Raw genomic sequence first — 1,144,012 nt, forward strand, 5'->3', positions numbered from 1 at the left:
ACTGTGACCACCCTGTAACTTGATGGCTGCACCTGCCAGAGGTGAGAGGTTGAATTCTGGCCCCAACCCCAGGACTTACTCATTCCCATCCTACTTCCTGATTTGCTCTTTCTGCGTTCCCACAGTATCTTGTCTTGTTGGAGGATTTAGAGTAAAGCTCTTTGATCAGAACTATAGCTCAGGTACAAATATGTCCAAAGTGTTTTACCTTAGCCTGAAATCAAATGGTCTGTGGTCCTCAAGATGTAAAACAAAAGGATAACGGATCAGGTTCAGGAGAAAAAAAGATAATCATTATCATTTTCTATGAATGCCAGCATTACTATCTATTTTTATTTAAGAATGACTTTAGAAAGCATTTCCACTGAAATATTTCCACTCCCATTTGAAGAGCAACTCTAAGGACAACACATATGGTAAGGGACCAGACATGCACCATAGGGTAGATAACCACAAGCCTCAGTACCATCTGCAGGCTTGGGAGTCCGTTCCTTGGGACCTTCACAGAGGTGTCGGGATCCACACAGTGCGCTGGCCCTCCTTATATACATGTCCTTTGTTCATTGCTGACCACAGTGCATAGATTTCTGCTAGAAATTCTGAATTTTGTTCTCACACTGTGTTATGTTGATGATAGTGTATGAACTTTGCAGCCGTTATGTCTGTAGCTTGTTGATTAGTGTATGTGTGGACCACAGGCTAACCCCATCATGCATTCATAAGTTTGGAGATACCTTCTCTGAAGACCACTTAAACATCATCTGCTTTTGTAACTGACTTCCTTAAAATCCAATATATTCTGAAGGATATGATCAATAAGCAGATGGCCCAAGCCCATACACATGCCAAGAAATGAGGCGTCTAATTAACAGTTAGACAAGGGTGTGAGGCGATTGCAGAAGGAAAATAGAGACCCTGCCTGGGCTGGGAAACCCCTGGATAGGGGAATCAGGGCTGCTGGTGTGACATGGTGTTGAGCAGTGGCTATCGGAAGAAAGAACGCAGCTAAACCCTTCAGGCATACTCATTAGGACTTTACAAATTTCCCAATTATCTTTTGACCTGGTCTGGAGCAGGCATCTTTCCAGTGCCTTGAGAAAAGAACCAACAGGGAAAGAAAAAAAGAATACAAAATCGTTTGGTGTTAATAGGAACCTGGTAGAAATGAGAAGTGATGCATTCTTGGCAGCAAGCGATGGCTACAGGAAGGACAAGCGTCTATCATGGCGGCAAAGGAAGTTTTCCCTTCTTTGCAAAGTGGTGGGTGCTCCCAACAAAGGCCAGGAAGAGACAGTTTGTGGGAGGCCAATACATTTCACAGTGAGTCCCTAAGGAACTTCAGCAAATCTGCAAACTCCATGGGCGACATCAAGGGACTCAAGTACCAAGAATCTTCCTGTATATTCATCTTTTGGCCCAAATAGATACCGAGATGGGTTCTCGCCTCTGCACCTAGGAAAGCCACCAAAGAACATTTCTTGCATCTGAGAAGAGGACTGGCGTCCATGTGACAGCTTTCCTTGCCATGCAGGAAATATCATATGAACCTACAACCAGTCTGGTCCTCCTGAGTTGATTGTTTTGTGTTATAGTTTCAGTGTGTCTAGACTTGCAGGCTGTAAAATAGAAGACAGTGCCTTGAGTTTGATGCAAGCTGGGATGACTGTGTTAATGTTTTTTGAAGTCAATGTGACTGAAAAGGTTAAGACTGTAGCTTGGTGGAGGTGATACATCTCTCAAAGCCACTGGAAGCCTGGACAACAAACACATTAAACAAAGCACACCACACACACACACACACACACACACACACACACACGCACACACACACACACAGCAGGCAGGACAACTCCTTTATTTTTTGATTTGTTTTTCTTTCTTCCCTGAAGAGAAGAAAACCAGCATTCTTTATTTCTTTCCTGAGAGGAAAAAGACAGTTGGAAAAAAAGGCTTAGGAATGTTCTTATCAAAATTTGCTCTAATCATCAACTATTGGGCATAACATGATAGCCACTGTGTTTGTTAATTTTATATCAACTCACTAGATTGGGTAACTTAGTAACTTCTCATGTACTACAGGCTAATATGAAGGTATTTTTAGATATAACTATATTTTAAATAAGTAGACTTTGACTGAAGTAGATGGCAGTCACTGTCAGTGTTCCTCAGTCAACAGAAGGCTGAAAGAGCACAAGCATTAATGTATACAAAGCAGTAGCCCTCATATATACCAGTAACAAACATTTTGAGAAAGAAATCAGGAAAATAATCCTATTGGCAATTGTCTAAAAAAAATACCTTAGACTGGTGGTTATCAGCCTTCCTAATGCTGCAACCCTTTTATACAGTTCTCCATATGGTAACCTCAGTTATGAAGGCGTGAGAAAGATGACCCATGCAAGAGAAGGTCACCAGAGTTCTTGCCATTGGAGGAAAAAATCAAAGGTAGCCAGTAGGGCTGGAGTGAGGTGGGTAAGCAGGGCACACATTCAGGATGTAGCAGTTGCCCGGTCTGCATGAGGGAGGTGCTCTGAAGGAAGATGGTTAGCAGGAAAATCCCAAGGAGGGAGGGTCTATGTGGGGGCAGTTTCCACTGTGAGATAGGAATGGTTACCTCCTCAGATGGCAGGTATAAGGCTTGTGAGAAGAGACATCATCTCTAATACACATCCTCCAACTCACTCTTTTTTTTTCCCACCCATGGCTCACACTACCATATGCCCCAAAAGATCCAGTTTGAAAATCACCAGGATAGTTCAAATGTGGAGATGTGTTGGGAAGGTGAGAGAATGCAAGATAACTCATCCTAAGCAATGCCATTTTGGTTCTTCAGTGTTCTCCTTTCCAGCCCTAATAGCCTCCATGCCATGGAATCTTGGCAAGTCACTCATTAGGACACTTCCCAGCCATACCCAACAATGAAACCCAGGCAGGAATGTTTGGCTTAGAAACCACAGGTATGCAAGGCTTTTTAATAGTCACTTTCTTTCTAATGTACCCTTATCGTATTCACCATCTTGGGATATAACCAGAGAGCCACTGATCGAGGGTATTGGTCTGGAAACACCACTAGGAATATGAATGTCATCAGACAGCTTTTCTGTCCCATCCTATCCCCACTGAGCCCCTTTGAGTTGCCATATGGTCAGTGTCTGTGTGGTCTGTTCTCTCTCAGGGTTTCTGCTTAAAGTATTGCACCCCTCAAGAGTTCCCATGTCCTTGGACCTGACAGCTTCTTTAATTAAAGGCAGTGGGTGGTAGATGACAGATTTGTCACTGTGAGTGGTTCACTGAGGATCAGGGGACATGGGTGGCCCTAGTTTCCCATCTGTTATCACCCAACCTGCACCTGCATATCCCATTGAGTAAAACCTAAAAGAGGTAGTACCTATTTTTACTGACCTGTCCTCTGTCTGCTCCAGGTAAGACACATGCTTCAGCCATAGGAGGCATGTGCTGACTTAACGTAGGGGTGCCACAGCTTTGAAGGCATCACTTCTGTTCTATCTTTGCTTCACTACTGATGTGGAATTTCCCTCTGTATGCTGTGAATATCATTGGTTAATAAAGGAACTACTTTGGGCCTATAGCAGAACTATAGGGGAACAGAGCTAAGCAGGGAAAACTAAACTGAATGCTGGGAGAAAGGAGGCAGGGTCAGAGAGAAGCCATGGAGCCCTGATGGAGACAGGCACATAAACTTTAGCCAGTAAGCCATAGCCACATGGCGTTATACAGATTCACAAAAATGGGTTAAATTAATGTGTAAGAGTTAGCCAATAAGAAGCTAGAGCTAATGAGCTAGGTAGTTATTTAATTAATACAATTTCTTTGCGATTATTTTGGTTTCTTGGCGTCTCCTACATCACACTACAGAATGAGTGGTGCCGCTGTTTCTCCCAAGTGTTAATTCCAGACTTTCCAGGAAGGGCCCAGTGTTTAGTGGGAGTGAAGCTCTATTACTCAATGTAATGAGCCAAAATAAATCATTTATTTCCTTCTTTCAGCACTAATGCCTACCCATGCTCTGGCCACGATTGGCTTCTCTGCCTCACGATGGTTTGGGAAGGCATGTGATGCTCACCCAGCCTTGTCAGCACAACCTTAAAAGGAACATTCTGGCTTTGGGAATTTCCCCTAAATGATTACCAGGGACAGAGTTTTTGCCAACCTAGTGTGGACTGAATATTCCATATAGGGTTGGCAAAATCCCAGTTACAGAGAGCCCATCCCATACATGTGCAAGGGAAGTATTTTAAAATGACAACCAAGCCATAGTAAATTCTTTTACTGTTGAAATAAGGAGCGGCGGGCCGCGTCCCCGGCACCTGGCCGCCCCCATGGCTAGCTTTACCCGAAATAATTACACAGAAACTGTATTCTTTTAAACACCGCTTGGCCCATTTCTATCTAGCCTCTTCTAGGCTAGCTCTCGCACCTGGACTAGCCCATTTCTAATAATCTGCTGTCGCCCACGAGCTGGCTTACCAGGAATGATCTTAACCTGAGTCTGTCTGGAGTGTGAGAATCATGGCGACTCCTGACTCAGCTTCTTTCTCCCAGCCTTCTGTTCTGTTTACTCCACCCACCTAAGGGTGGGCCTATCAAATGGGCCTAGCAGTTTCTTTATTGCTTAACCAATAAAATCAACAGATTGATATATGACACTCCCACATCATTTTACAAGTCCAATATTTATTTTGCTTTTATATACAAAACTCAAATTTCAAATGAACATATAACCAAATAAAAATCCCCCCTGGCTGAACAAGCTTGAATTGCCTATTATCTAAGAGGCACAGGTAACCATAGAAGCAATAGATGGTCATAGAATGCCACCTCTTTTATGTAGAAAAAACGTGACATTTGGCTATTTGAAGAATGTTAAATGGAGAAAGGGATATCATAAAAGCAACCCAGGAGTCAGAGAATTTTTCCATACTCAACCTCTTACAATAATCTAAATATTAAATCTGAAATTGACAGTGACAACTCAGGGCTCTGCCCATGCTAGGATCCATCAGTGCTTCCAAATCATTCTGTTTCTAATTTTTCCTGAGGACATATACCATTGACATGTGGGAAAAACACAGTTACATTGTGGTACTCCCAAACTGGATTCAGAGTGAGATTTTTGGTTTTTTTTCACCTTTCTATTATTTCCATATGTAATTATGGTAGCAGGGAATCTACTACCATTTTGAATCTAGCATTGCAATTGTGTATTAGAGCCAACCCACAATGTCCCTGTCGATTCATAGCAAAATGCCCACAGCAAGGATAAGCCATAAAGTTCATAACCTCTCAAATGCAAGCCTTTTAACTAAGTTGAGTCTAACACTTTCATTCTGTTTTCTAAACTCAGTTATTCAAAGGATTTTTTAAGATTTCAAAGTATTTTTTTTTTCTCCTCATGTCCCTGACATAATCCGCCTACTGGTTTGCTTTCCACCGATTAATATCTGGAACTGACTCCTTTACCTGGGACCTGTACACATAACTTTCTTGGAAGCAGGCAACTTCATTAGAGTACTTTCATTAGAGTACTCAGAGACAGAAATCAAATTGTTCTTATTTATGCACAGCTCATGCACATTTTTAAAAATAACATGAGAAAAAGAATATGCTTTTAAAATTCAGAATCTGTGTGGTTTTGAAGCTGCTATCATTTTAGCATGAGCTCAGTGCTGACATTATCAGATCAAACATAAATGATTTCTCCCAAGGGAAGCATTTCTATTGGAAATGGGGGGAAAAGTGAACTAGACTATAACACCTGTACTATGACTGTGGGTCTCTTTGGGAGGAGTAGTCATAACATACAAGAGTGCAGATGAATACATCTTAGCTTACACAGAAAGAACACATGAATGTTTGTGATATAGCTGCTACTGATGCAGTTTCTAATATTAACAACACTGCTATTATATACATATATTTTCTTGTGTTTCTGTGATTCAAACACAGGGCAAGTGATTTTTCACTGACCTATATCCCCAGCCCCAAATTTTCTATAATAAATCACAGTAATCCACAGCAATACTGCTTGGATAGACCATCTCCACAAATGGACACAAATCAATTTAGAAAATCCCTACCAAGGTGAAATTCAGTTTATAGCAATTACAGATTGCTTTTTGAATGATGAAGGAAAGTACGAGACAACAGTTTTCATCCTGTGATTTCCTTTGTCTTGGTTGTCGGCTAAACATCCAGGAGGTCATCTCCGCTCTCGTCACTCTCCACGGTCAGCTGTCTGGTCCACCACTTCTTAACCTCGGAGCCACAGGAAGCTGTGTCTGGCATAGGGTTCATCTTGCACACCACAGACTTCATGGCTGTCCTTCCTCCAAACCGTAGGTTAACCGAAGACACTGAATGGCTTATTGGTTTGGGAGCTGTGGAATTAAAGGAGTCCCGTTATCCACTAGTTGCTGTTTCAGCATGCCTTAACCATTCCTGGAAAAACCTTGATACTGTGCGTTTGGTTCCCAGTACCTGCCTCCAGATGTGAATACGGAACCTTTCCCGTGTTTGATTCTTTCCAATAAACTCATGCTCATAGTCAGCTAATAAGAACTCTCGGGAAAACACGCTGCTGACCCTTTTTACTTTAAAGAAGGTAGAGACCGCAAACACCCCGAACTGGTGTAAAATAGAAGTGTTAGAGTGTGTTCATTAGGGAAACAAAGAAAAGAGTGATAGTGTGGTATTTCAAAAGGAGAGATGGCATGGGGAACAGGTGTGGAAAGTGGAAGTGGCTTTGGCTTTCCGTTGCCTTGGCCTTGTGTCCCCTGAGTAATATGCAGATATGAAGTCACTGGCACTTACATGTCTCTGAACCTAATCTGTGTCCATTGTAAATGAAGAGAAGGCAAATGTGCTCTCTGTACTGCTGGGAGACTGAAGATGGGGCATTGAGATGACAGAGTGCACAGTGTGGTGCTTGGTGCCTCCTTAAAATGCCCTTCCCTTTTGTCTTTCCCCTTCCGACTTTGTATGCCTCTAGTAGCTTGTCTCAGGGTTATCTTCATTTTCCACATTGAGGCTACACAGACAAGCACTACTGTTGATAATTTTACCATATTCCTCTGTCATCTGCTCAAGTGAATACCAAGGAGGACATTCTCCCCAGGTCATCTCTCATGTCTGCTCTGTAGTGTCGGACTAGCTGTGTGGACCACGCTCTTATCACTGTGTCCAGACTACTGAAATGTTCTGTACCCTGTCACCTGCCTCCAGGTCACTGTCAGTCCCTGCCAGAGGCAAGTGAACTCTTGGCTGTGTTGCCACTTTAGTCTTTCTAAAGCATAGGTTGCAAGTGTCATCTCTTGCTCAGAATTCTTTAATGTCTCTCTTCTAACTGCCTATAGTATGGAAATGAAACTGTCCCATCTGTCCTTTAGAGATTTTCACATTGTGGCCCCTGCACCTACTCAATCTCGCTTCTTGTCACTCCTAGCTGTGCTTAAACAAGACAGAAGTTATGACCTCTCTGATCCCTCATCAGGACCTTCCTTACTGGTGGCTTTAAGAACCACGGCACACTTCCAGCTTCAGAATGTAAACTGTATTGCCATCTGCTTTGTGAACAGACATGTGGCAGAGGTTTTCAGGGTCACCCATTCTCACTTGGGTGGGGTCGAAGCTGAGCATGGTGAAAGGAGAGAATGAAGCCCTATTTCACTATAGGCCTCGATCTTGATAGGGAGGAGACTGGGGTATGTGCAGAATCGCTCCTCTCCTGTTCCCATGTGTCCCTTCATGAGAGCTCCTGCCTTCCTGGTACCACATATTTCTTCAGGAGAAAACTCTTACTACATCAGCAATGTATGGGAAATAACAGAACTATGAGGATTGAATGACCCAGTAATGCCCTGTGAGTGGTGACTGGCACACAACAGCCTATGCCACCTGGAGGCTTGTCATCATGACCACTGTCGTTGAGATAAAGACGCTCACGTCAGGGTGAGTGATCAGCTCAGACACACAGCATGTGTTGGGATAGAGTGGGACCTGGGCCTTTTCTGAGAACTCCATGACATTTTCTGAAGTTCATATCTACCCATTCCTTCTGTTTGGGTCTGAAATGTCCCCAGAGGCCCTGGATGTTGGAGGCTTGGCCCCAGTTTGTGGTATTGGGCAGTGGTAGAATTTTTAAAAGGTGGTACCTAGTAAGTTTTGGGTCACTGGGGTCATGCCCTTGAAGAAGAAAGTAGGACGTCAGTCTTTTCCTCTTTCTCTTTGTCCTGGTTGTGATAAGGTGAGCAACTTCCTCATTATACATTCCCACTATGCTTTGCAGCATTATTATAGGCCAAATAGCAACAGTCAACTGACCGTGGGCTGAAACCTCCAACAAAGTGAGTCAATAAACTTCTCTTCTTTATAAGTGGATTTTCTCCCATGTATGTTATGGTAACAGAAGGCAGACTAATTTGCATATTAAATAAAATCTTAGACCCGAAATTTAAAGAAAGAGCAAATGCTTCTTAAATACCTGAAATGGGTAGAGATGAGTGATGTACCTACCTGAGGGCAGACGCCATTGTCCAAACTTCCTCTGGGGTTTCCCAGGATCTGCTGCATCCTGTCGACTGCCTCCTCTGTCCGATAGAGTAGGGCTCAGGAGTTGCTGCTGACTGCTTGTCTGCATGGAGAAGAGTTAGTCAGTTGTGGGTCTTTCTCTTAAAAAAACACATAATTTGTCACAAATATCTGTAGCACCTTTGGGTGCGCGCGCGCGCGCGCGCGCGCACACACACACACACACACACACACACAAATAAAGTAAATCTTTAAAAAGAAGATGACAATGGTTCAAAAAGACCAAGGTGCCTGGTGAGCCAGGGATGGAGGCAAAGTGCCAAGGAGTCCTTAGCATCAGGAGTCCTCAGTTTGGGCTTCCCTAGGGCTATCAAGTTGACAGTGAAGATAATTATCACATGTAGTCTTCAATAGTCTCTGACAGGTTTCAAAATAACTAAAAAAGTCACAAGGTTGCAAACACACAGAAATGGTCGACAGTTGAGGAGCCAGACGTGGGGATTATCCTGATTTCATCACTGTATGCTACAAACGTGATAATTACCATTCTATTCCCCAAAGGTGCTACAGATATTTGTGACATTTTCGTTTGAAATGTTTGTGGCCAGGATCAACTCCCACAGAGCATCCTTGGATCTTACTTCAGGTTGTGTATTCTGGTCCTGGCTGTTGGCGTTAGTGTCCTCACTTGGCTGGGTGGTCTCGATGCTGGGAGGGTTCAGGAAGCGGCTCAGCTCCTGCTGCTGGCTCTCCCTCAGGCTGTGGATGATGCTACATGACTGTTGCTGTTTCTGTAGGAAGATGCTGCGCTTGCATAAGGAGGAAAGGTGCCCCGCTTCTTTGTCCCATCCCTACCAAGCCACTTTCTTCTTCCCTTTCTGAAGACCTGTGGGTTTGCTGGCCTCTTAGGAAATTCCAAATAGGAATCTTGGATCAGTTTTGAGGCTGGTAGACTGACCTACAAGACTTGGAGGTTGGAGGCATCTCCCACCTATTCCATTTGTGTAACTGGACTTGCTATGCTCTTCCATGCTAGTTTATATGTTATTTAAAATTCCTAATGTGGTTGTTTTAGTTTCCCTTGTGATTTAATTTTATCCTCATTTAACCAATTTTAGCCCCCTCCCCTCACTTTCCTGAAAGTTGTAAGCACCAGAGGGTCTTTAGTAGATGAGGAGGAAACTCTTACTCCTGTCTTAGTTCTGGACTTTGTAGGGCAGCCTGGTAGGGCCAGTCCAGCATCAGCCTCTTCTTCCTGTCCAAGGCTTCCCTCACAAGGTCTGAGCAGGACAGTTGTAATCCATGGAACCAGAAGAGCTATGACAGCCTTGTTGTGATTGGGTAGCAGTGGGCAGCTGGCCTTGCTCTAGGAAAATGTACTTGAGAGCTTATTTTCCTTGGGGAATGTTTTCCTCTAACAGAAATGTATGTTTCTGTAGTGAATATTATTCCAAAGGGCAGGATCAAACAAATCTTACATAACGTTAATTGTGTTGCAGGAAGTGTTTACTGATTGGTTTGCCTTTCTTCTCTGTATGTGAAGCATAAGTCAAAAGTGCCCATAAATTGCCCAACGGAAGCCCTCACTGGAAATACAGTATATGCTAATGGAGTATATATTCATTAATATGTGAGAGCCTCACACAAACTTACGGTTCAGGAGGCAGCAGGCACATCATTAAAATTCCACGAGAGGTGGTCTTTCGAGACTGAACAACGTGATAAACCATATGTTGGAACTTTTTGCAGCAATTTAAAAGTAGTTTTGTAAATTCCATCTCAGTAGATATTTTTGGAATTTCATGCGGTTGAGTTTAATAAATGGAGATCATAAATATTTGAATACCAATAAATTGCTTTTTAAACCTTCGTGTTATACAGGTTTGATTCGATTGAAACGTTTGGTGGAGCCTGCTGAGGGGAATGAGGCAGAAACTAGGGTAGCCTTAAAGCTGTTGCAGCATCAGACACTGAGTGGATGAAGATGATGCGTTGTAAGGGGTATCAGGCTAGACCCTGAAGGGTTGTGTTGCTGAAAGATAGTGCTGAGGACTTCCTTCTCTTTCGCTCCACTTTCTCTGAATGTGAGTGTGTATCATGGTGTTAATTGTCAACTGGACGGAATCCAGAATCACTTGAGAGATGGGTCTCTGGGCATGTTTGCGGGGGATTATCTTGATTACTGGTATGGGAAGACTTATCATAATTGTGAGTGGGACCATTCTATGAGCAACGAGTCCTGGACTTTATAAAATGTGGAAGGTGGCACACTGGCATCTATCCGCTTGTGGTTCACTCACAGCCCTGATGCGTTTCAAGCACTTCTTCAGCCACATGCGAATGGTCTGCTTAGCCACCTCCTCCTCAATGGTGTACTCCAGCTGCTCCCTGGCCAGCAGTTCCTCCAGCTGCAGGCTCTTCCTGATGTCCACAGAACGGTAGGAGAGCATGCTAGAAGACAGGAACAGCAGCAGCACTGGTCAGATTCACCTGGTGTTTAGAGCCTCAGGTGTTCAAAATGCAGCTCATCAGTGTAGCATTTGATGCCACTCACAGCTGGGCTGGTTATGTCACCTCTGTGTCTCCCTTGTCTTATGTGAATGCTGAGGATAGTCTTGGCACCTACATTTGAATAAGTTACCTGGCAAGCTAATGTCTGTAAGAAACTTAGAAGATGAATGTATCTGAGCGCCAATGCTGCAGAAGACCCATGTTAGATGACTCCGACAGCTCTAGCTGTCAAGTACATACTCTGGAATGCCTTTTGCAGAAAGATTGTTCCATCCACTCCTTCCTCATGATTCGCTGTACTTGTGATGGTTAATATCCTTGCCTGTGAGTTATGCATACCCCACTCCACTTCCCCTCTATTTTATTTATCTTTCTGCAACTTTCTTATTAATTCACAAGATGCAAAGCTATAGTTGAATAAACACTCTCATTTAGTCCTCGGCTCAACATGTCTATGCAGTGGTAAGTAAAACTATCATTTTTGTGCAGAGGGGAGTCAGATAATTTCTAGCAGGGACTGACCAAAGGGGAATACAGACCTATCTGGTAGAACTGTACACTTGTGTAGCTTCAGCACCCTGAAATCTCATACAACCTCGGTTGTGAACCTGAGGCCACCTTCGGAGCTCCAGTCACAGCCTTCAGGAGCACTGGGTCATTGATCTTCTCTTCTTTGCTAAATGTCCCCCTGTTATGTAGAAAATCCTGCATTGTGTTTCATAAAATGCTTCTAAGTCCTTGAGATTCATCAGAAATTTCATTATTGCTTAACTTCTGTGGAGAACGGAGGGCCAACATCACCACCGTTAACTTTCCTTGGGTTCCTTGTGATCAGATGCATCACGATGCTCCAGAGAGGTCAAATGTTAATTACTGATAACAACAGTAGGTCTGGGTGCTTCATGGACAACCTAAGAACACTGTGCCACCACTAGGAAAGATCAGCATTCTGAGAGGCATGCCATTCCTCCTCATACATAATTGTGCCCCATATTTTTCTGTGCTCCTTAGCTTATTCATGGATGAATGATAGAAAAAGGCAAAATTGTTAACTTTAGGGAGCTTTCCCCAGGCCTTTTCCTTGCTAGTCTGACCTTTTTTCTTCTTCTTTTAGTTGCAAGTTTTATCTACCTGAATGACCCCCACATTTGTGACAATACCCAACATTTAACATGCCAGGTATAATATGAGTAAAATAGCTACAGTCAGTCAAATGTTCTAACCAGTTTCTGTGTCACAGATACCTCTGGCAGGAAAGATTGTGAAGGGTTTCTTACAATGATGTTTCACAGGCTATTTTATAAAAGAAATCAGCTATATTAAAAGAGACCTTTCAATTAGTTTTCTTGATATGGGTCATAAGTTCTATATTGGCTCATTAAGTAATATGAAGTTTAGGTCAAATGACACTGTAATTTGAAAGGACTTGTGGAGCATAAATGATATTTTAAGATTTCTATCAAGAGCTTCAAGTTGTGACCTTATATGTAGAGTTCATTGCAAACCTACTTAAGATGTGGCCAGACTAGAGTATCTGGGGATTTAATCCAAGACAACTGTTATCTTCACAAAAGGAATAACAGAGACACACACAGACACACACACTCACACACACACACACTGTGGGACAATGGTCTGTACCATGTCACTTGTATTTTAAATAAATGCTGATTGGTCAGTAGCCAGACAGAAAGTATAGGCAGGGCCACCAGGCAGGAAGTAGAGGCCGGGCAATGAGAATTCTGGGAAGGGGGAAGTTTCAGCCTGCAGTTGTCACCCAGAGAGAGAGGAAGCCAGACACAGAGCAAGCAAGATGTGGCTGCCTCACCAAAAAAGGTACCAAGTCACATGGCTAACACAGACAAGAATTATAGGCTAATATAAGTTATAAGAGTTGATAAGAAGCCTGAGCTACTAGGTCAATCAGTTTATAACTAACATAAACCTCTGTGTGATTTCTTTGGGACTTAAGGAACTGGGCAGGACAGAAACCTCAGCCAACACACACACACACACACACACACACACACACACACACACTGAGAATGGCTTGTGTGAAGGTGAAGGCAGAGATCACAGTATAGATCACACTGCTAGCTAAATATTGCAAGAAGCCATTCGAAGATCTAACAGAAGGTTGGAACCGAGTCTTCCTCATAACCTCACAAAGAGCCAACTCTGCCCATGACTTCAGGTTTCCTGCTTCTGGAACCATAAGCAATAAGCTTCTGCTGTGGGAACTTGAGCACAGAGGCTCTAGCAAGATACACAGATGCTCCTAAGAGAGACTGAAAGAGCTGAGTTTGAACCTTTATCCTATCTGGTGCAGAAATTGTGAAAATGTAGTGTTTTAACCAACAGAGCAATTACCTGAAAGAGCAGGTGGGGCAGATTCTTAGCAGACTCACTTGAGTGAAAAGATATGGATTTCAGCTCCGTCTTTGTCAAGGAACCAAGTGACCCTGAGAAAGTCACTTAATTCTTGCAGGACCACACCCTCATCCCCCAAAAAAGAGACAGAACCACTCCCTCCATGTCTTCTTTCTCTTTCCTCCTGGGAGGGCAGGCCACAGCTTCCTATCCTTGTGCGAGGCATTGATCAGACATGATCATAACGAGGCAATGAGAAAGACTACTTCATTCCTAGAAAGTGTGCCCTTGCTTATCACCATGGCATCATGGCAACTCATGTTTCAAATATCCTTGGTAACTGAATTCATGGGCCTTCGTGTGTTACAGCTTTCATTTCTGGCCCCAGCAAATTCTGTGACACTGGTCTTTAGAACCAGCTTCATACCTCAAGACATCATGGAAGGTGACATCACCACCATTGTGTAGCCTCTCCATCTCATAACACATGTGCTTAAACAGGAGCTTGTCTTTGTCAAGGTCCACTTCCAGCCTCCCACGTAGCAGCCGTAACAGGAACTTCACGCGGAAGGTGGGAATTACACCCTGGGTGAGACAGCACAAGGGCCAGCAAAGACAGTCATCAGGAGGCTCTAGGAATTCACTGGGAGGGGATCTCTTTTTACAGGGAAACCTAGACAATAAAATGAATCTATGAGCCAAGACTGGTGGCTCAGGCTTATAATCCAAATATCAAGTAGGCGGAGGCAGGGGGATTACCAGCATAAATAGCCCCAGACAGGAAGAAAGTCACAGGCTTCTTTGAAAGCTGCGCAGAATGATGTGTGATAGGCATATAATGTGAAGTACTGATCAGTAGCCTTCTGCTCCTCTGGTCTAATGGCTTTCCTGACTTCTGAGCCAGGTAGGGTGAGGAACGCCCATGCAGCTTTCCCTAGAGCCGGCCCTTAGTTCTTATTCTCAGCAGTCTATTCACCTCTGCACACACAACCTTGATGAATATCTTTCAAAGAGTAGGCAATACATCCATATACAACCCTCCTCACTTGATTTGGGTCTCAGGGACTTATTAACATTTGTTATTCTGTTTACATTGAAAGGCTTCTTTGTAGTTCTTCACAATGATTAGAACAGCTTACAGATAAGACAATGAGGCTTCAGCTTTGCTCTCATCTGGGGTAAACCTGGACACTGGGACTCTAAAAGTTATCACTCTATCCCATATAACAGAGTCTAATCCACCAACTCGGACTATATCTTTGGATGAGCCTGGTGACCTAAGGCTTCTTCCTAGTCATTAGGATGTCAGTGTGAATGGGGGTGTGATATTCCTACACATATCAAATGAGAACAAGTTCCTATGGGTAATGGTTACAGAGAAAATACAGATCTCCATGAGACAAAAGAACCAGACCAAGAATCCCTGTCCTCCACAGTTCACAAGTTCACTGGAGCCCTGCTGGGGGACAGGGAGGACCAGTGTAGGCAGAAAGTAAAATGGGGTGAAGAAGCCAGATCCTGCCTTGCATATTCTGGGTCATGACCACACCTTGTCTTCCTGACCCTTTCTTCTGTCAACTATGCTAGTTCCTTGCCTTTTTACTCTCATCTCTTCCTGAACTATGTTTCGGTCTTCCCAGGATGGGTCTTTCCATGTTGAAATAAGGGCGGCGGGGCTGCGTCCCCAGCACCCCGGCTGCCTGGCTAGCTTATGCCCAAAATAACAACACACAAACTGTATTCATTTAATCACTGCTTGGCCCATTTCTATCTAGCCTCTTCTAGGCTAATTCTCACATATTAATTTAGCCCATTTCTAATCATCTGTGTAGCGCCCCTATGTGTGCTTACCGGGAAGATTCTAGCCTATGTCCATCCTGGGTTGGAGCTTCATCGCGTGCGTCTGTCTGCCGGGGAGCTGGGAGCATGGCGTCTCTCTGAGGCGTCTGCTCCCGAGAGGAGAGCTGTGGAGTCTGAGCTCACTTCCTCTTCCTCCCAGCGTTCTGTTCTGTTTACTCCTCCCACCTATCTTCTAACCAATGAGGGCCAAGCAGTTTCTTTTTATTTAACCAATGACCTTCCTCCATCATTTCCATGATTGAACTTTCCTCATTTCTTGATGTGAGCTCAACCATCACCTCTTCACTCAAACCTTCATGACCTTCTCAGCTAAATCCACGTTCTGCCTTCTTTAATGTAGTCTTAACTTCTAGAACTCCATATGAGTCGAATATCTCCTATAAAAGTGTTAGGGCCAGAAGTGTTTCACATTTTGGGTTTTATAGACTTTGGAATATTTGCATTTATAGAATGAATGATTTGGGGATAAGATCCAAGTCTAAGCATAAAATTCATTCATGTATTTTTTTGTTTTTAATCTTTCAAAACAAGTTCTTGGGTATCCCAGGCTGACCTTTAACTTAAGGCTGTCAGACTCCTGATTCTCCTGCTTCTGCCTCCCACGTACTAGGGCTATAGCTGCAGGTGTGATTCATCTATGCTTCACATATGCCTTATACACATATCCTGGAAGTGACTTTATAAAATATTATTAGTGTGCCTGGGTTTTGACTGTGAGGTGTCACGTGAACTCAGGTGTGAATTCTTTGATTTGTGGTGTTGTGTTAGTAGTAAAAGGAATTTCAGGTCTAAATTTTGGACTAGGGATATTAACCTGTGCCACATGTATCATTTCACTTTGATGGATTGTCCCCCCTTTAGGACATAAGCCCTGTGGGCACAGGAACTGCACAGGAACCTTAGCATTTGGGAATTGCTTTACCTCAGTGCCCAGACATGGGCTTGACTTCGAGAAGGTAAAGTAAGTGAGCCACACCCACAGTTCCTACCTCTCTCTTATCATCCACCATGTTCCATATGATTTGAAAATGGCGAAGATCATTGTAACTTAAAAGCTGATCCTCTTCAGTGGAATAAAATAAGGAGAAATTCTCCACAATTATGGCTAAGAAAAAAGATTTCAGATGTTAGACAAGTATACTAATGTGTCACTTTTTAGAAAGAGTAAAGCATCTATAATTAATAATAGATGTTATCACTCACATTATAAAGCCAATTTTTCAAAATGATTTCAGTAGTTTTCAGGTTGTCACGTCTCTCACTTGGGCTAAGCTATTTTTTCAGTACTTGCCTTTCCAAAACATGAGGATCGTGGGCTCAAAAGCACTCTGTGTAGACATGTATGCCAGTTGGCTCCTACTCTTACTTGAGAGTTCCAGGGCATTTTAAAGGGTCATATTGTGTCTGGGTGGCCCCACAGCTGGGTGGACAAAATATATCTTTTGAAACAAAAATATGTGATATTTTGAGGCTATGAAAGTAGCCCTCCCTGATTTGTGTTCAGCCCAACCCATGGGAAAAGCTCTTTGGTAATTAATGAGCATACTAAATAGGACAACTCTCGAATCTGCAATCAACTGCCATTTCTATGCTTTTCAAAGGTCTTTTCAGCTCCTGGGTTGAGAGGCAACAATTTATAATTAGTGCCATGAAACACCCGCCCCAAGCAATCCAGGATAATGACTCGAAAATTGTACATAATTATCGAAGCACCTGAGTTTGAAGAGATGGAAACATAATTGCACGACCATCTCTTACCTACAAGCAGATTGAGCATGATGTAGGCGATGATGACATAGAAGGAGCAGAAGTACATCAGTGCCCCCGCGTAATTGCCACAGTCTGTGGCCCAGTATGTCAATTCGTCTGGAGTGCAAAACGGAGGCTGAACCTGTGGGGCAGCGGAGGACACGGAGGGGAGAGTAAGAGCATGGAAGGGCACAGATTTCTTCTGATTGTAGTGCTCAATGGACCTAGTCTCGACAGTATGGGATGTCGTTAATGGAAGGCCATCATGAAAAAGCCACACATGTTGGACACACACACCATCTGCAGCACGAGTATTTCATCTGTGCTATGCTTTTAGTCTTGTAGATGCCTTTGGAAGTAAAATGCACATGGACAGGTTTCCCATGAGAAGCAGCCTTCCCATCCTCACGAGTAGTCACTAGGACCAAACTTTAGAAAGCCAAATAAAGAGGAACTTCATTTATTTTCTGATTTAAACAATGGATTAATCTGTACATAAGTATAATACACATACCAAATTCACATTAAAGTTGTGTGAGGCCTAATTACCTATCGTGAGGCACCAAAATGAGATGCTATAGAAATTATGAAGTTTAATAATTAAGAGCCATGTATTCTGTTGGACCCACAAACCCTTCTGTGATACTGTCCTGGCTTCTCTTAACCAGAACAACTGGTTCTTTCCTCTGTATTCCCACATACTCTTTTGGGACTCCTATTTAGGATTTATTTAATTCTGCCTTGTGTTGTACCTGATTTGATAAATTTGGCTTCTATTTTTTCATGCTTAAAATTTTCTGTGCCCCACTATGTGCTATATTTGCACTAAGCATTAGGGATAGATTAATAACAAAGGCACATCCCTGTTCTCTGAATGCTGACTACAGTTTAAGATCTCATTTACCAGCACAAGGGTCATTAGCTCCATGTAGTAATTTAAATTTAATTTGTATTAATTAACAAGCAAAAGTAAATGTTTTTCAGATATAACTGGTCACACCATACATGGCTAGCAGTTTCCTGTCTGGACAGCACAGGCTCCTTTACTGAATGTCTATAGGACATCACTGGTGTCTGTGAGGTGATGGGGAGGGGAAAGAAAGAAGTTTAACTCTACAATTCTCTAGAGCTATTATGCATGTCCAAACAAAAAATACAGATTACTGTAAGAATGGATAACCCATGGTTTAAAGTGTGGGCAAACATGCCTGAAGACACAAATGTTAACAGCATGGTTAGAGGATCATACAGACTTATTGGACAGAAAGCAGGATACCGAAGGGAAGAGTGGCTCAGACTACATAATGTATTCGCCTTGAGGAACCTTTGGACCTGCAGAAGGCCTATGGTCCAGGACAAAACAGAGACTTGGTTAATGTCTGATGTATGTGTTAAATAAATCTTCTTGTTATGATTGCTGAGCTATGAAGGATAGGAACAAAGGAACAGTGCTCATTATTAAATATTATTAAAATAGCTTAAGTTATTTTAAGTGAATATTTGGGATATTTTGCTCTTTATATTCATATCTTATAATGTTAAAAAGTCAAAGTTAGGAACTAGGTGGTCAAATTATTCTTTTTTTATTAAATACAAGGCCTTTGTGCTAACAAGGATACCATTACCATGTACATGTGACTTTATGTTGAGGCACTGAAAATGGTGAGGGGGTATTTACCATACAATCGTGCATAATCTTGTTCCAGTCTTCCCCTGTGACGATTCGGAACAATACAGTAATGGCTTTGCCAGCTGAAGAAAAATTGGCATGCCTAATTTAATAAAACAGAATGGAGATTGCATGAGTTGTCATCGTCATGAAGCAATATGGGTAGTCACCACCAAACAGCTTGGTTGCCAGGTTATGGTTATCAAAGCTTAAAGCCTCTTGCTAGCAGTGTGGCTTCTTGACAAACCAGCTCTCACAAAATCACCAGTTTACTGGCTTTCATTTTGATCAACTGAGTGAGCTTTGGCTACAAAGAAGTGATTCCTTCCTTTGCTTGGTCATCGAAGAAAACTCAGACTTCACCAAACAAATCACCTGCCAGCAAGGCATTTGCACGTGTTTTGTTATTTTAGAACTTTTAAAATGACAACAGCGGATGCTTCCATAATGTGGAAGATGAGCTTCTGAAAATGCTTTTCTTATAACAGAGTGTTTTTGTAGGTTCTAACTTTCTACAAAACTGCTTTATTCCCAACAAAATGATATAGAATTTCAGAGAAGTACATGGAAATTAGGAATGGTTATTCCCAACAACGGGTAGAATTATAAAATCCTTTTTTTTTGCTTTGTTTTGCATTTTCTAAGGATTCTAAAATAAACATGCTTATCTTTGTCAATTTGAAAATGTAATTAAAATATGTATGCTTTATTTTATTTTCCAACAGATTAATACCCCTTTTCACCAATGCTATGAAAAGGTTTGCTTGGTAAATGAATAGGAAGACAAATACATGCTGACCTGTTAATGTTCTCTCCGTATTTCACGGTACCAAACAGAACAACCCCAGCAAAGGCATAGCACAGCAGCAAGAGGAACATCCCTACGATGATAAAGAAGCTCTTGTACATGCTGACAACCACAGTCAGAAGGAGCATCTTTAACGTCACCTGTGGGTGAGAAAGGGCGCAGTCAGGGCAGATGGAGAAAGGAGGAGAGCAGGAGGGAGAGACAGTTCTAGCTGTGGGGAGGAGCCAGCTGGTGAATAATCTATACGCAGGTTGGCTGTGTAGCAATTCCTAAGTACATCGTTTGAATGTTGTTTCCTGTTAGATATTAAATCTAAATATTATTCAAAAACCATCTGGCATTGAGAGATCTTATTTATACTTCAAACAGTTCAGTCACTCAAGAGAAATTAATTGAATTAACAACACAAGATTCTTAGTCTTCCACTTCCTCTTCTTTTTCTACCCAGGCATCCATAAGGTCAATACATTTTTGACCTATAGCTAATATTTTTTTCAGTCAATTTAAAAAAAAATTAAAATAAATGTTTTTATTTTATACCAACCCCAGTTCCCTCTCCCTTCCCTCCTCCAACTCTCCCCTTCCCCCTACTCTACTCCCCATCCTCAGAGAGGGTGAAGCCTCCCATGGGGAGTCAACAATGTCTGTCACATCACTTGAGGCAGAACCAAGCCCCCCCTTCCATGTATCAAGGCTGAGCAAGGTATCCCTCTATAGGGAATGGGCTCCAAAAAATTTGTCACCCACAGACGTTCTAAAAAACTAAATGTAATAACGATTTAATGTCAAGTAACCACCAATGATTAAATCTAGCAATTACATGGATATATGGAATCGATATGTGAAATAATGCTAGTGACAAAAGAAGTAGTATCCCTTTACAAAAGAGAACACAGGTAGTATGTGGTGTGCATAAATACTAACAAGGAATCTAGAACAATGGAAACATTATCATCAACTATAAATTTTCTGCAATAAAGTTAATTTAAAAAACAATAAGTTAAGGCACATTAAGAATGATATTGACTTTTGGTTTCAGAGTTAACATGTTTTTTCTTCATATTTTACTCAGCAAATAGGATAAACAAAAATAACAACTGGAAATATAGTCTACGATAACTAACCTACTGATTTAATGTGATATTTAATATCATTAATCTTGACTTATGAAGTTTAGTTCTTTGTTGACCATAACAACCAGGTCAGTTGGCACCAGTGATTCAATGCTTATGCAACCTTTGAAAGGATTCTGCATGACAGACTTACATGCTTTCCACAGATGGAGAAAAATCGAAAGACGATCACACAGGCTCCCATCATGTAGGTGTATGCATTCTGGAATTTAAACAGAAGACAGGCTTTTTTTTTTACAGTTTGCACAAAAGATCTTGTTATAGTTCCATTTTTATTTTGCTTTCTGTGAAATCTAGTAAATAATTAGTTTAATAAAATGTGAAAATTCCTATAAGAAATTTATCTAAAATAAAGGTGCCGAAAAGGTCACTGCAAAAACTCATGAATAAGTATTAGATTTAAAATCAAATCTGAGATCAAACTTCGGGTTTTGTTTTGCTCAACTGAATTCTGCATTTTGAAACTCATTTCACGTAAAGCAGTGACCAGTCCTTTGGAGGACAGGGCAGGAAATGTAGGGGGTAGCCATGTAATGAGAGGAAGTTGAATGAGACAGGAAATAAAGGAATAATAAAGAGTGGTCAGATGTTGAAAAGAAGGCTTGAGGGGATTGGAGATGTAGCTTAGTTGGTAGAAGTCTTGCCTAACACATGCAAGGCCCTGGGCTCAATATCCTGTGCTACGTAAACCCAGAGTAGTAGTGATGTCTATAATCCCAACACTTGGGAAGCAGGAGCAGAAAGGTCAAATTTTTAACGTCACCCTTGACTACATATTGACTTCAAGACCAGCCTAGGCTACATGGGACCTTATTCCAACAACATCAACACTTGAAGACAGCTTTTCCTGAGATCAGTCCCCTGTTTATAAATAGATCCATTTTAGAAAAAGTACCCCTACCCCTCAGCTCAAGAGGACTGCATCAGCTTGTTCTTCAAGTGTATGCTGAGGGCCAGAGATCACTCTGTGCTTTATGATTCACAACGTTTCTTCTGAGAAACAAAGATGCCACTGGCCACAGCATAACAACAGTGACATTCAGCTGATGCCAAAGCATGAGCATTCTCCAGGAGCTGCCTTGCCAAATGACAACAGTCCCAGATGGGTCCCTGGAAGGGGGTCCACTGAGCTCCTTGGTGAGGCAAATGGACAGGAATGTGGGCACGGAGCATCGTTGGATGGAATACAGGGACTGTGCCTTCCTTCACAGCAGTCCGCTGCAAAATACCGCAAAGAATGATGGTTTTTCTCAGGGGAAGAACTAAAGCAGTCAAGCAGAATAGGGAAGCTTTTTTGGTGGCTCAGAATTTCCTCTGTGGGCGATATTTGAGATTAGGAAGCCTACCATATTCTTTCATTTAGACTGAGTAGCATTTAGTCAAAAGTTTGTCTAGATAAAGTAAACACAATCATAACATGCTTTTTCTGCCTCTTCTCTCCACATTAGTTCAGGATTTATTATAAACACCCTAAGTCCTTACATTAGAAGTCATGATAACCACAGCCCCTGGGCTAAAGACTGGATGATTTTCACATGGACCCCAAAGTCCTGAAAAGACTTAAATTTCCATTTGTTCAAACCTCGTGCTGTATTATATGCTCTGGCTCCTTCTACTTCAGCCACAACACCTCCCCTTTGTCCAATCCCTGCACCCTTTGATCCTAGCCAAGGGCATCTGAAATGTTCTATAGATGGAGTCTAGTCCTTTGGGGGAATGCCTTCCATGTCCTCTTTGATATAGACATTTCCCACTCCTCACTGTTGTCATGGGAACATGGGATTTCCTTCATCTTTCCGAGAATACCCATTTTTTTTCTGGTTTGTGAGCACATGATGAAGGTCTCTCTAGCTCTCTAGGCTATGAAGTTTATGAGAGCAGTGAATATCTTAGTTTTGTTCATTTATTTCTTCTTAATCATCCTATACTACTCTTCTCATCATTATATCCAAAGCCATTTATTATTTGAGAAGGTGTATATAAGTATCTGAGAACCTAAACAACTTCTAATGTCGAAGGCAGCCACTGGTTTAAGAAGGCCACTCAATATATTTATGAATATAGCAGATCCAAACTAGAGCAAGATCTTTCTGATAAGCAAGCGGACTCCATGAGTACTGATACTTTCTGTCAGTCCTCTAATATTAAAGAGGGTGGGAGAATGTGGGACTCTGATAACATCACCCACTGGGCCTGCAGAAGACTAATGAAAAGGTAGTACTTATAATTTATGCCTTATAGGCTGCTATAATGTTTAGAGCAGTGGTTCTTAATGTGTGGGTCCCAACCCCTTTGACAAACCTCTCTCCAAAAAAAAATTTAAACTATAACTCATAAAAGTGGCAAAATTGCTGTTATGAAGTAGCAACAAGAATAATGTTATGGTTGGTAGTCACAGCACGAGAAACTGTATTAAAGGGTCTTGGCATTAGGAACGTTGAAAACCACTGTCTTAGAGCGTACAGTGTGAGCCACCATCACATCAGTGACCATATTTTATTTTCATTGGACAACACCACTGTAGACCAGCCAAGTTTTCCCATGGCTGTAGATTTGAGGGGCTGGACCTCAGACATGGATATTGATGGGTTCAAAAAATCGGTATGAGATATTGGGAGAGAAGAGTGCCTTGAGTACATAGAGTTACATTATAAGTCTTGCTTGTATTGGGGTGGCACAGGTGCTTCTCTGTCTCAGGGTGCAAGGTCTGAGTCTTCAGATTCTAGCCCTTTAGATCTGCACACCATAGGTCTTTGAAGACCCAGGATTTGCCTATGTCGGAAGTGTAGGTGTGTGCACGTATACATATACATATTTGTGTGTGTGTGTGTGTGTGTGTGTGTGTGTGTGTGTGTGTGTGTGTATGCAATTTGTAAGCATGTCCCGGGGCTTTTATAAGCAAACCTCAGATTTAGAAATTTGATCTAATGCCCAAGAAGAGACTGGAAACAGCCCTGAAGTAGGAAAAACCAAATTATCAGCTAAAATAAAGTTCAAAGATGTGCCTACCAGCAGAGCAAAGTGAAGCACCACCCACACGACACCAAGAGATGTCACCAAGAGATCATATCTGTTTCTTCTGCTCTGCCAGAACCCAGCTGGTGACATTGCAATGATCTTCATGGTAACCTAGAGAAAGCAAGAAAGAAGGACACCAGGCTAGTTCTTAGACATGTTTAAATCAATTAGTTAGACATGTCATAATGTCATATATAATTAAGGACATAGTTAATAAGAGAGTTAGTCACAAAGATACATTTTGTAAAAAGCCAAGCAGACTACTTATCCATTCTCTATATTTGTTCCCTGGATTAATGACTAAGTGCTCATTCAGGCTATTTTTCTACCTTGAGTGAAAAACTGTATTTTGGGAAACATCAGCCAGTTTACAGAAAATGATAATTCACTTGCCTTTCAAAGAAGATTGACTGGAAAATAGATGTGACAGAGAGAAAACACTTTAGATAATAGTGGCCCCACTTGCATGTTTACATCTGTGCTGTAATCTGAATCCCTGATTAACAGTGGCTCGAGTCCTGTGCTCCAAACATGCAAACCCTGTTAGTAGGCAGGCCAATGCTCAGACACAGCAATCAGCAGGAATGTTTCAGCAGTTAGACAAATTGGAAATATAAAGTGAAATTTGTTGAAGTTAAGCAGCACAGCCAGAAAGGAGATAGATGCCCATGAAATCCACCCCTTAAAGGTTTCAAAAACGAGAACACGGAGCTGGAAGTAGACGCCATCACGGTGGGGTACTGTTTTCCTTTTCGTTGTTCTTAGCTTCCCCCAGAGCAGCAGGCTCATCACTGTACCTCTAAGACAAAGATGAAGGTGAAGACAACTGACATTGTTGCCAAAGGAACGGTCACAGGATCCTCGACGTCCCACTGCAACAGAGCACAAGTCACTGTAGCACCCACCAGGCAGACTTTTTCCTCTCTGCTCCCCATCTTAGCACACACAACAATTTTACATTTACTAAAGATCAGAGGATGCAGATATCACACCCGAGGTGTGAAACCCACTCCAAATATCTCAGAGTGAAGCAGTACCTTGACTGATAGCAACACAGACTGGGCCAGAACCAGCAACGCGATTGTCCTCTTAAAAAAGGGATGCTGGGTTATGTCATACATTTTAGCTCTAAAGCCATCGTTATCTGAAAAAGAAAAGCGTAGGTGAGGGCACTTTAGACACAGGCCGGATTTCCTTCCTTGTCTTTCATATTCTTTAATGTTCATCTTCAAACCCATTACAGCCTTCCCCTCCAGTTCTATCTATTGTGAGTGCTTTGCAGGAATGGCTGGCACTTGATATTAAAACGACAGCGCACAGTAACATCCATATTGGAAGGAGAAACGCATCATTCGATTTCTGTCGGCTTAATACATTTCCCTCATATTTCTAAAAGGCAAGCACAAATGTATTTTATTTAAAAATTCAGTTTTTTTTTATTAAGGCTTATTCAGAGAGCACTGAAGCTCAGCCTTTAGGTGGCTGATTTTAATAGCCTTATGGAGAGATCAGCAGTTTGGAGTCTGTTTCTGTATTAACTTATGCACAACCCCCTAGTGGCCTCACGATTATTATTTTAATTTAAATCCGAAGCTCTTAGGGAATCAGGAACACTAGTGCCCAACATGAATAAAATCAGAGCATCTTTGATACCGGGCCGAGGTGGGAGATGAAGAGGTTGTGCGATCTTCAGTCTGCTCTTGAGATCTTCCCATCTTCTCTGATCTACTGTCAGCAAAGCCGTCCCCTTGGAAACAAAGGAGACAGTGCAGGGAAAGGAAAGGACCAATATGGAGGAGACCTGACAGAAAGACAGTCTGCAAGAACCATGGCGGTTGGAGAAATTTGGTCAGAACTAGTAACCCACACTGAGGGGCATTCCTGATAGGGATGGGCGCATGCCAAGGACATTCAGCAGCCTCAAGCGTGTGTCATTGAAAACCTGTAACATTTGGGCTTGAGGAAGTTTCAAGAATGTTTTCTTTACAATTACATTCCCCAGGAAGGATAATAACAAACTGGGGCTGGCTTGGTTTCATAGTAGCCAATCACAGGTCGTCTGCAGTGCTGCTGCTGGACAAGACCATTTATCCTTTACACATTTTCTTAAACACTCCAATATGTGCAATTGTAAGACTATTTTTAGGAATATAAGAAGCCATAGAATTTTCCTTTTTCAGAAATGAATGCTATGATAATTTGCTAGATGGGATCAGATATCCTGTGTTATAAAGTGGAGTACTTGATAAAAATGCACATAAATTATATTGCATTGTATTATTCTACATTAGATTTTATTATACTGCATTATGGAGACATAAGTATAATTTAAGAAACTAGGACTGGGGGGAATGTCAACCCTTTCTCCATTTCCTTCTGAAGAGATAATGACTGTCCTTCCAGGGAATCTACCTTGGTTTTCAGAAATGTGAGCTTTCTGACTGTAGAAATAAACAAGAATAAATTTGTTTAGAATTTTTAAGTTGGTATAAATTGTATCCATTCTGTTTTGCTTTGTCTTTAAAACAAGTCTTATTATTACATTTATTATTTATTTCTTTGTGTGTGCACGTGCATGCACGAGTGTGCACGCAAACACACATGTATGCCACAGCACATTTAGAGGTCAGAAACATTGCAAACATCTGTTGTCTCTTTCCATCATGTGGATTGAAATTGGATCATCACTTGTTGGGAGGTGCGTTCACTAGAGTCATCTCACTTGCCCATGCTTTTTAAAAAAATATTTATTTATTTTAATTTATGTGTTTTGTCTGTATGCTGCATTTACATAACTCATGTGTGTGCATTTCCCATGAGGTGCAGAAGGTTTGAATTCCCTGAATCTGGAGTTTTACACACACACACACACACACACACACACACACACACACACACACCTTTCCAACCAACAAATCAAGTGTGTGACATCTGGTAAAATGGCTGCTGACTTCAGCCTCCCTCTTGGCATCTGTTTGGACTGACACACCACGCTCCCAAACAAGCTGTCACTTTCTGACTCTTTTAGGGCATAACTATGGTGTTGGAGGCAAACAATCCTCAGCAATTCACAGCTGTTTCAAGACTGACAGTTAATTATACAGCTTCTTCCTGATATTGAGCACTGTAGGCTGGATCACTTATTGCGGCTGGCTTGGGAGCAACCCTGAAGCCCAGGCCTCTTGTACCCAGGCCCCTGCACGGGGACCTGTGTACCATCCTGGACTGGAAGTGCCTCATCTCTCTAGCAACGGGCTGATTAGCTTCTTCTTATATTCTAGAATTCCCAGTGTCTGCTCCACCACATGTCTCAAAGGCATCTAAAAAGACACATCTTTCTCGTTCTGCCTGATATTAAACTGAACACACTGAAGGGTTAGAGTGTCTCATTTCTGAGCGTGTCAGGAAGTAAAAGAGAGGGGCTGGGTGGCATGATTGCACTGCTCTAGGAGCCATGATTCTGAGAGTTGGAGTAGTATTGGGGTCCAAAGGGGGATTTTTAAGTTGTAGTCTTTGAAAAGCTGAAATGAAGTGACATGCTCATTAGGCACACATCAAAGGTGGCAGTTGGCTGAGTCCGTGGTACCACACACGTTGAGCCTGGGGACAGTGAATGATAGAGTCTCACATGTAGCTACACAAACCAAAGAGCTCTGGCACGCAGGCATGGGAATCAGCCATCACTGAGCTCAACTGAACAGCAGGGCCTTCACAGGCAAATGCAGCTTGCTTTGCAGTTTGGAGATTTTTATCCCAGACCCTGCCGTTGTAGGAAATAGTCCGAATCTGGGACCAAGTGTTCATCCCATACGGTGGTGGCTTTCTCAGCCACACAGGGCAGCGTTCTGAGATCTGGCAGGAGCCTTTTCTGTCCAGTGAGCGCTCAAAGCTTGTATGCATTTCAATGGGATTCCTCTCGCAGGAAAACATAGCCAAGGGACACTCATAGAATGTTTTCCCTTAAACCTGTGCTCCTTAGGAAACCATTGCTGTCTTCCTATCAATGGTCCTATATCCATCATGACAGCTGTTAAGACTGAGAGTACTTCCTGAGTTCAGGAAGTATGTAAAGTTTATATAGATTTTTAAAAAAATCTTCTTTTTAGTCTGTGACTTGACCTGTACATTTTATATGGCTTCTACCTACCTTATCAAAACTCTGAGTTTTCTCACTGAGTCATGAAGAAACACACAATTTGCATCTTTGTAAGGGCAGTATGGACTGCTCTCAGAGCATCACTTCAAGGAATCACATTTTAGTAACCCACTGACTGCACCCTTCCCATCTGAGCAGGAGATGGGCTTCTCAACTGTGGGCGATTACTGTCACCATAGGGTAAATTTATTAAGAGAATGATTCTCCAGCGGTGATGTGGTTTGTAAAAGAGTTATACAGGTTAGTTACATGAGTTACATTTCAATTTAATGTGGCTCCGTGCTGTGTATGAAAAAAAAATTAGCTTAAAGCAAGAACAAAAATTAAGTCTGTGCTATTAACCCGAGAAGGCTTACCTTGTTTTCATTGAAGTTAGCAATAACTACACCAACAAAAAGTGTCAGTCCAATCATGCAACCCAGGAATACGAAAACGTGAATATAGATTCCGTGGATCTGTGTAAATTAAAGAGTTTTAAAAATTATATTAGAGAGTTTTGATATGGTAATGGTGCTATACATTTCAATTCAGTAATTTTTAATGATTTTATTGAGCTATACATTTTTTTTCTGCTCCCTCCCTTTCTCTCCCCTCCCATTCTACCCTCTCCCATGGTCCCCATGCTCCCAATTTACTCAGGCGATCTTGTCTTTTTTTTACTTTCCATGTAGATTAGATCCATGTATATCTCTCTTAGGGTCCTCATTTTTGTCTAGGTTGTTTGTGAATTTTAGGCTGGTTTTCTTTGCTTTATGTCGAATGAGTAATATGATATTTGTCTTTCTGGGTCTCGGTTACCTCACTCAATATGATGTTTTCTAGATCCATTCATTTGCCCACAAATTTCAAGATGCCATTATTTTTTTTCTGCTGTGTAGTACTCCATTGTGTATCAGAGCCAATGAGAACCACTCTGGATGTACTTAGAGAATTACATGGTCTTGCTTACCGGTCCCACACGATGAATAATGACATCCCTCACTTCTACCCAGCCTTTCAAGGACAGAACTTCAAACAATGCCAGCATGGCATTTCCCACATTGTCAAAGTTAAAATTCCGAGGATTCGCCCTGCAATTAAGAAAGAGGGACGCAAGATGAAGGTCCAGTGCACACCCAGAGGGCCGGTACCTGAGTGAAGAGTCTTTAACCTGGGGGAAGTTGGGCTTAGCAGCATTCCTTTGCTAAATTATGGCAATGTGTTTGTATGCTCTCAATATCAATCACTGATTCATGATTCCTTAAACAATTAGCCCATCATTCTTTATTTTCTTTGTGGGGAAGGGATGCCCAAATCTATGTTTTCTAATAATTTATACATTTTGCTTCTCAATTGTGAGACTGTTCCTTTTTATTACCTTGTGGGTCTTAGTTAACATATTCTCATTGTTACTAGAATACATTTTCAGAGTTTTCATTATATTTTCTTTATGAGAGGTAATTTTAAATAGTTAAAAGAACGAACCAAATTTAATAAATTTAATAAATTAAAAGATTTTAATGATTGCTACACATTTTGAGGTTGATGGATAATATAGCGCTGGGATGTTGAATGTTGTCATCCCACTGCCTCCTTCTGTATTATGTTTTCATCAGTCTTTCATATGCTACCTCATCTATCAAAATCTACCTTTCATGAAGTCAGCACTCTAGAGAGGCATTTAGTTCAATATTTTCAACCATCTTTTATGCATTCTTAACCATAGGAACAATTATGAGATGTGTCTTTACAATACATGGGGATCTAATGAGAAAGCCCAAGACTGCAGCTGACTTGGTCCTTAGAGCTTGAGACTGATTGTCAGACACATTCAGTATCAACGTAGAAGCATCACTGAGATATTCATATTTTAAAATTCTGATTTCTGTTTTTGTATGAAAGCACAAATATACCATCTTGGATTTTTGCAACTATCTTTCCCTGGGGAGGGTATCAATTGCATTTCCCATCTCTTAGAGTACACAGTGCTGGTAAAGACTACGCACACCCAAGGTTTGCTTGCATAAGATCTGAAAAAAAAATAAAATCAAGGGCGCCAACCCTCAGATCTCATGTCAGTCTTCCTTACTCATCTGTTTTCTTAATGTGAAAAGTGCTTTTGCAGCTAAATCTGCAGCAACTTAAACTGCTTTCATGTCCCACATATTTTAGAAGTTAAAAAATGCTAAAAAAATATTTTTAGGATAAATCAAGAAAAACAAGGCACACAGTTGAAAAAATATAACACATTTTGGAAAATAAAACTTTTCCAGTTTAATCATATGAGGTATTTGTTTATGCTGTGCTATCAAAATTGCCAAGTTTGAAATTTGACCTGTAACTCCAGAGGGCTTCAGTAAGTCCCAAACATAAACCATTATCGTCATTTCATATACTGCCATCATTTGAATTGTAAGGATGTTTAAAACATTTTTTATGGTTGATTTTTTTTAAAAAAATTGCAGTCTTGCCTATCCAAGTCATAAAACTAAGACTGGTTCTGAACTCGGAATTTGGTCATTCTTTTGCATCCTGAAGAACATGATCCAGGGCCCCTGAGATCATGGTAAAGCAAATGGATCCTTCTCTGAGGAAGATGGGAACCATGGAAAACGTGACCTAGCCTGCCTCTGGTCTTTCCCCCTTCTCTACTCACCTGTCCTTAGTCTTTCTTCCCCCTCCCTACCAACCTACTCTTGACTCCTTCCTATCTCCTATACACCTGTCCCCACCCCCCTCTGCATCCTTCTCCTTGCCAGTCCCTTTTTTCCCTACTCACCTGCCCTGATCCCCTCCCTTTCCTCACGTTTTTCCCACCATCTGTCCTTTAGAAACCCAGTGCGCTTTCTCCTGTGACCCTTTGGTCTGGAATGAGGCCTTTGAGCCAGGGTCTCTCCTGTGTGTCATTCTCTGCACTTGCTCCATTTGTAGGAAACAGACATGGATAATGCAGAAAACAAAAGAACCTCGACGTTGCGACCTCTTCTCTGTACTGATCACATCTCAAACTCTTGTGGCTTAGATTATTTGATCCTGAGACCCCATAAGACCTGATGTCCTTTTACTGAGAAGTATTTAGCATAGCTTAAAGTTACCTGAATAGTAAACTTTTGATAAGCTAGGGGATAGGTTAGGGGCTTGTCGATGCATTATATTAAATTATTTGTAATTTGTTTTCTATTTTCCACTTCAAGTTTTTGAGGGACAAAATCCACAACTTACAGCTGAGTAAATGCCAAGCATTCCTAGTGTAAGCACTGAGCAAGTACAATTAGTATAAAAGCAGAATACTTTGGATTTTTACCACCTGTGCATGCTACTTCCTATATTCTAGATCCATTTTTAAAATAAAGTACATGATATTCATGACATAATGTATGCTTAATCCTTTTTGCTAAGATAATTTTTACTGTCATCAATTCTGGGTGATTCAGAGGAAAATGAATGTATTTATCGGAAGAAAGTCTGTGGAGTTAGTCTTTTTCCTGAATTAGACAGTGAATATTTATATCTTAATTTCAATTATCAAAATGTTTCTCCAGACATACTCCCAGATATGTTATTTTCTTAATTACAATTTAGCTAGCATTAAATCAAAAATTTCAGTTTTTAACTCTGATTACATTAAAGAAAGAAAGTGTAAAAAGCATCAAAACTACTGCTGGCATTTGCTAGACTGGAGATTTTTGTTTCACAGTGACCCCATACTACAATCCAGGTCAACCGGGCAAAGACCCATGTAATGATGTCCAAGTGACACCCTTATATTTGCTTGTGATTGAAAAATGTTGTTAAACTTGCCCCTTCCCACAGGTAATAATGAAATATTATATTTAAACTAAAGTTGATTTTTAAAGCCACATATAGCAGGATTTATGGACAAGTTTAATGTTGAATAGCACAACCTGGGACAGGTTTGTGTGTCTCTACACATTGCCTTCCAGTGAGTTCTGGCTCCTGTCCTAACATCTTCAGAGGCTGCAAAGCTTTTGACCATGTTGTCATAGGTTAGATCCTTTTCATGGAAATGTGGTTTTCATATATGAAGCATTCACTTAGATGTCACACCTTAGCCACCTATCACCCCAAGGTCAATATGGGAACACTAGGTGTTTTAAATATCTCTGCTATAATATCTGTGTTCTAGAACCTTGTGAAATCTGTGCATTCCCAGGAACAAGGAAATCCAACATACAGCGTTTCCCTACAACTTTTTTTCTGCCTGTGACTATCCTTGGTGTTTCCCTGTGTGTATCTCCACACAGTGTGGCACACTTTCCTCTTGAGACTGTTAGCAACAAGCTAGCTTTTTCTTTTCCTCTCCTCTCCTCTCCTCTCCTCTCCTCTCCTCTCCTCTCCTCTCCTCTCCTCTCCTCCCCTCCCCTCCCCTCCCCCCCTCTCTCTGTCTCTCTCTCTCTCTCTCTCTCTCTCTCTCTCTCTTTTGGTTCTTCAACACAGGGTTTCTCTGTAGCTTTGGAGCCTATCCAGGAACTAGCTCTTGTAGACCAGACTGGCCTCGAACTCACAAAGATCCACCTGCCTCTGCCTCCCAAGTGCTGGGATTAAAGGCGTGCACCACCACTGCCCAGCCACCAAGTCAGATTTTCAATGGTGGTTATCAACTGATCAACTGGATATTTTTGTATTTCAAATTTCCTACTAATCCTCTGCATTTTGAAACAAGAATGCTCAGTTGCACCATTCCAACTATGAGTCTCAGCTCCTGCACCTAGAAACACACCAGGGCTTCCTCCGGTGGAGCCTTCCTCTCCCCTGCACAGAGCCCTTTGAAATACAGTTCCATCCAGGTGGCTCTAAGAAAGGACCATATCATCCATCAGGTAGATGAGATGGTCGGTTTTGGCAGGTGGAAAGGCAGCCTTGCCTTGAAGCCTCTCGCTGCTCTGCCAAGCTCTAATACCTAGGGTCAATTTATAAGACTTTATTTAACTTGGGTGGGGAGCACCTTGGCTTCCTCCATAGTAAGAAGTGAGGACACCATAGTACTATCCCCTAGACTCACTTATTCTCAGGATGCTCTACTTGTGTTGGATAATGGAGGGTGATAAGGTCTTTGTAAATTCTGGGGAGTCGCTGTCTTTAGAATTAAGATCAGCTTAGAGGCTTTAGCCCAAATTCCAAAACAGCAGGGGGAAAAAAATCCCATTTGATGTCTTGATATAAATAAGTCATTTATGGTATAATGAATATTCATCTCATCAAAATAAACCTTTTGTACCTCTTCAAATTTTTATTTTAATGTAAATTAGACAAGTTTCCTAAGTGAGTTTTGGTATAAGGCTTCCCCATGAATAAAATACCTCTTCTCCATGCTCAATCCTACACCCTAAATTAAGAGTCGTTGGATAAAAAAAAAAAAAGAAAAACCAATAGCAATCATATTGAATTGCTAATAAAAGAGAATTTTATATTAAAGAAGTAAGTGCCAAAACAAGATAAAAATGAGTCAGGGCTATGACTGGGTGAAATGTTAAATCCTTTGGAAAGTTTTGATGAGTAGAAAAGAAAGTCAGTTATGACAAAAACAGGGTATCTGTGGTTCACCCTTAATCTTAAAGAAAATTTAAAAGGTAATTAAAAGATCAAGGGAAGTTGATAGAACATCAAGTTTATCAATGAAACAGAATAATTCTATTCATAATCATTAATAACACAGACAAGAGAGAAGGTAATGAGCAGGTCCCACCTGTGGGGAAAATACTCTGAAAATTTATTTTCCCCCAAAAATGGATTTTAAGGAAAGAATTGGGTCTAATAAACTACACTATCAGTTATTCTTCCCTAGTGTTTCAGCGATGGAGACCCGTCAGTGTACATGGGTTTTGTAAATGAAGTAGCTTTAAAATTTAGAGTTCTCGGTAATTGTTATAAGGACATCAGGCACTCTTAAAGATATATGCTCAAAATGAGTTCAGCTTTAATGTGATTGGAAATATTGGTTTTAAAGCCTCATTAGTTTTAAAAGCTAATCCAGATGTGTGCTTTAATTCATTAGAAAATATCAGTGTTCTTTCATTAGTTTCCGAAAGAAACACGGGATACAATGTGCCACTTGGTTTTTACTGGTCTTTAAAAAGAAAAAAAATGTTATAACCCAATATTTTTCCATATATTATTTAAAATAATTCAGTATTTTAAATATAATTATTTGAGTCTCATGCCAAATTATCCCGATTTAAATCCCAAATTATATAATAAGTATAGTATTGCTAAGAATATATTTCTGATGAGCTTACCAAACACGTGGCACCCAAAATCCAGGCTTTTTCTCTCCAGGTCTTAATTTCAAGTTTAAATTCTTGGACACACTTACATTTATTCTGAAGATGCCATTGCAGTCTTCCTAAGGTAGGAGAAAGAAAGGAAGTAGGGGAATGTGGTCACAAATGAACTCCGAGAGAAGAAGGTCACACCGTTTTTTATCTTTTCATTTTTTTAAGCTAAAAATATACTGAAGTTATTTTTCTCATAATCTTATCTATTCATCTGCATCATTATTTTTAAGGATGGTATTGTAGTATGTTAGAGTTCCCACAATGCATTTGGCCCTGCTGCCCTTTCCAGTGTTGACTTTCCGAGCCCACCTTTCATCCCACAGGGCATCCTGGTATCCTAGCTAGAAGCACAGCATGTGGGGGCCAGGATGCCTGCAGGCGAATCACAGGTTTCCTACTTATTACATGCGTGACCTTCTGTTGCATGGCAGCGTCTTCCAAATGGAAACATTCCCTTGAGGAGGGAGAAGGAGTCCTATGAGACTCAGGAGATAAACAATGGAAGAACAGAAACTTGTAATGCTCTCCTACGCCCATCCCCTGCAGGAATAACTGTAGTGGAAAGAGACTGGCTATCTGAGCTGCAGGGTGAAGATTTAGCTGAGGAATTTCTCGGACTGTTGAACTGCCTGAAAGCTATGCAGAAAGTTCCAGGGTTGCAATTTTGTTGAGTATGTGCTAACCTGGGCTTTGTGGTGATGTAGTTGCTTTTGATTCATCCCTGCTTCTTATAAATAACCCTTCACCCATTCTCCTGTTAGTGATCGTGATAAAAACTACATGGCTCACCAAGTTGACACTAGTGCAATCATTACTTTGGTCTGTCATGAGTGTGTGTATATGTGTGTGTGCTATGTGTGTGTGACACTACCACTCCCACAAATTATTTAATCACTCTGTACTTGATTTCTTTATTCATACTATATAGGTAACAAAAACAATTCAGGGAATGGTACTTTGTACTTTGTAAGTGCCTCTTTTCCTCTTCCAGACCTTTCAGGCTCCTTGTTTCTCCTCAAGGAACTTTCCATCTCATCATCACTGTGCCAATCAGGACCTTGTGAATCTCCAACTTAAATTTCGGGACTTACTTTTTAGTCTCATCAACATGGAAGGGAAAGGAAGTTTAAGAGTGACTACCTGAGACTGGTGTGTGTTGGGGCCATTTGGAGTCCTGGCCTCCAGCTGTTCTTCCCTGCTAGAGATCTTTACTTTCCTTCTGATTTGAGTTACTGAAAGCTGTGTCAAAGTTGTTTACCAGCTCTGCTTCACGAGCACGTGTTGCCTTGGCCTTGAGGATCAGAGGATAAAGTTTTCACCTGTTGGCCCACCTGACTGTTGGGTATATAAGCCTCCATGGTGCTATTGAATAAGGGGCTTCTTACCAGTGACTAGAGGTCCGTGTCTCTGTCTCTCTGTCTGTGTGTCTTTGTGTGTTTCAATCTCCAGCCCCTTTCCTGAAGCTTGCGTACTGTATGGTAGCGCATTGAGCGCAGACAGGCGTTTGTGTGCTGTAGGTGTGGGCACTTTCACATAAGGAAGCCAGTTTAGTCTCCCTAATAGATACCTCTGTGTGAGTATCTATCATAGTGCTCTAGAGGAAGAAACAGATTGGGAAGGAAGAACTGACTAGACAAAGTCATTGCATCTGAGGGTCCTGATCACAAGCCTCATACTTCTGTTTTGACCTGTTCAATAACCCCTGGGTAGGCTTGGGATCTTTCTTCATTCCTCTTGGTCTGCTTGGGAGGGCCTTTCTTCTTGGCTTAGATCCTCCCTGCTTCCCAAGCCTTGCTAGTGTGGTTGTTTTCAGTGGGAAGCAGAGTTTCCCACACTGAAATAGGATGGCACATGACTTCCATTACTCATAGGCTCTATGACTGTTGGCCTTATGTTACAGTCACTTGAACATGAGACATATGTTCTGATCAGTCAGAAAGTGAAGTAATAAGGGCGGCGGTGGGACACCCCGGCCGCCTGCCCAGCTAGCTTATGCCCCGAAATAATTACACGGACTCTGTATTCTTTTAATCACTGCTTGGCCCATTCTCTTCTAGGCTAATTCTCACATATTAATTTAACCCATTTCTAATCATCTGTGTATGGCACCCCAAGGTGCGCTTACCGGGGAGATTCTAGTCTAGTCCATCCTGGGTCGGAGCTTCATCCCGGGAGCGGGGCATGGCATCTCTCTCTCAGGCGTCTGCTCCCGAGAGAGCTGTGGAGTCTCTGACCTCACTTCCTCTTCCTCCCAGTGTTCTGTCCTGTTTTCTCCTCCCACCTATCCTCTAACCAATAAAATGGGCCAGGGCAGTTCCTTTATTAGCCAATGACCTTCCTCCATCATTTCCCCTTTTTCGGTTTAAACAAAAAAAAAAGGCTTTAACTTTAACATAGCAAAATTACATATAACAAAACAGTTATCAAGTAAAAGTTACAGTAATCTTTATCATAACTAAGGAAAACTATAACTATAACTAACTATTCTTAACTCCATCAAAGACTCCAGAAAGATACAATACTACCTAAGCAAACAAGAAAAAAGCAACTTTTAAAACTCTAGAAATGACAGAGACATCTTGCTGCCTTGTCTGAAGACCTGAGTTCTTTCCCTGGAATTCACTGTGCAAGGAGAGAATTGACTTCTAAAGAGTATCCTCTGATCTCCATACCAAGCCATGGCATATGTACACCAGTTCTCTCTCTCTCTCTCTCTCTCTCTCTCTCTCTCTCTCTCTCCCTCTCTCCCCCTCCTTCTTTCTGTTCTTCCTTTCACACATGTACACACCAATACAATTACAAAAGAAAAACTAATTAATACAAAGTTTTTAAAAACATGAACTGAAATTCTGAGATTGAATTGATGAACTAATGTTCCTTTTGCCCACAGTGTGTTCTTGGCTTTGATCACCATCTTAAGGGTTCTATTGCTGTGAAGAGACACCATGACTATAGCAACTCTAATAAGGTCACATTTCCTAATAGTGTCACATGAGCCTATGAGGATCATTCCTATTCAAAACCACCACATTTCACTCCCTGGCTGCCATAAGCTTGTAGTCACAACATTATACAGAAATGCATTCAGTCCAACTGTTCTATACTCTATCTCCTGTAGACCTCACTGTTTCCAGCAAGATGACAAAAGCGTCTTCTCTGTGTTGTTCGTCTACAGAGTGCTTTCCATTTCCCCCATGAGTCAGCGGTCCTGGCTTGGGCTGGGTATGAGTACAGACTAGAACATCATGGTGCTCCGAGGCCATCATTAATACAGTGACTCACCCAGGATTCCCACAAAGCTTCAACTTGAAATGTTGTTATTATCCTTTTGGATTTTGTTCAGCATGAGTTTAAAATAACTCTTGATCCTTACATAAGCTCGTGGATAAAAACATCAGCTCTTTATTAATTCTTTCATTTGCTGATATGGTACATCATGACCTTTGTACCTGTACCATGTTCCTTATAAGGTTAATGGAAGTTGTAGAATGTCTCTCTCCCTCTATCATGTCTGAAATCCTCTTATATTAGTGTATTTATAGTATTTTGCCTGGACAAGAGTCATGTTATGCTTGATATTAACCAGAGAACTTAGAGTTTTTATCATGCTGAATCCATATTGGCCATATTTGCTAAAAATGTATAATGTCAAATTTAGTTCCTCTTTCTGCGGGAATACAGGTTATAGCAATATGGGCCCAAAGCTCTTTCTGACAGAGCTGGTATCCTGCTCTTCTCTGCCACATCAGATAAGACCCGGTGAAGGTTAGATTCACCAGATAGAAGGAACTCAAATACCTCTTTGGAGAAGAGCTGTGTAGCTTATCCAAAATGCAATAAAAATATGCCATTATATAATATTACCAGGATAGGAGGTTATTACAGCTAATTTCCAGTTATTGACACTGACTGAAGAAAGAGGGAACAATATTGCTGTGAGGTTATGAAAGATGGAATTTTTGTTGGGGACCTTGTAAGTTGTCATAAAGGGGACACATCTATGCAGTTAAAAGTGAATATGTATACAGTGATTTTTCTCATGGATAAGATGTCCAGAAAGGAAAAAATAATACAAAAAAATAAAAGTTCTCTCTCTCTCTCTCTCTCTCTCTCTCTCTCTCTCTCTCTCTCTCTGTATTTTGAGTGGGGTGAGGGAATGTCATTTGTAGGTGAGTTTTACATGACCAGAGAGGAGGATCAAGTTAAAGAGAAGTTTCAGAGACTCTTAATTGTAAAATCCTGGGAGGCCAGGTTCATTGTCAGAAGTGGAGTGGTGATTGGTGCTGGGATAGGAAGGAGGAGGAGCCTCTGAGTATTTAGAATCTCACAGACCTTCTACCAGGAAGAGACATACTACATGCTTACAACAAAAAGAAACTTGTGGGAAAAGAATTTTTAGAGTTTGTGAGGGGGTTCCTGGTAGCCACTGGTATACACATATTAAAAGGAATGGCAAAACTACTTTGGTTTTAACTTCAAGAAAGTAGAGAAGTCTTACCCTCCGGATAATGTTGGGATCATTGCACTTGGCTAGCTTTCCAGCAAAGAGCTGGACCCCAAAGCTTGCAAAAACAAGCATCAGCGTCAACAACAGAATTGATACCTGAAAGAAATTGATGAAAAAGTAAATCTCTTTGTGAAAGTTAAGTATTAGGTTTTAACAGTGATTTTTTTAAAAGGATTTTTTTAGAGCATATTGTGTGAAATCCATATTTGTTGTCATCGATACCTTCTGACTTCACCACCATGGGCCATTCATTTACCTTCTTAAAATGAGAAAAAGAGACACTAACAGTAGGTTTTAAATTTTTAAAATTAAATAATGTCTCTCATGCAAGAGAATGAAACAAGGCATTTTATATGATTTTTAAATGAATACTTTTTAATTTAAATGAACAAAAAGAAATGTTAAAAAATTCTGTTGTTATCCATTTTCCCCAAATGGAGTCATTTTCTTACTAGTTGAGCATAGATTAAAGAGATAGTGGCTTTGCCTTCTTGAGAGCAAGGGTTCTTGTGCTGGGGAGCACTCTGTGCACCCTGACTCAATCTATTAGTTGTCTTGGGCTCCCTCTGCTGGCTGCTGGTTTTGTTTCAGCAGAAAAATAAATAGGTAAAAGGTGACTTCTGTGTTCACCACAGAACTGTAGTGGATGGAAAATCTAAACAGATGTCTAAAGTCATCCAAAGCCATACAAAGTGCTCCTCATGAGAAAGACACAGTGAGATTTCCTTTCAAACCTCATCAGTGGTTCAGAGACTCATATACGTGAACCGCTGGGTAGGGTGACAGTGTTTTTTTCCTTCTCAAGAATCCATGTGAAAAGCCACAGTGTTACAGCCTTGTAGAAAAAAAAAAAAACCCTGGGTCTTTTAAACAAACACACCTTTAAAAATATGAGCAACTATGCACTTCTTGTACCATCAGAGCATAGTTATCAAATACTTTCATACCAGCTAAAGCTGCAGCTGAGCTAACACTACTTTTTCTAGAAAACAAGCCTCTGTCCATCACTCCCTGTTCCTCATACACAAGCAGAACTCATCCATAATAAAAGAATTTTGTGTGATCATTCTTCTGGAGGACGGAAACAGACTGAGCAATGAACCTTTTATTTTGTTTTATCTCCAGCCTTGTTCTTAGAAGACACTAATATAATGTTTACTCATCATGTTCCCCCTCAGATCATATTTATAAGTGTTACATGCTATTTATTAAGGCTGCTCAAAGGAAGGTGTGTCTATACACTGTGTTTTTTAGATGTTGTTTTGTTAACAGTTCTAGGATGGAGGGGCACAGTCTGTTTTCCATGTCCAGTGGGACACACAGAAACCAAATGCACCGATTCTCAATTGCATTCACGAAGTAGATGGGCTTGCATTTTGTTATCCTTAATAAAAAGAAATCCCAGGGTAGAAACTGAAGTCAAATGAAGAATGAAAGAGTGGATCCTAGCTGTGGTTTGCCATGCATTGTGCCCACAAGTGTTTCTTAAAATAAGTCAGCTTCAGTGGGTGGAGTTTCTGAAAGAGTTTCCTTGTCTCCTTTCTAATCCTCTAACAGTGAACAGAACTATATGTACTAGCCCTTGTTATCCGTGTCTCCCTTTATCCCCTAGTCAATGAAATGATAGGACAAGATTGTAGTGAACAAGAAGCAGAGAAGCAGACGGGAGTCTCACATACCAGAAAAATCTCCTTGAAGCCACTGAAAAGTTCTCGGACAACTTTTCTCATCTGGGGCACCAGTTTGAATATCCGCAGAGGTCTTAGGCACCGAAGGACCATCAGGAGTTGGGCTCCTGACTCAGCAGGCACATTTTGGGGCATCCAACAAAGAAATATCAGGCTCACCTAGAAGGAAAATCTCTGGAATTTATACTGTCTCTTTGGCTGTGCACATTTCCTTCCATTCAGTGGGGACATCATGAGTTTCATGGGGGACAGACACTCATAGCTGTGCACAGCATCTGCTCACAGTAAACAATGAGTTTATCCTATGCCTGCAGAGGTCTCCAAAGAAAGGCCTCTAGTGTATGGGGTAGTGGGGGTACCCACTCTGTGTATTCCCCCCACATCCCACCTTGTGTTTTATCTTACTGCTTTCTTAATTTTGTCCCACTCAGGTACCATTATGGGATTCTTTTCATCAAGGACATTGATTATTATCAATATGAAACCTCCACTCAAGGGAATTCTCCTTTTTCTTGCACTGAAAATAAGAAATTTCCAAGTCTATTCCTATAATTTCCCAATTTAATTGAACAGAACACTTGAATGGCTACCAGTGATAGTTAGAATTGTAAAGGATTTGATAACAAGAGGTTCAATAATTACTAACATGATTTATTTGACAAAAATATTTTTGCATTAAAACAGTCATAAGAATTATGGGATGCAAACTGGTTTGATGCTTTAGAGTTTATTAATGCAGTCTCATCCACACATAAAACTGTAACTGATATATATATCTGTAGATATTGTGATACTTTTAATATAGATTTTTTGTTTAGATTTCATGTTCATACCCTTTATTTACATACAATAGGTCATTATAACATATAATAGTTCACTATAATTTATTAAAGAATTTATGACAACTAGACCTCAGACATCTCACTCTTGTACTAAGGGATGCAAAAGACTATTACATTGTGATATTTAGAAAAGAAAAAAAACTTACTTACAAGATAGATAAATATGTCCATGACACCACCAAAGTCCCTGATGACAGCAGTAGGGGTGAAAAACAAGCCATCTGCCATAATCTTCAGATTAAGCTCAATGCTCATGAATATCACAAACACATACTCAGCAATCTGAAATGGGCAAACGGCACTTTGGTTGTAACAAAAACAGCAAAAACAGGGCAGTAATTTTCTACTGAGCTGGGAGCTAAGGTTTCTGCATAGTACCTGTAAAGTGGGTGCATGCATGACTCTCCGGAAGGGGGATTCAAACATCATGGAAATGCAAGAGCAGATGGTCACGGTGATCATGACCCAGTCCAGGTAAGTGACCAGTCCGAGCAAATCACTGCCGAAGAACAAACATAACTGAGAAATGCAAATGCTCTGCCTGTGTTTGCAAGGGCCAGGGACCATGGCTTTGGTAACTCTATCATGACCGGTGTTTGTAAAAACAAGTCTCCCATGGTATATGCCATCTATATATTGTTTGTGTCTGGTGTGTGTTTGTGCTACATGCTTATGTGTTCATTTACATATGTGAAGGTCTGAGGTAGATGCTGGATTCTTTTCCATCTTATATTCTTGAACCTGGGTCTCTCACTGAACCTTTATCTGCCCTCCAATTCTAGGATTATATACACAGGGGACCATATCTAGGTTTTTATAAGGGTGCTGGGGTTTAAACTCAGGCCTTCATGTTTGCATTACCCACTGACTGAGCCAACTCCCCAACCTAAAATTTTGTATTTTTATGAAGCAGAAAATAGCACATGTGAAGCTCAGATGTGCAGGGAAAAGAGAGCTTGTCATGCTTACTAAAGCTGGTGGTACTTTGTGTTTTTCACAGCTCCCGTGACAGGGTCTGTTTTCGATCTGTAAGAGAGAACAGCATATAAAATTCTTCAACACAACAAGCATGTTAGTAATCACAAGCATCTCTCCATCTGAACTTCTTTTTATAACTTCTATAAAATGACTATTGTGAGCTATGTTAACTGCACACCACTGTGGAAGGCAGAGACCACTGGATAAAAGAAAAATCAAAAGAATTCTCAATATCTTGGTTTTGGATTTGAGACTCCATTCAAGGATTTCTGGCATGACTTATCACAAAGCTAAACTTCAGCATTTGTTTAGAAATTGAAGATGCATGTGTTGCTAGTTTGAGGATATTCTTCATAACCATTTAGGTAGACACTCCATCGGTTAAAGAGAGTTCTTCACTCCCCACTCCGCTGTGGTCCTGTGGAAGAATTAATATGGTATCTCACTGGAAATGCATTCCTAAGGCTTAGTTTTGGGGACCCTGTGAGCAGTTGTCAGTGAGGCCCCGGTAGTCTTTTTATGTGCATTTCCAATTACAACAAGGTCTTCATCAGTCCACTCAGCTGTGTTGCTGACAAAAGGAGAATTACACCCTACTAAATGAAGTGGAGAATCAGTAATTAGATGTTAACATGTAGGCAGCCAACAGGGTAATTCGAGATGAAGACCTCACTTGAGCACCGATCAACTTCCACTGTCTTTTTTCACTTGGCCAAATCTCAGGGGTCCTTTAAAATTATGATTTCATACTTTAAATAGTTCAGATTTTTCTAGAACAGAAGAGGGACAATTGAATAGTGATCAGAAGAGAGTCACAGACTAGCTGGCATCCTTGAGTAAAACCATCAACCTCCAAAGACCTAAATGTCTTCTTTGGTTGGTGGGGAAGTCTATTAGTTACTTCCTTATTCTGTGACAAAATGCCTGACCAAAGCAACTTAAGACATAAAGGGTTCATTCTGGTTCACAGCTCCAAGGTATAGTCCATCATGGGGGGACAGTCATAGTAGCAAAAGCTTGGGGGCAACTGGTCACATTGTACCTGCAAGAAGCAGAGAATGATAAATGCAAACACTCTGCTTCCTTCTCCCTTTTCATTCTGATTGAGACTTAAGCCTATAGAATGAGCCAGCTCACAGTTAGACTGGATCTTCCTACTTTAACACACCAAAATAGAAACCCTCTTAGACATGCCCAAGGTTTGCACCCATGGTGACGCTGGATCCCAGCTGACCAACAATAATCAATCATTGCAGGAGTGCAAATACGGTGACACAGTATCCTGTGATACTGGGCCAGTTTGTGTCAGTTTTACAGAGATGCTTTACTTATACAGAGAGGTGGTGTAAGCAAGGGGGATTGTTCTGTGGTGTGATTATGAAGAACTGGAGGTTCACTTTAGAGATGTCAATAGTGTGTGTCCTTCTGAGTCCTGTGGACTAAGGGCTCACTCCAGGCCTCTTTCCTGCAGTGCAGAGACTATTTTGGGGTACATGTCTTCACATGGGCTTCCTCTTTGTGGGTTCATGTCTAAACTCCCTTTTCTTAGAAGGAGGTGAGATACTGGATCGGTACCATCTTGAGGATTTCATTTTAATTTAGCTATGTCTTCAAAGTTCCCATCCCCAAACATTGGCACATTATGAGATAATAGTGGTTAAAACATATAGATTTTTTTTGAAGAAACAGATTCAACAAGTAATGATATTATATGATATAAATTATTAACAAAGAATATCTGAGTACTTTAATGAGGGCACAGGGAAAGACTAGAAAGTTCTCCACTTCCCTCCAGGTCTCTCATGTGTGTAGGTATGTGTTATGGTGGGGGGATGCATTTGTGTTTATGTGGTGAAAGCCAGAGTTCAGCAGCCATTCTTCAGGCCTATTCTACCTTGTAGTTTGATATAGAACCTTTCACTGGGGCCTGAGGCTCACCGGTTAAGACTTCTAGCCAGTGAGCCCCAGGGAGCTGCCTGTCTCCACCCCTAGTGCTGGTGTTACAAGTGCTATGCCATCACGCCTAGCTTCTTACATGATTCTGGGGATCAAATGCAGGTTTACAGGCTCACCTGCGAGTACTTTGTCCACCAAGCTATCTTCCCAGTTCCATGTCAGGACTCTTAATATCTGTGATATGTACTTAAAATAACACTAGACAAAAATTCCTTTTATCCATTGGTTGGCTATGATAGTTGGTTTAGGTCTCCCCTGAGTTAGACAAACAGAGATGCTTACCCATTTCTTCCACACTGGTGGGGTTGAGACAATGGCTAGTAAGTTTTCTTCCCAATAACAACTGGTAATGCAAACACTAGATAAAACTCTTTGTTCTGCATACACAACTGCAAACAATGTGCTAATGCACTGGGTTATTAAATACTTTATCAATGGGAGCATCCTATAAATGTTACCTGCTTGAAACCTTTGTTTTCCACCTGTTCGGGAGCTCAGCAAAGAGGAGCAAGATGATTAATTAGCCCACAGTTTCTTTTGTGACCCCACTAGGCCTACCCAGTCCTTTTTTTTTTTTTCTTTTTTCTTTTGCTTCCTGTGACAAACTCCCTGCTGTTCACAGGACTCAGGTCAAATACCTGGTCCAAGCGCAGTAAGTGGCCCATACTTACGCATTGAAGCGTGCTCGGACCACCACGCGGCAGAAGTTTCTGAATCTGTGCTCCCGCCCCACGATGAAGAGCGGTTTGTCGAAGTACGGGTGGTTCTCTCGAAGTTCCTCTTCTTGCACTTTCCTTCAAGCGAACATTTGTGGGATCAGAAGAAGGACAAAGGAAAGAACCACTCCCAAATGAGAGCCTTGGGACACAGCCACGTGGTACCTTTTCATCTCTGCTTGTTCCTTCTTCTCCTGGATCATCTTGATCTCGCTGTCTTCTCTTTGCGCATTTCTGTATCGCACTGTATTTGAGTGCTAGAAGTAAAAGGTGTATGAGGGGTATGTACAGTGGAAGACTTTCAAAGGCTTAAAAGACCGTTTTTAAAATTAAAAGCAACGTTTCTATTTCTAAGTGCATTACTATATGGAGACCATAACATATACGATAGTTTATACTTCTCTCTATATACATATGTATAACGCTATATGCATATTTTTAATGGCCATGAGCATCTTCACAACTAAATTTCCCCTTTAAAATACAAAATGCTTAGCATATACATATTGAAATTGTATGGTGTGCTAGGCCCTATCATACTGCTGAGGTTATAGCAAAGGATTAAAAAATTAAATAAGAATAAATAAGTCTGAGGATATATAGTGTTGTACTTAGAAAAAAAGCTGAGGTTGTAGCTCAGTTGTTGGAGCTTTTTCTTAACGTTCACAAAGCCCTGGGTTCCATCCCCAGAAGTGCATAATTTGGGCATAGTTGTAAAACTGTACAGGGAATCAAAAGTTCAAGGTAATCGTCTGTGACATAGCGAGGTTTAGATCAACCTGGGCTACAACACACATCTCCAAAGCCATGTTCTTACGTGACGCTTAGGTAGACTGTCTATTTCTACTAGACCATTTCAACAAAAGAACCAAAAGAATTGCTCATTATTAGCTCCTGGTATTAATGGTCTCAATCTCCACAGCAGACATGGAATAACAGACTAGATTATATATATACAACCCACAGGATCCATTCAGTGTTAAGTATATGCATATGCTTCTAGGGATGACCACTTAGCGTAAATAATTCGGGGGATCATCTCTGCAGAAAACAGACTCCCCGTCTCTCGGCAGTCATTAATTGCATGTAGTTTCTTCATCTATGGGTAAGGCCTTGTGAGAGTTCCCCCATCCACACTGGCATGTGAGTTGGTATTGTGTTCAGCTCTTGTTTATGCCCGCTCATTGGTGAGATTCCATGGGTGCAGTTTCATATCCCGGCCCTCTGTCTCTTACAACCTTTCTGCTCTTCCTTCTGCACTTTAGCTGTAGGAGCTGTAGGGGGGCTGCAGTTGGGGCCAGGAACTCACAGCCAGTTGTTCTCTGCATTTGATCTTATTCTTTTTAACTGAGACATTTGTTCTGCATGGGATGTCTGTATTTTTTCGGGTAATGATTTATTTTTGGTTCTTAGCCATGTAACTTGCTATCTGAATTTCCTGATTGCATCTGGTTAGAAAACTTCTTAACACGATATAAAAACTTATGCATGAGAAATGTCTAATCAATCATTTAAATACACATTCATAATCAAGTTTCCAAAATCTAAAACAGCTTAGAACTCACGTCTTGAGTTAAAGTTTCAAGAGATTTGCCCCTGCTGATCCTCTGGCTGTTGGATCCATGTCTTAGTGACCTAGAACAACCACAGTCATCTTGTCAGAACATCTCAAGACCAATTCTTAACTTGTAATCAATAATCATGAGTAAAGGATTAAGTTTCCTGATGTATCAGAAATGACTCTTTCTTTGTTAAACATAAGCTTGTGGTCTACCCACTGGTCTTTGATCCCATCTAACAAGTTTTTAGATTTCTGTTCTTTCTGATCTTGAAAGTGAGACTTTGGCTATCACCAAGGAAAGAATCTTTGAAGTAAAGATTTTTAAATCTTTGAATCAGATAGGGAATTTCTTTATTGTTACCACCAGCAGCTAGAACCAGGTCCTCACCATGCCTGCCTCCCAACCAGGGTAGAGGCCTGAGCTTTGTACTGAGCTACACTTGTAAAGTCTTTCCTGGATGTCTCTGGAGTTCATCTTCCTGGAGTATTTACCTGCGCTCCTGGCGGATGTGATGCTGCACACTAAGGATTGACCTCTCCTTTGCTGGCTGCCCCTCAAATGATCCGCTCAGCATGCGCTGTCGAGTGCAAGCTCTTGCAAAAGAAAGAAATCCTAGATAAATGCATGGTTTGTACACTCAGGATGAATAATACATTACTGCTCCTGTCTCTTATTAATTTTAAGTAAACACCAATGTTAAGGCAAAATACAGCCAATAACACATAGAGGAAAATGACCTTTAGGCTTTGGGTCAGAAATACAAAGTAGAAATTCCACAGCCAAGAGAAGCTAAAAGATAAACAGAAAACAGCCCTTCTTCCTTGTCTTCTTCTTTCAAATTACCAGCACAAAATGATGACAAGCTTTTCTATAGGTATTATGTCAGCATCAGGGTTAGCCATGATATTTATTTCAATCTTAAACATGGAGGTCTCTGTAAGCCCTCAGGGAAGGTTTTTTCCCAGCTGAACCCCTGGAATTGTACAGTCATACATCTTCAAAAAAATGTTTGAATCCACTTAGTGCTGCCCATATGTGCAATGGGTATAGAATCATCTATTGGAGCAATGTGTAGTATTTTTGTTTTCATTTTGTTTTTTTGGTTCACATCTCTGAATTTACTTACTTATTACTACCCTTCTCCCAGGAGTCATCAATTGCCAAGAGCATCTCAGGTAGGGGTAGGGCTTCATGAAGCCCTTCCCCATCTACGCTGGGATTATGGTCAGCTAACTATTACGTAGGTCTTGTACATGAATTCCCCAGCTGCTGTGAGTTTATATGTTTAATGGTCCTGTTATATTCTGAAATTAATTTTTTTCCTGAAGATGTCCACTATTTCTGGCTCTTACATTGATGGAGGAAGGTCATTGGTTAAATAAAAAGAAACTGCTTGGCCCTCATTGGTTAGAAGATAGGTGGGAGGAGTAAACAGAACAGAACGCTGGGAGGAAGAGGAAGTGAGCTCAGACTCCACAGCTCTCCTTTTGGGAGCAGACGCCTCAGAAGAGACGCCATGCTCCCAGCTCCCAGGCAGATGAATCTCTGACCCAGGATGGACATAGGCTAGAATCTTCCCGGTAAGCGCACCTAGGGGCACTACACAGATGATTAGAAATGGGCTAAATTAATATGTGAGAATTAGCCTAGAAGAGGCTAGATAGAAATGGGCCAAGCAGTGATTAAATGAATACAGTTTTTGTGTTGTTATTTCGGGCATAAGCTAGCCAGGCAGCCGGGGTGCTGGGGACGCAGCCCTGCCACTCCTATTTCAACATTACATTCTTCTACCTCCTCTTTTGCATCGTGTCCTGAACCTTTGGGGGAAATTGAAATTGATAGGGCTGGCAAGATGGTTAAGGGATTAAAGCAATTGCTATGTAAATTTGAGGATGGGAATTCAGACCATTAGAACCCACATAAATGCCAGCTAAAGGGATCTTAGAAGGTAGAGACATGGGATGTCCTACATGCATGTACACACATATGCACATACACCTGTACACACTTATTCATCCATATACTCACAAATCTCACTGCAGTATACACAACCACACACATACAACAAGAATGCTTTTGATAGAGAGGAAGATAATCATAGCATAAATCCAATGAATATAAATGTATTACCAGAGAAAAGACCCAAAGATTTCTGCTGTTACTTTAGTAAGGAACAAGGATCACTCTGAGGAAATACCCAACTAACAGTTTACCACACAAGAGCATCTGTTGAGTGGTAGACGGAAACTGTACTCATTTCTAGAGCTACGATGATACCTAGAAGATGTGTTTCTAGGTTCAGCTCAGTTAACAAAAGTCAAGCAAAGTATCTAGGGTGGGTTTTTGGAAAATAGACTGAAAATCATAAAGTCATTTTGATAATGTCTGTTTGGAGTAAGTGCTACTCTCCTTTAGGTGTCTAGACCTCCAGCAATTTGTGTTCACTCCCATGATTTAACTCTCAGGCACTGTCATGTAGCTTTTACTATAAAAGAGCAATACTCAGCCCTTTTACTATAAAAGCACAATACTCAGCCCTTAAGCCATTGAGACCTAAGGGCCTTAAATGCAAAACACATCCAACCTAATTGGAATGTGTCTGTTTGAATGTGAGGGCCCTTCCTATAATGAAGACAGAAGAAAGTAATAGTCTCAGGCTTAGGATTTGTAAGCACTGTGGGGTTGTGTGTCCAACAACCCCAGCTGAAAATGGTTGACATTCCTGCTAGGAAGTGTGTTAACATACTTGCTGCTGTGCCTCTTGACTCCAGGCCCTGGTAGCCTCTGTTAAGCACTCTGTGCCCTCCCTGACTGAGTAGAGCAGCCAAGGTTCATGGTGTCCCTTCACTATGACTCCCTTTTCTCTCTTCCCCCAAGAATATGGCTGAAGGACTGAGGAAAAAGTTAGACCCCCTACTTCTTTTTTGTCTTTTGACAAATTTCTTTCTCTTTAGGTCTAAAAATTTCAGAAAATTATAGCAGAGGAGACTGGAGTTTCATTTCACATGGGAATTATGGTCTCTGGATGATTCATGCACTGAACAGGGGTGTTGGTTTTGAGTTCTGTATTGAAATCAGAAAACCTTTGCTCAAATGGGTTAGAGTAGCCAAACATTTGCTTTCATTTCCTTTCCCAAATTTGCTCCTATGTTCACAGCAGCATTTATAAGCAACAATTAAATGCCCAGTAACTATGAGTTTCTTATTAATAAGCAGCTAACTAACAAGCAGGAAGTCAAGAGATACTTTGGAGCCCAACACAGGCCCTGCTGGCTTCTGGTTCTTCAGGGGCAAGTCTTCATCTGAGTCTTCCTGCACCCTGAGCAGAATTTCCTGCTCACCTTCCTGACTTTAAGGCTCCCACATAATCTGAGCACAGTGAAACCAGGGTCATAGAACCCTCCCCTCCCCATGTTGAGAGGTCACCTTCAGCACTTCTTCACTTCTGTGTCTGTGTATTGTTGCTGCTAACTTTCTCTATGGTTGGTTTCCCCAACTGCGTCCCCTCCACACCTGTGCAAAATTAAAATTAATGCCTTCCCATCATCACTCTTTCCTTAAGTCTATTGTTTGACTAAATTCTCTGACATCACTTTCCTTTCATGGCGCATGCCTATAACAATTGAATTAAGAAACTAGGTAAAAGCCAGTCTTTCTAAGCTGAAAATCAAGTGCTAATATTCTTTTAGCAAACTGTAAAATATTTATCTGGGTAAAGGCACTGGTTGGAGCAGATTATGGAAAGTATGTTTGAAAGTTTCTTAAGGAATATCCTCCCACCCAAGTATAATGGAGGATTCTATTAAAACTAAAAAGTGAAACTCTATTCAAAGCGTCTTCAAGGCATGTTCTTTGTGGCTTATAAAATCTATTTATCTTTCAGCATTGTCTCTTAGGAAACAGGTAAGGATATAGATGAAACATTTTTTTTTTGTAGATACGTTCATTCTTCTAAAAGCATGTGGAAACCCTTACTTCTGCTGTACAATTAGAACAGAAACCAAGCTAATAAATGGAGGAAGACCCTCAGATAGGAGGCAATGATTCTGGAACAAGAGGGGGAGTAGGAACACAGGGGTGGAAAGAAAACCTGAAGAACAGTACTTTGTTTCTGAGACCACTTGAATAAAGAAACAGGCTGAAAACATGTCATGTTAGCATGTTCCTTTATACATTAAATAGATTCAGGCTTAAGCTGTGCCATGTTTATTGGTCGAATAAAATGTCTTGCTATTTTGGAAAGCAGTAATAATGGGGGCAAAGGTGTTTCTATCGATTGGATGTGGATGTTGGTCTACTCTCCTTCCATCTTTTTATTTAGTCTAAGTACCTGGCCCATGGTGAGTATCACCCCCATTCAGGATTGATCTTCCCACTTTTGTGAATGCTCTCTAAAATTATAAACCTGCCCTTAAAGATAGAACCAAAAATTTGTTTTCTAGGTGATTCTAAGTGTCATCAAGTTGACAATCAATCAATATAAACTATCACTCAATGGCTCTGGAAGAATCTCAATTTATCCCACATCTTGTGAGGCTCTGACTCCAATTGGTAATCATGCAAAATATGGAGGAAGAGAATGTTTCATCAATCCAAGGACATTCAGTGTTGTCAGAGGCCCAAGGCTAGGGAATCAACTATATGCTATGCCCAGATTTTTCACCAAAAAATAAGACATAGAATAAGGTGTTCAAATTTTCAAGTTTGGAATCATTTGTTATTAGTAAACCGGTACCTAACACAGTTGTTTCCATTGCCTTAAACCCTTTAACTTCCTATTATTCATCACAAAAAGATTAACACAGAACCTCAGGGCGGCTTCTAAAGTCTTGTTGACCTCCTCCTAATCTTATTATTTCTGATCTCTTCTTTTACCAGAAGGGATTCCATTCTTTCATGGCATTTCTCTTTGGTGACTCAGCTCTACACGTAGAGCAGACAGACTCTCAAAGTTCCAAGAAAGCAAGCAAGGTTGTATTTAAGGTTGGGTATTATTTTTCAGCCCATGAACAAAGAAAGCCCTCTACCAGTACCTGATTAATGAACCTTGAAATGCTGCAAAATCAAATATTTTAATTTGTCTGACCCATTTAAACTTGCAAAGAATGAAAGCCACAAGTAAAATAGAATGCCTTGGTTGGCACTTTTTGATGGTGTTATAATCTTAACTTTATTTCAAGGTGGAATACTGCATCACCCAAGATGAATAGGCTACATACCTAGAGTAGATAAGACGTGGAGACAGTAATAAGAAAAAGGATACCTCAGACGTTTCTTCTCATAAGTAGAAAAATTGTTTTTATCAGTGTTGTCTATGCACACTCGTGAAGGAGCATAAAATCAGATACGGAGTTGACACTAAGAACTGAACTCATTTCAATCTGTTAACCTAAGAGCAGACCCATCGCTGGGGACTGGATATCCATGTATCTCATCTTACAGGAATCTGTTGGCAAAAGAAGGACTCAGGAATGCAGGACATTGATCCCCCAACCTGACAAATGAATGTGCACATATTTCTAGGTGAGGGATCAATGTTCTTAAATGGCAAGCTATAATTTGCCAGTATAAATATTCAGTAATCTTTGTGTGTGTGTGTGTGTGTGTGTGTGTGTGTGTGTGTGTGTGTGTGTGTTGGCCACATTGAAGGATACAAGAATAGTCTTGGGAAGAAAATATCAATTTACTTGCTGCTCAGAGAAAAAACAGAGCTGATCGTATCAGGAAAGCACTTTAGTCTTCAGGCACAGTCTCTGCTTTGAGGAAACACTACACAGAGTCTCTGTATCTTCTCTGTATCTTTTCCTAATGAAGAGTCTGAGGAGGCTGTGCAAGTTTCTGTGTAAACTGGTGGAAAACTGTGTAAACAAGGGCTCTTTTAGGAAGTCTATCTAGTGGCTTAATATTAAAAACAACAACAACAAGAAAAAGCCTAAGTCTGCCTGCCTGGTTTCTGGAAGTGAGAGGTACAAGGGTCTGTCTAGTGAAAAATAATGAAGTCTTTTGTCTTGTGTGAGCGAGGAGACCCTCCATTATGCAGGCATATGTAATCTCTTTATTCCTGTTCCCTGGAGGAGAATTACAGAGAGGCATTTTCCTTTTCCCAGTTGGGGTTAATGTTATGCCCTCTCTACCTTTGAAAGTAAAACAAGATGAGGACCCCTGATGATGACTCAAATGTGGGAATATTCCTCAGCAAACACACATTCCCAGTTGCAAAAATATTACCCCTGGTTTCTTGCCAAGCCTTTGAAAAAAACATATGAAAGATTGATTCTTTTCCCCCCACCTCCCTGCATTGCCTTTGTGGTGTGGAATTTCAATTGCCCCTTATATGACAGCCACATATATAATCTTTTTTTAGGAGCTGGGAGCAGAGAATTGTGTCTTAAGAAATTGTCTCTATTTTTCTTGACATTACTCCATCAAAAATATTTTTAAATTGGCCCAAAGATGATGGGTATAAGAGCGATCTTTGGAGTTTTATTAGCCTTTAAACACCACTACTTGTTTATAGACACAGTAGCAGGGGGTCCTCTGTTCCTTTCTTTGTTTTCATGTCTTCTTTCTTAATGTTCCAGAACAAGGGTGTGGGAAAATCCCGCACATTCTGTAATGAAAGAGAGGCCTAGGAGTCTTCAAATTATTTTTACTCATTATAGAAGAGTTAGATTACATGACACCATCTGTAGTAAATGTAATTACCATCCAAAGGAATCTCAGTGTGACTTTGCAGAGCATTGAAGTTGAGGGTTTTTACTAAGATTCTGAGCTCCACAAAGTAACGTGCTTTAAAGTATTATCAGATGTTGGTTAATGTGATGTAACTACATCATAGACAATGGGTAAGCGGTTCTCTAATGGCAGTTATGTAAAATCACAAGTGGGTAGGAGTCAAGAGAAGATAGAATGGGTATTTCCTGCAACTGGCTCCTACCTGACAACATTGGGGTGACAGCGTGATCATCCAAGGTGGAGGCAACAGCAGATGGTAATGGGTGAGCCCCTGGTGATGGGCTCTTGCTGAGATGAGGTAAAGTTGCCTTTTTAATGGGGTGAGTACCCCACTCTTTAATTCAGCCCCATCCTGAGTGGAAGGATATAATTTTTAAGCAGAGCAGCAGGTTAGGTCTTCCCATTTCTGCCCTATTCATAGAAATGTACTTGCACATAGATAAATAAATGCATGGACAACCAATATCTCATTGTAGATTGAAAAGAAACCTGCAATGTCTTTATCCTACAAATGTGCCATAAATAAAAAGGAAAATCAATTAATGGGAAATCCATGTGTTTGAAGTGGACCTATTGAAGTACAACAAATAACATATAAATGCCAAACTATTCAATGGGGTACAAATTTTGAAACCAGCTACTATCTCAAAAGCATATATATTATAATGTAATGATGTAACTGTGTGTGTGTGTGTGTGTGTGTGTGCGTGTGTGCTACTTGCATGGAAGTGTGCGACTTCCTCTATCACTATTGCTTTATTGCTTTGAGACAAGGTCTCTCACTAAACCAGTAGATGCTCATTTGGGCTAAACTATTTGGCCAGTGAGTTCTTGGGATATATCTTTCTCTACCCCTTCAATACTTGGGTATAAACATGCACAATGATGCCTAGATAGCTATATAGGTGCTGAGGATTTGAACTTGTGTCTTTAGACTTTCAAGCAAGCACTCTTACTCACTGAGCCAACCCCTGAAGATGTTATATAATCTGTACAGTCCAACTTTCCCATAGACATGAATTTTAATTTTCTATATTAGTACTTTGTACTCCAGAGGCAAAACAATTAGAGCAAGATCCTATTAAAATAACTCTCATATCCAAACTCTACCTTTCTCAGGATGTTGTATGACTAGAATCATCCAATGTGAATCATTTAATCTTTCAGACTAACTACTTATGAGTAGTATGCAATTAAATTTCCTCCAGGTCTTGGTAAGGGCTTTTCTTTTTTTAGTAGCGAATAGTATTCCAGTCGCTGGGACATGCCACAGTTTATTTTATCTAAAAATTTCTTTTCCTTATTTATTGTTATTATCACGTGTGTGTGTGTGTGTGTGTGTGTGTGTGTGTGTGTGCGCAGTGTTTGTGTGCCAGCACCATAGTGCATGTGTGCAGGCCAGAGGACAGACTTCAGGAGCTGGGACTCACAACTCATGCAGGTTTGCACAGGCAGAGATTTCCCCACTGAGCCAAGTGTGAGAATTATCAATAAAGCTACCCTAAATGTCTGTTTACTACAGATATTTACATCATTATGTGTCCCTGTGGGTCTATAAGGAAAGTAAAACTACCAGTAGCAAGATCTAATCACCATGACCTTAACCCACAGCACCCTGCCAACTCTTGGGTTTAGCATTGTTCCAGACATGGACTCCCCCGCCCCCCCAAATAGTTACACATCAGACACTAACTCAAAAGAAAAATGCAGTGTTTTGGTTGCTGCAGGTAAGATACCACCCAATAAAGTATCTCTACAATACATTCTTTTAATTCGACTTGTGGTAACCTCCCTTTCCATGAGGAGGAAATGTTCCTGGAGGCCTAGGAGACCTTTTTACATGCTCAGCGGTCATGTGAGCACAGTCCCATATTTAACTGCTTTTGTGCCTTAAGCCTCTGTGCCTCCTTTGTATCGTGCATGACCTTTATGGTTTGGGGCTAAGAATAAATAGAATAAGCACAGTGATGCTGAGATCATCAGTCTGATAGCCAGCTGAGATGTAGTTGAAGTGACTGACGAGCAGGTGGCATTTATAGCATGGCTATACCAGCAAAAGGAACAGTCATGCTCCAGGCTGGATGGAACAGGACAGCAACAACAACAGGTGGTTAAAAATTTAAAACTTTGAAAATTGCTTATTTCTGGAGTTTTCTACTTTATTTTTGACTGTAGTGACTGATATTTTTCAAATGAAGATTATGTGGCTATGGAAGGGAAAAACTGTATTTACATTTTATCACTTTGAAATCTTTGCTATTTTTGTTTTACACAAATATTCATCGATACTTCATATTTTATCCTTTTACTTTATAGTTTCTGAATAAACTTAATTTGCATCTATGTCTTCAGTTTCTTTATCTATAAATAGTATCTTGTAATTAGTTTTCAAGACTAGGGTCAAGAAATGCTAAGGCAAAACCAGAAGTAAGCAGTCTTAATAGGACCATGAAGATAAGTATTTATGTCATTAATTTCCAATACTCCTTTCTTAAAACTTTGGCTTATTCTTGCTAAATGTTGGTTATAAAATGATTATTGTTGTCTCAGGAGAGAGAACCAAACTGAGTGCCTCAAGGATTTCCATCACTTTCCTCTCTTTTCCAGGGTCATTTGAGGTGTCTCTCTCCTTCAGCTGGAGCTCACTGAAGAGGAGAGTGAAGCCACAGAGGGTAGGGTTGGGTAGATGGGATAATTGGGATGAAGCCACACACTTGGTTCCTCTCTGTAGTGCTATGTACACTGCCTTGCTAGACACGCTGGGAGCTGCAGAGAGAAAAGCATGACCTCATCCAAGTTTGCTGAATGGGAGGGCTAAGCAACAAGATGGTGCTTTGAAAAGCAGAAGTTGCTGAGTGGAGAAAAGTAAAAGGACTACAATGCCTGACATGTAGGAGATGCCACAGAAATCCTCAATGGATGGGTAACTATAGGGCACGCTCAGGAAAAATAATCTATCTCTGTCATAGGGGGCTGAAAACTAGGATCAATAACCAGCATCCACATGGTGGCTCACAACCTGTTTCAGGGGCTCCTAAACCCTCTTCTGGCCTCCATAGGCACCACACACATACATGATACACAAACTTACATGCAGAAAAAACTACCCATACACATAAAACACTTAAAAATGTAAATAATTCCCTTAAATCAGGGGAAAAAAGGCAGTGCTACCTATTATCCTCTGCACCGTTCATCCTAGCTCTAATTAAAGAGACTAGAGTATTCTTTAGACTTTCAATAGTAATTATAAGCGCATAGTGCCATTAATCAAATATCAGGATACAAATATTAAGGCTGATCATTTGCCAAGGCTGTAAAGATACTATTTGGCTAATGAGGCACTCATGGGAAAATCACAAAAGGACAGACCTTTCAACGTTTAATTACTTTTTGTGTGTGCTGTTTCTCTATTTGTCGGTGCTTGTGAAAATGGGAGTGCAATTTAGCTTGATTTGGTGGCTTTGAATTAGAGCAAGCCTCTGCAAAGGTAGCAGTGCTTTAAAAAAAAGTGTTCATTTTTTTTCCTCCGATGCTGACTGAGAAAAGGTCACCGGAAGGAAGTGATCTTCAGTGGAACTGAATGGTAGCATCTAAGTCAGAGCAGCTGAGGGTCAAGTGTGAGCAGCAACGTCAATTGAGGTGGAGGGTTGCTCCTTCCCTCTCCCAACCCTCTCTAGGTACATCTGGAGGAAACAGTGTGGGTGCTATTTGGCTTCCTGACTTGGAGCCATGCAGATGTGATACACATTCTTTTCATCAAAATGGCCATAAATACATTTCCATTAACAAAAACGTCAATTAAATTTATAAAAATATTCAGTAAAGTGACATGAGTTAAAGATGAATTTGGGTAAAAATAGGTGACTTCAGTGAAGAGTGGTGTCCTTGGCTTCTAGGGCTCTTAGATGTTTTCTCTAGTGCATGGAATTTTCTCTTAATAGCAATGGATATGGCACACTGGTGTGCTGTTTGGTAAAAGATGGCTATGTTGAAATGTCGGTCTAATGGGAACTGTGGTCACAGTAGCCCTTTGATTCCCAGGGCTGCAAATCCAGACCCTCCACCAAGAAGACTTAAGATGTCTACAAAGGGGAGGCTGCTGTACTTAGTCAAAATCCTCATTCTTAGCTCTGGTTCTTTCCTTCAACTCATTTATATGCACTATAGTCTGCAAATTCAGACTCTGTGGTCATGAAAATACAACACAACATAGCCTCTGGGACACATTAAAAGCAGTCCTATAAGGGAGATTTACAGTTCTAAGTGCCTACATTAAACATTTAGAAAGAGCACAAATAAATGACTTAATGATGCCACTCAAAAATTTGGAAAAATAAGAGCAAGCCAAATCCAAATCCCATAGATGGCAATAAATAATAAAAATTGGAGAAAAAACTAAGAAATAGAAACAAAGAAAATGATACAAAAAATCAGGAGTCTAAATGCTGGTTCTTTCAGAAGATAAACAAGATTGATAGACCCTTCCCAATGAACCAAGAGAAAGAGAGAGGACACCAATTAATAAAGTCAGAAATAAACAGGAAAACATCACAACAGATAGCCAAGAAATTCAGACTATCATAAGGGAGTAATTTAAAAACCTGTTCTCCATTAAGGTAGAAAACCTAAAAGAAATGGGCAGGTTTCATCCAAACAACCCACGTCAAACCAACAATCTAAATGGATATAATTAAGGAAGAGTTTGAAACAGTAATAAAAAGTCTTCCAACTAAAAGAGGATCAGCTCAGATAGATTCATAGCAGAATTCTACCATAATTTTATTTATTTATTTATTTTTATTTATTTTTTTTATTGAGAAAAAAATTTTCCGCCTCCTCCCAGCCTCCCACTCCTCCCCCTCCCCCCACTCCTCACCCTGTCTCCCCACTCCTCACCCCATCCCCCCACTCCTCTCCCCCTCCCCCCACTCCTTTCCCCCTCCCTCTCAAGTCTGAAGAGCAGTCAGGGTTCCCTGCCCTGTGGAAAGTCCAAAGTCCTCCCCCCTCCGTCCTGGTCTAGGAAGGTGAACATCCAAACTGGCTAGGCTTCCACAAAGCCAGAACATGAAGTAGGATCAAAACCCAGTGCCATTGTCCTTGGCTTCTCAGCAGCCCTCATTGTCCGCCATATTCAGAGAGTCCGGTTTTATCCCCTGCTTTTTCAGTCACAGTCCAGCTGGCCTTGGTGAGCTCCCAATAGATCAGCCCCACTGTCTCCGTCGTCTACCATAATTTTAAAGACTATCTACAGTCCACCTCTCTCAAATTATTAAAAGAAAAGAAACACAATGCCACTATCAAACTCCTTTTAGGAAGCCATTATGACTGTAATACCCAAATTAGGTAAAAATACTACAAAAATGAATTCTGGACAATATCCCTAGTGAACATAGATTCAAAATCAACAAAATACTTTCAAACTGAGTAAAGACATACATCGAAAAGATTATCTACCATGACCAAGTTGGATTTATCACAAGGGGGCAGGGTTGATTCTACATACACAAGTCAATAAATGTTGTAAATCACAAAAAAATGGACCTTAAGATAGAAGTCACATGATCATCTCAATAGATGCAGAAAAAGCTTTTGAGAAAAATTTACTGGTCTGTGATCAGAATACTTCAAGACACTAGCTAAGTTCTTGGTCACTATGTATATAGCCATCCCAACCCCCCTCCTTTCTTTCTTGGTTTGCATGAGTGTATGCATGTGCGGAGTGGTGTATGTACATGAATACACTTGCACATATGGGTTTATGTGCATGTGGAGGGCAGAGATTGATGTCTGGTATCTTCCAGTCATTCTCCACTATACCTTTTGAGACATGGTCTCTTTTTGAACCTAGAGTTTTCTGACTGCGCTTGGCAGGCTAGCCAGTAAATTCCAGAGATCAGCCTGTTTACGTAGTACTTGGATTACAGATGCATGCTGCCAAGGCTGCTTCTTATAAGGGATCTGATTTTAAGAGCCAGAGAATGGCCAAGACTGGAGCCAGATAGCGTCTTCAGGGCATGATGGGACCTATGCTGTCATGTACTAAGAGAAGCAAAGACAATTTTATCAAAAAAAGATAAATCCTTTTTGTAAAGATCAAATTTACAAATATTAAAATCCTATTTCCAAATTGTAGCCATTTATTTTCTGTAATTCACAAGGTAATATATAGCCAAGATCCTTTAATTCTGTGCTTTTCTGGAATGTTGTTAAATCCCCAAATTATACAACAGCTGGGTAAGTTTGAGGATAGTCCATATTTCCTGACAGTTTAAAGATTTTTTTTTCATATCATGTATCTTTTCAAATAAAAGCCCAAAACTTCTACATATTTTTTTTCAAAAAAAGATGTTAAATTCTCCCTTGCAGCATTGTCTGGATATGCGAATTTTATGAAAACATAGTCTATTTCATCCATCTAATTCATTCAATTTTGTGACAGTGTGTTCTCTTTAAGTCACTTTTCATTGTTAAACTGATCATCTCTCAGAAAAAGTGTGACTTTTTTTCAACTTAAATGACATGTTCACATAGATCTTATGACATGATGTTATGCAAGGCCTAACTTGCAGATGATTTCCTGGGAGGTCTTGAAAATGTTGTCACCTAGATAAATATTAGAGTACTGGCCCACAGGACTCTGGGAAAAGCCATGTCCTTTTGTTTGGCTGCCTCAAGACTGACTACCAGATCGATGTACACCATGATTCCAGATGGGTGAGTTCTTCCCAGCCTCATGAAGTGGGAGAGGAAAAGAGAACGGATGAAAGAGGAAGGCAGTGGATCTGTGAGTACACACTTGTTACTTTTCTCATTGCTGTGACACAGCTTTTGAGGATGAGAGGGTGTGTTTTGGCTCACATTTAGAGGTCATAGTCCATCATTACAGATAAGTCATGGTGACCAAACCTTGATGCACCTGGTCATAGTGCATGTGCAGCCAGTAAGCAGAGAGAGCTAAAGGATGGTGTTCAGCTAGGTTCCTCCTTTTATATAGTTCAGGTCTAGTTCACAGAAGTGTGCTGCTCATACATAAGGTGGGGATTCTTATCTCAGTTTTTCCAATGTCGGCACTTCCTCATGGACATGCCCTGAGGTTTGTCTCCTAGGTGATTCTAGATCCTATCAAGTTGACAACCAGCATTAACCCTTACAGAGGGTGCCTATAACTCCTTCCCCTTTTAAGCTCCAAAGTATCGAGATATACTTAGAATAGAGTCATTCACTAGGAACTCTGGTTATGATTTAATTACTGGTTACCAAGGGCAGTCATTCACTGGGAACCTTGGTCTTGGCTTTCTGGTTGGTACCTAGGGCACAAAGCCGTTAATTGGACACAGTTGGCTTACTGTGTAGCTCCAGTAAAGAAATCAAATTGAGTATCTGTGCACAGGCATGTTCACTCTGTAGTCCAAGCACAGCAATTTGCTGAAGGGCGGTTGTAACAGAGAAAAAGCAGTAGGAATGTTCTAAGTTAGACTCAGCATGGGATGTTTTCCCTGAGTCGTTCCTCATTTTAAGGATGTTTCTCTTTTTAGTAAGTGTGCTAGCATTTCTGTAGACCCCTCCCCTGAACTTGCTGGTGTAATTACAGTTTGACCAAGTTTCTTGGAGATTATGAGCTATCCAGACAAGTCTCAAGGCATAGTCCACGGGGGACACTGAGATGAACGGCCACCTAGTTAGAGCAGGGCCACATTGAGGCTCAAGTCTCTTTCCATGAGACCTTTCATGTTTGTCTAATCATATTGAGAATACTCAAACCCCACAATATTTATTTTTCAACTCAAAAAGCTACTGTAATACATGCATGACTGTGCTCGAATGTCATCCACAGAGAAGGAGAACACCATGGAATGTGTCTTCATGAGATAGGACTTTTTCACAAACATTCCTAGCAAGGGACTGGGTAGAGGCATTTGATTTCTTCCACTTACCATGAATTTGCAGACTACATTGCATTATGAAGGGACCTATTAGCTTTGTTAGCTATACCATTTTTATCATTTACACATAAGCATAATATACACAACTATCTTGACGTCTCTGATGCTTATGCACTTTTGAATCCTATGACTCTCTGTTATAATGTTTCATAAATAATATGATATTGTGGCCATTCAAAGGTGGCTGTATGGGATTGGAGAGATGGCTGATCAGTTAAGAGCCCTTGTTGTTCTATCAAGGACTCAGGTTCAGTTTCCAGGACCCACATGTCCCAGGAGATCTGATGTCCCCTTCTGGCCTCCACGGGCACTGCATGCATATGCTGCTTACATATTTCCAGCCTGGCTTTCAAATACTAACAGATCCTTAGTAACAGATGAAGAAATCATAATTATTTTTTAGACTTACACTTTTACCAGGTTTCCTTCAGATTATTTTCGATACCACAAAACATGTAGGTGGTTAAGAATAATGATAATTTCTTTTCACCTTTTTTTGGTAAATGAGTCTAGATATAGTTTATTTAAACACATTAAATAACAAACATGACATATTATGATAATAAAACACTACTTTTTCTAGACAAACATTAGTTATGTCTTTGGTATTATCTGTAAGCATGAAGGTGCACAATCCTACAATTGAGCAGACAGTAAATATTACTGTCCAGAAAATGAATTCATCGAGAAAAAGTTCTGTGTGTTCTTAATGTAATCCCACTTACATTAAAGTAGGCCTCCAAGTTATTGGTATTACCTTAAGATTTTTGTGACCGCAGTCTCCTTTTCCAGAAGGTTCCTCGCCCTGATGCTGAAAACTGACTTGCGGAGCTGAAAGTATAAGAAGCACTTTAGTTCTGGGATACAAAGGAATGATACATTCACAGCCCACGAAACGCTGGGTCTCTGTCCCCTTTGACCTTTACGTCACATGCTACATTTCTCTTACTGTCTCTTCTTCCCATCTTTGATCTTCTTTCTAGCTCTACCTCCTCACACACACATGTCCAGGCCGCACATATGACAAACTGGCATTTGTTTTCTGAGTCACTTGATATAATGATTCTAATAGCACTCTTTCCCGGTGTTATTTTTTAAAATCTATGCAAAGATTTTAACTGTGAGACTGCATGTCACAGCTATGGAGTGGTGTAGGGTGTGTACATTGCTGGCAATGACACTGTCTGTTATCTGAATAATTAAGCTCCAGGTTGTAAAGAATTTGGTGTTGCAGTTAACACTTGGAACTTGTATTAGTGAAATGTTTTCCAATCCACACTGTACTACTGCAGGTTCCTGGCCTGTGATCTAATGCCGATCTGAATGTGAGTTCATGAGGTATTTTATCTTCAGGGACAGGGAAGGATGACAGGGAAGAGAGGTCAAAGTTCCCCTCTAAGCCATGATGATAAAGTCATCCCGAAGAGAAGGATTAAGAAAAACACCGTGGAGGGCAAACCCAGATCTATGCTGCTCATGGGTTGTACGTTCAATTAGCGAACCACATTACAGATGACTAAGTGATCCAAAGCAGTAGTGGGAGGAAGGAAGAGATGGAGAGAAAACGGGGCATACACCATCCAAGCTAGAGTCCCAAAAACAATGTGGGGCATGTTTAGTAGTCATGGGTGCCAACGATGGGAGAGTGAGCCACTGTCTGCCACCAATAAACTATCTTTTCTAACCACTTGGCACAAAGCTGCCAGAGCTCCTTCCATTCCTCCAGCCAATAGCCTTTAAGATACCAGCCCACTGGGGCGTGGTCTCTTAAACTTTAAAAAGCAGCGGGAATGGGTGCTCTCCCTCTTGCTTCTGGCTCCTGTTCCAGCTGCTAGACTCTCTGTTTACTTTTTGCGACAAGAGGAGTGTTGTTTGGGATGGTGATCTGTAAGTTTTTTCCCTCAAATAAATAACTCTTTTTATTATCCATAATTTTTAGCTGGTGTGGGATTGTTTTGCTGCACAATATCAGTAACCACTGAGAACAAAAGAGAGATAGGAGCCAGGCTCTTGAATTCTGCAACTAAATAGTTCAGTGAGTCAGGCCAGGCAGGACACAGGAGCTCCCATTTACAAACCAGTCTACAAAAAAAGCACTACAATGTGAACAAAGATGTCTAAATGGCCAGGCCCGGGGAAGACAAAGTCACAAACCCACCTTTTCCTGTGTGTGCACGTGTGTGTGTGTGTGTGTGTGTGTGTGTGTGTGTGTGTGTGTGCGTGCATGTGCGTGTGTGTGTGCATGCATGTGGAGGCCAGGGGTCAATATCTATCAAATAAATGTCTTCCTTATCTCTATTCACCTTGGGTTTTTGACTCACTGAACCTGGAACTCAGTGCTTGGCTAGAGTGGCTGACCAATGAGCCCCAGGGATTCTCCTATTTCCATACCTTAGCACTGGGTTCATAGATCCTTCCAGCCACACCCAGCTTCTTGTGTGGGCGATAAGGATCTGAACTCAGGTTTGCAAGCTGGTATAGTGAGCCCTTTCCCCACCTAGCCATCTACCTCTCCAGCTCCCACAAACTGGTCCTTGCTATTACTAACGACCACTTGGGTAATATCAGGATGTACAATGTAGTTCTCACGTTGTGTAGCAGGTCTGAAATGAAGTACAGGGTCACTGAACACACTGACCTTTCCACCCACATCCATGAAAGTTTTATCTTTTTGTAATTAAAGAAAACCCGAATTGTTTTTAAATTGACTAAAACTCCCGGGAAAATTAATCACATGTTGATAGAGATTAGAGCGGCTGTCATTTATTTAGAAGGTACATTTTCACCTAAAAGGGCATTGACTTTCCTACATCATTCACCCCCTAATGAGGTGATACTGGGACAAGTTTACAATCTCTTTGAGCTTTTAGCACAAGTCAAAGGAGCACTGCTCAGGAGTCACAGCTGAAGGTCCTACCAGAGGAGGGCTTCTGCTCTGAGGACTAGAACACACAGTGAGGAGGCAGAAGTCAGGCCCAGGACACAGCAGGGCCAGCGGCGGTGCACTGTGTGCAAGGAGGGCAAACAGGGTAATGCTCAAAGCCATCAGTATGCCTTAACTGTCTTTGGTGTAAGGCAGCAGCTGAAATTCAATCACTTGTCAACTGCTCTACAATAGAGCAGCTGATATCAAACACACGTTCTGCGTATTTGGGATTCTCTCTAGTACAATAAACTTGAATCATTAAAGCAAATGCAGTGATCATGTGTTCAAGGTTGTTCTTGAGAATGGTATTGCAATTGGCAGCGGAAGTAGCAGTACGTTTTCTGTTTTAATACAAACCCTATGTATTAAGCTTGACTGCGTTCTGAAAGATGTATATTTGATAAGTTATATATCTTTCTATATATATAGCTAAGCTGTTATTTTCATAGTAGATAAAGGTCTGTAGCTACCAGTCATTCTTTGGTCCTTGGCGGTGGTAGTAAAACTTTATCTCTTTCCTTTAGCACAGACATTCTTTGGTTGTTTTAGTCACAAAGAACTCAGAGCTACACTGCTCTGCCCTCTTCTGGTTTCAAAAGATACTGCCATTCACCTGAAATAAGCACGGCACAGAGCCATTTCAAAATATTTAATTTCAGACCAAAAATTGCAAATCGTAGCGGTGAAAAAAGTCAGTAGCAGCTCATACTGAATCTAAGAGCATCCAATATACAGCAAATAAGAAGAAAGGGAGGGGACCCATTTAGACAGAGCTAGCACTGGAAACAAAGATTAGTTGAAAAGATTTTGATATTTTGCAGTTTTATTTTCAAACCTAATGCATTCATATTACCAAATGGCAATTCCTTGACCAAATTAGTGACCAAAAACAAATACACTAAATTTCCATTTAAGCATTAAAGTAAAACATATAATTATTTAAATAGCATCTTAAACTTTTGATTTCAAAGTCCACATTTTGAGGCAGGTAGAATTCTTGTAACTTGTATGAGATCTTAGCCCCCAGTAACACACACGCATGCACACACACACACACACACACACACACACACACACACATTTGCACATACACAGTGACTGTTATTTCCTAAATTGTGCACTCTAGCACAGAACTCAAAAGCCATGAAATTCAACTCAAGTTCTGCACAGTTGCTGTAATTTGGATCAAAACAACACAGCAATGGATAGGTGGCTCTTACTTATTTTTAGAATGGTTTTTTTTTCTTTCTTTTTTTTTTTTTTTTAGTCAAAGAATGGTGGCAGTCTTCCTGTAGATTCTGGTAGCAGGGTCTCCTGCCTTCTCTTTTCCCTGTGAACCAACCAGTGGTTGATTCACAGGTCTCAACAGTTATGGTTTTGGTTTGATCTCTCTGGTAGGGCCACCTATGATGTCATGCTCTGTCACCAGAAAACACATACTCCCTGTGTCTTTTTAGGATATCAGTAACATTAATGTTCATTATATAGACTCATTTCACTTGTGAATTTGTCATTTCCTTGCATCTCATCAAAATGATTCCTTAGTTTTTATCTACCAGTACAGTCCACAGGGAAACATTAAAGGGAAGTTTGTGATTCTTTATATTTTCATATCAGTTTTTAATAGTTAATAGATTTTATATAATATTTAACAGTGACTAATTGTTTAAAGCATCACTATGAATTCAAAGTTAAGACACATTTGATGGATTTTAGTCCTTTACAATTGCTATTTTTTAATATTGTTATCTATTCCTTGATTATTTAATACATTACATTTTGATCACACTCTTTCCCCTCCTCAATCTCCTTACAAATTCCTTCTCTTCCTCCCGACCCACCCAACTGTATGCTCTTTTCCTCTTCATAGGTCGACTGATCGACCAGTGGCCTGTTGGCCCATCAGTTCTTTTGACATGATGCGAGCACTGTTGGCACAGTTCCTTTGCTCTCAGGATGACAAGATAACTATGTGTGCTTCCTATTCAAAGTCAACAATACTTTCTTCTAGAGGCCTTGACACACTTATTGAGAAATGGTTTGGGGGGCACATAATCTAAATTTTAGCATTGTTAATCGCTACCAAGATGGTCACTATTCTGGGACTTCACCTGAATGGACGCTGATAGTTTCAATTTAGATTCAGGAAATTTCACTTACTTTTTCCATATGACATCTACTCTTGATTTCAAGACTTGATATTCCACACAAGGAATGACTTGTTTGACTGTCTCCTTATTATTTACTAGTTTTATTTTACAGTTCATAGCCAAGATGACTAGCAGAGATTGGAAGAGTGCTGCCTTCGCTCTTCTTCCCGCCCCATAACACCATGGGCTGTGATGCACTTCTTCTTTAGCTCTACCTTCTCATTGTCCCCGCTCTTTCTGCACGACTACCTCCCCTGTCACTTGATACTTCATTAGTGTCTGAGTGACTTTTGCAGGCAATATGTCTGTCAGAGGTGCGGTTTTCAGAAGTTTCTTTGGGAGGGCGCATGTGAACACTTCCACAAAGCACTTTGAGTGTACAATGACATCTTGATAACAGTTTTTCTGACTCTTTAATCAAGAAATTCAGTCTTCCTGAATGTAAAAAAAAAGCCCGTCTTTCACAGTCTTTCCTGTGTGGTACTCTAGTTTCTTTGCATCTAAAGGGTTGTTTCTGAAATGTCTGATGATGAGTTGATGTTCATTAATTTAAAAGTCACGTGCTGCTTGGGGAGACAATACAAAAACACTTTTAAAGTCTAAAGTCTTATAACATATGTGGTGTGGGTTGTATTTCTGGTTCTTCTTGAGCAATGTTTCCAGAGACATGAAGTGTGCTTTCCATATTTGTTTCAAATGTTCTATTTTAGAATATTTGTCGCTTGTTCTAGTATCTTGCTGTGGTATTCTCCACTAGAAATACCTAGAATACTAATGCAGTCCTTATTTTTATTTCTTTTTGATTTTTAAGGTTTCCCGGTGGCTGAGGAGATGGCTCAGCAGGTAAACTGCTTGCTATGCAAGCATGAAGACCAACACCTACATAAAAGCCAGGTGAGTGTGACACAGGGCATCTCCCGCAACACTCCAGAGGCAGAGACAGGCATCTCAGAGCAAGCTCCCTGCCTGCACTGGACAAATCAGTAAGCTCTAAGTTTGGGAAACTCTGCCTCAAAAATATAAGGTGGAGCATATTCAAGCAAGACACCCAGCATCAATCTCTGGTCTCCACACACATATGCACATCCATGTATATGCACTTGTACACACCTCACATATATGTACACAAGAAAAATTTAAGAAGTTTTCTTTTTATTATGATTTTGGGCACAATTTAGAATATCTAATTCTTTTATATTATTGATTTTACTTATGATTCTTTCCCGAGTTCAGTACTTCACTTCCAATTTTTTAATGCTTTCTTATGCTGATAATTTATCTATATGTGGTTTTTAGATATTTGAACTCATTTGCAACAGAGTGCTCCAGGTATAAGTATTTGTAGATATGGCTTTATGGCATGCTTTTTGCTCATTGTTTTAATCACTTACAACAGCATCTTTGATCTTGATGATTAACTCTTGTTCATTTGTATGCAGAACTGGGGTCACCAGACGGTGTTTCTTAACTGCAGAGCTTCCATTTCTCCTGCTGTTGATTCAGTGCAGTGATCAAACGTGGGCCCTTTCATCCCAGGATTGCCTGGCTCTGTATCCCACCCTTCATCTGCCATTCTTGTCTCCCTCCAAGTTTACTTGGATCTGCTGTTTTCTTCATCATTCTTGTCCTACATTTCTTCCTTTTCACTCAGTTCCTGTGGATTGTCTCAAAGAGCACTGGAAGGTACTCCCTTTTCCATAAACACTGATGATCTGTGGATGACCTTGGTTTTGGTTCTAAGGATGTCAATAACGTGGGAGTCATGGGGCTGTTGGTTTGTCTCCACCCACTTTCATTCATTTCTGTCTTGAAACAAGGTCTCCTTATCCCAGATTGGCCTCCAACTAGCTGCGGATGTCTTTGGAAGCCTGCTGTTCTCCTTGAGTGCTGGGATTACAGGCATGCACCACCACCTCTGGTTTTCCCTACCTTTAGTTGAGGTCTATGGATTGCTTAATTTTATTTTTTAAATGTTGTGTTAGGATATACTGCTTGAAAGTATTATTTTTATTTTCTGTACATGTGTGTTTGTCTGTACTACATGTGTAAGAGCCTGTGAAGGCCAGAAATGAATTCCAGTCCTGGAGCTGGAGTTACACCTGGTTAAGAGGCACCAGTCTTTCTGGGAACCAAACTGAGGTCCTCCAGAAAAGCAGCAAGTTCTCTTAGGTGCTAAGCTCCCTCTCTGTCTAGATAATCTACTTTGTTCCTGTGATATCTCACAGAAACTCAGATACTAAGAAGACACTATTTTAATCCTTCAGGAAGATTTCCTACTTTCTTCATGTTGAATTATGATGTACATTTATCACTCTTACTATTCTTTAACTTAGTATTTATTGCTTCCTTCATACTCATTTGGTTAATATCACTTGAATTTTATTATTACTCTTTGATACCTTTGTGTTTTCCTGATGATATATTTTCAAAGTAAATTCTGGAGTTGAATGTTTAGAAGGTCAATTTAAGTGTTTATTCCTCTACTATATATGCAACCCAAGCTATAGTTTTCTTTCTTAAAATACTGCTAGTAAAAAACTGCCCCAATAATAGCAACTATTAAATTCCTAAATTATAAATAAGGGAGAGTTGAAGCTGATACTTTCATAATAAGTATCAAGACAGATTGAGCAAGAAAAGAAAGCACAGTCATAAGATACAAAAAATATAACTGGGACTTATTATAAGCCTCATAGAGTTAAAAATAGTTTTATGCTCATAATCTTAATGGAAATTTTCCTTCAACTAAAATGTTAAAAGATCCTTTAGCTGTCTACCAGAAGCTTGCTATATATTATGTCAATTACTTTCCATTTATAGATTCTATTTCCATTATTGTAACAAAAAATTGTGTAAAGTGAATTTTCAACATCAAAATACATGTTTTCTTCTCTTTTTGAAATTGATATTTTTTGCTACTGTTTTTTTCATACAATATATTTTGATCATATTCTTTTTTCTACTCCAGTTCCTCCCAGATCTTCCTCACCTACCTACCCATACTACTTATGTTCTTTCTCTCTCAAGAACTCCCAAAACTTTAAAACAGAATTGCTGTGGGCCATACCAGAGGACCAGCGACTTGCAATTTAAGTTCCAGGTGTCAGCCCAGCAGAAGGGAATCCTCTGATGGGCTAATCTTGTTTAGGCAAAGCCAAAGAACTGCAGACCCTGGAATGTATTTGCTTCTGCTGCACCTTTGCATGTTTGCTGCAGCTCTCTTTCTCTGGTATCTAGCATGGTGTGAATGGACATGGGGAGATCTCCACTGCCTGTAATATAGTGTGTTTATCTCTTGAAAACATCTCATTCTACTGGATATTTTTACCTGTGGATTGTCAAAAACATGACCTCTTCCTAAACTCTACTGTTTAATAATAATGACAGTTTATACAGAGTTTTGATGAATAAAAATAAATACATGGATATGTTTCATAGTTTATGAGTCTCACCCAAGGAACTGTATGGATTATAGTTCAAGTTAATGACTAATAAGTGAGTCCCAATAGCTCACCTAATTTAAATTCTTTTAACCTTCATGTTGGGAGATGTGTTCACAAGTCTTGGAGTGCATCACAGGTGAAGCAAAGCTTTGAAAATAACAAAGTTAGACTAAGGTGTTTTTGTTAAGTAACTTGGAGGTGAAAAACCCAAGAAGACAGTCTAAAGTTTTAAAAAGGCACATAGTTAAATGCAGAGCTCTTTAAGGCCATGGAACAAGAACAAAGCAGCCCAGTTATTATTACTGGCTGATGTATTCTCCTTGTTAGGCTTGGTTGATGACCAAAGATGATGATTAATTCCTTATGTCCATTTCTGTCCTCAATCTCCTGATGTAAAAAAAACTATTAATGAATGGATATGTAACCTAAAGATTTAAAGTAGAACTGTCTGATTTCTTTTGATATATAAAAGTTTAGGTTTGTGATTTCTTTAAGAGTCCTCATAAGATTACCTTTCAAGATAAGTAATAAAGTCATTGACCCTTTTTTTGTAACTGCAAAATGCAGCCTGCCAGTAAAAGACCTGACAAAACACCTTTCTTGCCACATGAATAATCTATAACAAGTTGCTTGGGCATGAATATATGTGGGTTCTTGGCATAATTTGTTCATCACCTGTGATACATAGTGTTTAATCGTGAGGGAGATGAGAAATATGTTTTTACCTATAACCATTCACTTAAAAAATTGGGATGCAGCTCTTTTGACTCTTGGACTGCTTGAAAGATTCTGTTGAGGTATAAAAGTTATAAAATATGAGAGAAAAGAGAGAGAATGAAGAAGAATAAGAACAGAGAAGGAAACCATAAAGAGGGTTTTGTGAGTGCCTTTTTCCCTAACCCTCCTCTGAAAGAAAAGCTTAACTTTGCTGACTCCCTGGGTTCCTGTCAAGGCCATGTGCTGTTGAAGGTTGACCCTCCTGACACCCGCACAAAATCAAATAAATAAATAAATAAATAAATAAATAAATAAAATGAAGGCACAAAGAAACAAACAATAAGACAACAAATACTAACCCACACAGGCATGCACACGTGCACACATACACACACACACACACACACGTACACACACACACACACACACACACACACGCACACAAACACGTCTTTTGTTGGTCCACTTCTCTGTGCCTTGGGACCCTGGAGTGGGTACACCCAGTGATACACGGTTGAAGAAAACTTACTTTCTCTTTGCCTTCACAGTCAGTTCCATGCAACTCTTTGGTTAAGGGTGGGGCTTCATGTTCACTTAACCTTGTCTGATTTGAACTTATGCAGATCTAGTGAGTGTCTTACTGGATTTTAAATTTCATTATACTTTGGTTAAATCATGTCTTCTATAGGATATTTATTTGACATGTATTTACAATTTATGAGAAACCAAATATTTAAGTTGTATAAATCATCTTCCTTTTCTTGAATAAGAGTGTTATTCTCCCTTAATAGAAAATGAAGTGCGTATTCTCAACTTGATATACCATGGTTAGTTGATATCCATGAGATGCCCACCTATATCTAAAGAGAAACAGTGGAGGTATGGATGGGGTGGGGGGCATAGAGAAGAGGTGGGGGGACTAAGAAGAGGGGAAAGAGGGGGAACTTTGGTTGGAATATAAAAACAAAACAACAAAACACAGCAAAAATAATGTTCTCTAGTCATTAAAGGAAGAATTATATCAATGCCTATTATATGTACATTTCAAAAATCTCTATATCATTATCGACTTTTTTGTGCCTCAATCTGTCCTGAGCTATTATATGTATATGTTAAGCTTTATTTGCAAATTAATCCTCATGGGTAAGAATTCATATTTTCTTTTTAAATGAGAAATCTAAGAATAATAAAAGTTAAGATGTTTGCTGTCAGGAGCAATGCACAGTTTACAATTGTTATTAGAACTCTGGGTGGAACATTTTTGTAAACATCCCTAGAAAAGAAAATGAGCTTCTAAATGAAGCTAAAAAACAAAACCAAAATTGTCTGCTTACTTTTTGTGATAGATGAAGTTAGCACACCTATGACAAATTTTTACTTGTCCCAAATCTTACTGTAAAAATATAAGAGCCAATGTTTGTGCTTTTCTACGTGTGTGTCACTCGTGATCAGAATAAGAACCCAGAAATATTAAAAAGGATTTTTTTTCTAACTAAAAAACGACTTTCTAACTCATTAGAACCACTTATAGCTTACATTTACTGACCCCTTGAAATCAGAGGTCCATCCTGGCTTTCATTAATCAGAGGATTAATTCAAGTAATTGAGTCACTTGGGAACAGATACTGATATTAGGGAATGTTAGATTCTCATGTAGCAATAAAGAGGCCCAGTGATCACTTCCCTCTTGCGACCAACTGATTGCAGAATGAAGGGACTGATATTGAAGAGGGAAACATCACAAATACTAACTTTGTTGTGAAATATTATTTTAAGACATGTTACATTTGTTTATGCTGTAGAATATTTGCTTAATGATGCAAAGATGTGTTGTATTCTTTTATGTTGCATTTGTTTAACTCTGTAAGGCTGTGTTACTTTGCCTGACTAAAACACCTATTACAGAGCGAGGAGGGAGGAGCAAGAAAAAGAAAAGAGGAGGGTACCAGAAGCCAGTAACCAAGTAAGAAGGAAATAAAGATATATAGAATAATGAAAAATAAAAATCTCAGAGACAAAATGTAGTTAAAAAGAAATGGGGGAATTTAAATTAGGAAAGTTTGCTACAAACAAGCCAAGCTAAGGCTGGGCATTCATAAGTAAGAATAAGCCCCCATGTATTTATTTGGGAATTGGGTGGCTGGTCCCTAAAGAGTAAAACAAAACAAACAAAAAAAGCAAAAAAATCCAAAAAAAAAAAACCCAGCTATACTTTGTGACTAAGATTTATTTTCTTCCTATCTTTTTTCTTGAAACGTTAATAAATTTGTTTCTAATATGGAGAGTTTGGATGGACTTATTTTCCTTTCATTTTGAAGGTATTAACAGAGCAGTAAGAAATGAGAAAGTGGGCACATGAACATCTGACCATGAAACAAAACCATGGTCCGATGAATAGGGCTTGATGAGCATCATTTCTGCAGGGAAGGCATGGTGCAATTATTGTAATGAGGCACTCTATTGAATGGCTCCCACATAACACATAGCAATTGGAAATAAGCAATTACTTAAAATTACATAGGTGGAAGGTGGTGCCTCATTTGACTAGATTTGAATTCATCATGCACCCTTGAGCTGCAAATTAATACAGAAATGAGTGTGACAGATCATGTGTACAGCATGAGGTTCGCTAAAGTAAACTTTTTATGGAGTTGACATTATGCTTGGAAGAAAGAATTCTGAAAGGTGACTGATGTAGGTGGCAGGAAGACTAAAATAGTCATGTCACAATGCATATAAAGGTGAATTCCATTATGTCACATTATGAAGCTTTGAAATCTGTCTTAGAATGTGGAAGGGAACTTTAGGTGATGGATCAGGAGGATCCTGCATGGGATTGTGCTAGGTCCTCTGCATATATGTTACGGCTGTGTAGCTTGTGGGTGGGTCTCCTAACACTGTGTGTGTATGCATGTGGGTGTGTATGCATGTGTGTGTGTGTGTGTGTTTGTGTGTGTGTTTGACTTTCACATGATCTTGAGGCCATTTTCCTCCTACTGGATTGCCTAGTCTAGCCTTGATATGAGGGTTTGTGCCTAGTCTTATTGTAGGTTCCTATGCCATGTTGGGTTGATATCCTTGGGAGGCCTGCTCATATTTAAAGGGAAATGAAGGAGTGGGTCTCTGGGAAAGGGGAGGTAGGAGGGGCCTGGAGGAGTGGAAAGAAGGGAAACTGTGGTTGGGATGTAATGTATGAGAGAAGAATAAATAAATAGAGATTTGATATTTGTTGTTTCCATATTATAATTCTGAAACCTTTAGAAACACCACGCATAAAAATTAAAATATCTAAGGGGGGGTTTACTCCATACTGGGACTCTAGGAGTCCCATGTAAGTTGATTCCTACTTTGTGTGAAACTTCATTTTCTGCAAGTTTCACATAAGCTGTAAAAGATGAAGATGGTAGACTCTACATCTGTGTACATTCAGTGTGCATAGCTGCTGTCTGAAATTCTGAAATGCATTTTAAGAATCAATTAACATTACACTAAAATATTTTTATCTCTAAGCCTATTTTGGTTTTTGTTTTTCTTATGTAATTATTTCTATCAAATAACTGTAAATGAGGTAGCTGTTATGAAGGACTGTTTATTTGGAAGTGGGTCATATTACTAGACATGTGCATCACTTACAAAGCTGGGAACCAAATGACTGGAAAGTTAATTGATTTGAATTTTATGACAGTGCTTTCATCACTCAAGCAATGGCTGGGGCTCACCACAGATTTGGCAAAATCAACACTAAGCACCCTAGCTACAGCTACATAACAGGGACTTGCAATGCAGAGCATGAGACACCTTGATCCACTGAAAACAAGTAAAAATGTTTGAAGCATGGTGCTAACTGGTAAACCACAAATATATGCTGGGGGCTGGAGAGATGGCATATCAGTTAACACACTGGCTTCTCTTCCAGAAGTCCCCGGTTCAATCTCCTGTACCCTCATGGTAGCTCATAACCACCTGTAATTCTAGTCCCAGAGGACCCAATTTCCCCTCTGACCTTCATGAGCACTACATGAATGTGGACCACAGGCATGTATGCAGGTAAAACAACCATATACAAAAATAAAAGCAAAGCAAGAAACAAATAAATGCTAAGAAGTTTTGAACCACAGATGTAAAGACAAATGTTTCTACATTATATCTCATGTAAACAGATGGAGAGACGGATGTGAGTTTGATTCTAGCCATCAGTTTGTTTGGGAATTTAAATCCAGAGTCTAAACATCGCTGGGATCCTAGATTTCAATCATGCATTGGAACTTCACATGCAAATAACAAGAATGTGACCATGAGCAACACCGGTGACACAGGAAGTGTACTCTAACAATTACTGAAAGATAAGATCTGTAAGTGGAGCTCTACTCCAAAGAGAAAAAATACATCGATGTCAGCACACTACATATTTTAGCAGAAGCCTTAGTTCCTTGATGCCTATTTTAGAGATGAGAATGTCTAAAGCCTGCACTAGCTACCAAAGACTTTCTTTGAGAATTTCACACATGACAATGCAGTTTGATCACCCAAACACAGTCACCTCTTACTTTGTGGCCAATAACTTACAAGTTGAATAAAAATGAAAAAAATTGCTGGTCGGTGGTGATGCATGCCTTTAATCCCAGCACTCTCCCACCTATAATTCAGTGGCATGAGATCCACCAGGCAAATATGAGATGAAGAGAAACACACTGTCATCTGCGATGGTCTTTGTTTAACAGACAGGATGGGTTTCAATCAGCTGCAGAGGCTGGGGACTGACTACTACTTCAAAATCTTGCAGCTGCTCCAAGCTAAACAACATGGATGGCAGCTGGGGTGCAACGTCTCTGCTAAGTTAAAAGGAAGCCACACCCAGAGAAGGCTGTGAAGAAAATGAGCGGTGGCGTTTTCAGTGCTCTTGCTCTAAACTAATTAGCAGAGGTGGATGGGCTTGGGTCACCCAGCCTCACCTCTGCCAACCTCTCCCCCACCCGCCCCACCCCTGCCAGGCATTTTCTTAGTCCTTTCCTCTCTAAGTGATAGTATTCTATCTAGGAATTCTGAGAAATTTATATTTCCTTTTAAGGAAGAGGTTTATTTGCAGTTCTCTCTCTCTCTCTCTCTCTCTCTCTCTCTCTCTCTCTCTGGGACATTGTTCCTAATGATTAAAAACCATGTCCTGGTTTTGCCACACTGGGCTCTTTGGGGACATCAGATTTTTGTACTTTCTTCTGGAGGCAGGTGGCCACAACCACAGCAGTCGGTGTGTAGAGAAGGCCAGTCCACCTCTGGTTTATAGCTAAGTTTGGAAATATAATGAGACGAATCTAATACACCAAGACAATGCCTATCTGCTTTCCAGTATGCAAAATGAGGCTTCAGACTCCACGTGTCTTTCCTTTGTCCACTTGGCTCTTTACCTGTTTATGGTGGTGACTGGGAAGTACAGATACCACAAACTTTCAATTCAAACAAACAAAGAACGAACTAAAAGATGTTAAAAGTCCATACAGATGCTATGATTTTTCAGTACATAAGCAAAAGCTCTGAATGATATTATATGAAGTCAAGGCCAAACTGGGATGGGGGGCAGAAAACATTAATGCATGGGACAAACGTAGAGACAATAAATGAGAGGCAAAAATGCAGTCCTGAAATGGATATTTCATCCTTGGACAAGTCATAGATTAAAATATCCCTGTGCAAGTGTCTTGTTTTACAAACAGTCCCCTCCCCAGTTTGGGCAATTCTGGTGAGAAAAGACAGAGAAAGTGCACACTGGTTAAGTTTCTGAATCCCAAGAATGCAGATAACATCTCAAGCCTTCTCCAGAGATAATGAAATTCACCCAGCCTGACACAAACCTAATTATTTTCTGACAAAAATAAATGAAAAAGAAGATATTGGCAGCAGAGATTTTCTACAATCCTGGGTTCTGTAAGAACGAGGAATGAGATCTGCAGATGATGAAGAGAAAGTAGACAGTGAAAATTCTTTAAAAAAGAAGAGACACACTGCGAAGGCAATAGTCACTGTCATGACCTAGACTAGGACAAGATGACTAAGCCAGAGGACACAATGCGCTCAGCTCTGGGGGGATGAACAGGATAGCGTGAGCACGAGACAGTGCTGGACAAGATGACTAAGCCAGAGGACACAATGCGCTCAGCTCTGGGGGGATGAACAGGAGAGCGTGAGCACGAGACAGTGCTGGCATTCCTTTTTAAAAAATATAATGGAAGTGTGTATTGCATCACAAACAATATATATATGTATATGCATATATACACTAATATCAGTTCACTATTTGCAAATAAAACCATTTTCTTCTTAAATCTTTTGAGACGTAGGAATCCAGAACCTTAAAAAGTTGTCCTATGTTTTTCTCCAAACATGTTTTAGAGAACATGTTTTGGCAACGGAGACAGTGGTTCTTACTTTTTGATCAATGTACTTGTTGTCTTCGGCTGTGGGCCGCTTGGGGTTATCACATGATGAGGAGGAGGTGGAAGGGAGGATTCTGAAGAGACAGCAGCTGTCTTGTTGCTGGCGGTCAATGAACTGCTTCATGAAGCTTTCCCTTCGCAAATGAAGTACACACATCAGGCATTATCCAGGAAATGGAGCCAGAGGCGGCATTTCACAGAGACCATAAAGCAGCTCGGATCACAAAAAACAAGATGTGTCATACCAAGGAGGTGGTTAGATTTAATCATCAAATATTTAACTTACTGAAAGCTTCCTGAATCCTTGCAAACTCCTGCTTAAAAGCATAATGTCCCCGAAATATCTTAAAAGCAAGGGTATCCAGTAATTGATGGTGTGCTTTGAATCCTAGTATGGTAATGAGATACTTTATCTTTCCCCGAAGACTTGAAAGAATTAATTCATCTTTCCAAACTTCTATTCATTATAAAGTCCTTGAGAGATAATTTTACATTGAAAGACTCAAAAGGAAAAGACTTCAATCTGATCTCCAAAACATGGTGAAAAAATTAAATGACATCAATGCAAGTAAGCAAAGTCAATTAACTTTCAAAAGATTAGAAATACCAATATGCTGTGTACTACATAGAGACAGTTTGGTCACCAATGGGCTGCATGCAAATGGTGGTCCTGTAAGATGGTGTTGTAACACCCAGTGGTGTGATAACCGCGTCTTCTGATGTTGACAGGATGGTGAAAAATCTGAAGAACCATTGCTCAGAACGTATATTAGCCATCAAGTGGCTGGATGGTCCTTTTCTATTTGAATTGAAAGTGTTTGGCACTGTAGCTCATTTCATACTTTCATAACCCTTCACCAAGATATCTAAAGATAAATAAATAGAAAAGTTTGTATGATTCCAATTATATGGGAGCTTTCAGAACTATCTATCCATCAGAAGAATAGCCTTTAGTTATTAAAATCGGGGACCTCAAAGCACCGTCTGTATGCATTTGTTTAGTAGGAAGGTGAAGCTGGTACAGACTGAATCAGTATAGGTATAAATTCTATGCTTCTTTTAACCTGTAGGGGGCAGATTACACTGTGACCAGACTGCCATACAGGAAGCCCGCTGCCACACTGACACGCCTCAGAATTGAGTGCCAAATGAAGACAAAGTGCTTGGACCTCAGTGAACCCTCTGAGCAGCGACCATGCTGTCTATACCTGGGGTGTGTGATCCCTTAGGAACCCCTAGAGGGAGGCAGGGACATAAGTTTGTGGCTCACCTGCCTCTCCTCTTAAGAGATTGCTCACAGGACTCAGGACTCCTATGACAAAGGCAGGGAGGAGAGCAGGAGACAACAGATCAAACACAACCGCAAACCCACCCGCATGCCAGTCTCTAAGAAGGGCTGAGGCAGATTTACGACAATGAGCTGTGTAGAGGGCGATCAAAAGAAACAATTCGATACCTGATCTTAGGAACTGTAAAATCTGAAGGAAGTTTTGAGATTTTCACCATTTGAGGTCTGTTTGGGAATTTTTCAAAGATTCTCAAGCGCAAAGGGAGTTTTTCTTTCGTGTCTGCATTTGCTTCGCTTTGTTTTAACTAGAAAGGGGAGAGGGAGGAGAGAGAGAAGAGAAAATCACACTGAAACGAACAGTTCAGCCTTCAGAAAATAACGTGTAATTGCATATACAGCCGGTAGATGGAAGCAAAGGCCCATCAACACATTACACAATAGCCTGTGGCCCCCTGCGCATTGTTCTAAGTGTCAGGGAAAGAATAAAAGTTAACAGCAAATTAAACCAGTTTTTTTTTTTTAAAAAAAAAATTCCAGAAGAAGGTTTTGTTATTGTGCTCCCAATGATAAATCTCCTTTCATCCCATACATTATCTTTTGCTTTTTACTTATGATTAAACATTCAGATTTATTTTATACACAGACATGGTAGAAGTAGCAGGGACTTGCAAGTGAGCTAAAGTTTACACGGAGCCAAATGTAGAACTACAAATAAATCTGGACGGAATAGAAAGGTCAGGGGTCCTCATTTCTAGTTTTCTCATCTTTCACTGTATATGATTATTTCATTTTGTAAAATATGCATGAATTACCTTAGCTATGCAGACACCTACTTGATTGGTGAGTAGCTTTTGATCTTAGGTGGCAATCATATTCAGGGAGGGAGCTACTACTGTTTGCTGTCCCTCAGTATGGCAGAGGACACAGATGTAATATGATGGTTTTTGATGATGATGATGAAGATGGTAAAGCCACAAAACAAAAAGCACAGGCATCTCCATGTCATGAGAGCAATCAGAAAAAAGATGACTCTGTACATGAATGAAGGCTTATGAAAAAGTAGCTGGTTTCTAAGTGATCACTGGTAAACAACTTGTGAAATATTTGCCAGTGGTCATTTAGATCAGCAGACAAAGAAAAAGCTGCTGGTTTATTAAGGCAGACCAGACAGCAAGGCAGCCAGTGATAGCATGCCAAAGGCTGACAAGGCCGATGGCACAGGGAGGTGCTTGCTTGATTACGTTCACTGACTCATTTGTTTAGATTCTTGTGCTGTCACTTCCAGAACCGACCCCATGAGCCTGTGAAAAATACTGGGGCTATGAAAATAAAGGGTGTCTGCTCTTTCCCTCACCCAGCCCATATCACAACCCAAAGAGTTAAATCAACAGTTATCCATAAAAGATAATGGTCACCATGGGAGAGATATGACCAGAGTGCTTGGGAACACAAGGCAAGCGTGAAGAGAGAAATAAGAAAAATTAGTCAAGGTGTTATTTCCCCAGCTCTGATAGACATTTTCGGCAGCAGGAGGATCTAACATGCAGGCATGGCATTGTATATTATATTAGGATGAGACATGAGGGCAAAGGTTAGGCTGGTCAGAACTTCTCACCAAAATGAAAATTCTGAGATCTCCCTAAGACCCTCTCCATCTGTCCACCCCTTCTGTCCTCACCAGAATCTCTGTGACTGGGCTTTTACAAACCCTGCCATGGCTTTTTACTCCCAAGTTAGTCCCTCATCTATTTCTCCATTCCATGGTTATAGAAATCTCAGTTTTTGTCTTAAAACCTTCCCATTTTTACTCCTATACTTTTTAAAACAAAAATGATCAAAACTTTCTATTTGGACTCAAAATCCTATTTCCCTCCTTTATCTCTAGAATGCACAGCGCCTCATTCCTGCCAGGCCTCTGCTAGGCCCCTCTCTCCCTCTTTCATTTTTGAACTTCATGAACTTGTTTTCAGGATTTTAATTCCTCATGTAGTTCTTCAGAGAATCTTTCTCCGACCACCGTAGTCTTCCCCTTAGGAGTTCATAACAGGTAGGGCTGGGCCACACATTGATGTTGTTCACACTGGTCAAAACAGTGAGAAATCTTCAGTTTCTTCTGGTTCAATCTAAAACACATTGTTAGCAGTTTCCTAGGCTGCTGTAGCAGTTATCAAAAAGACTTGTATATCCATGAATCGGAAGTTAACCAACCCCTCCAATTAATTAATTTCCCAACCAAGGCTTCCCCTGAGCCCTGCTTCCTCTGAGGGCTCCAGGGAAAGCTCATCCTTACTACTTCCTAACTTACTACTTCCTATGAGTCTCTGTATGCTTGTGGCTCATTCCTCTACCTCAGTTTCCAGTGCCACACGTCTTCTTCCTAGGGCTTGTCCCTGAATCTGCCTCCTTTTTCCCTAATAAGTAATGTAAACATTATATTCAGGTGCTCACTCCCATCCAGAATGATTAACTGTTTACTTCTGCAAAGGTTCAATTTCCAAGTGAAATCTCATTTTGAAGCTCAGTAGGTTTTGGGAGGCATTTAAACCCATCATACAGGTCATCATTTCAAACTGTTTCTTCTTGCACGCCTTTAATCCCAGCACTCGGGAGGCAGAGGCAGGCGGATCTCTGTGAGTTCAAGGCCAGCCTGGTCTACAGAGCTAGTTCCAAGACAGGCTCCAAAGCCACAGAGAAACCCTGTCTCGAAAAAACAACAACAAAAAAAAACCCCAAAAAACAAAAAAACAAACTGTTTCTTCTCACATAAGCCATGGTCACTCTTTCCCCAAGAGTATGAGACCTAGAAGGCTGGGAAGCTAGTGGAGTTTCTTTCCTCACATTCAGTGGTTAACATGAAGTTGGCTAAGAGAACGGTCACTGAATAAATGGCACTGAGTGAGTGACAGAGAGAAACCATCATAGATAATTCAGAAACAAACATACAAAACATCCTGGAAGGCCAGACAGAGATGCAGATGGTATCTATTTGTTAATTGGGCAGCTTAACTGTTCTGGTGTAGTGTGTCGGAACTCTGTATTTGCAGAATGGAATAAAGTTAGTCTCTTGTGGCATTTAACTGGTTGTGATGTTTGCCACTGACAAGCTGATGAATGTCTAGACCATGTTTAGACTCACACATTTTTTGTCAGTGGCATGATGGGAAAATGTCAAATTATAGCTATTCATGCCCTAGGACACAGTGATCAATACAGTAGGCTTATAATATTAAAAAAAAATCTTGCTTCCCTGTTTTGAAAATGGATCTTGTGGAATTCTAATTTGCATTAGGGATATTAATATTCCCAAGAGCCTTTAAGTTCCTTAGGGGCTAGATTTCACTTTTAAATTTCCATTCATAGCATCCCCCTGAGAGTGAAAATAGAATATGGTTGGAAACAAATTAAAGCTCAACAGGAATTGGTCACTGAGCTACAAAACTACAAAGAGCAACGGCAAAGCTCTGGTGAATGACTCAGAACATTCTCTCTGGTCTTGCAAATCTTCCTCTCAGGAGACAAGCACAAGGGGATTGGGTGCTTGCACAGGTGCCATGAATTTTGCCTCCTATGATCAGGAACAGCCCCTTTCCAGAAGTCCCCCGAGCTCCTTCTTTTCCTATACACCTCCATGGTTAGGTTCAGGCAGGAGTGTGTGTACCACAGCTATGCCCTCATGTCTGTGACAATGATATTTGTGAGTCCTGGCTGTAAACCACCCAAATGCCCAGTAATAGAACAGAAAAACAAACCTTGATCTATTTAAACATTTGAAATGCGTAAGATACAGCCTCATATAAAAGGTAGTTAAATTTTATAGTGCAATATTGAGGGCAGGAAACCAGACAAGGATATATTGGAAGACAAGGTCAACAAATAGACATAATTCTACATTGCTAATTTTCAGTGAGGTCTATGTTCTAGGGGTAAGAGAAATACAAGGGCCAGATAGGTGTAAGATAGGTGGTTTCCAGGGTACAGCTGTCTTGATCTGTTCAGTTTGCATGCATTATTCTTGCAAAACAACAGCAAATGCCCTTCTTTTATGTTTATTTCAGTTCAGTGAAAAGCTTAAAAATGAACAGATGATACATTTGAACAAAATCACACAACTCCTATTTCATTGTTATCACAACTTGACCATTCTGCCTTTCCCAAGCCAGAAGCTAGACCTAGACAGGAGCACAAGGAACAAGATGGGAAGTGGAGCCAAGCTGGGGTTGGAGTGTGCTGGGGGCAGGGGAGACCAAGGTCACCAGACCTGATAACAGTATTTCATGGTACTCTGAATCCTCTTACAAAGTCGGTTAACATTCGGGCAGATGATATTCTGCCTCTTATCCTAACCTCTCATTCTCTTTCTTCCACACACATTTTCTAAAAGCAAGTATACTTTGATACATATAAAAGACTAATATCAATAGAAAGACTAGATATGAATTTAAGATTGACAAACTATCTCTGCTCCAATGCAAGTTTTCTAAAATAAAGCAATTATGATTGTAAATGTCCAATAAAAATTTTAAGATCTGTCTTGAGGGGAAGACACAGGGCAGAGATGCTGAGGCTTTCCTCTTTCTGTTGAAGAACCTAATGTAAATAATGGCACACCTGAGGGAGCTGACAGTGGCTTCAGCTGAGCAAGACGTCTGTCTGCAGCCCACAGACTGGATCCATGATTGTTTTGCAACAGGCTCGCACGGCAAATTAAAAAAAAAATGCATTTGCAAAAGAGGAATTACAACCAGAGAAAGAAACAAATTTCAAACCGTGAGCTTTAAAAAAATATATATATATCAATCCACAGCTCAGCATCTGTTAAGCTGAGATATCATTGCACTAGTTGGTGGCTGAGATTCTCTGCTTTCCCAGTCCTCTCAAGAGAGTCTGGGAATAATTGTGCTGCGTGGCACATACCCTGTTCTGCCTCATTGCTTCCGTCTTCCCTGTTTCAGCCTGTGTTTTCTTCTGCTAAGGGATTCAAATACTATTCAACTGCATCTCCTTTCAGAATGCTGCGACAGATAGATGAACTGGATGAGTGCATTAATGTTCATCGTAATTTTTTGGTGCGTTTTCTAAAATAAAATAATTTAGAAAAAAAGCCCGGACCTGTAAAATATTCTCATTTTCAAATCAAATCCTCGCTCGATGAGGGGGGTTGCACCGAGATGTGTGAGTTAGGACAACTAAAGAGTAACCATTAGCTGTACAGAATATGAAAAATGATCACACGGTGTTTACACAGGAATGAAAAGGGGTCTCTCCTTTTAGTTATGTGATTAAATTACGGCTGTATTCTCTATGCATCTTCACCTGGTAGTGGTGTCTGGCTTTTCTACATCGACATCTGACAGCAATTCAGAATACAGAATCTTTATGAACTACACATCATCATTTCTCAAGGGGGCTTCTCTAATTTGTTTACACAAATTTCACATCCCAAACAAAATGGCTTCTGGATTAAAACTGATGGCTCAGGTGGGGTAAAGAGCAAACATGTTGGCTTTTAATAATAGGTGTTATCATAAATACTTGATTTAAAATGTGAGGACCACCTTGCTTTCCCTGTTCTGTGAAGTAAGGAGTACCCAGAGGGAGGAGCTTTCATTTTTACACAGGCAATGGGCAATGTATTCATACACACACAGCAGCAATACTATACATGTCACAAATGTTTACTTAAAATATTTTCTACTAATTTCCTTCATTTTACAAAATCTTTAACAAATTCAATACTCCCAAGGTCAAACTGGGTTTTTTATTACCTTGGTGCTTGAGTTGAAGGGCTCATTTCTTAGTTGGTCTATAACTACATTTCTGTATGGTAGCTGTTACCTAAGAATGTTCACAATAATTTTATAATACAGACTAATTAATTGTATGTGATAAATATAAATTAGTATTGATCTTTTTTATTTATGTGTGTGGGTGTGTGCACATATCTATGTGGTTACCCTCAGGAAACAGAAGGTGGCATCAGATTCCTTAGAGTTGGATTTACATGCGATTATGAACCAAGAAAGTGCTGGGAGCTGACTTGGGTCTCTCCTGCAGAGTAGCAAGTGCTCCGAACTGCTGAGCCACCTCTGCAGCTCATATATATGAAAGCTGAAATCCCAAAATGCTCACAGTACTTTCATAATGCAAACTAATTAATTGAATGTGATCGTTTGCTTTTCTATCTCCCCAGAGGTTCTGATCGGTTGCCTATGAATCCATAAGGCATGCCTGGCAAGAAAGTGGGGAGGAGAGCTGTATGTTGAGAGGGGCGGGGTCATCAGGGACTGAAGTGTGGTTCTGAACTTGCTGATTTAAGATCTCAGAAGAGCACTTAGGGAGGACAGTGGCGTTGATAGCACCTTATGACATCTCTGGAATGTTTACTTTCATGCTCTTCACACTGAACGTCAGATCTTACAAGCTTTAAATGTCCTTCAGAAGGCTGCTTTGAACAATTACATATTTCCAGCAGCTTTTACTGGTTGGTAAGAGAGAAAAGGAACTTTAAAGGAATAGACTGCTTTGTTAAATGGATGGAATAAATTGTTCTTAGATTATCATTCACTAAAAACCCATTAATGCAACTAGTTATCTGTTAGAGAATTGCTGATAAGTCAAGATTGCTTTTGTATGTTTTCTCTTACAAATCTCCACACCTCCATTTCACATTAGGTTTCTCTCTTGTGATAGTCAACCGAGACACAGTTGTTTCCACTTAGGAACTAACTGAGCTGTAGAAACATGCTTGCTATGATAAAAACGCAGTTTTCCTCTATTTCAGATGAAATTACATTAGATTTTCATGTAATATAGATACTTAGTTCATATTACTAGAGGAATATTCCAGTAAGAGGGGAGAGCCAAGGTAAAGTATTTACCTGTATCACACACACACACACACACACACACACACACACACACACACAATATGTAAAGGTGTCCAATTGCTATCTCATTTTTAATATAAAATATATAATATAGTTTTTGTCAACTCGATACAAATCCAGACGTGCTTACACACCTTGGAAGAAGGAATCTTAACTCAAGAGTTGCCTTTGTACGATTGGCCTGTAGGCATGTCTGTGGGGGACATTTTCAAAATGCTAATTGGTATAGGAGGCCACGCCAAGCCCACTGTGCAGAGTTATAGGCTTAGGTTATAAGAAAATCAGCTGAGCAGCCAGAAAAAGTAAGCCAGTAAGCAGCATTCCTCTCTGTTTTTTGCTTTAGCTTCCTGCCTTGACTTTCCTCAATGGTTGACTGTAGCCTATAAAATGTAGCCTTTCCACTCCAAGTTGGTTTAGGTCATGGGCTTACTGAAGCCGCAGCAACAGGAGAGACATAAACTAGGTCACATAGGCAACAGCATCTCTTAGTGGGTGGTAGAAGAAGAGGATGTAGAATTGAGCACCAGCTCAGATTTTTAAACTCTCAGGCACTTTAGATAGCAGTGCTCTCAAATGAAAAATGAGGATCATCATTCTTTTACATAAACACCAGACATAAAATCGAGATAGCATATTGCTTGTAATATGAATCACTCAGGGGAAATGCATTATACAAACCAAAGCTATCACTGTGCCAAAGTAGTTGTGGACTTTACAAGAAGGTGATTTCATCCAGAAGGGGGCTGTACAAAAGGAGACTTCACCTTCCATCCTCCCTTCGGAGAAGAGGAGGAGAGAAGGGGTGGGTTGAGGAGAACTTGAGGGAATGGGATAGTCGAGATGGAGGAAGGACAGAGATGAGATCAAGGAAAGAGATATCTTGATTAAAGGAGCCATTATAGAGTTAGCAGAAATTTGGCTCTAGAGAAATTCCCAGGAATCCACAAGGATGACTCTGCCTAAGACCCTAAGCAATACAGGAGAGGGGGCCCAATCTTGACTTGCCCTGTAGTCAGACTGATGATTATCTTAAATGTCACCATAGAACCTTTGTCCAACAACAGATGGAAACAGAAGCAGAGACCCATATCGGAGCACTGGATTGAGCTCCCAAGGTTCAGTTGAAGAGTGGAAGGAATGAGAATATGAGCAAAGAGGTCAAGACCATGATGGGTTCATCCATTGAGACAGTCTACCTGAGCTAATGGGAACTCACCAACTCCAGCTGGACTGGGAAGGAACAAGCATAGGACCAAACTAGTCCCTCTGAATGTGGCTGGGGCAGACTGAGGGGCCACTGGCACTGGCACTGAGATTTATCTCTACTACATGTACTGGCTTTTTGGGAACCTATTCTCTTTGGATGTATACCTTGCTCAGCCTAGATATAGTAGGGAGGGCCTTGGACTTTCCAAAAAACAATGTGCCTTACCCTCTTTTAGGTTTAGAGGGGGTGGGGTGGGAGGATGTGTGGAGGGAATGGGAGGAGGGGAGGAAGTGGGAATTTGGATTAGTATTTTTTTAAGTCTAATAAATTATAAAAAATGACTTCATAGTGCTTCCCATCTCTATCTTGTTCTATGTCTCTGTCCCGTTTCTTTCTCCTTGCTGATGTGAATGTTTCTTTTTCAAGATTCCTAATAGTAAACATGAAATTAAGGATGGAAATTTAAAAAAAAAGCCCTTTTCCTGATCCAGTCTCCATTACCGTTCTCCTAACCGTTCCAAACTGACTTCTTTGAGAAGATGCCCACATGCCATCTGCTTTGCTCTGCACTCTGGTCTCACCCTAACTCTCAGGAGGGTTCCTCCAGGCTTTTTCTTGTTGTTAACTTCAGGGTTCATGTGATTATTCAGCAGCTACTCCCAAATGAAGCTCCCTAGACATCCCCACTGGCTACTGTCTTAGTTTCGTTCTTTTAAATCCCTCCTTCAGGACCTCCCATATCAAAAGAAACAACACTGTGCTTCTCTGGTCCGTAAATAATTCTGGGACTGACATTTAGACGTAGAAGTGCCAGTCATCTGAGCATGACCTCAAGTATCCCCCAGTGCTGTGCCTGTTGTGCCCCAGCCTTGTTAACTGTATCTCCCGTTCAGTTCTTTCCATGTCATAGGATGCCACTTGCTTACAGCAGTTGTTCCTTCCTTAGTGTTCGTCTCAAATCTCCTTCCTAAACCATCTCCTACAGGAATATTTCTCCGAGAAGCAATTGGCGGCTAGGCAGTAAACCTGTGGGCTGGAAATCGCCCTCAGCACTTAGCATGCTAAAATTATTTAATCCTTACACTAGCTCCCAGGAGTAGGATTCACAGTTGGTGCCATTGTCATATGCTGTGGGTGAGGGCACAGGTCCAAGGGGATCAAATCCGTTCTGCTGAGCCACCCACAAACCTGATTTCCGAACACGATCTTTTCCAAACTATTTTACTCTCAAAACCATGTTTCCATATAATAGACTGCTGTTTCTTCAATTCCATGCCTTCCAGTCCCTTTATTTACAAACCCCCTTTCTATTTTACTAACAAAAATCAATCATTTCTGACATGTATTCAAGCTTGTGAAGTGTATCTGAATCAGATACATCTTTCTCAGTGATTTTAACGTACATTCTGCTGTCCTGGGCTTTGCACTGTACCTTTCTAATAATGCATGCCTTCCTCCTGTTGAGATAGCAACTTTTAAGTGAATGAAGAACGATTTGTAGCCCATGGCTTCACTTCAGCCTGTCCATGCTGAAGACGAGAACACAATGGTGATGAGGTGAGCAGAGAATGGGACACCAGTGATGACCATTAGCAGGCTGAAGTGGCCCTTGTGCTATTTCTCATCACTCTGCTATTCTTCCCTGGACTTCCTTATAAAGGGAAATCAGTCAAACTGACCTGTGCCTCCAATCCCTCTAAAATGTCAGAGGAAAAATGACAAATCATTGAGTTTTCCTTCAGAAACAAGATCATCTAAAGCATTGACTCGCAATAAAGTATGTGTTCCCACTGTTTAAGACTAAAATGCATGAAAATAAACTAAACAGGACCTATGTACAATATAAAGCTTCTATACTATAATATAAGCTTTATATACTATTATTGAACAAGGTAACATTATTTAGACTTTGACATGTCGTATTATTTACTATAGAAAATTCTTGCCCTATTTTTGAAAATCCATTATATTTTTTGAAATTATTCTTAAACCTATTTAACAATAGCAAAAAGCACAAAGAATTTATGTATGCCCTTGATCCATCTTCTTCTTAAACAAGCATCTTATGTAACCATGGAACACTTCCTAAAGTCAGATGTTAGCCTTAGTTGTGTACCCTTAATTACAATGAAGGAATTATTTGGAATTACCATGCTTTTGCACAAAGGCCTCTTTCTTGTTCTAGAATTCCATCCAATGCATAGCCCTCTTTTCTATGGCCATGCCTTCTGTTCTCCTCACTGCTATATCAATGACTCTAAATTTCCCTCTTTTATTGATGTTGATGTCTTTGAAGATCACCAATTGGGTAGTTTTCTGTTACCTCTTAATTTCAGGATGTCCGATGTTTTCTCATGACAATGCTGATGTTTAGAAAGTCTTTGGTAGAATACTATGGAAATGGTTTACTTTTTTCACCATACTTGGAAGACTATGAAACCAACATGCCTCACTACAAATGGTATAAACTGCTATCACCTGGGTAAACTGACATCAGCCAGGTTCCTTCACTGTACGGTTACATTAGCTAAGTACCAGTTACTAACTCCAGCTGTCACTTGGGATAGAAACATTTAGATTTGTGTCTTTGAAGGTAGGGACAGCAAAGAATTTGTAGACACTTATGAAGATTGCTGTGAATATTTAAAAGTGTGTCTGAGTGATGTTTCATTTAGGCCATGCAAATATGGCTTCTCCTTAGAGATTTGCATCCATCCCCTGAGGAGGTCTTGCCCGTAGCAACAGCTGGAGCGTCCTCCTGGGGACTTTCTGTTTCTTATTTGGTTATTTCTGTTTCTCCATACTTCTGATAAAGAAGAAGGCCATCTCTTCAATTTATTTATTTAGTTATAAACTTGAAGCTTTTTCATTCTTTCAGGGTTTTTGAAACTGGATCTAACTATGAGCATGAACTCTGGTCAATCCTCAGGGGATAAATCAGTATTAGTCTCTTTATTTTAATCTCAAAGCATTCAGCCTTCTGGCACTGGAGAGGTGGGGTCCTTCAGCGGTATTCTCTCTACTCTTCAAACATATTTTCTTACCCACATTCATATTCTCTCTCTCTCTCTCTCTCTCTCTCTCTCTCTCTCTCTCTCTCTCTTTCTCTCTCTCACCAGAAAATGCTGAGACCAGACCTTAGCATTAGGTTTCCTCCTTTGTTACTAGTATACACATTTTCCTCTCATTCAAGGAGAATGTAGTGGCATTTCAATTGCATTTTAATAAATAAAGACTTCCTGAAGATCTGAGAGTAAAACAGTTCCACTGGTCAGTCTTACAGACCAGGTTATGGTAAAACACCTTTAATCCCAGTAGCCACAATGACATGCACCTTTAATCCCAGTAGCCACACTAGTTCCCATAGAAATTGGGTGGTGCATGCCTTAATCCCAGTGGTACATACGTTTAATCCCAGTCTAGAAAGAAATATAATACGGGGGGAGTCAGCTCTCAGACACAGTGTCATATTGAGATTCCTAGGGACAGGATCACCATTTCGGACTGAGGTCAAGGTAAGAGCCAGTGACTGACTGTTTTGCTTTTCAGATCTTCAAGTTGAACCCCAATTTCTCTCTCTCTGAGTTTTTATTAATCGTGCTTCAGAGAAATATGTTTCAAGACCTTCAGTCAGTTTTGAAAGCACAGATAGTAAGCAACGCCTAATATACTGTGTTCTCCTACACACACACACACACACACACACACACACACACACACACTTATGCAAAGTTTAATTTAGAAATTAGGTACAATAAGAGATAAATTATAGAAACTAATAATGAAATAGAACAATTATAATAATTCACTGTAATAAAATTGTATAAATGGTGTCACTCAAAATATCTTACTACATTTTACCTTTTCAGTTAAACACTTTACAGATTATCTTGGGTGTCAGAATTGACAACATCATTACTTGTGCTTTGGGCCATGATTAAATATGTAAGGATTATTTGAACATAGGCTCTGCAGTTCTCAACAGTCTATATGGCTTATATGAAGACTGTATTGGCTGGTGAATGGTTGATGAGTGGATAATGCGTACAGACTGAGCACACTGGAGTAGTGGTGATCCACATCTGCAGTACAGTAGGGGCCGGATAGAGTGGGATGGCCAGAGACTTCACCACATTACTTAGAGTATCCAGCAATGTAGAGCTTATGAGTAGTTGATTTTGGAATTTTTCATTTAATATTTTTGGTCTAGAGTTGACTTTGAGTAACTCAAATTAAGGAAAGAGAAACTACTGGAAAAAAGGATCACTGTATTACTGCTATTAACTTTTCTTTTTCTCAGGAGAACTATGGCATGCATGTGTGTAATGATAATAACCATGCACACGTGTCTATATTTAGTTTTGGTTATGTTTACATAATATGTACATGTATCTTGTAGAACTACAGAACACTATACATATATACATGCATCTATCTATTTATATATCTATGAATATCTATCTACATCTATCATCAATCAATCAATCTATCTATCTATCTATCTACCTATCTAATCTATCATTTGTCTATCATCTATCTATTTATCTATCTATCTATATATCTATCTATCATCTATCTATATCTATCTATATGCATCTATCATCTATCTATCAATCTATCAATCAATCTACTTATGTATCTAGCTACCTATCTAATCTATCATCTATCTATTTATCTATCATCTATCTTTTATCTACCAATCATTGTGTAGCTATAATCTACCTATCTTTCTATCACCTATTTATCATCATATTTCTGTTGTTCTATCACTTATAATCTCTCTTAAAACAAACTTAGCTCATACTGTTGTTATACTCCAGTCCAGTCTCACACTCGCTTTTTAAACTTTCCTCTTTGCTTTTTGTAACTTCTTTTTCTGTCTCTCTTGATCTTCAGAAAGTTAACCTGATTTGCTTCATCTTAGCATTCCTATAAGATTGTATCAGATCAGTCATAAACAAGGCACATTAAATTTGACTGGGCCGGGGCCTAGCAGTGCTCTTTCCCTTTAAGTAATTCCTTTTCAGGCATCAAACACATATTTCCAAATAACATTCCTCAGAGTGCCTGCTGTCCATGGCAGAGTTGTTAAAAAGTTTTGCATCGTTTGATAAAAGGGTTTATTAGATTCACTCTGAAAATTTACATTAATCAACATATTTTATGCAAAACAGAATGAAAATAGGATTAACACTGAACAAAACAATATGCATATTTCTCATTTCTGAGAAACACTATAAGACATTCTTTTCTTTTATTAATATCAAAATACACAATATTCATGCATGAGAACATTAGGGATCAGTTTGCCCTACTATTCTTAATAATGCCAAGTTAACCTAGACTCTGAGGAAAGAGCAACAAGAAATCATCAGTTCTCTCCTATAGAAAAGCTCAATGATGGTAAAGAGGAAATTAAAGACTGGTCATTATTGGCAGATAGATCGTTGTAGCTTCTGGCTCAGCTTTTGTTGTCATAAATTAGCCACCCTTTGTCTCAGATCTAAAAACTTTTTCTCGCACATCCCACTCAGGTACAAGCATGATTCATAGCGTTGAACTGAGGAAGGGAAATGCCTTCTCTTTCATGGTTCCTATCTCCTGCCAAATAGAGGCCAGGATGGAGGGGCGAGAGGAAGAAATCCTATCAGGAAGCTACACACATGTCCCAGTAGTCCTCCTGGTTTGGTCTGAGTCTAGTCCTATTCGAAGAGTATGGACCTTGCTGACAGAGTAACATAGTTTCCTTTCCTTCTTTCTCTACCCTCAACTCTGTGATGGAAAGTATCATTGCAGTGTTCTACAGCCAGAGACTTCCTGCTTTACTCAGGCTCCCCACATCCACTTAGCATTTCTCATGGTAGCCACTGAGAACTCTGAACCACCCAAGGTACAAGAGAACTAGAAGAGCTGGTGCTCCTAGGACTAGTCTCAGAATATTTCTTCTTAATTCCTTGAGCAGTTGCAAAGCCTCTGGATGGGCTCTGATCTTTAGTTTTATCCAGGCTACATACGTCAGGATTACCATGCCTCCATCCCTACTGTTCTCTAGAGCAAGAGTCAATGTCTTTGACCAGCAAATGTATTTGCTCTAATCCAGTGACTACCGCAGGAAGTCCTACTGGCATTCCAACTCAGCAAGCTTCCCTATAACCTGCCTTTTATCTTCACAGGAATCTATAAAGTGATTTTTTTCTCTAAGCTCTTCTGCTGCTTGCCTGAGCTAAGAAACATCTCTCCACATGTACAATGCACTCCCAATCCTGGTCTATACACCATCCCTCCTGGTAGCCACTTCTATTAACTAGGATGGTCATCCAGGCATGTGGAGCGAATGAGAGCCTGTTGGTTATTTCAGCAAGGTCATGTTTGTGCCCTTCAGGTGTAGGTCACTCAAGAGAGCAAGGCACTCAATTCTCAGCTTTTCTGTCATAGCAGAGTAAGATAAAAATGACCCAATCAATAATACGCTGAGCCACATGAGTATTCAAGTAGTCATGAAATCCATTTCCGGAACTTTTAGAGAAAAAATCACAGAAGGTGGTGAATTTTGAGAGCAAATTATGTAAATGGGAAGGAATGGGTGCCTTTGCTGAATTTCATGTTCACTTTCACCCACACTCAGATGGAAAGCAAGCTGCCTCACAGCATCTATTAATACAACCAAGGCTTCCATTAAGGAGAAAATTAAAGATTGGCAAACTCATGCTGTTTTGAGAAACTGTTGCTCACACAGAACTCAGTAGCTCTTACGCCAGAGCCTGGCATGCAAGACAAGGGCATCTATGGTCCAGTCTTTCATCCCAAACTGCCTGTCAGACCCTTCCTCATGATGATGACCCTCATGTTGTCTGCACCGGGTAATGAGGTTTGAGAGAGTGGGGAGGTGCCCGCTAATGAACAGGGGAGACATTAAAGGTACTCGTTTTTCAGAATTTTTATGCAGTATAAATAACAGCAAAAGAGAACAGACGTTGGGCATAAAGGATAAACCTGGGACAGTGAGTGCAGCTAAATCCAGCCCCAGGAATTCCAGATTCTACCTCCTTCCCAGATGACAATATCAGATCTGCAAAGACCTCATGAGAGTCTGGATATAAATTCCTATGGGACCAGAAGGATTGCCTCTATGCTAGTCAAGAAGGAGAAAACAATCACACCAGATAATACAGTGTCATCAAAATGAAAATGTCACATTACATCTATAGATATGGGCTGAGAAAATTAGGGATACTCAGATAGTAAAGTTCATGTGAGTATTTCAAAATCTTAGCAACTTCAGAGTGCGAAATGCTCCTGACTTCATGCATTTTTACAAGGAATATTCAGCCCGTATTCAAATTAGACTCCAGAGTGGTAAAGCTATTTGCATATTCTTGTTCCCATTGAGCCTGATGCAGCATTTTGTTTATAGCAAGGACTCAAATATTTGATGAATAAATGAACAATCAGAAGCTAGGAAGGCTTTGGGAAAAATGGAAATATATTTGAACTATTTAGAGGAAAGAAGCAGATGGCCTGAGTGAAGTTCGAGTCCACAGAGGCAGTCACATCCTCGCCAATGCGCAGGCTTGGTTAGTACTTGGGGCTGTCCAGGATAAAACCCATCCTAATGCCTCAGATCAAGTAACGGGGCCATGGATGTGTGTGCTTATGATCAAACACCGTTCAGACACTTCATAGGGCTAAAAAGCAATTCTCATGCTTTTGTCCTCAAAACCAGGGCAATTTATTTTCCTATTGCCTATGACAGGAGCTGGAAAACAAAAGAATGCTGTTAGATTTCAGTTTATTGTTGCCCTTGCTGTGTTCAGTGGTTCAAGGCAGCAAGCTCTTAAATATTTTCTACTTTGATTAAAGGGAGGACAAAGGAAAAATGTCTTTGGGGCTCTGCTGGACAGAGTTGAAGAATAATGTCCCCCAGTTTGGGCACATCTTTCTTCACACTTCACTCCTTACAAAACAAGCAAACACCAAAATAAGCATAATAAATAAAACAAAACATTGAGATAATCTTGATTTGACAATCTTTCACAATAGTATGAAAATCTGTATTAAATGTCATTTTGTGGGATGGGGAAATGGTTCAGTGAGAAAACTGCCTTCTACATAAGCAAGGAGGTCTGAGTTTAGACATTCAGAATCCATGGAAAAAGCCAGGGGTGGTAGCACACGCCTGTAACCCCAGGAGTGGGGGGCACATACATGGAGATTGGGTGATCTCCAAAGTCTATAGTCCTGCCAGCCTATTCAAATTGAAAAGAGCCAAATTCAGTGAGAGACTCTGTCTGAAAAACTAAAGATAGAAAGTGACTGAGGAAAGGCCCAGCATCAATCTTGGGCCTCCACAGGCACATGCACATGCAAACACCTACTTTAACAAGTAAAGCACACACATACACACACACACACATACACATACAAGCACACACACACAGACACACACACACACGCACACACACAGATACACACACACGCACACAGACATACACACATAGACACACACACAGACATACACACACAGAGACACACACGCGCGTACACACACCCACACACACATGCGTATACACATACGTATACACACATACACAGACACAGACACACACACCATTTGGAACCAGCACAGTTGAAGACTGACATGAGCATCACTCTGCTATTATAAACCTGAAAACAGAGTCTACAGAATTAGGTGTAGTGCTCATTGTCAAGAGACATTCCTAACCAAGAACAGAGGTCCAGTAACATCAGGGCATGAAACACAGATGAGAATTACAAAACAGTATCGTGTGAAGGTGATCTTGTTTCATCAAAAACCATCTCAAATGAATTTTTGGGACAATATATAGGAATCTTCTTCTATGAAAGTCTCACATTGATAAATTTTAAGGAATTGATTCAAGGCAAAGAAATGGCTCTAACTTCTCACAACAATCTTGGCTGGTCTAGGCTTCTTTTGTTTCAGCATTCAGCAATGGATCTTCCCAGTTTCAGAAAGTGTCATCTTGAAGTTGGAGAAGGAAGCATTGAAAATGTTCGTTTCTCAGGGCTGAAGGTCAAAAGTTCCCAAACCTGTGTGGCTTAGTGTTGCAGATATTGACTCTATTCTAGTTTAAAGCTGAGAATTTGAGGTCAAGATGTCCCTAGGGTAAGCTTTTTCTGGATGTTCTGGGGAAGGCCTATCTTGTGAGTTTCTTTTTTTCTTTTCTTTTTTCTTTTTGATTGCACACTTATTTACAAAAGTAGTTACATACTTCAAGATTCTACATTGTGCTTCATATTTCTATGAAATTGTTGGATGCTAAATAGGACTGTTCACATGAGGAGACACTGTGCTCAGAGAATAACTGGACCTTCCATTTCATATTGTGTCTCAAAACAAGTTGAAGTGTTAAATTTCTTTTGGATACCAATAACCATTACAAATGTATCTGGCATTTAAACTGCAATGAGTGTTGAAAATTAAAACAATACAATAATAAATATTTCTATAAATCATGGATTTAGCATGGTAATAATTTAACAAAAGTGAAAATATTTGACAGGCAAATACTGCATAAAATCAAAATTTGCATGTGATTATTTTGGGATATATTTTCTATCCATATGCACACATATATAATCTTCCTGAATAGTTAAAAATTTCATTAGTACAAGCTACTGACTTGGTCAATACTTGTGCCCTATGGATGCTTGACTCCCAAATCTGTCTCCCTCATCACTGGAGTTAGCTCCATATGTCTGTGTCCCTTCCTTTCCTACAGGGACTCCAGTCCAGCTAAGAATACTCATCATACCTTAATTATATCTACAAAGATGCTATTTCCAGCTAACTTGCATCATAGGCACTTGGGTAGGATTAGAATACATTCTAATACAATATATTCTGTAGAGCTTTCTGAGGGCCATGACTGATTACCTATCAGGACACAATTCTTTCTTTTGTGTCTTCTGCTTTGATCTGACATCTTGAATACACACAAAATATCTTTTTTAAATACAGACTATATTTCCCCTTCATTCCTTCCTTCATGCCTTTATTCTTTCCTTTGTTCCTTCCTTGCTTCCTTCCCTCCTTTTTTCTTCCCTCCTTTTTTCTTCCCTTTCTTTATGTAGGGTATCGTATTTCCTGAGAGCTGTAATTACAGGTTTGTGCTTTTGTGCACAGTTTTAACCTCTATATTTCCAATCATCTTGATTTTGATGGTTGACACTTCCAAATTCCAAGTTTCTGCTGTTACTTCTTGGCTTGAATTTTGGTCTAAATAGTTCACAGCCTTATCGATTTCTATCAGCCAATCTTATTGCTGTTCATGAGTTAGTATAGAAAAATGTCTGACACTGGTGTTGCTAATTTAGAAATATCAGATTAGATGTAATATATAAGATTATCATTGGAGATTATGCAAAGTTCTGGGCTATGAACTTTATACGTAAATTGTCAAAGAAGAGTCTCTTTAATCAAAAGACTGAGAGTGGTCTCAAGTGGAGTTTGGTAACATTAATAGCTGTGAGCAAAACGTGGTGCTTCCCAACTCTCAGCTATTAGTGGTTTCTAGGTTCTTTAGAGTATTGATCCTCTACCTCCTGGGCAGCCGTGTGCTTCCTACAACAGCAGGAATCTTAGCTACTGATCCCTCCTCCAGCTGTGCATGTTTCCAGTGTGTTGTACAAATAGCATTCTCGGTGCATATTCCAGGGAGGAAAGGTGGGGTGCACTGTAGTAGAGATGCTAAAACAGTTCACGTAAGTAGGTGACCTGTTCAGAAATGTAGAGTGTGAGGAAGATGAGATGAGGGAGCTGGCAATTCTGATTCACATCCTCAGTGTCCTTCAAGCCTCCTTTGCTGTCATCCAACCATACCATCCAAGTCCTAAACCCTCTCCTACTGCCATCACTAATCACTCACCACTATTGCTATGATGGTTGCCCATTTTAAATAAAAACACAAATTGTGATAAACATATTTAAAAGAATTTATATTTTACTGGCTTTAAGCCTAACATGAATTCAATAGATTCACACTGCTGTGCCACAGGCTTCTAAAACTTTCTCATTTTTCAGAGTTGAAGTCCCACCCCCATTGAACAACAGCCCCTTTATCCATCTCCAATTTCTGGCAAACAACTTTATATTGTGTGTCTATGGACTTGACTGCATGGGTGTTCACTTGACTCATCTAAGTGGAATGGTACAGTGTGTGACTTTTTATGACAGGTTGCTTCATGTATTGTGATGACATCAGGATATGTGTCAGAACCCCCACTCTTTTGTGGCTGCTCTCCCTCGTGCCTTCTTCCTCCAACCTCTTTTGTTACTTCCTCTACCTTCAGATCCTGTCATACTCCATGCCTGTGATGAATGTCCCCGATTTTACTAGCCACGACTCCTTTCTGCTGCCCAAACCCCTCATTCATCATCACTCCTGACTCCACTTTGTTTACTTGTCAACTTTTCTACCATCTCACGAGCTATTTAAAGGTAAAGACAGCTTCCTGGTGACCGTGCACATATGTGTGTGTATGAGAATGTGTGTGTGTGTGTGTGTGTGTGTGTGTATACGTGTGTGTATCCCTGTTGCTAACAGATTGAAGAGTTAATCTCTGCTCAACAACATCTTAATTATACAACCCTCCTCCACACCAACCCTCAACAGTGATGACCGGATCATGAGTTTGATTATTATCTGGCTTTCTGTCTATCCATTTGCAGGATGAGAATATGCTGATATCCAACTTTTCTGCACATCTTATCTATCCTACTGTCTAGATATGTTTCTCACCACTAATGAAAGAACTGGTCCTCCGAGACGGCAGAAGATACTGACTTAGAGCCATATAGTCTGTGTTGTCCCAACTCTGGTACTTAGGAAATAACATGAACTGGGAAAAAAGTTTACTTCTCTGAATGTACTTTTGACATTCAAGATGAAATCTGGTAGGTTAGTATGAAATGACCTGCACCAGGAATTTTCAGTAGGCAACACTTATTTTTGTTCCGGCAACACCACTTATTTTAAAGTCAAATTATCTTGAATTCACTCATGAAAGATTGCTAAAATAGTGAGTATGGGAAGACCTTAATGCAACCCCTAAGATGCAACCAGTGATTAGTTGAATTATGTCCAAAGTAACTTTCTAGGACCCTGAATTTTGAATGTGTGGAGGCAACAGAGATATGAATGAAAAGTTTCAAGGTATAAGAACTTAGAATTCCAATAGGATGTGTGTGCAGGGGGAGTCAGAGGAGAGAGAGAGAGAGAGAGAGAGAGAGAGAGAGAGAGAGAGAGAGGAGTAAACTATTAATTCATAGATTACAGAAGCAAAGAAATTCCATAGTCTTCCCTCTGCAAGCTGGAGATACAAAGAATCAGTATAGCTCCCCCACAGCTGATGGTGTAGGCTCCAGCCCTGTTATAAATTGGTTGTTTACCTCAAGTCATCCCATAAGGAGTAAATTTAGCTTTTACCACCTTTTTCTTCTGTTGAGTATTCAGAAGACTTAATGATGCTGCCCATTTGAGAGAATATCTGCTTTCTTAGCCTATGAATAAAATGCTAAGCCTTATCAGAAACACTTCTACAGATCCACTCAGAACACTGCTTACAAACTATGTAGTCATTCATGCCTTAATCCAGGTAACAAGCCACAAAAACTAACCATTTTGCAAGATAAGGATAAAGAAAAGTACTAATTGTTTGAAATTCCCTGAGAAGAGTGAGAAGCTACATGTCCACTTGCCTTTGTGCTACAGACTCTGTCAAACGCGTGAATCAGGATTTTATGAAATAGACTATGGAGCTGAAGAGTATTTTTTAAAATTTCATAGCTGTGAATTTAATCTAAGCAGACTATCTACTTCTGTTTCCCAAGATTCTTTCCCTGAGGCTTCTCTAGATTTTTTTCCTCATAGTTTAATGAATTTTATATTACTTAAAAGAACACCCTTTATATTGCTCTTGCTCTGACTTTGTGCAAAATCATTAAAGCTGTAGGGTTTCTTTGTAATTTTCAAAGTTTCCACTCCACCTCACACCCCTTTATCTTTCTTATTACTACACCACTGAGCTTCAAGGTCGCCTTCTCCTTACTGAATGCCAGAGAGCAATTTGACCAAGGTCTTTTTTTTTTTTATGTTTCTATGTCATCTGACTTGTTCTTTCTCTCCCCCCCCCCCACAGACACACACACACAAATACATCCACACACATACATACACACATACACATAAATACATACATACACACACATAGATATACACATAATGCATACACAGAAATACATACAAACATACATAAATACACACACATACACGCACAAATACATACTTGTCTTTTCCACAAATCACCATAATCACATTTAAACAACTTCATCTTAAAATTTCATGTAGAAAATTATTATACATACAATAAAATATATAATTATAAAGAAAGCAATTATAATTGTGATTAATTATCAGAAATACCACATATGAAATTTAAAAGCCTTATGAACAGATTCATCGAATGTCTTACATTTGATGTTTATAGGGCTTCAACTTAAATCAATATAGTTTAAATATTTAGAGTATAGGCTTTTGGTCCAAATTGCAATGGTTTCCGTCTTAGCTTTAACATTTGTTGATTGTTCAACCTTTAGTTCATTGTGTCTCTTTCCCTTGTCTGTTAGGTGGATTTAATAATATCTGCACTGAGGGGCTATTTTGTGCAGTAAGTGAAGTTATTTGGCATTTGACAGTGAGTAAACAGTCAACAACTATTACCAAGAATCCATTAGCAAGAATGGATTCTTACATTAGCAAGAATCCATAGGCTGGTTATAAACAGTAAAAATATTAAAACAAAAGTGTGAGCTGAGCAAAAAAATTAGAATGTGCAATGCTTTCTGTAACTCAAAATATTAGAAGAGAAAACTTTTCACATATCTTTTCTATTCCACACTCTATCTGGGGCTAGCAGTAAAAATAGATGGTAAGAGCCAGATCTCTGTATAGAGAAGTCTAGTAAATACTTTATGGGATAATTTTATTGGCTAGTCCAAAACATCTGTTAGAGACTGGAAATTGTCAGATACCTCCCTTCTGTGATTATAAACATGTGTATGTAAGTGCATGCTTGCATATGCATAATTATGGTGTAGTATTTTCTGCAAATTATGCAACCTCGAAGGTTAAGATCACCCAAAAAGGGAAAATAATGAATATTTTAAAATGATACAATTTTCAAAATACTCACTTATATATTATTTTATAATTTCAAGTGTGTGTGTGAACCTTTGTGAGTTAATGTGCACCACACATTTACAGGAGTATGCAAGGGAGAGAAAATTGGGTTGAATCCCTTGGACCTGAAGTTGCAGGTGTTTGTGAGCTGGTATGTGGAACTTGGGACCTCTGTAAAAACAGCAACCTCTCTAGTCCCATCCAAAAGATATGGTTTTCCAAACTAGTGAAAGCATAAAAATATTCTTGTGTAAAAAGGAAAAAAGAGAACCAGTCACATTTTAATTTAGAATGATATTTTTTGCTCCAGTGGATTTCAAATATGAAGTTGAAGGGATTTGGGGTATGAAATTAATAGATGGATTAATTAAATATGTAGTTTCAGTCCAGTCATGAATAAATAATAGCCTAAAAGGACTATTGAAAATGGGATCACTACTTTATTTTTCCTGACATTTTCAGAGCTGAAAATGTCTTTAAATCTTCAAAGAAAAGACTCCAAATTGGACGTAACTACAATGGAATAATCAATCTGATATATAGAATTTCTAAAAACAAAAATTTTAAAAAGTGAGGAAAGTGAGATAGCAAGCAGTTGTGTGTGCACACGCATGTGCATGCATGAGAACATATGCGTGCGTACGTGTTGAGTATATGTGAACATGTGGACGCATTCACATGAAAGCTTAGATGTTTTCCTTCTTTGTTATCTACCTTATTTTTAATGTAAGGTCTGTAACTAAACCAAAGTTCACTAAACTGTCTGGACTGACTGGCCAGTCAGAACAGTTACCTTTTCCCTGCCAGTGCTGGAATTAAAGATGCACACCACACACAGCCCTCTGTATGAGTGCCTGGGATCTGACTGACCCCATTGCTCACACTTGCATGAGAAGTAGTTTACTAACTGAGCCCTCTTCCAAGTCTCATGATTTTTTTTTTGATTATTGGTTTTCCATTATTGGTTATATAAAATAAATGAAAAGAAAGCCCAAAGCGACTATTGAATATACAAATGTTTAAAAGAAAACTAAATAGATTGAACATATATGTACAAATTTAAACACTCAAAACACAATCACTGTAAAAATTTATTTAAGTTTGCATTCATGGGATCCAAAAACTTGCTATGTGTAATATTTTTACTGCCTTCTAGCAGAAAGAATATTTTGCAAATGTAGGCTGAAATTACTTGGTATTTTACGTATTCAGTGGTGGCTTAATACCACACTAAATCTTGTAGTAGGATCAGTTAGAGAAAATTGAATGCTTTTCATTTTTGTGTATTCAAAGTATATACAATATATTCAAGATGTATGAATGATAAATATGACAAACATAAAAATCCACATATATGCCAGATTTGGAAAGCAGCACATTTTTATTGGTCTTGTCAAATTATACAGTTGATCAGTTTTGATGCTGAGCTCACACATTGTATATTTTTCTACAAGGGAGTCAAGTCAAACATTTCACACCACCAGCAGAGAATAACATCCCAACCCTCACCTGAAGAGTCCTTTTCCTAAGCCACAAAGTAGAAAAAGCAAAAAGAAATGACCTTGACCACAGAATCTTTTGCCTGTATAGTTCAGGACACTATGGAGCTTAAAGCATTCCTGAGTATGCTCAGAGCAGGGGTCTTGATATCACACATGCTTTTCAGCCCCTATGGATACCCTTGGTGAAATCAGTGGCTTTGAAGATGAGAATAATGCAATGTAAAGTTTAAAGGGATCATTAAAATTAAAAAAATACAAACTTAATAGGTTATGTTGTTTTATCTTTTTCAGAATAGGCAAGTTTTGAAAAATCTGAATAAGTGAGACCCTTCACATAATTCTAAAGACTTACTTTAGAGTATTGGGTACTCTTGCGATGTGGGAAGTCCTTCTGCATATGTGTTGCTTTTATTGACTAATGAATAAAGCTGATTTGGCCAGTAGCTTAGCAAAATAGAGCTAGGCAGGCAAACTAAACTGAATGCTGGGAGAAAGAAGGAGTCAGGGAGAAGCCATTTAGCTCCACCAGACACAGACGCCGGACAGAACTTTACCTGGTAAGCCACAGCCATGTGGTGATACACAGATTAATAGAAATGGGTTAATTTAAGACATAAGAGTAAGCCAAAAATACACTTAAGCTATTATACAAACAGTATTGCAAATAATAAAGTTTCTGTGTGATTATTTTGGGAGTCTGGGCAGCCCGGAAACAAACAAGTGGCCTCTTACTACAGTCTTGTTAACATTTTAACCATCATACAATGTGTAAGTGTGTCCAAGAAAATCTCCTAATGTCTCCCATCCTCTTTTTTCTCAATAAAGCCAAACACTTCAGCCAATTGCAGACACTGTTCCACACAAGAGAACTATGGAGCTAGTCAGCTGATTCAACTTGTCACCTGTCTGCCATAGATAATATCATCTTTACAAACACCCATGTCCATTTTTTGATACTATTTTCCCTACCCTGATAGAGCCTGATTTCAAGAATAACAAGACACATATTTGATCATTTATCTTGTTTAATTTTGAACAATCACTTTGGACATCCAGACTAGATACTCTTCTAGTGTCTGTAAGTCTGACAGTTCCTTTTTAATACTTTTTATGACAAAGACCAAGAGCATTGCATAATACTTGTGCAATATGGCATTATGGCCCTGGGGGATTTGATTTCAAAACATCCTTCAATTAATAGAAAAATTATCTCAAAATCCAGTTATTAAACTATGAGCATCTTACTTTTATTCAAAGTAATATGAAACTAGCCTTAAGATATAGGTAGAGTAATAGGAAAACATACTCTGATATTAGATAAAACAACACATCATTTTATTAACTCAGACTGCCTCAAAATTTTCAATTAATTCTTTGCTTTGAAAATCCAAACATCAACATTACTTTAAGCGCCCTTACTTTTTAATATCACTTACTTGTTTGAGCTTCTTTAGATCTTCATCAAGTTCTAAGTTGTCCAAAATAACAGCAACAAACAAACTCAGGAGGATCTACAAAATGGTTAAATAACAATGAAAACACCCACAGGCTATAAGTATCAAAACTTTGTATATATAGAATATGTACCTAAAAGATATTTGATAAAGGATTCATCAGTTGAAAATTATGAATATGCATTGTGAATCATTGCATAGACACTTTAAAATGTTTGTCACAAACACAGGACAGGAAATACAAAAGTCATATAGATAACAAAAATATCAACTCACTTCAGGAAAGAAATATAATAAGGAAGTTATGATTGTTTTAATTTAATAACATTATCTCAGAAACTAACCTAAGAAAGAATAAATGATTAAAAGCTTAATATGCAAAGGTGCTAACTGGATAGTTATAATGATAAAATACTGGAAATGACCTCTAAACTTTTATAAGTAGCTAATACGAGTATAGAGAACTCAATGACCAAATTCATACTGATGTTAAGGGTTTTCATGGTGGCAAGTAGTCCCCAAGGTGTCCCATAGTGTTGCTGTTAACTGCAAATGATGTGTGTTGTAGTCTCACACATTGATATGGAACCAGAAGGTTACAGGAAAGAGGCAATAAAAGGCAATGCCAGTTTTTATCCTACTCTCTCTGGGATCAGTGGCTCAGGCAGTGCCAAGATGTGAAGGAAGCGCCATGAAAAATCCCTTCTTCTGATGAACTGAGACTTCTTGCCAGCAGAAAACAATGAACCTTCCAACACTCTTGTGAGAGACCTGTCTTGGAGGCAGATACTCAAGTCTTCTAAGTGACCACAGTCCCAGACATCTTGATGGTAACCTAAGAAGACACTGTAACAGACCCAAGCAAACCTTTTCCAGTTCCCAACTGAGAGAAACTATTCAAGACAATAAAGATTTCTTTGTTAGTGAGTTCCTAGCCTGTGGATAATTTGTGATAAAGTGTTGGCTAACAACCCATGAATTTTTCTGGTACCAAAAAAAATATGCTTCCAGTACAATAATAGGTGTATTTATGGTAAAAGTCCAGCAATGTAGAAAAAAAATTTAAATAGAAAATGTTCAGAGTAGGTAATTTAGCCTGACAATAATATCTGTCTTTCTGTGGTGATGATAAATTTCCCCCTTTTTATGTTTTGAGATAATTTAAAATATATTAATTTCTATTTCTTTTTGTGCTTAGGACTCATAAAGTTTCCCTGTTCCTTTCCATTGTTGTCTTTACTCCTGATTTACATCCTTCTTTTTCAATTTCCCTCTGAAGAAGGCATTGCCATTTTTCAGTATTAAATGCTTGAATCAAATGGCAAGGAAGTTGAGGCAACTGAACTCTGAGTTACTGTACCAGAGAGATTATTATGCATAATTTAGTGACTCACTCTGTAATGAATGGAAAGCAAAAAGCAAGGTCAGGGAGAAAGGCTGTGGTAGGAAATGATTGGCTTGGGACTAGTGCCACCATGCTTCCTTACTGTAGCCTCATCTTTGAGGACCCTAGCAGAACTCAAAGACACTTCAGAGTGGTCTAGATCAGAGGCTTTCACTGATGTCACCATGCCTAGTCAGGCTCATGTGAGAGTCAGTGTTGTTCTAAATTGGTCATCCCACAGTTCAATCTCAGTCTGGATCTTTCCCCATGATCTTGGTTTGTGTAGGGATAAGTCCCGCCCCTTAGGGGGCGTGTTCACCTCGGGCTAATGTTTACCTATAAATCTGGCGAGTGTGCTCACAGAGCTCGCTTCTGCTTTCCTGGTCTGGGGGGGGGGGGGGGGGACGACGACGGTGGTTCTGTAAGTCTATTTCGCCATTAAAGCTGTATATATTTTTACAATCTGTCTGCATTCGTTTACGCCGTTATGGGTTTGAAAAGTCATGTCTCAAGGAATCAACATTTCCCTGTATCCTCATCTCAAGTTCGGAGGTATCCCTTGAAGTCTCCCAATAGTAAGAGATGCTAAACAGTTATGGAGGTAGGTACTTAAACATATCCTGACTCAGCTGGGTTTCCTGTCTCTCCAGGAAACCTGTAAGCACACATCCAAAAAGGATTTTAAAAAGTCCTTGATGGTGGTGGTGTATTCCTCTCATTTTCTTAAACGATTCCTTTAGAAAACACATTCTTTTTTTTTTAAAAAAGGCATAATTCGTTATTGATTCTTTAGAAATTTTTAATTGATTTTAATTGAACTTTACATTTTTCTCTGCTCCTTTCCCTGCCTCTCCTCTCCCCTTCAACCCTCTCCCAAGGTCCCCATGCTCCCAATTTATTCAGGAGATCTTGTCTTTTTCTACTTCCCATGTAGATTAAATCTATGCATGTCTCTCTTAGGGTCCTCATTGTTGTCTAGGTTCTCTGGGATTGTGATTTGTGGACTGATTTTCTTTGCTTTGTGTTTAAAAACCAATCCCAAGCACTGCCTAGTCCCTCCACATCCTCCCCTGACCCCTGAGGTATCTGGTATTTCCCCGCTAATAAATTAAAAGCAGCCAAACCAAACAAAAGCCCACCTCGATTCTCCATCCCTTCCTTCCTTCGTTCCTTCCTTTTGAAAGAACACTCCTTTATTCTTTGAGAATGCCTACTAGTTAGCTCCATTGACTGGGAGGTGGCATTCTGCCACTTGCAATTCTTTGTCTGGTGACTAGAGATTTTCATAAATCGGCTTCTGAGAACATTCTTTTTTATTGTTTTTATTGCACTATACATTTTTCTTCACTCCTCTCCCTTCCTCTCACTCCCATTCTACCTCTCCTATGACCCCTACACTCCCAATTTATTCAGGAGATACTGTCTTTTTTCTCTTCCTGTTTAGATCCCTATATGTCTCTCTTAGGGTCCTCTTTGTTGTCTAGGTTCTCTAGGGTCGTGGATTGTAGGCTGGTTTTACTTTGTTTTATTTTAAAAAGCCACTTGTGAATGAATACATATTATATTTGTCTTCCTGGGTCTGGATTACCTTCACTCAATATGGTTTTTCCTTGATCTATCCATTTGCCTACAAATTTCAAGATGTCATTATTTTTTTACTGCTGAGTAGTACTCCATTGTGTAAATGTACCACATTTTCTTTATCCATTCTTCAGTTGAGGGTCATCTAGGTTGTTACCAGGTTCTGGCTATTACAAATAATGCTGCTTTGAACATAGTTGAGCACATGTCCTTGTGGTGTGAATGAGCTTCCTTTGGGCATATACCCCAAAGTGGTATTGCTGGGTCTTTTGAGGTAGAGTTCTTGGATGAGAACACCTCTTCTTTCATCCTAGTGGCATCAGGAGTTTTCATGCAGTATACCCTTTTTGTCCAATCAGCCCCACCCGAAAAATGCAGTGAGTCATTGGTCAGGTAAAATTTAGAAGAATGGCATTTACTGAATAGCACTGTTGAATCTTCTTGAAACTCACTGGAAGATGCATGTGTTTTGGTATAGAGGGTGACATTTTTTTTTCTGCCTTTGCTGTCTGCTAGATCATCTGACATTTCCACTATGGCTTTGGCTCAATGCTTTTTCAAGAATAAAACTGTTTTAGTTTTTCTCTCTACCACCTTTATGGAGAGGAAGACAGCATAGCAGATTTCACTTTTAATTATTTCTCTAGCAGTAGCCAGATGGAGGGCTATCGAAGGACAGTGAGGTTACTCTATTAGATCAGATTTTGACAAACAGTTCAGAGGATTCCAGGAATGTATCAGCCACAGTCGAATTGGGACTCAGGTGCAATCTTGCTCTCACAGTGGAGTTTACAATTGAATTCAGCAGGCATAGAGAGAACCTACATAGGCAAGAGCACGGTGGTTCAGGTGAGACCTGGGTTCAGAAACAAGTGCAATCCCTTACTTATTCATGGGCAATCACTAGCCTATGGAGGTTACTGTGCCATTATTTGTAAGATCTTATGGCTATAATAATAATAAACAATTATTATTAGTGTTATTATTTATTAATGCAGCTCCTATTTCCCTTTATTTAACTTTCTACCAACAAATTAGATGAACGATAAAAACTAGAAATACATAGAAAGGCTGAAATAAACTCTTTGTTTTTCTATGAGCAAACTTAATGAGATAATAGTCTTTTCATTTCTGTTGTTGGCTAAAAATGTATTGTTCTACTGAAGCAGCTCAATTCTTGGGTTTTGTTATGTTAGAATATATGCTTCCTTTCTTCAAGAGTGGTCTAAGGTCAAACATAGGTGAATCACTTGGCGTCTGGTCCATTATGAGCTAGATAAGGCATTCTTCATGGGGAGTATTGGTGATGTTTTTTGTTTGTTTGTTTGTTTTTGCAGAAATGAGGAATCTGGGCTTTTGACCTGCCAATGTGGCCACCATCTCAGCTCTGGAAGCTTCTGTTGAGTTTTGATTTCCAGTAATATCTTCCGTGTAATTTCCTAGAGCTGCTGAGGCAAAATGCATATCCTTGGTGCCTTACACTTGGGCATTTATTCAGTTATCGTTCTAGAGGCCAGAGGTCTAAAGGCTACTAGCTGTCAGCAGGACGGTAAGATGTCCAGTGCCTCTAAGAAAGATCCTTCCTTGTCTCTTGCAGCTTCTGAAGTCCTGAGAAGTCACTGGCTTTTCTTAGAGCATAGTATCAATCTTCAATTCCATCTCATCATATCCTCTCTTTCTCCCCAAGTGTTATCTTCTTCAGTTTCCCATAAAAATATTTTTTTTAGTGGATTTGGGATCCATCCAGCTAACTTGGGATGATTTTATTCAACATTACTAACTTAGTTATATGTACAAAGATTCCTTATCTAAAAAATTGAGAGCATTTGTTTACATTTCTTTTTTTTTAAGGAAAATATAATTCATATACTTCAAACCAGCTCATCAGAGCATGAAAAGACAGTAAAAATTGTAGGTTGGCAGAAAGTGATCACAGGTCATACTGACTCTCAACAATCAGGAAAGTTTAGAAGTTCTGCCATTCTTGGGGTACCAAGGTGGACTTGTTCTTTGGGAGTGTCTCAGAACTTGTCTTTATCTAGTACTCCTAGGATTGTAACACTGCCCAGCTGCTGATGGCCTATGTGTGACTTCTAACAATCTTCCCCCTCAAGTTCAGGCAAAATGTGCAGCCAGGTCTTGGCTATCTAAACATACTGATGTCAACCCTGTTACTGCCTTTGGTCGGGCATACCACTTTCCAAGGAAGCACTCCTCTCCTTTCCTCTGTCCCAGATAAAATCCTTTTTACCCTACAGTAATTTAGGATGAAGTCTGTAACTGGAACAGAAGTGGGTGTGTGGCTGCACAAGGTTGAATCTGAAGGCGGACACCAGAGACTGGTGGTTATTTGCATATCATAAATTTAGTGCTGTACCAGCTGAACATGTTGGTCTCTGAAAGTCTATTGGGATGGATGGGTCAAGGGCACCTTAGGTAGTGTTGTGAGGCAATGATGAGAGCCCCGAGGATGTAGTCAAAGGCACTCATGAGATACCAAGGTGACTTTGACAGAAAAAGAAATGTAACAAAGTCATTCGTGGAGGCTGGAGAGCATGTGGCTTATTCTGGAGGAGTTGAGTGGGTTAGTCCAGCCAGAGCTCACATTTCTAAGTGTACTGAGCAGGAATGATTAGAATCTGGGATGGAGCTGGCAGTCCCATAAGTGCCATAGACTGAGGTCAGGGAAAGCAGAAGGAAGTTATTACCACCATGAAATGATGATCATAGTTTCTTCTGTATTGGGATTTTTCTTTCAAAAGTTTGGGGTTTGTTGTTAGTTGTTTTTGTGTTTAGTGAATCAAGTGCAGTTACTTCAGACTGGAAGTATGAGTTGCCAAAAGGAGATTAGATACAGAATGCTCTCTTGTTTGAAAAATACATTTTATTTCATATGTTCTTAAAATACATTATATTTCATATGTTCTTCTTAGAGGTAAAGCTTACCCTCAGAACAGAAGAGCTGGGAGAGATGGGGGTTATGTACTGTCTCTTCACAGACCCAAGGCTGAATATAGTTTAGATGAAAGGAGGCAAGACTCACCTTACAAAAACTTTGGGTTTCCCAGGGAAATAAATGACAGTCAAGATGTTGCCGGGCGGTGGTGGCGCACGCCTGTAATCCCAGCACTCGGGAGGCAGAGGCAGGCGGATCTCTGTGAGTTCGAGACCAGCCTGGTCTACAGAGCTAGTTCCAGGACAGGCTCCAAAACCACAGAGAAACCTTGTCTCGAAAAAACCAAAAAAAAAAAAAAAAAAAAAAAAAAAAAAAAAAAGATTTGGCAGTAGGAAGCCCCAAATATATAGGATTGAGAACAGTGTTAGGGAAGATTGTTAGCAACAAAATCAAGACTAGTAAAAGAGGGAGTCAAGATTTGCTTTATGTTAGCATGAAGATTAGTTTCGTTCTTCAGAGATCTTGGAACATTTAGGTGTGGTGAGTTCAGTTAGCATAACTTAACTCTGGTGGCAAAGGAAAAAAACAGTGGAGAGCAGATAGGAAGTCGAGTATCATGTGAAGTCTAGGCTTTCCCTAAAGCTCAGTTTCATTTTGGCATGGACTTTTGTCCCCAGTAGAGGGGCCTGTGATAAGATGATTACTTATCACTCAGGATGAGAGATGAAGGAAGTCTGGACTGAGAACAGTCTCTTGGAACAGAGATGAAAAGTCCAGGAAACCAAGGTGAGTCCGCAGCTGATTGTAAGGAAGTGAGAATTACTTTGTGGATCTTTTCTCAGACTCTAATAAGGTGACAATAACCACTGGGAGGAAGAAATTGAAGTGAGGAGAGGTTGGCAGCTTGCTTTCCCATCATGTCTAATTTACCTTGCCAACAACACATCATCTTCCTCTAAGCCCAGGGTGAAATTGGAAGGAGGGAACAGTCTGGCCTGGGTGTCAGCCACTTACTAACACAAAGAATTGGAAGTGATAGGAACACCTGACTTGCCCTAATTCTGAAAGAAAAAGCATTGCTAGGTTTGGGGGCATTTCTGTTTGTTTTATCTTTACAGAAAGCTGAGGTAACGCTCGTTAACCAGGACCCATCACATCCACATCTCTGCTGACTTGCAGTCAATGTCCACTTGCTAAACAGGATACACATATTGTGTCAAAATGTTTCCCACAGACGTTAGATGTAGCATATAGGACCTTATTAAACTGCTTGTTAATAAAGCAAGAATTTTTATGGGGACTCAGTACCTTCATTCACTAGATCTTCTTCTTGTATGTAAAACACTTTAAATGTTTCCAGGTCTAAATTATCCAATCAATCAGCGTTGCTTTGTTACTTACATTCACAAAGTACTTCAGTTTAGAACACGGCTTATAATTTTAGGTCACTTAAAATATAATGCTGTAATAGCAGGATACAGAGGTTCATTATGCAATATCTTTTTTTCTCTTTGCTAAAATATATATTCAAAAGAATGTTGATAGTTTACCTGGTGCCTTAAAATCAAGGAACTCACATGATACAAGTTTTCATTGATGTTGCTTGCATGTCTAAACATGTCTACAGTGTTTGACTATATATAGTGTGCACTCTGTTGTAGAACACTTGACTGGCTTAACATATACACATACACACCTTTATTTTATATCTCCTACAAGCAGTGTGAATTAGAATTTTTATGAAAAAAAACCAGAGGATAGCATAATAGTTTAAATATCTAGGTTTTTGTTTTTTTAAAAAGATTTCTTTATTTTATGTGTCTGCAACCTAGGTTGCTTTGCAGTGCCTGAGGACACAAGAGAAGGCCATTGGATCTTCTGGAGCTGGAGTTATAGACATTTGTGAGCTATTGTGTGGATTCTATAAACACTACCTGGGTCCTCTGCTAGAGCAGTTAGTGCTCTTAACCACTGGGCCATCATTTCTCTAGTCTTGCATATCCAATTCTTTAGCTCCTTATATTAAAATGCCAATTCCCAAGGTAATTTTTGTAGTGACGATAGCTTTAGTGTGGGGAACGGTGCATATCAGGTCTCAAAGTCTGGAACCCTGACTGCTCTTTGGACTGGAGAGGGATGGGGAGAGGAGTGGGGGGAGGGGGAGAAGGGAGGGAGGAGGGAGAGAAGGGTGGGAGGAGGGGGAGGGAAATGGGAGGCTGGGAGGAGGTGGAAACTTGTTTTTTTTTTCTCCTTTTCTCAATAAAAAAAAAAATGGAAAAAAAAAGAATAGAAAAAAAAAAGTCTGGGAAGACTCCATGAATATTAAGGAAGTGGAGCCCAGGAGTTAGGCTGCTGATAGGCACACAGATAGGGAAGGGAGAGGGACCACAGCTAGATAAAGATGGCAAGCTTCTGGCTCCTTTCTCACCCTCCTGATATGAGACAAGGAAAGCCCTGACAGGTGTTTTCTCCTGCCAGCAGCTCCCCTTCCCCCAAGTTCAAGGTATGTTTACCAAAGATGTGGGTCTATCAGCATCTCTGTTTTACTTTAAACTGACCAATCCTCAATTAGAGAAAGGAGACCCCTATTCTAATACCTCCTAATGGCCTTAAAATCCCAGCTCTTCACCAGAGGCCAGAACTCCAACTTCTCTGCTTTGTAAAGGGTCTTTCTTTGTGTTTGCCCTGGTGTGTGTGTGTGTGTGTGTGTGTGTGTGTGTGTGTGTGTGTGTTCTTACCCTAGTTAATGCCTTATTTCACTGGCTAATTGTATCTGGTCTCTATGGGATATTCCCTGTTGAGAACTGTTTGGCTTGAGATTTTTCCTGCCTTTTAATTATTTGACTGCAAAACCAACCCGATGAAGACCGCTAGATAGTAGCAGAAGGGCACAACAACATACTGGTGGAATTTTGAGCTTCCTGTTCAGTAGATATTAAAGTAATTTTTTTTTTTTTAGGGTTAGTACAGCTTCTGCCCAAGTGTCTCCCAGATGTCTGACCACTCTCCTATCCCTTTGGATTGTTTTTCTCTGCCTTTTCCTTCTACTTCTTAGAGTCCAGATTTGCTCAGGGCTAGACATTTTCTGTGAAATTTATACATTTATTTTATAAATTTATATACTTGTTAAATTTTATTCTTTCATGGCAGATAAACTTATTTTTCTTCCATTCACTCACACTAAATTTCAGGCAAATGCAAATAAATGATGAGGGTAGCGTTGTTAATAAACAGCATTCCCTCCATGCTCTGTAGAGTGGCCTTGTTAATGAACAGTATTCCCTCCGTGGCTCTGTTTATCACTACAGTATTTATGCATCAGACTCACTTTTGAGGTACAATGATACAAATACCTAAATTTAAGACTTCATTTTAAAAGAGGTCATACACGTCACTGAGGATGATTGACTGGGTGAGATTCTGTCACGGTGGCAACATACCTCATTTTGCTTTAATTCTACATGCTATGGCCCACTCTAAACACATTTTCTTTTCTCTTTTAATTTTTCATTCTGTTTCTTTTTACTGCTTCCATATATAAAGGTGGCCTTTTGGCTGAAGTGTCACCATGAGTCTTGATGCTGTTACTCATCGTTATCTGTATGTAACAAAGCACAGCAGGAAATTGACACACACCTCACACTTCTGTTTGCCTCCTCCTTTAAGCATTTATAACCACGCTATCCTGAGCTTTCTTGCCATTTGTAGAATAAAACAATTTCACTTTTTATATGGGTCAAAAAACAGTCAGATTTAATCAGAGCAGTGTAAAATGGGATATGTTCAATATAGACTCACTTTTAAATCATTTAATTTACACTTTCAAATGCACATCTCTGTGAGCAAAACATGACTATTCACAGCAAGCTGCTGCCACTGAGGTGAAATCAAGAGATCGCTGTGTTAATTTCGGCACTTCAAAGGTAACGAAAAGACCATCCACAATGAAGGCTTAATTATGTTTTCTCTTCTTTCAGTATTCACATCACAGGGCTTTCTTTTGAGACAATAATAAAGGAGGAAGAAAAAAAACCTTCAAAGGGGCAGGAAAAGAAAGTCTTTTCAACTGTTTAAAAGTTCCATAGTCCCTACCCCCAAATCACCAGCAAAAGTGGGTGACAAGATAAAGTCAACAAGCACATGACAAACTGAAATCACTTAGGACAGAAATACTGAACACGTACCTGGCAGGAAAAAGCATTTAAAGGAACAATAGATAATAGTGATGAATATGTTTCTTTCTGTACACTGGAGCTTGACTGTCATGGTGAGCAGACAAATTGGTGCCCCCAGGAGCATACAACATCCTGGCCTGGTGCTATTCCAGAACTCGCTGCAGCCAAATTTTGCTTTTCTTCTGTCTCTTAGAAAGCTGGGGCAGGAACCCTCCAGGTTGGTAGCACCACTAATCACATTAACTAAGGGACTAATTACTCATTAGAGTTTGCACATTTCTGTCAACTTTTCTCCCAAATTGAGTTAGTTGCTTTTTTGTAATACTTACTAGAGGAAAAAATAATTTACCAAAAGTTCTCATTTTGGCATAAACTCAAGTTCACAGGCAGATCTGTGAGTTTAGCTTATAATACTGTTCTCTATTCTACAGGCCCATGCACATGTCGATATATTTATCTCAAAACTATCTCTGAAAATAATTAATGAATTAATAGCTATCACCAGATTTTTGCATGGTCACATTAAACCTCAAATGAGGTTGATGTGGAAGAACCAGGAAGCACAGCTGACCCTGTGGGCACTGATCATACAGGAAGGAGCTGGGTATCATGTCATTAAACTAGTCCTTGAATGACCAGTCTTCAATATTTGTTGATGTGTCTGTGTTGACTATTGATAATTCCTGAGTAGTTAGGAGACCTAACTAGTTTTGGTTAAGATCTTTACCACTTTGAATCTTTCACATATAGTTGTATGTAGAGATTCAGTAAAACCATGCTAAGTGAGTCAGGACTAACCTAATAATAACCTAACACTTGAGTGAGTGCCATGCTAAGAGTACTCAGATAATGAAAAACAGAGGCTGATCATGTCTTAAGCAAAGTCTTTGTAAGATGCAGGAAGCAGCTGGACTAATTAGAATATAGGGCTAATATATAAATGATACTTTTGTTTATAATTTAGTGGCAGAGAATGTTTTCTTTCACTAAGCTAATTACCTCATTAAAGCAGTATTTATAAAATTGAAAGCCTAATTATTTAATCTTTTGCCATATATTTAATAACTAGAGAAAATCAAGTAAATATGTTAATGCATTAAAATTCTCACATAAATCTTGTAAGTAAATGTGACTTGAATTTTATTTAGCCATTTCATTTAACATTTACTACCTATACATTTTAAGTCAGAATGAGTTAAAGATCTAAGGAAGAAAAGTAAAAATTTAAATCATGAGAATATACAGGCAGGTATGATCTCAGGAAGAGAATGTTTTAAGCATGAATAAAATAATAATATTGACTATTTTTCAGAAATGATTGCTTTAGCATCAAAAGGAATCATAGACAAATTGGAATAGCAAAATACCATCGAAGAAGACAGACTTGCAACAAATGTACTAGCTATGCTAAGAGATTAAAATCCAAACATGTGTCACTCCTATGAATGAAGTTGGAAAAGACAACCTAGCCCTTAAAACACCTGTAAAACAAATACTGGGTAAGTCACTGAGAAGAAGGCCAATGTGCACATAGGAATTTCCCCCTCAATACTCACACCAATATTAAAATGCAAAGTGAGGTAAAACAATGTACCAGTCACTCACAAAAGTATCAAAACATTAAAAAGGCATACACTATCAAGTGTAAAAGAGTGTGAAGGAGCATAGGAATTCTGAATTATGACACTCTGGAGAGCAAATGATTGTGGTCTTCTTTCAGGACAGGGTCCTACCACTTTTCTCATTCAGTAAATGCTTCAGGCTTTGGGGGCCATATGATGACATAAAGGGTCTTATGTGAGTACCTAGTCACACAACCATGTAAGGATACAGACACCATTGCGACTCACAGGCTCAAAGATGGGTGGTGAACCAGATTTGGTGTTTGACTCAAAAGATTCCTGTTTTAGTGGTATGGGGACAATATCCAAACTTGGGCATAGATCCTAGACAAAGTCTCATGTGAACATGCATAGTGTGTTGATGTATTGTGGCATTGAAGCCTCCTCCTTGGAAAACAGTACAACCATCGTTGGGGAAGAAAACTAATAAGCTATGAACTAGCATCCGCCATACATTTTAATGACCTAGGAATTAGTTTCATGTATGTTAAGAAAAATAGAAAATTAGCAATAAATGTAATTGCAGAATACATATTGAGCTTGATACATTTATTCTGAGAGTCATTTATCTTAATGGCATGTCAGGAGAGGACCACATGACCACATATAGCTTCCTTTCAGTATAGTGATGGCTAACAACACACGTGGAACAGGACCTTACAAACTAAAATATATTAATATCAATCTTTTAACTTTAAAATACCAAACATATTTAATATGATAACTTTGAATTATAATCAGTATATATGTATATGTTCTATAGATGCATATACGTGGCAAATCTCTGCATTTCATTGATTTGAAGACATTTATTTTCAACCACTATAAAATAGGAATGAGCCTTGCCATTGGTCAAAGAATCTCCAATAATGCAAAGATAGCTAACATACACAAAACTTTGGGAACTACTTCCGTTAGGCATTATTATTCTTACTTTTAGGTTTGACCCAGAAAAGCCATGAAGGAAGTTAAGTTCCATTTCTAATGACCAGGAAAACTAATCTAGATTTCGGAACTCTAACTTCATGCTCTTGTCTGCACCATATTTACCAAACTGCTTTTTGCTGACACAAAGACTTTTCAATTCTTGATTGCTTTACAGACTTCAAAAAATTGTTAATAAAATAACAAATGATTTCAATGCTTAGTTTTTAACTTAAAATTTAATAACTTATAATGAGAAATAGTAATTTGTGTTTTAGACACACATAAATCAGCAAAAGAAAGGATGGAACTTAATGTAGATTTTAATCTGTGATTTGCATAAGCAATAATAATTAATGCCATTTTGGGGACCCATACAAGTTTTAGGTTGCCCAAAAAGGCTAATTGGAAGTTTTAACACTGTCATTCATTCTATAAGTGATCCCTGTAGAATTTCAGTTAAAATTTTCTTTCCAGGTGATATACCAGGACAGATAGAATTTCTTCTGCTTTTTATCCTTTGTGACTCTGAGTTGCTCAAATGTATGTCTGAGTGTAATAATCTGTAATGAGGATAGCGAACAATTATATTATCTAGCAGCAAAAATAATTAGATTGATTATCAGAAGTCAACTAGACTAATATTCACATGAATTGTTGATGTCCATTAAATCTCTCCTATATTTAACCTATGGTCAATAGTCTTCAAGCTACTCCAATGCCAGAGTGATCTAACAACATGGTAGATGACTACTAAACATTAGTAAAATGCAGTAGTAACTGAATGAGTGAACACGTGACCAAACACAGACTTGAACATGCTGGTAGGCAGTGAGCAAAAGTCCTGGAAACAAGGTACACATTCCAGCACAGCCATACACCAGCTCTGGAAGCCAGGTCCCATCCCCACTCTCCAGTGTCCTTAGCCCTCATGGTTTGTTATAAATTCAATTCCATGTAAGCAATGTCCAGGCTATTTCTATATAATTCTACCATTTGAACCTCTGACTTTACACTACTTAACCAAGTATCTCTGTTGTAGTGGGCATATGTTAATTTTGAAAGCCTTTGTCTATTATAGAGGCCACTTTTAAGTCATCACACATAACTTCTCAAGTACTTAATAATTCCTAAGTATTTATAATTGGAGGACATTAGAGGTGGCAAGCAGTTTGTGTTGTTTGAGTGAGACTTTTCTCAAGGCCAAACTCAATTTTGACATGCTCAATGGTAAATTTTACCTTCACTATCTAAGCAATAAGCAAGCAATGAAACTTTAGCTTTTAAGACCATCTAGAGATGGGATTAGTTGGAATACCATTATACTTAAAGTGGTATTAGGCAAATTCCAAAACTTCTCTGAACCTCAATTTCATCATCAACTATGTTATAAGATTTTCCTATCCGATTGTCCTAAATATCAAAGCTAATTATCATAAAGCATTTTGCTACACAGTAAATAGTGGCAGTGAATTTTATTTCATTCATTCCTGAAAAAGTATAACATATGTTATTATGCTATTAGAGAACAAGATTAAATGGGAATAGATGCACATTTGGTAGTAAGAAGGCATGGGAATTACTTCTTTAGTATAGTAGAGGCAGTATAGGTCTCTTTTTCTATGTTTAGTTCAAAGTGAAAATAATCTTTTGTGATTGAAGAGAATGATCTAGATGGTGACAGAAACAAACTTTCCTGAACTTTGGCATTCTATTTTCTTGTGCTTTCAGAGTAGTTTCGGCTATGCATTTTCTTTTCTCTCCCGTGCATCACTGCTCTGCACACAGTACAGAAACACCACAGATTTTTAATTAGCTAACTGTACCCTGAGATTCAAGTGTAATCACAGCTGCGAAGAGGATGTGTTGAAATTGAAGAGGACATTACTACATGATAAAAATTACAACAATAGCGTAGTTCGAGTTTGATCTATAGATGTGACTATGTGTGAATGTGGAGGGAAGCTAAACTGATGTGTGACTATGGGATTTCCATTTGCTCTGCTTTATATTCCGCCACGCAAGCACATGTACCTGATGGAAACCAGGGGCTTCTCATTAACCAACCTGAAATATAATCCTCAAGAAGTTCTTTCACTTATAGCATTTAGAATGGAAGGAATCTCATCCAACGGGATATCTGGCAGTTTTCTATGGACTCTTACTTTGAAATTGATAATACATCAAATATCTGGTGACCTTCATCCCATAAATTGCTTCAAGATATAACTTAAAAGAAATGATAAACTCACCAGAGTTGCAAAGAGATGGTAGAGTATGAAATAGATGGCCACCACTGGTGCCCACATATGTCCTACTGCATTCAGAGTCTGATCCATCACGTCCACCCATCCTTCCTGGGTCAGGATCTGGAACATGGACATAAATGCCTATGCACGAAAAAGAAATGGAGCATTACACATTCCACCGACTCAATGTAATTTACACCTGGATACAATTAAAATTATCCCATGAGAGACGAGAGAGATGTCTCAGTGGTTAAGAGCACTGGCTGTTCTTGCAGAGGACCAGATTTAATTATCTGCACCCACGTGGCAGCTCACAACTGTCTCTAACTCCAGTACTGGTGGATTCATTGTCCTCTTTTGACCCCTGGGGGCACTGCACACATGTGGCACACAGACAAAACCAAAATAAGACAATAATACCCCTCCCAAAAGAGCAAAACCAAAACTAAAATGGAAAGTAAAATTAAATTATCTTGTGATAATCAGCTGAAGACTTTGTTGTTGGCATTATTTATTCTCTTCTAATAAATCAAGGGAAAGTAATTCATGCAACATGGGAAAAAGCTGAGAACAAAGGATTAATTGTTACATCAAACTCTTCAGCTTCAGAAACTAATTATTTTGAATTAAAAATTGCTTTTAAGGGTAAATTCTTTTGAGACATGAAAGTTTCTCTATCATTGCCTACACATGATTTGTTTTTTCCCCTTTCAGAAAGTTATTTTAACACCTCCAGCAGATTTTTATTTGGGTTTCCTGATGCTGCTAGTAGAACTGTATTAATTTAAAAATGAATTACATTGTCTTAAGCACACAGGAGAATAATAAAGTTTATTTTGTTTACAAGGTGTCCAGCTACCAAATGAGTTCAGCTACCATATTAGAAACATGTAATGATATGGACAGGCTGAGGAATTTAACAAAGACACATTTTTTTTTTCATGATACTTTTAAAGAATTTAAGGCACAGAGTCATGATTGCAGAAGAAGCCAAGACTAAAACACCAGGACATTCCAAGAAAGCCAGTCATGCTGAAAGACTGGGCTCTTCCTGCACCAAGCTTTGGCTGTTCAGTTTGGAAACATCGTTCTAGTTAAACATGAGAATATGTGTCCTGTATGCATCAGTGGCCACTAAATGCTTCTTAGTGAGGCTTTTGATCACGCCGGGAAAAGGTTTACTCTTTACAACTGTTTTATAGTCTTCAGAGGAAGAAACCATAAACAGAGTATTAAGGTTCCAAGAACTGAAGTCCAGGATAAGGAACAGCCTGAAATCAAGATACAAATCTATGATTGACAGGACCCCAGATTTAAAGGGACTCTAAAAGTAATTCAGTCTGGCTCTACTAACCTATGTGAATACTTTGTTATGCTAATAGAAATTGTGGCCAGGTATTGAATCTCCTGCATTTAGGAATGTCTGGGATCTGCCACTTTTAGGCCTAAGCACAGCTATTTCCTCTTAGACTATTTCCTTCCTGAGGTCAAAAGAACTTTTTCCAAAGTGTGACTTTCAATGTTCAGGAGACACTGGGTCCACATAAATAAGAAACCATTAATTCTTAAATAATTTTTTCAGAAAAATTATACTTATTTATTGTAGTTATGTATAGGGTGAATGTGTTATGGCATGCGTCTGGGGGCCAGAGGATAACGTGGGGAGCCAGTCTGTCCTTCCACCATGTGGGTCACAGGGATCAAACTCAGGTCTTCAGGCTTGCCTTCCATATGAAATGAATCTTGAAGTGGTTGATTGTTTTCCCACACATCCTGTCCATTTGTGGAGTACTTCTCTTGAATTAGTGTGGCCTAAATTCTTTCATCTTGCAGAAGTTTTTTTTTTTTTTGTTATTGTTGTTGATGAAAATGTGAATTAGGTTGCATTTGATAATTGAGTCCTAGCATTATCAGCAGCACCGTGACATTCTCCTTGCTGGGCTGCACAAGAAAAGGCAACCCTTAGCTTCAACTCACTCCTTGTTTAACTGTACTGTTATTTCCTTAAAATCATCATATATTGCATTATGTCAAACACCATGAACATTGTATTGCCTTAAATAAATACAGAATTGTTTTACCAAAAACAACACTCTATCATTTAACTTAATAAAAATGTCAGCCTTATCACTGAGGGCAATTATTTTTCTCCATTTCGTCTTCTTTTTTGCTAATGAATATGTACATACAAGCAGTACATATTCCAAAGATGATTCACATGAAACTATCAGATTGCTGTATTTTCCCCACAACATTACCACCAGTGAGAAAACACATACATCTCAGATCTAACAGCAAAAGGTGTCACATGAAAGCGGCATGAATTACATTTATTAGCTTTCTTTCTTCCAAACTAAAAAAAATGCTTGCAATTAAGCCTAACAGATACCATTCCTGGAATTTCCAGACCAAAAGTTTAGGTCTACTTTTCAAGTGTCCTCATCGCAAACCAACCTATACGTTTACTGCAATAACTTTTGAAACCGCTAGCTTTTATATGTGCAGTATTACTCAGGAACATCGAACTGTGGGATTGTGACCCTCCTCTCTGAGACAATGAGTGCAGGAGACTGAGGTTATCTGCTATTCTTTTCAGTGTCTTAAATAAAAAAAAAAAAACACCCAAACTTTAAAACCTTGATTTCTGCAGAGCTCAGCTGGAAGTGCCTATATTATATCCGAGAGCAAGACTTTTAGTTAAGTGGGATTTGTATGTACATTGTTGCTGATAAGCTGAGGAAAATGGTAGAATCACTAAAAGCTTCTCCTATAGCCTGAAATTAATTTGTGTTTCATGTGAAGGGTCCTTTAGTTTTGTTGAGTTTATACCCAGATGTTCCAATTCAATAACAGTCTGAGACTGAAAGTCAGATCTGCTCACTGACACTTTGCGGTTAAGGCCCATGCACCTGGAGGAACCTGAAACTTACGTGTTCCAACAAAGATCATTAGAGGCTCATGGGACTGAGATGAGTAAGACAATGTGTCAACTTCTAAAAACATTTAGAAGCAAAAGGAAAGAAAATGAACACGACCAAGCAGCGAATGAAAACATGGTGCCTGGAGAAATTTGACAAAAGGCTGTGAAGGCAGCACCATGGAAGAACACCTGCCTAATCTGCATGAAAAATACAACATTTTTTTTTTGAAAATGTAACTTGAAGATTTTTTTTTTTTGGTTTTTCGAGACAGAGTTTCTCTGTGGTTTTGGAGCCTGTCCTGGAACTAGCTCTTGTAGACCAGGCTGGTCTCGAACTCACAGAGATCCGCCTGCCTCTGCCTCCCGAGTGCTGGGATTAAAGGCGTGCGCCACCACCGGCCGGCTAACTTGAAGATTTCTATATGCCACAACTTGACATTCCTTTCTTTGTTCACTACAACATTAGGTATCTGTTCACTCAGGGCTTCACGCAATTGTTTGTAGTCTATTATATAGAACGTATCAAATCTGAAACAGCTTTTGGACAAGTTTAAATCTTAAATTTATTAAGAAATTTTGTCTTTGGATTTTAGTAAGCTGGTAAACGATAGATCATTTTTAATATATTGACTAGGAAGATGCCGTTCATTCACCACTGAGCAGGTGATGTTCTCAGATTCCATTTCCCCCTTCGGAGCTCTGGTATCATTTCAACTGTAATCTTTGGTGCAGTAACAAAAGATCAATGTTCAAGGTTAAATTGAGCTCCTTTCTTTACCATAGTTAATCTGAATTTGGCTCAACTTATTCATATCACTTAACAGTCATGTTTTGGTGCTGTTTATAGTGAAATTATTCATATGCCTCAAAGGGAAAAGAAATACATTCTTCTACCTAAAATGACTGCCAGATTCTCACACAATTTACCCTCTACTTGGAATAGATCCCATTTCTACTATGCCGTAGCTGTTCTTTTTAGAACCTCCAATTACCTGGAAGCCGTCTGAGTCCTGCTCGTACAGATTTGTTTTCTGGAGCTGTCTCACTGCCTGTTCTAATTTGGGATAATTGCTTTTGAGACCTGTTCCGTAGTTGGTATGACTTGCATTTCAAGTCTCTTGTTTTGGTCTCTTATTCTCTCCAATGTAACATCAGAAGAGGCTGCCAGCATCTCACCCGTGGACTTAAAGGCCTGCTTCTGTGTGTCAGCTGCACCTCTTCTCTCTGCTCTCCCAGTACGAGGAAAAGGCTCGCATGATGAAGACGTTTATCTGAAGCTGTGGGTAATGATGCTGAGAGACTATAGAAACTTCTTCAGTCCAGGTGCATCTAGGGAATCATTACTGCAACCAGAGTCGACCAGTCCTAGATGTGTCTTCAAGTTCTCTGACTTATCTTCAGTCGTCATTCTTGGTCCATGAGTCTAGTTGAGGGCTCAGGGGAAAAGGTCACCCCCGCATCTCCTCTCCTCCCTTTGTCCTGAGACTCCTATTTCCTTATAACTTCTGTTTCATTTTTCAAACTCTCATGTGCAGCATTTTTGCTTATTTTGATAGAAAATTAGATTATGAGAAAGCATTCATTTTTGAAAGTTGAAAGTTTTATCTTTATTTCCAGCACTTGGGAGGCAGAGGCAGCTGGATCTCTGTGAGTTTGAGGCTAGCCTGGTATACAAGAGTTAATTCCAGGGCAGGAACCAAAAGCTACAGAGAAACCCTGTCTCAAAAATAAAAATAAAAAAAGCTATCTGTCTGTCTGTCTGTCTGTCTGTCTATCTTCCTGCTCTAAATAAAGGACTTCTACAATTCGGGAGTTCTTGTCTTTTTGTAGGATTCTATATAACATCCGTTTGGAGTCTCCTCAGATTGAGGGATTTGAGATGAGTATATATTTTAGGATTTTCTTTTCCTACCTTTTCTTCTTATCCTTTTCCAAAAGACAAGTCTAGGAGATGAGATGAGCCTAGATGTCTTTCCCATTCTCTCTCAGTACCCTTAACTACTATCCTTTTTCCATGTTGACTGTTACTCAAATAAAATGTTACAAATTTGTAGACCTTCCTGCGTGTAATTTCTGGTGCTACATTATAAATTAATTGTTAATCGGTTTGCTGACTTTCTGATGCTTTAGACAGGCACTATCTGTGATTTTTCTTTCTTTTGTTTTACCTCTTTATTCCATACACATAGTGGAAATCTCAAATTAAGCAAGACTATACAGGCCAATTCTTGTAAACTTCAGATGCGCACATGCTGCTAGGTGAACTGAGAATGAGCAGTTCCCTGGAGACTAGTCCAATTTGTATACCAAGTGAACTGGAAAGGTGGAGCTGGCAGCTCTACCCCTTCATGGACAAACTAAATCAACCAAAAAAGTCTTGAATGAATTTCAAATGGAAATGACAGAGAAAAATCACATTGAATCTGGAGGCAGGAGAAGAAACACTATTTTTCCAAGCAGGTATGGAGGTCAACAGAAGGAGTTTGCATAGACACTCAGAGAAGTGATGATGTCCCAAGCAAGCAAAATTTCTGAATAAGCAGAGGTCAAGAAAATATATCAGATAAGAGATTGCACTTAACTGGATCTCATCTGATAGAAAATAAGTATTTTAATGGTATAGCTTTACGATTTTTATCAGACGTTTTATTCCTTGAGTATGTGGGGACAAAACAAGGACAAGAGCCTGAGAGCAGAGGGTAAGTAGTAGTTGCTTTCCAAAGAAACGGAACGAGAGAAAACAAAAGCAAAGAATGAGGTCCAGGAGCTACAAACGAGGCCAAAGCAGCATTGTCCAGGGCCACAAAGTCCATGCCATTCCTTCTCAGGCTCTTACTTGGTTCTCTTATTTCCTCATCTGTAATGCAATGGGGATCCCATCTGAACCTCAGCTCTCTTTCTTGCTCATTAGTACTCTCTTGTTCAACTTCTCCATACTAATGTCCCAAAAGATCATCTTTAACAGACTTCTCCCACACTGGTATTTTCAGTCTCCCCTTTAGATTCAACTTCATAGCTCCACTTGGATTCCTAGCAGGAATCTCAAGCCTTTGATATCTCAAATTGTGTTCATGGCTGCCCTTCCTACACTCCTGTCTCAGAAAGCAGCACTCCATTTGTCAGGTCATTCACACCTTCGACCTTCAGGAGACCTTTCTTCCTTTTCATCTCCTCATACTCCACATCTACTCTGATTGGCTGTTTTCCAAAATATGCTTTAGTTTTTGGTCTCAGCATGAACTTATCCTCAGTGTTCCTTGACACTTCTATTACAGTAGCTAATATTAGTTTTCCCAGTGGATCCTACATTTTATTACTAGATTTTCTGTTTATTAACTGAGATTAGAAGACTTAGGTAAAAATAAGACCACCAAAGAGGGATGAGAGGGAAATAAGCAGGAAGTTTCATTTCTTGTTCCTAATAACACTTGAACATTGAAGATGATGAGGCTGGGTAATGTCTGTTAGCCTTGATTCCATTTGAGTACTCCTGGCTCTTTCCACTGTGGTATTGTTGGTGTGTGTGTGTGTGTGTGTGTGTGAGAGAGAGAGAGAGAGAGAGAGAGAGAGAGAGAGAGAGAGAGAGATAAATGGTGCTGGATCATCAAAGATCAACTTCTAACCCAAAGTAATGTTACATTCTTAGAAATGAGGCAAGCATAGTATCTAATGTGAAATAGCCTAAAAAAATCTACTAAAATGGCAAAGCAACTATTAACCTCTTTAAAATGTAATGAATGATATTTGAACTTTGATGACCTGAGGCATATTTCGGGAATTTAGTATAGGTGGCTATCAACTTGAGTTAAATAAACTTGATAAACATTTTTTTTAAAAAAGTAGTGTGGGACAATACCTCAGATTGTGGTTAATTTGTACCAGGTAGGAAAAACCCACCTTGTAAAGCCTTTCATTAGGTATTTCTTCAGTTTACAACATTTATTTATAACATTACAAAATCATTATAATCATCTAGCACAATGATATTCTTAGTTAAGCAAAAGGAAAACACAAACTTACTTCCTACTCATCCTGACTGCATCATTCTCCAGCCATCATTTTGTTTCCTATTTCTGAAGATTTGTTTACTCTGGACATCGTCTCTAAACACAATAACATCCCACAAATGCAGTGTCCATCTACAGTGGTACACATTAGTTCCCCATTTTCTCTTTAATTTTTGCCCAATAAAATCTCAAGTATATATCACAGTTTAAATATTTATCAATTTTGAATATTTGGGGTGCTTCCACTCTTGGAGGCTATCATGAATACTGATGCCACCATGAGCATTTACGTGTACGTGGATTTTCATAAATTATCTTTTACTGATTTTTATTTCTTATATTTAAGTACATGTACATAAACATACTTTTTTTGTTCTTAAAATATGCACATTAGAAATTTAAAATATAGAAAGGAATATAACTCACATTATCCTTGGGCAGCTTAAAATTTACAATAGACTTTGTACCAATTTTCTTTATTCTTAGCCAGTTCCAGGAACTCTCTCTCTTTATGAGAGATTTGCTTTCAAAATGAAATCTACTTGACAACTTCTATAGTAGGGCAACCATTTACTGAGAGCTTCCCCGCTGTGTCTTACTACCAGACAGCCCTAAAATAGACTTGCTTTGACGGGATTCTCTGAGTGCTCAAGTGACATCTCCTTTGGGTATAATTGCCTTAATTATTCACCTACTCAATTTCCTTGCTTCTTTCTTTCTTCACAAATGGTGGTAATTTACAGAAGAGTTTATCTTCTGGGAAACCCAAAGAGTTTATGAACCTTTAATATTTTGCTAACAGCTGGTATATTTTGTTATTTATGATCTTTTGTTTCAAACTCACTGGATTATCCTAAACTAACAATATTTAAAACGACATTACAGGAAAGTTGGGATTATCTGATATTGTGATTAATTTTCAAAAAATTATGTTGCTTGGTAAAATTGTGAGTGAAAAAAAAACCAAAGGATTGATGGAGATAAGAGGTTAGGAAAACTCATTAAAATGGTAGTTAGCATATTTAAAATCTCACAGCCAATAAAGGCTAAAAGAGTAGCCTCTAAATGGCAGAACTGATTTGTGCAATATGTTTATAAATACTATGGATTTGAAATCTGAATTGAAACTGAAGTATTAAATTCTTGGCTTAACTTTTTCTCTATTTCAATTCACTCCCCTGTTTTAGGCAGAATTTTGTGATCTATCTATTTAATCATGTTCTCCTTCTCCAAATCCCATCTTTCTTGTTTTCCTTTTCCCTTCAAGTTTTCAGGGAAAATGTCATTTCTAAGATGAACCTAACCCTGTCTTGCTGTCCTTGGACACCCAGGGCATAATGGAGTAAATCATGCTATAGAAAACCAGGCTCTCATCAGCCTCACTCACAAGGTACATCCTTCCAAGAAAGAACAGAGGAAGGACTGAAGTCAAAAGACAGGGTAGGCTGAGAGTGGAGACCACAATGCCTTGGGAGTGTGTTGGAAAAAAAGACTGAAAGCCGTAGGCCAGTTTTGGCATTTATGAGCAGGGAAGGAGAGTCAGTTGCCAATTGCCTAGTGTCTGCAGATAAAATCCTCAGCATCTGGAGGCCAGCTTCACCAAATATGCAATCATATTGTCATTCTGTTATGATTGCTTCGAAATAAAAAAGAAAGCATTTATGAATATTTTATGAACATTAAAGTACAATCTGGATAATGTTTTATATATTAACTTAGAAACCTGTCTCAATGATATTGTTCCCCAGGGGGAAACCTGTCAGTTTCCTTGGATTAATAGCACTATTCCTATATATTATTATGATTTAAATTTTTTATATTCATAAAATTTGGTTATACTTATATAATGCTCAAAAATGATCCTGGATAAACTATCGCTTTGAGGAAATGATACTTCTAGATGCATGGTTTTGAAAGTTTGACATTATGTTTGATGGCGGCATTTTATTTCATCTTGTCTTTTAACTACAAATGCCTACTCTTTTGTGACCTGTTAAAGTGATATGCTATTCATCTGGAAAATTTAATTTTGTATTATACATATTTCGGTCTACTTTTGGACTGGATCTTACCTATGAAGGTTACGGAGAGAGGTTACAGTGAACAAGCATTTCTGAGCTGACAGATACTACAAACAGACATTTGGTGCAGTTGTTTCCGCTGAGGATTATTTTACTGAGAAAATAGTGTAAGTCACAGACTTGGCAGGTAGACAGAGGCAAGCAATGCAGTAAAGTAGGAGCTTTGTTTTGGGCTTTCTATTGTTACTTCAACTTGAGTTTTGTAACCCTGTTCCAAAGGGTTTGTTTTGAGTGACTCTCTTACGAACAGTGTCTCAGAGCTATGCATTGTTTCTTTGTACATGAAATCTTTTGCAATTAGAGGTTTGTTAAATTCCATTGCCATTTATATGGACAGAAGTGAAATATTTAAAATAATAATATCTCCTTAAAACAATTGCTCTGCATTTTATCCCTAAAATTAGAAATAAAGTTAGATTTAGAAATAAAGTTGAGGCAAGTGGTTTCAATTAATCCTGTCACTGCCTTTAATGTTGGCAAGAAGGAAGGACTAAATAGTTCTTTGCTTTTTTCCCCTCCAAATGAACCCTTGTTATTTACCTTGTATTTATAAGTTTCTATATATACTCATTGCTAAGAATTCCGTTTAGGGAATAAAGGAGAGAGCAGAGGCAAAAATGCTTACTGGTCAGATTATAGATGACTAAGGAGAAGTTTGATTGTAGACCCACATAATTGGCTCAAAATGTCAAAATGAGCTGGAACATAATTAGAAGCAAAACATACATTAGAATGTCAGGCCTCTCCCAGCAGCAAATTGCTTCAAGTAGAATCTACACTTAAATATAATTTCAAGAGTAAGAGAAAAAAAGGTCAGCTCATTTCAAAAATAATAAATAAATAAATAATAAGCTGCATTTATTTCCCAGCTATCAAAACATGTGTAGGTGTAACCACTGGCATCTTCTCTCAGCCATGCATGCGCTGACTTTACATGACATTATACACAAGGTCATTGGTTCCTATAATTTCCTAGGATTTCTTTATCAGCAAGAGTCAATGATATGCATGAAAAGAGACTTTGAGCCAGGAATAGCATCCGTGGGATGCAGTCCCACAGGTAGAGAGTGGCATTGCTGTGTATTTTGCTCCTGTATGTCCTTTTAGACATTGTAAGATCTAAAACTGCTGATTTCTTTCCATCATCAAGTTTATGGAAACAAATAATATTCATGCCTATTCTGAGTATTATTTAAACTTTTTTTAAAAAAAGAAACCTGCGTGTGTGTGTGCGTGTGTGTGTGCACGCATGTGCGTGTGTGTGTGTGTGTATGCATGTGCGTGTGTGTGTGTGTGTGTGTGTGTAGTAATAGGGGCGGCGGGGCTGCGTCCCAGCACCCCGGCTGTCTGCCCGGCTAGCTTATGCCCGAAATAACAACACACAAACTGTATTCATTTAATCACTGCTTGGCCCTTTAGCCCTAGCCCTTACTGGCTAATTCTGTTATCCCGATCAACCCATCTCTAATAATCTGTGAGCACCGGTCTTACCAGGAAGATTCTAGCCTAGTCCATCCTGGGTCGGAGCTTCATCCTGGGAGCGGGGCATGGCGTCTCTCTCTCAGGCATCTGCTCCCGAGAGAGCTGTGGAGTCTCTGCGCTCACTTCCTCTTCCTCCCAGCGTCCTGTTCTGTTTACTCCTCCCACCTATCCTCTAACCAATAAAATGGGCCAGGGCAGTGCCTTTATTAGCCAATGACCTTCCTCCATCATGCGTGTGCGTGTGTATGCAGGGTAGAGGATAGTACTTGAACATGAGGATTGCAAAAGTCAGATTTCTTCTTCTACTTAGTGGGATCCCAGAATCTAACTTGTGGGACAGCAAGTGCATTTTTACCCACCGAGCACTGTGCCAGCCTTCAAACATTTTTTTAAAATCGCCTTTGTCTTGGACACTATGGAGGATATATGTGAAATTCCTTATGTCTCAAGTAACTAATGGTATATACCTATCTTCAGTATATTTTGCTAACATAATTATACTTATTAATGGTTTTTCTCATAAAATATATGTCACCAATTTTTATAGAGACCTAAAATGGCAAAACATTTTAATAAAAATATTTTAGTAATTTGACACTTAAATGATAAATTCCCTGCATTAAAAACACTCATTTGAAGGAACAATATTAAGATGAGCTGAATGAAATTCTATTTTTGCCCTAGCAATCTCTCTGTTAGAGCATGGTATTTTTAGTTGAAAGGTGTACTTCCCATCGATTATGCTAAAATCATTTGAAAAGCAGCCATCTAGCTGACAGAACAAACAGCTGTGAAAATGAGACCTGGAGATTTATGCAAATGGGGGAGCTCTGAATTAATTTTCTTCATGGAACTGACTGTCAAGTTTCTTGGAGTATTTATGCTCTATCTCTTAATTAGTAATTTTGCTAATGTCAGTCACATTAAATTTTCATAATGTAAACGATGCGTTTCATTGGCAAATATGTTCTAAGAGATTACAAATGAAAGCAGAGACTCTACATCCGATGCAGTTAAATTGATGAACACTGAGACAGTATATATCTTATTAATAAACACACTAAAATTACATAAGAAGTCTTCTTTGAATAAGAAACACGGTGACTCCATAAGAAATTTTATTGTTCTTTTATATGTGCAGGGAATAAGATTTTGTTTCTGTTTAGCTTTAAACAGAAAGCAGCTTTGATCAAGGGAATGCTAGCATTTCTACATACTAAAGTCTACTGCATTTTAGAGGTGGGGTTCTCTTGTCTGTGTTAGTTCTATCACCATGAACTAGGGACTGTTATTTGAGCTGCTCATTGGTTCTTTTCCAGCAAGAGTGTGCTTAATTTTGTTGCGTATTTCATGTGAAGTTTGGTAAAGTCACCCCAGGCCTGCATTGCTTATGTATTTGTTGATCAGTTGAAAAACACTGATTTCCTATTTGTTTAGGTTAGTACTTTATTGGCACAATTTATTTATACCATTTATGATTTTCCTCAATTATTCTGTAAAAATATACTTTTGATAATCGTAAAGGTGCTGCCTTAAAATTTATTCATTTCCACATAGATGGACATCAAAAGTTTCTTCAACTTTTTAAAGGGGTTAACAATATAAGAAGGAACGTTTACATGTGTGGTGCTTGCGCCTGCCTGTGCACATGTGTGCGCGCATGAGTGCACTGGGCTGAACGTGCACATGTGTAAGTGTAGTTCCTTCACTGCTTCTTTCTTTCTTTCTTTCTTTCTTTCTTTCTTTCTTTATCTATTTTGAGACAGGCTCTCTTTCTGAGCCTTGAGCTCAGTGATTGGCGAGAATGGTCATCATAGCCTTGTCTGGGCTTCGTCAATGTTGGGCTTATTGACATGCATCATTTTGCTTGGCTTTTTATGTGGTTTCTGAGAAACTGAATTCAGGTTCTCTTCTCTGTGAGATAAATAATTCATTTACTGAGCCACTTTCTAGACCCAACAGAAAAAAACAGTTTTTGAGGAGAAACCTTTGTATATATTTCTAGCTATATTCTTATTTTATTATCATAATGGTACACAAATAATTGTATACAATAATTATATACAAAATATGACTTTTCATGCATGAATGTAGCATAATTTAAGCATATTTCACCCTATCTGGTTATTTTGGTAATAATAAATGTCTAGAAATAATAAGTGTCTATTTCAAGGAATAAAAAAGTTTTTTTTTTTGACATTTAGTGAGTAATGTCTCCCAGAGAAGTCACATACATGTGTAATATCAGAGCCTACGGTCTGCTGTCAGCTGTGTGGATCACTACTCACTAAAAACAAACAAACCTTCTCCTCTTGGCATTTCCTTCCCTACACAGATATTAAATTTAAAGCCTATTATCATAGTTTCCTTTCTTTTGGAGAAGATCAATGGTGGTTATTTTGACTTGCTTTAAAATTCAAATTAATTTTTTCGTAAGTTTTAAATTGTTTTAAATCTAGACAATCTTTGGTCATCTGAAATTTAGCTTCATATATTTTTTAATCTCTGTATTCACATATTTTAGGTATTTTTGTTCTAATTTATTAGGAAGATATTCTGGTAGACAGTATAAGGGGCTCTTGCAGCTTCAATATGGGATATTCAATAAAGGTAATCTAACTTGTCTTTGAACCATTCATTCTGATACCCTCTGTCAATTTTGTAGTTATGGGTATTAAATCCATGGTCTGGAATATTTAAGTGGACAAATATCTACTACTGAGCCATGTCCCAGCTCTCTTTTTACTTTTTCTTACAGACAGGGCCTTACTAAGATGCTGAGACTTTCCTTGAACCCACTCTGCATTCAGCAGCCCAGACACATCTGAGCTGAGAGCCTTCTGGCTCAGGCACTTGTATGATTGTAATGGGCCTACTGCCCCTCCATGTGTGTGTTTGTGTATGTATGTGTGTTATGTATGAAAATGTGCAGGTCGATTTGTTGCAAAGAGCAGAGGAGGATTGGGTGTCCTTTCCTATTATCCTGTGTCTTGTTCCCTTGAGGTGAGACCTCTCATTGAAACTGAATCTTGTTGCTTTTTAGCCAGGCTGGTGGCTCAGTTCTTTTTCCTGAGGCTGACTACCAAGTTCCAGCTATCAAAGTATTGAAGTCCAGCAATTAAAATCCCCCTTTTGGCTGCCCTAATTAACATGACCAATCAAAATTAAACACCTCATCCTAGCATGGAGCTTCCCTTTTACCTTTATAAACTGCCATTTGCCTAAGGGTCAAGTCTGTCTCCTCTCTCTCCAGGCTACATATTTGTCCTGGAAATTCTTCTCCTTCATCCTCTACTTCCTGTCTTTGTCTCTAATTCCCTGTTCTTAGTCCCTCTTGGGCAAATAAATTCCCTTTGTGATGAGAAGTTGCTCTTGGGGTGTCTTGTGCCAAATATCGATCCCTTTACTTTATTGCCAAATTTCTAGAGCTTTCTTACAGAAACTATCAAATTCATTTGTATCAAATACACTTCTTTTAGCTTGAGGTAAGATTGGAGACTTTGCCTATTGAATTTTTTCAGTGATTCTGAGTTGATGGGATGTAGAAAACTAAAACAACAACAAAACATTGAAAATAAAACAAAAACAAAACAAATATTAACAAAAAATAAAACCCAAGCAATCACACTATAGGCCTGGGTTTGAACTGGATGTTTTTTTCTATAGCTAAGCCCCTACACATTTTTCTTCATTTTGTGTTGTGTTAATGGAAAATATAGAATGTGTCCTGTAAGCCTTGATTTTCCTAGGGGTTTCCTACCCACATAAACATACGTGATCAGCCGCAGGGATACTCAACCACATACACACATGCATACATAATCTATTTCATTGTGATTTCTGGAAATTTTGGCTTTATTGTTTATTGACACAAAAATTATAGAGATACTCATATGCAGGTGTAGGAAGCTTAGCATTTTGTCTCATTGTGGATTTGGGTATTCGATATAAGAAGTGCATAGGAGGAAGTGGATTGATCTATATATCTATCAGTCATTAGAAGGTCCTCTCTTTAGATCTATAGGTTAAATTGGCAATGACATACTCTTTCAGATTCTGGCAATGAGGAGTTGGCCACTGGTCTCATTTTTCTGATATCTGTCACCTATTTTTCTATCTAGCTTAATATCTATCTATCTATCTATCTATCTATCATCTATCTATCTAACAATTTTCTGTCTATCATCTATGTATGTATGTATCATCATTATCTATCTTTCTATCATCTATGTATATATGTATCTATCATATCTATATCATGTATATATCTATCATCTATCTGCCTATCATTTATCTATCTATATTCTATCTATAATTTATCTATCTTATATATCTATCATCTATCATGTATCTCTATCTTTTATCTATCTCTGTGTTTTCTTTTAATCTTCAAAAAACCAATTAAGATGAATATTTTACACTGTAATTTGGGACTACTTTTAAAGCTTTAAACATTTTATATAACTGAAAACTGAGTAGCCACTGCCTAGTCATATTTCCAGAGGGACCTTTATGTGCTAGTTAGGTCATCTTACTATTACTTAGAATTTAGTGTGTGGTGCTAAGAATGTTCTCCATGTTATTTAGGAGTGGCACTGCTGGCTACCATCTGGAGATGTTATTTGTCATTATCTTCTCTCTCCAGTCCCCTCAATCATGTATTATCATTTTGTTTTATTTTATGGGTAACTGTAGACAACCATGAGAGTTGGCAAAGAGCACAAATTTTTCTGCATGCAAGACTCAACAATGTATTTAATAACAGACTCACCTTTGTATCATGCAAAATATGCTTAAAGAAGTCACCCAAACTTAATAAGATATTAGCATTCTTAGGAATGCCTCACATTTGTTTTTAAAGTTTGTTAAATAAGAAGACTGTTATTGACTAATGTGATTGTGGGATGCTGGGAAAGAACAGCTGGGGAGCCTAAAATAAAATTTACCAAACTAAAGTGAAATGAAAAATTAGGGTATGAGTATGAATATGTCATCAAGGGAAGTAATAATTCCTTCAGTGTTCACCCAAATGACCATCAGTGACAATACGCAACAGCCAGAGATGACCAACTCCGTGTGAGTCAGGAAGCATTAAAGCCATTGCTAAAAGTATGTTCACAGGATATTATCATTGTGGAGTTAGTGATGAATCATCACAAAAATAAATCCAATAGGAGCCAAGCAGCACCAACAAAAATGTCTAAAGTTATATTGGAAGGGAAATAAAGTATTTTTAAAGGATTTGGGGGTGGGCAAGAGAGACAATTGTGTTAAGTTTGTCATTTCATTGCTTTAAATTTTGAGCCAAATTGCCGCATTCTGTTGTAGAGTCACGACCAGGCGTGAGTAACAATATGGTCTAGAGTTTCAGATGGGGCTTACTTTATGGGTTTGTGGAGCATTTGACACAATAATGGCCTCACAGAAAGAATAAAATAAAATTACCTCTAAAAGTGCCTGTGATTTTTCAGCTGGTCATAAACTTTTGTCTTTGATCAATAAAAATGAATTATAGACAATGAATACACCAGAGAAATAATATGACCAACAGTGTGGTCTTTGGTGACTTTCTGTAGCCCAGACTTTTCATGGACTGGTTCCAGATGACAACTCAGCTCTTCTCACATGTTCCTTCCATGCCTTCAAGTTTCAGCTTCATTTCAGGCCCATCCAAAATCTTGCGAACACCCCCATTGAAATGTTATTTACCTCAGAAGCCTTACAGACCTACTTTTCTTGAAAGCACTCTCTTCTTACTATTAAAATAAGATTAAATTTGGAGGCATGGAAATCATGAAAATAATGTATTCCTAAAATTTTTAAATGCCAACCAGGATATGTTCAATATTACTTACAAATAAGTATATGTATTGTATGATAGTGCACATTTTAGTCTAGTTGTTTTCTACTAAGGGATAAGCTATTATAATTCTTCCTTAAAGCCTTGATTATATTAAACAGGAGGAGCTAATGAATGTGTCCATGCCTGCACTCTTACCTCTATTACATAAAGAAAAGTAATAAAATTATGAAAGATAACAAACAGACATACGACTTAAACTTCATTACCAAGCAGTTGTGAAAAGTATTTTATGGAAAAAAAGGACCTTCAGTGATTTAGAAGCAAGAGAGTGGGAACATGAGGACTTGAAACTCAAAGAGAAAACAGCAATAAAAAAAAAATGTGAGCCCAAGTATTGAGAAAATCAGGTTGTGACCATAAGGATCCATCTTTCTTTCAGAAAAATAATTGATGGAGTAGCTTTAATCCTATCTAAAGTTTATTAGTCAACTTTTGTTTCTGATCACAAGAATAAAAAAGAGGGTTAAAAAAAATCCCAGGACTCAATTGCTACTACACCCTCCAAGAAGAGTAAATGCACTTGGAAGGGGAAATGGAGGAAGACTGAAGGAGTTAAAAGGGAGAAAAGTGGGTATGTGCACATGGTCTAAGTACATTGTATACATGGATAAAATTACTGAAGCAAACATTTTAAAATCCCAGGAAATTTTGGCTAGGATTTGATATTCTGTCTAAAGGCTTATTTACAATTCTAAGAAAATAATGAAACGTTCAAGGACCCAAAAGTAAGAAGAGTTGGTTGGATTCCCCAACCTGAGTAATTCATGATGTCTGTACTGTTGTTTGAGTTTTATATCAAGGGATATAAGGGATACGCGGTAGGCCCTAGAGAGCTGAAATGGTCGAGTGAAGCTGCTTTGTGTGTGCTGGGTTCCTCTCTTGGTGTAGACTGTCGGACAAAGAGCAGGAAGAGAAGATAAGGAAGCAGCTTGTGTGCCTTAGTGGACAAGGACAGCCTGTGTGCCTCCCTGGACAAGGACAGCCGGTGCATGTCTCACAGGCACTGCACCATGGACAGAACAGTGTTAGCACTGTAGAAAACTGAAGTAAGACAAAATGAAGAGCTTAGTGTTCACAGTAAGATGAAGCATCAACAGATGTAACTTGTTTTGGTCAAAGCTAGTGTTGTGGGGTTTGGAGTTCAGAGTTAGCTCACCTGCTATTGACAGATTAACCACTACATCTACTTTGAAACTCAAGTCATTCAGTATCTACCAGGGTTGAAGGTACATTTTTTTCTAAGACCAAACAATTCTATTTCTAGATTAAAAAAAAAAAAACCAACAACTTATGTTGTGTGTGAACAGATTGATGTGTGAGTGTGCTTGGAGCAGCACCAGTTAGATTCACAAAGTTTAGAAACAAGTATCCAGCACCAATAGCATCAATTTTCTACTAAGGGGACAAATGGGTCAGTTAGCAGCTTCACACAGCATCCACTGATCGACTCCTGGTGTCTAGAATCTGAAGGGCAGGACAGGCATCAGTCTTTGTTCATGGTCAGAGACTGAAATCATGGTGTTACCTGGGCTTTGCTCACACCTGGAGTTCAACCTCATTTGTGTTGTTATCAAAATCTAATTCTTTAACTGAGAGGAGAGTGATCAGAAAGAGGCACCTAAGGACAACATATCTACCCCGATTTATCTAAGGACATCATATCTACCTCAATTTGTGCGTATTAAACTCTGAACAGTTACTGACATATTTTGATTTAACATTTAGTTGTAGCGGTACTGGGGATTGAGCCTACAGACTAACACTTGAGCTATATAACTCAGTCTCTGTTGTTTATGTTGTTTTTTTCACTATTGAGTGTGTGAGCTGGGCAAGCATCTACACTGAGCTCAATCCTCAGCTTTATTTTAGCTTTTGTCACAAGACAAGATCTTATTAAATTGCTTAGGTTGGCCTTAAACTCACCCTTTAGCTGAGGCAAGCCTTGAATTTGGGACCCTCCTGGCTCAGCTCCTAAGTAGCTGCCATTATTGACTTGAGCCAACAGTCTTGAACTTCTTTTAGTATTGCTCATATTTTTTGAATTTTTGATATATTTCACAACAAAATTAAAAACATAATAAAAAGCAAAAGAGTAAATTAAAAATCACTAAATTTATCAGCAGTATTAATTGATCCAATATTGCTGAAAGTAAAATTAACCTTGAATTTATTAGAAATGTACTCTTATTCTCTCAGTAAATATGGCAAATAGAATAAAAAAAGAACACATTATTTCTTCAAAATGTTCAGTAATTCTTTCAAGACAAATAAAAGGATGATTAATCACTTTAATGGTTGAAAGGAAACATGGACATTAATTTGTAATTAAGATTTTATAGCATCTATTGTTTTTATAGTAAAATAACTCTCTTGGGCATGATTTTATAACTGAAAACTTAATAGAGCAAGTAATTAGTATTTAGACTTTGCAAATTAAGAAAGTCTCTACCAAACAACTAATATTAATATTTAAGTACTTCCTGTTTTGGAGTGTGGTATATTACTTATGAATAAAACTATTTACACTTGTATGACTACAAAAGAAATGAGGCCTGTTGTAGTGCTAGTGGGCAGCTAAAATGGGTAAAGATTAAAGCCATGTAGTAAATGTTTAGTGTATCCATTTTAGTAACATCTAGGCAGTTGCTTTATGTAGTAAGCAAAGGGGGAACTGAGCAAAACCTTAGAACAATGATGCTTATCAACCCTTCTCAAAAAACTGATGGAAAGCATGACTCATTTCTGACGTGTCAAGCGCATGGTTTCGTTTCCCTGGAAGGTGTTCTTTCTGTAGATCTCTGGTGCTCCATCTAGGGATCACTGTCATGACCTCTTCCTGGGTTTGCTGGACTGCCTCTTTCTGCATGGTGAGTGCTGTCTGCAACTCCAAAGTCTTCCATAGTTTATTTCTTGCGTCCTTCTATGGCCCTATGATAGTTGCTGGTAGCCACTTTCTAACATGACCAGGACTTACACATCATCTGGCATCCGAATGCACACACACGGGCAACTGTGCCATCATACACATGTGCACACACCCAATACACAAACGCTTGAACATACAGTTGCCCATTTCACCAAAAGAAAAGGTATTGTGTGATGTGCTTGTAATTACAGCACTTGAGATCAGGAAGATGAGAGAGTGGCTCCCTGGGGCTGACTGACCTAGCCAATTTAATGAGTTCTAGGTCTGTGAAAAAGTAAGTTGGGCTGGGCGGTGGTGGCGCACGCCTTTAATCCCAGCACTCGGGAGGCAGAGGCAGGCAGATCTCTGTGAGTTCGAGACCAGCCTGGTCTACAAGAGCTGGTTCCAGGACAGGCTCCAAAACCACAGAGAAACCCTGTCTCGAAAAACCAAAAAAAAACCAAAAAAAAAAAAAAAAAAGTAAGTTGGATCATCTCTGAGGAATGATTCTCAAACTTGTCATCTCATCTCCACACTACGGCTTACATATGTGCACTGCACCTGTATGAACACACACCTGCATGCACGTAGACATGAGGGGGAGAGGGAGGGAGGAAGGGAGAGAGACAACTTCTGTGTGTTTTTAACCATCTTTCCTGATGTTTTATCATCAACCAATAGCCATGCTTTGTCTGAATGAGAATGATCATGACTTCCTCCTGTAGTTGTAGTGCTTTGAATGCTTCTTGTAAAATTTATTTGTGTTTTCATGGACTTAACTTTTGACCATGCTCATGTGCCTCTCTTGGTATTACAGTTCATGATGTCTGCATTGCCATTAGCTCTGTGACTGAGAAGGAGCAGAGAAAGTCACCTGCTTTCCTTGGGGTAGTGGAGTGATCAGGACGTGTGAACATGTATTGCTACTTTATGTCTTGAAAATAGAGCTAAGCTGAAGGGGCAGGTCAGGGAAAGGTTTAGAAAGCAGCCTAGTCTTTAATACAGTCACAACAGCACCAGCAATCAAACACACCACATAAGGTGTATTAGGACCTCTTAAAAGAGTGTCTAAGCCCAAGTGTATTGTTTTTGCGTATTTTTCAATATGTGTAATGGAGAAAAAAACAGCACTTTTACTCATATTTTGGTTATGAAAAAAACCTTAGGGAATAATTTTCCCAGCACCACACAGCTAAAAATACAGTGCACTAGAGGTAAAATTGAAACATGCGGCAGAAAGGCAAGTTCCTGAATTATCATGGGGGTACACAGCCCAACTCATATACCCTGATCCCAAACACTGCTGGAAATCCCCAATGCATGTTCTTCAAAACAGTTAATTTATTGGCAAAATATGGTCTGACATGAGACTTATGTAATGTCTTTACTTGTTTGTCTAAGTGTGCTTTAGAAATACTAATGCACTGGTTACAAGGTGCCCCTTCAGATGACCAGTATGGTGACATTTCCCTTCTAACAGCTGGAACTTCTGCGCTCAAAATATGTCTCATTAAAAAAGCTTTTGGGTAAAGGATATAAATATTGAGGAAACTGTAAAAGATGAATGTATGAAATTAAAATAAGGTGGTTTGTAAAGGACAGAGCTATCTTTTGTTCTTTTTTTTCCTATGTAGAATTCCTTGTGCCAAGAAAAGCAGCTGACACAATGGCCTTCAACAGTGTTCCAAATTAGATTAGAGGGACATATAATATCCCTCTACCAAGATAGTATCAGTTCCAGCGGTATGGAGTGGAAGACAGACATGCACTCATGAAGAGCTAAAGGAAGAGAAGGGGGGTTTTCCTTGTTTACATTTCTCAATCACATGAAGCAGAGCTGACCCATCTGTGGAGAAACCTATGTGCATTCATCAGAATGCATCACAGGCAAACTCCTATCCTTGCTGATGTTAGTATGCATCTGGGCCATTACAGTTGCATTGGTATGCATCTAGGACTTACATCGCAATCACGGATTCAGTCCCACTCTGCTGGAAAGCCATGCTCAAGGGCACAGCTGTTCTTCTTGGCTCAGGTGCCTTTGCTAGAGGTGTCTTTGCCAGGGCCCCACTAGAGTACTCTTTATTCTAGATCTGTGCAGTTCCATGCCTGGATCCTCACTCTTTCTGACAACCATCTCCTGGCTTTTGAAAGACAAGACCTTTTGTGTCATGACTTCTCAGAAGAAAAGGATCCATACACCGTGTACGGCCTCACATACTCACATGTCCTCACCTTATGTTATTCTTCAGGAGCAAGAGTTATGGGGATGAGAGCTACTTCTGACTGATGAGTGCTTCTGCCTGAACAGCACAGTGAGTGAATAGCTTGCCTGTGAGTTTCATTGGTTCCTTGTCTCGTTGACAACCTTGTCTCCTGGGTCTCAGTACTTGTTTCAGACCAACCTTTGTGCTCATATCCTGGATCTTGCCTTCTTCCTAACTATGATCCCATTGCTCTTGTCTTATTTATGGCCTGTTTTAAACCTCACCCTTCCATACACCCCTCATTCTGATGTCTTCTCTCACCACTGGCTATTGTGATGGCTGGGCTTTATCAACTTGACACAAACCTAGACATATCTGGGACTCTATAAAATTGGCCTGTAGGCAAGTCTTTGGATGTATTTTCTGTAATAGTGACTGAAATCGGAGGATTCTCCTCACATGTGAGCAGTGCTACCCCTGGGCTGGTGTACTATAAGAACAGATTGAGCAAGCCATGGGGAGTAAGCTAGTATGAAGCATTCTTTCATGGATTTTGTTTTAGTTCCTGCCTTGAATCCCTTCCTTGGCATCCCTCAATGAGCTGTGAACTGGAACATGGAAGCTCTTTCTTCCCTGAGTTGCTTTTGTGTATGGTGTTTAATAAAGCAATAGAAACCCTGACCAATACAATTATCAACTACTCTTTCTCTTTCCTCTGAAAACATATATTAGACCTTTTGCACCTGTGACTACATCATCTGCTCACTTGGGATCATCTGATCCAATTATCCTTTCTGGACTTTTCCATTCTGGTCACGGGTCTCCCTCTGGGGTTAGAGAGTGTTTTGTGCCTGTGTAGCTGTGTGTTTATTTGCTGGTCCCCCCCCCTCAACTGAGAGGTTTGAAGGATCTAAAGTTTAGTTCTGTCTAATATCCTTGGTATAATTAGCATTTACTGATTTGTTATAAGTATGCAACAAATGGATGTATAAATAAAAAATATGTATCATAAAAGGATAAATTCTAACACTGATAGCTAAGTAACAAATTTTAAACAAAATTATTTAAAATCTATCTTATTAATACCTCCATTAAAAGTATAAAACTTTCTACTACCAAAGCTTAATATAAAAGAACTTGTTTTATTCTGTTTTACTCCAAGATTCTTTGTCCCACAAACATCGGTCTTATTATTTCTATTTTTGGTGAAAACAAAATGTTTTGTCTCAGTCACTGTACTGTTATGTTTATTGGTCTACATGGGTCCTCTTAGTCAGGGACTAAATCCGAAGTCCTGTTTATACAGTTATTTATTGTTACTTTTTCCTTACCCCTTGTGAATTTTAACACAAATGCAGAAGTCTAATCATCTAGTAAAGTCATCTCAAATTTGAAGTCTCTGAATTACATAGACAATCCCAAATTTGTTTTTAGATTAGACGCAGCATAAAAAGAGGAACTATAAAATAAGTTGAAAATAGGTTACATCTCACAAAAATGGATTCTTTAGTTAAAATTCCTGATACATTGCAAATCAGTCACAAATGACCATTGCTCCCATTTTCTCTTTTTGATGTTTTGTGGCATCCAAAATGTTATTTCCAAAATTTTTAAACTGATGTATGCTCTGATGGTGCTGAAAATGTATTCAAGTAACTTTACCCTGAAGAAGAGACTAATCAAAATACTAAAATTTAATGATCTCAGATTACCAAAGATATGAAAATAGTTTTGAACCATGACTAAATGAAATTCCTTTGGTGTTAATTATCATTGCTAAAATAAGAACAATGGGTTAAACTGGCCATTGAAAATGTGGAGACTCTCACCCTTGGAAACGTGGTGAATCTGTCCAGTTCTTCAACGAAGCAGAACATCTGCAGGCTAATGGCTGACATGACAATCAACAGGCTGGCAGTGAACACCACCAAGCTTCCAAGCTTCTTCCCAGGACCAAATATCTTGTATACAAAGTCTTCCAATGCAGGTGAAATCTTAATAAGCCGAACTACCCGAAGAACCTAGTCATGGAGAAAAAGGCATACATGCCAGAAAAAGAATATTAAAGAAATCCATATTAAAATATCAATTTTCATGGTACTGTGTAAAAATGTCATAATTTTCCATTTCATCTAGAGACTAAAAATAATAATAATTTAAGGTAACTAAGACATCTTCAGCATGTAGTGAGAACACAGTAAATCTCAAATCAGGAATAAAGGGAAAACATTGGCAACTGTTTGAACACACAATATGATCTTTCAAAATGGCATTGACTAGTACATAATGTTGACATGAAACTAATATTTTTCCAGTTCTTAATGCCAAAGAAAACATTTCACTCAGCATTAGTTTATTTAATATCTCCTCAATAAGCCTTCATAGGTAGGTATTACACAGGTTCAGACTCCTACTCTAACATCTGCTTCTCCTTCTTCCTTTAAATAGATTCTACTGGGTTTTAGCCAAGTGATTCCCCAGGGCAACAAACTCTACTTTCTACCCTTTGCCTCTGCACTCTGTAGCTGAGTGTTTCTAACAGTCTAGGTTCAAGCTTACCAAAAAAAAAAACAAGAGGCTTGTGCAACTATAGGCATGGTGAATCAAACATGCCCTAGATATATTTATTATATTTATTTTCTCTTTCTCTGCCCTAAAAATGGAAACAGGTGGAATGGTACCTATAATACAAACAGAAAACAGATGAAGCTCTGAGGGGAATATAATTAAGAAATATAAATTGAGGGCTTGAAATATGGCTCCGCAGTTAAGAGTATTGGCTGCTCCTGTGAAGAAATGGACTCAGTTCCCAGCACCAACATCAAATTGCTATAACCACCTATTACTCCTGTTCTAGAGTATCTGACACTGTCTCCTGGCCTCCACAGGCACCAGGCATACATGTAGCACACATACATACATGCAGTCAAAATACTCATGTAATAAAAAAATAAATCTTTTTAAAAAGTATATATTGGCATGTAATAAAAAGCTGAAATAAAAATGACAGTTTCCACTAAGCATAAGGTGTCATCATTTTTTCAAATACCTCCAAGGAATATATAAAAATGTTGCTAATTAATATGTGACAGGCCATAGATCATAGGAGGTATCCCAAGTTTAGAAACACTAAATTCATAAACTGTATTATTAGCAGAAACAAGACATCATACATAGAAGGGCAGTTCTGAATGACTCAGCATCTATAGGATGCAGGGGTTGTCTGGAAGAAATGGATATCTTATTTGGAATATTTTAAAAATGAGATCTTAATATTTTAAACATGTAAAATAGCTTGTTGGTTTTTGCTTTTCTAGTGTGCTATCTTCTTATGCTCCCTGGCTTTTCTTGGTTAAATCATCTCTGCTGTATGCTTAATCCACGAGGCTTAGGGGAGGCTCACAACTTTCATGCCACAGGACTGGCAAGAATGTTTAGTGACCTGAGCTATCCTCAGGAATTTTGTAAGAACCATAGAAGGCTCAAGCTTCTTGGAAACCATCTTTGTGTGGAATAAGTCTACTTAAGAAAAAAGTCAGTACAAAGTAAAGTAAAGAAGTAGGTAGAGTCCCCATGAAACCACACAATCATCAGTCTCTGAATTCTACCATCTATGAAGCCTTATCTACTTCTCTAGATTTTTATATAACAGGAAACACTGGTGGTGAACCTTATTGCCCCTACTGTGAGAATGGATGGTGAACCTTATTGCCCTTACTGTGAGAATGGATACACATTGTGCAGTATGTCAAATAAATTAACTGCTATTTATGTAATTCTTGACACATTCCCAGCATGCCATTCAATTTTATCATCAATTTTATCTTTTATCTCTGGAAGGCTGGGATCATATTCTTCTTAACTTGATTAATAGCTTTATTCAAGATACTTCGTTGTTTTCACTATCAGGCTTATCATCTATAATTATGTCCCTTAATGTGGACATAATTAAAATGTCCATGACAAATCCAGACAACTATATCCAAGAACAACCAATGATAGGCGTGTTCAGTGTACTAGTCAATGGTCTCTTGTTATGACTAAAGCTTCTCTGAACAAAACATTTAAAGAGAGAAAAGATTTATTTTGGCTCACATTTTGAGAGGATTTACTCTATCATGGTGATTTAATCCATCTGCATGCCTAGACTATGTGATGCTACCACCTAGCTGGCATTTTAGCTGTATCTTCTTTGGTAACATTCTCACAGACACACAGGCATATGCAGAGTGTGCCTTAACATACACTACTTGGATCTCAGTCTAATCAAGATAATGGTCAAGATTAGCTATTACATTTGATGTGCATGTTTATTCACAGAGATTTCAAGATACATTAAAAATTCTGTAACAAACTACTTCACTGATGGTTCCTAAAGATCAAGACAGAATCCTAGAAGTGATGAAGCATTTGTGTCCAAAGACAATATGGAAAAGCCAGAGCCAGCAAAGCACCTTGTCATCTTAATAGGCTCTGGTTCATAAAAGGCCAGTTGTTGGTCTGGGTTTGTAGGATACTTGTTTTTAATTTTTGCAGACTATGGTTTCATGTCCTTTTCTGCAATTCTGTGTTATAAGTTGTATTATAAAAGCGGGTCACTCACCCTTTCTGGTAGGTATGGTCTGTGTCTCAGTGGCAGAAGTCTACTGGAAGTTCCCCTGAAAGTTTCTGCCATCTTACTTGGTTTAGAAATTGCTGACTATAACTAGATATATTATAAACATATGTATGTAAGTGTGTATACCTGTAGACACTAGTTGGGAACATGTCAGTTTGAGGAGATTTTTTGAGATGGCATAGGAGTAGCGAGGCATCTGGGCATTGGCTGTGGAGGAAGTTCAGCTGGGTGCATTCTCTGCCTCTCTGAGCTAGCAGTCTTTCATCCCAGCATCTAGCTCCAGAGTTTTTATGGATAAAATCAAACGATTAAGATTTTGTTAACCACAAAGCAGTTTTGTTAAAGATTTGTATCTATTACTCTGAATTCTAAGGAATTTAAATCAATGTTTATAATTTGCTATGGTACTATATCTAATAATTAAGATGCCATTGAAATCCCCCAATGTCATATTATGATGTACATATGTATTAGGTGATTTTATGTACTTGTAATGGTAAATGATTTGCACTTTCCTGAAAATGGGCATTAGTTGTCTTACCTGGAAGTATGTGAACTGAGAGTGATAAAGATCTGGATACACATGGAGGGTGGTCCCAATAACAAGCAGGAGTTCAAACTTGTGGAGTGATGAGCTGATGTAGCCAGTAAATCCCAGGCACCATATCTTTAGAAGTGCTTCCAGGTCAAAAAGGACTGTGAAAGCCACCTAGAGGAACAAGGAGACACCAAGATTGACATTTAAGACTGTACATTCCCAATTTCCTCATATATTTATGAAAAGTGAGTTCCGGCCACTGTATATAAACTAAAAAGCCTCACAGTGACATTTTATATTTATAAAACATTTTATGTATATGTATGTATACGCATATGTGCCTATGAGTGTAGTTGCCTGGCAAAAGCCAGAAAGGGCATCAGATATGCATACATCTTGAGTTACAGGAAGCTGTGAACTCTGGATATGGGTGCTGGGAACTGAAGTCTGTTCTTCTTGTAAGTGTAGCCAGAGTTCTTAACCACTGGATTATCTTTCCAGCCCTAACATTTTTTAAAAAATATATGTTTGAAACACATCAGTTAAAAACATAAGAGACTAAAGCTGTATTAGACCATCAAAAACATCATTGATTCATCTAGATTTTGAGGTATATAACAAGTAGAGAAATTGAGAATCTATACCAAGTAAGAAATTTGCATACATAAATGATATGTTTAAATTCTAATATCAAAAATAACAATACTATAAAGTGTACAAGTACAGGTAGTATGTTTTCCCATTCTTTAACTGCTCGGAGGATGATACTTCTTATTTTATTGAAATAGGTTATAATTTGAATCACAATAGGCAATACTGTATTTACTTCTAAGTAAAGGACATGAAACTGAATATTGGGATTAGTTGTAATTTTATAATGTCTCAGCATACACTCTTAAATTGTTAGAAATTAAATCCCTTTATTTCTGTGCCATTATTGAATATAAAAAAGAATTTTATTCCACTCATATTTGGAAAATGTAGAGAAATGGAATTATAGTAATAACGTTAAGAAATGGAATACTTGTGGTGGTGGTGCACACCTTTAAACCCAGCACTCAGGAGGCAGAGGCAGGCAGATCTCTGTGAGTTTGAGGCCAGCCTGGTCTACAGGAGCTAGTTCCAGGACAGGCTCCAAAGCTACTCAGAGAAACTGTCTCAAAATAAACAGAGAAACAAACATAAAAAGAAATGGAATACGAGAAGCAATGCAGATTGTTGATTTAGATATGCATAAAGATTTTGATATTTTTGAAGGCTACCATGTCTGTAAATTCAACTTGCTTTCTAGTTTTTGCTGGACATTTCCATGCTGTGAACACTCAAAAAAGGCAAAACATTTTCATTTCTAGCTGCATTTTAAAGACTATCCTTATTCCCACAGGTAAGTTTAGTTCTCATCTCTCACCAAAGACGATTCTATGTATAGCAGACAGAGACCATTACAGAAACCTACAACTAGTCAAAATGTAGAAAAATACTAACAGAGATTCCCAGACCCAACTGCTACATCTGCAACATAACCCCACACTGAAGGTTCAAAGACCCCAAAGACTGTCAGAGCCAGAGGAACAGAAAGTCTCCTTGGAGATAGGGTCTTCTATACTTGATAGGAAAACTGCACCTATGAAATTGCAGCAATATTGGTGCTTAATATAAGACCAGAAAAAAATGCAGGTTGACATGAAAATATGGGTGGGTAAAATCTCATAGGATCTCGTGCTTAAGAACTACAGACAATTAATGACAGAGAGGGAAAGCAGGTCTTCTGCAGTGATAGATTACCCACTCTCAGTGCATATACACATATAAGCAATATTAAACAAACTAAGTTACACATACATTTGTAACAATAATAATTAACTTTGAGATAATTTTAACATCACAAGAAAATGTGAATAAGCTCTTCGGTTCACCTTTGTCAGAGGTTTCTGTTAACACACTGTGTTCTTGTCTCAGTATCTCCATGCATGCAGGCCTTGCATTCTAAATGTCGTTGTGAAAGTTGCTTTTCTCCCTCACACACACCCTATCCCTCCAGATTAGAGGAAGGAGATCCAACTCACTTTGGTCCATTTGCATAATTTCCCACGGTGTTTATTACTTATTCTACTAATATTCTCCATTTTAATTCACTGAATGAAAGCACTTGAAGGGATCATTAGGCAAACGCAACCAAACACTTCTCTCTATCATCCTACACATCACAATTGAATAAAATTTTATTTAGCCTCCAAGACTATAGGGCAGGCTGGTCTCTCTCCTTCACCATTCTGCTTTAAACTTCAGAGTGCTGGCTTTACAATCGTGTGCTACCTTGCCTGTTTTATTGAGGATTTTATACATATAAGTAGGCTTTTAAAGTTTGCATTATGGGAGAGAGCACAAAAACCAGATTCATATGTTTTAAAGTTTGGAAAGTAAAAGATCACTTCCAAAAATATTTATAATAAACCACTTGCCTCCCAGGAATGTCAAAAAGTTACTCTTGCCTCAAAACTTCGATCAGCAATAGCACAGTCAGATGTAATGCTTCTCATGCGTTAATGTGTGTATTTATATCTCAGAGTTAATTTCTTTTAAAAGTAATTATATTTTACTGTTCATAAGCTTGCCAATGTTCTATGGTGTTATTTTGTGTTTCTTATCAGTTTTGAGATTTTTTTTATATAAAAGTCATTAATCTTTGTCTGCTAAATGTACTGAATATATTTAGTTTATAGTTCACAAGTTTGCATTATAAATTTTATACTTTCATGTCCTTTTATCTTTAGACTTTTTTTTTTAAGAAGATTTACCTCTGCAGTGGTGTGGTGGCTTGAACCTGGAAAGCCAACACCAAGGAGGGAGAGGCAGGAGTAAGCTGAGACCTTATCTCAAAATAATAGATGAAGTATGTACAATGGAGCTGTTGAAAAATAGAGGTCAGCACAGTCAGAGCCATATTATGTCATCCTATTTATCTGGACCACATTCTACAGTCTTTTTCACATATTTATAAAATATATATGTGCACATATATGTGTACAAGTGCCCATGGGGTTCAGGAATGTCATCAGATACCCTGGAGCTGGAATTGCAGGTGGTTGTGACTTGATGTGGGTGCTGGGAACTGAACTCCGATCCTTTGGAGCAGCAACACGTGCTCTTATTTACTTATTTTTGTTTAAATTTCTTTTTCATTTTATGTGCCAACTCCAGCTCCCCCTCCCTCCTCTTCTCCTTTCTCTCTCCTTCCCACTTCTCATCTGCTCCTCAGAATGTATAAAGGCCTCCCTTGGGGAGTCAGCAAAGTGCTCTTAACCACTGAATACTGTAAGCAGACTTTTCTGTCCTGCCTGCCAGTTTCCAAATCACAGACATGGAGACTAAATAATTATAAATGCTTGGCTGAAAATTCAGACTTTTCACTAATTAATTCATTTCCATTCATCTATGTGCTGCTCCAAGGCTATTTTACTTCATCCATGAACTTAATATTTCTTCTTTCACATGTAGCTAGTGAACTCCTCTGACTCTGCCCTTCTTCTTCCCAGTATTGTGTTTGACTCTCCTGCCTAACCTTACCCTGTTCAGCTATTGGTCCGTCATCTTCTTTATTAAACCAATCACAGTGACATATATTCACATAGTACAAAGGACTATTCCACAGAGTACTCGCTAGATACAACTTTCACCCACTTAATACACTTTATGTGATGGTTAAATTTCAAGAGAACCAGAAAAGCTAAATATTAGGGGCTAAATATTAGGTCAAAGGCTAAGTCTTAGAGGATGAGGAATGACAGAATACTGGTAAAAGACATGAGTTAAGGTTATGAGAGAGCTATAATGCTATTTTTTTCTAATGCTGCCATGATTTTGATGTTGTTGCCTTTGATTTTTGTTGCAGATAAGATGCTTAGTTAAGGTTTTTATTGATGCAATGAAATGCCATGACTAAAAAGCAAGTTGAGGAGAAAAAGGTTTATTTGATTTACACTTCAGTATTGCTGTTCATCACCAAAGTCAGGACAGGAACTCAAAAAGGGCAGGATCCCATAGGCAGGCGCTGATGTAGAGGTCATGGATGGGGGCTGCTTACTGGATTGATTCCCATGGCTTGTTTAGCCCTCTTTTGGGGTTCCTGATTCATGAAAGAGTCTGCAAGACATTCTTCAGGACAAGCAGATAGTGACTGCCTTTGAAATTTCCTGCTTCATGGAAATGTCTGCTGGATACTATGGGCCTGTAGGCCGTAGATGGAGGCCCCAATGGTACAGAGGAACTTTGGGTGACTGTCAAGGCAGCGAGATGTCTCTGTCATTTCTAGAGTTTGAAAGTTGCTTATTTCTAGTTTGCTTAGGTAATATTGTATCTTTCTGGAGTCTTTGATGGAGTTGAAGAATAGTTAGTTATGTTTTCCTTAGTTATGATAAAGATTATTGTAATTTTTACTTGATAACTGTTTTGTTATATGTACTTTTGCTATGTTAAGTTAAAGACTTCCTTTTTCTGTTTAAACGAAAAAAGGGGAAATAATGGAGGAAGGTCATTGGCTAATAAAGAAACTGCCTTGGCCCATTTTATTGGTTAGAACATAGGTGGGTAGAGTAAACAGAACAGAATGCTGGGAGGAAGAGGAAGTGAGCTCAGACTCGACAGCTCTGCTCTCTGGAGCAGAGGCCATGCTCCCCTCTCCCGGGCAGAGGTGATTCAGCTCTGACCCAGGATGGACGTAGGCTAGAATCTTCCCGGTAAGCGCACCTTGGGGTGCTACACACATTATTAGAAATGGGCTAGTCCAGGTGTGAGAGTTAGCCGAGAAGAGGCTAGATATAATGAGCCAAGCAGTGTTTAAAAGAATACAGTGTCTGTGTAATTATTTCGGGGCATAAGCTAGCAGGCGGCCAGGGTGCTGGGGACACAGCCCCACCGCTCCTATTACAACACAGCCCACCTTCTTGTAGAACTCAGGACCAACAGCCCAGGGATGGCACCACTCATGGGCTCGCCTCTCTTCCCTTGGTCACTAAATGAGAAAATGCCTTACAGTTGGGTCTCAGCTGAGACTCCTTCCTCTGATGACTCTACTTATGTCAATTTGATACACAAAACCAGCCAGTACAACAAGTACATAAAGTATATATTTGACAGTAAAAGCATAAAACACAACGTGAAAGCCCACAGTTTCAGAATGGCTATTTTAAATGTTCCTTGAGGTGTGCTGACTTTGGGTTTGGAAAATTGAAAAGAAGAACAAAAAGAAGGAGGAAAAGAAGGGAAGGAAGGGAGAAAGAAAGGAAGGAGAAAGAAAGAAGGAAAGAAAGAAAGAGAGAGAGAAAGAAAGAAAGAAAGAAGCCGGGCGGTGGTGGCGCATGCCTTTAATCCCAGCACTCGGGAGGCAGAGGTAGGCGGATCTCTGTGAGTTCGAGACCAGTCTGGTCTACAAGAGCTAGTTCCAGGACAGGCTCCAAAACCACAGAGAAACCCTGTCTCGAAAAACCAAAAAAAAAAGAAAGAAAGAAAGAAAGAAAGAGAAGAGAGGAAGGAAGGAGGGAAGAAAGAAAGAAACAAGCAACGAAAGAAAGAAAGAAAAAAAAGAAAGAAAGAGAGAAAGAGAGAGAGAACGAGAGAGAGGTGAGGAAGCTATGGAGAACCAAACCAGTAAGCAGCGTTCCTCCATTTTATCTGCTTGTGTTTCTGCCTCTCCTCTTGCTTGAGTTCCTGCTGTTGCTTCCCTAGATTATGGACTGTAACCAGGATGAATAAGATTAAATATCCCTCCCTCCTAAAAAAGGTATATCATGTTTGCTGTCATTATAAGAGAATTTATTAATAATCTTAGTAATGTACAGCCTATATGATTTAAACCTTGTACATTATTATTTTGACTTTTTAAATTTTATTATAACACATATGACATCTAATATATACCACAAAGGCCTTCTTGTCTTCAATAAAATTACCAATATTGGATCCAGATTTTAAAAATTAAATGATGTGTGCATATGGTACATAGACATATATGCAGGAAAATACACACATAAAACAAAAATAAATAAATTATGAAAACACTTCAAAAATTAAATAAATTATTGTTAAAAAAGATAGTACTGTATTTGTCCTCAGGATAGTATAGTACATTTTGTTCAAATAATGTGTAATTGAACTCATGAGGCAAGTAAGTTGAATAGCCAGATGAATGACAAATTTTGGAAAGAAGGATGAAATTAATTGATTAGAAAATGGCACACTTAAACATAAAAAAATAGAAGCTATACCACTCTTTTAATTCAAAGATAATGCCTGAACATGTATGGGTGGCAAACTATAAATGAGTGTATTTCACTATGTTCCTATATAGATGAACCAGGCCTAGACTGTCTTTTTCAATACCTATTGAAGGTTCCTGGTCCTTGGTACTATATACAACGTCCCTTGTCAGCAGTCCATAAGAGAGCTTGGTCTGGAGCTTCACTTGAGTTGTTCTTACTTCTACAGCTTTCTGTAAGTCGTAACCCCTAAACAATAGATCTTACTGTTCATCCAATAACAATGGGAAGCTTGCCCAGCCTCTGTCTTCAATCATGAAGGTTTAGCTGTTCTACTTGTCCTTGACCCAGAATGAATTGCCATCGTATGTCTGATCAACAAGAGGTGAATCTTTTGTAGTGCTCCACAGCTTTCCTTGGACCTTCTGCTTCATCTGTGAGTGAGATGCACAAGAAGCAGAAAGGCTTTCATAAAGTGTAGACTTGCTCTATCGCATTCTAGAGAGCCTTCTTTTTCTCGAGTAAGTCCTGTGTTCCTTCAGAACCATCTGCTCTTACCATAATTGTTAGAATAAAAATAAGTTAAATGAATCAATTATTTTAGTTCCAACAAATTCTGACACCTATGTTGAAGTAAATTAATCAGAAGAAATGATCAAATTATGAAAGCATATCCTTTCTTAGCAGCAATCTTTGACATTATGGTTAAGTTTAATTTCATTTTCCTGGAACTTTAATTAGCTAAATTCCTTCTGACAATTATTTTTATATATATTTCTAAAATATTTTAATCTTATTATGAATTTTATCAGCCTTAGGAACATTATCAGTTTTAGACAGAGCAACACCTCTATAATGATAAGCTGCACTATTTAGCTATTTATTTCAAAAGTTTTCTATTGGATTATCCAGTATGCTAACAGTGCACCAGAGACGTGGGGGCTGTAAATAGTTGTCTGTGGCAATGAGGTGATTCATGAGGTTGACTGTATCATAAGCTACAAATATGAACACTGGTTGACATTTCAATCACAAACACTGTAAGAACTATGAGGTCTAAACTCAGGTGAGCCTTTGTTATGCTTTGCATCTAGAATGACCCCAAACGCTCATATTTTAAACTCTTGGTTCCAAGCATATGGCACTAGTTTTATGTTATGGAGCCATCATTAGTGGAAGCTTTGTTGGAGTAAATACGTTACTGGGACTGGGCCTTTGAAGGTTATACTGCCCCTGATTCTGACCTGTGCTCTCTGTTTTCTGGTTTATGGTTATATGGTGAACTGTTACCATAGGTTCCCCACAGAATGGACTGTTCCCAGAGTCATGTTTTCCCCATTACTAAAAACCAAAATTTTTGAGCTGGGAGCCAAAATAAATGTATTTTTTATACAGAGATTTAATTGTTGCTAATGATATGTTTATTGAGTTTTTAAATTTTTTGTTTTCTTGCATGTTTCACCAATGCTTTCTAATTTTCCCCAAGGATCTTACATATATTTTGTGAAATGTATACCTAGACATCTTTCAATATTTTTTAATAAATTATTGTCTATTAACTTTTCATTATTGTGATGTAGAAATACTATGAATTTAGTATGCTAATTCCATATCCCGCAACATTACTGTAAATTCTTATTTCTTAGAACATGCCTACAGGTTTGTTTGGAATTTTTACACTGAGAAATGCATCATTGAAAGTGTTCTGTGCTCTCTTCTCTGATTTCTCTTCCCTTTTCCTTCTCTTTGTCTTTCCTTTCCTAATTAGTACTTCTTGGGTTTTTCTTCTGATTTTGTTGTTCTAGTTTAGGTTCCAGGGAAATACTGGACAGAAGTAGTGACAGGAAATATACACAGCTTACTTCCACCTTGACGTGAATTTCCACCATTCATCCTTGTCATTTGTAGGTTTTCATAGATACCTTTATAATGGTAAGTAATAAAGTTTGCTTTCTCAGTGGTTTGCTAAGGGCTTTTCTCACAAATAGTTTTATCTCATATTCTTCATGTGCTGAACTAGCTACATAGGTTTTCTTTCATTCTTAGTGGATAATATCAGAAAAACAGATTCCCTGACACTTAAGCAATTTTAAATATCCAAGATACTTGACTTTATATTTAAAATAAAGACTACTAAGTCTTACATTATTAAAACTGATAACCTTCATGGAAACCAAGGGAATCAATAATTTCAAAACTAAGAGATAAGCTGCACTCATGGAGAGGATCTGCACTTCACCAGATAACTGAAAAACAGCCAGGTTCACATATTTGGGAGGCAAGAAAATAGAAGATGAAAAAAGCTAATTCTCTACAGTAATCAAGACTGGGCATATTAATTTATCTACAATGATTTCTTATATAAAAATGATAAAATTTAAAATGAGAATGACCACAAAGTTAGCATGAAATGAATCTGTTCATACAATCTGGCAGAACTACAAATAGGCAGAATGAGTGTTTCCAAGCACAGTTAGAAAAATTGAATATGGTTGTATTTTGTACTCTAACAGTTTCTAGCCAAGATATATGCTCTGAGAAAAAGAAACAAAGAGAAATTCCTCAAAGCCTCTCCCCAACGTGGCATGAAATCAGAGATGAGAATGTTTTCAGAGAAGCATTGTATCTTATGGCAAAAGATCAAAAGGAAAGCCACTGAAGACTACAATGCCATTATCTGTGGAACAAATAAGCATCCAGTACTGGGATCAACAGCAGTATTTTCAAAGGCCATAAAGAATGAAAGATAAAACCAAACTCTTTGTAGATATTTGATACTCTTAAAAGACATACTTTGGAGTGATGAATATACTTCTCAGTAGAATAGGCAGAAGAATAAGATGAAAGGACACACAGGGGACTTTCTTACTCTGTCTATTCATTGTTTCTGAACAAATACCCTGAAGCAAATGGAAAAAAATTACTTTTAAAGAACCAGGAAGATAATTGTGAGCACAAATATTTTTATGCAATATCGTCCATGTGATTGGTTTATAAAATGACTAATAATTAAGAATAAAGTTAAAAGTTGCAGATTTTTCAAAGACTGGACATTTCACATAACAGAAATGATAGACAAAGATGAAGAAGTATAACCTTACATAATGAATGAAGGCTGATGGCTGTATTTGACATGCCAGGTATCTACCATGGAGAAGTTCAATCCTTCCCAACTCTTACCAGTGCAAGAAAAGTTTAGTCTTAGGACCATGTTGCTTGAACAGCAACCTTTCTAAAGATATATTAATCCTCTTGAGCTATAGGAACTCTAAAAACAATCAACACATTGGCCAGATTATGACATATAACCTCTGAAAAGTCAGTTTAATAGATATTTTAGTTTCCTACTGCAGTAGAGAATGATTTTAGAGCTGTCAGAAATATGGATTGGTACATGATGTAAGTTTTGAGATACACAGCCAAAATACACCTAACAACAAATTTTCTATTTGTTTCCTTTGTTTTTTTTTTTTTCTTTTTGTTTGTTTTTTCAAGAGACAGGGTTTCTCTGCGTAGCTTTGGTGCCTGTCCTGGAACTAGTTCTTGTAGATCAGGTTGATCTTGAACTCTCGAACTCATAGAAATCCGCCTGCCTCTACTTCCAGAGTGCTGGGATTAAAGGCATGTGCCACCACTGCCTGGGTTCATTATTTTTATTTACACAATTTTAGGTATAAAATAATAGTTTAATAAAGACAATATAGCATTCAAGTGTGTATACTGGCAGGGAATTGGGAGAGATATTTTAAGCTTGACAAACAACATACACCTGGAAAGTTGAATGTCTGTTTCAAGAATACTTCCTCCAGGCCACGTTTAGGTTTTTATTCAGGAAAAGGCAGAGTGGTAAATTATGACTCCTTCTTTTCATTTGACAAACAGAGTTTCTTAAATGAGAAATTCTGTTAAAATTGCTCACCTCCTGTGATAGGACTTCATGTAGCACTTGGATTTTTAATGTGGACAGTCTTCTAATGAATATACAAATATCCAAATTACCAGAGAGCAGAAAAATAATGCCAATAATATTAATATTTGTGATTAAACATAAAATTATATTTAAAATACACATATGTAAGTATTGCCTGGATGAAAATGAAAAGTAATTTTTTAGCCAGATAATTGGTCTATACCTTCTATGTTAAAGCATAATCTGGGAAATAAAACATATTTTTCCTGTTTGTTAGGTAATTCTAAATTTAGATATATTAATCCAAAGTAATAGAGCAAGTCTACCGCTCTACAACAGAAGCTAAGCAGCTTAATTCATCCTCAAAGGAAGTTGATTTAGTCTGTGAGTTATGGGTTGAGTGGTTTATTTTGAATTTTCCAAAACAATTTATTCTATAATATGTAGAACTCTAACAAGGAAATTGCCTCTTTCAAACCTCATGACCTCTTGTGACACAGTGCAAAAGTTCAGCTTTCAACGCTCTTACATAACGCTGTTTCCTGAACACAGAGCCATTACACTCCCTGTCTTCAACTACTGCAATCATAGCTGTTTGGGGGAATTAAATGAGATAATGAATTTCTTTAAAGTACTTAGAACATAATAGGTTTTCCAAAAAGTGGGAGCTCTGAGAATTCTACTTGGAAAGCTCTGTGCTACCGTAGCTCATACAATATCCACTATATTGCTAATTTTGTAAATAGGCTTTTATACAATTCAGCTGTCTTGAGACCACATTCACTTCGGAACAAAGGTGGCTGAGTTGAGGAGCAGACAGAGAGTTGTTGGCCTACAGAGTCTAACAGACATTTTTGGCTCTTCAAGAAATTTTTGTGATTTTTGGCTTAAACTGAAAGAAAATATTTGTTTAAAAATTACATTTAGCTAGAACAATTTATCCATTCTCAAAATATATCACTATGAGTTAACACAATTTTTTTTATTTAAAAAGGTGGGCTATGAGAATTTGAAGGAAGTCCAAGCATATTCTGAGAAACTCAAACACCAAAAGTCAGTCCATCTATTGGAACAGATTTTAATTGTTTAAGTAGTTCAATGATAAGCCGATGTCTGTAGATTACTTAAGTAAATAGAATCTTATGCCTAGCTTATTTATTTCCTTTTCCTTCCAGGATTTCAAAGAGTTAGCCATTGCACTTATTTATTTAATTATCTACTTTTTTATTGAGAAACATTTGACATGTAAAAGGTGTATTTATATAGTGTATTAACTTGCTGGGCTGGATATATATATACATGCTTATGAAACCATCACCACCAGTGCCACAGACATGTCCATACCCTCCTGAATTTTCCTCCTAGCATATTCCTTGTTCTTGATGTTCATGTTAGATACTGCAATAACACTTCCTACAAAATCTATGCTCCTAAAATTTTTACATGTTCAATATCATGTGATTAGCAATGTGTACTTATGTACAGAGGATTTACCTCAAGACATGGCTCATTTTTAAACTCAAGTTTGTGTTATTGGTTTGAAAAGGACAACAATTTAGGATATATATATATAAAAGTATTTCAGGTTTTGCCTGGTTTTGCTGCCCCATCTTAGCTCTATGGTTGTTATTTTTAATGTTATCAATAAAACTATGAAAATTGACAAGGAATAATCACCTGCCTCAAGACTCTACCAGCATTTAAGAATCAATTAATGAACTCCACAATAGAAATTCTTTGAAACCTTGTTGCAATTTTTGTAGTATAATGAAAGATCAAGTCATCTCCAGGGTATGTGGCCACTTCATTTACTCCCTAGCACATGGTATAACAAGTATCTACTGTGGGAAGAATACAGAAGTGATGCCCATGCAATCTCTAATATTAGCACTCCTGCAGGAGAGATTGGTGCTCCTCGAGAGAATGGCAATATCCTATTACCATGACCATCTCTGTTTGTTCTCCAGAATGCTGGTTATCACTCCTTAAACCTCTGATGTAATTCTTTTGTGCAATGTGGAATCTTTATTTTCGCCTCTATGACATGGCCTTGTAAGCATTATGTCTCTACCCCTATTTTAAACAATTCCTTCTACTTTATCAAGTTCCATGTGCAGATAATACCTCATGCACATGTCTTTGCCTCCAGTGTTTTTCTCCCAAGTATATTACATAATTCTCCACTACACACATCCCTTTGTACAAGAGGGAGTTCATGCTGCTATGTTCTGTGGCATACAATAAGTGGATAAGAAAAAGATGCTCCATCCATTTATCCTAGAAACCTCTTGATAGAATTCCATCAGGATAAACCAACCTCTGACTCCATCTCCCCACGGTCTCCTCAACTTTCCATAGACCACTCCTGCACCTTGTCTAAGAACTCAACAACTCTCAGGCTATGGTGGTTCCTTGCACTCCTGTCGTAACCCCATTCTTATGTTTAATCCATCAATCTTGACACAACACACTAATTTTTATGCTTTATTATCAAAGTTATGGTGCAACTGGAAATCTTGAATTCCTGTTTCAGGCCATGATTACTTACTTATTCTCCCACTTCAATCAAATTTTTGTTTTGATCATATAGAGATCTTGAGTATTTTATTTTCCTTTCATTCTTCTCTATTTCATCAATTTCCATTGCCAACCAGAGCCACCTGCCTTCAGTTCATCTGCTTTGTGAGTCACCCCTATCTTCCCATCTCTTTGTGTCTCAGCTCTCCCATTCTAAAGCTGGGTCAGTTTGAACATTGCCTTTCTTCTTTCTTATGTAAGACTTGGGGCAGTTATTATCTTTCATGTGATGTTACTGTTAAGTCCATATTGTGAAAATTTGTTTGAATCTTTAACACTGCACTTGAAGTGTCTTTTATTATTATTATTAACATAATAATATTATAACATAATAATTATTATAATTAACATAATAATAATATATTTGGCTTAATCTCCCCAATTTACTTAAGCTTCCCATTTTATTGTGCCATTTACTTCAATGTCCATCCACTTCTCACTACCTGAGAGAAATAAAATTCAGTGAGGACCCACCTCTCCCATCCATATCCGTTCTTTATGTTAAAACCTTATCATAAAACATCCCTGATGTGGGATGCTCTTCTATAGGCTGCGAATATGTGTTGCTTTTATTGGTTGATGAATGAAGGTGATTTGGCCTATAGCATGACAGAATATAGTTAGGTGGGAAATCCAAACAGAGAATCAGGTGAAGAAAGGTAGGGTGACAGAGTTGCCAGTGAGCTGCCAGAGCAGCAAGATATACTAGAGAACAGGTAATGCCACAAAATCATATAGTGATACACAGATTATTGGAATTTACCAGTAAGAGCTAGCCAATGATAAGTCTGAGCCATCAGTCAAGCAATTATAATTAATATTAAGCCTCTGAATGATTATTTTTGAGCGGCCGTGGTCACTATAAGTCCATGCTTTTGTTAATGCTATAAAATGTTTACATTCATTTGATCATTTTGATTGTGTATCTATATGACTGGATATCTCTGTCTGTGTGCAAATTTGTGCAATGGCACATGTTAGTATAACCTATATTGATTTTCTCTTTTTCAACTTGCAGATTGAGGACTGAAGTCAGGTCATCAGACTTGGATGGAAGTATCTTTAGCAACTGAGCTACCTTGTCAGCCCATTTCTACTTAATATTTCTTGCTGAGTTTGCAGCAAAGCACCTTTTTGGTGTTTATGTAGATATAATTTACTCATGAGATTCTCCATTCTTTCACCACTGTTATTGTTTACCATCTGTTTTCTTGATGCCTGTAAGGGTGTAACCTAAAACTATCAGATCAATGCCATGTCACAGCTATTCCTAGGCAGTGGCATTTAGGATCAGGGGATTTTGTTACAGGAAATAGAGCTCTACAAGGAGGATGGTGTTTATAAATGACTCCATAGAAGTTTCTTAACATCTACATAGATGCTTATATTCAACTTATGCATGTGCGTGATTCTTTTTCAGAAAATTTTGTGTGTGTGTGAACTGAATTTTTATTAACCCATTCCATTTTTAATGTATTAGGGGAGTTTTGAGTACCTAAGAGAACTCAATTACAAAATAAATTGCTTTCTATATGATAATGTTATTTTAATAAACAAAATTAAAGTGTGGCTTTCTAGTTTTGTTTGTTTTTCTCATATATGGGGTTTTTGAAGTGTAGCATCATTAAATTTTTATATCTCTTTTATACAATGAATGGGTCTCTATAAATCAATCCATTGTTCCATAAATATATGGCCATTGAATTGTGAAATTTGCTTTAGACTTAAAACAGTGGTCTTTGAAGACAATTAAAAATATTCAAGAATTAGACCTCAATTTCCTTTACCAGAGTCCAGGTTGGTCCTAGGGACCCCAGATCATTGCCTAGCCCAACTATGATCCGAGAGGCTTCACCCAGCAATTGATGGAAACAGATGCAGTGAACCACAGCCAAATATTAGGTGGGCCTTGGGAAATCCTGTGGAGGAGGGGGAAGAAGCTTTATGGGAGCCAGAGGGGCCAAGAGCACCATGGGAAAATATACAAAGTAAGCTAGCTTGGCCTCATGGGATCTCACAGAGACTGAATCACCAACCAGAGAACTTGCATGGGACTCACTTGTGCCCTTTTTACTTGTGTTTCCCATATGTTGCTTCATCTTCTTGTGGGACTCCTGGCAGAGGGAGTGGGGGTTGTCACTGACTCTGTTGCCTGCTCTTAGGACTCTTCCCTCTTGATGGGTTGCCTCCTCCAGCCTCAACAGGAGAGGAGTGCCTAGTCTTGCTGCAACTTTATACCCTTTGCTTGCTGGGTACTCTTCTGAAGGGAAGGTGGAGGAAGTGGATGGGGAGAGGGACTGGGAGGAGAGGGGGGATGGAGGGGAAACTGTGATCAGGCTGGGAAAAATTAATTAGTTGATTAATTTAAAAATTAAGAATTAGGTCCAGTGAGATGCTTCATTGCTGCCCAAGTCTAATGACTTCAGGTTAATTTGATGTGGTGCATGTACAGATGTGTAATGACCAAATCAGGGCAATTAGCACATCCATCATTTTAAACATTCATCCTCTGTGCTATTTGGCATTCTCATTTCAGGTGTTAACCCCTGGGCCTCTGGTGTAGTGATTACTGTAGTGGCATTTTCAGTTTACGCACATCCTCCCCCACAATGGAGCTGACTAGTCTCTTTCTGAGTTTCTGAACCTGGGATAACTTACAGCAGTAGAAGTATGCTACCACAGTATGACAAAAGGACACAAAATGAGAGGTTGTTAGGAAAACAGAAAGATCTGGACTAAAACTCAAAGGGCAAAGAAAGGTTACCTTGGCAACTTAACTGCTGTGGAGAAGACTGCCCAGGCTCATGGTGACAGGAAATGAGCCAAACATGTGACCAGAGGAATCTCTTAAGTGGCAGATGATGGATCAGCTCAGGAGGCCCTTGACGAGGCTCCTCTGCGTATAGCGCTGCTGCACACACCTCCAGCGACTTACCTCTGCGAGGTAGAATTCATCATACTGTCTTCTGAAGTTTTCTCCCTTGTAGTAGTTGCTGGCAGCCACTATCACGTCCACAGTCACCATGCTCAGAATAAACATGTGGAAAACGGATGACCGCATCATTTTCTGAGGAGGAAAAACCGATAGGTAAATTCTTCACGAAGACACAAACCTCACCACTAACTGACACGTGAGTGGTGATATATTTTGAGGGACAACACATCTATGGGGCAGTATGGCAGTGAAAAATAGTGTTTCCAAGGCCACTGATCAATGTCTTTCTTGCTCAATAGTGGGACCAAAGGAAGCCATTTCTTTCAGTGAGTTAAAGATGTAGAGGAACATAGTTTTAGAAATCTTCAGTTAAAATTGGAAAATGCATTTAATTTCACTTTTATAAGCTTGAATCTTGGACATTAGGTTGTTTTGACCTTGAGTTGTGAATATATGGAAAAATAGTTTTCATAATGGTTATTCTGAAAAACAGGCATGTCTGTTTGGTATCAAGGAGAATAATAAAACATTTTGCTGATGGTTATAAAGTTGTAAAGAGGGAGAAACAGAAGACTTATTTTCCTTTATTGCTTATATAAATTCTGAAAATAATCTTGTAATGAATAATGACTGTCTGTTGAGCTTATATCTAGAGCTGTTCTAGAATTTTACATAGATTAACTCAATTAAAGTTGATGATAGTCCTAGGATGTTATTCTAATTTGACGAATAAGAAAACTGAGACTCCAAGAAGTTAAGTAATTTTCTCCACTGTCACATAAGAATCAAGGCTGGACTCAGGATTGGGGATTAAATCTGGTCCAAGTCCATTTTCTTTATTGGAGTGGAGCTAACTAAGCATTAAAAACAGGTATCACAGTACCTGCCACGTGTTGAATGTTTATTATGTGTCAAGCCATTTATGTACATGCTATTCATGCTGTGTCTGTTAATGCTACAGCTCTAAACAGTAGCATATGTGACATGTATTATACACAGCGTTCATAGGACTTAGGTTGTTTGTTCAAGACCACACAACAGAATGCATCAGAACCAAGCTCTACCACTAAGTCTGTTTGAAGTCTATTCTGTGATTTTACTGCATTGTGAGGAAGAGATCATCCAAGTGGAGAAAAGAGAGTGTGAAGGCTATGGACACAGAGAGCCAACCGCTCAGGACTGATGCTACCATATGGTCTTTTCCTTTATTGGTTTTTTTTTTGGTATTAGAAGGAAATTTATTAAAGACTCATAAATAGGAGAGAGTGCACGAGAGCTTTATAAAGGAAGAGAGAGAATATGAATTTGAATGAGGCATGGAGCAAAAACTATGCCATTTCATTTAGACATGGAGATCCGTCCTGTGGCAGATAAACGTATATCACAAAGTGGAGGCAGGTGGTGAGTAAGGCTTCAGAGAAAAGCTTGCATAGGCTTTGCTAACACCCCAAAGCAAAACCTTTCTGAGGCAGAACATAGAAAGCAGTCACATCTTCTCTTCTTGAGGCTTCTTTTCTTCCCCATACTATGGACACTTTGTGTCCCTGCCCTATGACCTGAATGACAAGTTCCTTAGCAGTGCAACTGAGAGAACCTACATAATTCTCAGCCTGAGATAAAGTGTACTTGAAAGATGTCCAAGGCATCATCTCACCTAGCCTTCTCTAACAGAATGGGGTGTAGCCCAGCCCAGTTGGGGGTAGCCAAATTGTCTCCACCACTTCCTGGTGTTGTACCCCTGAACAAGCCATGTAAGCCCCAGGTGCAGTCACTGCACCTCAGTTTTCTTCACAGTAAGTGGACACAATTTGCTCAAAACGTTTATTACCGGTTTTAAATAAGACAACATCTATAAGGATGTGCTAATACGCTGCCGGCCTTATATAGACTTCTAGTCCAAACAAATGCCATTTTATGATCCAGATATGTTTCTGTCAGGAATGAGAAATTAATCACACAAGGCGAATGAATTAATTATATTGGACATCTCTGAGCCCAGAACCAATGAAGATAAACCAAAGTGATAAAAAAAAAAAACCCTAATAAATCTAGAGATGTCTGAACCAAGAGAAAAGTCAATTTTCCATGAAGCTTCATGTCCTTCCTGGCAATTGAACACTTTTCTATCTTTTTCTCTTTGACCTTATTTCATCAGTAATATAAAAATCGAATTCAAAAACTGCCAATCAACCTGTTTGTATGGCCATCAAGTTACTTGCAGGAACTACTGATCTTTGTAACACAGATCAGGAAATCAGTTGTCAAATTTCTATTCTTATTAGAATTTGCATTGTTATTTCCTCTTTCTTTGCTTTGTGAGTTAAATTCCACGCCCATCACTTTCTTTCTATACCCTTTTCAACATAATGTTCTATTAAAAACATGTCACGCGATTTCTATTTTATTAGCACGACAGAAAAGCTACAAGTTTTTCTTTCTGTTTTCCTTCACTTTGGATTTAGGTCTTAAGTAAACTGTTATTACAGAAAGGTCCAAACAAAGCTTTTAGCCATGGCTGTCAAAAAACTTTGAAATTGGTTTTTTAACTGTCACAGCTTGGCTTTGGAGCTGTCATTATAATTAGGTTATTTTTTTGTCTGAATGTCTATGTATCTCTGTTGGTACAGAGTCATTAAAATAATCACTCACAATGGAGTTTGATATGCTATAAAAACCGTGGCTTGGTTGACTTGCTCCTGCGTAATAACTTTCAATCATTAAATAAGAATGAGGGTGATAAGTATGTGTAGAAACCAAATTTGAATATTCAAACTAGTGACTCTACCTTTTATATGAAAGCTAGTGGCAAAGGCCACTGGAACTAATTCAGTCAACACTTCCGTGATGTGAAATGACTGGTAGTATTGCATGTGCACATATTCTGGTGTTGCCGGAGTCCAAGTCTATCCCTTCAGGTTTCACTTTCTTATGCAAATTAGTATAGAGAAAATTGTTGAAGTAGAATAGATCTCACAAAACACTATGAAACTTGAGGCTTCCACAGTTCTATTACTTAACATAATGTAGGTTCTACCTACCATCTATTTATCGATACACACACACACACACACACACACACACACACAAACACACACTTTCCATGAACATCCACATGTACAAATTTAAGGGTATGTATATATGTGTTGTATTTTTATATCTTTATACATGTAGTATAAGAATTTTCAGACATCTGTATTCAAGCTTTATAAAGTTCCTTCATTTAAAATGACATTTTAGTTCACTTTTTGTTAAGGTAGAGGACAGAAGAGAAGGCTTGGTGTTTAAGAATGATTGTTGCTCTTCTAGATGATCCACATTCTGGTCCCCATACCCACATAAGGCATCTCACAACCTCCTGTAATTCCAGCACCAGGGATTCCAACAGTATCTTCTTATCTCAGTGGGTATTTATACATATATACATAACCAGATATACATACACAGACATAAATAAAAATAAAAGTAGAACCACCTTTTAAAATGCTTTTAAAAATTATGAGTCAACTTCTGAATAATTTTTAGTTTTACTTTGCTCCAAAATCCATTTATTTGTATAAATGACCATTGGAGTTACAAAGACATGAAGAGACTTCAATAGAATCTTTCCCAAGGCATCAAAATCTGTCAGAAACACTAGAGACTTTCTACTCAAAGGGTCTCTGGGTCAGCTTCACCCTTGAAGGTGCTTAGAAACGCAAGAACGAAGACTGCTTCCTAGCCACAAAATATTGAAATCTGTAACTTTTACAAGGTCCCCAGGTGGAATCTGGTTTTAAGTTCAAGTTTAAGAATTTGTGCAGTGGATAATACTCATTGATTAAGAGGATAAACTGGATTAAGTAGAGTCTAACACAGACTGGCTGAATATCATCGTTATAGTAGGAGCACTAGATCCCCAAATGGATGGCAGTTCCTTCCCGTCCAAGTCCATGGCAAAGAACCAGTTAGACAAAAGGGTTTGCAACATAAGGGGACTTTCTGAAGCCACAATTACAGACTCTTTAAAAATGGCAGAGGATGAGGTAGCTTCAAAGGCTAGAAAAGAAAAGCGAATAACCTTAATTTTCAAAAAACAATGGAGTGCCACTGATGTCTCATTTTTTTTTTCTCCAATGAAAATGAGTTTTGGCGTCTGATCTGCAGCACATGATGAATTTGTATTGTTTTAAGTAACTCAGTGTGTGGACATTTGTTTCAGCCACAATGGGAAACCATCGAGCACTGTCTATTATTTTGGTAGACATCATCTTAAATTATTCTTTAGGGAAATGATTGAACACACCTGTCCAGTACTAAGTAAGACTTAACTATGGTCTCCACACAGGGTGACTAATTAGTAAGATGCTGTAAATACTGTTGCTTCAAATGTAAACAACATTATAGTAACTGTATTTTTTCATATTGCACTGCGCTAGGAAATGCCAGGAGAGAATAGTACCATGGTGCAAAGGCCAAGAACAATAAATATAACTTTTATACTAGTTCAGAGCTGAGGAAGGAGCTCAACGGTCGAGTGCCTTTCTAGCTAGTATGCACCAAGCCTGTGCTCATGCAAAAACAAAAGAGACAGAAAAACATTAGCTTTGAGTCCCATTGTCTAAGGAAAAACCTTCATGAGGCTGTAATTGAAGCTACGTGGGGACAAAGGTCCTTCTGCCATTAAAATCAATATTAACAAGAAGTTGTATCATGAGAAGAGTCAGCCTGTACTAGAGCGCTTAGTCTGTGCCAAGCTTCAATGACAATGCTGATGCAATGGCACCATTTGGTCCTCAGTAGTCTTGGCATTTGGCATTGTGTCATCTCCCTTTATCAGGGAGAAACGGACTTCTCTGAAAGGATAAGTAGTGTTCCAGTCACATGAAGTTGGAAAGCATTCTCAAATGTTTTGGGAACAAAGCAGGTGTTCTTTGCCTTCTCTTGAGCAGTCAAAAAGCCCTTGACATGGCTCTAGATGCTAAAATAGATGTGAAGCAGTATCTTTGCTGAGGGTTTGTCTGGGAATAAAAGGCAGAAGCACATGAAGCTTGTGCTTAAAACCTGAAGACAGTTTGTTCTGTACAGAAGGATGTAAGATATCATAATATAATGGAATGTTAATTTTAAGACTAGTTAAGTCTGTGCCTGACTTGACCTCTCTATGACAATATTTTCTCTTCTAGCAAATAGATGCTTTATCTACATATTTTATTGAAGCATGAATATAAGCAGGCCTGTTTAATGCAGTATGTAGCCTAGGAGACATCATAAACACTGTATTGGAAAACTGGAGGACTTTAAAAATACAGGTACAATCAGTTGCTTATGGAGGAAGGTAAGAGAGATAAAACATAAGAGATTAATTAAAAGAAATAACAAATCTTGAGACAGATTATGAAGATTCGTAGATTTCCAAAATGTCTAAAGTGATCTTGTTTTTGGTTGTTTGTTTATGTGTTTATGGGGAAATACTTCTATTAATTTTTAGCTAATATTTTTCCATGAAATAGTGCCTTAGAGAGCCTTAAGATTCTGTAGATAAAACATCTAAAACAGAACATTTGTGGCCTTAGAGTATGATATTAGAATATGATATCTTGATGAATACCATAGCTCAGAAGTTGAATCTTTCATTTGCTTACAAAATATACTACCTTGGGTAAAAATAAACTTTCTGCTACTAAACATTGCATCATTTGGGTATTAAATTTTGAATGTTATTTGTATTTTAAAATGAATAATTTAGAGAACAATGCATTTATAAGGTACAATTTTCAGAAAACATATTGCATATGATCTGTGAACATATGAATAAGAACATAAAAGAAAACCTGTCTCAACAAACCAAAAAAGGAATGAGAACATAAGAATGAGCAATTTCACAAAACCTAAAATAAATCTCCCATTCACAAGTGTCGTGTCCTTATTGAGATGACGTCTGCATGCTAATACTTTTATAATTGATATAAAAATGGATCCACCCAATTCAAATATTTTTTTAGTTATCTAATAATACTGAAAACAGACCAGTGTATTCCTTTCTAGAGTGTGTCTTTCTTAATCACCTGTTCTTGGAGAGGGAGGACTGGGTCCACTAGTAACTCTCCACAAGGATATTGAGAATCTATGATACAACAAATACCTTCTCATCTGCCGTGCCTTAAAAGTTTCCTGCTCTTTTCTTTGAGAAAGAAAGATAAAAGTGAATATCTGGAAATCAAATTGCAAGAAGAAAACTCTCATAAATCCTTTTAATCTCTTGTCCAGAATCAGCCCACTGTTATGTTCTTAAATTGGTATTTAATTAACTATCAATTAATATTGGTAGTCATACTATTATTATCAGTATACTTCAGTTATCAGCTCTTGACCCTAAAATACAAGTTAGATTTTAATAAGAAGAAACTCACATGTGCTGGGATGGGAAAAGTTGCTAACCTGGGTAGAATGTTATTTTTAGATAGTAATTTTGACATTTTTTTCAATCTGTGTGGAAAAGTCTGGTGGCCTCACACTGAACCCACATGCATGTCCATGCCTTTGGCAGTATCTTCTACAGAAACCATTCAGTCATGTGATTTTCTCTGGTTAGTTTATAAAAACAGACGAGCAGTGAGAAGAGAATTGTGAAATATTGTTTACTCTCATTTTAGGGTGCCAGAACCACCACACTGACATGCTGACCTAGTTATGGATCCTAACATCCTCTTCACTCAGTCAGTCAAGCCAAGAGCATAGATGTGAACGGAAGAGTGGCTGACCATAGATATCCAAACTATTAGCTGAGATTTGGCATAGACTGGGAAGGCTTTTCAGGTAAATCATAGATTCACAAGAAAAAATTAGTATTTCCTTTATAAACCAGCATGGCATAAACCAAACAACTTAACTTGGTTGCTAACCACTAAGCTATCCCAGGCATTCTGGTTTTTCCATAGATCATTGGTCTGCTCTGCAGATTTAAAAATTATTGATCTGATTATGAATGTTGTTCCTTGGGGAAAGGGAAGAAAATTTATTGATGTCCTAAAGGTATTCAACCTCATTATCCAAGGCCAAACCACATGTACCACATGTTTAAGTCTCATTTTTTTCTATAGAGACTCATCATAATCTACAATACTAAGGCAGTCACATTAATATGATGACTTGCTCAGCACTAGGGCCCCACAAATATATTTCTAGACTCTGAGAGACTGTACTGAAGACCATACTAATCTGTATATACAGGTTTAAGTATTCCTTAAATACTTAAAATAGACCATTTCCTAAAATTTAACAAAATCATCTGTCCTGAATTGATTTTAGCTATGGTGTGTGTTGCTTGCAAAGGCTTCAATTTAAGACAGCATGGGCTTTCCTGAATACAATGCCATAATGGACATTCATGCTTTGAACCATATTACCGAACAGTGCTTAATATGCCCCTGTTTCCTCACACTTTGTGGCCACACATTTATGGATTAGTGGGAGAAAGAAGTAAACGAAGATCTGTACCAAATGCTCCCAATTAGTTTAACTATAATTTAAGGATTAAGAACTCAGTGTCCCTACATGACTTCATTATTGATATTTGGAAAAAAAATCAGGAAGGAGAATGTCAAATCTTGGCTCATAAACAATGACGTGTTGACCTCGTTAATATGCTAGCCTCAGATAATAAAGATTAGAACATTAGAATTTTCACCATATTCTCTATCATGCTAGAAAAAAAAAAGTAATGGAAGAAAGATGTCCAAACACTATTATTTTGTTCCTCTCCTCAAATTTTCCTCTAAGTCAGTTAATTTAGTTCTGATACAAGAAATGGAGCATGTCATTGTGCCTGTATGTCTGCATAAAAGTATACATGCCAATTAGCTGCATTCAGTCACTTCACAGTGTAAATGTGCGTCAAGGAAATACACTTTAAATCTATAAACTAGAATAAACAAACGAATGGATTTAGAAACAAGGACAAAGAAACTGACTTCCATTGCCTGGGGTCGGGGATTGTGGGTTGGGTACATGGCTGGGCCTGGAGGCTGAGTCCGTTGACCATGGAATGTGCAGAAACCAAATTCCTAAATTTCAGCAATGACCCTCAAGGGGTGAGTGAGGCTGTGAATGTGCTATTGACAAGGATGGTCCTTTCTTCAGGTTGCATGACCAACTCTCTGATGTTGGGACCAATTAAGTCCTGGCCTTCAGCTGGATGTTGGGATTAACTGAGTTCTGGCTTTCAGCTGCTCTTCCCTCCTAGAGCCTTCTAAGTGAAGTGACTAGAAGCTGTGCCTAGTTAGAGGATCAGAGGATGGGATTATCACCTGTTGGCCATTGACTGCAGCGTATTTAAGTCTACATGGTGTTAATAAAAGGGGGCTTTGGTATCAGTGTTAAAAGGTCTGCATGTCGGTCTGTCTCTGCGTCTGTATTCTCAACCTCCAGCCCCTTGCCTGAAGCTCATGAACTGGGTTCCAGCGCACAGAGCACAGACATGGGGACTCTGTGCGCGGCAATTGGAGGTCCCTATACTGGGAATTTGAGGAGCATGAGTCCTAGTACTTACATATTGAAGGATCCTATTATTCCTGATTGTCATATAAGGAAACTGAAACTTAAAAAGCTTTGGAAAGTTGTTCCAAAGGGCCCTTGGATACATTGTCTTAGCTAGACCTGCTTATCTTCTCACACTGGTCTAGGAAGACAGAAGATACTAGCTGGTAAGATGAACTTAATGCCTCATAGGCACCATCAGTTCTTAAAATTATCTATCAGTTGTGGGATGGTTTATTAAGAAGATAGACATTATAAGAACGATCTAGGATATCACTCAAAATACATGTACCACACTGTTCACCACCTTTCAATCTTCACCTTCAGTGGAAAATTTCTCAAAAAGCATTAAAACACTACAGTAATAATCTTGTCATAATTTGACCTATTCATGGAAAAAAATCCCTTTACCTCTTTTCCTTGCAGAAAGGGGGAACAACATGGGATGTTACCAGAGAAATTTAATGTCTCGTGTATACCTTCATTTTCCTGTCAGATATTCCTTATGATAATAGACCACTGGGTATGCATGCGTTAAAAGAGAGCACTAAGAATTTAGTGGGGCACTCCATTTCTCGCGTGTACCTTCATTTTCCTGTCAGATATTCCTTATGATAATAGACCACTGGGTATGCATGTGTTGGAAGACAGCGCCTAGAATGCAGCCACATCTATCAAATTGTCAAGGATGAAAACTGCTACCTGAGAGACAGGGGGAAGGCTTGTCATAGCCACTGCTGAGGAATGACTTTCCCATTTAATTCGATTCTATTCATCACGCATTATAGTGACCCCCCTCACACAGATGTTACAATAAAAAAGAGCACTTAAATGGCTACCTAATGGTGGGTTTGATGCTAAAAGAGTCAATTATAACTCTTCAATTTTCTGAGACCCACATTTAAGCACACATTCAAGAAACTTTCTAAACTGCTTCATCATATTGCACGAGAGACTTCTCACACTGCCTAAATAACAGCAAAGTGTAGATAAATTTTTCTTTGGGCTGCCCGCTCACAAATAACAAGGAGATTTATTATTAATTATGAAATCTTTGCCTTAGCTTAGATTGTTCCTAACTAGTTCTTATAACTTAAATTAACCCATATATTTTTAATCTACATTCTGTTGGGTGGCTCAATAACTCATTTCTGTATTGTTCATCCTGCTTCCTCTGCACTGGCTGGTTACTCTGTCTTTCTTCTTCTTAGAGATCTTTCTCTTCCTGGAAATCCCACCTAGCTCTCCTGCCTAGTTATTGGCCATTCAGTTTTTATTACACAAATCACAGCAATATATCTTCAAACAGTGTACAAGTATCCTACAGCAGGAGAATGCACAGTTTGCATCCATGCATCTATTATCCATATTTTGGATTTGTCCCCATATTTTATATTTTTATTTCTTTGTATTAACATAAAAGTGATATGACTTTTAGAAATGTATGAGATTTCTGAAAATCATTTATATTAAGTGACATGTTAGCAATCTGAAGATTGCTTATTAGTCTGAAGAAATTCATAAGTGAACAACAAATGTACGAAAATATGTTTGCATGTACTGGCCATAATCACACTGCTATATGATACTGTTAGTCTGTTGGCCCCAATCTATAGGCACCCCAAGTGCCATATTCCAGTCTCTCCTCCTAAATAGGTCCTGCACATCTTTCAGCAAAGCCTTGCTAGGCAAGTCCACATAATTCTCTCAGCCCCATATACCCTTCTCAACTCCAGGACTTAGCCTATGCCCTATATCCAGTATTTCACCTGGCCACCCTTGCTTGCCTTGACACCTACCTGTAGGCTTCAGCCAGGATATGCCCTGCCCACTCCCAGATGCCTCGTATACCACATTCATTCTCTCCACATAGCCAAGTCCTACACGTCTTTACCCTAGAATCTAGCTTGGTGAGTTCAACTGATCCTTTCCTCCATGAAAACCCCTCAACCCTCAGTTCTACCTACAAACTCCAGATTTGGATCAGGGCCCAGACGCCTCTGTCTAACTTACATCATTCTACTTAAGTAATATCCACCATTTATGACCAACCCAGACTAAAAATCCTGTGTTCCGGGACAATCTACTCTGTCTGCATCAAACACAGAATAAAACAACATGATCAAACGTCATTGCAAAAATAAAAACAATATGAAAGTTCAAGGTGTATCATACACAACTCCCAAAGCCATCCAATCCCATAAAATGTTTTCTCCCATGAGAATTACGCTGATAAATCCTGGGACATGACATGTAAAAGAACAACCGTAAATTTCTTTAAAGAATTAAAGGAATTGAAAAAAGACACGAAGAAACATCTCAATGAACTTAAGGAAAATGAATTTAAAGAGAACAAATGCTTGAGTGATGACCAAGAAGCCACAAACATAAGCCTGATGTAAATAATGAAGATAATCCGGAATTTGAAAGTGGAATTGAACAAAACAACAGAAACATCAAAAAGAACTCAAGCAGAAATAAAGATGGCACTGAATTTCAACTCAAGGGAAAGAAAACTTTAAAAGTTGAATGAATTAGGAAAAGGATAGAATATCAGGACTCCATGATAAAGTTTTAGGAGCTATAGATTTTTTTCTTCTTTCTACAATCTTTTGGTTATTTATTCATGTTTTCAGTTTAAAATATGGCTTCTTGTATTTAAGTTTGGTTTGTCGGATATAAGATTTTAGGCTGTTTATACCTTGAATTTTTTCTTCTTTAATTAAGACAAATTTTTTTCTGAGGGGTACATTAGTCTAGTTCGCCAGCTGTGGTCTTTAGGGACTTGGAATACATTATTTTAGATTGTTCTGTATTTCAAGGATTTCATTGAGAAAGCAGCCATTATTCTTATGGATTTTCCTTTATGTATGACTTGTGTCTTTAAAATAGACCATAAATCTTAAAAAATTCAGAAAAATTGAAATAACTATGTGTAACTTATTGCATCATAATACAATAAAATGAAATTGAGAGCAAAGACATCCTAGTAAGTACAAAAACTCAAGGAGATTAAAGTCCATTACTGAATGATGGATGAGTCAAAGAAGAAATTAATAAACAAATTAAGAAATAAGTAAAAAAAGTCTTCTGAAATTAAATAAAAATATAACACAAAAACCCTTGAGACACACTAAAAGGAGCCCTATGATGGACACTTATAACTCCAAATGCTTACATTAAAAAACGAACATAAATAAATGCCTTCATGATGCAACTAAAAAACTGAAAACAAGAAACAAACAAACAAAAATTCAAAACAAACAGACAAACAAAAAAGAAAAACAAGAACCAAATCAAGTAGCCCACAATAAATAATAAAATTCATACAGGATTGGTTTATTCAGAAATTAATGTGATAGAAAAAAAGAGAAAAACACAAGAGCTGGTTCTTTGAGAAGACAAACAAGATTGACAGACTCCTGACACAACCAACCAAAAGAAACAAAGAGATGAGCAAACTAACAGAATCAGAAATGATCGTGGAAACATTCTAACAGACACCAAACATTAAGACTAATTATAAGTGATTTGAGCATTTACACACTTGAAAATCCATATCCATGTTTGCTTGTCGTGTATCAAGTCCCCATCAACAATAACAAGTGTTTGCTATTGTATTTTGTTTAAATCATCTGCTTTTGCATCAATTCCCATGACTGAATTCTTGAAATCAAGGTTTCCCACATCTTGTGACCTATTCTTACATCACATTTCCTCTCAGTTCATTCGCATTTTGCAAGTTTTCTGGTGATTTTCTTCTGAAAATGTGTGTGGGAGGTCACCATGCTCAGAGTCATAGACAGCCACTGTGGGTGATGTGCAAGAACCAGAATGAAGCTATAGTGATTAGGGAAGAGAATGGAGACAGGTACATTGAGAGAAACAGAAATGAAAAATTACATAGCTCAGAAGAGAGAGGTACAGGATGCACAGTGACTTGAGATTCCAGATACCTGCAATAGGTGTGCTCTTTGACATCGTGACAAACGTTTCTCAACTGAAAACACAAATGTCCATGTAATTTCCTCAGATTATGAGGTGGTAATGGGAGATGAATATTAGAGTCAGCTTTAGAGCAAAAATAAAATAATACAGTTGGGAGGACTGGTTTACTCAGGCTCAAAGACCAGCAGTTCTCAGCACGTGGGCTGTGAGCCCCTGAGCAGAACTATCAATAAATAGACATTTGCAAGTTCATAGCAGTAGTAAAATTACAGTTATGAAGTAGCAACAAAACAGTTCTATGGTTGGGATCACCACAACATGAGGAACATTATGTTAGAGAACTTAAGAATGACCTATCAAGTCAAACAACACTGTTCTGTCTTTCCATCCTTCTGTTCGTTTTAAGATTCATGGCAATGCACATTTATTTCCATTAATATTAAACAGAAAACAGCAAGCTAAGGACATAAGACTGAATCTTTTCTCAGTATGCCTGCATGTGATTCCCATTATACTTAGTATGCCTCTGATTACAACTTTAATTTGAATCTCATATAATGGTAAATGAATTCACATAGTTTTTAATTGCAGATCAGAAGTGGCTGGGCCACTAATAACAAGATAATATCTATTATTGGATCACCATATATCATAATTCATCTGCATAATTCCACAACCTATCAATGTAAAGAAAAGGCAGGAAGACCAATAGAGTTGAACATTTGGTATAAGGTAGAGAAGACTGAGGAACATCAACTAATATTACTAAATTGTCCAGTTGCTTATAATTGGTGGGAAAGCTCACAAACAAAAACGCCAGACAAGGACACAGAAAGCTAAAAAGGAGGTGAAAATGCAATAGCAATGCTGAAATGTAGCAAATTCAGAGGAACTGACACAAAAGAGGAGAGGAAGGAGGTGAAAATGTAATACCAACTCAGAAATGTAGCAAATTTGGAAGAATTGGCACAAAAGAGGAGAGGCATTATTCTAATATTCCCAATTTTTAGGAGATTTTGAGCCAATTCTATTTATGCTTAGTTATAAGTGTAAATTTTGAAAGTATAAAATATTGGGTGGGCTATTTTTATAATATATTTTTAAATTTACACGCTACTTGCTATTATATGATCTCTACAAAATAAAATAACATTATTGTAACTTATTTTATGAGTCTCCCAAACAAGCACCAACAAGACATATAAAATTAGAGAAAGGCATAAAACACTTTATGGCAGCCTTTGCTTCTATGAAGAACAGGTTTATTTCTTAGTGTATTCTGTTAACAAGTACTTGAGTGTGCTTGTTGGTGCTATCTCGATGTGATTTATTTACTCTCTTACCATTGAGACAAAGACAAGTGCCCTTTAATGCTTTATGACAGACAAATTTAGACCTGTGGTAAACAACACTCTTAGTTCTAGTCTGGGGAGGCGGGGGGACGAAGAGCTGGGAAACGGAGGCAAAATGGAGTGTCTCTGATTAATGTTGGTTATTTAACACCAGTTTCTCCAGCAAGGGAAAACTCCACATCAGTAGGAGCCACACCAGCCATAATCTCTACAAAAACTACGCCCAAACCTGTAGTAGCTCTATATGCATTTACTAAATGAAAGAGCATGCGTGTAAGAGCAATGCAGCATTAGATGGTCTTAAAGTGCTTGGCTTCTGAAACCCCGCTCTAGTTGTCTTCGTGAGTCTCACTTCCAGGAACCAGAAATTGAACCAATTACAGCAATAACAACCACTCTGATAGGAGACATTTATTTCTATTTTCATGTCACCATGGTCTCAAACAAGCAGCGCATTGGCAGAATGTATCAAGAAAATACTTCCTGGGAGTAATATGGCTTTAGATAACTTTGGATGGATTATATGTCTCTTATTTGGTACTCTGCTAGTTTATTTTCCAAACAAGCCTGTGATTCCTTGAATATTTTTTCAATCGAATAAAACATGGAACTCTGCAAACAATGGTAACAGGAATAGTAGAAGCGGCTGTTGTATTTGCATATTAGTGATGGTATTACAATCAACATAGGTGAGAAGAAAACCAAGAGATAATATTTAATATTACCATTATTCATCTGGGAATAATGAACTTTGCTTCCATTATTTAAATGATAGAAACATGTAAATAAGCAACAAAATGAAGAGGCAATCTACAAAACAGGGAAAAATATTTGTGCACCTTATATAGGAAAGAAAAATAAAATCTTCAATATAAATTGTAAATATTCAAGACAGTTAAATATTTGAAGGGGAAAAAACTAAACAAATCTGAGTGAATGTAGAAGTTTCACAGGTAGGGACCCCAGACCCCATCTTCTGACCATTTGAGCCTTGCCATGACCTCAGGTGCCCTTGCAGTCTATCATCCCATGCTTAATTTTAAAGTTCTTTGTTAAGAAAACACCTTGATATCACCTTGCTCTGGAGATTGGACATGTAGCATAACAGATCATGTGCTAATATATTTCCTTCGCAGTTACCTATGAAGGTATTGCACAGCCCTAAATAACTCAGGCATTTTAGGAAATATTTTGACAAGAATTAACATGACAACGAAACTTTTTGTTGATTTGATAGTGTTGAAATGCTTTTGCTCATGTGCCATTATTCATCATTTATCAAATCCCCATTTGTTATTTTTTTGTCATCTTGACACAGGCTATGGTCATCTTGGAAGACCTGAGAAAATGCCTCTATCATATTGACCAAAAGAAAAGCCTTTGGGTTCATTTTCTTGATTAATAATTGTTGTGGGTGGTGCTTTCCCTTAGTAGGGTGTTGTGGAATATTATTTTAAGTAGGCAAAAATGTGTTACATTTGTTTATGCTACACTTGTTTAATGATATAAGGATGTGTGTTTAATTATGTAAAGATATGCTGCAATGGTTTCACCTTGCCTGCCTAAGGTACCTGATTGGTCTAATAAAGAGCTAAACAGCAAATAGCTAGGCAGGGGGAAGATGGTGAAACTAACAGGCAGTGAGAATAAATAGGAGGAGAAATCTTGGCTTGAAGAAAATGGAAGAGTGAGAGAAGGGAGAGAGAATGAGGGACATACCTGGGGCAAGAAGCCAGGCAGCCGCTAGCCAGCCAGACACAAGACATAGTGAAAGTAAGACGTACAGAGGAAAGAAAAGTAAAAAGTTCCAAGACAAAAGGTAGATAAAAAGAAACAGGTTAAGTTAAAAGAGCTAGCCAGAAGCAAGCCTAAGCTAGGGCAAACATTTATAACTAATAATAAGTCTCTGTGTCATGATTTAGGAGCTGGATGGTGGGCCAAAAGAAAAGCCCTGGTACAGTAGGTGATCTTGGATGGTTTAAAAAAACACACGGAATGAGACAAAGGCAGTAAGTGACATTTTTTCCATTGACTGCCTCAGCTCCTGTCTTTAAGTTCCTGCTTCAAGTTCCTGCCTTGACTTATCTCCGTAGACTGTGACATGGATATCTAAACCAAATAAATCCTTTCTGCCCAATTTGCTTTTGGTCAAGGTCTTTATCACAGCAACAGAAAACAAAGTAAAGTACCTACTACACATTTAAAAGAATACTAGTTAGGTTATAAATACAGGACAGAATAAAACATTGCCCTGACTTCTTGATAAATCTGGGCAAATCTAGAGCTTGAAGCCTATGGATTTCTTTGTATTAAATAAAAGTAAAAAATTCAGGATGGATGATTTTTTAAAACGGTATTGTGCTGTACCTGTAGGCAGGCCGGAGCACGTCCCTGGGGCTTGTTGACATCCACAGCTACCAACTGCCAGCCACCAGCAGCATCTTCGTGGAACATCTTTAAGACAAAGAGACCGATGAGTCAGAGATGTTGAGCATGGAACACTGAGAACTCTAGCTTTGTCTGCAGCTTTCTATGTGTTTAAATATTACTGAGAATCTGTCTTCTTAAAGATTTATATTTGGGTCTTGAAACATTTCAGCTATGCTCATTTTAATACTGAAAACAGGAGAATAATAATCACACTCTCATGAGCAATGGTAATAATTGCATTTAGTGAGCACTTGTTTCTGCCTTACAAAGAGTTTGCATATGTAATCTTTTATATACTCTTCTAAGCAGGAAAAATATTCTAGTGTTTTTAGGTGGCTATATTCATTATTATTGTTTAGCTCTGCAATAAAGTGTAGTTAGAATTCTAAAGCATTATGTCGCATCAGTTGAGTATATGTAAGAAGACTTTTTAAAATCTTAATAGATCTTTCTTAGTGAGTTAACTAAAAACATTCTCATGTCAAATAGTATCAGGAGTTCCCCTTCAGTGTGTGGTAGGATTTCAATGGTAGTAGGGTGAGAGGGCGCTTAACCGACTTTGTGTAATTATTTTAACTAGGTCACAATCAATTTGCTTAACAGAAATTTAGTTGGTATATTTACAAAGGTACATGTCATTTATCTTGGCTTAGAAGAGATAAATTTCAAGATGCTATTGGACAACCTGAGACCTGCTCAGTCTGGTGTCCAGGTGATTGATAATCTTATGACATAGTTCACTCCTAAGTAAGTTCTCATTTGTCAACATTATATCCAGTTGGAAGACACTTCCCACTTACACTGTTCCTCAGGAGTAGTGTGTGTGTGTGTGTGTGTGTGTGTGTGTGTGTGTGTGTTTGTGTGTGTGTGCGCGCGCGGGTGCATGTGTTTGTGTGTGTTGGTTTTAATGAGATAAAGTAGAATTAAAGTTTTCTTAAAAAAATAAAGATGTTAACCATAATAATCCACTGTTTTGTTTCTGCCCAAAGTCTGTTTTTTATACACTAAACATTTTCATTGTTACTAATACTTATGGCTTTATGTTGGTCTGACCCCCATATTGTAAACAGAAATCATTAACGGAAATCTGAGTGACACAGTACATGGATCATTACCTATGTGTCATAATCATACTTCAAACACTAACCAGAGAGATTGTAGTTCATTCGCAGCAAGGAAAGTTTCTATCATGATTTAAAATGGAAAATAAGTGCATAACCTCACAGGCCACATATCTAAATTTTAAATGAAACAATTGAGGTGCACATTTACACAAAGATTCCTTTACCAGAGATGTTATCACAAATAGTGAGCCCCAGATGTCTATTACAGAGCTCACCTTCTCTTTAGAATAAAATTTAAAAGCTATTTTTGGTTGTAGAACTAAGTACATCTTTCATGACTGGACCCATTCTAAGAATATAGACTGGCTGGAAAAACAAACCAGCTAAAGGGAACTTTAAAGACCCTGTCAGGATTCTGGGATTCTTTTTGTACGGGCAAATGTCAAAACCTATGCTGTCAGTCACCAGCATAGAACACTCTGCCAGTTCCTTCTATACTGTCTTGTCAAGGCACAAAGCACTCCTGGGGCTGATATTTCCTTTCATTGGGGCAGACTAATTTTCTATGCTAAATTATTTTTCTCCAGCAGACCAAACTCAAATGAATCAATTTAACTGTCAGCAAAAGTGTTATCTGGAGGTCACCCCCGCGTTTGAAATAAAGTAACAGAAATGCAAAAGTGTCTCATTTTCTTTGGAACCTAAATCATGCAACATTTAGATTGGTTAATAAAACTATAGATCTTTGAGACTGAAACTGGGCTAGCCGATGGAGACAAAAATCCCAAGGGGCTCAGATCTCTTGGGAGGATTCTAGGCATGACTGTGGTCATTCTTTGTTTTCCAATGACAGGGCATTTTTATAAGGCTCCAGAAAAGGGAAAAGTTACTACCCTTTCCTAGAAGCTTATTTTGACCGGGTGGTTGACTATATACTGTAAGCAGAACTTTATTGTTCTTCCTGTATTTGTTTTCTGCTGACTTGGATATAGATGTAAGAGTTGCAGCTAAAGAGGCATCGTGGTCTTCTACGTAACCATGGAAAGGGAGACTGCAAAGTGGAGCAGAGAGGTGATGGTGAGTGATGGCTCATTGGCAGCCTGGACCAGTGAGCCAGCCAGCTTTACCCAGAAAGGACACAAATCTACATCACGTATGCTGCTTATATTCAGTATTTGGCCTATACAGTAGAATATAACATAGGTGGTTTTAGTTAAAATGTACAATGGTTCCTGTGTTTTAATCATATGACTCTCGTCTTCTGATTCTATCATGAAAATGTGATCCCAAAAATGTGCATAAGATAAAAATCAACCAATATCCCAAGAGGTAACCATTGCTGACATTTTAAACTTTAAGCAGCCAAATGCTTTAAGCAGAATTTAATGGGTCATCTAGTAGGGACATGGGAAACAGTAGTGCTGAGGGTGATTTGGACTGTGAGGGCCTGGCTCAAGATGTCTCAGAGGAGGATATTAGCAGGTGGCCTAGAGATCATTCTTTTAATATTTTGGTGAAGAATGTGGCTGCTTTTTACCCTTTCCCAAAAAGTCTGCAGGAGACTAAATTAAAGAATTATGGATTAACAGCTTTACAGAGGACATTTCAAAACAACCTAGCATTGACTGTGTCACACGGCTGCTAATGGCCAGTCTTGTTCAGGTCTATAATGAAAGGGAGCAAGTTGAGCAAGGAAAATACAAAATGTACAGAGGAAAAAGGCAGCACTAAGAAGTGTGAACAGATTAGAGAAAAGCCTGTCGCTAAGTGGAATAAAGAGAGCGTGACCTCAGATCAAGCTAAACTTCCAATTTGCGAAAAAGAATTAAAGCAGAGTGAAAAGGAATAAAAGAAAAGCTTAGGGCCAGGCACAGTGGTGCACACCTTTAATCCTAGTACTCAGAAGGCAGAGGCTAGCAGATCTCTGAGTTCAAGGCCAGCCATGGTTTACAGATTAAGCCAAGATTAGACAGTGAGGGAAACCATCAAACACAGAAAGCTAGTGAAACTGTAATTGAATGAGTAGGCCATGTTCTAGCCCTAGCACGCAGCAGAACTTGGCAGTTTCAGCCATGTGATTTTGGATTTGGAGTCAAGGATATAAGGAAGGGGTTATACAAACTCCCTCTGTGACTACGGAAAGCTACTGAGTCCAGACATGAGTCAGGGTTATCACTAACGGCTCAGAGAGGCCATTGGGTGAAGCCGTGAATGTGAAGCCTAGATTGCTTTGGAGACCTCTAGATGTTGACAAGGCCAGTGTCACGGGATACCTGCCCAGGAAAGCTGCTAACAGGAAGTGGAACCAGTCCACAAGAAAGAAGTATGTTGCACTCAACAAAACTGAAAGGAGTTGGAGATCTGAAGAGCATTTGGCATCTAGAGATGGAGATGCAGATTTTGGAGTTTCCCCAGCAGGTTTTCAATATTGTTCTAGCAAGTATTTTCTAACTCTGCTCCTTTCTTCTCTTTTGGAATTGTAATGTATATCTATGCCAATGTATGTTGGAAGTTCCCAATTTTGTTTTTATAGGGTGGTTACAGTTTAGAGATTGTCACGAGTCTCTGAAGAGACTTTTGACTTTTAAACAGTGTTGAGACTGTTAAAGACTATGTGGACTTTTGAAGATGAACTATGGTACAGCTGCAAGCCTGTTGGGGCCAGGGAATGGAATTTGATGATTTGAATGAAAATAGTTCTCATAGGCCCATAGAGAAAGGCACTACTAGGAGGTATGGCCTTGTTGGAGGAAGTGTGTCACTGAGGGTTGGCTTTGAGGGTTCCGATGCTGAAGCCAGATCCAGCGTCAAACTCTCTTTCTGCTGCTTGCAGATCTAGATGTAGAGCTCTCAGGTCCTTCTCCAGCACCATGTCTGCCTTTGAGCCACTGTGCTTCTTGATGATGACATTCAACTAACCTCTGAACCTCTAAGCCATCCCAAATTAATTGTTTTGCTTTATAAGGGTTCCTGTGGTCCTAATGTCTCTCCACAGCAATAGAAACTTTAACTAAGACAACTTTCTTCTAGGAAAGATGTTCCAGTTACACTTCTTGGAACAATATACTTAGGAAGACCTTGTCAGCCAGCATTAGGTGTCATCTTCTTAAGAACAGAGAGTTTCACATGGGGATAGGACAAAGAGGACACTGGTAGTACCCTGCAATGGCTATATTATAATGTATACTATAATATGTAATGGTATGTAGTTTTTATATTATTATAGCCTTCTCTTTTATTTTAGACAGAAAGAAACGTAGTGGCATTTTATATGTATTTTAATAAATAAAGCTTCACTGAAGATCAGAGAGTAAAATAGCCCCATGTTGGGTGTCAAAGGAAGCATGATTAATAAAAACTCAGAGGAGAAATTGGGGTTCAATTTGAAGATCTGAGAAGCGAAGCAGCCTGGTGTGGGAGAACTGTCTGTATTACCTCTACCTCAGTTCAAAAATGGCGATCCTGCCTCCAGGAATCTCATAATGAGACTGAGACTGAGAACTGTTTCCTCCCATTTTATAATCCTCTCTGGGGCTGGGATTAAAGCGTGTGCCACTGGGATTAAAGGCATGCACTGCCCTGTTTCTATGGCAACTAGTGTGGCTACAGGGATTAAAGGTGCGTGTTACCACTGCCTGGTCTGTAAACAGTGGGACTGTTTTACTCTCTGATCTTCAAGAAAGCTTTATTTATTAAAATACAGATGAATACCACTACAGAGGAAGGAACTCACAATGAGTAAAAATGAAGGCTGGGCAATCTGAATGGAGTCTCATATCATCTACAGTCATACAAGATAGCAAAATTATCCATATTTGCCATTTTTTAATCTGCAATGTGGAAGCAATAATTGTACCCACTTCATAATATTGCTTTAGGAATTAAGTAAGGCAGGATTTAGTGTCACTGTGCTATGCTAAATGCCACTGTTGATACCGTGTAGCGATCATAAGTGGGAGTGACAGTATCCATCACAATGTAAGGGACACTCATGAACATGTCCCTCTCAGTACAAGCAGTTGGGAAAGCATGAAGATTTCAGCCCCATGAATTAGCTCAAGCTTGTTCCTTTAAAAATGATGGAATTTTGTGATGGGCAGCTTGATTTACAAAATAGTTAAGAATACTCTTGTCATCCCATTCATCAGGTTTTCCATTGACGTGAGGTCAGATAAATCACAATAGAAGCAATGGGAATCTTAAAAAAGTGAATGAAAATTACAAACCTAAAATGTGCACACACATGTATACACATACATACTGTGGAGAAAAATTTTATTTTGAAATTGCTCTGCTCTTTTTTAATTAAGTATTTAAAAACAGATTATTTATTAAACTCATGAGCATGGTTACCTGGCTCAAATTTATTATCAAATATGTTTAGTCCATGAATGTCAGTACATACACATGAGACTAACCCTCAGGAGGCTGAAGGAAGATCACTATATGTTCAAGTCTGCCTGGGCTATTGAGTGAGACTCTATGTCAAAATGAATTAGAAAAAAATATTCAGCAAAATAACACATTTAGGGAGTCAGTCTCACAACGCTTCATTTTCACTCTTCACTTCCTATGGTAAATGCTTCATCCACTCCCAAGGCTTCTCACTGGAAAGAGCTCACTGTTACACCAATCTGGGACAGCCCTTCTCTGAGCTGCATCCATTACTGGCCTTTTCACACATCTGAGTAATGCCTATTCATGTGAAAATTGCTGGCTTTGGGACACCAAGCATTTTTTTCCTCAAGTTGAGCATTAGGTTATATGGAGTGTTTCTTTTCTTTTGGGTGAATAAATTCCATTTTTTTTGCTCATGCGTCTTTCATTTATGTCTCTCTGCTTTTCTTGCTGAGGAGCACACATTCTTACAGAAGTTCATTTAGACAAATTCTAAGGATGCTGACAGGAAGGCAAAGAAGGAACAACTCAAAATCACCCCTTTACTTGCATCTACTCCACCTTATCTATCATGTAGCTTAGCTAGAGAATGATAATTCAGACAGCATCTGTCGGCAAGAGTGCTCAGTCACAGATGAAAGTCTCAGGAATACGGTTCTCTCCACAAAGCCTAAGGCTTATTTGCCAGATCTCCAAAAGGATGCCATTGGGCCATGGAACCTTTATAAAATTCGTGTATGCATGGGTTGTCTCCTTTGTGTCCTCTCTTGGTATACACAGAGTGCAAAAGTGGTCGGCATGGCTCTGGGCTTTGACGGATCCTTAAACTTTTTTCTAGACAAAGTGAAATCAGCTTATGCTTAGCCTAAGCAATCTAGGTGAAGAGATGGCAAGTGTCTAAAGTGAGGTGTTCAGTATGGGATGTGAAGGTCCAGATTAGGGAGAATTCCTGCATGTAAAGGTTTTCTAGCTCACATCAGCACATACTAACATCCAATTGTAGGGCCACACCCCTAAATATGGTGACATGAGAAATTTTATTGAGGATTAACAAAGGCACATTTTGTAAAAGGAATGTGAACCTTTGCCCTATACACCAGTCCCTCTCTGAGTATGTGACAACAGTTACCAACCCCAAGAACTATGCAGGAATGAGTCATTAGTCCCAGCACAGGTCAGGCAGGTCCATGATTAGGAACCTGAAAGGATCCCTTCTGGTTTCCCTTCATTTTACTGTTGCACACCATAACATGCTATGCGCAAAAGCTTAAAAATTTGTATTTCCTTAATTTGTTTCTATGTGGCTACTCAGATCATTCAAATGAAAAAATATTACTTTGATAGTTAAAAATTTTTTTATCATGGTTTCTGTTTTTCTTCTGAAATATTAGGGCCAAGTCTTAGTGGACTGCCTATGTCCAAAAGTCTACTATATCCTCATCATGTACACATGTGTGTCTGAATGCATATATACGTGTACATTTCTATGACCATGATTGTCATAGGAAATTTACATACTTAGGGATTATTGATAAACACAATATTCCCAGTCTTCTTTAATTACTTGGTGAGAAAAACACAGTGATCATAAATTTCCCACATTATAGATAAAGGCAAGAAATGACTTCATGTCCAAAAACCTTTGTGTCATATAAAAATCATCATGATTATACCACTTTGGAACCTATTTTCTCCGAATCAGACTCTTGTGATTTAGTGCCTTAAACCAATGAAATAGAAGTCCAGGCTCTGAGCTAGGTTAGATTTTACAAATGTAACCGTCATGGCAGGCGAATGTTCCGCCTCCCTTCTGTACACATAAAAGCATCTGGGACCTCTTAGAAGTGGTGACTGAGTGGTGGGTGGAGCCTGAGGCCAGTTGCTAGGCTGCCTAAGTGGTATTTTACCAAGAGGCAGCCTGCAGGAGCTTCGGTTGCTTAGCAACCAGGTCCTCAGCAGTAGCATTTTCTTAATGAAGGTTTTTCACAGTTCTCTGTGTGATTACCTCTGCTGAACATCCAGGCGCGTTCCCTCTTGAATTTCTGACGTATGCCTCCACATTAAGTGCAATTTTGTACGACTTTGTTCAAAATTTTCACATTTTGTCTTCTATTATAATTGCTAGCTGGTTTGGCGCTTTACTTTTCCAGCTGTGACTTTTATCTGTCAGAGTTACTTAATAAGCAAAATATGGTTTTAGGGACATTTTAGGTCATTTCCTGGGACGCTGCATGTAAGAGCTGCATCCACAGCTCTGTGTTCCATTTACATCTCAATGTCTGTCAAAGAAAACATGCCTGCCAAGAGGATGTCACCTAAGGGGAGACCTGAAACTGTTCCACCTCACAGTAGGCTAACGGGGACCAGATAAGGAATGAGGGCTTTCTGGGTGGATTCTTCAAAAGTGTCATAACATGGCATTGATGGCTTAGCCTGTGTAGCATATTAATTTCTTTTTGTGGAAGTTGGAATTATTTTTGTCAAATTTGAATAATACTGACATGATTTTACTTGTAACAAGACGGAACAATTCTGGTATCTGTGGCATTTAGCAACACTTGAACATAAGATTGCTGAAAGTCTCATTAGAAGGTCTTCAATATAAAATTTTCACTTTGGCTTTTCCACCAGTAGTCTATACAACCGTTTTCAAACAGATTTTTTTTCATAATTTAATCTCAAAAAATTGTTAAAAGCATTAAACTGTTTCATTAATAATTCTGGGTTTTTCTTTTTCTCTCTTTCTATTCTTTCTAGAAGATATGTGAGCTTGCCCTTTCTGTTTCTAAACAACAAAATGTGAAAACAAAAATAAATAAGTAAATGACAGGATATCAGAATGGCTCATACATAGTTGAATGCTCTGCTGCTTTTGTGATATTTCATGCTATCTCTAGATTTTTGGGAAAAGGAAACCATACTGAATACCCATGACGTCTCAAGAACCACAGTTGTGCAACGGGGATTGAGAAATCCTCTTTATAGTTTCGTCTTCCCTTATTGGTTTGTTCTCAATTAAACACATTTATGACACCAACACTTCTAATCCTCCATATAAGGACCACTGTATAGACTTGCGGTAATACTAATAAAGGCCAATAAAAATAGAAACTTTCAGTTGCTATATTTACTCAATAAGCCTTTGTGGACTTGTGGTCTTGGAATCAAATCAAAGGCCATAATAAGCATGGATGGCAATTTTAGTTTTACGTTGAAGTCACGCATGGCTCTTTAAAGATGACCTTCACCACACCACAGCAAAAGTCTGGGATGACTGTTCTGGCTTTGTACTTCTTCATTTGTATTTTTAAACCGCTCTCCCACAGTACCATGTTGTAGCATCCCATTCCAGCAGCGTTTTCCCAGGACTTCACTGCTATGGGGATGGGGTGCCTGAGGCTGAATGAATGGCGACCATCTCGCCAAAAAGATACCTGTGTGGTCGCAGTGGATGTTGTACTGCTCCGAGTTCCCCACATTTGCTGAAATTGAACTCTGATTTCTGCAAAGGTCTCAATGATGACGGCAATAAACACATTCTGAAAGGAAACACAAACCACATTTAGCAAACATTGGAGATGGAGAAACCTAGTGATCAATAAAATCAAACAAAAAAAGACACATGCTGAACATGATAAAGTAGACACACTGTGAGCACATTGTTTTCCTCGTACCTTAACAAGCCAGGCAAGGAAGAAAATCAGCGTGATGAAATAGAAGTAGGAGCGCCAGCGAGGGAAACTGTCAATTGCTCTATACATGAGGAACACCCAGCCTTCCTGAGACGAAGCCTCATAGACTGTGAATATGCTCGTGCCTGTCAAGACAGAACAGCAGATGGAATCACCACGGGCTTTTGAAACGAGAAAACATGTCTCAGACAATCAATAGTTATCCACACCCACTGTCTCCATAAATGCATCTCCCCTAAAAGAGATTTAAATTATGTGTGGCATTGTGCAGTTCTTAAGATTTGGGTAAAGTTGTGTCTGACTTCAAGGCAGGGTAATTTCAGTATCACCACCAACAGAACAGCTTTCCATTATGTCTTTAGATATTGAAGGAACTTGTCACAGTGAAAATGAAATAAACTTTGAAACCATGTAGAATAGAAGAATACCACAAAGATTGTGTGGCATGGAAGCTCAGCACTTGGGGTTTGAAAAGTACTGTGAGGGGGCTCGAAATACCCGCCCCTCCTTTAACCAGCATGAAGTAAATCTGAGAATTCGGTTGTATCTGGAGTCATTTTCGCACTGGAGAACTTAACTACTTCAGGTTCTGGGAATTAACTTGGTGGAACTCACATCAGGATTCATGATGCTTAGGTGTGGGGCTGTAAATTATCTGCTAATGCTTTGTAGTGCTAGGAACTAGCATCTCATTGAACACACTCCTGGTAATGACAATGAAATTTAAAATACATGGCTAACTATAGAACACCGTAATTTAAGAGAACCTGAGATACTGAACAGGAAAAGACATATTTTTGTCTTGACAGCACAAAGAGATGCTTTACAGAGACTAAAGCATATTGATACTAAAAGACTTATTCAAGGATTCATTATGATAGTTTGGAGAATTGAAATTAACCCAGTCTCTCTGGAACAAGTTTCTAGAACACCATTCCTTTCAGCTTAGTGACCTTTTGTGTACAGCCTCCTGCTGTTGTGAGTTTTAACTGGCAATTTCTGAATGGCCTTGACCATGATAAATGATGAGTTCTCAAGACATTTCAGGCACCACCCTCATCAATATAGAATAGAAACTTGCAGTTCAGTAATACTTTATGATAAACATAAAATCTGATATGCACGTAAAGTTGTTTATAAAATGTGATGTGTATTGTTCATAAAACTGATAGATATATATGACTTCAGTAAGTTCAATCAGCATAAAGACTTAAATTATTATAGAATAAAATCAATATTTACCAATGACCATTCAAATCATAAGAAACAACAATGCAATTATGATATTTATGTGTCTGAATGACCAAACTAAGAAGGCTTGGAAGAGTCTGGTGTGTTTGGAGGAAGAAAGGGAGCCGTGAAGAAACAAGGAAGCATTCAGAGCTGATGCATGTATTTCCATTGCACACAGGGATGTATGATAGGAAGTCACTGAAAATGCAGACATCGAGAAATAGAGGCCTGAAAGGAAAGCAGAGAGAAGGAAAATAGAGTCCTATATAGTGAATTTTCACTACAAAAAATTACTCTATATAGAATATTGTCTGCCAAATGTAACTTGCTTTATATGTTGCCTCTGTTTTTAAATGCAATATTTTAGACTTATGTTCAACATACATTTTATTAGCTTGCATATTTATGGGATATGGTACAGCATTTTAATGCATATATGTAAGTAACATAATGAAAAACTGAAGGTAACTGGCATTCAGACCAACTTTCTTTTAGCTATTTGAGACAGAAAAACTAACCATCTGAGTTCCATCCCTGGAACCAATGTGGAAAAATCTGATACACTGGTAGGCACCTGCAATACCAGAACCCTTATAGTGAGGTGGTAAGATAGAGATGGAGAACTGCCCAGAATACACGGGAATACACAGTTCAATGACAGAAACAAGACAGTGCCTGTCTCAAAACAAGGTGGAAGGAGAAAACTGGTTCCCAAACATTGTCCTTTGATCTCCACATGCATATTGTGGTATGCATAATCATCATCACACACACACACGCACATGCACACACACACCACACACGCACACGTGTTTGCAGCCACAGTTAACAGTACGCCATTGGATATAAGAAGTTGCTTCTACCGGGCTGCACAAACCTATTACTCCCCAACATCCTTTACAGGCTATATTGTTGTAGACTTCTGTGAGAGTGACTTTCCACCTTCCACATACAATTAGGAAAAAAAGGTACACAAGATTCCATTTTTACTTTGGTAAGTTATTACCATCAGAGTTTGTTTTATAAAACATGTTTAGCTAAGGGAGTCTCTGTCTCTTTATGTAGGAATAAGTGGTGATTAGGGCAAATATTATCAGCTATTAAGTACCTTTTGGAGAGAAGGAAACTGAAGGTTGCTAGTTATCAAATATCTTGAGCTGAAACAGTGATAGGACCAGAATTGAACTCACTTATCAGGTCACACACACCTAAATATTTTTTTAATGTCATGCACTATTTTTTTCTTACATGAGATTAGAGTGTAAGAAGAAATTTTTTCCCATTGTTATGTTTATTTGAACAAAGTCTATTCTTTTATGGATGATGATTCTGTAACATATCAAAGAGCTTATACAAGATGACTTTCACAGATGTACACACACACACACACACGGCTTAGGCCTTGGCAGCATGGACAAACAACGAAATACCAGAAAGAAAACAGTAATTGCCCAGCCAGTGAATGTTCTGAACACGTGCAGAACTTTTACCTGTGTAGACTTAATACAAAGGACAATTTTAATATAAACAACTTATGTCCCATTATTTCTTTCTAGTTATTGAAGGAAAGCAGAGAAGTGGCTGCAGAAATCCATTATGAACCACTATTAAAGTTTAACAGCTTCACCAGTGGTTCATTTTCTGTTAAAATTGGGATTACCCCCCCTCCAATCTCCCTGCTCAAGCCTGTCTGTACTACATCTACAGGGAAGATTCTATTTGGAATTAAGGGCAAAATAGTTTCTGCAATATGTAATCTTGAGGCTTTCTCTCCACTTTTCCTCATCCAGCAAAGTGAAAAGCTGAGGCCAGTAATAACCCACAGAGCAGTTCAAAAATGAGGTGTGTTGATAAAATAGAAGACTGGAAATATTACAAAAAGACAGCAGGATAGTGGTGACTGCTTAATGAAATGCTCCCAGCCTCGTGTAAACTTCACCAGGCCAGATGGATTTGAGGATGGCAGAGAAGGTTGATGGGTCAAAGGCAAGAAAGTGCAACACTTCTCCTTAACCTTCTGGTTTTGCAAAACGCAGGGAAAGAAAGATACTTCTAGAAAGATCTTCAAAGGGCTGACTAGGATTTAAAGAAGATACAAGGAAATGCATGGATTCATTTTCCATGGCTGGTGCTGGCCCTGGACAAAGAGGCCATGGCTGTTCACTGGGGCGTCTGTGCTCTGCTGTCTGTCTGTCCCATGTTGCTTTCCTCTGGCTTCTCATCAGTCTCCTGTTCTGCTATGCAGGGGACTCAGCCACTCTGCTCCAAGGAACATAAAGAGACAGTCGCCAGAACTCCCAAAAAGACATAAATTCTGTCAGTTCATTACTATGACCACCCTGGTCTTAAAACACATTTGTTTCTGTTCTGGGCATTAAGAAATACTGAGGAAATAACAATAAATTAAACACTGATCATATCGTCTGTGATTGTGTGTGTGTGTGTGTGTATATATATATATATATATATGTATATATGTATGTATGTGTGTACATGCGTCTATGTGTATGTACATATGTATTTGTGTTTGCACATATGTGTGTGCATATGTAGGCCAGAGGTAAAACTTGAGGACTGTTTCCCAGTACCCATCATCCTTTGTGTGTGTGTGTGTGTTTGCTTTTGCTTGTTTGTTTTTTGAAGCAGCCACTCACTGGAATCCCCTCCCCCACATTAGCGTAGGCTGCTTGGCCAGTAAGCCCAAGAGATCAGCTTGTCTCTATCTCCTGGCACTGCCACGTCTGATTTTTTGCATGAGTACTGTGGAGCAAACTCAGGTCCGTTGGTTTTGTCTTATGCACTTTATTGACCAAGCTATCTCCCCAGCCCCTAGATCACATAGATCTTAAGACATATAATAATATTTCTCAAATATTTGCTTTTCGAAACAAAAATCCCTTCTTGCTTAATGCGATTATTTCACAGATAATTTGGAAGCAAATGGAATGATCTTATAGTGGATGCATTCTTGATTTTTAAATATAATTTAAAATATGTGTGTACATACATAATCTTCAAAGTCCATGCTCCACAATAAGAGAAAATATGGGAAAACATTGATACTTAGAAAGTATTCTCTTTAGATAATGCTTCATTGTATTTTTTAGTCAATTTTCATTATGAAAGTATAATTTCTTGCTAAAACAGCCACATTTTTGTTAAATGAATAACAATTCTATGATAGTACCTGGAAATACAATGCATTCTATTGTGGAAAATAATAAAGTATGTTCCAAAAACATTCTGGTACTTCAAATCCTCCAGACACAAATTAAGTTATTACAGTAATCACCGATGGCTCACTGTCTTCAATTCCATTCATTCTTTTTTGATCACTTCTACCTGTGATTGGAGTTCATCATAAAAGAAGAGTCCAAATCTATATGTTGACAGTAAATACTTACCTTGGAACTGTCAATAGGGTGTTTCTGCATTAGGATGTAGAGCAGCATGATTTTATAGCCTGAATATGGGTATATTACCTTCTGTTTTGATTATTTTTAGGATTGTGTGCATTGCTTTATGTCTTAATATTTATATTTATATACTATTTAATCGTGTGTGTGTGTGTGTGTGTGTGTGTGTGTGTGTGTTGTATAGTAGGTTCCTCTGCATTGAAATAATCCCTCAAGGAAATTGTTGGAGGCTCTGGAGAATCAGGAGGTAAACAAAATATTACACATCTGGGAAAGCAGGATATGGAAGATTCTACAGGGCCTCTACACAACTTATAGAAGAAGTAAGCAACTTCTGGGGAAGGGAACTCTGACCATCCCTGCTGTCAAGAAGTGATTCCTCAGCCAAGTTGAACCAGTCAAGCTGCCTTCGCATTGTGTAGAGAGCTCTAAGGGTATGACTTGCCCTGTGCTCGGTGGGCTTTTGATGATGCAACTGATTTTGAGTCATCTGTGCTCCTGCAAGTCACTTTTCATTCACACTCCTGGCTCTTGTTAATAACCCCACCAAAAACCCACTGGTTCATCAAATTGGATTTTATTCTAATCATTATTTGGTCTGTCGTGGGTTCCCTTTCTAGGGTTAGTAGGTGTGTGTGTTTGTGTGTGTTGTTGTATGTTTGGGTGGTATATGTGTGCACCATTGTGCACTCAAACAAAGGCTAGATGAAGATGCCTGGTTTCTTCAGCTCTCATCACATTGCCTAACTCTTTGAGACATGTGATTATTAACCAGAATCTCACCACTTTGCCTAGGTTGGCTGGCAAAGGAACTCAGAGGATCCACCTATCTCTGCTCCTTTAACACTGGAGTCATAGGCATGCCAGACCACACCTGGCTTTTACAGGGGTGCTGAGGATTTGGACTCTGGGAATTGGGAGAGTAGAACAGGCATACTGGTTAGCCTTATAGCCAGGCAGTGGTAACTCACACATATAATCCTGGTAGCCACACTAACTACCGTAGAAAGAAATTGGGCGGTGCATGCCTTTAATCCCAGTGGTGCACACCTTTAATGCCAGAACTAGAGAGTATTATAAAATGGAAGAAAACAGCTCTCAGCAGACAGAGTCTCATTCTGAGATTCCTGGAGGCAGGATCGCTATTTTGAGGCTGAGGTTGAGGTAAGAGCCAAGGGCTGGCTGATTTGCTTTCCTGGTGTTCAGGTTGAACCCCAGTTTCTCTCTCAGAGGTTTTAATAATCATACTTCAGGCCAGGGATCTCTGAAGTCCACCTGTCTCTGCCTACTTCCAGTACTGGGGTTACAGACACACACTGCCATGTACAGCATTTACTGAGGTTCTGGGGATTTTAGGCTTGGTCAACATCTCTCAGACTTCAACATTTATTCTTCACATGAATTTACAATACATACTCAGATTAATAGGTTCCCTGGTGATGGCAAATTCTTTTGTGAGACCATTGTAAAAGAGAAGTGTGTCTGTCCCCTTTTGTTTATTTTTGTTCTTTTGAGACAGTGTCTCATACACTTCAGGCTTGCTCCAAACTCCTGATCCTCTTGCTCAAGTGCTCAGATTACAGACATGTACTACCATGCCTGGAGGGCAAGACATGTATTTTTAAGGCTGACATCTTTACTAAAGACAATAAAGCTTTCCACCCAGTTCTGAATGTATTCACTTTCAGGAAATGAGAACATTAACATAGAGTTAAGAAGACAAGAAGGGCTATCCAAAATTGCAGAAATTTATTGAACAATATATCAGCTAAAATGAGATTATTTGGAATGATGTCACCTTTTGAATTTCTTCTAATGAATAATTTATCCTAACAAGGAAAACCTTCATGAACCTTCTTGAAATCATGTTTAATTTCACTAACGTGTATCCTGCACATAATTAACTCAAGTACTTTCCCTGTGATGTAACCTATAATAGACTGATATAACCTCATAATGGTAATTATCATTAACACAACTGTTCTGCATACCCAACTACCAAGTACTATGCACTCAGCTTGAAAACTGTCACATGGCCCTCAAAATAGCAAAGCACAAGCTGAAGCAAAACAAGACACTTTTTAATTTATTATTCTTGAATGTGAAACAAACACAAAAGGTTTTAGTTCATCATGGGTACTTAAAAATATATTTAGAGGCGATAAGGATATGTATGACTCAGTAGTTAGGAGCACTCACTGCACCTCCAGAGGACATGGAATTGATTCCAAGCACCGACACGGTGGCTCATAACTGCCTGTAACTCCAGTTCTAGCGGACCAACACCCTCCTCTGGCCTTCATGGGAACTTGCACTAATGTGGTATACACATGAAGGCTCTGGAACACACACATAAACTTATGAAAGATACTAATGTTTCTCACACTTGGTTTTGTGAATGTGGCACAACTGTGTCTCACTGCTGAAATAAATAAGTCACCTGAAACCTCTCAGTCTGCAGCACTAAAACTTTGCAGTAAAATCAGAGGATATAGAAAAAAATGAATGCGTATGTTTACTTATATTTTCTTAAGTTAAAAATCTTATAGGCAATACAATTCATTGGTTGAAAAATATTTCTTTTGACTTAGAAGCTGACTAAACATCCCCATAATGAGGAGAAAATTCCTCCAGAAAGAAGTGAGATCTTTAGTGGTTTTATTCACACATGGAAAAGAACTGTTGACATGGCTGGATGCTGACATTGGCAGGGAGGTTTGGGTATTAAATTAAAACCATTCCAGTTATGTCAAAGCTGCATGCCAATGCAAATACTTCCTGCCTTCAGTGACTGGGTACTTTCCAGGTAGATGGAGAATTTCCTTGGGGTACAGAGTAATACTTCTAGGCACCCCTCTGTTTGTCTTTGAGGAGCAATCGTTTCAGATCAAAAGGGCTTCTTGGGAATTATTTTCTACTATTGGATTTAATGAACCCACACTTACCACAACTCATGTTCTGTTCCCTTCTCGAACTAACATTCTACGTGTCCGTGATTTCATATCCATATGATGTTGGATCAACCAAGCTGGCCTTGGAGGTCTCGTAGATTCTCCAGGACAATCATGATACTTGCTTGCTACCACCATAGCACTAAATCACTATTAAACCACTATTAATTAGAAGCATCTATGTTTTATCAAAGGGCAAGCAGCACAATTACCTGTAGCACGTTAGCTTTGCCACCAATTTTTGAAAGGTTTATTAGGAATCAGTTAAAAGAAACCTAGACAAAGAAGCCAGAACATGATAGCTACCATGTAAGAATTTCATTGCAACTCAAAAATTAGGACTGGATATTTGAACACCTTTGATTAAACTGAGGGTTCTAAGAAAAAATGTGTAAAGGTATGGCCATAATGCTAGGAATAGCAACAACGTAGGAATTGAAACAGGCCTCAGTAGCATCAAGGCTGAACTGTGATAAGATTGTGCTGGCTGACCCCAAGATGCTGCGCTAGAAGCTTTAGAAAGACATTTGTTGTTTCTCTCTACTAATAACTTTTACTCTGTGTACCTCAATATCTATTTGTGTTTCTTCTAGATTTTTTAGAAACAAACTATTTAGCAACACTATATATATATAGTGTATATATGTGCATTTATACAAATAATTGGTGAGATATAAAAGGAATGAAAAAGAGTGAAAACTCATTCACAGAATTTGGTTCAAGTGCCTATCATATTATATCACGGCAAATAAATTCTGAGCCAAAGAGCTCTAGACAACTGTTTCTTACCTCTTCTTCTTAGAATGAATTGTCTCTCTATGCTGTCATTAGGCATGTGAGCAAAATTTTTGTACCACACCTGAGTTAATCTGGCCAACAAAGTCACCTTCTTATCAGGTGTTTGGGCTGGGGATCCCAAACAACCGTCAGGTTTTTGCAGAATGGCTCATGAGATGACATGAACTAGTTATGACTTCTCAAGAAGACAACAGAATACCATAAAAATCACTCTTGGAAGTGCTAGTTAAGGTCAACACAGAGAGTACATGACAACTTTACTTAAAGCTTTAAATGATCTTTTATTTAATTAGTTATTCATCAGGTACATCTAATCATTATTCCTCACCAATCAGTGTAAGTTATTCACAAGTCCTGTGTATGTGTGCCTTACAAATCAGTTTTAAATCAGTTGCTTGAGTTGTAACCAGCACTGTTTAAACATACAAGAAAATTTTTGCAGTGGTTTAAAGGGTAAGAATATTAATATTAATTTCTGATATACTGACAGTGTGGTTCTAATGAGCCAGCATAACAAATTCATTGAATGAAATTAGCAAGGAGATCACTTCAGCTTTCATCTCTTTCTAAGGAAATAGAGCCAAACGATTGTGCAAACCTATTGTTTGGTCATTTCCTGCCTTCTTCATACTAATGGATATTTAGCAAATACAAATAAGTTCCTACAGTGACAGGTGCAGCTCCCAATTCTCTTAACCTTTGGTGTGTTTGCTATTGCTGTATGGACACATATCAAATACCCAGCACAAATTAGTAAGGTTTTAAGTGACACAGGAATATTCTATCTTTTCTGTGCATATCGTGGGAGAGCTCTTTCATAAGATATTTGACATATGAGGAGCAGTTTGTTTAGGGTTATCCTTGCTTGGACTACATAGCTGGAGAATTGCCTCAGTTTTTGTCTTGAGTCATTACAGAGGTTCATGAATGTATCATGGAAAACAATTAACCAACCTATACCTCAGGATAGAAAACCAATAGTTTGGGTTCCATTCAATAGTATCAACCAGCCGGGCAGTGGTGGCGCACGCCTTTAATCCCAGCACTCGGGAGGCAGAGGCAGGTGGATCTCTGTGAGTTCGAGACCAGCCTGGTCTACAAGAGCTAGTTCCAGGACAGGCTCCAAAACCACAGAGAAACCCTGTCTCGAAAAACCAAAAAAAAAAAAAAAAAAAAAAATCAATAGTATCAACCAGGACAGTACCTGGCAGTGAGTCTGAGCTCCCTAGTACTTTCTGAAGAATACCAAGAGAAGAACCATGCTATAAAATGCAGGTGTTTTCTATGCTTTGGTACTATATCAACACCACAGAAATTTGTTCTCACCAGTCTCTTATTTTAAAACGAGGGTACTGTGGCTCAATAAAGCTGAGCCATACCCTTAAGTTGGCCCAAGAGAACAATCCTGCAGCTGTGTTGCAATGATTCATGCTTGCTTCCACAGACATACCCTTCCCACTCTGCCATACATGCCTAAAACTTCTGAACTTTTCCTGGCTTGGTTTTGAGGAATTTGAACAAATTCCTGTCTGGTACATTTTGGGAAAGCAAAATTCTGCTTTTAAAAGTAGACAGACTAGGCCAATGGGAGGCAAAAGGAGGGGGGCGAATTCCTCTTTGTGCTTTTAGACCAGTTATTTACTGTTCGTGCTGAGGAAGCATTTATCTGCCCCCTACTCTTTCTGTGTTTGTCAGATTACTGAAAAGGCAGTTGAACAGATTTTAGGTATCCTCTGAATTTTAATCAACTCTTAAGATTTAAAACCTAAAAACCAGCAAGATTTTTCTTTCATCAATCTGTTAGACAAGTCAAAACCAAAACAATATAAAGTTCAAAATTAATTGTTGTTTAGTTTTTGGATAGAACTTCTGGGAATTCGGTAGCAACAACAAGAATTCTGATTATTTTATGACGTTCTGTGGTACAAGTACAGTTATTTGTGAGGTGGAGTAATAATTAAAGAAAATACTTTACAAAGGTAAAGTTGGCTGTGATTATAATAAAATGCTATTTTTGAACACATTTTAACTTACGTTGTCATGTCTTAAAAATGTAAAGCTCTGACAGACCTTTGCTTGTACATTGCCCTAAGACTTGTTTATCCCTTATTCCTTGGCATATGACTGCCCAGCGCAGGTTGGTTTTATATATTTTTTGGCATTTCCTATATAGAGGTAACCTTGAGACAAACGTCTTCCTGAAGTGAACAATTTCAGACTCATATACAGAAATGACCTTCTCTGACCCAGCAGCTGGAAAGAGCAACACCACAGAGACTTGGGAAGGATTCCAGAGAATGGCGTTCTGCCACACAAGATGAGTTTAGGGGGGTCAACTGTCGCACAAAATGAGTTTCTCGGGCTGAGTTCAGGCATCTAGACTGTCCAGGTCAGTGAATCCAGACTACTGCATAGACTCATAGACAAAGTAGGTCTCTCCAGTGTTTGATCCTCATGGAAACGTCAGTTGAGGAGGAGAAGTATACTGTTATTATTTTCAAAGATCCTATAAATACAAGGGTCTGAATGAATAGTTCTGGGAAAGACAGCAAGGCAAATACACAATGACTTTCCACAACATAGCTCCCGTTTCCACAAAAATCACTCCATTTACTTGCTGTAAGTACAGGCAAGCCTAACCACAGAAATTATATTCCACATAAACCCTTAACCCAAAGATGAATTCCCACCATAGATCTAAAATAACAATGCAATATTTACAACTTAATGTCATATAAAGACCCATTTAAGATTTCTTGCAATGTTAAAAAAAAAGAGACACTTTATACATGGGATTGATCATTGGTTTTTATGGATAACATTTTGGTTTCTTAACTAATGGCAAGATTCAAGACATGAAGTGATAAGTTATTTTTTCAATAAGAGTTATAGTTAGTCTCATTTCAAGGCTCTACAAACCTTGCCCAAAAAGTGTTATTTCTTACTGAAAAAATGTTAACATAAATAAAGTAGTGACAATAATACATCTTCAGACAAACAGGCATTCACACACACACACACACACACACACACACACACACAGCTGCTTTTACACACAAAATTCAAAAGTACCAAAATAAAACAAAGTCACGGAATCCACACATTCAGAAGGACCCTCAAGCCTGTTATTCTAGGCCAGGAGGTATGAGAGATTTTTTATTACTGGAACAGGAAGATTTTGAAAAACTACTGCAAATATTTTGAGCTCACAGCTATGCTCACAAAGATGGAGTGAGGCCTTCAGGAGTTAACCACAGCTGATCACAACATTCACTGTCCACTTCAGCTGACCACTCAGTTTAAGGAGAATTTGGCAAATTTGAACACTTTACTCTTGTAGGAAATATCCTTTTCTCAGCTGTTGCAGGCTTTGTATTTTTGACAAAGTGTCACTGACCCATTGCTGCACCAAAGTAAGTAATTTTCAAAGATTAAAATATGTGTCCCTTTCATTATTCAATGTTGAGTTTTAAAAATAAGCCTTGAAATCGTATACATATAAATAACTTTATATATACTGAGCAGATAATATTTATATATTTTGAATACATACATATATATATACGAAATGAAAAGAAATAAAGGTCATGGGTTTGAAAGAAAGGGTTTATGGGAAAGAGTGGGGGAAATGATGTAATTATATTTTAATTAAAAAATTAAAAAGTAAATGAAAAAAATCGTGATAATAATTTCAAATATAAATATGCTGCTTTAACTTAACATTTTCTCCTCATGTTCTTCAGGGAACAATCGTAACTTAAACATTCAAATCATTCAGGACAAACACTTGGGATAATTCTTCTCTTTACACACACACACACACACACACACACACACACACACACCATCATTATTTATCAGTAAATCTCTCACAAGGAGCAGGCACAGCCATTCATACTTCTTCCTCTGAGGCTTCTCCCTCACCCTTAGGTCTGAACCACCATTATTTCTCTCACAGTAGGATACTGATGGCATCTTCTACTTGGTGGCTTCAGTTATCCTCTTTGTTGTGAGTGTTCCTTGTCTGGCACACTGGTGGGTTCTGACCAGTGTTTTCCCCCTCCACTGGGAATGGCTCCTGTGCCATCCCAACTTATCTACAGGACAAGGCCAGGCCCTACTCTAACCTGCCAGGCTCTTCTTGATGGGTCGCTTGCTGCCTTTCTGACTTCACATTCTGCTTTTCCTTCCTTGTTTCATTTGTATTAGAGCGGAGTATCCAACATGCTTTCTAAATCAGAGCCTTGGAACTACATGTTTTCTTTGTTTTGCACATTCTTTCTCCAGAGACCCTCCCGGCTTGCCCCTCCACAGTCACCACACATTTAATTAAAGGAAGAATTCCTGGCTAACCTTTATTGCAAATTTTCCTGGATTTAGAATCTCCTGGGAGATGCAGAACCCATTAAGAAGTTTCCAGAGAACTACAGTACTTGAAAGCAAGGATATTTGCCTATTTGTGCCTATTTTTGACTAGTCTGAACAAATAGAGTGTGTCCATAATAAATTATTGTTGAAAAGAGAATTAAAAATTTCCTCACATAATTGATTGGCCTATAAGGACACTGACAGAAAATTAGTAAAGAAATACATTCCCACATACTGTAAATGAAATAGCCACAAACCCAACAGAAGACAAAACATTAATATATGGAGTGTGCCAAAGAAAAGTCCCATTCATCACTAGATAGTTTCGGGACTCAGAAATAATAAGCAAACATGAGAGCAAATATGAATTTTTTGGGCAAGGGCAAGACAATGTAAGAACAGGTGGCTTTTGCTAATGTGTTTTCTCTGTGACAGATGGTGTCTGCATCTACAGCTTGTGTAGTTCTATCACCTCAAATGTCCCATTCTCCTGTAAAACTCAAGCATGCTACCTTATTGCAGGATAGCACCTCTCACTGCCAGCCCTGACTACAGAAACCGGGGGACCACTGAGGTCTCTGTTCTCTCTAATCCAACAAACACAAAGGTAGCAAGCAGGATCCTGAAGGAAGGGTCATAAACACAGTTTTCATTAGGATGCTTATAAAATCACACAGATTGTTTGTATTCAAGTTTTTAACCAAGACTACACCCACTAGTCATGCAAACTTCCCATAGATGTGTAAAGGACAATGTTAGGGGATGCAGTATTACCTCATCAAAGCCCTAAGGATAGACTTTGCTAATCGGAAGACAAACCTTACAAATGAAAAGGGGAAAGGGAAATATAGCATTTTGAAGATTGAAACAATACAAAACCGTTATAATTTCTCTAATGTATTTGTTTAAATTACTTCATCACCATTAAATAAATTATAAAATTCTCAAAAACTTGCTGAAAATAAGAAATTGATTCATACAATTATTAAACTAGCAAGAAGACATTTGACTGTGAGACAGAAAAAAATGTCAAATCATAACATGATCCTGAATAAAGAGTTCAGATTCTATGCAAATTTGAAAAAAAGTGGAAATGGCCAAAGGTTTGCCTATCTTCCTTGAAAAGGCCTCAGTTCCAATCTGAATTACTCTCTTTTTGAAGATGTTTATGAAAGGCTATTGGATGGATGGATAGATGGATGGATGGATGGTTAGATAGATGAATGGAGAGACATACTATTGATAACATTTCTTTGAGAGAGGGTCTTGTAGAATTCATGTAATTTCAACAAGATCTATCATACTGTATCCTTTAGAAAACATGGGAATCTTTCCTGAGTGATAACAGATTTATATACAACAGATTTATATCCCAGTCTTAGCTGGATAGATTTATATCTGAAAAGTGAAAGGAATTTCTATTTTAATTTAAGATAAAAAATTAAAACTGTTCTAATTTGAAAGTGCATACCACTTGTAAGCATGAACTAAAACATCTAGCATTAACTTACTCTTAAAATTGATATTATTGGCAATGAATTATCAACTGTAGTTATTAACATCAATTAATAACAACGGACCTACTGGTGGTAATTTTTACATAATAGGTACAGAGACAGGGCAACATGAACAGAAAAACGAGATGTTACATCAGAAGGGAAACTGGAAGAACCTTCCCTGGTGAGTACTCAGAGTCAGGTGCCCATCCTGCTTTTCTTCTTATTTAACATGTTCCTGGTCTGTTTCAAGTCCCCAAATCTCCCATGAAATCAGTGAGGGTGGAATCAGGCTTCTGCTTTCCTTCTTCCTGTTTTCCGTGCCATGCTGTGTGTGTGAATAAACGCGTAGCTGATGTTGCCCAACACCCAAGTCACAGCTGCTCTGTTCTCTGTTACTCCCAAAAGGAACAAATGGAACTGAATAGTTGGGGGGTTGGGTGGGTCAGCGATCATGTACTGAAAGTGATTCTTTTTTTTTTTTTTTTTTTTTTTTTGGTTTTTTGAGACAGGGTTTCTCTGTGGCTTTGGAGCCTGTCCTGGAACTAGCTCTTGTAGACCAGGCTGGTCTCGAACTCACAGAGATCCGCCTGCCTCTGCCTCCCGAGTGCTGGGATTAAAGGCGTGCGCCACCATCGCCCAGCCTGAAAGTGATTCTTAAGGTGCAAATGATCTGCAAAACAGTGCTCTTCCAGTAAAAATAAAATATGTTCCTCCTCTTTGTCTCTTACAGACCAGTAAATAGTCATGTTTGCCACATTGATTGGAAAGCAGGTTAAATTCTCTATTATACTATCCCTCTTAATTCAAATGGAACTTTAATCTAATTGATCTGCATTCATTATCTTTAGGAGCCAAAAAGAGGTACTCAGACATTTTATTTAAATCTTCAAGAGAAACATTCTGTTCAGCAAAACCTTCTAGATTTATTCTCTATCCGCAGGCAATACTGACACTGGCTATTTAGCTTGACAGAAATATGGGTGATTTCTCAAAATTGCATATTTATGCCCATGTTTTCAAATAATATTTCATTTTCATATTTACCTTCCCTGACTTCTATCAGTGATGAATATATTACCTGAGGTCCAGTAAAGAAACATGTTTGTATTTTATAAACTCAAACACCAAATTTTTCTTGGATGAAACCATTAGCAATCGATCAGTTCTGTGATTTCCAGTAAAAAAAAAAAAATACTAGTTAATACTTCTGCCCTTGAAACCCTTTTTAAAATGTTTTGCATATATTGCAAGAGGGAAAATGTGTTCACACTACATTTCCCTGTTTTTTTTAATATCTTAAAAGGACAGACTGAGTGATTTTAAAATGATGCCCTCCTGTATATTTCATGAAATGGATAGGGAAAAATTGCTTCATAGTTAGATGCACACAATTAAGTTAATTTTGGATGCTAAAAATAATGTTTTATGGCATCTTGGACCTTTAAATGTCTCTTTATTTTTTAAATAAACTAAGCTAAAAGTACCTTGAATATTTAGCTTTAATTTTCATAGGCATTTGTAAATATTTTATTGACACACAACTATTCAAGGCATTTCCTCCATTTAGTCTCCCTTAGGAATTTCTCAATATCAAACAAGGTAAATTTTTTTGAGGGGATGTCAAATTGTTTTCTATTATAGACTGAAAGTGTTTCACCTAATATTTAGATTTTTTGTTGATTATGAAGTTTATTTCCATTTGTTTTATTACGCAAACATAAATATTTTAAAGGAAACATTATTTTGCTATAAATAACTGTAGTAGTAGGAGCAGCGGGCTGCGTCCCCGGCACCAGGCCGCCCCCACGGCTAGCTTTACCCGAAATAATTACACGGAAACGGTATTCTTTTAAACACCACTTGGCCCATTTCTATCTAGCCTCTTCTAGGCTAGCTCTCGCACTTGGACTAGCCCATTTCTAATAATCTGCTATAGCCCACGAGCTGGCTTACCAGGAAGATTCTATCCTACATCCATCCTGGGTCGGAGCTGAATTGCGTCTGTCTGGGAGAGCGGAGCATGGCTTCTCTGTCTGAGGCATCTTACCTCACTTCCTCTTCCTCCCAGCATTCTGTTCTGCTTACTCCACCCACCTACGTTCTAAGCTATGAGCCCAAGCAGTTTGTTTATTACTTAACCAATGAAATCAACAGATTGATATATGACACTCCCACATCAAATAACAGAGTTTGATGTGCATAACTTGCACATATGAGGATCCACGGGATGACTTGAGGAGCCTCAGACAAGCTGACTTAGTTTGGAGATGCTGTGGAATTGAGGAAATTCAGTATTTTGTCCCAGTTACTCATTTGGTATTGGTTCCATAGTCTAGTGTTAGATGTGGCCATAATTACACTGCTGTGGGACAAAGACAAAATCTTGTTCTTTGAGTCATAATCAGAAAATAAATTACCTTCTGAATTTAAAAGATGTAATAATGTAAACGACTATGCTACATTTAACTTCACTTTTTAAAAAAAAACATGAAACCTATGATTTTGAGAATGTTTACTGTTATGTTGTTGTTCTTGTTATATGTTGTTAGGATTTCTGGAATGTGTATGTTTTACTCATGCATTGAAACAAAGCATATTAAATAAACAAGACACATTTGTAAAAATTCATTTATTCCATAAAATAAGATCTGTGTATATATAACATACAAGTATTGGGAGACAAGGCTGAATTTAGGTGGTTTTGAGAATGTGAATGAGTATAAAGAATTCTGTCAAATTATTATTTTCATCCAAAATTTGATGTTTGAAATTTAGGAAAATAAACTTTGGTGTGGGAGGTCCTTCTGTCTATGTGTTGCTTTTATTGGCTAATGAATAAAGAAACTGCCTTGGCCTAGTTGATAGGGCAGAACTTAGGGAGGTGGGGAAAACTGGACTGAATTCTGGGAGAAGGAAAACAGAGAGAGAGTCACCATGGAACAGCTGCCAGAGTCAGACATGCTGAAACTTTGCCAGTAAGCCACTGTCATGTGGCGATACACAGATTCATGGAGATTGATTAAACTAAGAAGTAAGAGTTAGCCAATAAGAAGCTAAAGCTAATGGGCCAGGCAGTTATTTAAATAATACAGTTTCTGTGTGATTATTTCATGGCTGGGTGGCCAGGACCAATGAGCAGCCTCGATGCAGCAAAACCTTGCAATTTCTTCATTTTTAATCATTAATAATAACAAACAATATGTGTGAGTGGCTTGCCTGGAAGTATGTTTGAGCAAGTGTGTGCCTGGTGCTCACTGAAGACAGAAAAGGACATCAGGTCCCCAGAACTGAAGTTATAGACTGTAGTAAACTACCTTGTGAAAGTCAAACCCTTTGGAAGAGCACGTGCTCTTACAGCTGAGTGAGCTATCTCTCCAGCCCTCAGTAACATTGCTTTTATTTACAAGATCAGGCCTCATCGGATGAATATCCAGTTCATCTCATTCAAAAGTATTTCGTTTTCTCAAATGTGAAGAAAACTAAATACCTGAGTGCTGTGTTATATTTTGATTGTGTTCTGACGAATAAAGCTTGCTTGTGGTCAGAGGATGGAGCTAGCTGCTAGCTAACTCTAGAGGTTTGGAGGACTGTAGAGAAAGGGACAGGAAGTGGTAAGGCGGTGCTTAGACAGGATCTCAGCCCTTTGAGATGGAGGAACAGCAGAGGGAGGAAGTCACTGGTGGCTGCTCCCCTACTTCTCTGATCTTTCAGGTTTTTATCCAGATATATGATTTTTATTGATAAAGATCAATTAGTGGGCTAGAGAGATGGCTCAGTGGTTAAGAGCACTGGCTGCTCTTCCAGTAGTCCCAAGTTCAATTCCCAGCAACCACATGGTGATTCACAACGATGTATAATGAGATCCGGTGCCCTCTTTTGTCATGCAGGTATACATGCAGGTAGAATACTGTGTATATAATAAATAAAAATTTTAAAAAATATTAATCAGATTAACACTTCCTCTGAGTATTTGCAATGTATATGTTCCTTCTATGCACTGCTGAGCTTTATAAGGACATTTTCATATAAGCATGTAATATGTTTTGTCCGTGTTCATCTTGTTTTCCTCTATAGTCCATTCTCTCCCATCCTGTATCCCCCACGTCTTCTAGACAGCTCAGCTTCTACTATGTGGTAAAAGATGCATATGACTTTATGTGCCTGCATAAAGTCTAGGATTCACAAATGAGAGAAAACATGCAATGTTGGTCTTTCTGTATGCGCCTTAGTTAGCTTAATAGTTCTTAAAAGGGGTTTCTGTTCTCTTAGCATCTGTGGATTTGTAGACTAATGTTTGTCTTTGAAACTGATTCAAAACCAAAGACCCTAAAACCAAATTATTTGTATTTCCCCACAACAGTCACTGCCTTCTATTCTTTCTACTCATTCCAGTTCTCACTTCTGTGTGATGAGAATACTTCTCCTGATAGGTTCCAGCTTCTCCCTCCTGTTAATACAGCGTCTACTCTATGATTAAATTCTACCTTCAGGCTATCAATGTCCAACAGTAAAGCAAATCTGTGTGAATGTGATTTGAAAAACCATGTGAAATCCCAGGTTCTTGAAATTATAACCTACTAAAATTAAATGAGAAAAATTACAAGTAAAATCCACTCTGAAAAACTTATCCTTGCTAATATTTGATTTTGGTTTAGGATAGCATTCCATCCTGCATTGCTCTTTTGAAGAAAAATTTAAAATTCTGGGACATATACTATTTGAAATAATTTGTTTTTTTTGTTTGTTTGTTTGGTTTTTTTTTTTTTGGCTTTTTACTGTTTAGAAGCCTGAGGTAGCAGAAAATGCTACACAGTAGAGGGCTTGTTGCATGCTATTATTTCTAGCAATAAAAAAAGTCTGGTCCTTCATAGAAAAATGCTAGGCTGGGAATGAATAAGTACCCTATTTTTATATCTACTAGATGGCTTACTGTGTTCGAGACATCAATTACCAGGAATGGACCATTACCTGTCCATTCTGGTTCCTGGAATCTGTCTCAGGAGGATGTGTGTTATTGACAGAAGTTGGTTTCCAGAGCTCACCTCCTTTTTTTCTGTTATAGGCTCAGGATTGCTCATTATTACTTTTGTCTTTACATGGAATAAAGCTGTCAAATCTTCTTTTCTCAGTATAACTCTTCCTTTTTTATTTGATTCAAATGTTTTCTTAGTAACAATCTCTTGGCATATTTCTTCTCCACTTTGACAGTACTCTGCCAGTGTTAAAAGAAAGGGCATCTGAAAAATTCCAGTGTGTAGAGCAAGGATGCTAGTTTGTCAGTCACAGTGTAAGCTCTTGTACCATTTGACAGCATGGATCAATGGCATGGTAAAACCATATGATTATTATCGTCTTCCATACTACACCATTTTTTTGTGCATGGGCCAAATTCTTATTTAGACCATGGCTTCTTCTTGGAAATATTCCAATTTTAGGAAAAAGGAAAATAAACAAAACAGACAAGCATCTCTGGTATGCTGAAGAGAGATATGAATAAGACAAAAGTTCCTGAGAAGCAAGTGGACCAATTGTATGGACTGGCAGTTAACGCGAAATTATCAATTGATTTTACAATGCACATATATTTAAATGTTTGATCTCTTATACCATCAATAGTTACTTGAAATATATAAAAATTCCCCTCATATCCATTAGGTTAGAAATTAAAATTAGTTAATATTCAATATTGATACACTAAAAATAGAACAGATATGGTACTTAGTAAGAGGGAGTGTATGGGAATAATATAAAAACACCTCTTAAAAATAAAAATAAATGCTGGCGAGGTTGTGGGGGAAAGGGAAAACTTCTGCATTGCTGGTGGAAATGCAAGCTGGTAAAGCTCCTTTGGATGTCAGTGTGATGATTTCTCAGAAAACTAGGGAACAACCTTCCTCAAGAACCAGAAATACCACTTTTGGGTATATTGCCAAAGGATGCTCAATCATGTCATATGGACATGTGCTCAACTATGTTCATAGCAGCATTGTTTGTCATAGCCAGAACCTGGAAACAACCTAAATGCCCCTCAACCAAAGAATGGATATGGAAAATGTGGTACATTTACACAATGGAGTACTACACAGCAGAAAAAATGACAGCTTGAATTTTGTAGGGAAATAGATGGAGCTAGAAAACATTATTTTGAATGAGGTAACCCAAACCCAGAAAGACATTTGTCACAAGTACTCACTCATAGGTGGTTTTTAAACATAAAGCAAAGAAAGCCATCCCAGAAATCACAATCCCAGAGAACCTAGACAACAATAAGGACCCTGAGAGGCATACATGGATTTAATCTACCTGGGAAGTAGAAAAAGACAAGATCTCCTGAGTATATTGGGAGCATGGGGAGGATTGAAAGAGAGGGGAGAGGCAGGGAGGGGAGTAGAGAAAAATGTAGAACTCAATAAGAATCAATAAAAAATAAAAATAAATATATAAATAAAAAGATGTGCCAGGTGGAGGTGATGCACACCTTTAATCCTAATACTCAGGAGGCAAAGGCAGATGAATGTCTGTGAATTCAAGGCCAGCCTGGTTTACCAAATGAGTTCCAGTACATCCAAAGCTACACAGAGAAACCCTCTCTCAAAAAACCAAATGATTCTAAAATTCATTCTAGAAATAAAAAGCAACCATGGCTCATTATCTTTATGATAGATTTTTAGAATCTAAAGTCTTATGATTTTGTTTTATCTATGTTTAATTAACATAAAAAGTTTGCTCTTAATTATATTAATATATCAAATAACCAGGTTTCAGTTAATGGAGTAGCAGGCAGTGACATAAAAAATAAGAAATCTATAATTCTTCAAAGATTCTAAGACTTAAATATCTGATTATTACATATCTTGCTATTTGTATTAGCTATGATAAATGTCACAGTTTCAAAACTTTCTGAACAAATTATGCGTTTAGAAGCAAAATTTGTTGACATTACCAACAAATCTGTACACAGTTCCTCACATGAACAATACAACATGAATTTGATAATACAATTAAAGTATATATGAGTCTTAGACTATACCCACAGTTGTCAATATCAGCTCAATTATAAGTTAAGCCCATAACCTGAGCCTTTATAATGGAATCTTGCAGGGAAGATAATTAGCTCTTCTGATTATCCCCAAGTACAAGAGAAATAAGACTGAAATATTTTACATGCAATGTTGTTTATGTACATACGCCATTTCTTTCCTTCAATTCTGTTGGTGTGGATGTTTTGAAGGCTGAGCTAATTCATCTTATGTCTAAGTTACACAAACTAGAGTTATCTGAAATGAGGGAACCTCAGTTAAGAAAATTCCTCCGTAAGAAATGGCTGGAAGGCATTTTCTCAATTAGTGATTGATGAGGGAGGGTCCAGCCCACTGTAGGGGTACCATCCCCGGGATGGTAGTCCTGGGTTCTATAGGAAAACAGGATGAGCAAGCTAAGAGGAGCAAATCAGTAAAAAGCACTACTCCATAGCCTCTGCATAAGCTCCTGCCTTCAGGTTCTTGCCCTGCTTGTGTTCCTGTCCAGAGTTCCTTCGATGATAAACAGTGATGTGGAAGTGTAAGCTGAATAAACCCTTTCCTCCCCTAGTTGTTTTGGTCTTGGTGTTTCATCACAGCAATAGTAACCCTAACTAAGATAAGGACTTATGTGTGGTAAGGTATGATGTTTTCTATCCTGATTTCATTTCTGTTGCTATGATAAAATGCGCTGAAATAAAAAACAATTTAGGGAAGAAAGGGTTGAGTGTAGCTTATAACTCTAGGTTACAATCTCTCACCACAGGGAAATCAAAGCAGGAATTTAAAGCATTTACAGTGAAGACCAAGAGAGAATGAATGCATAATTCCAACTTCTCACTTTAGTTTCTCCTCTTTTATATAGTTAAGAATCCAAACTTAGAGAATGATGTTGTCCACTGTGGACTGAGTCTTCCCACAGCCATATACACGAGACAATTTCCCACAGATATGTCAACAGCTCAACCTTATAGAACCTTATAGATAAATGTCACTAATACTCTCTTCCAGCTGATTCTAGGTTTGATTGTAAAGTTGACAATCAAAACCTACCAGCACGCATTGCTTTCTCAAGTATCTAAGCTTGTGTTCTGCCATTTTGTCATAGACTGATGGAGTTATTGCTGAAAATCACATGTACATTGAATAAAGAGAATAACCAGTTGGAAAATTATTTTTAAAGACTTTTATTACATTGATTGATTTGTGTGTAGTGTGTGTGTGTGTGTGTGTGTGTGTGTGTGTGTGTGTGTCACGGCACATGTGTGGAGGCCAAAGAACAATTTGTGGGAGTTAGTTCTCTCCTTCCACCACGTGAGTTTTGGAAACCAAACTCAGGTCATCAGGCTTTGCAGCAAGCATTGCTGCAGGCATTGTTACATATTAAGCCATCTTGCTGGTCTGTATTCTGAGCATTCCGATTGCATGACAACTGTTAGGTAGATCAGTAAATTATAAATACAGAACTTATTATTATGCCATAAGTATTCAAATCTAATGCAAGTAAATAAAACTGATATCAATAAGCAATATTTTAATGGACTCCTCTTTGACAAAAAGGAAAAGAAGTACTACAGTAGCAATACTAGAATATTTTAAATAGCTTATCAGGTTATATAATCCTTATAGGATATATTTTGTTCTTTACCAACTTTTTATTTGGTTTTTTATTTATTTTAGCTAAAGTTTCAATTTTTAACTATATTTTTCAATAATCATTACATTTGCTATCCTTTTTCTTAAAGGATTAACTCTCTATAAACCTCAGTTACTGCCAAAATGTTTCCTCCCCACCCATTCATGGTTTTATAATAGCATAAATTTCTATGGGTGAGATCAACTATCAAAAGACATAAAACTTCCTCATGTAAGAGTACAGACTATATGGATAAATTAATAAATTTGTTGATTTCACAATGTATGTCAAACACATGTCTGAATGCTGATGAACTGTAGCTATAACAAACAGACTTGGGTATTGTGAACCCTCCTAGGGGGATTCTTTTCTTTCTTACACTCAGCACAGTGCAGGCCATGAAGTCATATATATTCTCTTTCCCACCATGCAATGAAGTAGGCTCCAAATTCACAGCTATTCATAATTCTTTGCACATGTTGCACACAGTCTGCTGCTGCCTTGACTCTCTATCCTCTCAGATTCTCAGGGGCCCAGGGTTCTCCCACACTCTGTGCAAAGACTCAGTTCTTATTTTCCCTACTAGCTGCCCCTGTCCTTCCTTCACCATCCAGCCAGTGCTCTCTAATTTCTGAATTTGTTTTTCTTCTCAGCCTTTGCAGACTAATCACAGACAGGTGCAAGCTAATTAGCCACTCTAGGTGTCTTCCTATAGGTTAAAATGAAATGTGGCTAGGACACAGGATGATGTGAACGCAGTCTCGTCTCATCCATTACTTTGCATTACTTTGACACAATTTGTGTTCCTTCTGGCACCATCTGATCTAATCGTACGAAGTTTTATAAAAGCCAGCTACACTGACACCAAAAATTAACTCATGGCCTTTCTTTTAATCCAAGCAGAAGAAAACATTTGTTCTTACCAGAACTACCTCTATGTAAACAATCTAAATAGCTAATGGAGAAGACAATACAGGAGAGAATGAGGGGTGAGAGGCAGCAGGATACAGGTATAATGAAATGTGAACGAGAGTCAATAGACAAACGCGATATAGTTTTGAGAGATCAGGGAGAAGCCTGTGTGAAGGTTGACCTTGATTGTCAGCTTGGTTGAGTTCAGAAACACCTTGGAGAGACTAATGAAGCCTATCTCTGGGTGTGTCTGCGAGGGTATTTTTGGAGGATTAACTGAGGGAAGTTCTGCCCTGACTTTGGAAAACACTATGCAATGTGCAGGAGGCCTGGGTGAAGTAAAGGAGCAGGCATAGATGATCTCTTTTTTCTTTCATGCCATCGAGAAGAAATATGCTCTCTTGTATATATTTATATTTTAAAATATATAAAGTATGACTATAAAATGCTAATTTTAAACCACTAGATGCTGCAAATACATATTATAATAGTAAAAGCATAGTATTCCCTTCCCCATCTCCACTTTGCACATGCCATTCATTATCTGCTAAAATCTCCTTCCAGCAGCTGTATGTTCTAACCCATTCAACAGGGACTCCCGACCAGCTGCAGAATAGCAGCGAGTGGCTTCCCCATCATCAGTTACATCTGCAGCATGTGTTTACCAACCTCTTCTTTTTTTATCATTTAGAATAGTACTTGAACATCTAACTTCAGTTAAATAAGTCCGTGATCTCATTTGATAATCTAGAACCCAAACTTTCTGCTTTAAAAACCCTGTGCTTGCAACCCATTTCAAACAGAGTGATAACCTTCACCTCATTCTTCCTAAGCGGTTTTCAAAACTATTGTTCTTGTGTTCAAATGTTTTGGATTCTGAGATATGATTATCCTAGTTCTTTCTTCCCATATATAAAAATCAATAATTAATTGCAGTGGTAACACTAGGCATAATGACGAATGCAGAAAAAATAACCTTTTGGTACTTTCTCTAAAAGCAATATAAATCTCAATTATATGTTTTACAAATTACTCTTGAGTTTGGTGTATTTATATAAATGCAATAGAAACATACTAAAAGCACAGACATATAATCAATTTCTATTTTCTCTCCTCTTATAAAGTTCATACCTGGTAGCATGTAGAACACCATGAAATATAGTTTAACAACATTGAAATCCAAGGATTAGTCTTTTAGTAGCAACATCAAGAAAGTTCAATTTACAGTCTATTAAGATTTGATTCAAGATAATTTGTTCTTACCATATTTTATACTCATATTTCATTTCAGGTGTACTATGAGATAAATTACCATAATAATAGGATTTCAACCACATCATACATCAGAACTGAAGCATTAGTCTTGTGTGTGAGGATTCCTTGTCCTTATTTTGTGAGATATACAGGTGTTCTGCTGTAGGAATTCCTACTGTCAGTAACGTTTAAGTTACCCGCCACCTTGGCATGGCCTCTTATACTATATATACCGATGTAAAGCATGCATCCAGCCTCTTCCTGCTGTGGGATTAGGTTGTTGTTCCCCGTTCTCTGTGATCTGTGAGTCTACCCCTAAATAAATAACCCTCTATTTTACTCAATTCTGAGCTAGTGTGGGATTTCTTTTCAGCATCCTTCTTTAGTGTTCCCAGCACAGAATACTCTTGTGATGAAAGCAATCACTGGAGCTTCTCATTAGTATTTAATATAAATGATTGATGACTTTTATGAATAGATGAGTCCATCTTATGATCAATACTCCCAGAGCCAAAGAAGGAAAAATTCATAAAATAAATAACAGTCTTAAAATTACTTGCAGAAATAGATTAAGTTTAAATACAGTGACAATTGTTGGCTTCTAGATTTTTGTGAAATAGGAAACTCTATCATTTGGTCAAATGAAATGAACGATAAATTCCATATGACTACAATGTCAGAAATCAAGTTGAGGGCATATTAAAACATAAGAATTTGGAGACATTATTTGTAAAACTGACCTTAAAAGACATACCACAATGTGTTTTTCAGTGCCACTTCTGCATTATACTGTCAGAGCGTTATAGCTGTGCCACTTAGTTAAACATCTTAATAAATTAAGACCTTCACAGATCTTTCCTGAAGTTCATAGTACACAATTATGGAGCTTCCACAGACTGATGCACACCCCTCTATAACCATGGAATCTCCCATTATTGTTTTGCACATCAAAATCAAGAAAAAAATCTTGGCTTCCAAAAGAACACAGCCCTCATTCATTACTGAAAATTATTTCAATAACAAGTATCAAAGTATAAAATTCTTGTGTAGAACCCATTTTGGCTTTAATAATTAAATACATGCACCTGGAATGGATTTATAATAAACCGAGTGATGCTAAATAAGTAGAAGATATTAATTTTGTCATGTAAGCAATAGCATATTTCATTCAGCACTTAACAAAGAAGATGAAGAGAAATAGAGATGTTAGCACTTCATGTTTGTAGATTAGCATTTCCCCTCTATGGCTTCCACAGACTGGACAAATCCATAATATTTAATTAGCTGTTTTTGTTCCCGTTACTTCTCAGCTCCTGTAGTCACAGATGTCCCATGCTGCATGTTTTGAGACTTACCTTGGTTGCTATGGTTAGCTACTATTGGAAGAAAGTCAAATCTTACTTGTTTTAGAATCAGCAACCCTAAATCTTATTCATTCAGCAAATACTTTAAATATTACAAATGAAAAATAGCCTAAAATGAGATCATTAACTCTATATAGACATATAATTAATTACAAAGAATCTATATATCACAGCCTACATAGCAAAATATATTATATGCATAGAATTAAAATTTGCATTTGTTTCTTTTATACTACTACTAATACTTAATGAAATATTACACAATTATACTTTTTATTTTATAAAATAACATTATAAAATAGAAACAGAAAATATATTTTACTAGTAAGACAGACCTATCTCATTAAATCCACTGTATCCCAGCTCTTGCCTGCTAAGTCCCAGGTCTTCCAGGTCCATGCATTTAAATCCTGGGGGGCACTGATAGCCCTCTTCCAGCTCTGGGGAGCAGTGTGTATCTGGAATAGCTAAGCTATTCCAGGTCACATTCCTGTGGACAATACATGAAAGTGTTAGAAATTTTGATAGTTGTAAGTATTTATTGGAATAATTAATTATTCAATCATTCTTTATCAACAACTGCTGTATATAGACACAAATTGAGCTTTGTCATTTGTAAGTGACATTCACAAGAAGTAAACATTCTCAAATGATAATTGATTTCCCTAGAGCATCTTAAAATAATATTACTGTATTCTTTTGTGTTTTTGTTGTTGTTGTTCTTATTTGCCAGTTTCTTTGATTTTTGTTCCAATGAGAAAAAGAAAGAAAGGGCATGGAGTTGGACAGTTGAGAAAGATGAGAGAATCTGGAAGGACTTGTAGGAGGGGAAACTGTCAACACAATACATTGTATGAAAACAATTTCAACATATAACATATATATATAATTTTTTATTAAAAAAGAAGACTGCAATAAGCCAATGCATAGAGATGTGAATTTGTATGGGAGTTTGTCATTCAGAAAGCTCCTGTACTACTAAGCAAACATTTTATTATTCCTCTACTTTCAGCTAATATTAGGTGATGAAGGGCTTTTTTGCATATTAAAAATTGGGATTCTTATAAATGATATTAGACTTTTTTGGTATGTTCATTCTTGTGCCTTTTAAAAAGAGAACCAGACAAATAAGGAGAAGAAAGTCTATGATTTTGGTAAGAGAAAAACTTAGGAGATGGTGTACTGATAGCTCTAAGAAAACTAAAGATTTTTAGATGGACAGTGACATATTTCTTCATCTTCTTATGGACAGGCTGAAAATTAATTTGTATATGGATTTGTCTATGTGATGGATTTCTACATAAATTCTAAAGTTATCACTAGAATGGGATTGAAGTTCTCATGCCAAGCCCTCAAAAATGAGTCAATGTGCCATGTGAGGTCATTTATGTTGACTGTGCAGAGGGCATAGTGTGGGCTACATCACTCTGCACACCTTCTGGACTAGGATTTTGTTGGGGATATTGCCCACTGTGTTAATGCTTCTGAGATTTCCTAAGTTCCTTAAATTTACCTTAAGCTTATTACAAAATTGAGAAAGTAATTTCTTCTTAGATAACATATTTTTCCTTTAATAAGTTTTCTGTCATCTATTTATCTATCAATCTATCATTTATATATCTATTGATCTATCTATTATCTAACATTATCTATATATCATTGTCTGTCTATCTATCTATCATCTATCTATCTATCTATCATCTATCTATGTATCTACATATCTATCTATTTATCTATCATCTATCATCTTTCTATCTACTTACCTACCTACCTATCTATTATCATCTATCATAGCATCATTTGTATGTATTTTTCTGTGTGTATGTGTGCACATGTCTGTATAAGTGTCCATGCACATACATGTGGAAGCCAGCAGTCAATGCCAGTTATCATCATCAATTATTCTCTATATCATATTTTGTGACAGGCTGTCTCACTGACTCTAGAGCTCACTGATTTGAACTGGCTATTCAGCAAGCTCCTGGGATCTCAGATCTTTGTCTCCTCAGACCTGACTTTAAAGCACTCTCTTCAATGCCTAGCTGTTTACATGAATGCTGGGGATCCAAACTTGGCTCCTCATATAAGAAGCAGATTAGTGATTGACCTATCTTCCCAACCCTCTTTAAATGCTTCCAATTATTGCTCCCTTTCTCTTATATGACATAATTCTCTAGAATCTAATGTAAATTGTAACCTCTGAACTGTTTAATACCTATGTATACATAGACGCACCCTGATGCCTGACCTAATACTCAGTTATAGTGAAAACCTTACTGTTCTCACACAGAATTCAGATACTACATGTTTATTCCTGTAGGCTTTGCTCTTACCTGAAAACTGGCTATTTTTGTCTACACTCCTTAGGGAGTAAATGGTTAAACAATCATTCCGTCTCTAATTTCATTTTAAAAATATCCTTCGGATCTCACAAAAGAAAAAGGAGGCTCTAACTGTGAAAATTACTACTTGATTGAGTCAGAAAATATGGTTTGATGCAGAAACATTACTTATTTCTTTCACATCACATTCTCATTTGTAGACAAATGATTCATCCTTCTGTGCGTCTAATCTGATGCTATTTTGGATTTGACACCTACAAAGTCAGTGCAGGATGGGAAATGGCCCACAGGGGTTTAGAGTGAGGGTTTTTTAAAGCTTTATCACAGCTCCCCATTTGCTGGTCGTGTGATAAAAAGGTTCTAAGATCTCTAAATTCAGTTTCTTCATCTGAGAGACAGGAAGGCAATTCTGATGGGAAAGGAACAGAGTAACTAGGAGCCTAGAATTTCATATTATACTTAATTAACTGTGTCTTTAAAATGATTACATAATTACAATAAAAATATAACATAAATCTCATCATATGAACATATTATAATAAAGATTGGGGCACATAATCCTAGAAGCATTTTTTTATAGACCTGAACTGAGAGACTGTATATATGACTTAGGTTGTCATTATTTGTATTCAAGAAAGGCAGGGTGAAGGTCAGAGATGAAAAATGGATGAGCTGGACCAAACCTTTGTAATTTCAGATTTAAAAATTAACAGCAATGCTAGAGAGTGCTTTGTGTCTATACAGAAAGTTTGTTGAAATATCACTTTTCAGTCATTTGGAAAAGAATCTGGGCTTGAGCAGATCTGTGTGTACATTCTGGATCAGCTCTCTGGCATGTGTAAAACTTCTCTGAGCCTCCATTTCTTCATTTGGAAGATGGCATTTCCTTCCATAATGAGGGTGAAAATATATGGGCTCAATGATATTATTCAGGATATAAAATGGGCACTGGTTTAGCTGTCAATAACCATCATTGTCAGTCATTTGATGTATGATAACTGTAGCTCACATGCCTTTTCCCTAGCTGCCCAATTTCAGGAATGGCACATCCAATTCACCTCCTTTGCAGAGCATTTGAGTTTACATATTTATAATTACACATAAGTAACATGTTGATTATTTAAGATGTATAAGAGGCTAGGTATACACTCTGCCATTTTATGTGAAGGTCTTGACCATGGAGTCATTTACCTATCTATATATATTTCTAACCAATCTATAGGGCAACCTGAAGTCAAAGTATTATAATCACCAAGTTAGGAATACATTATGTTGCATATTTATTTTCTGAATACATGAATGTGTCTTTCAACCATTATACACAATAACTACATAAATAAATTCTTTAAAGAATTTAAGTGCCTTTGTGTTTGTGTTTACTTTATTTCATTGCTATACCTACACATTGGCATGGATTTTTAGTGTTTTAAATTCCCGGATTTAATAGGGTCCATGTTTCAAAACAAGTACTGGAATCCCTCTGAGTATTTAATTGTTTTTCCAAAGGCTTTAATTATCCTCCAGGCATATGCTTTTCTTTTCGTTTCTTCCCTGGATTCTTAACAGAATATCCTATTTACAAATAACACCATGTAGAAATTTAGGATCTAAGAATTTTTTTCTGAGATTATTGCTAAAATTGTTTAAAACAGCAATGCCAAATAATACATCAGAACTTTTGAGTTCTATGTTTTTAACTCAAGCAATAATCTTAGCAGCACAGAACATTAAGCTGTGTATGTTAAAAACCAAGAATTATCATTTCACCTCAGTGGCTAGCTGACTCAACCACTTTGAGCAGTGACACTAAACTTTTTAGCCTAGGATTCCTCTCTGTAAAATGAGAAACTTTACAATTATTTTAAAAATGGTATGGCTTTAGCCCACTTCCACTTAAAAGAAGATAGGGCTATGTGGAGTCAGAGTGAAACCAGGTGCCCTGTTGTGGTTTCATTTCAATTGCTGTGATGAAACACCCCGACAAAAAGCAACTTGGGGTGTATTTGGTTAAAAACTCTAAGTTATAGTCTATCCCAAGGAGAAGTTCTGGCAAGAACTCAAAACAGCTAGTCACATCACATCTACATTAAAGAACAGAGAGACAACAAATGCATTCTTGATGCCTGCTTACCTACCTAGTTTCTTTCATTCTTTTGTATTCTAGAGCCCCTTATCTATGGAATGGTGCTGCCTAAAGTAGGATGGATTAGTCAACACTCAAGATAATCCTCCACAGACATGCCTACAGGCCAACCTCATCTAAATAAATCCTTATTGGAATTTTCTCTTCCTAGGTGACTGTCTTGATTCAACAATAAAACCTAACCACCACAGGTGTCAGAGGTATTATTTAACAACCCCAAAGCCAAATGCAGAGTTGAAGGCTTTACATGTTTACATTGCTCATTGTCTTTGGTTGGAGGAATATGCACTTGCCATAGTGAGCATATGCAGGGGAGAGACAGTCAATCCACTCCTGACGCGATGTAAAGCATATGGATGGAATTCAAATCATTAGGCTCTGTATCAAGCAGGCAAGTTCCATTAGTTATCCATTCAGCAATCTGTTCAAATTTTTCTCTTTCTGACTTTCAATGTCATCTTTCTCCAAGGATGTCAAACGACTATCACTGCTAATTATAATTTTCATGTTGACCTTCTGTCTTCACTGTAACCAATGAGCTCAGTTTTATTCTTGCCCCCTTTAGAAATTGTTCATCTTTGGTTCTTAGCAGGGCCACTTGTTGAATGTCTCCTCCTGTACCACACTGCATATGAGGGAATGAAGCATCTGGGAAGTTATTCCCCTCTTGAGGACTTTGCTGTTCATTGTGAATTATAGGATAATAAAGGAGGGGACACAGCATACAATTGCTTTCATAGCCATGGCAGTCTCGAGGAGGTTCTCAAGCCCAACTTAGAAATCCTACATATAAGAATGAGGCAGGGTATGGTGGGTAATGGAAAAACCTTGATGTGAGTTTCATGAAAGTATCAATAGGCAGTAGTCCTGGCAAGAGATGTGTGTTCTGGGGTATGGGAATTGAAAGACACTATGTGCACAGCAGAGAGAAAGGCGAATTAGAGGAGAAACTTATCAACTATTCACTGACAACTCTAGTTCTTCAGTGTTTTCTCAACTCAAGAAGCTATTTAAATATAATTTCTCGTACTAAAGCAGTTGTACCATTCCAGGTCATGTTCAATTACATATGCAGAGATTTACCAAGTGAAGAAGAGAGAAAGAAACATACTTTCCTCAAGCTGGGACAGTGGAACTGGTACACTAATAACTGATTGTAACTTCTAATTGATAAAAAAATAAAGGCCCAGAAGGTGAGAACCCACTGTTTTGCATATCAGGCTGTCACAAAATTTACTTACTAGGTTTTCAAAACATATACTTATGATGAGCTCTTACTGATAAATATTTGGTTTATGTTGATAGCACTTTGACTCCCTTAAGACCTAAAGATAGACAGGAAAATGTTAACTGCTTTAATTTAATTTTATTTTATTAGTTTATGTGCACAGGTGTTTGGCTTCATGTGTATTTGTGCACCAAGTGTGTGCCTATTGCCTTCCAAGGTCAGAAGATGTGGTATCAGATTTCCTGGAAATGGAGTTGCAGATGGGTGTGAGATGCAACATGGGTGCTAGGCGTTGAACCTGGTTCCTCTGGAAGAGCAGCCAGTGCTCTTAACAGCTGAGCTTATTTCTCCAGCCCTAATGTTAACTTCTTAGTTTCTCAAAACATTCACAGAGGCCAAACTGCATGTATTTTCAAAGCTGAAAATTCCTGAGAAGTTAAAGACACAAAGGAAATATCTAATACAATGAATTCATAAGCAACAAAGAATACTAAAGCTTAGGGGCTTTTTGTTATTTATTGTATCAGTAAGGCTTCCTTTATATTTACCTTGTGAGTTCTAAAAAAATCAAAAAAAGCAGAACATACTTATAAGTTGGTATGAAAGAACTATATACATGTGCACATCCACATGCATACATGCATACATACGCACATATACACACACTTCTGCACCAAATCCAATTGTGAATATGTATTCTGATAAATCACATCATATTTGTCTTGTTCTTAGGGGTAGGAAAAAAGGGATATTTCTGTTTTTCTGACAGCTGAGCCCTGAAAATGAAGGTGGTCTCTGTCATTTACATGGGCCTACCTAGAATAGTTATCTGACTTCCCAGTTCATTTCAGAGACTCATCTGGCTTCCTGTTCACATCTACTTAGTCTCCCCTTCAGGGGATTAATTTAAAAACTCTCTCTGAACTGGCCTGGCTCATTCTCATGGTGGAAGCTTTATAAAACTAATCCCGCCCTGGACAGCAAGGTTCTTATTTGCAGAGATAAATTATTTATTGATTGTGATGTTTGGAAACTTTTAATGGAGCTGTCTAGACTTAGTGAGACTGCAAAGCAAGATAAGTTATATGAGTAGGAAATAATAGTGACATTATCTCTTCTTAATAAATAAGCAGGTGTGTTACATTTTGTAGGAAACTGTTCTTTCCTCTTAAACTGAATGTTTGACATGAATTTTTCAAATTTTTATTCATTCTTAAATAGCCTAGTAAGTAAAGCTATGGTAAAAGTAGAGTGTTTCCTCAAGTGTTTTTACTATGATATATAAACTACAACATATTACTTAAAAATATTTATTAGTTTTCTTATACCTTGGCACAGCTGATGTCCTAAACAACTCTGCCTTTCCCCATGTTTGCTTTCTACCGCACTGTTGGCTACTGTGCTGATTTAGAAAAGGCAGGGTGTGTAATGGGAGCAAGGAGGCTGTAGCTGAGTCATGATCACATAAGAAGAAGCCATGAACAAATCAAAGCATAAGGAAAGCATCAGGATGCAGTCCCCAAGCAGACCATCAAGCTGGCAACGTACACCTGCCTTTCAGCTACAAGGCAGCCTGCACTTCGTGACCTAGCCAAACAGCCGCTCTTCTGCTTTTGCTTTGAGAACTATATGCAGGATGAGTCTCGATAAAGACACAAAGCCTGTGAAAATGAGGCTCTAGCCTTATTATTTTTTCTATTTTTCCCTTCTGTCCATTAAAGATTATCTTCTGTGCTTGCTTCAGTAGCACACGTACTAAATCTGGAATGATTCAGGAAGATTAACATGGCCTCTGCACAAGGATACCATGCAAGCTTGTGACATGAAGCCTTCCGTGTGCTACAAGAAGTCATGCTTTGTAAATGGAATTTATAAGTAATTTAATTTTGTTCTTTAGTTTACCTAAATTCTATATGGACCAGAAATATCAAACTTCCTCAAATCCAAATTCACATTTTTTTTTTCCAGCACAACTATTTAATGATAATGTATAAAATACTGCCAGGTTCTATAAGCTGCACCAAGAAAGGGCAATCCTTCCAGACTTCTTAGAATAATATAAGAAGTCATTAGTAATTTCCCTGAAACAGTAGAGATAAGGGAGAATTGCCCTAGCTATCTGCAGAGCATGGCACCTTACCTCCTCCACTAAATGGACCAACCAGCACAAATAAGCACCTAAACTCTTGGTTGAATTCTGCCCTCTCTATGAAAAGTTTTATTTATTTTACACGTACATTTACTTGCTCTATAGCTATTCTAATCACCTCACTCCTGGGAATAAGATTTCATTATTTTATATGAAGCCATGAATACATTTTTTCATTTCTCAGGGGTGATAGTAGGGTGTCAGGTAAGTGTTCATCTTTTCTACTTTACCTGCCGCTAGGTCTTTGCAGGTTCCTCTTCAGCTTGCGGCAGATGTCTGCCATCGCATTTGGCACTTTGCAGCACCTGTTTCTGCCACAGGCCATTGCCCTTTTCAACTTTCTTTAGGAAATGAGCTCTTTTGCTTAGTCAAATCTCATTACTCTTTCCGTAATTGCCTTAGATTGCAGTTCATTATCAAAGAATCTCAGCCTTGACTGGTAATGCTGCTGAGGACGTGGCTAAGGGGTCCTTCTATATGCTTTAAAGAAATGCATGCCATTTAGAAGTAAAGGTGCACGCAACTAATTACCTCACTCCTTATCCTTTTTGCCTCACAGATCAAACAAGATACATTTCATAGCTCAGTGGTGAGACCTAAGACACATAGCCTTCTGTTAGTAAGCTGCCCCGTTATCAAGAAGACAGTATGTAAAAGTTAATTAGTCTAAAGTCAGAAAAAATGTGGAAAAATAATGAATATGAAGCAAGAGAACCTCACAGCCCTTAGCAACACTTATACTTCAAGCATAACCATAGCTCTTGCTTTACTAAGATATGTTTTATTAATAAAATGAGTAAATACTGTTTCTGTATGTATACTTGTGTGTATGCATGCCCACATGTGTGGGGGCATATACGAGTGTGTGTGTGTGTGTGTGTGTGTGTGTGTGTGTGTGTGAATGTGTGTGTCTGTATATGTTGACATTGGGACTCTTCCTTGATTGTGTTCTACTTTATTCGTTGAACGGGGTCTCTAACTTGAACTAGTAGCTTTCCAGTATAGCTAGTCAGTCTATCCAGCTTTCTCTGGGAATCCCTATCTGTGTCTTCTGTGTGCAGAGATCAAAGGTATACCACCATGACTGTCTGGCATAATTGTGGGCTCTAGGGCCCAGAACTCTCGTCATATTTGTATGCAAGGGTTTTATCAATGGAGCCATCTCCCAAGATCAATATTAATGTTATTTTTAATTGACAAAGTATAGCTGTGTTTTATTTTTAGCACAATATCTCTCTCTCTCACACACACACACACACACACACACACACACACACTACATATGTAAAGCGTGAGTGAATCAAGCAAATCAAGCTATTTAATCAAGCCATCATGTTCAGTAATGTTTTTGTAGTGATCTATTTGAAATGTATTTTCCAATTATTTTGAACTATACCCTAAATTGTGACAGACTCTGTTCATGTTGCTGAGGATGAGTTTTCAAAGCTTATGCTTCCCATCTGGCTAGAATTTTGTATTCTTTATCATCAGTTCCCCCCTTCCTTCACTGTGCTAACCACCAGCCTCTGATAAGCATCATCTTCCTTGCTACTTTCATAGACCAACTTTTCTAGATTCCATACATAAATGATACTATAAAGTCCTTGTCTGTCCATGGCTTTTCTCAGTTACAATCATGCTCTGTAGTTTATGTCACTGCCAATGAAATGGATTTTTTTTTTTTGCAACTGAATCTTCTGCAAGCTTTTATGAAGTTCCCTGTGATGACTTCTATCTTCAGGATAATGGGGGTGAAATGGAGCCAGTGTTGACATTTCAAGAGGGCTTTGAGTACACATTTAGTGACAAACATTTCTCAGCACTGGGCATACTATGGAGATGGCCATGCAGACTCAATGAAGTGACTGATGGGCTTGAGTTCAGGAGACATTCATGCCTCTTCCCAATTGGTCCTGAAGTTCATATTCTAATTTAAATATCATTCAAATATGTCTTTGTGTATTTATGTTACAGTTTGGTTTTCCAGAACAATACCTAATTGACAACTGTCAAATCTGGACTGTATTTATGTATTTATAATTATGTATGCATATATGTATATGAATGTAACAAGAATTAATAAAAATAGAGGTCATGAATTTGAAAGAGAGGAAGGAGGTGTCTATTGAAGGGTTTGGAGGGGAAACGGTGTAATTATATTACAATCTCAAAAGTCAAAGGAATAATTAATAAACTAATGCTCAAGCTGCACCATCCCCATTTGCAAAAGTTCTTTCTTAGCTGTTATCTCTGTCCCTCACTCTGATAACTATTACATCTCACCCACATGATATTTTTCAGTACTTTCTTATACACCTATAGGATAATCGAGATATACCCAACAGTCTAATTTTAGAGAAAAAATAATAACTACAAATTTTCTTTCCTGTGTTTGTCTCTTCCCTCACCCACATAACTAACTCTCCTATTCCTGACTCTCTTCAATTTCCCTGCCCTACATGCTTAATAATTCATTGATGTTCTCTGCTTTAAAAATAGATTTTCTATTTTTGGCCATTTTTCTCTCTCATGTTTAGTGATTTACTTTTCTTTATTTGCTTATGTTCACTTTCTTGTCAGTTTGGGATACATTACCATTATCTGTCTAATTAAAATATTCTATCTACCATGCCTTATATAAACAATTAATGAGTATTAATTCTTTGCTAGAATCCTAGAATTATGGGTAAGGAGAAGACTAAAGGACATAATTTATCCAATTAAACCTTGGTTAAGCATTGCCTTATTGACATTGCAAAATAATGAGAAAATAAGACAGGGATGAAATAAGAAAGAAGAAAGAGAAAATTGTAGAAGAAGTATAAAGAGGGAAAAAAAGGAGGCAGAATTCTGGGTACCACTGGCAAGATATCCACATTGAAGTCAACTCCATCCATATTAAACAACTAAGTGTTGAATAAAAGCTTTATAAAGAAGAGTCATAGAGGATGAAAATGACTGAAACCCATTATGTACATGAATGAAAACGTTAAAGAATGCTAAATAAATAAATATCCAAATACTGTAATCTTTATTAGTAAAATAAAAAATAGTAAAAATAAAAAGTTTGATACTTTCCAGTGCATCATGAATAAATAAAAAGTTGTTTAAAAACTGAAAATAACAACACATAAGAAAGAAAAGTCCATTTCCCAACAACAAGCATAAGTGCAGAAGGAGCACATGGTAGGAACAGCAGGAGAGTGGCTAGCAGCATGGAGACGTGAACAGGATCGGGCATCCAGGATCCACATGAGGTGGAAGCCAGAGCCCCCAGTCTGAAAGATCAAGAGCTGGAAAGACCTCACGTGCAAAGTCGCAGTGTACCTAGAAGGAGTTAAAGTTCAGCACCAGGAGATAGTCAGTGAATCCATAGAACACCATGGAGACCATAGGAAAGATCCATCTGCAGACTTAAAATTCACATACGAAAAGGTGGCACCAGACTCAGCCTTTCTATCCGACAAACAGTGTATAGGAGTTCCAGTTCATACTGCTATGAGGAACAAAATACATTTCATGTCTACTGCTTGGTTTATTCCTCATATAAGTGTGTGTGTGTGTGTGTGTGTGTGTGTGTGTGTGTGTGTGTGTGTATAAAACAGTGGGATCCAAGCTGCCCATTAGGGTCTCTGGCCAACTGTGACAAACTCAATTATTTCCATATTCCTTCTTAATTTTAGCTCCTCTCAATGAGCTTAATCCCATCCTTACCAATCGGGCCTTACAGTTTAGTGGCTCAGGTGGGGTTGACATTTGCTTCCTTTTATTGACAGTCTATGAAAGAATTGATGCACATCTAATTTTAAATAGCTACAGGAAAATATCAATTGTTAATTAAACAAAAGCTGGCTAGACAAAAATAGATTATTTTAGATTTCAAAATCTAATTGCTATTGTGAAAGGAAACTGAAAGGTCGTTTTTTGATTCACTGCATACTCTGCTTCAAAAATTGACCCAGCAACTTCTAGAAATTTATGAATATAGAAAGGTCAGTTCATCAGAAAGACAAGGACACTTTGTGTTCATTCATTTACTCTAGTTTACAGCTAGAAAAAGAGAAAAAAACTGACAGAGATAAAAGGAAAGAAAGGAAATTCCTGTCATGTTAAGAAAACATAGTGATGTTATTTCATAGTTTGATAAAAAAAAAAAAACCATCAGGGAAAAAATAAGGAAAAATCCTGGAACATCACCAGTTAACCAGACCAAAGCATTGATAAAATTACAGGCAATAATTGAGAATTTTCTAATTCTCATGCAGTGATAATTTAGACCATATACTACTGCTCAAAATGATCCTTAATGAAACTCTTGCAGGGATTATTATCTAATCATAATAGAATAAAATTACATAGCAACATAAAGTATTGCTTTTGAAAATTCTCTCATTCAAAAACATTTCTACACAACTTTCATGACAAGAAAAATGAAAAAATTATATTAAGCAATGATTCAAATACAAAATATCAAATTTTGAAAATGTACTTAGGGGGTACTCCTAAGGAAGGGTATGTCTTTAAGACTTTGTATTTAAAAAGAGAAATTATTAAAAGTCAGTGACATGTTTCATCTGAAGAAACAAGAGAAATAAAGCTCTAGAAAACCAACTGTGGCAAGAAGCAGTAGTAAGAGAACAAAAGAACTGGGAAAGTAAATTAACAGCAGAGAACATTGAAGAAACTCTGTAGCTTCTTCCATGTGTGCAGGAAAAGATGCATAAAACTAGAAAGAGTAGCCTAAAGGAAATGAAAATATAAATCACTAACATCAGGACTGAGACATGTCTGATTTCAACAACTACTAGAAGGACAACCAGGAAGTATTTTATAAACATTAGACTAGTGTTAACAAGCTACAAAAATAAGTATGTTCTTTGGAAAACAAAATTTGGCACACCCTACAGAAAAAAAACAAATATTAACACGTTAGTTATAATTAAGTCATAATGTGAAAGTCTCCGCATCACTGCCAACACCACTACAAAAAAAATTAAGATGCAGAGAGTTCCATTTATGAATTTTATAAAGAAGAAAGCAACGTGTTTATTAATCTCATTTATTAAGTATGAGTATTCATCTTACTGTATGGGCCACACTAGTTTGGCTCTATGGGTTATAAATGAACAGACTATGGGAAGCTGGAAGGTTATGGCTTTAGAGGGGCAGCTGGCAGGAATAAATAAATATTCAAAAAATATTTCAAAATATTAATAAATCAAACAATAATAAAAGTATTTAGAAAATAAAGTAGGAAGAAATATTTCTCATTTTTCTGTAATGACAATATTTCCTAAAAACTCATGTCTCTTTTGAGCAGAGATGTAATAATGAGCCTCCATAAGTATAAACATAATTTATTTATACATACTATTTATACTCATATGTAATTACATACAAGCTTTTACATGTCAACAAAGACTTAATAAAATGATTAAATAAAAATTAATAGAATTGTGATAGTGGAGAAAATAATGTACTCATAAAGCCAAAGTTTAATTATAAAAATTACCCTTTGTGGCTATTTTGGAGGAATAAAAATGGAGAGAAAATTAGGATTTAGTTTTTATCATTTTTAAAATCAATTTTAAAGTAATTAGTTTCAAAATAAATTTCATGTTCATATAGATCATTACACCCTGTCTCAATAACAAACAAACTAATGTGAAATTCTTATGAAGTTCTATTAAGTGGTAGAAAAGAGCCCCGTTTGTCACCGCTCACACGCACAGAAGGTGTGGTGTGCACACACACGCCTATGAACCCAGGACAAACTTGTAAGTCCTTGTGACATGCATGTATACTAAATAAAGGTAAAATAGGGCTGGCAAGATGGCCCAGAGGGTACAAACACCTAGTACCAAACCAGATCATCCGACTTCCGTCCCTAGAATCCATGTTATGGGAGGACAGGACTGACTAGAACTGACACTCCAGGCTGTTCTCTAATACCTATAGGCATGCCATGGCATAGGCATAGCCCCCCACACACATGTAAATAAAAAATAACGGTAAAACCATAAGCATATTTGCTAAGAGGTTTTTGATGTTTGACCAGTGAAAATACACTGAAGTTTGTGTAAATTACTGTGTCCGTTTTAATTTTTGAAAACCCTGCATATGCTTTCAGAAGACAATCTATATACATGTCACAGAGGCATGACCTGAGCAGTTTACATAAGCTCAGACAAAACATTGAAATTGAACCAATTTTATCATTATTGATATAGCATAATCACATAAATACATAAATTCACTTAACTGTAGTTCAACTTATTTTCACTTATACAAACACATACCTTTTATGAAGAATACCCTTCAAATACAAAAATATCACAAATATTATAAAAACTGCAATTTTCTAAAACCTTAACTGTTTTGCAAATGGATTTTTATGCAGACATAAATGAGTCTCCTTTAAAGTTTAACAAAATGCTGAAAATTCAGATTCTATGATCCCAATTGAGATTTTTCTTAAATACAATTTGTGAGTCCATTGTTTGTAAACAGATCAATCCCTGCTCAAAGATATGAACAGAGGATACAAAATAAATTCCCCCCTCAGTGCGTTCTGCCCTACGTTGTGTAGCTGCAACTATTGAACATCTGTGAACTGAACTTGGAATCCCCAAGTCTGATGCCCAGACAACACCAAAGGCATGCCACTGGTCTTATATATCCAGAGGCTGGCAGTCAGCTCTGCTTTCTCCTCCTGCCGCTTTGGACCAGTGCTAGTCTTGGTAATGGTTGCTATGCACGAGATCAGACTCTACTATACCATCAGTAGTCTTGGTAATGGTTGCTATGCACGAGATCAGACTCTACCTATACCATCAGTAGTCTTGGTAATGGTTGCTATGCACGAGATCAGACTCTACCTATACCATCAGTAGTCTTGGTAATGGCTGCTATGCACGAGATCAGACTCTACTATACCATCATCAGTAGCTACGTCACTCTCACCGGTCTTATAACACATGGATGCAACAGGCAGCTTTCATTTATGTAGAAATGTTGCTGAAATCAGCCAGGAAACTGTTTTCAGGAATGGATGACTACTGATATTAATTATAAGAATAAAGTTTTCATTTTTCCTAACAATCTAATACCATGGATATCTTCCAAAGTTTTGTAAGCACACTCCCCATGTGGCTATTCTTAGGAAGGTTGTCTTTGTTTAATATTCTTTCCCAGCAGGTTATACTTTTTGATCTGGCTTGTTGTCAACTTTTGCCTCAAATTTGGACAAAAATAATGCTAACTTGGCAAAGAATAAAGAACATAAATTACCAAAAACACTGATTTTAAAGCATTTGACAATTTCACACACACACAAAATCAATTCAGAAGCATCCTTAATCCCCTAGACCTAAAGTGTGGCAGAGAAACTTACCCCGGTTTTGTGTCATTCACAACACAGTGGTAGGTAAATGTTCCAAACATTTGAACTCCTAAAATCCCATACAGAAGTAGGAAGAAAAGGAGGAAAATCGAAACACTCCAAATTTGTTCTCCTGACCGCCTGGGGAAAGAGAAAAGTTAGCTCGAATAGATTAAAAACACCCTCCAAATTTTCCATAAATGTTCCCCTTAATGTATGCATCAAGCCGTGCTTACTTTAAAATATTTGTAATTCTTGTCCTCGGCAGTTCAAATCGGAAATAAATCCTGAAAGCCCGGATCATAATGAGCGGTCGTGGGATTCTCAGCATGCCCCACGGTGACATCTGATCAACTATGTCAGCTATTTCAAATACCTACAGGTGAAGAGACGCATAGACTTAGACTTTGCCTTAGCATTGATCATTGCAGTGGAAGGTATAGGCAACACAAGAGTGTTCTTTGAGTTTCGCCTGTACCCTCACTGTATTCGACCAAAGATCACATCTCAGCATTATAACTACCTTAAGAGAAACAAACACATCAACCAATGTAAGTGCCCTAAATCTCCATGTTCTGGTTCTCCAAGCCATCGTTTTTTATCATAAAATAAAATGCCAACTTTTGAGTTATTCTCACTTATAGTGTCTTTGAATATCTAGGAAATAAAAGAATAGGGAAAGTGTTAAAATATTATTAAAGTATGGAAAATGGCCCCTTACTTTTTAATAGAAGCAAAATAATAACAAAACTCTGTTCCCCTAACAAATTGTGGAGGCCCAAAAATGTGAGCCTACTAATATCCAGACCTTGTATTTTAGGAATAGAAAAGTAGATATGTTTCTATCTCAAACAAAAGTCTAAGGATCCAACCAAGATTCCAGTTCCCTTATAGAGAAAATTTTGGATTCCACCTAGGGAGTGGTTTGCCTACAGAATGTTTTAGTCTAGGGTGTGAGTGTGACTTGTTTTGTTCTAGCAACAGAATGTTTAACGATGGATGTAAACTTTGACCTTCAACTGATTTTGTTGTATCATGTTAATGCAGTTTCTTCTTTTTTTAAAAAACTCCTAACTCTTGGGATCAGGATATTTTAAGCAATTGGAAATTAATCATGGGCAATTTCAGTATTTACTGAAACTCCCTCCCAGTACTATTCTGTTTTTCTGTTTTATTATTTTTCACATGTCTTCATAGTCTTTACAATAGTTATAAACCCCCACGCTCCTACCCTGGAAAGAGGTGTTTTTAAGGAGCCCGGTCCTCAGCATCATAAAATATAGTTAATTAAATGCAAAGGACTTGTGAGTATGAGAGGGGAAATCAGGTCACAGGAGAGGTGCACTTCTTAAAAATGAGGAACGACAGCTAATCAACAGCCGTTGCACAGGTGTTGTGCAATATCTATTTCAATATTAATAGTTTAAAACATTTTTAATGAGGATTTGGTCCAGAACTTAAAATTTCCTAATTTAACTTTTGATTTTAAAAATTAGGTATCTCACTTCAAATCTTTTATTTTTTTCATTGACAATATGTTAATAGTTGTTTCATGAGGAAAAACTACCTTTAATATTGATTTTAATTTCTTTGAAGAACTTACATTTGCAATTAACAATAATTTAAATGTTGCAATTAATTTTTTATCCATGATCATGTAAAATAGACACATAGGAAATTACATAACCACATTTGAAATGTATTCTTCAATGTATCTAAGTAAATTTTGAGTGGAAAATAATGCCCACTTTTCAAAACATCTCTTTGTGATTTAAATATATTTAGTTACCTGTAGCACAAGGGAAACCCAGAGGCAAAAGACCATGAATCCATCAAAAACACACCAGCGATCCTTCACATAGGAGCTATCACCCTGAAAATAAATTCCACATAGATTGTCAGGTAAATGAATTAATAATTTTTAATTCTGTGATGGGAATAGTCAAAGGTTAATTCAGTACAAACTATTCATAATTTTCATATAACAATGAAACAACTTCACACAGAGTATTTTTTAGCACTATAAAATGGCAATTTTTTAAAGCAAATAATTGATAAAATGGGAATTTGCAGAACTCTGAGTTCAGGACTCTAAAAGGAAAGTATTTGTTCTATCTGTAATGATATGTGGTGGCGGTGTTAGGTGGGACTGAGGAACCCGTTGTGGGGGGGGACAAACATGCCATCAGACAGAGCTTACATGGGAAGGAAGTTTATTGGGGAAGGGAGGTAAGAGAGAGAGGGGGGGGGAGAGAGAGAGAGAGAGAGAGAGAGAGAGAGAGAGAGAGAGAACAGAGAAAAAGAGAGACAGAAGATGAGAGTGGGAGTAGGCGGGGCTTGTCTCTTAAAAGGACCTTTACACCTGCATACCGACTACCTTAGTGATGTAGCAGCCATAGGACCAGCCAGGGTACTGACTAAGTGCATGCAGAGGTGACCACTCTGCCTCTGCCAGGTCCCCAAGGGGCAGGGTCAGATTTGCATTTGCCTGGATGTTTGCCTGGATGATAACACTATTAGCCTCACACACGCAACATGTAGTAACAGACGGCAACTAATCACATCAGGTCCTAGGCAGCTAAGGCCCAGAACATACAATAGGCAACATGAAGCCTTTATAACTGCTTGATCCTGTTATACATGGATGAGAATTGCTGTTAGTAGGAAAGATAGCATTGAAGGAGAAAATTTCCTGTCTTTGCAAAGAAAAGATACGGTGACATTAATTGGGAGGATGTGGTCAAAGAAAATGAAGATGTATTGCTTTCATTATTAATAGAGCTTCTATCCTGAGATTAGAATGTATATTTCAATAAAATGGGATTTGAAATGAGAATTTCTCTCTGGAATAACAAAGTGTCAAAAAAATGGAGGGCAGAGAAATCTGGGCTTTGGGCAGAAATTGTCATGCTTGTCAAGGAGGTTATGAGTTATTTAAGACCTGTCTGTCAGTTTGTAAAAAGTAAACAACTGAAGGCTGCCAATCAATTATCCAGTGTAAGAAACTATCTTAAAGTGCCTTGTAAATAATTAACGAAGAGAGACACCAACTGCATTTAGAGAGATAAAATGTTGCAATCACAAATGATAAGTACTGGCAGCTTCATAAACATGTGGCTTATAATCCTAGCATCCTAGGGCCCTTGTGTTAGTATGTCTTAGCACTGTTAATTATTTACTCCAACAGTGTTTAGTAGATGTATATTTATTTATTTATTTTTGCTTTTTGAAACAAGCTTTTTTTCTCCATAGCCCTGGCTGTCCTGGAACTCACTCTGTAGACCACTTTGTCCTCAAATTCACAGAGATTTGCTTGCCTCTGCCTCCCAAGTGCTGGGATTAAAGGATGGTCTTTAGCACCTCAAATATACATAACTTCAATTAATTGGGTATTCCTTTAGAGATTTATTCAGTAGGAGTACTTCTGGGGAGAGGCAATTAAAAACCTTCTCAGGCACAAATTAGATCCTGTTATACATGGATGAAAACCCCTCACTCCTCTTCACTAACCATAGTAGGAATTCTTGGGATATCCTGGGTCCTGCCAGAGGCCACTAGACTCCATGAATCCTTCCCAGCTGCTATTTGTTACTTCCAACTCCTCAGGCCTCTCCTAAGTACCAGCTGTTCTCTGTTCTCTCTGTTCTCTCTCTCTCTCTCTCTCTCTCTCTCTCTCTCTCTCTCTCTCTCTCTGTGTGTGTGTGTGTGTGTGTATGTGTGTATTTCTAAATACATAAACACATCCTGCTCAGTCTATGCAATGTTACTTATATGTATCTGTTGTTAGGGCTGGCCATTTAAAAGAGAGCAAGGAGGGGGTATATGGGAGGGTTTGGAGGTAGGAAAGGGAAGGGGAAATGTATTTATAGTACAACGGGGAGTGCTCCTGCTGGGCTACAGCAGTCTGGCTCGAGAATGCTAGCACCTAGAGCACCTAGCCCTAATCCATCTTTGGTTCAGCAGACACCCTTCTTTTCTCTTGTCGCCCTATGTGAATCTTGTCTGAGAGTTTCCAAAGGATACAAAGCCTATGTCAAACTTGGTTGGGGAAACCCCAGAAAAAACACAGTACAGTATCCCCTTTATTGAGAATTTGCACTTGGCACTGTTCCTTTGGAAGTTAATCAGGTTATTTTGAAAATATGGAAATCAATTGGCTAAGGTGTAAATTGGAGAACAATAAATGAAGCTCTGGACAAAGGGAAAGTGTTCAGCCCTTAGGGATGGATCCACCCTGCAGCCAAGAAAGACTAAATTCATTCTTAAGGTACCTCTGAGTTTTATTTCCAAGAACCTGGGTGAACCCAACATTCACACCACAACAGTATAATCTCAAAAAAATAAAATAAATGATAAAAATAAAAAATGAAACAGGTATTGATGACATCACTTTACATGTGTAGATAAACACAAACTTCAGCCCTAAAAATGAACAAAGCCAGCATCCTTTTGCAAGTTGTTGTGAGTGAAGAGACAGGAGAACTGAGAAGCAATGGCATACTGCTGGCAAGCGGATTAAATAGAAAGTTGTTAGCAGACAGCTATTTAATTACTGTTTTTAAAACATTCACATATTTAATTGAAGACAGCAAAGCAATTTACTTGAGAAATATGGGATTTTTCAAGACATCTCTGTGGACAGATACATTTTTATTTTGATGTTTTATCCCTAAAAAGTCTTTGTCATGCAACTATAAAAACAAGACAATGCACAAACATAAAACTACAAAACAATAAAATTTAAATTAGGGAACAAATTTACTGTGGCAGGTAACATTTTACTCACAGTGAATATTAAAACTTTCATTTTACAATCAAGAATGGAATGTCAAAATCCAACTTGCTATGATATGCATACTGAAGAAGTGTGTGGTACCAAATGATGAAGCTATGGTTTTGATTTAAGGTCACAAAATCAGCAGCTGGCATCACTCACTTAGCTCTACACTCTAATGACCAAGTGTTATGATCTGTCCTGTCAACTGGTTACCCTGTCCCCTTAAGCGCTCTCTCTCTCTCTCTCTCTCTCTCTCTCTCTCTCTCTCTCTCGAAGACATAGCTACTGCCTGTCTCCCCCTCCTTCCTCTCCCTTTCCTTTTCCCTCTATAACCCACTAAATAAACTCTATACCCCAAACTCTCTCTGCATGGTATACCTATATGTCACCTGCAGTGGTCTCCTACCCACTAGGACCCTCCGGGACCTCTGGTGGTGGGACCTGCTGCTGGTCCTCAGGGAACAGGCCCTGCTTGGGACACCCACCATTTTTTAAAGAATAATGAACGCAAAGGATCAGGAAAATGAAAAATACTTAAACTTTGGATCAGGACAATCAGATCACAGATTTAACAGAAACTTCAGTTAGCATTTAATCACAAGTTTTAATGAGCTGTGATGTTCTGACTACTTCAAGATAATATTAGCAATGCAGAATAATTAAAGTTGACACTACATGTATATCTACTCTAATTATTCCTAATTAAAAGTAGAAATATACTTATCTAGTTTTCATTTTTAATTTGTCATTTTCTTATAGATTGAAATCAGAAAAATATTTTTGAGTTTGGTAAGTAGTTAAACCAAATACAATATATGAACCTGTGTGAGTCCTGAATCCAAGAAACCAACTTAAAGGTATTTATAGCAATCAGGTGAGTATGAACATCAACTGATAGTTAACCTACCTGAGGAATTACTGTTAATTTCACCTTATACAATGATGGTGTTTTGGGAAAGCAAATGAAAACATTATCAGTAATGCATAGGGAGTTATTTCTGACATGAGTTAAATAGCTTAGACTTTCTTTAAAATGAAATATAGATTTCAATTGTTGATCTTTATGCAGGTTGTGATTCATAACAACACATTAGAAAGGCACACCACGGTTTATTGGCTGTCATGATTCTCTATTAAGAATAGAGCCACAATGCATAATAAATAAAGAGAAGCAAAGAAAATGACAGCTAATTCTATGTCAAGAATCATTTTATTAAGGCTTCCCACTCCTTGAATGGGGTCTTACATGCCTCAGAACTTCCCCCAAGACATAAGAGACAAACTGAGTCAATATGTCATTTGTCAAGCCTTCAAGTCCACACTGTACCATTCTGTCTAGATGGAACAATGTAGGCTACTCCTGGGGCAACATCTTTCCATATCTCTGAACAGGCTACTGCTACAGAACCAGGATCTTGTGTCAAAATTTGTCCCTCTTTTCTTTTTTTACTTTTATTAAAGTTTAATTTATTTTTATTTCCCAAGGGTATCAATCAGATAGATACACATATTCTTTTTTTTCCAGCTCCCAGAATCCCTTATCTCTCATTTCCTCTTTTTATCCTTTTATATCTTCAAACCACCTAGGTTTATGAAATCCAGCTAAATGTGATCATGCTCTGATTTTATCAAGTGACATTTATCTTGTGTTCAGTACATCAAAAAATATTAAAATGCCCCCTTGAGGGTCCATAGCCATGATGGTCCATGGCTTTATCTCTGTGTGGCACAATACACCCAACCCTACACTCATGGAGCACATACTTAAAGAAACTCGCTTCTTTAAAGATATCCTCAGGCTTTGTACCTTATAAAATGCAATTAAATTTATGTGGCATGTTTCTACCAGTTTTTAGAGTTATGCTCTTTAAAAATTTCAATCTCAATAATATAAAGATGTATTATATTTGGATATTCGTATAAAATATTATTGAGTTGATTAAAATATTCAATGTTCTTAATTTGTTAACTTAAATGACAAGAAAATACTCACCTTGACAATACCCCGGATGTGCATTTTTGCAATCATCTCTGCAGTATAGAGAAACATCAGTAGAGTGTCCAAGGTGAAGGTCACGTACTGAAGAGGAGGATAGTGCTCGAAGGTCATGGGTGTGTTCATGCACACGGAGATGACACTGATGATGGCACAGATGCGGAGCAAAGAGTGCACCCACTGCAACAAAGGCCAACGCTGCTTTACAACACTAAACTGGGACCAGTGGCTTGTCTTAGAAAGCATACTACTTGGAAAACACACACTTAGGTTAAAATAGACCACTAGTGCAGAGGGGAGGAAGAAGGGAACATCTACTGAGTTCACATAGCACACTCAGTATTTCACACATGTTATAGTGCCTATTTCTCTAAACAGCTTATTTTCCACATGAGCATACCACGGTTCTGAAAAGATTAATGAACATCCTGTGGTTATACATTAATAGACGCTAAACCCAAGGTTAATCTGAAGGTCATCAGACCACTCTGTGGGAAATTCTTGTTCTCTGTTCTCTATGTAATATAGCAACTTACTCTCAATGAACCTGGGTGTGACTTTTCTTTCTTTTGGCACCATGAAGCACCCAGGATTAGCAGCCATGTTCTACTTACTGTAACTTCTCTAGCATCTTAAACACTGGTCTTCTATAGTAGACCATAAATGATTTTTAAAATGGATTGATATAGAACACTCCTATACACAGGTTTTTAAAAATATATATCACATAATATCTCCCTATATAAAAGACACTTCTGGGCCCATAAGATCCCTTTTGCCTTACAAGCCTGGCGATTTGATTTCAATCCCTGGCACCTATTGTTAAAGGTTATAATAAACTTCAAAAAGCTGTCTTCTGACCTCTACTCTCCACACACACCCGCACACACACACACATGCACCCACCCCCCCCCACATTTTAAAACACTTAAAAATAATTTATAAAATTATCTTAGTATAAAAAAGATAATGAGTGAGGATATCTCTTTTTGTAAGAAAACATTTTGAACATATTTAGCCTACAATCTCTTTTAAAATTAAATTTCTATGTAATTCCAGACACACATTGATATACTGTCTAAAGATTTTAATTAACCCTAAAAATAAGCCTAAAATATAAAGATATAAAAACAAATTTGTTTATATTTAATGTACTCACATACACACTTTCATTAAAAAATTAATGCCTTGGATGAACAGGGTTAATTGTATCTACATGTTAACCTCATGGAATTAGTATTTTTACTGAATTACTCGGTGCACAATTTTTAAACATAACTTAAAAGTTATTTATTGACTAACATCTTAGATATACATATGTGTATATCTGTGTGTATGTGAGTGTGTGATTATGTTAATTTGCTAATTTTATCATGCAGCTCCAAAAACCAGCAAGCCTTAAGCTGAAAATGAATAATGTCTAACAGAACTTTGAGAAGACTCAGATACTTGTACAATGATGAGTAGAGTTTAGTATTTGCCCAACAATATTTACATAAAAACACAATGCCAGCAATTCTGTATTACAAAAGACACATATATTTCAATGTATTTTAAGGGTTGATGTACTGAAGTTTTCAAACACAAAGTTTGAAAAACCCTTCAATAAATGTCAGAATGTAAATTCAACCCTATATAGAAAATACTCCAATAAATAACCTAATTACCAAGTGATTTGAAGCGTGGGCTATTTTACAACAAATTGGCTTTGAGCTTGAAGAGTTATAATTAGTCATTAGTAATTTCAGTTAGTGACTCTGAGGTTATAACCATAATTCCATCTTTCAAAGTTTTAGACAGTTTTTTGATGAACTAGACATGAAAAGAATGTTAGTGAGTGGTTTATTTTCTAGTCAGTTTACTTCTCCAAATATGAATAGAAGACCAACTATGCCTCTAGAAATTCTGGTCTTTGGGGACATACAAATAGCATAATCAATACATAACCAATTTGTAGTAGAGTAAGCAAGATATTATACATGACATATGCAGTTGCCTCTCAATATCTATTCTGACAGCAAATGTTCAACTATGAGGGGAACTGGGAATTTTCTACCAATGGGTAAAGTTTATGTACAGCTTACATATATTCTCTGGTATATTTTAAATCATTTTAGAATGATTCATAATACTTAAAGTTATGTAAAATCGTGTTGTACTGATCTCTTTCTGAAAGAACAAAAAGGAAAAATACATACATGGTCATTACAGATGCAAGTTTTGTTCAAATATTTTCACTCTGGTCAAAAGTGGGTACAGAACAGAGGAACAAATATCTGTATGTGTGTATACATGTTCACTTATATTTATAGAGAAATCTAAAATTGGATAAGTGAAGAGAAGTTCATTCTCTCCGTTTGAGGAAGTGGCAAGTGAGGAGGATGTAAAATCTCGATGGCCCTAATGAATAAGGAGATTTTACCTTATCAAAAGAAATGAGATGGGACCCCGAAGGCCAGAGCGTATGAGTAAAAGTTATCAGTACTGATAACTCGACAGTATAGGATAGCAGAGGGTTCCAGTGGGTGATATAAAGACACGGGAAAGGGGTGGTCACTAGCCAGGAGAGAGCTTGCTCACACAGAACCGTTGATGAAATGTCAACACATTTTAATTTACAGTGGGAGTTCCAGGGATGTTTCAATAATCATAAAGCAGAAGAATGATGTCACCAGAGAGTGCAACGAAGACTGGTGAACGGGCTGTGGAAGTCTTCCAGGGGCAGGCTAGTGAAGCTCAGGAAAAAATCAGCCTGACTATTTTTGTCCTGCATAGGAGCAGAGCAAGCACTGTGAGACCCCCATGTCAGTTTGTTTCATTGTCAATTTGTTCCCCTTCAGCACTTATAACTACAAGTTTAAGAAGGAAATCACTCCTACTCTACTGTATGGAGCTGAATTCCCCAGACTTAAGAGTGAGCTTCCTGGTTCAGTCCCAACCGTTATACCCTCTAACACGCAGTGATGTATGGCATGATAGGTCTTTCCCTCATGTTCAACATGCATGAACTTGTGAGATACTAGGCACATGTTTGAATCAAAGTAAAGACTATTCAGAAATGGACCGTATTTTGCAACTTTCTGCACCTAAGTAAATTACTATTGGACATGATACAGAAAGCATGTGGGTAAGAATAGTAGCTCATCTTGGGTCAGACTGGGGGTGGAATTATCTCTACACTGTGTAATTTGAGGACAGTGTATGCAGAGCAGGAAGGAGACCAGAAGGCGGATTACAGATGTCTTTAACTGTATCTTCCTATGTGAGAAACACATAGCAACACTTCATGCTTTCAGTTTGAATCATTCCCAACTCAACCACCAGACTCCAAGACACATTCACTTTCCACTGAAGCTCAACCATAGTTCAAAGCTAAAGGTACATAAGTTTTGAATTTATTAATGAAATAACTTACTGGCTTATTAATCCAGAGTATGTCAGCGTTGTCTGACAGAGATTCATCAGGACCAAAGTCAGTAACAGGCTGGGCTTCCACCCTGGAGCTTTGCTTCCTTTTGAGCATGCTGACGTTATTTTTGGGAGGCAAGTACAAGACCAAAGTCTGGGGAAAGGAAAAGGGAAAGCTTTATTGGCCACTTAAGCTACCTCCTTTCCCATCAAAAGCATTGAGTCTTTCATGCATGAGTTATGTTCTGATAAATCATACATGTGCTCTACAGTGTTGTATATAATAAATGCACATATATAGACACAGAAAAAGAATGAGATAAAATTGATATTGATAAAATCCAATTTTCTCTTTCTAGTCCAAAAATTATCTTAAGAATTTCAAGAACTGTTGAGAGACAACTAATGTAAAATAGTTGGAACAAAATTACTTGTCTCATAGAAAACACAAATTACTAGAAATTTCTTTGCTTTATGGAGCTGCTATCATGGCCATGACAACAGAGATTTCTTCTGTCATTTTAATGCCATTTACATGCTTGTCCTGTTCCAACCATAATCCCAATATGGTTTCTCCATTTTGTCCTTCTCAGAAAGGATGAAGGCCACAGACAATAGGGAGGAAATTCCACAGTTGGAAGCTGTTTTCATTTTTTAGTCAGTGGCCATCTAAAGTCTAAAGTCAACCATGCTATTCTAAAGTCAATTCTTTAACAACTGCACTAGAAGATGAGATGCTAGATTGCCACCTGTTTCCACAATTGCATGTTACCTACAACCTATTATATATGTCACCTCCCTATGGACATCACTGCTACTTTCTAAAGTTAGCAGCCATTGAAGAAGGGCCTACTACACATCAAATGACAAGCAAGTGCAGCATGACTCAAGCATTGTCAGCACACAGTTCCCTGACCACCCTTCAGTCCAAAGTACATGCCCCGTTTGATTAACACTATACCAAGCCTTGTTTATCTGTGGTTTTTCAGACAGGGTCTCACTCTGTAGATCTGGCGTGCCTTGAACTCATGTAGATCTGGCTGATTTGAAATTGTGGCCACATGCTTCTGTGTTTTCACTTCTTTGTAAAATTGTATACAGTATAACCAGCACATTGGGTTCAACATTTTACAAATGTGGTAGACACACAGTAAGATGTGAACACATTCTAGACTTAAACAAGGAAGAAAGGTCAGATGGGATTGAGTCTTAAAAAGAAAAATATATGTGATGAGTTTTGGACAAGGATCACTTAGTGCAGTTAGTAGTGACATTTTATTTACCCTTGAAATTGACTTGCCAGGAAAAAAAAAAAAAACCTTTCTGTTTGTTTCTTAGTTGCTGCTTTTTAAGTTTTTGTTAAAGATTAAGTCTTAGTACACAGCCCTGCTTATTTAGAACTTACTATGTAAACAAGGTTGTCCTCAAAGAATCAATGATCCTGTTGCCTCTGTCTCTCAAGTACTGGAGTCATAGAGTTTACCAAAGAAATGCCTTATGGTTTTGAGTATGCAAAAGAAACTCCAGGCTTGAGATAGGGGACAACTTGACTAACGCTGTCTAAGCAAACGAGATTGGAAACAAGTTCATGATTACAAAGCCACAGTGTTGAGAGCTGGCCCTGGGTGTGCTTAGCATTCTTAGGAAAACAACTGAGGCAGATGACAAAGGACAGCACTCTTCAGGCAAGGAGACAGTAATGGGACTTGCGAGTCAGGAAAATGTAGCCATTTCAATACCAGGAAAACCCACTCACCCCCTCTCCTCCTTGGTGATCCAAGCTGCCCTTGGTGCTCGAAGAAAACTCATCAAGGACAGTGAGTAACATTTAGCTTCCCTTAGACAGAAGAGGAACAAAAATGTGTTTGTAAGGAGTGTAACTATATGCACTTGCAATTTTCACTGGGAAATAAAATAAAATACAGTTCAGAAACTTTGAGTATGATTCTCTGTATTTCAGAGTCCACTTCTGTGTGCTTTTTGCCATATGAGCTTCAATCCATCTGAGTAGCGGACTTTCCCTAACCTTCCTATTCCCAGAGAAAATCAAACTACTTTATCTTTAAACTGTGCAATGTATTTCCAAACTGTTGTTACTTTGAACACAGAATTTAATTATGGGCTTTGTTGTAGGTTTCACTAATTAATTTTATTTTACATAATTGGAGTTAGGGACTATTTGTTATAATCTGTTTGCCTGGTCTCTTGACAACCTGGGTACCCTGTCCCTTTAAGAGAAAAGCCTAGCCCACTCCCAATCCCCTCTTCCGACAAGGCAAGCAGATCTCCCACCCCCTCTCAGGCCTGCTCTCTCTCTTTCTTCCCTCTTCTGAAGAGGTAACTACTGCCTCTCTCCCCACATCCCCCCTTCATTTCCCCTTCCCCTCTTCCCTCTTCCCTTTCCCCTCCAGAACCCACTAAATAAACCCTACACCCAAACTCTCTCTGCATGGCATATCTGACTGTCTCTCACTGACTGTAGTCTCCCACCCACCAAGGGGACTTGTTGAAGCCTTGGGTGACCTGCTGCTGCCCCTCCTGGGACCACTGCCCCTCGTAATACTGGTCCCCCACCACCTGTTTATAAATAATAAGATCGGTGCTGTGAACCCGGCAGGCTATCCCTTGCAGCTGAAGACTACTAGGGATACTGTAATATTCTAACTCTTCTTCTATATGATCTCTTCCAACTTAAACTCTCTGGAATTCTACACCCAACATCAAATAGTAGGTCCCTCCTGCATATCTGGCCATGCTTCCATGAGTATGCAATTGCTCAGCAGTGGTTCCTCTATGTAAAAATAGCCCAGTGCTGGTCAGCCACTTGCCCATTGGGCTTAAAGCACCTCACTCAGGCCTCTGACTCCACATGATGATGTAGGGGTTTGGTTTGTGCCCACCCATTCTCACAGCCCATGGACTTTGAGTGACGACCCAAAGTTTAGCTTGAGCTGCGGTCCATGCTGAACTTGTAGGACACTGGAGTTCTCTCTCTGGATCTTCTCGCCTTACTCATGGAGACTGTGCCTACCCGATCTCAGATATCAAGCTACATAGTTGTCTATTATCAGCTTATATTCTGTCAGTGATTGTTAGTCGGAAATACAGCCTACTGTCCCATCATTGCTGGGCCCTGCTCCACCTCATGGGTTTAGCTCCAGTTCCTGGCTTGGCAGTGTTAACAGGCACTCTGTCCTGACATCTCCCAACCCCCCATCACATCATGTTGCCTCCCACCACAGCTGCAGAATCTGTCTCTCTTCCATCCACGGACCCCTGTTTCTACCACTGCTGTGCTGCGGGCAAAAATCCTAAACCTGAATTTTCTACCAGCCCACTTCCCAACTTTCTGTCAGTCTGTTGGGACAACTGGTAAGGCTGCTCCCTTTGGACCTAGTGCCTCTCCCGTGACTGCCCTTTCTCAGCCTCAGGTGATGGAGGAAGGTCATTGGTTAAATAAAAAGAAACTGCTTGGCCCTCATTGGTTAGAAGATAGCTGGGAGGAGTAAACAGAACAGAACGCTGGGAGGAAGAGGAAGTGAGCTCAGACTCCACAGCTCTCCACTTGGGAGCAGACACCTCAGAGAGACGCCATGCTCCCAGCTCCCAGGCAGACGCACGCGATGAAGCTCCGACCCAGGATGGACATAGGCTAGACATAGGCTAGAATCTTCCCGGTAAGCGCACCTAGGGGCACTACACAGATGATTAGAAATGGGCTAAATTAATATGTGAGAATTAGCCTAGAAGAGGCTAGATAGAAATGGGCCAAGCAGTGATTAAATGAATACAGTTTGTGTGTTGTTATTTCGGGCATAAGCTAGCCAGGCAGCCAGGGTGCTGGGGACGCAGCCCCGCCGCCCTTATTACTACATTCAGGGCCCCTTATCTATACCTGACAAACAGCCCTCAACTGCTCAGAGATCTGGGGAATATGGCATTTAAATGTTTAATTATTAAAAGACTTTTCATAACAAAAAGAGACAGGTTGGCTCCTAGCAACAGCACTCCATTTCCTCCAAAGAAGACAGAAGACAGGTGGTGCAAAGCAACATCTTCCTGCAGTTTGCTTCATCAAGTGAAAGCACTAACCACTGGGAAAAACTGCCTTTCATCGAAACTGAAGATCTCCAGACAATAGACAGAATCACTGAAATCTACAGCCTAGCTGTTCAGCTCAAGGTAGGCTTGTCTTCCTACAGATTTATTAACACACAGGATCTTCTGGAGTCTGGCAGGCCCTGCTTCTAACAACAGAAGGCAAACACAGTCCTGATGCCCTTGCCCTCAGTGAACATGGAGGACCTGAGAAGTGGCTCTAGGTAGTCAACTGAGTAAGTTCTCTGTCGTTTTTTAATCAATAACTCCTTAAGGAAAATGTATCCTTCTCAAAGATCTCTGATGTAGTTTGACAGCTGAGAGGTTTTGTCAACTTAAAAGGACAATATCTTTATAAACAAATTTCAGTATACCTTCTTTATGTGTTCTAAATAAATGATATTTTAAAATATACAAATACAAGTTATTAAAATGTGTACCTGCAAGTTATGAAGATGTGAGGATAAATGCCCACAAATAATCTGCCATCCCAATTCCCTCAACCTGCTATGCCTAACTTCCCACCTTTTTATTATAAGAAAAAGATGGAGCTGTTGTAATCTGCTGGCCTGGTCTGTCACCTGGGTACCCTGTCCCTTTAAGTCCCACCCATTCCCAACCCCCTCGTCTGCCAAAGGCAAGCAGATCTCCTGCCTCATCTCCAGCCTGCTCTCTCTTTCTGTTCTTCTTCTGAAGAGGTAACTACTGCCTCTCTCTACCCCTTTCCTCTGATTCTCCCCTACCCCTATTCCCCTTCCCTTCCCCTTCATAACCCACTAAATAAACTCTATACCCAAACTCTCTTTACGTGGCATATCTGTCTTGTCTCTCATCTGCCATGGTTTCCCACCTGCCAAGAGAGACTGCAGAGGCCTTGAGTGACCCACCACTGCCACTGCCCCTTGTGGTACCACCCCCAACCTGTTTATAAATAACACTCTTGACAGTCAATGTAAATGTATGCACAATATTCAAATGATATTTGTTCTCATATTTACTGTGGGGTTGGGGGACACATCTGGTAGCCCTAATTTGAGACATTTCTTAAATGACAGGCTTCTACTTATCTGGAGAATGTTACAAAATATTTTCGAAATCCTTTAAAAAGAAAAGAGTCGATCCATCCACAATGGTATTCAAAGAGTAGACAAAGAATTTTAGAAACCCAGCCCTTATCACTTTTCCACAGAGACAGGAGAGATTGATGGACATGTGAATTCCATTTACCTTTTATTACCAATATGCTACCTGAAGAAAAAGTGACTTTTGACTGATTTATCTGCAGAAATATACATAATTTATTTTTTAAGTATCCAGTTGGCTATATTTGATACATCAAAACAGTTAGACTATAATTGAACGACACCAGATGTCTGTCACTCTCACTGATGTTCCCTTCCACTGCTGCCGACATGTTACCAAGTCTGACAGTGCCCATTAAATGATCTGTCTAAACTCCGAAGAATCCACACATACATTAAAACTTATCGATCAGGTCCAGAATGACTGGAAGTTTAACTCCTTTAATAATATTGAGCAGTATATAAAATATTGAAGTAATAAGTTATCATGGTCTGTGCATATATAAACTCATAGAGACTACGACAGCATACACAGAGCCAACACAGGACTGTACCAGATGTAGTTCTAGAGCTGAAAGGAGAAGTAGACATATGCCTCACTAACTCAGTAGAAATCTCCAATTGATAACCATTTGTAAATAAAAGTTTATTCCTTCCCAGGGAGTCTCCTTGGGAAAGAAATTACTATTAAAGGTAGGCTGCATGCCCAGTAGTAGATGGCCAACAGAGAACAAACTCAATGGTATATTTGGAGGTTCCTTGTCTCATAATGCTGTGTCAGGGCTTTTCCTTTTAAAGAAATTTGTGTTATTATTATACCTTAGATGCCTGTTTGTTTTCTAATGAGAGACAGAAAAGGATGGATATGAATTTGGGGGGTGAGGTGGGCGAAGGTGGAGAGGAACTGGAAGGAGTAGAGGGAGGGGAAACCATGTTCATGGTATGTTATGTGAAAAAAATCTATTTTCAATAAAAGGAAAATATTCAAGCAATAAAATAGATTCATGTCATAAATGTACAGTGAATCTCAGATTAATTTAGGGAAGTTGGTCATAGCAATTTTCCTTTGCATTAGGTATGTCTTGACACCTTTGTTCATATTCAGTCAACATCACAAAGCACAGAAGACTATTATTCCCCTGATAAAGAAAGACCAGTGTGGATATTTAAGTATCCTAGGTGAGCTTTCTATTTTGATGAAAATGCTTCTGTGTATTTTTCCTTATCAGTATTATGCACCAATAAGCCAATATATCCTTTTTGTTTTCAGAAGTGTCCTTGACAAGGCAGTGCACTAGGTTTGAAAAATATGGCTTTCAAAAGCTTTTTCATACTTATTAGAAGTTGATATTTAGATAGTTCAATATTAGGAGAGGCTGCATAGTTACAAAATACTGCTTGATAAATCTTTTATTCAGAAATAGCTAATAGAAACTCAGAAACAAAACATATTCTGCTTCCTTGTTTTCATTAAATAGTCAAAGCCCAGGTAATCCGTGGAAGTAATAGGCATATACTTTTCTTATTTGATTTCTACCCTCTTGCCAAAATTAAAATGAAATCATTCAGTTTTGTTTTTAACATTGAGGTGTTTGCAACATTGTGGTTCATTTTTCCTTCTGGGAGCTGTTGGACATGGAACTTGAGATCTGTCTTCTGAATCATGGTTTAAAAGACTATCTTCCTCTGCCTGTCCGTATTGCCACACTTAATGCTTTCAGTGTCTATTGCCCGCAGCTAGTGTCCCACTACCATTATGTCATGTGCGTATGCTGTTTTTCAGATACAGGGCAACAACTTAGTTCAACTTGATAGGGCTGAAAATGGTGGAATATCTCTCTGTTTCACTCTTGCTGCTTATGCTCCAAATCCTACCACCCTAAATGCTGCAGTTCCTAACAGCATGTAGCTAGAAGGACCACACAGATTCATGTTACACCTCAATGATGCCATATTTTTTAGATATTTGCTTATTTTAATTTAATTTGTATGTATGTTTTACCTGCACGTATTGTATATTGCACTTGCATACCAGGAGCCCCTAGAAGACAGGAGACAGTGTTAGATTTTCTGGGACTAGAGATACAGATGTTTATAACCCATTTAAACCTGGGTCCTCTGGAAGAGAAGCCAGTGCTCCTAACTGCTGAGCTATCTCTCCAGCCACAGTATTGTCTTTTCTTATTTCTTTATTCTGCGTATCTGCAAAGTCTTCATTCATTTAATTACTGTCACTAATTTCCCTTTAAGTCATAGTATCTCAAATCTGAGATTCCTTCTATTTGTTTATTTATTTATTTTGTTTGTTTGTTTGTGGTGCCAGGGATCACACCCACATCCTGTCTCTCACGGGTTTGGCAAGGGCTCTCCCATTGAGCGACATACAGTTCAAGCCCCTGGATAGGCATTTTATTATGTCTTCTCCTTTATCTAAGAAAATAAAAAACCCATGATCAGATCATTATAGTAGATGTAAAATAGTTAACAGTAATTAACTCCCTTTCATGGTGAAAGCTCTAAAATTAGGTATGGAAGAAATGTACTTTACATAAAGAAGTTCCCATGTGACAAACCCACACCTAACATCATGCTGAGTGAGTAAAAGCTTAACACTTTCTCTGGAAGGAGACAAGCATGCCCACTCACCAAACCGACATTAAGCAAAGTATTGGGAGTGCTGGACAAAGAAAGAAAGAAGGGAGGAATAGACATGGTCCCTGTTTGCAGTTGATATGATGCCCTATACAGAAAACTCTAATGATGACACAAAAAGCTCATTAGAGGTCATTTATTAAATGAATTCTAAAGTTACAGGATGCAAAATAAATCAACAAGAAATTAAGTAGCTTTGCTGTATGTATACAGCAATCAGTCAAAATAATTTCTTTTCCAATAGCTACAATAAAATGCGGGATAATTTAGTCAAGAAAATTTACAACCTCTACAGTGAAACACTAAACATTGGTAAAAAAAAAAAAATTGAAGACAACAGCAATAAATAGAAAGATTGCCCATTTTCATGGATTATTCTTTTTTTTTTTTTTTTTTGGATTTTTTGAGACAGCGTTTCTCCATAGCTTCTTGGTTCCTGTCCTGGAACTAGCTCTTGTAGACCAGGCTGGCCTCGAACTCACAGAGATCTGCCTGCCTCTGCCTCCCGAGTGCTGGGATTAAAGGCGTGCGCCACCACCGCCCAGCCCTGGATTATTCTTTTTATGTTTTATTTTTATTACTCCTTTTACCTTTAAGATTATAATATAATTACATCATTTTCTTCTTCCCTTTCCTCCCTCCAAACCCACTCATATGCCATTCTTTGCTCTCTTTCAAATTCATAGCATCTTTATTAATTAATTGTTGTTATATGTGTATATGTATATACATATATATTCCTAAATATAACCTGTTCAGCCTATATCATGTTACTTGTATGTATGGTTTCAGGGCTGACAATTTGGTGTTGGCTAACCATCTGGTATATTCTGTAGATGGAAGTTTCTGTCCTTCTCTGTCTCACAGCCTTCAACCCCAAACAAAACACACAGAGGCTTACATTAATTATAAATTGGCTGACCTATTAGTTCAGACTTATTATTAACTTGCTCTTACAACTTAAATTAACTCATAATTCTTATCTATATTTAGACACATGACTTGGTACCTTACTCAGTGAGGCATTCTCATCTTGCTTCCTCTCTGTTTGGCTGGTGACTGACTCTTTTCTCTTACCAGAATTCTCCTAGTCTGGTTGCCCTGCCTATAATTCCTGCCTGGCTACTGGCCAATCAGCATTTTATTAAATCAATACAAGTGACAAATATTTACAGGGTACAAGGTATTATCCCAAAGCATTAATCTTCCCCAGAGAAAACAATTTCTCTCATTCTTAGCATTCCTTAGTTGTCTGAACTAAAAACTTGTGATAGGAACACTTTTAGGGCTCACAGAATTTTGGCTTATCTTGTTTCTCTGTTATTCCTTCATTCACTTATTCACTCTTCATTCATACTGCAAATTCTCTGTATTCACTCTGTGCCAGGAATTACAGCCTATGCTGAATGCATAGCAGAGAACAATAAAGACACTTGGAGTTTAGAGATCACCTGCTTCATTTAAATTCATATTTCATGGAGAACTATGAGTTCTGTTACCCCTGCATTTTCTTTTGTCCTTGCCCTCACATGCTCACTGTAACTGGCAAAAGGTGCCATTATTTCTCATCCTCCATTCTTTCGCAGCTACTTCAATTCTTTTATCCATCTCTTTGTCTGCTACAATCCCTTATCCTAATTACCTTATTTAACTCAAAAACATTTTCTTAAGGTTTATGTGTGATCTGTTATAACTGAAAGATTTCCTTTTTCTTCTTCTTCTTCTTTTTTTTTTTTTGAGACAGGGTTTCCCTGTAGCTTTTGGACCCTGTCCTGGAACTCACTCTGTAGACTAGACTGTCCTCTAACTCACGAAGATCTGCCTGCCTCTGCCTCCTGAGTGTTGGGATTAAAAGTGTGTGCCACCAATGCCCAGCCAAGATTTACTAATTAAAAAGAAAGGTTTAAACAAACAACAGTTTGGTAAATTCATAGTGCCTATTTTATATAAGAATGCAGTCACTGATTTTTTTTTTAAGCTTTGTTAGTTGGACCACACTTCGATTTTACAGATACACACAAATTCTGCAGTCCTCATGACTACAAGTGAAATGTTTGCCTAGCTTATTCCCACACACACCACTTAACTGTGTGCTGTTGGTGAGTTTTTCTGTAGCTCTGCTACAGTTTGAGCAGAAAATTTTAGGGAATAAATGTTTAATAACACCCCTCTAGCTGCTAACTCCAAAGCTAGCCTTAATGCTTTTGGGAGAACAGTCATCATTGCTTACAAACGCTGTTCCTTTATTCTTGCTATATAATTATATTGACAAGAAAATAAGCAAAAGCAGAGCTCCAAGCATTGGTGAATGGTATGGATTTAGCATTGGAAAAAAAAAATACTTAGTCTTCTTCTTCCCAGAATACTTGATTGCTACATGTTCCCGATGCAATAGATAGCACAGTTGATTTAAAGGCAGAGCAGCTGATTAATTAAAAGAAAGACTCTCCCACTGTGTGCTTACCCTGCCCCCCACCCTGTGCTTCTTTCACTATTCTACAGCTTACTGCTAGCTCTACCCCAAGACCCCTGGGCAGGCGAGAGAAAGCAGATTCTCAGAATGGCTCTATACTCTCAGGTGAGAGAAAACTTGTGAAGCATGCCTAGAAAATTCACCGCCTAACCCTGCTGTAGGAATTCCTACAGCCAGTAGCCTTTAAGTTACCCGCCCACTTAGGCATGACCTCTTATACTATAAATGCCAAAGTAAGCAGGGTTGCCCTCTCTTCCTGCTGTGGGATTTCATTGTTCCCTGTTGGAGCAGAGGACTGTGATCTGTGAGTATATATTGATATGTGATTTGTGTCTTTTACCTCTCCTTCTGTATGTTTGTTCTCTCTGCATCTGACTGACGACTCCCCCCTTTCTTCTTCCTAGAGTTCTCAGTCCCCAGAAGCCCACCTATACCTCCTGCTTAGCTATTGGTCATTCAACTCTTTATTAGACCAGTCACAGTGACACATCTTCACACAGTGTAAAGGAATATTCCATAATAGTTATCCAGCATCCAATTGCCCTTCTTAGGCTTCACTTTCTCTGCCCGCTTGGCTTTCCTTCCACCCTCAAGGCAATCAGAGGCTTCCTAGAGCCTCTGATCTCACATCTCTTTCTGCTCTACCAGGTGTGTCCAATGGCCAACACTCACCTATCTCTCCTAGACCAGACCATTTGCATGGCCTGCCAAGGTACAATGACTGAGTCTAGCATGCTTTCTCCAGATATCACATTTAGAGCCCTCACAACCTAGTATACAGCTTACAGCATTTCCCAAAACTCAAAAACAGTAATATAATTGTTTGTTTAGTGACTGCTTGATTACTGATTCTATTTTTTGAATAGTCAAAACGGTTTAAGGAAGGGACAAAGTTGACATGAAACCTAATTTTATTTGCCAGCCAGTATGTTTAACTATAGGTAAATAGTTTCATAACCACAAATGAACCCACATGCAAACAGAGAAACCTAAAAACACCACACACACACACACGCACATACATATACACAGCCTTAATTATAAGGTTGACCTAGTGTGTGAACCAAAGAAATGTAACTCATGTAACTACTAAATTAAAAATCAATTATTTTTCAACAAACAGTAAAATGAAGATATTTTTTTAACAAATTTGGGGCTGTAAATTCCAACCCATTATTATCTGTGAAACTGCACAGATATGTCTCATCTCCTAATATTAAATCTATTTTTTACAATTTTATTTACTTTATAGTTTTTTACCACTGGTTTATTTTTTATATCTAGTACTGTTTTTTAAAGAAAGGTCAAATTTCTTACCAAATTAATCAAACTGCCATTTTTTGTTTATGAAACCATTACCCACATATCACATGGTTTTTCATTTAAATAAATCCTAAAAATGTTCTAGTGTATTTCAATCACATTTTCCTCTAAATTTAAAAGATATGAGAAAAGCATTATTCCTTCTGATAATTTCACTTCTTGAGGTGGCAGATTTCTTCATTTTCTAGAGTGAGCTTTTTTTCTCATCAAATTCTTGACTGAGCACACTATGAGTATGTGGACTGGAAAACTAATTCTTATGACGTGAGGTATGAGGAATGCGTGTCTGTCTGCAAATGTTGTACTCAGACACTGAAATTAAATTTATTGAGAGAAACCCGATAGTCAGACCCCAAATCCACAGCCGAGCCGATGGCCACGATTCTCACCCGGCAATGCCCTCTGCTCTGATGGTCTTTGATATGGGGTGATCAGATGAATATGTGACTAAATGATTTCGTTCCTGCTTATTGTTCAAAGTTTAGGGAAAATACAAGGAAGCAGAACTTACTAGAGGAATTCCAGAATTCATCTTCGAGGGATGACTAAATAGAAGATATCAATTAGAAGTTACAAAGTGGAATTAATAGGTTTAAAAAAAAAGTAAGGCACAAGGTTTTCTAATTAAGAAAGGTGTGGAATAGAAACAATTGGGAACGAATATGATCAAAATGCATTGTTTGAAATTCTTAATTAATAAAATATAATAATAATAATAATAAGTTACTAATTTGGAGTTATTCATTAAAAAAAAAGGTTGTCTTACATAGAAGTATCTGCTAAAGAAGTGATGGGCTATCTCCAGAGTAACAGGCTCCTCTGGAAACTCCAAGAGCGTGGTAATATTTTGTTTTTGCTGTAACAAATAAATCTTGCCTTAAGATCAGAGTACAGGGGCTGGAGAGATGGCTCAGTGGTTAAGAGCATTGCCTGCTCTTCCAAAGGTCCTGAGTTCAATTCCCAGCAACCACATGGTGGCTCACAACCATCTGTAATGAGGTCTGGTGCCCTCTTCTGACCTGGGGACATACACACAGACAGAACATTGTATACATAATAAATAAATAAATAAATAAATAGATCAGAGTAGGGAGCTAAGCTACTAGATCAAATAGAGGCCAGGCAGTGGCGGCACACACCTTTAATCCCAGCAATCTGGAGGCAGAGGCAGAAGCAGAGGGATCTCTGTGAGTTCAAGGCCATCCTGGGCTACATTAGATTGATCAAACTCAAAGAGAAACAGAGCCAGGCTTGGAGGCTCACACACGTACTTGGGAGTCATGCACCTTTAATCCCAGCACTAGGGAGGTGGAGACGGGAAAAGATATGGCTGGGCAGAGAGAGGAATATAAGGTAGGAGGAGACAAAAGCACAGAGCATGCAGTCTGAGAATTTGTGGAGAGAGGACTTGCCCTTCTCTGTCTGAGGATTCAGTAAAGGTAAAAAGTTTCTATAGTGGCTGGCTGCTCTGCTTCTCTGATCTTTCAGCATTTACCTCAATATCTGACTCCAGGTTTTATTGATAAGACCAATTTGAATTTTTGCTACACAAGAGAGAATGATGACACATTAAAAATTCTGAAGGAGTCTCTGCAATATATTTGTCCAAAGTGACCTGGAGGGAAAGATTGGATTAATGCTCTCAAGGCTGCTCATATCTTTTTACATTTAGTTGTTTCTCAAGAGAAATGGTTCATAAATTCCTGTTTGATATTTTGAAGCAAAACAAGCTTGGACATTATTGATCCCTTCCTTCCTTTCTTTTTTTCCTTCTTTCCTTCCTCCCTTCTTCGCTCTCTTTCCCTCCCTCCTTCCCTCCCTCCCTTCTTTCCTTCTTCCTTTCATTTGAAAGCTGAGAATAAACTTTTGTTGAGACCTTGCTCTATGCCAGGCTACAGGGCCCTGGTCTGCCCTTATTCCTGGGGTGCATTTGCGGGGACAGTTTATGGTCAGCTAACTAAGCTTCCTGTGTGTTTCCGTGCTCTCCCTGCCCCACCTGGTGATTAGCTGCAGGGCATTGTCTCCTTTGTTAATATGGTAATTTCCCACCTGCCTGGGCGGAGATTCTTGTACAGCAGTAAGGTAGATAAAGACTCCCCCAAATCTGAATAAACTGGCTTTTGGCTGGTCTCCTTTCGAATGACCCTGGTCTCTGTGTAAATTCTTTCAATCTCCAGGCCCTTGCTTGACTCGCGTTAGGCCCGCGAACTGTACCCAGGGTGTAACACAAAATCGAGTGTTACACCAGGCAACACCCTGCTCCTGCTGTGTCTTTGAAATTGTTCTTAGTTTTATCTCTTCGCCATAGAATAAAATCCTGAGGCAAATGTGTTCAGATAGTCAAGAGTTGGAATCAAGTAGAATCCAAGTAATATTTTATACTGGAAAGAATGAAGGTTGAGGAAAGAAGAGAATAAGCAGAAGATTTGACTTCTTGTACATATTCCTCATCTCTCTGTGTGTAAGCGTGCGCGCACACATATGTGTGTAAGGATGTGTGCATCATGCATATGGAGGTCAGAGGACCACTTTCTGGAGTCAGTTCTCTCCTTTTGCCTGAGATTCTTAAGTCACGAGCTTTGTTTGACGAGCACCTCTACCCTGGTGCCACTTTGCTAGTCCAAATTCTACTTTTGAATCTTAAGAACTTTTGACTCTGTTTAGAATGGTGCTATTTAAATGTTGTTCATTTGCAATTAAATCTGTTCTTTTTAAAACTTTAAACATGGGCCTGGAGAGACAGACGTCTCTGCGGTTAAGAACACTGAGTCCCTGAGTCCTACCTCTCCCGGGTGTAAGAAATTAAATAAGAGAATGCCTACCTTCAGGTGTGCAAAGCCAGGTTCTTCGGTTCACTTAGAGAGCTTCCTTTACCCCTCTGGATCTTCTGTTCAGAATTTCACTGAGCTGGTCCTACATTTTCCTCTGACCTGGCCTCAGCTCAGTGGGAATATATGAAGCTGGATGGTTTTCTCTGAACTGAATCCGAGAGCCATATGTTCTCAGGCCACATCACAGAGGACATGAGAACATCATGTTAGCAGAACTAAGCTGTGGGTCACAGCAGAGCAACTGTCCTTTACCATCTACTTCTGTTTCCCTGGAGTTACAAGTTCCTTGTAATCACTTGTAAAGAACACTGTTGAGACATTACTGTGTGTCAGGCACTGTCCCTAGTTTCTGCTCTTCAAAGAAGTCCACCCCCCCCCCACACACACACACTTTGGTTTTTCGAGACAGGGTTTTCCTGTAGCTTTGGAGCCTGTCCTGAAACTAGCTCTTGTAGAGGAGGCTGGCCTCAAATTTACATAGATTCACCTGTCTCTGCCTTCCTTTCAAGTGCTGGGATTAAAGGCATGTGCCACTACCACCCAGCTCAAGGAGTTCTTACCTTCAATGTATTGGTCAAAATCCTGAGGCAAACTAATTTGTAGTCTAGTTTTGTATGAAAGTATTTGTTTTGATTTTGGTTCTATGGTATTTTTCTCTCCTTATCTCCTTCCTTCCCCTTTATTTCTCTCTCTCTCTCTCTCTCTCTCTCTCTCTCTCTCTTTCTCTGTCTCTGTCTCTCTTCCATCTCCCTTGCTCCTTTTCTTCTTCTTCCAAATGCAGTTTTTCTCCTGAAAGTACATGTTCTTATGTGACCTGACCTTCGCTAACTCAGATGTAGCTCTCTGGAAACAGACTGCTGTCTTCTGTTCCAACAGGATGTCAGGCCACCCAAGTTGGGTGACCACACAGAAGCAGCCAAACTCATCTAAGCTCCACCTTCAAAGAAAGACACTTCTTTATCTTTTTCCAACATACTGTTTAGAAACAGAAAATGAAACGTTAATTTTTTTTAATGAATCTACTTCCTAAAGTCCAAGGAACAGTAGCATACTATTTTCCTCTGCTTCTTAAACTATGCTAAACAGCAATGCAATCACTTTACTGAGGATTTGAGGAAGGTTTTGCTGCATTTGTAAAAGTGCAGAGGTAAAGTCAGTAGAATGCCCAGACACGAAGGGGATATCTCTATCACAGACATACCCGCAAGGCTTAGAGATCACTGTGGAAGAAGGGGTGGAGTGGGGGAGAAGATTGCCAGAGCTTCGTGTAAAGAAGATAGTTTCACTCTGATCCCCCTCAGCTTCCAGCTCTGGCAATCCTAAATTCACAGAGCCCTGGATGCCTGCACAAGATCAAGAGAGTCAACATTCTAGCTTGGGTGGGGAAGAGGTCCACAAGACCCTGCACCAACCAAGGTGCTATGGACAGCTGCTGGCTTTGGGGAAGAGAGTCAGTTTTCTTTAAGGTTGCAATCCTTGGAAAGCTGACCTTACTTCAGAAGATGACTCCTTACTGAAAAATATCTGGACAGCTCAAATTTGACTGGGTTATTTTTTTAAGGAGAGGAAATTAGGAGTAGAGAAGTGGGAGTGGATCTGGGCATTGTTAGGGGAGTAATGGGAGTGAATGTGCTCAAAATACATTGCATGAAATCCTCAAAGAATAAAAATATTTTAAATGAAAGAAATATTTTGAATGGAAAGTTTTTTTTACAGGTTATTAGATGACATTATATTTTTATTAAATATCTAATCAATAAAGCTTGCCTGAAGATCAGAAAGTAAAACAGCCACACTTATAAGCCTTATAGACCAGGTGGTGGTGGCACACACCTTTAATCCCAGTAGCCACAATAGTTTGCCATAGAAACCAGGTGGTGCATGCCTTTAATCCCAGTGGTGCAAACTTTTAATCCCAGCCCTAGAGAGGAATATCAAATGGGAAGAGATGGTTCATAGACAGTCTCATTCTGAGATTCCTCAGGCAGGATCGCCATTTTGGACTGAGGTTGGGGTAAGAGCCAATGGCTGGCTGTTTTGCTTTTCTGATCTTCAGGTTGAATCTCAATTCCTATTTCTGGGTTTTTATTACTCAATATATATATATATATATATATATATATATATATATATATATATGTACAATAGTAGGAATTTTTTAAATAAAAAGTATCAAGAAATTATTTTATAAAAAATATTTCTTATACTCAAGAAATGATGTTCAAAATTAACCATATGCGGGTTTCATAATAACAATTAAGAAGTAATTGTTGGATAATGGGTGCAACTGAAGATCATCATATTATGCAAAGTAAACTAGATCCATAGATCAATATCACATTTTTCTCATATGTGGACTCCAGATTGTTTATCAATAGATAAAACTATATATGTACGTAATATATTCATATGCATACATGTGGCATGAAAGCAAAAGATAGACAAAGAGAAGGAAGGATGCCAGATTGGGGAAGGGAGGAGTAGAAAGGGTGTGTGGAGGTGAGGATGGTCGGAGAATACAATAGACTAGAAGCTGTCCCTAGAAACTTGCCACTACACACAATAAATATATGCAGCAGAAGTATTAATGTTCCCTAAAGACTAGAATAGCAGTCTTATCTGTCCGACAATGAACTCATCCATGTCTTCACTTTCAGTTTTTATCTCCTCTTTCTCTGTGTAATTCTCACATTTCAATTCTCTTTAATTCTTAAACCTGGAGTGTTCATTCCTAATGTCCTTTTAGGGCACAGAACTCTGAGAAGATACTAAATCTCCAAGCCAGAGCTTCTCCTAGTCACTGTGATAATACGTTTAGCCTTGCATTGTATAGTGCTAAGATTATACATGCAAGCAGTCTGTCTTTACTCAGAACTTTATTGAAGGTATCAACTATGAGGGCCTTAAAGTCATTTTTCTCTTTATTTAACTGTTTTTCTGATATTTGCATACGTCAACCTCACTGTTTTTAGTAACTTTGCATGTTTTTGTTTTTCATTCTGAGACTATAGAATTGTCTTGTGGTATTTTTCTGAATTAACTCATTTTAAAGATGTCATTTTACTGTTTATTGATAATTTATGCGAGAGACTATCAATTCAATCTGAACTGTCCATTTGTACACACGTAACTAAAAGAAATCAACCACTTGGTTAGACCGCTATTGAGTTATTTTCCTTTATTTTCCTTTTCACATCTAATTCACCAGGTTATATGTAGATGTTGGCTCTTCTTTATTTATCTTTCCTGGCACATGACAGCGTATTTTGATCTGTGTATTTGGATACTTTGTAATTTAAAAGGGGGGAAATGATCTTATTTCACTGTAAAACATGGCTGTGTTCCATTTGTGCTGTTTTCATGGTCATGAAGAGCATGTGTGTATGTCTCTGTTGGCCGTATTCCAGACATGCCATCCTCTCTACAGACAAAGTCTTCCTTTCATCTCTTTCCGTTGCATAATTGGATATAATTTTCTTGATCTCCCCATAAATGAATCCTTTGGCTACAGGGTCTGGGCCTTTTGTATTTCTAATCCTCCTTTGGTACCTCCCTGGAGTCCTGCACCTGCTCTCCCTCTGGACTCCTGGTTCAGTCTCTGACAAATGAGCATATTCCTCTGGGTTTAGCTCCACTTTCCCTGGCACCTGCTGGGGAAACTGCTTTGTCCCCAGTGTTAACTAAACCATGCTAATGCTAGGAGGTCATTCTGGAATTTCTCTTTCTTAGTATTTGAGCGAGCCTCCTAGAGAGAGCTGTAAATTGCAACATATCTATGGACTCAAAACAAGATGTTTTGGTTCCTAAAACTAATAGCATTTATTTACTTTTTTTCATCTTTCAATTTTTGTAGTGTTTTTCAATTTTGGTTTTACTATAGATGTTCAATTTTATTGCTTGGTTTTCAGAAGAATTTCTTACAAGTCTTTAAATTGCATAAAAATCATGAGGTCAAGTTATTAACTTTTCTTCTTTCATTAAGAGGGAAGGTCACTTGCACATGCTTCAAAAATTTCAGGTTTACTTCTAAAGCATGGAATATAATCCGAATATATTTTTATGGGATTTGAAATGATGACTCAGCAGTTAAAAAGTGCTAACTGTTCTTGCAGTGGATCTGGGTTCAATTCCTAACATCCATAGGGTGACTCATAATCTCTTCTAACTCCAAGTTAGGGGATCTAATATCCTCTGGCCTCCACAAGCACCTGCATTTGTAGGGCACATAAATCCAGGAAGGCATGTATATATCACTACAGAGTAAATCTTTTTTTCAAGAAAGTTAAGTTTTACATTTGTGTTTAGATAAATATGCACATATTCATAATGCCCGTGTGCTTCTTCTAAGAAACATAACTGTTAATAATTTTTCAGAAAAAGCTAACGGTAGAAATCGACTAATGTATCATGATGACCTATTAGGATATTATCTGACAGTAATAAAAACAGAGGCAACAAGCCTCCAATGACAGACATGACAGTTTAGCAAGCAAGGTTATGTTTGGGGGAGGGGGGCAGTGCAATATAGTCTTACAAACTATTAAAGTAAGCAAACTATATGGAAACACTTCAAACGTTTGTAATAAATAGCCCATAGAACAAACGGCATAAAGACTGATTAGCATCACGACCACAGCTATGTAATGTTCTGAATTTAACAAGACTACTAAGAACGAGGACATTGCAATCATTTGTATCAGCTTGTTAAAAAAAAATGAGTATCTCAATTCCTCATCCTTTAGCTTCTCTATCCCCTTTGATTATTTAAAATAAGAAACCTACTACTTTCACCAACATATTGCATAAACATAAACTGAACAAATCCAGTAGATATTGACATCTAATGTGGACAGGGGAAAGTGCACGGCTTCAACTCTATGCAAAGAACTACAGGCAACTAAGGAATGTTGAGAGCAGGAGAAATAGTCTCATAGGAAAGAGCCCACCAATTGATTATCCAATACCAAATGGTAAGACCTGAAAACATACACACAAGTAACATTACACAGACTGAGTAGGTTGTAGTTAGAAATACATATGTGAGCATACATTATATGTATATATGTATATAAACAAGCGATGAAAAAAACAGGCCATGAATTTTAAAGATAGTAAGGTGGAGTATATAGGAAGAGTTGGAGGCAGGAAAAGGAAGGGAGATATGATGTAATTATAATCTCAAAAATTATAAGAAATATTTTAGAAGATAACAAATATTGAAAAAAAATTAAATGTCTGTACAGAAAAAAAAAATTCTGAAGGCACAAAGCTTCTCCAGAGAGTCTTTGACATACATAAGACAGGCATTCAATTCTAAAACACCTTTCTGTTACCCTTAGGGTACAAGGATAATTTGCAATATCTTGAAGCTCAAGAGCATAGTTCCTAGGCTCAGACTAGAATTCAGTGCCTCTCACTGTTTGATGACCTGCAAGGGCATTTTCCTGACAGATTCTTAAGGACCAGGCCCATCTCTTTTCCTCAAAGAATACTCACATCCTATCTCTGTATCTGACTTATGTATGATATTGTGGCTAAGATGTAAACTTTTCCTCACAACTCGAGATCTACATGTGACTAGTTTCCAATGCAAGCACCTAAATCTAAAATTATCTTAGCACCATTGGTGAATGATGAAATAAATACGTTCTTCCACAGGTACAGACAGTCATGTCTACAGACAGACACATACAGTTGCAGTTCATGCTGGTAAGAGGAAAAAAGAAACTGGAACACGCTGCCGTCCACAAAGAAAAAGCAAAACACTTCATAGCCATCAGCTTACTGTGAGCAATGCTGCTATTATGAGTAAATTTTCTTCTAAATGCAGGTTTCCTATTGAATTTCCTTTCAAGTCACACCAAAGCTATAACTGCTGTTACCATTTCAGAAGTCATGGTTTTGTTTTTGTAGGACTTCTAACACCATCGTTTCCAATGGCAGCATCCTGTTCAGTCAGACAGGCTACCCTTCTACTCCCCATCTCCAATGACCCTTCACACATTTTAGCTATTCGGCAAAGCCCGAGTTTTCCTCTTTTCTTCATGTTTTATCAAGGGTTGAGTCAAAATTATATCAGAGGAGAGTGAAATGTTCAACATAGATTGGCGCAGAATGGACACCACACAATTCAGAAATTTCAGAAGTTGTGGAGATTTGAGAAGCCCTGATTCTTGTTTGGGTTGTTGGACAACCTGGATGTAAAAAGTCATTCCTGCTGCTTAGAAACTGCCACAGTACCTGCTCCTCTCCCAGGTAACACAAAGTCACCCCAAAAGCTATGAAATAAGGAATCATAAGTTTAAAAACAAGAACAGAAACAGACACCTGTTATTTTTTGATCCCATGTGAGAAACCAAAAACTATAAAACAAAAGTCGCAAGAGGCCTTACTTCCGGTCCAGAAATTGAAAGCTTCCTAAGGTGGGGGGGGGGGGGGGCGGAGAGAGAGAGAGAGAGAGAGAGAGAGAGACAGAGAGAGAGAGAGAGAGAATTCACACATCCTTCACAATACAGTCTTTGGAAATTTGGGCTCAAAGTTAAAATACTTATTTTTCTATGAGAAAGAACTTAGGGTCCAGATTCAGAAGCATTATGTTGTCTCAAAAGAACTAAGTCAGAGAAATAGCCAGCCCCGGGTCAGGGATCTGGACCCACTTCCTAATTCCAGCCAGGCCCTCCAAGCTGGGCTCTTAAAGATTCAAAGACAAAATGGAGTTGCTTTAGCAAGACCAGACTTTCCTTGCTGGTGGGCCACCCCAATGATAGCTGCTCAACCAGGCCAACCGAGGACAATTTAACCAATAGCAGTGTGCAGGATCACAGAGTGGGGCAAGGCCAGGAAGGCCTCCCCAAAAGCTGATGGCGCAGAGGTACCCCTGAAACCCTCCGGGTTGGGCGATGACCCTGGTGAAGGCCAGAGGCAGACAAGGACAGCACAGTGGTGGTCTTGAGGCGCATCAGCCCCACCCCCAGGCACCTGCTTCCCCCACCTCCAGCACCTGCTGGATGCCCAGGCTGGGCAGGCCCTATCCAGAGGCCCATGGCTTCCCAAGGCCGGCCCCGGGCCAGGTTGCCCCAAGCCCGAGGGCGCATAGTTGCTCCCAGGGTCCCTTCCCTGCGCTCCCCAGGCTGAGTTGTGGGCGGCCTTTCCTATCCCCAGCCCCTTCCCAGGCCGGACCCCAGCGAAGGGCGAACCGGGCGCTCCAGGCCTTCTGATCAGGACTCTGTGCCCGCCGCGCCGCAGCCTCCGGGGCCAGCGGCGGTGACCAACCTGTAACCGCGGCGCGCGGAGCGGTCACGGTGCTGGGGCTGGGGCAGCAGCGGCGGTGGCGGCGGCGGCGGCGGGTGGCATCCTTGCGGGTCGCGCAGGTCTGGGCGGGCGGGTACGCTGCCCCTCACCTACGGCGGCTCAGTCAGCTCCTTGCTAGCCCTGCACTAGCGTCCGCGTCCGCGGCAAGGGCTCGGGACTCGGGGAGAGCTGCGGGGGTCCTGGCCTTGCGATTATTAGCTTGCCTTTTGCAGTTGGCTTTGCTGCGCGAGCTACAGAGGATGCTCAAGGCGGCGCCGCAGCTGGTTGCCAGTGCCAGGGTCCGGACTTGCAGGTGGCTTCCCTCTCTCTGCCAGAGCCAGTCTCTCAGCAACAGCTGGGCAATCTTGGGCTGCTGTGGGGGCTCCTACTTCTAGGCCTGCAAGCCCAGTGTGTCTTCTGTCGTCCTAATTTATTAAGTAGTGTCTAAAGGGTACTAACCAGGACCACATCTGAGTATGAAATTGCTAAATAATAAATACACTATTAAAGTTTTCGGTCTTTTAAATATTCTGTCATGTAGATTGAGGCTAAAGTCTGTTCATACATCTTTAACCCCAAACCCCATTTGTGGTTCCAGGGTAGCTGGAGTTTGGGGCCTCTTAGGGACCCCAGTAGAAAATGTGTAGGGTCACCTTGCATCTCAAGCACCCTGTGCTTGCCCAGCGGACACCTTTCATTGCACTCTCTTCTAAAGGTTTGCTTAAATGTTTTCGTCTTGCTAGGCAGTCAGCCATAGCAATCATGCAGGAGTTTCCGGCCTGTGATTTCACTATCACACACACAAGATAGTCGGGCTGGAGAAAGATGAAGCTTCTTCTAAAGGGAAAATTAACTGACAAACAACTGCTTATCACAAAATACTGTATCCCTAGCAACGAAAGTAAAATTACACACACATTCTAAACATTCATTTATTTTGGCCTTGTTTAATTAAATTGCCACCTTTACAAACAACCCAATCTTCACAGCCCTTTTAGACTGTGGACTTTTGGCTTGTTTTGTTTTGTTTTTGCTGTTGTTCGTTGGGGTTTTGTTTATGTTTGTTTACAGGGAAATGTTCATAATTAGTGCTTTACAATATATAGAAATGTGAGGGCCTTTTGTTCCTTAAAATTTCAGGAGATTTCAGAACCAACTATATAAAAATCTGTATTTTATGCAAAGAACTGAGACATTTTCATAATAAAAATAATTTCAATACTGGTAAAAACACAAATAGTCTAAAAGGATTGTGAAGATTGGGTTGTTTGTAAAGGTGGAAATTTAAGTAAACAAGGCCAAAAAATGCGTGTTTAGAATGTGTGTGTAATTTTACTTTCGTTGCTAGGGATACAGTATTTTGTGATAAGCAGTTGTTTGTCAGTTAATCTTCCTTTTAGAAGAAGCTTCATCTTTCTCCAGCCCGACTATCTTGTGTGTGTGATAGTGAAATCACAGGCCGGAAACTCCTGCATGATTGCTATGGCTGAGTGCCTAGCAAGAATAAAATAATTAAAAATAATTTTAATACTGGTAAATCCATAGCTAATTTACTTTAAATTTTTTACAGTTTCAACTCTTCATCTCTCTGTTTACATTTTATTTTAACCTACATACTACTTTATTGCTTGTGTTAAAATACAAAATGGCATATCACTCCTGAGTTTATTATTATAAATTGGAATTATCACAGAAAAAAAATATAATCATGAGACATTTTAAGACCAAGATTTTTATAAATATTGAATGTCATGTTTCAGCGGTGGTTTTCACCTATCCCAGCAATATTACATCACACAGGCCCTTTAGAGCCTTCCCTGTTCGTAACTGACATATCTCAACTGACAAATCTGGTTCCTGCTTGAGAGTCACTCTGAGTACCACGGGTGATTCAGAGTCTTGAAGAGTCCATGGCATTCAAGGAAAGTCCTTGTGATCTGGGAATGTGTGGAGAAGCTCAATACAGCCATTCCAGAATCTAGGGATTCACTGTATATAGGAAGAGACCCTTAAAGAAACAAAAGAGAATGCTTATATTCAAAATACCATACTGACTCTCTCTACCTGCTCGTTATTCCTCCAATTTCCTTTCAGTCAAAACAGGAAAACATGAACAAATGCTTCCTCCAGAATTGCTGTTCTATGAATTAATATAATTCACAGATTATTTTTTCTGTCTTGCGACATGTTTTTGACAAACTAACATCAATTTCCAAGGCTTGAATACCATGAGATTTTCAGTTTATTATACAATGCTGGGCTATCTGGTCAGGACACATCTGTAACCTGTAATCGGTGGATTAATAAGCATCTGGGGACACCCTGTGTCCCCTTTTCATAGCATGTCATCTCCATTTGCTTCTTCTTGCTTCAACTCCTGGGCCTGGAAAGAAAGTTAGTATGTGTGAAATATGAGTTAAATCTGTATTATAGTATGAAATGGAAGAGGAGGCCGAGTAGCTGCAGGGGTCTGCACAGTGCAGCAGAAACCATGGCAATGTGCAACTAATACTGAAATTTATGGCTTACAGGTAGTTGTCTTCATACCCCAATCAGTGCTTAGGAAACACAAGATAAGAGGAATCTGATGAAAATGGGACACTTGTTTCTTAGTACCTCGTGTGTTCTCACTGTTTATATCCATCAATTGCTATTATTCCCTTTATCTACTCATACTGAATTGCCAATAAAACAATAACCATGATAAAAGAGGGAATTTTGAATCCTCGGGAAGAATGCTGTGTGAGCCTTGGAAATATAACCACCCAATCCTACTGGAGGAGAATTCTAGTTGAGTATGTTCAATTAGGTTTGATTTATAGATACTTTATGTTTATATAATTGCTCAAGGGTCTTTTAAAGGCTCCTTTTAGAATTGATCTAAATCAGTACACAGTTATTTATGTGATATGATTTGAAGATCTACTTTCCCCTGATTATTTATCAGATGATTTTCCTATTAAAGTCTCTTGGGGTGAGAAAATAAAGGTTAAATATACCCACATAAAAATATAAAGAGGGAAGAGGCTTTTGTTTGCCAACTAACTGTCATGGTTTCTTGGATACAGAAGTTAGTCTAGGCAGAAAATATGTCTTAATGAGGAGTGGGCAGGGCTTAGGAAAGCCAACACAATGTTCAGCAGGACTCATAACAGTTGGAGCAAGGGGACAGACATATTGCTGATTTGTGTAGCTCCCGTGATTAGCAAGGTCTATCTTGGATATTTAGGGAAACAGTATGAAAAGTTTCTATTGAGGGAAATTTATGGTTGGTGGTTTTGCTTGTTGTTTTTAACCATCAACATCTTAAAATCACATGCAAAGAAAATCTTAATAGGGAATAGCTATATTAGGTTAGCCTGTGGACATATCTGTGGGAGATTGCTTTGACTGTTAATTGATGACCCACTTGGAATGAAGGTGCTTACAGTTCATGGGCCAGTCCAGGAACTGTGGAAGAATACTATCATCAGTTCTACCATTAACCTTCTATTGCAAGCAGTTTTTTCTTCTTTGCCTTTTACAATGTAAATCTTACCTGTTCAGTTGAGAACCAGTACAGTCAAGCTTGAACCCAGCTCTCCAGGCAGATTCTATACTGCAGTTATCACTCATCTATCCCTGGTAAACAGCCCTCAACTGCTCAGAGATCTGAGGAATATGATATTTAAATGCTTAATTATTGAAAGACTTTTCAAAACAAAAAGAGACAGGTTGGCTCCTAGCAGCAGCGCTCTATTTCCTCCAAAAAGCTGGGATGCTTTTCTCTCAGAGTCTCTTTCTTATTTAATGCAGACAGTCTGGTTATTCACCCCTTTTTGAACCTTTGGCTTCCTTGTAATGGTTTAAGTAAAATGGGGCTATTCCCCTAAGGGCAGCAGGCCATGAGCCACAAAATCAGCAGCAAATCCCTGGCAGGGAACCACATAGAGTGTAAGAGACCTGAGTGGGTCAGTTGGTCTCATGAGGAGCTGCAGAGGGTGAGAGACAGAGGTGGATAGGCATACCATGCAGAGTGAGGTTGGATATTTATTTAGTGGGTTATGGAGGGGAAAGAAAAATGGGGGAAGAGGGGCAGAGGGAAGAGCAGAGAGGGGAGAGGGAGAGAGAGAGAGAGAGAGAGAAGAGAGAGAGAAGAGGAGGGAGAGGAGAGGAGCCAAGGCATCATCTACCTCTTTAGAAGAAAGATAGAAAGGAAGAAGGTCTCAGGCTGGAAGCAGAGGGAAGATCCACTTGCCTAGGTGAATGGGGAAGGGAGTGGGCAGGGCTTGTCTCTTAGTGTCAGGGTACCTGGGTGATAGACCAGGCCAGTAGATTATAACAGTCCCATCTTCTTTTTATAATAAAAAGGCAGGGAGTTAGGCATAACAGGTTAAAGGAATTGGGATGGTGAAATTCTCAAGACTGCTTCCTGCTTATCTGTGGGTGTTGAAGTCTTTCTTGGGGGGCCTGAGAAAGCTGGGTGCTTGTCACATCCTGGGATAGCTGGTCACCTTATACCTATCTAGGATTTGTGGTGTGGAACTTTCCAGTGTCTTTTGGACCTGGCAAGGTGTTGGCAGAGCAGAGACAAAGTTAAGTGTAGGAAAAAAAAAATTCTTTTCAGGACCAGGAAATTGAGAGGGGTGTATTTGACCTGTTTAGGATAGATCTTTTTATTTGACTCCCTGGAATGCATAAGAATCTTTGGAGTGTGCAAAAATAAAAGTTTTAGATACATACATTGTATAAACAGCAGCATATTTATCGCAGAATGACTGTGACATGTTTTTGCACAATGAAAAGTATCTTTAAGACTATGAAAAACAGCGTGAGAGAGAAATTTTTTTTCTTTTTTTTTAAATATTTATTTATTTATTATGTATACAATATTCTGTCAGTGTCTATGCCTGCAGGCCAGAAGACCCCATTACAGATGGTTGTGAGCCACCATGTGGTTGCTGGGAATTGAACTCAGGACCCTTGGAAGAGCAGGCAATGCTCTTAACCTCTGAGCCATCTCTCCAGCCCCGTGAGAGAGAAATTTGATAACTTGCATTTGTCCTCACATCTTTATAACTTACAAGAAAACACATTAATAACTTGAATTTGTATATCTAAAACACTCTTTATACTGAGATTTGTTTGGAGATGTCATCCTTTTAAACTGATAAAACCTCTTAGGTATCAAACTGCATCAGAAATCTTTGAGAAGGATAAAATTTTCCTCGAGAAGTTATTGATTAGAAAACAACAAGGAACTTAGTTGTCTACAGAGAGAGAGCTGATTTCCTGCCCCCTCTCCAGCACTCCCACCTCTCTCTCTCTCTCTCTCTCTATCTCTATCTCTATCTCTATCTCTATCTCTGTCTGCCCTTCTTCTGGAAAGGCAAATTCTGCCTCTCTCTCTTCTCTCCCCTTCTTCTCTTCTCCCTTCTCCATTCCCTTCCCCCTCCATAACCCACTAAATAAACTCTATTCGAGCTCTCTCTGCATGGTGTATCTATCTGTCTCTCTCCCACTGAGACCTCAGGCCACCTGCCATGGGACCTGCTTAGGCCATGGGTGGCCGGCTGCTGCCTCTCCTGGGACCACCATTCTTCTTGGTACCGGCCTTGGGTCACCAGCATTATGAATGATAACAATAGTCCTGGTAGCTGGGGAAGGAGAGTCCTAAAACCAGGGAAAAGGGAAGAGTTCCCATTTTCAGTCACAGGCAGATAGGGAACAGGCCATTGATTGACAATACTTATTGGGAGTCCATTTGATCTGTGAGAGGTGGCTCCATGTTGATACCCTGAAGCTTACAAGAATTATTTGTAAGTTGATAAACAGAGGTAAAAGTTTTAAATATGCTAGCATTACCACTTTGTAATCTGTACTGAAATCCACATTGTAGAAAAGATAGTAGACTCACTCTTTTAAGTCATAGTTTTTAAAATCTTGAGAAGATGAAATTTGATTCTGTTTTAAAAGCATGAACACTCCTATATCCAGAAGACTGGGTTTATAGAGATTAGACAGATGTTTTTAGCACACTGAAAAGCACTTTTAAGTCTGTAATTAGAAGACAACCAAAGGGGACTTAATATCTTGAGCTTGTGATAATAATAGTAGAAGTGTTTTACCAAAGCTAGATTAATAGCCTATCAGAAGTTCATTGATTAACGTTAAAACTCTGAATATTTGAAGTCTTAATACAACAGTAGTAAAGCAAGGGAAGTAAATCTGAAACATTTTCCACTCTTTTTATATATCTTAAGTCATTTTCTTATCACAGCTTAAGGTTTAATGTACACAGGCCTTATATAAATTTCCATTTACACCTTAAAACACTTTCTATCTAATCATTCACCAGGAGACACAAGTAGTTGATTACTGAGAACAGCTATTATAAAGAGAGTTTCTTTAGATAAAGGAATAGTAAAAATTACATTAAAAATCTGTTCTGTGAGTTTATCTCCTTTTTGGACTCTGGAAACAAAATAAATTGTGTCTAAATGTAGCAGTAGCTCTAGGAAAATGAGGCCTGTGGTCTGATTTTTACAGATAAAGAGAACTGAGAGGGCAGCTGAAGCCTTGGGAGAAATGAACTGAGTGTTTACTGCCCTTAAAGCTACAATCAGTCAATATCTTCAGAGATCTGAGGATAAATCATAAATGGAAATATAATCTAAACAGTCTACATACCAATCAAAGTGAGAGACTCGTTACCTTAGGAGGGTTACCTTAGGCTCCAGTGGAGGCGGGAGTTTTAGGTCTTCAGCTAACATACCTGACAGCTTACCTGTAATCAGAGCAGCATCTGCCTTTGGATGTCAGACCAAGGTCTGGGATTTGTTTTTCCCTCTTCTTCTGAAGTTACAAGTTGGGATATGAAGCCCAGGGAAGGATGTTCTCTAAGTTAGGGTTTTTATTGCTGTATAAAGAAGACATCACCACAACAACTCTTACAAAGAAAACATTTAATTCAGGTAGTGGCTTACAATTTGCAAGATTCCGTCCATTATCATCGTGACGGGGAGCACAGCAGTGTTCTGGCAGACATGGAGCCGGCTACAACTGGAGCGAAAGGCAGCAGGCAGTCGACTGTCACACTGAGTGAAAAACTTGAGAAGAGACAGCAAAGCCCACCCCTGCAGTGACACCACACATACACACACACACACACACACACACACACACACACACACTTCCTCCATTAAGGTCACGGCTCCTTAGTGCCTCCCCCTTGGGAGGCCATTTTCTTTCAAATCACCAAACAGGTGCAGTCTGGGGTTGTTGGGTAGGCGTAAGGGGTGTAGTGGATGGTGGGCCATGTCTTAACTGTGATCCCTCAGTCCAGCTTGACCTCTGATAAAGCAAAAGTCTCCTTCTGAAGTTGTAGGCCAGGATATGGAGCCCAGAATTGGAAGTGAAGTCTGGGGGTGTTGGGTGGGTTGGAGTCCCTATATCCAGCCTGGCCTCTGGGGACACTAGAACCAGCCTGGCCTCTGGGGACACTAGGACCAGCCGGGCTTTTGGTTAGTCCTTTATATAGGTTTTAATTATAAGCCTATTTGCTATAAGTTTTAAGCCAAATTTGGTGACAGATTTTACATGATTTTTTTCACCACACCCAGTGAATTTACTAACCAATTTGGAGATAACAACTGTTTAAAAGATTTCTTGAAGAGAGTACAGAAAAGTAGAGATAAAAAATTGAACCTTCATCAGGCGGTGAAAGGACACAGAGACAGAGACCCACATTGGAGCACCGGACTGAAATCTCAAGGTCCAAATCAGGAGCAGATGGAGAGAGAGCACGAGCAAGGAACTCAGGACTGCAAGGGGTGCACCCACACACTGAGACAATGGGGATGTTCTATCGGGAACTCACCAAGGCCAGCTGGCCCGGGTCTGAAAAAGCATGGGATAAAACCGGACTCGCTGAACATAGCAGACAATGAGGACTACTGAGAACTCAAGAACAATGGCAATGGGTTTTTGATCCTACTGCACCGCGTACTGGCTTTGTGGGAGCCTAGGCAGTTTGGATGCTCACCTTACTAGACCTGGATGGAGGTGGGTGGTCCTTGGACTTCCCACAGGGCAGGGAACCCTGATTGCTCTTTGGGTTGACGAGGGAGGGGTACTTGATGGGGGAGGGGGAGGGAAATGGGAGGCGGTGGTGGGGAGGAGGCAGAAATCTTTAATAAATAAATAAAATAAAATAAAGAAGTTAAGCCAAAAAACAAAACAAAACAAAACAAAAAAGATTGAAGAGTGGGAATTTCTAAACCCTTAGAGATAAGAGATTTGGGATAATTTGCTTGTGCAGTTGCAGAAGTTGTTACAGTCTGAGAAAATTTGGAACTCTGAGTCTGCCATCTTTGACCTTCATGATAGACTCAGTTTTCAGGAAGATAGTAAGGTTTTAAGAAAATCTTTGAGTCCGAGAAAGGAATTGAGTCTAAGGAGAAAAGGAGGAAGGGCCACAAAATAAAAAGAACTCTGCCATAGGTAGGGTTAGGCAGCTAAGAGACAGAGAACAGAGAACAGTATAGAACAGAGAAAGGGAGTAACAAGCAGGAACTCCACCCAAGGAAGGTTTCCAATGTAGAAGCCACAAAGGCATAGAGGAGCTTTGGAACTTAGCAGGTAGCTCCTATGGGAGGCAAAGCCTAGGCAGTTTGGATGCTCACCTTACTAGACCTGGATGGAGGTGGGTGGTCCTTGGACTTCCCACAGGGCAGGGAACTTGCTCTTTTGGGCTGACGAGGGAAGGGGACTTGATTTGGGGAGGGGGAGGGAAATGGGAGGCGGTGGCGGGTAAGAGACAGAAATCTTAAATAAATAAATACACAAATAAGTAAAAAGAAAAGAAACTCACGAAGTACAGGCCCAGGAGGGCACTAGGAGAGATAGAACAGGTAACTCTGAGGGAAAATGGGACAAGGAAAAGGTCATAGGCCTGTTATGCCCATGTCACATGACCCCCAAACAAGACAACCACAGAGTCGGTATCAGACGCAGACACACTGGGATTGACTACAAGTCCAACGCACTGCTATAGTGGGTGCGGGAAAAACAGTCCCCAGGCTTCAGGGTGAGCAATTATTAAAAAGAAAACTGCAAGGCAGGGTGGCACAAGTCTTGACGTTTTAGGATTGGGTAAAAGTATACAACATTTGAGTTTGTGGGTTGGCATATAGGGGAATTTTAAAACAGTGGTTAGTTAGATACATACAAGGATGTCTGAAGCAAGCAGATGTTGTTTGGACACCCTGGTGGATCACTTTGACCAGGGCTGGCACTGTTTCTTGAGAATGTTTATGACCTTGCTGGGCTGCATTCACCACCCACTCCCGCAAGTCAGGTCCTGTCTAAAATGGAGTTTGTTCTGTTCTTTCAGAACCTGGAGTTTGTAGTCAGCTCCTAGGGGGAGGGGGGAAGTTCCAGGAAGGAGCAGAGATGAGACAAGAGGGGAAAGTGTCATGGTAACAACAATTCCAATCTGGGTTATCCCTAAGTGAACTGAGAGTCTTGTCAGAGAGAAATGTCCCAAATCACAGAGGAGAGGGATCCCTTTCCACATGATGAGGTCCCAATAGGGCTAGATGAAGCTTCTTGACATACTTGTGTGGCTTTCATGGTAAAAGTAGGCAAGGCAAGGAGCTCCAGAGTGACACCCAATAGAAGGGGAGAAACAAGTAGTTAGTTAGAGCAGATAAAGGAAACAATACCTTGAGAAGTGCAAATGTCTTCGGAAATAGAATTTTCCATGCATTGGATCTTTGAAGGGCATTGCAAGGCATCTTCCCATATGGTGGGCAGGTCAAATGACATGTAGGAATATGCCCACTTGGAGTCCCAAACAGGTGAAGAAGTGTTTGTCTATATGGTGGGAAGTCCAAAAGAGTAGAGCTGGAAGAGAGGACACTCACCAAGAGGTGAGGAGAGATGAACGGTTAGTTAAGGATGAGGGAAGAAGCAGTTGAAGAGGTGAACTCTGGAATCAAATTTGGTGGGTGGCAAAAGGCATCAGAAGCAAAGGATCCACACATACCTTAAGAGAGTCAGATTAGCAGCTTGGTTCAGGAGTTCCTTGGAGAGAGGAACCCACTTAAGCAATTCTGATTGAATTTCATTCATCACTGGATGAATGAAAAAAAGAAATAAGAAGGAAAGGAAAGGACATGGTAGAGGAGAAAGCTTAATGTACATGTGTGGGAAAGGATAGAGTATTCATGACCAGGCTGAGCCGAATCATGTGAAGAGAAAGGGAGAAGAAGGGAGACGGAAGAGAGGGGACCAGGTGCAGCAGCTAGGAGGCCAAGGGTCCAAAAATATCTGGATTATTTAGGAAAGAGCCTTCGGAGGAAGGGCAGGGCTGGAGAATTCAGGATAGAGGGCAGGATATTCAAGTCACACCCTGTAACAGGTGGGGATTGGGGGGGGGGGGGGGATGCTGGGAAAACCTAGCAGTGAGGTCGAGCTTTGTTATGTTAAATGGCTACTCAGTCTTTTGTCCCTGCTTGAGAAACTTAACATTTGGTATTTCCACTATCTGAAGACTTTGTTATCTTTTATTCCCCCTTGTATATTTTTACAAAAGGTGTCTTTTGTCTTTCTTGTACTGTTTTTTCTTCTTTTATTAGGGAATCTCTAAAAACATTCTTCACAAACTTTTTGAAGACTTAAGATGAAAATGATTTTTCTAAATAAGGCGTGTTGGGAGCCATGTTTTGGGGGGTGATTTCTGTTCTGGTTCAGCCATAGCAGGTGAGTACTTTCCAGGGTAGGAGCAGAGGATTAGAAATGTTAGGTTGGAGAGATAAACAGAGACATAGGATAGTACCAGGAGGGCAACTCAATGAATACTGAATTTCCAGTTCTCAGTTCTGAGTTCACCTGCATTTATTTTCCATAAACTTTTATGCCACGATACAAAACATCAAGCCATTATTTTCTGTGCAAAACATTTGATGTCTTGGGCAAATATACCCTCGACCAAGTATCCTGTATGCAGCCACCTCCTATTTTAAAAGAAGGAGTAGAAGTATCCTCGAATTCTCTGACCTTTGGTCAGGGTGGAGAGATCCCAACTCTATGGGCCATTTTATTGTCCAAAACACCAAATAGCCACTCCCTAGGTCAGGATCTCTTGTTTTGTAGCCACACCTTTTGTCAACAACTTTGAAAGAGCAAAAATAAACTTAAATCTCTGATCTTCAGACAAGGTGGAATAGGCTCACATTTTTGGGTCCCCACAAGGGTGCAGCGTCCAAAGTTAGTAAAAGTTTATAGTTCAAGTCAGACTAATTAATGGTTTCCATTTTGTTCTGACTTTCTGGGGAGAGTTTTGTCTAGAAGTCTTTGTCAGTGATGACTCAGAATATAAACTCTTTGTAGCATGGTCTCCTTGTTCAACTCCTGGACAGATTTCTCTATAGCTTCTGACTTCACAGATTGTTGAGTCCAATGGAAGACCATGACAGCACCTCTGCTCTCCTCTCCCAAGGTCTAAAATCACAGTTGTGGTCACTTGGGGTTGACAGATGCCTTCTATCGGTGCCTGTATCTCTCAGTTTTTTCTTGTTCTATATTTGCTTACTATCTTGTGAGCTATTTGAGACTTTTACAAAGATTTTATTCTAATTAAAACTTACTAAGTTTTGCTGGGTGGTTTTGTGTGTCAATTTAACACAAGCTAGAGTCATCAGAGGAAGGAGTCTCAGCTGAGGAATTCCCTCCTTGAGATCCAGCAGTAAGACACTTTCTCATTTAGTGATCAATGGAGAAGGACCCAGACCATGATGGGTGGTGCCATTCCTGGGCTGCTGGTCCTGGGTTCTGTAAGAAGGCGGACTGAGCAAGTCAAGGGAAACAAGCCAGTAAGCAGCTCCCCTCCATGGCTTCTGCATCAGCTCCTGCATTTGGGATCCTGCCTTGTTTGAGCTACTATGCTGACTTCCTTTAGTGACAAACAGCAATGCTGAAGTATAAGCCAAAGAAACTCTTTACTCCCCAACTTGGTTTTTGGTCATGGCATGTCATTGAAACAGTAGAAACCCCAACCAAGACATGAATCTAGTGCATATACATACATAGCTACATACATACCTACATACAGATACACATATATGTATATATAAAATGTTATATATAATACATATAAGCAATAAATAACACTAATCCTTTATATATCATATATTTGTGAATAATCAGAAGATACAACTCAAGCATATTATAGTGGTAAGGAGATGGTAATATTATCTTGATTTGAACCATACAATATGTATAGATGTATTCACATATTGAAATACTGTGTTATACTCATGGATTGTTGTAAAGAGATCTCTTGTTTCTTTCCCAGCCACCCAAACTTCTAAAATAATCATGCAGAAACCGTATTATTTGCAGTACTGTTTGGCCAATAGCTTAAGTGTATTTCTGGCTAACTCTTATATCCTAAACTAGCCCATCTCTATTAATCTGTGTATCGCCATGTGGTTATGGCTTACCAAGGAAAGTTCTGGCATCTGTCTCCATCTGGACTACATGGCATCTCCGTGACTCCGCCTTCTTTCTCCCAGCATTCAGTTTAGCTTTCTCCACCTAGTTCTGTTCTGCCCTGCTCTGCTATAGGCTCAAAGCAGTTTCTTTATTATTCAGTGGCAATCACAGCATACAGAGAGAAATCCCACATCAATGGATGTGTAAACATTTTATGGGCCAATAAAAAGGCCTTTTAAAAAAAATGCTTCAGCAGAAACAAATCAAAATCTATACCATTGTTAATACAAAGTTCTAATTGTTAATTGTTAATGTCAAATTGTTAAGTTCTAATTGTTAATGTCAAAGTTCTAATTAGAGTCACAGAACTTATGGAATAAATTTCTCTCTGTCTCTCTCTTGCCTCTGTCTCTCTCTACATATATGTACACACACACACACACACACACATATAAATTTATTGAAATGACTTACAGCCTGAGTCAAACAATGTTTAGTTGTGAATGGAATGTCCAGGAATCTAGTAGCTGTTCAGTCCCATGAGGTTGAGTGTCCCAGCTGGTCTTCTGTATGTGCTAACATCCCAAATAATCCCATTCAATGCCAATGAAGGAATGGATGTACTGATAAGGCAAGGGCAAGCAGGAGAAGAACAAACCATCCCTTCCTTCTTCTTTGTCCTTGTACAGGCTTCCAGCAGAAGGTGTGGCCCAGATTAAAGGTGTGCCTTCCAGCTTCGAGATCTGGAACAAAGGCATGCTGTCTTTTTGACTAAAGATCCAAATCTCAAGTGTGCTCTCCGTTTCTGGATTATAATTCATGGCAGATATAGTCAAGATAACTGAGAATAGCTGTTATAGCCATATTATCACCAGAAACAGCAAACCACATGTTTCCAATATCCTCAATTGATTCTTTCATTCTAAGCAATATGTGTATTGATATTCTTATGGATCTGGCCAATCAAAATATATTTAGATGTTAAAATTCCTTTTATATTAGTGACACAGAATGTGTTTAAAATCAAAATCCATGATTTGTACATCATGGAACAAAATTAAAATGTATTTACTCCTCAGTGATATTGAGATAATTAAATTTTTTAGTTAAGAATTAAGCTTTTTACAAGAAAAGAGTTGTAAATAGAATTTCATAGTCAATTGTGCTGCATTCAGTCTCCTTTTCATTCTCCTGGTAATGAAGAACTATTTGCTCTGTGTATCTTTGTATCCATCTTAGCGAGCTTATGCTTGCTAAACCCCAAATGACTGATATATTGTTAAAAGATATTAGTTTCATATTAAACTTTGGTTCCAAGAAAGAGAAAATAGACAACTAGAGAAAACAATCTTATGAAAAGCTTTCTTCACAATGATCAGCAAGTATTTATCTGGATCAGAACATGATATTAAGCATTCTCTCTTCAAGGTAAAATCCTCTGATTGGTTGATTACAAGTAATTATCAGGTATAGTGATGTACACAAATTCATCTGAAGCAAAGTGTTGTGTTCAGGGAAAACAAGTCAATTTGGAGACACTATAAAATAAGTTTTAGAATAACCTGTTCATTATGTATCACTTTTCATCTTATCTGTGTCTTAGCTGCTTCTTTGTAGACCTTAGAATTTTCATCACAGAACCTGAAATTGGCACATCTTGACTCCGTTTTTTTTTTTTTCTGATTCCCTGAAGTGTAGTCAAAGAACACCCAGTCCTAGAGAATGGGGTAAGCCTTGGCACAGTCAAGTCCTAATACTGAAGTAAACTTCTGAATCCAGTCTTAAATCTTAATAATTTGCAAGTATTTGCAGTTAAATGTTTATCAAACAATTCTTTATCCTTTAAAGTGAAGAGTTAGTGAAGGTCAAACAAGAAGGAGCCCTTTCATAGGAGACCCTGCAGGCACTGAGACTGGGGAGACACACTGGACATGATGATTGCTCTCAAGAGGTTCTAAGCTTGGTGCTATTTTCAATAGCATATCTGCTTCTTCCTCTCCATCTGCTTTTAATAAAAAGAACATTGGAGAGGTTAGTGAGATGGTTTCAAGAACAAAGCACTTGCTGCTCAAATATGAGAACTCGAGTTTAGATTCCCAAAATTCATGCAGTATCTGTGCTCAGGAAACAGACATAGAGGGTTTCTGGGAAAAGTTGGCTGGTTAGACCTAGCTCTGGGTTCAAGGGGGAAGACCTTGCTTTAATACATAAAGGCAGAAATTGATTAATGAAGATACTTTCAAAGTGAACCTTGGGACTCTGAGATACATACATATATATGTCCACATACACCTTCACATTTGTGTATAGACTCGTATACAAACACACACATAGCACATACATACACATGCAAAACTAAAAAGCATACTAGAAATAATATAACTGATAAAACGAAGATAATGATCAACAGGGTGACAAACTAAAGTTATGGTTTAGCAAATGCTGTGTGCTCTTTGTTAAGACACAAGAAAAATTAATGCTGTAAAACCTGAGGAATATTTTTATAAGTGATGACTAATCTAAATTTCAACTCTCAGTTTTGGTTTTAGAAGACAGTGAACAGCTTCACATATGTCAACTAGTTAAACCAAATATGCTTGAAGAATAAGAATTCTCTACTAATTGAGTTAGTCTCATCTAACACTTTGGGGATGCACTTAAAACAATGAATTATTGGCACATGCAACATATCTGAATCTTTCCAAGATGCTGAAAAGCCTTATCCGAAAACACTGGTACTATATTTTTAAAATAAAAAAATAGTGTTGAAAAATTTAGAATAATATTTTACTTTGGTATAGGATAAATTGACTAAGAGAGGGCATGAAAAAAATGTTTGTCAATGAAGGTACTATATTGAATACTGAAATGACTTATAATTTACTTTTTTTCAAACAATATATGAAATAGTCTATAAATATATTGAGATATAGTTGATATGCATGCGGAACTATTTGGGAAGACAGGCACAGATGTCAGCAGTTTATGTTGAGATTCGTTATAAACTTAATGATTGATGGAGGAATGAAGGAAACTTGAGGTGGATGAATATTCATTATGATAAGTAAACTGTTAACATCAGAACCAACGTGGTAGAAGACATGGGCCTCTGTGTGTTAATTAAATAATATCACATTTTTAAATGTCTAATATGTTTTGTGATAACATATATATATATATATATATATATATATATATATATATATATATAAAATGTGGTTAGGCCTTACTGCTTCCTCTCACACTCATTCAGCTCTTGCTGTGGTTACTTCTATGTCTCAACTAGTGTCTCTATTGTTACTGCCCTATGACTTACATTCTGTTACTGCAATTCACCAGAACAAATGCAATCAACACATTTAACAAAGCCATGCCTGTTCTCAAAACACAGTAACAATGTCCCATCATTCTTGGGGGTCTAGGTCTCACTTCCTTCATCCTACATGATGTGACCTCCATTACCTCTAGGACACATTCTTCTTTTGCACCCTTCTTCTGAGTCTTACCTCTTCTACATTGTCTCCTTCCTACCTTTTGAACTATCAAATATCCTTATATCCTAGGCCCTTCTCTTTTCTTCTGCAAGCATGTCCTTCTTTCAGAAAATTTTTAGGATTATTCACACTTTGATGCTCCTTGTACCATCACCTAGTAAAATCTTTCCAATGTGTTCTGTCTAAATTTACATTGCCCTGACCAAATATTTCCTATTTCCATTTGATTTTGAAATCGTTCCTAAGTCATTAAGGTAAGATTACGCTAACATTCTCCATATTTTGTTCATTTATCTGCTTATGGTCTATACAGGGTACCTGTATATCAGGGGAGAGGTTTTGTCTATTTTACTATTTCCTCTCTGGATAGCACCTGGAAAAGAACTTAAAAAATAATTAACACTTAAAATTATTTTTTGGATGAATAAAGGATGTCTGTGGTATAGGGTCATGCCCTTAGCAAAAGAGCAGTTATAAAAATGTACATGTCTGCTTTAGTAAAAGTGAATCATTATGAACATTTTTTTTTTTTTTTGCAGTGACGATAGAAGTATACCTGACGTTGAATGTTTTGCTGGACTTTGAGCCTGGCATATAAGTGCTTCTGTAAAGAGTTTAGCCTGAAAATAGTCACCCCAACAAGAATAGAAGTATTTCCCCTCACACATAAGGAAAAAGAAATAAATGGAATGAATGGCCTTATTCTACAGATTTACCCTCACTACTTCGTTTTTTTTAAGTATAAAATATACTTGAAATCAGGGGTTTCTTTCTTCTTAGTTCACTGTTGTATCCCGTCTCCAAATGGAGCCTGTTATTACTATACTCTATATTTTTAATAAATATGATTATAAATATGATGGTGCTACTGTTATTGAGCTAAATGATGGATATGGCTATGATACTGACAAAAGCATTGCTTACTCAGCAAAATCTTCTCTTGAGCAGGTCAGAAGAAATCTGTGATCTAGTTAGATATCTCATAGGTTTCTATGGTCAACCTCCAATGAACACACAGATAGAAAATTGTCATTTCCACTGATTTGGGTATCAGTGTAAAAGCTGCTGCTGATATAAGCATCCTTGAAACTTTGTGTCTCTGGGATAATGTGGAAAAAGTCCCCACAAATCACATATTGGAGCAAAAGAATATTTGATATGTATTTGGATGGAACCATGCCTAGTTTAAATTTTATGTGAAGAAAACAGCATTCTTTTTATAGAATTATGACTCAGTACTCCTCAGGGATGCTTCTGAAGATTAATAGAGTCAGGCCTTAATGTCAGCCAGCCATGAATCCATCAGTAAGGAGCCTTATGCAGAGAGAACACAGTGTACACTGTCAGACATGGGGGTATGGGTGGAGGCTGCTTCCTAGAATAAAAGAGTGTGTACTCACTAGTAGTGTACAGATGCTTCTGCCGCATCCCATCGCTGTCTACAGGTTTCTAAACCAAATGATGGGAAGTCATGTCGCCTTGTATTTTTTTCTTGGCTCACTTAGCAGTCTTATGTTCTTAAGCTCTATATGTTATGTTGATAGTTCTTACTACATGGCCTAAGACTTTTCTCTTGCTACAATTTGTACATTTTTGTTGGATATTAGGATTCGTTTATTGATTTGTAAAGCTAGATGAGATGCATGCTGTTATAGTACATGATGGCTTTGATAAGTTGAATATGATGAATATCAGAAAAAGTATCTTTTGTATTTAATGATTATAACACTTGCAGGTTCTTATAATGGAACCATTTCCAAAATTCCAAAATCTTAAGAGATCATTAATGATTTTTTTCATAAATTTTATAAATATTTTTCCAGTATTCTATTGTTAGTGATGAATCTAAGTGAAGTAAAGCTAGGCCTGGTGACATACATCTATAATCCCTGTACTGGGAAACTGAGATTGAGGCAGGAGAAATAACAAGATAGAAGTCACCCAAGGCTATGTAGCAGACCTTATCTCAAAGGTGGGGAGGGAGGTAAATGAATCCTATCAGTCTTATTCTTGTGAATTTTCTTACATTAGTCATCTTTATAAATTTATATCTGCCTTGATATAGAATTTAGTTAGGTATCAAATGAAGAATCCACTGAACTGATTTTAGATTTTTGAAATGATTTAATGTTATTTTCTCTTTTTTAAAAAAATAGTTGACAAAATGTTCAGCTTTATACTAGAATGGATTGAAATTTGAATGGAAGTTGTCATTTGGTGCTATCATTTCTTTGGTGTGATGGAAATGTCTACTCTTGGATAAAATCTTGGATAAAATCCATCCTATTTTAACTATTTTCCTTATAAAACATGCCAAATAGTTGAAAGAAAAAGTCCATCTGCCAACTTCAATTATTAACACCCTTTTCTATTTTTTGAAAATTAATTTTAGAACCATTTTATGTTGTCCAAAAATGTAGCACATGAAGATTTTGAGTGGCATTCCATTAAGCTTTGGTGTTACTGTGTGAGCAACTGACATCTTTGTGATATTTTGTCTTTTTATCCAGGAGTATGACACAGGCTTTTTCATTGATGTCTAATCTAATGGTTTGCACTAAATTTATGTGATTTTTTTTCTGAAATAGTTTTCGTGCATTTCATGCAGATGCCATTCTTAAGAATTTTAAATAGATTGAATAATATTGGTTTTATGAGCATTTCTATTATTTATGTCCAAATAAATGTTCATTATCATTATGCATAGGAAAAAATCACCTGGTTTTGCAAGATTCCCTTGTATGTAGCTGTATTTTTGAAATTTCATTGATTATATTGACATTTAATTCTTTAAATATTAATGCCTTTACAGATGTTATTATTTTGGTAAGCTTAATGTGATGCATAAAAGAACAACTCTATGTTCCTAACGAGATAGAATTCAGGTAAAAAGTATCCCACATTAGTTTTCCAGAGATCTCTATATACCTGGGAAGTGGGATGATTGGCAGAAACCATGTTACCATCTTCTTGCCTGTTATAAATTAATTCAACTGAGGAGTATCAGAAAGGGAGTTTTAATGAACTTTTCCACAGAAGAATTAGCTGTAAGATTTCAGTTCTCTAACCTAGAAAGGTTATTAGAAATGAGCTGAACTTTAGAAAAAACAGTTTACAATTTGTTTTGTGTTAGTTTCTTATGGGAAGCTAGTAAGAACGGTTTTGCTCATTTTTGTAACTCCAAAACCTAGATTAAGATTATTAAATGGCAACACCTAGCAAATATGTTTGATTGCTATTGAATATAAAAAAACTTCAGAGATACATTTATATGTGACAAAAAAGTAAATTGATGTCAAAATAAAAAACTGTACACCTTAGCAATGGACTTATCCAAATTTCTCTACTAGCAAATGCCATAATGTCTACTTTTCCATTATGCATGTTCTCTCTTGTCTTGGTCATATACGCAACTTGAGGGCTGGCCACACACTCTAGTTGGCTATTGACTAATTGGTGCGGGAGAACTGTTTATATTCTGTCAATCACGTTTTAAATAAACGCTGATTGGCCAGACAGGAAATATAGGTGGGAAAACCAGAGAGGAAGTAGAAATGATGTAATGAGAACAGGAGAATTCTGGGAAGGAGGAAGCTGATTTCTCCCACTTCTGCCCAGACCACCTAAGCAGCAGGATGTGATCTGCCCCACTGAAAAAAGGTACTGAGCCACATGGCTAACATAGATCAGAAAAATGGGTTAATCAAGATGTGAGAGTTAGCCAGTGAGAGGCTAGAGCTAATGGGCCAATCACCTTATAATTTATGGAGACCTATGTGTGATTTTCTCTGGGACTAAACAGCTGGGGGTACCGGGCAAAACAAAAACCCCCAACAACTAGCAGGCCTAGCCCTCCATGTTACAACTAATCCCATTCTCATGTTTAGTAGTTGCCTAGACAAAGGCATGGGCAGCTTTCTGCCTAACAAGAATTGTAAACTGGGATGTCACAGTTTGTATTTGACATAGGACAAAACTACAGCCAACATCATGAGGATTATAGAGCAAAAACGAAGGAAAACTCATGGCTTCAAGATGCCATTAGTGAGTTCTGAAATAACCTTAAATTTCTCATCATGGAGGGTTAGTGTGTTGTGTATTAGTATTATATGACCTGCTTTTAGGTTTCCAATTACTAACAGTGGGATGCACACTCACCATGAGTCCACTGCTGCAAATGAGTTTTAGAAGTTTATGTTAACCTAAATTAAATAAAAAGTCTGGTGCACTATATAAAATAATTTTATATGCTTTATATTCTTTTAAAATACCATGTGGCAGAAGAATATGCTGGATGGTAAGAATTTTGCATGTCCAGGGATTTAGGTGAATTACACATGGTACCTTAAGGAAGAACAGAGAGCTCAATGGGACTGGAAAGGAGAGTGAGCAAACGAGAGAAGGGAACGAGATGAAGCAGGTAAACAGGTGCATGCAGGTCATAGGAGAGCTTCTGGGTTATTGAGATGAGAAGGTTTTCAGCAGCAGGGTGAAATGACTTCTGTTTTAGTGATTACTCTGACCAAGGTGTTGGCCAGTGTGCACACATAAGGACAGAACCAAGGAAGCCTCACTTACTGCCTCTTGCAGTCCTGGCAAGAGAAAAGGTTGATGTGGATTGGAGTGACATCAATTGAAATAGTGAAGTGTGCTCAGAATTTGAATTTTATATAAAGTATCTTGCAGGATTTGATGATAGATAGGATATTGTCTGTATGAAAAAAAAGATGAAGTGTGTCATAAAAGGGGGAAATGCAAGCAGAATATTTGAAGAACTGTTCAGGCTCTTTGTGAATTCCTCAAGAAATATGTTGTGTGATGTGTGTGTGTGTGGTGTGTTTACACAGTTCTTTAACTCTAGTAATCTGAATGGTAATATGCACAACTGGTTTTGTTATACAGAGTTGGATTATAAATAGAACCAAGCATAAACTAAGGTAAAACAAACTATTGAAGAATACAAATAGCTGAGAAGAAACTTACAGAGGATATTGAACCTAAATTCACCTCAGATATTATTTCACATTAACATTGTTGTATGGGAAAATTTGGCTTCCTCATTCAGTACTGTTTCTACAATTGTTTATGAATACATATTTTATTCAGATTTTGAAGCCCTTGTACTAACCTAATCTTATAATCATATACATCTATATTGTTGTACCTTATTCTTTTTATTTAGGAAACTATTCAATCAGTATTTATTTAAGAAATGAAACAAACATCGATTAATTTACAACTTCAATGGTTTAAGATTTTAAGGTTTAAAAACTTTGTAAGAGCATTGCATCCTTTTGAGGCAATAGACATTTTTAGTGAGACAAGCAAATATTTCTATATTGGGAACTGAAAAATTTCCATTTCCAGACAAAAACTCAGTGTCAAAACACAGCTATGATAATGTCTAATTACTAAATCACCAGGAGACTAAGGATTCCAATTTTAGTGTGAAAATGAAATGGAAGACAATGTTGAATAAGAATGTCCTCGTTAGCCTTTAAAACATTCTCACATTAGAAGGTTGGCAAAAGCCTCAAGAGAACACTGGGTTGACTTCCAGAAAATATTCTGAATTAGCCAGAACTATTGTTGTCTTTCTTAAATAAAAGTATTCATAAGGTGTTAAATCTGTAAATTTTTATGATGCCCTATAACAAAGTAAAAATCACATGCATGATTTGGTTTTTGTTTGCTTTTGCAAAGCACTTGATTCAGTGAATCTTTATAACTACATTTTTGGAAACAGGTAATGGTTTTCTTATTTGATATGCCCTCATAGTTTAGCATCCTCAGAATCAGACTCAGAGATAAATATTTCTGTTCATCTTTGAAATTAATGTTAAAAGTTACATTTCCAAGAAAGACAAACACAGAAGCAGAGGAATGACAGAGGTGAAGATGATAACCAGTTCTGTAATTTCAGATGACACACAATTCTTAGAGAATATGTTCGGGATGACTTGTAGGGGATTTATTGGTATGGGAGGTCCTTCTGTCTATGTGTTACTTTTATTGGTTAATGAATAAAGAAACTGGCTTGGCCTGGTAGGGAAGAACAGAGCCAGGCAGGAAAGACTAAACTGTAAATGAAAACCGGTGTGAAGTTTTGCTAGCAATCTTTGTGGTGAGACAGTGTCTATGGCAATGTTGTCTAGCCAAACACATTTCCATACAAATGTAGAAAATTCCTCTGAACTGGCATTTTTTTGTTTTTTAGTTTATAGCACATGTATTTTATTTAGGAATGTTTGGTTTTGAAGTAGACTCTTACAGATGCATAATATTCCTATCTTTGAGTGGTGTCTAATACTGAGTAGCAATGACGCACAGCAAGCCTAACTTCTGCTCCACAGTATAACCCGTCTTTATACTGTTTCATAGCCTGATTTTGCATAGAGTGAATCTTATTGATAACTAGAGGAATAATGGAAAATATTTGGAAATAACCATGAATGGAAAGTGTCAACCATGGCAGTGTGTGGTACGCACTGTATAAAAACTCCCAGAAGAGCTACAAAGTGCAGGGAGCTGAGGGCTGCAGTTCCTGACTGAGTGTAGCTTTAGTGGATGAGGCTCCATAGTGTGGAAAACCTTGGCTCAGAGTTTAAAGAAAAATAGACATGAATGGATAACTGTTTCACTTCTGGGAACTTATAAAAGGGCTCTATATGATACCTACAGCCAGTAGACTAAATACTACTTCTACCTTTTAAGCCTCTAATATTACTCATATGTACCCTTTTTAACCACACATTGTAATCACAGGAGCTTAGCATTAGAGTGAACTAAGACTTTTTTCATCCTGCTTTTGTGAAAGTTGAGATCCAGAGAGTGAAGGAGACTTGGCAGGGTCATAGCCTATCAGGTAAATATCATGAACTAGCTGCCATCACTGGGTAAACAGTCCCCTGTCTATTCTGCCTGATCCTGGTTGACCAACTTTTATCAGTCAGCCAAGAAATAAAAATCCATTATTAGAGATAAAAATCATATTTAAGTAATAGACTCCTTTTATCTTATGAAATTAGAGAAAATGACTTCTAGATTATTTTCCCCTAAAAACTCCTTTCAGCATAGAGTAGAACTGTAAAAGTACTCACAAGAGTAAAAGAATATTTCTTGTCCCAGAGACTACTGATATTTCCAGGTGTTTTTCCCATGTGGGATGGAAAAATGCCCTCCGGTCTTGGGCTCACATCTGGAAAAGATATTAACCACACACCTTTTTTTATTCCACAGCTCTGGACCAGTACAAGGTTCTATTTTTTCTTGGAACTGCAAGCTTATTTTTATTGCTGCCTGAGAATATTTAGCCTTTCAGTATCCCTCTGTGTACAGTCCACTACTCGATAATTTGAAAGGTGCCTTCAGTTAAAATGTTATCCAAGGAGACTTAGAGTAAAATAAAAATTCTTTGATCAGTTTTGAGCTTTAAGTGATGGGAATGATTCTTTGTGTGCACATGTACAGACAGAAAGTTCAACAAGTGCTATTAAAATTTTAAACTTGATTGTGGGGTTCACAGAGAGTGAAGCAACAATCAGAGACCCTGTGTGGGTCTGAGCTAGGTCCTCTGCTTCTATGTTACAGTTGTGCGGCTTGATGTTCTTGTGGGACTCATAACAGTGGGGCTGAGCATTTCTTCGACTCTTTCTTTTGCCTCCTACAGGATTTTCTCATCCAGCCTTGATATGAGAGTTCGTGCCTAGTCTTATTGTAGCATGTTGTGTCATGTTCGATTGATATCCCTAGTAGACCTGGTCTTCCCCTCCCCCCCCCTTTTTTTTTTTTTTTGGTTTTTCAAGACAGGGTTTCTCTGTGGTTTTGGAGCCTGTCCTGGAACTAGCTCTTGTAGACCAGGCTGGTCTCGAACTCACAGAGATCCGCCTGCCTCTGCCTCCCGAGTGCTGGGATTAAAGGCGTGCGCCACCACCGCCCAGCCTCCCCTCCCCTTTTGGAAGAGAAATAGAGGAGGGATGGATCTGGGGGAGAGGGGAGGTGGTGGGAAGGACTGGGAACACTGCCACCAGTATGCAATGTATGAGATAAGAATAAGAGGTGGAAAAAGAAAAAAAGTTAGACACACACACACACACACACACACACACACAATTAAACTTGAAATGGTCTTTCTGATGTTCTGAATTTTCATACTGTTTTTTTTTAAATTATAGTTGCCTGAATTCATGTTTTGTGTGTGTGTGTGTGTGTGTGTGTGTGTGTGTGTATGTGTATGCGTGCCTTTCTTCCACTAACTATGCTTTAGTTCAAACTGATGATTTTTATAAATGTACATTAAACATATGGAACTTATTCTCTGAGCAAATCTTTTTTGCGATTCTCTAATCAAGATCCTGGGATTTCAGCAAAAGATAAGAAAGAAAACAAATCCTCAAATCTCATGAAATTTGCATTCAAATAGAGGGTGGTGGACTACATTTTTGAAGTAGATAAAGAAAAACAAATAATGATGTTAGATCTTAGGCAAGCACTTTTAAGAAACTAAATACAATAAAAGATGCTAGGCTAAGCTCATGGTTTTAACTGTGGCTAGCAAAGGCTCTTTCTACAAAGTTTTATAGGACTTGGAAGGTAAGGAGTTAAAAGAAATTCTTGAGAAAATGCAAGAGCAGGAGGAAGGAGAGGCGGAAGGTTGGAGAAAGGAGGGAAGAGAGGGAAGAAGGGGTCCAGGGAAAGGCCATAGAAAGACACAGACTCAGATTTTGAAGGGAAGTCACAGGGCAGTTCCTAGAACTGAATTAGACTGCAAGATCCCACGTTTTCAAGAATAGGCTTAATCAAAGCATGTTATATCCTGATTGGTACAGAACTGTATTGGTAATTATGGTCAGCAGCTGGAAAGTACTTTAGTCACGCCCGGGATGAGTCACTCCAGCCTGTGCAGCAGGTTCACGTGTAAATCAATGCACCTTTCACTGCACCCTGACTTGGCTGTGCTTTATTAGCATAAGAATACTCGCTGCTGTTTTTAATTGGCGGGATTGCTACACCTGGCTTTTCAGGAGAGAGGTTGACTTGGAGGGATGATCCTGAACAAATAAAACTTACAAGCAGCCAGCCTACCTCTTTCACCAGCTTTGATGTATGTGGGGTCTGGAGGCTGTGGGTTTTTTCCATCTTCACTGGGTCACCACAGATTTATCAAAAGGAGGGGTGGCCCAGAGCTACTGACTGTGATTCAGAGGGAACCTTTTCTTCAAGTCTCAGGCTGGTGTGAATATAGTCAGAGATAGAGGAGGAGGAAGAGAAAAGCAACAGACAATAAGGAAAGTCTTACTTTTGCAGGTGAGTTCATGACTAATCTTTAGTGCTTGCTGGAATGCCAAGGCTGCAATTAGTGTCATCTCAGGTCTGAGGCATTTTTTTTTTATGTGAATGGAGCATAGCTTTCTCTTTTCTCATGTTTGAGTCACTTGCTGCTGCTGACTTCATCCAGAAATCTTCTAAATGACCAAATAGATTTGTGTTTGTCACTTTAAGATTAAAAACAAGCCAGGTGGTGGTGGCACACGCCTTTAATCCCAGCACTCGGAAGGCAGAGGCAGGCGGATCTCTGTGAGTTCGAGGCCAGCCTGGTCTACAAGAGCTAGTTCCAGGATAGGCACCAAAGCTACAGAGAAACCTTGTGTCGAAACAAACAAACAAACAAACAAAAAGGATTAAAAACAAAACAAAAACCAAAACTGGGTGTGTGGGCTGTGTCTGTAATCAGGACTGTGGCCCTATGCTCAAGCACATATTGGCAGTACTTAGTGGACCCAGTTCATGGTTTTAAAATAGTTTATAAAAGTCAAATAACACACTGCTGTTAGGCTTATATTAAAGTTCTTTGTCCTGAAATAGATAGAAGGAGGGGGAATTAAAGGTGTCTGAGAAAAACAAGAGAAGACTATTCCCTTGGATGTGATGTAACATTCGCACCAGCTGAGCCAGGAGTTTGGAAGTAGCCTGCGAAGGTACTATCTGTATCTCCTTTTCTGAGAAAAATTTTACAAATGGAACTATGAGTGAAACTTTATGTCAAAACACATGCCTGGATTTCCTTGAGACCTATGTGTCGTAAGGACCCTTGACCTTTCTGTACCCGTTTTTATCTTATTCTCATGGAAACCTGCACATCTCACTATAATCTCTTGCTGAAGGAGAGTTCTTTAGATAAAAGTATACGTATCAAAACGTTTTTTTACTCAGTCTTTTAAAATTAGATTTAGACTGTATTCTTTGTGAAATATCACAAAGCCACAAAACACACCCACATACAGAAATAAGGAACACACACGTAGGACACACCCACCCACACAACGCTTATGCTCCTACCATACAGCTAAACACCTTTTTCTTTCTTAAGAAGTCAAAATCTATGGCTTAGCGGTACACTGCCATCCTTTTCTTAATAAATTTGAATTTTATTTTAACTTGACTCATGATGAAATTATTTTCTGCTGTGTAAGTCAAGATCCTATTTGTCTTAAAGAGAAATATTGCTAATTTTCTTTCTTCATTTCTTCCTCCCTTCCTTTCTCCTCTTTCCTTCTCTCTCTTTCTCTTTCTTTCTCTCTTTCTCTCTTTCTTTCTTTCTTTCTTTCTTTCTTCTTTCTCTCTATATGTGTCTTTGGTAACAGGTAATATTGGCTTCCTGAAAAGAATTTGGCACTGTTCCTTCAGTTTGTGTTTTGTAGAACAATCTGAGGAACATCAGTGTTAATTCTGTTTTCGATGTCTGGCAGAATTCTGTGCTGAAAAAAGTATTCCTTGGATTTTTTTTTTTTTTGGTTTTTAATCATTGTTTCTATTTCACTGGGGATTATGGGTATGGTATGGGATTACCTATTATATGGTAGGTCATATATATGTAGATTTTAGAACCCCTTCATGAGATCAGATCCATACCTGACACTATTAAGGTGTACAAAAATCTGATACCAGATAGATCATTGGTCCAGTGGAAAATCAAGTACTATTATTTTCTAAAGGAATATAGCAAGTTTAATTTTTAAGCCAGCAGTCTGGAGAAATTTATTAAATCCCTAAATTCTATGGTTTTGTGGTCCAAAGATTTAAGCACATAAATCAAGGACTGAGATGTTTTAAACCTCTTTGAATACAGTTCCACATATGTGAGTTTACAGATCCTCTTTATGGCTTTCTCCTCTAGCTGACTCAGGGTCTTTCTTCATGTGTAAAAATCAGGAACATAGAACATTTGTACAAAGGAAAAGGGTCAAGGAAGTGGCATTTACTACCTGAGCAGGAAAAAGAAAGCGAAAGCCAACTTGAACTTACTGTTTTATTTTGACAGAGATTTTATGGTTCTAAGACGTTTTATCAAGTCCCTTGGTCAACCACAAAAGAGCTTTTCAACATAGAGGTAATACAATTTCTGAAGTCCTGTAATGCAATGGTCCATAATTCCAAATCTTCTCAGTCACTTCGTGCATACTATACTACACAGCTGTACACTCTGAAACACTGGTTGGGTCCAATGCAAGCCTGTATTCCAGGAACTTGGGGGCAAAAACAGAGCACCACATATTTAAGGTCAGTCAGGGTCGTAAAATGTACTCAGCTAGGACAATTCAGTGAGACCCTATCTCACAACAAGAGGGCTGCAGATGTAGCCCAGTGGCAGAATTTCTGTATAGTATGCTTAAGGCTCTAGGTTCAATTATTTGTATTCTCATTATTAGGTGCAAGTAAATTTCTTGGGATATCTTTTAAATATGCTTAATGATTCCATTGATCTGGGAGTAGAGTTTGAAAATTTATATTTCTAATAATTCTCTCTCTCACACACACAATTGAATTTTACACCAAATGAGAGTGAGAAAACTATAGCCTCAAAACACCATAAATAAATATTCAAAATGTTCAAACATCAGTTCTCCATTCTATAACATGTCTTTTTCCCCTTAGGAAAAAGAAATGCAGAAGAGGAAAATAAGTAAAACATGGTTAACATTAATGCTTCATGTTTTCACTGCAATTTCCTACTCAGGCTTTGAGACAGAAGCTTATCTTCTACGTTTTTCAACTTCCCTTCATCACAGAGGTTCTATGATGTTTGCTGGAAAGCCTATCCACATGTCTCCATTGTAATGGGAAGCTATGTAATCGTAAAACTTATACTAGGAGTGCGAAGACCACTCCTGTATCCAGACACCCTTAGCCTCAGCCTTGAGTCCTATGCATTGCAAGGCTTCTCTACTCATTTTGAGAAACTAGATTTCTTGGGAATACCCCTGAAACATACTGTGTGCTTCAGTAGGTTTGATGAAGAAGCCTGAAGAGGAGCATTTCTGCGGCACACAACGCCTGTCTGCGCTCTATGCGCCACCATAGAGTTCGTGAACCGGGCAAGGGGCTGGAGATTGAAACACACAAAGACAGACAAACAGACAGACAGACAGACAGACAGAGCCACAGGTCATCCTTGAAGTCAGAATGCCCCAAGAATGACCCCTTATTGTGTCCAGGGGCCGCTTATGTAGGGATAGCCACGCCCCAGCCAAATGCAACAGAAACCACTCCCCTGCCATCAGGAACTCCTGAGGGTCTTGTGCTCAGAGCAGCTGTAGGCACTCAGATCAGGGGAAAACAAGTTGTTTACAAGAAATTCAGGATCTGAGGTTCACAGCTCCCAACACATTACAAGTAAGTTCCCAGTGGTGCTGATGCTACTGGTCTATGGACCACACTTTGTACCCAGATTCCCATTCTGTCTCTCAATCACTGAACTCACATGAACCTCTATTTCAAACAAACCCCTCTCTACATGAGGAGCAGGTATCCAGGAAACCTGCCAACCTGGAACCCAGGCCTTTCTTCCCGTGTCACACTCTGGTACCAATATCTCAAAATTCTCCCCTCAGAAAGCCTCCAGTTCCACTCCCTGTAGCGTATACCTATTCTAGGTCTGTTCTGGTGGATGTAAGGACTGACAAAAGTCAGCTCTTTGCAGACAAACATGCAAAGCTCCTCTTGGTGAAGATGCAAACAGAGGGAGAAGTAGAAAAGGGATTAAAGGGCATCTCTATTCCTTCTTGATCCAGCAGGCCGTGTTGGGAAGTGTTGCCCCCTTCTCGGCTTGTATATCCTAGACGTCAGGGGAAATTCTAGCCTGTAGGAGCCTATGCCTAACCTTAAGGCTTATGGAGCCATTCTAGGGATCATCAATATCAGGAGGAGCTATTATACATAAAGTACTCTTTATAGGATGAATGAAGACTTTCTTCCTGCATACTCCCCCAACTGATCTTACAACATGGGTAACCATATGGGAACCACTGGGGGTCCCACAGTTTTCAGCTGAAATCACACTGTAAAGTCCCTGTGAGTTTTAGTGAATTAGTTTATTTCTTTGATCTTGTCTTTTTTATTTTATTTTTAAAATAGGAATAAAATAAAATTATATCTCTAATCTCTTCAGCTCAACTCCTGCCCTCTTAGTTGTGATTGGCTCCTGTATCCAATCAGGAAGTAACTTTCCATTGCAACCCCTGGTTGTTTGGAATTGGTGGTTTTGTTTCGATTGACAGCTTCCTTGTCCTCTGCTTTCCCAGAAAGGGGTATGTCTCCTTTGCCCTTCCTATGTTTCTTCCATGTGACACAGAGACTGGTGCCTGATAGAAATGTAATTAGCAAACAATGTGTGATCATTCTCACAATCAGAATTAATATTACAGGCTGGCACCGAGTAGGTGACTAAGAAATGCCACTGGTTGTTTTATTGTTAGTGCAAACCACACCGTAAATAGATATTTTATTTTGTTTCTGCACACTGAAATCATAAAAGAGAATGGCGTGGATTTGGATCAACCTTAATTTGGACTGTCCGAGTCAAGAAAAAAATGTGACTGCGATAAGAAACGGGCTTGAATAACCGGAAGAAAAAATGCACTTTTTAGATACTTAAGGAATAAAATAACCATGGTTAAAAACAAAGGTTAATAAATATACAGAATTATGTTTGCTAGCTTTGTTTGCCTGCATCCACTCACACTGCCATTGGGTATCTTTTACAAAGTTGGTGAAAGTGATTCCCTGCTGTGTTCACCCAAAAACCTCCCCTTCATTTTCATAATTCAGGAATTATTTTAATAGTGCCTTTCCTATCAGCTACCCCAAATATTCTCTTGTTGAATATTTCTGGGGCCTGTACTTGAAGAAAGACGTAATTTCTTTCCCCCAAATCTGTGAACAGGACACTTTTTTAAAATGTCAAAATAAACCATCTGCTTGTACAACTGTTTCTAATTACTTCCCTGCCTAGACTCTCCACTGGAGGAGTTTGGCACTAGCACCCCGCCCAGAGCCGTTCCACTGCCCAAGTCCTCACAGGCAATTGAGTCTCCAGGAGGAGCCCAGAACCTGCGAGTTCGGGTGTCCCAAGTCCTTCTGCCTGGACATCTGCTGGTGACACTTCTCCCTCCCGTTGCCTCCTGTGAAAGCCCCACCTTGGGCAGGCAGAGCAGCTGGCCTGCCCTCCTGCCTGCACAGACCCTCAGCTCAGCATGCATCCCCCTGGCTTCAGGTTGTTGCTGGTCTCCTCCCTTCTCTTCGTTGGGCTGTCAGCTGCCCCTCAAAGCTTCTCACCATCTCTGAGGTAAGATCGGTTTATTTTTCCTTGAGACAGACCCGCTGTGCTGTACGTGGCAGAACTCAAGCTTGCAGATGACTGAGTTTCCTAAGCCAAGACCAGTTACAAAGTTGGACCTGGGATAAACTGTTTTCAACCTGTTCCGCCTTTTCTCTCCTTCTATCTAGCCTTGATGTTGCTTCATATCTTCTCTTTTGTTTTTTTTCTTTGGAAAAGAATACTCATTGAATAAAATACCATCTCTCTCTCTCTCTCTCTCTCTCTCTCTCTCTCTCTCTCTCTCTCTCTGCAAATACGTGTAAGGGAGGAGTTTTTTTTTTCTAACCTCAAGTCAAAGATGCACTTATGCACACCTGTGTCACCCAATAACCTGCAAGGCAGCTTTATTTCCACTTTCTAATACAGCACCTTCTATTATGCTTGACGACCCTGTCAAATCTTGTATTACATTTTGAAAGAGACAACGAGTTCCATTTCAACTTTTAAAAAGTAGAATATTTAAGGTCTGCTTCAAACACAATTTAAAAGCATTTCTTCCTATCTTATACACGATTCATACCACTTTTTCTATATATTCATCATTTGTTTCTTCTTTTTCATGAAATAATCTCCACCTAGCTATTAGATAATAACGGGGCATTTTTAAAAAGAAAAAAAAACAAAAAGCCAGCCAAATATCATACTTCAGACTAATTTGCATTTAATCAAAATGTGCATTTAAGATTAAGTGGCAATCCACCAAGGAGCTGGGGGCCATAGATTCTATCTACTTGGAAGGTGCTGTTTCGAAGAATGGTTAAAACACAGCCCTTCAGAGGCATACTTGGCCCACAGAAATATGATGCTGGAGGCTACTTCTCCACAGAATGTGTGTGTGTGGGGGGGAGTGGGCTGGGACAAGAAGGGGCGGGTCCTGTGTCTGACCATGGCCTGGCTGTGTGGCCTCTTATCTTATGCAGAAGCTTGTCCGGCGCCCCCTGCAGGCTGTCCAGGGCCGAGTCTGAGCGTAGATGTCGTGTACCTGGGCAACCCCCAGGGGGTGCCCTGTGCCATGACCGTGGCCGGTGCGAATGCGGGGTCTGCATCTGTCAAGTGACTGAACCTGGCACCTATTTCGGACCGCTGTGTGAGTGCCACGACTGGGTGTGCGAGACCTACGACGGGAAAACCTGCGCAGGTAAGGCCCAGGTGCTCTGTACCTTGGGGGGCACCTGCCTCCAGACAAGTACTGAGCTAAATTGTTGCAATCAGAAAAGACCTTGCTTCTGTGCAATTTTGGCATTATTTATTACAATATTTCTCCTCCTCTTCGGCCCTCACTTAAGTGGAAATTGTAAACATGTGTGTGTGTGTGTGTGTGTGTGTGTGTGTGTGTGTATATATATATATATATATATATATATATATATTTCATTGACTTCCTTATAAATTTCACTTGCCTCTCCTGTGGCTCCTTATCATGAACTAGATTCTTCAGAGCCTCACAAATGGGGTTACCTTGAGAGGCTCCCTGATCTCTATCAGAATGCCAATCATCATATTTGAAGATTATGATCCTCATTTTTCCCCCTATTTTCCGCAAAATCAAGGAGGCAGCATCTTTGAGCTTGAAATTACCTTTTTACTCTTAGGGTATTCTTCAGGGAGAGAGGTACATATCTAAGATCATGGTATTGAAAGGAATAAAATGACCCATATTTACTTGGACACATTTCGTTTTAGCTTCTTGGAATTCTGAGCTGCAGTGAAAATGTGCTATCTTGTAAGGGGAAAGTGAAATTTGTTTCCCTTACACACTTGAAATTATAATTCAAATTCTGATATTGGAAAGGGTCAGAACCTTTAAACTCTTTAACAGTTTCATGTAGCTGTGTCTTTTAGGGATGGCTAGGATCCTCAGTTAATCAACTGTGACCAACGCAGGAACTCTAGCAAAAGCCAGCATGATGTGTGCCAAGCAGGGTTTGGCCGATTAGTAGGAAAACAAAGCAAGTTATTTTACTCTCGAGGCTGCTAAAACTAAGATGTCCAACAATAACATCAAGAGATCAAAACCAAACTTATAACAACAGTGTTTTTCCTTAGTACCTGAGCCCAGGAGTCCATCAAGACAGCTCTAATATTTAGGTTGTGTGAGATGGAAAAAATAGTCCTAGAGGTAACTCAGAGGGGCACAAGTGCTTCTAAGTGGATTGTTTGTGAAGCCTTGTAAAGACTCTGATTCAACCCTTGCTATTTTAACTACAAGAGCTTCAAGCTTGAATTTTTAGTGGTAGCTCCTTGGAATGAAAGCAATGTTTTATCTGCCTTTTCGTTCCAAATTCAGCTATCACCCAGTCTCTCTGAATTTACTGTCTCTGGCAAGACCTTCACAATGGTATGAGTTTTGAACAAAATTTTCAGGGCTTTTAGTGTTCTTGTTTGATTAGAAAAGAAAGTGGTGAGATATATCCTTTAGGTAGTGAAACTGGCCATGCTGGCTGAGGGCCGTCCATAAGCTTTCCTGCTAGGGCCTTGGCTGGTCCCTTGCTGTGAATCTGGTTGTGCAATGCTGTGGGCTTTGGAGTCCTTTCTCCTTCCTTGGAGGGAATGGTTGTTTACTTGTGACATCTTAGTCACTGAATTTTTTCCTTCTTGATACTAAATGTGAGACCAAGCCACACGTTTTTTGTGCCTTTCTGCATCTGTTTACAGCTGAGTAGAATACTTGTGTTCATCTGTCATTCTTGCAGAAGGATGTACATTGACGGGTGGCCACTAGGATTTCCCTTTAGGGCCTTCTTTGGTATCTGCCTCTGACACTACTGTAAGCACATTTTCCAGGCCCAGAAGGAATCCTCAGAGGAAGCCCAGATCTGCCTTGCCAGCTCACCCTCCTGTGCTTCAGATTTAGCTTCTCTATCCTATTTCCAATTTCACAAATACTGTGAAAATATAGCAAGATGATGTTATTTGTCTGTTTTATGAATCCATCTGACATTTTCCTTAATAAACCCCTGTAAGTCCTTTGTGGAAATACAGTAATTGCCAGAGACTTCCTCTCCATTTTGAAGAAAATAAATCCTGCTCTTGTCACCACAAACTAGTCAGAGTATAGAATCTGTCAGAAAATTTCAGACTTCAAATCTTACTCTATCTAGCTATTTGAACTGAGACAGTTACGTAAACATCTAAGGCTTCATTCTTCATCTGAAAAATAGAAATTTTTTAAAAAATATTTTATTTTATGTATATGAAATTATTCCTGTATGTATGCATGTGTGTTACATGTGTGTCTGGTTCCTGTAGAGATCAGAGGCAGATGTCCAATCCCCTGGAACTACGGTTATGGATGGTTGTGAGTCACCATGTGGGTGCTGGGGACCAACCCAGGTCTTCTGCAAGAGGAACAGTTGCTTTCAGCTGTAGAGCCCTCCTTTGAGGGCCTCCCTGCCCCCTGCCCCATGGATATCTTAACAATAACAGCCTTATAAAATTGTAATATTTAATATGTGTAAAATATTTTGTGCGGTATCTGACATGAAGCAAGTGTTCAATATAGACTAATGTATTGATGTATATAACATTATCATGTATGGACAGATGGATGTATGGGAGGACAGGTAGAAAGATAAGTAGGTGGCCTGACCTTATGGTAACTGGGTATTTGTGGCTATGAGATGAATTTAATCTTCTTTCAATTTAATTTTATTCTTGTAGTTGGGACCTGTTACTGATTTGAGGCCCAAAAGGTCAAACAAGGATAGCAATTCTGGCCTGGCATCAAAACGTCTGCATTATGCACACTGCCCTTTTAAACTGTAGTCAGGATTCTTACACGGTGAATCATAAGAACTGTACTTATTATAATTGGAGCTGGTTGAAAATGTCCACACTACCACAAGTATGTTTCTTCCAGTGGCACCTGAATTTGTCTCTCATTTCTGTAGCATACACATCTGGGCAGTGACCGTTCCTGGGGTGTGATGGTTTATTGTGGGATAAACTAATTTTGGTAACTTGTATTTGTGGAGAACAGCAGTATGGATTTTTGTTTGTTTGTTTGTTTTTGTTTTTTGGGTTTTTGTTTTGCATGAAAGCAAACTTTAGCTTGCATTTCTAACTTATCCCCGATAAAGCCCATTTACAGCAACGATGCACCGAAAATAAGACATTGGTTTCCTAAAAAGGTTTGAGAGTTGCTCTTGAAATGTGTCACTTAAAATTAATCAGTGTTTGCCAGGCGGTTGTACCACACGCCTTTAATCCCAGCACCCAGGATGAATAGATTGGTGGATCTTTGTGAGTTTGGTGCCAATATGGTCTGCAGACAGAGTTCCAGGATGGCCAGAGCTACATAGAGATGCCCTGTCTTGAAAAAGCAAATAAGATAAAATAAAAAATAAAATAATTTGTTCAGTATTACTCTCTTGGGCACAGACAAATCCACCCCTCCTCTGACATAAACATAATAAAAATAAAGTAGGGGGCTAGAGAGGTAGTTCATGGTTAAGAGCACTTGTTGCTCTCATAAAGGAACTAAGTTCAATTTTTCCAGAACCCAGAGCAAGTGGCTCATGAGTGGGTGACCTGACATTTGACTTTTTTTGGGGGGGGGGTTAGTGTTCATAATTGGGAACAATTACTGATTTCAATTTAGGTAACACAAATCACTATGTGTTTGGTAGTCTCTCTGTGGTTGAAGAAGTTGGGAAGCTGGTGTTGCGTGGTGGTTTAGCTATAAGATAAGAGGCTACCAGAACGCAGTGTAGGGTTTAATTCCAATGGGGATTCTATTGAGCCAGGTATTAAACACTGTGGTTAAACCTTTGTTAAAAAGAGGAAACAACTGATGTAAAACTGTAAGGATAGAGAATTGCTAGTTAAAAATAAAGACATGGAATTCCAAGAACTCAGGCACCAGCATTTGGGAAGGCATAAGGCATGCACTAGGAATAGTGAATGACACTGGGCTGGCTGGGCTGGATCTTAGTGTCACAGGCAAAGCAGCAAGGGGCCTGCTAAAAAGATGCTAGAGATGAAGACTTGAAATAGAGCAGTAAACCTTACCACAGTTTGTGTCTCATAAACAGCAGCTAGGAGCTATTGCATTCTGAGATGTAGGAGCAATGGCTGTGGTTTGGTCCATGAGAAGTGTCAAGGTATACAGGGTCACCGAGTAGAACAGAGGCTCAGTGAATGAGAATTTAAATACTGCGTGCACCTGCAGTCCAGAGAATTGAGATGGTTTTAAAAACTATTTTTAAGCACTGTTCTTGTAGTTTGGTACTCTAGGACAAGTGAGATCCTGAATGAAAAAGGAGGCAGATCTGAGTGAATGGGGATGTGCTCGAACAGATGAATAAATCAGGAAAGGATCTAGATACTCAACCAGACAGTGTTTTTATGTAGAAATACCATGAAATGTAGAATTATTATTGCTTGATACAACTCTGTATTTAATTCACTAAGAATCCTCGCACTGGATGAGAATCCTGTCTGAACTATTAATTGGTTTGAATTGATAATTGTGAACCAATTAATAATTTTCTCTCAATTTAATGTCTTTGGAGGCAATAATATCCTTATGGTTATAAAGAAATTGAATCGAGCATGATATCCATATAATTTGCATGTTGATATATGTCTATTTGAGTTGCATGATTTATGCATTTATTCAGATTATTTAATATTCTTATCTACATTCGTTTTTATATACAAACACAAATATAATTAATGGAACTAAAATTGAATATCTTCAGCATATGAGATTTTCTTGCAATTATTTCTGACTTTTATACAGTTAAATAGCTACCATGGGTGTGATATGTCTTTGTAAGACTATTATACTTTCTGAATTTTCATAACCCAAGGGCTACTTGATGTGCTTTTCTGCCTCATAGTTATGATTTCTTCTAGACTAGTGAGTCATTTCTTTCCAATCCTATTTTTGTGGATTTATTCTTTGGTTTTTCCTCTCTTAGTAATTTTCTATCTTCCATTTCATCCCTTCAAGCCTTATACAGTGTTCTTTACTCACGATTTTGTCTTTGTCTAGCTCCATTTGGACTTAGCTTCCTTTTCCCCTCTCTGTGGAGTCAGTTAAAGGCGTGGAGAACCTAAAATCACTGCCTTTAATCTTCCTCTCCACTGAAGCACATCGTGGTCAGACTCTGTACATTGCTACCTTTTGTGCCGTTCCTTCATGGTCTTGTCATTACTTGTAATTTTGGATTAGAGGTCACCAGTACGAGCTTGAGTTCACTTTACATGGGTGTTTGGGGGACTGTGCTATTTTAGACTCATCTGTTTTAAGTAAATGTACTTTGTATTACCACAAGTGATATATAAAAGCTAAAGGTTTTCTCTTAGAGAAAGTACCAGTTGTTCAGATCATTTTCTTAGCGTTATCAGGTGAAGTGGATAGCACTCCGAAGTTCTACCAAGGAGACTCCAACACCTTGACTTTGCTTATTACATGCTCTTGAAAACGTAGAAGACCATATTTATAACCTCAGGGTACCTAAATCAAATAATATAAATTATGACAAGGCCTTATTTTTTGACATAATTTCCCCCAAAACAAAAAGAAAAATATATTTATACGTTCGCGAGAGGTAAATAACCAGTACCAATGTCATAGGCACAGAACCCCCCTGTCCCTCATTTGCTTGCCTTCATTTCCTGGAAGATTCTTTTTGTATCTATTTCCTCTTGAGGTTATAATAAATTTCACAAGTCTTACAGTTTTAACAACCTATGTGGATTTTCTGATAGTTCTGCAGGATAGAGGGCTGGTCTGGGTTGGCCAGGGCTGAGTTATGGACAGACTCTCCCATTATGGAGGTGCTGTAGATAATCGGCTTCCTGGTTATTTGATGTTGAGAGAATTTAGTTCCCTGTGATTTTGACTGAGATGTTTGTTTTCTGCAGCTAGTCCACTTTGAGTCTAAGGGTTCATTCTCCAGTCTTTGTGCTTACTCCGGGCAATGTCTCAGAACCATCAAAGGCACTCTAGTCCTTCATGCTGCCATTTCAGAACGTCTTCTGTTGTCAGTCTTCTCTCCTCATTATTATAAGCCAGCTCTCTGCTTTTAAGGACCATTTGTCCAAACTCACTTCAGTAACCCAAGGTGAACATTTCATCTCAAGACCCATTCCTTTAACCGAACCACTGAAGTTCCTTTCATCATGTATGATAATCTATTTATAAGTCCCAGTATCAAGGAAGTGAGTACTTTTGAGGACTTTCTGGTCTACAGTAGGGTGATGACCCTACTGTAAATTGCTGTGCATGTGAATGGCAATGGAGAAGTTCCATGTCTATCAACACCTGCTGCTACTGGGCTTAGTCCTGTTTATCACTGCTGAGCCTCTATTTCTTTTCCAGAGCAATCGTCAGGATTCAATTTCTATGACCTCTCTAGAATAGCACGAAGATTTTAATATAGGTCTGAAGAAAACTAGAGGTTTGTAGGTTTTTTTGTTTGTTTGTTCGTTTTTCAACAGAGTTTCTCTGTGTAACATCCCTAACTTTCCTAAGCTTGCTTGGTAGACCAGGCTGGCCTCAAACTCACTGAGATTCTTCTGCCTTTGCTTCTTGAATGCTAGGATTAAAGGCATGCACCACCATCACTCGGCTGAGGTTTGTGTTTTTCAGTGCAGTTGCTGCTTTCAATATTTAGTATCCTCACTTGTCATTATAACTCAGTCATAAATTTTGTTTCCTTGTCTGTGTAAAGGGGACAGTGATAGTACAAAGTGAATACAATAGCAGGCAACTTCATTCTGCTGGATATTCCTCCACTACTCTGGCTGAAGATGAGTAGGGAGAGGAGTGAGTGCATCAACAGAGGATGATCTGGAGGGAGCTGCTTTGTGCATCTCCTCTACTGCCTGAAGTATGAGTATACACTTTGAATCAAGAGAAGGACAAGGTGGCCACACATGGCAACGTGGTGCCTATAAGATAGAGGATCTAGTGTCTCAGATTCCTTTGTTCAGACCCTTTGCATCTGGGCAGCGTGTCTCAAGACTTCTTTGTCCATATGAGGAAGGAAAATCTTTGTTCTTTTCTTTTTTTGAGAGGCAGGTCTTATTTTTTTTAAAGATTTATTTATTTTTATATTATGTGTGTGGGTGTTTTGCTTGCACATAGGTCTTTATACCATATGTGCTCCTGGTGTCCATGGAAACTAGACTACCCTGGAACTGGAGTTTCAGATGGTTATGAGCCACCATGGGAACTAGGAATTGAACTGGGTCCTCTGCAAAAACAACCCCTTTGCCATATCTTTAGCCCCAGGAATACAGTTTTCTCTTGTTTATACCCCTGTTAAATTATGGCTGTATTCAAAAAGTTCAAGTTTGTTAGAAGAGAGTATAGGACAGAGGCAGTGGTGACCTTGATCTCAGGAGACCTGAAAACACATTTCCTTTGCTAGATCACTTAGTTTGTAGCCATTGTCAGCTTGGACAAATCCTGGAAGATTCAGTTTGATTATTTCTGAAATGCATTTAATTTTTATTCTGGGGAAGATTACTGAAAAAGTAGTTAAATCATAAAAGTCCTCAATTTATCTGAATACCAAAATTTTATTAAAACAATGCATATTTGTTATGAAAGGATCAGTGAAGACAGTGTGGGTGTAAGTGTTGTGTTCTAACTACAGAAAAGATAACCATGCAAATGATAAATGTGCTTTTACCTATACTATAGTGCATACACATATAGGCTTGTCATATATAATGAAAGATACTGTGTATCTGTAAATTTAAACAGATAAAGAAACAATCAACAGAGGCCATTATGTTTCATGTAGAAAATAGCTTCCAACTGAGGCTCAGACCTTTTGAAGTTCAGCATCATCCTGTCATGTCTCTAGGAGAGACTTAATGCTGAAATTTATTAGATTAACTCAATCCTAAGTATTCTTCTCATGGAGCAGAGACAACTCTGATGGTTTTGTTTGCTTGCTTGTTGTTGTTGATTTTAAGTGGATTTTTAATTTTTTCTTTTGCTTCTGAGTTTGAGATGAGCTTTATTTGGATTATTCGTTGTAGTCACCCAGACTAGTGACTTGCTCACACTAGGAGACATATGCCAGGAATCTCAGAAAAGCATGGGTCTTTTCTACTCACTTTCCGTGTAGGACCTCTGTCCACTGAATGAAGGACAAACTCTCTATGCTGTTTATTCTTAGTTTTAGCACTTCTTTCTCTTTGTCACTTGTATTCCTACCAAGAGTTCCACAATAGCCCATAATGGAGTATAACAAAAGTCTACTTATTTGGGGTTAAACTCATAGAAAGAATAGCGAAAGCTCTGCAGTCCTCTGCGTGCGCTGCGAACTGGAACCAAATCCATCAGCAAAGAGAAAGCTGCGTATGCATGCCCAAAGTGCGCTGAATAATTGCTTAACGTAATACTTTACCAGACTATCGGAGGACTTACATCATGGTGATCTTATTTTATCCTCTGGTGTGTCTTTCTTGGTACTGAGTTTTGTAATCTGGACTCCTGTAACAATTATCCACACACCTAAGTGCAAACTTCCCTACACAGAGGTGCACACAGCTTTCTGGCATGCTGGCTTTTGCATGTTCATGTCACATTTCCACTAGCATGAGTTGGCTTTACAGACCTAGTTTCCTGATCTTGGCAAGAGGGAGCTTCAGATCAGTGGAACTAGCAAAATGATAGCCATTGTCCTTTGAGAAATTTAGCTCCCAAGTTTAGTCTGAGATTCAAGGGCTCAGATCACACCTGAGAGAGTGAAGTCTAATTCTTCTGGGAGTGGGGTATCACAGGGATTTTCTGTGGTGATGTTAAGCCTCTGCACAGGTGAATTCTCAAGCTATTTTCCATTAACTCTTAAATTGATAAAGATAGAGAGCTGGAAGAAGATTACAAATCTCATTTTCTCTGGAAAAAGAGTACTTTGTCTTTTCAAGAATCACATTTCCTGGCAAATAAGAAACTGTATCTTGTAATAGAACTCACTCTTCCGTCTATTCCAAATCATCGTACTTAGGGTTTGATAGAAGAATGACGGCTTTATAAAGGGAAGAGAAGAATAAGGACATTATAAGAGTAGTGGCCTGACCTTGCTCTGCCCCAGTCTTTGCTCATTCTGTAAAAAAGTGTCACTGCTCCAAGTCCTATCATAGTAATCTTCTATGAGCAGTTTCTAGTTCAAATGCCAAAGTATTCCAAGGAGATAGTTACCCACCTAAATTTCCTGATCCATTATTTTATTGGGAAATTTCTTAGAGGAAGATAGGGTGAAAATAAAAAAGAGATTGAAGAGTCAGGGTATTACTTCACATTTCTCTTATGGCAAAGTGGTAGCTGTACATTTGTTATTAAGTTCATGGGGAAGAGCAAGCAGCCAAAATCAGAAAACCAAACACAGTAAGTGTATTTTCTAATTAATGTTCCCTCACAGCTACCATTATCTGCTGTGCAGAATAGTTACACAAAACTAGTTATTTTTCTAAGAAAAATGTCTTAGACATTGAAGTCTTTTACTCCACAAAATGAAAAGCACGAGTTAAAGACTTTTAATTTCTCAGTCAATACCAGTGGTTATATAAGCTCTAACAGCTGTTTTGACCTGAAAATAATTCATCTGTTTCAAGAAAGAAAATATTTGATTTAGTGGATAAAGTTCTCTCAGTTGCCTACTTGGATGGAATGGAGCCTTGGATTTAATGCTGAGTTAGGAACACAAAAGAACAGTGAGAATAATCAACTTAATCTCCATATGCTTTTTTGGAAATATTTTCATAGATATGAATTCAATTTTTGTAACTTTTAAGAATTAGTGGATATAATTCTCTGACAGCCAAACTGAGAAATTATATTGAAGCACAATATTAACGTGAAATCTACATATTTTGAAGAATATTTTCATAGAGTTTTGAAGAACTGAAATAGAGACATAATTTTAAAGGGGCCTCATTTTTTATTTTTAGATAATTTTTTTGTTAGAAAATCAAATGTTGATTCTTATTTCTGCCCTCTGTTAGTGAATGTAATACACACTTAAATATTGAAGAAGAAATACTTTATAGATATTAGGTTTAAAGAATTCACAGTAAGAGAAATTACAGGTACACAATTATGTGGTATATCAAGACGAATGCTTTTTTCTTAGTCATAATTGAAGTCCCACAAGAGAATTCATTTTGTATTAATTCGTATTCAAATAAGAAAATTCCTCCTGAGTCAGCAATGGGAAAAAAAATTAATCTGCAATTCTCCTTGTCTATAAAAGTAAAGTAAAGGGGTTGGGGATTTAGCTCAGTGGTAGAGCGCTTGCCTAGCAAGCGCAAGGCCCTGGGTTCGGTCCTCAGCTTCAGAAAAAAAAAAAAGAAAAGTAAAGTAAAAAATAATAATGACAAAATAAAATCTAGACAGGGTGTTCCTATGAACAGTCTTTCTTTATTTTGTCAGTGATGGATTTTTGGCTTTTATGAATGTCACAATAGAAACCCTGTATTTTCTTGCTCTTATAATACTAAAACATAATACTAACATTATTATATTAAAATATGATTAATTATTATTATTATTATATTCTTCTAATATTAAATCAAAAAGAGAACTCTAAAAATCCAGTTACACCAGTTTTAATATATGTTTGACCCTTTTGAGATGAAAGCAATGTGAGCCCAGAGATATGCAGAATGAGGGACATCCACAGAAAACTGAACTGACTCATCATGGAGGTTTGCTTTATCCCTTTGATGGATGTGATAGACTTTTGGTCTTGATGTGAAGACTCTAGGGACGTTCACTTTTCAGCCTGCCATGGATTCCTGATATTATTTTCCTGCATTTCAGGTTGTTCTGCTGACAGTTGACATAGTATTTGAAGACACAACGGCATAATACTGACCTACCATAGTGCAGAATTCGCTGAGTTGAGTAAGTTCTCCCTCCTTTAAGAAGTTGAGGGGCCCGTTTGAATGGGAGAGAGAGGTCAAGGCAGACTGCTCCAGAGAAGGCATCAGAACAGGAAATAAACAAAGGCTCTCTCTTTTCACCTCATTTGTTCCTTACTATGTGTCTTTTAGAAGTCACTTCACTTCTTTGAGCCTCCAGTGAGTTAAAATCACAAAGAATTTATTAAATGTTTAGCATAGGTTATTTAGAGAAGAACGGGAATATATTAGGTTAGGACTGAGCATTGTTGGAGGCAGAGAAACAATCTGAGTGTGGCTGCATTCTATGACTCTGAGTTCCATAGAAGAGTGGGAAGTGCTCGGTCTTCTGCAACTGTCTGCTGAAGAGGGAGATCCTGTGACCTTCAGCTCATCTTGAAAGCTCTATTTTCTTTGAGGGCTTTAACTTTTCTTCCATAAATAATTACTTCTCTTGGTGTCTTCCTGTTCTCTCTCTGTGAGTCTAGTTAATCGAGGATCCAAAAAAATTCTGGAAAAAGCATACCTGTACTAAATATTGCTGTTGTTTTCTGAACAATACAGCATAACCACTATGTATCACTTGTATTTATTGTATTGCATCATGGTATATGCAATAGAGAGAGAATATAAGTTTATCAAATGATATATATACGTTATATGCAGATGTTGTGCATAAATTTGAATATTTAGTTATTTGTGTCTACATAAGTTCCTGGAACCACTTCTGGCAGATGCCAAGGAAGACTAGATTTAATTACTGCCCAGTGCCTAAATATTATTGTAACAGAGACAACATTGTTTTATAAGTTTGGGTCCTTAATTTCCCAACAACTCATAGATGGCCCATTGGAAACACAGTAAAATTTATCTTGTAGGTGTGTGGTTATTAAAATCTAAATAGCCTGTATTCCTCATTGTGTGGAATAGACAGCTAAGGGGAAGGACATGGGAACCCTGAGCTTGTAAAACAAGAGATAAAGGATATTGTATGTCAAAACGGGGGAGAGAAGAGAAAATTCTTTTTGTTAATAGATAGTGTCATATTGAGTGTGGTGGTTTGAATGAGAATGGACTTTTATGTTCAAATATTTGGTTCCCAGTTGGTGAAACTATTTGGAAGGATTAGGAGGTGTGACACAAGTATTTCGGCTTACCTGGTGATATTAAATCTTTTCTCTGTAATTTAAATGACAAAATGTAGTATCAAGCAATAATTATTAAGTACTGTTCCATGTGTGAGACTTCAAGAGCCAGAATAGTGAAGAAATGGAAAGAAAACCGTCTGGGTTGAAAAGTTGGTTCTGTTCATTTTGAACTGTGTGATTTGAGGAACTAAATGAACTTTTTTGTCCATCTATTTTCTCTTTATGTTGTTATTGTGAATGTAAAGACCCAGGGGGAAAAATCCCTGGCATTAAGTGAGGGCTCAACAGAAGTTACTTTTACCGTCTGTTTCATAAACTCACTCTTTTATCTAACTATGTGTATACTTCTCAAGCACAGTAATATTTATGATAATATTGTACTTGAGGACTATAGTTTTATTGCTGTGAGAGTGCTGTTACAAACTACTCCTAATTCAGCGTCTTATTAAAAAGCCCACTTATTTCTCAGTTTTGAAAATACAGCACAAATATAATAAAGCCAGAGTGCAGGCTGGTTCAGATTTACACTTTGTGTTTTCCATGTTCTGCACTGCTTGCTTTCGCAAGGTCAAAGCAAGAAGAAATATGTGTGGTCTCTCAGAACTCTAACTCCAAACTCTTAACCTGCATTGTGCAACATCACATCCATGAGCAAAAGGATTCACCAGGAAAATGTGAATACCCACACTCTGCCTGGGAACATGGCCCAACTAAGCATTATGGGACCCACACTTAGAAAAAGTGATACTGGCAACCAGTAGCTACTTACAGAGGGAGAAATAGTCTTATCCAGTAAAAAGCCCACTGATAGGTTGCCCAGTCCTAACTGGTCAGCCCTAAACACATACCAGCAACATTAAATGAGCTTTGTAGGGTTTGTGTGTGTGTGTGTGTGTGTTCCTGATAATATTAATTATAGATGAGGTCATGTATTTGACATGGAGATGGGATTAGGTAAGAGAGAAGTTGGAGGAGACAGGCCGTCTTGTAAGTCAAAAGAACTGTGGTTAGATATACCCAGTCTCTCATTTATGTGCCTTCTAAATAATCCTTCTGCAAATGTTCTGAAGATCCCAAAAAGTGTAGCAGCAGATCATACCAATTACCGGCACATGACAGACACAGGTTCAATAGTTGCCTATTTCCAGATGGCATTCAGTAAATCTCATATTCTTTCTTAATATATTGTTACATTTTCACATATTTTCTACATTATAATAATATTTTATGGAGAATAATGTGTTTAGTTCCTTGCATAAGTTGTTTTAAGCTTTTTTCTGAAGGTTTTAAAAATCACTGGAATCAGTTATTGTATGAAGTATTATGATTTCTGTTTTTCAGATTTTTGAGCAAAAGTTTTTGTATTACTTAAGAAAAATGTTAAGAGCTTAAGCTGTGCTGTCATCAAGTCATTGGTTGGCAGGACAGTCCTTTTAAAAACTAGTTAGTTTCGTAGCTTTCATACACATAATGTAAATTCTGTTTTCTGTTTTTGTGAAGAGCAAAACATCCTTTGGTAATTAGCTTTTCCATATATTTTGATTGATTTTTGAACTTTAAAATATATTTTGATTGGAAGTCCATATGGATATAAACACATACACACACTCATGTTTGTCTTTGCTTATCAATTTAAGGCTCAACAGTACCAGGATCTAAACTCTACTGAATACTGGAGTAGCTCCATTTCTAGCCCTCACCTGGAGACTACCACCGTTTTAGATAGTAATACCTTGTCCAGTTGATGGCAAATGATCTCCATTAGTATGGTCTGACTGCCTCTGAGTAGCCTATTCAAAGGGTGTCAAAGGGTGTCTCTGTTCTGAGCCAGTCCCAATACTGAAAAAATGAAATGTTCTAATTGACTTGCTCTAGTTATATCACCAACATGTGTGTCCCAAGGCTGAAGGCATTTTAATATAGGTGCATTGTCAAGATGAGGACACGACCTAGGAGCAAAGTGGGGAATGTTCAGGCAGTGGGTCACACATGTAACAAGATTCTCTTATTCCAAGAGACAAGCTCAAGGCTGGATTCTTTGTTTGAAGATGCTGAGAAGACAAAATTTTGAAGATGACATAGGAGCCAATCATTTGCTAAAAGAATAAAAAAATTCACTTTCACAAAGAACATATACTTTTCATTACATGTCCCTGCCCAGAAGAAATCTTAGTTTCAGAATCTCAACTATTTTATTTTATTTATTTATTTTTTTTAATTTATTTATTTATTAAGGATTTCTGCCTCGTCCCCACAACCGCTTCCCATTTCCCTCCCCCTCCCCCGATCAAGTCCCCCCCCTCATCTGCTCGAAGAGCAATCAGGGTTCCCTGACCTGTGGGAAGCCCAAGGACTGCCCACCTCTATCCAGGTCTCGTAAGGTGAGCATTCAAACTGCCTAGGCTCCCACAAAGCCAGTACGTGCAGTAGGATCAAAAACCCACTGCAATTGTTCTTGAATTCTCAGTATTCCTCATTGTCCGCTATGTTCAGCTAGTCCGGATTTATCCCATGCTTTTTCAGACCTAGGCCAGCTGGCCTTGGTGAGATCCCAATAGAACATCCCCATTGTCTTAGTGTGTGGGTGCATCCCTCATGGTCCTGAGTTCCTTGCTCGTGCTCCGTCTCCTTCTGCTCCTGATTTGGACCTTGAGATTTCTGTCCGGTGCTCCCGTGTGGGTCTCTGTCTCTGTCTCCTTTCATCGCCTGATGAAGGTTAATATTCCTGAGGATGCCTATGTGTTTGTCTTTGGATTCACCTTATTTAGCTTCTCTAGGAACATGAATTATAGGCTCAATGTCCTTTATTTATGGCTAGAAACCAAATATGAGTGAGTACATCCCATGTTCCTCTTTTTGGGTCTGGCTTACCTCACTCAGGATAGTGTTTTCTATTTCCATCCATTTGTATGCAAAATTCAAGAAGTCCTTGTTTTTTACTGCTGAGTAATACTCTAATATGTATATATTCCATACTTTCTTCATCCATTCTTCCGTTGAAGGGCATCTAGGTTGTTTCCAGGTTCTGGCTATTACAAACAATGCTGCCATGAACATAGTTGAGCATATACTTTTGTTGTATGATAGGGCCTCTCTTGGGTATATTCCCAAGAGTGGTATTGCTGGATCCAGGGGTAGGTTGATCCCGAATTTCCTGAGAAACCGAAACACTGCTTTCCAGAGTGGTTGCACAAGTTTGCATTCCCACCAGCAATGGGTGAATGTACCCCTTTCTCATTTGTGGACTCTCTTAACATATGACTCACCCTGAGATTCTTTTTTGTGGTGTTAGTCCAGGAGGTCCCGAGGGTGAGCCTCAGGCTCCTCAGGCAGCCCAGCCTGTGTCTCTACAGCACCACTGTCTCAACTATTTTAATACTGAGAAAATACAGATTAGCAAGGAGAAAAGTCTTGATGGTCAAAATAAGGAATTAATTTGCATATTTCTTTCTGTTATTATTTTCCTTCTTTAAAGATGACATCTTTACTTTCTTATCAATATTATGTAGTTTTGAAAATCAAAGTCATTCCTCTTACATGTTGCTTTAAGTGTAATGATGCAGATGTTCTTAAGATGGCAAGTGATTATTTTACCCAGGTGGTTTCTTGAAGAAGTGGGAAATTAGAAAAACAGGTAAATGAGGAAATGAGAAGGTCCTTGTATAAACTGTCTACTTTATCATACATTCCATTTCTTCATTACCTTCTTTTCAAAAGAAAACTGAGATAAATCAGAAACTCTATGTCCTCCGTAGCCTCGTCTCGCATGGCTAGACCTTCTGAGTGGAAAGTGGATTGCAGTGCTGACGAGCCTCCCTGTGATTGTCTTCATCAATCTCTATTCTTTCCGGAAATGGCACATTTGTGTTTGTCATTACCTGCCTTTTGTTCAGTTATGTACCACTCATTATGGATATTTCTTAAAGTGCAAAAGTAAATAATCAAAGAAATTTGTAGGATTTCCTAAAAAACGTTCTAGCTAATTTGCTTCAAGTATTTTTAAGAACTTTATTTTTCTTTTTTATAGCAAAATAGATAAGTAAAAATACACACACATTAAATTTGCCATCTTCAATGTCCAAAGAAAACATGAAAGGAATCAGACAATATCTAGTGTCATAAGACACCAATCTCTTAACTTCACACATTACATGCTGTGGACTTAGTATTTATAGGAGTAGTGTTGTTGTTGTTTTTTTTAAACTAGAGAGTCATGTTTTCTTTAATTTCTAAAAAAATTCAGTCATTTTCGTTGCTAATGTTGCCAGTTGGCCCAAATTACATTTTTAGATATGAAACCAAAACATCTGCCATGAATAAAAAAAAGATGAAGGAATTAACAGCAGATTAAATCACAGAAGAACAAAATTAGTGAGTCTGAAAGCAGAACATCAAAAACAATCTAAATTTAAAAATTTCACTTAAAAAGAAATATTAAAGCAATGTTTATCTGAAGAGCAATTTATTTAATCTCATAGTCTCACAAGTGAATGGTTTAGTTCATGACAGTAGATGAAGTATCTGAATAAATAATGCTTGAAAACATTTCTAACTTGATGAAAACATCATGTTCACACACATAAATCACAATAATCTAAAAACAAAGCAAATATGAAGAAAACTCCATGGGTACACACCATAACCAAATCTCTAGAGATCAGTAATAAGGAAAAAGTCTTAACACTATCCAGAGCAAAATTGTGTTTCTCAGACAGAGGACACAGATAAGGATAACAGCAGATTTCTTTGTCAGAAGACAGTTAAAGCACATCTTTAAATACCCAAAGATACAATAAATAAAAGCAATTACCATAAACCTGGAAGATTATACTCAATGAAACAGTGGTGTCTTTCTTTTAAAATTAAGTTGAATTATTATTATTATGTCATCATCATCATTTTTATTACATCATGTGTGTGTGTTTGTGTATTTATGATGTTTGTAAAATGAAGGTAAGGATTCATGTACCATGATACCCATGTAGAGGTCAGAGGATAACTTTCAGGAATTGGTTCTTTCCTTCCATGTAATGTTCTTGAGATCAAACTCAGGTTGTCAGAGTTGCAGAACATGCATTTATTGGCACCAAGCTATCACTGCTGATCCTTGGTGAAGTATCTCTCAAAAGTAAATGTGAAGTAAAAGTTTCTTAAAGTTTCTTAGGCTTAACAAATGGCTGAAAATTTTTTAGCTGACTTGACCTTCAAGAAATGGTAGAGGTCATCCCCCTAAGAGCAGGGATATGAGAACCAGAAGATAGATTGGTTTGCAAAGGAGTAGACACAGTAACTATACGGGTACATAGAATACAAACTATCTTTTCTGTTACATATGTTTAAAAGAGAAGGTCAGAGGGAAAGAATAGAATATGACTGAAAATGTGGAGATATTGGAGAAAATTCAGGAAAGTCGGTTACTAGGGGAATAGACTGTCTGAGAGTAAAACTAGCAAATGTGCAAATATGCAAGGTAGTTATCATATTTTAAACCCAGAACTCTTAAGGCACCAAAGCTTATAAATCTATTTGGGTGTCATACTTAACATTGTAAATCACAGCAATTTGAATCATTAGTGGTAATTGTTATTCTTATAAATGTCATTTATTTATTCAGTAAGTACATGCAAGTTTAATATTTCAAGTGATATAAACATAAATCTAAACAGTACCCATTTTTGTTCGTTTGAGTTTATATAAGAAATACTGTCCTATACCTATTAAACATCAGTTATTTTTTAAAAACTTATTCTTAGTTGCATCAGTTAAATGAGAAAAACACTCTGAATATATGTGAAGGAATAACAGATACATTCCCAAGGTCTGTCATGGTTAATCTCAGTTGTCAACTTGGTTGGATCTATGATTAGCTCAGAACCCTGCCTAATACATCATTCTGAACAGTTTCTTCTTACCATCCCTTGAAAGTTGAAAGCAGTTTATTGCCTGTAGGTCCTCACCATGGTCTTGATAACCTGTGTTGTTCTCATTGCTGCATGGACTAGCTGAGTATCTGACATTTCATAAGAGACAGGTGTTCTCGTAGCTAATATGATTTTGTCTGATTGCTTTTAAGTCACATCAGGCAAGGTGCTGGAAAAAAGATATAGTTATAGGAAATGATATAAGAGATCATTGTTAACAACACATCCTTGATGGTGACACAAAATAAAATTGATTTGCCCCCATTGCCTTCACAGATAATATGAATGTATGGGTTACACTGGAGACTTACATTGATGCCATCTAGAAGAGAAAGTTCTAATTAGAGACAATGGTTGTTTTTGTTGACATGCTGGCAGTGCAAACTGAGATGCTATTGGAATTGGAATTGTATCCCCCAAATACAATTCCCTTAAAAGAAGCCTATTTGATGTGTATTAGGGTATCAGGGAAGGAGATTCTGCAGTAATGGTCTAGAGGTCTAGAATATTGTATTCTAATATTAAGTGATTGTAGGAATTGCACAGGTTTTCCTGGAATGTGGAGAAGTTTATCTGCAGATCCATATGCATCACCAAGGCCCCCAGTACTTCCCATGTACGGGTATGTTACCATATGCTGGCCTTAGGTAAGGAATTCTTACCATTTCAGGTACGGCATATGGGGTGATCATTTGATTATACCCAGTCTCATCATGTAGGTTCTAGTCTCACAGTTTCTTAAAGTCAGAAGGAAAATTAACTTCTCTAATAAGAAAGTAGTGAAGAGTTTAACTTTAACTAAGTTTGTGCTCAGTATGAAATTGATACAGAGGGTCTGCTTTCATACAGGCATACACTTGCAAAGACCAAACAAGTGTTGGTAATAAAATTCCTAGCATCATCAGGAGGTGGAGAGCAGTGGTTCTCTCTTGTGATAAGAAAACACAGAGAGAAGGTTGGGTACAGATGTTTGGGTATATTTTCTAGAGGATATTCAGTTTAAACAATGCATGGATTTCTGGCTTGATGCCAGCCTTCATCTGACATCTGGGAACATATATACAGTATCAAATGAAACTGGAGTCAAATGGGGATGTTCTTTTTGTTTCAAGAACATGCCCATTTCAGAGCATGGCCTACATTTATTTTTTTAATATTTATTTATTTGGGAGCAGGCGTGTATGTCACAGGGTCCATGTGCGTGCATACGTCAGCTTGCAGGAGTTTGTTCTCTTTACTGTGTGGGTCCTGAAAAATGATCATCACATTTCAAGGCAAGTGTTCTTACCTGCTGAGCCATATTCCTGGTCCAAACTGAAATTTTTTATTGTAATTTTAAAGGGAATATAATTTTAGTTTGATATATACATTTAGCTGGCTTCTTTCAGTGGCCCAGAGGATATGGAGATCTCAGGGTTCATGCCTTTCCTTTTATTTAAAGTAAGTGAATGCTTATTTTATCCATGCTCGTTGGGAGCAATATTGGCAATAGAAGAGTTTGGAGGTCACAGACTTTGGAAGCAGGAGGGGCTTTCCCTGACACTTAACTCTGTCTTTATGAGACATACAGGTTATAAAGCTGCTGACATTGACCAAGCCTATGTTACTTTGACTCAGCTGTAAAGCATTTTAAGTGAAAGTTCTACTTGAATGACAGTGTACCAATTAATTTTTTGTAAATGTAGTTAATCATCATAGAAATTTGTAGAAAAGGAAGTTAATTTCTGTAGTATGTGAATGTTAGGGCTGCATGCTTTTAACTAACTTCTGTTAAGCTCCATCGTCAAAGCCGCACATAGTGGAACTTTAAAAATTCTCAAACTAGAGGAAAAATCCCTAATGTCCTGCTAGGGATGAGGTCACTGAACTCAAAGGATGCTGCAATACTGATGCACACGGAAAACACAGCCTCCAGTCTGTCTGACTCATGCTGAAAAAAATAGAAATGATTGAGAAGTGGACCAAGGTCTTAGTGGGATGATTGCTAGCTTTCAGAACAAGTAAAAGGCAAAATGTTTTCACTTTAACTTTGTCTCAGAAGCTTAGTTATAGGTATGGAACCACTTAAGGAACAGCAGCCTTAGCATTCAGTTCAGCCAGCACTCTGCAACTGCTGAGTTCTGTCCTTTCAAGATTCCTGTGTGGAGCCCTCACCCCATCCAGATGGTGTTGGTAGATGAAGCTTTTGAAAGATGATTAGATGCGGATGAGATAAGGTCATGATTGTGAAGTGGAGAAAAGGAGGAGGAGATAAAGAAAGAAGAGGAGGAAGGAGAAGGGAGGAGGAACGCAGAAATGCCTCTCTTTGCCATGTAAAAAGGGCATAAAAGGTGGCCATGTGCAGGATAGGAAGCAATTCTCCCCCTTTGTTGTTGTTGGTGTTCTTCTTCTTCTTTTTTTCCAAGACAGTGTTTTTCTGTATATTTCTGGCTGTCCTGGAACTTTGGACATCAGGCTGGCCATCAAACTCAGCAAGATCCACCTGCGTCTCCCTCCCAAGAGCTGGGATTAAAGGCATGCACCACCACCTGGCCTGGTTCTTTAATCCAGAACCCAATCCACTGATTTCTCAGTCTCCAAAACCAGGAGAACGAAGTATCCTTTGTCTTAGCCACCAGAGCTATGTCATTCTTACCTAGCCGTCTATGCTGCATGTTTTATTCTTGTGTGCACTCAGTAATCTTCTTGGATGATAATAAATATTTCATATTTCACTAGGCTGATTGATCAGATGAAAAGTCCTGAATCACCTGCAACCCAAATGGACATCGTTCTTCACAGAAAAGAATTCGAATATGTATTTTTTCTCCTTTTGGAATTTTAGATGCTTCAGATAAAAACATTACATGCTCAACAGTTACCCACTCAGGAGCTGATGTTGCTATTTTTGAGAGAAGGGAAATGGAGTAAGAGAATATTCTTTTAGAATCCAGGAAGCCATTTGACTCTATGGAGCTGACACCTTGTTGCAGTTTTTAGGGCCTCTTTTTAATTTCAGTGGATACTAATTTCCTGCTCATGTTTCTTATGGTATCTAGTAATGAATTTGAAATGAGACCGATTGAGCAACATCCTGTGGTGTCCCAGAGAGGAGGATTAGCCTCTCTTCCGTGGGTCTGTGTCCTGTCCTACCTCAGTCCCTTCTACCCTTGGCCTTTCTTCCTCCACAAATCTCCAATTTTTGAATGGGTATAATGCCATTTTTCTCCTTCTGATTCTCCTAAGAATTCAATTAGATGACTCACTAGGATGCAATTCATCACCCTTGGCTGTTGTTGGGTTAACTGGTGGATATGAGAGGAAGTTAGAAGCTCCTTGCTCTTTGGACAATGCCTGGCACTTCAGTATGTTCAGTGTCTTCCTTTGTAGTTCTATTTTGAATTTTAGAAACAGAATGTTAGCTCTTTATTTCCCTTTGCCTTGTCTCCATAACAGTAGCCTTCTATTTCTTCTTTCATATAAAAGGGAAGACGCCGCAGGCTTCTGGAAGACAAACATATTTATGAAGAATTTTCTAAGGCAGCATAAGTATTTTTTAAACAAAAAAAATAATATATCACACAGATAGGTAGATGATAGATGATAGATAGATAGATAGATAGATACTTAGACATGCAAACAGACAGGTAAATGGTTGGAACAGGAGATAGAAATCACAGATTTTTGTGATATGAGATATTTCAAGTCATCGGTGGTATTTATAAGGTTCTATTCATCGGAGTTGATGTAAGAGGTGGTGAGGAACCTCTAGGAGTTCAGCAACAAGGGCAGCCAAGGGTGAAGACTTTCTTCTTTGGCAGAACAGAGTGATTTGCTTTCTACCTTTCACTTTTAGTCACAGGATGTATTTAAGAAAAATAAACTACAGAAAAGCAGAAGAAGAACCTCTGAGTTATCATCTGTGTTACTTTCTGTAGGAAATAAAGCCATCTTCATCATACACTTAAAATACATTTTATTTCATAGGGCATGATGGGCATAGGCCTTTAGTCCAAGCACCTGAAACACAGAGGCAGATGAATCTCTCTAAATTTGAGAGATTCAAAACAAAGAAACAATAGAGCCCCCAGTTTATTATTTATATATTATGTATACACATGTGTTTGTATATACATATGTGCATGCACTTATGCTATGATATATATATATATGTGGAGGCCAGATGACAACTTGCAAAATCAATTCTTCCATCAAGAATCCACATGGAATCCTGGGATTGAATTTAAACCATCAGATTTGGTAGAAGGTGCTTTTACCCACTGAGGCAACTTCTCAGCCTCATTAAATATTTCCAGTCACACTGATGTCCCAGCCTCATTTTGAGCCTTGGTCTTGTAGTCAAACCTATTTGTTTTGAGAGTGTGATTCAGGTAGCATCTGGCATTCTATGTCACAGTCTGGAGTGAGAGATCTGTGGTGAGGAAATCGTATCTGTCAATAAGTCCCTTGTCCTTGGCAAGCTCCTGAGTGATGTGCCCTGTGCCCATATCACCTGTGCTTCCTGCCAGGACACATTCCACATCTGCCATTCTTTGCCCGAAGATTTATTCCACAGACCCGATGGCAAAACGTCCTTCCCCTGGGGGACCTAAGTCTGTAAACATCAATCTCATTTTCTCTCTTTTGACACAAGTCCATTAGCTTCATCTGTCTTGAGGACAATCCAGGCTAAAAGCCTATCTTGTTTTCCTTCTTTGGAGACCTTTCAGAATTTCAAGGTTATGAGAAACTTGGCCTTGAGCAAAGTGTGTTGCCATCTGTTGCTAATTTCTAATCTCAGACCCATTTACTAGATTTTCCAGGTTCATTTATATAGACATTAAAACTAATTGCATTTCTTTGAACTTGACCCAAAAATGCATATTTAAATTTGTTCTTCCAGTTTTTCTTACATAAATATCTCTCTAGTCAGCCATTTTGGAGGAACATGCTGTTCACACGGCCTTTACTGTGATCCAACAACAGCCAGCGTGTCTTTACTAGGTGTTGTAAAATCATATCACACATCGTAAGTACAATGTGAAACATATCACACATCGTAAGTAGAGAGCATTGAAACAGGCAGCTGTTTGGAGACTCCCTTTTGTTTTATTGAAATCTAAGGAGGTGTGTTGGTTCTTAAAAAAAAAATCTCAAAATTGGCTCACATTTCAGGTGAAATTTGCTTTCAATTTCTTGATCAATCATAGCATTAAGCTTTTGATGATAATTAATTCTATAATAACATTTATAACTTTGGGTTCATAAATGGTTCTTTTAAAAGGATAATTTTTTTTCTAGTACTATAATCTCAAAAAAATTTAAAATTTAAGGATTTGAAAAGAATTAAAATATAACACTGAAATCAAAATGCATAACCACACAGAAATGCATGCATGCACATCTCTATAAAGTGAATATGTATTGAGCATATAGCATACAGTACCTTATATTCTTTCATATTAATATGCATTTCTAATATACAGCTTTGGGCTCAGATCACTCGTTGGAAATAATTTAAGAGGAGAAAAGTACTATCCATGTAGGAGATTTTAAAGACTTTAAGTAAATTTTGTGTATGTATGTATATCTGTGCATGTGAGTGCAGTTACCTATGAAGACCAGTAGAGGATGCTGGACCTCCTAGAACTGGAGTTGCATGTGGCCATAAACTGTAGTGTAGGTTCTGGGAACTGAAGTCTGATCCTTTTGAAGAACAGCAAATACTTTTAACCACTGTGCCATTTTCCCAAACACCACATAACATTTTTCAAGAGAAAAATACTAGCCGGGTGGTGGTGGCGGCGCATGCCTTTAATCCCAGCACTTGGGAAGCAGAGGCAGGCGGATCTCTGTGAGTTCGAGGCCAGCCTGGTCTACAAGAGCTAGTTCCAGGACAGGAACCAAAAGCTACAGAGAAACCCTGTCTCGAAAATTAAAAAAAAAAAAAAGAGAGAGAGAGAGAAAGAGAGAGAGAGAAATACTGTAGGCAAATTATTTGTGCAATAAAATGAATTAAAGTATAATATGTTAACTTGGAGCATAATTTATAGTTATGAAGACAACAAGCACAATGACTTAGGATATGGAAATATATATAATCAAGGTTTAAAATCATCAAACCCTGCTATATACCCACTCTATAATATAAGAATATTATGTAACAGAGGACAGTGAAAAAATCTGTGAAATGCTGTAACACTTGTGAAATTATTAGTGCTATTTTTTGTATTCATTTCCTTTTGGAAATTAATATCAGTTTCCTAATACACCGTGATGTTAGCAGTGTGATCTGTTCTGAGAGGGAGCAGAGATGCATTGGCTGATATGGGGTTGTGATTAAACAACTCAGGGTTCCTTCCCTGCTTGTCATCATGGGTATTGCTAACCAGTCAGAGAGGGTCTTCAATCTTTTTCTGCTGACCCCTCAGGCCAGTAAGTTGACCAGTAGTAGCATAAGAAGTGCTTATCATTTTCAGTTACTATGGTAAAGTTCTTTGTAGAGTGAGGAAACACCATGATCAAAAGCAACTTGGGGAATAAAGGTTTATTCCGCTTACACTTCCACATCACTATTCATCATCTACAGAGGTCAGGACAGGAATTCAAGCAAAGCAGGAGGCTGGAGGCTGGAGGCTGGAGCTGATACAGAGGCCCTGGAACTGTGCTGTTTACTGGCTCGGTCCTCATGGCTTGTTCAGCCTGCTTTCTTGTAGAGCCCAGGACCAGCAGCCCAGATATGGTACCACCCACAATAGGCTGGGCCCTCCCCATTAATCTATCAAGAAAATGTCCTATAGGCTTGCCTACAGCCCAGTCTTCTGGAGGTCTCAACTGAGGTTCCCTTCTCTCAGATGACTTTAACTTGTGATAAACTGACACAAAACTATCCAGTACACCATTCTAGAGACAGAAACATGGGCATGCTTTCTGCTGTTATCATCCTGGAGTTAATTTTATAGTGGGAACATAAAAGGTTGGGTTTGAAAGCACTAACTCCCAAAACTGTGTCCCTGCCTGGGTACTGCTTCTCCACAGTGGGATTTTTTTGTGTGTGTATTTAACAATCTTTCACAGACCCACTTTTTCTCACAAGGAAGAAATAGCAGTAGGAAGATTTTTTTTCAAACTTGATTTGTAGGTGTCTCAAACCATATATTAGCATGCAGTGCCTACATTATATGAGGGTGTACTTGGATAACAGATATGAGAGTGTGTACAGAAGTTACGTCCTGCCTGGTCCTGTAGTCATTCCGTCCCAAGGAAACACACAGAGGCTTATTTTAATTATAAACTGGCCTATTAGCTGAGGTTTATTATTAACTAGTTCTTTCAACTTAAATTAGCCCATCATTCTTATTTATGTTTAGCCATGTGGCTTGGTACCTTTTCTCAGCAAAAACTTTTCATCTTGCCTCCTCTGCATCTTTCTGGTGACTACATCTCTATCTTTCCTCTTCCCCAGAATTTTCCTAGTCTGGTCACCTCACCTATACTTCCTGCCTGGCTACTGGCCAATGAGCATTTTATTAATGAGTGACAAGTCTTTACAATGTACAACAACAGAGTTCATGTGATCTTCAAAGCTTCTCTTTATCACACCAAGTCTCTATATTGAGACACCATGATATCCTAGATGAGTTCCTTGACATACAGTATAAGGAATACAATGATTCAAGGTAATAGTAACTCACTGAGTTATTATCATGTATCTTACATTATATATTACTATTAAAATGTAACTGCTAATTTTATATCTTTATTTTATGATAACATTTTAAAAACTATTTTATTTACCTACCAGGTCTAAGTACAAAGAGATAAAAAATTTTCCCCTTAATCTTACTTCATCTCTAAAAATATGCAATCACATGCAACCTTTGCCTGTGTCTGTTGGCCCAGAAACTTCATATAGAAAGGCAATGACCCTATGAAAGTTCTCTCTAGTTGGGCAAGCTAATCAAAAAGTGAAGCCAGAAAGAAAAACTAATTACACTATATTCATATAAACTAAATGAGTCTTGTGAAGTTTCAGTAAATAAGAAACATTTCTGGGGTGGCCTGATGCTTTTCCTCTTGAGTTACAGGCTCACTGTGTCTCTAATTCCTCCTGAGTGGTCATGAAGCTGTCCTTTAGTGCAAAACATCTGTGGTGACAAAGTAGTCTCTAGAAATCGCCACGAAATTGATTTTAAGGACGAGGGGCCTTTGAAACAAATAACATCCATCTCCTTTTTTTTTTTTTTCCTGGGGACTTTAGCTGAAATGGTTTTTCCATCTGGGAAAGTACAAAATACCCTGTTTTCAGGCTCAAATACAAGTCTTCCTTCTGTGGGACTTAATACTTTGACAGTTTCTAAGGAGGTAGAGAAAGGTTTTGATGCCAGCTTCTGGTCAGCAATTGTCCAATAGTATTGGTTCTAAGGTTACAGTCTGTAATGTTTTCCAGTCCAGTCAGTCTGATGAGTGGACACTTTGGTATGTAGAAATTCAACACATCTGACACTTCAGATTTTTGTTGCATATCTTTTTCTCTTTTAATTTTGCAAAAGAAAAGGGTTCTCTATTGGGACCCTGTACAGTTTCTTTGAGAGCTCTCTCCCCTGTCAACTTCTATTTCCCTTGAAAACCTAGTGTCTGGCCCAAGTTTCCATGTGGGCTAATGGCAACACTTTTGCTTCATGCCTGATCATTGCTTTTTCCTGACAGATATGCATGAGCTTTTTATTTTTAACATCTCAAGCAGGATGCATATCTGAATCTATTATTAGATTAATCTTATACATAGTCACGTTTTAGGATAGAAATGTTGACATATTTTCCCACAGAAATGTGTATTACAATAAATTGTTTGCATATGGTTTGCATATAGGTGTGGAATAACTTCCACAGATTGATTGGCCTGCTTAGAAATTTTGGAAAGCAGTACTACTTATGTATGACATGCCTAGAAATCCATAATGGGATTACTTCAGTTTTCAAAAAAAAATCGGCTTTCAGACTGTATAACAAATGAGATAATTAGTTAATACACTGTAAAATATCACTCTGTGTTAAAAATTCAAAGGCAATTAGGTATGTACTGGTATACAAGAGTATGTTCTAGAAGTTGGCTCATTGTGCTTCTAATCCAGCCTTGTTGAACTGGTAGCAAGAACACTCATAGGTCAGGGTCTCTTTTTGGTTTCTAGTTGCTCTCCTTTAGTACCATCTTAACTCTTGTTGCCTTGTTTGAAATCTCATGTAAATTCTTCCCTGGTGTGGTGGTTTGAATGAGAAATGTCTCCTGTAGCTTTAGGCATCTGAACAGTTGATCCTTATTTGGTGGTGCTGTTTAGGGATGTGGTGCAACTTTTTTGGAGGAAGTATATTACTGGAGGTGGACTTTGGGATGTTATAGCTTTACCCCACTTTCTGTTTGCCATCTGCTTTATGCTTGTGGTTAAAGATGTGAATGCTCAGCTTCCCATTTCTGCCACCATGCCAACCAATTATTGTCATGCTTTTACCCCCACCATTTTACCCCACTCTTAATCCTCTGGAACTTTAAGCCATAATAAACTCTCTTTCTTAAGTTGCCTTTGTCATGGTGTTTTATCACAGCAACAGGAAACTAATGAATACTCTCGGATATCTGTTATAAGGAGCTTCAGACATCTGCCTTTGTCATATACTTTTTTTGAGGATGACAAATCTATCTCAGCCATGGTTACAGAATTCTTAGATTCGCACTTTTCTGTTTAACTCTATCAAGCCTGTCTCATGTCTAAATATGCATAATTAGAAGAGTATATTTGGCGTAAAATATTGCACCGGCATCTTAAATGGGTGCAATGCAGATTGTCTTACTGTAGAAAGCATTACAGACCTTTTGTTTGCTCTCAGAGAAAGGAGACTATGTGGAAGCATCCAACTATTTCTCATTATGTTAATTTTTCCTGTCTAACTTCCACAATGAAATTGTCTGGGCTCAATTTCAGAATGGATCAAAGTAACAAGGAAAGTATAGAGTTGCTGCTTTTGGCAAAGCCAAGACATTCCTCGTGTTTTCCCTGTCTGTGCTATGTGGGTCACTTAGAAATGAATAGACTTTCACACTTTACTTTCACCAGCACTCAGATAAACTCATACGAGAGCAAAGTTGATGACTCTAACTTTAAAATGGAAAAATATTCCTAAATATGAATTATTAAAATAATAATGGAGGAAAGAGAGAAAAATAAAATAAAGAGGAGCAAGATATAGGCCACAGCTTGGATACCTGTGCCTCCTTATTTGCTTCTGAGAAGGAGTGGGAGGCCTGAAGCACTTTCCCGATTTTGTGGCTTTGATTTCCTTCACTTGACACTTCATCCCTGTTCCTCTCAGGCTGATTTCTCGGCTTGGCCTCCAGCTGGCTCTAAGTCCCATCACCCTGTCACAGCTGTCACCCTGCAGTCCTATCTCCCACTGCGTCTGTAGGCTGCAGTGTTGCCCAAGTGTGGCTTAACAAAACTGTCACCCTTGTTTCTCTGTGTCCTCAGAACTGCACACCTCAGTCAGCTCCACAGATATTAAATGTCTGTGGATCCAACCAAGTCAGATAGAAAATATCTGAAATCCGGGCGGTGGTTGTACATGCCTTTAATTCCAGTACTCAGGAGGCAGAGGCAAAGGGATTTCAGTGAGATCGAGGCCAGTCTGGTCTATAAAATGAGTTTCAGGACAGCCAGGTTTGCCACACAGAAAAACTATGACTCAAAAAACCAAAACAAATAAATAAAAAGAAAAGAAAAATATATTAGAAAAAATGCTAACTTTGTTCTGGATATAAATGTACCTTTCCACTTGTCATTAGTTCCTATGAATCAAATAGAAAAACTACATATGTAACATTTACATTGGATTACTATTGTATATAATCTTGAAATGATTGAAAGTATATAGGAGGATGCTTACACATTATATACAAACACTACACCATTTCCTATGAACTTGTATCCTTGGGTCTTTGTATTCTCAGGCAGTCAGGTCTTGGAATCAATCCCCTGCATATTCAAAATATCCTTTATTTGATGCCTTATAGTTAGGATTATTTTTTTTTCTTTTTTTTTTTATTGCGAAAAGAAGAAAAAAAAACATAAACAAAAAAAAAACAAGTTTCCACCTCCTCCCAGCCTCCCATTTCCCTTCCCCTCCTCCCACCCTTCTCCCCCTCCTCCCACCCTTCTCCCCCTCCTCCCACCCTTCTCCCCCTCCTCCCACCCTTCTCCCCCTCCCCCCATTCCTCTCCCCCTCCCTCTCCAGTCCACAGAGCAGTCCGGGTTCCCTGCCCTGTGTTAAGTCCTAGGTCCTCTCCGTCCATATATCTAGGAAGGTGAACATCCAAACTGGCTAGGCTCCCACAAAGCCAGCACATTAAGTAGGATCAAAACCCCCTGCCATTGTCCTTGGTGTCTCATCAGCCCTCATTGTTCGCCATGTTCAGAGAGTCCGGTTTTATCCCATGCTTTTTCGGTCACAGTCCAGCTGGCCTTGGTGAGCTCCCCGTAGATCAGCTCCTCTGTCTCAGTGGGTGGATGCACGCCTCGTGGTCCCGAATTCTTTGCTCATGTTCTCCCTCCTTCTGCTCCTCCTTGGGACCTTGGGAGCTCAGTCCAGTGCTCCTGTGTGGGTCACTGTCTCGATCTCTATCCATCACCAGATGAAGATTCTATGATGATATGCAAGATATTCGTCAGTATTGCTCTAGGATAGGGTCATTTCAGGTTCCCAATCCTCAGCTGCCCAAGGAACTAACTGGGAACCTCATCTTGGGCACTAGGGAGCCCCTCTAGGGTCAAGTCGCTTGCCCACCCTAAAGTGGCTCCCTTAACTAAGAATTGTGGTTCCGTGCTCCCCTATCCACCTTTCCTTTATCCCAATTCTCCCGTTTCCCAGGTCCCCCTTCCTTCCCTTCTACCTTTTCTCTCCCCATCTCCCCTTACCCCCATCCCACCCCACCCCCAAGATCCCATTTTCTCCCCGGAAATTTGGTCTACTTCCCTTAGCGAAGAGGACAACTATATGTTTTTCCTTCGGTTCACCTTCTTACTTAGCTTCTTTAGGTTCACCTCTTGTAGACTCCGTGGTCCTTATTTATGGCTAGAAACCAATTATGAGTGAGTACATCCCATATTCATCTTTTTGGGTCTGGGACACCTCACTCAGGATAGTGTTTTCTATTTCCATCCATTTGCATGCAAAATTCGAGAAGTCATTGTTTTTTACCGCAGCGTAGTACTCTAGCGTGTATATATTCCATACTTTCTTCATCCATTCTTCCATTGAAGGGCATCTAGGTTGTTTCCAGGTTCTGGCTATTACAAATAATACTGCTATGAACATAGTTGAACAAATGCTTTTGTCATTTGATAGAGCATCTCTTGGGTATATTCCCAAGAGTGGTATTGCTGGGTCCAGGGGTAAGTTGATCCCGAATTTCCTGAGAAACCGAAACACTGACTTCCACAGTGGTTGCACAAGATTGCATTCCCACCAGCAATGGATGAGGGTACCCGTTCTTCCACAGCCTCTCCAGCAAAGGTTATCCTTGGTGTTTTTGAGTTTAGCCATTCTGACAGGTGTAAGATGATATCTCAAAGTTGTTTTGATTTGCATTTCCCTGATTGGTAGTTAGGATTATTTTTGATCATCGCCTATTTCAATAAGTTAGCAAAAAGTATGTTACAAAGTACTTTTTAAAATAGTATTTCTGAATAATTATGAGTGGCCTCCACTGGGTTCCTTTTTATAATACTGGAATTAATATAGTTGAAATCCTGCTGAACAATGTTGGAAATAAAAGCATCCTTTATCGGATGCAATTAAAGTCCACTATGTTAAAAATGTCATGTTGCTCTTTGTCAGGGAGGCTGATTTTGTTCTATCCTTACATTTGTGTGAATCTTTTCTTCTAAGGAACTCAGTGTTCCTTTTGGATATTAACCAAGTGCTACAAAATACTTATGAGATTATGATTCTTCTAAATTACATCAAATTTAACAATCAATTGTTAATTGAACCTCTGAATTTCTCAGAAGTAGGGATAACTTGAATTATTACCCACTGGTAAAGAATGCATCTTCCTTCCAACAGTGGGTTGGTTAATAACTACTCAATTACATTTTTCTCATTCTAATTTATATGTAAATAGGTCATGGATGCACAAAGACATTGTATTAGATTCTTTTCTCATTTTTGTGGCCAAATTACCAAAGGAAAGCAATGTAAGGAAAGAAGGTTTATTTATTTTTTGTTTGTTTGCTTGCTTATTTTGAGGAACAATCCATCACGACTGATAGCATTACAGCCAGTAATCAGTAGTATGATCACATTGCCATCGGTAGTGAAGAAGTAGATGGTGATGCTCAATTCATTTTCTCTTTTTAATTCACTCTGAGATTCTAGATCATGGACTGGCACCACCCATAGCTAAGGTGGGTCTTTACATCTCATTTAAATGCCTATGCAGTGACCTACACAAATATGCCCAGAAGTTTGTCTTCTAGGTGACTTTTAAATTCTGTCAAGTTGACAATCAAGATTAACTACTAGAAATATCATAGCAGGAATATTGTTTTAATAACGTTTTATAGGCTTCAAGCAGGTTTTTCCTATTGAGAAACCCTAACTTCACCCTAACCCTGGACCACAGGTCCCTACAGCATGCTTACAAAGAGGCAGGAAGCTGTCAGACATTTGTTCTGCCATCTTATCCCTTAGTTCTTCGTGGCTTGATGAGCACAGTCTTAGCATGCTGTACCCTTCCCTCTTCAAGAGGTTCTATTTCTAGAGAGAGCTTTTCCACTAAGGGTTCAGCTGCCTGGTGATAACATTCTCATTTTAAATATATTGGTTTCAGCGGACCAAAATGAAATTGTATAAAAAAAAAGTCTCCTTTATATTACCTAGAGGACAAACCATATTATATTATTATTTCGGGAGTCACAATGTCTCACAATAGCTCTTAAAGTTCCTCAACCATAGATGTTTCTGATTGACATATCTGCAAAGTTTCCATGTGCCAGTGAAGTCGGCTTCTTTCAAACACTGTGCATTGTGTTGTCTTGTGCTCCCGTAAACTCAAAAGAGCTACGTGGGTTAGCTTCATCTGTGGTATCCAGGGGGACGAACACAAACCATGGTGAGGACGTACTTCATTCCCGCCACAAGCTCACTGATTTATGACCAAATGGACAATGTAGGCCTAAGTGCAAATTTTTTAAACCTAGCGTTTATGACGGTTTAGAACTTTGTATAAAAATTAAAAGTACTAATAATTATTAGTGTTAAGTACATTTAGAGTTTATCCTTTGACTAAAATTTTGTGTTATTAAATCAGATACAGATTGAGGTTTGGTTTATAATAATTATTATACAAAGTCATTATTATACAAAGAGTGAAAATGTTTTACTCTTTCTTGTGTCCATTGTTCAGGGCCAAGAAATTGAAATCTGTGTGAAGCAAGCCATTCCAGAAGTCACATGTCTCTTCTCAAGTCTCACTCTAAACTTTCCCATCAAAAGAACTTGCTTTCTCATTCATTAATTCTGTTAGTTGGCATGCATTTTAGAGTGTTTAGCCTAGACCAGTCTTTTCTATTTCATCTGACACATTTATAATTAAATGTTAACTAAATAATTTTGAATCTTGTCCTTTATAAATTCATTCTCTAAGACTTCTGATTGTCAGGACCCAGACAGGCCTCATTTATGTATTTATCACACAAATAATTAAAAATATTATTATTAAGAATTTGTAATGTTTATGTCTTATGTTGGTAATTAGGAAAGACACACATGTAAACAAGTCAGTCTTTGTTTCTACAGTGTTTGTGTTTTGTGAATACATGGTGCAGTAGAAAAGTTATTAGTTAAAAATCTCAAAGGCTGTGTTTGCGTTAGTTCTGTTATGCTGGTTATATGCTATTAGTGGTTGAGATAAGAGAGAAATGATCTGGATATTTCTCTTTCCTCAGAGAAAAGAAAGCATGTAACAAGACGAATTGAATTTTTCTTCTGTCTTTTCCCATTACACCTTGAATCTACAGCTGTGCCCTCTAACTAAATCAAATGAGTGCTCCTGGGAGCTTATCTTGCGTGAAGCCAACAAAACAGCGTAACACAATAGTGGTGTGTTCAAAATGCACAAAATTTGAAGTAAGTTATATCTTTCATCAGCCAGAGGGAATTTTAGGTAATGAAAAGTGAGATGATCAATTTAAAAGCCATCTAGGTCTTTCTGTTTTGTGAAAGGTTAATATTAGTATTCAGGCAGAGGAATATGGCACACCTGAAGACATCGGGTGTTTCAGTGTCGGTTCTGTTGCTGTAATAAATACCCTGCTATAAAACAGCTGAAGGTGGAAACGGTTTACTTTAGCTCACAGTCCCAGGTTAGAGTCCATCACTGTGAGAAAGCCAAGGGAGGGATTTGAAACAACTAGTTATATCACGCCCATAGAGAAGAGCAGAGAGAAATGATACACACACGTCTGCTTAGCTTGCTTCATCCATTCTGACAGAGCTCAGAACTAAAGCTCAGGGAGTGACGCAGCCCACTTTTTGGCTGCATCTTTCTACATGAGTTAATATAATCAAGACAGTTTCTCAAATGCATGCCCACAAGTCAACATGATCTAGGCAGCTGCCCCCGTCCCCAGGCTCTCTTCTTAGGTGATACTAGTTTGTGTCAAATTGACAAATAAAACCAATCAATACATCTACTTGCACATTTTATCCAAATATCTATAAATTTATCTGAACATCGGATATGGAAAGCTTTCTTTAAAAAGAAGCTATTTGAAATCAGTGACAGCAGAGGTGCTTATCTGCATTGACCATATCAAACATCCTGGGGCACATGTTCCTGTGGAAGAAATGGTGACAGAAATAAGAACTGAGAACCTGGCTTAGGGGAACAGGGCATAGCATTCCGAATTAACAAAGGAAAACATAGCACATTCCTATCTTTAGGCTAAGAACAAGAAGTATGGCTGGGTAAGTCAGGACCTCACCCGTGGGCTAGATCTGTGCAATGTTCATCTTGGTTAGCACCATGTCTGTCTTTAAATGTGACACTGACGGGTAGCTCTGAAATGACCTCCAACATAGGCCCTGGGGAAGTCAACCCAGAATCCTAAAAATTAAATAACCACGAAAATTGAGAGCATTAGTTTCTTCGGGGGCATCTGTAGTCCCTGGAAAGAAAGAATTTCTTCCTCAGTCTCAGCAACCAAAGTTAGTAAAGTGATCAACAATAGAGCTGAGATTGTCCTCTTTAAAATGATTGAATAGCCTATGTGGGTACCAGAGAATCTAGTCAATAAAGAATGGCACATGATAAAATGGGTCTATGGTCACTGGAAGAGGGATTAGATTGAAGTATGTGACTCTGTAGATCCTCTGACTCTGGCGGTTACCTCAGGCTAATATGATTTGGTAAAGGATGGGTTACATGAAACATCTATATCAATGGTGAAATACGGGCACTTCCATTTACCTGCAAATTATTGGGGGGATTACAAAGTAGACTATGAATGAAACTGTAATTTTGCTAAGCACTATAATAATTTGTAAATCTCTATTGATTCCTATAAATATATGCCTAGGAAGTTTATCATACACATCATAATTAGGATAGATATATTTTAAAAATCCCACTTTTACGGTTGCTCTTCATACTTCCTGCTTTATACATGATTTTAGACACACAAAGTAGATGGAAAGGAGCTATGTCCTCTCACTGAGTCATAATCCAGTGGGAGGTCGGAACATAATGTGACTCTCTGCATTATGCACCTCATGTTTGCTCTGCAGATTAAATAAGGTAACTGTGTGCTGTCGCTTTACACACAGAACAGCATTACTCGATACTAAAACAAATGTTCTATGAATTTTTAGCTTTGTCAAAGTACTCATAAGAACCTACGGTGTGCTTGGTGGTGGTGCATGCTCAGGAGACAGAGGCCAGCTGGGTCTAAAGTGAGTTTCAGAACAGCCAGTGTTGCCCAGAGAAAGCCTGTCTCAAACAAACAAACAAACAAACAAACACCAAAAACCAAAACACAAACAAAACACAAAAAACTAAAAAACAAAAACAACACAAGGTGCTATTACTTTACAGTACTAATAATGCGTGCATGTGTGTATGTGTATGAGTTTGTGTTTGTATGTGTGAGTTTTATGTAAGTGTAATACATGCACACACATATTATGTTAAATGGAAGTATTAACATAAACAATGAAGTCAACAGTACTGTATGAGAATCCCATATTATCTGGAAGCCTTTTGCACTGTACCTAAAAGAAGCTGAATAATGGCAAGTGACGACTGGTTGTCTCATTTGCCTTGGTTCTTGCTCCTCTTGTCTTGTCTGTTTTATTGAGAAAATAGACCTGGAAAATTCCTCTAACATATATTATTCAGAGAAAATAACATACATATAAAGTCAAAGGAATAAAAAACCCTGCACCTCATAGCCTTTCTGCACAGATAGAGAGAGTGCTGCCTAAGTGGAAGAAGGTGAGGGCCACAGAGAGTGTTCAGTGGGTAATTTCTCCACAAAGTATTTAATGCTGAGGCATTTGGTGGTACCCATGCTCTGTTCTAAACTGTTACTCATTCTCACGTTTGCTGACTTATTTATTATAAACATTTAATGCTAAGACCTTCACAAAAGGCCACAATTAGCAGTGAGTAAATTCACACAAAGAAAATGTATTTGAATGGGGTTTCTGTACCTTGAGATGGAATCACAACAATTGTCTAAAAGGATCTTTATGCCTCCATGAAAGGCATTTCGTCTTGGCACTCATGAACAGGAAGATCCCTGTAGTAGAAGCATGCACTTAAATGACTTTTTTTTTTGCCTATTTTGTTTTTTATTCCTTAAGTACTATTGTGTATTTGATATCTGTATCTTGAAGAGTTCATGGTCTAATAGGCGATAAAAGTAGCCAAATGTGTATCTACTATAGGATGCAATGAAATATTGGGAAGAAGGATGTTGTGTTTGCCCTTGGCACTGTAAACAGGTTCTTCTAGGGAGATGAGAGGACTAACAAGAGCAACAAAATCAATAAATAAATTACCCAAGTGTTTTAATATTTGTGGGGCACTTGAAGGTGGGCAAGCATTGCTGAAACACAACGGGTGTCAAAAACTAAGAAAAGTTTAAGAATTTCCCCCTTAATAAGCTCTAGGTTTTCCTGGCTCAACCAAGGAAAGGTCAGCATTTGCACGTAATTGTTCTTATGCCTGTAAATGCTCACAAAGCAAAAACAGCATGGGTTAAATGGACACCCAAGCAGCTGGATGGGTAGTCTGGGGGAGCGGGCTTCCTATTCTGAAGGAATAATTCAACTAACAACAGAAGCAAACAAGGTCTCGCTGGGAGTGGGCATGTGGATTAGAGACCTGCGCAGGTGACTGAACAACAGCATCTGTCAGGCACAGGATGACAGAGCGGCAGTGACATGAGGAAGAGATCTGTTAGCAAGAGACTCTGCAGCCTCTGAGGTGGGATTTCCCACCCAGTGAATTTTCTTTGATGCTAGGCCTATTGCAATTTGCTCAGTGTTGAGCTAACCTGAGGACATTTGAATGCACTTCACATGTCCTAAAGTGTGACAGTCCACTACTGAGCTAAACAAGATAGCCCTGATGTGCTAAATTTTATACTTTGGTTTGTTTTTTCAGGACAAAATACCAGGAATCATAGCTTTTTACGTTTTATTTGTATGTGTGGCATTGAAGAGAAGGGAAATATTAAACAACATGGTTAAAGATAAAATGCCAATCACAATGAGCCAATTTATTCATTTTCTTCATTACAGAATGAATTTCTAGTTGTGTGAGTAGCAATAGAGTTTTAAATGTAAGTATTATTTTTCCTTCTCATGGCAACCCCCTGCCTCCCACCGCTTCAGTGTTAGGGATCAAACCCTGAACCTTGTGGAGGCCTGACAAATGTTCTATCACTGAGTTATAGCCCCAGCCTTCCCGTTGTAGTTCTGATAGTTGTGATAGACCATTCACAACAAGGTACTGAGACAAATGAAAGATTTTTAAAAATATTCAGAGTGAAATAGGAGATGCATAAATGTAGAAAAAGGGGGCTCAGGCAGTGCCAGAATGTGGCCCTGGCTGACTTCATGCCCTTCACTCGCCCTTGACCCTGATGCTACACAGAACATTTCTAAGGCAGAAGTATTTCCTGACCTTGGAGGAAATGTTTGGGAGGCATTAACTGAGATAAAATTTGCTTCATCAAAAAGTGTCTTTTTCTTGTTTCTTTTGTTTTGCTTTTGATTTCCTTTGACTCTTGTAACATACAGGATTCTTGTCTCCCGAGGCTCTGACTCTGAACTGTTTACCCAGTACAGCATGAAAAAGTGAAATGCTTCCAATTTCTAAGGACTGTGTATTCTAACAAGTCATTAGTAGAGTAGAGACAGAGGGTTTGAAGATGTAAGACTTCCTCCACAGGAAGGGCAAGTACAAGGACAGTGGCAAGGTCTTTCCACACTGCCAAGGGAGTAAAATAAGTAACAAAGATTACTGGTGAAGACGGACTATTAAAGAACATTCTCTCCCCGTGCCTCTCCACAGTAAGGTCCTTCTGTACAACACAGAATGAAAACTCAGTGTGTGTGTGAGGGGGTATGACTTCTCTTTCATCCGTTGTGAAATTAGATCTACTTAAGTTTATTCTCCACTTTTACCACAGAAATTCTGGAAGGAAAGGAAGCCAATACGTCTGTGCTCTGCTTTAACTGCATCAAGACGGACCCTGCTTAGCAGACTGGATGCCTAGAGAATTTGTGAACAGACAACTTACTTTCAAAGAAAAGATTTTAGTTTTGTGATTTTACTGAACAGATAAATTTTCCTTTCTTATTCCACCTCAAATATGACATATTTTAGGATGTATTTTACCTTTAATAATTATAAAAATAATAATCACTCATATAGATATATTTAAAAGTAGAGATATTTCTGGTAGAAAAACAGCCACAATTCATGTTTTTAAAGAATCGGCTAGTTCTTCTATTTTGCTTTTTGAGTCTTTAGTTGGATTTTTATGTAGCTACCATTAACTACAATTATTCATAATTGCTTCTAGCTGATGTTTTAAGACAGGGTAGACATACTGAATTCCAAAGTCGCTGGAACAGCTGAAAGGGTTTTCTGAATGAGCTTTTGGGACAACTTCACATTGACCTACTCTGGTCCCATGTTTTTAAAATCAGATTCCAACTACTTGGAATGTTGTTTGCAAAGGAATCTGGGACATGGCATTTGGCATCTAGAACTCTTTCCTGTGTTTAGCCTGTATTTTTATTTCCTCTTCTTAGGAAGACTCTTGGCCATAAAACTGACCTACTGACATGCTTCAAGTTAAAGTGCAGAGGTCATTTCTAGGGCTTGAGAAATGGCTGAGTGGTTAGGAGTTCTTGCTGTTCTTGCAGAGGAGTCGGCTATACTGTTCCTAACCCCCACATTAGGTGATTTACAATGTGTAACTTCCACTCAAACAATATGGTCTCTTCTGTTTACATTTCTGATAATTTTCCCAGGAAAGATATCAGGGAAGAGTTCCAAGATGAATAGATATGGGCTTCCTTCTGTCCTGAATTTGCCAGACTCCCTGTAAGAACATTGCTCTTGCTCACTGTCTTGCCTGAGGTTTGTGATTGCTCTGATCTTATCATTCCACACCAGGACTAGCATTTTCATGTTTAAATCTGTTGATTCTTCCCATGGACATTTAGAGTTCACTTTTCTTTCCTAAATACTTATCAGGTTTCTATGTAAACTTGGTTACATAGGTTTTTTTTTTAGCTTAATGGAAGAGAGAATGCACCAAGCAGGACATATCTAAGCAGGTGATTTCTTTAGAGAAAGGTTCCCATACCTTTCCTGAAGTTGGGATTTAAAACAGGTGAGACCCTTTCCTCATTTTCCTGGATTTGGAGACACGAGGTTCCATGAACCTTACAGTCAGAAGAAAGTGAGATCAGAGCTTGGCCAGGACTCCATCTTTGTCTGAACCTCCTAGTGAGAATGTAGTCAGGTGTCAACGCTGAGCAAAGCTCATAGCTGTACTGTGCCCTGTCTTCTGATTCATAAGACTGTGAGATACAAAATGAAAAGCATCTGCATTTTTTATGATTTGTTATGCTACAATAGAAAACAAAATCAAGCTGTTCACTTGAAGGCCTCAGTTGTGGGAAGAGGAATTCTTTCTCTCAGACATATTTCCCTTCTCAGCCTGACATCAATTTTTATATTCCCTTACTAATTAATATTATATTCATTTTGAAGAACCACTATATTTCCTTTACTTCTTTATTTGTAAATTTTGGAAATATTTATTATTAATACACACACACATGGTGTGGGAGGTCCTTCTGTCTGTGTGTTGCTTTTATTGGTTAATGAATAAAGAACCGCTTTGAGCCTATGGCAGGGAAGAACAGAACTAGGCACTGAAAACTAGGCTGTATGCTGGGAGAAAAAAGGGTGGAGTCAGGGATAAGTCATGGAGCTGCTGGAGATAGACGTGCTGAAACTTTGATGGTAGGCCTCAACCTAGTAGTGATACACAGATTAATGGAGATGGGTTAAATTAGTGTGTAAGAGTTAGCCAATAAGAAGCTAGAGCTAATGGACCAAGCAGTGATATAAATAATACAGTTTCTGAGTGATTATTTCAGGGCTAAGAGGCTGGGAACCAACAAGCAGCCCTTCCTCCAACACACACACATACATATATATATATAATGTGTTTTTATTAAATTTATCCCTATTCCCTCCCCTCCAGTTTCTTTCCTATACCAACAAAACTTTTCCCTTCTGAACTGTGTTCTTCTTGTTTTAAACTGTAAAATCTATCTAAAAAACCTACTGATTCCACATTGGGCTGCCTATATGTGTGTAGGACCATTTCCTGGAGGGTGGGCAGTGTCCCAGGGCTCTCATTCCTACCCAGAAGCAATTGACTGCAGATATATCTTCAGATAGGACTGGCACTTCATTTGCCTCTCCCCTGGCATTTGGGCTTGTTTGATGTTGTACAAGTCCTGTGCATTCAGTAACAGCTGCTGTGGGTTCTTGTGCGCAACTGTGTGGTCATGTCTGAAAAATACTGCTCTGCCTTCACTTCCTTGGTGATCCCTAAACTGTGGGGGAGGCGGCTGTGATATAAATGTCCCACTAAGAGTTAAATAATATGCGGTCACTTATTTTCTGCTTATCAACCAAATGATATAGATCTATACTGATTATCATATAGTGCAGAGAGAAGGTACTTTGATGAGGGTTGAGAGAATCATGATCTATGGGAATAATGATGAGAACTTAGTGGACAGTTTACTGCTTTGGCTCTCCCTTAGGATCTATGTCCTAGCCGGAAGTGGATATTTGGCCCAGTTGACGTTATCAATTATGAGTTTTGTCATGTGGATCATGCTTTACATCCATCAGAGAGTGGTTGCTTACTTCTATAATATTTATTCACAGCCGGGCGGTGGTGGCATACACCTTTAATCCCAGCACTCGGGAGGCAGAGGCAGGCGGATCTCTGTGAGTTCGAGGCCAGCCTGGTCTACAGAGCTAGTTCCAGGACAGGCTCCAAAAACCAGAGAAACCCTGTCTCGAAAAACCAAAAAAAAAAAATTATTCACTATTGTACTTTTGAATTAGGATACTGATAAAACATACTAAAGGAACATAGCAATAAGATAACTCCCAATGACATATTGCTATATATAGATTGGTGATTTACTCATCCCTCATCCAAGAAGCTTCTTCTTGAAGTAGATGAGGATTTAATACAGAAACCTACAACTGGACAACATGCAGACCGTGAGAGACCTGGGAGCACTCAGATATAAATGGGGTGTCTTCATAAAAACCTGCCTCTCATGGCTCAGGCAGCTGTGTGGTAAAGGAACCAGAAAGATTGTATGAGCCAGAGCAGATGGATGAGCCCAAAGAAATAGTATATCAAACATAAGAGGAGTGATGCACACTTGAACTCAGAGTCTGTGGCAACACACAAAAGACCTACACAAATTTAAGCCAGATGGAGTCCCAGCTTTGAGATGGTTTGTGAACATGTGATCCATCTCCTAACTAAACAAACTCAGTGGGTTGTTTTTTTTGGTGGGCTTTTCTTTCTTTCTTTCTTTCTTTCTTTCTTTCTTTCTTTCTTTCTTTCTTTTTGTTTTGACATGTTTTTTGTTTTACTGTTTTTTTTTCATTTGATTTGATTTTTTTAAAGAGATAGAGAAATGCAGAATTGAGTGGGTAGGAAGGTGGTGAGGATCTAGGAGGAGTTGGGGTGGGGAAAACATTTTAAAAATATATAAGAATTGTAAATAAAAAAAGAAAAATGCAGATGGAAGTTTGAAATAATATTCCCCTTGTTTAATATTAGTATTTACTCTTATGAATCTTACATTTCCTTATGATTCTACTTCTCATTTTCATCACCTGAGTCATTTCACAACCACACTCAAGCAGATATTACATCTTCCACTTGAATTACACACCGTGTCTGATCTGTCCTTCGTTGTGCTGTTTGCTCCTGGTTTTTGCCTGGACTATTTTATTTATTTACTTATTTATTTATTAAAAATGTCTGCCTCGTCCCATCCTCCCATTTCCCTCCTACTCCCCCCTTCCCCTCACTCTCCAGTACTAAGAGAAGTCAGGGTGCTCTGCCCTGTGGGAAGGCAAAGGCACCCCACTCCATGCCTGGACTATTTTGTATTTGCCCACTTGCTTATTTTAGTTTTTACTTTCTCTTTTATTTCCATTCAGGACCACTTTTGATCTTCCATTGTTGCATCTCTCCCATTTAACTCAGCATCCAAGCAACTGCTTTATTTCCCATTAAGAGACAATACTTAAAGAGTTTCCATGTTCTGTTTTTCAATTTTCAAATTAAAAGATGGGATTTTGTTCTCTTCCTTTTTGGGGTTCATGTTTGTTTTCTGTGAGTGGACAAATAAATGTGTAACATTGGAGGAAAATGAGACGTTTCATCACTGGATGTAGATCACATATGATTGTCTCATCCGAGATGGAGAATTGTTGTTACAGGCTGTGAGTAAGCATGAGCGCCCCTCTCAGGAAATTAACAATGCTGTGTTTTGAGCAAGAGTATTGTATGGAAAAATATAATGCTCTTGGCCAATGGACTCTCTACTTTGCTATAGAACTCAAAGCTACTAATCCATGAGGACCTTCCCTCAAGCAGATCTATGTGCCAGGGCATCGAATAGACTTCAACATCTGTGTCATCTCTCCAAAGCTTGGATTCAGAATATATTACATGAGAACACAGAGTAAAGATCGTCGAGAATTTCCTGAACTTGGGTGTGGCAATGGTTTGGTGTTCTGTCCAATTATGTGGCAGGAAATTCTTTTATATGTGTTGAAGAAATTGTTTTGTCTAAGACTTTTTTCATCAATGCTCTTGCATTCTTTTACTTAATACATATTTGCTGAATTATTATCATATCACAGATAGTGTACAGAAAGGTATGAGTGAGCACAAGGATGACAAAAAAGGTTTCCTTCACATAGCCAGAGCCCCCCAGACAGCAAAGAGAGGCTTGCTGTGACGGTGAAGCTGTTGGGTTGGGTGGGCACACAATTGTTTGGGACATAAGGTAGATGCTCAAAAATCTCAATTAGAATCTTGTGTATGGAGCATAGGAATGCGGCAAGACTCTCCAGTCATTTTTGTGCAAGCCAAACTTTGAGGATATTATTTCCTGGTTTCAGAATAATATTGTTGATAAAAAGATATTAATCATGTCTTCTAAGTTTCTTATATTTTAAAAAGAAAAATATATTTTAAAAGTAGAAACCATAATTGTTTTTATTAATCAAAATTAGCATGCAGAGTGTAATTAAAATCTCTCAGCCTTTAGAATTCTCTTGTAAGTCTAAATCTTTTAATATGGCCATTCATAATTATACTTCAAATTAATGAAGCACCATTGACCCTGTAAAATCAAGTTCTCAAACTGACCTACAGTAATGAGTTCCTAATAAGGATATATTATTCACATCTCTGGTCATTATTTTGGGCTAATAATATTCTAGGTTAGATTATGTTAGAAAATATCTTACATATACTAAATAGTTCTGTTCTTGAAGCACAATGTATTAATGAGTGATGTGGAAATGACTGATTTTTCTACCACAACTAAGGAAGATGTATAAAATTATATAGTATGCAAACATATAATATATAATACTATATATAATATTTGTCTTTTCAATGTGCATTTGATCACATGAAATTAATGGTTTAACTTGGAATTCTTTTTCATTATTAGTTACTGCGTTGTGTGGTGAGATTCAAGACTTTTCTTTTTTAAAAAAGATTTATTTATTTATTTTATGTGTATGAGTGCTCTCTCTGCATATATGCCTTTGTGCCAGAAGAGGGTATCCGACCCCACTATAGATGGTTGTGAACCACCATGTGGTTGCTGAGAATTGAACTCAGGACCTCTGGAAGAACAGCCAGTACTCTTAACTGCTGAATCACCTCTCCAGCCTGAGATTCAAAACTTTTTGGTATTTAACACATAATTCTGTGTTTTCATGTGGTAATATATAATTAGAGTCAAAATGACTTATAACTTAGTGTTCTATCATATATGTCATCATTGCTTTAGAAAAGAAAATGGTTGGTTACTTACAGGCTTAATAATTGTACTCATTGTATGTAGTGAAGATGGAAGACTTTGGATTTGAAGAAGTTCCAAATGTCAGCATCTGTTAAAGTTCTGTTAAGATTCATCTTTAAAATGTTGCTACTTAATAACCCAGTGATATAAATATCTCCCATCACAAAATCATCACTTCTGAAAGCGCACAGAAATTTCTAGGTCAGTGAGGTGTTATTTAATGAATTATATATATCTTTTTATTATAGTTTTATTTAAAAATCATTTTTAGGACCTAATTTGTTTTCTATGGTCTTTTATTTTCCTTCCATGATTTTTTGTGTTATGGGTTATTTTATGTTTTAAATTATATTTTTATTTTATTTGTGTATATTAATAATACAAATAATAGATTTTATTATGATTTTGTCATAGATGTGAGGTATGGCTATATCCATCCTCATTACCCTCTCCTGAGAGATGTTAAAAATATTCAAAAGTCATGATGGGACAGCTGGATATAATGGAGTATGCCTTTAATCCCAGTACATGGGTGTGAGGCAGAGACAGAGGTAGCAAGTCTCTGTGAGTTCCAGGCCAGCCAGGACTCCACAGGGAGATTCTGTAGATAAAATTTATAATGCGAACAAAACGACCGTATCTATTAATAAGTAAGTCTATTTCTAATTTCATAAAACTGTTAAAGTTCTGCTTTCATACCTTTGTTCTTATTTGAAACTTACCTGATTTAATATCTAAATTTCAATTATTTTGCTTTCTCTTTTTAACATCTTATTTAATACATGAATTTAAATTGTTTTGATCTTGATCTAAGTGCTGAGTAAAGTTCTTAAGAGACTGGAGAAGGAAGAAGCTGTATGGTACATGCACTGTCCTGCCCGTCTAAGAGGACATCTTCCTTTCCATCTGACTTTGCTCCCGGGTGGGTGAACAGGTTAGGAAAATCTGGCCTGTGACAACCAGCAAATTAAAATTGGCCACCAGAGGGCTCTCATAACCCTTCCATCTAAGTATCAAACTACAAGTGCAGTTATTAGAAAGTTCACCATTGAATGAGAAGAATAATAATTCATGGTAAAGATCTTATGGGGAAAGATTCTCTAAAACCACTCTGTTCTTGTGCAAAATCACTTCTAGTGAACAAACTTGAGAAACTACACTATTTTCTTAAAATAAAGTAATTAAATTGTGTGGTTGATTTTATCTTTGTTTCTGTGAGCTGTGGTAGCCTAGATACTATATTTAACAATTGCTTATTTCCTATGTTAATTATTTATGGAAGTAAAAGTGGATCTGAATCCATATTCTACAATTTGCAAACAAATGATAATAAGTAGAACTGATTGTGGTTAGAGAAATCTAGTTGTATTTATTTTTCAGTCACAAGTAAGGCATAGAGGGTATTCTTCAGTGTAATGCCAGGCGTTTTTGCAATCCCCAGTCTATTTTGGGGAAAGGTGGTATGACAGACAACTTCATGGAACAAGACTGTAAACTTTTCTTGTGTGGGCATATTGGTCACAAGAGGTGCCACAAACTAAGAGCTACACTAGAGATCAACAGCAAATATGCTTTTGTAGCTCTTCTCACTGGTTCTTGATGAGTTAGTACAGTCTCAGTTACAAGAAAAGATCTAGAAGCAGCAAAGCCCCCTCTCCTTTTTAATGGATGAAATTTTATCTGACATTGGCAACCCAGATACCTTCTGTAGTGTTTCATACATGGTGTAATTCTACCATGATGAAGAGAGTGGGCCTCATAGCAAAGAGAAATGTACATTTCTCAGAACAAACTTTGAAAACCAGATTATTTAGGAACATCTAAAATCTAGGTGAAGCTCCTCAAATGAACCATCAAATTGATCTCTGAGGTGAGCTTTAAGCTGCATTCTTTTATTACTGCAACTAAAGATGGTATTTAGTTGTTCTGCCTTTTCAAATTACCTTTCTTCTAAAATACGTTATTATTTCTGCACTTAAATGTGTATCAAGGAGAATATTAATATGGAGGCTTCTATTAACTCAACTATACACCCACACCTAGAGACTGTCTTCTTGACTATAAGGCTGAGATATTGTATTAGAGGAGAAAATAAAATAGCCTTTTCCCCTTTTATCTGTTATACTTCACTGGTCTGAAAATTGTTGATTGTACTTTTCATTAGAAAAATAAAATAGAATTAGGGCAGATTCCCATGCATCTTGTATTCATCGAAATCACTTCAAGCAATGTTTGCTTTTGGTTTTAAACTCGGTTTTCCCGATGTTTTTTCTCCTACAGGCTTCATCTACTTCAGATCCTCTTTCTAGACCAACTTTTGGTTTCTGCTGATGAGACATAGTAATTAGGACCCACTCCAGTACTTCACTTCATATTTTCCTAATTAATGGAAACGTGAATATAAAATCATACTTTGAAGTTGCTTTTTGTACTCAAATTCTGTTTGTTTATTTATAGTTATAAGAGAAAAAGCCTAGTCCACCTCTGTCTGTGATTCACTGGGGTTTTGATTTGAAAATGTTCACCAAGGAATGATTTCCATTTCTGCTCAAATGAAATAAAAAGCATTTCAATTATCAACCAAGTGCTTTTTAAAAATTTATTTTATTGAGCTATACATTTTTCTCTGCTCCCCTCCCTTTCTCTCCCTTCCTGTTTGACCTTCTCCAGTGGTCCCCACGCTCCCAATTTACTCAGGACATCTTGTCTTTTCCTACTTTTCGTGTAGATTAGATATATTTATGTCTCTTTTAGGGTCCTCATTGTTCTCTAGGTTCTCTGGGATTGTGAAATGTAGGTTGGTTTTCTTTTATGTAGGCATCATCTTTCAAAGCACATAAAGCTACCAAGTGTTTTAAAAGACGATGCCTAAGTCTAGTTCAAAACATGCACAGTGACCATAAGTGATTTAAAAAAAACAACAATTTTAACAGTGCCAGATATATATCATATCATAAGTTTCATTTTATCTTGTGCTTCCTGTAGAAGTCTTTAAAATCTAAAGATGGAGTTATAGCTTTGCAGTTAAGAGTGTATACTGTTATTGCAGAGTACTTCAGTTTGGTTTCCAGAGTCTACATGCTACTTACAATGCTTTGTAGCTCCAGATCCAGAGGATTTGATGGCTTCTTCTGGTCTCTATGCACAACACATAGTAACATAAACACATGCACATAAAAATAAAAATAAATGAAAAAGAAGTCTTCAAAATCAAAGAAGTTCCTGGAGTGGAAAAATTTCATTCAGGGAAATATTTTCTGATTTTCATAATATTTTAAAGCTGATTTACTTAGGACTAACACTCTAAAAATGCTTTGATTGTTGTTTCCAAACAATTTCATGCAAAGTGACATAAGATTCCAAGCTTTCTGGTCCAACTCTGTACCTATATATGGTATTATGCGTTCATTTTGGGTGTTTATTAGTCATATGTTTAAATATCTAAAATTTTTTTTGGTATCACAAATTCAAAGGAATTGTAAAGTCTAGTATCTCAGATTCACACACAGATTGGAGAAGGCTCTGTCTCATGTGTCTATGTTCTATGTCAGCCAACCTTGCTAAACAACACGTGGGTTCCACGGTGGGGCACTGCTCCTCCGGTCTCCACACATTTCTGCCTTTCTACTGACCTGACCTGAAGAATCTTTTTGCTAAACATTTTCTTGTTTTTCATCTTCTACACTCTTGGGAAACACGGATGTATATTTTTTGTTCTGAGATATTTAGTGTGACTTCAGTATTCAGAAACAGATCTGGTTCTTTGGCAGATACTGAAAATCAGCAGGATTGGTGTTTGCTCTTTGTTAGAAACTTTTCACATTCCCTTTGAATTTAGAAAGAACAATGGAGTCATGTCTTTTGTTTTGAATTGACTTTTCTTCAGCGTGAGGCAGTTTGACTACACATTATCACTAAAAAGTATATTAATCTAATTGTTCAGCTCTCAATTGTTTTGCTGGGCAAATATAATTTGTCTCTGCCTTCCCCAGGTGCTTTTGTCATTTGTCTAAGCAGTATGAATCACACATAAATTTGTACCCACTAGTGCCACCTCCAATATGTCACCTTAATCATATTAGTGCTATCTTTCTTGCTGTTCTGAACCTCTTCTTAATTACTGATTTGGATTCATTCATTTTAGCGAACATGTGAAGCCAATCCAAGGGAAGAAAAAGTGTGACAGTACCAATACTCAATGTTTCTTTCCGGTTTGTTTAACTTAGGACTATCAGGCTTTGTATAACTTTTCCTTACTTTACAAAGTCCAAGTCAAATAATGGTGTTCATAGTGATATTTACATATTTATTTGTGTTACATAGCACACTAGGTACAAGTACTACCTACTATCTTTTGGCTTTTAAAATTTGTTTTGTTTATCCAGTACTGAAAATTAAACCTAGAGCCTTATACAAGTTAGACGTTTTACCACCAAGCGATATCCCCAGTCCTATCTCTGGCTTTTGTAAACCAATAATCTTATAGGTGTTTTGCTATTTCATTTCCATTTTGCAAATGGGAGAAGCTGCTCAAATAACTTGCTCTAATTTATTTAGCTTGTAATCTGCAGTTACGATTTGCATGAAATGCTTAATCACTAAACCAAGCCATATAAATTGAAAGCAGTTATTAGTTCTCCATGGTTGAAACTGGTGATTGTGAATATAAACACATCCACCCCCCTCATACTCATATGTGGTATAATATCCCATTGCCTAATGGACATTAAACTGACAAAATAAAATAAGTTTTATGCACTCAAAATAAATGTTTGGGTTCATAATGGAAAAGCAGAAGAAACTTAGAAACATTTTGGAAGCAAATAACTTATCAAAACAAATTTTGATACCTGAGTTAGAGACAGAGTACTGTGTTAATATGACCATGTTCTAACCTAGGATTGCTTGCTAGAACTATGAGTGATGGGAATTGTAATGTACATGATGGAAGCCTTGGGAGCACTCAGAAGAAGACACAGTAAATAGGTAATTGAAATATTAATTTTATTATATCAATTAATTTAAACTTGACTAGCAACACACGAAGAATGATAGTTTTATTATACAGATAGAGTGCTCTCTATCTCTGAATTAAAAAATAACACAATTTTTTAAATCATACACATAGAAATTCAATTTTTGATAATATCCCTCTGGGTACATATTGAGTTTTCTTTTTCTAAATGCAAAAAGTAAATAATATCAGCTCCTTTATTTGGTTGCTTATTTTAGGACTGATGGGACATATGTGAGTAGGTACTTCTGGATATTTTTAGGATTAATGAGACAATCTATGAAAATCATCTAGCAGAGTACCTGCTTTAAGTGATGATCTGTTGATGAGGATAATGGTTATGATGATGGTGATACTGATTTAGCAAATGGGATGCAAGGGAAACTTCATTTCCACATCAGTGTTGCATGCGCCCTATCTCTGTTTACTTACTGTGTAGTAACACTTCATGGGCTGTTACTAAAGTCACATGTATGGTCTGTGAACACAAGGGATTGGTGTGTGTGTGTGTGTGTGTGTGTGTGTGTGTTTGTGAATATGATTGTTGTGGACAGAATTTAAGTATTAAGCTTATATTACTAATGACGAAATCAAAACCCAGTGAAAGAAGGATTTGCTAAAGACTGCCCAGAATTTACACCCCGAATCTCACTTTCTTTTTCTGTCTACTTCTTTTTTCTGCATAAATTCTCCATTATAATATGAAAAACCTAAATACAGTAATTTCAGCACTTTGTTGTGGCACTTCATTACAACATTTTCTTATCAAATAAGCCAATACTATGTTAGATTCAGTGCTTGACTAATATGAGAATTTCAGATTCAATAGTTGCCTTCTTCTTTTTTTTTTTTGTAACACACCTGTGAGCAGCATTTCTAACAGAGCAGCATTTGTTTTCTTTAATTGTACAGCTGGAAAAGTTCAGATCAAGTCCTAGAAGTGGGTGCAATAGTAGGTGAGTTATAGACAGACCCAGTGTTCACTGTGGATGAAAATGGAAGATATAATCTTTCTGTCAGGAAAAATACAGCTTACTCTATCAACTTTTGTCTTCCATCGTTGAGGTGATTCCAAGGAAGCAATGGTATCTAATCATGGGCTCAAAGGCTATAGTGTTCACTCCATGAAGAACAAAACAGGATGTGGGGTATCACAAGGCCACCTCACTGGAACCAAGGGATTTATGAAACAGTATCCAGAAAGAAAAACACTCACTATGTAAAAGTGCATGAGCTGCTCTAGATTGCCAAAGCAAGAAGACCAAGGCAGAGGTTTGTGAGCACAGTTAAACACATGAAGCCTGGGAACTGGAGACATGGCATATTTAAAGGACAGCTTGGATTTCCAATCAGGCACTTTGGATAGAAGATCCTGAGGAAGAAGTGGCTGTGAGTGATGAATGCACTTATAAAGGAGACAATTCACCTCCTTCAGATGGGGAGGACTGTCCTTTTCTGACTGGACATTTTCTGTCCTAAATCAACTTGACACCAGAGATAATATTTTCACAGAAATAAAGCAAAAGTGATTAAATGAAATAATAATAATACGTGATAAAATGAAATATTATGTGGTATATTTATAAATTTCAAATAGACTCTAAAGTGTAGAAGTTTGATCCAGGAAGAGTAGTATCTGGCTAGTTGGAGATATTATTGCAAAGCTGTTTCTCATTTATCTACTATTAAATTTTTCCATTCATTCATTCCACGGCATTATTCTAGAGAAAGAGGTAGAAGCAAATCAACTGTTATGAACCTTTCCTCATTATATTACGTTACTACTTTCATTACAGTCTTGCAAGCAGTCAATTAAAAAAAAAAGCCAAAAGTAATGCATGTTATAGATGGTCACAAACAAAACAGGAAGGTTACATGGCAAGGAGAACAGGTACTGTTGTGCTGATGGGAGCTGTATTTTAAACAAGGTGTACAGAAGATGCCTGCAGATGATAAGGACCTTGGTTATGCCTTCGAAAGAAACAAAACAGATAGCACTGGTGCTGGACTGGAGGGAGAAAGAAAGAACAGATGAAGTCAAATTAGCAATGTTCAGGGTTATGAAGGTAGCAGAGTTTCACTGAAGCCAACTAGAAGACCTCATGTCCTCTGGGGACAGCATTCAGATGTCTTCTTTTTGTCCCCACAGGGACAAGTAGGCGCTTCTTTCCCAGACATTATTCATCAGTGATGATCTCAAATACAATTCCCAAAATCAAATGCCGTGTTCATGGCAGTTGCCCTCCCACACTTGTTACTTTTTCGTCTAAATTATGATGTGACTTAACATAAAGTCATTTCTCTCCACTCTGGGACTTGAGTTGAAGACCGTGGGGCTGAGTTGGTTTCTGGTGAGATTTCACTCATTGGCTTGCAGATGGTACTTTCTGTACCCTCACCTGCTCACTTCTGCATGCATTGAAGAGAATTCTGATGTCTTTCTTCTCTTTTAAAGACACCAGTTCTTTCAGATTGAATTCCCAACTGTCTCTCATTTAGTCTTACTTTCCATAATAAAGCCTGTCATCATTGACAGCCATATTGGGGGTAGTCTTTCACATACAGACACTAGCGAGACTCAGTGCAGTCCATGGCAACCAAACTTGTAGCATAAAAATATCTGTATTATGCTGATAAAGATCTCACAGACTAGTTATTTTCCAGGGAGGAAACAGAATAAGTGAAAGATTGGGAATAGGAATAGGTAGAGACAGTGGAAAAGGATAGGAAAAAAGAAGAAGTGTATTTGTACTGTTTTGTCTGATTTGTTTCTATTGTCCTCACTCTGCAGATTATGATTTCTGTACTCACAACAGGAATCATGGAAGAGTTTGAGTTTAGCTGCAAGGAGCAACTAGATTCTTTTGTGAAGATATTCATTTCATCATAATTTAAGTAAACTAAACAGACACAACTGCTTTGTGAGAAGCATAAAGATTTGTAGCAGAGGGACCAATCACCTGAGTTTTAGGGAATTCTGTAAATTATGATTCCATTCAGTGGGACATAGACAAAGGTGTATTAAAGTTAGCAACATTCCATTCAGTGGGACATGGACATAGGTGTAATAGTTCCTCCTGAATGTCTGCTTATGCTAGTGTCTGCCGTGCTTTATCTATGTAGCTGTGTCATTGTGAAAGTCAGTAGCAAATCAGGGTTCTTGCACTGATGATATTCATATTTGATGAAAATTATGTAGAGTCACATTGGAGAAGTCACACCCACATTCATAGGAAGATTTATCTGTTACTGATGCGTGGTGCATAAAACAGGAGAGAAACAAAGAATGATGGGGTCTTTAGAGAGGGAAAGACAACATCTTCAAAGAAGAAAAGTCTTGCTTATATAGCTGCAGATGAAATTGTGGAGTTATCTCCCTGTGAATTTCCTTCCTTCTCATTTAGCCATTTTATCTCCTACCATTAAGGGAGGTTTTCCCTTTTGTGTAAGCTAAAAATGTGCACTCCATGGAAATGATGCTGTTCTCTGCATACTCAATCTAGCTACCTTGCTTAGAACAGGCCTGTCCTATGAAGCAAACTCATGGCTTTTCCTAGCTCCCCTTCCCTTGAAATAAGCAACTGATGCTGTACCTAAGATTTCTTGGTGAACTGATTTTACAGCAGAGAGGTTTTCAGCCATCTATCAGTTCCCCTAAGCTACCTATTTCTACGTGAGAAAGCCAGGCCTAGATGGCAAAGCAGCATTTTCATTATTTCCAAGGCTTCCTCTTCTCCTTGGCTCAACAGCCAAATCCTCTTAAAAAGAACTCAGCTTGGTGTTGGCTCGGATGATGTCCTGAAGTGTAGCTTACCACCCACAGTATTGGAAACTGAAAATGTTTTTGCTAAGTGAATGTCACATTAATGAGCTTTTAGTCTCTAGGTGACATATTGTGACTAAAATACTATGTACCTTCAGTGACAGTGAGTCTTCTACTCTGGAGTCATGTTAATCCAGCACTGCATGTGTTTCACATTAGAAAGCAGGCGACCTCTAAAATGTCAAGAGAAGACTGTTGTTCACTAGTGGATTACATGTTGGTCACATTTAAGATGGCTTAATTTTCTCTCTTGACAATACTTGGAACTTAAAATGGAGCATCAGACACTTTCGAGAAGGTTTGTAACTGTCAGAAGAAAATAACATCATGTGTTCATGCATTGCTTCATCACAATAATCCCGTTTTGAAGCAGAATCTTTGTGTCACATCCAGTGATTCAGGACCAGCTGGTAGGAAGGACGGGCTGCCCTTAGCAACTGTTGTGTAAGCCACAATGGCTCTGCTACCGGATTCACTGGCTGCTCCTCAGACCAAGTCTGTTGTGGCAAGGCGGAGCAGGAAGGCTGTGAGGGCTATGGAGGATAGCCAAATGAGTTGTTATTCCCTGGTCTGGTGTGGGCGAAAGAGAGAAGGTGGCAGAACCATTTTCACTGTTGCTAAGAGTGATTAATATATGCCTTCCTAATAAGATAAAGGGGGAAAACAGTTTTCATCTTAAAAGCAGCGCTCCTCTGCACTGAATGTTAAATGGCCTGTACTGCAGAATCTTTAAAGATGGAAACAACCGTGTTCTGCCTATGGTAAAAATTCTTCCCACTAGGTTATCCTTCAAAGTACAATGAATATCATCGATATATCTCAGTTTATATGCAATTAGCTCACATTGCCCTATTAAGACTCATTTTATAAAAGAAATAATTCGCTCCATTTGTATGTATGTGTGTGCTCATGTGTATGAAGACGTGTGTTATATGTGTGTATGTGTGAGACTTCTGGTGTCTTCTTCGATTGCTCTCCTCCTTTTTTTTTTTTTTTGTTTGTTTTTGAGACAGATTTTTCCCTTAACCCGGAGCTTATGTATTTGACTAGGTTAGTTTGCCAGTGAGTTTCAGGGTCTACCCATGTGTGTGTATTTTTGTCAACTTGAGACAAGTTAGGATTATCTGAAGGGGGAACTTAAACTGAGAAATAATGCCTCTATAAGACTGGCCTGAGGCAAGTCTGTAGAACATTTTCTTGTTCAATGCTCACTGTGGGAGTATACAGCCTATTGTCCCTGGATCGTGGACCTGGCAGTATAAGAAATGCTGGTGAATGTGAGGCAGAGGAGGAAACCAGTGAGAAGTGTTCCTCCATGATCTTTGCTTCAGTTCTAATCTGCCGATTCCTGCATTGGCTTCTATTCATGACGGACTGTGGCTGGGACAGGCAAGCCAAATACACACTTTCCTGCCCAGGCTGCTTTTGGTCATGGTGTTTTATCACAGCAATTGAAAGTGAACTAAAACATACAGATACAATATGTTTTGATCATATCCACTCCTTTTCTTCCAGCTCTCCCATACCCTCCTGAATGTAACCCCAACCTTATGCTATTAAGAGAAATGTGTTATTTAGAAGGCAAAATACCTGCAATTCATGTTATTTTACTGCTATTTCTATTTCATTTATTTGCTATTATTTATTAAAATTGTAGCTGATATGTGTACACATGACAACATTCTCATGTACGGTAATAAAATACTGAAGGTAAAAGCACTGTTGTAGGTCTTCAGTTGTATATACACTTGGTGGATAGGTACAGGTGGTCTTCAGTTGTATGCACACCTGGTGGATAGGTACAGGTGTTCTTCAGCTGTATACACACCTGGTGGATAGGTACAGGTGGTCTTCAGCTGTATACACACCTGGTGGATAGATACGGGTGTTCTTTAGCTGTATACACACCTCGTGGATAGGTACAAGTGTTCTTCAGCTGTATACACACCTGGTGGATAGGCACAGGTGTTCTTTACCTGTGTACACACCTTGGTGGATAGATTCGTCTATTTTTATGTATGTATCAATACACATATAATACTGTACATATGAACCAGAGTTGATAGGTCACATTTTAGAGGCAGCCCTAAGGATGAGACTGTTATAAAGACCCATGGCCCTACCCTCATTAGGCTTGAAATATTGATTGGAATAAAAAAGAAAAAGAAGAAGAAAATAGCTAAATAATTTCTGAGAATTACAGATGCCATACAAAATTTCAAGACAGAAATAAGACTCTATCAAGAAAAATTCCTATTTCCTTTTTTATTCTTGTGTCACCCCAGTCAGTTTTCCAGAAAGAAGCTGTGCAGGATGTGGCAAACACATATTTGAAAGTATACTGTAATTTTCTTTTTTCCCCTCTCTCTTTTGTTTTTTTTTCCTTTGTGTCTTGTTTTCATATTAGAATTACTAGAGAAGGTGCAATTAATCTTAGGAGGTAACATTTAATCGTGGTCAGTTCACTAAATTTAGCTGGAATGTGTAAATGGGATATTTGGGTGGTTCCATGCAGAAGACTTCGGTATGTAATTGAAAAGTACCTTCTAATATCAGATAGAATAACGTAAATGGTATTTAATGTTTCTGCTCCCCTTCCCTGGACTGAAAGTAACTGCTTGGTAGTTTAAGTTTTGATTAATGATTTTGAGTATCAATAATATTGATTCACTTAATCATTTGTTAAATACTTATCAAGGTATTCATGCCTTTTATAGTTTAGATATTATGATGTTTCAAAGGAATGATCTGGAAGAGATATGAAATGAAAATTAGCAAACAATGTAGTATAAAGTCATCTTTAGTGAGCAACCTATTCTGAACATAGGTGTTGTTGGTTTCTGGAAAGTGGCCACCTACTCACTACTTAGCCATGCTGAGAATCCACTTAAATAGATGCTTAGTGCTTTTTAGTTTTCTCATTATTTTATTCCAATCAAGTAAAATATACCTCTTAAAAATAGGTACATATGTCCATCTGAGAAATTATCTTTCTTTCTTTTTTTTATTGAGAAAAGGAAGAAAAAAAAAAACAAGTTTCCACCTCCTCCCAGCCTCCCATTTCCCTCCCCCTCCTCCCACCCTTCTCCCCAGTCATTCATTGGAAGTAAATATTTGAAACAATTTTTATCTTAATGATACAGATATCATTTTATTCATGTAAAGACATAATTGTAAATAGATGCACACAATTATTTCTAGTAATTTTTACTTAGTTAATTTATCTTTTAAGAATATGTAATGCATCATCTGACATATTGCTTCTTTATTCATTGAGAGTTTAAAAAATGAAGTTCAGAAATGTTTTGGCTTAATAGGCACTTCAATAAATTTTAGCAGATTCAAAATATATCTTATCAGATATCTTAAGAATTAGATATCTACGTATGCAGATGATAATTATGTATTATTATTTCTTCCTATAATGAGAACTCCACAGATCATAATCAGCAAGCTGACTGTAGTTTTGGTGAATAGTGTTGAAATTCTTTTCAGGCCTGGCACTTAAGATAATAGTGAGAAAATGAAAGCAGTTGTACAAATAAAATTCTTGTCTGAACATGAACATATAATGTGAATGTAGCACATAAAAATAAATTTAAACCTTTACTTGTAAAACATTATGTTTTCTAGATCTCTGTTTTGATTTAGTAAAGGGACTAACCAAAATTGTGTATTAAAATGATATTATTTCATCAGAATCACATATTTTTATTGTATTTTATTTAAATTAATATCATGTAATTGACCTAGAATTATTTGGAATAGAAAAAACAAAGAAACCTCAGTTGAATACAAAATTATTATTATATACTTGGGTATCATTTTCTACTGTTCAGGTGTCAAAATCAGCATGCAGCTGATCTTGGGTCACCACCACATCATCTGTTTTCTTAGAGGCACCTTTTCTCATAGACACATTTCTGATTATAAGACTGCATCTTCTGGAACCTGACTAACATATTAATTTTAGTGTGAAAACTTTTGTTGTCAAATATCAAAATCTCAATATAGCAGTGCAGGAATGGTGATTTCTTATCACTTATTTGGCTGGCTCTGTCATAACTGTCATTACTCTGCCAGACTTCCACCATTCTGAAGGGATGCTGGCTTTCACCCTCACCCACGGAAGAGTCAGCCCATCACTGCTGGTGTCTAGTACTGTTATCAGGCTGATCCCAACAAAGTTGTTAAGATTTTTTTTTTCTCAAAAACAAAAACGGTTCAAGTGATACTTCCTTGTCAACTCTGGGGCTTGAGATTTTATTCCCAAATAAAGCTGACTTAAAATTATTCCATGATTTCTTAATTTTTTTAATGAAAACTTCAGTAATTTCCTCAGTAATTTGAGAAAAATACACCTTAATATCTGAATTCTTTCTTTTATTTGTTGTTACATAAATGTTAAATGAATTACGACCTTTGAAGTTAAAAATAAATACAACCACCAAATCTTACTTATATTACTGACCCTCAGACTGAAGAAGTAGCATTTTAACATTGGGCATTGTGGAAGCAATAGTTAGAAAGGGATCATAGATTTGGCAGTACTCATGTGGATGTTCTCACTTTAAAGCTGAACTCTAATAACAGAGTAGAGGACATTGTTTATTTGGTAAAGTGTTTACCTATATTGAGTGAGGCCCCTGTTGAATCCCTAACAATGTGGAAATTAGATTATGTGGCTTATTTTCTTGGTTTAGTAAGAAGCTGAATCATCAGGAAAGAAGCAGTCAGAGATAAAAGAGTATTCAGAATCCACTGTGTCAAGGAGGACATTCTACCTATCCATCCATCTATCATCTATCTGTCTGTCTGTCTGTCTGTCTGCCTGTCTGCCTGTCTGTTTGTATGGATGTATGTGTACATTAATGCATGTACATGCCATATAGGGAACAGAAGGTGGTTTGGGGATCAAGTTGAGGAATTACATCCTCTTTTATAAAGACATACACATTTCCCTATAACTCACGAACTGGAATAGACTATGTGGCCAGTAAGCCACAGGGATCCTCCTGTCTCTGGTCCCCACTATTACAGACATGCCTGGAATGGGTTGTGGGAATTGAAATCAGTTCTAATGATCATGAGGCAAGCACTTACTAACTCAGCCATCTCCTCTGACAATACCTAGTATTTTCTCCCATAACCGTAAATGTGTAAAGACTAATAGTCGCTGGTGCCATGAACAGGGACAATAGCATGTCTTTAAGCTTCTCAGAGATGATTTAATTTCTCAGAATTTTCATAGAGCCTTACAAAAACATTGTTTCTCATGTGATTTCCTGATTCAAACCCCTTCTTCCTAATCAACCTCCTAAAATTTCCAAGTGGATATTTTTCAGTTGAGTTTTAGGAATTACAAGACAGACATTGACAGTTGGTTTAGTTAATATAGGATTTCAAAAGATTTTTCTCATGGTTAATTCTGCACTTTTTGTATTTGATTTTGTACTTGTCCCATAAGTTCTTTTAATATCTAGGATAGGTTGGTTGGTGGTTCTTGGTCTAAAAGGGTTGTCTGGCAAGTGATCAGAAACTGATTACATTTATTTCCTCAAAAACAGTATCCACTGCACAACCTCCCCAAAGTCAGCCTTACTGTCAGAAAAAGGTTGCTTTTCCAAATTCCAGAGGCATTCAGGTTCCAGAACAGGACAACGTCTAGATTTTTTTCTCAGAAAAATTGTCTAGTAAAGAGTATTTAACATCACATCCAAACAGATATAAATCCAAGACAGCTAACTAGACAGCCATGTATTTCTTGAAAATTGTGCCAGAAAGAAGTGAAATTGAGAGAGACTGTTTTTTTTTATCAAAATCTCATGTCAATACAGCAACTGTTCCATGGAAAATATAGAAGACAAATTATATTTGCACATATTCAACTACCCAATGACATTTGTCTATTTAATTTTAGCCACTCATATTTACTATACCATACTTTAAAAATTAAGTATATTTTATCTAGTACATAAAACATTGAAAATATATATATTATATGTTTTTAATACATAGATATTCTTTGTTCACCTTCATTTAGGGAGGATGCTTTTGTGTAGCATGAAGACTATACTTTAAATAAGTTATGTGGTAGAAAACTAATGAGAATAAACTATAATAATACATTTATTTGAAAATATCACAGTGTTATCCATTTTTAATGCTAACTTAAAAATGATTAATTAAGACTATGATTTCTAAAGGGAGATATGGTAGTAATGTCTTACTACATTGTTAATGTGTCTTTGTACCAGCACTGTTGAGTGGGTACACACAGGAAAACATAATAAATTACTTTGTAAACATACCTTGATATTCAATGTTTCTCTTGGTTTAATAAATATAAGGATTTAGAGGTAACAATATAAAATCAGGATGATTTCTTTCATTCTGTGATTAGACTGCTGAGGTACAAGAAATTCATAATATTCTTGTCAAATTGTGCATGGTCTACCCTGAAACATGAAAATAAAATTACCTTGGACTACCCCAAGAGACATCTTGGCCATCAGACATGGGTATTTTAGTCCATTCTAAAGTGAGGAAGACCAAGAACTGAAAATAACTTTTGTATAGCTCCTGTGAAGGAAATAAATGAAATTAAAATAGTTTTAGATGAAATTTAGTCTTTAGAGAAGCAACATTTTATTTTAAAGCTCTGGATTCAGGTAAGCCTGGTGATATACAACAGTCTGGGTTGCTTCTGTTTTATGTGGTTGGCAGGAGTTGAGTTGATCAGTGTGACAGCTCAAAGACTTGTCCTCTATAGGCTCAAGCATTTGAACATTTGGTCCTCAGCTGGTGGCTCTTTCCCAGGGTATAGGAAATACAGCCTTGCTCGAGGAAGTAAGTTACTGGGAGCGGGTTTAGAGAGTATGCAGCCCTGCCCTACTATTGATTCACTCTCTGCTTCATGCTTGTAAATGAGATGCAGTTATCAGCTTCTTGATCCTGCCACTATGACTCCCCATCATGAAGGATTCTATTCCTCTTTAATCATAAGCCCAAATAAACTTGTCCATAAGTCATTTTTGTCTTGGTGTTTTTTATGGCAATGTAAAAATAACTAATGTAGCAGGAAAATATAAACTCTGTGAACCAGAGATTTATTTTCCTAAGCCTACAGAAAAGTCTAACATCACTAAATTTTCTACAGCCAAGGTTGATTTAGTGATTCCAATTAAGCTAAATTATTAATTTTTAAACATACATGTTTTTCATATCAAGTAGCAACTGCCTTCTTCTTTCTCAGAGTATGAAAGTTGTCATATATATCCCCATGAAATTACTGTAATCAATTCTCAGTCACCTTCACCTTAGCTCCCAAGGACTGCCTATCTCTTCATTTGAGGGCAAAACCAATGAGCTATTTGCATGAAGAGTGATTGGATTTTAGTCCTAATCACTTATAATTGGTTGGGTGCAGCTTAATCAACTAGTCAGAGAATTATGCAATACTTTGAAGAGAATTTATTAATTCTGGGTCAAATTTTGGTTATATAGATATACACTGCATTTGAGTCAAGCTCTAAAATTTCACATGAGCTAAACCTTATTATTAATGTCTATGTAAACCCTACGCTGCAATTTTCCCAGTACTTAGATGAATAAGAGTCATTTATAGGATAATTATAATTTAAAGTATGTAAAACAGATTTTTGACCTAAACTTGGGTCTTTCAGTTTACATTGCAGTAACTAAGACTGTTGTATTGCAAAAGTATGATTTGTTGATAGAAAAATGTATTTAGATTCTACTTTGACTATTTGTCATCAGTGTAGCCATAGACAAGCAATTTTAAGCTGTTTTCATATTTCTATATTTGTCAAATGTATTTATTCTTGTTAATTACCATGTTCCAAAATATAGATAGATACTAAGGATACACACATACACACACACACACACACACACACACACACAAATCAGATTGACTTTACAAACTGGTGGACAATATTTGCACATATGTGAAACTATACCACATTATAGTTTCAGAAATAAATATTCCAGGAAAAGTCGTGGCCACCCAGTGATGACTACTAGTTATAAAATTAGAAAAATTACTGTAACAATGTGATACAAGAAGTTTTGTAAAATATGAATACAACAAAATAAACAGATAAAATCAATGCCCCAGAGACCTTACTGAGGAGATAAATAAAATTATGTACCATTTTTTGCTATGAGATTTTTTTTAAAAAAATTCTTTCATATGAAACTTATGGATATATTGTTTCCAGAAGATAGAAGATCAAATAAGTGATGCCAAGTAGACAATAAATAAATTGCAATAATACAGACAGAAATTAAATACATACATTTTTTTTCTTTCTGCGTGCATATCTCATGTGGGTATAGGTATGTGTGTGGCTGCATGCGTGTGAGCATGCATGAGAAGACCAGATGTCAGCCTTGGTTAACTGGTCCTCTAGGGCCATCTATCTTGTTTTTAGAGATAGGATCTTTGATTGGGTCCAGGGACTGGTTGTTTAGGCTGTACCGAGGCTAGGAGAGAACAGACTCGTCATTCTACCCTGTGGGTGTTAGGGATCAAATTGTGGGCATCAGGTTTGGCAGCAAGCTTTTTACTCCTTTAGCCAAGAAATACATTTTAGTAAAATGATTTAATGAACATATATGTCATTGTTTTCATGTGTTAGATACTTTCAAGCACCACACATTTGTAACCTGATTTAATTCTTACAAAGGCCCGTAATGCAAAAGTACTCTCTGTATTAAGCACAAGAGCATACTGAGATAGACAGGTTAAATCAATTACCTAATTTCTCACCTCAAAGCCACTTGGTGGGCATATGCACAACAATAGTAGTTGCAGAAACTAGGCAAAATAGTCTTCTAATATGTGGAATGAGGGATACAGGAGAAGAATAAAATTAGTATAAATGTTAGATAAAAGTATTTTTTTTCTTTCTTTTTCTTTTTTTTTCTTTTTTCTTTTTTTTTTTTTTTGAGACAGGGTGTCTCTGTGTATCTTTGGAGTCTGTCCTGGAACTTGCTCTGTAGACCAGGCTGGCCTTGAACTCACAGTGTTCGCTCTGCCTACCAATGCTGGGATTAAAGGCATGATGACTGCCTGGTCATAAAATATATTTCTGAAAGTCAATCAGAAATAAGTAACGCTGATTTGAAAATAATTAGAATAAAAGAAAACGGAACTATTTAACCAAATAGAACTTGTAGGAGTGGTCAACCAATGACTGATACAACTTGAGGCCCATGCCAGGAGAGGGAGCCCATGCCTGACAATGCCTGGAGGGCCAGCAACTATAGTTAGGGCAGTTCAGAGACATAGGATAGAACAAAACACATCTGGTCGTGGTGAAATATTTGTTTACACTGTAAAGATGTATAAACCAAGGTGTCTTCTGATTGGTTTAAAAAAGAGCTGAATGGCTAATAGCTAGGCAGGAGATAGAGTCAGGATTTCAAGGAAGAAATATGAAGAGGAAGATGAATCTAAGTGGCAGAAAGAAAGATGTCAGGAAACATAGACAAGCAGGACATGCAGGAGAAGAAGTAGCAGCCATGTGGAACAATGTAGAAGAATATAAATGGGTTAATTTGAGTTATAAGAGCTAGTTGAAAATAAGCCTATGCTCAGATCAAGCTTTCATAATTAATAAGACATCTTCATGTCATTATTTGGTGCTGGTAGGACAAAGAAAGACTGTTACACCAGGAAAACAACAACAACAAAAACAATGAAATGATGTTTTCCAGTGATATTATGTGGTTCTTGTAGACTAGAGCCTAATGTAATCCTCATCAGAAGCTTAATCCATTAAATTATGGGAGCAGATAGAGACCCACAGCCAAACATTAGGTGTAGCTTGGGGAATCTTGTGGAAGAGGGCGAGAAAGGATTATAGGAGCCAGAGAGGTGAAGGACACCACAAGAAAAGCCACAGAATCAACTAACCAGGGCATATAGGAGCTGATCAAGACTGAACTGACAATCAGGGAGCCTATATGGGTCTGACCTAGGTCCTCTACTTATATGTTATAGTTGTGTAGCTTGGTATTCTGGTGGAACTCCCGTTAGTGGAAGCAGGGGCTGCCTGACTCTTTTCTTTTTTTTTGATTTTGCTAAGAAATATTATTTTTTGCTTTTGGTTATCTTAAAACATTTTTAAGAAGACTTATTTTCCTTTTACTGCCCTTAGGATCTGATAATATTGAATATAATAATAAATGCATATGAACTTTAAATCTTGGATATAACAGATGATTTTCTAAAAATATTTCCTAATATGAACACAAAAAGAGATGAAGCAAACTCTACATTAACTATACTTAAAATCTAAATGTTTTAAAATTTCATCATTTTTGAGTACTTAAAAAAGACAAAATGTTTCACAGATAAAAATAGAACTAGTAAGGATATGTTAATCTATTTATTTTAGACTGTGGAAAGAAAACAAAAGCTCAAAGTATATGCAGAAAAGTTGAAAAACTTTAACATTGTGTCAAATAATGACACTTAAAACCAGGTATCACACTCACTCTTTTACAAAACTGTTAATTATGAGATTATTTCTGCCCCAAGTAGTAATAAGATATATGTAGTAAGATATGAGAGTGAACACAAGCCAGTGAGAATGCACACCATCTTGTTCACTGCTCAGATCAATGCACGTAATAAGATAAACAGTTATGTATATAAAATGATGTGTGTAAAGTACCCCCAATATAACATTAACAGCAATGTGTTAAAGAACAAAAAGCCTGTCTTCTTATCATTTAAAGCAGAGTTGATGCATAGAACACTAGTAAACCCTCAAAATAGTGATGTAGCTGATTAAAATTACTTCACTATAACTTTTATTACATTCATAAAACAAAAATAACAACTCACACATGATTATTACCATTAATAAGAAGCTTTTATAGCTCAATTGTTGAAGCTGACGCTTTAATTTTATATCATGCACATCCATACCCTCTGTGACTGTCGATCACCATGGATGAGGTGAATTTTGTTAGCTTAAAAGTAGGATAAAAATATAACTTCAGTCTTCCTTTACAGTTCTTGACAAAAATCTTTTAAAAATGTATTTTAAGGGGAAAATGAACCATGGCTCAGAACGGTGTGCATGGTATGTTAGTAAAGTTATGAAAAATAGTATAAATGTATATGTAGCAAGCTAAATATTGTTTTTCTTGAAACTGTGTATAGACAAATAAAATAGGCTTTTAATTTAAAACAATCCTCTCATATTCAGGAGCTTTTTCTGCCTCGGTTGCTAGTGCATACCTTAGGAACAAACAAACAGATAGAACTTAAATTCTGGCTGTTAACATCTAATGTGATACAATAGTGTACAGTAGTATAAAGACTATCCTTAGATTTAATAAACTCTGTCCCCATTGAATTTCATAGTCTGTTTACTGCTTTGATTGACTTCACCCTTTCTGAGATGCAGTGGGATATCTGGGTTTTCTGTACTGGCTCTGTAGGCATTATGGAGGAGGGTGAGGATACAGAGAAGGGCAGACGTGAGTGGCAGAAAGAGGAGAGAGTGGTCAGGGTAAGAAGCAGTCTATAAGTTAAAGATTAAATGTCACTATATCAACAGAATTAAGTGATAAAAATTTTAGTAGTTACTGGGCGGTGGTGGCACAACCTCTAATCCAAGCACTCAGGAGGCAGAGGCAGGCAGATCTCTGTGAGTTGGAGGCCAGCCTGGTCAGCAAAAGAGCTAGTTCCAGGGAAGGTTTTAAAGAGAAACCTGTCTTGAAAAACAAAACAAAAATAAAATCTTATTCATCATCTCAGAAAAGCATAAGTAGAAAGGTAATATTGAGTCTTGATTATAGTTAATAGGCAGGATTCGGTGTGAGAAATGCCTTTCTGAACAGAAAAGATAGGACTGAATTGAGACTAAAAGCAAGGATTGTGTTTACAGAGAGGCCTTTGATCACACTGAAGAAAGAATAGGGGACTTTTACTTAGCTTCAGGAATAAAGATGAGGCGCTAATAAAAGCACCAATGCTGATGTGAAGAAGAGGTTTGAATTGTGATTCTCTAAGAACCAGACAAAGAAATATAGATCTTTGCAGGCATGGACTCTGGTCCTGAGGGACGAGGAAGAAAATAGAAGGAGAAAAGCAGTGAAGAACTTCACCTCTCACCCTCATCCATTTGCTAAGGGACAAAGAGCTCAAGCATTTGCATGAGTACCTTCTAGACTACCTCCAACATTTCCTCCTATGTTTATTGGTCTTTTCTTTTGCACACCGCTTTGAGAATCCAAGTTATTTGTAACTTGATATGTATTTGTGTTATTTCATGCATTATAAACTTTTTCCAAAGGAAGTATCAGTAGGCTGGTGCAAAGTGGAACTTAAAAATCCACCATCTAGAATAGATTAAAAAATGAGATTTGTTTAAATGTAAAATTAAGGGAAGTCATCCAACATGAACTCTGTGTATTGTAAGTATGGGCTGTCAGAACAGTAAAGCACAGCTCAGGAGTCATGAGCAGGGTTGGGGTATCTTGGAAAGGACTGGGGAGGTTGAAAGCTGATCATTTTGCCACTTGTCCATATTATTGGAGCATCATCTCCACTTCTGATGCATACTTTTTTCAATATCCAAGAGCCCTGGCTTTCAGCAATTTCTACAGACCCGGCTACTATGGCAACGTGTGCTTTTCTTTTCCATCACCTGAATACACACATAACTACTCTTCTTATGGCCACTCTATGTGATTTCTAGAACTCTACTTGTTGAGTGACCTGTATCCCAATTTTATTCTTCAAGAAAGTAGGAGGGAGTATCAGAACGGAGGCAGTGTTATATCCTAAAACACGTTGCCTGCTATGTGGCTTTATTTCTAATTTAATTTTTCTGTCTACTGATCTGGAAGTCTTATCTTTTCAAAAAGAAAATCAAAAGTAACATTTTATTTTTAATATATTTTATCTCATCCATGAGTTGCTTCTTAAATTCTGTGAAATATTTCATAAGTGATTAAAAAGTTTCAAGAATGAACGAGAACCAACTCAAATTAGTTTCCATGACAACTGCAGACATACATTTTCCTGGTGACTGATTTTGTACTGCAGAAACAGCTATGCCTTCAAGTCTTTTTACCAACATGGAAGGGGATGATTTTTCTTTTTCCTTTCAAATCAAGGCAGCCAAGCTGTTGATTGCTTTCATTAGCTGCCTACTTCATGCTGGCTTAGAGTAGATATCACCTAGGGACCCACAGTTAGTAAAAAAACAAGGCATTACAATTAGAGGATTAATAGTACAGTTAACACAAAATGCATAAATGTTTAATTGCTTTAGCTGAAGAGGAAAAAAAAAGAATTGTCATCTGCTCTTTTGCAGCTGTGGATGGAGAAAATATCATTCTAAAGAGTTGATGGATCATCTTAAGGTAATGGTAGTGTTTGACTTTCGCCTTACAGGGGCATAACTTAAGCGGCACTAAGAACATTGTTTTTCAAGCCTATATCATAGGCCTAGTTTGTAGACTCTGCTTGTAGAAGGGAAGCTCTAAAACTCCATTGAAAACAGGTGTGTTATAGAGTTGGTGGGGGTGACTTGGATTGGTTTTCAACAAAGATGATCTCGTTTTCTAAAAAAAAAATCACCCAACTCGGGAGGCAGAGGCAGGTGGATCTCTGTGAGTTCGAGGCCAGCCTGGTCTACAACAGCTAGTTCCAGGACAGGAACCAAAAGCTACGGAGAAACCCTGTCTCGAAAAATCAAAAAAAAAAAAAAAAAATCACCCGAACAAACAAAAAACAAAGCAAAAGCAACAAGAACAGCAACAACAAAAACAAGGTTTGGGGACTGGAGAAACCTTAAGTAGAATAATTAGAAAGATGTACCAGAGTCATCTGAACTTTTTCCTTTTTCTCAGTGGTTATCAAAGCAGTGGGTTTCTTTAATGGTTGGGGAGAGGAGTCTTTTCCATCATTTTCCCCTTCTGAGTATAGAGCCAAATGAACAAAGACGAATATATTCTTTTGTTTAGAAGTTTCTACCTTCTGTTGTGTGAATTTTCCGGGAAATGTTTGAACAAACATGTGTTCATCTCAAGTAGGACACAGACAATAGACTGTAGTAATTAGGGTGGCGGGGCCGCGTTCCCAGCACCCCGGCCGCCTGCCCGGCTAGCTTATGCCCGAAATAACAACACACAAACTGTATTCATTTAAACACTGCTTGGCCCATTCTCTTCTAGGCTAATTCTCACATATTAATTTAGCCCATTTCTAATAATCTGTGTGTAGCACCCCAAGGTGCGCTTACCGGGGAGACTCTAGCCTATGTCCGTGCTGGGTCGGAGCTTCATCCCGGGAGCGGGGCATGTCTCTCTGAGGTGTCTGCTCCCGAGAGGAGAGCTGTTGAGTCTGACCTCACTTCCTCTTCCTCCCGGCATTCTGTTCTGTTTACTCCACCTACCTATGTCCTAACCAATAAAATGGGCCAAGGCAGTTCCTTTATTAGCCAATGACCTTCCTCCATCATTTCCCGCCCTTATTACTACAATAGACCACAACAACAAACCATAATGAAACAAATCAATACCATTGTACCTGGTTCTAGCCTGGTGAACCAATTAGTTTGTTGGGTTATTTACAGGAGCATGGGTGACTCAAAGTCAACTCCATTACTAGAAAAGCCTGCTCTGCTGTTGATGATTCATGAAACCTGCACTTCTAGAGCTCTCTGTACAATTTGCAATGACCCTCCTTGAAGGAAATCACCTACTTCTGTGGGCAATTGATCACTGCTTGTATAGTTTGTGGGTGGCCATGTGATACTTGTAAGCTTCCTGATCTTCTTGAGTCTTTTAAATGGTTAATGCTTCTTGAGTTTTATAAACCTTCCTCCTCCATCTAGGATGAAATATTTCAATCTGAATGAATATCGAATACAAAATCTTCTAATGTAATCTTTTTTAAATTCATTATTTTTAAAAATCTATCATTTCTCATTTTACATATAAATCCCAGTTGCCACTCTCACCCCTCCTCCTGCTCCCTCGACCTTTCCTTCTTCCCCCCATCCACTCCTCAGAGAGGGTAAGGCTTCCCATGGGGAGTCAACAAAGTCTAGCACATTGCTTTGAGGCAGGACCAAGGCCCTGCCCACTCTATTTAGGCTGAGCAAGGTATCCCTTCAGAGAATGGGATCCAAAAAGCCAATACAAACATCAGGGATAAATCCTGGTCTCACTGCCAATGGCCCCACAGAGTGATCCAGGCATACAACTGTCACCCACATTCAGAGGGACTAGTTTGGTCCTATGTTGGCTGCCTTGGTGTCAGGCCAGAGTTGGTGGGCTCCCATTAGCTCAGGTAAGCTGTCTCAGTGTATATCCTTATCGTGGTCTTGACCTCTTTGGTCGTATTCTCACTCCTCTCACTTTTCCATTGCTAGTCCCATAATTGCTCCCTCAATCAAGACATCTCTTTCTTTGCTCTCTGTCTCTGTCATTCCCCCATCTCCACCATTTTGTTACCTCTAGTTCTCCTCCTTCTCTCCTTCTACCTGCCCTTCTCTCCTCCCTCCCCGCCCCCATACTCCCAATTTTCTCAGGATAACTTGTCTATTTCCCCTTCCCTGGGGAATCTATGTATGTTTCTCTTAGGGTTCTTCTTGTTATCTTCTCAGGGGTTGTGGACTATAGGCTCTTCATTCTTTGCTTTACAGCTAGTACCACGTATGAGTGAGTACATACCATGCTTGTCTTTCTGGGTCTGGGTTACCTTACTCAGGGTAGTTTCTACTTCCATCCATTTGCTAACAAATTTCAGGATGTCATTGTTTTTTACTTCTGAGTAGTACTCCATTGTGTAAATGTACCACATTTTCTTTATCGATTTTTCGTTTGAGGGGCATCTAGGTTGTTTCCAGGTATAATGTGTCTTAAGGATGCCCCCTGGGCATGTTAGCAGAGTGTTTAGAGTTCATGATTCCCACGAAGCAGATAAACCCCTTCTGTTGTTTCAAGACTCATCTCTTAAACACATAGGTTATAATTTAATGATGCCAATGGGTGGAAGTTACTTTTTGATGGCGTAAATTCAGGAATGTATACTGTTACACCTTCATACCCTCCAGCTCCTTTCAGTGTTGCTGTAATGAAGTCCACACACTAGCTGATACCTGTTATAGAAACTCCATTGCCCCACAGATCTTGAGACCAGAAATCTGCTATTAAGGAGGTGGCAGGCTTGGCATTTGTGAGAAGTAATAACATGATCCAGACCCTCTTTGAAATGTCTGTAGTTTGTTGGCTCTTTGATTCTCCATGATTTGTAGACATAGCTCTCTACCCATTGCCTTGGGCTTCCCAGACATCTTTTCTGTGTGTATGGTTCTGTCTATATTGTCCTTGGTTATGAGGAAACCATCCCTATTAGGATAAGGATCTATCCTACCTGACTACATCTGCAATGATCCTGTTCCCCAAAACCAGGGCATCTGAAGTCCTGGTGATCAGAAATTCAGCATACAGATGAAACACACACACATAACCTGCAACACTCCTCATTGTACTGATAAAAATATTATTTGATTCAATTATAAAAGTACACAGCTAATCTGGGATTGACTGTGAAGCCAAAAACTTAAGTTAATGGAGACATAGAGACTTTATTGATGCCTCAGTATTCCTGCTACACTCTGAATCTGCTAGTTGCTTTTTGTACCATCAAATCTATGTTTCTCATTTGTGTGGCAGTTAGCAGTCCCTGAGAATCCATATACTCATTCTAAACACAAGTCCCCTTTAAGTATTAACCCTTCATTTAAAAAGAATTAGGATTTTGCTCTTGTATCTTTCTGGGTCTGCAGGACACCAAGTAGCCTTCATGGCTACTTCCCTTTCCATTTTTATTGCAACTCCTATAAGCTAGTGCTGAGAAAATTTGCAAATCTTCTCAAGGGTCACGCAGTTTGGATCTCTAGTATTCTCCTGTGTCTATACACTATCACAATTGAGACAGGGGAGAAGGCCTTTCTCTAGCTAACCAGACACTCCAACCTTTTCCGTAGAACTCTGATCCAGGCTCAGTATGAACAAGAAGTATAGAAAATATCAGAGGACAACCTCAGATACCTTCCTCATCTTCCATTTGGCTTATAAAAGGTCTCTTGTTTTCCACTCTAAATACCAGGTTAGCTAGCTATGAGTTTTCAAAGATCCTCTTATCTCTTCTATCTTGCTCTGTGAATACTGAGATTACAGACACATGCTTCAGTGCCTTGCTTTATGTGACTTATCGGGACCTGAACTGAGGTTTTCATTTTTGTGTGACTTGCATTTTACCCACTGAGACATCTTTCTAGATCATTCAGGCATTTTTAGGTTACTTGACAAGGTTATTCCTCACAAAATATATCATACATAAGTGTTTTCTGATAGAGTCTTAGGACTTGAAGTTATAAGGAAAAGAGACCTTAGAACATTTGTTACCAGATACCTGGGCCTTCCTCTGTGTTTTATCTTGAATGAATGAAAAACAGGACATATTTTCTTATTGCAATGTATTCTCAAGTAGGAAAAGAGCCACATATTCTTGGCGTTTAGAAGGATTAAGCAGAGCCAGGGGATGATTCTAATACACTCAAAAAGATACTTTTCCTGTATGCTGTAATAAATAAGGAACATGTACATTATTTTTATTTTGTCAGACTCTTCCCCTGTGAGGTGAGGGGAGTGAAAAGGTTCATTACATAACCCACTGAAGTTCAGAGTTAGCTGTAACAGAATTTGTACCAACACTAGAGGTTTTCTGAATCCTTATTAAAGCAATGCTTGTGCATTTGTTTTATAAATTAATTTAATGTATGAATATGTTTGTCTTTATGAAACCTGAGTTCTGTCCAAATACTATCTTTACTATAATATATATTTTATCTTTCAATCTCATTACCAAATTCCCATTTTAAGCCCCAATTTTATCAGGATTAATTCAAACCTCTAAATATAAACCAATTCAAATATTTAACATTTAATGTATGCTTTGATGACAAAATAAAATTTTAACTTTTTCATTATTGTTTTAGTGTCAAATATGAATTAACAATTATTTTATATTTTGATGTCAAACACTTTCTGATTTTTGTTTGCTTATGTTTTTCTTGCTTTGAAAATTTTGCTTTTCTTTGCTATGAGGAAAAGAAAATGATCATATCTATAGTGTCAGATTTTCCAAATAAATTGAACCTTAGAATTATTCAGATTGATCTCTAATTTTTGTAGATGATCCTAAAAAGATCTAGAAAAACTGTATGACGAGGCTCCTAAATTTCTATCTGTTTTAATGTGGCCTAATTGTATATCGTATGCTCTGAATAGATTGCTTTTTTCAGAAAGATTATATGTGATGACATTCTGGACATGGGAGTTCTAGCGAGAAACAGGGAAAACAGAGCCTGTGGTGTCCAGTCCCAGTCCACAGCTATTCCTTACACCACCTTTGCAGGAACAATGGTTCACTTCAGCCCACTCACTTCTGCTGTCTAAGCAGAGGGTATCGACTGTGGTGGAAAGCAAGGCATTTTGAGCTCTGGAGCTGCATAAACATTGGCTCTTGATGCCCTCACTTGTAAAACTGAGTAATGAAATCTATCTTATTGGCTCATTATGACAATTAAGTGGACTAGCCTGCATAAAGTACCTGCCAGGGTCAGAAGTCAGTAATTATTGCTTCCATTTTCCTTTGCTGTTCTATTTCCTCATCAAGATCATGCAGCTTATTAATATCATAGCAAGACTGAAACTAAGACCATTTAATTTTGAGGAAAAAGACTTTTTATATGGAGTTTTTCCATTGTTCACACTGAAATGTCCTCAGAAACAAGAAACAGAAATATCTAAAAGGTCATCTTTTGTTAGACTGAGAAGCTTACCATGGCCAATGACCTTATGCTGAAAACAGCTAAGTTTCTATTTCAAATTATGAAAAAAATGCTACGTTAGAAAATGAATCTTTTACATTGTTAGTTAATCCTTGAGGTTTTGGAAGAACAGAAGACCAGGGAATTAACAGTGTCTGAACAAGACAAGGAAAAATTGAGTGTGTCCATTATTAAGTAAGCATGTTTGAATCTGCTGCAAAATAGGGCACAATGTAGAGCTTGGGAATTTACATATTTGAACAAAAAGCTGTTGTTGTTGTTTTATTTACTCTAATACTTTTGGGGGGCCTACCACCCAGCTTCTAATCAATCTCATACCTGCAGGCTTATTCTTATTTCCAGCCTTAGCATGATTTGTTTCCTGCTTGCTTTTCTTAACTTAAATCATCCCAATTACCTTTTGCCTCTGGACCTTTTCCTTTTCTTCTGTATATCTTACTTTTACTCTAACCATGGCTGGCTGGGTGGTTGGGTGGCTGACCTCTGTAGTCCTCCTCTCCTGTTCTCTTGCTCCTCCTCCTCTTTTTGTTTCCCTGTTTATACTCTCTGCCTGCCAGTCCAACCTATCCTTGTTCCTGCCTCGCTATTAGCCATTCAGCTCTTTATTAGACCATCAGGTGTTTTAGACAGGGAACGGATCACAGCCTCACAGAGTTAAACAAATGCAGCATAAACAAAAGTAATACATTTTTACATCATTAGATAAAAGTTCCACAGCATAAACAAAAGTAATATACCTTAAAATAATATTCCCCAACAAAAAAACATGGGTTTCATTGGGAAGGGCCAACTACGCATTCATATTAAAACATCTACTTCAAGGTTGCTGTGAGGCTGTAGCAATAAACTCATTTATTCAGCACCTATGAAGGATTTGATTTTATAGCTAATCTTACAATAAGATTATTGTCAATAGAAATCACAGAAAGCATTCTATAAATTTAAGTAAACAGAGTCTGGTTGTGACCCTCCAAAAAAGAGAGCAATTTTAGTTTTTAAATTATTCCAGTTACAAAAAACAAAAAAATAAATTATTCCAGTTAAACAACTTACATATGAACAAATACTTTCAAATTAAACATTATATATCCATTGTGTGATTTTAAAATTTAAAACAAGCAGATATTACCGACGATGGTTAAGAATGACTGAATTACTGAAGTGACTCATGTTAGCCTTGTTCATATTTATAACCTCTATTTAAACATGACTACACAGTCTTGTTAGATCTGGGAAAGCAAGCCCCAATTACTATGTTCTTTTGATGAGCTTACCCCCGGAAGCAAATTATGATTTTAGTTTCCATCTGGGATGCAGAGAGCTAGAAAGTCTAGTTTTATAACCTGGCACTGGAGAAAAGTAGTCAAACTGCTGGTTCCTGTGTGTTTTCAAATTGATCTGGAATCACAGGACAAGCAACTAGGCCTAATTATGAACAGATGAGCAGCTGGAGGGAGACGAGATGTGAGCCCTAACTTTCCTGGGGGTCACACCCAGGCTCTCATGGGGCAGCATGTGTACGGAAGAATATAGGAAGACCTGGAATTTGACACTCCAACAGCATGTGTGTGTGTGTGTGTGTGTGTGTGTGTGTGTGTGTGAGGGGGGTCCCACACTATCCTCACACTTTCTTCCTATCAAATCCCACTGAGTGGTTACTGAAGAGAATGGAAATTGCTTTTCAAAGTGATTCATGAACTCGACACCTTAGGAAGACCAGCAAACTTCTATGGTTATGAGAACTTTTCTATGCATGGTCCTGATTTCCTCATAGCACAAGAGCTTTTTTCTCTGTTTGGCAAAAGGCAAGTAAATGCTGTTTTCTAGGGCGCCTATGATACCTGGGGGAAAGTATGGAAAAAAAGAACACACTCCTCAAAGGAAACTCTATCGTACTCAGTTTGCTCAGAGTAAAGACAGAAGACCTTGGAATGACAGGGGAATGTAGATACGTTAAATGCAGAAGAACAAAGATGATAATCTTTGGAGACTTCTTGTCAGAAATCATGTGGGCAAGAGAAAAATGGAATGACACTTTTAAAACTCTCAAAGGAATGAAAAGGCAACAATGATTGCACTTAGCAAAAATGTGTTTTCTTAAGTCAAAGTGATGGACTTTACATTTAAGAATATTTATCACAGCAGCTTTACTCTAAGGAAATATAAACCCCATCAGGCAAAGGGATATGACACTGGAAATTACCTCGTCTACCAAAAAGATGAAGACAGCTAGAAATGAAATAAATTACCATGAAACAGCACTCACATTTACCTGGTTTTACTTGACCTAAATTGAAAACAGCTGTATAATGCAAAACAAAATAACAACATATTATAATATTCTTACCGTTAATGTGAGGCATGTTTATGCAAAAGCAAAATAGCATAGAGAATGAGAAGGAGAGATTAAGTAATTGACCTGTTATGTTCCTAACACCACATATAAAATATTTGAAAGTAAACTCTGGTTAATTAAAGGATAATGGTGTACATCCACTGTAAACTACAATGCAGAATTAGTTAGTAGAGGAAAACTTAGAATCATAAATAATGCTCAACTAACAAAAGAGAAGGGAATTAAAAGTGGAAATATGAAAACAGATGATAAATATGAATCCAAAGTATTAAACTACTCTGAACTCAGATCAGAGAATGCTGATTAAAAGATGGAGACTGTCAGTTAAGACATAAGTTCCAACTCATGCCCTATGTAAGAAATGAGTAAAAATGTAAGATATGGCTAGGTCAAAAGTAAATGAGTAAAAAGAATGTATTTCATTTAAATATTTATGTAGTTAAAGAAAGAAGAGCCTTGCTGATTTGTGGACTCGAAGGCAGGGCTTAGCATTCAAGTAAGGACCACAAAACAAAGCAGTTATGATTCTGTAGCAAGGTGAGCAAGCCAAATTTTGTGTACTTCCTGTAGAGCCCAAAAGACATCAAGAATAAAATGACACAACTGAAATGAAAATTGAGAATCAATAATCACAGTTGGAGATGTGAACACTCCCTGCTCAGTAATCGACAGAGTAAACAGAAAATTGATGAGAAAATAAAAAGCCTAAATGAAACCCTCCCCAACTTGACCTGGTTTACATCATTACGTCATAGAATGAAGTGCATAAGAGAAGTCAAATATGATGGGAACTCTGAGCCATATAATAAACCTCTAGAAATTTAAAAGAGATTCTGTAGTGTTATATCATACTAAAACGAATAAAAACCAAAGATACATTTCTGATAAATCCCTTTAAAAGTCTACAGCATACGTAGTGCATTTTTATGTAACCCATAGGTCAAAAAGTAATCATCTTGGGGTGTTAAAATGTTAACCTAAATGAAAATAAAAATACCATATAGCAATTTTTGTGAGGTACAGGAAGATTACTTATAGAAAAATTTGCAGCATCAAATTTTATAACGGAACAGAAGAAATATTTAAAATTAGTTATCACACTTTAAAGCACAAAGAAAGGATGATCTAATTAAATTCAGAGTGGAGAACTAGTGAGATGAGAAAAGTTCATGGAGAAATTAATGAAATTAAAAAAGAAATATCAAAAGATAATTCTTTGAAAATATTAAAATGTATGATGTAATTCTTGGCAGAACAAATAAGCCTAGGAAAACAGTAAATGAGGGCACCACTTACCAGTGTTAAAAGGGTGATCTGCTTTATTATAAACATAAATTCAACAGTTTAAATGAAATGGGCTGATTTGCTAAAAGATGTAACCGACAAAATCATATAAAATGAAAAGGAGTGGGAGGGAAATGGGAGGTTAGGAGGAGGCGGAAACTTTTTTTTCTTTTTCTCAATTAAAAAAAATAAATAAAAAATGAAAAGGATTCCCTTATTTTCCCATTACAGAAGAAAGATAATAAATAGTAATTAAACATTTGATAAAAAGATAGTTGCAAGGTGGTGCTGGTGCAGGCCTCTAGTTCCAGTACATGGGAGGCAGAGATAGTTGGATGTCTGATTTTGAGGAGAGCCTGGTCTATGGAGCAAGTTCCAGGACAACCAGGGCAACACAGAGAAACCCTGTCTGGAAAATTCATTGACAGCACCATCACCACCAAATGACAGCTTAAACCAATGGTTTCACTAGAAAAGTTATCAAAACCTTGTGGATAATATAATACTGATTATATACAATCTCTATCCCCAAAATGGAAAATTGGAAAACACATCTCAAATCATTTTGTCAAGCTTTCCTGTAAACTAAAATTAAATAACACTCTTAACAAGAGACCTTCATAGCAATGTAATCTAAGAACACAGACATAGTTGGAGGCACATGTTTTAACACCAGCATATTTAATCAGGAGGCAGAAGCAGGCTGATCTTTCTGAGTTCAAGACCAGCCTGGTCTACAAAGCAAGTTCCAGGACAGATAGAGCTCTTATACAGAGAAACCCTGCCTCAAAAAAATCAAATTAAGTAAGTAAATTGTAGGAGGAGGCTGCTTGTTTGTTCCTGGGAGCTCAGCCCTGAAATAATGCCACAGAAACTGTATTATTTAAATCACTGCTTGGCCCAGTAGCTCTAGCTTTTTATTGGCTAAGTCTTACATTTTAATTTAACCCATTTCTATTAATCTGTATATTGCCACGTGGCTGTGGCTTCCTGGCTAAAGTTCCATTTCGCTCCAGCAGGGCTACATGGCTTCTCTCTGACCCCACCTTCTTCCTCCCAGCATAAAATTTAGTTTTCCCTGCCTAGCTCTGTTCTACCCTATCAGGCCAAGCCAGCTTTCTTTATTCATAAATGGTAATCACAGCACACAGAGAGGAATCCCACATCAGTAAGTATGTAAATAAGTAAGCAGATAAATAGATATAGAAATCATTAATGAATATTACCAGATACACATAAGCTATAAGAGAATATGTCAAAATGTGATTGCTGAGACCAAAATGGAATATGTTTCAAAACACAGCCTGGTACAACACTCAAAACTCTAAAGCATTTTATTATATTTAATACCTGGATAATAGTAAGATATTTCAAGTCCATAAATTCTGAGAAATCCCAGTAAAATCTCTGAAAGCTTTATTTTTGCATGTATAAGAAGTATAATTTTGTATTTTACATAGAAAATCAAAGCAATTATGCTATGTGGCCAAAGCATTTTTAAGAACATACAGGGGTTCTCTGAAAATCAAAGTTTTATAATTATGCAAGGTCTAGGACCCAAGATTGTTTACTGACAGCAAGAAAATAAACTTGACATTAGGCAGAATATATAGACAGATTATAATTAGTTGTTAAAAAAAACTTGATTAAATGCATTTAAATGAAATACAACTCATTTTGTCTTTATTTGAAGCTGTTAAGGAGAATGAAAAATAGGCTGCTAATTGGAGAAAATATTTGCAAATATTTTTATGACAGCAACCTTGTGTCTAAAATCTGAAAATTTCAAATTTTCATACCAAGGAAAACCAACATAGCAATGAACAAAAGAAAATACATACATAGCAAATAAAGCAGGTTTTAAAAATACCAAATATCAGAATCATTGGGGAAATGCAAATTAAACCACAATGATGTTTCACTACAAATCTATTAGAATTATTAGAATCTAAAAGAAAATGGAAGAGAGATAAGAGCAGAAGAAGAGATGTGACATTCCAAGTACTTAGTGGTTGTGAGATATGGACAAACTGGATCACACATTCTTTTGGTAAACATGAGTGACACAAGGAGGTTGTGGATGTAACCCCATCATAAACATTTTGGCTAACATTCAGGAAGTCTTGAATTCTTTCTCCAGAACTACACTAAACACACACACGTACACACACACACACACACACACACACACACACACACACACTTAAATGTTACAGTCACATTGGAACTTTTCAAATATAATTATGGTTTCTATTTTTTATTGATATTGCAGCCCTATTTCAAAAATGTGTAGCCATAGAATAATTAGACTCAAACATATAAATCAGTTTAATTGAGAACAGTTGTGAATTTCTAGCCAACACATATGCCCTTCAACCTGTTAATGGACACTCTTTTCAACCCATACAGTAGAATATTAGTCAGAAATTTATAAAGATAAAAAGCTCCAAGTGAATAGTGATTCATACCTATACAAAATTGGGTTTAATGCGTCTTGACAAGGGGATGAAGCCCGATTTAGAAAAATGTTTAGGAAGCAATTCTATTCACCCATTGCTGAAAAACAGGCTTCACCTGGAGGACAGAAATACAGACTAGCCTAGTCATTGTTGAGGGATAGGAAGAAAGCTCTTTAGCAGGGACCAAGAAACAATCTGTGGAGTGTTGGTATTGCTATATAAAAACTGTGTCTATTGTCTATGAATCCCTTTGTCAAAATCCACTGAATTGTAACCCACAAAAAGTAAGTTTGCTTTAGGTAAAATTAAAAGAAATCATCCAGGATGTAGGTAGAATTCAAGAGGAATTTAAAGTGTCACAAATGAATCTAATTATAGTTCCATGACCACACTGAGAGAGGAGGAGGAAAAGGTGGAGGAGGAGGAGGAGGAGGAAGAGGAGGAGGAGGAAGAAAAAGAGAGAGAGAGAGACCTGGTTTAAGTAGCATTTATTTATTTATTATTTATTTATTGCTTTATAAATAATACCATTCAAAATTTCCACTTCCTCCCCTCCTCCCATTTCCCTTCTGCTCCCCCACTCACCCTCCCTTCCTCCTCCTCCAGTCCTAAGGGAGGGCAGAGTACCCTGCTCTGTGGGAAGTCCAAGGCCCTCCATCCAGGCTTAAGAAGGTATGCATCCAAAAAGACTAAAAGCCAGTATATGAAGTAGAGACAAATCCCAGTGCCATTATCATTGGCTTCTCAGTCTGCCCCAATTGTCAGCCACATTCAGAGGGTCCATTTTGATTGCATGCTCGTTCAGTCCCAGTTCAGCTGGCCTTGGTGAGCTCCCATTAGTTCAGGCACACTGTCTCAGTGGGTGGACCAACCCCTCGCGGTCCTGACTTCCTTGGTCATATTCTCCCAACTTCTGATCTTCAACTGGGCCTTGGGAGCTCAGTACAGTGCTCCCATTCTGGAGATGACTCAGCAGTTAAGTAGTATTTAAAATAGCATTTTAGGCTGGACTGTGGTGACTCATACCTTTAATCACAGCACTTGGGAGGCTGAGTCAGGCAGATCTCTGAGTTTGAGGCCAGCCTGGTTTTCAAAGTGAGTTTCAGGACAGCCAAGGCTACACAGAGAAACCTTGTCTTGAAAACAACAACAACAAACCAAAACCAGTGTTTTACAGAGGGGAAAAACATATTTGTGTACAAGCATTTCTTCTAGTTGACCTATTTCAAGGAAATTCTAAAAATATTTGAAATGTATAGTAGTATGAACAAATCTAGTCATATTTTGGAGATAAATATAGCAAAAGTTCTCATTGTTGTAGAGATAAGTGATGCCTCATGGGAAATTAACAGTTGGTGAGAACTGTGTTTTTTGATGCTTGTAAGTATTTGTATGTGTTGAGTAATAACACAACATACAATGCATATCCATACTTGTGCATTATTATGTGAACATGTATTTTTTAACTACACTTATTGAAAGGGTTGAGAAGAGTGATGTCTGAAGAAAAATCAGCACACTTAGTGTTCACATCTTAAGTGCATTTGTTAAGTGACTTCTGGGAAGGTATGAAACAAGCATGAAATAGCAGACAACAAAAACTATTCTATGCCAATCTAGCTTAGTTGGCCAATGAGTTTATGGGTTACTTACAAGAGCATTAATAAGTGACCATGTCCAGGTCACTTTCCCTGTTGTTGTTGTTGTTGTTGTTGTTGTTGTTAGCAGATGAGGGCAAGACCAGCTCTCTTATTTTGATAGTCTTGGGACTGGTTCACCATTACCTCCATCATCATCATGATAGGTAGCATGGTGGTGTGAAGACAGACATAGTTCTGGAGTAGCTGTGAATGCTACATCTTACAGGCAATAGGAAGTTAACTGATAGTCATAATGAGGGAAACTTGAACAAAAGAGACCTCAAAGTCTACAGTGACATACTTCTTGCAATAAGGCCACAACTCCTAACATTACCACTTCATTTGAGGGCCATTTTCTTTCAAACCACCACAGTGTATATAGCTTGAGGGTATGTGAGACCTTCATACCCCCTCAGTGACACACTTTCTTTAACAAGGTCATACCTACTCCAACAACCCTCCCGTTTAAATAGTACCGCTCCCCATGAGCTTATGGGAATCAGTTATTCAAACTACCATACCTTCTAAGGACCTCACCAGAAGTCCAGGGAGAGGGCAGTTTCACATTGCCCTTCTAAAATCCATCAGGAAGTGGTGATCTAGTGGCAGTGACTTGACTATTTTTCACATAACTCTTTCTATATCACTGTAGGAGCAAAGCGTTAGCTCAGCCACAGGACTAGGTCTCAGAATTCTTCCTCGGGATTGAAGTTCTGATTTCATATTTTACTGTGATTGGCTTCACCATGGCTGAGGCTGCAAAGAATGAAAGCAATCTTGCACAGGTTTTCCCCACTGAATTGGCTGGGTCTTGTTTTGTTTTTCTCTGACATTTTTTGTTTTGTGTGTTTGTTTTCCCTTGACTCCTTAGAACTTACTTGAAGGTCAATGGGCTTGTTCTTAAGTATGATGGATTATTCATTTAAATACTGATTTTCAGAGTTATGGGAATTGAAGTTTTAGAAAAGAAAAACCCAAACTGCTCATTCCATAAAGTCAGGCTTGGAGATTGTTTTTCTGGTTAGAACTTGATGTGGCCATGGGTTATCTAAAACCTCCTTTAGACCTCAGAAATGTGAACCTGGCTCTGGGTCACATGATTTAGGGGTCATACTGTGACTCACAGAAGTGTTTTATCATGATGGGAATGAATGACATGTCTGGGAGACAAAAGAACGTTGGAGGTGCATCTCTGTCCTTTGTGGATTGAACAAAAGCATGAAGACCTAATATTTGTTTTTACAAATGTGACAAGCAATCATGCTGATGTAGAACTTAGGTTTTCCAGAGCCATTTTGAGGAATAAACTCCTTAGATCTTTATTTTCACTGATGATCCTTGCTTCTTTTCACCTGCTGTAGGTGGGAAAGCTGGCCCCAGGGTTAAGATAGCAGGAAAGCTGTTCCTTCTCAACTGCTGCAGCACCCAGGAGAGCAGATTCTGCATCTTGCCTGGGCAGCACAGTAGAGATGACCCTATTGACAGGGGTGGTGGTGGTGGAGGTAATGGTGAACCGGTCCCAAGACTATCAACATAAGAGAGCTGGTCTTGCCCTCATCTGCCCATGTGGTGGCATGGGTGAGGGAAAGGCACCCTACTCCATCCCCTCACCATATGTGGCAGGAGGGAGAGCTGGCCTCAGGGATATGAGGGCAGGAGAGCTGGTCCTGTCTCTCACCAGTTGCTGCACTCAGGAGAGTGGGCACTGCATCTGCGTCTTTCCTGGGTAACACAGTAGAACTGGCCCTGGTGGTGTGGATGCAGGTAAGCCACCTGAGGGACTGAGAGCAGGAACTGGTCCTACCTGTTGCTGCAGGCTGCATCAGGTGAGCTAGCTGGGTCAGTGCTGGAGAGCTTGCACTGTGGTGAGGATGAGGGAAAATTAGTGGGCTGACAAACCCAGCTACTAGCCAAGCTCAGAACCAGGGCTGTGAGTTGGCCCAGCCCAACATCCATTCCATCTATGACCTGATAGAGCATGTGAAGGAGATGGTCCTGGAGATCCAAAGCTACAGAATCTCTAGGCCACAAGGCAATGGTAAGATATCCAAGAGGAGTCCCAGTGAGAGCTCAGTGCAAATAGCAGAAGCAACACCACTCTTAAGAGTTCTTGTTATGATAGACCCTTCCTTGGTTAAAAAAAACAGAGTCTCACTAACTGTTGTTGCTCTCTCAGGCCATGGTACCTGTGACTGCGGGAAGTGCAGGTGCGATGTGGGCTGGTCTGGGGAAGCTTGCCAGTACCCAACCAAGTGTAACCTGACCAAAAAAACCAGCAACCAGATGTGCAGGAACTCTCAAGATGTCATCTGCTCCAATGCAGGTAAGAGCTGCATCCCTGTACAGCTCTTCATTAAAATAATCAAACTTTGGACCAAAGTGATGTGCCACAATTTGTTGACTCCCCATAGGAAGGCTTACCCACTCTGAGCAGTGGATGGGTGGGGAAGGTAGGAGGATTGGGAGGAGGGAAGGGAGAAGGAACTGGGATTGGTATGTAAAATGAGAAAATATTGTTTAAAAAATAAAGAGATCTCAAAAAAGAAAAATTAATAAAAATTTGGATTTAAATAGAATTTTATAAACATGTAGAAATGATGAACAGGCCACTTTTGAGTATGCATTTTAAAATGTAATTTAGATAAATTGTTAAGGAAAAGAATGTCATCTTGTTGAGACTTGCTGGCTTGATAGTCTCCAGCTGTTTCTGATGCATCCTTTAAGCAAGGTATTCACCAGAAATGAAGCTGTGTGAGATTTTGTATAAATGGAGAGCAGTGATGTTGAGTGCTGGATTCACTGGACTGAACTCCCAAGGTCCCAATGAGGAGCAGAAGGAGGGAGAACATGAGCAAAGAAGTCGGGACCACGAGGCGTGCACCTACCCACTGAGACAGTGGAGCTGATCTACTGGGAGCTCACCAAGGCCAGCTGGACTATGACCGAAAAAGCATGGGATAAAACCGGACTCTCTGAACATGGCGAGCAATGAGGGCTGATGACACGCCAAGGACAATGGCACGGGGTTTTGATCCTACTTAATGTGCTGGCTTTGTGGGAGCCTAGCCAGTTTGGATGTTCACCTTCCTAGATATGGACGGAGGGGGGAGGACCTAGGACTTTCCACAGGGCAGGGAACCCGGACTGCTTTGTGGACTGGAGAGGGAGGGGGAGAGGAGTGGGGGGTGGGAGAGAAGGGTGGGAGGAGGGGGAGGGAAATGGGAGGCTGGGAGGAGGTGGAAACTTGTTTTTTGTTTATGTTTTTTTCTTCTTTTCTCAATAAAAAAAAACATAAAATAAAAAAAAAGACTTAGATGACTGATTTACTTACTTTATATTAGAGATCAAAAGTGCTTTACGTTTATACCGTAGCAGCAATGGAGCTGGAATTTTCAATTTGACGGAAGTTTCAGATACTGGGTTGGGTATGAACCACCTTGAAGATACAATGATAGCAAAGTTTTTTGTTTGTTTGTTTTTTGGTTTGGGTGTTTTTTCATTTGTTTTTTGTTTTTATTTTCAAAATATTTGTGTATTTCATAGGAGTTATTTAGAAATATTGCTTAAGAATTACAAAAAATTGTTAAAATTAATTATTAAAACCACACAAAACAGAACAATTTCAGTTTACAGTGCAGTGGTAGTTTAATATAGTTTAATACTCTAATTGTAATTAAGTTGCCTCAGTGTGCACACGTGGATCTCAAAGTCCCTCTTTCCCCACTGCATTAAACCTGAGCATTCAAATGAAAGTACTAAAATTTCTGTGCTCACATGCTGCCCTCGAGGTTCAGTTTCAATTGTTTTGATAAGTAATGTGAACTTTTTTTTTTTTTTTTGAGAGAGAGAGAGATTTAATTTCAGTGACTATGAATGCACGAAGCATCTTCATTTGCCTAGAAAGTTGCTTGGTGTCAGCTTGTTTGGTATCCTGTTTTCATGGCCTTTGCTTGTTTCTACACCAGTAATAGAGGGAGAAATTCACACTGGTGAGAAAGTACTGCAGGTGAGAAAGCAACCCTACAGCATGCAAATGTGCGTAACAGGCTACGAAGTGCAGCTGCTTGTCTATCGTCATTAGTTTACTCGGTGTGTGTTTTGAGGCCTCTGGGTGTTCGAATCCAGAGGTACAAGATTTGTTTGACATGATAAAGGAAAGCCTTTGAGTATTTGCACAAATATCCCACCCCTGAAGCTTACATTATTGGGGGATCTCTTCTGTAATCAGAGCTTGGACTTTTCCACAGTCTGCTGTAACAAATTGCTTACTGTAGATTAAGCTCAGTCAGGGTGTTTTGCTAATGGAACCAGGACTGTATACAGAACAAAGGGTGTTAGGATGTGTTAGGCCAGAATGAGCAGGCTGAGCAGTTAGATCAGACTGTGTTAAAGACAGTCTCTTCAGTTCTCTGCTTACTGTAGTCTTTGCTTTGCTTTCAATAGAATTTCTTTAATTCATAATCATCCGCCAACACACACACACACACACACACACACACACATGCATATGCTTAAACACACACATAAATAAATGTTACTGAATCTGAAGATGTTTTAAGGAATATGACTTGATGCATCAATATTACATGAAAGAGAAAATATGCTGAATTGTCCTTTTTTCCTCTTGAGACAAAGTCTTACTCCGTGGGTAGTCTGGAACTTGCTATACAGACCCTGTTAGTTTCAGCTTCCCTGAAATCAGCCTTCCTTTGCTTTGCAAGAGCTGGTATTATAGGTGTGCAGTAATGTTCCTGGGGCAGAATAGTCTTGATAGATGATAAAGCATATTTGATAAAGTAGAAAGTATATTTTAAGATATTTGTAGCCTCTTTTGTAAAACTGATAAATACTTTAATGCAAATTGCCAGCTCTAATGCCATGTGGTCAATGTCTCAATGATGTCCTTCATAGCAACAACTATTTCTCACTAGATCTAATCTAGGGACAGGGTTATGGTGTAATCTTTTCTGTTTTCCTTTACTCTCACTGTTTCCATAGATTTTGGCTTCATAGTACTGATAATTTTATACAAGTACAAACAAAAAATACCTATACTACATCCCCCTTTTTTATTATTTTTCTTTAAGGGTTGTGTGTTATTGTTATTGCTGTTTTAAATTTTTTGAGGCAAGGTCTTTCTTATTGTGTAACCCAGGCCAGGTTAGTTCTTTTTTTTTTTTTTTTTTTTTTTTTTTTTGGTTTTTTGAGACAGGGTTTCTCTGTGGCTTTGGAGCCTGTCCTGGAACTAGCTCTGTAGACCAGGCTGGTCTCGAACTCACAGAGATCCGCCTGCCTCTGCCTCCCGAGTGCTGGGATTAAGGGCGTGCTCCACCATCGCCCGGCCAGGTTAGTTCTTGCTATAGTCCTGATTAGACTCAAACTTAGTATGGTCTTCCTGCCACTGTCTCTACTACTGGAATCACAGGCATGTGCCACTATGCTCAATGTCTTAGGATATATATTGCTGTGAAAAGACACTGTGACCACGGCAACTTTTATAAAAGAAAACATTTAGTTGAGGTGACTTGTCCATTATCATCATGGCAGGGAGTATGCAGTATGCAGGCGAACATGGTACTGGCTATATATTGATCAGAGGGTAACAGGAAATATACTGTCTCACTGGGCATGGCTTGAACATATAAGAAATTTCTACCCCACCTCCATAGTGACACACTTCCTCCAACAAGAGCACACCCACTCCAGCAAGACCTTACCTCCTAATAGTGCCACTCCTTTCAGGAGCCATTTTGTATCTAATCATCATACCAACTGTCCAATTATTTATATTCTTAATGAAATGTTGCTCAGTTTGGCATCTGTGATGCTTCCTCACAGCAGCAAAATATTTACTTATTTGCCTAATTTTATACTACGTACATCTAAAATTGTTTTTAAAGAAGTGTTCATAGATACAACTATACTAAGTAAATGTATAGGAACAAAAATGGACTTGATTTCAATTCAACCCCATCCAGCCTCGCCCCACCCTAACCTTGGCTCAGTTTAGGGGTCTAGCCAAAGCTATATTCATAAATTACTTGACTTCCTTTTAAACTCTTTATAGGGTGCCCTTGTCACCCATTTGAAATACAATTGAACGTATTCATTTGTTTGCTTTTACTTTTAGGGCTTTTTTGTTAGCCTTTCTTCCCTTCAATATTTATAATAGACTATGGTATAGAGTATGAGGAGGAGTCCAAAGTCAACATGGTGCAGAAAGCATATTCAGAAGTTCATCAGTCTTTAGTAAGAGAGAAATGCTATCATCTGGGAAGTATTAGCGTTGTAAGGAGCTAGCTTTGCTGTTTTGGACTTTCTCCTCCCTCCTACCCCCGTGCCATCCGCTCTCTCTCAGTATTTTGTTAATGTTGTATTTTGTAGGGCAGGGTATGCAAAGTGCCTATGCATATATATATATAGAGCCCAAAGCAATATGTTGGATATTTTATTGCCTTAACAGGGTCTTTCATTGACTGGGAAGGTTACCAATTAACATGTCTGTCCAGCAAGCTCCTAGGACCACCTTTCTCTGTCTTCTAGAGCTGAGGTAGCAGACACACAAAGCTTTTGTCTGTCTATTTTATTATTTTTTCATAGATGCAAGGGTTTGAACTCAGGCCCTCATGCTAGCAGAGAAAACACCTTTACTCCCTGAGCTCCAGTACCAATGTTTTTCTTTTATCCTTCACATACGAGGCAGCAAGATCACTATGCTATTTAGCAGTCTGCATTTGTCACTCAACTCATCATGAGAGTTGTGTGTCTGAGAGTTTCTATTCTTTTCTCAACAGCTTAGTACTCAGTTTTTCTATGCAATGCCATTTAATCAATTTGACTCCTATACTTAGGCATTTAGAACTTCTATTATTTGGAAATTATAAATAATAATTCATGGTATTATTTCACCTATCTACAATTTCCTTCTTTGGGAGATCTTATTATCAGATTAAATATCAGGAGTGAGATTGCTAGGCCAATAGGAAAAGTTACATTCATATTTACATGTAATCCTTTCCCTCACACTTTGTCTTGATGTCTAAGTCTTTTGTTTTGCTTTGCCAATCTTGTTCTCACCTGCTGCTCCTTTAATAATAATTCCCACCATAATTTAATAATAATTCATTATCAGCTACTACAGATTTTATTGCTTCCCTGTGCTGGCTAGTTTTGACATGCTGGAATGGAGGGAACCTCAGCTGAGAAAATGATCTGGCTGTAAGACCAAGCAATGCAATCCCTGGGCAGGCAGTACTAGGTTTTTTTTTTGTTTGTTTGTTTGTTTTGTTTTGTTTTGTTTGGTACTGGGTTCTTTACAAAGCTAGGTGAGCAAATCATGAGAGATAAGCCAGAGAAAATGATCTGGCTGTAAGAGCAAGCAATGCAATCCCTGGGCTGGTGGTACTAGGTTTTTGGACTGGGTTTTTTACAAAGCTAGGTGAGCAAATCATGAGAGATAAGCCAATGAACAGCAGTCCTCTATACCTCTGCATCACCTCCTGGGTTCAGTTGCCTATGCTGACCTCCTTTGATGATGAACTGTAGTGGTAAGTTACATAAAACATTTCCTCTCAAACTTTTGGTCATTGTGTTTCATCACAGTGATAGAAACTCTAACTAAGACATCTCTATTAGTAGTTTTTTTTTTCTTATAATTTGGTTCTCTGGCAGCAAATTGGATATAAAAGAGGGAGAGAGGGTAACCATTGTGGGGCATAAATTGAAAGGCACATTTAGAAGGAACTGAGGACAAAACCTTCAGAAGCTTCCTCTATACCAATATGCAGAGCAAGGTGAAGCCTCAGTACCTTAAAACAGAATGAAGATTGGTGTTCAAGTCTGGTCACCATTTTTCTGCTTTGTTAGGCAGCAGAAAAAGCTAGAGCTAAAATAACCAAGTACAAAGCTACCAGTCCTAGAGTGTGATTGACTGGCAACCAAGAGTGAGATGTAGATGACACAGCAGGAACACAGGAGTCTGGCACTTCTGCTTGGGCTCCCATCTGCCATGTCTTGGAGGCTCAGATGTGAATTTTGCTGGATGGTAAGACAGGAAGTCTCTAAGCTGTTGGAGACTTCCCACTCTGGTGAGGAATGGTTCACATATGTGGATGGAAATGAGCCTGCCAGTAGAAGACGTCAGTGAGGAGTCATGAAACTTGGGAGGCAGTGGCAGATCCTGCCCATCTTTCTGGAGGGGAAATGACTTAAATGTATACATCTCTCACCAAACTATTCTCTGCTGCTAAACCATGGCAGGCTTCTGGTATTCCGGGAAAGTCTAAAATCCTTAGCCAATGTTCTTCAACTCTGCCACATGTATTCATTATACCCTTTCATCCAAATTCATTAGAGTCTTAACTATTCTGTTATTTGCATCATAATTATCGATTGTTTCCTCGTAACCACAAGTCTTCTTGGTGTTTTAATTCACCTATTGGAATTTTCTCTATTTATCGACAATAACTTAAGAATTTACTTCTTCCTAACACCTTTCTCTACTTGTAGAACCCATCATTTTTGTATAACACTTGCTTTGAATCTGTTATGAATATTTTTCTCTCATATAGTTTCTGATTTCATATGTGTGTGTTGTATATTTATAAAATATGGAGGTTTACATTTATATCATCCGCGGTTTTCTTTCTGGTCCTTGATTTGCCTAATTTTCTTTATCTTATTACCTCCTATAGTACTTTGGCAATAACATAATAGGTCACACGAAAGCTTACTGACTAAATATGTGGGCGGAAGAGACAGCAAGAAGAGATGTGAGAGTAAAAGAGAAAGGTGATAATGAGAGAAAAATCAAATGAAGCAGTACTGAAATTATAGCATTATATTTCAAGTAATATTTATAAGTTAAAATAGGTTTCAGAAAAAAGTAGGACAAGATAATTGAGTTTAATCAGATTCACAGGAGTACCCTCAATGCACAAAACAACAAAGTCAGATTCTGCAAAATAACTGTTCATTTGTGGTTTTGTGAGAGGAGGCCCTCTTACAGATAGTAGGAAATTGCAGGTGATCTGTGTAGCAGAAGCATGTGGAAGGCATGAAAATAAGAATTATGTCAAGGTCCTTAGACACAAGGTGATTCTGGAAAAGATATTTGGGTATGACTAATGTTCTATTGTTTTAGATAGAGAAGAAGAAAGATTCATGGTTTCCTGAAAGCCTCTTATGCACTAGGTACGGCAGAACCTTCAGAAGGGAAAGGATTTCTCACTCAGACTCACAGTTATCCTGTGAACAAGAGATTATGTGAACATGTGCATCTGGGGATGAGAAGTAGAAGGGATCTCAATCTAAACAATTCTTAACCAGATAGGATCAAAACGTATTTGACTGTAACTGTACCTGAATGGAAAGCCCATATTCTTCCCTGTTTCCATGCACAGAATAGTTACTATACCTACACTCAGGCCCAATATCATTCTTGATTTCTCTCAAAACCCCCTCCATGCTTTATACTCACCTGACCACTGAATGCTGTCTGTTCTGCTTCCCAACAATCTCTCAAATATGCCTGTATTTTCTCAACTCTCTGCCATTATTTATCCAATTATAGTTCCGTCCTATAGTAACCTTTCATTTCTTCATTATTAATTTCTTAGCACTGATTTTCCCCAGTTTCAGCTCATGTTCCATGCAACAAGAATTACCTAGTCTAGATGCTTGTCTTTTCTTGTAGTCCTTGTAAAAACACAGATGTTAGAGACCTTTAGCATCAACTACACCACTTTTAGAAGCTTCTGTCTAGTAATTTTGTTTGTTTGATGATACTTTTCAGGCATATTTATTTGTTCTTCAGCCACTGAGTGTAGCACGAGTTCTAATTGTTCTTAGTAATAAAAACCTAGAGTCAGATATTAGGGCATGAAAGCTGAGTGATCAGAGAAACAGAGATTTTTTTTTTACCTCTATTGACTTCTCAGACTGAAGGGGAGATATTTTCTCTATGAATCCTCAGACTGCATTTGCTCCTGTCTCTTCCAGCCTTATATTCCTCTCTCTGCCCAAGCATATCCCTTCCAGTCTCCACCACTCTAGTGCTGGGATAAAAGGCACGTGACTCTCCAGTACTGAGATTAAAGGTTGGGAGCCACCACCACCTGGATCTGTTTCTCTTTTAGACTGGATCAATCTCTTGTAGCCCAGGGTGGCCTTGAACTCACAGAGATCCCTCTGCCTGCGCCTCCTGAATGCTGGGATTAAAGGTGTGTGTCACCACTGCCTGGCCTCTATCACTAACTAGTGGCTTAGCTCTGTACTCTGATATTCAGGCAAACTTTATTTGTTATACTACAAACAAAATATCATTACAACCGAGGCTTTGCTTTTATGTCTTATTTATTTATTTATTTATCTGTTTTATTTATTTATGCCTCAGCACCTTCTCTTTGACCTCCAGCTCTCAGTTAACTTTCCTTGCTATGAGCTTTTGCAGCATTTAAACTTCTCTATTTATTTTTAACACACTTATTTCCTATGGATGACTTTATTGCCTTTTGAATTTTCAGAGAGTAGGGACATCGTGGTAACTCATAAAGTATTAACTTTCATACTCAATTGCCATGAGGATCAATTCAAAATGGAAATCCATTTGTTAGAGCAAGACATCTGACTAGTTACTATTGAATAAAACGCTGCTTTCAGCAAAATTACTCTTGTGGGGTAAAGCTAAACACTCTGTTGGGGTGAGTATATGACTTGTGGGAGATCCAATGTTTTCAGGATCTCCAATATTCTCTGATGTACTTTGAGATTCTGTTGAGGTCACAAGAATCTGTACCTAAGAAAATCCACTGTGGCCCTGTCATCCCCATTACAAGAATGTCAGCTCATGCTGATATGTGGCACTATCACTGGACATACACTGTTTATTTGCATGTTTACTGATATTTATTATTTTATATTTATCTAAGTATTTATTATATGAATAGTTTGGTCCAACATGAGGCAAAATATTGAATAAACACTCGTGGATAAGATGAGCAAAATTCCCCTACTCAGAAACTCGAAAGTGTCTTAGTTCCCTTTGACACAGTTAGACATTTATTCACTACTTGTTTCAAAAGACAGAAATAAGGACCTCCATGTTTTGAGTGGGTCACATTCATGCTCATTGAACTACTGGAGGTTAACAGTAGTAACTCTGAAGTACAAATTATAATTTTTGTGCCACAATAATTTCAAAAATGTAGCATCTCCTTCCACCTCACCATAACAACAGAAATATTTAATTGGAACATTAAATTGGTTTTTCTTTACCTACTTGAAAGAAATATGGGAAAGCGTTATTCATTATAATTTCTAGTGTGTAAACATTCCTCTCACTGTCTCATTGCTTCAGGTACATGCCACTGTGGCAGGTGCAAGTGTGATAATCCAGATGGAAATGGACTTGTTTATGGCCAATTTTGTGAGTGTGACGATAGAGAATGCATAGATGACGAAACAGAAGAAATCTGTGGAGGTAGGTATGTTAAGTGTAGAAAGTCACAGTCCCTATTCTTCACCTGTTTTATTGTATGCTTTCCTTTATATAAACTTTATATAAATTTCCCCTCCAATTCAGTTTGAACTTGTGCCTAGAGACATATCAGGTAAGCAGAGTTAAACGAAGACCTTCAGAGTATGAGTATTCTAGAACTATTTTAATCCAAAACTAGATTGCCCCCGGAGGAGAGCAACATTATTGGTGCAACAAACTAGCAGCATAACTCTGAAGTAGTCCTATCAGGATAGCATTTCTTTTGTTCACATTAGTTACCATCTTTCATTTTTTTCCTTATCTCTTAACTGCATTAGTTTTATTTTTTTTCAAAATCATAAGTCTTTAGATAGTTCTATGCCCTAATAGGGACACTGGAGTATGATGGTATGGTTAGCCTAATTTAGCTCCTTAGCATCTCCTAGATGTAGATAATACCATCCCTCCTCACAGTTTCTGTCTCACCATTATTCAATAATTTTTTCTCTTGCACTAATTTTTGCCCATTCATTATCATTAATGGCTATAATACATGCTTTATATGCAATATATTATGTCTTATGATACCTGAAAGATTCACTCTGCAATTGTATCTACTCAAAGGGTGGGAACAGAGACATAGGCAACATGATCAACTTGCGTAGGGCTAAACCACCTGTATGATAGCTTCCATACTGGTGTCTGTCTGACACTAGAACTGTGTTTTTGACCCTTCACCATTCATATTGCATGCCTGCCTTGGAGTTTACAGGTTCCTGAGAAGAGTACCTTCACATCACCTGTTCTTTAGTTTGCTTTCTGCTCATCTTGTGGCAAGCCCTTGCCCAGAGTGTCCATTTGCAGCTTTGGTTGGTACAATGAAATGGTAGGAGTGAACAGTATTTGAGAGTCACTTTAACTAAGTAAACCTTTGTATACTCTTTCCAAAAGAATTGTATTCTACTTAATCATGTCTGGCATATCCTAGCAAGGTCAGGGATACTAGAACTGAGAGATCACAGCTTTAGGAAGTCATCACAGCCATGTGTGGCTTGCAGATAGTCTTGTAGGGTTGCCCAAATTTTCTTATTTTAAACTGAAATGACTTATGTCCCTGGTCACCTGCATGTACAATCAGGATAAACAAATGCAAAGAAAACTCTTCTGAGCCACCATCCTAGGCCAGATTCTAGAACATTTTTGAAAGGGTTTAGTTCAAGATGCAGTTAAATTTCCCATGGACATTAAGTAGTTACAATCTGAGTGTTTTATTACAGCTGATGATCAGTAAGGTGTAAGAGAAAATGTTTTGGGACCAATGAGTTTTGATATACATCCCTGAGGGGAAGCTTATTTTATATGCAAATTAAAAATGAACTTGAAACCATGTAATAGGATATGTTTAGCTTTCATCTTTGTTACTTGGTGTTTCCACTTGTTTGGAATTTCATCGTCTTTAACCACGGATGCCGGTATCCAGTAACACTCTGTGGGAGTGATGCTGCTCAGAATCCTAGAGCTTTCCATGTGTCATTCGCATCTCAACAATCCGTTGAGAAAGGATTTTATAGTCTATCATTGACACTACACAGAAAAAAATGTTTTCCTCTACCAGTTTATATATATACAGTACAAAGTTTTGTTTGTTGCCAAGGAGATGCACTGTCCTGATTCTTCTGTTGTCCCAATGTCTTTCCTCATCCTTCATTTGAATTATTTTCCATATCTGCTTTAAAATGTAGCTTTACATGAGTTTTATTTTCTAGTTAACCTTTTATTCCTTTTTTTTGAAAATGGATTCTTCTCTCATACAATACATCCTGAACACAGTTTACTTCCACTCTCCCAACTCCCCTCCCCTCTCCTCTTTCCTAGATCTAACCCTTATCTTTCAGAATTAGATCCTTACCTTAATGATTATTTTTAAACAAACTCTTCTTGAACATTGAATTTTATAAGTAATCTAAGAGCTTACATATAAAGTATGGGTATTTATTATAATTCATTATTAAAAGGACACCATAATGTTACAATAAAAGTTAAACCAGTAAGCAATTAAAAAGCAGCCAAGCAGGCACATTTTCATGGCCATCCCAGAGTAACAGCCCAGGAAGAAGAAAATGAAAGAATAAATATGTTAGTCAGAGTCTCACAAAATACAAGCTTCTATGATTAAGAAAGTACAGAATAGAAAATAAAGAGGACATTCATCCATGTTTGAGTGGGATAATTATAAAGATGAGGGCACACAGCAAACAAATTTGAAGATATTTTGGAGCATTTTGGAAAGGGTCAGATAGACGTTCAGGATGAAAGTGTGATGGCAGTTTGTTGCAGATAGTTTGGTGGGTTGTCCAAGTGAAAATATGGAAAATTATAGCACAGTGGCTATTACAGTGTGGGATTTTTGCTTAGCTCTCATTTGTATTCTCTTGACACAAGAGTGGGAGTCTTATTGTCAGACCAATAATGCATTACATTTTATTGGTTTAACTTGGAACTTTCCACATGGTGGGACACAACAGTGTGTGTACTAGACTTTTTGATTTGGGCCACCAACCAGCTCCCAAATCATGACGTGTAGACTTGTTAATGCTCAGTCTACCTCAGGCTTGTTTCTGACCAGCTCTTTTAATTTAATCTGTTTCTGCTTATCTGTGTTTTGCCTTGGGGCTTTTTGCCTTTCTATATTCTATATGTCTTTCTTTGCTTCTTACTCTGTGGCTGGCTGGGTGGCTTGCCCTGACCTCTCTCTCTCTCTCTCTCTCTCTCTCTCTCTCTCTCTCTCTCTCTCCCTCTCTCTCTCTCCCTCTCTCTCTCTCTCTCTCTCTCTCTCTCTCTCTCTCTCTCTCCTCCATCTCTCCTTCTTCCTGAACCTACATTTCTCCTCTCATTTATTCTTTCTGCCTGCCAGCCCTGTCTGTCCTTTCTCTTGCCTAGCTACTGTCCAACCAGCGTTTTATTAGACTAATCATGTACCTTAGGCAGGCAAGATGAAACAGATCTTTACACAATTAAATGCAGCATAAACAAAAGTAACACACCTTTACACAGATAAAGTAATATTTTGCATCATAAACAAATAAAACACATCTTTGTCTCGTTAAATAATATTCCACAAGTCAACAGTTTGTGGGACATAGTGGAATTAAAGGATGAAATATTTCCTCTAGTTTGAGAATGCTTCAGCCAAGAATAAAACATATCTAAGTAAATATGCACTACCGCTTTCTTAATAGTTGATTGCAAATAAAACATTTTAATGACTTTTTGAAGAAACATTCACACAACAAGGCATGCATACATCCTAGTGATGCATGTACTTCAAGTGGCACTGGACTTCCATAGTCAATCTTGTCATTTCTTTACAAATACTTACTTCATAACCACTTTCTGTGTAGCCCAAGGCAAATATATATTGGCTGCTTTTATTTGTATAATTATACAGATTCAAGCTCAACTGGAAGAAAAAATTACATAAGTTGGTTATTTTCAGCAAGGTTCTGGGAGCCCTTGTTATTTACAAAGGCAAAAAAAATGATTTTTGAAGAGATATAAAGTTAATGGTACTTTGAAAAGTTGCTTTTTTCCTCACTGTATCAAATTCTTTTTGGGTAAAGGCCATGGGAAGTGTTACTGTGGAAACTGTTACTGCGAGGCTGGTTGGCATGGAGATAAATGCGAATTCCAGTGTGACATCACCCCCTGGGAAAGCAAACGAAGATGCACATCTCCAGATGGCAAAATCTGCAGCAACAGAGGTGTGTCACTCATATACGTTACTACATAACCGGTGGTAAACAAAGCTCATCACTGATTAGACGTCTTCTCCATGCATTTCCTTCAGCGTGGGAGTGATATTATTCATAATCACTTGCTTTGCTAGAAATCCATACTGACACAAATAATCTTTTTGTTCTTGTTCTTCACTGAATAGATAAGGAAAACATAAATTTGCTGTCATTCTTTAAGCTTTTTTTTTTTTTTTTTTTTTTTTTTTTTTTTTTTTTTTTTTGAGCAACGAGTTAGTTTGGGGACTGAAATTTCGCTGGCATCTGTCCAAAACGGGTACAGCACAGCTAAAAGGCAATTCCTGGAGATGCTGTGCCAAATGTCTCCTGACTAACAGAGCCATCAACAGCCTGAGTGTCTGATTATCCAGAGGGCAGTCAGACAACCCTCCTGTCTTACTCATGGGTAATGGAAGGCTTGGCTGCAATGCAGTATTGGTATTGATGAATTTAACTTCTGCAATATTAAAACTGTATGGAACATAATACATAACAGAAACCATGCACCAAATAATTCCATGAGTTGTAGACTGACCTTAAACATACATTGTAAATTATTCATATAAAATATAATTTATAGTTATTAACTATTGATATAGATCAATATAAAACATTTTATTAATATTGTCTACCTGGTTATAAACAAGTGTTTTTTTTTTGTTTTCTTTAAAACCATTAAGATAGAAAGTTGTAAGCCCTCTTTTTAATTTCTACAAAAGTACAAGTCATTTTAAAAGACAATGTTCATATTTTTGTAGGGGATCGTTGATACACTGTCTTAAATATTGATAAATAGAAAAGAGTTAAGAGTTTATAGAAAATGGAAGTCAAAAATCCTGTGTTTACCACAAAAAAGGCAATGGGAACCATCTGTTTATGTGAACTGCTTCCTAGTACAAATCACACTAACTCACACTGTGTTCATAAGCACCTTTGTTCTGCCTAAATCCTTTGTATTTGATTGGCTTCAGATTCAAAATTTGGAGTATATCAAGGCACATCCTCAAAGCCTCCAGACTATGTATACTTCATTGCCAGTGATAATCTGATATCCAAAATAATTTGAACTCACTGTTATAGTACCCCTCAGAACTCTTAGTAATAGTTGTTTGCATGGTCAGCCCTTGTCACGTTTATCATGAATTCCCTATGATATTTCTTGTTCTCTGTCTTTGCCCGTCTTATATTAGGCATATTTAAACTTTATGATTTGATGCCTAAGAATTGGTTGTATTGGTTGTGGGTGTAATTTTGCCTTCTACATGCATATGTATGGATAAGTTGCTTCACTGTTGTAGCCTTTTGGGGATTTTTAGGTTGTTTTGGTTCCAATACAAATTTCAGGCTTGCATGTATTTAAATATATTTTTCATTTTAGTAATTATATTTCAGAAATTTTGAATAGGAATAAATTTATTCATATCCTATGGCTTTATTTTGTAATTTAAAGTTTTGTCAAACTGATATTTATTTTTATTTAAAGAAAAATGAAGATATTTATTTCTTTTCATCCCACGTAATTTATCTGTTACTTACCTAAAGATTTGCAATCTATGTAAATAAAATATTAGTGGCAAGAAATACTTTCCAACAGAAAAACTTTCCACCTGTACAGTTTCAACTCTCAGTTCTGTATAGTCTTCCTTCGTAGGTGTCCTGAACTGTACTATCCTGATATATCACCATATTCGGTTTCTGTAGATTCTACCTCTTAGGCTGGCTAAAGTACGTCCCCTCCCAGGTATATCAATGTTGCCTACTCCTAGCACTTCATTCACATTCCGCTTCTCAAACCCTTAACCATTTACATTTTACTTCACAAAATGGTGATACTAACTTTGAGTTTGCTAGTTCTTCTGTTACCTTTGCCTTCACTTTTTTTGTCAAATTGTTTCCAAGTTTCTGGCAAACAAAAATAACAGATTGTTTTAATTTTAGCTTTGAGAGAAATTAACACAGTTAATGATTTATTGAATAATCTCACATAATTATAGAAAACTTTTATTTATTACGAAATCTCTGTCATCAACTTAAGATGGCATTTTCCCTTCTTAGAATAATTTTATCTAAATATATTTATTTTCAAAATATGAAAGAATCAACATTTTAAACAATAAACATGCAAGATGCTTTCTCTAATACTTATTGTCACTCCCATAAAATTCATTTTTTCCTATCTAGGAACATGTGTTTGTGGTGAATGTTCTTGTCACGACGTTGATCCAACTGGGGATTGGGGAGACATTCACGGGGACACGTGTGAGTGTGACGAGAGAGACTGCAGAGCTGTTTATGATCGATACTCTGATGATTTCTGTTCAGGTAAGGTACTCCTGATTCCGGTTTTTATGAAAAGGTTCATTTTCCCATCCTGCAGAATCGTTCTGATTCTCACATATATAGAGACACCGTTGTTCCTTGGGCTTTCTATATTGTGCAGTGCTTCTCTCTGTGATGCATACATCCTTTAGAGATTTTAGACATTCTGAAAAAGCTCAAGATGAAACCAACCTAACCTTCTTAAAATTAGCCTGATCCCTTGCTGAGGAGATCCATTAATTCCAAATATTTTCCCACCACAACTCTGGGCCTAGAGAACTAGCAACCTGTTGGGTATCAGGAAGAGACAGCAAGAGAAGCACATGCAAAAGGAGTTCTTGGGGTGATATATTCATAAACTGATGGAATTTTCACTAAAATTATTGTATAGTGAAATGTAGACTTGAATATTTGTTAATGGACCCAAACATTCTGTATTTTAAATATTTATGGAGCAGATACTATATGCCAGCTTGTGATTTTTGTCTTGGTTACTGAGTCCAGCAGTGAAGGACACAAACATGACCTGGAAAGTCACAGAGTTCACAAAATGCAGACAAAAAGGAAGATATCTGGGCACAAGAAAGATGACTCCGTGGGTAGCAGCACTTACAATACAAACAAGAGACCCTAAGTTTAGGTCCCAGACATAGCTTTCTGCATGCCTGTAACTCCAGTGGGAGGCACAGGCAGGAGGATGGCCTTGCTGCTTACCAGCCGAGTTCCAGGTCACTTGAGAGACCCTATCTCAAAGAAAAAGGCAGAGAGGTAAAGAGGGTAATTGATTGTCCCCTTTTGGTCGCCCTGCATACAAGAACAGAAATGCTCAACCACACACATTTGTGCATACTCCTCCAGAGTGAAGTTTCAGATTCTAAGTTCAGAGTCTAAGTTCCAGAAGACAGGCATTTTTTCTGTGTGTGTCTCTTTAGCCTGACTGCTTGGTTGGTACATGCAGGTAGACAGAATGCTCATCTAGTTCCTGGAAAGTGTGCCAGAAAAGGGACATAAAAGAGTTGCCCCACATAATCATGACTGTGTAACTTCAAAGGCCGGGGAAAGCCTGCTTGCAGAACTTTCTCCTGTAAGACTTCCTCCTCTGGAAACCCTGCAAGCATCAGAGCACATTTTACTCACAGTCTTTCAGAGAGCTTTTCTGTTACTTATATAACATGAGTGTTCTTCTGTATCATCAGTGTCACCACAGTGGTTATTTTAAAAGGCTAACAGTTACTGAGTGCCTTTTATGCACTAAGTACGCACAGAATTTATGGGGACAAGAGCTTGTTTAGTATTCTAATTAGAGAGATGTGTCTATTCACAGAGGTGGGTATGCATGGCAAGGTGCTACTAGACCACCGATGTGGAATTCTGTTTTAAATGTAGGCCTTCAGATAATGAAATATAAAGAGGGCATCCTAGACCAATGACTCTTTGCAATGAATACTTGCAAGTAGAGATGTATGGACAAAGGGGCATACGATGTTACGTGTTGGTTTGCACTGCAGTTTCCATGACAACATTTTTATTTCCTTCAGTTTAAGTCATTTTTCTCATTTTCTTTTCTTTTTTTTTTTCTTGAATTTTGTTTTATTCGGGATGAGGTGTACAGGAGCAGAGGGTGGATATGAAGGGATGGGGAATGAATGGGATCAAGGCACATGATGTGAAAAACACACAGAGTAAATAAAGTTTATTTTAGATTTAAAAAAAGAAAAGAAATATTTCCTCCAAGAGAAAAAAATAGTTGAAATATATTTAACTAAGTAATTAAGTTTATCCCAGACTGATTTTTGTTTTTTTAGAATTTAGCTCCTGTAACTCAAGGGAACACAATCCACAAATGAAATGTGGGTTTGGGTGTCACACTCATCCTAGAACAGCCTGAGAGTTTGTGGTAACTTTCTTGCACATTGGGTTAGGAGTCATGCTGTGAACATTTTTCACCCTGTGAGGTAGCCTGAACAGCAGTCACATCTGTATTAGACAGATTATACTAAAACACATCTCTGTGTGCGTGTTTGTGTACTTGAGTGTGTCTATATTCATGTGTGTGTGTGTGTGTACATGTGTTTGTGCACAGGTATGTGTGTACGTGTGTGTGTCCATGCACACATGTGTACAGGGTATCTGAGAATGGTTTCTAATTTTAATACTTTTGATGTTGAGATCTGGGATAAACAATAACATACTACATTTTTCATCTCAGTGTTGTTGATCTGCCTATGCAGTTTAAAGAATACTTGTTAGAAGAAATGAGACTAACTCCTACACGCCTAAAACATTCACAGGTTTGCAAACTAGCCTGGAAACATTATATTATGATCAGTGTGTTAAGGGTCCCTTTTGTTTCTCTCTATTTGAAAGACATGTCCATTGGTGAGAGAGGAGTGTTGAAGTCTCCTACTATTAGTGTGTGCGGTTTGATGGCTGCCTTGAGTTTTAGCAATGTTTCTTTTATGTACGTGGGTGCTTTTATATTAGGGGCATAGATGTTCAGGATTGAGACTTCATCCTGCTGAACTGTTCCTGTTATGAGTATAAAATGCCCCTCTCCATCTCTTCTGATTGATTTAAGTTTGAAGTCAACTTTGTTAGAGATTAGTATGGCCACACCTGCTTGTTTCTTAGGTCCATTTGCTTGATAAGCCTTTTCCCAGCCCTTTACTCTGAGTAGGTGCCTGTCTTTGTGGTTGAGGTGTGTTTCTTGTAAACAGCAGAATGTTGGATCCTGTTTTCTTATCCAATCTCTTAGCCTGTGCCTTTTAATAGGTGAGTTGAGTCCATTGATATTAAGTGATATTAATGACCAGTGGTTGTTAACTCTGGTCATTTTTTTAGTCGTAGAGTTTGTGTGTAAGACAGATTAAATTCTGATGAGGCCTATGAAAGACATTGGCATATGTAAATCAAGTGCAAAATGCCTATTTTTATTTATATCAAGACTTTTCCCCCTACATTTGTATGTTTCAGTGTGTTAGACTAACTAGTTCTCATGCCAAACATGTCTTTTACTTTAAATTATTATTTTTTTTATCAAAATCAAACCTTTATCTTCCTGAATTTATTTCTGTTCAATGATCCCTTTCTCTTTAGCTGGGCTTTTTGGCTGGAATTGAGGAACTAGTAAATCCAGAAGAGAGATCACAGTGTTATTTCGTAGTTTCCTCCTTAGGACTCAGTGCCTGCTTCAGAAATTGTATCAATCCCTTGCACTTCCAAGTGCTTTTCTGACTCAGCCACTTCCTGGCAATCTGGTGTCAATACTTTACACTTCTAAACCAGTTTCTGACTATATGGATTAAAAATTTTCCGTAGGAAATGCACAGTTTTATTTAGAATGAAATTGCTAACGTTCTGAAATTTATTTTGACAGCATAGAACAGAATTCTTGAAATCAAGGCATGAGAAGAGTTTTCACTACTGAGAAAGTAAAAATCATGTTTGAAAATTACAACAGTTAGTCTTGAATAAATATTTAAATTAGTCAAGGATACTCTTTATTTATTTATTTATTTTGAGATTGAGTCTTACTTCACAGGCAGATCTGGCTTGGAACTCCTTGTGTAGCCCAGACTGACTTTAAGCTGGAAGCAGTCATTTTGCCTCAGCCTCTGGAATGCTGGGTTATAGGCTGAAGCCATTGCACCCAGCTTGGCATTGTCAATGTTAACTCTACTTCCCTTCACTGTAGACAGGATTTACAGAAACTTTCCTATGACTCTTGTATTTGCTTCTTGTGTGCTCCTCATTGGTTTGTTTGACTTAGGAAATATCACTTTCCCCACATTAAAAAAAAGAAACTATACCATGTTGAGATGTCATGATTTATATCGATTGCTGTGTGTTCACCAACTCTGAAGAACACATACAACTTGTATGACTTATGCACTGCTCTGTTTTAATGTCTCCCAAGTTAAACAATTTTGGCTAATACTGAATTGTTTTGAAAAAAAATTGAAAAAGGGAACACATATACATATCCAGATGGTTCAGTAGAGTGTGCAATCATCTTAAACCAGACAGTGTTCTCCCACCTTGACACTTTATGTTCAAGGGCAATGACTTTGATCTCAGAGCCAGCTATACCCATGACATAGTCTTTAACCCATATGGATTTTTAAATGACTGATATTTAATAGCTTTTGAATAACTAAAAGTTAGAGTTTACATGCCTGGACATGAAATTTAAATTTTCAGGAGTTGTCCTCAAGAAATTCATAATGCCAAGTATTGCAATCACATGAGAAATTGTGGTGCAGATCACAGTCTGTCCCCTCCTCTGCTCTGTGGAGGACACGGAAATAACAATGGCAAAACAAGATAGCATTGTCAAACAACGTAGGAAAAACAAAACAAAAGTGGGAAAAGCTTAGAGAATTAAAAACTAACTGAATAAAATAGACCTAGTAAGAAACAGAAAGTGAATATGACAGCGTAGTGGCAAAAGTCCCAACATGATTTTTTTTCTAGGTGAGAATCACATGCAATTTATTAAACAACAATTGAGGGACCATCAACATGACAGTTGGAAATGGCCACCAAACCTTATATTAGTTTAATTTCTCAGACCCATATTAAGCAAGAAAAAAACAGATTTCTTTTTCAGGTTGGCCTCTGACCTCCATATGTGCTCTGTGGTATACATACCTGCCTCCCTCCACTTAATAAATATAATTTAAAATATGAATAAAAATAGCATTTAGTCCTCCGAAATTAATCTAATTTCTTTTTTGTAATTGGATCAGATTCTAACTCTAAAAAATTTTTTCTTAATAACTTATGACCATCTTAAGACTCTTTTATGCCACTTTCCTCCACCCAACACAGAGTTGTTCTGTAGCTCTAGTTGATCTGGGACTCACTTTGAATTTCAAGCTTGCCTTGAACTCAGGGATCTGCTGCCTCTTTCTCTGCCTCCCCAGTTCAGGAATTAATGTTGTGTGCTACCATACTTGGGTCTTCTTTGCTAATGTTGTCACACAAATGAACTTCAGATAGAAAATGATCATTACAAAATTTAAGCATGTGTTCTGACTTGACAATGTTAAATGCAGTCCTTGTTTTCTTTCTGCACCTGTCTCCAAGGTTTTTACTTCTTTTTGCCCTCTCTGGGTTGGATATTATCTTTCTCTTTGTGTGATGGGGGGGGGGGAGACTCTCCCTGACTGAGAATTCCTGTGGGTCACATCAGTAGGTGGCACCTTCTTGGGTAAGTTAGGGATTTAAGGGCATTCTCATCTACTAGATTCTTGCTCAGATATTTACAGTTTTAAAACTTTTCCTCCTTTAATCTAACGATTCCTTTGAGTTTATTGCTAAGATTGTCAACTAATAACAGAATGAATTATACTTTAAATGTTAAAGCTTTTTGTTTAAAATATAATTATTTATACATACATATCTGATTGTCCTTATTTTCAGGAGGGCAGAGAAAAAGGATGGTGTTCTAGTTTCATTAGGTTGCTCTGACAAATGTTCTGACCAAAGAAACTTAAGGGTAGGAAGGACTTGTTTGGTTTACACTTCCAGGTCACAGTCCATCATTGAGGGGAATCATGGCAGTAATTCAAACAGGAACTTGGAATAGAAATCATAGAGGAAGGTTTCTTGCTAGCTCTCTCACAGACCCATATTTCGCTATCTTTCTAATTTGGTTAAGGACTATTTTGCCAAGGGTACAGTGCTGCCAACAGTAGGGTGTGACCTCCTTATCAATTAAAAATCAAGACAGTACCTCACAGACTTGACTATGAGTCAATCTGTTTAGAGAACCTTTCATTTCAGAGTTCTTTCATAGGTGACCCTAGGCTTAGTAGTATTCTGAGTTAAAACTAATAACTAAAACTAATTAGTTAATAACTAAAATTTCTTAAGCTGTGATAAACTGCAAAAAATGCCACAGAATTAAATGATGTATGAAATGTAGCCTTTAAAAAGCACAAAAATTATATGTAAAATTCTCATATTGGAAGGTCTAAATAGCCATGCTCACACGTCATAAGTATTTGTCAATAATACATATTTTCCATTATAGAGATTAGTGATGAAGCACCTTGCTGAATAGATTACCTTGTAACAGGGACTCAAAAAATATTCACTGAATTCAACTTATTACTTAAAATATTTACATTTGATGATCATTATTATACCATTTCACTCTGACCCATAAAATTATCATTGAACCAACACAGTATATGGTAAAACAATTACTACTACAATAACAGAAATAACAACAACAAAAGCCAACAAAAAACCTTTGCAATATGGATTTTATAATTTGTAAGGAAAAATTAGGCTGTGAATTTTAAGGAGAGTACAGAAAGGTATATGTGAGTTTGGAGGCGGAAAATGAAAGGAAAAGATTCCTGAGTGCATTCCCAAAAGAAACAGAATCATTGTCTTGAAGCAGAAGCTTTATTACCGGCTTTGTGCTATTTTTCATAATAGCCAAGGTTTAGAAACAAGTGGCTGTGGCTAGATGAACGGATGAAGGTTATATGTATATGTAGATACAGATGTATATGGTGGAATGTGTTATTCATGAATATCATTTGCAATAACATGATTGAACCATGAAGACATTATGCTACTAAAATAGAGAAATCATAGAACATAATTGTACAGAATCTAAATTTGTTATATTATTTTTTATTGTATTTACACAATTGTCATCTTTTGTGTGGGTGTTTTGACTGCATGCATGTATGTGTATTATTTGCATTGCTGGTTTCCACAGAGGTCAGAAAAGGGCATTAAATCTCCTGAAACTGGAATTTCAGATAGGTGTGAACTACCATGCCTTTGCTGAAGCCCTAATCTGGGTCCTCTGGAAGAGCAGTAAGTGCTCTTAACCGCTGAGACTTTTTTCCAGCCCTCAAATATTTTTCTTAAAAACATAGTAGAAAGGTGGTAAAGAAGTGAAGAGTCGGAGTTATTGACCAAAGCATATAAATGTTCAAAGTTACAGATGAATAAGTCCAGAAGTCATAACATTTAGCATGGCGAACATAATTACTATGCTTTGGGTACTTTAGATTTGTGAGGAAGATAGATCGAGCATATTCTTAGACACATGTGTGGGGTGAGAGATATGGCCATTAGCTTGTTTGTGGTAACCATTTCACAATGAGTGTGTATCATTGTGTATCACAATGAGAACAGCATCACTCCTATGTACTTTCATTATGTACATTTTCATAGATTAAAAAATTACACTATAGTTACATCATTTGGTCCATTTCCATTGATCCTTCAGTCACTTCTACTTTATATGTATATGATAGCTTAACAGAGCTCAGGAGTGGAGTTCTAAGCTTATCACTAATTCTAGTTTCATGAATTCACTGTGGCTCCTTGTTTCTTTAAGGTAGATATAGAAAAGTTGAAAGATTCATTAGGAAAAAATCCTCCTCCTTCAAAACTGTTTGTTTTCCATTTCCTATAATTCTCCCTCACCTTAAAGGGCAAATCTATCAAATACTACACTTACTTTCCAGAGACCAATATAATAACATTTATCTAGAATTTAATAGACTCAAATTTAAAACTTTATTAAACCATTTGTTTTATTCATACTTGTTGATTTTCTTTGTTCTTTTCAATCTGTTAATGTACATCAGTTGTTTAAATAGTTGAGAAAAATGTTCCTTTGCCTTAATGGTTGGTGGTGTGGAAATTAAGATCCTGACTTACTCCTGAAAATCACTAGTAGAATAAAAGCTATAAACTATCTCTGATTATATAATCTTTATGTGCTCTCCCCCTCCCCTTTTCTATGAAGGTCATGGGCAGTGTAACTGTGGACGATGTGACTGTAGGACAGGCTGGTATGGGAAGAATTGTGAGCACCCAAAATCCTGCCCATTGTCAGCTGAGGAGAGCGCCAGGAGATGCCAGAGCGGCTCTGACCTGCCTTGTTCTGGAAGGGGTGAGTGAAGCCAAGTGTCATGTCTTGTCATTCTTCCTAATAATGTGTGGCAAATGAATGCCATCCTCTTGCATCTTATGAAGAAGGGGACTGAGATCATTGAAAGGAGAAATATTATTGCTGTTTCAAAACTGGTAAACTCCATTCAGATCAGTAAAGTTTCTGGACAAATACGATCAGTCTCTCTCTGTCTTTTCCCTTCATGCAAGTACACATGCACACATGCACACACACACACACACACACACACACACACACACACACACACACACAGTCTTCTCTACTTCAATTATTCAATTCCAGTTTAGCTTCATTCAGTTCAATACACTAAAAACAACAAAAACAGAGGTGAGATGTTTGCTTAAAACTTTCTGAACTTGAGCTTCTAATTGCTCAGTGAAATTGATGAAATCCAATACCATTATTTGTTGGGTATTGTTCACTTGGAAAAGCATTGTATAAACATGCATGAATAAGCTGCTCCTTTAGAAGACATTTAGCCTCGGGTGTTGTTTTGCTCTCAGATCAGGAAAAAATTCAGGATAAGGAAAAAAATTCAACTGGAAGAATAGTCTTTTTAATACATCAAAATAAGAACTATGAACTCATTCCTTCCTTGAGAATAACAAAGTCAGTCTGACACATGCTCGTAGAGGAACTGGTTCATAGAGGCTACAAAAAATTTGGTCTAGGGTAGGAATTAGGGATTTGAATTTTAGATGAAAGAATGTGATTTTCTTGTTATATTGTTCATTAAAGTGCTTTTTTATTAAGATATAATTCATGAAGTTTCATTTTTGGTATTTAAAGCCCTGGTATTTTATATAATCACAGAATTATAAGGTTGTAAATACTAATTATACACATTTTATGCATGGTTTAGTGGGGTATGGGTAGGAAGATTTTAATCTTGGAGATACTCCTGAATATCCCTGTCTTTTAGCCATAACCCAGACAGGAGACTCGACTCCATCCAATTTAAAATATTTTCAGGTGGAGATGAATAACCCTGTCAGGCTTCTGGAGTTTCAAGGGTTGAAATTGTACAATCCCTCAGACAACTGTCACCACATTTTCAGTCAGCAGCCAGGTGCTGACATGACCTCACCATCTTCTCTCGTGAAAGTTTCATCATTTTACTCTGAGATAGGATTGAGTGTGGGAGGCTAACCCCTGTAGTGTTCCTGTTTGTTTATTTTTAAATGTCAATATTTTTATCACTCTACTATAATAATGGAGATTATTCCAAAGGGAAAATCTTGAGAGAAATAAAAAATATTTTCAAATCAAAATAGATTTTATTACTGAGAACTATTTTCCAGGTGTTTTTCCTCTAGAAAATTAAGATGAGTTTTGAGATTGTTGTCAGATCTCAAACAAAAGACAGGGACCTGTATGTATGTTGAGAATTTAAAGAATTTTTAGAGTAAAGAATGTACATTATGTTAGGCCATAAAAATATCAAATAATATTTTACTAGTAGAAATAAATAGAACATGAGCATATAAAAACCTGGAAAATTATTAATATATCCATATTTGATATTAAAATAAGAAAATCTCCCAAATTATTTTTTCATTCCCTAAAATTACTTTAAATATATGCATGTGCTTTTTATTTCTCTAGACTTTAATACACAGAAAAAACACAAGAAAGTTATTGTGGAATTATATGCTAATCTTTAACAAACAGCTGGCCTTAGTTTTAAATACATATTGATTCCCATATTTCTTAAGGGTCACTGCTTAGCTACAATTTTGAAGGAACAGAATATAGCTAAAATATATTGCATCAAAATGATGTTAAATACATATGTATAACCTGACTGCACTATAAATTCATTTAGTTTCTAGAAGCACTGTGTGAATAAATAATACAGACCACTACTTCAAGAGTAATGGAGGTATTGGTGGGTGAATTGTTCCCCATGGGTGTTTGAGAATGAAAACTAAAAAGCAAAATCATATCCAGAACTTGAATCCGTGGTCCTTGCACTTTCCTGTCGGGATACATCTATGAGCCACGCCATGGCAACTGGGATCTCTGAAGCAAACATCTCATATGAAAGCTTTTAAAGGGTTAGTTTTGTGGTTTTGAATGAATACCCGTCACAGCTGTGACTGCAAGAGTGGAGAAAGCAATTACAAGTACCATTGGTTCTCAAGCTTGAGGGCCCCGTTGGCCCATCAATTGGGGAGAACGGTCCACAGGGGCAGGTATGTCCCACTGGAAATCAAATTGTATTTCTTGCTTTTGATGATGATGAGTAAGCGAAGCCAATCTGTCTAAAGACAGAAAGTCTCACAAGATCTTCATTCTTATGCAGTCTGAAATTTCTTGATTTCTATTGTTTCTAGATATCATTTCATTCAAGTAGATGTAATTCCCTGTAGCTGATGTGTCTACAAGCTTATTGGTCTTGTTTTCTGCATCTCAGTAGCAGGGGGGAGTCACTTTACTTTTATTTTTGTCTATGTTCTCTATAAAAAACTAAAAGCAGGGGTTTTTGTTTTTGTTTAATTGTTGAGACAGGCTTTCTACATAGCCTTTGGTTCCTGTCCTGGAACTAGCTCTTGTAGACCAGGCTGGCCTCAAACCCACAGAGATCTTCCTGTTTCTGCCTCCCAAATGCCCACTGCCTGGCTAAAAACTAAAAGCAGTTTGAGATAGGGATAGGCTACACATTAGTTTTAAATTCTCTAGTTAAAAATTCATTTTTATCTTCATTGTGATCTTCTTGTGTGTGATTCTAACTTTATTAAAAAACTAAGACCAAAATTAATGCTTGCTCCTCCCATGTTTAATCACTGAAATGCATTTGCTAGTTTGTCTTGCCTAAGATATGCTGGAGAAGGTGCTGGTCCCTCAGCTTGAGTCTCAGAGTGAGGATGGTTAGCAGTGAGCTCTGGTAATCCTCCCATGGTGTGTAACATGGATGGAAACTCGGGTTGTTTAAGTAACTGATATTTAGGGCATGTTTATTATTGTATCCAAACTCCTATCTGATGTACTTTTCCCCAACTAAACTTTAGAAAGTACAACTAGGCCAATATAAATAAATAATCAAAACAAAAATTTCACATACACTTAAATACATGGATATTCAAATGTTTAAGGTTTTTAACTCTATGTGTTATCAATAGCAATATCTAAATAAAAATAAATTTTCATGTATATATCTTAGAAATGAAATATTTATGCTATTCCATCAACTGTCAATTATGTGAGCTAAAACAAAGTGCTAAACTATTGAATGCATTTTCATTGTAATTTCCTAAAACATAATGGAATAGGAAGAACTATAACTATTCTGTGTGATGAGTGGTGTGAATCTCTATAGTAATATCTAAGCCAGTGTGTGTCATATAACCTCTTAACACAATGCTCTGGTCTTCAGAACAAAAATTTTGCCTCTTCTCTCAAATAACACTTCCAAAGCAGCTGAGGTCCATTTTCTAGGACTGTTGAGATTAATTGAGGCCAATCATGTGGAGCTGGTATCTTAAAGGCTATTGGCTGAAGGAGCAAAAAGAGCTCCCACAGCAATTATTCAGAGTGTCTGCAATGTTTGCTGTCTTTGAATATCAGCACATTGTCCTTGTTTCTCACTCCCAAGTTCTTTCTGTTTGGCTTCCTTGTACTTTGATTTTCTTTCATTAGAATTGTTAAAATTTTGTCTATTTTAGTTCTTTAAACATTCATAAACACAAACATCTATGTGACATGGTGAAAAATCTAAGAAAATTGGCACATTGAAACTACTTATTTTATGTAATATCCTGTCATCTAGAAAATGGAAGTGGTATCCTCATTTTTATCAATTAGTATGCTTTAATTAATAAATTAATCAAGTTTTACCTACCCTGGGAACACACTTTCAAAGACTGATAACATGCCACTTTCTCACCATCTGTAGATTTTTCAACTGAAGTAGTAATTTATCTCTTTTACCAGCAAACCACAGCTTCAAATTTTCTTGCTTCATTTATCAGAGTTGCATTCATGAAGCATGGTACTTTGTAGTTTTTTGTTGTTTTGTTTTGTTTTTGAAACAGGGTCCCTTTTATAGCTCTGGCTATCCTGGAGACCAGACTGGCCTCAAGCTCAGAGATCCAACTGCCTCTGCTTCCCAAATGCTGGGATTAAATGCATGTGCCACCACCACCTGTGTAGTGATAAGGGTGGCGGGGCTGCGTCCCCAGCACCCTGGCTGCCTGGCTAGCTTATGCCTGAAATAACAACACACAAACTATATTCATTTAATTACTGCTTGGCCCATTTCTATCTAGCCTCTTCTAGGCTAATTCTCACATATTAATTTAGCCCATTTCTAATCATCTGTGTAGCGCCCCTAGGTGCGCTTACCAGGAAGATTCTAGCCTATGTCCATCCTGGGTCGGAGCTTCATCGCGTGCGTCTGCCTGGGAGCTGGGAGCATGGTGTCTCTCTGAGGCGTCTGCTCCCGAGAGGAGAGCTGTGGAGTCTGAGCTCACTTCCACTCCCCCCAGTGTTCTGTTCTGTTTACTCCTCCCACCTATCTTCTAACCAATGAGGGCCAAGCAGTTTCTTTTTATTCAACCAATGACCTTCCTCCATCACACTGGAACTTGTTTTTTGATATTGTTTTTGTTTTCCTATGTGATTTGTATGCTGTGTTGTTTGGGGACCATTGAATCATTCCTTTTGAAATCCATGGTTAGAGATGTGTTATTCATTTGGAACAGAGAGTTGCAATGTTACAATAATAGAAGTTCTCCAAACATTTTTAGTTACGCACCATCCACATGTAGTGACTTTGATCATATTTACTCTGTGGTTTAGTTAGCAGAAATGCTGTAAGTTAACAGCAGTACAGTTTACTGAGTGACAAGCAGTTGTATGTGTTCCTGTAAGAACACTTAGAGAAAGTAGAGAGGTTTCAGTTTTCTCCATTTGAGTTCCCTGGAGGATTGACGTGCAATACAAGCAAGTGCTCACAGACACTGGAATGACAAAACACACTAAGCTGTGCCTTTTCAAATTTAGTCTCTATGAACTGTAGTCCAGGATGAGGATGAAACAGTTCTCATAAACAAACTTCTTAGTTTTTCTTTACAAGGAGAAATGGTTCTGTACTTAACACTTCCAGCGTTTATCAGTAGGCGGGAAATGAAAAGGAAGTGGTGATTATGGCCAGAAAGCAAAACCTGGATTCTGCCATATCAAACATAACAATGATAATAAATAAATCAATTTTGGACTACCTGGGAAGCTTCTCTGCAATGCTGAGGATACTGAACTCAGGAGATTATTTTGTGTTTTATACTCTCTGTTACCATGCAGTGATATATTTGGTGGTATCCAGGCAGAGATGGGCTTATTTATTACATATTTCTTTGTACCCAGAAGAACTCATTAGCAAGCTTTAAGATATGCATGTGTCCTATATTTTATGAGACTTTGGAAATAAAATTATTATTTATTGTAGTATTATTAAAGATATTTCAGAAAAGAAAACTTTAAGACCTAACAAGAACTATAGAAGGTGTTTTCAGCCTCCTTCCTATGTTTTTGTAAAGTACTTGGTTTTCTCTTTTCGGATGTTGTATAATCTCAAGAAGATGGACAAAGGAATAGGGGCTCAGAACTGGCAGTCCACTTGGAAGGTCTGATACGTCTGTTACTGAATCTCTCAGCAACATGATAAATCATTATTTATTAAGATGATGGCATAATATATGTACCTGAATGTGAAGTGCTAAAATGATTAGAAAGGATCCACATTAAATACAGTACAAAGTATTTACTTATTCAATTACCCCTTTTCCAAGCTGATAATTATTTATATTCTTTATTCTCTGTCTTTTCTTTTATCTGTCTTTTCCCAAACTATTTTAATATTAAACAACAGAGAGGAAAAAAGATTAGCATATTTTCATTGGTTTTAAATATACTATGAAACACTGAATTAAGTCTCATTTCTATTACAAGAATGTTGTTTAGGAAGAATTTAAGAGAAAAGGAGTTTATTTTTAGAGATCCATCTATAGAGAGATGCCATGGTAGAGTCAAGCAGTTCACTGCATGGTCAGCCAGAAAGTAGGGAAAGAGACTGCTATAGTTAATATAGGTTTCGTCTTTCTCTCTTTTATTTGGACCTCAGTCGACAGAATGGTGATATTTGGGACTTGCCTTCCCTATTAGCTTTCCTGGAAACAAACTCACAAACATGTCCATCAGTGTGGCTCGCCAATCTCCAAGGTAATTCTAGGAGTCAACTGAACAATAAAGATTGACCATCACAAATACTTTTGTAGACAAATATCAAACCTAAATGTTTTAGTTACATGAGATTTTCTTAATCCATAGCTCCTAAAATTAGACCACCACCAAGTAAGACAGTGTGAACAATTTTTTGTAAGTGTTCTAGTCACTATTCTTGTTTAAATGTTTTATATATGGCGACAGAATATTTTATACCAAAGATAGGCATTTATCCAAATAAATAGATTTTTATTACATTTCAAAAACTTTTTTATATGGCAAATTGAAAACCTGTGAAATTCTTTGGCTAAGAAAAACTTCTAGGAAAGATTGCAGCAAATATTGTCAAAACTTATTTGAAATGAAAATAGAAAATTGGACAGTAATTCAGTTCCAATTTCTTTAAGCAAAATTAAAATGATATGTGTGACAACCACAACCACTCTATTACTATATGTACATATTTATTTCTATGAAAACACTAAAATCAAAGTGGGGGCTAGATTGTAATTCTCTGGCAGTTGTTTTTCATATTTTATTCAGTATAAATGAGAAAGTAGTTATTTTCAGTGGGTAAAAATCTCATGTGATTATCAGTCATGGCCGTGAGGACATCCCAACCACAGTAGATATTCTCTTTAATAGAAAGTCAATGAGGCAGAGTGCACCATCTCTTTTTCTAAATTATAGGTCGGCCAGCTGGTTAGGACCCTGTGATTCCCTTCCTTGGCTATCCACAATCTTATTAAAAATTAATAGCCCAGTCATTATGTTGGGTTTGCAAAATGATTTCAGAAAATTAATAGACCATGCATTCTATAGCACAGACAACAGATGAATCATATGTTCACAGTTTTGCTGCTTGCCCTATTGAACCAATCTAGCATTTATTGATCACTTGAGCTTTTATTTCAGTGCTATACCAGAAATGAGGCATTGAGGTCTAGTGGTTCATATTCTGTTTTGTATAATTAGTTTTATAGAAAAGAGTCATTGTCTTGTTTATATATGACTGTTATCTTTATGCTATAATGTGGTGTTTCTCAACCTGTGACAGGCCATGTCCCTTCTGTGGATGGAACAACCATTTTGCAGGGGTCACCTAAGATTATCCTCTATATCAGATATTTACACAGCACTCATAACTGTAGCAAAATCAAGTTAAGGAGTAGTGAAGAAAATAATTTTATGGCTGGGATCAGCACAACATGAGGAACTGTATTAAAGAGTCACAGCATTACAAAGGCCGAAAACCACTGCTATAATGTTAATCTTGAGTAGTTGGCACAGAAAACATATAATTTATAAGTTCTGGAATAATTTCTATTTAGTCTTGTTTAGGACAAACTTACAGTGCCCTGTGTTAAGCTTTTGTGATAAAGGACAAATGGTAAATGATAAATAAAATGTATTGAATGAAATTATAGTCTTTAAACATTTTAATAGCCATACATGCATATCACGTGTTTGAGATCCTACCTTCTCTTATTTCCTCTTTATTTTTCCTCCAGATATTATGTGCTGCCTCTCTTTCTTTTTAAATACTCTGGGACTATCTTGGGGAGCATGGATATCCTCTCAGGGGCTGCATACTTGAAGAAAACTGACACTTCCAACCCAGGCACTCATCAGCTGCCAATAGCTCGTAGTGTAAAAAGCTTCTGCTCCAGCAGGTTGTCCTCTGATCTCTGTACACAAGCACTTCTTCCAACTCAAACACAAAATAAAGACATGTGAAACCAACACTCTAGCAAACAAACAAAGAAAAAGCAGAAATCCAACATCCATTTGATGAGATAGGAGGTAGAACATGTCCTGTCCTCTCTGACAAACTGGAGACAAGGAAAGCAAAGCTTTCTCCGCATAGTGCCCCGCCTCTGTCCCCCCCGCCCCCCCCCTTGTGTGTGTGGTGTATGTGGAGGTGCTGTCAATTCCTCCGGTTTCCTATGTAAGTCCAAGTTTGGAACTAAACTTGAATATGGAGCAGAAGTAACAAGCATGGGGTCTATTAGAACAGATATACAGTCTAGGGGTCTGGCAATTCTCTTAGGGTCTTGCTAGTAAGAAAAACATCCATTTTGATTTTGGTCTAATGTCATAGAAACACCAAGATTTACATCCATTACATTATTACTAAAATGCCAATGGTTACTTAGATTATCATTGTACAAATCCATCCACAAAGAATATAGGTACTTTATTTCACTTTCTTTTTCTTACATCTTAAATTATATCTGCCTTTCTCTTGACAGAATGATTTTAAAAACACAAATAAAATTATTTTCTTGAAAGTCAGTTATACAAGCAGTTTATTACTAGGACAACTATTATCTAGGTCTGATGGTGCAGGTCTATTAATTATAGCTCCTTGGCAGACTGATACAGAATCCCAAGTTCAAGATCCATCTGAAGATAGAGTAACTTAAAGTCCTTACTGAGAAACTTGGTAAGAGACTGATTTTAAAATATATGTAAATCAGAAATAATTTTTTAACAAAAGAACTTGATATATGACTCAGTAGAGAAAACTTGCCTAGAACATACAAGGCAATAAATTCACTCAATAGTTTAACACACACATACACCCCCAATACACACACACATACACACACACACACACACTCACAGAGTGAGAGAGAGAGAACTTTTTATTAGAAGTCATATTAGTATTTTGTGAGTTGTATCTCCATATTTGAGAGTAATACAATATTTGTGTAAGATAATGGGACACTGGTATAAGATTGAACTGACTGTAATTTAATCTGGATCGTCCATGAGAGAAATGCAAACCCTATCAGGCCATAAGCTGAAATAACTTAAATAGCTTATGTTGGCCCATGTGTTGGCTTTCCTTCCCTTCACATCCCTATGTAATGTGTGAACTTGGCTCTGTGTTTTGGACTTTGGACCTTTAGATTTTGTGTTTGTTCCTCTTGACCCTCTGCTTGCTACTTCTTGTTTACCTTCAAAGTCAGATCTGAGCCTAAATTTCCATAAATATCTAGAGGGACTTATAACCCACAACCACCTCCTCATCCTCCACGTCTCTGCCTTGGGATCCTGTGTCTGAGCCACGTGTGCTTCTAGTCTCTGCTTCTTACCAAGTATTTGTTTTGGGTTGAGAGTAATGCATTCTTTCGTGTGACACCCTTTCATTTGAAATATAATAATTAAGATAGATGAGACTTTGCTTTTCTAAAAATATTTATTTCTTATGTGGTGCCTTTTATTTTGAGGAAGGAAGATGGCAGAAGTCTTTGGCTTCCTATCTAAGATTCTAAATAATTTTAGCCTCTTTACTGTTCAAAATATTCATGCCATGTGGGTTCTCGTAAATAATAGCAAATGGTCTGGCATAATGCATCAGCCAAACTTGTAAAGCTTGGATAGTCCCAGAGATGAAACAGCAAGCATTCTAAGGTTCCTTGCAGTCTTGACAAGCATATTAACAGCTTTGCCAAGTTTTCTACTTAAAAGTCTGTATTGCATGATAATTATTCAAAAGACTGGGGTATATGAAATGCAAAAAAAATGTAGTCTGTACTAGTACCTTGGAGAACTTCTCAGGCTGCTGGCTCTGGATATGCTACAGGAAAACTGTGGTTAATGTGAGTGAGCATTTCCATTGCAATGAGAGGACAGAATCTAAGAATTTATACTCCCGAGTACAGTTTATTGTAATTATCGAAGAGACAGCCACAAACTCAAGTGACCTAATTTGTGTTTCTGTCCAGAAACTTTCTTCCAGATAATTTTATTCCCTAACTAGAGAAGTCCAGAGGGATTGCTCAAGGTCAGACTAGCAAATAAGACTTTAGAAGGAATATATATATATATATATATATATATATATATATATATATATATGTATAGGGTGTGATACAGTGCATGCTGTCAGTGACCTAGTCTCCTCCCTAGTGTTAGTGACTTCAGGTTCTCACTGGGAATCCCTCAAAACATTGTCTATAGGTCTCAATTTCCAGTTGTTAAAAAAATACTGGATCATAACTATTGTATAACCTAGCAACCCAGCTTGCAATCCTAATGGTGTTTACTTCAGAGGAGGCAGGAATAAGGGAGAAGGATTTTAGGTACCATGGTTCCCTCTAAGAGCACATATCCTCTACCACCTACTGCATGTGAGACCATAGACAACTTTGATTTTAATTTTTGACTTTTTGGGGAGGCTCCAATTTTGCTCTCTTTCACAAGATTATTCTGTGACTGGTGTTTCCTTTCCTCTCAGATGTTGTTATGACTACAGTTAAAATAATGCCTATGAAATTTCTTTGCAAACTTCAAATTGGCACTGCAGTTGTAAAGAATTACAAGGGTACAAGTATATGGAATACTCATGATCTCAAGGACATAGAATTCAACAGAGGAAAGAAGATCAATGTTCATTTGTTCACTCATTCATCTTTCTGCCATCATATGTCTATTAATGTTGTACTAGGTACTGAGTAAAGAAAAATATGTATAGTAATTGATGTCATAGACCTTCTCGTGTGCATTGTGCATGAACATTCAAACAGAAAGCAGCCAAGTAATGGAAGGAAATTTAGATCACATGGCAGAGTGGACATAGTAGAAATAGGGAATTGCTCTAAAAAGTATTGCCAGGGAACCTTTCTGCAGGTTCTATCTGAAGGGAGCCATAGGGGAATCAAGGGGAGAAGGTCAGAGGATAAAACAAAACATATTTTGCAAAAAATTCAGACTCAAGAGATGAAAACTTGCTAGAACATTTCTAAATGTTTTGGAGTTTGTCTGAAAAATTTTCATAAAGGATTTGAGTATTCTGTCCTTAGGGAGTGCTGTTAGGAGACCAGGGCCAAGTCTCAGCTCTTTTGCTAGGTCTGTCTGTGCTTCCTTGACATTGAGGGCTTTTAACGTTCCCTGGGCTACTATAGATGACTGCACAGGGACCATGCTGAATTGTTTGTTCTGCTTCCTATTGAGTTGGTGGGGTTTAATAGATCAATTAAATATCGCATAGGTTTCAAAATCTTGTAAGGGGTGGCTTTTTCTCATGCTCCGTTGAATTTGTAGGAAAAATGAGTCAGGAGTGGGAGAAAGAAAGAGAGAGAAAGGGAGGGAAGGAGAGAGGGGGGCAGAAACAGACTCAACAACACAGAGAGAACTTTGAACAATGAACAGCCAGGCAAATTCTAATTCTGACAACAAACATACAGGGTGATGATATTTTGCTCAATACAGTGGATGGATAATTGGGCTGATAGATTTTGTTTTTCTTTTTTTTTTCTTTTTCCAAAACTACTTTGGATTTTTTCCGGTGGTAATTTTAGAACAGAAGAAGTATGTAGAGGAATGTGTTTAACCATTTCTCCCGTGAAACAGGCATGGCCATGTTGATTGGTAAGGCTTTGTTTGTTCCTGTATACATTCAGAAGCTGATGTCTGTTTCTGTACTGTTCTTCTTCTCTATGTATTTTCTCAAGTTGCTAATATGGGCATAATTTCTCCTTGTTAATGAAACTAAGATTTTGTGGATAATTGTGAGTAAAGTCTACTTTGAGCATGTTCTCCATTATTTAATCAAAGATGTGATCCGTTGACCACAACAATTCATCTGGGGATGTTCCCTGCCCACCCGCTGCATATTTTGTTAGCTGCTTGCTTTAGGGTATGTCAGCTTCTTAGCTGTGATTTTTTTAATGTGTTTTTTGTAGACACCATGAGACACTACTGCAAAATGATCTCCATGCTTATGGGAGCAATTAACTTACTTAGGGCTAACAGTGATATCAGTGCATATTATTCAAAGACTGCCTGGGACCAGTGCAAGGAAGAAAATGTCCTAGAGGAACCCTCTTGTCCTTAGATGCCTGCCCATAAACCATCTCCATGGTCATGGTCTCCTGGATTTGCTTATCTCCAAGGCACTCTCTCTTCCCTCTTAGTTGTAGTGGGCTAATTATAGTATACCCCAGCTAACCTACAATGAGTCCTATGGATGCTAAAATTATTAGAAACAAATTTGATAGTAGTAGCAAAATTTGTTTTCTTATAATTCTAGAGACTGTGAATTCTGAAATTAAGAGACCTCACTCCTTTCACAGAGTAGAAGGAAAATTCCTGCCCTTTTTTTTTTCTCTCTCTCTTTTTTTCCCTCTAGCTTTAGTTGGTTCCTAGTGTTCCTTGATGGATGGCAAAATTATCTCCTGTCTTTTAAAAATGTCTGCACAAGACTTGATGTTAGATTGAAAACATTGAGTAAGTCCCAGATCCTTCAATTTCATGTCCTAATACTTTGTCACTAAGGTTTTTCTTTTATTCAGATAATTGGAAATAACATAAAAGTTCAAGCAGAAGAAAAATGCATTTTCTGCTCTGTTCTTGGAGAAGGAAGCTCACTGTTCTCTATGACGTTGGGTGTTCATGTTACCTATGAAAAGGGTTACGTTTCTCATTAATAAAAGTTTAAGTTCTGGATATTCATATGACCATAACCTGATAAGAACAAGAGATTTAAATTTAATTTGTATGCTAAAATATTTTGTTAAAAATAAACTCATTTAATAATAAAATAATTGCTGTTTTGACACATGTATATAACTATAGAATTATAAATTCATTTACAGTAAAAAACTAAGCCACATTATTAGTGTTTTATCTTTTTTTTAATTTATTTATTTATTAAAGATTTCTGTCTCTTCCCCGCCACCGCCTCCCATTTCCCTCCCCCTCCCCCAATTAAGTCCCCCCCCCCAGCCCGAAAAGCAATCAGGGTTCCCTGTCCTGTGGGAAGTCCAAGGAATCCCCACCTCCATCCAGGTCTAGTAAGTTGAGCATCCAAACTGCCTAGGCTCCCACAAAGCCAGTGCGTGCAGTAGGATCAGAAAAACAGGTTCATGACTGACGAGTCCATCTGCACTACCATTTCAGGAGGTAAAATTAAATTTTATTTAATTTGATTATGAATCTCCTATTCCCAAGATTTTTCGAACATTCACCATCAAAAGATATGAAAATCTTGAGAATAGGAGATTCATAATCAAATTAAATAAAATTTAATTTTACCTCCTGAAATGGTAGTCAGATGGACTCGTCAGTCATGAACCTGCAGCAGCAGCTTATTGTGCTATTAATTAATTTATTGGCTACATTCAGATAAAAGTCAAGAAGAACTCTTTGCAGTTACCTTGGATATATATTTTGGGGTGGTTATTAGGGTGGTTATTATTTTACTTATTTGCATATACTGCTTTTACTTTCTAGTTGAAGCCAAAGGTTTGGTTTCTATGCTATTAACTGGTTACAGCAAGGGAAATGATATTTTGTGCCTGATAGATATAAACAATCCAGGAGGTTATCACTAAAGGTAACAAAATGTTAATTGATAAAATAAAATCAGCCAGATTCATTCTTGCTCTCCAGAGCAGATGCAGCCCTGCCTAGATCCTGATGTTGTACCGCTGAGGCCACTTTAATCTTCCAATTTGGAGAGCTGAAGTCAATTCATTTGTATTGCTTTGTCACAAAGATTATAGTAACTTGTGATACTAGCCAGAAACAAATACAGTGACCATTGGAATCCATCTTTGATAAAATCATCAGTCTATAAACAGAATTCTTTCTTAATAAGAAATAGTATGTTTTAAAAAATTCTTTTACAACAATGTCGAAAAGAATGATGTTGAAAAGATGATTCCTTTTACTATTAACATTAAACATTCAGGGATACATATCGAGATTAACTGAGGTATAAATTTCATCTTTTCTCCTTGAATTATTTTAAAATAATAGAAACTAGTTTTTAGACACTACTTTATATCTTAAGTTTTCGCTTATTGGATGTTGTAACATAATCATAATACTTTGTTTTTAATGGCCTGATAGTAAGATATTTTGACCAAGCATAATATGCATTATTATTATTAACATTGGAGCCATTATTTTATTTAAATTGCCTATGAACATAATCGCAGGGTTTCAGCACTGTCTGAGTTTTTCTTGTTTCTGTAAGTCTGTGTTGCTCATAGCTGAGTGCACTTTTTCCCTCAACTATGTGTTATGGGTTGAGTGAAGGTGGAATTTCCTCTACAGGCTCCTATGCTCAAACACCAGTTTCAGAATGGTGATGCTGTTTGGTGTAGAACAGGGTTTCTCTGTGGCTTTGAATCCTGTCTGGAACTAGCTCTTGTAGACCAGGCTGGCCTTGAACTCACAGAAATCCACCTGCCTCTGCCTCCTAAGTGCTGGGATTAAAGGTGTGTGCCACCACCGCCTAGCATGATCATTTTTTCCACTTTTATTCATCTTATATGTTACATTTCTCCCTCCCCCTTCTCCTCCCAGTCTCTCCCCTCTCCTCCCTTCTCCCTCAGATCCACTCCTCTTCCAGGAATAGAAGAGTAGGCCTCCCAGGGATATCCAGCAAACATGGCCTTACAAGTTACAATAAGACTACGCACAAACCATCATATCCAGGCTGGATGAGGCAACCCACCAGGAGGAAAAGGCAAAAGACTCAGAGACATCCTCCACTTCCACTGGACATGCTTTTAAGTATTACAGCCCAACCACATGTCTATTTAAACCTCTTTTCCTGATCCACTAATATGTGGGGAACATTCACGGAATGCTTCAGCTGCTAAGAAACTCTCCCAAGCTTTCTCCACAATGAGAGTCTGAAACTCTGAATCCAAACAACTTGGCCCTCCTGTGATTTTCTACTGTTAGATATTTGGTTACAATGATGAGACGTGTACTTCACAGGCAAGATAAGAAGGCTCATACATATGTTTTAGGGCCTACAATTCAGGAATCCTTTTAAATAAAATACATTCAAAATCACATGCAAAGTTAAGGTAAATACCAACAAAAAGCCAATCAATAGTGATTAGTTTTTAAAGCAAACACTACCTGAAAGGTCACAGGTTTTATGCATTTGTTTCAATGACCCCATATGCTTCAAAATTTGTTTCTTATCAACTCTCCAAATGTGTGCTAGACATCTTACAGTGCAAATGATATTTGATTTGATGTATAGTCCAACTTTCTCATAACTTAAAGAGCTATGCAAATATTCCCAAAGTCATCCTCATGTCCTAAAAAACTAAGAAAATTTGAAAAGTCTACTAATCTCAGTAATATGCCTTCAATTCCATGTTCCTTTAATCCAAAACTACCCTGGCTGAAGAGAAGTACAATAAAGCGGGAGTCGGAATAGCGTGGTGGAAAGAGACAGTGATCACAAGCAGCTTCGTAAAATATTCCTGCTTTTGAAAATATTTTTGACTTGTTTCCGGGGTTTTCCCCATGAGGAATATGAGATTTGTTGATAGCAGCTCAATGGCAACAGTGACTTTGTCTTTTAAATGCTGACCTATTCCTAGGGCTGTACACAAAGCATAGAAGAGTGACTTCCTCCATCTTGACTGTCAACCTCCCAGCAGAACAGGGAGCCAAGCTTCTGTCAGCGTGGGACAGGTGATAGGCATCAGACTGTCTTTGTCTCTGTCCCAGCTGAGGCACATCTGTAGCTGTGCACACCTCACATCCTAATGTAATGGCAATGTTATCATCAAACATGGGGCTGAGATTTTGACAGCAAAGTATCTCTGATAACTTTGTCCAAGTGAGTGTCTACAGCCCAGGCATCCTTCCACACCATGAACATGTGCAGGAGTAGAGATAATCGTCACATTATCAGCTTCCAAAATCAGTTCTTAAAGCCCGGAAGTATTTAGTCCTGGACTTCAGCATATCTGTTTTGTTGGTTATATGGAATGTTCCTTCTTAGCTGAATTCCTTGCAGATATCCCACCAAGATGAGGCCATGAATTTGAGTCTTAGATTCACAATCCATAAAAGCTAAACTTTTAGTTTAAAAATGTAGAGCTAAAGAATGGCCAAAGATTTTCTTTTCTTACTTAAAAAAGGATAAGGAAACTGATTCAGCCAGGATAGTCACTAAGCCTGAAGTGAGCCTTGCCTACTCACTGAAATGAATTCCCACATTTGAACATCTTCCTTCCAACTTTTAAAACGCTCTTGTCCATCTCTTGGCAACAAGAGGCTTCCAGGCTTCATGCACTGAAATAAAGATAATTCCAAAAAGAAATCTGGTTTAAAACTCTTTGGACTTCTCTTGGGAAATGTGGATCTTTATCTTAGCCAAAAGGAATGAGTGTGTCAGCAATGACAAATTAAGGTTTCAAGGGGATAACTAAAATGAGAAAGCAGGAAGGTTAGGCAGCTTATCCCCAAATCCTGGATCAGACAAAAATAAGAAAGAGGCATCATAGACTTCAGTGCAGATGTGTGCCCTCAGGTCAAGGGCTGAGACTAGGTGCAAGCAAAGCAGTAGAACAAAGAGAAACAGGAGGGGATGTTTTCATTTGTTGATAACTGTGGCACGCAAATGAACATGCAAAGCTTATGTTTTCTGTTTCTTACATTCCCTTTGTTTGGACAATTCCTAAGTGTTTACTAGATGTTTATTGTTTATTGAGTTCATCTTTCTTCATACACATTATAAGAAGTAATATGATTTTTTTTCTTGCGTAATGATTTTCCTATTAGGTTTAAGATTTAACAAGTAATAGTACTTAATATTTAATGAATATTTCTTTTGTGCTATGTACTGTGCTAAGCCTCATTTAATAGTTAGCAACTTCATGATGTTGGTATCATGAACATCCCTCAACAGCTAATCATGACAATTATCTGTCTGTCTCTCTATCTAAATCCAACCATTTATTTCTATTTTCATCAATACTAAGTTCCTTAGTGCACCCTTCTTTCTACTTAGAACATCAACTGGTATCTTGTAGATATTCAAGGGAGTTGAATTTCACAAAGATAATGAGATGGTTCAATCTGTAAAATATTTGCTTAAGCAAGTATAAGGAACTCAGATTCCTTATCCATGTAAATAGACGGGTGTAGTTATGTAACAATATATTTTGAGGTTATTTTAAGAAAGGCAGGGAAATTAAGCTATACTTTTGTGATTGGCCCATGCATAGATACAGGGTAATACTGTAAATTTATAAATGTTCATTGTATTATTGTAGATATTCAAGGGAGTTGAATTTCACAAAGATAATGAGATGGTTCAATCTGTAAAATATTTGCTTAAGCAAGTATAAGGAACTCAGATTCCTTATCCATGTAATAGACTGGTGTAGTTATGTAACAATATATTTTGAGGTTATTTTAAGAAAGGCAGGTAAATTAAGCTATACTTTTGTGATTGGCCCGTGCATAGATCCAGGGTAATACTGTAAATTTATAAATGTTCATTCTATTATTGCCTGTCATCTGAGGAGGGGTGGTAATAAGGTCACCAAAAGATATCATTTACAAATTAGCCTGACATCCACACATAAAGATTTAAAGGACAATGTGTGATTTGGATGTGGGTAATTAACATATAAACTGTTTTTCATTTTGTTAGGCTATCATAGCACTGTAGTGAATATGCTGATTATGAATATTTTGAATGAGTTAAATATCATTTGGAGGACCCACCCAAGTTTTCCTTGTTTGTTTCAATCTTATTCTTAAGTTAAAAAAAAAAGTCCCCGCATCTATTTACAATAACAAAATAGCTCATTTCACATCAGTTAGTACTTTACAGGGTGATTCAGCCTTAAAAGCATCCTAGAGGTCTTTTGCAGCTAACAACAAAACAGCCCTGTTGGAACCTAACTGCCCAGGTCTTTGCTTCCTACAGGCAGATTTCACTTAACCTGGTTTTAATTAGCAAGAATCTATGAATAATTTTGTTTTAAATAAGAGATTTAGTTATTTTTTCCCCTAATTGTCCAGCTGCATCAACTTCCCTTGGTGAAGGCAGCCACTCTTACGTCCTGGATCACATTCCCTGCCATTCCCTGGCTAACAGCTTCTCTGTAGATGAGCATTTATATTCTATGCTCCAGTAACTACAGCTCTATTCATTTCCTCAGCTCTGAGCCTTAGGATGTTCACCTGAAAACATTTCAAAGCCTATACCTCTCAATGAAATGCAATGATCATCCATAGGAAAGGATGAGGGGGCCTTGCTCACAGATTTATCTGGTGATCTTGGGTCAGTGTAAATGAGCTGAGTGTAAGAGGGAGTCAGTGCACACCTGTGTTTTTCCTGAGTTCAATCCGGACTCACCACTCTTGGCCTGTATGTATTTTATTTTATTTTATTTTATTTTATTTTATTATTTTTACTCAGTTCATCGGGAAAGGCTGGTATCAGAGACTTTTTTTCAATTTCCAGTTCTGGTCTCTGCAGTCAGCCGTCATCACCCACAGATTTTCTTTGAGAATATGTGTTTAGAAGGGAAGGGGGGAGGGCTCTTTATTAGAAGGCTACAAGTGAACTGAATTGTCATCTCAGATCAGGACATGGCTGCTGGTCTGCATCTTTACAGGGTGGATAAAGGTATCTTTTACATTAGTAATGTACATAAGTTAACCCTATCTGCCTTGCTAACAGAAGTTCTGCATGCATAGCATCCCAGGGAGAGAAGACGCAACTGATTATTCATAGATGGTGTTCCTAAAACAGAACATTGTCAATGCCTAATGGGTTCCTGCTAGTAAATAAACAGAAGGAAAGGCAGAATATTTACTTTTAAAGCAAGAAACAGCTTCAGATTATGTCATCACAGTCCGGTGGTCACTTTTCCTGTTTTACCAAAGGAAAGGTTGTAGATTTAATCATGTCTGATAGAGGACTGTTATCACAAAATGACATAAACAAGTCCAGTGATGATGGAAGGATGTGTATAGAACTGGCTTAGTAGATAGTCTTGACAGAGATTTTAAACGTCAAAGAACTGTTTAATTATAAATGTATGATTATAGACCTCACATTGTAAGTGAGTCATTCCCCCAGTAAACTTAATATAGCTTTGCATTCTCAGTGAAAAACAAGCTGGCCCATACCAAATTAGAAGATAAGGTTGGATATCGGAGTATGGCATTAGTTCCCGTGGAAATGGATTACTGGGCATGGGTCGTTATATAACTATACTGTACTGTGGAAGCTCATCTGACCCAACTCTGTACACAATAAAGCAAGAGCTAAGTTATGTTGGGCATTTGTAATATATTAGACACTGACACATAGTTCTAAAAATTTCACAAAAAGTTTGCAACAATCCCAAAATGTTGAAAAAGTGAGGCCAGTACTATCATCCCTTATTTAAATTTTTTGTCATGTGATATATTTGATTTCCCATCTTCTGCCAGATCCTTCTCACTTCCCTACCTACCCAACTTCATGCCTCCTCTTAAAATAAATAAATAAATAAAGCAAACAAAAAAAATTAAAACAAAGCAAAACATTCACTGACCATCCAAAGAAACATGGGTTTTGTTTGTGTGTTGAACAGCCACTCCTGGGCATGAGGACTACCCTGAAGTGTAGTTAGTATACAAAGTGACACTCCCTTAGAGAAAACTGATTTTCCCTTTGCAAGTGGATATCAATTGCAGATTGCTTCTTGACTAGAGGTAAGAGCCTGTATACACACCCCCTCTCAGTGCTAGGGCCCCAAGTGACTTAAACCTGTGCAGGTTTTCTGCCTGCTGTTACAATCTCTGTGAGTTCATATGTGTAACAGTCCTGCTGTGTCTGGAAGACATTATTTCCGCTGACATCCACTACTCTGGCTTTTATAATGATTATGCCTCTTCTTCTACATAGCTTCCTGAAGCCAGGTATTTTCCTTTTACTCTGGAAGGAATTAGAAGCCGGAAGAGTGTGAGATTGCATGGCTAATTAACAGGGGCCTTTGTGAGACTTCAGTACCAGTCTTGCTCATTATTGTCTCTTTGCTGTTTGATTTGTGACCTTTACAACAATGCCACATTAAAATGCAGATCTTTTTACACCCAATCCTAGACCTACAGACTCTGCTTTCTAAGGTTTGTTAACAAATGAGAGTGACAGAGATTTCCTGGGAAGGCATATGGATAGCCACAACTACAGTTTGAGACTACCTCTAGCATGGTGAGGAAGGTAATGTGGTGTTAATGGAATGTAGCACAAAAGAAGTATAGAAAGTGTCATTGTAAAACCTCACAAAAAATAATGATGATAAGTTCCAAAAGATATTTTGAAGTACATTAGCATTTTTAAATTAAAATTATTTCCTCTCAAGGTACATCATATAATCTTTTTGTCATCAGCCACTCTATTCATGTGCTGACTCTATACAACACTCTATGGGAGACAGACAACATTTATCAATAATTGTGAAAATGTTGTATTTAAGATTGAAAAAGTAAAATCACTGATTATTGTCAAATAAGTGATAAACCTTATAGGAAATTCAGATTGTAGCAAATACACAACTGATACACTTAATGTTTACAAGTTCTGAAGTATTTTCTTAACATGAAATAAATGTTGGTTTTTGTGTATTTGACAGATTTACATTTATAAAATAAATTGTGTTTTGTTTGAAAATTTGCATTAATTATCAGAGGGGTGAGGAAGTGTTTAATAGATTGCTTTCTGTCACTGGGTAGTATTTAACATTAGTATTTATAACAGATTCTAGAAGATACATAATAAGTTTGAAACAAATTTAGGTAACAAAAGCTCAAATCTTGAAAATAGAACTAATTAATTTTTACATGCTTCATATATTACTTTAGTTGTTAACTTTAATTATTTACCCATGAGTGTAAATGAAGCTAAATAAATAAATGAAGAGAATATCAAGGTTGCATAACTGCAGTCTAATGACATTCCACTAGGCCCCACCTCCCAACAGTGTTGCTTTGAGAACCAAGCCTTCTTCTACACATGGATCTCTGATATAGGTTCAGGAGGCTGAGAGAGAAATTGATGAGCTTCAAGCTTGTACAGGCAACTTAGACCTCATCTCAAAGTAAAAATTAAAAAGAGGGCTGGGAAATGTAGCTCAGTGATAGGAGATTTCTATTCTCATTGCCACAAGCAAAAAATTTAAAAAAAATCCTTCCCAACTACAACAGATACTAGTTTATTTTTAGGTAACAGTTGTATTGCGGTGGATAACAGTGAAGAATCAATTATGTAAAGTTCACCATTATGGCAGATGAGGGGCAGAGTCAGATCTTCTATATTCATGTTCTTGGGACTGGTGTCCCCTCCCCTACTAAACTCTTGTGGGATTACCCTCTGTATGGTGGGGAAAACATACATAATAAAAACAGTTTATTACCATTGGTTAAAACAGTTTTATTACCATTGGTTAATAAAGAACCTGCTTTTACCTATGACATGGCAGAATATAGCAAGGTGAGAATTCCAATCAGAGATAGAGGAGGAAAATAGGCAGAATAAGAGACACACCATGTAGTTGCTGAAAGAGGATGCTAGAACCTTAACTGGTAAGCCTCAGCCATATGGTGATGCACATGAATAGCAATGGGTTACTTTAAGATATAAGAGCTGGGTAGGAATACACCTGAGCCATTGTCTAAGCAGCATTGTAATTAATATAGTTTCTGTGTGATTATTCAGGTCTGTGGCTAGGAAACAATAGCACAGTTTCTGTTTACAAATGACCCTAATGTTGGCCAACTGCATCCACATAAAACCTGAGAGCTCTAGGAAAGGAATTCCGTATAATTTAGACAGAAAGGGGGAGATAAAATGTGATTCCCTCTGTATGCTGTGACTATGTTTTATTATCATTGGTTAGGAAAGAAGCTGCTTTCGCTTATGGAAGGGCATAACATAGCAAGGTGGAAATTCCAAGCAGAGATAGAGGAAGAAAGTAGGCAGAGTCAGAGAGATGCCATGTAGCTGCTGATGAAGGATGCCAGAACCTTACCTGGTAAGCCACAGCCTCATGGCAATACAGATGAATAGAAATGGGTTAATTTAAGATATGGGAGCTGGGTAGGAATACACCTGAGACATTGTCTATGCAGTGTTGTAATTATTATAGTTTTTGTGTGGTTATTTGGGTCTAGGTGACCAGGAAATGAGTGTGCACCCTCCATTTACACTCAGCAGGGCCAACTGTGCTGTACTGTCCAGGTGCGGTGCAGGACCCATATTTCCTAGTGTTGCCATTGGTGGGAGGGGCAATCAGCTCCTTCTGACCAGATGGCAGGGGAGAGGGCATCTTTCCCTCACCTTCACCACCACATGGTAGACAAGGGGGTCAGGGCTAGCTCTCCCACATCCCTGTGATCAGGGTCAGCTATATTACACTTCGTATTCCAGCCAGTTAGTATCTGGGACAGTTCTCCCTAGTGCTGTAACCAGCAAGGGTCAGAGCCAACTCTGTGCAACCCAATCCTCTTGGCCTCTGGTGGTATTCAGAGCCATAGATGTCAACAGAGTCCTCAGATGTAGCAGGGACCCCGACCCAGACATGGACATTGTCAGGGTAGCGTCCTAGTCCTGATAATCATCATGGCCATGGGAGGTGAGCAAACCAACCCCACCTCAGTCCATTCCTCAGAACTTTAATTTTTTTTACCTCCTTCCACAGTACATGAACCATTCTGTCTGTCTTGCGGCCTCTCTCTCTCTCTCTCTCTCTCTCTCTCTCTCTCTTTCTCTCTGGCTCTTTCTCTCTCTCTTCCTGGCTCTCTCTCTCCCTCCCTCTCTATTTCTCTCACATATTACACCAGATATTTGTTCACCGTAATAGTTACAAACCGCCCAGCAACAACAAGCAAGGGTGAACCCATGCTCTCTCCCTGGGCATGCATGTGGTTCTCCTTGTCAGAAACAGGTTTAATAAACAGGAATGAACATAGTTTGTCTTTACTATACGATAGCTGTTAAGCCTAAGATGGAGGCAGGCTAGTTCATCAGAAGATGGATAGGAAGAAGAGTTTGAGTTTTGGTGATTGAAGCAGGCAGAGGTGGTAGATGTAGAAGGGGGGGGGCTGCTGATGAGATGACCAGAAAACAGATGGTGAATACTTTATGTTTGATAGGAGACCACCATAAACTAGAGAGACACAAATATACTTTGAAAGATAAGAAAATGATGTGTGTATTTCTGTTGTGTTGCTCTTATATGATTAGTTTGATAGGCAGGTATGCTCCATTTTAAATTTCTATTCATTATTTTAGCTTAATTTAATCAGATATACTTTTAAAATATTATGTAGCTAGAAGAAAATGGAAATGTACAATTACCTGAGGTATTTCATACCAATTTTGTGGAACTTTTGATGAAATTTTGTAATCTAAATTATCTATGCTCCATTCACATTTAAAAATTTCTTCTTCTTCTTCTTCTTTTTTTTTTTTTTTGGATTTTTTGAGATAGGGTTTCTCCGTAGCTTTTGGTTCCTGTCCTGGAACTAGCTCTTGTAGTCCAGGCTAGCCTCGAACTCACAGAGATCTGCCTGCCTCTGCCTCCCGAATGCTGGGATTAAAGGCGTGCGCCACCACCGCCCAGCTTAAAAATTTCTTAAGCATTTTTGACATTCAATATTTTATGGAGGAAACTACTAGTAACCAGCTTATACTCTCCCATGTTCTTTCTATCAACTCAAAAGACCCAAACAAAAGAAAATAAAACATATGTTTACATTAAATAAGTAAGCTAACAACACCCATTTCATGAGAATAAATAAATATATAGTCTTTTCAAAGTGAAACTCCAAATTATTCATAAACAATTAGGTAATTTGAGTCCTAGCAGTAGTCCATATATGTGGCAGAATGATATAAAAAAATCAGTCTCAAAGTGCATTAAATTGGATACAAATTTGTCATTTGTTCAAAGGGTTATGCGTAATGTGACTTTATTTAAACAGAGATGTCAAGTAAATGTGGTAGGGTGTTGTAATGAGGGTCACTTGGTTGTTCGAGCTGCTTGGCAGCTCAGGCCAGAAATAACCACACAGAAACTATATTATTTGAAACACTGCTTGGCCCATTACCTCTTGCTTCTTATTGGCCAACTCTTACATATTAATTTAACCCATTTATATTAATCTGTGTATCACCACAAGGCTGTGGCTTACTCGGTAAAGTTCTGGCGTCTGTCCCTGGCAGGGTTACATGGCTTCTTTCTCACTCTGCCTCCTTTCTCCCAGCATTCAGTTTAGTTCCCCCCCCCCACTTAAGTTATGCCATATCAACTGGCCAAGGCAGTTTCTTTATTCACCAACAATATTCACAGCATACAGAGGGGAATCCTACATCAGTAGGAAGAGATAATACATTTAAATCTGAATGTGCTCAAAGAAAAATAAGCAGCTAACAATATCCTTAACTGTGAACATACCTGTTATGATGCACAGATTGAGTTGTTCTGCAAGGTAATTTTCCTCTCTTCTGTGGAACTAAAAATTCAGACTATATGGAACTTAAACATTTACATACACTGTAGATAAATTATGGTATAACTCAACAAATATCTAAAGGAAACAGAGGTTAAATGAAAGGAAAAAATAGTCTTAGCCTGACCAGAACCACAAAATGAGCCTACTTGTGATTTAAATGACTTATTTTTCAGTGTTCTATTAGAAAAAAAAAAAACATGAAGGATTCTAATACTAAAATTGGCCTGTTAAAGAGCCCATCTTTGATGTTTTTCTTCCATTTTATTCTTGTGCACAATACATTTTGAAAATGTCACAGTGTGTTCTGCTTTTTCAGTTTGTCCTAAATGTCAGCCATTAAATTGACAATGACCACCCAGAATAGACTAGTACTGGGATCTCAAAAGATGATTTTGAGCAATCTTGTGCAGACAGTTTTCAGAGAGTAATGCTTCTTGTTAATTAGACAGTGGCAAGAGTCCACGAGAATCACCTGTTCGCTTAGTCATCAGATACACAGCAAAGAGTGGGAATGTATTACCATTTAATGTTATAATTCATTTCAAGTAGACAGCATCAGAAAATTACAACTTACTCTTTCACCAGGCTAATAGAGTACTTTTACTAAGCATACAGCCTTTATATTCATCAAAGCCATTATATATATATAATTTATTTATAAGTTTGTTTCTGATATTCTCTGAGAATTATTTTATAAGATTGAATATTTTAAATTAATTGGAGCCTTTTAATGACTTTGTTTGAAGGACCTGAGTTCCAGTCCAAGTTAGGGTTCCTAAGGGTATTTCCTTACTTGAAAATAATCCCAGCTTTTCCCTCACAGAAATGAAAATGTATGCCATGGAAGATGATTATCTTTTACTCTCAGTGTGTAACAAAGCGTCTACTATGCTTTCCAGCTCTACAATGTGTTCTTGGTATCTCTGAATTTTCCAGTGTTGAGTTGATGTATCTAACTGAAAGTATGCCATGTGTTTAGCTCCCGAAGACTTTGCCTACTGCTTTGATAATTTTTGTCTTACAATATTAATTTTAAAATAGTTTTAATAGAATTTAACTAGGTAAGTTTCATGTGGGATACAATCAGAAAATCATCATATCCACCTAATAATGAGATTGACTTACTGCATATAATTTCATTTTGTTAAAGTTAATACCTTTCATTGTCATTTAGACAATATCTGGCAGTTGTTCTTATTGTACCTAGTTTTACTATGTATAGTTAAAAACCTTTCCTTTTTATTTAAACAAATTGGGGGAAATGTTGCAGAAAAATTATTCGCACTGCTACTCTCCTGTGCCAATGAGCAGAGCCAGTGATTGGCTGACCAGAATTGGCCATGAGTATGTTAGAGCACTGAGGAAGTTTAAGTTTGGTCCTAATATTGGGGAAACTGAGAGGTCATAAAGAGTCGTTTTCCATCAGGACTTTTGGGAACCAGATGGGTATATTGTAAGAGGGCCTTTGTAAGGTGGTTTATGAACTGAGATGAGTTTTGTATTTTTCCTGGATGACTTCTTGGATTTTTTTCCATAGCTTACTGCTTTAAGGGTGGCCTTGCAGAGACCAGCCGGCGGGAAGTTATAAATTAATATCTAGCAAGGATGCTCCCTGGGATATTGTAATTTCATTCAAGGTCTTGGTTGAGGACTGTCTTAGCCCTGACTGGGTGTACAGCATTCCTGTGGAGAATTTCATCTGCATGCACCCTAGTCTGGCTCCAGACTCACCTTTGCTCGTATGGGAGAAGATGATTTTTGAGAATCATATAAACATCATGGAAAGGGAGTTGTATACCTATATTCTTTAATAAAGGTTGAAAACTTAGCAGTGTAGGACCCCAATCTCTTTTCTATCTGAGAGAGTTCACTTAATGAAAAGGGGATATGAACTCCAACTAAGACATCCATCCCAGCAACTTCCCATGAAGGGAAAATGATGATCAATTGAGGCAGGAGCAGGGGAAGCGAAGGGGGTACTTTACTTCCTGACAGAGTAGGAGCAAGTAGCAGGAGGATTAGGGGCTGCTGCAGTGATCGGAAAGTAGGAGAACAGTATAATTTGGGTAGCCTGTGACTGAGGAGGGAGAAAGTGAAACCTGAGAGGTTAGAGAAGGGGAGGTTGGGACCAATAGGTGGAATGTTCCTTATCTGTACTGAAAGTAGTGGAGGAATAAATTTGTTCAGGCTTCATAACTAGAAGAAACTGAGTGGGGAAACAAGAAGAACAGAGAGAAGGCTTAGAACGGTGGTAAGAGAAAGCTTGGGTGTAGGGAACTTCTTTTCCATTTCCCTATCAATCACAATAGTTGTAAAGTTTTCCAATAATGCTGAGATCTAGGGTGCCTTTCTGCAGCCATTTGGATTTATTATCTAAGGGATATTAATGCCAAATTTTATTGCAAAAGTGAACAAGTTTAGGGGCCTTCGGGTTGAATACCAGGTGGAGAGGCTGGAGGTTTTCTAAACAGCATCCCAAGGGAAAATGAGAGGATATGGAAGACACCATTCCCATGGATGAGAGACGGGGTGAAGGAAAAATGTCACTGTAACCTGGACAAGGTGTCCCCAGGATGCAGGGAGGACTGGAGCAAAATATAAGCCATTCAGTTCATTACCACACTCAATTGGTATCAGGGACTTAGCCGGGCTAAGCTGGAAGAAAGACTTGGCACCTAATCAGGCCTCCAGGGTTTTCATGTGAGGTCAGAAGACCAGGACAAAAACAGAGCTCTAGGAGGGTGTTCTTATCCATAGAAAAGGATAAGGAATGGTGCCGCGCACCACGTCCCCGTGTCTGCACTCTGTGCACTGGCATCCAGTTCGCAAGCTTCGGGCAAGGGGGCTGGAGGTTAAAATACACAGAGATACACAGACAGAGAGACAGCGACACGGGTCATCCTTGAATTCCCCATGAATGCCCCCTTTATTGTGTTCAGGGGCAGATTATATAGAGATAGCCACGCCCCTGCCAAACCCACCAGAAACCACTCTCCTGCCATCAGGAACTCCTGAAGGGCTCATGCTCAGAGCAGCTGTAGGCACTCAGATCAGGGGATTACAAGAAATTCAGGATCTGGGGTCTCACTGCTCCTAACAGGAATGAGGTTGCAAAAGCCACAAGAGTCTAGAAGAACTGTGAGGTTATGAGCGGTTCTGAAAAGAAGGCGGAAAAAGGCAGGAATGGATACAACAGCCTAGTTGGGCCCAAGGAAACTGTAGTATTACAGCTCCAAGGGTTGGGGTAAGGGCAAGGTCAGGTGAAGAGAGCCAGCCATAGCCCTAAAGACCATTGCTGGGGCTACCTCCACCTCCAAGAATAACAGAGGGGTGCTAGACACTAAGTGGTCACTTCCTTGTACTCAGGGAAGCATTTTCTCTAACAACAGGGGGAATTTACCCATCTGTTGCTAGTAGATGGAGTGCTGAGTGATTGCTGATCGAGAATGTGAGTTTGTTGTGGTTGGGCTAGAGATGACGAATAGGATCCCATTTGTTGCGATGAGCTCATCTGTTGAACATGCCTGAGAAGGGCTGTGATGATTGGTCAAAGAAAGAAACAAAAGATGGTAGAGTCAGGAGGGCTCTCAGTGAATACTGTAGCAACCTAGAGTTTCTTTCTTTTAGCCCTTTTATACTCAAAGCAAAAGGGGAGGGTAAAAGACTTCCTTCCCATGATACAAGGAACAAACAATTGTAATTACCCCCTTAATACTTAACATCTAGTAACCACACCATTTAATCAAACATTCTGTTATTTGGTCTTGAGGACCAAGACATCTAGTAGCCACACCTTGAAGCATGATTAAAAAAACCCTAGAGACAGATATTAAAGTTCAACCTGAAGACCAAAAAGCAAAGAAGCCAGCCACTGGCTATTCCCTTGACCGCAGTCTGAAAATGGAGATCCTGCCTCCAGAAAACCTCAGAATAAGTCTGTGCCTGAGATATGTCTCCTTCTGTTTTATAATCCTCTCTAGTTCTGGGATTAAGAGCATGCACCACTACCACCTGGTTTCTATGGCAAGCTAGTGTGGTTACTGGTATTAATAGTGTGTGTCATTATGGTTACTGGGATTAAAGGTGTGTGTCAATCCTGCCTGGTCTGTAAAACTGACTAGTGTGGCTGTTTTACTTTTCAGATTCACAGGCAAGCTTTATTTATTAAAATACAAATGAAATGCCACTACAACACCTTTGGCCAAACATCCTGTTTTTTGGTCTTGACAAGTTTGAACTCTCTGACTTATGTCAAAATGGAAATAGAGTCACTGTGAGCTCCCACACGCATTGAGGCTCCAAGGGGGAGCACAATCATCTATCTGAGCCACTAGTCATGGAACCACTGTGAGTATTACAACTTTGAGGGGGAAGGATTCCCCAGTAGAATTGTTATAGTTCTGATGGGAAGGTTTCTCTATTGTAAGTGTTACAACTCTGAAACCAAAGATATCCTAGCAGTCAGGAGTCAAAGAATACCTCAAAGTCACACCACACAAACTTCACACAAGAGATTTTTTGGGGAGACACAAGAGAGGACTGCCTCTCCTTGGGTGAGAAGGGAATTGCACAGGATACAGGCTTATATAGGGTTTCTAAGGGGAGGAGATTTTTCTGGGTGGAGATTTCCATGGTGATTAGTGGGATTTCAAGCCAAGCCCAGAGATTAGTGGGAATTTGAGTTCAGGGATTGGTAGGATTTGGGGCTCAGGGATTGGTATTTTTTCGAGCTCAGAGACTGATGGGGCTTGGTAGGTTTTCAAACTCAGAAGTGGACTCAAATCTTTTACCATACACTGGGGAAAACAGGATTGTCAACCACCAGCCTATTGTCTTCAAAGCATGCTTGTGTGATCTTGACTTCTCTTTCCCTTTTGGTGTTTGATAATAAATATTTTGTATTGCTGGGGATGACTGCAACCCTGCACCTGCAAATGTCTTAGCCTGTAGTGGGGATGATTTGTGGGAGGTGAAGAATGAAAATCAGGACAGTACCATCTTTGCAAGCACTGGGTCTTACTTCCAGGATCTGACCTCATAGTTTACTCTTCTTACACATTTAAACAAAGGAAATGAATGGGCACCTGGAATGCCTCATCAACAAATAGTCAATCAATCTGGAGGTTCTTTGCTATCCTATTAGGAGCCAGACATTATTTAGGACCTGTAGGGAATAGAACACATCCCTATAAAAGAGGCTCCATGTACTTTTCATCCTCCCCCAATAGAATCTATTCTTATGTGTATCACAGATCCTTTCTCTAGGCCCTAACACTGAGCTCTGTTTACCAGCCAATAGAACTTATTCTTACTGTGAAGGTTATAGGTTACAAGTTCTACTATGTTTAATTGTGTAAGAAAAGTAAATTGCGAGTCCAGACTCTTGAAGTATGACCTATCTAGTGCTTACAAAGATGGCACTGTTCTGAGTTTCATTCCTCACCTCCCACATATTATCCTCTCTGCATTCAGGGAAGCTTCAGGGGGTAAGCATGGGGGTGGTAGCCAACAATTCAGAAAATTTATTATCAAATACAAGAGAAGTAGAAGTCAAGATCACTTATCCATTTCTAATTTCACTAGAACTGAGATTCTAATATTGCGTATTTTAGATAAGTTATTTGTACTTTTGTTTATATTTGTTCTCTCTCTCTCTCTCTCTCTCTCTCTCTCTCTCTCTGTGTGTGTGTGTGTGTGTGTGTGTGCACGTGTATGTGCATGTGTGCCACAGCATTTGTGTGGAAATAAGAAGGCAATCCATGGGATTCAATTACTTCCACAATGTATGTTCCTGGCATTGAACTGAGGTCCTTGTGCTTTGATGCAAGAGCCTTTACCCTCTGACAGATCTCTTCAGCACCTGGTTTGCAGACTTTATTAATCCTTTGGAACATTAAAAAATTATAATAAACATGAAAAAGGAGAAATGCCCAAACACCATGTTCTAGGTAATTTGCCGGTCTGTTTCTAGTATAGGGTTGTCTCTAAACTCCCCAGACTCTATTTCTACCCCTACCAGGGGCTCATATATAATTATCTTCCTTCCTCAAGTCAAGACCTGAAATGGCTGTTTATATTAGGAAGACAGTGTTTTAACTATTCACTTTAAAGATGATATAATAAATAGAAAGGGTATTCATTTTAAATGAATTTTGACATCTCATAGATTTTTATGTTCTATAATTTACACTTGTGCTCAAAAGACTCTTTACAGCAAATATTATTTTGTTCTGAAATTTATGAGATAAAGTGAATTGAGCAAGCATGATTTGAACATACTGTTTCAAATGAAATAAAAATACACATATGTCATTGTCATTTGTATTTGGGTGACTCATCTCTAAATAATTTCATTGGAAATAAATCCTTGTCAGTTACTTAAATTACAACCCACAAAATTTCTGAAATTCCTATACTGTCAAATATTTTTAAAAGAATCAAATATTTACTTTTAAGAATTTTTTGAAAACAGTTTTACATAAATGTAAGATTTCAATTGGGGTTTTTAAGCATAACTAAACCTGCTCTCTCTTTCACGATAAATATATTTTAGCAAGCCTTAGTCTTCATTGTCATGCTCAAAGCCTGTGTTTCTAATTACATGGTGTCATTTTTTCATTCTTCAGCCTTTTGCAGCATTTTGTTTTCATTTCTGAAATGTTCTGTGGTTGTCTTGTCTCTAAAAGGCATTAATGCAATTTCCTTTAAACTTCAGATCATCCAATTACCAGAATAGCACTCTGTAGTCAACACATGAAAAGATGAGTCATCTGTCCATTTGCTGTCTTTTGTTTCCTTTCCTGATTGAAGGGTTCAATAAATTGCTTCAGCTCATAACGACTATAAAAGTTAAATACTATTTTTATCCATTCAGCTGGGTTTTAAATACAGCATGTAGACCCATCATTCTGTCATGGGCAGGAACTCTGAAAATTCTTGACAGCTTATAATCTTCTTGCTCATATTCACAAGTGAAAATGAGTATACTTGCAGGCAGGAACTTTACACACTAATTTTTGAATCAGCTTTCAGAAAGACAACAAATCTGAGAGAATCAATGCTCTCTATTCTTTAAAAAATTCTCATCTTAGAGAATAAAACATTCAGAGTATAAAGTCTGCACTCATTACCTGTCGATACTTAAAGGATGAACTATATAGCTTCAATTATTTATGAAAATGCTTTTACTTACTCAACTTTTCTCAGATCTCTCTTAAAGCTTTATGGAATATATTTTATGTCTAACAAATGTGTTGAGGAAGAAACCATAGAAGAAGAATATAAATTATCATTTACCTCATTCGATTGCATCAAGTCCTGTCTCAATTTATCCCTTAGCCTGTTATATTAATGTTTGTTGCATTTTTATTTCCTAAAACTTATGGTTTTGCTTCTAGATAACTATTTCACCTCTTAAATAAAAATTGCAGAATAATGGGCGATTTTATTATTTGTCTCTATGAGCTTATGCCCTACTGTGTATGAAATACTATGATGTCACAATGAGTAGTTGGTGACTGGCTGATTGCATGAAATAAAATTTAGAATTACTTGGTTTGTTTACTTTCACAGCTATGTTGCTAACAAACACATTTCATGTGTGGTGTTTCTACTGTGGAACTTTATATTACAAATCTTTTTGCCTGTGAAGATATATTTTTTCTTTTTAAAAGTTGTATCACTTTTATTAAATGTAGATTTCTTTTTCAGATAATATGTCCTGATTATGGTTCTTCTCCCTCTACTCCTCCCAGTCCTTCCCCGACCCTGCTTCCAGTCTGGATCCACCGTCTTTCTGTATCTAACTAGAAAATATGCAGACTTCTAAAGGATAATTATGAAATAAAATAAAAATAGCATACTGGAATAGGACAGAACAACCAATCAGAAGGAAATTATCCAATAACAGAGACCTACATATTCACACTTTCAGGAATCCCATAAAAACAATAAAGAAGAAGCTGTAAAATACTCAAAAGACCTATACGGTAAAGAGAGAGAGAAAAATATATGTGCTTTATATGTGACATATTATAAATATATAAGTATATTATTATATACATATAAACATATAAGGATGCAATTTATTTTTAAAAGGCAGGGAAAGCCCTGATGGGACATTATGAGACAAGGAACCCCCAAAGATGCCTTTGAGTTCCTTTCCTATTGGCCATTTACTTCTCGGTATGCAGCCTACCTTGAGACTAGTTTATTTTTGCCGTGAGACTCTCATGAAGTAAACTAAGTTTTTATTTGCTGGTGGTTAGCAATTGGAGATTGCTTCTGAGCTAGGAGTGTGGGCAACGTGCCCACTTTTCCACTTCAGCTCTAGGACGCCACCTGGTGCAGACCTCTGCAGGCCCTGTGCATGCTGTCTCAATCTCTGTGCATTCATATATGCTTTGATCATGTTGATTTAGAGTGCTTTGTTTTCATGGTGTCTTCTATTTCTTCTGTGATGATCCCAGAGGTCTGAGGGGAGGAAATTGATGGAGACATGCAGTTTAGGGGTGAGTGTTTCAGGGTCTCACACTCTGTATAATATCTGACCATGGATCTCTGTATCTGCTCCCCTCTTCTTCTGTAGGAAACTTCTCTCAGGATATCTGAGCAAGACACTGATCTATGAGTATAAAATAATGCCATTAGAAATGATTTTGTTATTACCTCTTTTGTTTTAGAGAATAGTAGTTGGTTTTACACTACTCCCCTCAACTATTTAGTCTCAAGTTGGTCATCACCCAAGGAGTGTTGGGTTTGTGTTCCACCTTGTGGAATGGGGCTTAAGTCAAGTCATATATTGGTTTGTTACTCCCACAAACTTTGTGTCACTATTGCATTAACATATGCTGTAGGTAGGACACCATTCAGATAAAAGGGTTTGTAGCTGTGTTGCTATTTACATTTCTCCATTGGCAATATGCCAAGTACCTTCCTGTACCCAAAACACTAGCAAATAAGGGTGAAAGCTCTATATAGGTATTCGTTCAACTTCTCCAAGTTCAATGAATTGTGTAGGTGTTGTTTTCAGCAATGAGGCCTTGCTACCAGTTTATGGAGAGCAACCTTTAGTCTTGGTAACAGCCTGGGTTGTTTGGGAGTTTCATGGGACTGCTTTGGCCAAATCTCAATCAGATTTAACCTAATTCCAGAACTGGAAGCTTCATTTGGTAACAAGTGATGGTCAGTTGGGACTCTCTCTCCCCATTATATGATGATTTATCTAGTTTACCATGGTATGTGTATATATTTTAGGAAACTTCTATTGTAACAAGTGTATTTATTTTAGCTATCTCCCTCCATCTGCCCTCACTCATCCCCTCTTTCCTCCCTCACTCCGCTTAACCCTTTCATGCTAATCCCCTCAATCTGTCCATAGCTATTATTCCCCTTTCCTAGAGAGATCCATCACTACTACCGCCACCACCACCACTATTCTGTCTTATTCTATAAAACTTCTATGGTTCTATGACTTATAGCTTGGTTAAAAATTAGTCTCTAGTGTGAAATATCTTCAAATTCTCTATGTAGGCATTTAGTACTCTGAACTTCCCTCTTAGCGCTGCTTTCATAGTGTCCCATAAGTCTGGGTATGTTGTATATTTATTTTCTTTGAATTCTAGGGAGTCTTTAATTTTTTTCTTTATTTCTTCATTGGCCCACTGGAGATTCAGTTGAGCATTATTCAGTTCCATTCGTCTGTAGGCTTTCTGTAATTTGTGTTTTTTTTTTTTAAATTCTAAGTTTAAACCATGGTGGTCTGACAGGAGTTTATTCCAATTTTTTTTTTTAATCTGTTAAGATTTGCTTTGTGACTGAGTGTATGGGACCCCTGACAGTGGGACCAGGACCCATCCCTGGTGAATGAGCTGGATTTTTGGAGCCCATTCCCTAGGGTGGGTTGCCTTGCCTAGCATTGATGCAGGGGGGTGTCTGATCTTGCCTCAACTTAATGTACCAGGCTTTGTTGACTCCCCGTGGGAGGCCTTACCCTTTCTGAGGATTGGATGCGGGGCTGGTTAGAGGCAAGGTGTGTGTTGGGGAGTGGGAGTAGGAGAGGGAGAGTAAAATGTGATTGATATGTAAACTGAATAAAAAATTTAAAATAAAAAAGAATCATTTGCTTGAGCATGTATTATAAATGGATGTATTCATATTAACACGCTAGCAATTAAATAGTTGCTCAAAATTTAAAGACTTTAAGATGAACCATGATTAAAATTTTTATAATTTATACACTTTTCCTCTTAATAAAAAGGCACATACACACAGTCAAGTAGTTGATAATTTTAATGTTAGGATTCTATTGGCTTTTGAATAACTGCTAACTTACTTTGTTTATAGGCTTTTGATTTTATTAAAATTAAAATCTGAAAACATCTGTTTCTCCAATCCATATTTTCATTATGAACTAAGAGACAATTCAGAACTCAAGGGAGGTATCTGTGTTTCGTTTATAGAAAGAGCTCATTAAAGTACTGGAATCAGAATCATGAATTGGTGCTTGTATATGTAAGAAATCATATTAAGTATTTAATTTTGTTTCCTTAATTATTTCTTTCTCAATTTGACTATGGGATTCTTATAAGGAGGTCTTCAAATAAATGATTACAGAAATTTAAGAGTGACTATCTTGGTTACCACTGGAATTATAAAGAATTTTTAAAGCATATTTCAAGGTTGTGACCTTGCAGATGATATTTCTCATGAGCATACCTTGTTTAGGTACCGTCTTTTGCAGTTGAATGAGGTAATGTCTGATCTACTGCCTTTGCCACAACCTTATTGCAGATCATTTGCTTCTCAGTCTCATAACTCTAAGAACCTCACCATTTGTCCTCCAGATCAACCTTTCCACTTCACCTCCTGTCCGCTGAGATCTATGTGTTCTCCAAATTGCTTCCAAGATTGTGTTGCCAAAATCCAAATTCAGTTTTATAAACTTCCAACTCTAGGTTTAAGGAGACTTAAGGATATTTCAGTCCTGTGCTACACCCATTTTAATTTAGGTTCAACTTATTAAGGGATCTTTGTTGCAAGAAGCTGAGAGCTTGGTACTCAGAGCTTCTATACTTTCATTGATTTCTGTCTTATCAAATTGTACCCTAAAACAAAGGATGATTTGTTTGCTCTTCTCACTGAAGTGTCTGTTGCCCCAGTAAGAGTGACAGTGAGAATGATAGTGCCAGGGAGAGACGTTTGAGTGTGTTTCTAACGTTGCATGTCCTCTTATTTATAAGCATAGTCAGGCATCAACTTTATCATTAGGCTGTGAAGTGCCCAAAGGTTTTGGGTTAAAGTAAATGTACCTGAAGTCCTGGACCACACTTTATGTTTTGTTAGATATGTAACAATAACAGTTTGTGAGTCTAGATTCTAAAAAAGGTGTAACATGGGGTACAAAGATCCAACCCATAGTATAGGTTAAGGAATTACACAGATTATAAAAGGCCGAAGCTAAGGAATGGAGAGACAAGAGTTCAGACTGCTCTCAGGCAGATCAAATTGGGTTTGGAAGAACAAATTTTGCTTCATTTTGAAAAATTAAAGAAGGTTACTAGAATATTTAAAGCAGTGGGGGAGGGTAGATTTTTTTTCCTTTGAAAGGTCATTGAGTACAGTAGTGTTTGATGCATAATGGTGAAGAGGAGAGAGGAGGGCATAATGGGGCTTTAGGAAGGAGATAAGAAGATGCCTTAGATGGGGAGTTGTACAAACAGTATGATTCTTTTTTTCTTGGTATCTATTTTACTAAAAATATGATTTGACAATATGAGTGAAAGAGAAGAATAGAAATTACTTGGTGTAAGCTATTATGTTTTTATTTATGTAATTATAAAAGAAGGAAAGGCTATGAGGGTCAGGTTGAATAGCAGAGTAAGTGAGCATATAGTATTAAGGTTTAGGTCTTTGTAAAATAAATTGTAAAGACAACTCATGCACAAGTATGGAAGGGGGGGAATTTAAGTTCATGCAGTTTTTGCAGACAAAAAGAAATTACTGATATTGGGTGAGACAAAAGGGTGTGTAAAGTTATAAGTAAACCTTGGTAAAAGGCCATAATTTGAGAGGATCAAACAAATCAGGGGATGTGATCAGGTAGGTTCTGCAGAGCAACAGGATTGTATTTAGAACAAGAAGAAAAACAAAGCTTAGACAAGAACATATGGTTGGATGTGAACTGTCAAACAAAGATTTAATTTCGGAAGTTTCATGAGGGCTCCAGAAAGATGGAAGCAAGATGCGCAAAGTAATATATATATATATATATTCTTTCATTTCATATGATCTTTGAACATGGATTTCTTCAAATGACTTTGGTAAAAGTGATGTAGAGAATGATGGGCTTGATAAAAAGCAAAGATGTTTGATTCTTGGCAAAAATGAGAAAGTTTACCAAAGCTCCCCTTTCTGTGAAATATGAGCACATTGCTGTATCACAGCTGTACTGATCGCATAAAATAGGTGTTTGCTTTCTCTTATCTGATTTCTTGTGTGGGAGGAGTGGATATAGTGCAAAAAGCAGTTGCTAGACATGACTATGTAAATGCAGTAACAATCTGGATGGTAGACAAGATAAATTTAGTCAAATTAATGCACTAATAATTTGTCCTCAGGAGATGCAAATTCCTGTTGTAATTTTTCTCACATATGTAAGCACATTGGTAATAGAGCAAAACCACAAGATTAAAACCAAGAGCCACTTGGTTCAAGCGAAAGAAACATTGAAGACTTTAATATCACCTTTTCTCTGATTATTAATAATATTTCTATGTCTGTAAACCCAACCTTCATAACCCTTACTATAAAGTATAGATTGGATCTTTAATCTTTAATAACACTTAAAAGAGTAGTGAATTATCAAATAAAAATAATCAGAAAACAATTATAAAACTAAAAAAGAAGACATGTTGGGATGCAAGTGTATTAGTTGATTTTTTTGTTATTGCGATAAACACTATGACCCATGGAAGAAAGAGTTTATTTTGATTTGAGGCTCGAGAGGAACATTCCATAATGGCAGAGGAGCCGTGGCAACAGGAACCAGAGAAACTACATCTTTTTTCACATGCCGGAAGTAGAGAGTGAACAGGAAGCTGGGCAAGACTTATAAACACTCAAAATCATTCATAGTGACATACTTCCTCTAGCAAGGCTACACATCCTAAAGATTAGGTAACTGCCCAAATAGCCACCAAATAGAGACTAAGGGTTCAAATATGTGAACCTATGGTAGACAATTTTCTTTCAAACCACCACAGGGAGATAGAGGAGACTTGACCAGTAAAATAGGGGTTAATATGATTATGCTTCATGTAAGACATTTTTATACTAAAGAAAAGATATAATCAAGACAAAAAATACTTCTTAATATCAACAATCACAATGTGGTGAAATTCTCTAATGCTACTTTCCTGGGTTTTAATCTTAGATACTTTCTTTTTGTGTTCTGAAATAATTAGAATGGATGGGTGAATACTGATCATCTACAAATAACAAAATAGAAACAATGTTTCACTTTTAACCTAGCTTTCATATAAGCCTGCGTGCAGCTGCAAAGCCAATATCCCATAACCCATGGGTGTCTCAGCTCTTGTGTAGTACAAAAGCATGATACCGATGTACATATGTATTTATGTTCGTAAATGTATAGACTACTGTAGAATGATTTCTTTTTTACTCCCAGAAATGAAATACATGATATAAGAGAATAAGTCATCAAGCTTTAAGAAAATTAATGTGTACTCAGAATTCTGTCAGCAGGGAGCATAGGGCCTGGCATTTGACTTACTCTTGTTCCTTTTATGAAACAATTACATATTTGAAGTTGAGCTCCAGTCACAATACAAGTTATAAAAAGGAATAGTGGAAGAATTGATTAAACTTGAACTTCAAAGATTTCCTAACTAAAATAGTTTTTACAAGTTTCAGTAAAATTATGTTGCATTATTTACTAATATATGTATATGTGGCTGTAGATAAAAAGATGAGGAAAATTTATTGATATTAGCAATATTTTTCTCTGTATTAAATCTCTCTCTCTCTCTCTGTTTCTCTCTCTCTCTCTCTCTTTATTTTATTGAGCTATACATTGATCCCCTCTGTTACATGAGGAGGGACCCCTTGTTTGTCACTCACCAACCAACACTGTGCTTTATATGGTACAGAGTTGTCATTGTATTCATCCTTAGACTGTAGTTATGATAAACTATACAAGTGTGTAGTTTATCACTGGTGTCAAAGAGAAGTCAGAAATTACAAAGGACTCCTGTGTGCTGACACTTAAAATCATAACCCTGGAAAGACTAGTTCTGCAATGGTCTGTACGAGAAGGAGTTTCTGACCATGAACATTGGCACAGGTTAGACCTTGTATGTGATGATTTGAATTTTTTGATCCATGTCTTCCATAATAATAGGATGAGACATGGTTGTTTTTGTTTTGTCTTGTTAATTGTGTAATTTTTATTCTGGTGAGTTTGGTGATCAGCAAAGGGTTCTCTACAGTCTGATACCCTCTAGCCTGCCCAGACTTGAGAATGTGTAATTTGTCAGATACCACATATGAGCAAACTATGTTTGTTCTATGGATTAACAGAACTGAGGACCATCCCATGACTGTGTGACTAGAATCATATACATGTCTTTGACTACACACCACCCATGGGACATCCTCTTTTAGGGTCATTGGCATTCACCCATCTTTTGCATAAACATTTCTTAAAGTTTGGCTATCTCTCACACAGCTAGATTATTGTGATAAGGCTCTTCTCTAATACTGTCTTGCCTCTGACAAAGTGGCTTCTGTCCTGAAGTTGAGCAGAGCACAGCTTCTGGGGCAGTAACAGTTACAATTTTAATTTTATAGGTCGCATCATTGCGAACTACACTTTTTGATTAAACATTTCCTGCCAATAACTCATGGATATTATAACCTTGCATTTGCAAATTTTCAGGTACCTTTGTATGAGTGAAGTATTTCTATCAATATCTAAGGTTTGTATTGGAAAGAAAATGAGGCTTGAATATGATTTTAACTTTAGAAACTATGTAAGGTTGAAATAATAAGATAAAATCCTTTGAAAGGCTAGATGATTGCCCCTGTGATGGTTTTCTTGATGCCTTGTTAAACCATTAGGCATGAATAAGACCTGTTACTCCTTTTCCAGTTTTCAGTTTTATAGACTGTAGGGAAGACACAGATAATCCTATTATTACAGCATTTATTCACATGTCTAATTTCTTCACACGATTGCATGGCAACTTCTTGTTCTAAGAATTAATGTCCAAACAGAAGAGCTGACATTATTTGTACTTTAAAACCAGAAGTAAGCTTCCTTGTGTAAAAATTGATGTGTGATGTCAATGTGAGTGGTATTCAAAGGATTTTTCTTCTTGTTTTGAAATAGAAGGCAAAGGTACTGTTTCACCTTCGAATCTTTGAGGCAGGACTATTTCATTCTCCCAGAAAAAATATTTGTACTTAGATGAAACAGTACAGAATATTATAGTTCTCAAATGCTTAATTTCTTCTCATAGAAATTTCAAGGGAACTTAGGATGCGTTTGGCAGGCACTTTTTTTTTTTCTAGTGCAATCAGGTTGCTATGGTAAACCTATTATTTTAGGCAAAGCAGGACTGTGTTAGTAAAGTGCTAATCTCTTTTCTGTTTTATGTGAGCCTCTAATTACTCTCCAACTACAGAGCATGTACTGCAAGCACAGTTTGCACAATTTTATAAAAAGAGAAAAAATAAGGTCATAGACAGTGTGCCTGCTGTTACCTTCCTGGCAGGTGCAATCAGTATGAAGGGGCTCTCCTTAAACAATTTTATTCTAGAGCAGGAAGTACAAATTATGGTTGATTTAAATAAAGAATTAAGTGATAAATAAAGTGAACAAATTTTATTCAAGTAATTGAAATAGATCCCAACATGTTTTATTATTAAAATATATGCAAAATAATGTTATTGTAATATAATGAAAATGTGTGATGTTTGTGGAACAACTATTGGGCACAGATGCTTGGAAATGCCCATTGTTTCCATTACACTTTTTAGGTTTTACAATAATCCTGGGCAATGTGCTTTAGTATTATTCCCATCATTGAAATATAAAGGAGGTCTAACTTATTCTTCTAAACAGTTATATTTACTGGAAATAGTCCAAGAACAAAATCCAGCCATATTTAAAGTTAAGGATGTGACTGATCTTCCAAAGGACCTAAGTTCCAGTTCCCATGTTGTTGGACCCAAGAGTGCATATAAACTTCCTCTGTGGGGGACATTGTAAAGACCAACACTGTAAAACTAAACCCTGCATACCAGGATCTTTGGCTATCTCTATAGATTATGCCTATTTATACATTTTTACCTTTATTACCTGGTTATTATTGGCACTTAAAAACCTTACTTAATATTGTGTCTTTAATAGGTGGCATGATAAGTAATATTCTGTGTGTTGGTTGAACAACAAAGCTGTGATTACACAAATACTGATAGTCCAGAGTGTTGAGTCTTGTTGATCCTTTCCTTGAGTAAGAATATCTGTGTCACACTGTTTTAAGGAAGTACTGTTCATCACATAAATACCACCCAAGTTGGGTTCCTAGTATCCACACAAGGCAGGTCCAAACTGTCTACCTGGGTACCCTGGCCTCCATGGACACTTGTACCCATGTGTGTGTGCACATGCATACCACACACACACACACACACACACACACACACATAATTTAAAAAATGTAGTAATATGAGCGGCGGGGCTGCATCCCCAGCACCCCGGCAGCCTGGCTAGCTTATGCTCCGAAATAACAACACACAAACTGTATTCATTTAAACACTGCTTGGCCCTTTAGCTCTAGCCCTTACAGGCTAATTCTCACATCCCGATCAACCCATCTCTAATAATCTGTGAGCACCGGTCTTACTGGGAAAGGTTCAGCATGTCTAACCTGGTGGCTTGCTTCATCGCGTGCATCTGCCCAGGAGAGCGGAGCATGGCGTCTCCCTGAGGCGTCTGCTCCCGAGAGGAGAGCTGTGGAGTCTGAGGTCACTTCCTCTTCCTCCCAGCGTTCTGTTCTGTTTACTCCTCCCACCTATCTTCTAACCAATAAAATGGGCCAAGGCAGTTCCTTTATTAGCCAATGACCTTCCTCCATCAAAAAAACAATAAAATGATATATTGCAAGCATTGGCATTTCATTGTATTATCCTTTGATACAATAAAAGAGAGTGTGGCTGAGTGTTCTGGAATATCTCATGGTTCAAAGATGTATGTTTTTTCTAGTTAATAGAACCAAAAATCAAATTGTTGGTTTCTAGAATTTCCATATCAACTCTAACTTATAATGTCAAATAACCCCAATACTTTACCTATATATACACCAGCATACTCTGCACAAGACTTCCATTTCAAAGCCATTTCCAGTGCTTCTTGTGATCTGTTCTGAAATTCTAGTTAATTTGACTGGTCTGCAGGAAGACCTCATTGCATTCTAGTTTAAGTAAGAGGAGTCTCTTTTCATGTATTTACTGTCTATGTCAACTTCCAACTTGCAGAGGTGTCCTATCAGCTAATTTGTCCATGTCTTTAATTATTGGGTTGTTTTAGAGTCCTCTGAATGATGAGAATATGAGCCTGTCAGATTTGTCAGATTTATGTGTTGTGGTTCTCCTTTGCACTACTATTTTTTTTTAGCAAATATAGCTCCTTATCAAATTGTTCATATTTTGTTTCATAGCCATTTACTCAAACACCATGTATTTGAGAAAATGTCTTTTCTTTGTGCTCCATCTTGCCATTTCATCCTAACAGAGTGTTCTGTAGTCCAGACTTTGCATCTTTATTCTCTATGCAGCTTCTGTTTGTCTCCTCTTCCCTTCAAATCCAACCTCCTTTAAACAGGCCATTGCACCTTAGAAAATGATTTCAACTTTCTTATTCAATGGTGTTTTGATTGTTGCTACTTCTCAGTTCTAAAAATATCTTGGTGTACAATATGTATAGAAGTCCTGATGAGATTTTGTTTATTATTTAATCAAAAGAATAGGCCAGTTGGTGGTTAATGGGAATTGTCAATATTACTGAATGATGTGTTATTTCTTTCCTCTTAAAATTTACTTTAAGATTTTGCTTTCAAGGCTGATACACACACACACACACACACACACACACACAAAATGCAATATATATGGAATTTATTTTACTAATGCTTGATATAAAGTAACTGATAAACCCTGTTAAAAATCAGAATTATTTTAGTAGTATTTTCATGTTTTATATTTTGCCTCTGCTATCCCACCAAGCAAAGTTTGTTTTGTTTTTTGTATGTGTTCTTTATGTTTTTTCTTTTGTATCATACTTCACCCACAAAGTTTTCCAATATGAATTTGAGCAGAACTGATGAGATATTTACTTTTTATAGTCTTAAAGTTTTCCAAGTTTTATTCATAGTAAAAGGCAATTATTATTATTAAGGTAATATATCTTATTTTTTCTCTTTCCTTTCTTAATTTTCCTTTATTAACAGTTTATTTACTATAGTAGGGGGGACATCACATTTAATTAGATTATATATCATTTGATCATTTCACATGACTCACTTTTGTATGATAGGAGGCTTACTCTATTTTAGGCTTTTCACAAAAAAACACACATGGACACACAGACAGTTATTTATTTTGTTTCATAATATATGTGGTTATTTACTTGAGAGAAGTTTCAAGTTTAAACATAGTTACTACATTTTAATTGGTACCACTTTAATTTAGCATATAGAAACACTTCCTTTCAATTCTGTAACAAAATATGTCCTTTATAGAATAATAAATGTAGATGGAATTTTCTTTACTCCCTGGTCCCACTGGCATTTAATCTCAAAGAAACACCCAGGGGTTTATGTTAATTATGAACAAGCCTATTAGCTCAGGCTTATTATTAACTGGCTCTTACAACTTCAAGTAACCCATAATCCTTGTCTATAATTAGCCACATGGCTTAATACCTATTATCAGTGAGGCATTTTCATTGTGCTTCCTCTGTATCTGGTGGTGATTCTATCTCTGTCTTTCCTCTTCCTAGAATTCTTCTAGTCTGGTTCCCCTGTCTATATTCACTGCCTGGCTACTAACCAATAAGCATTTTATTAAACCGATATGAGTGACAAATCTTTAGAGTGTATCCAGTATCCCACAGCATACCTCTTTTTTTTCTTTTCAAAACAAGAACTGTAAAACTAATCTTCTTTGCTTAGTTTTTTTTCCTAACAATTATACATAACAACTTGTAACCAATACACTAAACAAAGACAAACATTCATAATCAATTTTTTTGGGAATGTGCGCATAGTTTTCTAGGCTACTTCCTGCTAATTGGGGGTGCTGATAATCTTCTGGGAATCCTAAAAAAAATTAGGATTATAGTCAGGTCCTGATTGGAGTATTCTGTGAAGCTGGGTCATCATAGTCAGCAGTCTTGAAGCTGTTCTGGATGTAGAACTCAGAGGAAACGGCAACAGAAGTGCTCTGAAATGTTGAATAATCTGGGACATCTGCTCCTATTGGAGATTTTTCAGGGGGTCTTTCTCTATCAATCTTGATTTTTCTTAATTCAGAATGAATCCACAGCCTCTCATTTCATGTGGAAACTAAAAGCAAAAGCTCTTCTCTAAAGTAACATATCTTTTGACTTAAATTTTGAAGTCAAGGTATTTTCAAAATATATAGGTTGAATTAATCCACCATCATTTAAAATCAATGTCTTTTAGCATCAGTTGCTCCTTCCTCAACAGTTAAACAATTCAAAGACAAATAATAATATACAGTATCTGGATTCTCTGTGTGTTTTCCATCTTTATGTGGCTATTTAAAACTCTATTTCTTTAGTTTTTAATTTTTGGTTTTTTGATGGAATAATAGTAATAAAGTTAATGCTTATGAACTATTATTTATAGGCAATTTATATTGGTATAGATTCTTGTATATTGATACAAAAATAGTGCATGCATGTTTCTACCTCTTCTTAAGACATTTTGCATATTGATAAAATTTTAGGATATATTTATTACATTGCACTATACATTTCTACCACTGATCAAGATACTTATACATTATTTACATTTTGATGTCATTGTTCTCATTTACTGCACAGTTATGTAAAGATTGTTTAATATTCTCATATGAAGTCTTAGTCTTTAAGCTATATACGTATTAAGAATTATAGGTCAATAGTCATACATGTTTATCATACTTATAGTTAGACTAATCAGGTTCTTTAGATACATGGAGATTGTATTGTTTATAGATAGGTAATTTTCAACCACTTCAAAGAAATGGAGAGTATGGCATTTACATAACTTAGGGTTATATTGATGTGGGACACAATTACTCCTGGCAGCCCCAATCTATTCCCAAGAGCATGTTGGGCACTAAAGACACTCCACTGGAGCTTGTTTCCTTCTTGGAAAACTGGCCTTTGGGCAAAGAACTATCCATGCCTCGACCACTGACAAAATGGATGGCATCTGTACAGGACAAGCAGGATATAAATAAAAAGATGCCAGACTTTGCCAAGACAGGGTAAGATGGTTCTGAAATTTTTTCTTTCCTCTGAAAATGGTCTGTCAGTTACTCTAGGCCTTGGATAAAGTTGTTTGCTCCAATGTTGCAAATGAGACTTTGGATGATTGCTCAGGTAGCCAGTTGTCTCTGTCATTTATTGCACATTTTAGAAGTTGCTCAATTGTACTCCCTGTTTACTCAAGTAACATTATTTCCCTTCTCAGATCTTTGATGGGATTGAAGACTTGATAGTCATAGTTACTTTTGTCTCACATCTTGGCTAAGTCATTTCTAAAACAAAACTTAGACTCCTCAGGATAGAATAATTATTGAAATATTTAGCATATGTTTCTTACTTGACACTTTTTATGCTCGTTGTAATTCTAATTTTTATTCTTGATATTTGTTCTTATTGTATTATATGTAGTATTGTATTAAGATTAGAACTCTCTTATTTAGACAGAAGGGGTTAGGTGCTGTGGGAATTCCTTCAGCCAATAGCCTTTAAGATACCAGCCTACTTGAGTGTGGTCTCTCATACTATAAATGCAGCCATAAAACTTGCCCCCCCCCCTCATCTTTTGCCTGACTGCTAGATTAGGTTCTTGTTGCCTGCTCCTGTAGAGGACTGTGTTCTGTGATTTCCCCCTAAATAAAGAACCCTTCACAATACCCAATTCTGAGCTAGTGTGGGACTTTTTATTCATGTTCTCTTATAGGGTTTCTCTGTCTATCATTGGCTGACCTGGACCTTGCTCTGTAGACCATGCTGGCCTTGAACTCACAGAGATCTGCTTGCCTCTGTGTCTCAAAATCTGGCAGGTATGTCTTATCTCACCTGACTACTCTATTTCTTTTTTTTTTTTTAAAGGACTTTCTCTTTTTTCTTTTCTCTCCCAATCCTATGTATATTTTCAACGAACTGTAAGTAGTTTAGAAGATTTTTTTCATTTGAATCTGTTCTTACTGTTTGTCTCTATCTTGTTCTGACCACGTGTGTTGGGAGCAGTGAGACTCCAGATCCTGAATTTCTTGTAATCCCCTGATCTAAGTGCCTACAGCTGCTCTGAGCACAAGACCTTCAGGAGTTCCTGATGGCAGGAGAGTGGTTCCTGGTGGGTTTGGCTGGGGTGTGGCTATCTCTATATAATCTGCCCCTGAACACAATAAAGGGGCATTCTTGGGAAATTCAAGGATGACCTGTTTCTCTGTCTCTCTGTCTGTGTATGTTTGTGTATTTTAACCTCCAGCCCCCTTGCCCGAAGCTCGCGAACTGAGTGCCAGTGCACAGAGTGCAGACACGGGGTGGGGCGGGGGGCGGGGCACGTAGGGCGCGGCACACATGAGTCTTTAATTTACTAAGTGAGATATTCGTCAGTATTGCTCTAGGATAGGGTCATTTCAGGTTCCCAATCCTCAGCTGCCCAAGGAACTAACTGGGAACCTCATCTTGGGCTCTAGGGAGCCCCTCTAGGGTCAAGTCTCTTGCCCACCCTAAAGTGGCTCCCTTAACTAAGAATTGTGGTTCCGTGCTCCCCTATCCACCTTTCCTTTATCCCAATTCTCCTGTTTCCCAGGTTCCCCCCTCCTTCCCTTCTACCTTTTCTCTCCCCATCTCCCCTTACCCCCATCCCACCCCACCCCCAAGATCCCATTTTCTCCCCGGAAATTTGGTCTACTTCCCTAAGCCAAGAGGACAACTATATGTTTTTCCTTCGGTTCACCTTCTTCCTTAGCTTCTTTAGGTTCACCTATTGTAGACTCCGTGGTCCTTATTTATGGCTAGAAACCAATTATGAGTGAGTACATCCCATATTCATCTTTTTGGGTCTGGGACACCTCACTCAGGATAGTGTTTTCTATTTCCATCCATTTGCATGCAAAATTCGAGAAGTCATTGTTTTTTACCGCAGCGTAGTACTCTAGCGTGTATATATTCCATACTTTCTTCATCCATTCTTCCATTGAAGGGCATCTAGGTTGTTTCCAGGTTCTGGCTATTACAAATAATACTGCTATGAACATAGTTGAACAAATGCTTTTGTCATTTGATAGAGCATCTCTTGGGTATATTCCCAAGAGTGGTATTGCTGGGTCCAGGGGTAAGTTGATCCCGAATTTCCTGAGAAACCGAAACACTGACTTCCACAGTGGTTGCATATCATCATAGAATCTTCATCTGGTGATGGATAGAGATAGAGACAGAGACCCACACAGGAGCACTGGACTGAGCTCCCAAGGTCCCAAGGAGGAGCAGAAGGAGGGAGAACATGAGCAAAGAATTCGGGACCACGAGGCGTGCATCCACCCACTGAGACAGTGGAGCTGATCTACGGGGAGCTCACCAAGGCCAGCTGGACTGTGACCGAAAAAGCATGGGATAAAACCGGACTCTCTGAACATGGCGAACAATGAGGGCTGATGAGACACCAAGAACAATGGCAGGGGGTTTTGATCCTACTTAATGTGCTGGCTTTGTGGGAGCCTAGCCAGTTTGGATGTTCACCTTCCTAGATATGGACGGAGGGGGGAGGACCTAGGACTTAACACAGGGCAGGGAACCCGGACTGCTCTGTGGACTGGAGAGGGAGGGGGAGAGGAGTGGGGGGAGGGGGAGAAGGGTGGGAGGAGGGGGAGAAGGGTGGGAGGAGGGGGAGAAGGGTGGGAGGAGGGGAAGGGAAATGGGAGGCTGGGAGGAGGTGGAAACTTGTTTTTTGTTTATATTTTTTTTCTTCTTTTCGCAATAAAAAAAAGCAAAAAAAAATTTACTAAGTGATATAACTAGGATTAAAGCTGCACTTTTGGCTGCTCCTCCACCCCGTTTCTTAGCTTTTGGAGAGTCTAGCTTTATGGCCGAGTTATGACAGGAGCCACACTTATTGTTGCAAATTGGTGGATTCTCTATTTTTATTCTCCCACCCTGGAGCCTGATACTACTGCTCATAAACACCATTTAAGTGTTTTGTGGCAAAGACTCTTGAAAGAGCCACCATATGTTTTTGCAGTTAATGTTGTGTTAAGAAGCTTTACTTAACAGAACTACACCTCTGCTTGCATCCAGAAAACAGCCTACCAGAGTAAAGATGGTTACTAAGAAGCTGTGTTTGACTCTGGTTTCCTCAGCATAGAATTTTTTAAAGCTTTATCAGGCTTTATGTGAAAATTTTTGCCAAATGTTTGGGAACCATTTATAGATGGAATTTTTGTAGTGACATTTCATTTGTATTTTATTAAATAATGCTTGCCTGAGGATCAGGAGAATATAACAGCCACACTGGTCAGCCTTACAGCCAGGCAATTGTAACACACACCTTTAACTCCAATAGCTGCACTAGTTGCCATAGAAACAGGGTGATGCATGCCTTCGATTCCAGAACTAGAAAGGATTCTAAAATGCAAGGAAACAGCTCTCAGACACAATCTCATTCTGAAATTTCTAGAGGCTGGATAGCCATTTTCAGACTGAGTTAGAGATAGCAGTGACTGACTACTTTGCTTTTTAGGTCTTCTGGTTGCACCCCAATTTCTCTTTCTGAGTTTTTATTTATCATACTTTATCTCAGCACCCAATGTGAGTGACCTTGAGTTTAAGAGTCTCATGATCTACTGACTGAGTTGTCCTGTTGACACAGAGACTGCTTGTTTGTTTACTGGCTGTCCAGGCCCAAATAATTACACAGAAACTATATTAATTACAACACTGTTTGGCCAATGACCAGACATATTCCTAGCTAGCTCTTACATCTTAAATTAACCTGTGTATCTCCATGAGGCTGTTGCTTACTGGTAAAAAGGTTCTGGGTGTCTTTCTCTTTTAGCAGCTACATAGCATCTCCTTGACTTCACCTACACCCTCTATATATGTCTGTTCAGATTCTCTGCCTGGCTTTACTCTGCTAAGCCATTGGCCAAAATGGCTTTGTTCATTATCCAATAAAAGCAAAACATATATAGAAGGATATCCCACATCATTTCCATTTTTCTTTCTAAATAAAATGGAAGGTTTTAACTTTTACATAGTAAAATTACATATAATAAAACAGTTATCTGTTGGAGGGAGGGCCTGCTTGTTTGTCTCAGCCATTTAGAACCAAAATAACCACACAGAAACTGTATTAATTAAAATACTGCTTGGCCCATTAGCTCTAACTTCTTATTGGCTAATTCTTACATATTAATTTAACCCATCTCCACTAATATGAGGAGATTTTGCTGGTAATGCTGAATCAGGAAGCCTTCTATTAAAAAGAACTATGCCTCTGCTTGCTGCCAGCAAACAGGGCCTATCTGAAAATATGCCGCTACCAAGAAGCTCCAATTGACTCCTGGTTTTTTTTTTCGGGGGGGGGGGTCTAGAAACCCTCTTTTATGTGGATCCATGACCCATGTTGGGCACTATTTTGTAAACAGAGATTGCTCGTTTGTTTTCCAGCTGCCCAGATCCAGATAATCTACAGAAACTATATTAATTACAATTCGGTTTGGTCAATGACTCACACATATTCCTAGCTAGTTCTTACCTCTTCAATTAACCCATTTCTATTAATCTGTGTATTGCCATGAAACTGTGGCTTACTGGTAAATGTTCTAGGAATCTTTCTCCTTTGGCAGCTACAAGGCATCTCCTTAACTCTGCCTACTCTCTCTCTATATCTCTGTTTCGATTTCCTGCCTAGCTTTACTCTTCTAATCCAGTGACTGAAACAGCTTTACTTATTATCCAATAAAAGCAACAAATATACAGAAGGATGTCCTACATCACTGTCCTGCCAAGTCCCATAGCTGTTCAGTTCCAAAAAAATTCAGTCTTATGTTAGTTATAAACTGTTTGGCCTATTAACTCAGGCTATTATTAACTAGCTCTTACAACTTAAATTAACCCACAATTCTTGCTTATGTTTAGTCATATAGCTTGGTACCTTTTCTCAGTAAGGCATTCTCATCTTGCTTCCTCTGTATCTGGCTGTGACTCCATCTCTGCCTTTCCTCTTCCAAAAATTCTCCAAAATTCCAACCTATATTTCCTGTCTGACTATTAGCCATTAAGCATTTGTTTCCTTGTTTGTTTATTTGTTTTAACCAATAAGATGGACAAATCTTCACAGTGTATAAGAGAGCATTATCCCACAGCAGATATATCTCTTAGGGCCTTTAGGATGAATCTATGCAATAATACAGTTTAAGTTCATTAATTTTGTGTTGCTTATTTTTGCATATAAGGCAATTTCCATTTTGTTAGCTGGGTTACTGTTAGAATGTAAAAACTTTCTGATTTAGTATGTATTCTTACCTTATGTTTTACTATTTTAATGCAATTGCAATTTTCATATTTTATATGAAAACATATCATCTGATTATAGTTTCTCCTTTTCTGGTTGATTTTGTCTTATTTTTTGTTCATTTGCGCTATTAATAACAATGTCTTTCACAAGCATGTTTCTATCTAATCTCTGATTTTGAATACTATTTATTTACCATGTTATAGGATATGATTTAATTTGAGTGGGTTGTTTTATAGCACTAAATAAATTATTGTTTAATTAAAGAATACAGCAGTCTGTTCACAGGGGCTAGGTATAGCTCAATTATGTGTTGGGGCTTCTTAATCATGTAGATGCTTTTAGAATATAGAGAATGGAATGTTATTTGAGAAAATACAGAAGACATTCCAAGAATGAACTTGCAGACAATTCAATGTTCAATATTTGCATAAAATGGGAAGAGAGCAAAATAGGACACACCTAACAACAGCCTGCAGAAATTTGAAAAGAAGAGATCCCTACCACTTCTGAACTACATTATAACATAGTCCAGGGGACAGACCAGTTTGATCACTGAAGATATTGCTGGATAATTATGTTTCAAAAGAATTGCAGTGGTAAAGATGAAACTGGTGTTATAAGACTATGACCTCTTTAGTGTTTCTTGGTCTGCATTACACTGCTGCGCAGCTCATTTGTAGTCTAAGACACTTTCTGTCCTTGCTCATCTATGTTTTATTATAGTTGCACATATTCCCCTGAACCACAACCACCAGACTTAAATCTCATATTAGAAAGAGATTGGTCTGCTCTTCTCCTGACGTTGATACTCAACCCCTCCCTCAGACTACAGAGAAAAGCATGATGCTGTATGTTTGCAAAGACCGTGGTTTTTTAAAGGCAGTACATTTGTTCCCGTGAGAGTGTGTGCGTATCTATATAGACAAGGTTAGAAATGGGTATAAATTAATACATAAGTGCTAGGTCATTAGTCTCTGCATCAGCCTGGAAAGTTGTTGGTGCTAAGCTCTGTTTCTCCTAGGAGCCTTTACCTTTCTTTCATCCTTGAGAACCAGGACTCTAGTAAGAAGATTTCTGTGTCTGCATTCTGGCCACCCAGGGCGAAGGACTGTCATTCAAGATGAGACACTATTCTGTTGCTGAAGTTGGCGCTATCCTCAAGTAGAAAGAGCAGTTGTTCTGAAGCAAGAAAAAAAAAACACTGATTTGAAAGTATCTCTTTATTCACAGTATTCAAAGGGGACACTCATCCCATCACTCCTGCCAGAAAGACTGAATCACTGCATTAGATCATCTGTAATTTCAGCTCTGAGACTGTGTGACTCTAAATACTATATTTCTTTCCCTCCATCATCACCAATTCCAAATTTCTTTAACAAGATACAAATGCATTGCAGAGCTAGCCCTGAAGCATCATGGGATCATGTCAGTGGGTGTGTAATTATGATGCTTGGGCTAATGACTGGGAGTAACAGATGTCTTGAAGCTCTATCACTCAGATGAATTTCTGGCAAACTGGCATGATTTCTCAGACAAAAGAAAATTTCTTCCTGTGTGGTTTCATGATACTATATTAAGATATAATATAAATTAATAGGTAAATAAGATTTAAAGTTAGTGATAATGGATATAAATTTTGAATATAATCTTTACTTGTTGATTCACCATGAACAACTACTTACCCTCAATGATATCTCAATTTCTTGTCTTGTCAAATGGGTATAATCAATGTGTGGTACTATAAAAATGGGACAAGGCAAGGAATCAGTGTTTGGCATCTAGGTACAACTGAAAAAAAATAATGATGGCAAGTGTCATCTCACTAGCTGATGTCTTCCTTATGCATGGACAAAACTCATTCTGTAAAATGTTTGTGCTTTGAGATTTTAGGCTAAATATAATATAACTTGGAAGGTCATGGGTTTTGACATTTGTTCCATAGTAAAAGAATTATACGAGCTAGGGAATTGCCCACAAATAATCACTAAGTTATCAAGCAGAAATATTCCCATGATTATTTTTTCTCATGTGAAGCTCTATATCCAATTTAAAAAACTTTAAAATAGTCAAATTACATTAAATTAAATGAAATATATACTGATCATATATGACTATTTTATGCATATAAGATGCTTTTTGTAATCATTTTTAATAATTTTAATTTGAATTACATTCAAGCTAAAGTAAATATTAAATAATTTCATCATGGACTTCTCCCTCAGGGTTAATAGAAACAAAAGTTGCCTAAAAATCTGGCAAACTTCTATGTCAGCCAGTCTCCTTTCCACCCCCAGGTTTCTTAGCATTTGTGTCTGACCTTTATCATGTTGTAGAGAAGGTGGAATGATGTGGGAGTGTCATATATCAATCTGTTGATTTCATTGGTTAAGTAATAAACAAACTGCTTGGGCTCATAGCTTAGAACATAGGTGGGTGGAGTAAACAGAACAGAATGCTGGGAGGAAGAGGAAGTAAGGTAAGATGCCTCAGACAGAGATGGACAGCTCTGCTCTCTGGAGCAGAGACGCCATGCTCCCCGCTCCTGGGCAGACACACGTGATGAAGCTCCGACCCAGGATGGACGTAGGCTAGAATCTTCCCTGTAAGACTGGTGCACACAGTTTATTAGAGATGGGTTGATTGGGATATCAGAATTAGCCAGTAAGGGCTAGAGCTAAAGGGCCAAGCAGTGTTTAAATGAATACAATTTGTATATTGTTATTTCGGGGCATAAGCTAGCCATGTGGGTGGCTGGGGTGCTGGGGACGCAGCCCCGCCGCCCCATTACTGTAGTGGAAAAAGCATTTGCTGGATACTTCAGGAGATTTAAATTATGAACATGCTTGTTTCTCTGAAGGCCCTTCTGAGACTGACTCTCCTAACCCTGCTCTTTTTGGATACCTTGTAGGCAAATGCGAGTGTGGCAGATGCACTTGTTACCCTCCAGGGGACAGCAGGGTATATGGCAAGACCTGTGAGTGTGATGACCGGCGCTGTGAAGACCTGGAGGGTGTGGTCTGCGGAGGTAATGACCAATCTGTCAGCCATACATCATCTGCAGGCAGATCTTTTTGCTGCCTTTTTCATTGCTTACCCACATTTAAAATTGCTATTCAAAGAAGTTAAGGAATATGCCATTACACTTTAAAGCTTTATTTATTACTTTTATAAGCAAGAACTCTTGACTTGGGTATATGTAAAAGACTGTCTAATCCGAATCAATTTCTACGCTAGTTGATATCAAGTAAAACGTTTCTATGCCTGCTGACATTCTATCATGATTTCACTCAGAAATGCTGATGGAGGAAATCAGTCTCACACAGAAACTTGGGGAAGAAACTGTAAGATTAAAGTCCAAGTTGAATTATAGAATTACAAGTGAAAGAACACACAGCTTTTTTCCTTGCTTTTGGATCCCAAACCATCAATTATCCACATAAAGAATAGGGCAGAGCAAGAGTAGCCCGGTTAAAGTAAGTAACAACACCTGGTTTACTTTGTCTCCTCCTCTCTCACCCGTGAGCCAGCTTGTTCACAGTTTGAGGCCCGATTCTCCAGGGCAAGTGTATCCTACATCTGTATACATACCGCTGAATTTTATTGCTCGGTTAGGGACACTTCCTACATGGAGATATCATCTCACAATGGCCTGAACATATAAGTAAGAATAAAGAGTCAGAAACACTACATATAGCTTACTAGTCATCCATGAGGTTCTACCTAATAATACTTCCCAACAATAAAGGACAATGTATAGTCAGTCCTTGGTATGTGTGGCACTTATGTGATCATGTTGAACACTGAATTAACAAATGCAGAGTCATCAGACCCAAGAGAAATGCAGTATTAGATTCTTGCCTCTGGTCATAATATTTTCAATGATGGCTCAAAATATAAGTTTTTAAACTTTTGTTCAAAGATACTTCATTTGAATATAACTGAGTAATTAATATTCAATTCAAGTCCTGATCATTGATCAAACCTTACTTAACATGTATATTTTTATTTAAAGACATATCATGGCCTTCTTGTATTCAGGTAAACAAGAAAGCTATTCAATATACTATCAGATGCTCTTTTGAATCATCAAAATGAGAACAAAAACAAGAACAAAATGTAGCATTGAAGTGACCAGATAAGAAATAGTTCTTTAGGATTTGAAAACTAAAACTAAAAATGAAAAAAATATGACTTTTTTTCCCTAACCAGAAATGAATCTAAATCACAATACTTTCTACAATTCCACATATGTGCTCCTATCACTCTGTGAGTAGTGATATTACAGCTGTAAATAAATTTAGAAATAAGTGAATCTGCAAAAGCAAATCTAGGATTAATGACAATCAGCTATAGTTCATTTTAAATGTCACTGCAAAGGTGAACGGTGCCTCCTACCTTAGTTTTGCACTGATCTACACTTTGTGATTTCATTAAGCTAGTGAATAAAAATGCTGCTGTTTTAATTTCTCTTCTTTCCTGATTGTTGTTGTCTGGATGATATTACATGAGCCTTGAGTGTTTTAATAACAGGGTCTTTTCCTATTTCTCAGCTACTCTTGAAACACAAGAGATCTTCCCCTGGGAAAGATTTTGGTACTAAAGTCACAGTACAGCAAGCATTCCATAAGGAAGTCACAAATTCTCATGATTTTTTAAAGCTAGCAATAAGCATGTTCTGCTTTGAGGGGCACCTAAAACCTATGTTTTAGGAATCCCAGTGTGAGACTTGGGCTCCTAGAGAGGTGAAGTTTCTTTTCTGAAATAGAAACATAAATATCTGTGCACTGTAGTGCTTTTCTTGAAATGAGAGTGCTTCGAAATAACAATCTGAATATTTAGTTGAACCTGAGAAGAAATGTTACTCCAGAGGATAAGCAGTATTTACAAATGTTTCTGACTCAATAGTATTTGTGAAAGCCAGCGTAGGCCCCAGTGACTCCTGGGTTTCTTTGCCATGAAGGATGGAGGAGAAGCTTAGGTTTACATTTGTTGTCATTACATTACAGTTATCTCCTTATTGAAAAGATGGTTTTTCTTTTTTTTTTTAACTTTTTTTCATTTTTTTAATTTTTTTTATTGAGAAAAGGAAAAAAACGTTTCCCCCTCCTCCCAGCCTCCCATTTCCCTCCCCCTCCTCCCACCCTTCTCCCCCTCCTCCCACCCTTCTCCCCCTCCCCCAAACTCCTCTTCCCCTCCCTCTCCAGTCCAAAGAGCAGTCAGGGTTCCCTGCCCTGTGGAAAGTCCAAGGTCCTCCCCCCTCCGTCCATGTCTAGGAAGGTGAATATCCAAACTGGCTAGGCTCCCACAAAGCCAGAACATGAAGTAGGATCAAAACCCCGTGCCATTGTCCTTGGCTTCTCATCAGCCCTCATTGTTCGTCATGTTCAGAGAGTCCGGTTTTATCCCATGATTTTACAGTCATAGTCCAGCTGGCCTTGGTGAGCTCCCAATAGATCAGCCCCACTGTCTCAGTGGGTGGGTGCACCCCTCGTGGTCCTGACTTCCTTGCTCTTCTTCTCCTTCCTTCCGCTCCTCATTGGGACCTTAGGAGCTCAGTCCAGTGCTCCAGTGTGGGTCTCTGTCTCTATCTCCATCCATCACCAGATGAAGGTTTTATGGTGATATGCAAGATATTCGTCAGTATTGCTATAGGATAAGGTCGTTTCAGGTTCCCTATTCTCATCTGCCCAAGGAACTAACTGGAGACATCGCCTTGGGCTCCTGGGAGCCACTCTAGGTTCAAGTCTCTTGCCAGCCCTAAGGTGGAGGCTGGATAGGGGAGCATGGAAAAGATGGTTTTTCCAACGAGGTTAACTGCGATGGAGAAGTTGGGAAATACCACAATTCTGCCCCTTTACCTGGTGTTCTACTCCTTATCTTCCCAAATTCTTCTGAATAATGTCACCAGATCTGCTTCCAAATGACACCTTTCAGGAAACTATTTTACTTTTCTTCTGTGTGCAATGCCTCTGCAAGACACATAATTCATGGAGGGTGTGATTATGAATATAATCAAACTCCATTCCTCTCTTCTTCCCCTTCATCATCTTTCCCTAAATTCAAGTTATTTTCAAGCTTACAATAAAAGAAGATCCTTCAAATAAATTATAAGTTCAGAAAGATACAGATAAGTTAAAAAGAAAGTAAAAGCTTTATCTATTTTTGGAGTATAGAATTATCTGGAGTATACTTAGATTGGATTTATAACAGGTAATATTTGGATGTTGGTCTTTCATGTGAAAGCATCTAGGTTTGAGAAGGCTAAACAAAATCATAGAGATTAAAATGTACTTGTTATTTTGAGGAAAGATATTTCATTTTCCTGTGTCTTCTAAAAATATGTATTCAATGTATTTTATTTATATGTGAGTAAGCCTAAGGATATACATGCATGCAGATACCCATCAGATTCCTTGGAACCATAGTTGTAGGTAGTAATGAGCTGCTTAACTTGCTTAACGTGCATGCTGTGAGCCAAGCCTGGGTCTTCTGCAAGAGTAGTAAGTGCTCTTCACTGCTGAGGTGTTCTTTCAGCCACATTTCATTCAACGCTTTGTTAGGAGCTCTTATTTACGATAAAAATACTTCACCTCTATTTGTTATGCATTGTCTTAAATACTCCTCTCTTAATGGAAAAAGGGTTGCTTTTATTTTTATTCTTTGATTCATTTTTTAATCAGCATGCAAAATAACAGAATACCTTAAAGCATTTTCATATGCACTTAGTTTTGGTCCCTTCTGCTCTACCTTCACCCTCAGTATTCCTACTTCCACTTCTTTTCCCACTGCACATGTACCATTTTATTCTTCCAAAATTATCCCCTAAATACCATATTGCCCCTCTTGTGGATGCCTTTTTAATTGTTTCTGAGACTATCTGCACACTCTAACAAAAACATCCTCTTATGTAAAAGTTAGAAGCTAACAGCATAAAGGAGAAAATAAAGCATAGTATTTATCTTTCTGATCCTGGGTAAGCTCACTTTATGTCATATTTCAGTTCTATTTCTTGCCTGCAAATTTCGTGATTCATTTTTGAACAAATAATGAAATATAAAAATTTGCTTTTAAATGAGCATTTTCCTTTGAAAAACTTAACTAAAGAGCACAGCAAAAACCAAAGTGAAATTCACTGATAAAAATATCAACTAAAATGATATCTTGATAATATTTTATTGTTGTCTATTTTAGGTTTCCTTTTAGGTGGACAATTCTTTTCTAATCTAAATCCATAAACCTCATTTAAATATTTGGAAATATGGTTAGTGAAAGTCCAAATTCTCCAGTATGTTAAATTGCATTGATTATACAGCTGGTACCTCTTATATCAATTAACAATCAGGACAACCCACATAGATAAGCCCATGGGACAGTCTGATCTAAACAATTCCTTAATTAAGACTCCTTTCTCGGGTGACTGTAGGCCATGTCAAGTTGAGAGTTAAAGTTCACTAGGAAGTTAGTATCCCTCTTGTTAAAGATAGGCAGCAGTGGGCACGCCATTACTAAGTTTGAAACATTTGAACACTATTCTAGGATAGGCTCATAGAATAAATTCAAAATTTTGAGATTGGACCATTTGCTCAGTTGATGACCAGACTGATCCATGGATTCACCTTGAAGTTTAGTCTAGAACTCAACATATTCAGGGTTTAGCCAGAGAACTGAATACTGCTTCTAATTCAAAAGCAGAGACTGATAGAGAATACTGTTTTGAGAATACAACAAATATGTAAATCCCAAACATCTATATGTCCACCTAACCAGCAATCATGCAAAAACCAAGAGCCAACATTGTTAATCCACCCACTAACACTAAAACTAAAGATGATTAAACCTATTCTGGCAGGTTAAGATAATTTATCAATAGTACTCAAAGGTGAATGTAACTAATTTCATAAATCTCAACAGTTCAGTTTTGATTAAACTCAAATTAAAACCTCCAGAAGAGTCATGATAATGGCAAAAAAAGAAAATCAGCATGATGTAGGACCTTTCTTCATTTAATTAGCTTGTGTGTGAGTCATGTTCCATCACCATACAGGGTAAGCAGATTTTTCTCTAACCATTTCTTAACAAATAAAATGAATATAAACTGAAAATTGACATGAATTTTATCTCAAAAAAGTCAGTCTTTAAAGATACTTTATCTCACTGATAGTTCTTTAGTTTTGTTCCTTTTCAGCAATATATGATTTTCAGATTCCAAAAAGAGAATATATTCAGATGTTGGTCCACATGTGTTTAATTATTTTAGAGAGCATAAGCTTAATCAGAGACTTCCCTCCTGCATGCCCTGTACCCAGGGTGAGAATGAGAAGTGGACTATATATTGTTTTTTTCATTGCCCCTTGTTCCTAGAATAACTGCCCAGGGGTCCAATTTAAGAAGCAAGGAAAAATAATGAAGAGCCACCTCTTAATTACACAATCAGTCCCCATTTCTTCTGGGACTTCTCTAGCTTATGACTGCGATTCGAAGGAAATCATACAGTCTGCAATTGCAAATTCAACAATGTCAGGAACTGTTGGGTTCCTATTCTGACGAAGAGGAAGCCTTCCTACGATGAGCAACAAAAAAATTAAGGGAGTGTCATCAGTGACATTTTAAAATCACAAATCAGCCAGAACAGTGCTTAGACAAAGTTGTTGGCCCTCTAATTCTATATGGTGGCACTCCTCAAATGGATGGGAGGTTGGTATCAGAGTCTACCCAAGTCCTAAACCTTTTCTGTTTACATTTGTGCTATGTCCTGTTCTCAAAGCATAAAGTTTATTCTTATTCTCCTAGACATCCTTTAATGTGTCCATCTTCCAAGGAAAAAGAAAAGAGGAGGAAGAGATACAAAAGAATGGATGTATGTTGCCTGTTTGTCCCATTCTCCTCGAAGAACAAGTTTCTTGGAAACTTTACCAAGAAATTTTCTTTTATGTCTCATTTATTAGAACCAGGTCATATGGCCATTGTAAACCAGGTACTTTTAAAGTTGGACAGATTATCACCTCTCTGAAGCAAACAAAAGATTGAGGGTTCTCTTAATATTAAGAAAGGGAGAGGGATATTAGTACGGTGTGAAATGCTAAGTCTAATCATAAAAGATAAAATGGGTTATTAGAGCATAATCACGATGGTTTTAGGAACAGATTAACAGAGTTGACAAAATGAGTTGCAGTGGGAAAGGTCATTGTCTCCAGTAGACATAGTCAACATATCTCACACAATTGGCAGGAGTTTCTTATATCTGAATTATTTACAATATCAACTGACCTATGTGGCTACTTGTCCTGTGCCTAAGCAATATTAAGAAACTAATTTTTAAAAATATTATCTAGATTGACTAAATGTAAATACTTTCCTATGGTGAGTACTGCACTAGATAATGAAGTGTAGTGTATTCTTAGTGAATATTTTTCATGAGGGAAAAGACAAGGAGGCAAGATAAACATGTCAGACAAGTTGAATGGGTTTTTGCTTATGAAAAATCTATTATCTGTGCAAAGACTAAGGAAACTGGACAAAAGCTGTTTCAGAGCCTTGGCAATAGTTCATTAAACTAAACTCTAGTGGTAACCTCATAATGTTCTCTTCTATGATTGTTTTTTTTTTTTTTTTACCACTAGAAGTAAGGTTGTTCTCAGTACAGGTTATTTCTTCAGAGTTCTGTTGGCCCTGGATACTTTACAACCTTGAAAGGTGATATGACAATGGTTGTCAGAGAAAAGTTGGCTTGAAACTAATTATTCTTGTATTTTTTTTAACTCAAAATTTCAGAAACATTGTGCTCAGTAGGCTTTATTTCTAAGACATCTTTTTTTTTTGTTGTTATGGTATTTTCTTCCTGTGGTAAATTTTACTCTGTGTCTAGCTTTTCTTTTTGTATCCTAGCCTTAAAACTTAGAGTTAGTTGGAACTTATTCTCCCTGGATAGACTCATTCACTTCTAAAACTCAAAATGGCATGTACTATTGTAAACTTCAGAATGTATTTGCTGGGCATCAGTCCCAGTCTGTTATCTGAGCTCCAAGCAGATTGCAGCTTGTTATCTAGTTATCTGACTTTGTATTCCACTATCTTTAAACTGAGGAGATTCAACAAAGGGAAAATGCTCTCCCTTAAATATACTAAAACTTCTTTATTTGATAAAGTGTATTTTATTCTGGTTTTGTTTTTTCAATACATGTTACCTGCAGTCTCACAGTTTATCCCATAGGCCCATGTTCTGCCATCAAGGCAGAAATATAAAGTTTTTCTCCTCATTTCCACTTAGACTTGATCATCAATAGCCTAGCATATTCTCTAAAGTCACATGCCCCAACATACCCAACCCACTAAGTTACTTAAGTGGAGTTAAAGTTGTAAATTATGCCACATCATCTGGCTTAATGTCCTTTGTGGTTTTTCCATTCATCTCAGGACAGATTAAAATTTTTACCAAAGATAAATAACTTGTGTTGACAGAGCTTTCTGTCTCGTCTAGTCCTGCGGCTTTTCAGTCACAAAGAAACACACAGAGGCCTACATTAATTATAAATTGGTTGGCCTATTAGCTCAGGCTACTTATCACCTAATTCTTACATCTTACATTAACCCATTATTCTTGTCTGTGTTAGCCATGTGGCTTGGTAACTTTACACAAGGCATTCTCATCTTGCTTCCTCTCTGTCTGGGTGATGACTGCAGACTGAGCTTTCCTCTTCCCAGAGTTCTCCTGTTCTTGTCTCTGTCTCTAATTCCTGCCTAGTAACCCCACCTATACTCCCTGCCTGGCTACTGGTCAATCAGTGTTTTATTAAAATAATACAAGTGACAGGATAAAAGACCATTGTCCCACAGCAAACTTGCTAAGAACTTCACTTCAGTTTGATTAATCGTTTAATCATTTTTCTTCAAACAGTTGGCCTTCACTGCCTGAAATGTGCCCAGCTCTTTCTTATCGCTAGGATTTCTAGGCTCCATTCCTAGAACATTAGCTTCCTGGTCCCTTCTCATAACTGGTTTTGCTAAATATTTCTCCGAATACTTTGTTTGCCCTGTTGTCACCTCCTTAAGCTCCAGTAACCCAAGTGTATATTTGGCTGTGACATTTGTTTACCCCTAATAGACTGTAAATACCATGAAAACAGGGCCAATACTTCATTTACTCTACTATATTCAAAATTGATAGGATAACACCCAGTGCAGACATTTATAGAATTGATAACTGAATTATAGTCACATTAAGAATACTAAGAACAATTGCAGTGGGTTTTTGATCCTACTGCACGTACTGGCTTTGTGGGAGCCTAGGCAGTTTGAATGCTCACCTTACGAGACCTGGATAGAGGTGGGCAGTCCTTGGGCTTCCCACAGGTCAGGGAACCCTGATTGCTCTTCGAGCAGATGAGGGAGGGGGACTTGATCGGGGGAGGGGGAGGGAAATGGGAAGCGGTTGTGGGGACGAGGCAGAAATCCTTAATAAATAAATTAATTAAAAAAAAGATTTTAACTAAAGGGAAGTTGCGTATAAATGACAAATCAAAATGTAAATGCCAATGATTTGATGATTGTCTGGCATACTTGCCAATTTTACTTTGTAAAACACTGTGATAAAAGAGCTAATAAATGGCAAATATGATTCCTTTTTCTTCCACACAAATTTCATAATATATTTTTCTCTGTGAGGAGCTATTGACCTTTTCTCAGTGATATCCTAATTAATTGCAGAATACCTCCCTCGACACTAGAGATTTCCATGCAAAGTCAGAAACAAAATCATAAAGAAGTTTCCAAGGAAGGCTCAAGATGTAGTTCAGAGTAGAATAAAATGCTGAAAAATATGTATTTGCCTTGGCTTTGAATCCAAGTAACACACACACACACACACACACACACACACACAGAGAAAATAATCTCAGAGGGGCGTAAATGATTTCTACTTGTAGATGTCATAGAATTCTTTATGTAAGTGTACGCAGTTATTTGCTGAGATTTTTAGCTAGGCAGGGCCTGAATATATTAGGATAGGAAGGCATTCTTTCTCCAGCAAGTATGAGATGCATAGGGTCAGTAATATTAAAAGGAGTAGAGACAAAGTAAGATTGAAAAGTAGCTTAGAGTTCTGATTTTTAGGAATCTAATGAATATTAAGGACCTCCTGGTTGAACAATAGGGAATCCCATAGGACTAGTAGGATAGCTGTGATATAAAAAGTGTGGGCTAGGGTATTGTGAGCAAGAATGTGAAACCTGGCAGGGAGGTATCTCAAAGATTTATGATGTAATGTTGTAGGTACTACTAACAGTGCTTGACAGCTCTCTTTATGGGGAAAATTAAAGACATTCAGTATTTATTCAAAACATTTTGAACTGAGCATCTAGAACAGCTGTGCATTTAAAAGAATTGGAAAATACAAAAGGATCACTTTTGGAAAGAACATTTCGTAGTGAGATTAAGAAGGTTCTAATTACCATGGAAACAGAACAGCAAGTAGGGAGTCATATGAATAGGGCCTCAGGGGATTTATGTGCCTAGAGGAACAGTCCTGAAATCTTTATAGTTAACAGAAATCTCATGGCTTGGTTTGGGTAAATGGCTCTGTTGGTGAAGCACTTGTAGTGAAAGTATGATGACCTAAGTCTGATCTTCAATCCAGTGTCAAAGGCAGGGACAATAGCATAAGCAACTTTTTGAAAGGCAAAGACATAAGGATCCCTGTGCCTCCTAGGCCAGCAGGCTAGCCACGTCAGTAATCTTCTAGGTCAGGGAGGCATTCTGTCTCAAAAAGTAAGGTGCAGTTGTAGGTGATGGAGAGATGGTTCATTGGTTAAGAGTGCTTGTTATTCCTCTAGGGGACTAGATTCTGTTCCCAACACTTCATAGCTTTTTCCAACTCCTTCAGGGACAGCACACACACACACACACACACACACACACACACACACACAAACAGATGCATGCACACACAGGAACATATGCACACATGCATGCATGTATGCACACACAACACACACACACACACAGAGAGAGAGAGAGAGAGAGAGAGAGAGAGAGAGAGAGAGAGAGAAAGAGAGAGAGAGAGAGAGAGAGAGAGAGAGAGAAGACAAATAAAGACACAAAATTTCCATGGTTTGGTTAATTGTTTAAAAGGACTATAAACATATAAGTAAACACAACTAAAGAAAGGTGATGAGATGTAGTAAACTTTGTCATCCAGACTGCCAGCTTCAAATAATGACACAGGGACTTCTTGTTAATTATGAAACCTAGGCTTTAGCTTAGGCTCTTTTCTAAGGAGTTCTTATAACTTAACCCATATTCTAATCTATGTTCTGCAATGTGGCTTGGCTACCTCTCTTCAGTATGTAATGTCTGACATGCTCTGAGTTTGCTAGCGTCGTCACCTTTCCTCTTGCCAGAGTCCTCTGTGTCCCTGGCAGTCCTGACTATTTTCTTCTTGCCTAGCTATTGGACATTCAGCTCTTTATTAAACCAAACACAGTGACACATCTTCACATAGTATGAAGAAATATTCTGCAACATTTCCCTCTTTTGTCTGAATAAGAATGGAAGGTTTTAACTCCAACACAAAATTTTCTTTAATAAGAACAATTATCAAGTAAGAGTTACATTTACAATGTCCAATCCATATGTATTTGACAAATTCAAAGTACTATATTATGTATCCTATCTTATTGAGTACAAAATTTTATACCTAATCCAATTTCTATCACAACTTGTATTGCCATCCTTAAAATAGCTTTTTTAGACCTTAAAACATCTTAGATAATCAACTTAAGCTTTTATGTCTCTCAACTTTATACATTTTACATATTTTATGTAAGTTGTTTTTTAAATTTGGTAACAAGGAAAACTGTATAAATATTTGATCTTCAATTTCCATAAAAATCACAAGAAGCATAAAGTATTCCTTGTGTAAATAGGAAGTGTAGAGCAAACTACTTTCAAAACCATAGAAACAATAGAGATATCAGACTGCTTAGATAGTCATACCAAGGTTCCTCTACATTACTGGGATATCCATCTTTGACCTACAGGCCTAGAATACCCAACAGACTTTTCTAAGAAGCAGTAAACTTTGAAGGACCATGTGAGCCAAGTTTTTTTTTTTAAATTTAATTTATTTTTTATGTGCATTGGTGTGAAGGTGTCAGATCCCCTGAAACTGTTGTTACAGACAGTTGTGAGCTGCCATGTGGGTGATAGGAATTGAACCTGGATCCTCTGGAAGAACAGCCAATGTTCTTAACTGCTGAGCCATCTCTCCAGCCCCGTGAGCCAAGTTTTAAAGGACATGTTCATTTGCTGTGCTGTTTTGCTCAGCACATGTCATTGATGGCTGGCTAAAGCATGCAGACAGTGGCCAGGAGCCACACCTTTGTAGACTGCAAGCTTGAGAAACTGTGGGACAGGAAGCCATGTCCATCTCTCTCTGTCTGGAACTTTTTTTTTTTTAGACTTCATAGGCCCTATGTTTGGATATCTGAGCTTCTATGTTGGATGCCATGTGTAATAAGCTTTCTTGTAGGAACCACTAGCCCACAAATAATGACATGGAAACTTCTTACTAATTGTGAACTCTTGGCTTTAATTTAGGCTTGTTTTTTCTAACAAGTTCTTATAGCTTAATTAACCCATAATTTTAAACTACATTCTTCAATGTGGTTCTTCATAGCATGTCTGAACTTTTCTGAGTCTACTGGCCTTTCTTCTTCCTAGAGTCCTCTGTGTCCCAGAAGTCCTTCCTAGCCTCTTCCTGCCTCGCTATTGGTCACTCAGCATTTAATTACCCCAATCACAACAGTACTTGTTCACAGTGTAAAGATATCCCACAACACCTTGGGGTGACTGTCCAAGCAGCCGGATGTTTCTGTCATTGCTGTAGTTTTGGAAGTTGCTTGTTCTGCAGCGGGGGTTGTCTATTAGATCACAAAAACAAGCATGAGGATAAAATCTAGGTGGATTGTCAGAGGGCATAAGTAAACTAGTTGTGATGAGACTTGAAAGGGGAAAGAGCCAAGTACAAGCCTGCAGATGATGTAGAAGTTAAAAAGACATTTGTTAAGAAAACATGACTAGGCAGTTCCTTTCCTAAAGAGAAAGATGCTGTGCTGCCATGGAAGGTGTGCAGACCATGAAATCCGAGCAACGAGAGCCGAGTTCTGGTGCTGTGCGACTGGATTACAGTATTTGAAGTATAACGTGAAACATAATAACATAGCATTTAGAGGTTCAACTGCCATAGTACCAAAGAGTTCCACAATAGCCCTGAATGGAGTAATGTAGGAGTCCCCTCTGTGTGCTGTGATTGCCATTAATAAATAAACTGCCTTGGCCTGTTGATAGGGCAGAACTTAGATAGGCGGGAAGGACTAGACTGAATGTTGGGAGAAAGAGAAGGGTGGAGTCAGGGGACACCATGGAGCCACTGCCGCCGGAGATAGATGTGCTGAAACTTTGCTGGTAGGCCACGACCTCGTGGTGATATACAGATTAATAGAAATGGGTTAAATTAATATGTAAGAGTTAGCCAATAAGAAGCTAGAGCTAATGAGCCAAGCAGTGATTTAATTAATACAATTTCTGTGTGATTATTTCAGTTCTGGGCTGCCGGGATGAACAAGCAGTTCCTTGCAACAGTGGAGTATAACAAAGGTTTACTAATTTGTGGATAAACTCACAGTAAAGGTAGCAGTCTGCAGACCTCTATATGTGCTGGGAACTGGGAACCAAATCCAGTAGAAAATAAAGGAACCACATATGCTTTTCATCTGTACTTATAGTGCATGAGACTACACCCAAAGTGGACTGGTATCTTAAAGGCTGTTGTCTGAAGGAGTTCCCACAACATTCAACTTCTTATCTGTAAATTGGGGACGACACTTGGGTTCATGGGCTATGACAGCACAACATTTAATGAATGAGGAAAGACTTTTGGGAATAGATGTCTTTGTTCAGATTTATTTTAAATTTGTATCTCATCTGCTTCCCATTAACTTTGAGATTGTCAAGCTATGGAAAATCACTACCTGGATTCATAAGTGGTTATGTTAAATTAATCATAATAATGAATTTTCAACAAAAGAGTCTTGTCCATTAATCTTTCTATATGCAGAAAGGAGTCTCAGAACACATATTTAAGAAAGAATGGTGACTGTAGATCCATAAACACTAGTCAGTATAGACGACAGTGATACAAGTCCTTGTAAACACAGCAGGATCATCTTTCAGCCATCATCTTTCCTTTCCTATGCTATGGTCCCTGGCACCATATTCTGTTCATAATAGATACTTGAGAAATCATTTCCAGGCAAATAACTGGTTCAGAGGCTGATCTGTCTGTAAGAAGGTGTGGCTATCAGGAAAGAAACAAAGCACTTGGTAGAAATAAAAAACTAAATTGAAAAATTCGGAAGTCTAGTAGATGTCTGCTTACACGCAGGTAGAGAGGACTATATACCCCTATATAACTGTCACAAGCATAGTGTTTCATCCTGAAGGATAAACACCTCAAAAAACAGGAATAAACATCAGAAACAACAAAAAAAAGACAGGAGGTCAAATGAGAACACAAGTCTCGTGCAATTTTTAACTTTGACACACTAATAAAAGGCATGAGTATTTATGCTCTATCTGCTCTTGTTCATGAAGAGGAATGTAAAAAGGTAAAATCATTAGGAATATCTTTTGCTTTTATTAGTAAGCCACAGGAGAGCAATTAACAATTCCTGCACGCAGCGATGACGTGACTAGCCTTCAAAATTGAACTGAGTATAATGGTTTGCACAGTGAAGAGTGACACAAACAACATGCTGAAAGAAACGCAAATAAGAAATTATTTTAAATAATTTCAATTTTTTTCTCAAATGCTTTTTTTCCTATACAATACCCAAATGTTTCATGCTAAGCTCGATTGTTGTTGGGATGCTGTTTTAAACAATGATGTGTCAGAATGTTGTATGTATAAGGAAAGTATGTCTGACGGTAGACGAGATCCTATGATTTACACTCTCTATTTATAAACTAATTTTCTGCACATTTAGTCACATCTTCCTCTTATCCTCATCTATGTTTGTTTCACAGGCCATGGCACATGCTCCTGTGGTCGTTGTGTTTGTGAGAAAGGATGGTTTGGCAAGCTCTGCCAACACCCACGGAAGTGTAACATGACAGAAGAACAAAGCAAGAGTTTGTGTGAGTCAGCAGATGGCATGTTGTGCTCAGGGAAGGGTGAGTATCACCGCTGGAGCTGCATCCCTGCTGAGACACCTGGTCCCTCAGAACAGCAAGTAGCAACCAGTTTGGCCAGAATGAACTTGGCCTGAGAAAAGGCATTCAACTTGTGTTAACCCTGAAAGCTGAGCATCAGCAACAGGTGTGAGAACTAGGTGCTATAATCCTTTTTGTCTGTGTAAAAGATGGAAAGCTCCTAAGTTTTTACAAAAGCTTTACCAAAAGAAGATTCCATTTATATTAAAAACCCAGGTGTAATTTTTAAATATTTATATGTAGAAACTTACCATAAATAGCTTTTGGCTGAGTCATGTCCAGTTGTAAATTCCATAAGGATACAGAAAGTTATACTCACTAATGCAGTGAGTTACAGTCCATTTACTCTCTTAAATGAATTTTATGCAAAATTATTCCATAAAATATATAAGCAATTGGGTTGATTCAGAATTTTCAGCTAGGTAATTTGCATATAGAAAATACAAAAACGTTGAGTAATGATGGGGAGAGAGGCCTTAGTAGTTAAGACCCTTGCTGCTTTTGCAGACAACCAGAGTTTGGTTCCTAATACCCACATTGGTTGGCTCTCAACTGCCTATAACACTCAATCCAGGGGATTAGACATCATCTTCTCACCTGCATGGCCCTTCCTCTCATGCTCATTGAACATTCACATACACAGTTTTTAATGAATTAAATTTTTTCTGAAAGGAAAAAGAATGCAAAATTTGATTAAATATTTATCCTCAAACCAAACCAAACACCAATTCCTACTTAATGCTTTCCCAATTAATGTTTTGGGTGGTGTGAGTTTAATCACAGGTCATTGACCATTGAGATCCTAGAGGATGCCTGGGCATGGCTAAATTTAAAGAACAATGTAAAGTTTATCCAAGGCTTTCCATTCTGGTTTTCATGGCTCACATTAGTGATAGGCAAAAGTGGTTAAATTCTTCTTCTCCTCCTTTCTGGAGGCCTCATGGTGGGTATAGAAGAAAGAGGCTGGGGCTGAGCTCTTGCTGCTATAATTTTTCTTTGTTACAGAGGATAACAAGGGTGTTAGGGGCTCCATGGAGAGAAATGTCCAATTCCCTGCCTCCAAGAATCACAGTAAAAGTACAGCATGTGAGGGACTAGGGAATTTCAACATGGTGAATGAGAAAGGAAGTTTTCTCACACCCTTTCACTCTGTATCTCTGATGAATCTAATTGACTAATATAATCTTACAAAATTCATGTAGGAAAAGTCCTATTCTGGCGATACCAAAGTGTACAGACACTTTTTTCTTCTTATGGGACAGGTGTGAGCCAGGGACCAGCCTGTGCCTGCATGCCATGATACTTTGTCACCTGCCTCCACCAATATGACAGACTTGAACTATGCATTTGCTAAGAACTGTGAATAAAGCCTTCACTTCAGGAGACGATGAATAAATAGCATTTTATTTCTTACAAATTTATAGCCAAGACAATAAATCACTCCATAGAAAAATTTAAAACACGATACATTGTTGTGACCTTCAGAACAGATGGCGTCATTAGTACAATAGTGAAAACTGCCTGCTGGGGTTAGGGTTGCAGCATTTTGTCAGGCTTGATGTAATGAAAAAGAAAGTCAGCGATGGAATGGGGCCTTAATCCCAGGCTGAAATTGTTTTTGTAAATGACCAAGAGAAATGTGCTTAGTGGCCATGCTGCCACTAAGTTTAGCTACCTTTGCAGAATATATAGTGAAATTTATAGTGGTTTTGTTGTTGGTTGGTTTGGGGATTTATTTATTTATTTGGTTCCATGGTGGCACAGTAATATGTTTATCTTAATAACATTATTTTAGATCCAAGTAATCACTCCAATAGTCAGAGATACGTTATGGGACAAGCCCTTAAATATATCCTTGAACTGACACAGTAATATTGCTGCACCCACACCATTAGCAAGTCCAGAGTACCCTCGTTCATCCATCTGTTTCTCGACTACCCCTGTTCTTTATCCTCACAACAGAGAATTGGAAAAACTTAAACTTTCAAGACTAAACTTATCCTAGTGTCCTAGATGTCATGCCCAGTATGGCTGCTAGTCAACTCTGTAAGCAAGAACTGCTCACTTATGAAACTATATGGATGTTTTTGTTGTGACAGTCATCACAAATCGGTGACTAAATGGTGAACTGATTCGGATTGAGATATTATTAACTGTTTTTGGAATGTGGTCTGAGGCAATTCCCCCATCCTTTCTTTCTACTAGTCCATTCTCATGTTCAAATGAAATTTGTTTCTTTCTCCTCCTTAGTTCTTCAGAATGTTCTACAAATAGATGAAAAATTTTCTCAATAATGAAGCCAGCAAAAAGCACAAAGGAAAATAGGAACATTATTAAGAGTCCTTTTGGAGAATAAAACAAATGGGTTAATGGTGTTGTAGCTGCAGATTTATCACTCTAGAGTTCCGGACAGGCTGGGCAAACTGCAGCCTACAACTGGGTTGAGCCTCTAATGGGAATGGGTTCTAGCCTGCTGAGTTGAACAGTTGCTCACTTTGAGGTGTTCAGTAACCTTACATTTGATAAACAGGATCTTCTCAGACTTTTCCCTTTCTAGATACAGATTATCCATCCCCGTTATTAGTTATTTATGAGAACAGCCAGAGCTCTCTACAATAAAGATCTATAATAGTTTCTAATGACTACATACCTTGTGTTAGTACTACATGCTATGCTGTTCCTATTTTTGGAGGGAGTAGAGGAATTTCCTACCAATCATCAACAGAGAAACAACACAACTGGGATTATTGTGGTGACCAGGAAGATTACTTCCATAGCATACACAAAATCAAATCCCAGTTTTATTCTAAACACTTTATGACATCTACTATATTTGGAACTATAATTTGCTTGTCAAATATTCAGTCTACATATACCACATTGACTTTAGCTGAGCGTGCTCATCTCAGGAAAATACTTTGCTATACTTTGCATCTAAGCATTCCAGAAACAAAAGAAGTAATAAGAATCATTTCCAGGCAAGAGATAAGTTCAAAGATGAAGTGTAAACTCTTTGTAAGAATTATGATACACATGAAAAGGCATCCTAGGAGTGGTTATATTAATATCATATAAAGTCATTTATTTCTATTGCGGAAGTAACTTCATGATATAAGAGATACTATATAAGAAACAGAAATACTTAATTCCTTAAATAGTTAATCCTTCTTCTATAATGGAAATAAGCCACTAAGCATGATGTTCCTTTGAGGGGGTATCTCTGTGATAGACAATGGAGTGCCTATGTAGGTATTTCATTTACCATTTGTTAAATAAACAATTGATCGTTCAACATTTCCATATCTATAAACTTTAAACAAAATATTTAAATTTAGGTAAAATTAATTCTAAAAAGAGTATACTTTCTACCTAGCTGAGAATTTTTGAAGCTCTTATGTCTTTCCCACTTGACCAGCAGATAAGGTCCTAGGCAACCACCACATTGTCAACCACTTTACAAAAGTGGTAGATCTTCATATATTGCCCTAAATAGTCTGCAAGTCAACCCAGACTCTCAGTAAAACAGGTAAATACTAAGTGACATTGTGTTTCACTTAACAAATAAGTAGACGATAAATATAAATACAACTGTCACATTATAGCTAGTTCTGACTGATCACTTGTCTTGAGATGTGTGACGAGGAAAGGCCAAAATGAAATTTGGTTGTGGGAGATTCCTTCACCTCAAGTGCATATACCTTTTCCACGTCATGAACTCATAGAGCACTTAATGCTTAGAACATTTTAACTTGAATTCTTCCATGATATTGATGACAGTGTTCCCCAAACCCAGGTTTTCTGCTCTCTGTGCTCCCAGGTTGTTAATCATTCGTCAGTCACCCTATTTCAGGAGAAGTTCTCAGAACACCCCCGAGTCTTATCTCGGTATTTAGAACTTAATGAGTTTGGGGTTTTGCTAACTGCTTTAAAGATTTTCTGTTTCACATTTCCTCAAGGTGATTGGTCACTTGAGTAACTTCGCAATATTTTTCAGTATCTTTTAGTAAACAGAATTTGTGTCCAGAAAGAAAAGCCAAATGAGGAAATGGAAAAGTCCTTTTGAATTCTGCGGTTGTCCTTATAGCTATAGCAAGAGCAGCTTTTTGCATGATCTTCAAAGCCCTTCTTGGAAGATATTTGGACTAAGAAATTTCTTCTTGAAATAACACAAACCTTATTTTATTTTAAATATGCTATTAGTAAAGAGTCTTGGTTACCCAAAATATTTCAATAACTAAATAGTTTTCGTTGTTTTAAAATTGGGTTATAGGTAACCAGAAAGAAAATTATAAAAGGGTAGGAAATTTGATTCGACCCCATTTTGGGTTTATTAGGACTTTTTCCTGATTTTAGATAAAATCCTGAAGGGCAGGTCTGAGACATCAATCAGACATAAGGGATTGTGTCTGAATTTTTAGCACTTCACTTTGCCACTCAGTATGAAGTTCGTGTATCCCCATTTCAAGAAAATCATGCAAAAAATCTAAGATAATAATTTAGTAGTTATTAAATTACAAAATGAATCTTCATTTAATATAATTTAGTATTGGATTCCTTTAGATAATAGGAACTTTGAAATGCAATTCAATTAAAAAAGGACAAAACAAAATGTCTATTTTGAATACCTTTTGGGGAAAGGATCTCTAAGGATGAGCAATATCCTGTTCCATTGACATTTCAGCCAGACTGGACCAAGGAACATTTGCTCCAGGCTAATTGCAACTGTCTAGATCTATAATGAAGGCTTTCCTGAATGACCTTTATGTATTTGAGTAAGTAAAGCCTTCACTCGTGAAAGCAGTTGTTCGATAAACTTTTACCTTTAGAATATAGGTTATTATAAGTCTGTTGTCATTGTTTCAATGATATTCGCTTCCTGATGGAAACCTTTAGTTTTTTTCACAATAGCTAATAGTACCCATTGTGATTGCAGGTTCCTGCCATTGTGGAAAGTGTATTTGTTCTGCGGAAGAGTGGTATGTTTCAGGGGAGTTTTGTGACTGTGACGACAGAGACTGCGACAAACACGACGGTCTCATTTGCACAGGTATTAAACTGAAGGAATTCTTCTGTGCCACGGATGACAATAGAGCTAAATGGCATCCACCACACTGCTTTAGGTAACCAGAGAAGGCAGCTCCCATATGCTCCAGTGAGCAATGCGCATGCGTAGTAATTCTAAAAGGATAAGTGAGCATCTGTAAAGATTCACTAACATTTGTACTAAAAGAATGCAAAAGGATGAAGCCAGATTATATGACTGTTTGGAAACTTCTACAGGGTAATCTGCCCTACAAACTTACATATGGGCAATTATGCAAATGTAGAATTCTTCAGACAATCATTTTATTTTAACATGGTCCAGGGGAAGGCTACTGTTTAAGCAGCACTCAGATGCCACAAGGTATACTGGCTTGCTTTAGGGAGCTGTGTATACATGTGAATATGTGTGTGGTGGGGAAGACAGTAATAGAGTATACAAAAGCTTTGACTGTGTGATGGCCATCACAAACCTAATTAATTGAATTATAATAATTAGCTATAAAAACACCAAACCAAGTTAAACAATAACATATATATGTGTTCTGCTGAAGTTATTATTTTAAATATAAAATGTACACATACTTAATAGTGTTCTAGCTGATTAAATATACCATTAATAAATTCTTTCTCAGTAACCCAAAATAGTTTTGTAATCAAACATTTTAATAAGGTTAAATATAACTATTTTGACATGACATTAAATTAGACAATCACTTTTTCTCTCCACTTTACTACACAAAGATATTTTTCTAGCTCCCTGGCCTGCCTAACTTCATATCAAGGGGTTTTATATTTTTATGCATTTATGTGTAAGTCAGACATGGTTTGCCCAAAAACGGAAAATCGAATTATGATATGGGAGCCCAGCTGAGTGATACAAGAGTCAGTACTGTTTGATTAACAGCTTATGGCTACAAAGAGATGTCACTAAGTATCTTAAACTTGTACTTCTTTCAGGTTTTTAATAACATAATAATGTCATTGTATTATAAAACACAGAGGAAAAATAGAATGGTTTTCTCATGAACAGTTATGATTTACAGTCATATATTCTAATGGTGCTTTTTGATCATCATTTTAATCCACATGTTTTGTTGCAGGAAATGGAATCTGTAGCTGTGGAAACTGTGAATGCTGGGATGGATGGAATGGAAATGCATGTGAAATCTGGCTTGGCACTGAATATCCTTAATGATTCTATGGGAGACAACTGGATTCTTATTTCTAGGCCATTTTAGAAATTTAGAGGAAAACATGTATACAGCAGTAGGAAAAACTATTGTGTATTTTTCTATTTCTAACTGCCTGAGTGAAATATGGGTCTTCATTAGAAACGACTTTAGCAAACTGATGTAAATTATACCATGAAGAATTGTTCTCCCATAATTAACATCAGTGTTTCACAACTGAGGAGGACAATTTTGCAACCCACAAGACATTTGGCAATGTCTACAGATAATTTTGTTATCATACTGGGTATGGTAGGAGTCCTTGTGCTATGAGCATTTTAGAGGTAGTGACCATAGACAATGCTGAAAACTCTATAGATAATAGAAAGACCCTCACAGCAAAGTATTTTCTGATACCCAATCTTTGCCAATACGAAGTGAAAAATGCTAAATTGCATGGTATTTAGGACTCTACAGTCTGACACCACTGAAACACTGTATCAGAATATAAGGATGATATTTATTCTCACATAAACCAATCAGTAGAATTCTTCCAGGATTCCATATGACTCTGAATTTGCATATTGGGAAAATAATGACAGACACATATGACGTGTAATGATAGGTGGGAATTTACCAGATCAAAAGGGCTTTATACTCACAAGAATGTCTTACAGGAAGAAATAAAAAATGTACAATTTGACATTTTAATAAATAGTGACATAAGTTTTTTTATATTCTGTGCCAATATCTATTTATGCACTGAAAACAAACACAACATAAAAATGAATTGGAATGCCCACTTTAGATCCCAGGAACTAACAGGCCATGTTTTTTAATACTAGGCATGGGTTACATGTACAAGAAATCTGGTTTTTATTTAAATTGATTCATATAATGTGTCCTCTGAAGAAAACAGTGTCTAGTTAGAAACACAGGATCCTCATACTGCATTCATTGCTCTTCAAAGAAGTGGCAGGGTCAAAAAGAACAATACCTGTTTTAGAAGTTCAGAAATGGACCCCAAAATCTAGAAATAGCTTAAATCAAAATTACAAATATTCACTCAGTGATAGGAACAAAATGTTTATTTTCTTGGTGAAATTTTGCTCTGTATGAAACTCACATTGAATTATGAAAATGTACAATATTTAGGGTTCCCTTGCATATATACAGTTAGATCTACTTATACACATATTTGAAGCAAACATTATTTATAGCTAAAAAAATACCTTTTTCCTAAATGTGAATTATTTGTAAAATCCTAAAATAACATAGCAAAATCATTTCTGTATTGTTTTAAGATGAAATTTTACTTGCAAATTTTATATTAATAATGTAAATATTCTAGAGTCATGGCTTGGACTTTATCAGTCAAGTCACCAAAAGTAAAGAAAACATGCCTCCACTGTATTACTTAAAAAATTAAATACTGAAAAGTATTTGAAGAGTCAATTTCACTGGTGCTGGTTTTTTCTGAGAATTTAACCTATTTATAAAATTGTTGCCTCTATCCTGAGATTAGGGGACCCAGCCATATAGGTTTTATTTCGATTACTGAGCTGGCAATCAATGTCAGTTTTATAAAATGAAGAAAATATAAGGAGTTAAGGTATAGTATGGATGATTGCGTTTTTTCCTCTTCTCTATATTTTCCTCTTCTTTATATACATTTTAAGCCAATTACAATAATTCAGTAGCAATTCTGATGATATGTTTGGTGATATCCAAACATGAGTGTCAATGACCATTCCCTTATGGTACAAAGACCTTCTGATTTCCCTACTGCAGGACTCAGCCTTCTTTAAAGGTGTGAACAATGTATAATAGATATTAGATAAACCACTGTAGGATTTTTCTTTAATTGTTTAATATTTTAAAATTGTAATAAATAAAAATCCATCCTGAGCCATACATAAACAGGTTGTGGGCTGACTTTAATCACAGCTGTGTATGATAGTTTGCCAGACTTGCCCTTGGAATTACCTCCAGATCCCTTTCATCACCCCAAGTGTGTGTTTTTTAATTATTACAATTCTCTAGTTTTTATCATTTCTATAAGTAGCTTCTACCACAAAATTATGTGGTGTTCTTCTTAAATCTTCACAAGAAAAAGTGTTAAAACATCATTAGCATATAAGTGTTCTCAGAATAGAGTTCAACATTGGAGAAATGGTAATTCCATGAAGATCAAAACGTGTCTTAAAAATTTAGATAACAGGAAAGTATGTTGTAGTTTGCCATGTTCTGGAGTGTGTTATTACAAATTATGGAAGGAAGCTAATATATGTCTCACAGTAACCTAAACACTAATCAGTTTTTTTCTTAGAAAACTGACTTTAAAAAACCTTCTGTTTGTTTGCTGTAACATGTGTGTGTATGTGTGTGTGAAAATCACACACACTTTTGTTTAAAAAAATGAAAACGAAAAAACATGGTGACAGGCAAAGACATAATATATCTCCTACCTTAATTTGATTCTGTACTTTGACTCCAAAATAGAAAGTACCTCATTGAAAATGCTGAGCAAGGACAAATTTTTAATGAGTAGGAGAAAGTAAGCAAATCTCTTTAGTTTGCTTGTGATTTTCAAAATTTACACTGGGACCCATGATAATTGAAAAGGTGGCATTAGGTTCACCAGTGATGATGATTCTGATCCTCACCGCACTTGTTTAACAAACCATGAGTGGAGAATCCTTCCAGAGGAATTATAAAAGTCAACAAAAGTCCTCAAGATATGAAGAGAACCATTGTTCCTACTGCCTTTAAGAAATCCTAAGTTCATCTGGATTCCAGCAGCACCACAAATGACTTACCTCTACCAGCTCAAAAACAAACTCAGACTCACCAGCAGATATCAAGATTAGACTAAATGAGAACCAAGAACAAGGAAAACAAAAACTACAACAGTCTCAATCTGCAAACTCAACTGTCACAACTTTGAAACCCACACAGTATTCCACATACTCACATAGCTTTGTGTGTTACTTTTAAAGCCAATCCTTGTGTCCTTTATTTCAGAACAATACAATTTACATTCTATATTTGACTAAATCTGTACTTTAGGAAATAATTGGACATTTAGCCTAATTGTTTTCCTATGATATGCCTGTTTTCTGATATAAAATTGAAAAATCATTTTAAACTATTTTCTGTTTCTTTTAAATTGAAACTTTGTCATTCTAATCTCAGGCTTCTTTTTCAGGGGATATCAAATATCTATTATCCATGTAATATCTGGAAGAAATTTTTTAACAAAATAATACATATTCATTTTAAGGAGCAACAAAGGATGTGTTGGGGTTTGTTTGCTTAAAGTACCAAATCTGACATTGGTCCTTTAGGGGGAAAATATATGGTTTAGTAGTTTAATAATTAAGTGGGGAAGTATGATACATTCTGTTTACTTGCTGGGAAGTCAATAATTAGAAAGACTAGAGCAAAAGTCATGGGATCCTTTTTGGATCTAGTCCTCACCCCAAAGCACCCAGGATAAGCAAACACTTAAAACAGATCCCAAATTCTCCAGAATACATTTAAAACAGATCCCAAATTCTCCAGAATATATAAGGAAAGGGTACTCAATTACTTCTTACACTTCACACAGGACAGACTATTTGAGTATCTTCCATAATTAATTCCTGGGAAAAAATTAAATTTCAGGAAGCAAACTTATTTGGAAACAAAAATTGTGACACTTGAGTTATGTAAGAGACTAATATTAATGAGCACTGTTGATGGATAGGTAAAGCAATCAGCTACCATAACAAGGTGGTAGAACTATCCCTCCCCCACCAGATGTGCATGCAGAAGGAATGGGTCTTTTAGAGACATGGTACAATGGATATACGTAGAGGGAGATATAAAACACACAGTCTATAAATACAAATGTGTTCCATCAGATTTACTATACAGAACATCAGTGATGACATATTGTACTTAATTATAGCAAACTTAATTTCTGAGGGAAGGAATGATGAACTTCTTTCAGAAAATTAGCAAGAGAGGTATCATCAAGGAGCTAAAGTTTTCTTTGGCATGGTAAAGGGGAAAATTGAATTTATCAACTTATTTACAGAGAGTTCTCTATATTTAGGATGATACAATGCTATTTTGTACATAAAGTTATTTATGGTTTCCATATGCTTTCATATGAGTATTTTATTTGATATGTTGTATCTGTGAATACAACAAATGGTAAGAAACACAAATTGTACAATACAGACAAGCTCTCTGTATGTAAATCAAAAAATACATACCAGTACCTCTACATGGGTCCTAGTACATGCAGTTCATTTGGTGCTTTCCTCTTTCCATGCAACAGGTGAGACCAGACACAAAGGAAATGGTCTAACTAAATCAAAGGTATAACAAGAACCCCTCTGCAATGTATCTAAACATATATTAGAAGAAACCACTAGGATTACAGTAATACATTCTCTCATAGACAACTGACAACTCTTGGAAAACAAAACAGAAAAACATTAACATGAATCTCAATCATTTACAAAAATAAATCTTGCCTTAATTTTAATCACTAGCCAGGTCTTCAGAACAGAAATCTCAAGTAATGCTGGTTAGCAAAAACAGAAAGGTAGGCTAGTTTTGGGGTGTGTGTACATGTGGATGGGTATAAATTGTGTTTATAAGGCCAACTAAAAGGAGTTACAAATTATTCACATTTTACCACATATTATGGTATGTATGTCTTCCCTAAATAATCATTTAATGAGTTTTGTCTAATTATGCATAAGAGCAAATCAGTAATGGTCAAAGGAATCATTTTTTTGTATCTGTAATTGAGCATTACTGACAATAAATCTACTCAAACATTATGCTAATTGTTATTTCTTAAAATGGAATCCAATATGAAAATTAAATAAGCATAGTTAAATTTATACTCAAACTTTAATCAGCTAAGCAAACCAATTTTTTTTCTATGTTGGGCAAAGGCTGTCATGGAAATTCATGAAATCAATGAGAAAATAATTTCCCAATAAGCACAGTGTCGATGGGGGCCAATGGCAGCTAGGTTATTCTGCCACATGGAAATCAGAACAAGAGGCCAGTACGTTGATCACACATAGACTGTTTTCTAGAAAAGAGGTTCAGTTTGGTCTCAATGAGATTTTCTGAGAAAAAAAAAACACAGAATTTTATTGTGTACACACAGGTAACAAATGTATTTCCAAACAGTTTAGTATTGAACAGTTTGAAGCTCTTTAAATCCAATATTGAACATTTTATATAGACTCTTCAAACCTTGTCTCCAGAAATTTACCACCTTTCTTAGTACCCTTAAACTTGGAGTTCCACAGAATTTAATTAAAAATGAAGTTACAAAAAGCAAAAGAAAACAAAATCAAATAAATTAAATGGCCCAGATCCCCAATGCTGGAGTGTGTTGATTTGTCTTAGTTTTATCTAGGGTATTCAACAAACTGCATTCTGATATCTTTGCAATTTACCTCAAACCCAACCTGTTGGACCCTACAGAGCTGAGTTAGAGGTATATGTGTACTGGTGACACACACAGTACCAGACCCAGCATGCTAAGCTGTGAAAAAAAAAAAGAATTTTTCCTATTATCCAGTTTAGAAACTTGTATTAAAAACCAAAAATATTAAGGTCTAATTTATACTAACGTGTGCATTGCTTCTGCAGGAAAGAACACACAGCCGCCTTGCCCATGCTCTATTGAGGACAACTGGAATGCAGCCCAAATCGGGGAGAAGGCATTGAGTTATCTTCATTAAGAAAAAGGGAGGAAAGGGCCAGAAATGGATTTAGGTAGCATATTTCTTATAAGTTGTAATGATTTGTTTTTATTTTTCCTTTTCCCAATAATGAGGATTAATAGCTGAAAAAAAAATGAACCTTAATCAGGCCTACAAGGCCTACAGAATTCTTTGGACCCACTTTCTCAAAAACCAAGTGGGTCTTGCTCGCTGGGCAAGGCAAATGTTACCATTACCAGTAAGCTTGTGATATGTATAAAACACACACACACACACACACACATACACACACGAAAAAACTTAGAGGGGATGCCAAACACCTATCATAGAGAGCTTCCCATGGATTGTGTTTGACCCTTGGTCTACCCAGGCCATGACCACCTCGGGAGTCCAGTGTCTGCTACTGGACAGAGCATATATGTGTGTTTAATCGGTAATGTGAGCCAAAGACAACCTTAATCTTTGTAGATACGATTTGTAATAATAGGTTTAGAAGGCTTCCTGATTCCCTGATTGTTCTCCAAACTAAACCAACTACAACACTGAAGATTCAGAGGAACACAATCCTGCTAAATGTCACAGACAGTGGAGCAAGCAGCCTTGCAAAAATGGGAAAAAGAGAAATCCATGATAGCACAGGTTTACAGCGTCTAACTAGAAATTACTCAATATTATTTGTGTGCTGCAAAATTGAACTTAAACACATGGATTTCGCTGAAACAGGACTCAAAAAAGGATTATGGGTAGCTGTCAGCAGGCAAGGTATTGAGTGTACTTGTGAAGTATGTCATTCACATGAAGTGTCACAGTCACAGAAAAGATATTAAAAAGGCATTCCATATCTGGTAGGGCATTCCATGGTCTGAGTTTAGCTGGTTTGTCCTGGTGTCTTCTTGGTGTGGGGGACCACAGGTTGAGATTTATCCACTTGCAACGAAGGAGGTCTGAGACAGCATAGAACAAGCATCAGCTTGATTGCTGGGGCTCTTCAGCCACAGGAGCAGGAATGTCTAGTAAGGATAAATCACTCCACTGTGCTCTGGACAAGTAAGTCAGGACACCTGAGGATCTGGCTATGTGGTCTTGCACTTGTTGACTGGTTTTCCTCCATTCATTATCGCAGATGCACTTGTACTTTTGCTTGGAGTCACTCCAGCTTTCGGAACTGTTTCGCCAACATCATGCAAAGATGGTTCTCGGTACATGGCAACTAGAGATGTAAAGACAGGGAGAGAAAAAGAAGAAGTTATCTGGTTACCATGCAAGAATGGCACACCACTTTTTGCACAGACGTCAGCCAGTCTGTATCTGTCTTTCGTGGATGAACACCATCCCATTGATAAGAGGACAGCAGTGTTAAGGCAGTCATTTCTAATCTATAAATTAAGACATAGCTTTAATGTATTCTTGAATTTATATACTTAAATATGTGTGTGCATATGTATATAGATGTGTTTTCTAATAAAGTTTAAGAGCTATGAACTTTTTGTAAACATATAAAGAAAAGCACACATAACTCAAGCATGAGCATACGCGCGCGGGGATACACACACACACACACACACACACACACACACACACACACAGTCTCTCTCGCCTCAACCTCCAGGAAGAAAAGTATTTGACCTAATTCTAGTTTCACCAGAGATCACTAAGCTATTTTTATGGTAATAAAGGGTTCCTTCTGCTTTAGCCCGAGTCTTCTGTGAATAATTTCTTCTACTTCCTTTTCCACTATCATAAATAGGGCTTTTATACAACTGGAGGCAACTGTATGGCATTTATATTTTTGTATCTATTTTTCTGATGCATTGTTTAAAAATCAAGTAATTGGTGTTGGTAAGACAGAGGCATAAAACAGAAAGAGCAGTGGAGACTAATGTCTGAAAGGAAATCAAGGAATTGTCTGAGTTGTGCTTTTTTACATGAGCCCCATAGTTCATGCCACTTTTTGGGAAATGCTTTTGCAGCGTCTTGGGAAAGGCTATTTAAGAATATCTGACATGTGGAGAAATTAGTTGACTTAAACTTATCTGCCACCAGCAATATAATTAGAGTCTTTCTTCCCAACATGCTGCTTGGGCTTTGAAAGCACAGGTGCTGCAGAAAAGACCCTGGGTTGAGCGAGAATCAATGCCATGTGTGCTGTGGAGGTATCTTACATTTGCATCAATGTAACACATGAATTTTCTTAGCGCACTTAATAAAGGTAAATGCATACTGAGATAAATGACTTAGAAACCATGTAAAAGAAGTCAGTCTCTAACCCAGGAGCTCTCTCCAAAGGATAACTTCTCACAAATGAAAAATTAGTTTTCTCCAGTGGAGTCTAAAGGTATACAAACCAATCTTAAGGCTTATCACCGTACTCAAAAATAGATGGTCAACACAAAATGAACTTAATGGCATTTTTTGAGGTTCTTTGTCTCATAATGCTTTGTCAAGGCTTTAGGCTTTTTGTTGTTTTCTTTCCTTATAGGATATATATATATATATATATCTTATTTTGTGTTTTATGTTAATTCTGTTTGTATTAATCTGTGTGTTTCTGCATCTATATGTGTTTCTTGAGCTTATTCTTTGACTTCTTTCTTTTTTGTTTATTTGTTTTCTTCTATTTTGTCTTATTTGTTTTTATTTTATCAAATTTTACATTTTTTAGATGTCAATTTCAATTCTAATGACAGAGAGAAAGAAAGAGTTTGGACTTGGGTGGATAGGGAAGTGGAGAGGATATGGGAGGATCCTTGGGGAGGAAAAATCATAATCAGAATATGTTGCATTAAAAACCTATTTTTAATTTTTAAAAAATGAGAAAAAGAAAGAGTCTGTCTGCATTCTTAAAGCATCTCCAATTTCTCACTTGTACTAGTTAACTTAGGACCAAGTAGTACCAAAGTTTTGACTTATACTATCTTTTAAGTAAAGTTGGGTGGGAGATCTGACTGCCTTAGAATATCCAGAAACAATCATACCCCTGTAAAAATGTCTATAACTGTCCTAAAACTTTTAATTATATAATATATAACCTATTTGGGCTTGTAAAAGAAATTAATATCTCTATAATAATCATCACTTTTAAATGTTGTGTTTCAGAAATAGTGTTTTAAAGGAATAGAAGAGCACACTCTCTTGTTTTGATTGGAATACCTCTGTCTAGGAATTATTTTCAAATATGATATCACAATATTTTTCTCTCCTCATATTATACACCATACTCACACAACAGTTAAACTTAAGGCTGAAATAACAAATAATAGGATTATTTGTGATAATACTGTTTATACTGCAGCAGGAACATCTCTGATATTTTCTGTGCCCCTCATCCTTTTCTTATATGTCTCAAACATGACATACCTATAGGAGAGGGGCTGGGTCAGCTTGGTGGTAGGAGGTAATACTGAGGAACTTCAAAGCATGAAGCCTGAAGAGTCCTAAGAGAAAACTGAGAAATTCTGTAGATAATCTGGGCTACAACCTACAAGAAGTCATTACCATCACCATGTCAGCCTCTAGAGGGACCTGGTGGTATTTTCTTTTATCCCATGAGGCTAGGTCACCTGTGAAGCTTGCTTGCTTTGTTAGGTTCCTCATTTTGATTCTTAAGAAAATTTTGGAATAGCATCAAAGTCATTTTTTTTTCAGTTTTAAAATTTACCGTAAGTAATAGCAATTGATTGATCCTTCTGGCAGAATAATTAATAAACAAAGTACATATATTCCTAATCAACAGAGCATGGTAACTTGGGCCTTGGGATCTGATAAAAATAAATGTGAAGGAACTGCTATTTAGAGCTGAAAGTAGACGTGTTCCTTTAATAAAAGGGAAATAATTTATGCATAGAAGGAGATATGGAACTTTACAGAGCTTTTAAGGATCATTTTAAAGAATTATAACAATTCAAAAAATATTTTACTCAGACAATTTGAAAACAGGCAAATACTTGAAATTCTATGTGAAAATGTTTTTCTTATATACTTATTACCTGTTTGTAATTACATAGTTTATTTTTATCTTTCAAATAATTGACTATAAATCATGAAGTACTTAGACCTTTAGGGACAGTGAGGATTTGCAGCATTGAAAGAAGTTTTCTGCTGTGTGTACATGCGTGCACACTCATGCACACACACACACACACACACACACACACACACACACACACGGGGGGGGGGAGGGACGGAGAGGGACGGAGAGGGAGAGGGAGGGAGGATGTTTTTATTTTTCTTCTTTCCCCCCGTTTTTGATGTCCAGAAATGAAAATCCTGGCTTTGGCACATGTGAGCTCATGTTCTATCCCAGACCTATATTGGTGCCCACAAAGCTTAGCCCAGAACAATAAGGAGAAACATATTCAAACAGCACTCCAATAAAGGACATTTCTGTCAGCCTATGAAAGGTTTCTGTGTAATGTATATAACAATTTCCAAGAGGGTGATGCGTATGGTGTACTCACCTTCCAATGGCTTGGGTAGAAAATGAGCTGCTGCTTTAGTTTTCTTTACTCTGTTCCCTTTCATAACTTGCCCTTCCTTATTTAATCCCAAAAACCAGGCTCTGCCAGACTCCTGTTGCCTGTACAGCATGGATGAGTAGATTACATAATAGTTTTCAAAAACAGACTCTTTAAACTTGCATTCAGGGGTAAAAAGTTCCTATTAGAAGAAAGAAGAGAAGAAAGTTAAGTAGAAAGCAGAAGCTTCCAATGTTCACTCATTCTGCATGAATTTCTCTGACACATTGACCATACCTAGGGATAACTGGAGTTGAGTGTTCCTATATGCAGGAACGCCCTATACATAATTTTGATACCAAAGGAATTTGGAAAGTCTGCAATTGGTGGGCATATATATGCAAAGATAAGTTTCTCTTAATAAGGAAATAAAAAATGTAAGATAGTCAGGGTAGCTCATGCTTGTAATTTGAATATTTAGAAGAGTGAGGGAGGTGGATTGCTATGAGTTTGCAGACAGTTCTAACACAGCACATTCGAGGACAGCCCTACCTATATAGCAAGACCCTGTCTAAATGACAAAAACAAAAATAAAAATGAACCATACAGTATTTTCACTTAAACAGAGCCTAAATCGATCAGTGTCTAACCACTTACCACATTAGTGTGCCACCATCTATTCCTGATAAAGTTTACAAAAATATTTAAGATGTTACATGTACTATATTATTTCCCCTGAAATAACTTTGCAAAAAAGTAGTCAGTTGTCACTTGGATCACTAGTATTCCAGGATGACAAATTTATAACAATGAGGAACAGACTGAAACTGCAAACCAGAGTCATACAATGAGATGGAATACAACTTAGCCACCAGAGCTATTGGTATGTCACAAGTTGAGGACATCCATTCTATTTGGAGCATGTGAAAGGACCTGACCTCCAGATCTAAAGCTGCAGGATCTCCACAACACAGGACAACAACAGGATATCCAGAAAGAATACTATTGAGGGCCCAGCATCCATGGTGTAGGAGAAACCAGAGGCCTTGAATCAGACCAATGACTCTGCAACAAGCACTTGCAAGTAAAGATAAATGGACAAGGGGGCTTACTGCGTGACTCACTGTGTCACACTGCAACTTCCATGGTGAGATTTTTAATTTTTCCTTTTTTCCCCTCTCAATTTATTTTTTAGGGGAGTGTTTAGGAACAGAGGGTGGATGCAAAGGTACAGGGAAATGAATGGGATCATGATGCACAATATGAATACTATTATATTATATAAATTGAATAAATAAAAAGTTTAAAAAGTGTGAGTTATTGAGCATTATCTTCTTCAGTATGTTTTAGTGTGCTCCATAAATTTGTTTCACCAGAAAGCAATTTTCCAAGGAGCAATGAATTTCATTCATTCAGATGCATTTCATGGCAAGGATGACATATGCATTGATCAATATAAGACATTAGCAAAACAAAAGGTAGGGTGGGCCCCTCCCACAGAGATGTCTGCAGATCTCCATGATACTACCCCAGATTTTAATAAGATCTTGCCTAAATAAATGTTCAGGCCTTCCACTAAATTTCTGATTCCAAATACCCTCCTTTTAGTTCTCATTAATAAGCTGAGCCTCACTGAGCCAGGGTCTCAGAGGTGTCTCAGAGGAAAGTGGATAAAGTGGCGAGGCCAGCAAAATGAATGTTCCAAACCAGACTTACAGCCTGTGAGGGTTAACTTTCATTGCCTACATTATGCAACTGCAGATTTCTTAGGAAGACAGGTCTTGATTAGAGATATCCTGTGGGCATGTCTGTGAGAGATTGTGTTAATCAACTTAATTGATGTGTGTAGGCCTAGCTCCTGTGGGCAGCAACATTCCTGAATGCTGTCCTGAGCTATATTAGGTTGGAGAAATCACAGAAATAAGGTTGAGCACAAGCAAGTGAATTTGCAGGCATTCATTTCTCTCTGGTGTTGACTTTTATGATATGACTAGTTATTTGAAGTTCCTGTCTTGACTTCTCCACTATAACCTAGAATTGTAAGATGAAATAAACCTCTTGTTTCTCTCAGTTGCTTTTAGTCATGGTATTTTATCACAACCACACAATAAAGCTTGAAGGGCTCCCAATACATCTGCCATATATGATGTAACTTATTCACTGGACACTGCAAGGCTTCTTACACCACTTTTAAGGTGTTTTAGAAACTTTTGTGTTTGTGTACATGTGTTATGTATGTGCATGTATGCATTATGTATGTATGTGTGTGTGTGAGAGAGAGTGTGTGAGTACATGTGTGTATAAGCCATAATCTATTCCAGGTTTCTTTCCTTATGACTCTTCATCTTATTTTCAAAGACAGAGTCTTCATTGAACCTGTAGTTCACTGTCTTGGTTAGACTGGCTGCCAGGGAGCCCAAAAATCTTCCTGTCTTTATCATCACCTTGCAATAGAAATACAGGCCCACATTGCCATGGCTGGCTTTTTACATGGGTGCTGGGAATCTGAATTCAGATCCTCATACTTGCATGATTAGGACTTTGCTCATTAAACTTTTTCTTTAGTCTCTGTTTGCATTATTTTTGTAAGTTTTGCCTAAGATTTCAGATACACAGACATCTTTTGCCTTTAATCTCAGCACCTCTGAGGCAAAGTCAAGTGGATCTGTCCAAGTTCAAGTTCAGCTTGGTTTATATTGTGAGTTCCAGGACAGCCAAGCAGACAATGCCTCAAACAAACAAACAAACAAAATGAAACAGATCAAAACAATGACAACAACAGAGAAATATATAATGTTGGTAAAATCTGGTTGGTCCATTTTTGTCCATTTTATTCCTGGTGAAATAATAAGAGTGAATACACAGAGAAACAACATTCCAAGATGTTATTATCTAATACAGTTTCTTAAGACTTTTAAAGAACTTAATCTAGTCCTCAAATGTTACAGTTTAAAGCAATGACTGTATTCTCAGGAGAATTGCTGGAACTACACATAGGTGGGACTATTTATTATGCAACAAATTATCATTTTTTGCCGCACACCGCAGCCCCTGTCTGCGCTCTATGCACTAGAACCCAGTTCGCAAGCTTCGGGCAAGGGGCTGGAGGTTGAGAATACACACGTAGAGACAGACCGACACACAGACCTTCCAACACTGGTACCAAAAAGCCCCTCTTTAATAGCACCATGGAGGCTTAAATACACTGCAGTCAATGGCCAACAGGTGAAAATCCCATCCTCTGATCCTCTAAGTTAGGCACAGCTTCTAGTAACTTCAATTAGAAGGCTCTAGGAGGGAAGAGCAACTGAAGGCCAGGACTTAACTGGTCCCAACAATTTCTTATAAATATACTTTTAATATGCAAATGGAAGCCAATGGAACAGAAGATTATTATCTGTATTCCCAGACAGCTAAGATTCAATCAGTGTTTGATTTTTATTTAGCTTAGTGTTCTTGGAAAGATGATTTTTATCTTCCTGGGTTTCAGTCTACATTTCTAAAATGGAGTTGAAATTATATAGAGAAATAAAATCTGCCTGAGAAAACTAGTGTGAATTTAACTCGTTTTGGAGCACTCAGCATGTAATAAGTACTAACTAGTTGTTATGAAATAACAAACTTTCCATTGTATAAGTAAACTTTTATGTATTTATGAAATTATTTCATTTCTATCAAATTCCACAGGTCAACATTTAATTACATGTTTAGTCAATAAACATGGCTTTACATCAAGTATTGAAATCACTGCCAGGTATGACAAAATAAATAAAATTAGTCATCCATTTTATTTTAAAAGACCATATAAATACACACTATTTATGGTAAACTGGCATCTTGGATGATAGAGGGATTATAGGGGGAGTGAAAAGCATTATGACAGACTAGAGACAGGAAATGCTACTGTGCATTAGCAGGACCTTTAGCAGTTTGCCCTGAGATACAGGCATTGTTGGGAAGAAACAGAAAGTGATGTGGCTAGGAAGGCAGGCTGAAGAAATGTGACAAAGGTTTATATATGCTATCAGAGTGACAAAACCTATTGTGAGGAACATAGCACTCTTGAATAAGCAAGAGAATAATTATGAAAACACAAAGACTGTCACAGTGCAAGACATTTCAAGATTCCTAGTCTTTGGTTAATTGGACTATGAAGTGTTATTCCATTTTTTGAAGTTCTTTCATTTTTCCCAAACTTCTAATTCTCGAAACTAAGGTACCTTGGTTTCTAGAACTAAATCATTTCTCTAGGTTCTTGTCTTTCTTAACCAATTAGTCACGCCCAGTCAGGAAAGATGCTATCCATTAGACACCCGACATTCTTCACCTGACTACCACTACTCAGTGGTTACCTGCTAACTGCAGACCACAAACAAAACTTTACAATTGATTTGCCCTCCCGCTTCCACTAAATTGTATAAAAATGGACTCTCCCTCAGTCCCATGACCCTGGACTGTACTCAGTGTCCCTGCCATGCTGCCATTTGTTGATAGATTTAATAACTTTTAATAACTCTCTTACTAAAATGACAGTCTTTCTCAGTGTCCCACTTGAACTTAAAACGTGAAACATTTCAAGAAACTGTCTGTCAAAAATGTACATTTGAGCTCATTTAAGTCGTTAATATTAGCATACTATATAGAGAACTGACAAATGTTATCAGAATTATAAGCAACAAAATTGAAAGCATGTTACTCAAATTACTTAGGACATGAAATCTTTTCCTTGATGCTAACTTGTAAAAAGATCTATAAAAGTGACACTCATCAACACAAAGAAAAAGTATTTATTTTTGATAGCAGACACAGTTATAGTTTAGCATTTGAGTGTTCCAGATGCGTTAGGGCAAAAGACATATTGGGAAATTCAGTAAGTAGAACATAAAATAATTGTAATTGATGAGATTAGGGGTCATCTGGGCATGGAAGGCTATGGTGAGCAGGAGTGAAGCAATCTGTCAAACAAGGCTTGTTGATGAGGATAAATCTCTATCCCGGGCCCTGCACGGGGGAAACAGTGGTGGGAACAAACTGAAGAATCCGTGCATTTGCGTGGGCAATGGAAAAAAAAAAATGGAACTCGTGAAAGATCTGAGTTTTCAAATGAAAGAAAAAGAGCAACATTTTTGTTCTTTTTGCTTGACATAAGGCCTAGAGAAGCTAAATAAGAAGGTGATCCCAAAGAAAAATATATAGGCATCTTCCTGAATATTAACCTTCATTAGGTGATGAAAGGAGACAGAGACAGAGACCCACATTGGAGCACAGGACTGAATTCTCAAGGTCCAAATCAGGAGCAGGAGAGAGAGCACGAGCAAGGAACTCAGGACCGCGAGGGGTGCACCCACACACTGAGACAATGGGGATGTTCTATTGGGAACTCACCAAGGCCAGCTGGCCTGGGTCTGAAAAAGCCTGGGATAAAACCGGACTTGCTGAACATAGCGGACAATGAGGACTACTGAGAACTCAAGAACAATGGCAATGGGTTTTTGATCCTACTGCACGTACTGGCTTTGGAGGAGGCTAGGCAGTTTGGATGCTCACCTTACTAGACCTGGATGGAGGTGGGTGGTCCTTGGACTTCCCACAAGGCAGGGAACCCTGATTGCTCTTCGTACTGACGAGGGAGGGGGACTTTATTGGGGGTGGGGGAGGGAAATGGGAGGCAATGGCGGGGAGGAGGTAGAAATCTTTAATAAATAAATTAATTAATTAAAAAAAGGCCTCTTCATTTTTTTTCTCTTTATTTTTTTGAAAGACCTTTTCATTATGACTGGTTCCACAATTTATTTCTCAACACTGAGTACGCCAAGGGCTGGGAGGGACCTCACGCACCTCCACTTTGATATTTTCAATGGACTGAAAAAGCATGGACTCCAGGCTATCTCTGAAGATCTAATTTATGTTTCTTAGTCATTCAACCAAAAGGACTACTGTGACAGAATGCTGGCAGTGATAATACAAGAATGCTTATTTAAATTTAAATTTAAATATAAACTCTCGGAAAGTGCCAAAACGAGATAGATAAGGAATTTGATGTGTCTTTTTCTTCTCTCACCTACCTATATTTAGAACCACCACCTTGACAACAAACCCAGCAGTTGAATTCCAGTAGAAGCTTAAGTATTAATTTGTTCCAAATGCCAAACTAAACTGTCAAATTATAGAAATTATAGAATAGGAAAAGAGCACAACACAATGGAGACAGAAGTTTCATATCTCCTTCTCTGCTGTGGTTGTTCTGGAATGAAAGCACCATCTGCTATATGCTCATTATCTTGACAGGAGCAGCGAATCCCTTCTCTTTATTCAGGAAAACACTCTGGTGGGCTATTTACATGTGCAAAGATAATTTTCTGGATTGTGGATGAAAGGGGAGGATGCTGGGAAGATATGGCCCATGTTTTACAACTCAAAAGGAATGAATTAGCCACCAACCCAAAGATTTGCCGTAAACAAGGAAACGTAAAGCTAGCACTGAAGTGACCTTGAAATGGAACCTGTAGGCTGCAGTCTTTAGCCTCTCAACTCAAAAAAAAAAAAAAAAAAAAAAAAAACCCCACAAAAAGCATACAAACAAACAACAAAAAACTGACTTTCACCGCAAATTGGAAAGGGATAGTTTATTCTTAAGTCATCAGTGGCCACAACCTGGGAAAACCCATTTAGGTTTCCCCAAATTCCATATCCCAGTGCAGTAACAATTAGAGGAAGATTTTATAGTAAGAGAAGAAAGTCATAAATTGAGGCAGTTTCCAAAGACATTGGTGGAGGCAACAGGGAGATGGATTATAGCAAAAAAGAGAATTCTCAGTTATAGGCCCTGGATGCTATCTGATGACAGCTTTAGCCTTTTGATTGGTGGAAACAAGTTCTATTAAACTAATACATTCCGAGAGGTTTTATCTGTTAGTCACAGGGATGTTAGGACATACACAGAGGTAAACAAGAAATGGCTAGTTAAGTCAGCTGAAGATAAATTAGAATTATGCTCTGAACCTACAGCATTCCAATCATCATGGAAGTTTTTTTTTTTTTAATCAATTAATCAGTCTTGTAGAAAGTTCAAAGCAAAGGGCAATTTTTTTTTTCCAGAAACTTTTTTCACAAGATCAAATCTAACACTTGTGAAGCAAATATAGTTTCATAGTGAAAGAAAATAAGAAAATTTATTTGGAACCAAATGTTAGCAACCATGATTGGAAACATGGATTTAGGTTGCCCTGAAAGAGAGGTTCCAGTATGAAATCGCTTAAATGAACTTCCGAAGCCACAGAATAAAAGGTAGTCATGAGCAACATGTTCTGACTATCCAGGAATGATCAAAGGCAACTCTGACCCTGGGGATGTAACAATCTAAACTGACCAAAAGATTGTAGGATAATTCACCAGAAGACTTTATGGTAAACAGTAAAGATGTTACCAGAGATATTGGGGAATTCCCATATTGGGTACCACATTCTACTTACAAAAATCTAGGACCCTTTTGCTAATCAATAAGAGAATTTAAAAACAAGCATAAAAGGAAGATTGAGAAAAGTTTTGCTAATGTGTGAGAAAAAACAAGCAGCCATTTAAACTTTAAACCTTGTAGCTACCTGTGAAGAAATGATGAAGAGAGGAAAAAGAAAACCATGATATTTTAAGTTAAGGTCGAGAAAGTCTACACATTTAGCAATGCAGTTCATCAAGATGCTGTATGGCAGAAAGAGTAGGGAACTGACTTCAGAGAAGCAAAGCGAGAAAGCCCAAATCATCACTAAAATTCACACACACACACACACACACACAAAGATAGGCAAAAGGTATACAAAGTGCTAAGATTTTTCTGTTAGGACTCAGGAAGTGGACTGGCCTGCACAAAGTGTTTTCTGTGTCTGCACTGTAAGGGGAAGGGCTGCTAGGAAAGAAAATCCTGTTGACTAATCAGAATAATGCATGCCCCTGCCCCTGTGTACTTGGAAAACCATGTTTCCATCCAGGCAGCTAAACAATAGCTCAGATTTTAGTCTTTTTATCTTAATGCACCTCAAAATGTCCCAAATCGTCTATTGTTTTATATGGTGATTTAAGTACTCCAGAGGCACTCTTATTTTTTAGCGGGGGGGGGGGTTCACTGTCTATGAGGGAGAAGATTGTTCCCTAAGACCTTCAGGGCAGCTTGCTGATATCTGTCTAGTTACCTAACATTAGCATTTTTTTTTTCCACTAAGTGTTCATGCAAATCATCTTTCCTGTCCCTCCAACCTGTATGCTGTGAGGAGGTAAGAAATAGCATGAATCATTCCTAAAGATGCAAGTCAGCACAATGGTGCCTCTGGTAGTGGTCACCGCTCCCTGGGAAAGCATGCTCCTTCTTAATGACCCTTTCAGTCCTGACCTCTGTCATTCCGTGGGGCTGCTGCATTCTGCTAGGCCTTTTGTAGTGCATTCCACACACCTGCTCTACTTTTTATCCATAGAGATCACGGGAAACAGGAACCAAAGGGGAAGTCAGAGCTTCCAGTAATAAATGCATTTGCCCAAATCACTGATAGAGGCACCAGGTAGGCAGCTCACAGGCAAGGAGGTGGGGGTGGGATTTCTGTTACAGGTTTTAGATGCTATCTGATGATGTTGTTCTTAGAGGCTGTGCTTTTAGAAACTGATAGTCTAGCCTACATCCCTGCTAACAGAGCTAAAGGCAACCCAGGTTTGTTTGGCTCAAGATTTGTAACATTCTGTCTCTCCACAATCACAGTTCTAAATCAGCTAGTCTTTAGAACTTTTAGAAACTGATAGTCTATCCTACATCCCTACTAACAGAGCTAAAGGCAACCCAGGTTTGTTTGGCTCAAGATTTGTAACATTCTGTCTCTTCACAATCACAGTTCTAAATCAGCTAGTCTTTAGAAGTTTTAGCACAGGCTTTTTCAAGAAACTTCAAATTTCAACTCTGGGGAGTTGAGATAAAGATCACTTGTTCCTCAGACCTTAAAGTGTTTAATTTGGTACTTTAACAAAATAAGATTGCCAACTTTTGTTAAAAGTAAAATTTGAAGATTTTTACAATCTTTTTATGGGGGAAGAACTGTTTAATATCAAACTCCGAAGGGATAACTGCTCCCTATTGATTTTAGTGAAAACTTTAGCTTTCCCCCTATGGGCTTCCAATAAGAATGTACCACAGCCCACAGATTCTTCATGCTGTGCAACATGGTATAATCTGACTAAATGACAATTATTTTGCTCATGTAGCATATTAGGTCTCGGGAACCCAAGACAGAAGGCCAAAGTGAGGTGCCTATTTATATATTACCATGGCTGCCCCAGTTCTCCAGGCACCACTCAGGACCTGTGGTTCCTCCCACCACTTTTCATCCCCACTTCCCCCAACCCTAAAACTCTCCATTCTAAAGCCTTCCACTTCCCTTCCCCCAGACTGGTCCCTATATAACAGCATTTTAGCTATTCCAGTCTCTTGGCCTCTTGGCCTTGGCTGCCTCTTCTCTTGTTCTTCCTCCCCCTCTCCTCTCATGGCGCTGTATAGTCTGCTGGCCGTGTTCAGTCTGTCCCACTGCCTGTTTTATCCTTTATATCTATAGTAAAAATTTTCTCTATACTTTAGGACTAGTCATGTTCTCCTCTCCTATTTCTATTTAATTTCTTAATTCATAGCAAAGTTTTTCAACCACCACCATTTCAAGGGGAAAATAAACATAGAAGGATCCTGAGAAATTTACACTTCTTAAAATGAAAAGGAATTCTAAAATTAGTTTTAAAATGAGAGAATAGAGGGATTATACTAGGCATATATAGTAAAGGGCATATCATACATCCATGAGAAGTATTATTACCAGAAATTTTAAGGAACCCCACCTGAGATACTACATGTTACAGGGGAAATCTGTGTTCCCTCTTTTACAGTTCTTAGTTTCATCAGTAAAATAATTTAAAAGGAGACTCAAAAAAAAAAAAAGGCTTAAGGGCAGTTTCAGTAGGTATTAAAAGAAAAACCCTAGAGCAATCAACTAAATCTTGACAGCTGCCTGGAAGAGAAAGACAAAGGAGAAAAACAGAGGCAGATACATAGTCGAGAGGAGCGTAGCAAAGAAAGTGAAGACTCCAGAAGTACTGGAGGAGGCGAATGACCAGTATCTAAAAGGGGGAGACAAGAGTGAAAAAACGAAAAGTTATGACTTTCTGAGTGAGGACCTCAGTGAGTCACTCTACAGTGACTGCACAGAGGACAGGATTCCTTGTAGAAAAGAAAACTGTCGTATTAAAGGAATAACTATTCCTTTCATCTCTTTAGCATAGCTTAGGGTGGATCTGCCTTCTTGAAATATTGTTCCTTCACCAGGCAATTGACCTACTCAGCTGGAGCATTTATTTCCATCCAGGTCAGAGATTCCAGAGGGAAATAGTTTTCTCTTTCCTGCTATGCTAACAATACCAGCTATTAATGCATTACATCCATATCCAGAGTCATCAAAACACACAACCCCTTCCATCTCCGAGCCAAGTAATGATCCTGACCATGGATTTTTTTTTTTATAGAAATTTTATCCCTGAGAATTAAATAGACATCTCTGGTTCTTAAATAAAAAATAATGACAAATCACAAAAGTATTTTATAAGTATCAAACACATTAGCTATCAAATATATATTAGTTATCAAATATATAGAATTCAAAAAATAATTTTAAAGTATAAGGTGAATAATAAACTATACTTATTAAAAGCTAAAAAATGAGTCAAAAGTGACATAAATTTGCTAATTGTTATCAGTGGCAAGGTACTATTTAATTTTTTCTATCAGGTTTAAGTTAACTAGACTAACTTTAAATGGAAACCTAATGGACCATTTATTTTGAAATCTCTTTTTTTCCTCCATCTTCTGATTTTTGGAGATGTGGTCTACTGAAGGTTAAAATGAGGTCAGAAAAGGTTCATCTCAATCTTTGTCATTTTCTACAGACTATAATCAATCAGTTAGATATCTGAATGCTACTGTTCTGATAACACCTATCTTCCAGAGTGCAGAGTGTTCTTACCACCACTGGGAAGGCAAAAATTGAGTGCACAGATGTTGTAGTCATGCTATCTGAAGAAGGAAACCTCTAGAGTTAACATTTTATAAAGCAGTGTTTTATTTCTCTGGAATAATATATATTCAATATTCATATTACAGGACTTTGAATAACATATAGAGGAAAAATTATTAAACTCTGTATGGTATTGTATGTGTTGTGTGTGTGTTTGTACTTTAAACAAACAGGCAATCCCATTTGTGCAACAGAATACGCTGCTTTGATTTGATAACAAGACCGAGTGAATTTAAGTGAATAGTTACCAACAAACCAGGTGGCCAATCAAATGCTTTTACATGAGTAACTTTCAGTTAAACAAAATTGCAAATAAAAGCTTTTTTTTCTCATCCAAAAAGATGACACATGTAATTTAGAAGTGATCATTTATCAAAATCTATTCATTTATAGCACTTAAAAGTATTCATTATGTATTAAAATTTATATTATATATTATAATTTATTTTAATGCTTAAAACTAACAAGTTATTTGACATAGTATTTAACTGATTTAATATAAATAGATATCATATCTTAAAACACACACTATAGTCACATGTATAATGTTTAAATATACATATACATATACTTTATATTCTTAACATAAAATATTTTAGCAAACATTAGTGATGCAAAATTTCCATACTACCACACACTGAAAGGACCTCAAGTAATTTGTATGTGTTCTAAAACCTAGAAAGCTGTGGTATACGTACTCAGTCTCATACAGATCAAATTAATATATGATCAAGGCATCTAACATTACTAAAGTTTGACACCCATTTCTTAGAGTATATAAAAAATTTTAAAATGCAAGAAAGTGAAAATAAAAATCTAATATATTACAGTACACCTATAAGTGAGAAATTAAAATTTATGAATAAAAGTATATCCCAACTGGTTTTATAACATGACACCTGTTTCCCAAGAACACAGACATGCATACATTCCCTAAATTTTAATTCTTACATCATCAACAGACAGTACTAGTACTATGAAATTAGCAAAAATATCACAAATTAAATATTCTTGAGAAAAAAATTGAGATAACCCCTTAAGACTGATCTTCATATATTTGTCAACATTCAAAGGTGGCCACCCTAGTATCAATAACAATGTTACTGAATATATTAAAATTGTAATTGTGCATACTTGCCCATCAGTCATTGTTTTCAAGACTCTACAGAACCAGCTATCTTAATCCTCTCTGTGATTCTATGAGATTAATATTGTTATCATCTCCATTTAAATAAAGATAGACTGAGAGGCAGTAGGGTCGAGCAATTTACTTTAGTTTATTTATATTCACTAAGACAAATGTAGGAATTTATTCTTCCCTTTTTCATTGGCAATATTTATTTCTAATTATTGTCCAAACTGGTAGCTTTTAGCATGTAATCAACAACATGCTCTCGCTGTGAGCCACGGTGAAGAAGTGAAGGTTTTATAGCGTTTATCCCATGTGTATGGCCCCTCTCTTGTGCTTCCTTTGTTGCCCTGAGAAGATTCCAGGGGCAGCCCGACGAAAAGCAATGTAAATTTGCATTATACTCTATCACCAAGTAATTACAAATTAAATTGAAATAGTCATTTCAATGAAATATAAATGTTATACTGTTGACCTCTATACCTATGTGAGGAGAAATATAGATGGAAAACTGTAAGGAAACATGATATACAGACAGCTGAAATATGTCTCTGAAGAAATAAACAAACAAAACAAAAGGAGGAAAAATGTAAAGAAAAAGACACGCTCTTAAAAGTATTGTATTGTATAGTAAGAAGAAAATGCTAGGTCTGGGGACTCATGTCTGATATTCCCAATGCCTGGAGTGTGGAGGCAGGAGGACTGGGAGTTTAAGGCCATTTTCTTTTCTACAGTGAGTTCAAAGTGAATCTGTGCTGCATGAGACCCTGCTAAATAGAAACAAGAAAATGTATTAGCACCTAAAATACATTTTTGCTCCCATTTACCAAACCTGTCCATACCTTTTCTTCTCCACTGTATACAGTGACAATATCAAGGCTATACAGATGACTCAATACTTGTTTCTGCCTTTGGAGTGCAGGATTTAATGAGTGAGCTATACACCTAACTTAATATTCCCTTTACCTCTTTGCCTGCCCCTGTCCACTAGGCTGTTAATAATCTCAAAGATTTGAGGAGAAAGACAACTGACCCAAATCATCATTGTCAAATAAATTAAAGCAAGAAATTAATTAAAGCAAGCTTTCATGTACACAGGCTGCCTCTCCCTAAAGCAGAGCTCAAGATATCAGCACTGAATGTGAGTAAGCGAAGGATTTTATAGGTCATGGGCAGGGGATTTGCAAATGTGTGATTTGGCAGGCAAGTAGACTGAATTTCAGAAACTGAGAAGTTGGTCATAATAACCTCTTGTGAAACAAAGACATGACTGCAAGTCATCACAACAAGTGGTCATAATAACAGGTGGTTATAAAAAGCTTTGGAAACAAAGGTATCATTGTCATTTCCTGGAATAGGCAGTACAGAACTATTTGTAATTAAGTTTACAGGTGAGGTATACTTCAATCCTGGAGAGACAGAGATTTAATCATAAACAGGCATAAACCTAGTTTGTCTTTATTATAAGACCACTTTCAAGCCTAAAATGAAGGCAAACTGGTTTTGTTTTTGTTTTTATTTTCGAGACAGGGTTTCTCTGTAGCATTTGATTCCTGTCCTGGAACTAGCTCTTGTAGACCAGGCTGGCCTCGAACTCACAGAGATCCACCTGCCTCTGCCTCCCGAGTGCTGGGATTAAAGGCGTGCGCCACCACCATCTGGCTGGCAAACTGGTTTTTATCTGTGAGTAACTGAATATAAAGTGGTACATTTTGAAATTTTCTAAATGGTGTATTTTGGGGGAAGGGGTTGGGAATCACATCTCCATGATTTCATATTTCAATTATCCACTTGATAATTAAATTGATAGTAAATCCACTTTAACTTGTGTCAGTGAACTTGTAGAGCCACGTTTCCAAGAAAATCTGTAATTAAAGGTATTAACTATTATTGAGGAGATTTGAAACATTTTATTTAACTAGAAACAACATTTAAAATTAGATTTATATGATGTTTATCCTCTCAGTGGTATCATGCACTGTTGAATATGTAAGTAAGAAAGAAACTGAATTTAGTTAAGAATCTCTAATTAACTCTGTGGGCCATGTAGAAAAAGACAAAAAAGTGGGAGTTCTGGCAGAAGTAGAAGGAGGTACAAGAGAGAATAGAGAAGGATGAAAACAATTATATAAATATATGAAATTGTTCTATGATAAGAGAAACTGATGCAAGGATTGCAGATATTTAGTAGGTGTTTATATGCAGCAAATATCGAACTAGCTTCTATATGAATAATGGTAGAAAATGAATATCTCCTCCATGAGTAACAGCAACTATTTGGTGGAGTCAGTTTTGCATCATGCATGTGTAAACACACATTGGATATATGTGTATATATATATATATATCCATATGTGCATGTGTAGATATAATTATTTATGTGCAAATTAATTTTTACTCTCAACAGGAATTAAACACACTTTGGAGGCTGAAAGCTCCATGGCCATGGACTAGATGAGAATTAGTTCTACACAGAGGGACTAGTCCACATTCTGGAAATAGTGTCTATTACCTCAAGAGCTCAATACTAAAGTTTCTACAGAGACACTCGTTCAGTCACATAATTGATTTTAATTCTTCTTTATAAATAGTTCCTTGGTACATATTTCTAATAAACTTTTATGTATTTAGATATCTTTTGTATCAGCAGCCTTTGGGATTGAATGGGACCATGAGAAGTCTTTAGAGAGTCATTATATTTAACATGAGAGATTAGAGAAGAATAAAAAAACTGAAGAAAATTATGGGAGTCATGCAGATTAATTGTTTGTCATTATATTCTTTCTGGACAGAAAAAAAAGGTATTTTAGGCTTTGTGTGTCACATGATAATTGCTGGGATAATTCAGCTCTGCCATGACAGGAAAACTATCACTGGCAAGCTTTCCATGAATAGGTATTGCTGTGTGCTAATAAGCCCAGATTCAACTTTACTGAAATGTGCTGCTTAGCACTCCTATGTGACATAAAGCATATTTTTTTTTTTACTTTTGTGGTAATTCCAAACTTTAATACTAGTATTAGCCATGAATATGTGGGCAGAAAAACAATGGGCCATAGTTTACTGACCCCTCATCCAATCAAATATTTCTTTTTCTTTTTCTTTTTTTTTTTTTTTTGAGACAAGGTCGGGATTGTTTATTAAATCCTTTGAGACTGCAGAGAGGAAAGGTTTTTCTCTTCTCAATATGTGACCACTTGGGACTCCCTTTTCCAGCAGTCACTGATCGGCTTTGGCTCATTCCTACCACCTAGGGACCTGGGAGGAGACATTGTAACTCATTGCAATTTCCCCTGGGAACTGTCGTCCTTAACCTTTCACCTACACTCTCAGGCACAGTACTCCCTTTGGACTACAGTTCCTAAGAAGCCCCTGCGCCTAACTTCACAAAGAGTCAATTCCACTGTGGACTATTCCCAGCATGCGCCTGGCTGCTGGTACCTCTCATCCTCTTCCTTAATGATGAGGCTACCTTGAACTTCACTCCAAAATATATAAAGAACTCAAGAAACTAGACCGGAAAAGGCTAATCAACCCAATTATAAAATGGGGCACTGAGCTGAACAGAGAATTCTCAACAGAAGAACTTCAAATGGCCAAAAGACACTTAAGGTCATGCTCAACTTCCTTAGTGATCAGGGAAATGCAAATCAAGACAACTTTAAGATACCACCTTACACCTGTCAGAATGGCTAAAATAAAAAACACCAATAATAGCCTTTGCTGGAGAGGTTGTGGAGAAAGGGGTACACTCACCCATTGCTGGTGGGAATGCAAACTTGTGCAACCACTCTGGAAAGCAGTGTTTCGGTTTCTCAGGAAATTCGGGATCAACCTACCCCTGGATCCAGCAATACCACTCTTGGGAATATACCCAAGAGAGGCCCTATCATACAACAAAAGTATATGCTCAACTATGTTCATGGCAGCATTGTTTGTAATAGCCAGAACCTGGAAACAACCTAGATGCCCTTCAACGGAAGAATGGATGAAGAAAGTATGGAATATATACATATTAGAGTATTACTCAGCAGTAAAAAACAAGGACTTCTTGAATTTTGCATACAAATGGATGGAAATAGAAAACACTATCCTGAGTGAGGTAAGCCAGACCCAAAAAGAGGAACATGGGATGTACTCACTCATATTTGGTTTCTAGCCATAAATAAAGGACATTGAGCTTATAATTCATGTTCCTAGAGAAGCTAAATAAGAAGGTGAATCCAAAGACAAACACATAGGCATCCTCCTGAATATTAACCTTCATCAGGCGATGAAAGGAGACAGAGACAGAGACCCACATGGGAGCACCGGACAGAAATCTCAAGGTCCAAATCAGGAGCAGAAGGAGAGGGAGCACGAACAAGGAACTCAGGACCACGAGGGGTGCACCCACACACTAAGACAATGGGGATGTTCTATTGGGATCTCACCAAGGCCAGCTGGCCTAGGTCTGAAAAAGCATGGGATAAATCCGGACTAGCTGAACATAGTGGACAATGAGGAATACTGAGAATTCAAGAACAATTGCAGTGGGTTTTTGATCCTACTGCACGTACTGGCTTTGTGGGAGCCTAGGCAGTTTGGATGCTCACCTTACGAGACCTGGATAGAGGTGGGCAGTCCTTGGGCTTCCCACAGGTCAGGGAACCCTGAGTGCTCTTCGAGCAGATGAGGGAGGGGGACTTGATCAGGGGAGGGGGAGGGAAATGGGAAGCGGTTGTGGGGACGAGGCAGAAATCCTTAATAAATAAATAAATTTAAATAAAAAAAAACATTCCAACCAATAACAAAAAAAAGAAAAGAAAAAATTAATATGTCTATAATTTGGGTTAGCAATGTACATGGATGTATGGCCACACATACTATAGTTTTCTAGTTCAGAGTAGATGCTTTATGGTGCCCACTATTCATTGCTTCTATCTCTTCTAGAAAATGTCCAGGGAAGACATACAGATATCAGCATCCATCTATGCAAACCCAAGCAACAGACAAGTCTCTCTGGGTTTTTCAGGTAAAAGGTCCATATTCCAAAATCAAGTTCATGTTTTTTTTAAAAATAGTTTCTGATACTTGATTTTATTTTCTGCTTTACTCCTCAAGTAGACGAGAACTTTTCTCAAAGTCATCTCACGAGAGAGAGTGTGAAACGGGTCTCAGTGTACAACATAAGAGACAGAAGTAGCAGTTGTTAAGTGGAAACACATAGTAAAATGGAAATATCACTTTAAAGCACAACACTGAGCAAGATTAACAATTTTAAGTTAACGGCAGAAATGAAGCCAAAGCAAGTATGGTGTCTTTCCTTAGTTGTCAATTTGACTACATTTGAAACGAACTACAATCGAGAAATGGAGGGCACATCTGTGAGAGGAATTTCTTTCTTGGTTTGAAGTGGGTGAATTTACTTCTCGTTCAAACCTTTGAGACATGAAGACAAACACCTTGATCCAAATCTTGAGGTGGGAAGACACCCCTTTAATCTGGGCCACACCTTCTTGTGGAAACCTATGTAAATACACAGAAGAAGGTAGCTTTTGCTCTATCCCTACTTGCCCTCACCTTGACAACACAGCCATTCCTTCACTGGCACTGGAGCCTACTTCTTCAGGACTCTAATATGTGCTGAACACCAGCGAAGACATCCAGCCTTGTGGACTGAGCATCTACTGCATTCTTGGACGTTGTGTTCACAGCCACTGTTGGATTAGCTGGGCTGGGGCCTGTGAGAATCACTACAGTAAATCAATCCCCTTTATATATTATTATTCTGTAAGTTCGATTACTCTAGGGAGCCATGACTAATACACCAAATATATATTAAATGTGTTTTGTTATCTATGTAAAACAACAACAATAAACGGGTTTTTCTAGTAGGAATCCCTAATCTTCAGTGCATGAGTTATGATACAGCTAGGAAAGTTGTGGTTGCAGCCTAACACCATATCACAAATTACTTAAAACATGGGATTTTACTTTATTCTACATTTTGTAACTCTGTTATGCTGTTCTCTAGTACGAACTCATAAATGACAAAGTTGTGTTATAACATCAAAAGGCTGGAAATGCCTATTTGGACATAATAATAAGTATACACTATTCTACTTCTGAGTTGCTTGTATAGACCCAGAGTAAACTGTGGTAGCTTTCACTGCTTTCATGGAAACACCCAAAATCCTTAGAGTGGCCACTGAACTCTCTGATCTGATTCCTTCGGGGCCCAGCTCCTGTCACTGGCCTTACTCAACTCACAGCAGCCATTCTAGGTTTCCCAGGATTCACACATATGTGGCACCCTCACTTCTGCTTCCCTGCCTTCTTTTAATATTATTGGCCTAGAACTCTTCCAACACACATCAATCCTCCACCCACTTCTCTTTTTTCTTTATGATAAGATGTAACGGTTATTATATATAAATTTTTTACTTGTTTTCTACTGGTATAGAATGTCCATATGGGTAGCAGCTTTGATTTTTCCGTTGATATATTACAAGTTTGTAAAGGAGACCCAGGCATCCCTCTAATCATATACATCAGATCAACTGAAAAAGCTAGATTTCTCCTGCCCTTAAAAATCACAACATTGAAGGATAAATGGCGTTCTCTGATTGACTTTGAGATGGGTTATGTGACTCCTGGGTGATTTTCTGCTTCCATGAGCATAAATTCTTTATACACAGAGAACACCTCAGCTTCTGGGGCTCTCAGAAGCCGGTACAGGAGCTGTGGATCAGTGTTTCAGTTCAGATAACAGGTGACCAAGGGTAATTGGCATGTGTGTGCACCTCTTCTTACTTAATGCTGGCCATTTGTGAGGTAAAACACATAAGCAGAGAAGAACTTGATTCTTTGTGGCAGCATCGAATAATGTCCTGCTCAGAAGGTTCCTTGCCTAGCTGCCTTTTCTATTTCAGTATGCCTTAGGCTAGGAAGCCCTAGTCGCTCATATTATTATAATAATAATAATACGACATAGCCAGAAATTTGCATTTTACAAATGGAGAAACTGAAAAATCCAAAATATTATTAACCATTGATTAATAAAGAATTTGATTTGGCCTATGACAAGGCAGAACACAGCTAGCCAGGAAAACTAAACTGAATTCAGGGAGAAAGATGGAGGAGTCAGGCAGACTCCACGTAGCTGCTGAAGGAGAAGAATTCCAGAACCTTACCAGTAAGTCTCAGCCCCGTGGCAATAACCAGATTAATAGACACAGGTTAATTTAAGATGTAAGAGCTAGCTAAGAATATGCCTGAGCCATTGGCAAAAGAGTTTTGTAATTAATATAGTTTTATATGTGATCATTCATGTCAAGAAATGAAAGTGCAGTCTCTGTTTACACCAAATCACATGTGTTAGGATAATTATGAGTACATGACTGCTTCCACAGAACTTACCATTAAAAAAAAACTGTTACTTTAAAATGTATATATCAAGAATAAAAAAAATGTTAATCTTAAAGATAAATGTTCTTGTTTAAATAATGAATTAATTAAAAGAGTAGTATGTGTTATGGTTGTGGCCAAACATGAAAAAACACCTGAAGTTAGACATAGAGACTGTTATCTGAAGGCAGAGGGTTAGCTTTGAATCCAGGCTGGGATCCGATCCCCTGAGAATATGATGAAAATATCATTATTTCTCAAAGGCAATTACTCTTTATGGACTTGGAGGCATGTTCAAAACCAAGTTAGACTAAATTATACCAAAATTAGACTAAGTTAATCCTTTCTTTGCATGTTAATATAAATGTATTTCACAACATAAATTTACTTGGTTAATAGGCATCAATATAAAAGGAAATCATTTGTATGTAATTTAATTACTGAAGTTTTACTTTACTTGAAATTAATTGATTTTCTTCTTAATGAGATAACTATTCCATACTCCAGAAATATCAATTAAATAGTGTCATAAAGAACCACATATCAGTAGAATCTAAGACTATTTCATACACTAGTATGTGCTATGATTATTTTTGTTAAAAATAATATTTATTCAATTAATTTTTATTGTAAATAAAATTCAGTTGTGTAAGATGTTTGTGTAGTTGGTTGTTTTATGAGAGCAAAATAAAATACAGTTGAGAATGAGATTTAAAACATAGTAATTTCTGCAATTAAGATTTGCATTTAATTACTGATGGTTTTACTCCAATGTACAAAGAGATAATGCCATTATTCGAGTGGTCCTACAAGGCAGTCAAGTTATTTGCAAGGAGGAAGCTGTTCAGGTGTAAATCGCTTCACAGTTTTCCCACATCTTCAATGAATAGCAACAGAATCCAGTTCTGAAATGGCTGTGAGGATGTCTTTAGTTATCTGCACTTAGTTCACTCTCCAGTGGGATAATATATATTTCAGACTAAACTCAGTCTGTTGGAGAAATATCACTTGCTATGCTTTTGAGTCACACACACACACACACACACACACACACACACACACACACACAAGTTTCATTTTTGAAGATCACATACAAGACCCACATTCAGAGATTAAAAAAACTTAGTATGGAAGATTAAGAGGTAAAGATTATTCTACTCAGTTCCCAAAAGCCTAGATTATAAAATTTAGAGATCCACTAAGCTTATTAATGTCATATTAAGATTACCTAAGAGACTAAAACTTTAGGCCTGGCTTTAACTGTAAGAAAAGAACATAAAAAGAAGCTGTCTTTTCCCTTGTTAATCATAACAATTTTACACTTCAATCCTTTCTAGAACCTACAGATGATTGCTTATATTATAGGCAACCCATTGAATCACTGTCATTAAGCACAGATTCATTTGTGTTCTTAATATCTGCTGAACACTTACCTTGGTCAAAGTATAGTTTTGAATAAAATCTCAGTTTTGAAATGAGGACGAAAAAGAACATTAAAGAATCAATGTGATACAGAAGTCATTATTATTATTACATGATAGACAAATAAATGGATGCTCATAATGATAGTTCTTAAGTTTCAGTAGGCATCAGACACCCGTGAAATGGAAGCTGAAAGATATATCTATGAATGGAGCAGGTGAAAGAATTCTTAGGCAATGCTGAGTCAGCTTGCCTGGGAAAAAACAGTTTGAAAACTGTCACACTAGGTTTAAATGTGCATACTTGACCACTAGACACTCCTTCAGAACATATATGATAGGGCCATAGAATCAGTTAAGAATATTGGACTTTTCTGCCTTCATAGTTATGACAGACCAATACATAGATAAATCAGTATCACAAAGATACAGTGCCCATGACAGCTAAGGAATAGCAAAGGATTTGAGCTGAGGAACCTAAAGTCAAAACTGTCTTAGATCTAAGACTACTTCTTTGTGTGACAAAAATTAAAGTGGAGGATTTGATAAAAATATGCAATGTCCTACAGAGATGGGTCATGACAATGGTTCCCCAAATTCAGCGTGCATCTCCAGCAATTTTGGGATGGGGGTGTAATGTAGGCACACATCACAATTCTGAATCCACATGCCTTAGGAAGTTCTGACTTAAAGGTTCAACATTTTCATCTGATTCTTGATTTTCAAAAATAGGAATAATGCAATCACAATAAAGGTCTTTTTGTATTAAATATCTGATTTCTAGCTAACTCATTTAAAACATAGCAGAGCATAACAAAGACAAAGTGTACAGAGCTGTACTAGGTGCCTGTCATCCAAACTTACTATTGATTCAGAGAATTTCAAGGAAAGTGAGATTCGGGATAATGTCTTTATCTCTCTGTCCACTTCCACCAAATCCCAGCTACTACAGCACTCATGATATGAAGTAGCCACTAGGTGTTTTCTCTGAGAGTCTGGGTTTTAAAAAAGAGAAGCACACACAGGGATTTGTGGGACATGGGCTGAGCTGAGTACTAAAAAATTGAATTTAGAGCAATAGGAATAGTGAAGGGTGGTAATGGTATAAGTGAGCTTCAGTTAGTGAGCAGATATGACATACACGCACTGCATTTGGCTCGAGTAAGCTTGCATTGTCTCTGGACGTAACATTTTCCTCAAGTATTAGTATAGATTCTTTAAATATCAACTAGTGCCATATCACATTCCTGTAAATATTTAAGAAGAAAACAAAATAAAAAAATTTAATCTGCATGAGTGTTTTGTTGGCATGTTTGTGGACCTTATGCAAGTAGAGGCATAAGGGGGTAAAAGATCCCCTGGAACTGGAGTTTTAGATGGTTGGGATCTGTGTGGTGGGAACTGAATCTGAGTCCTCTGCAAGAGCAATAAGTGTTCTTAATAGCTGAGCAAACTCTCCAGACCCACATCCTATAGGGCTGGATCCTAAAGCTGAAGGGATGGTTCCTATGAATCACTGAAAAAGTGTTTCAACATTATATATGCCTTTCTGCTGGCCTTACTTGAAAGAAAATTGTTTAATTTGGGTCAGGATGTTTCAGTGTATAGCTGTAAAATAAAGAGGGAAGATGCAACTATTTTTTCTGTACCTCAGTTCCTAGCCTATTTAACTGTAGATTTGCCTTTGGGGAAACGTGTAACTGTAGAGGAAAGAGAACTGGATTTATCATCTATCTTTCTCTACAGGGGCAGAACTGGAATTTAGACAAATAAAGGGACCAACCTAGAAGTTTCAGAAGCTTTGCATTTCTCTAAGCTGAGCTTAGCAGCTGCTAAATTGCCTAATAACCAGTCCTACAGGAAAAGGATTTCCAAGCTGACAGAGGAGTCTCATGTTTCTTCATGAATATAAAACCCTCAGCCTAAACCTTAGGGGTGACTCTAATTGACAATTTGAGACCATGTTGGATAATAACATGTCCTCACAGGGAACTGCTTTTGACAGAAACAAACTTGGGTGAAATATGAACCACTGTTTGAATATGAAAGCCAAGACCATTCCTATTAAATTTTTCAGAAGCATTTCATCCCCCTGGAATCTGGAAAATTAAGTGTACAGACTTGAGGCAGTGTGTTCCCTGCTTCTTGTTTGGCTTCCACGTTTTCTAAAATTTTTTTAAAAAGATTTTATATTCATGTATTACACCCAACCACAGCTTCTCTTTCTTTCACTCCTCTCAGTCCCTCCCCTTTTTTCCCAGATCCACTCTTCCTCTGTTTCCCTTCAAAAAAGAGCATGACATCCAGTGTTAAGAACCGAACTTGGCATAACAAATTACAAAAGACTCATGCTCTCATATCAAGGCTGGGCAAGGCAATCCGATCGTAGGAAATGGGCCCTGTGGAGGCAGAGTTAAACAGGCCAATTTCTCACCATCATCTGGTGGTCAGAGAGTTTGAGAGACTAACAGGCATAATTTGCACCTTCTAACTCAGGAGGTGGTTGCCTGGCTCTTTTGATGTTAAGACAACTCAGCGCCATCCTGACAGGTGGTCAGGATATGCCAATGTACTTCTGCTCCTTCTGTTCTAACTGAGAGATCACCTGGGGAGTGGGTGTTTTCTGCCTACCTGACCAAGTGTACAAGAGTAAAATATGACTTGAGTCATCCTAGGCTTCCTAGGCAACAGAACACTGATAGTGGGAAGTCTCGTGCTGTCTTGTTAATGAAGCCTTTGCTATTTTCTCCCCCAGTTCACCTTTGGAATAAAAGCTGAGGAAAAATAAATGAGGGTAATTTCTCAGTATCTGAATAATCCCTAATATTTCCTCCCAATACTTTCTTGTGGTTTTTTTTTTTTCAATTCCCACACCTCTACCCTGGTAAGACATGGTTTTATTGAGGCCAATCCTCAACAGGATCCCAAGAGACTGCTTAGTTGATTCTGTGGGCCATGTTATCCTGGTGTCCATGACCCCTTCGGCTTCTACAGTCCTTTTGAACCCTCTTTTGGAAGATTCCCCAAGCTCTATCTAATCTGTGGGGGGGGGTCTGCATCCATTCCCCTTATTTGCTGGATGAAGCCTCTCTTATGACTGTTGGGCTAGGCTCAGATCTATGAGTATAACAGAATATTATTAGGAATCATTTCACTGACTTTTTTTTTTCTAGTCCTGTTTGGCTTTATCCTAGGTCTCTGGGATATAAAGGCTCTGGTTCCTGACAATCTAGGCAGTGTCAGGCATGGGCTTATTCTTATGGTATAAGCCTCAAATTGGACTGGTAATTGATTGGCCACTCCTACAACTTCTGTGCCACCTTTATTCCAGCACATCTTACATGCAGGATGATTGTAGATTGAAGGCTTTGCGGCTGGATTGATGTCTAGTTACCCCATTGGAAGCCTTGCCTGGTTACAGAAGATGGGTGGTTCAGACTCAGTTTCTCTTCACTAGGATTGTCCTAGTAGATTCCAGGGTGTTACCCTTGCACTAGATTTCCACATTGCCTCAAGGTTTGGCCTCTACTCTATCAAAAGTCCTTTGTCTTTGACTTTCACTGATCTGATGAACTAATGATGATCTTATCAATGCCTAAGGACAGTTGTTGCTTAATCAAATGACAATTTCCAAAGTCATATACTGTCATAGGGGGAGCTAAATAAATTAGATGAAATGTAAGAATGAATTAGAATGATTTTTCAGTGTTTCAGCCACTTAGCATACTATGCATGCTTGTCCTGTGACTCAAAACCATCAATTACTCCAAGGCACTTAAAGGTTTTTTGGTATGTGTGGCATGTAATAGGTTGAAATTGCCTTAGTCAACCACTTCATCCATCAATTTATTAATCTAAATTCCAGAAAGAACTTATTGATTATCTATTGTAGGTGACTTGCCTGGTACTATTTATTGTGTTGCAAATTCTTTCACATTTGTATGTACTCCATGGCACAAGTGCTTTCTTGTTACTATCTTTCTCTTCACCAAAAGCATGATTGTTGGGAGCTGTGAAACCCCCAGATCCTGAATTTCTGGTAAACAACTTGTAATGCTTGCAGCTGCTCTGACAGGAAACCCTCAGGAGTTCCTAATGGCAGGAGAGTGGTTTCTGATGCATTTGGCTGGGGTGTGGCTATCAGTTAAGGATCTCTATATAAGTGGCTCTGGTACACAATAAAGAGGCATTCAGGCATCAAGGATGACCCCTGACTCTGTCTGTGAGTCCTTGCGTGTTTCAATCTCCAGCCCCTTGCCTGTACTGTATGGTAGCGCATGGAGCACAGACAGGAGTGGTGTGCTACACGTGATATCATTCGTTTTATCTTTAATGCTACCAATTCTGTGAACCACCCTATCACAACTATCATGAATGCTTGCTCACAATATAGGTGATTATGGCTGGATTATAAAAAGTTACCTGTATTCTGAATGGTGTCATATTTTCTACTTACATTTTTTTGAATCTCTGAATCACTATAAATTCTTGATTTGAAAAGAGAATGTCTAGACTTAGCACAGTATATGCAAATTCTATTTTATTGTCAGGTACCTTTAAATAATCATGTACCCTGAGGCAAGAGTTATATAAGTTGTAGAGTCAAATATGTAATTTCTTGGCACTCTAATTCTCTCTATGCCCTCAAAATAGCCTTTTCTCCTGATGTTTCTTCATTCATTAAGATGGATATGATAACAGGAATTATAAACTCAAATCCTATAACTTTATTTAAGAAAAGTCATGACTACCATCCAAGAAGATTATTTTAGAAAAAAAACCCACAAAAATAAAAAGAAAAAACTACACTTATGCATTGCTATTTTCACTTATTTTTAGCATAATAATTGATTGAAGAAACACTAGAAGTCTTCAAAGTCTTTCCCCTAATAGTAACTAGTGACAAGAATAGTTTAAAGCTCACATTGATTATTAAGGCTATAACCCCTTCTGTCCACACCATCATATTCTTTAAAGTTTTTGAAGAGGTTATAATCTATTAAATGCAAGTGTTTAATGTTAACAGTTTCTTGCTTCCAGGAACATAAACATTGTCAGACTTTTGTGAATTTGTAGAAAATAATGTTAGCTTTGGAAAATTGAGATAACTATTTTGTTCAGCCAGGAGTAAGCCCAAAGTGTTGAATACTTTTGAGCATGAGCCTTGACAGCAAATGTTAAAATTCTACTGCCTATGTGAAGGCTGAACACAGACAAATGCATATGCAGGTTTTCTGGTCAAGTTCCTAGAAGTGAAATAACCCCTGTGTGTCTGTCTCACTCCCGGCAAAGAGGTAGGCATTTTTTCTGTCAGTATTCAGTTCGTATTCTTATATTCTTAGTTGTTGAAATTAGTCAGTCTCTGGGGAAATAAACCCACAGAAGATCCAAAGAGAGAAAGACTGCAAAGGAGTGAAAACTGAAGACACGCCTGTCCAAACCAGTGCTTTTGGATTTTGATGACTTCAATTAACATTTTGAACAACAACAACAAAAAAAGCATGGGTGAATAATCTTTGTAGAAAAGACTGCCAGACACTATAATGTATATTACTTCAGTTTTTCACTAGCAAGAGGACTTAAACAAACTTGGAGAACTCAAAACTCAACTAATAACACTGACATGTCTTACAAAGCCATGTACTTATGAGAGAGAAAGCTAAGTGAAATAGACCCAGATTAAATTTTATTCAGTAATACAGCATTATGAAGTAACACATTTGTGAAGTAACATGCCTGAAAGTCAAAAGCAGTGTCATTTTCTGTACATGCATTGTTTCTCCCAGTGCATTCCTCTAATCCTGTTGTATAAAATAAACATTTTTCAGATGAAGTTTGATAAGCCAACAGCAAAATCTCACAAATTTATAATACCAAAATAAGTTTTATTAGGGGCATTGTGTTCAAGTAAAGAAAGTATCACTATAAGTGGCCCCTTTCCTGTCTCTGTTTCTGCTTATACATTGAAACACTACTAGAAAAATAATCTTAGGAAAAAGAAAATATAAGCACAGTTCATGCTATTCTGGTCTTCTGTGTGACTACATAACATTGGTAAAAAATAAAAACAACAATAAAAACTAAAACAATATAGCAAAACAAAACCAATTGGCCAAAGAGGGACTGTGATTTATGTTCCTCCAGTTAAATGCAGGTAGGCATAGTACAAGTCTAGCTTCAAAGTCATGACTACCTGTGTATGTGTATTGTGTATGGTGTGTGTGTGTGTGTGTGCGTGTGTGTGAAAATTCAGAGATAGACAGCAGTTGAACTACCACCCACCCCACTCCACAGGTCATTATTAAATACCTGTTGTAAACTTGAAGTATAGTTATTCTCATTAAACTGAATGGTCTCAATAATTATCACATTTGATTTTTACTAAATCAGTCTCATATCAACCCTGCTTCCTGTCAGGTTATGTTTTTCCTCTTGCCCTGAGCTATGTTGTCATACTAGTCACCAATCATTTTCTAGCATGCTCTGATACAGCCATAAGTAATATCTTTTATTTCTGTACCAAACATAGGCCCCAGCCTCAAGCCATCAATCCAGTCACATAAAGATCATGGGAATCTTTCAAACTATCAACTGCCATTTCTATTTTTCATTATATGGAAGTCAAATTGAGAGTATATAAAAGCCTGTAAGATGAGGAAGTAAGAACTGAGAACTGTACTCCATAGATTGGACCCTGTAAGCTACAAGTCCCACTCTGGCCCCAAATCCTCCTGTCACCCCTTGACTTCAGAAGAACTTGAAACACAAGCTGCAACCTCACAAAGAGGACCAAGAGAGGAACTCTGAAGCATAGGCTGTGACTGCACAGAGCAGTCCAAGAGAACAAACCAAGAGAGTGGACCAAGAGAACAGGCCAAGAGGAATCTCAGGGCTCCATGAGACAAAGACAGCTACAGTACAGAGCAGACCAAGAACAGCTCCCAAAGACACACACAAGGATTGGACTAAGAGGCAAAGACACCTTCGGCACCAGTTGGAGTAAGAGATGGGTGTGTGCCAATGCATAAATTTATTCAACAACCTAAAAAGCAATGTGGTAATATCAGAAACAAGTTGTCATACAATAGGAAGACTTCATCATTCTAACACAGAAGAAGCAGAAGAAACGATTGTAAATGTAACGTTATGAGGATGATGATGACCTTTAAAGAGGAAATGAAAAATTCCCTTAAAGAAATGTAGGATAGTGTTTTCTATTTCCATCCATTTGCATGCAAAATTCGAGAAGTCATTGTTTTTTACCGCAGCGTAGTACTCTAGCGTGTATATATTCCATACTTTCTTCATCCATTCTTCCATTGAAGGGCATCTAGGTTGTTTCCAGGTTCTGGCTATTACAAATAATACTGCTATGAACATAGTTGAACAAATGCTTTTGTCATTTGATAGAGCATCTCTTGGGTATATTCCCAAGAGTGGTATTGCTGGGTCCAGGGGTAAGTTGATCCCGAATTTCCTGAGAAACCGAAACACTGACTTCCACAGTGGTTGCACAAGATTGCATTCCCACCAGCAATGGATGAGGGTACCCGTTCCTCCACAGCCTCTCCAGCAAAGGTTATCCTTGGTGTTTTTGACTTTAGCCATTCTGACAGGTGTAAGATGATATCTCAAAGTTGTTTTGATTTGCATTTCCCTGATTGCTAAGGAAGTTGAACACGACCTTAAGTGTCTTTTGGCCATTTGAACTTCTTCTGTTGAGAATTCTCTGTTCAGTTCAGTGCCCCATTTTTTAATTGGGTTAATTAGCATTTTAAAGTCTAGTTTCTTGAGTTCTCTATTTATTTTGGAGATCAGACCTTTGTCTGTTGCGGGGTTGGTGAAGATCTTCTCCCAGTCAGTAGGTTGCCTTTGTGTCTTAGTGACCATGTCCTTTGCTTTACAGAAGCTTCTCAGTTTAAGTAGGTCCCATTTATTCAATGTTGCCCTTAATGTCTGTGCTTCTGGGGTTATACATAGGAAGCAATCTCCTGTGCCCATCTGTTGTAGGGTATTTCCCACTTTCTCTTCTATCAGGTTCAGTGTGTTCGGGCTGATATTGAGGTCTTTAATCCATTTGGACTTGAGTTTTGTGCACGGTGAGAGATATGGGTCTATTTTCATTCTTCTACAGGTTGACATCCAGTTGTGCCAGCACCATTTGTTGAAGATGCTTTCTTTCTTCCATTGTATACTTTTAGCTCCTTTATCGAAAATGAGGTGTTCATAGGTTTGTGGGATAAAATCCGGGTCTTCTATACGATTCCATTGGTCGACTTCTCTGTTTTTATGCCAGTACCACACTGTTTTCATTACTGTAGCACTATCCTGAGTGAGGTGTCCCAGACCCAAAAAGATGAATATGGGATGTACTCACTCATAATTGGTTTCTAGCCATAAATAAGGACCACGGAGTCTACAATAGGTGAACCTAAAGAAGCTAAGTAAGAAGGTGAACCCAAGGAAAAACATATAGTTGTCCTCTTGGCTAAGGGAAGTAGACCAAATTTCCGGGGAGAAAATGGGATCTTGGGGGTGGGGTGGGATGGGGGTAAGGGGAGATGGGGAGAGAAAAGGTAGAAGGGAAGGAGGGGGGACCTGGGAAACAGGAGAATTGGGATAAAGGAAAGGTGGATAGGGGAGCACGGAACCACAATACTTAGTTAAGGGAGCCACTTTAGGGTGGGCAAGAGACTTGACCCTAGAGGGGCTCCCTAGTGCCCAAGATGAGGTTCCCAGTTAGTTCCTTGGGCAGCTGAGGATTGGGAACCTGAAATGACCCTATCCTAGAGCAATACTGACGAATATCTTGCATATCATCATAGAATCTTCATCTGGTGATGGATAGAGATAGAGACAGAGACCCACACAGGAGCACTGGACTGAGCTCCCAAGGTCCCAAGGAGGAGCAGAAGGAGGGAGAACATGAGCAAAGAAGTCGGGACCACGAGGCGTGCATCCACCCACTGAGACAGTGGAGCTGATCTACTGGAGCTCACCAAGGCCAGCTGGACTGTGACCGAAAAAGCATGGGATGAAACCGGACTCTCTGAACATGGCGAACAATGAGGGCTGATGAGACACCAAGGACAATGGCAGGGGGTTTTGATCCTACTTAATGTGCTGGCTTTGTGGGAGCCTAGCCAGTTTGGATGTTCACCTTCCTAGATATGGACGGAGGGGGGAGGACCTAGGACTTACCACAGGGCAGGGAACCGGGACTGCTCTGTGGACTGGAGAGGGAGGGGGAGAGGAGTGGGGGGAGGGGTAGAAGGGTGGGAGGAGGGGGAGAAGGGTGGGAGGAGTGGGAGAAGGGTGGGAGGAGGGGAAGGGAAATGGGAGGCTGGGAGGAGGTGGAAACTTGTTTTTTGTTTATGTTTTTTTTTCTTCTTTTCGCAATAAAAAAAAAAGAAATGTAGGAAAAGACAAACAAAAATTGGAAGAAATCAATAAATCCATTAAAGAAACACAAAACAAACAAACAAACAAACAAGTAAACAGTTTAAACAGTTCAAGACTTGAAAACTGAAATAGAGGCAATAAAGAAAACACAAACTGAAGGAATTCTGGAAATGGAAAATGTGGGTAAATGAATGGGAACTACAGATGCAAGCTCAGAATACAAGAGATGGAAGAAAGAATCTCAGTTGTTGAAGATACCATAGAGGAAATATAGATTCATCCTTCAAAGAAAATGTTAAATCCAACAAATTTCTTAATGCAAAAAATCCAGGAAATCTGGGATACCATGAAAAGACCAAAGCTAAGAAAAATAGTGTTAGAAGAAGGAAAATAACACAGAAGAGTAGTCAGAGGCAGGAAATGGGTGGTCTATCTACAAACCATGGACTTCCAGCAACATCCACCTGGAAACCAGGATAGGTACAGGAGAGATTCTTCCTGAAAACCTTCTGGAAGAACTGCTGATATAAAACACCAAGAATGTAACAGTTTCTTTAAAACAGTGGAAAACTGATAGGAGGACTACAAAGACTTATCATTCTAGTCATTATATATAAGAACATCATCCATAAAAAGACTTTTTTTCTGTATGTGACAGTGTTTAACAAGGCCGTCAATAAAATCTTTCTTTCTACTGCAATTATCACAGTAAAATATAAGATTATAAGTCTTTTCCAGTAGTCTAAGTTATTGCAGGCATTTAATCCATTTGTTCAAATATTTCATCTACTCACACACATGATTTTTCAATTAATAAATACTGTGATTAATATTCATAATGGAGCAATCCTCTCTGTTGTGATAAGATTCAGCTTGCCACCTTTGGTGCCTGTGAGAATTCCATGGGGAGCTGTTTCAAGTACTGATTACAGAATACGAACCTCCAGAAATCCCGATTTAATTGGTCTGGATTGAACTTAGACCATATTCTCCTTCAGAAAAATAACTCTCTAGAGATGCGGAAATGTAGCCCAGATTAAATTTTTCTGATATAGAGCAAAGCTTTCAGAAAAACAGACCCTGAAGTAGCTTCTAAAGGTACGATAAAATCAATAAAGATAGAAAAAACAAAATTTGAAAGTCCGCTCTAAATTTGTGCTTTTGTCTTATAAAAGTATGCAATATTTTGCCATGTTATGATTATAATGGAAGTTGTGAGATACTGGCAATAGTAAAATGTGACCTGTAACAGAGCAAGAAAAGGTCTCACTGATCAAGGACAGGGCAGAACAATGATGGGTGAAAGACAGAGAGGTCCAGCTGAAATGATCTAAGTGAGAGGGTAAGAATGTAAAGGCAAAAGAAAAATTATAATTGCCATTCCATACTGTTGGGCAAATTGCTAGAATACAGAATTAACCAGGAAGGGCAAACTGGTAATTTTAATCATATGTGTCTGCCAGAAGTATGTTGCTTTTTCCACAATCATAATACTATGTTCAAATTCACTGTTTTTTTCTAAACAAATGAGATACCTTTGAGTACATAGGAGAAAATATATTCTGGACAGTCTAAAATAACATTAACACTCACGTTTCTATTTCATTGTTACATAATTTAAACAAAGTATAGTTTTTTAATTGACTTAAAAAGAAATTGTACAAATCAATACAGCATGTGAATATTTTGATAACCAAATTTTTTAATTCATATAGGATAAAATAGTGGTTATAATTAAAATCATACATAATTAAATTTTTATGATCTAGAAAGACTAATATAAGAATGTTTAAAATGTATATATTCAAAAATATATGAGGTAAATTGTAAAACTTGAATGAAAGAAATTCAAGAACAAAATAAATGGAAAATTACTCCATGTCCATGGATAATTTATCAGTATGTCCATGTGTTTCAACTTTATCAATTTTATCCACTTTCAAAATTCTAGTAAGTCAGTAGTAGATATTAAAAACTGATCTTCATGTTTATGTGGGACAGAAAAATTTCATGAGAGATAACATAATATTTTTAAAATGCCAAGTTTTTTTGTGTTTGCTTGTTTATCATGCAGTATTAATCAACACTGTGGTTCTAAGAAAGGCATATGCCAGTGGGACAGAGAAGAAGTATAATTATCCTTGGCAAACAAATAGAGGTAACTCAGTGAAGATATGAGTTTTTAAATATGCTGCTGGAAAATTGGATGTATACACATAAAATATTATAGACAAAATAAAAGAAGGCACAGACCAGCAAAAATTGAAATGAGCATGGATTAAAGATTTAAATGTAAAATCCAAACCCACAAACCTGGAAGGAAACAAGTAGAGAATACAGATGCTCTGAAATTCATCTAATACTTTCTACAGATGACAGTAAAGGCTGTAATTGATGGCTCCTCTTTAGGAGTTGGAAGGGGCCTCAGTGAGCAGGAATGTGTGCTGTTCAGGAATGAGGACATGGGTTGGAGTTCACAGCATCCTCTAAAAATGCCTGGCCTGGTAACACCTGTCTGTAATTGTCAGCACAAGATATGTGTGGTGAGGGTGAGGCTGTTGTGGAGACAGGACCCACTGGCCATCCAATCTACTCTAAATGGCTCAAATTCAATAAGATATCCTTTTATCGATATAATAAGATAGAATTACAGAGAAAGATACCTGATATCTTTCATTATCCCCAAAACAGAAAGAGACATTTACACGTGTACACACATTTTTAAACATTTTTCTTTGTAAAGGACACTATCATGAGAATGTAAAGAAAAGTCACATATTAGGAATGAAATATTTGCCAAAAATATGATAAAGCATTGTCATTTAAAATGCACAAAGAACTGCTGAAACTTGGAAAAAAGAAAACAACATGATTTTAAAATGATCTAATGATCTTAAGTGTTCATAGCAAATAGTTTACCAGAGAAGATGCACATATGAGAAATACACATTTGAAAACATTGCATTATATTTCCTTGGGAAAATTAAATTAAAACAAGATACTACTAAACACCAATTAAACAGCCCAGTCTCCAGACTATAAAATCTATCAAAGTTTACTTGCATTGTATGCAGCAGGATCTTGTTTTCCCTGCTGGTAGGAATGCACTATGGTTGCCTCTTTAAAAGAGGATGTGGTTGTTTCTTACAAATTTAACATCTTCTTACCATGCTTAGTTATGCTTCCTGGTATTTAACAAAGGAAGTTGAAAACTTATAACCAAACAAATATATATGGAGATATTTATTAGAGTGGCATTTATTCATTATTAAAAGATAATGGGCTATCAAGCCATGAAAACACACAGAGGGATTCACATTAAGTAAAAGAAGCCAATTTAAAGATGAATTACTGTGTGACTCAAACTAGAGGACACTGTGAAAAAAGATATATCTATGGAGAGAACAAAAAGAGCAATAGCCACTTAGGATTAATGGGGGTTGAGTAGGCAGAGCATACAGAGTTTTCGAACAGTGGAGACCTCTAGATAATACTATAGCAGTGATGCATTGGTACATATCTGTTTAGGTAGGTATGAAAGCATCTAATGTGAATTATGGATTCTGGGTAATAATGATGTGTCATCTCAAGTTTACCAACATAACAAAGTTGCCACTCTGGTAAGGATTCCTGAAAACGAAGGTGAGTATGCACATACATGGGCATAGAGTTCATGGAAGATTTCTGTGATTTCCATTTTACTCTGAACAAAAAGGAATTCTGAAATTCAGAACTATATAGCACACTATACAGAAATGATGAATATATTTCTGTCTAAGATGGGAAAATTTCTAAATGTGTTGTTATTTAGCTGAATCTGAATGGGTAAGCAGGAATCAGCCAGAAGAAGAGAGAAACATTTAGGAACTCCCAACAATAAGAAGTATGAAGTAATAATAACCATTCAGAGAATGAAGAAATTGAAAAGTACCAGTAGAATATTATTTTCAAGTGTACAATTTAAAAGTAAATTTGCTGGTGTTGCTTATTAAGGTACCATGGAGTCAATTATTTAAAGGGTAATGACCCCCATAGTGTTTCAAAGGAGCAGACCAGGGGACATTGTCTCATTGTGAGAACATTTATTTTGGCATTAGAGTACACTCTATATTTCTCTAATTTAAGAAAGCAGTTGAGACTAGAATTTCTCATTAGAGGGGCTAGGAAGCTATGGCAGCTTGGTGAGAAAGTCAGATAAAGACTAAAGTAATTGACGTTCATCATGTGCATAGCAAGCTCAGTGCTGTCCCTTAAGTTTGTAATAGGTACAGCTGACAGGGCTGAAGGAAACTGTGCTGGTTCTATAGCTCTGCCTGCTACAACCCCACTCCTTCCCCCAATGGAATTGTTATTGATGAAAATTTCTATTCACAGCAACAGTGGTAACAGAAGGATATTGTTTTATATAGCATTGGATCTTTAAACATCAAGGTAACATCTAAATACAAATCTATAATTATCAAGTGGGTAGACTAAGACTCTAATAAATAAAGAACATCTTACATAGGACTATGTAGTATGTACATAACTCTGAATGGTAGATGGGAAAGGGGGTGTTTTAAACAAGAAAGGGGAACATGGGAGGTTAAAAGGAGTACTGAGAAGTTTTAAGACAGTGATAAACTACATGGGATATGAAAGTAGATAGGGGAAAGGGTGCAAGTGAAGGAAGGAAGAAGAGGGAGAGAAGACTAGAAGATGAAGATCAATGAAAACCACACATGGAAAAGCTATAATAAATCCCATTACTGCATATGCTGACTTAAGAACAAACGGTTGTAGTAAAAATTCACTAAGACTATGTATCAATAAAACTTTAAGTTAAAAAAGAACAGATTACAAAGAGGTATGTTTTTTTTTCTCCTTTCACATCTTAAACAAGAAAAGTGTAATTTAATCAACAGTTCATATGGTCTATACATCCCACCTTCCTCAAATATCACTCTATAAAATTCTTTATAGAAAACAGATAAAGCAATGAATATATCATAAGTTTGCATGCATATTTATTCATGTAAAAATAGACAGATGTAGGGGGAATTCATAGGGCTGTTCTTAATTTGCTTATTTTCATTTTGGCACTTGTGTGAATTTGCTGCTACAATTCAGATATAACTTTTAGGGATTTTGTGAACTTGTTCATTTGTAATCTGTTTTCTATGCTGGGAGAAAAAGTGAATGTCTTTAGAAAAACATTTGGCTTCAAGATGCTAGAGAGAAAAGCTCTTCCCATTTAAAAAGCTACTATTTTTATAAATGGACTCACATCAAATTCTAAATTAAGTGAAAACATACTCCCAGAAGAGCTGAGAAACTCTGGGACGTGTGTATGTTGCCATTTACTTTTTCTCTTGCTTTTAAGCAATGAATCTTAGGTATAAATATACACAAATGCTTTTGCAGTCATATCTCTGTCTCTGTGTGCAAAGCTGGATCAAAGGGTGAATGCCTTAGTCAAAGATGGGGCTCCTTGGGAAGACACAACTATGCCTCAAAAGTTTACCCAGAAGACAATGGGTAATGTTGAAAGAAATTGCAAAAGCAAGAACACTGAGGTTCTGTTGATGCAAATGTGCTTTCTTTTGATAGTACCAATTATTTAGCCAAGAGTTAAATGAAATGTTACTCTTCCAAAATATTCATTAGTACCAATTATTTATGTGAGTTAGAATAGTCAAGGAAACAACTACATAATGCTTATAAATTTTCTCATTTTGAAAAACTCCTCTCACCCCAGTCTTTTCTTCTTTCTAAGACAGGACTCTCTCTGTGTTGCTCTAGCTATCCTAGAAATCACTCTGTAGACCAGACTGAACTCAAACTCACAGAGATCCACCTATCCCTGCCTCCTGAGTTCTTGGATTAAAGATATGCTCCACTACCACCTGACTGAAGCCCTATATGTCTAATAGCAACTATGAAATATGTTTCATGCCATTGGTTTTTACAAGAAGAATGAACATTTAGGAAGTCATTACAGAACTTTATAAAAATCAAAATGTAGCAGAATCGACAGGTACTACCTTCTAGAATTCTATTTTCTAATTCAAAGGACACATTTAATGGTACTGTTATTATTAATGAATATTACTAGAGAAGGTGTTTTAGGCCTTTTTGTCCCTACCTTTATTACATGCACAAATATCCAAGGGTAGCATTCTTTAATGCTGTTTCTTTCTCTATCTTTCTAAGTGAAATTTTATTTATCTAACTACATTTGTAGTGCATCAGCCTGGATGTAAGGATATTAAAACTGAGAATGGGTCTACAGAGAGGCACTTGTTTCTGAAACAACGAGATGAAAGTTGGGCAATATTATGGTCACAGACTTCTTAGATCTTAAGGCAAGAGTGATCTCAATGGAACCCTAGGGAATAGTGAGACTCACTTTCTTCTTATGTCTGACATGCTGAGTATCAATTTTCCATTCCAGAATCATATATGAATCTTCTACCAGTATTTTTGAAGATTGGTTGTGGTATATTTATTGTACCGTGACACTCAGAGACTGGTAGGAGTCTCAGCTCTCATCATCCTTGTAGATTTCTGGGAGTTTCCCTTGTATTAGCTTTCTACCTGACCCTGAAATGGCCCCTCTATCAAATCATCTCTTCCCCGCCAACCACCCCTCAACCTGATGCCTTATGTTTCCCCTCTCTCTTCTCCTCCCCTTTCCTATCTACCCCATCTGCATAAACAACTCTTCTTATTTTTTTTAGCCTTTGATTATACACATTTCTAAAGGAGAAGAAATGTGCATTTCCAGATTTTATTAAATACTGTGGTCTGAATATCTTTGTTCTTTTAAAAATTATTTGTGGAAGTTTTCATTCCTCGTCATGGCGTTAGGACTTGAGACACTAGCAACATATTCAATGTTTGTTCCATCCCTTTCCCTGCCTTTTAAATTCCTAATTCAGGTATCCATATTTTGCAATCTTCTTCTACCTAGCCTTCCCTATACTGCAGGTAAAGGAAATTTCTTTTGTTATAAAAAAGTTTTGTTCTGCTACCAATGAAAAGGGGAGGGAAAGTTATTAAGATTGCCATTCATTAAGATGCCAGCCTTTGTAAAACAGTCTTTGTAACATTATAATTAGCAAAACGGAGAAATTGATGTGAGACATAGTGTAACCATGTTACACTCCAGGGCTGTAACCAAAAAGCCGGGGTTGACATCTGAATTCATGTGACACTGTTTGCTGGTTCTAAGACTACCTTTCCATTGTGTCTCTAACTGCAGATGAGGGTGGCTCCCCAGGGAGGCCCTTTCAATCACAAATGCATAAACATCTGGGTGACTCAAATCTCCTTTTTCAATTACATTGTTATCTTATTTTTGCAGGAGGAAGTTTTGAATCTAAAACAATTTTATTGTAATCTCAATGTGAAAGATAGAGAAAGCTAAATGAGAGAGAGAGAGAGAGAGAGAGAGAGAGAGAGAGAGAGAGAGAGAGAATATTAAATTTTCTTCTGACCTCAAAAGTCTTTTAAGCCACCAGAGGGTAAATCTCCAAATGTCTGATGCATGAAATTCTGATTAGACATGTGGAAGGAAGCATGTCCTTGAGCTAAATGTTGAGAGTATGAGATAAATCAGGCAGTGATGATTCTTGTTTTGATGCAAATGAAAAATGAAGCAAAGTCAAGGCTACCAGATGATTTACAGAGAGGTATTTTTCATGTTTTTTTTTTAATCTAATTGGAATAGCCTATCTGTATCAGTGCTCAGATAGAGTTCAATTCTGTAGAATCTGCCTTTGAAATGTTGCTTTTACATTTCTTATCTAATCATATCATCACCCAAGTGTTCTCCTGCTTAGACTTTCTTTACCATGGGGATAGTACAGCGTCACTTCCATGATGGCATTACTGTAAGGATGATTTCATAGAGTGAGCCTAGTCCTAGTCTAGAAGTTTGCATTAGCTCCTCGTCTGTACTCTCCTATACTCTTCTTATGAAACCTCTTGCCTTTTGAGTGTGTGTGTGTGTGTGTGTGTGTGTGTGTGTGTGTATGTGTGTGTGTGTCCAGTCTGCTTTAAACCTGGAATCAGGTTTTCTTGCAGTCACAGCAAGCATTCTTACTTACTGAGCCATGTCTCAGCCCTCATGTAGACTCTTTCTGTCACAGTGACCTTTCTAGGTGCCAGCAAATAAAAATGACTCCTGTGTTGCTGCTTTTACCCCTGCCTATCATCCTGTCTGCAACACCCATTTTATTCTATTATGAAATGCTTACCCTTCTAAAGGTCCTATTAATTTTTCCTCCATCAAAAATTCTTAGCTTTGTCAGACCTATAATCTCAGGGACTCTGTCAAGATTTGTGAATATAGTAATGTACATTTGCATGAATGTGACTATGTGTGTATTACAGAAGATGGTAATTCTAATTTGTGAAATAAAATAGCTTCTACTATTCATAAATATCTGAGAAAGTTTCGTGAATTTCTGTTTTCATAAAACATGTTCAAAAAGTAAAGATTAACTCTATTCTCTACCTTGTTTCTAGTGACACTGTCAAATCATCAAAGTAGATGATTTAAAACTCTATAAACTTCAAAGCATATTAAGACCTAAAGCCCCTTATCTCTTCCTATATTTTGTATAGATATAATGAATGTATGTACATATATGTATTTGCATATGTGTGAAGGCCAGATGATAACATCAGATATTATGCTCTGTCATTCTTCATTTTATATTTTGAGATAAGAATCTGTTCCTATCCAACCTTCCTTTATCCCAATCCTCCTGTTTCCCCAAGTTCCCCCCCTCCTTCCCTTCTCACTTTTCTCTCCTCATCTCCCCTTACCCCCATCCCACCCCACCCCCAAGATCCCAATTTTCTCCCCGACAATTTTGTCTACTTCCCATAGCCAAGAGGATAACTATATGTTTTTCCATGGGTTCACCTTCTTATTTAGCTTCTTTAGGTTCACCAATTGTAGTCTCTGTGACCCTTATTTATGGCTAGAAACCAATTATGAGTGAGTACATCCCATGTTCATCTTTTTGGGTCTGGGATACCTTACTCAAGATAGTGTTTTCTATTTCCATCCATTTGCATGCAAAATTCGAAAAGTCCTTGTTTTTTTTTTACCACAGCGTAGTACTTTAATGTGTATATATTCCATACTTTCTTCATCCATTCTTCCATTGAAGGGCATCTAGGTTGTTTCCAGGTTCTAGCTATTACAATAATACTGCTATGAACATAGATGAACAAATGCTTTTGTCATATGATAGGGCATTTCTTGGGTATATTCCCAAGAGTGGTATTGCTGGGTCCAGGGGTAGGTTGATCCCAAATTTCCTGAGAAACCGAAACACTGATTTCCACAGTGGTTGCACAAGATTGCATTCCCACCAGCAATGGATGAGGGTACCCCTTCCTCCACAGCCTCTCCAGCAAAGGCTATCCTTGGTGTTTTTGACTTTAGCCATTCTGACAGGTATAAGATGATATCTCAAAGTTGTTTTGATTTGCATTTCCCTGATTGCTAAGGAGGTTGAGCATGACCTTAAGTGTCTTTTGGCCATTTGAACTTCTTCTGTTGAGAATTCTCTGTTCAGTTCAGTGCCCCATTTTTTAATTGGGTTAATCAGCATTTTAAAGTCTAGTTTCTTGAGTTCTCTATATATTTTGGAGATCAGACCTTTGTCTGTTGCGGGGTTGGTGAAGATCTTCTCCCAGTCGGTAGGTTGCCTTTTTGTCTTAGTGACAGTGTCCTTTGCTTTACAGAAGCTTCTCAGTTTTAGTAGGTCCCATTTATTCAATGTTGCCCTTAATGTCTGTGCTGCTGTGGTTATACCTAGGAAGCGATCTCCTGTGCCCATCTGTTGTAGGGTACTTCCCACTTTCTCTTCTATCAGGTTCAGTGTGTTCGGGCTGATATTGAGGTCTTTAATCCATTTGTACTTGAGTATTGTGCATGGTGATAGATATGGGTCTATTTTCATTCTTCTACAGGGCACAATTCTTAGTTAAGGGAGCCACCTTAGGGTTGGCAAGAGACTTGACCCTAGAGTGGCTCCCAGGAGCCCATGGTGATGTCCCCAGTTAGTCCCTTGGGCAGCTGAGGATAGGGAACCTGAAATGACCCTATCCTATAGCAATACTGACGAATATCTTGCATATCACCATAGAACCTTCATCTGGTGATGGATGGAGATAGAGACAGAGACCCACACTGGAGCACTGGACTGATCTCCCAAGGTCCCAATGAGGAGCAGAAGGAGGGAGAAGATGAGCAAGGAAGTCAGGACCACGAGGGGTGCACCCACCCACTGAGACAATGGGGCTGATCTATTGGGAGCTCACCAAGGCCAGCCGGACTGTGACTGAAAAAGCATGGGATAAAACCGGACTCTCTGAACATGACAAACAATGAGGGCTGATGAGAAGCCAAGGACAATGGCACGGGGTTTTGACCCTACTTCATGTTCTGGCTTTGAGGGAGCCTAGCCAGTTTGGATGTTCACCTTCCTAGACATGGACGGAGGGGGGTGGACCTTGGACTTTCCACAGGGCAGGGAACCCTGACTGCTCTATGGACTGGAGAGGGAGGGGGAGAGGAGTTTAGGGGAGGGGAAGAAGGGTGGGAGGAGGGGGAGGGAAATGGGAGGCTGCGAGGGGGCGGATACTTTTTTTTCCTTTTCTCAATTAAAAAAAAAAAAGAATCTGTTCCTAAGCCTTGGCCTCACTGGGTCAGCTGCCCTTTCTGACCAATAGGCTCATGGGATCCATATGTCTTAGAGTTCCCCTAGCTCTGGGATTTTGTATGTGTTCTGCCACGTCACATTTTTTTGGAATGGTGAGCTCCAAACTTGGATCTTTCACACTTTCACATCAAACACCATATCAATTGTGCATCTCCCTTTGTCCCTTGTAACTTAAACATGAAGTAGCTCCCCTAATTCCTCATTTTCTCTTCATAGGATATTTAAAAGATTTTTGGAAAGTAAAAAGACCATAGATGGGACTGAAAATTGAGCTTCAGACAGCTAAATATGCTAGTTGTATATATAGTAGTAACAAAGCTCCTTTCTAACTTAGAAATCAGAACACAGATTTGCTACAATAACAAACATTGTTGTAGGAAGACTGCTCGTACATTCCTAGCTACCCAGACTCAAAATAAACTCACAAAACTGTATTAATTAAATTACTGCATGATCTATTAGCTCTAGCTTCTTACTGGCTAGGTTTTACATCTTAATTTAACCCATTTCTATTAATCTGTGTATTGCTACTTTGCTTTGGCATTGGCAAGGTTCTGGTGTCTATCCCCAGCACTGGCTACATGGCATCTCCCTGACTCTGCCTTCTTTCTCCCAGAATTCAGTTTAGTTTTTCCCATGTAGCTCTACTCTGCCCTATCACAGGCCAAGATAACGTCTTTATTCATTAACCAATAAAAGCAAAACATATAAAGAAGGACCTCCCATACCATTTTCTCTTTCTGTTTTAGTACAAAGGAAGGTTTTAACTTTAACAAAGCAAAATTACATATAACAAGACAGTTATCAACCAAGAATTATAGCTACAATATTTATATCTACTTTTTCTTTTATCATAACTAAGGCAAACTATAATTATCTATTCTTCAACTCCATCAAAGACCCCAAAAGGATTTAATATTACGTAAGTAAACAGGAAGTGCATTGTAGGCAGCTTTCAAAACTCTAGAAATGACAGAGACCTCTCACTACTTGAACAGTCACCCAAAGTTCTTCTGTACCATTGAGGCATCCAATTTTCAGCCTACAGGACCACAGTATCTGGCAGACTTTTCCATGAAGCCGGAATTTCAAAGACAGTTCCACCTACATTGGCAGTTTGTCAGTCACTTTCTTCTGTGTCCTGCAGAATGTCTAGCAGACTTATGGAACAGGAACTCCAAAGGGTCGTTTTACCTTTAGACAAGTTCAGCAGTCATTTTTCTGTGGGTCTGGCATGTCCAGTTCATACAGCATAACATCAAGCAATTCCACCAAGTGCAGTTTCCTGCCCAAATGGTTAACAAACTCTATAAGAAGCCTCTTCAGTGCCTATCATCCTCTTGAAGGAGATTGGTGCTGCCAGGAGCAGATGTGTCTCATTGTCATGTAATTATTTTAGCAAAGTTTAAAGTAGTATTTCCATAAGTAAAGTGTCCTGGTTGTATGTGTTTCTGCACTGCTCTGTTGCCCTATGGTAAGAACGCAAGGGCATAGCCTCTGTAAGCCAGTGCACCTGTTTTCGAATTTTTACCTGGCACCTGTTCCCTGAGTGGTTATAGGGCAGTCAATTGAGTCTCTTTGTTTATCTGTTTCTGCATCTGGGATTGGTGGGGAATGATGTTGCCATACTTGTTCTTTGACACTCAGGTAGGGCCAATTAAATCACTTTCCCAGTTTCCTGACAGGGTAAACTGTGCAGTTAAAGGCTTTCCCCGCTCCCTTACTTTCCTCTACCTACAGGCTATTGCTCATAGTGCCTCAGCAGCTGGAAATATTATTGCCGAGTTTATGATTTCTTTTCAGCTGCTTGTGATGAACCCCATTTCCTGAATTTTGTCTAAACTGAATTGCTTAGACAAATAGCATTGTCTTTAAAATGTAGTTATTATTCAGTGACCCATGTACAACATAAAGTCTTTATTGCTTTTCTGCTTAACAGGAAAGCAAAGTCTTAGTCCCAGACTTGCAATGGCCACAGTTGGATCCAAATCATAGAATGTACATAGCACATTTTTCTTGTGTATCTATCAGAGGAGCCTAATACATTTGCTGTGCTAGGCTTATAGATTTTAATTTACTTTTCTTTTTAAAGCCAAAACCTTCCTAAACCTTAAACCCCCATCTCTACCATCCCTTCTCTTGTTGTTGTTTGTTTGTTTTTGTTTTCCTCCCTTTAGACATTGAAGGGTTCTTTCTGTAGTTCTTCACAGCACAAAATATATATTCAGGACCTAGAGTAAAGGAAGAAGCCAGGGGAAGAATAATGCACCATATAGAGGTCTCTCTGTTTTCCACTTCTGTAGTGATATTTCATTTGTAATTTAACAAATAAAGCTTGCCTCAAGATGAGAGAGTAAAACAGCTCCACTGATCAGCCTTACAGACCAGACAGTGGCGACACACACCTTTAATTCCAGTAGCCACACTAGTTTGTCATAGAAACCAGGCGGTTGTGGTGCATGCTTTTAATCCCAGTCCTAGATGGAAATATGAGATGGGAGGAGACAGCTCTCATACACAGTCTCATCCTGAGATTCCTGGAGGCAGGATCTTTATTTCATACTGAAGTAGAGGTAAAAGCAGTGGCTGGCTGTTTTGTTTTTCTTACCTTCAGGTTGAACACCAATAACTGCCTCTGGGTTTTTATTAATTGTGCTACAACCTTCCCATAAAGGTTCCTTCAGAGCAGGGATGCTATCCTGTGCTTTGAACTTCTCAGGAACTTCCCTGTCTGAGATCAGTGTGGTTGGTCGACCACCACAGCCCTCTCCTGTGCATTTTCTGACTCCCCTGCCTTAACTTCTCCATCTCTCCTCCTTCTGTCACCATTTCAGTCCAGTATTATGTCCTGGTATCATGTATAACATATCACTGTTCTCCCAATCTCAGTTTATCCTTGTTTGCTCTACTTGAAGTTATGTTTGCCAATTCCCAAAGACACATTTCAGACACCTCCTCCCCACTCAAGATTTCAAGACAAGATTGATCCTTTACTGCCATATCCTGGGCATCAGGAACTATGCCCGAACAACTTCAAAGACCTCATGAATATACAAGTATATATGTCACTACTTAGCAGTCAGTTTTCAGTAGGCAAAGCAGGGAAGCACCAGGGACTGACATTCACTGAAATGGCAGGGATCTGACACAGACATTTTATCTGTATTTTAACATTAATTTATCAAAATGAGACACTATGGAGCGTCTTCTACCTTCTTATCTTAGAGTCCTCTCACATTAGAATCTAAAGAACTCATTCAATTTAAAGTCATATGTCTAGCAAGTGATTCCCAGGAGTTAAGTCCTGCTTTTAAAATCCAAATTTGCTGATAAGGGCCATGTCTGGGTCTGTGGTTCAATTGCGGTTGGGGTCTGTGTTGATCTCCATGAACTGTGTTTCCACCAAGGGCCACATGAATGGCAGGGTTCTGGGCTGCCACCTAGAGCTATATTAGTGTCTGAGGGTTGCGCCACTGCCACCAGGGTCATGGAGTCCTTTAGCCCTGACACAGACTCAGTCTGTATTGATGTCCATGGCTCATGTTACCACTGAAAGCAGTGAGGATTGGCCTCCATAGGGTTGGCTCCACCTCTCACTGGCTGCAGCACTAGGGAGAACTGGCCATCTCTCCTACCAACTGAAGAACTCAGAAAGCAGACTCAGCCCTCATCCAGGCAGCACAGTAGAGCTGACCCTGTTGTTGATGGTTGGCGGTGTGGTTGAACTCGTCCTGAAGGCAAGAAGGTGGGACAGCTAGCTCATGTCTGTTGCATGGAAGCAAGGGTAAGGGAGAGATGCCCCCTTGTCCCTACTTGTAGGAACAAGGTACTACTACAGATAGGAAAACTGGTCCCAAAAGAAGAAAAAAGGGAGGGCTGGCCAAACCCCTCACCAGATGAAGCACTTGGGAGAGCAGGCTGGTACCTCATCTGGACAACACAATAGAGCTGACCACACTGATGGGAGTACAAGTGATCTGGCCCCAAGGGAGTCAGAACAGGAGAGCTGACCCTGATCCTTGCTGCCTGCTTCAGTGGATGAACTACCTGGTGCAATGCTGAGAGCTCACCCTGGTGGTGTCAGTGAGGGATACTGACCAGTATAGCTACCACCTGTCTGCAATTTCATCCTAACTTCTTGTCACTGCCTCTGGTTCAATCTTCCAAACAAGCTCTTACTCACTTTTGCTTCCAGAATTTGATCTGTACTCTGAGTATCTCTTGAGGGGTAGTTTCTTCTTTTCTGGATTTTTTTCATGTCCTTTGATGGGTTTCATGAACACAGAAGTTAGGGAAGTCAATAATCATATATCATATCTGAGTGCTATTTTAAATTTCTAAGACCATTCACTGAAAGAAGCTAGCATCTCTATGAAGGCACTCTGAAACTCATATAGTTCTAGAGCCATCCACGTCTGTGATTGTGGCATTACAATGCAGCTCATGTTTCAGTGCCCTTCCCATGGACTACTAGAACTCTGACCATTTGCTTTCTTTAATGCACTCATTAAGCTGCATTTTTCACATTTGTTCTTTACTCGTGGGAGCAGAAGAGGGCATACGTGCCACAGCATGCATGGAGAAGTCAGAAAATAACTGCAAAATATTTTTATCCTTCCACCATGTGAGTTTCAGTCATTGAATTCAGGTTGTCAGGCTTGATAGCAAGCATTTTACCCTCAGAACTGTCTTCTGACCCTAGCATATGGTATATGTTAATTGCAGATTTACTGATCTGCTTCTGACTAAGTTATATTCCATGAAGAATGAAATAATATCTGTGAGCAGTTCCAATTCCTGGATGCGAACCTCAGAAGAAACAAATTGTGCTTTTAGATGTCTGACTGTTTCTCTGAGTATGTCAGACTGCTTTTCCGACTGATACAGGATGACCTCTCGAGTCTGCTGTCCCCAGACACTTGATAGCTGCGATCTATGCACATTTTCACTGCCTTTACACTGTAAACGCACACTGTGCAGGGCTGTTAATGGGTTTTCTGTGTCTTTTTACCCCATTACTCTTCACACCAAGAAGTTTAAACACAGAAATACCTAGTTGTGACTAGTCGATTTTTTTTTTTTTCAGATCGCTGGGGTGGTTCTGTTAGCCTGATAGAGTGGAAGTGCTTCACTGATTTCTGCAAGCCACCCAGCTAATTTGAATTTGTTAAAATGCCTGCCTTCTGATTTACTGCCCACATGCCTCTGTCAGATCAGAGCAATTAGTTGGTAATTAGGCCTCTGAATGGGAGAATTAATTGGGGGAGAGAGCTATAATCATCAACCTTCTTCTATAAATTAATACACATGTATAAGAAACTTCAAGGAAAATTTTGAACTGTCTGTTGGTGAAAGAAAACGCAGCCGGCAGTCATCTTGAGACAGAACTCTGGATTAGTTAACTTATTAGGAACCCAAAGCATGTTGTTATCAGAGAGACAAAATCAATTCCTTAAGTGTGACTTGGACGTTGTATGCTTTCCTCCTTTCTTTACGTTAAATTTGATCAAGTTCAAGCCCAGCATCAGAATCAAATGTAACAGTGTGAAGTAGGAGAGTTAGAAACCACAGAGGTCTGCGACCTGTGGTACCTTATTGAAACCTAAAGCATGCTGTTATCAGAGAGACAATGAGAGGAGAGGGAGGGCTTTAATTGGATTTCTTTGTAATTTTGTTTTGGCTGGTCTCAATAAGAAGAAGAAGGCTGTGTGTTTCAGCTCTGGAAGTATCAGCCACGCTACCCGGGCTATTCTGTGACACTGCCTTTCTCTTCTTTGCTCAGTATTCTTTCTGACAGAAGGTCTGACCCAACTATTGTTGCCTGTAAAGTTTAACTGCAAGATATTTTTCCCTAGCTACTTATTCTACTTATTATGAGGCTTTCTTCTGGATAACTCATGTCTAATTTTCTTTTTACCGTATCTATCTATCTGTCTGTCTGTGTATCTATCATCTATCTATCTATCTATCTATCTGCATTTATATCTATCTATATCTATATATCCATCCTTCTATCCATCCATCCACCGATCTTCTATTATCTATCCATCCATCATACTTTATGTTAAGGACATATATTAAAATTTTGTGACTTCCTTGTGAGGGGTGCACCCACACACTGAGACAATGGGGATGTTCTATCGGGAACCCACTAAGGCCAGCTGGCCTGGGTCTGAAAAAGCATGGGATAAAACCGGACTTGCTGAACATAGCGGACAATGAGGACTACTGAGAACTCAAGAACAATGGCAATGGGTTTTTGATCCTACTGCACGTACTGGCTTTGGAGGAGCCTAGGCAGTTTGGATGCTCACCTTACTAGACCTGGATGGAGGTGGGTGGTCCTTGGACTTCCCACAGGGCAGGGAACCCTGATTGCTCTTCGAGCTGATGAGGAAGGGGGACTTGATCGGGGGAGGGGGAGGGAAATGGGAGGCGGTGGTGGGGAGGAGGCAGAAATCTTTAATAAATAAATAAATAAATAAGATTTTGTGACTTTTTGAACATTGATTTTCAGAATCTTAGCATTTCAATGAAATGCCTTTACTTCTCTTTTCCTGTTTGCTTTTTGTGCATATGTGTGCATGTGTTTGTGTATGTGCACATATCTGTGTTCAGGGACACTGTCTTGAATGTGTGATAGATGTAGACACAAGATGTTGATATCAGGTGACTTTTTCAATTCTGTGCCACTGTAGGGTTTTTGTTTGGTTTGGTTTTGTAGTAAATATGAGCGGCGGGGCTGCGTTCCCAGCACCCCAGCCGCCTGCCCGGCTAGCTTATGCCCGAAATAACAATACACAAACTGTATTCATTTAATCACTGCTTGGCCCATTTCTATCTAGCCTCTTCTCGGCTAACTCTCACACCTGGACTAGCCCATTTCTAATATTCTATGTAGCACAGCTAGGTGCGCTTACCGGGAAGATTCTAGCCTAAGTCCATCCTGGGTCGGAGCTTCATCGTGTGCACCTTCCCTGGAGCGGGGAGCATGGCATCCCTCTCTGAGGTGTCTGCTCCCGAGAGGAGAGTTGTGGAGTCTGAGCTCACTTCCTCTTCCTCCCAGCATTCTGTTCTGTTTACTCCTCCCACCTATCTTCTAACCAATGAGGGCCAAGCAGTTTCTTTTTATTTAACCAATGACTTTCCTCCATCATGGTTTTTTGGACAAGGTCTCTCACTCAACCTAGACCTCCTTCCTTATTTGCCTAAGCTGGCCAGCCAAGCAGGCTGTAGGCAGCTGCCTGTCTTGGTCTTGCCAGCATTGGGATTATAGGTGCAGAGCAGTATCAATCATTTTTATTTTGGTGTTGAGGAATCTATCTGTAAAATAACATCATAGGGTCTAAGCATATTTTATATTGTTTATTATTTTTAATCAATTGCCCTTCTATTTAAAACCTAGAATTCACATGCAATTGTGAATTCTATATTTTCTTGAAAAACATCAGAAAGTTTAGGAATTCAGCTCTGTAGTAGAGTGTTTAACACCATGCAGGCAGAGTCCAGTCCAAGGCCTTATGTTTATCATACTTTCTATTTCAGCTCATACTCAGACTTACAAACCATCTACTTGCCTGATTTCAGACATGCAAAAGCATTTGTAACATTATGAATAGCACTGTTTTGTGATTCATTGCTTTTATTTTTTTATTATAATACCCATAAGTTAGCAGTGCTTAGTAATGGCTCTGATGTTTGTGTCTCTGTTGTGGGTAAGAAGGTTCCTTCTAACGGTGTGCGGTGATATACGGGAGATAGGTAAACGATTTCAGAGGAATTAGCATATGTCTCGATGTCACTCAAGGAGTTAGTTACATCCCTAGCATTGAAGTGAAAGGCAGTTCTGATTATAGGCACCTAATCACTGTTCTATCTTGTTTTTTCCTTGCTCCTTGTTTCTGCTTGATTTTCCCCTCCTTCCTCCTTCTTCTGTTCCCCCTCTCTTTCCCCTCCCATCTCTCAGGTCTCCTTTACAAGTCCTATATTTTCTCTTTTCCCCAGTCCTCTTCCACTATTTCTGTTTCCTACTAACAACTCCTAATCTCCTGAGGACCTGTGCTATCTTCTTATCCTTAGTCATTGCCTCCTCTGCCTCTTTGTAGTCTGCCCTCCCTCTTTTCCCAGTTCTTAAATCTACCTGGTAAGGCCAGTGGTTCACGAAACACTTATGTGGAGGCTCTGAGCTACAAGTTCAGCTACTAAGTCTTAGCCCCAATCAGAAGTGACAGAGATAAAAAGCTATAAAGTGCAAACAGATCATGTCAAACAAGCCCTTTTGGGTTGTTTCCCTGGTGCCCAGAAGCGTTCTGACATATGGACAGTGTTTCTAAGTTTTATCAACTGTTCAAAGCCAGAAATTTCTACTCTGATCCTCACCTTTTAGTCTGTGAAACTTTAAGCAGAAAGAACTCAACAAACAAATCAAAATACAAAACAAACTTGCCTATGCTCACTTGATTATTCTAACACATTTTATTAAAGTGTTTCACTGATCCAGTACAACTGTCAAGATGAAGAGCTGTCTAACTCACAATAGCAAGTGTTTATTTACCAAAAGAGGAATTTATGCTATTTTTATAATCTTTGAAGCATTTCTATAATTTTATACTACAAAAATAGTAGTTATGGATTGAATATGAAGTATCTACAAGAGACTCAGAAGGTAAATTTTTTTCCTTATCTGGTAGCATTATTTTGAGGACTAGGAAAAAGGAGGCACACTTTGCTCTGCTGTACTCACTCAGCCATCTTGCCTACCTCACCCAAGGTCCCAAGCTATGAGACAAGTTGATTATAGATTGAATCCGTGAACCAAAATAAATCTTTTTTTCTTTGAAGTTGCTTTTCTAGGTTCTTACCACAATGATAAAAAACTTAATAAAAATAGTGACTTCATTTATGTACAAAATTACCTCAAAATAGGAAAGCACTTAGAATCAAAGTTATACTGCTTTTTTATTTAAAAAGTGTACATTGAGATGCAATAGAACCTCTACAGCACATGTTAACTCATATACAATAATATATACAGTTAGAACTATGTTACCTAAAAAATAATTGAAGATATGAAGTCAAGGAGCCTCTATGTATTCTCCATCATGACTCCTACACTGCCAGAGAAGGCTGAACAATACACAAAATCAAGGAAGAGGCTGTGGACAGAGCTAGCCAGCAGCCAGAGTGTGCCCAATGATATTTTATTTTATTGCTGCTAGTGTTTTCACTTAATCAAAGTTATGTTGTATTTTGCTATTTTTAAATAAAAAATGAGCATGTGAATTTTCTACATTTTATAGAATGAAATGTGATAGTTCAATGTATGTATACAAAATTCACTCATTAAATCAAGCTAGTGTAGGTCTCTGAATTGTTATTGATCTTTGAACTATGGGGACAGGACAGCTAGGACTCCATACAAGAAATTAAGTGAAAATAAAAAGAAAATAAAAAAGAAACTTTTTTCTGTTAAAAAAGAAAACCTTCACCATTTTAGAATTATGCAATTTGTATTACTTATCTCATAATTAAGATTTCTGGGGTTGTGGTAACTGGGAAAGGAAACCTTGTGAGTATGTGAGGTTTGTTTGCTGGTTTCTTCAACTCTGACTCTTGTTTCCAAGGAATGCCACCAAGGCAGAAAGCATGCCACCAGAAGCAGAGAATCAAAATAGCCATGGCAGCTTAGATACCAGAAAATAATTCCATGAAAATAAGCAAGAAGCTGACTAGAGAGGCAAATCCACCAGGATGCTCACTCAGCAATGTGGGCCAAGCAGGAATTACTTTTTACGATGCACACAATCACTCCAGGCAATGTGAGCTAGATAAAGTTCATCTCATACAAGGCAATAAATTTGTTCATATTTCATGTGTGATGAACAGGTAGCCCATAAAATTGGATTTTTCTATATACACAAATAATTGGAAAGCATTTTCATAAAGAGAATAGTTTTAAAATCATTCAATCAACAGGAGAGTGCAAATGTCTCTTTAGCATACTAATTGCTTTTCCTTTGCAAGTTAGCACAGGCATAGGGTGGCTCGATCATATATTTGTTGTATTTTCAGTGTTTTGAGGAACCTCCATACCAATTTCCAAGGTGGCGGCACTAATTTACATTCCTACCAAGACACTGCAAGTACTCCTTTTATTCACCTCTATTTTCACGTGTTAGATAACGACATGACTTTTGTTTTAAAGTATTACTTGATTGGGTAAAAAAGTTATCAGATAGACTTTAGCTTAAATAGTTTCCATATAGACATTGAACACAAGTTTCATTAATTGTCCAAGGGCAAGAGGTAACTAAAATAATTACAATTCCCAAATAAATAATAACTTTTAGAAATGGGAAAATATAAAGATATACTAAGTGGTGATGTTTTTAAGTATGTAGTTTCAAATTAATGCTTTCACTATATAAAAAATCTTCTTCAAATTCATTTTAACTCTATTATCATTCCCAAATCAAAGCCTAAGATCATTTTGGAGATAAATGTCTTGCTAAAGCCATAAAGATCCTTTTTCTGTGATCATTCCAAATCTTTGTTTCCTCAGTGATCACCTCCTATTTGGTCTTGTGTTTTCTCTGACATAGATTTTAGCATGCATGTGAGCATTCATATGCTACACTTTGCTCCTATGAACTTAACCATCAGTTATGAGCTCAGCAGTTGTACGTTCCCTTATTCTATATTGATGCCCAATTTATAGCACTCCAGAATGTCATAACTCCAGAATCACTAGAGTTCGCTGAGGGGAAAAATGATATGTTGACAGATTTTAATTTTAAATGACTCATGTTGTTATAAAAAGAGATTAAGATACAGGTACACACAGAGAAGGAAGACCATGTGAGGATCATAGAGAAGTCAGCCATTTGCAAATTAAACAGTGAGATCTTAGAGGAAATGAACCCTGCTAACACGTTGACATTGAGCCTATGAAATTCTGAGATAATACATTTCTGCTGGTCAAGTTATTTTATGCAGGTGTTCCTAATTAATACATCCTTCTGCCCATTCTCCTACTCCAAGAGTACTGACGATTTTGTTGTAACTTCTGGGTCTAGCTTTACCAAATTCTCCTCATTAAGTCTCCTAACCTTACTTTCATAGGACCTGGATGATTCTTCTCCTCTCAATGATGCATAGTTTGGATTTAGAATCATGAAAAAATTAGATATTACACCCAGCTGTGCTGCTTACCAGCACGATGGCCTCTGGGAAATAGTTATCCTCCCAAGCCTTAGACTTTTCATCTATACAGTCAGAATAAGTATCCATATCTAAAAACATGAAGCAGAACATATGTGTAAGCAGTTTCTTATTGTTTATATATGAGACAACTGAATATATTCTTTGTAATTTACAACTTATTCCTTACCAACTCTTGTGTCAATGTCTAAAAGTTCCACTTATTCTGCTAGTGTAAAGTACTAGAATGCAAGTCTCATTGTCACTCATCTTTCTGGGCTTCTAGAACGGTCCTTGCTTTAAAGGTTCTCAATGATTATTTGGCAGATGAGAAACCATGAAATGAACAATGTCTTTGTCACATGGAAATTTTCCTTTGTGAACACATTTAGTGATTTGAATTGTATACTTCAGCAAGTCAGGTTTCTTTCTATAAATAGCTGCAAAACATAAATGGTGGGTCTGGAAGATAGGAAAGAGCTATAGTGATATCTGACTGAACAAATATGTGTTGGTAATTGAATAATCGGGAGAAAATGAATTACCTTCACAGGCAGCCCAGCATTTATTCCAGCTACTGCTTTTCGGTGTTATATGCTCATTTTAAAAATAGAAAAGGTAGATACTAGTGTTTATGGTGGGAGTAAAGCAGAGATAGGAAATGTAGGGAGTAAGAAAAAAAGAATGGAGAATAACCCGAAACAAAATGTACATGGAAAAGTCATAAGCAAACCTTTTACTTTGAATCTTACCTGAAATATATTAGGAGGGTGGTAACTTGCAGGTGAAATAATTCTTCACTCAACACTCCTGGGTTAGTAAACCAAACCTCAGTTCTAGGGATGGGCTATTTCCCTATGATTTGTTGGTCCAGGAAGCCCCTAAAGACTTTCAAAACAATATAGGTTCTTGCCATTCCTTTTGGCTACCCACAGGAACAATTTAATAAGATCCTATTCCTGGAGACACAATATACTTATGGTCAAGATACAGAGAAATCAAGCTGGAACTGAATTGGAAAGCATCTATCCCAATGGGAGTAATGGAATATACAATATAGACTGTTGGGGGCATAAGGCATTAGTAGTCTTACCAGTTGAGAGTCCTACAAGCTAATATATCAAAATGCCAGACAAGATATGCATCTGGTGTAATAGTGGTATATCTGTGATGGGGTCAATCAAGAAATTTCTCTGAAACCTGATAAACAAGAGAATCCTTGTTTGGTACTGAAAACCCAGTTAAAAACAATTGGCCAAGGAGGTCTTAGGCTCTATTATAATTTACTAGTGTTGTTCAGCTAAATCTACAGAGTGCCATTTTTTCTTATAAATACATTTTTACCTATAGACAAGTGTTACTCCCAGTCTTAATTAAAGAAAATTCTCTTCACAGAGAAACGTATCAAATGCAGAGATGCATGACTGTTCAAAATGGTGATGGTTGAGTGTGAAGCTCTCAACAAGGTATTGATATCAACCCCTTCAAGGCCCAAAGAACAACAGAAGAGAGTGTGGTTGTTTAAATGGGAATGCTATGCCTATAAGTTTGTGTATTTGAATACATGGCCCTTGCATGGTAGAACTGTTTGGGAAAGATTAGGAAGTATGGCCTTCTTAGGGAAGATATGTCACTGGGGTGAACTTGAGGTTTCAGGAGCCTGCATAGCTTTCTATCTGGCTAGATCTTATGGATCAATATGTAAACTCTTAGCTGGTGTTTCAGTGACATGCCTGTATTCTTGCTGTGATGTCCCTGCTATTATGTCATAGACTCTTTCTGAACTATAAGCTCCCAATAGACACTGTCTTTTATAAGTTGTTTTGATTGTGGTATTTTATAGCAGTAAGAAACAATTAAGATGGGTATGAAGGATGTAAAACCTGAAAGATATAAGATCTGTGAAGTACTGCTATGAAGCCATTGCAATCATGATTTAATAACAGTGGCAGCTGCCAGCAGCAAAAGCCTGCACAAGGTTGGGTGTGTCAATCATAGACTGGGGAGAGAACATTGTGGTTCTACATCTCCCTATCCAACTATGAGTGATGGAGGAAGGTCATTGGCTAATAAAGGAACTGCCTTGGCCCATTTTATTGGTTAGAGGATAGGTGGGAGGAGTAAACAGAACAGGATACTGGGAGAAAGAGGAAGTGAGGTCAGAGACTTGACAGCTCTGCTCTCCGGAGCAGACGCCTCAGCAGAGACGCCATGCCCTGCTCCCTGGCAGACACACCCGATGAAGCTACGACCCAGGATGGACATAGGCTAGAATCTCCCCGGTAAGCGCACCTTGGGGTGCTACACACAGATGATTAGAAATGGGCTAAATTAATATGTGAGAATTAGCCTAGAAGAGAATGGGCCAAGCAGTGTTTAAATGAATACAGTTTGTGTGTTGTTATTTCGGGGCATAAGCTAGCCGGGCAGGCGGCCGGGGTGCTGAGGTCAGAGACTCGACAGCTCTGCTCTCCGGAGCAGACGCCTCAGCAGAGACACCATGCCCTGCTCCCTGGCAGACACACGCGATGAAGCTACGACCCAGGATGGACATAGGCTAGAATCTTCCCGGTAAGCACACCTTGGGGTGCTACACACAGATGATTAGAAATGGGCTAAATTAATATGTGAGAATTAGCCTAGAAGAGAATGGGCCAAGCAATGTTTAAAAGAATACAGTGTCCGTGTAATTAATTCGGGCCATAAGCTAGCAGGTGGCCGGGGTGCTGGGAACACAGCCCCACCACCCTTATTACTACATATGAGCTATTGGTAAATTCTAGAGGAGGGGCAGACATTCTATTCAATTGTATAACCACTGAAAGTAAACCATGCTTCAATGAATAGTAGCAAACCCATGGTTCTGCAGACAGCCACTGCTAAATTCAATAGGTCATGAAACAAAACTTGAATGTGGATAAGAGAATTATATAAAGTTAATAATGGTTGTATGCAAAAGGAAGGTGACCAGAATCATAATGGATTGTGTGTATATGAAGTTATAAAACTACAAATTTAATACAAGAAAAAGAATGAAATCATGTCAGTAAGTAAAACACAAACAAACAAAAAACCCAACAAACTAAAAACATAGTCCAAAAAGTATTTTTGAAAATTAGTAGTTTTCAAAAAATTAGTAATCTCTTCATTGTCTTGAATTTGTTTAAAAACAGAGAATACTTTTATTCAAAGATACAACTATAAGAAAAGGAGGATAAGAAAGTCATAATAATTGTCAGCAAATGGTAAGATACTTACATTATGAAAATACTTTCTAACAGAATTTGTTGCCCTTAGAAAAACTATGGCCTGAAATATTTTTTCTTTTTATCTCCTAGTGGTTTCAAATGATGCCCCCCATATTTAGTTTTTAAGGAATTGTTTATAACAATGGATAAAAAGCATATGTTTTTCTTTTGAAGAACAACAAACAAATCCAAAATTTAATGTATTTTCCATAATTTCTCCTGTAGTGATAATGAGATTAAAATACTAAAAGAACATGCAGTGAACAATTTAATTCCATATAGACACTTGGCTGTTGTAGAAAACCAAGGAACAATGGGATAAAGATCTATTTTTTTAATAATGATGTGTGTGTTTCAGAACCAAGAATTTGCACTTAACGTTGTACTTTTGAAAGCTTCATTCAGGTTGTTTTATGAATATGTAAATTAACTGGCTTAGTTATAAATATGGAGAAAAATAAAAATGCTCTAGGCACAGGGAATGGGCTTAAGCCCACTGAGGCTGGAGACTCCTGAGGCTGCCTAAAACGGAGTTCATTCTCAAGGTGTCTGTTTTCTTTCAGCAGATCCAGGTGAACCAACACCTGCGCCACAATATCTGCGACACGTGTGCTTTTATAAATTACTGCAATATGGGACTAGATAGAAAGACTTGTGTGTCTGATTTAGGACTGTGAGTTGTAGAAGACAGAAAGAAATCATCAAGAACGATGGTTTGATAATTGCAAAATGATGAACCAACTTCAGTTTTAAAGTATGTTTCCTAAAACTGTTTTCAGTATTCTATTAGAGAGGTTCCTAAAAGAACATTAGTCATAGACATTGAATTGAACTGAAGGGACAATTGTCTTGAACAAACACAGTACAAATAAAATAATTATTTGATGTTCACGTTCCATGTGTGTGGATCTTTAGTGAAACTTGAAAGCACAGAATTGGTCTGTATCTATTCAAATCATGGTCATCTGACATTTTGTTTAACTTGAGTCCACTTGAGGAAAGAAATTTTACTATCCTATCATTCTTATTTGAAATTCATGCTGTTCTTTTTCATACCCTTTTGTCTTTAAAATCTGAAATTTTATAGTATCTAGGAGCCCAAAGGACAGAGGAGTTATATCAACGCATTTCTGTGACACTGATGTCATGTCTCAGAGGCGTTCCTCTCTCCTTAGTAGACTCTGTAGCTGTTCTCTTGGTAAGTAAAGGGTACCTTCAAGCATGGAAGGCATCTGCACTGCTGGGAGATGGTTGCACAAGGATCTAGCTATGGTCTGGTACTAGAAAAAGAAAAGGATTTAAGTCAGAAAAATATGGCTTTAAGTCAACTTGAATAATGTATGTCACTGACAGAAACATAGAACAGTCACCTTTTAGGGGAAAATTTATAAACAGGTTCAATTATGATAATCACTCTTTTTTCTTCTAATATTTGGATCCAAACATATTGATTTCACTACAACTAGTAGATCATTTACATATTCTTTACTGGGTTAATTATTCTTAGGATATATCTAAGTATTCTTAGGATAACTACCCAAAGTTAGAAAGAAAAAAATAAGTGAAAGGTTGATGTGGGTTAAAGAAACTGTCTTAGGCCTGTGCAAGGCATAACTTAGGTAGGTGGGGAAAACAAAACTGAATGAATGTTGGGAGAAAGAAGGCAAAGTGAAGAGAAGCCCTGTAGCCCTGCTGGAGACAGACACCGGAACTTTACCTGGTAAGTCAGAGACTCCTGGTGATACACAGATTAATAGAAATGAGTTAAATTAAGATGTAAGAGTTAGTTAATAAGAAGCCAGAGATAATGGGCCAAGCAGTGATTTAATTAATACAGTTTCTGTGTGGTTATTTTGGGAGTCTGGGTGGTTGAAAAACATACGAGCAGCCTCCTTACTGCAAGAGGTCAGTGACATAATTAAGCATGAGGAGATAAAATTCTATAAACATGCTTTAAAATAACTGAAAGGGAAGTAGATGACTAAGAGAGGTCTTCAGCATGCTCCAAAGGCATGGCGTCATGGAAAATGCGGTGGGGTCAATATGGTAGTATACAGAGGCTGCACACAGACTTTACCAGTTTTAAGTCTACTACGGCAAACATATGGCCTTACAGATACACTTGACATAAAAGTAATGTTTTCCTTGTATGAATTCATATTTTAAAACTCAGGCTAAAAGAGTGTCTTAAATTAAAAGACCAATTATCTGAAAAAGCACCATTTGTTTATTGTTCATTTTTTTCTTCTTATAAGACTACTATCTCCTAGGTGATTTATTTATTTTTTATTTTCTTTATTTATTAAAGATTTCTGCCTCCTCCCCACCACCGCCTCCCATTTCCCTCCCCCTCCCCCGATCAATCCCCCTCCCTCGTCAGCTCGAAGAGCAATCAGGGTTCCCTGCCTTGTGGGAAGTCCAAGGACCACCCACCTCCATCCAGGTCTAGTAAGGTGAGCATCCAAACTGCCTAGCCTCCTCCAAAGCCAGTACTTGCAGTAGGATCAAAAACCCATTGCCATTGATCTTGAGTTCTCAGTAGTACTCATTGTCTGCTATGTTCAGTGAGTCTGGTTTTATCCCATGCTTTTTCAGACCCGGGCCAGCTGGCCTTAGTGGGTTCCCGATAGAACATCCCCATTGTCTCAGTGTGTGGGTGCACCCCTCGAGGTCCTGAGTTCCTTGCTCATGCTCTCTCTCCTTCTGCTCCTGATTTGGACCTTGAGATTTCAGTCTGGTGCTCCAATGTGGGTCTCTGTTTCTGTCTCCTTTCATCATCTGATGAAGGTTAATATTCAGCTGGAGAGGTTGTGGAGAAAGGGGTACATTCATCCATTGCTGGTGGGAATGCAAACTTGTGCAACCACTCTGGAAAGCAGTGTGGCGGTTTCTCAGGAAATTCGGGATCAACCTACCCCTGGACCCAGCAATACCACTCTTGGGAATATACCCAAGAGAGGCCCTATCATACAACAAAAGTATATGCTCAACTATGTTCATAGCAGCATTGTTTGTAATAGCCAGAACCTGGAAACAACCTAGATGCCCTTCAATGGAAGAATGGATGAAGAAAGTATGGAATATATACATATTAGAGTACTACTCAGCAGTAAAATCAAGGACTTCTTGAATTTTGCATACAAATGGATGGAAATAGAAAACACTATCCTGAGTGAGGTAAGCCAGACACAAAAAGAGGAACATGGGATGTACTCACTCATATTTGGTTTCTAGCCATAAATAAAGGACATTGAGCCTATAATTCGCGATTCTAGAGAAGCTAAATAAGAAGGTGAATCCAAAGACAAACATATACGCATCCTAGGTGATTTAATAGGTCTCAAAGCAAATCATCATCAGGTCATTTATGTTTCAACTATTTCACCATCTCAGAAACTACTCATAAATAGAAAAAACAATAATTTATGTCTATTATATCAGTTTAACAGCTAACTATGATGTACATGTATAATAATATATTCATCAAATAACAGAATTAACAATATGCTAAAATTATCAAGAAGAAATATCAAACCAAAAGGGAATTATCCTTTTGCTGTCTGTTTTAATCTGAACGTTGGTCTTTAGTTATCCAAAAACAGGAACTGACAATCTTATTTCTCCTGACCATAATAGAAAAACAGGTTCCATCTCAAAATAAGCATCTACTTTCAAAATCTAATCAGATCAATGCACAGCCTCTGTATTCTGAATGTCTGTGTTTCTGATTGGCAGTGATGGTGAAGTAGATGCCATAGCATCTTGACCAGGTGCAGTTTTACTGCATCGATGGGTTTTCTTCCGTCTTCTTGAGAGTTTTGGGTGATTCTTCATATGATATCTTGCACAATAACAATCAAATACAGAATATTCCTAATATTCAGGAATATTTATCAATAATGAGTCTTTCTGAAGACTGAATTTCTTCATTTTTTCTAGAAATTGTTTAAGAAAAGAATGTCAAAATCAGAAGGCAGTAATGAGCAACCTAGTGAGGGACAGTTAGAAGTTGGCTCTCAAAGACCACACACTTGAAAAATTCTTCAGATACCTCTTTTTAAGACTTTCTTTTATCATTGATGCTAAGCACACAAATCTTTTCTTCACACCATTGAAGTCTGAACATAGAATAATGTCTGAGTAAAGCATTAGGTCTTTGTAACCAAGGAAATTTATAAAAGGTCATGTACAGGATTCATACAACAAATAGGGACATGCAGTACTTTGAGAACATAATATAAAGCAATCAATTACATGTCCATTAATTATTTAGTATTCCAATTCTTCTTGATTGCTTAATAATATTCCATTGTATATAAATCTTAAATTATACTTATCCATTCATCTTTTGGGGGACATTTGAGTTGTTTCCAGCTTTTGGTGATTATAAACAAAGTTCTTATATAGTTATATGCAATTATTTTGTATTTATGGACATATGTTTGATGTTCTCTTGGGGAAATGCTTAGGAGTAGAATAACTGCATCATATGGTAATTTTACGTTTAATTAATATATATAATATTGAAATAACAACATATATGTTGTATTTGTTTCAAAAGAAAATAAATAGGGTTGTCTCATGTTTGTATATACCACCTCTAATCATTGGTAGTTTGAAATGTAACAGCATGCATAATTTAATGTAAATACGTACATTTGGAAATTTACATAATACTTCTTATATTATCTAGATTTAGTCTACATTTAAAAATACATACAAAAATTTAAGGTATCAGAGACATCTAAAAATGTTTCCAGAATATATGTGAGTTTAATTTAGTGAGAGTCTTATTGGCAGGTGCAGAGCAAAATTCATGCCCTAGATATTATGACATGTAGCACGTCAAAGTACTTAGCTTTGTAATAATCTCTATTGTTGTCACAGATGCAGGAATTGTCTAGTATTATGAATATCTAGTAAAACAACAAATACTATTAGAAAGTAGTAAATAGCATATTTATATGGTGATTTCCATTCTTAACAAAATAACACCCTCTAGTTAAGGGCAACAAAATATCAAGTTTTGTGTCTGAATGTAATAAAATCAAAATAAGAATCCACATTTTAAACATTAACTTTTAAAGACTTGATGGCTAAAATATAGATGTTATTTCTTTTCATTTTAAAGACTATTTTTTATTTTATGTGTATTGGTGTTTTTCATACATGTATGTTCATGTGAGGATGTCAGGTGCTCTAGAACAGGAATTTCAAGGAGTTGTGAACTGCCATGTGCGTGCTTTGAAGTGAACCCAGGTTCTCTGGAAGAACAGCCAATGCTCTTAAATGCTGGGTCATTTCTCCAACTCTTAGGTGTTAGATTTGAAATGTAGGATTCATATATGACTAGCTTTTCTTCATATATGAGATTTTCTTTAGTTACACACACTCTGTCTTCAGAAGCCCACTAGATGAAAACACTGATGAGTTGTCATCTTCATAAATGTAAGGATCATGCTGATATGTCACCCTCCAATGGTTTTAATCACACAGCATTTTGGAATAGATTATGTTTTAAAATATATTTCCTCTGAAGATGTCTATAATTTATTTTCTAGAAATTCTCTTATAAGTACTTTAAAATACTTTTATCTCTAGAAGAATCTATTCCTGATCTATATGTGAAAACACATATGAATTTTATGTATTAATAGTCATTATTCAAAACATTTCTGTTGTTTATATAAAAAAAGGTTTAACAAAAAAACCTGTTGAGTTTCTGGGATTCATGGTACATGCCTGCAATACTAGCAGGAAGTAGAGACAGGAGGATGAGAAATTCAAGATCATCCTAGTTATACAGTGAGTTGGTGGGCAGCCTAGTCTTCAGGAGACTCTGCCTCAAGAAAAAAAAAACAAGCAAAACTAGTGCTTTTCCACCTAGGTTTTTCCACAAAGCTCTATTTGTCGATGAACCTAGGCCTATTAATAGAAAAACACTTAATCATAAAGGTGAATTAGTAAATGTGATTTCCCTAGACTCACTGAAGCTAAAGCATTTATTTTATATATGTAACCAAGATGAGAAGACAAAGAAAATCATCCAACTCCTTTTGACTCTTGCATTAGTGTCATTGAATGAAACACACCAATATAGAGCTATACTATGATAAGGTACCTTCAACTTATACATTTAAAGTAATAGGATGCACATAATATTCTAGATATGATTTAGAGAGTACATGGGAAATCTAACATATTTTAAAAATATCAACACATCAGGAGAACACGGCTGATGTGGGATTCCCCTCTGAGTGCTATAAATGTGTTTTATTATCAATGGTCAATAAAGAAGTTGCTTTGGCCTATGGCAGGGCAGAATATAGCTAGGTGGGAAAACTGAGCTGAATGCATGAGGAAAGAAGAAGGAGTCAGGCATATGCCATGCCACCCAAGAAGCAAGATGTGAGGAAACAAACCACAAGCCTTGGTTAATAGAAATTGGTTAATTTAAGATGTAAGAGCTATCTAGGACTATGCCTGAGCCATTGGTCAAACAGTGTTGTAACTAATATAGTTTTTTTGTGTGATTATTCAGGTCTGGGGTGGCCAGGAAATGAAAGAGCAGTCTCCATTTACACATGGCCACTGAACTAACTAAGTATGGCTTACAGAGACTGAAATGTCAGGGAAGGAGCCTACGTGGGTATGGTCTGCATTAGGTCCTTTGAGTAGATATTATGACTGTTAGCTTGGTGTTTCTGTGGGACTTCTAACAGAGAGCAGGTGTTTCTATGATCTTTTGCCTGTTCTTGAGACTCTTTTCTTCCTTGTCAAGCCTCAAGATGAGGGCTTTCATTTTAATCTTATTTTATATTGTTTTTTTCCTATTTGGCTGTCTTCTCTTAAAGGCTTGTTGTTTTCTCAAGAGGAAATGGAGTGGGAGTGGATCTAGGGGAGAATAGTTATTGTGTGGGGGAGATAGGAAGAATGAAGGAAGGGGAAACTGTGATAGGGAAGATAGATGGACCAATCTATTTTCAATTTAAAAAAAAGAGAGACTATCAGCATACAGATTGTACTCTCATTTCCAAGTTATAAAATTGAGCATCTCTTTCTCACATCATAAATATAACTCATTCAAATCAATAACCTATAAATTATAAGTAAAACACACACTTTTCTCACATATCCTATATGTACATATATATCTATATATTTTATATATGCATGCAATTCTAACACTTAAAAAGACATATCAATATAAGAATAATTATAAAAAGAGGCCATTAATTTGAGACAGAAAGGTAATATGGGATGGAGGGAAACAAGAGAAGGGGAAAATGATATAATTACATTATAATCTCAACGAATAATATGATGTGGAAGGTCATTCTGTCTATGAGTTGCTTTTATTGGTTAATGAATAAAGAAACTGGCTTGGCCTATAGCAAGGTAGAGGAAAGCAGAATCAGAGAGAAGCCATGTAGCTCCCTCTGGAGACAGATGCTGGAACTTGTCCTGATAAACTACAGCCTCGTGGCGACACATAGATTAATCAAATTGGATTAAATTAATATGTAAGAGTTAGCCAATAAGAAGCTAGAGCCAAGTAGTGATTTAATTAATACAGTTTTTGTGTGATTATTTCGGGGCTGGGCAGCCGGGATACAACAAGTGGCCTTCTTACAACACAATGAACACATACATTTGTGAGCTCTGTCTCTCACTATTTGTATGCTGGGTTCCCATTGTTTCCTTCAGATTTTCTGTTTATCCCCAGGGTGGGAGATGAATCTTGTGCTTATGTGTATTGATATCCAGGGAAACAACTGTAGAATTGAGGAATGATACTATGATTAGCCTAAAGTCCTTTTGGGTACAAAGAAAACAAAATGGAAAAGGAATTCGCTAGCCCATAGCCAGCCTCACACTCTCAGGTCTCAAAGAAGGAAGCAGAGGTGTCAGTGAGCAGAAGGAATGTCAGGGAGAATTTGGTGAAACTAGTCCCATGAAGTACCCTAAGGTGCCACACAGATTTTGGATATCTAATTTACAAAGAAACACCTACTACCACACAAGAAAGAACAAAAAAACTAGCCAGGTGGTGGTGGTTCACATCTTTAATCCCAGCACTTGGAAGGCAGAGGCAGGCGAATCTCTGCGTGTTCGAGATCAGTCTGGTCTACAAGATCTAGTTCCAGGATAACCACCAACACTATAGAGAAACCTTGTCTCAAAAGAGAAAAAAAAAAACCCAAAAAAGAAAAAAAAAACCTACATAATCACAATCAATGAGTACCTGAAAGGAAAAAAGGAATTTTTACAGTGATTAAAGGGTGGTGAATTAATTTTAATTTGCTTCCTTGAAGAATGCACAAGCCAGTCAGCAACAGGAAAATCCTCAAAACATTTGCTTTATAGCTGAAGAACAAATAAGAACTCTAAATCCATTTTCAGCATCATCTTTCAAATAATCCCATGGTTTATTAGAGAAGTTGATGACCCAAATCTAAATTAAGTATCACTCTTTCTACTTATCTGTAGTGAATGCATTTTGAAATCAGCAGTGGACACTTGAACATTCTGATAGTACTAGATTCTATAATGCAAAATCTTTCAAATTTAAATTCATATCACCCTCTGTGGCCGTATCTTACACATCAAGGTGAGCATGAATTTCTTTGTACTTATTTCTAATTTTGAATAGAAAATTCATTCTACTATACATCTTAACAACCTCAGCATGCAATATTATCTTTTATTTTTACTCTTTTCACTCAGTAACGTACCTGATGGCTTCCCTCTGGCATATCGGAATTCCTACCATTACTACTTTTTGCTTTTTCATAATTAAGTAAAATAAGGATTACATGAACAGCACTGCGGTAACTCAGTGGTTTATCTGATATCTAAATGACTTCTAATTGAGAAAAACAGGTAACATATGTAGGGTTAACCACTGCACAAAGGATGATCTTAATATATCCTTGAAAGGCAGGCATGACCTCTCATCACACTACTCAGAATGGTGTAAAATTTAAACCTTATTCTTGTTAGACCTGAAACTTTCTCCTTAATTTCAGCAATGATTGAACATATTAACTGAAACTATATAGAAATGAAACCACCATTTCTGGTTCTATTGGGGATGAAAAGATCTCAAAAATAACTTCTTTGGCAAAATGTCACTATCTGAAATGCAAAGTAAACCAACTTTACACTAAATTCAATACTGACTGAAATAGATATTAGCATTCATTTAACTTCTATTAAGAGACAAATATTTATCCCACTATCACCTTTAATCTTCAGAGCAAATATAAGAGATGAGCACTTTGCCCAGCTCTAGCTGTCCTTTTAAATGAACTTCATATGGTGAGTAGAAGTTTCTGGGACTTTTAAGCTAACAAATACTGCACTTTAGAATCAAGCATTGGAAACCTTACAACCCTGTTTGTCCTCATGCCACAAACTATCAGCAGCTCCCTACTTTCTCCCTAGGAGACATTAGGCAAACTTGTGAGACTCCTTAGTCAATTATTCTCTTACATAAACTTTATATCACAGAGAACATTATCTGCTTTGCAAACAGAGTACTATGTTTGAAATGAAGCAAGGGCTATCACAGAAACCCAATACAGCATAAACTTAACTACATAGAACTATAGTACCAAGGTATTGTTTTCTTTTTCCACTTTTGCCATCCTCTTTTAAGAGGTTCTGAAGTTATCCAAGGGTTGGAGGATGGGGACAGCAGTGAGAACCATTGTGATGAATGATGGAAAGAAGGCGGAAGAAGCAGAGAATCTGGTCGGTAGCATCAACTAGGAGGGAATTTCTCGTATCTACCAAGTACAACGAGGTTGCTGGTTCCAGGTGAACCAAAATTTCACAGGTGTAGAAAATGCTTCCATCTAGAGATGAATTTGATTATTATTTCTAGGTAGGTAAGGAAATTTAAAAACATATATGTATAAATAGATTGTCTTAGCTCATCTACCACTTGACTGTTTTACACTAAGCAGGTCACTAATACCATGTGACACTACTCATCCTTATTTTCACTCAGGTGAGAGCCATCATCGGTATCTATCTCGAGTATGGGGCATGAAACAATACATGACTGTTTTGTAGAAATCCTGAAGTCTAATGACGGTTCCTCTGGGTAAAGCCAGGTTACTGGCACATATATATTTCATTTGGAGACTTGAGGGGAAGAATTAAGTCTATCAGTTTTCCAACTTAAGTAGACTGCCTGTACTTAGGTGCTCCAATACCAGCAATGGCAGCAATGGTAATGCGTAGCACAGTGTATCATTCTGACTTCAACCTATGGTTCTTTATCGTTAACAATTCTTATGATTACATTTGATCTACTGGGAAATTCAAGATGAATTCATCTCAGTGTCCTTAGCTTAATGATGGATTCTGTCTTATTTATTTATTTTTGATATAAGGTGATATAGTCACAGACCTTAGAAATCAAATTGTAGGCATCTTCAGGTGATATGTACTGTAAAGACATTTTAGATGTATTTTAATAAGTAAAACTTGCCTGAAAATCAGAGAGTAAAACAGCCCTACTGGTCAGCCTTACAGACCAGGCAGTGGTGACACACATGTTTAATACCAGTAGCCACACTAGTTTGTCACAGAAACTGGATGGTAGTATTGCACCCCTTTAATCCCAGCCCTAGAGAGAAGAGTAAGATGGGAGGAGACAGTTCTCAGGCACAGTCTCATTCGGAGATTCCTGGAAGCAGGATCATCATTTCAGACTGAGATAGAGGTAAGAGCCAGTGGCTGGTTGTTTTGCTGTTTGGATCGTCAGGTTGAACCCCAATGTCTGACTCTGGGTTTTTTAACCAGGCTACAAGGACACATCATTATGCCTCATAGAAATTGTGACAATTGAATTATATGATAGATTTCAGAGACATAGAGAGGTGTTAGATGTACAGTGTATATATATATGTACGCATACACAAACATATACACATATCTATATATTGTTACTAACTAGTTTTCTTTAGAGGGAGGTAGAGAATATTATATAAATTGTAATTCTAGAGTATTTTTGTGAGTATTTAATGTTGCAGAAATGTATGCTAATATAGTACCATGCAGTTTGAAGATTTATATTCACATATAAGAAGTTTTCATAAGCCTGAAACAAGATTGGCACAGTAGGTCATTGAAGTTTAATTTCTTATAGAAACAGGAAAAGTATTTTTCATTCAGATAATTGTCTGCATTTGAGAATTATGCCATCTATTCATTCCTTTAATAAGCATTTCCATATTTTATGAGTTAGCCCCCTGTGGGTCTTTGGTTTAATTCAGTTGTTTAATGAGCTAAAAGAATTAATAGATAAAGCCCTGGATTTAAAAAAAGGTCAAGCATCAGGCCATTCTATTGTACATGTATTAAATGTTTAAAATAATTTTAATTATTGAGAAAAAGAAATATTCTTACTACAGTTGACAGATTTAGATACAATATACAGACAATATCAAGAAAGATACAACACAAAAGTGGAGGGGAAAAACATGAGGGAACGGGATGGTTGAGATGGGGGAAGGACAGAGTGGGAGAGCTTAGAAAGGGGTATCTTGACTGAAGGAGCCATTATGGGCTATCAAGAAACCTGGCACTAGGAAAATTCTCAGGGATCCACAAGGATGATCCCAGCTAAGACCCTAAGCAATGGTGGTGACGGTGCTTGCACTGGCCTTCCCGGGTAACCAGATTGATGACTACCTTAATTGCCATCATAGAACCTTCATCCAGCAACTGATGGAAGTAGATGCAGAGGTCCACAGTAAAGCACGGGGCTGAGCTCTCAAAGTCCACTCAAAGAGAGAGAAGAATGGTGATTTGAGCAAAATGGTCAAGACCATGATGGGGATACCCACTGAAACAACTTACCTGAGCTAATAATGGGAGTTCCCTGACTCTGGAGTGACAGCAGGGGAGCAAGCATAGGACCAAAATAGGCCCCCTGAGTGTGAGTGACAGTTGTATGGCTGGGATACTCTGTGGGGTCACTGACAGTGGGACCAGGATTTATCTCTACTGTTTGAACTGGCTTTTTGGAGTCCATTCTCTTTGGAGGGATACCTTGCTCAGCCTAGATACAGTGGGGAAGACCCTGGTCCTGCCTCAAAGCCGCATGCTAGACTTTGTTGAAGCCCTATACTCTTTGACGAGTGGATGGGGGATGGAATTGGGGAGAAGAGGAGGGAGCAGGAGGAGGGGAGAGAGTGGGAACTGGGATTGGTATGTAAAATAAGAAATGGTAGGTTTTTAAAAATAAATTAATTGAAAAAAGGAAGATACAACACAGAAGGGGTATACTTTATGGTCAGGGGACAAGGAAGAGGAAGGGGCAGAGGTTCCAGTATTCCAACAATGAGCACTCCTAATAACCAGAAAATATTCCCTGGACCTAAGTTGTTAAATATTCTATTACTTCCCAATAGTGATACTGCCAGAGCAAGCCTTTGCCTCATGGAACCTTGGGAAATGACACTAGATTTTGATTCTACTGCATGTACTGGCTTTTTGGGAGCCTAATCTGTTTGGATGCACACCTTCCTAGGATTTAGGGGGTGCTTGGACTTCCCACAAGGCAGGGCACCCTGACTTGTCTTAGGACTGGAGAGCGAGGGGGAGGGGGGAAGTGGGAGGGAAATGGGAGGATGGGGGGAGGTGGAAATTTTAAATAAATAAATAAATAAATAAATAAATATTGTTTAAAATGCTTATATAGAAATATTTCTATGTTATATATATGCATGTGTGTATGAATACACATCATCATATACATATGCATAAACATATAAATAGAGCCATCTATGTCTAGTTGCTTGATGTTTGTTAACCTATGTAAATTTAAATCTATAATTCTTCACACTTAATCACAATCCATCACCTTGCCAATTTTCACGAAAATCCAAAAACCTTTTATTTTGTCATCTTTTTACTTAGTTATGGAAGCAGAGTAAGTTATGCTGAATTCTGAAGCTCAGCAATGTTACCAAGCTGGTGAATGAACTTTGTTATATCCTGGCACAAATTAAGGAAATCTAATGGAATGTTCCATCCAAACAAGATCATAGTCCGACTTCATACCTTGTGACAGTCATAAGAGAATACCACAGCTGTTTCTGTTTTCAAACCAACACTATTACATTCTCTGAGAGATCAGACAGTCACCCCTGTGTGAGAGTACAGTACATGCTGAAAACCTTAAAATGCAAAGCTAAAATGTCCCTTGTGGAATTTGATCTTGAGAGAGTATCTTTATCTGATATAGATGCATCTCTTGAACTTCATGGAGTCCTCATCTCAAAAGTGTTTTATATGTCATATCAAGCCAGTAATTTCTAGGAACCTCCCACATGTGCAAGCAAGGATCACTAGAGTCAAAATAGTAGAGAATGTGGGTAACACAAAGATATTTCCCTTTACACATAAAATGAAAATTTCCACAGGAAACCATAGCTTGAGGATGGCTACTATATAAAGTCCATAGTTAGCTACCAGAAAAATGGAAGCGTGGTATCAAAAGAGTGTCCCATTTTTAAATATTTACATTCATTTACTATTATTTTATCATCAGCCTGAGTCTCCAGCTTTTCTATGTGGCAGCTTATGTGAACGAGTACTTTCAATATAACACCAAGAAAGCTGCCAGGTGGTGGTGTACACGCCTTTAATTCCAGCACTTTGGAGGCAGAGCCAGGTGGATCTCTGTGAGTTCAAGGCCACTTTGGTCTACGATGCTAGTTTTACAACAGCTAGGGCTATTACACTGATAAACCTTGCCTCAAACAAAGAACAAAAGACAACAAAAGGTGGCTATTACTTTTAAAAATATGGGATTCCAAGATAAAAAGAGACCCTTCATTCTCAATAGAACAATTCAATATCTAACAACTCAGGAGAACACAAGACAGAAAATATATTGCAGGTGGGACTTAGTCACTCAGCATTTCCTAGATGCCTGTGATGGTTAGTCTCATTTACCAACTTAAGGAAACCTAAAAGATGGGACATACTGTGGGCTTCTGAGCATACCTGTGGCAGATTACTGTGATTAGACAGATTAATTAGAAAACCTGTCTGTCGTGGGTGACACCACCCCCTGAGATGGAATCCTGAACTGAGCAGAAGAAGGAGAAAGTTAGCCTAGCACAAACATTCACTTCTCTGTGCTTCTTTCTGATTAATTTAGGTATACCTAACAGGTAATCACATCCTGATCCTTAAACGCCTTTACAGATCTAAGAGTATGGCATTTAACAACTGACGGAGGAAGGTCATTGGTTAAAAAAATAAAGAAACTGCTTGGCTGGCCCTCATAGCTTAGAACATAGGTGGGTGGAGTAAACAGAACAGAATGCTGGGAGGAAGAGGAAGTGAGGTAAGATGCTTCAGGCAGAGACGCCATGCCCCACTCTCAGGCAGACACACTCGATGAAGCTCCGACCCAGGATGGACGTAGGCTAGAATCTTCCAGGTAAGACCGGTGCTACAGTTTATTAGAAATGGGTTGATCGGGATATCAGAATTAGCCAGTAAGGGCTAGAGCTAATGGGCCAAGCAGTGCTTAAAAGAATACAGTGTCTGTGTAATTATTTCGGGGCATAAGCTAAGCAGGCAGCTGGGGTGTTGGGAACGCAGCCCCGCCGCTCGTATCACTACAAACAACAACAACAACAAAAACTTCTTATCATAGACAACATCGTGGGTCTCCTCCAAGAAGATGGATGACTGCAGAACTTCCATCTGGAAGCTTGCTTTTAATGTGTCAATCTCAGCCTCTGAGCAAAGAACTGCCTTTTAACCTCAGCTGCCAAGACCCTGTCCAGTTTGTGAAGAAGTGAGGCAACAGGGGGTAGTTATCGCACTCTGCCATGACAGGTAGGTTGATCTCCAAACCCATACTCTACATAAAAAGTTTGTCAGGCCTCCTGGGCCTAGCAGCTAAAGGCAAGTACTGCTTCTGAGATTTGTGCCTAGGTATCTAGTGTCTCACTTCTGCTAATTTACTTATCCCACTCAGATATATCTTATAGCATTTGAGGACTAGGGTACTGGAAGCTTCTTAATTCATTAGTTAAGTTTCCTGAGAAGTAAAAGTAAAAGTACAGACAGGGGTGCCTCTTCCACAGGCTCATAGTCCAGGGTTAACAGGTTTTAGATATAACTTCAAAGGTTCAGAATTTTAAATTTCTTCTGGTTGTCTTAAAAAATGTACATGCTTTTTGTGGTACGATTGAGCATCCAAAAGTTGTATGGCTGGGTCTTGAGGAAGGTTGTTTCCTATTTTTCTGAGAAATCACCATACAGACATTCAAAGGGGCTTTACCAGCTTGCATTCACACCAGCAATGCAAAAGTGTTCCCTTTACCCCACAACCTCTCCAGCATAAGTTGTCATCAGTGTTTTTGATCTTGGCCATTCTCACCAGTGTAAGATGGAACCTCAGAATTGTTTTGATTTGCATTTCTCTGATGACTAAGGATGTTGAACATTTCCTTAAGTGTCCTTTAGACATTTTAGATTCCTCTGTTGAGAGTTCTCTGTTTAGATGTGTATGCCATTTTTGTTGGTTATTTGTTCTTTTCATGATCAATTTCTTGAGTTCTTTGTATATTTACCCAAAGACATAGCCTTTTGCTATGACACCAAGATGTAAATCTGTTCAGTTGTTTTCAGACACCTGCAGGTTCCTGGGAGAAGTTCTGCTACTGTATCAAGAAATCTGACCTGATGAAAACTCACAGTCTCCAAAGCCCATTTTAACTCCACCCATTTTGAGCATATTTTGCAGGTTCACTCCTCCAGTCTGGACCAAGGCCAAAACAACAGGGGGTTCTCCATACATGCCAGTCCCTATGTCAGATCGGTCCTCCAGATATGCCAGCCCCTACCTTCATGCGGGCGACACAGGAGTACTCTGCTTTGCATTGTCCTATTTATTAAATCTGGATTCATTAATTCAGTCTGATTTGGCCTATCACAACAGCAGTAAAGGAATCCAGTAACCAGGGATCCAATGCTTAACACTCTCTAATGTGCAATGGGACCAGCTGCCTTCTCAAGTGTTTGCTACTTTGATTTTCTTGATATGATGGGATGGACCTTGAATTGTAGGACAAAATAAAGCATTTCATCCTTAAATTATTTTGTCAGAGTATTTTATTACAGCAGGCATAATTTAGCCAAAAATTTGATACTGAGATTGGGACCATTACTATGATGAACCTGAGAACGTGGTTTTAGACCTTTGTTATGGAAGATTTTGGAATCACAGACTAGAGAGCCCTCAAATATTGTAAGTAATAGGCCATTCTTGTCAAAGTTTGAATACTGGAAGGCTCAGAGAAGTATGGAAAGTGAAAAAAAACAACTTATGTGGTTTTAGAGGTGAAAAAAATTGTCAGAAACTGGAATAAAACCAATGTGGTATTTTGGTTAAGAACCTGTTTTTATTCTACTCATGTTACAAGAACTTGAGTGAAGTTGAATTTGAATGTAACAGACTAATTTGTTTGCACAGGGAATTTCAGGAGAGCATTCACACTGATGCTGAGAAATCAACTTAATTGTTAATGTTATCAGCATCGCTGAAAAGAAACCTCACCCATGTCACTGGGACAATAGGAAATACAAAAAAACTGCCTTCATCAGAGGTTCCATCTTATAAAGATCCAAATCCATTTGAAAAAAGAAAGTCTAAACTGAGGGAGTTCCTGTTTCTTACAGGGAATTGCCTAGATAAGAGTTTCCCCAGCAGTAACAAAGAAGCTGATACTGCTATCAACCAACTGGACAAGTACATCTTAAGCTGGCAGTGGGCATTGGTGTTGGTGTGGTGATATTTTGTTTGTGCTACAACAATAAAGCTTGCTTGAGGATCAGAGTGTGGAGTGAACCACTGGTCAGCCATAGAGGCCAGGAAGTGTGGCACACACCTTCAATCCCAGCACAGCACTTGGGAAGCAGAGGCAGATGGATCTCTGTGAGCTCAAGGCCACCCTGGGCTGCACTAGATTGATCCAGTCTCAAAGAGAAACAGAGTCAGGTGGTGGGGGCTCAAGCCTTTAATCCCAGTACTTGGGAGTCACACATTTTTAACTCCAATATTAGAGAGGTGGAGATAAGAAGGGATATGGCTGGACAGAGAGAGAAATATGAGTCAGGAGGAGACAGGCGCTCAAGGCATTCAGTCTGAGGACTTGTAGAGAGAGGGCATCCCATTCAGTCTGAGAATTTTGCAGACCTAAGAATTAGTGGTTGGCTGCTCTCCTTTTCTGATTATTCTGCTTTCAACCCCTAAAATCTGACTCTGGATTTTATTATTAAGAGCAATTAGAAATCATGCTACATGTTGGTGTCCATGTGGTACTGATTTTGCAGCAAGGAAGATTCAAGACTGAAATACTGGTTTTGCAGCATGGAAGATACAAAATTGAAGTGATCATGAAGTCCTGTTTTATAGCTTCAACAAAAATCAGTCAAATGTTTTTGTTATAATGATGACTAAAGGCAGGATCATTAGATATCTGCCAAGAAAACCTTAAGGCACTTAAGGGACAGACTTAAGAGTTAGGCTATGCCAGTTGCAGGTTGCAATGCTGAAGAGTGGGGCTACCTATTTCCTTTGAATACTAGTCAGTTTCATCAGGAGTTCCAGATGCTAGACATGGACATGGGTCTGAAAGCTTGGTCTTTATCCTGCTGGATTTTTATCTTGCTATGATCTGATTCTTTCTTGCTATGCCCTGATTTTTCCATTTTAGAATAGGAGTGTTTATTTTGTACCATAATATGTTGGAAATATGTAACTCATTTTTTATTTTTAGGAGCTCACAGGTAAGAGATCACCTTGACTCTCAGATGACATGAAATTTGGACTTTTAAACTGTTGAGTTTGTTAACAACCACTGGGGCATTTGAAGCTAGAATTTATTTTGTATTATAAAATGAACATGAGAATTTTATAGATAAAAGGTAGAAGGTGACAATTTAAAATAATGTGCTGGGTGTTACATTGGCAAAGGGTGGAACTGTGATGATTAACTCAATAGTCAATTTGGTGAGTATGGAACAACCTAGGAGCTAGGCCTTTGGCATTGGATCTAGTTATTTTTACTAAGTTTATCTAGGCAATTAATTCTGCCCATTCTATATATGCTTGAACACTGTCCCCTAAGCTTCTATCGTGGAAAGTGAGACATTCTCTGTTTCTTGAATGCAGATGCAATGTGCTCATTGCCACAGCCTCTTAGGTCATAACTACCACACCTTGATAATCTGTATACTTGAATTGGAGTCAGAATAGGTTCATTCTTTAAGTTTCTCTTGACACTGAAATTTGTCACAATAGAAAAGAAGCTAAGATAATGCCATTTGTGATAAGTGAGTGGATATGACCATTTCACAGTTTAACTACCAAAAAGACGATAGGTATTGGATTTCCAAGAGCCCTTTACTTGCTTGTTATGACATGTTCATTACCTTTGTTCAACAAGACAATATAAATATGGATCATTTCAAAGAAAGAATTCACATTAATTTATAAAGACATGTATGAATTAGAAATAAAATATTTAAACATATTTAAGGATAATTTGATAGGGAGAAAATGTATCGATGAGGAACATAGATATTTGGAAGCAAAATGAAAATTTTGAAAATTATTACAAAAATTTATTTCACTGGAAATCATTTATGATAAATCATATTAAGACTTTCATCATTTCAATGCAAGAAAGCCTCCAAGTTTGTTTTATTGGTGTGTATTTCATTTTGGGATTGGTAATAAGTCTCTCTGAAAATGAGTATTGCCTCCTTTTGAATTGTTGGGAGTGTGTGTGTGTGTGTGTGTGTGTGCACGTGCGCCTTAGCAAGATAGACAAAGATAGACAGACACACAGAGAGACAGAGAAAGGGGGTGGACACACACCCAGAATTTCTTTTTCAGTATCTTCAGTATTTAAAAAATTTCTTCTTAACCCAATCAGATCAATTTTAGACAACAAACATTTCTCCCGAAGGTAGCCATAAAGACTCTTACCTCCCTCCAACATTATATGCGTTAGACTTTCAGCAAAGTAAAAAAAAAACGCACTATTTTCCCCTTTCTGTCTCGAATTGTGTTACTGTGAAAACCGATTCCATTCAAATCGTCCTCTGTTCCTTTGTATTTACATCTACCATCTCTTTCAGGGCACACGGACAAGTCCAGTACTAATATTTAAGAATCATGAGAACAATGGCACACGGACATATTCACTCTCATATCATTAAAGTCATCAATAGTGCTTGACATATTGTAAACCTTCAATAAATGTTCAGTATGTTAATGAATGAATTAACTTATAAGTTCAGAATTTAAATTACATAGTTTACTTTCAGAAATATATGTTCTATTATTAGATTTATTCTGACTTGCTTAAATCCCCATGAATAGGATATAAAAAAATCTTATTTTTTTTTAAAAAAAAGTATGCAGTTAATGGAAATGTTTATTAAAAATATAATTATGGCTGGTGAGATGGCTCAATAGATAATGTTGCTTGAAGCCCATTGACCTGAATTTGATTCCAAAACCCTGCATAACCAAAGGAGAGAACTGACTTTCATATTGTATCCTTTTACTTCCACATATGTATTGTGACATGCTTGTGCCCCCACATACATACATATAGAATGCATGCATTAATAAAAAGAGAAAAAACATAAGATAAATAAATGAAAAAATCTGAAACCCTATTTAAATGAATATTGCCCACTTAGTCATTTATGAAGACGCATAATTCAAATCTTGATTCCATTGATCTATTTTAATCTCCCCCACCTTCTCTTCCTCTCTCCCTCCTTTAGTCGCTCCCTCCTTCCTCTTTCTTTTTCTCTCACAACAGATACCCATTCAGTGCTATCTTCTTACTCAACTTCTTTTTTTTTTACATCCTCATTACTTGTACAGATATATGCTGCCACTTTCTAAGTATAAGATTTGCTACTTAACACATATTTGTGGTTACTCAATTATATCCTACCTGTGATCTTAACTCAGTCTTAATTATTAACTAAATTAAATGTTCTGTAGCATGCACCCACACTCTCAGTCTCTTATTCTACTTACTTCTTTATTCACATTGAATAAGTCTGGCACATCACACAGTTCTCTTGTGAAATACTGGTAGGCTGCATTTTCAGAGATTATGTGAACTTTTATGTGCTTTATAACAGAGTTTATTTTATTTTAGAAATACTAACCCATAAACTTCCAGTAAAGTTTGTACTGGTAGGTCATAACATTTTTATTCTATTTCTCTTTATTAAAAATAGATTTTTCATACAATATATTATGATTAGCATATCCCCTCTACCAATTCCTCCAAGAGCCTGCTCTGCCACCTGAATGTATCCACACCCCTCCTTCTCTTCTTAGAAAACAGACATCTAAAAATAATAATAAAATAAATAAAAAACAAGCAAATTAGAATATGACAAAACAAACAGAAGAAAAATAACTAAAGAAAACCATAAAAAACACATTCAGATGTAGAACACACGAGTTTATTCTCATAGAAAGTCCATAAAAAACAAAACCTGAAGCCATAATATGTATGTAAAGACGTAAAAACATCTGAGCATACACCCTTTATCAACAAAATCACAGTGTGTATTTAAAATGGGTAGAGGATGGCAACACAAACTTTGACTACACAAAACACAAGAGTAACCTGAGACCTAAGGGGGGTCTTCTGTGACCATCAGCTGAGACCAGTGATTGGGTGATTGCTTCCAGGTTCTAAATATAGTTAAATCTCACATTTCAGAGAAGTTACAGCAAATGTTCAGCTTTATAAAGCTTGCCAATGTTCTTTCTAGAAATCAATATTATTGATCTTTAACACATTTTACAAGAAAATGGGATCATTTCACCACTGCATGCTCTAAAGTAAAATTGATTGGTAATATTATGTGAAACATACATTGGTACAAACTCCCTTTTAACCAACTTCCCAATTTTAAAAATACACATCTGAGTAAGAACTAGTTTCAAAGAAGCCAGTGCTCTCAAAATGTTTTTCCCCAGATGTTTAAGCCTAAATAACAGGAAGTTGAACAAAGAAATAATTAAAAACAATTTTATTCTCTTTATAAAACAATATTCAAATAAATAAAAGCAACAAGTGTACACACAGAAATTAGGAACTACAAAAGAATTTTTAAATCTCTAATGTTGAAACAAGAGACTGCATCAAATCATTCTCTTGATTTCAAATTTCTTTGTTCTCCTAAAGTATTTACTCATTTTCAGTCACAGAATCAAGAAAAAGCCTGGTCTACAGAGGTAGTTCCAGGACAGCTAGGGCTGTTACATGGAGAAATCCTGTCTTCAAAAACCAAAAATAAATTATTAAATAGAAATAAAATGAAAAGTATCAAGAAAGAAAGAATACAGACCAACACGTTTCAAACATACATCATCTGTAGTTTATGAATTTTCTGGAGACACATCCTGGTACAATCCAGATATTTCTGCACAGGAACACTCCTCTCTCTGCAAACCTAGAAACTAGGCAGCATTTCAGTTTGCAGTGTAATAGTCTATGCCGTTGCCTCATTCAAAACACATCTTAGAGATAGCTATGGAAACCAACCATTTAGCCAGGCATGATGATGCATGACTGTAATCACCTGAAATTCCGGCACTGTAGAGGCTAAGGCTAAGAATCAAAGCTCAAGCCCAGAATAGGATGCAAACCAGGACTCTGACTTTTCCACATAAGTAAGATTTAGTTTGAGTAACCTCTGAGACGAATCAAATCGAAGAGAATTACCACAGCACTTCAGTAAGCAACTAAGCCCTGCCATGCTCCTAAAGTGCAGGTGAAAATGGCAAACCCTGTCCTCTGTCAGGATGCTATTTCCAATGGAGGAACCACAATCAACAAGCATGTCTAGTAAATGCCAAACTGACACATGGAGGCTTGAGGAAGATGAATTTTAAATATAAAAAATAGCCCTAGATATACAAATTTACTGCTAACAAACCTATGAAAATAAGTACAGTGTCTAACAAGAGAGATAAATGCTATTGGCAGAAAAATGTTACATAGCAAATCTAGGGGTTGCATAAGATTTTTGCCTGAAAGATCACCTAGCATGTTACAGATGATTCATATGTCTCTGATAGTCTCGATTCAGTAAGTTGAGGCAACGCATAGATCTACCAAATATTCCTATATGTGAGCGTTATCTGGTGATTTTCATTTTTTGCTCATTTCAGCATAATGAAATGCATGTTTTAACTATAATTATAATTTAAATTTAAAAATTTAAGTGACTATACTATCTCACAAAGTAGATATATCAGAATGTAGAAGTATAGGAAGCAAACATCTACATTTTTAAAAGTGTTGACCCAGAACCGATATAAGATATGTACTGTTTTGAACAAAAATAGAGAGAATTTCAGGTATGATTACTTTGCAGTTAATTTTAATGTACTTTTCCTAGTCAAATACAATCTATGTAACATTGTACATAGGGGCAAAATTAACCGTTGCGTTACTGATACTCAGAATTGCTCTTGAAGACAGTGTTGTAGTAACTAGTAATTTGTTTTCAGATTTGTTCTTTACAATTAATTCCAAGAACTGAGGCTTTTGGGACAGACAAGATGAGTCAAGAGGAAAAGATGACTTCACAGCTTGCCAACAAGTCTGACAACCCAGAATAAGTGCCTGGAACCACACAGAAGTAGAAAACCAAGTCCTGACCTGCATATGTACCATAGCATGCACGTACCATTTCCTCCACATGCAGTCATTCATTCATTCATTCATTCACTTGCTCTATCAATTAATGTAAAAGAAAAAACAGATAGCTTAAGTGAAAGACATCTATATTTTAAATAAAATTGTCAAACTGTTTTCCAAATATCAATTTTCATCTTAAGAGAAATTTTTGTGAGAGAGCCAATGGTCTCATAAGCATGAATGGCTTCAAATATTTTTCAAATATTTAACTTTAATATCTTTATAGATCAGTGTCATGTTACTATGTCTGTATCTTAACTTTAAATTTTCACCTTTTATTATTTAAACCTGCTGTTTATACGCATGTAAAGTTTGTTTACTCTCACTTCCTGCCTTTTTCCATCTCCCTACTGCCCCTATCTCCTCCTTCATTTTTCTACAAAACTCTCTTTCATATTGTGTGTGTGTGTGTGTGTGTGTGTATGTGTGTGTGTGTGTGGAATGTGTGTGTATTTGTGTATGGATTGTGTGTGTATCTGGAGTGTCTGTGTGTGTGTCTGGAGTGTGTGTGTGTGGAGTGTGTGTGTGTATTTTTGTCTGGATTGTATGTGTGTGTCTGGAGTGTGTGTGTGTCTGGAGTGTGTTTGTGTATTTGTGTCTGGATTGTGTGTGTGTGTCTGGAGTGTTTTTGTGTGTGTGTGTGTGTGTGTGTGTGTCCCACTGAGTTTAACCAAGACCATGGGTTTGAAGTTCAGCACTGGGTTCAGCAGCAGGCACACCTAATACAATGACTGCCTCTTTCCAAGAAACTATCAATAGCTAATAGTTTAGTAGCTCTGTGAGCCCTCCCTGTCTAGAACTAATTATTGACAAGGCCTGTCTTTTCCATGATTGCAATGGTTGTGTGGAATCCTGAGGGTGGCATATCATCTATGGCTTATTACAAGAAATGACTGCTGACTTTTGTTAGACATACTCATTTAGTAACTAGTTGATGAACCTTTATTCTTTATGTTGTAATATATATGTTGATCTACTAAGTGTAAATAAATCCCACCTTACACATGTCATTTTAACTATTCAATAAATTACTAGAGCTAGCTGATGTGCTCAACTGTGACCTGTCTAGGGTGTGTGTGTGTGTGTGTGTGTGTGTGTGTGTGTGTGCATTCAAACCATTTAGGGCTTGGTTTAGTATAAATATGCCTATTTTTAACAGTTTTTTAGTTATTTTCTAAACATCCATAGGATTTATCAGTTGAAGAAACAAACTGGCTCTTATCTACCATTTATTGTATGCACATGAATATGGGGATTGGCCAAACTTCTGCAAGTCCCAGATTCCGGTATGGTTAAGAAAAAGTGGGAAAATGTATTTGGAGCCCCAAATAAGAGTGTTGTGTGCGTCACAGCTGCTGTGCAAATGAAGCCATTGTAAATTATTTCAACATAAAGATGAAAGCATGTAGCAGCCATTGATAAATTACCTTCATATTGATCTTTTTATGATCCTCTTTCAAAAATGGTGACTTTATAAACTCCAGAATTCCTCAGCATATATCTCCCAAATTTATGAACAAAAACCTCTCAAGTCAAATGTTCTTTTAATAAAGTACCACACAAAATTTGAGCCTCATAACTTTCACTTTGACAATCTTAGGTTTGTTTTGAAATATATTGGCATCATGTTCAACAGAAATTGCTTCCTGACTGTTAATATTAAAAAATTAAATAAGATAAAACAAAAACGAGGTTGTGGGAAAAGGAGGCTCATCTCTGACTCTAACGTCTTTCAGTTCTAAGACTTCTCTTCTCTGCTGTGTTATTCTTTCACTAAGAGCTGACCTGGAGACAGAGACTTGCAAGAACTCAGCTGCTCCCTTGGATTCTCAGCTCCATCCTTGACAATGCTCTTGCTACAGGCAGAACGATTCATCTTAAAGCCTGAAGCCAAAACATGCATGAAAATTGCTATTCAAAGAAAAATTTATGTTTGAAGGAGAACTGTTGGTGGAAATAATGAGTGTTTATGCAAAGAATTATGGTCACCTGGCAATAACTTACATAAGAACTGTTCTGAGAAAGTGTACTTTTTGACCTCCTCTTCTTATAACAATCTAAAGTAAATTAACAAGAAACACTTTGACACTGTGAAAAACAGACAAAAAATGAAATCATTGAATAAAACTTTGGTAGAACATGAACTTGACCTAAAAGAGTTTTTAAGAGAAATAGTTAAAGCACACGTGACTTTTCCTAGTTAATGCTTTCAAATTACAAGGAAGTCAATGAACAAAACCCAAGTAATGTTTTCAAGTGGTAACCCAGATCAACAAGGCAAAAATTTGTATTTCTACTCATGTACAAATTTTTATTGGAATTACTGAAACAAAATTTCCTAGAGAACTTCCAAAAATATTTGGCACAAGCATCCATTTTCCATTTCAGACCATTTTGTCAGAATCAGAGACATCAACATACCATAGAACATACCCACAGCATGCTCCAGATTCAAATAAACTCTTTTAAAATAATATGACAAATATGATATTACTGTTAGCACTGTTCATATCTTTTAATTACTAGAACCCATTAATTTAAAGACTTAACCATTTTCCTGCACTGTTTCATATCTGATAAAACACACAATGTTGTTATGGTCTATTCAAGAATCCTGTGCTTTTAAAGGAAATGAAAAGGCAGTTCCTTGATCCCTTCTATAAATAGTTGCCATGAAATAGCATGCAAAATTAAGTCTAAAGACTATCTATGTAAGGATGGTCCTGAGAAACACTGTGGACGTCAACTTTTGTTTGCACATGTGTGTGTGTAACTTGGAGTTTGCTGATTTCCAGAATTTCATACTCAGCTGTGCTACCAAGCCAGCTTTCCCCAGGGATCCCCAGTTTCCACCTCCCAAACACTGGGATTACATGTGGCTGCTGGCATGTGTGTGGGTGCTGGAGCTCTGAACTCTGGTCCTCATGATTGCACGACAGATACTATATCCACTGAGCCATCTCCCAACCACAGACTTTGACTTTAAAGGAACAAAAAAAATCTGCTATTTAAATATAACATTAAATGTCAGATAATATTTTTGGCCAATTATGACTTTTATCAAAGACTAAAATTGAACTATTGTTGCTGTCAGCTTTTTATAGGCACAGAAAACAGGAGGAAGGGTGAGGTAGATTTCCAAAGCCCAATTTGAATATACAGTTTGCCAGAGTCTGTCTACTGCATTGCCCAATTGTTCAGTTTATTTGAATGTAAACTCACAGAGTTATAAAGTTCTAAGCTATATGACATGTGATATGGAACATTACTCTATATAAAGAGACTCAAAATGAAAACAGTGGCTTAAGACACAGCAGACTTCCTTGCTTTGAGGGGTGTTAGAAGAACAAGAGTAGAACCTGATTTTGCAGACATGGAGGAAAAAAAAATCCTGCTGATTAGGAAAATGGTTGCTGGTTTCTCTCTTTCTCCCTCCCTCCCTCCCTCCCTCTCTCTCTCTCTCTCTCTCTCTCTCTCTCTCTCTTTCTCTCTCTCTCTCTGTACATATATATATATATATACATACATATATATATTTCTTAACATTGACAGTTTAACAATTTCTTATAATTCAGTGTCCAGTGAAGTATTTATTGGAGAAAAGAAGCTGGGCCCCAATCTTTTCTTGTCAAATGAGAAGAAATGCCTTAAAGCTTAAATGCCAGTTCAGTTAATTCCAGTGTAAAGTGGATCCCTGCTGCTGTTTCAATTTGCTCATCCAAAAGAAGTGCTATTTCTGTTTTAAAAGGATTCTAGCTTTGTTTGAGATTATGAAATGATGTACAGTTCCCCTCATCCATTCTATTCAATTCGCTCAGAATTATATCATTTTAAGTATGCATTTTGTCCCCTCATGTTTGTGTGCACCATAGAGAAACAATCCTTTATTTTGCACAATTTAATATTTGAAGACAACTTGTCCTTATTCTTCAATTATATTAAATGTTCATCTTAAGCATCAATTACTTTATTTCCTTCATTATTTTAATGTATTTATGAATGCCAATAATAATGAAAAGTATAGTTTTACTAGTGTATCGACCTTTATTAGATAAAGTAACCAAAGACTATTATTAAAATGATACCGAGAGGAAAGTGAGTATTTAAATATTTCTTGCTAAGTAGCAAATGCAGTATTTTGTACATGCATAATAAGCAAACAGCTATAACACAAAGGGAATTTTATGCACACAATAGGGCATTTTTTATAATGACTTAAGCATTTCTCTTACACTTTAATGATTGAAATCTGTCATCAGTCTTAAATGAAATCAAGAAGGTAAAGCTTAAGAGTTTAGCTCATTTTGTAAAGTGCTTGCCTAGCACACTTAAGGCTCTGGGTTTAAAGTCCAGCACTGCATAAACTGGGTGTGACAGTGCATGACTTTAATTCTAGGACTTAAAGGTATAGAAAGAGGATAAGCAGTTCCAGGTCATCCTCAGCTACATAGCAAGTTCAAGGATAGCTTGGACTATGTAAGACCATATCTCAAAAAACAAAGTGCAAATAAACCCTCAAAAAACATACACTTTTTTAATCCCAGCACTCGGGAGGCAGAGGCAGGCGGATCTTGTGAGTTTGAGACCAGCCTGGTCTACAAGAGCTAGTTCCAGGACAGGCTCCAAAACCACAGAGAACCCTGTCTCAAAAAAACCAAAAAAAAAAAAAAAAAAAAAAAAAGAACATACACTTTTACAATGGTTAATAGGTATTCTAAGAACAGTTTGGTAGTTTTAATTTCCTTATTTATATAAAATGTGGACGGTTACAATTGCATTGATTACTGAGACAATCATTTATTGGTTTTCTTACAAAAAAAAAGCCTGAATTTGTAACTAGAGGTTGTTTAAATTTCAATTCAGAGGTTAATGAAAAAAGGTTCCTAGCCAGGCGATGGTGGCGCACACCTTTAATCCCAGCACTCAGGAGGGAGAGTCAGGAAAATCTCTTTGAGTTTGAGGCCAGATTGATCTACAAGAGCTAGTTTTAGGACAGGCTCCCAAGCTACAGAGAAACCCTGTCTCAAAAAAAAACAAACAAAAAAGTTTCCTTTAACTAGCATAATGATTAATTATATTTATTTTATTTATTGTATGAACCCTCTTAACTCAGAGAAGTTCAGACAATATGTGGAGGTACGCAAGTCCACCACACCAAGAATGAAATTGGGATCTCTGCTCTATGTGCACATCATATACAATGTGGACATGATGATTAAAAGACTATTAAATATTTCCCTACATAATATTTGTCCACTCAAAATACAAGGTAAACATGGCATTTAGGGATAGAGTTTACCAAGAGACAATATAAGAGGTCACTGATTTTTCTGAGGTCATGGGCCTTGGGGCTTAACATACAACTATTATTCCGATAAATAAAAAAAAATAAAGTAACTCCTAATGACATAATGCTAAACTTATAGATTAGTACATCACTCAACCTCCATCAGAAAAACTTGCACTAAATGGTAAGTAACACAGGGACCCACAACTAAACAATGTTCAGAGAAGAGAGAGAAAGAGAGACTGACTGACTTTGGGGAGCTCCAAACCCTTTCTCTGAAGTCTCAGGGAACTATGTAGAAAAGGAGGCAGAAAGATTATAAGAGCCAAAGGTAGTAGATGACTACAAGGGAACAGAATCATCCAGACACAACAAGGCACATACAAACTTACAGAGACTGTGGTAGCATGCATAAACTTGAACAAGCTCGTGTGAGAAGAAATCCCAGCACAGAGCAAGAAAAGCGGACACAAAGCCTCACCCATATCTAATCGGCTATTGGCAGTTGATAGCTGTAGGGAGAGGGAAAATCAGTTCTTCAATAGAGTAACACTGCTGTATCTATCAACCACACGCTTGTATTGGTATTTTTTAAGTAATAAAAAAAAAGAAAAAATAAAGTGATTGCCATGCAAACATGTGTACTTGTTTGTGGTTTCGGCACTATCTTAAAGCTGCATGAAACAGAAGGCATGGCTGTAATCCTAGTGATGAGAAGGTGAAGCTCTGGGGCTCATGGATTAGCTAACTTACTCAAACAGTAACTACAAGGTTCAGTGAGAAGACTTATCTCAAAATTTAATGTGAGTAATGATTGAGGAAGACACCAGACATTGACCCCTTGCTTCCATAAGCGCATGTGTATTCATGTAGTGAGCACATGCACACACACACACACACACACACACACACACACACTGACGTACACACATGAAACACAGTTCCAAATATTGAGATCAAATGTAATAATTAGAACCCTATTAGCATCTATCCTTACTGATATTTGTCATAAGGACCTAATCCTATTTGCTTCAGAAATACCTGTGTGGCAAGACAAATTCTAGTCTAAAATTACTAATTGGAAGTATGCATTGGAGAACAGGACTCTGTCAGTGTCCAATATTCTCACATATCCTGGCATTATAAAATCTTCCAGGGACAGATTTCAACCCAATTGGATTTGTACTGATTCTCTCTGGTCTTGTTGGTAAAATCATTGTAAATCCTCATGACCTACTTGAAATTAATGTAACTTGGAAGGAGGGAATTTTCTACAAGATATTCAATCTATCATGAGTACTTTATAATTTCATATAATAACAAAAGTACAGAAATCTATAAAAGAGTGTGCAATGCATGAAAAGAAAATCCTTACTTAATAATACATATAATCACATAGAGTTTAGGAATATCAATAACTACCCAGGCTAAGAAAGATGTTGGTTGTAACTAGCACAAAATGCCTTCACAGACTTAAAATTAGATGAAATATAAATATTTGTTGGAGATTTCAGTAGTCATCATAAGTTAACCATGGTCTTTGTTTTCATGTTGTAAATATTTCTAGTAACAGACCATGGATGGTTTTCTGAGTATATCTTTTCTTAGACAGAACTGAAAAATCAAGTAACAGTTCTGATTTGATATGGAAACTTCTGATATGATTCCCTTGGTAGCAAGAGCTGGATTGTGAGGAAAATTGATTTTTGGTATGGGCAAAAGCAAAATTCTAAAACAAACATGCATACCTTAATTTAAAAAATGTTACTAAAATGCTAATGAGAATCTAGCCTTCTAGGAAGTTATGCTCCTTCTTCCAATGTAACATCTTGCCTTGATGTTGATGGCGCCTCATGATAATAGGTGGTTTTTCTGAGGCTGGGATGGTTTCAGGATTTTCTTAAAATAAGAAAATTATGGGTTGTCTTTATCTACCAAGTCTTTTTATAAAAGATTTCTTTCTGTAGCACATGATACTGTTTGATAACACCTTATCCAAATTTTGTCCTTCAAAGGTGAACTCAGTGTTCTCAGTCCCTGATGCTTCCTTGTCAACTGAGTTTTTGTAGTTTCTAGATTCTTTATTATCACCTAGTTATATCCACAGCATCCTTACCATGAGCAGATTAACTCAGAAACAACACCATCAGACACTACTTTTGATTCTCATTTTCTTTCCACCACATCTGCAGGTGATTCCATCACTAAAATACTGGGTTTCTCAAAGTCACCTATGGAGGTTGGAAGAATCCAATTCTTTCACATTACTGTTGGTGTTGGCATTCTGACCCTCTCTTATTGGCATCTACAGTAATATATCTTTTACAAAAGGTTTTCAGTTTATGTTACCATGAGTCACAGTCTATGGTTGCCTATAATAGCTTTACTTGCAACGTGGTACAACCTAGAATTACCTAGAAGAGAGTTTCAATGAAGGATTGTCTACATTAGGTTAAACAGTAGATATGCTTGTGGAGGATTCTCTTAATTAATTTAACAGATGTGAGAAGACCCAGCCCACTATGGGTAGTACAATTCCTTAGGCAGGATGATTTTGAACTATACTAGAGTGACAAAAATCTACCCAAGCAAAGCAAGCAAGTATGTATATATTCTTTCTTCCTGCTTTTTATACAGCAACACAAACAAAACTAGGCACAGTGAAAGTCTTGCAATGCATGTTTCTTAAGCAGCAAGACTTGAAAGTCAAAATCACTCTGTAATTCTTAAACTGCTGAATAAATATCATGATAACAGACATGAATATGCCATTAATCTTGTATCTCTTCATAATAGCTCCTAAATGACCAGAGATATTTTCAATAAACTCTAATACATTTAAAAATATTGTTTTCTGAATAATGGAAAAGTGTGCTTAAAATATTCACTAAATGTTGTAAGCAGATGTTCATGTATATATATAAATAAAGTTGAACTTGGACATTGATCTTTTTCAAAAGATATTTGGTTTTTATGAGCCATTAAACAAGAGCTAACTTAATGTCAAAAAGACATTGTATAATTTTTAAATGACACTTTAGTAATGAAAAATTTGGGTTTTTCTTTGGATAGAATACTGTTGTAATAAGAGCGGCAGGGCTGCGTCCCCAGCACCCTGGCCGCCTGGCAAGTTTATGCTCCGAAATAACAACACACAAACTGTATTCATTTAAACACTGCTTGGCCCATTTCTATCTAGCCTCTTCTAGGCTAATTCTCGCACCTGGACTAGCCCATTTCTAATCATCTGTGTAGCCCACAAGGTGGCTTACAAGGGAGATTCTAGCCTACATCCATCCTGGGTGTAGGAGCTTCATCGTGTGTCTGCCCGAGAGAGAGGAGCATGGCGTCTCTCTGAGATCACTTCCTCTTCCTCCCAGCATTCTGTTCTGTTTACTCCTCCCACCTATGCTTTAACCTATGAGGGCCAAGCAGTTTCTTTATTGCTCAACCAATGAAATCAACAGATTGATATATGACACTCCCACATCACTTCTCCTTTTTCTGTTTAAACAAAAAAAGGAAGGCTTTAACTTTAACATAGCAAAATTACATATAACAAAACAGTTACAAAGCAAGAATTACAGTTATAATATTTATATCTATTTTATCTTTTATCATAACAATGGAAAACTAGAACTATAACTATCTATCTATTCTTCAACTCCAAAGACTCCAGAATACAATATTACCTAAGCAAACAAAAAGTAAGCAATTTTCAAAATTCTAGAAATGACAGAGACATCTCACTGCCTGTACAGTCTCCCAAAGTTCCTCTGTACCGTTGGGGCATCAATCTTCAGCCTTCAGGCCCATAGTATCCAGCAGACATTTCCATGAAGCAGGAAAATTCAAAGTCAGTTCAGTCACTATCTGTTGTGTCCTGCAGAATGTCTTGCAGACTCCTTCATGAATCAGGAACCCCGAAAGATCATCTCACCTTTAGGCAAGTTCAGTAGTCCTCTCTCTGTGGGTTCTCTGTGTCCAGTTTATGCAATAGTCCAGGCAAGAGCAGTTTCTTACCCAAATGGCTATCAAACTCCATAAGGATCCTCTTTGATGCCCATCTTCCTCTTGAAGAAAATTGGTGCTGCCAGGAGCAGAGTGTCTCATTGTCATGAAAAGTCCTAAGTTATTAAAACATTAAATGCCATATTCTGCAGTCTTTGAAAGATATGAAGAATGTCTATCTAACTGAAATGTATCTCTATATATCTAGAAAATCTAACATGACTACAAGCTTGACTATTACTGATGATTATCCATTAACCTATATTTCTTACTTATTCATTACATTTTTTAATGAACTACACAATCACAATATCTTAATCAATAGCAGAAATATGCATATACATATAACAAAATTGACCTTAAATCTCTATCAATAAAGCAAAATCTATACTAATATAAATTATTCATATCTATATCAGAATACTACTTATCCTCATGTTCAAAGGAAGACAAACTGAAGTTACATTCTAAAGTGGCAGTCAAGAAATGTCAAACAGAAACACTATTCAAAGACTTTACAAAACTACATAGATACTATACAAAGTTCTTGCCCTGAATTCTTACTTGAATTCACTGTCCATGTGGTAATGACCCTTAGTAACATTTTCCCAACAGAAATGCAAATAGATACCTTACTTAATGTATTATCATTTATGTATCTTAAATGCTAGATTAATAAATACACATCAGAACATTGTTTATCACATAAAATTAAAAAATGAACTAATCATTTAAATAACAGTAATAGAAGCAAAATTCACTTATGAAGCTTCTTAAACCAGTGGCTACAGTAAAATTATCAGTAATTTTTTTAAAAATTTTATTGATTTTTATTGAGCTCTACATTTTTCTCTGTTCTCCTCCCTGCCTTTCCCCTCACCTTTAACCCTCTCCTAAGGTCTCCATACTCCCAATTTACTCAGGAGATCTTGTTTTTTTCTACTACCCATGTAGATTGGATCTATGTATATCTCTCTTAGGGTCCTCATTGTTGTCTATGTTCTATGGGATTGTGATTTGTGGGCTTGTTTTCTTTGTTTTATATTTAAAAAACACTTATGAGTGAGTACATTTGATAATAGTCTTTCTGGGTCTGGGTCACCTCACTCACAATAGCTCCATCCATTTGACAGTATAACTCAGGGTGCTGTTAATTTTTTCTGCTGTGTAGTACCACATTTTCCTTATCCATTCTTCTGTTGAGGGGCATATGTCTGATCTCCAAATTATACAAAGAATTCAAGAAATTGGTCTTAAAAAGAACAAATAATCCAATTAAAAAATGGAGTACAAACCTAAACAGGAACTCTCAAGAGAGGAATCTAAAATGCCTGAAATACACTTAAGGAAATGTTCAATATCAGTAGTCTTCAGAAAAACGCAAATCAAAACAACTCTGAGATTCCATCTTACACCTTTAAGAATACCCAAGATCAAAAATACTGAAGACAACTTATGCTGGAAAGGATGTAGGGCAAAGGGAACACTCCTGCATTGCTGGTGGGAGAGCAAACTGGTACAGCCCCTTTGGATGTCAGTGTGGCAACTTCTCAGAAAATTAGGAAACAACCTTCCTCAAGACCCGGCAATACCAATTTTGGGTATATATCCAAAGGATGCTCAATCGTGCCACAAGGACATGTGCTCAACTATGTTCATAGCATCAATGTTTGTCACAGCCAGTAATTTTTTTGAATGGGTCTTAAAGCTTCTGTTCATTGTTCCTCCTGTGGGAGAGAATATGGAAGGGAAGATTCCTGTTTCTTGTGACCTCTTGGAAATGTTTAGACAACAGGTAGCATGAAACATAATCAAAATTATATGTATGCATGTGAGATACCCAGTCTTGGCCCTTTCCTCCATAAGCTTGTCCCTGCCACCCGACAATTCATCCTCCTGGCTCTTCGGAAAGGGTCTGGCCTCTACAGTTTTTTGAAGAGGTAATGAAGTCAGTACCAGCCACTTTAATTTCCATTTCCAGGGAATGTGATAAAATGTCCACATATTTGTCCCTCACAAGTATTTAATTTTGACTAAACAATTTCAGATTTGTGTTCAAATGTTTCTGTATGCATTTTACCTGCACTATACCCCTTACCAAAAGAAATTGACCCTTCTATAATTCACTTTTTAAACTCATTGAGCTACTTCAAATGGCCACAGAGTTTGTACACTGCACTGTGGTTCAAATTCTAATTCAGTAGCAACCATCACTGCACCATGTGTGCTGCTTTTTTTAAATAACTTGTTTTGATTTCAAAGAATAACCAGAATCACTGTTCCATGCTGTAAAACAAATCCCAGTACTTAAACCACATAGTTAACTAATTTTAGAGGTATTTCTAAGGAAAACAAACACATGCTAGAAATTATTGCACTTGGCTTCACTGGCAGTTCTCTAGCAAATATTCAAGATGGGTAAACACCATTTGTAAAACTCATGTATATGAATATAATCTTTATTTGAGATTATAAAACATGTCCACACACTCATGCCTCAATGTAAATGCTGGTACAGTTATCATCATTCCAATTTCCCCAAAATTTCTTTCAAGTGGTACTGGAATATAATAAAAGAAAGTAAGAACACTGTCCATTAATCTTCATTAAACCAGAGTTTCTTCACTAAGGTCTGCTTCAATGTAGGAAAACATGAAAATAGACAGGATACCCACCAGTCTAACTGTACAGCTGATGAGAATTTGAACAGTTTTTTTCTCATGGACACAACAGATATGACAGTGTTTTCTGACCTAATGAAATTCATTGTCACCATCCTGCCAGAACATAATCACAGTATTTGAAGATTATAAAAACTAGCAAATGTTGCCATCTTGTTGTAAAAAAGCCATTCAGAATTCTTTGGATCATTCAAAAGTTCCAAATAATTAATTCAATGCTAGTAGCACTGCCAGCCTTCATTCAGCCTGTTGAGCTGCTTGTTTTAAAATAAATTGCACATTTCCCAATCATTTGTTATTCTAATTGAAACATATTAACATAAAAATTACATCTACTAATGAGGCATCATATGGTGTTTCCATACACTAAGTCTGTTCATGTTTAAGTGAGTTTAAATGTGTCTGCCTCCTCAAACATTGATCTAGTCTTTAGGAACAAATATTCAGAATTATTCTTTAATTCTTTTGAAAGTATGTAGTGCATTAAACAGAACCCATGGTCATCTTACTGCACAAAGAACACTAGTTCTGGCTTTATGCTCTCAGGACACACCTATTGACTAGTCTTTCCTATCTCTATTTTGCCCTTGCCTCTGATAACCACTAGTCTATTCTCAGTTTCTATGAAGTCACCCTTTTGAGGTTCGATATATGAGTGATATTATCTTGCATTTCTCTTCTCTCTCTCTCTCTCTCTCTCTCTCTCTCTCTCTCTCTCTCTCTCTCTTTCTCCCCCCCCCACCATGTGCCATGGGTGTGTAGAAGTTAGAAGTTAGCAGACAATCTTGAATGTTAAGTCCTTTTCTTTCACTTTATGTGAGACAGAATCTCTTGTGATTTGTTGCACAGATACCAGGCTAGATGGCCCAGGAGCTTCTGGGAATTCTCTTCTCTGCCTCCTACTGCATCATGGGATACTGGGTTTCCAGATGTACACTACTGCTCCTGCCTGTATGCAGATTCAGGGGATAGGAGCGCAGGCTCTCACACTTGTGCATCAAGCATCTTACACCAACATGTGCCTCATTTATTCTTTATTATCTCTTAGCAAGGGACATAATATTTTTCTAAAATCTACAAGTAAATTGCTGACACTATTTAGTTATAAGAGAAAATAATTTTTACAAGAGAAAACTTGGTGTGAGAAGGACTGTTTAAGGTAGATAAGTTTGATTCCATGTTATAATAGATCCACAGGTGAAAGACAGGTGAGTTAATTGTAGAAATTTGTATTAATAGAAAATCCATCCATTTTACCCTCATTGATGGCATGTACAGTTAATTTATTACATGATATCAGTAAATGCTTCTCTCAGTATAAAAACCAAAACTCATCCTTTGTCGGGTTGGTACCATTAGGTACTAGATGTACCAGCTTAAAAGTAAAGTCAAATAATATTTTTGATTTGTCCACAGGGGAATTTTGGCAAAATAATGGCCAGGATCCGAGACAAATGATCAAATAAAATACATGTATCTTCTCAGAGGACAAAAACAGTGATTCTAAAGCTACAAGAGAATATCTTGTTCCCATCTGGTCTCTACTATTATTGAAACAACAAATAGCCACAAATTATGAGTCCTTCACATGGACTGAGCATTGCCTAATAACTGTGACTCATCTCTCTCTCTGTTTAATACTGTGGTTGGGTCTGAAGGCCAGTATCTAACCTCAGATACTATTCCTACAAGCTATCATGCAGCCTGCTCAGACGTGCATTGTGTACCATCCCATGAAATTGAGTTCCTTATTGAGTGAATTATTTTAGGATCAACAATAAACATTTAGTGCAACTCCAAACAGTTCAGGGCGCTCCACAAACTTCTGAAATCTAGATAAATAAATTTGTCAAATTGTACAGTGCACAGAATCCATGTTTAAAAAAACTGAAGGTTCTACGAGGCCACATTTTTATCATTTCTTTGTATCCAACTATCTGCTAGGTGCAAGCTAGTTAACAGGCAATGTTTCAGTAAAACAAATGGGCACTGCTCTTTAAAAGAAAACTTTAAAAATCAGTAACAAGAGACAGAAAAACACATAGATGGATTTCTTAAAATTACCAATGGTATGATTTTTGCCTGTGTTTATCATAAAGTGCAGATAACAATAGCCAATTTGGTTTTTTCCTTTTCCTTAGACTAATGGATATTTTGATGCATTTGAAAACTATCATATTTTCATTTATCCTTATACCTTCAGTACATGCTCAATGGTATGACTACAATAAGTAAATAAATAAATATAAATAATAAATAAATAAATAAATAAATAGATTTTTGGTGAATGAGCCAGCAAATGGACTAAACAATTCACACCAAGAATGTGGAATTAGCTTATATTTTAAGTGACTACACTAATTAAAATAATTTGTAAGTATTTTGTGTTTAACCTTTCTCAAATGATATTTTAGCTTGAGGTATCAGTAAGAAATTTGTAAAGATAGTATTATTATTTAGTTTTCTGCTGCTATGGTAGAATACCATGGGGAGAAGTTCTGTATAGAAGGAACTTATTTTGGCTTATGGTTTCAGAGAGATGGTTCTGTCAGGATGGGAAAGCAGAGCAGGAGATGACAGGTATGCTAGAGCAAGATGCTGAGAGATCACATCCTCAGCCACAAGCAGGATGCAGAGAGCAAGCGAACTGGAAGTGAAACAAGGCTCTAAGTTCTCAAAGCACACCCCAGTTGTATACTCTACTTTCTCTAGAAAGGATTTACCACCTCCCCAAACACTGTCACCACCTGAAGACGAAGAGTTTAAGTACCTTAGTTTATGGGGGATACATTTCTCATGCAAACTACCAGATGGGCCCTCATGGAATCAAATCCTGGACACATGGAAATGGACTTTAGAAAACAGCCTGTCCCTATCGTGCACCAGAAACCTAGTAATCACTCAGGGAAAGGAGAAGAAAGTTTCTTTCCCAAGACCAGAAATGAGATTTGGGCGGGGCTGCCCTGCTTAGCTATAAATAAGATTCAGTCTCATAGAAAATAAAGAGCTACAAAATCCAATTTATACAGCATCACTATTTAATTTTATTTTCATTTGCTTAAATCTGAAAAGCATCACCTTCAAAATCAACTCATTTTTGACACTGACAACATCGTTTGCTGTTACTCCAGCAGGTACCAGGAAGCTGAGATAGATACCTGGTATCGTAAACTGAATTTCCTCTTAGGTTTTGCATGTGGTAGAGTCACAACGCTTGCAGGATTGTGAACTCACTGTTACTGATTTGAACTCTGTCTTTCTTCATTCTTTGTCTTAGAGCTGAGGGTAGCAATTTTTAGTTCTGTCCTCAGACTGAGTGAAATAATTGCAACTATCTCTGTGGCCTTCCTTAAGAGCCGACTTATTTGGTTAATGAGAAAGTGAACACTACTTATAGACATTCTCTCTTCTTCACTTCACTGGACTTAGACCGAGGCATAAATCTACAGTTCACAGTCATTTGTCCATTTTCATCACCTTCAATGGCAAATAACAAAACGTGGAACGTTAGAGTCACGGTAGGTTAGACGTGATGGGGAACTGTGATTGTCAATGTGTTCTCCAGGCACCAGTTCTAGATAGGCTCACAATACACATTCAGACTTGTGATTCTTAAAGCATGAGAACTTACTGAACTGGAGTATCATAATCTGTTGGGTCAATATTTTGAAGTCTGGATTTATATGAATCATTCTACATAAGTCTTACTGTGTTTGAAATTTGTGAAACACTATGTGAATAACTGAGATTTTCTTCATGCACATCAGAATTGTTTCTATGAAAGCTCAAGTTATGAATTTAAATCCGCTGGCTCTTTTGCTTTATCTAAAATGAATTCTGTGAATTAAGTAAAATATGCCAGAAAGTCTTCTTACTAAGTAAGATGGTTTACTAAGGTTCTATCTCCTTTCTTCCTTTACTTAATGATTTCATTTCTAAATCTTTGTCACACTGAGCATAAATAAAAGGAAAAGAAACACCATCCATCACAGAACAGTTCTGTCTTCACACGCTTCTATCAAGAAATTTATTATTTGAGAATTTCATCAATGTATATAATATAATTATATTCAACCACATTGCCATCTTTTGCACACTCTCAACTCTGGATGACTCACTTCTTTCCAAGTTGTCTTCCACTACTTGTTTCTTATATTTTTGTGTATAAATTCATGGATTTTCATCAGGGCTGCTTTGTGAGGCTGTATATACACTGTATATACACTACTGAGTAAAATGATTCTCTCTCTTCCATCAGTGACCAATCACCAACAGTTCCTAGTGAGGGATGGGGCCCCAGAAGTCCCTGCACTATCCATAATGAAATCTTGATGGGCTGTAGATCACACTTCTTCCATCCTCCCACTCTTACATTCTTAATCCTGCTTCCACCTCTTCCCTGACGTTGGATAGTGAGTAGGATGGTGTAGACATACAATTTAAGGACAAGTATGCAGTGCCCACAGGGCCTAGAAAAGGGCACCAGAAATCCTAAAACTGGGGTCACAGCTCCATGTGGATCCTCGGAATAAAACCCAGATCCTCTTCAAAAGCAGTAAGTGCTTTTATCTGCTGAGCCATCTCTCCAACCCCATGGGGATTGCTTAGTATTATTCAACAAGAAGTAAGCTGTTTGGTAAAATGAATAAAACAAAACAAAACACCCGACTGCTTCCCTCAGCACAAGAGGTGGTTACTTTAACTAGCTTAAACAACATTTTTGTTAAGCAGTATTTTAACCTGTTTAATTCTTGTACAGAATATTTGCTTATTTTTGTTCTTTTGTTCTCTGACTTGAGAATTTGTGTTCTATCTCCAAGCAAATCATCCATATAACATTAAACCCCTTAACACATATATCAAGTGACATACTATCATCATTATTAGCGCAATAGCTGTTGTTATATGAAAGACAAGTTTCCATAGGCGATAACTTCTTCCAGTGCTGGGAATATGATCATTTATATTTTAGTCAAGACAGCATTTTTGTTCACACAAGGTAGAACGATCATTATTGGACACACTAAATATCTTTATTTAGATAACAAGGGATTGCAAGAGTTTTCCTGAAACAGAGAAATGTGTGCCTTGAGTTCACAACTGGTGTAAGGTCAAGGAACATAATGTACTTGGAATAGCATATTTATTGCCTACAACCCCCAGAACAGATCTGTGATAAAAATAGGTTTCATATAATACACAAAAATGTACTAACTTAAATTTCCTTTTTATAAGATTTAGTCGTGTGTGTGTGTGTGTGTGTGTGTGCATCCTCAGAAACCAAAAGAGGAAGTCAGATAGATCTCTGGGAGCCTGAATTATAGGTGATTGTGAGCCAAATCAAGTGTGTTATATTAACCGAGCTCAGGTCTTCTGGAAGAGCAGTTACTGCTTTTAGCCTTTGAGCCAACTTGCCTGTCCCTCAAATTGTTTCTTACTGAGCATTCTAAGATGAAGTTTATTCTTCCAAAGGCTTTTAGTTACATCATTATGCATCTTTAGGTTCTTGTTATAACAGATGCCAGGCCATATAATGAAAACTATCTCAAATGGAGACAGGATAGTAAACTATCTGAAAGTGTAAAGTAGTGAATCAGATTATGAACAGATTCTGTTGCTTTTGTCTACTTCAAGGATATGGTAAACTTTTTTGCAGTCTGAATATCAGTGTCTATTTTATTTAAATTAAATCATATTATATTAATTATGCTTATTATATTAAAGGTTGGTAAGAGGATCAGGTAAATTAATTCATGACTGGAATACTGCACAGTGTATAAATACTACTATAGTTATTATAATTTAATTTTTATTATAAAGCAGAATAATTTATACAACATGTTCTATATTATTATCTTAGTAGGTGCTTGGTGACTTATTATGCAATTAGTAATTATGAAATAACATTGTCTCCACTAAAATATTTAAAGTTCAAAATGTATTTAGTTTAAATCAATGGAGTATTTTAACTATGGAGTGGGAGAAAAGACTTGAAATTGCACGGTGTTTTTCTCAAAGTCTTTTCCCAGAGGACAGGAATAATAACAGGTCCCACCGCTGACTAACCTGGGGTAGAGAGATAGCTTTGGCAAGGAAATAGGATAAGTTCCTGGTACCAAAGATGGGGAAAGAAAACAAAATCTGTAAGTCAGAGACTCAAGCCATCATAGTGGATATTCAGAAGCTAACCACCCATAAAACCAGAAGAAGACAATGCATCAAGATCTTTGAATACTTAGGTGTACAAATACTGCTCCCAACAGCAAATTCATAAGTTTTGAATTATGACCAAGGAAATCATATTTAAGATGGACTTGGAGTAGCTGTCTTATTTTCAATGTTACGGTACTGGTACATTGCTCTAAACATACTAGAATTTGTTCTAGGCAAAAACTCATATTCAAGATATATAATCTATCTTTAGAGAAGAATATATTACAATTATAACCTGACTAAAAATGAGCAATAATTAAAAGCACCACGCATAGTAGCAAAAGAATAAAACAAACATACATGCTCTGATAATAGCATATGCATAAGAGAACAATCAGGCAGTAAAATTTGCAACAGAAAGGAAGAATTAGATGCTGTGGTTTGCAGTAAATATAGTGATATTCAGATCATTGAGAGACATTACTTAGGTAAAAATAAACAAAAGTAACTGAACAAATGTCAAATCAGTAAAATTGAGTTGTATCTGAAATGAGTCATCTCTAGAAATGATCTCTTTTTGTATATGTTTTCCTAGATAAGTCATAGAAAATTCTGTCTTGATCTTGCTCACAGCATGCTGCATATTCATCTCCTGCAGCAGTACACAATTTGCATAATGTAATACCCAGTTCTGAGCTTTGGAAAACCCTTGGGTGATATTAGATAACAGGGACTCTGAAGCTACATTGCAGTTCCTTTTGACAGAGTTTCCAAAGTGCTGGAAAAGTAGATTACCTGTTGTGGAAGGCTGGAGAGAATGTTTATTACATAATATATGTGCATAAAGTTATATGTTATTGATACATAAATATATTATATTATTATTATAAATAAATATTACAGTTGTTTACTGATTATATTAATAACAACAAATGTTCTAAGAATTTATGTGAAAATGGACAGAAAACTCAGTGGAAAATATATTTTAAGACATTTCAATCCATTGATTTATGCTAAAGGAATCATGGGGAAAAAAAGCACTCATGATAAAATATGTATTTCTTTGGCGAGCAATGGAACAAGATTCTAACTTATTATAGTTGTAAGCTCATGAGCAAAGCATACCTGGTGGAAAATAAGTTAATGAAAAAAAATCCAGTGGAGGCTATCTGAAAGAAAAACTGTTTGGTTTCTGATAAATATAAAAAAAATCCAGAAATTAATGCTTAGATTTGTGTGAGATATCTACTTCATTATTATAAATATTCTTCTCTAAAGTATTTTCATTATAGGATTTCCTATTAAAACAAATATAATTGTCCCTCTATATCCATTGGTTTAGTATATATACCTTCAAACTAGCCAATCATAGCATTATATAAAATCTTGTGTCTGTGCTGAACATATATAGATCTTTTTCATATGATTACACCCTAAGAAATACATAAACAACTATTCCCTATTATTCACATTATATGGTTATCTTCAAAAATGTTAGTATGGTAGACATGAGGAAATGGAGTCAACACACAAATTTCATAAAGATGACTGTGTCCCCAGATTGTAGTACCCACAGATCATGGAAGCACTGCCTACAGAGACTGAGAGGTGACTGTGTTCCTTTGTCTTCAAATCTCATATTGTTTCCTTTTTAGAAATACAAGCTTTTGGATTCCAAGAGAGTGATGGGGAAAGAGGAGACACTGATCATGTAGAAATAAATCCTAGTGGTCACCACATGTATGAGGAAAACAGTAAATATTTTGTATATTTTAAAATTGAAAGCACATTTAAGCACCACTTTAATAAAAACTATGCTGGTAAGGTGGCAGGTCTATTAATAACCTTGACTAAATCTCCAGGTAGAGAAAGATTGACACAGCATATTGACCCAGATAAACATCCCGTTATTAAACTGAGTAAAAATAAATTAGCAAGAAAATATGTGTACCAATGGCACTTCATTTGAAAGTCTCCAAAAACAAGTGCATTTATAATCAGAAATAAAATGATCATACTAAGAGCATCTTATTGAGTCTATGAACTAGATCATCTTTTAAAATGCAGCAAACACATTTCAAGACGTAAGATTACTATTTCTCCAGATGTGCTCTTGTCACCAAACCAACTCCTGCAACCGCCCTATAAGTACCAAACCCCAAAGTCAAAGCGGCAGAGTTTATGCCCACACGTCTTTAACTTCTTTTGCTGTTTTTCTTATTTTTCCAGCAACACACCGAGAGCCAACGTCATTGGCATGTCACTTACTGATGGGTAGAGGTAACCTTCTCCATTCATGGCTATGTACAACCCTGTCTTCACTCCCTGGATGGCAACGACACGCAGTCCCACTGGGATGAGGTTGAACAGTGCTGTTGAAGGAAAGGTCTTCTGTCACCATGCAGTAAAGCAAAGCATTGCAGCAACACTTTCCCTTCTCTTTCTGTCACTCAAAAAGTATCACGTGTATTTGTTTTTTTAAGTTTCAACTAAAGAAATCTTGTTTTTCTTTATGATGAAGAAACTACCATGTAGAAAAATGAGCATCCCAGCTTTAACTTCTCCTTAGCTGGCTTGCCCACACCATTGTGAAGAGTTTGGAAGGCAGAATGGAATCAAGCCTGCAGTTTATGCTTCTACTATCAAAGTCTGACACTACTAGATTCAGGAAAAAAATCACCTATGGGTATTCTCAAGGAACAGAATTTTAAAAGTGCAACTTGAAAGCTGACTGTCATTTTCTGTCCTGTGTGACTGGGCACTTGCAGTGCAGTGTAAGACAGAAGTTCAAAAGCAATTCTCAGATTAAATTACTTTGGCAGGAGCAACAGGAAATGCCAGAAAAAAAAAAACAAGAATGATGTGTAGTCTCCCATGGGATAAACTTAGAAGATACTAATAAAATCAAATTCTATGCAAATTTTTAAGAAAGTATATTATTTATTAATTTTTATAAAGTTATAAATAAAAATAAAAGTGAACCATGCTTAGTTCTATAAATTTAGTAAGTTAAAATCCATTTATATTTCTACTTTTTCTTCCCTTCTAGTATAGTATATTTTCACAAAGTGTACTCACCAACATCATCTTGGATATTATCAACCATAATATCTTGCTACACATAGAATTTTCAGTGGATATTTCACAAATATTTTTAGTACAAGTGGTACTAACAAGAAAGCTATTATCACTCTCATCCAACTCCTTAACTTGAGTTTATTTCTTATTAATGGGAATCTGCCTGGGAAGTACTCAGCTTTTGATATAAATGTGATGTGGGATGTCCCTCTGTAGGCTGTGAATATGTTTTATTATCATTGGTTAATAGAAAAAGCTGGTTTGGCCTATGGCATATATATAGCTAGGTGGAAAATCCAAACAGAGAGACAAGGAGAAATAAGGCAGAGCTGGAGAGATGCCAGCATCCACTAAAGAAGTAAGATGCCAGAACATTACTGGTAAGCCACCGGGAACATGGTGACACGCATATAATTAGAAATGAGTTAATTCATGTGTAGAGCTAGCCAGTAAAAGTCTGAGTCATTCTCCAAACAGTTATGATTAATATTAAGCCTACAAATGATTATTTCATAAGAGGCTGTGGGGACCAGTGGGCAGGAGAGAAACCGGTCAGGACAGAGAAAAGTCTCCAGCTACCTAAATGTGTAGGTAAAATGTCTTAACTTTAGGCCTTTAACTCTTTTACAAAATGCATGTCTCTTGAAACTTGTGGCAATGTGATTTATTCTAAGGCTACTCTGTACATAACTGCAAGCTAAGACGGCAGCAAGTGTGGGCCTGGCTTTCTTCTCAGGGACATGCTGTACAGGATGGAGAAAGCTACATGCTCTTTTGCAATAATTACAAATTCCTCTTCCCCAGATCATAGCATATCTGAATATTCTCTCTTTGAGAAGGATATTAACTTTTATACCAGTGCATTAGTGTGCCTAACTGTTATGATTAGGAGATGAAAAGTAATGTTCTGGACATATCTGTAAAGAAGATACACTCAGTTTAACCCTAGAGTTGCCTCCTTCTGCATCAGTACCTTCATGCATGTGGTATCAGTAAAATGATACATGCATTTCTAGGCAACTAGAAAGAAGCTAAGAGAACCAAGCATTTACAAATGTATCTCACAAAGCCACTGAGCAGCAGACTCAGTGAGTCACTTACTGGAATTGGTGCTGTCATCCTTGGTCCCATCGAGAGCTCCATCGGGGTGCATCTGCAAGTAGTAGCCTTGCCTGCAATATAACCTGGTCACTATGCCCTTGAGCTGGGGATCTGAAAGGCAAACACAGGGTTCATCAATTTCACAATGCTGCAAGGAAATGTAGTTTTTCTCTTCTATTTTTAAAAATATTTCTTTTTCAGAAGAAGATATTTTGTAGAGTTTGTACATTGATATGTCTCAGACTTATCTGTGTCATGATATTCAGACCACATAAACCACCACAATTAAAGGAGTTATCATAATTAGCTTCAGGAAAAAAGGCTATTTTATGAAACTAGCTTGTGTGTTTATATTATTCATTAGACTGTTAATCTAATTAAATCACTAGTTTAATTATGATTTTAGACTGTAATTGTTATAAACTATTTCTGAGCGGTAGTTCAAGAGTTTTGACACAGAAACTTCATTAAAGGTTTTAAGTAAAGTTTTCATTTATTTTTCAATTGACAGATTGAGAAATCTGTATTTTAAAATGTGTGTTAAAATGTGATATAGATCCTTAATAAAATTCCCAGTTTGTATCCCCATCCCCAAGTTTGCATAGAAGGATATGTGGTGGTTATATATGATACACATGAGATTCTGACATTCCTCTTCTGAACTTAGGATCCTAAGGTTCAAAAAATACAGGAGGGGTAGACTCGACTCAGAGCTGCAGTGGGGGCTTTACCTGTGCAGCACTCAGTACCAAAACAGAACAAAAGAATTACTAATCACCTAGGGATCAACTGTAGGACAACAGCCTGGTTAAGTTGTAAAGGAAACAAGCAAGCTCTCCATTATACAGCTGGAAAGGACAGTCAACCGCTCCTGGGTCTTGCACTTTAGGCATGGAAGCAAAGAGAGGCGGGAGTTTGCTGTAGTAAAAAGGGGAAACCCTGTATTATAGATTTCCCATTTAATGACTGAGAAAGGAGATTCATTGTTTCCTGAGAAGCTAGCTATATCTAAGATAATAAATATTTGCTTGTGGCTTTTCAAAGGTCACTCTCATTTTGGGAATTTATCTGATATAGGACATCATAATTCTCACTATGGCAACAGGCTTCTCTCCACAACAGCTGAATGGGTTATGCAAATTTGATCGTGCTGTCCAAATTACAGGATGCTAGTAAACAATCCAACACATAGTCTTTAGTAACTACAGACTAGCCAACAGAAAAACAGAACAGCACACAGGCTAAACAGGCAAATTTGTACCCAAACAGAAATGCTAGGCTTTTGATTAGCTTTTTTTTCTTTTTGATTAGCTTTTGAGAAATGAAAAAAAAATTCCAATGACTATTTCTATGAATACAGCTGCAATGAGCACTTTGCCTTCATAGATGGGAAAATGAATTAGACATAAATAACATTCTGGAAAGTGAGCCAACACTGAGGTATCATAACATGAGTGTGACAAGCTGTCAGGAGAAAGGCTAGGATTGTTAAAAGAGATAGATAAGTGATTATTAGAGTAGTACTATGTATATGCCCTCTTACATAATAAATAATTTCTATTTCTAAATCCCATATTTCTCTCTCTCTCTCTCTCTCTCTCTCTCTCTCTCTCTCTCTCTCCTCCCCTCTCCTCTGCAACCCCTCTCTTGTCTTTTTCATCATTTTATTCAGTTAGAGTTCCATCACATGGAATAATACTGCCTACACTCGAAGTTGTCTTCCATTGCTGTTAATCCTTTCTAGAAATTCTCTCACAGATACAACCAGAGCCATGCTCTTCACATCAGATTCCTAGATAAGTCAATCCAGTAAGGTTGAAAATTAAGATAAACAGTTGTTTGAGTATTAGTTTTCATTTTTAATAAATCTTTTCATATAATGTATTCTAATCATGGTTCCCCTTCCCCAACTCCTACCAAAATCCCACAATTCTGAAATTTGCATTAGTTAAAATAATTACAACCACACATTCAGTTTTTTCAACACAGCATCTGTCCACTGCAGACCTGTCTCTAGAGTTAGGTGCGTTTTGTATGCTCTTCTTTGCAAGCTGGTAGCATGAAAAAGAGTATAAATAAGCCAGGTGTGGTGATGCATTCCATTTAATCCCAGCACTCAGGAAGCAGAAGCAGGTGTATCTCTGTGAGTTTAAGGGCAGACTGCTCTACATAGTGAGTTACAGGATAGCCACAGCTACACAGTGAAACCGTCTCAAAAACAATCAAACAAATGAAAACTAAAAGCAGAGAAGAATTTCTTAACTTCTATGGAATCACACAGAAAATTTTATAGACTGGCAACTATTCTGTAAAAACCTGTGTTCTGATATCACTTGTTTTAAATTGATCTCACATTCTAGCCATTAGATCTCAGGAAGAGTCCATAGCCTCCCTCACAGCTTCCCCAGCACTCACACAGTGAGCTCTTAGGAACTATACCTCATCTCAATTATGGGAGTGACAATAAAACACAAATCTTATTTTCTAGTGTCCTTAAAATAATAAAAAACCAATCTAACTTAAATTTTTCTGGTTTCACAGTTCTTGGTATTTTTATTTTTAAGAACTGATAACTATATGTGTCCTTGGGTGTCATTGTTCTAAAAAAAAACTCTGACTCATTCATTGAATCTTCTTTGTGCATGAAGGAAGTCAATTCAAAGATGAGGAAATTGAGAAAGAGAACTATTAAGCAATTTTACAAAAGGCACAGAATTTACAAGGCTGGAGGTTGAGTATGAGCCTATTAATAATCAGCCTATGTGCCCTCTACAAATGGAACAATTAAACTAAATTGCCTTATAAACCCCAGTATAAGTCAAACTCCTTAATAAAGAAAAAAGAGAAAGGAATAAAAAGGCTGTGCACTTCTATGATCACCATCATCAGCTGTATCTCAATCCTACATGTTCACAGTTGAATGCGAAGGCAAAGCCGTAACGGAGTTGTGAGAATATTAAAGTCCTTGAAAGTTTATACCCATCCCACTCAGTATCTGGACAAGTTCCAAAGTTCCCAGTTTCTGCCCCACCCCCAAGAATTCATTACCGGGTTCATAAATGTAACACCACACTTTTGGTGCTCTGTCTGTACCATTTTTGCTATAATTTGGCCATTTTCAACTCCAGCCAAAAGGAGTTTCTACCTCTGATTTGACTGTAATGTGAATAGCATCAGCTGCACACCATCAGGCTGGTTTTCTTAGTCCAACACTGAGCTGCCAGCCTCCTTCCTAAACGTGCTTCTTCACTGCATACTCTCTCCCTACTTATTCCTCACCAATATGGGAGTTCTCAGGTTTTTCTCAGCAAGCATTGTACCAACAAAGACATCTCTTGAGTTCTTTAGCATTATCTTTTAAACATCTGTAAAATTATAGACTGACAGCTGGGGAACCTGCATGGGACCAATCTAGACCCTCCTAATGTTGGTAGCAGTTAATGTGGCCTGATTTGTTGGGCAGATGAGATGACAATGGCACCAGAACCTTTCCCAGGCTTACGAACTGGCTTTTTGGAGTCCATTCAAAATGGTAGGATACCTTGCTCAATCTTGATATGGAGAAGGGAGTGCTTGCTTCTGCCTCAATTTGGTTTGTCAGACTTTGTTGACTCCCTAAGGAAAGCTGTATACCCTCGGAGAAGTGGATGGGGGATGGGAAGTGGGAATGGTGGGGTGGGCAGGAGAAGGCAACAGAGGAGGAACTGGAGTTGGTATGTAAAAGTAAACTTTTAAATAAAAATATGAAAGAAAAGACATTTTAAATATTTTTAATTAAAACTTTTAAATGGAAATATTTTTTAAGGAGACATTACTCACTTTTGAGCATTTAAAATACATTAAAATATACAGACAATTCAATCTGTGTATCAAACAGTGCTTAAAACATGTTACTAACTTATCTTGTAATTCATGATCATAATTCCATATTTTTGTTTTGTTTTGTTTTTGTTTTTCGAGACAGGGTTTCTCTGTAACTTTGGGGCCTGTGCTAATACTCGCTCTGTGGTCCAGGATGGCCTTGAACTCACAGAGATCTGCCTGCCTCTGTCTCTTAAGTGCTGGGATTAAAGGTGAGTGCCACTACCACCACATTTATTGGTAAAATTGTATGATAGTTTCTACCTCACAAAGTTTACTATATGTGGCATAAAGTTGAAGTGTGTAACATTGTTCATGAGATCTAAAGTGAGTTTTTATTGATTAAATACCGACAAGGGGCTAGTAAAAATCCAGTAATTCCATAGATGGTTAACAGGAGTCAAAAAGTGAACATTGTGAAAACCACAATGACAAGTGTTAGCAAATATTGAGATGGCTCCTTGCCCATTGCTTATGTAGTTATGCTTTCCAGATCTCAATTCAAGATACATACTAACATAAGTGCTTTAGAAGGAACATAGGAAAATAAAACTTAGTATCTATTAGGGAAAAAATAAGAAAGAAAACACACCAAAATATTCAATATACTCAATTTTGAGGGCATCTATAAGCATTTTTATTTTTGCTAAATTTTGTACAATAAAGGCATGCCATTTTATAACGGAAATATAGAAATTGCAATAACATCTATTAATGACTGTTGAATAATATTTCATACACATTTTCAATTAAAATTACAATCATATATACCCCAAAGTATAAATACTACTGCTGTGTGCTAAATGGTTTAAATCCTTAAAGTTAGCATTTGTTAGATGATTTTGCACGGAATGTTCCTCATTTTTTTTCCTTTCATTACTTATAAAATGATCCACAGCTGATACCGTCACTTAAAGTTTAATGTAATGTCCGTCTTTCACACCAAAAGAAACAACTTTCCCTCTAATTCCAAAATACACCATTGATGATCATAGTAAGGCAAGGAAAGATAAAGAGAACACCCACATTAGCCATGTCCCTTGAAACAAGGATAACCTTAATTCCTCCACTGACTATGAGAGTGAAAATAAGAACCTTCCCTGGGAGGAGGGAGAGGAGAAGGGGAGGTTGAGTTGGGAAAAGGACAGGGAGAATAAGGAAAGAGATATCTTAATAGAGGGAGCCATTTTGGGGTTAATGAGAAACCTGGCATAAGGGAATTCCCAGAAATCCACAAGGATGACTCCTAACAATAGTGGAATGAGTGCCTGAACTGGCCTTCCCCTGTAATCAGATTGATGACTACCTTAGTTGTCATCATAGAACCTTCATCCAGTAACTGATGGAAGCAGATGCAGAGATCCACAGCTAAGCACTGGACTGAACTCCTGGAGTCACGTTGAAGAGAGGGAGGAGGGATTACATGAGCAAACGAGTCAAGACCATGATGAGGAAACACACAGAAACAGCTGACCCAACCAGTTAGTGGGAGCTCACTGGCTCCAAGCTGACAGCTGGGGAACCTGCATAGGATTGAACTAGGCTCTTTGAATATGGATGACAGTTGTGTGGCTTGAACAGTGTGTGGGGCCACTGGCAGTGGGCTCAGGATTTATCCCTATGGCAAGAACTGGCTTTTTGGAGCCCATTCCCTATGGCGTGCTATCTTGCTCAGCCTAGATACATGGCGGAGGGCCTTGGTACTGCCTCAAGGGATATTACAAACTTTGTTGACTCCTCATGGGAGGCCTCACCCTCTCTGAGGAGTAGATGGGGGTAGGAGAGGAAAAGGTGTGAGGAGATAGAAGAAGGGGGAACCGGGATTGGTATGTAAAATTCAAAAAAAAAAAAGAAGATTATCTTAAAATAAATAAAAAAGGAAAAAGAAGGACCTTCACTATAACTGGAACAAATCTTAGTCTAGCATCTGTTGGACAACTCATCTACATGATTCTTCATGTCAGAATAAGAGGAAAAATTGTCAAACACAGATCAAGAAACCTCACACAGTTTCCATCAGGGACAGGGCCCATCAGGCAGCCAGAATAAGACGTACCTCTATGAAGTAATGGTGTGCAAAGCAAGGTGCCTAGGTGTGTACAAAGGCACAATAGCAAGGTCTTTAAATGCTGATTATCTCCAAAAAGGAAAAGTAAATTAGAACTTATCCATCATTCAAGGTAAAGATTTATATGGATATTTCCAGGCAGCTATGTGCTACATCAGGTCTTTAAGGAGCCTAAAGCAATTAGACAGACACATTCTGTGATTCTAAGGGGCTGTCCTAGGGACATTGGCTCTCAATTGGTTATTGCCAATGAGTATTTCACCATGTCTTGAAATTTATGTGTTCCTAGGAAAGCAGATTTTTATATTATAGCTTGTATTTTAACTAACATTAGAATAATTTATGGGTAGAATACACTGATACAATGTGCATTGAAAATAGAAACAAAATTAGCAATGTCAAATATCAAACATTTAGCTAAGATAAAATTCCTCATCTAGAGATTGTAGGTTTAAAATGAAAATAAAAAAGTAAAAAAAAAAATAAGCTGTTTACTCAAATCTAGCATCTGCTTATAGCCAAAGGTTTGAAAATGTTAAGACAATTGACATATATTTATTATGATAACAAATGCTTACCCTTAATAAATATTATGCCCTGACACACAAAACAATGGAAATATCAATAGTGTGAAACAAAGAGTTGTGCAAGTACTCACGTTTTTATTAAAATGATGAGGTAAGTGGTTGTATAGACATTTCTCTAGCATTTTAAGAAAGACTTTTATTTACAATGCCTATGTACCCCAAACTCTTACAACTCAGAGCCACAATTAATAACTAAATACAAAGTAAATATTTGAGGTTTAACACTTATATAGTTTGGCTATTCATGTAAAAAATACTTAAAATATTTTCAGTTCACAAAATTTTTAGAGTTTTATTCTCTTAAAAACCACTACAACCTCAGAATATCTAGTCTGAATAAAAAAATATAGATAATTTAGTTTTTTCTTTTTGTCTCAATTCTTTACTTCTGCTTTTTTTCATTAATTTTCTGCCTACTCTGCCAGTTCAGTAACTAAAAATGTTTCGAGGACACTCTTTTCATGAAACTCTGAGCATTAATTGAAACAGAAATAATAAAACCTAATGTGTGTCTATATCAAGAAAAAAAGCTTCATAACGTATTTCGGTCAACACATAGAGTTGAAAGTTATGCAAATAACTCTATCTAAAGGTAGAGGGAAAAATACCCAACATTTTTAATTAGAACAATTACTCTCTCAGAAGTTGCTTCATTTAAATTGGTCACTGTCACAAACTACTGTTTTCTTACAATATAGAGATTGACAAAAGAGTATCCATGACAACCAATAAAATGGTATGAATGAGTTTTAATTACCGTTCATCATAAAAAATGTATGGTGTATATTTTTTTATAGAAAATACACTGATGTGTCACATTGTATGTTCTATGCTGATGTGTGGTACATCTGCTTCTCATTGGATACCAGGTGAAGTTCTTAAACATCACCCTCCCATTAGCTATAGAGACACACACATTTATTCCCAGAAGCTAAAGTCAATTTCCGGAATATGTATATGGAGAAAATGTGGCAGATCTAATTAGATTTTGGCACTCCTAGTAACAGAAAATAGTATTGTGAATCTCTTGCCCATAGCTATAAATTATCATATAGCATTCTACAAAAATAAACCATATTCTGTATACGTTCAGGGAACTTCTGAAAAGGGATGTGGCAAAGGCACTAAGGACAATGATAACTATAAGAAAGCAAGGCAAAATTTTATAAATCCTTTCAGTTATCTCTTGGGAATGACATTCATTTTCTTCCTCTTAGAGACACAACACTGCTGCTAAACCCCTTTCTATTCCAGCCATTCTAGAACGATGTGGTTTGGATGGGAAATGTACCCATAAATCCAGGTGCTTGAACACTTGCCCCTTACCTGGTTGTGCTTTTTGAGGAGGTTATTGAACCTTTGGGAGGAGGAGATTTTATGGTAGAGGAAGTGAGTTACTGTGGGTAAACCTTAAGGTGCTATAGACAGCCCCATTCCTGCTCACTCTCTGCTTCTTGACAAACTGGCCACCCTGCTCTAACCATATCTTCCTCTTCAGAGTGATAGTATTGGAAGAAGCAAAGGCTGGAAAAGAAGCTATCTAAATGCAGGATAGATATTGGTAACTCAGATGCACAGGTCTGAGAACCACGGCCACAATGAAAATTATCACAATTCACAGAACTCTGAACGAAGAATAAATACTTGTCGTTCCTCAGCATTACAATAAATAAATAAATAAATAAATAAGCTTCAGCCCTGATTCTGTCTCATGTTACAAATCTTGAAAGCAAGATCTAGAAAGTAAGTATTACTGAGAATATCAGGGCAACTCGGTCAGTAAAATACTCCCAATGAAAGCATCAGGACCTGAGTTCAATGCCCTGAACCCATATTTAAAAACAAATAAAGGAGTGAAATTACTTATAATCCCTGCACTGGGCAAGTGGAAACAGGTGGATGCCAAGGCTTTCTGGCTGGCTAGCTAATCCTAATTGGCAAATAGGATTAATAGAGACCAAAAGACCATATCTCAATAAAACAAGGTAGGCATTACTTGAGAATAACACCTAATAGCAGACGGTCCTCTGGCTTCCATACCTGTATGTGAGCACATAAACATACTCATTTGTATACACATGTATACTCACACATATAAACACACATGTGTACTGTGAGTGACTCAAACAATTTCAGAACAAGTTCAAACATAAAGTATAATCAGCAAACAAAAAGATAATAAGGTCAACATATTTAGAATCCAATAAAAAAATCAGCAAAAAATCAAAACTATGAATGGAAAGCAGCACAGATATAATCAATAACATAAAGAGAAAATACTTAATCTAAAATTATTTAGAACCAATTACATTACAAAGAGATATAACCATAGCTTACACATTGAAAAGTTCCGTGTATACTTATTAGAAAGATAACTAGCTATTGCAGGATATTTGTTCACACTTGAATCCAAGATTGCATTATTTACTGGAATAACCTGTTGTATGGCTTAGCCCTTGTTTAATACAAAAGCCTGTTTGACACAAGAGTTTTCTGCTTGAATATTGTAAACAAGATTAAATAAAGTCAACCACAGGTCAAGAGGCAGAGGCAGAGTAAGCAACCAGTTGACAGGTAAATAAGAAAAAAGCACAGAGAATAAAAGGGAGTCAGGGGGAAGGAGAGACATACACACACACACACACACACACAGAGAGAGAGAGAGAGAGAGAGAGAGAGAGAGAGAGAGAGAGAGAGAGAGAGAGAGAGAAGCACAGGAAGTAGAGGGGAGGGACAATGAGTTGGAGAAGTCTTGTTTGCCACTGCATAAGAGAAAGTGCTTTCTGGGATGTCAGTAGAGGAGGAAGGTCAAGGGGTACTTTCTCTGCCTCTATCAATCAGCAGGCTTTTTATCCCAGTATCTGGTTCCCAAGTCTTTTATTAGTAAAATCAAACGATTTACAATCCCCAAACAAACAAACAGAAAACAACTGGCCTTAAAAGAATTCTGGGGTGATGGCTCAGTGCTTAAGAGCACTGGATACTTTTCCAGAGGATAAACGCTATATCTCAGCACCCACATGGTGGCTTACAAGAACAGTCTCAGAGGGCGGACACTCTTCCGGAGTCCACATGCATCAGGCATGTGTGTGGTGCACATACATACATGAGACCAAATATCCACACACATAAAATAAATAAAGCATTTTTAGTATCTACAATACATATAATACACATATATGTATTGATTGAGATTAAAAACTAGTTGGTAATTGAAGAATAAAAAATAATGAACTCTAAGGCACAGCAAAAACAATAGTTTCAAATGAAATTCAGAGAAAAAAATAATTTAGAAAATTAAAAATTACCAGAGCTTAGGGAGTTGTGGTGGTAACTTTAAAAAAGTAGTTATGTTTAATTAGGGTCTCAATATGACAGCAAGGAACAAAGGAAGGAAGGAAGGGAGGTTGGAAGGGAAGGAGGGAGGGAGGGAGGAAAGAATGAAAGAAGGAAAGACAGGAGGAAGAAATAGTGATAATAATAGCTTGGAAATTTCCAGACTAATAAAAGGATCAACAGAAAGATTTGAGCACTGGACTGAACTCCCAAGGTCCCAATGAGGAGCAGAAGGAGGGAGAACATGAGCAAAGAAGTCGGGACCACGAGGCGTGCATCCACCCACTGAGACAGTGGAGCTGATCTTCTGGGAGCTCACCAAGGCCAGCTGGACTGTGACCGAAAAAGCATGGGATAAAACCGGACTCTCTGAACATGGCGAACAATGAGGGCTGATGAGACGCCAAGGACAATGGCAGGGGGTTTTGATCCTACTTAATGTGCTGGCTTTGTGGAAGCCTAGCCAGTTTGGATGTTCACCTTCCTAGATATGGACGGAGGGGGGAGGACCTAGGACTTACCACAGGGCAGGGAACCCCACTGCTCTGTGGACTGGAGAGGGAGGGGGAGAGGAGTGGGGGGAGGGGGAGAAGGGTGGGAGGAGGGGGAGGGAAATGGGAGGCTGGGAGGAGGTGGAAACTTGTTTTTTGTTTATGTTTTTTTTTCTTCTTTTCTTAATTAAAAAGAAAAAGAAAAAGAAAGATTTGAGCAAATGTATGAAACCAAAGATAAGACAAGAAATGAAAACAGCCACAGCACAAAATTAAGTAGTTGAAACAATAGATAAAAAGGCAATCTGCTTTTATTTTTGCTTTTATTACTTTTTGGAGAGTGTCGAGGGTATTTTTTTTCCCAAAGGAACAAAGATGAAACAGGCAGGCGATTTCTTGTTTATAACAATTCAAACAAGATGACAATGGAGCAACCTTTAGTTGAAAGAAAAAATGTCATAAGATTTTAAGCCCAGTGAAAATGTCACTTAAAAATCAAAGGTAAAGAGAATGTTTCCAAACAGCAGAATCTGACTTTAGCAGACCTTCAGTATAAGAAATTTTATAGAAGCTCCCTTAGGACAGGAATGGAACAACCTTATAGCAACAGGAGATAACAAATATGCAAGTTATTATTTAATTGTTACTCACATGTCTTTGATCATTTAAGCCAAAATAATAATTATGTAAAGTCAGATTTAGAAGATGTAATGGCCAAACACGACTGACAGTCTGAAGGTACTATTGTATGGGCATTTCCAGTTTTAACCTACAGTGGAGGATTCACCCTGCACCAGTCCACAGACTGGAATCCCAGACTATGCTAGAAGGTGAGAACAAGTTCAGCAGCAGCACTCATTTCTGTCTGCTTCCTGCGGGCTGGTATGGTGTGATCAGCAGCCTCAGGGTGCTGCTATCAATCTTTCTACCATGACGAACTGTACCCTCCCAGTGTTGGCCAACGCAGATCTTGTTTCTGCAGGATGCTTGTATTGGTTATTTTGTCACAGCAACAACAGAAACAGATATAAAAATATCTACAAGAAAATGTAGGATAAAAGTACAAATATCAGAAGAGGAAAAAGGAAAATGGACAATTTTGCTGAAATATGTTGCGTTTCTGTTGCTGCAGCCGCTGGGAGTCCGCAGCATTTTATTTAATCCATTACGGTATTGCTTAAAAATTTAGGGACACTTCTGTATAAAGAAGGTACAACTGAATTCTGCACCCCCACACACATACACACTAAATTTCCTTCCATATGTTTCAAGCAGAAGATTGTGTGCAGAAACACCTTAGTATCACTCCTTTCAGATTCACCGGAGTAAGAGGGTGAGGAACAGAAAATAGTTGACATCCTCTCATCAGAGTAAGCATGGGTATATGCAATTAGAGAGGAGAAGCATTTGAACCAGAAGCTCAAAGAAGCAAAGTTCCTAGAAATCAGTGTGCAAGTTCCATGAAAAATCTAGAATTTTGCCCTGAATTTTGAAGTCAGGCATGACCAGATGTATGCATATTGAAAACCTAAAGCCTCTGCATATTTTATCATTACAAAATAAACTCCTCACCATGTTTATTTATTAAAGCTTAAAATAAATGGTTGGTCATAATAGTGTCTTCAGCTCATCCTTTATGGAACAACACCGACAAAATTTTACTGTACAGTTTAGAGGGGATAGAGAAGTTCACAGTGGAAAAGAAGAGGAGAAATTAATTTTTATTCTAGTTATGGGTATTTTCAGAAGTCATAGTATTTAATGTGTTTGTTGAGTAGGAGTTTGCTGTGCATCTGCTTTCCCCAGGCTGTTTGCTAGGTACCAAAATAACTCCTACCCAGAGCAAATTATTGGCAATTGCTTCTAGCTTTGGTCAACCCTATGATAACAGTTCTAACACACTGAGATGCATAAACAAATGGGGGTATCCAAAATGAATCAGTTGTAAGCCCATATTTCTATTTGGAATGGCAGCCAGGCTCTAAAGCCATAGTCAGTTTCTGAAGATGGTCAGGTACCTTTCCAGACAGGCTATCACTACCTAACAAAAGGTCAGGATGTTGTTTTGCTTTCTTCTTTGTAATTTGGAGGATGCCTGATAGAAATGCTAATTCAGCCTATGTGACAGGTAGCACACAGAGCACACAGGTAGTTGTAGACTTGACTAAAAGCCATTCACCTGGTTACCTAGGAGACAGAATGCTGATGTATTTCCCACTCAGTTTATGTTTTGGTATAAAGACTGTTTGGAGAATAAACGAGAGGAATTCTTCAGGATGTGAACTCAGGATATCACGAGGGATCTCGGATAATCTTCCTCCCGATAAAACCATGTGAGTGTGTCTTTATTCCCATGCCTCCATGCCAGTCCAGAGAGAGAGATAGTTATGTTGGGGTTTGGTCGAGAGAAATAACTTAGGATCCGGGCTGTCACCAGCCCCTGACAATCAGTTACAAGAACAACGTCTCTTATTTTCTGAGCACATAGCTTGAGCCAGAAACTACTCTAGTTGTTTTATTGTTTATTATCTCACATGATCCTCTCAAAGCATTTTGTGGAAGGTGGCATGGTAAGCCTCACTGTGATAAAGAGAAAACTGAGGCACAATGCCACAAGTGTCACTCATCTGAGAGCAACATGATAAGGGAATTGTAGTGATGGTATTAGAACATGGAATTCACTTCTCTCTCAACCTACCAACCCTTACTCTTGGAAAATACTAGAGTGTCTACTGACCACTTATGACTACTACAAGCACACAGTGAATGACATTAACAGATGAAAGGGGAGTTAATTTGGTAGGGCTGGTCTTGGAACAGCTGCATTAGAAAAAAATGTTTATTCTGAAGATGGTGAGTGATTATTTTCTGACATGTAGATATAACTGATTTGAGATTTCCCTTTGTATGCAATGAATATGTTTCATTATCATTGGCTAATAAAGAAGTTGCTTCGGCCTATGCAGGGCAGAATATAGCCAGGCTGGATCAGATAGAGATAGTAGGCAGAATCAGGGAGATGCCATGCAGCTGCCAAAGGAGAAAGACACACAGAACCTTACCCGGTAAGCCACAGCCTCATGGCAATACACAAATTAATAGAAATGGATTTATTTAAGACATAAGAGCTTGCTAATTCGTATTATTTTTTGCTGGTAGTGGTTGTGTGTTTTCATTGGGGGCGGGTTTCTGGTAAGAGGTGATCTGTTTCCTGTATTTTTGCGGGTGCAGTTAGCTTACTTGGGTTGGGGTTTTCCTTCTAGTACTTTCAGTAGGCCTGGGTTTGTGGATACGTATTGTTTATGTCTGGTTTTGTCATGGAATTTCTTGTCTTCCAATCAAATGGACCTAAGAAACAAGTGGGTGAAGCTATCCTAATATCAAACAAAATAGATTTCAAACTAAAATCAATCAGAAGAGATGGGGAAGAATATTTTATCCTCGTAACAGGAACAATCTACCAAGATGAAGTCTCAGTCCTAAACATCTATGCCCCTAATACAAGAGCACACACATATGTGAAAAAAATATATATTACTAAAGTTTAAATTGCATATTCCCCTCAGTTGCTTTTCTTGTGTATTTTATCATAGAAATGAAACCAAAGACAGATACATGACAAATCTGAGGAAAAGCAGCTTTTACTTTAAAAGTAGAAGCCCATCACCATATAATGGGCTCAGCACTTCTTCCTAATGATTCCCCAGCACTTTCCTACACTTGGTCATGCATGCATACCCCATCATTTTTCTCTTTTTAGGGATTGGATCAGGAGGACTTTGCCACTGAAGAAAGGTGGAGAAAGGAAGAAGTCAGGAAAAAAGGCAACTAATTTTTGCCAAGCTATCCAATAAAAACAACCAGATATATTTTATTAGAGCAAAAGTTTCAAAATACAGGAATCTGCAGCAGCTGTAAGTTTGAGACTATTTTTGAGAACTCTGAAACTCTGAGATAGGTAGCTGTGGCTATGTCAGGCCAACTTCAATTGGAGCTGTATATGCTCAAATCTGGGAGAAAATATGCATGAGATTGTTCACTCTCCTTTTTGTGTTTCCTTTTTGTTACATCTAAATAGTGTATTTAAAATTTGGCTTTAGGTCACAGCAAGATTAATAAACAATCTCACTGTTTTGAGTTGTTTTCAGACTATAGGGTGGAAGGAAGAGAAGTGGAGTAGATTTAGATTAAGAAAAAAAAACAGATTCTTCTCTTAGCCACCATCAACAACCTATAGCTCTACATTTAGGGGTGTGGACAAGGCTTCTGATAAGTTACCTAATTCCAAGTCCAACCTTAAGTGTTCATGTGCACACACCTACATGCATGAACATACTACACATGTGTGTATTCTATGAGTGAAGCTAAATAGACTCAGAAGACTGTATTTAAAAATATATATATATGTATGTATATATATAATAGTTGAAGAAGAAAAGGTCATAAAGTTGAGAGGCAGTAGGGTTAACATGGCAGGAGTTGGGGGTAGCAGAGTGTGAGATGGATATGTTTTAAATACCATATTTTTTCAAGACATATTGAAAATGTAAAAACAAACAAAATCACATTTCCCTATGTTCCCTGAACCACAAGAATCTGACTGAATTATCTTATTTCTGTTGCTTATACTGAATTTACCATTTGTATCTTATTTGTAAGTAGAGAATAACACTGGGAAGGGGTCACTTGAAATGCCTGTGTTAGAATACTCCTTTAGGAGTGAAAGTTGACTTACCTCTACACTTTTACATTTTTTAGCCATGTTCAGTACATTAAGTTTACCTTTATCCAAAAGCCTTTTTGGTCTACCATTGATCTGCCACAGATCTTTTGTAAAAAGTCACAATGCCTGAGAACCCAGGAGGCCAAAGAAGCTTGGAGTTATAAGGAGAGAGCTCACAGCCAAGCATCAAGGACTCTCATCACAATAAAAAAAATAAATAAAAATAAATAGCAAAACCTTCAAGTATCTCTTTCTAAAATACCACTTAACTCAGAACACCTGTCTTGTTTTTCTAAAACACACTTAAGGAGCACCTATGGTTTTAAATTTTCAGTCCAGTCTTTCACCTGTGTACTGTATGTGTCAAATAGTCAGAAAGTCTCCATTTAATTCAGGAACTTTGTATTTAAAAAGGTGTTAAGATCCATGTTGACTGGTAATTTTGAAGTATTTTTGTCTTTAAAAACGATTAAATTTTATGTGGCTATCAAGTTGGATTCAGATTTAAAAAGAATTACTAAAAATGCTTAGTTACGTAATGTTACTGATCAAACAAGATGGGCTTTCTTCACAGCTAACTGTAGAATGTATATAATAGATGCATATAGAAGAAGTTGGCCATTTCAAAGCAGATGGCCAATGGAAGACAGCTTCAACTAAGACACACCTGGCCAGGATCTGGGTGGTAGGAGGAAACAGGGCTTTTCAATTAAGGGGGTATCTTTAAGAGGAAGAAATCTGGAGGTTTTTTTTCTGAGGACCATTTGAGTGGCATGGCAGATTTAAACAATAGACAAGACTGATGGCAGTCTGTACTCTGCCACTCTGGACATCTATGAACACAATGAAGAGTTTGCATATTAAACTCTAAAGATTAAAAATATGTTTTTTCTCATTTTTTTAAATTAAGCAATGACCTGCCAAAGTCTCATTTTAGAGAACATTATTAACTGTTTGTAGGAGTAGCCTATTACTCTTCACAAAACACATGCTTGGTAAAAAAAAAAAAAAAAAAAAAAAAAAATCTTGAGATTATAAATGAAAAAAAAAGTACTTGGTTGTAGTCCAAACACTCTTTGATTTCCAAATCCAAATTTATTAGATTTTTTTTTCTAGGGAGTGTTTAACACTGTATATTTATACATACATACACACACATTTGAAAATTAAAATTTGTGCTGTAAAATGAAGAGGTTTTTAATTTCTATGACTTTGGGTAATTCCAGAATTTTCTATTGTCATTTGCATAGGCGTCTAATCTAAGGAAGGGTATGTAACATGTACAATAATAGAAAATGATGATGCTTTAAATACCTGTCAGCATTTGTCTGAAGTATGCTCATGCAGTTAAAAATAATTAACATTTTCTGATATAGTCGAGTGGATAACATGTTTATTCTTATTTTATTTTTTATTTATGTGTGGGGGCTGGCGGTTGGTGCCAACTGTGTGCAATTGTCAGCAGAGGCTAGATGATGGTGTTGGATTCCTTGGAGCCCAAGAATGAAGTAGTTGGGTGCAACTCCCTGCAATTCATGGTGAGAACCAAACTTGGAGCTTCCACAATAGCCACTCGTGCTCTTAACCGCTTAGAGCCGGTGCTTTCCAAGTGCTCCTCATGAACAGCATCATTCCATAGATGATATAGATTTTTTTTTTTTACTTCTGGGCAGTGGGGTGAACCTCAAAGGGAGACTTAAATAAGTTACCACCCAAACCACAGATGACAGCAATTCATCACGTGACTGTATTTGGAGACACAGCATTTAAACATCTCATTTATATGTGAGAACCTTGTGACAGGTTTCATTACAGTAATCTTCCTTATAAGATAAGATTAAGATACAAAGTATCACAGAGGGAGACCATGTGAGGACATAGTAAAAAAAAAAAAAAACAAGCAATGGAGAGATATTCAGAAGACACCATCTTGGTCAAGACATAGCTTAGCCTTTTAACCTCTAGAACTGTGTGAAAATTCTTTTCTGTATAAGTCCCAGGCTTTGACATTCCATTAAGATGTACATAACAGACTTATATAAATAGTGCCAGTGAAAAATAGGGCTTAATGGCATGCTTGGCAACTTAAGAGATATTTAAAAACTATGTAAGGCTGTCAAGATAGCCCAGAAGGTAAAAGTGTTTACTGACAGCCTGAGTTTAGTACACTATACAAATCAATTTTTAGTAATCTAATTTTATTCATATGTAGATACAGACTGAAATTCAAACCAATAAGGAAATTAATACCATTAGTAACTCATCTTTTGATGTGGGATTTTCCTCTGTGTGCTGTGATTACCATTGATAAATAAAGAAACTGCTTTGTGCCTATAGCAGAGCTATAAGGGAACAGAGCTAGGAGGGGAAAACTGAGCTGAATACTGGGAGAAAGAAGTCAGAAAGAAGCCATGGAGCTGCCTAAGATAGATGCTGGGAACTTTACCCAGTAAGCCACAGCCACATGGTGATATACAGATTAGTAGAAATGGGTTAAATTATTATAAGAGTTAGCCAAAAAGAAGCTAGAGCTAATGGGCCAAGCAATGTTTTAATTAATACAGTTTCTGTGTGATTATTTTGGGGCTAAGTGGCCAGGAACTAACTAGCGGCCTCCTTGGTACAGTCTTTGGTCTCAATTTTCAAGGCTTCTTGAATATAATAGCAAATACAGTTTTATTTTATTCTAACAATTCCAAAAGAGTCTTCTAATGCATGTGTTAAACAACAAAAAAAAAATAGAGACAGGTATAAGGTGAGGGATGGGAGATTAATGTGTGAGGTCAGTGTACTGTGTGTCAGAAGTAAGGAGACTGGAGCATAGTTTTTAAAAACTCCCAATTATTCGACAGAATTATAAATAAGAGGATCAATGACTATCGCTGGAGACATATGGAGCTTGAATAACAATAAAACAATGATGAACTCAAAGACAACTCAAAGCCAAACTTAAAAAGAAGTAAAGAAGTACCTTTTTTTACGCACACAATCTTGGTCTTAAAAAATGTGCCCTTTATGTAAACTCTTAATTTTCCCCTAAGGAAAAGTGTCATATACTACAGCAAGACACTTAACATGAAGGTATCTTTGTAAATTCTTTAGATTATTTTAGAAGCAAAAGAAAATGTTCTTTCCCCCTTTGTTTACTGTTTAGTAACATTTGGCTGTTAGAGAAGCCTAGTAAAGCTTAATTAAGATAAAGACACTCTTAACATGGCGATTCTCTTACTAGCAGAGAGGAAATCCCTGTACTGTATAATTACATGGGCCATTGAACATGTGAAGAACAAGGAGTTAGACTTCTTATGACTCACTCCCATGCCTCAGAAGACCATACACTCCAGTGTTAACTGGCTTAAGCAAAAATGAATTTGCAGAAAACTAGGAGGCAGTCTTTCCCCAGATCCATCCTGCAATCTCCAGGAACAACTTAACATTTGGTTGTGGGCTGCCTCCCTGTAATAGAGTGGGAGTAACACTTCCGCTGAATTACTCATTAGCTGGGCGCTTATAAGTAAATCATAGATTCCAAGAGTCCTCAGTAAAGTGGACATAAAATACTTGCCAACTAACATCACAGAATGCTATGGAAATCTCACCCAAGACTTGATAGGAATGAGGAGCGTTGTTTAGGAATGAGATTAAAAACAGTGGGCAAGGATCCAAACCTTGGGAGATCTTGTTTGTTCTACTAGGACAGAGTCTAATTATATGCTAAGAACATAGAAGGGCAGTAAATTTAAAAAGGCAAGAGTCGGGATCCTATGCAATTGGTTTATTATGTTGATGTTCCAGCTGTTGGATATTATGGATGTGAATAAGATATGTTACCATGTTGCAGGTAGCACAGTCTCTCTCTGAAGTGGGAACAGTGGGACAGTAGCAAACACATAGTTCTGAGCTGTGAAGGAAGGAAGGAGGTTTACAGAGGCTGGCTGACTGCATTAGCTACCCCATGGGCACAAATGGTCATTTCCTCCCTCTTCACCCTTGCATCATCTCTGTATTTCTTATCGTGGAGTTTTCCTGTCCCCTTGCATCTTGAGCTGCATGGAGCCAGGTTGCCTCGTTTCAGTGACACTGCAGCATTAACTGTGTTCTGTTACTTGTGATTATCTTTTCCTGTGATTGTCTCGTTAAAATGGTCAAAATAATGGTCCTCTAAAAGTATATCCTATATCCTAATTCCCAATATTAGTAAGCAGGTGGCATTACAAGACCCAGGAACCTTACCAGATAAATTGGGGGAACAGGTTAGTGAAATTATCATGGGTTATTGAGTCTCCACAAGGATAATTACAGGATATTTCAAAGAAAGTGAAACAGGGTATACTAGTTTCATTTCTGATGCTGTGATAAAGTGCCCTACAAAAAGCAACTTCAGTGAAAGTGTTAATTTTAGCTCACAATTCCAAATTACAGTCTATTTTATATTAGGGAAATCAACGTATTAAGAACATCACATTTACAGTCAAGAGCAGACAGAAGGGCGAGGGAGGTAGATCAATGGTTAAAGTATTTGCCTTCCAAGTTCAGATATGCAAAATCCAAATAAATAATAGGTGAATGTTGTGGTCAGCTATAATTCCAGCCTCATAAAGCAGACATAAGTGATTCTCTCAGAGCAAGCAGAAGAACAAGACAAGGGCTCTTTCTCTTCCGGTCGCAGGCGCTTCGGGAGCCGCCGATTACCGTCCAGCCATGGCCAAGTCCAAGAACCACACCACACACAACCAGTCCCGGAAATGGCACAGAAACGGCATCAAGAAACCCCGGTCACAAAGATACGAATCTCTCAAGGGGGTTGACCACAAGTACCTGAGGAACATGCGCTTTGCCAAGAAGCACAACAAGAAAGGCCTGAAGAAGATGCAGGCAAATAATGCAAAGGCCATGAGCGCACGTGCGGAGGCCATCAAGGCCCTGGTGAAGCCCCAGGTGGTGAAGCCCAAGGTGCCAAAGGGCCCCACCCGCAAACTCACCCGTCTGGCTTTAATTGCTCACCCCAAGCTTGGGAAGAAGATTAGAAGCTACATGGCCAGGCGTCGTAGGCTCCAAAAAACAAAGCCCAAGGTTCAAGCCAAGGCAGAGGCCTCAGCTGCAGCTCAGGCTCCCAAAGGTGCCCAGGCCCCTGTGAAGGCCCCATAAAAAAGGTTGCAGTCTGCCAGTGTGAAGACAGATGGACTGGTGTGAACACCTACACAGTATTTGCAGATGTTCAGGACCTTATGCTGTTTTTACAAATAAACTTGAGGCAAGTTCTGTTAAAAAAAAAAAAGAACAAGACAAGGGTTCTGGGTTTGATAGAGAGCCCCTACCTTATTGAATAACATGACAGAATGATGGAAGATGATTCTAAACAATCTTGGGCCTCCTCTTGTATGCATGCATATACATGCACAAGTGTGACCACATTTGTATAAACACACATACACTCCATATACATACTCATGAACACAGGGTGAGGAAGACAAGGTAGAGACAGATGAATACATGAACAGTTACTCCTCAGCTAACCTTCTACACTTTAAACAGTTCATACTGAAACCAAGGTCTATAGTTCATTTGTCTGAAGTTAATTTTGTATAGAAAAAAAAGTCATTTCTTTTACCTATACAAATCATGTTTTCTCAAGTTATCCAAAGACTTGTTCAAAATGACAAAATATATTTTAAAGACAGATGAAAAATAATGGCTGCCACTCACTTAATAGTGAAGTACATATGCAACTTTCCAAGATAAACAACTAGCAACTTTAAATACAGGACAGAAATGCTTTAATCTGCAGAGGCAAATTCCTATATTTTGCTTTAAGAAGTGGAAAAAAGCTGACAATTGGTTTGGAAAGGCTGAGCCCACAGTGAGTAGCACCATCCCTAGACAGGTGGTTCCTGAATTGTAAAGAAAGTCAGTTGAATATGACACAGAAAATGAGTCAGTAAGCAGTGTTTCCCCATGGTTTCTGCTTCAGGTTCTGTCTGCTGTAAGACACATTTCTCTGATTTGTAACATTCTTTTTTGACTGAAACATTTACTCCAAGAAGAAAGGAGATGGTCACCAGGCTCAGTGTGTAAACAGGAGACTAGTAAAAGCTCACAGTGTGGATTACAAACTCTTGCAAGGTTCTCAAAGGCCCCTTCCAAAACAGTAAAATGGAGTAAACAGTTGCTAAAAGTGGAGATTGACCAGCAAAGTGCAGGAGGAAAGACATTAGAAATATGGATCTGCCTTATGAACTGTATGGAGGACTTCTGGATTGCAGTTTTTATGTTATCACTTATGCTGGTGTGGACTTTCTAGTAATGTAGCTGCTTTCGTAGGATCCCTGTTACTTTTCAGTAACCCTTCACTTATATTCCTGCTGGGAACCCATTTAAAATCTCATTGGTTCAACAAGTTGAAAGTTGATGTAATCATTATTTTCATCATTTTTGGGGCTACCTTTCTACAGTGAGGTGTACGCGCGCATGTGTAATTGGTTGTTGAAAACAGTATACATTTTTGTCTCATGCAGTAGCTGTTCCTCCCTTGACAAGAGCATGGAATCTGATGGTTTATAAAACTCACTTATATGTTTTATTCAATTTGAATTCTACTTCTTTCAGGGATAAACATAATACAGATATGTAAATTAAACTACTTGGAAAAAAAGGAGTCATATGTGCAAGTTAACAAAAACCCTAATTGGAAAACACTCTGCAATATGCAGGTCACTGGGGTGGGGCTGAAACCAGCATCCACATAAAAATGTACTGCAAAAGTTCAAGTGAAAATGTTTGGGTTTCTTGTTAGGACTATTGCAGTTCCTCATAAGTGCTTGGACTTAGAAAACAGTGTTGCCCTGATGGATAGCAGATATGTTATTCCCTCTTCCTTGTAAACTTGAAGAGCTGAAACAAAATTAGATCACACACATCTTTACATTGAATTTTTCAGTTGAGCCCACAGACTATCAAAGTTCTGGAAAGTGGTTTGATAATCTACAACATTGTTGCTCTTAGCAACTGCCAGGAAATAAACTTGAAAATCTAAAGTATAACCTAATTTTTGCAACAGAAGACAAAACGATTAAAATATTCTCAGCTGGCAATGTCAGCAGCATAATAGCATGAAACACACAACATACAAAATACATATACTGAGAAACAAATGTTGACAAAAATATCCTTGTTGCCCCAGATTTCATCAGAAATTACAACTGAATGTAGATTCAGTAGGTGTATTAGCAAAGATTGAGTATGACCCAAACCTGGTCAACATATTTCTTCCTAAAACTTCAAATGCTCTTAAAATTTGATATGAATTTTGATCATAACTTACATAATGTAAGATTCTCAATTTTTGCCATGATATTGATTTCCTTTCTGGATCCAGAAAATCAGGGACCAAAGGGAACAGATCTCCTGAGGGGGGTAAGTAGACAATAGAATTGAAGGACCAATACTCAAGAGAGGAAAACAGGCAGATTGAGAGGAAGCCCCAGTACTTCCATCAGCCTTTCCAGAATGTCCTATATCAAAGGTGTAAGAAAGCTAAAGATATAGATCAAAGCATTGAATACTAGATAATACTAAAGAGACCAAAATTGGAGTTTAAACTAATAATAACAAATACTAAGACTCTTTATCTGAATGTTTATAAGCCTATAAACAAGCTAACGAACAGAGAGATGGGAGGGGAAGAGAAAGAAAGGAAGGGAGAGAATCAATCATTCACACAAATGAAAACCAACTTCAATTATATTTCATACTAATAAAATTAGAATTTTATATCCTTACTATATTTTAGTTTTATATACACATATATAATATATAGTAATGACTACATATTCTCATTTATATTATATATAGGATAAAATCTTAGAGAGTCTTTTATTTTTGTTTCCAAAATTACCAACACTCAACAAAAATTAAGAAATTTAAAAAGAAACTATAAATGGATATATAGAGAAGAAAAAATGCTAAAGGTGCACAGATAAAATGAACTTATTTTTTTTAAATCAAATGTTGGAGATCTAAGCAAAGAAAAAGATTATTTACAAAGATGGTCTAAAACTTAACAAGAAACTTGCTCATGGAAGAACAATTCCATTTGTTAAATTCAACAGCAAGAGAAAATAACAAAAAACGTAAACTAACTCAATTGAAAATAACCAAACCAAAGAAGCAGAAGAAGAAGAGGAAGAAGGAGAAAGAGGAGGAGAAGAGAAGCAAAGAAGAAGAAGGAGGAGGAGGAGGAGGAGGAGGAGGAGGAGGATCTTTTTCTAGGAACAAAAGTTAGAAAAGGTCCAAGAACATGTGAAACTCTGAACAATGTACTTATGACTCACATGTAAACACGGAGAGGTGAGAGCTGATGAGATAGGGTTCCAACTGTTACCTGAACTTTATCACATGCTGGGAGTTGTGTGCAAAACAAATTAAAACAAAACCTTAGCACATAGAATAAAATGCCCAAAATAAAGATAAAAACAAATATGAAAAATAACTAGAGGATAAAGAAACATATCAACTTCAAAGAAGCAACACTGAGATTTCAGCTGAAATCTCAAGACAAAATAATGGAAGTGAGAAGACAATAAAATGACATTATTAAAGTGGTGAAGAAAAACAACATCTAGGCTGGAGACACGAGCCTAGTACAAAGTTCTCAAAAAGAAATAAAAAGCAGAGGCATTCTGGTGTGGGAGGACCTTCTGTCTATGTGTTGCTTTTATTGATTAATGAATAAAGAAACTGTCTTGGCCTGTGATAGGGCAAAAGAACAGAGCTAGGCAGGGAAAACTAAAGTGAATGATGGGAGAAAGGAGGCAGGGTCAGAGAGACTCCATGGAGCCACCGCTAGAGATAGACATGCTGAAACGTTGCTGGTAGGCCACGACCTTGTGGTGATACACAGATTAATAGAGATGGATTAAATTAAGATGTAAGAGTTAACCAAAAAGAAGCTAGAGCGAATGGGTTAAGCAGTGATTTAATTAATACAGTTTCTGTGTAAATATTTTGGGTCTAAGCTAGCACAGCAGCAGGGACTGACAAGCGGGCCCTCCTTCCCCAACGACATTCTCATATGTAAACACATACACACACACACAACCACATTCATACCACATACCATTCACAATGGATAGAGTTTGTAACAAGTGGACCTTACTGAAATAACTAAACATAAAAGCATTAAACAATAAACAATATTTCTAAGGTTTCAAAATAGAAATAAAAGCATGATATTAAGAAATAAAAATTAAAGAGATTAAGTAACTGACTATATTAAGTTGCAAGTGTATCAAAAGTGGAATAGATTCACATTTAGGTAGACTCTAAGTGAGTATCCAATGTGGTGACAGATAAAAATTTTGAGAATAGTTTATATTTACTTATTCTCATGATAGTAATAGCAGAAAATGGAAAGATAAAACAATATTCTTTATAAATAAAAAAAATAGGAAAGCAAATGGAACAGAGCTGAAGACAGAGAAAATGAATTATTGAGATGGAACATGCATTAGCAAATTGGTGAAGTGCTAATTAGGCTATCTTAATAGATTTTTCGGAGTTTATTTTATATATGAAAATATAGAAAGCTGGAAATTTGAAAAATAAACTCATAAAACCACCAAATCAAGGAAACTAGTATTGTACTAATAGCAATGTGTACCTTAAAACAAAAAGCAATTTCATTAAAACAAGCTTGTTCCTACTCGTAACTCAATGATATTACACAAATTAAGAAAATGTGAAAACAAAAACTATTAGAGTTAATGAGACACAGAAAATATCCCAATCTCATTGACATTTCTTCTTTAATTCATCATTATTTCTAAATCTCCATATAATTAAGATATACTTAAGAATTTTCTAGCCATGCTTGTATAAAAATAAGTCACTGCATTTCTTATTTTTACAGAACTGACAAAATTGGAGAAAAGAGAACAATTTAGGTCTTTGGAGATGGTTTCTTATGTAAGAATTCTTTGTTCTGCAACCATGAAGACCTGAGTTAGAAATCCCATCACTTAGGTAAAAATCCAGGCATGTCTGCAGGTGCCCACAACCCTGGAGCTGTTTAACTTGAGAACTAACAAACCAGGCAGCTTAGGTGAAGTGACTAACCTCTGTGAGAATCCCTGTAAAAAGGATAACAGAGGAGGTTACTCTAGGTCCACTTTAGCCTCCAAATGCACACACACACACACACACAAACACACACACACACACACACACACACACGCAAGGAAATAAGTTTTAAAAATGGAAAATATAGTCAACATAATTAACAAAATTAATGCAATTAAGAAAGAAAACCTTTTTCCAGTCACAGAAAAGTAAACATTTTGCTTCATTCTTATATTTCATTTGTTCACTGATTATATTTCAAGACTTCACCTTGAAATTTAGTAATTTACTATTATGAAAAGATAACTATAAAGTTCCTTGATACATTTAAAATAAACAAGCACTTCTAAATAATCATGGTTAAAAGAAGAACTCACATGGGAAATAGAAGATAATTTATCTAGCTGATTAAACTATAACCCAGGAGTGCTATGCAATTTGACCAAAGAAATCACTACAGCTGAACTGCATACACACTTAAATTCCTTCACACCTTAAGCCAGTGAACATCACTTTATCATCTGAAGTCTTGGAGGCAGAGTTTCTCTAAAGGAACTAGTGGGGAATAATAAAATTAAAGAAAACTTACACAACACAAAAGCCCAAAAGAAAATAAATCAGCTAAACTGAAAGTAGTTTGTTTTGTTTTTGTTTTGGAAAATACTAATAAAATTTAATACATCTCCAAAAAATTGTGCAATAAAAAAGCTAAAATCATGAATATGAGGAAAAACAGGGGTTTCAATTCAAATCAAATGAAGTATAATCAGAGATAACATGAATGAATCTGCTAATATACCACTAAGAAAGAAAGCCAGGCAAATAAACCCTTTTTCCCCAACTTACTTTTTGGTCATGGTGTTTTTTAGCTTTTAGTTTTGTTTTGTTTTTGTTTTTGTTTTTCAGCAATAGAAACTCTAAGACAGCATTCATTAAGTAGCATGTGGTTAGCTCTACTCCGGTAAATGGGCATTATACTTCAATCATATGCAATTTTAAGCAGAGATTTTTAAAATAATATTTATGAAGTAATATTAAATGGAGTCACTGTCTTCTTTGATACACAATACAGCAGAGAGAAAGAAAAAAAAAGATGAGTTATATCTTTGCAGCCAATACAGGAGCTTTAACAAACATGGATAGGTAAAGCATTCCGAATGGAATCACCTTGGATATAAGTACCAATACAGAAGAATTCTCCAGAGCCAAAAAAGACTCCTCTTGACTTATAATTATTTTCTTCACTAGGAAAGTTGCCATTTCCTGAGACTTTTATCAATGGTTGTTTTCCAAACCTGCCATGGTTTTGAGAATCTGAAATTCTCAATGGCTGATTGCTAATCAGAAGTGCATTAGTCTGGCCTCTATTCTGAAACACCACTTTTAAGAAAGAAAACCCGTGGTGGCTCACGCCTTTAATCCCAGCACTTGGGAGGCAGAGGCAGGCGGATCTCTGTGAGTTCGACCAGCCTGGTCTCCAAAACCACAAAGAAACCCTGTCTCGAAAAACCAAAAAAAAAAAAAAAAAAAAAAAAAAAAAAAAAAGAAAAAAAAAAAGAAAACCCCATAGCTGTAATCCTCTGTTTGACTAATTTGTCTTATTAAATGGAGAAACTCACATTCTGATTCCCCTCTCTTCCAGCAGAAGTTAGTGGTTCAACTGGGTATCATCCAACGATCTTGGCTTTCAGGGTGATTTACTGCTGCCTAAGATTGCCAGTTTCTAGATCATCCATTTTCTCTAACATTGCCCTTCAAATGCATTCTAATAGCTATTTGGGAGTTTCTCATGCTGCTCTCAAGGAATGCATTCAATATTCTTAACAAGAACAAAAACTGAAAATTAAGTTCTTAGGAGACAACTTGGATTTATTGAAGTAACAGATTATGGTTTTAGGAGTAGTGTGTGTGTGTGTGTGTGTGTGTGTGCGCGCGCGCGTGTGTAGAGAAAGGACTATGCAGATTTGTGGTAGTGGTTAATATTGATTGTCAACTTGATAGGAGATGGATTTACCTAATTGACAAGCCTCTCGATATGTCTGTATGGGATTATCCAGATTAGGTTAAATTAGGTGAGAGGACAATCTTTTATGGAGACCCAAAAATACCAGCCTATTTCCACCTTGAACAAAGGTATCAGAGTCAGAACTTACCTCTATTACTTCAAGGTTATTATGTTTCTACCTCAAACAAAGTTTCCACCTAGATTTAGATAAAGGAGTTTTCTCTCTCTCTCTCTCTCTCTCTCTCTCTCTCTCTCTCTCTCTCTTTCTTGGTTATAGTCAACAGGTATGGCTTATAGCCACACCTTGTATTTCAGGAATAGAGAAGTAGTTACATTCAAAAGCCAGGTTCTAGTTCTCTTAGGGAGATGACTTTGGATTCCATCCAGGGAGTGGTTTGTCTACAGAATGTTCTGATCTAGGATGTGAGTATGACTTGTTTTGTTCTAGCAACAGAATGTTTAACTATGGATGTAGCTCACGACCTTCAATTAGTATGTTCATTTTCTTGTATCATGCTAATGAAATTTTTTTGTCTTACTCCTACCTTTTGGGGTTAGGGGTATATAAAGCAATTGGAAATTAAATGTGAGAGAATTTCAGTAGTCACTGAAATTCCCTCCTATTCTGTTTCTCCATTTTATTATTTTTATTCATGTCTTCATATTTTTTATTTTATTTCTAAATCCCCACACCTTTACCCTGGAAAGAGGTATTTTTGTCAACACTGGTCCCCACCAATATTTAATGAAAGAAGCACTATTGCATGGGCTACATTAAAAAGATGACATCAAAAAGAAGTCTGAGTACATTCATTTGTATATCTCTACTTCCTGACCATGGCTATAATGTGACCTATAGGCTCAAGTTCTTGCTGCTGTAACTTTTCTACCATCATATACTGCTCCTTTCTGTCTTCCAACAGAAGCTAGTTACTTCCTTATCCTCAAACTGTGAGCCCAAATAAACCTTTTCTTTAGTGATTTTTGATGGGTTATTTTATCATACCAACAAAAAGTGCAGTTAATACCGTGTGATTATTCTTTTCCCAAGATTGTCATTGTCTTCATAAATATGAGTTTATTTCCTGTGTATGAGTTTGTCACCTTTTGTGACTAGATCTTATGTGTACAACTCATAATTTTCATTTTAAAAAGAGTCTCGTGTAGATTCAAACCTTAACAAAATAAAACAAAGTTTGATAAGTTTTTAAAAAATGAAGTTCATGGAAGAAGCAAGCATAATGAATAATGGGATATATTAACTTGTCTTTTGGGAGGTAGATGAGTAAGCATTTCTATACTTCTTACTTTAGGCATTGACATCTGTGCATATAGGCAAATTGTTGCTTTTGTAGATAGAAAGATCACATGGCAGATAAAGGGGAGAAGGCCAACTTTGGTGCAACAAACTCAAATATAAATATAAGGAGCTGGATAGTTTAGGACTTGGTTGGTTTTTATGGCTCATGTCTTATCTTCATCACAGCATATTTCACTTTAATTTTTCATCACATACACAGCATTAATACTGATAAGTAAAGCATTAACTCTAAATGTCTCAATTGATAGATTGTAGTATATGAGATCCTAAGTGTTTGGATTATAAAAACTGAAAACTACAATGTAAATTTAACACACTCTTCTCTCTCTCTCTCTCTTTCTCTCTCTCTCTCTCTCTCTCTCTCTCTCTCCTTTTCTCTCTCATAAATGACATCCAGACTGTATTTGTGGAGCAGCCGACAGGGAATACAGTCCTACCTAATCCACGTTATGGGCAATATGAAAATGTGAACAGGTATGGTCTTGTCAGACACCGAGTACTGATGAGGGAACTTCTACCCCATGAACAGCCTTTCAATGTTAAGTGTCTTGTTTGTGGCAAATAAATAGTTCTATGTCAACTTTCTAGGGATGAATTTATGAAAACTTCTAAAGAAGGACACAACATCATCTTCCAATTCATCTTGTTTAGCCCACCTACTGACTACACTTTGCACATTAGTAAACTTTCAGTCAGCTCACAGATGTGTGAGGTCCAGAATCTCTCAAGTTTGTACCTAGAACTCTAACCAGGACACACAATACTGTGAAGCGTTATCAGCCCTGTAGATTGTTTGTTTGTCAAAGAGAACAGTGATGTGTTAGAAAACCATGAGCAAGAAGAAGCCGAGGAGAGTTGAACATTCTCTTTTTAAGGAGAAAATCAATAAGCCTGCATAGGTTGGTGACAGTAAGAATTCCCTAGAAAATTCAAAAATTCTAAAGGAGCAGCAGTGAACAGTCTGGAAGATGCAGTTTATGAATTAACTTCTTGGTCCTAGATAGTAATCATGATCAATAACATATTCCTTGTCCTTGTAGATTCACAATTGATCTGGGCTAAAATAACAACAGCAATGTCATCTACTCATTATTACAGACTAATGACAGTGATCCTTCTGTTAATATTTAAAAATTATGATGTTTAAAGTAAACAATCAGGAACATTTATGCTACAAAGTAATAATATTTCACCACTCATAAAATAATAGGTCTAACTTATATGAAAATGTTTGGACACTAGGGACATCTCTAATGATGGAATTATACCAGCTCAGCAGCGTCAGTGAGATAACAAGAAACCTTTGCCCATTAGTGTTGTATTATTGAAATTCAGCAGGTTTTTACAATTTCTGTAATTTTTCAAAAATGCAAAGGACTAAAAAGAAATTTTAAAAGTTGAATGAATACGAAATGCTGAGCACCTTTCAGGCAAACCTTAATATTGCTCACTTGATCCCTGATGGTCTGTACTCATAAAAACACAGAACATCTGTGTTGAGGCTCTGCTGTCCTGTTTATCTTTTAACTGACCAGAGAGTTGCAGACATTACCATTCTGTACAGTGCTTCAGTGTGTACCAGCACTTCACTGGACACAGCTTCCACACTAGCACCCACATTTTCTCATAGTGTACCTGTAAAAATAAACAGATAGCATTTTGATTGCTATTTGAGCCCAAGCCAAGGGTGAATCTATAAGGACATAGGATAATTTGCTGGCCACTGGTAACATCCACAAACTAATTCTCAAACTGCATCCTCTATGAGGCAGAACTGCTTTCCACTACTGTCTCTGACAAGTGAGTCTCTGGAAAAAAGCATTTTACTTCCCCTCATCCAGGAAAATGAAAATAGCATCACCTACTTTCTGAAGTGGGAGACATGGTAGCACCCAGCATCTCTAAACCTGAGAGATGAAGCAAAGATGCTTTGGTTACTTTCCCTACATTTTCTTTAAATTTGTCAGGTGCACAGCCACATCAAGCACTTCTGCCTTGCACAAATGTGCCTAATTTCCTTTTCCTTCTATTGAAGTCAGCCCCACCTTAAGGAGAAAGGGGACAACAGCTGCCTTCATACTTCCTCCACCAAGTCAGTCCTCTACATGAAATTCTGCTCATGAAAACAGCAGTCATCTCATTTGCTAGAATAAAGATGAGGTAATTATTGAACGCGCTGAGCCACAGAAATGACTAAGGTGCTGGTGGCATTTACTTATGCAGAAAGATAAGAAGAGTTAAACAGTTGTAACTTGACCAAATGGTAAGAAAGATTAAGAAAAAAACCATGAACAAATATTTAAAGGGCAAGATGTATTCAAGGATGGGCAGGAATTATTTACATAAATCCAGAGAGATGAAATGAGGCATGTGATGGAATAAAAAGATGTTAAGCAATGGGAATCTGTTTTAAAGAACTTTCAAGTGGAGAGGATTGTCGGGTTCTAGGGAAATTAAATGAGTAAACAACAGCTTACCCAATGTTCCGAGTACTCAGAAAAAAAGATGTTATATTTGTCTAGTAGCAATGGAGCATGGTGGTCCCTCATCACTCTACGAGGATGTAACAAGAGCACATAATAGAACTGCCAGCAGATTCACTCCTATACTCCAGCTGCAGCTTTGTGTCATCTCTCATACCTGAAGAGCCCTTTGCCATTCTGACAGGAAGTAAAGTAAAAATGGAAATCACAAGCAAGCCTATTACCATAACTTTCTCAGCCGATCTCACAATTATGGAACTGTATGTAATCCTTGGGTCCAGAAGATACTGTATGCACTTGATACAAAAGGGAACAATGCATCCTTGAGAATATTCTACAGAAAGATTACCTTTCCTCAGCTCCCATTTCTTTCTACATGAAACTTGAATCTGAGTGCTAGTTTTCTTTAAACAAATAAAACACATTTGAATTTGTAAGTTATTTTCTTTAAAGCAATTAAGAAGTTTTAAAAATAATTGCTGCTATATAAAAATCTTTTATATTTGAAAATAAAAACAAAAAATTGGGCTAATTCTTGAAAAACATTCAGAATTTTTTCCGTGTTATGGATATAAGTCATTCAATGAACACATAAATGTGCTATAAAAAATATATCTCTGTCAGTTAATGGCACCAGTGAAATAGCAATAGTGGTTGACAGAAATCCAGCCACACCCTGTCAATAGCTAACTCATGAACACACCCATAAAGCCACCTATAGTCAGGGTTGATGCTGTATACCTATAATTCCAGTACACCAGAGGTTGAGGTAGGAGGGTGTCCATGAATTTGAGACCAGCCTGGGATACACACAGAGAACTATGTAGCCAAAGCTAAGTAGCAAGACATTGCCCTAAAAAAATCCCACTTATATCTAGGTAAAAAGGAGAGCCCTATGAGAGACACACATGGAGGGCCCAGAAAGGGGAAATAGTTAAGATCTCCTAGGTAAACTGGGAGGGGGTAGAAGAGAGGGGTTAGGGATGAGAACATGAGAGGTCAAGATGGCCTAGTTGGTGGGGGGATAAAGAGGGAGAGCAATGAAAGGGTTATCTTGCTAGAGGGAGCCATTATGGGTTAGGAAGAAACCTGGTACTATAGAATTTTCCAGGAATCCACAAGGATGACCCCAGCTAAGACTCCTAGCAATAGTGGAGATGGTGCCTAAATTGGCCTTCCCCTACAATCAGATTAGTGACTACCCTAATAGTTATCATAGAACCTACATACAGTAACTGACAGAAGCAGATGCAGTGACCCACAGTCAAGCACTGGGCTGAGCCCCTGAAGTTTAGCTGAAAAGAGGGAGGAGGGATCATATGAGCAAGGTTAGGTTAAGATTATAATGAAGAAAACCACAGAAAGAGCTGACCTGAGCTAGTGGGAGTTCACAGACACTAGACTGAAGCTGGATAACCTGCATGGGATCAAACTGGGCCGTTTGAATGTGGTTTGGTCTGTTGGCGGACCCCTAGCAATGGGACCAGGACTTATCCCGGGTGCACGAAGTGGTTTTTTGGAACACATTCCCTATGGTGGGATACCTTGCTAAGCCTTGATGCAGGGGGAAAGGGTTTGGTCCTGCCCCAACTTGGTATACCAGACTTTGTTGACTCCCCAAAGGATGCCTTACCTACTCTTTCAGGTAGTAATGGATTGAGGGATTGAAGAGAGGAGGAGGTTGGGGAAGAGGAGGGTGGGGGAACTAAAATTAAATAATAAAAATCTATAAAACTCCACTTACAACTATAAAAAGACAACCATGAAAGTTTAAGACAGTCTGAGTGATACGTTCTATTTTGGTGTTAATGTTAGATACTTTATACTAAAAAAATATAAATTTATTGTGAAAATCTAAATGTTCAGGGTTGTGTAGTTGGGATGAGATCAGAAAACAGACCCTCAGAGCATCTGTATAGCTCATCAACGACGCTGACAAAAGCGACTTCACAGTGAAGGGAAATGATATAAAATCTATTAGAAAGACTAAAAGTTAATCTGAGGAGAGGGCTAAGAGGTTTCTCTTTGACCAGTTTTCAATAAGGACAATTGCATACAAACATATGGCTGAAAGTGTATTCATTTTCAGATTGGGCATATTAGCAAATACTTACATACCAATGAGATTATGTGTTGATAGATACATTGTGGTTCAGAAAAGAGATAGAAAAATTCCAATAATAAGCCTATATAGAAAGGAGATGTGTGATTCAATGTAAGGTCTTCATGCAAGGTTGGAGCACTAAGGCTCATCCCCAGTTAGGTATAAAAGAAGATAACAAATGACTGTTTCCATAGACTGGCTCCCCAAAGCTATGGGACTCTGTGAAAACATATAATTATTGCTATTTTTTTTTTCAGAGAAACAGAAGTTAAGATATTATTGAGGGTAAAGAAAGGGATTGGAAGACGTTTAAAGAGAAACAAGATAAATATTATTTAGATAAATAGGAACAGAATTTTTAAATGACTAACAAGGGCTTGCTTGAGGTTAGTTAACCACTAACTTGGAGTAGAACCAATTTATGTGTCTGTAGATTTTTGTTTCCAGCCTAAATCAGTCATGTCAATGCAAGCACAAAAAGGACTGACCATTGGATTAAGCGGTTAAATTTACCATGTCAGGAAGGTAACAAGAAGAGGCAGAGAATATTTCAAACAAATACGTAATTGAATTCACAAGCCGTTGCAGGTTTAAACATTAACTTATTTGCAATGTCAATAAAGCATATAATATACAATTTACAAGTAAGTTGGCTACATCATATTTTCTAAAATCAGCATTAAGAAAAAATACAGACCTTGCTTGAAAAGGACGATGAGTCAAGGAGCTGATTAAAAATCAGCAAAACATAGTAGATTTCTAACCATCTGTAATTTTCATGATTAATTTGTGATCCTCTAACCTCAAAGACTTAACTTCATTTTTCCACGTAAAATAAGACCAATGAATAATATAATCAATAACATATCTTAATGAATATGAAATATTTAGAATATAATTTTTATAATAGGTAATAAAACATTTAACATATAATTCATTACATGTTAATGGAAAATCTTCAGTTTATTAAGGAGATCTCACCTCTATTAGTTACTTTTCTTGTTGCTGCAACAAAATACCTGACAACATAAGGAAGGAAAGGTTCATTTGGGCTCACAGTCTAAGGGTATAGTCACCGTGATGGGGAAGTCATGGTGGAAGAGCTAAAGCAGCTGGTAATATTGCGTCCATAGGCAGAAAGCAGAAAACATGAGAGATGCTTATGCTTAGCTCACTTTCTCATTTGTATTCAGTCCAGAACCCCATCCACAGTTAAGATGCATCTTTCCACTTCAATCAATCTATTCTATACATTCCTTCACAGACATGCTTAGACGCTAACCTAAATTAGATAATCCCTCGTGGGCATGCCCAGAGACTTGATTCCTAGGTAATTACAGATCTGCGATGTTAACAATTATTAACTGACATAACTTCATTGTATATAATATCCAGCTATGCAAAAACACTAAGTTGCATTGTTATGTCAAAAGTGGTTTGATAAATCATAGAACATTCTTCTCTATTCTTTTTTCAAAGCTCACAATGTAATCTTTAAGATAAATTTACTTCTGGCCTCAGTCTTAAAGATAATAATACAGTGTTAGAATGATTTGTAATTCCTATTGCAGTAACAGCAACTGAATTAGAGTTAACCTCAGTCACAGATGTGCATATTGTATCTCCTGCTATTACTGGAGTAATGTTACTTCTATTAATAAAGAACTTAAAATATCATAAAGGAATGTAAGCCTGTAAATAGTTAGGGAAGGTTAAAGAATCATGAAGTTGCATGTTGGTCACAATTGAGGCCCTGATTCCTGACTGTCTCCTATGCTCACACCAGTGTCTATCAACATGAAAAAAATATGAAACACACATACTGCAAAAAGTATTTCTCAAAATTGAACAACCTTCTGAAAGGAGATATTCCCCCCCGACCAGAAATAAGTAACTCTGATAAAGTATCGTATTAATGGTACTTAATTTCTTGTCAAGTCCTACAATCTTTCACCCCAAGAAACAGTAAATAAAGACATAGTCATGGGACCTGAGTTTCCTGATGGAGATAGGAGTCATTACAGATACTGCCATTCAATTAGTGCCTTTCTAGTCCAGATGTCATTGTGACTGCCCTCATATTAACCTGTTTAAACACTTTCTTTCATATTTAAACTTTTCATTGTTGTATTTCTCTAGCTTCTGAGTGCTATATAAGAATATGCAGACTAACATATGCACTTTAGGTTATGCAACTATCAGAGTCCTTTAAGCTGAAAGTTTCTCATCATGTGTGAAGAAGTGCATAAACAGTAAAGCCAATGGAAAAACAATTTCAAAAGTAAATAGATAAAGCATATTGGAAAAATCCACTTTTAATTTATGCCATTTTAAAAATTAAGCAAAATGAAGCATAGAATTGTTGTTTTGCATGGAGAAAAGGAAGGTTTATGCTGTGGGAACTCCTTCAGCCAATAGTTTTTAAGATACTGGCACTCTGTGGGCGTGGTCACATGTACTATATAAACGGATGTAGGAACGTGAGCAGCCTCTTGTCTGCTTGATTCAGTTCCTGTTCCCCACTCATATGGAGGACTGACGATCTGTAAGTCTACTCCTAAATAAAGAAGTCTTTATTATACTCCATTCTGAGCTAGTGTGGAACTACTTTATTATAATTGCTTACATCTGATGCCCAACATATCAGTGGAGCAGGGAGGAGCATGAACCACGTGGGGTAGAACAGGTAGTCCTACCTGCGTGGCTTGAAAATCCTCTACAGCTGAGCTATATCTTTGGCATTTGTGTTTCTAGCTCCTGAGCTCTGGGTTCCTTAATATTCTGGCCACCAAAAAACTCTCCCAGTGTCCAGAATCGATTTAATTACTCTTAATTAGTCAAGCATATTTGTGAGTATTTAAGCAGGCGCCAACGCAGAATGAGCAAGACTGTCCATGCAACCACTGGTTGCCATTTCTCTGTCCCACATTTTGTAGGCAGATACCGCTTTCATTTCCCAGCTGCCCAGACCCGAAATAATCACACAGAAACTGTATTAATTAAGACTGCTTGGCCTGTTAGCTCTGGCTTTTTTAAAAATAACTCTTATATCTTGAATTAACCCATTTTTATTTCATTTATTTATTTATTTATTTATTTATTTATTTATTTATTTTTGGTTTTTTCGAGACAGGGTTTCTCTGTGGCTTTGGAGCCTGTCCTGGAACTAGCTCTGTAGACCAGGCTGGTCTCGAACTCACAGAGATCTGCCTGCCTCTGCCTCCTGAGTGCTGGGATTAAAGGCGTGCGCCACCCTCTCCGGTCCCCATTTTTATTATTTTATATTTTACCATGAGGGCGTGGCCTGCTGGCAAGGTTCCAACCGGTATCTTTCTCCTTCAGCAACTGCATGGTGTCTCCTTGATTCCACCTTCTTTCCCCCTCTATCTCTGTTCGGAATTCCTGCCTTGCTCTATTTTATTTGTAATAGGCCCAAGCAACTTCTTTATTCATCAGCCAATAAAAGCAACACATATACCGAAGGACTTCCCACACCAGGTTTATGATTAGTGTGGAAAAACAATATTCTCAAAGTGAGATTAGGAAGAATGGAAGATATTTGCATTCCCATATGTGTTGTGACTCTATCCACAAGACCCAGAAACTGAAACCACCCATGTCTATCACCTGATGTAGATAAATAAAATGTAAATTTATGTATACTAAATGGAAACCTATTCATTCCTAAAAATAAAGCATGCTTTCTTATTTGTAACATCTTATAAATGGAAATTACTATGCTAAATTCGTTATGATAGTCATAGATATAGATGGTTAGTGAATTTAGCCTGCACACATGAGTGTGTGTGTGTGTGTGTGTGTGTGTGTGTGTGTGGTGCCATTACTCATAGGATCTTAGCATATAAACAATATGAAAAACTTACTACCTAAAGTCTGAGAAGAGACGATAAATATGGGGATAAAGATAGGCTGGTCACTGAGTACCAAGCTGCAATCGGACAGGAATAAGAACTTAGGTGAACTATTGAACAGTAATGACTGTATATTATATGATAAAGTACTGAAAATTCAAAGTTATCAGAAAGGATTTTTAACATTTTCACCATAAAGAATATATGTTTGAGGAGTTTAATATTTTTTAATATAACTTAAACAACTATGGAATGCTTACTATGTATGGAAATATGAAATGGGCTAGACATGGTCTCACCAGCCTATAATCCTAGTACTTGGTCAGTTGAGATAGAAAATTGAAGTTCAGAATCATACAGAGCTAAAGAGTGAGTTCAAAGACAACCTGAGCAACTTAGGTAGAGCTTCTTTCATATCGATAACGCACATGCTGAAATACAGATGTAGTTTGGCATAGATTTCTTGCCCAGAACGTCCTGGTTTTAACACCCAGTACTACATTGCCTCCAAGAAAAATATGTTTTCCTATTAATTATAACATTTTATTTTACCTATCAGTTATACAAATAAAATATTTTGAAAAAATAAATATAAGTATGAAAGTAGAATCGTTAACAACAAAACCCCATAAAAATCTGCAGCTACATGAAACATCATTCTAAAAATTCCAATATTTTGAAATATAATAAGAAATCTGTAATTGACCATGATACCTCTAGAAGTTTAGGCAGAGGACCGTGGGCTTTATGTTTTAAAAAATTCAAAAGCTATAACCATGACAAACTAATTGCTTAGGTATATATAAATTCAACTCTATCAATGTTAATTATATCTATCTTAATCTAGTACTAATTTTATTTCCTTAGACAACATTGTAATTTATTGTACCACTGAAACAATGATTACTCTTAGAAACCTACAATAAACATGAATTCTTAAAACCAAAACAAAGTCACTGGGGAAGCATAGTTCAGTGTCTTGAAATATCCCTTTAAATAATGAAACTAAGTATTTAAATTAAGAAACAGCATGATTTTTGTAACCATAATACAACTAACAAGATAGAAGTACTCCAGTTTTCAAAACAGTAACAAGTCTTATCAAAATATGTGTAGGAAGATTCCTATGGTTCAGAAAACAAGAGAGTAAACAGCTTCAATAACAACAAACACTCTTAAAACATTTCCAAAAGGAAAGAAATATACTTCAGAGGGACAGGTTATCTGACTTTAGTTTCCATGAGCAGCTTCATAAGCCTGCTCTGAGATAGTAGCATAACGCATGAGGTCCTATGTTATTGTCTACTGTTGATCATTTTCTAAGCAGATACTTATTTTTTTTAACATGGTACTTTGCAGGGGAGAAGGCCTTTTCTCATCTCATAAGGGACTAAGGGTTTTCACTATCATACTGGAAGATAGTAGTTTTCTCTTTCTGACTTTTAGATTACAGATTAACTTGAAAAAATAAACATAATTTATGTGGCATACTTTTCATTTCAAAATTTTTAGGCTATCCTGAAATTTATTTTTGGCAAGTTGTGTTGTTGGCAAATCCACACCTACTGACTAAACACAAACAATGTATACTTTAGTGGCTTCTGTGATCCTAGGTAAAAGTGGGAATAAAAAACAAGTTACCTGAAAGAAAAAAGAAATTACACAGACCTCACAAAGATTAAAGGCTGTTTTTCTACCAAAGACAAATTCTTTCTTATTTTAACACTTAAAAGTGAAACAAATCATCTTTATTTTCTGTTTTACTTTTTCTGTAAAGATTCTAAAAGGTTAAAACTATTTGTCAACTGTTGTTTCCTGTGTATTCTTCTTTTTATAAAGTTAGCTTACCATTGATTTCGTGAATAATTCACTAAAAGCTCATTTCAAGGAACAGATTATTCATGCATTTAACGGAAAGTAGAAAAACAAGAAGATTTGAAAGAGGCTGTGATTTTAATACAATCTCGTTAGAACATTAAGGTTCAGAAACATTTCTCTCGTTAGGATCTCTTGGTATTCCACATTTTCCCGCAAGTTAAATGGCAGAGATGAGCACACAGGGCCAGGTAACATTCTATCAAGATTTGAGATCCACAAAAAATGGACTTTTCTTCTTAAGCACATTAACTGAAGGTGTGTGCTAAGTAATTAATATCAGGTATACACAACAATTAACAATTATAAAATGCCACTGAGAGTTATTTTAATAGGAAGTAGTGAGTAAAGATTTCTCAGAAGACATGTCCTCTGAGCTTTCAGGAATAAGATTAATTTTATCTTGTAACTCTAGAAGTAGAGAGAAGATACAGGCAGAGAGGAAAGTGCCCCCAAACATGAATAAAGAAATACATATATACACATATACAAGAAACATATACAAGTGGCTAACTTGCAGGATTATAACCTCTGTCTAAAGTCAAAGGAGGTGAAGGAGATGGGGAAGCTGGAAAAGTGGGACAGTCACAGCACCAATCATTCTTCAGCCATTCTGCAGATCATTCAGAAGCCAATCAAAGCATACAATGAGGGCTTGGGAGCTGGCCAATACATTTGACAATACAGAAATTACTTCTTAACAAAGGATTGGCTTTTGCTTGTTGTTTTTGAGAGAAGATTTTATTTAGTTAAGGTTGGCCTTGAACACTTGATCTTCCTGCTTCCACCTCCCAAGTTTTGCCATTAAAGGTATGTGTTACCACAACCAGCCTAAAGGGAACAATTAAATTCCTAAGCTTAAGAAATGTTTATTGCCATTCTACCAAACACAAAATGTAGAGCTATTGTTTTACATTGTTTAAAAAGAGTCAATGCATATTCTACTTGAGGGTATGCTTCAAGATTCTCTATTTCTTTGGTTTTTCCTCTATGGACTATGCATATATTTCCCCAAATAGCATTTATACATCAAATTAATGATTTGTACTGCATTCAATCACAGCCATTAAATATATAAATATATATATATATACAATTTGATGTTTCTGTTTTTTAAAATAATACTTGTATATTTATTTGTCTGTTATTCAATAATTTTATCTATGGTTTTTGCCACTAAAGAACATATTTACATATTTCTTAGTTAATGAAAAAGGAACAAAAGAAAATATTGTCTAAATCAATCTTATTTTTTTCTTACACTCAAAAAAAAAAAAAACCAAGGTGACAAGATGGCCCCGAATGTACTTACTTGCAGACCATTGAAGTGTTTGTGTGTGTGTGTTTGTGTGTGTGTGTTTGTGTGTGTATGTGTTCAGAATTATGAATATTAAAGAAACAGTCAACATTGAAAATAGAGAAATTGATTATTAGAGAGCCCACGTATCTTTCTAAACTAGAAAAAATAGATTTTATCCTGAAATTCATCACATGTCAAGCAACACCTCTCTCATCACTCAATGCAATACAAAAGACAGACTGACTGCATTTATAAAATAATCCAATTGTTACATATTTCAAGAATGTACATTGTAACTTTTTAGACCCTTTCAGCAGTGTTTGTACTACCATAATCTTACTCAGGAGAGAATCTATCCATTGAAATTTAACTAGACGGCAAATTCAGAGCTCTCTGTTCTGAAAGCTGTGTTCCAATGGATAATCTGCCTGATAAAGCGAGAAACAGAAACTGGCAATAAAGGACACCATGGTGTAGACAGTGACCAGAACAATGAACTTAAAGTTATCCTGGGTTAGTTTCCTGTGTAAAGTAAAAATGACTAATTATTCTCCATTGCTGCCACTCTGCTCTGAAAACTCCTTCCCCATTTTCTCCATTTAAAAGTCTCTCCTGTTACATGTATGCAACTGCATTTCTCTTAGAATGTGCATGAGGTATATCTTACATGTGTTCTTTTCAGCTTGCTGACAACGAACGGCAAGCTTTCTGCAGTTTATTAATGGCACAATCAACTATTGCCCTTTTCATGTTTATCATTACCCTAAAAAAATCATAAAAAACTTTTGGTCCTAAATTGGTAAAGGTATAGATATACACAAATGCACACAGAAACCCAGACTTCAAATGCTTCTCTTCCTTGTCTTTGGAACAACAGGACACTAAAAGCAAACACAGCTGGGCTGGGAGAATGTATTGTGCTGGGCAAACACGGGCAACCATTAATGTACATATGTTCTGTTTCCTGCCCACCTGGTTAGGTAGAGTAAGCAATCCCCATGCTGCTCTCATAACATCCCACATGCTCCTAAAACAGTCGCCCTTTGTAACTCAGTGTGGACAGGGGGCAGATGGAGCCCAGGCTCCATCTCCTCCGTGAAGACTGACATGTTATAGGCTGTAGAAGGTAATGAGGGGCACTAGTAGTTTCTCAAAATACAATAGTAATTAATATCACACATAGTAAGGGCTCTATTCTGGCCTTCTTTGTGTAGTAACTGTTTGTACTTCATATAATTTGCTAACTTAGCAGACAAAACAGGAATACTTACTTCCCCAACAGGCCCAGTAAGATTCATTCTGAGGGTGACCCTATTCTGATCCAAAATTTAACTACAGGTCTGAGGGTCGTTCAGCACCCCTTGCTAACCAGCTTTCTGTTAGGTCTCTACTGACCTAACCCTTAGTTCACATGTCCCCCATCTCAGTTGCTCACTCCTTTTACATTAGTCCCAGCTGAGGGGCCCTTTCACCAAGGGATGTGAACCAAGGGCTTTGCAGGAACCTAAAGAGATCATGTGAAGCCAGAGGCACACCAATTCCTGACATCTCCTATCTGACTGGTGGGGACAGTGCTCCTGACCGGAGGCACTATGAAAGAGCAGATTCCTGCATTCTAGAAAGAATACTGTGCTCTGGGAAGCCCCAACGCCTGGAGGAAGAGTGGAAACAAATTTCTGGAGTCCAGCTTGCAGGAGAATTAGAAAGCAAGAGCCAGCTAGGAGATAGCCAATTTCAGGGCTCTAGACGGGCTGAGTTCCCAGTGACTGGCTACAGGTTGCCTGAGAGCAACCTATGGGTAAATTCACAGCTACCCAGGGAAGGCGCTCTGGTGCGCTGGAGGAAGATCAGAGGGTTAGTGAAGGGTTGACAGAAACATGAAAAAAGGAAGGAGCAAGGGGACCCTAGGCGTTTTATCCAGGCAGTGAAATGCCATCCCAAACGAGGCGCGCCTCCCCACAGTGACCCACACAGACCTTGGCGCCGTAACCTGCGCTTCTTGAGGCCGAAGATGCGCACTTTGGAGAAGATATCCACCAGGTTGCCATTGCAAAGCCCGCGGTTCTTGCTGGGGCTGCTCCGCCTCCTGCTGGCAGAGGGCCGGTCCCAGTGCTGCTCCCGCGCCTGCCGCTTCTGGCGGATCAAGCCGCTGGCGATGGCCGCGGCCATGGTGGCCCAGGGAATGGGTCCCAGGGAGGGAGGGACAGAAGCAAGGGGAGCCTGGGGCACTGGAGAGGAAAGGGGCGGTGCAGACAGCTGCTCGCCCTGAGGGAAGCAGAGGGAGGGGCGGTCTGGAGGGGCTGGGGACAGAGGTGAGTGTGCTCAGTGCCCACTCGGACCCATCGCCCAGTCTGCTGAGCTTGGACTAGGAGCTTAGATGCGCCCAGGACACAGCAGGGCCAGCCCGGGATACTGGAGGTCTCGGCTGCTTCGGAATCCAGAGGGCTGTGGCTGTAGGTCACCTCGTGTCGCTGGAGCCCTCTCGGGGTCGTCACCACCACTAGCTCAGCTTTCTTGCCCTGCCCGCCTCCCTGGTGAGATGTTGGCAGATCGGAGGGCTTCCTTCCTGGCCACAGAATGGAGGGGCGGAGGACAGGTCGCGGCAGAGCCTCAGCGCATTTGTGGGTCTCCGGGCGCGATGGGCAGGTCTCAGTGCCCAGCTCGAGCTACCCTCGGGCAGGTGCGGCCACAACCGTCTGCTCTCGCCTTCTGCCTGTGATTGTCAAGTGCTTTAGAAATCAGCATCTGGAGAGAGCAATCTTCTCCCCAGTGCTCTCTAATCAAAGCGCTACATTCTTACCCCACTAATCCCCTCCCAACTATGTGGTCCCCCTCCGATGTGTCTTCAGAAAGGAAATAAAAACTATACGCAGTAATGATTTAAAATAATAACAAAAAGAGAAAGGTAAAATGAATTGCACCGGGTGCAAGGATGAGCCTGAAGAGGTGGAATTGAAGGAATATCGGTGCGCTTTGACTCAGATGAAACTCGCATGTTTCCGAGGCTGCCACAGCTTAGCTAGGGCTTCTAGAGTCCACAGAAAACTCTCAGCAGCAGTTGAAGGGTGAGATGGTTTCTTCTCTCTGCTTCAAAGCATCCCCACCCCTCAGAGGAGACAAAGGAGAGTGAGCCCTGGGGAGTGAGGCACCTCCACTTTTCACCTAGTCACCCAAACTTGTCATACTCTCCCTTTTGCTGCTGTGAAGGGTAAGTTTATCATTTTGAATCGGCAACAATGAGAAAAAAGGACCAGAGGAGAGGAGACAGATAATCTGTTCTAATGTAGAATGGAGGAAACAGCTTCCAATTCTGTTCCCCATCGGGTGGAAGAGGCGCTGCCAGCTGCCGCAGAGGTCTTACATAGTGACTGGATTAGGATAACTGCCTGGTAGAATACTGAAGAAGTCTTGGCACAAAGATTAGCATGGGGTCGAGAAACGGTGTCTGCAGCAGCACTTAGGATGACAAAAAGCAGCCAGGCTGAGGGGCTGCCTTCCTTTGGTTTGCCTGCATGCAACAGCACTGCCAGAGAGCAAAGCCACTTGAGCTGGATCTGAAATTCAAATATAATACTTGATACCTCCTCCCTTCGTTGTCCTGCCTGTGCCCTGACAGCGTTCTGCTTTAGATGATTAAACATAGGAAGAACCAAGAAAGGAAGGGCAGCTGGGGAGAAGCTCTTCATGCTTGGACAGTTTGAGGTTGTAGTTTCTAGGATGCATTGCAGGGATAGATCCAAGTACTAGAGCTGGATCCTCCCCCTCCAAGTATGCACCCTTTGTCTTGCCTATTATCCCAGAAACACAGGGAGAAAGAGATGCAAAAGCCCAACTTCTAATCATTCAGTGTGTATACAGGGGGAAAATGTTTCCACAGTCATTGCTGGTTCACACAAGTCTCTAGGGACTACTTGACTGGAAAGAAAGGCTACAGAACACAGGCAGTGTCTGGAGCAGTTTTTAATAAAATTGTACCTTTTCTTTGTCTGGGAAGTTGTCAGAGAGTACTACAAAGACTCACCAACAGGCAAATGAGGGAAGTGCAGACTAGGATATATTCCAGGGAAGCTGGACTTGGACTTTCCACAACTCACCCATATCCTTCCCTCAGCTGCTGTGGGGAGGAACATTTATTTGCTGTAATAGAAGTATGTAGATTTGGATCCAGTAAAGGTAATTAATATCAGGCTTAATTTTTTAATATTAAAGGCATGTTGATAACTTATTTCTATCACTTTGCTGTTATATCTATAAACACCACAATTATTAAGAGAACTATTTTAGAGATGCTTTGTAAGAAGTTTACATTGTTTCATCATCCATTAGTTTAAATGGGGAACCGGGGAAAGGGGGGAATACCAATTTATTTTGTGTATATATCTGTGAAACAATGTCATGACTCATAAAGAAAGAAGGTGGTCTACAAATTGATGAACAACCCTGATAAAATGTGAATAGACGTATTGGCTTTTCTTTGGTTTAATCGTGGTGTCAAGGATGAGGGGGAGACCCTGCTGAGAGCCATTACTGCAAAGAAGCTAGTTGGACATTTGAAAAGTTTTAGTTTGGACTTTCTGAATGACTTCATGATTAAAACAAACAGATTTACATAAAGATTCTTGTAGTGGCATCGTTTTCAGAGAGTGAGATGATATGTGATATGTAATGACCTTAAAAATTGACTACAACCCCACAAACCATCGTTTTTTTCTTTGTTAACTTGAATGGGTTAAGCAGCTGTGTTTACTGCTTTCTTTCTTTCTAAGGTTGCCGTGATTTCTCCCAAATCTCTGATTGGGAGCCTTCTCAAAAATATCGGATTTGGGGCTTCCTAAGTCACCCTCTCTCATTCTTTACCTTTCCACAAGCTCCAGAGAGTTTGACGTTCAGTACTGCGGACAGGAACCCTGCTGGCCTGCTGCCACCCCTTCTTGAAAAAGCAGTACTTGAGAAGCACAGAGTATAAAAGTCTCTGTAAAGCTCCTCCCTTAAAAGCAACTCTCTCCCTCTCCCTCTCCCTCTCCCCCATCTCTCTTCCCCCCCACAGTCTCTCTCTCTCCCCTCTTCTCTCCTCTCTCCGTCTCTCTTTCCTGCCCCTTCTCTCCTCTCTTATCTCCCTTTCTTCCTCCTTCTCCATTCTTTCTTCTTTTCTTCCTTCCTTTCTTTTTTTTTTTTCGGATAGAAAGGAATTAATCATCACAGCTTCCGCTGACAGTAACAGCACACCTGGGAACCGAGGCTTCCAGCTGTTTGATACCGGAGAACCACCCTGCTCGCTTGCGATTTTTCAACCCCGACCCCTGGCAATGTGCCTGGAGCAGAGATTTGAGTTGCAGAATGTATTCAGACAGTAAAATCTATCGAAACTCCAGCAGTCCTTTCTATTCGATGTGGCTTTATGTTTTAAAAGAGCTTGAAGCAGTAATGAATAATCAGGGTCTTTTTAGCTCAATCCTGGTATTTGCCTTTTCTCTCTCCCAAAGGCTGCTTGGCTGTTTACAGATAGCGATAAGTGAAAGAAAACGCAAGAGAGCCATCTGCTGTCTTAAGCTGTGATAAAAGGCAGTGCAGAGCTGGAGAGAAACCTGATTTAGGGCAGGTGCACAGGAAAGCAAACCCAGGAAAGGACCATAGAGACAAGGCTTCTTAGGGTCTCAGAGACACTTCAGAGCTACTAATTTCACTTTTGGCTTTATATAAAGCAAAGAGAAAAATGGAAGGGAGAGAGAGTTGCTTTTAAGGAAGGGAGGAAGCGGTAAGGGAAAAGAAGAAAGGAGAGAACAATACAAGTGAGAAGAGGGGAAGGGAGTGGAGTACAGGGGAAGAGAGGGATGGGAGAGGTGAAAGGTAATTTAGAAAGGGGATTTTCTGACTAAACTTTTAGGAGCGTGAATTCCAATTTTAAGTGCTCTTGCTTCTTTATTTTGTCTGCAGCTTCTTAAGTGTATAGTGACCTCCAAAGTCATTTTAGTTTTGCATTCAAGTTTTGTATCTTTCAAACAGAAATAGCCAAGTCTGTTCAATTCTGCCCAAGGAGCACACCCTATCACAATTCCTGGCTATCTTAACGTACACAAAAAAGTCAGCTATTTAATACAATCCCCTAGATCATGAACTCATAGTCTGTGCATTCCTTTGCAATTCCAAAATTTTTGTGCCACAGCATATATTTTCAGGTATATTTCCCCACTTTTCCTTAGTCAATATTGAGTGGACTTGTGAACTTGCCTCTGTATATCCTGATGTTCAAAATGTTATCCTGTCTCTCACATGTTCAAAGTCTATGAGTAGTAAATACTCTTAGCATGTAAAATACCACAGAAACACCAGTCTTCTGGAAGGCAATGAATTGTTCCATCATTTGCTGTCCTTTAAGGTTTCTAGAAGATGTCTGATTCCCATTGGCTTATCAATCTACATTTATTCTCTTCTCTGCCTAGAAAATCTTAAATGCTGGGTAAATCTTTACGCATCCCTGCAATGTAAAGTGTTGGCTAAAATCACAACCTGAATGAGTCAAATTGACTGTTGAATCCTTAAGCATTTTGTTTCTACTCAGCATGATTTTTGTCCCCACAATTGTCATTAACAATAAGGATATTATAGGAATTCAATGATGAGCTATATATTAAACACTTAAAGTAGTATCTATCACACATCTGGAATTCAATAAATAATAACAATTTATGATGATTTAATTTGTCACCATTAGTTATTCACTTATTTAATTATTCAGTCCTGATTGAGAGTCAACAAATTTTTATTCAGCCCTGATTGGGAGTCAACAAAGTTTTAAATGATAAAGGGAAACAAAGGGAAACTTGGGTGCTGTACTCAAAACCTTACAGTCTGGCATAGGTCTCGACATAGATCTATTTTCTGAAAAACACAACAGAAAACAACCCCAATTTTTCTCCCTATCTAACCTACCATGATTTCCAATTAATGTACCAATGCATGCCTTTGTAAATACTTCCCCAATGTTGACATAGCATGTAACTTCTGTTAAGAAAAGAACAAGGTAGATTACTATATCTACCAAGATGTACAATTGGTATGGCCAGCATCAAACTACTATCTTTTTCTTCTTAAACCTGGTCTTTGTTTAATTTTTCCCATTCCTAGAGAAGCAACTCATTTCTTGTTCTTCTGGCCCAAATCTCTAGAATTATACTAGCCTCATTCTTTCTGTAAACCCCACATATATTGGTGCTGGAACTACTCAACTTATCTTCAAAATAGACACACAATATGGTCACACTCTCCATTGTCACTTCCATTCACTCACCATCCCACCATGTGGACCACTGAAGAAGTAACCGAATGGTTTCCTTGGGACTCACTGTATGCAGCTCAGTGTTGCATACCTCAACAATGTAGCCAAAACACTGGAGGTAAAATCTAGATTATATCACAGCCTTGTTCAAAACCCTAGCTTCTGCTTCACCTCTGTCTTAATTTGTTTCCAGAAAGCTTATTCCCCCTTGCTCATCACTGTGCTCATGGCACAACTTTTATACTCTGCACGCATTCTGATGCTCATCTCCATAGATTTACATGTTTGTTTACAATACTGTCGATAATCACAGTCCTTAAACTCAAACAACCCTCCTTGTTTTATGGATCCATAAAATATGCACCATTTAAAAAGTCTCTATGGAGTACGTTTTTATTTGGTCCATTTCTACCCTTTTATAGGCCTGTAAGGATACAGATTCTGCATTTCTACTTATTGTCACATACATACCCTCTCAGTGCTGAACAAGTAACAATATTTTAAAGAAAGAAATTGGACATGCATATCGACAGACAGTTGGTACCAAGTAAGATGGACAGTCTTGGGGTTTGAAAGCTATTGGCCCACATAATATCATAGAGAGTGGCACTATTAGGAGGTACGGCCTTGTTGGAGGAAATGTGTCACTGTAGGGTGGGCTTTGAGGTTTCCTATGCTTAAGATACTGCCCAGTATCTCAATTGACTCCCTGTGGCCTGCAAGATGAAGCGTTCTCAGCTGTTCCAGAAACATGTCTGCAAGTCGTAATGCCCTTCATCATAATGATAACAGAACCTCTGAAACTGTAAGTGAGGGATTCCAATTAAATGTCTTCTTTGTAAGAGTAGCCTTGGTCATTGTGTTTCCTCACAGCAACAAAAACCCTAAATAAGACTGAAGTTGGTACCAGGGACTGAGCTATTGCTGTATTAGAACTGACCATGTTTTTTTTTTTTTTTTGAGTAATTGGACTTTGGGAGTTTGGATTAAAGAGTTAAATATTTAAAATACTGTTTCATGAGCCATACAAGTAGGAGCATGGAGACCTCAAAGACTTCCCCCAAAGTGACACACTTCCTCCAACAAGGCCACAGCTCCTAATAGTGGCACTCACGTTGTAGACCATTTTCTTTCAAACCACCATGATGCTTATGTGAAATTTTTTTCACTTGTTACCTTGTAGGAGACATGATGCAGGATTCCCCTCTGTATGCTGTGAATATGTTTTTATTGCCATTAGTAAATAAAGAAGCTTCTTGGGCCTACGGCAGGACAGAATATAGTCAGGCTGGAAGAGATATAGTGAGACAATAGACAGATTCAGGGAGAAACTATGTAGCTGCCACAGGAGACAGATGCCGGATGCCAGATAGAACCTTACCAATAGGCCACAACCATGTGGCGATACACAGATTAATAGAAACGGGTTAATTTAAGATATAAGAACTAGATAAAAATATGCATACGCTAATAGGCCAAGCAGTGTTTTAATTCATACAGTTTCCGAGTGGTTATTTCAGGTCTGGGCAGCTGGGAACAAACAAGCAGCCTCTGCCAACAGAGGAACAAAATGTCTAACATTCATTTTTTTCCTTTTATCATTGCCATTAATTTATGAGGTCTAAAACAATGAATGAAAAAATTCATCATTATACTGTATACAAAAAGAGGAGTAAGCATGTTATTAAGCAGTGTTATCCTATAGATTATAATACATGTGCTAATGTAACATGGGAAAGTGACATCAGAGAAGCCATAAACACCGCTCATAACCTTGGTAATCCTTTGATCCCCTGTATTTTGATTTGATTTTGCGTAGTTTTCAGTAAAAAAAAAATATATTTCCAGTCTTTTATCTTTTTGTGATTGTTTTAATTTATTTCTAATGGTTCAGAATTGAGAGACTCATAAGGTATAAATAAGTAAATATTCTGCAAATATTTCCCAAGAATGTATTTGGACAAATTATGCTGTGAATGACTCTCTCCATCTATAACATGACTGACTTTGTGTTCATCACTTTTCAAATTCTTAAGCATTTCTTAAATTGTGAACAAAATAGGATACTGCATTTCTTTTCCATGATCAAATCAATATCTACTAATTCTGGGTAAGGTGGACCAGGGTTTTAAATGATATATTGGAATTTGTTTTTATATTCCTGATTAATAAGTTTGACATGAAAAGTTTGAGAGATTTTTTCTGGAAATGTACAAACTATAGATTTATGCTTCTACATATTAGAAAATTCATCAATAAGTAGTATTAATATGTACTTGGTGTCAGTTTTCAACTGTGTAATTAAAATGGATGTTAATCTCTTTGTGACAAAGTAGAAAATCACATTTTTTGGTTTTTTTCTGTCACAAAATTTTTGTTTCTTATTTTAGATTCAAAGAATAAAATGTAAAACCTGTCAAAGAACTTTTGTTTTTAAGAAATAATTTGTAACATTATAAATATAACAGTTGCATCAACTAAAGTTGCTGGATACATTTATTGCACATAGGTAAGAGATTTCCCTCTATTAAAAAATCTGTAAGAAAGATTTTTTGTTGCTTAACATTTTGATTAAATAAAGAAAAAGGAAAACAATTGGTGCTCAAAACCTGTGAATATTTTCCCTATGGAAGGAAAATCATATTGATAATAGCAGATGGTTAATTTTATGATTCTATTGTGTTTTAAAAATTTCATTAATAAGTTTGAAAAATCATCCACAGAAGCACCCATTTTTTTTTCAAAATGTGCAAAGCATTCATCTCAGAACTTGAATTGCTGGCTCTCTTCTTCTGGATCACTGGTACATATACTAATGTCACCAATTTTAAATAACATATTATTGGATTTCAAAAATTGGTTAATATCTCAATAGAAAAATAGTTACTTTCACAAAATATAAATGTATATATATATATATCCTCAAATGTAAATAATATGTTAATAACATATACTAGTCTTTATACTCACTATTATAACTAGCTTATATTCATTAATAGTACAATAGCCACATTCATAGCAATTCAGTGTTCTAGATAGACGTTGTGTCATTTGTATTTAGCATTTTTGGTGAAATATACCTAACACTTTCATAGGCATACATATCTGCACACTAAAGAATACAAGTAAATTTCTAATACTTTCAAGATAATTATGAAGCATTAGTGACTGCTGGAAAACAATGATCTTCAAGCTTTCTGTTCCATACTAATGAGTATGTTTCTGTTACCAATTCGAGAATGAGGTATTATTTTTAAAACTGAAATATATAAGAAACTCAAAAAGTACAGTAGGGAAACTCCAAATAATTTGCTTTAAGGTGAGAATATTATATTAATAGATATTTCTCAGAAGAAATACACAATAAGTATGAATCAATGCTTACCAGAGAAGTACATGATATTTATATAATATATGATCTCAGCACAGACAGGATGACTTCTATCAAAACATCAATAACCAATATTGGTAATAGTTTTGGAAAATGGAACTTGGATGTACACAACACCAGTACAGCCATTTAAAGAACAACATAAAAGCTGCTAAAAGTGAGATATCTGATGGAGGAGGGTCATCTTTCTATCTGTTGTTTCATTGGTTAAGTAATAAAGAAACTGCATGGCCTCTGATAGGACAGAAAATTAGGTAGGCGGAGTAGACAGAACAGAATGCTGGGAGAAAGAAGCCGAATCAGGGAGTCGCCATGATTCTCCCACTCCAGACAGACGCAGGTTAAGGTCTTCCCTGGTAAGCCACCTCGTGGGCTACACAGATTATTAGAAATGGGTTAGATCAATATGTAAGAGCTAGCCAATAAGAGGCTGGAACTAATGGGCCAAACAGTGTTTAAAAGAATACAGTTTCCGTGTAATTATTTTGGGTAAAGCTAGCCGGGTGATAGGACACAGCTCTGCCTGCCATACTACAACAGATATCATGCCATTCAACCACCCAAATGTTTTGTTTATACACAAAGGAAATTAAATAAACACATCAAAAGCATAACTGCACTTTCCTATTCATTGGGTATTGTTCATAATAATCACTAAACTGTGGAAAACTTACACTAAAAAGTGTCATACTTTTATCTGGGGAGGAATAGATAAATCATACACACATATGTACAATATAGAATATCAATTTCATCTAAAATAAAATCCTGTCGATTGTGACAAAATGAATAGAACCTGAAGACAATGTGTTAAGGGAAATAAGTCAAGCACAGAAATAAATAATGTAGGCTCTCAAACATCTATGAAAGCTAAAATCCTCAACTGCAAAGAAGGAAGAGCTCTACAGCATGGTAGAGTAATTATAAGCTGTAGTAGTATGTTTTCTTCTTTACAAAAGTCTGAAGAGAGGTCAAGAGCTCCAAACACAGATAAATCGCAAGTGCAAAAAGAAGGCAGGGATACTGATTATGCTGACCAGATCATTGAACACTGTCAATATATATTGTATTATCATTGTGCCCCACAAGTATGCATAAATAGTCTGACAAAAAACCCCATATTTTTGAAGCTAATGCTTAAGTGGGAATTAGTAGTAAATTGGAAGATGTGCACAAGCTCTAATTCTTTTAATTTTAACTAAGACTATGCCTCTAGATTTATAAAACATCTAAATAATGCTTGTGCTGTAGTTTGTGAAGAATATGTCATGATCCAACTTCACAGTAGGGAGACTCAGTGACATTAAATGATTATCAAATCTGCTCTGTTGGGAAATCACAGAGCAGATGCATTTGTTTTCTCTCCTATAGAATCTGTCATCCAGAAGTCAGCCATTTGAAATCAAACCATCTGCCATAGAATCCAGTACAGAATAGGGACTTATATCTAGAAACTTAGTACTCCTGGCATCCTCGTTAATGACATTATGAATATGTGATACCTTCTGAATTTTATATGAAAATCTCATGTGTATTTTCATAGTATCAGATTCACAGATTTTATTTATCAAAAATAAGAACCCTTAATTCCTAAGGGGAGGGGATTAAGAAAAACAAACACATGGCATCTAACGCTATGCTTTCTTGCTCTGAAAGTGAAACACATTCATTGAGAGAAAATGTATAATTTAATGATAAACTCAAGATCCCCTAATCTCAGCAATATAAACTTTTTAAGAGAATTTCTCTGGTATTTCTAATAGTGATCTCAAACTTTTTTTAATATTTGTTTATTTATTTATTATGCATACAATATTCTGTCTGTGTGTATGCCTGCAGGCCAGAAGAGGGCACCAGACCTCATTACAGATGGTTGTGAGCCACCATGTGGTTGCCGGGAATTGAACTCAGGACCTTTGGAAGAGCAGGCAATTCTCTTAACCACTGAGCCATCTCTTCAGCCCGATCTCAAACTTTTTATAACCTGATTTTTGACACAATTTAACAACTAAGAATTTACAGTAGAGGAAAAACAAAACACAGAGTGTAAGATCATACCCTTAAGGGCATGATCTGGAAGTCTATCGAGGACTGGTGTATTGTACAGACTAAAATCTCTGCTACTGAAAGATTCCTTCCCCCTAAGTAACATTCTGTCTGCTCTAATATCTAGAACTAATCCTTACCTTAGTGAACAGGGCTTCAGGAAATCTAACTAAATACCAAAAGCCTCAGGACTCTGATAAAGTTGCTATTAATCCATTTTGATCTTGCTAGCTCATTCTGAAATATATGTGTGAAAATAGCTTTCAAAGTACATGCACTTCGGAGCGTTAAAAATCATGAAATGATTGATTCCTTATTTCCGATTCTAGTTGCTACCTTGTTTCCAGAACTCCAAAACAAGAATCTATCCCTAAATCCCAACCCCATGCTTTCGTAAAAGATATTATTTTTATTTTATTTTTAAGTAAATATATATATTTGTGTGTGTGTGTGTGTGTGTGTGTCTGTGTCTGTGTCTGTTTGAGAGTATGAGCACATGAATGCAGTTGCCCATAGGGACCAGAAGAGGGGACCTGATCTCCTAGAGCTGGAGTTCCAAGAGATGGTGAGCTGTTTATCATAGTTGATGAGCATCAAAGAGCAACATGTGCTTTTAACCGTGGAGTTGTCTCTCTTTTTTAGTAACCTACAGTGTAACTTTCCCATAAGATCTGTAAAAGTAGCCCCACAGTCTTAGCTGCTTATATAATAATGCAATTATTTTTTTAGTGTCCTGGAAGGTCAGAGTACCAATTCAGTTTTACTGGCTAAATCAAGATATTGGCCATGATTTTTTAATACCCTGAGGAGAACTGATGTATTATTGTTTTCTGAAAAAAAAATCTTCTTAAGAGCATTATTGTTCTGTGTCTCATGGACCATTCTTTTTATCAGTTCAACTTCTTGAACTGATACATCCCCATACAGTTGACTTGATCCCATTGCCTCTTTCATTATAAGAACATTCAAGGCTTGTCCACTCAAACCAAAATCCCTATCTTAAGACATTCAACACAGTCACATTTACAAAATTCATACAGTTATCATGTTCATAGGTTTCAGGGAAAAGGGTGTGTACAAATTTGAGAGGCTGTTATCCAGCCTATCACAGCTACCCTCTACATCTCATACGGGAACATAAAACTTGTTCTAGCACTATACAGTCACTGACCCAATCCACTACCACGAACAGTTCCAGAGTACCTCTGTCCCCAGTAACTTTTAAAATGAAGTTCTTTTTTTTTGTATCTACTTAATTATTTGTTTATTCAACAGCTATTCATTTGATTGAATCTCTAACTCCTGCCTTCCCCTACTCCCTGCCCAGTATGTCTTGTGATCATTTGCTGTAACCTCTTTGGTAATATCTGCTTGCTGAAATATTTTTTTATTTTAATTATTACATCTTTCAGAATAAAAAGACAAAGGGAGCAGGACACAGCAGTTCTCCATTGTTGTGGAAACAGAAGCATCACGCTCTCTTGTGGATTACGAGAACACACTTTTCTGAGCTCCACAGAAATCAATCCATGGAGAATTTAATTTCTTGAATTTATAACAGGATTTTCGTGAGATTTGGGGCTATAGAAATGAGCTAAATAAAACTAAAGGTAAATGCAATGCTCTACAAAATGAGATTTGGGGCCTAAGGCTATCACCAAATGAAAGATATCGATTCCGAACATCCTTTCTCCCTTTTCCATTTTCATTTCTTTTAAATGTAGCTTTAGGGATGGTAGTAGACAATTAGCCTTCCTCCTCAGAAATTTAGACTGTATCTTAGGTAAGAATTTGCCGTAACTAGTTAAGACTTGAAGACACATGAAACTTACCATTTGAGAGAATAATAAAGGAACAAGAGTTATTTCCTAGATTGTGCAAACCTGTTTGCCTACCTGTATGTGTGTGCATGTGCATAAGCATGTGCGTGTAATTTATTCACATGAATGTATTCAAATGTGTGTGTGTGTGTGTATACTCAGAATGGGAGATAAGCTGTAGAAACCTTGTAATTTCATGTGAAGAACACCAGGAGGCCTTAAATATAATAAAAACAAAAGCAACAGGCTCTGTGGTGGTTTGAAAGAAAATGGTTCAAAAGGGAGTGACACTATCAGGAGGTGTAATTTGGTTGGAGTAGTTGTGGCTTAGTAGGAGGAAATGTGTTACTGCAGGGATGGGCTCTGAGGTCTCCTATGGTCAAGGTACTCAGTGTAGTAGGCACATTTCCTGTTGCCTGTGGATCAAGAGACAAATCTCTCAGATTCTTCTCCAACACTATGTCTAGCTACATGTCTCCCTGTCCTGCCATGATGATAATGGATTAAACCTCTGAAACTCTAATTCATTCCAGTCAAATTTATAAGAGTTGCCATGGTTGTGGTGTCCCTTCACAGTAATAGAACTCCTATCTAAGACAGATTCTTCAAAAAAGTCCGGCTTTAACATTTATCTTGCTCACCTGTACCTACATCTCTGGTCCTTGGTGTGCTATTCTTTATCCTTCTTTTGAGACCCACAAATATCTGAACTTGGCTTCCATAGATATCAGTGGCTCACGCCTTTAATCCCAGCACTCGGGAGTCAGAGGCAGGCGGATCTCTGTGAGTTCAAGACCAGCCTGGTCTACAGAGCTAGTTCCAGGACAGGCTCCAAAGCCACAGAGAAACCCTGTCTCAAAAAACAAAAAACAAAAACAAAAAAAAAAAACCCAAATGCTTAAAAGAGGCCTTTGTGAGTTGGAAATAGCAGTCATTTTTTTTCTGGTTTTCATTCATATATACATTTCATGCATGCATAAAATATTTGAAATCATAGGCAGGTTAGTCAATAGATCTCTCCCAGCCAACAGGGATAAAATGTTCACACAAAGCATTTTTTCAAGATGTCTCGTGGATTTGGTTCAACTTGACTGTGCCCCACTTGTGTTCTCTTCTTCATGAAATGGGCTTAGTGATGTTTAGTTCTGGCAGGACCCGTTTCAGACTTATTCATGTCAGGAATATTTTACTATAAACAGGAAACAGCAACATAACATCCTTTCCACAGCCAAGTTTAGAACTTAGTTATATTTAGCTAGTAGTCAGGGAAGAACTCAGAAATAAGGGTCTTAATTCCACAGCCCTCCAGGCCTAGCTTTTATGACTATCTTTTGTCTTTTTAAACATTCCAAAAGGTTGTTCTTACCCTTTGTCACTACACTCATGCCCACCAATGAGTGCTCAGCTCTTCTGCCTCTGAGGATATTTTTCTGGTCCCAACTGCTCCCAGCCTCTCCTGCTCAGAGCTCCCCACTGTAGTGCCTCTGCTTTCCTGGGCCTGGGACACCTTGTGCATAGTTCATTTTTTGCAACCACTGGAAGGAAGAAAATAATGCTAAGCTGAAGTGTTGGACTTAGATTCCTGAGTAAAATCTACAGGCTCTTAATCCCATTGTCTTTTCTTGTCTCAAGGAATAGAATTCATTTTCAAAAGCCCGACAAAGCAATAGGCCTTTAGGAGATAGATATTTGATAACAAATCTTCTTTTAGATAATGTGATCATACTGTCCAGTTACTAAGAGAAACCCAAAAGACAGCAGCTTGGGGAGAATTTTAGCCATAAGCTAGGGTACCTTAAGTGTAAGAGAAAGTAGAGATGTCATTCTCCCAATGGATTCCATAATATTTTAATAAAATGAGTGACACAGAATGGATAAAAAGGTGGGAAATGTCACGCAAAAATGAGCTTTCTGCTTCACTGATAATAATAAGACTGAATGTAAAATCAAATCTCATTACCAAATCACAAAAATAATTGAGAGACTTTTTACAACTAAAATTACTGAGAGCTAATAAAAGTTGCAAATAATATAAAACCCAAAATATCCTAAACTTGTGTGTTCTTGTGTTAGTGTGCATGTGTTTTCATATATTTTATGCTTTTAACAAACAGAAAAATCACCATGTATCTTCATTCCATTTTGTTTTTAAATTTTAGTAATTTAAGGCACTGAATTGAAATCTTTATCTGTTGCATTGCAGTGTCCTTCCCCCATTTAAAATGAGGACAGGAATTCACTTTGGCAATGATCTGGCCCAACAGCCTAATCTTTTTTTGTCCAGCTGATTTCTTTATATATAACAAGAATTAAAATTTTTATTTTATTTTTTTAAAAAAACTAGCTATCTTTTTTTATTTTAGATACCAATTCCAGTTCCCACTCCTTTCCCTTCTTTCATTCCCTCTACCTCCTCCCACCAACCCTCCATCCACTCCACAGAGAGAGTCAGTCACATTGCTTTGGGGAAGCTCCAAGGCCCTCCCGACTATATCTAGGCTGTGCAAGGTATGCCATTACAACTGCCTTTGACAGACACAGAGGGTTTAGCAATATTGGCTTAATTCTTTGGGTATGTGTATTTTAATTTGTGCTGAATGTAAAAAAGTGCTATGATATAAAATACTTTGTTTCTATCTTAGAAGGAAAGAGCTACTTGCTGCGTGTTCCTCTTCCTTCCTTGGTTAATGGCCACAACACTTTCCTTACTTCGTAGAAACACAGAAGCCCTGGCACTGTTGTTAAATTCACAGACATAGTTCTGCTTTGTTCCAGAAGCTAAATGAAGACTAACCAGATTGCCATCTGAGTACTCCAATAATTTAACACCAGGCAGATTCTCCCCATTTTTCAGACTGTTTGAGTTGTATAATTCCATTTTCAAAATAGTGTCCAATCTTTGATTTTCCAGAAGGTCTTGCCATTTTTTCCATCTTATAGTCCCCTTTACAGCAAACTATTTTTGCTGATCCACATGAAAAGTTTTAAATATTTTTCTTTTGAACCCCCCCCCCCAGCACTCAGGAGGCAGAGGCAGGTGGATCTCTGTGAGTTCGAGACCAGCCTGGTATACAAGAGCTAGTTCCAGGACAGGCTCCAAAACCACAGAGAAACCCTGTCTCGAAAAACCAAAAAAAAAAAAAAAAAAAAAAAAAAAAGAGAGAGAGAGAGAGAGAAGAAAAAGAAAACCATATTCTGTTAATCTTGCCTTCTGTTTTCTGAGTTTTTCCAATGTCTGACATTGATCCACCAGTTATAGCTGTCATCAAGTACATAAAAAATTGTCAGTCTTTCTCACTAGTTTCTGGCATCCGAATGAGTTTCATTTTGCCCTCCAAGCTCTGACTTGCCTTTAAGTACCCAGGTGTTTATGTGCATCCTCAGAAAGTCCTTCCCTTTTTCTCTAGGCCCTTTTCATTGACAATTCAATCAGTAGTTTACATTTAATTTCTGTGGCATTCCAGAATCCACATTTATATGTTCACTTAAATCACAAACACTAAGCTATTAAAATGAAATTTCACTTATGATCATCTTAAAAACTCAGGACTCTGCTGCCTTCTCACCTCTTGTGCCCTGTCTGAAAGACAATGGAGATTTTCAGCTCCACTGACTCAGGAACTTTGTTTCCTGCCCTGCTGATTACAATATCCCCTCAGAGCATAGAATCATGCTCAGCCTACAGAAGCAAGGGAAATAAAGAGATAGAGGATGACTGTGAAGGGCTAGAGTCACCTGGATATGCGTCATAGCAGAAACACATGTTACAGAGACAAGTGGGATACGGATTCTGGTGGCTCTGGAGTCAGCATGGTGCCAAGCACCTGAAACACTACTGAATCAGTCTGTACTTGCCCCATTTCACCCCCAAGTTTCTTTTGATCATTTACGATTATTACTTAGTTTATTTTTTGAGTCCAGCATACATACACCTTTCTATGCCTGTGTGTGTTTTTAGTATAAAAGCCTTAAAAGATGCGTGTTAAGATATCACATGATTAAAAGAATTTTATAGAAAAATACATTTTCATGTGTTAATTTGTAACCTAGCTCTGCAATTTCTGCTCCCAGTATGTGAAAAACGAAATTCTTTAATGGAAAACAATCTTTCCCTTACTATGAGCCTAATGGAAAAGAGCTGTGAAGCCCTTTTTCGTTTGTGTCTTAAAAGGAAGTCACAAGAACATAAAATAAGATTGAACTTATGGCTCTAGGGCCACATGCAAAATGCTGGAAGCAAGTGTTCTGAAGTGAAATAGTTCTGTTCCTTCCTATGTTTGCTCACCTTCCCTTTATAACCATTAAAACTTAACTTTTAAAAATAAAAATATTTAGTTTGAAGAATTCCAGATGTAAGAAGCAAGTTCCAAAATCCTAGGCCATGACTATCTAGTGTGTGTGTGTGTGTGTGTGTGTTTGTTTACTTGTTTTTGAGCTCATCATTTAACATAGGTTTACAACAACAGAGAAGAGAAAACCTTGGCTGGATAATTGAACTCCACTTCGGTGAGGGGAAGATAGAAATTATAGTGCCATAAGAAACTCTACACTTTTCTCTATTGTCTCACCTCATTTTATTTAGAAATGTTCTTAGCTACACATTCCCAACTTCCATCTCTCCCATCTAATCACATATACAAGTAACCTGTTACTTTCAGCAGTATCAATGATACTATACTATTATCTATCCATCTATCTATCATCTATCTATCTATCTATCTATCTATCTATCTATCTATGAAAATATCTAATCTTTCTTTTCAATATAATTGTCATTTGTGGTGTTAGATATGTTAAATTAAAATGCAATAAACACCATGTCAAAAGCATTGACTCATCTTATGCACAGCTTCAGCACAAGAAAATGATCTGGAAGTTATGACATCAACTCTAAGATCCACAATTATCTGCACAAAAGCCACTCTGATAGCAAATGGAATCTGAGAAAATGTAATGTCCTGCCATGGAGAACTGAGGAGGAGCAGCTTCATTTCCATCCTTGAGGGACACATTTGAAACAGAAGGTCTTGGCTCCTCGTCACACACTGTGCAAAGCTCATCAGCCAACCAAGGCTCCTATTCTACCAACAATTGATGTGGGTACCTCTTTGTCCCAATTATTCAACTGAGCCCACAACTCCAGCATGCACATACACAACAAAAGAAAATATGCAGAAGCATCCTATTAACCCAGAAAACTGTATCCTTTCTCCTCAAAGCTCCTATGTCATTGGTTCTCAACTTTTTAATCTTGCAACACTTAAATAGTGCGCCTCATGTTGTAGTGATTCCCCCAACCATAAAATTATTTTCATTACTATTTCATGACTGTAATTTTGCTACTGTTATGAACTGTAATGTAAATAGGTTTGGATATAGAGGTTTGCCAAATAGGTCACAACTCACAAGTTCAGAACTGCTATTCTAAGTAGTTGTGCAGCTGCTATGGCCAGTCTAAGGATATTTTTAATGTGTTATAACTTTTCCTGCCCAGCTAAGATATCTATAAATTTTTAGCAAGATATTTGTAAACATAGTATGAATCTTAAAAGAGGGATTATCAATGGTCCTGTTGCAAATCAATTATACAATCTACTATCTACTGAGTGCATGTCACAGAACTAGGTCTCATTTAATCTTTGAAACCATACTTCAAGTAAAAGAAATTCTTCCTTCTACTTGCAAGATAAGGGAAATGAGCAACTATAGGGTTATGATATTTGAGACTAGCTGAGGCCTGATTGAAATGTTCCTTAGTGTTCAAACCATTAAGGCTCTAGAAATCAATGTGCTAAAGGAATGAGAAGAATTTCACAACGTATCTTTTAGATACCTCATGAAAATAGTTAAATTTTAGGGATACTCAAACTTGTTGCTAGTCTAAAGCCCTAACCCACGGTGCAAAGTAACCACCACTACAAATTCCAAGACCCAAGTTAGTTATAAACCCTCTATCTCTCAGATGTGGGTGTTTATATATTTCAAAGTACTGGAACTCCAGGGATATTTAAATGTTTGTGGCAATCAATGAGATAAGATATTTTTATTAGTGTCTTATATAAAATATTAAGAATGGGGAGGGAGATGGACAGAAGTTTCCTATCTTAGAAACAATCCCAAATACGTAGCAGTCACTTCCTGAATTACCACAAGGAGGCTTAATATTACTTGTAAATGATTGATGAATAGCTCAGGCTTACTATTAACTAGCATTTACATTTTAAGTTAACCCATATTCCTTATTTATGCTTTGCAATATGGCAGTACTTTTTTCTCAGTATGGTATGCCTCTCTTGCTCTCTCAGAATCTAACTGGTGTTTCCTGATACTGCCCTTCTCCTTCCCATCAGCCTTAGTTTGGTCACCTACCTACCTTTCTTCCTGTCTACTGGCCAATCAGCATTTTATTAAACCAATTCAAGAGACAAATACTTAGTGTACAAGAGTATTATTTCACAGGAGAGGCTATTTTGACAAGTCAAAACCTATGAGCTCAGTATGCTAATGACAGTTCCTCTGTCCTGTTTCTCTGGCTTTCCAGAGCAAAGTCAGCTGTTTTGTTTGTTCACTGTCACCTTTTCAATATTAGCATGTACTATAAATGTGAATAACTGTTGGAAGATGAAAGATTATATGAATGACAGAGAATAATAGTAAAACAGGCTATGAAACTCCAATTTACCCTCCAAGATTTACCTATCTATCTATCTATCTAGCTAGCTATCTATCTATCTATCTATCTATCTACCTACCTATATGTCTGTCTATCTTTTTTCCAAGACAGAAAAACTAATGAATATATAGGAGAAACTCATTTATAAAGATGTTATATTGAAGAGAGTGCCTAAAAACACCAGCAGAATAATGTCTTGGGTTTTATGAAGCTCATATCTCTGTGCAATATAGATAAATGGATGGCACTTTAATTCTGTCACAGCACTAAAATGTCTACTCCTCAGCCATGAAAGTCATTTAAGAACTAGTCAAATCCACTGTTAATATGGATAACATTCCCTGTCTACATTCATGGTCTGATTTGGATTAATGAAGCCTACTTGAAGCAATGAACGTTAGTAGAGTTCCTCTGATATTGTTATTAACATACAGGCTATGTATTGAATTATACAGGCTGAATTATATTCTCCTTCAAATCTGTTAAATTTCTGTATTGACCTCCTACCTGTATTACCTCAGAATATGTTCTAGTTGGAGACAGGGTAAATTAAAATGAGGCTGTTTTGAAGACCCTAACCTAATCTGACTGATATCTAGATCAGGGGAAATCCAGACACAAGAGAGATATTAGTAATGTTTCCATACAAAGGAGACCACATGAAAAGAAAGAATGGCAACAGCCCCCCCCCACCATAAACCAAGGAAATGAGTCTTTGCAAAAAAAAAAAAAACAGTCCTGATAATATCATGATCTTGGCCTTCTAGACACTAAACATTTGAGAAAATTTATTTCTATTGTAAAGTTACTCAGTGTTTTATATTTTATCAAAGCAAGCTGAATAAGCTAATGCATTATTTGAAAACTAACTTGTCTTTGTGCTGAATCAATGTAATTTATAAAAATCCTGCTTCATGCTTGAAACACTATTTAGTTATGCCATTTCTTCATATAGAATATTGTTAAAATTGCCACTGAGGCCAGATTCCCTGAAGGATTCTCCCCACAGTGTACTGCTATGTGAATACTGGTGGATAAACCAGAGTCTACTCTCTGAGCTTCTACTGGCAACTTCTGTAGAGGTTGGTCTTAGTGACTGAATCCACTTGTAAATGAGAAGTAGAAAGCTTTTGCAAACAGAAAGTACCATTTGTTCATGATACAAGGAAAAATTTCACTGACACAAAGAGAAAAGCTTTGCATAATGTATACAGCTTCTCTTTTCTTCATACTGGTAAACGTAATTAAGATGAATATCTAACAAAAGCAACTTCGTGAAATTAGAATTTATAATTATTCTACCTGCTTTTATCTCTTGGGTTCTGAGTAGAAATGAATATGGGAAGAATATTAATTTTATTCCTAATGAAAATTGCTCTTAAAATACCATGGTGCCACATTTGTCCTGATAAAAATCCAGGTCAAAGAGAAAATTTTAGTCCTATATAACTGATAATCAGGTCTAGACATGCAGTTTAGTTGTAGAGTTTGTCTAACTTGCACAAAGCCTTGGTTTCTCTCCCTTAAATACAGAAACAAATAAATATAGATGATTTAAGCATCTCTCAGTTAATAAAAATAGGTAATTTATTTTCTTTTAAAACTGATCCCCTTGGAGTACCAGAATTAAGTATCTTTTTAGATGCAGTTACTACCCTTAGCCCATCTGGTGTTTCTATTGCATTTTTTATGTAACCTAATAAGCATATCAAACAGCATCTTTGTTCCCCTGAATCTTCTGTGAATCCTTCAATGGAACTGATAAGACACAAATAGTCTAATTCTTAAGGATAAAATAAAAATACCTTCAGCATAAGCAGGATTTCTCCAGTGGGATAATTTGGATCCCACAAGGGACTTTGGGAATGCCTGGAGACTTAATCAGTTATCAGAAATGGGAGACAAGGGTAGGTATTGGCGTCTAAAGAAGTGAGACCTGAGATATCACTAAAAGTTATACATTGCAAAGCACAGGCCATTCTTCAAAAATTAAATATCTAACTCAAAACAGAGAAACAAGTTAGATAGACCCTACCTAGGAGCAAGCACACTGGGATCAAGAGGACTTGATGATGCTGTTGGGAAAACAGTGTGATGGATGAATAAAACCTGCTAAGTTTCAGGTTTTTGTCACTCTCTAACTCTTCTCATGGTCTAACTCTGTAATTTGTGTATGTCATCAGTATTAAATCTCTTTCTCCCTGTTTATTAGTGGCAGTGTTTCTCTAGACCTCCTGGAAATTGACTTAAATATACTAACATAACCATTACACGCAATCATCTATGTGATGATTAGAAATGGTTTTGATTAGCTGTAACATTTTTATTCCTCACTTAATTTTTGCCCAAATATCCTAGCAGGTATAGAAGACCCTTCATCCCTGAAGATAAACACAACTTTCTTCTTGAGTTAGCTTGATAAATGAAGTTGTAATTAGAAAGAAAGGTCCCAGAGAGGATCTGTTTAAGTCAAAATTCTGAGATGTACCCTTGATCACAGTTAGCTTTCTATCTTGAATATTCAGCCTTGAAATCCTGAAATCATATAGTCTTTCCTCTTCTTTCTGTCCTCTGTTCACAGAATGCAAATGCTAATCTGCTTTGCATAACAGCATTACCCATGGAAAACAGTCCTGCTATGCAGAGGATATAATGCATCTAGTTTCATTATTTGTGTGTAGTCTAACTTTTTAGAAACAAAAATGGGGAGTCAAAGGCTATAAAAATTCTCCTCTTATGAAAAGGGCATGCTCCAGAAAGAAGCGAGGTGAACTGAATTGTAGGAGAGTAAAAGAACCAAATGATTCAAGGGAGAAGGCGAGGGACTTGTCTTGGAGGTAAAATGGAACTTTACAGAGGAATTAGAACAAGGTCATTCACATAACTCCAGAATGTGTCTATGTTTTTCCTTCTTATTCTTTAACTTAGCAAATAAACCTTGGCCAGTTAGAGGACCTGCAAAGCGGACAACTTGAGTCACCTTCGTGGAAGTGCTTCAAAGAAATAAATGGGAGTTCCTTGTTCGTGTTCTCTCTCCTTCTGCTCCTGATTTGGACCTTGAGATTTCAGTCCTGTGCTCCAATGTGGGTCTCTGTCTCTGTCTCCTTTCATCGCTTACTGAAGGTTAATATTCAGGAGGATGCCTATATGTTTTTCTTTGGGTTCTCCTTATTTAGTTTCTCTAGGATCACTAATTATAGGCTCAATGTCCTTGGTACTCAGGACCGCGAGGGGTGCACCCACACACTGAGACAATGGGGATGTTCTATCGGGAACTCACCAAGACCAGCTGGCCTGGGTCTGGAAAAGCCTGGGATAAAACCGGACTCTCTGAACATAGCGGACAATGTGGACTACTGAGAACTCAAGAACAATGGCAATGGGTTTTTGATCCTACTGCACGTACTGGCTTTGTGGGAGCCTAGGCAGTTTGGATGCTCAACTTACTAGACCTGGATGGAGGTGGGGGTTCCTTGGACTTCCCACAGGACAGGGAACCCTGATTGCTTTTCGGGCTGAGTGGGGGGGGGACTTAATTGGGGGAGGGGGGGGAAATGGGAGGCGGTGGTGGGGAAGAGACAGAAATCTTTAATAAATAAATTAATTAATTAAAAAAAAAGAAATAAATGGGAGGCACTCTTATGCCTTAGGTACCTAGTGAGAACCTAATGCATGTGGTTTCTAAATAGACAGACTTTCATACTTAGGGTAAGTAAGGGAAGATTTTTAAAGGGCAATTGGCCAATCTTCCAAACAAGGTCACCTCTTCCTCTGGAAACACCTGAAAGGCAGTGGTAAAGGAAAGAAGAAGGTGGGTAGAGATATTCAGTGTAGTCATGATTTTCCAGGAGGAGACAGGAGGAAAACACCCCCAGCTTACCTCTCCTTTTCAAGGTGAAATGGAAACAGCATAGGGAGACAGGATGACCTACTTTCCATTCTTTAGACATAAAGTGCCTGTGCAATCTTGAAACAATTTAGAACAAATTTGCTTTTAACTATTGTAATACTCACGGGGCTGACTGTTTTCTGTCATTCAGGTTCATCCTCCAATCCCATATCTTCAGAGAGACATTCTAAAGTAATTGCCTTAAACAATTCAGATACATTGTGTCTACACATGGCATTCCTTCTTGATTCTTGTCTTTATATATCTAATGATTTACCTCTCTATATTAGAAAGCAAACTTCATTAAAGTATAGCACAGAGCACTTGGCACCCAGTAAAATTCAATAAACATTTATTAAAAGAAAAAGTGAGTACACAAGAAATCATGCAAATGAAATATGCATGTAGGGAAAGCTGGGAAACAGAGATTGGAAGAAGAAAATGTTGAAAAAGATAAAGTTCTTGGGGACCCTACAGCTCCAGATCCCAAAATACATACATACATACATACATACATACATACATACATGTGTAAATAAATAACATTCATCATATGGCAAGAGCAAACTGGTCAGTCTACCAAGGCATTTCCATATACTTACAGCCTTCATCAATATGCAGAGACTTCACACATGGTGGATGCTCATGGCTGGAGCTGTAATTACCCAGTTGCAAAGCTAATCAACCCTGGAATGCCACACAAGCTCTTGACTTTCCTAGCTAGATATCTATAAATAGAATCAATCACTACATTTGGATTTTTCAAAATTATGCCAACATAATAAGACAGTTCCATACATGTATCCTTCTTTCTTTCTTTTCCATTTCAGAAACTCTAATGTTTTCCCTTCACAAGGACAGACTTCAAGGAGAGGTCACAAAATGTTTTTTGTTTTTTTTTTTTTTTTCAAAAAAGAAACCTGTTCTCAGTTTTAGCAAGTCTCTGGACAGTTAAATTGGCAGGGCCCTCTGCTGCCTTCTCTTGACACTGAAAAGAGCAGGCTTTTCTAAGGCATAAGAAATTCTGGAAAAGCCATTTCAAGGTAGACTTCTGTCTAAATGCCAATTTACATTAATAAATTTTTAGATAACAGAAATGTGTTTCTACGGTATAATAAATTAAAATGCTCTCAAATATTTTGAATCAATCTAGGGCAAAAATACTAACCCTATTCTAGTAGCTTATTCTCCCTCTTTCAAATCTATGATGAACATTTTTAGAATAATGAATTGAGGGAACTTTTGGCAAATTCATATTTGAAATGATTAAAAAAATCAGGTTATATAACTCTATGTTGATCATTAACTGTTATATGGTATTACTAATTATAAACTTCTTTGTATGAAACTATATTTTCTATGCTTTTAATATTTTAAGACTCAATTGTTTAATAATAAGAACAATTACTATGTTATATTCTTGGTTTCTAGAGGAGTATTGGTTATTCATAAATACCATCTAGATTCATGGCTAATAGAAAAAGAGTATTTATTTAATCAATAGTAATATTCTTCCAGATGGCATGTCTTAAAGTTCCCAGAAAATGCTTTCAGGTAAAGGTTAATGTTCCCACCACACAAAGCAGGGAGAGAGCAGTGTGGTGTAATTATATGACTTGACAGTAGTGGCCACTGTTACTCTAGTTATTACAATGAAAAAGGAAAAAGGGAAAATCGGCTTCAAATTTCAAGAAAGCCTGTTCTTTATTACCTTTAATATAGCAGACAACAGTAATATACATGACTATCCTGGAAAAGCAAACTTTAGAAAAATGTCAATATGACGTTTAAAATGCCCAAGATTATTAACAGATTATATTTATAACCTAAGAAGTATTGCTCGTTTAATTATTTCCATTATATAGAAAACAGTGGATAATCTGTCAAATATCCAGTTACCCAAATACTCACAAGTATATCATGCATATAGAAAATTGTCTCTCCGGGAGAAGGCTGACATTCTACTTCAGAAACATTCTAAGTTGAGGATGAATGACTGAAAGCCTCAGCCCTGGCTTCCTATGATGTGGTTCTCGGCAGATCATCCTCATCCCTGATCTCAGGCTTTGTAAGGATAGTGCGTACACTAGTCAGTTCCAAGGCCTCCTCCCTAAGTGAATATGTGCCTCTAGGACCTTCCCAGAACAGACAAAAACCAGGAGCTTAGGTTACCCTTGTATAGCCAGGTAAGGTATTATTTGTTTAAATATCATTTAAAAAACAACCACATAGAACAGCTCTTCTATACTTAATGAGGCCCAGAACATAAGCTGCAAACCTCAAGGCAAATATTAAGGAAGGCATTCTGCAAAGCTAATTAAAATCAGGGAGTAAACTCAAAATAGAATGCTATTCCCTCCCCACTGTTATCTTCCACACCAGGAAGACCAGCTTTCCTGGTTAGAGCATTTATTTTGTGGTCAGTGAGTACTAATATTCTCATTTTATAGAAAGTAAAACTGACACATAAGACAGTAATATTAGACCAACTAATGGCAGCATGCAAATGTTGCCTGGAATCTTGAATCTAGACATTTTAGAGAAATGGTTTTCACCCTTCCTAAAGCAATGACCCTTAAATATAGTACCTCCTGCTGTGGTGACCACAAGCATAAAATTATTTCACTATTACCTCATAACTGTAATTTGTTACTGTTATGAATTCTAATATAAATATCTGATATGCAGAATATCTGCTATGTGACCCCTATGAAAGGGTCATTCAACTCCTCCCAAAGTAGTTACAACCCACAGGTTGACAATGCTGTTTTAGAAGAAAGTCAACCCTCCTAAAGTCACATTCTATTATCTCTTCAGGGTTCCTGTGGACTAGACTCTTGCTTTAATACTAGACTCTTGCTCTAAAGTTGACCATATATGTCTGCTCTCATCCAGCAGACTTTGAACTCTTTCATGGTAAATATTCAGAACATTACATTGAAGAAAGATGTATGCAGAACAGTGGCTCTTGGCATTGGGAGCCCCCACCTCCCAAAAGAGTCATTTAGCAAACTTCAGAGAATACTTTAATTGGTCCAAGGGACATGGGTGCTCTCAGTCAGAGTTGCTGCTCAAGACTGCACAATTATGAATTGCTTTTATCTTTCAGCTGTTGTGAATAATTCAACAGTGAAAATGGTTGTCAACAGCAACTTTTCATGTGGTGTTTGAGTTAAAATTACCAGTGGATATTTAAAAGTCTAAGTCATGATTTAGAAAACTGTGAATCTCAGTTTAAACTTTTCTTAGTGTTCACTTTAATAAAGTTTTATTAGAACAGAGCCTTGGCCATTTACTTGTAAAGCTTTATATATATCATAGCATAGGTTGTGCAGATATGAGTCATACCTCATAGACTAAAGAGCCTGGAGTATTGATTCTCTGCCTTCTAAGACAAGTATTTTTCTGAATTCCAGTATGTGGTATTTAATGGGCAAATATTTTAATTGGCGTCCTTTGGTTCTTGCTGTTCACACACCTTCCTACTTTTATTTCTCCAGCTTTAAGAGAGTAAATTCTGTAAATTATAGTTCACCATCACACTCTATGAACATTAGTAGTTTCCAGGGTGCAAAATCATGTCAATGTTCTTTGGAACAATCTTTTAACCATTACTGATACCAACCCTGCCCATTTTTTGTGACCCCTTTAGTACATGAGCTTTCCCAAACTCCCCAGGACTTTTCTTAACACTCAAGTTGGTCATCTAGAACCAAATTGATGTTTACTTAAAATATGTAGGAATTATGGTCATCTCTTTATCATATCATAGCTGCCGCTAGAAAGGTTTGGATTTGTTTGATTTATGTTTGCTTGTTTCTTATATACCCTTTGAACTATTTTGGCTTTTTGAATGATTGCTAGTGGTGACTGGGTCTGGCTGCCAAATGGAAGCTGCATGGAATGATTGACAAGTCCAGATTGGTTTTGCCATTTTTAGAATCTCCCAAATTCAAAATAGTTATTTGAAATCAATCTTCAGATATCATTGGATAATATATTTTTATATTATACCTTAATTTCTGTGCTTCACATTTTTATAGTTTTAAATTTTTTTCATTCTTTGAGCAAAACACTTTAACAGATGAAATCAGTTGTACTTATAGTATAGGAAAGGATACACTGAAGAATATGAACATTGCAAAATGACTAATCTAGGCATTTGACATATATAGTATCATATAGTCATTACTATTTTAATGAAGACATTTGATAACTACCCTCACAATATGCTTCAATAATGCAATTTATTGTTGTTAACCAGATACCCTATTATTGAAGAAAACTGTATGTTCTTTTTTAAATTAATTTTAAAACTTTCACTTTACATTCCAGCCACAGTTTCTCTCCCCTTTTCCTGCCCCACCTCAAGCCTAGCCCCCATCCACTCCTCCAAATGGGTAAGGAATCCCATGGGAAGTCAGCAAAGTCTGGCACATTCACCTCGGCCAGGTCCAAGTTCCTCCCTTGCATTAAGTCTGAGCATGGCATCCCACCATAGGGAATGGGCTCCAATAAGCTAGGTAACAGGAAGATCCTAAGAGAAACACATGGATCGTCTAGGGAAGGGGAATTAGATGAGGTCTCCTGAGTAAACTGAGGGCAGGGATGTCAGTAAAGGGGAGGGGATGGAAGATGAGATGAGAACATGAGGTAACAGGAGGCAATGGGATGGTCGAGAGGGTAAAGGAACTGAGTGGGAGAGCAATGAAAGAGTTTTTTGAGACAGGGTTTCTCTGTAGTTTTGGAGCCTGTCCTGGACTATCTCTTGTAGACCATGTGGGCCGCAAACTCAAAGAGATCGCACTGCCTCTGCCTCCTGAGTGCTGGGATTAAATGCGAGCACCACCACCAAAGAGGCACTATGGGATTAGGGAGAAACCTGGTGCTAGGAAGATTCCCAAGAATCTTTAACAGTAACCCTAGCCAAGACTCCTAGTAGTAGTGGAGAGGGAGCCCGAACTGGCCTTCTCCTATAATCAGGTTGGTGAATACCCCCAACTGATCATCATACAGTCTTCATTCAGCAACTGAGAACCAGACGCAGAGATCCACAACCAAGCACCAGGCCAAGCTTTGGGAATCCAACTGAAGAGAGGGAGGAGAGAATATATGAGTAAAGGAGGTCAGTATCATGAGAGAGAAATCTACAGAGAGAGCTGAATTAAGCTCTTAGAAACTCAGCTGTGGAGACTCCATGGATCCAAACTAGGCCCTCCACATGTGAGAGACAGGGGTGAAGCTTGAGCTATCTGTGAGGCACCTGGCAGTAGGACCAGGATCTATCCCTGGTGCATGAGAATTGTATGTTCTTAAGAAACTCATGAGTGCTTGTTCTACTTTGAATTCCATTTATTGCCCAGATGTAAGCTGTTACACTGCTAGAGAGTGGGAATCAATGCAGGTTGAGGCAATATGGCTGCACAACCATGAAATTCCCTGGACAGACCATATTCACCTAGTAGCAGATACCATCATCTCTGGTTGTTCACATGCTGTTAAATTGTGTGGAGATTAACTTTAAAAATATTTTCAGTTAAAAATAACTGAAGCATTTATATTATATCTGGGAAAAATTCTCTGGTGCCAGAGTGTTGAATCACTAAATGCTGAATCCTGAGATAAAACAATCCTAGAAATTATTCTTTTTTTTAAATGGATTGCCTTTAAAATTTAAGATAGTATGGAAAGAGAATAGCAATAATAATATGTAAGAAGTAAATTAGTGATAGAAAATTTTAAACAGAAAATTCCCTTAAAGGCAATTAAAGAAAATTAATCCAAATGCATTATTATTAAGTTCATTCTTTAAAAAAAAGAAAATATTTTTTATGAAAAAAAATGGCTTTCAAACAAAAACTTTAGGCATTTGTACTACCATTTTGTCATTTATTAGCTTTTAGAGTTGTCTAAGAGTTTGTTTCACATATGCAAAAATATTTAGCAAAAACACACAGTAAAAGTGAAGATGAAGCAAAGACATGTAGCCATGTCTTTGCAAAGCACACCATATATGTTATCACTGGAGTTTATGTTTATTAATTGTTAATCAGCAATGGAAGTATATTGAAAAAGTATTAGTTTTCATTACTCAGAAGATAGTGTGTTAACTGTTTAACAGTTCTATGAGATCTACTGAAAAGATAGAAAAAGAGGAGAGAAACAGAGATACAGAAATAGCGATGAGAGGAAGGAGTTAAAAATATAAATGGTAGTTTCTGTCCCATCTGGCCCTGCAGTCGTTCAGTTCCAAACAAACACATGGAACATATATCAATTACAAACTGTTTGGCCTATTATCTCAGGATTATTATTAACTACTCATACAACTTAAATTAACTTATCTATTTTTAATCATGTGGTTTCAAACCTTTTATCAGTGAGGAATTCTCATCTTGCTTCCTCTTTGTCTGGCTGGTGACTATCTGTCCTTTCTTCTTTCCAGAATTCTATTAATCTGTTTGACCTTCCTATACTTCCTGCCTGGCTACTTGTCAATCATCATTTTATTAAGCTAATATGAGTAACAAATTTTTACAGTGTACAAGAGCATTCTCCCACAGCAAGGGAGAAACTTGTTATATGTGCAATAGTTGCACAACACTTTTGCTATAACAAGCAGGCTCAGATATCTACCTAATGCAGCTATCACAAATGAAGATTTTAGAATGAGCTCGTTAACAATGTTGTTAAATAGGTTCCCAATGCACAAACCTCACTAATGACAAGAATAAAAGTGAGAACTATGTTCCATTTTAAGGGACAAACAAAAAAAAGAGTTTGATACATTGCATTTGCATTAGTGAAGTTTTTAAAATTCATATAGTTATCAAACATTCCTGGACAGCTCCAGTTCTCTCCTGAAGTTCTGAAATACAACTTTGCACAGCAGAGTTAGGCTTCCACGTCCCTGTTATAAGTTCATTGTAGCTTGTTTGCCTACTCTGCAATTATCAGATGTTCTCCTTTGTTACACAGTGTACTTAGATTTTTAAAGTAAAGGACTCTCAAGAGGTTTTTCCTTTTTGAGAATTTTTTATCATTCCTTTCCCACATTCAATTCCTTCCTTGCACCCTATTTCCTTTCAAATTAATAATATCCTCTTCTTTAATTATTGGTGGAGCACATATACATGTGTGTTTGCATTACATATATATTCATGTGTATATATTGCTGACTTAATGTATTTGCATATATACATGCATAGATATGCCAACTTAATATGTGAGACTGAATAACTTATTGGGGTGTCAACCCGAAGAAAACCCATTCTCCAGTTCCTAGTAGACATCGACTGCCAAAAGCATTTCATGTAGTAGTGGAACATTGTGACATTTCTTTGTCCAGCATTGGCATGTCAACTGGTGTTATTACTATGTAGGTCTTGTTTAGGCAACTGTATTTACTAAGATTTCATAGGTACAGCTTCCCTTTCACGCCTAGAAGATACTCTCAAGCATCATGAGTTCTGGTTCTTTGACTTTTATATTCTTCCTCCCTCTCATCAGTGATGTTCCCTGTGTCTTATCTGTTGGAGTTGAATTGTAGATATATCACTAAGGGCGAGGTACCCACAAGCATTTACTTTCTCCATTTTGATCTCATTAAGTCTAGAGCCTTTCTTTACATAACTTCTGCTATCTTCATGACTCTGCTCTTGTCTCTCTTGCTAATCTATTTTACTTTCTGTTCCCAGCATCAGAAAGGAAGCTGTATTAAACCAAAGCTATTTTTTTTTACAAGTAGATCAGAAAATTACAGAGGAATAATAAATCTGAATGGCAGAATGATGCAACTGTAAGAAGAAACATTTTGGGGGACATGTGAAGAATGTTGCTATATGCAGCTCTCATTATCGTTTTTTTCCCTGACATTTCAAATAATATTCAGGTTTTTTGAAACAGACAGCAGTGAATGTGGCCTTAGGAGAAAGTCAGTCCAGAGACTAAAAGGGTGAAGTCAAAGATAATCTCCTACTGGAGAAGACATCATAGTTACCACACACAGGAGAAACACTGAAAACATGATTATTTGATGGATATTGGTTTAGAATCAACCAACATCTTAAATTTTTACCTATTTTATAATATTGTTATTAAAATTTGGTTATATAAGATCATAATTTCATAATATGAATACTTTCAACATTAGTACATGTCTTCCATAACAAGTAATTAGTTTTAGCTTCTATTTTAATAACTGATAAATGATGGTTCTAAAGAACACCCATGCCTAAGTGCAGGTAAGTATATCATCCCTGTCATATGTGAAATCTGGTGTGGAGGCCAAACACCGAGGCTTTCTACATCATTCAGTAGTCCTTATTTCACATCAGGATTCTTCCAACACATTAAAGAAGTAGGTGAAGCCAAGACTAGATTAGGTCAGTGTTGGTTGTGAAGGGTCTTCCCATTAAATGCACCATCTAACTAGTTAGAAAGCAGGTGATGTCAGACCTAATCTAGCTGCACCATAGGAAAGTTGAACCAAGCTTGACTTGACTTACCCTGTAAGTACCACCACTGACTGAAATGTATGGCTAGCCAGTGTGGTGGCTGTTTTACTCTGATCTTCAGTCAAGTTTTATTTATTAAAATACAAATAAAATATCACTATCACTACACAGGCTCCAAAGCTACAGAGAAACCCTGTCTCAAAAAAAAAAAAACAAAAAAAAACAAAAAAAAAAACAAAAAAAACCCCAATATTTCATTTCAGTCATTTATAAAATGGCTTATCATATTATAAATTTTTTTTAATTTAGGTGGGTTCTTATGTGTGCTATGTTAATGGACAGTGCTGTACAATGCATTGTTATCTTCAAGTTCTAGACTTCTCAGTGAAGGATGAGACCTGAGTGTGTAAGACTGAGAATAAACATGTAGATAACTCCTTTTAGAGTAGTATTTATGATTGATTTTAATTACATATACATTTCTAAAATTATTGCTGCAGAATCAGGTCCAATGTGACAGGAAAGATGGAGTTTAAGAAACAGTTGCATAGGAACCACAGAAATAGCATTAACTGAATTTAAATACAAAAATTAAGCCTTAGATTAAACTAATTATTAGATGCAAACCAACCTCAGATTACCATTTAAACCAGCTACATTTTTGTTTTATACTACCCAGACAATGTAGCAGGTCAATAAACATGTCTCAAATTTTCTTTCGTGCTTTTCATTCAAGTGTTTTGACAAATAAACTTCCTGATGAAGACTTAGAGGGAGATAGAACCAAATGAAGTAGTTTTTAATAAAACTGTCATTTTATTAGCTAGGTGATAGTGGTCCACATCATTAATCCCATCATTTGGGAGGCAGAAGCAGATGGGTCTCTATGAGTTCAAAACCAGCCTGGTATACAGTGAATTCTAGAACCATCAGGGCCACTCAGAGAAACCTTGCCTCGAAAAAAAAAAATTAATTAATTAATTAATTAATAATTTTAAAAGAGGAAGAAAGAATTGTAGCCTCATCATCTCCTAATACTTCATTTTTCATTTGTTTAGTCCCTTCAACTCCTTCAGGAAGCAAGTCAATTTTACTAACTACTGAAACCGAAAAGAAATATTCATAAAACAAAAATATCTAGCCAGGTCAGCCAAATGACCCTTTGGTTCACAAACTCATGTCATAAATTGTCTTGCTAAATGAAATTTGGATATAACATTTATATGTGTGTAAATTTTCATATTATTATCTAACACCTTTCAAATTTTAATTAATTACCTTCTAATATAACTTGCTTTAGAAGCAAATAGAAGAAAGCCTATAGTTTTCCAGACTTTCCATAAGGAACTCACCATTCTGTTCTCTGTGTTATGTGTTATGATCACTTTCTGTTCTCATCTATATAGTCACAGAATGGCCTTCTATGAGTTCCACGTTCCATTTCTCAACAATGAGCATACAACAGAGACCCAACCTATATCTCTGTAGAGGTGAGGAATCAAAGATGTAAGCTCCCTTAGCCATTTAAATGGTGAAACATAATAGAGATTACTTCTATAATCATTATTTGCTTTGAAAAAGGAGTCAAACTGTTTGGCAGTATTTAAATGGGAAGATCCTGAGTGAACTTCATCTATTATGTAGTCTACTAGAAAAAAAAAAAAGGAAATAAAAGGAGAAAAATACTTTCACTATCAGTTATAAAAAAATATCCTGCTGAGTCTGTCCTTTCATTATTGCATTTTAAAAGTAAAAAATTGAATCCTGGCTATGATAAAACAATTAATTAGAAAAATAATGAGACCACAAATAAATTTAATCAAAATATTCAAGATTATCCATAGAATGTATACAAATATATAGAAACAATCAAATATAATAATACTGAAATATAATATAATCCCCATGAGTTCAAATGTCCTCTAAGCTATAAAGCAGACACCAAACTTAAAGGAGGATCTGTATTTCTAGGGTTTCAAGATTTGCATTTACACAGACGACACCATTGCAAAGGAGAATTTAAGACAAAGAGACAGAGGCTCCTGTCACTTGAATGCTTCACTTTTAGGGCCTCATTTCAAAATTGAGATATAGTTTATAAAAATGAAGGAAAGAAGAAGTTTTTGAATTTATTAAGGTTATTATTTTGGGGAAAAAGAAGGCCAAATGAAAAAAGAGGAAAAGAATGAAGAGAGACTATATATGTCAAACAAAACACAGAGAAGAGAAAAACTAAACTTGAAAAGGAATATCTGATAGCACCTGCTGTAGGTCAAATTCCAGTTTAGACTCTTGTCCATATCGTGGGACCAAATTCAAATCCTATTAGTAGGTCGCTTCTAGCACCTATCTATGGCTATAGCATCATTCCCCAGGTTCTATGTTCTTGCTCACTGCATTGTGCACTGCTGAGAGGCACATCATGTTTAGTTTTCCTGGGGATCAGCGGCTAAAAGACAATGACAGTTTTGTTGTAGAGCTGAATGCTTTCCTTGACACGAGGCTGCACTTTCAGTTTCTCAGTCACCTTGTTAAATGACTTACAGTCCTTACAAGGGACTCTGGAGATTTTTTTTCTTTTGGTATAGGGGTTAACTTCACTCATTTTCCTTCAACTTCCCACTTATATTTCAAAGTCAAGGTAAAATGCCACTGGCGAGTTTCATAGATTTATATACTAAAAACCTATCACTATCTCTTTAGTCATTTGCTTAGACATAATTTTCCATTTCTTCTATTTTATCTTTCTTTGCAGTTCCTCTTCATCAACTGGGGAGCTTATTGAGAATTTCAGTTGTTTTATCACACTTTTCTATAGCAGTTATTTGTGTAGCTAACCACTACATGTGATAAAATTGTAATTGATTTTTGGTCATATTATATTTGGAATTTCAATTTCAAGTTTCTGTTTTTAAATTGAAAATTCTGAGAAATAAATTTACTTATTAATCTTAGATGAACCAGTTAAAACTTTTAAATCTGTGTTATAGGAATGAAGTGGAATTTCACTGGCCTTGAAATACCAGGGTGTTGACACAATTCAATTTCACTTACCTCACCCCAACATATCTTTTATTATTTAATTCAAAATTATTTAAACTGGCTACTTAATAAACATTTGATTGTGTACTGTCATTTCATTTATATTTTAATAAATAAAACTTGCCTGAAGATCAGAGAGTAAAACAGCCCTACTGGTCAGCCTTTCAGACCAGACAGTGGTAACACACATTTTTAACTCTAGTAGTCACAACTAGTTTGCCATGGAAACAGTGCGGTGCATGCCTTTAATCCCAGTGCTAAGCATCTTTAAACCCAGCCCTAGAGAGGATTATATAACCAGAGGAAACAACTCTCAGTCATTCTCATTCTGAGGCTTCCTGAAGGCAGGATCTCCATTTTGGATTGGGGTCAAGTTAAGAGCTACTGACTGGCTACTTTGCTTTTCTGATCTTCAGGTTGAACCCCAATATCTGTCTCTGAGCTTTTATTAATCGTGTTACATGATTGAACTTGAGAATTCCTTTAAATTAATATTTTCTTTTTTACCTTATTAGAGTAAAACTTTTATAGGATCCTGAGAAATAGAAAATGCATTCCTTGGTCCCAATATTTTCTATATTAAATAAACTAGTAAAGGAAATCAAAAATATTTGAGAATAAATCAAGATAAAAACAAAACAATTAAAAACAGAGACATTTAAGTACATTCATCAAAAACCAATTTAGAAAACAAGATTAATTTTCCCAAAACAGTGATATAAAATATAGAGGCTTATAATATTTTCAAATAGCTTCAGTTAAAATTTCCTATATTTTTGTAAGGTTTTAATTTTTTTCCTGTGTATACATGTGTCTGAGTATACATGTATGTGTGTGTGCATTCGCTCTATCTCTGTCTCTCTCTCTGTAAGTGTGTGTGTGTGCTCAGATGAACACACATGGGGGTTGGCAAATGACAACACTGGATGTCATTATCCAGGCAATATCAACTACATTTGACAAGAGTGTTCCCTAGTTTGGCTCTCACCAAGCAAGCTACCCTGGCCAGCCAGAAAGTACAGGGAACTGCCTGATTCTGTTTCTCTAGCACTGGACTTACCATCGTACACCACCACCCTGAGCTTTTCCACATGAGTTCTGGGAATCAGGTTCTTAGATTTGCAAGGCAAATATTTTGCCAACTGAGCTGTCTTCCCTGTTCCAAATCTCTCATATTTTAAACATAACATTTATGATGACATCATGATCACAGTTATGTGTGTCATGTATTTTTGCCTCTTGCTGTATGGTTTTGGGAGAATGAACAAAACAGTTATGTGCAGTACTAGACCATGGTTGCTTGATTTGATTTAGGGGCTACCACTTTCCACTTGTATAAATTGGGGCAGAAATCTTAATCTCCCTATGTTCCAGTTCCCTAATCTAAGAAGTGGTGGCAAAAAAACAATGCCTAATTATGCTATTTCCTATGAAGATAAACATATTCAAAGCAAAATAGCAACTTGCACAGAAGAAATGAAAGATGCACATGAATTATTTCTACAGTCTTTTTTATAGCTTCCTTAACTTTTATCCTGGCTTGACTACATCAAATACAAAGGTGTTTCTTATATTTAAAGTCATTCACTATACATATGCAGGATTTAGCATCGTGATGTTCAAGCCATTTAATCCTATTCATTATCAGCTGCTTTATCATTTACTGTGATTGATATCAGCTCCAACTAACCAAGACCTTGTGGCAGTGGTTTCACATGGCTGTGTCTTCATGCTCACATTTCTATTCTAGGATATCACTTCCCCCACTGCATTCATCCAGGGGCATCCCTGTCTTCTCACCACTGTGTGCTGTGGTGTGGGTTGTCCTGAACTGTGTCTCAGGCTCTGTTAGCTACAGCAACTGCTCTCTTCCCTCTACCTTCATCACTCCTTCGTGTTGTGTATTTAGCACTGACATTTCTGGGTCACTCATTTGCTTCTTTTCTTTCTTATATCTTGCATTTATTCTTTGACTAATTTGTATATTTATGCAAAGTATTTTTACTCCTTCTATATTATTGAGAATTTTGTATAATGTATTTTAATCATATTCAGCCTCCTCATCTCCTCCCAGATTTGCCTTCCCCTCCTTACCTACCCAACTTTGTGCCTTTTTGTATTTTTAAACCCATCAAGGACAGTTTTTAAACCCATATACTCCTGATGTGTGGCCTTCCACCTGCATGGCATGTGATCAACTCACCAACAGCTATATCTTTAAAGAAAACTGAGTTTCCCTGTCATAGTATTTACTAATTGTTAATGGTTCACTCAGCTAAGGGTTTAAATTTGTGCCAGACTTTCCTTTCCATGCTGGGATTTTGTCTGGTTTGAGCTTGAGCAGGTCTTATATATGCTGTCACAACTATTCAAAGTTCATTTGTGCAACTGCCCACCTATCTACCTGTAGTCAGAGGATACTTGTTTGCTCCCTGCTGCTGAGACCCAAAACAATTACACAGAAACTTTATTAATTGCAATACTGTTTGGCCAATAGCTTAAGCGTATTTCTAGCTAGCTCTTACATCTTAAATAACCCACTTCTATTAACCTGTGTATTGCCATGTGGTTGTGGCCTAACGGGAGGTTCCTTTCAGCATCTGACATTTGGCATTTGTCTCCTGCGATGGCTACATGGCATCTAATCCACTTTGCCTACTCTCTCTCTACATCTATCTGCTTGTAATTCCTGCCTTGCCCTAATATTCACTGCAATAATCCCAAAGCAGTTTCTTTATTAACCAATAGTATTCACAGCATACAGAGGGGATTCCACATCATCTACCCAAGAACATAGTTTTCTTATAGTTAATCATCATGTCTAGCTCTAACAATTTTTCTAATTCTTCTTCTGCAATGATCCCAGAACCTTGGGTGAATGAAGAGTGATATAAAGAAGATGTTTTCATCATATCTATTTTCCATCACTTCTCACTAACTCCTCTACCCCATCACCCCCACAAGTTCAGGTCTTTCTTTTTATTATTAGTAACTCCCTATATTCTCATCTGTGTTATAAATGTATGCTTCCACAAGAGTTACCATAATTCCTTGAAATTTCATGTAAGACACAATGAAAAAAAATTTTAAATTTATTTTTACAACAAAATGTGTGAGCTCACAAAAATGGTATTCACAGGTGCCCACAATATAAATTTGGTCATCTTCCATCATTGTGTGGTGTGAATGAATTTGTTGTCAGTCATTTTTGCTTTTGTAGCATTGCAGTATTTAATTTCCATTTACTATATTACATACACTATTTTAGTAGCAGAATGCAGAGAAATTTTCAATTTCAAAAATACTATCTGCAATTATATGGGACATTTTACATAGTGCAAAGTAAAATTATTATAAATTCCATTATATAATAAGATAATAAAATGTTTTGGTCAAGAAGAGTTGGCACAATTTGTATAAAGCAAGAACAGGGTACAATGACAATGTTTCAGGCATATTATGACTGAGTAAATGTGATTTACTTTAACTTGAAAAATTACAAGTGAGTTTATCAAAAATACTTATCTGTTTTAAAATTGACAATTTCATCAATAAGATAATTGGTGATAAACTGTCAATAACTGATTTACAGGGCTGGAGAGATGGCTCAGCGGTTAAGGGCATGAGTTATTCTTCCAAAGGTCCTGAGTTCAATTCCCAGCAACCACATGGTGGCTCACAACCATCTGTAATAAGATCTGGTGCCCTCTTCTGGCCTGCAGGCATACATGCAGGCAGAACACAGTATAGCTAATAAATAAAGAAACCATTAGTAAAAAAAATAATAACTGATTTACAAGATTCTGAGTGATAATTGATAATTGGGAAAGATGTATTTTATTTAATTTGTTTGAAATATTAAGTTATGGTTTCCTCTTCTTGGACAAACTGTGCTGACCCAATAAATTTTCATTTTTAGGGACTGCTTTGATTCTGCATAAGCATTTAAAAGCTGAATGTCTTATCTGGCCAAAACCATGTTGCTTCTACTTAAAAATATGTGTTTCACAAATACATATAAAACGTAATTGTGTTCCTAGCAAGATTACCTAACAGAATCTTAGTGTATGTCTTCCGATCAGCAGATTCCTCTCAAGCACAGTACCTCAGTCTATGACCCAAGGCTCCCCGAGTCTGAATCAACTAGAATGAACCTTAAACTCCAACTTTTCAGGCCTAAAACTGACAAGACGTAGAAATCTGAATCCAAATATATAAATCACTTTTAACCAATCTCAGATAATCTTTGCATACATTAAACATTAGAAAACATTTTTATGTTTACTTGACTTATGCATAATGTTTTCCTTTCTCACTGTGTTTAACTTAAAGTGTTAACCTGTGTGTGTGTGTCAGTATCAATTTCTTCTTTAGAATAGGCAATGTGTGGTTATTTTGAAGTTATAGGTGAGAACATTTACATTGTGTGGGAGGAAACACTTATTCCTTTTCATGAGTAACAAATATAAATTTCAAGAAAAACATCAGAAATACTACAGGTCTTGAGTAGGAAATTTTAGTCCTTAAAGGCTTTATTTTCAGTATTTTCCTAAATTAAAACCTCACACATTGAATCTTTTATGTTTAGGAACTTTACCCTCTATGACACTGAATGTTCTTTGAAAATATGATTTATATCATCTTCCTGTCTGCATTCCTATCTATCTCATTTATGTGTGTGTGTGTGTGTGTGTGTGTGTGTGTGTGTGTGTGTGAGTGTGTGTGTGTCAGTATGTGCATGCAACACAACATGCTTGTAGACGCCAGAAGACAACTATCAGGAGTTGATTCTCTTCTTACACTATGTAGGTTCTAGGGACAGAGCTCAGGTTTGTCATATGGCTTGTCTCTTGAATTCTTGTGTCTCTTTAAATCCTCCACACATTTCACATTCTTAGACATGTTAAGAGCCTGATAAACTCTTATTGCCTCACTAAAAGGAGGAAAGTCCAATGTGTGCATACTCTGTTCAAGATAAAGAGGTGATAGTTTAGGCACACTCATGGCAGGAAACATGATTTTCTTTTTTCTGAGTTAGAAACTTACCTTCAACTGTAATGCAGCTTAGTCACTAAGTTAATTTAAATTAATTGTCTTCATCTTTTTAGTTAGATTGATGACTTGGAAGTGAAACTATAATGGATTGTATTCTACAACCAATCTTTGTTCAAGTGAAAAGGCAGCGATAAAAAGATAAATATTGTCTCCTAGATGAAGATTAATTAATGTAAATAAACAAAGGTGAAATTGTGATGTAATAGTGATGTCTGATTTATTAGGCATGTCATCATAACTAAAAGCCTGAAAAATGTCTTTGTTTTTACAGCTCATCAAACAGCAATAAAATATGTAAGCTATTAGTTACATAAAATTTCTTTCTGCCATTAACAGTTACTGAACAATTTTTATTTTATCATATATTTTGAGAGTTCTAGTATTTTGTGTTTAAGATTACCACAATGGCAAAAAATTAGAGTCCACATATTATAATTTTTCCTCACAGGCTTTTTATTCTTTTTTCATGTCACTTATCTACTCCATCAGCACACATTTTGATATTTGCATTGTTTGTGTTAGAAATAGCTAGTAGATTGGAAGTAAATAGGGCATTTTGAAGAACTCTTGTTTTTTCTAGTATTGAGGAATGAATGTGGAAGACAGGAGTCTATAGGAAGGTTTCTTTCCATTTACAGTTTCACTTTAAAGGTCTCTTGGTCTGGACAGAAAGGAAGGATGTGTTTAGAACCAAAAGTTAGCACAGAACTAGCCTGTCGCAAAGTGATGAAACTACAGAGGGACAGGACCATGGGAAAAACATGACCATTGAGCTCCATGTCTTGAAAATAGTCCTGTGTGTACTGATGTACGATGAGGAACTGTGTAAGTCTTCCTTTTCTTCCATGTTAGTTCATACAAATCACTGATATACAGTAATAAACACACAATTTCATTGAGTCTTTTAACTCTGGATTAAGGGATAGAAACGAGCTAGCACAGTGCTTCTAAGGTATTCTCATTGAATGGATATATATACCCAAACCACTTCTGCCCTACTTCCCACAGGGCAGGGAACCCTGACTGCTCTTTGGACTGGAGAGGGAGGGAGAAGGGGATGGGGGGAGGGGAATAGGGGGAGGGGGAGGGAAATAGGAAGAGGGGAGGAGGTGGGAATTTTTAAGTAAAAATAAAAATAAAAAATAAAAAAGGAAAGTGCCTAGAAACTTTTAAATATTTTTTCAATTTAGTGAAGAAATGGGAAAGACAAAAGAGTTATTTATTGAATCTTACATAATGAAATCAAAATAAATAATGATGATGTTTATTAATTTTCTCTGCTGACTGCATCCTGTAAGAGATCACTGTAGTATCACGTCTTGGAGATGAGGATCTGAGGTCCACAGAAGCTACATACTTGTGGATATCTATCTGGAAGACCAAGACTGAACTCCAATCCTATCCCTATCTTAGGCATAATCAGAAAATATATCTTCAGCTCATTTTTATCAATATAGGTACCCCTCTGTGTATATTTTATCTGCACATTGGGAGATCAAAACCAGGAGCCATGTCTGATCTATTGCTGATCTATATTCCAGAATTAAACATATTATGTCACTTGGCCAAAAAATGTTCATAACATATGGTTTGCTTTATCTGTAGGATCCTTTTAGTGACATTTTAGATTAATTGAATTTGTTATTTCTAGGAGTCTAGATGACAAAATAGCACAGTCTTGATCATTCAGAGTTTATTGACTATGTCTATATCTGTCTAATGGGGAATTTAGAAATTCTCCATGGAAAATTGTTTTAATTCAGTTTAATTTTCTTTTAAACTACATTGCACTTTTAGGTTCAGAATAAAAATGAATGGGATTTTGACTGAGAATAGAGATATTAGAGGGTATGTTTCATTTGTACTTTCTTTGTTTTTGGGTTTAAAGTTCTTGGGAAACCAGTTAACCAGCTGGTCTGGTATGTAGAGTAGACTGAATAATATACAGGAGAGCTTTTAAAAAATTAGCCCCTTCGTACAGGGGCCATAGCCATGGAAAGCTTCTGGTACATTTAAATAAAATATATTCATTTTGCCAGCACAGCACTGTGTACAAAGATACGTATCTTATGAAATAATGCAAGTTAGCTTGAAAATATTCTTCCTTGTCATATTAGGTATGGTAATTATTTTACTTTCTTGTTGGATTTGATAAAGAAATTCCCATTAAGCAGTGGAGGTTATCGGAACATTGCTGGCTATGGTTTTACTTCCTTCCTTATACATTTTTCTTAAAAGTCTAGATTTTAATTTTTGCATGCTAGGATAAAAGATCAGCCTCAGATTTATCCACTCCTGTTATGGAATGATACATTATTGATAAATTCAAAGTTTAACTAAGAAATCATGTGTACTATAATAAGTTTTAATTTGATGTAGTATTTCCTACTCAGGCAACTGATGTCTAAAATTAGACACAGATAACATAGAAATAAACAAATTCTGAAAGTTGTAAAGAAACCTTATGTGAAATTTCAATGTCACATAATGATATTTTGAATATAAAATAGCCTAATATTATATATGTATGATATTTGAAGTGGGGCCACCCCATTGAATCACTCCAGAGACAACTTTTCTATCAGATTCTGTAGAAATAGTTCTTTTTAGAGTGAGCTATTCTTGACCTTTCTCCACCATCCAGGAAGGTCTTAGGAATTAAATCTCCCTGATTCACCAGATAAGTATCCCTACTGTCAGTGAAAATATAATGGGGAACAATATACAATAACTTTACAAATTTTCTTTGAATAAAGACCAATTCATAGCTACACAACTTCATATTAAATTCCTGTAGAATGTGCATTCAGAATTAAAAGGTTTCTTGTTGACCAGGCTGTATAAAGAACCACAACTTGCTGAGGTCAAAGCTGAGATATCTTTGTGTCACAGTGGCAAGCCTATAGCTTAGGAATAGCAGAAGAATAAATTAACAACCTGGCTGAGTAAAATACAGGGATGACAATTTATGGCTGGAAAACAACTGGGGTAAAGGGAACACTCCTCCATTGCTGGTGGGAGTGCAAACTGGTACAACCACTTTGGATATCAGTATGGTGATTTCTCAGAAAATTAGGAAATAACTTAATTTCTTGAGACCCAGTAATACCACTTTTTGGAATATACCCAAAAGATACTTAATCATACAACAAGGTCTTGTGCTTACCTATGTTTATAGCAGCATTATTTGTCATAGCCAGAACCTGGAAACAATCTAAATTCCCCTTGAACAAAGAACAGATAAGGAAAATGAAGTACATTTATGCATTGGGATACTACACAATGGGTAAAAATATAATAACATCTTGAAATGTACTGACAAATGGATGGATCTCGAAAACATCATAATAGTGAGGTAACCCAGACCCAGAAAGACAAAAATAATATGTCCTCACTTATAAGTGACTTTTAGAAATAAAGCAAAGAAAAACCAGTGTACATATAATTCACTATCCCAGATAACCTAGACAACAAAGACGACCCAAATAGAGACATACATGAATCTAATCTACATGGGAAGTAAAAAAAAGACAAGAGCTTCTGAGTAAATTGGGGGCATGGAGTTCATGGGAGAGGGTAGAAGGGGAGGGAGAGGAAAGGATGGGAGTGGAGAAAAATATATAGCTCAATAAAAACAATTAAAGTTAAAAATTATTTAAGAAAAATAAAAATTTACAGGGATGATGGAGGATACTTTTAAATGTGCCCTTAATACCCTTTTTGGTTGGTCATGTTTCATGACTAATGAACCCATCCTTGGCTCTGCTAAAAATCTTCAATTACAGAATCTAGCTCAATTTCCAGAAAATAACACATAAGCTTCTAAGAAATAATGATGAATATCAGCCCCATTCCACTCAAACTTTATTCCAGACTCTTTTCCCTTCTTCCCTCTGTTGTGACTGCTCTTCATCCCTCAGCATCAACATAATAGCTTGCCTGACACCCAAAGAAGCACATGTTCAGTAGGAAGATGTCACTGGCCCCTTTCTCTCAAGTGTGTTCTATTCCACCTTTGTTTAGTGTAACCACTCATGGATAAAATCCCAATGGGAATGCTACTTCTACCAACGTATTATCTAGTCATTTCCTTAAGAATTTAACCTTTGTTTCTTTCTATTCCGATTGCATTTCAAATCTCCAACGCCTTCCTGTTGCCTCTATTACTGAGCTGTGGCCCAATTCCTGTTATACTTTCTGCTGCTTCTTATAGAAAACAAAATTCATCTTGTGGTTTTGCATCCTTGGGCAGAGAGGAGGCACAATGTAGCCACATATTGGCATACAAAAGAGTTCCATAATAGCCCAGAATGGGCTGAAGGAGTTCCCACAGCAACCACATTGTAAATAGTTAATTTGATAGGATTTTTCAAACGCTCATGGAGTGCTAAGCTTTCTGTCAAGCAATGCACATTGAAACCTGTCTTTTCAGCCTCAAGGATGTTAAGAAAGGCGACTTCCTAAAATATAAAAGTCATTCTGAAGACCAGAATCCTAGTGATATAAGGTTTTTAAAGCTCGTGGCCTTCATTTCCTGTTTTCTGACAGAAGAAAAGAAAAGCCAGATGAACACAATGGAAACCTGCTAACATGACTCCAAAACATATATATGACAACTGCACCACAAAGCCACAAATGGGCACTAAGGTCTGCTGAGTACAGGGAGTTCTCCAGTGAAGCACCTGAAACTCTGAGCATCTCTGCAGAACTATGAAACTGAATAATCATATTCTTGTAAAAGACAATTTTAGAGTACATCACTGATTTCTTTTGGTCTTAAATTCTGGCCTGATTTAGACAATAGTACATTAACTGATTAAATAGAAAATAGTATCATGTAGTTATTTCCAAATTCTGTTAGTTCATAACAATCAGTATCTCACTAGCTTTTTCATTACATCTAAAGCAAATGAATACATGGCGCTTGCATGTAAAAATTAATTATGTCCAAGCAATTGATTAATATCCAACTTAGCAACCCACTAACAAGATCAATTTAATAGCATTATTTACTTCCTCCTCAATAGGCATAATTTAGAAGATTTTAGTTTCTGGTGGGTCCTGCACAATTTCTGAAATCTTAGAGCCATGTTAAATGTACTATCTACACCTCCCATTCAGTTTTTACTAGAGCACTTTCAGAAATATAAAACCAGGTTTTCAAATGTAAGACTCAAAAACACACAGCATGAGGTCATATGAAAATTATGAACTGTCCCAGTTACAGTGTACATAAAACTATATTGATCAGTAGATGCTTCATATTTCTGCGTCCTTCAACATCTGAAGATAAGTCCTGGCTTCAGTGCATGTTTGCTGAGGCACTCCAGGTTGCCTCACTGCTCAGTATGGAGTATTGAGTATATCGATCACACTTCATTCATGTAAGTTACAGACATTGTAATTCACAGACAACTTGGCAACTTTTGTGGTCTCAGGTTAATTTTACTTTGTTAATGGAAGTATACTTAATAGAGGAGGGCATTTTTATCAGTAATATATTGCTAAATTAATTCTAAGAAAGTGAAAATACTCATGATGTACTGTCCATATATTGGCAGAAAAGTTTATCTTACCCCATGAGAACCCCACATGCCATGTCCAGTCAGTGATCCCACACCCCCTGCCCTGTCTAGAATTAACGTTAATCCTGACTTCTGAAACTACAGATGATGTTTGTCTGTTTTATTACAGACAGTGCTTTTTTAAAATGTAGTCATTTTATAATTAGTTTCAGGAAATAAAAAGGCTATTTCCTGGTTGCTTTCCTACCTTTCCCATCATGAAGTCTCCCACATTACAGGAACCTTCACCTCGGATTGGTCTAAAGGTTCAGAGATGAACTTACAGCCTGAACTTTAATCTGCCACTTTGTGTTTTTCCGGGGTGGGGGCACCACACCCAGATGACTCAAGGTACCTGAGTCAGAGAGACATCTGAAAATGTTTCTTTCCTCCTTCCCTTACTTTACTTCTATTTTTTTCCTCTTTCTTCTCGCTCTCATTCTCTCCTGCCCTTCCTCCTACCCTTGCCCTTTCACTTAAAATTATGACTCTCTCATTTAGCTGAACAAGAGAGCCTAATAATTGCCCACAGGAAGCTGCCTGGACCCAGCTGACATCACAGAAAACAACTGCTAGTAAAGAGAACAAGTGAACCCAATTTCTACCTGTGATCCAAAACCCAGTTACAGAGTTTACACTTATGCTGCCCATACATCACTTTCACACGCAGTCAACTTATGTTTGTATTTTTCTCAACCTACATAGGTATTTAATACTAAGATCTGCTAAACATTGTCTAAGTGGGAACTTCAGGAAAGTAAAACAACTGATTTCCTGATGTAAAGGGTTTAGGATAAAGTTTTCCCAGTGAGAATAAAAATGGCAATGAGCCGAAATTTCCAATTAATCTGTTCAGGGCACACTATCCACTATAACCGAATTTTTTTATAACTGAAATTTTAATAGAGTTGCATTGCAAAACAGGTTTTCCTTGCTGGCTCTGTCTTGCTAATGGCACTTACTTTTAATCTGTGTAGAGTGGAATATTTGATGTGACATTTTCATGACATTTCTACTCTCCCATAATCACACTCTCTAATTGTCTCTTCCTCATCTGCATAGGAGAACTGCCTCTTCATCTCAGCTTCTGATTTTAATTAGAACACCATGCAGCCAGAAGCACCACTAAACAGCATCCAGAAAACACTGTTATCAAAGATATTTGTGCTTATACTTTTAAAAGGCCAAAGCAAACGATAAAAAGTTAGGCAATTTGCATACATAGCTTTAAAAAAGGATAGTTTCCAAATTAAATGTCAAGTGGGGATTCTTTGTATTTAAATAAGTCAAAAACAAAACAGAAGTGGGTTTCCTAGGCCTATACCAATAGCATCATCTGAATGTACCATGTATTCATGGAGAACAATGATAATTCTAATAAATTCCAGATGCATTTTTATGTTAAGTCTATAAATGTATGCAAATTATCTTTTGTTAGGCCACCATCCAGAAGCAGGACAGTTCCTCTACTGAATGAGCCAGCCCTTCTGTAAAGGGATCAATCCATTTGCCCAGGTTTGATGGGCCTACTCTCATTTTGGATCACACCACTCTTCAGAAAATCATGGAGACTTCCTTGGTACAACAGCCAACTTGAGGTGTAATTCTAGAAAAGACAGCAAGAGCCAACAGGAAGTCTCAGAGAGAGATAAAAGTTAGGGAAATTTCCAGACCCCAAACAAAACCTGTGTCTCCTTAAACCTCACTTTCTTCATTGTCAGTGTGGGATCAGGAGTATGACACAAAAGCCTGACCTCTTGATTAATAAAATACAATCTGGGGGACAAAGGCCAGCTGTATAGGCTTTACCATAACATTTAACTCTTCAGATTCTCTTGAGTGTATTAAAATGAGTACAATAGTTACATCTATTTGGGAGACGCAGACATGAAAAGTTAGCTCATATCTATAAAGTTCTTTAGATAGAAAAAAGGAAATGGTGTGGGAAGTCCTTCCGTATATGTGTTGCTTTTATTGGTTAATGAATAAAGCTGTTTCAGCCAGTGACTTAGCAGAATAGAACAAGGCAGAAATTCTAAGCCGATAGAGGAGGGAAGAAGGCAAAGTCAGGGAAAAGCCGTGTAGCAACTACAGGAGATAGAAGCCAGACACCGGACAGAAAGTTACTGGTAGGCCACAACCATATGGTGGTTCACAAATTAATAGAAATGGGTTATTTTAAGATATAAGAGCAAGTTAGGAATATGCTAGAGTCATTGGCCAAGCAGTGTTGCAATCGATTTAGTTCCTATGTAATTATTTCAGGTTTGGGAAGCCAGGAAAAAAACACGCAGCCTCTACTTACAGACAACAGTTAAACTTTACTTACTCTGCTAAACAAAATTAGTGTAACAAACATTTTCTGTGGTGATATATTGCCTTTTATCCTTATAATTCCTCACTCTACAGCAGAATTCAGATTAAAAAGCTTTCAGAATTCAATTCATCCTCTAAGTATTCAGGCACTGTGGAATATTTTAAAGTATCTGACACTATGGTGATATTTTGTTTGTTCTTACAAATAAAGCTTGCCTGGAGATCAGAGGGTGCAACTAGTCACTAGAGGTCAGGCAGTATTGGAATACACCTTTAATCCCAGCTCTTAGGAGGACAAAACAGAAAGATCAAGAGTTCAAGACCAGCCCGGGCTACTTGAGATTAAATCACTCTAAAAGAGAAACAGCCACGCAGTGAAGGCTCATGCTTTTAATCCCAGCACTAAGAAGGTGGAGAGAGGAATATAGGGCAGGTGGAGATAGGATCTCAGAGCATTGAATCTGAGGATTTGTAGAGACAGGATCTTGCCCTCTTGGTTCTGAGGATTTCTTAGAGGTAAGAATTAGTGGCTGGCTGCTCTGCTTCCTGATCTTTCAACTTCTCTCCCACCCCCAATATCTAACTCCAGGATTTTATTTATAAGACTAATTAGGATCTTGCTACATGGCACTGTGAAGTTTGATAAAAGTGTGCCATGGTATAAAACAGCATTGTGAAAAAGGACCACCAGCAGGGATCTGAAAGCCTCAATATACTGGAATAAAGCAGTACACACTCTGCTATTCTGCAAAGTGATGAATTAAATTGCAACAGCTTTTGTATGCTTGTCTGGTTTGCAGAATATGCTTTGAAAATACATCACAACAACTCATAAATTATCTTAAAGTGAAAATTTGCATTGTAAACTTGTTTGGAAGCACATTGGGAAAACCTAAAGAGTTGTGGTATAGAGATGCAGAGTCATTTACTCATGTTTTTGGAATATCCTTTCATTATAGTTTCCCTATCTGGCTCTGAGAACTCAAAGAAATACTGGAAAAAGTAATCCTTTTGTGTCAGGTGGACTAATTTTACCTTGCACAAATATGCTCTAAATTACTTGAATTATTTCTCATAAGTCAAGCATCCAGGAAACATATGGGAAAACAGGAAAGAATGTCTTAGTGTCTCACCTCATCAATCAGGTGTCCTGGGGGAGGGTACCAGGAGACAGCACTTCCTGATGTCTCTACTGTTTCAGATGACCTACATGCAGCCTTATTTATTTATTTATTTATCTCTCTCTCTCTCTTACTTTTTTCTTTTTCTTTCTTTCTTTCTTTCTTTCTTTTTTTTTTTTTTTTTTGATGTAGGGTCTTACAGTGTAGCTCTGAATGGCCTGGATCTTGCTATATTAATCATACTGGCCTAAAACTTGCAACCTACATGCCTCTGACTCCTGAGTGCTAGGATTACAGGCATGGGCCACTAAAACAGACTCTCACTTGTAATGCCTAATACTAAAATTACTACTAATACTAAATAACACTAATATTAAAATTATTAATACTAATAAATATGCTATAAGTTGATATAGTATTGTTGTTTCGAGAAGAATAAGAAAAAGGTCAGCATATGTTTAATATGGATGTTTCTAAAAATATTTTTAGAGGTCACTGAGATGGCTCTTTTGAGATGCCTCAGTCTAATGATCTGAATTTGATCCCCAGAGCCCACATTAAGACCTGGATGGAGGGGGGAGGACCTTGGACTTCCCACAGGCAGGGAACCCTGACTGCTCTTTGGACCGGAGTGGGAGGGGGAGGGGGTGGGGGAAAGGGAAGGGGAATGGGAGGAGGGGAGGAGGTGGAAATTTTTAATAAAATTTTTAATAAATAAAAATAATTAATTACACATATGTGTGTCTGATATCTTTTATGTTATCATGTTAAAAGATTTTTACAATTTTAAAGTAAATTAACATGCAGCAAAGTATCCTATGGACCATGTGTTAAGATGACTACATCCCTAACAAGAGAAGTCTCATTATTTCAGTGTCCTGCTGTGTGTTACTGAGTCATCAGTATTAATCATAGTTGACAGGTCCCTAATGCATTAGTACTGTCCTTCAAGGAGTGAAAATCCACCAGTAGAATTGCTATTCTCTGAATAATAAAAGAGAGTTGTGGTTCAGATGAAGAAACCTGAAAATATAATGCTTTTGTCTTTATTTCTCACTGTTTTCGGAAGCTCCAAATGACATGCTGTATGTTATGTATTAGGGATTTTTACTGTCACTAATAGTCATTTGATAATAAAACCTACTAGAAATAAACTCTGAATAAGTGCAATGACTTTGATTTACCTTACATATTTCAAGGTAGAAGAAAAATGAAATTGTAAGTTCTCTTTCTTTTTCATTTGTTCTCAAAGAAGGTGCCTAGTAGAATGTGCCAGTTTCGTTCTATCCCTTCATACGTCCTTCGTATGCATAGGATGTTTGGGTTTTATGTCTCAAACTTAGTGATTGATTGGTGTGAATGGCAGATGAAATCAAGAAATACCCATTTTAAGAGTATGATATTAATTTTGCCTGGAGAGAAACACTATTTTTATACTTTATGTTGCCTATCATTAGATCTACAATCTGGGTAATTAACCACGATTACATGGAGAGAGCATAGTCAGTGTTAGATATCTTCCTATTCTCTTGCTTTTCATGAGGAATTTTTTTAAGTAAGTAATATATTTTTTCAGTTATATTTCAATGGATTTTTTCCTATGAAAAATTGAAAGATTCTTACTGATCTTTCTGCTGATCTGTCCTATGTCCTAATAGCACTTACTTAAGAATTATGAGGTAATAAAAACAATGGAGTACTAAACAGCAGAAAAAAATAATGACAGCTTGAATTTTGTAGGAAAATGGATGGAGCTAGAAAACATTATTTTGAGTGAGGTAACCCAAACACAGGAAGACAATTGTCACTTGTACTCACTCATAGGTGGTTTTTAAACATAAAGCAAAAAAAAAAAAAGCCTACAAATTACAATCCCAGAGAACTTAGACAACAATGAGGACACTAAGAGAGACTCACATAGATCTAATGTACATGGGAAGTAGAAAATAGAAAAAGACAAGATCTCCTGAGTAAATTGGGGGCATGGGGACCTTGGGGGAGGGTTGAAGGGGGGAGGGGAGAGGCATGGAGGGAAGCAGAGAAAAATGTAGAGCTCAATAAAAATCAATTAAACTTTAAAAAAAGAGCAGTTATTTCTCTTGCAGAGAATTAGGGCTCAGTTCCCAGAACTAACATGGTAGTTCACAACCATCTGTAACTCCAGTTCTAAGGCATTTGATGCCCTGCTCTGACTTCCACAGTCTCTAGGAACTCATGGTACATATTCAAACATAGAGAAAAGCACTCATAAACATAAATTAAAATTAATCTAATTTATTCTTAATTTGTAGGTGATCTCTAGAATCCATCTTCATGGAAGAAGTGGCGTGTACTTTGAGAAGAATTTTGATGAAATTATGCCTCATTGTGTGTATGTGATTGCATTACACCAGGAAACCTTTTAAATTGTACTGTACTTAAATATGACTAAAATAAACCCTCCAGTGTCAGACTCTAAAAAAAAAATGTACCTTGAAAAACATTTTTGTAAGGGTAGTTCAGAGTTCAGAAGCAAGTAACATCATGGAGATATTTTAAAAGAATGTATGAAATATTAATCTGCAATCTATGAAGTCTTTACTGAATGTCTAACAGACAAATAAAAACATATCTAAATCTAAGCTTTGGAAACTCACACTCTAAAATTTATCTATATCTAAGTCTTCCTCAGCTTGCTATATACCAATATCTTTATTTTTGCAGGTTTCAGCTAAATAGTTTATGAAATATCTCATTTTGCCTACTTGGTCTCTTTTGCAACCAACATATATAAATATGTGCATGCATATGTGGACACACAAACATGCACATACACCACACACACATTCCAATTTCACAACAGAATTGTGAAATCCTGTTAGTTTTATCTTCATCATCTGTAGAGCTTTATAACTTTCAGTTCTTCACCTGTTGCCAATTTAGTTCAGACAATTCACCTGTGGCCTACATTAAAAAGACCTCTAATTATTGTCTTCACTTCCTGCCCACTACACTCTAATCTTCATAAGGCATATGCTTCTTTTTACGATACAATTCCAATACTACCCTCCTATTAAAACTCTCCTAAGAGTTTCTATTCTACCCAGTTTGAAAATCCCTTATTTTTACCATGACTCTGAAGGCTTCTCCACAACTTTCTCTTCTATCCTTAGCACAGTAGGCCCCTACTATTCCTCACCCACACATCAAAACAACAAGTAGTTCTGCCACAATATCTGTCTCTGTGTGCTCTCTCAAAAGATTTGAATTCCTATTTTTTTCACAGTAAATTATTTATTTATTTTTCATATTTTTTATTTTAATTAGATAGTTTTATTGTCTTTTCTCTAGAGTACTGGCCTTATGATAGCATGGTACCATTTGCTTTTGGTTTCAGTTATTTGGACCTAGATTTTTATGTTGGATGTTTGATTAATCAATGCTTATACAAATTTTAATATATTTTATGCGAAGTATTTAAATCTTCTCACAGTAGTAGTTTAAAGGACAGTGCATAGTTTATTTCACTGCGTTCATTGGTCAAACGATCTCCCTCCAAGATAACATACGACCAATAGAACAGATAAAGATAAAATATTGAAAGAAGTAACAATGAAGTCACATGCATACACACTGTGTAGAGCAGCAAACACCCAAATTTATCAGAATTTTCCTTAGACACCACACAAGCAAGAAAAGAATCTAATGAAATGTTTCCATTGGCAAAAACCAAACAACTACCAAGTAGATTTCAGAATCTTGTTAAATTATCCTTCATCAGTGAGGACTAAAGAGACTAACAGACAACTGTAATAGAATTCCCTGCCTGTGAGTCTTCCTTCTGAATTATGTTGTCAAAACATCGCCAACTACCAATCCCTCTCAAGGCAGAAGAAAAATAATGCAACCAGAAAACTCGATCTACAGAAAAAAAGAGAGAAAAAGAAAAAAAACACTGAAAGAAAAACAAACTAGTTTGGGGTTTTTTGTTTTGTTTTGTTTTGTTTTGCTTTTTTGTAACCTAACTGATCTAGGAGAGAATAAAATGTCCAAAATCCACTCATCCACAAGTCAGTTTACAGCTCATGACTTGGTGACATGAATGATGGTAGTATAATAGGAAGAGAAGGGGAGGAGTATGAGATCTCTAAATTAATTGCTCATGGGTCATATTTCACAATGCTGTTTGAAAGTAAATTTTCCATAACTATAAACATGGAACAGCAGACTTCTAGACAACCAATATAGTTTTGTTTTTAGAAAACCAATATTAGTAGTATGTGAAATTAAAAATGATTTAATAAACACATTCTACTAAATTTGCAAACTTCTAATTCTATAACTTATTGGAAAACTGAGACTCTGGAGTTACTCTCTTGGTTATGTGGAATACAGTAGCCTCCTACAATTTATTCTATAGACAGTTAAATGAACTGTATGGCATACATGAATTGTGTTCTGTAACACAATTAGACATTAGTATGGCTAATCAAACCACAAAGCCATCTTCCTTACTTACATGGTTTGTACTGGCATATCAATCACAAGATAAAAATAATTACAGCAATTCAAACAGAACATCTGCTAGTTAAAGTGAAAAACATAATTTCAACCAACTGTCATAAGTGGTCAAAAAATATCTGAAGGGCAGCAGTTTTCTAAAACAACATTTAAATTTTTGATTTTGTTGTATAATTTGAAAGAATTATATTTGTATGTGTACAGGTTTGTATGTGTGTGTCTGAGAGAGAAAAAGACATAGAGAGAGGTTACTCAATATAATAAGCATATATGTGAATTTCTCTAAGCAGCATGGCCATAATTCTAAAAGTATTATATCTTAGGGGAAGGACAATTTTGCTAGTTTCTAGGAGTTCAGAAATAGAAAATGAATCTGGTTTTGAATAATTCTTTTCAGCTTTATGATAACAGAGGTATGTCAATGAGTCATACTCTGCATAAGAGGTAATTCATGTATTTATAACACAAACTAGGCCAATACCTGGCACTTAATTAAATTCAATTTAATAAGTGAATTTTTTTGTTTTGTTTTCTGTTGATTTTTTTTTTATTTTTGCACACTGTTTGAAGAATTCTATTGATACAAACATGACAAACTGATTCCTAGGAGTCATTAGGTTTCAATTGCTTCTAATTTGTTTTAACATAAATTAGATCTAATGCGAGGGGTCATTATCATAGTCATCATCTAGAACGCAAGATTGAGTTCTGTCTAGAATTAATTTACCACAATACAACAGAGAATAACCATCCCCTTTCACAAAATCACTGAGTTTTTCTTGGTAGAGGTGGCTTCTAACATGGAAATAATGGCCATGGTTAAGAAGCTTTTAGAATTATTAAGACAGAAATTGAGTGAGGCCGTGCTGGCACACACTTTTAATCCCAGTACTTGGAAGGCAAATGCAAGCAGATCTCTATGACTTTGAGGCCGCCCTGGTCTACAGAGTGAGTTCCAGGACAGGCTCCAAAAGCTACAGAGAAACTCTATCTAGAAAAAATGAAAAGAAATTGACAAGGGGAAAAAAGCAAGGCCATAGTCAGAAGAATTTCTAAGGCATATAATTTATAAAACAACTTAGGTAAGTGGGGGCAGTTGAAGAAAACACAAGACAGAGATAGTTTAAGTTTCTGGCGGTACAGAAATCTTGGTTCCAACATAGTGTCAAATGGATGCTAGATGAGGCTTGTGTCTAACACGTGAGCCTGGTTCTCAAGTGAATTAGAATCTGGACGTCTGTAACAGGAAGCCACTTCTGCACTGTGCACAGTGCAGACCTGCACTGCCATTTACTTCCCAAATTAATGAGTGACCACAAAAAAGACTGATTTATAAATCCTTTGTTGAATTGGATTTACCACTCTCAAACATGGGGAGAGAAAATCACACAAACTAATAGTCTGCCAGCATCTGAAATACAACGCTAGCACAGTAAGAGTACTTTTCAGTATCTAGTATTTCCTTGAATCATCACATTTCCACTTTCAGTTCCCTTTGCTGAGGACACCTGGTTATCTTTAAAGACTGCCTTTAACTTCATTTGTGTGAACTTTGATCAGTGAGGCCTCTACAACCAGAATCAGTGGTGTTCCCTAACCCACTTACAATATTTTACCCAACTCCACAGCACTGGTCTTGATACAACATGTATACATACAATCTTGTCTATTGTCTAACTTGCCTCAGTAGGAATAAAGGAGCAAAATATGCCATGCTCCTCTAGAGAACCTTGGCTAATAAAGGCTTGAGGGAAATTTGAAACATTTACATGAGTCAATGGTTGGATAATGGAGATTCCAGTGCAGATTCATGTTATAAAGAGAAAATCTTAATAGCTAGGAGAAGATAGTAGCCAGGTCTTTTCTGGGTCTCCTTATTGCAGGACTCTAACACTGTTGAAATTAAAACTGGTCACTGTTATAAATTATTACTTCTTTTCTCTGTTACATGTGAATCCATTTTCATGCCCCTCCCCCTTTATGCCTGCTGTGTCTTGTCCTGTAAATTAGTAACTTTTGCATAGCTGTGACCAAAATACCTGACAGAAACAGGTTAAGGGAAATGTGTTTATTTTAGCTCACAATTTTAGAGGTATTAGTGTACCATGGCAGGGAATGTGTAGTAGAACAGAAAGTTTATGTATGACAGTCAGAAAAAATAGAATAAAATATCCAGAGTAAGTTATCCTTCAAAGGGCATGTTCACAGTCTTCAACTGGATATCACATCTAGTCTCCATCACATTCCAAAAGTTCTATTATATTATGAATCCATGAAATTATTAATCTGTTTATTACTTCAGAGGTCCTATGATCTAATACACTGTTGAGATGCTATCACAGACATACCCAGGGTTATTCCTTACGTATCCTGTAGGTGGAAGCTACTCTTTGTTCCTCGCCACTCAGACCCAAATAACAACATAGAAACTATACTAATTACAACACTGCTTGGCCAAATAGCTCATGCATATTTCTAACTAACTCTTAAATCTAGAATTAACCCATTTCTATTAATCTATGCATTACCATAAGGCTGATGGTTTACCACTAAGGTTCTCTAATGGTTTACCACTAAGGTTCTCTGGTGTCTGTCTCCTTCAGCAGCTACATGGCATCTCTCTGACTCTGACTCTTCTCTCTGTATATCTCTGTTCAGATTCTCCACCTGGCTATATTCTTCTAAGCCATTGTCTAAAACAGCTTTATTCTTTAACCAATAAAAACAGTACATATACAGAAGGGTACCCCACACTATCTTCCCTTTTCTGTCTAATTAAAAAGGAAGGTTTGAACTTCAGAGCATGAGACTCTTAATCTCCAGGTCATGATTTGAGCCCCACGCTGGGTGTCATTTTGTAGGTAGAGACTGCTCATTCATTTTTCCAGCCACTCAGACCCAAATAATCACACAGAAACTATATCAGTTACAATGCTGTTTGATCATTGGTTTAGGCATATTTCTAGCTAACTCTTACATCTTAAATTAACCCATTTCTATTAATCTGGTATTGGCATGAGGCTGTGGCTTACTAGTAAAAGTCCAGCAGGCATCTTACTCCTTTGGCATCTCTCTGACTCTGCTTTTGATTCTCCTCTATCTCTGCTTGGAGTTCCCACCTTGCTCTATTCTGTCCTGTCATAGGGTTAATTAGCTTCTATATTCATTAACCAATAAAAGCAATACACATTCAGAAGGACTTCTCATACCATTATCTCTCAGATATTTCTTAATCTAGTCAAGATGACAGAATCAAACAACACAGTCTGGAACTTTCTGAAAATCTGTGGATTATGAAAACTAGCCAAATCACTGTCTTCTATAAGACACTTAATTTTTTTTGAAATGTATGCCCTCACAATGTTGAAGCATGCATGGACAGCCCATATATGGCAGTTCTGTTAACTTGACCATATCAGGTTTCAGGGAGTTGATGAGGATGACTGACTAGGTCTTTTCTTTCTATGAGTACTTAGATGTTTTCTAGTTCTACTTTCTTAGACAATTTTCATTAAATAACAAGACAAGGAATGAAAAACACTAGATGAGCAATTGCCACCTCATTGTTGGATAATTATCATGTTTGTACCCCTTGCTGAGAGTGATAAACCTTACATGAATAAAAATCATGGGATGGTCTTTTATCTGCCTGCCAAACTTTAAGTCATGCTGTACTACCCATACTTGTTGGATTTGCCCTTTCCAAGTGTATATGATATCTCCAAATCTTTCCATCATTATTAAAGTGGCTTACACAGACATCCACTTGATGTGGAAACTTCAGAGAAGGCAATGCTGTTCTTCACTTACTAAGACATTTTAATGTTTTGGAATTACATGAGTCATTGCCATTAAAATGTGTGTTTCATGACAGGTTGTAGAAAGACGTGACTTTCTGTACCCAGAAAACATGATGATACTGCTGTTTACTCAGGTGTCTGCCTGTTCTCTTTAAATCAAACATTCAGGTAAGTTAATATCTTAAATAGCAACATGATGGATCTTTGTCTCCATGATTTAACGTAATGTTTTGAGTGTTCTTTTGAGCAGAGACAATAATAACATGATATAAATGTCAATGTTTTTAATCTGAGTCCATCTACTTAAGATCAATCAAACACATTCTTAGTGGATATGCTTTATTACCAGTAAAATTGACACCCAATCCAAACTCTCCCACAGACTCAAATATTCTTAGACAAAAAAGACTGAGAAACAGTTTTTTGTCACTGCATAGATACTTCTCTTCTTGGACTAATTCAACCACTTGTAAGCCTACATTAGTGAGTATTAAATATAACCACCATGATTCACAGAAAATTAAAACTTTAGGCTAAATTGTATATATTTTTTGTTTTTGAGGAGAGGGGACAAAAAAATCATCCCGTAATATAACGTACGTGCTTTTGAAACTATACAAAATATATATTGTTTTGCCATTTTAATACTGTGAATGCTATCTCAGACTTTATTATGAGCATATATGTGACATACTATATGTTCATAATTTAATAGTTAAATTACATCTGCAATAACCTTTATCAAATAATACACTGTAAGCATTTAATAGAGATGAAAAGTAGTTAAAATATGTCAGTTAGCTACGCAGTAATTTTTCTGTTAACTTTTCTAATCAGTCTCTTTTTGTGAACTGCCTATAATTGTTTTTAAGTTTGGTATATACGGATTTTGTTCATACTCTGAATTATAAACAACATAGTGCCTTACCTCTTCACATGCTATTTATTTCTTTATTAGGATATGACTTGTGGAAAACAAAGTTTGAGTAGAAGTGTATACTTTCATGAATATTTTATAGAGATTTTCAAATTTTCCTTCAGTAGTTGTGTACTAAATCAAACACCCATCACCAGACTATAAGATTATATTTTGCATATCTTCACAATTATGGAGTATTATATTTGGACACAAATTTTTATCTTGTTTGAAATTCCAGGTTTCAGAGCAAAATCAAGTAGTATACTGTTCTATTCTTTTTCCAACAAAGGTAGCACCATATTGTATTATAGCATCCTACCTAAAATTTTAGAGCCAATCAGAGATGAGGCAAAGCTCACCAATTATCTCCCTTTTGTTAAAGAAGCCCTGCTAAAATTGACCACATTTCATGTTTCCAAAATTCTCAAAGTTTGTCTGGGAAAAGAAAAAAAAAAACAGAAATAAAAGAAGAACTCCTTTAGTAGAGAAAAGGAGAGGATTTTGCTGCTATCTCTGGGCTCTTTTTAGTTACTTTCACACTTTAAAGGAACCATTCTCTTTTTACTAAGTACATGGTTGAAATAGCACAACTCTTCATTCTACTTTAGAAACAGAACATTCTCTCACAGTGGGTTTGTGTTATGCAACTTGTGTGAAAGAGAAAATAAAGCTGATATAAAGTCATTAAGTCAAGGCATTAAAATGACAGCATATGGTGCTAGTGAAAGGTAGACAGGGGATATTCCAGAGATGGGGAGGGAGCCTCCAAGAAAAATGTACCCTATTTTAGTCCCCCTTTTAGAGTGCAGAGATGTGCCTGTTAGGGAACATAACTAAGGCTAGCAACCAAATCCCAAATTTGCTTCCTGTTCTTGGGTTTAATATTTCATTTAAAAAAAGACATAGGCCTTCTGGCTTTCATGGTTTCCATAGAGAAGTCAGGTGTAAGTCTGATAGGTTTACCTTTATAAGTAATTTGGCCTTTTTCCTTTGTGGCTCTTAATATTCTTTCTTTATTCTGTATATTTTGTGTTTTGATTAGTATATGGCGAGGGGATGTTATTTTTTGATCCAGCCTATTTGGTGTTCTGTATGCTTCTTGAACCTTCATAGGTACATCTTTCTTCAGGTTGGGAAAGTTTTCTTCTATAATTTTATTAAGTATATTTTCTGGACCGTTGAGCTGCACTTCTTCTCCTTCTTCTACTCCAATTCCAAAGTTCCCAAGCAAGACAAGTTATATGAGTTTTGGCATAAACAATATCTTTTATTCAGTTAAAAAATGAAATTCATCTTTCCCATGATTAACACTAATTCTTCAGTGGCCAAATCAGGCATTTAAAATATGTTTAAAATTTCAATAATCAAAATGATCCTCGAAAGTCCTTCAGTTTTATCTATGTAAGTTTCTTTTACATATGAGAAAATGAAGGTTTAGAGAAGTTGAGAAAATCAAATAATTCTCTTACCATGGTATAATATGCTTAACTACATGTATTTAGAATTTCTTAACTAACCCTCTATGAGGATCATTTGAAAACTTGTATGGAATTCAAAACATAATACAAAGCATGGATTTAGCAAGTTAAGAAACAAGATATGACCACATCGAAGAAACAAACAGTAATGTAGAGGAACTGAGATGTGTATGTTGTCACTGATGATCTTGCTGAGAGTTTTTGCTGTGACTGGACTTACACAAACCCACATACTAAGTCTAGTATGAACTAAATCGAATTGCTTTTCACACAGGCAGCAGTCATAGCATCAAATATGTCAGAACTCTATAACTGTGGGATATCTCAAGTGCTGTGGCGCTTACAGAAGCTATAAACTTCCAGAGAATATTCTAAATCTGCTGAAACATATCCTCCAAAAATAGGGCTCAAATATGAACATTTTTCAAATGTCTTTAGTGAGACTCATGGTTCACTTAAGTGGAAGCAATGCCTCAGCATAATTTACGATATTCAAATGCCTGCTTATGCCTCAATCTTCTGTGCATACAGGGTAACAAGAGACCAACTCTAGTCTTTGACTCAATAAAAAAAAATTCAAGCCATCACGATCATTGCTTAGCTATGTAATGAGCCAATCTAACACAAGAAGGACAATTTTGAGTTTATAGTTAGTTGCTAACAGTTGTTTTGCATTTTAACCCATTCTAGCTCATCAACTGAAACTTCCAGTGAACTTCTAGTCCATTCCAACATTCATCAGAAGGCCAATCAGTTTCTCTTAGTGTTGACTGAGGTTTTTATCCCACCCGGTCTTGCAGTCATTCAGTTCCAAAGAAATAACACAGAGTTCTACATTAAGTATAAACTGATTGGCCTAGTAGCTCAGGCTTCTTCTTAACTCTTATAGTTTATATTAGCCCATAATACTTGTCTGTGTTAGCCACATGGCTTGGTACCTTTTTCAGTGAGGCAGTCACATCTTGCTGGCTCTGTGTCTGGCTTCCTTTCTGTCTGGGTGACATTTGCAGACTGAAAGATTCCTCTCCCCATAATTCTTGTTGCCATGCCTCTACTTCCTGCCTAGTCACCATTGCCCCACCTATACTTCTTACTTGGCTACTGGCCATTCAGCATTTTATTAAAATTAATACAAGTGACAGGATAAATGACCATTGTCCCTCAGCATTTTACCATATAAACACAGTTTATGATTTCTGATGTTCTATGATTATGGTAAATCTGATTCTGCTCCCTCTTTCTCCAGACAGGGACATACTATTCATATGCCTGTCCATCCTCCTTCCTCTGCTAATCAAGCCTTCCTAAATTCTTGGCTTCCAAATCCAGGGAATGATGGCTGTTTTCCATTTCCATACTTGCGAAGCACTGTATCTTCACTTGGACAGCCTCTGCTGGGGTTTATGGCCCTGCCTCTTTCTTAAGGAAGCTAGAACAAGTTCAGGTTCACTTAAGTAGCAAATACAAGAGTGAATACTCAAGTTACCTATGTTGTACTTGCACTGCAGGCACACCTTTTAGCTTATATAAGACATGCACACTTCAAATCCCAGAGTTATAAAAGGCAGAATTGTCCCTCTGCTATTAATGGAGAACAGGCCTTGCATTTCTGTTCAGTAGGGGGTCATTTCATTCAATGCAGGTGGAAGAGTCAATATACCTTTTGTTAGAGATGACATTTAGCTCAAAATGAAAAAAAACTGTTATTGTTAGGTACTTTACTTTTCAAAGAATGTATTATATAAAAATATTTAAGGAAAACACAATTGTTGGAACATAGTACAGGATTGGAATGATCTGAGAAGAATTCTGATGACTTGTGAAAATATTCCAAGAAAACAAGAAAAGAGCCTTGTGACCTCAATTTTGTCTAACCACAGCGTTGTCTTCTAAAACTATATTTTTGTGTGTAGCAGATGGGAGTGAATTTACTTCAGATTACTCATTATTGCTTACTTTTGTTATTCAATTAAATGTGTAAACTATCATTTAGATGCCTTTATGGAAAAAGTTTTGCCACAAGCAGTTTTTCCTTGTGATTGCATACTAAACTCATGCCAACTTTACTCATGTGATCTTTCTTAACCCTCAGAGTGTAAATTGTATGGGGCTCTGAATAAAGTTGGTTATTGCAGGAGACTTTAGTCCACCTCATCTATCAGCTCCATTCTTGTGGGTTCCACCACCTCTAAAACAGTGACACATAATATTCTCATTGGGTTTTATAAAGCAGTCATTTGGTGATCATGGTGATGGCATGATAGCATTTAATAAACAAAAGATAAAGTTTGGAGAGAGTATGGAGGAATGTGATTGCTACGGAGGTGATTATGGCCGGCTTCAGGTATGTATTACAGTGTGGGTTTAGTAGCAGAATGGTGAGAAAGTGAAAGAAAATCTCTCAGAAGGAAGATAGTAAAAAGGATGTAGGGTACAGATCTGGTACTTAGACAGAAAAATAACTGGGCACAGGGCTTTTGGTAGGGCCAGGAGCACAGTTCAGGTAGAATATGAGTTCAAGTTTCCTGAAAGTTTGTGACTTTGGATAATGGCATTTAGTCACCTGAGTGCAGGAACACAATGAGTACCCAAAGTCAGGCTAGCCTTAGGGCATCAACAATGAGAACCACTGGAAAGAGAACCACTGGAATAGCATATGAGGAGAAAATGAGAAAATGAATGTTCAGAAAGTACTGTGCTCTAAGCAGGCTTTAGTTGTGGTCCCAGAAAGAAGAAAGACAATTAATAAGTCTGAAGGGAAAGTAGATCCATAAACAAGGTACTAGAATTAGTAGTTTCCAACAAGGAAAAATTTTGGGTAGATGGGAAAATTCTATTATTTTTAAAAATTTTAGCATTTAAAAGTTTTAACATTTATTTATGTGTGTGTGAGGGTAAACATGTTCCACAGAGGGCAACTTGCAGGATTTGGTTCCTTTTCTTTCACCATGGGAGTTCCCAAGGCTCAAAACTCAGCTCCCCAGCTCAGGTTCAAGTAGCTTATTTCATGAACCTAAAAGGTCTGTTCTTTAGATTAGATTACATAACAGATTGCCTCTGCTAATACTCTAAAGCATAGAAAACAGACATGACCCTTTCTTGGTGCCTGAATGCATTTCTGATTCAAATCAAAGTGAAAGGAAAGAAAATAAAGTAAGGGCAGCTGGAAGATTTTCATTGCTGTGCCTTCATTGTGCATGCATAGGTTCATAGAAAACATTTTGATACAAGTGTCTTTTGTATTTTGACCAAACCTCCAGTCTCACTCCCTTCCCACCCTTTTTCTTTTCCCTCCTTTGCCTCCTTTTAAACCTTCATTCCTCTCGATAGTTTCATTTCTGCTCTTATGCCATAGATGCATGCACAATTTTATCATCTATATAATATATAGGATCCATGAGTAATAGAAAATGTGGTATTTGCCTTTCTGAGTTTGATTTCATATCATAAGAGCAAGGAATCACAGCCAATCAACATGGCAAGTGAGTCTCTCTTAAAGAGATGGTAATATCAGCTTCTCATTTTTGTTGATATTTGATTTTTCCTACACTGAATCTGTCCAATGGAGCCAAATATCTCCTTCCTGAATTGTCACAAGGTCTGCTGAAGAGCTATGAATGTATAGGCAGAAGCTCAGGGAAGATCAATAGATGATCCTGATGGAGGAAGGTCATTGGCTAATAAAGGAACTGCCTTGGCCCATTTTATTGGTTAGAGGATAGGTGGGAGGAGTAAACAGAACAGAACGCTGGGAGGAAGAGGAAGTGAGCTCAGAGTTTCGACAGCTCTCCTCTCTGGAGCAGACGCCCGAGAGAGACACCATGCCCCGCTCCCGGGATGAAGCTCCGACCCAGGATGGACATAGGCTAGAATCTCCCCGGTAAGCGCACCTTGGGGTGCTACATACAGATGATTAGAAATGGGCTAAATTAATATGTGAGAATTAGCCTAGAAGAGAATGGGCCAAGCAGTGTTTAAAAGAATACAGTGTCCGTGTAATTATTTCGGGGCATAAGCTAGCCGGGCAGGCGGCTGGGGTGTTGGGGACGCAGCCCTGCTGCCCCTAATTCAACATGATCCAGTCTTGGCTTTATATTGAAGATTTTCTCAGGTTAATAACGAAATGAAAGCAAAAAAGTCATTTACTGAAAGTGCTAAGAGTTACATGGGCAAGTTATTATGAAATAAAATATATAGAAAGTTCTATTTTAAGTTACAAAAAAAGAGAAAGTCACTGTATACGCCTCTACATGAAATTTGGGTTTAAAATCAATGCTTTTATATGTCACAATGCACACTAAGATCAACCACTTCCATGGTATTGGATGTAAATGCTTCCATCTGTTAAAAAAATCAGAGCAGTTATCCTTTGTGAAGCTCTGTGCTAGGCTCCCTAGCTAAAAAAGGCGGGGCAGGAAATAGTGAAGGCTTTCTTTTTGTCTTACAGCCTGGTGGCAAATTTCCACCTAAACACTGAGATGTTTTCAAATATACAAGCAACATCACCCACATAAAATACACAACAGATTACCACTGATGACATCTGCTTCCACAGGTTGCAACTATTTTGAGTCTAAGTTTCTTCATCCCACACATACTTAAAACTCAAAATGGTAATTATATTTTCATAGATATGTGAAAAATGTCAAAACTATGCCAGACATTCTGCAATGTTTGGCTTTTGAGTAACCTCACATCTTTAACTCTCCATCTTTTGCTTGGCTTCACTATAATTTTGTTTGCTCCCCAAAGACTTTTAGAGAAAGGAATAGGGTAACCTGGAGAGCAAGTTCTACTGTGTGTTTTCACTTGACCTGTGCTAATGGATTCTCTACCTCAAGTCCGAATTCTTCTTCATAGGCTAGGCTATAAAAGTTTCCATAACAGTTTTTAGGGCAATTCTACTAAACAGGAAATAATTCTTATAGATGCTTTTTCTATCAGTTGAGAAAATAAAGAAGTTGATAAAGTATGATAATTCGTAGTACTTAATTTAGCAAAGAAAAAGATTAGTTCCATATTGTTTAAGAATTTCATACATGCATATAATTCATTTTGATAAAATCTACCTTTCCTCACTTTAACCTCTCCTCATTCTTCCTACCATTATTCCATCCCGACTTCATGTGCGCTCTTTGTAAAACTCACTGAGTCCACTAAGTGTGCATAAGTATAGGACCATCTACAGGAGCATGGGTGGCCTCTAAGGGAAGAATCTCTGAAGGAAACTGACAATCCCTTTTTCAACAGCCTCCACTTTCCAATAGATCCTTGGTTAGTTGTAGAATTTCATTACATCCTCCCCTACCTGGCTGGCATTTGGACTGACTTGATCTTGTGTATGTCTTATCCATGCTACTTTTGTGAGTTCTTATGTGCAACTGTACTATCATGTCCAGCAAATGCTAACTTAGTATCTAAAGTAGATGCCCACCTCTAACTCTTAAATTCTTCCCACTTTTGTTTTTGATTTTGGTCCCAGTCATTCATGTCTTTAAGAAAACTTCAATTTCCCTCCGCCTGATCTCTATACTACAGCTTAGTTCTGCCATCTGTCCCTATTAATCACTCCAAGGAGGAAGGAAGGAAGTAAAGGATGGTAGCATAAGTTCTTTTTCTCTACTCTTTCTATCCTGGTCACTAAGATCTGAATGTGTATGCAGTATGCACATATAAACTAAATATTAAAATCACAAATATGACTAAGAGGTGGGACTGGAGAATGGTGATTAGGCCTTGAAGGCTTTGATTGTCTTTATGCTAGAAGCCCAGAGAAGTTTCTTATCCTTGCACCATGAGAGGACCTAAGGAGAAGGCATAAACTTGGAATAATAAAGTAAGTCTTACTCGTACAGAAAACCTACTGATAATATGGTACTGAATTTTTTGGACATCTGGAATTATAAAAAACAAATTTATGGTGTTTATAAATTATCTAGTACATGACATTTTTCATAGTAATCTGAACTAACTGAAACATTTTTCAAAACTCACTATTAGCTTTATCTAATAATTACAAACCATCTACAACATCAGGCAAGATAATGCAAAAGTATGTCATGGTCATTGCTTTGGACATTGGTATTCACAATAAAAATTTTTAAGCTTTAAATACCACCCACCTTTCTTTCAGAATGAACAAAGATTGGATAAGGAGAAACTAGGACCTGTAAATAAAATTCATGTAATAATTTTGCTTAAAAATTTGATGGTTAATCTTGTATATAGCAACTGGGTCTTCCAAATTTTGTTAGCATAGTGCTTTGTTAGACCGAGTATTATAGAGGCAGATATCTATCTTCTTTTTCCACAGCGCAAGGGGGGCTCAGCTTAATAAAAGGGTCAGTGTTATGTAATCTTTATTCACAGTAGAAATGTACAGTTTGGTGTCATAGAAAAGAAATATGCAGCCGGGCGGTGGTGGCGCACGCCTTTAATCCCAGCACTTGGGAGGCAGAGGCAAGCGGATCTCTGTGAGTTCGAGACCAGCCTGGTCTACAAGAGCTAATTCCAGGACAGGCTCCAAAACCACAGAGAAACCCTGTCTCGTAAAACTAAAAAAAAAAAAAAAAAAAAAAAAGAAATATGCATGGTTTATATATAAGCAATTAATCTCAGTGGTTTAGAAGGCAATCCAAATGTCAACTAACAATCACATTAAAGTGGGGGGGAGCAAAGTAGGAATTTTGTGTTGTCCTTATGTGGGTATATTTTTTTCAAAAATCACATGCAGCTGTACTTAGAATATTTATATCTCAAAAGAGCTGATATCCTTAACTCACTATTGCTATATATAATACCAGCTACTTTTTCTTTAATAATGGTGTAATCTAGCATACAATATTTTTTGGTTTCATCATAAACAAGAACCTACAATTATGAACTATTCCTTGTATAGGTTTCCTCTGAGCACACTCATCCATCTGTAGGATAAGTTGGTGAAATGGAATAGGATTTCATTTTAAGCTGCTGCAAAGCAAAGCTTGCTTCAGAAACACTTGAGATCTAGAAAGAGAGCTTGGTTACTATGAATTGTGAAGACCTCTGAGGCTTAGAAGTAAAGTATTTGATTTAAAATGTTCATTCTTCATACAGGATATGAATTTGAGGAAATACAAATATATTATTTCTTTTAATATTTGTTTTGAACAACTGGAGAAGCAACAAAAAGACAAATTCTCCTAATAATTAAGTTACTACATCAAAGATCAACTTCAATAGATCTAACCAAACAAAATACTGAGTGGATTTTGAAAAATGAAACAACTGAGTCACTTAAATACCACTTCCCTTATTTGATATGATTTGTGTATTTGCAAGCAACTCAAACATAAGCAACATTAAACTATAAATCTACAACTGCCTACTATCATTTTTGTTCTATTATTTGAAACATTCTAAGCTATGTAAGGTAGAAAAACATTTGACTAAGAGCTTCTACCAATCTTTGGATCAATTTATAAAACATATTTAGTTACTCTGAGTTTCTTCTTTCCTGGTTTATACACACAGTGCACTGATCAAAGTGGAAAGAAAACTTACATTTTCTTTGGGAGTTAAAAACAACATCTACTAATAACATGGAATGCTTTTAGTGGCTCATTCCTTAGACTATTTGACATATTAAATTTTGTCTTGACATTTGGCTCAATTCTAAATTCCAGGAATGTGAAAATAAACAAAAAATAAATTATTTTTCTTGTCTCCTTCCAGCTTTTAATATTTCAGAATTAATCAATTTTTACATAAATTGTGAATTCTTCTTGTATGATGGAAAGAAAAACTTTACACATTGAGGATAATATATTCTTTTTATGGGTATAAACATAAATATTTATTTTTTCTTTTTATTCTATTTCTTTTAAAAAAGAAAAAAAACTTTTATCTTTTTTCATTTTATATGCCAATCCCAGTTCCTACTCCCTCTCCTCCTCACATTCCCTTCACCTCCATCCACTCTTCAGAGAGGGTAAGGCACATTGCTTTGGGGAAGGTCCAAGACCCTCCTGACTATAACTAAGCTGAGCAAGGTGTCCATCCAAAGAGAATGGGATAAATCCTGGTGTCACTGCCAGTGTCCCTGCAGTTTGCCTCAGCCATACAACTGTCACCCACATTCAGAGGGTCTAGTTTAGTCCTATAATGAATGATTCCTTCTCTGTCTAGCTGGAGTTGGTGAGCTCACATTAGCTCAGTGAAACTGTTTCAGTGTGTGTCTCCATCATGGTCTTGTCATGCTTGCTCATATTCCCATACCTCCCACTCTTCAACTTGACTTTGGGGGTGCAGACCAGTGCTCCACTGTGGGTCTTTGCCTCTGTTTCCATCAGTTTCTGGATGAAGCTTCTATGGTGACATTTAAAATATTCATCAATCTGACTATTGCTTAGGGTCTTAGTTGGGGTCATCCTTGTGGATTCCTGGAAATTTCTCTAGTGTCAGGTTTCTGGCTTTCTTAGGGTTAATCTTGTTACTTAGCTTCTCTAGGGTCATGGACTACAGGCTCATTATACTTTGCTTTACAGCTTGTATCCACTTATGAGTGAGTACATACCACGTTTATTTTTCTGGGTGTAGGTTATTCACTCACGATGGCTTTTTCTAGTTCCATCCATTTTCATGCAAATTTCAAGATGTCATTGTTTTTTACCACTGAGTAGTATGCCATTGTGTAAATGTATGACATTTTCTTTATCCATTCTTTGGTTGAGGGGCATCTATGTTGTTTCCAGGTTCTGGCTATTACAAATTATGCTGCAATGAACATAGTTGTGCAAATGTCCTTCAGATGTCCTTGTAGTATGATTGAACATCTGTGGGTATATGCCCAAGAGTAGTAGTATTGCTAGGTCCTGAGGTAGGTTGATTCCCGATTTTCTGAGAAACCACCATATTGATTTCCATAGTGGTTGTACAAGTTTGCACCCCTACCAGCAGTAAAGGGGTGTTCTCCTTACTCCATATCCTCTCCAGCATAAGCTATTATTAGTGGCATTTTGTTGTTGCTATTTATTTTTGTTTTTGTTTTTTGAGACAGGGTTTCTCTGTGTATCTTTGGATATCCTGGAACTCACTTTGTAGACCAGGCTGGCCTCAAATTTACAGAGATCCGCCTGCCTCTGCCTCCCTGAGTGCTAGGATTAAAGGTATGCACTGCCACCACTTGGCTAAAGATAATATATTCTAACACTAGAACAAAGAAATGAGGTAATACTATTTATTGAAGTAAAATAGTTCTGTGACAATTATATTCGTTAACAAAAGGACCATATTTTTGTGTATAGATAAGCTGGTTTTGGACAAACTTGTTGGACAATATAAAACTTGGCTTTATAAAGCATTTGGGGCAGTAAAAATTTATATATGTTTCTATTTTATACTAGACTAAATTTTCATAAAATTAGTGTCCCTGTTACCTTATGCCCTGACATGTCTTCAGTGATGGGATAAGGATGCCACAGATATAGCCTGCTTAGACACAGCTATAGTCATTATCATGTGACAGACCAACTTGTCTGTAAAAGAAAGGGTTGACCAATATAGTGCAGAGAAGTTAACATGGATGGTCATCAGGCTTAGAGCAGGCTCATGTTAAAGTATTCAGGGGAAGATGAACATAAATGTTACAGACAATGACATAAACTAGAAGGAACCATTTCAAAAAAACATTCTGGCTTCTAGCTTTAATCACAAGCTATCCTGATACCAGCTCCAGGAATATGGAGAAGCCAGGACAAAAGAAAATCATGACAGAAGGAGGTCTAAAACTCATTTATGAACATCTTTCCCACTTTTTTCCTCCTGAGTGACTCTTTAACTTTCAGTCTTAAAACAATCTCACAGGATCCTGAGGCAATTCTCAACAAAAAAACATACCCTGTATAATCTGGCTAGTATCATATTGTAATTCTAATCTTATATTTTATCAGAGATCCTCACATTCCACAGAAATGGGCCAGTCACTATCTCTAGGTGAACTCTGACTTAAACATAAGGTGTCTGGCAACAACTTTATACCATGAGTCAAAATAAAACTGGTTTATATGTCTCTTAAATAGTCACATAAAGATACCAAGGAGCATTCGTGTTCAGATTTTACATTTAGGCTTTACCACATTCTTTGTTTATTGAAATATTATGTAACAACCCTCCCAAGGAAACTGTAAGTGGTTAATTTTCCTCCCCGTCAACATATTTATTTTGTGTCATTTATAACTGGAGTCTTGGGAAATGAAAAATATCCAAGTACAAAATGCTTTTTAGAGTGAAATGAGAACTAAATCATAGTATATTAGAAGGAGGTAGATGTGAGTTACAGTGGGTAGTATATTATAGGTAATTTATTTTGCACACTGAGGTAAGTATTCCTATGCACTTAGCATACTTGAGGTTAAAAAATGGTAAGTCATCCATCTATACTTGATAGCTCTTGCATAGGTCTCAGATGCTGGGACACCCATGCTCACTTGACTCAAAGTTTTTCCTTTTGTTGTCAATTTAATAGCAGTTTGCAAATTTCACTATGAAATAAGAATTGTAAATATTTCTCCAGGTTAAGAAATGAAAATGTGTTTTCTTGTTTGATTTAGGTATGGCTGAAATCCCATAAAACATCAGAACAGTCTGTTTGGATCTTTTTCAAAATTTTAAGTCATGAAAGGCTCTCATAGCAACTTTAGAAATTTTTATAAGACAAAAGACTATACACAGCCCATGACAAAAAAAATCTATGGAAAAAATGTTCATGTGGTGTTTGATGAAACAGTTTATAAAGGAGTGAAACTTCAATTTAAAGATTTAGGGCATGAGATTTACCTTCACTCGTCCATTGATTTTTAAAGAGGAACAATATAATTAATGTTTCTAAAATTACACATCTACTTCATTATTTGTCTTTCTAGGAAAAGCATCATAAAATGATGAAGGTGGAGCTTGAATTTCTACTATACCATGAAAGTCATAAAAATGTTGTTCTTGTAATTCTTAGTGAAGTTAGTAATCTCTAAGCCCTAAAACGACTGTAGTTCAACAGCTCCCTCCACATCAAGCAAGAACAGCTGTAATTCCACTCATTTGGGAGCCTAAGGCAATAACAAAACAAACCATCTAGAAACTCTTTCAGTCTTTCTACAGCCAACTACGCGGGACTTCTGTTTGACTGCCTCATCCTTCTCTCTAAGGAGAGCCCTCTGGATCTGTCTAGGTTCTGTGATTGAGATTTAGAAAGAAGTATGGGGGAAAAAAAGAAAAAAAAAACAGGAGTGGCAAAGAGACAGAACTGAAGGAGATTTACAGGAGAAAATAATCAATAATTTAGAAGCAAAATGAGACAGAAACCTCAGTGTGGGAAGCTGGGGTGTGGGAGAGATAACTGATAATAAGACTGTGAGATACTTTGAGAAATTCCATATTTTCCTTTCATGGAAATAAGAGTTTCTACATGGATCATGAATTATTTTAAAATATTTGGTTAGATGGTTATATTACATATTTGATCCTTAGTAATTTAGGGATGAGATATGCGGGTCACGCATGTGTGTGAATGTGTGTCTATGTTTGTCTATATATATATATATATATATATATATATATATATATATATATATGTGTGTACATGTGTACATTATAATTGTTGTACATATATATATATATATATAAGTATTTAAGGTGTATAAAGTGTTATACCATTGCATGAGGATCCATACGTGACAAAGATTGTCATAAATTATCTATCTCTCCACAAGAAAAATGCTGTCACTTGCAGTTACACTATGATAGGCAAATCAGGAAAATATCATGTCTCAGCCACCCAGAGGAAAAGCCCCAAAAGAAGACACCTCATATACCAGTCACTTATTATCTTACATGATCCACCAGATTGTTCAGTCCACGGAGTTCTTTCTATGAAATTTGTGCAGGAAGGAGTAAGTTATAATCATGAGCTGATAGAGACCAAATTGGGCCCCAAAACTCTTACGAAAAATGCAACATCATCATCATCAGTGGATTCTAAATATGTAACTACTTTCTGATTTCTCCATACACTAACAAAATGTCTTACAAAAATATTTGAATGTTATATGTATAGATTTTAAAAGTCAGAATCATGAATCAAATCTCATGAATACATATGCTAGTATTTATAGTGTTTCTGCTATCAGCATTACTTTCAAATGGCATTTCAAGTATATGGCAATTTAGAGAACATTTAAAATCACATCTGGCTGTAATTAACCATGTAAAAAAATCTACCATGTGTCAAACAGTAGCAAGTCTTATCACAGACTACAAATGAAATGAAGAAGTCTGTTAATAGGATCATCACGAGAAGTAAAAAACTAATGGACTCTTACTGTGAAAGAGTTTAGATCAGTCCATTCAAAGGGAAACAAAGCATTCTATTTTAATAAAACATTAAATTTAGAATATTAATGTAAAGCAATATTTAATCTTACCTATACATGTGTATAAACATGCATGCACATGTGTGCATGTGTGCTCATGCACAGGCACACACATACACATGAATATATACAATTCCAACATAAAAGTTCAGAGGAACTTAAAGGCTACACTCAGGCTTATCAGCTAAGCATCCATTTCTTCTGATTTATAACACTCCTCTTAGGATAAGACCTGAGAAATACATGCTGAAATACCTTTCAGAAAGGAGAGCAGAATCTAGCATTTAGCTATACTAAAAATATACATTGTCTGTTCAGAACAACATACTGATGATTCTAAGGTATTTAAATCAATCTTAAGTATTTTTCTAGAAATCATGTAGATTCAGCAAATCATAGACATTAAAATAACTTCATTGAATTGCAGTCAACACTAACTCTTCCCATTAGCTCTGTTCACCAGTATAGAGATGTGAAGTGTGGCAAGGTGGGCTGCGTATAATGCATAGTGCCAGCATGCCATCTGCCTGAACAGACATTCATAGCAAAATGTTATTTCTCAGGAGAGTGATCTAAGAGCATGAGGCCCACATATCAGAGGAAAATGCAAGCATTGTTTTTGCCATGACATCAACAGCTGTATCTCTTTTTTTTTTTCCCCTGGGTGCTATGCACTATTCCAACAATGGAATGGAGAAGACTGTGTAATGTTAATGTAGAGGCTATAATTCAATTTAGGGAAAAAAAAAAGAAGTTAGTGGAGACATAATGTTTCCTTTTTGAGAGGAAAACAATGACTAAGAAGGCTCTAAAGACTGAGAATCTGATTGGTGGGACTGGCAGGTTGTATAGCTTCCATCTTCATAATGTTGGCTGTTTAGTAAGGAGAAGTGTGATGGAAGCATTACACATTGCATCTATACGTTATGTTTTAAAGACATGGTGAACTATTGCTATTTTTGTCAATTAGTTTTATTTATTTATTTTTTATATTTGTATGCCTTTTGTTTGGGATTAATTCTCTTTTTTTAATTTATTTATTTATTAAAGATTTCTGCCTCCTCCCCGCCACCGCCTCCCATTTCCCTCCCCCTCCCCCGATCAAGTCCCCTTCCCTCATCAGCTGGAAGAGCAATCAGGGTTCCCTGACTGTGGGAAGTCTAAGGACCACCCACCTCCATCCAGGTCTAGTAAGATGGGCATCCAAACTCCCTAGGCTCCCCCAAAGCCAGTATGTGCAGTAGGATCAAAAACCCATTGCCATTGTTCTTGAGTTCTCAGTAGTCCTCATTGTCCGCTATGTTCAGCAAGTCCGGTTTTATCCCATGATTTTTCAGACCCAGGCCAGCTGGCCTTAGTGGGTTCCTGATAGCAACCTACCCCTGGACCCAGCAATACCACTCTTGGGAATATACCCAAGAGAGGCCCTATCATACAACAAAAGTATATGCTCAACTATGTTCATAGCAGCATTGTTTGTAATAGCCAGAACCTGGAAACAACCTAGATGCCCTTCAATGGAAGAATGGATGAAGAAAGTATGGAATATATACATATTAGAGTACTACTCAGCAGTAAAAAAACAAGGACTTCTTGAATTTTGCATACAAATGGATGGAAATAGAAAACACTATCCTGAGTGAGGTAAGCCAGACCCAAAAAGAGGAACATGGAATGTACTCACTCATATTTGGTTTTTAGCCATAAATAAAGGACATTGAGCCTATAATTCGCTATCCTAGAGAAGCTAAATAAGAAGGTGAATCCAAAGACAAACATATAGGCATCCTCCTGAAATATTAACCTTCATCAAGCGATGAAAAGAGACAGAGACAGAGACCCACATTGGAGCACAGGACTGAAATCTCAAGGTCCAAATCAGGAGCAGAAGGAGAGAGAGCATGAGCAAGGAACTCAGGACTGCGAGGGGTGCACCCACACACTGAGACAAGGGGGAAGTTTTATTTATTTTTAAGACAAACTTTTCTCATTTTACATACCAATCCTAGTCCTCAACACCCTCCCTACCACTTCTCCCCCAACTGTCCCTCCACCGCATCCCCCATCCACTCCTCAGAGAGGGTAAGTCTTCCCATGAAGAGTCAACAAAGTCTGGCACATCACTTAGAGGCAGGATCAAGGCCCTCCTCCCTGTTTCTAGGCGGAACAAGGTATCCCTCCATAGAGAATGGACTCCAAAAAGCCAGTTCATGCACTAAGGATAAATCCTGGTCCCACTGCCAGTGCCCCACAGACTGCCCAAGCCACACAACTGTCACCCAAATTCAAAGGGCCTAGCTTTGTCCTATTCAGGTTTTCCTGCTGACAGCCTGGAATCAGTGAGCTCCCACTAGCTCAGGCAACCACTTTCCTGATATTATCGCTTCTCCCTCTTTTGAACTGGATTCTCGGAGCTCTGCCCAGTGCTTAGCTGTGGATCTCTGCATCAGCTTCTATCAGTTACTGGATGAAGGTTCTATGATGACAATTAAAGTAGTCATCAGTTTGATTACAGGGGAAGGCCAGTGTAGGCATCTCTCTCCATTATTGTTTAGGGTCTTGACTGGGGTCATCCTTGTGGATTCCTGGGAATTTCCCTGGTGCCAGTTTTCTTGCTAACCTTATAATTGTTCCCTCACTTAAGATATCTCTTTCCTTGCTCTTCCTCTCTCACAACACAATGGTAGCACGTCTGACTCCACATCAGAAAGCTGCCTGTTCTCATCTATACTTTCTATCTGTGAAATAAGGAAAACCTTTCTTCTAGCTACCATTGTGTTTGATTATATTGTTTTTAACAAGGTTTTTCTTCATTGAAATTTGACAGAAATTTGAAAGTTGGAAGATGAGTGAATTAGTCATCACTGTGTAGAGCTCCAGATTTAAAAGATATCTATTTGTTTAATGGACTGTTTGTACCAGACAAAGCACAAAACACTTCTGTTTTCCTCTACAAAGGCCCAAACCTCCTCCAGGGAGCTTAGCTCCACTGAAGGAGCCATGCATTTAAGTAAAATTTCTCAATCTCTGCATGACTTTCTCATCTTCATCAGTATCTGCAACAAAATTCAGATTTTCTCATTTCTTCTATTACTTCATAACACAAACACTGCACCAGGAACTCCTGATCAACAGATCATAATACATAGTAATAAATAAATGAAGCCACAGAAAAGGAAGCATCTCCTCCCAAACCAGATACTTTCAGATAAAATACTTTTCTCAAAGACTGAATCAATTTCTGATCATCCATGATAGACTAATGGTGAGGTAGTTTGCATTTGTGTGAGAGCTGACATGCAATGCAAATGCAGACATGGCATCACTTAGTAGAGCAGGGTTTCTATGTAATACTCAAATGTGAAATGGTGCCGACCCATCTCATTTTCAGAGGATTCCTGAGATTCCTCATTTCTTTCTCACTTGCAGTCACCATAATCTATCTTAGTCTATTTGTGAATGTCATAATCCTTGTTCCTTTCTGATCTTGTCTATCCTTGTATATGCGTTCAAGTGGTCCACCTTACAGTAAGTGCCACCAGCCGATAGAATATGAGTCCAACAGAACAATGATTTTTCTTTCACATTTTATTAACGATGTAACCCAAGTATAAAGAGTAAACATTTTAAAGCCTAGAATGAATGGATAAACAAATGAGCAGTGTACAATGTCAGAACAACCAGCACTTTATCTCACTGCTAGACTGTTCTTTTAGATAGAACATAGCAGGCAGACGGATTTCTGAGGTTTCGGTGCTTATGACCTGCTAAACTTTGATTCTAGATACTAGGTGTATTCATTAGGGTTTCTATTACTGTGATGAAACATCATAACCAAAGAGCAAGCTGGGGAGGAAAGGGTTTATGAGGCTTACACTTCAGCTGTTCATCATTGAAAGATGTCAGAACAGGAATTCAAACAGGGCAGGATTTCAGAGGCAGGAGCTGATGCAGAAGCCATGGAACTGGTTTCTGGTTTGCTCCCCTGGCTTGTTCAGCTCACCTTCTTATAGAAACCAGGACCAACAGCCCAGGCATGGCACCACCCACCATTAGCTGGGCCCTCATCGACTGATCACTAAAAGAGAAAATGTCTTACAGTTGGATCTCAATGAGGCATTTCCTCAGCAGCTTGCATCAACTTGACACACAAAACTACCCAGTTCATTTGGTATGAACTTCACAGACAGGGCATTCTCTCAAGTAAAAGACAAATTCCAAGGCAATCTCCTGCCAATTGCGTTGAATGATTCTGAAGCCTTTCTTTTGCTAGAGGAACATTTCGGCAGTGGTGGTTCCCAGTGAGCCTCACCTATGCTGTATTTAGGATAGCTAGTCGATGGGCACCTGATATCCATGTAGCCCTGCACGTGAAGAGGCCTCCTCCCTCAGACCCTGCTGACCTAATTGCTAGTTATCTAATATCTGAGAGACTACCCAACTAAAACTCTTTTGCCATCTTCTTCCAACTGTCAACACCAAAACTGTCTTGTTTTTTTTTATAAAAATAAATTTGGAAAAATTCAGAAGCTCATAAACGTTTGTGATATTTGTACATTCTAGCACAGGGATTGTCCTTGAGAGATGAATCTTCTTGAATGGTAATGAAAGTAAGAATTCCACTCCTTTAAAAATGCACCTGGACATCATTTTCTCTGGCTTTTAACTTGGGGAAATCAAGTGAAACTCAAGTTTTAAAGGCTCTATTGAGTGACTATTGTATAAATTGCTATCCCATGTTTCTACAAAACTATACAATTCTTCTTTTTATGAAGAGAATGCAATCTGAAAGCATCTTCCAGCAATGAAGAAAACGTTAAATTTCAAGCACCTTTGTTTAATCACTCATGAGTAGATTATTTTCAGTTTAATGTAGCTTTAGTAGGGTACAACAACCAAAATATTTCAAGATCTGCCAAATAAATTTTGCAACGCCCCCTTACAATGGCCAGGAGTCTTATCATCGTGTTATAAAAGTATCAAGAAGCAATGTGAAACAATCTTATTATTATTGTGTTTACAATCTTATTAATATTCCTCATTCACATAAGAATGTTAATAGTCAGATACTGTGTTAGGCTTTCTATGCATCTGTGATGTTGAGGTTAAATTTAGGAAAACCACATTTACTCAAGACACTTTCAGTCAAGTACCTAGATGAGTGCTGACTAAAGATGTCACATTAGCAAAATTTCTGTGCAGGTGAGAGACAGGTGATAAACAGACTTGGCCACAATACACTCAGAACTCATTTCCAAATAAGCCATAAGCCTTCAAAATATCATGAAAAGTAATGAAAATTCTTAAATGTCACAGAAGACTTGGATAAAATTCAGATAAGACGCATGACTCATTTTTGATAGTGATTACTATGCTCCAGCTGTGATAGCTATCATGAAAATTTCTTTAAAAGCTGGAGGAGAATGAAAATAGCTACATAAGGCAGGATAATGGGGATATAGAACACATATGTTTTACACAGAGATCCAAGAAAAGTAAGAGCCACAAACTATGTGTCTCCATTCAGTAATAATATTTTATTTCAAATAGAGTTAAAGATTTGTAAAATGAAGATCTATCTGTCTCACAATGAATCTGGTGGCATTTTTTTTTAAATTGGGCAAGTAAATGATATTATTGATGTATTTCAAACTTTGTTCCTTGACCTCTAGGGCAGACTTTCTGTAGCTACTTGGAAGTATCACAGAATTAAAATTGATCTGATATAGAAGAGTAAAAATATCAGAATTTTACAAAATGTAAACTTGACTTCATCCACAAGCAAAACCATACCAGTCAAATGTTAGCTAGGGATCATATGATAAGGGGTGAATCCATATTATTTACTTAAATAATTTCATATGTAAACCTTGCTAAGAGAGAGTGGCATTGACCTTGGGAACTCCCAGAAAACATCTTGAATCCAGAATTGAGATTGTCGTAAGATTCACAGTAGTATCTTAAAATTTTTGACACTATTATAGATGCACATACTGTTTTTAAAATATCAGATCCATCCCCATTACCTTCATCCATCTCTTTCTATACCCAACACCACTTTTCCCTCCCAACTTCATTTACTTATTTAAGAACACACTGAGTATAATTAATGCTGTCTATATGTACATGTGGGTAGGGACATCCAGTGGAGCAGCCAATCAGGGACCACATCATAAGGAAACGGACTCTCCTCCATCATTCATCTATTGTTAGAGGTAGAGCTTTATGGGCCCCTCCCCACCCTGACTTACAGTATTTTTAAGTCTGTACATCGCTAGCTACTGTGGGGCAGCAGGATTTTCCTAGATTCAAACTCGAATTACTCAAATACATTTTATTAATTGCTTAAATATGAATGAATTTACTCCATAAAAATTATTTTTATCTTTGATATTGCCTTCATTCAGCTGATAATAGCATCACAATGTCCAAAGAAAAAGTAACAAAAGTCATAATATGAAATAAAAATTGAAGATATTTCCAGAGAAAATGTTTAAAAATCAATATTCAAAGAATTTTGTCAATTATAAGAAATAACATCCCAGAAGAAGATACAATCAGTATAAATTTGTGAAGCCATTTGTTATAAATATAACAGAATATCCTTAGGCCAAATATAATGCTTTAATGAAGGGCACAATCTTTGACTTGCCTGATTAAATGTTCTTTTTAGTGTGCCCACATTCTTGGTTTTAATAATCAGTAAACATCCTCTTTTTCTACCTAAATAAATCTGAAAACTTCAATATCTTACCAATTTTATAAATCATTGTTCCAAGACAGAGCTCCTAGTCTATATTCATTGTCCCTGAGTCTCGGAGTCACTATGAGACCCAGAATTCTGTTTGGAATAAGTCTGCTCTTATTGTGTTCAGCGCCAAGATAAAAATAAACAAATAATTAGAAGACAGAGACACAAAAACTAAATTAAAAGTGTGGCTCATCCTTAGTGATGCATTGTTGGTTTGCTTGAATTATGATATTTTCTATGTCCCCCTATACACTGAATTTGTAGCTTACATAACCTAGAATGTGACCTTATTTGGAAACGAGGACAATGAAAATATAATTAGTTAAATTAAGCTGAAATCACACTGTAGGAGGCAGTGGGTTTCACTGATTCAATATATCTAGTGCCCTATAGAATATAGTTAAAGAACAAAAGTAAGAGACATAGACACCACCATTTGAACATTAAAGAGACATCTGCAAGTGAAAAATCCTGAAGAATCCAGCAAACTACTGGGATATAGATAGCAAGCAAAGAACAGATTCTATCCCACAATAGATAAAAAATAATATATTTTTTTTTTGTTGACACACTGACCTCAGAACCTCCAAACTATGCATCCTGCACTGTTGTTATAAACACTGTCCTAGGAAGTTAATGCACAGGCATCTCAGAAACATGTCCCATCGGGGGAAGCAGCTGTAAAAATACAATGAAATAACAATGGAAAAGGCCAAGGACAATTCAAACATGTTAAGGGGAATTTAGATGGGAATTTTCTGGGATGCATTTAATCTTTCTTCTGAAGTAGCAGACTAGGAAAGTAAAGAGATTCATAACCTTGGGAGCATTGTAGGCCCTTTGGACCTTGAACACATGCCTCCTTGGTCTTGAAAAAACAAAACCATGGATTCTCTGGATTTTTTTTTGTGATTATTATAGCCTCCATCACTATAACCATTGATGTTCACAGATTATCATAGAACTTAAATAAACAGAAACTTGACTTAGGCATTAAAAATCTTAGTTATCTTAAAAACATCAAGATGATAGCTGATCAGGAAAACTTAGAAATAAAATTAACTGAAAATTCCACTTAGTTTCTTAGTAGGTGGAGTCAAGGAGATGCCATGTAGCTGCCAAAGGAGAAGGACCTGGAACCTGTCTGGTAAGCCACAGCCTCATGGCAATACACTGATTAAGAGAAATGCTTTAATTCAAGATGTACTAGAGCTAGCTAGAAATATGCCTGAGCTATTGACTGAAAAGTGTTGTAATTAATATAGTTTCTGTGTAATTATTTAGGTCTGAGAAGTCAGGAAATGAAGGAGTTGTCTCTTGTTACAAATGGCGCCCAGTGTGGGACTTGAATTTATGACTCTGAGATTAAGAGTTTCTTGCTCTAAAGCTCTATTGGCTCAGTAGACTAGTTAAACCGTATGGAGAAACCACCACACTAATTCCCATCACAAGTACATGTTTATCCTCTCATAAGTAATTAATAAATGTTTCTTTTCGCACATCTTCAATGTATTTGTTGTCATTTTGAATATCTTGATAGTAGCCAATAAACCACCCAGAAAATAAACACTGCATGTTTTCATATAGATTGTAATTAAAAGGGGAGAACAGTTGGAGCACATTTCTCCCAAGAGTCAGATGCTTGCACCTAGAGTAGATATGCTATTCACATCCCACAAGGAAACTGGAACAGTTAATTCAACACATAAAAGGCCTAGATTACTTGAAATATACAATCAATATTCAGAAGTGAATATCTTTTTGAAAGAAAGCAAAAAATACTTCAAAATTATATTTGCTTTTGTTTCTTTAAGTTTTGCTGGAGCATAGGCCTTGTGAGAAAAGACTTACCACTTTCACTATTCACATCATGTTCTAGGTCTCAGCACAGTACTTGAAGTATAGTACTAACTTTTGTTTTAAATGAATTAAGGAATAAACTTTTATTGCTCTCTATCTCTTTTTTCCCATATCTTACTAGACACTGGCCCTAGATGTCCCATAGTCATTACATTTCTCTACTTTATCCTCCAACAAAATGCTCTTTTATCTATTTTCTCTAGTAGTCATTGGGATTATCCCTTCTGTAACCTGAGTCTTGACATAAAAGTGAAACTGATGAGCAGCTCCTACCAGAGTTATGTGTACAGTATCATCTCAGACCAGCTCCCTCTTCCCTTCCTTCTACTTCACTCCTTTGTCTCCATCACATCACTATATCCTGGGATGACTGTAAAACCAGGGTTAGTTCCTTCTATTGTAGATCATTACCTGCTCTGCCACCCCTGTTTTCTAGCTAGTAATAAAAGCTCCCTTCTACCATTCAATACTTTTCTAGCTCATGACTGTTCCTTATATTTCAGTACCCTGTTTGCTTAAGAATCAGAGTTTCTAAGTCTTATCTCCATTCACTGATCTCACACAAATTTATTCAATTTGAGTCTTTAAAAATCATCTTTAACACATGCTGGTCCTTTTTGCATCTGTAGTTCTGTACATATTACCCCCATGAAATACATCTCTTTGACTCAATGCCTGGCCAACTGCAATTCATTTTCGATGATCCAGATCAAATACCATCTGCCCTCTTAAACATGTACTGCTTTCATTCAGAAGGATTAAACTTATTTTCCACCCTTCCATTATGTTATTCATTTTTTAAACTGTTCTAAGTTTAAGTACTAAAATAAACACTAAGCACTTGTGAGGAGTGTAATTTTATTATACCTGTTTTTACTGCATTCATACTCTGAGAGGAGGACTTTAACCTGGAAATTACTGTGTCATATTTTTATATGTAAAACACCTGATCTTCCCAGGATTCTAAAAAATTTCCATAACTCATGTAGATGTACTATTCAGACCAAAAGCTTATTTTCAGCATGAAAGAAGGAAATTTTGACAATTTTCTTTGGGTCTAGACAATTATAGTAGTTTAGGAGCTAGAGTTATATTGAAGTTTGACAAGGCCAAGTAATTTTGCTTTCAGGTCACTTCTGTGGAAAAATATCTTTATGAAATAGGCAAGTGGTAAAGTTTTTAGTCCTTATAAATACTACAGACCTGAGAGCAAAATTACGTGGCTTTGTCAAACTTCAGTATAACTCTAGCTCCTAAACTACTATAATCCTCACAAGTGCTTAGTGTTTATTTGCTTACTTTTTGCATATTCTCATGTTACTCAAACACTATTGAGAACATTAGGTATACTCTATGTAGACAGTTGCTAAGAAACATTTGTAAGCTAACACATTTATTTTAGTCTCAAATTTATGAATCAGTAGGTCAAGATGTAACACCTGAAGTTTGGTTTTAGTTCTTGACCTTCATAAATATTCAACAATAAATAGCTATATATCTATATAATAAAATAAAATCTAGACATAAAATTAAAGTGTTTATTTTATAAAGTATACATGTATTTTATATGTATAAATGTCTACATTTAAACTATAATTTTGAATTTCCTTTTAACATTATAGATAATTTAAATTTGATATTTTAGAATAGATATTGCTTAGGCAATTTCAAAGAAATATAATTTTTCAAGCTTTCTTTTAAATTCAAACTTAAAAAGACATACTTGAATGATCTGTAAATTAGAAACAATTACATTGCTGTTTCTAAATCTTTAGATCATTGATACCAGCAAAATAAGTTCTGTGGATTTTTTTATTCATTCGTTTAGTGATTTTGATGAAATAAAATAAGAAAGAATAAATTATTAAAGAGTAATGTTATAATTTTCTACAAAATATGATATTTTAATTATTATCAATATGAGACTATTGGATCACTAATAGAACATAGGAATATAAGGAGCAATAACTAATATGATCACTTTTACTATTCTGCTGAATCAATTAGACAGTCTCAGAGTTGTATATATATTTTGATATGTCCTCATTGTAAATGCAGATTTGTTAAGGTAGAAGAACTTGTTTCATTCAATAGTTTATAAGTTTGATTACTTAGCTTTTTAGATGTATTCTAAAAAGCTCTCAATTTATGGTCATGTTAGGTCCACAATTGGAAGAACTTATTCATAATTTTGTTATCCATAATAGTACTGTTCTCTTATAATTTTGTTAACTGACTCCACAACTAGAGTTGTTGAAAATATATTTCTTAAGCTTCTTTATCAGTGAACAGTAAAGTACATGGAAAATATATTTTAAATGATAAGGTCCCCCAAAGGCTCATATATTTGAATGCCTTGTCCCCAGTCGGTAGAACTGTTTGGGAAATAGTTCTAAACTCTTGTGGCTTCTGCAACCCCATTCCTGTTGGGAAGAGTGAGACTCCAGATCCTGAATTTCTTGTAATCCTTTGATCTGAGTGCCTACAGCTGCTCTGAGCAGGAGACCTTCAGGAGTTCCTGATGGCAGGAGAGTGGTTCCTGGTGGGTTTGGCTGGGGCATGGCTATCTCTATATAATCTGCCCCTGAACACAATAAAGGGGGCATTCTTGGGGAATTCAAGGATGACCCCTGTCTCTGTCTCTGTGTGTGTGTATGTCTGTGTATTTTAACCTCCAGCCCCTTGCCCGAAGCTCGCGAACTGGGTGCCAGCGCACAGAGCGCAGAAACGGGGGCGCAGTGCGCGGCAGCATACAATTCAAAAGTGTATAATTGAGTCTGCTTATGTTATATGGAAGATTAAAATGGAATTCGATTCCTGTCATGTGTCTGGAGACATCATGTTGTTTTCCTTTAAAGTAAAACTTTTCCATGAAATACAATTCTAAAAGTTCAAGCACTCTTCTTTGTTCCCAGTATTGCATGATTGAAATGATTAAACAGGTTGTGCTCAAGCCAAGAGGTTCAATATCATCTCTTGGCCCTGGTTACATTTCACATGAAGGGAAAGGGAGGCAGGACTTTTAGAAGTTTCCAGCATAGAAATATCACTTTTCACAAAGAGCTATGCATCATGATTCTGAAAATTCATGTGTATAACTTAAGCCTAGAGTCAGAGTACAAAGCAGCATCCCTTGTACTCTGTTCTAAGAGCTGAGGTCAATGGATCTCAGAACCGGATCTTATAGCCATCACTTACTTTACTCAACAATGAGGGTCTATGAGTACTATCCAGCTTAACACCATTTTACATTGGTCTCTCTACAACCATGGAAATCAGTTTCAAAGATCTAAGAGAACAGTTTCTTTTAAAAAATAAAGACTTTACTTTGGTATTTTGGTGCATTCCTACAATCCGCACATTTAGAAAAGGGATGCAGGAAGAAAATTGAGAGAAGAAATGACACATACTTAAGATATACACATGCATGCATGTATACATATATCAAACCCTTAATGGACTGATATAGTTTTGTTTATTTTTGTTTTCTAAAATTAAAACAAAACTACACTATTTCCTTTTTCCCTTTCCACTCATGATACATCAACAATATGAATGCCTCATTAAGACCTGAACAAGGACAACATCAGTAAATACACTGAAAGGGGAAATTGCAGGGAGCCCCACCCCTAGACTAATAACTATTAACCACTAATAACCACTGAGAGAAGGAGAATTAGTCTTCCCCAAGGATAAGCCTCTTAAGCAGTGAGGCCTGAAATAATATACATTGAGAACTTTAAATCATTAACTATGGATATTAATAACACTGTTTAGGCAATTCTACCTCTAACATATAAAGGAGTAATTTTCAAGATATATACTTAAATATAATGTAGCTCCCAATTCTATTTTAATTGTGTTTCATGTACAAGTGAAATGTCTCAGCACATAAAAATACACACAACACATTAATAATACCATTTAACTTAAAATATACCCTAATTTTAAAGAGGGAGTTTGTTAATATGTTGTAAGTCCGTAATTACCTTGGTAGAATGTTCCAACTTTAAATAGATAGATAATTCATAATGATAACTTTGAGAAACAAATCTCTGCTTGATGTCTAATAAGTGCTGAGAGTTTTTATCACTGTTACCAATGCGTGATTCAAGAACAGCTTAAAAACCTATTATTTTTCTGACATCTACTCTGCATCAGGCTCTTAATTTTCAGTTAGAAACAAATTAGGTCCTCAAAAACAAGAGAACCAATGAAATCACCTCATCAATAAGGATACTATTTTATTAAAGACACAACAGAAAAGATTCTGACATGCATGAGCATTTCACTGCCAAATATGGGTTATTTCTACAAATTAATGTTTACAAAACTCTTTTATAATACATCACGGTGGTAAAATGCTATATGGTATATTCTCTCCAAAATGTTTCTGAATTCCTGAATTGTGAACTCAATGTTTCCAAAACTTCTATTAGGAAATATGCTTAGCAAGGTTCTCCACTTTCTCTAACTAAGGAATAGGTCTTACTGGAACTTGTCCTTCATCACAGACAATGGAGGAGTTCACAAGGCTCTACCTGCCTCCCAGAGTAACTACAGACAGACAAAGGCTTCAGGAAGTGGAATTCATATTACTCTGAGGCATATCTACTGGTACATTGACCCTGTTCAAGTAAATAATTAACCCTAACTAAATGCAGTGTTTCACAAAAGAAAAAAATTATACGAAAACATGAGGGGAGATGTGGGCTTGAAAAAAAGGAATTTGGTGGGGAGAAAAAGAAAATGGGAGAGAAAAATAGAGGTATTTTGAACAAAAAAACATTGCATATGTTTATGTCTGTGTATTTATATGAACATGTAAAAATATAAAGAATAAATACATTTTTTAAATCTCTCCTTAGCACAAACTACACCTCCGCTTCATCTTCCTGTTCTTTTCATATATATATATAAATATATATATATATATATATATATTTATATATATATTATATATATAATTTTGATGTGTAGGAAATCCTAGATCTATGTCTTCAGTCCTTCTACGTCACCTTTAGCTTATCACCAGGTTGATGGAATGAGCATCTGCTGAGGTTGTCTATGACTTACAGGAAAAAAATTAGAATCCTCGTTCAAAGCTTTCACATGACGCAAGCTGGACTCTAACCGCATGCTGCTTGCTTACCAACAAATGCTCCGTCTAATCTCTCTTCCCAAAACCTCAAACACAAATTCAAAAGTACACTTACTTGCTTAAAGGCAAACAGCTTTTCCTGTTAATTCTTCTCTAACTGAAGCCTGAACAAACAAGCATTGTGAACATGAGATCTGCATTAATTCTAAGTTATAGCATTATCTAAAAATAAAATGTGAAAATGGCCTAGTTCATTTCTGTTGATATAGTTTGTCAGTCACAGGGAATGTCAATTAAAGAGTTTGCACATGTTCAATCATCAAGATATCAACAAATAAACATTTTTTTCAATTTTATACTATGTTGATGATCACAAAACACTCTTAATGATAAAAAGATGCAAGAGGATACTTTCACCACCCAATGAAAAGTTTCTGTCTGTTCCTTTTGCTCCAAATTAAGTAATTTCACAGAGAATAAATCTGTTTAAATTATAACAGAAATATTTTGACAATGGAAAAGAGCTAGGCTAGAAAAATATGTACATGAACATGGCATATCTGTTAAGCATGAAATCAAACCCAGTCCTCATGAATAATAATATTACAAAGATAAATTACACAAAATATCTTAGCACTGCCTGGTAGCAGGTTCTCTAAGGACTATGGTCTCACTGGCCAGACAAAAATAATCACTGATGTGGGATTTCCTTCTGTATGTTGTTAATATGTTTTATTGCCATTGGTTAATAAAGAATCTGATATCGGCCAATGGCTTAGGAGAATTTAGCCAGGCTGGAAAAGATATATAGAGATAGTAGGCAGTGTCAGTGATTAACTTTGTAGCCACCACAGGACACGGATGCTGGATGCTGGACAGAACCTTACCAATAGGCCACAACCACATGGCAATACACACATTAATAGAAATGGGTTAATTTAAGATATAAGAGAAAGCCAATAAGAAACATGAGTTAATAGGCCAGGCAGTATTGTAATATACAGTTTTGTGTGATTATTTGAGTTTGGGCAGCTGGGAAATGAACAAGCAGCCTCTTTCTAAAAATAACCAAAAGTTTTTCTAAGTTATTGTAAAGGAAAAACAATAAAGACAAGTATGCAAATAACTAAGGAACACACAGACACTCAAAGCATCCAACCTACTCTTCCTTTCCAAGTCACAGGTAAAGATCAGAGTTATTTCTGTCCTTGGAAGCACACAGTGTGGAAAGTCCCCAGCAAAACAAAAGTAAAACAATTAGGGAAAGAGATGCGGGTAAGAAATAAGTTGATTTTTTTTTTTTGTGGAAGAAAACAGAAAGGCACATTTCATATGTGAAGACTGACTTCCACATTATTCCCCAGAGAAAATTTTCCTCCAAATATCAATAAGCTAATAGGAAAATAAAATCAAAGAATGGGGAAATTGAAGTTATAAATTGAAGTCCCTAAATCAAATGTTCTTTAGCAGAAGCTAGAAATACAAACACATGAACTGGCTCTTGTAAAGAAACTGTGGGGAACCAGAGAGAGAGAGAGCTCAAACCCCATCTGAGGACATAGGATCAAACATGCCTGAAGCACAGCAGCTGCCTCTGCCACTAGAGGAATGGCAAGTCTTGACTTCAGGTTTACTCTGAAATCTTTGCAGGCAACTTGGATTTTCAAGTAGACTTCAGGTCTATAACTAACACTCAGATTTGCAGTGGCTATACCCTATCCTTATTCATTCACAGCCATTGTAGGATTTGCATGCAGCAAGCCACACAAGTCACCATAAAGCCCACATGAATTTGGCACTGCCTTGGTGGTAAACTCAAATAACTTATATACTATTGCAATATCAGCAAGCAAAGCCTTGTATATGTGATTGGGGCACTAACCAAAGCTTGTTTCTCTTGATAAGATGCATAGGGAAATAAGTATATTTTGCCAACTTTACTGCTAAAAAAATTAACACATGTAAAATTAGTGATTTATTGATTCAGAGTCATTTATCAATTTTATAAATCGTTCATGTCAAATGTCAAAACTAATAGCTATCAAGCAGGGATACTTATCATCATGTGATGTTTTTATGGCAAAGGCCTATGATCATATCATGTTTAAAAAATGAAAATTTATATCCAGGTGTGATGGAACATGGCAAAAATCCTAAGAAACAAAGGAAGGGTAACAGTTTGGAAGTCAGCCTGGACTATATAAGAAATTCAAGCATATCAGGAAAAGGAAATTCATATTTATACCTGAATCTAAAATTAATGAAAATATACTAAATCAAAATAGGAAAGTATTTCATATTATTGTATATTTTATAACAATATTAATTATATTAAAATTATATAAAGAAAAAATAATATTTGCATTTAAACCTGTAATAAAATTTAAATTGAGAGGCCAGAAAGATGACTCCATGAGTTTGAGTGCCCTCCACCAAGCCTGATATCTGAGCTTGATCATTGTGACCCACTTGATGTAAGGTGAACTGACTCCTACAAGGTGCCATTTGACCTCCAAAAGAACACTATAATTCATGTTTGTCTTCACACACATACATGCACATACCAAATAAATAAAGTAACATATTTTTAAATTAAAAAAGAAGAGGGTTAGAGAGATGTCCCTATTCCTACCAAGTCTGGAGGTGCCAGGAATATATGAAATGTACTTAACACATATGCAGGCAAAACTGCTCATACGTAAAATATTTTATTTCTATATAAAATAAATTTATATTTAAATATATAGTAAAATTTAAAAAGAAAAAATAAAGTAAAAATACAAAAATCAAAAGACCTGACATGACATTATGACACAAGGAACATCCAAAGATTGAGTTTGGTTTTTTTTTGACCATCTCCTGCTGGTCAGGTGGCCTACCGTTTAAAAGTAAATTGTTTCCCTTGGGAAAAAAAAAAACAGTTTCCATTTGCAAACAGTTATCTATTGGGGAAAGCTTCTGAGTTAGTGGTGGGGACATGTGTCCACTTCTCCTTTGGCTCTAGGACCCCATCTGGTGTTTACCCTCTTAGTGTTCTACATGCCGTCTCAGAATGTTAGTTCGTATGAGCTTTGGTCATGTTGATTTAAAGGGCCTTGTTTTCCTGGTGTCTTCCATTCCCTCTAGCTATTACACTCTTTCTGTCGACTCTTCCACAAGGTTCTGTGAGTCTGAAGGGAATGAATTTGATAGAGATCTTCTATTGCAAACTATCTGACTGTGAGTGAATTCCTATATTCATTCCCAAAGGCTTCAGGAGGAAACTTTGTAATGAGTGTGTGTGTGTGTGTGTGTGTGTGTGTGTGTGTACATATATCTGATAAGAATTATAATAAAGAAAAATAAATAGGATATATACATTTGTGATTGTTTGAAAGACAATGCCCCCCACAGGGAGTGACTTTGTTTGACTAGTTGTGGCCTTGTTGCAGAAACTGTGCCACTGTAAGGGTAGACCTTGAAGTCTTATGCTCAAGTTAACCTCAGTATGGCACACAGTTGCTTCTGCTTCCTGTGGACCAAGATGTAGAACTTTCTGCTCCTTCTCCAGCACCATGTCTGCCTGTGTGCTGCCATGCAACTGGCCATGACAATAATGGACTAAACCCCTGAACTGTAAGATAGCCCCAGTTAAATGTTTTCCTCTATAAAAGTTGCCATGGTCAGGGTGTCTCTAAACAGCAATAGAAACCCTAACTAAAACAATATCTTATACAAATTTTCTATGAAAATAGATATTTCTTCCTTCTGCTATTCACTATTTTCTAGATCAGTCTTAAATGTTTTTATGATGTTAATAAAAATTATTTAGAGAAAATTATGGAAAGTTTTGGAAAAGTATTTTCTTTATCAAAATGTTCAATATTAATACAATATATATTTCAGATTTTTGTATATGCAAGTTGATAGATTTTGGTAGAGGGACAGTCAGTTCTCTTTAGAGATATGGCTTCTAGTAGGTCGTCCATGCTTCGTTGGATGACACTACATTCAGAATTATAAGGACAGCACAAACTGGATTTGATGGATTATTAAATTAAAACAAAAAGTAGGACACTAATTGTGGTGTAAAGAGGGAGGGATGATTGTTATCAACATTCATTATTGGAATTTTCAGGAAGTAATAGCAATATATATTTTGAAATTAATCAGGCTATAATCCCACAGACCCAGAGAGGCTAAATGACAAGGAATACTCAAGGGGATGCATGAATCTAGGAAGGGGAAATAGAAGAGATGAACTGGGGACTGGCGGGAATGGGATTAGGAGGGATCAGGTGGGGGTGGGTGGGTATGGAGGAAGAGAATACAGGGAGAGATGACTGGAATTGGGGCATATTTTAGGGGTAATATGGAAACATACTGCAGTGGAAACTCCCTGGAATCTGAGGGTGACCCTAACAAAGATGTAGAGCCTAAACTGACAAAGCTTCCAGTGCTGGAACTGAGACATCAACACTGCCACAAAACCTTTGACCTATGATTTGTTCTGCCTGCAAGGTGTGCTGGGAATATTGTGGCACAGAACTTGTGGGAGTGGCTAACTAATGTGGTATGTTCTTATGTATACCGTGAATATGTTTTTTATTACCATTCGTTAATAAAGAAGCTGATTTGACTAAGAGCCAAGCAGAACAGAGCCAGGTGAGAAATCCAAGCCAAGAGACAAGCAGAAAAAAGGCAGAGTCTAGGAGATGTCAGTAGCTTCAGAAGAAGCAAGGTGTGAGGTAACAAGCCACAAGACTCATGGTAAAATATAAACTAATAGAAATGGGTTAATTTAAGTTGTAGAGCTAGTTAATAATAAGCTTGAGTTAATAGACCAAACAATTTGTACTTAATATTAAACCTCAGAACAGTTACTTGGGAACTGGGAGGTGGGAGAGAAACCACCCAGTTACAGTTCATAACTGGTCCAACTTGAAGCCCGTGCCTCAAGAAGGAGCCCATGGAAGAAGGGGACAAAGGATAGTAGGAACAAAAGGGGTCAAGGGCACCACAAGAGCATGACCCACAGGATCAACTAAATCAGAGATCATAGAGGCTTACAAAGACTAAAGTGACAATCACAGACTCTGTATGGATCTGAACTAGAACCTCTGCATATATGTTACAGTTGTGTAGCTTGCAGTCAAACCAGGATTTATCTCCAGTGCTTAAACTGGATTTTTAGAACCCCTTCTTTTTGGAGGGATGCCTTGGTCAACCTAGATATACAGGGGAGGGCATTTGTCCTGCCTCAAAGTAATGAGCCAGACTTTGTTGACTCTCCATGGGAAGCCTTACCTTTTCTGAGGAGTGGATGGGGTTTGGGTGGGTGGAAAGTGGGAGGAGAGGTAGGAGGGGAGGGAGAGGGAACTGGGATCGGTATGTAAAATGAGAAAAGGCTGTTTTAAAAAAGAAAAAAAAATAGGTGCTTGCTTATTCTAAACTCTTAACCTATTATCAATATCACCTTTCTTGTCTTTATTTCTGCCAGAGGAGAATATGCAATGCCATTTATGGGCTGCAGTACCTACAAATGATTTTCCTGATTTCTAGTTTGGTTTGGCCGAAAGGAGACAGTTGGAAGAGAGAGTACACTGAGAAGGAGTGACCGGGCAATTTCTTCTCCAGCCCCCTACTTGTTTATGTTTTGACAGTGAGGTATTTCTTCTATGGTCATTCCTTACATACGGTAACTCTCCCTATGTCACCAGTTTTCACTGCACTCTTTGAAATAGCCCCTTTCAGACATAAGCAAGACTCCTAACTCTGGTTTGGCTGGGATGCCTCCTGTTTATCCAATTAACAGTAATCACACCCCATCAAACTGGCTATTCCTCACAGGTTCACAGTCAGGCTTTTTGCTGCTGAGAGCATTATTGTACACTGTTCTGATAGAGACCCAGATCAAAGGCTAAAGAAACATTTTGATGAAAGTTATTTTCTTTTTTCTTCTTCTTCTTCTTCTTCTTCTTCTTCTTCTTCTTCTTCTTCTTCTTCTTCTTTTTTTTATTTTCGAGACTGGGTTTCTCCATAGCGTTTTGGTTCCTCTCCTGGAACTATCTCTTGTAGACCAGGCTGGCCTCGAACTCACAGAGATCCGCCTGCTTCTGCCTCCCTAGTGCTGGGATTAAAGGTGTGCGCCACCACCACCCGGCTGAAAGTTATTTTCTAAGATAGATTAATTGTATCTTTCTTGCATCTAATCTCTGTCTTTCAACCCAATAAAGTCTAAGAAAATGTTTTGCCATTGGAAATGTTGCTTCTCAAGTCTCTGTTCAACATATTTGTTTCCATCTGAAAAAAAGAAAAAGTCTTATTTTTTTGCCAATGCCTCAGTTGGGGATTATTCTAGATTCTGACTGCCAAATACTGATATCTAGAGAATTGCAACCATTTATTCAGCAAAATTTAACAGTCTAGCGTGAAGTAGAAACTGCATTAGGTATTAGAAAACAGATCAATAAACCAGGCAAATTTATTCTGCAATTTTAAAAAAATGAAAAAGAAGGGACACTTTCGAACTCAATTCAGATGACAGAATTACTCTGAAACCTGTCTATAGCAATTAAAAAAATAGCGACCATTTACTTACTTCCCTAACAAATGTAAGATGTAAATCATTCAATAAAATGCTGGCAAACTGAATTGAGCACAACATTATAAACATTATCTGCGGTTAGAGAGATTGATCAGTGGTTAAGATCAATTGCTCCTCCTGCAGATTCAGTATTCAGGACCCACATCAGAGCTTACCAATAGGAAGTCTAATCTATTTTAAAAATTATGCTAGATAGTTATAAGCCCAAATGATAAATGTCTGCATTGCCTCTCTTATCTCTCCGGAACAAATTCTCAATATACAGACAAAAATGAAGAATCAGCGTGGCTCTAGAAGAATTCATTATAAATTTTTCATACATAGGAATAATATCTGATTGTTGAGTTTCACTAACTAAAGTTCTCAAATCTACATATTAATTCAGGAAATGAGTGATAAAATTTCAGAAGTTGAATGAGTTTCAAAATATATAATTCGAATGTTTCAAATTTAATTTCTATGAAAGAATTAATAAACCAATTTTGTTTAACTGAAATCTTCATAGTGACAGTACTAGTTTACTTAAGAGATTCAGAATTAAGAAAAATAGCTGTAATTATTTAAACAACTAAAACAACAGCAGATCTCAAATTCCAGGACGTTTCAAATTTATGCATTATATTATATTATATTATTATTATAAAAGCTACATATATAATTATCACCCCAAACTTCATGATGAAACTTGAAAATGAAAAATGAACAAGTTAGGAGTGGAACACCTTTTCAGCCACACTTTCTAAAGAACTTGTGGTACAAATAAGTGTGAAATCATTGTGAAATCCCATTATCTTAGAGAAAGAGGCTAAAAGAAACATCTAAAGTATAAGTTACCTTAGTTGGAATGCAGCAAGCCCTTTTAAAGAGCTGATCTTGATATTAGAACAAAGAATTGAAGCTATATCTCCTCATCATTGAATGTTCATTGTTGACAAGAATGCTGTGACAAAAGCTAACACAGACTAAGCCTTTGTAAAATGGTTTTCTTTCATCTTCCACAAAACAAGGTGTTACTAAATTAACCACAGAAATCAGAACTAAAATCAAGACAGCCCAAAAAATAGCAGCAGCAACAAAAAATTACATAAGATGTTATCTCCACAGTGGATTTTAAGCCCTGAGCAGTTAAAAAATATATATATATAAAACAATATTATCATTCAACAAGTAGATGGCCAAATATTTGTGTGCTGAATTATAAACAGAATATCTAAAACTTAAAACAATGGGCTATATCTTGAGGGTTACCTCAGAAATCTTATTTTAAAACTCAAGTATTTTCCTACACAATAATTTGTATACAAATTTCAGATTCTTTACCCTCTTTCATAAGTATTCATCCCCTTAATTAATAAATTGATGTGAAATTCTCTGTATGCTGTGAATATGTTTTATTATCATTGGTTAATAAAGAAGTTGCTTTGGCCTATGGCAGGGCAGAATAGAGCTAGGCAGAAAAACTAAACTGAATGCAGGGAGAAAGAAGGCAGAGTCAGGCAAATGCTATCTAGTTGCTGAAGGAGAAAGATGCCAGAACGTTACCAGTTTGACCCAGCCTCGTGGTGATATATAGATTAATATAAATGAAATATAAGAGCTAGCTAGAAATATGCCTGAACTATCAGCCAAACAGAGTTGTAATTAATATAGTTTCTCTGTGATTATTTGGATCTGAATGGCCAGGAAACCAATGTCCAGTGTACATTTACAAGAAATTGTGTTTAATCTTTGCTCATTTTTCACTCCCTCAATACCACCACAAAGTCATCAGGAAATTTGAGCAGCTGTCTTCAAACACATCGGCACCTCACATCAGTACCACCATTGCCTCACTTCCACACTTTCCTCATCTTTATTTCAATTACTCACATGACATCATTGTCACTATGATTTCTTCTCTACTATTAATGTTTTTGTCCAAGGTAGGGGGAAACAAGAATAATGGAGCATGACCAGAAAGTAAACTTACACTGACTTACACTGTCACCTTGTTCTAAAACCATTTAAAAGTTAAGACAGATTCTCAACTCCTTGTTCACAGTCATGTAATAAATTAAATAATGTCACATTATATTCAGCACAAGTATCAAAGTCCTGGTTGTTGCCTTAGAGGTCTTTCACAATTTGTCTCTCAGACCTCTCAGAGTTTATCTCCTACTTTTATCCTCTCTTTTCTCTAGTTACTAGCTGTTGTTTCCACATGACTCATATCCCCAGACACTCCTAGGACAGCATCATATCCCAGAATATTATTTTCACACACTCATGAGATGACCCCCTTAAGCTCAAAATATATACTTAGGTATCATTTTCTCAAAGAAGCTAATGTAAAATTGTAACTACCTCCACCGTTCTCAAAAACCTACCTCTATCTACCTTTATCTTCATACTCATTATTTTTAATACATTCTATACTGGCATTATTTGTTCATTTTTTTTGCCCAACTAGAATATAAAATTTATATAGTTAATGTGCTTTGGTCTGTTTGGATTCATGGATTTCTTCCTTGCACCAAAACTATTTGGTTGTAAATGTTTGTTGAAAAATTATAAATAACTTGAGAAACAACTAACTTTCCCACTATCACTGTATTAGTTGTATGAGTTATATATTGTCAGAAATAGTAGGAAACTATTGAAGCAAGCACATGAGAGAAAAGCAATCACTGACAAATTCTTTGCAGAGTATTCCCTAGGTATCTTCCTGCTTTAATCTGCATGAGAAATGAGTTGTTGTTCAGGTGTACTGTGTACTCTCCGCGGAGTGTCTAATTACTTTTTAAAGGCAATATAGTTACGGCAGCTTGCTTCAAAGAATTTCCCCAAATACTGTTTAATACTGATTCCGTATACCTGTTAGAAATAAAGCTTCTGTTTTTTATTGTTGTTCTTTAATTGAAATTTCCTGTACAACTCTTGACAATTATCACCTGATTATAATTCGCATAGAAGCAACCACTGACCAAATGTAAGGCAGAGCAAAGTTAAAGGGAGTTAATAAGAGCAGTGCTGTCCTTAACTTTTTATAACTGCCCCCACCCAGCCCACTTCATATCATATAATCTCTATGCACTTTTCTAATTAAAATCCATTCTATTAAGTATGTGTCTTCTGGAATGACCTGAGGTTGTACTCATTAATTCACAGCCCCTCAGCTATCTTCAAAAGAACTGCATAAGACTGGGTCCTCAGTATTCCATTATGAATAGCTAAGGGGATCATAAATGTTCCACCCTCTTGGAGGAACCACAGGCAATTAAATGTTACAGGGGGAGGTGGAGTCACATTCCTCAGTGTTGTAGCCACTACTGATGCTTTTTCTTAAACTAAATTTTTATAGTCAGTAGGTTATCTCAAATATTACTTGCTAATTAATTTCAATATAAATAAACATAAACTGTTAAAGAAATATCACAGACATATTCCATCAAATCCTGCTTTATAGATTTGAAAAATGGCTTGAGTCACCATCCAGACATAAAAGATTTTTCTTTCCAAAGACAACTGTCTCAAAATAGAGAAATTTGGTAGAATATCTGAAGTACTTTTTAAAATCTAAATCCCAGCAAAAATCTTCACAGAACTTTAAAGAACAAAACTCAACTTCATATAGAAAAGCAAAAAAAAAAAAAAGAAAAGAAAATTAGGAGAGCCAAAACAATCCTGTATAATAAAGGAACTACTGGAACATCACAGTCTCCCCTTATTGTAGTATAGTATTGTTCTCAATAAACTTATTTGTTTAAATAAAACTTTGAATTTTTATATATCAGACAACAAAGCAATACATGTAAAGATTCCCTGTATAGGACAGTTCAAGTGTTTGCATCACAGTGAAGATTATGACTTCTTCCCATACCATGTTCACTTATCCCAAGCAACACAAACTTTTTTCAAAGCCTCCAAAATCACACAGTGTATAGACTCAGGAACTCCAATTCAAAAATCTGAAGTGCTACAAAATCTGATCCTTTTCAATATCAACAAGAAATCATTGGTGGAACCCTCTAAACGAAAATGATGAGAATGAGGAACCATTTGTTTAATGAACTAAGAAACAGGTCACACACTGACCTTCTTTACTGGCACAGGTTCTCCTTGGAATTTTTGTTACTTGATAAAAATATGAAAATCTAAGATGGAATAAAGACATGTTTTCTGAGAGTTAACACAGTAAAATTAATTATTAGCCTTTAGAAATGTATGTTTATATGTGTGTTCATATGCATGCAAGTACAAATGCATACAGAGGTCAGAGGAAAAGCTTGGTTGTCATTCTTAGGAATGTCATCTACCTTCTCTGAGACATTGGTCTGGAACACACTAACTAAACTAGAACTACTGTCCAGAAAAGTTCTGGGACCTTCCTTTCTCTGTTTCTCCTTCACCTGTGCTAGGATTACAAATATAATTTTTACATCAGCCTAAGGTGCTTTATAAGGCGTACTCATCCACAAATTGAGCTATCTCACCAGGCTACTGTAAACATATTTTAAGATCAAAATATAATAAACAAATAAATAATAAATCTGATATACATATTAATATCAATATCAATAAAATATTATTAATGTATTGACTAGAGAGACAATTATGGCTCAAGAACAGAAAGTATTTGTTTGGGATAGGAAGTGGTTAGAATGTAACAAGAGTAAGAAGAGAACATATATGTACAATACACATTTGAGTTTTCACTCTGGAAACTAATGTTGTAGCCAGCAACATATACTTATATGAATACAAATTGCATGACTATTTTTACTGCATTTGTATAAACAGAAGATTGTCTATTTCAACCTTAAGAATCTGTTAGGATTAGGAAACATAATTTTAAATATGTAGCATACCAAAGATAAGCCATTGGGTTAGACAATGGCAAACCTCATCTCAACAAATGCCTGTAAAATCAGGAATGAATAACAAGTCATATGGGCCAAGAATGATCAAATATAAAGAAACAATTATAAATGCTAGTGATCAGTTATACTTTTGTCCAAATAACAAGGCAAGCAACTATATGTTGAATTTTTTATCTCATTTAGGCCCTAAAATTGGGTACAAGACACAAATAATTATCTGTGTCTTGCTATGACAAAAGCAGTCCTGACTTAATTCTGTTTTTTGGCGTTCATAACAGTGTTCTCCTTAATTCCAATAAACAACTTGGATTGTGGTCAGTTGATTAATGAATAACTGAGAAAATTATGCTTCATAAGAACAATCAAAACAGTTGAAAACATAATTTGCACCATAGATTCTACTCCTGAGTCTTCACAAAAAAACTTTATGTGATCTTGGTGTTCAAGTAAGAAGAAATGGAGCCGTTTGATGCCTTGGAAGTCTAAGAGACCCAGGGTGCTTGACTTTTCAAGGATGCTTAATTTCATCTCTTTCACCCTTGATTTAAACTATTATGTAACTGCATTTTTTGAGGAAAGGAAGATTAAAGTAAAAAGGAATTATCAACATTTCAGGCAAGCACAAAAGGATGAGACACATACAAGCCAGGACCTTGGTATAATCATGGGAAATTCAACATCCAAGATATTTTATTATCATTAGGATTTTTTAAAACAGGTTAACTTCTGTCTCCTGCCAGCCCCTAAAATTGTGTTGTATGTAATCCCCAAATGACTAAGGTTACATAGGAAGATTCAGAAGTCAACATCTTTCCAAATCCCCAGTAATGGTTATGTTTACAAAACATTTGTCCTTAAACACTGTTAGAAACCTACAGTTCTTAGTGAATCTGTCAAGGAAAAATACTTTCCCAATATGATTCTAGACTAATTTATTTTCATTTTAATGAGATTGTTTATATATAACCTTTGTACCAAATCAGACATATGTATCACACTCCCAGAAGTAACCTATAGTTCTGTCTGCAGATTTGGCACCCAGGTATATATACTGTACAGTCTGAATGTTTAAGATTCTAAAAATCTTAGATCAACTCAATACCATCCATGCACTAAAGCAGTGTCGGAACTGAGAACCAGCTATTGACGTCAAAGAGTCACTAAATATGCAACATGATTGAAAGCCTTTGATATTATTTATTTATTTCCAAATAAGCAGTCTAGCCTTTTTTATAGGGATGTTGCTTTTGTCCTAATGGCTATCTGTTAAACAATACTCTGAGGAGTGCTTGACGCCTTTCTCCATGAACAGAGCTAAGATGATCAGGAAACAATTGTCAAGAATGTATTATGCTTTTCTTGAGCACTGCAGAGCACTGGCACATAGACTATGAGCTAGGGTTCTGCTGCCATGTGTCATAATGAGTATTCACTGAAGGAAAACTTGTATTAGCCTGGCCTGAGACATGGCTTTTGACTGAGGTTTTTGTCCTGCCTGGTTTCCCAGTCATTCAGTCCCAAAGAAATCACACAGAGGTCTACATTAATTATAAATTGATTGGCCTAGTATCTCAGGCTTCTTAATAACTCTTAAAACTTATATTAGCCCATAATTGTTGTCTGTTAGCCACGTGGCTTGGTACCTTCTTCAGCATGGCAATCACATCTTGCTTGCGCTGTGTGTGGCTTACTCTCAATCTGGGTGATGACTGCAGACTGAAACTTTCCTCTTCCCATAATTCTCTGTGCCACACCACTATTTCTTGCTTGGCTACTGGCCAATCATCATTTTATTAAAAATAATACAAGTGACAGGATAAAAGACCATTATCCCACAGCACATGACGGCCTATTAGAATCATCAATTCATAGTGCAACCTAAGTATATCTTTAGGGTAACATGTTGCTCTCTTCTGCAATTGGCTAGTTTCCATTTCCATTGTTACTTAGATTATTATGATCAGATGTGTCTCATTGTGCACATTTGCTGAGTCTATCTAGAAATCCACCATCTAGCTCTGTATATCACTATTATCAATAAATAAAAATATTCTTCCCTCATCACAATCCCTGAATCTATAATCTATTGGAATTTGCTTTTGTATTTAGAACTCTATTTCTAGATAATGTTTTCCTGGATTTGTACACTTAGAATTATCCCTATGAGGGATATTTCTGACATATGTAATGTGCAGATGTCTTAGTTAGTATATCTATTGTTGTGAAGAGACACCATGACCATAAAAACTCTTATAAAGAAAAACATTTAATTAGAGTGACTTATAGTTTCAGAGGTTTAGTTCATTATCACCATGACAGAAACAAAGCAGCATGCAGGCATACATGGTGTTGGAGAGGTAGCTGAGAGTTCCACATCTTGCACAGGCGACAGGAAGTAGTCTGAGACACTGGGTATGGCTTGAGCATATATGCAACCACAAGGCACACCTCCACAGTGACACACTTCCTGCAACAAAACTATACCTACTCCAACAAAGTCACACCTCCTAATAGTGCCACTCCCTTTGAGGGCCATTTTCTTTCAAATCACTACATTACACTCCCTGGCCCCAAAGACTTTTAGCCATTTCATAATATAAAAAAATGCATTCAGTGTAACTTCAAAAATCCCTGTAGCCTCATTTCACAGTCTCAAATTACTTAAAAATTTAAAGTTCAAAGTCTCTTCTGAGAATCATAGAATCTCCTAAGTGTAATCCCCTATAAAATAAAAATAAAAATTCAGATCACATACTTATAACATACGATGGCACAGAATAAACACTACTATTACAAAATGTAGGGAAGTAAGTTTAGCAAGGAAATACTGGATCCAAGCAAGACTGAAAACCAGCTAGGCAAACTTCAAAATCTGCATCTCCATGCCTGATGTTGAGACACTCTTCAGATCTCCAATTCCTTTCAGCTTTGTTGATTATAACACACTTCTTTCTCTTGGGCTGCTTCCACTCCCTGTTAGCAGCTTTCCTCAGAAGGTTTCCTACAACTCTGGCATCTCTAACATCTTGGGGTCTCCAAGGCAATCAAGGCTGCACCTTTACAGCTTCACGCAACGGCCTCTGTAAGCCTTCATTCACACATGTGCCTGTCCTCAACAGCTTTCCTTAGTCCTAGGGGAAATTCCATAGCCCTTTCTTCTATCCTTAACTCTAAAGCCAGAAACTTATGACCAAAGTGCCAAGTTCTGCTGCTTTCTGGAGCTCAATCATGGTTCCCTCTTTCAGTTACATCTTCACTAGCTTTCTATTTTCTACCTAAGCTTGGCTGTCCCCAAACCAAATCTGTAGACCTGGCTGGCCTCAAACTCAGAGATATGCCAGCCTCTGCATTTTGAGTTCTAGGATTAAAGGCATGAACCACCATGCTGAGCTCTAACCGTTGCTTTAATTTCTATTCACAAATCGGAGACTTTGCTGGGTGGGATCTTGCCCTCGAGGTCACCAGTCCTTTTATTCAATCTCTTAATCTGTTTATCTCCTTGAATACAAGACTTGACTCGGGTGCTCCTTTATTCCTCAAATATTTTTCCTTGCTTGACTTTCTGCTTTTCATTATATATCTTTATTAGTGTTAACAGTAGTAACCACAAAACAGAGTATATAGTAGCCTGTTTAGGGATGTCCCCTACCAAGAGAATTAACCCAAAACTCTTTAGCCTGTGGCAAACTTTTTGAACAGGAGCAAAAATATATCCACATTCTTCCCCAAAATATCACAAAAATGATTTCTAGACAACATACTGAAATCCTTCTCCTCTGAAACGACTTGAGCCTGTCCCCCACAATTCAAATCACTCAGCAACACTATCCATGATCCTACTGGTATGATCCATTAAACAGCAGTTAAAGCCTTCACTGCTTTTCTAATTCACAGCCCCGAGGTCCATATTCCTTCAAACAAAAGCATGTTCAGGCCTATTACAACAATATCACAGTCCTGGTACCAGTTTCTATCTTAGTTAGAGTTTCTATTGCTGTGAAGGAATACCATGACCATGACAACTCTTATAAAGGACATTTAATTGGGGGTGGCTTGCTTACTGTTCCTTGTTTCAGTCCATTATTGTCATGGCAGGAAGCAAGGCAGCATGCAGGCGGACATGGTGCTGGAGCTGAATTCTTAAATTTTGGTCCAAAGGTAATAAGATATGGCTTGAGCATATATAAGACCTTAAAGTCTGTTTCCAGAGTGACACACTTCCTCCAGCAAGGCATACTTCCTTATAGTGTCATTCCCTTTGGGAGCTATTTTCTTTCAAACCATCACAGTAGATAATCTCCTAATCTCTGAATATTCATTTCTTTTTCCCAAGCCAACTCTCAGGATTATGTGCATTTGTTTTAAGGATTTTATATGCAGATTTCATCTTGTTTTTGTGCAAGAGTATATGCTATTAACAGGATAAAATATTGGCACAGAAAGCAATTAATAATTTGCTCTTGCTTCAATCTACTGAAATATTTACAGAGCTATAGTTGTTTGCCCCATAATTGATTTCTTTAGGTTTACAAACCAAGACAAGACAAAAAGCAAAGATTAGTTCAGAAAGCAGTAGAGGTCAGAAGCTGTGAGTGATTTAAATCATAATGTCTGTGCTCTTGGTGTGTGCCCGTCTTTATTTTGGAGGACACATGCCAGAGACATTCTTTAGTGTGCTTTGAGGACAGTGAAAGCTACCCTGCTGTCAAGGTTCCCTTCAATTCTCCTATTATCTAAAATGAGTTCAGCAAGCACAGAACCTTTTCCATCAAATTAAACTCAGACTCCCCAATACAAATACTTTAAGATGGAGAAGCATAAATCCTTGAGTGCAATTAAAATTGAAAAGACAGAAACTGATTTTCTTTGTTTCTTAGAAGTAAGAAAGGAACCATAGGTGGCCACAGGCTAAATCAGGTTGACAGTGATTGTCCACCCAAACAAAATGGAACACAGAAAGTAGATTTCTGGAGGTGACCATCCCACCTCTTTGTCATAATTAGAGTCATTTCTCCCTAATTTTTTAGTCTCAGATAAAGGTTTTCTAGTTGTACATCATATTTACATAGTCTTCAAAGTCATTTTTGTAGGGAGAATAAAAGTGCAAAAGGACTACATATTTCACAGGGACCGGAGTTAACAGAAAGAGGGCAGAAGTAGCTGAGTGCTAGAAAACACAGTGTTTATACATAAAGAAACAGTGAAAATGCATGGCTAGCCACTGTTTCCTTAATGTCTCTTTCTAACCTACTCTCTTGTCCTCAGTCTCTTGCCTCTTAATTACTTGTGACTGGTTAGAACTAGGTTGTCATGAAAAAGATGGGGGCAATTCACTAATTGTTATAAAACAGGAACCTTGCAAGGAATGCTATATAATTATACCTTATATTCTTACAACATTCTCACTATCACCATTTCTCCCAGTTGAAAAATGATATCATAATCTGAGAAAGTGACAGCATTGATTTAAACCCAGTTTTCCCAAGCGGTTCACTCACACTCCTTCCTATTCATTAGAAATACCTTAAGAGTACAACTTTATATTTTAAATTAAATGTACTATTTCTTATCAAGTCATGTATTAACTCATTAATATCTTTATTAAAATTGCATTTGGAGATAAAACTCTTGAAAGTACCTTCTATAAAGTCATTAATAAAATAATGATAACACATAGTTATTATCTTTCACAAGATCCTAGTAATGTGAGTTTTTCATATATATATATGTATGATTTTATGTATGTTTATAAAATCTAGGAACCTAATATGAGACAAAATATACAATATTTGTTTTTCTGAGACTTAGTTGGCTCACAGTAAATCATAAGAATTTAAATGCCTGGCTACTGGGTGTGTGACCATCATGCACTCAGCCACAACATTTCCTGGAGATATAGAAAATTACATAAAGTAAACCCCAATAAGACCTCTTCAGTGAGGATATGCATTGGAACAGTTCTCCAGATAAGATATGTGCATAGTGAGTGTCTAACAAACTATTTTAAAAGAGTAGGAATGACTTTAGGTTCTGGACCTTCTGCTTTTATTCTTTCTCTGCCAGGAGATACTTTTCCAGTCATGAAATGTGCAAATCCCCAGCCATTTTGAAGTAAAGCATATTCACCTTGCAGCGCTCATTCTATGTTATCAATCTCTTGGGATCATCTCTCTAGAAAACTGTCACATTAGAGACAGAGGCAAAGACTGCTTATTTATAGTGTGCCTTTTTTCAGAATCCATTTCACTTATCACACAGTGCTTATTTATTTATTATTTTTTGATGTTCCTTCCCAGTATTCCATATCATCCCTCCCAATAAAATGACATCAAGAAAAGTTGACCTAAAATCATTTTATAAATGCAGCCAACAGTATTTCCTACCAGTTTTCCTCTTTCCTCTAAGCCAGTCATATACATTTCTATCAAGCCCCATACTCACCAGCAAGCTTTTATTAAGAGTTAAACTTTATATTTGTACTGAACTTGCAAAGAACTTTCAATAACAATAAAAGAAAATAACAAGTAACATCCATCAAGTATGTGTCTGGTGATAGGCACTGAATTAACAACTCTGCCTATTCAATCCTCTTAATAGCTTCAAAATAATAACTCTCTCTCTCTCTCTCTCTCTCTCTCTCTCTCTCACACACACACACACACACACACACACACACACACACACACACTGAAATTCTCTTATCATGCCATTTGGAGATAAGAAAACTAAAGACAGGAATCACCTGCCACATGTCACTGATAGCTGTTTACTTGCCACCACCTGTCAGAAATCAACTGTTTAAGAATGGTCCATGCCAAGGGCATCTTCATCCTAGAAAGCTAGTAATTCTTAAGAGAAGAGGAACTACCAAAAGAAATTGTAGCCGCCATGATCATTGAGACCTCCGTGTGCCATTAAAAATCACAAGTTCTGTGACAGTGCTCAAATCACACACATGTGACAGTGAGTGATTAAATCAATTTTTTTTTTAAAATCCAAATGAGGTCACAGCAAAGACTGTGCCCAAAACCAATCCACAATATGTGGCAAAATAAGGTGCATGCCAAGAAAATATCAATTTCCTAATACAAGGTGGTTCTGCAGGAGTACACTGAGTGCTACTTGCCTGCTTGCTGGTTTAACTGATAGGAGTTTGCTAGGTAACTTGGTTAAAACAAAACAAAATAAAACAAAACAAACAAACAAAAAACAAAATGAAACAAGCAAACAAAAAACCTGAGGCTACTTAGTTATTTTTTAATGCCAGAAAACAAATACTTGTAATTATGGCAGTATATGGTCTTCTAGGGTCAGTTAGAGTTTTATTTTTTGACTGAAAATGTAGAGTATTCTGTAACTGTTTCTGTCAATGTCTTCATATTTTGGAGATAAAAAGAGAAAACTGATGCCAGGATTAGGTAGGGATAGAGTCATAATTAGGTACTTCCCCCTGATCATTTCATTGACCAAGGTTGACCTCTATTAGAGACAATTAATAGATTTTTATGAGAAACCACTGACCTGTTCTATTCAATTTTTATACTTTTCCAATATACAACAAGATGATGAAAACACTTTAATTTGGTCATATGTGTTTATGATTTCCCCATTGCTGGAAATTCTAAGGAACCACTGGCATCTTAATGATGCATCACTGTTTCCGTATGAGGCTTTGTGTTAATATTTGGGTCCCCAAAGGCATGAGCTAGTACAATGTTTAATAGAGCTAAGTGAGACAAAAAGCCCACTCATTTATTCTGTTATGTTTGGGAAGAGCATTGCTGACACACTGTTTTCACAGTGCATTGGTGATTCAGAAGCAGCAACATTGTAGGTCACCTGTTACTCTGTGAACTTAATTTTCAGAATGCTTTGTGAACACCACAAATAGGCACCCAGAACCTTTGAATGGTGAAATTAAAGAATAAAGCATTTTATCCTAGCTAATCCATGCCATTAGGTAGTAGCTATTATATTGCAATATGAAAAATAATTTTTCATAGTCAATATTCATGCATGAATGCATCAATCCAGCTCCTAACAATCTTTACCTCCAGTTCCAGAGGATGTGATGGCTTCGTTTGGCCTCTGTGGAAAACATGCAACTGATGTGGCATACACACAGAGACATATACATTTACACATAAAGAAAAAAATTAAGTAGTGTAGAGTCAAATTAATCAACAGATTTTATAACTGTCCACAAAAGGAGCTTAAAATATGGTTAAACTTCAAATTTTGTTTTTCTAAGATAAGCTTATTTCTTTTTATAAAATAACATTTAGCTTGAATATTTTTATCTTCAGTAAGTCAATAAAGTGCTGAATAGTTGATACCAAAATATCCAAAAAAAATTAAATGTTTTTCTTCTAAGAATATAAGGAATCTCACAGCAAATAACTTAACAACTGCAAAAACATTAGCTACAGAGAACACAATCAGAAAGCACAGAGTCAAAGGCAAGCATTTCTGACTATCTTTATAAGCGTCAGATCATTTTGATGAAAATGACTTTAGAGAAATGTATTTGTGTGCTTTCTGGAGAAAACAGGGAAGACCACTGCGAATGCTAATTGTTGTCAAACTTCTTTCATCTTGACTTAAATTTTTTTTCAAGTGATTTAGAAAGTAGGTGGCCCACACCTGACTGGCGTCAATCTAAAAATTTCACCAAACCACTGGTAGGTACTTATCATTTCAAGGGTGGGCTGTTGCAGACTATGAATAACAAGAAGTCTTCAGGAGGTAGCTGGCAGTTGGACTCCCCTAAAATCAGAAGATTCTAAAGGAAGGAGAGAACTCCAGGTGGGTGGAACTATCTGTCAAAGTCGTAAGCAACAAAAATGACAGAATAGGTCATGGATTTAAGTGTCACCGAAACAACTAGGAAAGGATAGAATTTTCCTTTACTTGCAGATATAGCTTTGTTTTGTAGGAGTATGATAATAAATTAATATAATTTTAAAATTAATTTATGTACAAAATATTCTCAATAATTTTAATGGATTGTGTGATTACACTTTCTAGCATTTTAAAGCCCAATAATGACATAAATTAAATTACATTAAGTAAAATCAATTAAATACAGTCATTAAATATAGATTAAATTGCTTATGTCCATTTTGTCTTTGATCATGACTTAAATTAACTATGTTATACACTTTTTTATCTATTATATTAATTTGGTGACAAATCAGTACAATTGTCTTTATTTTCTATGCACGCTATTAACTTTGTGTTACTCATTTATACTCTTTATGAATAGCACAAGTCTTCCTAATTAGCCTGCTCTATATTTTTTCAGTGACCTGACCTAAGAGACTTTGACTCATAAACATTTGTATCTTTAATACTCTATCTGGAAGACAGAGTACCAGATCAGGCAAACAGTGGGTTAGAAATGCTTACAAAGGAAAGATTCTGTTCCAGGAGTCAAATCTAGAATCAGACAAAATTTCTCTGAAGCAGGTTGAAACATTACAACAGCTCTGTGCAAAGATTCTTAGCTCCTGAAAATAGTTATGAATATCAATTCTCTGATGGTTATGTGTATATTTAACTCTACACAAAGGACATGCATAGATACATATGTATATGAGTAAGTACAGGGAGACAGATGTAATTATAAACAATTGATTGAATAATTCTTGTTCATAGATGTGAAAATGTTCCATTTTTAAACACATGATTTACTTTTTACTCTGACTTGCCTAGTAATACAAACATAAGGCAAAAGGATTTCAAAGAGAGTCTCATTTGGTATTTTAAAAGTTTATATGAATAAGAACACAGTAAGGTATCTCGGTCTAACACAATATTTTTTTTTCATTAAGCCTGCTTTCTTTGATGTACACAATGCCAAAGGTATCTTCATGCAACTCAACATTTAGATAATTCGGAAAGACAAAACGCAAACCGATTCTTGAGTAGGATTTTGGGTAGTTGTAAAATCTTTAAAACTATGTTTACATATGTACATAACAAAACATAGTTCCCATTGCAACAGATTGAGACCAGTACAATACCAACTCACAATCACAATTCTGAGTTGTGGAGTTCAGTCTCAATGGATATATTTGAAAAACAATTCTACACTTAAGTCTCATGGGTTGTTGTGGAAGAAGGTGCAAAAAGATAGAAAGACTTTAAAAGCCAGAGGATCAGAGTTTGCTGTGAGACTGTATCTCCTAGTCATTTAAGAAGTTATACTCATAAAGTCTTACCAACTTGACTGCTCAAACGTGGTCTGAAAAAGAATCACACCAATGGACCTGCCAAAACACATGGAACAACCTATGAGGCTTCAACCCAAGTTGAAAGGAGGAAAGATGGTCTTTCCAGGGAAAAGACACCATCTTTTTGTCCAGTGAAAACGGTCAGCTCTGAAAACATATACCAGTAATTTTATATGGCCTGAACAGGTTATATTTAGGAGTGTATATGCATATACATATATATGTGCACTAACAATTAGTGGAAAAAAGAGGATAAGAATTTGAAGGAGAATGAAGAGCAGTGTATGGGAATATTTGGATGGAATAAAGAAATGTTATAATTATATTATAATCTCAAAATTATAAAATCAATTAATTAGTTTCAGAATATACAAGATGCTAGAGAGAGATGCGGTTAAGAACAAATAGTCCTCTTCTAGAGAACCCAAGTTTGGTTTCTGGCACCTACATCAGGAAGCTCACAACCACCAGTGACTCCAGCTGCATCCAATGCCTCAGGCCTTATGGTAACCTAAGCATTATTGGCCCTTCATGATTTAAATGTTCATGTTCTCATTGGGGAGCCATTTCTTTACCACAATGTCTTTCTTAATATACCCAGGGAGGAAATCCTATCAGTAAGACATTCATCAAGAAAAGCAGTATCATGTAAAATTTCCAGGCACAAATATGAAAGTTAATAAGCCAGCAGAGACGGTAATCTGAAGCAATAAGTGAAACAGTAGTCAACTGAGTAACAAGAGCCAGGGAGAATTACAAAGAGGCAAGGCGACTAGTGTTACTAGAATTCCAACAGATACCTAAAATAAAAAGTCTGAGGGATCCCAAACTGGAATTCAGTGGAACAATGAATAAAATACTATCACTAGGAGAGAGTGAGTAGGTTAGTAAGAGTGGAATTTGGAGGCGTTGGGAGTATATATGATCAAAATACACTTATGAAACTCCTATGAACAGTAATAAGGTATCTATTATAATTCTAAAAGGATACTATTTTCAGTTATTGATTACTAGTACAAATTATAACAGAATTCAATGCGGAAGAATTTGTTTAAGCTGCAAAATCTTACTTCTTATGAAAATATTCTTTTTTGTTTTGCAGTTAAGCAGTACCTACTGAGGTCTCTGCATCAGCTCCTGCCTCAAGTTCCAGTTCTGCTTGAGTTCCTGTCTTTACTTACTTTAGTGATTGACTATGATGTGGAAGTGTAAGTCAAATAAACCTCTTCTCAATTTACCTTTAGTTATGGTGTCTAATCAAAGCAATAGAAACCCTAAGTAAGACAGTAGAATATAAATTATGAATGTGTAAATAATTCTTAAGGTTTAGCATTATTTCTTTGAATTGGGGTAAAAATGTCAAAGCACATTTGTGTTTGGAACAGTTAATGGAGTGTCTTCATTACCAGGTTTATAATCAGAGGTTTACTTAATTATGCATAAGTGCAATTAAACATGAGAAACAACATTAAAAATATTAAAATAGCCTAAGAAAACCTGTTTCTGCTAAGGAATTTTGGAATTCAAAGGTATCATTTCAATTTAGGAAAAAATGTAAATTGACCAAGACAAAATAAGAAGCTATCCATGCTTATAATTGCTATGAAGTCACAGGATATTTTAGAAGCATGGGTTTTATTCTTCAGGGTTTTTTTTTTTTCTTGCCCAATTAAAAAGCAAATTATTTCTCTCACAAAGACATTCAAGGAAAATGTTTCTAATATACTGGGACTTCCACTCATGCAAAAGTTTGCTAATTCCCCAGTAGTCTATCAGGCTAGTATTGTCATACCACAGGGCTATCCACATGTTTCTACCTGGTCCCCTGGCCCTCCCTATGTAAGCTTGTTCAAACTTCACTATTCTAGAGCCTTGCATCAGTCGGCTATTTCACTCTCCTTGGCATCTTCAAATTGTATTTCATGGTTCCCTTCAGGCAAGCTGCTAGACCGCACTCACTACATCTGTCATTTCTCCTTGTATAGAAATTTTGGCAGTGAAAATGAATATTGAAAATTTTAAGTGTTCCCTGGGAAAATAACATTCCCTGAAGGGGCAGCTTCCTAAAACACTTCTTCATAAAGACAATGGACATTTTTGAGTTTTTACCTGCTTGATTATTGAACAGCACTTTACATTACTGATAATGAAACCACAGATTTTTTAAAGATCAAGATACACCTATTTATACATACTGAATGTACATGTTTTGTCTCTGTGTATGTATGTGTACCACATGTATGCAGTTTCTGCAGAAAACAAATAAAGTGTAGTCATTAGGGGCGGCGGGGCTTCGTCCCCAGCACCCCAGCCGCCTGCTCGGCTAGCTTATGCCCTGAAATAACAACACACAAACTGTATTCATTTAAACACTGCCTGGCCCTTTAGCTCCAGCCCTTACTGGCTAATTCTGATATCCCGATCAACCCATCTCTAATAATCTGTGAGAACTGATCTTACCGGGAAGATTCTAGCCTAGTCCATCCTGGGTCAGAGCCCGGGAGCAGGGCATGGTGTCTCTCTCAGGCGTCTGCTCCCGAGAGGAGAGCTGCCGAGTCTGACCTCACTTCCTCTTCCTCCCAGCGTTCTGTTCTGTTTACTCCTCCCACCTATCTTCTAACCAATAAAATGGGCCAAGGCAGTTCCTTTATTAGCCAATGACCTTCCTCCATCAATAAAGAGACTGGATTGCCCTGGAATGTGAATTAGAAATGGTTTGTGATTAGTGATGTGGAAGCTGTGAACTAAACCAAGGTCCTTTCAAAAAGCAAGAAATACTTGCAACCTCTGAGACATCTCTAAAACAAATAGTTCCAACAATAATACTGATTAAGGACTTAGTTGCCCCAAGACCTACTTTATGTGATTTTTGATTATTAAAGTATTTTAAGTTAGAAAAATATGATACAGATACTCATGTCTTCTCTATTCATAGACTCTAAGGAGAAATTTTAACAAAATTTTCAAGCCTGATAAAGCGACTATTATTTGAACTCAGACTGTCTGGTTCCAGAGCCCACTCTCTGTGTACAAAGGATACTGAGTCATCCATAAAATTCACCTTGTCAGACACCTCATTATTTAATCAAAGGGTCAGTTGGGATTTATGACCAAGTTAAGGAGAATTTGTGAATAATTTACATAAAGAGATGATAGTATGGATGAATAGATAGACAATAGATGATAGCGAGAGATAGATGATAGATAGTGATCAATATACTGAAGAAGATGCATCCATACTATGTAGAGTGTGAGTGGTTATATCAAAGCCAAAGCAAAGAGAACTTAATAAAGGTCATGAAGTTAAATCTGCAACAGAATATCTAGGTCACAGTGTGGGATTCTCCTCTGTATGCTATGAATAGCATTGGTTAATGAAGAAGTTGTCTTGGGCCTGCACAAAGCAGTACAGAGGTAGGCGGAGAAAACTAAACTGAATGCTGGGAGAAAGAAGGTGGAGTCAGACAAAATCCACGGGGCTTCTGGAGGAAAAAGACATGAGCTGCTAGCCAGAACCTTGCTAGTAAGCCACAAGCCTTGTGATAAAATATAAAATATTAGAAATGGGTTAACCAAAGATATAAGAACTAGCTAGCAATATGCTTAATTGATTGGCCAAGCAGTGACAATGATTTAAATAATATAGTTTCTGTATGATTACTTTGGGTCTGAGCAGCCGGGAAACAAACAAATGGCCTTCTTATTACAAATTGGTGCCCAATGTAGGGTTGACTACATCTATATAAACTCTGGAAAAGCTTGGAAAGAAATTCTAGACACACAAAAAAACAAAGTTTAGCTGAAGGGATTTTTTTTTTTTTTTTGGCTGTCAGTGTACTGCAGCTCCTTTATGAGAGGTCTTCATGATTCAGCAGTAGAAAAAAATACCCACACAAAAACAAAACAAAAAAAAAGTGCAGTTTCCAAACAGCAGCTTGCAGACTCTTTCAGGAGGCCAAGCATTTAAATGGGGTTTGTGAACAGTGTATTACAAACCACTTAATCTTGCAACATATTTGGGACTGGGGCGATGTGAGCATCTTTCAGAGGCAGTAATCATGCTTCTACCATGTTTGATTGAGCAGAGCCAAAAGGCAAAGGAGCCTTAGTCCTAGTCATACCGCCACTTAACTTTGTTAAAAGTGTTCCTGGACAGAAAAGGATTTCAAATACACAATAGGAGAGATTCAGACATAAATGACCTCTAAATAAGATATAGTGGGTTTAAAAAATGTACATAGACTTGGGAAAGAGAATAAAAAGAGTAAAGAGACAATAAATGTAATATAAAAGAGTACAAACAGTCATAGATTAAAGGAGTAAAAATAATAAAATAAATCTTGAACTTGTAGAAAAGTAATAGTAAGAAAAATAAGCCATGTAAAAATGTATTATACACAGAGAGTCTTGATTATGTATAGTATTGTGTTTTATTTTAATCTTTAGACTGTGAAGGAATTAAGTACAGAGGGACATTTCATTGTATGGGCTGCTAATCTAAACCAACACACACACACACACACACACACACACACACACACACACACACACACATATTTGAATTTTCGAGACAGGGTTTCTCTGTAGCTTTTGGTTCCTGTCCTGGAACTAGCTCTTGTAGACCAGGCTGGCCTCGAACTCACAGAGATCCACCTGCCTCTGCCTCCCAAGTGCTGGGATTAAAGGCGTGCACCACCACCACCCGGCCCAACATACATATTTTAAAGGTATCTTGATTCCAAAATTTGGATCTAAGGATTTGTTCCTTTGGAAAAGAGGTTCTGCTTTTGTTTCCATAGAAGATGAGAACCTGTGGATTAATTCTAGACTAATATGATTTGAAGAACCAAGACCCACCAAAAAGGTCACTGTGAAAACCCCCAAAAATACTTTGCCCCCAAAGAAACAGGAATGAGTTTGAAGAGAACTATGCCCAAATTCCCAAATATTGTTTATAAATGTTTGTTTACATTTAAAGGGGATATGCTATAGAAATAGATACTTTGCATTGGTATAGATCTCGGTCTATTGCTACAACTTTTAAGTCAATTTTTATGTATATATTTTTTGCTTTTGATTAACGTATTGTGTTTGTGCAGCTCATTTAAATATGTAATGTATAATTAAGAAATACAGGTTAATGGATACTTGTCTAAAATAGTCAAGTTTGTAGTTGTATTAGTTAGGTTTTCTAGAAATATAGAGATATATTTCAATTAGATAGGTATTCTTCAGATTTTTTCAAAGACTATAGAATATGGCATTTAAATTTTTTTAAGAAATTAGCTTTTTCTAGGTATTCTTCAGATTTTTCGAAGACTATAGAATATGGCATTTAAAATTTTTTTAAGAAATTAACTTTTTCATGACAGTGAGACACATCTACTCCAGGCAGCACCAATCTACTTCAAGAGGATGATGGGCATCAAACAGGCTCCTCATGGAGTTTGTTAGCCATTTGGGCAAAAAAACTGTTCTTGTCTAGACTGCTTGATATTATACTATATGAACTGAACATGAAGGATGGACAGAGAAATGACTGCTGAACTTGCCTAAAGGTGAGACCATTCTTTTGGTTTCCTGTTTTGTAAAAGAGTCTTCAGGCATTCTGTAAGACAAATAAAAAAGTGACTTACAAATGGCCAATATTGGTGGAACTATCTTTGAAATTTCTTGCTTTGTGAAAAAGTATGCTGGATACTATGGACCTGTAGGTTGAAGATGTATGCCCCAATGATACAAGAGAACTTTGGGCAACTGTCCAGTCAAAGAGCTGTCTCTGTCAATTTTAGAGTTTTGGAAGTTGTTTACAACGTACTTCCTGTTTATTTAGATAATATATCCTTCTGTGGTCTTTGATGGAGTTGATGAATAGATAGTTATAATTACAGTTTTCCTTAGTTATGATGAAAGATAAAGTAGATTTAAATATTATAACTGTAATTCAACTTGATACTTGTTTTGACGTATGTAATCTTGCTATGTTAAAGTTAAAACTTTCCTTTTATTTAGATATAAAAGGGGATGTGATGTGGGATTCCTCTCTGTATGTTATGAATCCCATCAGTTAATAAAGAATCTATCTTGGGCCTGCACAGAGAATAGAGGTAGGTGGCTCTAAACTAAATTCTGGGAGAAAGAAGGTGGAGTCAGAGAGAAGCCATGGAACTGCCAGAGGAAAAAGACATGAGCTGCCAGCCTGAACCTTGCAGGTCGGCCATGAGCCTCATGGTAAATATAAAATAATAGAAATGGTTAACTAAAGATAAAAGAGCTAGCTAGTAATACACTTAAGTGATTGGCCAAGCAGTGATTTAAATAATATAGTTTCTGTGTGATTACTTTGGGTCTGAGCAGCCAGGAATTAACAAGTAATTTCTAACAACAAGGTCACATGCAGTCAGACATGCTCCCTACCATATTGAGAAAAAGCTACATTTTCTAAGGATCTTTCTAAGTAAAATTTAGAAAGATTGTAGGAAAGAATTCAAAGTTAATTAATAATTAAATTAAGTTAGAAGATAAGATATTAGAGAAGCATTAAAGCATTTCATTAAGATGCATATAATGCTATTGTCATAAGAACTTAGTCCAGAGAGAAAGATTAGCTAAAAATGTATTTTCCTTGAGAGACACTAATGTTCCGAATATTAGAAGAATAGGCAAAGATTTGCTAATACCCATTTTAAAAACCAAATGTGGTCAAGAGCTTGCTCAGTTATTCAAACTTAAGCCATCTGCAGCTTTTGGACACCCTCGTTCTATCCTTTCCGTTTTCAGCATTATCATTATTTTTCTTCCTTCACATTGCCCTATAATGTAAAGAAGTTTGTGTTTTAGAGATAGCCTATGCTACCAATATCTTTAAAGGTAATTGAATGAGCTAAGACTCACATTGTTTTTATGACAAAATAAATTAAAATGAAAACAACAAATAAAATAATGCTAAGTGACTTATGTGTGGAATAATATGCTTGTACTAAGCAACAGACCGATGATATTATATATTTTATCTCATATTTGACTTATCAATGTGTTGTTGTTGTTTTTTGCTCCTTAGGTGACCCTGTCAACCAGCTCCAAAATTAATCACAGAGGCTTATTACTACTTATGAATGATTAACCTTCACTTGACTTGTTTATAGCCAGCATTTTTCATATTAAATTATCCTATCTACCTTTTGCCTTTGGGATTTTACCATTTTTTTCTGTAGATCTTACTCTTACTCCTTTGCTGTCTGTCTGGCTAGCCCCTATTGTCCTCATTTCCACACAGAACTTCCTTCTATTTATTCTCTCTGCCTACCAGTCCTGCCTATTCTTTCAATCATTTTTCCTGCCTTGCTATTAGCATTAAGCTCTTTATTAGACCGTTAGGTGTTTTAAAGAGTCAAAGAACCACAGTTTCACAGAGTTAAACAAATGCAGCGTAAACAAAAGCAACACATCTTTGTATCATTAAACAATTGCTCCACAACATAAACAAAAGTAATATCCCTTAAAATACTATTCTACAACATCAATAAATCTAGATATAACTATTTTCATCATGCTTAATTTCCAAGATGAAGTACAAAACTAGTCTTAGGAAGATCATATAACTTTATCCTAGGTCACACAACTATTGAGTTATAAAGCAAATTCCTTTTCTCACAAAGACACCCAACTAATAATTGTCTATAATATCATTCTTAGAAGATCTTATGGCTTCTTCTGGCCTCTAAGAGCACATACATATAAGCAAACAAAACACTTATACACAAAAAATAATACAATAAATAAATCTAAAGAAAGAAAAAGAAATCACAATTCCTTAAAAAACATTTAACTTCTCCAAAAGTTCTATTGTTTCCTTGTTGTAAGTATAAAATATAGGACATGTTGGTAACAATGTCAATGACTGAATGAAAGATAATATAATGAATGGTATTTACAATAATTAATAATGCCATAAATCAGAATGATTTTTCTATCCTGCTACATGGTTTCTTAATTGACAGCTTTTAAGTGAGTGCCTATGAATGACAGTATAGGCAACCACCACTCACTTGCTCACATTCTGATGCTTATTCCTCCACTGCACTTTTGGTGAGGCAGAAACATTTGTCTTCTCACCAGGAGAGAAAGGACTTTGTAAGCCTAGATAGCTTCAGGCTCTCCCAGTGGAGACAGTTGAGCATCTTGATCCCACCATTTCTTAACAGGGACACTTATCTCCTAAGTGCTAACAGGAGAGATCTCTAGAGAGTGATAAGTATTCAGAGCTCAGTGGTTGTTAGCGAGTATCATCATTATCATCATTACTATCTCAGAAATATGGCAATATGTTCATAAACCCTAGATTATGTAAGGACCAGGGAAAATGTGACTATTTTCAGAAGGATTGGCCACACAGAGGTATAAGACACCCCTATTCCTAGCAATGTTGATGGTAACAAGACCAGAGTTAGTTTCTAAATCCTCACATGACTGTGCTATCACCAAAATTCTAACAGAAGCTGAACATGGGTTTATCATGTCAAACTAGGCTTCAAGAGAGAAAGAGAGAGAGAGAGAACCCATATAAGTCACCCCAATTAGTATAGATTTGTGAAATCCAATTGCCCCTTTTCCATAAGTACTTAACTCTATGAATCATATAGCATTAGGCAGGAGAGGAATTTACAGGAAGCTAGAAAATGGTCCCAGAATTCCTAAAGTGTGACCTAAAAAGACAGCAGCTCATTTTCCAAGAAGTGCAAACAGACTGTTTTTTTTTTTGGTCAGAAACAGACTGTTTAAAAATGCTATTCCCTTATAATTTGAAATTGCAGCTCTAGTTTAAAGAATTCATTCACTCCATATTGGATTTGTTTCTGGGAACACTGATTAAATGTTGAAGCAGTAAGGTTCACTAGTTGCCTTACGATATGGTTCTATAGCTCCTTGAAAAATTCCGTAGAGTAGCAGAGCACTGATCCTGAAATAAATTATATCCTCTTACAGGAATCTAAAAAGAGTATTGATATTAAAATTTTGCTATGTAAATAGATTTTATCTCTGACATTAAAGTAAATGTATATTGTATGACTTTTTTGATCCTTCAATCTTTTATAACTATTTTAATGTTATACATATAAATTTGTCGGGGGAATTGATGTGGGATGTCTTTCTGTGTATGTGCTGCTTTATTGGTTGATGAATAAAGCTACTTTGGCCTGGGGCAGGGCAAAATAAAGCCATGTGGGAAATCTGAACAGAGATATAGGGGGAGAGTAGGCAGAGTCAGGGAGACAGCATGTAGCTGCCAAAAGAGAAGGATACTACCTCCAGAAGCTTACCGGCAGGCCATAATCTTGTGGCAATACACAGATGAATAAAAATGGGTTAATATAAGATGTAAGAGTTCATTAATAAGAACTCTGAACTAATAGGCCAAACAGTGTTGTAATTAATATAGTTTCTATGTGATTATTTGTGTCTGAGTGGTCAGGAAATGAACTAGCAGTCTCCACCTAGAGGGAATAGCAGGTAATGCAATGGGTATAAAAAAAGGATGACTAGCCAGAATGACTGGCAAGGACCTATTGTCCCAGCTACTCCAGAAGCTGAGGTGAGAGGACGGCAAGTGAAATTCTACCCTGAGAAATTTAGTGGGACACTATCTCAATACTTAAACTGAGTTGAAGAACTGAAAATATTTTTCCATGATTCCATGCTGGTTAAACATGTATGAAGCCCTAGATTCAATCTCTAGTCCTACCTATCACTCTCCCAAAAATAAATTGTATGGAATAATTAAACAATAGCCTTGTAAATTAAAGGTTCTCATTTTTCATTTGTTTTATTGGATTATAAAACATGCTTTGCCCCCCCAAAACAATCAAGTATTTTGTGTAAGTATGTGTACTGACTTCCTCTAATTTCTATAAAAGTCATATCATAGTGGTTTATAATTTAAGATTCATGGTTTTACCATTTGGCATGATAGGAGTACAAAATGGGTTTAAGTGGGGTAACATCATAGTATCTTCTGGGTTCCATTGCCTCTCCCAACTTCCTGAGACTACCTCATTTTGGAGCTTATGTCTCTTTTCTCTATCTTTTCCAAAATGTTGTGTGGAATAGAACCCTTAACTTTGATGTCACGCTGACCTATTCTGCCTCTTTCTTCATATTCAAGCATTCTGATGATTGCATTGGGTGGGTCCGAGTTGCTGCAGGAAACACTACCTATTTCATTCCAACAGATAAGCAACTTTAATTCTGTGGGTAAAATAAAATCTCTCCTGTGCTCATAAATTTTGATAGGCCATTATTCTATACAGCAAATGCAAGAAACAAGAAACAGATAAAATGTCACCTTTAAATGTCATGTGTATTTACCTTGATCTAAGCTATAGAAGTGATGAAGAAAGAAAAAAGCTGAGCATATTGAATATCTATGCTTCTACAATGAAATGAGGTATGTATTAGCCATAGAGGTGAAACACACTATATCAACATGCTACAATTACAGAACAAATGTTTCAAAGGGTTTTCTCTAAAGATCGATGGGAAGGATAAACATGACCTCATGGTAATGGATTATGTATGACTTCTTTTTCTACTTGCTTAGACAGAGCTTCTGCTAAATGAACAAACACATAGCAACTCAAAATTTATTGAAATTGAGAGCAAAATTCTCCAGCTAATGTGATTCTGGTGTTCTGACATAATTATGACTCTCATTGTCGCTCTCTAAGTTGGTGCTCATAGCAGCAGGCATTAAAAATCTTAAAGCCTAAATAATCTGTTAAAGTGAACAGGTGACTCATTGAACTGTAAAGCTGATAGATAGTCAACCCAGAAATATATCATAGAGATCCACCAGGACATATCACAAGTATTTGTCAAGGCAATCTTTCCCACCTACTTGGATACAACCCAGAAACTATAGGTAAGGGGAGGAGATTGTATTATACTGAGAATAAACTGCAGGAGAGCATGCAGCAGAGAAAAACAACAAAGGGAGACAGCACATATACAATAACAAAGAAAAGGGTAAAACCAACCTTTCTAAAATATAGAACTTTAATCATTTTGGGAAATATACAAAATACTACACATTGGTACATCTTAGGACATTTGGAGTATATAGGAAAAATAAACATAAGACAGAGAAACATACTAAGACTTGGAACCTTAAAATGATTGTTTCTGCTATTTAACTGGAAGTATGATTAACTCAGTTGGAGATCTAAACTAAGGAAACAGATGGAAAACAGATGAGGATACACAGATGCTGAGAGCATCTTTATTTAAATACCGCTACTTTATGATGACACATTAAATGCACCGAAAACAATCGCACAGTACCCTTTCATTATGAATGATTAATACCTGCCAAATAATTTTAATTAATAAAATAAGAGGAAAATTATAAGCAAATTTTATTTCTTAAAAGCTTTTTTTGTTTTTAGTTTAGGCTTTTTTTGTTTCATTTTATAAGATATTACATGGCCTTTAATTAAATCTAAAATAGGCCAGTAACATTTGGTAGAATTGTTAAAAATGATCTTCAGGTGTTTTTGGTGACCTGGATATATTTCCATCTCAACAACTACCTTCATCCCTGTAAACACAAACAGCAGAGAGCTTTGAAATACCTGCTCCCAAATTCACCAAAACCAAATCTTTCCTTTCTAGCTCCAACAATTATAATTGGAATGGATTTCTAGCCATTATTCTCTACCCTTACACATTCCCACCAACACAGAACCATGATATTTTACTGAAAAAGTTATTCTAGAATAATCATTTTTACTATTGTAATTTTGTTTCTCTGCTGCTTATCATCTAGAAAGCTATTTCAAAAAACTTTTGGGATCATAATTTACATAAATATAATGTAATATGACCAAATTAGAATTGTTTTCTTATTTAAACAAGAACACACATAAAAGCTAGGTATAATGGTTGCTTATGTTGTAGGAAAGAAAGGAAAATTAGCCTTTCAAAAGTCTCACTGTAATGGGCTATGGTTCAGATGTCATGTCAGTTCTTTATAATACGTGCCTGTTTGTCTGTGTGTGTACATATATATGTGTATATATATATATATCATATATGTGTGTATATATACATATCAGCTTGTGTGGTGTCTATATGGCAAAAATATGATATACAGACCTAGAAAAATCATATATATGTATTTTACAAGTGACTATATAAAATAAAATATCTTTTACAAGAAATAATTCATGAAGCAAGAGGCATTTACACATGGAGATTGAGAAAGTATCATTTCCTAAGAATGTAAAAACCACTCATTGCAGTCTATCATAACACATTCAGATGAAAAACAAGTTCATTCAGTCCTAGCATTTTTCATCAGTTAGTCCTTGACTTATAACTGACTTGAGAAGGGGTGTTTATTGCTTAGTGAGCAGTTTCATTGGCACGTCTTAAAAGCATGCTTTCAGCTTCTATTTGTTACAAAACAAAATTGTTCATAGGCTGCCTGGCTCTAAACTCCCTGGTTTCTGTTTGGTAGACATCAATGCTATATTAGAAGCCTAGTCAGTGTGCTTGGAGAGAGTAGTGTTGACATGGCTCATTGGGGTTTATTCTGGCAAAAATTGTTACACTTCTCTTCATTGAGTTTTTTTTTATAAAACCAAACAAATTCATTAAAGTTAATAAGATAAAAGAGTTTTCATTTATTTTGTGATCTTTCTTCCTCATATACAAGATGTAGAACATTAAAAGATACATACCATATGTATGCCTGGGATAAGACATTAGACTGAAGAACTAAGCACTAAACATCAAAAACACCAAAAATGCAGGTGCTGTACATGCAAAAAAAAAAGTCACAATTCCTAGAAAGAATGGGTTTTTATGCCTTCTTAGAACTTTTTAAGTTCATATGCAACATAAACCACAAGTTGAGCATATCACGTCTTAATGCTCACACACCGAAACAGCATTTCCTGACAAGATCTGTAAGCTCCTCGATGGGCTTAAGATAATAGATTAGGGATACTTCTGCTCTCCTAAGCTTGAATTATAAGAAAATAGTCTATGGAAACTCAGGGTTATGATTAGCAACTAGCCTCACTCACATAAGAAAACATGTAAAACACGTGAATGTTACTGGTAAAAAACAAGTATGAGTAACAAATATGGTTTTTAGACTATTAGGCCTTTGATCTCTTTACACAATAAGCTTAATGATCCTAATTTTCTTGGCATGGAAACTGAAAGAAAATTCCACAGAGCAAACTGGCAAACAGGTTTCCTCACGGTGACATTTATCTAACTGATTGTTGGGGCTGAATATTCATTTAAGGCTGATGAAATGGCACCTTGAACTAGAGAAACTATTGGGCACCAATTTGTAGTGAGGATGCTGCTTGTTTGTGCCAGTTGCCCAGCCCTGAAATAACCACGCAGAAACTATATTGTTTAAATTAACTTCTTGGACCATTAGCTCTAGCTTCTTATTGGCTAACTCTTACATCTTTATTAAATCTGTTTCTATTAATCTGTGTATCATCACGAGTCTGTGGCTTAATGGGTTCCAACATCTGTCTCCAGTGGGGCTACATGGCTTCTCTCTGTCTCTGCCTACTCTCTCTATATGTATCTATTCCCTCCTGGCTATGTTCTATTAAGCCATTAACTGAGAGCAGCTTCTTTATTCATTAACCAATAAAAACAACACATGTACAGAAGGGCTCTCAAACCAGTTGCTCTTTTACAAAATATCTTAAATAAAGGTTGGTTTTTTTTTACTTTTTAATGAAATTTAACAAAGTTCCCCATTAGTATAAATTTATAAATTTTTATGATGAATTTTTGGATTTTTAAGAAGAAACCTCTTTAAGGTATCATTAGACTCTTTTATTTGGACTACCAAATCACGGGAGAGTATTCCTGGTAGCTGTCTCCACACACATTGGAAAAACATGTCAGTTTTTGTTTGGTTGGTTTTTCTTTTGTTTGTTTGTTTTGGTGAGCCTGGCATTTCCCTCTGACCCAGTAGAGACTCAGGATTAGCTCACTTAGGCAAAACTGAGTTTCTTTGCATTGTAAAGAAGCCCAAAAGAAATTGGTCTTCATCCCATATTGGCAAAGACCACACTTATAGAAAAAAAAAGGATTTTTAAAAAAAAAGTTATCTTATTTAGTTCTTATGTTTTATTAGAATTCCTGGAATTGGGTGTCTAGAAAAAGCAGTATGTAAGCAGATAAAAATGAACAAGAGCCAGGACTATGGATGAGAGCTCTGGAACCCAGTATGTGATAAAACCACCTATAAATAGAATTTGTCCACGTGTGAGACTTTAAACTTAATTCCAGTGAGATTTAAATAAGACTATGTATCTTTACATGTTTTACACATCTCATCTTGTCTACTTTGCTGAGATGGAAAATATTTCAATGGAAAAAAAAGCAAGGTTTCGAAACAGAAGATATGCTCTACCCAGAACTATTTAGACAATGGCAGACTTCTAAATTCAATGAGCTATCATATGTCATATGTCTTTTTAAAAGACATATGATTTATTCAGAGAGAGAGGAAGGGAGAGAGACAGAGAGAGGTGCACACAAATGAAGATCAGAGAACAACTCTCCTTCCACCGTGTGGCTCCTAAAGATAGAACTCAAGCCTCAGGCATAGTGGCAAGCAACCTTACCCAATGAGACTTCTTACCTGTTTATTATGTCCTTCTATACCTAGCAATAATAACATTATTCATATCTGGAATGCAGAAACTTATAGATAACATTTTTCATATATTTAATATATATTCAGTTCTGGTTTATATATTAGATATATTTTAAATCACAGAGTCCTTATAATCACTTTATGTCATTATGATCATCATAATTTTTATTGTATAGATGAGGAAAGTGAGTCACAGACAGGTTAAGGCAACCTGAAGTGTTGTTCTTACAAGTTTAAGCTCACAACTGCTGTACTGTTCTACCCCCGTATTAGAAACAACAAAAACAATCTATTAAAAAATAATAAGTGCCTACACACCCACCCACATTATTGTTTTTAAAATGTGTTCTGGTTAATTGCAAAAAGCACTATAGCAACCAGAATGGTCGTCGTAGAAAATTAGTTTTCCTAGGATCAACATAGGCAGCATGCTTGGCCATAAAACAACCCACAGATGAAATAAATAAATTATAATTTAAAATCCTCAGAGACTGATAAAGGGATTCTGCAGGCTTGAATACATGATATAATCCAAAGCAAATATAACTCATGCTAGCATGAATTTTTACAGCTTCTAGACTATAAAATCTATAACCATCTAGCCTCTTATCTATGATCTCAACTAGTTCACACATGTAGTTTCTCTCTCTCTCTCTCTCTCTCTCTCTCTCTCTCTCTCTCTCTCTCTCTCTGTCTGTCTAAGCCCAGTCTTTCTCTTTCTGTCTGCCATATTTGCCTAGGGGACCTGAAATGCACTTTTAAACAAAGAAAGGAAGAAAGTTGGAATATTACATTAATGTAGTCAACACTTAAAAATGACAAGAATCTAAAACTAGGCCACCCTGCCCATTATATTTTAGAAACAGCAATGAGGTCACTTCTAAACTATGTCAACTTTGGGGTGCTAATGTGGCCTTGGTGCTCACAGTTCTACTGGATAACACATTCACATGATTCTTCAGCACCTGCTGTTTGCCAGACACTTTTTTAATAAAGTTTGTTTTCACTTTTCTTCATTGGTCACGGTGTATTTATACTGCAGTCACACCTCTTGAGCCATCTCCAGCAATTGCTTTGGGATAATTGATAAAGGTTAAATGTCAAAATCTATGACTAAACTCTGTTTACTGTTTCCACAAAATTAACTATCTGAACCTTACCCAGTAAGCCACAGCCTCATGGTGATACACAAATGAATAGAAATCGATTAATTTAAAATATAAAAGCTAACTAGAAATACACTTGAGCCATTGACATAACAGTGTTGTAATTAATATAGTTTCTGTGTGATTATTTGGGTCTGAGTAGCCAGGAAACTAATGAGCAGAGTCTGCCTACAACTATCCTCTGGAGACATATTCTGGACAAGTGAAGATTTTTGAACAAAAGGAGTACCTGGGGACAATCTGCCTAACTGCCTATACACACCAAAGCTAGATACTTTTTCGTGATACTCAATAAGATGCACCAAGGCATTTAATTACATCTTTCCTGTGTGTTCAAATAATGAGACACCAATATTTTAAACCTAGATGATGCATTAATGGAAAATAATGAAATTAAGCTTGTTGCGACCCAATCTATGTGTGCAATATTAACATCCCAGATGCATATGGTGAAACACATATCACAGTTTTTGTTTACTGTTTCAGAACAATTACTTTTAGCTCCTCAATTCATTCTCTGAACATTTTGGTTTAATAAATCAATGTACACTAATCATTCATCTCTGCTTTTCAGGAAGTATGAACCCACATACACAATCCTTCCTGAGAACCACTCATCCTTACTGCTGTGTCTCTTACAATGGGCTACAGATAACCAAGTCTGCATTGTGTTGTCCATGCAAGAATGGATTCAATGCAATTCCTATATCATAACTAACCATGAGAAATTATGGACCTGATTTTGGTCATGCCATTTGTGTATGATTACACAAACCTTATGGGATGCATATGAGGCACACGATTGTGTCATTGTCTTGTAAGGGTCATCAGACAAGTCACACCCTTCAAATGGAGAATGTTTTGATTGTCCCACTGCAAACAATGAAAAATATGACTCCTAAGATAGGAAATAGTGCCCTGGGGGAGTATCCTTAGTCTAAGATGACAAGAGAGAAAAAATTGTCCTAGCCTTGTAATTCTAGATCGAACTGAACTCTGATGAACTGAAATTTTCAGAGCAAAGTGGAGTGTCTCCTAACAGATAAAGTTAATGTGTAAAATGAGGGGAAACATCAAATAAAACTACATTTTATCTTCTGTAGTACTATACCCCACTATAGCCTGCGTAAATATTGAGTCCTCTGTAACTCCTCATTGGGTATTGTGATATGATGATAAGGATCTGACTTTATGCATACCATTTATGTATTATTACACAAACCTTTTTACCCAGAAAGCACAGTGTAGAGTTTGATGCCTTCTCTCAAAATCTAGAGTGACAACAGTGGTAGTGGTCCTTAGAAAGGGTCAGATTTGTGGGGAGAACTCTATCATGACTCAAATCTAAGGCAGGCCTTCAGAACACTGATCAAGACAAAGGAATGGGGTGTTGCTTTTTATAAAGAGAAGTAGCTAGTGATATGTAAAAGGGTGCTAAACTGGTCATGAATGTAAGAATTGATTATTACACTAGCTAAACCTTTGTACAGCATTGAAGTTATTCCTAAGTGGTTAGTAGCTTCACAAATGAGTAATTGTCTTCTACACAATAAAATAACTGTTCCCTTTATTCACTCTCATTATGTAGATGTTATGGAAACTATGACCAAATAGAGAACATACAATTTTCCTGAAAGCCATTTGTTTCTAAAATTTCTAAAAAGGAAAGCCATACTTCTTATTGGCCCAATATACAGAGTTCCTTTGACATTTAATCTGTGTGCTACACTTATGAAATATGGCTGGGTGTTCTTGTGGTATTTTTGAAAGCAAAATTTCAAGATAATACCAATGTTTAGTGGTCCTAATGCAAGTCTTAGTTCTTCCACACTGGAGTTTGGAGGAGTTTGAATAATTCTAATTCCTTTGAGTATCAGTTTCCATATCTGTGAAGTGGAAAACAGCACAAAACCACCAAGGTGGACTTTAAAAATAACAATAAAATATGCAAAATATTGAGTAAAATATCAATTAGTTGATAATATTATTAAAAATTAATAGAAATTAGCCATTTCATTGTCTTGTATGTCACCAAGGTGATACCCCATAGGTGAAATTTTTATTACTTCCAAAGAGAATAAAAGAGATAGTATAAGGAGAAGGGCCTAGAAAAAGTTCTTCAATGTAGAGTCAGAGGGAGTAGGGCAGAAGGTAGGACACCAGGCATAATGAGCTCTACCAGAAGACAGAAAAGACTGGAAGATTTTGTTCCAAAGTATTTTAAATATTTGGTGATCAGAATGGAAATATTATCTATGAAAACTCATTATTCATTTATTGATTCATTTATTAAATTTTGTCACTTCCATACTGACATAAATGAAAACATAAAAGCATTGCATGTCTCCCAACAATATTTAACAAACTACACATTTTTGTTCTGATTCATTTCAGTTTTACTGAATGTGGTGGAGGGAAAGTTTCACATCAAACTTCATTATGTACAAATCTTGAAACATCACATAGTTCATGGAGGCAAAGGACTTTTGGTCAAAGTTCTTGAGACCTCCCAAACTTATTACATATCCATGTTTGACACTTTGATAGAAAATGGAAAAACGGAAGTATTTAGAGACAGCACAACTTCTTAATAGGTTTGGGGTCCTTGGTAAGTGCTTAAACTTTGTTCATTTATATTAGAGACAATAATACATGTCTTTAAAAATTGTATATATGAAAATTTGATAGGAGTTAAATGACTACCCAATCTGGCATACGCTAGATGATAAATGATAACTTTTTATGTCTACAAGTGTTTTACTTGCATGCACATGTATGCACTGTATACATGCTTGGTGCTTGCAGAAGTCAAAAGAAGGCATTGGATCCCCTGGAACTTGAGTTACAAGACAGTTGCCGGCTACCACATAAATGCTGGGAGCCTAACTCAGGTGTCCTGAAAGACCAGAAAGTGTTCTTAACTTTTAAGTCGTTGCTTCATCCCTGTGCACTGTTACATTTCATCAACACTAAGTGACTTCTGTGCCTAATTTCCAATGTTGTATCATCTCAGAGAAAGAAAATATATGCCACTCTTGCCATAGTTCCTTATCCATCTCTCCTACCTTCATTTCAAGTTCACTACAAATGAAGACATATTTTATCTTTTCACAATTTTCGTCATAAGGGGTTAAAATTTCTTGAAAAGTATAAACACATGCTTAGAGTGTGTTTTGGTTTCTTTACCTGGTTCCCATAAAAAAAAGAGTGAGGAAACAGAACAAAGCAAGGTATATAAGTAAAAGGATGAAATAGCAGAAACTAAACTTAAGAACCCTTCAGAAAGGAGATGAAAGAAGTCACAATTTTATGACATGAACCACCTACAATGTTATCAGGTATCCTACTGTTTTTCTGATAATGTTCCATCTATGAATTCAACTGTGAAAAAATTGACAATATTGGATAGTATAGCACAAAAATATTTTTGTGATAGTTTTGTTAAAAAACTGATTTTAAGAAAGTTCAAACTGAAATTAACCTAAATAATCTCAGAATGGATTGATTCTCCAAATCCATAGATGACTTAAGCAATGTCAGCATACAGGCAATGCAGATTGGCAAAGGTGACCAAAATTTTCTTCTATTATTTGATTTCACAAATGTTACTCAATGCTGCTGGCAGTAAGCATGGTCACCAATAGCTGGATTCATGGGTAGAAAAAGAAAGAAAAGGATATAGAGCTAAGGGGAACAGAGGTTAAACACAGCTATTAAAGATTGCTATATAAACAAAAGATTATTTTCTTCTCAGTTTCAGTTTCAAAAGTCCCAAAAGAACATAATAGTTGGCTTTGTTTTAGTTAGATAAGTAGTCTTGGGATAGTTAACTTTGGTTATAAAAGAAAATACATGTGCCCAGTGTATACAGTAGTTTCTTTAGGAGTGAGAAAAAACGGGGGTGAAGGGGATATCAAGCTAGGAGCTATCTAGTGTGTCCACTAATCCTGGGACATTTTTGATCAGAGCTAATTCTTGGTGCATTGAGGAAGATAGTCTCTATCTCAGTTCCTTGCAGCTTTGTAATGAGACTCCTTAAATCAAAATGAAAGATTTGTTTATGGCAGCAATTTATGTTGCCATAATATTGATTTCAGGTAGAAAAAACACACTTGTAGAAAATAGGAATATTTTTCCAAAGACTATTAGAAAGTTTCTAGAAAGGGGGACTATTAAAATCATAAAATAAAAAAAAAATAACTCTGCTATCTAAGAACTTCAACTGTGCAGAAGTTAAACTTAATTTTTCAAAAGAAATTCCAATGTTATTTTGAAAACATCCTGAGAAAAACTATATATGCTTTTTGCCTATGTATATGTATGGTTGACATTATTATTTATATAAATGGATACTGAACCTTTATGTACCAAAGTGGGGGGGGGGGTAGTTTTTTTCTGTCTTACTGCATATATTCATGCTTCTGCCACTAGAGGGCACAAATAAGGCTGGTTTGGGGAAAAACAGGCTTTGAAAATGGCAAATTTAGGAGACTGAGTTTGGATACTTAGACATGTGTGTTTTCTTTAAGTCAGAAAGGAAAACCAAATATTCATAGTTAAGTATGTATCATTGATTCTTTTCTCTGTTTCACTCTCACAAAAAGTATGCAAGTTCAAAAGGAACAAGAAACATTAATTACTCATAAGAATGTAGAATATATAATTATTTAAATTTAATGACTTACTTAAATTTATTAGAGACAAGAAAACATATAAGATACTGACCCAACTACAGTTCCCTGGCAAAAGTATTGTTATTTTTATGATCCTCAATGAAATCATATCCTAAAAACCATGAAACATTTTTGTTTTCATTTCATAAAACTGATTATCTTGTAGATAGCACACATATATATCTTGTCTATTCCTTTTCAGATGAAGCACAGTGGATTGAAACAAGATATGATTGCGTTACTATCTTCACAGAGTGATGCTCCAGAGTTACACTTAGAGAGTATCTTCATCTTCAACAACTCTTATAGCTTTTAAAAGGGAAAGGACAGAGGGGTGTGTGCAGTGCCTAGCTTCTTCCTAATAAGCAAATGGTTCTCAGTCTTGTCAGTCTCGGTATCTGGCAAGTTCTCATAATTGCAATCAAATTTGATAACTGCCTTGATTTGTTTATAACTATTTTATAAAGCCCTATGTGGAGACAATAATTGTACCAAAAATAAAACCAAAACAAAATACACAGATTACTGAGATGCCCTTAACGAGATAGAAAGGATATCTAGCCATATATCTAGTCATATGTAATTTGTCTTGGGTGTCTATAAAAATGAAAACAAACAAACAAACAAACAACAACAACAAAATGCTACTGGCAAGTGAATGGTATTGTCAGGAATGTAACAAAATATTAATTGCCTCCTGTTTTTTGAGACTTCTCTAAAATTCAGACCTTGAAGATTATAAACTAGAAACTAGAAACTAAAGGGTTTTTTTTTTGTCAGTAAATGTAGTCCACTTCAATATCGTCTTTAAAGCACCTTTAAAATTGTTAGAACTTTATTTTTATTATTTTAAATGATGTGTGCTTGTGTTCACTAGTGTGGTAGTATGCATACATGAGTGGGGGGCCTATGGAGCCCAGAGCTACTGAATTTCCTGGGGCTAGAGTTACTAACCCTTGTGAGCCATGCAAACTGAGTGCTGGAAACTAAATCAGGTCTTACACAAAAACAGTATGTGCATTTAAACACTGGGCCATTTCTCCATCCCCTAAAATATGTTTTGTAATTTCTTTACAGATGATTTATTAAAGTCGGGCTGTGGCGGCGCATGCCTTTAATCCCAGTACTGGAGAGGCAGAGGCCAGAGGATCTCTGTGAGTTCAAGGCCAGCCTGGTCTACAAGAGCTAGTTCAAAGACAGGCACCAAAGCTCCAGGGAAACCTTGTCTCAAAAAAAAAAAAAAAGCAAACTGATGATTTATTAAAGTCTGTATGGCTTCCATGGCAACAAATCTTATCCTGCAAAAGTCTTTTTACTTAGAATGTATTTCTTTCCTGATGCATTTTTTAATCTCTTGAAATGCCACCAGAGTTCACTGACATCTATAAATTACACAGGGCATGGCAGTTAGGACACTGATAGCCATTTATCCTTTAATGGGCATTCACATATAGTAGGCATTGTTTTAAAGAAATACATAGTTCCAGAGACCTGAGCTGAAGTTTATCTCTTTTTTCCATTCAGATGTTGTCAAGCACCATATCCTATAGAACATTATATTTATGGCTTTCACGGGGGCGAAGGGAACTGTTTTCATGTACAGCAGCAATCTTATCCATTCTCCACTTTTGACTTACATATGTATGTCATATGATATATGTATTTTAAGATCTATATCAGTTTTAGTCCCAGTAAATTATTTTATCAAAAAGCTTCACAAGTGAAACTGTGATAGGTATGATAAAAATTCTGAATATAATCACAGATATCAACTATAAAGTACTACTAATTTACTCTCTTTCAAGAAAAAGGAAACACCTGCTTTTCATCTTACATATTAATATTATAAAAAAATCAATGCATTGATTGGAAATAAAAGGGCATTTATATCTGCCCAGAAGTTCCTAGATTTGAGACTCAGTTTTAAATGTTCAAACTTCAATCCATGATTCCACAGACTTAATATAGTTGAATTGATTTTAAATTTATATTTTAGCACCAAAGACACATGTTTTAGAATTAAAACAAAAAAAATCAAAGGCAAAAATAAAATGGTCTTAGGGCAGTGTGGCTCTCATATGCGGGTAGATACTTTAGAGAAAAATAGGAATGAAAGGGATTAGTGCCCAATTTTCCTGTCAAATCACAGGGAAGGAGAAGAAAGGGCCAGGGGGTTGGTAAATGGCAAGGATGTCCCTGTAGTGTGACTTGTAAGAGAGCGACATTGTTCGTCCCAGATCATTACTATCTGGCCTGACAGATACTTGCAGCCCCTCCTGATATTTCAGCTGTCACACATGGAGAATATGAGTTAACAGATTCCAAAAGGTTTATCTGTTGCCATGGTAATTCTTGTTATACAATATCCTAAAACTCAATGTAAATAATGTCTTCATGAGAAATGCTCCCAGTCTTAAAAACTAAAATATCCCACAACAAAAATATGCTTAAGGAACGAAATAATACAAGCCAGTTGCACACTATCATCTGTTCCGTTAATTGTTCTATTATAGATGTCTTTTTCCATATTTGAACTCCTAAAACATTTAATGAGATCCATAATTTCACACGGAACCATTTATTGAAAAGTTAACAAATTAAGAGTATATGAATTATTAAAGTCATGTTTTATTAACATAAATCTATTATATATGAAAATTACAGAGTAAGTCAATGAGGAGTGAAAGTAATGAATCATTCCCCAGTACTCCAGTTAATTTTCATATTATACCTCATCTATATAGAATGTGAGAAATTAAAAATTATTTAAGTAAGAAGTTGTTCTCTTTTAAAACTGCTTTTTAATAGTTTTCCACACAAGCATGAAAGTCTTCAATTGCCCTGACTCAGGAGTGTTAAAGAAAACTGATACTGGTTTGTTTTTTTTGGATAAAAATTCAATCATAATAGCATCTGTTTTCTAATCAAACCTTTTACTATCTACTACAGGCTGTAGGTTTGCATTCCCACTAAACATATGTTGAAGCCCTAACTGGGAAACATAGAGGCTGTATTTTGAGGCAAGCCATTGTGAGGCAATTAGGGCTATACAGAACCACCAGGATAGTATCTGGAAATGGATTCACCTGTATGAAATGATTGAGAATTTATCTCCCTCTCACCATGTAAGAACATGAAAAAAAAAACAGTCCTTTACAAAGTGGTCACCTTGACCTTGGATTACAGAATTGTTTAGAGTGACTTTCTATTGCTTAATCCACCTAGATAGTATAATTAATATTTTTGTTAATTTTTTGCATATTTCATACAATGTATTTTGATCATGTTTATTCTCAACTCCTCCCTCTAACTTCTTTCAGACCCATTTCTACTTTCCCACCCTACAGTTCATGTCTTCTTTCTTTAAATTGACTACAATTTGTGTTGTTCTTATGCCTTTGGGTATAGGGCAACCACTGGAGTATGGTTGACCTCACAGGATTCACACCTTCAACGAAAACTGAATTCTTTCCCTGAGAATCTATCCACTATTAATAGTTCCTCAGTTAGTGGTGGAGGCTTTGAGCCCCTCTCCCTCAGTGCTACAATCTTGACCAGTTTTATCTTGTGCAGGTCTTGCATAGACAGTCATATCTGTTATGCGTTTGTAAGTGTAGTGATCCTATATTGTCCAGAAAACACTGTTTCATTCTAGTCCTCCCTGACCTCTGGCTCATACAATATTCTGGTCCCCTCTTTGGCAATATTCCCTTTGTATAGGGAATGTGATATACATAGCCCACTTGTTGTTAACCACTCCACAGACATGTATTCACTATTCTCTGAACAGTTACTACCTAAACTCTTAAATAAATCCATACTCATTTAAATTGCAGCATTGTCATGATGTGTGCATAGTCTATGCTATACTGCAAAGTTCCTCACCTTTGTCTGGAATTAAGCATAGAGAGGAGGCATCTGCATATTACAAAATCATTTGAACAGTTTTGCAGTCATGAACATGTGTAAACCTAAAGTAAAAAGAGTGTACCCAGCATAGAATCACAACTTCTGCAATTCATCAGAGTTTACAAATTAAGCTTGTAAAGCTCTGTATGGAAAAGTTTCTCAAGATGTTTTCCTCTGAATAATAATTGGCAGCACAAGTTTATGATCTACAATCTGTTAAAGCTATGTTTATTACTACATGGTATTCATGATAGTCAACAATAGATATTAAGACACACATTAAAATAACCATGTCTTCTTTTTTTTCACTGACCTAATACATTTATTTTATTTTATTTTTTTAATTTTTTAATTTATTTATTTATTAAAGCTTTCTGTCTCTTCCCCGCCACCGCCTCCCATTTCCCTCCCCCTCCCCCAATGAAGCCCCCCCCCAGCCCGAAAAGCAATCAGGTTTCCCTGTCCTGTGGGAAGTCCAAGGAACCCCCACCTCCATCCAGGTCTAGTAAGTTGAGCATCCAAACTGCCTAGGCTCCCACAAAGCCAGTGCGTGCAGTAGGATCAGAAACCCATTGCCATTGTTCTTGAGTTCTCAGTAGTCCTCATTGTCTGCTATGTTCAGAGAGTCCGGTTTTATCCCAGACTTTTCCAGACCCAGGCCAGCTGGTCTTGGTGAGTTCCCAGGAGAACATCCCCATTCTATCACCATGCACAAAACTCAAGTCCAAATGGATTAAAGACCTCAATATCAGTCCGAACACACTGAACCTGATAGAAGAGAAAGTGGGAAGTACTCTACAACACATGGGCACAGGAGACCACTTCTTACGTATAACCCCAGCAGCACAGACATTAAGGACCTCATTGAATAAATGGGACCTCCTGAGACTGAGAAGCTTCTGTAAAGCAAAGGACACTGTCGCTAAGACACAAAGGCAACCCACTAACTGGGAGAAGATCTTCACTAACCATGTCTTCTATACATGCCACGAGTGTTGCACATATGAGCTCACAGCAACAGTGGTAATCTGTACATCTCTTCAATGTCAGGCCAGTATGAATGGGAGAGGAATCACCAGTGCCCCACCCCTAGTGATGTAACTATTGGCAGTTGGTGGCTACTGATGGAGAGAAGGAAAATTGCCATTCTTTGGGAATGTGTACACTGATATAAGTTTCCCATAACACAGATGGATGACCCCAAACCCAACCTATATGGACAGCATCAATTAGACTCAATAATAATACTAACAAAATTAAAATGAAAACATGAAGTTAAGAGAGACAGACACACAGAGAGAGGTTGGGGCTGTCAAGAGCATTGGAATAGAATAGTGGAGTGAATAAAATAAAGATACATTCCGTTTATGTATTATGTAATTGTCAAAAAATACCATGAAATAATAATTCCTAATGATGTGTTTGCAGAATCCTTAAAGTATCCTTTCAAGTTTTTGTTACTTCTTGAGTCATAATTTGGACAATATGTGGGTTATATGATAAATTTTTCTTCTTATGATCATAGAGTAATCACTCAACAAGGAATGAGGCCAGTTTCTACTCCCCTATTTTTTGTCACATGTTTTCATGAATGAAGCATTTGTATCATCTTAGTTATTTCTGTTTTATAAAATGTTCTATGAAATAAGTGGCTATTCCTCTTGATAAGCTTATGCCATAAACATATTCTAATGTTCTTCCAGTAAGCTTCCTCTGAAAGAATAGCACACACAGAGAGAAAAGTAATAAGGCTTCTAAAAGTATCTAAACATTATGTCCAATTATTTCAAGAATGATTTTTATTGCCCCTCTCGCATCTGCTGATTTACAAATTTTAACCAAATTGAATGACGAAGTTCTACCAAGTAATTACCTGGTGATGATGGATACATACATTCCAAAACAAACATTCCTATTTGATTTTCATAATAGATAGCCCTGATTTTCTCACAGTTATTAGCTCCTTTCTTCAACTCTAACAGAACATAAATTTTGTTAGAAATACTGTCAGTGGCAGTATGAATTGTGCTACTTTGAGTAAGGTGAACTCTTTATCACTACTATGTGACTCCTAATTAAATCCTGAAAGTTATGGTTAATGTTTTTCCTTGTTAACGAATGATTTAGTAGTGCCTGTAACCCAGGCCAGGCAAGTAGAGTATCCAAAAGTGCTTGAACATTGGTAATTGACAAGCAAATCAGCTGCAGCTGTCCTATAACTGTGAGGTCAGAAGTAGAAAAGTAATATAGAGAAAGTATAAATAATTGAATGTTACTGAGTTTCTAGGTAAACCAACTCTAGAATTAGCCTACCTCCAGACTACTTACTTATATTTAAGAAAAATTTTGTTCAGTTTTGTGGAGTTTTTCATAATGAAATCATGGTAAATTATATAACCATTCTTTATGGTAAATATGTACTTTTATTCAATGGAACCAGTGAATAACAGTTTCTATATAATAAATAATCTCTGTAGAGTCTTAGCTGTATATGAATAACCCATGATGAAGATGAACAATACTTCCTTCAAAAAGCTACATTAGATTCAAATGCCATCTCAGGAAACTGATGAACATTAATATATTAACTAATGTATTTCATTATTCAAGACATACGCAGAATATGAAATTCTTCCAAAAGGGAGAAAGTGTGTGGGGATGACTATACATATTATTGTCTTTTAATATAAGATAAATTAAATGTCTTTACTATAAAAGAAACAAGTCAGGAACCAATATTATAAATGGTTTCTATTTATTTTTCAATACTGCATGGTTTACATTGTAAACAAAACTGTAAAAAAAAACTGTATGTTAAGAAAAGTTGGCCACAGGCCAATGAGATAGAAGTAATTCCTCAACTGTGGTTCCTTCCTCACAGACAAGATCTGCTGGCATACCTGTAGTTTGTATACAGGACATGTTGCCTTAGTTCCAATTGCTCTGAGTTCCAGTTGTTCTTAGTAACTGCTCTGTTCTAAGTAACTATATGATGAAGGCTAATGAGGAAAAACATTGTGTTATATTAAGCCCCAAACCACGTATTTCTAATACAGGTCTTCATACACCATGATCATCAAATCTACCCTTGTGATGACAGCAATAGCATGGGCCTTCTATGTTTCATCCATGGCACATTCAAAAGAGCATAAATGCTATAAAATAATTCCCTTGTTCATTCACCAAATGCTTTAGAGACTGCCCCTATGACTCATTATAGAATAATAAAGACCATGCTGAAAGATGTTATTCCCTGGTGAGTTCAAGCCATGGGTTGGAACGTTAGTAACAATATCAGAACTGTTTGGAATCCTTAAACTTCCAGGATTCTACACTTCAAACCACACCATAATGATGTACAAAAAAAAAGTCTCTAACTTTTTTTGTACTACTTATTTAGATTTTGGAAATTCAAATAATGTAGCACAGGATCCTGAGTCTCAGGCACAAACATAGCAGCTCTAGAGTAGCCCTGGAATGGGACACCCTACAAGTAATTATCCAGCTACAGACTAATATTGGTGCTGAGATTGCCAAAACTCTGACTTGGTCAGCAGGCATTTACAATTTGGCAAAGATATTCTGAGATATATAAAGAAAAGACATACTAGCAGTCAGGAATAAGATTCTGAGTGCTGGCCGGGTGGTGGTGGCGCACACCTTTAATCCCAGCACTCGGGAGGCAGAGACAGGCAGATCTCTGTGAGTTCGAGGCCAGCCTGGTCTACAAGAGCTAGTTCCAGGACAGGAACCAAAAAGCTACGGAGAAACCCTGTCTCAAAAAAAAAAAAAAAAAAAAAAAAGATTCTGAGTGCTATACTTCATAAAACAAACCAAAGCAAAGTAAATTTATTTAGGCTTTTCTGTACGTTAAAAGGATTTTCGATGAATTTACTTTACTTTAAAACTCTTTTTGAAATGGAGTGGCAGAGCTGGGCGGGAAAGAAAACTACAAAATCCAATGGCTTTGACATTTTATTAGGATGTAGCTCATTATAAGAAACAGCTCATTATAGTACAAGTCCCAAGCCCTTAGATTCCTTCTATGTTTTAATTAACTATTTCATGTGACAAAAAAAAAATTTAAACCAATACAAAAATAGCATTTATGGGATCATTTGATGGCATAATGCTGAGAGGTCCAGCACACCCAAACACAAATTTCACCCTTCTTTCTCATCTTTTCTCAGAAGCTTCTACTATCTTAAGACTTATTTTTAAAATCACTCTCTACCAAAGTTAAGGATAAGCCCTACTAATGCTCAGTTGTATGTAGAATGTGAGTTGGACTCCATATTCTACCATTTTACTCTCAAAAAAGGGAATAAGCCAAGTGAAATAGTGACCCATATCTGTATTACTTATAAAGAAAATATATGGCATTATTTTCATGGGTGTCATCTCACTATGTCACAATATGATCCCCTAATACATTATTAACTGTTATACTAATGAAACATTACACATGAAGTATAATTTTCTAGGATTCTCAGTATTCTAGTAATTTTGACTCCCCAGTGGCCATTTTCAAAACACTGCCCGACTGTAGCCCATACTTCTGCATACGCATAAATGGATATGCCAGTTCCCTGCTTCAGAAAATGAAAGTGGTGGTTTTATTTATCAAGTCTAGTTTCATGTTGCTAATGACAGGGTGTCAAGACTTCACTGGAATGTAAGATCCAACAAAAGTTCTTAACAACATAAAAGTTTTATAGTATAATTTTACAAAAACCCTCTCTTTTGGGACTTCAGGTTTTACTTGTGGATTCTAGATCTAAGATCTAGCAGTTAGAACTCTAGAATATGACTCCAATTGGGAATAGGATAATTACAGAGAGGAATAAATTCAAACGTCAACAAACTCATCAGGGCTTTAATGATTGCACTAGCCTGCCACAACCCAATGCTACGTAGTAATTAGCTCAAATGTTCACTTTCTCAGAGTTGAAAGGTTAGAGCCCAAGATCAATACTGGATTCTTCTGAGTGAGCATCCTCTCCTGCTTTGAGTTAATCATCTTGTCTCTGTATCTCCCCACTACTATCCCTCTTCCTGAATTGGTCATGTTCTTAGAAGACCAGTAGTTACACTGAGGAAAAGCCCATTCTACGAACTTACTTAATTCAATTTCAGCTCTCAGCTATAAATATAATTACAGTTTAGAATTCTAAAGTTTACAAGTTCAATTATGAATTTGAGGGGGGTCCACTCTGATATGTAATACTGACGTCAAGGAATTTGCTAGAGCTGAGAAATGGAGTCTGTGAGTATCTAAACCCCAGCTCCAAAATAGCTCATTTTAGAGTTATGACATCTCTGCTTTTACCTATAATTTTATATCTCTTTTAAAAATGCTAAAACAGTACATTTTATTCTTGGAGCTTACCTTTGTGCAGTGATGTGGAAAATGTATTGACATGTTAATCTACTAATGTTTCAAGTTCTGCTGAACATTTAATTTTAAAAATGTGAGGGGGCTGAGCCAGAGGTCTGTTTTTGGCTCCTTGGGAAGCTACTTTTTGACTTTCTATGTGACTTCATTCTCCTCCCACATGGTGGCAGGCCCAGGTCTCTGCTCACATCAGGCAATGTGCGGTTTTAGTGCAACCGAAAGGTCCCAGTTCTTTCTTATTAACTAGTATATTAGCTTGAGATTTTCTTATAAAATGAAATAATTAATGATTTAGAGTCATCTAAAACAAGACAAAGCTTTTCTAGATGTGCCTAACACTTTCTGAAGTTGGAAATAGCCTATAAGAGAGATAAATAACATCACAGAGAAGAGACCTAATCTACAAGGTTAGCTGCTGTATTACTGATGGAGAACAAGAAGGGACCAGAATTTTACATGCATATATCCCCAAAAGTCATGTTTATTTTTCTCTGAAAAGATAATGATGGTACTGATCTATTACAAATTGTTATAAATAGAAAACTTGGGGCTTAGGATATGGCTTAGTGATTAAAAGCAATTTCCATGTAAGCATAAGGGCTAGATTTGGGATCTTGATAACTCACATGGATTTTAAGCAGTAATGAAACCCTAACTGTAACATAACATGTGGGTAGATGGAGATAAGGGATCCCTGGAGCAAGCTGGCTGTTAAAACAACCAAATCAGCAAGTTCTGTGTGCAGTGAGACATACTGACACAATATATTTAAGGAAGAGAGTTAAAGAGGAAAGCATCTGATTTCTACTTCTGTCTTCTACATGCATGCACACATACACATGTACCAGCAAATGCATACAAAAGAAAGAAAGAAAAGAAGGAAGAAAAAGAAAGAAAGAAAGGAAGGAAGGAAGGAAGGAAGGAAGGAAGGAAAAGAAAGAAAGAAGGGAGAGAGGGAGGAAGGAAGGAAGGAAGGAAGGAAGGAAGGAAGGAAGGAAGAAAGAAAGGCCCTGAGTCTTAACTCACAAAGTCTGGATTATATCTTCAAATCTTACCATGTGTTTCTTGCATGGCCTTGAGCAAATTTCTCACCTTCTTTGAGATTCTCTTCCATGTTCATTCAGTCTAAAACAATGAACAAATAGGCCAGGATTTTAACAATCAGCCCAACCCCAAAGTTAGGCTAACTTTGAACTTTTGAATCACCAGTTTGGTGATTCTAAATTTTTGATTTGGAGGCTTTCAAATCAATATATAACTTTTTATTTGTGGAAGTGTATTGGGAAACTACTATAAATAGTTCATTAACAATCAAAACTGTGTAATTTACCCTTGCTAACATACTTCAAGGAGTCTACCTATATCTTTTCAATGAAAAATATTCACAATAAATTGTGGAAAGTGAAGTAATTAGTGAGATGAGCAAAATGGTATAATAACCAAAAATGCATTAATTCTACCTAACAGTTCAGAGAGATTTTTATGGGTGGGTCTTCAAGGATGATTACATTTTCTCAAAATAAGCAGAAAAGAGAACAGTACTGGGCTCAGTAGATAGGATAGATCTTATTTCTAATTTAAATGGTATTGTGAGTGAGTATGCTTACCACAGAAGTTTAGACTTTCAGAAGACTTGTCACAACAAGCTTAGAACACATCCCATCATTCTCTTCTCTGATATCACTTACCAGAACAGACTTATGTAGTGCTGTGTGCTCTATACTTTAAGAAAACTGTGTGACTCATTTTTACACAAGAAACGCTGTATGATAGCTTTATTAAAATACTGTATACATTTGATTAAGTTACAAATTACAGCATATAGTAACTGGTAGCTAGATTTCTATTAAGGCTTTATTTCTTTTTTCAAACTTTTTCTGGAAGAAATCTTATAATTAAAAGTTATACCTGAAATATATCAAGAAAAATAGTATTTGTTACCATTTATTAATATTATCTTAATGTAATGTACCACAGACAAAGTTTTCATTTCAACAGTCCTAAATTAATTATGCTACATGATCATCTTAAGCTGTGCTGACTGTTTGGCCACTGCAATCAAATAAAGGAGTCAAGCTACAATAATAAAAAATAAATAGAAATAAAATACATTAAGGAAGAGGAAGAAACAGAAAGGGAAAATGACTTCAGAACTCTGTATTTATGTTTCATGAAAATTTTCCTCACCATAAGCAAGAATTTTCAAGATTATTAAAAGAAAATTGATCCTCTTTTTTCCATCACCCCTGATTTGGTTGTGACTGTGTTGCCACCCTCTGTCCACCATTTCTGAAGGATATAGGAAAGATCAGACACACCAAAATAGCAAATGACAGGCAATAGTTATGATCAAGATAAGGTTATTCATATTACTAAAGGGAAACAATCATAAAGAACACTTTCTCAAACCCTTTATAAAATAATATTTTCAGGGCCGGGCGGTGGTGGCGCACGCCTTTAATCCCAGCACTCGGGAGGCAGAGGCAGGCGGATCTCTGTGAGTTCGAGACCAGCCTGGTCTACAAGAGCTAGTTCCAGATAGGCTCCAAAACCACAGAGAAACCCTGTCTCGAAAAACAAAAACAAAAAAAATAATAATAATAATATTTTCATTATATGTATAAATTTTTCTTTGTGCAGCCAATTTCACACTAGTCTTGCTATCCAAAGAGGAAAAAAGCAGATAATAGAAATGTGTGGTTTTATCACTGCATTTTCACCACGTTGTACCCAAAAGACATTACATAAAAGCACAGAGAATAAGTCAATGAATGAATGATAGTGCTTCCTATGGATGCTTTCAATAGTCATAAAAATGTATACCATTTATTGCCTTCTATCATGCATCCTCGGGTCACGGTCTGTGGTTTAGGAATGTCTGAATGAGCATTCATGATACTCTTATATTAACCTGTAAAGGGCACTAAACAGAGAACAGCCCAAGTGGAAGGCTGGGAGACATTTGATCACTTTAAAAGCTCATGGAGGTATGCTCACTTGGGTTTTTAAGAAACACCCGGGATATGGTAACGGATTCCATTACAGATTTCATTGCAGAAGCCAGGAGTGAAGCTTCTAACTAACAAAGCAAAAAAATGAAGTTTCAGCAAGCCTAGGTTCTCTGTCAAAGCTGAACAAAGGAAGGCTGCTGTTTCCAGCATTCTGTAATAAATTATAAGAATGGATTATGGGAGTACATTTACTGGAAAGCATTTTGAAGAGAAAACTCTTCAAAACCCATTATTTTTGGCAAAAATTACCAAAAGCTATTCTTGTCTTTGCTATTTTGAAGCTGTGTCACAGAGAAAATTTCTAAAACAATTAATATAAGTGAACACTGCTTTTTCAAAAAAAAAATGTTTGATGAGATATAAAGTAATGGAAACCTGTTTCCAGGAATAAAAATGAGTATTTTGCAGCTTTAAAATCATCACAAAGCATGAATCAAGGAACCACAAATACCAAGTTGATATTAATATTACGTTACATTTTTCTGGGCAGATGCTCCAGTCTTCTGACCAAGGAGTCCATTGTGTGCTAACTGAGAGTGAGCTGCAGGCCTCAGGTTGGAGTTCACTGGTAGAACACTTGTTTTGCATTCATGAGGCCTTAAGTCAAAAGAAAGGGGACTGTAAACTGTGACTTAAGGTTGAAATAATTGAGATAGGAGACTAATCCAAGAAGTCGAAAGAACAGTTCACTGGGTAGAAGTCACTGGAATTGTCTTTCTGTATAAAAAGTTTCAAAATTTTCCCATTGTATGCTTAGTAGCTACTTAAGGGGGTGAGTGGATTGTAAACCTTGGTAATCTTCCCCTAGTCAGTAACAGTAGTTTGTACTACCCAAGGACTAATTTAAAAGACAATTAAAAAGAAGAATAGCATTTCCAGTATTCCTCTAAAGTTTATATTTGTGGTCTAGTGATTAAGGCAATGACTCTAAATTTAAAAATAAAAAAGGTACAAAATTACACCCTTAGATTTTATGCAGAATAAGTTTTAAAAATTTCTCTAATATCTGAATTTTTTGGTTTTTCAAGACAGAGTTTCTCTATAGCTTTGGAGCCTTCCCTGGAACTAGCTCCTGTAGTCCAGGCTGGCCTCGAACTCACAAAGGTCTGCCTGCCTCTGCCTCCTGAGTGCTGGGATTTTTTAAAGTACAGTGCAAAACTCAAGTCAAACACTCTGTAAATTTAAATACTTCTAAACACTTTCTGCTTAACTAAATAATGCTACATGAGATAATCTTTTTTGTGGTAATAAGAGATTTCTAGAAAGCTTATGGGTATTATAGTCTCATCTCTACTTTTATTATATAAGCTGTTTTGGGGCAAAGAGGTATTTCACACCAAATGTGAAATTTTCATTTTTTGGTGAATCTTGGTCTTTATCCAGAATAGAGGAAAGATCCAGAAAACACCAATATTATAGGTATGATGCATGTTTCAAGATTGTCAATATGGGCATAAAGGTATTAAGGTTCTATAATTCACAAGTTTCTAGCAAGCAGAACAGCTGTAGAACCATGCAAATATGTTGTGATCAAAAATCCATGTCATTCCCACAACATAGGGGTTATTAAATGAAAATCTTTGCTAGGTGTGGAACATCTCTCTATAAACTAAGGTCAAATAAACCCAGAGGTCTCCCAAACAACACAGACCATTGTCATTGACCCACCCCTCTATACTATTGGTCAGGTAATCCCAGAGGTCTCCCAAACAACACAGACCATTGTCATTGACCTTGTTGGCTGATGACAACTGTAAAAGGAAATAGCTGACAAGACCTGAATAATCACACAAAACTATATTAATTACAACACTGTTTGGCCAATGGCTCAGGCATATTTCTAGCTAGCTCCTACATCTTAAATTAACTCATTTCTATTAACCTATGCATTGCCACGAGGCTGTGGGCTACTGGTAAGGTTCTGGCACCTTTCTCTTTTGGCAACTATATGACATCTCTCTGCCTCTGCCTTCTTTCTCCTTGCATTAAGTTATTTTGCCCACCTAACACTTTTCTTCTCTGCCATATGCCAAGGCAGCTTCTTTATTAACCAATGGTAATAAAACATATTCACAGCATACAGAAGGCAATCCTACATGATATAATTTTCTTATAAGATTCTGCTGCAGCAGAAGACAGAACACACTTTGGTTTCATTACACAGAGAATTTTACACTACTCAGGAATCTTTCTTCCTGCTGGCTAGTTTTCATAGTGTTGAAAGGTACTATACAGGCTGCTAGAAAACACATCAATGGTCTTATCCAATGCTATACTCTGCATGCTACATCTCAATCTGCCAGGCAAAATGTGCCTGATAGTGCTATTGAGGCAAGACCATTATGAGTAACTAACAATTTTTTTTTATTTAATTTGAGTATTACTCAACAGGATGAAATTCATGACTGGTGCTTAGTCAAAATTCCATCACTGGAAACACTGTAATCCCAAAGGTGGAACCTGCCATTCGTTTTTCGCCAAATACCAATGTTGTCAAAGTACTTTTTAAATATTTATATTTAAAAACATAGACTTGGGATGTTATCAATCTTTGTTAGAACCAGTTCTTCCTGTATTTAACAATAGTCAGCAGACAGATATTTAACCAGTGAAATTACTGAGGATAAAAGACTGTATGCTCATTCCCAATTATGGCTCCACTGATACCAATGCTCAGGGAACATCACAGAAGAGGACGCAGAAAGAATGTAAAAGCCAGATGATAGACAGAAATTTAATAAAATGCTGTCTTTTAGACATAACATGGTCATCACATTCATGAACTCAACAATAGCTGTGATTACCTGTACAAGATCAAACCATCCCAAATTTCTAAACAGATGGGATTGATGAGATCTAGACCCCATCTCTTACTGAGTAGCGAGTTGCAGTTGATAGTTACTTGGGTAAATACAATCACTCACATTTTATGATGTAGCCACTGGAAGAATCACACATACAGACAATTACTATTATTATTATTATTATTATTATTATTACTATTATTATTTATCACTATCACCAAACATTAAGTTAATCAAGGAGAAAATTCTGTATATTTGGGGGGAACAGGATGAGTAGAGTAGTATTAGGTAAGTAGTATTTTATCAAAAGTCACAGAGCTGTAGCAGTTCCTCAGTCAAAAAATCCTGACCTAAGTACTCAGAAATCAATAAATCTAATAGGCAAACAGATAGCATTCCCAACATTGCAAGAAGCTACACTGGATAGTGTTAGTATGAGCACAATAGTGTTAAAGAGAAGGGACAATTAACACAACATGATGAGGATAAGGCTAGAAAAGAACCATCAGGAATGTTTGCATCCACACAGAAATGAATGGGGCCAATTCAAAATGGCCATAGCAAACATAGAAAAGGGGCTGAAGAGATGTTCTTAACAATAGTTAAGAACACTGGCTACTTTTCCAGGAGGTTGGTTCAGTTCCAGAACTAGGTAGTGGTTCAACAACCACCTATAACTTTGTTTCTAGGGGATCCAACACCCTCTTCTGTCTTCCATGACATCAGTCATGTGTGTGGTATACATACATCTACATGTAGACAAAATCGTCATACTCACAATAAAATGTTTTAAATTTAAATACTTAACATAGAAGTTCTGATTTCTCTGTATCTTATGAATATAGATTATTCTTTCTTCTCTCTCTCTCTTTATTTTTTTTATTTTTTATTTTTATTTTTTTTATTTATTTATTTATTTTATTTTTTTTTGGTTTTTCGAGACAGGGTTTCTTTATGTAGCTTTGGTGCTTGTCCTTGAATTCACTCTGCAGATCAGGCTGGCCTCAAACTCACAGAGATCCTTCTGCTTCTGCCTCCCAAGTGTTGCAATTAAAGGTATGCATCACTACCTCCAAGCAAATATAGATTATTCCTGTGTTTTGTAGATTTCATGTTTATAAATATTCCTGGTCATTAAAATTTATTTGCACCCTCAAATTAAGACTTGCATTTTCTCACTCAGTAATAGACATGCACACAGTTTAGAATGTCCACATCTGAGACTGAGAAACGTGCTCTTATACTTTTGTGTAGCTCTCACACTGCAGTCATGGGTCTTGGGGAATCTATATAATTTCACATATTTAGGAGGGCTTATTTGTTTCGCCTTGTTTCTTATTGGTAGCCTTGCTGTTGAAAATGGCCCAAACTCTTATCTGGTTTGCCTAAGTACAAGAAGTCTATGATACTCCTCATGCTGAAGACTGGTTTTATGAGGCATGAGTCACGGAGCTACTGACCACGATGTTAATATTAACAGATTCACATTTTGTATTAAGCAGAACCCAATTGTTTAAGGAAAATGTGACCAAGACTTTACAGGAACCCAACTCTGTATCTCCCCAAGCATTTGCTAACTCCTGTGGGTGACTTAAAAGGCTACAAACACCGTGAATATAAAGAGTGTACTGTGCTCTAGTGACACTGCAGAGAGCAATTAATGAAAGTGAGGCAAAAAGAGGTTGAAAAAGATGAAACAGATTAATGTTTGCTACCATTTGCATCTGTCAAAACAACATGATCAAAGTCCAAACTAGAGCCCCTCTTTGATTATCACATAAGATTTTCTCAGAGTCACAGAAAATATAATATGTATGACTATACTTCAAGTCACACATCCTTGAGCTACTTTCTATGCATCATCTATCTCAGAAAATTTAAGTAATATGTTTACAATGGATTAAATAAATATCTATGTGACTGGAGAGATGGCACAACAATTAAGTACACTGGCTACTCTTCCAGAGGAGTTGGGTTCAGTTCCCAATACCATGTGGTGGTTCACAACACCCATAACTCCAATTCTCCGGTACCCAATGCATTATTCTGTTCTCTGTGGGCACCATGTGCATATATATAGTGCACAGATATATATACAGATAAAACACTCATATTCAAAAAAATAAAATAATTTTAATTTAAATACTTAACACTAAAGTTCTAATATCTGTGTCTCCACATGAATAATTCTATGTGAATTATTTTTTCACCTCCTTTCTCTAAATAGTAAATCTGGAGTCTGACAAGTAAGTTGCACTAAACCCATTAAGTCAGCAACTGTCTACACTTGGAATTTTAGGTCATTAAAGTCTTGAGCTTTTAAAACCTCATTAGAGGTCCTTATTAAGGTAGTAGTAATGGAAATATTAGACATTTAAAAACATGGTTTGAAAGATCCCCAATATACTTAAGAAAGCAACTTACAAGGTTTTTTTTTTAATTTTTTATTCATTTTACGCATCAACCACAATTTCCCCTCCCTCCCCTCCACTACCTTCAACCCCTATTCACTTCTCAGAAAGAATAAGGCTTCCCATGGGAAATCACCAAAACCTGGCATATCAAGTTGAGGCAGGACCAAGCCTGTAAGCAGAGACTGCTCTTTCACTCCCAACTGCCCAGACCCAAATAATCACACAGAAACTATATTAATTACAACATTGCTTGACCAATAGCTTAGGTGTATTCCTAGTTAGTTCTTATATCTTAAATTAAAGCATGTCTATTTATCTATGTATCTCCATGAGACTGTGGTCTACCCTTAAATTTCTGGCATCTGTCTCCTTCAGCAGCTGTATAGCATCTCTTTGACTCTCCCTACTCTTTCTACTATATCTCTGTTTGGATTTCTCGCCTGACTTTATTCTGCCCTGCCATAGGCTAAAGCAGCTTCTTTATTAACCAATGGTAATAAAACATATTCACAGCATGCAGAAACTCCCACATCACAAGCCCAAAGTCATTTAAAATCACCATCGAGGGAATGGATTGAAACAATAAAGAAAAAGAACCAGACATTTACACATACACATAATTTTGAATTTCCTTTTCTTTCCTTTTGCCATGGCTTTTAGAAGATAAAGTCATTGAACCACATTCAATAACATCACAGATTCAAAAATTTGAACCATACATTTCTGAATTTTTTTACATAGACTGGAAGAAACATATGAAACAAACAGAGGACAACAAATCATAACCCTCTCCACTATTGTCCATTAAGAATGAAGATTTATGTAGCTTGATTCCAGGATAACAGACAGTGCTGTCCTGTGACAATTCCTGAAGAGTAAAGGGATATGCACATCAGTGCCAGTCAAAGATACCAACTCCTTACTATCTCTACACATTTCACCCACACTTTAAGATCTGTGTCCGAGGCTGGAAAGATGACTCAATGTTCTAAAGCACTGTTTCTCTTGCAGAGTTTATAGTCCCAGCATCCCCATTTGTATGTTCATTTTTAGAAAATTTTATGCCCTCTTCTGACCTTCATAGTCACAATGTATGCTGATGATGAACATACAGACATGCAAGAAAACACTGATGTACAAAAAAAAATCATTTAAAAAATTCTTTCTCAGTTTGGTTCTATGACTGTAACCTAAGACTTGATTTTCTTCCCTGAAAAGAAAGTATGATTTTTAATTACTTAGCATGGTTAATACAGCTAAGTTTTTTAAGCCAACAAAGTCTTATGAAAAGTCCATAATTGGTTGTCAGTTAGAGCCGAGAGACATGTTCCTAAGAATAAGCCTCACCCATATTCAAGTCTTGACTTCAACAAGACTCAAGTCACCTTCAATCATCCTCAAACTGCATGCACATTACATGCTTATCCTTGAGATATCTTCTGTAAGTCTTCCAAAAAGAGAAAGTAATCTGTTTGCTATTTCAGTGTCTCCTGATTTTTAATGATATCTATATCCAATCTATCTATATACATACACACACACACACACACACACACACACACATATATATATATATACTGTATTTTAAAGTACTTGCAACCCAGTAAGCTAAAATATAAATAATGTTCTCTTCTATGTAAGTTAGCTGTGACCACTTATAGTGAAGATAAATGAAGATATAATGATTCTCTTTACCTCCAGTCATGACTCTCAGGGCACTTTCCACCCTGACTAGACCTCCATGACTTTACACTCTCCCACTAGGTTTGTTTGTTTGTTTGTTTGTTTGTTTGTTTTGAAGTAATGAGAATCTCTATGAAAATCAATCAAGAGAATGGTAAATATTGATTTCTGAGACAAGACTCTGGTCTGACCAGTTAAATGTCAACAGATTTTTTCCTTCTTCGAAGGATGTGCTATTTAAAATTGGTGGTGTTTTCCTCTTGCGAGTAGAAACATTAATAATTAGGATTATTTGTTACCAATTCTACACTATACTTCTGTGTAAACATTGACAGTTGTCAATACCAATTACAATGAGCAACTTTATATTAAAGGTACAAACTGTCAACAAATAGTATTTTACAAAGTGTGAAGGCTAGAAACATCTTCCTTCTTGTTGAGAATCATCTGGAACAAATATATGTTATTTAAGATGTGATGTTTCATAGTTGTGATGTTCATGAGCCTGAAGAAACACACACATATAATAGGGCACTAGTAGTTATTTAAATAAATTAGTAGTAAATATTGATCCTTAAATCTAGAAAACTTTATTCAAATTACCCAACAGGTCCTGTTAATCATGTGATTGACTTCCACATAGGTATTCCAGTCCAACTGATAGTGATTTGATATACTTTTAAATCATGTTTATAGCATACTAAATAATATTTCTATCAACACATTCCTAGATTTTGCCCTGAGGTTTCTTCACAGGAAGTCTGAGCAAACTACAACCTACAATCCGGACACAGCCTGTTTTGGTTTGATCTAAAACTGAAAGTGACTTTTGAGGGTTAGAAGCCATTGGATGATAGAGAATGTTACTCTGCATCCTAGTTTCATAGAATGTTATCAAAAAAAATGAAGGAGGAGTAAAAATTAAACATTTTTTCTTTCTAGGAATTTTAGACAAAGTAATTGCCAAAAGATGAGTAAGCCCAAACTTACTAAACCTTTGGAAATGACACATTGTAAATAGAATTTGACACAGGTGACCAAGGCTATAAATCATAATGAGTTGGATTATAGTCTCTATAAAGATATATGACAAAACCTGAACCACTGACACTTCATTTGGTGATAACATTTTTTGCAGATGTAATGCCATTAGGATGAGAGCTTCAAGGAGCCCTTACTGGGTGTGGCAGTGGTTCACAGTGCTGAAGTGATAGAAACATGATATTTAGAGTGATGATATTTAGAGCCCTTACTGGGTGTGGCAGTGGTTCACAGTGCTGAAGTGATAGAAACATGAAGCTATTTAGAGGCAGAAGTAAAGACTGAAGCAATGCAGGGAAACACAGACTTACAGAGACTGAAAGTTCCACCAGAAACTACAGAGAAAGGGAAGAATCTATCCAGAATCTTAGTTGGGGATTTTGAATTTAGATATTTAGACCACAACAACATGATAAAATTAATTATTACTGTCATGATATCAGATTGGTGGTTCTTCATTTTTATAGTCTTGGAACTCAGTTATGAAGGTAACCCTGAATGCTCTAAGTGAATCCTGGACAATCAATCACCTGAAGCAAAAAAATCAATCAGAGAGTCCTTCCAGGCTACAGTAGAGAAAGACATACGATGATGGAGTGAGAATTTGCTGTACTTGAGTAAAAAGGAAGAAGCAAAGAGCTACACAATGCAGGCTGTCTCTGGAGTCTACATGAGATAAGAGGAGAACAGATTATTCTCATAACTTCCTCTAGGAACAATCCCTGCATAGCCATGCCAGTATTTGACCTCAGTCCAGTGAGAAATCTTTTGAACTTTTGTTTCCTAGAATTATATAACAAGGTAACACATTTGTATTTTATATTTTGTTTGTGATTTTTTTGTAGACAGAATATAAAATTAATGTAATCCGCTAGCATTACAAAAAATGTAACTTAGTTGTTGTCATTCTTCTTATTCTTCTCTTGAAATAATGTTCTCAATTTTGTATCTTTACCCACAAAACCTAAAATATTTGCTGTCTGATTTGAAGTGCTTTGACATCTCGTAATAAACACTGGAAAAATTAATTTGGTTGAAAGAAAATTTTTTAAATGATTTCTAAGTATTTTATATAAAAATTGTATTTATTATGACGTGCTAATTTTAAAGTTTGTAGTAGAGCTCTTAAAAAGAATTTAAAAATGTAACCATCTTGATAGTGACTGTACTTATTAATCTCTAATCTCCCAACTTCATTTTTTTAGTTTGTGTAGACTATTATAAAACAGCCAGAACAATAAACACATGCATGTAGCACAATTGGAATGAAATATTATATAACCAAGATAAATTAATTAATTATTTTACTTTTGGTTCTTCGAGATAGGGTTTCTATGTAGCTTTGGTGCCTGTCCTGGGGCTAGCTATTGTAGACCAGGCTGGTCTCGAACTCACAGAGTTCTGCCTGCCTGTGCCACCTGAGCTACCACCACCGAGTTACCCATAGCTTCTTAACATGGGTATGTATCTTCATCATTATATCAAAACCAGAGTGTGGTAGTTTGAATGTAACTGGTCCACATAATCTCACAGGGAGTGACACTATTAGGAGGTGTAGACTTATTTAAGTAGGTGTGACCTTGTTGGAGGAAATGAGTCACTGTGTGAGTGGGCTTTGAGGTCTGCTTTGCACAAGCTACTAACAGTGTCAGTCAACTTTCTGTTGCCTTCAATATTTAGGACTCTCAGCTATGTCTGCCTGTATGGCACCATGATCCCTGCCATGATGATAATGGACTAAGCCTCTGAAACTATAGGAAAGCTCTCATATAAATATTTTACTTCATAAGAGATGCTGAGGTCTTGGTATCTTTTCACAGCAATCGTAACCCTAACTAGGACACAGGATGTTAGTAGAAATGTTTTTAAAAAAAAGAGAGAGAGAGAGAGAAAATAAATATTTTTCTATTCTATAAAGAGATGTTTTTATGAGTTCAGAATCCATTTCTCAAAGAATTCTTTAGTGTTCAGAAAGTCTGACCAGATAGCCAATAAGGCTAGGTTGAACAATTTGAACAAACTGAACAAATTGCTATTTGTTAATTGTGAATTGAATAGATTCCAACTTTCAACTTAATTGCTCTACTGAGAGTTTAGATTCTTCCTTCTGAAGAATAGAAAACTAAAGAGGAAATGAAGCAGTAAATGGGGATATAAGCATCACCAGAAAGCTCTGGTGATACAGAGGAGTGCATGTTACTTTTCTGTGAGAAGAGCTGGTAGCTCAAGAAAAGACTCTGTACTTTATCAGGTGCTGGGAACTGGAAACCCAGACTGGTCCCTAGAAAACTCAGACATTTGCAGTCAGAATAGAAGATACATTAATCATCTACCACTCCACTGCCCTCACTTCCATGAATCAATTTATGACACACTCTAGAATAGACATAATATGTTAAGTCTACACATATGGCAAGACAAGCAAACAAGCATGGATAGATGCTAAACATAGCCTTCAGAGATAGACACACTGACATGAAACTCACTGCCTTTCTTAGCTTCATATAATGAAAGAAAAATTCTCGCACATGTGGGGCACAGCTTCTTAGATCTCAGATATAAACTATATACCATAACATCTTTTCCTGGTATTGTCATAAGACTAAGAAAAAGTATAGCATGTCAGTTTAAGACAAGTTTCCCAGAAAATTTTAACCATGCATGTCTTTGAGGAGCTCAGGCTAATGCAAAAGCAATGCATGCATAAATACTCAGTATAGGTCTCTAGTTGACTAGCTAAATTTCTATCTTGCAGGAGTTTTAGTCATATTGCCCATAATATACTGCTAGACACATTTCTATGTACAATGAGACAATGCAGGTGAACAGGGAGGATAGAACAGCGGACAAACATGAAACAAATTTAAGAGTTGAATTCCATGTGAGTCTTATGAACATATCTATGTAAGCTGAGAAGAGTAGTAACACTGAGGTTGTTTTAATAAGAATGGTCCCCAGAGAATCATATGTGTTAGTACTTACTCGCCAAGGAATGGCACTATTTGAGAAGGATTAGGGAAGATGACCTTGTTTGAGTAGGTGTGACCTTGTTGGGGGAAATATGTCACTGGGGATGTGCTTGGATGTTTCAGAAACACTAGGAACCATATTTCTTCTCTCTGTGCCTACAGATCAGGCAGTAACTCTTAGTTACTGTTACAGCAATTGCCTATGTGCTACCATGCTCCCTACTGTACTAGTACTGGGTAGACCAAATCTCTGACACTATTAGCAAGCCCCTAATTAAATACTTTCTCTTGAAAGAGTCTCCTTGTGTTTCTTCACAGCAATAGAGCAATGACTAAGACAAACACTAAAATGGGTCTCATTCTAGGTTTTGTTTTTCTTTTGTTTGAGCCTAAACATGTACTTAAGTAAGCTAGAGTGCATCCATAGGTCGGGCTGCTTCACAGTAGTTTAGCATGAAGAGGAAAGTAGTAACATAAAAAAATGATAAATATAAAAACCAAGTACTCTCACATACTATAACTTTTTTTAATCTTTAGATTTATATGTAGTAACTACATTATAAATAATATAGCATTTATATTACTCCTGTATTAAATGTGTTCAAACACTAAAATAATTATGCTGATTATTATTACTGATATATTTGTATCTATTTCTTATTCCTAAAATATTTTAAAAAGATACTGTTATTGCAATTTTTATAATGAAGCCATACAGTTTTTATTTTTTTCTTTTTATTGAAAATGATTTTTTTCTCACATAATATATACTGATTATGGTTTCCACTCTCAGTTCCTTACTATATCCCTTCCCATTCAGATTCTTTCTTATTAAAAAACAGTCTTCTAAGGGATGATAATGATATAATAATATATAACATAAAATGATAAAACAATAGCATACTGGAATTGGCCAAACAAAAAGAAAGAAGCCCAAGAGAAAGGACAAGAAACAGAGACCCACTTTTTTGTACACTAAGAAATCCTATAAAAAACTAAACTGGAAGCCACAATATTTACTTTCACAAAACCCATACAACTTGATCAAAGAACCAAATTTCCAGCCTGGATCAGGGAAGAGCTCAGTAGGTCACACCCCTAACTGAGGAGCTATTGACACTTGATAGCTATTGTGGGACAGAGAATCGTTATTCTTTGGAGTGTAGTCATTGATAAGATGCCCATGCTCCAGTGGGTAGCCTCACACTCAAACATGCATTGCTAGCACTAATAAGGCTCAGAAGAGGTGTCATATGCTTGCCACAGGAAGTGGTAAAACGAGCATGACGGCTGGTGGTAACAGATCAGCTGACCTTCATAGAACCTTGGGAAGGAGACACTATTCTTTACCCCAGTTTGGAGAGAATAAAAAACAAGACTAAGGATGTAAAGACATATGCCCAACATTAACTAGGACAATTAAACAGAAAAGTAAAATACCCACCCAAGTCTGTTGGCTCCTTTTCACAAGCTGCCATAATGTCCAGAGTCCAATACATTTGCTGGCAGAAAAACGCGCATTTGAAGGAAGCTGGTGCAGGAAGATATGATCACAGAGAGGGAGCAGAAAAAAAACCTTGATTAAGCCTTCCGGTAAATAGACCAGCCTGGTTGCCAGGGTTGAAGTGTGGGGTATTTTTCTCAGTCTTTTCATTTATCTGCTTGTGCTCCCATGCTTCATGTTGTCTTAAGCCTACTTATTTCTGTTTCCTCAGCCTGGATCCCTGCAGAAGCTTAGCCTATGCAGACTTAATGAGTTTATAACTGGAACTAGTTGCTTCACATATTCTGAGGTCAACTTGCTTCATGGCTTGGTTCAATGATAGTATCTAGATACCCTACTTTGCAAATAGGTATAAGCAGTTGCTATTCGAGTAAGATCAAATTAAAAGTCTATTTTGGCACACGCCTTTAATCTCAGCACTTGGGAGGCAGAGGCAGTCGGATCTCTGTGAGTTCAAGGCCAACCTGGTCTACAAGAGCTAGTTCCAGGATAGGTTCCAAAGCTACAGAGAAACCCTGTCTCAAAAAAACAACTGAGACGTTGAGGCTGATCTAATGGGAGCTCACCAAGGCCAGCTGAACTGGGACTGATGGAGCATGTGATCAAACCGGACTCTCTGTACATGGCAGACAATGAGTGCTGACTGAGAATGGCACTGGGTTTTGATCCTACTGCATGTACTAGCTTTGTGGGAGCCTAGTCTGTTTGGATGCTCATCTTCCTAGACCTGGATGGAGTTGGGAGGACCTTGGACTTCACACAGGGCAGGGAACCCTGACTGCTCTTTGGACTGGAGAGAGAAGGAGAGGGGAAGTGGGGGATACGGGAGGGAAATGGAAGGTGGGGAGGAGGTGGAAATTTTTAATAGTAATAATAATAAAATAAAACGAACAACAAAAAAGTCTATTGAATTTAGAGCTTCTGTCATGGAAAAGAACATCAAATTTATTTAATGGTTCTTCTGATTAAATTCATTACAGACAGACAGAAGACAATTAAATCACTAGTGACATTACAGCCAGAATCATCAACCAGCAAGAAATTGAATCTATAAATGTCACTTTGGAGGGAGGGATCAAGATAAGTATTTCATCTCTAATAGATTAATAAGGGAAAACTAAACAGCATGTTCAAAACTTTGTAGTATTGGAAAGTTGTGTTTTGGAAAGGCCATTAGAAATCAGTGAGAGCCATTATGATGAGAATTTACAGCATGACGATTGTCTAGACAAGAAAATTAAGACACCATTTCTGATTTCAATTGGAAACAAAGCTAACAGTATCATACCAAGTTAAGTATCCTGGCCTATATGCCTGCTGGCACTTGCTGAAAATTTAAACTCTACATGTCCTCCAGGACAGTGGATGGAGAGAGAAGGGGCAGAGACAAGAGCAATGAGTGTGTCAACTGCAAAGAAATTTGAACTAAAGTGAAGAGACTCAATGCATAAAGCCCTGCCTCCTGAACAATGAGCTCTGAAAAGTTCTTGGTCAGTCTGCCTGGGTAATACATCTGAAAAACAGCCTTTGGTTAAGGAAATGGCACATAGGGATTCAATTTGACTTTCTAAGACATACAGCATAAAATAATTAAATCTAAATAATAACAAATTTGTCCTTAACATTGTTTGTGGTGAAAACATTTTTTAAAATTCTTTTAGCAATTTTAAAGTGCACAATATGTTGCTACTTATTATAGTCACCATCCTTCAGTGTTCAGCGATAAAGATATTCCTTATCTTGTCTAGCTGAAATCTGTACTTGATCAGCACCCCTCCACATCCCTCCACACCTAGCAACATGGGTAGTGGGAAAAATAATGGTTACTTGAGGTTATCTTGCAAGGATACTGATGAACCCAAACTTTATTTCTCTTGTGTTTACAGTGTAACCTTTTTATCTGAATTAAGGACAAAACAAAACTACACCTGTGTTAAATGTTCTATAAAACTAATTGGAACTTTCTGGTAGAGGAGAATGAGAATGCTGCAGCTTAGGAGAACTAAATTGTCTCCTGCTATCTTTAAAAGATATGCTTGCTAATTCCTGTGTCAAATATTACATCCTTGGGACTGCTAGGTATTTATATATTTTAATAAATTGACCAGTAGCTTCCACTAACCCAAAAGCTAAGAGTGTTTCTTCTAGCACCTGAAGCACTTAACAGATTCCCTTCCTTGCCACAGCCACTCTGCTTGGTGTATCTTCTAATGTATTTTAAAAATTGCCTTGGATTGTGCTTTCTTTTACTCTGTACCCAGGCAAAACTTCAGAAGGTTGTTTACACATGGGAACATGCTACACGGGGCAACTAAATCTCTCTTCCGATGCCATGGGGACTCATACTCAGCTAAATAGATTCTCTATGCCTTTTGAGGTGAGATCTCTTTTGCCTCTACAGCATAGATTAAGAGTGGAGACCATAGTCTCACGATGAGCAGAAAAATGGAAGAGAAGACACATTTCTAAGAGTGGTACACACTAGGAAGGTTTCTGGTGGCAGTGGCCATTTTGGAGGAGCTGCAGTCAACAATGGAACTTACAGGGATAACACAGCTGTCAGAGCTACAATAATTTCCTCCCAGGGGTTTGCCTCCCCAATGCATTTTGTTTCTGTTGTGCCTTCTCTTGCTTGTTGCTATAGTGTTTCTATTGTATTTGGCGCAGTGTGATTACTATGTGAAAGAATCCCACTGTTATCTATTATAGTGTGATTGTTTCATGGGAAAAATCCCACTCTTCAAGGGGCAATTTACTTGCATATCATAATGCAGATGATTTTTATAGAGCAATGATGTTTAGAGATGTAAAATTTTTGGAGGATAGAAAATACAAACAAGAAATTTTCATTCATTATAGACACATGAATTCAGCCTGTGAAAAAAACAGGCTGAAGATCAAATAAAGCAATTATGTCCCTACACCCTAAGTTAAGTCTGATTTCCTTGGTTATGTAGCTTACAGAATTAATCACAGGCTTCAGAGTTCACCTTGATAAAAACAAAGTTGTGAAAGAAAATTAAATGTCCTATTATTTGTAAAGAAAAAAGAAGTCTAGATGGTTAGCTAGACCACTTGAGAAAGGTTTTGTAGAATACAAATAAGATGAGAATCTGATGCACTGAAACTGCAAACATCTGCCTTCCAGTACAAAGAAACTGCCTGGAATATACTTTTCTTGCTTTAAACTTCATTAATCAATAATAAATGAACCATTGCTCTGGGGTAAATATGTTATGGTGTGAAAATTAATACAAAGGAAAATGTTTAGCTACATGTGATATTCTAAGAAAAACGTGTAACTTGTAATCATAATGCAATTTATTCTTGTGTAAAGATTTTAATTTGATTTTAGAAAATATGAAACTTGGAGTTGTGAGGTGGTTTCCTACTTGTGTATAGATTTTGTGTAAAGTGATATAAATGGGTTATGAGAAAAATAAAGACTGAGAAAGGAATTAAGTTTTGCTCCCTCAAGTAAGCCTCCTGTGTGCTTGTGAAGCACCAGCTCCACATCTCTTCAGCTTCTCTGACCTGCTGGAGCTGGACTCTGGCATTCTGGAAAGTTCTTTATTTCACAGGAAAGACAGGTGTCCATCTGCCTTGAAGCAAGTTAACATGTCTTAGCTTTTCTATTTATGTTTGTCATTCTCTAAAGCATTTGCCTCTTGGGTTTCCCCTTCTGATCCTTCCTTATCCGAGATAGGTCACAGTCAGGGGTAAGTAAGGAATAAGACACTTCACAGTTACAGGCTAAAACTTCTCTTAAGCCTCCTCCTGTGTTGGCACCCTTCAAGAGACATGAGCCTGCCCTGGGAAGATGTCCTGGACAGGAAAGCACATGAGCTTCAGGTGGGATTTTGCCTTTTCCTGAGAAGTTAGCCAAATCATTCCTGTCTGAAAAATTGAAATCTCAGCCACTTGAACATTGTTGTACCTTCAAAATGTTGTGATTCTAGATGTCAATGCCCTGTGAAATAATTTTCTCAATTCCTCCAAAATAGTGATTCTTAGCCTTCCTAATGCTGTGACCCTTTAATACAGTTCCTCATGTTGTGGTGACCCCAGTCATTGAATTATTTTTCATTGCTGCAATTTTGCTACTGTTATGAATTGTATGTCTGATTATGTGACTCCCAAATGGTTTTAGAACCACTGCTCTAAAAATAAATAGTGCAATGTATTTAAATATAAATAGGAGTATATATATAATGAAACAATAAAAACTTACACAATAAATTTATACAAGTTTACACATAAAATACAAATATTATTTACATGTAATTATTAGCCACCATTGCATACATCTGTAAACACATCTACATTGGTAAAATTTATTATGATAAAATTATTTTACATATGTCTTCAAACAGCCTATCCAATTTTAGGTCAGTACAAAATTATTTTAGCAGAAAAAAATACAACAAAAAGATTCATGTGTCTAGTGGCTCATCGCTAAGTTATAGGAAACTCTTCAGTGCAGAACTGTCCTGATTAGCAGACATGGCCTCAGATGGAGTGTGAATCACATTTTTCTTCTTGGGAATCAATGCCTTCCTTTTCCAGCTTTTTCCTCATCCCATCCACCCTGGCCTACAAAGGTATTAAACATCTTTCTAGTAATGTTTTTTGCATCCCTCCTGCTTGAGGGAAGTTGTTTCAGGATTTAACAATGAGGTTTTGCTCAGCCAGAAACAAAGATACTGCTGGGCCAGAATAAACAGAATTGAACAGTCATCTGCGGCTATGGGGTTGACCATTCCAGCTGGAACAAAAAGTTATGCTATCCTACCTTCCTGGAACCTGGGGGAAGTTCCAATCTCACAACCCCAAGCCAGGCCAATGGCAAACAAATGATGTTAATTTTATTTGTCATCAGCTGTTAGGGATCACTAACTACTGTGAAAGAATACAAGAGTGGAGTTTTTCTGCTTCCACCAAAATCATATTATAATTGAAGTCACCTGTTCCAGACACTGCCTATAAGAAGTTATGGGTGGCTAGACTCTGATTTCAGGCAGGAAATTTACACTAAAACTGAAAAGAACATACTTTTTTTAGAATGATATTTCCTTTATTAGTGGTTCCTATTTAACAATAACACAACAATATAATGTTTATAGCATTTGAGACAATAACAAAAATAAATTTCACTGAATTTGTACTTAAAAGGTAGTTCAATATCATGTGTATTTGTACAAAATATTTTTAAATACATTTTCCATAAACTACTGTGGAGGCCCAAAAATGTGAGCCTATTTCCACCTTGTCTGATGGTCAGAGAGGTCGAAGTTTGCTAAAAATTTTTGACAACAACCAGAGCCTTATTGCTAGCATCTTGGTACAGTAAGATACTGTGCATGCTATCAAAAGAGAGACATAAACATCTGGCAAGTCATCCTTTGGTCTACAATGGTGGAAGCAACCAACTAATGTCTTTGACTGAAGTCCCACTCACAAGATGGAACCCACACCTGATATTGCTTGGGTGACCAATAATCTGAAACTAGATGGTCTAGGGACCTAGGATAATCCCAAATACTACTGTTCTAGAAAAAAAAATGTAGCAATGAGATGAGTCCTAATGGTATTCTGCTAAACTCATAAATCAGTGCCTTGGTCAGCCATCATCAGAAAAGCTTCCTTTTATGGAAAATATGAACAGATACAGAGACCCATAGCGATACAATATACAGAGAGTGAGAGACCTTGGAACAGTCATCCCTAAAGGGGATCCTCCATTAAATCCTTCACCTCAGGGCTCAGGGACTCTAGAGGAGTAGATGGAATGATTGTTAGAACCAGAGGGTATGGATGATACTAAATAACAAAGCCCTCTAAATAAACAGTATCAATGTACATATGAGCTCACAGAAACTGAGGAAGAATGCACAGGACCTGCACAGCTCTGTTCTGGGTCTGTACCAGATGAAGTCTTAGAGCTGAAAGAAGTGGACACATTCATTCATCCTTAATCAGAAGCTATATTCAATTGATAATCACTTGCAAATGAAAGTTTAGTTTGCTCCTAGGGAGTCTCGCAGGAGAACCAAACTACTCTTAAGGGTAGGCTGCATTCCCAGCAACAGATAGTCAACAGAAAATGAACTCAGAGCATAATTGGAGATATCTTGTCTCCTAATGTCCTGTAAGGGCTTCTTAAATATCCCACATGTCCTTTACATACATATTATGGTTTCTAGTTTAGTGTTTTTATGTTATTCCTGAGTGTGAGAATATGTGTGTCTCTGTTTGTCTGTTTCACATGCCTTTTCCTGGGGAGGAGGGTTCTAGTCCAATGATACAAAAATAGTAGCAGCTTGTTTAAGTCTGCTTTGACTGCAAGCAGTCCTGTGTGAGCTCTGGTACCATAAGGACTGTGGATAATTTCTTCATTAATCAATGTGGTAGTTTAGTGTGGAATTAGATGAATTTCCTAGGGCACTTTCTCACTTCCATGGCCCCTGAAGAGTCAACAACAACCAAGCTACACATATGTGTTTTATAACAAAAAAAAAAAAGGAGAGAATTTGAGAGTTGAAAGGATTCTGGGAAAACAGAAATAATAAATATAATTCCTTCTAGAGAATAGTACTGTGAAGTCACTATCAGTTTGACATTCTTGGTTTATAACTAGACTGTTTCCACTCACTACATCCGCCTGATGAAAGGTAACACAGTAACACCCCTTTCTCATGTCATTAGAGTCAGCCTACTCCATATATGTCTACTGAGATAGGTGGTATATGTATGAGAAATTCTAACTATAAGATTTTAACCTCATTTAATCCCACAACATTGATATATTATTATGAAGTAGTTATGAAATTCTGATCAATAAAAAAGTAAAATTGCAATGTAATAATTGCTCTCGATTAATTGATAAAGAAATGAAATTAAATCCAAATGTACTATAATTAAGAGAAAATAATTTTTATTCAGATACTGTAAATTTATCCATGACAACAATATCTAAAAGTGTTATTTGATCTAGCTTTTAAATTTAGTCAAATGTGATATCACCAGTGTAAAATTAGGAGAGTGTCTTTGTGTTTGTCACTCTCTTCTCTAGACAACTTCAATCAATCATTCTTTAGAGTGTAACAGATTTCCAGAAATGTCTGATCCACAGATACCATCTTCTAATTATGAACACTCTCCATTCTTCCCCCAAATCCATCTCCAATAGGTCAACTGAAACTTGTACTGAATGGACTGAGTGTAATGACCTGTTCTGTCTAATCTGCTTGCCTCAGTGGATTTGGGAAGGGGGGAGTGGGCATGGCTAGTCTCTTAAGGAGACAGGACAGACGATTACACTGAGAACCTCATCTGTCACTCGTCTAACACATCCCTAGATACCTTGGTAACTGATCATGAAGGCATAGGATTCTGGATAGAATGGGGCATGCCAACATGCCAACAGCTTATAAATTTTCTACTACTTTTATTGTGGGAAAATAAAAATTAGAACAGAAAACAGATTTATTTTTACCATAAAAAGCTCAGATTATTATTTTTTGTTTTGTTTTGTTGTTTTTTTTCTTTTTTTTTTATTGAGAAAAGGAGAAAAAAAAACAAATTTCCTCCTCCTCCCAGCCTCCCATTTCCCTCCCCCTCCTCCCACCCTTCTCCCCCTCCCCCCACTCCTCTTCCCCTCCCTCTCCAGCCCAAAGAGCAGTCAGGGTTCCCTGCCCTTTTGAGACAGGGTTTTGCTGTAGCTTTTCAGCCTGTCCCAAAACTAGCTTTTGTGGGCCAGGCTGTCCTCGAACTCACAGAGATTGCTCTGACTTTGACTCCTGAGGTTTAGTCCATTATCATCAGTGGTGAGAAATATTACAGCATGCAAGTAGACATGAGGCTGAAGAAAGGGCTGAGAGTTTTAAATCTTGTTCTACAAACAGCGGGAGGAGACAGGGTATATAAGAACTTATAGTCCTCCTTTACAGTGGCATACTTCCTCCAACAATGCAACATCTATTCCACAAACCTATATCTCCTAAAAGTGTCACTATCTATGGCGAAAGCATTTAAACACATGAGTCTATGGAGGTCAATCCTATTCAAACCACCACATTCCACTCCCTTGCCAGTAAATAAAGGTCCAGAGAGAAAGTTTCTGGAAATCTTGAAATATTGTACTTATTTAGATAATTATTGTTGTTGTCTATGTTAATGAGAAAATCAATAAAACAGAAACCTGACACTGATGAGCGTGAGGAAACACGCCCAATGACCTAAATGGAATCATTTTTTCATCCTCTCTCCTTGACAAGGAGATCAATAATGTCTCCTCCTGCCAAACACCAAGCCAAAGTAGATAGTATCATGTAAATGAAGACTGCTCATTCATTTCTCAGACACCCAGAACTGAATAATCACAAAGAAACTATATTAATTACAACATTAGTTGGCCAATGACTCAGGCATGTTTCTAGCTAGCTCTTCTTGAATTAACCCATTTCTATTCATCTGTGTATCACCATGAGGTTTGTGCCTACTGGTAAAGGTTTTGGGCATCTTTCTTCTTCAGCAGCTACATGTCCTTCTACTATCTCTATATATAACTCTGTTCAGATTTTCCACCTGGCTTCACTTTTCTAAACTGTTGAGTGAAACAACAGAAGCCATGTAGCCCCGCCAGAGACAAATGCTGGAACTTTACCAGTGATTTAAATAATACAGTTTCTGTGTGATTATTTTGAGGCTAAGTGGCTGGAAACTAACAAGCAGCCTCCTGCAACACCAAGGATGGAACACATTTTTAATACCATTCTTTAAGAGTAAAGTAACAATTCTTGGATATAACTGAGTTCCAGCTTCCATCACTCTAGTAAAGTGCAAGCAAATTATAATGTACCAAAAATGGGCAGCACTGACAAGTTCATTTTCCTCTGGTTCAGTTGTTGGGGATCTACAAGTCTGAGACTGGTAGATCACAGAGAAGGAAGAGTCTTTGAGGTCAGCCTGTTCCTACCACTGAATGGTGCTTCATTATCTCCTAAGTGTGGGGCAGGGGTACAGTGACTGACAGCATAACACATGTACATGAGGTTCACTCATCTGATTCCAGCCTTAAAAATAGGCTCCTGAGCAGAAGTTGGTGCTTCTTTTTACTTCTTTCCCCCTCAATACCTCTTAAAATAAAATATAAGTGCAACGTATGTTTCAAAGAAATTGGCACAGAACTCAGAAAAGGTAAGAACTCTTCTAGACAGCCAATACTCCCAAATACAGATCACGTCTAGTCTTTGTACCTACCTCAAGTCTTTCTAAGTGTGTGTGTGTTCCCAAAGTTCAGAATGACCCAACGAACTAGTGCCTCATCCTTAGGTCCCTTCACTCTGCCCAGCAGTGTATTTACCATCCATGCTTCTCTATTTCCAAATAGGGTGCTGATAAAAATAGAATAGCATATTGGTCTTGATATGATATGCTATTCAAGAGCAGACTGTGCATTTGGGAGTCATTTTAAATTTTGCTTTTGCAGGCATGGGTCATATATACAATATCCCTCTAAGTTTGGTTGATGACTATTGTCTCTGAGTGCAAGTAGGATAGCAATGTTCTGAGTGTTATTTTGTATATGCCTCCTTGTTCCTTTCTTCCTGTTCTTGTTCAATGTTGACTTGAACTTGACACTATAATTTTTAAGTGCTTAGAACAGATGGAGTGAGAGAAAGAAAAGTCAGAGATGGAAGTCCACATAGACCAAAAATGTTAAAAGAAGTAACAAGAGAAATAAGAGATTATATATAGAAATAAGCCAGGATACTAAATGGAGCATAAAGTTAAAGTTAAGTGGTGGGAGGAAGAAAAGTCATAAAGCCTGCAGAAGCCTGGCAAGAGAAGAAAGGGGGTTCATGTTGCTAGGAGATATAGCCAGGTTCTATGTCACTCTGTGCACACATAGCCCAGTTCTGGTATGTGCATCATCCTAAATCTCAGAGCTCTGAGAAGGTAATGATAGATCTCTGGAAATCTGTACCATTGACCCACACAGAAAAGGCTGAATACAATTGGCCTCTTTAAGAACTGACCACATAATCTTAACAAGTCACTTGGTTTTCCTCTGACTGCATTTCCTCACTCATCCTTGAAGTGATGACACTCATCAGTTCTTGATTGAACTGTGGTACCTGTTCTAAGAATTAGGTTCGCTAGCAATGTACATGTTCTAAATAGCTGAGACAAAGCATTGTACCAAGATTGAACCCTGAGCATATTTTATTTACTGCAAAGGAATCTAAAACTTTGTGAACTATCTACTAATTACCTGGAATGAAAATATTCTCTTATGAACACTTTAGAGTAAAAAAAAAATCTCAGAAACTTTGAAAATTAAAGCATGGGGGGAAACTGAAGGGGAGAGGATGGAAGAGGGAAAAGAGGAGAAAGAGAGTTAGTTGTATTGTTATCTACTGATTAGGAGAAAAGGCATTCTTAAAACCTTCACAGCAGAAAACTCCAGTTCTAAAAATCATTGTATTCTGGAAACTTCCATGGAAAAACGTTGTCTTATAACTAGAAAATACCATTTGTGTTATAAAATCATCTGCTCAAAATGAGATGATTAGACAGTTTAGTAGCCAAGGAATTGCTTTATCTTACTGATGAGGACCACCAAATAAAAGCCTGCTCTGTCAGTTTAGACTTAGCATGCCAGCACCCTGGAGAATAGTGAACAAGAGCCACAGAATAAATGTAATGAATGCCTCAAAAAGCCAAAAGGCTGTTCATAAGCATGTCAGCCCTTCCCTCTTTTTACAGTTCCACAGAAACAAGCAGCATATAACCTTCCTTAAGGAGACCTTCTGGCAGTGCAGTTCAGTGAGGCTACCCACAAAGTGTACTGAAGGGACCGTTTCTTACTTAGCTACGAGAAATTCAACGAAGAGTTAAGATTAGGTCCAACCCAGAACACCTACTGTTGTGTAGAGAAAGCCACTGTTGTATCTGTACAAAATCACACAAAAGACAACACAAAACCACTAAAGAATTAGCATTTTAAACACCTTTAAAATTCTACTAAGCAGCAAAATCCTGACCCTGTCTCTAGAGAGTACTGCCTGATATTCAAATGATCCACTTTTCACTCACACAGTCTGCTTTTGGAGGCTCAGCAGCTCAGTTTTCCTAGCTCTGCAGATGCAGTATTGGTCCCTAGAGGAAATCAATCTCACCTCGAAGTAAGACCTTTCATTATATCCCCATCCTTTTTCCGAAACCAGAGCTCTGTTTGAATGGAAACCAACAACAACAACAACAGATTCCTCTCTCCTGGATTTCACTAAACTTTACAAAAATGTGGAGTGTAGTTTTACAAGAGAAGAAGGAGCACCCCAACTTCCCCCCACATGCTCCACCCTGCCAGCTAACAGATGACCTGTAGAGTACATCTGGGTGTGTGAAACTAGAAGTATAGATTATAAAATTAGTCTTAATTATGAAGTTATAACTGGATTAAGTAGAATAGTAGAATTTGTAATAGAATATTACAGAGTACAGACCTTCTGCAAGTGTAGTGTGTGTGTGTGTGTGTGTGTGTGTGTGTGTGTGTGTGTGTGTCTTGGAATTCACTACGTAGTCTAGGCTGGCTACATCACAGCAATGCTTCTATCTCAGCTGGGAGTAAAATCATGAATCAATATGCTCATCTTGAAAGAAACAAAGATACTTATCAGAAAATTCCATCATTGTTTATCTGCATTTTTTTTGTGTGAAAAAGGCACAAAATTAATTTGGGACAGAGAAAAGTAATAAGTTAATGTGATAAGCTGACACTTTTAAACCTGTTGTCTAACTCTTTTTTATCAGAAAGAATCCAAAAGAAATCATCTAGAATACACATACTCAACTGGCTAAGCATTTGTCAAGACAGAAAAAGCACAATTGAGTAGGAAGGAACCTTCACATGATAGATACATAGACAACTACTTCAGCCTTTAGAATACAGATCTGAGAAAGAACCAATAGACATGGGATCTCACAGGAAAGTGGGAAGATGCATGGTTAAAAACAATGTGACTGCAAGATTTTTGGACTAAGAGATAATCTTCAAAGCAGTGGGAAAGTGGGTTAGATAAAAAGTTGGGGGGGGAATGTAAAGTTATATTGTGCTGATGTACAAATTTTTATTAATTTTAGGATCTGTTACTACATTTCTTAAAATTATTTGATACTTCTGCATGTTCTCTTGAAGAATGCTTACCTTTATGGGTTTGGGAGATGGCTCAGTGGGTAAAGTATCTGTTGTGCAAGCACAAGTTTCTGAATTCAGATCCCTGAAGCACACAAGAAAAACTGGGCATAATTGAACATGCCTATAATTCCACAAGACAGAGTGGAGTTGAATAATAGAAACAAGGATTGCTGAGACTCAGTGAGAGAGAGCTTCACCAAGGAAATAAGGTATACAGCAATACAGGGGAAGACTGGACATCCTGCTCCAGCCTCTGCACACCTACATTCACAAATGCTCACATGCAGACATGCATAGATTCTTTCCCTTTATGGTTGTTGTATAGTATTTGCACTGTTCCATGGTCCCAGACAAACTTATATTCCAAGTCTGGTCACTGCCACTGTTTTGTGAGTCCCTAGTCATATTTTTAGGAAAATAGAAATATATTCTTTTCCCATTAATTCCAAATTTTGGTAAGGTTATAGACTTTTGGTTTTAGCAATTTTCTAGGGTGATTTTCCTCTAGATAATTTGAAACCTATATTTGGAACTGCAGAAAATGAGGTTTTAAACAAAATGAGAGGTAGCATACTTCAGAACAGTTTATCTGACCCAGATAGTACCCGACATATAACAAAAAAAAACTTAGTAGAGATTAGTCTCTAAATGATATGGGTACTAATGAAGTAAATTTCTTTCTAATCAAACTTACGGTCTATTCATACCTGGTGCTATTTATTGGGCCAAAATCCCATTGCTGACTATATATCACATTAGAATATCTTTGTAGGTTCCTTTTGTGTGACTGATAGATTAACACATTAATGGTGAGAAATTGTATTCATCTACATTTTCATATTAGTTATGGTAAGTTTAAGGAAAAATTTCTACCAAATACCTTCAGTATTCTTACATGCTTACATATGAGAGCATATGATTAAAATGTGTTCTTCAATTTCAGAAATTCTAATTCACCTGATTAATCTGTAGATCAAAATGTTTATAGAAAATGTCTTGATTTTTTTAAGCCATATTTGTTTTTGTTTTCTCTTGTTTTGTAAGCTATACTGTTGCTTGAAGGTAGCTCAAAGAAATGAACATTCTGTTAATAAAGAACATTACTTTATTCTGTTAATAAAAAGATGTTCTGCCTTGTTTTTACTTTACAGAAATTATAAATTATATTTAATTACTGTAGTAATTTTCATTAAGGCAATCCCTGACTTAAGGCTATGTCCTCATAATTGTATTTTCAATTTATAAAAGCCTGGATTGAAGTCTTCTGTTTGGCTTTGATTTATTACTGTTTGGTTTACACCTAAGCTAGCCTAGAACACACTCTGTAGCAAAGTCAGCCCCTGACTCAGCAATCTTCTGCATCAGACTCCTGAGTGTTATGAATCATCACAGGTATGAATCACCACACGCAGCTAGACATGCTATGATAGAGCCACTTGAAGTTCCTGCTCAGGCTGTAGATTCAATCCAACTGCTGCTGTGTCTATTATACAAGATTACTTTTGGGTCCATGGAAAAACCAGCTGCCCTCTCATTGAAGCACACTTTCTAATGACATACTTAACTTATCCAAAGTCACTTCAGTAGGTGGTTAAAGAATTGATCTCTGTGTGTTTAAAGAATTGCACTCTGTGTCATTTTTCAGGTATGTAGGTTCTGTTGTAGTACTATGAATGCAATCTAGGCCCTCATGCATGCTAAGCAAACCTTCTAGCTATATGTTCTTAAAGGAGCTGTTTAACTTCTCTGTACCTTTGTCTTACCTAATAACTAGGGAATTTTGAGGATTGGAATGAATATATGAAGCACAAAGATGAGGCTCCAGATGTGGCCACTGGTGATTTTCCATGTATAAGTGGATGACCCTACCCCTACGCACATGTGTACAACACTAATTGGAATAAGTAGGTTATCAATTTTTTTTAAAAAAAAATTCTTAAAGAATACATGAAGTTTCTTAAAGAATACCAGGTGGTGGTGGTACTTTTAATCCCAGCACTCAGGAGGCAGACGCAGACAGATCTCTGTGAGTTCAAGGCCAGTCTGGTCTGCAAGTGCTGGTTCAAAGAAAGGCTCCAAAGCAACAGAGAAGGGAGACATCTGTATAGGGATACGGGAGCAGTTCGAGCGGCAAATGGAAATGCATATGATTCTATTTTTATATATGTGTATGAAATTCTGAAGAACAAAATTAAGAAATAGAAAAGGCTCAAGAAATAGCTAACTACTTTCCTCTTAAGCTTATCCCACTTACCATTTTAAGCTATTCTTATTATTGTCTGATAATGTCTACTTCAATATTATCTCATCTCTTATCCTATTCAGGTTTTATGACAACAATAATGTTTTGGAGTATAATATTTTTGAAATGTTCGTTAACATTTCAGCTTTGTTACTCCAGCAACAATGTTTCCTCCAAGTTTATTTCTGATAACTTTTGGCCCCTTCACTAATAGCCACCAGTATGAAATCATCCTTTTTAGGTATAATATTTTATTATATTTTGACAATTCAATATGTATAAAATGTATTTTGATCATATTTAAATACTACTCTTCCCTATAGCTCCTCCATCCTCACCTCAACCTACTTCTAACTGTGTATCTATTTCCTATTTTCAGTATCTAATAAAGTTCAATTTGTAGTGCACATATATTTATGAATCAACATTGGAGTGTTATCGACATAACAGAGTTCATACCCTGCTCTAAAATTAGCAATTGTTAGTAGATGCTAAGCTAGGGGTTGTGGCTCATGTACCCTTTCCATCTTCTTACTGGAATTGACTGGATTAATTTTGTTTAAGTCTTATATAGGCAACCACAATTGCTATGGGTTTATTAGTAAAATGGATCTGCAAATGTTCAGAAGACAATATTTATTTTGATCTTCCATGACCTCTGGATTTTACAATCATTCTGAGATCTCTTTCACGGTGGTCACTGTGCCATTGAAGGAGGGATATACATGCCCCACGTGTATGTAAGAACTATACAAATTCTTCTACTCTGAACTTTGACCAGTTGTAAATTTCTTGATTAACCAACACACACACACACACACACACACACACACACACACACACTAATTCTTCGATGAGATCTGAGAGCTATACTGATATATGGTTCTAGAAATAAAAAATTTAAGGTACAGTTTAATACTGTGTCCATTTAGCAAAATAGTAATAATAGGTTCAACATATAAAATGAGTTCTTCAACCATTGATTCTTAGATAGATTTGTAGTACCAGGCATGTGTTACTTTCATAACAGCAATTCCACTATTGCCCCCATAGGCCTATCTAGCCTTAACTATCATTACAACACAGATGATATTAAGGAAAAATGGGGAATACTTGAGATGGGTAGATTTTTTGAGGAGAAGAATTGGAGAGTCAGTGGGAGAGAGGGTAGAAAGTGAAACTAATACTAAGGGTGTTTGAGGAAAGATCTATGATAACCTAATATTTACATAAGTCTCACACACATATGCATGTATGTGTAGATATATAAATGTAATTAGAGTTGTCATAAACAGGATATGATAATGTTCCTCTCAAAAGCCATAGATTTCCAAATAAAAATTCCAATGAAGTGCATGGAATACCTGTCCTCAAGTTTACTCAGGAGTGTCTCAGGAACCTCTAAAACAATACAGGGCATTTCCATTGCTCTTAGTTTCCAAGCAGAACTTGATGGTAAGACTCTATTGCTGACAATATCACATATTTTAGACACAGGACATTATTTCTTAATAATATGGTACTGACATGGAAGCTGACTCCCATTGGCTAACTTTTATAGCACTAGAAGATGCTGTCCAGGCTGCAGGAAGTAAGTCACACGTCTTAGCCAGCTGTAAATTTATCATTTTAACAACATATCTTTTCCTCACTCCTCCACACCTTCACTGCTTCTCATTATGGTTTTCCTCTCTTAGCACAGGGCACTTATTTTAAATTTCATAATTCAAGCCAAGAACAAAAGAATTCTAGTTCACTCTGTGTTGATATCTATGGTCCCTCATCTACTCCCTTTTAGAAAACATCAAACATAAAACTAATAGAATATTGTTAGTTATAGCTCCCTTCCTCTCTGACACTGAAGATGGCCTTTGTCCCTTCAACTCAAATAGGCAATGACTTTTAAAATCAGAATCACTTAATCCATACTTCACAAATATTTCTTTGAGGCTAAAAATGATAGTTACATCTCTCTCCACCTGCCTTTATACGTATCCATCTATAAAATTGTCACAATAACCTCAACCTTTTTATACATTTGCTACAGATTGGTCTTCTGGTACATTCTTCATTAACATCATCCATGTTAACTCAGAGAGTTAGCTACAGTAATTCTCATTTTACAGATAAAAGAAACAATTTATGGATAAATTAAGAAACCTATTGTTGCACAGCATGTAAATGCTAGTGTTGGGATTTGATTCAGTTTTTTTTTTCTGACTGGAGATACATGTTCTTGGAAGCTTAGTTAAACTTAGTCTAAACTGCCTTTAGACCATACCCTCTGTTCTCTCTAAGATGAACATTAAAGTATAATCTTTCCCTATAATTAAAAGTACGTTTTATAACAGTCTCAAATATATTTTGGGTTGATTTAAATCCAAATTTCTCAAGAATTGATTGAAATTTTTGATGTTTTGTTGATTTTATTCCTCTGTCTTCTCTTTTCTACCTTAAATCCCTTCTATTTTGAGGAAGAAAAAGTAGTGCTCTCTTGACTGCTCAGAGTCCATCTTTAGAAGACAGGAAGAAGTCAGCACTGAGTGGGAGTTCTCAGTCACAGGAGGCTTTGTGGGTTTTATGGATGTTCTTTTTTTGCTAGAGACAAGAAATTTAGACAGAGATATTATGTTCTGCTTTCTTAACTTAGTGGGGATGACACAGCTAACAACAGAATTGATAACTGGTGTTCACTTAGCACTTTTAATGAGCAGTTCTCTACACAGGAACGTCCATGTGATTTTCACAACTTTGTCCTTCAACAAGACCCCAGTTTAGGATTGACAGTGTTTCATTAAAGTGAAGTAAAAGGCAATGGACTGGTATAGGAACCCCATGCTAAGAGTCTGTTGCTCTTTCTTTATGGGTTGTCTTGCTACAGGTGGTGGCAGCCAGGAGATTCTTAATGTTTAATTTATCTGGATTTACTGGCTGATTATGAGCCCAGGACACCTTTGTAACATGAAGGGGTTGTTGGGGGTTTCTGTCCCACCTAGTACCTCACAGCCGGCAAGCCCCAAAGAAAACCACACAGAGATCTTTATAAATTATAAAGCTGATTGGCTCATTAGGTCAGGCTACTTATTAGCTCTTGCAGCTTATATTAATGATTATTTTGATCTATGTTAGCCATGTGGCTCAGTACCTTTTTCAGTGGGGCAGATCACATCCTGCTGCTTCGGTGATATGGGCAGAAGTGGGAGGAATCAGCTTCCTCCTTCCCAGAATTCTCCTGTTCTAATTGCATCATTTCTACTTTCTGTCTGGTTTTCCCACCTATACTTCTTGCCTGGCCAATCAGCGTTTATTTAAAACATGATTAACAGAATACAGACAATTCTCCCTCACCACACCTTGTTCTCTTGGCTTAGGATATGCTACTCTCCTAGGCAGACATTCTCTCTACCAACCTTCTTTGCTAGATTTTCTTTTTTTTTTCAATCCATCCTTAGAGTTTTTTGATACCTAGTAATGGTATAAGAGAAAAGGCTCTATAATTACTGCAACTTAATAAACAATGCTTTGTTGATACCCATGGGAGGTCTGCCCCTTTATGAACAGAAACAGAGAAGGAGTGGGGAGTGAAGTGGGGCAAGGAAATGGGAGGAGAAGAGGAGAAACTGTAGTCTAGCTGTAAAAAAAAAAATTATAAATAAAAAATAGAGAGAAAGAATGAAGGAAGGAGAGAGATATAAAGACAGAGGAAGGAAGGAAGGAAGGAAGGAAGGAAGGAAGGGAGGAAGGGAGGGAGGAAAAAAGGAAAGAAGAAAGGAAGAAAAATAGTTTTGCCATTCCAAAAGATATACAAGTGGTTCCCCAGTGTCCATGTATTTATGATAAAAATGAAGAGCTTAAATTTCAGATGAGCCTTGAACTATAACAGTGTACACATCACAGATGAACTTGAGGCAAAATTTGTTGAAATGTGCTATGGAAGTAATTATTATAGCAGGAAGACTCAGTTATCCAACCAGTGCTAATCACTGATGTAGCAAGATAAATGGCATATATTTTGACCTTTAAAAAGTTAACAGTATAATTGGGTAAGTAAATAACTGCAAACTGAAATTAAATGGGCTTTGTACTAGACCTTCATTAGAAGTTTATAGATGACTGAAATCCCCTGAATTCTCTAAGATTGAGAGGCTGGGAGCAATTTGGACTAAATGAGGCATTTATTTATAAGCCACCTTCATTCTTGTATAGAGTGTCATCATTATTTCAAAATGATACTAGCTCAAATATCTCTAAATAAATGCATATCTAAAACTGCACAGTTTAATTTTGTATTTATTTAGTGTTTGTATACATGCATATCATAGCAGATGTGTGAAAGTCAGAGGAGAGCTTGTGTAGTTGGCTTTTCCTTTCTACCATGTGGGATCTGAGGATTAAATTTAGGTCACCAACCTTGGTGGAAAATGTCTTTGCCCGCTGATCCATTTCACCCATATTAGAGCAATGGTTCTCAACCTTCCTAATGCCATGATCCTTAATATAGTTCTTCATTTGGTGGTGAAGCTCAACAATAAAATCATTTCACTGCTACTTCATAACTGTAATTTTGCTACTGTTATGAATCATAATATAAATATCTGATATGCATTATATCTGATATGCTATTCCCAATGGGGTTATGACACACAAGCTAAGAACCACTGCCATAAATTTTACATATTATATTTATGTTCAAGCCAATATGAGAACAAAATAAAATATCCTTATCCATTTGTAGAGGAAGCAAGGGCTCATAGGTAATACTGTTGTGCTTTCCTGTCGCTTTAAGGGACAAGCCACGCCCACTCCCATTACCTCTGACCTGCCCACTGCCATCTTGGGCCCTTCCTTTTCTGCTTCCTTGACTTGCGTGCTTTTTATTATAAGGAAGACCTGGGAATGTTATGGTTTTGGTCCCTTTAAGAGACAAGCCACACCCATTCCCCTCCCCATCCGCTGAGGCAGGCTGATCTTCAGCTTCTGGCCTGAGCTCGCTCTCTTTTTCATCTTCCTCTCGGAGAGGCTTCGCGTCTGCCTCTCTCCCCACTTCTCTGCTTCCCCCCCTTCTCTGTCTCTTTCTCCTCTTCTCTCTCTCTCTCTCTCTCTCTCTCTCTCTCTCCTCTCTCTCTGTCCCCCTTTCACCCTTCCTCCTCCCTAACCCCCTGAATAAACATTCAACCTCACCCTGCATGTCTTGTCTATCCATGTTTCTGTCTTCTGCCTGCCCGCCCGCCATGTGTCTCCCTGCCTGGAACCAGCCATTGCTCAGGGACCAGCAGCCATCTCTGCCTGGGGCCCACTGCCTGCTGCCACATGGCCCGCCACCACTGCTCTGGGACCAGCAGCTGTCTCTGCCTGGGACTGGCTGCTCCCAGAGCCTGCTGTCTGCCAGCCCACCGCCACCTCTCAGGCCACCGCTCTGGGACCAGCAGCCATTTCTGCCTGGGACTGGCTGTTCCCAGAGCCCGCTGCCTGCCACCACATGGCCCACTGCCACCATTTGGGACCTACAGCATTTCTGCTGCCTACTGCCGTGGGGATCTTGGAGCATTTTTTAAAAAGAACAACATTGTATACTTTTAGCTCCTTTATCGAAAATCAGGTGTTCATAGGTTTGTGGGTTAATGTCAAGGTCTTCTATTCGATTCCATAGGTCGACTTCTCTGTTTTTATGCCAATACCAAGCTGTTTTCAATACTGTATCTCTGTAGTAGAGTTTGAAGTCAGGGATGGTAATGCCTCCAGACGCTCCTTTGTTGTAGATTGTTTTGGCTATCCTGGGTTTTTTGTTTTTCCATATAAAGTTGATTATTGTCTTCTCCAGATCTGTGAAGAATTTTGATGGGATTTTGATGGGGATTGCATTGAATCTATAGATTGCTTTTGGTAGAATTGCCATTTTTACTATGTTGATCCTCCCAATCCAGGAGCAAGGAAGATCTTTCCATTTTCTGGTGTCCTCTTCAATTTCTTTCTTCAAAGACTTAAAGTTCTTGTCAAATAGATCTTTCACATCCTTGGTCAGAGTTACCCCAAGATATTTTATGCTATTTGTGGCTATCGTGAAAGGTGATGCTTCTCTAATTTCCCTCTCTGTTTCCTTATCCTTAGTGTATAGGAAGGCCACTGATCTTTTGGAGTTGATCTTGTATCCTGTCACATTACTAAAGGTGTTTATCAAAAAAAGAACAACAAATACGTGTAGAAGTTTGTATCCGACCCTAAGCATCTTGATTTAAAAACTTCTTTCCACTGAACCATGTCCCCTCTCTTCTCCTGTAGTATCACTTTTTCCTCTCAGATGCAGATTTACTGTGTAGTAGAGTGTACTAATCATTTCTTAAATACTGAATTTTAAATAAATGGGAAAAGAAGTGCACATTGGAGCAGTAGGTTGCAGCTGACAGTTTCTCAAGGTCACAGAACATAAAGAACATTTTGCATTTTTATGTTTATTTTTAAGGTAATTTTACTGGCTTTTGAACACCTTGTGAACTCAAGTAAATATCTTCTGTGAGCAGCAGTGGCAGCAGGAGTACAAGCTGTAGAAAAGAACTAGGAATGTTTACAGTTAGCAAAGACAAAATGCAAAGCCACAGAAGAGGACAGTGTTCATGAGTCAAGACATCTCTACACACAATATCAGAGTACGGTAGGGCATGTTGCTTGATACTCATGACAAGCACATCCCAATTATGTTGCTTTGGAATTAGGATGCTTCTTATGGATTCAGCAAGTAGTAAATCAGTTAAAGATAGAACACTCAAATCCTCTCTGTTGTTCTCTGCCCAATAGTTACCTCATTATTCATAAGAATCAGAAGAAAGGCCCTGAGTAAGTTCTTAACAGACCACTGACATTGGAAGAAGAGGTTGAATTCAGATTCGTACTGAAAGACATTGGGCAAATTAGCCTGGCTCTCAAAAGCATTGACTCTTTATTGGTAGTATAGGAAACGTGCCCCAAGTCCTATCTTGCAAGTATGAACATGAAAAGTGTAATATGTAAATGTCAAAAAATCAATAATAGTATTAATATTAAAAGGTTTTATTTGAAAACAAGGTTCAGGGACTGAAATGTGAACTCAGAGGCTTTGGTTCTTATTTCTAATCTTCCTTCTTTGTTTTGAGAAGCAGTAGAGAGAGGGAGAGTTCTGTACATGTGAAATTTAGTGAAGCTTGTGAGACTTTACAACAAAGTCTCCCAGAAGGAGCATGTTATATGCAATTAAGTATAGTTAGCATGGTGTTTACATCTTTCTACATTGGTTATCAAAAGAATCCAAGCAAGAAGAAAGGGGCACAGTGAAACTAAGTTATAAAGTGACTAGACAGGTGTAAACAAAATAAACATTCTTATCAATATCAACTTTATTTAAACAATAAATTATAACTTTTTAGGAACTATCATGACATTTTCCCAAACAAATAATACTATATGAACCCTCTATCCAATTACATCTTTAATGTTTTGAAAACCAAAGCTATCACTTGCACAATGTTCAACTTTTGAGCTGAAGTACATATGGAAACTGATCTAAATTCTTCTTTCTATCTTATTTTGAAAATAAATAAAAAGAGGAAATAATTAACAAATAACTAACAAGCTGAGTTTTTATGAAAAAACTAAAAAAATATAAATTTTAATTTGTGAAATTTGCACCTCTCTTGACAATATATACAAATCTTTATTTTAATGTATTTTTCATAAAACTAAAGGAATGTATTTTTTTAACTTTCTAATTGTCATTTCTCCTTATTATCACTTTAATGAGAAATGCTGCTGCAAAGGATATCCCATGAGAATAATCAATTTTCTTTATATATGAATTTAGAAAATACTGAAAATTTAAGATACTATTTGATAGTAAGATATTCCAATTTCATTTTAAAATACTAAGTGAAATGAGAGAGTACTTTCACAACACTATACCCTAGTATAAAATTTAAGAGGAATTGCTAAGGAGACCCCACTTCAGAACTTTTTTAATTGTTACTGCCTTTTAGGCTATGGCTATCCTAGTCAGCAGCTGCAACTTCACAGCTACCATTGGTGGTTAGGCCACGAGAGCCTCAGCCTGAGGAAATTCTGTTCTCTCAGGTACGAACTTTTTCAAAGCTATAACAGGAATTTATCTAAATCTCTATCCCTCTAAATAACTCAAGATACAAAGGTTGAGATAGATTTCTGCTTCCCAGAGAGGTTGAATAGCAAACAGCTCACATAGCTCACAACTTGCTGTCTTTCAAGAAATTCTCCTGCTTTTCCTTGCCCCTACTTAAAAATCCTTCACCTGGCTCCTCCCTACAATTTCCAGCCAGCTAGTTGCTGAGGCAGCCTCCTTATGGCAGGTCAATTTTATTTAATCAACCATATTTTTGCATCATTAAACAAATGTTCCAGAGCATAGACAAAAGTAACACACCTTAAAATAATATTCTACAACATTCCTGCTGTGTGAGAGGGCACCACAGCCCCTCCTCATGCCCTTAAGTTTTTACCCTTTCATCTTCTCAAAGCAGCCCCCTCTTCCCACTTCACAATATACTATATCATACTTTATTTATACACTAGGATGAAAGTTCCCTTTACTGTGGTATCCTCATCACCTTTAACAGAGACTAGCACTGGAAAAAACTCAAATTAAATTGTTGAACAAATAAAAGGCCTCTGATTCAATCTCCTAATCTCATCCTATATCGTATAAGTCTGAAGTCCCTTAGCTGAAGGGAGAACCAGATATGAGCCTTTTAAGATTTCACTCTGTTTCTGAGTGTGTTGAAACCCAGTAGCTTCAACAGGATGCTTAATGTTATTAACATCCACAATAAGGTCTGTGAGAGACTGCTTCAGTGTGTTTTTGTATGTACATCATACTGACTTTTTTGTTTGAGAGACAAATTTTCCTCTGTGTAACAGTCCTTGCTGCCCTGGAACTAGTTCTTGTAGACCAAGCTGGCCTTGAATTCACAGAACTCCCTGCTGGGATTAAAGGTGGTGTGCCACCTCTGCCCAGCACATGATGCTGACTTTAATGTGTTTTCAGTTGGTTTCCTGTCAAGTAACTAAATAAACAAAATAGTAAATTCACTATACTCTTCAACTTAGTAGGCACATATATATGGTATCTAGACTTGTCAAATCAAGGCCATGGTTCATAGGGTGGTGAGTTTCAGGGATTGTAGGGAAGAGAAAATAAGGAGCTGTTAAATGAGTATGAAGCTTTGATTTTTGCATGACAAAAAAATTCTTCGAGCTGATGAGGGAGGGGGACTTGATCGGGGGAGGGGGAGGGAAATGGGAGGCGGGGGCGGGGAGGAGGCAGAAATCTTTAATTAATAAATAAATAAATAAATAAAATTAAAAAAAATTCTAGAGATGCATATTGTTGATATTTTTATAACAATGTAAAAATCGTTTTATCTTAAGACTGTATACTTTCAAGTAGAATGGTACTTTTTTAATGACATTTTAAAATCATAGTTATTAACAATTTTCTTTAAATATCAAAGCATTGTAGCATTATCTTCACTAAGTTCAGAATTATTTCCTTAAGTTATATGCCCATTTTATTGATACATGGATGTCTGTATCAGCTATTAAAAGTGCCTTATGAGTGAATTACGTGTGAGCTCATAAAAGCTAAACATTTTGAATACCTCACAATGATAAATGGGAATTTTGTCAGATTGGAACTGACAAAATTTATATATATATATATATATATATATATATATATATATATTAAAAAAGCTGTAGGAATTGATGAAACTTTAAATGTTTTGGAATAAAGCAATTTTTTTACTACTAAAGGAATATGATCTTTATAAGTTTGATATATTCCCCAATACAATTACACATAATCTCAGTGAACTTCCAATACCAAAACAAACACTAGAGTTGTTGGAGGCATTTATTACTTTAGAAATTATGTGTTGGGATTTATGACTATTTTTCTCTACTGCTTAATCACCAAATAATTGAATCATTAGTCATAGAGGGTAATATTAAAATTACAGCATGTCATTAAAGTTTTACAAATGAATAAATTAGAAATCATGAATAATTCATATATCTAATCTCTACCTAGCTATCAAAATAACCAAGTGAAGTTATTCACTGAAATTTCTTGCTTTTGGTCTTTGCGACTCAAAGCTTGCTTTACAGGCTAGCTGACTAGGGTCAGCTGGGAACTGTTAGATACAGAATCTCAAAGATTCCATTAGCATAATCCCTGAAAGCTTGTGTACACATTAAGGTTTGAGAAGAACTGTGAAGAAGTGGATATGCAAAAATATGCAATCAACATTTTCCAAATTGATGACCAAGCAGGATTAGATCATGACAGGACATTTGTCTGGTGTTTTGGTCCCTACAGCTTAGATGATAAAAGATGTTTTCTTCTCTTTAGAACTAGATGTAAGACCTCTCTTAGTTACATAAAATTTCAGAAAAGAGATTGGTAATAACAATTAAGGTGGATTAAAATGACAGATATCTCCAGAAGGAATATCTTCCAGCCACCTTAGGAAACATTCATTCTTCAGTGAATAATAACAGTACTTGATAACCCAGTCTATATGCAGTCAAAGGGTCTTACAGGCAGTCATTCTTTTCCATCTTTATAGTAACTCCACAAAGTTCCTGGCCCTGTTAGAAGTATGAGAAACAGGGGCAAAATATAGTTAAATGCATCTCCTTGGGAACAGGCCACAGTCTGAGAACTTCAGAATATTGCAAGAAGAATTTTGCCCTGGTACTCAACCAGCCTCAACATGGTGGCCTCGGGGCATTAGCAAAATAAGGCACCTGTCACCAGAGCTTTGCCTTTTCACTCAGTAAGCAAGAAATTCCAGAATATGAGTCAGAAGTTGGCAAAGGTACAGAGAACAGACAATAACTGCTATAGATAGGAGGTAGAGTGTCAGACTTTCTTGGGGTCTGTGAATTATAAGGTAGGGATCTGAAGAAAGTCAATACAGAGATTGTATTTGGAAACAAACCTTAAGAAGTACCTCCCCAATCTCCATATCCTCCTAAAAACTGACAATTTTTAATGGAAATACCAAATCTAAAACACACCCTAAAGATAAATGCTAAATTCAATAGAAAAGTAATTTGACACTATCATGAAGTCGCATAGACTTCATATGGTTTAATCATAGTCAGATGACAGTTAAGGAGGAAATCAACATTCTTTCATTTGGTTTAAGCTGTTGATAGGGACACATACTACTGCATATTAATCACTTGTTTAGATTTACTTAAGTTTTAATTATGCAGTCATTTGCACTCCTCCAAAATTTACTTAATTACCATTTGTGTACCCAGTATGGACTGAATAGGCTACGTTTTTTTTATCATCATTAAATTTGTCTTTTAACTAAACTGACATGCTTGCTTAACTAAGTGAAATAATTGGAACATCAGAAATTTGTAAAAGTTGCACTGTGTTAAACTGTGCTGAAATCTATTGATTTACTTACCAAAAAAATAATAAAGTACCATCTTTAGGAGAATACAATGAAGGATAATGTAATGATTAAAAATCTTAATTAAAGATAAAACATTCTGTACACACTTCTCCAAAGATGATTTAAAATGTGTGGACTATGGGGCTAGAGATAGTTCAGCCACTAAGATCAAGTATTAATATGGCAACATACTCAGGTTCAGTTCCGCACCATCTAAATGGTGTTAACAATTACCTGTAACTCCAGCTCCAGGGAATCTTATGCCCTTTTCTGGCCTCTGTAGTCACTGTAAGCTTGTTCTGCACAAAAATTTTTGCAGTACACACACATACTAACAGACAAAAATAAATAAAACATGTTTCTACCCTCTGTCCTATCCCTGATGTTTCTGTCTGAACCTTTAACACAGCTAGATTTTTAGGGAGGTGCAATTTAGGAGTATTCCATATTAGAATATATATATATATATTATATCACAAACATGTATCATTATAACTTTTTGAATTAAAGGTCATATACATGTATCCTACATCTCCTACATATAGCATGGCATTTCAGAGAGAGACTGAATTTCTTTGCACATTTTGAAATATGTCTATGGTTGTCAACTAGAATTATACACACATCTAAATTTTTTTTTTTGGTTTTTGTTTTTTGAGACAGGGTTTCTCTGTGGTTTTGGAGCCTGTCCTGGAAGTAGCTCTTGTAGACCAGGCTGGTCTCGAACTCCCAGAGATCCGCCTGCCTCTGCCTCCCAAGTGCTGGGATTAAAGGCATGCGCCACCACCGCCCGGCCCACACATCTAAATTTTGTCTTTTTGTCAGAACATAATATCAGCAGCAGCAATGTACCTATATTGCTATAACCCAGAGGTCAGATAAAAAGTACAGATGACATGCATTCAAAGTTAATGATTCATCTTTACAACCAATTAGTTGGAGACATTTTCATAATAATTGTTAAAATAATCTAATAGGGCTTTTTAATGTTGTTTCAATTTTCTTTACCTCTAATTCAGTTATTTTCTTATGTGTCTGATTTATATACCTGCCCTTCAAAAAGCAGTTCATACAGAACGAGGTAGAAACGACTGATAATAAGAGCAGGACTGACCATCAGTTTCCACATCTACAAACTATTTTACTGATATATTCAGTGTAGCAAATGTGCAGTGAAGTCAAAGGCTGTGAGTCTGGGAATCAAAACTCCTACTTTGAACTGTGGTAGAAGACAAATAATCTGCTGGTAACTAAATCAGCTCATGAACTACCCAAGCTTCCTGTCCAAATCTGCCAATCCTAAAGTCCTAACCCACCAATTCCACTGTAGAATTTCTCTTGCCTGGTTACTATCTAGATGTCTCTTTTTCTTTATATTTTGTCCATTGAATTTCAAAGTTGCTTTTTTGTGCTTCTAGGATTATTGTTTGGTTTTTGCTAGTTTAGTTCTGTTTTTAAACAAATAACTAATAACGATTTATCACTTGAGCAGACAATTAATAAGAATAAAGGTCCAGGTCTCTTAACTTCTTTAGCAGCACAGAACAATGGTTCTCAATATGAATCTATCAAAGAACACAGATTCTCACTCAGGTTGAGGCATGCCTAGCAAGTTCTCAGCCTGTACTGCATTTGAACTATAAGGAGGAGGATGGAACAAACCTATTTTCTATTTTAGGACTGAGTTGGATAAATTGCTAAGCAGAATCTATGCATTAATAGCCTTGGCTTCTCAACTGCCAAGGCAGTGATGAAGTAGATTTTGTTTTGTTTCTAACGCTAAAGTTTCTGACTAAAGTGTCCCTTCAATTTTTGAGCATTGTGGAACCCATGTTTAATACGATATCAGACTAGCCTGGTCTACATAGCAAGTTCCAGGACATCCAGAACTACATAGAGTAACCCTATCTCAAAAAAATAAAAAAGAAGAAGAAAGTCTCTTTGGCTTCTGGAACTACTGCAAGTAGGTAAAGGCACCAAGTCACCAAGGAAACCCAGCATCGTTTCTCCAGATTTGATAATTTAATTTCTAGCTTTTCTCCTGGAATCCTTTCAAGAATTTTTAGTGATATATTAATCACCCGCACAAAATACTCCACCTTCCACAAAGACAAGTAAGCCTTTTCCTTCAACACAAAGCTTATGAAGAAGACAGACCTTTAATACATGTCAAGAACAAAATAGAAGTCAACCAGAAGTTATTAGTATAACAAATCCAGAATTTAGTTCCATGGAGTGAATTCAAGATATATCAGTATTTTATTCTGATTATAAGACAAATTCTTTTAAAGGATGTCTCTGCAAATATGCTGTTTTATGAGGGAAAATTTAACATATAGAACTTTTTCTACTTCCCGATACAGCCTACATCAATCATACTACCAGAATCAACATGGTAGGAAGAAATACTTTCTTAGATACAATATACTTAACCCTCAGCAAGATTATGAACCAAGGCTTAAAAGAGTCTTATAAAATATCTCTATTTATATCAATTTTTGATGATTTCCTTCTTTATTCTCTATTCTTCTATGTTCTTTCTACTATTTTTCTATAGCTTATATACTCCAACAAAGTTTTTCAAACAATATAGGAATTACAATGTGGTTGCATTCTACTTTTCAATTGATTGATTATAATGAATACAGAAAAAAAAACATGTTTTTCGGCTCCCTCACATGATTAAATATTTTACATACTACAGAGAAATATTTATATCAACCTTAATTCAAGGCAGCATAGAACACTAGTGGCTGACTAAATGTGTTTTTATCGTGTTAACCCTGCTACTCTCTGCTCCATAAAATGATACTATTCTTCAGCTCACATTTCATACAATAAAATTGCATGCTCTTCCCTTTACAGAGAATATTTTTTTCAACCTTACTATAACTAACTTTTCCAATACTTTTGAGAGATGATAGTTGTGTCTTTAAAAGATTGTGAGCAGATTCATACTCTCCACTGTATATGAATTTCAGTCATCTTGTTGTACAGAGCAGCATCAAAAAAATATATAGTTCACACTTTCCAAAACCACTGTAGCAGTTGAGTAAATGTTGCTGGGGCTAATAAGAGCAGGGAGTGAAGGCTAAACAGCTCTTCAGAATAACATCTATAAATTCAAAACTGTGAGCAATAATGGGAAAAAAAATTAGGAGAGGCATTATAGAAGACTCATTTTTACCTGTTTATTTGGGAAAATATCAAAGTAGCTAGGATGGAAGCTAGACCTATAACTCACACAGTGCTTCTCCAATTTATTAAGTAAAAAGAGAAATACCTGCCTGGTCATGACACTTCTATATTAGCACTCTGGAGGCAGAGATAGACAAATCTTTGACTTCAAGGTCAGCCTGGTATGCATAGCAGGTTCCAGGAAACCTTTTTTTGAAAAATCAAAAAACAAACCAGCAAAACAAACAAACAAACAAACAAAAGCCACACTCCCAACATAACAATAAGCAGGAATCTAATAAAGGAATTCTCAGTGAAGAAAAAAGGCAGGTCTAACAGACATAAAAGATCCAATTTTGCTAGTAAGATTAGGACAATACAAATTTAAATAATTGGCATGTATATTTCTTATCAGCTGGCTGAAAAAGCTGGGTGGTTTAATTGCTGCTGAGAAAGAGGAAGACCCATATATCTTGAATCCAAGAGTCTATGTCAAAATCACTAACTGTGTGTGTGTGTGTGTGTGTGTGTGTGTGTGTGTGTTTCACAGAAGGATGAACACCAATCATATATTGTAAAAATAAAATAAAAAAGAAAGAAAACAAAATGAGGCATAATGCACAAGTTACATATCCCTTTGTCCTAATAAAATAAATATCTCCTAAAGGTCAATTTGATACCGTCTCCTTCTCAGGGTGCCTGGAATTGTGTCCTATACAACCTGCACAGACAAATAAGTAGCTGATGGTTTCTCCTCACTATAAAATTGCCTTTTAGAAGAAACAACAATGAAGTTAAAAGACGCACATTTTTTGATGAGTCTGAGTCAAAAGGAACTAGGACAAGTACCAAAAACAGCTCAGAATCCCCCCTGGAGTTACACACTGCAGAGAATCATGATCGTTCCCCCTGCCTTGCTCATTTGGGCTCAAGAACTTTCCTATGAGTAGTGGCCAACCTACAGAAACATCGTGTTACCTACAGAAACATCCACTTAATGAAGAAAGAATTTGTTTAGAGCATAATGAGGAGAGACAAACCACTGGAGACAACGCTTGCCAGTGAAAGACCATAAACCTCTGATCCAACAAATAATCCCTGCCAGGAAGTCTTATTTTAGTTAGAAAATGATTTTATACAATCCGTGCAAGTCCTCATTGCTTTGTATTTAATATTTTAAGGATCTTTGCGCTTGGCATGCTAGTATTGGAAATAAACTAAATGCCCTCTTCGGGCTTTAAGAACTCAATGTCAGGGTAGGGAAAGGTATAATGACCTTTCATTATAGAAACCTAACAACCCTCCTTTCCCCCTCATCCACCTGAATTTTAAGAACAATGCAATTGTATAATGAGTATGGTCGCAATAACCACACTCAGTGAGGATAAGATGAAGCCAATACATGTCAAAGATTTTTTTTTTTTTTTGGTTTTTTGAGACAGGGTTTCTCTGTAGCTTTGGTGCCTGCCCCGGAACTAGCTCTTGTAGACCAGGCTGGTCTCCAGCTCCCAGAGATCTGCCTGCCTCTGCCTCCCGAATGCTGGGATTAAAGGCGTGCGCCACCACTCCCTAGCTCATGTCAAAGATTTTTAAATTGTATGGTGAGTTATTAACTCCAAGAGGTCTGACTGATCCTACCTTTGTTTCCTTTCTCTAGTATTCCTCAGGCATTTTAGAAAATATTTCATTTAAATTGTAGTTATGTTTATAATTATGACAAAAGGAATCTGATATACAAAAAAGTCCAAGTCATGGATAGACCATGAAGTAAAATGTGCCTTAATTCCTTGGTAGTGCTTTAATAAAATAGACTGCATCATTTACATTAGACAGACGCATAGCACTCCCCTTTCTGGAGGCTAAGAGTCAATAGTTAGGGCCAGAATCTGGCAAGGGTTTTCTTATTACATTATCTTATGAAAGAAAAATAAGAGAGGAAATGAGGGAGAAAAGAAACCCACTTATGCACCAATACAGCTACTTCCCTGATAATAACAATATGAATACAGAGACCTCATGGTGCAAGTACTTCTCACAACAGACTCCACAACTCTGTATTGCTCTGTTGAACATTGTGTTTCTAATACATGCTTTCCATGACACTCAACCACAATGCATGATATTGCCTCTTCTAAATACATTCACTTCACATACTTAGTTTTTTTTTTCTTGGTAATTTGAACTTATTCATTCAACCCTAACTTTTCAGAACAACTTTCTTATGTAATGCATGATCGACAGTTATTTTAGCAACCTGAATTTTGTACCAGGCACTTAGTTCGCTGTGGAATAATATATTCCTCGAGCTTCTTTGCAGTTAGGCATAGCCATGTGCCTAAATCACTACCAGTGAATGAAACTATAATAATGCTACTTCCATGACCAGGCCATAGCACTTCTGCCATAACATTTTGCCCATGTACTTTACTGTTCTCTCTCAACTCCCCACATATCCTTGCTGCCATTCCTTAAATGGAGACAACTGGGCAGAGGAAGTGGTTTGTTTCCATAATTTATATAATCAGAACAAATTAGTTTTTCTGCTCCATTATCAAAGAGTTATTGTTGTGAAGTTTTATCACTCTTTAGTTCACACACATGAAATATCATTTTGTTTGTTTGTTTTTCTCTACACCTTTATATTGTATTCACAGACACTTGTGTTTATTCCTCAGCACGAGATCCTAGGATAATGCCAATATGGACAAATCTTCAGAGTCTCCTGATTCAGATGCCTCTTAGTTTCAACCTCTCTGTCTTTTGTTTGAAGCATCATATTAAAAATTGCTAGATAATTTATGGCCAGCTCTCTCATGTTTTAGTCAATCAAAATAAGAACAATAAAATGTATTTGCCAGGCACATATTCAGCATCATGTAATACATGAGAGAGAGAGAGAGAGAGAGAGAGAGAGAGAGAGAGAGAGAGAATATTGTCCAATTATCAATATTTTACAAAAGTTTAGAGGGCATAGTCCTTCTTTGAGAAAGCAAATATTCCAATAAGAATACTGTAGTGGATTTAATATTCAGTATACTGTCGCATGTTCAGTATGAAAATATAGAAGACACTTAGAAATCATAATTGTATTCTTGTATAGACTGTAAATGGAAGACGGGGGAAAATAGGAATATCAGAAAAAGATTACCTATAGATTTTAGAATGACAATTCTTTTTAGTAGCACACCATACCAACTGGAACTAGTAAACTACAAGGACAGGGAGGCCTAGCACTTTTCCCTAGAGCCTCTTTGAGACTTTCAGGAGAGGATATTTGGTTCTGTCCATGAAAATCAAATATATAAAGAATTTTGCTGGATAAATCAGAAGGCATGGGGAGAACATGGTTGGGGATAAAGAGGTCTATGTTCCCTGTCAATGATTCAGAGGAGCAAGCCTCTGAAAGCACTAGTAGGGAAGGGAAAGCTTTAGCAATGGTTAAGATGCACAGAGGGGGGAGGCTTTGACACTGGTTAAGATGACCAAGAACAACAAACTGGGGTCACCCATCATCCCACCTATGTTTCATACTGTGATTTCAGTGGCAGCTACCAAAAGAAAAAGCAAGCAACAAAAGGATATCCAACCTCCCCTATGACAAAGGTTTCTAAACTGAGTCACATCTTTTCTAGGAGAAATTCAGTATTTAATTAATGTATTTGTTTAGAATTTTTACTACTATGTAACATGTTGTATCTGATTATTGAATTTGAGCTTTTTCTTTTATTCTAAGAGAAGTGTAGCCATCTCAGAGTTATCAAACACCATGTCTCTATTCAAGTCTCTAAACAGGGAAAAAGAAAACATATTATATAATGTGTAAAAAGGCCATGTGATGTGGGATTTCCCTCTGTATGCTGCGATTACCATTAATGAATAAAGAAACTACTTTGGATCTATAGCAGGGCAGAACTTAGGTAGGTGGGGAAGACAGAACTGAATGCTGGGGGACAGAAGGGTGGTGTCAGAAACAAGACATGGAGCCACTGGAGACAGATGCTGGAAACTTTATCAGGTAAGCCACAGTCACGTGGAGATACACAGATTAATAGAAATGGGTTAAATTAATATGTAAGAATCTCAGGAAATTAGGAATCAATCTACTTCAGGATCCAGTAATACCACTCTTGGGGATATACCCAAGAGATGCCCAATCATACTACAAAAGCATTTGTTCAACTATGTTCATAGCATTATTTGTAATTGCCAGATCCTGGAAACAACCTTGATGCCCCTCAGTGGAAGAATGGATAAAGAAAGTGTGGAATATATACACACTAGAGTACTACTCAGCACTAAAAAATAATGACATTTTGAATTTTGCCTGCAAATGAATGGAAATAGAAAACACTACCCTGAGTGAGATAACCCAGACCCAAAAAGATGAATATGCTATGTACTCACTCATTAGTGGACTCTAGCCATAAACCAAGGACATTAAGCCTTTGAAAAGGACAAGCCTAGAGAAGCCAAATAACAAGGTCAACCCAAAGAAAAACATATATAGATCCTCCTGGAAATTGGAAGCAAACAAGTTTGCTGGGTAAAAGTTGGAAACACGGGGGTGGGGTAGGGGTGGGAGAAGGGAAGAGGGGGAGAGAGAAGGGAAAAGGGAAAGACTGGAGAGTGCTTGGGGAGTGGGAGGGTAGAGATGGAGGAAGGGTGGATATAGGAGCAGGGAAGAAGATATCTACATTAAGGGAGCCATTTTAGGGTTGGCAAGAGACTTGGCTCTAGAGGGGATCTTAGTTGTCCACGGGGATGTTGTCAGCTAGGTCCTTGGGCAGCAGAGCAGAGGGTGCCTGAACTGGCCTTGCCCCACTATCATACTGATGATTATCTCGAATATCACCATAGAGTCTTTGTCCAACAATGGATGGTGATAGAGATAAAGTCCCTCCTCAGAGCATGTACTGAGCCCCCAAGGTCCAGTTGAAGAGCAGAAGGAGGGAGAAGATGAGCAAGGAAGTCTGGACTGCAAGGGGTTGGTCCACCCACTGAGACAGTGTGCCTGTTCTAATAGGAGCTCACCAAATCCAGCTGGACTGGGACTGAATGAGCATGTGATCAAACTGGACTTTCTGAACATGGCTGAAAATGGGGGCTGACTGAGAAGTCATTGATAATGGCACTGGGACTTGTTTCTACTGCATGTACTGGCTTTTTGGGACCCTAGTGTATTTGTCTATTTGGATGCAAAGCTTCCTAGGACCTGAAGTGTGTGTGGGGGGGGGAGGGCTTGGACTTCCCACAGGGCAGGGTTCCCTGCCCTCTCTTAAGCAGAGTGGAGGAGGAAGGACAGTGAGTGGGGGAGCGGGAGGGAAATGGGAGGAGGGGAGGAAGTGTAAATTTTTTGAATGGAAAAATAAAATAATTAGTGAATAAGAAGCTAGAACTAATGTGCCAAGCAGTGTTTTAAATAATATAGTTTTGTGTAGTTATTTTGGTTCTGCGTAGATGGGATAAATAAGTAGTCCCCTCCAACCGCTATGTAGGTATGATAAAATGTCAATTATAAATTTGCATATAACTGTGGCAGGCATTTCATATGTTATTCCTCTATAGGGAGCTCTCATTCATGAGAACATGTAAACTTCCCAATGAAGTCCTGCCACAAGGACATCTGCTTACTTTTGCAATACTGCTTGTTTTCAAATATTTATCAGATATATATTTTTCAGAGAATACCAGCATCCTACTAATTAAATATTTTACTGAACAGGCCTGACAAAACAACATTCCAGACATTTGACATGTTACTGAGTCTCCACCCTCCAAAATATACTTTGAAAAACTTGTTTAATATCTAGAGGAGATTTTGTGTCTAAATTCTCTCAATAACTCTCTAAGGACTGGTGATAACTCAGGAGTCATGGTACCTCATTGAAAATCAGATGCCATTTTTTTATGTGACTCTTTGGAATTTTCTTCCAAATACTATTACTAATTTACCCTTCAACTAAGACTCACTTAATCCCCAAATGATATTTTCTGTATTGGCAAAATTGCCTCATATTTTAACTGTCATTGGTAAGTTTGAAATTAAATTTACCAGTGCACAAAATGCATTTTATTTCTTCCTCCATCTCTCAGCCTACAAAGGCTATGTGCCACAAATGAATAAAAATAATTAAGTCAAAATAATGTTCTACCAGGCCAGTTGCAGCCATTTACTGACCCCAGACACCTGCAAATTTGGGGAGTTAATTCAATCTGTCTGGACCATGATAAGAAAGTAGAGACTTAGAAAGGACCTTTTATACATTTTTCAATCTAATAGACCAGATAAGGCACTAGAAAATCTAGGTTATAGTGAGAACTAAAGCAGGGTACAGAACTGCCAGGTCACATTAAGAACTTGAGTTGGAGACTCAGTTTGGTGAAAAGAGTTTGTTATTTCTGATGTTACTGTTAGGTTTGGAGAGCTTCACCGAGCTCAGTTTCCTCATAATTAAAATAGGGTGATAATAATGAGACTTGTTTCACAAAGTAATGATTATTTCAAATGGTGGAGGTAAAAATCTTTGTATATTATATGAATAAACATTAAGCTTAAACCTGGAGTCCTTGTGATTAGAATGACCTGGAACAGAAAAATGCCCATAACAATGACATAGCTCTCTACCCTGCTACTACTTCTCCACACCCTGCTAAAATGCAGATTTTCTTTCTCACATCATGTGATGTTGGCACAGTATAGGTCAAAGGAAGGTAGATAATAGAACAATCAGGACACAGCTTTGCATCCTTAGTAAGAAAGTGTTGACTCTATTAATGACTCCAAATTGCCAAAAAAAAAAATACCATAAATAGCCACTATTACATTTCGGTTAATAGTTTCCTTAGTATCATGGTAGGTGACTACAATTAGGATTCATCAAATTTAAGGACTTCAACCATTCTAGAATTGTCTTGAGATTCTAGAGGAAGACAAGTCACCCTAAGGAAAAGGGTACAAAAGCTCCAGATTAGTACTAAGTGGGAGACAACTTATAATAAGCTATAGGAGAGCCACAAAATAAGAAACAAATATATATATAATTTAATTTGCTGTAAACATTATTATAAACAATAAAATAATTCCCATTTTACCTTCAATTTTAAAATGAAGATAATAAATATATTTGCATATGTCAATTTACTTTGAAACTGATCGAAATATCAGAAACAGAGGACTGGTTTAAGTACTCGGATTAACACAAGTAATAAAATAGCTATAAAACAAAATGTCAGCTGGCTCAAAATTATTATTATTCTTATAATGGTGTACAGAGTAAGCCATGGTGGATCTATACAATTTATATTTCAGAAAAAAAATATATAAGATCTCAAAATTAACTACCTCATAGAATAAGTCTTTAGAATAACTGAAGCACAATTAATAAAAACTCAAAGAGAGAAACTGGAGTTCAACCTGAAGATCTGAAAAGCAAAGCAGCCAGCCAATGGTTCTTACCTCGACCCCATTCCGAAATGGCAATCCTGATTCCAGGAATCTCAGAATGAGCTTGAACCTGTGAGTTGTCTCTTCCTATTTTATAATCCTCTCTAGTTCTGGGATTAAAGGCATATACCACTACCTCCTGATTTTTATGTCAAGCTAGAGTGGTTACTTGTTGGGATTAATGAGTCCTGGCCTTCAGTTGCTTTTCCCTCCCAGAACCTTCTAATACAAGTTACTAGAAGCTGTGCCTAGTTAGAGGATCAGAGGATCACCTGTTGACCATTAACTGCAGTGTATTTAAGTCTACATGATGTTAATAAAGATGGGCTTTTCTGAACCAGAGTTGGGAGATGCGTGTGTCAGTTCGTGTCTGCGTCTGAGTTCTCAACCTCCAGCCCCCTTTCCCGAAGCTCGGGAACTGGGTGCCAGCGCACAGAGCACAGACACGGGGGCGCAGTGCGCGGCAGTTACTGGCATTAAAAGTATGTGTTATTGTTGCCTAATCTATAAGGCTGGCCAATGTGACTGTTTTGCTTTTCTGATTCTCAGGCAAGTTTTATTTATTATTATTTATTAAGTGAAATATCATTAAAGATAGTATTTTTAAAATTAGAATTTTTGCTATGTTCATATGGATCTACATAAGTATATGCCAAATGAGTGTAGGTGCCCACAAATTTAGGAAGAGGGCTTTGAATCTTCTGGATGTGGAGTTATTGAGAATTGTGAACTGTCCTAAATTGGTACTAAGAACCTTAAATTAGGTCCACTGTAAGAACAGCAGAGCTCTTAACCACTGAGATGCCTCTTCACTTCCCTGGAAATAGGCTTTTAATCTTTTTGGGGAGAGGAGGCTATACTGAAGATTAAACTCAGAGTCTTAAGTATGCCAAACAAGTACTCTACCAGAGATCTACATCTCTAGACCTCTTAGTCCTATAGTCTTACTGTCGTGTGTTTTATTCACCTACTTGTATATAAGTGTGTTTCTATTTAGTAAAATCCTATGTCCTTTGTTCATCAATACATCTATTTTACCTATTGCTTCCACCAAACGACAGAATAAACAAATGTCCCTTAAGAACTGAAGAGCTTTACAAGGCTATATGGTCTTCAGCCTTTCTGGAGATATGCTTTCATTTCAAATTAATGAATCCTTTCCTGTCTATTCTCCCCCAAAGTTCTTCAAGCTGAAATAACAAGTCTCTGGTGTGGGATTCCCCTCTGCATGTTGTTAGTATGTTTTATTGCCATTGGTTAATAAAAAAGCTGCTTTCAGCGAATAGCTTAACAGAATATAGCCAGGCTGTAAAAAATATATAGAGAGACTAGGTGGTGTCAGAGAGATGCCATGTAGCTGCTGAAGGAGACAGACACCCAGGAACCCTATCAGTAAATCCCCAGCCTCGTGATAAAATACAAAATAATGGAAATAGGTTAATTTAAGATATAAGAGCTAGCTAGCAATATGCTTAAGTGACTGGCCAAGCAGTGTTTTAATTAATATAGTTTCTGTGTGATTATTTTGAGTCTAAACAGCTGGGAAACAAACAAGCAGCCTCTGTCTTCAAGTGTCCTTCACTGTCATCATTCCTTAGCCAGAAATACAGCTGAGAGAGCAACAGCAACATCAGCCCATGCTAAGAGTGGCTTATTCATATTTCCTGCCTATGATGGCCCTTCTTTGTCAACCGGACTACATATGGAATTATATGTAGTCCCCAAAATGGAGGAAAAACCTGGGAGGAAATTTTGCTTAATTTGAAGTAAAAAGATCTACATTATTCTGGATTTTGAAGCAGGAAGATGCACTGGTATAGGAAGTACTTCTATCTATGTGTTGCTTTTATTGCTTAATGAATAAATCTGTTCCTGACAGTGGCTTAATAAAGTAGAGCTAGGTGGAAAAAACTAAACTAAATGTTGGGAAAAAGAAGGCGCAGTCACTGAAAAGCCATGTAGCCCCCCTGGGAACAGGAGCCTCAGCTAGAGCCTGCCAAAACTTTGCCAATAGGTCACAATCTCATGGTGATGCACAAATTAATGGAGATGGGTTAGTTTAAGTTGTAAAAACAAGCTAAAAATATGTTTAAGCTATTGGTCAAACAGTATTGCAGATAATATGGTTTCTGTGTAATCATTTTTGCGGCTGAGCAGCCAGAAATGAACTAGCATCCTCCACCTACAACAACACACCTTCTGCTGGAGTCTATATGAAGAAACAGAAGAAGGAAGCTTTTGTTCTCTGCCTACTTGCCCTCACCTTGCTAGCAAGTCCTTCCTTCACTGCCATTAAAGCCTACTTCTTTTGGATTCCAGTGTACACTGATTAATAAAGGGAGATATCCAGCCTCATAGACTGAGACACTACTGGAGTCTTTGTCTTTCCATTCGCAGCCATCCATTGTTGGACTAGCTAAACAACAGCCTGGAAATCATTCTAATAAATCCTTTTTTATGTATTTAGAGAGATTCATTCTACAAGTTCTGTCACTCTAAGGAATCCTAACTAATACACTGCCCTTTCTGCAGTAGTTAGAAGGCCTGGTAACCATGAACAATTCTTTTCTTTCCATCCCTGTAAAGATACCCTGTCTTAGTCTCCTCTTAGGAGTGCTTTGGACACAGCCCAGTTAGATATGTCTTGATGAGCTCTTTTTTTAAAGTGGTCATCATTTCCCCCATCCCTACTTCATGAGGACTTTAACCATAAGGGATGAATATAGTAGCAGGTGGCAGCAGACGGATGATACCCTATATATCATGAATAGAAGTCCCTAGAGTGACAGCTGTCTCAATGAATTATTTATTCTGTTGATTTTGTGCTGTGGGCGATGCCAGAAAATCCACACAAGGACTTCTAAATGATGAGCTCTCAAATGTATTCTCTAAATCGATGAGCATATGATGATGTGAAACTCAGGATTAGCCCAACAAGCATTCTTGATCTGAACTTAAGAAAAGACTGAAAATAGAGTGCTATGATTGGGAAGTTACTAAGCTGTGATTCGTGGATGGGTATTGAAGGCTTTTACAATCCTTCAAATTCTACGTGTAATTTTACTCACATGTAAAAATTTTAAAGAAAGCCTAATCTAAAATTTAGAGACCATCTTCTGTTTATTTTCTACATAGGACAGCTAAAGCACTAAGAGGTAGTCACAAAAATGTAAGTTTGGCTATCTCATCTTCTACAGGAAAGACTTCAGTGGTTCCTGTCAGCTCCAGGCAAGAGCCAAAGTATAATAGGCAGGATGAAGTGAAAGATCTGACATCAGCTAACTCCAGTGCCATGTTCACCATGGATTGACAAGCATTCCCTGTACAGCTGGCTGATTTATTCATAGTTTCTGAGTGGTTCATGCTTCCCTATAGTGATATTTTGTTTATGATCTAACAAATTAAGCTTGCCTGAGGATCAGAGTGCAAAGCTAGCCATACTAGTCAGCTTTACATGCCAGGCAGTGGTGGTATTAAAGGCGGCGTGTACCACCCAGCAGCCATACAGTTAGCCATAGAAGCCAGGTGGTAGTGGTGGTACACGCCGCCTTTAATACCAGCACTAGAGAGAAATATACTGTGGGATGAGACAGGAACTTGCTCTCTTTTTCAGTCTGGAGATTTTGTAGAAGTAAGAGCTCTGTAGTGATTGGCTGCTTTACTTCTCTAATTTTTCAGCTTGAACCCCAATATCTGACTCTGGGTTTTTATTAGTCATGCTATACTTCGCTTTGGAAATATTTCTTCTTCTCTTCACCTAAGTAACTTTAATGCACTGTGTGACCCTCTAATGGCTTTTCCCTTGTGAAAATGTCCCTCTATACAGCCTCTATGGCCCAGTCTTTGTTAGGTGATACTTTGTCTTGACAGCTACAGGTCTTGACAGATACAGGAGTCTGTAGCTCCTCACTGTTGTTTCATGTTTGCTCCTCTGAATATATCACTTTTTTGTAAGAGCCTTGCCATCCTTGAGCTCTTCAAAAAATAAAATAAATCTTCTAACTTCACCTTCTTCAGAGCCCAGTTGTGTTTTGGACATGTAATGTCCCTCATAGGCTCATGTGTTTGAACATTAGTCTCTAATTTGTGATACTGTTTCAGAAGGCTGTGGAACACGTATGAGGCAGAGTCTCATTGAAGAGACCATAATGGAGAGAACTAAATAGCTACTACAGTCCTATTGACACACTAGTACAGGTAGGATGGCATAGAGCTAGTGAGGACAGAGACAGACATGGACTCCTGCCTCTTTTGTTACTAATCTTCACCCTGTGTTCATTTCTTTACAGCTTTCCTCTGTGAACCTCACTGGTGGAGGATTCAGTTCCCCCACATTCTCTGGGATTACTTTCTGTCTGTTTTCATAAAATCCATGATTTGTATACTAGTTAAGAGTGAATATGTAACAGAGTATGTGAGGTGCCAGAGAGTGTGCCTTGGAAAGAGGAGGAGAAGAGGAAGGAAGAGGAATAACAAGAAGAGAATAATTTTATGTAAATTTGTAAGTACAGTTGAAGACTATTTCAACTACTCATATAGCTCAAATTAAAACTTAAACTCTATTTATCTCAAGTTTACAAAAGAAAACAAAAACAAAAAATATATAAGCACTTTATGGATCTTGGAACTCTGACTTTATTTTTTGGGAAACAAAGTCAGTTTCTGCATCAGGGGAAGACTGAGCAAACACAGATGGAAGGGGCAACCTGGGGGACCTTGTTTCTTGGCAAGCCATCATCCCCTGAGACTCTGGACTGAATCTTCAGATGATTTAAAAGGAAGTATCAATTCGATTTTATGTACAAACAGTTAACTGCTTCACTTCTCCAGTTCACTACAACATAATAATAGGGAAATCACAAACACAAAGTATCCCCTCTATCATATTGATTTGTGTTCATTGTATTAAAATGTGCCAAAATGTGGCCATATGTTGTGATATAGGACCATAATTCTATACTGGAGAGAGAGAATAAAGGAGCAAACCCTAAGTTTTAATCCTGCTTGGGATTCATAGCAGGGCCCCGTCTTAAGGAAAACAAAAAAAAAGAAGTGGAAAGCAAAACAAACCCTTGTATTGTTGCTCCTTGGGACCTTTATGCTACATAGGTCTCACTTCTAATTAGAAACATGGTTCCCTTAGTTCATTTCTTTTTTAGGCAGGTATCATTCTACTATGTGCTTCAGCAGAGAAGTTACCTTCGTAGAGAACACTTTCTGAATGAGTAAGATTCCCTCTCCCGAACTGTTCCATGGCACTTACTCTGCTAACTGTTCTTACCTTGTTTCTTCTTATCAAACTCTCAGTTTTCAATTGGCAGACAAAACTCAGACTGAGAAATGAATTCAAGCTGTTTTATCTAAACAAATTGTGTGATCTCCTTTTAAGCAATATCTGGGAAAATGATGCCAGCCCTCCTCCATCAAGAGCTGTGGCAAGATCCATCCTGACTGTCTCAGAGTAGGACCCAGCCAAGCACCAAAACAAAGTGTTTAGAGGAGGCAATCAGCTTAGTTTGGGATATGTTTAAGGATATTTACCTTTAGTTTCTGGGCCTTTCAAGAAGTCATTCAGCTGGTGGCATCTTGTAGGAAAAATACTCTGAGTTTTTTAAACCAACAGCAGTGTTCCCTGCTTTAAAGAAATGGGGGGAAGGTGCGAGTAAATGCAACGCTACGTGACTATAGTATCTTTATAGGATTATAAATCAGCTGGGAAGCACTATCCAAATAGCAGCTTCCAAGATGCTGCTATGTAATTATAACTCACCAGCATGTCTTGCATGTTCAAAAATAACCTGCTATACTTTCCTCATTTTCTCAGACTAAAGAAGGGATGATGACAACAGACCTCAGAGATGATAGCAAGCTCATTCCTAACATAAAGAGGCTATTAGCTTTGCATATTCCTAGAATTCAGTTTAGCTACCCTCTATCTTCAGTTTTATAGTACTTGAGAGGTAGAATGGTTTATCTACTGAATTTTAAATAAAGAAGAGATTACCACCCTAAAAATAGAGAACAACTCGTGGCTTTATGGAGATGAAGGTATGTAGGAGTCTTTCACTCACTGTCTCTTTGGTGTGACTCTCCAAAATGATTCAGAGATGAACCAAATGGTTTCATTAGCTAAGGTGTCAAGAATGGAAAGGTTGAAGACCATTTCAGGCCTTTGGTGATTGGGTACATGATCTACCCTATAATCATCAGGCTCATGCAGCCATCTGTGACCAGAGGCCTAGGAAGAGGCCAGTGGAAAAATGGGCATGGCCTTTCTAAAGCAGAGGGCAAACGTCAGTATCACATAGTGCAAAAAAATCATTTTATTCATGATGCCTACTAGAAATACTTGAACACATCCCAATATTATAAATGTGGAAGAAGATAAGGCTTTCAATGTCTTTACCCTTTATTGAAGATGTTTAAGATAAAAAACTTAAATACTTTAAGGAAGGAAAAATTGCAAGACATTATTTTTCTATCTACTCTTTCTGGACACTGCCTTTCCCAAATTCAATGTTTCAGTATTTTTTTCAAGAGTTAGGATACACCTGGTTTACCTTTTATTTCATGTCCATACCAATCCTAAGAGGAGATATATGAAGTATGCCATCCTAGTTCCTATCAGCAAGGCACTCTCAGATTTAATCTTTCTGAATGGGTAGAGAGCCCTTATTAGAAACAACAATTCATAATAAAATTCTATGTTTGTGTAGTCTAAAATAACTCCACTCATTCATGTGCCACATGCAATAATGATCCAAATCAACCAAGATGAAGCCAAACCTAAGTGCCTACTTTCTCATAGTCATAAGCCATGGAAATCTCAGTTTTTGAGGAAAAAAAATACATTTTCATTGGTAGTTCAATAAGGCACAAAGCAGTTAATTTTTGCCTGTATTTTATTGATGACTTCATTTCATATCGTGCTAGAAATCATTGAGTTGTTTTTAATGAGAAAATTTGATAGATGCTCCTTTAGGCTTAATTCAGGTAAATTAGATTTTTGCTCTTTAAAACAGTAAAATGGAGCAGCAGACAGTGAAAAATTATGTGGTACTATGATTTGATGAACATAGCTAAGATTCACTCCTAGAACCTATGGGCCTAAAACATATTTTAACCATATAAAGTTGATGTTCTCTCAAGTTCTGTGAAGAATTTTGTTGGGATTTTGATAAGGATTGCATTGAATTTATAGATTGCCTTTGGTAGAACTGCCGTTTTTACTATGTTGGTCCTAACCATCCAAGATTATGGGAGATCCTTCCATTTTCTGGTATGCTCTTCAATTTCTTTCTTCAAAGCCTTAAAGTTCTTCTCAAATAGATCTTTCACTTCCTTGGTTAGTGTAACCCCAATATACTTTATGATATTTGTGGCTATCATGAAAGGTGAAGTTTCTCTGATTTCCCTCTCTGCTTCTCTATCCTTTGTGTATAGAACGGCTACTGATTTTTTTTTTAGTTGATCTTGTATTTTGCCACATCACTGAAGGTATTTATCAACTGTAGGAGTTCTTTGGAAGAGTTTTTGGGGTCACTGATGTACACAATAATATCATCTGCAAATAACGAAAGTTTGACTTCTTCCTTTCCAATTCAAATCCCCTTGATCTCCTTATGTTGTCTTATTGCTATTGCTAGAACATTAAGCACTGTGTTGAAGAGATATGGTGAGAGTGGACAGCCTTGTCTTGTTCCGGATTTTAGTGGAAATCCCTATCAAAATCCCAACAAAAATTCTTCACAGACCTTGAGAGAACAATAATCAAATTTATATGGAAAAACAAAAAACCCAGGATAGCCAGAACAATCCTATACAATAAAGGAATTTCCGGAGGCATTACCATCCCTGACTTCAAACTCTATTACAGAACTACAGTAATGAAATCAGCTTGGTATTTGGCATAAAAACAGAGACGTTGACCAATGGAATTGAATCAAAGACCAGGATATTATCCCACAAACCTATGAACACCTGATTTTCAACAAGGGAGCTAAAGGTATACAATGGAAGAAGGAAAGCATCTTCAACAAATGGTGCTCGCATAACTGGATGTTAACCTGTAGAAGAATGAAAATAGATCCATATCTATCACCATGCACAAAACTCAAGTCCAAATGGATTAAAGACCTCAATATAAATCAACCCACACTGAACTGGATAGAAGAGAAAGTGGGAAGTAGACTGCAACACATGAGCACAGGAGTCCACCTCCTACGTATAACCCCAGTAGCACAAACACCAAGAGCAACGGTTAATAAATGAGACCTCACGAAACTGAGAAGCTTCTATAAAGCAAACAACATTGTCATTAAGACAAAAAGACATCCTACTGAATGGGAGAAGATCTTCACTAAACCCGGATCAGAAAAAGGTCTGGTCTCCAAAACATATAAAGAACTCAAGAAACTGGACATGAAAATTCTAACTAACCCAATTTAAAAATGGAGTACTGAACTGAAAAGAGAATTCTCATCAGAAGAAGTTCAAATGGCACTTAAGATCATGTTCAACCTCCTTAGCTATCAGGGAAATGCAAATCAAAACAACTTTGAGATCTTACACCTGTCAGAATGGCTAAAATCAAAAAACAATGATAGCCTATGCTGGAGAGGATGTGGAGTATCGGGAACACTCATCCATTGCTGGTGGGAATGCAAACTTGTGAAACCACTTTGGAAATCAGTGTGGTGGTTTCCCAGGAAACTGGGAATCAATCTACCTCAGGATCCAGCAATACCACTCTTGGGAATATACCCAAGTGATACCCAATCATACTACAAAAGCATTTGTTCAACTATGTTCATAGTAGCATTATTTGTAATAAGTAGAACCTGGAAACAACCTTGATGCCCCTCAATGGAAGAATGGATAAAGAAAGTGTGGAATATATACACACTAGAGTACTACTCAGCACTAAAAAATAATGACATTTTGAATTTTGCATGCAAATGAATGGAAATAGAAAACACTACTCTGAGTGAGATAACCCAGACCCAAAAAGATGAATATAGTACGTACTCACTGATTAGTGGACTCTAGCCATAAACAAAGGACATTAAGCCTTTGAAAAGGACAAGCCTAGAGAAGCCAAATAACAAGGTCAACTCAAAGAAAAACCTATATAGATCCTCCTGGAAATTGGAAGCAAACAAAACTGCCGGGCAAAAGTTGGGAGCATGGGGGAGGCGGTAGGGATGGGGGTAGGGTTGGGGAAAGGAGACAGGGGGAGAGAGAAGGGAGAAAGGAAAGACTGGAGAGAGCTTGGGGGAGTGGGAGGGTAGAGATGGAGGAAGGGCGGATATAGGATCAGGGAAGAAGATATCTACATTAAGGGAGCAATTTTAGGGTTGGCAAGAGACTTGGCACTAGAGGGGATCCCAGGTGTCCACTGGGATGTCTCTAGCTAGGTCCTTGGGCAGCAGAGCACAGGGTGCTTGAACTGGCCTTGTCCCTCTATCCCCACTATCACATTGATGATTATCTCGAATATCACCATAGAATCTTTGTCCGGCGAGGGATGGAGATAGAGATAAAGACGGCGAGGGATGGAGATAGAGATAGAGACCCTTGTCAGAGCAACGGACTGAGCTCCTAAGGTCCAGTTGAAGAGCAGAAGGGAGAAGATGAGCAAGGAAGTCTGGACTGCAAGGGGTTGGTCCACCCACTGAGACAGTGTGCCTGTTCTAATAGGAACTCACCAAATCCAGTTGGACTGGGACTGAACGATCATGCGATCAAACTGGACTCTTTGAATGTGGCTGACAATAAGGGCTGACTGAGAAGTCATTGATAATGGCACTGGGACTTGGTTCTACTGCATGTACTGGCTTTTTGGGACCCTAGTCTATTTGGATGCAAAGCTTCCTATGCCTGGATATAGAGGGGAGGGCCTTGGACTTCCCACAGGGCAGGCTTCCCTGCCCTCTCTTAAGGAGGGAGGGGGAGGGTGGAGGGTGAGTCGGGGAGTGGGAGGGGAATGGGAAGAGGGGAGGAAGTGTAAATTTTTGAATGGAAAAAAATTAAAAATTAAACAAAAAGAAAACTGTCAAACAAAGAAAAAATATACTTTAACCACAAAACCTTAAACAACCCACAATAAAGATACTATCTGTTGTGCACAAAATTTAGAAAGATTTTAAAACACTCTTAACAACTTTTACTTCATCAGTATTAGCAATTTAGTCTCGACATATCTTTATGAGGTGGAAAAGGTTTTTAGTACTCAGTTGTACTTGTTTTTGATTCATTTACAATTGCTAAAATTCATGATCTTCTTTTAAAAATGGCCTAGAAAGAAAATCATGATAAACTCTCTCAGTAAGGCAGTTTACTCTTTAATACATGTTTCTGCTGTAAATAATAATACCAGAATCAGTTAGAAGTTCATGTGTTTGTTGGACAAACAACCATGGCACTCATCTTTAAATGAGGGAAAATATAACATTATTACCATGATTGTATCAGTCATGAAGTATTACACACTGTTAATAACACAAAGTGTTATTGAACTAAAATTAGCATCTACAATTAACCTTTGAATCTGTTATAAGGTAGTGTCCATATGTTTACAAACACTGACTCTAAATAAATGTGTTGTTCTTTTTAGCTAATTTAACTATCTCATGAGTAAGCCATCTATATTCTCTGTGGGAATACCAGACATTGTTAAGATACTTTTGTTAACTGAATAAATGGGAAGAATATATTGAGTCCTGTAACATCTTTGGCTCTAGCAGAAAATAACACATTTCACATGGATAAACTGGGAAGCTAATTCTCTTTTAAAAAAAATCATTAACAAGTCTTTAGTGGTTGCACAGAAATAGCACCATGGAGGCAAATATAACAGTTACATGGGGCACAACAATCCTGAGTTCAAAATGGCAAAAGAGGGAACATTTTCCCAAACCAGGAATCAGAGAAAGTCCCTTGTAGAACTACAAAGTTCAGAAAAGGTCAATCAAAAAAAAAAAAAAAAGACTATGTCCCCAGCCTCCCTTTTCTCCGTTGACCCAATGGTCAATCTCAAGGTCAGCTTCCAAGGTCGTGACACTGGACGGAACAGAACAGGGAGGAGACTGAAGGGGAAAACAGAAACCACCTCACGGTGAAGTCGTTTAGTACTGCAATGAAATGCAGCCCCCCCCAAATTAAGAATAGTTCTAATTAATCCCCATGTCTTTTGAAAGCATGAGAAAGTCCACTTTATTTTAAATTGCAAATTAAAATCTATAAGTCAACTTATGATCTATGACTTGGGTTGAATTATAAATGTAAATATTGATTTTCCCTGACAGAGGCGCTGAAGCTGAAAGCATTCCACACTTTATGAGTTATTGTGTTTGAGTTTTATAATACAGCCTGTTAAGTAAGTAGGATTTTTTTGTTCCCTAAGACTGAGAAAAATCAAATGACTAAACATAAGAATCACAGCTGGTGAGTGGAGAAGTAAAATTAGAATCCAGAGTATTTTTGACATAAATATATTTATTCCTATGGATTGAAAACATTTTTACTTAAGAGCTAACTAAAAATGTTTAAAAAATTGTGTTTTGATTAATTCAAATATTTTTAAAATCAGCACAAATACTAGGATTGCTCTATTTTGAAGTCCATAATGGAGATCTTGAAAAAATATTTGCTTGTTTCCTATGTTGCAATTTTTAAAAATTAATGAATATAATTTGAAATAAGATAAAACTGCTTTATGAAGCTATAAAAATGTCACTAGTAAGACTAAGAATATACAGGGCACTTGGTACAGAAAAAAGAAGGCAATGTGGACAGTGTACCTCTTTAACCTTGACCAAGATACAAGATCAGTTAAGATGGCTCAGAATTGTCCTGAAATTTTTCTTCTGACATCCACATGTGTGCTGTGGCATCCACACATGTTTCTGACATACCATAACAACTAAAGATTTTTTTTAATTGTGCTTTTTTTCATGACTGGTAAGTTAACAAACCTGTTGTGGTTTGAATGAAAATGACCCCATAGGCTCATATATTTGCATTTTTAGTACCCAGTTTACTGGACATCACAGGAGCATTCGGAGGTGTGGCCTTGTTGGAGGTGGTATGTACCAGAGGGGTGGGTTTTGGGGTTTCAAAGGCCCACACCAGGCTTAGTACCGTTCTTCTGCTGCCTTTAAATTAGGATGTAATTATTATCAGCTGCTGCAACCACACTTCTTGCTATAACAGAAATGGACTAACCCTCTGAAACTGTAAATAAACCTCCAATTAAATACTTTATTTATAAGAGTTGCCTTAATCATGGTGTCTCTTCACAGCAATAAAACAGTGACTCAACAGTTTGATTTGTGAAACTTTACTTTAGATGAAGCAGGTAAAGGTTGATTCTTACCTCCTAGAAGAGTGAGAAGTAAAGGTAAAAGGTACACAAGGACCACTCCATGATTTCCCACTGAGATAACAAACAATAAGTTAATGATTAGAATGGAATGTAGATGCCTTCTAGATGACTTCTCAGTGAAGAGATCTAAAATTCATCCTTTCTGCACTTTTAGTTCCTAGCACTCTTCCTCATACCATGTGGGGGTAGGAAAAGCATATTTAAACCTTTAACATGTGACTCCCTTAGACATGTGGCTCTCTAAATTTAATCCCTTGATTAACTGGATTAATACTGCCCAATGCAGTACAGAAACACTTGCTAAATTCTATTAGAAAAGCATGATTCTTAAATCTATAAAGATTTATGAACATATAGAATATTCTATAATACATATATATATGGTACATGTGTGTGTTTGATACATATACATAAACAAATAAAGCAAATGTTAAATCAAATAATGTGTACCAAATCAAGGTAAAACACTAGTGTTGAATCATCATAAATAAAAATTAGATTAAAAAGGCATGAGAATTATAATCCAAGTCAGAATGCAAGCATTACAATCCCAAATTCTATAAAAATAATCGAGGCAAAACATAACATATTTTCAAACAAATCAGAAATTGTAAGAAGGGTTCTTAGGTGTATTATCTCAAGATATTGAGAAAACTATGAACTGGCTTTTTGGAATCCTAGTCTATTTGGATGCATACCTTCCTAAGCCTGGATGGAGAGGGAAGGGCTTTGGACTTCCCACAGGGCAGGGTACCCTGCCCTCTCCTAGGACTGGAGGGTGGGGGGTAGAGTGAGTGGGGGAGCAGGAGGGAAGTGGGAGGAGGGGAAGAAGTGGAAATTTTGATTGGCATTATTTATAAAGTAATAAAAAAATCTGCTGAAGAAAACACACACACACACACAAAAAGCTGGTTATTTCAGATGACACTTTTTGTGTCTCAAAAAGTGCAAAACAACATACTTAATTTAGACAAAAATAGATTAAAAGAAAATAAAAATATCTTGAATTGTTCTGTCCATCAGTGACATTAGAATATGACTATAAATCCAAGTGCTAATAGGAAGAAGCACTGTAATAGTGAAGAATTGAATACCGTCCTGTAAGTTGATACACAAGGGTCACAGAAGTGTGAATGCTCTGAAGATGGGTCCCTGCTCTGCCTTCTGTATATTGTGTTGTAGGAATTTGCAAGCTCACTCTTTGTAAGCTTTAGAAATATTTCACAGTAACTCATTCAAAGGAATAATACGTAGTTGTAAAAATGATAAGGAAGATCCAAAATTGCCTGAAGTAAAATGTCCTGCATAATATTTTATTAAATAGAAACACAGGAAAATAATAGTCTATGATATCATTGCATAGAAACAAAATATTTATGCCATATGAAAGTCACATAATATTAAAATGCATACATATAAATGTGTATATTCTGCTATAGGTGCACAATTAAATCAGAAAGATCAGTAAAGATTTTAATAAATAAGATGCAAAATAATCAAAAAGTCAAATTTTATGTCTCATTTTTAACCTGGTTGTTAGGTTTTACTTTTTGTAGTATGTTAATTTTATAATTTACATACATAATTGAAAATAAACAAAACCTACACACGTCATCTGGAAATTTACAACCATTAACCTTTAATTTATATTTCTGAAATGTATAGGAAAATGCATGCTACATTATTCAAATATATACAAATTAAGGAAAATATTTACATCAAAAGTCTGACTCATCTCATGCTAAGCTTAATGAAAAATTCTCCATGGCAACCCATTTCGTTTTCTAACTCAGGAAAATGGTGCAATTGAGAGGAGAAAGGCCATTTATACAGCTAGGGTACGTGTTTGATTTTTGAAATGTGTCACCTAATTATTAGCAATCTGGGGCACTCAGATTATTATTATGTATTCATTTAACAACACTTAAATGTGAAAAGCATAATACTAATATTATGTTAATACAAGAAAATATAGCTACAGACAGGCTGTAAGAGATTTGTGCATAAAAATGAAAAACAACATTAAGAAAATGCTAGGAGGTGAGCAACTGGACATATGTAGATGCCAAAGGGAAAAATGCCCATGAATATCTCATGCTCAGCAGTGATCTACAGCTTGTAAAACAAAAGCCTTTTTGTTAACTTCAACGGCATCTCTAAGCATGAACAGCGTGAATGATTATCCTAAGACCAGAGAATGCAAACATACTTTATGAATTTGGTGGATTATTATACAAACATTGGAATAAACATTTTCATCTCTTGTGAAGACAATATTTAGGGCTTATACTATAAACCAGGGGAGAAGATAATGTGCTTCTTCAGCAAATTTAGTTTCTCTACCAATGTTCAAAATGTGCATAGAATCCATCCATTTAGATTCCATCTACTTATGGTGTTCATAAATAGACGAACCAGGGCTCTATATATAGATGACCAGTCTGTGGAGGCCCAAAAAATGTGAGTTTATTTCTACCTTGTCTGATGGTCAGAGAGTTTGAGGTCGCTGAAAATTGTAAACAACAACCAAGGCTACACATCCTGACCCAGGAGGTGGTTACTTGGGTCTTTTGATATTAAGATGGCCCATACTGGTAGATCCACTCTATCCTGACAGATGGTCAGGATGTGCAAGCATACTTCTGTTCCTTCTTTTGTAATAGGAAGTTACCTGGGGAGTGGCTGCCTTCAGTGTCTAGGGTAAGTTCACTTCCTAAACAACAGAATACTAATGATTTGATGTATCAAAGTGTTGAAACAATTAAGAAGCAATTAACTGTTCAAGCCTTCCTTTGTATCATGTTAAAGAAGTCTTTTGTTGCCTTCTTTCTCCTTTTGTATTGGGGTATAAAAGTGTATGGAAAATTAAATGTGGGGAATTTTCAGCATTTACCAGAACTTTCTCCTGATACTACCCTATGTTTCAGTTTTATTACTTTTATGAATTGTCTTTGTATTCTTTACAAACTTTTCTGAGCCCCATACCTCCACCCTGGGAAATGGTATTTCTGATAAGGATGATCCCTGACACCAGGAATGAGTCTAAAAGCAGTGATCAGGTCTCCATAACTGATAACCTATACCTTTGGGCTGAACTACATTCCTCCCACTTTAAAGCAATGTGGAAAAAATTATCACTTCAATTTTAAAGGAGAGCTTACTTATACTTAAAAGCCTCAATTTACCATCTTCAAGAATACCTAGCTAGTAATATCTTAAAACTTAGAGTAAATGTACATTTATTTAACACATTGAGAAGATTTTTATAAATAGAACTGTGTAAGTTGCTATTGTGGACAATGTATTTTAGGAACATTTATGACACAAATAGAAAAACATTAAGAGATCTTTTCTATTAAACAAACAGATTTTCATTCCTCTGTTCAGGAAGCAACATGCAGAACCTTGCAGCATTGCATTGTTTGACCAAAATGTACCAACACTGGACATATGGCATGGTTCAAGCCATGCTGAGTGACTTTTGGACAGGGCCACTGACAAATACACACAACCCAGTTAATTATAGCCAGTTACTGATCCATCAGCTAACGGTGTTTATAGGAAATAGAAATTGTGAAAATAAGAAATAGCAGCATGGGAGAGAATTAATCTACAATTTCCTTTCCTGTGCACAGCCTCTTTAAGAGGAAATCTGAAGATTCGCCACCTGTTCAGAGGTTTGGTTTCTGGTTGATTTAGGATGGGCCACAGCCAGAATGACAGTGGCATTTGTGTGTGTCACATGCTAAAAAAAGAAAGAAAGAACTGGGCTAAAGCAAAGTAAATTTTGTGATCTTGAGAATGAAGTGGTAAAATAGTTACATTCTCTAACTCGGTTTTAGCAACAGACATTTTGTGTGTACTAACTTAGAACACCTGAAATTTAATAAGCAGAAAATAATGTTCTTTCTTATACTGCTTCATAACCAATCTGCTTTCTATAGTAAATGCTTTTCTCCTCTTTAAAGCTTTCAATTCTTTTTTAATAAGTCCATTTCAATGCATCTCTTATATAAGAGTTCCTTTCTTTAATATTTCTCTATTTTTTGGTTCAGTCATTTGTTCATGACTATTCTAGTTACAATACTGGTCTACTCACTAGACATCTTGACTTGAAACCAAATCTGTTGAAAGCCTTTTCTATCTATGTGACCCTCTGTGAATGACCTCATTCATGGCCTTCATTTTATCCTATAAAAGTGGTTAAAAACAACAACAAAAATACACACTGTGGAGGATTTTCCAGGGTTGTGCTGTAGAAACCTTATAAACAAAAAAGCATCAGGTTCATCTGAATCTAGATAGGTCATGGGCCTGAGGGAAAGCTGACTATTATTTTTCTGTTTAAGAAATATAACAATAGAAAGATTCCTAGAGACATAATGCTATATGTAAAGGTCAGTGCCCTGCTCAGCTCTCATCAGAGAAACTTCTTACAGCAGATAGGAACTAACGCAGAGACCCAAAATTGCACAATGCAGAGATTGAGGGACTGTGAGCTCAGCCGTAAGTGAAATGCCTGTATTAATTAATACCTTCCTCTCAAGGCTCATGGATTTTCAGTTTTTCAGGAATGCATCTATCAAGATTGGGCAGAAGATTAAGTAAAAGACTAAAATGAATTTTACAGTGCTACTTGGAGGTTTGTATTATCATTTAATGATTTGTGTAATTGATCCTTTCATACAGTGAATCTCATTAAGAAGACAATGTTTGTCTGACCAAGGATGTACACATACACATAGACATGACAGACAGACGGATGGACACACACAGAGGACGTATGGTGCTTCACTGGAGACTGCTGATATTTAGTCTACATACCGGTTATATCTCACATGGCATGCTCTGTCTTTAATTCTTAGCCACAAACATGAATTTTTACGCCATTTTACCTTGAGCCAAATGTGGAGATTTTGTTTTGCTCATAAGTATTTAATAGATTATTCAAACAACAATACCATTCAAATTACAAATACTCATAAAATCCACAATAATTATTGTATATTGATCTTACATGAACATATTAAGATTACATATTGTCTATTAAAAATTCCTCTACAAATTTAAATTATTTCCTCCTCAGCATATTAAATTATACTTGAGGTTAACTGATTTCTTTCTTATTTGACCTATGAATAATACTTCCCATAATGCCCTGCACAAAGCCATCACCTGCTCCTTGAGACAATAATTCCCTTTCTTAACACAAGAATTTTAGAATCCATCTTCAGTATATTTTAAATATATAAAAATACTAATAAAAACTTAAACTAAGATGTCTATAGCAGGAGGCATGTATTTGCACAACCTATGAAAATTTGCATTTAAACCTAAAGGGATTCGTCTATGAAATTTTACATTAAAATTAACTCCTCAACTTCAGGGTCCAGACTTTTTTGACTTTCCATGGGAGCCCTTATCTGTTGGGAAAAGTGGATGGGGGATGGGCTCGGGGGAGGGCTGCAGAAGGAAGGATAGGGGAGGAAGAACTCTGAATGAAATGTAAAATGAAATGTCCTTCAATGGAAGAATGGATGATGAAAGTGTGGAATATGTACACATTAGAGTACTACTCAGCGGTAAAAAACAATGACTTCTCGAATATTGCATGCAAATGGATGGAAATAGAAAACAATAACCTGAGTGAGGTGTCCCAGACCCTAAAAGATGAACATGGGATGTACTCGCTCATAATTGGTTTCTAGCCATAAATAAATGACAATGAGTCTATAATCAGTGAGCCTAAAGAAGCTAAATAAGAAGGTGAACCCAAAGAAAAACATATAGTTATCCTCCTGGATATGGGAAGTAGACAAGATTGCCGAGCAAAAATTGGGATCTTGGGGGAGGGGTGGGATAGGGGTAAGGGGAGATAGGGAGAGAAATGTGAAAAGGGGAGGATGGGGGGAACTTGGGGAATTGGGATGGTTGGGATAAAGGAAGGATGGTTATGGGAGCAGGGAAGCATATATCTTAATTAAGGGATCCAGCTTAGGGTAGGCAAGAGACCTGAACCTAGAGGGGCTCCCAGGTGCCCAGGGGGATGTCCCCAGTTAGTGCCTTGGGCAGCTGAGGATAAGGAACCTGAAATGGCCCTATCCTATAACCACACTGATGAATATCTTGCATAACACCATAGAACCTTCATCGGACGATGGATGGAGATAGAGACAGAGACCCACATTGGAGCACCGGAATAAGCTCCCAAGGTCCCAATGAGGAGCAGAAGGAGGGAGAACATGAGCAAGGAAGTCGGGACCGTGAGGGGTGCACTCACCCACTGAGATAGAGGGACTGATATATTGGGAGCTCACCAAGGCCAGCTGGACTGGAACTGAAAAAGCATGGGATAAAACCGGACTCTGAACAATGAGGACTGATGAGAAGCCAAACACAATGGCACTGGTGTTTGATCCTACTTCATGTTCTGGCTTTGTGGGAGCCTAGCCAGTTTTGATGCTCACCTTCCTAGACCTAGATGGAGGGGGGAAGACCTGGACTTTCCACAGTGCAGGGAACCCTGACTGCTCTTCGGACTGGAGAGGGATGGGGAAAGGAGTGGGGGGAGGGGGAGTGGTGTGGGAGGAAGGGGAGGGAAATGGGAGGCTGGGAGGAGGCAGAAATTTTTTTTTTCAATAAAAAAAAAGAAATTTAAAAATAAATTAAAAACACCTTTAAAGAATAAAGGAGGTGAAAATGAATTTCAGAACAATAAGCTAGTTATTCAATACACGTGGAATTCATTGGGAAATAACTTGTCCCCAAACCCAAACGATTTCAAGTCCTTAAGAAGAACTAGAGAGATTGAGAGTTGGCTCAGCCACTAAGGGTGCTTGCTGCTTTTGTAGAGAAGTGGAGTTAGGTACCCACAACTTCCTTTAATTCCAGCTTTAGGAGTTCCAATGCCCTTTTCGGGATTCCGTGGTCACATGCTCTCATACATGCATATTCCCACATGTATACTTACTAAAATGTAATACATTTAAGAAAGAATTTTTACCTCAGACTTGTGTTTCTCATGAACTTGCAGACTTCAGATTATCAGTAATTCTTGTTTTACATCTATTATGATGAGTCTACAGGATTCTAAATCCTCAAAGAAAACATCCTTCTCTAGTTTCTAGGTCTAATAAACTACCCTGGTTCCAATCTAATTATTTCCAAAATCTTTCCAAGAGTAGCAGACAAGAGAATTGCTTGGAAATAGAGGGAAAAAGGCATAATGAGAAAGTTGATTGATTATTTGTAATAATCTCAAACTCAATTAATTAACAATAGACAGAAAAATGTAACAAAGAACTTTTGCTATATATCTTAAGCCACTATCTTTTTACCATACATAAAGTTTCATATTCTTTTTGAATTGCCAAAGGAGAGGAAATGACTACCAATTTAAAAGTCTGATTCCCTGCATGCATGTAAATAATCTGTTCAATCTGATGTTCCCATAATCAATAATGAGACAAAAAATTGTTTAGAGAATGATTACTAAAATAAATGAGTACCATTTGCAGAGCTGTGATCTCTCTTAACTACTGAAAAACCATTATCTGGGACATTCTGGGAATTGCTGTCTGCCTAGTTTAAAGGTTAATGTTCAGGCCATTAGTTCATCATTGCTAAAAACAAAGCATATTAACAAGTATCCCCCTGAATCTTATCCAAGATACTGGCACCTTAAAGATTATTGACACAGGCTATCAAACAAAATTCCCATAGCTCTGAAAAACATTGTTTATTCACTGCCAGTTCAAAGAGTTCTTTTTTCTTTTAAGAAGAGTTTTGAAGCATTTGGTGTATTTTTCAAGCTGCTTAAAAACCACATAACTGTCATAGTATAAATAATCTTCTTCTAGAACACTGCAGAGATGTGTATATTTTACACATCTTAATATTTTATCTTGTTTTTTGGAATGAAATTAAGCAATATCTTACATAAGCAGACAGAAGCATACAAATGATATGTTCTGTTAGATTCTAAATTTGACAGTAAATAATGCAAAAAAAGTTAGAGATTGCAAGGTCTTAGTATCATCATATATAATAGGAGAAAAAGACTGTGACTAATTTGGAAGAGTATTGATGGGTATTTGTGCTGACTGTCACTATGAAGTTGATTGAAATAAAGGAATAACTATTATTAAGCCAATCTACAGGCTTTACCACCTAAAAGATGATTCAAGGTTTAAAATTATGTATGATTTCTTCCATTTTTGTTTCTATTATTTTATCTGCTCAGGTTGTTGTGCATTTATTTTGCCATCTGCTACAACCCGAGAATACAGCAAATTTACCCAAGTTACTTTTAAATGGAAATATACACTAAAAAGATGTTGACAGATAAAAATCTAATTTATAATGACTGCCAAGAGAACCTGATTTAGAAGTCATTGTTGACTTTACACTTCATTTAAAACCATGAAATTTGTCTTAAGTCCAATTAGAGAACTGGTGGTTACTGCCAAGGTATGCGAGTTATTGTGTCATGCTGGTCATTGATATGGTTCATAGGCATCATGACTGAGTAGAATTGTTGGTTGCTTCCCTCCTTTGGAAACTTCTATAGTGACTTCTGGAACCACGAAAGCTAGTCCTCAAGAGGAGAAACTCAGTTAAGTTTCATCTTAGGGGCCTCGAGGCCCTGTGTTTGAAGTGTTTGGATTTCTTCTAATGAGCAACAAAGGGCAATAGTAATGGCTTGCAATGTTTTGTGAGTATCTTGAATAACCCTGGATAACAACTCAAAAAAAAGTCCTTCTCATATTTGATATTGTGTTTTCCTTAGATGGTCTTTGGCTTTTGGAGGAAACCTTGTCAGCCCAGGTGGAAAAATTTTCATCTAAACTATATATGTATTTTTATAAACAGGCTTACATGTAGTATGTATATACATATATGCATATAGCAAAAATTGATGAATAAAGAGGACATGTTTTGAAAAGAGAAAAGGAGGGAGGAAAGGGAAGGGGAAATTATATAATTACAATCTCAAATAAAATAATTCTCTTTAGTTTAAATTTGTACATCTCTCATCAGTTATCATGTTGTATCCAAACAGAAAGTTATCACAGACTTAGAAAAACAACATTTTGTGTTTTAAAGGGAAAAAAGTACTACAAAGAAATTCCTGTTTCTCCTCTAGGAATGCCCCATAGACACAGAGGCCTCTGATATTTGAGAACACTTGTGTGGCTCCATATAAGCCACTGGGGTTATGGAGAGAGTTCTTCATGCATCCACCTTACTAGTTCAACCCTTATAGTCCCAGGGGAAATTTCTTGTAGGTTCACCCCAGGCTCCCTCCACTCTGCCATCTTCGTTGATACTGAAGAAAAACAGCAATGGAAAGAGAAGGCCAGAGAGGGAGGACTTGTCACAATTCAGTCATTTACTGGATCGCACAATGAAAATGGAAAGATGTCTGAATTCTGAACTGTTTTTCCACTAAGCTTACAGATAGTTTGCGCCTCTTCTATCCCATGTTGACCTTACGAGAAATGCTGCATGCTTAAGTTTTCAGTTGACTTATGAGACCAGTCTAACTAAATGCATGAAATTATTTAGTTTACATCCCTAAAATCCTGTGAAGTTTGTTATTGACTATCTGTAACTACAAATTGTGTATATCTGGCAAAAACTATCTTTTCCAGGGTGATTGGACACTAAGCAAATGCAAGCCTTCAGGGAAATGCTTCTCTTGGGACAGTCCATTAGAAAATGCAACCTAGGCAGGAGCCTCTCTATGAACTGAATGAAACAGCTCTACAACCAAACTTTGCAGTTTAACTATAGCAAAACTATACAACATGCAATTGAAGTCTCTCAAACTATCCCACTGCCACCAAAAGTCTATAGACAGAGTCCACCTGAGTCATAAGCTAAGGGTTCTAGAGATTCCCTGTATTCCCAGATAATAGACAAAGAGACCCAGAGAGATTAAATGAATGGTGCAGCCCGCTCCTAAGGCTCAGGATTATCTCTTACTCGATAGGCAAAGACAAGAATTTTACAAAGGCAGCTTCTCCTATAAAAGAGAGTGACATAGTGATAGCTAGTGACTCAGCCACTGCCATCCCCACTGTCACACTGTTATGAGCTAATGCTTTTAATCAGCTGACTGGGTAGATTAATCTAGAGATAATAAACACAAGTTAAAGGTACAGAATTTCTTCAGAAAGTCAATTCACTCTAATACTTAGGATTTTAGACTCATAAGCAACAAAGTAAACCTTAGAATAAAATATATAGTGTATAAGAAAAAAAACCCTCTTACTAAATTGTCTATTACTCTTAAGCTTTTCTCTCTGTTACTATTATAATTTTCATCCTTTAGCTTGGAAATAAAATGATAAAATCAAATAGCATTTGTGAAGGAGGAAATCAGAGTCCACCTAATAACGTAAGACTGATTATTATTTGCTTAGTGCAAAGATGAAAGAGGGAATCTGAAACCCCTGTCACAGTGGTTTTGCACAAAGCAGACACAATATTTGTCATTATTCCATGATATATTAATTAAATTAGTTTCATTTGTTTTATTTCAATATTTTATGATTCAATTGTACTTAAACTAAGTGAAAGAAACTGGACAATAACAAATTTAAATTATGTATAATATTTCTATATTTAAATTCCGCAAAATATTATGATTTTTGGTAGTATTTATTCCTGGTTCTATATATATGGGTGAATGAATGGATGAACAAACAGTCAGATAGACAGATACTGTCTTTAGATAGGCTAATGAAATATTTCCATCCTTTCTCTGTGCTATATTTAGATAAAAACATACTAGGTAAAGCATGATGTTTGAGAGATGCCACCACATATGAGTCCATCTATTTAGTTATTCATATGTTGTCAGAAGTATAGACCAATTTCCTTTTTGGTTGTTAAAATAACACTACAATTAGCAAAACTAATTTGCAAAATGTTTATTTTATACTGCATCAGTTTAGTTGCCAAGCTTTTTGTCTAAATGTTCCAATCTTGAGTTTTCATTTGATATCTATTGTAGACTATACATCCATAAGACTATAGTCAATTTTATTTCCTATATATGTATATAATAAATTTTATTCTAACAATTTGCCAAAGTACATATTTCAACTTTCACAGTAATTTCAGTGTAGAGCACTATTGTTGTCCTTTATCATTTTCAAAAAAAGAATTGAAAATTAAACTCACTACAATGTTCCTAGGGTGACTAGTTCAGAGCTTCAAAACCTAACATGTGACTGCCTGAGCCTTGATCCGAATCACTGAAGCATTATCATTTCTCTAAGGACATGTTCTCTTGTTTATTGATTATTATATTTAAATATAATTCACATATTCTAAACTGCATGTTAGAATGGGAATAGTGACACAGTTGGAAAATGCCCCACAGAGGAAAATAATCATCCCGTCTCACCTTTCACTGAATCAGCTTTGCTAGCTATCTCTCCAGGAGACAACTGTCTTACTCTTCTTAAGAAACTTCAAAGAGTTCTGGTCATATTTTCAAGGAAATGGTACAGAATACAGTCAGATAGTCAAGAAAGCAATAATGGAGAATTAAGATATGCTGGAATCAGAGTGAATGCAACTGTTACCCATTATAAATGTGACCCCAGATTAGTGCATGCTTACTTCTCTCACTGCTACAGTTATAATCTGAAATTCAGAATATTGATCTATCTTTCAGTATGGGCCTATGATGCTGCTTTGGGTCTAGGAGCAGTCTTGGCACTGTAGACTGTGTGATTTACTATGTCAAGAGATTACTTTTTGTAGATGGTAAATAGTAATTACAAGTATGGTAAAGTACAGCATATATGCAGTTCTGAATATATTAAGTAATCATTTTATTTCCTTTCCTCACTCCATTCAAATAATAGTCCCAACTTAGACCACATGTAGTAAGAAGAATGGGCAATATTTCTGCATAAATGTCAGTCACTGAAGAATAAATAACATTTATCTTTAAAGAAAGGCAGGTTAGAGAAAATACCACTTTCACAGCTTGTAGCAGAGTTTCCCTGAGGAGGAAAAATTGTCTTTGTTTAAGAAAATACCTGGGTAGACTGTTTCAAGGAAAGGAGTATGACTCAAGGGAATACGTCCTGTGAAAACTGGAAAATCCAGAGACAGCTTGACTGCCTATGAGGTACACATAAAGTCCAGAGGCATAGAGAAGGTTCCAAGAGAGGAGAGGGATGATTGAGTAGACAGTGAGTGGCTACACACAGACAAGGAAGAAAAGAATACAAACAAACAAAAATCAACCCTCTAGTTGGCAAGGACATAAAGACCTTAACTGGGTACATATCTGTAACCTTTTACAAATTTAGGTGCTCAGCCTGATTCACATCAGTTGAGTTTTAGAAGAAACCTGAAGTCAATCTGTTTGAGTTTGAGGCAAGGAGGCTCTTCTCTTGCTCTCAGAGTCAAGTCTCAATAAGTTCCAACACCTTATTACAATTTACCAATTTAATTTGTATTACAGTGGTGTTTTCGGGGACCTATACTTTGTGATTTCTGTTTATTCCACGCATAGTTTATGTTTATGCTGTCTTTGAGTATACCCTTTAGTATTTCTCATTTCTCCTGACTCTAAAACCCTGTTTCCCAAATTGTAATATCACACTCACCTGGTCATGTAACCAAATATCAAAGAACTCATGTTTCCAAATAGTGGCCACAGGAGTCAACTTTGTTAAGATTTATGCTGTCTCCACCAGGTAACACTCACAACTATACCAAAAACATGTTTGTTCAGAGAATAAAGTACATCCTTCTAGGTGGAAAATGGCCAAAGCCTACCTTAATGTAAGTTGCGAAGCTTTCAAGGTCATCCTTGCCCCTCCTCCTATCTTTTTATAAGGTATGACATAAGCAACCTAGCTCACTTTTGTTTCAAAACACTTCACATATCCTAGTTTCACAGCTAACTGGATACCTATATTGAATTCATATTTCCATCTAAAGTAGGATACTTATACTTCATAATCCTATATTGCATGGGTTTCCTATATCACATCCCTCAGGTCTATGCCCAACCATCAACATTGATCTGAAGCTCATCTCACAAGAGGTTCTTAAGGCTGTGCTTTTTGATTAGAATGTTCTCAAAATTTATGCTAACCAATCAAGCCCAGAAGCACCCCATTTATAAATCAATGTTTATAATCAAATACTAGACACTCTGCATACTTCCTCTTGAAGTAAACATTCTGAGATGACTTGAAATTAAAACAAAATACTATAAACTTGCCAGCTTTGATTGTTTTGATGATTGTCAAATAGTCTTATTCACAGATACCTTTTATTAAGTTGTATATTTTAATAAATATGAAAGATGAGATTAGAGTTTGCCTACATTAAACAGTGATGGAATGGTGTTTGCTTTCTCTTAGCAGATGTAAACCATGAAAGGCCAGAACATGATTGCATCCTGAGGACTAGATCCTTTCCGTTCTGTGACTCTAAGGTCTTCAAGATAATTGGTACTCATTGTCTAAAGATGACTGCCCTAATTTCTGCCATTATACTCACATTTCACTTAATTGGAACAGAACAGTCTATCTTCTGCTTGAAGCAAATGTACTGTACATTGTTCGCACTATTTGAAGACATATTCTATTTTCTGTGACTTGGTTACACAAGATTAAATCTAAGAAACACTGGGAAATGCAAATATATAAGAACATGGCCCTGTTCTAAGTTTAAATCCTCTACTACTATAAAAGAAGTGAATGTGAAATGAGAAGAATGTCTTATTTCTCTATAATATCTACAATACCCATTTGAGCTCATAGATGGGAATAAGACTATGAAGGGTTCACATTAAGTGAACTGGAAGGAAATGTCTCACCAAGCCTTATTAAGCTTTTCTCAAGACTCACACTGAAAAAGCAAAGCCTTGTTAAGTCTTGTCTATTTCCTCTATTTCTTCATCTTTCAGAGAAGCATGGATTCCAATCATCTAAGCATTTTTACATTTTTATTTAAAATATAGATTTTTCAAGGACAGACTTTAAACAGTTTCTTTGAACTCAATATATTCCCCAAACCACTTCAATCACCCTACAGTGAGAAAATGAAACTATAATTTTTTTCACTAATATATATCCTCAAAAGGAAGACCTTAATGATGTTCAATTATTTATTTCATAGATTAATAGTAAACTCAGATCTTCTGTACACCAGAAATATAACATTATCTACTCTTTTTGTATATCAATTTCCACATATCTTTACCTCTATTAATTAAAAATAACAGGTTTCCCTTGCAGTAGTGTTGTGGAGTTTCCACAAGTAAACACAATGCCAATATGCAATATGTGTTTATCCACAGCTATCCCTTATTTTTATCTACATAATGGTAGTAATACATTAGCTGACTTTCACCAATGATCACTTTTGATGAAAATATGGTAAAGGGTGTGTCTTGTAGACACAGAACTGCCACTAAAGTGTTTAAAAGTGTTGTAAGTGGGTAGCTTTTCTGTTTCCACAGAAGTTTCTAGGACAATTGTATACTCTGGATGTTTCTAAAAGCCAAGGAAACAGGCCTTGCATATGCAAACCCAGGTGTACAATTACACAGAGCCTCTCCACATCTCACATCAGTAATAAAAAGTAGTCATCTGCATCATTTTTTTATTTTTAAACACAGAGTCTCACTTTTGTAGCCTAGGCTGGCTCAGAACTCACCATGTAGCTTAGGATGGCCTCAAACTTTCATCCAGCATCCTACCTCAACCTCCCCAGTGCAGGGATTGCAGGTGTATCACAGCATGCAATATCCATGATGTAGAGTAGGCCTAGAGGTTTTATCAACTAATGAGTGGATAAAGAAAATGTGATACAGTTACACAATGAAATTTTATTTGTTGAAAGAATGAATTATATAGAAATTATAAAGAATGGATTGTAAAGAAAGATTAAAGTAAGCCATTTGCAAAAAATGAAACTGTTATATTCATAATGTAGGGAAAAAACAAAATTAAAACATTAAAACATTGTTTTTTCTCACATGCAGAATATTGATTTAAGTTTATATGTACATACATTTATATGTATATGTAAATGTTCAACATTAAAGTGGAATGGGAACCAAGAGAAGAGAGAGGTCTAAAGGGAAAGAAAAAGATGAATAAGAGGTGGTAATAGAATGTGTATGACATTACATCAGCAGAACAGAGGACATGGAGGGGAATGGGAGCAGCAAGAGATGAAGAAAGGGAATAGGACAGAACTGTGGGGGAGGTGAGTAAAAGCAAGGAATATATGTGGGGGGGGATTAAAATTTCTCAATGAAGTCCCTTGCTTAGGATGAGAAGTAAAAATAGAATAAAATATACAGAAAGAATAATTATATAATCCCTTAGGACCATTTGAGTCTGTGACCTCTTCATGAAGAAGTCTAAAAACTAAATCCTCAATTCATGTGCTGGCTAAGAGATTGATTACACATGGCTAGAAAATTACTAACAGGACAGAAACTAGTGAGGTTGTAAATGCAACCAGACTTAAAAGAGAAAGCCATGAGCAAACCATATTTTGGTGTAAATATGACTTTTGCAGATGAAAAGATGAAAAGGAAGATCAAGCAGTGACGTCTAGCTCCAGTTTTCTGAGAAACAATGAACTCTGAACTATATTCTTTGTGAGATGCTTTGCTTTCAAATTTTAAGAAATTGAACTTTGGTATTGATTTCTGTGTGAACATTTTCTTAAATTAAATTCAACACCATCCATTGAGTACAAGTACAGAAACACATTTAAGTTAGTCATCTGTAGAATAATAACATCAAACTGAATCATTGCAATTGGAATATCAAACACTTATTGATAGTTTTAATGGAAATGTAGCCACATAAGATAACTGATTTCTCACCAATTTATTAGTGAATTAAGCCCTAAAACAGTCATTGTTTCTGAAGGCACAGAAATCAACATTTGAGTCTGCATCTTATGACTCTCTCAAACTCCTTTATCTCTCATATTGCTTGAGTCTAATATATTATTAAATATTTTATAAAATGAAGGGAAAGTGAGTTGCCAAAGGTATGCAAAAATGAATGGAAAAAGAATGGATCTCATACACTGGAAATGTGTTTAATCATTTAGAAATTGTTACAAGAACCATGCTTGTTATGCCATCCTAATACCAAAGGATATTTTTAGAGCCATGGAGGCATTCTTAGCTCTATAGTAATTTGATGAATGTTCTTAGAACACACATTGGTTCTATGTGTGCTCTGTCAAGGAGACTTTCATTACCTAATTAAGAGCAGAGTTCATAGTGTTTCTGTGTGGAAGGAAATGTATTACAGGTAGCTGTGTTTATAGAGAAAATAAAAATTGTAGCAAATAAATTTATTGAAATGATTTTCATTTGTGGACTTAAAAAATCAGAATGAACTTAAAGTGGGTAGAATAAATGCCAACTAGCCCTTTATCACAGTAACATTAAGCCTGCTTCTTCACTACCCTGGAACAATATACAGTAAAGATCACTCAATCTTTATTTTCTAAGTTGACATTAAACTATTTGAGAGATTTGCAATGGGTTTTTGATCCTACTGCACGTACTGGCTTTGTGGGAGCCTAGGCAGTTTGGATGCTCACCTTACTAGACCTGGAGGAGGTGGGAGGTCCTTGGACTCCCCACAGGGCAGGGAACCCTGACTGCTCTTAGGGCTGATGAGGGAGGGGGAGTTGATTGGGGGAGGAGGAGGGAAATGGGAGGCGGTGGCGGGGAGGAGACAGAAATCTTTAATAAATAAATAAATAATAATAAAAACTATTTGAGAGAACACTATCTTGGTCTTTCATGATTTTTCTCCACAAACTGTATTCTTTTAAGCTTGCTGAGTCAGTTTATAAAGAAGTCAAATGTTTGCAAATGAGCCAAAATAATACTTTAGTCTTTTTATTTATTGATTGATTTTTATTTTTTTGAGACAGGATTTCTCTGTATATCTCTGGATGTCCTGTAACTCACTCTGTAGACCAGTTTGGCCTTGAACTCACAGAGTTCTGCCTACCTCTGCCTCCCTGAGTGCTGGGCTTAAAGGCATGCAACATAATCACTTGGTTTACTTTTGTCATTTTTTTTTGTATTTCGTAGCACTTAAATAGTATCTTCCACTGTTATAAAAACCCTAAGCACAACTCCAAAAGAGATGGACACTATTTTTTTCAAATCTGGACATATATAATGAATGCAGAGGCAGTTATCACTCAGTTACATCATCCAGTAATGATTGGCATAGAGCCAAGACAGACCCTTCAGAATAAAGGTGGTATAGTTGCAGAACAATAGTACAATTTAGAAGGGTCCATTGATAACAAGAGAGTTCCCTTATGGAACAGGGGCCTATGACAAAAGAGTATCAAAAGGATGAAAACTAACTTGAGCCTGTGTCTTTGAGTCAATGATGTAAGATTCCAAAAATATGCTCTGAATGAAAGCAAAAATAGGTCCCATAGCTCAGGGGATGCAATCTCATCTACAGATAATTCTTATTTGAGGAGACTAGTCTTGCTAATAAGCTGCTGCATATTTCCACCAGGCAAGTACTCACCCCGTCCTCATAACTGGACATAGAACACTTACACATCAGTATCACTCTCCCTACCTCTGCCCTCTCTTAGGAAAGACTCCCTGCCACTTAAAACTTTCCAATCACATGAGAATCGATAAGGTATTTCATTCCTTCTTCCCCCCAAATCTTCCTTTCCTCTTAAATATCTATATAGTGACAATATCTAACTTTGGGCATAATCCCTAAAATTCCTCAGAGAGAAGACAAGCATGTTCTTCCTTTGAACACCTTTCAGCCTGGTCAGTCCTCCTTTCTATTATCCGTGGTTGACAATAGTTGTGACTTTTGAGTTTTAATAATGATAGCTACTTTCTTGGTTAATGTTTCTATTGCTGTAATGAAACATCATGATCTTTGGCAACAAAGCAGTTGGAGTCAGCAAGGAACTCCTCAGCAACAGGATATACATGCACAGCATTTTGTTCTCCACTGTTTGAGTATTGTATCTTTGAAGACATGAGAAATAATTAAGGTGCTAATGGCTATGATGCTGCAGTGTCTTTCCAAACACAGCATTTCTCAGTCCTGTCCTATATGTTCATATTTTGTTTATCTTTCTTATCCCAGCACTTAGCCCACACCAAGTTACCAAGTGTAACAATCTGTTTTTATCTTTCTAGACCAAAAAAAGTCCATTTCAAATTCTTTAAGGAAAACCAGCTGTTATTTAATATCATATTCTTTGTATGACAACAGTTGTATGGAATTCTCACAGTCAATACACATAAACGAACTAAGATTGAAATCTACTGAAAATTTTAACCTCAGTATCTATATATCTAAGGTAAATTTATATAATTGGTTATCTACCAAAAATATTAGTCAAATTTTTCACGCTTCACTTGTGGGCTGTAGAGAATCAAGTGGCATAACTTGCTAATAAATGCACTAAACCACCTGAGACACAATAGAACTGGTTCATTTTCATCTTTTGCTGAGACAGAGGCTCAGGCCTTCCATGACAATATACATTGTAGGTACCAGAACATAATTACTAAATGAAACACTGCTCTTTATGGTTTTCTTAATATCAAAGTTAACTTACTTATGTTTGAGCCAATTTGTTAATGTCTATCTATCTCCCAAATGATAGTAAAATTAATAAAATCAAAAGCATGTCAGTATTAAAGAACATGGTTATTTCTATTAACGTCAGGATATTCAGAAAATAACTTAGTTGTCAAAAAAAGCCTAGAGAAATAAGTTAAATGATTCATGGAAGGAATGTATATACACCTCTAATCATGTTAAAATCCAAACCAACATAGGGGTGGTATCAAAAGGTGAAGCTTGTAGAAGGTGATTAGGACATAAGAATTGAAACTCATAAATAAAATTAGTCTTACATAAAAGAAATTCCAGGTAACTATCCATTAGCAGTTCCTTTGGCTACTTGAGAGCACAAAATAAGGTATCTTCTATGAGCTGCAAGGGAGCCTTGCCTTCAGGCTGCTGGCTACCTGAATAATCTTTTATGTTTCGGTATTCAAAATTATAAAAAGTGAATTTTTTTCTTTTATAAAATATTCAATTTATGATATTTTGATTGTAGCTCCAGCAGACTAAGACAAATGGAAAGATGCCCCACAATACATTGTTAAAATTATCCTCACTCTCTGGCCATTACAGACTCTGATTACAATGGTAATCAGCCTCTATATTTGAGAGAAGCAGCTCATTTGGGTGTCTGTAGTCTGAGCTACTTTGTTCTGGTAGCAACTAGTGCCTGAAGCCAGATCTCCATGGACTGTTGTGCGCCTCTATACTGGTAAGATTTGACTGCAGACTTCAACTGAAGTCTGGACGGAACAACAGGCTATAACCTTGAGCATACTTCTAAGGCCATGGTCACCCTTTTCAAGGAATGTTTTATTGTCTTGTACCTCCACAATCATTCCTTTAAATCACATACTTATTTTGACCTATGTGGTTATCACTACCCATTGATACATCTACTGCGCCTTCAAATTGACACATTTGATTGTATCGGAGACTCCCCCTCCTTTTGTGAACATGACATTATGAACCTGTGTAAACCTATAGCCTGACTTTAGAGGAATATAAAATATTGTACATTTTGTAGAACCTAGAAAATCCAGAGCATTTTTAAATCCCGTGTGTGTGTGTGTGTGTGTGTGTGTGTGTGTGTATGTAATTACAGGCACAAGCATAACATGGTGCATGAGTGGGGGTCAGAAGACTATCTCAGGTGCTGATCATCATTGTTCACCTGTTTTTTAATCATTGCATTAGCAAGGCTAGCTGATCCCCAAGTTCTTGGAGATTATCTTCTTTGTTTCCCATCTCATAAGCACAAAACCACTGGAATCAGAGGCATACCCTACTGAGCCAGGTGTTACATAAGTTCTGGGCATCTGAACTCAGATTCATATTTGTTTGTGCAGCAAGCACTTTACCCACCGTGCCATCTTCCCAGACCAAACTGATAGCATTTAAAATTCTTTTTTTTCCACTTACCATTTTCATCTCAAGAAATCAAAATTAAAGAAAGCATTGAAATTGAATAATGGTCATTTTGTAATTAGTGGGCTGTGTAAGGTTTTTTTGTGTGTGCAATCCTCTAAAAGCAGTGCAAAAATGCTTTGCTACAAAGCACAATTGATACAGATTTTCTTTCAGCTACAAACAAAATTATTTACTAACTAGCTAAAAATAACCACTAAATTATCCATGTTCCAAGTAAAACATCATCCACAAAGTAAAGCTAAACTTGTTATTCTTTATAAACTGTCTTTAGCAACATCACTCTGTCTGGAGTCTGATCTGCTTTTAGAGCAAGGAAATTGTATTTCAGATACCCAGCAAAATGCAAAGTGTAACTTTTTCATACTGGTCAAAAGGTTTGGAAGGGGAAAAGTGTTTAAGTTTGCATGGTTATGATGAGAAAAACTCAAAGAAGCTTATATCTTCCCCCATGTTACATATGGGTTCATCATCCAGCAACATTAAATAAATTCATATAAATTAAAATATATGGACTGATATATAAAATATTTCAAAACTAAAAAAAAAGTATCATCCACTGAGCTGAAATGTGTTACATGACCCAGTGCTGTCCATGGAAGCAATGGGTTTGTAAAGATTTAAAAAACAATAAAATGGGATGCTACGAACGAGGCTCGGGGAAAGGGGGAGTCATAGCTCAGACAGGCAGTTGTCAGTCCCATGACAGCAGAACCAGGTCCCTGGAAGGTGTTGGTCCAGGTTTGACCACAGAAATGGAACCCTGGTTGTACTGCCTCTCTTGCCTATCTGTATAATGCTTCCTCTGCTATCTCTGTATCGCTGCATATAAAATTTGAAGCGGTACTCCATTGTATAAATGTACCACATTTTCTTTATCCATTCTTCAGTTGAGGGGCATCTAGGTTGTTTCCAGGTTCCGGCTATTTTGAGTATGCTACTACGAACACAGTTGAGCAAATGTCCTTATGCTATGAGTGTGCATGCTTTCAGTATATACCCAAGAGTGGTACTGTTGTGTCCTGAGCTAGACTGATTACCAGTTTTCTGAGAAACTGCCATACTGATTTCTAAAGTGGCTGCACAAATTTGCACTCCTACCAACAATGGAGAAGTAGTCCCCTTGCTCTACATCCGCTTCAGCATAAGCTGTTTTATATCTTAGCCATTCTGAAATATGTAAAATGGTATCCCAGAGGCCTTTTGATTTGCATTTCCCTGATGGCTAAGGCTGTCATTTGGCCATTTGCAATTTTTCTTTTGAGAATTCTCTGTTTAGTGCTGTACCTGGTATTGGAGGTCCTTCTGTCTATGTGTTGATTTTATTGGTTAATGAATAAAGAAAATTGGCTTGGCCTACAGCATGAGAGGACGAAGGCAGCGTTAGGAGATACCATGTAGCCTTACCAGAGACAGACACTGGAACTTTACTCAGTAAGCCACAGCCACATGGCTATATGTAGATGAAGAGAAATGGGTTAAAATAATAAGAGTTAGCCAATAAGAAGCTAGAGCAATGGGCCAAGCAATAATTCAATTAATACTGTTTCCGTGTGATGATTTTGGGTCTAAGCTAGCAGGATAAATACATCTCTAGATATACACTGTTGAAAATGATGAGGCCAAACCACAAGTCAAGTACAGGCAGAAGAGGTCAAAGACAGCAAGCAGAGAGGTGGATATCTGGGATCATGATTTTGACTGACATATTTAACAAAGGCACTGTGTATCCATACTATTCCCGATCCCAGACAAAAAAGTTATTTGGCTTTTTTCCTCCAGACAAAACTGTTGACAGTTAAAAATTTAATGTCCAAAATTGCCACCGAAGGCTCTTTAGGTGACATTTTTCCTGGCATCTTGTCAGCTGACCTCCAAGTCTAAGCTTATATTGTAAATCAATTAATTTATATGAAAGTGGCAAATACTTGCAGGCTCAACACTGTCCCATGTTAAAAGATGACAACCCTTGCTTAATGTGTTAAAAAATAAAATAAAACGTTTGTTCTCCTAGCCACCATGAGTACTACATCAGTGCTTCTGGGATTAGCAATACAGAGAGACTGAATATAAGGTACCCCATGATTCTTCTATCTTTCTCTTTATTGCTCTTTGTTGAATACTTTTAAAACTACTGATTTCTCAGGGAAAGAGAACAAAAGTTTCTGAGAAGGTAACTTCAACTCAATCCAACTATTCAAAACTGTCATAAAATACTGTTTTTATCCCATCTCCCTTCATGTTATTTTCTAGTAAATGCTTCTCTGTCCTACATTCTTTTGTGACTACATAATATGCAAAAGAGAGCAGACAGTGGCTGTAATTCTGCCCCTGTGATTTGAAGTGCTTTCACTTGCATGCTGAGCAGTGTTATAATGAATATTTTTAGAATCCACTGCTGATAGCAGCTTGGAACCAGCAACACTTGATTAAAAATATCACAAGATATAATAATGCACAAATTGAGTACACTGAGGAGAGATGGATCATGTAATCTGTCATAGGTAAAATAATTTTATGAGTACTTGGAAGTAAAAATATATATGTTGGCAACTAAACTATGAAAAAGTAAAACCTTAATATTCACAAACATCATGCAATTAAAAAAAAGAACTGGAACAAATCAATCTTTACATAACCATTACAAAAATGCCTGCTTTAGTCAAAAATCTATTAAGGATTTTGACCCAAATTAAATACTCAAATCAGTAAAAAAGCATGCACTCAGATGCTATCAACTATCCTTCATACTCATTTTCAGTAATTAATTTTCCTATAACAATAGTCCCCTTTACCTCTCTTTAATTAATTATTTATTTTGCTTTCTATAAGACTTTCTCTGCAATATTTAATATTTATAACATTTTAAGTTTTATGTTCTGAATAATAGTAATAATAGGACTTACTTATCTAAAATATTTCCATCTTAGCAGTGAATTACCTCATATTCTATTTAAGAGACAGAATTGTAAAGACTAGTCTCAAGTCCCACAGCAGGCTCTGTATTGTTACTATCTTTTCTCTCCTGAGTAAATTGGGAGCATGGGGACCTTGCGGGAGGGTTACAAGGGGTAGGGGAGAGGCAGGGAGGAGAGCAGAGAAAAATGTAGAGCTCAATAAAAATTAATACAAAAAAATCTTTTCTCATTTTCTTCCAGTTGACAAACTAGTTCTTTTATTTTTCTCCTTGACTATTGGTAGCATCTTTTTCATCTAATGTTGAATACTACACTGATCTTTTTTCCAATTTATGGCATCCTCACAACTACCTGCACAACCTCTATCAAATGATATCTTCTTTCTGTACCTCAGTTTCCTTACCTATCTGCTATGAATCCTGGGAGTATTAAACGTGTCACAGCACAGAGAACAATGACTGAGTTAAAAACAAACTCTATTTTGTGTTTTCATCCTGAAAGCTAAAGTGATTTAAAAGTGAAAATAAAATCATTAAAAAATCTTTTAAATGCCTGTTTTCCTATATCTTTGGTCTTCATTCATCTATAGATGCCTTTAGCTTAAATAACTGATTTATTTGAAGTTATTTATTTGAAGAGATCAAACCTTACAATGACATGTCTATACCATATTCTTCGTCACTGCAGCAATCACCACTGGACATTTGTGGATGATCACACTTCTTGAGGGTAACACCTCTTCTGAGCTTTGGAACATGATGCTCTGGACATTCACTCTCTTTTCTGTTCCTCCAACCCACTGTATTGAATGGTATCGACTATGAACCTACCCTATGCTAACAGTTCTTGTGACTGCAAAATGAATCCTTATGCTATAGATTTTCATAACCTCTGTCAGCCTCAAAGCCATCCTGTGACTTATACAGTACCAGTTGATTTAGAACTCATACAGTGTTACAAACAGAATTCTTTTTTAATGTCATTTTTAAATTTCTAACCAAATTTTATTGTTTTATGGAGCTATATGTTTTTCTCCACTCCCTCTTTTCCTCCCCTCTCTTTTTCTATTCTCTCCTGTGACACCCACACTCAAAGATCCTGTCTTGTTCACTTTCCTATGTAGACCCATATATGTCTCTCTTAGGGTCCGCTTTGTTGTCTAGTTTCTCTGGGGTTGTGGCCTGTAGGCTGGTTTTTCTTTGCTTTATGTCTAAAAGCCACTATGAATGAATACATATTATATGTATCTTTCTTGGTCTGGGTTACGTCACTCAATATATTTTTTTCTAAATCTATCCATTTGCCTGCCACCATATTGAGCAAGGTACCCCAGACCCAGGAAAACAAATTTAATATGTATTCACTCATAAGTTAGGTCTAAAGCAAAGAAAAATCAGCCTACGTGCCACAGACAGGATTCTAAGACTAACTTCTGAGAACAGGCAAGGTAGTCACAACTGTCCTATCAGCCTTATGTGAGATAATGAGGACTGAAGGCAAGGATCTCTTCTGAAGTTGCAAAGTGATAGGTGCTAGAGAGAGATATAGTACAGGTCCTAGGATTCTTCTCCAAGATGTCATAACAGTTCCTCCCTAGTGCATTTTGCTTCACACAACAGTTTCAATGGACACAGAACCAAAGACATCTGCAAAGAAAATGATTATAATACATAGCAGATACAAGGCATTTACCCCATTCAGGAACTACATGTTAAATACACAGTGAGACTACTTTCATGATAGATAACTGAGGAGATAGATGGACAAAATCCTTATTCACTCAAAGTAGAGTAGAAAATAAATATATTCAGAACACAGAAATGAAAACCAAAAGGTTTGGTCTCCCCTCTTTTGTATCAATTATGTAGCAGTATCAGTTCAAACCATCAGAAGCTTATTTGTAAAAATTAGAAAAATCACTAGCACTTAAAAGTAAGGTAACTAGTGTGTCTTTTAATATCTTTCTTCACAGATATTTGGGTACAAGGAAGCTTTGTGTCATCTTTATTTCTCAGGCTCACAAAGTCAGCAGATTGTCTCTGAGAGAGATCTCTTTTTGTTCTATATTAAAATGTTTTCAGATAAACAGATATAGTGTAGGAGTCTGGCTTTTTATTAAAATGACTTTAAGATCTATAAAGCTTCTTCCATAAATTACAGGATTATGAACTGTCATTTTTTCAGTTTGGTAAACAATCCCTTGTTTGTATAATGTAGGAGTTACATTCCAACTAAGAGATGATCTACCTAGCAAAGCAATGAATTTGTAGATACAGGATTGGCCTTAGTCACATGATGATATTCTATAAGAGAAATATCCAATGAATTTTGCCAAGTGCACTAAGGAAAAATAAGAAAAACATGACACCAAAGGACTAAGAATAAACTAAAATAAAATTGAATCAAGGAATGCTGTAGTCTTTAACTTAAATCCTGAAAAACACAACCATACATGGTACAGCTACCATGCTCTGTTTCCTCAGAACTTAGACAGTATTGGAACATGTGCTTTCTTCTGTTGGATTTTAAAGCTCAAAAATCAGGAGCAGAACAGAAAAAAGTAGAATTTAATAAGATGACAAAAAGAACTTTTTAGTTTTGCATAACATCCTTATAAGAAGCCAAACTATGGTTTCCATCATAAACTATGGATGAAAGATGTCATATGTTCAATGAAGTAAGCCTTCACTCTATAGAAGCCATGTAAAGACATTGTACACCATATGGTGTACTCACCACAATCATCTAGCGAAATGCATCTATTATCAGGGCACATTTGCATGAGGAATATTTCAGCCAGATGACAAAGGACAGCATCCGTATCATGAGACCTGCGGGTACAACTGCAGGCATGATTAACATGTGGAAAATAGCATTTTATCTGAACAAAGGCAGTACAGTATCTTATATGAGCTCCTGAAGAAAAGGGGAATATTGAGTAAAAGCTAAGAGAATTAAAAGGAGGTGTAGGTGAATCCATAATGATATATTTATTGTTGGCTCATTAATTGGCACCTTGTTCAGTGAAGGAAGCCATCACACTGTAGAAACCATGCACCTTACACATTGTTGTGTAAACTTCAAAAGGGATCTAATTATAGCTCACTCCAGTATTCTTTGCAATATTTGTATAAGCTTAAAGGTATTCTTAGGTTAGAAATCAATTTAAAATGAGAAATAATTTTGTCTATATTGCTTCTTTATATAATTACTGTAATTACTGACATGCCTGAATCATTCGACCATTCAAACTATTCTCCTACTTCTGCTTTATATAACAGTGTGGAAGTATTCATAAGAAGCCACAGTGAGGGCTAAGATACCTGTATGACCACTCATGTGATAGAATTCTACTATAAACAATACATGAACCTAGTCTTATTTATATATGTCTCACTTGTAATTTAAAATTATGTAATTGAATTGTTTTTGAAATGATTAATATATTTGCTAAGGGGAATTGTTATTTTTACTGAAAGTAGATTAAATGATTTAGAAAATTTTGATAAAGGAAAATGACTAAAACCATTTATTTGCATATGTGTTCTTGTTCCATAAATGACAAGAGAAAATGCCTTGAAAATCAAGAAGAATTTGTACTAGGCTTCTCTTCTACATTTAAGCTATATTTCACTTAAAGACTTATGAGAAATTAATCATCCAAAGTTGTGATTTCTTCAGGAACTCAAATCAATTGAATTGTATCAATGAATACACCATGGAGCTACCTCAAAGTACATATGCATTTATATTTGTAATATGAAATAAAATGTTTATGGTATATTTGTATTACTTTTAGTAATTACCCTGTTTTCTTTTATTTTCTTAACTTTTCAATTTGCATATTACTAGTGATCCCAGTGGACGAAGCAAGACACTCCATTGCAGGTGACTTTCAGTTTTGTCTCTCATGCATCAAAGTTCTATATAGACTTTCTTTTTGAAGCTTCCTTTCAATTACCAAATTCACAATTTGTTTTGCACTGTTTTATAATAAACCCAATCTGTCACCATCTAATCCAGACACAAAGGTGATTGTCTAATTGTACTGTCCTGCTTGGAAGAAGTGAACTCTGTAAAGTGGCTTCACAGAGAATGCTGTAGTGTGCTAGGTTGTAGTGGCATTTCAATTGTATTTTAATAAACAAAGACTGCCGGTAGATCTGATACTAAAGCAGTCCCATTGGTCAGCCTTTCAGACCAGATTATGGTAACATGCACCTTTAATCTCAGTAGCCATAATGACACACACCTTTAACTCCAGGAGCCACATTAGTTAGTATAGAAACTGGATGGTTCGTGTCCTTAATGACGGTGGTACATGCCTTTAATCCCAGCCCTAGAGAGGATTATAAAATCGGAGGAAACAGTTCTCAGACACACAGTTTCAATCTGAGTTTCTGGGAGGCAGAATCGCCATTTTAGACTGAGGTAGAGGTAAGAGCAAGTGGCTGGCTGTTTTGCTTTTTGGACCTTCTGGTTGAACCCCAATTTCTGACCCTGAGTTTTTATTAATCATGCTTCACTAGATGGAAAACACCCAAGGAACAAAGGATCTCAAATGTACTTTTAGATTCAGTGTCAAAGAAAAAAACATTACTTCCTTAAATTTAAGTACACTATTTTTAAAACACTCTAAGAAGGAGTCTACATGAAAACTAAATACATGTGATGTATTTTTTCTCAGTAATAAATTCTGTACCAGACAGATTATCCTAGATGTGAATGCGTTTCTTATTTTATGTTAGAAGCAAATGCTTTCTTACACTTTATCTTTCCTCACAAAATTCATCTTTCTAAATGATGGTGGCAAAGTCACCCACACCAGTGGCTAAGATACCTGCATGACCACTCGTGATAGAATTCTACTCTAAACAATACCTGACACTAATCTTATATATATATACATGTCTCACTTGCAAGAAACTTGTCCTATTCAGTTGAATGGTACTAAGTGGTTGAAATTTTCTAATCAAAATAATAGCAAGATTTTCTACCAATACAATGGGTGGATTTAACTGGTTACTTACAAATACCCAAAGAGGAGAAGTGCTCATATAAAGTAGTACATGTCAGTCTGGAATATAGGACATTTTTTAAAATTATGCTTGAAAAATAACTCCAAGGAAGAGAAAATGAAAGCCAACTTTCTGTTTGGGACTATAGAGCAGTGCAGACAGTGCAAAATCATTCAGCTTTACCATTAAGCAATGAGAGTGTTTGTTGTGTGCAGTTTGGCCTGGCTGTCTATTTTTCCATAGAAACAGCCTATGACCAGGACTGCGTGTTGGTAAGTAGACAACAGAGCAGTTGAAAATCAAGTAAGAATTACCTGTATTACTCCCCTCATCTAGCATTTCCCATCTTTCTCAGCATAGGTGAGGATAACTGTGAAATGGGAAGAAGGGTCCTGACAGGTAAAAGGTAAAACCCCAAGACTTTCTTCCTTCCTCTGTTTTACTTCCCCACGAAGGCTCCATGAGGCTGAAATTGCAGCAGTAAGGAAGAGGCAAACAAGATGACTTGAAAGCATGTGGAAATTCTCTAATATGGGAGGAAGATTAGAGCAACTTAGGTGACATTGAAGGTGAGCAGCCTAATATTTTATATTTTGAGCTCCTATATTTTAGGAGCACAAAGAAGATATATTCTCTAAACCCACAAGTAAGTGTAGATGTATTCAATGTTCATAAGCTGAAAGCTAAGTTTTATCAATGAATATTTTAAATTTATGACTTAGTCACTGAAACTGAAATGTTAGCATGTACTATTTATTGCTGCAGTTTTATAATTTCAAATCTATGTGTGAATTAAAAACTTTAAATGTTCATGCTTAAATATTGCAACCAACTACAGACAAAAATAAGAAATATGATTCTTCCATTAATGAGCAACAGCCAACATTTTATCTTTAGAACCTGAATTATAACTACTCTCTGACCAATCTTCTTCTTGTTTCTTCAAATCTTACCTTACCTTCACCTGGAATTTCTGCTTCTTCCCCAATTAGTTTTAACTATCAACTTGACATAAGCTAGAGTCACCTGAGAAGGGAAATTCAGACTTTCACAACCACACCCAACCTTTACATGGGGACAAGGGATTTAAACTAAGGTCCTAATGCTTGCTCAGCTAGTGCTTTTACCAACTGAATTGTCTCCTTAACTCCCTGAGATCCTTATAATCTTTCCTCCTGAACTGTGTGTCTATTCAATTACTAACATCTGCCTAATCAGTCTACAAGGATTCTACCACATAGAGCTATCAGAGATTACACCCCACAATATCAAGAATCTTTAGTTTGCTTATTTGTGTGTCTATTATCTTTCATCCACTACCTGCAAGACTAGTCACAATGATACATACAATATGCTTACAGATTTTGTTTATTTATTACCATATCTCATGATAATTAATTCAATTAAGGATTTAGTATTTGCTATAATCACACAAGAATATATTTTTAGAGAGCTTTTGTAAATCAATGATTTATGACTTGACTTTTTATTACAGTTTATGTCCCCTTCTTGACCCTAGTAATGCCTCCCCACAGCCATATACCTCATTTACATTAAAGTTTAAAGTGATAGTCAGCATACAGAGATTATTTAAAAGGAACAAAAAAGTGATTGTCCTTTACTTCATCATTTGGACTTTCCTCAGAATAAAATGAGAAATTGGCAAGCACCAATTCCATTAGACATAATTGAAAACATTCAAATGAAATAGTTCGAACCAAATTCTCTACTGAATTTTTTGTTCAATCCATTTACTTAATTGAAAAATAACTGGTCACGTTGTTAAAATTTTAATTTACCTCAACTCTGTGGACACATGTATAATCAAAAGTAGCATTTTGGAACAGAGTTGCTCCTTGTATTTATGTGGTGCTGACTTTTTAAAAAGTAGTTACTGATATAGAATGACTTGAGAGAATAGTATGGCAAAACCAATTGACAGTTATTGATTTCTTGTTTTGCAAGAAAATGAAACTTGCAATAGACTGTTAAAACAGATAAAAAGCATAAGACACAAGCTCATAGCAACTGGGGAAGTCAGAGACAGGAATAATTTAATAGAAGATGTAGACTTCATCTATAACAAGATGAAAGAATAGAAGCTTTTATTTCTGATCTCTCTTATCTCTGATCAGCCCCTCACTCATTTTGACTTTTTAGTATAACCTACTCACACCTACATTCACAGGAATGAACATAAAACTAGAGAAAATCACTCTACATCTCTAGGTCTTTCCTTAAAGTCCAGGTCTGCTATCTTCACGAGGACTTTACACCTGGAAGGATATCTTTCAGCAGACTTCAATATTCCATGCCTCTCTTCTTCTCAGAACCCTGGTTCATATACTACCCAGCACCTTTTCTCTAATTTTACTGAGAATACAGAACTCATCATATGAACACTATACATTCCCACAAGCACAGTTTCTAATGACTGGCATCTCTGTCCAGATGAGATTATTTCTTTGATTCCTTTTTCTAAATACATTTTTATCTTCTACAGACACATTCATACCTCTTCCCTTACTCCTCCTAGTCATCTGGGAAGCTAAAAGTGAGGACTTCCTTAACCCATCTACAGGAATTATCATTTATTCTACAAATATAGAAGTTGCCTTTCTTTCCTCTGTATATTTTCTTCATAGAACTTATCAACATTTTACATAACTTAGATGTTTAATTGATGGCTATGAACATTGCACCACGAGGACAGAGGGAATTTGATTGTTCATTTCTACTATCATAAACTCCAGTGGAAAAGGGAAATAAGTAAATAATCATTAAATAAGTAATTGAGTTAAAGTTTTTGAAGGAAGTTTATGGGAATAATAAAAGCTAGCACATGTTGAGTGTTTAGTAACTATAAAGCACAATGTTTTGAGTGTATTATCTTACTAAATCCCCACACTAATCATTGACACAACTTCTTTCCATCTCCAACTTTACAAAAGAGAAAAAGATGGCTAAGGAGTCACAGCTTCCCACAGCCACATCAAGCATGAGACTGACTTGAAATAGACACTCTGTAGTTTAACTCTGTAGCCTGTTGCTTTGTTAAACTGACTCAGCAATTCTCACTGTTGGTACTACAGTGAGTCTAGATCATTATCTAGACCTTAATGTACTTTAAATACTTAATAAGCATTTGCAGTCATTATTAAAAATCAAAATTTACACAATAAGTAAAAAGCTCAAATCCAAAGCCCATAGAGATTATTAGGCACAACATAGATTTTTACTGAGTCTCCTTTGTTGCTTGAGAAGTGAATGATACCTCTCTTGTTAGTGGAATGGGCACTGTCGTAGCTCCACAAAAGTAATAGGCATATGTTGAGGTTAATGTTGAAGTTGCTAAAAGCTGTTTGCCAAGGCACTATCATGTCTTGTTTACCATTACCAACCACATAAACCAGAAAAAAAAAGAATTACATAGCATCTCTGAAGAAAAAAACAAAAACAAACTATTCTTATGTTTATCTTTTTTTTTTCTCAAATCTAGCAAACCCTTGCTAAAAGGATGGAACTGCTAGACATGCTGTGTGGTTTAGTACCTGCTCTTTTCTGGGCCTGTCTTCCTGACCCAGATTCCTGCTGCTGCTCTCATTCTAAATCCAGAACGATTTTCAGCATTGTTAACCCTATGTGTTTCTATCTCTTAATCTTAGCTAATGACTCTCTCATCAAGCCTAAATAAAACTTAAAATGTATTTTCAAAGTATGTGAAATTAGAATTATACAGAATAGACATAAGAAGAAAAGTACTAGATGGTGATCACCCACCTTCCAGAGAAACTCCAGGAATTTTTACGTTCAGATATTCATATTATTTTGTAGTTTCTTACTCTATTAAATAAAATAGGCCTTGAAGTTGAAGTAAAACTAGATAGCACACTGCTGTCTTATGTTCTTTCATTCACCCATGTCATAAGATTAAACAACCATAATTAACTAAAGAAATTAAAACCTTTTGCCAACATCTAGTACTGACCTCATCCCCAAGGGCAGATGCTGCTCTTGAAGTGGTGTCTCCATGTAGGCAATCTACAGTGGACTATACCTTCAGCTTGCACTTGAACTCCAAACTCAGGAATGAACAAGAGCCAGACTGCCAACCTGAGATACTCATTATTTTTTGACCCACAGAAACTGCTTGAAATTCTAAGAATTTATTCTTTTGTAATGCCAGTGAGTTTTATGGAAATGACTCAAGGCATCAGTAGAGATTAAAGCAAGGCAAGTACAAAATTCCATTGAAAGGAAAAAAAAATCTAAAAGATTATGAGCCTTAAAGCAAGAAAACAAGTGTAAAAAAAATTCAACCCAAGGTCAGCAAGATGTCTCACAAGTGAAGGTCCTTCTTGTCAACCCTGGCAACCTGAATTCAATCCCTAGTACTTATTTTGGTGGAAGGAGTGAGCTAAATTCTGCAAATTCTTCTGAACTCTACCCATATGCCATGGCATACATGTGCATACCCACATACATACGCATGCGCACACTCAAATAAATAAAATAACTTGTTCTAGTTTACTTTTATTAATGTAATAATACTATGACCAAAAGAAACTTGGAGAGGAAAGGGTTTCTGTCAGCTTATACCTCTGGTTCATTATCCATCACTGAGGAAGTAAGTGTAGAATTCAAGCAGCACCAGAAGTAGGAAGAATGGACAAAAGCTGCTTACTGGATTGCTCCTAGACTCATGTTCAACTAACATTATAGCATAGCTAGACCCACCTGCCTATGAATTGTATTCTCTTCAGTAGGTTCGACCCTACTACAGCAATAAGCAATCAAGAAAATGCCCTACAAATAGGCCCACAAGGCAGTCTGATCCAGTCAATTACTACTGAATTTTCCTTAGATGACTTGAACTGTGTGAAGTTGACACTTGAAGTTGGTTGGGAGATAAATATAAAAAAAAATTCAACATAGCATTGAAAATTGATTTGCTATATAAACTAGATCAATAAGAATTGTTTTTTAAATTAAGCCTATAATGTTTATGAACATTTCCTTTTAGACAGTTGTTTGACTCATTCTGACCTTCAGTAAACACCTAAAAGATGTTGAATTTCAATAAATTTGTGAAATAGGCAAGCTATTGGGTACAAAAGGATTCTCTAGGTTTAGATTTCTGAACTCTAAGAAACTTTAAGAAATATGAGAAACTTAAATTGTCCTTCTACAGAGAAAGTGCACCACCCTTGGCTAATCCTTTTCTTTCCTAGCTAGTAGCATTCTCTCAGAAGTAGTTTCAAACAAATAAACTCAAGGGCAGAGGTGACAGTTTAGTCAGTATAGTGCCTACTGACTAAACCTGTGGTTGATTTCCAGACTCAATTGAAATGCTGGATGTGATAGCAGCAGCTTGCAATTACACAGCTACGGAGAAGAGACGTCAGAATCTCTGGAGATTTCAGCCCAGTCAGTTCACTTAATGAGTTCCAGGCCAGGAAGAGATCTTGACTCAAAGAAGGTGGAAGGTGTTCCTGAAAATGACACCAAAGGTTGGTCTCTGACCTCCACTCACATTTGCATATGTAACACACTCATATGCACCCCTATTTGTACACATGTACACAATACACTAAATTTTTAAAAAGAAAAAGAAAATGCTATGGGCCAGAAAGACACAAGCGCAAATCTCAATCAGTATTCAAATCTCCAAGAGAAGTGAAATGTTGTGTGTCCAACATAGAAAAGTACCTAAGTGTCATCAGCACATGCTTTGCTCTTGATGCGTTACACGTTATAGGAAACAAGGTTATAAACCCAAAGTGGGAGGCAGAATGACTGGAATAGTATTTGGTTTCTTTTTGGAAGCTCAGGGGAAAGATTTAGAAGGTAAAAGTTAAATAATTTCAATAGCCTTTCCTGCCCTCAAATAAAGTTCTTAGCATTCATCTCCTCCTGAGGGATGCACATCATTTGTCCGGATCTATCACTTTGATGCTTCCCTAGAAATTAGGCTGTAACCCCCAGGGGAGTAACTGTGTCTATTTATAGCTCTGCCTCTGGCCATAAAATTCTTTTCCCTGTATTTGGCTGATAGATAACTGTTAAATGGCAGATTAGATAATGAGAAAAATACTCATTTTCTGCCCTATACACTAAAAGATAACCATTACTCTTCTAGATTCATCTTTAATAAATCAAGGTGTCAGGCTCCAAAGATGTACAATGTTAAGCAACAGCTCTGACTATAGAGGGGCTTGTGCACAAGACTGTAGTGGGATGTAGAAAGCTATCGTGACTGAGAGATGACAGAGAACAGCTGAATACTCTGAAGTAAGTTACAGACTAACTGAATAGGATTTTATGTAAAAAGCTGTCATGAAAAATAATTACCTTTCATCTTGGTCACTTAATAAATGGTCATCTGAAAGACAATGTAGGAAAGACCCTGATATTGTAAACCTGTATTTTCTATGAGATGAGGCTGTACACCAGAAACACTGCCAAGGTAATAACCAATAGTAAACATGTCTCCAAGGGTCCATGAGTCTGGAACTAAACAGAGAAAACTTGAACATAAACACTAAGTACAGGGATTGCAGATTTGATGTAGTGGTTAAGAGTACTTGCTATTCCTCAAGAGGGCCTGAGTTTGAATCCCAACATAAATGTCTTTTAATTGGGCAGAAAGGTACCATCTAGAATGCATTCTATAACTTCCTGGGCTGCACTACCACCCAGAGAGACCTATTGCTGTTCTGTAGACACCAATTCCAAACCTTTAGTCTCAAAGTCCTTATAGAAAAATTCAGTGAGTAGACATTTTGCTTCCTGGAGCAAGCAGGCTCACCCCCACAATCACAGTGGCTTCAGTCCAGTCATCAGCAAGAGCTTCACTGTTGTCAGATGATGTGGGATTTCTCTCTGTATGCTATAAATAGGTTTTACTACCATTGGTTAATAAAGAAGCAACTTTAGCCTATGTCAGGGAAGAATAGAGCTAGATGGGAAAACTAAACTGAATTCAGGGAGAAAGAAGGCAGAGTCAGATATGCACCGTGTAGCTGCCAAAAGGAGAAAGACACTAGAAAATTAATGGTAAACTACAGCCTTGTGGGGATGCACAGATTAATAGAAATGGGTTAATTTAAGAAATAAGAGCTTGCAAAGAATATGTTTGAGCCATTGGGCAAAGGGTGTCATAATTAATATAGTTTTTGTGTGATTATTTAGGTCTGGGTGGCCAGAAAACGAAGGACCAGTCTCTGCTTACAGTCAGACTTTCCAGTGAGTCTCACATCCCCCTCCCCAAACAGGGGCTGAACAGAGCCAGGAGGTTGGATTGTAGCAGGTTGCCTACCTAGTCAGGTTTAGAACAGAGCAAGACTTCAGCAAACTTTGGTGGAAAAGAGAACCTCCTATCACATGGACTTGATTGTGACTTTAAATTCCTTGAGCTGCAAGGAGCTTCTATCTGCCTGGGTAACCAGGCCTGCCGTCAGGACCAGAGTCTAATCATTTGCTTAGATGACCCCAAACTGTCGTACTTTTTATATGTGTAGTACAAACTAGAGCATAGCCTAGTACCCTCAAGTAGACTCACATCTAGTCCCAGAGAACTTGTTCTGCCTACTCATAGAGAGTTTCATTTTCAGCAATCCTTGCTGTTCAACCAACCTTTTACAGCAGGAGATTTTTGTGTACTTATATACTAAAAAGTTTACTTATAAACGTGATGTGGGATTCTCCTCTGTACGCTGAGAATATTTTTTTACTGCCATTGGTTAATAGGAATCTTCTTTTGTCTATGGCAGGGAAGAATACAGCTAAGTGGGAAAAATAAGCTGAATATAGGAAGAAAGAAAGCGGAATCAGGCAGATGCCATGCAGTTGCCCAAGAAGCAAGATATGAGGTAACAAACCACAAGCCTTGTAAAATATAAAATAATAAAATGGGTTAATTTAATATGTAAGAGTTAGGTAGAAATATACCTGAGCTGTTGGTAAAATAGTGTTGTGATTAATACAGTTTTGTGTGATTATTTGGGTCTGGGTGCCGGGAAAATGAAAGTGCAGTCTCTGTTTACATAAAAGAATACTGAAACTCAACGACAAAAAACTAAATTCTGTATAACATATAGAAATGCTGCTATAATCAAATCACTAATTTGTGGATGAGTTTCATAAAGGAAAAAGGATAAAAGTAAGAGTTATTTTTTTGAGGAGTTATACCAAATACTTCAAATAACAATAATAATTACCACTTCAAGCATATTTAAATCATAGTAGCATCTGAAAGTCACTTCCTAATTTTGTATAGAAGTCATGTGATTGTCACAATACCTTATAAGGCAACATCTATTATTATCCCTATTTCTTAAAGCAATGAAGCTGAAACTCAGATGAGGTATGCAAAGGTCTCACAGGTGGAAATCACTTAACTGTTAGAGATAACAGTTGACTCATAGAAACAGGAATTTATGGGTGGCATGCAGCATTACAGGGGCTGTACTAAGTGCTTTGGACCCACTGGCACACCAATGCCCATGAGCACTTCATCAAGAAGATGAGACTAGAGATATTAGTGACTTGCTAAATCTCACAATGATCACACAGTACAGTTAAAATTAGGACTGACTTCATAACAGGTATTTATAACTATCTAGTGTGTTTCAGAGAAGACTGGGAAGTCTAGAGTTCTTCATAAATTCACAGGTTTGTGTCTTAATCCTTAGAAGCATATTTTAGTTCACTGGATCAAGCCACATGTCTCCCTAAGAACTTTGGAGATCCTGTTCTCCAACTGTATATGACAACTAGAAACTCAGAGTATGTGTTCAATCAGCCCACTATCACCTATTATTTTTCAGATACAATCCCGATTACAAAACTAGTTAAGCATTCATTAAACATCTACCATGTACAGATCAATATACTGAATACTCACAAACATCAAAACAGTTATAATTGTAGGAATATTGAAAGTAACTTTCAAGAGGAAATAAAATAGTTTTAATCATATATTTGATAAAAATCAGTCATACTCTAAGAAACCTGAGAAATTTAAAGGGAGTAGAATTAAAATAGCCAATCATAATGTCATAATGTTCTCAAAAAAATTCAATATAATAACATCAACAAAAAGGTTTTTATATCAAAATGTGGGCAGATCCAACTTGTAACACTTGCTTATCCTGAGTGACCTGAACGCACCTTTTCTCATGTTGAGAGAATGTGGGAAGTAGTCTTCAATACATGGGCACAGGAGACCACTTTCTAAATATAACCACAGTAGCACAGACACTGGCAACAACAATTAATAAATGGGACATCCTGAAACTGAGAAGCTTCTGTAAAGCAAAGGACACAGTCAATAACGCAAAAAGGCAGCCTACTGAATGGGAAAAAATCTTCGCCAACCCCACATCAGACAAAAGACTGATCTCCAAAATACATAAAAACTGAAGAAATTAGACATTAAAATTCTAAATAACCCAATTAAAAAATGGGAGTACAGAACTAAACAGAGAATTCTCAACAGAAGAATCTCAAATGGCCAAAAGATGCTTAAGGAAATGTTCGACACCTTTAGCCATCAGGGAAATGCAAATCAAAAAAACTCTGAGATACCATCTTACACCTGTCAGAATGGCCAAGATCAAAAACACCAATGATAGCCTATGCTGGTGAGGATGTTGAGTAAGGTGAACGCTCATCCATTGCTGGTGTGAATGCAAACTTGTACAACCACTTTGGAAATCAGTATGGCGGTTTCTCAGAAAATTGGGAATCAACCTACCTCAGGATCTAGCTATACCACTGTTGGGCATATATTATTCAAAAGGATGCTCAAGCCTACTACAAAAGCATTTATTCAACTCTCTTCATAGCAGCATTATTTGTAATAGCCAGAACCTGGAAACAACCTAGATGCTCCTCAACCGAAGAATGGATAAAGAAAATGTGGCATATTTACACATTAGAGTACTACTCAGCAATAAAAGACAATGACATCTTGAATTTTGCATGCAAATGGATGGAATTAAAAAACACTATCCTGAGTGAGGTAATCCAGACCCAAAACAATGAATATGGTATGTACTCACTCATAAGTGGATACTAGTTATAATCAAAGGACACTGAGCCTATAGTTCATGAACCCAGAGAAGCTAAATAATAAGGTGAACACAAAGAAAAACATATAGACCCACCTGTAAATTAGAAACAGACAAGATTGTCTGACAAAATTGGGATTATGGGGTGGGGGAGGAAGGGAACGTGTAAGGGGAGGGTTGAGAAGAACTTGAGAGAATGGGATAATCAAGATGGAGGAAGGACAGAGATGAGAGCAAGGAAAGAGATCTCTGGATTAAGGGAGCCATTATAGGGTTAGCAAAAACCTGGCACTAGAGAAATTCCCAGGAATCCACAAGTATGACTCTGGCTAGGACCCTAAGCAATAGAAGAGGGAGGGCCTGATCTTGACTTGCCCTGTAGTCAAACTGATGAATATCTTAAATATCACCATAGAACCTTCATCCAGCAACTGATGGAAACAGAGGCAGAGACCCACATTGGAGCACTGGACTGACTTCCCAAAGTCCAGTTGAGCAAAGAGGGCGAGATCATGACGGGTTCATCCACTGAAACAGTCTACCTTAGCTAATGCGAGCTCACTAGCTACAGCTGGACTGGAAAGGAAGAAACTTAGGACCAAAGTAGTCCCTCTGAATGTGGTTGACAGTTGCATGGCTGGGACAGACTGAGGGGCCACTGGCAGTGGCACCAAGATTTATCCCTATTGCATGTACTGGCTTTGTGGGAACCTATTCTCTTTGGATGTATACCTTGTTCAACCTTGATATAATAGGGAGGGCCTTGGACCTTGCACAAAGCAATGTGCCTCGCCCTTTCTGAGGATTGGATGGGGGTGGGGTGGGAGGGTGTATGGAGAAAATGGGAGGAAGGAAGGGAGTGGGAACTTGGATTGGTATATATAATGAAAAAAATAGTTTGTTTTCTTCTTAAAAAATAAATTTAAAAAAATCTCTCTGACTCAATTCTGTCACTTTAACAATTAGAACTTGTTTTCTTACCCTGTAAGATGAAAAGCATGTTTCCTGTCACTTCTGGGATTCTGCGATCACTTTACTTTAGAATGGTATGGCTTTTAAACTGGAAAAACTTAGGGAGGACTTTATTTCTAAAAGGGTCTCAGAGTATGAAAGGAAGGGAAGTGAGGATTTATTCTTACCCTGCTTGATATTAGTTAACTTGAAGACTACAAACACAATATTTTTCTGTATTTTTCTGCATTTAAATTCCAACTATTTAAAGTCAAATATTATAATAGAATCTTTAACTGTGCAAAGCAAAAGTAATTTTGAAGAGCAGGCAGAATAGAGAGGATGAATATTAAAGGAGAAAAGAGTTGGCCTTTTGAATTAGAACTTTATTTTCTCTTGAAGAATGTTGGCATAAAGGGCTGAAAAACATCCTTCTGAGTTAGGAAATTAGAGAAACAATATATAAAGCTTCCATTCTGGAAGGTATAGCTACCAGAAAAATGCCCCTTTTTCAATATAAGGTTATAGACCTGAGTAATAAGCTTCAAAAAGAACCTGATCTTTAAAAGATCTAGTATCCATGATCTCAGGAATGAATTGATAATTTGGAGCCAAATCCTAGGCCAGATTGTTCCCCCTTGGGGGCAGAAAGAGACTGCCAGGGTCTCATCTTTAGGAGCTGGAGCTGCACACAGAGCTTGACCTAATTCTAGCCTGTGTCCCCCATGATGCCAACATTACCTCTTTTGATATTACTAGCTGTGTCCCATATGGTTGACTTCTGTTTATATTTATACACACAGGTTTACACACGCACATACATACTCACACACACAAACAAATATATGCATGCATGTATGCTTTAAAGAGAGGCGACTGGCTACTTAACTATGCTGTTTCTCTGCACTCTGATCATTGTTCTATTCACTAGGTTCTATGTAGCCCAAGAGGAGACAAGAATTTTTCAGGGTGGGAGACAGGAAGTGTGTGGATTTGTGATCTTCAGGGAGTGTGAGGTGTTCTTTTCTAAAAAGGTCATGAACAGATCACATTGCATTAGGAGTTTCTTGTGTCCTGGTTTCTTGGCTCTGGAGAATTGAGCTGTATGATCTACAGTGTGCACTTATCTGCAGAATGTTAGAGAAAACAATTTTTCTATGTAAACTTTTCAAAGCAAAACTAGGCTTTTCCAATGATGCTCAGAAGAAGGAATTGTGTAATTGTGCCTTAGCACGAGCAACAGTTTCTCAGTTACTCATCTCCAAAGCTGAGTCTGGCAAAATTTAGTTATCAAAGGTTGAAGCTGTGGAAAAATACTGAAATACAGTTAGGTATTAGAGATTTTGTCTGTAATTCCAGTATTCACAATTCTCAAACAGACTGACTTCTGTAAGTTCAAAACCAACCTGAAAGACTCTGTAATCATGGAAAGCTCAATAAATATGTGTCATCACTCATGAGAGGGCCTAGAGATCACAAGAAAGTCAGTGTAGAAAATACAAATAAAGACCCAAATAAACAGCTTCTAAGTTTTCTGAAAAAATTTATCAACTGACCAGGAGTGGTGGTGGACAAATAGTCACTAAAACACTTCTGATGTGGAATTCTCCTCTGTATGTTGTGAATATGTTTTATTACCTTTGGTTAATAAAGAAGCTGTTTTGGCCAGTGGTTAGCAGAGTAAAGCCAGGCAGGAAATATGAAGTGATATAGAGAGAGTAGGTGGAGTCAAAGAGACGCCATGTAGCTGCTGAAGGAGACAGAAGCACTGAGACCTTACTGGTAAGCCACAGTCTCGTGGTGATACACAGATTAATAGAAATGGGTCAATTTAAGATGTATAAGTTAGTTAATAAGAAGCCTGAGCTAACAGGCTGAACAGTGTTGTAATCAACATAGTTTCTGTGCTATTATTTGGGTCTGAGCATCTGGGAAATGAACAAGTAGCCTCTGTCTACACACTTGAAGTACCCCCCAAAAAATTATTCCTCACCAGCCTTCCAAATGTCACCTAACCATTCCCAAATGGTTCACAAATGAATATAATTTCTTAAATTGCCAAACCTGTTTTCCATCACTCGGATAGAATGTATAACAATTATCTCACCAACCTAGTTGCATAAGACCAGAAGATACAGGTGACATACAGACTACCAAGATCTTTATTCCACTCAAAGAAACATACGAAAGATTTCTGGGGCCATGCAAGCCATCTTCATGAAATATCATCTGATAAGAAGAATTGGCTTTTTTCTGAAAGGTCATTTGGAAAAATATTAGAAAGGAATTCTTTTCTATACCTTGTACATCAATAGAGTATCTATACTGAATTAAGGTCATTTACAACTGAGGCCATTAAGGGAATATACGGATACTTTACTGAAAGAACAATATTTCTCCTGTGTTTTGCATACACCAATCAAGCAGCGGGTACCTGTATTAACCTCTTACCTGTAGAAGATTTCCTTAATTGTGTTACACAATCTCCTTAACTAAAGGTACCATTTTCATAACCTTATAGCACAAAGCAGTTTGCCAAACCCAAAATAGATGAGCATCTACTTTGTATAGTTGTTATGTTTGGATCTGCCAGTTTATAGAAAACTATCCCTACTCTCAAATAACTAGCAATCTGGATTTAGATTTACCACTGTAATTTGCATGGCAATAAGTCATGAAAGCACTCAGAAATACTTATGAGTAAATAGATGATGAATATACAAATCAATAAATGCATAGCACTCTTTTTCTTAATGTTTATGCACTGCTTTTACTCCAGTTTTTTTTATTTTAGTGGGTTAATTTTTTAAATCAAAGGAACTACTCGCAGGTTCCTACATTGACAATGAACAGGTAACATTAAGATGCTTCATGGTTATGTACATCTAAAATTTAGAGTCTATGGCAGGAAAATAAATTAAAATATATTCATGTGTTTGTGTCTTGAAATAAACATTTGGGTCTTTTATTTGTCTTTATTTAGCATACATGGTATTATATCTCAAGATGATACTTTCACAGAAAGTGTGTTTTAGTATTAGAAAAGAATTGCCTTGTATATGTTGACTAAGGAATTTCTTACGAGAGGCTCTCAAAACATGTAGTTGATTAAATCTATCAGAAAGTTTAAGTGGACATTTTGGACATTCAAGTAAATGTAGTTTCTACTAATCTCACTACTATTACCTTTAGTTTTAAAATTATATATGTAAAAATATACCACATATATGTAAATTTTATTGTGCTTATGCATCAAATACTGTATTAGTATATGTCAACAAATATCTTTTTGCTAAAGAAATATAGCAACAAAATATGTAACAAATTTTACAATACACATATGTACAAATGTACAAACATGCATATATTCACATATATAGATTTTATGTGCTTATATGGTTTTATATATACTACATATGCTTGTATTGTGTGAATACTGTATGTCTCACACATGCATACACATGCATATGTGCCTGTTCTAATAAACAACTAAGAGAAAATAGTAAAAGACCTATTATCCCTCCTTTGACAAATAGTCTCCAACAAAAGCACAGATTGCTATGAGTCAATCATTTACCTACACAAGAGATCACTTTCTGTCCTGGTCCAGATTGAACAGAAATGGCTAAAATCATTCTTCAGTTCTAAGAGTCAAGAAGCAGTACATCATCAGACCCTCATTGTAAGCAGAGCCTGTAATGTTTGGGTGTTTTTTTTCTGATCTGTTTGACTTTACTATGCTACAAAGGAGCTGGTACTGTGAACCCTTTGTCCTTAAATATGAGACTTAGCAAGTCTGGTTAAGTGCCTTCACAGCAAAAAAGAAGTCTCAGTTGGTGTACTAGCTTATTAAAGTAATTGAAAATGTGTGTTTTTCTTTAAGCACTTTGTGATCCCTCTTGATATAGTTGAGGAAACTCCAGCTTATCACAAAAACTACAGTTGGAAATGCCTGCCCCAAATACCACCTCTCCAAAGTACAGTAGCTTGAGTTGTGTCCCTTAGGGAGAATCCCAGGCCTGAATTAAACTAGGTAAGATCTCAAATGCAGCAAGGCAGAGAGTCTAACACAGATTTATTGAATTTTTAGATTCCTCTTCTTTATTTTCAAGCTAATTATTCCCTTCTAGAATATTCCAGGATACTATAGAAAACCCCTATTGTGTATTACATTAAACTCCTTCATGAATACACCAACAGTGTGAAAAGCAGAAACAAGGGCATAACTACTTAGATACATATTAACTATCATTCATTCCATAACTGTACTTTCCAGAGACAAAAGCAAGCTTTTTTTGTCTAGTGTGTCTAGTTGTCCAGTCAGGGAAAGTAGCCCTGCTGAGAGGGAAGGATTTAGCACAAAAGATCTCCTACAGTCCCATTTGAACTCACAGGACTGCTGTGTATCAAAAATCAGCAGATGTATACCTTTTGTGTCTATAGGAAAAAATGAATCTCTTGAATATTTTTCAAGATTCATGTTTATTTTATGTGTATGAGTATGTGCCTGCATGAATGTGTATGCACCACATACATGCAGTATCCACAGAGGCCAGAAAAGAGCATCAGAACTCCTAGAACTAAAGTCACTAACAATTCTGAACCATCACAGGGGTTCTTCTGCAGGAGGAACAAGTGCTTTTTACTGCTGAAGCATCTCTACAGCTCTTAGTTTTGAATCTGAAACTCCTAATACTTTATACACATTCAATCATTATTTTCATGATACTCTCCTAGGAGTAATTTACAGTTGTAGAACTTGTCAAAAGCAATGCTACTAAATATGCCAAAACTTTAAAATTCGCAGAGAATATGTTTTCAACATGTTAAACCAACTCCAATATTAGTTGCTAACCCTACTGCTGCCATTGGTTTCACAACAGGTTTCAAGCATGGAAGAAAGAATAGCAAGGGCTAACCAAACATCTGAAAAGAGATGTCTTTTATATAAAAAAGACCAAGTGTGTGATAGTTTGAATATAATTGGCCCCCACAAATTTAAAGGGAGTGATACTATTAGGAAGAATGACCTTATTGGAGAAAGTGTGTCATGTGAGGGTGGGCTTTGGGGTCTCCTATACTCAAGCTACTTCCAGCATGGAAACAGACTCTTTAAGCTGACTGTGGGTCAAGATATTGAACTCAGGTCCTTCTCTAACACCATGTCTGTCCTACCATGATGATAATAAATTAAACTTCTGAAACTGCAAGTCCTCCTAATGAAATCATAGTTGCTATGATCATGGTGTCTCTGCACAGCAATAGAAGCCCTAACTGAGATAGAGAATCACTCCAGTTATTTATTAATTAAACACATTAAAACATTGAAAGCCAAGTATGGAGATGAAAACCTGTAATATTAACACTCAAGAGGCAGAGGTAGGAGAAAAACCTCAAGTTCAAGGAAAGCTTAATCTATATTGTGAGCTCCAAGCTATAATATATGAGGTACTGCTTCAAATAAAATTTTATATTATATATATTATGAAATATAATATATTACTAATTATAAATTTTATATATATGCAGAGAAAGAGAGAGAATCACTAATGGCAGGTGAAAATACACTTATAAGTTACCTTAAATCTCCTTGAACTATTTGAGTATATAAACTATTTGTGTATATAAAATATTAGCTTGTGAGTTTTCAACTATGGTGTTATATTTCTTGCCCCCATGCTATTCAAATGTTTGGAACAGAACTTTTTCTGGAGATAAAGTGGAGAAACAGACTTTTTCTATTTAATTTATTTTATGTTTGAAGTGCAGGAGGCAGAATCTAGAGCCTCATCCATTCTAGGTGAGCAATCTACCACTGAGCTATATTTTCAGACCGAGAACTTTCTCATTTTAAATTATTTTTAACTATTTGTTTAATTAGTGTGTGTGTGTGACAGAGAGAGAGAGAGAAAGAGAGAGAGAGAGAGAGAGAGAGAGAGAGAGAGAGAGAGAGAGAGAATACATGTGCATATACATGTGTATGAACATGTTTGTGGGTACTAGAAGGCCAGAAAAGTGCATTAGATTTTCTGGAGCTAGAGTTACAAGCAGTTGTAAGCCACCCAATGAGGGTATTGGAAACCAAACTCAGATTCCTTGCAAGTGCAGTATGTACGCTTAACCACTGGTCATCTCTTCAAGCCCTTAAATTACTTTGGGGTTTTGGTTTTTTAGACTTTTTTGTTTTACATTATGTATATGAGTTTTTTCTATGTGTATGTATTGAACCATAAGTGTTTCTGGTGTCTATTGAGATCAGTAAGAGTCAGATTCCCTAGATATACAGTTATAGACGGTGTGAGCTACCATGTAGGTGCTGGTAAAAAAGCATGTGTCTCTACATGAGCAGCAATGTTTTAAATCCAACCATACATATTCTGAATCACTTAAAAGATTATAGCAAAACTAATGAAACCTTCCTCAGAGTAATTATTGTGATTACATAGCATCTCCAAGATGATGGAGATGATGAATAATAGCTCCTGTATGTGAGGACTGGATGCATCATGTATCTGCCCTTTTTGTGGTTGATTTGCATCATGTTTGATCCTTTCTCATTCATAAATGCATGCCTTGCAATTATTTAACTTTTAAAGTATGTGTTGCAGAAAACTGCTTTCTGATGGCTTACCTTACACTAATCCCCACTATATCCAAACTTCAAGAAGCCATAGAATTTCACAAAGCAGTTCATTACTTTGTGACTAAAGCAAAAGTTAATAGGCTTAAGTACGATTCTTAAGATTTTCCTATAAGTAAAATATTTGAATATACCTTTGCAGCATTCACTCAGTAAGTAACATTCAGTTGTTTTTATTTTTCTTTCTAATAGTGTTTAATAATGTGAGAATAATTATTATAAAAACATATCAAAATTAAGAGATTAATTGACTAAATATATATAGTTAATTATATATATACATGTATTATTAGCGAATTAAGACATTTCTAATTCATTTATACACACCTAAGGAGGATTTTGGAATGTGTCCTTTTCCCTAGTTATCTACACATTTTCCCTTTTTATTTCACATTGATATAAAAGAATATTCTTTCTTCCATAGCTTTAAGTCATTCTAAGCCTTCTTTGAATTTTTTTCTAGATGCTTCCATAGGAACACACCATTCATGTACTCTTGAGACTTGAGCCACCACAGGAAGCTTGTATACAGTTTCCCTCCTATTAGGGGTCTGTACTCCTGTTCATCTTGGGAATAGACCAGTCTTCTATCAAACATGATGGACCACTGGCCTGCTTGCCCTTCTGCCTGGTGCTTGATTTCCTGCATCTCTTTCATATTTTCTGGAAAGCATCCAGTCTCCAAATCCCAGTTTGATCCAGTGGAGCCCTTTCTTGGTTCCTATCAACAAACTTCCCTATTTATAAAATCCTTTTTCAACTCACATAAATCCCCCTTTGCCACAATCTAACCCCCTGCAACACTTATAGAACTGAATTGCATGCCCTCACAAAGGTCTAATGCTGTAATGAGCCTTGGCCTTCACTCTAGGTGCTTGAAAACCAAAATTTAACCCAATCATGCTTGAGTTCTGGTTTCTCAAATGTTTCTCTCTTACTTTATCATCTGTCTTACACAGAAATTGTTAATAGAAGTTGGCATTTTCAGTAAATGGAGGCTGATAAAATTGGGTTAACCTGAGGTTTCTTAGATAGCATGAAGGCTGTATAAGATTAACCCTTCAGTTATCTTTTGAGCATTTGGGACTCAGAGCTAGAGAAGTATTAGACAATTGGAAGGAGTCAAAATTAAGCTTGGCTCTAAGCACCAAGAATTTCTTGGATGCCCTATAAACTGTGACAAAAAAGAACATCTTAATCCTAAACCTTAGTCTGTAATAGAGGATCATGAAATGGTGTCTGAAAAACAGAAACATAACTCATAGTTATGTAACTGGAAGCTCAAGATTAAGGTGTCAACAATATTCTTTCTGAAGGTTAGAAGAGAGGGTTTGATCAATGTCTTTCCTACCTTCTAATTAATGTTACTAAACTCCTTGGCTCATAGAAGCAACGCTATCTCTATGCTTTCATATGTATGCAGTATTTTCCTTCTGTATATAGCTCCAAATATTGTCTCTGTGTAAGGACATAGTCACACTGGAAATTAATGTTCTATTCTGCTCCAGCATGACCTCATCTCAAATAATTGCATCTACAGCAACTCTATTTGCACATAAAGTCATCTTGTGAATAACTGGGCCTTATGATTTCTATATATGAATTTTAAAAGGATGTGACTGATCCCGCAAAACTACAGATATCTGAGATATGAAACTACAGATATCTCAGATATGAATCTACAGATATCTGAGAATCAGCTGAGAATGCCTGTCACACAGTAGCTGGTATTCAATATATATCTCAAATAAATGAATACATTGATGAGTAATTTTTCTGAAAAAGTAGTTTGTGTGAGGTGATATGTGATTTTCTTGAAACTATCGGGATGATTAGCTGATGCAGCAGACACTTCTCTGAGGATGTTTCTTGCAAGACTGAGGCCCTCCTTGCTATCTTATCATAACAGGAGGCTTTGATTTTGGCTATTAATAGTGCATAGTCTTATTCTTCAAAATGTCACTTTAGAAAAAGATTTTAGTGTCATATAAGAGTCCCTGAGTAATTTGATTTATAGAAAATGAAGACTAAAGGAAAGTAACTATATTATAATTAAAAGCATATTCAAATGACAGACTAAATTTAGCTACACAATTGCATGTCTAATGACAGTTGGTAAAGGTTGAAAACTATACCCTTAGACTGGGAAGCACACCTTCTGCTTGGTTCAGGTGCTCAGACACCATCAGGAGTCTCACACAGGATCTGGGAATGTAAGGTAGAGAACAGGATCCTGTACACACAAAGCTATTCAGCTTCAGAGCTTGGTATGTCACTCAGCCTCTGGGACTCAGCCTCCCTCACACAAAGACATGAAACAATAGGAAATCTATGAGGTGAGCAAAACCAGAGTGAAGGACACTGACATTGAGTGGAGTATGAAATAAGGAGATATAACAATTTTACCTTCACTACCACAAGCCAAAACAGGTTGTGATGAACTTTCACTACTTCTTAAATGTAAGCAAGGCAGGAAGGTTCTCAGCCTCCCTCACACAAAGACATGAAACAATAGGAAATCTATGAGGTGAGCAAAACCAGAGTGAAGGACATTGACATCAAGTGGAGTATGAAATAAGGATATATAACAATTTTACCTTCACTACCACAAGCCAAAACAGGTTGTGATGAACTTTCACTACTTCTTAAATGTAAGCAAGGCAGGAAAGTTCTAGATATGCGCTGAGAGTGTGATGCTGCTCTTCCTTCAGTTCTAAATCAGTTCATTCTATAAGCTTATGCTTCAGAATCATCGTCCATTTTCTGGAGGCACTCGATGCACTAGCTGAGAATAGTGACTAGAATGTAAATGATTATATATACATACAAATATGTGTGTGTTGTATGCTTTTGTCTGTTTATTATATATATAGGCACACATAGAGATGTAAATGTAAATTTAGATGAACTAAAGGTCATGTAAACACATACATGTGTGAGTCTGCATGTATAGATTAAATAAAACCACTTTAATGATAGCTCTAATTGTCACTGAAAAATAACTTCCAAGATCATGAAACTTTTTATTGAGATTACTTTTGAGAGTACATAACAAAGTGTATGTGCAGACACATATCTATATGGCTTTCACTTTTAAAATGCATGCATATGTTTGTGTCTATGTGTGTTTGTGGTGTGTGTGTATGAACACATGTGTTCATGTGAGTGCTTTCAAAGCATCTGCAGAGACCATAAAGTATAGTGCTTTATGAATTAACTAAAAGTCCTTAATTTAAGTTCCATTCCTACAATTAATTAAAAATAGAAGGGATGATTCCCCGTAATATTCTGCCATAGTCATAGATCCTTTCCTAGCCCAATTGTCATCAGGAAAGCTTCATCAAGCAAGTGATAGAAATAGATGAGAGATCCACATTCAAATATTAGGTAGACATCAGAAAATCCTGAGGAAGAAGAGAAGGAAGGATTATGGGAACCAGAGGGAACAAGGACACCATGGGAAACACAAAGAGTCAACTGTTGTGGGCTCCTGAGTGCTGACAGAGACTGAACCACCAACCAGAGAACTTGCATGAGACTGATAAGGACCCTCTGCACATGCATTGCAGTTGTGTGGTTTGGTCGTCTTTTCAGACTCCTGACAGAGTGAGCAGAATTGTCTCCTACTCCGTTGCCTGCTCTTAGTACCTTTTCTCTTGCTGAGTTGCAAGTGCCTAGTCTTGCTACAACTTATGTCCATGGCCAGGTAATATACATAGAAAGCCTGCACTTTTCTGAAGGGAATGAAAAAGGAGTAGATGGGGTGGGAAGTAGGGAGATTAGAGGAAATGACTGAGAGAAGAGAAAACTGTGATCAGTCTGGGAAAATTAATTGATTAATTAATAAAAAAATAAATAAAGGAGTCATTATAACCTGGGTACTTGATATAGTTCAGACAGAGAAATGTATGCAACTCAAAACTGTTGTCTGATTTCTGTAAGATAATTGCAAAGCTAAGGACACCAATTTTCTAGTCAGAAGGCAAAACTACAGTCACTGCTTTGACCCTTGATTGTGATGGATCAAGGTGTTTCTCCACTAAAATATTGAATTGAAATATTATTCTTAATAAGATTTATTATTTATTTATTATTCCTAATTTTTTGATTCTGATAATTAGCTGGTTAATCAGACGGATGTTGATTTATAGCTATGTAAACCTGTGTGTATATTTAAATGCATAGATAGATAGAAGAGGCAAAGAAAGAAAGCTTAAATTTATGATTCAAGTTTTCCATACTATTTTAATCTCCACAAAACTAGATAAGACAGACACTACAAGTCTTTTTCTGTTTGTTTTGATATTATCAGGTAGCTTCACATATGAAATTATATTTAATTTTCAATTTCAAAGAATGAATGCAAAAGTATTTAGCAATGTAACCATATCAAATATAAAATTTTAATGAACTTGAATACCTCTAAAGTTCATTATAAACTAAAATTTTCATTTACTGATGATTTCTAAAGTCTTTTTTTTTTAATTTATTTATTTATTAAGGATTTCTGCCTCGTCCCCGCAACCGCTTTCCATTTCCCTCCCCCTCCCCCGATCAAGTGCCCCTCCCTCATCTGCTCGAAGAGCAATCAGGGTTCCCTGACCTGTGGGAAGCCCAAGGACTGCCCACCTCTATCCAGATCTCGTAAGGTGAGCATCCAAACTGCCTTATTTAGTGAGACTCTCTGATGAATTCTTCTGATCTGACTGTTTTTATGCATTGAGTGTATACTTGGACATGCACACTTGATTATGGCTAATGACAACTGATCATAGGGCAACTGAAAAAATGTGCTTACATCTCAATAATTTTAATTAAGCATTAATATATTTTCTAAATTTAGGCTGGGCACCAAAATACAACAGGTAAATTCCATGTCTGGTTTTCAAACAGAGGCATAAAATTTGTAATTATCTCCAGGTTTTCACAAGCTTGTGCTTATGTAGCTAGTAAAGAACCATGGCTCATGCTGATTCATGGTAACAGATCTCTCTCTCTCTCTCTCTCTCTCTCTCTCTCTCTCTCTCTCACACACACACACACACACACACACACACACACATTCCCTTCAACTGCACATCTTCAAATGATCCTTTTCCCCCTAAACTATATGAAGAACAAACAAAATTTCATCAAGTGGATTCAACCCAACCTGGTCTGACTTAGACAGGAGACAGGCATGTATTGATCCTGGGAGACAGAATTAGATCTGAGAGAAGCAGCCAAACACTAGAACACAAATAGAGAAACTTGCCAAGCACTTTTATTCCAGCATTGACTGAAATGAAAACCTAATCTGTTGGAGCTGCCTTCTGGGTAGAGATGAAGTGGTACTTTACTAAGCACACCTACATGTAGCCTTCTCAGTGTCACACTGTGATGTGCAGAGTATTAGCTTGAAGTACTTGAGCAGTTAACTCAATGTCTTAATACTTGGCTTAGCAGAACTGTGCTGCAATAACCCGAGACAGCCTCTCCCACAGGATTGAAACTTACATGGTACTATAGGGAATAAACAATACATTTAACCCATAGATTGAAAAGACAAACAGGCTGTACATCACAATACCAATATATAATTTATTCATGTGACTTTGGGGAATCTCATAAATATTTTTTGTGGATGGTGTGAATGATTAGCATTTATGAAAATAGACCTCTTTTGTGACTCCTGATTGAACTCTTAAGATGTTCAGAATCTTACAAAACTGTTATCTAAAACTTTATCTGAAATATGAAGTCCTTTTCATATTTATAAATAGTTTTTTATTTTACCTTGCTTCCTGCCCTCTGAATAACTTTCTCTTGGTAAAATTATCATCATTGAGTTTGCAAAAGTAATGTCAAACATATAGAACATTGGAATACTGATAACTTGAGAAGATTTAGTACATTTGATTTCACATTGAAGAGTAAACAAATAATTCCTGAGACACACTGTGCCCTTTAAAGATACAGATTTGCCTTCTCCTTTTTCATCTTGACTAACCTCTACCGCCTTCTATTAAATCATATTTGAAAATAAATACCACCTTGTTATACTGAGAACAAAAAAAAAAAGAAGTTGGGGAAGTGTTGCGCATTATACTCTTTAGTTTTGCTTTCTCAAAAACTGATCATTTTGACTGATCCATTGCTTACATTGACTAAAAGAGTAAGAGCAAACACAAAGCCCAGCAGTTTTGAGTATAGTATAAACTTGATTAATATTGACCCATGGCTTTCTTTATTTTTCTTTTCTTTTTTACTTTATTTTTTTCTGATTTTGCCAAAGTGTAAGACAATAGAAATCATTGAAATGCCAGTTTTTAAACTGTTGTTTATAGAGTGTCAGCACATTACATATCACAATATATTAAAATAATTTTTAAAAAATACATGTCAGAATGAGATGTTTGGAGATGCACTGGCCACAGACATCACTAAGAACATATGAATTCTGACAAGACAAATCATGATTATATGTATGTAGGTACAAAAACTTTTAAGAATATATTTTACAGTTTATTAAACCCATTTTTTTTCTGCTGTCTTGCCTTTGTTAGTGATGAAGGACCTAAGTGAATACCATTGAAAAGCCAGTTTCAAACCTGCTAGGTAAGTCACCTAAGAGGCTGGTTATCCATTCAAAAGACACTGAGGGACATAATATTGATAAAGATTAAATACCTACAATACTATTGTTATTTCACTTTTCATATAGAAATCTAAATTGATTTACAAAAACATTTGCCTTTTTAAAATATATTGGTTTCTTTGTGACTGTTAACAGAAGGTCTCAACAATCAATATTTCTGAGTTTTAGGTTAATTTATGAGTGTGGTTCCAAGCAGATAAACCACTCTGCATAAATAACTCCAGAGACAGAAGTATTTGAACAGTACATAATGGAGTTTATAGGTTATTAATGATTTTTTTAAAGAACATAGAAGTAAAGGGTAGGAGGTGAGTATGGATTTTGTAAGAGCTAATCAGAGGATTTGGGGGTAAATATGTTTAAAATTTTGTGTGAGATTCTCAAAGAATTAACAAAAAAATTTAAAACAATAAGTCAAATTAAAAAAAATGCAAAGAATCTTTAGGGGATGGTGACTGTGGTGATGGTATTGTCAAAGCCTATGTATGGTTAAATTCATCACGTGGTACATATAGTAAATACATGCTAGCCTTTCTGTATCAATTATGCTACCATAAAGTTGTTTTTAAAAATGTGGCAAAAACAAAATAACAAAACAAAAAACTTATTGATTCTTTGTGGATTTCACATCATGCATTCTGATCACACTTATCTCCTGTCCCCTGACATCTGACCTCTGCCCTTGCAGTAACCTCCAAAAACAAAACCAAATTTAAAAGAAAATAAAACAAGCAAATTGGAAAAAAAAAAAAGTAAAAGAATCTCTTCATGGAAGTGGTAGCATGGTCTGTTGAGTCACACAATTTACTCTTTAGTCCACTCATCTTTACTTGCAAGTGTTCATTGCAACAAAGCAGTCTGGCTTCTGCTACACCACTACCACTGACAATAGACTCCCACTGGGACTCCTCTTGTATATCCCGTTGTTGTCCTGTGTCATGGATATCATTTTCTGGATGTGTAGATTCATTCCTTCTACATGCTCCAACATTTCATAAATGTGGTGGATGTTGGGGTAGCTGGATGGTGGGTCTGGGTGGTAGTTGGCTTAGTTAGCCTGCCAGCTTTCCCTCATCATCACTACCCAGGCAAACTCTAAGCACTGTCTTGGGTAGCTTACCTAATGCAGTCTGCAGCAGGGAGCAGGACTAATTCTCCTGTTCTCAGGTCCTCAGATCTGGGTCACTCAACCCTACACCACCAGGGCTAGCTCTACTATTTTGCCCATGGGAGGTGTAAGGTCCTCTCTCCCAATTGCTGTAGGGGACATACAAGGGAGGGGACAGGCAGGGTCAGCTCTCCTGCTCTCACACCCTCAGGGCTGTCTCACCTATACCCCCAAAACAGGGCCAGCTCTAGTGTGCTACCCAGGCAGGGTTAAGGGCCTGTTCTCCTATGTGCTGCAGCTGGTGAGGGCCAGGGTTATTTCTCTCACTCACATGACTATGGGGTCAGCTCTCTTTCCTGATGCAGGTATCAACGGGCAGACAGGGATGGGGAGAGCTTCTTTAGCAGACAAAGGGGGCAGCTCTGTTACCCTCACACCCTGGCTCACCTGCATCATGGTCATCTCTCTAGTGTGCTGCCCAGGTGAGATACGTGTCTGTGCTGAAAAGCAGAGTCATCTTTCCTGAGTGTACAGGTCGGAGGAGGGTATGCAGAGAGGGGCAGGACCAGCTTTCTCAGGGCCAGTGAAGGGCAGTGCTAGTTCAGCATGATATAAATACAATGACTTCCTGTGCTAACGTGGGCAGTAGACATCATCATCAACCCCACTCAGAGTTGGATGATGGACCCAGACATGGCTCTAGGCAGTGGCTCAGGCCCAGATATCTCCATGGTCCACAAAGCAGCACAGGCCAGTCAGATCAGTATGGCCTCATAAGTAGCACGGTCCTTGGACACTGACGCTCTCAGGTGGCTGATCAAACCTGGGCTGCTGTAAAATTACAGATGCAGGCATGGTCTTAGGCAGCAGTCAGGGCCTGGATGTGGTCCCAGGTGGTAGTGTAGGCCACGCTGATTGGCATGGCCCATAAGGCAACATGGCCCTCAGATACCAAAATCGCCCTAGGTGGCTGCACAGATCTCCTGCATTGGTTCAAATTTCAAAGGTCTAAACAGCGCTGGACATCAGCACAGACCCCGACTGCAGCAGAGCCACAGACCCAGACATGGCCTTTGGCAGAAGCCCTGGTATGGAGTATACCATGGCCCCAGGTTTTATCACTGGCTACTCAAATTGACTTGGCCCCAATGGCAACACAGCCCTCGGACACCAATGTGGTACAATGTGGCCTTCTTGAGCAGGCTTTATGACTGCTCTACTCAGAATTGTAGCTCCCATCCTCCCTTCTCTGCCTTATTGTTCTTTAAAGTCCCACCATCATGGCATTCCATGAAATTTTCTCACAGTCATACTTCTTGAAACTCCTATAAGCACAGTATCTTTATGAGATGAGGTTATCTATTTTTATTCTGTTATTTTCCTGAAGTATAAAATGTAAATATGCAAATATACATGTAAATGTATGGAGAACCTATATATATATATATATATATGTATATATATATGTGTGTGTGTACACAAATAGGAACAATTTGTTCATAATACTTTATGAGCACTGGGGCTTTTAAATAAAACAGTCCTTAGGTAAGGAACAGCTATTCATGCTGGGGTAGATCAGATGACCTCTCTGCAACTTAGTTGTTTAATATGAATAATGAGTATAACATAAAATTATTAAAATAATTCTGCAAAATTATATGTGTGTTGACAACAAATTCCTTGAAGCACAGCAAACACTGCCAACAAAGAAAGTAACATTAGTATTATTCTAGGTCAAAAAATACTAAGCAGTTTTAAGAAGTACATCGTAAGCTTCTCAATTTTCTAATATTTCAGTATCCTGAAGGCCCCCAAATACACAGTTCTAGCTTTCACAATCTGACACATGTTACACAATATTGGTTTAACTATGCGAAGGTGTCATGCATTTGTTTATGTTACGGATTATTTGTTTAATTATGTAAAGATGTGTTGCTCTTTTACCTTGCCTGCCCAAAGCACCTGACTGATGTATTAAAAACCTCAATGGCCAATAGTGAGGGAGGATGTATAGGCCAGACTTCTGGGTAGGGAGAGTAAGTAGGAGAAAGAGTTTGGGCTCAAAGGAAGAAAGAAAAAGAGCTGAAAGGGAGAAGCCAGGGACCTGTCATGAAGCGCGGAAATAGGACATAAAGAGTGAAAGAAAGATTAAAAAGCTTTAAGGCAAAGCGTAGATGAACAGAAACAGGTTAAATTAAGCTAAAAGAACTGGTTGAACACACCTAAGCTATTCCCAAGCATTCTTACTTAATAAGTCTCCATGTCTATTTAGGAGATAGCCCAAAGAAAATTCCAACTACAGGCACAGATGTTGATATAATCTCATTACCACTGACTTACTGAAAATGCTTATTTAACTCCATCATATATGCATTGTTAGCCTGGTTAAGCCTAGTCATTGTTCTAAGTTCTGAGGACAGTAGTTCACAATGTTGCTGTGCTGATAAATATACATGCACCCATAAATTAGACAGCATTGCTGATACACACTGACTCATAAATTTAAAACAAAGATCCAAGAGCCAAAGGGATTAAAGTAGCAAAACCTTTCTTTTGAGCCCTGTACTAACAAAGAGCTTTTATAGAGCTATTTTTCATGTCATATTTAAGAAATATGGTGATAATGTGGAAATAAATAAACTTTGGGATCCGTCTCAGTATCAACTTTTAGAGGGTTGGTTAAGAAAATGTATATGTACACAATGGACTTTTATTCAACCACAAAAAAGATCAAAATTATGTAATTTAAAGCAAATGAATGTAAATGGAGATTATGGTATAATGTGAAAATAATTCTGATTCAGAAAAACAGATACCAGAACTTTTCTCTTAAAGTGGATTCTAAATTTTACGTAAGTACATAAAATGTATTTATATAAGACATGAAAGTAACAGTTAAGCTTTTTAGAGAAAGAAAGGGAACTAACAGAAGAAAAGAGGGAAAAGAAAGGAAACTAGAGAGGGGATATGGTTAAAATACTCTATAGACTAGTATGAAAATATCCTTATAACCTTCAATATCAAGTATAACGGATGTAAGCCAATAAAATAACTAAACAAATAAATTAAATACAACTTAATGAACACGAGCTACATGAATTACAGAGTGAAACATATTCAGGGGTCATTTTTCAAGCCTACTTGATAAAAGGGTGACAGACTCATCTAAGCTTAGATTTTTCATCTGGAAATTTCACCCCCAAAATTATGAAATTTGGGTGGTACAGTGAGCTTATGGGAAAAGACTAGGCATTAGGGAAGTGTTTCCCAAGGAAGGAAAGTACTTACCTGAAAGTAAAACTCCCACGGGGAAATAGACAGCTTGTCAGCATAGAAAAGACACAAAGTAACCCTCAACATAAGACATAGAAGAGCAAGTATGAGTTGCAAGAACTAAATCAGTACTAGAGTGACCTAAACGTCATTTGTGGTTCAGCCCCAACTATGCTTAGTTACTTTACATCTTTGGTCTTATTTTCCTCAGTTTTGAACTTCTTGCCAGCCTCAGTAGAATCCATTAATTTGAGCCATCACAAGCATCTGATTATAATTTTTATTTGTTTTTATTGAGCTATATATATGTGTACACACACACACATACACATATATATATATATATTTATTTATTTATTTATCTACTCCCCTTCCTTCCTTTCCCCTCCCCTCCTACCCTCTCCCATGGTCTCCATGCTCCCAATTTACTTATAAGATCTTGTCTTTTTCTACTTCCCATGTAGTTTAGATCCATGTATATCTCTCTTAGGGTCCTCATTGTTGTCTAGGTTCTCTGGGATTGTGAATTGTAGGCTAGTTTTTCTTTGCTTTATGTCTAAAAGCCACTAATGGGTGAGTACATATGATATTTGTCTTTCTGAGTCTGGGTTACCTCACTTTACGTCTTATAGATCCAACTATTTGCCCACAAATTTTGAAACGTCATCACTTTTTTCTCTGCTGTGTAGTGCTCCATTGTGTAATGTACCACATTTTCCTTATCCATTCTTTGGTTGAGGAGAATTTAGGTTGTTTCCAGGTTCTGGCTATGACAAGTTCCCAACATATAAAGCTATAATCTATGATTCCTCTAAAAGGAACTTTTCCAACAATTTCTTTATAAATTCAATGTCTGTGCATCATGTTCCCAAATAAACAATCCACGAAAAAATAAACAACTCACAGCAGACCTCTCTTCTCTCCAGAGCTTGTTAAAACATTGCCTTCTTTCTTGATGAGTCCATGTGTTTCAGTCAATAATAACTAGCTGTACTTGTATGTTTACTAACATTTATAAAAGAAATTCCTCCAAATATTTATGTTACATTGCTTGATGCTGCATAGATATTTTTAAATAATCAGTAAAGAGCTGTGATAAATCATATCTCTCAAAGAAAAGATTCAGTCATGACCAAACCACAAATGAGACCTGATGTCTGGCTGTCCATTCCTCCACCTAACTGTTTTATGATGATTCTAGCTAACTAAAGAAAGACAACTGAAGACAGACCAAAACATAGAGCCCTGCTGAAGATATTTCTACCCATGATATTTCTAGAAACATTACAAATTCTATGTGTTGAACTATGTAAAAATTTGGAAGCTAGATTACCATACTGCGCTAAGTAAATCTTGGGATATCCAAATGCCACCCACAGGCCATATGAGGATTCCAAAATTGAAGAATATTCAGACACACACATACACACACGTGTGTATGTGTATATACATATATACATATTATTATTGATATATTATTAATTATATATGTATATATACAATAAAATTTCCCTTTCATCTTAACCTGACACGACTCTTATATATGTTGCATATTTATTGTTTGAAAACATGTCAGATGTCCCTGAATTATAACTGGAAAGTCAGTTTGTGTCTGTGAGAATGAGTTTTAGGTTGCTAAGCAAGGTAGGAAGGGAAACTATTTCAAACAAAAAGAATCTGGCCATGAAACAGTTCAGTCTGGTGTCAATTCCTCATTAGAAAATTAAATGTGTATTTAAGCTCATGTTGTCCTTTTAAACTTAATCCTAGTTTTGTTTTGTAAGAATCCAAGCTCTGAATATCAACCAAGAAGAGGATCCTGGGATTTACATACAGCTGGAATGCAAAGGCAATGCCAGGGATGTTCAGCAAGGTTTCTGTTTATGATTTCCTGTGTTCTCACGATGGGAGATGAAAACAGTAACCAGCCAGTTACCAAAAATACTTAACCCAATGATAAAAGACGCAGAATGTCTGGGAGTGAATAAACAACACTTCCTCAAAGCCTGCTGTTGTCCATCCAGTGCCAACACATCACACTCTGAGGCTTTTCTGAGGCATAAGTTGGTCATTTGTTACATGACTCTCCAGAGTATTAAGGGCTCTTCCTACCAGAGAAAATGCCAAAAAGCTGCCTCGGAATGTTGATTATTTTGATAACTAAAAAGTACACGCTGGGTCTAAAGGAGGCAGTCGTTGATTTATTTTTGCCATTTCCCCCTGGCTGACAGCAATTCAAAAGAGAAAGAACAAGTCAGATCACTCATCTGCCTGCTTGGCATGCCTGGTAGTCATGGGAGTCCACATTGAGGCCATCTGTTCATGTCCTATGCTCTCCAAACACACACAGAAAGATGATGTCAAGGGAAGGTGCTCCAACCCTGGGAAAGAGGTGAACCATAAGACTCAGCAGAGCAACCCACCCATTCAGCTGCTCTTTTAACAGCCAAGGCTAATCAAGTCATGAACTGATGCTGGTACAGTTTTGATTTAAGGCTGATTTTCCAAGGGAAAGCTTAAGTTGATTTGAGCCTGTTAGCATTGTCTCTGATAGTCATGGAGGTAGATAGAGCCATGAGTGAGTCAATGCAAATGCACATTGCAAAACAAACCCTGCCCTGACATCATTCTCAGTGCCTCTCTAAAAAAATGTTTGTGTCCCTTCAAAATTAGCTGTCTGCAGCAATATATGCCAATGACAACACCCTTCAGAAACAACATCGCCATGTGTCTCTACTCAGTGAAATAAAACCAAATGTGCTGTTTTACTTTGCCTAAACATCATCTCGTTGTACTAAGATTTAGTTCCATTGCAAAGAACTGTCAGTCAAGGCACATAATGTTGGAATTGCAGCACACATTCCTATAAGATTTCTGAGAACAGAATTCTAACCTCTTGTTATATGTACAGCATCTATTTAAAAACTCTATGGAAGTTATTTAGCTTTAGATGATATTCCAAAGTTTGAATTTTAGTTCCTGAAATGTGTCTTCCTTTCATAATTAGCTTTGAAATTTTCGTGTAAAGGATAGCTTAGATGTTTTTTGTTTTGGGTTTTTTTTTACAGTAACATATGATAACAAAAGTACATCAAGAAACTAGGGTCACTTGGGCAGCTGTGTTGATGTTCTACCGTCCCTTTCCCAAGGAAGTGCCTGTTTCCAACCTACACTAAAACCTAAAGGGACCAGGTAACATCCTCTCTAATTATAAGCCATAGTGTAATGCCATCATCATGTCTGTTTTCTTCCATTTCTACATCCTTCCTGATGTATAACTGCTTTCCCATCAATGAGTGCCCACGTCCATTTCTTCTGGGTCCTTTCTGAACCTCTGAACATGGAAGCCAATTTATGGGAATTTGATAATACCTCTCAATTTATACATCTGTCTGAACTGTTAGGTTCCTTGCTCTATTTGACCCAACCACTGAAGCTATTAGAAAAGGAAAAATGCTTCATCATAAATGCATTAATGTATCATCTTTAATTTAGTGTTTTTAATAATTTAATTTCATTGTTTTTAATAATTTTCTTAAACTGTAGTTTGATTTTTACTGATGAAAATCCTGCTAGATTTGGATCTCATAATTCTTTTTCTATGGCATTATCTGCACACATGTGTCTATTCAATGATCTATCCATAAACAACCACAGATTTCTCAATAAGGAGTCTTTGAAGAATACATTGTTCTAGCAGATGTAACCTGAAGCTTGCCACACAGTTAAAGCTGTGCAACAGAGCATTCTTTTGTTCAAGGGCCTAAGTCTGATCCCAGAAATGAAATAAAAACTTTTAAATTGAAGACTAGAGAGATGAGCTGATGGTTAAGAACATTGGCTGCTCTTCCAGAGATCTTGTTGGATTCCTAGAACCCATATGGTAGCACACAAGAATCTGTAACTCCAATTCCAGGGCATCTGATTCCCTCTTTTGGCCTCTATGGGCACTCTACACACATGGTACACATAAACACATACAAGTAAAATACTCATACACACAAAATTAAAAACTAGTATAATATTTATAATTTTAGGAATAGTTTGAAAAAGTTGCTAATTAGGCACAAAAAAAGTACCAGTAAGATACTGTCCAATATTTAAGAGCCCCAAAAGCTCAGAAGTTGGAAACATCATGTATAATGTGAAATGAAAGCATTGTGGAGTAAAAAGATTGAAAATAGCTGCATAATTTGAGAGTATCATTGAGAAACATTTATTCTGATATCTCTCCCACTAGTATAACATATTTTCTGATTATTCATGTGGTGCTAGAGGCATTCTATGCTATTATCAGGACATATTATGGGACACGTTCTGCTTCAGTTACCCCTCAGTTTCCCCAGAAATTACCATAGTAAGAGATGACATGAAGCTCTGGAATTAACAGGACCCATGTTTTAAAACATGAAAGAATTTCCAGAATGGGCTACGTGATTCATGATAAGCAGGAACACTACCTAAAAAGTTGATTGAACATCTACCTCAAGTTATTTTCCAATTTTATTAGTTGGGAGCAGGGAGTCTGGGAGTGAAACAAAGGCTAATGATACATTGAAAGGAAAAGTAGGTTTACCTAAAAGTTTTAATAGAAATTGAAAAGCACATGGATCTGCTTAATTCACTAAAAGGCGGAGAAAAATCTAAAACAATTCTGTCTTCAAATTACTAGCATGTTCTCCTCTTATAGAGATTCCATGGAGCTCAGTTAATTTGCAATCATATCCAATAGGGGAAGGGTGTTTCTTGTCAATTATATTGGTTTTAATGCAAATGGATTCAGGTCCACTTCCTCTGAAATATTGACAGGTCCATTAGTAAAGAAACAAAAGGTTTAGAATCGGGCACAATCATGTTCCATATCAAAAATTTTCTTTGAGAAAGGGAACCATAATGCAGATATTAATGTACATTACCTATTTTTCCTTTTGACTGCATCTAGGATTGTTATCTAACATTTGTTCTCACTGAATAAGTGTTCCATCTCTTTCTCTCTGTCTCTGACACTCTATTACACACACACATCAAAAAAGAGGTTCATCATCTCATCCCAGAAGTTTCCCAAAATGTGCAAGTTCTTTATACTGGAATCTTGCAATATATTACCAAAATATCTTGGAATTTTAAAATAATATTGCACTATTATCACATTTGTCTATTTGAAAAATTGTGGTTTCTACCTCTGAAATAGTAACTTGAAGCTTGTATGACCCGATGTCTGTGAATAGAAATAAGACATAACACAAACAAACCTTAAAATCAATACAAAGCTCAGGAAAGCAATAGAAAGATGTAAATCCTTTGTTGTTACCAAAACTGAAGTTTCCTCAAAAAGGTAAGGTAATAAATTAAATTACTGTTATAAGTGTAGGTCTGTGGGCATTTGGAGTCAAGTAAAATGGCAATCAGACAGCTTCAACAGAACATGTGCCCTTCATATGCATATAATAATTATGTCAGTCAGGAATCATGTAATAGTTAGTAAGCAATTGATTATTAGTAATTAATGAGTTAATTTCTAGGTACTCAGTTATGTGCTGTTGCATTGCTTCCTATAATTACAGTAAGAAAATTAATTTGATCATTAGAAACAGATAAGGTAGATGACCAATGGTAACTGTCTTTTACTTGTACCTTTGATGCAAATTTTTAAAAAGCAAAAATGACAAAGAAAGATTCCTTAAGCCTCGAGAGAAAACCTTTGTTTCTGATAATTGTCTGAAAAAATAGTCATATCTGAAGAAAATGCTCATCAATTATATCAGCTCATAAGAGACTATTAAAAGATATTTTTGATGTGGAATATTTTTTTCATTCTACACAAGAAGGTGATGATCCTCAAAGATTTAAGTTAAGCCACAAAGAGTTAAGAATAAAAGAAAGAAATAAAGTACCAGGCAACCACCTTACCTTGAAGGAGCAGAGCATACAAGGAAAAGAAAAGCATGGCAGAGTAGAAGCCCTCATGGGGGCCCAGTACAATGAAAGAGAGGTGAGTAAGAATCACAGATAAATAAAATGGAATGTAATCCATAGCAAAGGGAAGAGAAAATAGTTCTTGTGAAATTAAAGAAGAATAAAATAATGATTTAATTTATAGAAATAGAAATGAAAGAAAGGGCAATTTTTTTGTAAGGATATGAATTTATTTCCAAGGTCCTGTGTCATTCATAGAGACACTTAGCAGATGTACATCACCTACACATTTGACAAGAACTTTATATATAGATTGTGTGTTTAAGATGATAATGGGCTTTGAAGGACACAAATACATATGGTTTCTCCTTGAAACTGTTGCTGGTATGTAATTTAAGGTTGTTCTTTCCCCTTTCCCACCTTCCCACTCTCCACATGATGAGATCCGAGCAAGAAAGCTGACAAAGTTGCTGTTTGAAATAGTGATAGCTACTCTTCCACAAGGTTTCCAACACAGCATTAATAAGGCCCTTTTTATTTCTTTCGTATTATAAATAAAAGAAAATATGACCCATGGATTTGGATGCCATGGTTTGAATATGAGATGCCTCCACAGGCTCAGGTTTCATAGAGTTATGGATCATTTAGGAGCTGGGGTCTAGCTGAAGAAGTAAGTTAGTAGAGACAGGCCTATAAAGTTTACCCTCAGTCCCCAATGCCTAACTATTTCTAATTCCTGACCATCTATGATACAGCTTTCCTAACATCAAGAAAAATACTCAAACTGAAAAATTGTTGAAAATGTTTGTCAAATCAATAACAGACCATAACAGAGGCTTAAAACATTTCAGGGTGCAGATTTTAGGAGTTGTCCCAGAAATAACCTGGATAAAAATGCATATCATCCTCATTGTCAACATCAGAAACCTGAAAACAATGATGTCTCTAAAATTATGGAGAAAAACTTTCATGAATGAGCTGACCAACAACGTTTTCTCTGCTGGAGTAAAGAACTCATAAGTGAGAAAACTTTGTTTTCTTAATTCAATTGTGATCACAGTGATGGAAAAACAATAAATACAGGGGTATTAGTATTTTTGTTGGTTTTTACTTTAATTGCAAAGTAAGTAAAATTATCCAGCAAGAATATTTGCCCTACTGAGAAAGAATATCAGACAGATGCTATGTAGACTGGTGTGTGAATATATTTAGGAGAGAGTCCCAATATTGTTCACACTTTCCTTTGAGTAATTTTCTCTCTTTTTCCTAAGTTGTTACTTTATCTATGATCCCATGTTATAATTATAACTGATCTTCCTCTAAATGGAAATCTACAAATCTGAAGAAAGACATCAGCTCTACTTGTTAATAGAAGTAATTATAATGGACTCTTCCCTCATGTGGTCAAAGCCTTTGTTATTTCAAGAGGAAACTTGATGTTTCTGATATTTTAAGGGTCTACCTATAACTTATGAGATAGTTGTGCATCTCAGTTTTTTACCCCCTGAAGACTTAACTATTCATATGGCACTCTGCTGGAAGGAACTAATAAAATATGGTGGAAGTAAGATACACTGTAATTCACAAAGCTGTAAGCCTGATGAACCCTGCAGAGTCCCTATATTAAAATACACCAGAATGAAACCAAATACACAAAGCAAAGGAAATATTTTGGAAATGGCTTTTGCATGGTGCCTCTTACTTCTCTTTGAAAACAATATGAAATCCTATATGCAATTTAAGTTTCTGGGCTTTGGCTTTCTTCATTAAAAAAAAAAGAGGAGAAAGGTGCACAGAGTTAACTTTCCAATATTGTGTACATCCCAAGGACAGCATCTAGTAAAGTTGTTACTCTTAATCTAATAGATTAGAGGTTGTCAACCTTCCTAATGCCAAACCCTTTAATACAGTTCCTAATGTTGTAATGGCCCCTAATAATAAAATTATTTTCATTGCAACTTCATACCTGGAATTTGCTCCTGTCATGAACCATAATGTAAATATCTGTGTTTTCTGATGGTGTTAGGCAATCCCTGTGAAAGAGATGTTAAAACCCCAAATGGGTCACAACCCACAGGTTGAGAAATACTGCTATAGACATTGAATAATCCTAGCTATAAATAATACAGCAAGTTATACTTTGTTTTACATCTAGCCTATAGTCTATGATTGTAGTAGCATTTCAATTGTATTTTAATAAAGATTTCCTGAATATCTGAGACTAAAACAGTCCCACTGCTCAGCTTTACAGACCCTGTTATTATAACACACACCTTTATCCCAGTAACAACATTGGCACACACCTTTAATCCTAGTAGTCATACTAGTTGCCAAATTAATCGGGTGGTGCATGCCTTTAATCCCAGCCCTAAAGAGGATTATAAAATGGGGGAAGACAGCTCTCAGATACAGTCTTATTCTAAGATTCCTATAGACAGGATCACCATTTTGGTCTGAGGTTGAGGTAAGAGCCAGTGGCTGGTTGTTTTGCTTTTCAGATCTTCAAGTTGAACCCCAATTTCTGACTGTGAGTTTTAAACATGATTCCAGAGAATCTAAGTAACAAGGAGAACCCTAAGAGAGACATATATGGATTCCCCTATGATGTGGGATTCTCTTCTGTATGCTGTGAATACTATTGGTATTAATACTATTAGTAAAGAAGCTGTTTTGGACCTGAGATAGGGTAGAGAACAAGGCAGAGAAAACTAAACTGAATGCTGGGAGGAAAAAGGCAGAGTAGGAAGAAGCCATGTAGCCATGCCAGAGACAGATGCTGGAAATTTACCCAGTAAGCCACAGCCATGTGGCAATACACAGATTATTAGAAATGGATTAAATTAATATGTAAGAGATAGCCAATAAGAAGCTAGAGCTAATGGGCAATCAGTGATTTAATTAATACTGTTTCTGTATAGTTATTTTGGGTCTGAGCTGCCAGGTGGCTAGGAAACAAACAAGTGACCTCTTACTACAAATTGGCACCCAATGTGGTCAATTAAACTTCACATAAAACCTGAGAGGGCTTGGAAAGGAATTCTAGACACCAAAAAAAAAAAAAAAAAAAAAAAAACGAAGTATAGCCACATTTTTATTTCTGGATGAGCTTTGCTTGCTGATGGCATGCTGCAGTTCCTTTAAGAGCTGTCTTCCTGATTCAGCAGTAGGAGAAACAAAAGCAATACTGTTTTGAAATGGCAGTTTCCTAGACCATGCTGCCAGCACTAACTCTTGCTCTTTCTGGAAGTCTGGCTATGGAGCATTTAAATAAGGTTTGTGGGCAGCATGCTGCAAGTTACTTGGTGGCAACATGGGCCAAGTGGTTATCAGAGTTGAAGTGGTTAAGACAGTCCCTACCTGGCAGTCTCAGAAATAAATGGATTTCTGGACTTCCGCCATTTTGTACTGGGTAGAGCAAGCAGGCAGGGCTGTACTTGGCCTAGCAATGCTACAAGTTAGGTTTCTAAGAAGTGCTTAGCATTTTAAGAAGCTGTCCTGGTCAGAAAAGGATTACAGATACACAGTACAGACAAATTCAGATGGAACGGGCCTCTAAATGTGTCACAGTGTTGGGTAAACATATGTAAACATTGGGGAGAGAGGAAAAAGAGTATAAAAAGTTATAAAAGGCAGTAAATGGTTTATAAAAAACAAAGTCTTTAAAGAGAAAGAGTACAGACATTCATAGATTAAAGGAGTAAAGATAATAAAATAAATATTAAAAAGTAATAGAGTAAAAACAAATAAACCACATAAAGATTGACTATACACAGAGAGTCTGGAATGTCTATATTATTGTGTTTTCTTTGAATTTTTTGACTATGAAGGAGCTAAGTAGCCAACATATATACTTTAAAGGTATCTTGTTTTCAAAATTTAAGTCTAAGGATACGTTGCTTTGGAAAAGAGATTCTGCTTTTGTTTCCACAGGAGATGAAAACCTGTGGATTAATTCCAGACTAATGTGGCTTGATGGACCAAGACCCCCTGAAAAGTCATCATTAACACCCCCCCAAAATATCAAAAAACATGAAGCACTATGGAAAGAACTATTCCCAAATTCCCTAAATGATTATTTATAAATGTTTGTTTATATTTAAGTGGAAATATGATATAGATATGAATAATTTGAATTGGTATAAACCTTCCTTTATTGATACAAATTTAAGATCAATTTTGTTATATGTATATTTCTGCTCTGAATAAAGTATTATATTTGTGAAGCTCATTTAAAATGTAATATATAATTAAGAAATATAGGTTAATAGATAATCATCTATAATAATCAAGCTTGTAGCCATGTTAGTTAGATTTTCTAGATGTACAGAAATGTATTTTGGATGGGTAGGCATTCTTCAAACCTTTCAAAGACTACAGAAAATGGCATTTAAAATGTTTTAAGAACTTAGGACTTTTCATGACAGTGAGACACATCTGCTCCTGGCAGCAATAATTATTTCAAGAGGATGATAGGCATCAAAAAGGCTCCTTATAGAGTTTATTAGCCATTTTGGCAAGAAACTATTCTTGCCTGAACTGCTTGACACTATGCTGTATGAACTAGACATGCAAGACCCATAGAGAAATTACTGCTGAACTTGCCTAAAGGTGAGATGATATTTCAGGGTTTCTGCTTTGTAAAAGAGTCTGATAGACATTGAGGACACAGAAAAAAAAGTGACTAACAAGCTGTCAATATAGGCTGAACTGTTTTTGAAATTTCTTGCTTTGTGGAAAAGTCTGCCGGACACTAAGGGCCTGTAGGCTGAAGATAGGTGCCTACAACTATACAGAAGAACTTTGGATGATCCAAAAGCAAGTTGTCTCTGTCAATTCTTGAGTTTTGGAAGTTGCTTACAATGCACTTCTTATTTACCTGGGTAATATTGTATCCTTTTGGAGTCTTTGATGGAATTGAAGAATAGACAGTTATACTTTTCCTTAGTTATGATAAAAAATAAAGTAGATATAAATATTGTAACTGTAATTCTTGTTTGATACCTGTTTTGTTATATGTAATTTTACTATGTTAAAGTTAAAACCTTCCTTTTTATTTAAATAGAAAAGAAGAGGTGATGCAAGATTCCCCTCTGTGTTCTGTGAATATTATTGGTTAATAAAGAAGCTCTTTTGGACATGTGATAGGGTAGAACAGAATTAGGTGTGAAAAACTAAACTGAATGCTGGGAGGAAGAAGACAGAGTAGAGAGAAGCCATGTAGCCCTGCCGGAGACAGATGCTGAAATTTTATCTGGTAAGCCACAGCTACATGGCAATACACAGATTGTTAGAAATGGGTTAAATTAATATGTAAGAGCTAGCCAATAAGAAGCTAGAGCTAATGGGCCAAGCACTGATTTAATTAATACAGTTTCTTTGTGGTTGTTTTGGGTCTGAGCTGCCAGGCAGCCAGGAAACAAATAAGCAACCTCTTATTACACCCCTAGGAAAGTGAAATAGACAAAACCTCCTGAGAAATTTGGAAAGGGGGAGGAAGGAGGGTGGAAGAGGAGAGGAAGGGGAGAAAGGAAGGAAGGAGAACATGAGGGAATGGAATGCTCAAGAAGGGGGTGTTGTGGGATGTCCTTTTGTATATATGTAACTCTTATTGGTTGACGAATCAATTTGCTTTGGCCTATGGCAGGGCAGAGTATAGCCCTGCTGGAAGAAATATATAGAAAGAGTAGGCAGAGTCAAGGCTACACCATGTAGCTGCCAAAGGAGAAAGATGCAGCCAGAAGCATACCAGGCAAACCACAGCCTCGTGGTGATACACTAGTAAAAATGGATTAATTCAAGATTTAAGAGCTAACTAAAAGTACGCCAAAGCTATTGTCCTGACAGTGTTAATATAGCTTCTGTGTAATTATTTGTGTCTGGGCATCTGGGAAATGAACAAGCAGTTCCACCTACAAAGGGAAAGACAGTGAGGGAGAGAAAGAAAAGAGATATCTTGATTGAAGGAACCATTAAAAGGCTAGTGAAAAACATGCCATTAGGAAAATTCCCAGGTATCCACAAGGACGATCTCAGCTAAGACTCTAAGCAACAGAGGAGAGGACACCTAAACTGACCTTCCACTCTACTCAGATTGATGACTACCTTAATTTTCATCATAGAACCTTCATCTAGCAACTGATGGAAGCATATGTAAGAGATCCATAGTGAACCACTGAGGGGGAGCTACCAGAGACCAGTCCGAAAGAGGGAGGGGAGAGATAATATGAACAAAGGGGTAAAGACTTTGATGGTGATACCCACAGAAACAATTGAACTAAGCTAGTGAGAGCTCACTGACTCTGGATTGATAGCAGGGGAACTTGCATAGGGCCAAACTAGGTCCACTGAATGTAGTGGACAGTCTGCAGGGCCAATGTCACTGTAACCAGGATTTAACCCTAGTCCATGAACTGGCATCTAAAAGCACATTCTGTCTGGAAGGATATCTTGTTCAGCCTAGATATGGAGGGAGGGCCTTGGTCTTGCCTCAAAGTTAAGTGTCAAACTTTGTTGACTTCCCATGGAAAGCCTTACCCTTCCTGAGGAGTGAATGGGGGTGGGGTAAGGAGGGAGGAGGAAAGGGAGTAGGAACAGGAATAGCTATGTAAAATGAGAAAAAAAATGTATTTAAAAACCTTATTAAAATAATAATACAGCTAAAAATGTTGATGTCTTTCCTCTACATAAAATCCCAATCCCATCTAACAATATCAATGAGCAAAAATCATGTTTGGGAAGGCACATTTCCATGAACTAAAATATTAAGATTAAATTTGTAATGTTTACTCCCTAGCCTTATTTTATGAATAAATTTGAGTACGAGTTAAAAAGTATAAACCATAGCTACTTTTATTAAGTGTTTTCAATGTTATAAAATAAATAAATATAGCAGGAAAGATCAAGAATATTAAAATTAAAACAATTTCTTTTAATTGCTGGCAAAACTTTGATGGAGAATACTGTTTTTGAGAATAGAAGCATTCAACAGTCTCACACATACTACTGGACTCATTTAGGAATAGCCTCAACTAAGTACCTCTCAGAACATCTTATGAAAATAGGACCACAGCCGGGTGGTGGTGGCGCACGCCTTTAATCCCAGCACTCGGGAGGCAGAGGCAGGCGGATCTCTGTGAGTTCGAGACCAGCCTGGTCTACAGAGCTAGTTCCAGGACAGGCTCCAAAAGCCACAGAGAAACCCTGTCTCGAAAAACCAAAAAAAAAAAAAAAGTATAAACCATAGCTACTTTTATTAAGTGTTTTCAATGTTATAAAATAAATAAATATAGCAGGAAAGATCAAGAATATTAAAATTAAAACAATTTCTTTTAATTGCTGGCAAAACTTTGATGGAGAATACTGTTTTTGAGAATAGAAGCATTCAACAGTCTCACACATACTACTGGACTCATTTAGGAATAGCCTCAACTAAGTACCTCTCAGAACATCTTATGAAAATAGGACCACAGCCGGGTGGTGGTGGCGCACGCCTTTAATCCCAGCACTCGGGAGGCAGAGGCAGGCGGATCTCTGTGAGTTCGAGACCAGCCTGGTCTACAGAGCTAGTTCCAGGACAGGCTCCAAAGCCACAGAGAAACCCTGTCTCAAAAAAACAAAAAAAAAATGAAAATAGGACCACACAGAGATAATAAAAGCTTGGAGTATGAAAGGGAAGACTAATAACATGTAAACTTTTGAAAGTTGCTTAACATGCCAGTGATGTTGACATAGATTGGGAGCACAAAGAAAGGAGTGTTCAGTTGCTCTGTGATGAAAGAGACCAGACATCATATGCAGGCAGAGCAGGTTGGGAAGTAATAGTAAGTAGCAAATGGTTGAGTGTTATAAGGAGGCTGACAAGCGGCCTCCTTCTAACAGTTGAGATGTGTTAAAGCTCCAACATGGACTTCTAGGAAACAAGATGCAGATGCTGCTGAGGGATGACCTAGTCCACCAAAGTAAGACATCTGCACTCTACCACTACAGAGCTTTAAACAGATCAATCGCTTAATTAGACTTGCTTTAGAATGGTAATTGCACCAGCTGTGTGGAGAATGGATTAAGGGATATGGTATTCAAAATTGTCATATGGGACTTTTGCCATTCGAACTAAATTTAAATGACCTCTTTCTGCAAATTCTATGGGTCAAACTTTCTACTAAACATAGCTCTCGTGGACATATTGCTTCTTTAGAAGTAGAATAGAAGGAATCCAAACATAGCTTTAAGGTTAACTTTGTTTTTTTTTTTAATTTTCTATTAGATTTTCTTATCAGGAGAAAGAAAGGGAACTCAAAACTAGTTAGATTTCTTGAATGGTTGTTTGGATTATTCTAATGAAATCTTTAACTATATTGTGAAATACAATGCCATTAAACTTTTGCAAGAAAATTTTATCTAGTAATACATTCTTTGCCTTTTCCATACTTCGTCACAAAAAGGCTATGCAATGCTTTTTTAAGTTAGTTATATAACTCACAGAAAGATCTGTTCTGTTCTTACTTATCAGTAAAATTATTAATCTAACAAAAGTAACCCACATAACTTTTCCTATGTGTAGCAAAAATAGGAAGGAATAAAATCTATAACCTAATAAATGATTCTCTACAAAAAATTAACTTGTGGTATAATTTTATAAACTAATTCATAGCTGTTAAAAACTAAATCAATCAAGTAACTTAGTAGTAGAATGGGGAGCAAAAAGTAGGTAGATTGCTCCAGTCCCTGAAAGAATTCTTTAATCTTTATTTTTTACTTCATGTGATAGGCTCTCACGTATCCCAGGGTAATTAAACTCACAAAGTAGCCATGAATGACCTTCAACTTCTGCTCCCCCTGTTTTACCTCCTGAGTGCTGAGATTATAGGCAAACAGCACTATGCCTTGTTTATGCAGTGCTGGGGATTGAACACAGGGTTTCATGTATGCAGGGCAAGCACTCTACCAAGGGAGATACAACCTTGCCCCCTGGATAATTTGAATTTAAATAGAATCAATTACTTAAAGAGCCTTACTAAACCTAATAGTCATTAAGAATGTAACACTCTTCATTTATGAAGAATGTTCATAATTTGGCCAGGCATGCTGTGGCACACCCATAATCTCAGTGCTAGGAGGCAATGGCAAATGGAGCTCTATGAGTTCAGAGTAGTCTTGGTATACATAGATGGTTACACTTAAGTGAGGGCTACATAGATGATTGTGTCTCAAAAACAGAATTTAAAAAATAAAGAATAATAATTAAATGTATGAAAACATAAATAATTTCCTTCTCAATGAGATTCTGCCAAAGAGTATCTATTTATTGACTCAGGTTTTCTCACAAATCCTCTTTGACACGACTTGTCACTATAACCCACTTGCATATTGTAGCACTTACTAAACTTTGGAATCTGGGTATATAAAGCATTCAGAATAAAGTAATTGAGACACATGTTTTAAAAAAATACAATGCCACATCAAGTACAGTGTTAAATGATTTTCAAGGTTAAGCACTGAGTAGCCTACATATGAGGACCAAAGGAGGTTTGCTGAAAGAAAATATAAGGGTCTCATTCATGAAAACCTCAAGGAGCCAGTGTGAGTTCACTTAAAACTCATCATACCAACTCAAGATTACTTTTTAAGTATTACATTTACTTATTTATTGTGGGTGTTAACAGGAAGTATGCAGAGAATGTGTTACAGTGTACATATAGAGGTCTTTCCGGAGTTGGTTCTCTCCTGCTATGTGGGTTACAGGAATTAAACTAGGGTCATGAGACTCTGTGGCAAGTACGATGCCCACTGAGACATCTTGCTGGCTCATGCTTAGTTACCATTACAAAACCCACTAGAGATAAATATTGTGAAAATTATGTTACTACAAAGTTACTGTCATTTCATCAGGATTCTTGTGTGATTTTTTTCTTTATTGGAACCAGCAAGGCTTCTTATTAAGAGTATAACAATCAGTTCTGTAGATTCTATAATTATTAACTCAACAAATGTGTTGGTTAGTACCATATTGTTAATATAGAGACAGTGAGGAAAGAGTTCTCTAGTGGTGATGATGATAAGCTGTAGAGGTATCTAAAACAATCGCTGATCTCTCATACAAAATAAATTCTACTTATCAGATTAATATATCACACAGACCCAAGAGACAGAGATTGAAACATGGTTCAAAATTATTCAAGCCCTGAATAATCAAATTTAAATTGCAAAAAAATTTAACAATCATAAAAACATCAAATCAGCTTTTAAACTTCAAAAAATTAAATTACATGATGGGGAAAAACTAATTTAAAGATTCTGTAAATAGGCTTATCCATAAAATGGGATGCTATATGGCTATTTAAATGTTGTATAACTATTCATGAAGTAATTATTTAGCTGTAAATAACTGTATAATTATAGTTTTACTTGGTAAGCAATATATTTGACAAAACAGCTTAGATTCCAGTATTGGAATCTAAACCCAAGTCCTGATCTCCCAAACACTGTTTCATTGAATTCCAAAGAAGACTAGAATTATGTTTATTAACATAGTGTAACAGCATAAGACATTGTGCAGAGCCACATATAGAAAGAAATCAACAACTCGGGATACACATACATGCATTGTATATGCATACACATACACACATGAGAAGATGGTTCATAATTAAGTCTTTCTATATATAAATTAACACTGGATATTTGTGGATGACAAAGTACATTATTTAGAAAGTTTTAAATTATTTTTATGAGGCTGGGAAGATGATTTACTGGGTAAAGTGCTTATTACATATGCAATAACAGCAAGCTTAGCTGAATCAGTGAACTCCAGATTGAGTGAGAAAATCTGTCTCAAAAAATGAGGTAGAAAGACACAAAGGATAACACTCTATAACAGGTTCTGCTCTCTACATCATTTTTGCAGACACACATACACGGGCACATGGACACTACTGCACTTGTGCAAAGAAAGGCATATACCACACACAAAAATACTATTTTCATTTTCGAGGCAATGAAACACAGTTTGATAAGGATGTTACATGAGGATTTGTGAGTGGGCATGAAATTCACAGATAAGTCTGATGTGGGCAAGTATGAAATTATACATTTATATAAATTAATTCAAATGTACCCTGCAGAAAAATAAGTTCTAAGAAATCACTTACTTTTTAAAGGAAGACCTACATGTCCAATATTTCCTTAAGATGTGTTAATATAGTCAAAACAGTATGCAAAATGCTAAATATGCCCACACAATTGATGGTTGTGGTGTTTGGAGATAATCCACCCTTAAGGAACAAGTTTCCTAAAAACCAGATAGCTATGAAATATAGTACGGGTCTCAACACGTGTGGATGTAAGTTTCATAGATGTTGAAGTAAAGAAAAAATATTCCCAGTGTAAAATGAGAAATGGGGGAGACATTTCCCCTTGGAATGAAGGAATGATATGTGGCAGGTGATACAAACCTTACATAAGAGGAGCAGACCACATAGGGTTAACAAGCCAGGGCACGAAGGAAAAATCAAATGTATTAAAAAAAAGTCCAATACCAGATAGCACCAAGGACAGATGGTTCTAGAACCGTGATTCTCAGAATGTGGTCTTTTAGGCAAGATTCAGCTTCACAAAACAGGTACATATGTGTCATCTTTCTTAGACATCCAGATTATAGAATCATAAATATTAACCATCCAGGTGATTTTAATTCCACTCAAGTTCAGACAGCATCACTCATAAAGATATCCACGCAGAAAGACACCACGAAAATTATTAATATGCCCACCAAGACCTGGAAAACATATCTTGAAGGTAGGTTTATGTAAGTAACCTCATTGAGAAGTCTCATTTCTCTTCAACTTTTTTCTTTTTTACATCCCTTTAGCAAACCTTTTTTTTAAAAAAAAAAAGATAAATTTATTTATTTATTCATTATGTATGCAGTGTTCAGTCTGAACACCATAAAAGGGCACCATATCTCAGTGTAGATGGTTGTGAGCTACCATGTGATTGCTGGAGATTGAATTCAGGACTTCTGGAATAGCAGCCAGTGATCTTAACCTCCAAGTCATCTCTCCGGCCCTGATTCTCAACCTTTCTAATGCTGCAACCCTTTAATACATTTCCTCATGTGTGATGACCCCCCAACCATAAAATTATTTCATTACTACTTCATAACTGTAATCTTACTACTATTATGAATCATAATGGAAATATCTGATATGCAGAATATCTGATATTGCAACTCCTAAAGGAGGTTTGATTAAGCAAATGGTACCTCTCACTCAGCAATTGTCTCCCCCTGTTAACCTAAAGATAGAATTTTACCTCAATCTAGTAGCTATTGGGTAGAAGATAGGGATGTTGTAAAATGTTCTAGGATTCACAGGAAATCCTCTTCCATTGAAGATCACTCCAAATCAAAGTGTCAATAATACTACTAAGAAACCAGAGTCTAGATCTGCTATAATGGTGATAGGGATACATATCAAACATCATCATAGTTCTTTGGTACCACCAGTCAAAACAGGTTCCACCTGCACTTGTGAAATTAAAACCACTGTGATAAAGTCAATTTCCCTTCATGCTCAGAACTTTTTTAAATCTATTACTTTTAAAATGTACATATATAAGCTATTTTTTCTCATTTTAAATATGAATCCCAGTTCTCACTTCTTCCTCTGAACTTTTCATTTTTTAATTCCTCATTAGAGACATAACCCATTCCTCTTGGAGGCTTTAGGCATGTGAACACTGACTATCATATCAAAGTCCCCCAAGCCTTCCTGGCTTAAATATATTGAATAGACATGATAATATAGTTTCCACACAATACCATTTGGTGAGAAGTCACAAAATCTGAAATTTTTTAGTTCTGCCAAGATGATAAAAATACATATCTCTGCAGTTTTCTTTTATCCTTCCTTCCTTCCCTCCCTCCCTCCCTTTCTCCCTCCCCTCTCTTTCTCTTTTTTTCCTCCTGGTCCTTCTTTTTTCTTTGATCCAGTCTGTTTGGAGTTCTGTATGCTTCTTGAATATTCAAAGGAATATCTTTCTTTATGTTGGGAAAGTTTTCTTCCATAATTTTGTTAAAAATATTTTCTGGGCCTTTGAGCTGTGACTCTTCTCCTTCTTCTATTCCTATTATTCTTAGGTTTGGTCTTTTTATTGTGTCCCATATTTCCTGAAAGTTTTGTGATGAGAATTTGTTGGCTTGCTGTTTTCTTTGATCAGTGCGTTTATTTTCTCCATGGTGTCCTCAGAATCTGAGATTCTTTCTTCTATCTCTTGTATTCTATTGATTATGCTTGTTTCTGTAGGCTCTGCTCATTGACCTAGATTTTCCATATCCAACTGGTCCTCTGTTTGTGTTTTCTTCTTTATTCCATTTCAGTTTTCAATTCTTGAACTGTCTCCATTACCTGTTTGATCGTTTTTTCTTGGTTTCCCAGGGTATCATGTACGTATTTACTCATTTCTTCAAACTTTTTGTTATACTTCTCATCCATTTCTATAAGGGCGTTTTTCACATGTTGTTTAAGGGACTCTATTGCTTTCATAAAGTCAATTTTTTCCACTTCTGTGTTAGGATGTTCTAGTCCTTCTGTTGTAAGATCATTGGGTTCTGGTGTTTTCATGTTGTTTTTGAGATTATTGGGTGAATTTTTGCCTTGGCGCCTGCCCATCTCCTCTTATCGATGCTATCTAATGGGTCTTTTAAAACCAGTTCAGGTTTCGCTGCTGGCCAGGGGCTCTTCTTACAAAATGCCCTCGCTCTGTTTCCTGGCTCCTGCCGGGGGCCACGATCCCTCTCACCCCTGGTATCTCTAATAATCAATCCAAGCTTCAATTTCACCACTTCACATAATGGCCTCTCTAAGCCTTCATTCAGGGACACCCCTTTCACATGCCTAGCTTCAGTGACTTTCCTTAGCCTCTGGGAAAATTCCATAGCCCCTTTCTGCTATCCTTAACTCCAGAACCATGGTGACCAAAGCTGCCAAGTTCTATTGCTTACTGGGTCTAAAACATGGCCTCCTTGTTCAATATACCTTCACTAGTTTTCTGTCTTTTACTGTCTAAATTGACTGTCCTGGAACTATATCTCTAGACCAGGCTGGCCTTGAACTCAGAGATTTACCAGCCTTTGCCTTCCAAGTATTGGAATTAAAGGTGTGCACTACCACACCCGGCTCTAAGTTTTTCTTTAATTTTTTCTCACAAGATGGAAATTTAGGTGGGTAGACTCTTGCCCTCAGGTCACCACTCTCTTTATTACATTTTTTTTAATTTAATTTTTAATTTTACATATTAATCCCAGTTCTCCTTCCCTTCCCTTATTCTGCTACCTCTACTTTTGCCTCATCCAACCCCACATCTGCTTCTCAGAGAGGGTATGGCTTCATATGGGGAGTCAACAAAGCACACCACGTCATTGAGACCTGACCAAAGCCCTCCCCCCTGTGTCTAGGCTGAGCAAGGTATCTCATCATAATAAATGGGCTCCAATTCACGTTCTAGGGATAGATCCTAGGCCCACTGCCAGTGGCCTCATAAACTGCCCAATCTACCCACTTTCACCCTGCATTCAGGGGGTCTAGTTTGGTTCTAGGCAGGTTCCGCAGCTGTCAGTCCAGAGTCAGTGAACCCTCACTAGTTTGAGTCAGTTGTTTCTGTAGGTTTCCCCATCATGGTCTTGACCCCTTTGCTCATATTATTGCTCCTCCCTCTCTTTGATGGGACTCTGGGAGCTTAGCCTAGTGGTTAGTTGTGTTTCTGTTTCTATTAGTTACTGGATGAAGGTTTGACAATACAGTAGTCATCAATCTGATTATAGGGGAAAACCAGTTTAATCCACCTCTGCATTATTGCTTAGAGTTTTATCTGGGGTCATCTTTGTATATTCTTGGGAATTTTCCTAGTGCCAGGTTTCTTGCTAATTCTACAATGGCTCCCTCTATCAAGATATTTCTTTCTTTGCTCTCCCTCTCTGTCCTTTCCCCAACTTGACCTTCCTAATCTCTCATGTTCTCCTCCCCGCCATATTTGGAGATCCCAAGAATCATTACAACCTTCCAGCTATATTAGGGGTTTATGTAGGCCAGTTTATTGATGGAGGTTTGACTGGTCTTCCTCACAGTAGGTCCAGCAGGTCCAGTAGGTCCAGTAGTTGTGGACTCATTCTGTGGTTATTTCCACATTTCAAAATGTATAATTGGGATAGATGTACTTTGAAGTTGGCAGAATTCTCACACTCTTTTCCTGACTAGTGGAGTGAGGGATATTGTGATTGGAAAGGCTAAATGGAAACCTTTAAAGTTGCCTCTGCCAAAGAAAATAGTGAATCAAAATAAGTATCACATTTTTGGAGGAATTGTAGAAATTAGTATCAACATTAAAGACTTGGAAGATGCAGGGGTTCCCACCACACTGCCTTTTAATTCTTTTATCTGTCTAGTGGAGAATACAGATGGACCATGGAAAATGACAGGTGGCTATCAAAAACTCAACCAGGTAGTAACTCCAATTATAGCTGCTATACCAGATTGCCGTATCCTTACTTGAGCAAATTAACACATCTCTTGGCACATGGTATGCAGTTATTGATCTAGCAAAAGCCTTTTTCTCAGTACCTGTCCATAAAGACAACCAGAGGCAATTTGCTTTCAGTAGGCAAGGTCAGCAGTATGCCTTTATAACTTTACCTCAAGAATATATGGACTCTCCTGCCCTGTGTCTTACTTAACTTTGAAGGCATCTTGATTGTCTGTCTCTTCCACTAACTACCACATTGATGTGCTATATTGATGGTATTATGCTGATTGGATCAAGTGAACAGAAGGTAGCAATCATTTTGAACTCATTGGTAACATATACATATCAAAGGATAGGAAATAAATCCAGCCAAAATACAAAGACCTGTTACCTCAGTTAAATTCTTAGGAGCCAAGTGATGAGAGATATGCAGGTATAATCCTTCTAAGGTAACAGATAAGTTATTGTACCTGGCGCTTCCCATCACCAAGAAAGAAGCACAGTATTTAGAAGGCCTATTTGGACAGAACATTCCTCAATTGGGTGTGGTACTCTGTACCATATACCAGTTGACTGGGAAAGCTGCTTTGTGGAGTCTGGAATAGGAGAAGGCTCTTCAACATGTCCAGGCTGCTGTGCACATTACTCTGCCATTTGAACCATATGATTCAGCAGAACCAATGGTACTAAGTAGTGTCAGTGGCACATAAAAATTTCATTACTGTGATGGTTTGAATAAGAATGACCCCATAGGCTCATAGATTTGAATACTTGGTTACCAAGAGTAGCACTATTAGGAGTATGGCCTAATAGGAGCAGGTGTGACCTTTCTAGAGGAAGTGAGTCCCCAAGGAATGGATTTGGGGGTTTCAAATGATCAAACTGGCCCCAGTGTCTCTCTCTTCCTGCCAATGTAGATGTAGACTGCCCCAATACCTTTGTAGCACCATGTCTACCCGAAAGCCACCACATTTCCCACCATGAAGACAATATATTAAACTTTTGAACCTACAAGCAAACCCCAATTAAATTATTTCCTTTAATAAGAGTTGTCACGGTCATGGTGTCTCTTCATAGCAGCAGACAGTGACTAAGATAGAAATTGCTACCAAGATATGAGAGACTTGAACATGCTTTTGTTTGGAGGAATACAGAACATCTGGGGACAGTGGACTAGAAAAGTAATTGGACAACTTGAGTGGGTCTTAATGGATCATACTAATAGAAGCAAGGAGGAGTGCTGACAATAATATAGATTATAATTTCCTTGCTCAAGAAGTTTCAGAGGACAAAAATATTGGTAAGTAGTTGCCAATGGTCAGGTCAGAGGAGCAGCAGGTGGCAATTGACTTCAAAGGATTGGCCCACTAGGAAACAAAACCCTGATGAGTGAGTTTTGGCTAGGCAAGGCTACAGGAGAGCCTCATCCCCAGAATATCTTTTGCAACTCCTGTGTCTTTGCATGTTTGCCACGGCCATTTTTCTCTGGTATCTGGCGTGGTGTAAATGAGCATGGGGAGATCCCAATTACCTTTATGCAGTAAGATCATCTCTTGGAAATTTCCAGTTCTACCTGGAATTTTAACCTAGGGATTATTATGAAGACAATTTTCTCCTAAGTTTTACTGTCTAACTGAAGCAATGATTTTTGTACAATAATAGTGTTAGTTCAAACAGAATTTTTGATGACTGAGGGCTTTTAAAAATATAGTAAGGAATTATTATAGAGGTTAGTTTGGTGGAAAAATAACATAGGTAAAGGTAGGATAAAATGTTGCCCCTGCCTCTGATAAAGCAGAAGCTGCAGAGGATAAAAAAGTAAAACAAGGAAATGTTGCACAGCTAGAACACTTGCGTTTCTATTGAGGAGCTATATAGACCATAGCTTAGGTTAATAATTAAGAAAAAAACCAAGTCCCAGAAGTCTAGCTAGCTTAAATTCTTTTAATCTTTATATTGGAAGATATGTTCACAGGTTTTAGAGTTCATAATAGCTGAAATAAAGCTTTGAAAGTAAATTTAGACTAAAGATGTTTTTTTCACCTTTGAGGTAAAAACCCCAAGAAGATGATCTAAAGTTTTAGAAAGGGACATAGCTGAGTGATGGATTCATTAAGATTAGAGATCAAAAACAAAGCACCCTAATTATTATTAGCTGACATACCTTCCTTGTTAGGATTTGTTGGTGATCAAAGATGATGATTAATTCCTTATATCTATTTCTGCACTCAACTTTCTGATTTAAAACAAAACTGTTAATGAGTGGATTTGTACCCTAAATATTTAAAGGAAAGCTGACTGATTGTTTTTCATATATAAAAGTTTAGATTTGTGATTCTTCTAAGATTTTTTAACATTATCTTTTAATATAAATAGTAAAATATTGGTCCTTTCTTTGTGACTGCAAAATCCATCCTATCAGTCAAAGAACTGGTTGAGGAAAGCACCGTGCTTGCTTACTCTCTATTAATCTATAATGAGTTACTTGGACATGAATGTATGTGGGTTTTTGGAACAACATGTTTTTCACCTATAATATATAAAATGTTTAGTCATGTAAAAGATATGAAAAAAATGCAGTTTTTACTTTTATTCATTGTAATTATTCACTTGAATAATTGAAAAATAGGATGCAGCCACATTGTAATTTTTAAATTACTTGAGAGATTCTACTGGGATATGTAAGCCATATGGCAAAAAATAAAGTGAGTTAGAAGAAAAGCATCAAGGATGAGAGAAGGAAATATCAAGAAAAGTGTAGAGAAAAAATAAGATGAACAGGAGAATAAAGAAAAAGTTAAAGAAACCATCAAGAGAGTGTGTGTGTCTTTTACTCCCTCAGATAAGAAAGTCTGTTTACTGACTCTGTGGATCCCCCATTGAGCCCTGTGCAACCGGAGGCTGGTCCTCCTGGCAACAGTAAATTGCCTAGAGATAATTCTTATGATATTTTGGTGCAGAATGTGGTAGTTTTCTGCCCTTGTCCAAAGAAAAAAATCTACGTAAAATCTAAATTGAATCATTTTTTATTAACAGCACTACCAGAAGAGAGTTTAGGGAAACCTAATATTGACTCTGTTCTGTTGTTATTAGTGGTGACCCTTATGTGGCCCTGTAATGAAAAGGAGCAACCTGAGAAAGGAAAATTACAAAATGTGCAATTTGAGGAGAAAAGAAGCACGAGAAAGTATAATAAATCTAAGTACAGTGTTCAAGAAGATTAAAAGTTTAAATAAAAGTCTGATTCTAATGGGATAAAGGGAGTGGTGGCCTCAGGGCAAGTCCCTACCTAAGTAAGCTTCCAACTTGTAAAAAATAATTATAGAAAAGCTTTGGGCTGGGTGTGGTGGAACGTATCTTTAATTCCAGCACGTGAGAATAGGAGGCAGGTGGTTCTTTAAATTAGGGGCCAATCTGGTCTACAGAGTGAATTCCAGAACAGCCAAGTTTAGATAGTGAAGAAAACCATCAAAAATGGGAATTTAGTGAAAATGTATTTGAATGGGGGGGTTGGTTCAGCCACTGCAAACAGAAGATCTTGGCAGCATTAGCCATGTAGTATGGCTTTCGAGTTAAAGATAGAAAAAAGGTGGTTACTGACTCTGCGGATCCCCATTGAGCCCTGTGCAACCAGAGGCTGGTCCTCCTGGCAACAATAAATTGCCTAGAGATAATTCTTAAGATATTTGTCCATTAGCATATATAGTCCACTCTATGCTAAGGAAAGCTGCTGAGACCAGGTATGTGAAGGGGTGTCCCTGTATAGAGGCCCAGAAAGGTCATTTTTGAAGCTGTAAATGTAAAGCCTGAACTGGCTTAGAACTGAAAGAAGTTTAAAATCTAATGAATGTTTTGGCATCAGATATGAAAATAGATTTTGATCTTAATTTGGTCCAGTATTTCCCCACTATGCTCCATTTCCTTCATTTTGGAATGGTAATGTATGTACATCCTGTGCCATTGTATGCTGGAAGTACATGATCTGCATTGTGATTTAGATTTTACAGGAGGTTACAGTTAAGGAGGTGGGTGGTCCTTGGACTTACCACAGGTCAGGGAACCCTGATTGCTCTTCAAGCTGATAAGGGAGGGGGACTTGATGGGGGAGGGGGAGGGAAATGGGAGGCGGTGGCGGGGAGGAGGCAGAAATCTTTAATAAATAAATAAATTTTAAAAAAGAGATTGCCATAATTCTCAGAAAAGATTTTTAACGTTTGACCTTTTAACAGTGTTGAGACTGGTATGGACTATGGGAACTTTTGGAATTAGACTAAGTGCATTTTTGCATTATGATATGGTTACCAAACTATGGGAACCAGGGAAGGAAATGTGATGGTTTGAAAAAGAATGGCACCTATTTCCTCATAGATTTGAATGCTTGGTCATCAGGGAATGGTACTCTTGGAAGGCCTGGTCTTGTTGCGAAAAGTGTGTCACTGGAGATTGGATTTGGGGGGTTTAAAACACTCAGTCCAAAACTAGTGTCTCTCTCTTTCTTCCTGTTCCCTGTCGTTGCAGATGCAGAACTCTCAACTGCCTCTTCAGCACTACGTCTGCCTTCATGTTGCCATGCTTACTGCCGTGATGACAATGAACTAACCCTCTGAATCTATCAGCAAGCTCTAATTAAATGTTTTCCTTTATAAGAGTTTGCTGTTGCCATGTCTCTTCACAGCAATTGAACACTGACTAAGATTAATCAGATTTGGATAAGATTTGTTTCACCGGATACAGGCCAGACAGCATGAAAAGTACTTTGAATAAAATAAAAAACAAACAAACAAAACAAAAATAATCTATGGCTTGACCTGAACCTTCATCTCTGTGTTCACATAGCTATAAGATACAGTTTCTATATTTTTATTTGATCTGTAAACCATAGAAATGCATTTGTATAACCATTTCTAGTTTTCAATTTTGCATTTTCCTCTATTACTAGATAAAACCTGTTCAGTTTCCCTTAGGCTGAAAAGGCTAAAATACAACTGGGAAAAAAATAGCTTAAAGTTACACACCACCTTTTCATATAAAAGCGTCATCCTCAGTACTGTGAAATCCTCCTATGAAATGAAGTGTCTACATTAGTTAGGCAATGAGGAAGAAAACTCACTGTCTCTGTTTGTTAAATTTCTTAAAGCCTAAACATAAATCTATTGGAAACAACTACAGTACTTTAGAAGGGAAATAAACCAAAATTAGCTTTATGTTGAGAAACACAAGGCAAACACAAGGCATTCTCAGGGAGAACAATTTACTTTCTATATTTACCGTTTTTCTTTGGACTTAAGTATAATGGAGAGAATGTTGTAATATATGGAAAACACACAGGATGAGTAGACTATATTTGTGGTAAAAAATATCATACAGACCAAAAATATTATGGTATCTTTTAAACCTAACTAAAGCAAAATTAAAAGAACTACAAGTTACCAGAAGCATCCATAGCACATACAAATAATGTTTTCTTTTCTGGGTAATCATTAATAATACTTGACAGTGTGTCTTAGCATTCACTCAAATAAGGTGAGCTGTGTATAATACTCTCAATGGAAAAGGTCTCAATCTTGTGTTCTGTCAAACCTTTTAAAACAGTTAGGAAAGGCAGCATGGAGAAGATAGGAAATTGATTTAGTTTTAAGAAAGATATCGAAATGTTCAAAGCATAGAAATTTCAAATGAGCTAAGAAATGTGGCCAGAATATGCAGCCTAGTCATGGAGTTGTAAGTCTCATTCTGAAGCAGAGATGAATACTATTTGTGAATTTCCTGTACTAGAACACCTACAGGCACATGTAATAGGAATGTATAGCCAAGTCTACAGTAAAGGGAAGCTAAAAAGATCTGAGTTTAATATTAGGTAAGAATAGGATAGGTGGGATTCATAACAAGACATTCAACATAGAATGTGAAATAGACTAGAAAATGGGGACCAAGATGAAGTCCTTGTTCTAAAGACCAACTAAAACAAGGAGAAAGCCGAGTAGAAACAAACTGAATCATCGGATGTTGTGACAACCATTTCTAATACACTGGGCTTTGGGTTCTACTGGGTGATAGAAGGTAATGCTGAGAGGGCTGTCAGGACAATGAAATCCTTCATCAAACCCAGCATCAGAAGCCATGAAGAAAAAGAGTAAATGGAAAAGGATGGTCTTCAACTCCAACTCACTCCTCAACTAAATACAAAGGCTCTTCTGGAAAAGACAATGGAATCAGATGCACTGTAATTTGAGTTTTAGCCCTCCTTTGGGACTTGAAATATATCAAGATTCCCAAATTAAGCCCCAGTCCCTCTTTTCCTGAGATAATTAAATAAAAATAATATAGAACTAGACAGGCTGAAGTTGTGATTCCCATGATTTGCTTTTGTGCTGTGTAAACCCCTTGGGAAAAAAATCTCTAAGAAGCTAGACATATGTATGAAATTACAAGGAACTTTTAAGTCAACCAGCTGGCAAGATGTTTTTGCACCACATGAACTCTTTACAGGAAGTAAGTTGTACAGTGATAGAGGAATAGGACAGAATAGAACCCAGATCACTAGGGAATAGCTATAAATAATGAGCAGCTGATTAATTTCCAATGTTGACTTCAAGATCTGAGTGAGAGTTTTCTCATATTCTAATCTTTTCATTTTTGTATGTTGAATCATTATAAAATAAATTACAGATACCATACTATTCCACATCTGGATCACTTAATATAAACTTTATAATTATATTTCCCATATCTCAAATTAACTTTAACATACCTAGAAATTAATTATTTTTCTTGGCATTATTTAATGTTTCTTCTATATTGTGATTTCATTTGCTTGCCCCTAATTTTTTTTTAATAAATTGCTTGTTCAAACCAAGTTCCAAGGTAATATTTCAAATTTTTATCTCTGCCTAACATGACCCAAAATTCTGTCTACAATATAAAGTCTATTCTCTTTGCAATCAAATTCTTACTTCATATTTAGCCAGTAGTGGCTCATGATTGATTGACATTTACCTACCACATTGGATCTAAACTACCTTTTACAAAATCTGCATTTATACACATAGATATATGCATACACATAGAAGCACATACACACACGTGCAAACAAACAGATACCCAAACTAACAACCAAAAACAAGCAAACAGTATATAAAATGTAGTATGGTTCACTTTGACATTAATAATATACCCTGTAAGAACATTAAATACAATAAAGAGCTATTTTAAGAGGTGTACATGTGAAAAGAAATATTCAGAGAACTTTCAGTGTAGTGTACACCAAGCTGTCATAATGACAAGCAACATTAACTCATTCCAAATTTCATATTAAATGGTTAATTGGGTTAATATTTAGATCAATTGGTTGTAGCCTTCAGTTATTATGGTTGGTAATTTCTTTGTGTATTAAATATCTCAATCATTTTGGCTAGCACTAATTTACCTACTGGCAATAAAGTAAACTGTGGAAGTGTTTATGGAAGAAGGTGCCTATGGAAGTTTTTGTGGTTGTTCTCTATCTTGCATGATCAATTGGGAAATTATTGGAGTCCAGCCTATTTTAATGAGATAATAAGTATTCAGAGTTTTGTAAATTGTAAAGAGCTGTAAAAAATATAGGTAGTGTGCTTGCTTGATCAGAATGTTTCATCTTCAAGTACATCCCTACCATGTCATGCTACAAATAATATCTTTTTCCATAGTGTGGACTGCCATTAAGATCGGTGTTTGTCACTATTCCAAAAGTGAAAGCAAAAGGCATTTCCTTGAGCTTTAGAAACACATTCTACTTGTATTTTTCAGCATAATGTCTCTCTTTCAACTATTTATGACAGCTGACAGGGTACTTTATTTGTCTCCTTTCTACTTTGAATAGTTTGATGGATTTCATCTCTATTCATCACCTTATCCAGGTATTTAGTGTTAAGCAGCCAGTTACACATTTTGTGGGGGGAGAGGGGCTCAACACCCCGAAGCAGCCTCTCAGTGAATCTTTTCCTAAAGAAAGGTCTTGGCTGTAATTTGTTTGCATGGTACTATCTCAACCCAAAAAACACACATCCATCTTTTTGTTCCCAATATAGGTGGAGACAGACCTAAGAAAGCAATTTTAGAACATTTGGGCAGTCCAATAAATGACAAATATTTTATTGCTACTCTGTTCTAAAAGAAAAGTTGTTAAATACCACTGGGTTTTGCTCTCAACTCATTAAATTGATTGTCAATGGCACAAATGTGCCTATTTGTAACTGGATGATAGTCTTGTATTCCCTAGTAAACATTCAGATAACCAAAGTCAGACATGCTGTGAAGCAGGCATTGGAGCATTGGGCTCAATGTCAAGGGTCACCAGAGATGTACATTATATCACTTTAAAATTTACATTCTTTATTGTCACACTTTCAAACCTTGTCAGCAGAACTAAACTTCACAATAGACAAAATTCATAATATTCACTGTAAGTCCAACAGAGTTAGAGTTCTGCAGTAAGGTTCAAATCCAGCTCTAATTTTATTCTTCATTGCATCGTGCTTAAGAATGGGTCCTACTTATTCAAATGGAAAGAAAGGAAATCAAGGCAATTGAAGAGTTCCTCAACTAATGTTTCTACATAGCTTCTGTTAAACATAATATATGGCTTAAAAAATAAAAAAAAATGGATCTCTGTGGCTTCTAATTATGTAACATCAGAGATGGTCTCTTGATAACAAAGCAAGCTTGCATCAAGAGCTGCCACTCCACCTCAAGACCCACAACAATTACATAGCTATTGTTCGGAAACCATAGACTCTCCTTTCTTTTCTGTCCAGAATTTTTCAAATGAGCCAGAGTTTCTGTTTATGTGGTCCAATGTTTTCTTTCTTATTTGTAACATCTGTGTTGCCAAGATTTAAAATCTAGCCTCCTTCTTAACTAGGATTAAGATAAAGAACTATACCAAATCCTTCTAAGGTTACCACAGTTATACACTCTTGCTTTTTTCTATTGGTTTCACATTCAGTATTCCTCACCCCAGTGGATGCATTTTTCCGTTATCTGAGTATTAAGTAGGCTTTTCCCTTCTACATCCTCTTCTTTTAAGTCACAAGAGTCTGGCAGACATCAACAAGAAAAGTGCCCTTAGGCTCTGTTAATCCTGAGCCATTTGAGAACAAACATATGGATCCTCTATTCAGAAAAGATCACATATAAGCACTTGTGTCCATGGCAGCATTATATGGACCCTGTATGGCCAATTTATGAACCCAACAATTAAAGAATCCTCAAAACTTGGAAAATCCCTAATTATATCTGAAATCAGAACCTTCAGATTCTGTCTTGTCCCTTATGAATGATGTAACTTTCAGCATATCAATTACAATTATCATTTAAAAATGACATTTATCCACCAGCAAGGAAACTTCTCTTTGCAATTAGACAGAGAACACTGTAGAAAAGCATAGGTAAACAAGACACAGAGTTGTGGAGAATAATCCTAGTTGATACATCTACAATACAACTCCTGAACCTGAGGCTCAGGGAACAGGGAGCAAAAAGACTGTGAAAACAAGAAGAGCACAGAGTTTGCTGTGAGAGTATATCTCCTAGGAATATTAGAAGAGACACCCATAAAGTCTCACCAACATGTTTTCCTGAACAAGACATTACCATGAACAAAGACAGCACCGATAGATAGCTAATATGGAAGGCAGAAAGCTCATGAGGCCTGAACCCCTATATAAAGAGCTACAAGCAATTAAGAAATGCTAAAAGAAGGAGAAACAGTCTTTTTAAGGGAACATCACATCAGTTGGTTGTCCAATATCAAATGCTCAGCCCTGAAAACATGCACATGAGCAACAAACAGACTGAAAAAGTTATATTTACATATAGAAATATATGTGCATATTCACAGACATACATGAATATAACCACAATTGATGAAAAAAGAGACCATGAACTTGAAAAGAAGCAAAGAAGAGTATATGGACAGTTTACAGGGAAGAAAGGGAGGGTAGAAATGATATAATTATGTTATAATCTCAAAAACAATTTTAAAGGGTGTTCATAATACTTGCTGTAGCAATCTCTTGATGGATAGAGATAGATAGATGATAGATAGATAGATAGATAGATAGATAGATAGATAATGGATAGATGATAGATAGATAGATAGATAGATAGATAGATAGATAGATAGATGATAGCTGTATATGTAGTTATAGATACAAAGAGACAGAGAGAGAGATAAAAAGCTTGATATTTTCCTTGAGTCTTTATTTCTTAGTTTTATGCAGATAGTCAAGTCTCACTGCCATACGCACCTTGCTAAATTCCTTAGGTTTGAGCCTCAGTAAATGGCTAACTACCTCTGGTATATTATAAACTTTCAGTGCATGAATGTAAATTTACAGTGTTTTCATTTTGTATATGTAAATATATAAAATGTGTATATTTGAATGTGATGTAAATTTCATCACTATCCTGAGTTGGCTGTTTTTCTATGAGCTGATTATGTTTCTACAAATAATATTTGTTCAATGCAAATGATGTTCTCTCTGCCATTTGTTCTACTAACAAAATTAAGCCATGATGGAAGATCAGGAACATATACCACACAGAGAGCGTTTACTAAAGGGTAAAAGAAACACATGAGACGAAAGACTCTTATTAAGAAAATTTTGTGCCGCCTATTACAACAAACATCTTGAAACAGATAGTAAGCCAATGATGCTACATGGAACAGAAATAATACCCTATTGTCATTGTCATTTACATATACAATTGACTCTGATCACAGCTGGCCCAAGCCTACTTCCTTTTACTGCTACTCTAGAAGGAAGATGCCCTAAACAAATATTAATGTCTAAAAGATTATACCATGTTTAAGAATAAAGCAGGGGTGATTTAAAACTCTAAAAATTTAAAAATGTAATAAAGATCCTACCAGTGTTTGGGAATTTATAATACTTCAGAAAACCATTGTTAGTAAATATAATCCTTTTGTACTAACAATAAAACCAGCACATAACAATCCTGAGACATATCACTGTTAAGAAATCTATGATGCAAGAGTGGAAGAGGTGAATACTTGGTTCATCACAGGCTGTTGTTCTCTGTTGCAGAATTCTGTTTTCCACAGAGTCCATCCTCCTGCCTCAGAGATAAGCACTGAAAACATTCCTGCATACCAAGAAACAAGCAGACACTATTATATTTTGTCTTTCTGCTGACAATAAACTATCACCAAAAATGCCCTTATGCTTATTCATACTAACAACATTACAATGTAATTTAAAATATGAAATAATCTCAAACAGGCCATATCTCTAAGCAGAAAGATTTGTGTTTGTTGAAAAATAAATTTTTCAAATTCCTCTCTTCAAAAGTAGCAGACGATAAAATATTTTAATATAGACCATCATGTTGAACTGGTCTACAACTGCTAAAGGACATGGTAAGACGTAGTTGACTAAAATTTCCTAATATACTTCTGGTAACCTCTGTTGGGGGCAGCTGCATGCAGGATCTGATTACTTTAAGATGGAATGAGAAACAGTGTGTTTACACTTTCAGCATACTGTTTAATAGATTGGCATATGCTATACTTTGTTCAAAAATGGACTTGTTACTAGTTTATTTTGCCAAATTATAAGTTACTGTGAGTGTTCTGAGTATGTCTGAAGGTAGAGCTAAGATTTTTAGGTTAAGCATATTAGATTTTTTAAATTTAGGATATATTCAATTTGTAAAGCATTTGTTAGAGCATTTATAAACCCAACTGCAGGTCAAAAGACATTTATGTTGTATAGTAGTCATTATTGAATATACTACTTTGTAATTCTGCTGATTTGAAAATGCATTGTCATAAAGCAGTAGAGTCCAGAGGAAAAATCACACACTAAGCAATCCAAAAAGGGTTGGTATTACCATCCATCATCAAACTTGTTAGTAAGATTTCTGCTACTATAACAAACACCTGAGTAAACAACTTTAAAATGTTTATTTGGCTCATATATTTGAAGTTTAAGTGCTTCATCCACTGGTCTTGCTGGTTTGGGGCCTCTGATGAGTCAGCAAACTATAGCCTCATGGCCAAGAATCAAGAGAGGAAAAGGAGGGGCCAATATCTTATATTCTATTTTAAGCACATGGCCCCAAAGATTTCCTACTGGAGCCCACGCCAAAAAGTTTACACCATATCCTAATAGCACAGAACATACATGTTTTGACTCCCAGGTTCCAAATGACTTCAATCAGTCCCATCATTACAGGGAAAGCAGCACAATTCATGGTGACTAGAGCATGTGTAAAGATTGATTCATGTGGTGACTGACCAGGAAATAGAGAGTTCAGCCCAGAACCAGAAGCAGATCTATCTTTCAAAGGCCCACCTAAACCTTCTTCCACTAGTTCGGCTCCATATCCAAAAGGTTCTACAACCTCTAAAACAGTAGCATCAGCAAGGGACCAGGGATTCAAATGCAGGGGTCTGTGAAGGGCATTTAACAGTCAAATCACACCTAATCCTTTAATACATGAGCGTTTAGGGGAATTCTTAGGATCTAAATCATAGCTACACAGAGCAAAAATCATTAAGTATCAACTTAAAACAGCAGTAAGTGTTGGTCATCTCATACTTCCATACACCAAGAAACATTAGCAAGGAACTTAGGTGAGTGGATATAGCTTGGCTCTTGGGATTTGGTTATTCAAAACTTGGTCTGTACTCAGTCAGCTGAAGGATGATAAAGTTGATGGTTCTTCTTTCAAGATGACTCGCTCTCACAAATGGCATACTGACTCTTCCTCCTAGCAGGAGGCCTACATTTCTTGTCATGGGGCTGTTCAACAGGGCTGCTCTTAGCATATTCTTACGATGGCAGCTGGCCTTCTCCAGAGTGAGTGATCCAACAGAGAACAAAGTGAAGCCCCTGTCTGTTATGAATTACTCCAAAGATACACCACCATTTTTGCATTATTTCATTTAATACACAGAAAGTCAAATGACAGAAAGTGCATTGGTGATTGGCTACCACAGACTCAGTTCCTATGATGATAGGCTGGAAGACATAAAGATTCTTCAGGCTTAGAGCAAACTACTTTTAGCAACAAAATTTGCCAGTTAATAAATATAAAATGGACAAGTACAATCTAAAGTCTTGAATTCTTCCTTCCAATCTTTAAAGCCCAGGCCCAGTGAAGTTCACCTCTATGTATGTCTCCAATGTTTCTCATCCTAATGATGGAAATCTGGTTGATTGTAGGCAGAGCTCCAGTCAATAGGGTGTGAAGAAAACCATATAAGGCTTCTCATCCAAAGCCTTAAAAACCCAAACGATATTCTGAGCTTGCACTTACTTGCACAGTATCCACAGGGCCTATGTTCTCAGAAGCAAAGCTGCCACTACAGAGTTGTGGCACTTCTATTAGTGTCAACTGCCAAGGAACCACAGAGAGGAAATGTGGAAGGTCATGGGCACCTAATGATCTTGTTTTGAGCAACAGAAAACTGTCTTATTCTTAGGGTATGGTGGTTTGGGTATGCTTGTTATAACAAAATAATCTACTATATTCTAACTCACAAATGTAAATTAATGATAGCTCTTTTAAGAATAAATTTCAAAACTTGCTAAGTTTTTAAGAATACCTAACATATAACAGATCATAACAGGTGACTATTGGTGCCTGAATCTTCTGAATGCCCCAATCTCATTAGCAAGGAGCTAGAATCAAATTTAGTTCCCAATATCACTTTCAAAGGTGAATGAGATGAAAGTCACAAAAATTCTCACTATATAGTAAGAAGTTGATAAATATTCAGGGTTTTATCTTTACCCTCACTTAATTGTGACCCTAAGTGATTCAGAAAGTCTTTTTTCTTTCCATAGAAACTGTGCTACCTCTAAATTCCAAGTTCAATATCCCAGGGAACTGATATACTGGGCTTATTTGGTAGTTCCAGCAAAAATAGCACATTTTCTATTTAATAATAAAATATAACTGCTTGTCAGTAATGAAGTCAGTTCATTGAAGGACTAACCTATCCTGACAATGATGTCATTACATGATGACCCTAAGTGATTATTTGCTTACAAATAAAGAAAACGCACTTCACCTCTTCATGTATGGAAGAGGGGTTTCTGTTTGTATGTGTGTGATGTATATTTACACAGTGCACTCACCAAGGCAAATGCATGTAGAAACAAGAAGCATAATATGTTGTCTCCCTCAAACACTGCTCCGTCTTATTTAAAAAAAAAAAAAAAACAGGATCCTTCACTGAGCCTAAAATCACAAATTTTACTTGACTGGCTAGCCAGCAAGTCCCTGAGGTTCCAACTGTTTCTGCCCTTCAGCACTTAACTAGGAGGAGCTCCCTCCATGCTCAGTTGTTCACGTGGGTGCTGACAATCTAACATAGGTCCTACTGCTTCCACTGTAGGCACTCATCCACTAAGCCATCTATCTTCCTAGCTCCCTCCTGTTTAATGTTGGTAAAGGTCTGTAAATGCTGCCTTGTTTTTTTTTCCAATCAGTTCTTTCATTTCACAAAAATAGCTGTGTAACATGCAATGACCTGTGTGGTCTCTAAATCCAATAATTGAAAAGGCTAGCATATAACTTGACCTGTTAAATAAATAAGAGGCAATAGTGGAAATCTTTTCCTTTAAAAGAATCCAACTGCTTCACATGTCAATAGTCATCATACTCTTCACTCCTATGATAGTCCATCATGGGTTTGTAATAGGCTCTTAACAGACTAGCACAGCTCAACCACAATTCATTGAAAAGCTTGCAACACATCTGCCCAGGTCACACGGCCTAGTATCAGAATGCTGGTTTCAGTGAAATGAGGCTTTTCTGACATATAGTAGATTCTGATATCAGGATTCTGATAATCTGACTCTTAACAATGACCAGCAAGCCTGCTATGCATTAAAAAAAAAAAAGTAGAAGACCTTGCATTTTTTTGTTCTCTCTTTCTTCAGTGCAAGTGAGAAAATAAATTGCCAAGATCTATTCTGTGCTTCCAGATGTAGTCAGCTGAAGGGAAATAAGAGCCATATGCCACTGAGGACATGTGTTTGTTTCCAATGAGTTGTCAAATGAGAAACCAGTGTATAACTGATTCTGAGTCATGGTGAACAGCATCCTACTGCCAACAGCAGCCAAGGGGATATCACAATGTCAAATTTTTACTCCACTGTAGTCATGTGGTTACCTATTCAAGATTAAGCACTGTGCTCCAAGATCTTATCAAGACTTCATCAACTGCTGTGCTTGACTAAGTGCACTTATAAAGTAAACTCATAATCAAGTAACATTTTAAATCAGCTTCAAATAACTGGAAATTAAAGATAGATTGTACATAAAAAGAAAGTACATGAATATAATTTATATGACAATACATAGTATATCAAAAAGGAGTCTTCTCCTTTGGAAACATGAAAATCCTTTTATTACAATCATTGGTTGCTAATTCTTTGTCTTGAATTTTATGATTCAACCACTGAGCACCAAAGCTACAACCATTATCTCAGAGTTCACAATCTGGTCTACCTCAGACCTCACTAGCACAGAATTTCTTGACTATAGAATGAGAGGATCAATTCTACACATATGCACACACAAGTGCTTGTGTGCATGTGCATGTGCACACACACACACCAAGTATATAACTATATTTGAAAGAATATAATTATTACAATTGTAATAATTACAAGATGGATGTTACAAAAGATGAAGGTTATTTTAATATATGAAACAAATGCCTGGATTAATCCTAAGTGGGATGAAAATGGATTTGTCAGTACACATCCAGCAATATTCCTGTGATATTATTATTATCAAAATAATAATAAAGTATAGACAGAAAACTGGGTTTATAGTAAGATCCTCATCAGAGTTTGGAAACATCCTACAGAAATGTTATAGAACAATACTTCCAAAACTTGACTGTACTTTGGAATCATCTATGTAACCAAAGAAGTTTTTAAAAATTCCAATACTTACTTGCGCTTCACACCCGTTGAACCTTAAGAAATGGGAAAAGATTCTCATGTTTGACTAAGATGAAATTGCTGCTGTGAATGCCCAGGAAGGAAAGTTGTCCTTGATGGCATTTCTGATGCCTCTAACTCAACCTAGAGTAGATCATCCATATGGCCCTTGCACATTTTTCACTAGATTAAACCTTCTTTGAATATGCATCTTAGGAATATAATATTGTAGTCATATTATTTTCTAAAAGGAATTTTCAAAAACCAAAGAGAGTATCACTATGAATTGCATTTTTTTCCCAGGTTCTGATCATATACTGAAGAGATACTAAAGTTAATACATTCCATATGTTCAACTAGCAACCCTCTACTGAGCCTCTATTACATTCCTATAGACTTTGAATACTCAGTGAATTAACCAGAACCTCAGTGCTTTTGGGGACTTGCAGGTTAATAGGTATATAGGGTTGAAGCCTCAGATTATATCTACTAACAAAGAAGAGGTTCTGAGGTGGAATTTAGTGTGGAGGCTCAAAAATGTGAGCCTATTTCCACGTTGACCAGAGGTCAGAGAGTTAGAACTTATTTCTGATCCTCCAAAGTCATTGTCTATTTCTACCTAGATCTAGACTAGAGAATTCTGCTTCCTCAAGATTATTGCCATTAGGTGTGGCTAATATCAAGACCTTGTATTTCAGGAAAAGAGAAGTAGATCTGTCTCTACCCTAAACAAAAGTTCAAGGATTCAACTAAGTGTCTACTCCCTTAAGGAGATAACTATGAATTCCACCCAGAGAGTGGTTTGCCTACAGAATGTTTTGGTCTAGGGTGTGAATGTGACTTGTCTTGTTCTAGCAACAGAATGTTTACCTAAGAATGTAGCCCATAAACTTCAATTAGTATGTTTATCTCCTTGTATCATATTAATGCCGTTTTTTTTTTCATCTTACTCTTACCTTTTTGGGTCATGGGTATTTTAATCAATTGGAAATTAAACATGGTCAATTTCAGTATTCACTGGAACTCCCTCCTGATACTATCCTATGCTTTCTGTTTTATTAATTTTGCTTGCATCTTTGTACTCTTTACTTATTTTCTGATCCCCATGCCTCTATCCTGGTAAATGGTATTTTTGTCAAAGCTGATCTCTGACAATGTTTTAAATTTCAGTGAAAAAGCCTGTACCTCATATATTTTCTTAAGAAAAATAAATATGACTGAAACTTTAAACTTCTAAAAGATGGCATATGTATGTACATATATAAATATATGGGATATAAAGGAATCTTATATATGAGTCAGGCAACCCCTCCACTGAGACTATTTAAAGTGATTCAATATATAGGTAATTTATGTAATTTTAACTATATTCCCAATAACTTGTATTAATTTACTCAAAATACAATCTTTCTGATGAATTATGCTGATTCTACTGGACAAAGAGTTTTTGAGATATGAGAGGATCAACAAGCATTCATTTGCTAAATTCTACTTCAAGAAACTAAACTTTTTGTTTGTTTATTGGAAATAGAACAGAGTCTAGAGCCATGAAACAAAGCCAGAGTTCAACAAGACTGGCTGAATAAGACATAACATCTGGTCAGCCATCTCAGTTGCATATATCCAAATGGAAGTAGAAATACAGAATGATGGGAAAGATCATTTATGCTGTCAAAAACTAATACCCTTAGTGCTCCACTGCCATGCTTATGTCCCCAAATGAAATTTACATCCACTGACTGATTTAATCTCCACTGCTGGGTTCCAGATTGGTCTAGGAGTAGATGCTGGTCTGGTAGCAGGACTAAATTTTTATGTTTCTTGTTCCCTAATCCTAATACTATGCATAATCAGAATTGTGATCAAATTGAGACAGTGTTCACTGTGATAATGAATTGTGCTAGCTAGAGGCATTAAAGTCTATAGGGTCAACAATATACAAGTATATTATAATAATAAATAATAACAATGTAGATAAAAAGACATTTTATGTAAAATATATGTATTAATATGTCACATATTTATTATATATGCATATTAACATACATGTGTTATTGTATTATATACATATTAACATACATATGTACATGTGTGTGTATGCAAATGGATCCTAATATATGCAAAGTATATTTTAAGTGAAATAAAATAAATACTTGAAGAAAGTAAGTCTACTTATCTGGGAAGCTGCATTTGTTAGTATAAACTCTTGTTTCTGTTTTAGGATTAAATTTTCCAAATTTTCCACTCATATAAACCTGAATTTCTTCCCTAAAACTTGGCCGGTTGTTAGTTTGGAGGAAAATCAACTTCAGAACAGCAAAGAAATTGCCAGTGCCATCTACAGTGTGTATGTGTATGCAGGTACATACTTGTGCAGGTTAAAGAACAATTTTATGGAGTGTGTGGACTCATTACACTGCAAGGATGCTGAGAATGGAACTCAGGTTAAAAGGATCGCAAGGCAAACACTTCTCAACATTGCGTCAACTCACTAATCCCTATCTGTCTCTTTTTTTAAATTACTCTTTCTACATTTAAAGATCAGCAACAGATTAAATCTATATACATAAAGTCAAATCATGGCCAAAATAATAGGGTATACTAATGTATGTTTTGTTTAAACAATTTTCTTACTTTACAGACTTCAAACTTGACTGAAATTCATGTTTAAATCTATTAACACTGGAGGTATAGTGTTGGGAATCCATTGCTCACAATGATAACCACACTTTCAAAAATAACTCAGCTGGTTCTGTTGTGGATAAAATTATTTGTTTCTAGGACCCTCTTCTGAGCCCTTTCCTTTTGTAGCTCTGTTCTCTGTGCTCTCGGTCTTTATAAAAATTCTCTCTGGTAGTTCTGTCCTATTTTATGCAGTACAAACTCTCTTCTGAGTTGGGCATACAACTACATAGTCTAACACTCTCTTAGGATTTATCTCCTCATTATAGAATTTCCAGGAAAAAAAATACTATGGAATTCTATTAAGTAAAACAGTTCAACAGTCAAGAAAGTAACAAGTATCTTTGAGTGGAACTTAACAGAGACCAGAATTATACAAATTCCCTACTAGGCAAACAGATAGAAACCATAGCTTTATGATAAACGCGACAAATTTCCAAGACTGTTAGCTTTTCCTTGGTCACTTGACAACTGCCTGGCAGCTTTTGTTTCCATCATCTAGTATACCCATTCAACAAGTTATCGAGGTCTTCCCAGGACTTGTCACACATCAATTCTGGACAAATCAACTATCTTAGTTGTCTTCAAACTTGCCTAACTTAAATTAGGGGAGGAGAACTTTCAGAGGCTCTAAAACCCACAGCTCTAGAGAAGAGACTGGATTGTTTGACTTCCTCACTCACACCTCTGCTTTATGGGAGGTCTTTTTCTCAGTATGTCTGCTGCATGTCTGCATTTCCTGAACCCCAATAAAAGTCTTTCTTAACTAATGATTATGTCTGTAGGGCTTGAGATTTCTCTGTGGCTATTACCTTCAAATTTTTCTGTCTTTTAATTCTGTTACTAGCTTAGATAATAAACCCTATTCAGACCTATTCAGATTATTATTTTCAGACTGTACCAATAGAATCCAAAAGCATTTATAAGATTGGATCCTAACTCAATTACTCAATCCACTGATTAACATTTTGAATCACACTATTCCGGCATGTAACATCTAAACCATATTTTCTTAGGGGTGGGGGTACACACAAACGTGTGTATCTGTGTGTAAAGTTCAAAAATAAACCAGAAGAGTCATTTATCCTATACCATCTGATTTGATTTTTGAGACAGGATTACTATCTGAGCTGGATCTCACCAAATAGTCCAGGCTAGCTGGCAGAGAATCCCAGGATTCACCTGTAGCCACCTCTTCATTTTGGGATTACAAGTACACACACAATACCTATCTCTTTTTAATGTCAACTATGATAAAATTCAGGTCCTCGTGTTCACAAAGCCTTATTTATAAACCAAATTTATTAACAATGGTTAACTAATTGGATATCTTCCAGTGACATATCTAATAATAGAAGCATATTGGTGTATATTTGTTTACTATCATCTATTGTCATCCCTAAGCAATTAGCACCCATCATGAGCCCAGAGAAACATTCTCAGTTGTCTGAAGTTGAAATGAGAACTACATGTACAACGTTTAGCCTGTCCCCTCTCATGGTGGGATGATGATTTATGGAGCAGAGTTTTTCTGCACAGGCTGTGAAGCAGGCAAATGTAAACTACACTTCACATACCTAGATAGAGTACCTCTCCAAGGAATAAATAAATAGAGCATCCCAAAGTATAAAGGAAAAGGCCAAAACTTGCATGGTTAATTGAAAAAAATAAACAATGGTATAAGCAAAATCACCAATAGTAGGAGTTAGGCATAAACATGAACCATGAAGCAAAATGAAAGAAAACTCAAAGCCACAGATGAGAGTCTTTCTGATCCAAAAAAGAAAGGAAAAAGGAATCTCTCAGAGGGCAAAAATAAAAGAAAGAGCTTTTTAAAAGCACTTAATTCATTTATAACTTTACAAAAAGGCATCAGAGAAAGTGAAGTATCCACAAAGTGTACCTCAAAGTATTTGAAGCAATTTTCATTATATCAAAGTAATTATGAAATTATGAATGATGACAGCAATATAGAAGAGATATGAGAGTATAGATACCTATTTAAGGCTTCATAAATCATCATTTTGTGATGTATACATTACCAATAAGTCTTTTGAAAATAAATGTGAAAAGAGATGTACTAATATTCCAGTACACATATTACTATGCTCTTTAAAAAGTTAGGAACAATAAAAGAAAAACTATCTGCTTGCAGTCAAATCTCACTGGGATCATCAAAACACAAAGTATTTTATGTTTCATAACCACTAAGCGTTTATAAGTAAAAAGCCAGTTATGCCTAAAAAGTACAAAATGAGGATCAGGGAGAGAAGATGGTCTTTCTTAAGTCTCTAAATGTGTCTACCATTAAGTTTTATTTAGACATTTTTATAAGCACAAGAATTTTTAAGGCAGCAACAAAGACAATACATATATTACAATGGTGGTTGCTTTATGCTTTTGTCCAAATCCACAAAACACACAATGCTCTTAGTGAACTCAAATGTAAGCATTGGATTCTAAGTGATGATGCTTTCCATCATTGATTGTAATAAATAGATCACTCTAGTGGAGGATGTAAATAATAAATCACACAGGTGTTGGCACAGAGAGTGTAAAAAAAATCTCTGTCCTTCTTAGTTTTGCTATAAGATTAAAAGTTTTTCTTAAAATAGTCTTTAAAAGTGAATTCACTAGGATATGTCTATAGCTAAGTGGTATATTTTCTAAGACACACAAAACTTTTGGTTAACCTCCCCCAAAACAAAAACAAGTCATAAAAAGTGTATTTACTGTCACAACTTATTTACTATAGCAGTAACTACATGGAAAAATCTTCAAAATTAATTTAGTACTAATTTTAGCATAGGCCTCTGTCTTAACAGAGAATACAAAAAATAAACTAATATTGCTACTGGCAAGGAAATCAGGAAAAAAGGCCTAGTAAATAAAGATCTGCATGATAGATTTTATATTAGTTATTCTATGTATATGTATTCTCTTCTGATCCCTGCAAATGAGTAAAAGTAGTATTTACTCTACCTCCTACCAAAAGCAAAACAAACAAAAAGAACCATGAAGCATAGACAAATCACAAATAGGATTTTAAAGCCTAACTTCAAAGGTTTTTTTTTATCAACGAGAATAAGAGGAATACAAATTTATTTTCCAAATTTATATGATCCAGCGTTAATTATGTAAGAAAGTCAATAAACATGCATTTAGCTATCTGAAGAGGTTCTGACTAAACTAAACCATGTAGATAAAGAGGACTGGTGGATACTTGGGCAAGTACAAGACAATGGAGTGTAAAGCATCTAGGTAGGAGTTCCTCCAAAACATTTATCTGTAGCATGGGAGAAGGAAAGTGGGTTTGCTTTTATCTGTTCTGCAGTATATTTCCTGTTAATGTAAATTCAAAGTTCAGTGTTTTAAGCAATTTATTCAGTATTAGATGAGCATCAACAAGAACCATCATTAAACCATTTATTTTGACCTTGAGTTCTGCTCCTAAGTTTATGTTGGAGATATGTAAATTAATAAAAATATCACCATTAATTTCAAGAAAATCAAAGTTACCTTATTAATTAAGCAAATTCACTCAATGTCAGGAAGTTTTTCACAGGAAAAATAGAAAGGAGAGGTATCTTCATCTTTGCTTCTCTGATCTATCAGTGCACTTATCTATCTATCTATCTATCATCTATCTATCTACCTACCTACCTATCTATATCTTTATCTCTTTGTCATGTGTGTGCACACACACACACAAACACACACACAAATTCAATGCTCAACATTGTGCACTCTATGTTTCCTCATGCTAAATGCACATATAGATTAACGCGAGACAACCACAAAATGTCAACATACTCATTTAATATATCCCATTCTAAATTTTGAGAGCTACATTTCTTGCCTGTCTAAGAAGTAAACTGAGATGTCAATTGTCCACTTCTAAAAGCATCAATTAGGAAGCTAAAATAAAAAAAATATGAATTTGAGGCTAGATTACATGGTGCCTTCCAAGACAGACCATCTATAAAATGAGATCTTACCAGAGAAAGAAAAGAAACGCAGGGAGGGAAGTAAATCACAGCAATTGAGTGAAAGTTATTTAACACCATAACCCTCTTATTCAGTAACATAATTGAAAAAAATTTTGACAACATGAAACAAAGTCTACTTTTGAGAGATCATGTGGCATACTCCTTAAGAAAACTAAAATCCTCTAAAATTCCATTGCAAAGTCAGCTTCTCACAGTTTTATCTCCTAAGAATCATCTTCCTATTTGGATATCTCCCTAATATCAGGGTTCTTAATTAAGTACTCTGGCTCAAATAATAGTAAATGTCATTTCCTCTTAATACTCAGAGCACAACCAAGGCAACTTTTATGCATAATACAAAATAAATCAACATGTAATGGCATGGTACTGTATAACCTGACAAAACTTAATTACTTTAAAGTTCGATTCATGAATGCTCCCATAATCAGTTCCTAGCCTGCCCCACAATTGTAGTCACACCCAAACATCAGCAAAATCAGGAAGCTCATTTTCTTTTTGGTTTAACCACATCTTTTAGGATTCGTATTCACATCTGTATCATTCACCAACTGATGAAGCTTGAGACTGTCCACCTCCATTCAGGAGAGTCTTCCTAATGATGGCACACCTTGTATCTCCTGTATAGCAGAGAATATTTTCTTTTAACAAAACACAACAATCTAGCCGATGTGGTTCTTTTATAACTTAGATGGCACTCATATCAAGGAATATGTGTGTGTGTTTGTGTGTGTGTATTTCATGAGATATTTAATAAACGAATTAGAAGAAATTTAAATACATAAAATGAAATTTACATCTCATTGAAATCTGACCTTCATGTCTTCACCTTTAAAACTAGAAAGTAAGGGTAAATATAGTCTCTTATTGTCAGTATACTAATGAAATGCCTGTGCCTTCAAAATAAACATCATTAAGAACAGTCACAGCAATTTGAGTAAAAAATATGGCTACAAAAATTGTTTATCCTGTTTACTTACTACAAGTAGTCTAAGCACTTTTTACATTATTGTTATATCAGAATCTTAATCCTCAATGCAGTCCTAGGAAAAGGTGGGACGTGTAGGACAAGATAAGGCCATGATCAGGTCATGTTCCTCCAGGACAGAGATCTGTACCCTCATAAAAGAAAAGGAAGTATGCTCTACCTTTCCTTATGTCATGTGATGATACAGCTGAAAAAGTTGCATCTCTGAATTTGAGAACAAGCCTTAATGAGACTCTGAACAGTTTGACACTTCAAACTTAGTTTTCTCTAGCTGTAAAGCTATGAGAAATAAATTTCTGGTTTTTATAAACACCTAGACTAAGGTATGATCTTCTAGAGCCATGAATGGTCTTAAGCATGTGTCATTTGTTTCCTTGAAAATGCTTGCACATTGCAGGAAGCTACTGATGCTAAGAGGTTTTTTGAACCAAGATATAGTAAAAGCATACATTCAGTCCCATAAAAATGTTCACTGTATCTCTACTATAGGTCTATTAGATATATATAATTTATTTGCTTGAAATACTGAGACATTATTAGATAATTCTTTCATAAAATTAGTTATAAGTTCTTTTAGAAGTAAATAAATATTACTTTTGTTCATAACAACTCAAAATAAGATTTTTCAAACATTCCTTAGACAATTGAATGCCAACATATAAAAAAATACACATATTTCATACAATGTGCAAAAATTAACTCACAATGGATTCTAGACCTAAATGTAATGATTATGTCTCTTCAAAACAAATTTAGAGCTACATCTTGGTAAAGTGTAATTAGAAATGGTTTCATAGATATAAATTGCATATATTAAATAGTATATATATATATACGTGATGAAAAATTGATAAATTATACCACACTAAATAAAAATACTTTAAAAGACACCATCAAGAATATAAGAGTAAAATAAGTAGAAAGAAAATGTTTGTAAATAATAAGCTTTATTTGTGTCTAGAATATATAACTCTTACAATTAAAAACTAGAAGTACAAATGACTCAATTCAAAGTGTTCAAGAATGTAAGTGGAGGAGGCTGAAGAGATGTCTCAGAGGATAAGAGCACTGGCTGCTCTTCCAGAGGTCCTGAGTTCAATTCCCAGCAACCACATGGTGGCTCACAACCATCTGTAATGAGATCTGCCACCCTCTTTGGAGGCAGAATGTTGTATACATAATAAATAAATAAATAAATCTTTTTTAAAAAAGAATGTAAGTGGATATTTCACAAGAGGTGAACATGAACATGGAAAGACGCTCACCATCACTAGTAATTAGGAAAACACAACCAAAAACCACAGAAACATACAAGTTTACATCACTAGAAGGACTAGAATTAAAAAAAAAAAAGACAGTGACAAATATCATCAAAGATGTAGAGGAAACAGAATCCTCAGATGGTGTCATTCATTTTAGGCAACCAAATTCAAACAACAAAAAGTTGCAGAAGTAGCTCAGTGGTAGAGCACCTGCCTATTATATTAGGGCCTGGGATCCACCCTCAGAACCAGTTACAATGAATGACAGCCCTCACAGATATCATGAAGCAGCTTTGTAGAATATAAGTCAATTTCTGGTCACAACTTGTTTTCCAGCTATTTACTGATCTGTTGTCATATACAAATGTGCCCAACTGTTGTAGTTTGGAACTTAGTGTTTTCCAAAGGTCCAAGTAGTAAAGACTTTGTCTTCAGAAAGGTATAGTTGGAAGGAAGTGGAACCTTTAAGAGGGGTTCCCTAACCCACAGTCGTTGTATCACTGGGCCATACCAAAAAAAAAAAAAAAAGATAACAGTAGGATTCCAACTTCTTCCTATTTTCTTGTACATGTACTGACACTGAAGTGAGTGTTTTTGTTTCACCCGATTGCTCTGCTCAAATTTGTTCCCTCACTACAGGCCTAAAAGCAACGAGACTGATCACTCATGGTCTGAAAGCTCCACAACGCTGAGAACAAACCCTTTCTTTATAAGTTGATTGTCTTGACATTTGTTATAGTGGAGAAAGCTAACACAAAAATTTATTCTCAGATTTTAAGAACAATGAGCTCTTTAGTCCAAATTCATTGCTAATTTAGTCCAATGAATAGGATTTCATGACATTAATATTAATGATATGAAGAAAGGGGAATGGGGAAGAACAGAGAAAGAGAAAACTCAATTTATTCCTTCACTAAAACATTGGAATATACTGTTTGAAAACAAGATTCTTATAAAATTAAGTTTACAGGACTTGGGACACTTGGCAAAGTGAGCCCCATATCAAACTGCAGATAGACCACCTAAAAGGACAAAAAATGTTGCCAGGCTCGGTAGCACATATTCATAATTTCAGCATCCAGGAAGCTGAGGAGAAAGGATTTTAAGTTCAAGGACAATTTGGGCTACAATTGAATTCATGTCTTTAAAAAAAAGCAAAATAAAAGAAAATTCAGGAATAGCTATGCCTCTTAGTTAGGGTTTCTATTGGTGTGAAGAGACTCCATGACCACAGCAATTCTTAAAATGAAAAATATTTAATAGAGGTGGATCACTTACAGTTCAGAGATTCAACCCATTATCATCATGGTGAGACATGGCTATCCTCCACCAAAGTCACACCTATTAATAGTGCTATTCCATTTGGGGGCTATTTTCTTTCAAACCTCAACCCCATAAAAAGCCCAAAACTGTCTAGTATAATTTTTAAGCTGTTTTTGATGACCGTAAGTCTAACAACTGAAAAATAACATTTGTAGCAACCTACATCTGAGATTTAACTTGTTGCTTTTAAATTATTGATAATATGAACTCTGCCTTTGTGACTCTGTTGTATATAAAATGTGATGGCCAACAGATGGGGTGAGGACACAAAGTCCAAGTGAATTATCTACTATGTATTCATAGCTATAAGTACATTTAAATACTTAGTGTTTGCCTGAAACTAAGAAGAGTACAAATCATAATTTAACCTGGATGTGCTATGTTAAAAGTAGCACTTCACTATGCATTATGTAAACAGGAACATTTTGCCATAATGTTATATAACAATTAAGAAATAAAATACCGTATTATTACCTGAAAATTGCTTTTCTGTAACTGAACCTGTTTCATTATATTTATTAAAAGTAACAACTTCTACTGTTTCCCATAATATGTTCATAAATCTAAAGTAGAGACAAATAAAAAATAATTCATAACAAAATACACAATTGTACTTAAAAGCATTTCTACCATTTAGCAGTGTTAAGGAGTATAAGAGAAGAAGCACAAAGATTTGTCTTATATTAAAATATTAACACTAAAATGAAAATTACAGTCAGACTGATATTAATATTTAGAGAGATAAATACTGCCTCTGTCTCTTTAAATAAGAAAATGAAAAAGAAAAGCCAAAAGTTTCAGAGTTAACTGAATGACTGTAAACAACCTTGCATGGGTTTCCAAAGGTCAGTAAGCACATGAGCACTGATAGGCACATACCCAGAAGACACACAATGAACCATGAGCCTGATGTGGCTACTTTATTTGAACAGAGTGCACATTGCACTTTTTAATTTATAATTATGCTAAGGTAAAATAGTCAGACCCTTTCCTTGATGCCTCAGCATCAAGTACTATGGCATTATGCAGTTAGTCTATCCCTCTCTCCCTAATTTGAAAAAAAAAAGTTTGATTCAATCACTATTCACTCACCCACTAAACACAGAATTTGTATTTAAATGGTGATGCCTCCCAAAACATTATATCTGCCCTCATCACCACCTAAAAGAAACCTATTCCCAATCCTGTATATATGTGGCCATGTGTATATACCAGCCTTAGAAAATTCTGATTCTAGCTCTAAATCAAAGAAATTGCTACCTCTAATTTAAGTCCTTATTGGTTAGATACTTGTAAGATTTGCTATTTAATAGGTTATCATTTTTAAAATATCATGTTATAAACTTTGTACCATTTCAAACATTAAAACATCTAGGACAAAGATATTGATCCCCTAATATATAATTCAAATTGTATAACCAAAAGAGTACAAAATAAACATTTATTCCCAAAAGTATTCCTGTAGCAAACTGTTCCTTAATGTATATCTCCACTAACAATAGCCAACACTGTTGGAAACAGAATAACACCTTAAATTACTGCAGAAAAAGATGCCTATAATGCTTAATATTGTCAGGTTGGTGGACCTTTGAATCACCTAAAATACACATCTCTAAATGTGCTTGGAAGGCAGTTTCCATAGAGGTTTAATTGAGGAAGGAAGATCCACCATGAACATGAGAAGCACTTTTCTAGGGGCTAGAGTCCCAGGTTAAGTAGAAATAAGAGAATGAGGAGCAGTAGTATTCATCTACCTCTGCTTCCTGGTTGCCAATATAATGTGATCCATAGACTCATGCTCCCACTATGATGACTATACCTTTAAATTATGAGTCACAATAAACATTTTCTCCCTTAAGTTTCTTCTTATCAGATATTTGGTCACACTAAGGAGAAAACACTACAATACAAATATGGTGCAAGTTGGTGAAAGAGTTCTTGTGTACAAATAATCTGTTGACATTTTTATTCCTTCCCAGGTGAATGTTTCAGTAGAACATCATTTTACAAAATAGCAGGTGGCTATCAGAGGAGAAAGTAAGTACACAGTTGTTCATTCCACAATGTGAAGACTCATTCTCTCCTTATTTAGAAAGTGATAAGGTCTAGAGATATGGCCCCAAACTATGTCACAATGTGCGCAACTACCTTTCAGCTTCGTGACTATGAAGGACATGAACTCAGCCACTAGCTACAGGTCCCACTTTACAAGGTCAACATATTATCTATGACTTTAATGGTAATATAGCCTCAATGTATGCTTCAAAATTATGGAGAATGCCATGGAGGTCATGAGAATCACAGGAAAGAGTTCTTTTGTGAAAATAGATTTAAGGACAAAATATCTACCCCATGACTCCAACCCTTGAAACAGCTTCTGAACCAGACAATCATCACAAGGATATATAAGCAAACCATCTTGTAATCAATGGACAGTATCTCCCCATGATGTGAGAACATATTTGTTTCCTAACCAGTATAACAGGCACAATGTTCTTATGCTCAAACAGGCACCTTTGTTAGAAGCCTCTTAAAAGTCTAGTGTTTTCTAAACTTCTATCCTAGCCACTACAGAGATACACCTTGTACAGATGTACTGGGTCACTGGACATTGCTTCTGAGGAACATATGGGACACAATGAGATGTTGAGGATGTGAAGCCCAGCCTGCCTGTTATTCTGGAGCAGTAAAGTCCTTTGTGTATGTTCCAGTAGTCCCCTGTCTTACAGTATCATCTTTGTAACCTGTGAAAAGCTTGAAAATTCCATACACTGAACAACTAATGCCTGTTAGCTTCAATTTATTCAATTAGAATGTTCAGTAAAACCCAAAACTTTACCATTAAATCCTACCAGTCTACAAACAGCGACACAGATGGGCCTCAAAAACATGAAGTGACACCACTCTCTGAAGAAGTTACTCTTAGCTGAAGATCTTGCAGAATAATTAACTTCTAGAACTTTTGTCATTGGTCATTGTGGCAACTGAGAATGTTTCAAATGGAACCAAAATTGTCTTTTCCTATTTTTAAACCTATATGAAAGTCATTTACTTTTTTTTCTTTTTCTCCTCCCCTCCTCCCACTTCCCTTCCCTCCCTCCACTTCCCCTCTCCCTCCCTCTCCAGTCCAAGGAGCAGTCAGTGACCTTTGCATCTTGCCTAACACCTTTGTGATTACTTGTAAAACTTTTAGAATGTATTCTTAACAATCCTGAAGCACATTTAATAAAAACTCAGAGACAGATATTGCGGTTCAACCTGAAGATCAAAAAAAGGAAAGCAGTGAACCACTGTCTTACCTTGACCTCAGTCTCAAAATGGTGATCCTGCCTCCAGGAAAACTCAAAATGAGATTGAGACTGAGAGCTGTCTCCTCCCATTTTATAATCTTCTCTAGTTCTTGGATTAAGGGTGTAAACCACTACCACCTGGTTTCAATGGCAAGCTAATGAGGCTAGTGGGATTAAAAGCATGTGGCATTGCTGCCTGGTCTGTAAAGCTGACAAGCATGGCTGTTTTACTTTTCTGATCTTCTGGCAAGCTTTATTTATTAAAATGCAAATGAAATGCCACTACCTAGTCAACTAGTTTCCACTAGCCCTAAAGCTAAAAATGTTATAACATTGAAAACCGCTATCTCCCACTGATCCAGTATTTACTAAATGTGCTAACTTATTGTTTTCCTAAATTGTGACTACAAAGTTAATGTAATCTTTTCCACAGATGAACAAGTTATTCGGGGTCACCAGAATCCGTGTTCTCACTTATATTTAGCTAAGAAGACATCATTTCGATCAAGGGCAATGTTTTACTTTAACAAAAGCATTATGCTGACTGAAAGAAACAAAATGAAATGTGAGAGTTTTTTGATTTAGTGATAGAATATTAAATTAGATGGAGGAATTAGAACGCTTATGAAAGAGAAAGGAGAATTTGTTCCCTTGAGTGATCAGTAATGGTCTAAATCCTAATTTGATTATTGGTTATCATTATAACCCATAACTGTCAAAATTCATCAAGCTATGAATAATGTGTATTTAGATTAAATTAAATCATATCCCAAAAAGTAATCATTAAAATTTTCTAGGCTTATAAAGGTTGAATTTGTAATAGTTCATATTAGCTTCAGGTCAAAATGACTCACAAAACCACAAGGACAAATATTGATGACTTTTACATAAATAACGCCTAACAGGCTTTGTAAAGAGGCAGCTGCAGTGTAGGAATTCAAGGGTATTTACTCCAGAGTTAGGTCACTTTGGTGTTTACTTGAATTTTTCACTTATCGTTTTGGAGGCTCCTAAACTCTTTATTCTTAGACTTCACAATTTTTATTGTATTTTTTGTTCTTTATACAATAAAATATGGTATTAAGCCTCTACCTTCTGCTTCTAACTCCTATATTCCCTTCAAGATGCTCCCCTCAACTTCATTTCTTTTTCCCCTCTTTCTGATAGCCCACTAAGTCTAGTTAGTGCTGCCCAAATGCCCAAGGGTAGAGGGCCATCCATGGGAGCATGAGAAACCTATTAATGGCTACACTAAAACATAAATGAATGATAGTCCGTCCTCAAACAGCTGTCAACTGACAATTTCTTCTCAGCAAATCAGCAAGTCTGATATTGCTATAGCAAATGAAGATAAGCCTCCACGCCACATTAAATTGGTTACTGTGCCCTTAAACAGTTTATAACATTCATCATTTATTTTATTCAAAGCATCTCCTATATTATCACAGTGTATTCATCTATCAAAATATTCCATAGTATCACCTAAAATTAATAATTTTTATATTTTTATTTAATTAACTTTTTAGTCTTCTATTTAATATCAATTGTCATATATGTAGAATGCAAGGAATTTTACTTCATTCAGTTGCCATGTAAATAGGAAAATATCTTTTTCTCTTTTTATTATTATTATTAGGAAAATATTTTTAAGTTAATTAAAAATATCTAAAGGCCTAAGAAATGAGCCATAGTGATCAAAAAAGGTAAAACTTGGGCATATTTCATTTCTGCTTTCAATTAACCTTGAGAGAAAACTATAATGCAGAATGATAATAACTGCTGAATGTTTAATTAGCAAAATTAGCAAGATCTCCCAGTTAACACAGCCTTTCTTTGCTTAAAACTTATAACACTTGATGTTCAAGAGGAACACAATGAAAGAAGACAAGGTTCAGACTGTTTTTATTTTAATCCCACAATTAGAGAATATTATTTTTGTTTTGGTTTTAAATCCTATTATTATAAAAGTACATTTCAATACTGTACTACATACAGAAAGTAGGAAGAACAGAGATGGTGAATCCTTCCAAGCTACACTTTATCTAAGAGGCAGTTTTGCAGAAAAGGCTATGGCTCACTTCACTGATCCACTATAATTGCTCAGACAACAAAATGCTACAGAAGGGAAAAGACATTTTAATTACAAGCATCTTTATTTACATCTGGGAAGCAACAATACACTACGTATATAAATCCAGCAAGGTTTGGGCTTCTTTCTCCTTTCCTGACAGACTGGAACAATCATCTGAAAACCTGGATTTTACTTGTACTGCTTGGCTCCTCAAATTGAACAATGTCTGTACAAAAGTGCTTTCTATTGACAGAGAACTGTATACAACCATAAAAAAACACTGGCTTGTCTTCATTATAAAGCATTTTCCATCCCTATGATTTTCAGAGTAAAATCAATAAAAATTAACTCATTATCTACAGAAAGGTTCTCAGTAATTTAAATTTAGACTTAAAACCTGTCAAAGTCAGGCAGATCAATGGAATCAACTTGAAGACTATGACATAAATCTGCACACCTATGAACACCTGATTTTTGACAACTAAGATAAAGTTATACAATGGAAAAAAAGAATCATCTTCAACAAAGTGTGCTGGCATAACTGGATGTTGGCATGTAGAAGAATGCAAAGAGATTCATATCTAACACCTCACACAAAACTTAAGTTCAAGTAGATCAAAGACCTCCACATAAATCCAGTTACATTGAACCTGACAGACGAGAAAGTGGTAGCCTTGAATACATTTGCACAAGTGACTACTTCCTGAATATAATACCGGTAGCACAGACATTGAGACTGAGAATTAATAAATGGGACCTCCTGAGACTGAAAAATTTCTCTAAGGCAAGGGGCACTGTCAATATGACAAAACAACAGCCTACAGAATGGGAAAATATCTTCACCAACCCCACATCTGACAGAGGGCTGATCTCTAAAATAAAGAACTCAGGAAATTAGACATCAAAATACCAAATAATCCAATTAAAAGTGGTATACAGATCTAAACAGAGGATTCTCGACAGAAGAATCTCAAATGGCTCAAATACACTTAAAGAATTGCTCAACATCCTTAGTCATCAGGGAAATGCAAATCAAAATGACTCTGAGATACCATCTTACACCTGTCAGTATGGCTAAGATCAAAAACACTGATGGCAGCTTATGTAGGAAAGGGTGTGGAGTAAGGGAAACACTACTCCCCTGCTGGTGGGAGCATAAACTTGTACAGCCACTTTAGAAATCAATATGGTGGTTTTCCAGAAAGTTGGAAATCAATCTACCCCAAGACCCAACTATACCCAAAGGATTCTCAATCATACCATAAGGACAATTACTCAACTATGTTCAAAGCAGTATTATTCATAATAGCCAGAACCTGGAAACAACCTAGATGCCCCTCAACTGAAGACTAGCTAAGGAAAATGTGGTTCATTTACACAATGGAGTCTTGCTCACCTGCAAAAACAATGATCTCATGAACTTTACAGGCAAATAAATAGAACTAAAAAAAAAATCATTCTGAGTGAAGTAACCGAAACCCAGAAAAACAAACATGGTATCTACTCACCCATAAGTAGGTAATATGAGCAAAGTATAGGAGAGCCAACCTACAATCCACAGCCCCAGAGAGGCTAGATAACAAAGAGGGTGCCAAAGAGGAGGTATGGATATCCCAGGGAAAGGAAAATAGAGGACATCTCTTAGGTGAGGGGGTAGGGGGGTGGGAACTTGAGGGAGTCAGTTGGGCAGGCTGGGTACAGGTTGGGGACAGGAAGGAGGGGGAGAATAATGAAAGAGAAGTCTTGATGGGGACCCATTTTGAGGTTTAAGAGAAACCCCCAGGGATCCACAAGAATGACCCCAGGTAAAACTCCCAGCAATAGTAGAGAGGGTGCCTGAACAGACCATCTACTATAATCAGACTACCCCAATTGTCATCGGAGAGGTTTTATCCAGTAGCTGATGGAAGCAGATGCAGAGATCCACATCCAAGCTCGGGGAGTCCTCCTGAAGAAAGGGAGGATGTTCTCTGGACCAGCACTTAAGCAGCCTGCGTGGAACCAACCTAGGCCCTCTGCATGGTTGTGTAACTTGGTCTGTTTGTAAGGCCCCTAGCAGTGGGATCAGGACCTGTCCCTGATAATTAGTTGGCTTTTGGGAACCTGTTCCTCATTCTGGAATACCTCACCCAGCCTTGATGCAGGCAGTGGAGCTTGGTCCTGCCTCAACCTGATCTGTCATGCCCATGGGAGGCTTACCCTTTTCTAAATAGAGATGAAGGAGGAGTAGATAGAGGAGATAGATTAGAAGTGGGAGGAGAGGAGGATAGGAGGCAGGGGAAACTATGGTCAGTATATAAAATAAATGAAATAAATATTAATAATAAAATAAAAAGAAACCTGTCAAAGTTTCTGACTTGTTACTAAGTTTCTTGAATCCTCAACAGGACAGTCTGGACAGCTTTTCAGGTTTCAAAGCAAAATCAATGTATTACTGACAAACTGCTGAAGGCTTAAAGCCTACAGACAGAAAATTCTAGACTCCTTTGACTTTCTTTACAAATTCACTGTTTCATTCAGACTGACTCCACTTCCTCTGCAGAGCCTTCCTTTGGGACCCACAGCATCTCTTAGAATATTATTTGCTTTCTTTATGCCCTTCCTTCAGTCTTGCCTGTCTCAAAGCTGTCTTCCACACTGTGGCATAGGGCTGCCACAATCACACATGATCTGTTCTTCTTTACCTTCTGACTGCACCACTTCCCACTCCCTATGCACAGCCCTACTCTCACTTCAGTTCTTAGTAGACTACTCTTATGTGCTCAAAGCTTAAACCATGCTGATTTGTTCATGCCAGTCCATCTTTGAAGTAGTAATAAGGGCGGCGGGGCTGCGTTCCCAGCACCCCAGCCGCCTGCTCGGCTAGCTTATGCCCCAAAATAATTACACAGACACTGTATTCTTTTAAGCACTGCTTGGCCCTTTAGCTCTAGCACTTACAGGCTAATTCTCACATCCCAATCAACCCATCTCTAATAATCTGTGAGAACCGGTCTTACCAGGAAGATTCTAGCCTAGTCCATCCTGGGTCGGAGCTTCATGCCGGGAGCGGGGCATGGCGTCTCTCTCAGGCGTCTGCTCCCTAGAGGAGAGCTGTCGCAACTCTGAGCTCACTTCCTCTTCCTCCCAGCATTTTGTTCTGTTTACTCCTCCCACCTATCCTCTAACCAATAAAATGGGCCAGGGCAGTGCCTTTATTAGCCAATGACCTTCCTCCATCACATCTTGAGCCTTTCTCTAGTGACTAACTCCTAACCAGTCATTATAATTCATTTTTGTTCACTATAACAAGCCTTCTATATTGTCATTGTTGATCCTTAGCTTTTCTTTCTCTGCCTACAGCTCTGAACTAGTATTGAGCCAGCTTTGTGTCTACTCTAAAATTCTTCATGCTAGAACTCTTCATCTTGCTTCTTCTGCAGCAACACCAGAGGCAAAGGAGAACTTTTTAAGTTTACTAAGTTTAGAAAACAGTGTGCTGGATACCTGCCTCTAGTGCCAGTACTCTGTTGAGGCAAGAGAATGGTGAGTTTATGTTAGTCTGGAATATACAGCAAAAGAGAAGGGGGGGGGGGGGATGGACAATGAATGCTTAACAAAGAACCTGTGGTCCTGAACAACTTCATAAATTTCGGAGTTGGAAGTATACCTGAGAATTCTCCTTTTTAAACTAATAACTGAGATGTTTAAACCCAAAGAGGAAGGTGGGGCAGTGCATTCATCCCATCTTTCAAAATGCTTAGCCGTTCCCCCAGGGAAAGGCATCTTGACAGAATGGATCAAGTGATAACACCATCTTAACAGCAAACTCACAGCTCTAGGAAACATTTGGGTAGCTCTTTGTCGTTTCTTTTTCCAGGTCTGAGGGGCATTGTCTGTGTTTGTGCCTACGGTTATGAACCAGCTTTGTAGTCACTAGTATTCCCAGTGAGAAGCCGACACACTAGGAAGAAGAGCAAGCCGTTCATGAGCTTGAAGGTGGCCCCACATCTGATAAGTACTAATTTTAAAACGCAGCTTAGATGTAGTCAACATGGACACAGGGAAGGGGACAGGAGAGACGGGAGTAGACTAAATGTAACGGTTTCAGAAATCAAAACTATGCAAGGTGGTACTGCTTTTAAAATATTCTTAATCAAATCCATTCGGACTGCACCCCGACTGGAACACAGAAAACTTCAGGAATGTATGCAAGTCTCCTGAAAGTAAATGAGGAAACAGAGCCTAGAATTGGACTCTGAAACAGGCTCCCAATCTCTGGCTTACACACAAAGAGGAGACAGCCCAGCTCCCTTCTGCAGCATATTCTCTTTAAAACAGCCTAGGGGAGGAACCGGCAGAGGTGGCCACCCGTGGGCTGGGACCGAGGTTCAGTTCTTGCGCTGTCATCAGCAGGTGGAGCTCCCTACCCTCGGGTCCACAGGGCAACCATGCTTCCAGCGCCAGGAAGGAATTGGGCAGAGCAGCTGCCACAGGCCTTGTCCTTGCTCACTAGTTGCTCTAGTCCCAGGATCCTGGCTACTGAAGTTCCCATAGCAACCACAGCACCCGCAAAGGGGCCACGGAGACACTCTAGGGGTCAGAGGTCATCTCCGTGGCAACAGAAACTTCCTGCGCGAAGGCGGCTACAGCGGCAGCTTCAGCCCCATTGTGCTGCTTAGCAGAGCCCCTGAGGCTCGAACCTGCGAGTCTCAGTCCAGCAACCCTGCCAGAAGGAAGCCTGCCCCTCGCAGCAGTCAGATCTCCAACGGGTTTCCACGTTGTGAACAGCTGCAGAGTTTAAGGCTTTGAACAGAACAAATAACGTTAACAGTTCTCTGGAGACCAGGGGCCTCCACCCAAAGCCATAGCTTCTACCAAGCTTTGTAGTCGCTGCCTGATACATACTCCAAGCCTCTCATTCATTCCAAGAGCACTGTGTCCCAGCGTCCTCCACCTTACTAAAGTGGCTCCTGGATAAAAGCAGGCTAGTTTGGTAGTTGGTAGTGGATGGAGCAAAAAAGTTGGAAAATCACCATTTTTTTTTTCAGCTGCAAAAGAAATACTAGAAGTGAGAAGGCTGCTTTAGAGACAGCTGCCAACTCAACAATGACAACAAATAAATAGATAAGTAGATAAATAATTAGATAATGAACAAGTAGATAGGTGGATAGCTAGATGATAAATAAATGCCACAAAGAAGGGTCCTAGGGTTTGCCTTAGAGAAAGGAGCTCCAAAGAGAAAAAGAAGAACAAAACACTCAACTTTTGAGGAAAAAGAAAGAAGAAAGGATCAGAAAATAAAATGAAGCAGACCTTGCCACATAGGGTACTGGAAGGGCTTCAAACTTCATTTGTGAATTTTAGGGACAAGTTTGACAGAGCGCATGCAATAATCCCATGACTTGGGTTTTTAGAGAAGGGTCAAGTATGAGGAATAGCCTGCATTGCCTCAGGTTTTTTGGATTCAGGACACTTCTGTAAAATCACTCAGGTATCCAAAGAGCCAGACATTGATGTCATTGCTGGCATTTTTGTTTACCTGCTTATATTTGTGCTTTTAGTTCTTTTGTTCTCATCATTCAGAAAAGAGGTGAACACTAAATAAACTTGACCAGCTGTCATACTGACAGTGACAGAATTCCGTGGTTCAGCTTTTAGAACTACCACCTTTTCACTATTCATCTTACTTAGTGTTTCCAAGTGTGCTGCATATTACAAGCAGAATCTTTGTCAGGAAATGGGAAGTGCAGTAATATCCAAAACCACTGTCAGTGCTTTCTATATAACAGGTTCTCTGTAAGCCTGTTCCTTGTTCTTCTTTTTGAACTCCATGTTCAAAAATCCTAGAAGTTCCTCTTTTTAACTTCCCTAACCACCTTTGACCAAAGTAAAAGCATTATTTTGTAGCAATTGGAGAAACACACAGGGAGAACATAAGGATTAATGACTCTTCCAAAATAGAATAGCACAATTCTGGAACTGCATCTCAGGAAATTTAAGAAATTGAGGCATCTTACTCAGAAAATGCCCAAAAAGTCAATGCCCAGGTTCAACTCAGATCTGGATCTACACATAAACCAAAGTTAAGGAACAATGAATGTATCTATCCCTGACCCACATTGACTTGAGGGTAGGGCTAAGTTGGACTCAAATTTTTTATTTGTTATTTAACTCTAGGTACCATTGTACCTAGAGTTAAAATACTAAAATAGTGACTATTTTAAACTACGCAGAGGCAGAATGTTTTTGCCCCACTCTTCAAGAAACACAACAGTTCCCTGTAAAGCATAAGAAACTATCTGAGAAAAAAATGCTTCCATTTTGATACATATACATAGCATTTATAGAAAACTTATGAGTCAGGGTGAGTGAGGCATGATGCCAAAATTAACAAAGGAGCAAAAACATTGGTGGTTGTCCTTGTTACCATTTGTATAAAACCACAGAAGTTTCCAATGCGTGTCTTGTTAAATTATGGATATTTTGGAAAGTGAAGCACAGTATACATTTAGCTTTAATACATTCAAAGAGTGATGCATCATTTGAACAACATCATCTTCACTATTGAAGGTGAGTGCACATTATTAGGTGTTGATAACAAGTTTTATACTTGTTAACTTGGATGTTAACATCTAGAAAAAAAAAGGAAATCCATTCTTTTTGTAATCCAGTTCTTAGAAATTCTTTAGAATTTGCTAAAAATGTCACCTTTGGTTCATAAAATGCCACTGCTCATTATGGCTCACTTTACCACCTCAGCAACTAAAACTTTCTGGAACTCAGTTTAAGAAGGTTACAAGAACTTTCCACCTGTTTCTTGTTCTATCTATGCTATCTGAAATTGATGTCTTCATTTGCTGCACACTTGGTGTGTAGAAATGCAGGTCTTGCCAGTTTGTGGCTCACCCAGCTCTACAGAACTCTTAAATAAGACTTCAGGGTGAGAATGATGGAAAGAGGGTGCTTATTCTTTCTTCCTTCCCTATCTCCCTGTTTTCTCACTTCAACAAGCTCTGACAGAACACCAAAGCCACGAGTCTGTGCAATGTTCCCAGGACATTATATAGAACCATGTCTAGGTAATTTGCTTCCTATATATCCTCCTACCACAAACATGTGTACTCAAGAACATTCTCACACATTGTAAAGTATTTCAAAATCTGAGTTTTCCAAAGTGTTAGCATGGTGAAGAGGCTTTGGGGTCTTTTATGTAGTGTATTGAGTACAGCGTGTGAAAGAGTCCCTGGCTTCCTTTGCTTGTTTTATAGATCTGAAGAGACAGCATGACACAACCTCATGCTTATCACTCATATTATTACCTTATAATTCTTTGCTTCAAGAGCAGTGACCTAGATTATTTTCTAAGCCAGCCTGTTACTGGTCATTCTAAACTATTTCACTGGTTAAAAAACAATAATAATACCGAACCTTCTCCAGAAAAAAATAAGCACCTTGTACTTAGTATTCTTCCTATTTAATTATTTGCCTAAAATAAAGTCACCTTTCATGACTCATACAGCAAAAGCTATAGCAGGTAACATTTCTTCTAAATGCACAGCTATTGCTCAGCTAGGAAATAGCAGAAAGTAGGACATTTGAGCACGTGTGTGCACCCAAATGTGTTCTCTGATAATCACTGTACTTTGAAGCACTAGATACTTTTGCCAAATCAGTAGATTTTACTTTACATTCAAACGTTGTAAACTATTGTGATTTAGTTTTTAAAAGAATATGTAACACAAATACATGCTGCACTTCTCCTCTCATTAGAGATCACGTAACACAACTACAGGACAAAGTAGTAAATCCTTCCCTTTATTAGCTGCTTATTTTTACACTAACCTGCTCTAAAACCTTTAGCCCAACTCCCCATACATGTTGATGATTTCAAGAACTAAAAATAATCAGTAAATTATTTTATAACTTGCAAAAATAGAGAAGAAAAACCAACTTAAAATATGTCTCTGAAATAATAAAGAATGCTTTGCACCAATTCCCTAGTGCTTGGCAGAATTCTGTCAAGATTTTTTATTTGAAACCAGTTAATTGTCCTCCTTTTAGATTTAAGATAATGTAATAGGTAGTAGTCAATCTGTTCTTTTTGCTTTTAACAGTTAAGAGGAGTTTAGTCCTTGTTTTATTTTTATTACCCAATTAATTTCTTAGTTGTATTGCTATCTTGGGATCAAAAGGCTGCAAATGATTATAGGTTTTGTGTTAATAGCAGGAAAATAGACCTCACCAAGTACAATATTCATAGGAAATGGCAGGCATGGGTTTGAGTACAGCTGAAAGGATCAAAGCCTTTTAAATAACAGTTGCATAGTTTGATACATCAATTTCTATTTTTTTTTAAATCTCCTAAATTCTCAGACTTCCAATATGAACTCAAATCTCTGGCAATCTAAGACTTAACTATCCTATTAGACTATGTGATGATGTCGTCAGACGTACCATAAGTTAACCCATCACTTCACACTCAAGTGAAATATAAGCTGCAAATTAAATTGCTCTGAAAATAGTCATTTGTTTAGTGCCTTCCAAAACACTTTGGAGAGAGAAAACTACTCTAGAGAGATGAAAGTAGGTGGGGAGGGGAAGTACAATAAAAAGATATTGAGCTGAGTGGTGGGGGGATTGGCATTTCCAGTAAAAAATATTTACAATAAAAACATAAAGACCTCGAAACAAACTTTCTGTTTTTTCCTACTGAATTATTTCCCACTCACCAAACAATATTTTGGAAGGATTGACTTCAAGGTACCTAGACAAATAGCCAAGTCTCAAAAAAAGAAGATTTTTTTTTAAACTGTGTTCCTTTCTCAGAGGAGAGCTAAATCTTTTCACAGAAAAACACAAGGTTTATACCCTTTGACCTGTCCCACTTTGGGAAGTCCTGCAGGCAGTATTTTCATGTCCAGGGCATGAACCAGTGCTGTAGGTGTAGGGGGGTAATTGAACCAGGCATCTATAATGTTAGACTGAATGCCAAGAATCAGGAGTATACCCTGGGCCTGAATCAGCAACGCTCTGCTAAGTAAAGTGTCCAGTCTGCTGTCCCTTTAGACAAGTCTCAAGATGAGAACACCATACCAGAGTCACTAAACGTTGGCTAGTTAAGGAACAGAAGAGTAAAAGGACAGGAAACAGTGAAGGAGGCTGGTTAGACAGAGTGTGGATCTAGAACTTAGGGACCCTGGTTGTAGGGTAGAGGCAACAACTCCACTGCAGCAGGGAACCTTCCTTGGAAGCCAACAGCTGCTTCCTCTCAGAACCTCCACAGTCCTCTAAGCTTCCCAGCTAGAAGCAACTTCCCTTGGCCTGAGCATAGGAACATCTGCCCTTTTGGACACTCTTTAACAACAGTCATGCACCTTGCCTTTTGCTGCAGAAGTGGTGCCTGCAAAGCGTCCTAGACCTCCACACCCACTGCCTCCAACCCCGCCCACCCACGCTCCACTGTTCTCCCTGCAGCCACAGGACCGCAGCCCCCTCCGCTCGCGTTTTCCAGGCGATGCTACATTTGCTAGGTTCAGAGGCTGGGAGCGAGCAGCCACTTGCTGCCCGTTCGTGGGAGGTCTGGATGCCAGGCCAGCGTGGCTGGCTCTGAGCTCCAGGTGTCAGGGCGGCCGCGGAGAGCCATGATCTAGTGCGCCGCAGTGCCAGCCTTAATCGCCCCGCTGCGGCCGCAGGACAGATGATTTCCCCGCCCTCCAGCACGACTACAAACCAAAAAAAGAAAAAAGAAAAGAGCTCCAGGTCTCTTCCCACACAAGGCCAGCCAGGGATGCCGCACACTCCTTGTGGACAGCAGGACTGATTTGAGAAAAGACTTCACCCAGTCTCCTTTGAGACAGCTGCCACCACCAGGCAGCCCTCCGAGCCTGGCTGCCTGAGGGTAACTCGCCCACAACTCTGTTAGTCCCAAATGCCTCATACCAGACACAGGGAAGTAAACCCCTGGGACCGACTCCCCAAATCACCTGCATTTGCATTTCTTATGTAATATACTGCAAGTTTCCCTGGTTGGAGCCCTTTGAAATCTAGGCGCATGATCTCCAGGAGGCATAAGTCAGGGACCCGCTGGTCATTCTGGGAACCACACACAGGGTTTCCACACGGGATTTTAAAAGGGAAGGGACTTAAATGGCATATACTAGAGGTATATGGGCTTGTCCTCTGGGTCCTGGTTCCCCCAGGCACAAGCCCTGCTCCAGTGTTGACTGTTCGCGGGCTGGATGTGTTAGAGGCAGACTAGGGAATGAGTTAATAACACCCAGAGCTGGACGGGGGAGGAAGGCGGGGGCTGACGGACGAGCCAGGTCATGAGGGAGGGGGCGCTTTTACTTTGCTAAAGGTGATGGGGTGGCGAATATTGTGCAAGCTAATCAGAAAGTCTAAAGCTACGTCTCCGGAGGAGCAGAAGTAAGGCAAGCTCTCCGCTCTTTCTCCTGGCACAGCCATAAGCCATAAGCCCTACAATATTCCACCAGACACGGGAGACCAAATCCATTTAGTGGGGGGATTCTAAAAAAGTTTCCTCCTCCCTCCTAGTGATGGATCGTGTCACAGCTAGGAGCTGTTGATCAGGGTTTTCGGGTCGAGAGGACGTAGATCCGGCGGTGGCTACTTGTTTATTCATGCAACACCTCTGTATGCAACACTGTCCGGGTTCCTTGCATGTTCCCTGGCCTGCATAGCAAAACTGCAGACCTAGCTCGGTGAGCAACAGACAGGGTATTACGAGGAAAAACAGAATATGATGCATGCTTTGCTTACCAGTTGGGTTCTTGTTTTTCTTAAGACTCTTGCCACAAAGACACTGCAGCATATGCGTTCCTTTGCTGAAAATGTTCCAAAGAAACCACATTGATTTGGGCGAAAAGCAACCCAGCAGCTTAGACACCCTGAGAAAAAAGAGGCCCTTGTGGTTGCATAATAATAACTTGAAATCAGTTCTCCTGAAGAGGGGCACCGGTTTTACCATAGGAAAAACGTTAATATTCCGGATCTTCTCCCAGTTTTTTCCCCTCACGTGGTATATTTCTTTGAGACTTCTCAGCGATTGTTTTTTCTCGGCCAGGGTGAATGATTTATCCCCTCTTGATCACCACTGGATCATGACCAAAGGGTTGGAGAGAAAAAAATCCTTTTTCACATGAAGACAAACCGAAAAAAGCAAAGAAATCCCAACCGAGACCAGAACTAATCAGGAAGAAGAGTAATGCACAAAAGATCCCCAAAGAGAAAATCATAGCCTTTTCCTCAATGGAACTGAGGATGGGCGGATCTGCAGAAGGCAAGCCGGATTCATCTTAGCGAGAGAAGTCTGCCATTGTGTAGCCCCTAGGAGAGAAGGAAAAAAAGGAGGGGGGGATGGAAATAAAAAAGGAAGAAAGAAAAGAAAGAAAGAAATAAAAACAAAACACCACCACACACACTCATACACCAATACCACCTCCTAAATGGATCTGTCAGCCAAAGACTGAGCCTTCTCTCTCCCGCGGCCAATTTTTTTTTTCTTTCTTTCTTTCTTTTTTTTTTTTTTTTAAGTAAGCAGTCACCAGAGCTCCGTGGGGTTGGACTGAAACTGCAGTTCTTAATCACGAAGAGAAGATGTAATATAGATGCCCCCTCCCCTTGTCAGTCTCGTAGTAGGTAGAAAGCGCCACAAATTTCCTTCCTCCTTCCTTACACTCTTCCTTCCAGTCTCCAGGCACCGTGAGCATGAGGAAAATCTCTCCTCCGTATTTCTCGCCCAGCCTTGGCTGTGAGTTACAGGCATTGGAGGGAGGAGGAGTTGAAGTTTGCATTGAAAAGACTGGCTTTCCATGACGTAGCCACGTGCTTTCAGACCCGTCACCAGTGAGGTGCCTCAACCAGCCTTGGGAGGGACTGTGACTGCAGTGTGTGCCACCCCTCCGGAGCGCTCCCCTCCGCCAACTCCAGACACGCTCGGTCCAACCCCAGAGACCCTCTTCCTCCTCACGCAGCTCATAGGCCTGCTGCTGGCTCTTAGAGTCAGGCTCACATCCTGCTGTTAAAAATGAATTTTAAAAATATAATTAACAATTATAATGAGCAAACCTTAGAAAATACACGGGGGAGGAGTTTAATGGAATTGCAAAGAGCCAAAACCAACTCCACTTTTCATCCTCAAAAGCAGCATTAAGGCACCTTAGATATTAAGGAAAATTCAAGTCCCTTTCTTTCTTGGGAAGTAATTTCCACCTACCGTGTTCATGAAAAAAATATAAACCAGGTGGATGGACAACACATTTCTAGAAACAGCCTATTATAAAAGGACAAACACCAGCCTGGCAGTGGTGGCACATGCCTTTCATCCCAGCCAGCACTCAGGAGACAGAGGCAGGAGGATGTCTGAGAATTAGAGGCTAGCCTGAATTTCAGGACAGCCAGAACTACTCAAAGAAACCCTGCCAAAAACCAAAAACAAACAAAACAGCAACACAAAAGGACAAACACCAAAATCTAGATGGAAAAGCATATATATATATATTTATAGTGGAGAGGGTCAAATGTGCAGAATACATTTATGCACTTTTTAGACAGATAGATCATTTTTTTGAAATACTTTACTGGACAGAAAGTATCCTAGTCTCATGCTCTAGTCAGTGCTTTATTTCTATCTTCTAATCCAACCATCACTAAACTCATCCTTCTCCATTCTCTATGCCTATCACACAGACTATAGTATCACCCCAGCAAAGTGGGCACAATCTAATCTAGCCTTCTATTTTCCCAGAAACTCTAACTATTTGTGGCAGAGCTGTTGATTTTTTTTCTGCTGGGTGGGGTAAGGAATACTATGTACAAAACAGTACAGACTGCTACAAGAAACAATATAACAAACTGCAGTGTTCCTACAACCCAAAACTCATAAAAATTGGTGCCAATTCCTATGTGTGAGCTGAGGATTTAGAAGCAGAGAAACATCACTCACTCTCTTTAAGTATTATTGCCAGTTTGATTTCATTTCAATGGGAAAACATTAAAAAGTCAATTTTAATCTTTAACTGTTTGTTTAGAAATTCCAGGTTATTTGTTCAAAAAACATTAAAACTACTACCTTTACCAACAAACTTTCTTTTAAGTGGGTGTGTAATTAAATAAAGTTTTGTGGAATTGAGGATTGATTGAAGAGACTGGTTTGTAAAATAAATCTGTTATAATCTGTCCAGAAAAAATAATAAGCGTCTCCCCCACTTCTGCCTATTCTCATAGTTGAGAAGCTTTTCCAAACACTAAAATTTGTTACAAATATTTGTTTGGGGGAAACATCAATAAATTTTACATTGGTATAGAAGAATTAAAATGTATAAATGCTAATAAAGATGAGGAATTAAGGAACAAATGGCAATGGTTTTATATATCAAAATAAACATGTCATTAAATTGCTAATTTTAAATCAATTGCTAGTATTAAACACAGTCTAAAATGTTTGGGAGATAGAGAAAGGGCAAACACATGCAAGAACTGCCAAATTACTTACTACAAAGAACCCTGGGAAGAATGAAGAATTGAATCATCTTTTGAAAGAGAAAGAATGAGATAACCACTGCCAAACAAATAGATTAATTTTTATATCAATAAGAGAAAGATATTTTATACTGTTTCTGTAATATTCTTTAGTATCTATCAGGGGGTTCTAGAATTTCCCATAAAGTTCTTCTGTGCAAAATCCAGAAAAAAAATTGAGTGAAAAAACGCAGCTTATGAAGGTCCTGCAAACTTACCAGGCTGTAAGGTTCTGCAAAAGATTATTAGTTCGGCCGGGTGATGGTGGTGCACGCCTTTAATCCCAGCACTTGGGAGGCAGAGACAGGCGGATCTCTGTGAGTTCGAGACCAGCCTGATCTACAGAGCTAGTTCCAGGACAGGCTCCAAAGCCACAGAGAAACCCTGTCTCGAAAAAACCAAAAAAAAAAAAAAAGTTTATTAGTTACCACTTCAAAAATAGAATAACAATTGGGGAATTATTTAAAACTTTTATATATGATATTTGTGTAAATTGTATTTTGAGAAATACAAGATTTATTGAAATTACACATTGCATTGTCTTCTCTGAATCAAGAAAGAGAAATATTTCCATGTGGTAAGTCTTATAACACTGAAATAAAGAATGATTGCCAGACACCTATGGTCTCCTTTCTTGCCTATTGTTGAAAAATGTATTTCTTTGTCCGACTTACTAAGAATCTATTATACTAGGCACTGTTTTGCTTAAAAACAGAAATATTTTTGAAAATCTAACAATTGATATTTTATATTTATACACCATATCTACTAATACATCATTTATTCATTTGTAATAAGCTGTTATATTGTTGAATAAACATCAACAAAAGCTCACTTTTATCTAGGAGGAAGAAGACAGTTCTGATAGGTTCTGGCCATAGTAATCAATCATGCAACCAGTATCACTCTGAATTATTTATAAAGAGTATTGAGTATTCACTCTGAATATGATTTTAGAGAGTACCATATTAGATACTAAGTTCGGAAAATGAACCAGATTTTCAGTGACAGAAGAGAGACCAAAGGTGGTCTAGGATCACATATCTGGGAACATCCACAATTTGTATCATGCTGACTTGAGTTCCAGACTATTATTTAAGTTTCATTTTAGAAGAGAGTCAAAAGCTTGGTCAGTCACACTAAATTCAAGTAAAAATGAAAACTAATATGAAAAGATATACATGTCTTGAATGCTTGTGAATAAAGAAAAGATTCTAAAACTGCAAAATCGACAGTAAAATTTGCAATGAATTACTTTAAAAATCATAATACTGTATTTTCATGAAGCTACAATAAAATCATGTGGTATTCATTATCAAAATCACTTTAATATTGAACTTGCTCTCAATATGTCATAGTAAACAAATATAAAAGTAAGTGTAATACTCAGGACTTTAGGACACAACTAACATTCTATTTAAAGATAGGACAGAACTTTCATAAAATCAGTCACCAAAACTTTCCTAGCTGTTCTTGGCTTTTTCTGTTTGTTCCAATAGCTACTCTTCTGTTCTGCCTTTTAGTAATTGTTTAACCACCACAGTTTTGGAAATACACAGAAATAGTCTGAGAAAGAGCATAATTCCTAACAGCCATTATAGTTTTAAACATGATCATATGCGAAAATTCTGACCTACGATATGTGAGAATTGATGTGGACAATTTCCTCCTCACAGTCTTCAAAATAAACTATGTAGCTCCCATTTCTCTGGTCCATCCTTGCTATGAGCTAGAAGGCATGATAGGAGCAGCTGGGACAACATGCATAGGACCACATACTGAAAACAATGGAATATAAGGTTGATCAATCTTGGACCTTGGACAGAGTCACCCACCCATCCTGGACAATTTGCTTGCCTCTGAACTGTTAAAGAGGAACTTATAAATTGATGGAGCCTGTATTGATCCCATTGCATTGCTACAACAAAATATCATAAGTTGGTAAATTAAAAACAACAGTGTTGTAGAATATTAGTTGAAGATGTATTACATTTGTTTATGCTGTGGGACAATTGTTAAATGATGCAAAGATGTGTTGCATTCTTTTATATAATATTTGTTTAACTCTGTAAAGCTGTGTTCCTTTGCCTGCCTAGAACTCCTGATTGATCTGATAAAGAGCTGAATGGCCAATAGCTGGGCAGCAGAAAGAATAGGTGGGACTGGCAGGCAGAGAGAATAAATAAGAGAAGAAATCTTGGAAGAGGGAATCAAGGAGCAAGAAAAGAAGGAGAGAAGATATTAGGAGTCAGTCACCCAGCCACACAACCAGCCAATGAGTAAGAAGCAAAGAAAGATATATAGAATGGGGGGAGGGAAGCCCAGAGACAGAAGGTAGACAAGATAATTTAAGAAAGGCTAGGCATTCATAAAAAGGAATAAACCTCCATGTGATTTATTTGGGACCTGGGTGGTGGACCCCCAAAGAGCAAAGAATCAAGAGTTAAGAAAAAAAAAACCCAACTATACAACAATAATTTATTTCACAGATTTGAAAGCTGAGAAGTCAAGGATAGTTCCTGCTGATGACTTATTAGAACCTCCTAACTGTCTCCTCATGTAATGAAAGAGGACATTGAGCTTCCTTGGGTCACTTGTATGAGGGTACTAATGACATTCATCAGATTCCACACTCAGTGTCCCCCTAAAGGATCTACCTCCCACTGCTGTTATCCTGAGCATTTAGTTTTACATAAGGATACTGGGGAAACACCAACATTCTAGCCACAGCAGAGCCACTGCATTTTCATGTGATTTGCTATAACGGTTTATCATCCTTGCTTACTTAAAGGTAGAATTCATATTAATATTTAATAATATTAACATTGACATACAGTTGTGAGTTATTTCAGCAGGATAAAGGATTGATAAATATACCATATAACATATGACTTTATCCAGTCACATAAAGAAAAGGAACAACATCTGTTCTTCTTACTGCTTGTTGTAGCTTTACTCATCTCTTTGCTACCTTTAGGAAACCTTACTTGTTCAATCCCAACACCAGCACAAAACATCCCACTGTCAAACTAAACACTGTGTTTCCTTCTTTGTTCTGCTCCCAAGACCTTCAACTGCAACCTATAGCAGGTTGGGACTTAGGGACATGATGACAAAACCTTGCTTTCTGGAAGAAGAACTTGTAGGGAAGGGATTGGAAGACACTAGTCACATAAAAAGACCAACATGTGTACAGAGACATTAGGGTCTTCTCATCATGAAAACTTCTTTCCAAAACATGAAAACTTTTATTGTTTGGATGATTGTTTCTGTAAGTGAATACTGCTTGCTTGTTTCCCAGCATCTCAGAACAAAAAAAAAAAAAAACAAAAAAAAACTCTATTAATTACAGTGCTGTTTGGCCTACTAGCTCAGGCTTCTTATTAACTCTTATATATTAAATTAACCCATTTCTATTAATCCGTGCAACTTCACGAGGCTTTGGATTACTGGATAAGGTTCTGACTGATGCTTTCTCCTTTGGCAACTATCTGGTATTCCTTTGACTCCGCCTACTCTCTCTTTATAGCTCTTCCAGCTTGGTTATAATCTCCCTGTTATAGGCCAAAACAATATCTTTATTAAACAATGGTTATAAAATATATTCATAGCATACAGAGGGGAATCCCTCATCATGTTCCTTTATTACTATCAGTTTCTACAATTATTACTACATTTAATAAATAATTCTAACTTTTATATCTCAATTGTAGCCATAAACAATTGGTTTCTTCCCTCATGTTTTTACAATGAACCTTCCCAGAGCAAACCTTATTTCCCTCTCCCAAAGGGACTGCTCTGGGAAAGTCCCTTCAGCTATGCATTCTGCCCTCCCATACTGCCCAAAAAATGACTCTCAAATTATTTGTCTGACTCCCTTTTCTTTTTCTGTAACATATCTGCTGAAAAGTTTAAAGACTTCTTGCTTGTTTCTGCTTCATTACTGCAAACAGTGGGTCCAGCTCAAAGCCAAATGCTAGACTTGAGAATAATCCCACTCTAAACAGTCTGTGGACCTGTGGTAGACATCAGTCCCTGAACACATCTTTTTCATTGTCTTCTGTGGTTAATTTTTAGTCACTAATATCTCCATCTCTTAGTCTGGGGTGTTTTCGTCCAAATCACAAGCATTCCTTCTGCCTAAGCACTCACAGGAACACTTCAGAATTAATTCTACCTTGGAAAATTTTCCCATCTTTAAATACTCCAGCTCCATTGACTCTTAAGAGGAATAAAGATAAAGCATGTTTCTGACATTCTTTCTAGAATTTCCTTAAGAGACAAAAACACAGTGTCACACTGGAATAACTGACTTACCACCATATTACTCTATGTCTCCTCTTCCTTAGACTCTTAATTTTCTAGTGACAACTAAGCCAAGACAGGGCTGAATGTGAATCTTAGAGTATAGGTCTTTATCATCTGTTCCCTAGATCAAAAATTTGTAACTTACAGATTGAGGGAAATCCTTTCATACAGGCTAAGTTTCTCTCTTTTAAATAATTTTATCAGTAAAATATCAATAATTTTATTTTCATCTTTCTCACTCATAGTGACCATTTTTCTTAACTGTATCTAAATTCAGAATGTGGAGGGAAAGAGGCAGAACTAATTATCACTTCTTTTGACCTATGAGCACTGGAAAATAATATAAGAAAAATATTCTCTCTAGTCCTATTATGTTCCAAGAATGTGTTAATAAAACCATGAAAAACATGTCAAGAGATATAAAGGAAAGTAGGAATCTCGAGCTTCTTTTGTCAATGTCACACAAGATTTCATTTCTTACCAAAATGTATATTATCCTGTTTTAAACACCTGTGACTGACAACAAACCCTGAATTCCCTCCCTCAAAAAAACCTGAATTCCCTATCTGCCCCAACAAGAATCCCAAGGACCACACTGTCTTTCCTCTGTAGTAGGCTGGAGATAACTGCTCACTAATAGGACTGGCACTAAGCAATCTTCAGACCTAAGAGACATACTTATCTTATCAATGTCCGTAAACATTTGTAATCCATGCTTCAAATTAAAAAAATCGTTAAACCTTTAATTCTATGTAAATTTCAATATGATATAAATATATTGACAAAGAACCAAGTAAAACAATGGTAACTTTTTATAGACTATATAGACTACTCCAAGCTATGCTATTATCTCCCCCATTAATCCACAATTTTTTCTTAACTTTTATCTTATTCTAAGGCAGAATGTCACCTGCTGAAAAACATTCTCTAGATTTGAAATAGACTATATTTTGAAATGGACTATATTTGATATAGACTATATTTATTTGAATGACTATATTTTCCATTATCATCATTTATGCCCCAGCAATATTTAAGTATGGATGACAACCCATTTATGGCATTTCTCCAGTTGTTTTTATCCTGGGAAATCTTAGATGCTGGTGTTATTGTCATACCCAAAGGTTCCACAGTCTTCCTTTATGCTATCTGCTCAGTGTTTTATGGACCTTCCTCTTTGCCTTATCCCATGCACTCCTCCAAGCAGTGCTATCTTCGGGTATATTCTGTCATTCATTTGCATAGTGTGGCTGAAGTATCAACAAAATTACAAGTGTATGGGACACTTGTCTTGAACTGCCTTCTTTACAACTCCAAAACCTGGGCAATGAAACAGTCCTAAGAACAGCAGATGAATTTGTTTGACATACCATGTCTCAGGAGGATTCTAGGTGTTACATGAAGAGATAGACTGCACAACAATGATATTAAGAAACATCTCCATGTAAGTAAACTACAGGATATAACAATGGTGCTTGAGATAGTCCTGCCATGTTATGAGACATTTTCCATGCATGAAATGCATTCCTTAATTTCTGTGGCTATTTAATGAAACAACTTTAGATCCAGCACTTTAAATTTACAGGAGAAGTGAAGTTTTATATTTTTTTGTTTTGGCTTTCATTTTTGTTTGTTTGGTTAATTTTTTGGTTTGTTTTCTGAGAAAGAGTTGCCCTGGTACTTTCTCAGTAGACCAGGCTGGCCTTGAACTCACAGAGATCTACCTGCCTCTATCTTCCGAGTGTTGGGATTAAAAGAATTCAACACCACCACTGACTCACAATTTCTTATATGTGTATGTAGTTGTGTGTGCACATTATTTGGGGGGGGGGGCAGGAAGTGTATATCATGTTTCTTCCTTGATAGTCTCTACTTTCATTTTTAAGGCAGGGCCTCTCACTATAACTTGACAATTTTGCTTGACTGGCTATCTAAGGAGCCCTGGAGATCTTCCAAGTCTCTATCTCCCGAGTAGTGCTAGTAGTATAGGCATGCCCAGCTTTTCATGTAGGTGCTTGGGAACACAGAATCCTAACTCAGATCTTCATTCTTGTATTGTAAGTTTTTTATTAGCTGAGCTACCAACCCAGATACCTAAATATGTTGGTGCTTGTGGAAAGATGTATATATTCTAAATTAAGAATAGCATTTAGCCTGGTTATTATTTTTTATTGGTTTAATTGGAGCATAAGAACATTACTATATAATACCTACATAGAAGTAGACTGCTTCCCTATATGATGACCTTTCTGTGGCCAGCTCAACATCACCAGTTACAAACTCAGAAGTAGATTTGCCAGGATGTCTTATCTGTGTGGCAAAAGGTTAGCTCTCTACAGCCAGAATCTCTGAGTGTGGAGTGTTTAGATGAGACTGAAATTTGAGTGTGGAGGAAGAGGTGATACTGGTTCATTATAAGCGTAGCTGCCAACTTATGTGGGATTCACAGTGGTCACTGCTGAATTGAATGGAAGTGACTGAGTTGTAGTTATTTCTCATGTTTACATTAAAAGAGGCTTACAAAGTCAGATTGAACTCTTACATGATTATGTGACCTATAAACTGAAAACTCCTGTCATGGAGTTAAAATGTATTATTTATAAGTCAGTATATCCAAATTAATGTGAAAATTGTGATCGAAAAATATGTGCAATGTATATGTAACTTTTACATGTAACTCAGGAAAAAACAAAGGAAAATACAAAATAGGTACAAAACTGGGAAGTGGTGTGTCTCCTTCCCGATGGAAACATAGCATAGTCTATGCTTACTTACATCTACACTTCATTTAATTAAAAAATGACTTCTAAGGAAATTAAATAGGTATCCTAAAGAGGCATTAAAATATTTTAAAGATAAATTCTTAGAAATTCTTGTCATTGTCAGACAGACTATGATTTTGAGATATTTTTAACCTCTCATGTCATGATGTATAACAGAGAGAGTACATATTAATCTATGTTCAATACATGACCTTTATGAGGAATAATATTTGAGTATACTTAGTAAATACCCTCATTTTAATCTTCCTGATCATCAAGTCTTCATCAAAATATTAGTTAGCGACAGTTAATGTTTACTGAGCATTTAATACAAGTCATCATAGCTATGAAATGGAAGGTTATTCTGTAACTGCAGAAAATTCAAAGAGTTTGGAAAATATACCATATCCACAAAATTCCAGCCAGTAAGCAAGCAGCACTGCCAAAATATCAGCTATTTTCAATATAAGTTAAGACACATATGTAATTTTAAATCACTATTAGTGGTATTTATAAATGTGAATTTGATTTTAATCATGCATATAATTTATACCAGCTATTACTGTATTTAATCAATATTATTACTAACAAAATAGTTTAAAGTTTTTTGTACTGTCTTTAAATTTCAGTATAAATTTTATGCTCATATATTTCAGTTAAAATGCTAACTTATCATCTGAATTATATTATATGTATTTACTTTATAAAATATACAGTTTGCAAAACATTTATAAATTTATTGGTAATGGCACAACTTTAGAACCTTCTGCAATACGAGTTAAATTAGAACATAGCAAATATAAAAGCCAGGTACCACATACTCAAACACATGCCTTGGAGTTATATGTATTCCTCTGAAGAGACATTCAAATACATTCGCCTTTTTTTTTTTTTTTTTTTTTTTTGGTTTTTTGAGACAGGGTTTCGCTGTGGCTTCGGAGCCTGCCCTGGAACTAGCTCTGTAGACCAGGCTGGTCTCGAACTCACAGAGATCCGCCTGCCTCTGCCTCCCGAGTCCTGGGATTAAAGGCATGCGCCACCATCGCCAGGCTCAAATACATTCTCAATAGTACTAGATGTAACAGCATGAAATAAGAAGCTAGCCAAATTGTCATCAGGGGCTAATGGGTGTATTTTGCTATATATACACATTGGAATAGTATATAACAGTAACAAGGAAAAACTGTGACTAAGTTCACTTAACCATTTCAATGATGTTTGCAACATTGAAAAGAATATAAAATAACTACAAATATCAAATGTTTATGTTTATTCTTTCATTTAAATAAATATCAAAAATTCAAACTAATCTGTGTTAGAAATCAATGTACTTTGGAAAAGTGATGGGAGAGGGTATTTTGCGATGGTGTTCATGCTCTATTTCTGGCTTTGTGTGCCAGTCACATAGGTGCATACATATTATAACTCTACCATATAATCATTGTAGAGAACTTCCATTCATTTTGTTATATCTTTATAAAAATGAAACAAAAAATAATGCAACTTTTACAATCTTTGCAAAACTTTCATGTTGAAATAGGTATATAACTCAATAAGTAGAATGTCTACTTAGCTACATGAAACCCTGGGTTTGATTTCTAGCATCTTATTAACCAGGTATCCTGTTGCCAGATCTAAATATAGAAGTGTGGGACAAGAAATTCAAGGTCATCTTGATTAACATGGAAAGTTAGACTCCAGCCGAGCATACCTGAGATCCTCTCTCAAAATAATAAATCCACTTAGTCAGTTTATGTCTTGATGTTCATAACATTCTAGTTATCTCTAATTGTTGATTGAACACATCCTAGAGAAAGGAGTTTCAACTGAGAGATTTTCCAGGTTAGATTGGTTTGTGGGTATGGCCTATAAAGAATTGTCTTGATAGTTAATTAATGTAGAAAGGCTCAGGTTGTCATGGATAGTACCATAGCTAGGTAGGTGTTCCTGGGATATATAAGGAAGATAGCTAAGCATGGACTTGGAAGTGAGCCAGCAAGCAGCACTCCTCCATGGCTTCTTCAATTTACTGAATTCCTACCTTGATTCCATCAATGATGAACTGTGACCTGGAAGTATAAAACAACAACAACAACAAAAATCACTTTCATCCTTGAAGTTGTTTTTGGTCATGGTGTTTATCACAACATCACAAAACAAACTATAACATACAATAATGCTAAGTATCCTATACTGGAATGTTGTAAGAAGGCCATTAATTTGTTTCCCAGCCACCCAGCAGCTCAAACCCACAATAATCACACAAAAACTATATTATTTAAAACACTGCTTGGTCCATTAACTCTAGATTCTTATTGGCTAACAATTATATCTTAATTTAACCCATTTCTAATAATTTGTGTATTACCATGTGGCTGTGGCTTACCAGGTAAAGTTCCCAGTGTCTGTCTCTGGCAAGGCTACATGGCTTCTCCATAACTCTACCTCCCTTCTCCCAGCATTCAGTTTAGTTTTCTCCACCTAACTACTTTCTACCTTACTATAGGTCAAGCCAGTTTCTTTATTCATTAACAAATAAAAGCAACACATAAACAGATAGACCTCCCACACCATTTTCCCTTTTCTGTTTAAACAAAAAGGAAGGCTTCAACTTTAACGAAATAAAATTACATATAACAAAACAGGTATCAAGCAAGAATTATAGTTACAATATTTCTAACCAACACCATAAGGAGCTTTTCAGTGCCCATCATCTTCTTGAAGTAATTGGTGTTGCCAGGAGCAGAAGTGTTTCACTGTCATGAAAAGTCCTAAGTTCTTAAAACATTTTAAAAGCCATATTCTATAGTCTTTGAAAGGTTTGAAGAATGCCTACCCATCTGAAATACCTCTCTGTACATCTAGAGAATCTAACTAACATGACTACAAGCTTGACTATTATAGATGATTATCTATTAACCCATATTTCCCAATTATACTTTTTTTTTTTTGGTTTTTTGAGATAGGGTTTCTCTGTAGCTTTTTTTTTTTTTTTTTTTTTTTTGAGCCTGTCCTGGAACTCCCTTTGTAGACCAGGCTGGCCTCGAACTCACATTATATTTTTAAATGAGCTTCACAAACACAATACCTTAATCAAGAGCAGAATTGTACATAAAACAAAGTTGATCTTAAATTTCTATCTATAAAGCAAGATTCATACCAATGCGAATCTCTATAGCATATCCCCCTTTAAATGTGAACAAACATTTATAAACAATATTTGGGAATTTGGGTGTAGTTTTCTCCAAACGACTCCCTGCTGTTTATTGGGTAAAGTAATACATTGAGGGGTATTCAAGATGACCTTTCTGGGGATCTTGGTCCATCAAATCATATTAGTCTGGAAACAATCCACATGTTCTTATCCTCTATGGAAACAAAATAAGAACCTCATTTTCAAAGCAACATATTTATAGACTCAAACTTTGAAGTCAAGAAACCTTTAAAACATATATGTTGGTTTAGTTTAGCAGTCCCCACACAGAATCAAATGTCTCTCTGCAGTCAAAAAATTCAAAGATTACACAATAGTATACATAATCCAGACTCTCTGTGTTTACTTTATCTTTACGTGGCTTATTATTTTTTTACTCTATTACTTTTTAATATTTATTTTATTATCTTTACTCCTTTAATCTATGACTGTCTGTACTCTGTCTCTTTAAAGACTTTTTTATTTTTTAAAATCATACACTTTTTCTTTTTCTCCCAAGTCTACATACATTTATCCAACATTGTGACCCATTTAGAGGTCTTTTCCATCTGAATTTGTCTTTATCGTGTATTTATAATTATTTTCTGACCAGGCATGCTTCTTAAAATGCTAACTGCTTCTTTAAAACTTAAGCTGCTGCATTGCTATGTCAAATTCAGCACTGCCTGCTTGCTCCACCTGGTTTAGCATGGCAGAGCTGTTGGCTGCCTCTGAGAGCCATGCTCACAGCCCCATTTTTAGGCACACAGTCAGTCTATGTTGCCATTAAGCAAGTTGTAGCACGTCTTTCACAAACTCCATTTAAGTGTTCCATAGCCGTACCTCCAGTAAGAGTCAGAGTTTACACTGGCAGCACAGACCAGAAAGCCGGCATTTCAAAACTGCAACTTTTTTTCTGCAACTGCTGAATTGGGAAAATCTCTCTTAAAGGAGTCACAGCATGCTGCCAGCAAGCAAAGCCCATTTGGGAAAATAAATGTGACTAAACATTGCTTTTTAGTGTCTAGAATTCCTTTCCAAGCCCTCTCAGGTTTTATGTGGATTTAGATAGCACACGTTGGAGGGCCAATTTGTAGTAGTAAGGCCACTAGTTAGCTCTTAATTCTGATGCTGTTAGGATAAGTTGAACCATAAGATGAAATTAAATGAACCAATCTCTATAAGTTTTGTTCCTATGCCACAGTTGTCCTAGAAGTCAACTTTGAGATACCAGTTTTAAGAATCAGAAAGAGCAAATAAAGCCTAAGGAAAAACTGAGATTCATAACTAGGTTACATTTTCTAGGAACTTTTGATGCGTACTCATATCTAGAAATATCTAGAAATTTTAAATTAAAAATTTGTAGAAGTGATAATACCAAAGATATCTAGAGTAAGACATGTTTCATCAAAACACCTTGGTAAAATCATTCTAATGGAGAAGATATCTCTGAAAGATTGATCATTTTCAAGAGATATTAGGTGCATTAAATTGGTGGTTACAATTTTAGAAATATATTTAAATACCTAATTAAAAGAAGAACATACAAGTATACTAGATCTTTTGTATTTAATGCTGATGGTGACTATGACTGAATTTCCTGAATAATCCCTTAAGTCAGGCACAGAGCTAAGTGGTTTAATCCTTTGTTTATTTTAAATGTCAAAAAATAGCTTGAGCTTTAGAGAAGATATCTATCATCTGGATGGATGAAAGAATTTCTCTTGATATCACACATCAGAGCAGAAGTCTATGGGGTCCATTTCTACTCAAACCACCACATAAATATGTTTTAAAAGGTTGGGGATAGTAGTATTTTTGTTATCCCAGGGATGAAAAGTTAGAGACAGCATGCTGATTCCTGAGAACTCATAAGCCAGAGAGCCTTGTTCACTGGGTAAATTATAGGTCACTGAGAAACCCTGTTTTCAAAAGAAAACAAGGTAGACAACACTTGAATAAAGACACTCAAAGTTGTCCTCTGACCTCCACATGTACACATACTTATACATATACTACATACATATTTGAATGCACATTTGTACACACATGTATTTACACATCACAAAGAAAGCAATATTCAATGAGATAGCTAGTCTACAATTAATTTGTCAAAGTGGATCTTAAAGACAAGTCATACAGTACAGACCACACAGTTACTTAAAATACACACACACACACACACACACACACACACACACACCATTCCTTTAAAAGAAATGTTAATCACTACAAAGCCTTAAGCTTTTTGGATGCTTATCTCCTTGGCCACCATATCTCTCACCTACAGTACATGAGCAATGTTTATGGTAACTACAACAAAATCAGCATTTGGTGGCATTCAACCTGAAATAGGATAATTTATAACTAATATACTTAAGGATTAATTGTTCTGTTTATTAAAAAATATTTTAAGTCTATATCGCATGTGTTTGTTCAATTTTATTTCTGGTACTCATCCAGCTGATTCATTAGAATTTGGCAAGTCTGTAAGATCGTGAAGAAATCTGTTTTCTGAGTCGTTAGAAGATTCAGCTTTGTCTACCAAGGGAACAGTTGTCTGCTTGAACTACCGTGACAATCTACTCAGACTGGGTAGGTTAGGAAGAAGAATTTTATTTTCACCCTGTCTAGAGGTTGGGAAGTCTTAGATCCAAAGTTCGCAATTTTGCTTCTGATGAGAATTTCATTTCTGACTTAGTAACCCTATTGTTCACTCACTCATACAACCTCCCTTGGTGTATAAGCACTTTGCAGGGGAGGGCATCACTCTGAGGCTGGTTCTTTAAAGGACACTATTTCCATAATGTAATACCTCCTATGCCCTCACAAACCTATTTACCTCTCAAGGTCTTAACCTCCAAATATCATCACACTAAGAATTAGGACTTCAAGATTTGGATTTTGGAAAGTCACAGATCCAGTCCAAAACTTCAACAAACATAAGCACTATGATTAAAAAATATCTCAACTAATTTCCCTTCTCTCTTCCCTAATCTTATTTAGGATAACAAACATAAACACAATAATTAGAAATTAATTTTGTCTTAATTCATCATGGGTTTTTATTTTCTTTAAATGAACAAAGAGATAGGGTGCTACCTGGCGAAAGGACTTCTGTGAACAACTCTTTAAAAACATCCTCATAAGGATGGATAATATTTCAAACCACTGCCATAAAATCTTCACAATTTAGCTTTTAAATAATTTCATGAAGACCAACAAATTGTCTGCTGCTTTCTGTCTACCCTATGTACCCATATTAGAATTATAGAAATTTAAAAAGTCAGCAAGAACAACAGGACAAAAATGTTTTATTAACCCTTGATACTCAGTAATAAAATGTTTGTCTATCAAATATATTTGTTATTGGGGAAAATAAATAAGGTGTATTTTAAGCTGTTCAGAGTAATTTAAGAATTATCTATTTTAGCTCTGCTATGATTATATCTATTATATTTCATATTTTTTTAATAAATGGCATTGCCTTTTTATTTTTATTCTCATTTAAAGTGAAATTTATTGTATTCATAGATATGAAGTTCTGAGATATTTGTAGGGATTAATACATGGTTAAGGCCCTATGTAGATGTCTCAATTAATAAAGTATCTTTTATAAAAGAGTGAGAACTTGAGTGTAGAAGTTTGGATCCTCACTACTGCACAAAAGATAGTCAGTATCAGTGCACATCTATAATCTTATGATTGGGAGCAGGATGGAATTAGGCAGATATCTACAGCACAATGGCTAGCCAGCATACCCAAATCAATGAGTTGTGGGTTAAACAGGAGACATACCACATAAAAAAATGGCATATATACACACACACATTAATGCGCACACACATACACACATTCACACACATGGTTGAACAAGTGCCCTTGTGGTAGCATGGAGTGTCCATTGGGTAATTCCCAAAAGTAGTATATAGCTGGGTCTTGAGGTAGATGGAGTCTAAATTTTTTGAGTATTTATTTCCATGTGGCTGTACAAGTTTGTACTCCCACCAGCAATGAAGGATTGCTCTTTGCAAACTGACAACACTGTCCTATTGCTGATGACAACATTCACATAATTTATTGAATATGGAGAAGTTGAGCCGGTGTGTACATGGAACCTTCATCCCTATGTTCTAGTCTCTGGTATGAAAAGGTACACTACAGGCTACCAAAAGACAAATGTGGACATCAACCTAGTCACAAAACTTTTGACCTTCAATCTGTCTTGCTTGCAAAATAAGCTAGAGCAATGGTAGTACAGAACTTGTGGGAGTAGCCAACCATGTCTTAAGGCTTACTACGTAAAAAGAAACCCAAATCTGACACTGCTTATTTAACCAAGAACCAGAGACCAAATAGTCCAGAGACAAAGGTAAAAGTAAACGTAACTATGATATGGGATTACCCTCTGTGTGCTGTGATTACCATTAATGAATAAAGAAAATGCCTTGGCCTATTGATAAGGCAGAACTTGGGTAGGCAGAGAGGACTGGACTGAATGCTGGGAGAAAAAAAGGCAGAGTCAGAGAGATGCCATGGAGCTGCCTGAGTCAGACATGCTGAAACTTTGCTGATAAGCATCTGCCATGTGGCAATACTCAGATTAATGGAGATGGGTTAAATTAATATGTAAGAGTTAGCCAATAAGAAGCTAGGGCTAATGGGCTAAGCAGTGATTTAAATAATACAGTTTCCTTGTGATTATTTTGGGTCTAAGCTAGCTGGGCGGCTGGGAACCAACAAACAGCCTTCTTTCAACATGATTAGTCTGAAAAAAAAATCAATAAAAATTATTTCTAATGATATTCTGCTATACTCATAGATCAGTGCCTTATTCACTCATTAGAGAGATTTCCTCTGGCAGCAAATGGCAACACACATAGAAACCTACACCCAGGCTTTATGTTATGCAGAAAGAAAGTCTAACTTGTTTGTTTTGTTTTTTTGTTTTTTTTTTTTTTTTTTGACAGTGGAACTGATCTATTGGGAGCTCACCAAGGCCAGCGGGACTGGGACTGAATAAGCATGGGATGAAACCGGACTTTCTGAACGTGGCAGACAATGAAGGCTGATGAGAAGCCAAGGACAATGGCACTAGGTTTCAATCCTAATACATGAACTGGCTTTGTGGGAGCCTAGCCTGTTTGGATGCTCACCTTCCTGGTCCTGGATAGAAGTGGGAGGACCTTGGACTTCCCACAGGGCAGGGAATCTGGACTGCTCTTCAGGGGGAATGGAGTGGGGGGGAGGGGGAGAGAGGTAGGGGAGTGGGGGGAGGGAGCGATGTGTGCAAGGAGGGGGAGGGAAATGGGAAACGGGGAAGAGGCGGAAATTTTTTTTTGCAACAACTAAAAAATAAAATAAAATAAACCAAACAAACAAAAAAAAAGAAAGTCTAACTTGTTGATGGTCTCTATCAAATTCCTCCTGTCAGAGTGCAGGAAATCCCCTGGAAGAGTCAGAATGAATAGAGTACATCAAGAAAAGAAGGTACTCTGAATCAACTATGAAAGATACATCTGAGCTCACAAATAATGAAGCTGTAAGCACAGGGCTTACACTGGTCTACACCAAATCCTCTGCATGTATATTATAGCTATTAACTTAGTATTTTTATTGGCTATAAAAACAAGTGGGTATCTGACTCTTTTACCTGCTCCTGGGACTCTTTTCCTCCTGTTGACTTGTTGTGTACAGTTTTGATATGAAAGTTTTTGCTTCATGCTATTATATTTCATTTTGTACATGTTTGTTTTTTATTTCTTAGAAGTCTGTTCATTTCTACTGAGAGACAGAAAAGAAATGAATCTAGATGGAAAGAAAGGTAGGGAAGAACTGGGAAAAATAGAAGGAGAAGAAATCATAATCAGGACAGACTGTGTAAGAAAATAATATATTTTCAATAAAAGAAAAAACAGAAATATTATTAGTATCTGTATATTGATCTTATAGCCTAAAGATTTTATTTTAACAAATTTTATGCTATGATGATTTTTACTGTGTACTTTAGTATTTTATGCAAATAAAATTATTTGAATATAGAGATTATTTAAATCTTTTGCTAAATCTTATATTTCTTTATTAAATATTACATATTTCTTGATAGGTTGTTATTGTTAGAGATTTATGTTGAATATCTCCTAGTGACAGGATTCAGATCCATAGGCTTCATTTTGTCTGTATTAAATATATTTTCCTACAATGTGGTATGTATTTACTTTTATGTTGATGTTATCTGTTAAACCTTTGATAAGCAAGCTACAATCCATGTAACCACAGAGGTTATGTATAGAGTAAGGGTATAGGGGGAGAGATGGATCTTCCTAGGAAGGGGAAGTGAAATATATAATTATGGATAGATTGCTTGGGTAATTGGAAGAGGAGGATCACACAGAAGGGAAGAAGGGAGAGGGAAAAGGGATCAAGCAAAAGAATGCAGGGTAGGAATCTAAAACTTGAGGCCATTTGAGGGGTTGTGTGGAAAACTAGTACAGTAGAAGTTTCCTAAACTATACGTATGAATGAAAGCAATCTGAATGGAATTTCAAAATAACAAGGGAGATGGAAAACTAACTGGAACTCTGTTGTCACAAAATGAAGCTTCCAGAGCTGAAAATGGGTTACATCTAACTGAGTCATTGACCAAAGGGGACCCATCAGAACCCCAAACATCCCAGGTTATTTCTAAGTCTGTTGGGCATTTTTTACAAACTCAAGGTAATGCCTTATTACTGAGGATAACACCTTCACAACTTACTGAACACAGATGCACTATTGTTCATGGTACTTGAAGGCATGCTACAAAAGGAGAAAAGTAAGCACCAGCCAGGCTACAGAGTCTTCTATTTAAAATGATGACCTGCCTGCCAGATATCCTACTGAAATAGTGGCACAACGCTTGTGGTAGTAACCAACCAATATCTTATTGGAGTTAGGGCCAAGTCCATGATATGGAATCTTTCTTTGATACTACTCAGGCATCCAAGAACCAGGGACTAAAAAGGCTAGAGACCTAGTGGAAAAACCACATAATATAGTTCTGTTAAAGAAACATAGCCGGGACTGGAGAGATGGCTCAGTGGTTTAGAGCACCGTCTGCTCTTCCAGAGGTCCTGAGTTCAATTCCCAGCAACCACATGGTGGCTCACAACCATCTGTAATGAGATCTGGCGCCCTCCTCTGGCGTGTGGGCATACATGGAGGCAGAATGTTGTATACATAAAAAATAAATAAATCTTTAAAAAAAAAAGAAAGAAACAGCCATACGATGAAAGGAGACTGAGACAGAGACCCACATGGGAGCACCGGACTGAAATCTCAAGGTCCAAATCAGGAGCAAATGGAGAGCGAGCACGAGCAAGGAACTCAGGACCGCGAGGGGTGCACCCACACACTGAGACAATGGGAATGTTCTGTTAGGAACTCACCAAGGCCAGCTGGCCTGGGTCTGAAAAAGCATGGGATAAAACCGGACTTGCTGAACATAGCGGACAATGAGGACTACTGAGAACTCAAGAACAATGGCAATGGGTTTTTGATTCTACTGCACCGCGTACTGGCTTTGTGGGAGCCTAGGCAGTTTTGATGCTCACCTTACTAGACCTGGATGGAGGTGGGTGGTCCTTGAACTTCCCACAGGGCAGGGAACCCTGATTGCTCTTTGGGCTAACAAGGGAGGGGAACTTGATCAGGGGAGGGGGAGGAAAATGGGAGGCAGTGGTGGGGAGGAGACAGAAATCTTTAATAAATAATTAATAAATTAATAAAAAATAAAAATAAATAAAAAATAAAAAAGAAACATAGCCATAAAATGACTTCTAAAGACATTCTTCTACAGTCATAGGTCATCAGAGAAGTTTCCTCCTGCAGTAGATAAGAACAAATACAGAGACCTAAAATTGGACAATGTGCAGAGAGTAAGAGACCTTGAAACAGTCATAAAATTGGTTGTCTCCATCAAATCCTTCCCATCAGGTGTCAGGGCCCCCAGTGGTATAGGAGTCGGCAAGAAAATAAAACAGATGGAGACACATAAGAACTCACAGAGACTATAGCAGCATGCATAAGGCCTGCCTGTGTAGTCCTGCATGACCTCACCAGACAGGACCCTGGTGCTGTGGACACAAGCCCCATCCTTACCCCAGAAGCATGTCCAGTTGATAATTGCTAACAAATAAAAAATTATCTTTCTCTAATAGAGTCTCAGTAAGAATCCTAACCACTCTTAAGGCCAAGTCCCAGCCCAGCAGTAGATGGCCAATACAAAATAAACTCAGTGGCGTCTTTGAAGGTTTTTGTTTCATTAGGTTTTGGCATACATATTGTTCATATCTTATCGGTCCTTGGCCTATGTATTATGACTTCCAGTTTTATGTTTTCTGGAATCCCTGTGGGTATGAACATGCATATAACTTTGTCTACATGTATATCTCATTCTCTTTCTTCTCTTTGTTTTGTCCTTTTCTCCTTTATTTACTTTTATCTTATTTTGTTTTATTATTATTTTAAGGTTTATATTTGTATTTGAATGAAAGAGAAAAGATGTAGATTTCAATGGAAGGGGGGTCAGTGAGATTATTTTTGGAGGAGCTAGGAGAGGGGAAAATATGTTCACAACAAATTGCATGAAAAATTTATTTTCAATAAAAGAGTGTGCATGTGTGTATATGTGCATGTGTGTGTGTGTGTGTGTGTGTGTGTGTGTGTGTCTTTATGTGAGTTAGGGCCTCAGATAGTACTGCTAAATTTAACTATGTAAATTTGAAGAAAGTTTAGCTTTTATAAAATTACAAATATGGGAAATGGTATAGATAAACAGCAAAGTACAGTTTAAACTCTAGCAAAAGAAACAGCTTAGACCCTCCCAACCTCTAGGTCTGGAGTCAGAAGGAAAAGGCACCAGAACTCAGCCAACATCAGAACTCTGACCTTACTCTTTAATTTTTTGAGAAGATCACACCACAGACATGGAAGTCAGTAAAACAATGAAGAATGTACTTTTTTTCCTGTGGGAACTAACATCTCTCTTGTCCACTTGAATCACTTCTGTAACTATGAATTCATTTCCCCAAAATACTGGCACCCAAGTACTCACAAACTGCAGACTAGCTGCTGTCAGTGACCATCTTCACAGGGAATGGCTTTTTTTATTCAAGACATTTGAGGAAGAACAAGTGACAGAAATATAGTTCTAAGTGCTGAACCCATTAGGTATGAAAAGAGTAAACATTTCGGTCATTCTCAGGACTGACAGGAAACAAAGTGCCTACTGATCATTCAGTTCTCAGTATATCTGATTACAGGATCAGAACAGGAGGTTCCAACTCAGGGAAATGTCTTCTGGAAGTCTGTAGGGTCATATAGTTCACATTTTAACCAGTAGAAGAAACGTCAGGCTTGTGCTCCAGACTCAAGTTAAAAATTCCAGGAAAATACTTAGATTGGTTCAGCTTAGATCAATTGGTTATCCCTGGGATGATTAAAAGTGGTTATGTGTGAAATTATGACAATATTCATTCTAATTACACAGACAAAAATGGAGATTACAGGAAAGAAAATCCTATCTTGGACAGGTAAAAGAACTGATTTCTAACATGACTTTGAAATAAACATAAGAGTAAACTCACACAGAAAACATCAGTGTTTGATCAGAAGGTGAAAAGAATAAAGGTGAGATAAAAATTTAATTTGGACAATTTGATGCTTACAGCATCATTGTAACAGGAAGGGAAACTGATACCTGGAGAGCTGACATTGACCTGTTGACTTTTGGGATCCAAAAGGACTAGTCCAAGAAAATGCAAAATAAAAGGACAGTGTAACTGAACCAAGTTTCACATCAAATGTGTGGACAGAAAAATTCATGTCTTGAATTCAATTAATAGATTCCTTGTTTATGGTGTCTAAAAAAAGATTCTATCTAGACAAAGACAATATTATTTTTCCCTTTGCCTTTTGAATTGTTATACACTTTCTTATTTATTATGTGTGCATGTATTTGTGAGCACCCATGTGCCTTGGTGTATGGAAATCAAATGACACTTGCAGAAAGCTGCTCCCCCTTCTACCATGTGGGTTCTATGTATTAAGCTCAAGCAGTCAAGCTTGGCAGCAAGTGCATTTGCCCACTAAGCAGTCTTGCCAGCCTTTGAAAATATTTTACCAATAATTTCTTCACTCGTGTTTTCAGATAGGGACCTTGCATGACAAAAATATTGAAATAACTGCAATAGTAGAGTGGTGGCAGGTGAGCCAAGAAAAGCATGGACTATTTTTAAAATATTGTTTCAACTTTTCAGAGACTGTCATACTGAATACCAAATGCTTGTTTACTTCTCACTTTTAAAATATTGTTTTTTAAAAATGCATGCAATAATTTCAGTATATTTTCTTTTTTTTTCCGTTTATTTATTTATTAAAGATTTCTGTCTCTTCCCCACCACCACCTCCCATTTCCCCCCCTCCCCCAATCAAGTTCCCCTCCCTTGTCATTTTCAATCACCTCAATTGCTGCAAGATTATCCACTACTACCCAGCCATCTTCATGCTCTTATTCTGTCTTTAAAAGAAAAAAAAGGTGCACACACAAACCAAATTTCTTTTCCCCAAAAAAACAGTATTTTTGAGACACAACAGAAGGACACACATGCACTGTGATACCATGGGAAAATGCCTGCACAAGTTCAAGACAAAAAAAATCCAAGTATAGAAGTGGACACAAAGTTCCACCCATAACCAAAAAGCTACCTGCAATTAAGATCTACTGAAAGAGGGACAATCAGTTTTTTTTCAGTGAAGTGACACTGGATATATTAAAAAAAATTCTAGGGTAGGCATCATACTCAAGAATAATTGGCAACACAAAACAGACCCATTCTCACTTCTTTTTTAACAGTAAAAATATTTTCATAATATATTTTATCATAGTATTTACTCCTCACTTTCCTTCCCATTCTTTCTTTCTCCCTCTTTTTCTGAAAAAAAGAAGAAAATCAAGACAGACAAACTAAAAAGAAAGAAAATCAGTATGACAACTATATAAATAAATGACAAGAGGGTAACAGAAGATGTGAAGAAATGGGGAAGGCAAAAATCCAGACATGACTAGAAAGTTTAAAGGAGGCTACTGAGTGAGGGAGGGCTCAAGGAAAGAAAAGAGAGGATGTAGAAGTAGTGGAGAAACAACAAAAACAAACTTGGTTTCTAAAAATGTCATAATGAAACCTAATACTTGTAAGCTGAAAAAAAAGTAAATAATCAAATTGACAAGCAATAAAGACAGAGTCCATTTTCCCTGACAGCTTAGTAAATTTATTTAGCCAGCTTCCTTCACATAGAAATATGAGTGGATCACTAAGGCCATCTCTACCATCTTTTCACTTCTCAGACTTTGCTCAAGTTTGTAGAAGCCCATTACAGCCTTTCCTGGTGAGTTCCTCAGAATCTCCCTTGCACACTCCCAGGTTGAATCTTAGGCACAAATTCCAGGCACCAGTCTTGCCTGATAATCATAGCCCATGTTGTTCATGAGATTACTACAGAAATCCACAACTAATCAAAACACAGAAAACAACTGATCTTGGGATGCTTATACCCCAATTGAGATACATGCAACACCTATACCTAAGACTCAAGAAAAAGTTATGAAAGTGGGGACAGAAAAAAATTTAAGAGCCAGAGGACAAGAAAGTCTGCTCAGAAAAGAAAAAAAAAAGGCTTTTATATGTGACATTCATGAAATCTCAACATGGTTGCTGTTTTGAACTTCCTCTGTAGACGAGGCTGGCCTCATTCTCAGAGATCTGCCAGCCTCTGCCTCTGGAGTGCTGGGATTAAAGGTGTGCCCAAGCACATATGGTTCTAAACTTTACTTTTAGTTCCTTTTTCCAAATTGGAAACTTAGCTGGGTGGGATCTTTCCTTGAGGTTACTAATCCTTATATTCCATTTCTTATTTATTTATCTCCTTGAACACATAACTTAATCCCATTCCACTTCCTGATACTCTTTTTTTTCTCAAAATTTACATTTTGTAATTTACCCGGCTCAACTTGCTCCTTTTCATTATAGATCCTTATAAACATGAACCACACAGTATAGTCTATATTAGGCTCTTTTGAGTCTTTAGTCTTTTTTATTTTTTATTTGTTTTGGCTATTCTTTTTTTTTTCCATATGAAGCTGATGGCAATCCTACCAAGAGCAATCTACAGGTTCAATGCAGTCCCCCCAAAAATACCAGCACAATTCTACACAGGAAAATCTTTTGGTTAGAGAAACTGACAAAATAAAATGTGGCTGCCTGTGTGGTTCTCTTGTGAGTGTCTGACAAACAATTTTAAATCTTGTGTGGGGCACATAATAACAAAACTGATTGGCATGAAAGAGAAGATATTAATGTATTAAAATTAATGATATTAATTTTTTGGATTAAGACCTACTAGCATGAAAAATAAAAGATTGTCATTGATGATTTTATAATTCCTATGCATATTTATATTTCTTTTTAATATTTTCTTTGAGAATTTCACCTAACATTAGTATATTATATCATTTCTCCTTCATCTCTACCTACAAACTTTCTATAATGATTTGCATACTCTATTTTAAATTTATGACCTCTTCTTTAATTATTATTAGTATATAGATATATAAGAATCAATACACAGGCATTTATAAATACAACCTGCTGAGTCCACTTAGTGTTGCCTATATGTATACATGTTTAGGGCTGATCACTTGGGTTTAGATAACCTATTAGGGGGCATATCCATAGAGAAGACTGATTTTTCTCTTTCTCAAAAGCCATTAATTGCCTATAGCTTTTCATCTAGGGTTGAGGCCTTACAAAAAAATTTAAAAAAAAAAGATTTCCCTGATCCATATTGAGATGTCAATTGTTGTCATTGTTCAGGGTTAACTTAGGCAATTATAGTGGTTGAAAGAAAATGGCCTCCAGAGGGAGTGGCACTAATAGAAGGTATGGTTTTGTTAGAGTAGGTATGGCCTTGTTGGAGGCAGTGTGTCATTGTCAGGGTGGTCTCTGAGGTCTCCTATGCTCAAGTTACTCCCAGTGTCACAGTTCAATTCTTGTTGCCTTCTGATCAGGATGCAATCAGCACTATGTCTGCATATATTGCCATGTCACACAATGGTGAAGATGGACTGAAAAGGCAAGTCATCCCAAGCAAATATTTTGCCATCATAAGAGTTGCTGTGATTATGTTGCCTCTTCAGAGCAATAGAAATCCTAACTAAGACAGAAGTTGTTGGGGGAAAACTGTTGTGCAAGGCTGTTCAAACCCAAAATAACCACACAGAAAATATATTATTTGCAATACTGTTGGTTAATAGTTTAAGCATATTGTTAACTAGCCTTTACATCTAGAATTAGATGTTAGAAAGCAGTTCTTTTAATTGGCCCATAGAAGTATTGTACCAGAGCCTGCAAGTTCTTCTTCAATTATAAAAACTTATTTGGTAAGATCTTTAAAGTTGGTTGTTTTTCTTTTCAACCACTAAAACATCAGTCCCCTTTCTAATAAAAGAAAATATGTTTGCCCAAGAGAAGACTGTGAACTTCTGAAACACAAAGAAAAAAAATTCACCTCTAAAAAAAAAAACGCAAAGCAACATAACAAAAACAACTGATTTTCCCCCTCCCCAAAATCATTAAGACTTTTAGCCTTTTTCCAGGATTGGTAGAGGGTGGGAAGAAGGAGTAAGTTTACCCCCATCCCTTCTTGATTAGGAAACCAGCTCTGCTGCACATCCAACAGGGAAAGAAATTCGTTATGGCTGAGAGAGTTCAAAATAAATGAAGCTGTCTTTAATACGATGTTCCTCACCCTCACTACTTGCTTAAATCCAGAGAAGCTGTACTGACACAAAGCAGAGGTAAGTTCAGATCAACATTGTGTTTTCTCCTTGAGACTGTGGGCTGGTTAGCATACCTGAAATTAGCTTGAGTACCTGTGTGTCTTGTATATAGGTGTCATAAGTGTTGGAGACTCTAATACAGATAGAAGTGTCTCCTAGAGGAACTGAACAGAAAGTAGTCGTCAGATTTCCAGGCCAGTAGGAAGTGTGGTGATAGGATAGGGTAAAATGTTGTGGTCCAGAGGCCCACACCCAATTATCAGGATAGGAGACAACCCCAGGCAAATGATCAGCCTGTGCTTCAACAGTGACACCCTGTGGCAGCAACAGTGACAAGAGTAATAGAGTATGACATTCATTTCTGGTTGCTTATTGTAAGACTGTTGGCTCTTCAGCAGGGTCAAAAATCCTCACACCTCGTGTTGCTTGTGTGTGCCTTTGTACATGAATGTATTTTCAAGTGCATGCATATGATTTTCATGTAGTTGTATGTGTGTGTGTACACTGAAAGTCAAATTTGCCAAGAATAAGATGCAAGAGAAATACAAGGAAGAAAAACTTTCAAAAATTATAAAAAGAAGAAGGGGCCAGAAGGTTGGTACAGAGTGTAGAAACACCTTCCAGGGTGCTTGCCAACCTGGGTTTGATCTCCAGAATATCCTCTCTGTGCCATAACATGTACACACACACACACACACACACACCAAAATAAATAAATAAAAACTGTAGGAGAGTGTAATTAGTTTACTTTGAATAGTAACAGAAATACTACTGCATTTTAGAGTCTTAGTGATAGGTTGGTTACCTTTAGACACTCAGAATGCCCAGTTGCACCACTAGAAGAACTGTTCCTTCAAACAGAAGTTATAATGAGGAATAGTCCACACAGGAAGCAATGAGACTGGCTTTGGTTCTAGGCATGCTTCTTTCATTAAGGACCTTCACCTTTAACAGTCTTAGTTTCCATTCCATGATTACAATAATGATGAGATACAGGACTGATATAGTTACAGTCATTATATGTCATTATGCTGAGAAATTTTAGTTTACTTTATCCTTTAAATATGGTGAGTTGATGCTTAAGTAGCATGGGGAATTGATGCTTATGCTATCAGAATAAGAGTTTCCAGCTTAGATCAGAATTGGCTACACATCTGTACAGTGACAAATTTAGAGAAAGCTTCACTATGTGGAAATGATTAAACAATGGGGAGAAATTCATATTATAAAATGTTATGCAGCACTTAAAACTATTTACAGTGAATTTTAGTGACATGTGTTGATAAAATAAGAAGTGGAAGTGGAACACATAAAATTTTGTATCATATGTAATTTAACCAGGATGCTGCCTTTCTTAAACTATTCACATATGCACTTCAGAAAGGCATGGGAATACATGCTTATGAGATTATAACTAGTGTCCTTTTAGAGCACTGACCTATGATGTTCTTAGCATAACTTTAGGTTATACTAAGGTATCATCTTTTATCATCATTTTTTTTGTGGTATTATCCTAAAAGACCAGGGCTTTACTTTCTTCTGTTTCTAAGCTTGTGAGAAGATGTTAAAACAGTGGACATGGAGAGAAAACCACTTCTACCAGTGTCCAGCTGTGTTTAAGCAGATGTCAAATTGGACTTTGAAAGTTTTAGAAATTTCTGTACTTTCTTTTCTATTTACATAGACAAACCATGAATGAAGTAGAGTTAGACTCAGTCTTTCCCTTGTCAAGTTGTTGTGTTGAAAACAAATCAATACATGTTGTGTAAACAGTAATTATAATCATTATCTTAAATAAATGTCATTAATATTTTTCAAACTTCACTTACTTGTCCCTAGATTAACTTCTCTAGAAACTTCTGATGAGTATTTTTTTTCTCTATCATGGTCTTGTGTGCTTAAAAGGGAATTCTAGACACACAAGAACAGTGTCAAGCACAGTTTTTTGATAAATGCATTTTCTCTGGTGGTCTCTGTATGCTGGTTGTGAGCAGAGGCACAGCTCCTTTGAGTGATGGCTATCTGGCTCAGTGCTAGCAGCAAAAATGGGTAGCTCTTCTAAGAGGCCTTTAAGAGGCTCTGCTACCAAACATTTTATAAGGATTTATGGGTAACCAACTCAGTGTCTGCATGGACCTAGTCACTTCCCAGAGTTGGAACAGTAAACATTGCTCCCAGAGCTGGCTGTAAACAAGGTTCTGTGATACTAGACTTTCAGGGAACTAAGTGGGAGGAGCCAGTGCCAGCATAGCATAATTTAAGTTAAATAGCAGGTATTCTTGCTTATGCAGACAGAAAAGGTTTCAGACAAGAGCCTCTAAACAGGTCACAATGTGATTGAAAAATATGTGCAAACTTAGGAAAGAGCAGAGAAAGAACATGTGTAGTCTTAACTTAAAAATATGGAGTTAAAATGGGAATAAAGTGATATAAAGTAAATAAGTAACTTAAAGATAGAAAAGATGTAAATGTAAAAATGTAAAGATGAAAAAGAGTTTGGATTATGTATATTGTTGTATTGTCTTTAAAATTTTTGACTGCTAGGTGACCTTGGATTATGAAAACTGCTAGACTAAACCAACCAATATACTTCAAAATTATCTTGATTTCAAAATTTAAGTCAAAAGATGATATTTTGAGGGAGGGGTTATGCTTTGTTTCCACAGGAAAGGAGAGGCTGTGGATTCATTTCAGGTTTGATCAAGGAAGATTCCATGAAAAATCTGTGGTGGGAACAAATGGCCCAGGTGACCCAGCATCTCAACATGCCTCTGCAGCAGTTTCCTTGGAGCTCTTTAACCAGACCATCTTTAAAGTTGCAGGTTAAGGTGATCCAGCCTCACAAAACACTCCAGTCAGGAGAGGACCACAATCTTAAATTTTCTCAGGGTCCACAAAAGATTACTAGCACCCCGAAAAACAGGAAATATTCTATACCCACATTCTGCAAAAAAATGGATTATGGATGCTTGACTTTGTTTAAACGGTTTGGTTGCAAATTATTTGTCATAGATAAAATAGTTAAATTTAAAAATCTCTTTCTAAAGGAAAAAAGGGAGAATAGGATATAGAAATGATAGAATAAAAGGATAGATTATTGAATCTACTTTAATCCAATAAAACTATTACTCTTAGGATATTTTATATTGGTATGAATTTTAGTTTACTAATACAAATTTAAAGTAATTTCTATTATACTGTATGCTTATTTTATAAGTTATTTGGGATATTATGTTTATACACCTCATTTACAATGTAATATGTAGTTAGAAATGCAAATTAATTGTTATCTATAGGTTTTCAAGGTCATATAGAGATGTATTTCAGATAGATAGGAAATCTTCAAAAACTTCAAAAACCTACAGAAAATGGCATTTAAAATGTTTTAAGAACTTAGACTGTTCTAAAAATTGAAACACATCTGCTCCTGGCAGAAACAATTACTTCAAAGAGGATGGTGGGCATTGAAGAAGCTCAATGTGGAGTTTGTTTTCTTTATGGCAAAAACTAGCCATGTGGGCAAAGAAAATGCCGTAGTCTCAATTTCCAACAGTTACTGTTGAAACTTGACCAGCAGGATACAAGAAAGGTGACTGCAGAACTTTTCCAAGACAAGGTAAAACAGTCCTTCAAAATGTCCTGTTCACAGGAAAGTCTGTCAGATATGCTAGGCCTATTGGAATCCCCAATGTTACAGAGGAACTTTAGGTGACTATAAGACAGTGAGATGTCCCTGTCATTAGGTAACATTTTTATCCTTCTGGGGTCTTTGATGAAGTTGAAGACTAAGTTGTTATAATTATAGTTTCCCTTAGTTATAATAGAAAGTAAATTAAATACAAAATTTTAGATTCACCAAAAATAATTAAATATTTTCTTTAATTGTGTCAAATGCTAATAGATTGGATAATCTTACTGTAATTCTTACTTAACTGTTTTGTTATATATAATCTAACTGTGTTAAAGTTAAAACCTATTTTAATTAGACAAAAGGGGAAAATGCTGTGAAATTATCCTTTCTACGTTGTAAAGATTTGTTACTTGAACTGGTTTAATAAATCACTGATTAGCCAGAAGCCAGGCAGAAAGTAATGGTGGGGCAACCAAACTAAGGATAAGGAGGAGAATGGTGGAGGAAGGAGTCACCACAAAGATGCAGAGGAGGCAGGAGATGAATTACCATGCTAATAAAGGTAGCTCCACATGGCAAAGTGTAAATAAAGTACATGGATTAACTTAAACTGTAAGAGCTACCTAGTAATAAGCCTAAGCTATTGACTGAGTGTTTATAATATTAAGTCTCAGTGTACTTATTTGAGAGTTGCTGGTAGTACAGAAATTTCCACTTACAAGGCACTGTAGGTTTTGCCTATCTAATTAAGTGCTTTAGAACAGAGCTATGGCTTATTTTGATTGGAAAGATAAGAGTGGCTATTTGCATTCCATCTGGGAGGGAAGAAAAGTAACATATCCCATTCTCAGGCTCAAACTCTTGAATCCTCAGCCTTAGGCATAAGTCTCTTAAGAATTTCAGGAGTTCCTGTCTCCTTCACAACCACTTCAGAACATTTGTGAGGCCATGGTTGCAGTCTCTGGTTCTACCAAATATTCTCATCTTCTCTGTCATTGAGCATATGTCAGAATCCATTGTATATTTGAACAGCTCCTTTAAGCTGTCAGTTTGTTTCCATTAGGCCCATTCAATCTTAGCACCCCAGAGAAATGTATATGTTATTATTTATTTATTGGCATATATTTCATCAGTAGACTAAAGTTCTCATGGGCTGGAATTATAAAGTTATATATTGCCAATATTTAGTACCATGTGTAACACTATAGAATATATGAATGTATTAATACTTAGAACTAAAGCAAAGTTGTTCAAATAACCTCACTGTGGTGTGGGATGCCCTTCTGTACAGTGGTGTGGGACATTGTCTATATTCCGTCAATTATGTTTTAAATAAATGCTGATTGGCCAGTAGCCAGGTAGGAAGTATAGGTGGGACAATCAGACAGGAAGTAGAGGTGGAACAAGGAGAACAGGAGCATTCTGGAAAGAAGAAAGCTCTTTCTACAGTTCTGTCTTAATCATCGAAGAAGGACAATGTGACCTACCCTGCTGAAAAAGGTACCAAGCCATGTGGATAACATAAATTAAAAATAATGGGCTAAGATATGTTATAAGAGCTAATACAAAGCCTAACTCCATAACTTATGGAGACCTCTGTGTGATTTTCTTTGTGGCTAAATGGCTGTGGTAATTGGGTAGGACAGAAACCCCAACAAGCAAACCCTCATGTTACATTACATGTGTTGATTTTATTAGTTAATGAATAAAGCTACTTTGGCCTATGGCAGGGCATAATATAGCCAGACTTGAAGAGATGTATGGAGAAAGTGGGTGGTGTCAAAGAGATGTCATGTAGCTGCCAAAGGAAACAGAAGCCAGAACCTACCAGTAGGCCACAGCCTCCTCGTGATACATAGATTAATAAAAATGGGTTGTTAAGATGTAAGAGTTAGTTAATAAAATACCTCAGCAATTGACCAAGGAGTGTTGTAATAAATATAATTTCTATGTGATTATTTGTGTCTGACTATCTGGGAAACTAAATCACTGTCTCCACTTACAAAATGAAGCACCAACCTGAGTCAACTATATACACATAAAACCCGAGAAGTAAAAAGCATGGGATAAAACTGGACTTGCTGAACATAGCGGACAATGAGGACTACTGAGAACTCAAGAACAATGGCAATGGGTTTTTGATCCTACTGCACATACTGGCTTTGGGGGAGCCTAGGCAGTTTGGATGCTCACCTTACTAGACCTGGATGGAGGTGGGTGGTCCTTGGACTTCCCACAGGTCAGGGAACCCTGATTGCTCTTCGAGCTGATGAGGGAGGGGGACTTGATCGGGGGAGGGGGAGGGAAATGGGAGGCGGTGGCGGGGAAGAGGCAGAAATCTTTAATAAATAAATAAATTTAAAAAAATAAAAAAAAATCCCGAGAAGTAGAAGGGAATTCTAGACACAAAAGAACATAATTAATCATAGTTTCTTGGTAGTAACATTTTCTCAGGGAGGCTCTATTTGCTAGAGGCAAGCAGAGGCATGATTGCTTTAAGAGAGGTCTTCCTGACAACTTTAACAGCAAAACTGCATGGCTCCTTTAAGAGGTTTCCTGGTTCATGCTGGTGCTGGCAGCACAAACATCTCTGACTCTTTTGGAAGTCTTGCACTTAAATGTGGTTTGTGAGCAGCATGCCATTAGTTGCTTAATTTTGACATAGAGCCACTGCATCCCTGGAGCTACGGTGGGAAGTATGGCTCTTAGAGGTAGTGAACATACCTCTGCCATGTTGTATAAGGCAGAGCCAACAGGTGGGACTGTGGAGTTGGTCCTAGCAACTCCCGTTTAGCATTCAAGAAAAACTAGGTGCTCCTTGTTAGAAAAGGATTTCAGATTCACAGTAAGACGGATTCAGATTTAAAGGACTTCTAAACAAGACATAGTTTGTTTAAAAATGTATGTAGGCTTGGGAGAGAGAGGAAAAAGAGAGTAGTTATAGAACAGTAAAAGTAATATAAAAGAGTACAGACAGTCATAGATTAAGGGAGTAAAGATAATAAAATAAATATTAAAATTAATAGAGAAAAAGCCACATAAATATAAAAAATATACAGAGACTCTGGATTATGTATACTACTATGTTTTCTTTTAATTTTTGGACTGTGAATGAACTACATTGTAGATGCTGCTAAGCTAAATCAACATATATATTTTAATGATATCTTCATAAATTTGAGCCTAAGGATATGTAACTTTGCAAAACAGGTTCTGCTTTTATTTCCACAGAAAACGAGAACCTGTGGCTTCCTTCCAGGCTAATGTGATTTGCTCAAACAAAACCCACCCTGAAAGGTCTCTGTGAACCCTAAAAATACTTTGCCCAACAAGCAGCACTTTGAAGAAAAAAATACATCCAAATTTCAAAAATGGTTTTTTAGAAATGTTTATTTTTATTTAAACAGGATTGATTATAAATGGTTCAATGGTCACAGTCAATTTCTAAAAAAAAATAGAAATAAGGAGGATATGATACAGATATGAATATATACATTGGTATGAACTTTTTATTGATATAAATTTAAGGTAGATTTTTGTTACACAGTATATATGTACTTCTATTCTTGTTTAAAGTATTGTGTTTGTGCAGCTCATTTAAAATGTGATATACAATTAAAAATTGCAGAGCAATAAATAGTAATTTATAATAGTCAAACCTATAGTCAGGTTAGTTAACTATTCTAGATACACAGAGATATATTTCAGTTAGACAGATAACCTTCAAGACTTCAAGACTTGCAGAATATGGCATTTAAAATATTTTAAGAATTTAGACTTCTCTAAACAATGAGACTTGTCTGCTTCTCAGCACTAATTACTTCAGAGAGGTTGGTGAGCATTGAAGGAATTCATTATACGATTTGCCTTCCATGAGGCAAGGCAGGCCATTTGGGTAAGAACCTGCTCTTGCCTTGACTGCTTTACAGTATGCTGTGTGAACTGGATATGCAGGACCTACAGAAAAGTGACTGCTTAACTTTCCAAAAGACTGGATTGTCCTTTGGGTTTCCTTTTTCACAGAAGAAACTGCCAGACATTCTAAAAGACACAGAAGAAAACAACTGATGAAATTTGCCAGTACAAGACAGAACAAATCTTCAAATTTCCTGCTTCATAGAAAAGTCTTCTGGATACTATGGGCCTGTAGGCTGAAGATGGGTGCCCCAATATTACAAAAGAACTTTAGGTAGCAGTCCAGGCAACGAGATGTCTCTGTCATTGTTAGAACTTTGGAAGTTGCTTATAATGCACTTTCTGTTTATTTAGATAATATTATATCTTTCTGGGGTCTTTGAAGAGTTGAGGAAAAATAGAGTTTTTGTTTCTGCAACTGTAATATCTAGTCTAGAGATACCTGTTATCTGTCAGTCTTTGTCCAGAATAAAAGTTTATGAAACACTAAAGGACTCAAGTATTCCCTAAGTAAAATCTTTAGCATAGATAGCATCTACAGTCTATCTATATAGTTCCTCAATAGAGACTCATGTGTTCTAGCTATGTGACTCTTCCTTGATTTATTTTTTATCATCAAAACTCTATTTAAACTAACATTATTATTGTCATCAATTAGACAGTATATCTTTAGGAAGAAATCATCTTCATAATAATCCACAGGAAAAGATGCCCGTAGAATAAGATGTTTCCATGAGATAAACATACTTTATTAAAAGTAGTGGAAATCTCTTCATACCCATTCATACCATGCCAGATACAAGAGAAAGATGGTAGCAGTAAATATGTGAAGCCATATCAGAAGCAAAAGGTATTCTGGAATCTGTGGTCTCAGTTTCTTGTCCAAGATTCACCAATCAGAGATTCACCTGCTGGTAGGCTGACACCCTAAAATCAACTGCCATTCACTGCTCCTCTAACATGGCTACCAGCAAGAATACTAGAGTAACAGAAAAGAAACTTGTATACAGTAAAAATAATAATAATGTGGCTATTTATGGCAGTACTGTGTTGGGGGAGGTTCATCTGTCTGTGTGTTGCTTTTATTAGTAATGAATAAAGAAACTGCCTTGGCCTGTTGATAGGACACAACTTAGGTAGGTGGGAAGATGGAACTGAATGCTGAAAGAAAGAAGGGTGGAGTCAGAAAGATGCCATGGATCCACCACCAGAGAGACATGCTTTGTCAGTAAGCCACTAACACATGACAATACACAGATTAATAGAAATGGGTTAAATTAAGATGTCACACTTAGCCAATAAGAAGCTGGAGCTAATGGGCCAAGCAGTGTTTTAATTAATACAGTCTCTGTGCGGTTATTTCTGGGCTAAGCTAGCTAGGCAGCCTGGATGAGCAAGCGGGCTCTCCTCCTACAGTATTCTTATTCTAATCAGATGTCACTCAGTGGTTTGGGGATTAAGTTTAATGATTTCTGCAAGTTACTGCTTCAAAAGTTCCTAAAAATTTTACAAACATCTACATACAAATAAAGCAAATGTCATAAAATAGTAATGGTTGGTGGTCTCACTGTTTTTACATACAGTTGTATATTTTATTATTTTTCTTATTCATATTTAATTTTTTTTTTTTTGGTTTTTCGAGACAGGGTTTCTCTGTGGTTTTGGAGCCTGTCCTGGAACTAGCTCTTGTAGACCAGGCTGGTCTCGAATTTACAGAGATCCTCCTGCCTCTGCCTCCCAAGTGCTGGGATTAAAGGCGTGCGCTACCACTGCCTGGCCATATTTAAATTTTTGCTAAAACAACGAATAAAAGTGAAAGCACAAAAGTTCACAAAACTTGCTTGAGTTATGCATGCTCATATAAATGTGCTCACTCATGAATGAAAGCCTATTAACGGCATTGTGTTAGTCTATTAGCCCATTTAATGGTTCGTGATTTAGGACACACTTACTAGGAACAACTAGTCTAAATGAAAACAGAGCAGATGGTGGAGACATTCAAATGTGAAAACAAATTCTGACTCAGTCCCTCAGGCAGCTAATTGACTCTTGAAAGGGGTTCTACTAAAAGCAATGATAATGTTGTCCGTTTAGCATTAGAGGTGCTATTCATTCTATCATGATTCATGCCTTGTTATTTTAATTATTACCACTAGATGGGCATATTCTAGAGCCACTTTTACAAAATTGTTAACTTCACAAGCTGTTTCTCAGACTGTTCAGAAAAGGAAATGCACATAAGATGGTATTTGGTGATATGCCTTAGAACAAATAAACTTTTATATGTGTATATACACATTGTTATATGTCCATATATAGATGAGGACAAGATTTTATCACCTTGATCTCTGTACTGTTCCAATCTAAGGAAACATATAAATTGAACTTATTGCTAAATCAAAAGTGGAACAATGCCATTTAGGAGGAGAGAACAAAATATATTTATGATTGAAATGAGTCATCCTTTTCTTTCCTCAAGGTTTCTAAATGACATTTGTGTATAGAAAACATTACCAGAGATACAGATTATTGTTTTACACCAAGACTCAATCCAAGCTCTCTGGTCCCTTTGGGGCTGACCAAATAATATGATACATCTTTAAGTTACTCACAGCCTTGCTGCTCAATCTTTCTCTTTTCTTCCTCCTATATATTTGTATTTTATTCATGAGAGACAACTGTTTGTTCTAAGGTGTTATGTTTAACTCTGTAGATTCTGAACCTACCTTGTTTATGTTTAAATTCTCTCATTTAAAGAGCCAGGGTTTGCAGATCAGTGACAAAGTGTTTGCCACCCCTTTTACCCCTCCCCCTATGTGTATGTGTTTAGATAGATAGATGAATTATTGATAAATAGACAAATAGATAACATGAATGAGCAAATGAATGAATGTTTTTTTACTAAGTTTGGGAATTTGTTATCTGCTAGGAGTAAGATTCAGAACTTTGATCATGCTAAGCCAGTATTCATCTACCAAACTTCATTACCAGTATGTAAACATCTTTTTGGGGTATTAGGAGAGAAAATAAGCAAAACTTTGGAATAGCAGAAAGCATCAGAGCCAGAACAACAAACGCAATTTCTTGCACAGTTTCATGTGTACATTTAAAGTTAGACCCCAGTCCCATTCTTTTCCACATTGGGAGCACAAAAAGTCTACTACTTCTTAGTGAAGGATTGCATAAAATTTGTGTAGATGAGCAATGAAAAAAACTTCTTGATTTATGCTCAATATCTCAGTATTGGTATATAAATTGGTATGCAGAGAATAAAGGAAGCTTTTGTAGACCTGATCATATGTTCCACCAAAGAAAGAGCAAAGGTTTGCTCTTTGTTCTCTTAGCATCACATTGCAATAGATACTTTTTCAAAAATAACTGCTTTTGGTTACCCTCATCAAAACAAGGTACTCACTTGTTTTTTTGATTACCCTCATCAAAACAAGGTACTTTTGACAGTATTTTTTTTTTTTGGAATCTTGTAAAACCACAATTACAATTGAAGTTAAGTGTTGTTGGAAATTTTAAGTTTCTGTCAAATATCCTAATTCAACTGAGTGATCTATTTATCTACCAGGGAGCCCTATGAACCTATAAGGATTTATCCACAGATGATCCTGTGCTGCTCAGTAACCAGGAGTCAGAGACTCACCAGAAGTCAGCAGCCTGTGAAATAAATGGAGCATGCCAGAGGAGAACAGACCTAAAGGTAATTAAACACAAAAGACTTGAACATATTTCTAAATTCCAAGAAGATTGTTATAGTAGCTGCTGCCAACAACAGGACAGTGATGAGTCTCCTCACCAACAAACTGAAATCTGGACTTCAAAACTAACAGATGGCCTCAGCCTGAAGCTTGACAGCTGTGTACAAAGTACACATTATGAGGAGTTCTGGCAGGTAACAGGGTTTCTGTCACTAAAAACTTCATGAGAGACTACCTGTGTGTGGAGATTCACTTTCTAAAAGAAACGATCTTAAGAGAGGTAGTGAGACACTCCCCAGGGATGGGAGATGTAAAGGATGAGCAAAATGCATTAAAATGTTTTGAGTAAATGAGAAAATAAAGGATTTCTTTGTCTTTTTATTGTTGTTATTGCTTTTAAAATAAATATGCTAGAGCATTTTCTAGCCCCATCACCCAATTAAAGGCTTTTATCTTTGTGTAGCTGAATAAATTAATCCATTCATTGATTTTTTTTTTTTTTGAGACAGTGTGTCATGTAGCCTCCAACTCACTCTGTAGCTACAAATGATCTAAGTCTTCTGATTCTCTGGTCTTCAAATCCATAGTACTGGGATATAGGCAGAACCCCCATGTCCATGTTTGTAGTACTTGTTGTATATCTACAAATATAATAAGTTAGATGTGTATCTCTCATCCTACAAAAAAACCAACTTAAAATAAGTTAAGGAACTTGGAGTAAGATCTTAGTATTGAATTACTAGAGAAAAAACACTTCAAGATATAGTCACAGGACAGGCTCCAAAACCACAGAGAAACCCTGTCTCGAAAAACAAAACAAAAAAAAGATATAAGCACAAGTGATGACTTTCTAAAAATTCTAATAGAAAAGGAAATAATCCCCAAAACTGACAGACAAGACTGAATGAAACTTTAAAGTTTCTACATAGCAAAGAAACAATTATCCAAGTAAAGAAACTGCCTACAGAAAAGGAAAGACATTTTCAGATATAAATAGACAAGGTACTGATATTCAGAATATATAAAGAACTCAAAAACGTTCACACACACACACACACACACACACATCAAATACCAAATCAATAAATAGTCAAATAAATTGAGCAGACATTTCAAAAGAGAATGATAAAAATGGGCAATAATATATGACAAAAAAATGTTGACTAACCTTGGCTATCAGGGAAATGAAAGTCAAAACTTTCATTTATATTTTATTTAATACAGTCAGAAGAACTAGCATAAAGAAAATAAAAAATGCTGGTGAGTGTGAAAAAAGAAGTAAGCCTTACACACTGTTATTGTGGGTGTGGATTGTTGAAGCCACTGTGGAAATCAGCCTGTAATTTAAAAAATATAAAAAGAACAAGAAATGCTATATGATCTAGCTCTAACACTCTTGGGTATATACCCAAAGATGTCTAAGTCAGAAAATTTCAGACATCTGCTTGTACATGCTGCATGTAATACTTGTTATTCATAAAAGTCAAATTATAGAATCAGCTGAGATGTCTGCTGTCTACCAACAGATGAAAGTATGGCCTGACTTCTAACAATCAGGGTACCTTTTTCTTCAGTGCCCTAGGTATCAGGCTACCTTCCCTCCACAGCTTCAGTTATAGCCAGACTTCTCAATAGTTAGAATTCCTTTCTCCTCATAGTTGTAGATATCCAGTATACTTTCCCTTCACAGCTGTAGGTATGTCTTGACATGACAGTGAGGGTACCTTTCTCTTCAGAGCTGTAAGTATTCCATATATCTTTTCTCCATGGTTTCAGGTATAGCCTGACTTAATAACAGTCAGGGCAGCTTTCCTATCAGCTGTAGATATCCAGGATTGTATTTGGACACTGCTCAGGCAGTTTCCGGAGCCATCCAGACCCAAATAGTCACACAGAAAATATATTAATTATAACACTTTTTGTCCTGTTAGCTCAAGATTCTTATTAACTTAACACATTTCTATTAATCTCATCACAAGGCTGTGGCTTATCAGTAAGATTCTGTTCTGACATCTTTCTGCTTTAATAACTACATTACATCTCTTTTACTCTACCTAATCTCTATATTAATCTCTTACATATTAATTTAACCCATTTCTATTAATCTGTGTATGGCCACATGGCTGTGACTTATTGGGCAACGTTTCCAGCATTTGTTTGCAGCAGCTCCATGGTGTCTCTCTTACTCCTGGCATTCAGTTCAGTTTTTTCCGCCTACCTAAGTTCTGCCCTATCAATAGGCCAAGGCAGTTTCTTTATTCATTAATGGTAATCACAGCACACAGAGGGGAATCCCACATCAAATCAGGGTATCTTCCTCCACAGAGCTGTAGATATCCTGACTACCTTCCTTTCAGAGTTGTAGGTATAGCCTGACTTCTGACAGTAAAGGATAACTTTCCCTCCAGAGCTGTAACACTTGCACTATGAATTTAAACAATAATGTAACCCTTTTAGATTTTATATTTCTCTTCAATTAAATTGAATCACTGATTCAGGTGTAAATTCAGGTGTAATATTGATTTATATTAGTTCCTTTCCTGTTGTTGTGCTATAATGTCTAGGTCAACTTATAAAAATTAATTTGGCCTTTGGCTCCAGCGGGATACAGGATCACCACGAAAGTGACATGGCAGCTGGACAGTGGTGGTGCATACTTTTGATCCCACACTCAGGATGCAGAGGCAGGTGGGTCTCTGTGAGTTTGAGGCCAACCTTGCCTACAAGAGCTAGTTCTAGGAAAGACTTCAAATTACAGAGAAATACTTTCTCATAAAAAGAAAGTGTTATGGCTACAAATGTCTAACATGACAGCTAAAAAAGGAAAATAAGAACTCAAATCCTTAACCCACAGCATGAATCAGAGAGTATAAACTAGAAAAGCCTACCCCCAGTGACTTATTTCCTCCAGCAGGACAGCATTTTATAGGTCTTCCCAAATGATTCCATCAACTTAGAAGGATTGATTTCTCAGATTTCAAACTTACCTTATTGCTTCATGGTGAAGAAAAACTCTGTAAGCCATTAGGTACCTTAACACCTGTATTATAGGAATGAATTCTTACAAGAGAAAAACTTTCATGAGTGAAAATATGTTTAAAGAGTTGTTTTAATTGTGATTATGTGGTATCAGTATGTTTTTGTTTTGTTATGTGAATGTGCATGCTGGTTTCTGATAATGTTAGACGTTAGGGATTTCTAGCAGATTACAGAAAGTTGTCAAAAATCAGACCTTGGTCCTGGGAGTGAACATTTCTTAACTGCCCAGCCATGTTTCTAGTGGTCCAAATATTTTAAAGCCTATTTGTATCAATTCAAAGTCAGGAAATATGGATAAACTCACACAGAAGAAAACTCTATTCCTGAAAATGATTTTGTAAAGATTTTAGACATCATAGTTGTCTTCAGCTTCAAGAAAAGAAAATAATATTTCATTTTATTTTTTATCATAGCCTTGAAGGAAGTAAATTATTTACCATGTTCACTGAAGACTGATGGTAGAGATCACTTCAATGTGGTTTCTATTTTAAAACATTTGAAGTAGAGACTTAAGTGTGCTACATGTGTGAAAAATCCATTTAGTGAAGTTTATTTTGTTGTCCTTATATTTCTTTTGTGACTTTTGTTAATCTACTGTGTTTTTATTTAGTGATAGGTATTTTTCTACTACAGTGCATAGAATGGTAACCACATTATCTAAGTGGTCCATTGTTTATTTAAATATCAGGCAGTGTGTGATCATACTTTTCAAGTAAGTGTGTCTATGAAATAGTGGTGGGTTGCTGCTCCTGGTTTTGTTTTTCATATTTCCACAAATTTTTAAATTCCCTTGAAATTTTCTTGTTTGTTATTCAGTTTTGCTTAGATGTTAGTAATGATTCAGGGATACCTTTGAACTCATGATCCTTGTGTGTCTACCTTCTGAGTACAAGTCTAAAGGTAAATGATTTGCTCCCAACATTTGCTGTTTTGTCATCACAATTTAACAATGTTAATGTTAAAAAGCTTAATAGAAGAGAGTATAAGAAACATTAATAATCTCATCTGTGTATTTAAAACCATATTTTCATTTATCTGGTAGAGATGTAATAAAATAGGATAATCAACATTCAACTGTGTATCTCATACCATAGCTTGATGTTTTAAATATATGTGTGTTTTAAATATTAGTGTATGTATTTATACACATATATATTGATGTTCCATGCTTCCCCCATCCCCATTAGTTAAGCATTTGGCATTTTATCTTGAAGAATTGCTTTCTAAGGAAATTATCCGGAGATGCCAAATAATGTAATGGCATTAAGATTTATTTTGTAACAAAGATTTATGGTGTTTATATAATGTAATTATGGGTTTGTAGGACCAATGCAGCTATGTGGATACCAGAAGACAACTTAGCAGTTTCTACTTTTGGTCCTCTTAATATGATGATCAAAGTCAGTTTTCCATCCTTGCACACCACACACCTTTCCCATGGAACCATCTCACTGGTGCTCAAATAAGATTATTAGGAATATTATAATAGTAAACTATTGTCTTCTTTTCAGATTGTAAACTTAATTTCATACAAGGATAGAGGAACACAGTATAATTTGAAGAATAAATGAATAAGTTAAATTGAGGTCAATTGTAGTCAAATGAATCCCTAAGTTTCATCACTAAAACTCACATAGGGGAAGAAAATAATAGACACCTGTGAGTTGTCCTCTCAGTGCTATACACATTGTGGCACAGATATATACACACAAACACAGTTCAAACATTTTGAAATGGATAAAGTTAATAAAGCAAAAAAAACAATTTTTGAGCAATATTAAATGGTTGCATATTTAAATTATGGAATTTCAAGAACTATTACTGTTCATCAGAACAATAATGGTCCCTTTTAAATCATATTTTATCCTTTCATTCTCTGATTTAATGATAGGTAATTTAAAAACACATACCTCAAATGGACTTAACTGGCTATAACCCCAGCACTTGCAGGACTGTGTTAGGCCAATCTCTGAGTCTGTGGCCATCTTGGTGCCCATAGTGAATTCCATGGCAGCTATGGTTTTGTGGACATACCCTGGTGTCAAAAATTCTAAAAATACAATCTTATCTCAAATTTTGGAACTTTTCCTAATATAATCTGGCTGGACTCAGACTGGTTTCAACAAAAGCTTTTATTATCTTAACACATCAAGAGAATTGTGTTGACAATGAATCTGAGTAGCAATATGGAGAGGTATAGGAATCCATTGAATTACTTGACAACCATCAAGAGGGGACTTTCCTCACCTTCAAATGATAGAAGACAGAAGGAATAGTAGCTTATCTTCATCTTCAGCATTATTATGACCTGGAGAGTTGGGTCAGTAGTGCTGCTCCTCTTGGATACCAAAGTTTAATTCCTGGTACCTATATCTGATTCTTCAGAACTACTTGTATTTCCCAGTTCTGGAGATCTGTTGCATTCTTCTGGCCTCCTAGGGAACCAGATATGCAAATGATGGAAAGGCAGATATGTATATGATTACATATTGTTAAAAGGGGTTTTATTCATGTGTCTATAATCTTAGAAAGGAATAAAATTTAATTTGTATAAGTTTTGCCAATGAGTATACCAATGGCATGCCCGTAACCAGTAGTAATCAGAAGATGTTGTCTGATCCCCTGTGACTGGAGGTAAAGACAGTTGTGAGCTGTCTTTTGGGTGCTGGGAATCAAAAGTCAGGCCCTGTGGGTGAACAACCAGTGTTTTAAGTGCTGAGCCTTCTATTCAGTTCCATGAACATGTCATTAAAAGCAGTAAGGTGTGACTGGCTGATCTGAGTTCATCTTTACCTCAGCCTTGATGACCCATCAGAAACTAACTTTGATTTGGTACTTAAAGAATTTTCCAAGCCAAAATCTCCACAAAATGAGGAAAAAGTACAATGAATGATCACAAGAGGAACTGACAATAAAAATCTTTAAAAGATGGTTGACTATTTAATCAGAGCCATAAGAGTGAGTTTATCTTCAATAAGGTAAATAACCATCAATTGGAGACCACAATCTCACATGTCAAATGTACCCCTGATTAAATTTAGACCTCTTGTAAGGAAAGAAAAGTAACTTGCAGGCATGAAGTCTGACTTGTTTGAATGGTTTTATATTCTATTTCCCACACCTGCAAAGCTTCCAGTAAGGTGCCCTGAATGGTGGCCACTCTATATGACATCCAGGTTGTGAGGAGAGCCTGAGACTTGAACTTAAGTCACTCTAAGGCTAAGACAATCAGGAATTTACAAAGAGCTGTGGAGTTTGGAAGAATTGTTAGGTTTGGGTATGAAAGCCCGAAGTTCAAATGCCCAAAAGCAGTGCTTGGGGTGTACCTGAGGACCAGTTGGCATGAACTGTATTCTATCCATTCAACTGTGATGGATCATTCCCAACTAGGTCTTCCATTCTTTCATCAATTCATGTAGCTTGTCAGTGACAGTACCCTATATCCTCCACTTTGTGGCCCCCACTGGAACCTTAAAGCTCTTCTGTCTCCAACACATCAATCCCTGGTACCTGCTTCCTGGCATGAATAAGGATATTCTACTAGACATTTATATCTCTCCCTTTGGCTAACATCTCGTGAAATAGTGGATACTATGAAATTATTATTTCCTTGATAATTTCTTTCTGGAAAAAGACTGACTGCTGATGAGACTATCTGTATTGAAGAAACAGTTTCTCCTTCTCTGACCTCTTTGGAGAAGAGACAGGAGCTGAAGTTGGTGGGGGTTTTAGAGATGGGGAAACATTAATTATAGGACTTAGTTATATTACTTAGTTGTGCATATGTCTTGCCATTTATCTAAACCTGTTAGGACCCCAAGGATAAATTAATTGCTTTATATCTTCACCACTGTTTTAAATTAATCACAATGAAAAAAATACTGTTTACAATTTGTTATTAATGATGTGCTCCTTTTTTCTATTGTTTTCCTTTTATTTTAAAGAATACGCTCTCGATGAAACTCTGGGTGGCCTAGAACTCACTATGTAGACTAGGCCCTTCTAGACATCAGAGAGATTTGCCCACCTTGTTTCCAGTGTACCTGAATTATAGATGGGTACATCACAGATGCACAGATGTATAGATGGGTACTTGTTTTTTTGTTTTGTTTTGTTTTTTCATGTAGCCTTGGCTGTCATGGAACTAGCTCTGTAGTCCAGGTTGGCCTTGAATTTACAGAGATCCATATGCCTCTGCCTCCCAAGTGTTAGGATTAAAGATATGTACCACCACTAATGGTAATATACTAATTTAATTTGGTTCTTTTCATTGATTTAATAATAGTGAGTGACTGAGCCTGACTTTTTGGGGTAGCAAAGACATAGAATCTGGTCCTGACTCCAGTAACAGAAAAGAATTTCGTCAAATTCATCCTTCCTGTCTCAAAGTCCACTGTCTTCGAACTATGAGCAATATTGTTTTTCTTAGCCAGGCGGTGGTGGCACATGCCTTTAATCCCAGCATTCAGGAGGCAGAGGCAGGCAGATCTCTGTGAGTTCAAGGCCAGCCTGGTCTACAAGAGCTAGTTCCAGGACAGGAACCAAAAGCTACGGAGAAACCCTGTCTCGAAAATCCAAAAAAAAAAAATTGTTTTTCTTTATCTTTATATCTAATTCATCAAGGGATTACATTACTGTCTTTATTCTACAGATGGTTGAAACCCAGGCTCACGGAGATTGGTGGAGCTTTAATATAATTAAGTGTAACTGCTCATCTTACTCATCCCATCATTATGATGACTGATTAAATGAAATTGAAGCCAACTAAGCCAAGCATGGTGGCACAGACCTGTAACCATGATACTTAGAAAGTGGAGGCGGGAATTTAAGGATTTCAAAGTCATCCAAAGTGAAAATGGTCAGCAGGGTATGGTGGGAGGCCCATTGAACCTAGGGAGCCTGTGATTTGTTTAGGACAGTGTCCATAGTCTTTCCTGCAGCCCTAGATCTTCAGGGCTGTGGCACCAGCAAATGTTAGCTGATGTATTTACCAATGCAAGTTTTCTATTCTTGATAATGTTTTGTGTCCAAGTCATCCTAGGTCACTTAAGGGTCAGACTCATGTTGCTAAATAAAGATTATAATTCTCCTACAATTGGGTGAATTAGCCTTAGGCAGTGATGAGATCCCTATTTGTGTATCTGAAACAGCATGTTCAATTCTGAAACCATAACACAAAACCAACAGAAATGGACCCAGCAGGTTTATTCATATATTTGCACATATTTATACACATAGACTTAACAAGGAAGGAATTAGAAAGGGGAAAATTTGAGAACAGACGGAGAAGACAAGGAAGGGGAAAGTGATGCAATATGTTTTAATTAAAATGTATAAAAATAAATTTTAAATAAAAATGCAGCTTGTGAGGTAGCTTAGCAGTTAAGAGTACTGGGTGTTGTTGTAGAGGACACAGGTTACAATGCCAGAAACCACGGTTGCTAGCCATCTCCTGTAACTCCAGCTACAAGAGATCTGATTCACTCATCTGGCCTATGCAGGTACTGCACACAGACACCTTACTGTTGTCTGGGAAGAACTAAAATGTCCAAAGTCCATAAGATATTCTTCATGAGCTATAATAGTCCCTGTCTATTAGATGGCTTACATATGAACAACATCTTTTTATCAAGAAGAAACTATTAGTGAGATTTGTTATCTAAATAACAAGTCTCATGTAGACTTACATCTAATGTCTATAGAGTGTGATTCCTTGTGTTGTTACCAATTCTCTTAGTCTTTGATTAAATTTTCTCCTTGAGTACTGTAGAACAATGCAGGTTGCCAAAATTGATCTTTTTTCCGTGTGGTCAAGGCCAGTTGAGCAACAAGTCCTCAGAGGTCACTTGGGCTTGGAAGGAATCTTAGACTCTTCAAGTCTCTCTTTTATTATTTGTCCATCGATGTGAGAATAATGAAAAGGCTTTGCTCTATGTACTGTGACTTCCTTTGAAGTCTTGAGGAAATATTTCCCGCATGGATCCTCCATTTTAGACTTGATAATGTTTCAGATTCATTGAGTGAGTTCTCCATGGCCTCCACAAACTGGACAATAAGTGATCAATGGCTATTGTTCCTAGGGACCTCACTGACCTCGTATGGAAAGGAGAGGAATATTCCCCCTTTTGGTCCCCCTGACCACATTAGAATAGCCTCTAAGAATAATTCTTAAACACCTAGAAGATCAGTTTTATACCAGTTTTGTACTTTTGACTACTTTATAATATTTCAATAGCCAGATACAACTTAATAAGCTTTGTTTGACCTACATTTTAGCTAGTCCTTGATATCTGACTTTGCCAACTTCAATAAATATATGATCTCTAAATCTCATCTTTTATATACCTTAAATAACTTACCCAGACCCTCATAGCTTGCAAAACCTTTCTAGTTTTGTTTATTCTGGAGCCACCCAGTCATCTTTATCTTCATATATCTAAGTCCTTTTTTTCATTAAGGGCATTTATACATTTATGTTCTAACATGTTCTTTTATGTATTGCTTCCTTTTTCTAATATCATGAGAAATATAAACATTGACAAATATGTTTTTGATCTGTTGTGAGATTTTTCTCCTCTGTAGAGGGGAGGAAGCAATGTCTATCCCAACTGTAAATTCCAATGAAGATGCAAAGTATAATTTCACCAAAGTCCATCCTGGAGAACCAAGGAGTTTATTGAGCTTACTTACTGAGCATGGGTGAAACGATACTTACAAGGATTTTGATACTGCAGTGGTTTTAGGCAAGATGACCCCCAATGTCCCATGGAGAGTGGCACTATTAGGAGGTGTGGCCTTGTTGAAGGAAGTATGCCATCATCACTTTTTTCTGCCTGTTGATCTGGATGTTGAACTCTCAGATTTTTCTCCAGCAGTGTATCTGCCTGTATCCACCATGTTTTCTGTCATGATGATAATGGACTAAACCCTCTGAAACTGTAAGCCAGCCTCAATCAAATATTTTTCTTTATAAGCTTTGCTGTGATCATGGTCTCTCTTTATAGCAATAGAAAATTTATCTAAGATACGCAAAAGCAGCTACATAGGGATGTCTCCAAATAGTTTGTACAATAGATCTTCCATAGCTACAATATGTGGAACTTACCTTTTCTCTACTCTTCCACTGCCTCATCTCAGTGGATGTAGGAAGTAAGCCTGTTAGCACTCAAGGTAAATTCCCACTTTTAAAGATGATTTTTCTCATAGGTGCATATACTTGGTGCTTAAAGAATTTTCTGAGCCCCAATGTCCATAAAATGAGGGTAAAGTACAAAAATGATCAGGAAGGAAACTGACAATAAAAGTCTTTAAAAGATAGTTGAACATTTAACCAAAGCCAAAATAATGAGTTTGTCTCCAATGTGGTAAATAGGCATCTATTAGAACCCATAAGCTCACATGTCAAATGGACCCCAGGTTGAGTTTTTATCTCTTGTGAAGGAGAGAAAAGGAACTTGCAGACATGAAGTCTGACTTACCTGAATGAATCATATTGTGCTTTCCTGATGCCCACAAAATCTCTAGTTAGGAGTTTTGAATGGTGATGAGCAGATGACATCTAGGTTGTAGGGAGATCCTGAAACTTGAACTGAAGTCATCGTAAAACTAAGTTGATCAGATATGTATATGGAGCTGTGGTTGAAAGAATTGTTAAGGAGGGAGCTTTGCAAAAGCCCAAGGACCAAATGCCAAAGAGCCATGCATAAAGTAGGTTGGCACCATCTGTGCTCTGTATCCACTCTACTATGGTGGTTCAGCCTCCTCCAGGTCTTCCACCATTTACTTTTTTGGCAACTCATGTAACTGTCAGTGACAGTATCCTACAGCCCCCATTTTGCAGTCTCCATGGGAATGTAAAGCTCTTTAGTCTCCACCCCATCAATCCCCAATACTTCTCTGCCTGGCAAGAATAAGGATATTCTAAGATACATTTAAATTTCTCCCTTTGGCTAACAACTAGTGAAATAATACACACTATGAAACACAAGTTTCCCTGGGAATTTCACTGTGGAAAAAGACTGACTCCTCTAGGTGAGACCGTGTTTACTGAAGAAACATTTACTCCTTATCTGACCACCTTACAGGAGGGACAGGAGCTGAGGTTTGAGGAGGGTTTTAGAGATGGGAGTGCTTTCATTATATGACTTAGTTATATTAACTTAGTTGTGTATATCCCTTGTCATCTATCTAAACCTGTTAGGACCCCAAGGATATATCTTAATCACTGTAGCAAATTATCACACCAAAAATATCATGTTTATTACTTTTATTAATAATTTGTTCTTTTTTCTTTTTTATTTTTTTTATCTTAAGTTATAGCCTCATTATGAATCTTTGGCTGTCTTGGAACTCAGTGCATAGACTAGGATATTGTAGAAAATAAGAGAGATTTAGGGAACCTTATCTCCAGTGTACCTGAATTATAGTTGTGCACATCACAGACAACTAAATCAATACATTTTGTTGTTCAAGACAGAGTTTTTTTTTTTTTTTTTTTTTTTTTGGTTTTTCGAGACAGGGTTTCTCCGTAGCTTTTGGTTCCTGTCCCGGAACTAGCTCTTGTAGACCAGGCTGGTCTCGAACTCACAGAGATCCGCCTGCCTCTGCCTCCCAAGTGCTGGGATTAAAGGCATGTGCCACCACCGCCCGGCTAGACAGAGTTTCTTTGTGTAGCTTTGGCTGTCATGCAACTAGCTTTGTAGACCAGGCTGACCTTGAATTTGTAGAGACCTACCTTTCTCACACTATGTAGTTTAGAATTGTTTTGAACACCTAATCCTGCTTCTGTTGCTCAGTACTGGAAAGAAAGTCCTGCAAATGCTTCAAGGCTGGACCTTAAGTGGTCAGTGAGAAGGAAAATAAATAGATGAATATCCTCAAACTAATCTGTATTTTATTGTGAGCTTGCAAATAAAGAGGGACTCGTGTAAGAATTGAATTCACTGACAAACTGTAAATAAGGTATAGTCCCAGCACAGAGAGGTACGGGCAAGAAGGTGCATGAACGCTTTCCACCTTATACCATAGCTCACATAAGATATAGATAGTGAGTCAATCAATTTTAGATGAGTGCTAAATATTCTGACTGGCCATTTCTTGCATCCACAGAGTAAGGAATCAAGAATCATGAAAAAGAACCAAACTTATGAAACCAAATTACAATATTTGCTCTAGTCTGACCAAAATAGAACTGGATAAAATGGTGTGGCCCTGCCTAAAAGAACTGTTACTTTACATATTTAAGATGTACAGCCAGAGATAAAATGTGTTACTAATGCTTGGTGTGCTCTAATATAAATCATTGGAGCACATGACCATAAACCTGTTTCACCTTTTTAGATTAATTTTTGTTGATTATAATTACATCATTTACATCATCATTTTCTTGCCTCTAAGACTTTCCAGAAATTAGAAAAATCATGAATTTTGCTTTATCAAGAGTTGTTTGAATGTGACCTAGGTTTGGCTTTAGAACATCTGAGCTATGAGGGAAAGGGTTGATTACAGTGGTCAGTGACTCTCTAATGGAACACATACACACGGGAAACCATATTTTGGAAGAGGAACGGGAAGTGCTTTGAGAGACTGGAAGAGTTTCTACTAAAATACCAATTTTCCAGACTAGAGCCCTGTGTTCACCTAGGGTGGAATGGCAGAGCTGGGAAGGGCTGTGCTGGCCTAGATGATTTCTGCTCATCTAGTAGGGGAACTGATACTGTCTTGAGGCTCAGCTGGGCATTTCTAGCTATTGAGGAACTCAGGGCGAGCCTAGCAATCAGGAGCACCAGTGAGAAGTAGATTGTGAGCCATGAGGAAGCCAATAGGGGGCCATGAGAGTTGTTTTTCTTATTCCGTAAATTCTATAGTTGATTTCTACCTCCAGTTCTTATCCCACCTTCCTCTGAAGAGGTAACACTAACTACCATTATGGGATTGGGGCAATGACTGATCTGGTTTGTTTCAGCTGAATTTGGGGCATCAGTTAGTACTATTATGATACCCTTCCATAGAGCCTCTCGTAAAGAGCAAACTCTCAGATGTAGACAGAGGTGTCTGGGAAGATGTACTGTTGTCTGGGAAGCACTAAGATATCCAAAGTCCATAAACATTCTTGATGGGCTCACAATAGCTTCCATCTGTTAGAGGTTTCCATTTAACTTCTACAGTTGATCTCCTGAGTGATGAGCCCACAACCAACTGTCACACCATTTTATACCTGTTTCATCAGCCAAAAGTTAGCATGATGCCCTTCCCATGTGGCTTCTGGATAGGAAGAGGAGAGGTATTTAAGAGGTTAAAACAATCCTGGGCCTGTCCTTCTTTGCTGTGTGCAGGTGCTCTAGGAGCCAAGGTCTGATGTCTCATATCTGTACAGAATCTTTTTATCAAGAAAATATTACTGAGATTTGCTATCTAATTAACATCTCATGTAGACTTACATTTAATGTCTGTGGAGTGTGAAGAGGGGGACACTGTACCTCCTCTTCAATGGTTTGCCTCCCCATGGGAGACCCTGGAGTGCCAGGCTGGGGAAATGTAATGGGAGCCTTAAAGTTCTAGCTTTCAAGTCTTCCATGCAGGGTACAATTAAAGACACCACAATATTCTAAAAGGTGAAGGTGTAAGTCACATACAATCCCACACCGGTTTGGAATTATGATTAATAGAATGGTTATTTATTTTAGGGAGAAAAACTTACAGATCACAGTCCCAGACAACAGCCCTCTGTGCAATCAGGAAGGGAGCCTAGTCACCGGAAGCAGAGCTGGAAGCAGAGCTGGAAGCCAGAGAGCAAGTAGAGGGAAGTGGCTGCTTTTTTAAAGAGAGAGAGACCATGCCCCAATGGGCTGGTATCTCAGTGGCTATAGGCTCAAGGAGTGTAAGGAGCTCCCGCAACACCTCCCTTTTTTGTTTAAGTAAGAGAGTTCTAAATCTACTATGAAATTATATACAATAAGTACAAATATCCTATTCTAACTAGCTTAAGTCTTGTATAATAAATAACTTGGCCAAGTCATGAGAGGAAAGTAACTACATTTATATAGTCTTCAACCCCATCGAAAATCTGAGAAGGGAAATAATGTTACCTGAGTAAGTAGGAAGTGCAATTAAACAACTTCCAAAACATGCAACAAATCACAGAGACAACTAGCTATCTGGGCAATCACCCAAAGTCACGTTTACAGTGTTAAAGCAACCAACTTTGGCTAAGGCCTAACATAACTGACATACCATTTTCAAAGGTAAGAAACTTTTCAAAACTATCTTACCCTGTCTTGTCAGGTTATAACAGTCCTGTTTTATACATTTACAGATACTCTGTATCTCTGTCAGTGATTGAGGCATGGGCATTTCTTTGCCCAAAGGTCAGGTCCACCAAGAAGAAAGGCTCCAGGTGGAGTGTCTTTGGTGCTCAACAGTCTCTCGGGAATAGATCGGTGTTGCCAGGAGCAATTGTGTCTCACTACCACAAAACTCTGAGTTAGATTAAAGGCCATTTTCTACAGCTCTTTGAAGAGGTTGAAGATTATCTATCTATACTGAATATAATCTCTATGTATCTAAAGAACCTGATTGGTCTAATTATAAATAACAAACATAGATGACTATTGATCTATATAATTCTCAATACCTATCTAACTTAAAGACTAAGACAATAAACAACTGTGCAATAAACGAGGACAATATAAACTCCAAAAATAAACAATGTACAAATATACATTGCAGTATGGTAAATATATCTCAATACATAAACAATATATAAGTATCTTAATCAGAGGTGGAACTGTACAGTGCAATATGGTAAATATACATATATCAATACAATATATACATATATCAATACATAAAAATGTTTTAAACAGAGGTAGAAGCATGCATGCATACAATAATCAATATAATTTAACTTTGTATCAATATACAAGAATAGATACCAATATAATTGTCTAAAAACAATAACTCACAAGTACCAATCTATTATCCCATCATCCAATTATCCCTCTTTTTTTTTTTTCGAAAAGATCCCTGAGCTTATAAAATTCCTCCCCAAACACTCAACCATATACTAATTATAATCAACCCTGAAATGATGTCCCTAAACCCAAGGACAAACTTTACTGGGAGAGGGGACGTTGTCCTCTAGAATTACTTCCAGCTGTCATGAGGGCGACGTTCTTTCTGGAGCATCCTGTGAAAGTAAGATGATGGTTAAATTTCAAGATCAATGTCTTTTAAAATTGCAAATAGTCTCTGAGAATTTTGTGCAGGTCTGGCCAGAATGTTGTACAAGATGTGCACCATTTCAGCTAACCAAGTTGGAACTGTCTTGTGCAGCTGGTACCCAAAACAGGTCTGGTAGTAGCACTATCAGTTTCATGACATCGTAACAACCAGGTGGAGTTGTTGTTATGGGGCCCCATCTTCTTCCTTGAAACTTCAACTATCACCATAGGAAAAACTCATTGTTCATTGTGGAAAACTTAAACATTAATCATATAGACATATACAGACATACATATATTCAATGAAAGGCATGATAAATATATTCAATGAAAAGTATGATAGATATGAAGAAAAGCAAAAATGTTTTTTAAACTCATATTTCTTTCTGTCCCATATCATGGCTCTTGACATGAGACAGAAACTCTGGGTTTTTCTCTTAACAACAGGCTTGGAATTAGAGAGGGACTGAGCCAGAGTCCAACTCCAAAACCAGCTCTATAAATTTAGAAATATGGTTTAGTATATGTTACTTACAGAACCTATCCAGTTTTCTTGATAGTCCCTATTTGGCAGTTATTTTTCCATCTGTCAGTATCCAAACATCCAGGGTCCCTTGAATTTTTCAAAGATGAGTGGTTTCTGTGGAGATAAGAACAGAACCCTGCCCCCATTCTATATGTTTTTCTTACCACCTGTATGAATATCATCATTGTGGATGAGCTGTCATTTCTCCTTTCCAAGAGGTTTCTCCTCTTCAAATTGAACCTTTATTAATTTTGATGGTATCCACAATTTTTCTTCTCCTGTGGAAACAAGAGCAAAACCCCTTCCCCAACATAGTACATCTCCTGGCTTCCATTGAAAGGTCAGCACATCTTTGAAATAAACCGGTTGATTTAGTTCAGCAGACTTTTCCATTATCCAATGTCTTTCTGCCTCTGTTGTTCCTTTCTCATTAGCATTAAGAAAATTCAAAGTTAGAAGGAAGTCAGGACCACGAGGGGCGCACCCACCCATTGAGACAATGGGGCTGATCTATTGGGAGCTCACCAAGGCCAACTGGACTGTGACTGAAAAAGCATGGGATAAAACTGGACTCTCTGAACATGGCGAACAATGAGGGCTGATGAGAATCCAAGGACAATGGCACCGGGTTTTGACCCTACTTCATGTTCTGGCTTTGTGGGAGCCTAGCCAGTTTGGTTGTTCACCTTCCTGGACATGGATGGAGGGGGGCGGACCTTGAACTTTCCACAGGACAGGGAACCCTGACTGCTCTATGGACTGGAGAGGGAGGGGGAGGAGTTTGGGGGAGGGGGAGAAGGGTGGGAGGAGGGGGGGGGAAATGGGAGGCTGGGAGGAGGCGGATACTTTTTTTTCCTTTTCTCAATAAAAAAAAAGAAAATTCAAGGTTAATAAAGCATTATGCAATCTATTTCTGGGGGTATTTTCTGTCCCTTTCTGTTTGTTCAGCATATCCTTTATAGTATGACTTGATCTTTCTATAACCCCATTCTGCACCTGTGATTCCAAGGCTTTAATTTTTTCCTTCAAAGATAACATGTCCTCCTTAAACTTTTCTTATATATCATATAGATTCCCATCTTGGAGATACATTCTGTCTGTTACCTTATCAAAACTTTGTGATAACGTCTGAGCATCAAATTCAACAGCCTGAACCCTTTCAGGTAACTTCCTAGTACCCTTGGATATGGAGTCAATTTTATCTTAATTTTAGTAATTTTAATCCTTTCAACTAGTTGTTCATTATTAGTCCGTAGATATTGTATCGTTCTTAGGAGTGCCATATTCTTCCTTAATGATAGAATATGAAAAAGAAAACTGAAACCTAGTAACCAGTTAATTAAGGTATCCCAATAGTCATATAAACCTCCCATGATATAATCCTTTGTATTAGTAACCAAAGCATATAAAATTTGCATTCAAAACGAAAACTGCCATATTACCTATTATCCAGCAGGTGGCGCTGATGTCGAGTCGCAACTAGTACTAGTTCTATTTAAATGTTTACTTTGCTTTGGTGATTTTATCAAGCCCATGAACTATTCCAGGTAAATTAATAGCTAACCAAGTAATATAAAAATATTGAAAACAGTTAACATTTACAAATAACAATGATTCCTATAGCATTAGGTAACATTCTTAATACTTCAGAAATTGTTGTCTTATAAAATTATTATTTATGAAAGTAAAAATTACAAGCAGCATGCTTCTCAAAAGAAAATGTATTTATATTATGGCATTATTAAATTTCAATTAGTACATAAGATTCTAAAGTATAAAAACGTATGTTCAGTGAGATGCAACAGTTGAAGAGATCCTGACAACCTGAAATCCATTTTTAGACCCACATGGTTGAGGGAGAGACTTAAGTCCTCCGGCCTTCACATGAGTGTCATAGCATGAGAACATACAGAGACACAGACACATATACACACACCCCTAGAGATAAACACATGAATAAGCACAATTAAACATGATAATAATTTTATAGAAATTCTAGGTCAAAATAATAATATTAAATTACATGGAAGATTTTTTTCAGTCTCATAAGTTACAAATGTTTAAATAAGCAGGGGAAAGAAAATACAAAACTTAACATTGCAACAATGGACTTTTTCATATACTATTGAAAATATCTATGTGTGTGTGTGTGTGTGTATGTATACACACAAGTATATATGGACATTTATCATTTTAAAGGATAATTTTTTAGTTTAAAGATATCAAAAATTTAATTAAATCTCAAGCTTGCAGGTAGAAAACCTTAATTTTTAACTCAAAAAATTTATTAAAAGTATTATCACATAGTTTTCTTTGATTATAACAACCTGAAAGTATTATAAAAACCCTTATTTTATCATGGTCACAGTAACATGTTCTTTTAAATAAGATGTAATATTAAAATATGACTAATTTTTTAAAAAAACACTTTAATTTGTAGATGAGGGTTACTTTTATAATGACACAATCACTTGCCTAGCATGTTTTCTTTGAATATTACTCTTTTTTTTTTTTTTGGTTTTTTTCTAGACAGGGTTTCTCTGTAGCTTTGGTGCCTGTTCTGAAACTAGCTCTTGTAGACCAGGCTGGCCTCGAACTCACAGAAATCCCCCTGCCTCTGCCTCCCGAGTGCTGGGATTAAAGGCGTGCGCCACTACCACGGCTTGAATGTTACTCTTTTTTTATTTTTCCATTCAATTATTTACACTTCCTCCCCTCCTCCCAATCCTCCCCTGTTCCCACAGATGCCCCCTTCCTCCCCCTCCCTGCTTGAGAGAGGGCAGAGAACCCTGCCCTGTAGGAAGTCCAAGGCCCTGCCCCCTCCATCCAGGCCTAAGGAGCTGTGCATCCATATAGACTAGGGACCCAAAAAGCCAGTACATGCCATCAAAACAAGTCCCAGTGCCTTTATCAATGGCTTCTCAGTCAGCCCCCATCGTCAGTCACAATCAGAGAGTCCGGTTTGATCATATGCTCAATCAGACCCGGTTGAGCTGCATTTGGTGAGCTCCCATTAGAACAGGTAACTAAAAAAAAAAAAATTTGCAGAGTATAATTTATCTAGGGGCTAAATGACTAAGGGAAAATAGACATAAGTATTCAATGTGAGATGTCCTTCTTTATATGTATCATTTTTATTGGTTGATGAATAAAGTTGTTTCGGCCAATGGATTAGCAGAGTAAAGCCAGATTGGTAATCTGAACAGAGAGACAGAGAGAGAGAGAAGGTGGAGTGAAAGAGATGCCATGTAACAGTCAAAGGAGAAAGATGCCAGAACATTACTGGCAAGCCACAGCCTTGTGCAATAAATAGATGAATAGAAATGGGTTAGTTTAAGATATAAACATAACTAGGATATTTCTTAGCCATTGGCCAAACAGTGTTGTAGTTAATATAGTTTCTATTTGATTATTCAATTCTGTGTAACCAGAAAGTCCAGTCTACAATTACAAAAATAAATATATTTAATTGAGATTTTATTATAATGGAGTCACTAATAGTACTCATTAATTGTATTAAATAGTGCCTTTCACATTACAGAGTACAGTAAGATAATTAGCGGTGGAGTCTATGTATGTATGCATGCATGTACACATTTCTTCATATATATGCTTCCCTGTGTGTGTATGCAGACTCTCATTTCTTCAAAACATTCAGAATAAGGTAGAGGAAGTATTTGTTCTCATACCCACCCAACAAAAACATATTTTTCCTAAGTTTCCAATCAGTAAGCCATTTTTTACAAAAGGAGCAAATTCTACACTTTGGAACATCAATGAAGACCAAAGCACTTGAACAACATTTGTATTACTCAGCCCTAAAGTCCAAAAGCTTTGATCCAGTACATTGAGCTTTTGAGTCAATGGTAAATCTCACTGAGACCTAGTGATCTGTGCTGGAATTTTAAAGGGTGGATATTGGGGTAACTAAAATCTTCAGGGAATTAATGACAAACAAGGCTGGGACTAATAGCCTGCAGTAGAAACAAAAATATCAAGGTCCGAGCACTGATTTCAATATGCCATTTTTTTCTTGGCAGGTTAAACATTTGTCAGCCACTTTCTACCTGCTACAGCCCCCAACATGATACATAGCAATAGTGTGACTGAATTCATTTTGTTTGGCTTGACACAGAATCCAGAAAAGCAGAAGGCAGTATTTGGAGTCTTCTTGATTCTTTACCTTATGACTCTAATGGGGGAACTTTCTCATTGTGGTGACCATTAAGATAAGTCAGACTCTTGGAAGTCCCATGTACTTTTTTTCTTTTCTATTTGTCCTTTGCTGATGCTTGCTTTTCTACAACTACAGCCCCTAGATTGATTGTGGATTCCCTCTCTAAGAAAAAAACCATTACCTATAATGAATATAATGAAGGTCTTTGCAGCTCACTTCTTTGGGTGCATGGAGATCTTTGTGCTCATCCTCATGGCCTTTGATAGCTATGTAGCAATCTGTAGGCCTCTAAGATATACAACTATAATGAGCCAACATACTTGTGGTGTATTAGTGATTCTTGCCTGGGTAGGTTCTTGTATCCACTCTTCAGCACAGCTTTTCTTGGCCTTAAGATTACCATTCTGTGGCCCAAATGTGACTGATCACTATTTCTGTGATTTGCAGCCCTTGCTGAAACTTGCCTGAATGGATACCTATGTAATAAATTTGCTAGTTGTGTCTAATAGTGCTGCCATATGCATGGTAAGTTTAATACTATTGCTTATATTCTATATTATCATTTTATACTCTCTGAGAAATCATAGTGCAGAAGGAAGGCGAAAGGCCCTTTCTACGTGCACTTTGAATTTCATTGTAGTCATCATACTTTTTGGTCCCTGTAATGGTCAGAACCTGGAAACAACCTAGATTCCCCTCAATTGAAGAATGGATAAAGAAAGTGTAGAATATATACACATTAGAGTACTACTCAGAGGTAAAAAAAAAAATGACATCTTGAATTTTGCGTGCAAATGGATGGAAATAGAAAACACTGTCCTGAGTGAGATAATCCAGACCCAAAAAGATGAATATGGTATGTACTCACTCATTAGTGGACTCTAGCCATAAACAAAGGACATTAATCTTATAGTTCGCAAGCCTAGCAAGGCCAAACAACAAGGTGAACCCAAAGAAAAACATATATAGATCCTCCTGGAAATTGGAAGCAAACAAGAGTCCTGAAATAGAATATCAAAACACATTTTGAAACCATTTCTATGTTATACACATAGTGAACAGACTGTGAATTAATAATGTCTCCTATTTGCTTGGAATAAGAGAGGATAATATTCTGAAATGTCTGATCAGAACATGCATCTGCCAACAGAAAAATGGGCAATATATAGTTTAGAATGAAATTGAAAATCACCACCACATGTTAAATTGTCTTGATCATTCTGAGGATTTTTTTTAAGTAGGTGTGTAATTATATTCCACCTCCAGGCTTCCTTCTTTCTTTCATTTGTTTGCTTTTGTAATCAGAGTCAGGGACTCACTATGTAGTTATAGCTGTCCTGGAACTCCCTATGTAGACCAAGTTTGCCTTTAACTCAGAGAACCCTATACCTCTGCCTCCCAAGCGCTATGATTAAAGGTGTTTACTACCATGCTTGGCCAAGTACTTTAAGAGTGACTATTTCTCTATGTAATTTTCTTTATATCTGTCTTTATTACTTTGTTAAAAGTAAGGAAATTCCAACCAAAACAATGATATAAATTGGATAATATAATAAACATATTTTAGTATATGTAACAATGTACATTGATTCAAATAATAAAAATAATAAAGTATTACTTCTGCTTGTTAATTTTTCTGGATTATGTCTATTATTTGAGAATTGATTAGCCTTTACATATAAAATTTCTATTTAATTTTAAATTCAACAAACAATAGAATTTAAAGTTCATTTTTGATGTACAATTTTATTTTGACCATGGGGGAAGACTCTGGGAATACATTCTCCCAAAGGTCATTACTGTTTTCTTTCCACTCCTTAACCAGACTTCATAAGAAGTCAAAGAAAGAACATTTATTATCAAAGGCACAACGACCAGGTAGATTTCAGTAGAAGTGAAGACCTGGAACATTGACTATTGAGTTCTGCCACTCTGTGTTTAGGAGACCAAGGATTCTCTGATATTAATTACTTATAATTACATAGTATTTCTATGCTGTATAAGGAGGAAATAAAAATATAATGTGAGTTCAAGTCCATTTGGAAAATATCAACAAGGTTAGTCCTTCTTCTCAATCTAAGAAAACAATGTTTGTGGAATGGAGTGAGGTATCAACTTTTTTGCAATTATGATAAAATTCAAAAGCCCTGGTTTTTTTTAGGAAAATGAAGTATAAGATTATAAAGACAATGATAAGATAATGACATATCTGTATGTGTGCTGCTTTAGGAATGGGGAGTCATAAAGGGAATAAGGAAATGCTAGTCACTGGAAAAAACATCAAGTCTCAAGTGCTGAAAAATATTAGAATGGGGCTTTTAGATGAACATTGTTTTAGAGAAAGAGTGCTTCCCTGAGTCCTGTGTGCTTTAGACAGGATGGGAACAGGATCAAGTTTGTTTCTAAGTATTTACCTCTTCTAGATAAACAAATCAAGAAGTACAATAGCATTTGCTCCAAACTCCTAGGATAGGAAATTATTGGTATTGGATAATTTTTTTATTTTTAAAATGAGTAAGATGCGAAAAGAATAATAGTTTATAAAACCATCGATTGAGTTTGATTCCAAATGTGCTGAGACTACCATTGTTCTCTTGTATGTTTTCCTCATTTATTTGTCGTACACAAAAGGAAACAGATGTATAGTGACTTTTCTTCAAATCTAGGACAAAAACCTGAAGGTACATAGCATATATGGCTTTCAGAAGTGTAGTAATAAGGGCGGTGGGGCTGCGTCCCCAGCACCCCGGCTGCCTGCTCAGCTAGCTTATGCCCCGAAATAACAACACACAAACTGTATTCATTTAAACACTGCTTGGCCCATTCTCTTCTAGGCTAATTCTCACATATTAATTTAGCCCATTTCTAATCATCTGTGTGTAGCACCCCAAGGTGCGCTTACCAGGGAGATTCTAGCCTAGTCCATCCTGGGTTGGAACCTCATCACGGGAGCAGGGCATGGCGTCTCTCTCAGGCGTCTGCTCCCGAGAGCAGAGCGGTCGAGACTCTGACCTCACTTCCTCTTCCTCCCAGCGTTCTCTTCTGTTTACTCCTCCCACCTATCTTCTAACCAATAAAATGGGCCAAGGCAGTTCCTTTATTAGCCAATGACCTTCCTCCATCATTTCCCCTTTTTCGGTTTAAACAAAAAAAAAAAGGCTTTAACTTTAACATAGCAAAATTATATATAACGAAACAGTTATCAAGTAAAAGTTACAATAATCTTTATCATAACTAAGGAAAACTATAACTATAACTAACTATTCTTAACTCCATCAAAGACTCCAGAAAGATACAATACTACCTAAGCAAACAAGAAAAAAGCAACTTTTAAAACTCTAGAAATGACAGAGACATCTCGCTGCCTGGACAGTCACCCAAAGTTCCTCTGTACCGTTGGGGCATCCATCCTCAGCCTTCAGGCCCATTGTATCCAGCAGACATTTCCATAAAGCAGGAAAATTCAAAGTCAGTTCAGTCACTATCTGTTGTGTCCTGCAGAATGTCTCGCAGACTCTTTCATGAATCAGGAACCCCGAAAGATCATCTCACCTTAGGCAAGTTCAGTAGTCTTCTCTCTGTGGGTTCTCTGTGTCCAGTTTATGCAATAGTCCAGGCAAGAGCAGTTTCTTGCCCAAATGGCTATCAAACTCCATAAGGTGCCTTTTCGATGCCCATCTTCCTCTTGAAGTAGATTGGTGCTGCTAGGAGCAGAGTGTCTCATTGTCATGAAAAGTCCTCAGTTATTAAAACATTAAATGTCCTATTCTGTAATCTTTGAAAGACATGAAGAATGTCTATCTAAAATATATCTCTATATATCTAGAAAATCTAACATGACTACAAGCTTTACTATTATCGATGATTATTCATTAACAACCTATATTTCTTAATTATACAGTACATATTTAAATGAACTACACAATCACAATACCTTAATCAAAATCAGAAACACTTATACATATAACAAAATTGACCTTAAATCTCTATCAATAAAGCAAAATCTATACTAATGCAAATTATTCATATCTATATCATATCCCCCTTTAAATGTAAAAGAACGTTTATAAACCATATTTGGGAACATGGGCGCAGTTTTTTCTCTCCAAACTGCTTCCTGCTGAATGGGGGCATCGTTAATTAGGTCTTTTATGGTATAACCTGTGTGCTAGTTTCTTCTCAGTTGGCAGTTGAGCGAAGCAATTTTCTGAAGATGTTTACACCAACCCTTCAGGAGGGCGTGGTCCATCATACCAAATCGGAATAGAAGAAATGAACAGCGTCTCATCCTCTGTGAAAACAAAATAAGAAACTCCTTTCCAAAGCATCATATCCTTAGATTCAAATCCAAAATATCTATGTTGGATTAGTTCAGCAGTATTTATAAATAAATATCTTTTAGCAGCTGTTGCTCCTTCCTCAGCATTCAAATAATTCAAAGAGAGCATAATAGCACACAGTATCAAGATTCTCTGTGTATTTTCCATCTTTGTACAGCTTTGTTTTAACCTCTATTTCGTTTATTTTTACTTTTAACTTTTTGCTTTTTGAGATAGGTTCACTGTATCTTTGACCTGAAGTAACTCTGTAGACCAGGCTGTCTTTGAACTCTCAGAGATCCGCCTGTCTCTGCCTCCCAGGCATTGGGATTAAAGGCGTGTGCTACCACACCTTGAAGTCACAGAGGTCTATCTCCCTCTGCCTACCAAGTGTTGGGATTAAAGGTGTGTACCACACACAACAACTCTCTTCCTTTTTTTTTTGTTACTTTAAGAACTTTAAATTTTAGTCTGCATATATTTTTAACACACTTCAAACCATTTAGAAATTTTCTTTGTCTTTGAATCTCTCTTTACTGTATATCTCTCTTTTTCTGACCACACGAGTCGTTAATTTACCAAGCAATATCAGTAGGATTAAAGGCGTGGTTTTGCTGGCTGGATACAGCCCATTCCTTAGCTTTCCAGCCTCATGGCTGAGGTACTGGCTGTAGCCAGCAAGCGAGCTTCAGCAGCCTGTGCTTGCAAACCGCACAAACCGCCTGCGTAAAAGAGTCAGAGTTTGTCCTGGCAGGACAGCCCAGAAAGCCGGCATTTTTAAATGGCACAGCTTTTTTCCTGCTACGTCTGAAAACCGAAAAGCATGCGTTCAGCTTTTCGTCAACACCGTTTAAGTGTTTCGTGGCAGGACCTCTTAATGAGCTGCAGGCTTTGCAGCTAAAGCTGAGTCAGGAAGCTTCTCTTAGATGAGAGTGCTTGCTTGCCTCTAACAAGCAGAGCAGACCCGAGAACACAGCGAGTCTAGTTGCCATCAAACAAATCGTAGCACTTTACTCCAAATGCTCTATTCAAAAGCTCTGTCTTCCACAGTAGCCAGACAGAGATCACAATGGCGACACAGCCCCAGGAAGTCGCGCTTTAAAATGACACAGCGTTTTTTCTGCTACTGTTGCCGAATCAGGAAATCTCTCTACAGCACGCCACCAACAAACAGCAAAAATCTGTGTTAAACTCTCTTTCCCTTATTTTTAAGCCTTCTCAGGTTTTTTAAGTGGGTTTAGTCCATCACGTGGGGCGCCATCTGTAGTAATAAGGGCAGCGGGGCTGCGTCCCCAGCACCCCGGCTGCCTGCTCGGCTAGCTTATGCCCCGAAATAACAACACACAAACTGTATTCATTTAAACACTGCTTGGCCCATTCTCTTCTAGGCTAATTCTCACATATTAATTTAGCCCATTTCTAATCATCTGTGTGTAGCACCCCAAGGTGTGCTTACCGGGGAGATTCTAGCCTAGTCCATCCTGGGTCGGAGCTTCATCCCGGGAGCAGGGCATGGCGTCTCTCTCAGGCGTCTGCTCCCAAGAGCAGAGCGGTCGAGACTCTGACCTCACTTCCTCTTCCTCCCAGCGTTCTCTTCTGTTTACTCCTCCACCTATCCTCTAACCAATAAAATGGGCCAAGGCAGTTCCTTTATTAGCCAATGACCTTCCTCCATCACAGAAGCTCATGGTTGGCCTGCTCCTTCTGCAACAGACAACTGAAATTACATAATTCTGTGACTAAAAGAATTAAGCACAATGGATCTTGAAGGATACATTCCCAAATGGCAGCTTATCACCACAGACATTTATATCTATGTGTTGATTTGGGAAAAGATCCTGAAATCTCTATTAATCCAAACTTATTCACATGAGATTTCCCTTATGAATGACTCCCATTAGAATGTCTGCGATTTTACTACTAAGGCTATCACTAATAAAATTAAAAATTGTCTTCTCCTTATACTCATTTCAGTTGAATTGATTGATAACCTCTTCCAGAAATATTGAATTCAAAGTTGTCCACATGGCCTGACATGGTGTTATGCAACATGATACAGGAAATAGGAGGATATAGGATTAAAAGCTAATGATAAATGCAGAGTACTTCATCTTCTGTTTTTACTTTTATTTTTCTCTTTGCTTCATGTATGTATTTAAATATCACATCAAGGAAACTGCAGAGAAATTCTGGAATGTGCCTAGCTACAGCTGAAGAAATTACCTGGGACATTGCTTCCTTCTTGATTAAACACCAGAGCTGGCTTCATCTACAGCAGATTCTTCTATTATCATCAATTTTTATCATATTCATGCATATACTCTTATCTTTCTTTCTTCTTCAGCATTTTGTTTTGATTTTATGCTCATGGACTGATTTAATTTCATTGTAGAAGTGACATTTTATGACAAACAATAATGACAAAACTTTATATGACAAATGATGTGAGGGAAGTCTTATAAAGTTAAATGATTCATCTGGCTTATAGTGGGATCATTTTAGAATCAAGTGTGCCTAAATTAAGTTTCTTTCTACAATACTACATATTGATCTTCAATTCATGAGGTCAGGTGAGAGACCATAGTGTCACTTCAAGATGATCCAATTTTTAGGGGAATGGAAGCCTGCAGAAGTCATTGTGGCTTGCTACTTGTAATTTTTGAGTAGATATGATACCCAGGTAGGAGAGTATGAAGCAGGGTAAATATGAGAAAACATTCTTAATTCTGTATAAACAATGCTGCAAGCATTTGTTGATATTTCAGACATTATTGTGTTTGAAATTTAATATATATCTCATACAAAATAAGATCCAAGTACATTTAGAAGCTGAAATATAATCTTTGAAATGTAGAGAAGCAAATTCTTCAGGTATAATGTGAGACTGTGAGAATCAGCCTTATGTCTTAGGCCTTTACTTCTCATCTTAATTAAAAAGAACACTGGGACATATTACTGAGGTAAGTTGATCTGAACAGATGCATTTAACCTGATTTCAGAGTATGGAAGTCCTAAGTGCTCCCCTTCCACCTCTAGTCATCATAATTTTTCATTTGTTATAAAATAAGAATGAGTGTTGATGATTTTTTTTTTCATTTCTCTTTCAGGTAATTTAAAGTCTTTTTGGGATTTTGCCCTCAAGAACTTATTCCATAGAAGGAGTAAACAATGTCAGTGAATTTATTTTCTGGGGCCTTTCTCAGAGTCCAGAGATTGAAGAAGTATGCTTTGTGGTGTTTTCCTTCTTTTACATGGTTATAGTGCTGGGAAATCTCCTCATTATGGTCACAGTTTTCAGTGGCAATCTTTTCAAGTCCCCCATGTACTTTTTCCTCAGCTTTCTATCTTTTGTGGACATTTGCTACTCCTCAGTCACAGCGCCCAAGATGATTGCTGACCTGCTGGTGAAGAAAAAGAAAACTATCTCCTGTGTGGGGTGCATGTTACAACTTTTGGGAGTTCACTTCTTTGGTTGCACTGAGATCTTCATCCTTACTGTCATGGCCTATGATCGATATGTGGCCATCTGTAAACCCCTCCACTACATGACTATTATGGACAGGGAGAGATGCAATAAGATGCTGCTGGGAACATGGGTGGGTGGGTGGATTCTAACACTCCATTATCCAAGTGGCTCTGATGGTACAGCTCCCCTTTTGTGGACCCAATGAGATTGATCACTACTTCTGTGATGTCTACCCTGTACTGAAACTTGCCTGCACAGACACCTACATTGTAGGTGTGGTTGTGACAGCCAATAGCGGTACCATCGAATTGGGAAGTTTTGTTATCTTACTAATCTCATATACCATTATTCTGGTGTCTCTGAGAAAGCACTCAGCAGAAGGCAGACGCAAAGCCCTCTCCACCTGTGGTTCCCACATTGCTGTGGTCATCATCTTTTTTGGTCCCTGTACTTTTATATATATGAGGCCTGATACTACCCTCTCAGAGGATAAGATGGTGGCTGTGTTTTACACCATTATCACTCCCATTCTGAACCCTCTGATTTACACTTTGAGAAATGCAGAAGTAAAGAATGCAATGAGGAAGCTCTGTGCTAGAAAAGTCACCTGGAAGAGGACTGGGAAATAGCAGAAAGTTATCATTAAGTTGGCAAACTTCAAGTTCTTCAGCTTTGAATAATGTCATTGCTTAGTGAGACAACAATAGCAACCTCACTGGATTCAGGAGGGAAATGGTGGGGCACTGTGTTACACAGGCGTAAGGTACAATAATCATGACCATACTATAATATTTTATGTGCAGATAATTTTTGGAAATATGAATGAAAAAGATTGTATTACTCGGTCATAAGAATGATCACATAAAATAATTGCTCTTCCTAATTATTTTGTTTAAGGGAGAATCCAATGAAATACTTGAGACTGTTTTTAGGTTTTTTTTTTATTTTATTTCATTTTATTTTAGTTGTTGCAAAAAAATTCCCATTTCCCTCCCCCTCCTCGTACACATTGCCCCCTCCCCCCACTCCCCTCCCCTCTCCCCTCCCTCCCACTCCATTCCCCCTCCCTCTCGAGAATGAAGAGCAGTCCAGATTCCCTGCCCTGCGGGAAGTTCAAGGTCCTCCCACTTCTATCCTGGCCCAGGAAGGTGAGCATCCAAACAGGCTAGGCTCCCACAAAGCCAGTTCACGTATTAGGATCGAAACGTAGTGCCATTGTCCTTGGCTTCTCATCAGCCTTCATTGTCTGCCATGTTCAGAAAGTCCGGTTTCATCCCATGCTTATTCAGTCCCAGTCCCGCTGGCCTTGGTGAGCTCCCAATAGATCAGTTCCACTGTCACAGTGGGTAGGTGCACCCCTCGTGGTCCTGACTTCCTTGCTCATGTTCTCCCTCCTTCTGCTCCTCATTTGGATCTTAAGAGCTCAGTCCGGTGCTCCAATTTGGGTCTCTGTCTCTATTTCGATCCATCACCAGATGAAGGTTCTAAGGTGATATGCAAGATATTCATCAGTATGGCTATAGGATAGGATCATTTCAGGTTCCCTCTCCTCAGTTAATTGCTCAAGGTACTAGCTGGGGACATCTCCCAGGACACCTGCGAGCCCCTCTAGAGTCCAGTCTCTTGCCAACCCTAAGATGGCTCCCTTAATTAGGATATATATTTCTCTGCTCCCGTGTCCACCCTTCCTTTATCCCAACCATCCCATTCCCACAAGCTCCCCCCATTCTCCCCTTCTCAGATTTCTCACCCCATTTCCCCTTAGCCCCATGCCACCTCATCCCCAAGTTCCCAGGTTTTGCCCTGGAATCTTGTCTACTTTCCATATCCAGGCGGATGACTATATGTTTTTCTTTGGCTTCACCTTCTTATTTAGCTTCTCTAGGATCACAAATTATATGCTCAATGACCTTTATTTATGGCTAGAAACCAATTATGAGTGAGTACATCCCATGTTCATCTTTTTGGGACTGGGTTACCTCACTCAGGATAGTGTTTTCTATTTCCATCCATTTGCATGCAAAATTCGCGAAGTCATTGTATTTTACCGCTTAGTAGTACTCTAATATGTATATATTCCACACTTTCTTCATCCATTCTTCCAATGAAGGGCATCTAGGTTGTTTCCAGGTTCTGGCTATTACAAATAATGCTGCTATGAACATAGTTGAACAAATGCTTTTGTCATAAGATAGGGCATCTCTTGGGTATATTCCCAAGAGTGGTATTCCTGGATCTTGGGGTAGGTTGATCTCAAATTTCCTGAGAAATCACCAACTGATTTCCAAAGTGGTTGCACCAGTTTGCATTCCCACCAGTGTAGTAGTAGGGGCGGCGGGGCTGCATCCCCAGCACCCCGGCCACCTGCTAGCTTATGCCCCGAAATAACAACACACAAATTGCTTCATTTAAACACTGCTTGGCCCTTTAGCTCTAACCCTTACTGGCTAATTCTGATATCCCGATCAACCCATCTCTAATAATCTGTGAGCACCGGTCTTACTGGAAGATTCTAGCCTACGTCCATCCTGGGTCAGAGCTTCATCACATGTGTCTGCCCGGGAGCAGGGCATGGTGTCTCTGCTGAGGCGTCTGCTCCCGAGAGGAGAGCTGTCGAGTCTGAGCTCACTTCCTCTTCCTCCCAGCATTCTGTTCTGTTTTCTCCACCCACCTGTGTTCTAACCTATGAGGGCCAGCCAAGCAGTTTCTTTATTTTTTTAACCAATGACCTTCCTCCATCACACCAGCAATGGATGAGTGTGCCCCTTCCTCCACAACCTCTCCAGCAAAGGCTATCATTGGTGTTTTTGATTTTAGCCATTCTGACAGGTGTAAGATGATATCTCAAAGTTGTTTTAATTTGCATTTCCCTGATCACCAAGGAGGATGAGCATGACCTTAAGTGTCTTTTGGGGCCATTTGAATTTCTTCTGTTGAGAATTCTCTGTTCAGTTCAGTGCCCCATTTTTTAATTGGGTTAATTAGCATTTTTAAGTCTAGTTTCTTGAGTTCTTTATATATTTTGGAGATCAGACCTTTGTCTGTTGCAGGGTTGGTGAAGATCTTCTCCCAGTCAGTGGGTTGCCTTTTTGTCTTGGTGACAGTGTCCTCTGCTTTACAGAAGCTTCTCAATTTCAGGAGGTCCCATTTATTCAATGTTGTCCTTAATGTCTGCGCTGCTGGGGATATGTGTAGGAAGTGGTCTCCTGTGACCATATGTTGTAGAGTACTTCCCACTTTCTCTTCTATCAGGTTCAGTGTATTCAGCCTGATATTGAGGTCTTTAATCCATTTGGACTTGATTTTTGTGCATGGCGGTAGATATGGGTCTATTTTCATTCTTCTACAGGTTGACAACCAGTTCTGCCAGCACCATTTGTTGAAGATGCTTTCTTTCTTCCCATCGAAATTCTTCACAGATCTTGAGAGGACATTGATCAACTTTACATGGAAAAACAAAAAACCCAGGATAGCCAAAACAATCTTATACAATAAAGGAACTTCTGGAGGCATTACCATCCCTGACTTCAAACTCTATTACAGAGCCTCAGTATTGAAAACAGCTTGGTATTGGCATAAAAACAGAGAAGTCGATCAATGGAATAGAGTAGAAGACCCAGATTTTATCCCACAAACCTATGAACACCTGATTGTTGATAAAGGGGCTAAAAGTATTCAATGTTTTTAGGTTTTAAAAATCTGGTATTTAAGTTTCTAGATATTCAAATAGCTAAGAGAATCTCTGTTAGTTCAAGGCCTTCTTATTGCACAGAGCAAGTTTCAGAATAACCAGGGCTGTAAAGAGAAAACCTGTCTTGACAAATGAAGGGGGAAAGCTATATTTACCTATTACACTCTCATTGTATGTATATTGCATAAATGATCCTATACATGTGAAGGATCACATCCAAGTTAATGTCTTCTTGACAGATTTCAGAAATCAAGGGGAACTAAGCTTCATAGCATTGAAACTGTGATACAACCGGCAAAGAATGTAAAAATATATGGTAAAACAAAAGTTTAGTTTTAATCATTGGTTTTGGTAAATAACATTTTCTTTCATTATTAGTCATTTCCTTTGATTCAACTATTAGAACACTGGATAGACTGATCTTATGATCTCTCAATTCAGTTGTATCATTCCACTCTACCCTTTCTCGTTTCAGGCATAGATTTCTAACAACTCAGATTTATTTCATTAAGGCAAATGTTGAGTATAAATGTGTCTTTACCATTGTTTCGTTGTATTTCTTAAAATCTATTTCTCCCTATACATAGGTTCCAATTACGTAGAAAATTGAATATAAACGTTACTCCTTGGGAAGCCTGTATTGCCTAATAATAAGAATGTTGCATTCTTGTGGTTAAATGTTCTTTTTTTAAGCAGTATGTTTACTGGAGATGCCTGAAACCTTAGCACTGAAGAGGTGAGTATGTGAGCACAAGTGGGGTTGTCAGGGTGAGGATCAGGATTTCAGAGTCAACCACAGCTACATAGCAAATTCATGGGCAGTGTATCAGAATGAAACCTTGTCATATCTGCTCACCTTCACTTTCCTGAGTCAGATCATCCCAGCAAAAGTTTCTTTCCCCCATGTAAATAAAATTTGACACTTGACTATATCTTCCTGCCTCCTTTCCATATATTTTATCATTCTTCTTGTCATATTTCTAAATATCCAACTCCTTTTTAAACAGAACCAACCTCTGTATTTTAGATTTTGAAAAAAAAACTCTCACTAAAATTTTTGCCCTCTCGTGGATCCTTTTTGAAAGTGGGTTCTTGACCTTTAAATATAGAATCCTTTGTAAAAGAGATGGAGATAGTTGAAGAGATTTCAAGCCATATTCCTTTAAGAGTAGACTGTTGTACAGACAATAAGCATCAGAAATATCATGTTTGAATGTCTGAGGAACTCCTACTCACTCTCTGGGCAGTAGCTCATCAGTTTGGAAGTGCAATGGACCCAACCCAGAGTTCTTGCCTACCGCACTGAACGTCTAAGGAGAAATATAAGAAATGCCTATTAGTATCCTAAGATTATGTTCACTTATACTCCAGAAAAAGTTAGTTCCAACTGTTTCATTTTTCTTGTCCAGTTTTGTTGTAGTATTGATAAAATTATTTTTATTTGACATGTATATGTTGTTCAACATACATAAAGTATAAAAATAAATATTAAAAGCAAATACATTAGGCTATCCATCTCCACAGTCATTGTGTGTGTGTACATATGTGTGTGCATGTAATTATTTTGCCACAGGGTCTTATTTACTCTAAAAGTATAGGGCAGGTTTATGTAAAGAAGATATTGACACAACTAAAACAGTGCAGAAAAATATTGATTTCTATGCTCTGTTTTCAGTAGAGAAAAGCAAATTGTACATAAAAAATTTTCAATTTCTTTATTTTTACATTTTCCTAAGTTTTGAGTTTTACACTACCTTGAAGACTTCCTATGCTCCATATTTGTAAAAAAAAAACAAAAAACAAAAAAAAAGAAAAACAAGTATATACTTGTGGCCTCATGATGACTTTTTAAATGGGGCTATAGAGTCTTATTTATGAACTTGAAGAATAGAGATATTCATCACCTGATTTGAAATGTTAAATTGAAGTAATATACCATAATTAGAGAACTGATAATTAAATGCAGTGTTTTCCCATGTTAATAAGTGAGTGGAATTTACATAGAATTACATTTTCAGAAATAGTTTGTTTGACAGGATTATCATATGCAACACACATATTTTTTCATTTTTAAAAAATTTAGTGCAATCCTCAAATGAAAGTAGCTAGTACCTATTTCTCTTCATGGCCAATAACTCTGTCAATAAACAAGTTCAAGGTCGAGCTATATATTTTGTACAGTTTGCTCTGGTAAGAGCATCATTATGATGATTGTGGACAGGAATATAAAGGAGAAGACATTCGGATGTGTCAGTGCTTCAAGATCCTCTAGTACACATTTTTTTATGCAGGGCCTCAAACAATAAAGTAATACAAAGGCACAAGCTAGCCAGTTCCTCTCTTAAACATTCCAACTTGAAGTTTACCTATTTTCTGTACTAGCACATGAAAGGTAGATATTGATTCAACAGATAGACCAAGATACAGCAAAGAACTACAACATTTTGTTTTGGCAACACCCATGTTACATGACATTCATAATGCCTCTATTCCCAAAATTGTCTCTAGCAGAGACAATCATGATATAAGAAAAAGCAAGTGCTTTGTCATCACAGGCAGAAATAAACATAAGCACATAAATGAAAATGATAGTTTAGAAGAACATAAATGAAAGTGATGTGTGAATTACAGGTAAGGAGGGATTTGAGGAAGACCTCTGATGCACATCCTTAGAGTGAACAAGATGGTGATGTAAAGAGTTATCAGCAAAGTCAGTGTCTCTTACAATGGCTACATGCACAGCATACTTCATGTCTTCTTATTGAAAACTCTGAGATCTGAATCCTGGTAGTCTTGATGATGAATGACATGAAGCCTTTGTAGACCCTTTTTGTATATGGTCTTCATGAGTACATAAGGAATATAAATGACGGACAACTTGCTGATATACAGAAACAAAAGTTACAATCACTATCCACATGGTTGCACTATACTTTATTTCAAATACTTTTATATCTGCTCCAGCTACTCTATCCTAGTAATACAGGGAACTATAAAAGAATTCATATCTGTGATAAAACTATTTCTGTGTTGTTGAGGATAAAAAATAGTAAACAATGTGATTAGATTGAACTGTTTTTATTTCAGTCTCCTACCACAATTTCTTACACAATTAAATTATCCTCTACATAAAAAATTATATCTGGATTAGGAACATGTGCAGATTATATTAATAATTTTTGTTGTTAATGTGACAGGATATTGACAGAAGAATCTTTAAGAAGCAAAAGGTAATTTTTGCTCATGGTTTCAGAGACCCTTCAGTTCAACATGGCAGGGAAGGCATAGCAGTAGAAGCAACTCTATCTTTGGTGTCTTGAGCATGAGCTTGAATTTTCACCTTCCTTTTTAATTTGACAGAAAATGGGGGGGGGGAGGTAGGATGTTCTTCTGTATGTTGTGAATATATGTTGTTCCCATTGGTTAATAATTAAAGCTCTTTGGCCTATGGCAAAATAGAGTATAGCTAAGCAGGAAATCCAAACAGATATACAGACAAACGAGGGCGGTGTCAAGAGGAATGTGAGTCAGCTGTCCAATAAGAAAACACCATGTAGCTGCCAAAGGAAAAAGATGCCAGAGCATGAGAGCTAATCAAAAATGCCTGCAATTGGCCAAACCATTATATTTAATATTTACCTCTCAGTGTTTATTAATAAGCAGTTACGGGCAGAAAAGAAACCTGTCTGGCAGAATCAAGCAAGACAGAGAAAACTTACAACTACATTAGGATACATTCTGTAGAGCCTCTGCCAAGGTGATGTGTGACACTGGGAGTATAAACTCTAAGCTGCACATATGTATGTGTGAATGTATATGTATATATACATCTCTATATACATATATATAGAGAGAGAAACAGACAGACAGCTATATATACTAATGTATATAATCTAATCATAGTAACAATCACAATGTCAATTAAGATTAAAGACGTTTCCTGGTTTAATTATTAAGAATAAGAGTCAGGGGGCTGGGGAGATGTCTCAGAGGTTAAGAGCACTGGCTGCACTTCCAAAGGTCCTGAGTTCAATTCCCAGGAACCACACGGTGGCTCACAACCATCTGTAATGAAATATACTGCCCTCTTCTGGCCTGCAGGGACATATGCAGGCAGACCACTGTATACTTAATAAAAAATAAATCTTTAAAAAAAATAAGACTCAGGGCAGACAGAATTTCACTTTAGAGCCACCTGGCAGACTCTGGAGGATAAGCTCAGCTCTGCCCCCGGTCTCTAGACTTGGGACAGAAAGAATTCCACCCAGGAGCCTGCCCAGCACCTATCACACCAGGCAGTCTGGGCACCTTTATGGTAAGTACAGAGTGGCAAAATGGGAGGGGGGTGCAGAATACTGCACGTGCTGAGGAGAGAGACAGATCTGAAGAGGTGGAAGGAAGAGAAGAATGAACTGAAGTACAGGCCCAACTTGCGACTCAGGGTCAGATGTCTTGATCTGGGCTTCTTCCAAAGGTCATTACTTGGTTCGTGACCCTAATGCAGATGTGGGGGTCTGTTGCTACTAAGTTTCATACTGAGGACTGCAGTCCAGGCTGAATCCTGAGACCATGCCGATCTTACAGGGTCTAGATGCCACACAGAGCCATACAGAACTGTGCGGCCTATAATGTAACGCAGCGTCATGGTGTCATCTAGTCCCAAACTGTAGAGGTAACCGTTATATGTATCTGTGGCCCTACCACAGCAAGGATCTGTGCTGATGTCTATGGCTTCTATTACCATCTAAGATTGAGTGGACCTGGGGACATACTGGTGTTTGGGGATGATGCTGTTTCTTTGATCATGCTGATCTGAGCAATCAATCCGACAAGGCCAAGTAAGACCACAATGACATATCCAGTTTGGGCTGTTGCCAAGGACCATATCTGTGTTCGTGGTTCTACAACAGCCTGAGTCATTGTTGTTATTTGTGGCCCATGTTGCCACAAAGGACCTCACTGTTTCCCAGGATTTCGGCCTCCACCTGTGGTTTTCTTGAAGCCTAAGGGCTATGCTGCTTTGCACCCATCCCAACCTGAGTAACATACGCTGTCACCTAGGGCCAGGGCCTCATATAATCCTGTGCTGCCATTGGGGCTATGTCTTGTTCCTTGGCTCTGCCTGAACCTACACTGATGTTCACGGCTCCTGAAACCACTGAATGCGGTGAGGATAGGGCTGTGACCCTACCGCTAACTACAACACTTGGGAGAGCAGAACCCTGCACCTCCCTCAGGCATCACAGGAAAACTGTTCCTGCAAGTGCGAATCCGCATAATCTGTCCCTGAATATGCAAGAGTGGAGGAGCTGGCTAGCCCCTTGGTCTGTCATGCTGTGGTATATGGGAAGAAGAGATACCCTCCTTGTTCCTTGCACTTCATCCCTTAACACCTACAGCAGGGTAGAAAAGCTGGTCCCAGGATCTTGAAAGTGGGAGAGTTGATCCCTCACCGGCTGTAGCACTCAGAATAGTGCACCCTTGCACCTACCCTGGGCAGCATAGTAGAGCTGACCCCATTGACAAAGGCACAGGTAATCCAGCACCACGAATACACTTGGGAGATCTAACCTCATCTTTTGTCTGTCATATGGTGGAGGGAGCAATGGAGGGATGATCTCACTCCCTTGTAGTTTTTGAAGGCTTGTTGGTGCTGCCTCTTGTGCAATTCCCGTTTCCGGGGGCGGGGCAGGGGACCAGGGGCAGGGAGTTAGAAGACAGGGAGGCAATGACACAGACTCTGAGAGATTCCAAAGCACAATCTCTTTATTATAAAAGGGTCGGGTATTTTTATGGGCTAGGCAAGATAGAGCTGTGCTTGTTGGTGAGGCACAGGTGAGCATCCTGGGATTATAAAAGAGAGAGAACTGAAACAATCCCTTCCCCTGTCATCCTGCATGTGGTAACATGCGGGAAGAAAAAATGCCCTTCCTCCCCTCACTCCATGACTCCTGTGGCAGATGAGATAGCTGGACCCAGGTCTACAGGAATAGGAAAACTTGCCCTGCACCTCACCAACTGGAACACATGCAAGAGCAAGCATGGCACCTCACCTAGTCAGAATACTAGAAATGATCCTGCTGGCAGGGGCCCAGGTGAGCTGTGCATAAAGGTATGAATGGAGTAGAGCTGCCCCCACCCTCCCTGGTATGCCACAGGGTGATGAGGGGAATGGGAATAGGCTCCTCCCTCTGCTGCAGGCTTTATTGTACCACTAGCCCCAAATCATGGCACAGAGACTTATAATTGAACTTCAACTGTAGCTCCAGCTTGTTTCTAACAAGTTCTTAGGACTTAAGTTAACCCATTTCTATTAATCTATATCCAGTCACAAAGCTCATAGTTTTTACCTTTCTCGTCTTCCAAATCCTGTTTCCTCTACATCTGGTAGTCTCTTCACTATTCTTCCTCAAGACCTTTCTGTCCCAAGAAGTCATACCTAACCTCTTTCTGCCTATCTATTGACCATACAGGTCTTTATTAAAGCAATCAGTGACACATCTTTACACAGTATAAAGGAAAATTCCACAACACCCCTCTTCACTTGGTGCCTATGACAGGCAGGAGAGTTGACCTCAGAGGCATGAGAACAGAAGAGCTGTCTCTGCTCCTCAGAAAGTACAGTAATAAGAGAGTTTGCCCTGTAGTTCATCTGGGCAAAACAGTAGAGCTGGCTCTGGTGATGTGAGTACAGGTTAGCTGAACTCAAGCTGTGAGAGCAGGAAAAATGGTACTGCTCCTTGCTCTCTGTTTCATTGGGTGAGCTAGGCAGGGCAGTGCTGGAGAGCTCATCTGGATGCTGACAATGAAGGGAAGCTGGCAAGATGACCAACCCAGCTACTATGCAGGCCTAGAACAAGGACTAATAGGTAACCTACCCCAACAACTATCTCAACTAAAAACTTCTAGAACATGGGGGCAGATCTGCAGATCCAAAGCAACATGCTCACTAAGACACAAGGCAACAAAAGGATATCCAAGAAGAGGCCCAGTGAGAGCTGACTCTCAACAGCATAGCCAAAGTCAGAGGCTTTGATCCAGATCAATGACTCAATGCAGTGAACACTTACAAGTAAAGGTGTATTAACTAAAGGGTATACTGTGTGATTCAGGAGGCAACAACACCATAGCTTCCTTTCCATACCAAGCATATATATATATATATATATATATATATATATATATATATATATTCCCTCCCCACAAAATACAAATATATTTTATTGACATTTTAAATTTTGCTTTTGGGGGGAGGTTGAAAGGCAGAGGGTAGCAGCAAGGAAAGGAATGAGAGAATGAGATGCATGATGTGAAATTCACAAAGAACCAAAAAAAAAAGTTTCAGAAAAAGAATAAGGAGTATGTGACAAGGAAGAACATGCTCACTCATGCTAATACACATACACACAAACACTCAAAAATAACACACAATGACTGCACCTTATAAGAAAACATCTACAAATTTATGAATATAATACATTCCTTTGAATGAAGGTTATATTAATGGAAAAGTCATGAGAAAACATATCATCTATAATAAAGGAAGTCATTTGAAAGAGGATAAACATTACAGGCTCTGAATCTAAGTTGTTTCCCCTTAACATGGGCCTACTAGCAATGAACATTTATTAAAACATGAATGAGATAAATATTCACTTCTTCTTCCTATGTCTTCTTTTACAAAACATCTTGGTATTCACTTCAGGATTTATCCATTATCCCATTCTCTAGAAGGAACCAAATCACCACTCCCAGGACACTGCTATTCTAATCATGTAATTGAAAGATAAGATTTTTTTTATTAAGATAAATAAATTGATTCCTTATATATCACACGAGACTTTTCTGCTACAGAGCTTCCTCATGGCATTTTTCACTTCTGCATTCCTCAGTGTGTAAATCAGAGGGTTGAGAAATGGTGTACAAATTGTATAAAACACTGATATCATCTTGTCCATGGGAAAGGTGGATGCAGGACATGTGTATATAAATATGCAAGGCACACAAAACAAGATGACTACAATGATGTGGGAGATACAAGTAAAGAGGGCTTTTTTTCCTCCCTTCAGCACTGTGGTTTCTCAAGGAATAAAGGATGATTACATATGAGACCATGAGAAAACTCACAGTGCAAAGGATCCCACTATTGGCCACAAAGAGAAGGTTGATCACATAGGTGTCTGAACAGGCAAGTTTCAACAGTGGTTGTAAGTCACAGAAATAGTGGTCAATCTCTTTGGGACCACAAAAGGGTAAACTCAAAGCCAGAAATATCTGCACTAAAGAATGAACACATGATCCCACACAGACTATGGCCACCAGCATCCCACAGACCTGGCGGCTCATGATGTTCATATAGTGCAGAGGCTTACAGATGGCGGTCAACAGCTATGAGGATGAGAATAAAGACCTCCTGGGTGCCAAATAAATGTAATACAAAGACTTGGATTAAGCACTCACTGAAAGAGATAGAGGCCTCCTTTCTGAGTAAATCCACAATGGTTCTAGAAGCTATAGTTGTAGAGAAGCAGGTGTCAGACAAGGATAAGTAGAACAGGAAGTAGTACATGGGACTCCCAAGTGCCTGACTTGTCTTGATGGTAGCAATGATCAGCAAGTTACCCACTAATGTCCCCATATAAAAGAACAGGAAAATGGCAAGCACTATGTTCTTCCTTCTGGGGTCCCTTGTTAAGCCAAGGAGAAGAAAATTGGTAACATTGATACTCAGCTGCATGGCTCATGAATGAGAAGTAAAGTGTACAAAATGTGTCATCTGCAAAAGATAAACTAATTTTAACAAGTAGTATGACATAGTTAAAATAAACGTATTTCTTTCCTATAATTATATATTCTGCTTCTTGATTATTAAATTGCTATTCCCAATCTCTGTATTCAGTTTCAAGATCTTTATTAGTGTCACAGAAGCTCATGAAATTAACACTTTTTCCACAATACTATCCATATATAAACTCACTGATTTTAGCATGGTTCTGATTAAATTTGCACTTCAATTAATATAAAATGAACTAGTATATACTTTCCTTTTTTATTTAACTAATTGATCATGGGCAAAACTTCTGATGAGGTATGATTTTTAATCTATTTTTCTTATTTTGAATAGAATTCTAGTCCAATATTTAAAATATATATATATATATATATATATATATATAGTCAAGCTACTCACTTTGGGGTGTTAATGATAAAAGCATAACAAAATTTATGGTTGATCTCTGGCAAGAACTCAAACCACAGGGAAGCAAATGTTGATATCTGAATTTCAAAATCATGACTAAAGCCTTCCTACTTAAAATTTTTGTATAAAATGAAAAATGAACCTGAGGACATGAGGTGGTCATTCAAGACGAAATTATGAAGAAAAACTCACTCCTAAAAATCTAATGATTTTACAGTTTCATTGACTATATAGCTTTTGGTTTGTTTATCATCAACCTATATATTGTCAGTTTCTACAATGAAGTTATTATTATTTTTTTTTTTTTTGGTTTTTCGAGACAGGGATTCTCTTTAGCTTTGGTGCCTGTCCTGGAACTAGCTCCTGTAGACCAGGCTGGCCTCGAACTCCCAGAGATCCACATGCCTCTGCCTCCCAAGTGCTGGGATTAAAGGCGTGTGCCACCACCGCCCGGCTTGAAGTTATTTTCTTTATGCATTCAGGCAAATATTTAAAAATAAACTAAAAATTATAGATTCATATTTGAATAAGATAAATATAATTGTGAGTCTTCATCAAGCATTTAGTGACTAATTTATACAATGTTCAATCTTGCTTAATCATTTATCCATCCATGACAGATTTAAAGCTTCAAACAAGAAACATGTATAAAGACAAGTATGATTACATTTGATGGGTAAAAATTGTTTTGCATCTCTCTAAATAGAAGAACTCCAAGATTTTTTGAATAAGAAAGTAAATGTAATATAATTCATTTCTAGTCAATAAAGAAATTAATTTTCTATGTGGTATGAGGAAATATTTTAAGAAAAATATATTTCTCATATCCACATTCTACTTGTAGTTTGTTTTTAAAGTTACTTCTTTAGAATTTATTTATTACTATTTCATAAAATTATGCATTATTGGAAAAATATAATTATGCATACCTTTCACATAGCTTCTTTTGTGGAAATCTATGCATCTTCAGCAATACTCTCAGAGATAAATTCAGTGTCTTTTGCAATGTAGAAGGTTCGTGGTGTTTCAAGTGAAATAGTCTCTATTAAAATTTGAATGCAATGATAATTATCTAATATTGTTAATGTCATTCACATTATGAAGACATTCACAAAGCTAATGTATTGATGATTTTATTAATCATGTAGAGAAGATAACAAATTCACTCAAAATTTATGAACCCAAGACAAAAACCCAAGCAGAACCAACAAAACTGAGATTTATAAAATATCTTAATGAGTTTCCTAAATGACTTGGAATGGAAGGGCCCGTGTGCTGTACGTCTTAGCATAGTATGAGATGCTGTCTTCCGGAAGAATGGCTGTTTTAACATAAAACACTGAGACAGCAGTACTTGACCTTTGAAGCATGCAAGGATAATGTTAAAAACAATATTCACCTTTGACTGTACTATGAGTTTATTGTTTGTATGCTTATTTATTTCTTTAATCTTTGGATTTGTTCATGTTTTGTTTTAATTTGGAGTTTTATTTATTATTGTTATTTTTATTTATATTTTGGTTTTTATGCCTATAAATAATATCTGTCCCCATTTCTCCCCAAAGGTAGCAAAAAATTCAATTTTTCAGGTTATTAGTCATTAAAATGTACCTCAATGTCCTCAAGACAAACAGCAGCACAATACAGCATAATTTCTAGAAACAACTGTACTCAACCTAAACTTTTCAAATAAGATCAAACAACTTTAGACTGGCAACACTGGTTAAAATATAGTAAACCCAGAGTATGTAGGTATTGGATGTGATGGATAAGATCTGAAATAACAGCAAACCAGAAAAGGCAGCAAATGCAGAAGGGTGGAAATTAGTGTCTGTTGGCTCCTTCCATGGATCTATACTGCTTTAAAGAAACTGTACTAGGAAGAATCTGCTTTTCCAGGATGCTGTCTTATCACCTGTCCTGAATTCAGTGGCACTGTCTTTGTGTCTTTCAGAGACTCTCACTCCTAAATATATTTCTATGCATCAGTTAGCACAGTCTGAGAATATTAAATAGCTGCCATAATTTCTTTAGCATTTTAGAGCTTAAATTAAAGAGTTACATAATAAACCCTTCTCAAACCTCTCAAGCTATGTTACTTAATCCCATGATTCATGCTGTATCATCAAAAATGAGCACTGGGAAATACCTGGGCAGAGATACAGAAACACACAAATTAAATACATTTAAAGTAGACTTTCTGCATCTAGTTCCCGCAATTGTCAGAAATTACTATGCAGTTTTTTTTTTTTTAGTTTTACTAGACAGGTAGCAGGTACATTGTGAAGGACTTTGGATTGAAAAGGTGATACCTGATATTCATATAAAAGCAGTTTCTCAGTGAGATTTCAGGAACACCTCTATACATTATTATTATTACACCTATATTATTATTACTTATTATTATTATTAATTGTATATGTAAAATGTGTCCTTATTGTTTTGGTTTGTCTGAAGTTTATCTGAATTTAAGATGTTAGTCAACTTCTTAAAGTAAATTTCAGGTGTATATCTATTATAATATCACTTTAGAAGCATGTAAAGAATATTTATACTATGCTATGATATACAGTACTCTGCTCAAGTATTGTACTTGCTCATCACAAAGCTGCTGCTCCCAGAGTGCTGTCCATTACTCCATATCAAACTTTTTCTCCAAATTTTAGTTAGAGGTACAATCTTCTGGGCTTTTTTTTTTTTTTGTGAACATGAATAGTTCTTGGTCAATCTAATCTCATCCAGTCATGTTCCACAAAAACATTTGGGAATGTTTCTATACTTTAGCAGGTCAAGAAACAATCTTAAATTTTAATATATCAGATGTATCCTATTCTTCCCACACAATAATGATTAACTTTCACATATCCATTTCTTATGTGGTATTTATTGACTTTAGAGATTTGCTTCATTCCAAAGACAGGACTTCATATTTATGATAACAATAATTTTTAAAAGTATACTGTTCTTTTAAAGTTAATGTTTCTTTTCCAAAGCATAGTGAAGTAAACATATATTCACACAGTGTATTGAAACATATTAAAATATGCATATTTACCAAATCTGTAGTAATGTATGTCTGGATTCACAATGTGGAAATAATCTCTCTCTCCTGTTATAGGACCAGCTACTTAAGTCTCACCTGCCCAACACCTTTTAATAGCAGCCAACCCACAGGATTCTTGAAAAAAATATTTTTCTGCCCTCCTGAGGGACTGTATTAGCACATACTGTTACAGAACATTGATGTTGTTTGTAGCATTATCATCTGATATTTCCCCTCTGCAGCTAGTCAAAACCATTCCAGAGACTATAATACATCTAATTTACACTGTTTAGACTATAGCAATATTAAATGAATCATCCTTGAATTCACTAACAAGAAAGGAGTTAGGACAAAATTTTGCATTAAAGTTGCCAGAGTAGAAAAAATACAAATGTATGAATGAGTAGTAAGACAATATTAGGACCAAAAAAAGGAGAAAATATTATTGGTACAAGAGAATTTGAATCATGAATCCTTGCTTCAATGTATGGCCTTAAATTAGCCTTACTACCTTGGATGGGGGATGTGGAGAAATTGTAGCTCACATGATGAATTTGGAAAGTAGTTGTTAAATATTATCAGGGAGGGAAGTTTTGAGTGATAAAACTTAAAGTCTATTCTGTGGTCTACAGAAGATACATTTCAAGATTACAGAATTATTAACAATTTCTCTGAGGATTAGTATGAATACAGAACTCTGAATCTCACTTTAAGAAAATAACCTCTCCATTTGTTTTACAAACCCAAATCATTGGAAACAGATGTTTTCATTTTTCAGGTCTTCTTAGATAAAATAAACATTACTCAGATACTTGAGTTAGATCACATCAAAATATGGAAAAGAAAAATGAAACAAACAAAACCCAAAACAAGCGAATAGAGTAGACAAGCTAGAGATAACCCCCAGCTCCTTGTAGAAAGAATAAATAGGGGAAATTAGGCTTTTTAAGTTATAATCAAGAACACTCTCAGGTTTAGTAAAAGAATTCTGTAAACAATCTAATGGGAAATGGGATGTATTCAGAAAGAATGTCTAGGGTTTCAGGGCATGCAGCTTAGGCTTTGGTCCATTGTGCTGAGAAAGGGAAAGAAAAGAAAAGGTTTCTGGGTTGGAAGGCATAAAACAGGTATCTTAGCAGTGAAGGTCTGCAAGTAACTACATTAGTCAGAGGGGCTTCTGGGGCATATTACAGCATATCTCATCCAAGAGACAGTCCTCCCATCTTACTATGTTTCACATGCATCATGTTTATTTTCTCCCTCTGGAGTCACGCTGCTCTGATCAGGGTGTAAAATTTGATTTTCTCCTACTCATAGGCTTCTTTAGTTGTGCCTCTGAACCTCTCTGGAGTTCTTGTCAGAAGGTATTATGAACTGCATGACGCTTTTGTCAAGGCGGTTACTGGTGATCGATCACAATACTTTAAAATCCACGGAGTGATAATTTGATGCTTCTTTCTTCTTTAAAAAGTTAAGTGTTAACAAGAACACATGGTATTATATCTAAAGCATAGTTAAGCAGGAATCCAGTCTTCTATAGCTTTCAAACCTGCTAATTTTATTTTATTTTATTTTATTTTATTGCCATCCATTGTGTCCCAGGCTTTATTTATTATTTAAGAACAAAATGAGTGACAGGCTCACGATCAAAACAGCATTGCTGAACTTCATCTTCCCCACCCTTTTTGTGCTTGCGACCCCTCCTCAGTAAAGGAGCTTCACCCCAAAGCTATGGTGGCTCCAGGTTCTATCTACCTCTCTCCCCCTCGCCTCAGCTCACCTCATTCCCAGGCAGGGCTGGCGCCTCAGTTTGAATGCATGGGAGAGCCCAGAGCAGCTACGGGAACGGTAGGAAAGGCCCCGCCCTCAGGAAACGTGACTGGAGAGTAGAGTGTGGTAAAGTGGGGGCTCCCATAGCTTGGGGCACCAAAATGGGGCCCTGGGGGTAGAGGAAAAGATACAGATCCCCCTCCCCCCGGAAAGGGTACCCGGCAGCCTCATACTCTTCTCGTTGGGAATAATCAGGGCTTGGTCGTTTGCCCTTCTGGAGACGGTTACAGAACCACACTCGGACCACATCCTTCTCCAGGCCGAGCTGCTTGGCGATAATGCTTATCTGCTGAAGGGTGGGCTTCGGGCACTGCATAAACATGCTCTCCAGGTTCCCCCTCACGCTGTTCTCAATGCTCGTCCGCTTTCTCTTTCGAGCCTGCACCTGGGTCTCCGCTTTGCATAGCTCATGAAGGTTCTCGTTGTTGTCGGCTTCCTCTACCCACTTCTCCAGCAGGGGGCGCAGCTTGCACATGTTCTTGAAGCTGAGCTGCAGAGCTTCAAAGCAGCAGATGGTGGTCTGGCTGAACACCTTTCCAAAGAGAACACCCAGGGTGAGCTCCACGTCGGCCTGGGTGTACCCCAAGGTGATCCTCTTCTGCTTCAGCACCTTGGCAAACTGCTCTAACTCCTTCTGCAGATCTTTCATGTCCTGGGACTCCTCGGGACTTGGTTCCACCTCCTCCAACTTCACGGCACCCGGGAAGACAGTGCCAGGCTCAGGGGAGGCCCCCTCCGAGTTGCTCTCCGCTCCTTCTCCTGCCTGATCCTCAGGCTGCGAAGTCTCCAGGTCAACTTGGGGCACTAGGCCCAGTCCAACTTGAGGTCCACAGTATGCCATCCCTCCACAGAATTCATACGGCGGGGGACAAGGGGAGATCCCCAACACTTCTGAGCCTGGCCCAGCAACCCCTGGCCTGAGTCCAGGCTCAACTGGAGGCCCTTAAAAGCTTATCCAAGTCCGAGGGTCTACCAAGCCTGGCTCCAGCCCTCCCGACCCATCACCCCCACTAGGTGGTGGTGAGAAGGCGAAGTCTGAAGCCAGGTGTCCAGCCATAGGGAAGGCGGGCACCCCAGGCCGGGGGCCTGACGGAAGGAGGGCTCACCTAGGGACGGCTTAAACCTCTCTCCCTCCAAACCTGCTATTTTTTAACTAGATACCTGGAAATTGTGGTGAAAACACACTGTAAATTAGCTATCTAGTAATTTTTGTAAAAAGACACATTAAATAATACATTTTTCTTAAAATAACATCCAATTGTTTTAAAAACCTTCATGTAAAGATTTATTTATTTATTATGTATACAGTATTCTCAGTACTCTGCCTGCAGAATAAATAAATAAATCTTTAAAAAAAACCTTCATGTAATAATTTCATATTTATACTTGAAATGTTTCCATACCCCGATATTAAGTCTCTCTGTAGATGCAATAAATCAGATCAAGCTGAATTAAAAGTCTAGGGTTAATGTACAAAGCAGCTCCTGGGTAGCCTCAGTGAGGAAGTAGAATACCACGAGGGGTAACCACGAGGCAGGTGGGTTATTGCATCATAAGTATTGTAAGCGTGGTCCGGTGCTTGTCAGGGGAGGAATTGACCCTTGATAGGCTTTCTGAGGGGGCGGGGTCTGGAATGGGAGGAATGAGGCTGGGTGGAGCTTCCACATAAACATCCCAGAGTTCTTGGGTATATGTGTACACATTCAAGTCTGACTAATTCCTGCAGGCATGGGACAACATGGGGAAGGGGTAGATAGGAGTCTGTGGGCCCAGGCTTATCAGGTGGTACGAGTGGAAAAGCAGCTAATTGTCATCCTAGAGACCTTAGGCATCTGTTCCTTAAGGAGGGTAAGAAGAAAGGCTGGTAAGGAAATAATAGATTATCCCCAGCCCTATGAACTGGGCTAGCCATGGGAAGAAAGAAGACTGGCAGAAAGAATGGAGCAGATAAGTACCCTGGTTGTACAAAAGAGACAAGGCTGAAAGAGTGAGACATGAGAGTAGATGTGCTCTTTATTGGGACATGTTTGGAAAACTAGGTCCCAGTTGCTCGATAGGTGTCTGCTCTAGTGTGGAAAGGTGGTACCAGCACTGATGTCCCAGGAGCTTGGGAGCGGGAGGTAGCATGCCAAATAGATGGATGATGTATTCTTCAGAAGTACTTGAGGCATCATATCTCCTACTTCAACAGAGGTGGTGAATACATTCATCCTCTAAAGGTGTTAATAAAAGTTAACAGATAATGGTACCTTTATTAGTGGGCTTGTGGTTGAGATCAACATACCATTACTTGCCCGGTTAGCATCCACAAAGATGATGCTGGAGCTGATGTATCTGGAGGGTCCCCTGTGGCAAGAGGAGTGAACCTACAAAATGTGCTTGAAAATAGGTAGGGTCAAAGAGGGGCTCTGGAGACTGTTTCCAGCAGACCAGATTTCTTGATACAGTAGCAGAACATGTCCCAAGAACCTGCAGGTATCTTTAAAACAACTGGGATAGGTTTACACCTTGTTGTCAAAGCAAAAGGCTTTGGATTAAAAGGTATGAACATTTTTCCTAGGGCATGATTTTAGACAGATGAAACAAACATTTAAGTCTAAATTCATTGACTTTAGGTAGGAGAGGTAGTGAGTGAGTGGAGGAGGATGAAACTGAACATACCTATAGGGTTCTATTCCCTCTCTTATCCTAACCTGTGTTTTAAAGCTAGGACCAGTAAAATCAGCAGAAAGTTAAGCACTCCAGAAAACTGTTTGTAGTCATGGCCCTATCAGTTCATCAGGACTGCATTTTCAGTGCTAAAACTGTAAAGCTCTGAAGTTATATCTGAAACCTGTTTATCCCCTACAACAAAGCCTGTGAATGAGGAACATCTGTCTGTACTCTTAAGAGGAAACGACTAATGAACCAAGAGCTACCAAGCTGGTTGTAGCCTTGAGGGGTGTGGGTCAGGCGAAAGCTGCTAAACTGGTAAGGCTATCAGTATCCTACTCATCCAATGCCATCAGATCTGAGAAGGATAAGCATAAGCGAGACAGATTTCCAGCTACCTAGGAAGTCCCAAATTTCTCCGTGGTTATTGTGGGACCAAAGATCCAGAAGCAGTAACTGTCTTTAGATGTTGAGTTCAGAAGATCTGACAGACATTCCAGTGACCTACTTGACTTAACAAAACAGAGCAATGGATCCTCCAATATACTGTTGTGGAGTTTTGACAGGGTCCTGCCCTTGGTTTAAAGATTAAGCAGTTTCTTGCTTCATAGCTGGTTTTGCCATATTTAAAGCATGTTTCCAGGTAGAAGTTCTGTGACCATCGGTCTTTTTTGAAGAGATACAGGACACTGCCTTCAAGAGGACGATATTTTTCTTATAAAGATTTCTTAAGTAAGAATGGTAAAATAACATGCTTAAGGCCATTGCATCCATTGGTCTTGAGTTCAGAACTATTCTTTTCTTAGTGTAAAGCCTGTCCTTTCTGATTACCTCACAATCATGATGATGAGCTTAGCTAGAGTAAGAATATATGACCAGGCTTCCTTTTAGCTTATTTATAGTATTATTACCTAAGCAAGGCAAGCACTTCGGGAGCATGCTTCTTTGTTAAGACTGTACCTTGAAAGTATGTTTTCTTGGTCCAAGATATGCTCACTCAGGGGAATTCAGTACCTTACTGAAATATTTTATAGATGTTCTTCATGACTTTGAGCTAAGCAAGATTTTTACTCCATGTGCCTAATATGGTTTTTCTTTAAAGTATAATCTTATATATACTCACTCATGAGTATACTCCACAAATGAGCATGTTTAGGGCTGGTTTTATTCTCTTGGTCAAGGAGAGCAAAAATATCACAGGAGAGGCTATTGGTTTTATGTTAGATATTTATGAGTGAAGACTGCACTTGTTTCTACAACCATTACATGAAATGCAATAAGGGAGCCTGAGCTTTGTACTGTGAACCAAGAGAGAATATATAAAAAATAAACATGTATACAGCTGTCATAGATCCTAGCCAAGAGTTAACTTCTATTGTTTGGTTAAATAACTATGGTATGTATGTCAAATGATTTCTAAACATCGGTCTTTATGTCAGTTAGCTACTGTTGGTCATGAACCTTGTTCATGGAAGAAAAGGTCTTTACAAATTGGTGGTAGTTACAACAGAGAGTAGCAGCAGGCCACCTGTACATCCCAGCCTCCCATCCCTAAATAATCTCACAGATACTGTATTAATTAAATCTCTGCTTGGCCCATTAGCTCTAACTTCTAATTGGCTAACTCTTACATCTTAATTTAACCCATTTATATTAATCTGTTTATTACCACGATGTTGTGGTCTACCGGCAAAGACTCAGCATGTCTGACTCCAGCGGCTCCATGGCGTCTCTCTGACTCCATCCTTCTTTCTCCCCATTCAGTCCATTCCTCCCTGCCTACCTAAGTTCTGTGCTATCAGCAGGCCAAGGCAGTTTCTTTATTCATTAATGGCAATTACAACACATAGAAGGGACTCCCACATCACCTCCCATTTTCTGTTTAAATAAAAAGGAAGGTTATAACTTTAACATAGTAAAATTACATATAACAGGTATCAAGCAAAAATTAGTTACAATATTTATATCTACTTCATCTATTATCATAACTCAGGAAAACTATAACTATCACTATAAATTCTTCAACTCCATCAAAGACTCCAGAAGTATATAATATTACTTAAGTAAACAGGAGATGCATTGTAAACAACTTCCAAAACTCTAGAATTGACAGATAGCTCACTGCCTTGAAAGTCAACCAAAGTTTTTCTGTACCATCGGGACATCCATCTTCAGTCTACAAACCCATAATATCCAGCAGACTTTTCATGAAGCAGGAAAACTCAAAGACAGTTTCACCTATATTGGCAGTTTCTTTGTCCCTTTTTTTTTTTCTTCTGTATCCTGCAGAATATCTAGCAGACTCTTTCATGAAGCAGGAACCCCAAAGGATCATCTCACCTTTAGCAAGTTCAGCAGTTAGCAGGGGAGGGGACAGGAAAGGGGGGAAACAGAAAAATATATAGCTCAATAAAATAAAAAAAGAAAAAATAAGACTAATTATAGCTCATACGGCTTAGTTCTCCTATAATCAATCAAAAGGTAAAGACAGATGGACACTTGAATCTTTTTGACTATTTAGTTAGTCAAAGCTTACACTGTGTGCTACTATTCATATTATTAAATTGAAGGCATTTATTATGTGGCTTTGGATGAGATCAACCATACCCCAAATCTTTAATTCTAGAATTATCACATTGTGACTTTTCCCGTCCAGTTCCAATACAAACTGCAACAGACTCTGCACACAAATGCCTGTCATTAGAAGTCTCACATGTCTCCACTGCTAATGAAATCTGGTTCTCCGTCTCATTATTACTTCCCATCCCTTGATAGCACACCACTGTCGCAGATCGTCAGTTTCTCTTCGGGCTTCATTTGCTTGCCTAAGCAGCCTTGACGTTAGGGTCAGTCATTTTATTAGATTGTCACACTCTCTTGCCCAAGAGCTGCCATTCTAATTCCCAAGAATGGGTAAGTACAGTCATCTGCCTTCTTGCCTCCCAGTCCCAGGCTGCCAAACACTGCAGGAGAAAGTCACACAGACATGTGGCCTGGTTCCACTCAGTGCTGGGCACTCTGCAGTCTGACAGAACTTGTTCTTATGGGTGTTTTACAGTCTTTGGTCTCCTCAAAGCCATGTGCAATATTGCTTCTCACTTAGGTTCTAATGGGGCACTTTCTTCCAGGCCCGAAAGAAAGTGAAACCCAGCTTGATTTTCGTATCTAAAATTTCAGCTTTCCTGTCTGGTCCTCTCTGGTCTCTCTGTCTCTTTGAGTCTTCAGCCATTTTATCCTGTAACCTCGCCTTATGTACCCTTACCGGGTCAATTTGGGCACTCATTGGGCCTTGTTTTGTCCTTGACTTTACTTGGAAAGAATGACTGCATCAATTGTTTTTGCCTCCCTGCCTCCTACTTTGTCAATGTCTCCTGCTTTCTCTGATGACCTGTTTAGCTAGCTCCTCTCTGTTCTGTGTAAGGTGACACTGTTTTGTGTTAGTCCACTTTGTGTCCCCATCAGAAGCAGCACCCTCTGATGCCAGCTTCCCTTTATGGGCAACCTTTCTTCTGCAAATTCAACATTCAGAATCCACAATGTACCTGCTTTTGTATCTCTGTTCCTCCTGAGCAGCAGTTGACCATTTGTACAACTTCTCCCACATTTGTGTTCTATCCAAGATTATTTTCCAAAAATGACTGAAACAGATTAATACAAGTTTTTCCTAACTGCTTCTCTTTCAATTTTTCTTTTCACCTAACAATGTGTATGTGCTCTTGGATTTTAAAATCCATCAGTGGTTCCTAATTTATCTTTTATTCTTAGATTTTCTCACCCTTATTCCATCATAAAGAAGCCTGTGCTCTTTTCTTTTTTTCTTTTATTTAAATAACATTTTAAAATGTATTTTACATACCAAGAAATTTCCTTCCCCCCTCTCCTCCTGTCCCCTTCCTTTTTCATCTACCTCCCTCCCCATCCACTCCTCCTCCATCTCCATTCAGAAAGGGACAGGGCTCCTATGGGCTTGCACAAAGCATGGCCATCAAGTTGAGACAGGTCTGAGCTCCTCCCCTGCCAGGGCCAGGGAATCCATCAAGTTACCAGGGGGAGTCCTGCTGTTAGAAGCCTTACTAAGACACCAAAATACAGAATTGTCACACAGATGCAGAGGGCCTAGGTCAGTCCTATTCAGGCTCTCTGACTGTTGGTTCAGAATCCATGAGCTGTCTCTGTGGGATCCTCCATCAAGACCCCCCTGGTTAGTACAATCCCTCCTCCCTTTCTTCCTCAAGACTCTCAGCAAAGCGCTTTTCTGTGGATCTCTGCCTCTGCTTCAATCAGTTACTGAATAGAGTATCTCTGATGCCAATTAGGAAGTCACCAATCTGCTTACAGTAGATGGCCAGTCTCCACCATTGCTAGGAGTCTTAGATGGGGTCATTTTTGTGGGTTTCTGAGAGTTTCCCTGGCACCATGTTTCTTCCTAATCCCAAAATGCCCCCCCCCATCAAGACATCTCTTTTGTTACTCCTGTGCTCTTCTTTCTAAAGCCTGAGATTACCAACCACTTGCCTGAATTTACAGATTGAAGAAAGGGGATTGTGTGTGAGGTGAGGGGACCTAATTTCCTGCCAAAGATATACTGCCAATACCCATGATATCTGACTAAAGATGAAATTATAAATTATAAAAACACAACAATAAAAACAGTCTTACATCCTTACACAGATGAAGAGGCAGAAGCATGTACAATTGAGCAATGTGTTTATTAGGAGGAAAAACTAATTAAATAAATACTGTGCAGGAAGTTTTAGTCGAGTGCTAGCAAAATGGCTCAGTGGGCAAAGGCTCCTGTTGCCAAGACTGATGACATTAGTTTGATCTCTGAGACCCCAATACTGGTATAACACCTGATTCTGTGTTACCCTCTCAGTACAGTTGGTGCGCCACTGTACAGTACATGAGTCAGGCAAGGGCCTGGAGATTGAAAGAACACAGAAGAGATTTACCTGAGCTTGCCTTTGGCTCTGGCACCGTGAAACTATGAAGATGATGCTCCAGCACCTATAAGCACTCCTTAAGGAGGCTGTGCCTGCTCAGTCCTTAATAAGTCTGTCCACAAATTGGAGCCCTTTAAGTAAGGTCTCAGCACTGGTGGGAGGAACCCTAGTATAGTTAACTAGAATAATCTCAAGAGCCAATTTTTAAATAGTGCACTCCAGAGTCCGTGAATAACAGCAATAAGCCTTTTACTGTATAACCTAGCAGCGTTCTCCAACCACAACCAATACATAATTAACTGTAATATTCATTTGTAAATTTAGCTCAATTTGGATGGCCAAGGCATTTGCAACCTGCCCTGAGAAGGTATCCATTGTGCTAGCAGAAGCAACTGACTAATGAAAAATCTAGCAGCCATAGCCGCTCTGGCAGCCACAGCAATGACTGCCATAATCATGGGATGGGTTTATAGAGGAATAATCCTTAGCACTTGGACCACCACAGCCAGCTCCTCAGGATCCCAGCAACTCTTCAGTTGACAAGCGAGTGTCTATTTGATCTCTTGGCTCTGTACTGTCTTTAGGCTTCTGGACAGAAAAATCCACAGCATGCGCCAGACGCTCAGGTACCCATATTGGACTGTCAGTATCCTGCGGGAAACACAAACAGTCCCTCTTCCCCACACCAGTACAGGATCTGGACCATACCAGGTGCCATCTGCTAGATTCTTCCATTTGACATGAGGCATTCCTGAAAAAATCTGGCCACCAATGCCAGTCGAAGCGGTATGAGATTGAGCATCAACAGTCAAAAAAATTAAAATGCATAAAATAAAAGACAAATGGTCTCTGGGGGTGCAATCATATTCCCCCTTTTTTGTTTTATGCAAATAGGCTTTGAGCTTATAATGTGCTCACTCCCCTATAGCTTGTTCTTGAGGAATAGGGTATTCCTGTTTATGAGAAATGGAGAACTCAGCAAAAATTAGCAGTTCTGTTGTAGGTTGGCCCTTTGTCAGTTTTTACAGTTTTTTGGAACTCCTATGTTCCAGGTAAAAGCCTGGAAACAGTGACTTCTAACATCTCATAATTTTTCTCCTGTATGGGCTGACGCAAAAATAAGATGAGAATATGTATCCACAGTTACATGAACATATTGCATGCGCTCAAAAGAAGGAACATGGGTAACATCCATTTGCCATAAATGATTAGGAGCAAGCCCACAAGGATTAACTCCTAAATGGGGAACAGTTAAAAGTTCTGTACACAGAGAGCATTTTTTTAACAGTATCAGTGGCTTGTTCTTGAGAAATCTTAAAATGAAATCTTAAAGACCCAGCATTGAGATGAAAATGATTATGAGCTTTTTCTGTAGCTTTATAAAATTTTTGACTCACTGTACAAATTTGGTGGGTAAGATGATCAGCCAATGTATTCCCCTTGCTCAAGGGACCAGGAAGGTCAGTATGAGCCTGCAAATACCCTATGTAAATGGGAACAGATTGGGCCCAAAGCAAAGATTGAATAGTCAATAACTGAATCTGGACTCAAGATACAAAGGCAATATAAGCTGCAGTTTCCAAAGGAGCAAGAATTTTGCTTATATATTGACTGTCAGTAAAAAGGGTAAAAGGAATATCAGCATATTTCTCTAAGGCCATTTGTAAGGTGATCAATTCAGCCACCTGAGCAGATTTAGCATTAACAGGCTGAATATCAAAATCAGGAGGGGAGGCCACCACAGCTCGCCTAGTGGAAGACCCATCAGTAAACACATTCCGTGCCCCCGCCAGAGGCTGCAAAAAAAATGACTTTAGAAAAGCATACCGGATTTATCCCAGGCTTTTCCAGACCCAGGCCAGCTGGTCTTGGTGAGTTCCCAGTAGAACATCCCCATTGTCTCAGTGTGTGGGTGCACCCCTCGCGGTCCTGAGTTCCTTGGTCATGCTCTCTCTCCTTCTGTTCCTGATTTGGACCTTGAGATTTCAGTCCTGTGCTCCAATGTGGGTCTCTGTCTCTGTCTCCTTTCATCGCTTGCTGAAGGTTAATATTCAGGAGGATGCCTATATGTTTTTCTTTGGGTTCTCCTTATTTCGGGCTGAGGGGGGGGACTTAATTGGGGGAGGGGGAGGGAAATGGGAGGCAGTGGTGGGGAAGAGACAGAAATATTTAATAAATAAATAAATAAAATAAAATAAATAAAATAAAAAATAAAAATTAAAATTAAAAATAAAAATTAAAAAAAAGAAAAAGAAAGCATACCGGAGCCGGGCGGTGGTGGCGCACGCCTTTAATCCCAGCACTCAGGAGGCAGAGGCAGGCGGATCTCTGGGAGTTCGAGGCCAGCCTGGTCTACAAGAACTAGTTCCAGGACGGGGACCAAAGCTACAGAGAAACGCTGTCTTGAAAAACAAAAACAAAAAAAAAAAAAAAAAAAAAAAAAAAAAAAAAGAAGAAGAAGAAGAAGAAGAAAAGCATATCTTCATGTTTCCTTTGAAAGAGAATATATCGGGGCTGGAGAGATGGCTCAGAAGTTAAGAGCATTGCCTGCTCTTCCAAAGGTCCTGAGTTTGAGTCCCGGCCACCCCATTCACAACCATCTGTAGTGAGGTCTGGTGCCCTCTTCTGGCCTGCAGGCATACACACAGAATATTGTATACATAATAATAAAATATAAAAATTAGAATATTGCATACATAATAAATAAATATAAAAAGAATTAGAATATTGTATATATAATAAATGAATAAATATAAAAATTAGAATATTGCATACATAATAAATGAATATAAAAATTAGAATATTGTATGCATAATAAATGAATAAATATAAAAGTTAGAATATTGTATGCATAATAAATGAATGTAAAATTAGAATATTGTATACATAATAAATATAAAAATTAGAATATTGTATACATAATAAATAAATAAACATAAAAAGTAGAATATTGTATACTTAATAAATAAATAAATATTAACAAAATAAAGATAATACAGCCTCCTTGAATTGCCCCTGGATATCATGTAAGTTACCATCCTGGAAGTCTATCCTGTCCGTTTCCTTGTCAAAACTCGGCAATAACTTCTCAAAGTCATATTCAACAGCGTGCGACCTTTCAGGTAAATTCCTAGTACCATTATCTTAAAAAGTCAATTTGGGCTATCATGGAATCTGTGCTATCTATTGATGCCACATACTTCCACAATGAAAAAGAAACCTGCCGTTTCCCTGTCGGCCAGCAGAGGGCGCTGTTTCTGAGTTGCCACTGGAACCCTGACAAATCCTGTTTTAAAATAAATATGCTCTGTTATTTGATGGAATACTGGTAAAAAAAAAAAAAAAAAAAAAAAAAAAAAAAAAAAAAAAAAAAAAAACGAGTCAATTGAGAGGTCACAGAGAGAAAATCCATAGGCCGGGCACTGAGCACAGGAAGTCAGAGAGTTTCTAGTGGCCAATAGACAAGGCAGCCTGGCCTCCCTCCCTCCCTCAGTCGTGGCCTGTGCCTTGTGCGTGGAGCCAGCAGTTTGTTCGAAATTATCGTGCCGTGGCTTTTCTTGCCAGGAATTTCTAGGAATAATATCTCCTCTGGGAATCACAAAGATAGGAGACTTCGGCCTTCAAGGGTCAGAGGTAGGTCTGTGATTTCAAGGTTTGGCAGCGCACGCCTTTAATCCCCATGCCTGGGACGCATAGCCTGGCAGATCTCTGAGTTCTAGGGGTGGTGGCACACAATTTTATTTATTTATTTATTTAAAATATTTATTTTAGTTTTTTTATTTTATTTTATTTCTTTATTTTAACTATTTATTGAGTTATTTATTTCCAGTATTTATTTTAAATATTTATTTATTATGTATACACTATTCTGTCTGTGTGTACGCCTGCAGGCCAGCAGAGGGTGCCAGACCCCATGACAGATGGCTGTGAGCCACCATGGGGTGGCCAGGACTTGAACTCAGGACCCCAGGAAGAGCAGGCAATGCTCTAACCACTGAGCCATCTCTCCAGCACCAAGAAAATTTTTAAAATGATTTACAGTGTGTAAAAAATAGGAGCAGGCTAAAATGGGCAGTTCTTAAAGTGAAAAATCAAAAAAAAAAAAAGGAAGGGAGTTGCTGGGTGTGGTAGTACACACCTTTAATCCCAGTGCCTAGAGGGCAGAGACAGAGGATCTCCGTGAGTTAATTAAAATTAAATTAAAATCAAGATACACAGAGAATCTGGATACTCTATGCTATCATGCTGTTTTCATTGTTTGAGTCGTGATAAGTAGCAACCGTGGCGAAAGGATATTTGTTTATCGGTGCTGCTAAATTAATTCAAGATAAATATTTTTTAAAGACCTTGAATGAAATACAAAAGGAATGTTGCTCTGGAGAAGAGATTTTGCTTCTGAAAACGAGAGGCTGTGGGTTCATCCTGAGTTTCAAAGAAATAACTCTGAATTTTCTTTGGGTCCTTAAAAGATTCTCAGTGCCCCCAACCAGTGGGAATTAATCCAGGAATACTACGCACATATTCCCAAAAAAATGCAGTATGGGTATTTTCCCCTGTTTATCAAAACAAAAAAAGAAAGAAAAGAAATTTTTTGGTTTTTTTATATAAAGTTAAATATTGTTTTCTCAAGGTCTGTAAAAAAATTCTCTTTAGTTTTAATGGGTGATGTATCGAATTTATAGATTGCTGTTTCTATCGCTCCCATATTTACTTTGTGGATCCAATTCATCCAAGAGCATGGGAGATCTTTCAATATTTTGGGGTCCTTTTCAGTTTTTCTTCAAAGCCTTAAAGTATTGGCACATGGACCTTTCATTATTGGTTATTCTAAAATCAAGATACTTTATGCTATTTGTCACTGTTGTGAAATATGAGGTTTCTCTTATTTCCCCCTCTGCTTCTCTATCCTTTGTGTATAGAAGAGGTATTTATTTTTTATTTTTATTTATTTTTTTAAAAAATTAATTTATTATGTATACAATATTCTAATTTTTATATTTATTTATTCATCATGTATACAACATTCTAATTCTTATATTTATCTATTTATTCATTATGTATACAATATTTTGCTTCTCTTTCTATTTTTATATTTATTTATCATGTATACAATATTCTAATTTTTATATTTATTTATTATGTATACAATATTCTAATTTTTATATTTATTTATTTATTATGTATACAATATTCTGCCTGTGTGTATGCCTGCAGGCCAGAAGAGGGCACCAGACCTCATGACAGACGGTTGTGAGCCACCATGGGGTGGCTAGGACTCGAACTCAGGACCTTTGGAAGAGCAGGCCGTGCTCTAACCACTGAGCCACCTCTCCAGCCTCTCCCCCCTTTTTATTTATTTTTTCATTTTCCGAGACAGGGTTTCTCTGTAACTTTGGGTTCCTGTCCTGAAGCTCGCTCTTGTAGACCAGGCTGGCCTTGAACTCACAGAGATCCACCTGCCTCTGCAAAATTTTTTTTGTGGCATATTAAATTCACTTTGTTACCAAGTATGTGGTCAATTTTCGAGAATTTTCTCGAGATGCTGAGCGGGTATATTCTTTACTATTTGGGTTGAATGTTCTACAGATATCTGTTAAGTCCATTTATTTCATTATCTCCATTATTCCTCTTATTTCTCTGTTTGGTTTGAGGCATACATTGATTTCTAGTGATGTGGGTGCTTTTATATTACTGAAATTTATATTTGGAATTCATACTTCATCCTGATGAAATATTCCTGCTATGAGTATAAAGTTTCCATCTTATTCTCTTTTGATTGCTTTAAACAAATTAAGTTTGAAGTCATTTTTGTTATATATTACTAATTAGTATTAAACCTTTTTCCTTAGCTGCTCTTATTATTTTTTCTTAATACTATATCTTTTTTGTTTTGATTATTATGTGGTGAGGCTTTTTTTCAGTCTATTTGGTGTTCTGTATTTTTCTTTTACCTTAATAGTAATATTATTTTTTATGTTGGGAAACATTTATTCTATAATTTTGTTTAATCCATTTCCTCCATTTCATTTTTCAAGTCTTCAACTCTTTCCATTACCGGTTTGATTGCTATTTCTTGGCTTCCTTTCCCAGGGTATCTTTGATGGATTTCTCATCTCTTCAGAGTTGTTATTCTTCTCATGCATTTATTTAAAGTTGTTTTTCACATTGTGTCTTTTGGTCCCTGTCTCCTTTATAATTTTACGTTTAAAGTCTATTTCTTCTACTTCCTCCAGATTAGGGTGTTCAAATTCTCCTGTTGTATATTCCCTGGGTTCTCTATCACGCTGTCTTTCACATTTTTGGAGGTATTTGTGGATTTTTTCTTTTTCTGCCTTCTTTTATTTCTCTTAGCTCTGGAGTCTCCTTTATCCACTCCACCCTGGAGTAGGCTGTGGTGGTGGTAAAATTTTAAAATTTAAAAAAAAAAAAAACGAGTTTTACCTCAACACCCCGCAGAGGGATAGGAGCCCTCAGTGTGTTGTCATAGGAGCGGCGGGGCCGCCTCCTGCCCACCCGGCTAGTTTTACACCCGAAATAATTACACGGAAACTGCATTCTTTTAAAAAACACTGCCTGGCCCGTTAGTTTCAGCCTCTTAACCCATTTCTTCCTTTTTTTAAAAAAAATATTTATTTATTTATTATGTATACAATATTCTAATTCTTTTTATATTTATTATGTATACAATATTCTAATTTTTACATTTATTTATTATGTATACAATATTCTAATTTTTACATTTATTTATTATGTATACAATATTCTAATTTTATATTTATTTATTATGTATAAAATATTCTGTCTGTGTGTATGCCCGCAGGCCAGCAGAGGGCACCAGACCTCACTACAGATGGTTGTGAGCCACCATGGGGTGGCCGGGACTCGAACTCAGGACCTTTGAAAGAGCAGGCCGTGCTCTAACCACTGAGCCATCTCTCCAGCCCCCTCCCCTTTCATTTTGTATTAATGGAGTTTTTATTTCCTCACTTTGAGGCAGACTTGTTGGCAATCCCAAATCATAAGAATGAGAATATAAAAATGTAAGTTCCAGAAATGGAAACGTAGAATTAAAGAAAAATATGATTTTAACCATAGGAGAATGAGAGCGGACTGTTAGACAGATGCTGGAACTTTACAAGGGAAGACAATATTCAGATTAATGGAGATGCGTTAATATATGATTTAGCCATAAATATGCTTAAGCTGTTGTCCAATGAGTATTCCAGGTAATGTGGTTTCTGTTTTATTATTTAATTATTTAGGTCTGAGCATCCGGGAATATTCCAAGTAATGTGGTTTCTGTTTTATTATTTAATTATTTAGGTCTGAGCATCTGGGAATATTCCAAGTAATGTGGTTTCTGATTTATTATTTCATTATTTAGGTCTGAGCATCCGGGAATATTTCAAGTAATGTGGTTTCTGTTTTATTATTTAGTTATTTAGGTCTGAGCATCCGGGAATATTCCAGGTAATGTGGTTTCTGTTTTATTATTTAGTTCTGAGCATCTGGGAATATTCCAAGTAAAACGGTTTCTGTTTTATTTTTTAGTTCTGAGCATCCGGGAACAAACCAGCAGCCTCCCTACCACATCCCTCCGGTCCTCGGAGGAGGGAAGGCATTTTCATCTTTTGATGTCTAATTTCTTTTTTAAAAAATAATTATTTATTATGTACACAATATTCTCTGTGTGTGTGTACGCCTGCAGGCCAGCAGAGGGCGCCAGACCTCACTACAGATGGTTGTGAGCCACCATGGGGTGGCTGGGACTCGAACTCAGGACCTTTGAAAGAGCAGGCCGTGCTCTAACCACTGAGCCATCTCTCCAGACCTGATGTCTAATTTCTCGAGCTCTTTATATATTTTGGAGATTCCGTTGGACATTAGTTTTGTGCATGTTGATGGATATGGATCTGGTTTCATTCCTCTCCATGTTGACATGGATATGCCGGCACCATTTGTGGAAGATGTTTTCTTTATTTCATTGTATAATTTTAGCTTCTTGGTCAAAAGTCAGCTGAAGTTCTTTTTATTTATTTATTTTTTATTTATTTATTTTTTTGCCTGAAGTTCTTTTTTTATTTATTTTTTATTTTTATTTATTTATTGATTTTTCAGCTGAAGTTCTTTATTATTTATTTTTTATTTATTTATTTATTTATTTATTTCAGCTGAAGTTCTGTGTGGATGACTATCGGGGTCTTTGATTTGATTCCAGTGGTCGGATCTCTGTTTCTAGGCCGATACCAAGCTGTTTCCATGACTGTGTCTCTGTAATGGAGGTGGATGGATTGTCACGCCTCTGGAATTCACTTTCCTGTACAGGATTTTTTTTTGGTTTTTTAATATTGATTATTGTTCTTTAAAATGACATTAAGGATTTGTTGGTGTTTTGGTATGGATTCCATTTAATATTTAAGATTTAAGATTGCTTTTGGACAGATTGCCATTTTTATTATGTTTATCCTCTCTATCTAAGCACATGGGGAGATCTTTCTGTTTCCTGGTGTCTTCCTCAATTTCTCTCACCAAAAGCTAAAAGTTAATTTCGTCGATGTCTTTAACTTTGGATGGTGTTACCCTGTAGTCATCTATCGCTTCGCAGTCCCTGGGTTTGTGTCTCATGCAAATCAGTCCACGGGATGAAGAGTGTGAACCAAAGTGTGATAAGATTCATTTAGTATGGCATTTTATTTTATTTTATTTTTTTAAAGTAACACACTTTATTTTTTTTTATTTTAGTATGGCCTTTTATACTGAGTAAAAAGCAGTACCTTAACTCTAAACTCCCCCCCCCCCCCCATCACGTACACGGTCATGAGAAACTCTCGCCTCTCCATGCCAGCAACAAGACCTCATTTAATAACACTAATAAAAATGAAAAGATCAATTAATAACACTAATAATAATGGAAATAAATACATACAAATAAGGCAAAAAAATACAGAAGCAAAGCACTCTTTTATAACTGGTGGCGTGTGAAGAACTGAGCTCAAAGTCCATTCCTTAATCCAGGGTTTTTATTCAGAGATAACATATGAAAAATGGGCAGAGAAAGTTTGCTTTCATCTGTGCTTGGTTTGCAAAACAACATTTTCCTGGCTTCATCGCCTCTGCCCCAGGAGGAGCCTGCACTCTGAGCCGGTTCTGTGTCTCCACAATTTCATCGTTTTTTTATTTTTATTTGAATTAAAAAGGCGTTTTAACCATAAAGTATGTAATTATCATCTTTGGTCCAATATAAAACTGGTAACATAATCAGACATAAAAAAGTATGAGCACGATTACGATAACCATACCACTGGAGGTATGAAGAATGCTTTGTAAGAATCCCTTATTATTTAATCCTGCCAATTTGTCATCAAAAATGTATTCAATGTTTGAGGGTTATGATTTAACAAAAGTCCTATATAAGTGTGTAACTGAAGTGATCATGTAAGTGATCATTGAAAGATTGAGCTTAGCCATTGCTCAAAATATAAGCTGGAATATCATTCCATACCTGTAAAAAATCAGTATAACCCAAATCAGTAATGCAAATAGTGGTTGAGTTCCAATCACAACACAAAGTAATTTAATTTTTTCCTGCAATGATACAATTTTTTTTTCTCAGCGAACCCAAGTTTGCTTTGGTGCATCAATCTCTGTCCAAAGTCAAGCCTATAATTTAACTTGCTGAAGCCAGTTTATGAGAATCTGCCATTGCTCTACAATTTTTTTGTCTGCAAGGATGTATGTAAAGCAACACCAGCCATATGTGCAGTATCCACAACAGCAACAAGGTCAGGTGTGGCGGACTTCTCGACCAGCGAGGAAGAATGACCACCACACCAGGATTCCATTCAGATCACACTTTTACTGGAGTGCCCTTGATTGATGGGGAGCATGGAACGAGAGGGCGGGAAAATGAGGGGCAGGGAGCGAAGGGGAGAGGCAGCAGGAAGCGAAGGGGCCAGGGGGTGCTTAGGCAGCCGCTTAAATAGGGAATTGGCACATGGGTCGCCCTGTGATTGGCTGCCACCAACAGCTGACACCAGACCGCATCGGGATAGGCTCAAGGATCCGCATGGGACGCGCAGCTCTCAAAGCCATAGCCAAATATGGAGTTGTTTATTACCAACAAGACAGGATGTCGGCGCCATCTTGTAATGGCGATCCTGTCCGGCTCACTACAGTTCCCCCTTATTGTTTGTAAGCAATGAGCGCAGGACTAACGTCATCCAATCTGACCCCCACCTCATGATGTGTTGGTCGATCGAGGATGGAAGATATTTTCCATGGACACACCTTCCCCTGTGCAATGGGTACTAGAGGAACCCCGGGGGTGCAAAGGCTGTGTGGCAGGAATCTACATCCGCACACCTACCCAAGTGCAATGGATCAATCAACAGATCCCATGGGGTGCATAGGCTGTGCAAGATGGAAGCCCTAAGCGTCTCTTAGTGCTGACAACCATATCTGGGGGAAGGAGCCACACTCCAGGGTAGCTAATGCCTGAGAGATTACAACCTTATCCCAATATAGCCTTATCCCTATTGGTCTGGGCTCGAAGGCAGCAAACCAACCACAGGCACAACACACAGCCACCCAGGCAGCTTGCCAAAAAACATGCCCACGCAACTGAAAGCACAGGGACCCTTTCACTGTAATGTTACGTGCTTCTCCTAAAAGGGCCACTTTAGACTTATACATTAAAAATGGTAAATCAAGGTTTCTATTGGTGGTAAAAATCTGGGGAGAACTGTGGCATCACGCCCAACAGGCATCGCCTTTGGGAGGGCTGACAGGATTCCCCTCTGTGCTCCGCCTTCCCCTGGATCCATGTTATCAGGGATGTCAGCAGGAACTTCCTCCAGAGACTCAGCCTCATCCTTAGGAACTTCCTTGATCATGCGTGTCAGCCGGCTCGGAACCCAAAGCGGAGCCTCTTGGCCCTGTGGAAAAACACATACAGCTCCCCTGGATCTTGCCACCGCAAGATCCGGTCCATACCATTTGTTATCCAATACATCTTTCCACATCATATATTCCTTTTGTTCCATAGGGCCTGCTGCGTGCTTTTTAGCTGCTGCAGTACCCGACTCATTCAGGTTTAAAAAGTTAAGTGAGAAGAGAGCAAGGGAGATTCTTTCCCTGGGGGAAGCGGATTCAGCTATTCCCCCTTTTTGTTTTTGTAGAATTTTTTTTAATATTTTTCTTGGCTTCTTTTATAATACCTTGTTTTTGTGGATTGTATGGAAGACCCGTAATGTGGGTCACTTGGAGCTGTGTACAAGGGGCACGAAATCCATGGGAGGTATATGTTGGGCCATTGTCTGTCTTTTGGCGTAGGGGTTTTTCCCAGGCAGCCCATGCCTCAAGGCAATGTGTTTTTACATGAGTTACCTTTTTTCCCACTTAGGGGCGTGGCATGAATAATGCCAGAAAAGGTATCCATTGATATATGTAAATATTTTAATTTGCCAAAATCAGGCAGATGGGTAACATCTATTTGCCACAACGCGTTAGGTTGTAGCCCTCTAGGGTTGACCCCAACATTAGGGGGGTATAAAAAGGTCACACATGAAGAACAGGCTTTAACTATATCTCTGGCTATCTGTCTGGAAATATGAAATTGTTTTAAGTGTATTGGCAGGCATATGCCAAAGCTTATGAAAATCTCGTGCTAATTTTACAGGGTCCAAGACGACCAAAGCCATGGACCGGGTAAGGCAGTCAGCCAAATCATTGGCCTCAGACATGGGTCCTGGAAGCAAAGTATGAGCCCGAATATGTCCAATGAAAAAGGGATTATCCCTTTGTAAAATGTATGTTTGAATTTGACACAAAATATTGGAAACTGTACTTGAATTTTTAACAAAGGCGGCCACCTCCAACGAGGCAACAGCATTTACCATATATTTAGAATCTGAAAATAAATTGAAGGGTTTTGAAAATCTTTTAAAAACTTTTAGCACGGTCATACATTTCGTGACTTGTGGGGAGTTAGGTCGAAAATCAAGCAAAATGGGTTTTCTACCTTGAATTACTATGGCACCTTTGCCAGTTTTGGAGCCATCAGTAAAAACAGTCAAGGCCATATTAATGGGCTTTTTAAAGGTAACCTTAGGAAAATACATCAAGTTTCTTTCCACAAAATTTAATAGGGGATGTCTTGGATAATGATTATCAATAAGGTTAGGAAAAGTGCAAATCAAAACAGCCTATTCATTTATTGTAGCTGCCAATGTCTCCACCTGTCCTTTGGTATAGGGAATAATCAATTTATCTGGTATGGTTGCAAAAGATGTTAAGCAATGTTTTATCCCCAATACCGCTAGAGAAGCAACCAACTTGGGATAATATTGAATAGCTTTGGTACCTGAAGAATTACCCTGGATCCATCATAAAGGGCCATCTTGCCATAGCACCCCAGTAGGGTAATGTGCAGTTCTTAAGATGCATAAGAATATGGGCAAAGCAGGATTGACTCGGCACAATTGTGCCTTAGTCATTGCTTTCTCCACCTATTTTAAAGCCTTTTCAGCCAAGGGGGTCAAAGTTCTGTTCGAATCAACATTTGGATCACCTTTCAAAATAGAAAACAAGGGCAACAACTTTGCCCGGGGGATGTTTAAATACCCCCTAATCCAATTTATATCCCCCAATAATTGTTGAAAATCATTAAGTGTCCTCAAATGATGAGTGCGAATGGAAATCTTTTGACGGGTCACCGTTAAAGGGGATATAATTGCCCCCAGAAATTTTATAGCAGTAGTCTCTTGGATCTTATCGGGTGCCAAGACCAGGCCCCAATATGTAGAAAAATGAAAATAGATCTACATCCATCTCCATGTACAAAATTTAAGTTTAAATGAGCCAAAGGCCTTAGCATATAAAAATTATGTTGAACCTCATAGAGAAAAAATTTTGAAGTACATTTTGTCACGTCTCAAACATAGCCTTAGTGGCACAAACATTGTGAGAAGCCATAAATTATATCTCTTGAATTGAGAAGCTTTTGTATAACAAGGCTAGAGTGGGAAAAGATCTTTACTTATCATAAACCCATTTTAAAAATATGAAGAACTTAGGAAATTAGTTATTAAAAATTTAATCCAAAAAATATTTGTTACAGACCTAAACTGAAAACTTTTAACAAACGAACTTAAAAATGACTGAGAGACATTTAAAAAATTTTTTAAACATAACATCCTTTAGCCATCAGAGAAATGTAAACCAAAACTTTGAGATTTTACCTTATTTTTGTAAAAATGACCAAGATTAAAAATTACTGCTAACAATTTATGCTTAAGAAAATTTGGTTAAAGAAAAAATCTTATTGCTGGAAGTGTAAACCGACATAGCCATCTTTGGATCACACATCGTATTGAAAAACCTGAACAAATCCAGACTCCTCCAGCAGGAAGGGAAGAACCAAAAATCCAGGACTAGCCTGAACAGCGACCTTGCATCAGGAACTAGTAGAAGACAAAACCAGACTGCAATCCTGATAACAATCTCGAGAAACAGTTGGGTTTTCTCCTTGTGATTATCAGCTTGTTGTTTTTTAGGAACTAGCCTGATTACAACCTTGGGAGTGGTCCTGAGGCAGGGAGTCCCCCTGCGACCACCATTGGATTTTTGGTATTTATGACCCTCCTGGACCAGTGGGCTGTGGCCTCTTTTTTTAAAAATTTTTTTCTCCCGGTCACTAGGGGTCGAACTCCTCCCCCGCCAACCAAGGCCTTGTGCACGTGACCTCAGCAAGGACGGTCTCCAGCGAGCCATGTGGGGGCTGCGCCATCCCTAGACCTGAGTGAGAGTCTCCCCAGCATTGGGAGTCTCCCATTATGTCTATTTTTTAAAATTAGGCAAATATCTACCTCAAAACTTAGCAATACCCCTTTTGGGCCTAAATATAAAGTTGTTTAACCACAAGAACATGTGCTCAGCCTTGCTTGGAGGTGTGGCTGAGCAGAGTGGCTGGGCCAACCTAATCCAGGCCAGTTGCTCCAGGCTAGGACAGAGGTTCAAGCTGGTGAGCCTCACCAGGGTCCCGCTGCATTTCTATGCCCTGAGGCCCATGTTGGGTGTGGCCTAGCCTTTTAGCCTGTCGGTCCTCAAGGCAGGTCCTGTGTTTGTAGCTTTGTATTTTGGAGCTGTAGTTGTTCACATTTTACAAAATCTGGAGGCCTCGGTAACTCAAACCAGAAGAATATAATTTCCTTTCTTAGCATATTTTGTTTAGCGGCCAGATCTCTATCAAGCCTATCATAGGATGACACATTAGGATTGCCAGAGGCGGCTTTCTCCAGTTCTTCCTCCTTTTGAGGGTCTAACTCCTCCTCAGACCGATCCAGGCCCATAAATTCCTCGAGCGCTGGATAGAGGGGACCTCTCCCCTTCTCATTAGCCTCTCTTTTAGAGAGGCTTGTATCAGGATCCTTTTTTTTTACTTTTTTTCTTTTGGGCCTTTTCAAGTTTCCTCCCTTTGAATCTGAAAAACTGTTCTTGTGTTTAATGCGGGCCTTTCGACCCTCTCTCGGAACGTCCATGTTGTTCCCCGCTCTGAGGTTGTGGCCGGACTTACGGCAGTGCAACCAGAGACAGCAGGCCAGTACCAACAACACAAACGCCACGAACACGAGACCAAACACCCAAGAACCCATTCCCGCAAACAGCATACTTGGGGAGACTGAAATTAGCATACTGGGAGAAACTTACCGACGTTGCCACTCCTCATGTTGAGTTCAGAATCCTCTTCGGCCCTTCGCCTGGTGGCCGAAGTTCCCGGGTTTCAGCACCAGCTGTGGCGGACTTCTCGACCAGCGAGGAAGAATGACCACCACACCAGGATTCCATTCAGATCACGCTTTTACTGGAGTGCCCTTGATTGATGGGGAGCATGGAATGAGAGGGCGGGAAAATGAGGGGCAGGGAGCAAAGGGGAGAGGCAGCAGGAAGCGAAGGGGCCAGGGGGCGCTTAGGCAGCCGCTTAAATAGGGAATTGGCACATGGGTTGCCCTGTGATTGGCTGCCACCAACAGCTGACACCAGACCACATCGGGATAGGCTCAAGGATCCTCATCCACCGCACATGCGGGAAGCGGGGACGCGCAGCTCTCAAAGCCATAGCCAAATATGGAGTTGTTTATTACCAACAAGACAGGATGTTGACGCCATCTTGTAATGGCAATCCTGTCCGGCTCACTACAGTCAGGAATTACAGCGATTGCTAACCCTAACATGAACTTTGTGCTTTTCCATATCTTATTAAATAAACAATTCAACAAAAATGATCTATACAATTTTGAGCCCAAGAATTACCTCAGTTTACAGGCAGCTAAATTTGTGTGTTTTGTTCTAGTATCATAAGTGGTGATGAGGATTAAACCGAATAGAGGAATTAATGTGTGACTATAATTGTTAATCATTAAAAATAATTCCAGTAGGACAATTGATTCTTTCAAATAAAAATACATGTGGTAGCGGCACAGAAGCGGTAACATTATTACTTCTAAGTAAGGTAAATATATAAATAAATAAATATAAATATATAAGTAGAAGCGGATACTTGTGTTCCGACTAATAATCCATTAGAAACCTGATCAGGTTTTACGGTGGCTGCGATTTGCCAATTCTGCGTCTGCATTGCAGTTTGTGCTGTGAATAAGGAAATAAGATCATCACGGATTCCTCCATCTCCCCATGCCAGACAACAGCTTCCATTTATCGTTTTATTCCTGGCTCGATTCATCCTGCTGCCATTAATCAAATCACCAGTGGTGATATTCCTTTCAGAGCAAGTGTTAATACATTCGCCACATGGACGACAGTTGATCCATTTATTTTGAATTATTTTCCAAATTTGCCGAAAAAAAAATTTCCAAATAAATGACTGATATTTTAAACTATAATATTTAAAGCCTTTATATAAATTTTGCTGAAAATATTCCAAATAAATGGCTGATATTTTAAAATATTATATTCAAAATCTGGACATAGAGGATATTTAAATTCATAATTTTCAGTATTATCATCCCAGGTCTCAGTGATGGATTGTGCTCAGAGCATTTGAAGATGAGCGCCAGAATTTCCTATTATTAATACCAGGTTGATCCAGGACCATTTCCAAATCGTGTTGGCTCCCTGTTATCCATATAAGTGAAATTGTATGGAGTCCCATCAAAATTATTCAGATAAATCAAATTAAGTTACATCTGATCCCCGAGGTGAAGAGACGGAGAGCAGAGCGCTCAGGGCCAGAAAATGATGTTCTGCCGTCACAGGTATTCTGGGTGGTCTGGACAATAATTTCAACCTAAGCTGCAAGAGATTTCACCTGGGGCTGGAGAGGTGGCTCTGTGGTTAGAGCACCGCCTGCTCTTCCTGAGGTCCTGAGTTCGAGTCCTAGCCACCCCATGGTGGCTCACAACCATCTGTCATGAGATCTGGCTCCCTCTGCTGGCCTGCAGGCCTACACACAGGCAGAATATTGTATGCATAATAAATAAATATAAAAATTAGAATCTTGTATACATATTAAATAAATATAAAAATTAGAATATTGTATACATAATAAATAATAAATATAAAATTAGAATATTGCATGCATAATAAATAAATATAAAAATTAGAATATTGTATGCATAATAGATAAATATAAGAATTAGAATATTTGGCCGGGCGGTGGTGGCACACACCTTTAATCCCAGCACTCGGGAGGCAGAGGCAGGCGGATCTCTGTGAGTTTGAGACCAGCCTGGTCTACAAGAGCTAGTTCCAGGACAGGCTCCAAAACCACAGAGAAACCCTGTCTCAAAAAACCAAAAAAAAAAAAAAGAATTAGAATATTTTATACATAATAAATAAATATAAGAATTAGAATATTGTATACATATTAAATAAATATAAGAATTAGAATATTGTATACATATTAAATAAATAAATATAAAAATTAGAATATTATGTACATAATAAATAAATAAATATATACTTTTTTTTAAAAATAAGAGGTTTCACCTGACCCCATGACGGTTAGGACGAGGACCGGTGTCATCAAGGTCGCTTCTTCCACAGAGAGAATTGTGCCATTCGGCATTTGTGGTGTTTATAAAACGTTTCTTTGCAGGTTAAAATATGCGCATGCGGCGTGCTTAGGAAATTTAATAGAAACAACGCTTGATGTGAACTGGCTCTAAGATTATTCTGAAAACCCCATATTAGTTCCATACCATAATGTTCTAGCCCATATACATGATCAAAGAGTATCTAGGTTTACTTGGAGGAAAGATAAATGTTAAAATTCTGTAATGAGTAAAAATTTGCCAAATTTCATTTGATTGAGATCCTTGAGGAATAGAATGTATATGTAACAGATGACAAATTGGAGAATTTAAAATAATTTATTTAGCTTCCGAAATGGAATTTTATGCTTGGCATGCACATTATTATCATTAATATGTAAATGTTCCTGTTCTTCTTGAACAGAGGAAAAGCTAATAATTAATCACGTGAGCATTTTCAAATGTAAGATATCCAAACAAATTTGTGTTTTCGTACATGGGTAAGAGAATTTTTATACTAATTTAGACAAAGTTAACAAGGAATGCTTACTGGAATGAAGTACGACATTAAGTGTACTTTGTACAGTTAATACAATATGAACTGAATCACCTACAATATTTAATTCTTGAGGCAAATCTTCCTTGGCTTTAACAGCAGTGTACAATTAATTTTGTTTGATGGCAGATTAATCTGTAACTTCTACCCAGTACTTAAATTCTGTCCAATAAGCACTTAGTTTTTCAACCATCAGTAAAAATAGTTATTGCATCAGGTGAAGTATTGAAAGCTACAATATTTTTTTGAAGATTTATTTATTTATTATGGATACAATATTCTAATTTTACATTTATTTTTATGTATACAATATTCTAATTTTATACTTATTTATTATGTTTACAGTATTCTACTTTTTATATTTATTTATTATGCATACAATATTCTAATTTTTATATTTACTATGCACACAATATTCTAATTTTTATATTTATTATGCATACAATATTCTAATTTTTATATTTATTATGCATACAATATTCTAATTTTATATTTATTTATTATGTATGCAATATTCTAATTTTACATTTATTTATTATGTATGCAATATTCTAATTTTTATATTTATTTATTATATATACATATTATATATACATTATATATACAATATTCTGTCTGCGTGTATGCCCTCATGCCAGCAGAGGGCACCAGACCCCATCACAGATGGTTGTGAGCCACCATGGGGTGGCCGGGAATTGAACCTGGGACCTCTGGGAGAGCAGGCTCTTAACCTCTGAGCCATCTCTCCAGCACCAAGAAAAATGTTAAAATGATTTACAGTGTGTTAAAAATATGGGCAGGCTAAAAGTTGAAGTTCTTAAAGTAAAAATCGAAAAATAAGGAATAAAGAGAGTTTCTGGGTGTGGTAGCACATGCCTTTAATCCCAGTGCCTGGAGGGCAGAGACAGACAGATCTCTGTGAGTCAATTAAAATTAAATTAAAATCAAGTACAAAAATCCAGATACACGGAGAATCGTGACACTCTATGCTATCATGTTATCTTTTCATGGTTTGAGTCGTGAGGAGTGGCAACCGCGGCGAGAAAGGATATTTGTTTATTAATGAATTACTTAATTCAAGATAAATATTTTTGAAATACCTCGAATGAAATTCAAAAGCAATGTTACTCTGGAGAAGAGAATTTGCTTCTGAAAACGAGAGGCTGTGGGTTCATCCTGAGTTTCAAAGAAAATAATCCTAAATTTTCTTCGGGTCCCTATAAGATGATCCGTGCCCCCAACCAGTAGGAATTATCCAGGAATAGGACGCACACATTCTCCCCCCAAAAATTCACTGTGCGTATTTTCCCCTGTTTTTCAAAAAAAAAAAAAAGAAAAGAAATTTTTTGTTTTTTTTTTATAAAGTTGAATATTGTTGTTTTCTCAAAGTCTGTAAAAAATTATTTTACGTTTTCATGGGTAATGTATCAAATTTATAGATCGCCATTGCTGTAGCTCCCATATTTGTTGATCCTATTCCTCCAAGACCTTGGGAGATTTTTCAGTATTTTTGGGTCCTTTTCAGGTTTTCTTCAAAGCCTTAAAGTCTTATCAAATGGATTTTTCATTATCGGTTATGGTGACCCCAAGATACTTTATGCTGTTTGTCGCTGTTGTGAAATACAAAGTTTCTCTTGTTTCTCCCTCTGCTTCTCTATCCTTTGTGTATAGAAGAGGTGTTTATTTTTTATTTTTATTTATTTTTAAAAAATATTTATTTATTTATGATGTACACAATATCCTAATTTTTATATTTATTTATTTATTATGTGTACAATATTCTAATTTTCCTGGCAGGAAGCAATGCGGCGCCACGGGGACACAGAGCTCTGCCCCCTCCGCCCTGCCCTGCACTGATTGAATAGAAACGATCTATTTATTATTCAACATAATTAATCGTACATGATATTAACTAGTATTAAATATTAATCTAATTAACATCGATGAAATAGGCGGATGATTGAATACAGATGCAGAGCAGTGGGGGGGGGCGGTAAGGGGGGAAATTGCAGGCACAGGGAATCATGGGAGATGTAGTCCCGCGGAGCACCGGGCAGGCAGGAAGGAAGGAGCCCAGCCTTTGAGGCCAGGGCAACCTGCTGGACCGAGTCCATCCCTGACTACAGTCAAAGTGGACGCCCCGGGGAATCATGGGAGATAGCAGCAGGCAGGCAGGAAGGGAGGAGCCCGGCCTTTGAGGCCAGGGACATCCTGCTGGACCGAGTCCATCCCTGACTACAGGCAACATGGTCGTCACGGGGAATCATGGGAGACGTAGTCCCGGGGAGCAGTGGAGTTTCTCCCCACACCCCGCCCCACCCCTACCCATGCCCTAACCCTAGGCCTAACCCAATACCTAACCATGCCCCAATCACAGCACCGCCCACCCCATAGCAATGCCGCACCCCTGGCCCCTCCCCCAACCCTAGCCATGCCCACCCCTAGCAATGCCTCACCCCAGGCCCCACTTCAACCCTAGCCACGCCCCACTCCTAGCACCGCCCACCCCATAGCCATGCCACACTCCTGGCTCCGCACCAACCCCCAGCCACGCCCACTTCTATCACCGCCCACCCCATAGCACTACCGCACCTCTGGCCCCGCCCCAAACCCTAGCCATGCCCACCCCTAGCAATGCTGCACCCCTGGCCCCGCCCTAACCCAAGCCACGCCCACTCCTAACATCGCCAACCCCCTAGAAATGCCACTTGCTGGTCCCTCCCCAAACCCCAGCCATGCCTACTCTAAACCAGATTAGACAGGTTAAAACCGGTGCAAGTAGATCATACCGGATCAAATTGATTCATACCGGATCAAACCAGTTTAGACCAGTGCAAAATCGGATCAAACTGGTCCAATCTAGACAATACTGGTTTAGACCATCTCAAAGCGAATCAAACCTGGTTCAAAGCGGTTTATAACGGTTCCAGACAAGATCAACCTGGTTTGAACCAAAACAAACAGATTTAGACCGGCTCAAACTGGATCAAACCAGCTTAGTTCAGTTAAAACAAAACCAAACTGGATCAGACCGGATCAAACTAGATAACACCCTTGTCGACTGGTTCAAAACTGTATCAATTTGGATCACAAAAGATCAAACTGGATCAAACTAGTGAAGACTGGTCAGAACTGGATCCAACTGGTTCAAAGCAGATTGAGCCTGCATAATCTGGATTAGATTGTTACAGGTCCGCCAAACCGAATCAACCCAGTTTAGACCAGTTTAAACCGGTTTTGGCCAGCGCAAAACGCATCAAACCAGCTTAGCCAGATTCAAACCGCATGAAATTCTATAAGACCAGATCAAATTGGATCAAACTGGATCAGACCGGAACAAACAGGTTCATACCTAATTAAACCGGTTTAGACCAGTGTAAAATAGTATGAAACTGGTTCAATCCAGATAAAACATTTTTAGTCCGTTTCAAACCCGTTTAGACCGTCTCAAACCAGATTAAACCAGTTTAGACCGGTTCAAACTGGATCAAGTAGATCATACTGGACCAAACTGATTCATTCCGGATCAAACCGGTTTACACCAGTCCAAAATCGGATCAAACTGGTTCAATCTAGACAATACTGGTTTAGACCATCTCAAACCGGATCAAACCTGATTCAAACTGGATCAAACCAGCTTAGTTCAGTTAAAACAGGATCAAACTGGATCAGACCAGATCAAACTGGATCAAACCAGTGTAGACTGGTTCAGAACTGGATCAAACTGTTTCAATGTGGATTGAACCTGCATAATCTGGATTAGATTGTTACAGGTCTGCCAATCCTAATCAAACCAGTTTAGACCGGTTTTGGCCCGGTCAAAACACATCAAACCAGCTTAGCCAGGATCAAACCGGATCAAATTCGATAAGACCAGATCAAACTGGTTCAAACTGGATCATTCCAGTGTAGCAATGGATTTGCTCCCCACACCCTGCCTCACCCCTAGCCACGCCCTAACCCCAGGCCTAACCCAAACCCTAGCCATGCCCCAATCATCGCACCTTCCACCCCATAGCAATGTCGCACCCCTAGCCCCGCCCCAAACTCCAGCCATGCCCACTGCTAGCACCACCCACCCCTGGCCCCGCCCACAAACTCTAGCCAAGCACACTCCTAGCACCACCAACCCCTGGTCCTGCCTCCAACCCTAGCCCCGCCCACTCCTAGCAGTCTTTTATTTCATCGATATTGAAATATAAATATAATAATCCCTGCTGGGTCTCTACCTGCTCGTTGACGAAGTCTCCGTTTACCTTTCATCATTAATCCAGAGATCTTTTCTCCATGTGTTTTCATTTCTTTGATCCAGTTTGAACCAGTTTGATCCGGTCTGATTAGGTTTGATCCGGTTTTGAACCTGTCTACACTTGTTTGATCCAGTTTGATCCGGTCTGATCCCTTTTGAATCCGGCTTTGAACCTGTCTACACTGGTTTGATCCAGTTGGATCCAGTTGGATCCGGTCTGATCCAGTTTTTTTTACTTGGTTTGTGTGTTAAGAAGATTCTTTCTAAAATAGCATCTTCCCTCTGGATTAAATTAAAATTAAATTTAAATTTAAAAAAAATAAAATTAAAATCCCCCTCTGTATTAAATTAAATATAAATTTAAATTTAAAAATTAAAATTATTAAAATTAAAATTCCTGTAGGAGAAATTCAGGAAAGCAATATGAATAGAAGACCATGAAGATTTGGATCCACCCTATTTACATGTTTTTCCTATAATTTTTTCCTGAACCATCGTCATTTCCTTTTCCGCCTCCGCTCTTAACTCTCTGGGACTCTGCAAATCTTTGTCGCTATTTAAATTTTTGTCTACATGAATTTTTTTAGAAATCGTTAAGTGTCCCTACCCTGTCTCTCCTAATTTTTTCCCTTCTGTGCCCCTAATTTTCTTTAAAGCCATTCTGTCACCCTGGTAATGAATAGATTCATTAATTTAATTAATTAATTTCAGGAGCCGTTTGGGATCCCCATCTAGGCAAAAAATATCTTTGCTGACTCAAACAATCTTTCTCAAGTAAAATCTACAATCTCTAGCACTCGGGTTCACGCATCAATAAAGTTTCGTGAGAAATAAAGAAAACCTGTTTGGCGTATTCTTTTTCCGTCATCATTATTATTATTTTCATTATGAAATAAATATTGAAACGGGTTTTTTTTGAGTCAGATAGCAAAATCGCATCCGTGGAATGGTATTTTATAGACTTATGGAATTGCTTGCATGTGATTTCCAAGGGTTCATTCACAACGTATCGACCCGTGCTAGTGCGGCTGAGCGTTCCCTGTGGGAGTGCAGTCGACTTTTATCTCCCAGTTTGCTGAGCGTTAATATGTGTAGGCACTGGGAAGGAAAATTTTTCTCCATCCTTTTCTTTTTTAAAATATTTATTTATTTATTTATTTATTATGGACACAATATTCTAATCTTTTATTTATTTATTATGCACACAATATTCTAATTAAATTTATTGATTAATTATGCATACAATATTTTAATTTTATATTTATTTATTATCTATACAATATTCTAATTTTTACATTTATTTATTATGTATGCAATATTCTATTTTTATTTTTATTCATTATGTATACAATAATCTACTTTTTGTATTTATTTATTATGCATACAATATTCTACTTTTTATATTTATCTATTCTGTATACAATATTCTAATTTTTATATTTATTTATTATGCATACAATATTCTACTTTTTATATTTATCTATTATGTATACAATATTCTAATTTTTATATTTATTTAGAATGTACACAGTATTCTAATTTTCATATTTATTTAGTATGTATACAATATTCTAATATTTATATTTATTTATTATGCATACAATATTCTAATTATTATATTTATTATGCACACAATGTTCTAATTTTTATACTTATTCATTATGTATACAATATTCAAATTTTATATTTATTTATTATCTATACAATATTCTGTCTGCGTGTATGCCCTCATGCCAGCAGAGGGCACCAGACCCCATCACAGATGGTTGTGAGCCACCATGGGGTGGCCGGGACTTGAACCTGGGACCTCTGGGAGAGCAGGCCTTGCTCTTAACGTCTGAGCCATCTCTCCAGCACCAAGAAAAATTTTAAAATGATTTACAGTGTGTTAAATATATGGGCAGGTTAAAAGGTGAAGTTCTTATAACCCCTTTTTATTCTCTTTCAAACCCGTTTAGACCGTCTCAAAACAGATTAAACCAGATTAGACCGGTTAAAACCGGTGCAAGTAGATCATACCGGATCAAACCAGTTTAGACCAGTGCAAAATCAGATCAAACTGGTTCAATCTAGACAATACTGGTTTAGACCGTCTCAAAACGGATCAAACCTGGTTCAAAGCGGTTTATAATGGTTCCAGACAAGATCATCCTGGTTTGAACCAAAACAGATTTAGACCGGCTTAAACTGGATCAAACCAGCTTTTGTTTAAAACAAAAGCAAACTGGATCAGACCAGATCAAACTAGATCACACCCGTGTCGGCTGGTTACAATTTGGATCACACCTGATCAAACTGGATCAAACCAGTATAGACTGGTTCAGAATGGGATTAAACGGGTTAAAAGCAGATTGAACTTGCATAATCTGGATTAGATTTTTACAGGTCCGCCAAAGTGAATCAAACCAGTTTAGACCGGATTAAACCGGTTTTGGCCTGGTGAAAACGCATCAAAACAGCTTAGCCAGAATCAAACCGGTTCAAATTCGATAAGACCAGATCAAACTGGTTCAAACTGGATCACACCAGTGTAGAGTGGTTCAAAACTGGATCAAACTGGATCAGACCGGATCAAACTGGTTCGTACCGGATTAAACCGGTTTAAACCAGTGCAAAATAGGATGAACCTGGATAAATCCAGATAAAACCGGTTTAGACCGGTTCCATCCAGTTGAGACTGTCTCAAACCAGATCAAACCAGTTTAGACAGGCTTAAACTGGATCAAGTAGATCATACCGGATCAAACTGATTCATACTGGATCAAACCGGTTAAGACCAGTCCAAAATTAGATCAAACTGGTTCAATCTAGACAATACTGGTTTAGATCGTCTCAAACCAGATCAAACCTCGTTCAAAGCGGTTTACAACAGTTCCAAACAAGATCAACCTGGTTTGAACCAAATCAAACTGATTTACGCCGGCACAAACTGGATCAAACCAGCTTAGTTCGTTCAAAAGAGGATCAAACTGGATCAGACCGGATCAAACTGGATCACACCAGGGTCAACTGGTTTAAAACTGTATGAAATTGGATCACACCAGATCAAACTGGATCAAACCGGTGTAGACTGGTTCAGAACTGGATCAAACTGGTTCAAAGCGGATTGAACCTGAATAATCTAGATTAGATTTTTACAGGTTCACCAAACCTAATCAAACCAGTTTGGACCGGTTTAAACCAGTTTTGGCCAGCTCAAAATGGATCAAACCAGCCCTTCCAGGATCAAAGAGGATCAAACTAGATCAGACCACATCAAACAGGTTCAAACTGGATCAAACCAGTATAGACTGGTTCAGAACTGGATCAAACTGGTTCAAAGCAGATTGAGCTTGCATAATCTGGATTAGATTGTTACAGGTACCAAACCGAATCAACCCAGTTTAGACCAGTTTAAACCGGTTTTGGCCAGCTCAAAACGCATCAAACCAACTTAGCCAGAATCAAACCGCATGAAATTCGATAAGACCAGATCAAATTGGATCAAACTGGATCAGACCGGATCAAACGGGTTCATACTGGATTAAACCGGTTTAGACCAGTGTAAAATAGTATGAAACTGGTTCAATCCAGATAAAACATTTTTAGTCCGTTTCAAACCTGTTTAGACCGTCGCAAACCAGATTAAACCAGTTTAGACCAGTTCAAACTGGATCAAGTAGATCATACTGGAACAAACTGATTCATACCGGATCAAACCGGTTTCGACCAGTCCAAAATCGGATCAAACTGGTTCAATCTAGACAATACTGGTTTAGACCATCTCAAACCGGATCAAACCTGGTTCAAACTGGATCAAACCAGTTCAGTTTAGTTAAAACAGGATCAAACTGGATCAGACTGGATCAAATTGGATCACACCAGTGTCGACTGGTTCAAAACTGTATCTATTTGGATCACACCAGATCAAACTGGATGAAACCGGTGTAGACTGGTTCAGAACTGGATCAAATTGGTTCAAAGCGGATTGAACCTGCATAATCTGGTTTAGATTTTTGCAGGTCTGCCAAACCGAATCAAGCCAGTTTAAATGGGTTTTAACCGGTTTTGGACAGCGCAAAATGCATCAAACCCTCTTAGCCAGGATCAAACCGCATCAAACTGGATAAAACCAGATCAAACTGGTCCAAACTTGATCATACCAGTGTAGACTGGTTCTAACTGGATTCAACAGGATCAGACCGGATCAAACGGGTTCATACCGGATTAAACTGGTTTAGACCAGTCCAAAATATGATGAACCTGGTTCAATCCACATAAAACCAGTTTAGACTGCTTCTAACCGGATCAAGGAGATCATACCGGATCAAACTGATTCATACCGCATCAAACCAGGTAAGACCAGTCCAAACCCAGATCAAACTGGTTTAATCTAGACAATACTGGTTTAGACCGTTTCAAACCAGATCAAACCTGGTTCAAAGCGGTTTACAACGGTTCCAAGCAAGATCAACCTGGTTTGAACCAAATCAAACCGATTTAGGCCGGCTCAAACTGGATCAGACCGGATCAAACTGGATCACACCAGTGTCGACTGGTTCAAAACTGTATCAATTTGGATCACACCAGACCAAACTGGATCAAACCAGTGAGACTGGTTCAGAACTGGATCAAACTTGTTCATAGTGGATTGAACCTGTATAATCTGGATTAGATTGTTACAGGTCCGCCATACCGAATCAAACCTGTTTAGACTGGTTTAATCGGTTTTGGCCAGCTCAAAACGCATCAAACCAGCTTAGCCAGGATCAAACCGGATCAAACTGGATAAGACCAGATCAAACTGGTTCAAACTGGATCATATCAGTGTAGACTGGTTCAAAACTGGATCCAACTGGATCAGACTGGATCAAACAGGTTCATACATATTAAACTGTTTTAGACCAGTGTAAACTAGGATGAAACTGGTTCAATTCAGATAAAACCAGTTTTGACCGGTTCAAACCAGTTTAGACAGACTCAAACCAGATCAAACAAGTTTAGAGCGGTTAAAACCGGTGCAAGTAGATCATACTGGATCAAACTGTTTCATATCCGATCAAACAGGTTCAGATCAGTCCAAAATCGGATCAAACTGGTTCATTCTAGACAATACTGGTTTAGACCATCTCAAACCGGATCAAACCTGGTTCAAAGCAGTTTCCAACTGTTCCAGACAAGATCAAGCTGGTTTGAACCAAATCAAACCTATTTAGGCCGGCTCAAACTGGATCAAACCAGCTGAGCTCAGTTAAAACAGGAACAAACTGAATCAGACCAGATCAAAATGGATCACACCAGTGTCGATCGGTTCAAAACTGTTTCAATTTGGATCACAGCAGATCAAACTGGATGAAACCGGTATAGACTGGTTCAGAACTGGATCAAACTGGTTCAATATGGATTGAACCTGCATAATCTGGATTAGATTGTTACAGGTCTGCCAATCCTAATCAAACCAGTTTAGACTGGTTTTCGCCAGCTCAAAACACATCAAACCAGCTTAGCCAGGATCAAACCGGATCAAATTCGATAAGACCAGATCAAACTGGTTCAAACTGGATCATTCCAGTGTAGCAATGGATTTGCTCCCCACACCCTGCCTCACCCCTAGCCACGCCCTAACCCCAGGCCTAACCCAAACCCTAGCCACGCCCCAATCATCGCACCTTCCACCCCATAGCAATGCCGCACCCCTAGCCCCGCCCCAAACTCCAGCCATGCCCACTGCTAGCACCGCCCACCCCTGGCCTTGCCCCCAACCCTAGCCCAGCCCATTCCTAGCAGTCTTTTGTTTCATCGATATTGAAATATAAATATAATAATCCCTGCTGGGTCTCTACCTGCTCGTTGACGAAGTCTCCGTTTACCTTTCATCATTAATCCAGAGATCTTTGCTCCATGAGTTTTCATTTCTTGGATCCAGTTTGAACCAGTTTGATCCGGTCTGATTAGGTTTGATCCGGTTTTGAACCTGTCTACACTTGTTTGATCCAGTTTGATCCAGTCTGATCCCTTTTGAATCTGGTTTTGAACATGTCTACACTGGTTTGATCCGGTTTGATCCAGTTGGATCCGGTCTGATCCAGTTTTTTTTACTTGGTTTGTGTGTTAAGAAGATTCATTCTAAAATAGCATCTTCCCTCTGGATTAAATTAAATTTAAATTTAAGTTAAAAAAATTAAAATTAAAATCCCCCTCTGTATTAAATTAAATTTTAATTTAAATTTAAAAATTAAAATTATTAAAATTAAAATTCCTGTAGGAGAAATTCAGGAAAGCAATATGAATAGAAGACCATGAAGATTTGGATCCACCCTATTTACATGTTTTTCCTGTAATTTTTTCCTAAACCGTCGTCCTTTCCTTTTCCGCTTCCGCTGTTAACTCTCTGGGACTCTGCAAATCTTTGTCGCTATTTAAATTTTTGTTTAAATGACTTTTTTTGGAAATCGTTAAGCGTCCCTACCCTGTCTCTCCTAATTTTTTCCCTTCTGTGCCCCTAATTTTCTTTAAAGCCATTCTGTCACCCTGGTAATGAATAGATTCATTAATTTAATTAATTAATTTCAGGAGCCGTTTGGGATCCCCATCTAGGCAAAAAATATCTTTGCTGACTCAAACAATCTTTCTCAAGTAAAATCTACAAACTCTAGCACTCGGGTTCACACGTCAATAAAATTTCGTGAGAAATAAAGAAAACCTGTTTGGCGTATTTTTTTTCCGTCATCATTATTATTATTTTCATTATGAAATAAATATTGAAACGTTTTTCTTTTTTTTGTCAGATAGCAAAATGGCATCCGTGGAATGGTATTTTATAGATTTATGGAATCACTTGCTTGTGATTTCCAAGGGTTCATTTACAACGTGTCGACCCGTGCTCGTGCGGTTGAGTATTCCCTGTGGGAGTGCAGTCGACTTTTATCTCCCAGTTTGCTGAGCGTTAATATGTGTAGGCACTGGGAAGGCAAATTTTTCTCCATCCTTTTCTTTTTTTAAATATTTATTTATTTATTATGTACACAATATTCTAATTTTACATTTATTTTTGATGTATACAATATTCTAATTTTATATTTATTAATTATGCATGCAATATTCTGATTTTACATTTATTTATTATGTGTGCGATATTCTAATTTTTACATTTATTTTTTTTGTATACAATATTCTACTTTTTATATTTATTTAATATGCATACAATATTCTACTTATTATATTTATCTCTTATGTATACAATATTCTAATTTTATATTTATTTAGAATGTACACAATATTCTAATTTTCACATTTATTTATTATGTATACAATATTCTAATTTTTATATTTATTATGCACACAATATTCTAATTTTTATATTTATTATACATACAATATTCTAATTTTTGTATTTAGTTATTTAATACGTATACAACATTCTAATTTTTATATTTATTTATTATGTATACAATATTCTAATTTGTATTTATTTATTATGTATACAATATTCTAATTTTTACATTTATTTATTATGTATATAATATCCTAATTTTATATTTATTTATTATGTATACAATATTCTGTCTGCATGTATGCCCTCTCGCCAGCAGAGGGCACCAGACCCCATCACAGATGGTTGTGAGCCACCATGGGGTGGCTGGGACTTGAACATGGGACCTCGGGGAGAGCAGTCCGTGCTCTTAACCTCTGAGCCATCTCTCCAGCACCAAGAAAAAATTTTAAATGATTTACCGTGTGTTAAAAATAAGGGCAGGCTAAAAGTTGAAGTTCTTTAAGTAAAAATCAGGTCGCAGGGGAGAGGGGGGTGGGGTGGCCACGCCACTCCCTGGGCCTCCCCGTGCTCCTGGAGCCGGTTCCCCATTCTGGACTACATCTCCCATGATTCCCTGAGGCTGCCATTTTGCCTGTAGTCCATGAATTGGCCTAATGCACAGGGAACTCGGTTTCCCATGATCCCCGGTCCCCTGCCTTCCCTGCAAGTTTGAACTGACTTAAAAGAGGTGGCTGAAGCAGGCCGGTTATCTCACTTCTCACAATGGCTCTGGCACCAGGCCTCCTTGGAAAGAGAGATCCTCCTAGCCTGCCTCCCAAAGAGCAGCAATATTCAATGCCTTGCCTAAACATTTAATGCTCTGTCTCCCGAGCACAGAGCTTTGTCTCCCGAAAACAGACATTTAAAGCCTTGCATCCCGAATGCAAATCCTCATTCCCTGAGAGTGGACATTGAAGGTCTGTCTCCCGAGAACAGACAAGATACTCTGCCTTTCAGAAGGCTTTGCCATCCCGAAAGCAAAGCCTCGTCTTCTGAGCAGACAGAACGCTTTGCCATCCCGAGAGCAAAGCCTCGTCTTCAAGAGTAGAGAACTAAAAGCCTTGTCTCCTGAGACTCGGTCACCCGAAAGCCGAGTCCAAGCCCCATCAGGACCTTATCTCCCAAGCGCAGACCTCGGGTCAAGAGTCGATCTTCGCTACCCAGCCCCCAGTGCGGACAAGAGCCCAGCCTGAAGAAATTCAAAAAGCCCTTTTTAAGCCAGGGAACATCAGGTCGTATGATGCTATTTCATGTGTGTATTAGAGGTTAAGAGAAGAGCATGGATGTGTTAATACATATGTTTAGGGTGTGACATGTTAAGAGACCTCATCATGCCATTTACAGGACCCCGAAAAACCTGCAGAAATAACAACAGAAGGGCATGCAAATAACGCGTGGATCTCACAAGGTAAAGGTGACCTAAAATTGGTAAGGTGAGAAAATCTTGCATGAGGAATGGGATGCAAATGGCCCTCGTGGCAAACACAGGGCAGGACACTTTACATGTGCCTGGCACTGTGCTTAATCAGCATATACCTGGTGATGCCAATAATCGATGTAACTCTAAAGGGAACATTATGTTTGAATATGTACAGTCATTCAATAGAAATAAAGGGAGCAAGATATTACCTTTGGTTGGTGGCATTTTGTTGGCAAATAATTATAGCCAGCACCAACACTATAACAAAAACAAGATTACAAGAAGTAAGAAGGAAAGCAAATAGGCCAAGATATAATGAATCTGCAACATTTCCAGAATATTGGACATCCTTTAGAGATTGGGTCAGAGTGACCAATACTTTTCACAGCTTTTGGCAAAAATATGCATACTGTGTACAATATGCATGGCAACTGGGCTCTGAACAACATAGAAAGGTGGTAGTATCAAATGCACACACACTAGCCTACACGAAGGACATGGACAAAAAATGCTTCCGATTTGGATACGGAAATGAATCCACACAAATGCCATTGGATTGAAATCTGGGTTAATAAAACAGACACAATGCCACATTATGCGGTGCACTGGCGAGAAATACAGCCAGATGCACTCGTTGTTAGAGTCAATAATAAGTATCAAACAATTATAGTTACAGCAACAAGATATACTGACACAGATGCACAATCCACATTTACTTGTGGAGCAGCAATGAATGCCTCTTGCTTGTGTAAGGAGACATTTTGCAGTACCACTAGATAAAGCAATGGATGAGGGAATGATAGGTTATTGGCACAACAAAACAAATCAGAAGGATTTGATGAACAAAATTATGAATATCCTAATTATGATAATAATTATGAAGATAGGATAACAGCACCACAACCAAACCTACAACACCCTCCCCAGTACAGATATGGAAGGACATGTTTGCAGAACCAAATCTAGTAAAATATGGAACCATGACAATACCAAAACCATATGGATATAAATGCCCAAACAGCCTATGGTCAAAAATTAGTAACACACAGGTTAACAATAAAACAGCAAATTTCCAGGACGCCCAGCGCAGCCAGGGGGGACCGACTGGGACAGGCTGGAACCGACTGGGACCGGAGTGGCAGCAAAGGACACAGGCTGCTGGCAGTGCGAACCATCCCAGCAGCAGAAGCAGGCAGCAGGGACCGCGCGCAACACCGAGAACAGATCGCCCCACTACAATTAAACCAAAGAGGTAGGCCTTCGGTTGGGGAGGTCCCTGGCAAAGGAGGAGCCGGGTCCTATTCCTGAAGACCCTTCTGAGGGGTGAGAGGGATCTTGGCCCCCGGCAGGAACCAGGAAACAGAGCAAGGGCATTTTGTAAGAGGAGCCCCTGGCCAGCAGGGAAACCTGAACCAGTTTTAACAGACCCCTTAGATAGCATCGATAGGAGGAGATGGGCAGGCGCCAAGGAAAGAATTCACCCAATAATCTGAAAAACAACATGAAAACACCAGAACCCAATGATCCTACAACAGAAGGTCTCCAACACCCTAACACAGAAGAAGTGGAAAAAATTGACTTTATGAAAGCAGTAGAATCCCTTAAACAACATGTGAAAAATGCCCTTATAGAAATGGATGAGAAGTATAACCAAAAATTTGAAGAAATGAGTAAATACATACATAATACCCTGGGAAACCAAGAAAGAACGATCAAACAGGTAATGGAAACAGTTCAAGAATTGAAAACTGAAATGGAAGCAAGGAAGAAAACACAAACTGAGGACCAGCTGGATATGGAAAATCTAGGTCAATGAGCAGAGCCTACAGAAACAAGCATAATCAATAGAATACAAGAAATAGAAGAAAGAATCTCAGATTCTGAGGACACCATAGAGAAAATAAGCGCTCTGATCAAAGAAAACTGCAAAGCCAACAAATTCTCATCACAAAACATTCAGGAATTATGGGACACAATAAAAAGACTAAATCTAAGAATAATAGGAATAGAAGAAGGAGAAGAGTCACAGCTCAAAGGCCCAGAAAATATTTTGAACAAAATTATGGAAGAAAATTTTCCCAACATAAAGAAAGATATTCCTTTGAATTTTCAAGAAGCATACAGAACACCAAACAGACTGGATCAAAGGAAAACATCCCCTCTCCATCAAAACACAAAATATACAGGTTAAAGAAAGAATACTAAGAGCTGCAAAGGAAAAAGGCCAAGTAACTTATAAAGGTAAACCGATCAGACTTACACCTGATTTCTCTATGGAAACAATGAAAGCCAGAAGGTCCTGGATAGAAAGAAGTACTGCAGAAGCTAAGAGACCATGGATGCAAGCCCAGACTACTATACCCAGCCAAGCTTTCGTTCACTATAAATGGAGAAATCAAGACATTCCAGGATAAGAACAAATTTAAACAATATGTAGCCACGAACCCAGCCCTACAGAAAGTAATAGAACCCAAGGAATCCAACATTGCCAACACTGTCTACAATAACTCGGGCATCTAGCGACCCTTCACTAGCACAACTCAAAGAAGGGAGACACACAAATTCTACTTCCAAAAACAATAAGAATATCCGGCATAAACAACCACTGGTCATTAATATCACTTAATGTATCTGCGCAAAATAAATGCAATGCAGATTTCAAAGAATATTTACCAATTTAATGATAAACTTACAGAACCAGAGTTCCAGCGTAGTACAGGAGTAGGGAGGAAAAGAGGGGCGAGCCGCCTCCCCGCGCGCCCATTTATTGGCAGGCATTCGCCCGAGGCAAACCCCACCCCCTAAAGGGGCTGTCTTAACCCTACATCTCCCCCTTTTGTCTAAATAAGACAGAACTAAACCAAATATAACTATAAACAATAATAACAAATGATAAATATAACAAACAATATTGAGAACAAAAGTTTTGCTAGAAAGTAACTACAATTAAATAATCTTCAACTCCATCAAAGATCCGAGAAGGGAGTAAATATTACTTAACAAATGAGAGATATCCAAAATGTGCAACAAATGACAGAGACAACTGACTACCTGGGCAATCACCCAAAATCTCGTTTGCAATGTTGAGTCAACCAACTTTGGCTAAGGCCTAACATAACTGACATACCATTATCAAATACAAGGAACTTTCTTAGAATTATCCTACCCTGTCTTGGCAAGATAAGACAATCCTGTTTCATATTTTAGTCAGTAGTTGAGGTATGGGCTTTTCTTAACCCAAAGGCCAGTTCTGCCAAGAAGACAAGCTCCCTGTGGAGTGTCTTTGGTGCTCAACGTTCTCTCGGGAGTAGAGTGGTGTTGCCAGGAGTAATTGTGTCTCTTTGGCACAGAATTCTAGGTTAGATTAAAGGCCATTTTCTAAAGCTCTTCAAAGAGGCTGAAGATTATACTATCTATACTAAAAAGAATCTCTATGTATTTAAAAGATCTGATTATCCTAAAAATAAATATGACAAACATATAATTCTCAATACCTATCTAATTTGAAACTAAGAGAATAAACAACTGTGCAATATATGAAGACAATGATCTTCACCTGTAAACAATGTCATTACTTATCAAATGTAAACAATGTTATTACATAAATAGTACCAGAGGTAGAAATGTACATTGTGATATGATAGACGTATCCATACAATATAAGCATACTCTTATACAAAAGTAGAGGTAGGAACACTCACATTCAATATTCAATATATCAATATACAAGAAACAGTACCAATATAATTTTCTAAAAACAGTAAGTCACAAATACCAATCATCCCATGAAACCAGTTAATCCCCATCTTTTTTTTTAATATACCCCTAATTCCATACAATATCTCCCCATCCCCTCAACCCTAAACCAACCATTAAAAGATGTCCCTAACCCTGTGGGCAAACTCTGTTGGGAGAGGGGACATCATACTCTTAGATTGCTTCTAGTTGACATGGGGGCGACGTTCTTCTTAGGGCCCCCTGTGAAAGCAAATGATGGTAAAATTCCCAAATTAACCTTTGACTTAAGAAAATTATAACTAGTCTCTGAGTGTTTTGAGAAGGTCCGGCCAGAGCGTTGTCAAAAATGTGCATCATACGAAATTGTCTCTTGCAGTTGGTACCAAAACACAGGTCTAAAATTAATGCTTAAAAAAAAATTATGACGTCATAAAAACCAGATTGAGTTGATGTTGTGGGGCCCCATCTTCATCCTGGAAACTAAAGATTACTGTAGGAAAATATGTTGCTTGTTATGGGAAATTTAAACATTAACAACAAGGACATATACCGACATATAAAGAAAGACAAAGATATGAGGAAAGGAATAGAAAGCTTATCAAGTATCAAATTATTCTTATTCTGTCCCATGTCATGGCTCCTGACTTGAGACAGAAACTCTGAAATATCCCTTATTAACAGGCTTGGAATTGAAGAGGGACTGAGCCATAGTCCAACTCCAAAACCAGCTCTACACATTTATAAAGAAGTGTTCAATAAAACATATAAATATATATAAAAAAATCAATACTTACAATATGTATAGAATTTTATTGTTGATGTTTAGTGGGTCATAACTATTTTCCATCCATCAGTAATTAAATATTCAGGGTCCCTTAAATTCTTTGGAGATGAATATTTTCCTGTGGAGATAAGAAAAGAACCCTGCACCCATTCTATCAGTAATCCTTACCATCTGAATGCCGGTCATCCTTGTGAATGAATTGTTATCTATCTTTTCCAAGTGACTTCTCTTCCTCAAACCGAACCTTTATTAATTTTGACGGTATCCATAATTTTTTCTCATCTGTGGAGATAAGAGCAAAACCCCTTCCCCAACGCAGCATATCTCCTGGCTTCCATTGTGAGGTCAGCACATCCTTGAAATGAACTGGTTGATTTAGTTCAGCAGACTTTTCCATTATCCAATGTCTTTCTGCAGCCGCCGTTCCCTTCTCATTAGCTTTGAGAAAATTCAAGGTTAACGAAGCATTATGTAACCTATTTTGGGGGGTGTTTTCCACCCCTTTCTGTTTTGTAGCACATTACCAATCAATAATTGATCAATTTCTGCATTACCTTGTGCTAGAGGACCTGGCAGACCCGTATGGGATCGGATGTGTGTTATGTACATAGGGCAAAGCCTGTTCCTGATCAAATCTTGAACCTGGATAAACAATGAGGTTAGTTCTGTATCATCAGGTATAAATTTAGCAGTTTCAATATGTAAAATAACTCTTTCTGCATATTGTGAATCAGTAACTATATTAATAGGTTCTTTAAAATCTCTTAGTACCATAAGAATGGCATATAATTTTGCCTTCTGGACAGAATCATAAGGACTTTGTTCCACCTTACCCAAGTCTTCTGATTTGTAACCTGCCTTCCCTGATTTATTGGCATCAGTATAGAATGTACGGGCTCCAGTTATTGGAGCATCACGGACTATTCGAGGAAGGATCCAAGAAGTTCTCTTTATGAAGTTGAGCCGCTTGCTTTTTGGATAGTTGTTATTAATGTCTCCCAAAAAAATTAGCACAAGCTCTTTGCCATGGTTCATTATCTTCCCATAATTTCTTTAATTCATCAGCAGTGAAAGGCACTATAATTTCTGCTGGGTCTATGCCTGCTAGTTGACGAAGTCTCAGCTTGCCTTTTATAATTAACTCGGAGACTTTTTCCACATAAGTTTTCAGATTCTTACTTGGTTTATGTGGTAAAAAGATCCATTCCAAGATAATATCATCTCTCTGCATTAAAATTCCTGTAGGAGAAATTTTTGATGGTAATATGACAAGAATACAATCGAGCTCTGGATTTACTCTGTCCACATGTGCCTGTTGTAATTTTTCCTCAATCATTGTCAGTTCCTTTTTTGCTTCAGCTGTTAATTCTCTGGGACTGTTTAAATCTTTATCACCATTCAAGGTCTTGTTCAAATGAATTATTAGATCAGGTGTTATCCCAATAGCTGGTCGTAAATTGGAAATGTCTCCTAACAGTCTTTGAAAGTCATTAAGAGTCCGTAGGCGATCTCTCCAAATTTGTGCCTTCTGTGTCTTAATTTTTTGCAAACCTATTCTATAACCTAAATAATTAACAGAATCTCCCTTCTGAATCTTTTCAGGAGCGATTTGCAATCCCCATTTAGGTAACAGTATCTGTATTTCTTCAAACAGTCTGTTTAAGGTATCTATGTTTGAATCAGATAACAATATGTCGTCCATGTAATGGTATACTATAGATTTGGGAAATTTCTTGCGTATTATTTGCAATGGTTCGTTCACAAAATATTGGCACAGGGAGGGGCTATTTAACATACCCTGGGGGAGGACGGTCCAGTGGTACCTCCTCGAAGGTTGAGAATTGTTGTAAGTAGGCACTGTGAAGGCAAATTTTTCTCTATCTTCTTTTTGTAAAGGTATAGTGAAAAAACAATCCTTTAAATCAATAACTATGAGAGGCCATCCTTTTGGTAATAAAGAGGGCAAAGGAATTCCAGATTGCAGAGGGCCCATAGGTTGAATAACCTTGTTGATGGCCCTGAGATCTGTCACCATTCTCCATTTACCTGATTTTTTCTTAACCACAAATACAGGAGAATTCCAAGGGCAGGTAGATTCTTCTATATGTCCAGCATCTAATTGTTCTTGTACCAGCTGTTCTAAAGCCTGTAACTTTTCCTCAGCTAAAGGCCATTGCTTTATCCATATTGGTTTCTCAGTAAACCATTTTAGAGGCAAGGCTGTTGGTATTTCTGAAGGGACATCAATTGCTTGTTCTTGCACAGCCCTAATGACTGGTTTTCTCCATTTGTAATAACTTTTAATATTATTTTCAGAAATATGGGCTCTAGAAGTAGCAGGAATATTAATTTGGGTATTCCATTGTTGTAATAGGTCACGACCCCATAAATTCATTGCAATATTGGCTACATATGGCCTTAATTTTCCTATTTGTCCCTCAGGCCCTATACATTCAACCCATCTCATGCTCTGCCTTATTTGAGATAGGGTTCCAATTCCCAGGAGCTGAACATTTACATTCTGAAGAGGCCAATATGGATGCCAAGATTCTGGGGTAATGATACTTACATCAGCACCTGTGTCCAGCAGGCCAGTAATAAAAATGCCATTTACACACATTCTCAGCTTAGGTCTTTGATCATTTATAGAAGTTTGCCAAAACACACGTAACTCATCTTTCTGATTACTATTGCTTGTAACAGTAGGCATGTGGCTTTCTAATTGTCCTGATGAGGCATGTTCTCTGCAGAAACTGGAAATGACTGAACCATGTTTGCCATGGGGGCCTGAGAGGCCCCCCCTCTCACATTTCCCGTCTGTATCAGGTTGCCTTGTCTATCTCTTGTAGACCTGCATTCATTCGTCCAGTGTCTGCCTTTTCCACATCTTCTACATAAACCTGAAGGCTGAGTCCTTCTGTTCCTGTTATTTCTAGAAGATGCATTATTATTATTTCTGAAAACCCGTTGTTTACAATTCCTTTTCATATGACCCATTTTGCCACAATTAAAACATTTGGTATTCTGGTGTCTCCTTTTACCATTGGAAATTGCTTCTTCTACCCATGCATCAGTGCCATAGTCAAATGTGTCAACATTTAGTGTATGCAAGACCCATTCTTCCAAGGACGCTGATCTGAACTTTAAAGGCCCCAAGACCTTTTTGCATTCCATATTAGCATTTTCGTAAGCCAAAGACTCAATTATTATACGTCTTGCTTCTGGGTCAGATATCCCTATTTGTACAGCCTTAGTTAATCTTTGTAAAAAGTCACTAAAGGGTTCTCTCTGACCCTGTTTAACTGTGACACATGATTCCATTCTCTGTCCTGGGTCTTGTACTCTGTCCCAAGCCCTTAAGGCTGCTGTAGTACACATGGAGAGTATGTTTTCATCCAAATTAGCTTGTTCCTGAGAGTCGGAAAAGAGCCCTTCACCTAGAATTTTATCTAGGGAAACGTCAATTCCCTTCGCCTTTTCCTGCTGTTCTAAAAGTCTAGCCTCTTGCCTGAATAAGCATTTCCATTTTAATTGCGGTCCACTCTCAAGGACCGCGGAGCTCAGCTGGAGCCAGTCCGAGGGGGTTGCTCTGCTTGTTGTGGCCCAAGATTTTAGCATCTCTTTAACAAAAGAGGCGTGCATCCCAAAAGTCATGACGGCCTGTTTAATTTCTTTGAGATCATTCATACGGACAGGCTCCCATGTATCTTCCTTGATACCCTAGGGTTTCTGGAACCAATCACCTTTTCTGTTGTTATTACAGGAAAGGCATGTAGAGCTGTAGGTAGAGCTTTGTGGAAATTGTCCCGGAGGGATTTATCCACAGATGAATTTAAAATTTGCCTTTCTACCCTTTGCTCTTCTTCATCAGAATTTAGAAATTCCTCAATCTTTTCAATTCTATTCATCATTGCTTTTTGTAATGTCTGAATCTCTTGCCCAGAATTGTGTTCTAAAGCCTTCATTGAGGATTCTAAAGTATGAAATTTGTCCAGTAGAGATAACTTGTCATCTTTGGACATAATTTTTATGGCATAAACCGTGCCTTCTTGTATTGACAATCTTTCCGCCAATCTGTCATAAGCTTTAGACAAAATTCGATTGTCACATTCAGCAGTTTTGATTCTCTCAGTTAATGTTTCAGTTCCTACAGAAAGGGACTGCTGGAACTTACGATCTAATTCAGCTGTTCCTTCTTCCATAGTAATGAATTTCTCCTTAACATCAGCCTGTACCTTTTCTAGATTTTGCTCAGTTAACCGAGTCATGTTAATCAAAGATTTGTTTTCTTCCTGGAGAACTTCAAACTGGTTCTTGAGAAGATTGTTGTCATTCTCAATAGTTTTTAAACGTTCAACCTCTGCCTTAAGAGATTTGATCATTTTCCTATTATCAAACCAAATAGTGCTAAGGAAAATTAAGAATCCCAGGAATATCCATAGATGTGGTGTGGTAGACACCTCTTGTAAGATCTCCCAAATGGTGCATTCAAAAAAGCTGTTGAAATCTGAAATGGTCACGTTCTCAGACATTATTTATAAATGAAAAAATTCTCTTACCTGTAATGATTGGTTCCTGCCAGTGGTGGCGAAAGAGTCCAGTTGAATCCACGTGTCCTAAATCTGAAATAAAATGACTCAAAAACAAAATTGAAACAGACACCAGGCTGATAAGAAGCAATTGGGCCAGAAAGGGAATAAGGAAAAGCCAGCAAAGTAAACAAATCAAAGGGATGCCGGCGTTTTTGTGCTGGGGCTTGCAGGCCGCTGTCACGTGACCCAAGCGCCGGCGGAGGTGGGAGGGGAACAGCGACTTAGGCGGTGTTAACAAGGCTCTGTTGATTTCAAACCCACCGCTTGATTCTCTAGCAAGCAGCAGGGAAAACCGAGTCGCTCAGAATCTCAGCTGCTTCCGCGCGCGCCCAGAGAGACTGCTCAGTATCTCAGCTGCTTCCGTGCGTGCCCAGAGAGACAGCTGTAGCGGCCCGGGGTGCAAGAGACTCTGATTTTGGGCCGGTTCTTGGCAAAGCCCCATGGGGAGGGCGCCAATTGTATCCGCGCAAAATAAATGCAATGCAGATATCAAAGAATATTTACCAATTTAATGATAAACTTACAGAACCAGAGTTCCAGCGTAGTACAGGATTAGGGAGGAAAAGAGGGGCGAACTGCCTCCCCGCGCGCCCATTTATTGGCAGGCATTCGCCCGAGGCAAACCCCGCCTCCTAAATGGGCTGTCTTAACCCTACAACTTAATATTAATGGTCTCAATTCACCTATAAAAAGGCACAGGCTAAGAGATTGGATACGAAAACAGGATCCAACATTCTGCTGTTTGCAAGAAACACATCTCAACCACAAAGACAGGCATCTACTCAGAGTAAAGGGTTGGGAAAAGGTCTTTCAAGCAAATGGTCCTAAGAAAAAGGCAGGTGTGGCCATATTAATTTCTAACAAAACTGACTTCAAACTAAAATCAATCAGAAGAGATCGAGAAGGACACTTTATACTCATAACAGGAACAATTTGTCAGGATGAAGTCTCAATCCTGAATATTTACGCCCCTAATATAAAAGCACCCACGTATGTAAAAGAAATATTACTAAAACTCAAGGCAGACATCAAACCACACACACTAATAGTAGGAGACTTCAATACACCTCTCTCAGCAATGGACAGGTCAATCAGACAGAAACCTAATAGAGAAGTAAGAGAACTACTGGAGGTAATGAAGCAAATGGACTTAACAGACATCTATAGAACATTCCACCCAAATAGGAAAGAATATACCTTCTTCTCTGCAGCCCATGGAACCTTCTCAAAAATTGACCACATACTCGGAAACAAAGGAAACCTCCACAGATACAAAAAAATATCAGTGTCCACCTGTGTCCTATCAGATCACCACGGATTAAAGTTAGAATTCAACAACAATCCTACCTCCAGAAAGCCGACAAACTCATGGAAACTGAACAGTCAACTACTGAACCACACCTGGGTCAAGGAAGAAATCAAGAAAGAAATTAAAGTCTTCCTTGAATTTAATGAAAATAAAGGGACAACATACTCAAACCTATGGGACACTATGAAAGCAGTGCTAAGACGAAAGTTCATAGCACTAAGTGCCCACTTTAAGAAAACAGAGAAGGCATACATCGGAGACTTAACAGCACACCTGAAAGCTTTAGAAAGAAATGAAGCAGACACGCCCAGGAGGAGTAGAAGACTGGAAATAATCAAACTGAGGGCGGAAATCAACAAAATAGAAACGCAGAAAACAATCCAAAGAATCAATGAAACAAAAAGTTGGTTCTTGGAGAAAATCAACAAGATCGACAAACCCCTATCCAAACTAATTAAACGACAGAGAGAGAACACGCAAATAAATAAGATCATAAATGAAAAGGGGGACATAACCACAGATACAGAGGAAATTCAGAGACTCATTAGATCTTACTACAAAAGCCTGTATGCCACAAAACTAGAAAATGCAAAAGAAATGGACATTTTTTTAGATAAGTGCCACATACCAAAGCTAAACCAAAACCAGGTGAACGATCTAAATAGACCTGTTAGTTGTGAAGAACTAGAAACCATTATCAAAAATCTACCTTCCAAAAAAAGGCCAGGACGAGATGGTTTCAATGCAGAATTCCACCAGAACTTCCAAGAAGAGCTAATACCTATACTCCTTAATGTATTTCACAATATAGAAACAGAAGAGTCATTGCCAAATTCCTTTTATGAAGCTACAGTTACCCTGATACCAAAACCACACAAAGACCCAACCAAGAAAGAAAATTACAGGCCTATCTCACTCATGAATATCGACGCAAAAATTCTCAATAAAATACTGGCAAACCGAAACCAAGAACATATTAGAAAAATTATACATTATGATCAAGTAGGCTTCATCCCAGAGATGCAGGGCTGGTTCAACATATGCAAATCTATCAATGTAATCCAGCATATAAATATACAGAAAGAAAAAAACCATATGATCATTTCATTAGATGCTGAAAAAGCATTTGACAAAATTCAACACCCCTTTATGATAAAAGTCTTGGAGAGATAAGGGATTCAAGGGTCATAGTTAAATATAATAAAAGCTATTTACAGCAAGCCGTCGGCTAACATTAAATTAAATGGAGAAAAACTCAAAGCCATCCCACTAAAATCAGGAACACGACAAGGATGTCCACTCTCACCATACCTCTTCAATATAGTGCTTGAAGTTCTAGCAATAGCAATAAGACAACATAAAGGGATCAAGGGGATTCGTATCAGAAAAGAAGAAGTTAAGCTCTCGTTATTTGCAGATGATATGATAGGATACATAAGCGACCCCAAAAACTCTACCAAAGAACTCCTACAACTGATAAACACCTTTAGTAATGTGGCAGGATACAAGATCAACTCCAAAAAATCAGTGGCCTTCCTATACACTAAGGAAAAGGAAACAGAGAGGGAAATTAGAGAAGCATCACCTTTCACGATAGCCACAAATAGCATAAGATATCTTGGGGTAACTCTGACCAAGGATGTGAAAGATCTATTTGACAAGAACTTTAAGTCTTTGAAGAAAGAAATTGAAGAGGACACCAGAAAATGGAAAGATCTTCCTTGCTCCTGGATTGGGAGGATCAACATAGTAAAAATGGCAATTCTACCAAAAGCAATCTATAGATTCAATGCAATCCCCATCAAAATTCTTCACAGATCTGGAGAAGACAATAATCAACTTTATATGGAAAAACAAAAAACCCAGGATAGCCAAAACAATCTTATACAACAAAGGAGCGTCTGGAGGCATTACCATCCCTGACTTCAAACTCTACTACAGAGCTACAGTATTGAAAACAGCTTGGTATTGGCATAAAAACAGAGAAGTCAACCAATGGAATCGAATAGAAGACCCTGACATTAACCCACAAACCTATGAACACCTGATTTTCGATAAAGGAGCTAAAAGTATACAATGGAAAAAAGAGAGCATTTTCAACAAATTGTGCTGGCAAAACTGGATGTCAACCTGTAGAAGAATGAAAATAGATCCATATCTATCGCCATGCACAAAACTCAAGTACAAATGGATTAAAGACCTCACTATCAGTCCGAACACACTGAACCTGATAGAAGAGAAAGTGGGAAGTATTCTACAACACATGGGCACAGGAGACCACTTCTTACGTATAACCCCAGCTGCACAGACATTAAGGACCTCATTGAATAAATGGGACCTCCTGAGACTGAGAAGATTCTGTAAAGCAAAGGACACTGTCGCAAGACACAAAGGCAACCCACTAACTGGGAGAAGATCTTCACCAACCCCGCAACTGACAAAGGTCTGATCTCCAAAATATATAAAGAGCTCAGGAAACTAGACCGTAAAAGGCTAACCAACCCAATTATAAAATGGGGCATTGAGCTGAACAGAGAATTCTCAACAGAAGAACTTCAAATGGCCAAAAGACACTTAAGGTCATGCTCAACTTCCTTAGCGATCAGGGAAATGCAAATCAAGACAACTTTAAGATACCATCTTACACCTGTCAGAATGGCTAAAATAAAAAACACCCATGATAGCCTTTGTTGGAGAGGTTGTGGAGAAAGGGGTACACTCATCCATTGCTGGTGGGAATGCAAACATGTACAACCACTTTGGAAAGCAGTGTGGCGGTTTCTCAGGAAATTCGGGATCAACTTACCCCTGGACCCAGCAATACCACTCTTGGGAATATACCCAAGAGAGGCCTTATCATACAACAAAAGTATATGCTCTACGATGTTCATAGCAGCATTGTTTGTGATAGCCAGAACCTGGAAACAACCTAGATATCCTTCGATGGAAGAATGGATGAAGAAAGTATGGAATATATACATATTAGAGTACTACTCAGCAATAAAAAACAAGGGCTTCTTCAATTTTGCATGCAAATGGATGGAAATAGAAAACACTATCCTGAGTGAGGTAAGCCAGACCCAAAAAGAGGAACATGGGATGTACTCACTCATATTTGGTTTCTAGCCATAAACCAAGGACATTGAGCCTATAATTAGTGATCCTAGAGAAGCTAAATAAGGAGAACCCAAAGAAAAACATATAGGCATCCTCCTGAATATTAACCTTCAGCAAGCGATGAAAGGAGACAGAGACCCACATTGGAGCACAGGACTGAAATCTCAAGGTCCAAATCAGGAGTAGAAGGAGAGAGAGCACGAGCAAGGAACTCAGGACCGCGAGGGGTGCACTCACACAATGAGACAATGGGGATGTTCTACTGGGAACTCACCAAGACCAGCTGGCCTGGGTCTGGAAAAGCCTGGGATAAAACCGGACTCTCTGAACATAGAGGACAATGAGGACTACTGAGAACTCAAGAACAATGGCAATGGGTTTCTGATCCTACTGCACGCACTTGCTTTGTGGGAGCCTAAGCAGTTTGGATGCTCAACTTACTAGACCTGGTTGAAGGTAGGGGTTCCTTGGACTTCCCACAGGACAGGGAACCCTGATTGCTTTTCGGGCTGAGGGGGGGGGGGACTTATTTGGGGGAGGGGGAGGGAAATGGGAGGCGGTGGCGGGGAAGAGACAGAAATCTTTAATAAATAAATAAATTAAAAAAAAACAGCAAATTTCCTGTGTCTAACAGATCTTCCTAATCTACCATGGTTTGGTAATATTACACCAGTAGGATACAGTTTGGAGAAATTACCTAGAACATACAATACAACAATTAATGGTAAAACAGTAGTTTTGCAAAATATGTATCCATATATTGAAAGCAATGAAAAATGGCAATGGGAAACATGGAAAAAGTTCTTAAAGACAGCTGTGGAACACTGGAGGTTCCCACTAGTATTAACATCTGTAATTCCACAACCATGGCATATGAATAGATACAAAGAATCTATAGGATTTATTTGTAAAATTGCAACCCATAGGTGCTATTTGGCTATAACAATGGATAAGCATAATGAGACATCACATCATGATTTGGTATGGGCTTGTATCGAAAAAAATCACAATATGACAACAGGTGTAGCTAATACACAAGATATTAAGATGAATATAACTGACGCCTTTGTATATATTAATGATACACATGGCCATCTAGCAGTAATAGCGAAAAATACATCAATAGCCAGCACAATATACTTAACAAGTTATATAAGAAATTTTACAGAGGAAAGTTAGCCATATGTAACAGTAAAAGCAGAGAAGTTACTAAAACTTCATATATACACCAGTATATATTCCAATAGAAGAGTGCTTCCATCTTAGTCTTAGCACATATGTATGCCCACATGAACCAAAACATGAAATAGAAACCACAAGACTTACACCAACAATAATGACAGATACAATAACAAACACAGGGGATTATACATGGTTGATTTGTGCAAATAAAAACACAATAATAAATTGTACAAATTACCAGGAAGGCACAACAGAACATAACAAGAGGATGCTGGGTGCTACATAATTGCTCTGTAGTAACAACTGAGAAAGGACAAGAGATGGTGACTCCATTATCTTATGAGGAACACCACGTAATGAAAGGACAATTCATATGGGATGATAAAACAGAGAGAGATCACTACAATAATTATGTAAAAGCAATGATAAAAATACAGGAGATAGCTGAATTTAACCAGAAACAATTTGATAGCATACATAAAACTATGCAGAAATAGGATTCCAACCTAGCATACAACCAAGATAAGTTGCATAATATAGTTGGAGTATTAAGAGCCAATACATATATACATAAAGATTGGATTAAAAAGACAAGACAGTGCAGTTTTTTTGATTATATTGCTAGACTAATACAATTAGATTTCATATGCACACCATTCCCAACATGGTGGGCAATGATCAAAGAGGCAGCAAGGATAGTAATGAGTATATTAATGGCCCGTGTAGGCATAAAGATTGCATTACTCTTTTTAAGGTGCCACAGTGGGAAGAAACGGACCCTCTAAAAGGAATTTGGACCTACTAGCTAAAGGAGGTATTAGAAGGGTAATTTGACATTATTATAATAAACACTGGAGTGCACTTGTGGACTTGTTTGATAGAATGGGAATAGATAGAGGGATAGATAGAGATAAATGTCATTTTTCTAAGAGTAAATATGATGTTTTTAGGAACTATGAGTATTAAGCAAGATTTGATGGCATGCTTACTTAATCATATAGTTTGGCACATGAAACATGGAGTGAAAGAAAGAGTGCATAAACACCCATTTGATCATATGCTTCATATCTTAGCTAGTTTAGTCAGTTGCTTTCTTAGCAAAGGAAGTTATACACATTATGAATTAATCAGAAGTATGATAAGACATGATAGATTGGGGAGCATTTGCATTACTAGAAGGAGACTGGTATAGTGAAATGAGTAAACTGGATAGAATTCATACACCTAAGAGCTGAGAAAGTTATTGCATCAGAGCAATATCAAAACCATTTTTAGAAGATATGCTTTTTGAATATCGCGCTTATTTGGATTGATATGATAGATATAAAACATGGAAGAGTAGGAATTGCAGGGTTATTAGCTTCATGCCCATAAAGTGCACACAAAACTGCCATAAAGGACGCACCCTACCGAGTATACCAGCATGCACACCTGAATTTAAGATCAGTAAATGACCAGATGGCCTACATAGCATATAGAAGGCAACCAATAGCCTATGTAAATCCTCAGGCTAGCGAGCCTCATAGTGACTCCTTTAATGTTGACAACATGTCAGGAGTCAGGGGATGGAATGTAATGAGAATGGAGGCAGATTCCTCTGAACGAATAAATAAAGGTGAAATATTACTAAGGTGAAATATTAAGAGAAAAGCGGGTAAAAGAGCAGAGTAACCGCCGCCTGTGACCCGCAGCCCCCACTGCCGCCTGCCGGAGGGGGCTTGTCTTCCGTGCTTCCCAGCCGGTCTCCAGTGGATTGGGGGCCGGGACTGGGGCGCGGCCTGGGGTAGGAGCCAGGGGAGGGCGGCACCAGGGGCGGGGCATCACCAGGGCCCTGGTTCCTGGTCCCCGGGGCTCAGACTTGTGTCTCAGTGCTTGTCAGTGCTGACTCGTGGGTACTAATTGCGGCTGGGGAACCGGGGGAGGGACGTCGGGTCCCCCCGCGGCGTGGGCGCTTCCCCGGGTCGTGGGGGAGAGGGGAGGTGGAGGCTCGTGGAGGCTCCTGGAGCCGGTTCCCGGTTCTGGACTAAGTCTCCCATGATTCCCTCCGGCCGCCATTTTGCCTATAGTCCGTGAATGGGCCTAATGCACAGGGAACTCGGTTTCCCATAATCCCCGGTCCCCTGCCTTCCCCGCAATTTTGAACTGACTTAAAAGAGGTGGCTGAAGCAGGCCGGTTATCTCACTTCTCACAATGGCTCTGGCACCAGGCCTCCGTGGAAAGAGAGATCCTCCTAGCCTGCCTCCCAAAAAGCAGCAATATTGAATGCCTTGCCTAAACGTTTAACGCTCTGTCTCCCGAGCACAGAGCTTTGTCTCCCGAAAACAGACATTTAACGCCTTGCATCCCGAATGCAAATCCTCATTCCCTGAGAGTGGACATTGAAGGTCTGTCTCCCGAGAACAGACTAGATACTCTGCCTTTCAGAAGGCTTTGCCATCCCGAAAGCAAAGCCTCATCTTCTGAGCAGACAGAACGCTTTGCCATCCCGAGAGCAAAGCCTCTTCTTCGAGAGTAGAGAACTAAAACCCTTGTCTCCCCGAGACTCGGTCACCCGAAAGCCGAGTCCAAGGCCCATCAGGACCTTATCTCCCGAGCGCAGACCTCGGGGTCAAGAGTCAATCTTCGCTACCCAGCCCCCAGTGCGGACAAGAGCCCAGCCTGAAGAAATTCAAAAAGCCCTTTTGAAGCCAGGGAATATCAGGTCGTATGATGCTATTTCATGTGTGTATTAGAGGTTAAGAGAAGAGCATGGATGTGTTAATACATATGTTTAGGGTGTGACATGTTAAGAGATATTTTATGGGTAATTGATAAGATTAAGAAATATTAATGGATAAGCTAAGGTTAAGGAGGGTTTTATAGATACTTAATGGATAAGTTGTAATAAGGTCAAGATAAGTAGTGGATAAGTTGTGTTAAGGTTAAGAAGTGTTTTATGAATAAGTGATAAGTTAGATTAAGGTTATGAATTGGTTTTATGTATTAGTTTTAGTAGGATTAATAACTGTGATATTGAATTGCCTGTGTGTTGCCCATTATTAGTCCCCCATGCCTATTAAGATTGAATCCCCCATTGATGTATTGGATATTGAAGTTGCTAGTAAAGAATCATTAGAAAAACAATTCTCTTGCTTAGTCTGGTTACTCACCACTCTCTGGGGAGAAAGGGCAGAGAGTCCTCATAGATATTACTCGAAAAGAACCTGGAGCTGAAGTCCCTGAGCTTGTAACAGATTGGCGTAGTCAGCTTCACGAGTAAAAAGGATTTTCTGTGCAACCTCAGAGTTCATGAGTCACTGGCTAAGTAAAGGAATAGAAAGGAAGGCAGATTTAGAATTTGAAAAATTAATAAATAAGAAAAATCCCCCAAATATTACGTGGTATATAGGAAAGAAGTATATTAAATTTCTGTATTGGTTGGCAGATAGGACCTACTAAAATGAATAAGTTAACCAAAAAATTGAGGAAACTCAAGGTAACACCAGTAACAGGAAAAGAACCAACAACAGAGGCAGAACAAAAATGGTGTGATACAGCAAAAATAACAAAGGACAAGATAGGGTATATGAAACCAACAGACGTAAAAATGGAATTAACAGAGCAATACTGCTAAAAACAATACAAGATATTGATAAAGGTAGATTAGCGGGCAAAAGGCTAGCCTTGAACATTACCAGACGTAGGGCAGACCTGGCCAGTCAGCCACAGTCTGAAGCCGTTCCCTCTTTTCCAGTAAGTACAGTAACAAAAAAAGACTCCCCTATTGGCAAAATTAAAAGGACGGTCATGGTGGGTACCCCTATCGGGGATGGACCAGATATAGAAGATACTGCAGCACACAGAGGTGAACGGGTAGAGGAGCTAAGACCATTTACTCCAGGGGAGTTAAGTGAGTTAAGACGAGAATATGCCCAAAATGGCATGAAAGATGCCACATGGATAGTGAAACTGTGGGGAAAAGGTGCAGACACAGTTATGTTGACAGAACATGAAATGAGGAAAGTCCGTAATATAGTAGAAAATCCGAGTATAGCAGAAGCTCTAGAGCATTGTTTGGACGTAAGCCCCCCGGCTTACCCACCCCCTATGATTACAGCAGCTTGGAGACATGCATTCCCTACTATGGATCTTACCCAGTTTGAAGCAGCAAGTAAATGGACGACCTACCAGGAAGATACACAGCTGGCAAGAGAATTAGGCATATTGTATTTCATATACAATGAAACAAACACACCACAGGCAGCCCCACTAACTCCACAATTTAAGAAAATGATAATTAAGGAAGCACCACCACACCCCAGAATGAGTTCAGCAGGACCAATTCAAAATTGCCAGACAGTGGCAGAAGCCATAGATTTTTTTTCAAAAACTTCAGAGAGATGGATGATTATAAAGTCCAGTCAGTAAGAAACCAAGAGGATTCTTGCAAAATATAAGGAAAATTAAACCTCTTGAAAGGCTACAACAGGGCTGCCCATAAGACCGAATCAACCATGGAACCCATGGAGGGCAGTAGTAGGACAAAAAAGGAAACCATTCCCACAGAGACCTTTTTTAGGGCACAACAGAGGACCAGCAAATACTGGTCCTTGCATACAAATTCAACAAAACAGATGGCAACCAGACAGGAGCAGATCAATACCCATACCAAGGGGGAAAAACAGGTGGCAGAGACAAAATCCACACCCAAGAACAGCAACCACTAAGACCAATGATAAACCTGCCAGTAGTTAAAAAAGTACCAACAAAATGGCTTTTAGATACAGGAAGTGAAATAAGTATCTACACAGAATTTACAGATAATTATACAAATAAAAAACAGATTAGAATACAAGGAGTTAATACAGAAAGGACAGTACCAGTAACAGAAATAATTATTCGATGTTACGATGTTAAGCATAAGATAGAAGTAGCTAGTTTTTCTGCACCACTAAATATTTTGGGATTTAAAGAAATTAATAAACTATTCCCATTTTTCTTGAATCACAAGTCCATAAGGAAATATTATGTAAATTTAGCAGAAAGTAAAAATTGAACCAGTAAAATTACCAAAAATTCCTCCAACTTTTACAGCACAATACCCCATAAAAGGAGGTATGGCTGAAATTTCAGATACGGTCCAGACTCTTTCAAAAGAGGGCATTATAGAACAAGCACAATCTTTTAATTACAACTCACCAGTGTGGCCAATAGTGAAGCCAAATAGAAAATATAGATTTACAGTAGATTACTGGAGGATTAATGAAAAATCCCCCAGAATGCCAGCTAGTCTACCAGACGTAGAAGATATTTTTCTACAAGTAAGACAACATGCACCAAAACGGCTAGCAACAATAGACTTGACTGATATGTTCTTTGGGATACCATTGCATCCAGAAAGCCAGGAAATTACAACATTTACGTGGCAAAATAAACAATATAGATTTAAAAGATTGCCACAAGGATATTTACATAGTCCAATTAGAGCACATGCAACACTGATGACAGCATTAGAAACATTACCAGAAGTTAAAGGTAAAATATTATATGGCTACACTAAGGCTACCCACCCAGAGCGGTTAGTGCCTGCCTACCGGGCAGGCCTCAAGGTCCCCTGTAAGGGAGCCCAAGCACCTTCAGCTTGTTCTCCAGGGGTGCCTGTGCTCTCCTGGATCTCGCCCCGCCTGCCCCATTTTTCCTTTTGTCCCCGGATCATCGGGCTACCAGGCAGCCCTGTTCAGGTACTGAGGAGTTCCATCTGGACAGGTGAATGTGTGCTATCCAGGGGCGGATTGTCCTGGAAGAGAGCACAAACCCTCCTCTCCCAGCTCCTTCTGCAGGGCTGTCTTTCTTACACATGACCCCCCACCCCACACACAAACACAAGCCTGTGTTTTCTGCTAGGTCCTTTGCTCAGGAACAGTTTTCTGCTCCTACACTAAGGCTACCCACCTAGAGCAGTGAGTGCCTGCCTACCGGGCAGGCCTCAAGGACCCCCAAAAGGGAGCACACGCACCTTCAGCTTTTGCAGCAGTGTCCTGTGTTCTACTCATCCCCGCCCTGGCCCCCAAGTTGTCCCTTTTGTCCGCGGGTCATTGGACTACCAGGCGTCTATGTTTCGGTGCTGAGGAGTTCCTTCTGGAAGGGACAGTTTCTGCTTCTACACTGAAGAGTTACACCCAGAGGGTCAGTCACAGCAAAGACTGGACCAACACACCAGGCCTCTCCTGGCTCCATTTAAAGGAAGAGATGGGAAAGCGCCAAGGCAAGAATTCCTCCAACAACCTGAAAGGCAAAATGACATCACCAGAATCCAGGGATCCCGAAATAAGAAGAATTGTACACCCTACTCTAGAAGAATTAGAAGAAATCGACTCAAAAGTGAATTATATGAAAATAATAGAAGACCTTAAACAGGAGGTGAAAAACTGCCATAAACAATTAGAGATCACAAACAAAAAGGTAGGGGAAATGAATAAATCACTCAGAGATACCCAAGAAAACCAAGAGAAACAAGAAAAAGCAATCAAACAGGTAAGGGAAGCGGTTCAAGACTTGAAGAATGAAATGGAAGTAATGAAGAAAACACAAACCGAGGGAAGGAAGGAGATGGAAAATCTGGGTAAACGAACAGGAACTACAGAGACAAGTACTACCAACAGATTACAAGAGATAGAAGAAAGAATTTCAGACACTGAAGATACCATAGAGAAAATAAACACACTGATCAAACAAAACAGCAAAACCAACAAATTCTCATCACAAAACATTCAGGAAATCTGGGACACAATAAAAAGACCAAACCGAAGAATAATTGGAATAGAAGAAGGAGAAGAAGTACAGCTCAATGGTCCAGAAAATATATTTAATAAAATTATAGAAGAAAACTTTCCCAACCTAAAGAAGGATATTCCTTGGAAAGTTCAAGAAGCATACAGAACACCGAATAGACTGGACCAAAAAAAAAAAAAAAAACCATCTCCTCGCCATATAATAATCAAAACACAAAACATACAGAATAACGAAAGAATATTAAGAGCTGCAAAGGAAAAAGGCCAAGTTACTTATAAAGGTAAACCTACACCTGATTTCTCTATGGAAACAATGAAAGCCAGAAGGTCCTGGATAGATGTACTGCAGAAACTAAGAGACCATGCATGCAAGTCCAGACTACTATACCCAGCCAAGCTTTTGCTCACTATAAATGGAGAAAACAAAATTTTCCAGGATAAAAACAAATTTAAACAATACGTAGCCACAAATCCAGCCTTACAGAAAGTAATAGAAGGAAAATCACAAACCAAGGAGTCCAACAGTGACCACAATAACTCAGACATCTAGAGACCCTTCACCAGCACAACTCAAAGAAAGGAAACACACAAACTCTACTACTAAAAAAGTGACCGGAGTTAACAACCACTGGTCATTAATATCACTTAATGTCAATGGACTCAACTCACCTATAAAAAGGCACAGGCTAAGAGATTGGATACGAAAACAGGATCCAACATTCTGCTGTTTACAAGAAACACACCTTAACCACAAAGACAGGCACCTACTCAGAGTAAAGGGATGGGAAAAGGTTTATCAAGCAAATGGACCTAAGAAACAAGCAGGTGTGGCCCTACTAATTTCTAACAAAGTTGACTTCAAACTTAAATCAATCAGAAGAGATGGAGAGGGACATTTTATACTCATAACAGGAACAATTCATCAGGATGAAGTCTCAATCCTGAATATCTATGCCCCTAATATAAAAGCACCCATGTAGGCAAAAGAAACATTACTAAAACTCAAGGCTGCCATCAAACTGCACACACTAATAGTAGGAGACTTCAACACTCCTCTCTTACCAATGGACAGGTCAATCAAACAGAAACCTAACAGAGAAATAAGAGAATTAATGGAGGTAATGAATCAAATGGACTTAACAGACATCTATAGAAAATTCCACCCAAATAGGAAAGAATATACTCTGCAGCTCATGGAACCGTCTCGAAAATTGACCACATACTTGGAAACAAAGCAAACCTCCACAGTTACAAAAAACATATTCGTAACCTCCTGTGTCTTATCAGATCACCATGGATTAAAGTTAGAATTCAACAACAATGCTACCCCCAGAAAGGGTACAAACTCATGGAAACTGAACAGTCAACTACTGAACCACACCTGGATCAAGGAAGAAGTAAAGAAAGAAATTAAAGTCTTCCTTGAATTCAATGAAAATAAACAACCTACTCAAACTTATGGGACACTATGAAAGCAGTCCTAAGAGGAACGTTCATAGCATTAAGTGCCCAGACTACTATACCCAGCCAAGCTTCCATTCATTATCAATGAAGAAAACAAAATATACCAGGATAAAAACAAATCCAGCCTTACAGAAAGTAATAGAAGGAAAATCACAACCCAAGGAGTCCAACAATGCCCACAATAAGTCAGCCATCTAGCAACCTTTCATCAGCACAACACAAAGAAGGGAAACACACAAACTCTACTACCCACCCCCCCAAAAAATAACCGGAGTTAACAATCACTGGTCATTAATATCACTTAATATCAATGGACTCAATTCACTTATTAAAAGGCACGGGCTAAGAGATTGGATGCAAAACAGGATCCAACATTCTACTGTTTACAAGAAACACACTTCAACCACAAAGACAGACATCTACTCAGAGTAAAGGGCTGGGAAAAGGTTTTTCAATCAAATGGACCTAAGAAACAAGCAGGTGTGGCCATACTAATTTCTAACAAAATTGACTTCAAACTAAAATCAATCAGAAGAGATGGAGAAGGACACTTTATACTCATAGCAGGAACAATTCATCAGAATGAAGTCTCAGTCCTGAATATCTATGCCCCTAATATAAAAGCACCCACTTATGTAAAAGAAACATTGCTAAAACTCAAGGCAGACATCAAACCACACACACTAATAGTAGGAGACTTCAACACTCCTCTCTTACCAATGGACAGGTCAATCAGACTGAAACCTAACAGAGAAATAAGAGAATTAATGGGGGTAATGAACCAAATGGACTTAACAAACATCTATAGATCATTCCACCCAAATAAGAAAGAATATACCTTCTTCTCAGCATCTCATGGAACCTTCTAGAAAATTGACCACATACTCGGTAACAAAGCAAACTTCTGATGGAGGAAGGTCATTGGCTAATAAAGGAACTGCCTTGGCCCATTTTATTGGTTAGAAGATAGATGGGAGGAGTAAACAGAACAGAACGCAGGGAGGAAGAGGAAGTGAGCTCAGACTCCACAGCTCTCCTCTCGGGAGCAGACGCCTCAGAGAGACGCCATGTTCCTGGCTCCTGGGCAGACGCACGCTATGAAGCTCGGACCCAGGATGGACATAGGCTAGAATCTTCCCGGTAAGCACACCTAGGGGCGCAACACAGATGATTAGAAATGGGCTAAATTAATATGTGAGAATTAGCCTAGAAGAGGCTAGATAGAAATGGGCCAAGCAGTGATTAAATGAATACAGTTTGTGTGTTGTTATTTCGGAGCATAAGCTAGCCGAGCAGGCGGCCGTGATGCCAGGGAGGCAGCCCCGCCGCCCTTATTACTACAAACTTCCACAGATATAAAAAAATATTAGTAACCACCTGTGTCTCATAGGAGCACCATGGAATAAAGTTAGAATTTAACAATAATTCTACTCCCAGAAAGCCTACAAACTCATGGAAGCTGAACAGTCGACTACTGAGCCACACCTGGGTCAGGGAAGAAATAAAGAAATTAAAGTCTTCCTTGAATTCAGTGAAAATAAAGACACAACATAACCAAACCAACGGGACAATTTGAAAGTGGTGCTAAAAGGAAAGTTCACAGTTCTAAGTACCCACATTAAAAAATGGAGAAATCTCACATTAGAGACTTAACAGCACAGCTGAAAGCTCTAGAAAAAAGAAACAGACTCACCCAGGATGAGTGGAAAACTGGAAATAATCAAACTGAGGGCTGAAATCAACAAAATAGAAACACAGAAAACAATCCAAAGAATCAATGAAACAAAGAGCTGGTTCTTTGAGAAAGTCAACAAGATTGACAAACCTTTATCCAAACTAATCAAAAGGCTGAGAAAGAACACGCAAATTAACAAAACCAGAAATGAGAAGGAGGACATAATAATAGACACTGAGGAAATTCAGAGAATCATTAGATGTTACTAAAAAAGCTTATATGCCACAAAGTTGGAAAGTGTAAAAGAAATGGACTTGTTTTTAGATAAGTGCCATTTGCCAAAATTAAATCACGACCAGGTGAACAATTTAAATAGATCTATAAGTTGTGAGGAAATAGAAGCTGTCATAAAAAACCTCCCAACCAAAAAAAGCCCAGGACCTCATGACTTTAATGCAGAATTTTATCAGAACTTCCAAAAAGAGCTGATACCTATACTCCTTAATGTGTTTCACATAGTTGAATCAGAAGAGTCATTGCCAAACTCTTTTTATGAAGCTACAGTCACCGTGATTCCAAAACCACACAAAGACCCAACCAAGAAAGAGCATTACAGGCCTATCTCACTCATAAACATTGATGCAAAAATTCTCGATAAAATTTGGGCAAACAGAACCTAAGAATACATTAGAAAAATTATCCTTTACGATCAACTAGGTTTCATCCCAGAGATGCAGGGCTGGTTCACCATACGTAAATCTATCAATGTAATCCATCATATAAATAAACTGAAAGAAAAAACATATAATCATTTCACTAGATGCGGAAAAAGCATTTGACAAAATTCAACACCCATTTTTGATAAAGGTTTTGGAGAGGTTAGGGATACAAGGATCATACCTAAATATAATAAAAGCAATATATACCAAGCAAACAGCTAATATAAAATTAAATGGAGAGAAACTCAAAGCCATTCTACTAAAATCAGGAACAAAGGCAAGGCTGTCCACTCTCATTATATCTCTTCAACATAGTTCTTGAAGTTCTAGCAATAGCAATAAGACAACATTAGGAGATCAAGGGGATTTGAATCAGAAAGGAAGAAGTCAAACTTTCGTTATTTGCAGGTGATATGATAGTGTACATTAGTGACCCCAAAAACTCTACCAAAGAACTCCTACAGCTGATAAATACCTTCAGTACTGTGGCAGGTTACAAGATCAACTCAAAAAAAAAAAATCAGTAGCTCTCCTATACACAAAGGATAAAGAAGCAGAGAGGGAATTCAGAGAAATGTCACCTTTGATGATAGCCACAAATAGCATAAAGTATCTTGGGGTAACTCTAACCAAGGAAGTGAAAGATCTATTTAACAAGAACTTTAAGGAATTGACAAAAGAAATTGAATAGGACACCAGAAAATGGAAGGATCTCCCATGCTCTAGGATGGGTAGGATCAAAATAGTAAAAATGGCAATTCTACCAAAAGCAATCTATATATTCAATACAATCCCCATCAAAATCCCAACAAAAATTCTTCACAGACCTTGAGAGAACAATAATCAACTTTAAATGGAAAAACAAAAAACCCAGGATAGCCAAAACAATCCTATACAATAAAAGCACTTCCAGAGGCATTACCATCCCTGACTTCAAACTCTATTACAGAGCTACAGTAATGAAAACAGTCTGGTATTGGCACAAAAACAGAGATGTTGACCAATAGAATTGAATCAAAGACCCAGATATTATTCCACAAACCTATGAACACCTGATTTTCAACAAAGGAGCTAAAATTATACAATGGATAAAAGAAAGCATCTTTAAAAAGTGGTGCTGGCATAACTGAATGTCAACCTGTAGAAGAATGAAAATAGATCCATTTCAATCACCATGCCCAAAACTCAAGTCCAAATGGGCTAAAGACTTCAATAAAAATCTGACCACACTGAACCTGATAGAAGAGAAAGTGGGAAGTAGTCTGCAACACATGGGCACAGGAGACCACTTCCTACATATAACCCCAGTAGCACAGACAATAAGAGCAACAATAAATAAATGGGACAAACTGAGAAGCTTCTGTAAAGCAAAGGACACTTTCATTAAGACAAAAAGGCATCCTACTGATTGGGAGAAGATCTTCACCAATACCACATCAGACAAAAGTATGATCTCCAAAATAAGAACTCAAGAAACTAGACATTAAATCTCTAATTAACCCAATTTTAAAATGGGGTACTGAACTGAACAGAGAATTCTCAACAGAAGAAGTTCAAATGGTCAAAAGACACTTAAGGTCATATTAAACCTCCTTAGCGATCAGGAAAATGCAAATCAAAACAACTTTGAGATACCATCTTACACCTGCTAGAATGGGTACAATCAAAAACACCAATGATAACCTATGCTGGAGAAGATGTGGAGTAAGGGGAACACTCATCGATTGCTGGTGGGAATGCAAACTTGTGCAACCACTTTGGAAATCAGTGTGGTGGTTTCTCAGGAAACTGGGAGTCAACCTACCTCGGGATCCAGCAATTCCACTCTTGGGAATATACCCAAGAGTTGCCCAATCATACTACAAAATCATTTGTTCAACAATGTTCATAGCAGCACTATTTGTAATAGCCAGAACCTGGAAACAACCTAGGTGCCCCCCCCCCAATAGAAGAATGGATAAAGAAGGTGTGGCATATATACACCTACTCAGCGGTAAAAAATAATGACATCTTGAATTTTGCATGCAAATGGATGGAAATAGAAAACACTTTACTGAATGAGATAACCCAGACCCAAAAAGATGAATATGGTATGTACTCACTCATAAGTAGATTCTAGCCATAAACAAAGGACATTGAGCCTATAATTCATGATCCTAGAGAAGCTAAATAAGAAGGTTAACCCAAAGAAAAACATATAGTTATCCTCCTCGATATTGGAAGTTGACAAGACAATAGTGGGGAGCACAAGGGTGGGGTTGGGGTAAGGGGAAGAGGAGAGGGGGGAGATAATGGAGAAGAGGAAGATTTGGGAGAGCTTAGGAAAATGGGATGGTTGAGATGGATGATTAGTGGATATGGGAGCAGGGAAGAAGATATCTTAATTAAGGGAACAATTTTAGGGTTGACAAGAGACTTGGCTCTAGAGTGGTTCCCAGGTGTCCAAGGAGTTGTCCCCAGCTAGGTCTTTGAGCAGCAGAGGGGAGGGCGTCTGAACTGGCCTTATCTCATAGCCACACTGATGAATATCTTGCATATCACTATAGAACCTTCATCCAGCGATGGATGAAGATAGAGACAGAGAACCACACTGGAGCTCCCAAGGTCCAAATTAGGAGCAGAAGGAAAGAGAACATGAGAAAGGAAGTCAGGACCGCAAGAGGTGCATCCACCCACTGAGACGGTTCGACTGATCTAATGGGAGCTCACCAAGGCCAGCTGAACTGGGACTGAATGAGCATGTGATCAAACCGGACTCTCTGAATGTGGCTGACAATGAGGGCTGACTGAGAAGCAAATGATAATGGCACTAGGTTTTGATTCTACTGCATGTACTAGCCTAGTCTCTTTGGATGCACACATTCCTAGACCTGGATGGAGAAGGGGAGGGCCTTGGACTTCCCACAGGGCAGGGACTGGAGAGGAAGGGAGAGAGTGGGAGGGAAATGGGAGGAGGTAGAAATTTTTAATAAATAAATAGATTTTTTAATAAATAAACTTTGATGTTTCCAATGCACTTTAAAATGCCTCAGAAAACCATTATAGATACAGAGAGTGAGCTGGACAAATAGAAAGGAAGTGATGGCAGCAAATGCTAGAACAACACACAGGGAATGCTGTCACTGTAGCCATGTCTGGAGGATGTCATCATGTGGGAATTACTTTGTCAAGGGTCTATTAGAGACAAGGGAGATTGATCAGCTTGCTTTTGAATTCCAGAAAATGTTCAGCTGGTTGTGTATATAGATGAAGGTGTAAGCACAGTCTCTCTGTGTGTGAAGATGTAGGTATATGCCATATGTAGATGAGGATGTAGACAATGGCTGTGTGTAGTTGATATAAGTGCTGGATAAGAGTAGGTGAGACCATAAGCCCTAGAAAGAGTACCATGTTGATTTTCCCAATATATAAACAATTTTGCCCTGGACACAACATATGAGAGTAAACACAGACAAGATTTGCATTGAAATTGTTTAATGGGTATTTGTAATTTTTCACAATGCACTTAGTTTTGCCAATCCAAACTCATAGTCTCAGAGTTAGCTGATATGCTTGAAGTTACTTTAAGAGAGCTAAGAGCTAGCACAGTCACTAATCTGTCTGGAAGACCTCATGATCAGCAAGAGAAATGGGAACATTCTCACAAGAATTAAAACAGACTGATACATGAGTTGAGAACTTACTTTTAAGCAGTATAAGTGGCCAAATCTAAGAAAATGTTTTTGAAAGGTCACACATTTCATTACAAGTTTCTGAGCTGAGGCAGTTTCAGTTCTATCCACCCAGAGTTCAGTTCCCTTAAAAACCCACCTTGTCACACACTGTGGTTGTTCTAACTGCCTGGATGCTGAGATCATACACAAGGCCTGGGAACTCACACAGCTGCCATTTCACCCAAGATCAACTTGTCTCCTTAAGATTTGATGTGTGTGAATCCAACAAGGGAGAGATGAAGATTAAGTTTGAAAAAACTACATGTGAGTGACTTCACCTGTGAATAACGGATAGAGATGTGTGTGACTATTGAAGTGTTAGACCACTGTCACCAGCATCTGCTGCATGGGTTAATGAAAAAAAATGGAGGTTTTTCTTAAAACAGTGAACACATTAGTCAGCATTAAGCCTCTTGGGAAACAGTCTCCATTTTGCTCTTTTTTTAAAAAAAATATTTTTATGCTTTATTTTAACTTTATTTTATGTGCATTGGTGTGAAGGTGTCAGATCCCCTGCAACTGGATCGTCAGACAGTTGTGAGCTGCCATGTGGGTGCTGGGAATTGAACCCGGGTCCTCTGGAAGAGCAGTCACTGCTCTTAACCACTGAGCCATATCTCCAGCCCCTCCATTTTGCTCTTCATTCTTTTCAAAGGCTGCTTATATGAGGGGAAAGCAAGGAAGTGTGACCTTTCCTGTAACTACTTCTAGAGCGAGAAAGAGACAGAATGAGCTGAACTGGAAGCACACGGCAGTTACAATCGGCAGTTCCGAAGATACTGGGTGAGATCTCGGTTTTGACAGTAGTTTCTCCATGCCACCCTGTGGAGGAAAGTGAGAGGAGAATGGTTACACTTGTCTCCTCTGTCAGACATATTCCTAAAGCTTGGGGGGAGAAATAGTGTAACAGTGGCACTAATGGTGACCAAGATCTAGTATGAAACACAGGCTACAGCTACACCTAACAACTGCTGGAGCTGTGTCTACATGGCAGTGTGATCCTCTCCAAACCCTGAGCAGAGCCCAGTGTCCTCACTGTCAATGTAACATCATGTGCAAAAAGCAGTTAACTGATCTACAAATAGTCTGGAGGCCTAACAAGGAAGTTGTCATGTGTGGAATTCTCACAATCTGAAGAAATTCCCTAAAACTAATGATGTAGAGAAAGTCCCCAGCTGTACCTGCAGTGCTCAGAATGACACTTGGGTCTCAGAAAGACTCACTGCATAGATCAACAGAACCAGCAGTCCCCTTCCCAAGTTCCCACATACCATGCTCTAATGCCTTGTGGATCTCTCACAACCCTCTTTGCACATTGTATGGCTTGAGTGATGTCATCCTGGAGCAAAGCTAAAAGACAGGGGTGGGGGATGACAAGGACGGTTAGAGAACCCATTTAGTTCAGATCCAGGCAGCTTTCTTCTGTGACACTGAGCAGTGACACAAGGAATTAATTTCCAAGTGTCCATAAATCTGTGATTACTGGAGACAGATTCTCTTGATTCTATCCTGTTGAAACGGTGTAAGTTCTTTTATTTCTCATTTATGAAGTCCCTGGGGGTTGGGATATACTTGAGTGGTAGAGTGTTCTTAGGATTCCAGCACTGATAAAAAGTAGAGAACACACTGTAGTAATGAGAATGATTGACATGGAGGCTATGGTACTGTCAGCTAATGTGAGAGAAGTTCCTCTTCCTTCTCACACTGAAAAAAAAAAACCTCACTGGAACTGTCACCTAGGCATAGCAGTGAAAATATATCCCAAAGAAAAACAGAGGCTGGCTCAGTGACTACGGGTCTGGATGCTCTTACAGACGACTTGATTCCCAGCACCCACATGGCAGCTCTCTGGTGTCTGTAACTCCAGTTCCAGGAAATGGGAGCCCTCTTCTGGCTTCCACAGGTACCGGGCACACAAGCAGGCAAAACACACACTCACATAAATGAATACTTTAAGAAAGAAAACAATGCACAAGCTTTGCGTGAATAAAGCTCTTACTAGGGATTTATAACCAGTAAAATAAAAATGGCTACAGCTGGCATCTCTGCCATGAGGCTGGAAAGCTAAGGAATGGGCTGGATCCAGCCGCCAAAGCCACAGCTTTAGTCCTACTGATATTGCTTGGTAAATTAAAGACTCATGTGGTCCCAAAAGAGACATATACAGTAAAAGAAAGGTTCAAAGTCGAAGAAAACATCTAAATGGTTTACAGTGTGTTAAAAATATATGTAGGATAAAGGTTAAAGTTCTTAAAGTAAAAGAGAGAGTAGTTGTGTGTGGTGGTACACACCTTTAATCCCAACACTTGGGAGGCAAAGGTAGATTGACCTCTGTGACTTCAAGGTGTGGCAGGACACACCTTTAATCTCCATGCGTGGGAGGGAGAGACTAGTGGATCTCTGTGAGTTCAAGGACAGCCTGGTCTACGGAGTTATTCCAGGACAAAGATATACAGAGAACCTGTCTCAAAAAGTCAAAATGTAAAAATAAATAAAATAGAGGTTAAAATAAAGCTGCACAAAAAGGGAAAATACACAGAGAATCTTGATACTCTATGCTATTATGCTCTCTTTGAATTGTTTGAATGCTGAGGAAGGAACAACAGCTGCTAACTGAGATGAACCTAGCAGACAGGTTATACCGTGAAAGACCTAAATAACAGCGCCCCCATTCAGCATGAAGTAGTTTTGAGAGAAAAAACTATGCCCATGTTCCCAAATATTGTTTATAAATGTTCTTTTACATTTAAAAAGGGATATGGTATAGATATGAATAATTTGAATTGGTATGTATTTTAAGGTCAATTTTATTATATGTGTTGTTCTTAATTCCTGCAGGTTAGACGACAGAGACGGTTACACGAGGGAAAGACACAGACATGCGGCAGTCTCACGTGGGTGCACTTTTAATGGAGGAGGGGCAACAAACAGGTGGGGAGGGGCGTGCAGACACGGTAGGAAAGGCGGGAAGAGAAGGGGGAGAGAAAGGAGAAGAGAGAAGAAGAGAGAGAGAGGGGACTCGTGGCGGCCCCCGCTTTTTAACGGGGAATGCAAAAGCTTCTGGGAAATGTGTCCCCAGGGGAACACTGGGAGTTGTAGTGTCGCAAGAGAACAACAATATGTATATGTATTTCTGATATTGATTAAGGTATTGTGATTGTATAGTTCATTTTAAAATGTAATGTATAATTAGGAAATATAGGTTGTTAATGGATAATCATCAATAATACTCGTTTGTAGTCATGTTAGTTAGACTTTCTAGATATGTATAGATATATTTCAGATAAGCATTCTTCATATCTTTCAAAGACTACAGAATATGGCATTTTAAATATTTTAAAAACTTAGGGTTTTTCATGACAATGAAACACGTCTGCTCCTAGCAGCACCAATCTACTTCAAGAAGATGGGCATCGAAGAGGCTCCTTATGGAGTTGGATAGCCATTTGGGCAAGAAACTGCTCTTGCCTGGACTGTTGCATAAACTGGACACAGAGAACCTGCAGAGAAGGGACTGCTGAACTTGCCTAAAAGAAGGTGAGATGATCTTTCGGGGTTCCTGATTCATGAAAGAAGCTGTGAGACATTCTGTAGGACACAGAAAAAAGTGACTGAACTGTCTTTGAATTTTCCTGCTTCATGGAAATGTCTGCTGGATACTATGGGCCTGTAAGCTGAAGATGGATGCCCCAATGGTACAGAGGAACTTTGGGTGACTGTACAGGCAGTGAGATGTCTCTGTCATTTCTAGAGTTTTGGAAGTTGCTTACTTCTTGTTTACTTAGGTAATATTATATCCTTCTGGAGTCTTTCATGGAGTTGAAGAATGGTTAGTTATAGTTATAGTTTTCCATTATTATGATAAAGATAAAATAGATATAATTATTGTAACTGTAATTCTTACTTGATAACTGTTTTGTAATACGTAATTTTACTATGTTAAAGTTAAAGCCTTTTTTGTTTAAACAGAAAAAGGGGAAACGATGGAGGAGGGTCATCTGTCTATGTGTTACTTTCATTGGTTAATAAAGAAACTGCCTTGGCCCTTTGATAGAACAGCAGCTTAGATAGGCAGAGTAGACAGAACAGAATGCTTGGAAAAAGAAGCATATTCAGGTAGTTGCCATGATTCTCTGACCCGAGATGGATGTAGGCTAGAATCCCTCCCAGTAATCCATCACCTCATGGTGCTAAACACATTAATAGAAATGGGTTAATCAAAATATGAGAGTTAGCCAAGAAGAGGCTATATATAATGGGCCAAGCAGTGTTTAAAAGAATACAGTTTGTGTGTTGTTATTTCCAGGGCTAAGCTAGCCATGCAAGAGCCAAGTGGGTCAAAAAGCAGGGCTGCCCGCTATTCCTTCTACATTGTAGTAATGAGAATGATTGACATGGAGGCTATGGTACTGTCAGCTAATGTGAGAGAAGTTCCTCTTCCTTCTCACACTGAAAAAAAAAAACCTCACTGGAACTGTCACCTAGGCATAGCAGTGAAAATATATCCCAAAGAAAAACAGAGGCTGGCTCAGTGACTACGGGTCTGGATGCTCTTACAGACAACTTGATTCCCAGCACCCACATGGCAGCTCTCTGGTGTCTGTAACTCCAGTTCCAGGAAATGGGAGCCCTCTTCTGGCTTCCACAGGTACCGGGCACACAAGCAGTGCACAATTGTATATGCAGGCAAAACACACACTCACATAAATGAATACTTTAAGAAAGAAAACAATGAGCCAGTCGGTGGTGGTGCACGCCTTTAATCCCAGCACTTGGGAGGCAGAGGCAGGCGGATCTCTGTGAGTTCGAGGCCAGCCTGGTCTACAAGAGCTAGTTCCAGGACAGGAACCAAAAAACCCTGTCTCGAAAAAATCCAAAAGAAAAAAAAAAGAAAAAGAAAAAAGAAAGAAAGAAAGAAAGAAAGAAAGAAAACAATGCACAAGTTTTGTGTGAATAAAGCTCTTCCTAGGGATTTATAACCAGTAAAATAAAAGGAGTCAAGTTCTCTAAGACTCAAGACTAAAGTGTGGTGTTTTCAACATGGAGAATATTGTTCCTACAATTTTGTTTGCAGTTTAAGATTCAGGCCAGTATTTGTTCCCATGGATGGAGTTTTGAGTAATAACCATTTTATGAAGCAAGGCAAGTATAATTTAATTTGTTTAAAGAATGTAAAAATCTGTCTATATTTTTGTGTGAATACATATGTGCACAGTATAACTTCACTTGCACCCACAGCATAGACCTGTAGTCTACAAGAGTGTTGTCCAAAGGTTTCCAGTTACATCAACTCTCTAAACACTCAAATGGGAAATGATATTCCAATCCCTTTCAATGACTGTAGATGAGTGGACAAATGCCTTTAAAAGTAGACAAAATAGGCTACATAAATGTTCCACAAACTCTTTTCTCTTGAAAATGTTAACAACCAGGTTTAACAAAGTAGGAATTAATAGATCATTGTTTAGAGTGCTTGACTAAAATGTAACAAGTCTTGAGTTCACTCACCTCACTGGAACAATACAACAACATCAACCAATTTTATTCATTCACTAAAAATTACATATTACTTCTATCATGATATGAGTTCAAGTCCTACCATCCCAGCCTTCAATCCTGATATGAACCTTGTTTGTTCATTTCTTAAAAGAATAAGTTTCAAGCTTGCTCCAATACTGAGGGGACCTGGGAGTCAGCCAGCAGGGAGTTTTCCTGTAGCTAGGCTACCCCTCAATCCACCTGGCCCCCACACCTGCCTGCTTGCCTGTGAGCTCAATGGAACCCTGGAACACAGCTTGCTCCAATACTGAGGGGATCTAAGAGACAGCAAGAATTAGACCAAGAGGCCACGACACTGCCAGCCACATTTGAAGGAAGAGATGGGTAGGCTCAATGCAAGAAATCCTCCAACATCCTAAAAAGCAACACCAGAACCCAGCAGACACACAAAAGGAAGACTTGATCATCCTAACACAGAAGTATAAGAAAATGACTTTAAACGTAAATTTATGAAAATGATGAGACCTTTAAAGAGGAAGTGAAAACTCCCTTAAAGAAATGGAAGACAAGACAAACAAAAAGTTGGAAGAAATTAATAAATTCCTCAAAAAAAAAAAAACCCAAGAGAAAACAATCAATCAGATGAAGGGAACAGTTCAAGACATGAAGACTGAAATAGAGGTAATGAAAAAAACACAAACTGAGGGAATTCTAGATATGAAAAATCTGAGTAAATGAACAGGAACTACAGAGACAAGTAAAACCAACAGAATATAAGAGATAAAAGAACGAATCTCAGGTGCTGACAATACTAGAGAGGAAACAAACTCATTAATTAAATAAAACATTAAATCCAACAAATTCTTGACACAAAACTTTCAGGAAATCTGGGACATCATGAAAAGAGCAAACCTAAGAATTATAGGAGAAGAATTCCAGCTCAAAGGCACAGAAAATATATTCAAAAAAATTATAGAAGAAAACTTTCCCAACCTAAAGAAGGATATCCCTATGAAGGTACAAGAAGCTTGCAGAACACCAAATAGACTGGACCAAAAAAATCCCCTCACCATATAATAATTAAAACACAAAATATACAGAATAAAGAAAGAATATTAAGAGCTGCAAAGGAAAAAGATCAAGTAACATATAAAGGTAAACCTATCAGAATTATACCTGACTTCTCAATGGAAACCATGAAAGCCAGAAGGTCCTGGAAAAATGTGCTTCAGACACGAAGAAACTATGATGCAAGCCCAGACTACTATACCCAGCAAAGCTTTCATTTACCATCGATGGAGAAAACAAGATATTCCATGACAAAAATAGATTTAAACAATACCTATCCACAAATCCAGCCTACAAAAAGTAATAGAATGAAAACCCCCAACCCAAGGAAGCTAACTATACCCACAATAACACAGACTTCTGATAACCCCCCACCAGCATAACCCAAAAAACAAACACTACTACTAAAAAAATAACTGGAGTTAACTGGTCATAAATAAGACAACATAAGGAGATAAAGGTAATTCGCTTAGTATCAATGGACTCAATTCACCTATAAAAAGACACAGGCTAAGAAAATGGATATGAAAACAGGATCCAGCCTTCTGCTGTTTACAAGAAACACACCTCAACCTCAAAGACAGACACTACCTCAGAATAAAGGGCTGGGAAAGATTTTCCAATCAAATGGACCTAAGAAACAAGCAGGTATGGCTATCCTAATGTCTAAAAAAATTGATTTCAAACTAAAATCAATCAGAAGAGATGGAGAAGGATACTTTATACTCATAACAGGAACTATTCATAAAGATGAAGTTTCAATCTGGAACATCTAAACCACTAATACAAGAGCAACCACATATGTAAAAGAAACATTACTAAAACTTAAATCGTTCATCAAACCCCACACACTAATAGTAGGATATTTCAACACTCCTCTCTCACTAATAGACAGGTCGACCAGACAGAAACCTAACAGAGAAATAAGAGAACTAACAGATGTAATGAATCAAATGGACTTAACAGACATCTATAGAACATTCCACCCAAATAGAAATGAATATACCTTCCTCTCAGCACCTCATGGAGCCTTTTCTAAAATTGATCACATACTTGGTAGCAAAGCAAACCTCCACAGATACAAAAAAAAATTGGAGTAACCACCTGTGACTTATCAGATCACCATGGAGTAAAGTTAGAATTTAACAACAATAATACTCCCAGAAAGCCTACACACTCATGGAAACTGAACAGTCAACTACTGAACCACCCCTGGGTCAAGGAAGAAATAAAGAAAAAATAAAAGTCTTCCTTGAATTCAACAAAAATAAAGGCACAACATATCTAAACCTAGGGGACACTATGAAAGCAGTGCTAAGAAGAAAGTTTATAGCACTAAGTGCCCACATAAATGAAACAGAGAAAGCTCACAGCAGGTTAACAGCACACCTGAAAGCTCTTAAAAAATAGAAGCAGACTCACCCAGGAGGAGTAGAAAACAGGAAATAATCAAATTGAGGGCTAAAATCAACAATATAGAAACACAGAAAACAATCCAAAGAATCAATGAAACAAAGAGCTGATTCTTTGAAAAAACCAACAAGATTGACAAACCCTTATCCAATCTAATCAAAAGACAGAGATAGAACATCCAAATTAATAAAATCAGAAATGAAAGGGGGGACATAACAACAGATACTGAGGAAATTCAGAGAATCATTAGGTATTACTACAAAAATCTGTACTCCACAAAATTGAAAAATGTAAAAGAAATGGACAATTTTTTAGATAGATACCACATACCAAAATTAAATCAAGACCAGAGTAACAATTTAAATAGACCTATAAGCCATGAGGAGATAAAAGCTGCCATCAAAAACCTCACAAACAAAAAACGTCCAGGGCTGGATGGTTTTAATGCAAAGTTTTACCAGAACTTTCAAGAAGAGCTAATACTTATACTCCTCAAAGTGCTCCACATAATAGAAACAGAAGGGTCATTGCCAAACTCTTTTTATGAAGCTATAGTTACCCTGATACCAAAACTGCACAAAGACTCGACTAAGAAAGAAAATTACAGACCAATCTCACTCATAAACATGTATGTAAAATTTCTCAATGAAATACTGGAAAACCGAAACCAAGAATACATCAAAAAAAATCATCCATCATCCCAGAGATGCAAGACTGGTTCAACACACACTGTTGATGTAATCCATTATTAAATGACCTGAAAAAAATATATGATCATTTCACTAGATGCTGAAAAAGAATTTGACAAAACCCAACACCCCTACATGATAAAGGTCTTGGAGAGATTAGAGATACAAGGATCATATCTAAATATAATAAAAGCATTATACATCAAGATGAAAGCTAACATCAAGTTAAGTGGAGAGAAACTCAAAGCCATTCCACTAAATTCAGGAAGATGACAAGGCTGTCCACTCTCTCCATATCTCTTCAATATTGTGCTTGAAGTTTTAGCAATAGCAATAAGACAACATAAGGAGATAAAGGTAATTCAGTTTAAAAAGGAAGAAGTCATACTTTAGTTATTTGCAGATGATATGATAGTGTATATAAGTGACCCCAAAAACTCCTACAGCTGATAAATACCTTCAGTGACATGGCAGGATACAAGATCAACTAAAAAAATCAGTAGCTCTCCTATACACAAAGGATAAAGAAGCAGAGAGGAAAATCAGAGAAACATTACCTTTCACAATAGCCACAAATCACATAAAATATCTTGGAGGTTACACTAACCAAGGAAGTGAAAGATCTATTTGAAAAAAACTTTAAGTCTCTGAAGAAAGAAATTGAAGAAGATACCAGAAAATGGAAAGATCTCCAATGCTCTTGGATAGGATCAATCAAAATAGTAAAAATGGCAATCCTACCCAAAGCAATCTATAGATTCAATGCAATCCTCATCAAAATCCCAATGCAATTCTTTACAGACCCTAAGCAATAGAGCAGAGGGTACCTGAACTGACCTTGCCCTGTAGCCAGAATGATGATTACCTTAAATATCACCATAGAACCTTCATCCAACAACAGATGGAAACAGAGGCAGAGAACCACATCAGAGCCCTGGGCTGAGCTCCCAAGGTCCAGTTGAAGGGTGGAAGGAGTGAGGATATGAGCAAGGAGGTCAAGACCATGATGGGGTCACCCACTGAGACAGTTTGCCTGAGCTAATGGGAGCTCACCAGCTCCAACTGTACTGGGAGTGAAGGAGCATGGGAACAAACTAGTCCCTCTGAATGTGGTTGACAGTTGGGGCAGACCGAGGGGCCACTGGCAGTGGCACTGGGATTTGTCACTACTGCATGTACTGTTTTTTTGGGATCCTAATCTTGCTCAAACTAGATGTAGTAGAGAGAGCCTTTGACTTTCCACTGGGCAGGGTGCCTTGCCCTGGCTTAGGATTGGAGGGGGAAGGGTGGGAAGGTGTGTGGAGGGAGAGGGAGGAGGGGAGTAGGAATTTGGATTAGTATTTTTTAAAGTAATAATAATAAAAAAATAAGTTTCATCGAGTCCGGCAGTGGTGGAGCTCACCTTTAATCCCAGAACTCGGGAGGCAGAGGCAGGTGGATTTCCATGAGATTGAGGCCAGCCTGGTGTACAGAGTAAGTTCCAGGACAGGCTCCAAAGTTACAGAGAAACTCTGTCTCGAAAAAAAAAGTTTCATCTTAAAAACATAAGTCTATGTTATTTTGTTTGATAAAATAATGTCTATTTAAGAATTAGATTATTTGAACATGCATTCTAAAGAGTTTAAAAACAAAATTTGATATTAGTAAGTTGCTCTAAAATCTTTCAACACAAAGAGTATATCAATACACACAGAAACCTGATGTGGGATTCCCCTCTGTATGCTGTGAATACCATTGGTTAATAAAGAAACTGACTTGAGCCCATGATAAGGTAGAGTAGAGCTAGGCAGGGAAAGCTAAACTGAATGCTGAAAGAAAGGAGGCAGAGTCAGGGAGAAGCCATGGAGCCAGCACTGGAGATAGATAGGCCTGAACCTTGCCAGTAGGCCACAAATCTCATGGTAAAATATAAAATTATAGAAATGGGTTAAATTAAGATGTAAAAGCTAGCCAATAAGAAGTTAGAGATGCAGCATTGTTTGCCATAGCCAGAATCTGGAAACAATCTAAATGCCCCTCTACTGAAGAATGCATAAGGAAAATGTGGTATATTTACACAATGGAGTACTACACAGCAAAAAAAAAAAAATAACCACATCTTGAATTTTGCAGGCAAATGGATGGAACTAGAAAAGATCATTGTGAGTGAGGTAGCCCAGACCCAGAAAGACAATTATCACATGTACTCACTCATAAGTAGTTTTTAAACATAAAGCAAAGAAAACCAGCCTACAAATCACAATCCCAGAGAACCTAGACAACAATGAGGACACCAAGAGAGACATATAGATCTAATCTACATGGGAAGTAGAAAAAGACAAGATCTCCTGAGTAAATTGGGAGCATGGGGACCGTCGGAGAGGATTGAAGGGGAGGGGAGAGGCAGGAAGAGGAGCAGAGATAAACTTAGAGCTCAATAAAAATAATAAAAAAAGAAGTTAGAGCTAATAGGTCAAGCAGCAACTTCATTAGTATAGCTTCTGTGTGGTTATTTCTGGAATTTGGGTGGCTGGGAAACGAACAAGCAGACTCCTACTACAGAAGCCAGTTGGACAAAATATCAGTTACTCGGTGGTTCCCTGTCATACGGTCTTTATTACAGTAATACTTTCATGTGTATATGTTAGAACTGTTTATAATAAGATTTATTCTGTCAACAATGACTGATAACTACCCCTAAGTAAACAGTCAGAAAGGAAATATTCAGAACAAACACCAATAAAGCCACTTACAATTAATTAGTACATATTTCAGCAACTTTCATTAGTTACAAAATGACAACATTTTGCATGTTTATTTTTATTAATTTTAATTATGTGTCTGTTTACTGGTGAGTGCATGTGAGTATAGGTTAAACAATTCCCATCCACTTTTAATGATACCAACTCTTTATTTTTTAATTTTTTATTAATTTAACATGTGTGTCTCTGTGTGGTGATATATGTGCCAGTGAACCTGTACATGTGTGTATGTGTATGTAGAAGTCAGAGGAAAGCCCCAGGAACTGTTCCCTAGATAGTCTACATTGTTTCTGAGACAGGGTCTGCCATTTGAACTGGCTTATGCTGGTTGGCCAGTGAGCCCCATGGGTCTGCCTGTCTTGGACTCCCCAGGCCTCGTCTTACAAATGCATGTCATCAAACTCAGCTTTTATTTGGGTGCTTTTATTAGGGGGCTCTTCTGTCTGAGTTGTCTTCCCAAGCACTATGTATTTTGCTTATTCATTCAGTGATTTAGAGGCAGAACCCAGGGCCCTCTGAGTGGTAGGCACGGTATTCTATCACCAAGCTATGCCCTAAGACTAATGTCTTCCTTAGGTAATCTCTATGTGCACAGAGGGCTGTGAAGGTATACAGCAGGTGACCCACCAGATGAATGGCTCTCTGATGGGGAGGGCCACCTGGTAATGCCATGGAATTACTGACTGTAAATGACCACTTGTCCCTGTCTGTAAGTTCTCTCATGTGCCACTTCATTTCTTCCCTAAGAACTGCTGTGGATGTTTTCCCATGGCTTGTGTTTATCTCATGTAAATATTCCATCTACTGGGCACACATATAGCTTAAGCTGTATGGTTGTGATGAACAGAAGTAACACTGGGATAGTTTTCATTATTCAGACTGATATAAGAAAGTAATAGTATTCTCAGTCACAAAGATAGCTAATTTTAGACTTCAGAACAAATTCAAAGCAACCTGGTTACCCCTGGAGATGAATATCTGGTTACTCCTGAAGACAAATGTACAAGGTCATTTTCCTAGGTATTATTTATTGCTGATTCCGACTAGAAGCAATTTAGCAAACATAACTTTCTCAGTAATTGACTTTTTGCACATAGTGCAAGCATTAGTTTATATTACAGGCTCAAGGTTCAGCCAACTAACTTAACTGTTTATTTTCTGTCTGGAAACCCTGAGAACCCTAACATTTAGGCTTCATGGCCAAGTTTTACTCACTGGCCAGTCAATGTGACATCCCAAGCCTACAAGAAATTGTGTGGCTTATCTTGTGTTATGAGAAAGTGTTGGACCTGAAAATGTAATTTTTCAAAGTTTGGCTGTGAGAGGAGTAGAAGTTTACAGAGAGGAAGCTGTGCAGGAGAAGACAGCTGTGGGAGAGAAAGGGAAAAGATGAAGAAGATGAGGCCTGAGGAAGTGTGAGGGAGTGGAGAGTGGGTGAACGATGGAGAAGTGTGTGTGAGAGTGAATCCAGAAAGAGAGCTGTGTGAAAGAGCTGTGCCTAGGAGCTGTGTAAAGTGCTGCATGCTGTAAAAGAGATGGATAGCCGTGGCTGTGTGGAGATTTGTAACTGTGTGGAGGCAAGGAAGAGGAAGCTCGGTAGAAAAGATGTAGAAGAGAAAGAGATGAAAAGAAAAATACACAGCTATGTGAAAACTCTGTAAGATGCATGGCCATATAGGAGAGAGATGTATGTGTATATACATGTATGTATGTATGTATGTGTGTATGTATGTAAAGAGATATGTAGCTATATGTAAAAATGTAGCTCTATGAAGACAGATATTTTTAAAGAGAATTATTTAAGATGAAGCAAAAGAGAAAGCTGCCACCAGAAAGCATATGCTTCCTTATTTACCCCTCATCAAGAAAAATCTAGCCCTTGACACATACATGAATTTTTTGCATACTCTGGGTGCTGACCGGAGGCTGGATCCCCCCGTTAGCAATAGATGTGTTTAACAATGACTTTCTAACAGTCCAGACAGTCTCCCAGGTTCCTGATGTTTCCATCAGTGTGTCTCCTGCACAGAATCTCTGCTGTTGCACGTAAGAGCAGGTGAGTTGTTCCCTATCCCTCTAAAGCTGCCCTGTCTTACCACTGCAGGGTATTCCACAGGCGTTCACTGCTCTCGGGGTTTTGCCATCATTGCACCAGTATCGGCTATTGATCTGAAATATCCCGTAGTCGGTGCTTTTGTCCCCAGGGTTGTAGTTTGTAGCTCGTGTGTTATAGTTACTCTCATGCTGAGCCAAGCACACCCCTAGAAAGAAAAAGAATATTGATCAATAAGCAACAACTGCAAATGATCCATATTGGATACCAAAATTAGCTCCTTGAGATGGCTGTATTTTACAAGTGGTTTATTTTATAAGTAAAATCATATGATTAAGTTATAAACTATGCTACCACTAGTTCAGGCCAGGTCTGGCTGTGTTACTCAGGGTAGTCTCTGCCTTCAAGTTATTGTCACATCTCTGCATTTCAAGTAGGTGTAACTGCTATACCTAGTCAGCATGTGATTTTCAAGTATCCCAAAGAGAATCTCTTTGAGGACAAATCAATTTGCACTGAGAATAAACAGGATAAGGTACTTTTAAAATATTCAGGTGGATGAAGCAGTCACAGTGGTGTTCACTTTTATTCCCAGCAGTTGGTAGTCAGAGGCTGGTGAATCTATGTGAGTTTGACACCAGCCTGGTTTACATAGCAAGATCCGACCCAAACAGTGCTATACCTTGAAACCATGCTCCCTACTCCCCAAAATAAAATAGCTACTTCTTTTACTGCTTTTCCCTCCCCCATCTTTCATCAATACACTTCTGCCTAAAATAAATTTTATAAATTAATATAGTTATAATTAACATGTTTATAATTAATATATTTATAATATTATTAATTTCTAAATTAGTATTAATATTCATGTTTATATTAAATTATTAATATTAAGCATATAAGCTATTAGAAAAATGATAATTTCCTCAGAGAAATTATCTAATAACAAGTTCTAATAACAAGGTGAATTTGCATGTTAAGATAGAATTCTTTTTTTTCTTTTCTGTGTCACTAAGAATACTACTTTTGCACTGAACATGCCATCTCCTGCCTTAGTGTCCCATTGCTTGTATTCCAGGAGTGCGTATCTTCACAAATGGTTGGTGAGAATATTGAAAGCAAGAACATTAGGCTAGGAAGGGCTACTCTGCAATTCCCTCCATCCATCCACCCATTCATTCACACATACACACATCCACTCACACATCTGTCTGTTCACTTGTTCAGGGACAATTAGTTATTGAGTAGTAGCTGCCTTAATTGAATCTGAAAAGCACGCTCGTTACAATGACGTAGAGAAAGTAAGTCATGAACAACTTTTCCTCATCCCTGTCTTCCATTGTACAGAATGAAAGGTCACCCCATAGTGAAGAAGCATATTAAATCATTCATGTTCTGATCCATCAGACCTCATTTCAGCAGCAAGTTGAAGGAAATCAGATCCTCTGCCCTATAAAGGAAGTTCAAAATTTTTGAAAAGTTTTCTCCCAAAAGGTTCATACCATAGTAAGAGCAATGAAGACAGATACCAGTCACTCCAGCTTCTGAGAACTCAAGTTCTGAATGAGTGAGTCCTCCCACATTTTCTCAGCCCCCTGTGGACTATTGAGTCTGTAGCAACTGGAAAACCCAGTGTCACTCCAAGAGCACCTCAGGTCCTATTACCTTAGCCTAGCACAGGTGTCCCTTCCATGTCCTCACCCCAATATCTCTGATGAAAAAGACAAAGACTTTAGTTTTTATTAAACCAAGTCAAATACACAGGGTTCTAAAAGCTTATGGGCTCCAGTTCCCACTCTGCTCACTCATTGCTTCCTTATACCTGTTCTGTAGGGGTTTCTTATCTAAGAAGAGACTTACAGTTGGCCAGGCTGACTCCCCTGTAGCCATCCATTCCATTTCTTTTCAGAGTTCTGGCGAACTCACAGCGTTCATAGACCTTAGCCTGGACAGTGACAGAAAGCAAGAGGAATCCCAGGGTGAGAAGAGCCTTCATGTTGACCTGGAAGCTGGATCTGCTGCAGGCTGACTAAAGAAAGCAAGCCTGGTATTTAAGCATCCTCCAGGTTCCTCCTTTCTCTTGTAGCTGTGGTCTCTAACTTTTGAACTATGTGTAAAACAGGAAGTTCCTACAATTCTGCCAGTTTCAGCATTTGACCTTCTTTTCCCACAAGTTTGATAAGAGATGTTCTGGGGGTCTAGGAATAAGTGCACAGTACTTATTTTAAAGTGCTTAAATTTGTGGCTCTTTAAGATAGCAAAGGTAGTTCTGCTTCTGCATGAGGATTTTTTCTTCAATTTTATTATGAAGCTACACAACCAAAAGAAAAAAGACACAACTAATATTTACAGTTAAAAACCAGCAATTACTTTTCGCCAGCATTCCATCATATCAAATTATTGTTTGTGCATCCACCATTCTGCATTGATTTTTACTTGATCATTTTATTTGTATGTTTCCCCCAAATGGACCTGCTGCCTGTAGCAGTTCTCTAGAAGGCTACATCATGTGACATCGCATTGCTTAGCCAGTTTCTACTCTAGAATGTTTTCATTGATGTTGTTCGTTTTGTGTTACTATTATAGGTGAGGCTCCTATTAACATTGTTCCTAGCTCCTTTCACACCATGCCTCTCCTCTCCATGTTAAATCATAAAGGGTCACCATAAGCAATAGCACTTCAAAACTCAAGTGGAACCAAACACATAAATCTAATGGTTTGTAACCTTTAAAAGAGATCATCTGAGGAGACTGCTGGTATTTTTCAAATAATGTTTTTATTTGCTGTTACAGAGAAGACAATAACAAAAATTTTCCCATCTTTAATTATTATTTTTATTTTACATGTATATTTATTTTTACCTGCATGTATGTCTATAGACCCCAAGTGTGCCTGGCCTTATGGAGGCCAGAAAAGGATGTCAGATCCCTGGAGTGGAGTTAACAGTGAAGTTACAGTTATGGGCCACTGTATGGGTTCTGGAAATTAAACCTGGATCCTCTGAAAGATCCAGTCACTGATCTTACTGAGTTATTTCTCCAGCCTCTTTGGGCATCCTTAAATATGACAGTATCAGAAAGCAAACACATTGGGCCCTGGATCTGTACTGGAGGACAGATTCCATGTCACACACAGTCACCCTAATTTTCATCAGTGGCAATTACTGTGCTGGACATGCAGAGAGCCCCTCAGTATGTGTTTGTCATTCTTAGTCAAAGTGAATGTCCTGATCTAATGTGTCTATTAGAAAGGGAAGTGGTTTCCTAAATATAACACCAGTAGCACAGACACTGAGAGAAACAAGTAATAAATGGGACCTCCTGAAACTGAAAAACTTCTGTAAAGCAAAGGACACAGTCAACAAGAGCAAGTGACAGCCTACAGAATGGGAAAAGATCTTCTCCAGTCCCACATCAGACAGAGATCTGATCTCCAAAATATACAAAGAACTCAAGAAATTGGACACCAAAAGATCACATAATCCAATAAAAAAAATGGAGTACAGACCTAAACAGAGAACTCTCAACAGAGGAATCTAAAATGGCTAAAAGACATCCTTAGCCATCAGAGAAATGCAAATCAAAACAACTCTGAGATTCCATGTTACACCCGTAAGAATGGCCAAGATCAAAAACACTGATGACAACTTATGCTGGAGAGGTTGTGGGTAAAGGGAACACTCCTGCATTGCTGGTGAGAGTGTAAGCTGGTACAGCCCCTTTGGATGTCAGTATAGTGATTTTTCAGAAAATTAGGAAACAACCCTCCTCAAGACCCAGTAATACCATTTTGGGGTATATATCCAAAGAATGCTCAATCATGTCATAAGGACATGTGCTCAATTATGTTCATAGCAGCATCATTTGTCATAGCCAGAACCTGGAAACAACGTAAATGCCCTTTGACTGAAGAATGGATAAGGAAAATGGAGTACTACACAGCAGAAAAAATGACATCTTGAAATTTGCAAGCAAATGGATGGAACTAGAAAACATCATTTTGAGTGAGGTAACCCAGATACAGAAAGAGAAATATCATATGTACTCACTCATAAAGCAAAGAAAACCAGCCTACAGTTCACAACCCCAGAGAACCTAGACAACAATGAGGACTTTAAGAGAGACATATATGGATCTAATCTACAAGGGATCTAGAAAAAGACAAGATCTCCTGAGTAAATTGGGAGCATGGAGGCCTTGGGAGAGGGTTGAAGGGGAGGGAAAAGGCAGGGAGGGGAGAAGAGAAAAATATAGAGCTCAATAAAATCAATTTTTAAAAAGGGAAGTGGTGGTGTTAAAGTATTTGTCCAGTGTTAGGAGATATGGATAGAGACAAGATTTAATCTTACCTTATTATTCCCTTAAGATAATACGCTGAGCAAAAAATTTAAAAATAAAATAGCAAACAAAATAGCATAATTTCTGGGCAGGATTTGTTCTTAGAGAAATTTAATATATACTACATGTTTTATTCAGTAAACTATATGAATTTTGTCATCTTAAGAAAGATGGCAATATTTCCCAGGTTTTTGTCATATTGCAATGAACTATTATTTACTTATTTCTTTTTTTCTTAGGTTTGTTTGTTTGTTTTAGAGAAGGCCACGTTGGGTAGTCCTGGTTGACTGAGTTTGTAGGAATCTTCTTGCCTCTGTCTCTAAGTGCTGGTATTATGAACATTTCCATAAAACCCAGCACAGCTTCCTTTTGCTTATCCTTGGCTCACAATCTATTTAGCTTCCTTGTGACCAAAAGTAGAAGAAAATTAATCCTTTATGCCAAGTGAGGGTGAGGATGGGGGACTTCAGGCCTAGAAAAAGGAATCCATGAAGATTCTCTCTAACTTTTGACTAATGTCTAAAATGCAAACCAACTGTAAAATGCAAGAATTTGCCACAATTTATGATGTTTCTAAAGAATGCCCATGGGGGTGGGAGGATAGACACACAGTTCTGACTTTCCTCCTGCAAATTCCATTGAATGTTGACTAAAGATTCTATAATGCTTACAGTAGGTGGAACCAACTGCTTTCTTTACCACATACTCTTGATGCTGAGGTGGGAGTTTATTGGAGCACAGGCATTGGAGAGCAGCCTCAGAACCACAGTGAGACACGTTCCCCAAAAACAAACAAAGAGGCTGGAGAGAAGGCTTGTCAGTCAAAAACATTGACTGTTCTTGTAGAGAACCCAGCTTCAGTTCCTAACACCCATATAGTGACTCAGAACCATATGGAACTCCAGTGCAGGGGATCTGACACCTTCTTCTGGCCTCCACAAGACCAGGTACACATGTGGTTCACAGTCACACATGTAGGCAAAACATCCATACACATAGAAATGAATAAATACTTTTAAGTATGTAAGTCAACAAGGGCAATGGAAGCAGAGAAGGTAAGAGGACAGATGTGAAAAAGCTCAAACAGTTTGTATCAAGATAGAAAATGGTAGTCTAGAAGGCAGGGGAGCTGACACCCAAGTGTGCAGAATGGGGAGTCACAGAAAATCAAGGCTGGTTGGCAGTCTCTATACAGAGCAGTTAAACCTGCAGGAGAGCAGATGGTTGACCTTTGAGTCTGCAGAGATAGGCAGGAAGTCATTCTTTGAGATGATGAACTAGATTCTGGATTTGACCATCATCCATTACACAGCTGGGTTCTAAAATATAGATTGTGATACAATGCTGCCTGGTATTTGGGAGGGAAGAAATAGAAAAGGGGAGGGAGGTGAGTCACAAGAAAAGGGCAGACGCTGAGCTACAGTTTTGAGCTCGGAAGCTGTTGTGTGGAAGCACCATGCTTGGTCAGTTAGCCTGAAAAAGAGCAGTAGCCTAGTAAGATTCTACTGTGCACTGAACCCCAAGACCTCAGGAGGATTTACTGTTGTCGCTGCAGCTGCCACTGCTGTCTCATGCTCTCTGCCCATTTCCTCATTTCCTATGCTCTGCCTTGCCTCCTCTGCTGAGGACAACAATTAGCAGTTTGAAGTTCACCCGCATGTTGTCAGAATGCAGTGTCCTTTCTTATTCTCTTCAGCAGCATTTTGAGTGTTTTTATTACATTTTTGCCTGCAACTTTCTTTCTTACTGGTCTTAAGAAAGTACAAGTTACGCATGTTCCTGTGGAGCTGTGGGTGGGTGGTCAGTGTTGTGAAAGGAGGCCATGTGCGGAAAAGGCAGGGAGGAGAGGGCATGCACATCTAAAGCAACCAACAAAACCAGTTTCAAAAGAAAAGCATTTCTGTGTAAGAGATACCGAATGTTAAGACACTTCTGTAGATATGTTTGAAATGGGAAAACAGTCTTAGGAAAAGTGTCCTTGGTTTTAAGCTCTTAACTAACTGTTAACAGTCTTCTATATTGGGTGTCTGCAGTCTAACACCCTCAGTGGACAGTGCTGGTCCCAAGCTGTTTAACTAGCAACTCCAATTGCCTATGCAAGCCATTTACTTGTTCCTCAGGAACCAGGAAGGTTTTGCCTTTGTAGAGTTTATAGGATAATGATGAGGTGAAAACAGCTCTCATGTGTGAATTGTCCAGTTAGCTCCAGTGTCTGTTTGGGAATAGACAGGATGATAATCTAGTGGGGGAAGTTTCCTCTAAGACCTACATAACAAGTACCCCAATGAGAGACATGTGGAAATTTAGGTAGACTGGGACTGAAGGACAGTGGAAGGACTGAAGAACATGGGGTTTGATTCCTCACTCACAGACATCTGTAATTCCTGTCCCACGGGATTCAATGCCCTATTTTGTGTGCACATACTTCACATACATACATACATGCAGGCAATACATTCATACACATAAAAAAGAAGACCATGGCAAGAGAAGGCTGGGGAAGGCACTGAAAGCAGTACAGGGTAGCTATTGAACAGCAAGGAAGATGAGATTGAAGGGCAGGCCCAGACCTAAGTGCTTAACCCCCAAAGCAATGGAATCTACAATTTAACCCCAAAGACAAGCAGGAACTATTTATGAGTACTAGCCTGGAGAGTAACAGACTCAAAATCTTTTCTAAAAACCATGTTAGATTGGGCCTAAGAGAGCTGCTGTACATCCACCATACCTGGGTGCCAGAGCATATTGGGGCCTGGGTAGAAGTAAGAAGCTGCAAGAGGTATTTCTGAGAATGGAGAGTCAAGAGTTGGTCACTGTCTAGACTGTGTGGCTATAAATGAAAAAGAAATAATGTTCACTTTTACTTATCAAATGTTCCAAGCTTTAAAGTTCTCACAAAAGTCATATGCATGAATATCCACTTTACAGATGAATAACAGATGTACTGCATGGCAAAGGAGGTAGCCAGGAAGACGCAGTAAGTGGCTTGGATTTAGAGTCAGGTAAGTTCACTCCTCTTTTATATCCACTACAGTACCTTGTAGAATTTAATTAAAAGGAGAATAAAGTCTTTCTGGACTCAATTCTAACCCTTGACACACTGTAAGGTATCCGTCTATCCACCCCAGTTCTCACCCTACACTATATATATATATTGCAGAACTTATGCTCATATGTATATGGACATGAGTTTTCAGGCTAAAAGTTGGCTCTGTAGTTAAGAGTAATTGTCTCTCTTGCATAGAACAGGGTTCAGTTCCCAGCGCCCATATGGTGGCTTTCAACCATCTGTAATTCCAGTCCCAGGTCATCTGACACACTGTTCTGACCTCTAAGGATAGCAGGCATGAACATGATACACAGGCATATGTGCAGGCAAAGCATCCCCACACAAAAGATAAAAATAAAAATAAATATTTTTTTAAAAATCTAAGATGTGAGTTTTCTCTTAAGATGTTTGTCTCCTACCAGGGAATGCTCCTAAGAATCTGAAGCGCAGCTGTGAACAGGCATCCCAGCTGCTGGTCAGCCTTTTGTATGAACACTTTCCCAATTCTCATTGTTTCTGCTATCTTAAGCTTTCAGACCAATGTACATAGAACCCGGGATGGAAGGCTTCCTCTTTGTACATGATAAGCAGATGTTTCCTTCCTACTTTAGCTACACTGTAAAAACACGTTCTGGGTTTACACAATGACTGGGTATTTCACATTAAGAAATATAATTGGAAAATTATAGTGCAATCTCTTAAGTACATTTTCAAACATTTATGAAATTCAGTCTTGTTCCCATTTTTGCTTCCTGTTTTCAAGGTTTCATTTCTGTATTCAGCGTGATTTTTGCATTTGAGGTTCCATAAACTGTTTCCATTTGTGTCTATGCAACAGTATACTTATTAAATTCACTTTCACTTAACTAGAGATTGTTTATTTCAACTTCTGAGCTGTAATAACAGTACAAACTGTTGGGAAGGTTGAGTAAACTGTCACAAACTAAAACTTTAACATCTTTTCTTTCCTCCTTTCCTTGGTGCTGGGGATCAAATCCAGGGTTTTTGGATCCCTGTTCTACCACAGAGCCTCAGCCCAAATATGTATGTATTCATATAACAGAAGATGGCCACCTCTTCCCTTTCTACAACACTCTTATTTTGAACAATAGTAATGGTAATTTAAGGTTGCTTTTGTTTTCAGGTCCCCATACATATTTCCCTTTGCTCTCTTCCCTCAGATTGCAGGCAAGCAATGTCCCATTGCCTTCTACCCTCACTTCTAAGATATACAGATGGTCACTCTAGACCATATTACTCCTCTGTCTGTCTGTCCTCTAGCTCTTGGAGATATCTAGATGTTGGCATGGGACACTCTACCTCTTAGTCAAGTAGAAATTGAACTCTGAAACACAACACCATTTATACATTAAAAATGTATTTGGGAGGACAAAATGGTTTTTATTAGAGGTAAGGAAATACATATAGCAGGTATATATAGAGAAAAGACCCTCTGCAAAACAAAATGAGGATTTGGAAAGCCAAAGCCCATCCTCTCCTTGAGAGCCATTTTGTTTGCTTGTTTAACTCTTTGAGGGGATTTAACCCTAAGTTAGGGTTAGTTGGTTAGAAGAAAATCCATGAGGTCTTTGTTTCAAGCTACTGGGTTTTGTCTCTGGTCAGAAGAGTGAGGAAGAAGTCAGTTATCATCTTTATTACCTAGTCATGGTCCCTTTCCCTATCTGTCTGTCTATCACGGAATCTGTCTAACTTATTTTCTCCTCTCAGAGGTCAACCTAACCGTTGAAGGTCTGGGGTAGCTCTAATTGTTTCCAAGCTGGCAAAGATGGTGATATACAAGGGGTAGCAGTTAGAATGCCTCAGAGGATAGCCAATCTAATGAGCCACAATAAGATAAAATTCAACAGATGGCAAAGATCCAGGATGTGAGATCGCCCTGTGAGGGTAACATGGATCATTGAAGTAGGTTATGTGAGGTAGGTAGTGTCTGTAACCCACAGAAAATGAGGCTCTTAGCACTTCTATAATCTCTACTGAGAGTGTAGTTTAGAAAAAGATGTGGCAGTTTGGGCCTCATTAGAGGAAAAGAACAAGCAAGAAAACCATCCAAGGAACTCTTGGCAGGCTTCGTCATTGCTGTGCACTGCACGATCTATACCCTGAAGGAGGCCACTTGACATGGGATTCCCTGCTGTATGCTGTGAATACCACTGGTTAATTTTAAAAAAACAACTGTCTTGAGCCTATAGCAGAGCAGGGCAGAACAGAGAAAGGTAGGAAATACTAAACCAAATGCTGGGAGAAGGAAGGTAGAGTTGGAGAAGCCATGTAACCCCGCCAGAAACAGATGCTGGAATTTTACCTGGTAAGCCACAGCCATGTGGTGATATACAGATTAATAGAAATGGGTTAAATTAAGATGTAAGAATTAGCCAATAAGAAGCTACAGCTAATGGGCCAACCAGTGATTTAAATAATATAGTTTCTGTGTGATTATTTTGGGAGTCTGGGCGGCCAGGAAACAAACAAGCAGCCTTCCTCACAACAGCCATTAGTTTGGCTACAGAGTTTAAGACTTCTCGCTGGCCAGTGTAAGTTCAGTTGACCACAGACTCTCCTCCATTACAACCTCAGGGGGAACATAAAGAGATGAAGACAGTGAGAAAAACTCTTCAACATTTTGATTAACATAAGTCCTATTTAAGGTGATGTGTAATCATATTGATTGCTGGACCATGTATCAGAACTCTGTAGAAGAGTAAGGTCGGGGAAGTAGGTGCTGAAGTTTTGGGTGACATAAGTTTTGTTTGTTAGGTCAGAGTGTGGCTGTGCAAATAGCTGTTTGTTAGGTCAGAGTCATGCACATAGAGCAAATGACTGGAAACTCTGTAAGAGAAGTCAGTTAAAATAATTGCCATTTTAGCCATACCCCCCCCCACCTGGTTATAGTGCCTCTGCCCGTGTACCAGACACAATGTCCAGTGAGGGAGAACACTAGGGCAGACCTGAGTGAAGTCCAGATTCTATTCACTGAGGTCACAACCAGACAACACAAAACTAGAAGAGAAAGACAACCCCATAGGATTTTTCAGCAGTTTCTCAGAGATATCACTCAGGTAATCCTGAATCATTTTCCTGAGTTTGTAAGTTTGACACAGAGTGTCTGGCAGCCCCCTTAAATCAGGCAATGAATACATTTATGTTTCAGGTAACATTACACATTACTCTTCCAGAAAAAGAATAATTCAGAGTTTATAAAATACATTTTTTTTTTTAGTCAAGAAGGGATTCATTAGTGGGAAATAGTTTTTCAATACCATCTTACATGGTTAAGTATAATGTCTGAGCACTCCAGTCCTTGAACCAAGAAAAAAAACTGTATTGATCATTTTAACCCTGACTATACATTCCTACTGGCTGTTTAAGACCATGTAGATGACCATAAGCAATCACTTTCTTTTCAATGTCAAACCAGCTTAAGATGGAGTCATCAGAGGGCTTGGGAGGAACCTCTGATCCTCTGCTCTCTTCTTACCAGTCAGTCCATCTAAGTGAAGACACACCAAGGGCCTTGCTTAAGCATTGCTTCCTTACCCTTTTCAGCATATATATGCGTGTGTGTGTGTGTGTGTGTGTGTGTGTGTGTGTGTGTATTATTTTGTCCCCCAAGACAGGGTTTCTCTGTGTAGTCCTGGCTGTCCTGGAACTCACCATGTTTTGCATACTAGCTGGGAGAAATGTGGGTGGATACTCTGGCAAAGATCCAGTGACCCTATCCATCCTCTCTTTTTATGAAAGAACACTTGGAGTCAGCAAGGTCAGTTGAGCAGATGTTTTTGAAAGTAGGCATGCTCATGAAAATGGCAGCTGCTCAGCTTGGGAGGTGGTGCTGTGCCAAACCTTATTAATAAGATAAAGTTGAATCCAGGCTACATATAGAATTAAAAAAATTAGGATTACATATATTTTTAATTATGAGACTTTTTGTTATAAGTCTCAAGCACCCCCATGCCCCTTGATTGGACTTTTACATCTTTTTTTTTTTTTTTTTTTGCTTGTGGTTTCACAAAACCTGAGAATTAAAAAAAAAAAAAAATAGAAAGTGTTTGGCACATTATCAAAATTCCTTGAAGGAATACAACAAATAAGAAAAGGCAGAAAAGAAAACACATACAGGGGGCTGGAGAAATGGCTCAGTGGTTAAGAGCATTGTCTGCTCTTCCAAAGGTCCTGAGTTCAATTCCCGGCATTTTGGCCTGCAGGCATACATGCAGACAGAATATTGTATACATAATAAATAAATAAATATTAAAAAAAAAGAAAACACATACATAGAACCAAAAATCATTACATGTTTATCTTGTAATCACAGTTTTAGATGATAGAAGACACCCCTCTTTGTTTTAACTATGATAGATTAGTGTACAGACCATGGTTAGAAAAGTCATTTTCTTCCCTTTTACTATGACCTTGAAATCTACCAAGGGTGGAACCCAAAACAAGAATTGCTGACTCTCCTAGTTCTCAAAGATTGAGAAATAATATATTTTACATTTTATAGTTTGCACTGCCTGTGGAAAAATCTACTCCTGCAACCATGCTTTGTTCTGTTCATGGAGTGATCGACTGTAGCCATGCTTTGTCTGTTCATGGAGTGATCGACTGTAGCCAAGCTTTGTCTTTGAATGCCGATAGAGAGAAGCAGCAGATCTACATGTACAAGCTCCACTAGAAACCAACTCAGGAAGCCTGTTTGAACTTTACATCAGAGTTACTGGCTGATGGCCTTTTAGGCAGAAACTCCTCTCCAAGGATGAGCTCCCGTTAGCCATTTTGGAGGTTTTTGTTGCTGTTGCTGATGTTTTCTGTTTGTTTGTTTTTACCATAGACATTTTTATATCATGAGAAAAGCAATAGTATACTGTGTTGGAAATAGCTCAATCACCCGCTTGCTGTCTTTGAGGGCACAATGCCTTTACCCTTCGGGTGTTTTGTTCTCAGCCTGACCCAGGACAGGGATTTTGAGGCTGTTTTGAGACAAACATGCTTGAGATTGAAGTGGGAGGCCCAAATCCCACCTCACAACCAGAGCCAGCTTCGGTGAGTTTAAACAGCACAGGAAAATTCGCCAATATAACACAAAAAATATTTGCTTCTCTGTAAATCTGGAGTCAGTCACTTATGCCCGACAGGAAACTTGTGTTGAGTGCTGTAACAAGTGGCTGGATCCACCAGCATGGAATTTTCTGATGAGTCTTACCTGTGGGGTCTTGCTTTGGAAAAGGGAATTGACAAGAGACACAACAGCATTTTGTTTTCTTTTGGAGTACTATAGGGAGCATTTATTTTAAAAGGCTATTCTGTGGTTTCTTCAAACTTGGTAAGGACGTGGGTGCATGGCAGTCTGTCCTCATGAACAAACTGACAGAGGTATCTGCCTTTACCAGCGTCTAATTTGGGATCCCTTCCTGACTAGTCTGGAAAATCAGCTGCTTGAAAACCTGTCCTCACAAACATTGTATGTTTGCAAATGGAGGCAGACATCCAAAATCTGGAAAGTACAGTCCCTCTACACAAAAGGGGGTGGTGCTTTGTTTTTTATTTCCTTGGAGTTAGGAGAGCAAGGGTATTCAGAACACCAAAGCTTTTGAGATTCCCAGAGAGATCAGATTACATCCTCAGGGATTCCTGTGATCAAAACTTTTTAAGGACATGACTTTTTTAAATTTTGCACCAGGGTTTGTTGGATCCTATATATTCATCCTGCAGCTTTTTAACACATTCTGGGTGGTCTTGCGGGTAAAGAAAAATTTGGACATAAGGATTTTCCCTCTTGGTTACAGAAAGGCTTCATGGGTTGAAAAAAAGCCTAAAGTTTTCTTCCTAAATTTTTAGGGGTTTAACTTGTTCCATCTGTCCAAAAGACAAGCCAGCAGGGACCCTGAAGAAAGCTTCTATACCCATCTGTAAAGCAAAACCTAAGGTGCAAAAGACCGATGAAGGGCCACTTAATCCTCAAGTTTCCCAACCCAGTAAAAAAGCAGGCATCTCCTAGGTAATGGAAGAAGTTGTCAGATTGTCCTAAACACCATAGAATCAGTTTCCAGTGTGGGACTAATTTGTGCTTACCCATGCCTGCAGGCCAGGAACCCAGTAGTTTTCAATTATACCCCAGATATCACTACTGAAAGTATATTAGCTCCCTCTTAACTTTATCCGTAGGACAGATCATAGTGAGAAGCACCTGCAGATGGAACTTGTCTTTTTCCTAGAAGCAACACAGTGGCTCAAGGTCCTGTTTGTGATGATTTAACTAAAGTACCTCCTGTCCCATGCAGAGGAGTACAGGAGGACATCAACATATCCCAGAGCCTGAACAAGTGATAGACAAGGAGAGCCTCCAGGGCCAACATGAGCCCTGAAAGCTTCTGGGTGGAATATAACGATGGTAGGGTTCCTCCAGGTGAAATAGAAAGGGGAAAAGCTCCTCTGCCTAAGGGTTTCCCTGATCATTTGTTTGTTCTTAATCCATAGCTCTGTATTATGTCTTGTTGTTATTGTTCAGACAGGAAAAGAGCATGATACGCACCTGTGGTCATTTTTTTTTTATTTATTTAAAGGGGGCTATAGAAAGGAGACAGAGACAGAGACCCACATTGGAGCACCGGACTGAAATCTCAAGGTCCAAATCAGGAACAGAAGGAGAGAGAGCACGAGCAAGGAACTCAGGACCACGAGGGGTGCACCCACACACTGAGACAATGGGGATGTTCTATCGGGAACTCACCAAGGCCAGCTGACCTGGGTCTGAAAAAGCATGGGATAAAACCAGACTTGCTGAACATAGCGGACAATGAGGAATACTGAGAACTCAAGAACAATGGCAATGGGTTTTTGATCCTACTTCACGTACTGGCTTTGTGGGAGCCTAGGAAGTTGGGATGCTCACCTTCCTAGACCAGGATGGAGGTGGGTGATCCTTGGACTTCCCACAGGTCAGGGAACCCTAATTGCTCTTCGGGCTGATGAGGGAGGGAGACTTGATCGGGGGAGGGGGAGGGAAATGGGAGGCGGTGGCGGGGAGGAGGCAGAAATCTTTAATAAATAAATAAATTTAAAAAAATTAAAAATAAAGGGGGTTATAGATTCTAGATTGAGAGCTCTCTCTGCAATTCACCACATGTAGACTGAGTTTAATCCCTGTAATCTAGAGAACAGTAAACATAGAAAGCAACATTTAAACCTCCCTCTGTAGCTGGCTTTTTCCCCCTTACTTTCTGCTGTTTGGGGAGATGTGGGGAGCACCACCCAGCAACCAAATAAACACATGGAGACTTATCATTATTTACAAATGACTGGCTGTTGCTAGACAGCTTTTTAAAAAATTATCCCTTCTACCTTTGCCTCTAGACTTTTATCTCTCTTTATTCTACATACCTTTCTTACTTCTTACTCCATGGCTAGCTGTGTTGCTGGGTAGCTAGCCGTTGGAGTCTTTTCTCTCCTCCTTTTCTCCCTCCTCGCTCTTCTCTCTTCCCTATTTATTCATCTCTATTTATTCTCTCTGCCCACCAACCCTGCCTATTTCTCTTTCCTGCCTAGTTATTGGCTGTTCAGTTCTTTATTAGAACAAGCAGGTGTTTCAGGCAGGCAAAGTAATACAGCTTCACAGAGTTAAACAGATGTAACAGAAAAGAATACAATACATTTTGCATCATTAAACAAATATTCCACAGCATAAACAAATGTAACACATCTTCAACTAATATTCCACAACATCCCTCTGTTACTGTAACTGAAAGGTAAAAGCAAGGGTACCCAGAATGCCAAGGGACTGGGGCAAAAGCAGACAAGTGTGGAACAAAGGATTATGGTGGCAGGGAGAGGATAATTTTCTTTCTTAGGTAGAGGCACCAGGTAGAAAGAACAGGCACTAAGACCCAGCAGAACTTTTTACCCAGCCTCTTACCCAAGCAGGCTGATCCTGTCTCGGCTATAACAGCAGTTTATCTCGAGTCCCCATTGGGATCTACTGGGATCTACGCTTTACCAGCAATCATGGCTGGGCCACCACAGACCTCAAAGGATTAGTTCCCTTTGTTAGTAGGCCAGTGTTGGTGGCACACGACTGGGAAAACCCTCTAGAAACCAGAAAATATAGCATATAAAACAATGTGTCAAAATTAAAACACAACTAAAAAACTGAAAGAAAAAAATACCTTGGACATCTTGTGTTGCCTCCTTGGTCTAATATAAAAAAGGGTACAGTAATCCCCAGAAGACTCAGTGGGACCTGAATGATTTTGTCTGCTTATTTGTTTGGCTTTTTTGTTTGTTTGTTTGTTTTTCAAGACAGGGTTTCTTTGTACAACAGTCCTGGCTGTCCTAAAACTCGCTTTGTAGACTAGGCTGGCCTCAGACTCACTGAGATCCGCCTGCCTCTGCCTTCTAAATGCTGGGATTAAAGGTATGCACTGCCGCCATGTGGCTTTTTGGTTTGGTTTGGTTTGGTTTTGTGACCTGGTGATGCCATTTCATTTTATACAATGTAGTTTCATTAACAAGATGGTGGTGAATACACTTGGCATTTTCTCTCTTTATAATATCATTAACTAGTAAAGATAGTGGTTGCCTCCATCTTACTGAGATCTCCAGCCAAGATGGTAGCAAACCACATGGTTGCTTTCTGCTCATGGTAAGCTCATCTCCATAATAAAGCGATCCTATCACCCATCAAAGCCCAAGTCCCTGTGGGGTCACTCATCTCGAAGACTAAAGTCAGTGTGAGGTTTCTCTCAGACAGCTTCTAGAAAGAAAGAAGGAGAAAATTTAGCCACTATCCAATTTTTAGGTCAGAACAGTAGTGGACCTGTCTCCCTCTCAGAGTTGGAGAAGGGACAGGGAAGGATGTGAGGGATTGGCACTTTGAAAATTCTCAGGGTTTGTCTAAGACACACAGAGTAACTTTCCAATTCTTCCTAAAGAATATGCCTGCTTGATTTCTCAGAAAATTAGGAAACAACCTTCCTTAAGACTCAGCAATACTACTTTTGGGTATATACCCAAAGGATGCTCAATCATACCACAAGGACATGTGCTTAACTATGTTCATATCAACATTGTTTGCTGTAGCTAGAACCTAGAAACAACCTAAATGACTCTTGACCGAAGAATGGATAAGGAAAATGTGGTACATTTACACATTGAAGTACTACACAGCAGAAAAAAATAATGACATCTTAAAATTTGCAGGCAAATGGATGGAGCTAGAAAACATCATATTGAGTGAGGTAATCCAAACACAGAAAGACAAATATAATATATACCCACTCATAAGTGGCTTTTAAACATAAAGCAAAGAAAACCTACCAATCACAATCCCAGAGAACTAGACAACAATGAGGACCCTAAGAAAGACATACATATATCTAATCTACAAAGGAAGTATAAAAAGACAAGATCTCCTGAGTAAACTGGGAGCATGGGAACCATGGGAGAGGGTTAAAGGGGAAGGGAAATGATGGGAGGGGAGCAGAGAAAAATGTATAGCTCAATAAAATCAATAAAAAAGAATATGCCTGCTTCTAGCACCCAGTGTGAGCTAACATCGCTGTGGAGCCAAATCTTAGGTTAATAGAGAATCTGGACTGCTCTTCAGTCTCGAGAGGGAGGAGGAATGGAGTGGGGGGAGGGGGAGAGAAGTGAGGAGATGGGGAGGGGAGTGGGGGGAGGGAGCGATGTGTGGGAGGAGGGGGAGGGAAATGGGAAACGGGGAGGAGGTGGAAATTTTTTTCAACAACTAAAAAAAAATAAACAAAAAAATTAATGAATTTCAATTCTTCTTCACAGCTCTCATGTCACCAAACAGTTTAACTTCTTCCTATGATACACACACCATTAATTAGGTTTAGAAGGAGAGTTATCTAAGTGGACCTTCTTGGTCAGAGGAAAGAAAATAAAATTACCATTAAACCTGCCACAGTGCAAACTGTGCCTTTAATCCAGCACTTGAGTGACAGAGAAAAACAGATCTCTGTAAGTTTGAGGCCAGTCTCATCTACATAGTGAGTTCCAAGACAGCCAAAGCTACACAGTGAGACCCTGTCTCAAAATAGATAGATGATAGATAGATAGATAGATAGATAGATAGATAGATAGATAGAATTACCATCCCATTTCAAGGTGGGGCGAGGAACCAGTAATTCAATAGCCACACCTGCCTATCCCTTCAGGTTTGGTCTGATTTACACTTACTTTATGAGTCAGTGGTCCACAGAAGAAATCCCGAGATGAGACCCAAAGAAATATTATCATCTAGGGGTCTTGATCAAGGTTATTTTTCTCTGCCAATTAAAGCATTAAAAAGCAGGGGAATTCTTGAGTGTGACAGGTGTAATGGCATAAATGAATGCAGACAGATTGTAAATATATATATATATATATAGCTTTAATGGCAAAATAGACTTACAGAACCACCATTCCCGCAGAGACCAGGAAAGCAGAAGGGACAGCTGGGAGCACGCTCGCCAAATTTATAGGCAAACATTAGCCCGAGGCGAACATGCCCCCCAAGGGACGGGACTTATCCCTACAGACAGGTAATGGCAAAAAAAAAAAAAAAAAATGTCAAGCACAGCAATCAGGAGCAGACAAAACCAGGTGGTCCAGGAAGGCTTCAGTACTGGTGGTGAGGAAGCACGCATACAGCAAGTATGCAGAGAGAAAAGACCCTCTCCAAAGTGATGGAGGAAGGTCATTGGTTAAATAAAAAGAAACTGCTTGGCCCTCATTGGTTAGAAGATAGGTGGGAGGAGTAAACAGAACAGAACGCTGGGAGGAAGAGGAAGTGAGCTCAGACTCCACAGCTCTCCTCTCGGGAGCAGACGTCTCAGAGAGACGCCATGCTCCCAGCTCCCAGGCAGACACACGCGATGAAGCTCTGACCCAGGATGGACATAGGCTAGAATCTTCCCGGTAAGCGCACCTAGGGGCGCTACACAGATGATTAGAAATGGGCTAAATTAATATGTGAGAATTAGCCTAGAAGAGGCTAGATAGAAATGGGCCAAGCAGTGATTAAATGAATACAGTTTGTGTGTTGTTATTTCGGGCATAAGCTAGCCAGGCAGCCGGGGTGCTGGGGACGCAGCCTCGCCGCCCTTATTACTACACCAAAGCAGAGATGAGACCTGGGATGTCAAAGCCCTACACGTGGGTCTTTTGATAAGGCTAACTAATCTATAGGTGAGGGCTGCTATCTGTGTCTCACATAATTCTTTTGGAAAATAGTGTGAACTAAGACCCCTGAAAAGAAGCTGTTTCTGCAGTGACAGACTGAGTGGAATTTCAGTTCTGTGGAGAGGCTGGAACGTCACAGCTCCAGACACCAATTACCTTCTCTTTGACTTCTGTTAGCCCCAGAACAGCCATCCCTTGCCCATCTCACTGTTGGAACTAGCATCCTGTGACTTAAAGATTAAAAAACTTTTGGAATCAATTAACTTGGCAGATTCACTGACTTCCACCAACCCCAAAAGTAAAAATGGCATCAGATAGAATCTTAGGCTTATAGAAAAGCTTCCCCATCTTGCTGTAACCACCTCTCTGATGTACCCATCAAAGTACTTTAAAGTTGCCTTGAGTTATGACTTTCTTTTCCTGCAAAACAATAAAACATAAGGAAACTGCTGCTTCCACTTGGAGACATGGAGTTTGGGGCGACCTGAGTCTACGTTATGGCTTTGACCTCCGGAAGAAGGCAGTCACTGGGGAGATTCCTGGCTGCCATGGAGGTACAGCTTCTCTCCACATGCCCTTCTACCATAATGTTCTGCCTTACTTATGGACACAGAGCTACTGGTCAGATGACCACAGACTGGAACTAAGTCAGAGTAGGTCCTTCTTCCCCTACAAAGTTCTCTCGGGTAATTGTCACAGCAGCAAAAGACTACACAGTTAGTGAAGGCCATGCAGAGTCAGTGTGCTGAGCAAGAGGAAGATTGCTAGGGCATATTGTGTGTTTTTAAAACAAAGACCTCAGGGCTGAGGATAACTCAGTCAGTAAAATGCTTGCCTTGAAAGCATGTGGGCCTGAGCTCAATTCTCAGAACCTACATAAAAAGAAAAGAATCTAGGCATTGTGGAAATGCTCGTAATCCCAGTGCTGGGGCAGTGGAGACAGGGGGGCTGCTGGGCTCCCTGGCCAGTCAGCTTAGATGAACTGGCAAGTGTCAGACCAGTAGGCAGCAAGAAACTCTGCCTCCAAAAAAAATTTACAAAGATAAATGGCATCTGAGGAACAATGGCCAAGGCTGACCTCTGGCCTCCGCATACACACCCAAGTGTGTACATACATTCCCCCACAGATGAACACACACACAGTCTCAGACCAAGATCGGTCACTACAGTCGGAAGTGGCAGTGTGCTTAGAAAAGGAGGCTAGAGTAGAAGGCAGATGATAATGAAGCCAATGACTCTCAAACTTTTGACTTTGGTCCTTTGTTTTCCTTGGGTCTAGGGTGTCACAGGAGCTAGGCAAGTGCCATACCAAAGAGATACATCCCCAGTCCTCTGTACTTTTTAAGTTTTATTTATTTATTTATTTATTATACATATGCGTGGGCATGCAGATGCCATGGCACACATGTGGAGGACTGGGCACACGTGTGGAGGACTGGGCACACGTGTGGAGGACTGGGCACACGTGTGGAGGACTGGGCACACGTGTGGAGGACTGGGCACACGTGTGGAGGACTGGTTCTCTTCTTTCACCACGAGGATCCCAAGGATTGAACTCAGGCTGTTGGGCTTAGCAGCACCTTTAGCCACTGAACCATTTTGCTGAACCTTCTTTACGTTTTGAGACAGGGTCTCACTATGTTGCCCAGGTTTGCCTTGAACTCCTGATCCTGAGATTACAGGATTGTGACACCAGGCCTGGTATGGTCCATTTTTCAGGAGCAAGAAAGACCCTGTAACTCTCTTTATCCCACCCCATCTGTTTCAACTTCCCTGAAGAAGGGGTACTGAATTGTTCAGGTAAAAATGGATACTTTAAAATAAATCAAGGGAAATAAAGTTGGGAACTTAGCTCAGGGGCAGAGTAGCGAGCATGAGGCACTGGGTTTGGTCCTCTGTTCCAGAAAAAAGTCAAGGCAAGTGATTCTTCTATTGCTGCTGTGCTTGCTGTACTCTTTGTGGTTTATAAAATAAATTAGCATTTTATTCTAAGGAAAATCAATGTTGATAGGGCATATGTATATACATATCAAGGCTATGCATGATTAGTATGTGAATCCAGATGCAGTTTTGCTGGGTATGGTGGTGCTGGGGTAGAATTCTAGCACTTAGAGACAAATGCAGAAGGACCCAGAGTTCAAAGTCAGTCTTGGCTACACAGCAAGTTTGAAGCTAGCCTATGCTACATGAGACCTTGTCTCAAGACAACCAACTAATAAACAAAAATATTAAGTATAGTTCTAATCATAAAGTATTGTTATATAAATCAGAATTTAGGGAAGTTATAATTAAAAACAAGAACTGAAGCTCCCTGGTGAGCACTTGCTCAGCATGTGTGAAGCCCTGGCTTAGTTCTCCAGCACGGCACATGTAAACAGCAGGACCTGAAAAGCACACCACACAACCTGAATGTATCCTTTCTGAAAGTTAGGGTGATTCCTACCAGCATTATGCAATAACACTACATTCAGACAAACTTCTTTGTAGGATACTAGTTTAGAGAGTCAATCTATTAATACATTTCAGTAACCCCTAGTATATCACTCAGGTGCTCATCAGCAATTTTCTATTGTAGTTAGATATAGATATAGATATGGATATGGATATAGAGATAGAGATATAGATATAGATAGAAAGAGAGCTTTGTGTCAAAAGATCATGAAACCAACCCATTTTTCGCATATGCATACACATAAATCCATACAATTTAAGCTTAGTAAGCAACCAGAAACAAAACTGTAATCTCAGATGAATTAGCAGCTTGTCTATGGTGACTGTGCTGAAGTGGTTTCCAGATGCATCTAATCTTCTCTGGTATGATTATTGGGATGAAACTAAGTTGGTTTGAAACAGAATTGAGCTGTGGCTGGCTGTGTTGTGGGTTTGAAACAGAGTTGAGCTGTGGCTGGCTGTGTTGTGGGTTCGTTTGCTTGTTAGCATTGTTTTCTACCTCTTCAATATCATAAGGCATAATCAGCAGACCCTGAAATCTGAGAACTAACCATATCCTCATGCTCTATCTACCTGGACTTCAGGCCCTGTTACTTTTCAGAGCTGGTCGTGAATGCATTGCTACTGAAGGGACAGAGTGCCAGCCTAAAGTGCCTGTTGGTGTGTTGTCTTTGTTCTCAGGGTAGACTGCTTCTATCAGGGGTGGCTGCTTGGACATTTAATGTCCACCCATTCTCTGGCCTTTGGAGAGGAAGCTTTCCTATGCCCTGTGAAGGATGTTCACAGAACACTGAAAACACTTGTTAAGAGACAGTTTTGTGCTAGTTTTCACTTTAACAAGGTTTTGATGTGTTCACACATACAAGGAAGCTAAATTTTAGATATTTTTCTAATCAAGGTTTCTCTTTGCCTAGAGTATATGGAGAAGAGGTTCCAGAGTTTTATATTGGTGGGACTTTTCTTTACTATACATTGCCATTTTTACTAGAGAGATGTGGAGTCGGGCTTGGTGGCACATACCTTTAACCACAAAACTCAGGAGGCAAAAGCAGGTGGGACTCTATGCCTACATAGCAACTTCCAGGACAGCTGGGGCTATATAGACAGACCCTGTCTCAAACAAACAAAGATGTGGTAATGGATTTTCCCATGTTCTATATTTACAGATGCTCTGTTGTGAATACTCATGTATTTTTGCAGGGAAACAGGACAAGTGAATGCTGTCCTACATTGCTTACACACCTGTGTATTTCCCTCCACTGTGAATATTTTCATGGCATCTAAGACAACTGTGATAAAGATGTCATGCTGCTTATAGGCATCCTTCATTTTCTTCTTTTACATATCTACCTGAGCAAAACTCTGTACTGAAGGGTTCCTACATGGCTTACATTCATTGATTCCCCCGAAAATCCTTACAGGTTCAAAAACCATTGAGAAGAGATGAAGATGTTCCCATCCTCCTCTATGTATGTAGCCTCTCTGCTTACTCCTCACACTTGCATATTTTGTGTCCTGTCTGAACTGCAGTGACCAGGATTTTTCCTGGAATTTTAATAGACATCTTCAATGTTCTAGTCCTCCTTGTTCTTTTTGACTCTTGTTTTGGGGGAAGGGGCAGTATCATATCCTGGCATCACCCTTCTGTAACATTTCTTCTAGGAAGGACCCAGCAAAGCCCATTCCTCCAGGATGAAATTCACAGTCACCTTTTCAAAAGTCATATACTTGTTAAAGGCCGTGTGGGTCCAACACAGATAATTTTTTTTTTTCCTAACTGGACTGGAACGGAGTCACGAGGAATAATCAGACACAGCTTACACAGTCATGATGGAAGGGCATCTCAGGGTCTTTTCTCCTGACAAACTCCTGAAGATCTCTCACGTTTATTATTCAAACAGTTTATATACCATCACATCAATTGAGCGGGAAAATACATTAGGCTATTAGGTAACCAGGTGAATGGCCTTCTGTCACGTCCACATCTGTATGCTAGCTGTCACATAGGCATGAATTAGCATCTCTATAAGACATCCTCCGTATTACAAAAGGAAGGAAGCACCAAACCTCCTGATCCTTAAGTCATCAGCTTCAGCCAACACCTCTTCTAGGGTGATCTACACTTATAACAATAGAGAAGGAGGAGCAGCACATCCCGACTATTGTTACGCAGAGACAGTTTGTCTGCAGAGCTATGTGACCACCTCAGACCGGGCCTATGGCTTTTGTGCCATACAGAATATGGGCCTACAATCCACTCTCTCTTATTAAATTTTAACAACCCCTGTGCTTTTGCAACAGGACAAATGGGTCGCGCCCAACGTGGGGCAATACTCCTTTCAATAGTCATCCATAATGGTTTGTTCGAGGTTTGTGGGTTCTTTTCCTGCATGTATATCTGTACACTACATGCAGTCAGAAGAGACCATTTCATCACTTAGAACTGGAATTACAAATGTTTGTGAGCTGCCTGTGGATGATGAGAATCAAACTCTTTGGAAGAAGAGCCAGTGCTCTTAAACACTGAGCCACTTCTCTAGTCTGATGCACACACCCTTAATCTCTAATTTAAAGGAACTGGCAGGCCGAGTGGATTACAAACCAAGGCTTGAGTCTCTGGTTGTGTCACAGCTGCTCCTGAATTCAGTGGTTACAAATCTAAGGACGCTGAGCTACCCAGGGCTGTTCTCATTATTCAAGTCAACTGGTTGACTTTTTTAACTTTCCTGTTCTGTTCCCTTTGCCTTCAGGAAGTTTTGTGAACTTACAGGAATGATCACATGCCTCAAGAGGGGCTCCCTCTCAGCCTCCAATGTTTTTGCCCATTACCCTTAAGTAAATAACTTTTAAACAAGCAAAGTGAATGTATGGATGTAGACTTTCTCTGCCATTGAATGTCTCTACCACTAAATGGCCAATAAATTTCAATGAGAAATAGGTCAACTTCTGTTTATGCCAGTCTATAAAGAGCTATTTCTTCTGCTTTAGTGGTGAGGACAGCTGCAGGCCTCTTCCTTCTTCCTCAAAAGAACCCATTAATCCTCTATAAGTTGTATGTCTTTTGTGTTGCTGTTTTGAGATAGGGTATTGAGTAGCTGGCTTTGAATTGCCTATGGAGCCCAGGCTGGCCTCAAACTCCAGATCCTCATCTCTACCTCCCAAGTCCTAAGATTACGAGTGTTTCACTATGTTCAGCTTGTGTTTCTTTTCTTCTTCCTTTCCTTTCATGGGGTGTATGTACAGTGTGGTGTGGTGTGTGTGTGTGTGTGGTGTGGTGTGTGTGTGTGTGTGTGTGTGTGTGTGCGCGCGCACACATATGAAGGCCAAGGGCTGGCATTTGGAGTTTTCTTCCACCACTCTGCTCCTTATTGTTTTTAACCTGTAACTCACTGACTTCACCTGATTGGCCAGTGAGCTCCAGGAATCCACCTGGTTTTGCCTCTCCAGCATTGTGATTACAGGTCAGCATCACTCTGTCTAGCTTTTTATGTGGGCACTGAGCTCAGATCTGTGCTTGGGGAGCAAGCATTTTACCAACGTAGCTACCTTCTCAGCTTCTCTTTTCTTTACACTTTCCTTTATTGCAAAAGCTTGAGGGGATTTGTGTGTGTAAGGCTGGTAGCCTAGTAAAGAGACGGCCCTTTCAGATTCCGTTTAGGAAGGAACAAGATTGGTGTGGAAGGATTCACCTTTGTCATCTCTTTTCTGGGGCTGAAAGAACCTCGATTTTCAGTGGTCATTCCTGGGTTACCATGTTGATGCATGAAAACAACACAGTCAGCAGCAGAGGAAAGAAGCAGAAAAATCTACTCCCTATTGTAGTGATGAGGCGAGCAGGCCTGCTTTTCGTCCCACCCGGTCCCGCATGGTTAGCTTTACACCCGGAATAACAACACACAAACTGTATTCATTTAAACACTGCTTGGTCTATTTTCTAGCCTCTTATTCGCTAACTCTCACATCTTGACTAACCCCATTTCTAATAATCTATGTAGCACCACGAGGTGGTGGATTACCGGGAAAGATTCAGCATGTCTGACCTGGGGGCTGGCTCCATGGCATTCTGCCTCACTTCCTTCTTCCTCCCAGTATTCTGTTTTGCTTACTCCACCCACCTAAGGGCTGGCCTATCAAATGGCCAAGGCAGTTTCTTTATTAACCAATGAAATCAACACAAAACAGAAGACCCTCCCACATCACCATATTCTTCAGCAACAGCTGTGTCTGGGGTGGTAAAGGACTATTTATTGACCTTTCCTAAAAAGGACTAGGCTAGGAATAGTAGCAACTTTGCAATGATGTCGATGCCTTTGAGATACTCGTATTCCTTATAGAACCCAATAAACTCACTGGTTCACTAAAATAGACTTGGGTGAAATAATGTTTTTCATCTGTCATCAGATGAAAAACCTTATCTGGGGTGAATAAATGTTTACATTTACCCGGAAAAGTCACGTGACATAATTGGTGCCCACATAGGAACTGAAAGAACCAAAGATGAATAGAGAAGGAATTGCTGCATCACCCCTGTGGCGGATAGTAAATCATGCACCTGGGCTGATCCAGGTGAGAGTGGAGTATGTGTGGGGGCAATACTAATGACCTTTCCTTGTGTGCACAGGATGGTATATCTCCTTGGTGTAGTGGCAGTGTTTGCTCCCTGTGATGGCTAAGAGGACATGCAACCAAAGCCAAGACATGTGAAAGTGGAGCATCTTTATGGAAAACCTTAGAATGACTGTCTCCTCTGCATGGCAATCGGGCGATGGGCCTCCTTGACATATGGGTATAGGCACAGTCCCAAAATGACTGTTGTAATAGAGAATATATTATAATATATTAGACAGGAACATAAGCAGGCTGTTGTGGTACCCACCGCATGGCCGTTGTGAGCAACAAGACATGTAACTGAGTTGTAGCTGTCTACTCAGGAAAACTTCCCACAAAAAAAAAAAAAAGAATTAGTGGGAATAGGCATGCAGATGTCACCCTTAAGAGTCTCCGATATGGTAGGAAAGTGGAAAAAGGAAAATGAGAAGCTGCTGTTGACCTACCATTTTGGGGATAGCTGGAAGGATACACAGAAAAGATGGCACATATTATATGTTATATCTGTGTAAAAGAGCCAATCTTGTGTTCCAAAAACTTTTAACCCAAGGGAAGAATCAGACAGTAGAGGGAAAAATATGACATGACTGGTTACTCCTCAGATCAAACTTTTCTTTTTTTATTGTTTTTACCGAGCTATATATTTTTCTGCACTTCCCTCCTTTCCTCTCCCCTCCCCTTCTACCCTCTCCCATGGTCTTCATGCTCAGAAGATCTTGTCTTTTTTTTTAATTCCCATGTAGATAAGATCTATGTAAGTCTCTCTTGGGGTCCTCATTGTTGTCTAGGTTCTCTGGGATTGTGATTTGTAGGCTGGTTTTCTTTGCTTTATGTCTAAAAGCCACTCATGAGTGATTACATGTAATATTTGTCTTTCTGGGTCTGGGTTATCTCACTCAATATAATCTTTTCTAGGTCCATCCATTTGCCTGAAAATTTCAAGATGTCTTTTTTTTTTTTTTTGCTGTGTAGTACTCTGTTGTGTAAATGCACTACATATCCCTTATCCATTCTTTGATTGAGGGGCATTTAGGTTGTTTCCAGGTTCTGGCTATGACAAACAGTGCTTTTATGAATATAGTGGAGCACATGTCTTTGTGGTACAATCCTTTGGGTATGTTCTATTGGGTCTTGAGGTAGGTTGTTTCCTAATTTTCTGGGAACTCACCATACTGATATCCAAAGGGGCTGTGCCAGTTTGCACTCCCACCAGCAATGGAAAAGTGTTCCCTTTACCCCACATCCTCTCCAGCATAAGTCGTCATCAGAACTAACTTTTAATACAGAGAAGGGGATAAACGAGATTCAGTAGGCAGATGGACGTCTTAATAATAGTCCAATGGTTCGAGACCAGCCTGGTCTACAAGAGCTAGTTCCAGGACAGGCTCCAAAACCACAGAGAAACCCTGTCTCGAAAAACCAAAAAAAAAAAAAAAAAAAAAAAAAAAAAAAAAAAAAAAAAAACCACAGAGAAACCCTGTCTCGAAAAACAAAAATAATAATAATAATAATAATAGTCCAATGCAGGAAACTATGATGATCAGGGAATCCTCTGCATCTGAACTGCTTTCATTGGGAAAGACTTTTAAACAAGGAATGAAAGCCCATCCCAGCCTGACTTTATGAGACTGTGGGATACAGAAACATCTGAGATCAGTCTGCACACTGTGGAACCAGAGAACTTAAGTAATAAAACTACTCATTCCTTTTTGAGACAAAGGTTTGTCATAGCCTGAGGTAATATAATCCCATTATGGACACTTGGTTATCATCAGCTAAGAGCCCCATGAATATCAAGACCAGAAGATAAGAGAAGACAGGCATTAGTTCAAGAAAAGGGTGTGAGAAAGTTGGTGTTTGACATCCAGTTCACCCAGAAGACTTAAGAAAGGTAGATGCAGCAAGGACCTTGGGACCAGTGCAGGGGTATAATGGCTTTGCTGAACCCCACACTGGGTGTGATATTACAAGATAGGAGCAGCTTTGGTGGATCCGAACTACTTAGACTAGCATACAAATAGGGGTTTCAAAGTGCAACATCACTCAAGAGAAGATTCACAGAAAACCAGAATTGTGTGGGACCATGGTCTATATTCTGTCAGTTATATTTTAAATAAATGCTGATTGGCCATCAACAAGACAGGAAGTAGAGGCAGGCCAAGGAGTACAGGAGACTGCTGGGAAGAGGGAAGCCCATTCCTCTACAGTCCTGACCAGCCATAGAAGAAGCAAGATGTGACTGCCTTGCTGAAAAAGGTACTGAGCCTTGTGGCTAACATAGAGAAAAATAATAGGATAATATACATTATAAGAACTAAAATGAAGCCTGAGCTAATGGGCCAGTTTATATTTAATGTAGACCTCTGTGTGATTTTCTTTGTGACTTAACGGCTGTGGGAACCAGGCAGGACAGAAATCTCGGTCAACACCAGAGTACTAGTGAGCTTCTTGAAAGCCTGAGCAACAATTCACAGATGGTACAGATAAAACTGCAAATGAGTGAGAAAAGGCTTGTCTACAAGTGGGCAGTTATATCCCCAGCTGAAGAGTACACTACAGATATGCGCTGTACCTTTTCTCTTGAATGAAAGTATTCTGGAACTGCACATTGTCTGACCTAGGGCCCTTTCAGCTGTTGCATGTGATTGGCAGAAAGGGCCATGATGCTGGACTACAGCCTGTCAAGTGGGAGGTCAGCTCCAGGGGGAGGCACAGCTGGTGAGAGTGTAGCCTTGCTTTTCCTTGGGTCTGAGAGAGGGTGAGCATTGCAAACCAGCCCCTGCTAAGACCACTAGGGTGGAGAAATGCACCGTGGCCTCGCAGCAGCAGCAGCAGCAGCAGCAGCAGCAGCAGCAGCAGCAGCAGCAGCAGCAGCATTCCAGGATGAGGGTAGAGACTCACAGAGAATGACTAGACTACAGAGGGCTGGATGGTGCAGTGTTTTCTCTAAGCATACCACTGTACCTAACAACTGTTTTTGATGAAACAACTGATAGGCATGATGCAACTTTTTTTATGCTGTATGAATTTGCTAACATGTTTTTTTAGTATCTCCTTACCCACCCAAGATCAATTAAAATGCACTGTAATGGATGTGGATGGACCTTTGGAACTCCTGTATGGTTTCATTACAGAGTACTAAATCTAGAGTGTCTTGCAAATTAGAAAATGCCTCTTGAAGAACTGTAAGGAATTTAGATACATTTCCCCCCACGTGTGTGTGTGTGCATGTGTGTGTGTATTAATGCATTTGCAGGAAGCATAAGGTTGCTGGGCGATAACCTCATTATTTCCCTATGAGTTGTTGGCCAGGGAGCCCTTTGAGACCATACAAACCATAAGGCCCACTGCAACTGCTGTTGGTATAGCAGAACTAGACAGCCCTGGAGACACTGCATGCTTTGGCATGGTCAGGGAAAACTCAGGCTGGCTCAGGTGGAGGTTCTCTTCTGTTGGTCACTTTCATAGTGTTGGAAGGCACTATGTTGCAGGGAAAGATAGTCACCAGCAGTCCTGCTTGGCTATGTGCTACAGTACCAAGAAGCTGGACAAGAGCTGTTATGGGTACAACCAACTGCTTTCCATTTAGACTTAAGGCCTACCACACAGGAGGGAATTAACACCTAGTAAGTACTATAAGCCATGGCAAAAGTCTAGGGCTGTGGAAGTCATGGGCCCTAATGGGGAAGTAATGGGATATAATGTGGATGTAATGTGGCTGTCAAATTATCTTCTACAACATGTGTGCTTACTCCCAGTTTCACTCTTGGTCATGTAGAGAAACTTCCCTTCTGCAGTGGGTAGTGTACTGAAGAGGCTCATAAGACTATTACAGCCCGCCCGGAGACCGCCATGACGGCGAGGCCGGCGCTGCTCTGGCGACCCCGGGGAGGGGGCTCTCGGCGGTGCTCTCGCAACCCCCGGCCGCCTTGTCGGCCTCTCGTGCGGCTGTGCAGCCTTAGCTGGAGCCGGGAGGCGTCTGGATGAACGAACCGGCGCCGCGGCGGCCGAGAGTCTCATGCGGCCCAAAATGGTTGCTAATCCGAAGGGGACTCCGCTCAGTCCCCGGCGCGGGGAACTGGGACCTCCGCTCCAAAGGGGCTCCCCCACATTTTCCTCCGCGCGGCCTGGGTCGCAGCCTCGACCCCCTCTCTGAAAGGAGGCTTCCTTTTTTCAAAGCCCTAACCAGACCTTTCAGCGAAAAAGTTTAGTACAAAGCAATATGGTAATTTAATCTCTCGTTATTAGATGAACATTTCTAAGGAACCCCTTCTGTACTGGATGCTGTTGGGGGGGGGGGGGCTCCGAAGTGCACCTGTTAGCAAATCAAGGCCCATTTTAAGAAAAAATAAAAAATTCAGTTCTTGCAAAAAAAAAAAAAAAAAGACTATTACAATGGCGCCGGGCGGTGGTGGTGCACGCCTTTAATCCCAGCACTCAGAAGGCAGAGGCAGGGGGATCTCTGTGAGTTCGAGGTCAGCCTGGTCTACAGAGCTAGTTCCAGGACAGGAACCAAAAGCTACGGAGAAACCCTGTCTCGAAAATCAAAAAAAAAAAAAAAAAAGACTATTATAATGGCATAATATTGTAATGGTCAGCTGTAAGAGGAAGAAATTACCCTCCATGGCTCAGGAAACGAAGAGGGAATGGAAAGGATGTAAATGAATGTGTTGTGCTTTTCCCTCTTAATTGAAACATCCTCTCTTGCAGGAACACTCACAAGGATCACTAAGTGAAGGAAACATACTAGGATCAGGAAGCTCTTGAAACTGGTAAGATTCACGAGGCTGCTCACCAGTGCTATAAAAACAATGCCTAGGGAAAGAATTCTCCAGCTAACCAAGCTGCCAGCAAGATGTGGTCCAGGGATGAAGCTTTCCTAAATTGTCGCCCATGCTGATGTGGGCTTTCTGGTGATGCAACAGTCCTTTGAGTTACCTGCTCCTGTAAGAAAACCCTCACTTGCCCCAGTCCTTGGGAGGCAAAGGCAGGAAGTTCTCAGTTAGTGGCCAGCCTGGTTTGCAAGTTCCAGGACAGTCAGGGATGCACAGAGGGACCCTGCCCCAAACAAAGAGAAAGAGAGAGAGAGAGAGAGAGAGAGAGAGAGAGAGAGAGAGAGAACCCTCACTTATGATCCATAATAATCCCAATAAAATCACTAGTTCACTAAGATAGACTTGGGTAGAATTGCTTTGACAGTCTCTCTTCAGTGTCTCTGAGGTGAAGGAAGATTTGTTGGTATCTTTCCAGGAAAAGGCACTTAATAATACTTCTTTCAGATACTATAGATTGCCTAGTGACACTACAGCTACATGTATTTGTAAACTCATTTTATGGTATTGCACTCAGACAAAATTGTTCTTTATTCAATTTCTCAGAACATGTTCCTAATCTTAAGTGATGGTAGTTAGAGTTATTTATCTATCCAGTTAAGCTACGACTTTTACATATTATATAAATATTAGTATGGTATGTTAGCTCAATTTACTTTTGAGTAGGTACTGACAGGGAAGGATTTACTATTGCCATTGTAAGTCTTGTAACTTCTTTGTCTTTTGTTGTTTTGTTTTTTGTAATGACAAATTTTAATTGCCCACTTGTTTCTATATATCTATTGAAGGTACTTTCTTCGTGGTTAATAGACCAAATACATAAAATTCCTTAAAGATAAAACAATCTATTTAAAACTGATACCCACTTCATATATAAATTACTGTTCTTATAAGGCATACCTATTAGCACAAACTCCTAATTCCTTCTTATTCTTTTAAGACTCTAGTGGATCACAAAATTATGTGCTGTGATGGCTAATCTTCAATATCAACATGACACACTTGGTAAGAGGCAACTTTCTCCATCAGAGTGTCCTGTAGGAGTTTCTTTGGGACATTTTCGTTAGCTGTTGTACAAAGCGCCTCACCATGGCAGAACCATGCCTAAGCAAGAAGGCCTGGACTGTATTAGAAAGGCGATTGAAACTGAGACAGGGAACAAGCCACTGAGCAGCTTTCTTCCACGGTTTCTCCCTGACTTCCCTCCATGATGTACCTGCAAGTGTGAGCTAAAGGAACCCTTTTCTCCTCAGGTTTTTGGACATGGTGTTCATCAAAGCAACAGAAGGAAAACTAGAATAAGATTGGCTACATGTTTGGGGTTGTCAAGATGACTTTGTATAAAGGTACTACCTGGAACCCACATGGTGAAAGGAAGGAGAAAAGTGATTTTTTAAAAACGATTTATTTATTATGTATACAACATTCCTCCTGCATGTACACCTGCATACCACAAGAGAACACCAGATCTCAATACAGATGGTATGTGTTTGCTTGGATTTGAACTCAGGAAGAGCAGCCAGTACTCTTAACTGCTGAGCCATCTCTCCAGCCTCCAAAAAGTGATTTCTTAAATTGTCCACTGATTTCCGAAGCAGACATATATGCTTGCCTGCACATGTGAGCATATACACACATACATTGTAACAATAAGAAGACTTGAGGCAGAGAGATGGCTCAGAGATTAAGAGCACTTGTTGCTTTGCAGAGGACTCGGGTTCAGTTCCCAGCACCCACATGATGGTTCACAACCATCTATAACCCCAGTTCCAGGGGATATGCCTCATCTGACCTCCATTGGCACCAAGTATGCACACACATGCAGTCAAAACACACATACATATAAATTTATTCTTGATCTTAAAAACAAATTTAAAAGCAAGACTGGTTATATAACTATAGTGGTATTTGGTGATGATTCCCATGTGGATACCAACATTCATGAATATGTAAATCACTTAAAGAACTTCCCTTATTATATGTGATGATAAAGCAGTTAAAATTTTATTTATCTAGGTCTCCCTACATAGCTTTAGTTTCTCAACAACAATTTTTCCAACTACAGTATTCTTGGCTGGCAGTATGTTAATATTTCCTATTCTTGTGTAAAAGGTTTCTACTGAGAAATTTCATAATAGCACCTCTCTTGTACATATTTTCTCTTGATACATTCAAGATGCTCTCTGTGGTTTCTGACAGTCTGATTGTGACTTAGCCCTGTGAAATTATTTGAAGCTTCTTTCTGTGTATGTTCATTTCTCTCTGATCTTCAAATGGTTCTCAGCCTCGTTTGAGTTGGAAGTGTCACCCCAGCCCCTGGAATTCCTCCTTAGGGCACCAAAGGAGCAGGAAGTTCCATTTCAAGTCCCCTCCACTGGGAGCCGCCTTGGTCCAGGAAAGCCCGCCAAGCAGTGACCCCACCCCAGGGAAGGTCGGGACCACTCCTACAGACTATTTAGGCTGCAGCCCAAAAAAGGAACACCTGGTCTCTGGGTTTTGCGTGGTCTCCCCTGCTCTCTTCCCCTCACCATGCTCCCAGGCCACCCAGGAGTGCTGCATTGAAGATGGGCATTGATTTGGTCTAATTTGGTCTGATTGGAATTATTTGCATTGGTGGAGAGGCACTTTTAAAGAATATACCAAACAGGCCTCTTTCCTCTAATTCTCCATTTCCAGTAACATGCTTAGTGTTAGGCTCCTTAGTGCCACAAGACTCTCGTTTTACCCCTCCTCTACCTTCACAATTTCAGTAAAGTTGCCCGTTAGGTTTGTTGATTCTTTTGTTTGTTTGTTTTACGGAGGCAGGGTCTCACTATGTAGGCCTGGTTGTCCCGGAACTCACTCTGTAGACCAGGCTGGCCTCGAACTAAGAAAGGTTCCCCTGCCTCTCCCTTCTAAGTGCTGGGATTAAAAGTGTGCACCACCACGCCTGGCAGGTTCACTGATTCTCTGCCTTGCTATGGTGTGGAAAAGTGTCCACCAAAAATGAGTATGTTAAGGACATGGTTCCTACATGTGGTGCTATGGAGAAGCAGGAGAAATTGAGAAGAGATGACCTATTGGAAGTTCTTAAGATTTCCTTAGCCCTAAAAAGGGAATACAAGATCCCAGTTGGTCCTCTCTCTCTACTGCATGGCTTGTGGTATAAATAGTTTGCTTCAACATGTACACCCCAGCACAGCCATTCAGTATCAATACCAGAAACCCAAGGCAACAGGGCTATCTAACCTTGAGTTGGAACCTTGAAAACTGTGAGCCAAAATTAAAATAAAAACTGCTGTATTTTAGCCAGGTGATGGTGGCGCACACCTTTAATCCCAGCACTCGGGAGGCAGAGGCAGGTGGATCTCTGTGAGTTCGAGGCCAGCCTGGTCTACAAGAGCTAGTTCCAGGACAGGAACCAAAAAGCTGCGGAGAAATCCTGTCTCGAAAATTAAAAAAAAAAAACTACTGTATTTTATTATAGTTATATAAAGCTAATGCATACCTGTTCACATCAACTACTCAATCCCTATGACAAGATTTTCAACACAGGTATATATTCTTTAGCTCCATAACTGCCTTACTCTTTGCTATAGTTTATATCTTTGTTCATATTTTCAGTTTCTTCATTCATAAATTTCCTGATTTTGCTTAGTTGTCTATGCTTTTAATTTGCAAAGCATCCTTCTTGTGATCATTTTGAATTTTTTGGGAATCCATATATTTATTTCATTTATCTCAAGTTGCCTTTTGGAAAGCTCTGTGTGTGCTAGTGTGTGTGCATGTGTGCCCTCCACCTTAGCTTTCACTGAACCCAATGCTCAATAATTACGTAGAGGGGCTGGCCAGCAAGCTCTGGGGACCCACCTGTCTCTGCCCTTCACCCCACCCGTGCTAAGGTTACAAACACACCACCACTAAACACACACCAGCACACACACACCACCACCACACACCACATTCCACCATACACATACCCCACCCACTGCCAGTACTGGTTTGTTTGCTTGAATGGTAGGTAGTGCTGGGGTCTGAATTCAAGTCATGTTTGTACAGAAGGCACTTTATCACCCAAAGCATCTTCCAATCCCATCTTCTTTGATGAATGTCTTACTTTTCTATGGCTGCAGCACAATATCCTGACAAAAACTTAGATGAAGCATTTCCCTTTGGCAAAAGGTCCATCGTGGAGAAGTAGCAGCAGTCTAAAGATGATCATGTTGCATTCAGTCAGAAAGCAGATGGGTGTCTGTGCTCAGCTGCCTTCCTTTTGATGCAGAATGGGACCACAGCCCATGGGACAGTGCTTCCCTCAAGCCTTCCTACCCTAACAAGGCCTGAGTTAAGCTAACCCTCAAAGACATGCCCAAAGCTCTGTCTCCAGAGAGCTGGATATCAACTGGACAACTGAGATTAACTATCACAAGCCATTGTTTCCACTTTTGTCTTAATAAATTTTGTTGAGATTTCAGCATTGAAGAAATCAATAGTCTTTCCCAGATTGTAGGGTCTACTTTTAGACTGCAAACTGTCTGTAGCCTTTAAAGAATCTGAATGTTTCTCAAGCCTTTTCTGGGAAGGTGCCCTCTCTGGGCTTGTATGTGGGTTGGGTTTTTGTTTGTTTGTTTGTTTGGTTCGTTTTTCAAGGCAAGGTTTCTCTGTGCAACAGCCCTAGCTGTCTTGGAACTAGCTCTGTAGACCAAGCTGGTCTTGAACTCACAAAGATCTCTGCCCGTCCTCTGCCTCCCTAGTGCTGGGATTAAAGGTGTGTGCCACCATCACCCAACCATATGCAAATTTTTAACTGAAAA

At 37.7% G+C, this 1,144,012-nt stretch overlaps 4 protein-coding genes, 1 long non-coding RNA gene, 1 other non-coding gene and 4 pseudogenes across 11 annotated transcripts; 5 read left to right on the plus strand and 5 right to left on the minus strand.

Annotated features, from left to right (window-relative positions):
• Window positions 1–4,678: 4,678 nt before the first annotated feature.
• Nalcn (sodium leak channel, non-selective) lies at window positions 4,679–259,746 on the minus strand. Of its 4 annotated transcripts, none has more exons than XM_041666485.1 (45): window positions 259,379–259,746; window positions 237,655–237,801; window positions 234,237–234,419; window positions 229,256–229,339; window positions 227,703–227,842; window positions 227,479–227,607; window positions 212,559–212,713; window positions 185,756–185,898; window positions 185,516–185,620; window positions 176,557–176,643; window positions 160,376–160,507; window positions 144,703–144,870; window positions 141,373–141,564; window positions 118,082–118,219; window positions 103,230–103,304; window positions 78,147–78,283; window positions 77,961–78,002; window positions 76,683–76,824; window positions 61,784–61,857; window positions 46,837–46,938; window positions 46,349–46,418; window positions 44,949–45,040; window positions 44,739–44,861; window positions 42,103–42,159; window positions 41,512–41,632; window positions 41,284–41,415; window positions 40,283–40,450; window positions 38,595–38,699; window positions 34,058–34,164; window positions 28,771–28,891; window positions 28,178–28,276; window positions 25,319–25,412; window positions 24,703–24,809; window positions 24,463–24,537; window positions 23,657–23,776; window positions 20,781–20,849; window positions 19,506–19,654; window positions 18,716–18,809; window positions 17,047–17,179; window positions 16,278–16,393; window positions 13,856–14,013; window positions 10,848–10,998; window positions 9,189–9,338; window positions 8,533–8,650; window positions 4,679–6,398 (listed from the first exon to the last, which is right to left on the minus strand). In XM_041666485.1, exons 2-45 carry the CDS (start codon window positions 237,760–237,762, stop codon window positions 6,205–6,207), a joined length of 5,259 nt encoding a protein of 1,752 aa, XP_041522419.1. In that variant the 5' UTR covers window positions 237,763–237,801; window positions 259,379–259,746; the 3' UTR covers window positions 4,679–6,204. The 4 variants fall into 4 exon arrangements, with proteins under 4 accessions (XP_041522419.1, XP_041522428.1, XP_041522405.1 ...); XM_041666494.1 differs by having other exon boundaries at window positions 259,621–259,719; XM_041666471.1 differs by lacking the exon at window positions 259,379–259,746 and adding an exon at window positions 239,404–239,421.
• LOC121465003 lies at window positions 219,668–219,773 on the plus strand. Its single transcript, XR_005976602.1, has one exon. It is a non-coding gene; the product is annotated as a U6 spliceosomal RNA (small nuclear RNA).
• A 30,124-nt stretch (window positions 259,747–289,870) lies between the features above and the next one.
• Window positions 289,871–469,906, plus strand: Itgbl1 (integrin subunit beta like 1). The gene is made up of 11 exons (XM_041666505.1): window positions 289,871–289,990; window positions 290,944–291,161; window positions 372,346–372,492; window positions 381,526–381,648; window positions 385,266–385,406; window positions 387,618–387,758; window positions 395,539–395,685; window positions 448,966–449,082; window positions 463,137–463,283; window positions 468,256–468,369; window positions 469,466–469,906. The coding sequence occupies exons 1-11, from the start codon at window positions 289,899–289,901 to the stop codon at window positions 469,555–469,557; spliced, it is 1,479 nt and encodes a 492-aa protein (XP_041522439.1). The 5' UTR covers window positions 289,871–289,898; the 3' UTR covers window positions 469,558–469,906.
• A 128-nt stretch (window positions 469,907–470,034) lies between these two features.
• Window positions 470,035–945,408, minus strand: Fgf14 (fibroblast growth factor 14). 3 transcript variants are annotated; one of them, XM_041666533.1, is made up of 6 exons: window positions 944,391–944,491; window positions 760,616–760,685; window positions 580,439–580,549; window positions 578,528–578,631; window positions 479,733–479,931; window positions 470,035–476,485 (listed from the first exon to the last, which is right to left on the minus strand). In XM_041666533.1, the coding sequence occupies exons 2-6, from the start codon at window positions 760,629–760,631 to the stop codon at window positions 476,349–476,351; spliced, it is 567 nt and encodes a 188-aa protein (XP_041522467.1). In that variant the 5' UTR covers window positions 760,632–760,685; window positions 944,391–944,491; the 3' UTR covers window positions 470,035–476,348. The 3 variants fall into 3 exon arrangements, with proteins under 3 accessions (XP_041522467.1, XP_041522450.1, XP_041522459.1); XM_041666516.1 differs by lacking the exon at window positions 760,616–760,685 and having other exon boundaries at window positions 944,391–945,408; XM_041666525.1 differs by lacking the exons at window positions 760,616–760,685; window positions 944,391–944,491 and adding an exon at window positions 622,557–622,764.
• Window positions 945,409–1,002,412: 57,004 nt separating this feature from the next.
• On the plus strand, window positions 1,002,413–1,003,195 carry LOC121463474 (annotated as a pseudogene).
• Window positions 1,003,196–1,009,493: 6,298 nt separating this feature from the next.
• LOC121463481 lies at window positions 1,009,494–1,010,919 on the plus strand (annotated as a pseudogene).
• A 10,885-nt stretch (window positions 1,010,920–1,021,804) lies between these two features.
• Window positions 1,021,805–1,022,718, minus strand: LOC121463229 (annotated as a pseudogene).
• Window positions 1,022,719–1,028,028: 5,310 nt separating this feature from the next.
• On the minus strand, window positions 1,028,029–1,029,110 carry LOC121455622 (annotated as a pseudogene).
• A 53,975-nt stretch (window positions 1,029,111–1,083,085) lies between these two features.
• On the plus strand, window positions 1,083,086–1,122,764 carry LOC121459307. The gene is made up of 4 exons (XR_005975957.1): window positions 1,083,086–1,083,639; window positions 1,098,118–1,098,173; window positions 1,116,009–1,116,082; window positions 1,122,711–1,122,764. It is a non-coding gene; the product is annotated as an uncharacterized LOC121459307 (long non-coding RNA).
• On the minus strand, window positions 1,095,024–1,110,792 carry LOC121459300 (lysozyme C-2). The gene is made up of 4 exons (XM_041668866.1): window positions 1,110,603–1,110,792; window positions 1,108,786–1,108,950; window positions 1,096,551–1,096,629; window positions 1,095,024–1,096,101 (listed from the first exon to the last, which is right to left on the minus strand). The coding sequence occupies exons 1-4, from the start codon at window positions 1,110,736–1,110,738 to the stop codon at window positions 1,096,035–1,096,037; spliced, it is 447 nt and encodes a 148-aa protein (XP_041524800.1). The 5' UTR covers window positions 1,110,739–1,110,792; the 3' UTR covers window positions 1,095,024–1,096,034.
• Window positions 1,122,765–1,144,012: the final 21,248 nt, after the last annotated feature.

Source organism: Microtus oregoni, unplaced genomic scaffold, assembly GCF_018167655.1.
Source record: "Microtus oregoni isolate MIOR12 unplaced genomic scaffold, Mior012 000001F_ref0000356, whole genome shotgun sequence".
Lineage (NCBI taxonomy): Eukaryota > Metazoa > Chordata > Mammalia > Rodentia > Cricetidae > Microtus > Microtus oregoni.

Bases quoted from the DNA above. Each gene is read 5' to 3' on its own strand.
- Fgf14 (XM_041666516.1), bottom strand. From the start codon at position 944,598: ATGGTAAAACCGGTGCCCCTCTTCAGGAGAACTGATTTCAAGTTATTA. The intron at 578,632-580,438 runs GTAAGTGACTCA...TTCCTTCAACAG, and splicing joins GGATGACAGCACCAATTCCA to CACTGTTCAACCTCATCCCA. The intron at 476,486-479,732 runs GTGAGTACACCA...TTACATCTCTAG, and splicing joins TCTACCCAAGCCATTGGAAG to TTGCCATGTACCGAGAACCA.
- Itgbl1 (XM_041666505.1), top strand. From the start codon at position 289,899: ATGCATCCCCCTGGCTTCAGGTTGTTGCTGGTCTCCTCCCTTCTCTTC. The intron at 289,991-290,943 runs GTAAGATCGGTT...TATCTTATGCAG, and splicing joins AGCTTCTCACCATCTCTGAG to AAGCTTGTCCGGCGCCCCCT. The intron at 395,686-448,965 runs GTGAGTGAAGCC...GATACCTTGTAG, and splicing joins CCTGCCTTGTTCTGGAAGGG to GCAAATGCGAGTGTGGCAGA.
- Nalcn (XM_041666485.1), bottom strand. From the start codon at position 237,762: ATGCTCAAAAGGAAGCAAAGCTCCAGGGTGGAAGCCCAGCCTGTTACT. The intron at 18,810-19,505 runs GTCAGCATGTAT...TTATTAAATTAG, and splicing joins TACGGAGAGAACATTAACAG to GCATGCCAATTTTTCTTCAG. The intron at 14,014-16,277 runs GTAGGAACTGTG...TGTCTCACCCAG, and splicing joins TGGTGGATGATAAGAGAGAG to GGTGTAATTCCCACCTTCCG.
- LOC121459300 (XM_041668866.1), bottom strand. From the start codon at position 1,110,738: ATGAAGGCTCTTCTCACCCTGGGATTCCTCTTGCTTTCTGTCACTGTC. The intron at 1,108,951-1,110,602 runs GTAAGTCTCTTC...TTTTCTTTCTAG, and splicing joins GGGAGTCAGCCTGGCCAACT to GGGTGTGCTTGGCTCAGCAT. The intron at 1,096,630-1,108,785 runs GTAAGACAGGGC...CCTGTCTTTTAG, and splicing joins CTGTGGAATACCCTGCAGTG to CTTTGCTCCAGGATGACATC.